Source organism: Ambystoma mexicanum, chromosome 3q (genome assembly GCF_040938575.1).
Source record: "Ambystoma mexicanum isolate Mex_15411 chromosome 3q, UKY_AmexF1_1, whole genome shotgun sequence".
In the NCBI taxonomy this organism is placed as follows: Eukaryota; Metazoa; Chordata; class Amphibia; order Caudata; family Ambystomatidae; genus Ambystoma; species Ambystoma mexicanum.
Window position 1 is genome coordinate 28,652,829 of NC_090926.1, and position 1,153,433 is coordinate 29,806,261.

Below are 1,153,433 nucleotides of genomic sequence, written 5' to 3' on the forward strand. Positions count from 1 at the left end.
ATCCAACCTCATCGTTGAGAGACATGTCCGATGAGTAATTTTTCAAGGATGCGGAGGACACAGGAAAAGATGATATTTGAGATTGGGGTGCCTTGCTAGGTAATGATCGAGCAAAGAGAAGTACCACAGACCATGCTTGTTGCTAGGAAAACATTGCCATATTGGAAGGAGGATTTGGAGAAAGTTCCGGACTACTTGTGGACCAGCAATGCTCATGACGTGGGGTTGCTGAAAAGTGTAGGAGCAGTAGCGGTTAAATTAAAACCAGGAGCAATATTACCATGAGTTATGATGATGGGTTATTTATAATGTTAGGCAATACCCCATGTCTAGAGAGGCAGATGAAGGGATTTTGAGACTGTTATGGTGTTGTTAAAGTAGGGCATTATACAACTACCTGTATCCCCATGAAATACGGCCATTTACCCTGTGAAGAAAGCAAAGGGATCCAGTTGGAGGATGGTCCAGGATTTGCGACCTCTGAACAACATTGTTGAACCAGAGTTTCCGGTGGTACCAAATCCTACCACCATTCTCTGTAACCTCTGTTCTGGGTTGACCCATTTTACAGTAATTGATTTTAAAAATGCCCTTTTCTCGGTCCTCTTACACCCCGATTCCCAGTACCTCACTGTGTTTAAATATTGTTGTGCAGAGATTGTAGCATACAAGGTTACCCCAGGGGTACTGTGAATCTGCGTGTTTTTAACAGGGTCATTCAAAAGGATTTGGAAAACTTACAAGTGTCCAGTTCTATAATTCAGTATGTGGATGATGTATTAGTCTGTAGTGCTTCAGAGGAGCAGTGTTGAGGACACCCCATCAAGGGAAGGGGTACAAAGTGGATAAAGATAAATTGCAGTATTGCCACACATCAATAGCATATTTGGGACAGGTAATATTGTCTGCAGGGAGAAAGGTGATGCCTGAGAGAGACAGCACAGTCCAGAATACACCTCAGCCAGTTTCGGTAAAAAACATGCGGCAGTTTCTGTCAAGGCCTCAATGTTGATAATTGTTTATTAGAAGTCTTATTAATTTTATGTCTTTATTTATTTTAGAATTATGTTAAATATTGTCCTTTTCGTTTTTGGATTGGTTTGGGCCTTAACTTATATTTTCAGAGAGCAGAGGGTAACCCACGCCAAGATGGAGGGCAGAGGCAGGAGTGTTGATTGGGTGGCAGAAAAAACAATAGTTTGATTCCAACATTCCAAACTGCCTTTCATTAGTTACTCCTTCAGAGCAAGTCATGTTTGTGTGTTTCTCCTCAGTTTTTGGCCTAATATCTCTTTGGAAATGTATTCCTTTTGAAGACAATTCATCTGTGTAAAGATATCACTGAAGTAGAAGACTTCATTTCTGCCAAGAAGATTTAATGAAAGAAAAAGTCATTTTCAGTCACAAAAGCTAAGTATTACTACTAGGTGTTTAAAACTTCATTTTCGTTATGTAACGTTGACTCATTTCATACTTCTTGCCTTTTCAAAAGTCCTCACTCCAGGATTTTTTTTTGGGATTAATGACTGCCGTTGTTTTGAAATACAAAAGTGAAAGTATATTATGTTGCCTGTGAAAAGTACGCATGCGCGAGAACGTGTATTTTCTTCGTAACAATCCTTTGCTTACCTTTATGAATTTATGAAGCGTCGCGTTCGCAGTTCCAGTTTGATTCGGAGAGGAGTGTCTTCCGCGTTTTCCCATTTCTTCGCAATCGTAAGGTGAGATTGGGAAAGATTCCTTCCGGGCGTCCGTCGGAACGAGGTAAGCTTACGCGTTATGTTTTATTTGCTTCCTGTTGTTTTTCCTTCGGTTTCCTGTGCACGGTCAACTCTTTAATACTATTCAGCAACGTTCTTAAAGGTAGGTCAACACAACCAGTGCTAGCACTAGTTCCTGTTGAACTTGGACATTATTACAAATGAAATGTCAGTAAAGGACTGTTATCATTTTTTGGCAATAATTTCTTTGTTTGTTCAACAAAACATTTACAATGAATTTAGATATATTTTGAAAAGAGCTTGTGAAAAAGTTTTGAGTTATTTGGTTAAGAGTGTGTTTATTACAAGTCATTTTTTAAAAGATTCATTTTATGGCTTTAAAAATAAAGTTCTTCATTTTAACAACTGGAACTAATATTCTACAGAGTTAAAAGGAAGTCCATTGAGTTTAAATATATGGAACTTTTTCTGTGGGCCATTGGGCATAATATTCTACAGAGTTAAAAGGAAGTTCAGTGAGTTTAAATATATGAAACTTTTTCTGTGGTGACATTGGGCATTTATAGTCCATTCCTATATACCTGTATGGAGAATAACATTTAAGAAGTCTTGAACTTTCACTCAAAACATTAAGGCAAGATTTTCTTGTGAGATTATCCTGTTAACTCATTATATGTATGGAGAATTTTGAAAACACAAACCAACTTCAGGAGTCAAATAACTTTCACTTATGAGATGGTGCAATTTCTTATAAAAAACTGAAGTGATTTTAAAAAGAATCAAATTGCTAGTTCTCATCTTGCATGCTGAGTAGGATTAAGTTCTAAGGGCCGTAAAAAACTTAATTTCTTTTAGTGAACTATTTTCCTCTGAGCTTTTGCAGAGGAATTTTCAGGTAAAGAGTATTGTGTCTTTCTAAATATCATATATAGTTTCAGGAAGCTTAGAAATGCATTGAATGTTGTAATAATTCTCATTTATGCAGATACCAGATGAAGATTGCGGTTCCAGTGTCTGAATTTGTTATTTTATCCACTTTCCCCTTTCCCCCCAGGGTGTCTCGAGCTTAACTGTTCAGTTCAGTTGAGAGCACAACATCTTAGTGGGAATGTGGGGCTCAGCAGCTCCTGCGTTGGATACAAGTCTGATCTTGACAGAATGAAAGGCCCAAATAAATAACTACGCCCAAGCTGCTGAGACCCATTCCCAGAGTTAAATAATGGAGGCCCCGGGAGATTTATTAAAGAGTTGAGGGAAGAATTGAGAGTGTCAATAAATGAAAACGTTCTTTTAAATAAGAAGGTTGAAGAATTAAATACTTAGGTGACACACATTCAAGAAATTACTGAGGAGAGTTTGGCTAGAAAGAGAGGTGAAACGGGTTTAGAACCTCCTATGTAACAAAGAGAAGAGCATGGGTTAAGAACAGATTCTGAGATGGGAGCCATAGGAAGTTTGAAGTCCTTCATTTCACCAGTACCATTGGCACCACGAGAGCGTTATACTGGTGAGTCTAAAAAGTTTCAAACATTTTTCACTCAATGTGAATTACATTTTTTAAGTAGACCAGAAGATTTTTTCCTCAGATACAGCTAAAATCACATTTTTGATTTCTTACCTTTCTGGGGAAGCTGTAAATTGGGCAGGATTGTTGGTTAAACAAAGAGATTCAGCGTTGATTTTAGGTTATTTAAGAATGAGTTTATTAAGTTATTTAATAAACGTCAGGAATCTTTACAAGTCGATGGTGAATTACTTGAATTAAAACAAGGTAATCGAGAGTTAGTAAGTTACATAACTCAGTACAAAACTTTAGTAGTGGAAAGTCATTGGCCAGAAGAGAAGAGAGCATCATTATTTTACAGAGGTTTGAGAGATGATTTAAAGGACGCTTTGGCTGGGGTGGTTAATAGACCTAATTCTTGTGAGGCCTTGATGGATTTGGTTGTGCAATTAGATTTTAGATTAAATGAAAGGAGATTGGAACGTAGAAGGGAGAAAGTAGACCAGAGAATAAATCTACTCCTCGATAAGATAGGCCAAGATTGGAGTTTGTGAACAAGGATTTTAGGTCAAGAAATTTAGAGGTTCCAAGAAGAATTAAAGGGCCTCTTTCTAAGGAAGAAAGGGAAAGGCGAAGAACTAACAATCTTTGACTTTATTGTGGAAGAAGTGGACATGTTCTTGGAAATTGCCCTTACACACCAAAGAAGATTCCAAATTCCAAGGGCAAGAATCATCAAGTAGCCAATAATCTTCAGGCGGCAGTTCCCTATATTACCATTAATGTATCCTAGATTTTTGAGAATAATTTGGTGGGTAGTGGTCCTGTGGTTATTGATTCAGGAGCCACAGGAAATTTCATGGATTGGGGAGTGGCAAAAAGTTTAGGTATTCCATTGTTAAAGAAGGTTTTGATTGAACAAGTTGGATCTGTGGACGGCTCGGAATTAACCTATGGACCAATTACACATGAAACTTCACCGTTTTCAAGGTGTTCCCTCCTTCTCACCTGAGTCCGTTTTTTACCGGCGTCCTTGGTTGATGTCTTCTTACGGATGGAGCGGGTTTTGAAGAAGGCGGCCCGTGTCTCTGCCGAATCCAGAATGCGTTCAGTTTTCCAGGAGGTCGAACCCAGGAATCCAGGAGGCAATGCAAGTTCGCTAGAACTCGAATCCAGGAGGTAGATGAAGGGGGAGGACAAGGAAGGGAAAGCGGGAGTGGAAAAGGAGAAGAACCGCGAGCTACGGAGCACACGTCTGGTCGCTACTTTGCAATAGCATTGAGACGCGCAGAGCCGCGGAAGGCGTGGTCTAGAAATAGAGAAGGGCTACGTCCAGCACATGGAGCAAGAAGGGAATACGCTGGACGGCCATATTGGAAGTATTAATGTGAACAAGCCCGTTGTGACAGGGACCATGAAGCCCAAATGGGGCGCACCCTGCGATTCATGACAGCATGCCTCCTCCGAAGACCCTTCCCTCTTGGTTTGCCCAGGTGGATGAGGTGGAACCTTCTGAGCAGCCGTGGGGCCTTGATGTTTGAGACAGGCTCCCAGGTTCTTTCGCTAGGAGGATATCCTTTCCATTCAACCAGGTATTGAAGCTGGCACCTTCTATACCTGGAACCACAAATCCGAGATACCTCATATTCCAATTGGTCATCGACCAGTATAGGAGGAGGTCTGGAGGATTTTCGGGAGGATGGATAGTAGGGTTTCAGTAAAGATGTGTGAAAAACTGGGTGTATCTTCTTCCAGGATTCTGGCAATTTGATTCGATAAGAAACAGGATTTATAATTTCTTTAATGGAAAATGGACCATAGTACCGAGGGGCCAGTTTACTAGGCCGTAGATGTCGGGGTAGTAATTTTGAGGATAACCAGATCTGATCACCGACTGCATAAGAAGGGCCAGGTCTTCTTCTGGAATCTGCATATTTCTTGGTCTGTTTCCTGGCCTTCGCCAAGAATTCCTTGGCTTCCTTATGTATGTTGACAAGGGTTTCGATCCAGGAGTCAACTGTAGGTACTGGTGTAGATTGAGGAAGAACAGAAGGCAGGACCGATGGATGAAACCCTTGACTGCAATAAAAGGGGCTGATCATAAGTGCCGAATGGTCAGAATTGTTGTAGGCGAATTCAGCCACGGGTATCAGGAGTGACCAGTCATCCTGGACCTTGGTGGCGAAGCATCGAAGATACTGTTCCAGGGTTTGATTGACACGTTCTGTGATACCGTTGGTTTGAGGGTGATAACCTGACGAAAGGGCACGTTGGATCCCTAAGCATTGACAGAGATGTTTCCAGAATTGTGAGATGTATTGAGGTCCGCGATCCGATATAATCTTGGAAGGGAGTCCATGCAAACGGAATATGTGTTCCAGGAAGATTCCTGCTAGTTCAGAAGAGGATGGAAATTTACACAGGGGTGTCAAATGAGCCATATGAGTAAATAAGTCTATGGTAACCATGATGGTGGTGTACCCACGGGAAGGTGGAAGTTCCACAATGAAGTCCGTAGCAATAATCTCCCAAGGGCTTGTTGGCAGTGTAGGTTGTTGTAGAAGGCCCGCTGGTTTCTTGTTATCGTGTTTATTTTGGCTACAGACAACACAGGATTGAATGTACTGTCGTATGTCGGGTCACATTGTAGGCCACCAGAATTGCCTTTGTATCAGACGGAGGGTATTGGTGACACCACGATGTCCGGAGTGTAGGTGTCATACCTGCCTCCGCATCCGGCTCAGTTGCTACACCTACATGTTCCTGTTTCCCGGTTTCATCAGCTTTGACAATGGCTAGACCATTCTATACTCAGTGGAAGCTGTCCGGGAGACGCTATTGCTAAAATCACGTATCAAATGACCAGCGCAGTGACGTCTACATACGTACGCTTGTCAGCTGACACCATTCAAGGAAGCGGAAGCTTTGCACATGCGCTTCTGATCGTTGTTTGTGATCCTCGCGTTCCGGAGCTTGTCTGCTGTTCCTCGCAGACGCCTGCCTTCCCAGGCACTTGTTTCGGAGATTGCTGCTGCTGTTTCCTTGCAGTTGCCATACTTACCAGTGTACGGTTGCCTTCCTGCGTTCTGACGCAGTTCCCCGCAACTCCAGTTCCTCCTCGAGCTGCCGGTCCTTTCCGTGCTCTAAGCGGCTCTCCTCACCTCTTTCCAAACAGAGTCGCCGCACAGCCCTATTCTAGACTGCACCATCAACCCGCTCTGCCTCAATCTGCTTCAGACCCTGCAGAATCCCGCTCTGCATACCGCTCTGCTTCAGACCCTGCAGAGACCCGCTCTGCATTCCGCTCCGCTCCAGTCTACCAAGACTCAGCTCTATCTCAGTCAACCATCACTGCCTTACGTAACAAACTCCTACTGCTTGGGCGTGCTTTCCTGGATCAAGACCTTCTTCACATCTCCTACATGTGCACGGGACTCTGGACGCTTTCCTGCGTGTGCACCAACCCGTCTCTAGTGCGGCCCTCGTTCCGCTCGGGTTAGAACCCTCACTACCCTTCCCTTGCCGTTGTTTCCTTGGATTCTTTGGATTTTCTTAGAACTTCCTTGGCTGCATATCCAGGTCAGTGCTTACAACGTAGGTTCATATTGTCCTACATCTCAAACAGCATTCTAAATAGTTCCTCTTTATCAACAGCTTGGTGGATCTTGGTCCACCCATGCCCTTCCCACTAATAGCTCTATCTGACTGTAGGTTTTACTAGTCAGAGAGTGACATTAGTTAGAAGGTTCTCTTTGATACGCTACGTTCTACCTCCGACGTCTCCGTTGGAAGACGTCTTCGAGTGTATCCTTTGCTACTACCAGCCTGTATCCTTACAAAAACCTTGACTTATTCTCTTGTGTTCATTTTGTTTAATTGTCTTGAATGAAAGCATAACAGTAGGGTATCATGACAGAGATTCATTATTCTCTGTTGTAGTTTTTTGTAGGGATGACCAATACATTGTCCTTGAACAAATAACCTTCCCGGACCTTTATATTCCATTGATTTCTTTTGGATGTGTCCTTCCACAGGTCAGAGGATTGGGTTTGGGCTTGGATTTCTTCAAGGAGGTTGACTGCCTGGCCCACAAAGATTGTGGGGGAAAACATCTGAGGATATGCCTTGTCTTTAGTGGGCTCGTAGTCAGGTCGTCGAGATAAGGCGTCAGCAATTAGGTTTTGTGATCCTGGAACATGAGTGATATGAAACTGGTACTGGGCGACGAAATATGCCCAACGCACCTGGCGACTGTTCCTACACTTCAAAGACTGCAGAATCTGGAGGCTGCGGTGGTCCGTACGGACCTGAACTGGATGTTTAGCTCCCAGAAGTAAATGTCGCCACTCAGTGAAGGCTTGGCGAATGGCTAACAATTCTTTTTCCAGGACTGAATAATGTGTTTCACTGGGAGTCAGGGTTCGTGAGAGGTAAGCAATTGGGTGTTCCAGTTTATCTCCTAATTCTTGTTTCAGGACTGCGCCAGTGGCGTAATTTGAAGCGTCCGTTTCTACCAGGAAGGGACGGCTAGTATCGGGTGACCCAAGATAGGAGCTTGTGTAAACTCTGCCTTTAAACGCTGGAATGCCATATCTTGTGGTGTTGACCAGAGGAAGGGAGTGTCTTTCTTCAGGAGAGCAACAATCGGTTGTACTATCTCGGAGAAATTAGATATGAATTTCCGGTAGAAATTGGCAACTCCCAGGAAAGATTGAACTTGTTTCACGGAAGTAGGAGCAGGCCAGGTCAATATGGCTTTTACCTTTGAAGGATCCATACCAATTCCTTCTGGGCTAAGAATAACCCCTAGGTAATGAACGGAGGTTACATGAAACAAGCATTTTTCAGGTTTGGCCAGGAGTTTATGATCTCTGAGTCTCTGCAACACTGCCTTCACGTGCTCTTCATGTTGTATATGGTCCTTGGAGAAGATCAGTATGTCATCCAGATATACAATAACAAAGAGAAACAGCATTTCAGAAAACACCCTGTCCATAAAGCGTTGGAAAATTGCCGGGGCATTAGCCAGTCCGAAGGGCATGACTAGATACTCATAATGGCCAAAGGGTGTTCTGAAGGCGGTTTTCCATTCGTCCCCTTCCCTGACACGGATCAAATGATAGGCACCCCTGAGATCCAACTTGGTGAATATTACTGCGCCTCTCACGGCTTCCAGGATATCCGAAATCAGGGGTAACGGGTAGCGGTCCTTAAGGGTGCATTGATTTAGCCCGCGATAATCAAGGCAGGCTCTGAGTTCCTTGGTATCCTTCTTGGGAACAAAGAATAGAGGAGCACCAGCAGGAGATTTCAAAGGTCTTATGGTGCCATTTTCAAGGTTGGTATCCAGGTATTCTCTTAGGGCCTGCTTCTCGGGTTCGGAAAGAATGAACATCCTGCCGAAGGGAATCACTGCAGAGGGTTCCGTATCTATTGTGCAGTCTTCAGGTCTGTGTGGGGGTAAGGCCTGGACAATGGCAGTCGAAAACACATCAGCATATGCTTGGTAGGCCTCAGGAACTTTCATGACATTGGATACCATTAGTGGTGTCTGTTGGTCCTTTGTTGATTCCTTTGGGTGTGTTAATGGAGGTTCTGGGGATAGACAGTGAGACATGCAAAACTCTGAGCCTAGGAATAGAGAACCCGCAGACCAGTTGATATATGGGTTGTGTTTCTGTAGCCAGGGCATGCCCAATACCAAGGGGTAATGAGCTGACTTAATAATGTCAAACCTGATCAGCTCCTGATGGTGATTTATTGAAAGCCAGATCTCCTTGGTCTGCAGGCTTATGGGCCCTGATGTGAGGGGTCTTCCGTCGATAGCTTCCACAGGTTGCATGGTGCTTCGTGTTTCGTAGGGAATCTGATGTTTAGCAACCCACTCATGATCCATGAATATTCCAATAGCTCCGCAGTCTACCAGGGCCAAAATGGAATAGTTCGTATTCTTGGATGGTAATAGAAAAGGCCTGTAGTACCACCAAATTGTTTTGTCCAGGAGAGTTCAAGGATGGAATGGATGTGGAGCAAACATCTCTCTCCCGAAGCTCTGCTCCATCTAGGATCGGGAGCTGGTGTTTCCCGAACGCCGAGGGGGTGCTAAAGGACATTCCCTAACCAAATGCTTATCTGAGGCACAGTACATGCACAAGCCCGTATGAATTCTCCTCATTCTTTCTTGTGGAGATATGGGTCCACGAAAGGCCCCAATCTGCATGGGCTCGGATTCCGTGACTGGACTTGGGTTGATGTCCGGTCTGGGGGTACCCTCAAATGATACCTTGGAAGGAGTTCCCCCGGGATTTTTTCTTTTCTGACTTCCTTTCCTGGATACGTAAAGTCAATCTGCATGGCAAGATCTATTAGTGCCTGGAACGAGCCTGGTCATGCCACTCTGGCCAGCTCATCCTTAATTTCTTCGTTCAATCCTCTCCTGAACAGGCTAAAACTCGCCTCAGTGGACCAGTCAGCTTCCTTTGCCAGTTGTTTAAATAGGGTCACATACGTGAGCATATCCTGGGTCCCTTGCTGAAAATCTAACAAGCGTTCTTGTGCGCTGAAGACCTGCTCAGGGCGGTCAAACATGCCTTTAAGGGCCCGTATAAACCCATCATAATCGTCCAAGAGGGCATCACTAGAGTTAACAAGGGGAGTGGCCCAAGTTAAGGCATTCCTGAAAAGGTGAGAGATTATAAAACCCACCTTGGCCCTGGGGGTCGCAAAGTAGTAAGGCTTGAAGGTAAAGTGAACCAAGCACAAATCCAGGAATGCACAAAGGGTTTTTGCTGAGCCGTCATATTTATCCACGACGCCGCCCAGTATAACACTCTTTTGTAGTAGAATCCCGGGATAGGACCAATTGTTTGAGAGCGGCATTCTCCGCTTTCAGATTCTGTACCTCGGTTGATAGTTCCTGCATACGACGCATCAGGTCCTGCACGGCAGCCTCCATGTCGATAGCGATTTGGATCGGGTGGCGTCTCACACTGTCAAGGAGTTCCCTCCTTCTCACCTGAGTCCGTTCTTTACCGGCGTCCTTGGTTGATGCCTTCTTACGGATGGAGCGGGTTTTGAAGAAGGCGGCCTGTGTCTCTGCCGAATCCAGAATGTGTTCAGTTTTCCAGGAGGTCGAACCCAGGAATCCAGGAGGCAATGCAAGTTCGCTAGAACTCGAATCCAGGAGGTAGATGAAGGGGAGGACAAGGAAGCGAAAGCGGGAGTGGAAAAGGAGAAGAACCACGAGCTACGGAGCACACGTCTGGTCCTACTTCGTAATAGCATTGAGACGCACGGAGCCGCGGAAGGCGTGGTATAGGAATAGAGAAGGGCTACGTCCAGCGCATGGAGCGAGAAGGGAATATGCTGGACGGACATATTGGAAGTATTAATGTGAACAAGCCCGTTGTGACAGGGAACATGAAGCCCAAAAGGGGCGCACCCTGCGATTCATGACAACCGTTGATAATGATTATGGCAGGTAATCATGGAGAGGAGTCAATTTTTGAGATTATTGATGACCACAACTAAAGATTATTCTAGGTATGCCATGGTTTACACATCATAATCCTCTGATTGATTGGGGAAGACGGGTAATTGAATTAAATTCCAATTTTTGTAAAGAACATTGTTTTGATTTTCAAACATTTCAAAAATACAGATTCCTGAAGAAACAGGTGTGAGGAGTTTAGGAGAGGTAGGGGCTCTTTTACATTCTCACACTATAGGAGCTGTTATGGGAGAGTTACCTGATTGTTATAAAGAATTTAGTGATGTCTTTGATGAAGTGTGTGCTAGTGATCTTCCTCCTCATCGGCCCTTTGACTGTAAGATTGATTTGGAACCAGGTGCAGACTTACCCTGTAGTAGAGTTTATGCTCTTACAGAAAAGGAGAATGTTTAGATGAAAATTTAGCAAAGGGTTTCATTAGACATTCGCAATCTCCAGTAGCATCCCCGTTATATTTTATTCCAAAAAAAGAAGGCACCCTTAGAACTTGTATTGATTACAGAGCCATCAATAAAGTAACTATTAAGAACAGATATCCCCTTCCTTTAATATCTGTTATGTTAGATCAGATTCAGGGTGCAGAAATCTTCTGCAAATTAGATCTTAAAAGTGCTTACCATCTTGTTCGAATTAAGGAGGGAGATGAGTGGAAAACAGCTTTTAAGACTAAATATGGATTGTTTGAATACTTAGTGATGCCATTCGGATTGTGTAATGCGCCAGCCTCATTCCAGTTTTTTGTAAATGAAGTACTTCGTGAGTATTTGGACATTTTTGTTGTTGTCTATATTGATGACATTTTAATCTATTCGCAAGACATGGAACAACATCAAAATCATGTCAAAGCTGTGCTTAAGAAATTGAGAGAAAACCATCTATATGCAAAATTGGAAAAGAGCCAATTTCATACTTCTGTAGATTCAGGAAGTTAAGGATTGGCCATCTCCATCTAAAGTAAAAGAAGTGCAGAGTTTTTTAGGCTTTGCTCATTTTTACAGGAGATTTATTGATGGGTTTTCTCAGATTATTACTCCCATTACAAAACTTCTGAGAAAGGGAGAAAAATGTGTTTGGAGCTCAGAGGCTGAAGATGCTTTCCAGATTTTGAAAGATCATTTCACTACTGGACCTGTGTTGTTACATCCTGACCCTTCCAAACCCTTTTTTGTTGAAGCGGATGCTTCAAATTTAGCTATGGGATCGGTGTTATCCCAAAGACATGAAACCACTGGACAGTTACATCCAGTTGCTTATTTTTCAAAGAGGTTTTCTTCAGCAGAAGTTAATTATACCATTATGGATCGAGAACTTCTAGCAATTAAATCTGCTTTTGTAGAATGGCGTTACTATATGAAGGGAGCTCGACACACAGTGACTGTATAACCAGATCATAGAAATCTTCTATTCCTTAAATCAGCTAAGTCTTTAACACCCAGACAATTAAGATGGTCATTGTTCTTTTCTGATTACGATTTTGTTGTCACGTTTAAACCAGGAAGATTAAATGGAAAGGCTGACGCTTTATCTCGCCAGTTTCCAGGTGGTGAACAAGAGAAGGAGATTAATCAACAACCTGTAATTCCTTCCGAATGTTTCATAGTGGCAGGAGTATCTGAAAGAGAACATTTTTCTACAGAAAATTCAGAATTGCATGTCTCCTGATCAAATGAATGAATGGGTGAAACAGGATCCTGTTAGAAAAATCAAGGATGGTCTGCCTTATTTTGATACCAGATTATATCTTCCTTCTGAGAAACTTTGTGAAAGAGTTTTGGTTGATTGTCGTAAATCTAAATTTTCAGGACATCCAGGGTTTAGAAAAACTCTAGAGTTGGTCAGGAGAGATTTTTGGTGGAATAATATGAGAGTTGACATTTTGAATTTTGTCAAAACTTGTGAGACTTGTGCTAGAGCTAAATCACAAGTGGGAAAACCCATGGGTCTTTTAGAACCTCTTCCAATTCCACCGCATCCGTGGCATACAATTTCCATGGATTTTATTGTAGACCTCCCAAAGGATCAGGGTTGTTCGGCTATCCTGGTTGTAGTGGATTTACTTACTAAGGAGGGTCATTTTATTCCTATTAAGGGAGAAGTTACTGCAGAAAAATTAGCACAACATTTTTCACAAGGAAGTGTTCGTCTACATGGTTTGCCTAGTCAGGTAATTTCTGATAGAGGATCACAGTTTGTTTCTAAGTTTTGGAGAGCATTTTGTAGAAGTCTGGGAGTTGATGTAAGATTAACTTCTGGTTATCATCCTGAAACCAATGGACAAGTAGAACGAGTAAATCAAGAGTTGGAAAAGTATTTAAGATGTTATCTACAAGCTGGGGATAGTTGGGTAGATCTTATTTGGATTGCTGAGTTTGCTTACAATAATTCCATGAAAGACTCTACTTCCAGGTCACCTTTTTCCTGTAGTAGAGGGTTTCATCCTCGTTTTTTAAGGGAACAAGTTGAGAGGGAGATTGGTAGTCCAGCAGTAGAGGTTAGATTGCAGGCCATGAAAGAAAATTTGGAACAAGCAGTTAAGGCACTTCAGTTAAGTAAGGCACAATATAAAAAATCTGCAGATACTAGACGTAAGTCAGGTCCAGATTTTTGTGTTGGAGATAAAGTTTGGCTGTCTACTAAGAATTTGAGAATTAAAGGGAGAACCAAATTTAGTCCACAATTTGTAGGACCTTTTACTGTGGAAACCATTATTAACCCTGTAGCTGTCAGGTTAAAGTTACCTACAAGTCTTAAGGTACATCCAGCTTTTCACATTAGTCAGTTAAAACCTTTCATTTCTGGAACCGGATTAGGTGTTCCTCCTTGTCCAGTTTTAGTTGAGGACCAATCTGAAGAATTTGAGGTTAGAGCTATCTTAGACTCCAGAAGAAATCATGGGAGGTTACAGTATTTAATTGACTGGAAAGGGTTTGGACCTGAAGAATGCTTTTGGGAATTTGCCTGTGATGTCCATGCTTCTATTTTAGTTTCTAGATTTCATAGGAGGAATCCTTTCAAACCAGGTCCTGGTGGGAGGTCTTGGAGAGGGCGTACTGTCAGGTCTCAATGTAGATAATTGTTTATTACAAGTCTTATTAATTGTATGTCTTTATTTATTTTAGAATTATGTTAAATATTGTCCTTTTCGTTTTTGGATTGGTTTGGGCCTTAACTTTTATTTTCAGAGAGCAGAAGGTAACCCAAGCCAAGATGGAGGGCAGAGGCAGGAGTGTTGATTGGGTGGCAGAAAAAACAATAGTTTGATTCCAACATTCAAAACTGCCTTCATTAGTTACTCCTTCAGAGCAAGTCATGTTTGTGTGTTTCTCCTGAGTCTTTGGCCCAATATCTCTTAGGAAATGTATTCCTTTTGAAGACAATTCATCTGTGTAAAGATATTACGCTCAAGTAGAAGACTTCATTTCTGCCAAGAAGATTTAATGAATGAAAAAGTAATTTTCAGTCACAAAAGCTAAGTATTACTACTAGGTGTTTAAAACTTCATTTTTGTTATGTAACGTTGACTCATTTCATGCTTATTGCCTTTTCAAAAGTCTTCACTCCAGGATTTTTTTTGGATTAATGACTGCCGTTGTTTTGAAATACAAAAGTGAAAGTATATTACGTTGCCTGTGAAAAGTATGCATGCGCGAGAACGTGTACTTTCTTCCTAACGATCCTTTGCTTACCTTGTTAGTTCGTCTTGTGCTGCATCCTGTGTTTGGATTTATGAAGCGTTGCGTTCGCAGTTCCAGTTTGATTTGAAGAGGAGTTTCTTCTGCGGTTTCCCATTTCTTCGCGATCGTAAGGTGAGATTGGGAAAGATTCCTTGCAGGCGTCCGTCGGAACGAGGTAAGCTTACGCGTTATGTTTTATTTGCTTCCTGTTGTTGAGTTTAAATATATGAAACTTTTTCTGTGGTGACATTGGGCATTTATAGTCCATTCTTATATGCCTGTATGGAGAATAACATTTAAGAAGTCTTGAACTTTCACTCAAAAAATTAAGGCAAGATTTTCTTGTGAGATTATCCTCTGAACTCATTATATGTATGCAGAATTTTGAAAACACAAACCAACTTCAGGAGTCAAATAACTTTCACTTATGAGATGGTGGAATTTCTTATAAAAAACTGAAGTGATTTTAAAAAGAATCAAATTGCTAGTTCTCATCTCGCATACTGAGTAGGATTAAGTTCTAAGGGCCATAAAAAACTTAATTTCTTTTGGAGAACTATTTTCCTCTGAGCTTTTGCAGAGGATTTTTCAGGTAAAGAGTATTGTGTTTTTCTAAATATCATATATAGTTTTAGGAAGCTTAGAAATGCATTGAATGTTGTATTAATTCTCATTTATGCAGATACCAGATGAAGATTGCAGTTCCAGTGTCCGAATTTGTTATTTTATTCACTTTCCCCTTCCCCCCAGGGTGTCTCTCTAACTATTGTAGGTCCTGAATTTCTGACTACTCTAGTTACACGAGGCCCCTACTTCAAGCACTTAAAAAAGCACAAAAGGAGAAGGATCCAATTAAATGGTCGGAGGAAATGAAAATGTTTCTGGGAACTCAAGACTGCGATGAGTAATGCTCCAGTTTTGGCAACACTGAATGACCAGAAACCATTTTTTCTATTTTCACATAAAGATGGAAAGGTAATGACAGCGGCGCTGGCTCAATAAATATCACTATGTCACAAACCCTTGGTTTACTACAGCATGCTTTTATAGTCAGTTCTGCAAGGTCAGTTCCTGCGTGAACAAGCTCTCGCGGCAGCAGCTTTTCCAATGCAAAAGTCTTCAACCATTACTATTGGCTGCTCTGTGATGTTGTATCTGTAACATGCAATTTGTGCTATTTTAGAAAGGTCTAGGTCAACTTTGACAACCCGCAGTGTATCATGGTATGAAGTTATTTTGTCAAATGCTTCCATACATTGGTAAGGTGTCACCTAGTCAATCCGGCAAAATTTTTAGCCGAACCAGTGAAACCTGACGACATTGTCCATGACTGTTCAACTTGTAATGGAGAAGAGGACGAGATGGCGAATGTTAAGGAGGATGCCTTGAAAGGAGGCAAGGTACTCTTTGTTGACGGGTCGTTGACAATGAGGACACTGGTAAGAGGCACACAGGAGCGTGGTTGTAGGTCTTGTGGATGGAGTTTACCAGGGTTGGAGTAGAGAAACTACTGCCTTCACATTACTCCGCCGCACAAGCGGCAGAACTATTGGCACTCACTGAGGTGCTAGAGAGTAGTAGCGGATGGTAGTCACTATCTACTCCGGGTCTACGTATGTCACCTCCACCGTACATTCTGGTTTAACTAGATAGCAGAGAAGCAGGTTTAAAAGATCTGACGGGACCCCTATCCAGCATGCCGCACTGCTATTCTGACTAATTGAAGCGCTAACATTGCTGGTAGAGGTAGGAATAGTGAAGTGCGCAGTGCATACTAACAGAACTGATTTAATAGCACTTGGAAACGATGCTGCAGACAGAGCGGCAAAGGAAGTAGCATATTTGCCCTTTTCAGAACCTATGGAAATGGTATCCCAACAGGTAGAATTGCCAGTCAGATATACTGCAGTGCCTTTGCTTCAAATAGTAGAAATGCAGGGAAAGACACCTCTAGAAGAAAAGGGGCTCTGGGCAAGGAGGGGGGATGTATGCTATCGCCAACAGATTTGTTGTGGAAACAGGAGCTGACTGAGAAGTTAATAATGCCCGTAGAGCTTCTTCTAGTGGCTGTAGAGCAACTACATTATCTGTCACATTTGTCTAGACAACCAATAGCAACAGAACTCCAAGAGGAGTGGTTTATACCAAACATTCACAAATAGGCAAGTAGGTTTGTAGGGAATTGTATAGTTTGTAAAGAATTCAATCCTGGTAACACCATGAAAGCAGTGAGAGGAGCAATACTGCAGCCTTGAGGTCCTTTCAGAGAACTTCATATTGATTTCTTCAATATGATACAAAAGTATAATAACTTTAGGTATTTGATTGTAATTATATGTCAATTTTCCTGATGGCTTGGGGTTGGACCCTGTGTGCACGCTGATGCAAAATCAGAAGCTTAATTTCTGGTAAGGGAGGTATTTGCACGGTGGGGAATATGTGAGGTCTTGAAATCAGATAATAGGACCCATTGTCTAAATGCATTATTTGCCAAGATTACATCACTTCTGGGGATCAAACACAGGTTGTGCTCAGTGTATCACCTACAAGCCAACAAAATAGTAGAAAGACTTCATGGTTTGCTTAAAAGCCAGTTGTTTAAATTATGTAGTGAATTGCGAAAATGTTGGTTGTACTGTCTTCCGTTGGCCCCGTTTTACTTACGAAAAAAGCCTGGGAAAGATCACCACCTCCGTCCTTATGAGGTGGGGATGGGCCGTAGATTGTATACACCACTCTCACCTGCATGCACAGGTTCAGATGTACATATGTCAGCAGAGATTCTTGGAGAAGAGTTTGGGGAATATCTTGAGGCCTTAACTAAGAGCGTCAGGATTATGTCTTCACAGGTTACAGTATCACATCAGCAAGCATCGGAAAAAGATGTCAAGGAGCAACATCTGCAGCAACCATTGCTACTTCCTGAGGACTCCATCTATGTCTGTTCCTTTGTTCGCAGCTGGAATGAACAGGGTTTCCATGGGCCTCATCGAGTGATTTTTGCTAAACCGTCAACAGTCAAAGAGGAGGGCAAAAGAATGTCCTTGTCCATGACGTGCGAAGAGACACCGTAGTCCCTCCACTGACACCTGGGGAAGAGCAGTCCTAAAATGATAAGTGTGCCCTAGGGAGCCACAGTTCCTGCCAGTGGAAAGGGGCGGGGGGTCGCACAAAGATTGAGAATTGTTATTCAGACTGTAAAACAAAAGAATTAATTAAAAAATATGTGTGAGAATATGTAGATTTCTCTATTGATTTCTGTGGAGTATGTTTTTAATAGTAGGAATACAAATGGATCTAAGTTATGAGGTACTGTGGATATGGCAGAAAAATTATTAGAAGTACAACAAGACCTTGAAATAGATTTTGTAAATGATGATAATTTATTATATATTAAAAGACGCACACTGCTTCGCATCAGATAATAAATAGTATCATATGAAGAGGGTGAAGAGAGAAAGAGAGTGTGCGACAGAGTCGTGTTATATCTCCTCTCTTATCCCCCATACTTCTGGTGTCCCTAGGTTAATTATTCCTGACAAGGTAGAGATACCGGAAGCACAGTGTCTAGTGCGCCTAGCCTTTTGCAGGGTTTGAGGGCAGTTTCAGAGGCAATCTGTAGCAGCTTCTATACGTCCAGTCCAAGAAGAGCGTTTAATATCAGGATGTCTGTTGCATGCAACAGGTAAAGTTCAAACTTGAACGACTTATCGTGAACAATAAATGGGAACATGGGGTGAAGAGTCGCAGAGCAGGAAGTTTAGTGGGACTCTCCGCAGAAGGGGTGGCACAAATAAGCCTAATATGTGGAAGTGTATGGAAAAGGTATGTGAACTTTTTGTACATGGCTCAGAGAAACCTGTTAAGATCCAGTTACACGTTTTTCTCTGTCTTTTAAGGGCGATGGCATGATGCCTATAGGCACAAATCAAAACTGCGCCTCAGGCTTTGCACCGTTGATCTGGCTGAAGGTGTCATGCCTGCGCCATGGGCGCCTACATTGGCGATTAAAATGGACAAATTGGTATTCATTTATCTGTGGAAAACTGATATTCACTTCTTGGACTTTATTTCCCATTTGCGAAACTACACTTACCACAATGCACTTGACTACAACCATCTATTCCTGGCCCTTCCTATTCGTCATCTTCGGAACTACAATCCCCAGAAGCCTTAGGGATTTGCTTTGCTTCCACCAGCTCAGGAACAGAGAGGGAGGTGGCCGATTGTCTGCAGGTGTGCTTAGCCAGGTGCTACCAATTAGCCTGCCTCTGTGCTGGGCTGGACAGTATAAAAGCTGCTGCCTGCATGGGCTTAGTCTCTTGCATTAAGAGTCCTTCCTGCACTTTTTTTGCTTCGTGCTTCGTATCTTTGTATGCGATTCCTCTGCATAGCAGCCAATCACGCTCCACTGCTACCTTCTGCCATTGCCTTCCAGGATTCAGCCTTGCAGCCGATCACGCTCCGCTGCTACCTTCCGCCATTGTCTTCCAGGATTCAGCCTTGCAGCCGATCACGGTCTGCTACTACCTTCCACCATTGCCTTCCAGGATCCAGCCTTGCAGCCGATCACGCTCCGCTGCTACCTTCCTTCCTTGCCTTCCAGACTCCAGCCAAGCAGCCGATCATCGCTCCGCTGCTACCTTCCGCCATTGCCTTCCAGGCTCCAGCCAAGCAGCCGATCACGCTCCACTGCTACCTTCCGCCATTCCCTCTGGGCTTCCTTCCCTACAGCCCTGCTCCTTTTGGGCTCACTCCTTGCTGCCCAGCCCTTCTGGGCTCCTTGCCGTGCAGCCTGTTTCATTCCGCTGCCCTAAGCCCTATCCCTCGGGGCTTCCTTCCTTACAGCTCTGCTCCTTTTGGGCTTGCCCATTGTTTTCCCTGCTTTTCTGAGTTTCTACCTTGTACCCTACCGTTCCCTGCTATCCACATCAGTTTACATTCATTATTTACTTTCAGTTATTACAGTTCCTCTGTTTCCTGACTGCTACTCCCTTGCTTTCTTCCTTGTTTTCAACCCTCAGTACTTTCTTCCTATCCAATCCTGTTATACGGCTTTCCCTTCATTTTCCTTCTGCTAGTTTGCTATTCGACTTCCTTTTCCCTGGATTTATCTGTTAGTGTCTTCTCTTGTAATGTTTGTAGACCCCTTGTACAGAGCTTGTCTGTTGGTTTCCGTCAGGCAACCTCTGCCCCTTCCCTTGTCTAGTTTCTACGTTACAGACACCCATAGCTGTTGTTCCAAGCCATGAGCAAACAGCGTGGGCCTCTGTTATAGCAAACTGTGCAGAAGGTTAGAGTTTTCCTAAGGTTCGTGGAATACTCTTTTCCTATATCTGCATACACCCCAAGAGGGAATACATTCTGTACCTTTTCCTTACTACCCTTGCCTACTCTTCGTTCTCCTTTCTTTCCGCTGTGTGTCTACTTATCTGTCCACTTTACTTTGGCACAACCACCCAAACCCTTCCTGGGTGTCCTGTGCCACTCTTATAGAGTGCCATCCTTGACAGAAGGTACGGCAACACTTCTCGACTCATTCTGGGCCTGCAGTCCTTTATCGTACAAGCTGTTACCTCATGCCTGGTGCGGCATTTGCAGTCTCAGCACCCTGCACATGCCCATCTGTGTGGTTCCTCAGAGCCACCTGACACTTGCAAATGCAAAGTCTGAGTCTACATTTGTGCTCCCCATGGCTCTTGCATCACTTGTGCCATCAGATATGGACAATCCAAGGACTTTACAGACTTACAGAGAAACAGACTCCTTGAAACGATTGAAAATATCAAATTACATTTCATCAGCATCCCTGGAGGCTCTTATGAACATTCCTGAACAATTTCGACTATTCATTCGAATGAGACATTTTTCACTTCCCTTTTGGACCCTGGACTCTAAATGGGTCAAATTGTTCGATATGAGTTATTGCTATTTATGAATTCCTCTTAATCGGCATTTAGGGCAATAAAGGAAGAACTCCGGTCCTTGGGGCTTGTAGTGTTGCAGAATCGATATATCCTTGACCTCCTGATGGCTATGGAGGGCAGGGATTGCCATATGATCGGGAGTACGTGTTGCACATACGTACCAGCCAATGATTTGGACAATGGAACTCTGGCTCCTACGATTGCTGCACTGCACAACCTGGGGGGGGAGCCATGAAGAGGGAGGCAGGAATTGCTGATGACTCTTTTTTGGACTCTCTTTTTGGGTGTCTTGTGGATGAGCATAACTATGAAGATTCTCATACCTATTTTTGTGTTTTTCTTAATTATCTTTTGTTCATGTCAACTATGTCTACGGTGCTGCTCTGCCCAAATGCCTAGAACCGCTACTATGATGATCGTGACCCTGTCTAAAGCTAGGGCCGCTCCCATTTCATTTCACATGGGTACTCAACCTGTTTCTGAAATAAATACAGGGGTGGTCTTGTGTCCCCCACCAGGTTGGGGTGAATGTGAAGAATGGGAAGATTGTAGAACTAGTGGGTGGGTGAATTGGGATTGTCCACCAGAGGGGCATGTTCATGGCAGGACCAGCATGAGATGGCTGTGAGGTTTTATTCCCCGAGGAAGGTGAGATTGGCGAATTGGAAAATGGTTTGTTAATGTATTAACTAAAGGGAGGAATGTTGGGTAGTTAATAAACATCCCACGGGTAAAGAGAAGTTTGAATTGCACGCACAATATTGGGGACTGGGGTGACGGTGATTTTGCAAATTGGCACAAATATAGTGTAGTTAATGTGAATGGGATACAGGTTACTTTTACGGTTATTTGTGTAAGATGATACATTTTTAGATTTTCACGCGTGTACCAATAAAATGACAACTTTGTTGATATGTTATAGATACAATATAAATGCATGGAGTGTCACTCAGCCTTAATGAGAAGCATTGAGTTAAGCATGCGCATGAAATATAGAAGGTTGGAAATTAAGATTGTGATGAGGGGACACAGTAGACTATAACAAACAAATGTATGAACATACATACACAAGAAGCTTTTTCGGATAGATGGGGGATATTATGAATAAATTAGTCTGTGTGCCCCCTCATTGTGGGGAGTGTGTGAATCACCGAAGCTTAGATCTGCTGTAAGGTGAAAACATTGAGTGGTTAGTAAACTGGTCATACAAGATTGAAGGCTGAGAGGGAGAGCCGCAGTCAGTTCCGACCAAGCCAGTTTTATGGCTTGCTGCTATTGTGGAAGAGAGATGTAATCTCTGTAAGTGCAAGAGAGCCTGTTATTGAATGACTGAGGGATTTCGGCCACCTGGTAGGGCTGGGTTTATGGGGCGGACAATTCCTTCCCTACAAGCAACATTTGCTTGTAGGGAAGGTGCACCAATAGATCATGAGTTTGGGGCGGACAATTCCTTCCCTACAAGCAACATTTGCTTGTAGGGAAGGTGCACCAATAGATCATGAGTTTTCAATTGAGTTGTCGGGGTGTGCGTTGGGACTGTGTGAAACGTGGACACCAATACGTTTGGGCAATAAAACCAGCAACAATAGATCAAAGGGAAGTTTGTTTGTTCCCCTCCTCTTCACATCAATGGAATTTCTATAGACTGGCCGTGTGTGTCACAAGTAAGGGTACATTTTTCCAACCAGATGGAACCTGTAATAATGAAACTGTAAGTTATGTAAACTGTGTAACTAGAGGATGGGGCTGTAATCAAATATGGAAGGGCCCCAGAGAGGGGTGTAGTGTAAATATGAAACATGCAATTGAAAGTTTAAAGAGGATGAATGTATCCAATGAGAAGTGTGGGAACTGAAGGGAATAAGGTTGCATTGTATAGGTACAACCAATCATGTGTGGGGAGTTGACTTTGTAACAAAAGTTTTTTTTGGAGTGTTTTAACTGTTGCCAATTGTATGAAATGTGTGTTCTTTGTGTTGTATAGCGAGGCTCTGGTTAGTTTGACTCTTTGATGTCATCTAGCCCCTCCAGGCCATTTGTACAATAAACTTGCTTTACGGACAAACGCACATTTACTCTTTAAGTGGCGGGCCTACTTTGGGATACAGTGATTAAAGGCCCACTCCTACACCCATGTAAATGTACTCCTAATGGAAAGGGAGAGATGTTGCTATGCCCCCAGGGGCTCAGGCCGAGCCTCTTGTAAAAACACTTGTGGTGGAGGCTGACTCACCAGAGCCAACAGAACAGGGGACCGATATATTGTTAGGTCAGACACAGGAGACCGACAACTAGGCATGGTTGAAAATGTTTCACTTTATTAAAGTAAAGAAAATGCCTCACATAGCCCTATTGATAAGATGACGGTTCCATATTATAGGAAATATAAAATGGTGCTTGTCAGAATGTCTTAGAAAAATCAAAATCTATGCTATGGTGCTAACAACTTAGATAAGTGTTCTTTATGCTCCTTCTTTGGTTTGTGCTGTCTGGCGCATGACCCCTTCACCAAAAGTTCAAAAACAAATTCTTTAGGTTGGCTATTTGGATTTGTAAACTTGTCAAGAGTCTAAATGATGCCTTTTCTTTACCCCTCCAGGGTGTCTCAAACTCTTGAAGATGATAGGTTTTTGTGGTCGAGCATGGACCAGCAGGCTCTAGTTGAGGGTCTGGCTTGCTCTGGTTCTCCACCCTCTCTGAGTGGCTTTGGTTCAGAACCCTGACTGGGCCCTTGGCTCTCAGCTTGTTTTTCCCCTTCTTTCAGAACTCTCCATGGCTTTTATTTTCCTTCAACTTTCTAGTAACTAGTGGTCGAAGTGGGGGGAAAATAGTAGTGGAACTATGGATTTTATAAAATAATTGGTGTTGTTTCCAGTGGCGGCTGGTGAATTTTATAAACTATTTATTAATAGTTCCGTCAGGCCCTTACTGCAGTGGCTTAAGGAAGTGTAAAAGGTGAAAGGTCCAAGAGAGTGGTCTGAAGAAATGGCAACTTGCTTTCAGGAACACAAGGCGGCAATCAGCAATGCACCGGTCTTGGCAACCCCAAATGACAAGAAACCATTTTATTTGTTTTCTCATTTGAACGGGGAGGGGATGACAGCAGTCCTGACCGAGCAAACATCGCTAGATCATACACCTTTAGCGTACTGTAGTGGACTCCTAGGCCAAGTGATACAGGGACCGTTCCCTTGTGAGCAAGCTTTAGCGGCAGCTACTTTTGCAATTTAAAAGTCTTCAGCCATTACCATGGGTTGCCCAGTGACATTGTATGTGTAGCATGCAGTCTTTGAGAAGTCGACTATTACGACCCAAAGTGTTTCAGGATATGATGTTGTTATTGAATGCATCAACACATCCTGTGTGGTGTCACATAGTCAATCCTGTGACATTTGTAGCTGAGCCAGTGCAACCTGATAATATTGTTCATGATTGTGCAACTTATGAGGGGGGGAAGAAGGTACTTTTTGTCAGTGGGTCCTCAACAATTGATCAGGACATTGGTGAGAGGCATATGTGTGCAGCTATTGTCGGCATTGTGGATGGGGAATACTGGGTCAGATTTGTGAGAAACCTGAGGGCTTTCTCACTTATGGACCCCAGAGATTATTTGTTCAGGTGGCCAGGGCACAGCCATCGCCTTTGGAACCAGACCCTGGGGGTGGACGAGTGCGGGAGGATCGGCTGGGCAGGGGGCCATTGGGGAAGTTGGAAGAATGCCCTTGGGAGAGACGTGGTATTCCCCCCTTTGTGATTGTGATGCTGGAAATGCATCGGAGGGACAGGGCCTCCGTATCCTTGTCCTTTACTGCTTTTTATCGTGTGTTCTGTCGTGTTTTCCGCGCAGGAGTTCATGTGGGACTCCTGGCGGTGCAGCTCTTTCTTTTGGTTTGGTGAACGGACCCGTGGGATACCCTTATGGCACCCATGAGTGGGGGTACAACCCTGTGCCCCTAGTGTATGTTTTTGGGCACCTGTGGGTGACCTGCAGAGCAGGGTATGGACTGGTGGCAGCTCCATGCTGAATTTGACAGGTGCACGGTGTATCCTCCATTTTGGGATACCCCGGCCCTGCCATTGGGATCAGTTGATTCCTGATGAAAAACAAGATGGCCCCGGTGGCCTCTTGCTTTCTATTACCCATTACCTTGTTTTCCCAAAGTCCAGGGAAGCCCTGACTCTGTCCCTTCCCCCTGACTGGTTGTTGGGTGGAAATGCCATATATGGTGTTGTTGTGAAGGCCCGGCCAGACTAGCTGGAGCCTTCCCGGTGATGTATGTTGTGGATACCTCCTGTGGGTGGGACCTGGGTGAATAGAGTGTGTGACGAATATGCATTCTGTGTTGTGGGTGTCTAGTATCTGGTGGTTGACACAATGACTGAGACAACCCTGCCCGAAACCGGTATGAATGCAGCTTGGAGTGTTGAATGGCTTGGTACTTGTCCCAATACACATAACTTGTTGTGAGTGTCTGGAGAGAAGTGAATGGCCTGAATAATTTGTGTGCCTGATTGGCTGCCTGCCTGCATGAATGCCCGTAGTCATGATTGGATGCTTGAGTGTGACCCAGCGGAATCAACAGTATATCTGGGGACCTCTTACTGCTAGGAATCGTGTTCAGAAGCTGAAGTCCTGACGCTTGACCTTGAAGCCCTGCTGGACGAGAAGAATTGCTGTTGCTCTCCTTCACAATCTGAAAGCTGCTGTGCCTCCAAGGACTGACCCAGAGAGGACCTGGTAAGGCGCCCTCTTCCCGAGCTACAAGGGACCATCGTGCACAGCTGATCTTTGCCAACGCTCCCCGGTCATACAGACCTTCGACAGGCTGCCGACCCGATACGGGGACTGCTGCGGAACTCCAAGGAGAAGCACTCGGACTGTTGTCCGCCACTGTCGATGACCGCCGTCACCGACCGGAGCCGCCGGGCTCCCGTTTGCCTAAGAACTTCCATTGATCATCGGACGCTCTCGTCTGCATCGTCAACCGCTTGTCTCCCGCTGGAGAAGGCCCGACCGTCGACGCACCGAGGAGCATCCACCGGTGGGTTTCCCGCCACCTAAAGACCACAGAGACGCCGACGACTCGACGCCCTTGCTGGGCCACAGTTCTTCATCATCTCTTTGCGGTCCAGAACTATTGTCACCGAGGTGCCCCGCACGCCTCTTCCTTGCAGGACGCCAACGCTCTGTCATCGACGAGCACCGCTAGGAACGAAGCTGCCACTTCCCTGCCATAGTTCACCCTGTTCACCGTCGGACGTTCGACGACCCGTGACTCCTGCCTTAAAGGGAATGCACTCAAGAAGGGCCGTTGATTCCCCGACACCTCTCGACGATCCGTGGCTCCTGCATGAAAGGGAGGCACTCAAGAAGGATCGGTCGGCGCATCGTCGGAGAACTCTACTCCACCAGGTACATTGGGGAGTAAAACCTTAACAGGAAGAAGTAAGACTATTGAACATTTGGACTGGGCTTGTGCTATATATCTTTATTTACAGGTTGCCCAGGTGGGGGGATCTCCACACAGAACTGTGCCCAGTGGTAGGGGTCAGTATTTTGCCTACTGTTTCAACCATCTTGCATTCCTTCCTATCTCTATTGCTGGTTTCCTCGTTATTAATCTGTGTGACATTTTAACCGTACAGTTGATGCACTTTAGTGAGATTCGATAACATTAGTGGTACCACTTTAGAATTGTATATATTTATCATTATTGACTTCCGAGTACAAAGTGCGTTATTGTGATCGTGTACATACCTTTGAATATTAATTATATAAAGACTGTGTTTTCAGTAATACAGTGTGTGGGCATTCCTTTGTGGGGGTTCGGGGACTACACTCTACTTAAGAACCAGCCCGCATCACCTCCTGAGAAGCTAGGCCTTGATTGCTCGTCCATTGCTACCTTATAGAGAATATTGGCTGGGGTCTTCTGTGCCTCTCCTCTACCATATAGAGAGCACAAGTACAGACACCCCCTACCAGTCTTTATACTGGTGGCAGCGGTGGGATGCTTATGGTTTTAAGAATCAGTGTATAACCGTGCCACTTACAAAATATCCGCACTTTATTAGATTAAGGTTTGGGTGTGTACAAAATAACTGCATTAGAAGCAATGGAGTCTATTGCGAATGGTAAATTGACTCGGATGAGCTTAAAGGCTCTCCAGAGTGCTTGTGAAGCCAGAAAGTTAGACTTTGTGGATAAGTCTAGGGCTGAGCTGATAGCTGCCCTGGTGGACTACCAGACCGGTGGTGAAACTCTTGATGAGGGGGGGAATGCAACCAATGAGGACTCTGCCCCTGGGGTTTCTACTGAATCTGTTTCTGGGAATGCCGCCATTCCTGCTGCCTCTGTTCCGAACCCCAGCAATACCTTGGAACTTGAGTTATTAAGGATGAAATTGGCCTTTGAATATCGCAAGTTGGAAATAGATGCTGAACTTAAGAAAGAGGAGCTGGCGCAACTAGTGGAACTCAAGAATAGGGATCTTGAACTCAAACACAAGGACACTGAATGTCAGAGAATCCAGCTAGAGAAAGCTCGAGTGGAGATTTCAGCGAAACCCAGTGAGAGTGTCAGGTCCCCAGCAACTAAATTTATGAAGGATTTGGTTGGTGTGTTTTCGGAGGGTTCTGATATCCTCCAATGGATTGAAGCGTTTGAAATGGCTTGTGCAATTCATGATGTTGACAAAAGAGATTGGGCTAAGTGTTTGCTAAGCAGAGTACCTCAAACTGGATATGACTGTATCCTGAAGCTGAGTGTGGAAGAAAGGGGTCAGTATGAGTGTATGAAATCTGCTTTGATTGGCAAGTTTGGCAAGACACCTACCCAATACCTTAAAAGGTTCAGGGATTTTAAGAAAAGAGAGAATGTGTCTTGGGTTGACTGGGTGAGTGCTGCACACATGAATATGATGGGGTGGATTGATGGTTACAAGGTGAAAACTTTTTTTGAATTGTCCCACCTGTTGTTTTTTGAGCATTTTTCTGAAGCCTGTTCACCAGAGCTGCGTCAGTATGCTGCTGACCAGAACATTTTGGATCCCTTTAAGCTGGCTAGATTAGCTGACAAGTGGGTCCCTAAAGACTCCGGTGGGAAGGACAAGGACAAAGAAAAGTTGGCCTCTCAGAAAGCTGAGGAGTCCCAAAAGCAGTCACAGTCGAATAAACCTAAACCCTCCTCTCCTAAGACCCAAAAATCTAGTGGGGAGAAGTCATCTGTGGGTGGGAATAAGAGTAGTGGTCCACCTGCTGCAAAGCAGGCTCCCAGTGGTTCCAGTACCGTACCCCGCACTCTGGGCACTTGTTGGGACTGTGGGGCTCTGAATCACAAACGGGGTGACTCGAGGTGTAAAGGTAAGGCACTCGGAGTACAGGCTGTCAGCCTGACCTACCCTTACCCCAGGTCTGAGGTGGAGGCCACTTTCCTCCCCTCCTCTACAGGAATCACTTTTGGTGCTCCCGTAGAGATTTCCTTAGTGCCCCTTGGGGCCTGGGACCAGTACGCGGAAGTACTGGTGACTATCCCACAGAACACCCATAGATTTTTGAGAAGTGTCCTCCTGAATGGCCAGCCTTCTACTGGTTTGAGTGACACTGGGGCAAGCATGACAGTGGTGGACAGGACCCTGCTCAAGCCAGAGGACTATGTAGAGGCTCCTCTGAGAATCACCAGGTTGGCTGGTGGGCCTCCCAAATTATCGCCTGTAGCCCGAGTCACACTCGTAATTGGAGACAAGACAGCAAAGCTTCCTGTCCTGGTTCAGGACAACGTCCCTGCTAACATTCTGTTAGGTAACGATCTATTCGAGTTGGGGTTGATCGCGGATGGTCTTCTCATGACTGCGGCTGCGGTCACTAGGTCACAGGTGACACCGGGTCTGGCTGTGAGTCAGGTGCCCGAGCCGAAGGCGCGGCCACAGGCACGACGAAGGAAGAGCAAGGAGGCCGCCTCTGTGGGGGGAGCCCCTTCTCTTCCTGCTGTTCCTACAGCACCCATTGGGATCCATGCCCTGCACGGCTGGGTCCAGTGGCAAACCCCGTCTCAACTCCTGTGGGAGAAGAGCCAGAAGACTCTCCTGTGGGAGAGGTTCTCAACCCGGAGGATCATCCTGATCTTCAATGCTTGTTAGCTGAAGGGGGACCCTCCCGGGCAGACTTCTGCAAAGGACAGAGAGAGTGTCCCTCTCTCGAGGGTCTGAGCAAACAGGCCCTGTCCCAGGCACACAGAGAAGTGCCTAGGACTTTCCGGATTTATTGGGAGGATGAGCTCCTTGTTCGTGAGCCCACTAAACCTGAACCTGGTGCCCTCAAGAGGTTGGTGGTACCCCAGGTTTACAGGCCCTTCCTACTGCAGTTGGCGCATGAGGTGCCTTGGCTGGTCATCTTGGTACCAAGAAGACTAAGCAGAGGCTCTCTGCCCGTTTCTACTGGCCCCGGATGGGAGTAGAAGTGGAGTCCCACTGCAGCTGCCCAACTTGTCAGTTGTCTGGCAAGACTGGAGGCAGTGTCATTGCCCCACTGCAGCCATTGCCAGTGGTTGGCACACCGTTTGAGAGGGTGGCTTCGACATCGTCGGTCCCCTTGACCCTCCCACGTCAGGTGGACATCGGTTCATCCTGGTTTTGGTAGATCATGCCACCAGGTACCCTGAGGCTATACCCCTTCGGACTGTTACGGCCAAGGTGGCTGCCCGGGCTCTCCTGGGCATTTTCACCCGTGTTGGATTCCCCAAGGAGGTTGTCTCTGACCGAGGATCCAACTTCATGTCTAGTTACATGAAAACCATGTGGAAAGAGTGCGGGGTAACCTACAAGTTCTCCACTTCTTACCACCCTAGACCAATGGTCTGGTTGAGAGATTTAATAAAACTCTCAAGGGCATGCTAGGTGCTTTGGAAGAGCCCCTAAGGAGGAAATGGGATCTCCTCCTGCCATGCCTGCTGTTTGCTTACAGAGAGGTACCTCAAGAGGGTGTTGGTTTCAGCCCCTTTGAGCTACTCTTTGGACATCCCGTGAGGGGGCCCCTTGCCTTGATCAGAGAAGGTTTGGAAGCCACCCCTCCCGGTCCCACCATCCAAGCGGGGGACTATGTGTTAGGCCTCAGGCGGAAGATGACACAAATGATGGGTCAAGCAACAGTGAATCTCAAGGCCAGCCAGGAATTGAACAAATACTGGCATGACCTTAAAGCATCGCAAGTGGATTGGCTCAGTGGAGGGAGTTCAGCTCTCTCCAGATTTGACAACCGAGCAGCAGAGGGCCTGCCGGACTTTGCTCCAGCATTATGCCTCTCTGTTTTCACTGGCGCCAGGCCTTACACCATGGTGTAAGCATGAGATTGACACTGGTGGCAGCGTGCCTGGCAAGAGCAGAAGCTACCGAATGTCAGATACGGTTAAGAACCACATCCAGGCTGAGGTCGCCAAGATGTTGGATCTGGGTGTTATTGAACCCTCCACCAGTCCCTGGTCCAGTCCAGTGGTCCTTGTCCCCAAGGTAAGTTCCCAGGCCGGTACCAAGGATTGGAGGTTCTGTGTGGACTACCGAGGAGTCAATGCCGTCACCAAAACTGACGCGCACCCATTGCCCAGGGCTGATGAGCTTGTGGACACCATAGGTGCTGCCAAATTTGTGAGCACCTTTGACCTCACCTCAGGCTATTGGCAAATAGCTCTGACGGACCATGCCAAGGAAAAGACGGCGTTCTCAACACCAGAGGGACTCTACCAGTTTAGGGTCATGCCTTTTGGGTTGAAGAATGCCCCTGCCACCTTCCAGAGATTGGTCAATCATGCTCTCAGTGGGCTGGAAGCCTTTTGTGTGGCTTATTTAGACGACATTGCCGTCTACAGTTCCACTTGGGAAGAGCACTTGACACATCTGGGTAGAGTGTTGCAGGCCTTAAGGAGGGCTAACGTCACTATCAAGGCCACCAATTGCCAGATAGCTCAGGGGAAAGTCACGTATCTTGGTCATGAGGTAGGAGGGGGTCAAATCCAACCTCTCCCCAGTAAGGTACAGGATGTACAGGACTGGGAGACTCCCACTACTCAAACCCAGGTGAGAGCCTTTTTGGGCCTCACCGGGTACTATCGCAATTTCATGGCGGACTATGGAACCATAGCTGCACCACTGACAGCTCTGACTTCACCCAAGCAGCCTAGGAAGGTTAATTAGACTGAAGACTGTCAGAGGGCCTTTGATGGCTTGAAAGAAAGTCTGTGTCGGGCACCCGTGTTGTGTGCGCCTGACTACAGCTGACCCTTTATCGTCCAGATGGATGCCTGCGACACCGGAATTGGAGCTGTCTTGTCCCAGTTAGATGACAAAGGGAGAGAACATCCTATCATATTCATCAGTAGACAACTCAAGGGTAGAGAACTTAGGTGGGCTACTGTTGAAAAGGAATGTTTTAGTATAGTTTTGAGCCTTAGGCGTTTTAGGCCCTACCTTACGGGGTCTACCTTCAAGGTCCAAAAAGATCATAAGCCCCTGAAGTGGCTTATGCAGATGAAGGGGGAAACCCCGAAACTGCTCAGGTGGTCCATTAGCCTGCAAGGGCTAGACTTCACCATAGAGCACAGACCAGGGAAGAGTCACGATAGCAGATGACCTTTCCAGAAGGTATGTTGACCGTCTAGATGAGGGTGTCTATCCCGTGGGAGATTAGGCACCCTCCACCTCAGTCTGGGGGGGGCGACTGTGATGCTGGAAATGCATCGGAGGGACAGGGCCTCCGTATCCTTGTCCGTTACTGCTTTTTCTTTATTTTCTTTTATTGATTTAGTTGATTTTTACCACTTTTCAATAAACAAAGCAATTTATAACATTAATAAGACTTAAAACATAAGGACAGGCACAAATTAACCATCATAAAAACAGATACGAAAACTTTCAATTAAGAAAAATAGAATCACAATGAGCATTAATCATGAAACCAGTACATTGATGGTACACTCACATGGTTCAATGACCTATATGCTACGATTCGAAAACTTTCAATTAAAACAACGAGAATCACAATGAGCATTAATCATGAAACCAGTACATTGTTGGTACACTCACAAGGTTCAATGACCTATATGCTTAAAAACTGAAGCTTAAGCATTGTCTGCTTGATCTAATTTTAGTGAAGTTAAGAAATTTATAGTAGCTACTTGGACTCCCAAGATAGTCGAACCAAAAATGTAATTCCAACAAGCATTTGGTTCAAACATAGCAAAACCCGAGCAATACTTGTGGAAATGTAATTGTCTTAGCCAATTTAAATTAGTGCATTGTGTAATTAAATGAGCCAATGTTTCAGGACACTCGATAGATTGACAAAACCGACAAATATTGTGAGAGTAAGGGATTAGTTTGCGCGTGCATTGAAGGTCTCTGGTTTCCCAGATATGCAAGCGAAAGCGCAGAATCGAGTTTCTATAATTCAATGAGGGCGCTTTTTCGAGAGATAGCTTTGTGGAAAGCCTCTTTTATGAGGAGGAAAGCGATGACTAGTAGCATGTTTATATGACAAACATTTCTGGTGATTCAAAATCCATGAGGACTGAAAGAGTTTTGATTTGGCCTTGTTAGGATTGTTTATTAAAACTTCAATAGTAATTTCGGCCTGTGCCAAGATCTTATAGACTGACAACAGCCAACTTCGGACAAAATAGTGATCTGTGGTAAATATGTAGGTCGAAATTATCTTGAGTAAATTATCAGACTACGAGGAAATCAGGCACTTTCTGAGAAATGAACATTGCTTCCAAGCAAGAGACGAGGCCAAAGATGTGAGACCCAACTCGTAGCGTAGCCACGAAATGGGTATACACATCGGTAAGTGCAGCACACTCCTCCAAAATTTGGCTTCCCATTTATCGAGAGTGATCGGAGACAAAGGAGGCCCTGCTTCTAGCCCATAAAGGATGGTCGGAATGACTTTCATTTGCCAAAACGTGATGGCCGGGATTATGGAAAATTTACCAAATTTAGTGAGGAGGATGCGTGCCTGAGAGATGGCAGTAAAGAGTTTAACGTCAATCAGGGCCATATGTTTCATTGACTTTAAGGAAGCTTCAAAGATGACGCCCAAATAAGTGTACGAAGATACCATAGACAGTTTGACATTATGTCCAATGGACCAATGTTTTAGCGTGTGAACACCTTGATGGGGATTAAACATTAACACTTGAGTCTTAGCAGTATTAATTCTTAGTTCATTCTCTGCCACATAACAGTCAAGAGCAGCAAGTAATTTCTGGAGACCACTAGGAGTTTTTGAAATTAAAACTATATCATCAGCGTAAAAAAACGCTTTGATGGGAGAACCATTAATTTTCGGTGAATCAGAGCGAATAGGTTCAAAAGCAAATTTGATGTCGTGTATGTAATAGTTAAAGATGGCAGAAGCCAGTAAACAGCCTTGTTTGAGGCCACGTGTAGTTGAAATAGGCTGCGAAAGTAAACCATTCAAAGTTAATCTGACTTGAACAGATGTTGAAGAATGAAAATGATAAATGAGGTCGCTGATTGTAGGTGGACAATGGTCATTTATAAGTTTATGCATTAGTTTGACTCTTGAAATTGAGTCAAAAGCAGAATGCAGGTCCACAAATGCAAAGTAAACCTGCTGTTTTTGCACATAACACTGTGTTTTGATGGCATTTAACAAAAACATATTGACAACAGTGCCCATCCCAGCAACAAACCCTGTTTGAAACGGATTGCGATGAAAATGAGTGAGCGTCCATGCTGAAAATTCAAGCAGTAAGAATTTTGCAAATATTTTACTTGGTGAATCAAGAAGCGCTATGGGTCGGTAGTTCTCAGGTAAAGCACAATCCCCTTTTTTATAAATGGGGACCAAGATGGACGAGTGCCAAGACAGTGGTAACTTTTTCGTATGTAAGATATTTTGAAACAAACGAAATAGAATGCGGGCCCAATGGTGTGGATTATGCTTTAGCATTATATTGCTGATACCATCGGGCCCCGCCGCTCTAGAATTTGTAGCCAATTTGATAAAGTTGATAATAGAATTCAGGTCACAATTAAGGGACCACTTAGAAACTGATTTTGTTTGATATTCAAACTGGACAAAGTCTGAGTCATTATATAAATTAGAGAAGTGGCGAATCCACTGCGCTTCTTGTACACTGTTAGCTTGTACATCCAATTGATAATTGCAGTTTTTATGTTTTAGCAGTTTCCAAATACTCGCTGAATTTTTGGTAGCCAAGGTATTAAGCATAAGCTCGCTATCTTTCTGAAAAAGATGTGCTCAATGGGCACGTATCCAGTTAGTATAGCAAGTTTTTGCTGATTTGGCTGAGTCAAACCGTGACGATGAAGATGAAGCAAGTAAGGATTTTCGCGCTTTTCTATAACAAATCCTTCTGTGATGTAACTCTTTGTCAAAGGAGTGTAGGTGAGACAAAGGTTTCTGTTTGGCAATTATGATATTGTTGTGGAACTGGTGTAACATATCCGTGTATTCAATGTTGGAAGTGTTCAAATTGGAAGGGATAAGTGAATGTTCTAGTAACCAGAGCTTACTTAGAGACCATGAAATACGGTTACCAGATTGGTTAATGGTCAGTTGAGAATGCAACCTGTTGGTGTTAAGAGGAGCATTGACGTGTGGTCTTGAGAAGTGTAGAGTTAGAAACTTGTGATCACTATATGCCTGGGGAGTGATTGCCAAAGCGGTGATGTTCTGAAATAAAAGTAAATCCGCATAAATGTAGTCAATTGTACTGACACTTGAGTCACGTCGCCAGGTAGTGGTGGCGGGCAAGTCACCTGGTACCGCACCGTTAACCATGTTAAAATTATTATCAGACATGAAAGTGGACCACATGGTGGCTTCCTGTGAAGCGACCTCAGATTTTGGATGGAGACAATCAAGGTTAATGTCACCAACTAGAAGAGTGGCAGTGATATCGGACGATTGTGATACTAGTTCAAACAAGTAAGACAATTCTCTAAGAAACATGTTCATAGGGAGTTTTATTGGGTTCCGATATACATTGAAAATGGCCATGTTGCCACCACAGCCGATTATCTTAACTAGTTGTATAAAAATGTCAAATGCGCACCATGGTTGAATTTGTAAATGCGCTGACTGACGGGCTGCTACCAGGAGTCCAGACATAGGGTGACCCTTTTTGCCTCTTATAGCAGGAATCAAAGCAATTGAATAATTGTCCCAGACTGGTGGTGTTAAAAGCCATGTTTCTTGAAAAGCTAAGATGTCATATGAATGAGTGAATACATTAATGGAGTGTTGCAAATGTGCATGTCCTCGAGTATTCCAACATCCTAACAAAAACAATTGACGATCTTGACAGTCTGATGGTTATAAATTGTGGCACATAGTTTTATTAGATTGGTAAACTCGTGTGGTGGGGAAGGTTTGGCCAGTAGTACCAGATGCTACCTTAGTCGGAGTAAATAGAGATTGTGTTCGATCAAGGTCCTGAGTAATAAGAAAACCCATTTCAAACAGTATGAGTTTAGCATTCCATAGCATCTTTGCAACTGTGGCTGATGGTATCCATAGGCGCACGATGGGAAAATCGGCATCCGCGATAAACTCTACCAAATCGATGTCGGTCGATGAAACATGTTTGAGAGAATCAACATTGTTTAGTATATTTAACACACACTGTCTATTGAGATCGTAAAGTTGATGTTTGCCACCTCTGCATTTCATAATAAGTGAGTGTCCCATTGGAGGACGAGTATTAGAAAGTTGAGGAGATGTTTTTGTAGATGGTTTGCTTGATTTTGTGTTTTGAGCAGACCTGGAAGTCAAGGGGCCCGAGACAGATTGGTTATTTGACCTAGGGAATGCAGGGGTGGTAATGGGCCACTTCGGACTAGTATGCGTGGTCCACTGAGGAACTTGAGGAGGTAGAGAGTGACCTGATGAATTGACAGCACTTTGAGCGCTTGTATTGGCTGTACCACTATTGTCATGAATTGGCAAAAGTGAGGTTAGTTGATTTTCCAAAAAAGCGTCCACTAAAGATTTAAGCTGTGAAGTCATCAGGTCAGAATGAGTTAAAGAATTGTGGGGCACAGTACTATTTTGAACATTTTCTTGAACAGGAATTGGCAAAAGCGAGGTTGGTTGATTTTTCAAAAAAACGTCCACTAAAGGATTAAGCTGTGAAGTCATCAGGTCAGAATGATTTGAAGTATTGTGGGGCACTGTATTATTTTGAACATTTTCTTGAACAGGATGCATCCAAGTGCATGTTAAATCTTTTCTAAACGGATTGTTTAGTGAGGTCAAAGGGGTGGGAGCATTGGCAATGACAGCGATATCTGGAGAGGGGATAGGGTGACTTTGCAGACTAAGAAACTGGTCAATGGCAGCTTTGATAAGAAATATATTTACAGATGACAGGGAAGAGGACTCGTAAGAGCTCGTTGGTTCAGAGCTAGTCGCTGAAGGAAGACTATGTGTGACGGCGCTAGGGACCTTCGAGCTTGGAGGAGAGACAGATGTTTCCAAAGCCTTGACCAAGTTATGTAGGGGCGAATAGCGAAGACCAATAGGTGGCGTTGGGCGATCAGCCAGGTCAGTACTGGTATCGGACGTTGGTAACTTGGGTAGAGTCTTATTAGATACCTGTAATGGAGCTGCATAAACACTTTTGAAAAAAGAAGCAATAGAGTTTTTCGGGAGCTTTGGAGCAAGCATATTTTTAGATTTTTTAATTAATGTTTGTCGAGCTGGTAGCTTTTTTTTTTTTTTTACTTTTGCCTTGTGCCGGCGCTAGGGCAGGGACGAGACAAGGTGCAGTCAGATCGTGAGTGAGACCTGGAGCTTGAGATATGACCTGTGCCGCGTTACAGACCAATGCAAGAGTATTCACTGGTATGGGAATCCCATGGGGCACTTCTTGAGCACTAGAGGTATTCTCCCAAGGACAATCAGCTGCCATGGGAGCAACAATTTGGGGCTCTGCATCAATGGGGCGAATGATGTCAGGAATAGAGGGAAGTGTAGGAAAAAGAGTCATCTGAGAAAGAGCTGGAAGAGAAGATGATTGGGAAATAGGAACCTGAGCAATAAATGCTTTATTTGAAGACAACATCCAATCATACATCGTATCAAACTGATGCGTCTGCTTGGAGATTTTTTCATCCAGGCGTTCAAATAATTTATACAGATTTAGGACTGTGGTGTTTAAAGCTGCAAGAGTAATTTCCAGCATAGTAGGTAAATTATTGGAATTTGGAGAAGGGGGTTGCGGAGGAGCACACGGTGTCAGATGAGCGTACATAGAAGAATCACTCGGAGGGTTGCTAATAGAAGAGAGTTTGTGTGGTACAACATCATCATGCGTGCTAGAGACCGATATTGGAGGGTCGGCCGTGTCAGAGTGCAGGGAAATGGCATCGTTATTTGGAGGAGTATGACATTCAAAAATCGTCTCTGGAAGGGAGACTGTCGAAGAAACATATTTTTTTAAACGATAGCCATCCACCGCAAGTAAGGTAGAATCCGAAATTGATTGCTGTGTCGAGGCTGCCAGAGGGCCTCCTGCCCATGGACAATGTCTGGCAACATGGCCAGGGGCATGTGACGTGCGGGAGTGAGGGGCTGACATGTTGGATTCTGGGAGCGAATTTTGCTCAAAACTGCTAAAATTAGTACAGTCAAGGTTTAGCGAAGGCATGATAGCCATAGTTCTGCGTCGTGATATTAAAGGTAAATAGCGCAAGGAATGAGCCCTGCGCATCGCGCTGAAGTTGTTTACAACAGCGTTATCTAAGTTGTTAACAATGACAGAATTGTCTGGCATTCCTTGTTTCAATGAGTGCAGATGAGCGAACATGGTGGAAGCCACTTGGAGAGTGTAACAAGTGAACAGAAAACCCGACCAGCAAGTTAAACAAAACGTTGAGAACCTAGGTCTAAAATGGCCCACGCCCTCACCGCTCACTGTTCGCAGTGAACAGCAAACAGTCACTTCAATGTCACTTCCGGGTGCGCGCGCGTGGTGCGCTACGCACTCGTCTTTTGAAGGCAGGGGAGGGCGGGGCTGGAGGCGGAACAAAACTTGCTGTGCAATCACAGAGGAGCTGCAATGCGGAGACACAAAACAACAAAAAGGAAAAATAAAAATGGGGGAGGACCATATACAGCCGCTCAAGAAATGGCTGCAAGCCGCAGCTGCTAGCTGTAGAACAATTAACACTCATTAAGCAAAGCAAGTCCAAATTACTTGAGTGTCAGGCACGAGTGGTGTTGCCTTTTAAGACTTCCTCCTGCTGCAGGTTTGCAAAGTCAATGAACGGACTGGCGACTGGCGAGCAGAGTCTTGCACAGCCGAACCCACAGCCGAGCACAACAGTAAACAGTCACTTCAATGTCACTTCTGGGTGCGCCGGGTACTGCTTTTTATCGTGTGTTCTGTCGTGTTTTCCACGCAGGAGTTCATGTGGGACTCCTGGCGGTGCAGCTCTTTCTTTTGGTTTGGTGAACGGACCCGTGGGATACCCTTATGGAGCCCATGGGTGGGGGTACAACCCTGTGCCCCTAGTGTATGTTTTTGGGCACCTGTGGGTGACCCGCAGAGCAGGGTATGGGCTGGTGGCAGCTCCATGCTGAATTTGACAGGTGCGCGGTGTATCCTCCATTTTGGGATACCCCGGCCCTGCCATTGGGATCAGTTGATTCCTGATGAAAAACAAGATGGCCCCGGTGGCCTCTTGCTTTCTATTACCCATTACCTTGTTTTCCCAAAGTCCAGGAAGCCCTGACTCTGTCCCTTCCCCCTGACTGGTTGTTGGGTGGAAATGCCATATATGGTGTTGTTGTGAAGGCCCGGCCAGACTAGTTGGAGCCTTCCCGGTGATGTATGTTGTGGGTACCTCCTGTGGGTGGGAACTGGGTGAATAGAGTGTGTGACAAATATGCATTCTGTGTTGTGGGTGTCTAGTATCTGGTGGTTGACACAATGACTGAGACAACCCTGCCCGAAACCAGTATGAATGCAGCTTGGAGTGTTGAATGGCTCGGTACTTGTCCCAATAAACATAACTTGTTGTGAGTGTCTGGAGTGAAGTGAATGGCCTGAATACCTTGTGTGCCTGATTGGCTGCCTCCCTGCCTGCATGAATGCCCGTAGTCGTGATTGGATGCTTGAGTGTGACCCAGCAGAATGAATGGGAGATCAACAGTATATCTGGGGTCCTCTCACTGCTAGGAATCGTGTTCAGAAGCTGAAGTCCACTACGACGAGTAACTGGATTAACTGACGCTTGACCTTGAAGCCCTGCTGGACGAGAAGAATTGCTGTTGCTCTCCTTCACAATCTGAAAGCTGCTGTGCCTCCAAGGATTGACCCAGAAAGGATCTGGTAAGGCGCCCTCTTCCCGAGCTACGAGGGACCATCGTGCACAGCTGATCTTTGCCAACGCTCCCTGGTAGACAGACCTTTGACAGGCTGCCGATCCGATACGGGGACTGCTGCGGAACTCCAAGGAGAAGCACTCGGACTGTTGTCTGCCACTGTCGACGACCGCCGTCGCCGACCGGAGCCGCCGTGCGCCGGTTTGCCTAAGAACTTCCATTGATCATCGGACGCTCTCGTCTGCATCGACACCCGCTTGTCTCCCGCTGGAGAAGGCCCGACCGTCGACACGCCGAGGAGCATCCACCGGTGGGTTTCCCGCCACCTAAAGACCACAGAGACGCCGACGACTCAACGCCCTTGCTGGGCCACTGTTCTTCATCATCTCTTTGCGGTCCAGAACTATTGTTACCGAGGTGCCCCGCACGCCTCTTCCTTGCAGGACGCCAACGATCTGTCATCGACGAGCACCGCTAGGAACGAAGCTGCCACTTCCCTGCCATAGTTCACCCTGTTCACCGTCAGACGTTCGACGACCCGTGACTCCTCCCTTAAAGGGGGGGCACTCAAGAAGGGCCATCAATTCCCCGACACCGAACGCCAAGTTCCCCGACACCTCTCGACGATCCGTGGCTCCCGCCTGAAAGGGAGGCACTCAAGAAGGATCGGTCGGCGCATCGTCAGAGAACTCTACTCCACCAGGTACATTGGGGGGGTAAAACCTTAACAGGAAGAAGTAAGACTATTGAACATTTGGACTGGGCTTGTGCTATATATCTTTATTTACAGGTTGCCCAGGTGGGGGGATCTCCACACAGAACTGTGTCTAGGTAACAGGGCCAGCATTCTGCCTATTGTTTCAACCATCTTACGTTCCTGCCTATCTCTATTGCTGGTTTCCTCGTTATTAATCTGTGTGACATTTTAACCGTACAGTTGATGCACTTTAATGAGATTCGATAACATTAGTGGTACCTCTTTAGAATTGTATATATTTATCATTATTGACTTCCGAGTACAAAGTGCATTATTGTGATCGTGTACATACCTTTGAATATTACTTATATAAAGACTGTGTTTTCAGTAATACAGTGTGTGGACATTCCTTTGTGGGGGTTTGGGGACTACACTGTACTTAAGAACCAGCCCGCATCACCTCCTAAGAAGCTAGGCCTTGATTGCTCGTCCATTGCTACCTTATAGAGAATCTTGGCTGGGGTCTTCTGTGCCTCTCCTCTACCATATAGAGAGCAGAAGTACAGACACCCCCTACCAGTCTTTACAGTGATAAACGCCTACCCGACACTTCCTCTACCTTTATAGGTTATGAATCCTGTCCTGTTGCCCACGCCCCAATTCCAACAGGTACTACCATTAAAGGGAGGCATAGGAGAAGAAATATATCCCTATCCGATATCCCCAGTCACTATCGGACATTATCACCTAAAATCCATTCACCTACAACCACACATCTGCCCCTTTGACCCTGACAAACACTTCCAGAAATTTCCCCCCATCATTAGGGAAAACTACAACTCCCATACTTCCTCCCCATTGCTGTCTTTCAAAACCACTGGGACGAAGAAGAAGAGGAACAGAGCTATGAAGAGTGTCCATAGGAACCAATGTACTATGGATTCCTATGGGCAGTCTCCATCCTGTCCCGTTAACGAGGACAGGCAGGGTCAGGCCTCCCTTTTCAACAACCCACACCTGACTCCAATTAACACTCCCTGTTTGAGCGAGCTGAGGATGCAGACCAGAGGAGCTGAAGAGCAGAGGTGAGTGCTGAAAGAACCCTGGAGAGTCTGTAAGGGAGCTGAGGGCAAATACGCTTATCCTGTGTTGTTATCCTGTGTTGTTGAAGGGCTACAGCAGAGCTGGGGAGCTGTGCCTTCCAAGAGCCAGAGAGGGCAGATAATAACCTGCTGACTCTGTTCACAGAAGTACTCATTTCCCCTGGGCATATGAAAGGAAACCCAGGTACCTGAGGGGCAGGTCGGAAGACCCTGACCTCGACCCAGAGAGCTCCACAGAAGTTGCTCGCCAGACATGTGCTAACTGGGTGAGTCTCATGGCAAGAGACAGGAAATCCCAGTGATTGTGTATGTGAAGCTGGAGTGGGAACCTGAGCATTGAATTTGAGAAATAAAGCAGGAAATAAAAAGGTCCATGAAAGGCATTATGGGACTTTAAGTTCTTTTGAAATGGAGTAAAATTGAACTGTAAAATAAATTACGAGTGGTCTGGCAGAAAACGAAAGTAAGCCCATTCGAAATACTCTGTGCACTGTGGTGAGGCTCGGGCCCAAACGAGGGAAGCCTAAAGGAATTGAGCTTTGATAACCTTTTGGGAATCAAACGAGTATGAGCCTGAACGAGAGAGACCCAGAAATTGTGTTTGAAACGGGTCTGAGCCCGAATGAGGGAGACCCAGACATTTTGTTTAAAAAGAGAGACATTCATTTATTGAAGCCAAGGCTGAAGAGAGCCTGAGAAGATTGTGCGAACTGTTGAATCTTGTTAAATATTTGAACTGTGTAAAAGCCTGTGAGTACCATAAGGCATAGCAAATGCAAACGAATAAAGCTCGGGGAAGGGAACCCTGAGAAAGTAAAGTGAAACGGTTTGAGCCCAAAAGAGAAGGGAACTAGGGAAAGAAATTGAAAGTGAGAGGTTTGTGTTCGGTTGAGGGGGCCTTTAGAGACTTTTGCACTGAAGAGCTTGGAACTTTTGTGCTTGTGCTGAAGAGCTTGGACCTTTTGTGTTGGTGCTGCAAAATGCAGGGGATTGACCTGGACTTGGGGAAAAGGGAGGCTTGAGAGGTCAAACCCCTGATATTTTAGACGGATTACGTGAATGCCAAGCAGGCTCTGAAGGGTGGAGCCAGCTACCCCAGGTGTACTCGCATAGCAGAGTGTGCTCATATGTCAAGTGCTCAACCCCACCCACGTGTTATACAACATTATACAACGTGGGCAAAAATCTTTTGATGCCATTCCGGCATCCTTTTGTTTCTCACTGATTTTCTATTTCTATTACATTTCCCTATCTCACTTGTATGGTATAAGAGTGAGGGCAGGCAATCAGTTTTCTAGTTTAATTGTTATTCTTTTGGATTAACGATGGACTAGGACTGTTTTATTTTTATTTTAGATTGTAGTGTGTTAGGATAAGACAGGAGTTCTTCCAACCCCCTTTTGAAGTAAATAAAACTGGTGATTTGTATCTTTTCTGCCCTTGTCCTTCTTGTGATATCATGTCTGCCTCACAGATTGAAGAGGGGGTTGCCTTCACATTATTCTGCGCAAGCGGCGGAACTAGTGGCATTTATAGAGGCGCTAGTAATGAGTAAGGGGAAGGCAGTCACTGTTTATTCTGCATATGTTGCCTCCACTGTGCATTCTGGATTATCAAAGTGGCAGAGAAGAGGGTTCAGAAGATTTGACGGGACCCCTGTCCAGCATGCTGCACTGCTATCCAGACGAATTGAAGCATTAACTTTGTCTGCAGAGGTACGTTTAGTTAAATGCACTGCGCATACTAACCATATTAATCCAGTAGCCCTCGGAAACGATGCTGCAGATAAGGAGGTGAAGGAAGCGATGTACTTACCATTTAAAGATTCCCAGAAAATGGACAACGTGTCCCAGCAGGTACAGTTGCCAGCCCCATACACTGCAGTCCTGGTGCTTCAAATTATAGAGTTACAGGGAAAAGCCCTTAAGGAAGAACAGGAGCTCTGCAAAAAGAGATGTGTCCTCTCCCCCACAGAGATGGGAGTTGGTGGGGAAAATAGTAATGTCGGTAGAACTGCTTTTTTTTTGCCCTAGAACAACTACATTACCTATTGCACACTTCTCAGCGACAAATTGCAGCAGAGCTCCAGGAGGAATGGTTCATACCAAACCTTCAGAAACAGGTAAGTAGATTTGTAGGAAATTGTGTAGTTTGCAAAGAATACAATCCTGGAAACATCATGAGGACCATGAGGCCAGGAAGCAAAGTCTTGCCTAGGCTCTTTGGGCTGTTAAGGGAGCTCCATGTGGATTTCGTGGATATGATCACAAGTTGCAACAATTATCGGTACCTCATTGTGGTTGTTCATTCACCCGGTGGCTTAAGGTTGGTCCCTGCATACATGCTGATGCTAAGTCCACAGCAAGGTTTCTGGCGAGGGAGGTATTTCATTGGTGGGGGATTCTGACAATGGAACCCACTTTTTTAATGCCTTCACTTTTGTGAATCAAGCACAGGTTGTGCTTGGTATACCACCAACAGGTCAACTGCATTGTGGAGAGACTGAACAGGGTCTTTAAGGTCTAGTTGGCAAAGATAGGCCATGAGTTGGGAAAGTCATGGTACTATTGTCTACCCTTTTTATTTGAGAAATAAGCATGGAAAAGAACACCATTTGAGCCCCTAGGAAATTGTAATGGGGCGTAGGCTACGTACACCTCTCTCACCTGCACGCACTGCATGAGACGCACAGAGGTCCTGGGAGAGGAGTTTAGGGAATACCATAGGGCTTTAACCGAAAGTGTCAAGATTACATCTTCATAAATTGTGTCTTCTCACCAACAGAACACAGGTGAAAGTGGCACGTAAGCCGACGATCAGCACAAGCAACAGTTACTGCTGGGAGACTGGATATTCGTGCGGACCTTCATGCGCCACTGGAATGAGTGGCATTTCCATGGGCCGCACTGTGTATTTCAGCCGACTGACTGCTGTGAAGGGCAACAAGAGATGGAGCCACATCAATGATACCTGAAGGGATACTGGCACCCCTCTGCCGACACAGGAGCAGGCTCAAAGTTAAGTATATCCTAGGGATCCACCGTTCATTCCAGTGGAAAAAGGGGGTGCAAATGAAAATCTGGGATTTGAATTTTTTTATTTAGAAAAAGGGAACAAAATTCAAATTTCATGATTTATGTTAGATTGATGGTTTATATGTTCTTTGTGGTTTTCTTGTCATCGTGTTCAAGGATGGCGACACGTGTAAATGTGAAAAGTTTAAATGAAACTGATTTTATGGAATTTGAGGATGTGTCAAGATTAAGAAGTATTGATGTTGATTTTTTGGATAATGGGGTTGATGAACTAGATCCCACAACAGAGGCACATGGTTGTGCAGCAGAGGATGTATGGTACAGCCATATGAGGAAGGTTGGGCGAGAGGGATTAGTAGGATATTGCTATATTTGCTCTCCAATGCCCCACACTTCTGGCGTTCTTAGGATGTTTATCCCAAATGAAGTAGAGGTAGTAGACGCCATATGCCTAGTGCACCAAGTATCATGCAGGGTCCAAGGGCAGTTTAAAGGGCAATCAATTACACCATCCATTTTGTCTATTGATGAAGTGTGTTCAGTTATGGATAGTGAAGAGGAGAAACATTTTTGGTGCGCACAAAGAGCACAATTAAGTTTAGAAGGGGCTGTTTTTACCAAAACTGTATGGGAGGAAGGGGTGAAGAGTTGCAGAGCTGGAAGAATGAGGGGATTCTCAGAAGAACAGGTCGCACGAATAAACCAAGAATGTGGGGTGAGGTTATCTGCAGCATCTGATGTGGCTCAAGGAGCCAAAAAAAAGCTGTTAAGATAGAGACACCCATTTTTCCCTGTTTTAAGGGCGATTGTACGGTGCCCGTTGGCACAAATGGGAACTGCAGCTGCATGCTTCGCAACGCTGATCCGGCCGGAGGAACAGCTGCCCTTTTGGACGTGTTCTGGACATGTAGATCTTTTGTCTATAGGCAGTTGCCTGCAGCTAGTGAGATGTGTGTAGTTTCTCTACACTTCACAGCACCCCAGCAGAGGAACCACGAGCGAGACCACGAGGATCAACACGGACAGGGCCTGCCTGACCCTGTCCCCACACGCCGCCTGACCCACGTATGCCGGGCGCAGCGCGGGATGAAACCGAGGCTGAGCCTCGTTGAAATCAGCTGTATCCGCCGGCAGGCGGATCACGCCGGCGGCCAGCTACAAGGCCACTCTAAGGCCTGTTGAGAGCCTGTTCACCCCCATTCACTTTTCTTCACCGTGGGGCGAGGGCAGGAGCCCCCCCAGCACCCCAGCAGAGGAACCACGAGCGAGACCACGAGGATCAACACGGACAGGGCCTGCCTGACCCTGTCCCCACACGCCGCCTGACCCACGTATGCCGGGCGCAGCGCGGGATGAAACCGAGGCTGAGCCTCGTTGAAATCAGCTGTATCCGCCGGCAGGCGGATCACGCCGGCGGCCAGCTACAAGGCCACTCTAAGGCCTGTTGAGAGCCTGTTCACCCCCATTCACTTTTCTTCACCGTGGGGCGAGGGCAGGAGCCCCCCCAGCACCCCAGCAGAGGAACCACGAGCGAGACCACGAGGATCAACACGGACAGGGCCTGCCTGACCCTGTCCCCACACGCCGCCTGACCCACGTATGCCGGGCGCAGCGCGGGATGAAACCGAGGCTGAGCCTCGTTGAAATCAGCTGTATCCGCCGGCAGGCGGATCACGCCGGCGGCCAGCTACAAGGCCACTCTAAGGCCTGTTGAGAGCCTGTTCACCCCCATTCACTTTTCTTCACCGTGGGGCGAGGGCAGGAGCCCCCCCAGCACCCCAGCAGAGGAACCACGAGCGAGACCACGAGGATCAACACGGACAGGGCCTGCCTGACCCTGTCCCCACACGCCGCCTGACCCACGTATGCCGGGCGCAGCGCGGGATGAAACCGAGGCTGAGCCTCGTTGAAATCAGCTGTATCCGCCGGCAGGCGGATCACGCCGGCGGCCAGCTACAAGGCCACTCTAAGGCCTGTTAGGAGCCAGGGGCCACAAACTCTGCCCGTGCTGCTCCAGGTGGAGTGCACCATCGAGCCTAGAGCCAGGACCCCTTGCAATCCACCTACAGGGTAAGCATACTGCCCCCTCCTCCACTATCCACTCCCGACCCTCGAGCTAGAGCCCTGACCTAGCACCTTCTAACATTGCTACGCCCAAGGTCCCACATGCACCGTTGTGCTTCTGAACTGCAACAAAATATTTAATGCACAATCCATAGCCAACCAACCATGCTCTTGCCTTACTCTGTAATATGCTGCCATATGACAATAGTACCGTTACCACGGTCGCCCAGCGGCCACTGTGATACTGTGTTGTGCCTTATGGTCGTATCTAGACCACACTACTGTGTTGTGCCCTACGGTCGCATAGTGACCACGCTACTGTGTTGTGCCTTATGGTCGCATAGTGACCACGCTATTGTGTTGTGCCTTATGGTCGCATAGTGACCACGCTACTGTGTTGTGCCCTACGGTCGCATAGTGACCACGCTACTGTGTTGTGCCTTATGGTCGCATAGTGACCACGCTATTGTGTTGTGCCTTATGGTCGCATAGTGACCACACTACTGTGTTGTGCCTTATGGTCGCATAGTGACCACGCTACTGTGTTGTGCCTTATGGTCGCATAGTGACCACACTACTGTGTTGTGCCTTATGGTCGCATAGTGACCACACTACTGTGTTGTGCCTTATGGTCGCATAGTGACCACACTACTGTGTTGTGCCTTATGGTCGCATAGTGACCACGCTATTGTGTTGTGCCTTATGGTCGTATCTAGACCACACTATTGTGTTGTGCCCTATGGTCGCATACTGTGCCCTAATTTTGCTGCCCACATTGCATTCTGATTCTAGTTGTGCCATGTTGAACGATACCATCGCCATGCCTCAACAATCCACCAGCTCACCAGCTGCCCCACTGGCATTCCTCTCCAACATTCCTCCCACCTACTTCCTACCATCATTCTTCACTGAAAGCATCCCCACAGCACGTCATCCTCCACCCAGCATAACTTCCTACACTAGACCCATCCACACCAGGAACCAACTCCTAGGTCTCCGTTCTAGATACCCTAGACTCACCCACCAAGCACCTCCCACCACTCTTAACACGACTAACACGCCACCCCCTACAGTCAAAACACCCTTACCTAAACCCACCATGCCGCACCCCATCCCGGCAACACCACTCAACACCACCCCTACCTCGGCCCAACGCACACACAACCTACAGTGTGCCCTCATAAACGCCAGATCCATCCCTGCCCATGCCATTGAAATTCACGAACTCCTAACTAGCTTGGACCTCGACATCCTAGCCATCACCGAGACATGGCTGCACAGCGCTGCAGGGCCAGCCCTCAACCTTACTATCCCACAGGGGTACGCCATTATCCGGCAAGACCGCCTCTCCTCAGTAGGTGGTGGGGTAGCATTCATCCTGAAAGATCACCTCGAGGCCAGACAAATCACCTCCAATCTAGGTGACAACATAGACTCTCTAGCTATAAAAATTGCCCTCTCCCCTAACTCCACCATCACTTTCAACCTAGTCTACCGCCCGCCCGGCCCACTAACAGAGTTCCATGAGAACCTTGTACACCGCCTAACAGAAAACCTAAAACCCACCTCCAAAAGCATCTTTCTAGGTGACCTTAACCTGGGGTATAACGACAAAAAGGACAAGCCTGCTAAATCTCTTGCACTAGCCCTAAAAGAACTAGGCTTCGACCAAAAAATAACCTCACCCACACACAACAAAGGCCGTATCCTGGACTGGATAGCTGACCACAACTGTCACGTCGACATTAGCTCCATCACCCCGACTCCTTGGTCAGATCACCACCTCATTCACTTCTTTATTCCCGCTGTATCTAACACAAACAAACCTAACCCCATTCCCCCAGCACTGGCAAGATGTGTAAAAAATCTCACTAAAGATAAAATTACTCCCCACCTTCACATCCTCTCCACAGACCTCAAGTCATCTGACCCGTCAGAATTAGCAGATATCTACAAGAGCACCATAAGCACCGCCATTGACGCCATTGCCCCCTTGCAGACCAAAAAAGCCAAAGCTATCAAACACTCAAACACCTGGTTCTCCACTGAACTCAAAGAACTCCGCTCACAGAAAAGAAAAGCTCTAAACTCCTGGCAGAAATCGCCTTCCCCAGCCACCCTATCCTCCTACAAAAAAATCACTGCCCAATACAAAAAAGCCATAATCACAGCTAAATCAGTCTCTTATAATGATAGAATTGCTAATGCAAGCTCCGAATCCAAAGAACTCTTCGCCATTTTCAACGAACTCACCACACCGGCCACCAAATCACAAGACATTGTTAAAGACCAAATCTGGTGCAATTCCATACAATCTGCCTTGTTAAATAAAATTGAACTCCTACAAACAAAAATTAAGGAGCACCACAAAAACCTATCACTGCACCTCAAATCTCACACCACCACGAGCCACATGCCCACCCCTAGCTCGGGAACCACATCCACCAAAGCCCCCACTACCCCGTTCAAATTCAGGGAAGTCACAGAACACGAAGTTATTGAGATAATGAACAAGATCAAACCATCCAATTGTAAAGGAGACCCCTGCCCCGCCAGCCTGATCAAAGACTGCACTGAAACACTCGCCCCTTTCCTTAAATCATTCATCAATGCCTCTTTCAAAGCCAACACTGTCCCTGACAGTCTAAAAGAAGCCTGGGTGCGCCCGCTTCTAAAAAAAACCACCCTCGACCCTGAAGTAGCTACCAACTACAGGCCCATCACCACTGTGCCTTTCCTGCTCAAGATTCTGGATAAAATGGCCTACACACAAATCCAGGATTATCTCGAAACCAACCATATCCTAGGAAAAAGACAGTCAGGCTTCCGACCAGGTCACGGAACAGAGTCAGCCCTACTTGATCTGAAAATACAGCTTGCAGACACTATGGATAAAGGCAAACCGGCACTCCTTCTCCTACTGGATCTATCTGCCGCCTTTGACCTTGTCAACCACGATATCCTAGGCATGCACCTAAAAAATGAAGCACACTTCTCCCCGGAAGCCATTGCATGGGTTGCCTCATTCCTAAATGGCAGACTCATGAAAGTCTTCTCAGACACTGCCTCGGCAACCCCTACCACCATCCACTGCGGCGTCCCACAAGGCTCCTGCACCGCCCCCACTCTCTACAATATATTCACCCTTCCTCTCTTCAAGGACCTCGACTGTCGTAACATAGCGTACACCAACTACGCAGACGATACGCAGGTACTACTCCCTCTAACTGGGACCTACGAAGAAGATGCTACTGCATTAACCAAAATCTACACAGCCATCCAAACCTGGATGGCGGCCAACGGCCTCTGCCTAAACGGGGACAAAACCGAAATCCTCATAGTAGGGACCAATGAAATTCTCAACAAACTCCCCCCCCAATACAAATCCTTCAACATTGACAACTCCACCATCTCAGTCTCCAAGTCTGTTAAAACCTTAGGCGTTCACCTAGATGCCTCACTATCTATGTCTCGCCAAGTCAACGCCATTGCCTCTTCCTCAGCACTTACCACCAAGATGATAAATGCTGTCAAGCCGTTTCTCTCCGCCAAAAACTGCCTGTCCATCGCCAGAGCCACTATAGGTACAAAACTAGACTACTGCAATGCACTGTTCCTAGGCACCTCCGCCCACAACCTAAAAAAACTCCAAATCACGCAAAACAATGCGCTCCGGGCAGCACTGTCCATTCCAAAAAGAGAACACATCTCGCAAGCAAGGAGAGATGCCCACTGGCTACCTGTGAAGGAACGCATACTGTTCAAAGCCATGACCATCACACACAGATGCCTATCCCTGGATGCCCCACCCTATCTCGCAGAAAGAATCACACCGAAAGCCTCCATCAGACCCACCAGAGCTCACCGCACCAACATGATTGATGTCCCCACGTTTCAAAGATCCAGGGCGGGAGGAACCAGCTTCCAACACCTCGCACCAAAAAACTGGAACTCCCTACCTACCTCACTAAGGAACGAAAAATCATACCATACCTTCCGTAAAAACCTCAAAACCCTCCTATTCCGCTAAAGTCTGCCACATTCACTCTCATGCTTGCATTGTATCCACAGCATAGCATAACCTTTAAGCTCAATGTTTATTACCAATGTGAAATGTACTATGTAACTCGGTTACATCTGTAAACACATTCCTATGCTTGTGTTCATGACTAAGTCTGCTGTAACAGCGCCACGATGCCCCAGGGCAGTTCTGTGCGCTCTATAAATGCAAATAAATAAATAAATAAAATAAAGTACTGACTGTTTAGTCAAAGCAAGACCTTCTCTTCCCTTCTGGCACCTGCCGTCCAAACTGTGGCAAATGCCAAGTTACCAGATTTGAGCTTCTACTGTTCATCAATTCATCCCAGTCAGCGTTCAGTGCCATTAAAGAAGGACTATGACTCAGAGATTGGCCCCTTATCACAAACCATTGCTGCCTTGCATTAGCTCAGAGTGATCATGGAAAATAAGGCAGGAATTACAAATGATTTGTGGCTAGACTTGCTTTTCTCCTGGGCGCTGTCTTGGAGGAGCCTTGTTGTGAAGCTCCTTCTACCTATGTTTGTCTTTTTTCCTATTGTTGTTTTCTCTTGTCAATTGCTCTTACTGTGTTTTTCTCTGCCCAGGTACCGAAAGAAGCTGCTATGATGATTGTGATCCTGTCCAAAGCTAGAATCACTACCATTTCATCTCACATGGGTACTCGGACTGAAGCTATTTTGTGTCCTCCACCAAGTTTGGATGATGGCGTGGAGCAGTGGGTAGATTGCAGAAATGGTGGGGGGGTGGTGAGTTGGGATTTTTCAGCGGAGAAGTATGCCCATATTGGGACTGGTTTGAAGGAAGATTGTAGGGTTGTTCCCCAAGAAGATGATTTGTTAGTTAACATATTAACTAAAGGGATGTATGTTTGGGTATCGGGAAGGGTCCTCAGAATGAAGAGGGGTTTATGTTGTGTGCGCCATATTTGTGACTGGGGGTGCAGCGAATGGGATGTGATGTTGCAATTTCATATTTATCCAGTGTAGGTAATTGTGAATGGAATATCCTAATTCAGTGTTACTTTTGTGTTAAAGTTGATACATATTAGATTGCATACGTGTAGAAAGATAAAATACTGAAACCACAAAATGGTATATAAATACAATTCAGGCAAAATATGGTATGGCGTGCCCAGATGCAGTCAATCAGGAGTTTTCATAATGTGTATGTGATACAGGGGAGGGGGGGGGGCTGTCCTGAAGAACCCACTGTAAAGCAAAGGTAGTATTTATTAAACCTGCATGCACACTGAGAAAACATATAGGGGATTTGTGAATCTACATGTAGTGAGCTTTTTTTATAAATAGATTAAAACACAGCAGTCAGGGTTTGACTTTGAGAAACTGGTTCTGAAATTTCAGAGACCAGAGGATTGGTAAATAAGTAACTACGACCATAGCGATGGTCGGCTCAGCTAAAGGAGCCAGACATGTTTTTTTATGGCCAGGTAGCATCACAGAAAGTAGACGTAATCTCTTAAATGCAAGAGAGCTTGACAGAGGGTTTCTGCTGTTTGTTTTTGACCAGTGGGGCGAAGCGATGCTCGAGGCTAAAGTAAGAGTCCAATCACATGTGGTGGATGGCTAGTAATAAAATATAGGGGAGTGTTTTAACTGTTGCATAAATGTATATAATGTGTCAACATATGTGGTTCAGTGAGACTTGGCTCAACAGAGTCATCTAGCTGCTGCCTGGATAATTGTACAATAAACTTACTTTACATACAAAACCTCCACTCGTTCCTCAGGCGGTGAGCCTGCTTTGGGTTAAGGTTACTAGGGGCCCACTCCTACAGACCGCAGAGAACCGTCACAAGAAAGTCACCTGCAACGTACATCATTTCAATTTCAAGACGGCCGGTGGCCCATATGTGGTGCTGAAGGTGCAGATGAGTAATGTCAAGATGATGAGGCATGCCCACCCGAGGATGATCATATGGAATACAGTACTGAACTTGTCACCAGCAACAAAGCGCAATCGCCCACGACAAACCGACGACTGAGGCATCCTGCCAAGTGACTAGAGCGAGTCGGAGTCACATTATCCTCTCTGGGAGGGTGTCTGTTGGCCAAATTGAAGGACTATGATCTCAGCTGACATGAGTACTCATTTTTGCACTGAATCTAAACTTCTGGAGGGATATTGTGTACGGTACAGTATTCCCAGTTCCTGTTGGAATAGCAGGTGATGTCTGATGGCACCATATGTGTCGTAGGCGTCAACAAAGGGCTCACCTGCAAAAAGAAAATCCTCTTTTTTTACCCACCCACCTTGGCAACTGAAAAGGTTGCAGATATATATATTTATTTTATGTTTATTGGTTTAAAAACAGAAAGTGAACAAACCAACAATTGGCTGAACAGTTTAAATTAACCATTTACATTATTCCTATCAATCTCATCAGGTCATTTATGATAAAAGTCTTTAGAGAAGAACATTTCTAAGCGAAGAGGAGAGAGTCACGTAGGAGCGGATGCTGAAGAGTGAAGAAAGGACAGGGAAGTAAGCGGCATAATCAAGATCCAAAGGGGTCACATAGAGGAATCCCTGGTCGCTATCCCAACCCCAATTTGCCTCATCTTTTATCTTGAATAAAATAGCTTCAATAAATGTAAGCATTTCGAGGCAAAGGCTAATACTTTCACCCATAATCAACCGGTCCCACAAATTCAGATCAAGGTCCATGTATGACATAGAATAGGTTTTTTGCAGAAATGATGATCGAAGAGTGGTCAGCTGAGGGCAGACAGACACCCAATGTACAAGGGTTTCTTTGGTCTCTTCAGCTCTGCAGAATCTGCAGTTAGCTTCATTTCGAGAAATTTGTTTCCGCTCAAGGGCTATTTCATTATTATGTAGAATGTTTAATCTCACTCGTAGCAGAAGGTCTCGATAGAATGGTGATGGAATTTATTTTACATATAATGGCAGATTATTGCACCCTTTACTTTCTTTTTCTTGTGAAGGTTTTAGCAGATCTTCATTTCTGCTCTTCACTGTTTCTTTCCAGTCTTGCTCTTTTATTTTTATGGGATTGAAGAGTAGCTCATTTTCACACAAATCTCTCTCAAGCATTATTGTCTCAATTTTAAAGCGCCCGTTTTGAAGCAATTGTTAATAGGTTTTGACGTGATTGATGAACATTTCTAGGGGAGAATCAACTTCAGCTAGCTTGATTTTACTGTATAATGATATCGTTTTCCATAATACTATGCTTTCGAGAGATTGGAGTGTCCGATTGGAGTGTCGAATGACTGCCATCTTCAAGGTGTTAGGTAGGCAAAGACATGTCTGCCAGAATAAGTCCTCTAACAATGGCTAGATTTTCCAAGATAGGCATAGCATGCCTTCAGCTCCATATGTCAAAATAGCAGCGACTTTTTGACCATAGAACAGTATAAGAGGTGCTATAGAGAATCTTCCATATTTTTGAAGGATCCTAGAGCCTTGTGCTGATAAGCATTTGTTTTGAGGCAAAGGGTCTAGTAAGGGACTTTTTCATCACAATTTTTATTACTTGGCACCTCTAGATAGGATATTGATACTACAATACCTAATTTCATTCCATTAATCCACCAGCTTTGTTTTCTGAGATTTGGAATTTGAACAGCTGACATTTGTAGGATTTTCGATTTGTTAACATTGACTGTCAGATAATTTGTTTTAAGATATTGATGGAAGAATCTTACCTCCATTGTAAACCCACTGGGGTAGGGTCCAGAAAAACAATGTCATCCGCATAGAGTATCCATGGTGTTGGTTTGCCGTTTATTTTGGGAGGGAAGGTTCGTAGTTCCGCTTGTGACTCTCCGAAGTCTGCGATGTACAGGCTAAAAAGGAATGCAGCAAGCACGCATCCTTGTTTCAGGCCTCTGAGTTATGATGTTCTTCGAGAGCGTACCTGAGTTGGACAGTCTAATTTTTACTGGAGTGTTTCAATAGAGAGCCAGGATTGCTGCGAGCAAGTCACTAGTGCAATTCCACTTCTCTAATTTGATCCATAGTTTGGTGCGGTTTACAGAGTCAAATGCTTTTTTGAGGTCTAAAAAGGCCATATAGATTCTTCTTCTGGCTTCAAGAGCTTTGATTTTCAGAACTCCTAGAATAAAAATGTTGAATGAGGTGCCGACCCCTTTAATGAACCCTGTTTGATGTTGGTCCAGGATTCTTGCGTTCTTCGCCAATTTAGGGAGATCTCTTAGGAGTAGTGTGGCAAATAGCTTCCGCATGAAGTCCAACAGCGCTATGGATTAGTAATTATGAGGATCTTTCCTATCACCTTTTTTGTAAATTGGTATTATTATGGCTTCACACCATGAGGGCGGCACCTGTTTTATTGTTAGTACTTGTGTAAAGATTTGCATTAGAATCTTACTTCATGCCTCAGGATTTTGTTTTAGGAGATAGTTTGATATCCCATCTGGGCCCGCGGCTCTCAAGGAACCGTTTCTTAATTCTTGCTTCCACGCCATTAATGTCTAGTTCAATGTTCCACTCTTGTTGTAAAATTGAGGGAACTTCTTGAACAGGAGCTTATGGAGATGAAAATAGGTCTGTGTAATGTTCACACCATCTCGCTTCACTCATTTCTGTGAGCATTTTCTCTGGTCTAAAGGATTGTCCGTTATTTAGCAAATCCCAAAGATCTCCTGTATTTTACTGTGCAATCGTTTGCACCATATGTGTCAGGAACGGAGAATGGAAGGTTTGGAAGCGCTGGAAGCATTGACTTGCGAGCGCTCTAGTCCTCATTCAATATGGTGGCCGTACCTTTAAATTCTGACTCCTCCCCCAAACCGGTGCGTTGTATCTGTACACATCGCTCCGGTTCGTGTGGAACTTCGTTCTTGGATATTTCCTCCTTGCCGTCCATCCTTGCAGCTACCTTTTGCCTTCCTTGTGCCTACCTTCTGTGCTCTACATAATTTCTTCCCTTGTTACCAGTCTTGCTACTTTTGCGAGTGTTTCTTTGCCTCTCCTCATCTGTTCTACAGCTCCGCCTCGCTTGAGCTTCTGTACTACACCTCTTGGTTTCCGCCGAAGCATTTCAGTTTAGTTGTTCGGCGTTTTCTGCCTTTCGTCTTCTCTGCACTCTCGTTTCTCGTTTGCAGACTTACTGCACACGAGAAACGAGCCGTAATTCTACTTTCTGCTTATGGTTACCTGCACACAATCTCTTACTTAGCACTGTTATTTACGGGCATTTCTATCTGTTCTGCCTTCCTTAAAATTTACTTATTGGTTATTTGGGTTCCTGTATCTTTCCTCTGTGTACTTCGCCCTACTGTCATCGCAGAGCTTAACTGCTCTCTCCACCGGAGTTGTTCAACTTCATTAGTGCTGCAGCCAGACTTCAATTACTTATGAAAGGAATTCTCAACTCCTTATTAGAACCCATCTGGAAACAGGGTTTTTTCTGCCTTCGTGCTTTTTCCCTGATCTAGGTCTGGCCCCCTGGGAGTCCCTGCGGACAGGGTTCTATCTCTGCCACGGTGGCCTCCGGAGGGGCTCGACCCTATTTGCATGAAAAGAAAGCCAAGACATCAAAGGACAAGACTCCTGTAAGGAGGAAGGACTGTAAGAAGACGGAGTCGAATCCAAAGGAATCCGCCACAGAAGATTCAGGTGAGGAGGAAGGGGATAAGGCCTCCAATCTTGACAGTATACAACACCCAATATCTACCATGGCATCGTTAGAACAATATCAAGAATTGGTAGCAGCGATGCAGAACCTTACTATGGAGGTCCAGGCTTTGAGAACAGAGAACATAGCCCTCCGACAACAGGTTGTGTTGCATCGTGATGACAGGGGAGACCTGCCTACAATGCCACTCTCCTTTGGCAAATATGATGGTCACCCGGGAGGGCTGAAGGACTTTCTTGACGCATGTAAGGTGTATTTTGCCTTTCGACCTCATGCTTATGAGACTGCTAGATCTAAGGTCGGGTTTATCATTGCAAACCTAATGGGGAATGCGCTCTCATGGGCTACACCGTTTGTCACCGGAAACGACCCGATTTTGGGTGACTATGATCATTTTACGGAGGTGTTTAAAGAACGTTTCGACCGACCAGAAGTCTTCTATTCCTCTCTAGAAGCTATCCTAGATGTCAGCCAGGGAAACACTGACGTACAAACCTATCTGTCTCATTTCCAGAGGCTGGCAGCCAAGGCAGATTGGCCTGATTCCGCTCAGCAAACCATCTACAGACGTGGCCTTCGTGATGAAATCAAGGATGAGCTTGCCCGAGTGGCGAGACCTGCGTCCTTTAAAGATCTGGTTACATTATCTCTTCAGATTGAGTTTCGTCTACAAGAGAGACGATTAGAAAGAAGACGAACCAGAAGCGTTCCACAGCCAACCGGCCTCCCCTCTCGTGTCCCTCCCACCAGAGCTACCCATCCTCCTGAAGAACCTATGCAGATAGGGGCGGCCCGAGGACCTCTAACTCAAGAAGAAAAAAGAAGAAGAAGAGTGGCTGGACTGTGTATGTATTGTGGCTCCTCGAAGCACTTATTGAGAGACTGTCCTGAGGTGCCACCTCGAAGACAGGGAAACTTCAACCCCCGATCTACAGCAAGGGAGGTTTCGGGGGAAGTAACAAGCACCCTTGCAACTACACAAGAGCAGTAACCACTCCGGATGACAACAGTCTAATGGTGTTTCGAGTTGACTTATGGCTGTCTGATGCAGGTCCCACAAAGGTACTCGCCATGCTTGACTGTGGAGCCGCAGGGAATTTCATCGACTCCAAGTGGGCTGCAGAACATTTTGTTCCCACAATATCTAAGGCCACTCCCATTCCGGTGGAAGGGGTGGACGGAAGACCCTTATCTTCGGGACCTATTACCAAGGAGACCACTCCGTTGAGAATGAGGTTAGGCCATCACGAAGAGTTCCTGGTATTTGACCAGATCAGAGCAGCTCATTTTCCGTTGGTCATTGGCATTCCTTGGTTAAGGAGGCACAACCCTCAAATTGATTGGACGGCTAACAAGGTAGTCTTCAATTCTACATTTTGTAAATCACACTGCATGAGCTTGTCCTCGACGTCCAACACTCTAGCATATGACCAAGACAGTACTCCAGTTCCAATCACAGTGGCATCAGTTCCCATACATTATCAAGAATTCTCAGAGGTGTTCCTGGATGCCGTTCCCCGTCAACTCCCGCCTCATAGAACAGAGGATTGCGGTATAGACCTGATACCTGAGGCGGTGGTTCCCTTTGGGAGGATGTACCCGTTGTCTCTACCAGAGAGGAAGGCTCTGAGAGAATACCTCGACGCAAATCTTCAAAACGGACTCATCCAAGAGTCCAGATCCTCCTGTGGGGCTTCCTTGTTCTTCATTCCTAAAAAGGACTCAGCAGAGCTACGCCCTTGTATAGACTACAGGGGGCTCAACAAGGTTACCATTCGAGATAGGTATCCTATGCCTTTGATCCGGGACATCTTGGAGGCCGTACATGGGGCGGTGTTCTTTACCAAGCTTGACTTGAGAGGGGCTTACCACCTCTTGAGGATCAAGAAAGGGGACGAGTGGAAGACAGCGTTCCGTACCCCTTTTGGACTCTTCGAAAACCGAGTGATGCCATTTGGTCTTGTGAATGCACCGGCCATTTTCCAAAGGTATATGGACAAGATATTCACAGATATGCTGTTTGTGTCGGTGGTAGTGTACCTGGACGACATCCTCATTTTTTCCAAGACTCTGTCGGAGCACATGTCACTGGTCAGACTAGTCTTACAGCGTCTGCAATTCCATCAACTACTGGTAAAGCCGGAGGAATGTTCATTTGAAGCTACGTCCGTGTCCTATCTAGGATATATCTTATCCAAAGAAGGTATCGAGATGGACCCCAGTAAGGTGAAGGCTATCAGAGAATGGAGAAATCCTGGCAATGTCAAAGAACTCCAAAGCTTCCTAGGATTGGCTAATTTTTATCGAAGGTTCATTCCCAACTTTTCTAACAAGGTACTTCCACTGACCTCTATATTGAAGAAAGGAGTCAAGTTCGTATTTGATGAAGGGCCCCAAAACGCCTTCTGTTTTCTAAAGGAATGTTTTTCCACAGCCCCCATTCTGGTCCAACCGGATCAGAATCGACCCTACATTCTGGAAACAGACGCTTCTACAGGGGCGGTGGGAGCAGTTCTGCTTCAAAGGTCAGATGACGACTATGAACATCCGATAGCTTATTACTCCAAAACACTTACCTGTAGTGAACGCAACTACTCTGTGATAGAAAAGGAGCTATTGGCTATCAAACTGGCCTGTCAAGAGTGGAGACATCTTTTACAGGGAGCTACTCATCCGTTTACTATTAGAACAGACCATCGTAACCTTTGGGTTTTACAACAGTTGGAATGTTCCAACGCCAGGCATGCCAGATGGGCATATTTTTTTTTACAATATGATTTTGTAATTGCATACTTACCTGGTACAGAGAACATGAAGGCTGATGCCTTGTCAAGAAGTCTTGGGGATACCTCTGGCTCCTACATGGGACACAAATTGGTTTTCCCTAATCTAAAGGTATTGGCTTCAACTGTTTCATTTCTTCAAGACCTAATTCCACAGTATCAGATGGGCACCGAGCTTCCGTCAACTGTCATTCAAGATAAGGACGGATTGTATTATCATGAAGGAGCTCTCTATGTCCCCACTAAGAAGCTACAAAATCAGATACTTTCCTGGTGTCATGACATTCCTTTATCTGGACATCCCGGAATCAGGAAGACATTGGATCTGCTACGGAGGGGTTTCTGGTGGCCGACCTTAAGAAGAGACGTAAGCCAGTACGTTTCCACTTGTTCGGTTTGTGCTTCTAACAAACACTGAACGGGAAGACCTCTGGGGCTACTGCAGCAAGAACCCTTACCGGACAATCCTTGGGAACACATCTCTACTGATTTTATTGTAGACCTCCCTCCGTCATATGGCATGACTACGATTATGGTGACAGTTGACTCATTTAGCAAGCTTGCCCATTTTTCGGCCTATAAACAGGTTCCTTCAGCCTCAGAAATGGCCGCAACCTTCCTTCAGGATATAGTCCGTCTACATGGTTTGCCCAGGACCATAGTGTCGGACAGAGGACCCCAATTCACCTCCAAGTTCTGGGCTTCTCTCTGCCAAGTTCTAGGGATTCACATGGCACTCTCTTCTGGATACCACCCACAGAGCAATGGCCAAACTGAAAGATTAAATGCCAGCCTAGAACAGTACCTCAGGTGTTTTTGCAGTCCGCAACAAGAAGAATGGTATCATTTCCTCCCACAGGCAGAATTTGCCTACAATAACTCTCTCCATACCTCGATCCAGATGAGTCATTTCTATTGTACCTACGGATATCATCCTCGACATTTACCCTGGCTCAATCCTCCTTCTACCAAAATTCCGGCGTTGGATGGGGTTCTACAGGACCTACAGGAGATACACAGACTCGCTAAGGAAGCACACCAAGCGAGTCAACATACACACAAGAAATGGGCAGACAAGGGTCGAACTGCCAATCCGAGCTGGAAGATAGGGCAGCTTGTCTGGTTGTCCACCAGATTTCTACCCAGATGGGTTCATAAGGGGAAGTTCTCCTCTCGTTTCCTTGGGCCATTTCCCATTCTTCAACAGATCAACCCTGTTACATATAAGATCAAGCTACCAGAATATCTCAGAAAGGTACATCCCGTCTTCCATGTCTCCCTTCTCAAGGAACATAAGGAGGACCCTTTTAAGAGACCTGTCTTCAAAACGCGTGCTCAGGTGAGCCCTACGCCAGAAGAATATGAGGTGTCTCGTCTTGTCGATTCCAGATACCACAAGGGACGGTTGCACTATTTGGTTCATTGGAAGGGTTATCCAGTGGAAGAGAGGACATGGGAACCTGTGAGCCATATACATGCCAAACGCCTTGTGCAGAGGTTCCATCGCCTTCATCCGGGCAAACCAGGGAGTCCCCCGAGAAGACGGGGGTATACTGTCAGGAACGGAGAATGGAAGGTTTGGAAGCGCTGGAAGCATTGACTTGCGAGCGCTCTAGTCCTCATTCAATATGGTGGCCGTAACTTTAAATTCTGACTCCTCCCCCAAACCGGTGTGTTGTATCTGTACACATCGCTCCGGTTCGTGTGGAACTTCGTTCTTGGATATTTCCTCCTTGCCGTCCATCCTTGCAGCTACCTTTTGCCTTCCTTGTGCCTACCTTCTGTGCTCTACATAATTTCTTCCCTTGTTACCAGTCTCGCTACTTCTGCGAGTGTTTCTTTGCTTCTCCTCATCTGCTCTACAGCTCCGCCTCGCTTAAGCTTCTGTACTACACCTCTTGGTTTCCGCCGAAGCATTTCAGTTTAGTTGTTCGGCGTTTTCTGCCTTTCGTCTTCTCTGCACTCTCGTTTCTCGTTTGCAGACTTACTGCACACGAGAAACGAGACGTAATTCTACTTTCTGCTTAAGTTTACCTGCACACAATCTCTTACTTAGCACTGTTATTTACGGGCATTTCTATCTGTTCTGTCTTCCTTAAAATGTACTTATTGGTTATTTGGGTTCCTGTATCTTTCCTCTGTGTACTTCGCCCTACTGTCATCGCAGAGCTTAACTGCTCTCTCCACCGGAGTTGTTGTTCAACTTCATTAGTGCTGCAGCCAGACTTCAATTACTTATGAAAGGAATTCTCAACTCCTTATTAGAACCCATCTGGAAACAGGGTTTTTTCTGCCTTCGTGCTTTTTCCCTGATCTAGGTCTGGCCCCCTGGGAGTCCCTGCGGACAGGGTTCTATCTCTGCCACGGTGGCCTCCGGAGGGGCTCGACCCTATTTGCATGAAAAGAAAGCCAAGACATCAAAGGACAAGACTCCTGTAAGGAGGAAGGACCGTAAGAAGACGGAGTCGAATCCAAAGGAATCTGCCACAGAAGATTCAGGTGAGGAGGAAGGGGATAAGGCCTCCAATCTTGACAATATGTTCGTCTTCGGTTTGAAGGCGTTGAGATTTTTGCCCAAACATAGTTATGTCGTTCTTGCCAGTTTTGCCATGTTCTCAATGATTTTGGGATCCATTAACTTCTAAAGATCTTGCAATTAAGTCATGATCACTTATTTTTAGACAACTTCCAGGTACTTAATTTTTCTTTTTAGATTTCCTGACAAAGAAATAATCTAAACAGTACTTCTTATCTCCTCGGCCCCATGTGGTATGGCCTGGTGTATCCCCAGCAGTGTTTCCATGAAGTATATGTAGGTCTCTTGTATATACTTGCTGGAACCAGTTTTGAGCATTTCCTGACAGATCCTTCCCTTTTTTTGGGAAACCTTTATCATCAAGAAGATGGATGTTGAAATCACCACAGATAAATCATCAGTGCATCCGGTCAGTGTGTAGTAATTTAATCTATTTCATGACATAAGGCATATATGACGTTAACTACGTCTCTTGAGCTAATTCTCCAGTACACATTTAATAGGAACACCTTTTTCTTGCATTTGTGTACTATTCATTTGAAGATTGAGAATCTGTATATAGGGATTAGGACTGCAATGTAGCATTGTATGACAGATTGAGTCCGATTTTATCAAGGTTTAGAGCCTGAGTGTGGTCTACCCATAAGGTCCTTGCCCGTTGGGTTTAAAAAGGACTCGTACCAATTGCACGCTGGAACAGCCCTTAAACATGATTCTTGCATACATATGATCTCATAGTTCAATAGGTCTTGCCTCTCTTCCATAAATAGGGGTTTAAAACCTCTGGTGTTCCAGCTGGCAATCCATATTTCTGAGGTTGTTTTGGATACAATATTCTAATAATTTTGCTCTGCAAGAGCTCCAGTTAACCAATTCCACAAGGATTCCTTCAAAGTGACATCTCTCTGAGATTTAGTATCATTGTTACGTACTGTAAAATGGATTTTGCGTAACGCCTGTTTGTCCATGAATGTCTGTTGTTCAGAGTCTCTTATTGCACTTCGAATCGTGATTGGGATTTTATCTGCTGTTCACAATTACTGACATTTGTCTTTAGAATTTTGGTGGTCAGTTCCATGACTTAGAAATTGATTTTGATTTCTATGCAAGTTAGCATAATGTTTATCCAAATGATTCTTATTCTGAGTCCCCCTTACTTTTGGGGGTAATGGTCTTTAAAGGTGCATGTCTAGCATGATTAGGAGGGGTAGTTAAATACACATCTCATTTTTCTTTAACTGTGGATTCCTTATGGTACTGATGAAGTTTTTGATGAGTAGTTGACCGATAATCCTGAAGATCATACCCCAATCTCAGTAATTTCTCATTCTGTTCTAGGATTGCGTTCTTGATTTTCCAAAATGTCAAGTGTAGACCTACTTCATCCATTGATTTTTCAAATACAAACTCAACTATCCTTAGGTCGCCCATTGTTATGGAGTTAAGATTGGGTATATTTTGGAATAGTTTCATCAATGTAAGCCTGTTCAGAATTTGAGCTTTTCGAACCTTGTCGATGTGTTTTAAGCGTATTTTTAGATTTTCTTTGTTTGCATTCGATCACTCCCATTAATTATCTCTTCTTATATACGGTTTTAAAGAGACTTGTTGCTGTACTGCCACCAATTTTTTCATCTTTTGATCCATAGTGAGAAAGTCATGGGTCGTTGCTTGTTTGTCTACTGGAGTTATTTCACTAGTTTTAAATTTAGGTACTTCTTTTTTATTTGGTTGTTGTGCTAATTTAGCAGAAAAATGTTCATTCTCAGCCCATTCAGATTCTGAAAGATTGTTCCAAAGGACATCGTATTCCTCTTGTTCAATCAGATCTACTAGGTCACTAAGGGAGGTGGAATCTTCTGCATTGCCTGTGGACCCATCATTTTTAGATAATTCATTAGGAAACATTGTCAATGTTTTCTTAGGTGAGAGGCTTCTTCCTATAGCTAGTTCTTTCCTCAATTTCTTGGCCGGTTGGGTCAACATTAAATTTAGGTGGAGTTCGTACATTTCTAAGAAAAGCACGAGAGCTAGTTGCTTTTCGCTTCATTTTCTACAATGGTTGGCTTTTGGTTTACTTTTTATGCATTATTGAACCCTTCTCAACAAGAGACCTTTGTTCGGCTTTGTTTTTTCCAAGTCCTTTTCACCAAAGATGGAGAACATGTTTCCACCGGCTGCTGTTTCTAAGATTGGAAACAAATGCTGGCAGAAAAAGTCAGTAGTCCACACCGCTTGTACTCTACAAATTAAGGAAAGAGCTCAAGGCTGCAGGTGTCTGGGGGGTGTGGGTATACTGCCAGTATACTACCACTGGAAAAGTACAAATCAAATAAGAGCAGGTCCCAGTCACACTGCGCCAAGAAGGTATGCAAAATCAAGATTTAAGTCTGGGATTTATTTGGAGGAGGAACAGCCTGACAGGCGTTTCGAGCTTGAAATAGCTCTTCATCTGAGGATTGACTTGAAAATTACAAAGAGCTCCAATTGCAGGATGAAGGCCAGTGCCAAAGGAAATTCACTGATGCTTCGCAATTGTGGTTAAAGATATTCGGACAGCAATATTCACAACAAAGTTTCAGCTCTACTATTGATAACTTCGACTGGAGCATGGCAGTTAACGTGCTCTGATCTCTCATCGTTTCATGAAGTGTCTCACATAGCTTTAAGAAAGGGGAGAGAGAAAGTGAAATAGAAGCAAGAATGGTTCTTTGAAGTACAGATGCATCGATGTTTAGGGAAGTCGGCTGAGCAATCTCTTTCGTTGGTTCCCGGTTTTGATCTTCAATACTGGAGTCCGAGCTACTAGTCGAATCAGGAGATTGATGCATTATGGAAAGCGAAATGTGTCGTGTTACGATTCGCATTAAAAGGTTGGGATGATGGTATCAGCGAGATGTTTACTCGTCCTACACTCAAGTGGTCACTTTGGGGCAGGTGATCTGCGTGAGGTTTGTCATTCTTTTGTGAATCATTTATCGGATATATAAGGTAATCTCTGTCCGTTGGCATGGTACATGCCAACTCTAGCATCTTCTTGTGGATAGAGGCTAGACTGTCGTTTTTGAGTGGAGATTTTTTCAGCTAGCGCAGCGAGATCTTTGCTCAGCTGAGCAGCAAGATCAGAGTTCTTTAGCTTGTTGACATGGGCGAGAAAAAAAGAATCTCCATTGATAAATAGGGTGTCGGACTGGGGGTGTCATACCTCGAAGATGTCCAGTTTTTATGATAGACTATCTCAGAATCTTCCGGCTGCCAATTTACGATGGCCAGCTCCACTGGACTCGCAGACGGATCGCAGCGCACATAAGCTATGAAGACTTCATCTAACTAAGAATTATTTGAATCCAGGTTGAGCTCTGCTGCTGGGATATGTTCAGAGATTTTAGACATGTTTTTGCCCCCCCGTGTTTCGGGGGGGGGCATCATCTTCTGCGTCCCCACTTTCTGTTGATGTTGACATTGCTTAATGTAGAAGCTGACAATGAAAGGTATTACGGCTGTCTGTTTTGTGGTTATCCGTCGGTCTTAACGATTCAGGCTTCTGATTTGAAGAGCGAGGGTTTGGAGCAGCAAGAGTCGATGGACGAGTCTCTTGCTCTCTTAGCTTGTCGCGTTTTCATTGTAATTTGAAGTATAGAAAAGGAAGGGTGGCAGAGCCTTTAGAACTTCAAGAAATAAATGCGCTTGTTTGAAATACACACGCGGCTTCGGGACTCAAAGGGCTTAGCCCTGCAGTCTCCCCGAAGCAATAGAAGTCTCTTCAAGAACCAACAGGTAGGGGTTTCCCACTGTAAAATATCAATAGCAGTTTTTGTAGTACTTACAGAATATTTCTGCCGTTGGCGGGTCACTAACAATCCAATTCTGTTGGTGCCAGCAGCACTGAAGCAAAATTACACGCTGAGCAGGCAGCGAGCAGGAGGCTGGTGAGTGTAAATGGCAGCAGCTCCACGAGACTGCACCGCGCCTGCCAACTGTCTCACTTAACTCACTTCGCTTGTTCTTCTTGCTGATAGATTTTTATCCATCAGCAGTGATTTTTGGATACCGAGGCTTGAGCCTCATTACTCCATCTTCTCGGGTTGAGTATGTAGTCGTGGGTTTGTATTCTTCTTTGCTCTGTGGTTTTTCTGGGCTTTTAAAGATAAGAGCATTGAAGTTAGGGGCAGAGCTCACAGAGTTCGTAGGAGAGTTAAAGGCGCAATTCCAAAGAGTTCCAGCACGGAGTTAAAGCAGCAATTCCAAAGAGTTCCAAATAGCACTGAAGGTATTTTTAAAAGGCAGTAGCCAAGTGAGAAACATGAACGTAAAGTCCTGCCAACTGTCTCACTTAACTCACTTCGCAGATATGCACCACTGGTCTGTTAAATAGGCAGAATTTCGTGGGAGGGTCTGGATGTGGCAACAGTAGGAAATGGGCAAGAACATGACGTAACTCTGTGCCGAAGGAAGAAAAAATGGGCGGAACCCTCTTTTTTTGTGGGCCTGACTCTAGAGGGTTGAGAGATACAGAGATAAAGGGGGATAGAGTCAACAGCTACCCAGGCCAAAGGTGTGACAGGGGGTCACAATACTCCTTGCCGTATTAACAACACTCCTTAACATTCAATGTTAATGTATTGTGAATGTAAACAATACATGGAATAGTTTGTCACTATTTATTACTAACCCACCAATCTGCAGACTATAAATGTACTTCAGTATGCATATATTATGCGCCACGGCACATAAAGAATTCTGCAAATATGTCTTCTTGTTAAAATAAACCTTCCTGTTTTTTGTACCTTACGGTGATCTCTTTTTCGAGCTAGTACTCTACTAGCTCTCCTGCAAGGAGTATTGTGACCCCCTGTCACGCCTTTGGCCTGGGTAGCCGTTGACTCTACTCCCCTTTATCTCTGTAACTCCGTGCCTGCAAAGTTTGTCTTGCAGGAACTCTGCTATGTCCTGGCACCAGGGGCAAGCCCAGGAAGCTCCTAGATACGTCCACAATCCGAGCCTGTGCTTCAGAAGTCCCCAGAGGAGAACTCGGGGGCAACAAGCGCCTTGGAAGCAAGATCACACGAAGCAACAGTTTCGATCCCGGGTCCCTGCTTAGAAACCGCTGGGAGTTTAAGTGCGTTATAAATACGCAACTAAGACAAAAACAACTAGGAAACTACAAAACAAACAATTCCTGTAATAGCGCCTCAATGCCCGCGGGCAGTGTGAGCGCTTTAAAAATGTAAAAAATAAATAAAGAAGACCGAACAGGACCGAAAAGCATATTGTTCAAAAGCAGTCCAAATTGGACCGCTCTCCCTTCCTAGTAAATGTTTTCCATTTACAGCACTGGTTGCAGCCATTTACCCATTAGACTCCAGCAGATGAACCTGGGAGGACCAGCCTCATGGCATTCCGCGGAGGAAGTACGGTGGAAAAAATGACCGTAATACACCAAAACCTCCGGATTGTCTACACTGTGGAGCCCTGTGCGGGACTCCTCCGCCTTAGTCAATGCACACAAGCACCACAAACCCATCCTCGATCTGGTCGACAGAAAGGTATAACATATTTTCAAAGCGCACACAGAAACTAGGGCATGATGTCAGACGCACAGATGACGTTTAAGGACCATCCCCGCCTAGCACCGGTAACACCTCTTCTTGACGTATAAACCCACGCTATTCGGAGTACGCCTGCGCCGAATAACGGGCTGCGCAGCTACCGGGGAAAGGGGCGGGACCTGCGCCCACACTGATTACTCCAACTGTGGGAACGGAAAAAGACCATCAAGTAGGTCGAGAGAGGACGGCGCAATCGCGAGCAACAGGTGAGAGGAGCCGGCAGCTACCATAACTCCGGGGAGGGAGGGAGAGAAATACTTAACATTAACAGCCGTTCACTAGCCGACTCTAATGCCACGCCCCCTTTGAGGGGCTCGTGCCGAGAGCACGCCCACTGAGGGTGCATGAGGTATTGTGAATCTGCCTATTATTTGGCGCTTTAACCAGGGTGCGGCATGCGCACGCTAAGGGGCGCTATCCAACGAGCTCCAAAGGAAATGCCACGTAAGGAACGTTTCTCTCGCTCACAGGGACCCATCTCATCGTACCTTGCGAGGTTCGCGGTGCTTGTTCAGAGACGAGAAGTTAGTGTTGGAAAGGAAACAAGTGTCATTTATTTCAAATTCTGAAATGAACAAGTGCCAAAAGCGGGATAAAAATCAGTTCAGGTTATCATGCAACTTCCTCCCACTACTGTAGGTGGCTAGCGCCCGCCCACCTCTTGGCCTTCCATCCCGCTAGAGGTTGCAATCCCCAAAGCCAGCCCCCTTCCAGCACTCGGAACAACAAAGCCAGTTTAAGCTTTGCAAGCTACGAAGAACGGGTTTCGGCTTTCACAGATTTGAACTCTGAGAGAGCACAGATCAGTGGACACCTAAAAGGTCAGTTGGACTTTGGGGGTCATGGTCTGTTACATTTGTAAAAAATTGACAAAATTTAAAGGGGGATCCCACGAGGGCCAGGTTGGGGGCGTAGTTTGGGGAAGTGGGCGAGTTTTCGAGTAAGCAGAGCTCAGAGGGGGCGGAGCTGGCAGTTGAACCCAGCTCAAAGGAAATGTTCAAAATAGTATTTTTAAAATGGGGCAATTTCTTTCATTCTGCTTCTTTCCAATAACGATGCCAGCAAAAGTGCTCACCTTTTTAAACCGAGCAAGTACAATATACCCTGGAAAACAAAATATCCAAATATGAGACGTGCTTTGATGACAATTTTATGTGGTTTTGGGGATAAGTGTCAATAATGGTTTGGTGTCATGTGGACGGCATGACGCAATGCAGACAATAAAGGGGCCCGTTTCGCGCCATTACAGCAGTTCGGAACAGGGCCAGTGAACTACCACAATTTGTCAGTGTCTTATTGCACGTCCTGCCGCGCAACACGCGTAGGCCGTCCATAGCCCTACTGAAAGGGGCCCCTAGGGGTCCCTCGTGTTATGGAAACAAGGCAAGTCACCACACACGATAGATACGCCAGACACGAGGTTGTATTCCCAAAGCTAGGGTTTATTGCAAAGCAAATAGTCTCAGTTGGCCAACTCGGTCTCACGCCCTGAGACGTGTATCTCTAGACCTCGAGGTACGCAAGAGAGCAAATTACGTAGATCAGTTACATATATACAAAATGCATATCGTACAATCAGCTGTGACATGTTTAACACCCCCCCTTTATTGGGTTTCTTTGAACTCGGTTTGTTGATGGACAATTTCGGCGAATATGACACCTTCACATATCTATTCTAGCAACAATATGCAACCTTGCAAGTGTGGAAACATCTTTTCTTTGTTGAACAGAACACAGTGCTTCTGTTCTTGTAAGCGAGCTACATACGGGGGAAGAGTCACATTCCAGACCTTGCTATCTTTGAGGTGCTATTCGTGTCCTGGGAGCAGACACGCTCTACAGGGCTCGGAAAAGGGGGGCCGTAAGAAGAGCATAATTCAAGCCTTTAGTTGCTTTATTATAACATTCTCTACCATATAACGAGACTGGCTAGCAGCTGTGAAATGATTAAATGCCCTGCAGCTCTCCTTCAAGGCTACATTCGAGAGGGAGCCGGGCATTCCTCTCCGGAGCTGCCTACGTTGTGTTTCAACAAACTCTTATTAGCCTTGCGGCCTTGTCCTTTCACGTTCAGACAACAATGTTAACAGTCGAGCAGATTAAGCAGAAATGTGCTGCGAAGCAGTTTGAACAGAAAGCAATGAGCAATCAAATGGCGATCCTTGTTACATCAAAATGGCCGCTCATTGGTCAAACTCTGAAACCTGTATTTCTATCGTTATGTACATGAGACGGTTGTTCTTCGGCCACCAAAATACGTTTGCCGTCAATCGTGAGAGGTGTCCATTTTTCTAGACCGACACTACAACACTGGCAACGAGTGCTGTGAACCCCGATGTGTGCATCCCGATTGAGGATTCTGCTGCTTCCGAGCCTCCACTCTGCACAGAGCGATATCCCTCAGTTTGCAGCAGATCATCTTCGTGCTCCGGCACAGCGGGATGTGTTTGCACCCCACATACAGCATCGCACTGTATTGCACTGGCCCAGGCCGGAATTTTTGGAATGCTCAGAGCGTTCAGCACACCCTGTTCCCTCAATCTCTGAGGACCAGCGATTAAAAAAAAAAAAAACAAAAAAAAAACAGTGCAGCTCTCACAGGAGAGTGATCGTGCGCTGCCACCTTGTTCCCCCTCCCACACAACTGCCCCCTGAGTGGCACACGTCTGGTAGGCGCCAATATCACTGCCAGACACGTCTCATTGGGGCAGCGGCTCCCAAGGAGCGCATGTGCACCCCACTTAAGGCCTTCTCACCAGCCAAGGGACTGGGGCAGCGGCTCCATTCAGAGTGCCTGTGCACCCCTACATCAACACCCACACGGACTCACCATACCTGGTGTCATGTCGGCCAAGGATGCTGCTGCAGCCCCCGCTCCACCACGCCTGCAGGGGAGGGTCATCTCAACAACGCGGCTCGCTCGCACCCCTATGCGAGTTCGACATTGATGGGGCCCCAACATCACTTGGGCCTCGGTGGGAACTGTGGCGGGAGCATCTAGATATATGTACTTCTAACGCGACGGGGGAGAAAGACGACCTCACAAAGAAGTACACCCTAATCTACTCGGCCAAACCAGCAGTCCACAAACTTTTCAAAACCCTGCGCCCCGCAAATGCCTCATATGACGCAGCCATCAAAGCACTGAAGGACTACTTCGCCCCTATGGTACACACGGACTATGAGAAGTTTGTGATGCGCACTGCTGTGCAGCAGAGTGACGAAAACTTGGACAAATACCATAGTCTCAGACACCTAGCCTCAACCTGCGGGTGGGAGAATGATGAGTAGGTAAGACTCCAGATTATCATTGGATGTCACTCAGTAAAACTCTGGAAATAAATTCTGAGAGAACCAGGCATCACTCCCCAGGATTCCCGAGCTAGGGTGCGCTCATAAACTGGCAGACGTAAGGACCTGAAATCAGTGAAGCTGGAAGAAGTGTGCCTGGTGGGTCGGCAACCTCCAAGGAGCCAAGGCACAAGAAATGCCTGGTGGCAGGAAAAGGAGGGAAATGTCCCATCGCCCTGCCCGCAATGTGGGTATGACCTTCCGCATGAAAAAGACTGCCCGGCAAAAGGGTGCACCTGTACACGCCATCCCAAACCATTTTGCGAGGGTGTGCAGGGCATCAGCCCCAGGCACAGTGTTGAGAGGAAAGGAACACCCCAAAGGCTTTCTGCAGGATGGAACGAGCCAATCCGCCAGCACAGCATCCACCGGTCCGCAAGGAGACCCTCCAGGCACAAGTCTGAGAGAAGATGATGGGGGTGTTTTCTTCGTGTCAGCGGTGTTAACAGTCGGAGGTCGTGGAAAACGCCAACCATGGTGCGCCGTGACTATCCTAGGTATCCCAGTACACATACTCCTTAACACAGATGCATCAGTGAACCTAATGGCAGACAAACAATACTGGACATTGCCAGGACTGCCGGCACTTAGGACACCAGGGTGCGCGTCTTCACCTTTGGGAGAAAAGCTCCTCTACCAACGGAAGGCGCCGTCATCACCACCGTTCAGCATCACGGAACATCCATACGGGCCAGGTTCTATGTCACAAAAGTAGCAACTATAACTACTTGGCTGTGCCAAAGTCCTAGGCCTTGTCCGCTTTGCCCATAGGGTAATCGTAGAGGACGTCCAGCTGCTGCTCGAGATTCCCCGATATTTTTACTGGAATCGGGCGGATGGCAGGGAAACCCATCAAGTCCATATAGACAACACAGTCCAGCCAGTGGCCCTGAAGCCCAGGACGATGCCCTTCCACCTCTGCAAGCAGGTTGGAAAGGAGATTCAAATCCTTATCGACCTCGACATTAAAAGTGTTGAAGGATCCACCCTATGGGTCTCCCCAATTGTCGTGGAACACAAGCCCAAACAACCGGACAAAGTCTGTATCTGCGTGGACATGAGGTTGCCCAACAACGCGATCAAGAGGGATCGCAGAGCTAGATGGTGCCACTTTTTTTTCCAAGCTTGACCTCCGGTCTGGTTTCCGCCAGCTCCTACTCCATCCGGACAGCCAGTACATCACGACTTTCCCTACTCATATTGGCCGCTACAGATACAAACAGATCAATTTCAGCATCTCATCCGCCGCAGAGGTATTGGAGCGCTGGCAGTGCTACCAGGTACCTTAAATGTCAGTGATGACATTCTCATACATGCCAAATCTGAAAGCGAGCACCTGGAGGGACTTGGAAAAAGTCCTGCCTTGAATCCAGACCTTGGGCCCAACCCTCCACTGCGAAAATTTGAATTCTTAAGGGACAAAATCGGTCTTCGAAGGGAGTGGAATTTCAGCCGTCCCAGCGAAAGTCAAAGACATCGAAGAGGCCAAGCCACCTGAGACAGTGTCAGAAGTAAGGAGCTTCCTTGGCATAGACGCGTACTGTGGCCGCTTCAGAACTTTTTTTAGCAACTGTCAGAACCCCAGAGGAAGCTCACCAAACAGACAACTAGCTAGAGATGGTCAGCCCTAGAACAGACGGCATTCTACAACATAAAGAAAGCGCTGTCTGTTGAGTGCATACTATCGTTCTTCGACCCACAGAAGAGCACAGAAATTGTTGTGGACGCAAGCCCGTTGGGACTAGGAGCCATATTCACTCAAGTTAACACTGATGGCACACACTGCACGGTGGCATATGCGAGCAGTGAGATCTCGCCTACAGAACAAAAGTATTCACAAATCGAGTGAGAAGCCCTAGCGGTATTGAGGGGGTGCCGCCGCTTCCACTTATACATTTATGGGAAGCCAGTGAAAGTGGTCACCGATCGCAAGCCCCTTCTTCCCATCATGACGGGTGGCTCAGCAAATCCTCCTCCTCGCATCGAGAAATGGCTGCTGGCACTCCTGGAGTACTATGTGGACCTGAAGTACAAACCAGTACTGAGTAACGCCACAGACTACCTGTCTCGACACCCGAAGCTGTCGAACACTACCAACCTGCAGGAAGTGGCAGCAGCCGAAGAGAACCTGCGACTCGTCATAGAAAGCTCTGTCCTTAACTCGAACCACGAGGAAATCAAAGTGGCTTCTGCAAACAATGGCTGCTTCCAGATTCTGCATAACGCCATTGAAACAGCAGTAGAAGTCCGTTCTAAAGGCCTGGGCTCCAAGACACAAGATCCTCGACACACGCTGGAACAGCTGTGGAAAGCACGGGTTGAGCTCACGTTCAGAGTACAGACTCCTACTGAGAGGGCCACACATAGTTATCCCCATGGAGCTAATTGACCGGGTGATACTGCTTGCTCGCCATGGCCACCAAGGCGCAGTAAAAACGAAGTGCCGCCTCAGGCTTAAGGTCTGGTTACCAGCTTTAGAATCGAAGGTGGAAGGATTAATCAAGGCCTGCACATGGTGCCAAACTTACACCTCTCACATCACAGAACCAGCTATCCAGAGCATGCCCATAAGTGAGGAACCGTGGGACACTGTCCACCATCCACAAGGATTTCGGGTCAACACAGAGGGACTCGCGCTGCCTAGTGATGGTGGACCAGTGGTCCAGGTACCCAGAAGTCCACTTTGTCCCTTCACTAGCCCTCCAAGATGTTTTTCCAGTAATGGAAAAAATGTTTACAACCATGGCTTCCCCCAGGAAGTGTGCTCAGACAATGGGTCCCCTTTCCAGAGTGCAGGTTTAGAGGAGTTCCTAGCCAGAAGAGGCATTGGTCACAGAAAGACAACTCTGTGGCCACGGGCGAATGGCAAAGCGGAGTGCTTCATGCTTATACTTAACAAGTGTTTCCACATAGGACATGGACAAGTGTCCTGTGAAAAAAGGAGCCATCTTCCAATTTCTTCTCGAATATAGGACAAGCCCACAAAGCTCAACAGGAGTAGCTCCCGCAGAAGCCCTTTTACAGAGGTTTCCACGCACATTCCTGCCTGACCTGGAGGGAAGAGTTCCAGGAACAATAAACCACCGAGAACACAAGCCCAAAGAGAAATGATAATCCCGAGAGTGAACAATAGGCGATGACTAAGAGACCACAACATAGCTGTCGGAGACTCTGTCTTAGTAAGAACTCGCCATTCTGAGGGGAAACTCCCCCACAAGCCCACCCCTTCTGAAGGTTGTATGGGTAGAAGGGTCGCAAGTGACAGCCGCTGATGACCACAGACTAGTTACACGAAACTGGTTTCTTCAGAAGACTCTCGGCACTCCCTCGGATGCCACTCGACTGGCAAGGACAAAACAGGGACTCTGCAGTTCACCTTCCCAAATCGGATGATGGAGAGGATGATGCGGGAGAGCCCTATCCAGAAGCATCTGCTTAGCCGGCACCCAGGGAGCCCGAGCATTTCCAAGGACCTGCCCATACCAGCGCGACAGAACAGCCATACTTTGCCAGAGACTTGAGAGGACCCCCGGTGCGGCTAAAAGACTACGATCTGAGCACCTGAGGACTTACGGAAGAGACTGTGAGTTGCTCAATGTACAGGAGTTATGTACTTGAAATGTGTGTCTGTTTGGCAATTATAACTTGTTCTGAAGGCTTGATGCCTGTTGTTATAAAAAAGGGGATGAGTGTGGTGTCATGTGACCGGCGTCATGACGCTGAACGTCATGACGCAGAGCGGATAACAAAGGGGCCCGTTTCGTGTCCATATGGCAGTTCAGAACAGGGTCAGTGAACCACCACAATGTGTCTGTGCCATATTGCGCGTCCTGCTGCGCAACGCGCTTATGCCGCACATAGCCCTACAACAACTGGGAACGTGCAACCTGGGTGAAATCCACATAGCCAAACACTTGAGCAAGATTGCCAAAAACACGCAATGGGTGAGGTGTCTGCCCTCTGAAAAAAAGCGACACTGTCCACCCACATGTATACTTTTCTTGACCCTGAAAAGAAGCACAGGGGCACAATCGGGGAAAAAACTGCTCCAGTCGCCAGGATTCTCTCTCTTGCCACATGACATCCTGGGCAAATAATTCACAACTCACTTGCACTCTCATCTCCCCTCCTCACCTCCTGTTTGGCTTTCTACTTTTAACAATGCTTTGCTTTATAAATGATGGCCTGAAAAGTACACAAACCATTGTAAGGTATGCACACAAATATATTTAAGGATTTGTGTGCATACCTTACCATAGTTTGTGTACTGCCATCTTTTATAAACATAAGGAGAAATATGGTAGGCAAAACGTGTAAGATTGTGACGCCCCTTTTGTCTGAGAGACTACAAATACCAGTATCCTTGCTGGCACATTTTACAGAGCGCCAAGTTTCACATGTGTTCCCTCAGCGAATCTGGGGGCTCAGTAATGTAATCTGCTCTGCCTGCGCTCACACAGAGCAGATTTGATCAACCAGCCGCCAGGGCTGAGGCAGACCGGGTCCCGAGATCCGGGCAGATATCTGGTGCCGGATCTCAGACCTGGCAAGAGTCGGCCCATTGGCCAGCGCTGGTTACATACCAGATTGTTAGTATATGACAGACCATGCCCTGCCCCTACAAACCTACAAACCTTTTGTTTGATAAATGAGAACAAATGATGTTGCTCCCTGTCTTTACTCCATGCAATGTCATTCATTCATACCTGTTATAGGTGTTGGCATGTAGCTGTCTGCCTGGAGTCAAAAGGAAGCTTTAAAACATGGACTAATATTCTTGTGTGTTAATTGTAAATGAACTCGCCAGTAACAAATATAAATTCTATATAGGAGATAAAAGTCACAGGAGAATGTTTCAAGTATTTTTGTTTGTTTAATATTGCATTTAAATTGAACACTACGAAGCATGAGGAAATGCAAAATGTGTGTAGGTTTTATGTTTTTGAGTATTTAGGAAATTATGTGTTTGAATATTTAACATTTATTAATTGCAAAATTACCGAGAGAAAGTACTTATTTTGCATAGTGTTATGCTTAAAAGTGTGCACGGAGCCAAGGTAATTTCTGTTGAAGTGATCCCAAAAACTGTTGTTCATATTGGATTCTGTTTCCCAGAATCTGACTCTGTTAGCACCTAAATAATTTAGAAAGTTACTCCTAAAATTTCATAAGAAATCAATTGAAAACGAAAAGGTTTGAATTAAGAAAAGGTGTGCTCCTCTACACTCTACCACTGTTGGCATGTAGCTGCTAATTACCCAACCACCCTAGAGTTTATCCTCTTTCCAGTGCTGTAAATCATTTGGACACATCTCAGCAGATAATGTTAAACTCACTGACCTATCAACTCATTGACATATCACAGTAGGGCATTTATTGATTTGAAAATAATATACTTGAGGCGGAAGCACTCCAAAAATATGTCTACGGCAGTTATGTTAATCCTGGGAGCAGGAGATTTACATAGGAGTATGAGTGAGTAACTTATTGTTTAGGCGGTAAATTGGGACAAAACGCTGGACAAATGCACCTGGTGTTAATGTCAGAGCTCTCAAGTTTCCCGTGGCCACGTGTGAGAAGGTCATCCATTCCCACTTTTTCCGTTTGAGTTCTGGGATTTGTAGTGTTTTATTTCCCATTTGAAATTAGGTTAACTACAATTCCCAGAATTCTAAGGAAAAACAGGACTGCATGGACTGGGTGTCTTCCTTTGGATGGCCACAGGGTACTTGAGAGCTCTGGTAATGAACTGGGAAGTGTAGTTAGATGGCAGAGGAAGGGTGTATTTTTATGGAGGAGGGTGTTGGGTGTTGGGTTCTCGCTTCGGACACAACCAAGATTCCCACCGTAATCACACGGAGCTGGAAGCTTTGTGATATCATCTTTATTTCTATTCCCAACTTCTAACTGAAAACTAAGCTCCTCTTCTCTTCTACGCCATTTCCTTTCCCCATTCTCTTCTCCAGGCCTAGACAAACTGCCTCATCACGAGTTTGGCGGTAACCCTTAAATGCGGCAGTAACGCTATTACCGCCGCATTTAAGGGTCAGCCAAATCTGCCTATGGAGCTTGTTACATTCTATTAGAGTGCTGAAGATTAGGATCAGAGAGCAGTTGAGTACTATTTCTAGTCAGGATTGCAAATACCCACTGGCCACCCACTGGCAACAACGCCATCAAATGGATGAAAAAAAGGATATATGCTTTGTTGGCATGGCTAAAGTGACTTTGTCACCCAGAGGTGGCAACTTGCAACTCAAATTAAGACAACTAGAGGAACGCTTAATATGCAATTATAGAACGGCACATATTGGGCTAAACACGGACCACAAACTATCAGTCTTTTTGTGACTGGGATTTGGACCATTTTGCAGGTTCTAAAGTGTAAAACTGTTAAATTGTGGAAAAAAGGTGCCATGTCAGTGAATTATGCTAATTGTAACTGTATATATTTGAGAAATGTTGATGACATTTTTCATTTGTATCATATTACCTGTTGAGCATGCATACTATAGTGTCAGACCAGTAATACACAATGGAAGGGTTAATGGAATATTACACTCACACACTTGTGATTGAATGTATTTGAGATACTGCAGCATTATTTACATAAAATTGGAGGGGTTAACCGCGGAACAGGAGAATCATTAAATGCATACTTTGCTTAGTAAATGTTGGATACTCTTGGAATTAATAAGTACAGGTTTGATTTTGGTCTTTACAACGTGTGTTAATCGTTGCTTATGTAATTGCTAGTTAAAATTACATCAGTCTTGACGTTTGATGGCAGGCATCTAACAGGTGACTGCTGGTTAAACAAGTGTGGGCTATCCCTCACTAAGATGGCGGGTAGGCAGGGCCACTCCCTGTACAATGGGTAGCAGTCGAGTGTTCTAGATATAAATTTAGCCTCAACAGGCAGGCGCTGGTTGTGTGATAATACTGAGGCTGAAAAGCATCCATCGGGTAAGATCGGATTGTGTTTTAGTTCCAGCGGATTACTCCTCCACATTTACAACAGTTCATTGAAGAAAAAAGGAAACGGCCGGTAGGTTCCTTCCTTTTCAGGGCACCCCGGCCAGGGGACTCCTTCCCGGGGTCTTTGGGATCCGGGAGGGGCCCAAGTGGCTCTGGTACCAGGGATCTCCCTGAGGTGTCCCAAAAGGGATCTAAACGGCACTCCGGAGGCACTGCCAGGACCGGATCTTCATTGGAGGTTCCCCCTTTTGGGGGCTAAGGTTAAGTCTAGTACTTCTGTTTTTTTTTGTCATCGGGTGTCATTCCCGAGGTTTCCACATCTGGCACTAATTGTAGCGAGGCATGTCTCAAGGTTCCTGTTAAAAGTGACTAAACGTACCAGGGTTACCCCCCGAGGTTCCCCATCTTGGGGTAATATCTAAGAACAGCAAGATTGAGGGGCCCTCATTGAGGGCTCTGGCTTTAGTGGGTGACTCTAAGCCTTACCACACTCAGGCCTGTGGTCGAACCGGTTCTGCTGAGGGGGCAAAGAAGCCGGTTAAACACCTGAAGTCTGCTAGTACTGGCTCTGCCGAGGTTCCTTCTCACAAGGCTAAAATGGAACATAAGTCCCCTGTTTGTTTGTTTCTTTATTTGTAGCGCGCACCAGACCCGAAGGTATCAGGGCGCGGGAAAAGAATGCTTTAGGCTTACAAGTTACAAGGTTACACAGTCACAGAGGTACAGAACAAAGGCAATAAAGCAAGTAATACATTACATAGCAGAGGATAGCAGAACATAGAATACTATGGCTAGTTCCCTTTGAACCACTTAATGCAGTTTACCCTAAAGTGTGAGTAGGTTTGGTCAAGCCTTAAGGTGGGCGGGAGGGAGTTCCACAATTGTGCAGCTATGACAGGGAAGCTGTTCCCTCCAGTTGTAGTAATTTTGAATGGGGGGACAGCTAGGCAGTTCATATAGGCTGCTCTCATGGATCTTAATGTAGTTCTTTGTTTGAACCTTTCAGTGAGGTAGTTAGGTGCTAGGTTATTAAGGCATTTAAATGTAAGGGAAGCAGTTTTAAGTTTAATTTTGGGTAGCCAGTTGGATTGCTTGCTGAATGTTCTCTTTTCGAGATTCCTAGTGCCGCTCTAAGGGCATTATTTTGTAGGATTTGGATTTTCTGCGTGATGTATTTATTAGCACCTAGAGAGAGCGTTGCAATAATCCAGTTTGATAACACAAGTGCTCGTGCCAGCGTGGTGCAACTGTTTGAGGACAGGTAAGGTTTAGCTGATCGGATTAGCTTACAAGTATAGGCTGTGGAAGAAGCCATAGTGTTCACTTGTTTTGCTAAGGTTAGGCTAGAGTCGAGGTAAAAACCTAGCGTTTTTACCTCCTTAGCCACTTTAATGATGTGGCCGTCTATGACAAAGGATGGGCGTCTTGACTACGTTTCTTGATGTTGTGTGTAGTCCCCAGTATGATGAGTTCCGTTTTGTCAGTCATCATTCAAGCATAGACCACAACGTGCCATCCATGCCTGGATGATGAGGTATATCTTATTCACCAAGGCCAAATCCAGTTTGTAATCCCCAGAAAGTGGGATGAGAATCTGGGTGTCATCTGCATAGTTAGTGTAGGTGACGCCCAGATAGTCTAAATCATCAAACGGGGGCTTAGTAAAAATGTTATACATGGTGGGAGACATAGTAAAAATGTTATACATGGTGGGAGACGCACACGATCCCTGGGGCACGCCGCATGTGATTGGCGCAGGGTCAGCAGCTGCTGAGGTAGAGAAGACCCTCATTGTTCTCTCGCTTAAAAATTTAATCCAAGCTATGGCTTGTGGCAAAAAGTATGCTGCTGATTGTAGATGGTTGCAGAGCACTCTGTGATCCACCAGGTCGAATGCTGCTGAGAGATCCAGAAGGAGGAGCAAGGCCGTTTTTCCTTGGTCTCTCAGCTCATCGACCTGGGCTTTGAGATCGATAATGGCTGTTTCAGTACCGTGTTTCGGTCTGAAACCTGACTGCCTAGTACATAGGAGCTGCAGCTCCAGGAATGTTTGGATCTGTAGGTAGGCCACTTTATCTAGGATCTTTAGTAAAAAGGGCACTGTAGTGATCGGCCGGTAATTTGTTGTTATCGCCAGGTCCAGTGTTTGCTTCTTAAGGAGTGGAAGGACCCACAATTCCTTAAGGTTGCTGGGTATAGTGCCTGAGGTGAATGAGGAGTTGATTGATTTCATGATGAACGGGTCTAGGTCTCTGGCCGCGTCTTTTATTATTTGAGCCGGGCAGTTGTCACCTCGGCAGTTTGAAGGTTTCAAAGATAGGATTATTTTTTCTACCTCCAGTATGGAAACTTTAGTAAAATTAAATCTTTGTTCAGGTTTGGCATTGGTAAGTGAGTTATTAGATTGGCTAGTTGCCGAAGGAATATTTAGCTTTATCTTGTCAATTTTGACTTCAGTGTGGCAATTTTATCACTTAGGGCCTTCTGAATGTTTTCTTTTTGTCAGTTATCAGGTGCTGGGATGGGATTCTGTAGCTCTTTCAATATTGTAAAGAGCTCCTTAGTTTCTGATTTAGCTTGTACTATTCTGTTGTCATAACTTTCCTTTTTGGCACGTTTTATTTCAAGTTTGTATTTCGTGGAGATGCTGATGAGGGTGGCTTTATTTGTCTCTGATGGTAGTAGCCTCGAGGCAGATTCGCACTTGCGTTTTTCTATCCTTAGTGATTTTAGATGAGGGGTAAACCAGGCTTTAATGTGTGCTCTAGGTTTGTTGTTTCTCATTTTTAGTGGGGCGATGGTGTCCAGGGCATTGGCCATGACAGTATTACATTTGTTGACTAGAGATAAGGAATCTAATGTGTCCGGCAGTGAGTTTAAAGTTGGAAGGATTAGTGTTAATAGCCTGTCTGTTGTTATTTTTTTGTTTCTTGTTACCGTAGGGGGTGCTAGAGTATTATTTTGAGGTTGGAGGATTTTAGCGTTTACTGAGAAAGCTATAAGAGCATGGTCTGTCCAAACTTGTGGGAAGACGGAGGTGATGGCTGTGTTGCAGTTGTGGTCCGCCACCCAATCGAGTGTCTGGCTTTCTCATGGGTCGGCTGTGTCACTCTTTGGTTGAAGCCAAGCTCTGATAGGACAGTGGCAATGTTTGTGGCTTGTACGTCTTTGTGATCATTGAAGCCTAGGTTCAAATCTCCTAATAAGAGGGCTTGTGATGTGTTTTTTAGATTATCTGAGAGGATGCTGGATATGTCCTCCTCAAAGGAACCAATGGGTCCTGGTGGCCTATAGATAAGGAGTAAGTTGATAGTTTGTGAGTTAGCTGTTAGGAGCTTGACCGTTAGGGACTCGCATGATTTTGTATGCATAGGTGCTTCTATCCATATAGAGAAATTAGTGTTTTGGCAATGAGGGCTAGGCCTCCACTGCGGGAATTAGTTCTATCTTCTCTGAAGATGGTGTAGTTGGTTGGCACTGCAAGCATCAGGGCTGAGCCAGCTGCTTGATGTAGCCAAGTCTCTGTGATGGCTAGGAAATCATATTTGCCTGTTTGAATAATGTCGACAATTTCTGTAGCATGAGCTATTAATGACCTGGCATTAGCTACTATGATGGTAGAGCTGTCTGTGGGCAGTATCGGTGTGGCAGGTCTATTCGGTTTGAATAGCTTATTATGGTTAGTGGGGTCACTTGGTGAGGAGCGCTTTAGGTTGGTTATGTCTATTATAGGTACATCCAGTAATGTGCCTGGCTAATGGTTTATATATTTTTGGTAGTCTCGTGCGTATTTTGGAGTTCCTTTGTATGCGGTCACAAGGAATATTGGTTATAGTAGGGTTAGGATAGACTATCTTTCCTAGAGTTGGCATGTCCAGTCTAGTAATGCAGATACGTTTTTTAGAGGTCATGTCTTGGGAGGGTGGGCTCGCAAGGGTCATTATAGGCCTAAGAGCAGTCAAGTACAGTAGGATGACAAACATTATAAACTGGTATTGTATGAGTAACTCAGGAAGTGGTCAGCAGTGCTAGGGTTAATACATTGTAAACAAAGAGTAGCTCCAAATACCTCGGGGAACACAATGGAGCATAGGGCTAAAAGGGTTAATACATTGTGCAGTTCGCGCTAAACGGAAGCGTATTTATTGCATTTGGTAGGAAACCAAGTTACTTACAGTACAGTTTGAAAATCTCTAATTGCAAGTCTAGTACATTCGCTGTATCCTTAAGATTCGTGATTAGCAAAGTAGATATTGTGCTAGCTATATTGGGCACTCTCCATTACATGCACAACATTAACATTATATATATATTAATCACATGTGGTCAGACATTCATTATGCAGTTTATAAAATGTACATTTTGTTGTTGGGCAACGGTTGACTGTATTAGTCGCTAATAAGTGCGGGTTTAGGAGAGCAGAATATTATAGTCATTGTTGGCGGTTGCCTTAGGAGGATGTGATCTGCATCTTTGGTTCAGTAGCGTTCTAGTTTGTAGGGGAGACTAGAGGGATGTTTAAGTGGGCTCACCTGACAGTTATTCCCTGAGTAGGGGTTGCGGCAGCATGACTGCCCCTTGCTCCTGTTGCGCTCTGTCGGCTCCGTCAGCACAGGCTTCTTTCCTAGGCCGGCTAGAAGCCTGCCGGCTATTGGGCCAAAGTAAAAACAAATGCAGCAGCCAATCCGGTGCGAGTGAGGACAGGCACACAGTGCTACAAGATCAAGCAAACGTTCAAATCTGGGCAGCGGCCATCTTGGAAGGTTTTTGCTTCGTGATTTCTAATGGATTTGGGTCACGGAAACGAAATCTGCATCTACTTCAATGCAGGTAGCTTGTTGAAGACTAGAAGATTGTGATTGTCAGGGAAAACCTAACCTAACAGCTGGTAGCACGGATCGGGCTGATTCCCCTGTGGTGACCACAGCCTCACTGGCACCTGTGACGCAGTTCACCTCTGGCGTTAACAAAATGACGGTCCAACCCCCGCGGTCGACGGTGGCCATTTTGTCTACCTCTCACACCAACGTTCACAACGGCTGGTACAGAGGGCCCTGTTTTTGGGGCTAAGCAGCCTTTTCCACGTTTTGTGGATAACAATAACCCGTTCTGCCTTCCAATGGATTGGCGTGCTTGGTCTCTGCTGCAGCACACAGTCTCGCTCCCTCCTACGTCCGCTCCTTTAGTTTACGTGGATCCAGTTGGTGGAGGGCCATCCTGGCAACCATCCTCTATGCGATCCTGGGGTATGTCCCTTCAGAGTGGCCTCTACCCACTCCAGCGCCTAGACCTTCTGAGGATGCGTTTTTTGGCAAGTTTCAGACACTTATGCATTCTGATCCCATGAAGGCATACTTTAGGAATTTATGTAAGGAAATCTATCCTCAGCCGCCTGAACCGGCAATACCTCTGCAGGTCCCGGTAGTGCCACCTCCTCCACCACTTTCTTCTTCTGTGGAAAAGACTCCCGTTGCACAGTCAACCGTGCCCTCGGGGCTTGAGGTGTTACGTGCAACAGATCAGATTTCTGCTCCTGCCTCACTGGATGAGGATCAAGCGGACCAGGACAGCGACGACCCGCCCCGCTCTATTATAGCCTTTGACGACCGGGTTGTGGATATGATGGCCTTGCTAGACAACCCAATACCTGAGCCTCCGACTCCACAAGAAGGGGTACTTTCTGGAGCCTTTACTCTGTCAACACAGGAGTGCACTGGCATGTTCCTTCAAAAGGAGGTCCTGGACGAAGCCTGCAAGGTCTGGGATAAACCTCATTCCGGACAACACCAAGTTTGCTACAAGCTACACGCTTCTGAAGACATATCTTTGTCTGCATGTCCACTCCCCTCATCGATGGTGGTGGCAGCAGCTACGCTCCAGTCGAAGCCGGCCTCTATATACGCCACTGCAGCATCTCATATCCTTTCCAAGGAGGAGAAGCTTCTTTACGCCATTGGGAAAAAGGTATTTTCCAATTTGGCTCTTCAGCTGCGTCAGGCTAATACCAACCTTTATCCTGGTGGCTGCTAATGTCAAGCTGTAGAAGGAGCTGGCTGAGTTTCAGGAATGTATTCCTCCTGATAGGCTCAAAGACTTTAAGGGCGGCTTATCCGACACCAGAGTTCTGGCGTAGGACCTGCTCGATGCCACGGCCTATCATGTAAACACCTCGGCTCAGGGCCTTATGGTTGGAGTAGACATCTACCGGCAAGAGTGGCTGCATGTTACCAAGTTTTCGAAGGAAGTTCAGGACAAGGTGCTTGATCTCCCCCCTCCAGGGTAAGGAACTGTTCCGCTCCTCCACTGATTAGGAACTCACAAAAACCAAGGCAAGCACGCAAACTGCCAAGTCATTGTCGGTCCTTGCCAAAGCCCCAGCAAAGGCACCCTATACTCAGAGGTCGGGGTTTCAAACAAGGTCCTTCTATGGTTTCAGAGGTTTTGAGGACCGCTGTGCGTGTTGGGCAGATGCTCCCGCTGGTGGCCCTTGCCACAAGCAGCAGAGGCAAGGTGGCCGGTTTTTCTCTGTCAGCTGCCTCCTTTTCAGCAACGGGGGGGTCTCCCTGCCGAATCATCGGTCGCACAAGACTTCGGTGGGAGGACGAATTTCTTCCCATCCGAAGGCGTGGCAGACCATCACAGAAGACCGATGGGTTTTGTCTGTAGCACGGCCGGGCTTCCGCTTGCCCCTCCCCATCCCACCCCCTCACCCTCCTCTCCAGCAGACTGGATCACCCTCGCTCAGAGCCGAGGTACAGAAACTTCTGCACCTCAGAGCATTGAACCTGTTCCCTTGCGGGAGCAAGGTTTGGGTTAATACTCCATCTGTTTACAGTGCCCAAACCTGCGCACTATCCTCATCCTCTCAAAGTTCAATCTCTTTCTACCCCAAGAAAAATTCAAGATGATTACGCCCTGCCAGATAAAGTCCTCTCTCTGGATACGATTGGCTCAGCGTGGTAGACCTTCCGGATGCCTCCATGCATATTCTGATCTGGAGCCCGCATCGAAAATATCGGCGGTTCTCTGTGGCAACGGAACACTTGTAGTATCGTGTGCCTCAGTTTGGTCTCAGCTCAGCACCGCATGTCTTTATGAAGATGATGTCGGTCAACAAAGCATTCCTCAGACTGCCGGGAGTTCATGTATATCCCTACTTGGAGGATTGGCTCCTGCGCAGTCCTTGTCCACAGACCGCTACGGCCAATCTTCAGTCACTCCTTCAGCTCCTGTTCCATCTTGGGCTATCGGGTGAACTGGCGGAAATTCTCTGACAGTTGCTGAAGACCTGATCTTTCTGGGTTTCCGTTGGGATACCGTCAGTACCAGAGTGTTCCTGACAGAGGACAGGATTGCAGACCTTTCGACCACCTTCAAGCTCTTCCTGCAGTCCTCCCACATGTCGGCCTGGTGCTTCCAGAGACTCCTGGGCCTCATGGCCTCTTGCTTGTTAGCTCTACCTCTTGCATGCCTGAAAATGAGGCGCACTGAGCTTGCTCTTCGGAGCTGCTGGTCCCAGGCTACGGATCTGGACTCCAAGCCGATTCCAGTCCCATCCTGCATGACAGCGGATCTTGAATGGTGGTTGTCTGCCAACAACCCTTCAGTGGGGACCTCCTTCCCACAAGCAACGGTTGCTACAGACTCACACGCAGACAATTCCGTAGCAATGTTCTATATCAACAAACAGGGGGGCACCAAGTCTCGTCCTCTAGTGGACCTAGCTATCCAAATTTGGAATTGTTCTATCCAATGTCTGGCTTCAAGCTGTGCATATTCCAGGTCACATCAATGTGGCTGCAGACTCCCTCATCCTCCAATCTGCGGCGAGTTACGAGTGGGAGATGAACACTGATGGTCTCACCAAGATCTTCCAGCAATGGGGTTCTCCAGCGGTGGACCTCCTTGCAACATCATCAAACCGGAAACTTCCTCTTTATGCTTTCAGCGGACGCGCTCCGAGTGTCTTCCTTGGGGGACGCTCTCGAGATCCTGTGGGACAACATTAAGGCTTACGCTGTTCCTCCTTTGTCGCTGATTCATTGCTCTGGAAACTCAGGAATGCCTCCAACCGCACTCTCTTCATAGCACCTGTTGGTGTGCTCCCCGATCAGGTTGCCACAGATTCCCGACCTCCTTCACCAGAGCAATCACCAGTTTTGGCACCCCTCCCCACAATCCTTCAGCTTGGCGGCCTGCTGCCCGAGATAACCTGTGTATAATTCACGCGGCACGAAAGCCCCCTGAGTGTCTTGTCTTTTGTATCTGACCTTGCACCCTCTGGCATCCATGTCTTATCATGCAGGACATACCTATCCGCCATTGCGGGTGATCAGTCGACAGTTGCTCTTTTTCACTGGCGAACCCAGTCATAAAGACTATTTGCAGGTTTCTCCATCTTTTTCTGCCGATTTGGGCCCCTTTCATCCCAAATGGGATCTGAATGTGGTCCTCGCCTCTTTATGTCATAAGCCTTTTGAACCTATGGCCACTACCAAGCTCAAGTACCTTTCTTGGAAGGTGGCCTTTTTGATTGCGGTAACATCTGCAAGACGAATAAGTGAGCTTCAAGCTCTCTCTGTCGAACATCCGTTCCTAACTTTCCACAAGGATAAGGTTGTGCTTCGCATTCACCCTTCTTTCCTTCCTGAATTCCACTTAAACCAGTCTATATCTTTACCAGTCTTCTTCCCGAACCTGGTCTCTGATGCCGAGAGGGTTTTTCACAATTTAGTCCTCAGACGTGTTCTGAAGACAGAACAAGCGAACTTAGAAGTTCTTCACAACTCTTGGTTACGTTTGGTGACCCAAAATGGAAACCATCCTCAAAAGCGTCCATCTCTCATTGGATAGCTTCATGTATCTCCGAGGCCTATAAAATTCAAAGCCTTCAGCCCCCAAAGGGCATTCATGCACATCTGGTCCATGGCAAAGTGGCTGCTGTTGCCTTCCAAAAATACGTCCCTTGGGAGTCCATAGCCAGGCTGCTACGTGAGCTTCCCCATCGGCTTATTGCAGACATTGTCTTGACCTGAGCTCCCAGGCTGATGCCCAATTTGGCCAGGCAGTTCTTAGGAATTTGTTCCAATAAGGGAATTCCCATCCACCCGTATTTCCTATTGTCAGTGCTTGGGGAATCTCCCAGAAGTATGGAGGAAAGGGGACGGGACGTAGAAGTAGGACAAAGTTACTCAACCGTAGTGACTACCTTACTCCTAGTCCATAGTCCCCTTTCCTCCATATGCCCGCTCGCTGTCCCCGCTAATAAGTATCCTCTATTGTTGCTAAATGGTCCTGGATCTGGCGATAGAAAAGGACTGAAGACCGCGGGGCAGAGCTCAGGAAGACGAGGCTACAGTCACGTGCGGTGGCGCTGCGTAAAAATAATAAGGTCAAACAAGTTCATTCTTTGATGCTTTAAAAGTGCTTTGGTCCCGTCCCGATGGATGGAATGTGCCACAAGTATGGAGAAAAGGGGACTATGGACTAGGAGTAAGGTAGTCACTACGGTGAGTAACTAACTTTGTCAATTTCTTATAAAGGAAACATTTTGTGGTATGTCTACACTGACGCACTCATCTTATTAAATGCAAAGTGCTAGCAATAGCTTTGTCCAACAGAAACCTTCACAATTCAGTGAATCTGACATCCTGCTTGACAGTTAAACTATACAAGTAAAGGATACTGATGTAAAAGGATACAATTCCTGATGTCGTCTACTTCTAAACTTCAGTGACGAATCCTCAAGGAAAAACCCTTTCCACTGATTACACCCACAGACTGTTGAAACATACAGCCAGGGTGAGGAATCAATTGAAAGGGCGATAATAAACACTCTCCAATCTATATAAAGAAACAAATAAGGTGAGTAACAAGTATAATTTCAATGTATTTCCCTAGTTAGTAAATCACTAACCTTAGTTTGAAGAAGTCCAAAGTAAAGAGTTTCGGGTAATCCACAAATAGAACAAACGAAAAGGAAAAGGAAGTTAGTTAGGAACTACCCCGAATGGCACAAGGGTTGCACTAGAGTCGGGTAGGTGCACTCTGGAAAGCGTCCTTTAGTTCTGTGCACTAAATCAATTCCACAAATATGAATTCTTCTTAGAATAGAGTCAAAAAGTAAATATCCGGAAAGTTCTAATCGCCCTTTAATGTTCAGTAATAGTTCTTTCTGTATTCCGGAAGGGGGGGTTAGGATTCACCCTTGAACTAATGAAAAATAAGCACTACCCTCTGGGTACATGAGCCACAAAGATTATAACTGAATTGACAAAGGAAGAATGTTCTCAATGTTAATGTATCTATCACCTGAATAATGGCAGACAGGAACTCCAGCTCTTCTGAGTACACCGGCTATAGGAGACACGTAGTTGAACCAGGTGATGAAGGAAAGTAGCTGGAGACGAGGCAGCGAGAATTCCTCAAATGAAATGCAAAAGAAATGCAGTGGGAAATGTCCCCAGAGGAACACTGCAATGAAATGAAGATGGAATGCGGCGAGCAGGCTTCATAAAAGTGCCGCCATAAAACGCTCACTGTGGCGAGCGCCCTTAGCATTCAAGCCGCCCTGAAGTGCTGACTGCGGCGAGCGGCATCACCTGAGCGCCGGACCGAAAATGCTGAATGAGGCAAATGAGCCTCGCACGAATGCCACCTGGAAGGGCTGAAGATGAAGAGAAGAGTTCTCTGTGAAAGGCTCTTTATCAGGATACCAAGCAAAATGGAGAAATGTAGCATAGACTGGAGACACGCTAGAATCAACAATCCGAAGCGCTGAACGCTTCAAAGAAGGCACCTAAATACGTGCATAGAACACGTGACTCGAGCGAAATCGAGTCACGTGACGGAGGCTGTACAGAAGCAAGGCTTCAACGTTTTTTTGTGGGAAGCCTGTTAAAGAGCCTCCATCTGGTGTAAAATGGTTTTGCTGCCGTTCTCGTAGTGAATGGATTTCTACAAGAGGAGGAAGAGGAAGAAGTGTGAGTGATGACAATCTCTGGAATCCAAGTTCAATAATTTCACTATTTTTCTTTTTTTTCCAACATTTTTATTCATATTTATTGATTATAAGTGTGATTTTTTTTTTTTTTTTATATAATATATATATATATTTGTAATTTACTTTTTGCAGCAATTTTTGTAAACCAGCCAACTATTCTTTATGGTGTTTTGTATAGTAAAAAAGGCTGCTTACTAACAGTGCTTTATGTCTAGTCTACTGTTTCCAGTTTGGGGCAACTCAAGAGTTGTGAAGGAGGCTTCGTAATTGCGCCAAAAATGGCAAGTGATTGGAAACGTGATCAAAATAAGATGGTGGTTTCTTAAGTTAAGGTAGCAATAATTCTATGCATTTACAAAACCTTAAAACATATTTTTCATTTTTTGTTTTGGAAAGGCTTGTTGCAAGTTTAACATGGAGTGTGGTAGTGGTAAAGTGAAAATGCATTCCTGAAGTGGAGTTATGCATCCTCAGTTCAAGAATGCTACCCAATATATACAGGAGTCAATATTGCAAGCTACTAGCCAGGCATACAAAGTTAATCTCTCCCTCAGTTCTACATGTGCACGCGACACACCAGTTCTTACTTGCCCAGTGTCAATTATCAATAGCCAACGGCAAGTGGTGAATGTAAATTGTGATGCCTGATATAAATACTCGGTAGCATTTAATAGTTGATAAACGAAAGTATAAAACTAACCCCAGATCTGAGCAGGTATAAAACATAACTACATCATGGATGGTGAGAGGTCATATTTTCCTTATCTGCACCAGGTGGCTTTGTGTTCTTGGCAAACTATATATTCTGAGGTCTTGTATTCATGAGGAGGAAAGCAGTCAGCACTGATAGGTGTAAGGAGTAATTATCAAGCAGACCTGTGACCATTTCCTTCTAACAGATACCTTCTGATGTCTCTAGGCAGATCCCCACAGAGATTATGCTAAAGAAAAAGTGTGTGCGTAAGGAAAACTAGAACTATGCCCTAAACATTCTCAAGTTTCCCCTCACACAAAGTTAGCACTGTAGCATCAAAAAGTCTGCTACACAAATCTAACAATTACGAGCATGGTCAGTTTGAAATTCATCTGATCTAAATCTTCTTTTTGAGGATGATGAAACAATTGAAATTGAGTTGGTTAAAAGAGATCCTAATTTTTTTTATCTGTACTCTTGCCCTAAATTAGGTTGGCTAGGTTATGCAGACGGACCTCCTGCTCTTAGATTACACCCCTAAAGGACTGCGGGTTAAGATGAACACCCTTGAAAAGATTGCAGCAATAAATGGATTAAAAATCCGTATTGGAAATACCAAAGTAATCACTTTCTTAAGAAAAACAAAATATCAATATGAATAGTCTATTGATAGTCAGCACATTGAAATTGTAGACTGCTATAGATCTTTAGGTGTGTTAATTGATCAAAACCTGTTCTTGAAACAACAGTGGAGAGAAACCAAATGGAAATGCATGAAGATCACAATGGCACTGAGTCATTTTATAGGCCCACAAGGAGGGTCTTCTGTTAGTACAATGTTATTGTTGTATTCTGCCATGGTTGTACTGTGCTTGCTCTATGGTGCTAAAATCTGGGGCAAAAAGTTTAAAAGTGAGATGAACAGATTTGAAGCGAAGATTTTAAGGATTTTATTGAGAATGCCTAAAACTCTCATGCAAATATATATTCTATTACTTGACTGCAATCTGATGCACACAAGCGACATTTTAGAGTATAAAATTGAAGCTATTCATAAAACTAAGCACACTGAATAATGACACTTTTATTGTGGAGTTTATGAAATATTTTAATAACGGGGATAATTATCTGGATTTGTGTATTATAGATTTCATGCGATCTGTTTATTTTAAATGGGCCAAAGGAAATGCTCATGACTGGTTGGAACTTTCGCATTTAAAGATCAAACATTTATTAAAAAAAGTCGATTCATGACATAGGAAAAGAAAGAGACATGATTGATCTTGCAACTAAAGTTAATAGTGGTATGTTCTTGCAATGCTGGTCGAATGTTTCTGGAAGACCTAAATACCATGCGCCTTCCCAGGCAGTAAAACAATTAGGCGCTACTTTAAATTTAACAATGTGACACGTTAGAAATAGTGGGTGAAAAATGTGGCATTGCAAGAGAAAATAGATTATGTAGACTATGTCGGACGTCATCAATAGAATCTGCTGAACTTATCATTTGCTGATGCAAGAGACTCAACTTTTTATGGTCCAAATACTAGATTTCTTCAACATGTATTTAAGTTGGGGTTTAGCTAGCAGACAGATGTGTTCCACCGTACGTATTTAGTTCTGCATTGAGAGGAGATCGGGATATGTATCCATGTCATAGTCCGTTCTTAGTTTTGAGCATTTCGGAAAGCGGGCGTTTCGCTAGCGCATGGACTTCCCTTGCGCTCCTATCCTGTGGTAAGATTGCGCATGGTGACCTGAGACAATTGTAGTCCTTCGGTTATATTAAATTTAGATCATCGAGCTGCTACTCGACAGCCGAGTTGGTACCTGGGACATTTGCGTTTTGAGCATGCCGGCGGTGAAAATGGACAGTAAGCGCTAGAACGGAGAGAGAATTTTTTGACATACGTGGGGCTCTTTAGGGTACAGTCACGGTATGTGTGTATCACAAACCGCGGGGGAACACTAGAGAATGATGTAGTGATTGTTTAGTCTTCCATGTAGACGATCTGTATACAGCATAAAGTAATGGTGAAATGCCTCTAGAGAGATTATACGATGGCTCAGTGGATTTTTCAGTGTCTAGGTTGTATCCACATTGCTTTGTGAATGTGTTTGAGTCTGAGGCATTTTTACACAATGGAAAACATTGTTTCATTGTTCTATTGCAGGTCGGTGTGCGTTTGGTTGAACATATGCCACCATTGCTGAAGGAATTATCTGTAACCTTTTGTGGACTTGGGTCCACTTGACCTATCGATGCTTGATTCATTGAAGGCAGCTGCAGGTGTATGTTGAACCTGTGTGACTCTGGTAGACCTAACATATACTCGATATGTATGCATGTGTGAGTTGATGGGACATAAGGGGGAATATTTATGAAGATTTGCGCCATATATGAAGTATCACTTTGAGGTAACTTCATTTCAAAATTGGAACATTATCAGGATTGGTCGATATAGGTCCTTGTCCTTATCCTTGCTATACTGTTACTTGTTACAGTTGGTGGAGTGTGTTAGTCATATGTAGACATTGTGGTGCTCGCTGCAGATCATAAGGACTTGTTTTTGTTCCATTGTAGGTTTTATTAGCATCCCAATTGTGATGCACAACGACCCCTACTACACGGTGTTGAAGAAATCTACATTTTTAGAGCTTTCCCCTGAAGAATGTTCACCCATTGTGTGGCATGTGTAGGGGAGGACTGGCCGCGAGGCCCTCCTCACCTGCAGCCTTCTCCCCAGGTGAGGACCATGACTCGGTGGCCGTCCCCTCATGCCACCCGGGCCCAGGTGGAGGAGGGGTCACCCGCCGACGACATTGCCTACACATATCCGTTCCCTGCATATACCAAAATTCAGTTAGGCCTAGAAGCCATCTTGTTTAGCAAACATGGCGTGAGTTCAGCACACTGTAACGAGGCCCCCACCTTTGGAGGGCCTTTCACGCATCTCCGCCGCCGCAGTAACCCTGGTAGATCCGCTGCGAGCGCGTTCCCATGAGAAAGTCGGGTATGAGCTAACCCGAGATGCTAACACTGTAACATTTTATCGTTCACAATGTAATATTGCACCCCGCATGACCTGGTCCGCGAGGCCGGGGTGACGGGAAAAAAGCTGAAGCATCACTATCTGAAGAAAGTAGAAAATAATTCAAGTATTGGTATTAACGAACTACCTCTGTTTAAACAGATCCTGTAAACTGTGAATAAACCATAAAGATGTAACGTTACATGACACCACCCCAGGTCTGGACTAGTGCTGCTATAACCACAGAGAAAGATGTCGACCCAATGTATAGCCTTTATCTGTATAAGTGTTCTTACAATTTTATGTAGAAACCTGAACTCATATATGTTTTCTTAATCACCTAAAGCGGCGAGCATCGATTTCTGTAGGCCATAACCTAGAACTACCTCGTGTAACGTCTAATGTACATAAAATAATCACACCATGTAGTAAATATAATGTTAGGTAACGAAAAGGTACTCGGACCGACTGTATTAAAGAAATGTGTAACGAAATTGAAATATATATATGTGTGTTTAAATAACATCAAAATAAGGCGGAACATTATAAAAGTTCTGCATTCAAAAGTTAGCAACGCACGAGGAAAAAACCTTTGTGAATATATGCAAGGCCATTCTCCCTCCCACCCTACCAAGTCTGCCAGATAAAGAAGCTAAGGCCTGTGCCGCGCTCCCTCACCTCCCCCAACCAAGCTGGAGCCGCTTCAGAGAGTCAGAGGCCCCGGTACCGCACCCAAGGCCACAGCCCGCCACCTGTGTTATTTACAGCACGGTAATAAACCCACGTTTGAATCCACTGATCTACCAGCACCCTCTCGTAAATTCCACAACCCTCCCCCTAGACCACCCCAAGAATCATGACCCCGTGCAAAGATGACCCCCATCACTGGGACAAGACACAGAGACCCCTTTATATAATAACTTCTAACGCGGCAGACAGACATGTATCATTCGGCTCAGGCCCCAGAGCCCAGCCCCTCGACCTAAAATACCGGTCAATAGGACACAGGTAAATCTCACCCCAACCGACAACCACCGGACCTCTCACGAGGTGCATTCCTCATGTGTTGCGTTTATTTTATAAGACAAACTGCTGAGCGATTTATTGATGAACTTAGATGTCGTTTCTTGAATAACTGCAGTGTGCATGGCCTAGGGCAAACGAGTCAGGAAAGGTATTCATCTTTGTCACAGGCTGCCCCAGCATACCAACACCGCTCGGATGACCTCAAGCTGGCCTGCCAGGCCCAACCCAACCCACGAGGCTGACCAGTGACGTCCTCACGCCAAGACCAACCACGCTGCAGCAACACCTATAGTTAGTCGACGCCACCCAATCCCAATTAACTTGTGCCCCCTATAGTGTGTAGGTTCTGATGACGTTTTTTGTATTAGAAATACGCCTGTCTTTGCTATTGTCAGACAGAGCGCTCTCGGAGGTTGCAGAGTTCTTTGCATGCCCTATTCTTTGGATAAACTCCCACTTACGCTCACCCGCACTCTGTCTTGGTCTTATTCCCACTACGGGAGAGTCCCTTATTGTCTCTCATTGCGGGGAGGATCGTGCTGAAATTGGGGGCGCTTCCTTTCAGTGGTGACCCCGACGTGATACCTCCAAATTATTTTTCCTAACTCCTTTTTAACGACCCCCTTGTGGCACGAGAATCTCCGGTCGAGAAGGGATACGCACGGTGAGCCGGCTCCGGGAGGCTGCCCGCCAACGGCGACCGGCACAATAAGAAGTGCGCACTCAATGAGAAAGGGTACGGGATCCCGATTGGAAAAAAATCCCCTTTGAGTGCCGCTCGCCGGAGCCAGGGGCTGACCGTTGAGTTACCGGTGACACTGCCTGGACGGACCCAGTTTCGGAGACTATCGGTTCAAGACGGGCACGTGAGTACTGAGTGCGAGCGACCGTAAAGGGGAAGGGAGGGGAAATTGTGCACAGAAGAACGGGGACAGGTAGAGGAGAAGAATAACGGGGGTCTACTAAAGACGGGTCTTAAAACTTTCTTTATCTTTTCTTTGCATATGGCCATTAGGAGTAAGAAATAAGTGAAGTGGTAGAAGTGACGGAAACCTAGCTCCGAAAGGGGGTGGAAGGCGGCGCCGCATAGTGCTATCTAAACTAGTACTGGGAATATATGAAGAAGTAAGAAATAAGTTATTGGTGTCTGGCAAAGGGAGACACCGGGAATATTTTTTAGTGATTGTTACTCTCTCTATTTCTTTTTTCCATTCCACGGGGCAGGGGGAGAAAGCGAAAAGGGTATAAGGTAAATATGCTTGTAGAAGAACTATAAAATAGGGAGCACATTGGTAGGATTGGGGATTAAGTAGTGGCACGTACAGACGTAAACATAGTAACATTAGCAGAAAAACAGGGACAGCTGGCCAGGGAGGAAAGGGAGGAAAAAAGACGAGGTGTGAGTGGAAAAGCATTGTGAAGGGTGCGCGCACCGTGTGAGTGTTGGAGACGAGCGGTTGACCGCGAGGTGGTGCCAGAGAGTGTTGACCATAACTAGTACTTGATCAGTTGCAAGCGGAATCATATGAGAGTGTATGGGAATGGGAAGGGGATGAGCTATGGTGAGTGAGGAAGAATTTGCGCAGTGAATAAAAGTTGGGTGATAATTTTTTGAGACGTCCGCTCTTGTCTGTGCCATAAAGGTATACATACACAAACCTACACCTAACTAAAAGTAAAGAAGGTGGACACGGCTGTGTTAGTGATTTAGAGGATGGGGGCCGAAACTCCCTTGTCACATATTTGTAAGAGCTTACCGGGATACGCTGAACGAATAAATAAATATCATGATCAATGGGTAACAGAATTGAAAGGGGAGGGTCTGCCCCAGATTTGGCCAGAGGGAGGGTCTTTTGATAAAAGCGTTCTTGATATGGTACGAGCATGCATTAGCCTCAAGTATAAGGGGAAACAATGGCAAAATAGGAAGGAGATATTAGACCTCTGGAGATTGTTTGAGGAAGTACCCCCACCCAAAGCTCCGGCACCAAATATTGATCTACCTTCCACCACAGATAATCCACTGATGATTCCAAGAGAGGAAAAGGAACAGCCAAGTACAGAACAACCTGCGGAGGTGATTAGTTTGTACCCGATATTACCTAAACCAGCCCCCGCAGCAGGATATAGCGATCCTGCTTATGTGCCTCCCCCCACAACTGGTACACCACAAAGACCAACAGCCCCCCCGCCATACGAAAGCACCAGAGAGCGCGCCCAGGGAAGCACACAGAGGGTGGATATAGAAAAGCTAATGAGTGACTTAGAGTCGAGGCTTACTGTGGCAAGGGATGAACTCTCAAGAATAAAAGACATATGTGAGCGCACGGCGTGCGCCCCTACACAATCAGGACGCACGTCTAGAGCGTCAAGCGAAAGTAGACAAATTGAGGAAGGATGGAAAAAGGGGGAAATACTGTTCAGAATTGAAGAAGAGCCGACACGAATAATAGAGATAGGAGCAGTAGAAGGGAGCATTGGTGATGTATCACGAGAGAGAGGGATCAGAGAGGACTTGTTATGTGATGTCAGAGGAGGGTTGGATGAGAGTGATAGGTTGAGTATGGCAGTGGGAGGGGAAAGCGAGGAAGTGGACGGTGCATGTTCGCTAGGGACTATAGACGACGAATGGATGGGACGACTAAGAAATAGGGTGGGGAAGATGGCGTCATTGGAGTCAGCAGCGACTAAGGAAAGGGAGGGTGCAACTGCAAAAGGGAAGTTACAACTTCCATTGATACACAGAGGGGGGGGGGAGACCAAACTATATACCATGGGCTCAGATGGATAAGGCTAATTTAATGAAATTATTGCCCCAACTGTCAGGAGGGGCAAGCAAGTGGATATATGCATTTGAGAAACATACCGCCGGCATACCGTTGGCAGTAGGCGATGTGAAAAGCCTACTAGTAACCGCAGTAGGAGATCAAGCGGACAGAGTATGGGCTAAGGCTGGTTTCCCGGCCGTGACGTTGGACTGTGACCGCCATGATGGGGCTTCCTTTAATACGGTACGAGCAAGGGTGTGGGACGCACTGCGGGAGACATTCCCAGATACCCCCGATTTACAGTCAGTAATGCAATGTACAATGAATGACGGGGAGGATGCTATGGATTACATTCTCCGGGTGCAGGAGATGTGGAGAGCGGAAACGGGCACGCCCTGGCACCAATCCACATCTCTATTTTATTTTATCATTAAGAGAGGGCTCCCAAAAGAGGTGCAGAAGGCACTCGATAAAATAGCGGGCGTTGAGGCAAAGGGGTGGCCAGAGATCCAAAGTATAATAGTGCACCATTGCAAAAGGATCAAAGAGAGAGAGAGGGAAGTAGCACAGAAAAGGTTGGCAGACGAGGCGAAGTTGGTACAATCAAAACTGGTGAAGGTTGCAGCAGCGGTAGCAGGGCTCCCACTCATGAGGGAGGGAGACGAAGGAGAGGAGGGGCAAATAGCAATACAAGGAAGAATAGCAGCAAATTGGGCAGGACAAGGACAACGACAGTGGACTGAGCAGGAGCAGAACGGAGGTCCAACGTGGCAAGAGTGGGCCCCAAGAGGGGGAAGAGGTGGGTACAGGGGCCGAAGAGGAGGACAAGGGTATGGAGGAATGGGAGGAAATGGGTGGCAGGGTCCCAGAGGTCCACAGGGGAGCTGCTGGAATTGTGGGAGATGGGGGCACTACTCAAGAGAGTGCAGGAGCAGACAAAACAACGGGTTCCAGGAGACAGAACAGTACGGTCACCCCCACCCAGGGAGCCCCTACGGCCTCCCCATGGGACAATACCAACAACCAGAAAATGTAGGACAAAGAAGTAACGCACAACTACACGGACATCAGTACAGAACACAAAACCACCCACAGAATAATGACAATATGCAATACACGCCAGGTAACACTTTCGCCACAGTAGCTAACGGAGCGCCTGCTCCCGCACCTTACAGCGGGGTGTCAGTAGTTTCGGGGAACATTTTTGATCAAGGGGGGGCAATGAGACACCCCGCATAGGACAGCCCACAGAGAGCACTTGCGTGTCCAGTACTATCTACGACCCACAATGCATCAGAGGAACCATTGATAGGAGCGCAGATAGGAGACAAGCAGTTCATATTCATGGTGGATTCGGGAGCGGAGAAATCATGCATTAGAGAGGGCCGGTTCCCGTTATCTAATAGAACGTTAGAGACGCAGGGGTTCTCTGGGGCTGTAATTGAAGTTCCTTACACAGAGGCATTGGATGTGACAGTGGGGGGTAAAACAGTGAAAGCACCCTTACTGTACTATGAACACTCTCCCATTAATTTGCTGGGGAGAGATCTCTTAAGCAAACTAAATATGACAATATCATTCACAGGGAGCGGTATCGTATGTTCGACGCCAGGCATATGCCCCCTCCGCATATTAGCAGTAATACACGGCCACACAATCATGCAAGAGATCAGAGGGGTACCAAGAAACGAGGAGATGTTTGTTGAAGGCATGAGAACATTGGCTCTCATAGTACCAGAACTAAAAAGGATGGATTGGAGGATTCCAGCCGAATTCCTCTTCCGCCCCATAGCAAGCCCCGACACTGCTCCCGGGTCAGTGCTATCGTTGGATTTACACGCAGTACACGTGTCAGCAAACAGAATATGTGTGATTGGCGTTGACATGGAAGGATGTGAGTGGCGGACAGTACTGTGTACAAATGCAAATATCCCACTGAGGGAGCTCTCGGACGAGGAGCTATTTTCTGACACTGAGACAGATGGCGAAATAGTGATGGAACTAGCAATGCCGTGCGACATTGTAGTTACAGCCAGAAAAACTCAAGTTGAATTAATGGCAGTAGTAGGAGCACCACATGCATTTTTTGATGACGACATGGGGTTAGTACCCACTAACATATGGACAAATGGCCCCCATGATGTGGGGTTATTACATGGGGTTCAGCCTGTGGTAATAAAACTGAAACCAGGAGCAATTCTACCCCGGGTAAAACAATATCCATTGTCACGCGAAGCAGAAGAAGGGATCAGAGAGACACTAGATGCACTGCTAGCACAAGGAATAATAGTGCCCTCAAACTCCCCATGCAACACATGCATTTACCCGATTAAAAAGGCGAAGGGAGGTTCATGGAGGATGATACAGGATTTACGCCCACTCAATGATGTAATTCAGAAGGAGTTCCCTTTAGTTCCGAACCCGGCGACAATACTGTGCAACATTCCGAAAACGGCATCCCACTTCACAGTTATTGACTTAAAAAATGCATTTTTTTCGATTCCCTTAGCAGAAGAGAGCAGGTACTTAACAGCGTTTACACTAGGGGGGAGGAGGTTCGAACACTGCAGACTACCACAAGGATATTGCGAGAGCCCAAGCATATTCAACAGGGTACTACATGAAGATCTGGGGAATTTGTCTGTAGAAAGCACAGTGATTCAGTACGTTGATGATTTATTGATTTGTGCACAAACTGAGGAAGAGTGCAGAAAGGACTCAATAACACTCCTGACATTATTGGCCAACAAAGGGTACAAGGTGGACAAGGGGAAGTTACAATACTGTCTGACAGAGGTCCTATACTTGGGACAGCTGATATCAAAGGATGGCAAGCGGATCATACCAGACAGGGCACAGGCGATTAGAGCAGTTGGGGAGCCCAAAACAGTAAAAGAGATGCAGAAATTTCTGGGTATGTGCAACTATTGCCGAGCATGGATATTGGATTATGCAGCATACACAAGGCCCTTGTTACAGGCACTAAAAGAGGCACAGCAGGAAAACAAACACATAGAATGGACAGAAGAGATGAACACAGCATTTAACTCACTAAAAGAGCTGATATCAAGCGCTCCAGTACTAGCAAATCCAGATTATGGGCGCGAATTCTTCTTATTTTCACACTGCAAAGGAACACTGATGACAGCAGTATTGACACAAAAGACATCGTTAGGGCACAAACCACTGGCTTACTATAGTGGCACCCTAGACGCAGTAATGCAAGGTCATTTCGCGTGCGAGCAATCCCTAGCTGCAGCCGCGTTCGCGATTGAGAAAAGTGCCACGATAGTGATGGGCTGTCCTGTGACACTGTTTGTGGAACACTCACTCTTTGCAATATTAGAGCGATCAAAGAGCACATTGACGACACAGCGCGCCACAGCATATGAAATAATACTGTCCAGCGCAAACATCCACATAGTAAGATGTAAAACAGTGAACCCGGCCACATTCATCACAGAGGCGTGCACCGTAGAGGACATGCAGAATCACAACTGCGCTACGTACACAGGTGACGAAGGTCAGGATCAAGTGATTTTTGAGAATGCCCTGAACGAGGGAGAGGTGTATTTCGTGGACGGGTCAGCATCAATAGACATGGAGACAGGAGAGAAACATGTGGGTATGGCAGTTGTACGATTAGAGGAAGATGAATACGAGACACTAGTGCAACACCGCCTCCCATCACACTATTCAGCCCAAGCAGCAGAACTAATAGCGCTAATAGAAGCATTGCATGCCGCCAAGGGGTGCGCAGTGACAATATATACCGACTCAGCATACATGACAACAACAGTACACGGCGGGTTGGCACGGTGGGGGCGGAGAGGGTTTCGACGAGCAGATGGAACACCAGTTCAGCATGCAGAATTATTGAAAGAACTGATTGAGGCCCTGCAAGACCCCACGGCAGTGGCCATCGTAAAATGCCAAGCCCACACCACAAATACTGATTTTATATCTTTGGGGGAACGCGGCAGCAGACGCCGCTGCCAAAGAAGCTTCGTATTTACAGAAAGGTGTAGTAGGAGAGTACATGTTGCACCACACAGCAAGCCAAGAGGTCCCCACAGGATACAACATGATGCCCACACAGGAAATAATAGAGCTGCAAGAGGGAGCTAGTGCGGAAGAAAAATTGCTGTGGACTAAAAGGGGATGCGGCAAATCGCCGACTGATTTATTGTGGCGACAAAAAAGTTCAGGAAAAGCGGTAATGCCAGTTACATTGTTAGAAATAGCATTTCAACAACTACACTTTCCCGCACATAATGCAAAGCAACACATAATGGCGGACATACAAGAAGATTGGTTTGCACCTTGCCTCCATGAACACATCACAAGGCTGACTTTAGAATGCACGACATGTCAGATTTACAACTCAGGTATGACATTGCGCACACTGAGAGGAACGATACCAAAACCAACTGGCCCATTCAGAGAGCTCCACATTGATTATGTAGACATGGGAGAAAGATGTAACGGGGCTCGCTACATGATTGTGGTTGTATGTCCATTTTCGAGGTGGGTGGAGGCAGGCCCCTGTGCGCGCCCTGATGCGAAGGGCGCCGCGAAGTTCCTAGTGCGGGAAGTGTTCCCGCGCTGGGGGATTTGCGAAGTTATTCGCTCAGACAACGGCACGCATTTTGTTAATGAACTATTCAAAGAAGTGACTACCCTATTGGGAATAAAGCACAAATTATGTTCGATTTATCATCCTCAAAGTAATGGCGTAGTGGAAAAGATGAACGGTCTGTTAAAAAGCAGATTGTCAAAACTGTGTTTTTCCCTTAAAAAGACCTGGATGTACTGCCTGCCTTTGGCCCTGTTTGAGTTACGAAATCAACCAAGTAAAGACCACCATTTGTCCCCGCATGAGATCGTCACGGGGAGAAGAATGCACACAGCGCATTCGCCTCTCCGTGAACGTTCTGATGCACACAGAAGTGCAGCGATATTGGGAGAGGAGTTCACAGAGTACTTGAAAAAACTGACACGGGCAGCACGCGTAATTGCGAAGCAACTAGCCCCCCCCTCTACAAGAGAGGAGGGGAACACAACAGAAACAGAGACACTGCCTGAAAAACCATTACAACTAATGCCTGGTGACCTTATATATGTCAGAAGTTTTGTGCGAAGGTGGAATGCACCACGTTTCCATGGCCCTTATGAGGTAGTGTTTTGCACACCCACAGCAGTAAAGGTGAAGGGCCTACGATACTGGGTGCATTTGACAGACGTACGCAGAGCTTATAGCGCTGTGGAAGGTGAGGTACAGGACGAGGCACAGGCAACTGCGGACAATGAAGTTGTGCAGAATGAATGATGGGAATTTTGTGTGCATTAAGTGATGAACTTTGAACGCGACTGGCGCACGACAAAGTGTACTGAAATAAATATGTGTATATATATATATGTATAATTTTTTACAACTTTCGAAGGTTTTTGTGGGTTTTTTTTTGTTTTGGAGAAGTTTTTTTCTCTCGACTTTCCTCTTTATATATGAAATAATGTACGGATAGTAATGATTGTAAAGTTACCTTGTCTGTGGACACACCCCCTCCCTCACCCACTCCCATACTTTGCCGAAAAAATGTCACAACGTTATAAATGTTTACATGCTTGTACTTAATGAACTTTTATGTTTTAAACAGGATTTACTATGGCATCGAATGGGCAGCCTGCAACTAATAGATTTGTTAGATTTAGAGAAATGTTAGCAGATAGATTGACATATTCATACGAATGCGGTTTATCAATGTGTGTTATTGTGTTCTTCATCTCAATATTTTGCCTAGTGACACATTGGGTCATAGCGTTCATCTCTACCGAGATGAACGAGGGGGGAGGGGGGAGTAACACCACCCTTGCCCCTGGCACGAATTCAATTACAAGTATGAATATTAAAGAAGGTGATTTTTTGGTCTGGGATGGATCACGCCTTGTATGGGGTTACTACACTGCACCACCCACTGTTGCCCCGTCACAATCAAGAGATAAAGATATGAAAAATGACACAATGTCCCTACCCGAAATATATAACAGCCCCACTACCCTTCCCGTCCCGATACAAAACAGCGATTTGTTGTTTATTGAGGAAAATGGAAAAGTAATTACGATGACAGAACACAAGTTCCTATATGAAGAATTGGAAAAGGGGGGAGGGAATGAGAAAGGGGGGCCTATTCTTTCACCTATCGAAACTAAAAGATATAGGAGGGGGGAGAGAAGTAGGCGAAGAAGAGAGACAAGCAGGAGGGGGTATGATGAGTATTATGGGTTAGGATTAGACAAGATGGAAGACCCACGACACCCCCACCAAGCAAATAAATGGTATGCAGATATGAGTACAACAGCTAAACAGACAACCAATGAAAGCTGCTATGTCTGTTCGCTCATCCCCCATGCATCAGGTACACCCAAAGTGTTGTTGCCAAGAGAATTGCCCATTGTGGATGCCCAATGTCTCCTTCATCTCACACTGTGTAGAATAAAGAACACCTTTCAAGCACACGATGTCTCTTTCAAAATGATACAGGACAACAAAACGTGCTATTCAAAAGCGTCTGGAGTGGTCTGTCTTAAAGAACCTTTCTTTGCAATACAAGGGACGCTGTTTTCCGAAAACAAATGGAAAGATGAAGAAGTACTGTACAAAGCGGAAGCACTGAGAGGTGTCCAACCAGACAAGCTGCGGTGGATGGAAAAAACGTGCCTACCAATATGGAAAGAACACATCTCTAAACTAACATGGGTAACAGCGATGGAGAAACCCTTCAAGCTACAAAGTGAAATACAAAACGAACTATGTTTCAAGGGAGAAGGAAAAGTGGCAATGGGAACGAATAAGAACTGTAACAAAACTCTCACCATCCCAGACATGAAAAAAGGAACAGCAGCACTAATGGACACATACTGGGTATGCGGGAATCAGGCTTACTTGCACCTTCCCCAGGCATGGAGTGGCAGCTGCTCAATGGCCACTTTGCATTCGGCCCTTATGGTGATTCCAGAAAGTCACGTCGACGAAAATAAAAGGACGCAAGGAAACATGAACAAGGATGCGACATCTCCCACTGCAGAAGCGCACCTCTATGTCCTGTCCTCCGGAGGGAAAGAAGAGGAGCTATCACGGAACAAGCGAGCATCAAACTACATATCACAAGCATCATCCGATTTATTGGCACAGATCCCAGACAGGTATCGCCTGTTCAGCTCCGTGGAAACATTTTTTGCCTCACTAGTTTCAAGTGTTCAAGCAAGAGCAAATGCAAAATGGCTCCAGATCACACGGTGGGAACTGATTCAGCTGGCCAATGACACTGAAGAAGGGTTCAACATAATAAAGGTGGAACTACGAGCTCTGCGACTAATGACCATGCAGAACAGGTATGTTCTGGACCTACTAACAGCAATCGATGGAGGTGTTTGCCGAAAAATAGGAAGTGCGTGCTGCACGTTCGTACCTTCTGAAGACGCAGAAAATGGGTCCCTGTCCCACGTCATTGAAGCAGTACATAACCTGGGAGAGAAGATGAAGCTGGAAGGTGGGGCTAAAGATAGCTCATGGTTCGACAATATCTTCTCCTGGGTTCCCTCATGGCTTGGAATGGCGATGAAGTTCTTGATACCAGTTGTGGTGGTCCTCCTCGTGGTGTTCTGCCTGTGCCAGGTGGGCCTCCGATGTTGTGCTAACGCAGTCCCTAACGGTGCAATGATGATGGTGACAATGGGCAACTCTGGTGGTACAATTAAGGCGACACAAGAAGTACATGTACAGACAGGAACAGATAACACTCCCAGATACCAGTTAGTGCCTATGTGCCGTGATAAGTACATAGTAGATAAACTATGGCACACCACTATCAAAGAACCTCGAGATGTGGAACTGGAATGGTATGAGGAGGTCTGGGTAGACTTGGAAGAAACTGGCGACTGTATATATTTAACATGTACCCCAGATGAGTATGCTAGAAGAGGTGAGAGCTTGAGGGGGGTATGCAGAGCCTGGATGCCTAGAAAAGGAACACCTGCATGGGATGACGCAGTGATAGAGGAGCAAGAATGTAGAAGATTAGAAGAGCTAAAGAATTCGTTACTTTAGTAACGAAAGGGGGGAAATGTAGGGGAGGACTGGCCGCGAGGCCCTCCTCACCTGCAGCCTTCTCCCCAGGTGAGGACCATGACTCGGTGGCCGTCCCCTCATGCCACCCGGGCCCAGGTGGAGGAGGGGTCACCCGCCGACGACATTGCCCACACATATCCGTTCCCTGCATATACCAAAATTCAGTTAGGCCTAGAAGCCATCTTGTTTAGCAAACATGGCGTGAGTTCAGCACACTGTAACGAGGCCCCCACCTTTGGAGGGCCTTTCATGCATCTCCGCCGCCGCAGTAACCCTGGTAGATCCGCTGCGAGCGCGTTCCCATGAGAAAGTCGGGTATGAGCTAACCCGAGATGCTAACACTGTAACATTTTATCGTTCACAATGTAATATTGCACCCCGCATGACCTGGTCCGCGAGGCCGGGGTGACGGGAAAAAAGCTGAAGCATCACTATCTGAAGAAAGTAGAAAATAATTCAAGTATTGGTATTAACGAACTACCTCTGTTTAAACAGATCCTGTAAACTGTGAATAAACCATAAAGATGTAACGTTACATGACACCACCCCAGGTCTGGACTAGTGCTGCTATAACCACAGAGAAAGATGTCGACCCAATGTATAGCCTTTATCTGTATAAGTGTTTTTACAATTTTATGTAGAAACCTGAACTCATATATGTTTTCTTAATCACCTAAAGCAGCGAGCATCGATTTCTGTAGGCCATAACCTAGAACTACCTCGTGTAACGTCTAATGTACATAAAATAATCACACCATGTAGTAAATATAATGTTAGGTAACGAAAAGGTACTCGGACCGACTGTATTAAAGAAATGTGTAACGAAATTGAAATATATATATGTGTGTTTAAATAACATCAAAATAAGGCGGAACATTATAAAAGTTCTGCATTCAAAAGTTAGCAACGCACGAGGAAAAAACCTTTGTGAATATATGCAAGGCCATTCTCCCTCCCACCCTACCAAGTCTGCCAGATAAAGAAGCTAAGGCCTGTGCCGCGCTCCCTCACCTCCCCCAACCAAGCTGGAGCCGCTTCAGAGAGTCAGAGGCCCCGGTACCGCACCCAAGGCCACAGCCCGCCACCTGTGTTATTTACAGCACGGTAATAAACCCACGTTTGAATCCACTGATCTACCAGCACCCTCTCGTAAATTCCACAACCCTCCCCCTAGACCACCCCAAGAATCATGACCCCGTGCAAAGATGACCCCCATCACTGGGACAAGACACAGAGACCCCTTTATATAATAACTTCTAACGCGGCAGACAGACATGTATCATTCGGCTCAGGCCCCAGAGCCCAGCCCCTCGACCTAAAATACCGGGTCAATAGGACACAGGTAAATCTCACCCCAACCGACAACCACCGGACCTCTCACGAGGTGCATTCCTCATGTGTTGCGTTTATTTTATAAGACAAACTGCTGAGCGATTTATTGATGAACTTAGATGTCGTTTCTTGAATAACTGCAGTGTGCATGGCCTAGGGCAAACGAGTCAGGAAAGGTATTCATCTTTGTCACAGGCTGCCCCAGCATACCAACACCGCTCGGATGACCTCAAGCTGGCCTGCCAGGCCCAACCCAACCCACGAGGCTGACCAGTGACGTCCTCACGCCAAGACCAACCACGCTGCAGCAACACCTATAGTTAGTCGACGCCACCCAATCCCAATTAACTTGTGCCCCCTATAGTGTGTAGGTTCTGATGACGTTTTTTGTATTAGAAATACGCCTGTCTTTGCTATTGTCAGACAGAGCGCTCTCGGAGGTTGCAGAGTTCTTTGCATGCCCTATTCTTTGGATAAACTCCCACTTACGCTCACCCGCACTCTGTCTTGGTCTTATTCCCACTACGGGAGAGTCCCTTATTGTCTCTCATTGCGGGGAGGATCGTGCTGAAATTGGGGGCGCTTCCTTTCACATGAAGAACAGAAACATGTTGGGGAAATGTTTTTTTTCTTTTTTTAAAACATATTTATTTATAGCAAGGCAGGTCAGGTTACAAGAATCATTGCATGGCAACATTGCATATCAATAATAAGTCTACAAATCTGTATCTCTCGCCCCCCCCCTTTTATTTTTTTATTTCAGCTTCCCCGGGCCATAGCCTCAGCCCACTGCTCCAGCTTGGTGAGTGTCCCCCGATCACTCAGAGCCCATCGGGTGTTGATTGGTTTGAATGTCAGTGCGGGGAATCGTTGATCATAGTCCAGTACTGGGGCCCAAATGTTCTGGAAGCGGTGCAGGGCCCCCGCTTTCGCCGCGGTGACCTTCTCGGCGATCAAGATGTCCCGGAGTTTCCCCCACCAGCGGGCCATGCAGGGACCATCCGGGGACTTCGAGAATCGGGCCAGCACCGTCTTGCCCGCTAGGAGGCATTGCGTTAGCTTTGCCCTGTTTCCAGAGTGGGAGTAGATCCCGGGGACCGGGACCCCTAGCAGGACAGTTTCAGGGTCCAGTGGGAGGGCGGTCTTGGTAATCTGTTCGATGGTCGAGAGACACCTGGTCCAACATTGCTGGATCTTGGGGCAGGTCCACCACATGTGAAAAAAAAGAGCCCGGCTGAGCGCAGCCCCTCCAGCAGGAGGGATCCACTTGTGGATTCATGTAATGAAGTCTGAGCGGGGGGTAGTACCATCGCAGGGTGAGTTTGTAGGCACATTCCTTATTGGTGACGCAGGAGGAAGAAGAGTGGGTGCGGGTCCATATATCTACCCACGTTTGGTCGTCAGTCGGATGACCTAGGTCCGCCTCCCACTGGGCCATATAGAGTTTTTGTCACCAGGAAATCCCCCATGAGGCGTCTGTATATGGTCGCGGTCCTGCCTCTAGCTGGCAAGTCTCTGAGGGTTAGCTCAAGGGGTGTCGGGGGGCGGGTGGCTGCCTGGAGGGTCTGAGGATGGGAGCACTAGTGGCGGAGGTGGCAGTACGTGAATCTATCCTCCTCCTGGAGCCGGAAGACCTATTTGCATTGTTCGAAGGTACAGGGTTTATTCCCAAAATATAGCTGTTCCAGGGTTTCGAGGCCCCCATCTATCCAATTTTGGAAGTTACGGGGATGGGCCCCCGGAGAGAAATTTGGATTATGAAAGATCGGTGAGAGAGGGCTTTGGCCTCTCGGGATTGACTTCTGTTTCAAGGCCCAGTCCCAGGAGCTTAGGGTATGTTTCATCGTCCGCAGAATGTTCTTCCAGCGTTCCCTGAGGGGAGGCTGGATGTGTGGGAGGAACCGGAGTGGAAGTTGAGCTTGTTCTAGTTCCACCCATCTCGGGCGGGCTGTGCTTGTTTGCCAGGCGTGGATGTGTGATAACTGCGCCGCTGCCCTATAAGCCTGTAGATCGGGGCCCCCCAAGTCTGGCATTACCAATTAGGGTCCTGTGGGGGATCCTGGCCTTCTTGCCTTTCTATATAAACTTTGACATTTTCCTCTGTAGGTCTTGAAGGGCCGGAGTCGGAATGGGAACAGAGATGGAGGAGCAGGCGTAAAGGCATCTCGGAAGCAAGTTCATTTTGGTGGCTGTGATCTGGCCCATTAATGAGATTTCTTGCGTGGTCCAGCGCTTCAAGTCTCCCTCTAGTTCACGAAATCATCTGGAGAAGTTTACCTGGTAGGTGTCCTTCGGGTTCGCTGGAATGTGAACTCCCAGATAAGGGATGGACTGATCCCGCCACTTAATTGGGCACAGTCTAGTTAGCGCCTCCCTTTCCTCTGATCGGAGGCCGACTCCCAGAGCCACTGATTTGCCAAAGTTGACAGTGAAGCCGGTGACCTCCCCAAAGTTCTTTATTTCGGCTAGGGCATGCTTCGCTAAGGTGCTAGCTTCTGAAAGCATTAATAGTACATCGTCCGCGTATAGGGCAATTTTATGTTGAGATGGGCCCACCTGCGTGCCCTTGATAAGTTCATTCTGCCTGATCCTCTGGGCGAAGGGTTCCATTGTGAGGGCGAAGAGAAGGGGAGATAGCGGACAGCCTTGTCTTGTCCCGCAGGACATGGGAATCGGGGCTAAGAGGGCGCCATTGATCCTCAGGATGGTTTTGGGGGCCTTATAGTTGGCTAGGACCATGGACCGGAACGTCAGGCCGAAACCAAAAGCTTCCAGGGTGCATTCCATGAATGACCAGGCAACTCTGTCAAAGGCTTTGATTGCATCCAGGGCAATTAGGGCGAGACCCTGGGAGTTTCGGTGGGAAATAGGTTGGCGTCAATATTCAGTAGGGCGATGGGTCTGTACGAGGCTGGATCTCTCGGTTCCTTCCCTGGCTTAGTGTAACGCTCACCTGACTCCCACGGAGGCGCTGGCCTGGTTCACGCTGCTGTGACCTCTTCTAAGGTGATGCGCAGGGTTCGGAAGATGGACTGGACCGGGCCCCCAAATCTGGCTTGTCTGGCTCACAGAAGTATCCTTCTGTATGCGAAAATAGGGGATTAACTGTCTGCGGGGTAATGCAATCAGCCTCCCACTTTCCTCGCTCACCCTCCTCGAAACCCTTCTGTGATGCCTCGTAGCGTCTCACCTTAGGGTCTGGAAGGACGAGCTCTCCATCCTGCTTCTGATGCAGGGGCGCGTTGGTATCCAGTTACTTCACTGGATTTTCAGATTGGTGAGAACAAAACTTGCTTGGCTTCCAGGTAAGTTTTTTTGATAAGAGGTTCCCCTTGTGTCCATGCATTAATGTACTAATGCTAGTGTTTTTTTCCGCATAGGGGCCGGGGTACGGAATGCCGGGGAACAGGCACTGACCCGAGATGAGAGGTGAAATCCTTGTAGAAATCAGGTAAGTCTTTAATGAGCGTTTTTTTTGGTAATGTCTTTTCATTCGCTCATTAACGCTGATGTCTCTTTTTCCCCTTAGGGGCCGGGGTCCGGAAATGCCAGGATGCGGCGCGGACCCGAAATGAAGAGGGAATGATTCAACAGGTAAGTCTTAACATGGAGATTTAGCTTTCCTTATTGCCTTCTTTCTCACCTTTTGTACTGGTCTTTTTCTCCCTAGGCACTGGGGCGTGACTGCGAATCCGGATGATCGCTGCTGAACATGGAGGCGCCCAGTAAAGGTGAGTGGAATGCGGCGCTGCAGCGATCGACGCAATGAGCTTTTAAATAAGTCTTCCTTTTCAGGATTGTCGGCGAGATGTCTCCGGGATGCGGATTTAGCAGGTAAGGACTTTTCCTTCTTCGGTTCTCTTCTTCTCTTCCTTTGCAGGTGATCCAGGATGCTGGCAGGCGTGGCAGAAGTCAGGATGCAGGAGCAGACATGGTGAGCGTCCAGCTGCTAGATGCAGAACAACGCGAAGCACGTGTGGCTGTTCAGGTAGGGTTTAAATAGCCTTGAAAGAAGTTCCAGGTATGTATCCTTCCCCCGACCACGCCCGGATGGTAAATTTAGTCCCACAGGTAAACTAATTCCTTTCAGGCCTCAAGGAGGCCGGGATCCTGCAGCATGGTCTGCATCAGGTAAGTGCACCCAAGCACATCCATCATGAGCCTGGCGCCATAGGCGCCCGGACACTGTCCAAAGGGCCCCTATATGGGGTTGGTGGGTCCTTCCTTGGGGACTGGATGTCTGCTTTCGGGGACGCAGGGCTTGAACCGGCTCCCCCGGAGCGGGCATCATGACACTTAGGAAGGAGGACCGTCATAGACTCTTGCATTGAGGGGGTCACAGAACCGACCCCTTGAATGAATTGAAAAGAGATACCTTATGGGGGATAAGTTGGGGTTTGAATATTTTATAAAACCTAGGAGAGAACCCATCTGGGCCCAGGGCCCGCGATTTGAGGGCCTTGATAGCTTCGTTGACCTCGTTGTCGGTTATTGGAGCCTCCAGCTGCTCTCGCGTGGAGTCGGGCAGGTGTGGCAGGGTGGCCTTTCGCAGGTATGCTTTTTGTTTGGATCGATCACGTGGAGGTGCCGTCATGACCTGGGTTGGGTGGTCCGTAGCTAATTGTAGTTTCATCAGCTCCCAGTAGTGGGTCACCCCCTGTGGGTCCCAGAGCCCTGCAATGGTGTTGGTGCGTCTCGTTTTGGCCAGCTTGGCCACCAGAAGCTTGTTAGCCTTGTTGTTTTTGGCGTAATAGAATTGTCTGGTCTTAGCCAATAGCTGCGCAGTATGATCAGCGTAGTGGGCCTCCAATTTCTTTTTCGGGCTGATCGGAGAGCTCGTTGAGATCTGGGGGACCAGCCGCTTTTCTTTTGGGCTTCCCCAGCTTACCGCAGGTCTTCCTCCATGACTTGCCCGATGTTTCTCCGGTCTCGGTGGAATGCTACCCTTTGGGTTATCAGGGCTCCCCTAACCACAGCTTTCATCCCATCCCAGTTGTTAGAAGGGGAGGTATCTGAGGCTGGGTTCTCCTCAAAGAAGTTCCTGATGGTGGTACAAATTTTGTCCCTGATTGACATGTCGTTAAGGATTGGGTCGTACAGCGCCCATCTGCATGGGACGTTAGCATTGGGGCTCTGGATGCGAAGTTCCAGTACTATTGGAGCATGGTCCGATTTAAAATCCGTGGGTCTATGGACACCTCATTGGTGAAACCGAGAGTTTGGGGGGGATGACAGGAGGAGGTCAATTCTGGAGAGTGTCCGATGGACGAAGGAGGAGTAGCCTTTCTCGGTGAGGTAAAGCACCCGCCACGTATCCACCACCTCCAGGGTTCTGAAGAGGCGCAGGAGGCTGAGGGCCCGTGCGAAATCGCCAGGGGTGGGGGGTGTGATTGGTCTCTAGTGGGGTCTGGTACCCCCTTGAAGTCCCCTCCTAGTATTGTTTGGCCTTCTACAAAGCCTGAGAGGGAGGAGCCCAATGAGTCATAAAAGGTCGCCTGCCCCGAGTTGGGTGCATATACAGATACAAAGGTGTAGAGGTCCCCTAGCAGGAGACATTTGATGGCCACGAAGCGGCCCTCTGGGCACATCATGGAGTCCAAAATCTGGGGATGTAGGTCCTTCCGGAAAAAGATTGCCGTGGCCCCCTTCTTGGTGTCTCCCGAGTCAAAAAACTGGTGTGGATAGGCGCTGGATCGAAGACGACCAAAGTCATCTGGGAGGAGATGAGTTTCCTGGAGTAATGCCACCCCAGCCTCCTCATCTTGTAATTTCTGAAGGATTGATTTACGCTTAGGGTGGGGAGTTAAGCCCATTAACGTTCCATGAGAGGCATCTCAGCGTCTGACGCTCCAGGGTCGGGGATCCGGGTACTCCCTGTTCGGGGGGAGGGAGGGAGATACCAGGCTGTCCATTAGTTGCCATCATAGGGGTGATTTGGAAGCGACCTGTCCTGCACTTGCGGTTTAAACAAAGGCCCCCAACGGGAGGCCAACTTTTTAACTAGCGGTGTGGGTAACATTGTGGGTGTAGCCCCCCCCCTGGCCAACAGGGCCAATTGAGACTGAAGGAATAACATTTGTATCCAAGGACTTAAGATGGAACGTGCATAAACCGTGGATGAAGCCCGCCGCACTGGGGGATCGTAGATCTGTGCAGGGCCGAAGCCGATGCTTTTAGATTGGCCATGAGGGCGATGGGCGCCTGGGCAGATGAAGCGGTGGTGGATATTTCACGTAGCTCAGGCTCTAACTACCTCCTCCTGTTGTTTCGGGAGGTCCTGGACCACGAAGACCGCCTGAGTTGAGGGGGAGGGGTGGATTTAGGGCTCTCCGATGCTTCCGGGCTCAGTGAGGTGGCTCCCTCGGGGGAGGCCTGGTGCATGATCTTAGTGGCATCTTCCAAGTGGCAAATTTTCCGGAGGGAGCCATTGAAGGAGAATTGCAGTGCTGTGGGGAAGAGCCATCTTTACTTAATTTGTCGCTCCTGGAGAAAGAGGGCCAGGGGTCGGAGAGCCCTTCTTCTTTGTAAAGTCAGAAGGGAGAGATCCTGGTAAATCTGAATAGGGAGGCCTTGGAAGGAGAGCTCATTGCGAGAGCGGCTGATGGCGGAGATGGCTTCTTTCGTGGAGAAGTAGTGGACTCTTGTGATGACATCCGGAGGTAGGTCCGAGTCCACTCCTCGGCGCGGGCGCAGTCTGTGGGTCCGATCCAGCAGGAGCTGGGATTTGTCTAATTGTGGGAGGAGGGCCTGGAAGAAGTCTCCTATGTAATCTGGCAGATTTTTGTCAAGAACTGAGGATGGAACTCCCCGGATCCAGAGATTGTTACGGCAGGCTCTGTTTTCCAAGTCCTCTTGTTTGGATTCGAGGATTTCACACTTGTCTTGAAGAGCTCTTACTGCTTGCTGGATATCTCCCAATGTGGTTGCCTGGTCTTGGGAGCGGTCCTCCACCTCACCCTGCCTCTGCTCCACCTCGGCCACCCTGTGATCAGTTTGCTACAGTTTGGTGGTGAGCTCTGACATACAGGACCAGAACTCGGCCTTAATGTCTGCCATAAAAGCCAATAGGTCGCCCCTGGTGGCTGGGGTGTCTCTTGGACACCCCAGATGACCTACCCTACCGACCTCTTCGGAGGTCGGTAGGGTAGGCCTAACAAGTTCAGGTTTCTTTCCCCTGTCTGGAGCAGTGAGCATGGTGGCAATGTCCGTGTTTTTGGTTGTTTTCGTCTGCTTGGACATGGTGGCGGACCGTGGGGTGGAGGAGGAGCTGAAAAAGTCTATCACGCGTTCAAACACCAAAGCGCCGGGTTGAGAGACAAGGATGCTGGTCCTGGGGTCGGCCAAAGAACGACAGCTTAGTGTGGAGCTTTGTGCGGAGGACAAGTCCCCTCCGTCCGGTGGAGGGTGGAGGTAGGGTACGCAGGTCTCGGGAGGCGAACAGATTGCCCAACAACCACTTGGATCTGGCCTGAAGAAGGGGCGTGAACAAAGCAGTGGGCCGGGGCGCCCCAGGAAGTGAGCAGCCGCCTCTGGAGATGTTCTAAAGCTGGGGGAAATTCCCTATCCGGAGACGGGGGTGGCCAAGACAGGGTGCCCTAGTATGGGGGGGGGTCAGCTCAGCTGTGCCCGGGGCCGAGAGCGGGAGCCTCGGGCTGGGGCTCCAGGAGGGCGGTGTTGTTGCTTGGTAGGTCCAGCTACCCCCAGGAAGCGGCAGGAGAGGCTGAGGGCCCAAGACAGCGGGATGAGTAGACCGTGGGGCCAGGGAGAGGGGTGTGCGGGTCTCCCACGACGGCCAGGCAGGGACCGCCCTGCGTATGGGAGCCCAGCCTCCAATCCACAGCTGGAGAAGATGGTCAGAAGGGGCCTCCAGGTCCCAGGCCAGGGAGGAGGCGTCTGGAGATGGCATGGGCCGGGGCACCCCAGGAATGCAGCATATGGGGTCCAGGACAGTTGAAAGGCACCCTCCGGTGTGGATCACAGAGGGAGGAGCGGAGACTGGAGCGTGTTCTGGGGGCCGCCGGGGGGGGGGAAGCAGTCCCTCCATTAAGAGATGGTGCGCTCCTATGAAGAAGCCCAGGAAAGCTGTGAGGCGGGCCCCCAACCCGAGCCTCATCCCCCCCAGCAGCCCCTACGTGGCAGGCACCGTCCGTGCCGTTGTCCGCTCCGGCGCTGGAAGCGAGGCGCCGCGTCCTGCGGTGCCGCAGATCGGCCCAGGCGGGCAGCGCGGGAGGCGGGAGACCTCGCAGAGCGTCCCGCTGCGAAACGCCCGCTTTGGGGAGGCCGTGGGAGGGAGAGCCAGGGGGCCAACTGCACGACGACTCCACACCGGATTCAGGAGCCCCGGCGGGCCGAGTCGCTGCTGGGGGTGGCTTCAGGCGCCGTCACCCACACCTCCAGAGCTGGGGGAAAGGCGCGGCCGCCATTTTGGATGATCCGGCGCTGGAGTTGGCCCGGAGGACCGAGGCGAATGACTTCGCTTCTGGAGAGCTTTACGCTCCCCACTTCGGCCCATAGGTGCCCCAGGCGTTCCGACACCTTAGGGATCAGTTGGGCTCCGGCACAGGTGCGTAGGACCGCATTAATGACCAAGTTGCGGCGGGCTTCACACGGCGGGCCTCAAGGGAGCAGCCACAACGATGGCGCTCAAAGCCACACCACCCCTTGGGGAAATGTTTTAAAGACACGTTTAGAGTGTATTATGTTGTAATGAATTGGCATCTGTGCCTATGATTTATTGTTTGGTTTGGATGAATTTTTGTGTATAGTATATCCACACTGTGTATGTTGTTAGGGTCTGTGTTTTACATTTTTGAAAAAAATTTGAATAAATGAATTGGAATGGTTTGAATACTTTAAAATAATTGCACTTAGTCTATTTTTTCAGGACTTCAGGTGCCAGAAAACCAGTGGTCCGTTTTTTATCTGTGTGATGAGACTACTAATGTAATGAATTTTTTTATCTCCTTGTTGTATTTACACAGTGTCTCCCCTGATGGTGTACATAGGTGTTTCATAATGGGGGTGGTGTTTTTTGCAAACCTATTTTAATACACCGCCAGTAGCCTTGACACATTTCTTGAGGAGGAGTTTGGTAGGCCAGAACCTGGGGCTCATGCTGAATCCTCCAATAGGAGGTTGATGTCTAGAGTTAGAGTATCTCGGGTGGTCTGGTCCTCCGGTTGCATTTGATCCGGATGACCTGACTGATATTTTGGATCAGGGTCCGTCCACTGACCCAGTGTTGCCTTTTCATTTGGCATTACAAAAAATGGTGGCAGCTACTTGGCTGACCCCAGAGTCTCTTCCGGTGGTCAACAAGTCGTTAACTCAAAAACACCACCCATCTGGTAGCGACCCCAGCTACCTATCCACTCGCCCCACTCCGGAGAGTTTGGTGGTTCAGGCGGCTACGACCACCTCAAGGCCGGCAGCGTACCCTACCATCCCTCCTGATGGGGACGACAAGAGCTTCGATGGTTGGGCACCCAAGGTATTTTCTACTGGGAATATGGCACTGAAGTCGGCCAACTCCAACTGTGCCTTGGCAAGATTTTCACACACTCTGTGGAATTGTCTCTCTAGCGGCTGAGCATATTCCAGAGGGGGAAGAAAGGGATGGGTTCCTTGCTCTTGTGCAGGATGGCAAGGATGCCATGTATGAATCCCTTCAGTATGGGTTGGACACGCTGATAGTGTTAGCCAGTCCATGGCAGCGAGCACCGTGATACGCAGGTTTGCGTGGTTGCGGAAGTCGGGTTTTGCTCCGGCTGTGCAAGCCCATCTTCTGAACATGCCCTTTGATGGCTCTCATTTGTTTGGCAGCAAGGCTGACAAGAACCTTGCGAGGTTGCAGACCTCCAAAGCTGCTGCTAAATCTTTGGGCGTAGCTGTGCGTCAACCTCTGCCTTTTCGTCCTAGGGCACAAAAGTGGAGGGGAGTTCCTTTCGTTAATACTCCTCTTTTGGTAGAACGAGAGGAGCAGCTAATCAAAGGGGTCACCGTAAAGGTACCTGTGTTGGACGGGGAATTAGAGGTGCTAAAGCCACTCAGGCAGCTGCCTCTTTGCCTTCAGGCGCTGCCACAGCTGCTCCAAAACAGCTATGAGGCCATGTTCCATTGTTCGCTGGTTGGGGGCAGACTGTCTCAGCATCTTGAAGAATGGCAAGCTATTACTTCGGATGCGTGGGTTCTGGATACAATAGCCCACGGCTATTGCCTTCCCTTCCTAAAGCGGCCTCACGACAATCCACCAGGGAATCTCTCTTTGAAGCTTTCGGATCCGCTCCTTGTGCAGGAAATCTTGACTCTGCTGGAGAAAGGCGCTATAGAACTGGTGCCTGTGGCGGAGAGGAACAAGGATGATATTGCCCATATTTTCTGATTCCAATGAAGGACTGGGGACTAAGACCCATCTTGGACTTGGTTGGTTGAACAAGTTCCTCAGGAAGGACAAGTTCAAGATGGTCACTCTCCGGTCCTTCAGGCCCTTCGACTTCAGGATTGGTTGGTGTCTCTGGACCTACAAAATGCTTATTTTCATGTGCTGATTCATCCGAAGCGCAGTAAATACCTGAGGTTTGCGGCTTGCAACTCGCACTTTCAGTTTTGAGTCCTGCCATTCGGATTGACCTCCGCCCGAGGTTCTTCACCAAGCTAATGGTGGTGGTGGTAGCGTATCTCAGGAGAGGGGGGGGGTTCACGTCTACCCCTACCTGGATGATTGGTTGGTCTGAGCGCGTTCTCCCGAACAAGCTTTGGGTCATCTCAACCTCACCTGCCGCTTCCTTCACAAGCTGGGCTTCTCCCTCAATTATAAGAAATCGCATATGACACCTTCCCAACAGCTCGAGTACATCAGGGCTGTGTTGTACACGTCCTTGGGGAAGTGTTTGCCTCCCAAGGTGAGGGCTCATAACATTGTACAGATGGTCAACACATTTCAGCGTGCCCAGAATCTTCTGGATTTCAAATTCTTATGGTTGCTCGGCCTCATGGCATCCTGCATTTTTCTGGTGCCCGAGGCCAGACTGAGGATGAGATCCCTTCAATGGGTTCTCAAGATGCAGTGGTCGCAATTCTCCGGCAAGATGTCAGATCCCGTTCAGATTCCACTCTCGGTCTCGCAGGATCTTCTGTGGTGGGCCAGCGAAGGGAATCTGATGAAGGGGGAGCTGTTTTGGCAACCGTGGCCGGAGGTGACCGTGGTGATGGACGCTCCCCTCACAGGATGGGGTGCTCATGCCAACGATGTGACCGCAAGCGGTCATTTGTCTCCATCGGAGTCCAAACTCCACATCAACCTGTTGGAGCTGAGGGCCATCAGGCTGTCCCTGAAGGCTTTTCTACCGTATGTACGGGGGGGAAGAGTGTCCTGATCATGACGGACAACACGGTGGCCATGCATTACCTCAACAGAAAAAGGGGGTAGGGTCACTCCCGTTATGCAGAGAGGCGATGCAGCTCTGGTTCTGGGCGATACAGCAAGGAATATCACTCTTGACAGTTCTTCTAGCGGGAGAGGAGAATGTGGCGGCAGATGCTCTGAGCAGGCAAAGCGCGGTCTCCCACGAGTGGGAGTTTGCTGAGGAAGTCCTATTTTCGCCCTTTGGGGAACCCCTCGAGTGGATTTGTTCGCGACCGGTGCCAACCAGAAGTGCAAGAGATTTTGCTCAAGGGAAGGAGGAGGCTTATGGGACACATTTGTCGTGAATTGGTCATTCCCACTTCTGTATGTGTTTCCTCCCGTCCTGTCATTCCTCAGGTGCTAAGGAGGTTGCAGCGGTTCGGATCCCACATGGTCCTCATTGCTCCGGATTGGGCTAGGAGAGCGTGGTACCCAGACCTTCTAGAAATGTCCATCTGCCCTCCACGCCGTCTTCCCCACAGAGAGGATCTTCTCTGGGGCTCTCCATCCAGAGGTCAAGAATCTCAGTCTTCATGCTTGGTTTCTGAAAGTTTGAAATCTAAGGATTGGGACCTCCCGGATGCCGTGATGAAGGTGTTGCTTTCGGCCAGGAGGCCGGCAACCAAATCCCTGTACCGTTGGTATAAGTTTTACGACTGGTGCAGAGGAAACAAAGTCGATTCTTTTCAGTGTTCCATTCCAGAGCTTCTTTCTTTCTTGCTTTTATTTTCTCCCACAGCGGTCTTCAAATGGGTACCATTAAAGGTTACCTGGCGGTGCTGTCTATTTTCAAGCGCTCGTCTGAAGAATGTTCTTATTTTAAGATTCCTTTAGATTTCCCAATTTCTGAAAGGGCCTAGGAATGTGTTCCTGCCGTCCCTGTTTCAGGTCCCTGTTTGGGATCTGAATTTGGTCTTGAAATTCCTGATGGGTGCACCGTTTGAACCACTGCACTCTCGTCTTTTGAGACTGTTGTCTTTCAAGACCGTTTTCTTGGTTGCAGTTACATCTGCTTGCAGAGTGAGTGAATTGCAGGCACTTTCATCTAAGCCACCCTTTACTGTGTTCCACAAGGATAGGGTTGTACTGAGGGAATGTCTTTCATCTGAGCCAGAAAGTGGTACTTCCTGCTTTCTAGCCCCTCAACCCCACATCCTGGTAAGGAAGAGGAGATACTTCATAGGTTGGATCCTAGAAGAGCTTTGAGCTTTTATATCTCTAGGATGTCCAAGGTCAGAGTAAACAACCAGCTTTTTGTGGGATACACTGGACACTGATTGGGCCAGTCTGTTACTAAAGAGACCTTGTCCAGGAGGATTATCCTCACCATTACTGAATGATACAGATTGGCGGGCAAGAACCCTCCGGAGGTGTTGAGAGCTCACTCCACTAGGGGCATGGCTACACCCACAGCCCACCAGTGGGGAGTTCCTATTAAGAATATTTGTGACGCAACAACGTGGTCTTCCATCCACACTTTTGTCAAACATTACTCCGTGGATACGCTCCATGGTCAGGATATGGCCTTTGGTAAAGTGGTGCTTTATTCTGACATCTGATTGGGTATTCTAAATTATTCTCCCTCCTCCATTCACCGTTACTGTTTTGGGAGTCTGTCAAAGATGTGGAATACGTTGGACGACACAATCCATTCGAAGAACAAGTTAATTACCAACTGGTAACGTTCTTTCGACTGGATGTAACCCCAACGTATTCCACATCGCCCTCCCAGCCTGCCCCTCTGAAAAATTTCCTATGCTATTGCAGCCTGCGTACTCACAAGGCTATGTGCAGTCAAGCAGTCGTCGTGTACGAGCATGTTACTCGTCATGGAGGAAAAAACCTAAACTGAGGCTACGGGCGCCATGCGTCATAACATCCGCTGACGTCGCCCTCAACGGAGGCCTTCGAGGGACATCGACGCAGGATGCCCTCTGCTGAAAACATTTCCAAAGCAGCACAGCTGTGGACATTACATGTCTAAGGTGTGTGTGTGTGTGTGAATCTGTGACAGCGTAGAGCTGTTCTTGCCAAAGTGTTGCTACCTTAAAGGGAATTTTAAATGCCTTTGACAGTACTGTGCTGTATACTGTCACTTTGTCAGCAGAGTTATCATACAGTTGAAAAATAGAATATTGTGACATCCCGATTATGAGCTTGCTCGTAGGGTGGTGGAGAGAGGGGGAAAAAAAAACTGTAGTTTTGCTCCGGTTTGAATTTCCATTAGTAGTCGGAGAGGTAGGCGGAAGGAGGGAGATGAGTGGCCTCAGGAGTCTGTATTGTGATTGACTGTAGTTATGCAAGGTGAACGAGCGGGAGAATGTGGGGCAAGATCAAGGGTGTTGCCTTAAATGGGAGTAGACAGGTTGTAAAGGGAGATTGTAGTAAAGTAAGTCATACTGGACACAATGGTTGAAGCAGATCAAATAAGGGGGCGGGATCTGTGCAGGAGTAAAGACTGATGGGTCGGCGACAGCAGAGCAATAGGGTGGGCAGAGCGTTTGGAGTAGTGGAATGCTATTGTTGGGCCTAAGGATGTGCACTTTCCAAGTGATAATTGACTCCTGGCGTGTAAGAAATATTGTGCTGCATACATATCGAGGACAGAGTGGATGAGTTACTTTTTAAGCCTTGCTAGAAACTTCAAATCTTTACCTCTGCTAGTGTTTGAAGGAGTTAGTCAGATAGGGGATGTGGGGAACAGAGTATTCATTTATTTGTAAAGCGCCAACAAACCCATGGGCTTCAGGGCGCACAACATTCAACATCAAGGCAACATGGGGCCAAGAAAACAAACTGGACAGGACAGATATGAAATACCAACACAAGTATCCAATACATCAAGTCAAAAACAAAAGATCAAGGAGGTAAAGAGACAGACACAATCACTTAAAGATGTTTTCCGGGCATGTTTGAAAGGCAAGATAGCTTTGATTTGTCTCATCATCGGGTGGAAGTGAATTCCACAACATTGATGCCATGTGGTCAAAGGCAAGTTTACCAGCTCACTCTAGACGATATATGGGTTGGCTTGGTTGGCAAGTATTGTTCGAGCGCAATGCTCTGTGGACAGGCAGACAATCAATTCTCTCCTTGAGATAGCCTAGGGATATTCCATACATTTATGAGTAATAATGAGCAGCCGGAACAAAACGTTTGACTCTACTGGGAGCCAATGAAGTTCATAGCGCTCATTTGTAACATATTCCCTGCGTGGAAGATTGTGGATGACATGCACATCCCCATTCTGGACTGTTTGAAGCTTTGCAAGATTATCCAACCTAGTGCTTGCCAGGAGGTTGCCACAGTAATCAATCTTGGAGAAAATTGACGGCTCTGGCAATATTGGAACAACTAGTTTTAGACAAAGGGCTGAATTTGTCGTAGCAGCTTAAGGTGATAGGCACGTCTGGACACTATGCTATGAACATGTGGCCTCATAGAGGGATTAGAGTCTAAATAGAATCCAAGGGTTTTGACCTTGATGGCGTGCCAACATTAATGCCTGCAATTCCAAAGCTGTGATACTCCTCTCCCAATTTCTTTAAACAATTAAATGTTCCGATAATCGGCAACTTGGTTTTGTCATCGTCCAGCACGAGAGAATTATGCGCCATGCAGCTTTTGATATATGCATAAATGTTATTATTAAGCACAGTATCCTTCTCATGATTACCAGACAATTGAATCAAAATCTTGTGTCATCGGCACAGTTTGTATAAAAAAATACCTCTCATCCAGTATGTACAAGGTTTTGTAAAACCTTATATGAGCAGGATCCCTGGGGCACCTTGTTAGGCAGAAACCTGTGCAGGTCCCTCTGGGGCCACTGCAAAAGATTTAGGACTACAGGTGTTTGGCAGTAAACCCACTTGGTAGCAGTCGGCACCACCCAGATTCACTTGGTAGCTGTGGCTGAGCAGTCAGACCTTGTTAGGGAGAATTCTCTGTTTAGGCTGAATTTCCTAACCTAGTGAGTCCCCCAGCAGCTTTGCTGGATTTTTGGGGTTTATTTTTTTCTCCTGCCAAGAGTGAGACTCTTTCACCCTCACTCTTGGACATGATTTGAGTGTGTTTCTTTGAATCTAGTTGTGTTTAATGGGCTATGGGGTCTTTTACTCCATAGGGCTTCATGTGTTTTTGTGATGTGTGTTACACAGCACCCTCCGTGCAGTAACACAGGGGTGTCATAGTGACCCACCAGTATAGACTCCATACCCTGGGACTGACTACTGTCTCCCAGGGCATGTAAAGTCACCATTGACTTTACTAGTCTTAAATTCTGAACAGAACCAGTACAAACCATCATATTGTGGACGTACTGGCTGGGGCAATTCAATTTCCCGGGGTCTGTTAGTCGAGAGGGCACGTCTCCATCCCCCCTGATCGAGTTTTGGCTGGTGGCAGTGGATACTACTTTTTATATTCAACCGCGAATATTTTCCTATGGGATTTCCCATTGTTTTAGGCTACTAATTTTATTTAATTATTTACGCTAGCCTCGAACATACCGCGGTTTATTTAATTAATATTAATTCTCCGGTTGGTATTTTTTGCCAAAACTTGATTCTAAAATGGTGTTTTGTGTTCTCTTCTGTGACTCCAACCCAAGTCGAGCCCTTTGTTCCACTTTTTGGCAGGCTTCTCCACAGAAGCCCTCAAAAGTGGTGCCACTCTGTCTGGGGTACTTAGTCCAGGGTGCCTAAATTTCCCTCTACCCCTCCTGAGTTGCCTAGGCAACTCAAGTCGCACTCCATCCTGATTGGCCCAACCACTTAGCATGTTTGAGTGACAGCTAGGCTGAGTGAATGGGGGTTTGCTGCATAAAAGCAGGGCTTTGGGGACTGGTACTTCAGAAGTCGCCACAGGACCTAAGAATCCGACGAGGGAAAAGCTGAGCCGACCTGCCACAACACCACCACCGGTGGAGCCCTGCTGGACTGCCTCACCACTTTTCCCAACGACAGAGAAGATCTCCCGCCGGAGAGTCTTCTTCCTTTGACTGGTGGGGATAACCAGTTTCACCGTCTTTTCGCTTTCCCGACGTACCTCGTGGCCGCCTTGCCCGTGCCAAGCACCCCGGCAACTGAGATACCACATTTTACCACGACCGCGAAACAAAGGTACCACCTTTAACCGGAAAACTCTGCGGCTGGTTTCTGCCCTGGTAGTGCAACGACCTTCATCTTTCCTCCAAGTCGAGATCTTCTCTTCCCCCGGATGACGACGCAACTTGCACCCACTACCAGGAACAACTGCCACCGCTGGAGGATCCTTCCCACTTAAGGTACCGTGTCCCGCCTGGCTTCCCTTGCTACCGACTGTACGGGGTAGATTTAGCCCCCGGCTTTCGAACCTGGGTTAGTCTGGGACACCCTGGCTAAACTTTCTTAAGCCTCTCTAAACTCTTTTTGAACCCTCTGCAAGACTTTCCAAGCCTAGTGTAACTGTGTGATCTTGGGTGCGTTTGTGCTCTACTCTCTCTAAGAGTGGGCCCAGCCTTTGGACTTTGGCTCACCAGTGACTTTTGCTCTTCTGCCTTGCTAACCGTGTTCCTGAACCTTAGAGTGGTGTACCTTTCCATATACTGTCTTTTTCCCCTCCCTTTCTCACAAACTTATTGGAGTGCAATCTAGTTAAGTGCTCACCTCTGTATGAAAATAAGTGGTGTTTTACTGTGACTTATCTGATAAAGAAAAAGGGGTGTATATATTACAATAGTAACTGTGTTTAGAATATTTTACAATAAGAGTGCTGGAGTGTTTAAACTGTGTGTTTTTAAATAAATAATTATATACTTTGATACCAAAGCTCTGGTCAGTGTTTGCTTGTATTATTGTATCTGAGTGCCTATTGTGTATACTTTGCATACTGCCTAACTCTTCTTGAGGGAAGTCTTACTGCTCAGCCACAGCTACCAGGTAAATCTGGGTGGCGCAGACTGCTACCAAGTGGGTTTACTGCCAACACCTGTAGTCTTAAATCTTTTGCAGTGGTCCCTATGGGAACTGCACAGGTTTCTGCCTAACAGACCTCCCTCAAGAAGAGTTAGGCAGTATACAGAGTATTCACAATAGGTCAAGAGCACACAATGGAACAAGTAAACACTGACCAGGGCTTGGTGTAAAAGAGATATCATTATTTATTTAAAACCACATCTAGAAAAACACACAGGCACTAATAGTAAGCAATTCAAAAACACGGTCACTAAAAGATATACACTCCCTTAAAAGAATATTAGACAAGTCTCAAGTAAAGCCCCACTTATTTTCAGACAGCGGTGATCGCTTAACGTAGATGGCACTCTAATAGTTCGTTTTAAAAAGGGAGAGAAAAGCAGAGAACAAATTGAAACAGATCCCAACACTTTTACAAGAACATAACAAGAGAGGAAGGCAAAGTAAAACCGTGAATTCAGAGTCAGTAGGCCGGATCCGCTTTAAGAGTATCGAAACGAAATGTGTCCAAGGTCACACGGTTGCAGTGCACAAAAGTCTTGTAATGTTTCAAAAAGGAGTTGGACCACAGAAAGGGGACCAGTTAGAGGGTCAAGGTGGCCAGCCCAGTCCAGAAGGTTAAGGAGTTATTACCTTGTAGCAATCTTTAGAAAGGGAGGCCTGGTGGACATGGTACCTTAAAGTGGTGAGAACACTCCAGCGGGGACAGTTGTTCCTGGCAGCGGATGCAAGTCGGTGCTTCGTCCGGGGGAAGAGAGGATCTCGTCGTGGAGGAAGACAGGAGTATGTTGCACTGCCAGGGACGAAACCAGCCGCAGAGTTTCTCAGGTACAAGGAGCGGTCTGTTGATTCGCGGTTCAGTGGTGAGTGGCTATCCGGCCTCCGGGGTGCTTGGCACGGGCAGTCCGATCACAAACCGGTCTGGGGTGCGAAGAAAGAAAGGTAAACTGGTTGTGCCCACCAGTCAGTGGAAGAAGCCTCTCCAGCCGGGAGATCTTCTCTGTCGTCGGGAAGTGGTGAGTCGGTTCCGCAGGGCTCCACCGGTGGTGTCGTCGTGGTAGGTCGGCTCAGCTTCTCCCTTGTTGGATTCTCAGGTCCTGTGGCGACTTCTGAAGTTCCAGTCCCCAAACCCCTGCTTTTATGCAGCATACCCCCATTCACTCAGCCTAGCTGTCAATCAAACATGGTAAGTGGTGAGCTGGCCGGCTCACCACTTGGGCCAATCACACGAGAGTGCGACTTGAGTTACCAAGGTAACTCAGTCCAGGGTGCCTAAACCCCCTCCAACACCCCCTGTGGTACCCAGACAGAGTGGCACCACTTTTGGAGGCTTCTGTGGAAAAGCCCACCAAAAAGTGGAACAAAGGGCTCGACTTGGGTTGGAGTCACAGAAGAGAACACAAACGCCATTTTAGAATCGAGTCTTGGCAAAAAATACCAACCAGAGAATTAATATTAATTAAATAAACCGGCGGTATGTTCGAGGCTATGAAAATTAAATAATTAAAGTTGGTAGCCTCGAACAATGGGAAAATCCCATAGGGAAATATTCGCGGTCGAATATAAAAAAGTAGTTTCCACTGCCACCAGCCAAAACTCGATCAGGGGGGATGGAGACATGCCCCATCGACTAACAGACCCCAGGGCAATCGAATTGCCCCGACCAGTATGTCCACAATATGATGGTTTGTACTGGTTTCTGTTAATAATTTGGGACTAGTAAAGCCACTGGTGACTTTACATGCCCTGGGAGACAGTAGTCAGTCCCAGGGTATGGAGTCTATGGTGGGGTGTCACTATAACACCCCTGTGTTACTGCACGGAGGGTGCTGTGTAACACACATAGAAAAAACACATGAGACCCTATGGAGTAAAGGACCCCATAGCCCATAAAACACATTACCAGTCAAAGGAATACCATAAATCATGTCCAAGAGTGGGAGAAAAAGAGTCTCACTCTTGGCAGGAGAAAAAAATAAACTCCAGAAATCCAGCAAAGCTGCTGGGGGACTCACTAGGTTAGGAAATTCAGCCTAAAGAGAGAATTCTCCCTAACACACCTGTTGCGATCCGATCACAATACTGATTGATCTGGCGTCGCTGGAAACGTGGGCGCGGTATGCCAACCATACACTGTGCACTGATTGACAATCGCAAGATGGGCCCCCCGCCCCGATTTGCCAACCATTCTACAAGCAACCTGCTTGCCAACCACAAGGGGGCCCCTTCACGCTCTCCAGCGTCACACCCACTCAGGGGAGGAGCTGCTCTCAAACAAACAAAATGGCAATGACAACGCAGAACGCTGCGTTGCAACTTCGTTGCCTTCAACTCTAGTTTTCCCTTCAGAATCTTACTCTGAAGGTCCAAAATATTAAGGCGGAAAATGCATTTCTGTGCCAAACCTTAAAAGCCTGTTATGCCTTACCAATAGGCATCGCCGGTGCTTTTTCATCATTTGGAAAATTGTCGGGTAACCCTAAACATGTAAAGGAATTTCTAGATGCTTGCTCGGTCCAGTTCTCTTTCAGAGAAGACTCTTTCCAGACACATAGGTCAAAGGTCAACTTCATGATCCCTTGCTCGCTGCGCCATAGGGAACCAGGCTGCACCTCACTGAGGAGGTCCAACAAGGCCGAAATATGTCTGGGGTTGCTTGGTTTTCTGTGCAGAGGGGACCTGGCCTAACTGGGCTGCTACCATTGGTGGCGGCAGCTGACTGATTTGCACATGGCTGGCTTCTTTTGCAATGGCGCAGACAGGCTAAAAAATGGTGGTGTGGAAGGTTGCCCAGAGCAATTGCCAGTGGTTCAGATTCATTCGAAACCTTCCACCCATCACTTTTGTGGTCACAGTTCCTCTCTCCATGTGAGAGAGGGTATGCCCAGACGTGGGTCCCTTGCTCGCTGCGCCATAGGGAACCAGGCTGCACCTCACTGAGGAGGTCCAACAAGGCTGAAACATGTCTGGGGTTGCTTGGTTTTCTGTGCAGAGGGGACCTGGCCTAGCAGTTCGGGCTGGGCTGCTACCATTGGTGGCGGCAGCTGACTGATTTGCACATGGCTGGACCCCTTTTGCAATGGCGCAGACGGGCTAAACAACGGTGGTGTGGAAGGTTGCCCAGAGCAATTGCCAGTGGTTCAGATTCATTCAAACCTTCCACCCATCACTTTTGTGGTCACAGCTTCATGATAACCCATATGTCCGGCAGCACTTTGGCTTGGGCCACGACACTGTTATCAACAGAGGACCCAATAATCGACTCGTATGCAGGTTTTGTTACAGCCTTTAAAAAGGATGTTCGACCGGCCTGACCAAACCTATATGGCACAGGAAGAACTTCTGGTACTTCATCAAGGACCAACTGGATGTCATGTCTTAGGGCCTCATCACGAGTTGGGCTGTAGCCCTTAAATGCGGCAGTAACAGTATTACCGCTGCATTTAAGGGCTGACCCTATCACGAGTTGCGCGCTAAATGGGCTGTTTTACCTCCAGTTTTTTTCTGGAGGTGAAAATCCCATTTAACGCCCTGTATTACAGCCGGCTGTATTAGCGCGGTATTAGCACTGAAGATTCCCCATTGGGTCCAGTGGGGAATGGGGATTTACAGTTACGACCAACCCGTGATCCGGTGGTAATATCGCTGGACAGGTGGGTGCCAACGCTATTAGAGTTGGGTGATATTACAGCTGGGATACCGCCCAACTCGTGATGAGGCCCTTAAACTGCTAAATTCAAACAGCTGGCATTACAAGCTGATTGGTGAGATCACGCTTGTTTTACGCTATACCAACGTGGGCTGTCAGTAGAACTTGAGGACAAACTGTCTCGGGTTCCCAGACCCGCCACTTTGGATCATCTTGTACAATTGGTAATTCAGATCGATTACTGATTGCAAGAAAGAAGACAAGAAAAAAGAAAACATCGTACTTCTGCGACTCGGGCCTATCCTCCCACCTCTGAGGATACTTCGGAGTCGATGCAATTCTAGAGATCCTCTAACGGCAGAGGAAGACGCAGACGCCGAGACAATAAACTTTGCATGTACTGTGGATCCGATGGCCATCTGTTAAGTGCTTGTTCTTTGGCGCCAAGACGTAAGGTACACTACAACTCCCAGTCCTAACGGGGACACAGGATCGGGAGCAAATACAGGTTCCCACACCGCAGGACAACAGTATTGTACTAACCGCTGTGAAAGAACCTTACCCCTTGTTGGTATTGAACGTGACCTTACAGCTCACGGATTCATTTGTAATTAAGACATCTGCACTGGTGGACTCAGGGGCTGCTGGTCTCTTTAATGACGTTTCGTGGTCAGACAGATGGCCATCCCGGTACTGAAAAAAGATTAGCCGGTACCAGTGGAAGAAGTTGACGCTCGTGTTTTGGCGAGTGGGCCTATAACTGAAAATACAATACTGTTGCAGATGCTTATTCATCATCATCATGAGATTATTCAATTCGATCTCATACAAGCAGCACACTATCCTATAATTTTGGAAATATTTGGCTGACCACTCCTCATCCTTACGTAAATTGAAAGGCACACACTCTTTTCTCGGACTCAGAGTTCTGTGTTAAATCTTGTATCGACAATTCATTACCTATTTCCCTTATTGCCTCCATGCCTGCTTCAAACGACTTGAGAAAAACTACAATTGTCACAACCCTACTACAAAAATATGCACTCTATAGGGAAGTGTTTGAGAAAGAGCTTTTGAAATCTTTGCCTCCACACAGACCTGAAGATTGTGTCATAAAACTCCTTCCTAACACCACAGTACCATTTCAATCGCATGTTCTGTCCATCTCCAGCCGAAAATACAGCGCTTGAGGTCTATTTACAAGAAAATCTGGCAAATGGTCTCATGAGAATCTGTCTCTTCTGCCGGAGCCTCACATTTCTTTTTGCCAAAGAGAGATGCCACCGAATTTAGACCATGTTTGGATTATAGAGGGCTGAATGCAGTTACAGCTAAAGACAAGTGCCCCTTTCCGCTTATTCCTGACATATATTGGATGCTGTACAACATGCTGTCATATTCACGAAACTGGACCTTTGTGGAGCCTACCATTTGTTAAGAATTCAAGAAGGAGACAAATGGAAAACAGCATTCAGAACACCCGTTGGGCACTATGAATACAGAGTAATGCCTTCAGGATTAGCAAACTCTCCATCGGTATTCCAAAGGTTCATGTATCACATATTTGCAGATCTTCTCTTTCACACTCTCATTGTATATTTGGACGATATACTGGTATTCTCTAAAGATCAGAAAGAACACACTAGACACGTCAGTGAAGTACATGCATGACTGCAAAGAAACAATCTACAAGTCAAACGAGAAAAGTATTTGTTTGATGCTGCCACAGTACCTTATTTGGGTTACATCTTATCCAAGGATGGTGTCTCTATGGATCCACGCAAGATTAATGCGATTCTGGCATGGAAAAGACCTTCAGTGAAAGAGATCCAACAATTTCTCGGTCTAGCGAATTTCTATAGGAAGTTCATTCCTTCGTTTTCCAACATAGTTTTGCCCTTAACAGCTCTCCTAAACAAAAAAGCTCCTTTTACCTGGGATTCCACAACCGAGACCCCTTTCAAACACTGAAGACGGCCTTTACTTAAGCTCTGATTCTGATACAACCCAATGAACACAAAACATTCATACTGGAGCAGCTGCCTCAGATAAAGCCATCAGGGTAGTACTTAAGTAGCTTGGAGAGGATCAAGAAGAACACCCCATAGCATACGATTCCAAAACTCTATTACCTTCGGAAATCCATTATTCTGCCCTAGAAAAGGAACTCCTGGTAATGAACAGCTTGTATGGAATGGAGACATTATCTGTTAGGAGCGAAACAAGAAACAGAAATAAGGACCTATCACCAAAATCTTCTCATGTCTTTTGAATGCAAAACAGTCGTCAGGCCAGATGGGCCTATTTCTTTCTCCAATTCCGACTTCCATCCCAGGTACGCAAAATCAAGTAGCGGATGCTCTTTCCCTCTCATTAACAACACCCTCTGAATGGGAGAGTCAACCTGAAAAGATGTTTCTGCATACTGCCTTCATATTTCAAATCAGTACGTTTTTACAGCCCATTAAAGAAGCCACTATAGCGACAGATCCTTCGACTCTTTCCAGGTTACATCTGCTTGAAAAGGAAGGCTTATAAGTCATGGGAAAAGGATGCATCCTGTATTTCATTCATCTCTCCTGAAACCCTACAAGCACTGCACCATGCATAAACAGGAAAAAATACCTTATCCTTTATGCATTGATCAGCAACCTGAATACGAAGTGGCCAACATATGTGATTCTAGGTTTTTCAGAGGTGTTCTTCAATACCTCTACACTGGAAAGTTTACTGGCCAGCATACCCTACTTGGGAGCATGCAAGACATGTACATGCACCTCTTTTGGTGCGCTGGTTCCATAGACATCACCATTGGAACCCGGGTGGTATTTAAGTTGAAAGGGGGGGTATACTGTTGAGATCCGACCCCGATATTTGTCGATCTGGCATTGCTGGAAACATGCGTGCGGTATGCCAACCAGATGCTGCGCACTGATTGACAATCGCAAGCTGGCGGCCCGATTTACCAACCATTCTACATGCAACCTGCTTGCCAACCACAAGAGGGCCCCTTCACGCTCTCCAACGTCACACGCACTCGGGGGAGGAGCTGTTTTCAAACAAAACAGTAATTACAATGCAGCTTGCTGCGTTGCAATTTGATTGCCTTCAACACTAGTTTTCCCTTCTGTGATATCACTAGTGCTTCCATTCCCTTTTGATCTGTTCTTTTCATCCCGTTTTTTTCCACTCCTCATTATTCTTTTCTGCCTTGCTCTCAGTGATCTCTTCTGCCTTCTTCCCAAATTTCCTTCATTCATTATTTTGTTCCTTCTGGATGCATTTCCCGTTTCTCCTGCACTGCTGTGGATCCAGTGTTCCTCTATCTACAACCTCCTGACAAAGGTTTTTCCCCCTTTGGGCGGAGGTTTGTCCTTGGGTCTGGCCCTTCTGGCAGCCAGACCACCCTGTTCCAACTTTGGGAGTCCTGGCTGCTAGGAAGGAAAGGATTGGCCTTATCTCCACGATACCAAGACCTCCAAAACACAAGCGAGATCTGAAAGCACCCCACACTCCAGCGCTACAGGATTGGCAAAACCGTCTTCAGAAGAAATCCTGGCAATACGACCAGTCAAAAAAGAATTGACCCAAGCAGCTGCCTTTGGGGAGAAATTAGCAGGACGTATGAGTCTGTCTGACAATAGCTTATGATTCACCAAATCAAAAGCCACGGACAGGTAATGTAACCCCAGTAGGGTAGCTTTTCCAGATTCCATTATCTTGAGCATGCTGTACCTGAAGTCCTGGAGCGCTGTTTCCGTACCATGTGTCCTACTAAAGCCTGATTGTCATTGACCAAGGTAGCCCACCTCCTCAAGATAATGCTGCCTGAATATATGCTACTTGATCTAGGATTTTCAACAGAAAGGGTACATTTATGATTGGCCTGTCTAGTTTGTAGCCACATCTGGATTGAGATTTGGCTTTTTCAAAAACGAAATAATCCAGGCCTTTTTTATAGCAGGCTAGCTGGGGCACCCGGTGTTGCCTGTGTCCTGATAAGAGTGGTGTCTCATGTGCCCTGGAGGATGTTGCTCTTTGTCCTCATGTCAGCAAGTCTTGCTTCAGTTTGTTCGGGCATCTTATTTGCCCTGGTGAAAGTTACTCTTGCCCTCTGGTCGGCAAGTCATGCTGCTGTTTGTTGTTGTGTTTCAGAAGCTCTTGATATTGATTTTCGCTTTGCATCAGATGGAGCTTTTCCAAGTGTTTTTTTTTTTTTTGTGCGGCATGTTTCAGTCGCTAAATGGCTTCAGGACATTTGAGAAAATGTCCAAGAAAGATTGATTGTGCTCTCTTCTCGTGAATAAACTTAAGTAAATTAACCTTGCCATTTCCCATATTTGGAACGGCGTGATAAAAAAATAAATGTTATTTTTATTCCCTTTTAAAAATTCTTTAATAAACTCTTTCGAACTGTATAGAGAAGTAATACATTTTAAAGGAATAACTAACATCGAACATTTTGCCTCTGACACATTTCCAAATTTTGCTTCGTTCTAGTTCCTACTGTATTGAATCAGAGTGAACATCAGTAAATGAGTGTCTACGGAGTTCATTTTTTGCATCCAAACATAGACTACAATCTTGCCCCAGACAAAAGGAGAATCCATGCTGCAAAATTTAGTAGACGTGGGTTCAATGGTGTGGATTTGTATAGTCGGACAAACATACACACATACATTCAGCTTTGTATATAAAGATGGAACAGTTGCTGTAGCAAATGAGGTGTTAATGCACTTGGTGATCAATGGAATCAGAGCAGCAGAGAATTCATTTACCACAACAGCAGGACAGATATCACCCTTGCAAGATGCAGGCTCCAAGGCTGCAATGATTTCAGAAACCTCCTTCTCAAATACAAATGTAAACCAAGGATGACCCAATAACGATAAGCAAGATGCTGGAGTAGGACATGGAAATCTTTCCATCCTAGCAAGAATTGTAGTCTGCAGTTTAACAAGGAATTTTGGATGTCAGAACACCATGGTTGATCCTTAATCACTGTAATTATGAGTTGCACTTTAGTTGTTTCTAAATCTTTCAGATTTTGAAAAGAGGCGCATTAGATTTTGAAAAGAGGTGCAGTGTTAGATTTTGCCTTTAGTTATTTTAGCTTCAAAGTGATCCTTTTTTGACAAGATAATGGCATTCTTGTATTGGAAGTACTGCACTATTATATACCTCCTTTTGCTTTCACGAGAGGAAGATGAAATCCAGTGTCTGACACTTTATTTTGTATGCTCTAAGAGCAATACGTTCTGAGGAGAACCAAGAGTTGGTAATAGGGCGAATGGTCTCTCGGGTGCCAGTGTATTAACTCCTCCCGAGAGGAGTCAATGCACTGGCATAATGGTCAACTAGCTCATCCACTGATGCCAACTATTGAAATGGACCATCAGTTTGCAAAAGGGGGAAGCATAGCTTCCTTTGTCAACTTTAGATGGTTGTGCATTTTACAATCTTTTTTCTAGCTAGAGAACTGGACTGAATTTTGTCAGTAAAAATACCAGAAGAGACAATAAAGTGGTCTCACCATTGGCATTGATGTACTTGAATATCATGTATATGAAAGTTCAGGTGGGTAACCCAATCAAGCATCCGCCCCTTTCTATGGGTAGATTCCCTAACCGGAAAGGAAACCTCAGGTTGGACAGTACCTGTTCCAAGGCGAAAGCACTATTGTCTGCTAAATCGTATATTGCCTAACCCCTAGTCAACATCTCCCATTGATATAATTTTGGTGTTGGGGTAGATATCAATTGTAAATCTAAGTCAGACATATGCTGCGGAGGATGATACAAACTTATATTGTAAGTGGAGAAGGAATTGATGTGTGGGTGTGGGAGCCCCTCTACTGAGAACGAACATGGGCCAAATACCCTGTTCTATGGAATTTCACCCACTCAGGAGGACCTAGAAACACATTCTTGCTCACTGCACTCGTCACAAAGGAGAAATATCAATTTGCATATCAGCCTGAGACCGTCAAGCACAGTCAAGAACTGAAATGCTGAGCAATTCTCTGAGCAATTCTCTGAACAAGACCAACATCTGCAACCCCAGACACTTGTTTTGGCCTAGTCGGGCCTCATTGGTGAAGTGAAGCTGAGCCTCTAAGGCACAGTGAGCAAGGGTTCCACGTCTGTATTGCCCTGGGTTACTTAGGGTGAAACCCAAAGTTTTTAATTGAATTAAACAAGGGTGTGGGAGCCCCTCTAATGAGAATGAACATGGGTCAATTACCCTGTTCTATGGAATTTCTGCCACTCGGGAGGGTCTACAACTACGTTTTAGCTCACTTCACCCCTCATCAAGGAGAAATATCAATTTTCGTATCAGTCTGGTCCCATCTACAAGGGCATATGTCCCCTCTGTGAAAGGTACAGTGAGCTAAAACGTGGTTGTAAACCCTTGAGAGTGTGCAACTTACCCAGAGAACAGGTTATTTGGACGTGTTCGTTCTCGGTAGAGGGGCTCCCAGACCTTTTCTATATATGGATATTAAGATAGTCTGTAAAAATGAAATCAACTCCTTCTGTCCTTCGAGAGAATATCATATCCTGAAGGACCGTTGATGGACAAGGCTGGACCTGCTGCAGCATGTAACCATGTCTCAGTAATTGCCATAAGATAAATATCATGCTCTAATAAATAATTAGCTACTTCAGAGGTGTTTCTCCAACGACCAGGTATTGATCAAAACAAATTTCTAAAAGTGCTGTGTGGTGGCATTAAATCCAAATAGAACCTCAGTTCCATTGTTGGAGAATAGGAGAGCACTTTGCATGGAGAGTTGTGTATTGTGAGGAGCAAGGAATGAAAGACACGTTTGCCATTTTTTGGTGAAAGACGTTTATTGAAAATAAAAGGGTTGGGAAAAGGCCCCTCTGACCTTCCTCTAAGAGGAATTTCCCTACCTCAAAAAAACGAATGATCTGTCCGGGTCTGCATCTCAAAACCAAAACTGTCCGGTGTCCAACGTTCTATTCTGACCCTCACTACAAACTTCACTCTAAGGTGAAAAGAGAATTGTCTTTAACCTTAAGTGGTTTGAAAAAATGTCAATAAAAGAAAATGACTTAAACAAAAGTTTCTTCAAGGATGAAGGTCTTAGTTACTGAGGGTAGTTCACTTCCTTCTTTGCTCCTTGAGGTTTTTTCATACACAACTGTTCTTTGGGCCTCTCTTGTCCTAGTATAACACTTGCAGAAAAAACGTTTGCCTTCACAATTGTAGTTTCTTTCCAGATAAGTGCTTTTGGCCTCTATTGGCCAAGTGCAATACTTGCACACTGAACCTGATTGACTTCACAATGTTAGCGTCTCACCGAGCAGTTCTTTGGGCCTCTCTTGGCCAAGTGCAACACTTGCAGACCGAACTTGTTTAACACAATCATTTTTAACTGCCTGGTCAAAATGTAAGGCAGATCATGTGTCCTGACAAGCAACAGGGCGCAACACACCCAGCACACCCAGACATTAGAAAAAAGAAGCCTGGCCTAGGCTAAGAGGGGCTGGAGGCAGACGGGGACTTGAGACAATGGTCTCCTCGTATCAGAATTCATATCAGTTTGATTCTATTGACCATTAGGTCTGCTCCCTCATATCTATTTATTGCACTTGGGGGTTGCGGAAAATGAATCTGTGTTGATGTTGAGCGAAACAAGCGTTGGTGTCAAGAGGATCAATCCAGGTTTCAATTGTTCCCATGATAGCAATGTGTGGATTGTGGGACTCAAAGTGGTCCGAGAGAGGGAAAAAAAAAAAAAATATATATATTTTTTTTGCACATTAATTTGGTGTTCAGGAGTCCAAGGGTGAGGTTAGACCGAGGCGGGGGAAAGGAGGACTGAATTATGTGGGGTCGGCAGGGCGGATAGGTAAGGTTGGTGGTGCCTAGATGTGTACAGTGGCTCATTATGGGTCAACATTGGAATTCTTGGAGCAGGAGCTGGAAGTAGCTAGCTCCTTGGTGGTCTGTATCGACCAAGGATCTATTAAAGGCTTGTGAATTAGTTATCAGGACTGGGTCCATTCAATGGAGGACTTAGCGAATAATGTTAACAAGAAGATTAAGAGATGCAGAGATTTAATAATTTTACTTTTAGTGATTTAACATTGAAAGACATTGGAATAGCCACTCTGAAATGCCTGAAATATGGTTGAAATTGCTTAGTTTCCCCCACACTTGGAATTCATCCAAAAATGCAGAAACCCTAAAGCCCTCCATTCGGATTGTGTCCTCACACATATTCCTCATCTTTGATATGCTTAGATATTCTGCTTGCAGCTCGGAAACTTTTCCCCAGCAGAGGGCGCTGTGCGTCATCGACCTTGTATTCTTCGAGGGCTTCCGGCCTCATCGAGTGTGACATTGTACGCTGGTATAAAAGGCACACACTGCGCCCATTGCCTCGGTTCTGTTTTTCCACGCACAGCTTGAACCGGTTCATTGCCTCAGCGTATTAAAAGAACTGCGTAGTACGTGTTTCACTAAGAATAATGGGGACTCATACCCCCGAAAACAGGCTTCAAGAGATGTGCTGAGTGTTCAGCGAAAAGGTCCTTAACTGATCCGCATCGGGTCTCTCTGGTGCCTGGGGGTGGGCCACATCGTTGAAGATTGTCTATGACTGGAAAAGCGAATAAAGGAGAGGAAAGGAAAACTTGCCTTGGGCCACCCCATCCCAAAATAGTCTTCGGTGACCCCCACAGAAAGATCAGCCGAAGATGAAAGTTCGGGAGAGGGGTCTCTGCACTAGAAACAGTTAACGGGCTAAGCTTTTGAGATCTCGACATCTCTCCTCTTGTGCATCGAGGAGATCTTAAAAAATAAATAATAAAAAAAAAGCATCATCGCTCCAGATCGTCCTTGTCGGATTCCTCGCCCGATAGGAAACAACTAAGTTTTCCAAAAAAGGGGTCTGTTGCAGCATAATTGGAAAAGTTCTGTCTGCAAATGTTAAATGTGTTTGAGAAGGCGGCAGTATCAGTACCTTCTAGGAAGTCGAAACAGACTCACAACCCCATTGCGCTATTGGCCGACAGGGAGTCGGAAAAGACTGACCAAGAGCCCGGACAGCCGGTCTCCGAAGGCCTCAAAAGATTTGAGGGCTTCAAGCGATTCAAAGGCTTCAAAAAATTCTAAATCCTCAAAGGCACATCATGTGCCTCTCATGGCCTCGACGGGAAAAGTCTCCTCTAGTCGACATTGTTGTAAGTCGAGTTCTTCGCCGACGAAATCAACAGAGTCGAGACCATCGATGTTTCTTTCGGAAAGGGTGAAGGTTTACAAACCTCTGTAAAGAGACTTTTTAAAATCCATGACCTCTATTTATGAGTAGGATGTGGGGGGAGTAAAGTTCAAATCGCGGTTTTGGACTGCAGTATTTTATTTATTTCAATTTTATAAAGTGCTGCCCATGGGGCATCATGGCGCTGTTACAGTATACTCACTTTGATACAACTTAAAACAGATTCTTATGACAAATATTAGACAATGTTCATCATCAGTACGGTAGGAGTGTTCCAGGGTTACAAGTGAACAACATTCAGTAACAGAGTAGTTGAATAGATTGTTTTTTAGCGCTTTTCTGAATGCCATGAGAGAGTTTTCTTTTCTAAGTGTGAGTGGAAGGGCGTTCCACGCATTTGGGGCTAACACTTTGAAAGTGGGGCTGCCTGCTTTGTCCCTGTTGAACGCCGGGACTGAGAGTCAGTGAGAGTATTGGTCTTGTCTTGGTCTGTGGGAGGGCAGTTGATGTATTATTTCTGCTAGGTAAGAGGGGGCAGACTGAGAGAGGCATCTGTGAGTGATGGTGAGGGCCTTGAAGAGTATGCACTCTTTGATTGGGAGCCAGTGGGCATCTTTTCTGACCTGGTTGATGTGCTCTCCCATACGGATACTCAGCGCCGCATTATTTTGAGGGATTTGCAGTTTGTCGATGTTATTGGTAGACGTGCTTAGGAATTGGACGTTGCAATAATCCAGCTTCGCGCCAATGGTGGCTCTCGCTATGTTGAGGTAGTTTTTTGGCGATTACCAGTACGGTAATCCTGGTGTTCCAGGGGAGTTGATATCCCAAGAATCTAGAATTAAAGATTTGGTCGACACATTTAAGGATGCCAGTTGTCTGGATACCTCTCCAGAAGTTGAATTTGGCACCCCATACATCTCAGGGCATACTGATTCTTTAAGTAGATCAGTAATGGCAAAGGTGATGGATTATCTGGGCCGGGGTACTTCGACTGTGAAGTATGAAAAGGATGATTTTACAGATATTTTGGAGAAGGGGCCACCTAAAGACCCAATCCTTCATTTTCATACTGCTGTCAAAAACTGGGCAAGACAAGACACCACTCCTGCAGGCCACAAGAACCTTTCAAATAAATGTACACCACCTTCATTGGACCCTGAATTTCTTTCAAAACAGAGTCCACAGAGTCTTGTTGTACAAGCAGCCACAGCTGCTTCTAAAGGAGCGGCCTATCCCACGGTTCCTCCGGATAGGGAAGACAAAAGGTCAGACGCTATTGGAAAGAAAGTCTTCTTTGCAGGAAATATGGCACTGAAGGCAGCCAATAGAACCTGTGCATTGGCAAAGTTTACCTTCACTCTTTGGGACGTAATTGCTATGGCATCTGAACACATCCCGAGGGTGAAGAAGGGGATGGTTTCATGCGACTGGTTCAGGACGGGAAGGACGCTATGTGTCCATCTTTGCAGTCAAGGTTAGACACTACAGACTGCATTAGACGCTCTATGGCTGAGGGAACTGTACTCGGGCGATTCGCTTGGCTGATAAAAATCAGGATTTGCTCCCGATGTACAAGCTAGGCTGTTAAATAAGCCTTTTGAATGATTCATATTTGTTTGGTTCTAAGGCAGATGAAAGCCTTGAGAAATAACATCTAAGGCTGCAGCTTAATCTCTGAGTCTGTCAATTAGAATGCCTCAGCAAGGTCGGAAAGCTCGGTCTTCCACCCAGGGATGGAAACCCCATTCTTTTCGCTAATATTCCGCTGTGGGAAGAACAAGAGGACAGTTTTCACCACGGGGGCAGAGAAAGAGAAGGCAACCGCTGGCAGTCGAGGACGTAACAGAAGAGGAGCTGCCATAGCAGCTGCTTCCTTACTTCCGCTCCAACCAGTGCCCCAAAACCGCATTAAGGTCTTAAAGCATCTGACTACAGTAGGAGGCAGATTAACCCAGCATCTGAAGGAATGGCAAAGTATTACGACAGATGCTTCGGCTCTCCAAACTATCGCCCATGGTTACTGCCTTCCTTTTTTAAAGAAACCTCCAAACTGTGCCTTGCGAAGCCAGTCCTTGAAAGTACCAGATCGATCTGCTCCTTCTACACAAAGTTCACTGTTGGAGAAAGGTGCAATCGCACAGGTACCTGTAGCGGAAAGGACTCTTTTTCAGATCTTCCAGGCCCTTCAGCTCCAGGATTGGATGGTGTCATTGGATCTTCAGGATGCTTATTTTCATGTGCCAATTCATCTCAAGCACAGGAAATGCCTGAGATTCGCCGTTGGCAGTTCTCATTATCAAGTTTCGAGTACTGCCATTCGGACTGACCTACGCCCCAAAGATCTTCACCAAGTTGATGGCGGTGGTGGCAGCAAGTCTACGGAGGGGGGAGGGCATTCAGATCTACCCCTATCTGGACAATTGGCTGATCAGAGCTTGTCCATAAGAACAAGCTCTGGAACATCTGGACAGCACTCTTTCCTCAATTTCAAGACGTCCCAAATGACACCTTTCCAGAAGCTGCAACTCATTGGAGCGATCCTGGATTCTTCTTCGGGGAAAGCTTTGCTACCCGAAGTAAAGGCTGTCCACATTTCGCAGATGGTAAGCAAATTTCAAAGTGCCCCAAGTCTTCCGAACTTCAATTTTCTGAGGTTGCTTGGCCTCATGGCACCCTGCCTTTTTCTGGTGGCAGAGGCTCTACTGAGAATGAGGTCTCTGCAGTGGGCTCCCAGAACTCAGTGATCACAGTTCTCCAACAGAATGATGGATCTGGTACAGATCTCGAACTGGGTTGTGCAGGATCTCCTGTGGTGGGCCATCAAGGAGAATATTTTGATGGCGGAACCTTTTGCCAACCATGGCCGACGATTACAGTGGTTACAGACTCCTCCCTCGTAAGTTGGGGAGGTCACACAAACTGATTGACGATCAAAGACTTTGGCGCCATTGTCGACGCAAATAGCTAAACACTCGAAGGATGTCGAGAAAACGTTCACCCCAATGCCTAAGAAATACTCTTAAGTCTCTTTCCTCAATTTATGAGGAGGAGCCATCTTCAGATGAATCGCGTTCCTTTGGGTTGCAGTATGGGACACAAAATGTTCCAGAGGCCTTCATCTCAGTGACTCACAAATAAAAGACCTTCATGAAACCCTGCAATCTGCAAGTGGGTTGGACATTTCCCCAGAGATAGTTTGACAGACCAGATCCCTCAGACCATGCCAATGGATCTTACAGACAGCTGATATCTAGGATCATAGAATATCTGGGATGGAAAAGGCCTACACCACTTTTTGAGCAGGACGACCTGACTGACATTTCCATGTGGCTTTACAAAGGAGAGTTGATGCCAATTGCGAGACGCCAAAATTAATTCCATCAGTGAAGAAAAAACTGACAAGCAAATACAGAGCGTCAAGCAGTGACCCTTACTATCTGACAAAGCATCCAACTCCCGAAAGTTTAGTAGCTCAGGCTGCCACTTCTACAGCCAAACAAAATGCATACCCAACTAACCCCCCCCCCCCCCCCGGACAGCCGGACAGAGATGACGAGCGTTATGCTGCTTTGGCTAGAAAGGTTTTCTCTGCAGGGAGTATGGCCCTTAATTCTGCAAATGCCACGTGTGCACTGGCCAAGTTCACTTTCACCTTATGGGATTGCATAGCGATGTTGGCTGAACATATCCCCGAAAGGGAAGAACGAGACGGCTTCTTAAACATTGCCAAGCATGGGAAAGATGCAATGTGCGAATCCCTCCAGCCTGGTCTCGACTCTGGCGGCTAGCACTGTAATGCGCAAATTTGCCTGGTTGAGAAAATCTGGTTTTGCTCCAGATGTGCAGCCTCGACTTCTTTTTTTTTTTTTTTTTTTAAATATATTTTTATTTTATTTTAAATGAAAACAGTACAAAACAAACTTGTGGCATTAGGTACAATAGGACAATTGACAATTAAGAAAACACAACACTGCACTCCCCCCCTCCCCCCAAGAGCTTATCAACAGGGTAGTTCTGTATCGACCTGGAGTGGCCGGGTGTCTTCCTCCTCCGAGGCAGTAGGTTCCCCTTGCACCCCAAACAGACCAGTAACTAACAACCTCCAGGCTACTAGGTTGCCCACATCCTCCTCCCCGCATTTACTGCATGCCTCTTGCCAGACCATGGTTTCAGCTTCCGCCCATTTTTGCAGATCCCTCCACCACATCTCTATCTTGGGTTTGTAGCATTGCTTCCAGTTCATGGCTATCCTCCTCTTAGCGAGTATATACGCTAGGTCTCTCAGTTTCCCCAGATGTCTGGTGTTCTTCGGTCTGGGGAACCCCCCTAGGAGGCAAGCCCAGGCCGTGTCAATGCTTACCGGGACCCCTTTGTCTGCTAACTTCTGTGACACTTCTCCCCAGAAGACTTCGATTACTGGGCAGGACCAGAACATATGCGTCATGTCCGCGTCCTCCTCGTTACATTTCGGACATGCTTGTCTGCCTGTGTTCGCAAACTTAGCTATCCTTTTGGGGGTCATGTACGCTCTGTGCGTGATATATAGTTGGATTTGCTGTAATCTAGCATTTCTGGACACTTTTTTATGATCTCCCATAGCCCGTTCCCACATCCCATCAGTCATCTGAGTCCCCACCTCCGTTTCCCATTCTAGTCTCAAATCCATCAGGTCCTTTCCCACCCGGGACATCACCACCTCATACAATCTGGAAATCTCGTGTCCGCCCTCTGATATATCATATATCGTGTCAATCAGGGCGTCCGGATCCTCCGCTAACACCGTCTCAGGCCAAGATTTTCGGATAATCCGTACCAACCTGAGGTATGTAACGTATTGGCCCCCATGTAACCCAGTCTCCTCTTTTAGGTCTGCAAAATCCTTGATGGCCCCATCCTGCCATATATCTCCTAACGTGGCCAACCCAACCGATTCCCAGTATATTCTGATCATTTTCCTAAATTGGCTATCCCCCACAGTCAAGGCGACCAGTGGCACTTGCGGCGAACACGGGTCCAGGCTTTCCGGTAGCCGACATGCTCTACGCCACATTCTCCACCCAAGTAACAGCATGCCAGGGCGAACATTTAAGTCCTGTCTAGGGACCCAGATGATCTCCTTCAAATAAAACGGGGCGCAATCTGTCCCAACCAACCTAGACTCGGGAGATTCCTCATCAGAGAGCCACTGTGTAACATATTGCAATTGGCTCGCTACATAATAGGCCTCAAAATGCGGTAATTTGATCCCTCCTTTATCGTAAAAGTTTTGCAGCTTCCACAGTGCCACTCGGTTGCGAGTGCCGTGCCATAGGAAGTCCCTGCACATACTGTCGAGTTTGGTAAAGAACCTCCTAGGTATTAAGTATGGTATGTTGTTGAAGAAATTCAACAGTCTAGGCAGGACAACCATTTTAAGCAACGCCCCCCGCCCCATCATCGCCAGCGGCAGCTTCTCCCAAAATCGCATGGACGCACGGATTTTATCCACAGCAACTGCAGTATTGTGCAGATGTTCGTTTACCACAGTATGATATATGTCTATTCCGAGGTATCGGAAGGACTCGGTTGCCCAAGGCACGGGTAATACTGGTAAGCGTTCCGTGGGGACCCTCGCATAATACCCTAGGGGGAACATGCTCGACTTGCCGGGATTAACCGCTATGCCGGACAATTCGGCATACTTCTGCATGACCTCCAAAACATACTGGAGGTTCTCCTCCGGATACTTTAGGTACAGCAGCAAGTCATCGGCATATAGGGATATCAAGTGGCTCTCTCCTCCCACCTCGATGCCCACCAGGTCATATTGCTGTCTAAGATATACCGCTAAGGGTTCCAAGGCCAATATGTATAACATCGGGGACCAAGGTGCGCACCCTAGCCGTTGGCTGGCTATACAGCAGCCTCACCCATCTGATATAGCCTGGCCCGAACCCGTATTCCCCCAGGACCGCGAACAGCCACGGCCACCTCACCGAATCAAATGCCTTGACTGCGTCTAAGGAAATCACTGCCATTTCCTCATCCCTTCTGTTCCCTTCTTCGATCACCCGGTGGAGCCGCCTATGATTATGGGTTATATTCCTGCCAGGGACATAACCTGTCTGATCCGAGTGTTTCAGTCTGCCGATGACCTTGCGTAGCCTGTCCGCCAGGACCGCTGTCAGGATCTTACTGTCTTGGTTCAACATCGACAGCGGTCTGTACGACCCACAGTGTTGTCTCGGCTTGTTAGGCTTGGGAAGCGGCCCGATCAGCGCCTCTCTGAGCGTGTCCGGGAATCGGCCTTCCTCAAATGATTCATTATACATCTCCAGCATAGGGGGGAGTATCTCTGCGCTATATGTTTTGTAGAACTCACTCGGGAGTCCATCAGTGCCCGGGGTCTTGCAAGTAGGCAGCCGTTTCACCACCTCTTCCAGTTCATCTAGCATAATGGGACCATCTAACTCCTCCCTTTCCTCTGCACTAATTCTAGGCAATTCCATATCTTCCAGTGTGTCCCTGATTTTATCCAGATTGTCTTCCCCTTTGTCCTCATACAGCGCTTTATAATAATCTAAGAAAGCAGCGTTAACCTCTTCCTGAGTGTGAGCCTCCTCCCCATTTTCCCTTTCTATCATCATGATCGGGGCCCTAGGGGTTTCCCTCTTATAAAGCCATGCCAGTAGGCGACCAGTTTTGTCACCGCCTGCATGCTGCCTCTCCACGTATTTCCTGTAGTTGAGGTCACAAAGCCGCTCCCAAAGCTCCGAGCATCGTTGCTGTAATTCAAGTACTAGGTCTGTGTCCCCCCCCGCTCTGGTACATTCACGCTCCAATTCTTTCTCCACTTTCTCTAGCTCAGCTAGAACCCCCCCTTGCAGGCCCTTTGATTTGGAAATAGCGTCGCCCCTCAATACCACCTTGAAGGCCTCCCAAAGTGTACTAGCCGAATCTACACTGCCCGTGTTCTCCTCAAAGTACCTTATAATCGCCTCTCTAATATCCTCTCTGAAGACCGGGTCTCTAAGCGCCTCCGCCCGAAGGCGCCATGTTGGTATCCGCCCTCTGGGGCGGCCATATTGCCAGGCCATCACCAAGGGCGAATGGTCCGACAGGACCTTCGCTCTGTATTCAATCTGAGTAGTTGCTATCGCCACTTCTGGCGTGGCAAAGAAATAGTCTAGTCTCGTATGCAACTGTTGAGGGGCCGAATAATGAGAGTACTGCAAGGCAGTGGGGTGTTTCAATCTCCAGACATCTTCTAGTCCAAAATCGTCTAATAGTACCCGTAAAGCCCTAGCCGCCGGGGTGGGCCTGTCCACTTTACTGTCGGACCTATCTATCTTGGGGTCAAGAACACAGTTGAAGTCCCCCCCCCCCAGATAATTGGTTCCTCTGCGCACGGGCCCAGGCGTGTACATAAAGTCCTGAAGTATATAGCAGTATTCTGGTTGGGGGCATATGTATTAATAATACTCAGTCCTCTGTTCTCAATCAGTGCCCTTAGTATTACCAGCCTACCCTCCGTGTCTACCTCCTCTCGTACAATTCTGAGTGGGACATGCGGGGCTCACCCAGATCAGCACACCCCTGGCATAGGCCGAGTACGGGGAGCCCACCACCGTGCCACCCCATTTTTTCTTTACAAGGTCTAGTTTATGTTGGGTCAGGTGCGTTTCTTGTAGCAGGGCAATGTCGATCTTCTGTCGTTTAAGATACAACATGACTTTATTTCTTTTCAGGTAATTATTGAGTCCGCGGACGTTCCAGGTGGCAATCTTAAGGTCTCCCATGGCAATTATGTGTCTTCCCATCCCATTTGCAGGAACCTCCAGCAGTTCGCATGACACAGAAGGCGTCCCACTGCAGCCACTCCGCGAATAAGCTCATTCCCCAACTAACTACACACACAACCAAACCCCAACTCCCTTTCCCCTCCCTCACCCGCCCTCCCCCCAACACCACACACCCCAACTGTTGCCCAGCTTCAACAACAGAGCTCAGGCACCCCCACATCTAGTTCCGCAATCACCGATCAGTGCACGGAGCCCAGTAGGGTGAGGTCGCCCTAATGGCCACCTAACCTAAGCTATTGTGGGGAAAGAGTATCGCTCCATGGGGCTCCCGTTCGATAATAATCCCAGTGTTTGCGACAAACAGTACAACCAACTGACCTTTCATACCGAAGGTTCCGAACCGACTATAATCAAGTCTCAAAGTCCATGAGTCGCGCCATCTTGCGACGCCATTTTACGCCTTCCGCAGCTCCTCCGAGTCCTTCTTGGGCCGGTCCGCCGATTCCTGGGGGCACCCCTGTGTGTCGAGCCGCTCCATGGCGTCCTCTGGGGTCTCGAAAAATAAAGTTTTATGCGCCTGTATAACCTTCAGTTTTGCAGGATAAAGCAACATATATTTATAACCTGCCTCCCTCAGCCTCCGTTTCACAGTCCCAAAATTCATGCGGCTCCGCTGCACAGCTAGAGTGTAATCCGGATACGCCGTGATGTTTGCTGCTCCTCTCTTGATCGTGCCTCCTTTTCGAAAATGTTCCAATATTCTTTCCCGATCGCGGTAGTTAAGAATTTTGGCAATGATGGGTCTAGGCGGGTTTCCGGGAGGCGGCCTCCTCGTTAAGGCTCTATGCGCTCTTTCCACTGCGAAGCCTTGGGATAAGGCCCCTCTGGGTATCTCATGCAGTAACATGGTCTCAACAAAGTCAGTAGGGTCATGGCCCTCCGTCCCCTCCGGTAGGCCCACAATGCGGATATTGTTGCGACGGGCTCGTCCTTCCGCCTCCTCCGCTCTACTTTCCAAGTTGCCCACCCTTTGAATTAGGGCGTGCAGTTTTGCCTTGTGGGTGGCGCAGTCCGCCGTATTCGGGCCAACTTCTTTTTCCAGGGACTCTGTGCGCTCTGCCAGAACCCTAACGTCCTGTCTCAGCAGATTGACGTCCTCCTGGACCTCCCCAACTTTGAGGTCCAATGCCGTTTTTAATTCAGAGACAGCCAGTTCTAATTTCGACTCCCAGGCTGCTCTCAGGTCCGCAATCGCCGCCAGGATTTCTTGATTAGAGCTCGAAGGCGTCGCGCCACCCACGGCCGATGCATCTTTATTCTTGGTGGCGTCCGGGCCCGGGGACGTCTTAGTGAAGTCGTCCAGCGTGGGCTGTTTCGCCTTGGGTCGCACTGCCTTACTTGACATGGTTCTGGGGATGTGCAGGTCTTTCAAATGATGAGTGGGCGCACTGTACGCTGGCCTCATTGGGTCTTCCCGCTACTCTTTTCTAATCCGTCTCGGGCCTATGTCGGCCATTTTGAGTCGCCCTTTGTCCTCAACGTCTCTCGACTTTTCTTCTCCAATCTTCGCCGCCGTAGCTACTATGTCCTCCAAAAGTTCACAGTGCATAGGTAGCACTTTCACACGCTGGCATGCGTATCGTCGGTGTTCAATAAGCAGTCACACCGCACTAATTTGCCCAGATCTGTTCAGGATCTCGGGAGCTCTGCTGGAACGCGTCCTCCTACATGGCTCTCGTAGCCACGCCCCCCCGCAGCCTCGACTTCTTAACATGGCCTTTGACGGCACACATTTATTTGGCAGCAAGGCTGACGAGAGTCTGCAGAAGCTGCAGACCTCCGAAGCGGCAGCCAAATCCCTTGGCGCTGCAATCAGACAGCCACAAACTCGTCCCATGGGTACAGCTTGCAGTGGCAGGTACTTTCGCTATCCCTCCTCAGTTGGAAGAGGGAGAGGGCTGTCGCATCAAAGAGGTCAGAGAAGATTCCCCCATGGTGGACGGGGAAGAGGTGCTAAGACCGCCCAGGCAACGGCTGCTTTATCCTCAGCTGCTGCGTCAGCCACCTCAAAACCCCTCTGAGGCCTTACTCCACAAAACCCTGGTGGGAGGCAGACTCTCACAGCATCTGAAAGAAAGGCGGGGTATTACCTCAGATGCATGGGCATTGGAAACAGTAGCCCAGGGTTACTGCCTTCCCTTTCTAAAAAGGCCTCCGGATCATCCACCTGGGAGCAGCTCTTAAAATGTTCCAGATTTGCTCCTTATGCAGGAAATCTTGAACATGCTGAAGAAAGGTGCTATAGAACTCTTAGCTGTAGCGGAGAGGAACCAGGGTTGGTACTCCCCTTACTTTCTAATCCCCTAGAAGGACGGAGGATTGAGACCCATCTTGGACTTAAGAGACTTGAACAAGTTCCTCAGAAAGGACAAGTTCAAGATGGTTACCGTTTCTCAGATCCTTCAGGACCTCAAGCTTCAGGACTGAATGTTGTCATTGGACCTTCAGTATGCTTACTTTCATGTGCCAATCCATCACAGACACAGAAAGTACCTGAGGTTCGCCGTTGGTGGTTCTCATTATCAGTTTCGAGTTCTGCCATTTGGGCTGACCTACGCCCTGAGGGGTTTCACCAAGTTGATGGCGGTGGTAGCAGCGAGTCTCAGGAGAAGGGGGGGATGTACGTCTACCCCTACCTGGACGATTGGCTGATCAGGGCATGTTCTCCCGAACAGGCACTGGAACATCTCAGCTCCACCTGTCACTCCCTTCACAAACTGGGCTTCTCCCTCAACTTCAAGTCGTCTCACATGATGCCATCTAAAAGGCTCCAATTCATCAGAGCTGTCCTAGACGCTTCCTTGGGAAAAGCCTCACCACCTGAGGTGAGGGCTTCAAGACATTCTGCAGATGGTCACCAAATTCCAGAGTGCCCACCGTCTTCCTGCCTTCGATTTATTTTTTGAGGTTGCTCGGCCTCATGGCAGCCTGCATTTTCCTGGTGCCAGAGGCCCGCCTCAGAATGAGATCCCTTCAGTGGGCCCTCAGGGCTCAATGGTCCCAATTCTCAGGCAGGATGTCGGACCTCCTTCAGGTTCTGAGCAGAGTCGCACAGGACCTTTTGTGGTGGGCCTGCAAGAACAACATTTTGAAAGGAGAACATTTTTGGCATCCAGTGTCGGAGATAACAGTAGTGACGTACCCCTCACTCACGGTGTCACAAGTCTCTCCCCTTCTCACCTGTTTTTCCTGTTTGCTTGCAACCTTCTTTTGTGACTTCTTTCGCACGGTCTGGGATTTGTATAAGCCCGTGCGCGGGTCTTCGGATTCCAGCGTGCTTCGTTCAGATAGTCCGGGATGGAACCAGGAAGGAACAATGTCCGCGCGCGGAGGCACAGAAGCCGTGACTCGAGCGGGGGGACGAAAATCTAGGAAAGTTCAGTAAAGTTTGAAGGATGAAAGGAAAGGAGGAGGAATCAAGGAACCGGGAAATAGAATTAAGAAGATTAGCCCCGAGCGAACTCTTGCAGCACACGTCCAGCTACAGCGAGCAGAGCCGCGTGGGCGTGTCCGTTTTGTAGAGCGTGTAGAGCAGAGACTGGCAAGCAGTGTTCCGCTTCAAGAATGCGTAGGGATTCTTGTGCCATAAGTTATTTGCAGTACCACATATTAGCAAGTTCAAATAAGTGAGTCCCATATCTCTTCTGCTCCAAGCTGGTAACACTTTACCTGGGGGATAGGCAGCAAATGAAGGAAGGTGTATCCTTTTCAGGCTGCAGCATATCCTGCTGGGTGAGATATTGAGCTAGTTTTCAATTTATTGTAACTTCTAACGAAAAGGTTAAATAGGGTAATATTTTCTTTTCACATTACCTTGAGATCGTAATTTGATAATGATCAGACACATGACACTACACCGGTTTCCCGTGCCTCTTCCTTTAATGTATTACAGTGTGAGAATTTTCTTTGTGCGTCATCCCTGAAAGCATTGTAGTGAGTTCCTAGAGAGAGAAGCGGCTAACCCTTTCTCAACAATTCAGATAGGGCCACCTTAAGTCAGAATAGGCTTATAAGTATACTTTCCAGACATATCTGGTCTTATTACACTTAAATTAAGTGATATAATGTAACCAAAGAGTATCCTAGTACATTTCTATGGTAGGATCACAGTGCAGTGTTTTTAATACATTTAAATCAGGGATAGCTACTAGAATTCCTGTTTTTGGTAGACGATTCTAGCAACCCCTTTTGGTACCTTTTGAAAGAGTTTTAAAGTTTGGAAAAGGTTTTAATGTTCCCCCAAAGGAACTGATGAGACAAAGTTTGTAGATTGCTACACCGCCGTGGTTATAGGATCAATCCAGATACCTGTCACTTCTAATACTCGGGTGCAAAAAAGAAGCAACCTATGCCAGGCAGCGACAGAGGAGATCCCCTTGAACTCCTGTCACAGAAGACTAGGGAAGGACGGATGGAAGTAAGCAGTCAGTTTTTGGTTCAATGGAAGTAATTGGAGAATATTGGTAGAGGGCGCCTCCAAAATCCCATTACCCCAAGGAGCAGTATACTATTGGAGGGAAATCTAAAGAATATGCCAGGGCCACAGGGCCTTGGGGCAGGAACGCAAGGTGCCAACCAGTCCCTGAAGATTAGTTTTGAGGGCGACTCGAGAACTAAGCTTGCAGGGAAGTGACAAGAATCTGGTACCCATGGCTTTGAATCCCTGGACTAGTGATAACCCAGATAAAGGAAAACAAAGCAATTCTAATCTCTCTTGCCAAGAGGGTGACCCAGCAGCTAGGAGGAGAAGCAACAATGAGGAAGGCACCAGGAACTCGACCAAGCAAATATGTATGGCTCGAGGGGACAGTCTTAGCACCCGTCGAACAAGGAATAGTTCCACGGGTGGTGCAATGATTGGACGATGTTTGGACTGACTCAGAAAAAAGTATGGAAAGTTTCAGGCGGCTTGTCAAGAGAGAGGTTATAGGGGTTCCCAAAATCTGTTATTACTAGAAACCGCAAACTTATGAAGGAACAACTATGATAAGTAATGTGCTCACAATTCGAGAAGTGTGTAGTGTTTTCCTGCCTAAATGCATTGCGAGTTTCTCCCTTCAACCGTCCCCCACTAGAACTGTATCTCACTTGGACCAGCCTGTTTTGCACCCCAGCTTAAGGACCCTGCCTCAAGAGCCATTCTGCTGCTCTTTTATTGTTAAGATACCTCTGCAGCAGCATTGTGATCTTGTTGGATCTTCCGACTATCTTGGACGGCACCTTTGCAACCTTGGACACCCATTGAGAGTTTGAGACATCCACCTACTGGCTCTGGTCGAGAACACCCGAACTATGCTGATGCATTCACACACAGATGTGTTTCCAGAGAAACCTGAAGACCCTTCAGAATTGCTGGGTCTCTGAATGTGATTGCACCCATTGAAGAACATTGATCGTACTAAGCAGTTGTGAATCTAAACCAATTAACACTAACCCTGTGGTTAGGACAACAAGAATTCACCTGAAGACATGAGGTTTGTGAAAGGTTATTTAACTTCTTTTGGCATAAACATTTTCATACCTACAAAGTTATATAACATGATCTTGCCTTAACTCTGGTGTGGACATTCCTTTAATCCATAGTATTCAAGTGTAAATCTGGATTTGACCTCCTTGCCTGCTATGCTACTGAAGAGGCAAAGAGAAACCCCTGTTCTACCTAGATATGTTCTCCACTTGGTACCTATATACGTTGTGGAGGTAGACGACAGACCAGCTTTCACTTTCCGAGCATCATGCATACTTGTCACAGTTTACCACCGTAATCCCTTTATTTCAAATAATCTATGGCTTCATCCATCCTATCTTACTCCTCACCTGCTGCACCTTTATCTGTCCTCTGTGACGAATCCAGGGAATTTGTCTCCTCTCTGCAAGGGGCAAACACCCCTTTTTGGACTAGGGAGGTGAGCTTGCTAAGCTTAACACCCCAGAGGGGGCAGCGCAAGTTGGATCTCACTGGGGGTTACCTGGTCCCTCCCCTCACCACACTCTTAGAGGACCAGAGATGACTTGAAATGGATATAAATTGTCCTCCATTATCGCAAGAACCTAATGTCTTTGTTGGCTACATGGGAATTAAATTGTATGATAACTGGAAGATTTGTGTAAGAATGACTGGCGTGGTTTCTGACCCTCTCTAGGCACAGTACTCTCAGGGAGTGAGGTAACAATTGGCAGGGTTCCATGTAATAATGTTGCCACAAAAAATATCGCCATGCAAAAATATTGCCGAAAAATGGCAGTTTTTTGTGGGGACATTATTGCATGGAACATGCGGGGGACTCCCCATATATGGTCACCCATATAATATTGCCACAACCTTTTCCCGGCGATATTATGTACGGCGACCATATATATGGGGATAATATTACCTGATACCGTTGGCAGCCCGAGAACCATTCGGGAATAGAACAGGAAAAAGGCCAGAGCCCTGGAGTTAGAGAGGCGCGGGACCCCCCCCCCCTCACACCCGAGTGTAGTGGCAGGGGATGGAGTATGCACTTCAGGTGTGGCGGACCCGACTGTGGCCTAGCTTGCGGAACACTCGCAGCCCCGCCGGAAGAAGAGCCACACAGAGCACAAGAGGCCTGCAGGATAAGGAGGCAAGCTCTGCGTAGAGCATGGAGCGTCCCGCCAAGAGGAGCTGTGCAGAGCACAGGCCGGCGGATAACTGGAATACTGAGAAGACTGGCCACGGGAAAAGGAGGCAAGCTCCTTCCGGAGCTAAGCATTCAGAAGAGGCTGCAGAAGTGGAGTTATTTACTGACCTCAAGTCTCCCGAGGAGCAACTCCGGGGAACCGGGGGAGACTAGGCTGAACAAGACCCCAGGTGACGGAATTCGGACCCCAAGGTGTGGTGAGAGGAACGTGACCCCTAGGAGGTTGTGACAGAAGTGAGACTCTAATTCTGCTTGAGAGAACCAGCCTTATGGTGTGAGAGTAAACAAATCCCAAGACGGTGTCGGAGAAAGCGGGTCCCAAGGTGGGGCGAAGAAGCAGGATGCCAAAGTGGTGTGAGAGGTGAAAACCCCAGGTGCGGTGAGAAAGACCTGGCCCCTAATTGGGGTGAGAGCAACCAAAACCCCAAGGTGGGGAGAAGTGCCGCCCCAAGCAGGGGTGAGGGAAGCTACAACCCAAAGCCGATTACAAACCAAAAACTGTCTTGAGGGCAAGAATGTTTCTAGGAAAGAATTCTCAGAAGACCCTCACAAGGAGGGGGAGCCACAAGCCAGACGCTCTCCCAGTGAAAAAGGACACACCAAGAGACATTTCCGAGATTTGATTGAACTGTGCAGAGGGGAGAGAGCGATTTTTCAAAGACATTTCACCTACGAAGAGTGACATTCCAGGTTGGGGGTCAGAAGTCAGCTACCGTTCCGTGGCTAAGGCCTAGGGCTTAAGTATACCAGTACTTGATCTCTGTCTATAGTGGTAGGGACAGAACCCAGGGTAGTATAGGTGTCCGGACAGAGGAATTTCTTGTTTTGTAACGACCTTCCTGGCAAGCATCCTTTATACAGTTCCTTTGTAGAAAAGGGCACATTTCTTACACCTAGGGACAGTGTAGGTTTGTGATTGATAATGAAGGAAAGTCTGATACAATGCCACCTTGTCGGTCTCCTGATTCTGATCTACCACACCTCCTATTCCCAAACCCTACAGTTTTTGTTCATACACCCAGTGTTGCATCAAAATTAAGATCTGCTTTCCTTCTTACTCCCCATATTTCACTTCCAGCCGCTGGGCTTTAGATCTGCCCTGGGATGTTTCGACAGTAAAACAGCAGATCCTCCTATTTAACTTCCCTCTTCATCACCCAACACTACTGCCTCCAAAAGATTCTGACTTCTCTTTTTCCAAATTGAATGGACATCTATACATCAGGTCTTGGCATCATTGCTTTATTCCTTGTGACACCCCCATTTTTCATACTTGACAGTGTTGCAACTTAGTTTGACATCCTTACTGTGCTGTCCGATAGTAACCATGCACTATGATTACACTTAAGTTTCTGATCGAGATCCTTTACAAAGAAAGAAGTATTCATGCAATGTATTTCATCAGGCCCCTAGCGGAGCAATAGGAGTCTGGTATCTTGGGTAGTAATTCTGCATCAGTGCCCAGTGAGTCTCTTGCAGACACTCTGTTGTTTATTAGTTAGGAGTGGCATATCCATTGAGGGATTGGTTCTGTCCCTATTAGCAGGTTGAGTATCTCGCTCCCTCTCTGTTCTACCTTCCCCTTTTCCGTATTTTGAGGATCCATGGGTGTTGAACTGAAATAGGTATTATAGCTACAGCGGAAGGTTTGAATGGCTTGTAACTGTAGGTGGAAGCCGTGGGGAAGTGACAGACCCCTTTTGTTTACCGACTGCATGTTCAAGCGCAGTTTCTAAATTGTGTTGGACGTTTTGTGAGTGAGGTACATTGGAGTCACTGACCAAAGGGTCAGCAGCCTTTGTCTCTCCAGATGTTTTGGACTGCAACACCCATCCACCTTACCAGCATTTCCAGTGGTGAGGGACCATGGGAGTTGTAGTTGAAAACATCTGGAGAGCCACAGGTGGAAGACTCCTGTGTGTCACGTTAATGCCCAGAATTCTGATCAGTCGGTCTCATCTCAATTTTCTTGTCTCTTTCCCGCACCAGCGTGCCAATGCCTGGCCTCCTTGCTATTGCCACTCTTGGGGACCCAGATGACGAGGCTGTGATGTCCACGGGGGCCATGGCTCCCGATGAAATAATGCCCACTGCTACTGGACCAGATTTTGTCCCCCTGGCTCTTGGCCCACTGGAGCAACCAATGTTTCTCATGAGCACCACAACACAGGCGATCTCTGGGTTCTTCGTTTGGACGGCGCTGCTAATTACCTGCCATCAAGTATGTTGTATTTTAGAAATCTTTATTATTGAACTTTTGTATTATAGTTTCTAATCCATGCAAACATAAATTTGTGCGTAGGAAGGAAAGCTTACAAACCTGTGCTGATGGGTAGTTCAAATATGGAGGTGTCACAAAAATACCAAGAGTTGTATCGGACTGTTCTCTGGACGTCTGTAAGTTATGTGTGTGTAGGTTAAAAGATTTCTTGGTTTGTAATTGCGCCAATCCTGCTTAATTTTCAAAATCATTTATACCTTATTGCTTTAAAAACCATAGCACTTTTATTCATTACACATGAACCTACTTTACAAATGAGCCCAATTTGGCACTGGGATTAATTATAATTAACTTGGGATAGACTCCATTACAAACCACGAAACCTACATGATAAATGTTTGCTTATTCAGTTACCTAAAAGTAGAAATGTCACAGCTGGTTCTTTTTTTTCTTTCTCCCGTTTAGTGCACCCTTATAGCAACTCTATACACTGTTGAGGTCTCTCAGTCCTATTTTGTTGTGGTTTCGCATATTAATTTAACCCCATTCGCTTTCCCCTAGTAACACAGAATTCAAAGAAGTCAGAAATGTAAGAACCAAGAGAAGAACACTTTTGCTTGTTTAAAGCTCAAATCCACTGCTCTCTTACTGCAGAGAGCATCATTTACTCTGTGCTATACATTAGTAAAGATCTGTCCCACTTGTTTGTTGCTGGACCTATCCCATAGTCCTTTTCAATGTCAGGCTTGTTTCTCTTGTTTGCTATATTAATTGATAATTTTCAAGGTACTGCCCAACAGTCACATCAGAATACTGACACATAGAATACTAGCTGTCCCTGGCCACGCGTTGCTGTTGCTCAGTCTGTTTAAATGGAAAAGAAAGAAAAGAGCGCACATTTCTAATATGTTTAATTCCACAATGCTTGTGTGTATACAATATTTTTTGTTGTTCCATTGTCTTTGTAGATATAGAGATTGTCTGGTTTGCCGACTGTAGAACACGCAACATATAATTGTCCATGTGAGAAGCAATCCGTGTCTAGATCTAAACCGCACAATTGTAAAGATTGGCCTTGAGCTTTGTTGATGGTGATTGCAAACGCAAGTTGGCATGAATTGAGCTGTTAAGCACGAGTTGTTTTTCCTGATGTTAGATAAGCAAAGTTTTTAATGGCTCTGGCGGTTCTCCAAGCTGAGGCAGTTTAATTTTCCCGGCAGCGCAACACATTCCTTTCGTTTCTCCATAAAATTTCAGAGCCTTGCAATAAGGACACACTTCCTTCATAGTGACGATGAGAACATGCCGGCACAAACTATAATCATCAGCTGGGTTGTACCGGAATGCAATGCGATTGTAATTGCGTGATTGCTGAACACGGAGTCGTGTTTGACGCTGATCTGCTGTTTCTCATTGACGTCTTTTAGCCACTCTCAGCCTGTCGCGTTGATTCTGTTGAGAACAAAGCAGATCTGAAGCTGCAGAATGCGATCGCCGTGCTTGCACCCGTGCATCCTGAAGTCTCGCTGCGCGTCGCTCTGCTGTTTCCTCGGCACATAAGCCATTCTAAATCGGAAACATTGACATGGAATCATAAAATATTTAGTATAGAGTGTGTTGTTTTTACATCCATCAGATGGCGCTGTTTTTCCGTAAAAACATGAAAATGTTTAGTATATCGTGTGTTGCTTTTATGTCCCAACAGATGGCGCTTTTGTTTGGAAAAAGCATGTTTTTACCTGTCACAGGTGTGACATCTATGTGTGGTAGGTATATAAAAACATGCGCGTGTTCGAATGCAACATTGTGTCAAAATTTCAAAGTAATCAGTGAAGAACTTTCGGAGATTTAAGATTTTGAACAAACAAACATTTACATTTTTATTTACATAGATGTGTCTCCAGCAACTCTACTTGGCCTGTCTTTTGTCATAAAAAGCCTGTTATCTCAACATTGAAAGCTCAATTGCTTTGTGTATGCCTTGTTGACCTTCTTTCCAAGTTTAGAGATGATAGTGAGGATTGTGTAGGGCTTTCAAACGTCTTGGTGACTTTATAGCAGGTGCATAAGTCTCCCTTGTGACAAACCACATGCACAACCAGTCCTTTCTCAGCTACGTACCGTGACCCATTCCTGTTGAGCTATGGTTGAGCAAGTATTCGACAAAATTGCTAATTTCTTTCAAAATAGTTTCTTATTAGCTGAATATAACTCTCAATTAACTAAAGTTGGGGATTGTTGGCAGGGATTGCCCCAGGACCCTATTGCCCCCTTTTGTTCTTTATCCCCCCTGCACATGAACACTCTTTTCACCGGTGCATACACACAGATGCACTTGTACTCGCTTGCACGCATGCTCGTACTTGCTTGCAGACATATATATATATATATACACACACACCTGTCCCTTTCTCACATGTGCAGACCTACTTAATCACATGCAAGCGAACTGACATACCTTGCATTTTAAACTGTCATTTTATTTTATCCTCACAACTTTCCAGTTCTTGCAGGGGAGATGGTGGCATGTCCAGGCCCCGGGATAGAACATCCACTACAGTGGGAAGAGTGGGCTAAATCTACCCCGTACAGTTGGTAGCAAGGGAAGCCAGACGGGACATGGTACCTTAAGTGGGAAGGATCCTCCAACGGTGGCAGTTGTTCCTGGCAGTGGGTGCAAGTCGCGTCGTCGTCCAGGGGAAGAGAAGATCTCGACTTGGAGGAAAGATGAAGGTTGTTGCACTGCCAGGGAAGAAACCAGCCGCAGAGTTTTCCGGTCTAAAGCACCTATCATGCTGTTCATGGTCCTGTTAAACCTTTCTACCAACCCATTGGTCTGGGGGTGGTATGCGGTTGAGAACTTGTAAGTAACTCCACAGGTTTTCCACATGGCTTTCATGTAGTGGGACATAAAGTTTGACCCCCTGTCGGATATTACTTCCTTAGGAAACCCAACCCTGGTAAAAATACCAAGGAGGGCCTTAACCACAGCCGGAGCTGTAACAGTCCTCATAGGAATTGCCTCAGGGTATCTAGTAGCATGGTCTACTACAACAAGGATAAACCTGTTGCCTGAGGAGGTTGGGGGATCAAGGGGACCAACAATATCAATCCCTACCCTCTCAAATGTGACTCCCACAACTGGGAGAGGCACTAAAGGTGCCACATTCTTGGAGCCAACCTTACCAGAAGTTTGGCAGGTATGGCAGCTCCTGCAAAACTTATCGACTTCTGCCCCCATTTTTGGCCAATAGAAGTAGAGTGAGAGCCTTTCCTTGGTCTTCTTGAAACTCAAGTGACCAGCCAAAGGAATCTCGTGGGCTAAGTGCAAGAACTGTTGTCTGTTTTCTTGAGGTACTACAAGGCGTTTGTAGTCTCCAGGTTCAGACTCAGTTGGTTCACTGTAGAAGAGGCCATCTTCCCAGTGCAACCTATACTTCCCAGGCTCTTGCCCATCAGCCTGAGCAGCTGCCTGGTGGCGGAGACCCTCCCAGAGTTGGACATTCTCTTTGTCCCTTACGGAAAGCTGCCCTGCTGGGCCCACCTTCTGCCAGTAAAGACTGCAGCTCAGGATGGTCCTCAGGGTCTAGATCTCCAATAAGTTCTTGGCCTCCCACTAGCTCTTCTTCAGAGTCTAGTTCAACTACACAGGGTTGTACCTCCCTCTCAGCCTCAGTTGGAGGTGGAGTTACAGGTGTAACTGTTGGAAGCACTGGAGTGCTTGCTGCTGACTTTTTCCTAGGAGTCTTGGGTTGCCCCTTTGCTCCTGATCTGGTAGTTACTGCAGTGAGTTGCTCCAGTGGTAAAGGAGTGATCTCCGTCATCTCCTGAGATAATCCTCGCAGGGTTTTCTCTCTTGCAGGTTTTGTGAGCACCTGTAACCTTTTACTAGGTGGTCTGGGGGTATGTGACACAACTCCAAGAGCTTTCAGGTCATTACCCAACAGAACCCTACCTGGTACTTCACATTGTACACTGACCGGTATCTTTAGAGCCATGTCATTACACTGGATGAGAACTGGTAACTGGGGACACATCTACACAGGCCCTCCAGCTAACTTGGTAAGGCATTTGGGTGCCTTAGCAACATCCTCTGCCTTGAAAAATGATTCATCCACCACAGTTATGCTGGCCCCAATGTCTCTAATGGCAGGAGTCTCCTGACCATTCACCTGGACACTGTCTTTATAATACTCTTTAGTATTATCTGGGATAGAATTATACACATCTAAGTTCTGTTGTTCCCACAACCCCAGAGAGACTAAAGAAACACTGGCTGAGACACCAATGGGTTCATCAGCCAGCAGTAGAAAGTTTCCACTTGCCATTGGGACTTCCTCTTCTGGAGCGAAGGCTAAGGAGGCAAGTTGGATCCCTGAAGGTTTACCCTTGCATCTGGGATCTCCTTTCACATGGTCAATAGAGCCACAAACAAAGCATTTACCAAATGCCTTCTGGAATGGGGGCTTGTTCTGACCTCCCTCTGGTTTGGCACCAGAGGAGACACTATTCTGCTGTGGATTCCCTGGTGGCTTACCCTTCTGGTTTTGTTTGGGGACCTCTTTGGAATTTGCAGTATTAGAATTCTCTTTGGAGTCCTTTTTAGGCTGTTTCCCCTCATCCTTTTTCTGAGTTACCCCAGAATCCTTGTGAGTGGCCCTTTTGGCAACCCACAAGTCAGCAGCCTTAGCTAGTTTTTGGGAATCTAATTCCTTTGAATCAGCCAAATGCTGTCTGAGCTCAGGAGAGCAGGCATCATAAATTGCCTCCAACATAAAGAGATTCTTCATACCTTCATAAGTGTTCACCTTGTAACCCTTAATCCATCCCTCTAAGTTTTTCAACCCTTCACTCACCCAGGTAGCCCAAGGGGTACCATCATGCTTTTTGAGGGTCCTAAACCTCTTAAGATACTGGGAAGGGGTCTTCCCAAATCTAGCTATCAGAGCTAGTTTCACACATTCATACTCTTTCCTATCCTCCTCCCCCAACTCCATTACCACATCAGTTGCAACAGGGGGAAGCCTAGAGAACAACCAGGTGAGTAAGTCATTTCCTGTGATGTTCTGGAGCCCATGATTATATTCAAACAGAGACAACCAATTCAACACATCCAACTTAGGCTCATACATACCAACCAATTCTTTAGGCTTCCGGGGTCTTTTAGGACTGGAACTTCTAGAGGAGCCAGAGAGAGAAGCATTTTCAACAGATAATTTCTTCATTTCTAGCTCATGCTTGAGCTCCATTTCCCTTAGCCTTAGTTCTTGATTCAGTTCCTGGTGTCTCTGTTCAGCTTGAGTATTCAGTCTCTTGAACTCTAGTTCAAGTTTCATTTTCTCTAATTCAAGATATTGAGGACTAAGTGTGGGACTTGGCAAAGGCCCAGTAGGTACAGCAGGTAGAGCAGACAGAGGCCTAGGGGGGACAGTTACAGCAGCCTCACCCTCCTCTTCTGACTCTTCCTCAAGAATGTCCACATTTTGATCAACATCAATCTCTATACTGTTATCTACATTTTCTGGCATGGTAGGTTCCTCTGAACCATCATCAAGACTTTGGTTAGCGAACAACCTTTCTATCAATTCCATTTTCTTGCCTTTAGTCAGGAGATTCTTATGCTTACATAGAACTCTTAAACAATCAGCAGTTTTTGTAGCAAGGGATCCTTGACTATAATTTTCCATAGTTGACATGTTAGATTACTTTTTCAGTGCTAAGCTTTGTGGTTAGTTCTACTAAGGTATCCTAAAGCACTCTAAAATGTATACTCAATACAAATCGCACCGCTGTGTTAGTGTTAGGCAGAAACCTGTGCAGTTCCCTTAGGGAACACTGCAAAAGATTTAGGACTACAGGTGTTAGCAGTAAACCCACTTGGGTAGCAGTCTGTACCACCCAGATTTACCTGGTAGCTGTGGCTGAGCAGTCAGACTTCTCTCATGAAGAGTTAGGCAGTATGCAAAGTATACACAATAGGCACTCAGACACACCAATACAAGCAAACGCTGACCAGAGCTTTGGTATCAAAGTATATAATTATTTATTTAAAAACACACTGTTTGAAACACTCCAGCACTCTTGTTGTAAAATATTCTAAACACAGTTACTATTGTAATATATACACCCCTTTTTCCTTATCAGATAAGTCTCAGTAAAACACCACTTATTTTCATACAGAGGTGAGCGCTTAACTAGATGGCACTCCAATAAGTTTGTGAGAAAGGGAGGGAAAAAGACAATATGGAAAGGTACACCACTCTAAGACTCAGGAACACTGTTAGCAAGGCAGAAGAGCAAAAGTCACTGGTGAGCCAAAGGCTGGGCCCACTCTTAGAGAGAGCAGAGCACAAATGCGCCCAAGATCGCACAGTTACACTAGGCTTAGAAAGTCTTGCAGGGAGTTCAAAAAGAGTTTAGAGAGGCTTAGGAAAGTTTAGCCAGGGTGTCCCAGGCTAACCCAGGTTCGAAAGCCGGGGGCTAAATCTACCCCGTACAGTCGGTAGCAAGGGAAGCCAGGCGGGACACGGTAGCTTAAGTGGGAAGGATCCTCCAGCGGTGGCAGTTGTTCCTGGCAGTGGGTGCAAGTCGTGTCGTCTTCCAGGGGAAGAGAAGATCTCGACTTGGAGGAAAGATGAAGGTCGTTGCACTGCCGGGGAAGAAACCAGCCGCAGAGTTTTCCGGTTTAAGGTGGTACCTTTTGTTTCGCGGTCGTGGTAAAATGTGGTATCCTGGTTGCCGGGGTGCTTGGCACAGGCAAGGCGGCCACGAGGTACGTCGGGAAGGCGAAAAGACGGTGAAACTGGTTATCCCCACCAGTCAAAGGAAGAAGACTCTCCGGCGGGAGATCTCCTCTGGCGTTGGGAAAAGTTGGGAGACGGTTCAGCAGGGCTCCAACGGTGGTGTCATCGTGGCAGGTCGGCTCAGCTTCTCCCTCGTCGGATTCTTATGTCTTGTGGCGACTTCTGAAGTTCCAGTCCCCAAAGCCCTGCTTTTATGCAGAAAACCCCCATTCACTCAGCCTAGCTGTCACTCAAACATGCGCTCACCACTTGGGCCAATCAGGACGGAGTGCGACTTGAGTTGCCTAGGCAACTCAGTCCAGGGTGCCTAAATCCCCCTCCACCCCTCCTAAGTACCCCAGACAGAGTGGCACCACTTTGGAGGGCTTCTGTGGAGAAGCCCGCCAAAAAGTGGAACAAAGGGCTCGACTTGGGTTGGAGTCACAGAAGAGAACACAAACGCCATTTTAGAATCAAGTTTTGGCAAAAAATACCAACCAGAGAATTAATATTAATTAAACAAACCGGCGGTATGCTCGAGGCTACCGTAAATAATTAAATTAAGATAGTAGCCTAAAACAATGGGAAATCCCATAGGAAAATATTTGCGGTTGAATATAAAAAGTAGTATCCACTGCCACCAGCCAAAACTCTATCAGGGGGGACGGAGATGTGCCCCCTCGATTAACAGACCCCGGGGCAGTTGAATTGCCCCAGCCAGTACGCCCACAATATGATGGTTTGTACTGGTTCTGTTCAGAATTTAAGACTAGTAAAGTCAATGGTGACTTTACATGCCCTGGGAGACAGTAGTCAGTCCCACGTATGGAGTCTATACTGGGGGGTCAGTATGACACCCCTGTGTTACTGAACTGAGGGTGCTGTGTAACACACATCACAAAAACCCATGAAGCCCTATGGAGTAAAAGACCCCATAGCCCATTAAACACATCTAGATTCAAAGAAACACACTCAAATCATGTCCAAGAGTGGGGGTAAAAGAGTCTCACTCTTGGCAGGAGAAAAAAATAAACCCCAAAAATCCAGCAAAGCTGCTGGGGGACTCACTAGGTTAGGAAATTCAGCCTAAACAGAGAATTCTCCCTAACAACCACTAATCTAAAAAGTAGTGCATACATGTCTACCAAACCAACAAAAGCACCTATTCCCACGCTTTCCCCTGGCCACCCCAAACATTTGCCGAAAATCCGAGCAGCAGTTTAGGCTATGCGTGTCACAAAAATTGCACATTTTTCTTTATGTGAAAACCATGCAAATGGGGAAAAAACCATCTGGTTTAGTTTTTTGGGTGCTTCCTTACTTTTGATCTATTAGATAGATTTGCACCACTTTCAAGTTCTTGTTGGATGAACCTTTCTTTGCGATTCGTTAGACACATCATAAGTATTTAGCCATAGAATTTGGTGAAAAATTAGTTGATCATGGTTTCACCTTAACTATAAGGTGACAATGTTTGACTCAAGAAGGTGTGTTCCAAGTTACTATCTATGTGACTGTCTTATTATATTTGGGCTCATTTGTACTGGTGCTTCATCTTCACTAAGACTTTTAGATATCAGAAAAAAAGACAGCAATTGCCATGCACTATACAGAAATTGGACATTTTACAACGTCTGGTCTATTTAACAATGCATGGTTTCAAGTATTAACACATAATGGGTTCAATAAACCAAGACGCTTCTAAATTTTGCTTATGAATAGTGCCTCTAAAATACTCATTCAATAATAAAAACACCTTTTGTTACGACTTCTTAGTATAATTGCAAACATTAAAAACTTTTCTGTACCAGAGGGAGAAGACAGGGGTGTCCGCTTGTCTATGTATTGGTTATGGAACCCCTCGCACAAAATATTAGGAATAATGACAGAATTAAGGGGTTAGTCCGATATGGGTCTGAATATAAGCCAGCTCTATTCGCCGATGATGTGTTGGTTTATGTTACACACCCCTCACAGTCCACTCCAGCCCTCCTGCGAGAGATAGAGGAATATGGGTTACAGTCGGGCTTCAGTATAAACTGTAATCCTCCCCCTTCAAGACTCTGACACCCCACCAGCATCGACCCTGTGTCCTTGGGGACCCCAGACCGCTGCAAACCAGCATTAGATATCTGGGAATCACAATCACAAAAAACTTGCGAGAGCTATATCAAGCTACCTATAAACCGCTCTGGGACTATTCAGCGTGACCTAGACAATTGGAGCAAGCTCGGCCTCTCATGGGCGGACAGACTCGCTGCAATTAAAATGAACATCCTGCCACAACTCCTTTTTCTGTTCCAATCGCTCCCTATTGCGCTCCCGTGTGCATACTTAAACACAGCCAAGAAAGCTCTGCTAGCATTTTTCTGGTAGAAGAAGAAACTAAGAATCAAGTATAAAACACTCCTTTTCCCAAAGGAAAAAAGGCGGCTTAGCTTACCCAGATATCCACGAATACTATGCGGCGGCTCAGTTGCGCATTCTAGTAAACCATATCGGGGAATCTAAAAGTAAACAGTGCATCATTTTGGAGAACGGCCTCTTTGCTCCAGTCACCCTGGGGGAGTGGCTATGAGCTCCCCATAAAGAGATCCCACGTAGCGCAAGGGAACACCGAGTATTGGAAGCATTATGGTCCATATGGAGCAAAGGGAATCATGGCATGGCAGGCGTCACAACCTGGCCCTCACCCCTTAACTGTATATGGGCCCCCCGATCAGGGACGCCTTCTCAGAGCCCCTCCGCTTCCAACCCCTATTATACTAAGAAGGCCTGGTCAGAGCAGGTCAAATGTGGAAGGACGGGACCTTCCTAACCAAAGTCGAACTTGAAAATACGCAGCAAGGCATGAAGTTTAAATCCTTGTCATTCTTGCAGTTAAAAGGGGTCCTCACAGGTAGGAGATGGCTAGGCCAGCTACAACGCCCGCTTACCCCGTTTGAGAAAATATTAAACATGCACACAGGTACCAAGGGTCTCATATCCAGCATATACAGAGCTCTTATAGACTGGGGACACCTCGCCTCCTAGTACAAAGGCAAAATGGGATTTAGACCTGATGTTGGAAGATGATCAAAAGGGCTGGGATACAATTTATAGGGCAGTATGCAAGTCCTCCATCGCTGTACAATATAAGATGCACAACTGTAGGATCCTCACACAATGGCACTTAACTCCCCAACGATTAGCCAAAATGTATGAAGGGGTCTCCCCCTATTGCTTGAGACAATGCATGCAAGTGTGCATGTATTGGCACTTGTCGTGGGGTTGTCCCTTCATACAGCTATTTTGGAAGGACATTTTGGGGTGGATACATCAGGTGGAAGGCATCCATAGAAAATTATCCCCTCTCCTGGCCCTCTTTGGGGTTGAGGCTCTCAAGGATGGGTACGCCCTTCTCCCGCATAGGTCCAGAAATCTGCTGCTAGCAGCGCGCATCTGCGTCACAAAGTGGAAGGGCCCAACCCTACCATCCAAGATAGAGTGTCTGCGCAAAGCAAAGGAAATCTACGATATGGAAAGCCTAACGGCCCTGTTAATGGAATCGCACACTCGTGTAGACCAGCAGTGACTCACCCTCATGCAATTTTTTATAGATGCACAGAGCAATTCTGAGTAAGGGCCCACAGGAGTCTTCTGCCACAGTACATAACACTCTGCTGTGGTACCCTTGCCCCTGTGACATACATTAAGGCAGGCTCATATGCGGCGGGCCATCACAATGGATCTTGTGAGACCCACAGCACCAGTCACCCCACTGGAACGGCATACAAGACCCTCTGCAAGACTCGCACCTGCCCGGAGAACAACGCTAACTATCGCTATCCATAGGACACTATCCACACCAAGAGACTAGGACACGTGGGGGAGCCCTCGGGGGTGGGCGGGGAGGGGGACATCTACTTGGTTCCTTTTTTCTTTCTCCTTTCAGACACAGACTCTTCTTACTCCCCTCCTTTTTCTCATTTCTTTCCTTTTTCTCATCTTTACGGGGGTTGTTCAGACTGCAGGATCAATAGAGAACTCAAAACTAGGATGGGGTTTAGATTGCAGTATTTGTTTACCCAGCACTAGGGTTTTAGTAAGGTTTACAATCTGAACTAGTCCTAAGGACACTAAGTGTGGGGCAAGTGCAGTCAGGAGCAGTCTGAGGAGGACTGAGAAGCGATTACTTTGAGACTTTAGAAATAAAAAAACAACCTGAAGAACCATTCTGAGGGGAACATATTGCAGGCTTGGTCTTTGATAAATGATGACAAAGCCTTTGAAGCCGAAAGCCCAAGATCCATTAGTAACATCAGTAATGTGAGGTACCGTAAAATCACAAATTCATTCATTGAAATGGTGTATCAACTTTGAACACTGTGAACCCAGAAGACCACAATCATTGAGAAGGCTCTCACAGCCTACCAGCAGGCACCCTTTCAGAGAAAACCTTCTCCTGAAGAACTCGGGCCAGAAATATACAAAAGGCTCACATAGCCGAAACCCTTATTTCTGATGTTTGTTAATCTGCTTAGAATCACATGCTGTGCATAGGTCCGACATCCAGTGGTCACTGCGGAGTATTGCATTTTGTTTTTCGTAGTCGAAAAGGGACGTCGACAAGGCGTGTCTGAAATACTATCCCTATAGTGACGTGCGTTGTACCCACAATCCCTCACGCGTCGAGGTCCCTCAGATTGTTTTTTTCCACCCAGCTACTGGTCGCCTTTACGCGGAGCTCCTCGAGAGACATTGCAGATTTCATCTCCTCGGCCTTTGGTCGTTTTCCTATTTAGTATATAACATATCGATCCCTCCCTCGACGCAGTTGTGAAGCTGTCTCCGCCGAGCAAGATCTTCGACGGAGGGGACGAGCGGAGGAGATCCTTCGGCGTTGCCGAACACGTGGCCTGGCCTCGCAGGCCATATACAGTAGGGAGAGTGGGGTCGTGGGACATCTCTGGTTCTTTTCTGAGAATGCCTTTCCTTTTCCCCTTCCTTTCCCTTGGGGTCGTTATCACGATTTATTGCCTCGGCTATGGAGAGGACACCCTTTAGGTTTTGCCCGCGTTGCAAGGGCAAGTTTACTTGGAAGGACAAGCATTCACGGTGTAACCGCTGCTTGCCCCTCGATCACAAAGAGGAGGGTTGCATGGCTTGTCGGCTTCTTAAGCCAAAGACTCTAAAAGACCGTAGGGTCAAGAGGTGGGCGGCCTACGCTATGTCGAAGGCCGATTCTTCACCCGCCGCTGCTACCACCGACAGTGACGAGGAACGTGATAACACGACCTCCGCTACGGAAGTCGTAGACCCCTCTAAAGAGCGTTCGCGCTCTTCGTCGTCTGTCCCCAGCCCCGACGGGCTCGGCTCACGCCCTGCTTATGGGGATGAACACCCCGGCGACACTCACGCACAAGATACCACACATAAGCACACAACCCATGGCTGCTCTTCGTCGAAGAAGAAGAAAGCATCAGCGCCCAAGGAGACGCAGGTTCCACCGGCGGCCTCCTCGGACCGTTCAGGTTCGAAGCCCCTCTCGCAACCGCAGCCGCGACCAGCGACTGGGCTTTCGGCAAATAAGGGCGTGCCCCCAAACCATCGGCCGGCGCGCACCAGCAGAGAGCGCACGCCACAGTAGAACGATCGACACCCGTAACGTCGAAACCACAGCCCTCCGCTGACAAACGAGTCGCAGAGAGCTTGGCGAGGATCGTGGTAGCCGACGCCCAGAAGCGTACGTCGAAAGACACGTCGAGCGCTACGCAGAGGTCGAAAGACACGTCGGAAAAGCCCGAAGAAAGACAGGGACTACCCCCTTCAGTCGGGGGGGACCCCCAGCACACCGGAAGGCTTTTCGGAAGGCGACGGGACACTTTCCTCGATGTTATGGGAGAGGTCGAGCCGTTTTCAGCTAGATGACACTAATTTTCCCCCCGCTAGACCGCTCAGAGGTACCCCATGAAACCATGGAAAGGCTCCATCTCTGCATGGAGAGAATGGAGAGGTTTATGAAGACCCAGAACCCTCCCACTCCCAAGAGAACAAGAGAAGGGCCTCAGGAGGACCCCAGGGCCAAATATCCGAGACTAGTCAATCCCCAGCAGGAGACAGCCTCAGACTTCCATAATGTGTATGACTTCACTGGTGAGGAACAATACTTGGAGGAAGAGGATGAATTTATGGACGATGAAGAGGGACAGAACCAGGAGGAAGGTCTGGAGGACAGCCCAGACATTATAGGAGAAGGCTTCGGAGAAAATCCAGAAGAAGGACCCTCTCATCCCTGGCAATCCCCATCAGTATATTCGGACACTGATGTCCTGAACCTAAATCCTCCTGACAATTCACCTGTTAGAAACACGTCTCCCATTGACGATCAGCCCACATTCAATGCCCTGTTGCGCAGAGCAGCAGCACATTTCGAACTGGACACTGGGGAGATCTCTCCTGAAATAGACTTTGTGGAAAGAGTAATTAAGGAGAAACCCCCGGTCAGCCAGACCATTCCCCTCCTCGCTTCAGTGAAGAGAAGAATCATCCCTTCGCTATCCACACCAGCACTAATCAGAGGAGTTAATCCAAGAATTGAAAAACTTTTCACTCCTTCACCCTCAGACCCGCTGTACATCAGGGGACATTCCATTCCGGATTCCCTTGTAGTAACTAATACCAGGAAGAGGGCAGGGGTGCCGCTGTCCACCAGCGAGGCACTACCTGACAAGGAGGGCAAGAGGTTATATGCCCTTGCAAAGAGAGTCACATCCTCGGCTGCCTTTTCGGCAAGAATTGCGAACAACAATTCTTTGCTAGCTAGCTATGCGGACGCACAGTGGGCCAAACTGCGCAAAGACGCCGAAGAAGCGCCGGAACCACTACGTACACGCCTGCTATCAACTATTGGCGAAGGAACCCAGGTCAACCAGAGTATTGTAAAGAACTCTCTGGATGCTGCAGAGACAGTGGGACGTTCCCTGGTTCAGAGAATACTCCTAAAACGCCATGTATGGCTGCGAAACTCAGGGTTCAAACCGGAGACACAGGCGTCTTTAATAAATAAACCTGTTGAAGACTCAAACCTCTTCGAGAAAGCGGTGGATGAGGCTCTGGAGATGGCTAAAAAAGAGTTCGATACTATCAAAACTCTTGACCAGATCTCTAAGCCCGCTACCAGACGCGGCTATGGCAACAAACGCTTTTTTCGTGGCCAACGCCAACAGCAGAATCAGCAGCAACAGTACCCTGCCACCAATTACCAGACCAATAGTGGGCAGTACAGCCAAAGAGGCCAGCGCCGGGGCAAAGGGAGAGGTCGGGGGTCCACCCCAGAGGCTCCCAAGCCCCCAACAACACCAAGTGACGCGAAGATTCGCGTCCCCTCCCATGCAACACCGGTCGGGGGCCGGATAACATCCTTTCTTCCAGCATGGGAGGGAATAACGTCAGACCGCTGGGTACTTTCCACCGTAGCCCACGGATACTGCATCGAATTCAACAGTTCCCCAACATACAGACCCCCGAGGGGACGACGCATGACACCGGAACACCTTGCCATCCTTCTCCAAGAAGTACAACAACTGCTGGAAAAAGGAGCCATAGAAGTCGTGCCTCTATCTCGGGTAACGGAAGGTATTTATTCAGTGTACTTCCTTATACCCAAAAAGGATCTAACCATGCGCCCTGTATTAGATCTGCGCCCAGCGAACAAGTTTATCAAACCCCAGAAGTTTCGTATGGTGACCTTACAGGAAGTGATCCCACTGCCGTCACAGGGAGATTACATGACAACGTTGGACATGAAAGATGCATACTTTCATATTTTAATGTTGCCAGCGCACAGAAGATACCTCAGGTTCATGATAGAGGGCAAACACTACCAGTTCAGAGTGCTACCCTTCGGCATAGCATCAGCACCAAGGGTATTCACAAGCTACTGGCAGTGGCAGCGGCCCACCTGCGCAGGTTGTCCATCCCAGTTTACCCTTACCTCGACGACTGGCTCATAACAGGGCATTCTTACGAAACATGCTTCTCCAATGCCCAAAAGACTGTAGACCTTTTGTTCCAGTTGGGCTTCTTCATCAATGAAAAGAAGTCCAGCCTAGACCCCAGCCAAATCAAACAATTCCTAGGGGCTCTAATTCAAACAAAGGACGGCCTCGTCTTCCCCTCCAACGAGAGGGTCCAAAACATGCTGTTTCAGATCCCTCAATATGTGACCGGTCGAGAGGTGACGGTACACAAAGCATTGCGCTTGCTAGGCATGATGGCGTTGTGTATTTATTTGGTACCTCACGCGCGCCTGCGCATGCGCCCTATGCAAGAGTGGCTCAACAGCCAGTGGTGTCAGGCCAGCGGACTATGGGACGATCTAGTGGTGGTCTCGCAGGCCTTGGTTCTCTCGCTACGGTGGTGGACAAAGGAAAACCTGGAAAGAGGGAAACCCTTTGCCACACCCGCGGCGGAAGCCACTCTAACCACAGACGCATCCCTCACAGGATGGGGGGCTCACCTATCCCATCAGACTGCTCACGGAGTGTGGACTCCGAACGTAGCATCCAAACACATAAATCTACTGGAGCTACTAGCTGTGTTCAAGGCGCTAAAAGCCTTCCAGGAACACCTACATGGCAAGACTGTGTTGGTCCTTACAGACAGCACCACAGCCATGTACTACATCAACAAGCAGGGGGGCACCCACTCTCCAGGACTGTCCAAACTGGCCCAAAATATATGGAAGTGGGCTCTCAAACAAAACATGTTCCTACTGTCACAACATGTACCAGGGGAACTCAATCTGCTGGCAGACAAACTCAGCAGAGATTCCCCCCTGCCCGAAGAGTACGAATGGCGACTGCACAAAGACATCGTCTTCGACGTCTTCACACAATGGGGATTCCCAGAAATAGACCTGTTCGCAACCCTGGAGAACTCACAATGCCTAAGTTACGCCTCCAGGTACCCCCAGATCCAATCCAAGGGAAACAGTCTGTCGATGCAATGGTCAGGGAAATTTGTTTACGCTTTTCCCCCGACTCCCCTTCTCAACAAGGTGGTGCACAAGATGCACCAGGAACAAGTGACCATGATACTGGTGGCCCCAATGTGGGCCCGACAGCCATGGTTCGCTCACTTGATGGAGATGTCTCTATCTCCCCCAGTGAAACTCCCCTGCCCGTACAACATGCTGTCACAAGACAAGGGCAGGACTCTGCATCCATGCCCCCAGAACATGAACTTAGCAGCTTGGCTCCTGAGATCATAGAATTCGGACATCTACAGCTCCCGCAGAGATGCATGGACATCCTCGGGGAAGCCAGAAAACCTAACACTCGCACTGCTATTCTAGCAAGTGGAAGAGATTTGTCATCTGGTGCAGGGGAAAAAGCATCAACCCGATTGACTGCTCTCCCACACATATTGTTCTATACCTGACCCACTTATTGGATTCAGGTCTAGTGTTCAATTCCATTAAAGTCCACCTAGCGGCACTTTCTGCATACACCACTTCCCAACTCAAGGTGTCGTGGTCGAAGATCCCTGTTAGAAAGGCCTTCATGGAGGGAGTAAAGAGAATACACCCCCCGATAGCTGACCCAGCTCCCGGATGGGACCTTAACGTGGTACTTACCACACTCATGGGCTCACCATTCAAACCCATGCACAAAGCATCTCTTAAACACCTCACTCTTAAGACTGCTTTTTTAATAGCTATCACCTCCATCAGGAGAGTCAGTGAACTACAGGCTCTTTCTGTTCTAGACCCCTTCGTTACAGTTCACAGAGATAAGGTGGTTCTACGCAAGCACCCAAGGTTTGCTCCGAAATTCATATCGAAATTCCACGTAAACCAGTCTATAGAACTGCCAACGTTCTTTCAAAATCCTTCCAACTTGGGAGAAAAAACTCTGCACACACTAGATGTGCGCAGAGCGGTCATGTTCTACATGGAAAGAACCAGACCACTGAGGAAGACTAATCAGTTCTTCGTCTCGGTGGCAGGAGGAAGAGAGGGGGATGCAGTTTCAAAGTCCACTATTTCTAGATGGATTGTTCAATGCATCACTCTCTGCTATACTCTTGCTAAGAGAGAACTGCCCTTTAAGCCAAGAGCACACTCTACTCGAGGCACGGGGGTGTCCATAGCATTCATTGCAAATGTTCCCCTTGAGTCCATCTGCAAAGCGGCTACCTGGAGTTCTGTGCACACCTTTACAAAACACTACTGTCTAGATGCACACTCGAGATCTGACTCCCAGGTGGGACAGGCAGTATTAAGACATCTTTTCTCTACTGTTCCTTCTCTTAACCCACCGCCAACTCCGGGTACTGCTCGCTACTCTATGCACAGCATGTGATTCTAAGCAGATTAACAAACATCAGAAGACAATGCATTACGTACCGTAAAAGCATTTCTGATGGTTGTATCTGCTTAGATTCACATGCGCCCACCCTTCCTCCCTTCTCGGATGGAAGGAACATAGACTTCCTTTTATATCTCTCTTTTCTGTACTCACTCACGTCTGGAAGGCTCCCTCAGGGCATTAAAATACAAACAGAGGGACCTCGACGCGTGAGGGATTGTGGGTACAACGCACGTCACTATAGGGATAGTATTTCAGACACGCCTTGTCGACGTCCCTTTTCGACTACGAAAAACAAAATGCAATACTCCGCAGTGACCACTGGATGTCGGACCTATGCACAGCATGTGAATCTAAGCAGATACAACCATCAAATGCTTTTACGGTAGGTAATGCATTGTCATATGGGGCAACAGATACAGAAATGTTCCTCTATACTGCACGATATGCATCTTACGACTCTTCTCCCTGTTATAAAAAAGAAATTGTGCAAAAAAACAAATGCTCCATAGATACATGCTTACCTACTATGCTTGACACGATTGAGAAACTTTTATAAAACACATGTGATTTCATTTGTATGTATTCCACACAATGATTTTTTTCTTTTGTTTTTTGTTGAATGCTTATCCTCTGTTGTGTGAGAAACCAAAGGGCGTCTCACCTGCTAGTCCTCGGGGCCTTGTCATCCAGGTAGCCAGGACACGGCCATCGCTTTTGGATCCAGTTCCTGGGGTGGACCAGTGCGGGAGGATAACCTGGGTGAGGGGTCTTCAAGGAGTGGGGGTGAGGCAGCTGATGGTGAGATGCAGTATTCCCCCCTATTTTGTTTATCCAACCCATCCTATATTTTAGGATCCTCCGAGGAACCAACTCCACCCACCCCTGAACCCTTTTTACACAAACACTGGGCCGAGGAAGAGGTTGACTGAGAGTAACAACATTAACTTTGACACATCGTACTGGACATATCCTGCTAATCGGGTCAGGCAAAGTCAGGCACTTGATTCTAAGTGCATACACCTAATACCAATTAGCTCTCCTCACACGAATAAAAGGCAGAACACAAAGACAAACTCAGGGCAAGTTTAACTCCTAGAGAAGGGGAAAGTGACAATGCAGAAGTTGCAACAGCACTAAACCAATGTGAAGGGAGTTGGAGACTTAGTGAATGGAAAAGGCCATGTTCCTCATTTGAAGTGTCTTCGGTTATATCACTTCATGATCAGCGATTGGCACCCTTTAGGGAATACGAGCGCTTTTGGTAACAGTTGCTAGTGTAAGTTGGCACTCCTGAGGTGTGGGAGGTTGGTGTTGTGATGACAGCTGATTCCTTTTTTTTTTTTTTTTTTTTTTTTTTTTTTGTCTGTCACAAATAGATTTTCAGGCTGTAGTAACCGCACCCCCTAGCTATGGTTGGTTCACAGGCTGCAGGATTGGGGGCTTGTCGGGTCCACCAGCTCCTGACTAGCCTATATCAACCCTTCCTAATTCTTTAAGGGTCTTCAGGCCTTTGGCCCTGCCAATTGTTGAACCTGGCCACTCATAGCTTGAGCCCCCCTGGTCTCTCTGTTTTCTCCCAGTACACGTTTAAGCTGTTGGCCCTTTTGGATTGGCTAATTCTGGTATTCTGTGCTGGGCCTCTGTCCACTGTCTTCTTCCCTGCTGTCACGCCGCGGTCTCTCAACTTCTCCCTGTCTCTAGTGAGCCCTTGCCTTGCTATTCCTCTAACCTAGTCTGATTGCACATCTCCCCCATCCCCTCTTCTTTCCCTTTTCCAACTTTGTCCTCTCCCAGATGTGGTCTTCTCCATCCATCTCTTTTGCTGCCCTCATACAACTCGTGCATCTCTTGGAGCTTGCCTACTTCCTCCACCTCCTTCCTTGCTGCTCTTGCTCTCTTTCCACTGTCCTCCCTCTGCCACTTCCTTATCGCCTTGCTATCTCCACACATCTTTGCACAACCGACTGCTCTCCAAACTCCCCACTACCATCTTTTTAATGCCGGTCTCATTAAGGAGTTAATGGGGGTTGGACAGAACCCACCTGAGCCTTTTTTTTAAAAAGAAAATGTTATTTATAAATTCATCAAATATAACCATTAAAATCAACCATATCCATTGGAAAGTTAGTCATTGTCAATGTGGGATAATGAAGAGCATGATTAAGGCGACGCATTACATTTCTTCACAATTACTATTCGTAGGGGCACTTGATGCAGACATACCACCTAAGCATCCATGCTGCCCGGAGTAGAGCTGGTTTTTACCGTTCCCAATACACATACATAGTTTTCCTACTGAACTGCTGCATCATCCCTGCCTGCTGCAGCTAAGCATTCCTCCAGATGTCCTTTTGGCCTACTAGCTGGAGGTTGCAATGTGACCTAGGTTACAGACTGGTCATAGTAGTATATTTAATCCTTCAACCAGGCTTCTGCTTTGGCCCCCTCAGCGCATAGCCACATTCCGCCTGGCTACCACCGTTGCCAGATGAAACACATTTTGTTTCCACACACATCTGGAGTCGGAACAAGAGCCATAGTTTAGGATCCAACTGCAATTCCATGCCCACATTGTATTCCCGACTTCCCTGCAAGTCCTGCACCTTCGTGCAGCTCCGCGCTAAGTGCATAACGTCTGCCTGGTCTTTAGCAGATCCCTTAAACTTATCTGGGATCTTTTCATTGTATGTCTGCAATTTGTGTGGTGTGTGGTATGCCTGGCTGAGGTATTTGAAATGGATCAACTTATGTCTCTGATTTCTAAATATTTTCCGGGTTTGTTGACAGGCTTGATCCCACTAACTAGTCTGTAAGCAGTATCCCTAGCGCCTCTTCCCACCTTGCCATTGCCGCAAGAATCGTAGGTACCGCATTATGTAGTGCTTCGCGGTATATGTTGAAGAGAAGATGTGTGCTAATGGCCCCAGAATTGAATGCATGATCGGGGACAACCTTGACTCAGTAGGAAAGCTCCCTATGTTTTCCCTTCATGCTAGTTTTAGTCTGTAGTATAAGAACATGGTTAACCCATTGACTGGCCCTCACTCCCTGAGCTGTTCAAGGCTGATCAACTCCCCACTTGCAAGGAAGCCTCTGAGCTGCGTGATGCCGCCGGTTGGCAAGTTCAATCTGTAATTGCCTTTCAAAGGTAATCTGGCCCCGCAGGGTGTTGTGCAGTGGTAACATAGTTGTGTAGGGTATGCTAGCCACACTGATGCCCTCCATTGCCTTCCACGTGACATACCATGGCCATATCTTGTTTCTGTCCTTCTAGAGTTACCCCACATCAGGGCTGTCAGAGGGGAAGGTGCACACACTTCGCTCTTGAGCTTCGGATGCAGTACCGTGACTGGATCATCCAGCCGAAAAACTGCGCTTGTGCCACACATTTGTATAGTTGCATGTCTGACACTGCTAGGCCTCCCCTATCGTACAGATTGGTAATGTTACATGGGTAGTGATACATGGTGCTTTGCCTGCCAATATTGTTTTCTATAACCTCGCTCTGACCCACTTAAGATATGCTGCAGTTGGAACTGCAGGCACAGTCTGATATATCTAGATACAACCATTTTAACGATTGCAACTCTACCCATTAGGGAGATGGGCAGCTTCACCCACCTCTCCATGCTGCGCTCCTGTTCTTCAAGTGGTTTGACACAATAATCCAGGTAGAGCTCCTGTACATCCGCAGAAACCACCAACCCCAAGTTTTCTTGCCAAATAAATCCTAGCTCCCTGCCTTCTCTTTGCATATTGGGGGCCGGAGGAGGTGTACAGAGTTTCCCCAGTTGATCTTAAGTCCTATGATTTGTCTGTAGTCCTTGACCTCTTCTATGACTGCGGCTACATTGCCTGCTGGGTTCTGCATAAAGAGCATCATGTCTTCCACACATAGCTACACTATTGTGTTAGTATTCCGAATTGGAATGCCCCTGTGGGCATGGTATCGTGCAGTAAACATGGCAGCGGGTCGATATAAGTGGGGCTGGGGAATAGCCCTGGCGTGTGCTCCTCTGCAGCACAAATGGTGGTGAAGTTGCATTATTGGTATGGAGCAAGGCTCTCAGTGCGAAGCAGTGGAGTTTGACCATTGTGGCCAGTCAGAAGAACAAGACAGACTCTTGACTTTTCATCTCCCTGTTGTTGTTTATTAACTGAAAGGTGAGAATTACTATCTTTCCTTCTACCAAGGGGAAGTGTTCCCTACCTAACCAAGCTAAGCAAGATAGTTGTCAGTGAGAGTCTAAATCAAGATTAGTTCACTGTCCAAACTAACCTGTCCTAACCCTACCAGCAATTGAACAACCAACAGTACAGGAGAATGACTCCCTTTTCCTGTGAGGTGATTTCCAATAAGTTCAGTTCAATTAAGTATTCATAGGTAGTTCTTGGTAACTGCTTATATTCAACCATAAACTTCTGATACTGGGCTCTTCAATGTTTCAACCGACTCTTTCATGCGATTATTCCTTCTTTCCTTCTTATTCTTTTCTTGTTCTGTTTCAGTTCATTTTGCTCCTTTTCTTTCATGGGACAAGTTTGTTCCTTTCTCTTTATTCAAACTTACGATCTTTCTTTTATTTAATGTCCATTCTTTATCTTGACTTGTACAACTGTAAGGGTTCCACTATTGGTTCCCACTCTTTTCCTGTACTCTTCACACTTTATCTTGACTGGAATGAAAACGAGCGTTCCAGTAAAGATTCTTACTCTCTTTAAGTATTCCTGACACTTGGTCTTGACTAAGATGAGTATGAGCTTTCCAGTAATAATTCTCACTCTTTTCATATATTCTTGATGCTTTGCCTTGACTGGGACGAGTATGCGCGTTCCAGTAATGATTCCTGCTCTCTTTAGGTATTGTAGATACTTTGCGCCCCATTAGGAGTCTGGCGGTATGCCGCGGGAAATCCGACTGGATACCGCCAGTGCAAATAGTGTTGCTGCTATTCAGTCCGGGGCTATTGGTGCGGGATCACGAGTAGCAGTACAGCAGTAAGTTCCCATTCCCCATTGGGTCCATTGGACCCAATGGGGTTGGGGTTGCTATTCCTGCTCACGGTAATGGTGCCGAAACGGGCGGTAAGGGGAGATTTTTATCCTCAGCAAAAAGCAGGTGGTAAAACTCCCACTTACCGCCAGACTCACGAGTGGCCCAACCCTAAATGTGGCGGTAATAGCGTTACCGCCACATTTAAGGGCTGAGGCCCTTTGTCTTGACTGGGACGAGCATGAGCATTCCAATGACGGTTCTCACTCTTCTTATATACTCTCTGTACTTTGTTTTGAGTGGATGAGTAGTAGTATTCCAGTAATGATTCTGACTCTCTTTAGGTATTCTTTATTTTTTTTCACATAGATTTGTATTGACATTTTTCATACAAATAAAAACTTTTCCCAACTCCTCCCTCCCTGCAACCCCCCCTTACCTCCTCACCCCCTTCCTAATCCCCCTGCACTGAAGTTCTCAATTTGTCTGATATTAATCCTCCAAAGTCCACGCTCCTTTTCAGCCTACGCATTTCTTTCCACCCCCATCTCCCCTTCCTGACAGGTGAAACCCTCTTATTATATGAATCCCAAAAGTTTGATCTTCCTTGGGCACCATGCGCCTCTAGAGTCCTTCCGTAGGAACTTCATCAAATCCCAATCTGCCACAGAACCCCCATAATCTCCCTGCAGGGAATAAGGCCCCCATTGTAGTGCTGTAAAGTGCTACACCTTTCCCACCCATTTGTGCTCCGTCGGCAGATCTTTCGTTTTCCATTTTTGTGCTATCACCAATGCCCCTGCCATCATCGAGATCACAACTTTCGCTGGGATTTCGAAGCTAAGTTCCCTAGTGGTCCTGCTACCCCTATTTCCCCTTCCCTTGATCCCCATAATTTTCTCTATAGCCTCTTCAAGATTATCCCAAAACCGCAAGGTGTGCGGAAACTCCCACCAAATATGCTCCCATGACCCTTCGTCCCCACATTCCTTACTGCATTCTTTGGATACCTCTGTAAAAAACCTATGAAGTTTCACCAGAGTGAGATGCCACTGGTACATCAACTTTACCCATATCTCTTGCAGTTGGACTGACCTTGTGAGATTGGGGACATTTATCCATAATTGTGCCCACTCCTCTTCAATAGGAAAGCCTACTGATTCTTCCCATTGCCTAATGTAGCGTATGTGACCTTCTAACTCATTCTGTTTGATATATTTATAAATTGTGCCCACCATCTTTTTCCCCAAAATCTGATATAAGTAGTTTTTCAAAAGGTAATAGGGATCTTGTTGCCCCCTCCTTAATCATTGGGTGCAGCAGATAATGCCTTAATTGTGTGTACCGAAATCTCTCCCCTCTCCCCCAATGAGAAGTCAAGTTTACACTGGCTGATTGGATCCCCCCCTTCCCTGCCCCCCCCCCCCCTCCTCAAACATGTCCCGTAGCTCAAGGCCACCCTTTTCCCACTAACTGAAGTTGGACCCTCTCGCTCCTGGCGAGAATTGCAGATTATGAAATATCGGGGTGAAATGCGATGGATATGTGGTAAATCCTGCTGTGGCTACCAATTCATCCCACAAGTCTCCCGCCAGGGCTCCAGTCTTGCTATAATACATGTTGTCTGGTCTATCCCTTTTAGGGTTCCACAACACCCTGTCGAAGTGTCTCCCCACTAGGGCTTCCTCCATTTGTCTCCAGACCTTTTGCCTATCGTTTGTTAACCAGTCCCTAAGCACCCTAGTCTGTGCTGCCAAGTAATAGGCCCTAATGTCTGGTTCTACCAACCCATCCCTATTTCTTGGCATAGTCATTACTATTCGTGCAACTCTAGGTTTCTTATTCCATATACATTTCCCAATATGCCTTTGGATAGATCAGAAAAAGGAATTGGGCACCCTCTTTGGCAGCATCGTGAAATAGTACAAGAGTTTCGGTATGATGAACATTTTCAAAACATTAATCCTTCCTATCCATGATATGGATAATCGGCCCCACTCGAGTAACCTCTTCCCAATTTCCCCTACTAGAGGAGGATAATTTGCTATGAATAACGATTCAACGCCTTTAGTGATCTTAACCCCCAGGTATTTTATAGCCTTGGCAGCTCAGCTATACCGACTTTTTGAGTTCCTGTTGCTTATCCACTGGAATCGTCAAGTTCAATACCTCTGATTTGTGAGTGTTGATGTTTAGCCCTGCTACTGACCCACATTTACTCAATTCGCTGTCTAACGCCCTCATCGATTTATCCGGCTGCATGAGTGTTAATGGCATAACATCCGCGAATGCGGCTACTTTATGGGTCCATCTCCCAAATGAAACTCCTACAATATCAGCCACCTCCCTTATTGTGGCCATTAATGGTTCCAAGTGAATCCCATAAAGTAATGGGGACAAGGGGCACCCTTGTTTAGTACCTATAGAAATCCTAAATGCACCTGATAATGAACCATTCATCAACAATTGCAGCTTTGATTTGGAGTAATTAGCCTTTTTCTTTGACATCAATTTGTCAAAATGAGCTCCCGCGGGTGGAGACTAATGCGACAGCTTTCTGCCCTTTAAATCGCACATAATTGCATTTTGAAGAGGGGAATACCTCGCGGAACCACACGACCGCAATCATGGCAATTTTGGAACTAATCGGAGCAACAGCGGCGGAGATATAGACAGTGGACAATCAGACCGGCCCCGCTGGGAAAAAAAATGCGCGAACACTGCAGCCCGAGAGACGGAGACCCTGACTGCGGCTGCCTGGCCGTCGCTGCGGCCCACCCCACCGGGCCAGAGGGGTTTCTGCCCCGGACAGAAACGGCCGAGCATCACAGACAACCTGCGACTGCCCACAGAGAGGCGGCTGGGCGATACCGGCAACCAGTGATGGCCCCCGGAGAGGAGTGGCGACACAGGGGGGTCGCCCAACAACGGCCTGCAACCCAGCTGCGCCACCCAAGAGGGCTGCATAAAAACACCATATCTGGCATTCCGTGCCCCACGTGGACCAAAACCTGCAGCGGATAGATCCACACAGGCTGCAACGCCCACCCGGCACCCTGGAACCGCTTCCGAAGAACAGCACGGAGTAAGTCGGCGACACAGCACAGACGGGGTGGGGGGGGCCAACTACCATTGCAGCCTGAGCCCCGCTCGAGCTCAGCCGCCCAACTCCACAGCCATCATATGCAGAAACGCAGAGCGGCAGCCTCCATGCCTGACTTCTGCCCTCTCAAGCCTGTTCCTGGAGCTTGCACCCAGCACCGGAAGAGACGCAGCGCACGAATAAAGCAGCTGCTCACCACCAAAAGGGACCCAATTTGCGTGCTCACAGCTCCCAGGAGGAGAAGACTGGGGAAGTCCCGACCCCTGGCACCCAGCGCCAACGGCCAACTGCCTGGGGACACTGGACTAACCAGGGTCCCACATCTGGGCTGCAGGCGGGGTGAGCAGAATGGTGACTGCGACCCCTGGGGGACCCACAACCTGCACTCCCCCCTGTCTCCCCCCCCCCAACCTTCACTGCAACCACTGGGCAGGGGCAGCAAAAAAGACCCACGGGCAGCATCTGGCCCACCCTAACGCCAGAGCACGCCCCGCAGGGACCCGGCACAGCAGCCCCAAACACTATCTGAAGAGTCTCCCACACCAGCCACCATACCCCACAAGTGACGCAACACTGGGGGGTGGATCACACGCAACCGCCTATGCAAATGCCAGATAAAGACATTATAGACTAGGAGCGGCGGCCCCCTCCAGCCCACCGCTCAACCAGTACACAGGCACCTCGGGAAGAGTGGATGGACCCAACCCTCAAAAGACTGGCAAGCAAGATCGCCAGTGAAAATGGACACCCGGAGGAGGGTGGATTCAAAGGCAGACGAAAGAACAAGATCGATGCGCAAAGTGACAGAACAGGGACCCACCAGGGGCAGCCCTCCCCCCCCAGTAACCACCCAAAAATAGGCCTGCACAAACAGCACCTTGCATGCCTGGGGGTGCTGCCAAGATCGCCCCCCACAAACTGGTTGCTCCACAGAAAATTCGCAGAAGGGCATGCAACAGGCAACACCTATCGCAGAGCGGAAGGCTCATACAGACAAAGACAAGACAGGTAACCTCCCAAGGAGCTCGACGCGCAACAAAACAGATACGGAAGTCCAGGCACAGCTGCAGGCCATTTTGGCCGAAATGAAACTAATTGGCCAAAGGCCCCAAGAAACAAACTGCATGGTTCAAGAGATTAAAAAAGACCTCCAAGACATACAAAACCAGTTAGCCACCCAAGCAGAAAGAACCATTGACAACGAACAGCGCGTACGCGCGCTGGAAGACAACCAAACCACAGTGGAAAGCCACCTCGACTGGGTCATTTGTGAAGTACAGCGGATGGGGTAGAAGCTGGAAGACCAAGAAAATCGATTGCGTATGAATAACCGAAGGGTGGTCGGACTTCCAGAAAACGCTGAAGGCACAGATCTGGAAGGCTATATTTACGTTATCCTACTAAAAGACCTCCACATCCACAATGCCAAGGATCTCACCATCGAAAGGGTACACCGGGCGCCAATCCCAAAACCAGCGCCTAACGACCGCTCCTGAGTTATCACAATGAGACTCTTGAACTTCCAACATAAAGTCCTCATACTAAAGGCCTATAGATCGGCACCCCCGCTACGCAAACTTGGCTCAGACATTAAGATATTTAACGACTGCTCAATCGAAGCATCCAGATGAAGGAAGAGCTTTAACCTAATTTTTGAGGCGCTCCAAGCTACGGATCACAGACACCATCTAAGATTCCCTGCCACATGGTGCATACATCTGGATGGGCAATGGCACTCGTTCACAGACCCAGAGACGGCCTGGCGCTTTCTCCAGCAACACAACATAGTGATGGCAGAGTTCAACCCAATAATACCGGAGGACGCCAGACCGTCACGTGCCAAGCCGTCCCAAGCAAACCGCCAAGGAGCCAATGGGCAATGGCAGAGGGCCTGCAGGGGACCGAAAGGTCAGAATCCAGACCGTAGGAACCGCATTAACAACAAATAATGAGCTTGACACAAGACCCTATGAACTAGGAACAAAACAGCCCGATCCTGCCTCACCTCTCCAACAAACCAAAAGGGCAGGGGGCGGAGCAATCACGGGTAGGCCTTGAGCCCTCGCACATACCGAGCCAGCGCCCTGCGCCAGATCCCCCTCACAGGTTTGGTATGACACATGGATAGGGTCGGTGAGACTGTAGCGCTCACAAGCCAAATCCATATGTGGGTAATTCAACCCAGTATTGGGTGTGTGCGAAATGGTTGGTACACCTGATGTTTAAAGTTTAATGGAGGCCATGCTTCAGGCCTCATACTTACTGTTCGGGAAGCACCTCCCCATAAGTTTACTCCTTCGAGTCGAGCAAGCGCTCCGCATCTACGCCAATGGCAACTAACAGAGATTGAAAGCACTGCCAACCTTGCGGCCAGCCCCACGGACCACACCCCCACCGGCCTAATGGCTAAAATCTCTTGTGTGACTTTGAAAATCCAGGGCCTGAGACACCCTATCAGACGCATGCTGAACCTGATGAGCAGACCAACATTGTCTTCCTACAAGAGCCACATCTCAATGGGATTGAAGCAGAGAAACTTGCGCAGGGATGAGTGGGGGCGGCCGCACGCTCGCCACACCATGGGAAATGCAAGGTCTAAATCTTGATCCATAAACAGATCCCGCTGCAGATCCACACACGATCAGCGATAGATCAGGTCGCTATGTCCTTATCCAGGGCCAACTATCCCAACACCCAATCACGCTATTAAATCTGTACGCTCCCACCACAGACACCCTGGCATTCTATGTCGATGCATTCGCAGAATGTGCCAAGCATATGGGCAACCTCACTATATAGGAGGGGACTTCAACCTGACCCTGGACCCAGATGGGGATTGCAAAGGCCTAGATTTATTGAGACCGACTAATATGAAACAAAGGCTGACCTTAAGCACCCTAATGGCCATTCTTCACCTGGTAAATGTCTGGAGGCAAACCCACCCCGGCGGTCATGACTTCAGCCGTTATTCCCACTGCCACAATAGCTACTCCAGTCTGGACTACTGGTTACTGTCCACCAACACCACCAATATGGTTGTGAGTTGCGAAGTACAACCGACATCCCTGTCCGATCATGCGCCGATCCTACTTCGCCTCACACTCCCAGAAACGCCCCGGAAAGCCCCCATTGTGGCGGCTAAATCTCAGAATGCTACAATACCCGGACGTCATGGGACATCTGACAGAAGACGTAGATAACTTTTGGTCAGACAGCCTGACTCCGGAATACACGCCATACAGATGCTGGGATTTCTTTAAGTCCTTCATTAGGGGGTAATGAATCTCACGGTGGGCCCATAAAACAAAGGGATGGGGGAGAGGGAGAGATCTCTAACGAATGAGCTCAAGAGTGCTAGAAGGAAAACACAAAGCTTCACATAATCCACTGCTCCAAACCCAGATAGCGAAAATCAGGAGCGAGATAAAGCAAGTAACCACTGACAAAGCACAGAAGGCATACACTAGCTGGGCAAGGAACTACTACCTGGAGGGCGACAGACCCCTGCGAAAAATGGCACTGTCCCTCAAGCAACGACAAGCTGCCCAACTAATCACAGCCATCAGGGATGACACCAATACGCTTGTGGAGGCGGATGACCATATAAACACCAGGTTTGTTAAGTTGCATCGCGAGCTATACGCCGAAACGGACTCATGTACGCCCTACCAAATCGAGGCGTTTCTAGAGTCGGCGCCCATACCCTCTATTACAGCAGCTCATGCAACAACTCTTGATGCACCCATCACACGCGAAGAAATTACCCGAGCTATACGTTCTCTGTCTGGGGGGAAGGCATCGGGCCCGGATGGTATTCAGATTGATGTTTCCAAGCAGCTAACAGACGAAATCGCCCCGAACCTGGCCGAGGTCTTTGAAGAAGCACTAACTCGCAAATGCCTACCCAAATCTATGTTGGGAGCTAACATAATTGCTTTCCACAAAATAGGGAAAGACCCAGAACTATGTGGGTCCTACAGACCAATCTCGCTAATAAATTTGGACACCAAAATCCTGGCAAAGTGCCTGGACCAAAGAATAGAGAATCTCATGCCGCTACTTCACAAGGACCAAACAAGCGCTCCAAAAGTACAGCTTTCCCTCCAGACTGATCCAACTCATCAAACTTCTCTATACTGAACCTACAGCAACAGTGATCACAAACGGAATGGTATCGGAAGAATTCACACTGCAATCGGGCACGCGCCAAGGCTAACCATTATCGCCGCTCTTATACACTCTGTCCATCGAACCTTTGGCTATAAAGATGCGCACAGACCCGGCATGGGCAGGAATCTAGCAGGGCTCAGAAGAGCACAAAGTCTCACGGTATGCGGATGACGTCTTACTCTACGTCAGCAACTGTCCGGAGGCACTCCCCTATGTTCGGTCCTTACTGCAAAATATAGGCTCAATGGTGGGGTACAAAGTGAACTGGAACAAGACCGAAGTTATGCGTCTCCGACGCGACATACCTTGGGACCTTGCAGGTGTTGCGCGTTTCACGCTCCAGACGCATTCCTTGGGATCCGAATAAGCGCCTCAATCACGGAACTCAGAGATCTTAACTACCCCCAGGTCCTGGATAACATTCGCAAAGACCTTGAGAGGTGGGATACCCTAACACTCTCGCAATCAGGACGGATAAATGCCCTTAAAATAAACTTGTTCCCCAAACTCCTGTATGTTGCAATGATGGTACCAATCGCACAGACAACACAAATGCTCCAAGAGATAAACAAAGCCATCAGCAAGTTCATCCGGCGGGGCAAGAAAGCCCGGGTCCGACTCAGAATTCTACAAGCTCACAAATCCTCGGGAGGACTGGCGGTTCCCTCCCTCAGCGCATACTGTCATGCAGCACAGCTGGTATGGACGAAACAATGGCTCAGCCGAATAGAGGACACTAGCTGGCACAACATGGAGACATCCATCATGGCATCACTGCGCCCCATTAAAATCATGGCAACCCCAATGCACAAGCTCCCGAGGCACATCAAGACACACCCCATAATAAGGCTGACTCTCCAACAATGGCACAGGCTCCGAGCGGCGCCGGGTGCACAGGTCAAATACCCACCGGCCTGGGCGAGCATAAGGTCGATTCTATCCTGGGCAGCGGCACAGGCGCTACACCACCGGCAAGCAGACACGTGGGCCAACATCCGCCTAATAGGCATTGTAGAAGAAGGAACACTGTTGAGATTCCCAGAGGCACGTACCAAACTAGGCTTGGGGCTGTGCGACTGGCTACTCTACTGTGCTACCTGAGCATCGATACTCCAGCATGAATCCATACTGCAGCCCCCCCATGCTGTGCGAGAAAGTAATGGACCATAACATTGAGGCTTTGCCACGCATTTTCACCTTCTACCAAATGGCCATCCCTAATAACCTCCATAGACTGAACGTTTTGGCAACAGCCTGGATGGAGAATCTAGAAGCCCCAGTGAGTTCACCCGACATCCAAATAAGCTTTGCAGCGATCCTGAAAGTCTCCCTCAATCTCAAGAACACGGATGCCCAATTCAGAATCATACAGCGCCTATATTACACCCTCAACAAGATGCACAGAATGGGAATCCGATCCGATAGCCAGTGCTGAAGGAGCTGCGGGGGAGTTGGGACCATGGCCCACATTCTCTGGTCCTGTCCCTGCGTAACCACATGCTGGCAACAGGTCTATCAGACGGTAAGTGCGGTGTCCAGACATTTTATCGAAAAAAATTCGTCGACAGGACATTTGGTCGCGGTAATTTCGTCGAAAACAAAATGCTCGAATTTTTTTAAAATTTATATATATATATATCTTTAAGGTTGTACTTTTAGTAAAAAAGGGGGTTTGGGCCCCCCCCCCCAAAAAAAGGGGGGGTAAAAATTAAAAAAAATAAAATTCGACCCTTTGGTTTTCGACCAAATTGGTTCGACCATTTGTCCAGTCGACCAATTTTTTTCGATCAAATGTCTGGTAACCGCCAAGTGCCATAGAAGGAGCAGACGTCCCCTTCTCCCCTCTGCCAATGGTACTGGGAGACAATGGCACAGCCTGGCATCAAGACCCACAGACTAACAAAATGTTCTCCCTCATGTTCACAGCGAGGAAACTCCTCATCATACACTGGAAATCAGCCCAACCACTGTCGGGTGCCGAATGTTCAAAATCACTGTCCAAAACATGTCGTCTAGAGCGTGCATCTTACAAGAGACAATTGCTTGCTAACCCCTCCAGAGACCACCACTTCGAAGAGATTCTGGAGGCTTACATATGACCCCTCAGAACCTTCCCCAGACCGAAAGAAAGCGCTCACCAGTCTGACCCAACCCATCGGTGCTCCTCATTGAGGGTAGAGTGCCGGGAGGAACTCGGATTGGGGGCGGCGGGAGGTCAACGTAGTTCCGGGGAAAGCACAAACAGAACTGGGTGGGAGAAGGTGGAGCTAAACTGGGGCACTGGGCAGAGCGCCTGGGGCAGAGGGGGTGGAGCTGGTGAGCCACATGCAGGAACTCCCGAACTTACCAAAATCAAACGGTAGCTGACCTCCTGCAGGGGCGGCAACCTGGGTCTCTGCCATGCGTGTGGGCCCAAATCGTAGAAAAAAAAAAGAAAAAGAAAGAGGGCATGTTATTATAATGGATGTTTAATGTTATTATGAAGGATGTTTGCTCCTATGATTTTATGTTAAATGTTTACTGGAAAAGTTTGAAAAAAGAAATAAAGTGTTACTCTCCTAGTATTGTCACTGGTTTGTCTGCCCCTTATAAATCGTTTGATCTGTGCCAATGAGTCTCGGAAGGAGATGATCTAACGGGAAGCTAATATTTTTGTATACATTTTCGCATCTGTTATATTTTACTTGTATCGAGCTCATACACAAGTGTTTCAATGCTAATAAGTGCAATAGGTCTGTAGGATTTGCAACTTGCCAGGTCTTTCCCTAGTTTCGGAAGTGACACCACCTTACCCTCTTCCATATTTGGGGTGGTTCTTCCCACTACCCCAAAGTCATTGAACATGGAAAACAAATGTGGAATTAGTTGTTCCTTAAATGCTTTATAAAAGTCGGCCGTAAACCAGTCAGGCCATGGCGATTTATTGATGGGCAGTGATGCTATGGCCCTACAAACCTCCTGCGCCATAATGTCTTTTTCCGTTTTCTCTTGCTCAGATATTACTGAAAGGTCGCACCCCTCCAAATAGTCCAGTTGCATCTGCTTTACAGGATTATCAGATCTATATAGATCCGTATAGTAAGATGAAAATTCCTGGATAATGTCCCTTATCTCTGAACTCATCCGCTCCCACTCTTTGTGTAATTTTTAATAGGTTCTTGCTTTTTCCTCCTTCCATAATAACCTAGCTAGCAGCCTATCTGATTTATTCATCTTTACATAATATTTCTGTTTAAGGTAAAACAATGCTCATTCTGCTTCCCTTGTTTGTAAAATTTCTAATTGACCCCTTAAGGCCCTATATTCTCTCGGAACATTCCCAAAGCTCCCACATCCATGTTTGCCATAATCTGTTTCAGCGTTTCTTCCAGCTCTCTTTCCAAACCTCTCCTTTCTTTATCTCTTAGAACTTTAACTGCAATAATCCTGCATCCCACCTCACGTGTTGGCTCGTGTCCCTAGTTTGTCAAAGAATTCTTCTATACCCCTTCGTAACTCCTCCCTCAGAACTTCATCCTTGAATATATATGCTGGGTATTTCCACTTCCATAAACTGGCCAATATGTTTTTCCTCCTCACTTTCATAGTTAGGGGGATGTGATCCGATAATGCCATAGCACCCACCTTCTAGGACGAGACCCAACAAGGTCTGCGATACCCAGATGTAGTCTGTCCAAGAGGATGTCCTGTGAACATGAGTATATCCTTTAGTATCACCCAACTTGTCCCTCCAGGCATTCACCAATGAAAGTCTATCTATTTTCTCACCTAATTCTCTCGAGGGTCTACCTTGAGTTCCCACCCTTCCCCTGCTCCCATCCGCCCCTGGATCCCAAGCTATGTTAAAATCACCTGACAATATAATATGTCCCTTAGCAAATCTTTCCAGCTTGTTCAACATTTTCTGTAATAAATCCATCCTGACCAGAGTTGGGCGCATATATGGTGCCTGGTGTGAAGCGTAACCCCTCCCCTATAGACTAACAGCCACATACCTCCCAATGGTGTCTTTTTCCCACTCCCCAACAATGATGTCCGCTATCAACACAGTGCCTTTTTTATTCCCCCCGTTAGACTGGAAGATTTGTCGATATCCCTATATGCTTATTTTGTGTCTGTCGCTAGCTTGCACATGTTTCATGTAGGGACAAGAGATCAGGTGTTTCCCTTTGGAGATGTCTTTCTAGCTTCTTCCTTTTCAGGGGCGAGTTCAAACCATTAATGTTCAGTGACATGATTCCTAAACTATCAATTTTAGCAATCTCCTGAGCAGACCATACATCTATCTATACATTTGGTGGAGACTTGATTGGGACCCCTCCCCCATTACCACCCTTCACCCCCCATACCTGTCCTCTCCCCTCACTCGCTCAGTGGACTCAACCGGCCTTTAGCCCCTCCCGATCCTCCCTCCCGGGGATTGAGCCTGAACCACAACATAGCCCCTATCAGTGCAGGCTCACCCAAGCCCATCTCTCAATACCAACTCCCATTTTACCCCTCCCCGACACCTATACGCTATAACTCTTGCCCTACACGGGCTACCTTATATAGACATTCTTGCGAACTGTAAGCTCTACCAGCTAGCATTGAGTCCTTCAGAGCGGTCCTTTAGTCCTCCGGTCTATGTGTCCCAGAGCCCCTTCTTGTCTCCTGGTGTGTACCTTTCCTCCTTCTGTTTCTACGCTTTGCCGCTGTACACTCCCATCCTTTGTTGTTGTCCCGCATTTCCTTTGTGGACACACTGGACTCTGCTGCTTCTTCTTCCTCCAGGCCAAGTATACTCGCACCTTCATTGCAGGATGAGATCCGTTGTTGCCTGCCATCCCACTTGAACACCATGCCAAAAGGGAATGTCCAACGGTACCTGATATATTTTTCGCAAAGGAAGCTCACAACCGGGCCCATTTTTTTGACCTCTTGATCATTGTTATCTGGGACAAGTCCTGGAAGAGTTGTAGTTCCGATCCATTATGACAACTATTTCACTTTCCTTGCTGCCCCCAGTTTTCCTTCCTTATGGCTGTAGTCATGTAGGGCCGCCAACACATCTCTGTCTTGCCCCCGGTTCTTTCTTCAATGCTCCCACTCTATGGACACGATCCAATTTCATTTTGGCTTTGCCATTCAGTTCTGCCAAGTCAGTGAATATTTGCAAGATTGCAGCTTTGAGGTCCTTATCATGCACTTCCTCGGACAGACCCTTTATCCTTAAATTCAATCTCATGAACCGTTTTTCGAGGTCTTCAGTTTGTAACTCCAAATGCTGTGTAGCCTGTGCTAGGTATTCTACTAGTTCATCTGTTTTCTGTGCCTCATCTGCTGTCTCATTTGTATCCACTCTTTCCTCTAGCTTGTTCACATCTCCTTTTATCTCATGCAGTGTTGATGCTAGCTCTTCGCGCAGCTTGTCCAGTTGTGCCTGAACTCTCCCTGCAATTTTGTCCCCCAAAGCCCTGAAAATATTGTTTGAGAATGGCTTGTGTGACAACCTGGTCTTCGCCTTGACTTCTCATATGATGTTGTTTTTCTGGGCTTCCTTCCCCCTCAAGAGGGATCCCATGTCCCTTCTCCACAACCTTTGGATAGTGCCTTCCTGAGGTTTCCTCGTCCCTTTTGGTAGAGTTAGTATCTATTTTCCCTATTTTAAGATATCCTCAAATTTCAACTATTTTGCGTAGGAAGCAGTCCTCTTTTCCTGGAAAGTACTCTCCCCTAAAACATCAAGCTCCACTTGGATTTTATGCAAAGTCAGAGCCTCTCGAGCTTGTACTGCTTGCCAGTGCTTTTGTCTCCTATGTCATCTTTTGCGGCGTGAAGCCGTCTTTCACCTCCTCCATACACTGCAGTGTTACTCCCCTCACTCTAGTTGATGCAGCATAGTCCATTTGGCAGCACTAGGGCGCTGCTTCTGCAGGGACTCACCTCAGTAGCATAATTATTGCCAGTGAATCTCGGTTACCGTTGGATGGGAGAGAAGGAGGGCTGCTGCAGCGGTATTTTGACCCAGTTCCCTTGTGATGGGCAGTGGAGCTAGAAAGCCGACGAAAGGCCCCACGTCCTCTCTCTTTATAATTGCCCTCCGGGGATTACTTTCATTGCTCCAGTGCCGTTGGGCTTCTATTTCCGGCCCACTCGCCTTCTTGGGTTGGATGTCTCTGAGAGCCGTCTCCGCTTTACCTTAGCAGTGCCTAATGCTGCCACTCCATCTGATCTGCTGGTCTGTCCTCCTATGCTTTCCGCCAAGCGCTCCTTGCTTTTCTGGCACAGCAGGTCCCCGCCTTCTTCGGTGTTCCTCCTCGGTCACCTTAGGCCGTTCGGGAGGTCTTGCGCTCCTCCCCCGGGTAACTGCTATCCCTGTGGGCTTCCCGTACGGGTTCCACAGGGTCCCCCAGACCTGCTCCTCCTCTCCCCTTATACTGCTAGTCTGGGAACACCGGCCGGCTTGCCCTCACCGCTGCTGATCCGCCTTCCGGGGTGACTCACTCCGCTCCAATCCTCCTACATTTGGACCCGAAGTCAGGACCAACCCGTCCCCTTATGTAGTCAGCGTCCACCTCTCTCTTTTTTCCACGCCCGGGGAGGGTATGTACGCACAAAGCAGCATAAGAAAAGTGTTGGGAGACTGGAGGGTTACAATTACGTTGCTCTCCTGTCAGTGGCCATTTTGGAATCTTCTTTAGGTATTCTTGAACTTTTTTCTTGACTGGAACTATTATGAACGTTCCAGTAGGGAGTCTCACTCTTCCCATATACTCTTGTCACGATTGGGACGAGTATGTGTATTCCTCTGATGATTTTCACTCTCTTCATGTAGTTTTAATACATCATCCTGACTGAGACGAGTATACGTTCCAGTGATGATTCTCACTCTTTATGTATTCTTAACATTTTGACCTGACTGGGGTGTGTATGAGTGTTCCAATAAAGATCTTCGGTCCCCCTCCTGGTTTCCCTGTTACCTAGTTTGTTCAGGGATAACGTGCCCGGGGCTCGTATCAGGCTGGGACCTTCACTTGTCAGGTTGGCCCCTCATTTCTTCAGCAGTGTTAAGAACATTCTCTCCATTCCATCCTCAATGGGAGTGGTACTAGCGTTGTTAATGGACCACCACTTGTTTCCTGTTCAGGCTCAAGACGCCTGGTTTTCTCCTCGGTCCACTGCGTGTCTTCTTTTCCCACAATCTGTGTTGTGAGCTGCACTTAAACCTCTTTCCGCGCGTCAAGGTTTCTCTCAACATACCTCGGCCAGGTGATTTGAAACTCCTGGTTTCTCCCATTCTCAAGGTCTTCGCCTCCAGGTTTTATGACATTGCTGTGGTTCTTCCTCAGCGTACTGGCAATGCCCTTCTTCTCTGTCTGACTCACTCTGTGTATTCTTCCAGTGTTTTTCTTCGTCTCAGTACCATTGTTTTCCTTCACAGGTACCAATCATGTATTTGAAAGGCAATAACAAATTCTAGTTTGTTCTTCATTTCTTTCTTCACAGGATGTTAGTGAAGGAAGGTTATTGGTATGTTGCTTGGGGATTTCCTCATAAGGATGGGAGTCCTTGTCCTCTCCCAGTGATGTCCCCACTTACCTCTACCGCTAGGAAGGGTATTGCGTAGCGGACTCTCCTCCCTAGCCTCTGTAGGGCAGACCAACCGCAACCAGATAAGGAAATGACAATCCACTAGGGAAAAAGGCTTGGTGCACCTCTTGCAAGGATAACAAGATTTTATTTCTCAAATAAAGAACATAACATGGCAGTAGGGGCATTCAATCCTGATTGCCATGTAGTGCACTAGTTAGTTCAAAGCAGAACAGTACATTTTAAATGGAGTTGTCGTCATAGATGATGTAAGCAATATACAATATCAATTCCCCCAGCTCATTGGCCTTCCCCTATGTACATACCACCTGTTTCATATGGGGAGGCTGAGCAATGGGTTATGGTTTTTTGGTGCCAATCCCCTTCCACGTGGTCCTTGGCCTAGGTTCCAGAGATATGATTGGATCCCAAATTATGAACACTTCTCTCCCCACGAACAACTCACGTGATAGGCACCTGGTAGTCGGACATGAGCTCAGTGGATACTCTCGAGGTCAAATTGGCCCCCTCTGGAATACAAGGTGCTTCTTTGGATCCCAGACACACAGGTGCCCCCACCATGCCTCCCTGGCACTGACCTATATTTAGTATTAGTACAAATCACAAGACATCCTGCTCTGAGCTACACTCCTGGCAGCTGTCCCCTCCCCGTATCTTCACCTGGGCTCTGCCAGGACTACACTAATCAGTTACCCAGTGAGAGATGTAAGAGTTCTAATAGTGGGCATCTGGTAGTTCAAGTAGAGTGACCAGTATCATGGGGACACCAGGGCCCTAAATCTAAACGGGACTGTTTTGGCAGCTCAGGACCTCTGCCCTGGCTTCCAGGAGATGTTATTCGGAGACAGGCGCAGCCCTGCTTGCCGTTGGTTATTCATATTACTTTCTAGTTGCATAGACATACAGCATGAATCAATGGGGTAGTTGTATTTATTTGGTGTGAAGGCCTTCTGGTATGCCTCCTGAACTAGGAGCGGGGATGGGAACGTGTGTTGGTGTCGACTGCCAGAATATGCTGTTGTTGATGCAGGGACTTGGCCTTTCTGGGACTCCATCTCAAAATGGTGATAGTTCAGTGCTTCTTGTCACAAGGCTAAGCTGGCTATCCCACCCTTTATTACTATAAGCTATTATATTATCTCTCCCCTATAGGGCACCCCCCTACAGTCGCACTTATTTATACCCCTGATACATTTTTCTCAACTAAATAGTTTCGGGGGGCATGGGACTTGGATATGCATCCCAACGTTCCCCCCTTTAGTTAATACCACATTAACTAACTCTGCTGCCAATCCTGCTGCTTCTTAGGCCCTCCATGTTCCTTCTTTTGGTACCCAGACATTACTCCCATCTCACAAGCTTTCCCCCGCCTAGGCATATTGCTGTGGGGTATGTGTAAGATAAATGCACCCTCCATCAACTGATAGATCAACCCAGTGTTCTCTGTACTTTTCTGTTTCTGGTGAGGTAGTTGTCACTGTCCCCAGGAGGTCTATGGATCCCTCTATTCTGACCATGCCAGGTTTCTTGGCTGTCTGTTTGGACCTGCCCATCATTTGTCCCACAAGGTGCACTACTTGCCCAAATTGAAACCATCATCATTGCGCTATTTGGGAGGGTTTTTACGCAGCATTGAACGATCATCTGGCACGTGCAGAACATCACCAGCAGGAGTAAGACGATCGGGACCAAGATCTTCACCAATGCTCCCATCCATGATGGCGCGCAAGAAAACATTTCATTGAACCAATTGTCCCCCTCAACTCACTTTCCATGCCAGTTTTTAGCCTGTGTAGGGCCCCTATGATCTGTGACAAGGACCTATTTTCTGCATCGTTTGGGGGATATGTATGTGCAGCAAGACAACCCAATTTTATTTACATACCCCCTTCCATGCCGTGAATAGATCCAATATGTAATGGTTTTGGAGAGTATCAGCCTGATGGGCCCGCAACTTGCGCCTGATCGCGTTCAATCCTTGCTCCGTCTCATTCGCCAGGTGAATCATCTCCCATCTCCCATTACAATCTGGAGCCATTTTAAATTTGCTGCGATCTGGACCTCAGGTAACGGGATAGATGCAAAGCACTTCTGTTTTGGTAAACAGTCGATACTTGTCTGGTATTTCTTTCAGTAACTTGGATGAATCTTCAGACAGAAAATTCGATCGCCTCCTCTGTCTTCGCAGTAACCACTTCTTTCTCTGTGTCTGTAGGGACTAAGATGGGGGTTGCCTTGACTGGGCTGTGACAAGAGTCCGGAGTCAGTGCTATCGTAAGGTGTGCTTTAGGAATTGCAAGTATGGCTGAATGTAGTGTTGCCTTGAGCATATGTAGGGGACTGTTACTGTTGAGTATTTGAGGCACCTGTGGCAGAGCAGAATGAGTGGCATGCGCTCCTTGGGTGTTGGACTGGCGCTTGAAGCTGCGGAAACTGTGGAGGAAGAGCTATTTCGGCCGATGATTGTGGGGCTCATTACAGAACTGTGGCAGGCTGGGAGCATAGGGCAATTGGTATGGAGCTGGTACTCCTGGAGTATACAGGGGCATCTGATAATACCCACATCCAAACCTATGTCTACACTCTCTTGAAAATTGTCCCATCCTCCCACATGACCACTCGGTCTAAATCCTCCTCTTCCCCCTCTCTGCCCTGCAAAGCTCCCTTTAACCCGCTGATACCCTCCCTGGGGCCACCCTTGATATTGTGGTTGAAACCCAACGTTCCATTCGTATCCTCCTGCCCATGCAGGGTCTGTTCTCATGTCTGCCTGTACCGCCCTGTTCTCTGTCTTCGCGTCTTGCAGTGCTGCTTCCACTGATCTAGTTGCTGACTTCTTTTGAACCAGTTTCACTTCCTCTGTCTGTACTCGCTGGGCTGTTTCTTTCTTTTTCTTTGAACCGTTAGCAGTGATGTATAATTATAAGCTGTATTTCCACCCACCCCTTCGACTCTATCCCCACATTTTTGTTGAGTGCTTTTTGGACCTCTTCGGGAAGCCCATTCTTGACCACAAAATAGAAGAATGGGATCAACCGATCCCATGATTTACCTGTTTCTGCCCTCCACATCTCTTGTGTCTCTAATATATACTGGGCAGGGTCTTCATCTCCCATTGTGCGCTGCATGATGGACTGAAAATCAGGGGTAACTGGGTAGGCAGGCATAAAGCTTCCCGCACGTGTGTCCTGATATCATATCATAATATGGCAACAAATAAACTTTTCAGATCGCCCACAGCTAAAGTAACCCAGCAGTATTCTCTGCCAGTTTGCCCTTCGCCACTGCAATGTGCCCATGCCTATTCCTCAGCCTCGGTCCCCATAAGCTTTCCACTCGGGGCGGATCCACCCCACCCGGTTCAATCTCAATACCGTTCCACGGTCTCCCTTCCCCATCCCATCCCGTCACTCATTCTTCCCTCGCCCCGTCACTTATTCTTCCCTCAATCAAATTTCACACCACACACTCCCGCAATCTCTCACATCACTTGCCTGCACTTTCGCCTCAGGCAACGCCACAAAAATTCTACACAACAAAAAACTACTATCTTTCATTCCCCTGATCCCTTTATCCCCGTCGGGGAGATCATAGGCCCACTCAATATACAGAGCCTCTAACTCTTCTCCGTTTCTTCCTTAAAGATACAGCGCTTTCTTCTTTCCCCAATCGGAAAGGATCCCGTGGCTCAATTATCCTCTTTAATCCACACAATAAAAAAAATATAAAAAGTGAAAACTGCCACATGGTCTTGCAACTACCTCTCCCACACCTCAGTTGCTGCATCACCAAACCCTTCCACACTCCTCAGCACTCAAGCTTATCCCCCTTGCCGCTCCCCACGTTGTTCTTCTGCAAAAGGTACACTTAAGTCTGCGTGTTCTCCCGAGCTCCTCCGTCACAGGGTCACGCCAACGGCCTGCACAATCCGGGAGCCACGCCCTGCTCCAAAGAACAGACAGGAAATCTGGCCCCTCCGGATGTGTGGCCAGGAATCATCCCTCTCTGTGGACAAACTGGGATCACGTCGGGGTCACCAAATTCTGTAGGGCAGACCCGCGGCAACCAGATAAGGAAATGATAATTTACTAAGGAAAAAGGCTTGGTGCACCTCTTGCAAGGATAACTCAATTCTCAAATAAAGAACCGAGCATGTTAGTAGGGGCATTCAATCCTGACTGCCATGGAATGCACTGGTTAGTTCAAAGCCGATCAGTACATTTTAAATGGAGTTGTCATCATAAATGATGCAAGCAGTATATACAGTATTAATTCCCACAGCTCATTAGTCTTCCCCTATGTAAATACCACCCGCTCCATATGGTATTCCGAGCGATTGCTTACGGTTTCTTTGTGCCAATCCCCTTCCATGTTGTCCTTGGCCATGTCAATCTTGGTTCCAGAGATATGATTGGATCCCAAATTGTGACTACTTCTCTCCCCACTAAGAACTCACGTGATGTGCACCACCTGGTAGTCTGACAGGAGCTCAGTGGATGCTCTAGAGGTCAAATTGGCCCTTCGAAATGCAAGACACTAATTTGGATCCCAGAACACAGGCACTCACACAAGCACTGACCTAGATTTGTTATCCTCACCCCATGCACCTCGTAGTACACTTCACAAGACATCCTACTCTGTGCTTCCCCCTTAGCAGCTTCCCCCTCCCCAGACCTTCACCTTTGCTCTGCCAGGACCACACTAATCCGTCACCCAGTGACGGATTTAAGAGTTCTAATTTTGGGCATCTGGTAGTTCAAATAGAGTGACGAGCACTAGGCCCCTACATCTGAACAGGACTGGTTTGGCAGCTCAGGCCCTCTGCCCTGGCTCCCAGGAGATCATCCTTCCGGAGACAGGTGCAGCTCTGCTCGCGCTAGGTGGTTATTTTTTTTATATATTTTTTTTTAACTATTTATTGTGCGTTTGGTTAAGCAAGCCTTAAGCACAGCTACATATTTACATAATAATCACAGCATTAAAAGGAAAATACAAGTTGAACTGGATGGTCTCCAGCCAGCCCCCTGACTGTGGATCTCCAAACAGCCCTTTAAGATGAGGAGCAGTATCTTCGAGATAAATGGGGATGCAGATTCGTACTCGTGCAAAAAATAATTATGACAACTCAATAGTTTGGCAAAGGAAGTCAATTTATTGACCACTACATAAAACGGGGAGTACAATGAACATCAGCAACAGCTCGATCTTCTCTCTCTCTTTCAACTCCATCTTAATCTCATAAAAAACACAGTATTTATAGCAAACACTCGTCATCTCTGACACGCAATCTTAAAAACTTAACATGCAACGTGATTGGTTATAGGAAGGTAACTTTATCATAGGTACTATATCTTTATATGGTAACTGGGGAGAGGGGATTGGACAATCAATGTCAGGTGGGGCAACTAAGCCCTTCCTTCAAAATGTCCACTATGAATGTCACTAAAAGTACGACGTCCCGTTGGCTCTACTCTCTAAAGGACCCTAAATTACACGGTCCACTATGATTTGGATTGGCATCAACTCCATTCATACTTTTCCACTTACGTCTAGCAGCATGCAGAGCTGCTAGACCAGCCAGGTGCAGGGAGTTAGTCTACACCCCAGCTTCCCTCCAATTATGTTACAATCAATCATCACCTCAGTGGTCATGTGTCAATTACTCCTTTGTAGTTTGGCCTCAATTCTGCTTCTTGGTCTGAGAAATTTAACAAGTATGGGTATGGCAGGGATCCATGTAAGGTGTGAAAGTCTCATCCTTTCCTGCTTCCCTTGTCACGTGGCTAGGACACTGTGAAATCAGCCTCTTCTTCATGTATTTTCGTGTATTTGATTGAATTCTGCCAGTCTTCTACCATCTGTGTCTTATCTTGACCTTTCTGAATAGGATACTTTGTTCTTTTCTCTTTAATTGTATCCACTGTTGGCCTTTTCCAACCAGATAGAACCATGGCTTCTAAGCATGATTGGCTTCAAGTGGGTTTCGCTCCGTTTTAATTCTCTATTTGTTTGCTGCAACACTCTCCTCTCAAGACCTTTAGTAACCTTTGTTCAATTCTGCTCATGTGCGTAGTGGATTTGCACTCATATAAAGTGCTTTTGAGGTATATATGTGTATGCTGGCGCTTGCCGCAATTTATTTTACTACTAAGCATAAGCAAGCTTCACAATTTCTTTGCTTCTTGCGGTTTCTTGGACCTGTACACGCTTAAACTAACTGAATATCTTCATCGTACATATGGCATAAGTTTCTGCATCTTGACATCAATTTCTTCATCTTGGGCTCAAGATGTTACTTATCCATGGTATTTCTTCTCTGTCTGTATTCTCAGGTCATTATCTCTTCTATATATGCGTCACTCTGATTTCTTATGACGTCCCCATTCGTCTTCCTTTATTATCTTCTTGGCTTCTTTGGGTATTCCATTCTGACAACCGTCATTCTGTCTTGACTGTAGATATGGTTTTCTCAATGGGTACCTTACTGTCCATGTTTTCTTGGGTGTCAGTACTTCAATAGGTACTGTTACTCCAATAGGCACTGGGCAGAGCCCAACAGCTGCTCTTTGCTGGTTTATTTGTTCATACGCCAAATACTTTGTCGTTAAAGTACCAGGTACTACGAAGGGAGTGGCTGGAGTGTGGACGACCCTTGGCACTTCCTCTTCAAAGTCTCATAAAAATAAACAAACAGTATTAAAGTCATTGCAATACAATTAGAGACACAATGAAATAAAGAAGGACAACTGATTCAATTTAAAACATAATAAATACAATTCCGGCAGGCTCATTCTAATAAATACCAAATACCAAAGTTGGTTCAATCTAAAGAGAGGGGCAAGACAGTTTTAAAAAGGTTAGACATTTTTTTCCATATGTGATATGCTGCAGCGATTATAACTTGGATTTGGCTCTATAGAGTGAAATTCAAAATTGGTTGGTTTCAATAAATTCAATCTGTTCGACAAATTTCCCATAACCATTCACATATAGGGAATTTCAACCAGGACATCTTGTCATATTCAATTTCCACAGAACATATGCAGCAAAGTCTCAGGTCATATGGAATACTCTTCCAGGTCCCCTGTAAATTCCAAGGTGGGTAATAAGTTAAAACACAGATATGCAATAAATAATTTAAAGTTCAAAGAGCATGGCTTGGTGAGATAGGTAAAAGGTACATTGAATAAGAAGCTGTGGGACGAAAAAAGGTCCTATATGTCCCCCACAAAGCAAGCTTATCCAAATTGCATACTCTATCCGATACTCTGGACTTAAGGATTTGTTATATGTTGGACAATTCACAAACCATGAGAATAGGTATTTCCAGAAGACTTAAAAGGGAATAGGCTGATTGTGCCAATTTGAGAATGAAAGGATTAGTTCTATTTCTGGGGTCGCAGTTCCCCAGGATACTCTGGAGTTACACACGGGGGATGTCAACTTGACGTAAAGAATAGTACGTTGAACAAGCGAGATTGAGGAGCGAGAAAACGCACCAAAACCAATTTTTAAGGCTTTTACAGGGACCAAGCTCGGCAAATTAATTTCGGAGCATAAAGTTTTAGCCTCAAATTGTCAAGCCACTTGACCGGACTCAAAGGAAGGACCTGTAAGCCATAGACTATGGGAATAATGCTTGTTTGGTAGGTCAGTAGGCCTTATAGGTTATTACCCCCTTTGCTGGCCATGTACCGTTTGATAGCTAACCATTTTTTCCAGGTTTTAGGAATTACAAAATCCCTATGGAAGTGTTTAGTAGGGTTAAGCTTAAGTGGAACACACAAATAAATGTAGGTGGTGCACCACTTCGAGTTGGTAATTTCCCAATTTCAATACAAAAGAGGGCTTTTTGTACCTCCTAAACACATCATTTTATTTGTTATCGTGTGATTGACCTGTGCAAAAGTCTGCAAGAGCATCTAACGAGCGCTGGAGCCCTATGGTGGTCCGGTTGAAAAGGACATTGTCATCCGCGTACCCAAGCCAGGTAATGGCCACACCATTGATCTTAGGGGGAAGTTTCTTGCTGCTCTAGAAAAAATAGTAATGATATCAACTTAGATCGTAGAAAGCTAATCATGAAAGAAAAATAACTTATTTTCCTAACCAATAGCGCTGAGGTGGGATTGAATGAAAGAGCAGAATAAATAAATACCATCAGATTGGAGTAATTAACCAAAGAAACCATTGAGTGGGATGCCTGAATCTATGAATATACTCAAGGTCTCCCAAAAATACAGTATTACAGTATGCAGGTGACGAATCTGGACATATGAAGCACGTGTTGTAAGTTTGTCAACCATTATTTCTGATTTTATTGCTCCTGTAGCTTAAAAGTAGGAACCACGGAATTGCACGATGCGGGGGACTCAAGATACTAGCCATACATAAGTTTTTTCTTATAAGATCCTCATGTTTTTAGGTGGGCATTCAATCATAGCAGCTTTGCAGATAGGACAAATGAGACGAAGCAAAAAGTGGTTAGACCCCCAAATAAGAACAAACAAGTGCGGTACAATAGTAGTGCTACATCAGGATTGCTACATCAACATAGTAAGAAGACAGTAACACTAAACGAAATTGTAGATTAAAGCACAATAACCAGCCAAAGTTTCGCTATACTCCCATCTGCAATAACCGCCGGATTAGATTGAGGAGGCCATAGTGGCGTGCATCCTGGGCGGATTGCTTCGCGCAGCGTGTGAAGGCGCGATGGAAAGTGACCGTATACTTTAGCGGCGGTGCAGGGGAGATGACCATAGGGGGGCCGAAGGCAATATTTCCAGCAAAGGTGCCTAAAATCGAAAAAGGCACCCATGTGTTATGTCGTAGATCACGTGATGGTTTGGTCACGTGACACACCAGACGAATTTATAACGAACAAGCTAGGGCTAAACAAACAGACACCTTATCGGCGGAGACACACCAAGCAAGAAGGAAGGCTGGTGAACGGAGTTAAGGTACTTTAAGCGCGATTAGAAAAGATAGTTAACAGTGGATTATAACGTACAAGTATGTAAGGAGGGGGAGGAGCTTTTGAGAAGTTGACACAAGTTGTCCTCACTTCCCTGTTTGTCTGCCATCTGTTTTACAGTTAAAGTGCAGTTGGTGGATGGTGTACCATAGATGGTAAACACGCTGTTTCCCAGGATATTCCGGGAACCATACATCTGAGTACGACATATTGTTTTCATAAACAGGAACAGGAAACTGTCCTACAGCATAAGCCCCTCCTCGTTAAACTTGAGCTTGGAATCTATTTTAGAGTAGTATCACTAATAATTAAAAGTAGAAGTAAATGATGACACACATGTGTGAAAATAAGGGAAGACATATTTGACCTGTTGGCCTACTCCCTTGATCCTCGCAGATAAAAGAAGACGGGACCATTGGAAACAAACAGATGGAGTGCTAATTCTGCAGTAACCTGTAGAACGAGTAGAAAAATAATGAAAATTCCAAAGTCATAATATAGGTAAGATCAGTCAGATGCAGACTAGGTAAAACGGGGTTTCCTTACCCTTAAATGACATAGGTGTATTCTTAATTACTCCTTATAGATGTATGCAGTACTGATGCATCTGAATGACTCGAACCATCGAGCAATTGCCTGGGACAATAAAAGCAGATCTCTAAGACGCCTGTGTATAAAGGAAAAATAGGGCTCGTCACGGAGACAAAGTGGAAAACTAAAGTAAAAAGAGACATGTCCAGATAAAGGGTGATTTTGATAATGGCAAAATTAGAATAGATAAAAACAGGAGATTTGGGAAAGGATTGATCCCAGACGGAAGCATGGTACTCAAAATGGCATGTAAAATTAGACATAGAGACAAGAGTGTGTCATGCGATAAGTCGATGTGAAACCTGACAATACTACCAAGTGGGGTGGCGTCACGAGATGACGATATGGAGGAGGAACTAAATAAATGGTCCCCTCCCGCTATGATGTTACGCAAAGGGAGTTGTATCTAATGATAAGTACAACCAGGATAGGTCGATTACTAAAAGTCGATTGTCCTTTACTTGTTTTCCCACAGATTTCCACTCGGTGTCTGGGCTGGAAGAAAGGAACTAAGGGAGGGATAAGCAGTGGATCCCCTAATGATTCTGAGAAGATATCATTGTATTGTACATTGCAACTGAATGTGGCTCTACCCCTGATGAATTTCCTAATAGTAGTGACAATAGTTGAAGGAAAGAAACATGTTGGGAGTGTATGTGGATGTAGTATGAAAGTGTTTGAATGAGTGAGTAAAAACTGTTGGGTGTAAGTAAAAAAGGACTTGTGTGGACCGACTCAATTTGAGAAGGTTCTGACCATAGATCCAAACTGAAAATTCATTTAAGGATAAAAAAAGAAAAAATATTGACGAACTAATAGACCACAATATATTGCTGGAGTACAGTACTAATTGGTTGAAATTCGTTTAACTTGTTTTATATTGAGGTATACATGTATGAGATATAACTGTATGCTCTTTTATATGATGCTTTTTACATGATAGTTTATATGAAAAAATAATAATTGATATTTTGTGATACTAAGAATGAATATGTGGAAATGTATTGGTGTACAACACATATAGGAGACAGACACGTCTTGGAAGAATGGGAAAACAAGAAACCTGTGAATATAGTATATTGTATCAAATTGTAGAGGGCTGTTCACACGTGGTCTAGAGAAAAAAATCCTCTAGTCTCTCTGGTGTTTGTAGTGTCTCTAGAAAACCTGCCATATCTGCTACATAAAGGTTGAATAGTAGGGGTACGAGAACACATCCCTTCTTCAATCTTACGTTCGTCTCGATGAATCCAGTGATTTCTTCCTCCTGATTTAAACAGACAGCAACTGTCTTATCGGTATATAGTGATTTAAGAAAGAATAACAAATGAGGATCCATCCCCCAAGAAGCAAGTTTAGTCAACAGACGCTGGCGAGATACTGGGTCAAAAGCCTTGCTATAGTCAATAAGACGAAAATGGAGAGTTGAGTTGGGGCAACGTCTGGGCTCTGTCATGAGATATTGTATGGTACAAATGTTGTCTAATGTGCCATGCCCCTTTCTAATACCAGTCTGGAAAGATTTTAATAGTTTTCTTTCCAGAGCCCAGCTATTTTTGCTAGAAGAATGGATAAGAATATCTTTTGGCTCGTGTCAAGCATGGCTAACAGTCTATAGTTAATAGCATTGTGTCTGTCTCCTTTTCTGTGTACAGAAATAAGTATAGACTTTCGCCAGATTTAAGGGACACATCCACTTCTATCAATTTGTCTAAACAGTTCAAGCAAAACTTTAGCCCAGAATGCAGGATTAGCTTTCATAGTGATGTTGGCTATGCCATCAGGGCCTGGAGCGCGGGAGGATTTCAGCTTACTTATAATAAAGGTAATATCCTCCACTTCAGTCTTCACCAAAGAGTTTATTTGAAGGGGCATAGCTATCTACCGCTGAATTACCGTCCTTTGTTACAACATGCACATTCTTAATGTACTCTATTCACTGAGATTCAGATACAGGGTTTCAGTAGATGCAGTTCCTACCAGGTATTCCCTAATGTGTGACCAGAATTGGCGATTATTATTGCATTTTTGAAAAAGCAATAGCCAGTTGACATTATTTAATGATTGTTTCTGTTGCGTCAGCTAGTTATTGTGACTTGTAGTTAAAGGGGTAAGCTGGATTTATTTGCCATTGGGAGATAATGAGGATTGTCTTCTGACCAACACTCTGTCCCTGCAATACACCATTTTGTTGCACAGGATCAAAGGCAGCCATGGTCGAGCTGCTCGTTTTAGCTATATACTTAGAATTTTGAGTACATATAGAGCCAGCCAATTTAGATGTCATAAGTTCAATATCCCACGCATGTAATGCTAACCAAGATTCAAGGAGATTTTGGTTTGCTAGTGGCATTGCTAAATTTGGCTGTCATTCCAGCCGACCACCCTATACGATTACCAGCAAGATTAATCCAAATAGCTGTAGTGAAATGGGACGAGGTGTAAGAATTTCTTAGGCTTGATGTCCATATGAGTAAGGCATGATCACTCAAATTGTTGTGACAAATATTGAGCAATGCACAGCTCCTTCAGCATTTTGGTATTTGCCACAACATAATCAATGAAAGATTTGGAGAGACCATTAGACCAGGTAAAATTGCAATTGGTATGATCAGGGTTATCTCTGGTCAAACATATTAGATCATGGCCTTCCAAAAATTGTGATCATCCTCGGTCGACAGCGCTAGCCGGGCGCATTATATGGGATTCATACATTTCACTTTTGATGTTATTGGTCATATTGTAAGGACCTAATGGTGGCAACAGTAAAGACAGACACAAGTGATCACAGTTCAAGGATGTTTATTAAACTGTATAAATGGGCTGGTAAAACACCTAATCTAAACCTAAATGTAAGATGGGAGCAAGCTACGACCATCAAATAATAAGGCAGTCCTAGTGGCGTCTTGTCAAATGAAAGGGCCTATACTAAAAAAAGCTATTGCTAATCCTTACAGCTAATTTCAAAAAGAGTGTGGGATAATGTTAACAAGAAAAGAAAGAAGTGTTCACAAATGATAAGTCAGGATGTTATAGCCGGGGGGCTCGCTTCCCCACGTTTTTAGCACGGGACGAGGCAGGACCTTCGAGCACAGCACACTCGTTGGCTTTGCTAGCACAAGGTTTCAGTTCCTTTCAACGATGCTGGGACCTTCTGGGGCCAAGCCTCTTTCCGAAAGTCTCTTGCCTTAGAAGGCCTCTTGAACCATAAACACTAAACAAAACAAAAGTTCGTTTAGTAATCTTTTACGTTGGGCGATCGCTCTTTGCCCCTTGGATCCCCCTCAGCTGGGTTCCGATCCTAATCTTTCACGTTGGGTGATTGCTCTTCGCCCCTTGGATCCCCCTCAGCCGTGCTGCAATCCTTCTTGCAAAGTTAGTCTCCCTCAATCGGGTTCACTACGTCCTTTCACTGAAAGACGTATCATTCGGAATTGCCACCAGGGGGCGCACAGATGCAGTAGTACCTCTGTGTTTGCTCCCTTCCACCGAGGCCGAAGAGGAAATTGAGCCCCCCCAGAGAGCTGCATTGACCCCCCCCACACGCCCAGCTTTCATCAGGCGCAGCCTGGGAGGCAAAGAACGGGAGCTGTTGCCCCCGCAACGAGGGAGATACTGCCCTGTGTTGAGGAGGCAGAGCCACTGAGAGAACAGTGCCGCTCTTCGGCTTCAAGGCATACCTAATCTACTCCGAGAGTCTGGGCCGAGCAACCGGGGAGAACACAGTGCATAGCAGCCTCCCCCTCCCCAGAGAGCGAGGACAGAGGAGCTCCCCCCTCGCGTTTGAGTACCAGAGGGGCGTGAGGGACACAGACCAGCCTCCACCATATGATAACGCACCGGAGGTGAAAGGCGAGCAGCACAACCCCTCCCCCACCAAGCCCTCACAGTAACGCCAGCCCCATTGAGGGATAAACCAGCCAGAGAGCCTCCAGCCATACGACCCGTACAAACATTGCAGCAATCGGATGGTATTTCCCTCACATCGTTTCTACTAGCCAGGAGGCCCTCCCCACTACCCCCAAATGCTCCGTATCCTGCAGCCTGGTCGGAACGCTGCTGGGAGAGAGAAAGGCCCCACCCTCTGGAAGATCCACCTCGGTGGAGCAGCCCAGTTCAAACAGTGCATCTGGGCTTGAGCTCACAGAGAGGGTCTGGCACCACGATGGGGCAGGGCTAGGGGTCATCCTACTCCATGTCAGCGGGAGCAGTGTCCTGTGCGCTGGTGACAGGAACCATAGAGGCTCCCCAGCAAACTAAGGACCTCGTGTCCCTCTGACCAGGCCCACAAATCAATCATAGACTACTCCAGTGCTGACCCGCGCTAAGGCACTACTTAAACTCAGCAGACAGTGAAGATATGATATGATATTTATAACACGCTTAATACCCAAAGGTTTCTAAGCGCGGAACCAGGGATCGAACCTGCGTTGCTCCGTGTCGTCTTGCTTCCAAGGCGTGCACGCTGCCCCTGAGCTATCCTCCCGACACAGCCTGAGAGCTGGGCACCCCAGGCCCGGGTGGACACGAGAAAACGGACCCCAATTGGGCGCACCCCCGGAAATCGCTCTCCAGCACCAAGGTGTAGCCTCTCCTTTAATCCCGCGAGGACCCTGCAGAGAACAATTGGTCATCGCCTCACCCTTTTGGAATATGACAGGTAGATTGCCCATCCTACCTCGCATGGAACCCTGCTTCTGCCCTTGTGCCTCTTTCGAACCGCTGATTGCCTTGCTCCATTGATTGACAGCCTCCCAACCCGGCAACCGGAGAAACCACCCCTCCCCACATTGGGCCAGATCACACCGACTGTCTGAGGGGCCCTGCAGCCGATTGACCTCCTTGCCGAGACCTGAGGCCCCCTCCACCACTAGAGAAGCCCCCTGTGGACTCTGTGGAGAGAAACGCCACCACCGCCTGGGCAACTCCCTGGTCAAAGTGAGGTGACTATAAGGGGCTCTCCCGGCCAGTCCTCTGGCACAACAACCCTAGCTTTCCGTAATGCCCATGTGCTGGGCAGCCTCGCTTCAAAAATTCAGGCACGACCAGGCACCTTCCCCATTGCCTACAACCATGCTGAACTCTTCAGCGACAGACTCCGAGGACTCAGTTAGTGAGTAAAAATATGGCAGCACTCTTGGAGGAAATAAGGGGCTTCAGGGCCGACATAGACAAGAGGCTAGATGGTCTGGATAAACAAATAGACACTATGGATGACCGAATACAAGAACTTGAGGCCAATCACACCTCAGTGGGTCTTCTTGAAACTCAAATTGATATGAGGTTCTCGGAACTGGAACGGAGAGAGGAAAAGTGCACCCTAAAGATGGACAATTTCGAAAACCGAGAGGGACGCAATAATCTTAGGTTCTTTGGCTTGCCAGAGCGAGAAGGAGAGTCTCAGAGCGACACTGTCGGGGTGATCAATGCAGTGGTCCGGAAACTTTTTAACGACGAAAACGCCAACAAACCGACTATTGACAGGGCTCACAGAGTGGGAGGAAAATCCAAGGGCACAAGGCCCATTTTGGCAAGATTTCACTAACTTGCTGAGAAATCCAAGATCTTAGAATTGGTCAGGAAGAGGTGCCCAATAGAGTGGGAGAACTCGCAGATATCGGTCTATCAGGATCTCTTTGCATTTACCTTGACAAGAAGGCTCTGTGGGCCCCTAACAAAGTGTCTCAATACTAAAGGAGTGTGCTAGTAATGGGGCTTCCTCATTTCCCTCTCTTTTGAGTACGATGGATATAAATTCAACCTCGTAACAGAGGATGATATTCAGAGAGTGACACGACAGCTGCTGGGTGAATCCGCCCCGGCCAATGCCCCAGAGCTCCAAGGGGAAGAACTCTGAGAAATCTGAAGGATTTGTGGGCGCTGTGTTCATGGCCATAGGAAATTTAAGAAACTCAATCCAGCATCCCCTCCGCCCACCGGAGGATGTGACTGAGGGAATCGGGGAGGTATCTCATAAGAATCTCCTTTGGCCCTGAGCCAGAGAAACAATGTAGTGGTTTGAATGTCGAACCGATGGTCAGCCAAGCCCGCTGTCTCTGACTTTCTGTTTCTTATGTCCTCGGTTGGTGTTCCTGAGACGGGGCACCCGCCCTAGGAGCGGTTTGACTCTCGTAAGGGGGAGCCTTACTAATTCTTTTGTACCCGGGGGTTGGAGAGGCATATGGTTTTCTTTTCTATTATAGTTGGGCTAATTGGGGGCGGGGGCTCAGAGGTGATATTTCGTATTGATTGGGCACAAAGGTGTAGGAGTTGCTGGCCTGGCCCAGCGGCTAGTTCAATGTCGCAGGTGTTCCAGGCGCCCGGGGGTGAGGGTGGGGGTATGAGTTGGAGATTTCTGGTTACTTAATGTAAGATTTAACTGTTCCAAGCAACCAATATCCAATCCTAATCCCGGGGAATAGGCTTCGTCTTGGATAGAGGTGCGATAACAAGCCCTAGGGGGAGCGCACACTGTGATCCTAAATATGAGAGGTGTATGAGAGTCCAGCAACCCCCCAATGGATGACGCAAGACACACCCTGGCGTTGGGTTCACTGAATGTGAGAGGTTTGAATTCCCCCCCCCCCCACAAAAGGTCCCTAGTGGTAAGGGAATTTAACCGGTTAAAGTTGCACTGTATGTTCCTACAGGAGACCCATTGGTTGAGGGGGGAGTGAACCGATTTTGAGAGCCAAGTCAATAAAAGCGGTGTACCATGCCTCCGGCCCAACAAAAAAAAAGTTGCCTGTCATGATGCATAACCCCGGGCATCCAGACCATGTCCATCAGCTCCGGGATCAGGCATCATGTCGCCTTGAGAAAACCCAGCCACCCCTGCTAGGGGCTGTCTGGGTTCAGTCCTGGGGCCTATGGCGCCCGGCTCATATGGGATATCAGCCCAGGCGCCATAGGCGCCAGGCTCATAGGTACACACTTACCTGATGCAGACCATGCTGCAAGAAGATCCAAGCGCATGTGAGGCCTGGAAGGGACTATTTTACCTTAGGGACTATTTTGTTACTTGGGTGTGGTCGGGGAGGAATACCTACCTGGGACTACTTTGGAGGCTATTTAAACCACGCCCGAAGAACGGCACACGCTTCGCGTTATTCTGCATCCAGCAGCGTAACGCTCACAGTGCCAGCAGCAGCATCCAGCCTTCTGCCACTCCCGCCTCGAAACTGGAGCACCTAGAAAGAAGGAAAGAAGCAAATGTTAGAACAAGAGTATTACCTGACTTCTTACCTGATTCCGGATTCATCGCATCTTCAAACCAGAGGAAAGACTTTGTTTTAAACGCGTCGCATCGCCAGCAGCAGCGCCGCGCCATGCTCACCGTTCCACGCAGCATCTCTTCGATCCGGCGCTGTCTCATCTTTACATCGCCGAATCCCGGCACCTAAGGGGGACAAGAAACAACAAGGTGAGCAGAGAGAACAGACAGAGACAATCTCTTTAGCCGCCATTTGCTTACCTGATTTTACCGCCGGAGGTATAATTCATCAGCACGCCACATCTTCTTATGCCGCACCTGTAAGATAAGGAGAAAGTGTTGGGTAACACAGACTTTTACCGGAGCGCTTTCAGCTGTCAATCTTCTTATTGGGTCAAAGCTGCAAGATCAAAGAGGAATTGGACAGGAGTGAATTCCAGACATTTTGAACTCTTACGAACTATATACTTACGGCTCTTCGCCAGGACCTTTTTGGAGTCAGGTTTCGTCTACAACTCTTCCAATATCTTCAGGCCAGTGAAGTAACTGGTCATCAACGCGCCCCTGCGTGCTTCGCAGGATGGAGGGCTCATCCTTCAAGAATATAAGGTGAGATTGCTGGGAGGGCGCTTCAGAGGTGATTAGTGGGGAGGACAGTGGGGGTGCTATCACTTTTTAATCCACAAGTGGCTAAATCCATCTCTCCACTTGTAGGAGAATATTTCTACGGGCCAAACAGACAAGATTAGGATGGCAGATCCAGTCAGTCATCGCTGCACTACGCATCACCTGGGTGGAGGCCGCAGCAGTCCGGGTCCGACCGACGCCCCTGTGGGAGCCAGGTGAGCGTACCATTGCCCTCCTAATATCCACTAGGCTGCAGTTTATATCAAAGGCTCACTGCAAGGACCTGCAGGGTCGCTTCGTGATTGTAAGGGGGAGATTAAGGGTGCAGTGATTACGTTGGTCTCTGTCTACTGCCAAAATGAAGCCCAGGACCACTATTGGGAATCGCTTGGGAGCAAAATTTTGATATTTGCCGACCTTTGCTGAGGGTTCATTGGTGATAGGATGGGATTTTAATATGGTTCTAAACCCCGACAGCGACAGAAAGAGTGGAGCACCCTTCCCCCGATACCAGTGTGCAACTGCAGATAGCCACCTGCTTCCGTAGGGTGAACGCAGAGCTGGGCTTGGTGGGGACACACACACACACACACGAGGGGTCAGGGTCAAGACCTATTATTCACATACTATTCGAAGGTGCATGATATGTTTTCAAGGATTGACAGCATCTTGGTTGATGCCTCCCTGCGGAAACGAGGTAGAGACGGTTCCGTGGTCGGATCATGATTTGGTGACGGTCCATAATGGGATCCTCCCTGAACACCCACATAATGCTAGGTGGTCCTGCAACGACTTGCTACTGCGAGACAAAGATTTGGCCGAGGCGCTCCGAGGGTGGTTAAAGAATTCTTAGAAATGAATGACAATGGTGAGGTGGGGAAAGCAGCGGTTTTGGAGGCATTTAAGGCCATGAAAAGAGGAGTGCTCATAGGGATGAGGTCAAGGAGCAAAAGGGAGAGGGCTCGCGAAGAGGTCATTGGTGAAACAATTGTGACTATCCAACCGGGGGGCTTAGAGGGGTTATTCCTGTATTCCAGGGACGTGGGCTGAACTACACAAACATAAAGCTAAACTAAATACCCTCTTGGTCTCCCAAACTAAACGAAAATTGGCCTTTTTGAAACCAAATATATAGAGAAGGGGGAGAAGGCGGCTAAGATACTGGCATGGAAGTTGAGGGAACTGAGGAAAAGCCAGAGGGTGGACATGGTTTGCTCTACCGAGGGTACTAGGCAATACAAGGATCCGCAGATAGCAGAGGTGTTCCGCAGATTCTACGAGATGCTCTATACCTCAGAATGTGAGGGAGACTGGTCTGATGTTGACCGCTTCCTTGACTCCCTTCCGATCCCGCGCCTTCCGCTGGAAAAAGCACATCCCCTCGAAGCGCCCATTACTGCCCAGGAAGTAGTAGACACTATTAGCGGTATGAAAGGGGGACCACCCCAGGAGAAGACGGTTTTACAGTATGTTTCTATAAGAGATTTCGATCCACTCTGGCACCGTTCATGGCCAAATTATTCAACTGGCCTTGGAGACGGGCATTCTCCCAAAGTCCATGCTAGCTGCCATAATTGTAGTTATTCCCAAGGAGGGAAAATACCCTACCCAGTGCCAGTCTTATAGGCCCATCTCATTGCTGAATACTGATGTCAAAATCCTGGCAAGGATACTAGCCAACAGACTAGGACAGCACATGACATTTCTGGTTCATGGGGATCAGGTGGGATTTATCCTGGGAAGACGGGGAGTGGACAAAATTAGGAAGACCATAAACATAGTGCATGAGTCTAGACGTAGGAGCATGGGGGCACACCTGGTATCCATAGACTCAGAAAAGGCCTTTGACCAGGCCGAATGGAATTTTAGGAGCTGGGTAGCAACGTTATATAATGGTCCAACGGCAAAAGTAGCTGCTTACTCGACGGACGAGACAGGGTTGTCCCATTTCACCCCTACTGTATGCTCTCGTCCTAGAGCCTCTGGCGATTATGATTAGACTGAACCAGGGGATTGAGGGAATCCGATGCAGGGAATTACATTTTAAGGTGTCCCTATTTGCCGATGACATTCTTTGTTACCTGACGAACCTATCGAAATCACTCCCGGACCTCCTATACCTAATTTGAGTGTTTGGCAGGTTCTCGGGCCTGAAAATTAATCTCTCCAAATCAAGTGTTATGCCTATGCTGGATAACCACCATGAGGCCAGAGATAGGAAGACAATAAGTGGAATGAGAGTTGAGCACTCGTCCACCCCGTACCTGGGTGTTTTCCTCACTAGAAATCTGGACCAATTAGCCGAGGTCAATTACATGCCCATCCAGAGAAAATAAAATTAGATCTGCTGCGATGGGGGCCACTCACACTCTCATGGTTTGGCCAAATGGTTTCAGTGAAAATGAATATCCTGCTCAGTCTCTTGTATTTATTCACGGCTCTCCCCGTCCCTCTTTCAGAGTCGTTCTTTGTGAAATTGGAGTATGGTCCACCGGTTCATATGGAATGGGAAAATATGTAAAATATGCAACCCTGACTCTCCCTAGAGATTTAGGGGGTTTCGGCCTCCCTGAATTCAAGCTATATTATAAAGCGCACAGCTGCGTGTACTGCTGGAACACCTGAGAGATGACATGAGTACTTACTGGACATTAATTGAGGATACACATACACACCCAAAAAAAATAAGACTTCCTATGGACACAAGCTAAAGACATCCCGCCCCATGTCAGGACCCACATTGGCGGCGCTCTGGGGTTTGTGGAAACATAATAAAGCAAACTCCCTTCTCTCTTCCTGGCCTTCATCCCTGAGTTGATGGCGGGGCGCCCCGCTAGATCTGGGTACCAAGGGCTTCCGTAACATGCAACAATGGTCCGACATGGGTTTGGAGAGAGCTGCCCAATTGTTCAGGGGGAATAGTTTCATTGAATACGAGGCACTAGCAGAGGCAATGGGTACAGAGCCATTGTCTGTCTTTGAGTATCTTCGCCTGAAGGGTATTATGACAGACCCTAAGTGGCATGCAGCTCTCTCTCGAACCCTCACCCCCTTCGAAAAAATTGTCTGCGAGGCCACCACAAGAAAAAGAGTGTTGTCAAGAATGTATGGATTGTTGATTACAGCAGACCTCGATGGGAGGCGAGAGTTAGAACATACATATCAGATGCAACCTGGGGTAAAGTGTGTAAATTGATGCCTGCAGGGTCCGTGTACACATCCGCAATGGAACATAATTTCAAAATTCTTTACTCCTGGCACTACCACCGTTAAGGCTCTCCAAAATGTTCACAGGAGCTTCTTCCCTGTGTCCAAGGGAGTGTGGTCCGCAGGGAACGTGGTGTCACATGTGGTGTGAGTGCCCGTATTCACAGGTTTACTGGGCAGAGGTCCTGAGCTGGATCAAGAACCTAGTTGGAGTTACCCCCAACTGCGCCCCTTTGAGATTTTGCTAGGTGTCCCGTCCCCCGATTCAGAAACCTCTAGATTCCCGAAAGTTGTGGAAGCCATGTTACGGGCTGGGAGGGGGTAGCACTGGCCCAGAATTGGAAGAGCAAAGCCACCCCAACTAACAAGGAATGGCTAATTAAACTGGGGGATATTCTTACATATGAGAAATTGTCAGTGATTGCAAATTATATTATGGAAAGATTTCTGTCTGAATGGGGTACGGTGTTAAAAGAAGGATGTGCGGGCCTTAAGCTTTAACTCGAAGGGCGGGTCTTGATTTTGGTAGAGCTATGGGTCTCATGGGTGGAGGGATACTCTGGTGGGGCTCAGGTGTGATGCAGTGAACCCGCAACGCCAGATAAGTCTTAAGAGTCCTTCGAATGAGCGTCCCTGCTATGCCTGACCACTCTGCTTCTGAACCCTTTACTAGGGTTCCTTTTAAATGTGCAATTACATAAATTCTTTATTTAACAAGGTTGCCTCCTGTAACCTTAGGCCCAGCACAGTTCGGTTTTACTATCTGTCTTTGCTGACTCACCGCCTGTGCTGAAGGGAAGACCCCACAGTGGCAAGCGCTTCTCCCCGCTTTGCCCATCAGCGCGGGAGGGCCCTGTGTCCCGCTGACACCTGTCACACCACACGCCGGTTGGACTTCCCGATCTTATGCTTTCCCTTTCAGAGGCTTCGCAGACCTGAGTTGTAAAGGGCAAAGGCAATTCCCTCTTCGTTGTCCCTTCAGGTCTCTGCGCCTTTCTCCTCGGCTTGAACTGCTGGTCCGGAATAGCTGCATCCTTGTGCGTTCGGCCTTGCACGAAGTGCGCTTTTGTGCTCCGCCTTTTATCCCTGTGGGGAAGGGAAAGGGCCATCAGGTGTGCATATTTATTGTTAATTGCCTGACTCTGCATGACCCTTGTGTTGGGACATGTCGGGTAAATAGCCCTAGTGTTGGTCTGTTGTTTGTCTCGGTGTAGGAAAGGGGTCTAGTTGGAAAAGGGTGGGGATAGAGTATCCTACAAAGTAGGATGGGGAAAAGGTGTTCTAAGAAAGGGGGTACCACGTATCACCCATCAGTGTCCCACTTCCACTCCCTGAGGACCCCTCATCCAGGTGATCCTCCCGCACTGGTCTACCCCCAGGAACTGGATCCAATAGAGCTGGCTGTATCCTGGCCACCTGGATGACAGATCCCCAGGGAATAGCAAGTGAGACACCGTTGGGTTTCTCACAATATGCAGATGTAAATCATGCACATTAAGATTTCCAGAAATCAATATCTTACTCACAGGATGTCTGTTGTACCATGCTATGAGAATGTTGTTAATAAGACATTTCATTTTTGTAGTGGCCAAGCCATCTGGGGGGGCGGGGGGGTTGTATACATTGATGATCAATACTCTTTCATTGGTTTCTGAATGAAATAGGGAAGCCGAGAAAACTTGTGGAAGAGAATAGTCGGCATTAAAAAGAGAATATCTGGAACAGGCTGCAATAGCCAATCCGCCGCTTTGGCGGCCTTTACGTGAGCCCTTGGCGGGATTGCAAAGAATACTATAGCCATCAATGCAAAAGTTAGAAATGAGCCACGTTTCCTGTAATAAAAAAATGCCAGAAGAAATGAGACGAGAAAGGCCCAGGGGTTGGCCAAGAAAGGAAATATGACCACTAGTTTCCATGTGTGTCAAGACGATGAAGGATGGTCGTCTGTTGTCAGATGGTACCTTTTGTCACAACTTTAAGCCATTATTCGACAGGTTTCTTTGCAGCAGTGTTTTTAGGAAAATTAAATGAGAAAGCTAATAGTGATCGTTGAGTATGAATATTGTTCGATGGAAAAATAATCGATGAAGGAAGCGGATGTGAGGCTTTTAGTGCGGTGTCACATACAGATGGAAAGTATTTCCTACAAATTAACTATCTGAAGCCCAGGGATTCCAGTTTGTGGGTGCAAGTTTTCAGCAGTGCAACCATCAAGGGGGATACGAACTCTAGAATTACCCAATTGGACAAGCTGTCGAACTTGGGTGTCATGTTTGTCATTAATTTGTGAAAACATTTCCAGAATAATCCTTGTATTATTTATTTATAAGGCACCAATCACAGGCCCGAGGCATAATATCGTCAACAATAACAAACAAAGAAATCAAGGAATAGTCACATGAATTAAAAAGGTCAGATCCAGAATCGGCAGAACGTCGTCTTAAGTCCAGCTTTGAAACAGCCAAAGGATTGACGCAGTCTCAGATCTGGAGGAAGTGCCTTCCCATTTCTAGGCGCAGCAAAACGAAAAGAACCCTGGGCTACCATGCCAAACTTTGCCCAAGGAGTTTGAAGGAGACCCAAATTGTTGGACCTCCGTGTTCTTTGAACCGGTAACCAAGAAAAATGGTTAGATAGGTAATCCGGACTGACCCCATACAAGGGGCTACAGTTGGTGGAGTGCAGTTCCCCAAATTCGGCCCATTTACCCAGAGATTTAATGTCTTCATCAGCGATTACTTTATTAGATGAAATGCGCAATGAATTTCCCACTTTCCGCAAGGATAGGATGGCACAGCATGCGTAGGTGGTAGATCGCTGCAATGTTGGGTATGCCTGGAGAAGCAGCGAGAAGCAGGGGCTGTACATTGGGGTAGGTTCGAGTTTTTGGAGCCGGCTGATTTAGGAAAGCTGTGTCAGGTGCGCGCCATACTACTAGTTAGCACAGAAGGAGCTTCTAACCAGCAATCTGGGGGGAGGCATGAAGTTGTGCTTGCCTGACTGTACCATCATTAGATGTATGCCTTACTAAGGAGTTAAGGCTTGTACTTGGGCGAACACTAGTTAAAATGCATGCAGCGGGAGATGGTCCTGGCTGATCCGAAGAATTTGTTTTTCATCACCTTTTTTCCTGTTGGCAGATTTGTTCTTTGCTTTACTCATGGGCAGAGGGGGTGTAGGAGGAGAGGTTACAATTAAGAGTCCTCCTTATTGGATGATGGGGGCAAAGGAGACCTCTTCATAATCCCAGTTACCCTCCTCTGTGATTGCAGAGACAATCCTGGCTGTTTCCTGCCACCCGACTTCTCCAAGAGGTTTTTTTTTTTTAAATTTAATTTGCTTACCTGCAGTGAGCTTCCTTCACGAGAAGTAGATGTTTTTTCAGCCCATTGTATTTTCTGCGATATCGGGTTTAATTGCAGAGGAGGAGTTTTCCACGATAACATTAACGACCATGGCTAGAACTTGTTTGGACTCTCTCTGTTTCTCTGTTCTTTGGTGATAGTAGAGCGCAAGGTCAACAAGGCCTCGACACTTGAGACTATTGCATTTAGAGTAGAAGTGAAGTGCGGGTCCCCGATCGCGCCAGAGCCCCAAAAGACTGGGTGCGAGTCGGCTTGCTGTCAGTTTCGCTATTAAATGATTCTGAGAAGTCGGAGGAGGAGACCAATGTAGCCAGGTCAGGAGAGGCCCAAAGCTTGGTTCCAATAAGATTTTTGTGGCCATCAATTAGTGAGGCGGTCCTCCTTTGAGCTTCCCAAAGACTCCCTTTGCAGCCCAATACACATGTTCAGGAGAGAATTGTTATTGTTTATTATAGGTGAGGTAGACATTAAGGTGGAGCGTTGAGGAGAAGAGGTATTAGCCAGATTGTTTCATAGTAAGTCCAAATTATTGCATGCCCAACATTAAGACTGGCCCAGAACACTAGGAGAGATCACGGTCTGCGTGGTTCAAATGGCTACATAAAGGGTGACCTATCTCATTTGAATCTGGGACTCAGTAACTTAAGATAAGTAGCGGACGACAGGTGTGGCCATTAGTTGAAATTAGCTGTGTGCTATACTCATATACTCGTCCTGGTTTCAAAGGGAAACCATTCTGCAGATGATGGAAGTAAAAAAGTAGTCTGCTTACCAGCAGCTCCACCGCTGACCATGGCAGACCACTCTTGTGCCGCGCTTTGTGCGTATGTGGTGTTCTTTAATGTTAGGCAAACAGTTCAGGCTGCACTGGACCGCCTCCACAATGAAAATAGTAAAAACACTGCAATTCCAGTAAGGACCACGACAGACCATCTCCAACACATTTCTCACCACATTCACATTGCTTTCTAGTTGCATAGATGTACAGCGTGAGACAATGGGATAGTTAGATCTATTTAGTGTGAAGGACTTCTAGTATGCTTCCTGAGTTGAGAGCGGGGATGGAGCGTGTGTTGGTGTCAACTGCCAGGATATGCTATGCTGATGCAGGGGCCTGGCCTTGCTAGGCCTCAGTCTCAAAATGGCGATAGTTCAGTGCTTTCTGTTGCAGGGCTAAGCTGGCTATCCCACTCTATTACTATAAGCTATTATATTCTCTCGCCCCCTCATTGCACCACTTAACCCTCCCACCCCCTACAGTCACGATTCTACATTAATTTACCCGTAATACATTTTCCTCAATGTAAATCGTTTTGGGGGGGCAGGGGACTTGAACATGCTTCCCAATACCTAACCGGGAAAGGTTCCCCCATTGGCAGAAGTGACGGAATCCTGCGATATATATATATATATATATATATATATATATATATCCTAATACTAGACCCATGTAGTGGAGTATCCCATCGAGGAACAACCATTCCACGAAATCAAAGGCCCTCTGCATGTTGAGAGTAGCCAGTACAAAAGGTGTGCCAGGTGGTATATTATGAATCAATGTGAAAAGCCTGCAGAGATTCTGTGCTGTGAACCTACCAGTTATAAACCCTGTTTCGTCTGACTGATACAGGAGGGGGCATGTGCTGTTGAATGCTATTTGCAAGTAGCTTTGCTAAAATCTCATTTTTGGATTTGAGCAAGGAGAGTGGCCTATATGACGCACATTGATTATTAGGTTTGTGTGGCTTTAGTAGAATTATTTGTGCTGTTCTAGTAGAGTCTGGGAGCCGCCCCGCATCCATGGAAGTGCTGTATACCCTTTTCAAATTTGGCGCTAGGATCTCTATGTAGCCCTTGTGAAATTCCTACATCGGGCCATCCATGCCTGGTGCCTTCCGATTGGGAAGGGTCTTAACCGTGGATATGATCTCCGATTTCAATGTTCAGGGATTCTGCTATATCATATTCTAGACACCTCACTTGTGCACTATTCAACAGGTCTAGAACCTCTGTTTGTGAGGGGTTTGTTTTGGAGGTGTATAGGTTCATATGGTATTGCAGAAACACTGTGTTAAGGACGTTAACCTGTTCCAAGGGGTGGAACGGGTGGTAACGGCCCGGCAGCCCAAGTTAAAAGGCCAGAGCGAAGCACCGGGATGATAACGAGGGCACCGGGACGCTACCACCTGTTCCAGCCCTTGAAAGGGTTGTTAACGCCATTAGCAGCTGTCCCAAGAGCTGGGATGGGGCTAATACAAAGTATTTTCTTTCTGTGAACGAGTCGCCTCGCTGTGTCCCGTTCACGGAAAGAAAATGCTGTTCAAAGATCGCTGCCATGGAATGGGTAGAGGGGCTCCGTTCCCTTTCCATGGTGGCCAGCCAGAGCAGAGTTGAAGGAGCGGCAGCCCACAATGGGCTAAGTGGAGATGAGGGGGAGTGGGAGTAAAAAAAAAGGGAACAGAGAGTGGGGGGTTTGGGGGAGATGATGGGCGAACTGGCCAGCAGCCGGCTTAGAACGTGGGCTCAGATCGCCAGTTTCAGCCTGCGTTCCTTGCCTCCGGCTTGGCCAGCTCCCCCGCCAAAGGTGCTCATACTATTTTCATCCTGACATCTTTCAAATGGATTGTGTTCCCACGTATTCCTCATCTTATATCTTCCAGCAGGGGGCACTGCTCATCAATGCCTGTCGACTCAATATCCCTCGAAGGCCTCTGTCTCGATGTCAACGTCATCAATGGTATATAGCATGTGCAGGGACCGTTGGCTTCAGTTCTGTTCTTCCGTGAGAGTTATCGCTTTAGAAATCGGTGCGCTTCGGTTCCATGACTAGAAACCTTCGAGTTCAGTGATAAAGAATGGCATCGTCGTTTGCGTCATCAAATCCGAGATCGGGTTCAAAAAGTGTCACGGGGCAGGGCAAAAATGTCCATTGCGGACCCCCATCGGGTATGTGTGGTGCCTAGGATGCACTCATTTAGCATCGGAGTGTGGGGCCTGCCTATCAATGACACTGAAAGCTATGAAAGAGCATAGAGGAAGTTAGCTGCAGGGTAGGTCTCATAAATCCCCTTCGACGACTCTGTAGAAAAAGCGATCCTCCGACGAGATGAGAGATCTCTCCTCGTCGAAAGAAAGCTAAAAGGTCCTGGTCATGCAGTGGTTCACAGCACTGATCGTCCTCACTGCGTTTAGACGAAAAGGCGCGACAGATCGCCATCATGTCGTGGAGTGCCTCCCGGGAACGGGTCATTTGCCAGACCAAATTGGCCCCACCGGCTGAATGGGAGAGATTTAGACTTAAAATGCGCAAAGAATTCGAGAATGCGGCCGTGTGAAAGGATGAGGCAGACAGCCGCTGATTTAAAGGAACTTAAAACAGCCTTTATTCAGGATCAACAAAATTTAAAAAATGATGGCTCGAAGTTCTCCAATAGCCTTCTTCCTCTGTGATACGGATGAACATTGATAAGGTGGCGCCTAGTCCTCGTATGCCCAGAGCGTCTCAGCTGCAGTTCTCTCTCTCTCTCCTCCAGTGTTCTGCAAGAGATTCGTAAAAATACACACAGTCCGTCATTAGTTTCACCTTTATATAGGGGCTGGGGTTGTTTGGACCAATCAGGGCTGCTTTGTGCTGTTTTTCCATAAATATCCCCACAAACCCCGCCCCCTATCTCTTTGATCCAGGTTCGCCATCCAGCCTTTCCCGTCAAAGCCGCTAACTCGCGGGCTACCTCTGCCTCCATTCCAGCCGATACAACGAAACCTTCCGGAGTGTGGTTTCCCAACAAGGAAGGTGAGTGACACGTGTGGAATGGGGACCGGGAAATGTTCATTACCCTGACAGCGTCTGTTGTTGTTTTCTGTTTGTTTGTGAGGGAAGCCGCGTGGCATACAGGCGAACGGGACACAGGAGCGTGTAAGGCACTGTAACACTTTGCCGTGTATTCATGCTGGCCGGGAAAGGAATACGCGGTTTCACGCGACGGCTCCCTGTCAGTGTTTGTGTTTAGGTCGGGGAAGGAACGATTGTGAAGCAGGGGAGCGGGAACTGCCAGGTCAATGCTATTTGTCTCTCCCAATAATTCATCTCCATGCAACGCTCTGCTATCAACGTTTGTGTTCAGCCCGGGAAGGCGGCGTTGAATTCCCCCCTCTCTGTGGCTCCGAGGCTGTCTCCCTTCATTACTGCGGTGCTCCAACGGCATTCGTTCCCCCTGCCTTTTCCTCATTGCTCCCCGTTCACAGGCCTCGATCCCCTCAAAGAAAGATAAGAAAGAGCCATGCCCATGTCGACAAACACTACAAAAAGAAGGCAAAGGCCAAAAGTGTGTGCCCTCGGCCCCGGTGTCCAGGAAAACTCCTCGGGAGCCCTCTGAGGTTCCCTTGAGCAGAGATTAGACTCCTTTGAAAATAAAGTCACCAGTGGCGAAAGACTCAACGCCAGTGCCTGAAAGGCCTCAACGCCACAGCTGTCGAAACCCTCAATGTCGACGAAGACTTTGACGCCATTGTCGACCAACATTATAAAGCCCTTGAGGGATGTCGAGAAAACTTATACCACCATTACCAAGGAAATACTTTTTTGAGTCACTTTCCTCAATTTATGAGGATGTTGAGCCATCATTGGATGAATCACATCCGTTTGCAGTATGGGGCACCAGGTGTCCCAGAATGTTACGCTCACCTGGTTCCCACAGGGGCGTCTATCAGACCCGGACATCTGCGGTCTCCACCAACGTGATGCATAGTGAAGAGATGACAGTCTGGACTGGCCTGCCTAATCTTGTCTGCTGGACTTGTAGAAGTATACTCCTGCTAGTGGAGAAAGGGATTTAGCCACCCGTGGACTTTAGTAATGGCCCCCCAACAGTTCTCGTTCTCCCCACTAATCATCTCCGATATTCCCTTTTGGTAACCTCACCTTATGTTTTTAAATGAAGAGCTCTCCATCCTGCATGGCATGCAGGGGCGCGTAGATACCAGTTACTTCACTGGGTTGAAGGTACTGGAGGAGTTCCGGAGGAATATTGACTCCAGTGTCTATAAAGGTCAAAGAGTTCAATATGTCCGATGTTCACTCTTGTTCCATTCCCTCGTTAGGTTGCAGCTGGGTCCAAAAGAATATTGCCTGGAGGCAGCTGATGGCGTTCAGGTAAGAGTCTGTATTACCAAACGCTGTCCGGTAAAAGTTGCATGAGTTTAACTTGCTGTTTTCTCTCCCTTTATAGGTGCGACATAGGAGGATGCGGCGAATTAAAGAATAATACCTCCGGTGGTAAAGCAGGTAAGCCTATGGTTGCAAACAGATTGTCCTTGTTGGTTTTCTCGGCTCACCTTGTTATTCCTTTTGTTTTCCCCCAGGTGCTGGGTTTCGACAAAAAAAATGATGGAGGCAGCGCTGAGTCGAAAGATGCGGTGGACTGGTGAGTATAACTCGGCGCTGCTGCTGGCGAAGCGACGCGTGCTGAAATAATGTCCTTTCCAGGCTCGGAGATGTGCTGGGTCTGGAATCAGGTAAGGAATCAAATAATATCTGTGATCTAACCTCTTCTCCTTTCTTTGCCTTTTGTCTAGGAGCTCCGGATTCGAGGCGGGCGTGGCAGAAGACTGGATGCTGACTTGCAGACACGGTGAGCGTCATGCTGCTGGATGCAGAATAACGCAAAGCAGCAAAGCATGGGCTGCTGTTCGGGCGTGGTTTAAATAGCCTGCAAATTAGTCCCAGGTAAGAAGTTCCCCAGAACCACACCCGAGTGAAAAATAGTCCCTGTAATAAAATAGTCCCATCCAGGCCTCACGTTGGCTTGGACTCATTTGCAGCATGGTCTGCATAAGGTAAGTAAAGTCTATGACCCTGGCGCCTATGGCGCCAGGACTGATTTCTATGATGAGCCTGGCGCCCAAGGCGCCAGGATTGAATCCAAACAGCCCCCAGCCCGGGCTGTTGGGGTTTTAATGAGTATCTGGATGCCTGCTCCCGGGGATGATGGACTCCGTCCGGATGCCCAGGGGTAGGCATCATGACACCGAAGCTTTGATTTCTGAGGAATCAAGAATAGAAAATCTTCAAGAAACCATACAAACTGCAAGTGGGTTGGACACTTCCCCAGAAATGATTTTAGAAGACCTGATTCCTTAGACCATACTGATGGATCCTACAGACAACTGATGTCCATGGTTTTAAAATATCTGGGTTGGAGTACGCCTGCACCACTGTTTGAACAGGTAGACCTCACGTATATTCTAGATAAGTGACCCCAGGAGGACCCTATTCTTCCTTTTCATGTAGCCATACAAAGACGAGTGAATGCCAACTGGGAGACGCCAGAATTAATTCTGGCAGTGAATAAAAAATGGACTAGTACAGAGCGTCAAGCAGGGACCCATGTTATCTGACAAAGCATCCAACTCCCAAATGTTTGGTAGTTCAGGCTGCCGCTTCTACACCCAAACAAAATGCATACCCAACTATTCCCCCGGATAGAGATGACCAGCGTTATGGGGCTTTGGCTAGAAAGGTTTTCTCTGCAAGGAGTATGGCCCTTAAATTGGCAAATGCCACGTGTGCACTGGCTAAATTCACTTTCACCCTTTGGGATTGCATAGCGATGGCGGCTGAACATATCCTTGAAGGGGAAGAAAGAGACAGATTCTTAAACATTGTCAAGGATGGGAAAGATGCAATGTGCAAAACCCTCCAGACTGGTCTCGACTCTGCTGACAGTACCAACAGGGTTATGGTGGTTAGTACTGGAATGTGCAGATTTGCCTGGCTGAGAAAGTCTGGTTTTGCTCCAGATGTGCAATCCTGACTTCTTAACATGCCCTTTGACGGCACACATTATCTTGCCAGCTAAGATGACGAGAGCCTCAAGAAGCTGCAGACCTCCAAGGCAGCAGCCAAATCCCTTGGTGCTGCAATCGGACAACTGCAACCTCGCCCCACTAAATCGGCTTGGCGGGGCAGGTCCTTTCGCTATTACTCCTCAGTTGGAAGAGGGAGAGGACTGTTGAATCAAAGAGGTGTCGGGGAAGATTCCCCCGTGGTGGATGGGGAAGAGGTACTAAGACCGCCCAGGCAACGGCTAATTTACCATCAGCCTCCTCAAAACCTCTCTGAGGCCTAGTCCACAAGACCCCGGTGGGAGGCAGACTCTCACTGCATCTGCAAGAATGGCAAGGCATTTACTTCAGATGCATGGGCATTGGAAACAGTTGCCCAGAGTTACTGCCTTCCCTTTCTAAAGAAGCCTCAGAGTCATCCACCAGGGAACAGCTCTTTCAAACTTCCATATCCGCTCCTTATGCAGTGAATCTTTGAACCTGCGAAAAGAAAGTTCCTGTGGCAGAGAGGAACCAGGGTTGGTACTCCCCTTACTTCCTAAGCCCCACGAAGGACGGAGACCCATTTTGGACTCCAGAGACTTGAAAAAGCTCCCCAGGAAGGACAAGTTCAAGATGGTTATACTTTCTCAGACCCTTCAGGCCCTGTAGCTCCAGGACTGTATGGTATCATTGAACCTTCGGGATGCTTACTTTGAGGTGCCTATCCATCACAAGCACAGAAAGTACCTGAGGTTCGCCGTTCGCGGTTCTCATCAGTTTTGAGTTCTGCCTTTTGAGCTGACCAACTTGACTCTGGTGGCAGCGAGTCTTAGGAGAGGGGGGATTCATGTCTACCCGTGCCTGGACGATTGGCTGATCAGTGCCCATTCACCTGAACAGGCCCTGGAACATCTCGGCTCCAACTGTCACTCCCTCCACAGACTGGGCTTCTTCCTCAATTCCAAGAAGTCCCACATGATACCATCTCAAAGGCTCCAATTCATCGGGGCAGTCCTAGACACGTTTTTGGGAAAAGCTTCGCCACCCGAGGTGAGGGCTCATTACATTCTGCAGATGGTCACCAAATTCTATAGTGCCCAGCGTCTTCTAGCCTTCGATTTTTTTTTTTTTTTGAGGTTGCTCGGCATCATGGCTTCCTGGATTTTCCTGGTGCCAGAGGCTCGCCTGAGAATGAGATCTATCCAATGGGCTCTCAGAACTCAATGCTCACAATTCTCAGGCAGGATGTCGGACCTTCTTCAGGTTCCAAGCAGAGTAGCACAAGTCCTTCTGTGGTGGACCTGCCAGGAAGACATTCTGAATGGAGAACCTTTTTGGCAACCATGGCCAGAGATTATTGTAGTGACATACGCCTCACTCACTGGGTGGGGAGCCCACGTCAACAATCTGACAATCAGCGGTCGTTGGTCTCCATCAGAGTCCAAACTAGACATCAACCCTTTGGAGCTGAGGGCAATCAGACTAGCGCTGAAGGCCTTCCTGCCCTCTGTACGGGGAAAGAATGTCCTGATAATGACAGACAACACAGTGTCCATGTACTTCTACCTGAATAAGAGAGGAGGTGTAGGGTCGCTACCACTTTGCAGAGAGACAATGCAGCTCTGGTTCTGGGCAATTCAAGAAGGAATCTCCCAGTCGGCTGTTCACCTAGCCGACGAGGAGAACACATGGGAGGACGCTCAGGCAGATCATAGTCTCCCACGAGTGGGAACTAGCTCAGGAAGTCCTTCAAGAGATCTTCTCGCTTTGGGGAACCCCTCAATTGGATCTGTCTGTGACCAGTGGCAACTGGAAGTGCGAGCTTTACCCCTCCAGGGAATTTCCCCCAAGAGGAGCTCTAGGGGATGCGTTCGTAGTGGACTGGGAGTTTCCACTCCTGTATGTGTTTCCTCCAGTCCCCGTCATTCCTCAAGTAATCAGGAGGTTGAGAAAGTTTGGGAAGTCCATTATCCTAATTGATCTGGATTGGGCCAGGAGGACTTGGTACTCAGACCTTTTGGATACGTCCCATCTGCCCTCCAATTAGTTTGCCACAAAGAGAGGATCTTCTCTTGCGAGAGGTAAGTCAGGTTCTCCATTCAGAGGTCAAGACATTCACCCTTCATGCATGATTTCTGTGAGGTTGAGATATAAGGATGGGGATCTCTCGTGCAACGTAATGGAGAGCTTGCTTTCAGCCAGAAGGCCAGCGACGAAATCCGTATACCGCTGCCGTTGGAACAAATTTTGCAGCTGGTGCAGGGATAAGAATGTGGACCCTTTCACATGCAGTGCACCTATGGTTTTATCATTCTTGTTACAACTGGTTCTTTGTACACCTGGTTGTAGCCCTGGTTCTCTCGAGACTGGACTACTGTAAAAGCCTCATTCTGAACCTTCCCTCTTCGATTCTGCGACCCCCTCCAGCTTATCCAGAATAGGGCAGCAAGACTTATCCTTGGCCTTAAACTCAGGGTTTGAATATCTCCTGCACTGAAGTCTTCACTGGCTCCTGGTTGCTGCACGGATTAAATTCAAATACCTCTGCATCATCCACAAGGCTGTCTGAGCCGGATGACCACACTATCTTCAACTTTATCTCACTAAATACTCTCCATCTAGACCTCTGCGCTCCTCTGGCGCCAACTCTGTGTGTAAAGCGTTTTACTAAACAGAGGGCAGGCGGTTGCTCACTTTCCTCTGCAGGCTCCCTCCTCTGGAATAGCTTCCCCCTTCTTCTGCGCCTCGAGTGAGATCTCCTCAAATTTCAGAAGCTCCTGAAGACCTTCCTCTTTTCCTCCTCTTTCCCTCCCTCTCTTCTGCTAATCCCACATTTGCTGAATCGGTGTACTTGGCCCTTATGCATCCTCGGGGCCTTGAACTCCCACACCAATTCTTCCCAGCTCCTGTGTTCCACAGCACTTAGCATCTGTACACCCTCAGCCTTGGAGGCTCACACTTACACCTCCCGTGGCCCACGCCGTGTAGCACTCAACATTCCTAGCACTTCGTCTATGGCTCTCCCTCAAGCTCGAATCCCATGCACTTTCCACCTCCTCCCTCTTCCTTTCGGCTCTTGCATGTTCTGAATACTCGCACGCCATAGTCGGTTCATGCCCCCCCCCCCTTTGTTCTTAAATACTGTGTTTGTAATGTTTTTCCCTCCCCTGCCCCCTCTCTGTCCTGTGGGTGCTTTGAAACAGTATTTTCTTGTATAAGCGCCTAAAAAGCAAACGATAAACAAACTAACCTGGCTAATCTGGGGCTCCAGGTTGACACAATTAAAGGGTACCTGGCAAAGCGCTCCTCTGAAGAGGTATCTTTCTTCAAAATTCCACTGGTTATACAGTTTTTGAAAGGATTGACCAATGTATTTCCTCCAGTCCCTTTCCAAGTCCCAGTTTGGGATCTCAACCTAATTTTGTAATTTCTAATGTGTGCTCCATTGGAGCCTATTTACTACTGTCCTTTAAGATTGTTAACTTTAAAGGCCATCTTTTTAGTGGCTCTTACATCAGCCCGTAGGGTGAGTGAACTTCAAAGCCTTGCCCTGCAAGCATCCTTACAGTCTTCTTTAAGGATAGGTTAAACCTACATTTTTACCAAAAATTGTGTCTGAGTTTCATTTAACTCAAATCATTCTACCATCTTTTTATCCTCCACCTTTTCCTGGAAAGGAAAAGGAAATGTTAGAAAGGCTTGACACAAGACGTGCACTTAGCTTGTACATTTCCAGGATGTTTAAATTAAGACAAGATGATCATCTATTTGTTGGTTACACAGGCATACGTTTGGTATGGCGGTCTCAAAATAAACCTTATCTAGGTGATTATTTTAAGAATTTCTGAATGCTACAGATTAGCTGGAAAAGATCCTCCTGAGGGCCTCACAGCACATTCGACCAGGGGCATGGCTACGTCTCTGCCTTACTGAGGGGAATCCCAATTCAGGATATTTGTGTGGCAGCCACATGGTCCTCCGTCCACACATTCACTATGCATTATAGTCTGGACCCTTCCTCAGGCCGGAACAGTGTTTTTGGGAAGGCAGTGTTACTGTTACATTCTGTACACGCAGACCTATAAGGAACTCCTACATTATTATTAAAGTCTGGAAAATTCTGACTCCCGCCTCTGATAATATAAGCACTGCTTTGGGAGTTTATCATAAGATGAGAAATATGTGGGAGGAACATCCCGTTCAAAGAACGTTACGCGGGTAAGTAACTTCTTCATCCCTAGTTTGGTTCATCACCTCTGGTATATTGTGCTGTCCAGATTCCTACTTAAACGGCCATGCTAGCATGCAGCCCAGTCTCCTTCTCCCTGTGATGTCTAAAGCACATATTACCGTCTAGGTACCGTACCTCACTGGTTGCTAGTGTGCCAAATAGTGACAGTTGTTCTTGTATCCTACCAAGCAGCCCTTCTCTGCGGTGTTGTACATATTCAGATTCAAGTCACTTGATTTCCTTTTCACATGTATTCAAGTCATGCCTAATGTGTTTCCATACACCCACTTCTCGTGAAATGCACATACCTCTAATGAAGCATTTAAATGCTTCCCATTGTATGAAAATATCCCCCATCCAAGTATCGTTTTGCTCACAATATGTCTCTGTCCACCACAATTTACCAAGGCATCGCTTTTAAATCTCCACAGTCTGGCCAACACTCTCTGGTGTACCAAGTTATATTCCATTACCACTGGGGCGTGATCTGATTGTGTTCTCGGAAGGATCTAGAGCGATACAATTGAGCTAATCCCTCAGTTCAATACCATAATGTTACCTATTCACGTGAAAGCATCATGCACTGAGGAATAGTACATATATTCTACCCCTCGAATTGCAGTGCCTCCAGGTGTCTGTATACGAGTAAATGTTTGCTATTTACAGCCAAGTGTGTGCAACTTGCTGGAGCGGCCTGTTACCAGCCTGTTACCAGCCTGTTAGCAGCAGAAGTTCTGTTCAGATTCATAATCATGCTGAAGCCCCACCCCATATCACTAGACACTCACTGTAGTGGGCCGCATCGAAGACGGGTTGTTCTGGTTCGGCACGTATACATTTAGGGCGACTATTCTATTACCCATCATCTCACCCATTATTAATAATAGCCCACCCTCCAGGTCAAATTCTTTTGCCAGCAGTTTAAATCATAAATGCAGTGCTTTAAAATGGCATAAATGCAGTGCTTTAAGATGGCACATGGGATGTCGTTGAGAAGCTCTCGGTTCTGTTATTGCTGTATATACTGAACTTATTCATTAACCCTTTAAGCGCCAAGGACGAGGTATCTCGTCCTTGGGATTACCTCCCCAGTGCCAAGGATGAGATAGCTCGTCCTTGGCACTTAAGGGGTTAATAGGTGAGCTTAAGGAATTCCTTAAAGTAGTAGGGGAGAATGTCCTTTTTGAGGTGTTGAACATGAGGATGAGGCCTGGTGGGGTCAGCTGATTTAAGAAAAAAAAAAGTTTCTATTTTGGTATTGTCCGTCCAAGGTTTAGTGGAGCAGTTATTTTTTTCTGAAATTGATTTATTGGCCAAATTTGGTTTATCTGCTCAATGAATAATTTGTCGAAGGCGGTGCATTTTCAGTTGGAATAAAGTATACATGAGCGTGGAAGTGAGTTAACATATTGTCTTTCAAAAGAACTCTGCTCTTGTTTGATGTTCCATTGGTAATCTGATAATAGGTTGCTTCTGCTGCAATAATTGGCTTTCTGTGGTCTGTGTGGAAGGAAGTACCTAAGCCTTTGCCTTGACGGTCCTGAGTGTTTGTCTGCATTTTTTTTGTACTGTAGTCTGATGTGGTTGACGTTGGCTAGCAGGGAATGGACGTCTGAGGAGTGAGATATTGTAAAGAAGGATGTTGGCTGAGTTTCTATGGTAAGTACTTGAAAGAATGTAATAGCGGATGTTCTTCTGTTGGCTGAAGTGAGTAGAACATGGGGTATACAGAGGGGTTTGAAGTAACAATTAGGTTTCAGATGTTGCCTTTCTAATACATGGGAGTCATTGTTTTTGGGTGGGGCTTGTGTGATCAAGGAGGACATCATCTTCTTGGTAGCAGAGTCAGACACATGAGTGATTACATTCTCAGAGTTAGATGTTTGTGTGAAGGAAGCATTTGTTGGCTACTGGTAGTCTTTAAAGAAGATGGAATGAGAGTAGGAAGTCCTCTCTACTGAGGACCTGGTGGATGCTACTTGTTGAAAGAAGCAGGGAAATGTTAATGTGTGTATATCTGCTAGACTGCCACTAGTCTTGTGTTAATGATTCATTCTCTTTGTTGTATCAAGTAAGTGTTGAGGTGAGGGTTAGCAGGGTTCTCTTGTTGAATAGCCCATCTAGGTTGTGAGCATCTGTGGTGCAAGAAATGTGACGGAGATGGTGTGTTGAGTAACATTGGGCACAGTGTTTTCTCATTGGCTGAACAGTGCCGTTGTTCAGAGACAAATTGCCTAGCATTTTGGTTCTGGACTGTCCTTGTGCACGGGGCCAGACTGATATGCAAATGACAATTTTTCCTTACTCTTCAAGAAACACTTTGAGGACCATATTTTGACGAGCCTCTCCCCACTATCTACCACACCCTTGATTGTACAGTGCTCTATTGCTTTTTAAGGTTTGAGCTATATAATTCACCTACATACATAATTTGATAGTCAGCAAAGCAAGTGAAGATGGGCACATTTTAAAGCAAATAGATGGGGTGTAAGGACAGGGGTTCTGCACAAACCGGATGTGATACAAATGTGCACTTGCCCTGCAGCCAAATCCACCCTCGCGTTCAGTTATCTTGGTAACCAAGCTCTAGTAGTCTTGCAGAAAATAGTGAGCAACTACAACCACATAATTAGATAAACCATTAGAACCTGGGGCGGTGAGGACAACCAATTGGGTGCTTGGTTTGCTGAAGCCTATGATTCCAGCCCGTGTTTAGAGCAATCTAATGACTTCTACCACTCCCCGCCATCTTCCCACCCACTAGCCTCTCCCCTCTGGTCATTTCCTTTCCTCCCCGCGCCCCCACCCCACTTACTTGATTTCTTTCGGCGGTGGCGGTTGTGCTGCCACTGCTCCAGCCTCCCGGACCGCCATGAAAATGGAATAGCGTCTCTGTATGGAGCCCCTCCTTCCAGATCCATGGTGGCCATCTTGGATAAGTATTTTGTTTGAAGGAATGGGACACCACAAGGTGTCCCGTTCATTCAGACATATAATACATTGCTGTCAGCACCCTGGGTTTCCGTATTCAAAACCCGGGGTGCTAATAACAATAATACCTAATGCGGTGGGCCGGATTGGGCAGAAACAGTGCTGCGCTATGACCTATTAGATGGACCACAGGCTGCTATAATCAGTGGTGCTGCAGGCTTCATGCCTTGTTGCTAGTGGCTGGAACGGACATTTTAAAGGGCCTTCAGCCGTGTGAAGGCGGGAATTGGGCTGGTCCCATGATCAGTTCTACCAATCTGTTAATAATGGCTAATAAGTGGTGTGGTCAAAGTGGTCTGTGGGGATTTTTTCCGTGTCTACTGCTTTGGAGGTGTGGCTTGAGCCTGTGAACTGCCTGGAAGCTCTTCAAAACAGCATTTTCCTGTGAAACTGATAAGTGGCACAGTAAAAGTGGTCTGTGTTGGTCCGTGGGGGCAGGAGGAACAGTGGAGAGACCCCCATTTTGACCACCCAGGTACTGTGGCACAGCAAGCTTAATGCTAATTATTAACTGTTAATACTAATGTGATCATTTGAGGTGTTGCTTTTCGATTATTAACTCTGCAAATTTTGGAAATTCCCCGCAAACTACCCCCCTCCCGTTGTCCGATGGAGTAGAGGACATATCGCGGGCTAGACCATACTGAGGTGACTGCTGGGCTTTGCCCTTCGAACCTAGGTACTGCTCTACAATAGTCTTATAACGAGAACATTAGTCTTATAACGAGAAAGGGGGTTGGAGAGCCAAATAGTTAAAGAGGAAGAAACTACATCCGAGGCGCACCAAGTGGTCCTTTGAGCCGGACACACCCTTTTTTCTTGTGACTTTGGGTCTTTGATCTTTGACCAATTGCCCATAATTCCCCCCAAACCTTCATTACTACTGTGGGCCACACACTTGAGCTAACAAGTTCTTTTGGTTTATCTTGTTGGAATCCATGACAGTCCATACTGGACTGAGAAGCCAATTAGGAGGAACCTCTGTAAATCTGGTAGAGCACAAAAAATGTCGGACCGTTTTGGTGCACAGGCCGAATGTGGAAGAAAGCGTTTTGGGAGGTCAAAGCACAGGACTGCCCGATTGGGGAACAGGTAATGTTAGCGTAATTGATTAATAACTTAGGGGACAAACACATTTGTACACAGGGTTCACTAATTGAGGCGGCCCATACCATCGAGGAGACCTTACGTATGGGGGCACGCCCCAAACCAAGAAGAAATACAGGGAAGCCCACAACAGGGTTTAAAGGTTGCAGCTCCTCAATGCACCCAGTCCTGCATCCCATTGCAGGTAAGTCCATCGAGGTCTTTTTCAAAGTACCAAACACAAACATCGCAAATAAACGGGCGGGAGTAAAAACAATGGCAAGACTTGACAGGAATCGCATGAATGAAATTCACGATCTCCGTCTAATTGAGCACACACTCTGCTTTGTAAAGAAGGTAGAGGGTACAGGAATACAATCATTAATCACACTTGCGACCCCTCAATTCGTGGTTCACCGACTGGCTTACCAACTTCATGGAAAACTGAGATAGGGAGGGCGGATTATCTAACTAATGTCCAACGAATGGTAGCTCTGACGGGACAATTAACATCCACCACACTCTGAGAAAGGTGGATCAATGAATACATTTGACCTCCCCTATGTTGTCTGCACTAAACATGGTTTTGATATGGATGTGATTTAGAGTGTGAGTATGAATGTAGTTGAAACAGAATAGTTTTAACAAAATTGATTTTTTTTTTTTTACAGAAATGTAAGTTTTTAAAAAGTAATGTCAAAGAAAATTGTTTTTCCGGCTTTTGTAAACACACAATGAAGTTAGAACCCACGCAGTCCCAATTTGTGCTAATTAAATGAATTGTATTTGTGAAATAATATCTGTGATATAAATTAATTAAATATTTTCTATCGAGCAAGAGTGTCAGTGTCAACTAACCAATGAATGATTAGACATAGCTGTTTTTTAATACAAATGCGAGCTTGGTTGGTTAATGAGAAAGATCCCTGAAGTATTGAAAACAAGACATATACCCAAAACGACAGAAGACCAACCAAACACCTTTTGAGTATTAAAAGTTTCTAAAAAGGGAAGGGAGGAATCGTTTGGTAGAGTCTATAAAATACCCTCCATTCTCTAAATAGTTTTTTCGTTTTAGCTTGTTTGTTGCACTCTACAACAACATATGGGACGAGGTAAGGGTGCACTCCATTTTGCTGGCAAACATCAACAAAAAAGTGGAAGCACTCTACTCGTCCCACCACCTGGCAGCACTGATTCATCAGGAAATTATAGATGAGTTGGGGGTGCAGCCCCAAAAAGACCTGTCTAGAAGGAATTGAATGGAGGTATTTCTGAAGTGGTCATTGAACCTGAGACCTCTGATTTTGATGTGGGAGACTCACATAGGGTCTGCAGTCTGGACCAAAACCCTAAACCTGAGGACGTTCCCACTAAAAAGGGGAGAAGGAAAGTAAATAGAGTGGTTGTGGGGATGAAGAAATCCAAAAACCTGAAAGGAAACAAAAAGAAAACTATTAACATTCAGTCTTTTTTTCGAAAATTGATCTCTGGGGAGTCGCGGGGGGGTGGGGGGACTCGGAGTGACGCCTCAGGCCATCAGTGGGAATAGTCATACTCACCCTCTTGTGACGGGGCCTGGGGCTAATAACACAAGGATCGTAAATCAGGAATTGGGTGCAGCTAACCTTTAAAACAAGACATGGGGATGCGGAAGGGGGGAGAGGTACCACCCAGACAGAAAACTGTTCAATCAGTTGTAAAGGTCCAACTTGTTGATAAATGATGTAAGGAAAATAGCGAGAATGAGATAGCATCTAATTGGGTGAATTGGGGTAATGATCAACCAACTGTATGCATGTCTACCCAAACACGCCTTGATCTCTTGTGCCTGAATGGTCCGTATAGTTGAAACAGACTAAGATGGTGCCCGCACAAATCAACCACAGCGTCTGCCTCAAATTCTGGCTCCTGTACAAGTGAGGAAGGGACCGGGGGGTGTGGGGATGCGGGAGGGGGAGGGTATTGTAACTTGTGGACAAAGGGTTGAATCGGGATCCAACTGGATATCTAAGATGGGTAGTGAGGTGGAAAAGAACAAAGAGGGAATGTTTGAGAGGAGGGGGTTCAATCAAGGTCACAAAGAAAGCACACATTTGGAGAACCTATCAAACTGCATGTACAGCCCATCAGGAGAGTCACATTCCTCCCATCAGGCTAGGGATTATCAACCTGGCATACTACGAGAGGGGAAATCACTTTCTTGTTTGAAAAGAGGTAATGGGTGTACTTGAACATCTGTGGAATTCCCAGGGACTTAAGAACTGTGGAAAGGGAAGCGCTTACACAAAATAGCCCAATTAAAATGAAAGAGATGGCTTGACACCAGGAGATAGACAAGTACAAATCAAATGGAGTCCAAGTGGACTCAAAGGGAGTCAAGTGATGTTTATACATACGTTGGGTAGAGGAGAGAATCTATGCCTAAATAGAAGTAACGTACTCCTGATCTTGGCTGAAATCCCCAGTCTTAGGACACTTTGTTCTAGAGACATTGAGAGGGTGGAATTCCTGGACAAAGGGGACACAAAATGTTCTATTGTCCACTTTAATTCGAAATTGGTCTACAAACTCGTGCTCTGAGTGTGCCAGACTCTCGAATTTGGTTTTTATTTTCTACCCATTGGACTATTGGAAGTTAAAGACGCTCAAATTCACAAGTACGTAGGCTATGAATGGAAATGCATCAAGGGGGAAGGGGGTGGAAATTGGAGGGTGTCCGGGAAAGATTGACTAGCTCGCTGTTATTTCCGCCCTGCAACACCAAAGCGAGTACAGGTTGAGTTAGCCTAGGGAATTTGAAAGAAGTATCGACTACAAAGAGCCTAACCCTGGCAACATGGAACATTAGGGGTTTTGGTAAGCTAACCCATGACTTGAACTTGATGGACATTCTAAAGCCCTATGTCATATGTCTTCAGGAAACCTGTACCATGGAACATTTTGTTTGGGACGGATGTGTGTTCTTCCAACAACCGGCAACTAGACAAAATGCTGGTATACCCTCGGGGGGCATATGCGTTTGTGTTAAGTAGGGGTGGAAATTAAGGGACGAACAATTTCAAGCGAACATAGAAGTATCTTGGGGGTATTGTTGGAAGTGGGAATGAACCCCAGTCACCAAAACACAATTTTGATCGTGTACTGGCTCCCCTCGCGTTGTGAAATGGCTGTTATATTTGGTATTGTGGAAGAACTGTTGGTAACTACTGAGATGGAACTACCAGACTCCGAAGTAATAATGGTGGAAGATTTTAACTTGCATTGCTTGCCTTCTAATGTACCACTGAATAAAGAATGGGACTTCACAAGCTTGTATGCACAACTACAGATTGAACAAGGCAGATATTAGAGGGAATTTTGGGAGGGGTGGGGTTTGTCCATGCTCAATGGACATACAGTGGGAGACATACCTGCGAAGTCCACCTGCCCTGCCATAGGAAAGAATCCTGTTCTTGGTTGGACTATGTGTTGGTCACGGAGGGCTTGTGTCAGGCAGCTAACTCCTTATAGGTTATTAGCAGCCAGGTGAGTGATCATGATATAGTTAGTCTGAACCTCAACCTAATAATTTGAAACTCAAAAACGAGTTGTAAAAACATTGTAATAAACACCCACAAGAACAGGGTTAGCTGGAACGAGCATAGTGTGAAGACACTTAAGGGGTTGACGACAGAATTCTGGAACAGCACCTCACTGTTGGAGTAACTTAACAAATTGCAAGTGGAGAATTTCTCTATATTTATAATGGAAAAGGTGGGGAACAGTAATGGGACCAGGGTAAGGGGAACAAGCTCCAATCGTCCTCATGTACACATGAATGAGGTTCAATTGAGGAAGAGAGAGCTCTGTTGGAAGATCAAGGAGCTATGTACAGGTTCCCTAGACAAGATCGCAAAGATTAGTGCAATAAAGAAGGAAAAACTGATCTATAAAAAATGGATTAAAAGCCATAGATGGCTGCTGGTCCAAAGGGACTGTGAAAAAATGCTTGAGGTGGTGTATGAAAAAAGTACAAAAAATGTATGTAATATCATTAATCGAAGAATAATACAGTGAACGAGAACATAGAGATGATCAATCCTATTCAGGAGGACGATTGGAGGAGATATTTCTCAGAACTGTATAATGGCGAAAAATCGGTTATGCCCATTGGGACGTACAGCAAGGGATGGCTCCTGGATATTTCCAGCAAATATCTGAAAACAATAATAAAAGCTGGCTTCAACTCCCAAGCACCAGGCTCAAATGGATTGTGTAATTTAATAATGAAGCAGGACTCAGAAGTGTGGGTACTTAAGTTAAACATTTTGTTTCAAAATGTTTGCTACCAAAAGCTACCAAAAGCATTCCTCTCTCTTGGTTGACTCAATTATTGTTCCGATACATAAGAAGGGAAGCTGCCTGGAGCCCGCAAATTATAAGCCAATCCCTCTAATGGACATTGAAAGTAAAGTATTTGCTAGATGCCTTTTGAAAGAATTGGAAAAGTGGTGAGATACAGAGAGACTTTCCAAATTTCAGATGGTCCACGGGAACAGACGCAAGTGGCCTGCTCATGCAATCATTGATAGAAGAGGCATGTAGGGAAGGAAAGGGTCCCCTGTATTTGGCAAGTGTAGACCTGAGTATGGCATTCAACGCTGTCGACAGACCAAGACTCTGGGAAAAGCTTTTAAAGTGGGAGATACTTGCACGCATATTGGAGATTCTGATTGAGCTTCATCGCGACACAGTAATAACAGTAAGGTTGAACATGAATGGAGAGGTGTCGAATCTCATAATCGCGAACCGGGGACAGAGGCAGGGGTGTGTCCTGGGCCCTACCCTTTTTAATTTATATAACTCGGACTTGGGTGGCTGAAGATGTTTTTGGGTGGCCTACGCAGATGACATCTTGCTTATGGATCCAGTAGGCCTGCAAAGACTCCTCTTACGTCTTGAAGACTATGCACTACTGAATAGCCTAATCATTAACCAGAAAAAAACTAATATAATGGTACAAGCTAACTAGGCTAAAAGAACATAACAAACTCAAGAGGGACCTTTGGGCAAAGGGCTGTCAACTGGCGTCTCAAATGCATTATATGGGGAATAAGTACTGTCAATTCATGATGTTACCATTATTACAAGTTTACAAATCTAAGGTTATCCCGGTGTTCTCTTATGGTTTGGAAATTGGTTACTGGACTAAGAACCTGAAACTCTTCCAACTGGAAGGGATGATTTTAAGGACGGCTCTATTGCTGCCTAACTGTGTCCCCCTAAACATATATTTATCTTATTTGAGTTGGGCTTGAATACCCTAAACTCTATTATACAACGGAGGACATTGCTATTATTCAGGAAGTTACTGACTGGTGAAAGGAATTCCTTGTATGGAGCTATGAGTCTCCAAATGGAGAATGGCGGGGCGGGTGAAGTGGTTGGGTCCTTTAAGGCTAAATGTGAATTCATTATGCAACATTGCGAGGTGTCATTAGAATCATTACTAGTTAATCCCAGAGAGGTAAAGAGGACATTCTAGATAAATACTGGATATGGATAGGTGTAGCTAGGACCAGGTATGGTCTCTACAAGGAAATGCACGTGGGCCCTAAAAAAAAAAAGGGGGACGCTTCCAAAATACCTAAAACAGTGTCAGACAGACATTACAGGGAAAAGTTTGAGGTTCAGATTTAACCTATTGTACACGGGTGAGGTGCTATCAGTGCGAGGACAAAGGGAGAGTGCAATATCTAGGTTTTGTGGACATTCCTCAGCAACGTTAAAGCATTTGTTGATCTCGTGTCCCCTGCTGCAGAAGACTAGAGAAGAACTGTTTAGTAGATTTGCTTATGACACAGGTTCCCTGAATGGTGAACATTTTTGGAGGTACGTTCTACAAGTCAGCGCATCGTCCTTATGAATAGGTATTGTTCACTTCTTAAAGAAAGCAATCATTGAGATTTTAAAATCTCAATGTAGAGCACCATAAGGTATTTTTCAACCATTAGTGGTGACAAATCGGGCTCTAGTTAATATTGTATTTTAACTTATAATTCTCTGCCTTTCTATTGAATATTAATGTATTTTAACGTATTTTAAACGGTTATGAAATTGAATTATTAAATCTATTCATGTGATGTATAAGGTTTAAATAAAAGCAATTTACAATTGGAAAAAAAATTGCCATCTTGCACTTCCATCAGAGAGGGCGGACATAATACTGTATCTGGTAAAGCAACAAATGTGGGCCAACGCTTCCTGCATTCTTATCTCGGTACGCAACATTTTATGAATTAACACGGAAGATCACTATCATGTTACTCACAATCGTCCCTAGACACAAAAAACACATCTTTAAAATGTGTTGAGGCCTAATATGACACCCAGCTTATCAACCCCCCGTTAACCCCCACACCCAAAAGATTCTCTTCACGAGAGCCACCGAGAACGCTCTTAGTTTGAATATGCATGTTCTCTTGGGCTGATGGCATAACCATGTAAGCCCATAACTAAACGCAGCACCCATGGAAGGTACAAATGCTGCAGGTAGTAAGTAAGTACATTGTTTTTCTTTCCGATGGTTATTGTGATTAACTGCGAACCCCCTCCCACCTTTGTTTGGTCATCATCCTCACTCACTCCAGGACTAATTAATGGCAGTCCCCCGGGCTCTGCCGCTTCCGAGGTAAAGGAGGCAGCTGTTTGGTTGCCGTGACAGCGTGGCTGCAAGGTGTGCCGAACCATTCAGAGGGGACTGAACATTTAACCTGAGTCATGCTACCTAGAAACGTGTACTAATTGTTTACATCGCCACAGTAAATCAGCAGGCATGGGGCTTGACTTCCTTTATCACCTTGAGAGAAACAAGGAAAAGAGACCAAGGAATTAATGAGTGCAGTGGGCTTGAGAAATGATCCTCAGTTACTTGAAGCGCAGTTAAACCTCAGCGTGCCTTTCTTTCTGTCGGTAGATCAAATCTTGTCATTGTTCTCGTCCATTTGCATGCACCCAACAAAATAATACATGCTCCAATAAAACTCTAGATCTCTGGAGGCTGTATCCCAAACACGCATGTTGCTCGTTCCAAAGTTTCTTACCGGAACTCTACTTGTTAGTATAATAAATAATAAAAACCTCCTTTGCATTGCAGACCTCGGGCATATCAAAAGCTGTCTCTATTTTGTACCCAGAGGATTCCAGTAATTGACATAGAGCCGAAATCTCACACTTAAGACACTTCAGCTCACGTAAATGGATTTATTCAGTGTGCCCGCAAGATTACATATCATTAACCACCAAATGTCTACAAAACACACTATGATAAAGTTACTGAGGATAGCAGGCGCCTCAGATGCTTTGTTTGGCAAGGGTTAACTTCGAGGTTATCCGTCTGGTGTCACAGTTGCGCCTCGGCCTGAAGAATATTGTTTTCTCTGGGGCACTAGAGAGTAAAACATGTCTTCCTTGGGTACATTAATCTTTTGCAAACTTTTATATTTTGTTGAGTGCTCTAATATCAACAAATGGACTTCTTGGCACTTGCAGTTTAACATGGATTAGAGTGGACAAAACGTACATGGTCAACAGGATCTTCAGATACTTACTGATGGACAATTGGTAAGCAATACCAAAAGTAAGGAAATCGGCTGGGTATTCCAATTTTGTGCAATCTAGAAGAAAAGTGTATTTCCACCCGGAAGCCTCAATCGACCGAAGGGTGTAATCATCTTGCGTTCTCACAGAGCTCCCAAACTTCCTGTACCCCATACTCCCCCATAGACAAAACACTCTGGGTACACTGTCACTAGACAGAAGATTATTTATTTTTGCATTTATTTATTTATGAAACCGCTTGCAAGATTCTACCCCTTGCAGAGGGATTAAAGGGAAACCAATTTGCTGTAGAAGATTGCCTACTTTAAGAGGGGATTCTACCCACTCGCCCCTGTTGAATTATCTTTGGACACCTGGAACTTTGTTGGGATTACAGTCTGCTCAAAGTCCTCTGTCTTAGAAGTGACAACAAAGACCTCCGTGACAAGGGCAAGCCTTTTCCCTCAACCATCACTGAGGAATATTTGGGGTAACTCACTGGCTGGGCAAGGCATATTGCAAAGCTGTGACCACTGGTGCACAGGAACTTGCTCACTGTAGTTGACAGAACCCAGCGCGCTCTCTAGAAATCTTGGCTGGGACTTGCTGTGCCCCTGTAGACCCTGCACAGCCCCCCCCCCCCAACAGGAATTCAAGAAACCGCTGTAGACTGTTTTCCAGCTTCAACTATTTCAAGGTGCTTTTTAAGCCACTACAAGCATCTGGAGTTGCGTTTTACACCCGCAATATGTCGATTTGCTGCAGAGCTACTCACTTGACCCATTGCCTGTTATTGCTCCAGCCGTTTGAGCTGATGGCCTCTGAATAACCGCATTGCATCGTTGGGCGTCCTCTGAGCTAACCCGACCCCTCACATGCCCGTTCGAGATGATCGCTGCTACAGGACAGCAGCGCATCGCTGGACCATGTTCAATAGACTTTATTCTCTACATCCACGATCCATTGGGACCAACTGACTTGAAACGGCTCGACGCTGACTTGATCCATTAAAAGCGCCTAGAAGCCTGCCTTGATGTTGTTGCTCCCCACAACCATTAATGGTATTTCTAGTGGTTCTGTCCCCGTAGCTGTCCATAACAGACTCTATTGACTAACAAGACCCCACCCTCTATCTATTTAGACTTCTTCAGTGAATTTGACATGGCTGCTGAAATTGCTGTGCACCCCTGTGTCATACTCGCATACAGGACCAGGTACTAGGAACCAGAATAGGATGATGTCCAACTGCTCGCCACCAAGACACGTTATAAACCCAGCGGGGGTCTCCTCAATTGAGGGCAACCTTTCTTTCGAGAGGCCTGAATACTCTTAGAATCAACGAGTAGTACAGTGGTTCAAATGAAAGGGCAAGGGCAATCGCACATACCAAGCTAGGAAGAAAGAAAACCGAGCATTAGATGTATGAAAAGGCAGATGGAAAGGAATGAGGGAAATAGTGGATTCACTAACCTTGTATGAATGTAAGTGGAACTTGGATGTGTAACGACTCCTTATCAGGAATCCTGAGATGAATCCGGAACCAACACAGGGGAGGAGTTTAAGTTGTGAATAGGGTGAACGGAACAAGGACGCACTAGTTTAGTGGAGAAAGGTTAATCAAAGGTCAGTTCTTCATAGCATCCAATTCCGTGGTCAAAAGAGTCTCTAGTAATCCAATCCGGTAGGTAGGTAATGTAAGCAGGGAGTCCTTGGATGAGAAAATGGTGCATGGTCTTTGAAATGGAGAAATAAATGGGAAGGTCCCAGGGTGTGAGCAAGAGAGAAGGTACAGCAAGGCACAGGTAATTGGTTCCTATGCGTTAGAGAAAACACGTTCAAGGTACCGATGAGGAATATGCAAAGAATATCCAGGGGCGTACCGAGGTCGTGATACCAACTGGCAGCGTCAAGACAGATGAGGAGAAGACAATCGGGAGGCCGCGGACGTACTGAAGTCGTTAGGTAGCAGGCAATGTCCAAGCCGATAATGAACAGGCAGAATGAGTGATCCAGGGACGTGCCATGGTCGAGTGGATAGGAATGTAGCAGCCAAGCAACTGGAAGGTGATTGATCTTGAGGTTCAGTTGTAGAACGCAGGAAACAGCAAGGCGTCTGAGCAGAAGTATTGGAAGTCCGGGAACGATCCAAAAGACAAGGTATGAAACGCCCAAAACAACTTCAATCAGAAGCGCTGTGTTAAATTCCAAAACGGATATAGTGTGAGAGTGGTCAGGTGACTACGTAGCCCACGTCATTGCCAAGACAACGGGGCTCGACAGGCAGGATACGTGCACGCGCCTGCAGTCACGCAGTCCTAGTTCATTGCCTGGACAACAGGACGCAGTAAACACCATTTTTTTAAAATTATTTTTATTAAAATGTTTTGTTTGCTTTTACAAACTTTTCATTTATATTCTCAAACAGTTTTTTATGGAGCAATAACAGTAATGAGACAGTTTTTTAGAATCTTTTCATGTAATTAAGCCTCTTTTGTGATTTCTATCCAGAATATAATTACTGTGATGATGAGCCATTTGTCCTTTCCTTGTAACAAAATGTGCCCATCGCTCTTCTGTCGTTATTGTTTTCTGTGAAATTTTTAAAAAGTCTCTATACAATTCTCTTTTCTCTTTCAATGCTGGGCAAATCATAATCGGGTGAAACAAAGTTTCTCTTCTTTTTTTTACAAAATCGACATACAGGTGATATATTGGCTTGTTTGTCGATCATCGTGTTGGTAAGATGTTGAGTCGGAATCGCAGAAAGAGATCACGGATCTTAGTGTCTGGAAATTGTTTTAGGTATTAGGGTAATTCATTCATTGATCTTACTTCATTTCCACCTCTGAGATTTTGTTTATAGCCTGTTTGAAGCTCTATCGTTTTTATCCAATCATTAGTTTTTACTTTTCGCTTTGCATGTTGTGGTCTTTTTGTTAGCATTTCGGCTGTGATTTCTTCTAACTGCATTTTCTTTTTTATTTCCGCAGTCCATTTTGAAAATGCTGACACTTGCATGGCTTGTTCGTTTTTTTTTTTTTTTTTTAATTTGAGCTTTACTCGGTAAAAACTGAGTTTTGTCAAAAACCTTCTCTATGTTACGTATCATAACAGAGAGCGGGCCCACAAATGGTAGCTTCTCACAAAAAGAACCCCCCTAGACGGTGACAAACCATGCCACAGTCCAAGTCCAAAACCTAGACCGGGCAGCTAAAAGGCCTCATTCTGCAGGATCACGGGCCGTCACGACGTGCTTTCAGTCCGAAGACTGTTAATTTGTTCAAATGCTAGGTCGATGAGTTTGGCCAGAGCCAGGGTCCATCTTGTCTTCTCACCCGATATCAGTCTATTCCATAGTTCATCTAAATGGAAAATCCACATATTTTCGTCCAGGCAAGGAAGGTAAAGCCTTCTGTTTTCCATTGTGTTGGGACACTCGACCACGAGATGTTTTAAAGTCTCAGTAGCGGACTCGCTATTACATAAACGGCAGCGGCTTTCGGTTCCCTTTCTTCTCAAAATTATGATCTCTCTCGTGGGGAGGAGGTTGAATCTGGCTCTCATGACAGACATTCTCAGCTTCTTATTTGGAAACTTTACACAGTATTGGAGCGGTTTTTTCCCCTTGTTGAAAGTGGGTGGAAGATGTTTCAGGAGTTTGTTTTCCACCGCCTTTTCTGTTGTCACAATCCAGTCCATGTTTTCCGTCTTTTTTTTAATTCTTTCGGGGTTTTCTATTAGCTCTTTCTCGGTGCATTCAACTTTTCTCAGATCGTTCTTTCTCGCTTCCACCCATTTATTCAAGGCCTTACATTTGCCTAAAACAATTTCTTCCCGTATGGTATTATAGATGGGTAGGGTATCGGACATGATGATACGTCTGTAGAGGCGCAATGCGCTTTGGTCCACTGTCGATGCTAATGATATGAGTCCCAAATCTCTCCTTATGGCTGGCATGGCGGTGGATTTGGGTAGGCCTAAAACCGTTTTCCAAAGGTGGCCTTCAATTTTGCTCCAGATGTTGCGCTGGAGATATAGTACACACTCCGTACCATAAGTCAGAGCCGGAACAACCTTAGTGTTATAGAAAGTTATAGCCGGGATCAGGGAGAATTTGCCATATTTGCGGTCTACTGCTCTGGTTTGCGTGGTCAATCTTTTCACTTTTTCCCAGAGTTGGTCAACAAGGCTCTTTTCTGCACATGAACTGTCTAATTGAATCCCCAGATATTTAAAGTTGGTTACGATTTCAATTTTTGACTGGTCCAGGAAGATCTTTAGATTTTTCGTCTTTTTGCAGGGGACTTTCTCGAGCACCATGACCTTTGTCTTTGATTTGTTAAGTTCCAGCTTATTTTCCATGATGTAGGCCTCCAAATTACGGAGTTTTTTTTTGCAGGCCCACCTTCGTCTGGTCGATCACAATGATGTCATCTGCGTAGAGTAACCGTGGGATCTCGGTTTTCCCGATTTTGGGGGGAAAAGATCGAATTTTTTCTTCGGAGAGTTGATAGTCGCCTAAGAAAGCTGAGAACAGTGCCGGAGCCAAAGGACAGCCCTGCTTTACTCCTCGTTTAACATTTATCTCCTCAGATAGCTTGCCCTGATTGTTGAGTTTAACTCTTATTTTGGTGTTCGAATGTAGCGCTTTTATTGGCTCCAATATTTTTGCCGGGCAGTTCCAGTCTTGAAGCTTCGTCCACCGGCTTTTTCTGTCGATCTTATCAAACGCCTTTGAGAGGTTCACGAATGCCAAATATATTTTAGGCGCCCCCTCTTTGACTTTGGCTTTCATGATGTTAAGTATGAGTAGGTTGATTGATGTACACCCATTTTTCTGGAAGCCAGTTTGAAGCTGATCCTTGGCCTGGCTGACTTTTTCCCAAGCTCGAAAATGGACGAGAAGCAGGGTCGCGTAGATTTTACCTAGAATGTCCAAAAGGGCGATTGGTCTATAACTCGCCGGTTCTTGTCTCGGTCCCTTTTTATAAATCGGGACGATGACTGCTTTCTGCCATGATTCCGGCACCATGTTGGTTCTACCACATTCCGAATAGATATCACTAATCATTTCCGCCCATTTTTTCGGGCACATTTTCAGGTCCATGTTGGAGAGTCCATCAGGGCCCGGTGCTCTAGATGTTTTCAGGTTCCGTATGGCTGTTTCGATGTCCGTAGTATTAGACAGATCAACCCACGTTATCACTTGGTTTTGCTTTGTCCTTTGGCTATCACTGGTGGGGCAGTCGAATTCAGCCGTAAAATATTGGATCCAATTTTCTTCCGCTACAGCATTTCCCATTGCGGTGGACAGCGGCCTGTTCATCTATTTTATTAGACCCCAAAAGTCACTAGATTTTTTTGTGTGAAGTTTTTGCATCATCGCCTCGGCATCGTTTTGGTACAGGGTGGCTTTGTGATGTCTATGCCAATTTCTGTAGCTTAAATTTTCCTTGCGCCAATTTTCCCAATCAAGCTCATCGTTGGATTTCTTAGCTTTTCTTCGCAGACGACGTACAATTTTTCTTTTTTCTACCACCGTCTTATCATACGTGTGATTGTTCTGGGGCGTATCCTTCGCTTTCCTTGTTCCTTTGACCTGGAAAGCCGGCAATAACGGTAGGTAATTTGGTCTTTCTCTCTTGTTAGTCCAAGCATGATCTTTTACTCTCGCCTCCCAGGTATTTCTGATTTTCTCAATGTCTCGTGCGGTTAACCGCAGGCGAGTCTGTTGCTGGTTTACCTCTGTCGTCCAATTGTAGGTTTTGGATATCCTGGTGGTAATACTCCATGAACGGCACAGAAGGTTGTGATCACTATGGATGGTTTTTTTGACCTCGAAACCTGACAGCTCCTGGATGAGGCCATTCGAGATAAAAATGTGGTCCAAGGTTGCTTTTGATTCATTACGTTCCCATGTTGGAAAGTTGATTTGATGGGGGAATAACCTCGCTACATTTTGGACGTTTCTTTTGCTCATAACTTCATTCAAGGCTATACCTCTTTCGGTAGCAGAATCCCTGTCTCCCCAATGTACCCTCGGAGTAGACTCCAAGACCTCGGTGCATTTGGCATTCATGTCGCCGCATATGATGAGCTCGATTTTATCAAATTCTGCGTATAGCTGGTCAATTGTTTCGGCGATGTTGTTGCAGAATATTTTGGTAGACATTCGCTGTGGGTTCCAATAGCAGTTTAAAATAGCTAACGTCTTTTGATGTCCTTTTTTCCTTTTGATCTTTCCCTGGGCTATGGATGTCAGGATGACAAGCATTTCATAGGACTGCTTCCAGTTTTTAGGTTCACTCAGTCCTGTCCCTGTTTTTATAGCTGTAAGTAAACCCGATGACGGTCTACCTAAGAGGCCTTTAACTGCTGGCGATATCTCCACAGAGAACCCGTCCAGAACTGGTTGGTGGACGAGCCAGGTTTCTTGGAGGCACAGAATATCGTATGCGCCCAGATCGACATCTCCCGGTGACGTGAGGTGCATATGGCCTCTTGTGTTCCATGAGCCCAATTTCAAGGGTGCCATTTCGGGTTGCTCGTTGCATTTATCGTTGCAGGTTTTGTTAAGGTCATTGCGACGAGCTAACCCAGTTCGTTGCTATTTGTCGTTCTTTTTCGACCAATTTGACATGAGCCACTTCCATGGGCCTTTCGGTTTTCTTTCATCCTCCATATTTTTCCGTAACTTGTCGGAACTATTTGTGAACACTTCGGGCGATAGACCGATCTGGAGGAGTATTTAATCGATCTCTGATCATTTTTGTTGCTTCTTGCAGTGTGTTCTATCCCGTCAGAGTGTACCTTGGTGTATTGGCCGTGACTTTGGTTTGTATATTCTCTGCGTCTCCTATCCGAGGGCCGTCTTGTACCCCGGCCTTGATAGATAGGTCGTCTGTACAGCTCCCTATTTTCTCGAGTATTATACCCTCAGGTTTGCCGGTATAGATCCTCCGTTTGCGATCTGTAGTGCGTTTGTCGATTATATTGCTCAGGCCTTTCATCTTCGGGTTCTTGGTACTCCGTACTTCTCTTATATTCCACCAAAGACAGGCCTCGTTGCTGGAATTCCTCATAGACTTCCTCATCGATATGTTCGATGGCAGCTGATTTCAGGTGTATAAATGCTTTCGCCTTCTTTTCCCTATGATAGGGTTCGACAAGCACCAGATCCTCTGTTCTAAGTTTTTTTAAGGTTTTCATTTTTTTTGTTATCTGGAGGATTGTTGGTCTGTTCAAAATATGGAAGTTTCTCTCCAGTTCCATTTGCTCCAACTTGAAAATTCGTATCGCTTCTTTGGGTACCTTTCTGTTCCCCACATCTCTTCTTTCCATTCGATGCTTACGTGGACTTTTTTGACCATCTTCCCCCTCATACTTTGATCGCTGTTTATGAGGGCTTTTTCTTGATTTCTCCCCCTCCGTTAGGATTTTTTCACTTTCCGGGATTGGTTGAAAAACAGCTCCCTGTCCCTCAGACAGTCTTAGTACAGTTTTTTTCCATCTGGCTAGATCTCTCGTTGTCATATTTACCTTTTGCTGTGTGTGTTTCTGCAAGATCTCTGTAGTTTTTCATCCCTACTTCTTTGTTGTCATCCTTTAGTTTAACTGACCCATTGTCTGAGTAAGTAGAGATATTCATTAAGTCAGTGCATTGTAGGAAATCCTCTGTTGATCGTGGTGATCGCGTCAGGCCCAACGCCTCTGATTTAGTGCTTGTCTCGTGTCGTTTTTTGCTAGCCAGCGGTTCGCTAGTCTCTGCCCCATACTGACTTCTTTATCCGCTGATATGGTTTCCTTTTGTTCATTTATTATTTTCTTACTCAGATCTGTTTTTACGGGATGTATCTTTTGTGTTTTAGTCTGTAGCCTACCATCTGGTTTGTCTTGAGCCAGGATCAGCACAGTTTTCTTTTTTCCATTCGCATGGGTCAGTGACTCGTCTGCACCTTCGTTGGAGATCGTAGGGATGGTTGAGAAACCTTTATTCAAGGTTTCCAACCTTTCGATCTTTTTTTCTAATGCTTCAAAGTTGGTTTCCCACGTTGTTTTCTGATTTGGCCACATTTGGGATCTGTCTATCGTTCTCTCACCTTGGGTCCACGTCGCATTTTTCAAGTTCTCAATCTTTTTTTCCAAAGCTTCCAGTTTCTTTTCATACGAAAGTTTCTGATTGAGCGTGAGGTCTGCATTTTCTGGTAAATTCGACTCTATCTTGGCTAATTTAGCCATAAGGTTGGAAAGGATTGCTGAATTGTCTTGTACGTTGTCTTTGATTGTTTCGTACAGCTTGCAAAAAGGAGCCAGGACTATTGTCATAGCCGACATAATGGCAATCATTTCCGTTTTTTTATTTGGCGATTCATTTTGTAGAGCCACAGCGATTTCGCTGAGACGTCTCTTTTTTGGTGACTGTTGACTTTTGTCACCTCTTCTTGCAGGTGTTGAAAAGTTGAGATCCTGGCGTTCCCCTCTTGGTCTTACATTTCTGTCGTTATTAAGGGGTTTTCTTTTAATATTTCTAATGATGGAATCTGATCTTCCTATATTATTTTTCTATACAAATCCATTTGCTTCCATAGCACTATGGATTGTATGGATTGTAGACCTAATTCGAATCTAATTCTGACTATAGGAAATGATTTAGGAAGTGCTAGCGTCTTTCGCCAATATATTCCTTCTAAATAAGACTATTCGATTGCTTCCTGGTTAATTAGGGTTTCACTTGCATAGGTTAATATCGGTATTACCCTTTGTTTATATAGCAAGGTTGTTGGTTTGGCCGAATATGTTCCATATTTCAAATGAAAAAATCGCCCTTGCCTTGCCAGAGTTCTGGCTTTTCCTTCTATATATTCATTCCATTCGTTCTCATTCTTCGAAGGGTTGATCAAAGCACCCAAGTATTTTATTGTCTTCGTTGTATTAATGACTTGACTTTCTAACATAAGATTTCTGAATTGTTGTATTTTTGTCTTTTGGGTTGACAATTTCATCACTTTTGTTTTGTCAATATTGATTTGTAAATCATTTTCCACCGTATATTCTTGTGCTTTGTCTAGAGATTGCTGTAATCCTTTCACAATTTTATCAAGAATAATGATATCATCTGCGTATATTAATGTTTGAATTGGTTCACTATTGATTTTAGGTGGATTTGCTTTGGTATTTTGTATTTATTCTCCAAAGTCATTGGTGTATAGGTTATATAAACATGCTGCTAGGGGGCATCCTTGCTTCAACCCATTCCAAGTGGGGATGGATTCGGTGACTATACCATCAGATGTTAATCGAACTCGCACAGATGTATTTGCATACAGTTTTTTTTATTGGGTTTTGTATGCTGGAAGGTCAACCCCATGAATTTAATTTGATCCAAAGTTTGTTCCAGTCTACGGAATCAAACACCATCTTTAGGTCTATGAAAAGAGCATAGATTTTATTGATTTCTGGTAAATGCTTCTGTTTTTAGGATGTTCAATAACAAAAGATTTACGTTAGTTCCAATCTTAGTTCCAAATCCTGTTTGCCTTTTTGCTTCTTTTCCGTTGGTCGCTGCCCAGTTGTTGAGTTTTTTTTTGTAGATTACCTGCAAAAAGCTTTCCCAAAGGATCTAGAAGGGCTATTGGTCTATAATTGCCTGGGTTTTTTCTATCACCTGCTTTGAAGATCGGAATCAAGATGGCAGTTGTCCATGTATGAGGCATCTCCTTTGTTTTCTCCATAATTTGGAATAGATGAAGTAAAAATTTGGCCCATATTTCTGGTGTTGCCTTGAGCATTGTATTTGAAAGGCCATCAGGTCCTGGGGCTCTAGATGAATTTAGAGCCTTGATGGTATTTATGACATCTAGTTCATCCCAGTTAAGGTACCACGGTGAATCATCATTTCCAATCTCTTTGGTCAACTTCTGGTCTTTACTCTTATAGAGTCCTGTATAGTGCTTGACCCATAAGTTGGACTCTACTTCTTGGATCATTGTTTGTTGTTTTGATCCATTATTCATCATTGACCAAAGATATCTCGTATTTTTTATTTGGAGTGCAGCAAGAATTGCTTCCGCATCTTTTTTTTTCATCATTGCCTTGTTCATTTTTATGAAATTGCAATATTTTTGTTTTCTTTTCTGATTTGATTTTTATAATCGGGTTCTGTCCTTTTTTCCAGTAGTCACAATTCTTTTTGATGTTGCTGTTTTGCTTGTTTAATTTCGATATTGTATTGATGTTTATGTGTATAGGTTGATGTATACTTGTGGTTTGAATTGGCCTTTTTGTATTTTTCAAGTATTCAGCCATAATTCAAATTTGCTTGATCTTTAAGAACCATAGTTTCCAGTGAATTAAGTATTTCTGATACTTGGTGGTGTTGAATTCGAAGTTTGTTCAACCCGTTTGTGACTTCAAGTGCTGGTAAATCTATGCAATCAGAGTTCGTTTCTCTTTGCAATCCCAGTGATAGATATTTGGTGATGATCGCTTGCAGTGTGCTGTAAATTGTTGATCGCAGTTATTAATTTTTGTAAACTCACTGATGTGAATATATAGTCAATTATTGAGGTGGACTTTTCATGTGTCCAAGTTGGACAAGGTAGGCCCTTGTCATTCATAGGCTGTTTGCATAAGGTGATATTGCGAATTCCCATTTCTTTAGTCCATTTTCTTGCACGATTTGTCATTTCTTGTGTGGTACATTTGTCCCCTCTTTTATTAAATAGATGTATATTGAGGTCTCCTACAATGATTAATTTGTTATTGATATTCGAGTGATGCGGTCAATTATATCGCATACTGATTCAATTAATTTGTTGTCATTAATAGCTGTCGGATTCCAATAGATGTTAAACACTAATATACACCCGGATTTCCTGGACTGGGGCACGTTGTTGTTATTATCACCATCCAGGTTAATGGTGATTTATTGGGTCCACGGATGTATATTTTTTCTAGCTACTATTGACCATGATGGAATGTTTTTCATTAAAATCATCATACCTGATGCAGGCCAAAATAGAATTGAAGTTATTGCAGGATTCATCAAAGTAATATAACCTTCGCAGAGGACCTCTTTAGTCAACCAGGTTTCTTGCAGACAGATTATTTCTGATTCTGCAAGGGTTAGTGAAGAATCTTCGAATAGGTGTTTGTCCACTTGTATTCCATGATGTTAGAGATATTTTGTTTAGCTGATTTTCATTCTTTTTTGGTTGTTATAAGTATGTTTTCTTCTTTTCTTGACTTTGGTATACTCTTCTGAATTCTGGTCTTAATGTTGGCGTACTAGTAGACTTTCTCGTTTTTGTCTCCATTTGTTTGCTCAATTTTTCTTTCTTTTTGATTGAGTAAACACCATGGCAATTTCCATGGATGCGTCCGTAGAAAGTTACTTCTGAAACCTGGGGAACGTGACAACCGGCCAACCGTGACACCCTGGCTTCAAACCCAGACTGCCATTTATTCCAAAGTCTGTATTCTGTGTTTTCTCTCACAGGGCTGGGTCATTAGTGCTTTTAATTAGTGTGTTTGTATTTTTAGTTTAATCATAGTACCCTATCTTTAGAGCACCTTGGTTAGATCTTCTTTTAGTTTGGTTCCACAGTGCTGATTGGTCTGCTTCTGTGCTAGCTTACACCCCTCCTGAAGTGTATATCCTGTACTCCGCCCAAACTACCTTACAGAGGAGTTCTACATGGGGTCATGTCTTTTTAACCTTTACGATTGCGATCATTGCTGGTTTAAGTGGTGGCGTGGGGCTGAGTAAATATTTCCTGATCAACCTAACCACTCCGATACCATTACGGTGATGATTTTGTGCAGTATAAAGAGTTTACAATGTTAAGTTATGTACAAATCTTTGCGCAGTTATTTTACAGTTAATTTAAAACCGATATATGTCTATACAAACAGGGAACAGTTGCTAAAAAGAACTCGGGGCAAGGGTGAACCGATGTAAATAAAGGTGATCTCCACCCTCCCTACTACTCTCTTTAAGCCTTTTCCCTTCCCTTTTCTCCTTCCCATACCTCTCCTTCTCAAATGCAAATTGTTCCACATGCTGTTTTTGTGGTTTGATTCATGAATATTTTATTGCTTCTATGTTCCATGTTTGATGTTTTCCTTGTTGTTAAACTGTAAAGCGCTTTGGAGTAAAGCGCTATATAAACAATAAAATACAAATACAAATGTTAAGTATAAATGTAAATCTTAGTCATCAGAAATTGAGTTTCTCTGACATCATAAATGTTCACACAAGAGAGGTGAAGGGGACATCATACTCTTTCTCAGGAGTTCGTCTTTGGAATTAACCTAGTCCCCAGTTGTTCTTTTCTCTGACATACAAATTGCCCACTCTCCCCCACCCAGTTGAATCTGACTACACTTTAAAACGATAATGCGCGTGACTGTTCACTTGTGCTACATGTTGGAATATGGCCTAGTGGGAGATGATTCCAGTGAGCATCAAAGAAAAAATGCTTGTCCGATTTTAAAAATATCCAATCACAATTGATACTGTCAGAGTCATACAATGCAGGCTGCTTGGGACCTTCGGGCTGTGAAGCTGGAAGTGATTTCGGAGGGACATGGCCTCCTCGCCCTTATTTATTTGGATTTTTAAAGCGTGCTACAGCCCAGTGGCATCAAGGCGCTGTTGCATGAGATTGTCTTGTTTACAATTAAGAAGGCCTGGTTCAGGGTTACATGTAACTTGTAGCCCAACAATAGAAATGTCTTGGGTTACAGGTGGTTCAAGAGGCAAGCTTAGCTCAGAGATACAATGTACGTTTAACCTAACAGTGAATAAAGTTGAATACATACATAGTTGGTTACAGATTTAGTATATCATACATTACAGTGCGGGTTTCATCTTAGATAGTAATAACATACGGCCTAGATACATAGTTGGTTACAGATTTAGTATATCATACATTACAGTGTGGGTTTCATCTTCGATAGTAATAACATACGGCCTAGATGGTTGCCAATGGTGTGGCAGCGGTACAGGTGGTACTATGTTATACAAATAGCATTGTTTTTATCGCTTTGCGGAAGGCTATGTGCAAATCAATCCTTCTAATGTGGGGAGGTAGAGTTTTCCAATGGGTGAGGGCCAACGTGGGGAAGCTGGTAACTCCTGCGCGAACTCTCCGGGTCTTTGGAGTGGCAATACGGTTGGTGCAGGCCGCTCTAGTAGGTCTAGCTGAGATTGGCTCAGCTATTCTTTGAGCCAAGTAGAGAGGTGCAAGGTTGTGGGCGCATTTGTGCATTAGGGCAAGAGTTTTGAAGATGATCCGCTCTAACGTGGAGCCAGTGAATCTGCTTCCTAGTCTCAGAGATCTGCTCCCTCTTACCGGTAGCGGCCCAGAGGGCATTGTTTTGTACCCTTTGGAGTTTGGAGATATTTTTGCCTGAGGTCCCTAAAAATAGGGCATTGCAGTAGTCCAAACAAGATCCAATTATTGCTCTTGCAATGGTGAGGCAGTTCTGTTCAGACAGAAAAGGTCTAGCTGCATCGAGCAATTTAGAATGGTAAGCTGAGGTGGAAGCAATGGCGTTGACCTGCCTATTCATGGTGAGATTAGAGTCCAAATATACACCAAAGGGCATGACGGCCTGGGATACAGTGATCAGCATGTTGTCAGTCATGAAGGAGCTGTGTTGTTTGGTTCACCTGCCACCTTTTTGAAAATGAGACAATCGGCAGAAGTTCAGTTTCCTCACCATTGAGGCATAACCAATTTTCAGCCATCCATGCTTGGATAGCTGAGTATATGGAGTTAAGGAGGGTGTTCATGTCGGACTTGTAATCACCAGTAAGGGGGATAAGCACCTGCGTTTCATCAGCATAATTAGTATATGAGATGCCCAGTGCGTCCAGAATGTGGAACAGTGTCCTCGTGAATGGGTTATATAGGGTAGGCGAGATGCAGGAGCCCTGTGGGACTCCGAATTTTATGCCACTTGGGTGGGCACATGTTGAGTCAGAGAAGACTTTCATAACCCTTTCCCCTGAAGAAACGAGGTGATCCAAGCACCAGCCTTGGGGGAGAAGTTAGCTGCCGCGGAGAGATGGTGGCAGAGTGTTTTATGATCCACCAGGTCAAATGCTGCGGACAAATCAAGGAGCAGAAGGAGCGCAGCTTTGCCTGCGTCTCTGAAGTCGTCCATTTGATTTTTAAGGTCTATTAGTGCAGTTTCAGTCCCGTGTCCTGGACAGAAGCCAGACTGCCCGAGGCTGAGAAGATGGTTAGCTTTGAGGAATTTTTGGACTTGCAGATAAGATGCTTTGTCCAGGATTTTTAATAGAAATGGAACTCTGGTGATGGGTCTATAGTTCCCTGGGACCGTTGGGTCAAGAGTGGGTTTCTTAAGGAGAGAACGTACCCTAGCTTCCTTAAGACCAGTTGGGACATGGCCAGACTGGAACGATGCATTAATGAAGGCAGTAAGGAAAGGGGCCAAGGTCGGGGCACAGTCTTTGAAGAGCTGACCCGGACAGGTGTCCCCTTTACAGTAAGATGGTTTAATGGATTTAAGGAGGGCAATTACTAATAGCGGGGATTCATCAGAATCAGCAGACGTACTACTGTGTAGGTTAGAAATTTGGTGGCTAAGTGCCTGTCTGAGGGAGGGTTGTGTCCTTGCCGTACGACTGCACAAGAGTCCGGTTTGGACCTCTGACAGTGCAGCTCTTCATTCTTACCTTTTGGGGAACAGTACCCATGGGATACCCTTGGGGCACCCATGGGTAGAAGTACTCCCTTGTACCCCTAGTGTATGTTTTTGGGCACTTGTGTGTTGCTCACAGTGCAGTGTATGGGCTGGTGGCAGGTACATGCTGACTTGACAGTGGCTCTGGGTATGCTTCCTTTTTGGGATACCCAAGCCCTGCCATAGGCATCAATGGATTCCTGCACAAAGGCAAGATTGCCACGGGTAGCCCCTTGATTTCCTTTGTCATAACCCCTTGCTGCTCAAAATCCTGAGAAGCCCTGTCTCTGTTCCCTTCACCCTGAATGGCTGTTAGGTGGAAGGACCATATATGGCTCTTGGGCTGCCTCCTGCCAGACTAGCTGGTGCCTTCCCAGGAGCTGCTTGTTGTGGGTAGACCCTTGGGGTGGAGTCTGCCTGAATGGAGTGAGTAGTCCATATGCATTCTGTGTTGTGGGTGTCGGGTTTTTGATGGGTGACACAATGCCGGAGCCAGCCCTGCCAAACTGGAATTAATGCAGCATAGTTCACTGAAAGGCTGGGGAGTAGCCTCCAATCCACATCCTGGGTTGTGGGCGTCTGGTTTCTGGTGAATGGCCTGAATGCCTGTGATCCTGATTGGGTGCTGCCTGCATGAATGCACTTGTGTGTGAATGGCTGTCTGAGCCTGACTCAGCCTGAGTGAATGGTCAGAAGCTGAAACAAGAAACCTGAAGCAGAAGCTGAAGTCATCTTAGGCTTGCATCCTGGAATAATTCTGCTGTTGCATCTCTTCATCTAATCCGAAAGCTGCCGTGCGGATTCAAGTACTGAACCAGAGAGGACCTGGATAGGCAACCTCTTCCAGTACCTACAATGGAACATTGTGCAACTGCAGCTCTTCACCCAGGGTCCTGAAAGTCAGTCCTGTGTGCCTGCTGTCCGGAGAAGGGATCTTCGTGGGTCCAGAGGAGAGAGTTCTGGATATTTGGAAGCCACATGTGTCTAAGAAGTACATATGTGTTGCCCAGGGTCAAGAGGAGTGTTTGTGACAGCTGGAAGCCAAGTTGAAAAGTATTGCCCAGAAGTGGGAGTACCCTGGCATAGTGCTGCATGACACCCAGAGCAAGTTCCAAATCTCTGAGGAATCTTTCAAGGGACACCTCTCCCATGACATCCATCCACCTTTTCCATGCCAGAGAAGGTCCAGGGTCGCTGCCTGCAGAGGGGAGTCCGCAGGTGGGGTTCCCACCACTAGAATCCAAAGAAGACATCCAGAGGGTGCAGACTTGGTGAGGGTCCGCAGTCCAGTCCAGTGGTTATGTCCAGGCTGCCAGAAGCCATCCTGAAGTCCGTGCTGCGGCAGCACTGAAGAACCGAAAGATGGTAAACTGTGAAATCCCGAAACCAGACACCTACTTCTGTCACTGCACCCGTCGCAACCGAATGTCATCAATGGCCACCAAGGGTCTTAGCCTCTTCACCCAAGCCTTGTCTACGTCCACCCCAAGTTTAATCTTTGTGGTGCATCCACAGCCGGTATAGCAATCCCGACATCTGAGACCGCCGAGACAGACCATCTTTGCTGCCATTCGGACACTGCTTGGTTTCCATTTTATCGACGCCAACATCTCAGTTGCGACTCCTTCTAAAGGGCCGGTCCATCCTCGAGGGATCTTGTCGAGTAAAACCAAGAAACTCCACCATTTTGCCTGCCAGGGCACCCAAGGACTGTGATGAGGAAGACCATCTTCCATTCTCGGGATTCATCCAGTGGTCCCAGTTTTGTCTTGGATCATGTTCTCCTGTGGTTTCCCAGGTACTTTGTGTAGTGCGATCTATAGAAAAAGAAGCAAACTATTCATGAACATATTTGGACTGGGCTGTAATATACAACTTAAGGTACACCTTAACTTTTCCTTACAGGTTTCCCAGGTGGGGGAATCCTCACACATTATTGCATTTTTATCTTAAAGAAATCAGCCTGCCTATGTTCCAATGATTACCTGCCTCCCTACAGTAATATTTTATGAATTAACCCTTGCCTAATAATTTAAATGCTTTTTCATAACTATCAGCAGTTGGTGCATTACAATTAAATTTAAAGGTAACAGTGGTACCACATAGAACTGTACATATATATTGTTAAGTTACATGTTTAGATTTCTAGTACAAAGAGTTTTATTTGTGTGTATATCTACTTGACTTTTATCCTTTAAAAAAGGACTGTGTTATCACCTAACATAGTGTGTGGACATTACGTTGTGGGGAGCATGGGGATTTACTGTACCCAAGAACCAGCCTGCATCCCCTCCTTTGAGTCTCAGCCTTGATTGCTTGTCCATAGCTACTATTCAAGTACCTTGGCTGGGGTGCTCTGTGCCTCTACCCCAACTAAATAGTGGGCAGAAGTACAGATACCCCCCTCCAATCTTTACAGGGTCTGTTTCATCTCTATATCATAAATTAGTCTACAAGTGCATGTTATTTTAAGAATAACACCTCCGGGTAGAGCTGGTGAGCGGCTGCCTGCTAACGTTTCTCTGCATGTGTATTCGTCAGGAGCCGACTCAGCCTGTCAATAGGGTGCTTAAAATGCATAATCTTTAAAATAGTATTAGATAATTTTTAGCGGCCAAATAATGTGTTTGTGCATCTGGCAGCCGTTGCCAATGGTAGCGTTGATCCGTTTGGAGATTTCCCAAAATGTTGACCTTTTGTGTACTTCTACTTAAGCGATGGAGGAGTTTTATTGAATACTCTGGAGCATTTGGTAGTGCTTCGAAGTGTACTGGAACGCATTTGCAACTCATGTCTACATATCTATATATCTTTTTGCAAAATAATTTTATTTCTTCCACTTTCGTTTCCTTTTAAGCACATGCTATTTAGGCCCTGCAGGAGCCAATAATGTGTGTGCTAGCACATCTATTAGAGGCACTTTAAAGGGGGATGGCCTCTGGAATCCTGATGTGTACCATTACGTCTCGGACACCCACACTACCATCTGCCCCTTCATCTGTCTTTTTCCTTCTGGCTCCCTGTTCTCTTCATAGATTTGTTGATGACAGGACTTGTTACTAGTTTGAAGGCAACTCCTTTCAGAGAGCACACATTGAAATTAAATCCTGCATTGGTCTGTTTATTATATGAATAGGCTAGATTACTGATAAACAGTAGTGGTGTCTTTTTATTTTGGGATCCCCGGGTTGGCCATTTAGGTTGTTTGTCAAAAAAGAAGCAACATGAAGTATTGTGTTGTAAAACATATTTAAGTAGTGCATTTTGTAGCAATAGGTGCAAAGGAATTGGAGGGAGATGTTGGGGTAGAAGAGGGGGTTATTTCTCCAAATTTTCTTAGAACAATGAAGGAGTAATGTGGTGCTAAAGTACTGTGAAGAATATGCAATCTTGGCAATGCCCATATGCCCAAAGACTGATAGATGTTTTTGCAGCAGTTTACCATGTACTGAACACATGAACACATTTTAGAGATACAAAATGCTATTTTCAGGTGTCCCAAGCACTTAACTGATGTAAGTGTAGCACCCTGCTTACTTCGCTGTCCTTACATTTTCAATCAACATGTGCATCATTTCTATTTTATACAGGAAGGAACAATGCTCTTTTGATCACAAAAGAAAGAACGTACAATAGATAAGAAATCTGATTTTACGGGAAGCAGTGAGCTTCTTACAATGTGGTAAGTTAGGGTGACGTTCTGACCAGATTCTGAAGGGGAATCAATGGAACAGTCACTGGACACAATATGTGCACGCACATACATAGATTATGGAAGATCAACATTAGAAATGTTGGTGTACAGGTAGGCAGTACGGCCTGCTGTGGTAGAGATGTGACCCTGATGGAAGAAGTGCTAGAGTGGAGGCAAAGAAAGTGACGGGAGGCAGGTTAGTGGCAAGGGAAAGTGTGTAGATGGGCCTTTAATCGCCTTAACCCAAAGTAGGCCCACCAGTAAAGAAGCAAGTGCACGTTTTGTACGTAAAGCAAGTTTATTGTTCAGTTGGCCGGGAGGGGCTAGAGGATTCTATAGAGTCAAACTAACCAGACTCTCCCTGAACCACAAAAACACTGCAGCGTATATACATGTAGCAACAGTTAAAACACTCCCACATATGTAATTACAAATCATCCCCCCACACATGATTGGTCGAACCTATACAAAAGAAATCGAATCTGCTCTAATTCCCACATTCTTACTGGTCTCATTTATCTAACTACTACCATCAGCTCATATTCGTAGCACACTTTTTTCTGGAATCTTCTGTGGTAGATCATGACATCATCACATAGTTACACATTCATATACAAACATAATTCATTACAAGTTCCAGCTGGCCTGAGACCTCTAACACCAGACGTGATTGCACATGGTTTGCAAGGACACTTCAAACAATATGGTAAGGGGAAGAAAAGAATAGACCGGTTTCCTTTGAACTGATAATGGCGATCTCACCCACCCTGACTTGCTGGCATCCTTGGAAAAATCTATCTAAACGGCTACCAATTAAACAAGCATTTCCTCCGGACACAATCTGAGAAAATAATCGAAACCCATGAAGTATTGGTCAACTCTGCTCAAAGGCGTCTCTTCACCCCAGGTTTATTACTCCGCCGCGAACAGATGGCTGGATTTCCCTGAACAATAAGTAACGAGCTCCCATGCCCTTAAAAAGATAGTATCTCCTTTCCACGATCCATGTCATAAAAACCTTGGGCCTGCCTGTGGCTCACGATCTGATAATGCTGCGGCTACTCGCTGCCTTTCATTCGGCTTCTAAACCCTGCAAAACCAGTTTTGCCAGTCACACGAAGATCACCTCGCAAAGCTCTGGCTGCAGGGCCTGACCAAATTACGAAAGAGCACACGGCATACAGATTTGAACATTTCCACCATGTTCCCCAAACTTATGTCCCTTGGGATCCATGTATGTATGTTGGTGTGGTCATGTTTTAAATCTACTGCGTCCTCTTCACAGCGGTTTATTCGTGAGAAATGCCCTTTCTCGCATATGCATTATGAAGGTCGTTATTGCCCAGCTTCTAGGCGCTTCTTGGGACACCATACACAGATTGTATTTATATTTCATTGGTGATTTTGACATTTATCTTGCTGCACACGTGAAAATCTAAATGTATCAACTTAAACACAAAGTAACAAATATCCCATTCTCATCAACTATGCTAGATGCATGTAAAATTGCAGCATCTCACCAACTTCGCCACTCTCCCAGTCACCAATATGGCGTGCTCAATGTGAAACCCTCTTTCTCATTGGGACCTTTCTTCACCACCTCCACATTTCCCCCATCTTCTCTCGGAAAAACCCTACAATCATTTCCCACATTGGGTCGCATTGGTCTCAACATGGGCATACTTCTCTGCTGAACAAACTCAACTTGTTCCCCCACCATTTCCGCAATGTACCCGCTGGTTCACATAATCATCCCAACTCTGTGGAGGGCGCAATACCACTTCAGTCAGAGTATCCATGTGATATGACATGGTAGTGGTTCTAGCTTTGGACAGGGTGACTGTCATCATGGCAGCTGCTTTTGGTACCTGGGCAGGACAATATCATGTGTCATTAATCAACTCAAAGCAAGATGGGTGACTAACCTTGTCAGATGCACCAGTGGTACGAAGTCAGTAAGGAATTCCCTTGATACCCCTATGCCCCAGTTCTCCTCTGATATAAATATTACTGGGAGACAGAAGTCCCAGGGAAATCCTCTTGGGAAGAAAACCCTGATGTGCTCCCTCGTAGTATAGATGGTGTTTGGTGTTGCTGGTACTGTTATGTTTAGGAATCTGGTTGCCTTATGGCTGTCCACAGTCTTATTCTATAGTTACAACACTCTGGATTTGAAGTTAGCACTCGGTGATCTGCCTGGGATGGGCGTGGGTAATGTCATGCTGTAACAGGAAACGTACGGAAATTAAAATGGTATAAACCAAAGCCCTGCTTGGTTCTAGACTAATCGGAACTCCAAGGATTCAGGGGACATACTGCGGTCTGTATAGTCAATTACAGGAAGGAGCGAACCGGAGGGAATTCCGGCGGGCAATCAGAGACCGGAGTTAAGAACGTCTACATGTAGCAGACAGAACGATTAGTTAGCAAGCATAGAGACGGAGGTGAAAGGCGCATATGAAACAGGATAAGGATAATGATAGATATAGGAAGGATAAGAGAATGAAACTCACTTATCGTCCTGCTGCAAGAGTAGCGATGCGCCGTATCCCTGGTGACTGCAACCTATGTACACTTGCGGTATCTGGATCCAATGGAGAAAGGATGTTGCCAACACGCAGCTCGTGGAGCGTGCATTGACTGCAATTTCACTCGGCACATTGGGAGCCATCTTGGAAGAGAAAATGAATAGGTTTCCATTGATGCAAACATATTTCTGTTGAAATCGTGATGTGACAGTATGCCCCCTTCCAAGCGACCTGGTTTGCGCAGAAGTAGTCTATGAAAGAGCTGAACCAGGCGTGGGGCATGCACTAAGGAGACAGGCTCCCAAGTTCCTCCGCAGGCGAATAGCCTTTCCAATCCACCAGATATCGAAGCAGGCCATGGTAATAATGGGAGTCGCAGATCCCAGAGACCTCAAACTTGGGACCTGTAGAAGTAGCCAACGGAGGAGGACAGGACACTGTATGCCTAAGGAAATGATCAGGAACATCTGCCTTAAGCTGAGACACATGAAATGCAGAATGAATCCGAGACCAGAAAGGAGGAAGGCATAACAAAAAGGCTGCCAGACCCATGGTCTCCAGAACCTGAAAAGGACCAAATAACTTGGGAGACAGTTTGGAAGGCAACCGGTGTACTAAGTAGAAAACGAGAGGCAAGCCACACTGTATGAACCAGGGCAATCACAGGAGGAGTACAATGACAATCCGCAAAGCGTTTGACACGCTCTTGGGCTGTTTAGAGAGCTGTGAGCGCTGCCTTGTGTCCCTGTTGGATGCCATTCACTAGAACATCGACATCCGGGAATGAGGAGGTTGCAGGGGCGACTGTCTGAAAACAAGTAGGTTGATATCCACAAGTACACATAAATGCACTAGCACCCAAAGCAGTATGCTTGGTGTTGTTATAGGCAAATACAGCAAGAGGTTGAAGGTCCACACAATTATCTTGAGCTGCTGAGATGAAGCAACGCAGATATCCTTCCAGAGTCTGGTTCATCTGTTCTTTGCCCATTTGTTTGGGTGTGAAATCCAGAACTTAAAGCTCTCTTGATACTGAACATTGAACAGACCTGTTGCTGATATCTGGAAGTATATTTTGGATGTCTTTCTGAAAAAATAGTGTCCAGCAATCCATGTCGGGGAAGTATGGTACAAATAAACTCTTGCCATTTGCGCTGCTGCAGGGACCCTTGGAAAATGAGCCACCTTAGTAAAAAATGTATAGTCCCATAATAGCGGTTGATCCATGTGAAGGAGGTAGACCCACTATTAAGTCAGTTGAAATCACTTGCCACGGTTTAGTAGGTAGCTGTAGTTTGATGAGCTGTCCCAATGGAGGTTTCCTAGGAACCTTAGATTGCAGACAGGCAACACATGAGGAAATCTAATCATGCACATCTTTAACCATGTCTGGCCACCAGAAATATCTTCGGATGAGTTCTAGAGTTTTGGAGAACCCCAGATGTCCAGCCACCACTGAACCATTGCAAATACGCAATAACTTACTTATGAAGTGCATGGGTAGGGAGAAATACTCATATGGTCATGAAAATAATAGCCTCCTTCATACACGAGACTGTACTTACTGCTGCTTGTTGACATAGATCATTATGCAAAAGTGTTTTGTCTAGAATAATCTGAAGAAAGTTCAACACCACAATTACAAACGTTGCCTTTGGAAACCGTCTTTCTGATAGAAATTGTGGTGAATATTTAATCTCTATTCTGGACAAAGCATCAGCCTGGAGATTGGTCCTCCCTGGAAATTTGGTAAATGTGATATTACATGGGGGAAAAAAAATAGAGCCCATCAGGCCTGCCGGCTTTTTTAAGTTTTGGCATATTGCAGATTTTGGTGATCTGCTCTGACTTCCACGCAGGGATTTGGATCCTAAAAGAAGAGGCTTCTACTCCTGAAATGCTGTTTTTATTGCTAGTAATTTTTCCTCTAGGATGGTGTTGTGCAGAGCCAGATGGAATTAACAATAAACGATCTCGGACCCAAATAACCGGACAGACTCAAAGAATATGGCAAAATACTACTTTATTTTAATCGGCTCCATAAAGTAGAGAAACCTGGCTAACAACAAATTGTAGTCCACACACTCGACAATCATTTACATAGAAAGGCTTTATATCTCCATGTGCGTCAGCCATGACTTCATCCTGCGTGGCAAACTTTAAAAACCTATTGACGGGAGGGATAGGTTAAGGCAACATATATACCCATAGTTCATATAAGTGTTAGTATCATTATTAGATGCCCTTTATCTGGTAGGCATGCACTGAACTACCTCTAAATACATATATTCTTCAACATGGGTTCTGGCATGGATTCACATGCTTGTGAATATTCCCCATCGTCAGGCTGGGAATCCTCGGTAAAAAGAAAAACTGTTTCAGTTTCACTTACAAACTGTATTTCTCCTCTAAATCAATCACTGTCCTCTGGGTCATACTGCCCCCACCCAATGACAGCCCTGTCCCTAAGCCTCTCCTCTGGCAGCCATCTTCAGATTTTTACTGCATGCTTCAGTGTTGGGAGTCCTTGTGTTTGCTCTGCAAGCTACTTCTAGGTTTTTTGTGTGTTTTTGACAGAAAAGGGTTCTATTTTTGTTCTGAAAGAGCCTGTGTGCTATTCTCTCCATCTGCCGACAGAGGGGATCCATTGTCGGTGTAGTTCAGCACCTCTCAAGGGCGAAGATCGACAAAGTGCAGGCTTTGAAATGTTTTTGTGGAGTAATAAGCCCCTGCAATGCATCTACTGCCTGCCTCCGGACCACAAGAAAGGAGATGGCGAGATATGCCGTGGCTTCTCCAAGAAGATGACAAAGGACAGGCACAGTGGACTGGTGTTGTGGCTGAATGCCAAGGCCTCTGCCCCGGGCTCCGAGCAGGGGCATGCCTCACCCAAGGCCGGTCGGTCCGAGGAGCGGGCTTCTTAGTCCCATGAGGGCGCCTAATCTGTGGGGGCCCAAGATAAGGCCATGCACCGCAAGCCTGGGTTCACTGAGGTTGCTGCGGAAATGGGTCCCACGGTAGACAGGGTGCGATCAACATCACCTTCTGCCTCCATTGCCAGCCGGCAATCAAGCTCCTCCTCGAAGAGAATGTCGTCTAACCCAGCTAAGCTGCGGGAGAAGCCTGAGAAGCCATGGACGGAGAAGGCAGCCCGGCTGCCCAAGAAGGCCCAGGCGGCACAGGATAGGAATTTGTCGACGATAGCTCTGGTGGTGGCTGCTCTCTCAAAAGCTAAAGGCGCTCACCCTGAGAAGGTAGTCCCCACAGCGCTGAAGGTATCCCTCCCTCTGAGGCGCAAGGCTGCCATGGTGACTTTGACAAGTTCTGCGGGCATGCCGGAGAAGGGGTCACTGCCTCAGAACACGGTTCCATCCAGCCCCTCAGTGTGGAAAGGGGGGTGCAAGGAGGCCCCAGATCAGTCCCAGGCCGTGGCCCAAGCTATGGAAATTTCATCCACGGATGACGAGGACCTGGAGTCCCTACACATGGTCCACGAAGACGTGGAAGAGGAGGGCGGTGGCGCAGGGCCTAGTTTTCCGATCACACCTGTTCCGCCCGAGGAATGTGTCTCTGGACATACTATCAGCCCTCCACCCCTTGATGTCAGAGATCCAGAAGAGGATGGCAGAAGGGCCTGTTCCAATGATGCCCCAGGCCTCCGACCAACCGCAGACAAAGAAAAGGAAGTGCCATCCGACGCCCCCATTTCACCCTCCGCATCCGCTTCGGGCCCCCTGTGCCCCAGCAGAACCAGACACTGGTACAGGGACAGAAACGGCTATGATGACTATCGACGTTAACGAGATCGTCGGGACGATGGCGGTTCCTCGCAGCCTAGGGCGTCCCCAATGCTGGGTGTCGTCCCATTCCATGATCGCCAGGGCCTCTGAGCTGTTACAGCTTGTGCCTGAAGAAACCAGGAAGGAGGGTTTCCTGTACCATAGGCACGAGGCCAAGATGAAGACAATCATGGCGGTGCCCCTCCTGGACGAAGTGTGGGAGGAGGAGGGCCTGGCCCTCTTGAAGAACCTTTGCACGGCTCCAGCCAAGCGGGATATGCTGGAGAAGTACCGGGTACCGGAATCCGCATTGAAGTATCACAACTGTGTACAATGATATGCAAAAAAACCACTAACCTGAACAGTAGGCAATCCCTTGATGTCAGGAAACCCCGCCCCCCCAGTGAATCAAACGGAGTGAGGCAAAATCCCCAGGGAAACCCTCTGGGGCAGAAAACCCTGTACTGGATTTGGATGGGAGCGCTGACAACACCTGGATCTTTTGGAAGCGGAATCTGGACCTCGTCTATTTCTACTGACTGGCGTTTCTCTGAAACGGGAACACTAGTGTTCTAATAGCAGTAGAAGATGAACAGCTTTTATATCAGAATGGTTCCTCTGAATGAAACAGATAGCTTAGTCTCTGATATTGGTAGACCGTTAGAATCTTGTCGTAGAGAGTTCAGACTTCTCAGAAGAGGGGCGTGTCCTTTCCTAGGATAGAACTAACAAGAGATACAGTAACCACTCTGTCCGCTAGAAACGGGGCGGGAATTCTGATAGAGAAGGTTCCCTGCCTTGATTCGGAATTCTCTGTGAAAAGGATCAAGTGAGCACCATGAGTAGAGGCTGGAGGGAATACACTGCGGGCCGTGGCGGTAGAAAGGATAATGCTAGATACGGAGGTGGACTTGACTGCGCAAGGAAAAGACCTAAGAGGGAAAGGAAAGATTAGCAGACAGTAACCAGGGGTATGGGCAGTGCTTTCTCCTAGTTGCAAACTTACGGAGCGTCTGTAAACAGAGTAGCGACGCACTGGACATTCTGCTTTATTAACAGTCACATGATTGCCAAGAGGCTGAGCAACGCCATAAGCTGGAACAGGAATCCCAGCAAACCCAGCCTGGCGCTCCACAGCCTCTATCTTGGAATGAGCGAATGAACCACAATACCGAGAAGGGCACCAGCATACCGAAGACGACCACAGCGCCACCATGACCAGCGGTTGTAGTGAGATGTGACACGAAGTACCTGAGGTCGCAACCATCGCCAGATTCTGTGGTTTTGGTGGCCGCAAGGAAATGGTCATCTAACCCTTCCTTGTCATCTTCAGTCCCTCCAGACAGCGAGGGTAAGAAGATGGACACCATGGGGAGGAAAGTGATTTACATCACAGTGTCTGATATCAAGGCGACCAAAGCACTGGCGATCCTAGCCAGGCTCGGCGGGGAGCTCTGGTACAAGCTGGATCTGATTTTGGAGTTCCTCCCGGACAAGAGGATTGTGGCGATCCCCCTCTTCTAGGAGGGAGAGGTAGCGTTGGATCACGCCATCACAGTGGCACTGGATGTTGCTGACACAGGGCTCCAGAAGATGGGGAATGGTGTTTACCTTAGTCGCCAACCCTGGATGAAGGCCACGGATTTCCGCCAGGAGGTCCAAACAAATGTACTGGACATGCCTTTCGATGGGATAACCTTTTCGGGAAGGTAGTTCAAGGCGGAGATGGCCTGTTCCCTGGCCACCCTCCATCAGCACCACTCTTCCTGTCGCTCCTCCAGAGGAAAGTCGGACAGGTCTTCGAAAGATTTCTCCTCCTCGTACCGTCAGCCTTCCAGATCCATGACCCAGGAAGCCCACAGAGGTCGTACCCAGGCCTACGGGGGAGGAGGACAGCTTTGCTGCCACCAGCAGGGCAAGGCGCCGGCCAAGACTTTGGACTCCCACCCGTACACCCCGGCTGACTAGGTTCGCCAGCGAGTGGGAAAAGATCACCACTGACACTTGGGGGCTGGACGCTCTCGCCTAAGGACATACCCTGGAATTTCAGCAAAGGTGTCTGCAGATCCCTCCAGTGGCTCGTCAGGAGCAGCACATCCCTCAGCTCTTGGAGGTACGGGCCATGCTACAAAAAGGGGTGATAGAGCTGGTTCCCCAGCAACTCCGAGGCTCTGGAGTCTATTCCAGATACTTCTTTTAAGAAAGAAGACTGGGGGCTGGAGGCCCATTCTAGACCTGCAACGTCTGAACAAGTACCTCAGGTCTCAGAAATTCAGGATGATCCCGTTGCAGCATGTGCTCAGCCAAATGGAAAGAAGGAATTTCTTGACGTTGCTGGACCTGGAGGACGCCTACTTCCACGTCCCCCTTCAAAGGAAACACTGGAGGTTTCTACGCTTCGTAGTGCAGGGACAGCACTACCAGTTCAAGGCCCTACCCTTCAACTTCAAGTCGGCCCCCAGAGTGTTTACGAAGTGCCTGTCACCGGTAGTGACCCATCTGCGTCTACGGGGATTCATGTATACCTGTACCTCGGCGACTGGCTCATCCGGGCCCGCTCGCGAGAGTTGACTGTCGGACAAACGGAGGCTTCCGACAAGCTGCCTACAGATCTGGAATTCTCCATCAACAGAACACAGTGTTCCTGGGGGCGAGACTCAATACAGTGTCCTGCGTAGCATCACCCTCGGAGGACAGGGTAGCGGCCATTCAGAGGAAGGTGGAGCAGCTGTTGTCGATGAAGATGGCCACGGTGCAGACTATCACGTCATTGCTCGGCATGATGTCCTGCATTTACCTCATCCGGCTCTCCTGGTTACAGATGCAACCTCTTCAGGAGCTCCTGGACGCTCGCTGGGTACAAGTTGCCAGAAACTCTTGACGAGTTCCGTCGGGCGATAAGGTGATGGGGGGGGCCTCCGCTCCAAGATCGCCCAGGGCAAAGGGTTTCAGAACCCTACATTCCAGGAAATTGTCACCAGACTCTTCCCTGGAAGGCCTGGCAGCCCACTCCGGACGTCTGCACGCCAGAGGCCTGTGGCTGCCAGAGGAGAAGGATCTCCATATCAACATACTGGAGCTACGGGCAGTGTTCTGGGCTCTCAAGTAATTCCTTCAATCTCTGAGGGGCAAGGTGGTGAGGATCTTCACGGACAACATCACCACGATGTTCTACATCTGGAAACACGGGCGCACTCAATCCCCAGCACTCTCCAGGAAAGCGTAGGACTTATGGCGCTGGGCCGTCGGACAAGAAATGTTCCTCATCCCTCTTCATCTAGCGGGAGTCAAGAACACCATTGCGGATTCCATCAGCAGGGAATTGCGCTCCTGCCATGAGGGGGACCTTAGGCAGTACCAGGTGGACCACATCTTCGCCAAGTGGGGCAGGCCCCAGATCGATCTGTTCGCGACGGCGGCAAACTCCAAATGCCAGACGTTTGCCAGCAGATTCCACCAACCGAGGAGCCTGGGGGACGTGTTCTCCTTACCGTGGGAAGGGATGTTTCTGTATTTGTTTCCTCCGTTGCCTCTCCTGCTACGAGTTATCAATACGCTCAGTGTCAGTGCAGGATGATACTCCTCGCCCTGGCGTGGCCGAGGCATATTTGGTAGTCGGACCTTCTCAGCCTGTCCGCGTCGCCTCCGATCAAGCTTCCAGTGGTCCCGGTCCTTGAGGGCTTGGCTCCTGCAGCTCTAGAGTTTGGAGAATGAGTTGCCGGCGGACTGCAGTTAGTCCAGGGCGTCGTCGACTTTGAAGTGCTATTGTCACAAGTGGAAGTGTTTCGCAACGTGGTGCCGGTCGCAGAAGATTACCTCTCTGAGGGTCACGGCCCCGCAGATTCTTCCATACTTGCTATCCTTGGCCAAGGCTGGACTGGCGCCTGCCTCGATCAAGGTACATCTGGCGGCGATCTCCTGCTACGCCAGGTCATCAGGAAGGTCTTCACTATGGTCTCATCGACTCGTCAAAGGACTTTTTCATTCTTTCCCGCCAGTGAAGGCTCCTGCCCTTGCATGGAAAATCAACGTGGTGATGATGAGGCTCATGGGGGGGGCCCCTTCGAGCCTATGCATCTGGCCCCTCTCAAGTACCTCTCACAGACAACGGCTTCCCTGGTGGCCATCACCTCCACCAGGAGGGTGGGTGAGATAAAGGCCCCATCCTGCAAGGAGCCATACCTGACTTTCCACAAATGGAGGGTGGTGCTACGGATGCACCCCTCTTTCATGCCAAAGGTTCAGTCGGAAATCCACCTCAACGAACCTTTAATGTTGCCTGTTTTTTCCCTCAACACCTTTGTCACTGGCTGAAAGGGCCCTGCACTCGCTGGACGTTGCTCATGCCCTGAAGTTCTATGTGGCATGCACAAAGAGTTTTCGAAAGACTTCACAGCTTTTCGTGAACTTTGGTCCTGTGAACCATGGGAAGTCCTTGTCCAAAGCTTCCATCTCAAGGTGGCGCTCCGGCTGCATCATGCACTGTTATCGGTTGGCAAATCGACCGCTGCCCGGCCGTTCGAGAGCCCACTCCATCAGAGCCATCGCTGCGACAACAGCGTTCCTAGCTGGTGTGACCCTGCAGGACATCAGGGCTGCAATGTGGAGGTCCATGCACACCTTCAAGAGGTTGTACTAGGTCTACAGAGGTTCCAGGGAGGAGTCCAGAGTCGGCTAAGCAGTGCTACACAACCTGTTCGCTTGAGGAGAGTCTGTTCCAGATGTAAGAGTTCATTGCTTCTATTGAGCCTTACCACCTCCCATGGTTGTGTAATGTTGTACTGATGTGTATTCGTTATTCATGAGCATGTGAATCCATGCTGGAGAAGGAACAAGTTATTTACCTGTATCTCTTGTTCTCCAGCATGGTTCTTTTTTAAAAGTTTTATTTTTGGCGGCAGAAGGTTACATGGTACAAACAGCAATGCCTCAAGCATGGGCACATGTTACAAGGTAGAGCAATACATAAAGCATAGTACAATGGTAACAGTAACGTCAGGCATAGGTCATATAAGATTTATACAAGTATGTGTTCATATAGTAGGGGTAGTTACAGAAGGAGTGGGGGAGAAGCCGGAGCTGGAGGCGTTCGTGCTTCTACTGTTAAGGTATGAGTTGAATTCCATCCATATGTCCTTGGGGCGAGAGGTGGCAGGGAGCATGGATATGAATTCTTCCTCACAATTACGTGACCAAGTAAGCATATGGAGCCACTTCCGGTGGGATGGAGGAAAGGAACTCCTCCAATTCTGAAGAATGCATTTCTTGGCTATCATACAACCGATATTAAGGAAGCTAGCTTCCAGCATGGTTCTGGCATGGATTCACATGCGAACCCTCCCTCCGTCCCCTCTGCGGCTCTTCTTGGTCATACTGTCACTTTACGTGCTTACCAAATCTGAAGATGGCTGCCAGAGGAGGGGTTTAGGAAGAGGGCTGTCACTGGATGGTGGCATTATGACCCAGAGGACAGTGATTGGTTTAGAGGAGAAATACAGTTTGAAAGTGAAACACTTTTTCTTTTTACCGAGGATTCCTAGTTTGACGACTGGGAATATTCATGAGCATGTGAATCCATGCCAGACCCATGCTGGAGAACAATAGTTACAGGTAAGTAACTTGTTCCATACAGAGTAATAGCAAAATAACAGCAGCATATTGGCTTTTGCAACATTGTATAGTATACTGATACATAGACCCTCGTGATTGGTTGGCATACTCTCCCAACCTTGGACTTTCGTCTCGTTAGCAGCATGTAAGCAAAGCAAAATGAAACTCGGGTGTGGGGCGCAACGTCCGACTACTACCCACTTGTTCAATTAGCCTACCATCTCTCACGGCCAGGCCCTAAACCAAGGCTTTTTCTTTGTAGTTGACCTTCCGGACTGTTCACTTCTCTGGGAATTTTTAAGGGACTGTAGGTACACCACTAACTTCGCCTGAAGCTTAGTGAATAGGCCTTGTTTTCAAGTTCTGATTTAGTGCTATTTAATTAAATTATGATGGGTGCCATTACTCCTCTTGGCCTCTGGAGACATGATTGCTCTGCCTAACATATGCTTTCTGCTTCTTTGATTGTCCAATATTTGGCATTTGCAGAGGTTTTTTTCCTTGCTTAATCGAAGGGAAATATGTCATGTGTATGCAGCTTATCCTCTTGATTTCCTCTGTGCCTTGCAATTATTTCTTGATGTGGCTTCCTTGATCCCAGGCCAATAGATAGTCTCTGTTCCTCACACAAAGCTGTTTTCCCAGCACCTTTCAGCTCTGCAGCCCTGGTCTGTCTCTGAGGTAGTTTGGCCATTTTTAACACGAGTCCGAACGAAGTCCCATCTTTTAATCATGGCTGCTTTAATCACGATATATTTTCTTCTGCAGCAGGCTTCTATATGTCTCAACTACATTGCGTTTCTGCATATGTATATTCACTTAATCTCTTCTTTATCTCTTTGGTGCGCATGATTTCTTCATATTCATTTACGTGTTTCTTTTGTTCAGTTCCATCTTTAATCTTGGAGTATTTGCATATCGTTTGTGCATCTTCGTGCCTTCTCTTCGTGATGTCACTGTGTCCTCATCTGATTTCACTTATGACTCCTTGAGGTCCAATGTTGTATGCGTATCCTTCCACCACGTCAGTGCGAGGGTACATTTGTTACAGTTGTCTGAGTGCATAACGTCTCTCATATATTCGATGCAGTATTGGGACGATAACCTGGTATCACACAAAATGCCCTCTTGTTGCTATTCAAGTATGACAGGTGAGGGAGCGGGCACTAAGGATGACGTGTACATCTGTACCTCTACATTCCTCTCTTGCGGAGTACTCGACCACCTCCTCTTCTCAACCTTCTTCATCTTTTCTCATTACTTTGCTTTCTTTGGGATCCATACCTTTGTCACCCCCCTCAGGTCGCCTGGATTCTTTGTGCTCATCCTCACTCCAGGTCATGTGACAATAGTTGACAGAATACCCAACGTCCTACATAGTTTTTCTGATCCTTTGGATAATAAAACTTCATCCTTGGGTGTGCCAGGGAACTCTTCTTTTTGTTCTCACGCTTGGTGTCTCCAGTCTATGGTCTATGGTGTATGGTGTGAGAAACCCATGGGTATTCCATTCCCACTCCTTCTCCGCCTGGATCCTCTGCTCAGGTGGCCAGGGCACGGCCAACGTGTTGGATCCAGAACCTGGGGGTGGACAAGCGAGGGAAGATCACCTGGGTGGAAGGTCCTTGGGGATTGGGAGTGAGGTCTCCATAGGCGAGACACAGTATACCCACGGGACAATAAGAGAGTAGGAATAAGTCACTGAAGCCTTTATGGGGTATTCTGACTCTTAATCCCTGATCCAGGTCTCATTACGCCAAATTCACAGCCCATTATTCATGGTACAAGGAAGAGGAGAAAAGGGGTTAAATACACGCGATTGGGTGAGAAGAAAGATCATGCCCAACAGAGACAGGACCGCGATATTAATATCTGTTCGTGTTGCCCATCTAGATCCCAAGGAATATTATCAAGACTGTGCTCCTATAATAAAAACAAGGCTGGCGGATGTTCCTATCTCTGCTGTTGATTTCCTAACAGTATTCTGGTAAATAGAATTAACCATCAGTCCCTATTCAATTCTCCTGTACCCAGCCTTCATGGGATATTTGCAATCCCATTTCATCTCATCCTCCCCATTTCTGACAAATACTGGGAAGAAGAAGAGGCAGCCGAGAGTAGTGAGGATTACCTGCCCAAAACACCTTGAGAAACAAAAGGAAGACTGCCACCTACTAACATTAGATTGTCCCATTAATAGTCCGGCAGGGTCGGGCATTTAACACAGACTACTCACACCTGACTCCTGGTTTAAGTATAAAAGGTGTGGTTTTGCTCAATCAAATAAGCAAGCTGTTAATCCTGATCGTAGCCTCAGAAGCCAAGGAGCAGAGAGCTGAAGGGAAAGAAGCCGTGAGAATCATGAGGAGAGCGGCATGCCGAGACGCTGGCCAGTGCTTGCGAGGTGTTGCAGCGTGGCTAAGGAGCCTTGTCTCCAGGGAGCTGGAGTGAGGCAGCCCATGTCCTGTTGTCGGTGTGAGGAAGAGTGCTTGTTCCCTTGGGGCGTGTGCCGGTACAAAGAGGGGCAGGTGGTTAGACCCTGACCTCGATACCGTATGCCCGGAGAATACTGCTTGCCAGCGCAACGCTGGCCGGTGAGTTTTCAAGCCTGTAAGTGAGGGGAAACTCGGGAGCGTGCAGCTAGCTGGAGCGACAAGGGAGAAAGACAGTTTGCAGGCGGCACGAAGCGGAAAGCGAGAGAGATCACAGAAAGTGAATGGAAAGCGAGTGATTGTCACTGAGGAAGCAAAAGGGAAGAAAAGACTTCAAAGTAGATGAGAAGGCTGCGAGCGACCCAAAAGTGAAGGAAAGGTGCCAGTGGTCACCGGAGAGTGAAACAAGTGTGCAAGAGGCACAGAAAGGAAAAGGACTGGTGCAAGGGTGCACAAAAGTAAAGAAGTGAATGTGCAAGAGGCACAGTGAAAAGAAAGTGAACCCAAAGGAAGGTGCCAGGGGCATGCCAATGCAAGGGGGAAAAAAGACAAAGGTGGTGCAAGTATACACATCAAAGTGGAAGATAACAAGCGGGTGCAGGAAACACCTGAAAGAGGAAAGGACAGAAGATAAGCAAGTAGAGGAACTACAGAGAGGGGCCAAAGATCAGAGTGGTTGCGGTTTGGAGGAGCAAAGAGCCTGGCGTTTTGGAAAGTCTCTGATGTTACGCTATGAGAAGGTTGTGTGTGAAAGTAACTGTAAATAAGAGAAAAGCACATCTTGACAAGTTGACTCTTCTGTTCGAAACTGAAGGGGCATGAACGCAGGGAAGGGAACCCTGAGAGGCCTAAGAGGAACTGCGTTGTTAAAATGAACTTGTTTGAACTGAAGGGGCCTGAGCTTGGGGAACGGTACCATAAGAGGCCTAACAAAGGTGAACCCTTATTTTGTGAAACAAGGAGGCATAAGCTTGGTGAAGGGAATCCTGAGAAGCCTGAGAGAAACTTCTATTTTTGTTTTGTATGAAACTTGGAAGGATTGAAGCTTGGGTAATGGGCCGAAGGGGTTGTTTGAACAGAGTGCAAAACTCTGTAGAGAAGAGCTAACTAACAACCTCTTTTTGATTGTGCTAAACTTTGATGATACTGACCAAGCCACACCTGGTGTGAAGACCACTTCCAACCAGCCTTGGTATACATTTCTTTTTGAATCACAATTTTTCTTTAAAGAGACTTCCTACCACATTTTATCTCGGAGTGAGGGCAAGCATAGCTTTAGACACAGATTGTTTTGGACTTTCAGACATTGACGGCCCTTAGAAACATCAGTTGAGGGTACCATCACTTTAGAGTGGGGGCTAGTTAGGTGGTACACCAACCCCAGCATTATATTAAATAGAGGTTTTGAAACTATAACACCCTCTCTCCCATGATACCATGCCTGTCTCAGAATGGTTACTGTTCACATTGCATTGTATGTACAAGTACAAGTGTATTGTATGATATTCGGGCTGCATTGATGAGCCTCTCTCCCACTATACAGGTCTCTCAAATTTAGCAGGGGTTCTGTTCCCAAATTGCATAGTAGGATATTCAGATTACATTCATAGGCCTTTCTCCCACTGTAGAGGTCGCTCATATTTAGCAGGGGTTCAGGTCCCCAATTGCATTGTATGATATTCAAGTTGGATTGATAGGCCTCTCGCCCACTATACAGGTCTCTCAAATTTAGCAGGGGTTATGCTCCCAAATTGCATTGTAGGATATTCAGGTTGCTTTGATAGGCCTCTTCCCCTCTATACAGGTCTCCCAAGTTCAGCGGGGGTTCTGTTCCCAAATTGCATTGTAGGATATTCCGATTGCATTGATAGGCGTGTCTCCCACTATAGAGGTCTCTCAAATTTAGCAGGGGTTCTGGTCCCAAATTGTATTGTATGATACTCAGGTTGCATTGACGGGCCCCTTTCCCACTAGACAGGTTCCCCAAACCTAGCAGAGGCTCTGCTCCCAAAATCTGCATTGTAAGGATTACAATACTCCTTAGAGTCCCCCCAACCACGCGGGACTCTAGAATATTGTTAGACTTGTTCTCAAGCACAAACTTAGCCCTAACCACCATAACACATACCCCTAGAGAGGATCAGACCGTGATAGTAGAGTTTCAATCACCCTCACCTTTTCTGAGAGACCTACATAGACGGCCACTGAACTTTGAATTACCCCTCCCCCCCCTCGACAACTGTACACCCAGCACCACAACCCCACCGGACGGCGCTCTGAGGATACACAAACCAACCCACCTGAAGAACAGACAGCACAAAAAAGCACCCTGGCCTACCAACACAAGAAGAAACTCCAGTACTGCCATCACAAGACACCGCAGCCAACCACTCAACTGGCACTCCCGCACAGAGCACCAAAATGCCCCGGAACTCGAAGGGACGCCGAGAAAGGGCACAAGACAAGGCCGCACAGGACACAGATGCACAAATCCAACCTACCACCAAAGCAACAACCGAAAACAGAGGAAACACAACTCCAAAAACCGAAACAACCAGAACGACCTTCCAAAGGGAAAATTCCTTATACCTCGCACCTTACCTCTCAACAACCCCCGAACCAGATCGCCCCAACAACACAGAGACATCAAGACACACAAAGAACAACCCAGGACAACCAGGAAAAAGACGAGAGCACCCAAGAAGAGTGTGGATAAACTCCGACACCATCACTCCATACATTACAAGAACAGAAGGACACCCTCAACACCCATGCCACACCGGTAAAAAAAATGACGAAGATCTAACATCCAACAACCCAAACATCAACCTAAATGACCAATTCAACGAAGAAGAAGCCTTCACGGACCTTCACCTAACCGGCGTAAATAGAGCAGCACATCGTCAAACAGCCAAGCTTCCAATCCAGTAGACGGCGTCGATGAAGATGCAGCCTTCGCTGATCCTCATCCGCCACCCTACAATGAAGATGCAGCCTTCGCTGATCCTCATCCACCCCCAATCAACGCCAATAACGATGCACCACAAACCAAAACAAAGAACAACAAACAAGGAAAACCACACCAAAAAGATCCACTGCAACCTCATCAATGCAAGGTCAATGTCCAAACATGCCACCGAAATATACGATCTGCTCTGCGACGGAGGAATCGACATCCTGTTTGTAACAGAAACATGGCTAGACGACAACTACAAGATCACCCTGTACACCTGCCTGCCTGAACACTTTCAAATGCGTCCAAGCAAATAGAAAAGCCAAAAGAGGAGGGGGGCTGGCAATCATTCACAAGGAACACCTGGATATCAAATTGGGAGAACCACTAAACATCAATAAATGCAAATCCCTAATCATATGCCTAGCAGTAAGCCCCAAAACAAACCTGAAATTCATACTAATATATAGACCACCAACCTATGATGCAACCTTCGTAGATGCCTTCACAGAAGCAATCGCCGTCCTAGCCATCAAACACTATCACCTGATAGTCCTCAGAGATTTCAACATCTGGTTTAAAGAAGAAACCACGACCATACAAAAATTGCTAACCAGCCAACTTGAAGCAATGAATCTGCAACAACTAGTCAAAGGAGCAACCCACTCGGCAGGGCACACACTTGACGCAATCTTCGCGAACTAGTGAAGACAGGCACAAGACATGCAAGGTTCAAGGGTGTTTATTGAACAACAAGGGTTGGAAACACTGGCCCTATATCTACCATCAAATAATAAATAACACAGTCCTAGTCATGTCTGTCAAAATGATGTGGCCTATACTAAATAAACCTATGGCCTGCCCTTACACTGTTAGAGTAAATGGATGCATGGAAAAAGGTGTCTGTAAAGGAAAGTCAGTGTTATAACATAATAGATCAAGATGGCTGAGTCAGCTCTCCTCCCCACGTCGGACAGCACGGAGTAAGGCGGCCCCATAGACAGGATGACATACTCTGGCTCAGGTTCTCAAAACAAAGGCAGTTCAAAACGGGATCGAGGCCCACCTGGCCTTCCATGTTAAAGTCACTTTTCTAGCATTCCAAAGGTTTTTTAACAGTTCAACTAAAAGTTCACATGGGTCTCCCTTCTTCGGGCTCGGACCTCTCAATCACAGCACTTGCAGGGGTTCCCCAAGCTTAATTCACATTCGTTAGGGGTTCCCTTCCCCTAACTTTTCCGGTCTCCCTCAGTCTGGCTCGGACCTTTCACGGATGTCGAGGACTTTCAAATGTGCAATGCTTTTACTATTGACCTCTGCAGTACCACTTCAACTTTCTCTTCAGCTCACACAGTCATGTAATTTGCCTTAGTGTCTCTTGGTCTTGGTAGTTCAGTACCGTAGGCTCAAAAAGTTCAATTCTTTCTCTTAAGCATTCACCTTTTCACTTCCTCTTTTGCCGGTTCTAATCTTGACCATTACGCATTCTTAAGTCTCACATCAGGACTCACTCAACAGAGACTTTCGATTGGGCACTGTTGCTATGCCGGACCACTCTTTTATACTATATCACTATTATTCGTCTCTTTCTTGCTTCAACTCACCGGCGGTGTTGGCTTCTTTGTTCGTATCCTTGATTTGGGAGCCAGTAACGATACCAGAGCTGTGGCTTCACCGCCCCAACTCGGACGTTCACCCGGGAGGGCTGCTGATATCTTTCTAATGCAGTGTTTGAGGCACACTTCTCTTTCGCTGTGTCCTCTGAGGAGTCAAACCCGGACCCCTCTTGATTTGCAAAGTTTTAAAGTCTTTGGACTTCATGTCCTAGAATGCACTTTTCGTCGTTCCCACTTCGTCAGTGCCCCAATACAGCATTCCAGGGTTTTGGGAGCTGCTGAGGTCGGGGTCTCGCCACCTGCCCCTCCAAGGCCTGGGCTTTCCTGTTTTGCCCAGGGGAGGAGCTCTGGTGTGGGCACTGCCAGGTAACCCCCAACTGCCCCTGGTTTGGCTCCCTGGAGTTAGAACTCCCTATCCCCCCTGCAGCCTCCCCTGTACTCACAGGCCCAGCAGTTAGGCTGTCTTTCTTCCTCCAGGCCTTCCAGGGTCTCTTCAGCTCGAATTCTATCCTCTCAGCCTCTGTGCAACATGCAGCATCCCCAGCTCGCTCAAAGTGTGTCTGTGTGTTCCACCTTTTATACTTACTGGGAAAGTTAACGGGTTTCAGGTGGGAATTATTGTAAAGGGAGGCCTGATTTTGCCTGGCCTCATTATCGGGACAAAATGGCAACTGCCTATAGGAATCCCTGCTGCAGTGGTTTTTATGAGTAATCTTCATAGCTCCCTCTTCTTCGTCCAGTGGTTTGGTAAAAGGGATTTTTAGAGTGGAGGTAGGAATTGTGGGAGTTGTAGTTTTTCGAGAGGTGGTAAAAATATCGTCAGAAGAAGGGGAACGATTTTGTTGATATATATATTTAGATATATTGGAATTGGTGGGGCAAAGGGATAAAACTTAAACAATGACTCCATCTTTATAGATTGTTTTGTTAGGGGTGTGTTGTGAAGAGGGGATACCGCTTCTTGCCATCGGATGTCTTACCCCCACTCCCAGAGGACTCCTCACCCAGGTGATCCTCCCGCACCCCTCCACCCCACGGTCTGGATCCAAAGGGGAAGGCCGTGACCTGGCCACCTGAGCAAGAGATCCCTGGGGACTAGATAGTGAGACACCCTTTTAGTTTCTCACACATTTCCCACCTGGTTATCTGCAACCGTTGGTGTTCACTGCAGTCTGGATTCCTGGCATGAATATAGCTTTGAATATTACTGCCGCCTTACTGAACAATGTATGCTCAGTTGGAATGCTATCGTAAGCTTCTATTGATTTTGCTGAGAAATAGTTCTCTCTTCAGCCGAACGAGGTCGAGCGATCTCTTCCTTCTCTGGTGTGCATCCATTTTTGGAAAATATTCAATATGGAGATCTCTTTTGGGGCTCACCAAACGCAGGAACATGTATGACCACGATAGAGCATATTCCTCCCCAGTTTTTAGGGCGTTGCATGGAAGCTCTGGATCCACAGGCCTGATAGTGGTCCATCAGCATGGCAGTTCCTCCATTCATTCCAGGAACATCAATTATCTGCTTACATCCCTCGTTTTCTCCCACTTTAGTCGACCCTGTATATCTGAAGCACAGTGTGACATTTTCATCAGTAATATAGATACAGGTCCTGCTTCATTATTGACCCATACAGAAGTTTGGCATACTTGGCCCATGATTTCAGGCATTAGTCATTCACCACTTGTACTATCTGCACTGGTGCTGTCATCAATATGTACACACTACGGGCAGCATTCCATCTTCCCATCCTGTTCTGGTTGCTACTCATCCATATACAAACATCTGAGGCCTTTCCCAGCATTCTGGTAATCCTGGCGTTTCCCATGCATCTACAAATCATAGTCTCTTTTGCTCAACAATACTTATCTGGTGCCCAGTCATACCACTGAGGGAATACATGAGCATCCTACTAATCCATCCTGGGTCCTTTTCCATTTGCTGCGTTTTATTTTATATATCCATCTTCAAATGGAAATGCCTTTCTTGACCTCCATTTTAGGGTTGGCCGTTTTCCTTCAAATTGTCCTCTTGCGCACGCTGCCAAATGACTGAGACATCTGGCATCATGCACAGGTATTTCTCTTGCAATGAATGCTGTTGTTGTGCTCATAGCATAAGTGATGCGAGAACACATGTTGCAGCGTTCATCTGACGTTCTCCTCCCCAACTACTTCATGTGATGTGTGAGAAACTGGAAGGTGTCTCACCCGCTAGTCCCCGGGGGATCTGTCATCCAGGTGGCCAGGACACGTAAATCGCTTTTGGATCCAGTTCCTGGGGTTGGACCAATGCGGGAGGATCACCTGGATGAGGGGTCTACGGGGAGTGGGAGTGAGACACTGGGTGGTGAAACGCAGTATCCCCTTCCCTGTAACATCTTTCCGCCATCCTACCAGGTAGGATACTTAGGAACACAACCCCCCCATTTCCCGACACGGAACACTTTCTCACGGACAGCTCACCATGAGCGAAAACGGACTACCACCAGAGCCGTATACCCGACATGTCTCAATACAATGGTCAGGCAATTACTGATCATTACGCACACCTGATTTCCATCACACTTCTCCAGATGGATAAACGACGGAGCACAGAAGCATACTGTGCAAGGCAAAGCACAAGAGGAAGCAGCAGTTCCAAGATGTCAGTTGTATACGAGGAGAAAGACGGCGAGACCAAAGAGGGTTGCAAGGAGGGAAGTGCCCTTGACCTTTTGAGACTGTTACTTTCGTGAAGTTTGGAAAATAAGGAACCTAAGACCGGGGACTAAAGCTGAAGAAACCTGCATTGTGTGTCCGAGGTACCCGGGGCTCTCCCGCGTCGATAACCAAGGTGGGGAGGAACGGTTGTTGCTGTGGTACTGTCCTTGGCTCCTACAACAAAGCAGCGACAGTAAAGGCAGCACAGCCAGTGAGTCGGAGAAACTGATACCAGACCAGCCTGTGCTAGTACCAAGGTTGCAAGTGGCAACATTGCATGATGAAATCCTAAAGAGAACAGTGTGTGAAAAGTATGTAACATGAATGTAATTGAAAACCAGAGGAGTGATTGTACTTTGGCGGCCAAAAAAGATACCGTAGACAGAGTGGTCCGGCACCGCGTGGGTGCTCATTCGAACGCCTCTGTTAGGTACCCAACTAGTTGGGAACTGTGGAAAGGGAATTTTGAGATCGAAGTGGCCCTGCAACGGGTCAAGCTAAACCCTGTGCACATTCGAAAGTCTTTGATTGCTTAATGCAAACTGAAATTGGTCCGAGCTCGGCTCGGCGAGCCTAATTGTGCAAGAGCTAGGATCTGAGCCCGGCTGAGGGGGATCCGGGGTGAACGGTGAGTCACCCGAGAGAGAATATTCTCTGAACATTGTAAAAAGGGGGATTGAGCTTGGAAGAGCCACAGTAACGATTGTGATATAAAAGGGATCTGAGCACGGCTGAGGGGGATCCAAGGTGAATCACATGAATTGAATACTTATTAGAGGAAAGGAACTTTGTGTTTTGTTTTTGTACATCAGGTCCTCTGAATCAAGAGACTTTGATAAGTAAAGAAATTTGGGCACACAAGGCCCTGATGCTGGTAATGGAACTGTATCTCGTGCCGAAGAAGCCAGAGTGTGTGCTTTGCTCGATTGAACCGCCTTGTCCCGTGCTCAATACGTGGGGAAGGAAGGCCAACGGCCTTCACATCCTGAGGTATCATTTTGTGAACAATTGTTTCATTTTCATGAACACTACCCCACACTATTTGTATTTAGCGGTAAGGATTGGCAATAGTTTTTTTTTCAGTACAGACCCTTTTACTTTGACGAGACTCCACTAGGACTGCATTTTTATTATTTGATGGTCGCATCTTGCTCCCATCTGTAGATTGATGATTAGATAGGCGTTTATCACACTATTATTGTGTCTGCCTTACTGTTGATACCCTGCCTTCCTTACAGCCGATACCACATGTTATTCTTTAAGTGGGCTGAATTTTCAGGATATGCATGTATATGTTCATGGTCTTCACCAGAATCTCTCTTGTCGAAAAATGTGTTTAGCAAAATCAGGGAAAGTAGTACTCCTGCTTTTGTTAGGGATGATAAGAGATGTTTAAGTGACAACCACTGTTTCTGTATTTTTAATCTTTGTGTGTCTAAATTACATAATAAGGAAGAAAAGACAAATCATTGTGCAAAATGTGATCACAATTAGTATTCCAAAGAAACTTATCGATTTTCCTGTTGGTAGTAATTCTCTTACATTTTGGAACATTGCCATTCTTTTAATTCAATATATAATTTTATTTCTTTTGTGAATCACACTTTTATATCAAAAACTGCAAAATGATCGCATAATGATCCTGATAATAATAGGACTGCTTTTAGGATTGCAGAGAAATGTAACAATGTTCACTTATCGTCAAACTAAGGCTGGATAAGACTGCAATATGCAATTAAAAACAGCATACAAGAATGTGTGTAACATTATTATTATTGGCAGCATAAAAGGTGCAATGTGCTCTTTTTCTTTAGATCCGGTACATCAATACACTGTCTCTTTTGCTAATCTAAAATAGTTCTGGAACTGTTTCAAAAGTTATTCCTCCTTCTTTTCCTTGAAAGTTATTTTTAGAAATTCAAAGTGTCCTTATTTCGATTAATCTTTGTTTTGGGTCTTGGCAACCGATCTTGTCATCATACATGGAGCTTCGTCTCTTGCTTCACTGTCAGCTGATGCAGGGGGGGGTGCAAGGTTTCTCCTTTGTACGGCTTTACATCATGCAGGTGCAGCCACACTCTTCTTCCTTGTAGCTTGACAGCCGTGGGAATGGCCCCTTCTACTAGGTACGGTCCTTCAAAGCACGGTTTATTCCAAGTGCGGACAAAATACTGTATTAGCACCTGGTCCACTGGATACAAATTCGGTTGCTTCAATAAGACTTTGGGATCGACTGTCTGGCTGTCTTCTTCAATCCTCTTTGACTCCTCCCGGTTTTTGATCTGTTGAGAAATAAAAGAAACACTTGCAGTCACATTTGTTAAATAATTGTGCATCTCATCACCTAATGTTTTTGCTATAATATGTGCATCAGTTTCTACCCTAGTACCGTAGTAGGAGGAGCAAGAGATATTCTCATGCAACGTCCAGTCACTAACTCAAGAGGAGTCAGATGGTGATCTGAGCCAGGCTGGTTTCTCAGTGCAAATAATGCAAGGGTTAAGCAATGTAACCACCCCTTCTTTTAATCTTAGCTATCCTCTAATTTAAACGTTTACAAATAGTATTCACTGTGGATGATAGGCAGAGGAAAATGTATGCTTTATGCTTACTAAAGGAGTAACCTTCTCAAATAATTCATTTACAAAATTCGACCCATTTTCAGACCACAGGACTTCGCACACACCCCATCTATGAAATACCTCACGTAGGAGAAACTTGGCAGCACATGCGGCATTGGATTACGTACCTGGACCTGCCTCAATCCATGTGGAAAAGCAACAACTACAACTAACATGTATCTGTAACCACTGCATGTCTACAACATATCCACATAATCTATATGTAGATACTGGAAGGGGCCATTGGGCCGAGGGATTGCTCCTCTCAATGTTCGCAAAGTGTGCCCTGCTGCATATTTCTGGCACACAATACAGTTCACAATTAACTGTGCCACATGTTCTAATAAATTTGGTGAAAACCAATCTTCTGCAATCATGGCAGCAAGACGCTCTCGAGTTGTGTGCGCGGGGTAGGGAAGCTGCTCCAGCGCCACCTTCAAGAATGCTAGAGACTGTAATGCTAGAGTGCTATCCTATTTCCATATAGCCTCAGTGGGGGAAAAAGAACACCCCCGTCTTTTCCATAATTCTTGCTATTCTTGTGGTGCTCGACCTTGTAACTCAATTAGCTGGACTATGGACGACATATTGAAACCTTCCTTCACCATCGTACATCGGCGTGACATTTGTTTAACACTTTTTACTTCAAAATCAGAAATATTTGGTAAATATACTGTCCTTTTGGCTTCTGCATCTTTGTTGCCGCGAGAAATCATGTCTGTCCTCTTAGTATGGGCTCCACATTTCACCATAGCAACAGCTAAGGGGAGTCTCAATGCCTCAATAAGCTTATCCAATAGGTATGCATGTTGCCCCTGTGTGCTGTCTGCACGGAAGACACCCCTCCTTTTCCTGCATGACAGTGCTGCGTGTACAGTTGGCGTCACATAGGTGGTGTCAGAGTACACGGTCACTTAATCATCCTTGTATCTGTGGACTGGGGTGATATGCGCCACTAATTCTGCAGCCTGTGCTGAACAATGTTAAGGCAGTCTCGCACTTGTCACTACTTCAAACTTACCATCATGGTACAGTTTCACTACTGCTGATCCCGGTTGTCTTTCTCCTGTGGTTTGGTCAATTTTCAAGGAACCATCATTGATCAGAATTTCCCCCCTCTGAGAGCATTTTCACTAGCATGGAGAATATCGTCCTAGAACTCAGTATACGTGGTGCAGTCATGTACATAGTGCTCCATCCCTACTGTTTCTGCTATAAATGTTGTTGGATTCACAATTCTACTCCTAACAATTATGATTGCTGGGTTTGAAATGATCACCTCATACCCTGATGCTCTTTGTGTAGTCAAGGTACTTTTGGGTTTCTCTAGAATGGCAAATAACGAATGTTCGATAAATATCACTGAACACCCCTTTGTAATACTTGCAGCTTTTTCAATAACGAAAACAACAGCAGCTAATGCCTGTTCGCAAGGGTAATGTCCTTTCATTACTGGATAAAAAATCCCACTATAATAGGCCAGTGGTTTATGTCCTAATGTCGTTTTCTCAATGAGGACTGCTGTCATTACTTCTCCATTTGAATGTGAAAATAGATAAAACCCTTCATTATTTTTTATTTTATTTATTTTATTGTGTTCCACAGTACAAAAGTACTTTTAACACAGTTAAAATACAAATATAATACAAATTCACAATACAAAGATTAAGAAAACATTCCACCCTATTATAAAAATACTGCAGCGTTCCGTAAAAACTCTAAAACATGAATACTCAGGCACAGTTCATTACAATTCAAAATCCTCCTCCACAACTCATCTTCCGAGAGATACCCAATTCCATGTAAAGATTGGAGTCTGTGAGGAGGTGCCTACAACGGACAGGGGGGGTGGAACCAACAACTCCCGGGAAACGTGGGGACACGGGGAACAACACGGAGGCAAGAACAGCAGAGGAGCAGCAGCAGCGGTGAGCTGCAGCATGGATGGTTGCTTACCGTGTAGGAGTTACAGCGCGGTGCAGCCAACGTTCCGGATTCGCCAGGCCAGGAGAGTGGCGGAAGCAGTGCCAGGGAAGTGCCCGCGACCAACATGACCAGTGGCGGAGGTCAAGCGGAGCCGGGGTGCAGGAGCGGGAGAGTGCGCATAGCCGGCACAGCCTGCGGGAAAAGTCGGGAGGAGCCACGAACGCCCGGACCCACCCATATGTGCTCGGGTCCCGGCGGCACTTCATCGGCGCGGGCAAAGGCACCACAGGGCCTCCCACTATGCTACAAGGGCAGGCGGAAGTGATGGGGGCGGGTTCTGGCTTTAAGGGAGGCGGGCCAACGGCTTCCCAGCCAATCACAAACGGGAAGGTCCTAAACCCTGCTGATTGGTGGGGCTTTGAAACCTCAGGGAAAGATAAAAGCCCGCAAATTCTAACCAGCTCGATCTGTCATTTCCACAGGACGCTGAGACGGAGAGTGGAGCCGACCCAGAGTGGTGGGCCTATCCGGACCTCACGCATTAAGAGACGGTCCCCTTTCTCAGGAACCCACAAGGGAAGAAGAGCCTACGGTGAAGGAAACCATTTGGACTTTTCAGTTAATGACTTTTCACTTGAATTATACAAGTAATAAATATACTTTCAGCAACTCACCTTGACTCCCTCGTCATACTTCCACAGAGTCGCAGGATTTCCAAATTTGGACACTCAACCCATAGATGCCTTAGAGTTTCTGTCTGAAGTTTACAATGACGACGCAGCCTCTTTTCTCGTGGAATGTTATGACGCCGACCCAATATTTCATTAGTTGGTACCAGGTTCAACCTAAGTCTTAATACTTGAGACCTAAAGCTTCTTTATATTATAATCTGGAATTCCAAACACAGTGGCTGTCCTGATCGCCTTTTTGAATTCTTCAAATCCTTCAGTCATTTAATCTATCGTCGAATAAATTTACTGTATTCAAAAACCCAGGACTTAAAATAATTACATGGGCCTAAAAGTTGTTGCATTTCCTTCACTGTGTAAGGTTCTGAAGTCTTCATGATAGATTTTGCTCTCTCAGGTGTCACTTTTCTCCCTTCTTGAGAGATGAACTGTCCTATATACAGGACCTCTTCCTGACAATATTGTAGCTTTTCTTTGTCTACTTTATATACTTTCTCTGCAAGTATGGTCCTTAACTGAACAGATCTTTTCTGCAATTTTCTTCTGTCTCGATGCACACTTATGTCATCTACATACTCAATTAGGGCACTCTCAAGTTGTACGTTACCTAGATGCATCTGAAGGACCCTGCTAAAGATCGAGGGGGACTCGGAGTATCCAAGAGGAAGTCTTGTGTGTTTCTAGTTCTGATTTCTATATGAAAATGAGGTCAAATCCTGCGAGTCCTCATGAAGAGGTATTGAGAAAGGGGCGTTCTTCAAATCTATTACTATAAAATATTTGGCCATGGCTGGAATATTGCATAATATCGTATCTGGATTTGGAACCAAAGGAAATTCTGCTTCAACCATATTATTTAAGGGAAGGAGATCCTGAATAAATCTCCACAACCCTCATTTTGATTTCTTCACTGGATACACAGCTGTGTTACATGGAGATTCTGATGGCACCAATATTCCCTGTTATACAGGTTTCAAATATACCTTCATCTGCTTCACTGGACATGGAGTATTGCTTTGCTCGTGGCAAAATTGATCCAGGTTTGTTTGATTTTAACTGTTACTGCTCCACTCAATAGGCCCACATCATATGGACTACTGGTCCATAGGATGCATGGCACCTTCTCTAAATCTTACAGAAAAAATGACTTTCTTTTTTTACCAATGCCATTCTATTTGGTATCTCTCTATTCTCTACTTTAATCCAATAAATGAGATTTATGAAAAATATTAATTCATCATCTGAATAATCCCTGAAACTTTCGTCTGTCAATCTATACCCTTCACCAAGGGCTATGACTGCTCTCCATCCTCTTCCCTCGTCAGTCCCATGAACAACCACCCTTTTCTCTCTTAGCACTTCTGCTTCTAGTTCTAGTGAGATAATCTGCCCTTCATCAACCATGGGTATTTCTGGTCTAAACAAAAACTCTTCAGGTATTGTCAATATTTTACCTACCAGCCTAGGTAAACATGTTAATAAAACAGTCACTCCATACAAAGATACTTCTGTGTATAAGGGACTCATTTGTAATGCTTTTTGGCCATATGCCAATATAAACTCTTACATTCATATAATGTATCCCTAGGGTAGAACACACTACTCAATCGTCAGAAAAAGATATTGTCATGTTATGTTTTGTCATCAAGTCACGCCCTAATATGTTAACTGGTGTCTGCCGAGAATACAATAGTGGCATGGGCATGTCATGCTCTCCTATAGAAATTGGTAATTCTATTTTCCAGTAAAAGGAACAAAGCTCATAGCCCCAGAGAATCCCTCCGCATTCATGGCAATGCCAGACATTGGGTACTTTCCATCTTGAACAGAGAAACTAGTCTTGTCTCCTATCGTAACCTTGACCCTTGGTTCCTCTTGTGGGTTGGGGGGTGTCAAGTGTCACTGATAGTACTGAACACATCAGGTCACTCTGTGGGCTTTAGTACTGAACACATCAGGTCACTTTGCGGGCTATCCTATTGCGGATATAAATTAATCCCTGTACCCGTGAAAGGATTCCCTCCTACAATGGCCACACTCCCTATTCTAGGTGTGGGTTCTTGTGGTACCCCAGCATTCGTGTTCCATTGCGGCACCATGGCCTGTTGGGTTTGGTCTTGCTGAGTCTGTACTTGTTGTGCTTGCCTAGGAACTTGCTGTGGTTGTCCTAGTGACTTATGTGATTGCAATGGAGCTTGCTATGTGTGCTGTATTTGCAGGCACATGTCTGAATCTGCATGTGATCTTGGGCATAATACTCGTGTGGTTCTGTGTTGTATTGTGGAACATACCCCATCCCCCTCTTGGAGCTTGCCAGTTTTGCTGCATGCCCCCTCTACTCCTACATGTTCGGGCTATGTGTCCCATCCTTCTACAATTCCAACATTGCTGCGGCTCTCTGCCATGAAATCTTCCTCCTCCTAAGGGTTTTCAAAATCTGCCTCGTCCCCTATGTCCATTCCCTCTACCCCGTGGCCAGAAATTGTATCCCCCTTGATCTATAGGATACACTACATTACTTGGCTGTGCTGGCCGTACTTCTTGTGTCGCCATGCCTTAAACACTTGTCAATACTGCTCCCTCTAGGTCTAATTTTGACAGTTTTTTCTGCACTAAATTTGCTTCCTCCTGCTTTCAACCCTCAGCCTTCTTATTGTTCTCTTGTAACAATCGTCAATGATGCAGAATGGTCAATTGTATCTCTGCCCATGGTTTCGCATCCATCCCTACCAGCATTCTCATCTTCCTCTGCACTTGTTCGGGCAGTCCCTGACATAAAATAGGATAGAATAATGCCACTGTTTTATCCCACGGTTCTCTTGTCACAAGACGCCAACGTTCTTGAATAAAGGCAACAGGATCTTCATCCTCGCCCATTTTCCTTGTCATAATTGAACACATGTCTGATGTGTCGGAATATTGTACTCTGAGCACCCTCCATACGTCTGCTCTGCAAATATTAAATGGCACTCCATTGTGTGTTGTGCTTTGTGCTGTCACACTCGCATACCCTGTCTGTTTCCAAATGTCGTTGGCCCTCTCTCCTGGAATGGCTGCTAGCAGGCCTTTTATGTCGCCAATTGCTAATGTCATTAGCGTTGTCATTCTAACTCATAAATCCACTTTCCCGCAGCTGCAGTCAAACTAGGTAATTTACATTTCAAATGATCTTTATCCATTTGTGGCCACAGCATACATTGTGGTTGTCCTTCCCCTTTCTCTAATAATCAGAATTGTGTAAATCCTGGTCCACAATCATACCTATCTACACTTCATGTCTTCCAGGTGGGCTTTACTGGCAGTGACCATAATCTGCTTAGGGAAGGTGGGGATGGGTCCCCTGCACTGCATTATCAGGTTTTTGGTCGCTCAGTACATGTTGTTGGTTCAGGTGTTTTTTCTTTGGGGTCTTCTAAGTTTGACCATTTTACCCCTCTTTCTTCGCTTGAATCTTTAGAAAAACCGCATACGCCCCCTCCCCTCGCTCTTTCGCTTTTCTCCCCTTCTTCTTCTGACGTAATTATACCCCAGCTTGTATGACTATTGTCCCTTTCCACATCGTTAAGATTTACCCTTTCTAAAGACAGGGTTCTAGGTGTGTCCGTCATTACATCATCTGATTACCTCCTGCTTCCTTTCATGGAAATCCTTCAGTACTATTTGGTTTTGTAACCATCTTTATCTCTCATTTGCCTATATAAATCCCCAATCCTTTTCCCTATGCCTTCTGCCCCATGTTTGCATTCTCGGTACCCCTTGCAATTCCCTTCGGGGCTGTTGTGACCCTCTCTCTTCTTCCCATCGCTCTTGTGCATCGATTGGCACTATGCATCTATTGAATACATGTTGTTTATTTTTTTATTTTATTTTAGTGTTTATTGGTTAATGAAACCCTTGTACACATTAAATTGAAAACCTTCCAAACAAAAAGGTGATTTACTATATAGATAAAATACATTCAAAATTGAGTATTTCCTGCCATATCTGAAATAATGTAAATTTCCTAACTAAATTTCCACCTGTGAACACATACGACCAGAATTGATCAGTGTGCATAAAATTCATACCATAGACTAATTTCCCATACACTCTTTCATATAAAATATTAAAAGCAGTGCAATCGGTCAATAGGTGTCTAGGAGTTTCAATTATTTCCCTACATAATCTACATAAATGCTCTTTGTAAGAAATGTTATGTCAAGCACCAATATTTGATAGGGTAGCCAGTTGATTGAACCTTAATTGCATTACAAAACGTCTTAAATTAGCATTTTACAAATTCTTTAGTCACAGGAGGTATCTACTGGAAATGCTTGCATAGAATATTCTGCATAGCTAGATGTGTTCCCTAATAAGAAATGCAACCATTTCAGTCCCAAATGGCAGCCTTTTGTTTAATTTCCTTAAATTTGGTAGCCAAATAATCTGTTAAATGGCAACAACACACTATCCTCTCAAGGAAGTCTTCAATCTCATTAATCCATAATTTAAGAGCCATTTGAATGCCAACGTTGCCCTCTTCAGGAAATGGGAGTCTACGGATTTGGTGTTATTTTTTCATCAAAATATACACACAGATATAATTTTCTGCATAGTCAACGAAATAATACCAAGTACATTGTAGATCGCTTCCATCGGTACAAACTGGAAAAGCCCCACAGACATCCTCCAGAGTTTGCCTTCTAGCACACTTAACCAGGCAGTTTCCTTCATGGTATATACCTCAAGCCCATACACAATACATGGAACAGTACAGGTTGTGTACAATTGCATCAGTCCCTCAATAGATTGTCCACCAGTTTTCTGTATGAATGTTCTAATAGCCTTGAACTTAACATTGGTTTTATTTATTATGGTTTTAGAGAAATATCTTTATCCATATTATTTGTGACAAATATACCGAGGTAGAGATAGCTGGACACCTCTTCCAATGTAGTCTTCCGAATGGCCCAATTATATTTTTTAATATTTCTTCTGTTTGCCTTAATTGCCATGATTTTAGTTTTTGACAAATTGATAACTAAACCATGACTTGAAGCGTATTGCTCTAAAGCTGTCCTGGAGGACTAACGCAGTTTGATGAAACAGCACAATGTCATATGCATAAGACAGCCAAGCCATCAGACATTGTGAGTTACATGGAGGATAGTTGTCAGTATTCTGTAGTGCGCTCCCCAAATCAGAAAGGTACACGTTACATAATGTCCGATCTAAGGTACAACCCTGCTTTATATCATAGTTTACCTAGAAACCTTCACTTAACGCACCTTCCTGATTAATTCTAATCTGGACCATATTGTCAATGTAAAAAGCTTTCACAAAATATAAAACTGAGTGTGCAACTATCCTTCCTTCATCATCTTCCATAATGTCTCGATCAGCCATATCAAAGGCTTTCATAAAATCAATAAAACAAACATATAAAGCCTTAGTCTTGCTCATCAAAGTATTACGAATAAAATACATTAGGGTCTAAAGATTTGTTAGGGTACTGAAACCATTTCTAAATCCGGATTGTTGAGTACAAAAAAAATGTTTTCCTCTATCCACTCATTAATGTAACCCAATAATAATTTACAAAAGACGTTGGCACTAGAATCAATCATGGCCAGTATTCAGTAATTGACAGGGGATTCTCTTGCACCTTTTTTATAAATTGGACTCAGCAAGGATTTATTCCCGGACATTGGTATGTACCCCGTATCAACAATCTCCTGGAAGATAATATACAGAATACGGGCCCACATTTTAGGATTCACTTTAAAAAGCGCATTTTGAAGACCATCTGACGCAGGTGCTCTAGAAGGCTTTAGATCTTTATTATTTTCTCAATTTGGTCCTCTGAAAACGTAATGCTACTCCTATCAGTTACGTCTCGGTAATGATCCCTTCTAGCACATTTGCTCAATAATATAAGGATAATATATAGTTCTTCCACACATCGTTAGAAATAGGATTGATTTCTCGTATACTTATGTGTCCAGAGTTATATTTATTAAAAATATGCCAAAATGTCTTTGTATCCTTACCCTTAAAAACTGTGAACATGGTCTTCCATTGTGCGGAAGCCACCGTACCTTGGTGCATTCTATGGCAATTTTTAAATCTTAATCTCAATTGTTTTATATTGTTTTGTATTTTTTGTTGAATGTGCATATCCTTGGCTTTTATTCTTGACCCAGCAGATATCTTTATTGAACTGCTTTTTCTTATTTGCAATTGTATGATCATAAACATTATTATGTGTTCTGTTTGTAACACTAATATTTTGTTGACCCTTTACAACTCTATCAAAGTATGTATGTTCTGATAACGGTTCTCTAACTTTCGCTCATTTTTTAAATCAATAAATCCAACAACAAGCGATTCATTCTATTTAAATAACCTTCTGTCCACCCTATTCTATTTCCACCATTATTAAAATAATTACCCTCCATTTGTTCGCATGGTTGCTTTAGTTCACTACTACATGATCGCTTAACTCATTAGGTATGAGCACAATATTTATTGTTTAAAATTGTGTTATTGTTTATAGAACAAACAATAAACAACCACACAGAGCAGCAGGCTCTAATCCAATATGCATCTTACATTTAAACATGTATTTCCGTCATTCCCTACTTCTACTAGTATATAACGCCCCCCCACGTAGCCTACATGTTCAGTAGTCACTAAATTGTATTACTTGCATCAACAACCTCCTTGTGCTGCACGCTTCCTTTCTCTCCTACGTTTGCAAACAGTGTTACCGTTAACACTATTCATCTTTGTATGTCTATTCCCGTCTCTGCGTCTTGCGCCCTGAGTGCCTTTTCCCACACCCCCGTTCCGCTGTACACCACTTTTCTAATTCTTTCCACCACCTGATCACACTCAGCTCTCTCTCGCATCCTTCCACCCCATGGCTATGCTCCGCTTAGTCATTATATATGTCAGGTCCTTGAGTTTATTCAGTGGTTTATCTTTTGCTTTTTCCTTATATCAACCCAGCATGCAGGCCTCCGGTGTCTTGATATCTAAGTCAATGCCTCCTCGGGCTGCCTTGTTTGATACCTTCTTCCAGAACCCCTGTATTACCGGGCACCCCCAAAACATATGCGTGAGCCCAGCCTCCTCCACTTTGCATTTAGGGCACTTTTGCCTTCCAACCCCTATAAAGCTGTTGATAACAGCAGGTGTACGGTATGCTCTCTGTACTATATACATTTGTATTTTCTGTAATCTAGTGTTCCTAGATACCGTCTTGTGGTATCGTTTTATTCCTACCCATTCTTTCTCTTCAAACGTCTTCCCCAGTTACAGTACCTGTTTACTCTTGCATTTCAGTTCAGCTCGTGAGGCGTAGCCTATCAAAGTCTCAGATCCTGGAGACGGCGTGTCCACCCTCCGCCACTGTAAGCAACATCTCAATATCTTAATTTCCAATATCCCCCGCTACGATATTCGGCCATCGTTTACGTAGCACACTCAGTACTGTGCTGTGCCACAGGAAGTCCCGCTGGTATCCCCACATCCACACTCAACTCCTCAAACATTTTCCACCCTTCCTCATTTCGCAGATCCCCCCACTGTGGCCACTCTGCATCTCCCCCCTCCATTCTGTTATGGCCCTGTCTCCCTTCCTGCCTTCCAGAATTGCCACTATTAGCGTCTGTGGTGAAAACGGGTCTTCTATCCCATGACCCCACAGGTCCTGTGCCAGACTCTGATGCCCAGTTTGACCAGGTAGGGTCTCCCATGCTGCTCCTTGGCGGGGTCCCAGAGGAGGTCCCTCAGGTGCCTGCGCTGCAGTGCAGGCTGCAGCAGTTTCGTCTCTATCGTAGGATCATCGGCCATCCATTTCACCACGTGCTGTAGTTGACCTGCTAGAAAATACAACTCGAAGTTCGGCACTCTTAATCCTCCCTGATCGTACGGCCTCTGTAGTGTGTTCAGGGCTACCCTATTCGGCCCATCCAGCCACAGGAACCCTCTACACAGCTTCTCCAGTTGCCGAAAAGAATCTCTTCGAAATGTCAAATGGAACATTCCCAATCAATGCATTAGTTGTGGCAGTGCCACCATTTTTAACAATGCCACCCTCCCCATCATTGACAGTGGCAGTTTGCTCCAGAACCCCATAGATGCAACTAGCCAGCCTTGGCAATTACTGTGTTTTGCTCATGTTCACGAGAGGGGTCTCGCTGTATGTTAATCCCTAGGTATCTAAAGGAGGTCCCGCTCCAGGGTAGGGGGAGGTCCGATAGGTCCTCTTCCACCTTATTCGCAGTGGCTGCCAGCGGAGACAGACATGATTTCTTCTTACTTATTTTAATTCCAATGAGCGTGCTAGAGTTGTCCAGCACCTCCAATATATGAGGCAAATTCACCTCGGTATCCCTCACATGTAGCAGCATGTCGTCTGCGTACATAGATATCACATGTCTCACCCCATCTATGTCTATGCCCACATCCCCGTATTCCTGCCTAAAGTATGCTGCCATCGGCTCTGCTGCCAAGATGTAGAACATCGGTCACCCTTTTCTAATGCCTCTATATAGCTGCCATGTCCCTGAGTACGTACTCCCCGTCTTGACCCTAGCCATCGGTTTTGTGTATATCGGGCACACCCATCTCATAAACAGCGGGCCAATCCCCGTCATCCTCCTCATCGTGGCGTACAACCAGTCCCAGTGTACAGAGTTAAATGCCTTAGTAGCATCTAAAGAGGCAACCGCACCTTGTGAGGCACAGTCCGCTGTGCTATAATCACGCGGTGAAGCCATCGTAGGTTCTCCTGAGCTGTTTCTCCCAGGCACATACCCTGTCTGACCTGGGTGGATTAGCGTGTGTATTACCCTTCAGAGTCTACTCGCCAAGATAGCTGTAAGGATCTTGATATCCTGGTTTAGCAGGGACAGAGGTCTATAGGATCCACAGTCCATGCTCATCTTATCTGGTTTGAGCAGCTGCACTATCGGGGCCTCGCTCATTCGCTTGGGCAGAATGCTATCTTCAAACAACTCATTATACACTTTGGCCATCAATGGCGCCAAAATAACGACATAGGCTGTATAAAACTCACTCTGTAGCCCGTCTGACCCTGGTGCCTTCCACGTCTGCAGGGATCTAATAGTAGCCACCACCTCGTCCGGTGTTATGGGTGCCTCCAGTGACTCCGCTTGGGGGCTGTCTAATTTGGGTAGACTGATCTGAGCAAGATCGTCCTGTATGTCTTCCTCAGTGCCTCCCTGGGGGGCCGCATATCGCATATAATGTCTTGTAATACTCAGAGAACACATTTATCTCTGCTTGCACTTCCTCCAGATCTGCATTCCTATCGGAGTTCTGATGGTCTCCCGCTTACTCAGCCATGCCAGCATCCTCCCTGGTTTATCCCCTTGCGCACGAATCCTCTCCAGATATTTTGTGTAGTTAAACTTCCTGAGTCTGTCCCATTGTGCTAGGCCCGTTTGGTTTAGCGCAATTAACTCATCTAGATGCTCCTTGTTTGTCAAGGCCTCCCATCCCCTTCCCGCCTCCGCAATTCCCCCTCTGTCTTCTCCAGTTCCCTCAAGGCCTTCTGTATACCCCCGATTCCGCTTTCATCACTCCCCTAATGACCACGTTATACGCTTCCCAGAGTGTGCCCACCTTTTGCACACTCCCCTCATTGACTGCTATGTATTCAACCATACTTTTTCTGACGTGCTCAGCGAACGCAGTATCCTGTAGAGCTTCACATCTGTTTCCACGTGGGAATTGGCGGTCTAGGGGCGGACACTCCATCTTGTTACCAGCAGTGAGTGATCTGATAGCAATCTGTCTAAATACTCTGACTCCGAGAATTTGTATCCGCATTCCAATCCCGTGAACATATAGTCTATCCTGGTGTACATGCTATGTGGCGCTGAGTAATGGGAATACCCTCTCTTTTTCCTGTGCTCAGCCCTCCACAAGTCATGCAATTTGAAGTGTCTCACTAGCTAGTTTAATACCTTGCCTGGGGGGGATGGCCGCCTGTGCTTACTATCAGACCTGTCTATAACTGGGTCCATCGTGCAATCCTCCTTCAGACGACCTTCGAGGGTAGCGGGCAGGAGCCCCCCCTCCTACCCTGCAGCCACGGACACCAGGCTGCTCCATCGCAGACCAGGCCAGCGCAGACCAGCATCTCACTAGCAGCACATGGCCTGCCTGACCGTGTCCCATTCATCCGCCTGACCCGCCGATGCCGGGCGCGACGCGGCACCATAGCGAGGCTGAGCCTCGATCTGCCTCGTATTTTGTTTATTTTGCTCGCAGTATCCGCCGGCTGGCGGATGCGCCGGCGGCCTGCATGAAGGCCGTATAAAGGCCCTGTTTGTGCCCAGGCCCCCCTCCTTCAGACGACCTTCGAGGGTAGCGGGCAGGAGCCCCCCCTCCTACCCTGCAGCCACGGACACCAGGCTGCTCCATCGCAGACCAGGCCAGCGCAGACCAGCATCTCACTAGCAGCACACGGCCTGCCTGACCGTGTCCCATTCATCCGCCTGACCCGCCGATGCCGGGCGCGACGCGGCACCATAGCGAGGCTGAGCCTCGATCTGCCTCGTATTTTGTTTATTTTGCTTGCAGTATCCGCCGGCTGGCGGATGCGCCGGCGGCCTGCATGAAGGCCGTATAAAGGCCCTGTTTGTGCCTGTTTGGCGACTGGAAGGCGAGGAAGCGCCCATCCCTTCACCTCTGTTTACCAAAGGCTGCTCGGAGTGAGCCTTGTCCTCCACCACGACGGGCCCCCATTACGGTAAGCCTCTGTCCCTCAATTCGCACCTCTAGTAGGGAAACGAAAAACATTGACATCAAGACCCAGTATCCACGCTCCACCTAATGGCACAGTGCCACTCTGTATTACCTCCTGCGCAGCTGCGAGCTGTGCTCATACAACTCTGACTGATGTCTGCCCACTGTACCCATGAGTACTAAATACCCTTTATGACCCATCTGAGACCCTCCTGGTCGCTCGCCAATTGCATGGCCGCGTAGAGACCACCGTGATTTCATGCTGTGCCCTATGGTCGATTAGTGACCACTGTGATCCTGTGTTGTGCCTTATGGTCGATTAGTGACCACTGTGATCCTGTGTTGTGCCTTATGGTCGATTAGTGACCACTGTGATCCTGTGTTGTGCCTTATGGTCGATTAGTGACCACTGTGATCCTGTGTTGTGCCTTATGGTCGATTAGTGACCACTGTGATCCTGTCCTGTGTTGTGCCTTATGGTCGATTAGTGACCACTGTGATCCTGTGTTGTGCCTTATGGTCGATTAGTGACCACTGTGATCCTGTGTTGTGCCTTATGGTTGTTTAGTGACCACTGTGATCCTGTGTTGTGCCTTATGGTCGTTTAGTGACCACTGTGATCCTGTGTTGTGCCTTATGGTCGATTAGTGACCACTGTGATCCTGTGTTGTGCCTTCTTGGTCGATTAGTGACCACTGTGATCCTGTGTTGTGCCTTACGGTCGTTCAGTGACTACTGTGACATAGTGTTGTGACCTATGGTCGCACCTGACCACTCACAAGCCCTCCTAGGACTTTTCTTGCTGTTAGCCTAACCAGTATTTCACTGCTGACCACCATATCTAGCCCAATTGGCGTAAATAAGGCGAGCCAAGCCTCACCTCACCCCACCCCCCTATATCCCTAGCCATGCTAAGTTGGATATTGTGCATCATGTTCCCTTTCTGCCTTGTCCGAGCGGACACCCCATGCACTGGCTCTCACTTCCTCGCCCTCAGCATTGGGCTCACCAAACTAGCTTGCCCAAGACACCATCCCATCCCCTGTCCTACCCCCTTCCTCTCTACCACACCTCCCTTCCCATCCTCCTCCATTCTCATATCCAGTCTCAAGGACACCCATGAATCCAGCAAGGAACACCACCACGCATCAACCATCACTGAAGGTCCACATGTACACCCCAACCCCTTAAGCAATCGCAAAACACACCCTATCCTAGGATATGACAGAACATCCCGTTTAAGAGTTCGCACAAGGCTCCCACACCACAACCCCACTACCAAGACCCAGCCTCCCAGATCACCTAAACCCATGGTACACAAAACTAACGACAAACACCCCCAGCCTAAAGTAACCAGAACTACCCCACTAAGTGGCCCACCAACTATAAATACTCCCACTAAGGAACCCAACCCCCCCATTAGTTTCAAAAATGCACTCATCAATGCCCGCTCCCTCGGAGCCCACGCCATTGATATTCACGACCTCATTATCGAACTTGACCTTGACATGCTAGTAATCACAGAAACCTGGTTACATCAAGCATCAGGCCCTCTGCTAGCTCTGGCTATTCCGCCAGACTACACCATTCTCAGATCTGATAGAACCACCACTCCAGGAGGCGGTGTAGCCATCATTGCTAAAAACACTATTAAACTTAGATCAAGCTCCATTGAAATAATATCAGGGTACGAATTACTACTCGCCAAACTCTCATTGAATGAAAACACCACAATCAACATAGTGGTCATCTATAGAACCCCTAGCACAAACAGCCACCCAGAAACAGACATCCCTCTATTACTGACGCCCCTCATCAAACTCAAAACGAAATGTATCATCATTGGTGATTTGAATTTAGGTTTCAATGATAACCAAGACCCCAAAGCAACCGCCCTCATCCTGGCACTAAATGACATGAATTTCCACCAACACATCAATGTCCCCACCCACACCAAGGGCAGAACCCTCGATTGGATCCTCACCCTCAACACCAACATCACCTTAGGCCCGATCACCACACTGAATTGGACAGACCATTACTGCATAGAATTTACTATCACCAACGACGATCCCTGCACTCCCAAGAACGTAACTATGGACTTCATCGAAAGCAGAAACTCTAAAAAGCTCACAGCTGAGAACCTCGACCCCACCTTGAACAAACTGCTAGACACCCACTCAATCCCCAGCAATGACCCCACAATTATCGCTGAGCACTACCACAAATGCCTCTCCACAGCGATTAACACCATAGCACCTGTAACCTCCAAACTAAGGCGCCTCAACAAAAAATCCAACTTCTGGTTCAACGAGGAATTAATCGTCCTTAGAAGGAAAAAACGCTCTCTCGAGCATGCCCATAATAAACATCCCTCCCCGGACTCAGCTAAAGCATTCAAAGACGCTAATACCCGCTATAAATCAGCTATCATCTCACACAAAGCCTACGCCTACAATGCTCGCATCAACAATGCAGCATCCGACTCCAAAGAGCTTTTCACTATTCTTAGAGAACTTGAAAATCCACTTCCTACCGACACACCCATAAACACAAGCAAAGAATGGTGTACCACCATACAAGATGCTCTTGCCTCCAAAATCTCTGTTACAAAACAAAATCAACTCCAAAAAATCACTCCTAGCTACAAAAAACCCCAGCCTCCCTAATCACTGTATCCCTTCCAGCGACAACTCCAACCCCCCCTTCCAATTCACACCAGTCACCCACAATCTCGTGCTCGACACTATCTCCAAACTAAAAGCATCCAACTGTAAAGGAGATACTGTCCCAGCCAAACTAGTCAAAGCCTGCGCACCTACACTGACCCCCCTCATTACGAAATTTGTCAATGCCTCATTCAAGTCCAATACAGTTCCGACTTGCATTAAAGAAGCCTGGGTCACACCACTTCTTAAAAAACCAAATCTAGACCCCACCATTCCAACTAATTATCGCCCCATAACTACGGTCCCATTCTTACTCAAAATCATCGACAAACTAGCCTATAACCAAATTCAAACCCATCTAGAATCAAACCAGCTCCTCGGCACCAGACAATCAGGCTTCAGGCCTAACCACAGCACTGAAACAGCTCTCCTGGACCTTAAAATCCAGATGGATGCCATTAGAGACTCAGGGAAACTTTGCATTCTCCTGCTTTTGGACCTCTCAGCCGCGTTCGATTTGGTGGACCACGACAAACTCTGCAACTCACTTGCCCGTGAATTTAACTTCTCTGGGGCAGCCATTGCCTGGGTGAAATCATTCTTAACCGACCGCACCTCCAGAGTGTCCATAGGCAAAGAAGCAGCCAACCCCATCCCAGTCCCCATAGGAGTGCCCCAAGGCTCTTGCCTTTCTCCTACGCTGTATAACGCATACACCAAGCTCCTGTTCTCAGCACTTGACAACATGGGTGTCACATACACAAACTTTGCGGACGACACCCAGATCCTTATTCCCCTTACAGGCAACTATGACCAGGACACCTTAACAATCAACAAAATTTACGCCATCATACAAAACTGGATGGCATTAAACAGCCTATGTCTCAACGATGAGAAGACGGAAGTCCTCATCGTAGGAGCTCCAGCCAAATTAGCTACCCTGCAGCCAGAATATTCAACCATCAACATCGACGGCGCCAATATTCCAGTGTCTAAACAAGTAAAAACACTGGGCGTGTACCTCGATGCCAGCCTAACCATGACTAAACAGATCAATGCACTTTCCTCTTCCACGGCCTACACTTCTAAATTAATTGCACTCAGCCGACAATTTCTGACCCCAGCAAACTGCCTCACCCTGGCCAGAGCACTGGTACTTTCGAAATTGGACTACTGTAATGTTTTACTACTGGGCACCTCCAACACTAACCTAGCTAAAATGCAACTTTTGCAAAACAAAGTCCTGAGGGCAGTGCTAGGCATAAAAAAATCAGATCACATCTCCAAGACCAGGAAAGATGTACACTGGCTCCCCATCAAAGCCCGCATCATTTTCAAAACACTATGCATCACCTACAAATGCATTACAAAAAAAGGACCTATCTATCTCAATAACACCCTGCACCCTAAAACTAACATAAGACTACTGAGATCCAACGACAAACTCCTCCTGGACCCCCCCCCCCCCGATTCAAAACCACAAGAGCAGGGGGCAGCAGCTTCACCACCTTAGCCCCCAAACACTGGAACTCCCTTCCTATCATCATCAAAAAAGCATCCTCCTTCACGATCTTTAAAAAACAGCTTAAAACCTGGTTATTCAACCAATATTAGCACCCAAGGATAGGACACCTTCCTCCGGATACTGTTGTAAATACTTAGGCCACTGTTTAGTGTTGTTAATATATTGTAACCTATATCATGCAATGTAACCAATGTAATGTTTGAACATGACTATTTTCTAAGCTGTCTTATAACCTCGCCGTGACACCTGAGGGTCTGGGCGTGTAACAAATAAATAAAATAAATAGAAGTCCCCACCCCAAATGAAGGTGGCACTTTTCTACAGGTCTAATCTTGCGTAAAGTGATCTGAAAAACACAGTGGTGTCATGGTTAGGGGCGTAGGTGTTGACGACACAGACCTTGCGGTTTCCCTGCACTATGGCCACCCTACCCTCGTTCTCAGTTTTCACCGCTAGCATTTTGAATGGTATTTTAGGGACTATCCCAATAAGTACCTCTCTTGAATATGTCGCGTATGTGGGTCCCACTATCACTCCGCTGCACGCCTTCTCCAGATTCTTCTGCTTCTGGCCATCTAAGTGAGTTTCCTGTAACAGCGCTATCCCCACTTTATTTTTCCGAATATACATACTCGCTCTCTTGCGTTCCACATAGTTGTTAAGAGCCCCGACATTCCAGGTCATAATTCTAATCGGGTCTGCCATCATAGCTCATGCCTAAGGTGTCAGTGAGGCCGCCAATCTATGGCGGCCAGCCTCAGTAGGAGTTTGATGCAATCTACAGTGGACATTACTAGGCTCTCTTGTGCTCCCCCATCCCACACATCCCCCACACCAAACCAAACTCGTCTCGCTATGCCTCGCATGCTGGGATAACCCCGTTTCTGCTCCCTTCAACCTGATCGCTAGACTAGTTTCCTGGTGCCCTATGGGCGGGCCCTATGTAATGGCCCTTGACTACCTAAGAGGGGTTATAGGGTCTGCGTTAGCGTCCCCTCAACAAGGTTTTCGCGACACTCTGTCCTGCTCCCACCATGTAAACTTATCATATCTAGCCGTTATATTCAGTTGTTATCTTGAATGGCATGGTTTAGCTGCGCTCCACTTCCGAACCGCTCAGTTCTCGTGGTTTGATGCCAACTTATACTACTTCTGTCGGCTTTGTCCCGCTCCTTGGCTGGACTCTGGTTCATCTGGCAACTGTGCCCTGTCCATCCATTCTTGCGTTTCCCTCCAGAGATTCAAAGAAGAGGGACTTGCCATTATGAATCGCTTTTATTCTCGCTGGGTATATTAACATTTCTGATGTTTGTTAATCTGCTTAGAATCACATGCTGTGCATAGTCCGACATCCAGTGGTCACTGCGGAGTATTGCATTTTGTTTTTCGTAGTCGAAAAGGGGGTGTCAACAAGGCGTGTCTGAAACACTATCCCTATAGTGACGTGCATTGTACCCACAATCCTTCATGCGTCAAGGTCCCTCAGAATGTTTTTTTCCACCCAGATATTGGTCGCCTTAACACAGAGCTCGTTCGAGATAAATTGCAAAACATTTTCTCGACCCTTTAGTCGTTATTTATTGTACATTACATTAGATCCCTCCTTCGACGGCGAAGCTGTTTCACCGCCGAGTAAGAAATTCAACGGCGGTGACTTAGACGGAGGAGATCCTTCGGCGCTGCCGAACATGTGGCCCGGCCTCGCCGGCCTAAGACAGTAGGGAGAGTGGGGGTTGTGGAATGTTTCTTTCTACTTCTAAGAATGCCTTTCTCTTTCACCCCCCTTTCCTTCGGGGTCGTTATCACTTTTAATTGTATCCTCAGCTTTGGAGAGGACTCAGTTTAGATTTTGCTCACGCTGTAAGGGCAAATTCACATGGAAAGATGAGCACAAGCGGTGTAACCGTTGCTTACCCTTCGACCACAAGAGGACGGCTGTGCAGCCTGTAAATGTCTTCGCCTGAAAACTTTAAAGGACCGCAGGGTCAAGAGGTGGGCAGCCTACGCTATGCCTAGAGCTGATTCCTCACCCGCCGCCGCCGAGTGTGACGAGGACAGTGATAACCTGACCTCCGTTTCGGAGGTTGTAGACCTCTCTAAGGAGCGTACCTGCTCCTCAGCGTCTGTCTCCCGGCTCACGCCCTACTTATGGGGATGAACACCCCGGCGACACTGACAAACACAGAAAACATAAGCATACAACCCACAGCACTTCTTCTTCAAAGACGAAGAAAGCCCTAGCGCCAACGGAGACGCCAGGCCCACTGGCGTCCTCCACCGACCGTAAGGGTCGCAAGCCCCCCCCACCACCGCAGACGCAACTAGCGACTGGGCTACCTACAGACAAGGGCGCTACCACCAAAACGCCAGGCCACGCGCCTCGTAAGAGTGCAACCATCGCCGAAAGACACTCGGCACCGCCCAGCACGACGCCAGACGAACCCTCGATGGAGAAATTAGTCATCGTGAACTTGGCTCGTATAGTTTCCACTGACAGCCAGAGACGGACGGCGAGTGATACGCCGAAACCCGCTCACAAGGCCAGGGAGACGCCGAGAATGCCAGAAGGGAGGCAGGGACCGCTCCCGTTGTCGAAGGAAGATCCTAGCCTACGAGAAGGTTTCTCAGAAGGTGAAGGAACATTATCCTCGACGTTATGGGACAGATCTAGACTACAGGCAGAGGAGCCTCCTTTTTCACCTCCAGACCGTTCTGGGTTACCACATTGGACATTTGAGAGATTCCAATCATGTATGGATAAGCTGGATAGATTTATGTCCACTCCTGAATATAAAACACCCAAGAGGCCAAGGGAGGTACTTCATGAGGACCCCAGGGCTAAATATCCTAGACTATTTGACCCCCTTCAAATGGAGACTAATACTTATTACCTCACTGAAGAAGACTCTCACTTCCAAGAGGATGAGGAGTAATTAAATAGTGAAGACCAACAGAAGGTTTTGAGGAAAACCCTGACATAGGTGGGGGGGGCTTCGATGAAGACCCAGATGAAGGTGGCTCACAGCCTTGGCAGTCCCCAACAGCATCTACAGATCCTGACCCTTTCCTCTCCTCAAACCACACCTGCCAGGAACCCATTTATTTATTTATTTATTCGCATTTGTTGAGCGCACAGGCAGCCCGGAGGGCATCGTGGCGCTTGTTACAGATATGAAAATGACGTGTTGTATATACAGTGACGTCATTGCTTAGTTACAAGAGAAGAGTAGTAGCTACAGGAGAGGAGGGGAAAAGAGTAAACGACACAAAGGATAGATGAAGAGTAAACAACACCTATAGATGACCAACCAACTTTCAACGCGCTACTACAGAAAGCAGCAGCGCACTTTGAAATTGAGACTGGGGAAATTGCTCCCGATATTGATTTTTGTAGAAAAAATCATTAAGGAAAACCCTCCCACTAGCTAGACCATTCCCCTCTTTGCCTCAGTTTAGAGACGAATCATCCCATCGCGGTCCACACCTGCGTTGGTTAGAGGGGTCAACCCTAGAATTGAAAAACTGCTTATTCCCTCTCCTTCGGACCCAATAGATTAAGGGTCACTCAATACCAGATTCCTTGGTGGTAACTACCACAAGGAAAAGGGCAGGGGTTCCGCTATCAACTAGCAAAGCACCCCCGGACAAGGAAGGCAAGAAACTCTACGCCCTGGGTAAGAGAATTGCATCCTCAGCAGCTTTTTCCACCAGAATTGCCAATAACAATACCTTACTGGCAAGTTATGCTGATGCCTAATGGGGGAAAGTTACGCCAAGACCTTGAGGAAGTCCCTGAGCCCTTAAGAACTCGCTTGTTAACCACTGTAACGGAAGGAACTCTGGTTAACCAGAGCATCATTAAAAACACACTTGATGCTGCAGAAACGGCTGGCTGTTCTTTAGTCCAGGGGATACTTCTGAAGCGTCATGTCTGGCTCCGCAACTCAGGTTTTAAGCCAGAAACCCAGGCGTCAGTCATTAATAAACCAATAGAGGATTCTAACCTCTTTGGGAAAGCGGTGGACGACGCACTGGAGACCGCGAAGAAGGATTTCGACACCCTAAAGACTTTAGACCAGATCTCAAGGCCTCCCAATAAGCGAGGATTCGGCAACAAATGCTTTTTTCGAGGCCAACGTCAAAAATAGCAACAGCAGCAGTACACTGCAGGCAACTGGTCCTCTACTCAGGGAACCAGTGGCCAATACACTCAAAGAGGACAACGCCGTGGCAAGGGTAGAGGTCGGGGCCCCACTCCCAAAGGTTCCCCGGCTACCAACACCAAATGACCCGAAGGTTTGGGTCCCTTCCCATGCATCGTCGGTCAGGGGCCGGTTAACATCTTTCCTACCAGCATGGGAGGGAAATGCATCAGAGCGCTGGCTATTGTCAACTATAGCCTGCAGTTACTGCATAGAATTCAGTCCGTCCCCCACGTACAGACCCCCAAGGGGACAATACCCATCACCGGAGCACCTTGCCATCCTTCTTCAAGAAGTGGAACTGCTGCTATTAAAAGGAGCCATAGAGGTCGTGCCTCTATCACAGGTAACGGAAGGTATTTATTCAGTGTACTTCTTGTTAGGACTTAACCATGCGCCCTGTATTAGATCTGCACCCAGCGAACAAATTTGTCAAACCTCAGAATTTTCGCATGGTGACCTTACAGGAGGTAATCCCCTGCTTTCACGGGAAGATTACATGACAACACTGGACATGAAAGATGCATACTTCCATATTTGAATGTTGCCAGCGCACAGAAAATACCTCCGGTTCATGATAGAGGGCAAACACTACCAGTTAAGAGTGCTACCCTTCGGCATAGTGTCAGCACCGAGGGTATTCACGAAAGTACTGGCAGTGGCAGCCGCTCACCTGCACAGGTTGTCCATCCCAGTATACCCTTACCTCGACAATTTGGCTCATAACAGGGGATTCTTACGAGACATGCTTCTCAAATACCCAAAAGACTGTAGACCTTTTGTCCCAACTAGGCTTCTCCATAAACGAGAAGAAGTCCTACCTAGACCCCAGCCAGATCAAACAATTTCTAGGGGCTCTAATTCGAACAAAGGACGGCTTCGTCTTCCCCTCCAACGAGAGGGTCCAAAATATGCTGTTTCAGATCCCTCAATATGTGGCCGGTCGAGAGGTGACGGTACACAAAGCAATGCGTTTGCTAGGAATGATGGCGTCATGTATATATTTGGTACCTCGCCTGCGCATGCGCCCAATGCAAGAGTGGCTCAACAGCCAGTGGTGTCAGGCCAGCGGACAATGGGACGATCTAGTGGTGGTCTGGCAGGCCTTGGTTCTCTCGCTGCGGTGATGGTCGAAGGAAAACCTTGTAATAGGGAAACCATTCGCCACCTCACAGTGGAAGCCACTTTAACCACAGACGCATCCCTCACAGGATGGGGGGTGGGGGCTCACCTATCCCATCAGACTGCACATGGAATTTGGACTCCGAGTGTAGCGTCCAAACACATAGAGTTGCTGGAACTGCTAGCGGTCTTCAAAGCACTGAAGGCTTTCCAGGCACACCTGCAAGGGAACACAGTGATGGTCCTCACAGACAGCACCACAGCCATGTACTACCTGAACAAGCACTCTCCAGGACTGTCCAAGCTGTCCCAGAACATCTGGAAGTGGGCTCTCAAACACAACATGTTCCTATTGTCTCAACATGTACCAGGGGAACTCGATCTTCTGGCAGACGGACTCAGCAGAGACTTCCCTCTGCCTGCAGAGTACGAATGGCGGTTACGAGAAGACATCGCCTTCGACATTTTCACACAATGGGGATTCCCAGAAATAGATCTGTTCGCAACTCTGGAGAACTCCCAATGCCAAGAGGTACCCCCAGAACCAATCCAAGGGGAACAGTCTCTGGATTACATGGTCAGGGAAATTTGTTTACGCTTCCCCTCCCCACCCCCCGCGACTCCCCTTCTCAACAAAATAGTGCACAAGATGCACCAGGAACCAGTCACCATGATACTAGTGGCCCCTATGTGGGCCCGGCAGCCATGGTTCGCCCACCTGATGGAGATGTCTCTATCTCCACCAGTGAAACTACCCTGCCCGTACAACATGCTGTCGCAGGACAGGGGCAAGACGATGCACCCATGCCCACAGACCATGATCTTAGCAGCCTGGCGCCTGAGGTCATAGAATTTGGACATTTACAGCTCCCTCAAAGATGCATGGACATTCTTAGGGAGGCTAGAAAACCTAACACTCGTTACTGCTATTCTAGCAAGTGGAAAAGATTCATCATCTGGTGTAGAGGTAAGAGCATCAACCCCGTTGACTGCTCTCCCACACAGATTGTTCTTTACCTGACTCACTTATTAGACTCCGGATTGGTCTTTAATTCTATTAAAGTTCATCTAGCTGCACTTTCCGCATACACCACTTCTCAACACAAAGTGTCATGGTGGAAAGTCCCAGTTATTAAAGCCTTCATGGAGGGAGTAAAGAGGATACACCCTCCTATAGCTAACCCAGCTCCCGGGTGGCACCTAAATGTGGTACTTACAGGCTTATGGGCTCACCCTTTGAACCCATGCACAAAGCATCCCTCAAGAACCTCACTCAAAACTGCTTTCTTAATAGCTATCACCTCCATTAGGAGAGGGTGTGAACTACAAGCGCTCTCTATACTAGACCCCTTTGTAACGGTTCACAAGGATAAGGTGGTTCCACGCACATATCCTAGGTTTGCACCAAAATTTATTTCTAAATTCCATGTCAACCAGTCAATAGAACTACCAACGTTCTTTCAAAACCCTTCAAATTTGGGAGAAAGGAGCCTGCATACACTGAATGTGCGCAGAGCTGTTATGTTTTATATGGAAAGAACTAGACCTTTAAGAAAGACTAATCAGTTCTTTGTCTCAGTGGCAGCAGAAAGAGAAGGAGATGCAGTTTGAAAATCCACTATATCTAGATGGATTGTCCAATGCATCACTCTCTGTTACACTCTTGCTAAGAGAGAACTACCCTTCAAGCCGAGAGCACATTCTACTCTAGGCACTGGGGCTTCCATAGCATTCATTGCAAATGTCCCTCTTGAGTCCATTTGCAAAGCGGCAACCTGGAGTTCTGTACACACCTTTACAAAACACTACTGTCTAGATGCCCACTCTAGATCTGATTCCCAGGTGGCACAAGCAGTATTAAGACATCTTTTTTCTACTGTTCCTTCTCACAACCCACCTCCAACTCCGTGTACTGCTCGCTAGTCTATGCACAGCATGTGATTCTAAGCAGATTAACAAACATCAGAAGACAATGCATTACTTACCGTAAAAGCATTTCTGATGGTTGTATCTGCTTAGATTCACATGCGCCCACCCTTCCTCCCCGCTCGGATGGAAGGAACATAGACATCCTTTATCTCTCTCTCTTTTCTGTATTCACTCACGTCAGAGAAAATACAAACAGAGGGACCTCGACACGTGAGGGATTGTGGGTACAATGCACGTCACTATAGGGATAGTGTTACAGGCACGCCTTGTCGACGCCCCCTTTTCGACTACGAAAAACAAAATGCAATACTCCGCAGTGACCACTGGATGTCGGACTATGCACAGCATGTGAATCTAAGCAGATACAACCATCAGAAATGCTTTTACGGGAAGTAATGCATTGTCATACTTAAGGCCTGCCTTGCGTAGTCTGGCTTTTGTGGCAATGAACTGTGCTCTCCGCTTCTGGACTTGAAATGTGTAGTCAGGGTACACTGCTTTGTTAAGCAGAGTCTCTTTGTATCGTTCCCCCTGCTCTGGAAAAAGGCAATATCTTTTCTCGATCCTTGTAGTTGAGCACCTTGGCTATTACTGGTCTGGACGGAGAGCCCGGGGGCGGCCTTCTTATGAGGGAGCGATGCGCTTGTTCTATCGTGAACCCTTGAGAAAGTTCTCCCGCCCCAATTTCCTGTATCAGCAAGTTCTCCACATAATTGGTGGGGTCTGCTCCTTCAATCCCTTCTTGGAGGCCGATGATACTTATGATGTTCCTGCTGGCCCTTCCTTCGGCCTCCTCTGCTCTGTCCTCCTGTAGTTTAACATTTTGCATGAGAACGTCCACATCTTTCGTCGTCTGCGCCCTGACTTCTGTGTTTTCCTTTACTTGTTCTTCTAGCTTACCCGTGATTGCACGGACATCTTGGCACAACAGTGCCAAATCGATTGCCTCAGGGTCTATCTGCCCTCCAGTGTGGTTTTTGCCTCCAAGATCTGTCGGTTTCCTGGTTCTGTGTTGTCCGGAGCCAGTGGTTGTTCCTTCAGTTTGTCATCGTCTTTTTCTCTCCGAGGTGTTTGACCTGATGCTAATGTTTCAAGCGTGGTTTGCTTATTCTTAGCTTTGCCGCCTTTGGTCGTCATTTTCCTCCTGGGATCTGTAGGATTCTCTCTCTCTCCAGGCTTTGTGATCTTCTCTCAACGCAGGGATCTTGGGGCCAGATCCTTCGATGTCCTGTTGGGTGTTTGACTTGATTATGACTTGATGACTTGCCCCGGGTAAGTACGTAGTTGCTGGTTCGCTTCAATGTGGCTTTTCCTTTGTGAACCGTGAATATGGGGCTGGCACTTAATGTGTCCAGTTGTGTTCTGTCTCGGGGGATACCGATTTTAACTCCAGTGACTAGGGTATGCGTACCAGAGCAACCAGCATTCTGTCTTGCTCGCTCAAGCCGAGACCTGAAGTTTGATGCTTCTCCTTTTGAGGGGGCCCAGGGCGCCATCTCCAGGTCGTGGTTCGGTATCACTCTCATCACACCTTATGTCCGGTGCTGTTGCTCGTCGCACCTTCTGTGGGCTTGTCTTTAGCTACTATCTTCGCCACTGCTGCTAAATAGGGTGTATTCCGGCACCTCTTCCTCACCCTATTGCGTGGTGCAGAATCACTTCGGCTTTCCTCCCTGTGGTCATCGTCTGGGGGGCTGGGCCTCCTGCGTCTTTGGCGCTATACTGCACACCTCCGTCCTTGCCGCTGCCTTTGGGTCAGCTCTGTTTCCTGCAACTATTATACAGTGTCCTGGGGCGTTCCAGTCAGTTGCACTCCAGCCGGTTCTCTATTTATGGGGTCCCACTCCTTTGATTTAGGCCCCCTCAGTCCATGCCCAGCCAGAAGGTCAAGCCCCGGTCCCCAGACCAGCTCATTGCAGTAGTGCCCTTGGTCTCTGCGTCGTTTTTGTCCTTATGACGCGATGGTGCTTCCCCACCGGCTGCGTCTCCTTTGTTCTCTTCGGAGCCACTCCGTACTCCTCTCTTGTTGGTCCGGGCCCCAGTAGACAGCAAACTCGGATGTCCTCGACTCCCATGCACAGCTCACACTGCTCCGCAACGTCCCGCACCCACTTCAGTGCTCATCCCTTCCCAATCGGCAGTCAACATTTTCAACAACCTCGCCGGCTCCACTGCACTTCTGCGATTCATTAGCAGCACAGCTCCCACGTTCCGCGTGCTTACTCTGGCTTTAGGTGTCAGTTTGTTCGTTTATGTACCATTTAAATCACTTTCCTCATAGGTTTCCAGCTAATCATTTCTCGGATCACGGGAGCTCGGAGTTCGCATCCGCCTCACATGGTTATATGCCACGCTCCCTACGAGCACAAAGTTATTGACATTTATAAAACCCAAATCACTTGTCTATGTAAAGTCAATCCAGGAGTGGTGAATACCATTGGTCCATGTGTAGGACAGATGTTTACTATTTACGTTAACCAATTATACTAATTGAAATGCCTGGAAAAAAGATAACCAGGAACTAGAGTCAGTTATTTCATCATCTCCAGGTCTAATGGTCCGTATATGGTACTTATTTTCTATATAAAATGAATCTTGGGGAAACAATAACTTCCTTATTAGGGAATCGTGAACGTTGGTAATTTAAATCTCCTATAACGTAATATGAACCAGTTGGAAAGGCACTCAACCAGACAACAGTCAATGATTCAATATGAACAATTAACACTTCTAATTAACATTTCCAGCAGTATTATATACATTTAGCAGCCGTATCATAGAGTTGTCACTGGTCAGATTTTCAACCATAATTGCTAAAACATACTCAGATTTATGAGTGGGCAGAAACTCTGCAGCCTTTAAATGAGTGACAACGACCGTAATCAGAGCTCCTAAAGGACGACCATATGTATTTTTCTGTGCTTTCCTTTGAAATATATCATAGCCATCAATAAAGAAATGTTGCATTAGCCAGGTCTCTTGCAGCAGAATAATATCTGCAGTAAGCAAGAAATACCACACCAAAGGGTATTCTATAACAGATCTAAACCCCTCGTATTATAAGATCTTATGACGATCTCCAGTTTTTTACTTTCAGTGACTCTACCCCATCACATTCTGAATAGTATAAACCTTGTTGAGGATGTCAAATGGGCTTATTCCTCTTAAATTGAAGCATGGAACAGATCTTGCTCACAATGTCATTGATAATCTCTTCGGTAAGTAACTACTCAATCCACCCATTACACTGCTATTTTTGCTCTTGGGCATTATCTTTATCTCTTTAACAAAGTGGTATCCCATATGCAGGAAACAGTTAGCTTGGTTCATAATAGGTTCTGTTACTATGGGAGATGCAACGTGAATCATTGCCCAATTGGACTCACCAGATTTTTGTGGAATTTCTATTAGCTCGAGATCAAGAGTTGTTATAATGTTTACAGTGGGTATTTCATGGATCAGTTCTAAATGGGCTAGATATGTAGCATACAAATAAACTATTTTTATTTTGTTTGAAGTGATGTTGATGGCTGTAGAGGATAACAGATTAAAATCTAGCATATTACAATTTATTTGTCCAATCATATTAGTGGTATCAATTTGTTCAGTGCTACGCCCCAGGAGATGTCTCTCATTACCAGTCACAACCATACCACCTGAGCATCCAGCCTCCTCATAGTCAAGCCCAGTATTTTTGACTGAAACTAAGAAATGGTCTCTAACAGATTCTTGTTCAGTTATGGTTTCTTTAGGAGATGTGTTATCTTTAACCAGTCGTAGGCCAGGGATATACCCTTGGATTTTTCTTCCCTTACTGTCTTGATTTTGTTTCCGAACTATTTCCAAGCCTTTGGTGGTTTCTTGGCATTTCATATTCTTTGGGAAGGATGAAGCCAATGCTTGCATTACAACCATATGTTTGGGTATGTTCTTGTTACCCAATGATATTTAGCTTGTTAAGCCAGGTTTGATTTTTTGGGAATTTTTTTGCCTTCTAAGATTGTTGACAGCTGTTTGACTGGTATAGAAGCCACTTGTGGAGGCAAGTTGGTGTTAATAGATAGGCCTTGTTTTAGCCCTGACTGAATCCCATTACCCCCATCTTCCTCTTGTCACCAACACTAGGCATTTGGCAAATGTGGGTGTCTTGGTTAACAATTACCAGAGTATTTGGAGACAGATCATTTGCAAGTTTCCCATTATTGATTTCCTGTTCTGTTGAGACCTGAATCATGGATATGAAGTCCGTCAGATTAGTTAAATCTTGTTTTAAAATGTGTTGGTCTTCATACAGCGAGCAGAGTTTTTAAGTATAGTTAGAAATTCAGGTTCTATACACGGGTCCTCCAGAGTTGATGAATCCGATGAAGAAAAACTTGCTTGCTGTCTTTGAGATGTCCCATAGGCGTTTATTGCAGTCTCAGTTAAAGTAGGTGATTTTAGACAAGTCAGTGCAAGCAATGTAACATTGGTCTTTAGTCACAGCATTTTGCTCACTCATACCAATAGTCTGATTATCAGTATTTGTTTCAGCCTGTAAGCCCAGATATAGATTTAAAAGTGAATTATTATCAATTGCATTGTCTGAGGATAGATTTGGGTCTGTAATGATTTATTTATTTATTCCTTCTATCATTTTGGCAGAGGTAGAATCTGCAGTGTTGATCCACATAGTCGGTTTAAGAAAGGCTTTGATTTTTCGTCGGTCACTCTCTTCAATCTCATTTAGATCACAGATAGAACTTGTGATGCCAGTGTAAGGGAGGCATGTTATCACAAGTATAACACTGACACAAAAAGTACAATTTGTAAAACCTTTATTCAATTTTCAGGTTTTGGAAAAACTCCTGCTTTGCCCTATAGCTAGGATAGGAGTAGTCTCTACCATCAAATAATAAATACCACAGACCTAGTTAAGTCAGTCAAATCCAAAATGGCCTACACTAACAAAACCTAATGCCTGCCCTATCTCTTGTACATAAAGTGTGTAAAGGAGAATATGTATGCAAAGGAAAATCAGTGTTAGAATATAAAGAATAAATGTGGCTGAGTCTGGTCTCGACCCCACGTTGGAACCCACGGAGTAAGGCGGGTCTCCGTAGAAAGGATGACACACCCTGGGGTAGGCTCAGGTTATTAAAACAAAGGCAGTTCAAAATTATAATATGCTAGATTTTAATCTGTTATCCTCTACAGCTTTCAAAACACAGTTGAACAAAACGTTCACGCCAGTCTCCCTCAGTTGGGCTCAGACCTTTTTCCTTATGTCAAAGACTTTCGAATGTGCGTGGCTTTTACTATAGACCTCCGCAGGACCACTTTGACTTTCCCATCAATTCACACTCTTGTGTTACTTGCCCCAGTGCTCTTGGTCTGGGTAGTTCAAATCATAATCACAAAAGTTCAGGATTCACCTTTTTACTTTCTTCCTTTTCCCCGGGTTAATTATGATCACTTTGAGCACCCACGTGGTGCCGGACCACCCTGTCAAAGGTATTGTAGTTGGCTTTTAAAGTTCAATCACTCATCTGAAGTTCAACTTCACTCTGGCTTCCGTCTGTCGGGCTCAAGTCTGTCTTGGTTTCAACCATTAATTTTAGACACATTCCATCACAATTCCCCTTTCTCTTTCTGTTTTCTAGAACTACACGTTCCATAATGCAACAGTCAATTGTTAAGGTAATAACTTGAAATGTCACAACCGGGCTCTCTCCCATTGTACACAAGGTCTCACTGGTTGTCTTGGCCTTCCTTCTTTTCAATCTCTGCCTTTGATCGGGGCCTCCGGAGCTGGCCTTGCTCCTCCCCAGCTCCGCCGGTCACCCGGGAGGGAACCGGTCAGCCTCCAGGCACCCATGGCAGGAGAACACACACAGTTCAATGTATGCGGGAAGGGTTTGGAAGCCTTCACTCTCTGCCTCCTCTGCCTAGCAGACCTTGCCGGGAGCTTTTTCTCTGCTCCACATCCATCCCTCCACCAGTCAGTCCTGGGTAGAAAAGGATCTGGGGTTCTGCTCTCTGCTCTGTTGCTCGCCTTCTTCTCCGGACTCGCAGACTGCTAACACTTAGGGATCCTCTGCTGGTCTCAGCCGTGTAGCCTCCCTCTTACCAGTGCTGGGTCTGGTCCACTGCTTTCTCCGAGTGCTTGGGCTTCAGGTAGGAATCCTCTGCCAGACTTAGCCTTGCAGCCTCCCACCTGGTGTCCCAAGAGAAACTGACCCTTCTTGCTCAGCAGCCTTCCTTTATATACTTGTAAGATGTTAACAGGCTGCATGTGTTGAGTCAGGGTCGGGTCTGCTTGACCTTGCCTGAGTCCATTAGTGGGACAGCCTACTGTCAAGGTGTGATAGACTGTTTCCTAAGAGGGTTTTCCCTTGGTAATCTTTATACTCTTAGTCACTCTCTTCTTCGTCTCAGTCATTGGGTATTTCAATAGGGTAATGAGATTATGCGAATTGTGGTGTTCTACAAAAAATGGATAAAGATGTTGTAGATTTTAGTCAGGAAAAGGGGTTTGAATATAGGGTTGTTGAAAAGTGGCTTTCGAGGAAAGAGGGGTAAAACTCATGTTGGAATTTATGAATGGTCTTTGTTTTTCCTGATGGTTTCGCCTTTTTCTTACAGAAAGGTACTGGGCTATGATTGGTCTCTTCTGACAATATTCCATGACAACTGAGGGGATGCTCGGTAGAGGTGTATCGGAGCGGGTGGAATACCCACCAAGAACCCCCTGCCCAGGTGATCCTCCCACGCTCGTCCGCCCCCAGGGTTGGGATCCAGGAGAAATATCCCTCCCCTGGCCACCTGAACAAAGTATCCCGGGGAATAGCCTGGGAGAAACACCTCCAGGTTTCTCACAACTACCTCAACAAGAGAGGAGGCGTAGGGTCACTACCACCGTGCAGAGAAGCAATGCAGCTCTGGTTCTGGGCAATTCACGAAGTACTCGCTCTATCAGCAGTTCACGTAGCCGGAGAGGAGAACACAGCGGCGGAAGCTCTGAGCAGGCAGAGCACAGTCGCCCACAAGTGGGAACTAGCTCGGGAAATCCTTCAAGAGATGATCACCCTTTGGGGAATCCCTCAAGTGGATCTGTTCGCGATCATTGTCAGCCGGAAGTGTGAACTGTGCTGCTCCAGGGAATTTCCCCCAAGAGGAGCACTAGAAGACGCGTTCGTAGTGGACTGAGAGTTTCCACTCCTTTACGCATTTCCTCCGATCCCTGTCATTCCTCACGTGATCAGGAGGTTGAGAAAGTTAGGAAATCCATGATCCTAATTTCCCTGGATTGGGCCAGGAGGACATGGTTCCCGGACCTTCCGTATATGTCCATCTGTCCTCCAATACGTCTTCCACAAAGAGAGGACCTTCTCTCGCGAGAGGACCTTCTCTCGCGAGAGGAGGGTCAGGTTTTCCATCCTGGGTTTAAGACATTCAACCTTCACGCATGGTTTCTGAGAGGTTGAGATATAAGGCCAACAACAAAATCCTTATACTGCTGCCGTTGGAACAAATTCTGCAGCTGGTGCAGGGATTAAAGGCAGTACACCTATGGTATGATCATTCTTATTACACCTGGCCAATCTGGGGCTCCAGGTTTGTACAAATAAAAAGGGTATCTAGCAGCGCTATCTATTTTCAAGCGCTCCCCTGAAGCGGTATCTTTCTTCAAGATTCCACTGGTTATACAGTTTTTGAAAGGATTGACAAATGTTTTTCCTCCAGTCCCTTTTCAAGTCCCGGTTTGGGATCTCAATCTAGTTCTCAAATTTCTAATGTGTGCTCCATTCAAGCCTATCCACTCCTGTCCTTTAAGATTGTTAACCTTAAAGACCATCCTTTTTAAATTTTTTTGTATAAATTTGGTTTTATTGGTTTTTCATACAGAACAATTCTCTCGATCATGAGAGCAAAAAATAAACCCTTATATATACTTTAGTTATACATCAGAGAATCAAAGAGAAAACAGAAAAATGCAGCTTGTAGTAATGCAATAACATTTTTTGGAATTGACATAGTTCGTTCTTTCAGTTCTATTTAACCAGGTTCAACAAATAACTTTTCACGTTTCCCTTCCTTCGGTTCTCCCATTCCCCTCTCTCCTCCCCCCCGGGCTGGGTCTGTAGTTTACAGAGGTGATGTGGGTTTATGTGCTTGTTTGTATTATTATGTGTCGGTGGATTCCTTTTTGACGTTTTAGTGTGCTCAGGGTCTCCTTTGCTGGGGGGTGCGTTTATGTGTTCTATCGGACTACTTTTGTCTTTCTTTGGGTCATCCGGGAGGTACTGTCAGGGTTGGGGGGGTGTCCGCTTGACTGGGAGTGTGTGTGTTTTAGACTGTCTTTGTGTTGCTCTTCTCTAATGTGGTGTTTTGGGCGTGTATTTATTCAGGAAATCTATCAGAGTTTTGCATTGTGTCGATTTGCCATGTAGGGATGCCGTTATTTTTTCCATGATGCATATGTTCATTGCCACATTGACCCACTCTTTCTCAGTAGGGGTTGTGGTAGATTTCCATTTCATTGCTAGAAGAGCTCGGGCGGCGAGCAAAAGGTGCGGGGCCAGGCCCTGTACTCTTCTCCATTCATCCTTGCATTTTTCGAATCCCAACAGGACAAGGTGAGGATCTACCAGTCTCTGGATGCCATCTAGGTCCCTGATCCATCCCAAGACTTCGTCCCAATAGACCTTGATTTGTGGGCAATCCCACCACATGTGCCAATAGTCAGCGATTTCTCTGCGTTCATGCCAACACAGGGGGTTAGCTGTTTGGTACATTTTGGATAGTTTATGTGGATCATATTGCCACCTGTGTAAGAGCTTGATGGTGTGGAGTTTGTATTGGGGTGATATTGAGGTTCGGAGTGTTGCTCGGCACATTTTATCCCATGTTTCATGATCGATGTCTGTCCCCAGGTCTTTTTCCCATCTTACTCTGAGATGATCCGTATTAACCCTACCTGGTTCTATCAGTGTTCTGTACATAGCGGATATTAGGCCCCTCATGTCTGTTTTTGAATCAAGCAACTTTTCAAAGGGGGTAAGTTCTCTGCTCAGTTTATCCTTCCATTCTTGTTTTGTCAGCACTCCTTTGATCTGTAGAAAATGGAATGTGGACAATACTCTATACCTAGTGCTTCTGTTAGTTCTGGGAGTGTAATGATTTGCTTCGTACGAGTTGGCCCACCCTTACCAACTCTGCTTCGTACCAAGCCTGAAATCTCTCAACATTAGGGATATGATTGTTTATACCCGAGGACCATAAGTGGCTCAACGGTGATGGCCATGTGGTGATCTTTCTCATCTCTGTACCTTCTCTCCATATTTCCCAAATAGTTGCTAAGATTGGATGTGCCTTTGACCTAATTAATATTCTCCTCCTTGGGGCCCATAGCCACTCTGAGACTGTTGCCGGGTACAGATAGTGGTTATCCATTGCAATCCACTGTGGCTCTTTCTGATTACGTAAGTGGGGAATGAGTACCCGTAATTGGGCTGCTTCATAATATCGCTTTAGGCATGGGAGACCTACCCCACCCTTGTCCTTGGGTAGTGTCAGAGTGTCATATGCTATTCTAGCCTTTTTCCCCTGCCACAGGAATTTTACGATCGCCCTCTTGACCTCCCAGAAATAGTCTCTTGGGATTTTAATGGGGAGCATTTGGAAGGGGTACAAAAACCTAGGGAGCCAGACCATTTTTATCGCGTTGAGGCGTCCTAGCCAGGATATTGTGAGTTTGTTCCATTTAGCCAGGTCCACATGGAAGTTTTCAAGGAGTTTAGGGAAGTTGGGCTCGTATAGGGTTTCTATTTGTTTCGTGATTCGTATCCCCAAATATTGCAACTTGTTATGTTCAAGGGTAAGGCCAAGAGAAGAATATTTAGTTTTGTTTTCTTCTGCGGACCCTTTTAGAGGGAACAAGATCGACTTGGTTCGATTAATTTTGAATCCAGATATCTGACCGTATTCCTCGAGGAGGAATATAGCTCTGGGAATGGATGTTTCTGGATTGATCACGTGCAAGAGTATCTCGTCGCCATAAAGGGCCACTTTGTATTCGATCTGGCCTAGGTGCATTCCCTCTACCTGGGCATCCGCTCTCATCTTCTGTGCCAGTGGTTCGAGTGAAAGGGCAAACAGAATGGCTGACAGGGGCATCCCTGCCTGGTAGCTCGCTTTAGTTCGAACCACCGGGAATATTCCCTGTTTACAAACACTTAGGCTTTAGGTGTCGTATATACTGCCTGGATTCCAATCCTGAATTTGGGCCCTATACCGATCTTGCGTAGGACATGCATCAGGAAATCCCAGTCAACTCTGTCGAAGGCCTTTTCTGCGTCAATGGAGAGTAAGGCGGGGTCATTGCTCATGTTTTGAGGGATGTATCAGGTGTAGGGTCTTGCGCATAGTGTCGCCCCCCCCTGTCGGTCTAATATAAAGCCCACTTGGTCTGCGTGAATAAGATGGGGCATAAATGATTTAATTCTAGCGGCTAGGACTCTTGTATAGATTTTCGCATCTACGTTTAGCAGGGATATCGGGCGATCCGATCCGCATCTTTTGGGGTCTCTTCCCTCCTTTGGGATCACCGTGATGAGGCCTCTGACAGTCCGGTGGTTTTCCTGTTTCCAGGATCTCATTGAATATTTCAGCCAGAAAGGGGCTGAGTTGAGTACTAAAGGATTTATAGAAACCAGCCGTGTATCCATCTTCTCCTGGGGATTTGCCTAGAGTTAATCTTTTTATCGTATTCTGTATCTCTTCTCCTGTTATGGGCGTTTCCAGGTGGGCCGATTAAGTGGGTGTTATTTTGGGCATATTGATATTATCTAAATAAGACTCAATGTTGTGCGGGTATGGGTCTGTCTACGGGGTGTATAATGTTTCATAGAATTCGGCAAAGGCTTCAGGGATAGTGGTTTCGCTAATTTCTGTATTGGGCCCACCCTCTACTTTCTCTTGGACTCTGCGTTCTGCTCGCTGGTCTCTCAACCTGGCCGCAAGTATTGCATCTGCTTTGTCCCCTTTCTCATAAAATCTTTGTTTTAATAATAGGAGTTTGCGAACTATTTGGTCGTGTTCTAGGAGGCAGAGTTCTTCCCTCTTTTTCTTTGCCTCACCAATCTTGGCGGGGTCTAGCGTGTCTACATTTTTAGCCTCTTTATCTAGCTGAAGGATTTCCACTCGGATCTGTTTTCAATCAGGGTTCTCTCAATTTTTTTCCTGGCTCCCTCTCTCATAGGAATCCCCCTCCAAGTTGCCTTTCCCGCATCCCAGGATCCATGTTTAGGACCTCCCCTGTTGTAACGCTCACCTGATTCCCGTAGAGGCGCCGGTCTTGACTGGGCGTATACCGTATCTTCAAAGGTGATGTGTAACACACGGCTGGCTCTTTGGGCTGGACCTCTGTGCACTGTATGTTTGACTTGAAGGGTAAGATGTCTGCAGATAGAAAATATGGGATTAATGAACTGGGTTATTGAATGTCTCTCTCTTCTTCCCTTTCTCTTCTCCTGTAGAACCCCGAAGGTTAACGCTCTCACCTTAGGTAAGTGAACGCCGTGCTCTCCATCTGCCTTGGGGCAGGGTGCTGTAACCAGTTTCTTCACTGGATAAGGGGAGCAGGCCTCTTGACTTCAGAGGACTGCTGTCTGTCGTTTACTGCACGAACGGTAAGTTTCGAGTAATTCTAATGTCTTTAAAGTCTTTAGTAATGATGTCTCTTGTTTTGCAGGGTTCCGGCGATGGTGGAGGACGGGCTGAAGTGAGTTGAAGATGGAGCCCGTGTGATGAATAGAAGCGCCTGGAAGCACGTAAGTAAGCGCTTGTTGCCTGCTTCACGATGCGCTCTAACTGTCTTTTTATTTTGCAGGTACAAGTTCGGAGCGGCTGCAGGGTGCCGGAATACCCACTGGGTTAGATGTGGAAAGGAGTAATGGCACGTGAGTATTAAAGTTCCCCAATGCCTTTAAACGCACCTTGTTTTGTCTTTCAGATGCGGGATGCAGCGCCGAAGGCCTCCGGAGCGTGCGAAGAGTTGGTAAGCTTTTGTCTTTCAGATGCCGGAATGCAGTGTGAAGACCTCCGGAGCGCACAAAGAGTAGGTAAGCCTTTGTCTTTCAGAATGCAGCGCGAGGCGTTGGTGACAGCCGATGGCCCGGGTAAGTGAAGAGCTGTCACTGAAGACCGTAATGCTAACCTGTTCTTTCTTGTCTTTATAGGTGTTGCTGAAGACTGGATTCAGGATGGAAAGCTTTTTTCCTTAGGCCCAGGATCAGATGCAGAAGACACGATGAGCGTTCTGCTGCAGAGGATGCAGAATAACGCAAAGCAAGATTCATCCATCGGGTGTGGTTTAAATAGCTTCCTGTAGTGCTTAGGTGTCTCCTTCCACAGCCACGCCTAGGTAAGAAAAGAGTTCCTGCTTTCCAGAAGAGTTCCAGTGTTCTGAACCTAGGGAGTGGCTCCTGCCCCACCCAACAGGAAAAGTAGTTCCAAACAGAAGAGGATCAGAGGCTCAACTGGCAGGCAAGTAAGCAGCATGGTCTGCTGCAGGTAGGTCCAGCCAAGCATTATGAGCCCGGCGCTTCCAGCGCTGGGACTGGGCATATTTATGAGCCTGGTGCCACTGGCGCCAGGACTGGGTCCAAAAGGTCCCAATTGGGACTGGTTGGCACTCGGAACCTGGGTTATGAATCTGCTTCCAAGGTAGTTGGGAAAACCCTGACCTTTTGGAAGCAGAGATCATGACACCTGTATCATTGAGTCTAAAGTATTCAGTAATTTCAGTTTCCATCTCTATCTTGAAGATGGGTTCTTTTCATAGAGTCTCGTTACACCTCCATTTCCCGCTTCTAAGTGGCAAATGCTCCCATTGCATGTCAGCGAGCACCATATCGTGATCCGACCATGTGATTGGGGTGATCTCTGTGCGCGTTGTCTTGTTATATAAGTCTTTGGTGAGGTAGATGTAATCAATACGAGTAAAAGTGTTGTGTGGGGTTGAAAAGAAGGTGTAGGCTTTTTCATTGGGATGCATTCGTCTCCATACATCATTCATTCCATATAAATCCATCATCCCCGTTAAATCGGCGTGCTCATCTCTGGTTCTTTCTCGTGTTTCGGGATTGCCAGTTGTCCGGTCTAATGTAGGATCAGCCCATATATTAAAGTCACCTCCTAGGATGACTTGTCCGGAGGATTCTAACATGATTTTGGGAATTGTCTTGGACAGGAATCTCGGCTGATTCACATTGGGGGAGTAGATTGTGGCAACTGTGGTGGGTACATTACCAATAGACCCTGACACTAGTAAGGCCCGGCCTTCCATGTCTGACCACGTCTTGATGGTCTTGAAGTCTATCCCCTTCCTGATGAGGATTCCCACTCCTTCCTTTATCAGTGGGTCAGAGCCCCAGAATTCTATTCCGCCTCGTTTCCCCAATACAGACCTCTCATTGCCCTTCATATACTTAGTCTCTTGCAAAAGAAGAATGTCAATTTTAGTTTGATGAAATTCTCTGTACACCAGTGATCTCTTGGTCGGTGAGTTAAGGCCCTTAAAATTAAGCTTTCCCACCCTTATGGAGCCCCTGCTGTAGGATTCAGCAGTCATCATCATTGTGGAGTCTAAGATTATGCATATTATTCAATTGTTTTCGCCGATTTGTTCTTTTTTCAAGTAACCACACCACATTTCTGTTAGTTTGATATTCTGCACTAGCTCTTTCCTCGTCGCTTCTCCTTGCCCGTGTTTCCCCCTCCCTCTTTTCCCCCTCACGTGGTGGCATTCGATCAGGTTCAGTTGATAGCACTGGCCCGGAATCGAACCACGAGTGGGGACCGTTACCTCACGGTCCCTTTACAAAAATAAAATCATCGTATTAATAAATGAGCCCCCAATAACCCTTCTTTGGAATCGCCATGCGGTTTCAAGTTGGACATCAGTCTCTGTAACTTTTCTACAATCAATATCTATGTTCATTGTTATCAAGCAACAATTAAGTTAAAATTACCATGCTTGTCAGGGACTAGTTGTCCCCATCAGGTGAGATGTTGCCTCTGCAAAATTTCCTCGAACCCTTCACCTTTCTTCTCCGTGGGCCTTGGATATGCCATTCTCTCCCATCCTTTGTGGATTCATTTCGATCTTCTTCGTGTCCTTGTGGACCCAGTAAGTCCGATATCCATGTTTTGATGTCTTTCTCTGAGCTCAATCTGATCTTTGTGCCTTCATGTTCAAAGGAGAGGGAGAAGGGGTATCCCAATCTATAGCGGATGTCCCGTTCTTTCAGCCACTTTGTGAGAGGTCTACATATTTTCCTGAGAGCCAAGGTCAAGGAGGAGAGGTCTTGGTATATCGTTATTTGTGCTCCCCCTAGGGGGGTGGTGCCTCCATTCCTCGCTCTCTCCAACACTCTGGCTTTATCATGGTACCAGTGGAACCGTGCAAGGACTGATCTTGGGCCTCCAGGCGGGCCACCTGCTCCTATGGATGCGTTCCGTTTTGGGTTTATCGATGGTTTCATCTGCTACTAGCAGTTTGATGATGTTGTGGAGCGTTGTTTTGAGGTCCTCCTCCGTCTCCCCTTCCTGTTCTGGGATTCCAAAAATGCGCAAGTTTTTTCTTCTCTCCCGATTTTCCAAATCATCCATCTTAAGTTTGAACTCCTTCTTCTTTCTGCTCCAAATCTGTTGTGGGCCAAATGTGTTTCTAAGGTGTCTATTGAGGCTTGATTGTTCTCCACTCCTTCGACCCTATCTCCTATGTTATCCAGCCGTTGCGTGAGTTTGTCAATTTTGCCGCCTATGTTGGCTCCCATGTTAATTTCTGTCAATAGCACTGCTATATCTCCTTTCGTGGTGGCAGTTTCTGCACTCGAGCTCGGTGTTGATGCCATCCTGGGGTTGGCGGAGTGAAGAATTGTTGGGTTGTATGCGTAAATAGCAAGCTTCTGTTGTGCGTTCATACACCTGGTTTAGACCTTTCAGTGCCCTCTTCAGAGTTTTGGGTTGTAGGGGTACTACTACCGAGGAGGTATGCGAGGAGGCACACGCCCCTGGTATGGGGGCCCAACCCTCGGTCTTGGTGGTGTTTGTTGAGTTGTTGACTCCGAGGTGGTGTCTCCTGTCCCTCGTTGGGTGGTGCTTTCTCGTGGGCAGCACTTCAATGAGGGTCGCCCAGGTGCTTTGAGACAAATCTGTACTCTTTTTGGGTTGTGAATGGTAGGCGGTTCACTTCGTGATTTATTTCACTTCTATTCCGTTTAGGGGGCTAGTGGCCCATATCACTTCTTGATCTCTCTCTGTCGTGCTCCCCTGTCATTGACAATCCTGTGATGTGCGCCCCGGGTTTGCTAGTACTAGTCTCTGAGGTACGGGGAGCGGTTTCACGTAATGTTCTTCAGTTATGTTTTCCCTTCTTTCCCCTCGTTTTCTGGGGTCAATGCAGGATCAGTGCTTATTATGGGTGATTTCAGAGAGGTTCCAGGCAGCGAAAGTTGCACTATAATTCTTCGCTTTGCTCGGGGCTCATTTTGCAGGCATGCTTCCCTTCTCACTTCCGTATCCCAATATGACAGGGGAGTTTATGGTACGCCTATTGCGTTCTCCCGCCTCGTCGTATGCTTCGGGGCTCCCCGCGTGTGGGCAGCTGTTCTGTGTTTGGGCGTGGGGCCTGCCTTGTAATGCACTGCAACGTTCGTTGTGTTATGCTTATGGGTGTAGGAGGCGGCGACTGGTCCAGGATTATATGCGATCAGCGGGGGCGTTATGGTGTGAATCACAGGGCCGACGTACCTTCCTGAGCGTGGGTCTTTCTGAGTAGGCCGCTCCAACTGACCCTTGCGTTTGGGTCTGCAGGCTCCGTGGGGAGGCGGTCTTCATCTTGGAGCAGTGCCGCCACAGGGGTGCAGTCTCCTGGGCTCTGCACTTGCGCTGCTCCATTACGTTACCTCCGCGTGGGAGGGACTCTCGGTGCCCGAGGGACTGGGCTCTATTTGGAGCAATACGCGGTGACCAGACCTACGTGCTCTCCAAATGGGGGTGCCAGGTGTCTTTGGTTGGTGCCTCTGCGTGGTCTGGGGCTTGAGTGGCCGAAGCCGTGAGTCGCTCTGCTCTGGAGCTAAGCGTCACTCACCAAGTAGCCGCGGCGTAGTGCGCGAGCCCTTGATAGTTGGTGATTGTCCCACTTCGGTCAGCACTGATGTTGCTGGTAGTTTGTTCGATGTCTCTCACTATGCCTCAATCCGGATTTCATCAGAGTTCTATCTATCTCGGCGCGAAGCTTCATTCGTCTCCGGTTCTGTTGGTCCGAGTGGGGCCATCGTGTAATAAGCAGCTGGGCAGTGAATCGGACACAGTGGCTTTTCTCTGCGATTCCTCGTGCGATTTTCTTCGGGTTTTTTTTCATTTTGGGCTGGGTATCATCCCCTTGCATATTCCGTCGATTGTACTTGAGGGGGGTCCTGTAGTAGGGGCTCACTCCACTTTTCGAGGACCTCAGGGCGGAGCTCACACAGAGGAGTTGTTCATCTGTGCGCCCCCTGGTGGCCAACCCAAGACCATCCTTTTAGTGGCTCTTTCATCAGCGCGTAGGGCAAGTTAACTTCAAAGCCTTGTCCTGCAAGCCTCCTTACAGAGTCCTCTTTAGGGATAGACTGGTCCTTAAGGTTAAACTGAAGTTTCCGCCAAAAATTGTGTCAGAGTTTTATTTACCTCAAAAAATAATTCTACCTTCTTTCTATCCCCCGCCTCATCCTGGAAAGGAAGAGGAGAGGCTACACAGTCCCAAAACGAGCACTTAGTTTCTACATTTCCAGAATGTCAAAATTAAGACAAGACGATCAACTCTTTGTTCGATACACAGGCCATAGGTTGGGTATCGCAGTCTCAAAACAATCTTTATCTAGGTGGATCATCCTAGGAATCTCGGAATGCTACAGGTTAGCAGGAAAATACCATGTGGGTCTTGGAGCACATTCGGCTAGGGCAGAAGTATTCAAACTGGGGGGTGCGATCCAATACCCGCGGGGTGTGGGAGCCCAGCATAACATTATTTATTTTTTTATTCGAGGAAATGGGCAGGGGCGGCTCACATGGTCGTAGTGGAGTATAAGACACCAATGAAAAAGTGGCCCGCAGATGGAAATGGATATTAATTCCTTTAGTCACATACTGAATAGTACCCAAGGGGGTGTTTTTTGTTAAAATGTAAGAAAATTGTGATATTTAAAGAATATTTATTCAGCAACAATGGTCAAAACTACTAGCTGCATAGTGAAGTAACTCATCAAAGTGGCCCGCACTAGCATTTTGCATTTTTGGTACAGGCATTGCCTTATTGCCCTATAGGCATCCACCCAGTTGCCCCCTCACCCATCATTATGGAGGAGCAGAGGTGCCAGCTCAGTGAAACACTGAGCACCCCTGCAGCTGCTTTTTCCAGCTGAAGGAGTGCTCCTGGGCTGGCTGAACTTTCAAAGGGAAACGCGGTTTCCTTTTGACAGTTCAGTTCCCCAGCTGCACATGCTCACTGAGCCATGCCAGACTGGGGCGTTTTGCTTTGTCAGCCTTGCATGGCTCATTGGAAATGCTGGTTGGGGCACTGCATGACTATATGTTAGAGTGGGAGCACCTGCGCCTCTTCGCACATACGGACAGCGCAGCCTGGAGTGGGGCGTTTTAGCACCCACATGCATGCCCCTTTGCAAAGGTATGTTTATTTAAAAAAAATGTTAATATGTGTGCGTGTATGCTTGTGTTATCAGTGAGTGTATGGGGATGTATGTGAATGTGTGTGTTTGGTCAGTGGAGCTGATTTTGTCGAGTGGGGAGTAGAGGGGAAAGGAGGTTTGTACAATAAAGGCATTTTAAAAATGCCTTTTTTCCACAATCCTACCCACCTGCCAAAATCGGCTCTCCTTCTGAGGCGCTGTGGAGCCCAGGGGACAGGGATGGTATTTTTTTTTTACTGGATATCCATCATGATGTCCAGTCAAAAATACCATGCTTCATAATCATGTTGATTGTGTTGGGCATTGTGGGGCCCAGGGGACAGGAATGGTATATTTTTACTGGATATCTATCATAGATGTCCAGTAAAAAATATGCCTACCCATTGGGGCCCCACCCAGTGCCAATTGCAAACTGTTTGGCTTTGTACCCATTTTCTTTTTTTTAAGTATACTCTAAAATGCAACATTGTAACCCATTATTTCAAAGAAATTCACGAATTGAAGCCCCCCCTCGAACCACCTCTTTGATTGGTTCAGGATATTTGTGCGGCTGCAACATGGTCCTCAGTCGACACTTAGACCAAGCATTATAGTCTGGACTCTTCCTCAGGCCGGGATGGTGTTTTTGGGAAGGCAGTGTTAAATTCTGTACACATAGTCCAATGAGTAACTCCTACGTTCTAATTGGAAACTGTAAATTTTGACTACCTCCTCCAAAGATGCAAATACTGCTTTGGGAGTCTATCATAAAATGAGGAATACATGGGAGGACACAATCCATTTGAAGAACAAGTTACTTACCCATGGTAACATTCTTTCCACTCTATGTCCCTCCCACGTATTTCTCATCGCACCTCCCAGCCTATCCCGCAGCAGAATTTCCATGTCATTGCAGCTTACGCTCTTTCAGGGTGAATAGCTGTTGGGGGTAGGATAAACCAATGTAAGTAAAAACGGAACTGAACCCAAATACCACCGATGAGGTTGACCCCGAGACTGAGTCCCTCGAGGGACATCGAGTCGACCACCATCGAAGCGCAGCGCCCCCCCTCCTGGAAAAACATTTCCTGAGCAGCTAAAGCTGGATATAGAGATATCATATGATGAGGAATACGTGGGAGGAACATCCAGTCGAAAGAACGTTACCATGGGTAAGTAACTTTTTCTTCTGGCTGCTACTCTCAATACATTTGACTATTATGACAATCTCCCTTCCACTGCTACTCTGCTACTCCTACTACCACCAACTTCAAACTACCACTGCCTCCTTTCCCCTTCTACCACTACTCCCAATACAACTACTACAACCTCACCTACTCTACTCCTGCTACAATCACTACCTGCTCTCATGTAGAATCACTCCACAGACCCCTCTCTCCGGTAACCTCCACACTTCTTCAGCACTCTCCTCCTCTAGTCTCTTGGACATCCTTCTCCACCTTCTGTCCTCACCCAAGAAACCCTTTTTTTTTTTTAAACGGTTATTATTTTTTTAAACCAAACAAACAATACAAACCAAACTAGCAGCGTTATTTGCTACAAAACACATGAGCATCAATTAATGAACACCACTGCTCCCTCCCTCCCTCCCTCCCTCCCTCCCTCAAGAGCTTGTTTATCTTTCTCATTCCGTATCTGCTGCGTGTGGCAGAGTATCGCTTTCTTCTGAGACTGCAGAATCCGTTATTGTAACAAACAGTCCTGTTATTAACACTCTCCATGCTAACAAGGTACTCACTTCTTCTTCCCCACTTTTGCTACATGCCTCCTGCCATACCACCGTTTCAGCCTTCGCCCATTTTTGCAAATCCCGCCACCATGGCAATCCTTCGTTTTGCAAGCACATATGCCAAGTCCTTCAGTTTCCCAACATGTTTAATATTCCGTGGTCTGGGAAACACTCCCAAAAGGCAGGCCCAGGCCGTATCTATAGTGAGCGTGACCCCTTTGTCCACTAGTTTTTGTGCCACTTCCTCCCAAAAACTCTCAATCACTGGGCAAGACCAAAACATGTGTCATATCAGCATCTTCCTTATCGCATTTTGGGCACGCTTGTCGTCCCGCATTTACAAACTTCGATATTCTCATCGGGGTCATGTAGGCTTTGTGCGTTATGTACAACTGTATTTGTTGTAATCTGGCATTTCTGGACACCTTCTTGTGGTATCCCATAGCACACTCCCACATCCCATCGGTCATCTGTGCTCCCACCTCTGCTTCCCAATCCAGCCTCAAATGCATCAAATCCTTCCCTACCCGGGTCATCACCATCTCATACAGTCTAGAGATCTCGTGCCCTCCTTCTGACATGTCATATATTGTCCCCATGGTGGCGTCTGGCTCCTCCGCCAATGCAGTTTCAGGCCAGGTTTTACGAATAATCTGCATCAGCCTCAGATAAGTGACATATTGGCCTCTATGCAAGCCCGCCTCTTCCCCTAGTTCTTCAAAATCCTTAATGACCCCCTCTTGTCAGACATCTCCCAATGTAACCAGCCCGATGACTCCCAGTAGGTCCTGATTATCATTCTTAGTTGTTTGTCTTCCCCTGCCAAGGCCACCAGCGGCACCTGCGGGGAACACGGGTACGGGTTCTCCATCAGTTGACATACTCTACGCCACATCTTCCACCCAAGCAACATCATACCCGGGCGCTCCTTCATTTCAGGTCTAGGCAACCAAATAATTTCCTTTAGGTAAAACGGAGTACAGTCCTGTCCAAACAGCCTAAATTTGGGAGTTACCTCATCAGAGAGCCATTTGGCCACATATTGCAACTGGCCAGCTACATAATAGGCCTCAAAATTAGGCAGCTTAATACCCCTCTTTCATAGAAGTTCTGCAACTTCCATAGCTCCACTCTATTCCGAGTGCCATGCCATAGGAAGTCTCTGCACATACTATTCAGCTTGGCAAAAAACTTTTTAGGTATCATGTACGGAATATTGCTGAAAAAATGTAAGAGCCTGGGCCGGACCACCATTTTGAGCATCGCCCCCGTCCCTTCATCGCCAGCGTCAACATCTCCCAGAACTTCATACTTATACGGATTTTTTCCACAGCCACCTCGGTATTATGCAAATGTTCCTCCTCTACCGTGTGATACATATCTATTCCGAGGTAGCGGAAGGAGCCAACCGCCCATGGTACCGACAACACTGGCAACCGCTCCAGAGGGGTTCCTCTGTAGCTACCCAATGGGAACATGCTCGATTTTTGGGGGTTCACCGCTATGCCAGACAGTTCTGCATACCTTTCCATTACCTCTACAATATATTGAAGATTTTCCTCCGGATATTTCAGATATAATAGCAAATCGTCAGCATACAAGGATATTAGGTGTTTCTCTCCCCCTACCTCAATGCCTATCATGTCATATTGTTGTCTAAGGTACACTGCTAGGGGCTCCAGGGCCAGAATATATAACATCGGGGTCCAGGGGCATCCTTGTCTGGTGCCTCTGCTAAGTTGCCACCTCTCGGATATCACCGCTCCTGTGCGTACCCTAGCCAGCGGTTCACTGTACAGCAATTTCGCCCACCTAACATAGCCTGGCCCCATCCCGTATTCCCTCAGGGCCTCCAGCAACCATGGCCACCTCACTGAATCGAAAGCTTTGACTGCATCTAGGGACACAACCGCCATTTCACCCTTGCTCTTGTTCCCCTCTTCAATCACCCTGTGGAGTCGCCTATGGTTGTGGGTTACATTTCTGTTGGGGACATAACCTGTCTGGTCCGGGTGTATCAGTTTACTAATAACTCTACGCAACCTATTGGCCAGGACCGCCGTCAATATCTTGCCGTCCTGGTTCAACATTGACAAAGGCCTATAGGAGCCGCAGCTATGCCCTGGTTTGTTGAGCTTAGGAAGCGGTATAATTATCGCTTCTCTAAGCGATTCCGGCAGGCGGCCCACCTCAAAAGACTCATTGAGCCTTTCTAGCATGGGGGGGGTACCTCCTCTCTATATGCTTTATAAAACTCGCTAGGGAGTCCGTCCGCACCCGGGGTCTTACAGGTGGGCAGCTGCTTCACCACCTCCTCCAATTCCTCTAGAGTAATCTGTGCATCCAGCTCCTCCCTTTCTTCGGCACTAATCTTAGGTAATTCCATGTCTCTTAAAGTTTCTCTTATCTCCTCTCGATTGCCCCCCCCCTTTGTCCTCATATAATGCCCTGTAATAGTCTGAGAATGCCTCATTGACTCCCTCTTGCGTGTCCGCTACCTCCCCATCCTCTCTGGTTATCGTCCTAATCGGGGGCCTAGGAGTTTCGCTCTTATATAACCACGCCAAAAGATGGCTGGTTTTATCCCCACCTGCATGCTGTCTCTCAACATACTTCTTATAGTTAAGGTTGCAGAGCCTTTCCCAAAGCTCTGCACACCGCTGCTGCAGTTTGAGTACTAGTTCTGCATCCCCTCCGGCCCTATTGATTTCCCGTTCCAGTTCACCTTCAGCTGCCCTTAACTCCATTAGGAGCCCACCCTGTAGGCCCTTTGATTTAGCAATGGCAGCACCCCGCAATACCTCCTTAAAGGCTTCCCAGAGTATGCCCGCTGAATCCACACTGCCAGCGTTTTCCTCGAAATAATGTGTGATCTCATCCCTGATATCCTCTCTAAAGACCGGGTCCCTGAGCGCCTCAGCCCAGAGGCGCCACGTCGGTATCCGCGCTTTGGGGCGGCAGTACTGCCAGCCCAGAACCAGAGGCGAGTGGTCCAACAGGACCCTCGCTTTGTAGTCTATTTGGGTGGTCTCTATCACCACATCTGGCGTGGCAAAAAAATAATCAAGTCTCGTATGCAGTTGTTGCGGGGCTGAGTAATGCGAGTACTGTTTTTCATTAGGATGTTTCAGCCTCCAAACATCTGCCAGCCCGAAGTCGTCGAGCAGTGTCTGCAATGCCCTGGCCGCTGGGGTGGGCCTATCAATCTTATCATCGGAGCGGTCTACCTTGGGGTTAAGCACATAGTTAAAATCCCCTCCCCAAATAACCACCCCCCCCCCCACACACGCACCCAGTTTGGTACACAGAGTCCTAAAATATGCCGCCGTATTTTGATTGGGGGCATACGTATTTACAATGCACACCTCCCTATTCTCCACCATTGCCTTCAATATGACCATCCTCCCCTCCGTATCCACCACCTCTTGTGTAAGTTGGAGCGGAACGTGCGGTGCCACCCAGACCGACACTCCCCTAGCGTAGGCAGAATACAGAGAGCCCACTACAGTACCTCTCCACTTCTTCCCCACCAGTTCCAACTTTTGCCGGGTCAGATGCGTCTCTTGCAACAGTGCAATATCAATCTTCTGTCTTTTCAAATACATCATGACCTTGTTCCTCTTTAAGTAACTATTGAGTCCCCTGACATTCCACGTTACGATCTTAAGATTCCCACTAACTCATAAGTGTCCTCCCCCCTTCCATGTAGCAAATCCCACTTGCCCACGCGATACAGATACAGCCCTCTGACTTTTTCTTGTAGCTTCTTGTACAAACTCAAACTCCCCATAACTATACACACCACAAACTCCCCACTTCCCTCCCCACCCTCTACCCATCCCTTCCCCAACACCACACACCCCAACTGCTGCCCAGCTCCATCCTCGGAACTCAGGCACCCCCACATCTAGCCCTGCAAGCACCAAACAATGGCCAGAGCTCAGTAGGGTGAAGTCGCCCTAATGGCCACTTAACTAAAGTTACTAAGTGGGGTAAAGAGATCCGCTCTGCAAGGCTCCCCTAGGTACAGCAATATTCACAGTGCTCATAATATCTTGTGCAACAGTCTGCCCTTCTCTCCCGAAGGCCGCGCAAATGACTATAATCGAGTCCCATGGATCTATACTGCGCCATCTTGTAGCACCCTCCTCGTGCACTACTCATCTCCTCCATCTCCTCTTCCCGTCCGAACGTTAGGCTCCTGGGGACATCCCTGCGCATCGAGCCATCCCATGGCGTCCTCCGGAGTCTCAAAAAACAAAAGTTTTGTGTTTATGAAAAACTTTCAACTTTGCCGGATACAGCAACATGTATTTATGGCCCGCCTCTCTCAATCTCCGCTTTACTGTCCCAAAGTTCATGCGGCTACGCTGCACAGTCAGTGTATAGTCCGGGTAGGCCGTGATGTTTGCCGCTCCTCGTGTAATCGTTCCTCCCTTGCGGAAGTATTCCAATATCCTCTCCCGGTCCCGGTAATTAAGGATTTTGGCTATTACTGGCCTAGGCGGGTTTCCTGGCGGCGTCCTCCTTGTTAGATCTCTATGCCCACGTTCCACCGAAAATCCTTGAGATAAGGCTCCTCTGGGTATCTCCTGCAGCAGCATAGACTCAATCAACTCAATAGGATCGTGGCCCTCCGATCCCTCCGGCAGGCCCACGATGCGAATGTTGTTTCTTCGGGCGCGTCCTTCCGCCTCCTCCGGCCTGTTCTCCAAGTTGCCCACTCTCTGTACCAGGGCATGCAATTCGGCCTTATGGGAGGCACAATCCGCGGTATTCGGGCTCACCTCTTTCTCGAGGGTCTCTGTGCGCTCCGCCAAGGCCCTGACGTCCTGCCGGAGTAGATTCACTTCCTCCTGCACCTCACAGACCTTAAGGTCCAATGCTGTTTTCAGCTCAGTTACGGCCAGTTCAAGTTTAGCTTCCCAGGTCGCCTTTAAGTCCGCAATCGCAGTTAGGACCTCTTGGTTGTTACCCGTTGCCGGCATGCCGCCTGTAGGCGACTTGTCCTTACTCTTGGAGCTTTCCGGACCAGGGGACGTCTTAGCGAAGTCGTCCAAGGTGGGCTGCTTCGCCTTCGGCCTCACTGTTCTATTAGACATGACCCAGAGGACCTGTGTTCTACACAAGTTACAAATGCGCACACAGTACGCCTCTATCGCTCGATCATCGTGCGGCCTGGTCCTTCCTTTTTTCCGGTCGTTGGTCGGCAACTTTGTGTCTTTCGTCTCCGGCGCTCCTTATCATTTTCGCACAAAACTCCACCGCCGTTCCTCCCATGCCTTCAAAAAGTTCACCAAGCGCAGTCAGACCGTTCACACACCCGACATGTGTGTTTTCAGCAGTCGTATGCTCGTCGTTATGCACTATTCCGCCAGGATCATTTCAGCATCTCGGGAGCTCCTCCAGATCACGTCCTCCTACATGGCCCTCATAGCCACGCCCCCCACCCAAGAAACCCTTACCAAGCTGACCTGTACAAATCCCAACGCCTCCCCTAATTGGCCAACTTACCCCGACTAATCGACTTACCTGTCTCCAGAGGGTGTGACAGGGGAAGCACTTAGGAGAGCTCATAATAGCTTGTAAGCCCTGTCCACTTTCCCATGTAGTCTGAATGTGCTTTCGCTATGAAAGGGCTAGCAGTCCATGGGGACCGTTGCCCCTTGTTTCTAGGCTTTGTGACAAATCGGTGGTTGTCGTCCCTTCCCCCCCTAGCTGGAGACCTTTCGCTTGGGGGGCAGGGCGAGGCGTCCACAGTCCAATATTCCCCCTGTGGGTGTTGCACCAGGGGAGGATCACATGGGAGAGGAAGTCCCTTATGGGATTAGGGATGACCATCCGTTGAGAACGTGGTATACCCCTGCTATGTTAGACCCTCCCTCCTTCCCCAAGCCAAACTCTCCTTCCCTCTTTTCAACCACTGCCAACCAATATTTGTTATTGCAAGGTTAACCAACTGAGTATGTTAAACCTGACTGATGGCCCTGAAAATACAAATCGCTTTTCATATTGCTCCAGTACTGTGAAGATGATGACCAGGAGTATGAAGATCACTCCAGAGAACCAGAGTGAACGGTCTAGTCTCTCACGGCATTAGATGGGTCAAATGAAATACAAAATAGCAGAAGTAAACCAGCATGGAGACCCGGCGACCAGGGGACCGCAGCAGGAGACACCGTGCACGCAGGTGAACGGGAGCACGAAGGTTGTCCAGGGAGAAGGAGCTACTTCGTACGCTGCCCGAACAACCCTCTGGGCGTCCCAAAACCCAGCAAACCGCCAGAAAGGGAGAGTGCAGCTTGAGAAGGGAGCAATGACTGGAAGTGCAGCCGCCGACTAGTAAGAGAACCCGAATGCGGCTGGAGATGGATAGCCCAGCCGAGGAAGAATTATTGACAGGCGAAGATGCCACCGACGTGAGCGAACACCCAAACGCTGCCGGAAGACACAAACCACACAAACAGGTGTGTGGGCAGTTCGAGAGGTGCTAGAGATTCTGGAGGAGCCGGCGAAGAACTGCAGAGCACAAGATAAGAGTGTCTGGGACCCTGGAAACATGAGAGAAAGGAAGAAACACTTGTATGCTTGGAAGGAGAGTAAAAGAGACATTATTGCAAGTCTGCGACCCACGCCCATATGAGAGCAAGTGAATCAGAGTCTGGGGCCCAGAGATAACCAGAGACCATCCAAAGAAAACAATATGCTTGGCAGGAGAGTAAACAAAGCTATTACAACCACGTATCGCAAATATGGGACCCGCACACGCATGAGAACTAGAGAATAAGAGGGTCTGGGACCCTAAAAGCAAAAGACAGTTCAGAAGAAAATATCTGCTTGATGCAAGCTGGTATAATACAAAGGAAACCACATAAGGAGGAGACAAGCCCCTAAAGTAGAACCAGAAGGGAATCCAGGGGAAAGGAGCCTACCCGCAAAGCATTCGAATTATACATTCTTTAAAAGGAACATTTATTTTATTGTTTGACCACCCAAGACATTGGGAGCTTTTCAGTTGATAAGAACTGTCATTACCATGTTAAGTTCTGGAAAACAATATCCTTCCACATTAGATTTAAGTTACTATGTTGGGGTCAGAAGCAGGATTTTTGGACATGACAGTGACTGTGTTTGACAAGTTTATAACCGAAACTATGTCACCTTTGCAGTCCGCAGCTGGACCCTCACTCCTTCTCACAAGGGCTCCAGCAGATGCTCTCTGTCGGAGTCATACTCCATGCCAGGCCGCTGTACTGATTCTTCGCCGTACCATGTCAGTCTCCTAGGTATTGGCTCTGCCCCGGCATGGTTCCCGCTGGGGCGTCCTCTAACAAGGAGGCCCACACTACACCTCTTCCTCTCCTGCCACCGGGGTCACCTGCTAGTGTCATGACACTCACCACATCGTGCGGTTTTCCGTCGTGCTTGGTCTGTGTGCAGCCTTGCCTCTACTCTTGTCTGCTCGTTGCGGTGCTGCTGCAATTTGTCCTGGTAAGGAGGGTTTGGGAGGGGATCCCGCATCAATTCCAGCAGCGGAAATGTTGGGGATTGGGCTCCATCCCACCCCTGACGAGGCGAAACTGAGGTAGACCTTGCCACACCAAGTAATGTTTTGGAAAAAATGGGAGAAGATTATTATTTAATGTTTTATTTATAGGCACATGGTTATCCTCTGGGGGCATCCTCCAATCCTCTTAATCCATTGTTTCTATTTTTCATGATCATCACACACTTTACCTTTCTTCTTTTCGATGTTTAATGCTTTCCAGCGCCTGAATTCTGTAGTCCCCTGAAGGTCTACAGTTATGTGATCAAATGTTTGGCCTGTCGGTTGCAGTTGGAGCTCAAGTGCAGTTAGCACTTTGACTTGTTGCTTTTTCTGAAGCCATTAAGGTCTGAAAAATCCTTTACCTCCTGTCTTTCTACTGTCCTCGGATTTACCCACCACGGAACCAGTATCATGGAGCATCTTTTTTGTTTAAACATTTATTTTTATTTGAGTTTGTAAAGAGAACAAGACATTTCAAGAAAACAATAGTAACAGGTGTAACACACCATAATGTCAACAATCTAGGTAACCCACTCTACCCAAAATCCTCCCCATGTCCTTACTCCTACCAAACACCACTCCCATCTCCCTCAAGCCCCCTTGTAAATTCAAACCCATTCAGTGGTGCAGTTCTCCCTCATCCATATTGAGAAGGATATAATCCTCATTATGTCTGCTTGCACTCTTGCCGGCTCCCTCCAGGGCCTCTCCCCTCATCCTTCCATCCATTTGTTTATTCGACCTCTGTTGTTTCCTTCATCTAATCCCCATTTAAGCATCGAAGCGCACCACTCTGTTTGAAACTCATACCTCCTTTCGTGCACTGTCGCTGTCAGCCTTTCCATTATCATCATGTTATGCACTTTTCCTTCCCAAGCTTCTTTCAAAGGGAGCATTTCATTTTTCCAACCCTGGGCTATGGCCAGTCTCCCTGCCCTCAACATTGCCTCCCAAATCCTATGGAGTATGTATTCTTCCCTGTCTTTTTGCGGGACTCCTAATAGAGATTTTAGCGGGTCCAGGTCTAATTCCTGTGATCTCTTCTATCCAACTCAGCACCTCTTTCCAAAACACTTGCACCTTGGGGGCACTGCCACCACATGTGGACCAAAGACCCCTGACTCCCACACTCCCTTGGACACATGGGGGAAGCTCCCGCAAACATCCTAGACAATCCAAAATGGCCACCATGCCCTCCAGCACCGGAGTGCTCTCGCATTGCAATATGATGCTGTTCTGATTGGTTAGCCACCTGCTTAAGCAGGCCAATCAGGGAGCCGGCAGGCGAACGCCGGGCCCCACCAAAGGCCCACGTTCTGGCGCCAACTTTATCAGACCTCATTCCATTAATCTTGGCAGCTGCAGAAGCAGTCGCCCGCCTGCCGCCGACGAACACGTGGCCGGAGCCACCGATGGCTCTGGCAACCCACGACAAGGTAAGCCCTTCTGGGCTGATTGCGGACTGACCGCTGACTGAAAGGAAAGGCTATGATAATTTATATCTGAATTGCAACATCATTGCGCTGCGATCTGATGCACTATCCTGCACCGCTCAAACGAGTACAGCAATCTGAGCCGCACCGTATGTACTTTAAATTAGGAGAGGAGCCCTCTCCAAAATGGCCTCCGCGCTGTCCAGCACTTCCTTGCTCTCGCATTGCAGTATGATGCTGTTCTGATTGGTTAGCCGCTGTCTGCTTAAGCATGCCAATCGGGGAGCCGGCAGGCGAACGCCGGCCTCCACCAAAGGCCCACGCTCAAGGCCCCTGTATGAGCCTGCCCGAGCATGGAGGATCACGGCACACAACTGCACGGTAATATTAAATCTAAATTCAAATTCACGTTGCAGAACCTCAATGCCCAATACCTTCACTGGCTAAAAGCCCTGTCACCCCGCCCGCAGTTCCGCCTATTTGACATTCTATTGGAACCAGATTCACTTGCCCTCGCCCAGAGAAACACTTGATCGGAAGCCTTCAGCCCCCGACGGCTGCATGCTCTTACACTCACAAACTCACTGGTCGTCCATCTGTAACAACGGCAAGGACAATCCCTATTCGAGACACTCCCTACCCATTGAGCCGCATACCCCAAGTTGTCCTACACGTCCTTTGACGGGACAAAATACGGTGAAACCCACAACACACATTCCTGAGCCTTGCATATCAACATTAATCACGTCTGCACGGCGCTCCGCACCCGACCTCTGAAAGTCACATTCAAATGTGCTCATTGCTTAAATCTAGCTGCGCTCTCATTGTGCCCCTGCCTGACTAGAATGTCTAATCTAGATGTGCTTATGGTTGTGGTCTATATTTCGCCTGTCTATTGAAAATCTTATCTAGCTGTGCCTTCTCTACAAATTTAACTGCGCTCTCACCAAGCTCCAGTACTACCCCCAGCTAGTAGATACTCCTCAGCCCACCACCCAACCGGGACCAACCTACTCAGATCACCATGTCACACACTGGGGAACCACACGATCGCCTCCCAGACCTAACACGTATAGAAAAAAGCCCCTTGCAAATGGCGCTCGTGCTCCCGACTCAAGAGCCATCCCTCCCTACCACCTTCCCAAGATGCGGCCATTCCCGCCTCCACTGGATCCTCAAAATACACCTATGACTATCAATGAACAGTAAACATTGGACCTCAGAGTCTAAAAATGAACCTCCTGCGCCAAATATCATGGCACACACCACTCCATGTTCCCTCGAACTGCGAAATAAACGCCTAGCCTCACGCTGTATCCAAACCATGAAGGACACAACAAAAAAGAGCAAGCTATGAAAGCCCTCAGCTAACCTGCTGAACAATGAACAAACGCCCTCCTTATCTATCATTAAGGGCACTTGTCAATGCTCATCAAGATCCCTCCAGGCACATGTGCTTGGCATAGCTGATCTGATCACTTCCCCAGACCTTGACTTCCTAGCAATCACAGAAACCTGGCTCCATGCAGCAGCAGGCCCTATCCTCTTCATTGCCATCCCTAATGGATACACCATCCTCAGGAAAGATAGAACAGGCTCCAAAGGAGGGGGAGTGGCACTCATCGCCAAAAACAACATCCAGATAAGAACCACCACCAGCCAAACCTTCCCATCAAGGGAACTTATCTCATTCAAACTTTCTCTCCCAGCCACATCTACCTTCGCCATCTACCCGATTTACAGACCACCCGGCCTTCTGACATTCTTTGAGGAAGATATAGCTATCCTTCTCACTACCAACACCAAACCTCTATCAAAAATTATCATCATGGGAGTTTCAACCTAGGCTTGAACGACACGTCCGACTCTCAGGCTCCACCTAACACTATAGAAGCACATGGCTTTACCCACAGAATCACGAGCCCTACCCACGACAAAGGACGCACACTAGATTGGTTAGCTGACTTGAATTGTCTCACCAACATCTTAGCTAACACACCTTGTCCGTGATCAGACCACAATATCATTCAATTTAGTATCAGTTACTCTTACGTCCTGTCCCCTTTCCTCCATGCTGCATGGGCGTCCCTTCCAAGGGACGGGAGACAGAACCTTTTTCACCAGAAAAAAAACGTCTTCCCCTTTAAATTTAGAGGCGCGGGGGTGCGGCCCAGTGAGTATGCGCTGCCCTGACTCCGCCCTCTGGTGCCACACCTCAGTCCCCTTTTCCGTGTCGACGGGAATGGGCCGAATTCTCCAGCGCGCCAGGGTTTGGCTTCAGCCATGAAATTCCACGCGCAGATACTTCTTCTTTGAATTTTTATCATTCAGGCTCTCAGTCCTCAGGCATCCCGCTACTCCCGGCACATGTCGACTTCCACACGGTTCAGCAGGTGTCCATCCTGCAACGGGCTCTTCCCAACTTCAGACCCCCACGCCCTCTGCCTACGTTGCCTTGGCCCAGAACACGGTTGGCAAGCTTGTTCAGCGTGTGGCTCGCTGTCCTCGAAAGCGGCGAAGAACAGACTAGTCAGGTGGAGGGAGCTCTTCCAGAGGACCTCGAGAACTTTGTGAAACATCGAACCAAGCCCAAGGTAGGGCTTATATTCTCCATCGCACCCCGCAAGGGAAACTCCTTCCCAGGGACTCTCCTGCGCAGGAGAGACCGGTCAGGTCATTCTACCAGCACGTGAACCGAGGCTGCTGCAGCTACCAACCTTTGGGAAGAGGGATCCTCCGATCCTCCCGGTGACAGTGTTGAGAAACTGGAAGGTTCTTTTACCGGGTCTTCATCTGAGGGCTCTGCCCTTGTACCGGCACCATGGCCGAGGGGCTACACCCTAGTATCGGCAATACGTCTGAGGGGGTGCCTAAACGCAGCTCTACCGACCCCTTGGTCGAGGGTGTCGCACCTACCGGGCCTAGGCCCGAGGAGCAGGGTAGGCCTCGTGATCCACACGCAAGAGTCTTGGAGGAGGCCGGGTCCAGCGGGCTGAGCAACACGTGGCAGGCAGCTTGACAAAATGGCCGCCGCGCCAGACAGAGGCACCCGTCCGCCATTCCAGGAATTCGGTGAAGAACGAGTGTCAAGGTGGGACTGGCCTCAACCAGGTACGTGGCCTACAGCCTTCCCCTCTTTTGCACAGGGCAACTTTCCTTTGCGTCCATATGGGCAGGGTACGCAGCGGCTCCAGCAGCTCCCCGCTACCGCGTCAGCACCCCCTGACACCTCCTCGGCCAGTGAAGAGGGTTTCTTCAAGAGGTTTCTCTGCCTCATGAAGTCACCTCGGATGGGGTTTATCCTCAAAGACGCCATCAGGGAAGTCCTTCCCACAATGCAAGCGGGACCACAGAAGCCTCCTCTGGCTCCCCAGCTGACTCATCAGGCGGCTCCGTACCAGCCTCCGCCGCCTCCTCAGCCTCCAGCCACGGTCCCTGTAAACTAGCCTCTGGCGTCAACTACTCCTCCACTGGATCCCCCAGATCCACAGGATACGGATGAGGAGGAGGATCTGGACATGCCATCCTCAGCCAGGGCCTTCCATGGACGTCTTGCTGGGCTGGTGGAGTATCTGGGCCTACCCCGACCCGAGGTCGAGCAACCGGCAGAGGGGGTTCTGGCGGAAGTCCCCACGCGACACCCCTCTGCCAAAATGGTGATTCCACTGCAAACCGATGTAGTCTCCCTGGCCAAGAGGGGCTGGCTCAAACCCCACTCGGGCCAGCCTGTCAATCGACGCCTGGACCCCAAGTACAGGCAGGTGGAGGGGGGATACACTCTTGCCCTCAGCTCATCCTCTGCCTCCTCAGTGATCGCTGCGGCATCACTATACTCCAAGCCTCAGTCGTCCTCAGCCGCCTCCTCTGCGGCACTGCTAGGCAAGAAGATCTTGGAGGCGTATGGTAAGAAGCTCTATTCCAATGCGTCCTTGCATCTTCGTCAGGCCAACGCCGATGCCATGCTGGCTGCCGCCAACCAAAGATGGTTGGCGGGAAATTGCGGACTTCCTTCCGGAACTCCCCACTCGGAGCCAAACACGCTTTAAGGTGGGGCTAGCCGAGGCAAAGCTGGTGGCGTATGACCTCATGGAATCCACTGTGGCCCATATTGGCGCCTCTGGCCGTGCCATCTGTATCGCCACGTACTTGAAAAGGACAGCCTGGCTCCGGGCAACAAATTCTACCCGGACGTCCAGGAACACATATTAGATCTACCGTTCGAGCGGGGGGAGGTGCCTTTTCCAATCCTCCATGGACGAAGAGCTGGACAAAAAGAAAATCAGTACACAAATGGTAAAGTCTTTATCCATTCTGACAAAGAATGGATAAAGACTTGACCAAATTATACACCCAATCTCAGCAGTGCTCCGACAGGGGTCACACGTACGGGGGGTTCCGCGGCTTCCAGGAACGGATATCCAGGCAGCCGGACTGCTCGCTGTCTCAGAACTGGCGCAAGCAACAAAAAGGGGGGTGGGGGAAGGGCCTTTTCCAGTCCCCCTCCTCTGCGACCGCATCCGAGGGAAAGAAGGCATGACCCGCCCCTTCGGGTCCACATGTCTCTGTGGGGACAGGCTTGCTCTCGATGCACATTTCTGGCACCAGAATTTCACTGACCCCTGGATCCTCTCAGTAGTATCCATGGGGTACCACCTCCCTCCTTCCCTCCACTCCCACAAGTTGGGACAGCAACTCTTTTGGCTGAGATCGGTCGCTCGTAGAGAGAGCAAGGCAGTGGAGGAAGTTCCAGCCTCCCAGCAAGATTTTGGCTTTTACTCCAGGATCTTCGCCATTCAGAAGAAGAACCAGGCGGGCCTGAGAATTGTGCTGGACCTTTCCACCCTCAACCTCTCCTTACCCCTGCAAAAATTCAAGATGGTTACGCCAGCTTTTATAGCGGAGACATTGGACAGGGGAGACTGGATGTGCTCCCTGGACCTCAAGGACGCGTACCTACACATCTCAATTTGGCAGTCCCATCATGCTTTCCTACGGTTCAGGATCATGGGCTACCATTTTCAATACAAGGTCCTTCCTTTTGGCTTCAACTCGCCCCCAGGATCTTCACCAGGCTCATGAATGCGCTGGCGGCCCTCCTCAGAGCTCAGGGCCTCCACATCTACCCATACCTCGACTACTGGCTCGTCAGGGCTACATCCCCGGAAGCGGTTCACCACTCTTTCCATGCCCTTATGAACACACTGCACGATGTTGGCTTCTCGCTCAATCTCAAGAAGTCGCAGCTGCAGTCTACGCAGACTGACATTCTTGGGCCTCATCTGGGACACGTGCTCCGAGAAGGTATTTCCTTCGGAGGACAACATTTCGTCCATCAAGAAGGCCACCACCCACTTTCTCAGCAGAGAAGTGACCTCAGCATGGTGGTACCAACATCTCCCGGGTCTATTGGCAGCGGTCCTAATAGCTGTCCCGCACACAAGACTAAGGATGAGGAGAATTCAGCTGCACTTTGCGGCCTCATGGAACCAGGAGCAGGGCTCTCAATCCGAGATGATCAAGGTTCCTCCATCTCTTCCACCCGGACCTAACTTGGTGGTCCAGATACTGCAATCTATGGACGGGCAAGCCCTTCCGGCTGCCCACTCTGCAGGCCACCATCACCACAGATTCCTCGCTCGAGGGCTAGGGAGCCACCCTGGACAATTGCTCAGTCCACGGCACCTTGACTTTACAGGAACAGGAATACCTCATCAATTGGCTAGAGCTGAACGCCATCTGGCTGGCGCTCAGGGCATTCCTACCACTTCTCAGGGGCAAGGTTGTCCTCATCCAGACGGACAACTCAACCAGCATTTACTACGTCAACAAGCAGGGAGGCACCAGATCCCCTCCTCTGTGCAGACTGGCAATCAGCATTTGGGAGTGGGCCCTGGAAAACGACATCTACCTCACGGCAGTCCACCTCCCGGCGGAATCCAACCTGGAAGCGGACAGGCTCAGCAGGCTGGGAGCGGACAATTACGATTGGAAGCTAAACAACCTTATTATTCAGGAGATCTTCAACAGGTGGGGTCACCCCCAGGTGGATATCTTTACCACCTGGCACAACAGGAAGTGCCACAAGTTTGCACCCTGTCAGGGACAGGGCACCGGATCCCTGGGCGATGCATTTCACCACCAGTGGACCGGCATGAAGGCCTATGCCTTTCCGCCCACGCCGCTGCTTCACAGAGTAATTTGCAAAATCAAGGAGTCTCGCCAACTCCTCCTCATTCTAATAGCTCCATGGTGGCTGGCCAGGCCATGGTTTTCGGAGCTTTTCAGTCTCTGGGAGTTTCCCCCAATTTACCTCCCGATGGGCCCAGCACATCTTCTGGCACAGCAGGGAGGGCAGAGTCATCCACCCCACGCCACAGAAACTAGCCCTCACAGCGTGGTACCTGGGCAGATAACGCTGCAGCACCTCAGCCTCTCACAGGCCAATCTGGAGAACATACAGGGCGCTAGGAGCAAGGCTACCAGGGTCCAGTACAAAAGCAAATGGTTCAGATTCTGCCACTGGGCAGACTCCAAGGAAATCGATCCCCTGGCGTGCACCTTGGACGACATGCTCTCCTCGCCCACTCTGGCGTGCAGGTGGGCACCTGCCGTACATACCTCGCATCCATCGCAGCTTACAGGAACTCTGAGGAAGGCATCTTCTCCTCCAATCCTATCGTCAAACATCTGACAGGACTCGCAAGGTTCTACCTGCTCGTCAAGAGGCTGCGCCCTGTGTGGGACCTTAACATAGTCTTGGGCGCCCTGGCGCACAAACTGTTCGAGCCAGTGGTGTCCACAGACATCAGGCTGGTCACCATCAAGACGACCTTACTAGTCGGCCTCATCTCGGCTCGTAGAGTCGGCAAAATCCAGGCGCTGATCACCTTGGATCCATACACTACCTTTCACAAGAACAAAGTAGTCCCTCGGGCACACCCCAGAATTTCTGCCCAAGTTGCCGTCTGCTTCCCACTTGAAAGAGGAAATAGTCCTTCCTACATTCTTTCCCGATCCCAAGGACGAAGCACAAAGAGTGCTGCACTGCCTGGATTTCAGGCGTGCCCTGAAATTCTACTTGGACAGGACCAAGGTCTTCCGCAAATAGGAAGCCCTGTTTGTCACTTTCGGAGGCTCAAGACCAGGCTATCAGGTCTCCAAGGCTTCCATATCCTGCTGGATGGTCTCTGGCATCAAAGAAGCATATGAGGGCCAGCACAAGCCGCTCCCGGCCAACATGCATGTCCACGCAGTGAGGGGCAAGGCAACGGCCGTCACATTTTAGCGCCATGTCCCTTGGCAAGTCATAAGCAGGGTGGCCACTTGGGCCACTCCCTCGGCTTTCTGCAAGCATTACTGTTTGGATGCTGGCTCTAGATCTGATGCACTTTTGGACAGGCAGTTCTCAGGGACCAATTTGCTTAAGGAGGGTGTCCTCTCCACCCTGGGGCTACAATCAGTTGTAATCGCCCACGCAGTATGGAGGAAAGGGGACGGGATGTAAGAGTAATTAGAAGTTACTCACCGTAGTGGCTAACATACTCTTAGTCTCTAGTCCTCTTTCCTCCATACGTCCCACCAACCGCCCCCCTAATAATACTGCTGTCATTAGGCAATGTTAAATCTATTGTCGACGCGTCAATGGGGACCGAGTTATGGTGCCGGAGGGCAGAGTCAGGGCAGCGCATGCTCCCCGGGCCGCACCCCAGCACACCTCAAAAATTTAAAAGGAAGGTTTTTTTTTCTGGTGAAAATGGTTCCTTCTCCCGTCCCTTGGAAGGGACACCCATGCAGTATGGAGGAAAGGGGACTGTCACTACGGTGAGTAACTTTATAATTTCTCATCTAAGCCTAACATCCTACTGCAACCTACCCCAGCGACTCTCGCAAGAAACCACAAGAACATCACACCGAACAACATACTTCCCCTACTACTCCCAATCATCACTCACGTAGACACCACCTCTAACCCTACCAATTTAGTAAACCTCTACAACCAAACCCTACAAGAGGTCATAAACAAAGTGCCCACCCCCTCCCCACGGCCTTGCAAATCAATACCCATCGCCCATTCTAACTCATGGTTTACCCACAACCTAAAGAACCTTCGCACAGCCAAAAGAACAGCAGAGAACATCTGGGGGAAAAAAACTCCATCGAAAACAAACGTCTTTTCAACTCCTTAACGACTGAATACAAGACAGCCACCATCCACGCGAAAAGTAACACCTACAAAACAAGAATCGAGAATGCCAACTCGGACACCAAAGAACTCTTCACCATACTTCAGGAGCTCGTATCACCTGCCCCCACCCCAGACCACTGCATCAAGGATCTCACTTGGTGCACTAACATCCAAAATGCCCTGTATGACAAAGTCGCCTCACTTCATAATAAAATCAAAGCCAAATCATCTAAGCTTGTCCCAGTCAACCGGCCACCCGACCTGCCCCCTCCCAACAACAACCCCATCCCTATATTTGAATTTACCCCGACCTCCGCTGCTAAAAACCATCACTGTTCTTAAGCCATCTGGATGTCAAGGTGACATCTGCCCCGCAACCATCATCAAAGATTGTGCTGAGAAACTTGCACAATTTATCACAACCCTAATCGACAACTCTTTCAACACCAGCAACGTACCAGGAAATCTGAAAGAAGCATGGGTGCTCCCTTTGCTAAAATAAAAAACCAGACTAGACCAAAAACGTCCTGACCAGTTACCGACCAATACCTACAGTGCCATTTCTCATGAAAATCCAGAGTCATGTACCTACAAATTCAAAAATACTTGGAAACCCACAACCTTGTAGGCCTCCGCCAATCAGGCTTCCGTCCAGGCCACGGGACAGAAACTGCCCAACAGGACCTCAAAATCTAAATGGATCAAATCAAGGATAAAGGCGACCTAGCAATTCTCCTCCTTCTCCTAGACCGGTCCGCTGCATTCGACTTAGTCAACCACAATATGCTCTGTCAACACCTGGAACATGCAGCCCACTTCTCAACTAGTGCTATAAATTGGATCAAATTCTTCTTGGCAGACGGGACTACAAGAGTCTTTTCTTCCACCGCAGCAGCACGACCTGTCCCTGTCACATGCAGAGTACCACAAGGTTCTTGTCTCCCCCATGCTCTACAATGTGTTTACTAGGCCGCTCTTTGTGACCTCCTCGACAAATTGGGCGTCACTTACCCTAACTATGCTGACAACACTCCTACCTATCTAAAGTAATTTCGACACTGACACTAAAATCCTGAACAATTTTTACTTCGCAATTAAGGCCTGGATGGCACAACACAAGATTTGTCTGAACGACGAAAAAAAGAAACTACTCCTCATCGGCAACCCCACTAGAGTAAACTCGCTACCGCAAGCCTACACAGCCTTCAATATCAATGGTCACATCATCGCAGTGGCCAAGGAGGTAAAAACTCTAGGAGTCTATTTGGACTCATCTCTGTAAGCTGCAAATAACTCAAAATAAAGCAGTCAGAGCTGCCCTCAACATCTCTAAAAGGGTCCCCATCTCCACAGCCAGGTGAAACCTCCACTGGACCATTACACGATCACATTAAATTCAAACTCCTGTTACTAAGGCATAAATGCTTGTCCAATAGCGCCCCAGCCCATCTTGCCAACCAAGTCTCCAAAGCCAGACTAACAGACCCACCCGATCGGTCTGCTCTCACCTTCTGACTATCCTTAGATACAAACTGCAAAAAGATGGAGGCTGCAGCTTCCCAGTAATCACAGCCAAACAGTGGAACTCTATGCTACTAGCTCTCAGGGCGGACTTGCCGCTATGGCCATTTCGCAAAGGTCTGAAAACTTGGCTGTTTTCCCAAGAAGGCTGCATGTAACCAATCAATGTACCTGCTTCATGACAACCTGTATGTAACCCAACATAAATGCAAGACCTGTGTTATGACTGTAACACCGTGACCACAGCAAACTAACCTGTAACCATATCCTTAAGCTAAGCACTCAGATGTCTCGGGGCTTGGTCACGCTCTACGAATGTATAAATAAATAAATAATCTCAGGGGATCTCTGTGCCAGCCCATTAACATTTTGAAGTTGTGCTCTATCGTGGAGATGAACAATCCACCCTGGAAAACAATTTTGTAAATACGTGCCCAATCTTGCCTGGAGATCTCCTCCCCCACTAAATCTACTCAGTACCTCTGCAATGTTTGTCTCCCCTGCAGACACGTCTCCTTCATGGCTTTGTACAAATTAGACAATAAACCCTTCCTTGTTGTGGATGTGTCGATGCAAAAACAAAGAGGTGACGGCTGGAAGGTTCAGAATAAATCTTGACCTCTGGCATTGCTCTGGGCAACCCTCCAGACCATCTTTCTTCGCCTGCCAAGCCATTACAGAAGGGGAAAGACCATATGCAAATCCACTGCGGTTAATGCTCTTGCCACCAATCCACCCCACTTTGGGTCCGTTGATGTACTCTTAATGCAGAGATCTTCAAATACTGAGATTGAGTCCCTTCCCAGTGCCTCCCGAACCTTTGCAAACTCCAGGAAGACTCCCTCTTTGAATAGCTGTCCCACCCGTTCTAAGGCCACATCTGCGATTGAGCCAGTCCCTGGTGTCCCAAGTCAAATGGGTGCCCCATATGGAGGACATGGGGGAGGGCCACATTGTATACCCATTTGTGTCTTTGGTCTCACGCCAGACTGTCCAAAAAAAACAGCATGGGGTGGGATCTTAGTCTTTCTGGGATTGACCTGATCGGAGACCAAAAGTAGTCCCTCACCTTCAATGGGTGTGCTGCAAGGTTCCTCCAAGTAGGTCCGATAAGTCCTCCGGTCGTCCCTCATGTGTTCAAGCCGTACCCTAAATTGGCCCGCCTTATAATATAGATGGATGCCCGGGAACCAGAACCCAAACCCCCCCCACCCCACCTCTTATCCCTTGGAAGAGCCAGGGTTGGCATTTTTACCCTTGGTGTCTTATTTTTCCAAATGAATCTATGCAGCTCCCCCGTAACTTCCAAGAAGAACTTCTCCAGAAGCTGCCTCTGGATGGCTGCGAAGAGGTATAGCAGTCTGGGGAGCATGTTAATTTTCAACAAGGTCATCCTACCGTACCAGGTTAATATCAGTGGGTCCCATCTCTTTAGGTCAGACCTCAGTTGGGTCAGAAAGGGGCCATAGTTCGCCCTGACCATCTCCTCCAGGTCCTTTGTGATTTGAATTCCCAGGTACTGTATGCTCTTCTGGGCTACCCTCATATCTTGGTATCTCCTTTTTGGGTCGACAAGGGCGCTCTGCTCTAGTGTCGGCGTTATTCCTGACTTCGCTACGTTCATTTTAAGCCAAGAGAGACGGCCATACTCTGTGATCTGGGTCATGAGTGCTGGGAGGGAAACTTGAATGTTTGTGAGGTAAGCCAGGATATCATCTGCAAAGAGCAAGATTTTGCACTCCATTGCCCCACCCCTCACTAAGCCCTTGATTTGGTCATTTGCCCGAATCTTTATTGCCAAGGGTTCCATGGCGAGGGCGTACAGCAGTGGGGAGATGGGGCATCCCTGTCTTGTACCTCTTGTAAGTTCAAAGGTGTCTGTGAGTCCCCCATTTACCTGGACCCTTGCCCTGGGCCTATTGTAAAGTTCTGCCACCCATCTCAGGAAATTTGTTCCCAGCCCCATCTTCTTCAGTACTTTCATCCTGAAAGGCCTTTCGACCCTGTCGAAGACCTTCTCCGAGTCTAACAAGACTAAGCAGGTGTCTTGCCCCTTTGTGCCCCATGGATGAGGTTCATGTTCTTCCGGATGTTATGCGATCCTTGCCTTCTCCTAATGAAGCCCACCTGGTCTCCATGTATAAGAAGTGGCAACCCCACCTCCAATCTTCTTCCCAGGATTTTTGCCAAAATCTTTACATCCCCATTTAAGATGGAGATAGGGTGGTACGAGGAGCACTTGGTGGGATCCTTCCCCTCTTTAGGGATCGCTACAGTCGTTGCCAGCAGCATCGTAGAGGGGAGGGCCTCCCCCCATCGGACATGCATTAAACACCTTAACAAGACACGGCTACCCAAGGCCCAAATAATTTTTAAAATTTCATTGAGAAGCTGTCCTCCCCAGGTGCTGACCCTGACTTCATCCGCTTGATGGCCCGCAGCAGCTCCTTCACCGCTATAGGGTTCTCTAAACTCTACTGCTTCCTTGGGGAGCCTCGGGAGGGGCAACCCCCCCAACACTCGTCTATCTGTGCCTCTTCCCCGCCTCCATTCCGAGGTGTAGAGGGTGCTATAGTACCTTGCAAATTTGCTCCCGATGCTTTTAGTGTCATAGACAGATCTTCCCTCTGTCTGAATAGCCCCTATGGTTCTTCGCTTTTTCTCCTCCCTCAGTCTCCAGGCAAGGATCTTATCCACCCTGTACCCTTTCTCATGATATTTCTGTTGGGAGGTTTTTTTCAATGTCATGGGTCAGGGTGGCCCTTAATTGTGTTTTATAGCGTCGGAGTTCCTTCGCATCCGCGGGTGATATATACCTTCCCTGGGTGCCCCCCGGCTGTATCTGCTCTATTTTCTGACAGAGCAACTCTCTCCTTCTCTCCCCTTTCTTTTTTTTTCTTAGAGCCTATCTTTATCAGCATCCCCTGGATCGTCACCTTGAAGCCTTCTCAGACTGATTCAATCCCCACCTTTCCAGTATCGTTGAAGAGGAAGTACTCTTTGATTACCGTAAGTAATTCCTGTTGCACCCCCCTATCCTTTAATAGGGAATCATTGCATCTTTAGCTCCTCGCGGGGCGCAGAGGCCTGCCCATTTCCTTTACAACTCTAACCATATCGTGGTCAGACCACAGGATTTGGGCGACCTGCGATTCCAAGACTTGTGCCTTCAAGGTCGAGTCCACCAGCACCAAGTTCATACGCGAGAAGGAGTCGTGTACCGCTGAGTAAAAAGTATACGGCCTATCCCCCTCCAGCGTTGGCGTGAGCGAGTCACACACGCCCAGCACATCATTTACCTTTTTAAAGCATTCTGAGTCACCCATATTAGTCCTGGGTATCTGTCGCCCCCCATCCTCTTACGGTCTTTTATAGGGTCTATCACCATATTAAAATCTCCCCTGACCACAAGTTGCCCTTCCACGGATTCAATAATTTTATCCTGGACCTCCCAGAATTCACATTGTTCCACATTTGGAGCATACAAAGAGCCCAAGGTAAGCTTGGTCCCATTTAGCTGACCTTTCACAAACGCATACCTTCATCTGCTCCCCTTAACCCCCCCCTCCCATGGCATCAAACCCCATCTTGATTCATCGCCTCAGACAGGATTAAATCACCAGAGGTCCTCCTAAACCACAGATCAGCGTAACTAAGCTCTATTTCTCAAATCCCCTTGTTTTGCCCTTGATTTCGGGGGGGGGGGGGTGGGAGGGAAGTTGAGTTTCATGAATTTCCTAGAGCCTGGGACTTTGCGTCTGTTGGGCCCCTTTATTCGCCATCTATTCGCCATCTCCTATCTTCGCAGCTCTTCTCCTCTCCTCCCGCCCTGGGTGCATCTCCTCCCAGCAGCTCTCCTGTTACCCTTTGTATGTCGTCCTCCGTTACCAGTTTGTAGTTATAGCCATCAACTTCAAAGGATGAGGAGAAAGGGAACTCCCATCGGTATGTCACCCCTTTCTCGTTGAGCCATTTCGTTAGGGTGGGGGGGGGCATTGAGGCCTCTTCGTTAGCGTGAGCGAGGATAGGTCCTGGTAAATCGCTATTGTCACAGTCCACAGAGACACTGAACCTGCCTCTTGCCTTTTCCAAGATTTGTGCCTGTCCGGGTAGTTATGGAAGCAGGCTAGCACCTCCCGGCCACCCCTGCTCTGTTGTATCCTTTCGATTTTAGGTTTGGTTTGTTCATTCTCTAATCTCCGAACAATACCTTCACCACCTAATGGATAGTCCTCCTAAGGTCACTTTCTGATTCCCCCTCCTTCTGCGAGATTCCAAAAAATCTCTGATTGTTTCTCCTCTACCGGGTTTTCAAAATCGTCCATTTTCAGGGCCACCTCCCCCTCCCGTCCCTCCAACTCTGCCAATCTCCTATCTATTTGACTCTCCATTGTCTTGAGGGAGGTCTGGTTATTCTCGACTGCCTGGAGTCTCTCGTCCATTCTGTCAATTCTGACATTTATTCTATCTACTTTTCTGCCAATATCTGTCCTCTTCCCCCGATCTCCTCCAGGAGGGCGGCGATATCTCTTTTGGTGGACATGGCGTCACCCACTGCCTCCGACATGTTGGAGTTGCTGCGTTGTTCTCCGAGTTTGGCCTCTGGAATTCGAAGTGTCCCAGTTTTGCCCTCCAGTCCATGGGCGGGTACGGTCCTCTATTTTGGCTGCTGGAGTCACCCCCACCGGACTTTCTAGTGGTCCTCTGATGTGCAGTCGAGGTTTGCCTTCTTGCTCCGGGCATTACTTCTCACTGCACCTTTGGGGTTACTTTCTTTGCTCCTCGTCCCCTTCCGAGCCTTCACCATTTGCACAGCGGGGGACCGTGATCTAGGATCGCCCCACAACTATGATGTCCCTCTGGGACCAACCGGGGTGGTCTGTTTTCTTCTTTGGACGTCTGGTCCTTCGCTTGGTCCCTTTTCAACTTTGCAATGAACAAAATAATACTTAATAAATATAACATCATACAATGTCTCTGGTTGCTGCTAGGTCAAATTCTTCCTTAGTTGTCTAGCTGATCTTGTCTTGACAATAAACTTCTCTGGCGTATATAAATGCCATTCAGAACATAGCCTTGAAGTCTTGTGGATGGTACCAGCCATTTCCTAAACGAGAAATGTCCTCCACGTTCCCTCTGAGGGGCTTGCAATACAGTGGTGTTCTTTTCTTCTCCTTTTGGCTTTGGGCTCTTTTGACTCTGGTAGCCTTTTAGTTTCTTTCTCTTGAGGGCTACTCTCATCTGATGTTTGTACTTCAGTAGGGCTAATGTTCACCTCCTTTTGATTCAGATAGCAGTTTGGCTTCTCTCTCTCTCTAGGGTTGCTCTCCTCTGATGTTTGTTCTTCAGTAGGGCTAATGTTCACCTCCCCTTCTTCGCATAAAGTTGATGGTACTTTCTGTAAATGTGAAACATTTCTTGTAATCGTTTCTTGCCCCATAGTGGCTGATGCAAGGCTGTGCTTTCGGTGAGCTATAGTCCACGGAATGGATTCATAAGGAAGTGACAATTTCCCTTTTTGGACTCAGTTCTTCACTAACACTGTGTCTCCTACTTGGATTTCACAAGGGATAGCTCTTCTTACTTCATTTTCTTTGGCATTGTGTCTGCTCCTTCTGGCTTCCACCTCTTCTAAGTTGGTCGGGGAGGGATTCCATGAGTGATGGAGAGGCAAGCTTCCTTGGATGGGGACCCCAAACATCATGTCTGCTGGGCTAACCTGTGTCGTTGAGTGTGGAGTCAGCCAATATGCTCGAAGAAACCTGTAGAGCTCTGGGAGCCATGCCTTGCCTTTATCTCTGGCTATCCTCATGGTTTTATTGATTGAGCACATGAACCTCTCTAAATCCCCATTGGCTTGGGGCCAGTACGGGCTGATATGGCTGATGGAGTTCGGGATGCCATGCGTCGCAAACATCTTCTCGAGTGCCGTTGTTACAGAGGCAACATCTGTTGCTGCCACCGGTTCGACTTCTGGATATCTGGTGTATTCATCAATCGTCACTAGCATGCATGTTTCCTTTGCTATCGTGCAGAAGTCAAGGCTTATGGCATCCCACCAACAGTTACTAGTTTCTGGTGGCCTTAGCCAACGTGTGGACTGATACCCGGCACATGTCTCTACCAAAGCTATGACCTTGCTTTGCATATGGGGTAGCCACACACGAGACTTGAGAAATGCTTGCCTTTTCACTATCCCCTGATGTCCTTTGTGCGCAAGCTTGAGGGCTCTCTCATGTAGAGAGGTAGGTAGCACAATACGGTGCCCTTTCAGGATGAGCCCATCAAGGGAGATTGATAGTTTGTGTCGTATTCCAAAAAGAGCTTGTAGTAGTTCCTGTGCTGAGGCCATTTTCTTTGTAACTTGTGTCAAAAACATCTTCCATTCACCTGACAGGATTGCTGTTTTAGCTAGCTGCAGACATGGGTCTCTGCCGGTCTGAACTTGGATTTCTTCAATCTTCATGGTTTTCGGTCGGGCACAAGCAATCACCTGGCATACATGTTCTTCTGTGACTTTTGCTGCTTTTCGTTCCGTGGCAGTTGCAGAGCGAGGGTGAAGTGACAAAAAATGTGCGGGATTATCAGCACCTGCTCGATATTGTACATCTAAGTCAAACTGTTGTAGTTGAAGCAGCCATCGCGTGATCTTGGCTGGGGGATGTGGTGCTGATCCTCCAAAAATGGTGATAAGTGGTTTGTGGTCAGTTCTAACCTTCACTGGGTGTCCCAGAATGTACACATGGAAGTGTTTGCACCCCCAAATGATAGCTAGCGCTTCTTTTTCAATGTGGGCATAGTTTTTCTCAGTTGGTGTGAGCGCTCTGCTCGCATATGCAATGGTTTATACTGTTCCTTCTGTCTTTTTGCGTCAGCATCGCACCTAATCCAACAGGGCTTGCATCCACAAGCAATTCTGTTGTGCGGTTTATGTCGAAAAATGCCATAGTTGCATCACTAGAGAAGGAGTCTTTGATTTTCTTAAATGCCTGTTCCTGTTCAGTACCCCACTGCCAGGGTACTTTAGCTTTTTTCAGTTCACGCATAGGAGCTGCTGTGGTGGCTAGGTCTGGAATGTAACGACTGCAGTAAGTGGCCATGCCTAGAAAACTCTGAACCTCTATAGGTGTAGTCGGTGCTTGTGTATTCTGGAAGTCATTGACTTTGCATGGGTCAGTAGAGACTACATGCTCATTGAACACATAGCCAAAAAAACTTACGTTTTCCAAATTCACACTTCTTTATGAAGTGTGAGCCCTGATTCTTCCAAGCGCCGAAGGGTGTCTGCAAGTCTTTTGGCATGTTCTGATTCAGTCTTTCCATAAACTAAAATATCATCACTGTCGTTTGTCACACCAGGTAGATATTGAAGAACTTTTCGTATTTCATGTTGGAACACTTCTGCCACTGACGAAATGCCGAAATTGAGGCAGCGGTAACGTCGAAGGCCTAGGTGCAAGGAAAAAGTAGTGATGTATCGGGATTCTTTTGCAAGTCGTATTTGATAGTATCCCAATCGGAGATCCAGTTTGCTAAAAATGGTTGCACCAGTCAGATCAACAATCCGCTCCTCTATTGTTTGTGTAATATGTCTCTCCCAACCTATTGCAGCGTTGGGGAGTCGCATGTCTATGCATATACGGACGGTGTTGGGTTTCTTCGGTTTAGCAGTCGCCACCATTGGTGAAACCCAAGGCGTGGGCCCTGAGGTTTTCTCAATGATCTTAAGATCTTCCAGTTTGCGAAGTTCAGCTTCCACTGCAGCTCTCATGTGAAAAGGTACTTGCCTGTGTCGTACGACCTGTGGTTCGATGGTAGGGTCAATGTGAAGTTTCATAGACCTGCCTTTCAGGCAGCCAATACCCCTGAAAAGTTTGTTTTGCTAGTAGCCTTTCAAAGTTGTTCTATTGGATGGCGAGGTTGAACTTGATTACTTCCAGACGTTCTGCAGTGGGACAACTTAAAAGGGTTTCGATTCCTGCATCTACTACATGGATGCTACATGGATGCGTGTTTTGCAGCTTTTCCCACGGTGTGAGAATATTGTCTTAAAGTATCCTACAATGGGGAGCGGCTTCCTGCAGCCATATGCGTAAAGCAAACAGTACGTCTTCGTAGTGGGGGTTTGGGATCAAGTTTGCTGAACCTGGTAGTTGACATAACATTTACTGTTGCCTCTGTGTCGATCATCATTGTTACTGGTACTTCCTCCACCAAAATAGTACACCGCCGGGATTTGTTTCCCCCTGGCTGATTGCTCTCACCCGGTTTCACTGCTGAAATCATGTATACTCTGTCTCTTCTGAAGTTGCTAGGTCTGCCATCACAGTCAGGAGACTGTTCTCTACTAGACTGTTCATCACTGCTAAAGCTTTCAGTGTCTTCCCCATCAATGGCTCGGGCACGTCCACCTTTGCTGTTGCGTGGCCTGCTTTGTCCCCTTTTTTGTTGACCTTCATGCCACTCTGAGCGGTTTGGATATGTTTTGCGTGGTCTTGCATTCTCTTTGTGAGACGTGGTTCAATCCTTTTGGGTGACTCATCTCTGGGTCGTTGTGAGCTTAAACAGACTGATGCATAGTGATTGAGTTTCCCACATTTACGGCATGTGGTACCATATGCCGGGCATGGTTCATTTCTGCCATGTTGTCCTCCGCACCAAATGTAGTCTCTTGGTCGGGTAATGGGCGGACTTCTACGGTACTTCTGTTGTTTTAATTCATTGATGGCAGCAGTGTTGTTTTTCACTGATTCTGTATCTACTGGTAGTCGACTTAATTATTTGTTCCATTTCTGTCGCATATTCATCTGTCCTTTCTCTCAAGCGTCCCATGGACAGGGTGGTGTCCAACGCAAGGTCCGTCTCTGATTGAATGGCACGCCTAGGTTCCTCTGACGACAAACCATGACTCACTGAGAATTCTTCATTTGGGAAGTCACAAGCCAGCGCCAGCTCTCGCAGGCGGCTCTGGAAGTCATCAATCCCTTTTTGTGGTCTTTGCCTTGCCTGGCTCATTTTGAACCTTTCAAAGTCAGGGCTGACCTTTGGCTTGAACTTCCTTGTGAGCACATCTTTCGCTGTTAAATAGTAATCTGCTGTCCCTCTGTCTGGTAGTGCATTGAAAATGTGTAGTGCCATTGTGCCTAAGTTGAGCATAAGGAATCTTCTTTTCTTCTCTTCACTGACAATATCACGTGTCAGAATGCATAGTTCGAATTGCTGGATCCACAACTCCCAACGCAGACCAGTGCGCGCTCCAAAAGGTTTAAATGGTTGCATGAATGTGCCTTGCAATGTGTCTAGCCATGTGCTAGTGTCTGAACTGCGGGTTTTGTTGTCTTTGTGGAGTTGTGACATCATCTGTCATCTTGTGTTAAATTTGGCTTGTGTTCCTGTGGTCTTGAGTTTTCTGTTTGGTTCTGGTGTTATTTGCCTGGCATATGTGAAGAATTTTCTTTTCAAACTTGTCTGTTGTCTTTATGTTGTTCGCTTTACAGGTGTATTGGTGTTTCTGTGGGCCAGACCAACTTTGCTGCAGTATTTTGTTCTGTATGTAATGCACTAACACACTTCTTCAAAGCTATTTGCTTGTGCTCTGTTTTTTGTCTTCAGATTAGCTGGTTAAAAGAGTTAAAAAGACATAAGTGGACTTCATGGCTTAGTGATGCTGAACAAGCCAGGCTCTGCTTTATTTGTCTTTCTAGGGTCCTTTTGTAAAATTTCTTTCAGGCATATGTGCTTTGTTGAAAATACCTGATATGCATTATGATGTCAATCGGTGCAGGAATAACTGCCACGCTTGTGGAGAAAAGTTCATGTAATATCTTTGATGTTCCATGATGTTTGTTTTTTTCTTCTTCACAGCTTTAATCTGCCTCTTACATGTTCACGTTATATGAAAGAGAAAACATCAAACATCTAATGTCTGTATATTTTTTTCTTTGATGTAGCCTTTCCTTCCCATGTTCTTTGAGAGGGAAAAAAAAAGAAAGTTTGTTGCTTTTTGCAGTTTTTTTTTTTACACACACGTTCAGCGATTGCTAAATGCGTTGTTTGTGGAGCCCACTGCCAGCTTGGTGCGCCGCACACGTACTTGTTGGTAGTTGTGCCAGTACAGTGTTTTTTTTTTTTTTTTCACACAGGGCTCCCCGGGCCCTGTGAACGGGCGCGATCGCCTGTCAAATTGACTGCAGCTGTTTTCCTTTTTTTGTGTGAGGCGATCCTGTCCTTCGTCGCCAGTTTTATGTCTCGTAGGGGAGCTAGGAGGCAGAGCTTGACTAACGTGACGTCGGTTAATGCGCAGCACGTAAAGGAGGAGACATGAGGCGTGGTGTGGCCATTGGGATGCAAACTGCCTTTTGGCGGGCTCACGCTCCCTTTTATTTTCTTGTCCATGTGACAAGGGTCACGTGGACATCACACCTCTCAGGGTTCCTCGCAGATGACTGGTGCACCGTAGGGCCAGATCCTTCACTGCTGGCTCCCCCGCTTGTGATGTCCTCTCCTCTCCTCACCTCCCCTACTGGGGATTTCTGCTGCTGGGGGAGGATTTCAGGTGAGTACGTCCTGCGGTCGGGGGGTTGGAACCTCCACCATCTTCTCCCCATGTTTTGCAGGTCTTTTATCAGTCCTCCTCATCGGGCCCCCTCTGGGGCTCCCCACACCCCAAGGCGCCCGTCACCTCGTTGCTCCTTTTAGAATTTTTTTTCCTTTCCCCCCCACCTGATGTGCAGAGCTTCTGCTGGGCGGGGGAGGGGTGTTCTGCGGTCACTGGCGGTGCGGCCTGGGTCCCAGGGGCCTCCTCACCTTATGGCTGGCCTCGGCGAGCCGACGAGCCCCGTGCGGTATATGCAGAGCTTCTCGTCAGCGGGATCACTTTTGTTTTCCTGCTGTCGAACTCTGCTCCGCAATCTCGAGATTTTCTCAGTTCTTGGGCCGCGATGTGGCCCAAGTGTCGGGGCCTCCTGGTCTCTGCCTGCACTCTCCTGGGAGGTGGGGGGGCTCAAATAGTCTGGAGCATTGCGGTTAGGCTGCGCACATTCACGCGCCCCCTGGTGGCCTCCTATCATGGAGCATTTGATTGCGGGAGAACTAGGAAATAATTTGCCTAAAGTTCCTTGACATTCATTAAGGTAATGGGTGTGATAGTCCTCAAGGATGCAATCTCACCAGGTTTCAGGATAAACATTGACTATGTAAATAATTTCGATCTTTTCTGGATATCCTGAAACCCTCGGGTGCATTCGACCCTCAGGACTCAAGTTTGGTTTCCTGGAAACTTAATTGAATAACCCCTGCCTCTTTCAATGGAAGTTTGATTAAATATAGTTTTTCAGTGATCAGCAAGTGCTCTGTGCCTTGTACAGCTCTTTCATTTGTCAACATCCTGTGCTGTAAATGCATGCACACACAGGAAGAGCATCAGTGTTGGAAAGCATACACAGTGGACAGAATGACATTGTGAATCTATATTTAAACCTAAGCAGGTACTATACAATGAAGCATAGATGGGTGTAGTCTTATTGTCCTCTCAGGGCGCTGTACCTTTTCGCTGATTATCAGAAAGAATTGACACCAAAGTATGTTATTCAAGGGTTTGTTTTGTTGTCAGGATAGGGCATGGCTACTCTAAGTACAATCTCAAGGTTATAACGCCCAGCATGCATCTTGGCTTTCCACCACAGTCCTGAGGCTATTGAGCCCAGTTCACTGTTTATACATTCTTGTGAAATTGCCAGATGCACTTATTTTTTTTTTAACATTTGTTTTGCAAGCCCCTTTTCGCTACAGAAGGGATGTTAGTGCCCTACTCGCTCGGGTATAGTGCTGGGCCCGGGAATGGTGCTCAGCAAACTCCTGAGTTGGGAAGGGGACCTTCAATGTGGTGTTTTCAGAGACATTTGTCTGCTGCCTGGCTTCTTGATTTGCCTCGATTTGACGGTTGCCCCATTGTGACTTGCATTAGGCATTTTATAAGCCTCACACTTTGCCTGTTTCACTTTTCTGTTGGTATTTTTGCATGCAACTTTGGATGTGTTTCAGGATGCAGCCGAGGCCAAATCATTTTTCGGCTACCTGTACGGATTGGTTTCCTGACGCCAACATGTCAAAAGATCTAGAAGCCATCTTGGAGGTTTGTGCTAGCCTTGACGTTCTTTCTGTGCACCTCAATGTTTCCTCGCTGGGCTGCTTCTTCTGCCGCTCTCCTGGCACCCAACTTAATCCTGCTGCGACTGCCTTCCAGAGTCCCCTCTGGCAAATGTGTCCCTGCTTTGAGGACAAATTCAACACCCATGCTTCTTGGTTGCACCAAGGTTGCCACAACCCTGTTCAGCTTCTTCCTGCATTCAAGTTGAACAGTGCTAATGCAATTCTATATATCATCAAAGGTCCCTGCTGGTATATTGGGTCCTGTGATAACAAGCATTAAGACAGGGATTCCTTAATACTACCCTTATGTGGTGGTGTACTCTAGGACTGGTCTCAAGTCCTGATTGTCTTCAAATAATTTCCTGTTGCCATCTCAGTTTGGGAGAAGAGTGGAGGACTATCCCTAAGGTACAAGTATTGCAGCTCCACCTGACATTATGGGAACATGGAGTATGGACTCTGGGGCACGGAAGGAGGGTACTCTATTTCTCCCACTCTGAACTACCTCCAGAAAGCACACAGCTTTGGTACAGAGATCCGGATTGGCCAACTTTTCCGTGTTCCTAAGTTCCCTCTATTCCCTCTGATAGGAAGGAAGCTGATGATGTGGTCACCTAAGAATTTTGCACACATGTCTGGAGTATGTCAACAAGAGAGTAGCAACGAACGCGGGAGAGCGAAGTGTAGAGGGATGGAGGGAGGCATGGTGGGAGTTATTGAGAGAAGCAGGTTTTTTTTCACTGAGTTTTTTGCAAAACATTTTCAGCCAAAAACAAATTGCATTTTTATTTTTATATTTGGGGAGTTTCCACCCAAACCCCCCATTCGCTGTTATCTAGTCCCTATTTCCCATACACCCCTACCCTTTATATCCCCTTACTCCCCCCATATTTTTCCGATATGTTTTTTGTGGCGAAAGTTTTCGGCAAAAAACTCCGCGAAAAAATACCTGCCAAAATAAAGTCGTGCCGCATAGATACAGGTATAGTGCAAGAGAGAAGAGGCATAGAGGAAGGGGCTATTGAGAATGGGAGGCAGAGAGAGGGAAAAGGGCTGGGAAGAAGTCAGGCATAGAAGAGAATGGGGAGGGGACACCATATAGACTGGTCTACTACAAGGAGAGAAGGGCAGTGTGCAGGAGAACAAAGGCTAGTGAGCAGGAGAGCGAGGGAGCAGGATATGGATTCTTTCTACCTTGAGGATGTATGTCACTTTTGGATCACTGACCCTTTTTAAGAAGAACACTGCATGGGGTATTAATCAGGTATGATAGTCTTCATATAAAACTACAGTTTTGAAGCAAGGAGGATGATCATAGTGACCAGGGGCTAGTTGAATAATAAAAATAAAAGCTGAAATGTTGGACTGGGATGATTGGACTGACAAGAATTTAGATGGGCACCAAAAAGGGGGAAACTGATTTACTGACTGTAATCCTTGTTTTTTACACTCTTCATCAGCGGTATCAATAACCAAGATCAGGCAATCACGGCTACATTTGTTGCCTACACCGCTTCAGCGCTGATGAAGAGTGTAAAAAACAAGGCTCAGAATTACTGGAACTAGAACAGAAATTTCTAGAAGATCAATCAGTACAAGAAGCCAAAGAAAAACTGGATAAATTAGAAATAGAAGTTGAAAAATTCAAGAACATCACAATAGACAGGAAAGTGCAGAAGTTTAAGAAAGACCTTCAGAATTACGCCGAAGAAAAGACATACCCCTATCTTTATGCAACCTACTACACGACAGTGGCAAGGGAACTACAACAGGAGGAACAGGGCAGTCACCTTCTCGCGGACATCATTAAGCAGTGGCAGCAATCCTAACATCGCAGGGATTTCGGGACCACCACAGCAGCATGCTTTTTTTCACAGGGGCGGGCAGCGAGGCCGCCCGGAGAGGAGAGACCCGCACCATCAGGGCAGCAAATGAGAACCCACCAGTGGTACTCGAACCAAGGTCAAGGGACAGGATACCCATCTTCAACATATCAAAACATCTGATAAATCCAGCAGAACGAAGACTCCTGGAAAAGGAGCTGTATTTTGTACCTGCAGCCAAGGCTAGACCATTCGAAACGGAACTCGAATTGAGATGATTTTTCAGGAACATCCGTCTGAAATACTTTTTCGAGGTTTTCTTCCCTGAACAACATAGCACACACGAATCTGTAGGGCACACCAGGCAGCACAACCGTGAGAACATCACTGGTTTGAAGATCAAGTCCACCTTCTATCCACGGCCACACACGATCCCTTGTGAAATGGAGACTTTTGAAAAGTTTGTTACGAAAGCCGTCTCCTTAGGTTTCAGTAAAAACAACTACTACCCTGAAAATTTAGAACAAGAAGAGAGAGCTGCACTCCCGTCACAACAAAATGACAAATCCCTCACCATTAAGCCAGCCGATGAAGGCGGTGGGATAGTCATTATGGACACTACAGACTACAATACTGAATGCCTGGGCCTCCTTGGCGACCAGGAAGCCTATAAGACTTAAGCCATGATCCCACTGAATACCTGCAAGAGGAGATCAAGAGCCTAACCAAACACGCTGAAGACCAGGGATGGATCTGCGAAGAAGAACGCATCTTCCTCAACAAACCACACCCCTGGACACAAGCATTTTACATTTTACCCAAGGTACATAAGAACGCTGAAAAACCACCTGGCAGACCGATAGTTTCAGTATTTGACTCTCTTCTGGAACCCCCCTGTACATGTATACAGATTTTTTCCTCAAGCCCTTTAACCAAATGGTCTCGTACCTAAAGGACACCACCAGTCCCAACCTCTTACTGAACGAGATAAAGATCCAAGACGATTGTATACTTGCCACTATGGATATAGAGGCATTGTACAGCTCCATAACACAGCAACAAGGGTTGGAAGCTCTTAGAATGTTTCTTGATCTGAGAGAGGATACCAACTCCAGCCCGACCAACTTCATCCTTGAGTGTGTAAGGCTTGTTATGTCCGAGAATTTCTTTCTTTTCAGGAACCAAATGTATAAGCAAACCAAAGGTGTCAGCATGGGGGCTACATTCACCCCAGATGTCGCCAATCTGTACATGGCCAAATACGAAATCGACAACATCACTACTGTGAAGAACCCCTATAAAGACAACATAATCGTCTGGAAGTGCTAAATAGATGTTTTACTAATTTGGGGAGGCACAGTCCTAGATCTACTACTTTTTCATCAGTGGCTCAATCAACGCAATAAACACATCAACTTCACGATCCAATGTGACCATCAAAGCATCGACTTCCTGGACCTTCACATTTACAGATCTGGCGATCTCCTTGAGACAGAACTGTACCGAAAACCGACTGACCGTAATAGTCTACTCCACTTCGACAGTTACCACCCAGACAGTCTTGAGTATAATTTGCCTTACGGGCAGTTCTTACGCCTCAGAAGAAACTGCACCGATCCCGAGAAGTTAAAGATGCATGCGCAAGACCTACAAAAGAGGCTCTCCCATAGAGGTTAGAGCTATCAAGGACGCCAAGAAAAGAGCGGCCCATACGCCCAGAGACATCTGCCTGAAAGATAAAAATAAAAAACAATCTCGACCGACTAGTCTGTGTGACCACTTTCAGTCCCTTGAGTGACTTGATTCAGAAGACTGTCAAAAGACACTGGCACTTGGTGAGGCACTCGGGGGGCAGTTGGGATAAGAAACCTTTCTCTGCATTTAAGAAAAATAAAAACTTGAAAGAATCTTTGGTCCACACCTTCCTGAAACCAAATGTGTCCACCAATACACTCTGGAATCTTCTGCCGGTAAAAGGTCACTACAAGTGCGGACACTGTCTGGCCTGTAACTTCACTGAGTCAAAGAAGTCTTTCAGCACAAGAACATCAAATGGTATCTAAATGACCATACTAACTGCAACAGCAAATTGGGGATTTAGGTTATTGAATGCCCCTGCGGGTTGCTATATGAAGGGAAAATTGTCAGGGCCATAAAAATGAGGATATACAAACATCAATCGTGTATTAAAAACAAAACACTGACAAACCCCTAGTGGACCATTACATCTGAAAACAGCACACCAATACAGACCTCAAGTGGTTTGTGCTTCAGAAACCTCACCGTAAGAGGGGGTGATGTCGACAAGATACTCATTCAACTTGAACAAAAATGGGTACATAAGCTCAACACTGAAAGAGGGACTCAATATATCAGTTGAGTGGAAGACATTTCTGTGAGGACAGCGTGTCCAGGTAATAAATGGGAATTTTTCCACATTCACACAGGCTTTTTCCACCATCATAGCACATTCTTTCTGATAGAATGTGACCCTGGCTGGGTTTCACTGCAATATACTTTATTTATTACATTTGTTATACACCCAGATGTTGAGGTATCACGGCGTAGTTAGTTAGTTCGGGTTTTACAATTTTTAAAATTAAGCAGTAGATGATCAAAGCAGTATTAAAATTGTTTCATCTGGGAGGGAGTACACAGTCATTACATAGTGCAGAGACAGATACTTTGGCAGGTTAGCATAGTGACGGTATACTCTGGAAGATCTGCATAGGATTGGTCTGTTAAAATTGGTTAAATAGCCAAGTTTTTAGTGATTTTTTAAAACGCTGGAAGGATTCTTCATTCTTGATATTTGTCGGGAGAGCGTTCCAGTGACTAGGGGCCAGTACTTTGAAGCTGCTGCCCCATGCTCTCGAGCTTTTGTATCGTGGGATTTCAAGGAGTGAGTTTTTGCTAGATCTGAGGGTTCTAGTAGAAGTTTTTTCATGACTGAATTATTGATGTATTTTGGGGCTTTATTGGCAATACATTTATGTGTGATGCATAAGGTTTTTAATATAATTCTCGCCTTGATAGATAGCCAATGATTTTCTCTCCTGATGTGAGGGATATGGTCAGTCTTTTTTATTCCTAACACTGCACGTAGTGCTTTGTTCTGCATAAGTTGTAGTTTGGCAAGGTTGGTATTGGACGTGCCTAAAAGGAGTATGTTGCAGTAGTCCAGTTGGGAAAGTATTAGGGCTCTTGCTAGGGTGACGCAGTTTTTGGGCGTGAGGAATTTGCGACTTAGGGCATTAAGTTTAGCCGTGTATGAAGTGGCTGAGGAAAGGGCATTTACTTGTTTTGTCATTGTTTGATTAGCGTCAAAGTAGACTCCAAGGGTTTTAACCTGTTTGAGTACTGGTATTATGGTACCTTCAATATTGAATGATGCATAGTCAGGCTGTACGGTGTTGATTTTAGTTATGGTCCCTGCTATGAGCAGCTCAGTTTTTTCATCATGAAGAACGAGACTATTGTGGGCCATCCAGTTTTGAATTAATGCATAGATTTGATTAATGAACAGGGTATCCTGCTCGTAGTTGCCTGATAACTGAATGAGGATCTGGGTGTCATTTGCGAAGTTGGTGTAGATGACACCCATAGCATCCAGTGCTCGAATAAAAGCTTAGTATTGGCATTAAAGAGGGTAGGCGATAGGCAGGATCCTTGGGGAACACCTATGGGGACTGGTATGGGGTTGTCCGACTCTTTACCGATAGACACTCGTGATGTCCGCTCTGCTAAGAAAGATTTGACCCATTGGGTTGCATCCATTGAGAAGTTAAAGCCATTAGTTAGTGTGGCACAGAGTTTGTCGTGGTCTACTAAATCGAATGCAGTGGAAAGATCTAACCGTGTTTTGCCTGCCTCCCTTGTGGAATCCATTTGGATTTTTAAATCATGGAGTGCAGTTTCTGTGCTGTGGTTAGGGTGAAATCCTGATTGTCGGGGACCCAGGAGTTGGTGTAGTCCTAGGTGGCTTTGGATTTGGGTATAGTCTATTTTGTCTATTATTTTCAATAAGAATGGCACCTTTGTTATCGTCAGTAATTCGTGGGGATTGATAGGTCTAGTGTTGGCTTTTTCCGGAGGGGGGTCACCCATGCTTTTTTGATGCTAGCTAGTGTTGGAGTTGAACAAGGCATTGACGAATTTGGTAATTATTGGTGGCAGCGTGGTGGCACAGAGTTTTACTAAGTGGGCCGGAAATTGGTCTCCTTTTCAGTTTGACGCTTTTAATTTGGCTATGGTGTTCAACACTACTTCTTGTGTGACCGAAGTAAAGTGTAATGGCTTACAGTCGGTCGGTTCTCTGCAAGGGTAGGTGGTGATTTACTTGCCAGGAATTGTCTTTTAGAGACAATTTTCTTTTGTAGAAGTAGTATTTTGGATACTATCACATTCTGAATTGTGGTACACCATGTTTTGCTAACGTTAACAGGTGATGTATCTTGACATGGATTTTCGAATTCTCTGAGTATAGTGAACAACTCCTTGGAATTAGAAGAGGCATTGCTGATGTGCAAGTTGAAAGCAGCCACTTTATGGGTCATTATAGCTGCTTTACAGGCTTTGTTGGCTTTGTTAAATGCTTTGGTTGAGTCTGGAGTATTAGTATTTTATGGATGTGCTCTAGTGATCTTTTTTTGCGTCTCAGGGTAACTAGTTCATTATTGAACCAAAAACTTGTGTTTGTCGGCGTGACGAGTTTTGGTTGTGATAGGAGCTAATGAGTCAATAGTGGTTGAGAGGCATTTTTGATAGCAATCTGCCAAGTAATTGGGATTGTTGCTCGTTAAAGTGGTGGAAACCAAAGCTTCTCTTAGAGCAGGGGAAAGGTTGTCTGCTGTGAGTTTTCTAATTTCATAGGTATCATATTTTTTTGTCATGGCGGTGTCTGTAGCACTGCTGTTTATAGAGAACTTGATCATATGGTGGTCAGACCAATCGAGAGGTAGGACCGAGTCAATGGATACTTGTGAGTTGAGTGTGAGGATCCAATCGATTATTCTACCTTTGTTATGGGTGGGGGCATTGACTAGTTGTAGAAAATTCATTTCTTTCAGGGCCGCAAAGAGTGCTGTAGCTTTATGATCTTGGGGGTCATTGTACCCTAGGTTTATGTCGCAGAGTATGATGCATTTGGTATTTGGTTTGATGTGGGGGGTGATTAAGAGTGGTATATCTTGATCAGGGTGGGTGTTGTGATTTGGTGATCTGTATACGACCAGGAAGTTGGTTGTAGTTTTAGGGTTGGAGGTGAATTTGGCTAGGAGGAGTTTGTACCCCTGTGTTTCTTCAAGGGGGCAGGCCCTGATTTGCAGGGTAGATTTAGCTATTATGGCGACTCCGCCTCCTTGAGTGCTAGATCTATCCGTCCTAAGGATATTAAATCCAGGAGGAATGGCGAAGGCTAGCAGTGGACCTGAGGCTGGGTGTAACCAAGTTTCAGTTACAACTAGAATATCTAATTGTTGGTCGTTGACGAGATCATGGATTTCAATGGCATGGGCTCCAAAAGAATGTGCGTTGATGAGCGCACCTTTAAGAATAGGAGTGGGGTCTGATGGCCGTATGTTTCATGTATCTTTTCAATGTTGATGCAGATGTCTGACGTGTATGCTCCATTGGTTTCATTCCTAGTGCACGACCAATGACTTGTTGTACCGTATTATCATGTGTGACATCTGATGCGCCCTCCCCACCCTGTTATTATGTATAAGACTCAATACTGTACAGAGATGGTCTCAACAAATGTCCACAATAAATGTACAGTCTTATCAAGGCCGGACATGCCAAATGCACCACAACTATGATACACGCTTCCTTCGGAATACACTTCCCTCTGAACCCCTAGAGGCGGGCACCCTGTCACCTTTGCCTTTTGAGCCCGGCCCTGCCTCAGGGTGCAACCACTTAGCTGCCAACTGTCTGTCTTAGTAAGCAACCTTTGCATGGATCCTTTGGTTTTTGCATTTTTCTTGGGACTCCATAGACTCCAGTTTCACCACTTTGTGTATACACTCTCATGCCCCCAGTGACACATGACAGTCCTTTTTGCCCCGCTGATCACGCACACAGCACTCATGAGAGATCAGCTAATTTTGCTTTTGATTATGCACGGCCACGGTTTGTTACCATGGCAACAACGTTTCTAACTTCACCACAATTCCTGGTACATACTGGCGAAGTCCGTAAATTCCTTTATTCAGGCCTTGGACCTCCGTACACCACGTTCAGACCTTTTGTCGTGCTAAGGTTTGGAATCGTGTCACGTACGGCATCATTCGAAGGGATTGTGTCCTCCGATGTATTCCTTATCTTTGATAATTCTTCCCCAGCTTGCTGGCCTCAAACATTTTTCTCAGTAGGGGGCGCTGCGCATCGACGTCCGTCGAGTTGGTGTCCCTCGACAGCCACTGTATCAGTGCCGACGTCACCATGCCCATAAAGAGCCACGCGCAGCATCCGTTGCTCAGTTCCGTTTTTTCGCGCTTCGTGGCGCCTCAGAATATCGTTGCTCAGTTCTTCAGTCAAATATACTTCATTATTCCTCGAGAATACCGACTCGTACTCGATGGCTTCCTCATCCGAACCAACGACTCCACGGTCCGGCTTCAAAAAATGTCGAGACTTTGGAAAGAAAATGTCATTGACGGATCCTCACAGGATCTGGTTGTGGTGCCTGGGAGTCGAGCACCATTGTTCGGAGTGCGAGGACTGCATGTCCATGACGGCGAAAGCCTTGAAGGAGCGTAAGGGGAAGCTGGAGAGAGGTAAGGCAGTTAAAACTTCTTCGAAAGTTTCCTTGGCGGAGTCGAGTCATTCGTCTCCTCGCCACCACAAAAGACATTCTCGTTCTAGGTCTCGAAGCAGTTCCCATCACTCTTCGAGATCTAAGCATTCAAAAAAGAGACGTCAAAGATCCCCTTCCTCGACGTCTTCTTCCGTTTCCCCGAAAAGGGTCTCCTGCCCCACAAAACATAGCTCTTAGGCTGATTGGGAGGAATTCAGGAAAAAGATGCTTAGCGTCTTCGAGATAGCGGCCTCGACCCCCTCGAAGACTGCTGAGGGTGATACCCTGGGTGAAAGACCCAAAAAATCAAAACGCTGCGAGTCGCAGCACCCGGCGAAAGAAGCTACTCGAGAGCGCCACGAACCCTCGAGCAAAGGCAAGGTCGCGTTTTCGACGCATAGATCTGCGTCTTCAATGCCATTATCGAAGGGTTCTTTGACGCACAGGTCAGTTGATTCAACGCCGTCTTCGACGTCGACACCGAGAAAGGACAAACCCACGGCCACCTCGCAGCCAGTGGCCATACCCAGAGCCTCGATCACGAGAATATCGTCGACAACCTCGAGTAGTATTCCGATACTCTCTAGTTCCTCGAGGCCTCTACCAACTTTCTCGACGCCTTTTTCGATGGCTTCAAAGCCTTTAATGTCCGCGTCAACGACGTTTTCTCAGCCAATTATGATGAATCTGGCCCCTTCTGGTCTGGAAATGGGATTTATACCATTTCCAAGATCTGATCATTCCAGAGCCTTATCTATTTATGAAGAAGGGGAGAATTCGGACCAGGAAAGACCGTTTGAGTTGCAGGGATCTGCAACTCCTGTACCAGAGGAATTCACCTCTGAGGAAGGTAGGTTAAAAGACCTCCAAGAATCCTTACATGAAGCAAGTGGGTTGGACACATCCCCAGAAGTGGAATTTGCCAAACCAGACCCAGGGGAACATGCTGAAACCCCTTATAGAACCTTGATGGCAAGGATAATAGAGTTTATGGGGTGGTTTGGTTAAAGGTCCACAGGAGGATCCTGTGGTGCCATTTCATACGGCATTACAAAGGAAAATATTGGCCAACTGGGAAACCCCTGAGGTTATCCCGGCGGTTAACAAAAAATTATCAGCCAAATATAGGGTGTCTACTGCTGACCCTGAATATTTATCCAGACACCCAACTCCAGAGAGTCTGGTTGTTCAGGCAGCAACTTCATCAGGTAGTAAATCGGCTTACCCTGCTGTTTCACAGGACAGGGATGACGAGATATAACTCTATGGCCAAAAAAGTCTTTTCTGCATGTAGCATGGCGTTGAAATCCATCAATGCTACTTGTACGCTCGCAAGGTTCAGCCACACACTTTGGGAGTGTGCTTCATCAGCGGCTGACTGCCTCCCGGAGGGCGAAGAAAGGGAAGCGTTTCTAAACATCATTAAGGATGGTAAAGACGCAATGTGCGAATCCCTTCAAACTGGCATCGATTCTGCTGACAGCATCAGCAGGGCCATGGCGGCAAGTACAACAACCCAGAGATTTGCTTGGTTGCGAAAGTCTGGTTTTGCTCCAGATGTGTAAAGCAGACTCTTGAATATGCCGTTTCACGGCTCTTCTTTGTTTGGTAAGAAGGCGGATGACAGTTTAGAAAAGCTACAAACATCAAAGGCCGCAGCAAAATCCCTGGGAGCTGCAATCCGTCAGACACCATATCGCCCCTCAGAGGTAAATCCTTTCGCTTCTATTCCGCATTCGGAAGAGGCAGAGGACAGCCGGTTCAAAGGGGTCAGAAAAGATTCACCCGAGGTGGATGGATTAAAAATACAAAAGCCGCAGCAGCAGCAGGTGCCTCTTTACCCTCGGCATCTGCATCAGCCGCCTCCAAACCGCTCTGAGGACTCTCCTCACAAGACGCCAGTAGCGGGCAGGTTAACTCAACATCTGACGGAATGGCAGGCTATTACGTCAGATGCTTGGGCATTGGAGACAGTTGCCCAAGGTTACTGCCTGCCTTTTCTACGCATCCCTCAGAGTCATCCACTGGGGAACAGCTCTCTGAAAGTTCCAGATCGCTCCTCTTGCAGGAAATTGTAGACTTGCTAGAGAAAGGTGCCATAGAACCGGTACCTGTAGCGGAGAGGAACAAGGGCTGGTACTCCCCCCTACTTTCTCATACCGAAGAAAGACGGAGGACTGAGACCTATCTTGGACTTACGAGAATTGAATAAGTTCCTCAGGAAGGACAAGTTCAAGATGGTAACTCTCTCTCAGATCCTTCAGGCCCTCCAGCTCCAGGACTGGCTGGTATCTCTGGACCTCCAGGATGCTTATTTCCATGTGCCAATCCATCTCAAACACAGGAAATACCTGAGGTTCGCAATTGGCGGCTCTCATTATCAATTTCGAGTTCTGCCATTTGGGCTGACCTCCGCCCCGAGGGTCTTCACCAAGTTAATGTCGGTAGTGGCTGCAAGTCTAAGGAGGGGAGGGATTCACGTCTACCCCTACCTGGACGATTGGCTGAGCAGGGCTGTATCTTTGGAACAAGCTCAGATCCAGCTAGATTATGTCTACCACTTCGTTCACACACTGGGCTTCTCCCTCAATTCAAAGAATTCACAGATGATACCATCACAGAGACTCCAGTTCATCGGAGCGGTCCTGGACACTTCTGAGAAAAGCCTCGCCACCAGAGGTGAGGGCTCAAGATATTCTGCAGATGGTCACCAAGTTTCAAAATGCCCAACATCTCCCAGCCTTCGTCTTTTTGAGGTTGTTAGGCCTCATGGCATCCTGCATCTTCCTTGTGCCAGAGGCTCGCCTGAGAATGAGATCTCTCCAGTGGGCACTAAGAACCCAGTGGTCGCAGTTCTCAGGAAAAATAACAGATCTCCTTCGGATTCCGGACAAGGTAGCCCGAGACCTTCAATGGTGGGCTTATCGAGGGAACATTTTGAAAGGAGAACTGTTTTAGCAACCATGGCCGGAGATAACAGTAGTCACGGACGCCTCACTCACGGGGTGGGGAGCCCATGCCAACGACTTGACCATCAGTCGTTGGTCTCCATCGGAGTCCAGACTACACATCAACCTATTGGAGCTGAGAGCGATCAGACTAGCGCTGAAAGCTTTCCTGCCATCAGTACAGGGAAAAAATGTCCTGATAATGACGGACAACACAGTGGCCATGCACTACCTCAACAAAAGAGGAGGCGTGGGATCACTGCCACTGTGCAGAGAAGCAATGCAGCTCTGGTTTTGGGCAATTCAAGAAGGAATCGCTCTATCGGCAGTTCACCTAGCCGGAGAGAAGAACTTGACGGCGGACGCTCTGAGCAGGCAGGGCACAGTCTCCCGCAAGTGGGAACTAGCTCAGGAAGTCCTTAAGGAGATCTTCGCCCTTTGGGGAACCCCTCAAGTTGATCTGTTCGCCACCAGTACCAACAGGAAGTGCGATCTGTTTTGTTCAAGGGAATTTCCCCCGAGAGGAGCTCTAGGGGACGCGTTCGCAGTGGACTGGGAGTTTCCACTCCTGTACGCATTTACACCAGTCCCTGTCATTCCTCAAATGATCAGGAGGTTGAGAAGATTCCGGAGGACCATGATCCTAATTGCCCCAGACTGGGCCAGGAGAACGTGGTACCCGGACCTTCTGGACATATCCATCTGCCCTCCAATTCGCCTTCCACTCAAGGAGAATCTTCTCTCACAGAAGGGAGGTCAGGTTCTCCATCCATACATCAGAACCCTCAACCTTCACGCTTGGCTTCTGAAAGGTTGAGATACAAGGATTGGGACCTCCCTGATGACGTCATGGAGGTGTTGCTTTTAACCAGAAGGCCAGCAACAAAGTCTTTATACCGCTGCCGTTGGATAAAATTTTGCAGCTGGTGTAGAGAAGAGAATATCAACCCCTTTTCATGTGGTACACCAACAGTGTTATCCTTTCTACTCTATTTGGCAAATTCAGGCCTTCAAGTTGGCACTATCAAGGGCTATCTCGCAGCGCTATCGATCTTCAAGCGCACTGCAGAGGAGCCATCGTATTTCAAATTCCCCTTAGTAATAGAATTTCTAAAGGGATTAACTAATGTCTATCCTCCAAGACCATTCCAAGTTCCCTTATGGGACTTAAATTTAGTCTTAAATTTCCTGATGGGTACTCCTTTGGAACCACTCCACTCTTGTTCGCTAAGATTTCTCATCCTTGAAACTCTCTTATTAGTGGCACTAACATCTGCTAGAAGGGTGAGCGAATTACAAGCTCTATCTTGTAAACCCCCTCATACAATTTTTCATAAAGACAAAGTTGTCCTAGAGGTGAAGCCTAATTTCCTCCCAAAGGCGGTTTCTGAATTCCGCATCACTCAGAAAATTACCTTACCTTCATTCTGTCCTCCTCCCCACCCGGGGAAAGAGGAAGAAAGGCTACATAGGCTGGACCCAAGGCGGGCTTTAAGCTTTTACATCAGCATACTTGCTAGGATTAGGCAAGCAGACTAACTGTTCGTAGGTTACTCGGGGCACAAATTGGGACTACCGACAAAACGGACCATTTCCAGATGGATTTTTTTGGCCATTCTGGAATGTTACAAACTAGCAGGGAAAGAGCCTCCTCAAAATCTTAGGGCTCATTCAACCAGGGATATCGCAGCCTCTTCGGCCCTCCAAAGAGGGGTTCCAGTTCGAGACATATGTGTGGCTGCCACATGGTTGTCCGCACATACCTTCACAAGATTTTACAACCTGGATTCCTCCTCTAGTCAAGGGACTAGGTTTGGCAAAGCCGTATTACATTCTGTTCATTCCTAAAGGGAAACATGGCGTTTTTACTCCCACTGCTATGGGAGTCTATCAAAGATAAGGAATACGTCGGAGGACACCATCCCTTCGAAGAACAAGTTACTTCTTACCTGGCAACGTTCTTTCGATGGGATGTTCCTCCGACGTATTCCTTATCGCCCCTCTCATCCATCCCCGCAGTAATACTTCCCTTGTGGTTGCAGCTTACGCTCCTTCAAGGTCAATAACCAATTCATGCAGGACTTACCTTATGCTACAAAACGGAACTGAGCAACGGACGCTGCGCGTGGCTATTCATGGGCATGGTGACGTCGGCGCCGATACGGTGGCTGTCGAGGGACACCAATTCGACAGACGTCGATGCGCAGCGCCCTCTACTGAGAACTTTCCGAGGCCAGCAAGCTGGAGACGAATTATCAAAGATAAGGTATACGTCGGAGGAACATCCCATCAAAAGAACGTTACCAAGTAAGAAGTAACTTGTTCTTCTGGCGGAGGCGCTACTCGACAATGAAACCCTTCTACAGCGCGCAGGTAACCCTTCGCTCTGCCCTGATGAGAGATTAGTCTGGCTGTAAAGACTGGACGGGGGGTCTATACTTCTGCTCTCTGTATGGTAGAGAGGCCCAGAGGACCCCAGCCAAGTTTCTCTATTATGGTAGCAATGGATGAGCAATCAAGGCCTAGCTTCTCAGCAGGTGATGCAGGCTGGTTCCTAAGTACAGTGTAGTCCCCAAGTTCCCACAAAGGAATGTCCACACACTGTATTAGTTAAAACAGTCTTTATATAATTAAGGTTCAAGGTTATATACACAATCACAATAATTCACTTTGTGCTCAGTAAATCTATAATGGCAAATATATACAGTACTAAGTGGTACCACAATTATTATTGGATTTCATTAAAATACATTAACTGTACTCTGGTTAAATGTCACACAAATCACTTAATAAAGGTAACCAACAATAGACATAGGAGGAAAGCAGTTGGTTAGAACAATTGGCAGAATACTGGCCCCTAACACTAGACACAGCTCTGTGTGGAGACCCCTCCCACCCCCCAACCTGGGCAACCTGTAAAATAAAGATATACCACAAGCCCAGTCCATATGTTGTTCTAGAAGTCTTATTTTCTTCTATAATGTTTCTACCACCCCAATGTACCTGGAATTGCAGGGTTCGGCGATGAGTCTGTGCCTCAAATCTCATGACTGCATTGGACAACGCATCACCTTTTTAAATTACTATGTTTTTGTTCACTGTTCAATCTCAAAGATAGGGCCCAGCTATCTGACCATCCTTCTCACACCATGCCACCCTACAAGGAGTCTAAGATCCTCTGATGAGACGTGCATTGTACTCCTAAACATGAAACATCAGCATGTGGGGGCGGGGGGTCCTTCTCATAGAATGCTACTAAACCCTGCAATTAATTGCTTTTACATGTGTCCCAGATCAGGCTAAGAAAAGAAGCATGAGGAGCAGCATGCACCATGAGAAGTTTTTTGACAGACACTCCAGCATTTGTCAGATGTGTTGAATGCCAGACGAGCACTTCGTGCTCCCCTATGTGTAGATGTTGCATCTGGCTAAGCAACAATTTACTTGTAAGGCTCCCTGTTTTACAGTATTTATTTTTGCACCATTTTTATTTGTGTATATTGTGATGATCCTTCAGATGGCGTCACTTCTCCCCAGGGGAGGACCCCTTTCCATGAGGGTAGGGAGGTCAGGCAGCTATCCAATAGTCCCCCAAGGGGTGGTAACATGCTAGAGCATCTCATGGGGAGGGATCCTCTCATTGGGATAAGGATGCAATTAGGAGATACAACCCCTGGAAGATCCCACCACGTAGGATAAGATATTACTGTTATAATATATTATGGATAAGATATCCTCAAAAACGATGTTATTGTGGAATATAAAACCCACCTAATGACATAAGTACTGAGACGAAGAAGTGCTCAAAAACGCTGTTCTTGAACAGGACGAAGACTAGAGCAGCTGCTGCCAATTGGAAGGACGTTACCCTGGGGCCGTCCGCGCTATTTAAACTGAACAGTAAAAAAGGACTGTTCTGCCTCATCTTCTGACCAGTCCGGCAATGGCTTGTGCGGTTCTGGCAAGCTGGAAGCTGTGATACATTCAGAGGGAGTGCAAGGCGACCGCGGAGGCTGCATCAAAGCCTGGAAAGCTGGCGCAGGGCTTCGGGAGACTGCAGTGAGGCTCGTCTTCAAGGTTAAGAAGAGGAATAGCGCGACGCCCGAGAAGTGTCTTGTGAGTTGGTTGGGAACCAGCGTGATAAACTTGCAGAGACTAAGAGGTGGTGGCACAACTTGTAGTGGGTGGACCGTTTAGTCTGACAACAGTGCTGACCGTCTACCATAGCATACAGCTGAGCCACGCAGGTGACTGAGGGGAGAACGAGAGACCGTGGAGGAGGTGTAACCTTTCACAGCGAGACTGATGGGTCTGACCGCTACACTGAGGGGTCTGACCGCTACACTGAGGCGGTCTACAATAACTCGAGGTAGAGAGAGGCGAGATGCTGAGAACTACTAAAGGAAGAAGTTGAATTAAGAAGTGTAGACCCGTGACCCCTGACGAAACCAATGAAGAGTTCCCCGGGAGAAGGTAAAGGGAAATGGTGCAATTCTGAGTGGGGGATGGGAAGTTACAAGACTGTGAACCATAAAGAAATAGAGAAAAATGTAAATAATTTTGTGATGCAGTTTCCAGGCCAGTTCCACAAAAGTATGCTACTGCAGAATTCAAGAGCGACTCCAGGAACAGCTTCATCGTCGCAGTGGTCGCGGTTCAAGAATTGTGAACAACATAGACATTGTGAACATCTCCATAAGAGAGCTACACTCCTTTTTAAGAACTGTGAAAGATGGTGGAGAACCAGCTAGAAGGAGTCCTTCTCTTAGCTCCACAAGAACTTTGCGTTTGTTTGATTTTCTTATGGGTTATGGAGAACCCAGAGTTTTTATGTAACTTTTGCTTTGAACAACCCGAGCGGCGTTTGGACACTTTGCATCCAGAAGAAGCAAGTAATTCTATGTCAAGACCGGAGGCTCCCATTATGCTTCTCTTTCTTTTATTCGACAATAAAGAAAAGAGCTCAGCAGCAAGATATTTGTGCACCAAAAGTAAATGTGCCATGAGTAATGTGCAGAAAACTGGTGCACCAAATATATATGATGAACATAGCAATATAACAGTAATATCTTAACATAAAAGGTAAGACTCTGGAGAAAACTACATTTCCCAGTGAGCTTGGCTCCAGTTCATTTAAAGGCCATCAACACGTGACCTAGTCCACCAATAGTAGTTCAGATCCCTTGCATAAACAGTCCTAAATGTGATGACACTTCCTCTTTCTTTGCTGCTCACAGCAAGAGATAAGTACTTCATGTTTAGCACTGCTTACATCATGATCTTATAATTTAAACAATAACGTTGCAAAATGTCATATTGTATGTTTACTGCATAGTTATAGACTTATACGAATTTTACTTTCAATATTTATTTTAAAAAAAAATAATAATAATAATAATAATTATTTGTACTTTATGTTGGGCTCCGACGTCAGTACTCTGACCTCGGAGACCGCTTCACGGTCACTGCGGATCATCATTTATTTATTCTGCTCGTCGAGCAGATTCTCCGACAGCCCGCGCAGGCTTCCCGCAACATCGTTGCGCTCCTGAGGTACTGGGGATCCGGCGCGGCCTAGTCAGACCACGCTGCACCGCATGCAGGCCGCCAGGGGAGCTCCTGCTCTCTAGGTCCTTTCCTCTACATTCCGGCGCTCATAATATAACGTTTTGTTTTGCAGCTCGAGTGCCGGAATCTTTCCTCAGACAAGAGCGACCGTTTCTTCTCGCTGGTTTTTTCACTGTGCATATATCAAAGAAATTTCCTATTCAGCATATGAAGAACAATTACAAAGCTGAACTGAAATAACATCACTGGGCAGTGAGAGAAGGCGTTCGGAAGCCCAGAAAAGAAAAAAAGAAAAAAAGGGAGTAAGGTGCATTTATTTTATAATGGCAGAACAGTACTCACCTCAATCAGATTAGGCTTGGTCTGAGGCTCAGGGAGATCACTGTTACATAGATGAAGTGGCAATGGCTAATAGTTTACAGAAGGTTCTGGGATCCTCTGTGGAGACCAGTGTTAAGAAAGCTGTAACGGATATGGTCATTCCTATACAAAATCGTCTAGACACTATGGAGGAGCATTTCAGATGGACCTCCACTCCTGGGAGGAAGAGAACACAGAAAAGGAAGTACCTTACCGAAGGGGGATGTACACCGGCTCGCAAGAGTAGCTCTAGGACCCCCCCCACCCCTGAGCCAGCCATCTAATGCCACAGCTGCCGTAACGAACACCTTCTCAAGGCTGAAACAAGCCTTCATGAATAGGAAGGTAACCCCTTCCCAGCTACCCTCTTACCCCGAGGAGGAAACCAGGGGAACAAGACCCTCAAGCCCGGAGGGACATGGACAGGGCTCGGAAGAAGATCATAACAAAAACATCTACGACGCTGATCTTTCTCACTCCTCTTCAGACGAGGAATTTCATTTTGAGGATGCAAGACCCTCTGCGTCAGGGATTGTGGCAGACCCCATCCCTAATGACACAACCGGGACCAAACCTTCTACTGAAGGTACATTTACCCCGGAAGACTTAATACACCCCAGGTCCACCGACTGGGAACCATCTTCCAAGACATCGAGTTACATTCACCTTAGGCTGCGCAAGCCGATTGATAAAGAAGTTCGGGCCAGACTACGTGCTGAATGTCCACGACCAGACATTGCTGATAAAGAAGCTCTGACTCCAGAGCTGGATTCTAAAATGATTACCTTTTTGGGTAAAAACGTTAGACCCCAGGAAGGGTATTGATCGCTCCTGGAAGGCCTGCCAGGACAAAGTACTGGACATAGCAAGTCCACTAGCAAAAATCTCCGATCTTGCGAATGCAGCCATCACCTCATCGGACCCCGTCGACCCAGTGATACTGTCCGGTTGGGCCCAGAGGGCTATTTGCCTCTTGGGCAACACCAGTTGCGCCATCTCAACAGAGCGGCGGAAAGGCATCCTATATAAGATAGATGCCAAATGAACCGAACTAGCAGACACAGAATCCGTCCCAACGGCGCAAGGCCAGCTTTTCGGAGACCCTTTCATGAAGGAGATGACAAAATTCGTCAGGACATTCACGGCGTTGGACAAAGCACAGGCTTCCATAAAGAGTATTTGCAACCAAGGTTTTCTCCAGGGCCGGACGAGGAAGAGGTCGCTCTTCCGGTCGTTACTTCTTCGTCAAGAGACCTCAACAATCTCCAGATCAGCATAATTCCTGGCAAGAACGCCCCAACACTTTCTTCCCCTCAAGAGGTCGTGGAAGAGGGCGTCCCTGGAGGAGAGCGGCTAGATACCCAGCCCAGCAACAACCCACAGGCTAGTGTACTGATCACTGCGCCAGCGCCACTAACTCCTATAGGGGGGAGGCTAAGGATGTTCGCAAATGCTTGGGATACCTTATCGGGAGATGCTTGGGTCAGCGACACAGCACAGGGTCTACACCTAGAGTTTTTTACACAGCCCGTTCAGACATATCGCCCCACTCCCATAGTAATGTCTCTCTCAGACCAAACTGCCTTAGACAGCGAAATACTCAGTCTCCATCAGAAGCAAGCGATTCGCCCTTGCTCAAGTCAGGGAGGCTTCTTCAGTCCCATTTTTCTGGTACGCAGGAAGCAAAAAGTGTGCCCAGTCATAAACCTCAGAGCGCTCAACGAGTTCATCCTTTACCGCCATTTCAAAATGGAAGGTATACACATGCTCAGAGATCTTCTCAGACCGAACGACTGGCTTATGCGCCTAGACTTAAAAGACGCTTACCTCGCAGTACCGATTCATCACACACACATGAGTTACCTCAGATTCTCCTGGAGAAACCGAGATTGGGAATTCACAAGGCTCCCATTCGGACTCTCTTCGGCGCCTTGGGTATTCACCAAACTCTTAAGACCTGTAGTAGCTCGATTAAGAGAGCAAGGTGTCCGTCTCATAATTTATCTAGACGACATTATTTTCATGGCCCAATCACAGGAGTTAGTTCAGAAACAAACCGAACTGGCAATAAACTTGCTGCACAGCCTAGGTTTTCTTATAAACTGGGAAAAGTCAGTTCTACTTCCATCCAAAAACATGGAATTCCTAGGATTCATAGTAGATACACAGAATTCGCAGCTTCGACTCCCATCAGCCAAGATTCACTCTACCAAAAGAGAAATACGCAGACTCTTACAGAAGAACATGTTCTCCCTTCGAGAACTAGCAAGAGTGATAGGGCTACTTTCATCTTCCATTCAAGCAATATTTCCGGGTCCTCTTCACTATCGAGAGCTGCAAAGACTAAAAGGCCAACACTTAAGGAGAAACCTTTCTTATTCTCAACTACTGACACTGTCTCCTCAGGCGAGGACAGAGCTCAACTGGTGGCTCTCTCACATGGAAGCCTGGAACGGCAGAGCCATCTTCGGCTCCGCTCCAGATATTATTATCAAGTCGGATGCCAGTCGCTCCGGTTGGGGAGCGAGATGCGGTCCCATAGCCACGGGAGGGACTTGGTCCCCACAGGAGCTGGACCTTCATATCAATTGTCTAGAGCTTCTTGCAGGTTCCTTTGCAGTGCGCTCTTTTGCCAGCCAAAGACAAAGCGAGTTGCTGTATTTTACTAAAGATGGACAACATCTCAGCGGTAAGATATATCAACCATCTGGGCGGCACCAAGTCAAGACCCCTAGCAGAATTAGCCAATGACTTCTGGCATTTCTGACTGGATCACCAGATTTCAGTTACAGCGGAGTACCTTCCCGGCATCTCAAATGCAGTAGCGGACTGGTACTCTCGCCACTTGACAGATTACAGCGATTGGAGAATCAACAGAGAGGTTTTCCTCCGCTTTCAGGAGATCTGGGGTCCGATGTCCATAGACCTCTTGGCTTCCAGACTCAACTCCCAACCACCAACTTTCTACAGCTGGAGGCCGGACCCAGCAGCAGCTGCAACAGACGCATTCCTACAGTCATGGTCCCAGGGAATACTGTATGCCTTTCCTCCTTTCACTATGATAGCGAGGACCCTGGCGAAGGCCCGTCTGGAGCACGCAAATCTGATCCTTATAGCGCCGGTCTGGACATCTCAGACTTGGTATCCAGTTCTTCTGGAACTTTCTACGGATTCTCCAATCCTACTACCCCAGTTTCCAGATCTCCTATTAGATCTATCAGGTCAGCGTCATCCTCTCCTCCTCAACAGATCTCTGACCTTAGCAGCCTGGAGGATTTCAGGTCAAGATGGAGAGTCCCAGGCATGTCTCACAAAGCGATCAACCTTATCGAAGAGAGCTGGGCTCCTAGTACCCGGAAGAGATACTCCAACTCTTGGAGCATCTGGAGCTCCTGGTGTCGTGAGAAAGGATTACATCCAATTTCAGCACCTGTAGAAGAGATCTTGAATTTTCCAGCATCCCTAGCGGAAAAAGGGCTTGCCTACAGGTCTATGAACGCCTACCGTTCAGCAATTCCCCAGGTCATGACCTTATCCAAGGAGTACCAGCAGGAGAACACCACCTCGTCTGCAGGTTGCTCAAGGGTGTAAGGCTTACCGTCCCACCTCCAGCTCGCTATGACAAGCTTTGGGAGGTTAATAAAGTACTGAACCTTTTTCTGGCATGGCCTAGTAACAAAGAACTATCACATAGAGCCCTATCTGGCAAACTCACTCCTCTACTCTGCTTGGTATCCTGCAGGAGAGTCTCAGACATCAGAGCTCTAGATCTAGCAGGCAGAACTTTTTCTCCTGATGGTATTGTATTCCATATTCATAGAAGAACAAAATGCAATTCTAGGGTGATTTCCTATCCCGCCTTTAGAGATCAACCGAAGCTCTGCTTGGTTAAATGCCTGAAAGTCTACGAAGAAAAGACGGCTTCACTCAGAACCTCCCCTACGGGTAGCTACTGATCGCTCTGCGTAAACCACACAAAGCAGTATCAACACCGACCTTAGCACGTTGGGTCCGGTGGACGCTAGCTCAAGCAGGGATAGACACCAAGCATTTCGGAGCCCACTCAGTTAGAGGAGCCATGGCCTCCAAAGCCTTTCAGGCGGGAGTTCGCCTAGATGGTATCATGAAGATGGCAGACTGGGCTAGTGAATCAGTTTTCAAACAATTCTATCTAAAGCCAGTAGATCAGCCGGCATCTATTGTGATAAGTAAGCTTTAAACAAGCATAATGGGAGCCTCCGGTCTTGACATAGAATAAAGATTTTCCATAATAACTTACTAGAAAGTCTGAATTCTATTAAAGACTCGGAGGCGAGCATTATCCCACCCGGCGAGAAAATAACATGTTACCTGATGTTAATTAACAATGTAATGAATGTTCTGAAATGTACATGTACCCTATCGGAATAACTACAAGATTTTCTCCCACCCTGATAAGGGATCTAGGGTTGTCCTATAGAAGAGACTAAAATGTTCCTTTTTCTTGACAGCGCCTGCAGACAAGTCTGCCTGATCACGGCCCGACACAAGAAGTTCTTCAAGTTAGCTGCAGTTATCTTCTACTATGGGCAGCCAAGTTCGCAGCCCAGAAAGAGGAGTTGTCATCACGTTTAGGACTGTTTATGCAAGGGATCTGAACTACTATTGGTGGACTAGGTCACGTGTTGATGGCCACTAAATGAACTGGAGCCAAGCTCCCTGGGAAATGTAGTTTTCTCCAGAGTCTCTTACCTTTTATGTTAAGATATTACTGTTATATTACTGCTATATTGCTATGTTCATTATATATATTTGGTGCACCTGTTTTCTGCACATTACTCATGGCACATTTACTTTTGGTGCACAAATATCTTGCTGCTGAGCTCTTTTCTTTATTGTCGAATAAAAGAAAGAGCAGCATAATGCTCGCCTCCGAGTCTTTAATAGAATTAAGACTTTCTAGTAAGTTATTATGGAAAATCTTTATTCTCCTGGATTATGAACAGTGGCTGGACTTTATGGTGCTTTGTTGTATTGTAGAGTAGGAGCCTTTGTGACCGGGAAGGTGCCTTTTTGTTTTGACTCGCATGGACTTCCTGACGAGCACCGGAGTTTCATTATTTTGGGCAGGGAAATCCCCTTAGAGTTAGGGATAGATAGGTTTGGTTTATCATTTAATAAAACTCTATAGCAACCACTATGGCTTAACTTGGTCAGTCTCTTCGTTCCTTGTCGCCACAATTTTCATATTCATGTTTTTGTGATTTCTATCTGTATTTATACACATGTATTTTTGTTATTTAAAAATAAGTTGTAACTAGTATTTGTCCACGTTTTATTTACATGAAACAAATGCATTAGCACTTGAATGCCTCTAGTGAAAAGCTTGTAAAGCTAGGTTCTTGCACATCAAGGAGGGTCTGCATATTTGCAGTCATTTAAACAACTTAAAAATGAATTCAGTTGTGTTCAACCTCCTTTTCAGTTTTTTCCAAACTCTTATGTTACTTTGCAAAGCCATTGGGGTCATTATAAGTTTGGTGGTATCCCGCTGGTAATGCTTGCGGGATGCCACCAAATGGAATTGGCATTCCCGCCGCCCGATATCCCAGTAATTCTGGGATATTACAGACGGCGGAAATGCTGGTCCCATAAGACTCCATAGGGGCGAGTACCTGAATTACCGACACCGGTATTAGCAGTGGCAGTAATTCCGGCAAACCTGTAGTTTCCCAGTGCAGTAAAATCACCGGTGACGGATTTACCAGCACTTTCACTGGCATTTTTTCCGCACCAGGAAAATTCTAATGACCCCCATTGACCTGCATGATTGACAACTTAAAGACCCAACCAAGAGAAACACATTTCTTTTTATCCCCACAATTTTTTACAAATACATATTAAAATGAAATGGTGATTTAATGTCTATATTTATGTGTAAAAATCAGTAAAAAAGGAAAGCAGGGAGCTTTGCTTGTAACTGAGAATATTTGCACTGCCCATATAACTAATGTATTTTACACTATTCCCCCCTCTATCTTCCATGTACCCAATGCACTTTATAATGACTTGTGATTTTGCAATACATAGAATACGAGCAGTATAAACCTATATAGCAAGATTGTCTCTCCTTGGCCATTAATGTTTTCAGACCTATTCTGTTGCTAAAAGGGGGGGGGATGTAAAACCTGCTGGAGATGGAGTTAAGTGGTGGGCTGAGGGATGCTTGTAACTTATTGTGGGAAGGTTTCTGACAACCTACCTCTTTGTCCCTTCACAGATCTACATGCACCTTCGTTCGTACACCTGCCCCAACGAACAGAGACACATTGTGCGCATCCTTTTCATCGTGCCTATCTATGCTTTCGACTCTTGGCTCAGCCTCCTCTTCTTTACCAATGACCAGTACTATGTCTACTTTGACACTGTGAGGGACTGCTATGAGGGTGAGTATGCAAGGCTTTACATGGGTGTGTTCCAAAACTAGCCATGGCCATAAAGTGGTGTGGGAGGGAATTGTATGCAACTCACCATTGAGTACAATGTTTCTAGTGAAATGAATTTCCTATAGGCAAGTATGCGAGTGTATAGTGTGGATCTGGTGCTTGAGAAAGGTACTGGAGTAGGAGCTCTGGAATCCTCCCCAGTTGCTCTTTCGGTTGAGCTGGGGGCTTTGTCGTTAATAGCACAGAGTTGTATGTAGTGTTGCGGGTCAGAAGAAGGACGTGGAGACTGAGGAAATGTCCAAGATGTGTTTATTAAAGAATAAACTGGTGCACGTGAGGGTCAACCCCTACTTTGTCAAGGACCAGGGCAACATAAATCCAATACAACAAAGATATCCTGACAGGAACACTGCAAAGTATTGTGAAAGCAAAATGGATCACTAATATAGAACTCAATGCAAGCAGTCAATGAAGTTCTTTTACATGTCTTTCTCCTAAATTATTCAGGGAGCACTTTTGTGTGTTCTGTATATCTAAACAGAAAACATACTTTATCCCCAGATTTTTCTCTTTCCATACATTTATTGGATTTAATTTCAAAGAAAAAGAAAACATGTTTTACTAATATTTTCACATATTTTAAAGAACAGATATATTGTATTGCCTCACTAACAACTAATAAGTCTTGCTTCTCACATCACATACGTAGTTCAGGGGTCTACGTAGTGCACTAATGTAGATCTGACAGTAGCGTGGCCCAAAAGTGTGATTTCATCGAAGCGCATGGAGCTATAAGTTGTGGCGGTCTGCTGTAGATATGTCCGCCTTCCTCAGAACCAAAACTGAACTGGATGGGTGACCCCTGGGGAGAAGAGGGAAAACACGTGTAGAGGTCAAGCTACTGAGGAACCCGTATCCTATGCATAACCCTCATAGAGGGAGCAGTTGTCCCATGCATTTAATGTGTTCTAAAAAGTTCAAATTATGAGAAAGGAAAGTGATCTTATGTTTCTCCAGCATGGGGTCTGGCATGGATTCACATGCTCATGAATATTCCCCGTCCGGCTGGGAATCCTCGGTAAAGAAAAAATCAGTATCAGTATCAGTTTCGTTTCTGATCTGTCTTTCGTAGTAGTAACCAATCACTGATCTCTGCGTCATACTGACCACAGCCAATGACTGCCCTCTACCTAAGCCCCGCCTCTGGCAGCCATCTTCAGATTTTTACCGCACGTTCAAGTGTTGGGATCCTCGTGCTATTGCTCTCGAGCGTTAGTGCTATTTTTCACGTTTTTTCTCGGAAAAATTTCTCTTTTTTCGGTCAAAAGAGCCTCAAGCTCCACCGTTTCTTCATCCGATCAACGGGGATCTGTGTCGGATTCGTCTACGCCCCTCAAGGGTGAAGATTTCGTCGAGCCACGCTTCTGGAGGACTCCAGAAGTTTCTCAGGCCCATCTCAAACATGGCCCAGGAGAAGGGAAGCTCGACGCCCGGAAAGCTGTTCAGGGTCTGCCCTGGATGCCAGCTTCAGAATGTCTTTAAGGAGGACGAACACTCCCTTTGCCTTTACTGCCTACATTAGGACAAGACGCACATGGAGAAGGACTGTGCGTTTTGCGGCAATATGTCGGAGCGGACCATGAAGAACCGCCATCAACGTCTTGCCAACTGGCTGGAAGGAAAGAGCCCGTCAGGCGAGAAGAAGAAGAAGAAGTCCGAGCGGTCTTCTAAGACCTTTGAGGGCGCCCCGGCGATGGGGGTCCAACAGAAGGCCAAGCACCGCGAGTCCGCTGGCACCGGCAGCGCCGAACGGTCGGGCTCTACGGGCGCCACCTCCCCGGTGCCATCAACCACGAGCCAACGCTCTGGCTCGGGTAAGAGGAAGGCCAAGCACCCGGCGAAACTCCTGGAGAGACCCCGGTCGTGCCCTAAGGCCCATTCGAAGGGGGAGCGAGGTGGTGACCCTCCCCCCAAGGAGAAGGCGGTGAGCGCACCTAAGGTGGTGAAAGCCTTGATCCATCCGGCCAAGGCCTCTATCGAGACAGTCGCGGTGGCCCTGGCTCAGCCTGTGGAGGCTACACCAGTGGTGGCGACCCCGGGGCCCAGAATCTCCCTGCCACCGCGGAGGGAGTCCCCTTTCGTGCCCATAGACAGGACCCCCGTGAAACCTCCGACGGAGAAGAAAAAGGGGGGGCAGGAGGTCGTCGTGGACTCGGCCTCAGCCTCTGAGGAGGAGCTGATCGAAGTCTTAGGCCACGGCTCTGGCGTGGAAGAAGGCCATCCTGTCGGGAGGGACCCCGACGTGGAAGACGACGAGGGCCTAGAGGATGCCGACGGGGCTCCTGATCGCCCGTCGGATCTCCCTCAACCAGTGCCGCAAGACAACTCGGCGGCCATTTTGTTGGCTATACAGTCCTTATGCTCGGAGATAAGGACGAGACTGCCGTTACCACCAACGGAGGAACCGCTCCCGACGGGGGACCCGGAGCCAGGCCCTTCTGGGAGCCCTCCCCCTAAGAGAAGAAGGATTCACCCTCCACCTCCTTTTCAGCCATCGCGCCCTGTTCAGCCCTCCTCCTTGTCCACGACACGTGGGGATGATACAGGGACTGACACGGCCGCAACGGGTACAGACGACGAGGTTTACGACGAGGATCTCCCGTCGTCGCCTCCCACCCGGGCTTCCCTGCCCGACGAGATTGGATCGTTTCACTCCATGATCGCCAGGGCATCCGATCTTTTCCAGCTCTGCCCGGAAGAGAAGAAGGAAGGTTTCCTTTATCAACGGCGCGAGACCAAGAGGAAGACGGTCCTCGCTGTACCTCTACTAGACGATATTTGGGATGAGGGCCTCGCCCTCGTCAAGAACCCATCCACGACGCCGGCTGCAAGGGATCGGTACGAGAAGAAGTACGGGGTCCCGGACGCGGCCCCCTTGTGCCTGCGGGCACAGCCGACCCCGGACTCGGTCGTCTCCGCGGCGGCCAGGAAGAAAGCGGAGGGGTGGGGTGCGGCCTCTACATCGACCTCCCCGCCGGACGGCGAGGGAAAGAAATTAGACACGATGGGTCTCAGAGTCATCTCGTCGGCAGCGACGACGATTAAAGCTGCCAACACCTTGGCTATCGTAGCCCGCTACGACAGGGAGTTGTGGTACAAACTGGCCCCCCTGCTGGACTTCCTACCAGATGACAAGAGGGCGGAAGCCCTAGAGATCTTACAGGAAGGAGAGGTGGCGTCGGACCATGCCATTACGATTGCGACGGACATCGCTGACACTGGATTTCACCAGTTGGGCAACGGCGTGTGCCTTAGGCGGTGTGGATGGCTCAAGGCTACTGACTTCCGTCAGGACGTGCAGACCAGAGTCTTGGACATGCCGTTCGACGGAAACAACCTGTTTGGGAAAACAGTGGACGATTCCCTTCAAGCCATCAAGGCGGACACGGAGACGGCCCGGGCTCTTGGGGTTCTCCAGCAACGGCGGCCGCCCTTTCGGAGCGGCGGAGGCAAACAGGGTGCCTCCAAAGGTTCCAGCGGCGGATTTTCCACCTACCGTCAAGCGGCCTGTTCGTCGTCACAGGAAGCTTACAGGGGACGAGGCAAGTCAGGCGGACCCCGCCGTCGTCGCCAAGGAGGACAAGGCGGCAAAGCCTCGTCGAAGCAGGACTGAACCGGCCGTGGGGTCGGGCCCCCACCGAAGCACCCCAGTGGGAGGCCGGCTGGCGAGCTTCGTCAGCGTGTGGGAGTCCATCTCCACCGACCGTTGGGTGCTGGACGCCCTAGCTCAGGGTCACGCGCTCGAGTTTCTAAAGAGGTGCCCGCGCGTCCCCCCTGTGGCCAGGAAAGAACATCACGTCCCTCAACTTCTCTTTGAGGTAAAGGCGATGCTCAAGAAGGGCGCCATCGAGCTCGTCCCAAAGAGGCTTCGGGGCTCCGGAGTTTACTCAAGATACTTCCTTGTGAAGAAGAAGACGGGAGGATGGCGTCCCATCCTGGACCTACGACGACTGAACAAATTCATCAAGGCACAGAAGTTCCGGATGGTCACCCTCCCACACGTCTTGGGTCAACTGGAGGAGGGCGATTTCCTGGCGTCGTTGGATTTGGAGGATGCCTACTTCCATATTCCCATCCTAAAGGGACACCGAAAGTTTCTCAGGTTCGTGGTCCAAGGGCGTCACTACCAGTTCAGAGCCCTTCCCTTCGGATTGAGGTTGGCACAGAGGGTGTTCACCAAGTGCCTCGCACCGGTGGCGGCGCAGCTGCGCCGAGAGGGGATCCACGTCTACCCCTACCTGGACGACTGGCTCATCCGAGCAAAGACAAAGGAGCTCGCCGTGGAGCACACGGCAAGGACCGTCCAACTACTCACGGACCTGGGATTCTCCATAAACTACGCCAAGTCCCACCTGGTGCCCGCGCAAGACGCTCTGTTTCTGGGAGCGAAGCTCGACAGTGTCGCTTCTGGCCTCTCCGTCGGAGGAAAGGACGAGGGCCATCTTGGGCAAGGTGCAGCGGATGCTGGTTGCGGACACGGCCAGGGTGAGGTCCATCAAGTCCCTCTTCGGAATGATGTCTTCTTGCATTTATCTCATCTGCCTGTGCAGGCTCCGGATGCGCCCGTTGCAGGAATTCCTGGACGCGCGCTGGATCCAGACGACGGGCAGCTTCGAGGAGAGGATCACATTCGACGAAAGTTTCCGACGAGCGATCCGGTGGTGGGGCACCCGCGCGCATCTGACGGCGGGCATGGACTTCCAGACCCCCAGCCACCAGGAGACAGTGACCACGGATGCCTCCCTGGAAGGGTGGGGAGCGCACACCGAAAATCTGCACGCGAGAGGCCTTTGGCTTCCGACGGAGAAGTCCCTCCATATCAACGTCCTGGAGCTCCGTGCAGTGTTTTGGGTCCTCGGGTCCTTTCTTCCATCCCTCAAGGGCAAGGTGGTGAGGATCTACACCGACAACACCACCAACATGTTCTACATCAGGAAGCAAGGCGGTACCAGATCCCCAGCCCTGTCCAAGGAGGCGCAGGATCTGTGGCATTGGGCCGTCGCCCAAGGGATGTTTCTGGTGCCGTTTCATCTGGCAGGGATAAAAAATACCATCGCCGATTCGCTCAGCAGAGAGCTGCGCTCGTGCCACGAGTGGGAACTACGACAGGATCTAGTGGACTGCCTCTTCCGACAGTGGGGCACTCCCCAGATCGATCTGTTCGCGACGGCGACGAACTCCAAGTGCCGGAGGTTCGCCAGCAGGTTTCCCCAGCCGAGGAGCATGGGCGATGCTTTCTCGTTCCCCTGGGAGGGCCTGTTTCTATACGCGTTCCCTCCGTTGCCATTGCTGATCCGGCTCATCAACCAGCTCAAGACGTCACGGTGCAGGATGATCCTCGTCGCACCTGCGTGGCCGAGGCAGATATGGTTCCCGGACCTTCTGGACTTGTCAGCGTCCCCGTCAATCAAGCTGCCAGCGGACGCGGATCTTCTCTCCAGGGAAGGAGGCGCCATCCTCCATCACGACCCGAAGTCGCTGAACTTGCAGGCCTGGCTCCTGCAGAGTTAGAGTTTGGAGGATACGACATACCGGCCGACTGCAGAGAGGTTCTTGCAAAGACCTGGGCGTCCTCAACTCTTAAATGCTATGGACACAAATGGAAGAGGTTCTCTGTCTGGTGCCACACACAGAAGATTAACCCTCTACGGATTACGGCTCCCCAGGTACTGCCGTACCTTCTGACGCTGGCCAATGCTGGACTGGCGCACGCGTCCATCAAGATTCATCTTGCTGCGATCTCCCGATACACCAGAACCACAGGGCGGACATCTTTGTGGTCTCATCGTCTGGTGAAAGAATTCCTGAAGGGACTGCTCAGATCGTTCCGGCCGGTGAAGGCTCCGGCCCCGGCGTGGGAGCTCAACGTGGTGCTGACCAAGCTCATGGGACCTCCGTTCGAGCCTCTGCACTCGGCTCCGTTGAAGTTCTTGTCGTGGAAAACAGCGTTTCTTGTGGCCATCACCTCCGCACGAAGAGTGGGAGAGATCCAGGCCCTTTCCTGCAAGCCCCCGTACTTGACTTTTCACGACACGAGGGTAGTGCTCAGGACGCACCCCTCCTTCATGCCCAAGGTGCCATCGGACTTCCACCTCAACGAACCCTTGGTGTTGCCTGTTTTCTTCCCGTCGCCTTCGTCGCCGGCCGAAAGGACTTTGCACTCGCTGGATGTGGCTAGAGCGCTGAAGTTTTACGTGGACCGCACAAAGTGTTTTCGGAAGACGTCACAACTTTTTGTGAACTTTGGACCTGTCAATCAGGGGAAGGCTCTCTCAAAGGCCTCCATTTCCAGATGGCTCTCCGGCTGTATCATGTACTGTCATCGGTTGGCAAACCGACCGCTGCCTGGCCGTCCGAGAGCCCATTCCACCAGAGCGATCGCAGCTACCACGGCGTTCCTATCTGGTGTGCCCTTGCTGGACATCTGCAGGGCTTCTACGTGGAGGTCGACGCACACCTTCACGGAATTCTACTGCGTCGATCGGGATTCCAGGGAGGAGTCCAGGGTCGGCCAAGCAGTGCTGCGCAATCTGTTCGCCTAAGGTGAGCCTGGTGAGGAGGTAAGAATTGCTTAATGTTGAGTTTGATGTAATGCTTAATGTTGAGCCCTTGCCACCTCCCGTGGTTGTGCATGTGTGTACTGCTATGTATTCTTTATTCATGAGCATGTGAATCCATGCCAGACCCCATGCTGGAGAAGGAACAAGTTACTTACCTGTAACTGTTGTTCTCCAGCATGGGTCTGGCATGGATTCACATGCGAACCCTCCCGCCTACTCCTCTGCGGCTCTTCACTTGGTCATACTGCCACTTCACGTGCTACCAAATCTGAAGATGGCTGCCAGAGGCGGGGCTTAGGTAGAGGGCAGTCATTGGCTGTGGTCAGTATGACGCAGAGATCAGTGATTGGTTACTACTACGACAGACAGATCAGAAACGAAACTGATACTGATTTTTTCTTTACCGAGGATTCCCAGCCTGACGACGGGTAATATTCATGAGCATGTGAATCCATGCCAGACCCATGCTGGAGAACAACAGTTACAGGTAAGTAACTTGTTCCTTCCTTCACTCATTCAATCAAACATAAGAACATAGCAAAGAAAATGAAAGATTTTGTTAAAAATGGTAAAAGGAGGGCATTCCTTGGGGTTACAGAGAGAGGCCAACACAGGAACTGTGCTTACCCGGGCGGGGAGCAACCCACAGTAGGGTGCCTCAGGCTCCAGAAGGGTTTCTGGAGTTAGATCTGCAGTTTGCTCTCTGAGCTGGAGGGCTTCCAGCCACTGTAAGGCAATGAAGGTAGGCAGGGAGGGGGTCAGTGGGCGCTCAGTGGGTCACTGGGAATGGGGGCTTGGAACTAAATCAGTATATGGCTTACTGGCATACCTTAGAGTGATATAGCCAGCGGATGCAGCGAGTCGAATGGAATCCCTCTTGTCGGGCATGTCTTAGCTTCTGTTAGTGGATTCTCCCAGATAATTGGAGGGTCTGTGACAGCCTGCATACCCCATATGGCTAAAATCTAAAGGAACAAATGCAAGTTTTTACTGATTAGGTAGCTGTAAATTGCCGAATGACAGCGACTGCATTGTGCGCGCTGAAGCGGTTCCGATGGGTAATGTTCAATGCGTTTGTTTTCGGCGGTCTGTCTGTCGCGGAGTTGCAAATCTTTGTTACAGGGTCACTATGGCAACCACTGGCAGACTCTGGGAAGGGCAATTGCGCGGGATCTGGTGCACGCTGGCCCTGGGAGGTTAGAGATTAGCTGCGCTCCGGTGGAGTAGTGACCGTGGCAGGTACTGCACTCCGATTTGAGTGTGATTATATGGGAAGAACTCCTACTGTACACGGGAGTGATTGAGAGGAATACAATGTATATGAAAGGCCACGGGTGCCGATGCCCATCTAGTGACAGCACATAGATCTGAGATATTAATTAGAGCAGCAGATACACATTCACACTGTCCAAAAAGGAGATGGTGCACGTTCATGTCCAGCAGTTTGTCAGAAAATTGAGAGCTGCCGAATCCTAGAGTCTGTGTAGTGTGAACTAGTGTCTGTGTTGGATGCACCTGAGAGGTGAGCTGACACTGTGAAAATAAGATGGATCGAGTTCAAGAAATAGGCCTAACTTTCCTTATCGCTCTGGGGGTATTCCTTACCTATTTTACTAACTAAGGTCCTCGTCAGTAAATGTCCAAAGGAATAAGTCCAATTTCCAAAACTAATCCTAACTGACCCTACCACTGTTTTAACCAACTATGGTCAGGAGAATGATTCCCTTCTCCTATGAATAATAATTTGCACTTGTCTTCTTTTCTTTAGAGTTCTTGCTGATATGCCGTTCTTAGAGAGTCTCTTGTTGTTCTCTGTTTCAGTTCGTGTAGCTCCCTCATGGGACTTTTAGCTTTTCTCTCCTCTTTAGTGCGGGCTTTCCTTTTTGTCTAATCCTTGGATCTGTGTAAAAAGGTTCCAAGTAATCTTGTAGAGTACTTTCCTGTGAGACTTTTGCTTTCTGGGTCATGATAGTCCACCTTTTCCTGGTATGGATGTCTAGTATATTGTTTACCCTAGGGACTTCTCTGTCAGGCCTTCGGTTCAGTTTTTTCTGTTATGTTTCACTCTTTGCTTCTTGGATAATGGGTTACTTTCCCCCTATTCCCAGGGTAGTGGTACGCAAATTCCATTGACCTCCCTCTTCAGGGTTTCTATGATTCTCTTTATCACATTAATATGGTTTATGTTCATCAACTTTGTTTTCACGTTTTCGTCCCTTGTACTAGGACGCGTCTCTGATTATATAACGAGTCCCTTTCGGCTTATCTGTCTTCCCCTTACCCCCTATTACCTTCAATATTTCAGGGGTACGTCTCTGGGCCCCATAGATGCTTGGGACTTTTTCCTTCCTTCCGTTTCCCTGTCGGATGGCTTTCCGTGGCGTCGACTTGCGACTCACTCTTTCTCGCTCCTTCTCTCTTGTTTTCTCTCTCTCACTCTCATTTTCTCTGCCTCGCCCTCTCCCTCTGCCTCTCCCTCTGCCTCTCCCTCTCTCTGCCTCTCAATACCACTATGGATACGCAGACCATTGCTGCTTCTTCTATGGCGAGGTGTCTGTGTCGTTCGGTGGGCAGTCTGCCCACCATGATTGCACCATGGCACGCCACAACAGAGGTTTGCACTCAACCTTTTCTCGCCTCTGTCATACGCCAGGCCTCCAGCGTTTCCCCTCTCCTGTTCAGAGCAGTTCCGAACTTTGCGTCTCGCTTCAGCCCTGTCTCCTTCAGGTGTTCTCCTTCCATGGGAGTGTCCTAGTGAGGTCTCACTTGCCTCGATCCTATGGAGGATGTTGCAGAGCAGGCTCGTAGACCTAGCCTCAAAGGGGAGGCTCCCCCTTGGGGAGCAGGGACGAATTCCCTCAATTCGTCACAGTAGCCATCAGACAAATGGTAGACTGCTCAATTCTAGGTTTGCATTGGTAGTCTATCCTTCCTCTTGCACAGGGGGATTCCGTTCCTTCACATGTTTTAGTTGTTTAGCTGAGGATTTCAAGAATACTTCCTAACATGGGGGCCATATTCACTTGGTTTTCTGCTTCAGTGCTTTGACATTCTGGAGTGAAGTCAGTGATGCGAAAAGCATAAAGTTTTTACGTAACTAGATTATTTCAAAGTGGTAGGGCTTTGGCTTTTTCAGTTCCTTTTGGCAAGTGTGACAAGGTGATGGGAACCTCTGCCAGCCTTGTGTAGGAGGCCTACCAGTTTGGAAACCAGAGCCAGCCCTAAACCAGAGGGGTTGTTGGAAGTTGTGAGGGCCCCAATTCCTGTCCCCTCCCCAAGTTGCCTGTATGTATATGTGCAGTACCAGTTTGTATTACAACATGTTTCTGGGAGAGAGTACTGGCCAGGTTTTCTCTTTCCTAGAGCCACCAGTGAGGCAGCAACAGTACAGAGATTCCACCTGCAGCACTACGACCCATCAGCGCCTCACATGAATTCCATGCTGCAAGTGGAGCCGCAGAGTTCATGCAGAGAGAGGGCGCCAACAAGAGAAGAAACGGATCTTACTTGGCCTTAGTCGGTGCCTCACACCTCTCCTCAGCACTGTTGTGTGCAGCAGCAAATCCACTGCAAAGCCACTGCAGCCGACCTTGCTTAACAAGACTTTTCTTACTTTTGGGGAGCCACGCCAAGGTCTCCCACCAGTAACTTAGAAACCTTGCAATGCGGGCTGACATTGCTATATCATGGCTGTGCTGCGCTGAGAAAAGGGCAAGGCTTACCCCACTAATTGTAACATCCAGTGTTTGTAACACCTGCCCGGAGGAAGATCGGACTAGATTAGTCGGCGTCAGCGATCCAGTGGGAGAAGGAGGTGGAGGATAAGAGGTGCAACAGGAAGCAGGAAGTTGTGGGTTGCTCGGGTGAGGTGAGGAGAAGGTGACAGAACAGCAAAAGGATGGACTCTGAACTGGTGTGTGCAGATAAATTAAGGAATTTGTAATATATTGGTTGGTGACCGAGTGAGTGCTATGAGAGTGAGGGACAAGGGTGAGGGACATGGGGAGTGAGTGAGAGTGTAGGAGTGTGTGGAAGTGCTTATGGGTGTGGAAGGAGAGTGGCCAAGTAGAAGGTAGGTTAGAGTGGTGATGGTAGTAGTAGTGTGGAGGAGGGGGTTATACCATCGAAGGGTGAAGACGAATGATAGGAGTGGGAAGACATCAGAGGGACAGGAGGAAGACTTAGGAAGTGGAGAGCAGATGGGTGGAGTTGGATGCAGGAGAGTCAAGAGAAGAGAATAGCATACAGAGGAAGAGAGAGGAACATCAGGTTGTGAGAGGGGGAAAACCAGTTAGTGTCTGGAAGGCACATTCCTAAAAAACTCTGGTAGTTAACAAAACTGGCAGTGTAGGGCTAGGTTAGATAGTCCAGGAGGGAGTCTAGATAGAAAAGGCAATTACCTTTTAGGGTCTCACTACCAGCCATATAGAGGTTAGACAGTAAGGGTCAACGTTCTCTATATAGTAACGCAGGGGCCAGGGCCACCTGGGTTAGGGTGGAAAATGCCACATCTAGATGAGCAAGTGAGGGATTGTCCTACCAACCTGCAGAACCAATCAACAACAAAAAACCTTTAAGCGTCTGAGAGTTGGAGTATCCTTTGAGCTGGCTGTGACAGCAATGCCTTGAAAATCCCATCATTCAGTAGTTTTCCAACAGATTTTGTACTGGGAATTTGGACTAGTCCAGCTTCCAGTAATTTTCCCCTGCTCAATTCGTTATAGTAATACAGCTTTTGCTCACCCAGGCATTCTTGCAAGTCACAACCTTGAAAAAGACCTGAAGTAAGGTCGAAACACATGTCGGCTGTCCACGGATTGGAGGAAGTTGCTGTATGTCGTTGTGGCAACTGCATGGTAGCTGGTATGCTAAGCTTTCTTTCTTACATTCCACTCCTCTGTGAAAGCCAGAGACGCCGAAAGGCCCTGCTCTATGGACCGATGTAGCAGGCGCATACGCGTTTAAATACCTTATACTGTCACGCTTAGTATACCAGATACTGCACAGTTTCCCTGATGACATACGGCAACTTCCTCCAACCTGTGCACAGCCACTCATTCAGGGTTCAACAGGATACTTGCTGCTAAAGCACTGAACTCATGTTTTCGTTTGCACGACATCCTGTACCTTTCAGGACTGCAAGCTGTAACGCGGCAGCTGCAGTTAAACTTGAATATTGTCTCCATTGGTACTGGACAACATTATGAGTTACTGCCCACTTGACGGACACTAGGATTCTTTGTGGACTTTGCACTCCAAACCTAATCGTTTTGTGTCAGCCTTGAAAAATACCTGAAGTAAGGTTGAAACCTGTGTCGGCTGTGGTTTTTAGGCAATTGTGGTTCTATGCATGGAGCAACTGCATGGACAACTATTTTTGACTTTCATTTGTTTGTGAAGACACATCATTGTTGTCAAGGGTTACCATTTTTCACACCATCCAGAGATTGGAGCCCTGGTAAGAGGATACAGCATCTGAAAGAGTGTCGCTTGGTGAGAGGCCCAAGTGTAGAAGTGTGTGTGTGTGTGTGTGTGTGTGTATATAGTAAGCGAACCAATGATAGTCAAAGATTGAGTAGGAATGAGATGATTACAAACCTTCTAACTCCTGAGAGGTGAAGGAGAGCAAAGCAAACTGGGTAAAGAATAACCAGTACCAGATACCCAAGGAGTAAAGCTGTCCAGAGTGGCCAGAGAAGATGAACCGAAGCCTATTTGGCAGGTACCATTGCCAACCACGTGAACATTGAACTACTGTCTTGTGGGAAACTGATTACTAATATATTTTGGCAAAGCAAGGAAGCCTTTCAAATTGAAATGCTGAATTATGGGAAATATGTACCAAAACAAGAAAGCACTTGAAACATTCAAATGTTGTCTGTGAAAACGCTGAAGGTGTTTCACGACTCAGTCCCTGGGAATTCCTTATTCAGGTGGCCGGGGAAGGCTATCACTATTGGATCCCGACCCTGGGGGTGGACAAGCAAGGGAGGATCACCAGGGTAGTGGGTCCTCAGGGTTTGGGGGAAGAGGCACAGCATGGTGAAACATTGTATCCCCCATGTCCTGACAGTTATTTACCCCCTATTGCATCTACCTTTATGGGATACTACAACTCCCATAACTCTCCTCCTTTCCTTATCTTATGGGATACTACAACTCCCATCACTCCCCTCCTTTCCTTATCAGCCCAACTACTGAGACGAGGAAGACTGAGACTTGGAAGATTACCACTAGCAACATGTCATGTACTGGCCTTGTCCCACTTATAAGGTCAGGCACTCAGTCACAATCACACACACCTGAAACTCATGGACCGTTTTCCAAACTATAAGCTTGATGGTGAGCTGGAGGAGCAGCTGAGCGAGATCTGCCGAGAACCAGGCGATGGAGAACGAGACGATGACAGGCTGCGAGTTGAGGCAGGAGAAAGTGTGGCGAGGGAGCTGTGTCTCCAAGAATCCAGTAGAGCTCAGAGAAGGGATCCGAGGGGCCGGCTAGTCCCTTTTCCTACATGCGCCAGCAAACTCCTCGTTTCCTCCCCTGGGCTGCCAGGCAGTGTCTGAGGGGCAGGTGGGCAAGACTCTGACCTCGAGCTAAAAGCAGAAGGACGCGCAAAAGCAATCACAGCCGGTGAGTTTAAAGGAAGGGAGAGCCCGGTTTGTGATAAGTGCAATTGTGGAAGGCTACAGGGTTAGACGCAAAGCTACGCTTTGAAAGATAAAGACATTGAACTGAAAGTTTGAATGTATTTGGTGGCGAGGGAGCGGATGAGAAGCAAAGTAACGGAGCAGTGCTGTTTGAGAAGAAAGGTTGTTAAACGCTCCTTGAAAGATAACAGAACAGTGAATAAGGAAAGCAAAATGTGTTGAAAGCTATTGTTGGGAAGGACACGATGGAAAGAGAGCGTGCAAAGATCCCAAAAGTCTAATGTTAAAGTGATCATTTTGCGAAACGAGGAAAAGAATGGCAGTGGGCCCGTCCTAATGAACTTTATGATTTTGTGAAATAAGGAACAGAGTGGCAGAGGGCCCGTTCTACGAAACCAAATGCAAGAGGCACGGATATTAAGAAACCAACCCTACTGTCAGAGTGGTCACGCCTGGCATGCGAATACTATGCGGTTGCAAAGGTCTCTGACAGGTGAACATTGTGAAAGAGAAGTACAAAGGTTGGGGATGTGAGTTCTCCCCGAGCTATATGAAGCAGAGCTGTTTAGCTGGAAATTGTTTCAGCAATGTTTAAGTGTTTGAAGACTGGCAAGGGCCGCATTTCAAGGTAACTGAGAAGGAACTTTGTGAATATCTGTTTGTTTGACAAGTGTGAAACCGGGTGAGGGAAGCCCGAAAGAATCAATTGAACAGAACTGGAATGCATATTGAACTGACAATAAAATGGGCAATGGAAGCCAAACAGATTTATGGGAAATCATTGAACTGGGCATACTAGCCACCATGAAGGAACTTTGTACGAACCCCATTGAACTGAACTTGGAGAAGGGAGCGTTGAGCCACTTTCCTTGCCATTCTGACATTCTATTGTTGCACTCTGTTTTCATACATGTTCACACACTTTGAAACGTGAGGGCAAGTATAGGTTTCTGACATAGACTTTTTACTTTGTTTGACTGACTGACTAACTTGGACGATTTTATCTACTTTGATGGTCGAGACTACTCCCATTATAGAATTGGGGCCAGCTAGGAAGTCTCCAAACCCAGTGAAACTTAATAAAGGTGTTGAAGCTTGTACCTTTGTGTCTGTGTCCTTTCTTGTGAGGCAGGCATGGTATCACATGACATTTTGGGAAACTGAATGTCAATGAAGATTTTCCAAGTATGTTTATGTATGTCACATATGGCCTTAAGAACACACCAAGACCCCGAGACCATTCAAGGGTTTTTATTTTGGTTTGTAACTTGGGGATGGGCAGTCCCTCCCTAACAGACGTCACTAGAGATAAGTAACGCCTACTATCTAAACTCTATCTAGCTCAATGTGATGGCCTAAAGTTGAATGCCTTCTCTATCTAAACTTTCTCAACAGCTTAGGGGTCCTTTTTGAAAAACTACCCATTGTGATGTAACTCAAGGTTCTGTGATCTGATGCTCCTCTCCAATGTGTGTCTGATACTCTCCCTTTCCTACTCGTCCCTATTTAACCCACTGTCTCTCCTCTCTCTCCCTACTACTTCCTACTCTATCTCTCTGATGTTCCTCCCGATCTCCTACCACCACTCTCCGATCTTACTTTCTCCTGCTTCTGGCCCTGTACTCCTATTACTCTCCTCTCTTCACACCTCTACTACTCTCCCCTCCACACATCTACTGCTGCTCCACACTGCTATTGCTCTGCCTGTTACCGTCTCACTCACTGCTCTCCCCTGCCACTCCACTCATACACACGCTTATTCAACTCAAAGTACTACTTCCTCTCATCAACCAATACTTCACCTTGCAAACTGCCTAAATAATTGGCCTCCATGCTCTTCTGCACAGTCTTTCCTCTGCCTGCTCTCTTGGTCTGCCTCCACTTCCCGTGACACCACCCGAAACAACCCATACCTTCCTGTTCCTTTGGCTCCTTATGTACAGTGTGAGGAACCAGAGGGCGTCCTCACTTCTTTTCCCCCTGGATCCTCCTCTCAGGTTGCCAGGGAAAGGCCATCGCTTTAGGATCCCAAACTTGGGGGTGGATATGCGAGGGAGGATTACCTGGGTGGAGGGAACTTGGGGAGAGGAAGTCCTTAGGGGAGACATGGTATCCCCCATTCTCTTTTGCGAATGAACTTTCTATGCCTCAATCCTTTGTAGGCTGTCAGCCATTTCCCTTTTCTCCCCTACAAAATATCCCTCAAACACCACCTCAACACTGGGACGAGGAAGAGACCAACTAGGAGGACACATTTATTTGTTTGTTTGCTTGTTAGGTGCTTATACAATAAGGATATACTGTTTCAAAGCGCCCACAGGGCAGGGAGGGAGGGAGGGAGGGAGGAAGAATGGGAAATTCATTACAACACAATATTTAAGAGTAGCGGGGGAAGAGGGAAGAGGACAAACCTACTATGCCTTGTGAGTATTCAGAACGTGCAAGTTCAGAAGGGAGGAGGGGGTATGTGCTGGGGAGTCGGAGCCTGTGGGTGAGCCATAGATAGTGCTAGGAATGTAGAGTGCTACACGGCTTGGGCCGCGGGAGGAGTAAGTGCAAGTCTCCAGAGCGGAGGGTGTGCAGATGCAAAGTGCTGGGAAGAATTGGTGTGGGAGGTCAATGCTCCGAAGATGCATAAGGGCCAGGGACACTGATTCAGCAACTGTGGGATTAGCAGACGCGCCCAAGGTCGTGAAGGCCCTCATTCACCCAGCGAAGGCCTCGATTGAAGGAGTCGTGGTGTCCCTGGCGAAGCTTGTGGAGGCTTCCTCCTGGACTTCCTCCCAGACAAGAGGGCGGAAGCCCTTGAAATCCTGCAGGAAGGCTTGGTGGCTTCAGACCACGCCGACTCGGTGGCCATGGACATCGCCGACACCGGCTTTCGCCAGATGGGCAACAGCGTTTGCCTGGCGCGGTTGGCTCAAGGTCACCGATTTCCATCAGGACATGCAGACCAGGGTACTGGACATGCCCTTCGACAGGAACAACCTGTTCGGCAAGGAAGTGGACAAGTCACTGCAGGCCATCAAGGCGGACACCGAGACGGCCCGGCCTTGGGTTCTCTCCATCAACAATGGCCGTCCTTTCGGACCTCCGGAGGCAAGTCTCAAGGTGCCGCCAAAGGATTCGGCGGCAGTTCCGTGTCGTACCGCCAGGCGGCCCGCTCCTCTTCACAGGAAGCCTGCAGAGGCTGCAGCAAGGCCGGAGGACACCGTCGTTGTTGCCAAGGTGGCAAGGCCTCGGCGAAGCAAGACTGAACCGGCCGTGACGTCGGGCCACCACCCGAGCACCCCAGTGGGAGGCCGGCTGGCAAATTTCATCAGCGTGTGGGAGTCCATCTCCACCGACCGTTGGGTGCTAGATGCCCTGGCCCACGGGCACACTCTGGAGTTCCAAAGAAAGTGTCCCCGTCTACCACCCGTGGCCAGGAACGAAAACCATGTGCCACATCTGCTTCTAGAGGTACGAGCAATGCTAAAAAAGGGCGTGATAGAACTCGTCCTGAAGAGGCTCCGGAGTATACTCGCGGTACTTCCTCGTCCGAAAGAAGACCGGCGGCTGGCGGCCCATCCTAGACCTTCGCCGCCTCAACAAGTACATAAAGTCCCAGAAGTTTCGGATGGTCACCCTTCAGCACGTGCTGGGACAGCTGGAGGAGGGCGACTTCCTGTCGTCGCTGGACTTGGAGGATGCCTACTTCCACATCCCCATACACAAAGGACATCAAATGTTCCTACGATTCGTGGTACAAGGGTTGAAGTCGCCGCCGAGGGTCTTCACCAAGTGCCTGGCATCGGTGGCGGCGCGGCTGTGCCTGCAGGGGATCCACGTATACCCCTACCTGGACGATTGGCTCATCCGAGCAAGGGCAAGAGAACTCGCCGTCGATCACACAGCGAAGACCATCCAACTGCTCACGGATCTGGGATTCTCGATAACTTCTCGAAATCCCACTTGGTACCGTCGCAAGACGACCTGTTCCTGGGAGCCAGACTAGACACGGTGGCGCGGTTGGCTTCACCGTCGGAGGAAAGGACGAAGGCCGTCCTGGGCAAGGTACAACGGCTGTTGACCATGGAAGTGGCCAGGGTGAGGTCCATCAAGTCCCTACTCGGCATGATCTCATCGTGCATCTACCTCGTGCATCTATGCATCTCGACGCCCATTGGATGCTAGCGGCGGGCAGCTTCAAAGACGAGATCTCCCTCAATGAGCCCTTCCATCAAGCGATCCAGTGGTGGGGTTCCCGCGCGCACCTCGCGGCAGGCATGGACTTCCAGACCCCAGTGCATCAGGAGACGGTGACAACGGACGCCTCCCTGGAAGGATGGGGAGCGCACACCGGAGATCTCCAAGTAAGAGGCCTTTGGCTTCAGGAGGAGAGGTCCCTGCACATCAACATCCTGGAGCTCTGGGCCATGTTCTGGGCCTTCATGTCTTTCCTTCCGTCCCTCAAGGCCAAAGTGGTATGGATCTTCACCGACAACACACCACGATGTTCTACATCCGGTAGCAGGGGGCACCAGATCCCCAGCCCTATTCAAGGAAGCGCAGGATCTGTGGCACTGGGTCGTCGCCCAGGGGATGTTCCTGCTATCTTCATCTGGCAGGAGTGAAAAACACTCATCGACTCACTCAGCAGGGAGCTGTGCTCTTGCTACGAGTGGGGGCTTCGGCAGTATCAAGTTGATCTCCTATTCCGACAATGGGGCAGTCCCCAGATCGACCTGTTCGCAACAGCAGCGAACACCAAGTACCAGAGGTTCGCCAGCAGGTTTCCCCAGCCGGGGAGCATGGGCAATGCATTCTCCTTTCCCTGGGACGGCCTGTTCCTATACGCGTTCCCACAGTTGCCGTTGCTTCTGCGACTCATCAATGAACTCAGACGGTCCCGGTGCAGGATGATCCTCGTTGCACCGGTGTGGCTGAGGCAGATATGGTTCCCGGACCTTATGGACTTGTCAGTAACCCCTTCCCAGTCAGACTGCCGGCTAACGCGGATCTTCTCTCTAGGGAAGGAGGCGCCATCCTATATCACGACCCGGGATCGCTGAAACTGCGGGCCTGGCTCCTGCAGCACTAGAGTTCAGAGGCTACGATATCCCGGCGGACTGCAAGGAGGTACTTGCAAAGGCCATGGTGTCCTCGACTCTTAAGTGCTATGGACATACGTGGAAGAGGTTCTCTGTCTGGTGCCGTGCACAGAAGATCAACCCTCTATAGCTTATGGCCCCTCAAGTGCTGCCGTACTTGCTATCGCTGGCCAAGGCGGGGCTGGCACATGCCCCCATCAAGATCCACCTGGCGGCTATCACCCTCTACACCAGAACTCCCGGGCAGTCGTCGCTGTGGTCTCACTGCCTGGGGAAGGAGTTCATGAAAGAACTGTTCCGCTCGTTCCCGCCGGGGAAAGGCTCCGGCCCTGGCGTGGGAGCTCAACGTGGTGCTGACCAGGCTCATGGGTCCCCCATTTGAGCCCTTGCACTCGGCACCGCTGAAGTGCCTATCGTGGAAGACAGCGTTTCTTGTGGCCATCACCTCCGCGCGGCGAGTGGGAGAGATCCAGGCCCTCTCCTGTAAACCTCCATACCTGACATTCCACAAGACGAGGGTAGTGTTGAGGACGCACACCTCCTTCATGCCCAAGGTGCAGTTGGACTTCCATCTCAACGAGCCCTTGGTGTTACCTGTTTTCTTCCCGTCGCCTTTGTCGCCGGCTGAGAGAACTTTGCACTCGCTGGATGTGGCTAGAGCGCTGAAGTTCTACGTGGACCGCACGAAGAGTCTTCGGAGGACATCACAGCTGTTTGTGAACTTTGGTCCTGTGAACCAAGGGAAGGCCCTCTCGAAGGCTTCCATTTCCAGATGGCTCTCCGGCTGCATCATGCACTGTCACCGGTTGGCAAACCGACCGTTGCCCGGCTGTCTCAGAGCCCATTCAACCAGAGCGATCGCTGCTACCACAGTGTTCCTGTCTGGTGTGCCCCTGCTGGACATCTGCAGGGCTGCTACTTGGAGGTCGGCACACACCTTCACGAGATTCTACTGCGTAGACTGGGATTCCAGGGAGGAGTCCAGATTCGGCCATGAAATGCTGCGCAACTTGTTCTCTTGAAGGTGAGCCTGGTGAGGAGGTAAGAGATGCTTAATGTTGAGTTGTTGAAATGCTTAATGTTGAACCTTGCCACCTCCCGTGGTTGTGCATGTGGTTACTGCTATGTATTCTTGTATTCATGAGCATGTGAATCCATGCCAGACCCCATGCTGGAGAAGGAACAAGTTACTTACCTGTAACTGTTGTTCTCCAGCATTGGTCTGGCATGGATTCACATGCAAACCCTCCCCCAATCCCTCTGTGGCTCTTCTCTTGGTCCTACTGCCACTTTACGTGCTACCAAATCTGAAGATGGCTTCCAGATGAGGTGCTTAGGTAGAGGGCAGTCGTTGGCTGGGGGCAGTAGGACCCAGAGACCAGTGATTGGTTATTAGTAGAAAGACAGTTCAGAAACGAAACTGAAACTGATTTTTTCTTTACTGAGGATTCCCAGCCTGACGACGGGGAATATTCATGAGCATGTGAATCCATGCCAGACCCATGCCGGAGAACAACAGTTACGGGTAAGTAACTTGTTCCTTCTTTCTTACTGAAAATTTCAAGCAACAATGCAAACAGTGCAACAACATAATAGTTCCAAGCATGCCTGGCCCAATTTGCAGTCCTAACTTTAATCTCCAACCAGAATGTCAAATCATCACCAACACCAATGTCTTTCGAAGGGATTGTGTCCTCCGACGTATTCCTTAACTATAATATTTGTATCTCCAGTTTGCTGGCCTCTGAATTTTTTTTTTCCCAGTAGAGGGCACTGTGCGTCGACGTCTGTCGAGTAGGTGTTCCTCGACGGCCACCGTATCGACGCCGACATTGTCATGCCTATAAATGGCCATGCGCAGCGTCCGTTGCTCAGTTCCGTTTTTCCGCGCTTTGTGTGCCTCGGAATACCGTTGCTCAGTTCATCAGTCGATATATATTCATATTTCCTCGAGAAAACCGACTCGTACTCAATGGCTTCCTCCTCCGACCCAACGACTCCTCGGTCCGGTTTCAAAAAATGCCGAGACTGTGGGAAGAAAATGTTGTTGACGGATCCTCACAGGATCTGTTTGTGGTGTCTGGGAATCGAACATCAGTGTTCGGAGTGTGAGGAATGCCTATCCATGACGGCGAAAGCTTTGAAGGAGCGTAAGGGGAAGCTTCGAGAGAGGTAAGTCAATTTTAACTTCCTCGAAAGTTTCCACGGTAGAGTCGAGACATTCGTCTCCTCACCGTCGAAAGCATTCTCGGTCTAGGTCTCGAAGTGGCTCCCACCACTCGTCGAGGTCTAGACACTCGAAAAAAAGACGAAGAAGATCCCCTTTATCATCGTCTTCTAGTTCCCCTGAAAGAGTAAATTGCCCCACTAAACACAGCTCTCAAGCTGAGTGGGAGGAATTCAGAAAAAAGATGCTAAGCGTCTTCGAGAAAGCGGCCTCGTCCCCCTCGAAGTCAGCTGAGGGTGATACCCCGGGTGAAAAGCCCAAAACAATCTAAACGCCGCAAGTCGAAGCACCCGGCGAAAGAGTCGACCCGAAAGCGCCATGAGCCATCGGGAAGTAAAGCATCTTCGACGCCATCGTCGAAAGCCCCTTCGAAGCATAGATCGGTGCCATCATTGAAGGGTTCTTCGACGCATCCGTCGATCGAGTCGACGCCAATAGTTACTCTGAGAGCCTCCGACACGACGTCGAGAACGTCATCGACATCCTCGAGCAGGATTCCAATCCTCTCGAGTTCTTCGAGGCCTCTTCCAGTTTTCTCGACGCCTTTGTCGGCGCCTTCGAGGATTTTTACATCGGCGTCGGCGTCAACGACATTGACCTTTTCAAGGCCACTGATGATGGCTCCCTCTGCCTTAGAGATGGGTTTTATACCATTTCACAGACCAGAGCATCCCCCCTTATCTTCAATTTTTGAAGAAAGGGAAGATTCTGATCAAGAAAGGCCTTTTGGGTTGCAGAGGACCACATTACCTGAACCAGAGACTTTTGCCTCTGAGGAAAGAAGGTTGAAAGACCTTCAGGATGCATTACAGGAAGCAAGTGGCCTAGACACTTCCCCAGAAGTGGAATCTGTCAAACCAGACCCAGAGGAACATGCTGATACCCCTTATAGAACCCTACTGTCAAGAATTATGGAGTTCATGGGTTGGTCTGCGCCTTCACCTGTTTTTCAACAGGATGACCTCACAGATATTCTGGATAAAGGTCCACAGGAGGATCCTGTGGTTCCCTTTCATTCTGCTTTACAAAGAAAGATTTTAACTAACTGGGAAACTCCTGAAGTTGTCCCTGCGGTTAACAAGAAGTTGTCAGCGAAATATAGGGTATCTGCTGCTGACCCTGAATGGCTATCTAAGCACCCTACTCCAGAGAGTCTTGTGTTCCAGGCTGCAACTTCATCAGGCAGTACTTCTGCTTACCCCACTGCTCCTCAGGATAGGGATGATAAAAAATATGATGCCATGGCTAAAAAAGTCTTCTCAGCCTGTAGCATGGCTTTAAAATCTATTAATGCAACTTGTACGCTCGCTAGGTTCAGCCACACCCTTTGGGAGTGTGCTTCATCTGCGGCTGACTGCATACCGGAAGGAGAAGAAAGGGACGCATTTTTAAATATCATCAGAGATGGGAAAGATGCAATGTGTGAGTCCCTTCAAACTGGCATTGATTCTGCTGACAGTATCAGCAGGGCCATGGCGGCAAGTACCACAATCCGCAGGCATGCGTGGTTGAGAAAGTCCGGCTTTGCTTCTGACGTACAGGCCAGACTTTTAAATATGCCCTTTGACGGTTCTTCCCTATTTGGTAAAAAGGCGGATGACAGTTTGGAAAAACTACAAACATCTAAAGCAGCATCTAAGTCACTAGGAGCTGCAATCGGACAAACTAATTTTCGTCCCTCGGGATCCTCTTGGAGAGGAAGGTCCTTTCGCTATTATTCCTCATATGGAAGAGGCAGAGGACGGCCGACTCCAAGAGGCCAAGGAAAATTTACCCGTGGTGGACTGGGTAAAGGAAAGCAAGCCGCATCAGCAGGAGCAGGAGCCGCTTTACCTTCGGCAACTGCATCAACCGCTCCCAAACCACTCTGAGGTCTCCCATCACAAGACACCTGTAGGGGGCAGGTTAACTCACCATCTGACGGAATGGCAGGCTATTACGTCAGATGCTTGGGCATTGGAGACAGTTGCCCAAGGTTACTGCCTGCCTTTTCTACGCATCCCTCAGAGACATCCACCGGGGAACAGCTCTCTGAAAGTGCCGGATCCGCTCCTCTTGCAGGAAGTTGTAGACCTACTAGAGAAAGGTGCCATAGAACCGGTACCTGTAGCGGACAGGAACAAGGGCTGGTACTCCCCCTACTTTCTCATACCAAAGAAAGACGGAGGACTGAGACCCATCCTGGACTTACGAGAATTGAACAAGTTCCTCAGGAAGGACAAGTTCAAGATGGTAACTCTCTCTCAGATCCTTCAGGCCCTCCAGCTTCAGGACTGGTTGGTATCTCTGGACCTTCAGAATGCTTATTTCCATGTGCCTATCCATCCCAAGCACAGGAAGTATCTGAGGTTCGCAATTGGCAACTCTCATTATCACTTTCGAGTTCTGCCATTTGGGCTGGCCTCCGCCGCGAGGGTCTTCACCAAGCTAATGTCGGTTGTGGCTGCAAGTCTAAGGAGGGAAGGGATTCACGTCTACCCCTACCTGGACGATTGGTTGATCAGAGCAGTTTCTTCGGAACAAGCTCGGATCCAACTAGATTATGTCTGCCACTCCCTTAACAGGCTTGGCTTCTCCCTCAATTTAAAGAAGTCACAGACGATACCATCACAGAGACTCCAGTTCATTGGAGCAGTCCTGGACACGTCCCTGGGAAAAGCCTTGCCACCAGAGGTGAGGGATCAATATATTCTGCAGATGGTCACCAGGTTTCAAAATGCCCAACGTCTCCCAGCCTACGACTTTTTGAGGTTGCTAGGCCTCATGGCATCCTGCATATTCCTTGTGCCAGAGGCTTGCCTGAGAATGAGATCCCTTCAGTGGGCACTGAGGACTCAGTGGTCCCAATTCTCAGGGAGGATGACAGATCTCCTCCGGATTCCGGACAAGGTAGCCCACGACCTTCAATGGTGGGCCTCCCCAGAGAACATCTTGAAAGGAGAACTGTTTTGGCAACCATGGCCGGAGATAACAGTAGTCACAAACGCCTCACTCACGGGTTGGGGAGCCCATGCCAACGACTTGACCATCAGCGGTCGTTGGTCTCCATCGGAGTCCAGACTACACATCAACCTGTTGGAGCTGAGAGCCATCAGACTGGCACTGAAGGCTTTTCTGCCGTCTGTACGGGGGAGAAACGTCCTGATAATGACGGACAATACAGTGGCCATGCACTATCTCAACAAAAGAGGAGGCGTAGGGTCACTGCCACTGTGCAGAGAGGGGATGCAGCTCTGGTTTTGGGCAGTTCAGGAAGGAATCTCTCTATCGGCAATTCACCTAGCTGGAGAGAAGAACTTGACAGCGGACGCTCTGAGCAGGCAGAACAGTCTCCCACGAATGGGAGATACCTCAGGAAGTCCTTCAAGAGATCTTCGCCCTTTGGGGAACCCCTCAAGTGGATCTGTTCGCCACTAGTATCAACAGGAAGTGCGACAGATTTTGCTCAAGGGAATTTCCCCCGAGAGGAGCTCTAGGAGACGCGTTTGTAGTGGACTGGGAGTTCCCACTTCTGTACGCGTTTCCTCCGGTCCCTGTCATTCCTCAAATGATCAGGAGGTTGAGAAGGTTTCGGAAGACCATGATCCTAATTGCCCCGGATTGGGCCAGGAGAACGTGGTACCCGGACCTTCTGGACATGTCCATCTGTCCTCCAATTCGTCTACTGTACAGAGAGGATCTTCTCTCGCAGAAGGGAGGTCAGGTTCTCCATCCAGCCATCAAGACCCTCAACCTTCACGCTTGGTATCTGAAAGGTTGAGGTACAAGGATTGGGACCTTCCAGATGACATCATGGAGGTGTTGCTTTCGGCCAGAAGACCAGCAACTAAGACTCTATACCGCTGCCGTTGGAATACATTTTGCAGCTGGTGCAGAGAAAAGAATATCGAACCCTTTTCATGTGGTACACCTGCAGTGTTATCCTTCTTACTTTATTTCGCAAATTCGGGCCTTTCAATTGGCACTATTAAGGGCTATCTCGCAGCGCTATCGATCTTTAAGCGCACTGCAGAGGAGCTATCGTATTTCAAAATTCCATTGGTAATACAATACCTGAAAGGTCTAACTAATGTTTACCCTCCAAGACCATTCCAAGTTCCCTTATGGGACTTAAATCTAGTTTTAAACTTCCTAAAAGGTGCTCCTTTTGAACCACTCCACTCTTGTTTATTGAAGTTTCTCACCCTCAAAACTGTTTTATTGGTAGCATTAACATCTGCTAGAACGGTTAGCGAGATACAAGCCCCGTCTTGTAAACCTCCTCATACAACTTTTCACAAGGACAAAGTAGTGCTACAGGTGAAGCCTAACTTCCTCCCAAAGGTAGTTTCGGAATTTCACATTGCTCAGAAGATTACTCTACCTTCATTCTATCCTCCTCCCCATCCGGGGAAAGAGGAAGAGAGACTACACAGGCTGGACCCTAAGCGAGCCTTGAGTTTTTATATCCGTAGACTTGCTAAAATTAGACAAGCAGACCAACTCTTTGTAGGTTACGCAGGACATAAGTTGGGATTACCAATAACCAAACAAACCATCTCCAGATGGATTATTTTAGCCATTCTGGAATGCTACAAATTGGCAGGGAAAGAGCCCCTCAAAATCTAAGGGCTCATTCGACCAGGGGTATCGCAGCATCCTCAGCTCTTCAAAGAGAGGTACCAATTAGAGACATATGTGCGGCTGCCACGTGGTCGTCCGCACATACCTTTACCAAATTTTATAGCCTGGATTCCTCCTCTAGTCAAGAGACTAGATTTGGCAAAGCTGTGTTACACGCTGTTCATTCTTAAAGGGTAATATGGCATCTCTTACTCCCGCCTCCAATCACATGCCACTGCTATGGGAGTCTATCTTAGATAAGGAATACGTCGGAGGACATAATCCCTTCGAAGAACAAGTTACTTCTTACCTTGTAACGTTCTTTCCGACGTATTCCTTATCGCCCCTCCCATCCATCCCCGCAGTAACATTTCCCTTGTGGTTGCAGCTTACGCGCCTTCAAGGGTAGTAACCATTCATACAATAACTACTTTACTCTACAAAACGGAAATGAGCAACGGACGCTGCGCGTGGCCATTTATAGGCATGATGACGTCGGCGTTGATACGGTGGCCGTCGAGGAGCACCTACTCGACTGACTTCGACGCACAGCGCCCTCTACTGGGAAAAAAAAATTCCGAGGCCAGCAAGCTGGAGATACAAATATTATAGATAAGGAATACGTCGGAGGAACATCCCATCGAAAGAACGTTACAAGGTAAGAAGTAACTTGTTCTTCTGGCTGAACCTTAAAGCATAGTCCAGAAACCACCTCCTTTCTCCTTCTTTGTCTCGTGGCAGAAACACTCCAACACAACAAACTGATGCAAAATAATCTATCTTCATCTCAATATGAATGACAAACTGTGCCAACTGAACCATTCCAAATCTGCCTGGAAGAGCAGTGCAAGGGATCAATACAAGGGAGTGGACAGCTAACATTGGGGAGTGGGAGAACGGTATACACGCATTTCATCACAGTATTTTTCATCGCGTGTTTTTTCATCGCCGTTTTTATTAAACCTCCCCAAAAAAAAAGTTTTTCAGAAAAAAAAACGGCGATGAAAAAACATGGGATGAAAAATACTGCGGCGAAATAACGTAGAACTGGGAGAACAATCAGGCAGCAAGGTATCCACAAGCAACCAACGAACGAAATAGGGTGCAAGATCACCCAGTCCCATATTAAGTGGGGAGTGAAGAGTGTGTGGACTTTGGTGTTAGGGAGGAGCCATTCCTTGAAGAAGAGCAGGATCTTGAGCTCCTTTCTGAAAGGTAGAAACAAGGGGAGAGTCTGGTGTTGATGGGTGGTGGATACAGAGATTGCATGTCTTCTGGTTCTTTCCTTCCTGCACCTACGGAGTTGAAGGCTACACGTCTTTGATTCTGATGAATTGTACACCTGGAGAGGCTGAGCTTCTCAGTGAGGTAGTTTGGGGGAATTGAGGGCAATAGCCCTGTAGATGACGAAGCAGGATTTGAAGGTGATGCTTGTAGCTGGAGCCTCTGCACATTAAAATGTGTTTTCATTTGTACTGACATCTTAAGTTGTGTTGCATCATGTAGGACACATCTCAGGGGTGCCAGGGAATCGCCAGAAAGTCTTTCTGGAGAACATTGCCACCGTCCGAATGGGAGAGGACCAAGGACAGCAGTTCTGAAGTTGATTGCTGGGATGAAAGGCTTGATTTTTTGCAGAAAGGAAAGTTGGCACCAAGTCGTTTGTGCCTTCCTTTCTGTGCGCTCCCTGAAAGAGCGATGTCTGTTGATGTAGAACCCAGTTTACTTGGCGGCCAGCTGCGGTGTGCAGCTGTGAGAAATTGCTATCTGCCAAGTGTATAGAATCCCTGGTTTGTTGATTTGTGTTAATAAAGGGATGCAGGTAATTTCATCCTTTAAAGGGTACCCTGTTAATAAGACCCCCCCCCTTCTTACAATCCATGCCAAATGTTAAAAACATAACCTATTGTCACGATTGTGCCACTGGCGCACCAATTAGCACCCATCGTAGACTATTTGGGACTCAATTGTTTCTGTAATACTCCCTGAACAACACATTGTCGTCTTTACTTTCCATTTACAAGGCTTTGGAACTTTCGTATTTACTTTTACGAACTACATGTCCCATAATGCACCTTTTGACGGTTCCCATTTCCTGGCTATTCCTATACAGCAGTTCTAGCAGTACAATCCCCAGAAGCCTTAGAGAACAGTGCAGCTTTCGCGTTCCCAGGACTAGAGAGGGCGGAGGCCAATTACATTCAGGTGTGCTGCTCCAGATGCTGCTAATTAGCCTACTTCAGCACAGGGCAGCTCAGTATTTAAGCAGCTGCCTGCAGGAGCACAGGTCTCTTGCATTGAGCTTTCTACCAGCCCTTTGTTGCCCTGTTCCTTGGATATTTGCTGTGTCCTGTGGCTTCCAGTTCCTGCTCTTGTTCCAGAGCCCTGTGCTTCCTGCCTTGCTGCCCTGCTTCTCAGCACCCTCTCCCCTGCCTTTTGCCTGCACCTCTGTGACTTCCATACTGCAGCCCTGCTTCCTTGTTTACAGCCCTCTGTTCCCTGGCTACAGCCCCCTTGATCCTTTTCTTATTCAAAGCCCTCTGTTTCCTGGCTACTGCTCCCTTGCTTTCTACCTTGCCTGCAGCCCTCTGTTCTTGATTCCTGTCCTTGTCTTTCTTGAGTCTTCAGTCCTCCCCTTTGGTTATCCACTTCAGTTATACTGTTTCCTTAATTTCCCTCTGCTAGCTTTCTCTTGTCTTTCCAGCCCCGAGTTACTGTTCTTGATTCCCGTGTACAGTTTCCGGTCGCCATTCCCTGCATTTAGATACTAGGTTTCTGCCCTTCCTTTCTTCCGATTCTCTGTTCTGAACCTTGCTCTCTTTGACTTCCTTTTCCCTGGATATTTCTGTTCTTGTCTTCACTTGTGTTTTATGTAAATCCAATGTACAGAGTTTGATTGTTGGATCCCAGCAGGCAATCTCTGCCCCTTCCCTTGTCGCATTTCAGTGTTGTACTTCGTGCCATTGTTTACAGTGTACTGGTTCCTGTTTCAGGAAGCAGTCATTGTTCAGTTCCTGCTGGACCTGTACACGCTTCAGTCTTGTGAGTACTGTTACCTTGTTCGTGCCTTAAGGTTCAGGTACAGACACCCACTGCTGGTTGTTAGGCAGAATCCTGTGCAGTTCCCTTGGGGAACACTGCAAAAAGATTAAGACTACAGGAGTAAGCAGTAAACCCAATTGGTAGCAGTCTGCACCACCCAGATTTACCTGGTAGCTGTGGCTGAGCAGTCAGATTGAGCAAGGCAGTATGTAGAGTATACACACTAGGGCCAAAAACACAGAGGAACAAGCAAACACTGACCAGAGCTTTGTATCAAAAGTATATAATTATTTATTTAACACACACTTTAGAAAATACACTAGCAGTCAAAGCAAGTTCAAAACACAATCAGAAAAGTATTTACACCTCCTTTAGCAATTACTAGACAAGTCTAAGTTAAAACCCCACTTTTTGTCAAAACAGAGGTGAGCGCGTAACTTAGATAGCACTCCAATAATTAGATTAAAGGGAGAGAAAAAGGCAGGTCATAAAAAGAACAGTTCCCAACACTTTTCTAAGTTCAAAGCAAGTCAGTGAAGGCAGTATACACTGTAGAGCCAAAGTTCATAGGCCAGGCCCACTTTAAATGGAGCAAAGCGAAATGTGCCCAGGGTCACAAGGTTTAAAATGCACTAAAAGTCTTTGCAGAAGGTTCAAAAGAGATTGGGGTGGTTCCAGAAATAAAGTTAGAATGTCTGGGGCCAAACCCAGTTGGAAAGCCAAGGATTTAAGGGTCACCTTTTGCGATCCGAAGAAAGGGAGGCCATGTGGAACACAGTACCTTAAAGAGAGAGGAAGCTCCAGCGGAGGCAGTTGTTCCTGGCAGTGGATGCAAGTCGTGGTTTCAACCAGGGGAAGAGAATATCTAATCGAGGAGGAAACTTGTAGTCGTAGCACTGCCCAGGGAAGAGGAAAGCTGCGGAGTTCCGCGGTAAAAGGTGCGTTCCTGGGGGTGGAGAAGCGAGGGAGATCTGTAGTAGTAGGGATGAGACAGTTCCTCCACGCGGAAGAAGATTGAGACCTACTAATTTGATACTAATTCCATCCCCTTGTACATACATTAGATTGGCACCCAAGTCAGGGCTAGCATCGTGGTTATAGGATTCATGTTCTAGCCGGAGTAATAGACCCAGATTTTAGAGGTGATGTGTAAGTATTATTACAGAATCCTGGAAAAGACCCATTCCAAATTCAACAATTGGATACAGTTGCTCAAGGGGTGTTTGAGAAAGCAGTAGGTTTAAGGAGGAACCTGGAAAGGAAACTACGGATAGGGGAACTCAAGGCTTTGGGGCTGCCAATAGGACATCTGATGCCCCTCCCAACCCGGAACCCAGAACAACTTAATAGGAGAAGCCTGTGACACTTCCCGATTTACTTAGCCTTTGCCCAAAGAAACGACCCCTTGGTACCTGAAGCCTCTTTGCAAGTAGTAGCGGATCCATAGGGTTGTGAGAAGGGGACCTTTTTTTGACTTTTGTAAACATGGACTTGTTTATCGAAGAGACATCACTTCAGAGGGCCTGGTAAAAACCCAACTGGTAGTTGCTAAAAGTCACAAAAGGGTGGTTCTAGAGATAGCCAACTCACATCTGACAGGAGGCCATCTGGGGCAGTCTAAAACTCGGACACATCTAGCGAACAAGTTTTATTGGGCCGGAATTCACGCTGACATAAACATCCAAGCTTGTGTAATCTGTCAGTTGAATAGCTCACACGCGCCACCACCAGTCCCCTCAAATCCATTGCAAATATTTGAGGTTGCATTCTCCTGGATTGGAAGGGATATTGTACAACGGTTGGAAACGTCCAAACTGAGTAACGGCTATATCTGGTTATTGGAGATTACGTTACAGGTTATCCCGAGGCCTTTCCCTTGAGAGCCAAACACCATACAGCAAATCTTGAAACATCTACTACCTTCTCGAGGGTAGGGTTCACAAAGGAGATATTGGGCCTCATTATGAGGTTGGAGTTAATGGAAAAACGATGCCGGTAAAGGATTACTGGTATTGCTTACCGCTCCGGTGTATTATGACCCGGCAACCCACTATTAGCGGCACCCTAAATAAAGGTGCCTCTAATAGCGGCATGGGCGCGTAGAGGCGCCCCTTGGGGAGCAAATACCAGCATGCCGGTAATAGGCGGACATCACAACCCACGCGGATATGCAAATACCGGCATCCAAAAGCCGGTAATCACGGGCTGCACGATGCCGGCCATAAAGGCATCGCGGACCGCCCGCAAACATCAATCAGCAATCAAGCCAACTGCCACAGGTGCACACAATCACCACAGGTGGAGTCAATGGAGGCTGGGCCAGTATTAAATGAGCGCACCCACACACCACACCCCTTCCTACACCAAAATGCTACCACTAGCTGTTGCAATCATGGCGCTGGAGGACATGCCTATACTGCTACAACTACAGCAACAACAATAACAACCACAACAACTACAGCAGCAACAATAGGCAGCACAGAGGAGACACAGGAGGAGAAGGAGGGGGAGACAGGCCCAGCAATTACCACCAGCGCAGCCAGCAGTGCCTCGTAGGCAGCCACCAATCCCTTGCATCAGACCCAGGCCATTCAAACTAACCCCGGAGTAGATCCACACCCTGTACCGGTTGGACCGGGACACCATCACCACCATAATGGACATGATAAACAATTGCCAGCCTCCTAGAAATACGCACTGTCATCCCCCTGCTACTAAAGGTGGTGTCTATGCTCCACTTCCTGGCCACAGGCACCTATCAACACACAGTTGGGCAGCTGCATGGCATTTCACAACCACTATTTTCACGCATGTTGAACCAAGTGCTGGATGCCCTCCTGAAGCACGCAAGCACCCACATACCCCTACCATGGACTGCCCAGGAGATAGCTGACACCAAAGTAGGCTTCCATGCACTGGCAGGCATGCCCAATTGTGTTGGTGCCCTGGACTGCACCTATGTGGAATTGGTAGTCCCCCATGCCATAGAGGCGGTGTACTGCAATCGCAAGCAATACCACTCCATCAATGTGCAGATGGTATGTGACTCCAACAAGATCATCACACATTGCTGCGTCCGATTTCCCGGATCAACACATGCTGCCATGGTGCTGCGCAACTCCACGCTACCCTGTCACATGGAGCGACATGCTGGACCACGTGCCTGGCTGCTTGGCGAGTTGCCCAACTGGCCCATGGCAGTGCTTTGGGGTACTGATGTGTAGGGATGCATACTCAACCTGGGTGGGAAAGGAGGAGGGATGCATACTCCACCTGGGTGTCATATGTCGGTGATTGGAGAATTCATGCAGAGCTAAACACTCCTGACCTGAACCTCCCAAACAGAACATGACACATCACTGGCACACATTTTACCATTTATGCATATCGAAGGCAACAAGCAAGAGGCACGACCAGGCCACCATGGGTATGTCAAGCAATGCATGACTGAAAAGGATTGCAACTGTGCCAATGTGGCTAGTGTGACCATGCACAGTGTAGAATACACAGCATGAATGGGAGGCTAAACATTTTTGTACAACCACAGTACATCAGCCTCAGCATGCATTATTACACCCTGCATCATCTATTGAACGCCATCCAGACTACCACACCTCATAGCAGTATAGTATGCATCTAGGTAACAATCTTGCATACGTACAGGGACATGTGCATGTCCACACCAAATAGCTGCGGCCATGACTGTGCTTCCTGAAGGTGGCAGCTCACAGTGACACACACCTATTTGTATTTGCTTGCAGGTGATGGAGGATATCCCTTTCGGCCGTGGCTACTTACCCCTGTGCAGAACCCGCAGAACAGCCATGAAGAGGAGTACAATCGTGTGCAAACCCTACCCGTGTTGTGATTGAGCAGACCTTTGGCCTGTTGAAGGCGTGTTTCCGCTGCCTAAGCAGGTCTGGTGGAGCACTTATATATATATATGAGAAGGTGGCAAAGATCACCATGGCCTGTGGCATGCTGCACAACATGTGCGTCCGGAGAAATGTACCACTGCCACCTGACATTGACATGCATGCACCGAGTGAGGATGAGGAGGATGGAGACTGAGGTGAAGTAGCCCCCCTGCCAGTACGTGATGCATGGGATGGCCATGCAGTACGCCAAGCACTGATTCACAAATACTTCTGAACCACAGGGACTATGATAGACATGCGTCAGTGACACACTGGGTCCATGTGGACATGCACACTGGGATTGTTGGGAGTTGGCCACTGAACACCGTCACACATTAAATGGATATACACAACGGTGTATTTGTTCAAACAGGGAAAAACGTGATCACTCCCCCGCCTCCAACCCCCAGTGAACTCCCAAACCCACCCAACAAACCCCAAAAACCCCCAGTGAACTCCCAAACCCACCCAACAAACCCCAAAAAACCCCAGTGAACTCCCAAACCCACCCAACAAACCCCAAAAGACTCCAAATGTACTCCATGAAATGCTCCCCTTCACCCACAACCATGTGTCCCACTCCCATTGTCTGGCAACATTACTTCCGGTACTTTTTGCTGTCCGGGGGTTGCATCTCTGAGTGCTGTGCACTCCTCCGGGTCTGGCGCACAGGGCTTGCGGGGACTGAGGATGCAGGTGTGGTGGCTGTGGACGAGTCCGAGGCAGGTTCCACGCCTGCTCCAAGGCGTGGCCGCTGCATATGGAGCAGGATGGAAGTGAGGACTTGCGTTACTGCCCCCAGTCAGTCCCTCATGAGCACAACTGACGCATTCATGGCGGCTGTGTTCGCTGCAATGGCCGCTGTGGTCCCCGCAATGGCAGTTGCAATACCCCTCCTTGTGTCCTCACCATCGGCAATATACTGCCGCAGGAGATCCAACATGGCCCTGCTGTCGGGCCTCCACCCTCGACATGCGTGACTCCAGGGTGTTGGTGGGAGCTGGAGTGGTGGGTGGTGCACTGGTGGGTGGTGCACTCACGGGGCCTGCGTCCTGGGTGCTGTCCTCCTCGAAGGGGCACAGGTCAGAATCCCTCAAGTCAGAGTCATGGAGGCAGGGGTCATCACTGCTGTAGTTGGTTGAGGGCTCCATATGGGGCGGGCGGTGGGTGGACAAGTCATTACTGTGACTCCCCCAAGGTCCACATTGCCATCAAAGACATCCTCGGTGGTGGCCGGCACAGGAAGGGACCCCCCCCCTCCAACTGGTGTGGGCTGCTGGGTCTGATGTGTGTCCGGCACACTGGCAGCAGGTGTTGGTGGATGTGTTTCCACTCGAACAGGCACACTACCTGTGGTTGTGGCCTGATCGTCTGCCATGGTGGTGGTGGCGGCCCTTTTCTTTTGGTGTGACACGGATGCCCTTGCGATGTTCTCCTGACTGGCATCTTCCTTATCGGTGCCTGGGGGGTAGAAGAGATGCAGGTCATCAGTGATGGTGTCACATGCCAGAGGCATACAATTGTGCTGTTCATTATTCATTCTTTCATGCATTCATGTTTTACAGGTGTGTCACACTTGGTGTTCTGAGGGAGGATATTGGCATTCACTTCATGGCAGGTGGCATGCCGTTGATTTGGGGTTTGTGTTGATGTGTTACATGGGCACGGTTCAAGTGTGTTGGCCGTGTGTTGGTTATGGGATTGCCACTCAGCATGCATTTCTGTGTGGCAGGGTTTGGGCCGCAATATGGACTTGGATATGTTGATGTGGGTGTAGGGACATGCATTGCCTTGCCTAGTCTCTCTTCCACATCACTTGCGCTACGTCATGGTTTCCCCTACAGGGATGTGCAGGGTCACTCACCTACTCCTTCTGGGGATGATGCCACACCCATCTTCATCTCCTCGAATCGCTCAATCGACTATGGATCAATGAAGCTGCTAGCAGTCTCCTCCCAGGGCATCATCTTTGCAGGTGAGTGGGGACCCCCGCCTGTCACCATGGCCGCCCTCCGGTTGCTTGACATGTTTCTCACCCTCAAGCGGAGGTAGTCCCACCTCTTACGGCAGTCCCGAACAGTATGTGGGGTGGTCCCCACAGCCGACACCTTGTGGGCTACCTCCTGCCAGATTTCCTTTTTTATTTCAGCTGGGCCTCACGCTTCATATCATTTGCTTTAATGATGTCTGTATGTGCAGCGAGAGTGTCCGCCAACATATTCAGCTCTGCGTCAGAGAAACACCGTTTCCGCTGCCGGGGGGTGGTCTTTCGGGTAGCCTTGGACATCCTCAGGATATTGCCACAGAGCACAACCGGAATCGACTGGTGGTTTGGGAGGATTGCAATGGATTGTGTTTTTAAAGATGGCCACCGGCCAATTTCCCGTTCCGGAAATAACGTCTTCGCGTCGGGTCTGGTTTTACGAGCCCGGTATTAGCATGTTGGTATTACCGGGTTGGTATTTAGGGGTTCCTCCTAGGCGGTGGCGGCGGGTCCCGTGATGCCGCTATCTGGGGCTTGTAGCGCCTTTTGCGGCATGCTGGTATGGCCATTACTGGCATGGAGGTTTGCGTGTGCTCGCACACTCGTAATCACTCGCTATTAGCGGCGTCATACGAGCACGGACACGCTCTTACCCCCATGCCGGTAATGACTCAGTTTTTACCGCGCTACTCGTAATGAGGCCCATTTACTGATCAGGGCTCCACTTTTATGAGCAAACTTAAGGTTGAAGTTAAATAACTATTGCACATTACCACCCTCAGAACATATGTGTATCATCCCCAGACAGATGGCCTGATGGAAAGGTTTAAGAAGACCCTCAAAACCATACTCCGAAAGCTTGTTGAGCAAGGTGGTAAGAACTGGGATCAAATGATACCCTGGGCATTGTTTGCAGTCTGCAAAACCCCTGAAGCCTCAACAGGATTCTCCCCGTTTAAACTCCTTTATGGGCGAGAACCACAGGATGTCTTAAAATATGTTGAGAGAAACGTGGGAAGAGAGGGAGGAGGCCCCGATTCCACTCTCCCAAACTGCAAATAGATTGAAAGCTGTAAGATCCTTGGTACAAACTCCTCACATGGTTAAAGCACAAGAAAAGCAAAGGAACGTCTACGATGAAAAGGTTTCTCTCAGATCTTTTTCGATAGGTCAAAAGGTGCTTGTCTTGTTGCCCACTTCGGAAAATAAACTTGTGTCCAGGTGGCATGGACCATATGAAGTATTATAACAAATAGGCCCATGTAACTATAAGATCTCACAACCGGACTGTCTCCTTAAAGCTCAAATCTATCACATAAATCTATTAAAGGAATGAAAGGAAAACCTTTCAGAATCCATGGCCATAATATTATCCTGTCTTTTACCAGAAGACGTAGAAAGCAAAGCCTTAATTTCGCCTGACCTTGACAATCGGAAACGGGACTTGTATGAGCTTATAAGGCAATTCACTGATGTGACAGTAAAGGATATTTATCATCATATCCAGACTCCTGTGAGTAAAGTGGTACACCTAAAACCATATTGATTGCCTGATGCTAGAAAGGGAAACCATCATTCAAGAAGTTTAGACCATGCTAGAGGCCAATATCATTCAGCATTCTTTTAGTCTGTGATCCTCCCCTATCATGTTGGTGGCAAAACCCGATTGAAGTTGGAGATTTTGTATAGACTTTAGAAGGGTGAATCACATGTGTGCCTTTGACGCTTAGCCTATGCCCTGTATTGACGATCTAATATAACCGGCTGGGTAATGTTGTCTACCTTTCAACATTAGATCTAACAAATGGGTATTGGCAGGTTCCTTTACATGGCCCAGATAAAGAAAAAAACTACCTTTGCTACTCCCATAGGATTGCTTCAATTTAAAGTAATGCCCTTCGGTCTGCATGGTGCTCCTGCAACATTCCTGAGACTAAAGGGTAAAATCTTACAATCTAACTGAATTTTGCAGAGCCTATATTGATGACATTAATCAATAGCAGAACCTGGGAAGATCACTTAAACCATCTTTACACAGTCATGAGGGTGTTAAGAAAGCAGGGTTGACCACTAATCCCAGAAAATGCAAGCTGGCCCAATCGTCTGTTAAATATTTGGGGTCCTTTGTGGGAAATGGCACAAGAGAAAGTAAGAGCTGTTCACGATACCCCTACTCCCAAAACAAAAAAAACATCTAAGGGCCTTTTTGAGACTAATTGGGCACTACTGCAGGTTTATTCCAAGCTTTCCCAGTAAAACAGCTCAACTGACAGATGCATTGAAAAATGCTGAGCCCCAAAAGATCCGATGGGACGAAGAGGATGAAATCTTGTATACGACCTTGAAACGAACAATATGCCAAATCCCCATTTTGAGTGGCAGTTTTCTCCAAAGAGTATCCTCCAGACTGATGCTTCCTTAATGCAGCTGGAAGCTGTTCTGCCGCACAACTGATGATTTTGAACATCTCATTTTATACATCAGCAGAAAGTTCTTTTCCCAGAGAGAAAAACTATTCAATCATCGAGTTGGAGGCATTGGTAATCAAGTGGGCTGTGATTCATCTGAAGTTGTAGGTTTTGCCTAATAACAGACCACTCTCCTTTAGTTTGGATCAGCCAGAGGAAGGAATCCAACCCTCGGGTAATGCAGTGGTTTTTGGACCAGCCATACTGCTTCACAGTTGAACACTGTTAGGGACGAGGGCATTGTAACATGGACTTTCACTCCTGGTTTCCCTGTGAAGTACCCCTGCCCAATCCGCTTTGGGAAAGGGTATGTGAGAAACCTGAGGGTATCCTTAGTCCTAAACCCCCTGTATTCTCTGCTCAGGAGGCCAGGGAGAGGCCATCGCTCTTGGATCCCGACCCTGAGGGTGGATAAGTGAGGGAGGATCGCCTGAGTGGAGAGTCCTTGGGAATTGGGAGCATGGTGCACTTAGGTGAGACATGGTATCACCCTTTCCCCATTGACCAACCTAACCTTTTCCCAAGCTTTATGGGTTATTGTAAGTCGGCCCCCCTCATTTCCCCTCATGTGACACTTGACAGTACTGAGACGAAGAAGAGGCAGCTGAGAGTAATGAACACTATGCCATTTCACCACTTTAGTACTGGGACAAAGAAGATGCCTGTAAAGTATTGTGAAGGTCAGGCATGTCCCCTTAATTATGGTCAGGCAAGCCTAATTGAGAAAGCGGACCGAAAGTAGGTCGATCCGCCATGTGCTGCACGCCGAGACACTGGTGACTACAGAGAGAGGAGGTCTCAGGAAGCGTGGCGTGAGAGCTGGGGATCCATGGAGTGATCTGGGTGCAGAGAAGGGAGCCGTGTGGAGAGGCTGTCCCTTTCCCATGTATCAGAAGTACTCGTCCCCCCTGTGTCAAGGAGCTGAAACAAGAGTATTTAAGGGCAGGAGTTGGACCCCTGACAGCAGAAGCAAGTCTTGCTCCGCGCTGCTGGGAAAGCTATCAAAGCGATCATCGAGTTTTTCGGATGAGAAACCCGGTGTGCGAATGCTTGAACATTTCCATTGTTGAAGAATACTTTGTATCAAATTGGTTGCGTGTCTAAGGAAGAACGTTTTTGAAAAGTCTCTGAGTGCTTGGCATTTCAATTGAAGTAAAACCATTGGGCTGAATAGAAATTGAATCTAAAGTCACACCAATGCCCATTGAACATCAAACTGAATAAAAACTTTATAATTAAGCAAAACCACTGCATGTTGAATTCCGACTTGAATGGAACTTTAAAAAACTAAGCAAAACAAAGGTACACTGAAGATTGAATTAAATAGAACTTTAACCCTTTAAGTGCCATGGGTATTTCTCCCCAGTGCCAGAGCCTTTTTTGGTGATTTTGGTATGTGGCCATTCAATGGCTTGTAACTTTTTTGTTACATGAGATATCTCGGCCAAATTTGGCTCCTTTTTTTCCCACATGTAGGCGGTCGTAACGCCACCCAGGAATCCCAGGTTGCTGTAGGGGGGTGAGAGAAAATAAGGAAAATGTGCGAAAATTTTGGGTTTTTTCAAAAAATGCCAATAAAATGATGTACAAAGAAGCCTGTGGTTTTTTTCCTTGTAAGAGCTAGGAACAAATGGTTTGCTGTGCTGAGTTTCCCAATGTGTTGGCTTTCAGGAACAGGTTGAGTGGAAATGGAAAAAAAAATTTTGATGGGGATATCAACCGTTTTGAGAGAGGTAGGCGATTTTTGCCATTTTTGCCAATTGGACATGCATGGACGGAATGGGAGAAAAGGGCAGGAAAGCCAAATTGGAGGACAGAAAGGCATATATTTCTGAAAAGTAGACAAAATTCCAAGTTTAGGAAGGGGTGATTTGTATAGGTCAGGCAACAACTAGGTAGGGGAAACTGCCATCGAATGGGGGAAAAGCGGGAAAATGACTGAAAAAAAAGGTATGTGTTGGACATGGTTGGCTTGGTACGGCAATGGCTTCTATGAATTTTGAGAAAAGCAATGCTCCGCTACATTCCCCCCGACTCTTGCAGTTAGGAGAGCATACCATTTTTGTAGTGTTTGTACAAAACAAGCAATACCACAAGCCAAACACTGAGCCATGGTACACAGGAGTTTTACGCTCACGGCCTGACCAGACGCACTTAGCATGTGTAAATTGGGAAAACCAATGTGGTGAGGAACGGCAGCCATACATTTTTTGAAAGAGCACAGGCAGACCTTTTCAAGGGTAGGTGACTTGTGCAGGTTACAAAAGTGTATGGTGGCTAAAGCAGCGACTAAATGTAGGTCACATTTGGGAAAAGAAAGGGTTGTGAGACAAAGGGCTCCAGCAAATGGGTCAAAACGTTATGAAAACCACACAAACACAACACATGGCCTACCGTCCCGCGTTCCCACAGGTGTCCCGATGAAAACGGTACCTCACATGTGTGGGTGCACCTACCTGGCCGCCAAGGGGAAAGCCTAAAACACAAGTAACCCCAAGTCTGTTTTCACACCGGAAATGTCACACTCTCACATCATACAGATATGGGCCTCGGGTGTCCAAGCCACCGAGGAAAACACGGAACCCCATGCATTTCCGAAAAGAGGACACCCGTGGGAATCCGCAGAGGTATGATATGTCCAAATCGCCCCAGAATTTATTACCCAGACACCCCCGCAAAGTCTGAAATGTGGGAAAAAATACGCATTTTCCTCACATTTCGCTCGACTCACCCATCGAAACACGCCCCCAACAACACATGGCCTACTGTCCCGCGTTCCCACAGGTGTCCCGATGAAAACGGTACCTCACATGTGTGGGTGCACCTACCTGGCCGCCAAGGGGAAAGCCTAAAACACAAGTAACCCCAAGTCTGTTTTCACACCGGAAATGTCACACTCTCACATCATACAGATATGGGCCTCGGGTGTCCAAGCCACCGAGGAAAACAGGGAACCCCATGCATTTCCGAAAAGAGGACACCCGTGGGAATCCGCAGAGGTATGATATGCCCAGATCGCCCCAGAATTTATTACCCAGACACCCCTGCAAAGTCCGAAATGTGGGGAAAAAAACGCTTTTTCCGCACATTTCGCTCGACGCACCCATCGAAACACGCCCCCAACAACACATGGCCTACCGTCACGCGTTCCCACAGGTGTCCCGATGAAAACGGTACCTCACATGTGTGGGTGCACCTACCTGGCCGCCAAGGGGAAAGCCTAAAACACAAGTAACCCCAAGTCTGTTTTCAGAGCGAAATCTCAGACATTCTGCCGACCGGCACAATGTACAGATATGGGCCTCGGGTGTCCAAGCCACCGAGGAAAACAGGGAACCCCATGCATTTCCGAAAAGAGGACACCCGTGGGAATCCGCAAAGGTATGATATGCCCAAATTGCCCCAGATTTTATTACCCAGACACCCCCGCAAAGTCCGAAATGTGGGAAAAAATACGTAATTTCCACACATTTCGCTCGGCTCACCCATCGAAACACGCCCCCAACAACACATGGCCTACCGTCACGCGTTCCCACAGGTGTCCCGATGAAAACGGTACCTCACACGTGTGGGTGCACCTACCTGGCCGCCAAGGGGAAAGCCTAAAACACAAGTAACCCCAAATCTGTTTTCACACCGGAAATGTCACACTCTCACATCATGCAGATATGGGCCTCGGGTGTCCACGCCACCGAGGAAAACAGGGAGCCCCATGCATTTCCGAAAAGAGGACACCCGTGGGAATCCGCAGAGGTATGATATGTCCAAATCGCCCCAGAATTTATTACCCAGACACCCCCGCAAAGTCCGAAATGTGGGAAAAAATACGCATTTTCCTCACATTTCGCTCGACTCACCCATCGAAACACGCCCCCAACAACACATGGCCTACCGTCCCGCGTTCCCACAGGGGTCCCGATGAAAACGGTACCTCACATGTGTGGGTGCACCTACCTGGCCGCCAAGGGGAAAGCCTAAAACACAAGTAACCCCAAGTCTGTTTTCACACCGGAAATGTCACACTCTCACATCATACAGATATGGGCCTCGGGTGTCCAAGCCACCGAGGAAAACAGGGAACCCCATGCATTTCCGAAAAGAGGACACCCGTGGGAATCCGCAGAGGTATGATATGCCCAAATCGCCCCAGAATTTATTACCCAGACACCCCCGCAAAGTCCGAAATGTGGGAAAAAATACGCATTTTCATCACATTTCGCTAGACTCACCCATCGAAACACGCCCCCAACAACACATGGCCTACTGTCCCGCGTTCCCACAGGTGTCCCGATGAAAACGGTACCTCACATGTGTGGGTGCACCTACCTGGCCGCCAAGGGGAAAGCCTAAAACACAAGTAACCCCAAATCTGTTTTCAGAGGGAAATCTCAGACATTCTGCCGACCGGCACAATGTACAGATATGGGCCTCGGGTGTCCAAGCCACCGAGGAAAACAGGGAACCCCATGCATTTCCGAAAAGAGGACACCCGTGGGAATCCGCAGAGGTATGATATGCCCAAATCGCCCCAGAATGTATTACCCAGACACCCCTGCAAAGTCCGAAATGTGGGGAAAAAAAGGCTTTTTCCGCACATTTCGCTCGACGCACCCATCGAAACAAGCCCCCAACAACACATGGCCATCCGTCACGCGTTCCCACAGATGTCCCGATGAAAACGGTACCTCACATGTGTGGGTGCACCTACCTGGCCGCCAAGGGGAAAGCCTAAAACACAAGTAACCCCAAGTCTGTTTTCACACCGGAAATGTCACACTCTCACATCATACAGATATGGGCCTCGGGTGTCCAAGCCACCAAGGAAAACAGGGAACCCCATGCATTTCCGAAAAGAGGACACCCGTGGGAATCCGCAGAGGTATGATATGCCCAAATCGCCCCAGAATGTATTACCCAGACACCCCCGCAAAGTCCGAAATGTTGGGAAAAAATACGCATTTTCCTCACATTTCGCTCGACTCACCCATCGAAACACGCCCCCAACAACACATGGCCTACTGTCCCGCGTTCCCACAGGTGTCCCGATGAAAACGGTACCTCACATGTGTGGGTGCACCTACCTGGCCGCCAAGGGGAAAGCCTAAAACACAAGTAACCCCAAGTCTGTTTTCAGAGCGAAATCTCAGACATTCTTCCGACCGGCACAATGTACAGATATGGGCCTCGGGTGTCCAAGCCACCGAGGAAAACAGGGAACCCCATGCATTTCCGAAAAGAGGACACCCGTGGGAATCCGCAGAGGTGTGATTTGCGCCCATCGCCCCAGATTTTTTTACCCAGACAGCCCTGCAAAGTCGGAAATGTGGGGGAAAAAAACACTTTTTCCGCACATTTCGCTCGCCGCACCCATCGAAACACGCCCCCCACAACACATGGCCTACCGTCCCGCGTTCCCACAGGTGTCCCGATGAAAACGGTACCTCACATGTGTGGGTGCACCTACCTGGCCGCCAAGGGGAAAGCCTAAAACACAAGTAACCCCAAGTCTGTTGTCAGAGGGAAATCTCAGACATTCTGCCGACCGGCGCAACTTACAGATATGGGCCTCGGGTGTCCAAGCCACCGAGGAAAACGGGGAACCCCATGCATTTTCGAAAAGAGGACACCCGTGGGAATCCGCAGAGGTGTGATTTGCGCCCATCGCCCCAGATTTTTTTACCCAGACAGCCCTGCAAAGTCGGAAATGTGGGGAAAAAAACGCTTTTTCTGCACATTTCGCTCGCCGCACCCATCGAAACACGCCCCCCACAACACATGGCCTACCGTCCCGCGTTCCCACAGGTGTCCCGATGAAAACGGTACCTCACATGTGTGGGTGCACCTACCTGGCCGCCAAGGGGAAAGCCTAAAACACAAGTAACCCCAAGTCTGTTGTCAGAGGGAAATCTCAGACATTCTGCCGACCGGCGCAACTTACAGATATGGGCCTCGGGTGTCCAAGCCACCGAGGAAAACAGGGAACCCCATGCATTTTCGAAAAGAGGACACCCGTGGGAATCCGCAGAGGTGTGATTTGCGCCCATCGCCCCAGATTTTTTTACCCAGACAGCCCTGCAAAGTCGGAAATGTGGGGAAAAAAATGCTTTTTCCGCACATTTCGCTCGCCGCACCCATCGAAACACGCCCCCCACAACACATGGCCTACCGTCCCGCGTTCCCACAGGTGTCCCGATGAAAACGGTACCTCACATGTGTGGGTGCACCTACCTGGCCGCCAAGGGGAAAGCCTAAAACACAAGTAACCCCAAGTCTGTTTTCACACCGGAAATGTCACACTCTCACATCATACAGATATGGGCCTCGGGTGTCCAAGCCACTGAGGAAAACAGGGAACCCCATGCATTTCCGAAAAGAGGACACCCGTGGGAATCCGCAGAGGTATGATATGCCCAAATCGCCCCAGAATTTATTACCCAGACACCCCTGCAAAGTCCGAAATGTGGGGAAAAAAACGCTTTTTCCGCACATTTCGCTCGACGCACCCACCGAAACGCCCCCAACAACACATGGCCTACTGTCACGCGTTCCCACAGGTGTCCCGATGAAAACGGTACCTCACATGTGTGGGTGCACCTACCTGGCCGCCAAGGGGAAAGCCTAAAACACAAGTAACCCCAAGTCTGTTTTCACACCGGAAATGTCACACTCTCACATCATACAGATATGGGCCTCGGGTGTCCAAGCCACCAAGGAAAACAGGGAACCCTATGCATTTCCGAAAAGAGGACACCCGTGGGAATCCGCAGAGGTATGATATGCCCAAATCGCCCTAGAATTTATTACCCAGACACCCCCGCAAAGTCCGAAATGTGGGAAAAAATACGCATTTTCCTCACATTTCGCTCGACTCACCCATCGAAACACGCCCCCAACAACACATGGCCTACTGTCCCGCGTTCCCACAGGTGTCCCGATGAAAACGGTACCTCACATGTGTGGGTGCACCTACCTGGCCGCCAAGGGGAAAGCCTAAAACACAAGTAACCCCAAGTCTGTTTTCAGAGCGAAATCTCAGACATTCTGCCGACCGGCACAATGTACAGATATGGGCCTCGGGTGTCCAAGCCACCGAGGAAAACAGGGAACCCCATGCATTTCCGAAAAGAGGACACCCGTGGGAATCCGCAGAGGTATGATATGCCCAAATCGCCCCAGAATGTATTACCCAGACACCCCCGCAAAGTCCGAAATGTGGGAAAAAATACGCATGTTCCTCACATTTCGCTCGACTCGCCCATCGAAACACGCCCCCAACAAAACATGGCCTACCGTCCCGCGTTCCCACAGGTGTCCCGATGAAAACGGTACCTCACATGTGTGGGTGCACCTACCTGGCCGCCAAGGGGAAAGCCTAAAACACAAGTAACCCCAAGTCTGTTTTCACACCGGAAATGTCACACTCTCACATCATACAGATATGGACCTCGGGTGTCCAAGCCACCAAGGAAAACAGGGAACCCCATGCATTTCCGAAAAGAGGACACCCGTGGGAATCCGCAGAGGTATGATATGCCCAAATCGCCCCAGAATGTATTACCCAGACACCCCCGCAAAGTCCGAAATGTTGGGAAAAAATACGCATTTTCCTCACATTTCGCTCGACTCACCCATCGAAACACGCCCCCAACAACACATGGCCTACTGTCCCGCGTTCCCACAGGTGTCCCGATGAAAACGGTACCTCACATGTGTGGGTGCACCTACCTGGCCGCCAAGGGGAAAGCCTAAAACACAAGTAACCCCAAGTCTGTTTTCAGAGCGAAATCTCAGACATTCTGCCGACCGGCACAATGTACAGATATGGGCCTCGGGTGTCCAAGCCACCGAGGAAAACAGGGAACCCCATGCATTTCCGAAAAGAGGACACCCGTGGGAATCCGCAGAGGTGTGATTTGCGCCCATCGCCCCAGATTATTTTTACCCAGACATCCCTGCAAAGTCGGAAATGTGGGGAAAAACACTTTTTCCGCACATTTCGCTCGCCGCACCCATCGAAACACGCCCCCCACAACACATGGCCTACCGTCCCGCGTTCCCACAGGTGTCCCGATGAAAACGGTACCTCACATGTGTGGGTGCACCTACCTGGCCGCCAAGGGGAAAGCCTAAAACACAAGTAACCCCAAGTCTGTTGACAGAGGGAAATCTCAGACATTCTGCCGACCGGCGCAACTTACAGATATGGGCCTCGGATGTCCAAGCCACCGAGGAAAACAGGGAACCCCATGCATTTTCGAAAAGAGGACACCCGTGGGAATCCGCAGAGGTGTGATTTGCGCCCATCGCCACAGATTTTTTTACCCAGACAGCCCTGCAAAGTCGGAAATGTGGGGAAAAAACGCTTTTTCCGCACATTTCGCTCGCCGCACCCATCGAAACACGCCCCCCACAACACATGGCCTACCGTCCCGCGTTCCCACAGGTGTCCCGATGAAAACGGTACCTCACATGTGTGGGTGCACCTACCTGGCCGCCAAGGGGAAAGCCTAAAACACAAGTAACCCCAAGTCTGTTGTCAGAGGGAAATCTCAGACATTCTGCCGACCGGCGCAACTTACAGATATGGGCCTCGGGTGTCCAAGCCACCGAGGAAAACAGGGAACCCCATGCATTTTCGAAAAGAGGACACCCGTGGGAATCCGCAGAGGTGTGATTTGCGCCCTTCGCCCCAGATTTTTTTACCCAGACAGCCCTGCAAAGTCGGAAATGTGGGGAAAAAAACGCTTTTTCCGCACATTTCGCTCGCCGCACCCATCGAAACACGCCCCCCACACGTCCCGCGTTCCCACAGGTGTCCCGATGAAAACGGTACCTCACATGTGTGGGTGCACCTACCTGGCCGCCAAGGGGAAAGCCTAAAACACAAGTAACCCCAAGTCTGTTGTCAGAGGGAAATCTCAGACATTCTGCCGACCGGCGCAACTTACAGATATGGGCCTCGGGTGTCCAAGCCACCGAGGAAAACAGGGAACCCCATGCATTTTCGAAAAGAGGACACCCGTGGGAATCCGCAGAGGTGTGATTTGCGCCCATCGCCCCAGATTTTTTTTACCCAGACAGCCCTGCAAAGTCGGAAATGTGGGGAAAAAAACGCTTTTTCCGCACATTTCGCTCGCCGCACCCATCGAAACACGCCCCCCACAACACATGGCCTACCGTCCCGCGTTCCCACAGGTGTCCCGATGAAAACGGTACCTCACATGTGTGGGTGCACCTACCTGGCCGCCAAGGGGAAAGCCTAAAACACAAGTAACCCCAAGTCTGTTGTCAGAGGGAAATCTCAGACATTCTGCCGACCGGCGCAACTTACAGATATGGGCCTCGGGTGTCCAAGCCACCGAGGAAAACAGGGAACCCCATGCATTTTCGAAAAGAGGACACCCGTGGGAATCCGCAGAGGTGTGATTTGCGCCCATCGCCCCAGAATTCATTACCCAGACACCTCGGACTTTGCGGGGGTGTCTGGGTAATGAATTCTGGGTCAATGGCCGCAAATCATACCTCTGCGGATTCCCACGGGTGTCCTCTTTTCGAAAATGCATGGGGTTCCCTGTTTTCCTGGGTGGCTTGGACACCCGAGGCCCATATCTGTAAGTTGCGCCGGTCGGCAGAATGTCTGAGATTTCCCTCTGACAACAGACTTGGGGTTACTTGTGTTTTAGGCTTTCCCCTTGGCGGCCAGGTAGGTGCACCCACACATGTGAGGTACCGTTTTCGTCGGGACACCTGTGGGAACATGAGAAGGTATGACACCTGCTGTTGGCGACGTGTTTCGGTAAGTGGACACAGGGAATTGTCTCTGAAATTGGCCGGAAATGAAGACAATTCTCAGACATTTTGCTCTGGCCACCCACCGAAACACACCGCCAACAACACGTGGCCTACCTTCCTGCGTCCCCACACGTGTCCCGATGAAAACGGTACCTCACATGTGTGGGTGCACCTACCGGGGGCGCAAAAGGAAAAGGGTAACCGACTGGGAACCCCAAGCCATTCGCTACTGCCCATGTTGTTCATGTGGGCAACCTACAGATTTGGGCCTAGGGTGTCGCAGCCAGCAAGGGAAACGGGGAACCCCATGCATTTCCCAAAAGAGGACACCCGTGGGAATCCACAGAGGTCTGACTTACGCAAATCGGCCCAGAATGTAATACCCAGAACCACCAGCAAAGACCCACATGGGAGAAGGGTGCCCAAGGCCAGGGATATTACCGCCGACTTTGCTGGAGCCCTGGCTGCCCTGCATTACAGCTTCTCCCCACCAAGGAGTCTCGGCAGTGTGCCAATACCTCCCCGAAGGGAAAAGCTGTAATGCAGCCCAGCCGCAACTCCAGGACAGTTGGAGGTGATTTGCCCAGACGGGCCATTCCCACCCACACCACCAACAATCCAGCCCCAGTCTCACCCACCCCACTGACAGTGGGCCCTAACCATAGAATAATAAAAAACAGTACTCACATAACGTTGCAGCTGCTCGGGTAGAAAAAGCTGTAAACAAAACAAAGAACATGTGTTACCTACAGTCACACCAGCAAAATGTAGCCCTCCCCGGGGGCAGATAAGGGGGGGCTGTCCTGCACCCCTCCCTGGGCTCAGGCGTCCGTTCCTAGGAGCAGATATCTGGTCCCAGGAAGGGCTGCATGACTTGGCACCCACTCCATTGCGGGCAGGGGGAAGGGGGTCAACCCCCCCATCCCATTAGAAAATTCCCTGACCCTTTGGGGTGCCCCACCGCCCCCCCCTAAAAACCGTTCCACTATTTTCATTTTTTTCCTTTGGTAACCCAACTCCCCTTGGTGCAGAGGGTCACATTGGTGTGCCAATCTGGCGCCGGGTGCCCAAACATTACTGCCCCACCCACTGGGGGGTCCTGTCCCAACATTTTTGGGGGCCCTCTCCCACCCCACCCCCAATGGCTGGGGGACACACCTCATGCAGGTCTCCCTGGGCCTCCTCCAAACGGCTGCGTGAGCTACACCCCACCTCCATTTGGGGTGAGGGGGGAGAGGGCCACCCCAAAAGGTGGGGCAGGACCCCCATTAGATGGGGCAGTAGGGTTTGGGCACCCTGGGGGCAGATAGCCACACTAATGTGGCCATCTGCACCACGCCAAGTTGGGTAAACAAAAAACAAAATGCAAATTCACAGGCTGCTTTTTAGGGGGGGGCTGAGGGCCACCCTAAATTGGCAGCGCCTGATGTACCGCAACGGGGGGTGGCCCTCAACCCCCCCCCCCCCCCACCCCAAATGGAGGGCACCACCTCATGCAACCCTCCCTGGGGGCAGATATCTGCTCCTAGGAAGGGGCATCTGACCCCAGGGAGGGATGCATGAGGTGGGGCCCCCCCTATCTGCCCCCAGGGAGGGTTGCATGAGGTGGGGCCCTCCATTTGGGGTGGGGGGGGGTTGAGGGCCACCCCCCGTTGCGGTACATCATGCACTGCCAATTTAGGGTGGCTCTCAGCCCCCCCTAAAAAGCAGCCTGTGGTTTTGTATATTTTTTTTTGTTTACCCAACTTTGCTTGGTGCAGATGGGCCCATTAGTGTGGCTATCTGCCCCCAGGGTGCCCAAACCCTACTGCCCCATCTATTGGGGGTCCTGCCCCAGCTTTTGGGGTGCCCACCCCCAATGGCTGGGGGACACACCTCATGCAGGCCTCCCTGGGCCTCCTCCAAACGGCTGCGTGAGGTACACCCCACCTCCATTTGGGGTGAGGGGGGAGAGGGCCACCCCAAAAGGTGGGGCTGGACCCCCAATAGATGGGGCAGTAGGGTTTGGGCACCCTGGGGGCAGATAGCCACACTAATGTGGCCATCTGCACCAAGCAAAGTTGGGTAAACAAAAAAAAAATTACAAAACCACAGGCTGCTTTTTAGGGGGGGCTGAGGGCCACCCTATATTGGCAGCGCATGATGTACCGCAACGGGGGGTGGCCCTCAACCCCCCACCCACCCCAAATGGAGGGCCCCACCTCATGCAACCCTCCCTGGGCGCAGATAGGGGGGGCCTCACCTCATGCATCCCTCCCTGGGGTCAGATGCCCCTTCCTAGGAGCAGATATCTGCCCCCAGGGAGGGTTGCATGAGGTGGGGCCCTCCATTTGGGGTGGGGGGGGTTGAGGGCCACCCCCCGTTGCGGTACATCATGCGCTGCCAATTTAGGGTGGCCCTCAGCCCCCCCTAAAAAGCAGCCTGTGGTTTTGTATATTTTGTTTTGTTTACCCAACTTTGCTTGGTGCAGATGGGCCCATTAGTGTGGCTATCTGCCCCCAGGGTGCCCAAACCCTACTGCCCCATCTATTGGGGGTCCTGCCCCAGCTTTTGGGGTGCCCCCCCCACCCCACCCCCAATGGCTGGGGGACACACCTCATGCAGGCCTCCCTGGGCCTCCTCCAAACGGCTGCGTGAGGTACACCCCACCTCCATTTGGGGTGAGGGGGGAGAGGGCCACCCCAAAAGGTGGGGCTGGACCCCCAATAGATGGGGCAGTAGGGTTTGGGCACCCTGGGGGCAGATAGCCACACTAATGGGCCCATCTGCACCAAGCCAAGTTGGGTAAACAAAAAAAAATATACAAAATCACAGGCTGCTTTTTAGGGGGGCTGAGGGCCACCCTAAATTGGCAGCGCATGATGTACCGCAACGGGGGGTGGCCCTCAACCCCCCCCCACCCCAAATAGAGGGCCCCACCTCATGCAACCCTCCCTGTGGGCAGATAGGGGGGGGCCCACCTCATGCATCCCTCGCCCCTTCCTAGGAACAGACATCTGCCCCCAGGGAGGGTTACAAGGGGTGCCCCCTTTCTACTTCGGTTGGGGGGGCACAACCCCCATGGAGGGACACCCCCCCCTTCATTCAGTAAAAAATCCATGGTGGCTAGTGGCCCCCACCCCATCCCCCAACCCTGTTTCCCATCATTTCATTTTTATTTTTTATTTTACATTCCCTTGGGGCAGATGGTCAGCCATCTGCCCCAGGGTTCACATGCACGTGCCCCCATGCTTTGGGGTCGGGAGGGGGGAGAGGGCTGCTTACTTGAAGCAGCCCCTCCCCCCCCCCACCTCACAAAGAGATCCATGGTGGTCTCGTGGGTTGCTGGTCACGGATCGAGCGCTCTGCGCCGATCCGTGACCAGCAATGCCTCATATGTGGTGTCCTTGGAAAGGGGAGAAAGTTCCCTTTCCAGGGACACCACTTTCTGCTCAATCCCTGGTGGCCTAGTGGGCCCCAGGACCCCAAACCCCCTCCCACAACCCCCCATCCCTCGGATTATTATTTTTTTTCTTTTATTATTTCCCTGGGGGCGGATGGTCAGCCATCTGCCCCCAGGGTTCATTTTCATGTGTCCCCATGCTTTGGGGGCCGGGGGGGGGAGAGGGCTGCTTACCTGAAGCAGCCCCCCTCCCCCCAACTCACAAACAGATCCATGGTGGTTCAGTGGGTTGCTGGTCACGGATCAGCGCTCTGCGCTGATCCGTGACCAGCAATGCGGCATATGAGGGGTGTCCCTGGAATGGGGAGAAAGTCCCCTTTCCAGGGACACCACTTTTAGGTCAATCCCTGGTGGCCCAGTGGGCCCCAGGGCCCAAAACCCCCACCCACCACCCTCCTTCCCTCGACATGTTTTTTTTTTTTTTCCCCCACCCCTGGGGGCAGTGATCATCTGCCCCCAGGGGTCCCTGGCGCTGTGGCCCCATGCTTTGGGGCCACGGGGGAAGGGGGCCGCTTACCTAGTAAGCAGCCCCCCCTCCCCCACGCGTCACAAAAGGATCTTCGTTTGATCCGTGACGTTGCTGCCCGCGGATCGAGGCGCCCTGCGCCCGATTCGCGGGCAGCAAAGTCACACAATGGGTACCGTTGGAAAGGGGAAGATCTCCCCTTTCCAACGATACCCGCCTCGATCTCCGGCTTGAAATACAGCCGGAGATCGAGGCGGAACAAGAAGGGCACTCACCTTCTCTTCTCTCTCCAACGCAGCAGCCGAAAATGGCTGCTGCGGTGGAATTGCTTTCCGTTTCACGCCGACGTGTGTCACGCACGTCGGCGTGAAACTGAAGGAAATCCAACCCCCGGGCAGTGAGGGGGGACCTCCCCCTCACATAGCCCGGGGGCTGGATTACAGTTTTGAGCGATCCCTGCTTTGCAGGGATCGCTCAAAACAAGGTGCCGAAAAGGACGAGCTATCTCGTCCTTGGCACTGCGTGTGCACTTCCAAGGACTCGTCCTTGGCACTTAAAGGGTTAAAATGGACCGAATTGAGTAAAAGCTTAAAACGGCATGAATACACATTGAAAGTAAAATAAAGCAGAATTAACTGAAACCCTGAAGTTAAACTTTATACAACCAAGATGCCCACATGAAAACAGATAATGGAAAAAGGGGCGCAAGTGTGACAGAGAGTCATAAGAAGGCAAAGACACTTGGGATGATGAAATTAAAGTCTTGGGAAAGGGAATCCTGAGACTTAAGGAACTTCATTTGTTGACTTGAGGAAGGAGCCTCAAGACCTCTGTTTTGTCTTTGAACTGTTACCTGGAACTTGGGGAAGAGTACCCTGAGGTGTCTTTCCATGAACCTAAGAAAGGTAATTTTGAGACTTTTTTGCTTGGGGAAGGGAGCTGAAAAGAAGCTGCGAGCTGGAAGAAGCTCACAACTTTGTTGAACACGGTTTCTTTTGGTTGCTGACATTAGGGGGGTTTAGGATAGCTCGAGGGATATGATATGATACATCATTTATAATGCGCCTGTACACAAGTGTTTCTAGGCACGATATGAAAAGGTTCCACCATTTTGCTTCTCTTTGTACTCCTCCTTCCTTCCCCTCTACTTCCTTTAGCACAAAGCATTTTGGGTATGAAGCAACAAGACAAAGAACACTTGTCTAAAGTACAGGGATTGGACACCTTAAAAAACAAAATAAACGAGCCTGCTTTATTATTAATGTGTTTGGTTTTACAATCCACCTTTCACATCCCAATCCAATACCAATTGCATATTCTTAACAAATTAATTCATACGCCACAGCACAATCATTTTTCAAATAAACTTGCATTTAAAAAAAAAACGAATTTCTAAAATATTTGGTCAAATTCTGCATTGCTATACTAAGATAGCTAAACATGTCTATAATTTTTATGGTGGAATGACTCTAGAAACATTTTTAAATGGCTCATAACAACACACTAATGTTTCAGAGTTTGACTATCAGACTCTTTACAGTATATACAGGTACTAGGAGCATCAGTTGTCTCTTGTATAATAGTAATTTCACAAGTAAGAAAAAGTTTAAGTCTTAAGTATAAAAAAATCATATCTCCATTGTTTCATTGGTGATCGCCTCAAATAAGTTTATTAAAAACGTACTCCTTTCTCTGGAACATGAGTGAATCTATATGGCTTGTAACTGAGACAACGCGCTGAGGCAGGCTTGTTCTCCAGCATGGGGTCAGGCATGGATTCACATGCTCATGAATATTCCCTGTCGTCAGGCTGGGAATCCTCAGTAAAAGAAAACAATTTTTCGCTTTAAAACTGCATTTCTCCTCTAAACCATTCACTGTCCTCGGGGTCATACTGCCCCCATCTAATGACAGTCCTCTCCCCAAGCTCCACCCCTAGCATCCATCTTATGATTTTTACAGCAAGCTTCAGTTTTGGGAGTCCTCTTAGTGTTCTCTGAGCTGTTTTCCTAATATTTTGAGTTTTTGGGTGAAATGGAAATGTGCACGTTATTTGACCGATTTTTGGTTTTATCGGTCGACCAGAGGTCGACTGCGGGCAGCGGGGATCCGCTGTGGGTGAAGATCTTGCTACATCGAGGATCTTTCATCGAATGAGAGAAGGGCCCAGACTTGGGCTACTTTGTGCCTTTTCGCCTGACCGAGGAGAAGAGATGCCTCTTCAAACTCTGTGAAAAATGTGGACTAAGGAACGTTTTCGTGGAGTATTGATACCACAAATGTCTTCACAGCCTGTATCCGGACCACGATGAGGAGGGATGCGAGGTCTGCCTTGTTTTTTAAAAAAAGCCAAGAAGGATCGCTCCAGCAGGCCAGCGGCATGGTTAAAATCGGGTAAGGCCTCTGACTCGGCCTCTGGGCATGGACATGCTTCCCCCTGGAGCGGCCGGTCCCATGATCGAACTCTCTCAGAGAAGAGGTTGAGGTCATTTGAGAACACCCCTCCCCGCCCCGAGCGGGGCTGCAAAAGAAGCAATGCCTCATGCCACTGATCCCACTGGGTTCGCTACAGCTGCCGGTCCCGCTCGGGAAGGGCAAGGTCGCAAACGCCCACCACATCCATGGTGAGCCTACCGGCGAGGGGTGCCCCCTCTAAGAGAAAGTCCTTGACTCCTTCGAAACTCTGCTTGCCCTCGGCAGACAAGGCGACAAAGGAGATATCCAAAGTGGGGCCTTCCCTGCCTCCATCGCCTTCTCAACCTTCCAAGACAACACCATCATCAACAGCGTCCTCAATGACTGCTGCTACCCCTCCTTGATGACCTCATCAACTGCCTCGTTGACTACCCCTACTTCGTCAAAAGGAGACCAGACCACGAAGGTGGTGCCCACAGTCGCATCGGCGGCTGCTCCGCGAGTTTCCCTGCCGCCACAGCGTGAGGTGACAGCTGCGGCTTTGGCGAAGACCCCTGGAAAGGGGACAGCAGCCGCTTCACTCCAAAAGTCTCAGGAGAGGGGAAGGAGTAAGGCTCTGACGACCCCTCGGATGGGTACGGAACAAAGGGCTGAGCCAAGTGTGCCGGGGGAACATTTATACTAGCTCTGAGGTTGACGACCTGCCCGAGGGCTACTATTTGGACCACGAAGGGGCCAAGGGACCCTTGTCGGAAGGTGGGTCACCGCAGGATGAACCCTATCATTACCTCTTCAGAAGAGGCATACCGGCCTGGAACCTCCTACACCTCAACCCAGCGATGTTTAGTTGGACTTCTGACCATGCTGCACACGCTGGTATCAGAAATTCGGCAGAGAATGCTGCCCACATCGGGCCCTGCTCTGTCTAGAAGTCCTCCAAGGCCGCCTTCAGGAAGCCCTTCTATGCAAAGCCCTTCTAGGTGGATGCTCAACTCAAAGGATCCTGCTGGTCCAAGGCGGAAACTGACGCCACCGCCGCCTCCACCTCGGGATGGGAGCCTGACAAGCACACACACAGGCACGGATACAGCGGGTACCGCAAATGACACTGATGAGGCCGATGGCTTTGTGCCAGCCGATGGAGAGCCAGCAGGTGCGGGTGCCCTGCACAGGGCCTCTCCGCCAGATGAGGTTGGTTCCTTCCACTCAATGATGTCCAGGGCCCTGATAATTTTCAAGTGGTGCCTGAGGAGACGATAAAGAAAGCATTCCTTTGAGTCCAGGTGGAAGACCATTGTGTCCGTCCCCTTGTTGGACGATATGTGGGATAAAGGCCTAGTGCTGTTGAAGAATTCAAACACCGCCCTTCCCAAGCGGGACAGGCTTGAGAAGAAATGGAGTCCCGGACTCGGCCCCCAAGTGCCTGAGGTCCCAGCCTTCACCTGACTCTGGTCTCAGCCGCTGGCAGGAGAGACTCTGGAAATTTGTCGTCCTCGTCCATGGTACCCCCGGACAAGAAGGGGAAGAAGCTGGATGCTATGGGGGAAGAGGATTATCTTTATGGCTGCCAGCACCATTAAGGCCACTAATGCCCTAGCCATTTTGTCGTCCTACGACCAGGAGCTCTGGTATAAGCTGGGCTCGATTCTGGACTTCCTACCGGCCGACAACAAGGCAGACGCTCTTGAGCTGTTCCAGGAGGGAGGAAGAGGCATCAGACCACGCCATCACAGTGGCGGTGGACATCGCGGACACCGGATTCCGTCAGATGGGAAACGGAGTGTCCCATCGTCAATGTGGATGGCTGAAAGCCATCAACTTCAGGCTGGATGTTCAGTCTAAGGTGTTGGACATGCCGTTTGACAGGGAGAACCTATTTGGCAAGACAGTCGGCGAGTCTCTTCAAATCATCAAGACTGACACGGAGACGGCACGTTCGCTGGGTACCCTGCAGCAACGTCGGTCATCGTCCTTTCGTTCCTTAAGGGGAAAACCCGTGAGGTCCTTGGTCGTCGTCCTTTCGTTCCTCAAGGGGAAAACCAGGCAGGTCTTCTAAGGGCTACACCACCCCTTAGTGGCAGCCTTCCTGCTCATCGACGCAAGAGGCGCAGAGAGGTTGGTCGCAGCCATACAGCAGCGGAGGACCTGCCGGCAGGGCCCTGACACCGAAACAGGTTTGAACAGGTCTTGGACTCGGGTCCCCACTTGTGCACCCCAGTGGGAGACTGGCTGGTGAGGTTCGTCAGCACGTGTAAGACCATCACCACTGACAGATAGGTGCTGGACGCTCTCGGACAGAGGCACACCTTGGAGTTCCAACCCAGGTGTCCTCGTATTCCCCCTGTAGCTCGACACGAACAGCGCGTGGCGCACCTACTGCAGGAGGTCCACACAATGTTTAAAAAAGGGGGCGATAGAACCTGTTCCCCAGCACCTCCAGGACTCCGGGTGTACTCCAGGTACTTTCTGGTCCAAAAGAATACAGTAGAGTGGAGGCCGATCCTGGACCTGCGATGCCTCAAGTACTTGAAGTCACAGAAGTTCAGGATGGTCATGTTTCAACACGCGCTCGGTCAACTGGAGGAAGGCGACTTCCTGGCATCTCTGGACCTGAAGGACGCCGACTTCCACGCCCCCATTCATCGGAATCATTGCATGTTCCTGCAATTCGTGGTACAGGGGCAACACTATCAGTTCAAGGCACTTCCCTTCGGCCTGAGTGTCTTCACAAAGTGCTTGGCTCCAGTGGGGGCGCATTTTTTGTCTCAAGGGCATCCACGTTTACCCTGGCGAGCCAGCACACAGCAAGGGCCATTTGTTTGCTGACAGATCTGGGATTCTCCATAAATTATCCAAAGGCCTGCTTGGAGCCATTGCAGAACGCTCTTGTTTCTAAGAGCCCAACTCAACACAGTGACTTGCCTGGCGTCTCCCTCGGAAGAGAGGGTGGTAGCCATCCTAGGGAAGGTGCAGTGCCCGTCGTCGGCGCGGTCGGGTACTGTGCGAGCTGTCCAGTCACTGTTGGGCATGATGTCCTCCTGCATCAACCTCATCCTCCTGTGCAGACTACAGATGAGGCCTCTCCTGGAGTTTCTGGATGCAAGGTGGCAGCAAGTCTCAGAATCCTGGATGGACAAGATCGCCCTCAACAAGGAGTTCGATGTGCAACAAGGAGTTCCTATGAGCGATACAGTGGTGGGGCATGCACTCTCTCTCACGCAAGAGGCTCCATTCCAAGTCCCTCCTTACTAGGAGACCGTCACTGCGGACGCTTCTCTGGAAGGTTGGGGAGCTCCCACCGGACAGTTGCATGCTAGAGGCCTCAAGACCCTTCACATCAACGTCCTGCAGCTCTGGGCCCTCTAGTCCTTCCTGCCATTGCTGAGGGCAAGGTGGTGAGGATCTTCACAGACAACACCACCACCATTTTCTATTTCTGGAAGTTGGGTGGGACGCACTCTCCAGGGAGGCCCAGGATCTGTGGCACTGGGCCATTCGTCGGGACATACCTGGCGGGCACCAAGAACACCATTGCAGACTCACTCAGCAGGGAGGTGCATTCTTGCCACAAGTTTGAGCTTCGCCAGAACCAGGTGGATCTTGTATTCCACTAATCGGGTGAACCCCAGATCGACCTTTTCGCCACAGCGACGAATTCCAAGTGTCAGAGGTTCGCCAGCAGGTTCCCACAGCTGAGGCGCATGGGGGATGTATTCTCGTTCCTGTGGGAGGGACTTTTCCTATACGCTTTTCCTCCGCTCCCACTCCTGCTACTAGTGATCAACACACTCAGAGGCACTGCAGGATGATGCTCATCGCTTCCGCGTGGCCGCCGTAAATCTGGTGTGCAGACCGTCTAAGTCTGTCGGCGGTACCGTCCATCAGACTGCCACTACTTCCGGACCTTCTCTCCATAGAAGGATGAGTAATTCTGCACCACGACCAAGCGTTGCTGAACCCCTGGGCCTGGTTCCTGCAACCCTCAAGTTTGGACACTATACTTGCAGAGTGTAGAACATCCTGGCCAAGGCCAGGGCCTCTTCAACGTTGATGTGCTACAACCATATGTGGAAGCATTTTTCCGTGTGGTGCTGGGCTCTGAAGATTACCCCTCTGCGTGTCACAGCCCTGCAGCTCCTACCATATCTGTTTTCCTTGGCCAAGGGGGAATTGCCCTTGCCTCTATCAAGGTGCACCTAGCTGCCATATCCCGTTACACCAGGTAGGCCTTGTCTGTGGTCGCACAGACTCGCCAAGGACTCTTCAGGACTTTCCACCGGTGAAGGCTGCTGCCCGGGTTGAGAGTTCAATGTGGTTTTGACTAATCTCATGGGGAAGCCCTTTGAGCCGATGCATCAGGCCCCGCTCAGGTTTCTATTGTGTAAGACGGCGTGCCTTGTTGCGATCACCTCAGCCAGGTGGGTTGGGGAGATCCATGCCCTGTCTTGTAAAACGGCTGTACTTGCCCTTCCACGCTTCAAGGGTTGTACTGTGTATGCACCCCACCTTTATGCTGAAGGTGCCAACTGAGTACCACCTCAACGAGCCTTTGGTGTTTTCGGTCTTCTTAACTCCTTGCCAGATAGTGTAAGCGCAATGCAAAGAGTGGGGAGAGGAAAAGGACATACGTAACAATAAACTACCGTACTAGGCCTGGTGAAATTTCCGATTGATTGGTGGTTGGTCATCACTAATGCACCTATGCATGAATATTTCGGGCACAACCAAGCTAGGGAGGGAAGGCAGAGGGAGGACAGGACAGACAAACTTGCTATGCCTAGTACATTCAGGGTCGTGCAAGTGTGCAGACGGGAAGTGGGAAGGCGGGGAGGGGGACAAGTGCTCCCAGTCCAGCAGGGTCCTGGGTTAAGTGCAGATTGGTTGCCCCTCTAATGGAACGTATTCCAAGTGCAGTAGTGCCAAGCAGAGTGCAGAGGCTTGGAGGCAAGTGCAGGACTGGCGAGGAGCCTGGGACCTGTAAGGCTCCGGAGGTGCACCAGACGACCAGTCGGCTAACCGAGCAAGTTGGGGAAGAGAAAGGAGGATGGAAGCAGGAGAGGAGAGAAAGGTTAGCATGGGAGTGGGAAAGAGGAAGAGAAGAGGAAGGTCTTGAGGTTCTGGAACTTGAGGAGGTCCAGCTCAAGACAGAGAGAGGCAAGGAGGCTGTTCCAGAGGGAGGCATCTGCAGAGGATAAGGATCTACCCCAATCTCTGTTTGGAAAAATGGCTCACCCGCAGAAAGTTGGAGGAGGCCGAGCAGAGTGCTCTAGAAGGAGAGTATTTAGGAAGATGGTGTTGTAGATAGTACGGGCCCCGGCCCCAGAAAGCCTTGTGGACTATGCATAGGGACTTGAACTTGATCCTTAAAGCCAGGGGGAGTCAGTGGAGGGATTTCAGCACCAGAGAGATGCAGTCCCTCGGCTTGAAGCCAAGGATAAGTCTTGCGGTTCTGTTCTGGATACGTTGAAGTGGTCATAGAGTAGAAATAGGAAGATTGAGAAAGAGACAGTTGCAGTAGTCTAATTTGCAGAGAACCAGGGCTCTGGAGATGGTGAGCCTCTGGGGGAAGGTGAGAAAAGGTAGAATACATCTGAAGAGGTGCAGCTGATAGTGGGACGTTTTACAGATGTCCGAGATACGAGAAGAGAAGGATGACCCCCAGATTTTTTGCCTCACTGATGGGTGAGGGCGCAGGACCAAAGGAGGCTGGCTAGAGTGAAGTGGGAAAGCGGGAGCAGGAGTCCCAATGAGGACAATGTCTGTTTTACTGGCATTAAGGCAGAGATCATTAGCAGCACACCAGGACTAAATTGCGGACAGGCAGTCAGGAATGAGCTAGGTGGAGGAAGAGGCCGAGGATAGCCTGAAAGAGCTGTGCGTCATCCGCATAACACTGAAAGTTGGGGGTGAAGGCAGAGATCTTGTGGGCCAAAGGGGCCATGTAGACATTGAAGAATCAGGGGGGATAGATTTGATCCCTAGGGGACACCACAAGTGTAGAGAGTGATAGAGAGAAAGGACCCAAGTTATTCCTGGCAGGGACGGTCAGAGAGAAAGGAAGCTAGCCCTGCCAGGGCCTGATCTATGATTCCCAGGGTATCGCAGAGACTGGAGATCAGGATGTTGTGGTTTACCGTATCGGGGGCAGAGGAGAGGTCACGAAGAATGAGGACAAAGGGAGAGTTAGAGTCAAGCTTTGGGAGCAGGTCTTCACGGGTGTTCAGAAGAGCAGTTTCCGTGCCTCTGGATGCTCTAAAGCCAGATGGTCATGGAGGCCACCAACAGATTCAGTGTGGAGGGTAAGCTGAGAGATAGCCAAGATCTCCAGGAGGTGGCCCGTGAAACGAGTGAGATTGGGTGCTAGTTTGCCGGAATAGAGGGTCACTGAGGGTTTTTTGAGCAGAGGGTGCACAAGAGAATGCTTGAGGGGAAGTAGGGGCAACTCCAGTGGTGAAGGAGAGGTTGCAGAGGTCTGCCAAGGCTGAGGCTAGAGAGTCAATGTTGTCCTTAATGGTTTTGGAGGGGCAAGGGTCCACCTGTTTGAAAGAGGCTTTCATAGACAACATTTGTTTAGAAACCTCCTCAGGTGTGACAGGGGAGAGGGAGGAGAGAAGAGGGGATGTGAGGCGCACAAGGGGGGCCCGAATGGATGACGAGTGGGTGCGGAGGAAAGAGTGGGTGCGGAGGAAAGAGAGGACAGGATGTCCTGTGTTTTGGCTGTGAAGTGTGCAGCCAGGGCCCCGCAAAGGGCCTGAGTGGGTGCAATAGGGATGACCAGTTCCTTGCAGACTTTGAAAAGTTCAGCTGTGTTGTTGGAAACCGCAGAGATGCAGGCTTTCTTATACCGGATGCAGAGTCTATATTGCCTTTGCAGAAGGCGGCAGGCCAGCTTGTCAGAGGGTACTTCTGTTCGGCTGCCCTGCACTTGTTTTTAAGGTCAGCTAAGTCAGAGTCATACCAAGAGTTGCACTTTTTGGCAGGCTTCAGTCGGACCCTGATGACAGGGTCAAGGATGAGTATTGGAGATGGAAAGTTGAAAGTTAGAGAGGGCTGTGTCAGGGTGGGAGTTAGCCACCAGAGTAGGAGGAGGAGAGTGGGTGGAGGCAAAGGCAGCCACTGGCACCTTTTTCATGGGTCGGGTGACCTTGATGGTGGGAGGCAGTGCTGGGTGTGCCAGTGCTAAAGGAGAAGAAAGCTTCAAGTGAGAGGAGAGCAGAGAGTGATCAGTCCATGAGAGTGAGGTGGTGAGAGGGATAGAGAGAGGGATGTCTGTGTAGATGAGAACATTCAAGGTGTGGCCAGCAGTGTGTCGGAACAGAGGGGAGGGGGGGAGAGGTAGAGAGGGAGGTAGAGAGGGAGGTAGAGAGGAAGGGAGGGAGGGAAGGAGGGAGGGAAGGAGGGAGGGAAGGAGGGAGGGAGGGAGGGGAGAGAGGGAGAGAAGGGGGGAGGCAGGCAGGCATAGGTGGAGTCCAGATGGATGTTAAGATCCCTCAGCGACAGGAGTTGGAAAGGAGAGAAGATGCCAGGTCAGCCCATTCCGAGAGGAAGAGGGTGGACTGGCCCGGCGGCCTATAGAAGGTGGCCAGAGAGAGAGCATACAGACCAGGCATACAAAGGAGGAATAAGCCTGAGTGGGAATGGTGGAAACAGGGATCCACCCTGGAAGGATTTTGGCAACTCCCACTCCTGGCCTTTTGCGCTTAGGCTTAGAGAGCATCTTGTAGCCTTCACAGAGAAGTGTGTCAAAACTTGTGACAGAGCTGTCCTTAAACCAGATCTCTGTGTGAGCAAGATCATCAAGGTCCAGGTATTCAAGGGGGTGGCAGATGTCGGAGGAGTGCTTGACTGCACAACAAGAGTTAAGCGTGGCAACGTGGAGCAGATTGCCATTTTTTGAAGACTTACGAGGGAGGGTGCAGGGGACAGAGGTCACCCCCCTGTAAACGTCACGGGTGTCTGAGAGATCGAGGAAAGAGACGGCAGAGAGGCCTAACAGAGTGCAGGCAAAGGAGCCGGGACAGTGGTAGATGGCAAGGAAGCCAGTGAAGGAGGGGCCACAGAGCAAATAGGTCGGCACTGTCCCAACTGCAACAGAAAATAACCATGAAAGGACACTCTAATTGTGTAACCACTGCCTTCCTCGAGATCACCAAGAGACCTGTTGTGCCTCCTGTAAACGTTTAATGCCTTAAACCCTAAAGGCGCTTCAAACTAAGCGGTGGGCGGCAAACGCTGTGATGTGCGAGTCAGAAACCGCCGCTGGTGAGTTTGATCATGAAGGCCGGGGCAGCGAGGACTCTGGGTCAGAGCCCGCAGACCTCACAAGGGAGCCATTAGGCTCCTCTGCGTCGGTCCCCTTGCAGGGAAGGCAGTCGCAGCGTGCTAACATAGGGAGAGCCTCTGGCGATCAGGGCACTTGTGCACGCCCAAACACATCACCCCAGGATGTGCTTCAACAGAACTTTCAAAAGAACACTGCACACCAGTGAAGGCTCTTCACTGCCTACCTACCAAGCCCTTAAAAAGCCTGCTCTAGTTTCGCAACCACATTTGCTGGAAGACAGTAGGCGTGCGTAAAACACACTTGACTGATGAGCGTCAAATCATCTGTTCAAAAAGGTCACATTTCGATGGCAAAACACCACAAAAAGTCACTGGACCATGAATCTCACACTCCTTCTGCTCCAGAAGAGGTACACCAGTATGAAGACCATTCCCCTGTATCCCAATCTCTTCACAAGAAGAAACGACCAAGGGAAGATCCATAGGCAATTGTGTTCCCCTCACCAGAAACACCTAACATAGGGACTTGAACCCAAGCACGCTTTGAGGAAACAATGGACAACGTTTCTTTTGTCAATTTTATGAACACATTTCCGATTCGTCAGTAAACATTAGACCTAGAAATATCTCAACCCTTAGATCAGGCAGATCAAGACATATGATATGTGAACCAATACGACTCTAGTCACGACCCTGACGAGTTTAGGATGGTCCGGATGGCAAAATCATTAAGACCCCAGATTTTGCAGCACTTGACAGTGGACATACATTTCCTATTGATGATCAGTTGTTGAACAACGACTTACTTAAAAGGGCAGCCACACTGAAGAGAGAGTAGGTGAAAGTAGATACTTTGTGGAAGACATTCGGAATGAAAATAAGGCAGTCAGCCAAGTCATTCCATAGCTACAATCTATTAAAAAGTGAATCAGCCATTCTTTCTTCACCTTCACTTACTAGAGCAGTTAACCCAAGAATGGAAAAATATTCAAACTCTCACCTTCAGACACTTTATACATTAGGGGACATGTAAAACCTGAACCCCTGGTAGTCACCACTACCAGAAAGAGAGATGATGTTCCACTCTCGACTTCAGAAGCACCCCCTAATAAAGATTGCAAATGCTTATACACGTTAGGAAAATGCATTACTACCTCTGGTGCGTACATAACCAGAATTGTGCTGAAACACCTTGACTCAGTGCCTGAACCTGCTAAGTCACCTCTTATCAAGATCTCTACAGAAGGGATGCAAGTGGCACAAAACGTACTTAAACATGTCTTAGACACAGCTGACGCTTCAGGGAGAGTTATTGACGAGGGAACCCTACTAAAAAGACACTCATGGCTCAGTGATTCTGGGTTTAAACCCGAAACTTAAGCTGCACTTCTCAACATGCTAATTGAAGATGCAGCCCTTTTTGTAAAGGTCGTTGATGAGCAACTTGAGACTGCAAAAGGGAACACGGCATGATGAAATCTTTAGCCCAAACGACGAGCTCTCTGTCCAAAGGGGTATCTTCAACACGCGGCATACTTTTCGTAGCCAAGGGTTCTATAGATCCAACCAGTATTTGGGGCGTCTGGCTCCTCTTTCTACACTCCCCAGTCTTCCTCCTATCAGTGCAACTGGCAAAGGATGTTCCAATTCATGTTCCCTCCCATGCATCATCAGTCGGGGGGTTGCCTAACACTATTCACCCAGCAATGGGAGGGGATAAAGTTGGATCGCTGGGTGCTTGCGACAGTGGCAAAAGGGTACTCTCTGTTCATGGAAACACCACACCACCACCCTCCTCGTACAAGAAGAATGTCTTCGGAACATTTCTTTATCCTACAGAAGGAGATTCAAATAATATTGGAAAAATGAGCTATCAAGCTGGTACCACCACTCAGAGTAAAATCAAGATATTTATTCAGTGTATTTCCTTGTTGCAAAGAAAGATCTAACAATGTGCCCAGTTCTGGACCTGGGCCCTGCAAACGCATATGTGAAGTGCGAACAATTCAGGATGAGTATTGTGAGAAACCGGAGGGCGTCCTCACTTCCTTTTCCCCCAACATCCTCTGCTCAGGTGGTCAGGGAAAGGCCATCGCTTTTGGATCCCGACCCTGGGGTGGATATGCGAGGGAGGATTATCTGGGTGAAGGAGACTTTGGGAATGGAGAAAGGATGTCCTTAGGTGAGACATGGTATCCCCATGCCCTTTTCACAATTAATCTTCCGTCCCAGAAGCTTTTATAGGTTGTCAAGCCTTCCCCTTTCCTTTATTTAGGACAAGGAAGAGTTCATCTAGGTGTTTACACTCACCTGTTCTCTGCGGGGACGTCGGGGCATGGTTGCAGCCCTCCCTGGACCTGACTCCCCTTGGTCAGGCTTCTTCCCCTGCTCCCGTGTTGTGGACTTAGCTGGTTGTTGGTACTGCCCCTGTTTATTTATGATGGGGAGCTCTCTGCCCTGCTTCTCACTGCAGGGGCGCTTTTAGATAGACCGAGTTTCTTCACTGGTCCATGTGCGTGGCAGCCCAGACCGGCTGTGGCTGAACCACTTCAAAGGTAAGTATCATTCGATAATGATTATTGTCCGTATTCTTTTGTTATGTCTTTTTCCTTGATTATTGCCCGTATCTCTTGTAATGTCTTTCCTTCTTCCCAACAGGTGATATGAGGCCCAGCGGAATTGCGGTGAAAGAAGCGAGCCCCAATGGAGAAAAAGAGTTCACAATGTCCCTATAGGTGCTAAGTTTGGTTCTTACGTCAAACGCAAGGATTGATTTGAGTGCGACCTTAGCATAATGTCTCTATAGTTTTTCGAACCTTGTTTGTCCTTTTCTCTTGCAGGGATGGCCTGGCAAAGTCAGACTGGAATGCTGTTATCCGAAGATCTGCCGGCGGGTGAAGGATGCCTGGATCCGCGATGATTCTGGCCGATGATGGACTCCCGAGTAAGTGTTGAGGCTGGAAGTCGGGATCAGGTAAGGATGCGCTCTGACTGCGGTTGCTGCTGGAATCAGGTAAGGATGCGCTCCGACTGCGGTTGCTGCTGGAATCCAGTATGGATGCGCTCTGACTGCGGTTTCTGCTTTAATCAGGTAAGGATGCGCTCCGACTGCGATTGCTGCTGGAATCGGGTAAGGATGCGCTCCAAATGCGGCTGCTGCTGGATTCAGGTAAGGATGCACTTCTGGCGATGGTTATGGCTGGAATCAGGTAAGATGCGCTTCAGGCGACGGTGAGCGTTACGCTCCTATAAGCAGACTAACACGAAGCGCTTGCATGCGGGCGGGGGCAGGCTTAAATAGCCTGGTCCCAGCCACACCCATTTGTTCTAACTTGTGGCCCCACCCTGCCACTCCCAGAAGATGTTGCACGTGCAGCCTAATGCACTCCTATGGCCAAGCCTGACCTGGTGGCACGTGGAGGCCCTTCAGGAGCAGAAAATAGCACGTGCACCAGAATAAAAGTGTGCAGAGCACACTTTCGCATGAGCCTGGCGCCAAAGGCGCCAGGACTGGGTCCAACTGGACCCTTTATGTAGTGGAGCTTGTTGTTCTTGCCCTGAGGCCATGACACTAGGTGGGTGGGTTAAACACACATTAATCTCCTCTTTTTAATACAGAGGAATATCAGATCCATAACAAGACATGGAAGAAACAAATGGGAATGTTGCTCCCTTCCATTCAGTTTTTACCTCCTACGTCCCGTCCCCTTTCCTCCATACTTGTGGGACATTCCGTCCTTCGGGACGGTACCGGAGCACTTTTGTAAAAAGCATAAAAAATTGTAAATATTTGTCCTTCTGTTTTTACGCAGGGTACCACACATGGCCGTAATAACGCCCTCCTGAGCTCTGCCCTGCGCATCGCCCTTCAGTCCTTTTCTCTGTGCGGTCGGGGTTGGATGCACTAGCATCACTTGGAATTTTTATTTGTATACCCTTTGTCCTTCCTGCTCAGGTTCCACGGTCATCTAGTCCTCCGTCTATGCTGGAGCATCTGGGATTTGTGTCCTGTTCTTCATGCGAACGTTGTTTCGCGAGGGCGGATCCTCATTCTCTCTGCGTGGAGTGTCTAGGCCCGGAACATCGCTGAGGTTTGTGCTTCTGTTGTGACTCACTCTCTGTCCATGCACTCCAACCTCGTCTTCTTCGGTGGGAGGAAATGTTTCAGCGCATTTCTCCAACTCATTTACAGCTTTTCATCGACGAAAAGAAGAAACGCTCGGTAAGTTCCTTACTTTTTAGGGCCCCTCGGCCAGGGGACTCCTTTCCGGGGTCTTCCAGGACTGGGAGGGGCTCCAGTAGCTCTGTTATATCTTGATAGTCATGAAGTTTATGAAAGCCTCTGTCCCCAAGTACCACACAGGGAGATACTAAAACAACTCCCTGTGCAATCCTTGAGGCCATAGGTGTTGAGTGCTCGAGTGTCAGGAACTAGGAACGCCGGAAACCCCCCTGACTGCTGTACGGCAAGCAAGGGTTTAGTACAGCACAATGGCAAGAACAGACAATGACCAGAATGTATGCTGGGAATCGCTATTGGGCTTACCTTGGTGGAAGGAGGGCGGGATGTCAACCAAACCCTGTGTTGTGACAGACAGAGCAGGAGGCGTTCCAAGCACCTGCAGTGTGTGACTGGCGGCAGCAAGCGGTAGAAAACACTGGTCAGCACTCTGGATGGACACACACTGTGACACCTGTGTGAGCCGCGGTTGCGGGCTCAAGCGTAAGAATGGAGCGGGCCAATCCGAAAGCAATCCAAAAAGTTCCGAGGTCAGAAGCCAAAGAGCACGACAAAGTCTGAGGGATAATCCAAAGACAAACCAGTTAGCAGTCCAGGAGTCAGAAGACCAGAAGCAACAAGAAGCAGACCGTAATCCAGGGGAAAGGCAAGAGGAATCTGTTAAACTCTCCGTAGTCCGATACCGTGATCAAGAAAGTACGATAACGCCAAACAGTGCCGAAATTAAACAGCTGTGAAGCACTGTGCAAGCGTGTAATCGCCGTTTTTAACTGCGTTGGGTAGTCAGGTGACCAACCGCCTTGGCGTTACGTGATGCACGGCCCCCAAGCGCTTCCACAGCACGTGTTCCGTGGTAACAACAACCGGATGGCCCCTCCTGGTCACGTGATGCGGAACTGAGCTGGGCCGGAGGCTACGCCAAACTGCTGCAAGGCGCCAAGGCAGCTGCCAATGGAGAAACGGACGCAGGGACCTCGGGCGACCATCCATGCCCGTCTGCCTCCATGTGCGCTGCCAATGGATACCATGCTGCTGCTGCCCTGACTGGGTAAGTGAGGGTAAACGGGCAGAAGGGGAACTGGAATGACGGGAAGCTGGAGGGGCATTGGCACTGGAGTGAATGGAACCCGCATACGGAACAGTCTGCATGACACACTGTCACCAGGGGTTCCCCTGAGGTGCGAAAGGGCCTAATAGGCATACCAGAGTGTTCTCCGAGGGTTCCCTTAGCGGACCAGTCGAACATTGTTCCGATGTTCACCGCTTGGGTGCTAAAGTTCAACCCAGTTGTTCTGGGTCTGTGGTTATCAGGGTTCACCCTGAGGTCTCCATTTCAAATAGATTGTGTCTTCAACGTATTCCACATCTTTGACATGTAATGTCCACAGCTGTGTTCTTCTTTTTCGGCAGAGGGCGGCCTTGCGTCAATGGCGTCGGGTTGATGTCCCTCGAAGGTCTCTGTCGAGGGCGATGTCACCAGATGTTATAAATATGACGGACGGCGCCTGTAGCCTCAGTTCAATTTTTTCCGCAAACTTTTTTGTTTCGAGACTCACCGCGCCTCGAGTATTCCTTGTGAATATGTCGTCTTCTACCCCTCCGACTCCGCGGCCTGACTTCAAGACTTGCCGGGACTGCAAGTCGAAGATGTCGATTACCGACCTGCTTCACATTTGTTTGTGGTGCTTGGGCGAGAGTCACGACACCGACGACTGTTCCAAATGCCAGTCGCTGACTGCTAAGGCCTTGCAGGAGCGTAAGGGAAAGCTTCAGGTAGGTAGGGGTTCTAAACCCAGTAAGTCTTGTAAATCCAAGTCCAAGGGTATGTTGATCGACGATTCGAGGGGCGACTCTGCGTCGTAAGGAGTCCCGGGGGGTCTCGGTCCCGGAGTGGTTCCCGCCATTCGGCATCCTCGTTTCGGCATTCCAGGAAGTGCCGTCACTGGTCGCCTTCCCCGTCCTCCTCAGAGGATGGAGATGCGATGAAAGTGGCTTGTCCAACAAAAGTCCTCGATTCTGGAGGAATGGGCTGCCTTCAGAGAGCAGATGTTGGCGATTTTCCAATCGCAGGACACAGTTTTGTCAGCTCCTTATAACGAAGCCAACAAGGAACGGTCTCGATCCGTTGCTCATACGCCTTCGGGCTCGGGCCCTCAGCGCGATCCTCATTGGGAACCTTCGAGTTCCCATTCGGACAAGGCTCAGGATGGTCGCAAGAGACGTGCTTCCAGGTCTCGGTCCTCGTCCCCAGCGAGACTGCAGAAACCTGCTAAGGGCTCGAGGTCGCCGTCGGCGCCGTGTCCATCGGATACAGACGTTGAAGCTTTGCCTTCATACTAGCCCTCGGTGCCGTCGGCACCATTGTCGACACCGAATTTGTCGGCGCTCTCGCCGCTGAAACCAACACCTTTTGGCTGGGATTTGCCGTTGGAGGTCCCTGGTACGGTGGATCCTCCAAGGAAGGCTACTTCCAAGTCTGTAAGGCCTGTTCAGGACTCCAGACCCTAGAATGTCCTGAGACAGGACTTTTACCTCCCTCTGGATGACATCTATGAGGAGGAGGAGAGGTCAGATTTAGATTTTGACCAGGTTGAGCCTGATGTGGCTCCTGACTTTTCAGGGGATAGTCAATTGGAAGAGTTAAGGCAATCTCTTCATAATGCTAGTGGCCTAGACACTTCTCCTGAGGTGGCATTTGGCAGGCCTGAGCCTGGGGCTCATGCTGAGTTGTCCTACAGGAGACTGATGGCTAGAGTCACGGAATATCTTGGTTGGTCAACTCCTGTTGAGGCTTTTGTTCAGGATGACTTGACGGATATTCTGGATCAAGGTCCGTCCTCTGACCCTGTATTACCTTTTCATTTGACCTTGCAGAAAATGGTGGCGGCTGCTTGGCAGACCCCAGAATCTCTTCCGGCAGTTATCAGATCGGTAACTAAGAAATACCGCCCTTCCGGTAGCTACCCTAGCTATCTTTCATCTCACCCCACTCCCGAGAGTTTGGTGGATCAGGCGGCTATGGCCACCTCGAGGCAGGCGGCGTACCCTACCATCCCTCCGGATAGGGACGACGAACGATTTGACGGTTGGGCACGCTAGGTTTTTTCTGCTGGGAGTATGGAGCTGAAATCGGCCAACTCCACTTGTGCCTTCGCAAGATTTTCACACACTGTGGAATTGTTTCTCTTGCGGCTGAGCATATTCCCGAAGGGGAAGAAAGGGATGGGTTCCTTGCTCTCGTGCAAGATGGCAAGGATGCCATGTGCGAATCCCTTCAGTCGGGTTTGGACACGGCCGATAGTGTTAGCCGGTCCATGGCTGCGAGCACCGTTATACGCAGGTTTGCGTGGTTGCTGAAGTCGGGATTTGCTCCGGATGTGCCATCAGGCTGGCCCTGAAAGCTTTTCTGCCGTTTGTGTGGGGGGGAGAGTGTCCTGATCATGATGGACAACACAGTGGCCATGCATTACCTCAACAAAAAAAGGGGGGGGGTCACTCCCGTTGTGCAGAGAGGCGATGCAGCTCTGGTTCTGGGCAATCCAGCAAGGAATTTCGCTCTCGGCAGTTCATCTGGCCAGAGAAGACAATGCGGCTGCGGATGCTCTGAGCAGGCAGAGCTCGATCTCTTCCAAGTGGGAGTTGGCTCAGGAAGTGCTTCTTGAGATCTTCGCCCTTTGGGGAACTCCACAAGTGGATCTCTTCGCCACCAGTGCCAACCGGAAGCGCAAGAGATTCTGCTCAAGGGAATTTCCTCTGAGAGGAGCCTTGGGAGACGCATTCGTAGTGGAATGGTCATTCCAACTGCTGTACGCGTTTCCTCCAGTCCCCGCCGTTCCTTAAGTGTTAAGGAGGTTACAGAGGTTCGGATCCCACATGATCCTCATTGCTCCGGATTGGGCCAGGAGAGCGTGGTACCCGAACCTTCTAGAAATGTCCATCTGCCCTCCACGCCATCTTCCCTACCGAGAGGATCTGCTCTCGGTGAGGGGGGGGGGGTCAGGTTCTCCATCCAGAGGTCAGGACTCTCAACCGTCATGCTTGGTATCTGAAAGGTTGAGGTATAAGGATTGGGACCTCTCGGATGATGGGCTGGAGGTGTTGCTTTCGGCCAGGAGGCGAGCAACAAAATCCCTGTACCGTTGGCGTAAGTTTTGCGGCTGGCGCAGAGGACAAAATGTTGTTCCTTTTCAGTATTCCATTCCTGTGGTTTTGTCTTTACTTTCTTTGGCCCACAGGGTCCTCCAAGTGTGTACCATTAAAGGTTACCTGGCAGCGCTGTCTATCTTCAAGTGCTTATCTGAAGAATGTTCTTCCTTTAAGATTCCTTTGATTTAGCAATTTCTTAAAGGGCTCACTAGGTGCCGGTTTGGGATCTGAATTTGGTTTTGAAATTCCTGATGGGTGCACCTTTTGCACTCTTGCCCTTTGAGATTATTTTCTTTCAAGACGTTGTTCTTGGAAGCGGTTACTTCCGCTCGTAGAGTGAGTGAATTGCAGGCACTTTCATCTAAGCCACCCTTTACTGTGTTCCACAAGGATAGGGTTGTACTGAGGGTACGTCCTTCCTTTCTACCTAAGGTATTGTCTGAATTTCATTTAAGCCAGAAAGTGGTTCTTCCGTCTTTCTATCCTCCTCCTCATCCTGGTAAGGAAGAGGAGCAACTCCATAGGTTGGGCCCTAGGAGAGCTCTGAGTTTTTATATTTCTAGTTTGTCCAGGGTCAGAGTGGACGATCAACTCTTTGTGGGATATGCTGGACACCGATTGGGCTAGGCTGTTAGCAAACAGACCTTGTCTAGGTGGATTACCATTACTGAATGTTACCAATTGGCAGGTAAGGACCCTCCTGAAGGGTTGCGAGCTCATTCCACTAGGGCGTGGTACTTCCACTGCCCTACAACGGGGAGTTCATTTTAGGAATATTTGTGATGCAGCCACATGGGCTTCTATCCCCACCTTTGTTAAACATTATTCCCTGGATATGATCCATGGTCAAGATATGGCCTTTGGTAAGGCGGTTCTTTATTCCGCCATCTGATTCGGTACTCTAAAATCTTTTCCCGCCTCCATTTTCTGGTACTGCTTTGGGAGTCTATCAAAGATGTGGAATACGTTGGAGGACAAAATCCATTCAAAGAACAAGTTACTTACCAACTGGGAACGTTCTTTCGATTGGATGTTCCTCCAACGTATTCCACATCGCCCTCCCAGCCTGCCCCTGTGGAGAATTTCCTATTTGATTGCAGCTTACGTTTCCGCATGGTTATGTGCAGTCAAGCAGGCATTGGATATGTGTATGTCACACGTTATGGAGGAAAAACATAAACTGAGGCTACGGGTGCCATGTGTCCTATTTATAACATCCGGTGACGTCGCCCTCGACTGAGGCCATCGAGGGACATCGACCCGACGCCATCGACGCAGGACGCCCTCTGCCGAAAAAGTTTCCGAAGTACACAGCTGTGGACATTACATGTCAAAGATGTACAATACGTTGGAGGCACATCCAATCGAAAGAACGTTACCAGTTGGTAAGTAAATTGTTCTTTTGGAGCTTTACACACAGAGTCTCGGCTCAAGGCTCCTCTTGAGGCAGCTATCTGTGCCGGGTTACAACCCGAGGTTCCTTGTCTTGAGGCTACGGTCAGTACCGACAGAATCGAAAGATCCTCTTTGAAGGATTGTTCCTCAACCGTCCCAAGCCCAGGGTCGTGGTGGTACCGGTTTTGTCGAGGGGGCAAAGAGGACGGTCACGGACCACAAGCGTTGCAGAGGTTCCTCCACTGGAGGCTAATTCTGGAGCAGGTTTTTAGGTGTCTACTAAACATCTGAGACCTCCCAGCACCGGCTCTGCCTAGAATACGTGAGGATGCTTGTGTCAAGGCTAATGTTTTACTCAAGTTCCCTGAGGAGACAATTGCCTTATCTTCGCATGTGATGCAGTTCTCCTCAGGTGCCAACAAAATGGCGGCCCAACCTCCATGGTCCACAGTGGCCATTTTGGATAGGTCCCTCACACCAAAATTCACGATGTCTGGTGCTGGGGACATGTCTCTTGGGGCTGAGCAGTGTTTTTCACGCTATGTGGACAACCAAACCTGTTCCGCCCTCCATTCGACTGGCGTGCTCAGACACTGTTGCTTCATACAGTCTCGCTCCCGCCTGATTCCACTCATCCATGTGGATGCAGTTTGTGGTGGACCCTCCTGGCAACCAGCCTCCTTGCGCTCATGGGGATATGCCCCTCACGAGTGGCCTCTACCTGTTCCAGCGCCAAAATGGTGCTATATGGAGCCTTTACCCTGTCACACCAGGAGCGCACAGGCCTGTTCCTCCAGAAGGACGTCTTGGCTGAGGCCGGTAAAGTCTGGGATAAACCCCATACTGGGTTAATCATCAACAAGCAGATTGACGCTAGATACCAGCTTCACGCCTCTGAGGAGATAGCCTTATCGGCTTATCCGCTCCCTTCCTCAGCGGTGGTGGCAGCAGCCACCCTCCAGTCAAAACCGGCTTCTGCATCCTCCACTGCTGTGGCTCAAATCCTTTCTAAAGAGCATAAGCTTCTCCACGCCTTGGGCAACAAAATCTTTGCCAATTCAGCGCTCCAACTTCATCAAGCCAACACAGAGCTCATCCTGGCAGCAGCCAATCTGAGGCTGTGGAAAGTGTTGGGCGATTTCCAGGAATGTATTCCTGCGGATAGGGTAGACGATTTCAAGGCCGGTTTGTCTGACGCCAAAGTGTTGGGACAGGATCTACTGGAAGCTGCAGCACACCACGCTCGAGGCCTGATGGTCGGGGTTGACCTCTCGCGCCAGGCGTGGCTCCACATGACAAAGTTTTCAAAGGAAGTACAACACAAAGTACTCGACATTCCTTTTGATGGCAAGGAATTGTTCCATTCTTCAACAGAGGAGGAACTCGCAAAGACGAAGGCGAGTACCCAAACCGCCAAATCTTTATCGGTCCTGGCAAAAGCTCCTGCTAAGGCCCCTTATACACAGAGGTCAGGGTTCCAAACCCGGGTCCTTCTCTGGATTCAGGGGGTTTCAAGATTGCTGTCCGCGCCATACTGAACCTCTGGTTGGCGTGCCCCGCCAAAAGCAACAACGGCAAGGTGGTAGTTTTTTCACTCGTCCATCAGCCTCCTCTCCAGGGGCGGGTAGTCTTCTGCCGACAAATCATCCAAATGATCTATCTGGTAAGTCTCACGAGACTCCGGTGGGAGGACGAATCTCATCTCATCTGGAGGCGTGGCAGACCATCACCGAAGACCGGTGGGTTTTGTCCATCGCTCGGTTGGGCTTTCGCTTGCCTCTCCCCCCTACCTCACCCTTCAGTCCTCCCTTCCATCAGTTCGGGTCGCCCTCCCTCAGAGCCGAGGTATAGAAAATTCTAGACCTCGGAGAGATGGAGCATGTTCCCCTCGGGGAACAAGGGGAGGGCTTCTACTCCCGTCTGTTCAGTACCCAAACACAACCAGGCTTGCCTGCACACTCTCTTCGATCTTTCCCAGTTCAACCTCTCTGTTCCCCAAGAGAAATTCAAGATGATCACTGTGATGCTGGAAATGCATCAGAGGGACAGGGCCTCTGAATTCTTGTCTTTTTTTGCTTTATCGTGTTTGTTCCGTCTTGTTTTCCACGCAGGAGTTTGTGTGGGACTCCTGGCGGTGCGGCTCTTCCCGTATTTGGTTTGATGAACAGACCCTTGGGATACCCTTTTGGCACCTATGGGTGGGACCACGCCCTTGTACTCCTAGTGTATATTTTTGGGCACCTGTGTGTGGCCCACAGAGCAGGGTACGGGCTGGTGGTAGCTCCGTGCTGAATTGACAAGTGCCCTGAGCGTCCTCCATTTTGGGATTCCCAGGCCCTGTCATTGGAATCAAGGGATTCCTGATAGGAAACAAGATGGCCCCTGTAGCCTCTTGCTTTCTATCACCTGTTACCTTACTTTTCCCAAAGTCCCGGGAAGCCCTGACTCTGTGCCTTCCCCCTTACTGGCTGTTGGGTGGAAGTTCCATATATGGTGTTGTGGGGAAGTCAAGGCCAGACTGGCTGGAGCCTTGCCAATGACTGTATGTTGTGGGTACGCCCGTGGGGTGGGATCTGGGTGAATGGAATGTGTGACGAATACACATTCTGTGTTATGGTTGTCTAGTATCTGGTGTTAAATCTAATGACTGAGACAGCCCAGCCCAGCCCTGCCATGAATGCAGTGTGTAGTGCTGAATGGCAGAGTGCTTGTCTGAATCCACATTCTGTGTTGTGAGTGTCTGGATGGAGAAGAATGGCCTGAATGCACTGTGCGCCTGATTGGCTGCCTGACTGCATGAATGCCCTTCTGAGTGATTGGTTGCCTGAGTGTGACCCAGTAGAATGAATGGGCAATCAACAGTATTTCTGGGATTCTCTCACTGCTAGAAATCGTTCAGATGCTGAAGTAGGAACTTACATTGAAACTGATGCTTAACTTTGAAGCGCACTGGAAGAAGAAGAAGAACTGCTGCTGCTGTCCTTCGTTAATCTGAAAGCTGTTGTGCCTTCAGGAAATTATCCAAGAGAGGACCTGGCTAGGAGACCTCTCCCCGAGCTACGAGGGACCATCGTCGTCCAGCTGATCTTTGCCTAAGCTCCCTGGTAGACAGACCTACGAACGGCGGCCAACCGGAGAAGGGAACCGTCGAGGAGAACGAAGAGAAGCACTGGACAACCGTCCACCGTCGACGACCGCCGCCGCCGTGCTCCCTTTGCCTGAGAACATTTGATCCAAGGACTCCCCTTGTCGACCGCTTTTGTCCTGCTGTAGAAAGTCAAGGTCGTCGCCGACCGAGGAGAATCCGCTGGTGGGTTTCCCACCACCCAAAGAACGCAGAGACGCCGGGCGACTCAACGCCCTTGCTTGGCCAAAGTTCTTCAGTAACTCTTTGCAGCAACTAACACTCGTCGTCGAGGTGCACCGCACGCCTCAGCTTGCAGGATGTTTTCGACCGATTGTCAACGAGCACTGCACGAAAACGGAAGCTGCTACCGCAACGACCGTGTTCGCTCTTTTTGCTTGTGGGATCTCGACGATCCGTGGCTCCTGCTTTAAAGGGAGCCGCTCAAGAAGGATCTGTCGACGAACTCTGCTATTCCAGGTACATTGGGTTGTAGAACTCTACTCTCTGCCCTTTGCAACTCATCTAGAACAGGACTGCGAGACTTGTCCTTGGCCTCAAGCCCAGGGACCGCATCTCTCCAGGACTGAAATCACTACACTGGCTCCCAGTGGCTGCAAGGATTCAGTTAAAAACCCTCTGCATTGTCCACAAGACCTTCTGGGGCCTGGGCCAAAATACCTGCAACTCTCTCTTCCTAAATATCTTCCTTCTCGAGCCCTTCGCTCATCCACCTCCAACTACCTCAGGGTCAGCCGCTTCTCCAAGCAACAAGCTGGGGGTAGATCTCTCGCCGCAGCAGGGGCCTCCCTCTGGAACAGCCTTCCTGCCTCCCTGAAACTTGAGGAGAACCATCTCCGGTTCCGGAAGCACCTCAAAACCTTCCTCTTTTCTTCCGCTTTCTCTCCCTCGCTCCCCTGCTGAAATCACTGAATCTGCAACTGGGCCACTTACCGATCTCATTTCCTGGCCCAGCCACTCTTGCTTGCACTGCCTACATGCACTACGGGACTGTCTCTGTATCCTACTGCCCCTTCTCCCGGCACTTACCTTTGCACTTGCCACCGGCTGGCCCTATTATTTCTCGTATTCTATTAACCATGTACCACACTTTCCTTGCAGTTGCCACCAGCTGGCCCTATTATTTATCTTGTATTCTACTAACCATGTACTGCACTTCCCCTCTCCCCTTCCCCTGCACTTTTCCCAGTCGCCCTACCCTTGCACTTGCGCGATCTGAATGACACCTGGCCTAGTAGGATCGTTGTCTGTCTCCCTTTGTCCCCCCCCCCCGCCTCGTCGCGCCTTGAAACACTTGTGTATAGGCGCGTTACAAATGCCATATCATATCATAGAACTATTTAGAAGGAAATATGACTCTTGAGAACACTATGGACTGGGCTTGTACGAGATATCTTTATTTACGGGTTGCCCAGGTGGGGGATCCTCATACAGAGCAGACTTAGTCGCTAAAGTACTTTTCTGCCTAACTGTTGTAACCAACTTGTCTTCCTCCAAAGTCTATGGTTGATATTGTTTTGCTGTGTTGATTCATACGCTATTTATACTGATTACAATTGATGCATTTGAATGGAATCAGAGTAATAGTGCTACCACCTAGAACTGTATATATTTGCCACTGTAGATTAACGGAGCACAAAGTGAGTGATTGTGTATATAACCTGGAACCTTAATTATATAAAGAGCTGCATTCTCACTAACATATTGTATGGACATTCCTTTGTGGGTGCTTGGGGACTGCACTGTACTTAAGAACCAGCCTGCATCAGCTCCTGAGAAGCTAGGCCTTGATTGCTCGTCCATTGCTACCAACAATAGAGAATCTTGGCTGGGGTCCTCTGTGCCTCTCCTCTCCCATATAGAGAGCAGGAGTACAGACGCCCCCCTCCGGTCTTTACAATCCCTCCCTGCCAAATAAAGTCCTTTCTTCGCAAGGGCGACTGCCTCAATGTGGTGGACCTCCAGGACGCATACATGCACATCCTGATATGGTGACCGCATCAGAAATATCTGCGGTTCTCCGTGGGAGCGGAACACTTCCAGTTCTGTGTGCTCCCCTTTGGTCTCAGCTCGGAACTGTATGTCTTTACGAAGATGTCGTCGGTCATCGCAGCATTCCTCAGGCTGCAGGGAGTTCATGTATACCCATATTTGGACGATTGGCTCCTGCGCAGTTCCTGCCCACAGACCGCATTGATCAATCTCCAGTCTCTCCTCCATCTCCTGTTTCGCCTTGGGCTGTCGGTAAACTGGCAGAAATCTTCCATGACGGTCTCTCAAGACCTGATTTTCCTGGGTTTCCGTTGGAATACGGTCAGTACTGAGGTGTTCCTAATGGCAGACAGGTTTGTGGACTTATCAGCCACGTGTCAGCTCTTCCTCCAGTTTTCACACATGACGGCTTGGTGGTTCGAGACTTCTGGGCCTCATGGCTTCTTGCGTGCTAGCCCTTCCTCTTGTACATCTGAAGATGAGGCACACTCAGCTTGCTCTTCAGAGTGCTTGTTCTCATGCTTCAGACCCAGATTCCAAGATATTCCCCGTTCCGTCATGCATGACAGCGGATCTACATTGGTGGTCCTCGTCCGACAACCTTTCAGTGGGAGCCTCCTTCCAGGAGCCCTACCCACAAGTGACGGTTACAACAGACGCCTCCCTTTTGAGGTGGTGCGCGACGCTGGGCCAGCTTCAAGTATTCAACCGATGGACACATCAGGACAAGCAGTTTCATATCAATTATCTGGAACTCCTTGCTGTTTTTCTGGCGCTCAGAGCTTTTCACCCGTCCATCACAAATAAGGTAATCGTATTCGTATGGACAATTTTGTGGCGATGTTTTATATCAACAAGCAGCGTGGCACCAAGTCATCTCTCCTTGTGGACCTAGCCATACAGATTTGTGAATGGGCCATCCAGCACAAGATTTGGCTTCTGGCCGTACGCATTCTGGGTCACATCAATGTAACTGCAGACTCACTCAGCTGTCAGTCAGCAGCCAGTTACGAGTGGGAATTGAACACAGATGTTCTCGCTACCATTTTCCACCAATCAGGCACTCCAGTAGTAGACCTCTTTGCAACCTTTACAAACAGGAAACTTCCTCTGTATGCATCCAGACAGGATCTCGGAGTGTCCTCGCTGGGAGACACACTCGATATTCCATGGCACAACATGAACTTATGCTTTTCCTCCACTGCCCCTGATTCATCGGGCACTCTGCAAGCACAGGAATGCATCGAATTGCACTCTCCTCCTCATAGCTCCTTTGTGGCCAGCCAGATTCTGGTTTTCAGAACTTCAGCATCTGTCGATTCTTCCTCCAATCAGATTGCCGTTGATTCCCGACCTGTTTCACCAGTGAGATCACCAGATGTGGCATGGTGTCCAGTCATAATTTCGAAAACATAATTTCGAAAGTCAAAAAAGTCGAATCAAAAATGTCGAAAAAAAAAATGTCGAATTGTTTTTTTTTTGGATATTTTTTTTGGGCTCTAGTTTCTGTGAAAAAAAATAGGTAAAAATAAAAAAAGGGGGGTTGGGGGGGAACCCCCCCATTTCGAAAAAAAAACGTCATTAAAAAAAAATCGACATTTTTTTTTTCCGACGTTTTTTTTTCGACTTTTTGACTTTCGAATATTTTGTATTCGAAATTATGTCTATGAACCATGTGGCACCCCTCCCCACAATCGTTCAACTTGGTGGCCTGGTGCCTGAATTCAGATCTTGAGCGCAGTTTAATCTGTCTGAAGACAATATATACATCATCCAAGCAGCCAGAAAACCCTTGCCGAGGGCTCAATATGGAAGCAAATGGCTCAGGTTTTTTCCCTGGTGCTTAGGTAAACAGCTTGACCCCAGGCTCGCTACGGTTGACACTGTTCTATCTTTTGTGTTTCACCTCGCAGCTTTGGGCATTCATGTCTTGTCTTGCAGGGCTTACTTATCGGCCATTGCGGCCTATCTGTCCACTGACAGCTGTTCCTTTTCTTTAACTAATCCAGTCATTAAAAGGCATTTTGCGGGTCTTCTTCATCTGTTCCCGCCTATACACACTCCTCCCAAATGGGATTTGAATTTGGTCCTCACCGCATTATGCCTAAACCATTTGAACCCATGGCCACCACCGATCTCAAATACCTTTCTTGGAATGTCGTTTTTTTTTATCGCAGTGACCTCGGCAAGGCGCGAGTAAGCGAGCTCCAAGCTCTGTCTGTGGAATATCCGTTCCTCTCCTTCCACAAGGATAAGGATGTGCTCCGCACTCATCCTTCTTTCCTGCCTAAGGTGGTTACCGATTTTCATCCGTATCAATCGATTTCCTTGCCTGTCTTTTTTCCCTAACCCGGCATCGCATGCCGAGAGAGTCTTGCACAACTTGGACGTCAGGCGAGCCCTGAAGTTTTATCTCGACAGAACGAGTGAGCTTAGGGGCTCCTCACAGCTCGTTATCACTTTCATGACCCAAAAGGGAAACCGGCTTCCAAGGCAACTATTTCACGGTGGACTGCCTCCTGCATTTCGGAAGCCTATACCATTCAAGGTCTTCAACCTCCGAAAGGCATTCATGCTCATCTTGTACGTGGCATGGCGCCTGCTGTTGCCTTCCAAAAGTATGTTCCTTGGGAAACCATCGCCAAGGCAGCTACGTGGGCTTCCCCATCAACTTTTTTTAAGTATTATTGCTTGGACCTGAGCTCCCAGTTTGGCCAGGCTGTCCTTAAGAACCTATTTCAATAAAAGGTGTTTTTCTATCCACCCAAACTAACTGTGGTGTGTGTTTGGAATCTCCCACAAGTATGGAGGAAAGGGAACAGGGCGTACAACTATAACAAAGTTACTCAACGTAGTGACTACCTTACTCCTAGTCCATAATCCCCTTTCCTCCATTTGCCCGCCCGCCATCCCCTCTAAAAAGTATCCTCTATTATTGCTTAAAATGGTCTCGGACCTGGCTATAGAAAAGGACTGAAGGGCGATGCGCTTTGCGGAGTTCAGGAGGGCGGGTACCCCGCGTAAAAACAGAAGGACAAACATTTTACTTTTTTGATGCTTTTTACAAAAGTGCTCCGGTCCCGTCCAAAAGGACGGAATGTCCCACAAGTATGGAGGAAAGGGGACTATGGACTAGGAGTAAGGTAGTCACTATGGTGATTAACTTAATTATCCTTAAACACAAACTGTCCCCCAGACATATTCCTTTAGGACTGGGACGAGGAGGAGGCAATTGGGAGCTATGCACACTTCCATTCATTCACACCACTTTCGTACTGAGACGAGGAAGAGGACTGTGGCGAAGTACCAGTGCAACAGACAGGCACATCCCGCTAATAGATTCAGCTATGGTCAGGCAAAGGACTTGCACTGGGAACCAGTTAATAGGTCACTGGTGCTTAAAATCGGAGACCGGCAGAGGAAGGAGGAGAAGAGAATCCCGCTTTGCGAGAAGGCCGCGGCTGACTGACGTGGAGCAGGCTGGAGAGGGGCGGCGGGAAGAACGCTGTGTGTTGCAGAAGCGTGAGAGATCCCGGGGTCCGAACGGGCTGTGAGAGGGTTGAGACACTTGCAGTCCCCTGTGCCGTATGTCCACAGTCAGACCTGTGGGACACTGAAGCCTCCAGATTGCCGCTGCAGCAAGGTTCAAAGGCAAGGTTCAAAGGCGGCGAGCGCTGCTCGCCCGAGCTCTCAAAAAGCACAAGCCGAGCGAGAGGAAGCCAGAGAGGTGAAAGAAGACGCCCAAAGGAGTGGCCATGCACCGGTGAGTGTAAGAAAGGGAACACTCATACTGGGGCCTTCGAGGGGCTGGACATGGTCATATGAAAATGCTGAACGAACTGAAACTTATAGTTGGGTTTGGAGACCGAATTGGGGTATTTTGAATACCGAATAAGTACTTTTAAGAATGCGACAAGTATAATTGAATACCGAACTAAAGAAGAGATATATGAAAAGTATATGAAAATGCAGCACGAGTGAATAGCCAGAGATGTGCATTCATGAACGCAGTGAAAACAATGAATGATCATTACTGGTTTTCACTTTGTTCATAAATGAACACTTATGAACAAAATTAAAGCCAATAATGAGCGTTTATGAGCCAAGTGCAAAGCGAGTGATGAGCACTAATGGACAATGTGAAAGCAAGGTGGTGGAAAAGGATGAACACCACATAGTGAGTTGTGTGAAATACATGTTGTAGCAAAGTCAAGAGACTGCCAAGGAGAAACACAATTGAATGTTGACTGAGGACACCAGTTTTCGAGAGAGAAAACCTGTGTTGGCACGAACGCCTGAAAGAATGTATTGAGATCGAAGTTGTGTCAAGAGGAATCTGAATAAGTGTGAGCCCAGAGATACAAAATGTATGGGAAACCCGTTGTGGCAAAGAGAAGCAGAGTTGAGTGCCAATTAATGAGACAGGTTCATAGAGGGAAAACATAAGTTGGTAACAAAATGTGAATGGTTATCAATTTGCCTGACCTGTAATGGATGGACTGTGTGATCCAACAACTGCTCCTTGACCGAGTGACCCCTTTTTGGAAAGAACCAAGGAAAGCCAAGAGCATAACAAAGTGCCAATGCTAATTAGTTTGCGTGACCTGTAATGGGTGGACCATGTCATCCGACAACTGCACCTAGACCGAGTAACCCCTACTTGGAAAGACCAAGGAATGTCAAGCTACAGAATCTGTATAATAAGTGCTGAAGTGGTTGAAGAAAAGAGCAATCTGTGTGAACTATTGAAAAGCCTGGATGGTTACAAAGTTGAACTGGAATTGGGATTGAAAGCCAAGAGATTTGAAATGATTGTTTTGAAGCTGGAAGAGCTGACTTCTTGGGTGAAGCGAACCTCAAGGCCTTTTGGAACTATTTTGAACTTGGGGAAGGAGAAGCTGGAAAGCAAGCCAGGAGCTGGAAGAAGCTATGAACTTTATTTGGAACACTGTTTCTTTGTTGCTCACATCCCTACACATTGTATATCTATAGTTGTGAGGGCAAGTATTGGTTTTGGACACACAGACTTTTGAGTTGAACTTAATGACAAAGACTCTATCGTTAGTTTCTTTAGGTAGGGCAATCCCACCTTAGCATAGGACAAGTTAGGCCTTACTCCATCCTGATATTTAAAAAGAACCATTTCAATTAGAAAAGTAAATCTGTTGTCTGTGTCTTACTTCATGATGCCTTCACACTATGATGCAGAAGGCAATCCCCCTGCTAAAACGTAGAGATTAAATGGCAACATTGGACATGAAAGATGCATACTTTCATATTTCATTGTTTCAATGTTGCCAGTGTGATTGGGGGAATGCTCAAGGTGAGGTGTGGTATTCTAGCAGAACCTGTAGTTTTTTTGGGTTATTCCACATCCACCTTCCTTCCATCCAAAGATGCGCTCTTACTAAAATCCACCCACCCCTACACCTCTGGTAAACCAACTAGGAGTCCGAACCCTGTCGCACTGAGGAAACCACAACTCCCAGAATCCTTGTTGTTCATCTAAGTACCCCCTGTCCTCCTTCTGCACGTCCTTCTGATTATTATTTTGCGACCTCTCAATCGGCATTTACAAAACGCCACTGTTCCCACAATTCCTCCTGTCTATTTCATAAACCCTATTAAACGCTAACCCCTTCCTTTTCTGACACAATCACATGTTTACCTCATGAGAGACAACTGACTAAGTCCAAACCTGTTTACCTGACAAGTCCCAATGCTAGAGTCAGGCAAAGTCAGGCAATTGACCAGAATCACACACACCTGGCGGCCCTGTCCTTTCCCCACTGGGATAAAAGGTGGAGCAAGAGAGCACACTACGAGCAAGGTAGACAGCACGACGTGAGAGCTAACTCAGCGCATCAGTTCAAGAGGAGGATAAAGACGGCGCAAACCGATGGGGTGACAAGGAGAGAAGCAACCTTTTTTTTTTCGATTAAGGCCCGTGAACCTTCCACAGAAGGGATCGTAAAACCAGGAACAGTAGCCAGCGCGTGTTGCAGCAGATGTCAACGGTACATGAGACCCTCCTCCGCTGATAACCAAGCTGGGGAGAGACGCTGGTCTCTGTGGTACCGACCTTGACTCCAGATACTCCGAACAGCCAAGCAGTTCATCACAGCTGGTGAGTCGCTGGGAGAACCGATGAAAACCAAACTGTGTTCAGTGAAAGCCGCAAAATACCAAGTGTGAAGGTTCAAAGAACTGTTCAAAATAAAGGGGAGACCAGCTCCAGAGGGATTCGGCACCACGTGGGTGCTCACTCAAGAGACTCTGGTCTATCCTGTGTTTGGTGAAACTGCAAATACCAGAAGGCCTTGGGAAGGCTGCTGTAAAGGAACGGTTAAAGTGGTCATACATGGGTCGTACAAAATTCTCTGTACATTCGAAAGACTTTGACCGACAGGTGATTACGAAAGGCATGATTGATGAAATGGCAAGAGTGAACCCAATAGAGGGATGCTAACAAAGGGGGGTGAAGCCTGAAGTCCCTGTAGCAAGGAAAAGCCATAGTGAACCTGACGGAGGGAGGCTAACGTCCGAGAGGGGTCTGAGCAATGAAGAGGGTGAACCCCATGCTGAAGAACTATCACCCGAATAAAAAGAAGAACTTTCTTTTTAAAAACTTTATTTAATACTGGCATTTTTGCATCACAGGAAGAACATATTTCGGACAGGGTATTACAGCATACATACCTAACCAAGTGTAGCTTGGGTCAAATTATACTCGATATAAGGTGTGGGGGAAAGAGTGGGAGGGTCGAAGGAGGGTGGGGGTGAGTCACAGCGTCGCGTGTCATTCAGAGGATGTTGCGGGGTTCAAAGTTCTTGTCTCCTCTTCCTCAGCCAGTAGGTATGACCTGAGGGGGGGGCCCATATATCCTTCGGTCTCGAGGTGGATTGAATCCCTCGAACGTATGTCTCTTCACATTCCTGTGTGTTGATTAAGTCTCTTAACCAGCTTTGGTGTGTGGGAGGGTCCTTTGATTTCCATTTTTTAAGAATGTTCCATTTGGCCACGGCTCCCCCTACTGTGAATAGTCTGCGGGTTTTGACGGATGCCTTTCCAATATCTCTAGCAGGTATTTTAGCAGTGTGACCGGGATATTCGTGTTTAATATAGCATCCATTGTGTTTGCGACTTCATTCCAGTATTGCTTAAATGGTGGGCATTCCCAGTACATGTGGATGGCTGTTGCATTGAGTGTGCAACATTTGGGGCATGGCTGTGGCTTGGAGGGGTCGAATTTGGAGATTTGTTTGGGTGTGATATGCAGTTGGTTCAGGATTTTGAATTGAATGAGTCTGAAGCTTGCGCATAGGGATATAGTTTTTGTATATTTGCAGTAGTTTGTCCAATGTTGTTCATCTTTCTGGATATTCAGGTCTTTTTACCGTTTAGTTTTCATATCATTCTTGGATGGTGTATTAGATTGAGTAATCCTGTATAAAGTGGACACGCTGCCTACGAAGCCCTCTTCTGTGACGATCTCTGTTAAGAATTTGTGTGTCGGTGATGCGCTGGGGAAGGATGGTCATTTTTTCTTGCATGAGGCCTTCAGCCGTTGATGATGAAGGGTTGTGGTTAGTCTTTTCCCTGTTCTGTTTTGGATCTCCCCCGCTGTGAGAAACCGACCTTCTGGGAAGAGGTCTCCGACCCAGGCCTGTTTTTCAGGGTCCCCCAGTGTTTGTATAGTGCGATCCATTGTGGTTTCCAGACCTGGGTATTGCCATAGGGAAAGGTGCGGCCAGTATGGAGTTTCGCATTTCACTCTCGAGGACCTGTGCCCATCCAGACCTGGGTATTGCCATAGGGAAAGGTGCGGCCAGTATGGAGTTTTGCATTTCACTCTCGAGGACCTGTGCCCATGCTTACTGTTGATTCAATAGGGTCGGCCAGCACTTTTTCTCTGGATACCTTGGCGAATATCATGCTCTTGAGGTTCAGCGGAGATGCTGCAAATTTTTCTGCATGCATATGCGCGCATATTGTTCTGTGGTGTTAGCCCAGTATTTTGCGAAATGTGCTTGTGCTGAGTGGTAGTATAGCTGGAAGTCTGGGGCTGCTAGGCCTCCTGTATCGTAGTTCTCGCATAGTTTGGGCCAGCTCGGTCTAGGCGACTGTCCTCCCCATACAAAACACGTGGCAAGCTTTTGCAGAGTGTTGAAAAATGTCTCTGTGTCTAGTGAGACTGCCACCGTCTGCACCCAGTGGTCCAGTTGGGATGTGATGGCGAAGAAGCGTCTAAGGTTCAGGGCGGTGGAGCGGCCTGGTATAAACCTGTCTGCTCCGGGTGCACCAATTTGGTCATGTAGGGGTTCAGTTTGTTGGTTATGGCTTTAGCAAAAATGTTGGTGTCGGGTTTATGCGGTTTCAGCAGCACCGTGATGATGGCTTCTCTCATTGTCGGTGGCAGTGTTCCGATTTCCAGGGCTTCATCCCAATCTCCAACAGCCGTGGGGCGAGTTTGTCTATGTAGATTTTGTAGAGGTCAGTTTGTAGGCCATCCGACCCTGGTGCCCTGCCCGCCTTGAGGTCTTTGATTGCTTGTTTTATTTCTTCTAAGGTGAGGGGCAAATCTATGTTACCACTTTCTTCTGGAGTGAGTTTGGGGAGTGGGAAGGAGTCCAGATACACTTGTAGTTCTTCTGTTGGTAGTTGGTCCGCATTTGTGTACAGCCTTCTATAGAAGTCTCGGAACACCTCGTTCATTTCAAAGTGGTCCACATGGGTCGTGCCTTGGTCATCCATAATGCTGGTGATTTGTCTATGCCCCTGTTCGGTCTTGATAAGGTTTGACAACATCTTGCTGGACTTATTGCCTTCGCCATATTTCCTGGCTCTGATTGGTTGAGATGTATACCACACCTCCTGTTCTGCCAGTATTTTGAACTTAGCTAGCGCTTCGTTCAAAGTGGATAATGTTGCGGGTTTAGGTGCTCTGGTATATGCTGACTCTGCCTCTTTGATGTGGGTTTTGGCTAGGGGATGTTGGGCGCGCATGTCTTTCAGTGTGCCGTGAACCTTGGAGATCAGGTGTCCTCTAAGCCACACCTTGAAGGCTTCCCAGATTATGTGGTTTGATTCCACTGAGTCTTTGTTGCGGTCGAAGAAGTCCTGCACTTCTATTCGGAGTGGTTTGTTTATTTGAGGCGTCTCGTAGGAGATCTGGGGGCATTCTCCATAAGCGGTGCTCCTGATTAGGTGTCCCGATCTGAATTTCAAGAACCGCTGGAGAGTGGTCTGAGAGTGTCCTGGGTAGTATAGTGCATTCCTTCAGGTCTGCAGTGCAGTTCGTGGAGCAGAGACAGTAGTCGATCCTAGAACTCGACCCATGGACGAATGAATGAAATGTGTAGTCTCTGGTGGTAGGATGCATTTCCCTCCAGGCATCCGCCAGTGGTAGGGTGACCATGGCCTGTTTTATGGTAAGTGCTGCTTTAGTGTTTGCCCGCTGGCCCGTGGATGTCCTGTCGAGATCGGGATCAAGAATGGTATTGAAGTCTCCTCCCCATATTATTGTTGTTTCTTCTGTGGGGATTATTAGATTTACAATCTGCTGATAGAATTCTGGTGTCGATTTTGCGGCCGTACGTATTTTTGATTATTAGTTCTTGCCCTTGTAGTGTGCCCCAAACTATTACAAATCTGCCATTTGTGTCTATATTGGTATTATGCACTCTGAGTCCTAGTCTGTGGTGAATCAGAGTCAGGACCCCTTGTGATTGTGATGAGTAGTTTGTCGTGAATACCTGCGGTCCCCAAGAACGTCCAAGTGAGTTAGACATTTGTTCCGTTATGTGGGTCTCTTGTAGTAGTAGTATGTCTATTCTGTGCCTATTGGCGTATGGTATTACTTTCCTGGTCTTGATTGGGTTCAGGAGTCCCCTCACGTTCCAGGATAGAAGTCTAGTGCTTCTGGTTACTTGTTGAGATGCCATTCATTACACTTCTGTTGTGTGTGCATTAATGCTGCTGTATTGCGAGGGTCTTCTTCCTTTTGCAACGATGCCAGTTTTTTTTTGCTATTGTACCCGCAGTCTTTCACCAAACCAACTTTTCGGCGATGTAGTTTTATATAGCTACCGCACTCCGCTGTAATGACCAGGCAACGGGCCCGTTTATCCACCCACCCCCCCCCCCATACCCTCATCATCCCCCCAAACGGGTGGTGTTTCCCAAAAAACCATTTGCAACTTTGCAGTAGAACTAAGGGGAGAGAGGGGGCAGCGTGGCCCAGCCTCCTCTCCGGGACTGTAGTTCAGTGTTCATGTGGATCGGCATGCTGCTGACTCGTCTGCAGTTCAAGGTGTTAGCGTTGGTTACATGTCAGGTCTGGTAGATGGGAGTGCGTTGATCAGGTCCCTGTGGGTATCTCAGGGATGTGGCTTTCTATGTATGTCGTAGCTTCATCCGGTCAGTCAAAGAGTTGTGTCTTGGCCGCATGTTGGATACGAAGCCTGGCTGGGAACATCATAGCATATATTATTCTCCAGTCTCTCAATGTTCTTTTCACTGGGTCGAAGGATCTATGGGCAGTCTGCACACCCGTCGAGAAATCCTGGTATATTTGAATTCGGTTAGATTCAAAGGAGAGGGGGCCTTGCTCACGTGCCTGTCGGAGCACCAGGTCTCGATCTCGGTAGTTGAGCAGCCTTGCTATTATTGTTCGTGGTGGTGCCCCCAGTTTTGGAGGGGGGGGGGTCAGTGCTCTGTGTGCTCTCTCTATCTGGAATTTTTTGGAGAACTGTGTATCCGGAAATAGGGAATGGAGCATGTCCTCGAGGAAGTGTTCCATGGCGATGTTAGGCTTGCGCTCCGCCACCCCGACCACCCTGATGTTATGTCTCGAGCGGGATTCTAAGTCTTCACGTTTGTTCTGTAGTGCCTTAACGTCTTTTTGAATTTTTTCCATAGTTTTGCCCTGTATGGTAGTTGTCTTTCAGCGTAGAAACCCCGTTTTATGCCTCTGTGACCCTGGAATTAACTTTCTTTATATCTGCCCGGATGGAGCCTATGTTTTCCCATATATCGTCCAGCTTGTTGCCGATTGCCGCAAACCCTCTCTCCATAGCCTCAGGACTCGGGGCTGGTTTTCAATTCCCTTAAGGTTCACTTAGCTGCTCTCTCAGCCTCGATTACGTCACAACAGAAGGTGTTGTGGTGGAAGATACCAGTTATTAATGGTTTCATGGAAGGGGTCAAGAGGATTCACCCCCCCATTTCGAATCCAGCTCCCGGATGGAACCAGAATGTGGTACTAACCAGACTTATGGGGGTCTCCATTTGAAACTGCATAAGGCAAGTCTCAAAGACCTTACCTATAAGACAGCCTTCCTAGTGGCTATCACTTCTATAAGAAGGGTTAGTGAACTACAGGCCCTTTCAGTTCTTGACTCTTTCATTACAGTTCAGAGATAAGGTGGTTCTGCGCACTAACCCTCGATTTGCGCCTACATTTATCTCCAAGTTCCATGTGAACCAATCAATAGAACGGCGTAATTTCTTCAAGAACCCTACTAACATGGCCGAAAGAAGCCTACACACATTAGATGTGCGTAGGGCAGTTATGTTTTACCTGGACAGAACTAAACCTCTGAAAAAGACAAACCAATTTTCTGTTTCAGTGGCAGCTGGTAGAGAAGGGTATCCTGTCTCTAAATCGGCAATCTCAAGGTGGATTGTCAATTGCATCACACTCTGTTTCTCTCTTGCTAAGAGAGAACTGCCCTTCAAGCCTATAGCACACTCTACTCGAGGCACTGGGGCTTCCATAGCATTCATCGCAAATGTTCCCCTCAAATCTATTTGCAAACCGGCAACCTGTAGTTCTGTACACACCTTTACAAAACACTGTAGCCTAGACACTCATTCTAGGTCTGATTCCCAGGTGGGACAAGCGGTACTAAGACATCTTTCCACTACTGTTCCTTCTCGACTACCCACCGCCAACTCCGGGTCCTGCTCACTAGTCTATGCACAGCGTGTGATTCTAAGCAGATTAACAAACATCAGAAGACATGCATTGCTTACCGTAAAAGCATTTCTGATGGTTGTATCTGCTTAGATTCTCATGCGCCCACCCTTCCTCCCGCTCGAATGGAAGGAACATGGATGTCTTATTACTTTCTCTCTTTTCTGTACTCACTCATGATAGTCGTAAGGCTCCCTCATGGCAGAAAAAATACAATCGGAGGGACCTTGACACGTAAGGGATTTTGGGTACACTACATGTCACATAGGGATAGTGTTACAGGCACGTCCATGTCGACGTCCCCTTTCGATTCTCGAAAGACAAGGTGCAATACTCCGCGTTTACCGCTGGATGTCAGACCATATGCACAGCATGTGAATCTAAGCAGATACAACCATCAGAAATGCTTTTACGATAAGTAATGCATGTCATCCACCTCAGCTAAAGTAAAGTTTCTCAGTTCATCAATAGCAACAATAATTATCTTGGTCAGGAGGATTTGCCACAACTGATATGTTCTAAAGGAATACAACTTCTTTGTAACTTTACACAGTTCTCTCTTCAGAACCACAACCAACATAAATTGTCTTAGTCAGGACCACTTTGTAGCACTTCTTCCACTTATACCTGGTGTACTCCCGTGCTAGGCCTACTCGTCCAAAAGCTTGCCATCCGGATATACTTCCTTGCCGGCAACAAGAAGTGCTTTTGTTGATTAGATCAACTGACAAAAGGTTCACAACAGCTTCACACTATTCAACAGTTTGCAGCTTCAAAACATTTAATAACTCTTCAGAGAAAACACGATTCACAGTAATGCTTTATAATTATCTTCTATAAATAATTCTCCTCTCCCTCTGAATATCCTCTTTCAGAAGGGCAGCCTTTTTGCCACTCTTTTCCCAACTGCACACGTAATCAAACATTGACAATTATGTTATCCCACTCTGCTTCTCTGTGGGCTTTGATAAATGTGTGTTTACAGCAGCTTTTAACATATGTTGGACAAAGGATGGGCAACAAGTGTTACAAATCATAGACTTTTCAATAGCCCCTTTCTGCCGTTGGGAATACCTGTTTGATTGTATTGGCCTTGATTTTAGTCTCTCTTGCAGGTATTAATTCTTAATAATATTACCCCATCGGTTTGCTGGGTATCCCACAGACTCACACTTTTAAAGTTAGTCATTTGGCTTTGTGAATCAAGGTTTTTGTTGCTTTTCACTATTTCGGTATTTAAAATTACTTTGAGAACCACTTGCTCCTACTTTTAGAGTGTCTAGGCCAGGAACATCGCTGGGACTCGTGCTACTATTGCGATTCCCTCTCCGTCCGGGCACTCCGTCGGCTTCTTCCGTGGAAGGAGGTGTTTCAGTGCGTTCCTCCACTGCATTTTCAGCTCTTCATTGATGGAAATGAGAAACACCCTGTAAGTTCTTTATTCTTTAGGTCGCCCCGGCCAGGGCACTCCTTCCCGAGGTATTCCGGGACCGGGAGGGGCTTGAGTGGCTCTGTTACCAGGGGTCCCCCTGAGGTGCCAAAAGGGCCCAATAGATGCACTGAAGTGTTCTCCAAGGCTTCCTGCAGCGGGCCTGCCAAAACCGGACTCTGTTCCGAGGTTCACCGTTTGGGTACTAAAGTTCAGCCCAGTTCTTCTGTGGCTCTGGGTACTGGGGTTCGCGCTGAGGTCTCCATTTCTGGAGCTTTCCTCACTGATACCGGAGTACGCCCTGAGGTCTCCGTTTCTGGAGCTTACCGCACTGAGTCACGGCTCAAGGCCTCTCTTGAGGGAGCTTTACGTACCGGGTTAAAACCTGAGGTTCCTCTTCTTGAGGCTAAAGTCAAATGGAATTGAGGGATCCTGTTTGAGGGTCTTATCGGTGAGGTACGTCCATAAACCGCCCCGCCCTCAGGGTCGTGGTGGTGTCGTTTCTGTCAAGTGGGCAATGAAGGCAAGTCACGGACCACAGGCGTTCTGGTACCGGCTCTGCCGGGGTTCCTCCACTGGAAGCTAATTCTGGGGCAGTACCTAAGATGTCCAGTAAACACCCAAGAGCTGCCAGCACCGGCTCAGCCGGGGATCCTTGTGTCAAGGCTAAAGTGTTACTCAAGTCTCTTCAATTAATTTCAATGCTTTTTCACCTTCCAACGAAATGTTATACTTTGGAATACGTGGCAATGTAATTCCCTCCTTCAAAACAATTTTCACCAACTCTATTTTCAAACAACCAACATCATTGTCATTCATCGCCCATGTACAAGTTGGTACATTACTTAATTCAGTTGGTAATGGTTTAGACAAAAATTGTGGCACTGGCATCTTTTGTGGTGATATTGTCAAATACACTCCATCAGGAGAACAATGAATAACCGCACTCAATTTTTTCAACAAATTTAAACCCAATAAATTTTCGCCGCAATTTTGTGTCAAAAGAAATGGCCAAGACTCAGTGGATGGACCTAGTGTTATAGGTACTGACTGTGACACTGGACTGATTACTGGCGTTCCTGCGAACCCTACTGAAACGTTCTTTTGCCCTGGCAGTGATATTTCTGGAACCAAGTGATGGTCAATTGAGCACTTCTGTGCACCTGTGTCCACTAGAAAAGTGTGCTCTCTATTCCCAACTTTCAGCTCTACGTAGGGCCCTTTCTGATTAACGGGAATAGATACTTGTTCCAACCCCTGTCTTGGGCTGTCCTAGTTGAACAATACATCATCAGATGTAAAGTCGCCAGAGTAGTATGAATTGGACTGATTGTCAAAAACATTTCCTTCTCCTGCACTATTCTGCTGATGCTGGTTTTGGTTCTAATTCTGGTTGTGATTCCCCTTATTATTCTGATTTTGTGGCATCCTGGAGTTTCTATTTTGTCCTTGCGTTCCCGGGCTACCTCTATTCTGCCTTCTTGGGGCACTTCCATTCCTATTCTGTAAATGTGGGCACTGTGCTCGCCAATGACCTTCTTTACAATATGCACATTGATTCAGTCCAATTGGACCTCTGTGCATGTTCGAAAGGTTTCCTCTCGTTTGTGCATTCCCTCTGCCACTGTTAATATTCGCTACCTACTGCAATAACACTCGTTTTTAGATTAACTAAGTCCCTTGTTTCTTTCTCCTTCTCTGCATTTACTCTATTCTCATAGTATTGTGCCATGTGTTATACTTCACTGTGTGACTTTGCTTGCCACGCGCTTTCAGATGTCATTATTAAATTTTGAATTTTCGGTATTAACCCTCTCACATACTTGTCAACAATCTCTTCCTGGGTTCAGTACTCAAATCTTGGCCACTATAATCTGCAAATACTTATTCGAATTTATTAAAATAGTGAGTAGTCAGTTCATCTTTACCTTGCACACATGCCGTTAATTTGTCCCAGACGATTCTTTTTTCAGGTATTAGTATTTTTAATTTCTGTACTATTCGAGCTGGTAATGCTAACAGAACCGGCAATGGCTTCTCGACAGCTTTTCTGTCTGTATCCTCTTTAATCAAATGTTCCCACGTCCCACCCAAAATATCAGCATCATCTACATTTCTAATTTGCTTCCATATATCTATCGGGAGAATCACAGGAAATAATAGATCAATATCACTCATTGTAAAAATAGACGATTTCAAATAGGACTCAATTTCCTTATAAAATCCTGCCGGATTCTTCCTCAAATCAGGGATTGTTTGTTTTATATTATTCACCTCCTGTCTGGAAAAAGGGACATGCACAAACTGTGCTGTATAATGGGCTTCTATCGTGTGCGTGTCAGTCTTTGCAGGGGCAGCAATCTCTACCTTCGGGACAAATGTGGGAGGTACTTCCCTCATGGGCAATTGTAAACTAGGCCTTTCCTCTTTGGTTCGTTTATTAAGCACTATAGCTAAATCGAGGGAGAGGGCAGCCCTTCCAGTTTCAGGTGAAAACGCTCTTTTGTATATTGCCATCAAATAGGGGTGGGGGGCAACAAAAACTCTCTTCAAAACATTCATCCTGCAAATATTCAACCGTCACCTGTAATGTCTTCCTCTGCATCTCTTCGGTATACTGATCAAATATATCATGAACCTCCATTGGAGTAATGGTAGCATCCGTAATCCAGTTAAGCGCCTGCCACGTACACATTTTCATCTCTTCACTAACGGGTTTTAACTGCGGAAAAAATCGCCTCTTGACATATGGTACCACCTGTTGTTTCCCTCTTTTCACCTCTGCATGCAACTGATCAAGCTCACTTTTAAACTCAAATAGCCTGTCTATGTGCTCTTTTACTTCTGCCGCACTTTTCCTCATACGCGAAAAAGCATTTAAATCTCGCAACCTCTGCGGTGCTAACATACCAGTCAATTTCTTCCATCTATCTACAAGATACTCCCCCATGCATTCCAACAATACCTGTTGTTCACCGAGCTTCTTATAGTCATACATTGCACTCAGCGCAGATCCCTCGTCATTGCCTTCAATGTACTTTTCTGCCCATTCTTTCAATTCTTCTTTTCTCTCCCTACTAACTGTAACTCGAGTTACTCTGGTGCTCTCTCTTTGCAAAGGCCCCTCCTCCAAAGAACTGGAAGAACTGCCTCCTGCAGCAGCTGCTAATTCATGCTCTGTCGGTCGTGGGGGAAATGGTGTCACATGCACAGGGGGAGATGATGCAGATGGAACAACAGGAATGGGCGGTGGCAACTGAGGTAGAGCAATGTGTATTGGTGCAATTGTGTCAACATTGCTTTGAGGACGTTCTTGTCTCTGTTCATTCAGAATTTTATTTATCAGTTCATCTGATGCATGGATATATTTTTTGCATGCCTAATTGAAAACTGCTATCCCCTCTTCTGATATCCTCTATCACTTTGAGCTCATCTAGTTCTAACCTTTTTCTGTGTTTGATTTGTGTCTTCGTGCATGTTTCTCTACTTCTTAAACAGAGATTAGCTTCCTTCCTCCAGTCTCACAACATCGAATGCCGCTGGGCGTGCCTTCTTGCACAGTAATACTGATTCTAAGTGTTCTATACGTGCCAAATCAAAAGTTCCATCTTTCGGCCACTGCAAATCTGCTAAATGTCTGGTTTGCCTATGCCAAATTTCATCAAACAGTATTGCTCCTATTCCATATACATTTCAAATGCTGGCGACCCTACGGGTGGCGCAACCTGGCCAGTTTCCAAAGATGGTCTACCACAGTGGAAAAATCCCACTAGACAGGAAGACAATTTCCCAGGCATATTGATCTTATTCATACCTTACCCTGGGCGTTTGATCTTGCAAGAGCAACACTTAACCAATATCAGGGCTGTTAAGAATCGGGGCATGACTCACCTGATCAATCAGTTTGTCTCTCAAGATGCAATTCGCCCTTATACAGACGCAACCAAGAATCGTGACTGCGTATCTGGCTCAATCTGCCTGGTTTCGGGACCCTCGCCTCAATGCTCTCTGGCCGCTGCTCGTCGATCAGGGATCGGCTGTGTACAGATCTGCAAAGGAGTCTCATCACTTTCACAGGGGCGCCCCGAACACCTTTCGATACCCGGCTCAATGGCCTCGTCCTCGATTCGTTTTTCGCCTTCTTCAAATTCAACGTACACGATGGAACAAAAGGGAGAGGGTCCCTGTTCGGGCATCATTTTTTTGCTAGGTCCTGAAGACCCTCGCGTATGGAAACAAGGCACAATCACCATACACTAGTGATACGACAGACACAAGGTTCGATTGCCTAGTACTAGGGTTTAGAGCGAAAGCAAATATACTCTGTCGGCCGACTGGGTCTGACCTCTCGCAACGTGCGTCACCCAGACCTTGAGAGACGCAAGATAGCGAACATTCTATAACAGTATCATAGATATAAAAAGACAATCGTACAATCTCTTTGTGACACATCAAAACTGGCCATAATGTATCTTCTTGAGCTAGGGTTCGGTAATTGACAATTATGACAAATATGACACATTATGACACGTTTCCTACTCAATCTATATTACTCGTTTTAGCAACAGTTGCAATTTGCAGTAAGCAGACATAGTTCTTTGTTATGAAGAACACAAGGCACTTGTTCAGCAAGGATACTGTGTTCGTAGGAGAGACACATTCCAAAGCATGTTATCTACTGGTTTCTATTTGTGAACTAGGGGTCAGCCTGATCTAAGGAGAGCCCCGAAGGGGGGCCGCTAAGGAAGTAGAATTCATGTTTAACGGCCTGGTTCTACAGTTTCAGCGAGACCGGCCGGCACCTGGGCCGCTGATTAAATGTTTCTCTGCTCGCTTTCAAGGACTTGTGAGGGAGGAAAACAATGTATTTCTGTACTGTTTGGCATTTCTGTCTGGGCCGGTCTATCAACATGTAGACTGTGGCCTCGCTCAGTGCATGAGCTTTCGGAATAAAAATACATTTTGCAAAGCGTTTCACAGAAAGGAAGAGAAAGCAAATGGCGGATATTACACAAAATGGACGCCCTATGGTTATGCTGAAGATTCTCTGTTGGCGATATAGGGCATATGATGCGATTGGTTTTCGGCCAACATAATATACCTTCTATGCTTGGTTAGGGTAGTTTCTGTACTTACAACACCTTGCCAATCAAAGTCCTCTCTTCGGAAGGGCGACTGGCTCAGTGTAGTGGACCTTCAGGACGCACATATGCACATTCTGATATGGAACCTGCATCGGAAATATCTGCTCTTCTTCCTGGGACAGGAACACTTCCAGTTTTGTGTGCTCCCTTTTGATCTCAGCTCTGCGCTGCATGTCTTTACGAAGATGTTGTCGGTCATCACAGCTTTTCTCAGGCTGCAGGGTGTTCACGTATATCCATATTTGTTACAATTGGCTCCTGCGCAGTCCTTGCCCACAGATGGCATTGATCAATCTCCAGTCTCTCCTCCAGCTCCTGTTCCACCGTGGGCTGTCGGTGAAATGGTGGAAATCTTCCATAACCGTCTCTCAAGACCTGATTTTCCTGGGTTTCCGTTGGAATGCCGTCAGCACCAAGGTGTTCCTAACGGCGGACAGGATTGCGGACCTATCAGCCACATGTCAGCTCTTCCTCCAGTCTTCGCACATGACAGCTTGGTGGTTCCAGAGACTTCTCATGCTAGCCCTTCCTCTTGCACGTCTGAAGATGAGACGCACTCATCTGGCTCTTCTGAGCTCTTGGTCTCAGGCTTCGGATCTAGATTTGAAAATAATCCCAGTTCCATCCTGCATGACGTCGAATCTACAATGGTGGTCCTCGACCAGCAACCTTTGAGTGGGCCCCTCCTTTCAGGAGCCCTGCCCACAAGTGACGGTTACCACGGACTCCTACCTCCTGGGGTGGGGTGTGACGCTGTGTCACCTCGAAGTATTCGATCTTTGGATACTTCAGGACAGGCAGTTTCATATAAATTATCTGGAATTCCTGGCTGTTTTTCTGGCGCTCAAATCTTTTCAACCGTCTATCACAAACAAGGTAGTCTGTATTCGCACCGACAATTCTGTGGCGATGTTTTACATCAACAAGCAGGGTGGCACCAAGTCACCTCTACTTGTGGAACTAGCCATACAGATTTGGGAATGGGCCATCCAGCACAAGGTTTGGCTCATCCCGGTTCACATCAATGGAACTGCAGACTCACCCAGCCACCAGTCAGGAGTGGGAATTGAACAGCGATGTTCTTTCCAACATTTTTCACCAATGGGACACTCCAGAAGTGGATCTCTTTGCGACTTTTACAAACCAGAAACTTCCTCGGTATGCATCCAGGGACGGCCTCGGGGTGTCCTCCATAGGAGACGCTCTTGAGATTCTGTGGCACAACATGAAGGCTTACGCTTTTCCTCTACTGCCTCTGATTCATTGGTCACTCTGCAAGCTCAGAAATGCATCAAATTGCACTCTCCACTTCATAGCTCCTTGGTGGGTAGCCAGATTCTGGTTTTCAGAACTTCAGCATCTGTCGGTTCTTCCTCCGATCAGATTTCCACTGATTCCTGACCTTCTTCACCAGAGTAATCACCAGCTGTGGCACCCATCCCCTCAATCATTCAGCTTGGCAGTCTGGTGCCAGAGTTCCGATCTCTAGCGCAGTTTAATTTGTCCGAGGACAACATGCGCATTATCCAAGCTGCCCGAAAACCTTCTACGAGGGCTCAATATAGGAGCAAATGGCTCAGTTTTTGCCACTTGTGCTTAGCTAAACAGCTTGACCTCAGGAAGGTAAATACTGTTCTATCTTTCGTGTCTCACCTCACTTCTTCGGGAATTCATGTCTTGCAGGACTTATCTGCTATTGCGGCCTATCTGTCCACAGACAGCTGTTCCTTTTCATTGACTAGTCCAGTCATTAAAAGACATTTTGCGGGTATTCTTCATCTCTTCCCGCCAGGGTGCACCCCTCATCCCAAATAGGATTTGAATGTGGTCCTCACCGCGTTACCCCATAAACCATCTGAACCCATGGCCACTACCGATATTAAATACCTTTCTTGGAAGAATGATTTTCTGATCGCTGTGACATCGATGAGGCGAGTAAGTGAGCTCCAAGCTCTTTCTGTGGAACATCCATTCCTCACTTTCCACGAGCATAAGGTTGTGCTTTGCATTCATCCTTCCTTCCTGCCTAAAGTGGTTACCGATTTTTCCTTTGAACCAATTGATCTCCTTACCTGTCTTTTTTCCTAATCTGGCATCAGATGCAGAGAGTCTTACACAACCTAGATGTCAGACGAGCCCTGAAATGTTACTCCAATAGAACGAGTGAACTCAGGGGCTCCTTGCAACTCTTAGTCACATTCGGAGACCCGAAAGGGAAACCGGCTTCCAAAGCAACTATCTCTCGATGGATTGCCTCATGTATTTCAGAAGCTAATAGCATTCAAGGCCTTCAACCTCCGACAGGCATCCATGCTCATCTGGTATGTTGCAAAGCGGCTGCTGTTGCCTTCCAAAAGTATGTGCCTTGGGAAACCATCGCCAAGGTGGCTACCTGGGCTTCCCCCATCAGCTTTTTGTAAACATTGCTGCTTGGGCCTGAGCTCCAGGACTGATGCCCAATTTGGCCAGGCTGTTCTTAAGAACTTATTCCAGTAAAGGGGTTGTTTCCATCCACCCGAATTAACTGTGGTGCATGCTTGGGAATCTCCCACAAGTATGGAGGAAAGGGGATGGGACGTTGGAGTACAACAAAGTTACTCACCGTAGCGACTACCTTACTCCTAGTCCATAGTCCCCTTTCCTGCATACACCCGCCCGCTGTCCCCTCTAAAAAGTATCATCTATTATTGCTTAAATGGTCGCAGACCTGGCAATAGAAAAGGACTGAAGGGCGATGCGCGGGGCGGAGTGAAGAAGGGCGGGGTTACAGCCACTTTGGGAACCCCGCATAAAAATAAAAGGAGGATAAAAATCACATTTTTTATGCTTTTTTACAAAAGTGCTCCGGTCCCATTCCGAAGGACGGAATGTCCCACAAGTATGGAGGAAAGGGGACTATGGATTTAGGAGTAAGGTAGTCACTACGGTGAAAAACCTTGGTATTCACTCATGCGCGAGTGCTGCTTCTGCTGCTTTGAACGCCTGCCTGCTAATTGCTGCAGAGCGCTCTGCGGTCACTACAAATTTGTGAACTCACGAGGTAAGGCATGCGCTTCTGGTCCTCCCCCCGCCCCCTGCTACTCGCAGGACTTCTGCTTTTGTGGCTTCTCGCGACCCGTCAAACTGCTTCTCTGAGTCCTCCTCGCTTGCGCCCTTGCAACAGGAGCTCCTTCCAACCCACCAGAGTCCGCCCCGAGTCCCTCAAGTGCATGCCATCCACCGGAGACAGCCTCCTGGGAAGGAAATCTTCCCTCGCTTTCACTTGCCGCCGCGCAGCCTCTGCAGAACAGGTCTCCAGAGGGCAAACTTCCCTCTTGCACGTTTCCTGCTGCGCGACCACTGCATTTCAAGATTCGGTAGACACAGACCCTCTTTGGACCAGCACCTGTTCTGCCGAACAGTGGTCCTGGCGTCTTCACTCTCCTCCAGCTTCTGCCTGGGCTGTGTTCAGGAACCATGTTGCTGCTGCTTCTTGCTTCCTCTGCTCTTCTATATGGCCTGCAACTGAGGGGGCCTTTTAAACTTCTCGGTCTCCCTCAGGTGTCGGTCATCTGCATTAACACGCTGACCACTCCTGCATCATTGTACCTCTATAGCCCTCTTCTTCGTCCCCGTACTTGGGAAAGAATGGGACTTGAAGTCCCTAATGACATTAGGTATTTGAGTTTGATTTTTACTTTTAAAACCCAAGTTTGTTCTTTATAATATTCTTTAAAGGATCATCACAAAGATTAGTCACCAAACCTGATTGAAAAGGGGAAGGCAGTTCTTTTAAACCGTTATTCACAGATTTCCTTTCACTGTGTCTCGGGGTGTTAGGGAGGTCTTTACCTTTACAAGTTGAAGTTGCAAATATTTTGGAAGGGTTTTTATTTTTCCAAATGCCTAGAAGTTTGTGATTGTTTTGAACCCTTATTTATATGTGTATCTTGCAGAACCAAAACTTGGTTATTATAGTAAGCCATGACATATTTTGGCATTGAGGAGACATCCTCCCTAAAGGAAGACCAATACTGAGTCTCATCCCATGGAGTACACTCCTTCCCCTGGGCCTTTTCTCCTCTGAGGTGATCCTCGATCAGACCCCCCCTCCCCCTGTCCCCCTCCACCCCAAGGTCAGGATAAGAAAGTGTCTGGCTTTCCCTGGCCACCTGGGAGGAGACATTAGACAGGGATTTAGTGAGGAGTCAGTAGGATTCATCACAGCACCTTCCCATAGAACAGGTTATTTGGCCGTGTTTGTTCTCGGTAGAGCGGCTCTCAGACCTGTACAATGTATGCATAGCATGTGAATCTAAACAGATTTATAAGCCCCAGGAGACAAATGTTACTTACCCAGTAATAGTCTTTCTGGTGCTTGTATCTGATTAGTAATATGTCCTATGACGAATCGTGGGATTCTGTTACTTCTCCTCAAGGGGTGGGGGGTGAGCCTTTCCTTGTGAAGCGAGGGAGGTGAGCCCGCAATGCAACATCCTCCATAGGGGTAGAGGCAAGCAGGACCTCACCGGGAGAGACTGCCCCTTTGGGGACAAGGACTCATATTCCAGTTGGGAACCCCATAAACCTAAGATCATCATACCCTCTTTTACAAGATATTCTGAAGGAAGACGTTTACCTTTAAGAATTGTAAGAGCAACTGGGACTAAGAAGATCATCATTGAAGCCATAATGAATGAACAATTGAATGAGAAGAAGGACTTGTGCAAATTCTCAGGTGAAGCCCGGCTGTGTTGTAAAGGGCGGTGTGTTTGTGGCAAAAAAGCTGTTAGGCTGGTGTGGCTCTGGCCTTTGCTGTGCGTACTTGTAATTGCAAGTTTTGGCATTTGGACCGGCATTTGGACTGTATTTTCTGTGGCCTGGACAGTGAACAGTGAGTGTCATTTCACTCAATCACATCTTTTCACTCAGGATTTGCCTTTTCCTGCAAGACCAACGGAGAGCGAAGCTACACCCCCTGGAGCAATTGAAGTAAAAACACACCCAGCCCTCGCGGCGTGAAGTCCGGCTATGGTGTAAAGGGCCGTGTGTTTGTGGCAAAAAAGCTGTTAGGCTGCTGTTTGGTTCTGGTGACGTTCGCAGCTGAACATAACAGAAAGACAGCTGCTTGCCTTCTAGCTTCCAGGAGGGTCGTGATCTCCTCCCTGCAACATAAAGTGAGGAGCACTGGTGAAACCCGAGTGCGGAATTAACGGCAGTGCTTTTCGTTTTTGTCTGTGCTGTTGAGCTGCTGTTTGGCTCTGGTTGGCGCATCAATCTATGCCGTGGAAATCGTGTCCCGTAAATCACTGTCACTGTGTTTCTGGCAGCGCACATCAGATGCTGCAGGAGGAGAGTCGTGTCTGTTAAAATTCTTCACGCTGTCTCTAGGAAGAGCTCCTATCGAAGGTAATCCCTTTGTTAAACCTTGTGATAGAAAACCTCTATATAAAGCATCTCCAAGCTGCGCTGGGTTTGGGAAAGGCGTGATAGGCCTCTTATTCCTAAGGGCGTGTGGTGGTGAACATAGTGGCACCTTGGAACACTTTTTTGAGAAACCAATCCCTGGAGTGCTTCCCATTGGATTTCCACTTGTTCACCTTTACATCTATCTTGGAGGTTAGTCCGGTTTATATACACCATAACCGGAGTTCATCGCATTGGTTAGCTACAAGAGCTACAGAAATTAGTCTTCTTTCACCTGTGCTTTCCTTTTTTATTGTGACGACTTTAAGTGGTAAACATTGTGATTCAAAATGAGACTTCGCAGTACACCAACTTTGGAGAGCACGCTGGATCAGGAAGGCTCTTATTTGGAACAAATACAGAGGGTTGGGGAGGAAACCAGCTCATCTGTATTAAATATTCCAGCCCCACAACAGATTACTTCCAGAACTACCGTGCTCTAGTCCACACTCATTCCCCATATACAGCCGGGGCAGATGAAACCACTGACATCACTGAGAAAAGGGTGGAAGCGGGGTTTGGAATATACCATAACAACAAAAATAATTCAAAGTAAAATTAACTTCCTCAAGAAAAGAAATAAAAGTTTAAATGACGCAGAAGATTTAGACGACAGAGTGTGGCGAACTATAGAACACTTACAAGGGAGTGAAGAAGGGGGCTCACCTATGGTCATGGAAACGATAGAAAACACAGTTTTTAGTCCAAATAAACAAAAAGATCTGCCGCTGAATTAAATTCAAGATCCCCAAGCCAGATCCAGCGAAGATTCACAAAGCAATCTCCAGCAAGCAATTGACAGTACCCTCTCTGCACTTAGCTTTGTGCTGAATTCACAAGTTTCAGTATTTGAGCTTTTAAAAATGGAAGTGCAAGCACAAGCTGTTGTCTTGGTATAACTAACAAATGAAACCTCAAAAAATGAATCGGCAATTGTGGGCCTGAACAGTAGTCTGATTCCTACCCTGAAAGAAGTGCAACTGGAAGGGGTGAAACAAGGTCCTCATATTGCTCAAATCTTTCTTTTGCTTAAAGCAGGAAAAAAGGAAAGTGATAAAACACATGAACTGATCAAAAAAGTGACAGGAAATGTTCTACATCTATCAAACTACAGGCACACCCAAAGTGATGAGGGATTGGTTCCTAACCCCTCATTTGATGACACCCCTCTTTGGGAATCCATTTTGGAAGAATTCCGAAGATTAGCAAACGTGGTTAACGATGATGATGAGGCGGTGGTCATTGATACTACAGCATCATTTGAGGATAAAACCATCCAAGGGCTTGCCCATGTTAATGATACCTGGATTCCAGCATCCTGTCAAAATTTTAAAGGAAGAAGGACAAAATGGAAAAAAGCAAAAGAATGCAAAAAAAGACAAAAAAACAGAAATGTCTTTGTGTGAAGAATACAGGTACAAACTTATTCTTGAAAAATCTGACACTACCAGTGGACAGTGCACCCAACCAGGCGTGTGCACCAGCTTCTGACTCATTGAAAACCAGTTTAATTTTGGGTGACAATCAAATAAGATCGATTGCTAATCCCCCAAAAAAACCTGCGTTAAAAAGATCCGGAGTGGGAAAAGGTGAAGGCCCATAGTAAAGAAGATCCAATGCTTAAGTGTCGGTCTCCAAACTGAAAGTCTTAAGATAGTCCCAATATTCCTGAGGAAAAAAAAATAAGGCTAAAAAATCAACTCCAGAACTTGAAATAGTTGGGGAGCCTCCAAATAGACCTTTGAAATTAGCGCCGATATTTGCAAAGCGGATAGGAAATTTGGTGCCTACTCCTGGCATAAGTCTTGCAAATCAATCCATACAAAAGGGAGAGAGGCCGGTAAAAACAGCCTGTGTCGAGGACACATGGAATGGCCTGGGGAAATGCAGAAAATTGGAGATCAGTAGTGGAAGCTCCCTAATAGAGGGGTCAGAACCGGTCTTCAATCAAGAACCAGTTGAAGTTAAGAGCACAGAAGAGGCAGATTATACAATACCAAAGGTCTGGCTAAGGCAGGCGGCCAACAACAAAAACAAATCCCTTAGCAGATCAGCTATTCTTTTTTACCTGAATAAGGTCCCAAACCTATACCTCTTCGCAAGTACTGACATAGAATATGTCAAATTTCCACTTAAAAATGATCCTCACTGTGGAAATTGGCTTGAAATCAAGAAGAGCAAAACAAGCAATCCTAAATTATAGGACTCATTTGGGCTGGGTTGGCCTTACAGTCTCTGAAGTGCTGGAAGACAACACATCAAGAGTCTCCCCTAACATGTAAAGTCCAGGTGTAAAAGCAGGTATCAAAATGGGGGGCCGAGAGGGGGATCTTCAAGGCTCAATCCAAAGTGGAGATCTTATGGCAAAACTCCCCGAGATTATTTCCCAAATAATCCTAAAACTAGGAACAGAGACAAATTGCCTTTAGGGAAAGTGGCCTGACGCTGGTCTGCTGGAATACGCGAGGGCCAGGGTTTCTGAAAAAGAAACAACTGAAAGAAGACCTCTGGGGACTCAATGATATTTTAATACTGCAGGAAACCTGGCTAGTAAACTCTATCGAGATTGAGGGCTTTTCAATTCAAAGCCTTCAAGCATCTCAAAAAGCTAAAGGCAGACCGTCAGGGGGCCTTTTACTTGCCTTTAAAAATTCCACTTTTAAATTGATCACCCCACTATGCAATAACCCTTTGGGAATACAAGCTAGTAAAATGGAGATGAAAAGTAACAGTTTACAATTTGAAATGGTAATCATTAACATTTATTGGAATCCTGCCACCTCTAAACTCCAGTATTTTCTCGTAGAACTAGATTATATATTAACTAAGGTGAAGATCGAACAGAAGGGAATAAATATTCTTTTAGCGGGGGATTTCAATACAGACTGTTCTAGTAACGTTTGTGGTAAGCATCCATACAAAGGAAGTAAACTCTCAAGAAGTGGAAAATTGTGGGTGGATTTCCTGGCTTCATGGGATTTAGAGGGAATTCAGGGGAAGCCCATGGAAGATGGTAATGCTGGGAAAACCTGGCGTCGGGGAAATTCAGCATCTACATTGGATTATATGAATAAACTGCCACTCAAGAATTGCGCCACAATTGTTCAAAAATTTCAAAAAAACTCCTTTATTCCTTATTTGCCCTTTAATTCTTGTTGACACGTGTTTCGGCTACTCAAGAGCCTTTCTCAAAACAAAACAGGGCTTGATAGAGTACACATCAAATTCTATTCACATAATTGTTTTACATAAATTGTTCATAAATTTGTACCCAAAAAGGTTCAGGCAAAAAAGAGGGTTATGTAATATGAATACACATGTATTTTGAAAAATAAATAATAAATAATAAATAATTTACAATTGCATTACACCGCAATACATATAGTTAAATCAATATATACATCCAAGTCACAATAAATGCAAAACAACAAAAATTTTAAGAGCAATGAAAAAGTAGAAAAAAATTAATAAAGATAAAATAACAAACAGAGAAACAAAGAAATATTGTTTTAGAATAATTAATCATAAATAAGTCCAAGTTTATATATTATTGGTTTCAATATTAAATACAAGTTCTCATTTGTAAACCTTATATATTGGTTCTTTCATATGTTATAATCTACAATATTATTCCCTCTAGTGGATTGTAGTAAATCGCCATTCGACACACAGTAATAAATGCACGTGTGAGTGCAATAAATGGATAAATTAAAATTTCTTACCCGTCTTATTCCATACGTCCCGGGTAATTCCCTATAGTAAAAATAATAATATAGAAAAAATATTTCCAATCTAAATTGTTATTAGCACACAACAATCTAATCTATTAATTGTCACAAAGTTTTGTTAAAACCCAGCCTCTCGTATGACCATAAATATATCCCTCCACTTTACAGTCCTATACACCTACTTTGTCACTCAGCACACCTTCAATTATAATCAATTTCGGTTTATCATTGTGCAATCCTATTTAGTTACTCAACACAACTTGAATTATAATCAATTTCGGTTTATCCTTGATTGGTTAAACATTCTCCCCGTTTGCAAACCGTCCCCGATCTAAATGGACTCCCATATGGTTACTTGGGATGCCCGACTGCGGGCCTGCAAAAACGTCTCTTTCCCCTCGTTCGGAGACCCACCGCTGTTAGCTTACCTTCTGCTTGGTAACAATCCGTCTCCTCGCGTCGGCCTCGAACAGTAATGAGCCGTCGCGGGGATCCACCATGCAATGTATAGCATCACCATGGTTACACAAATCCACCTTCTTCTCTTTCTAACATCGTTTCACACAGCGGCCATATTGGAAAGGTTTAAAGACACGCACATCATCCATTCACTTTGTCATTATTTGTATCATGATGATGTGTCGTATTCCCCTATCACCCATTTGCATGTTACATAATTATAATTATATTTCTAATTGGACATCTACCCTCGATTATAGGGCAATATAGAAAGAATTATATGAAATGAAATTTGTATATTTATCGCCAGAAATTAAAAAGTTTAATTTTGTGTATCAATCCAATTGGTATTCCAACTGTATTTGTGTCGAATGTTATTGACCACTATCCACCCTTGCATAACACTGTTTCTCATCTCTGTCGGGACCTCCCCGATGATCTAATTAATTGTATTTATACGTACTCATGCCAATCTTGATACAAATAATTGTTATTGAAAAGACTCGGTATTACAAAATACCCTTACACACATTATTATGTATCATTATACACATATTACATATAAGATCAACTTTTCAAAAAATAAAAAAATATATAAAAAAATAGTCCCTCCATTTCAATACCCATTGTTACCTTCTACCAGATTAAGGGTATCATACCCAAATGATCTCCTTTGATTTCATGATATGTATGAGCATTCAAAGTCAGAGAAAATGTCCCTTCTCATTGTCATGGTTGAGACCAAACTCAATCGATCTAAATTTGCATATCAATCTGGCTTCCATCTGTCTTAGTCTCTCCTCTAGGTTTCCACCTCTTTTCCCATTTGTATCTTCTGCAGTCCAATAAACCTCAGAGATTTTTTGTTTTCCATTTGATGTTTGAGCTGCCAATGTTGGGCCAGTGGTAATGTTGCATCTTAGCTTCCAATAGTTGAAAAATGTTCTCTTATACGAAACCTAGTTTCCCTAATCGTACTCCCAATATAGATCATCTTGCATGGACATATTATCGCATATATTTTGTATTTTGAGCGACAATTTATATTTTCTTTTATTTTCATTTTCGTCCCTCTTGAGTCCACAAATTCCATCGTCATATCATGTGCAAAATCACACATGGTACATGTGCCACATTTTCGGAACCCTGTCATCTTTCGATCCAACCATGTTCTACTAGGTTCTGGTTTCACATCTGGTAGAAGAGAAGTGCTCAAGGTCATTTTCAAAGTTTTAGCCTTCCGATATATCATTCTTGGTCTCTCTCCAATACAACCCGTTAGGTGAGGATCAAGTTGTAGAAGATGCCAGTTTTTGTTTAAAGTTTTCTTCAGTACTGCAATATTAGAGCTGTATGTTGTAATAAAATTAATCATCATATGCTCAGTATCATTCCTTATTTCTTTGGGCATCAGAGTCTGCTCCCAGGTTAAATTGGCTACCTTTTGTTTTGCTGCTCCAATGCATTTCCTCGAATAACCTCTCTGTTCAAAGCGGTCTAGCAGTAATTCACATTCTGTCTTAAAATCACTAGTATTTGTACAGTTTCTACGCGCTCTGATAAATTCCCCTTTCGGGACATTCCATTTTACCGGTTTGTGATGGCAGCTACTGGCATGAAGGGTTGAGTTCACCTCTGTTTCTTTGCGAAAAGTTCGTGTTGCCAATCTATTGTTCTGTACAAAAATGGTCAGATCCAGAAAATTTATGGACATCTCGTCATCATGGCCTACAAATTCAATGCCCAGATCATTATCATTTAATCTGATTTTAAATTCATTCAAATCCAAACTCGTTCCATCCCAAATTATAAAGACATCATCAATAAACCGGACCCAAAGAATCATATGTTGTTTAAATGCCTCATCCTTGTATACTGTTTTCTCCTCAAAAATTCCCATAAAGAGGTATGACTGATGAAGAGAAAACTGTATTGAACAAAGGACTATCATTTGCCCCGACTTGCAAATTGGACCTTATTAATACTCAGATAGATCTATTTAAATTTGTAAGAAAACTACGATTGAAAAAGTTTTTTGCCACCGCACATAAGAGTGGCCTTGCACGGACGGAGGAAGAACTGATAAAAACTGACTTCACTATGGAGGATATTGAGAACATTCATACGTTAAAAACATTGGGAGATGGTGAAGATAGTGAAATTCACAATACACTTCATGATTTGAAAATCAGACCGATTTGCCTTATAGAGAAGGAACTTAAAACTAAATCTAAATTTTCACCGCAACTTTCAAATGAAAATATGATTGAAGTATTCTACAAAGCAACATCACGAGACATATATAATATGTATAACGAAATTAGAATGAACGTGGACAAACAGAACCTAACAAAGGGGGAAAGGCAAGCATTGAAAGACTTGGAGAATGAGAAAACAATTGTTATAAAGGAGGCCGATGAAGGCGGAAATATTGTATTGATGAACAGAGAGGACTACATTAATATGGCTCAGAATCACCTGACAACACCAAATTGTTATCTGGAACTACCAGGTAACCCTATAGTGGAAATTATAACTCGAGTGGAAGAACAGATACATGAATGGCATAGGAAAGGTCTGATTACGGATGATGAAAAATCTGCATTATCAAATAAAACTCCAGTGATTCCAACCATGTATTTTCTACCAAAAATACATAAACTGTTTGACAAGATTCCTGAGGGAAGGCCAATACTCAGTGGAATTGGATGGTTAACGGAGAGAATCTCTGAGTATATTGATAACATACTAAGGCCGCGTGTACCAAAACTAAAGGCGTTTATTAAAGATACCACGGATACTATCAAGGCAATCAGTAAAATAACCTGGAAACCATCACACCGACTTGCAACCTGGGATGTCCGCGCACTATATACTATCATTGAACATCAAGCGGCTATACAAACTATTAACTTTGAATTTAGACAGGACTCGGCATCGCACTACCAATACATACAAATGCTGAAGGAGATGTTGGCAGTAACATTAGAAAATAATGTTTTCTTGTTTGATAACAAATACTATCAGCAGAAGAAAGGGATTGCTATGGGCACTAAGTATGCACCGGCATTGGCAAACCTCTTTATGGGAATGTTTGAGGAGAAAACAGTATACAAGGATGAGGCATTTAAACAACTTATGATTCTTTGGGTCCGGTTTATTGATGATGTCTTTATAATTTGGGATGGAACGAGTTTGGATTTGAATGAATTTAAAATCAGATTAAATGATAATGATCTGGGCATTGAATTTGTAGGCCATGATGACGAGATGTCCATAAATTTTCTGGATCTGACCATTTTTGTACAGAACAATAGATTGGCAACACAAACTTTTCGCAAAGAAACGGAGGTGAACTCAATCCTTCATGCCAGTAGCTGGCATCACAAACCGGTAAAATGGAATGTCCCGAAAGGGGAATTTATCAGAGCGCGTAGAAACTGTACAAATACTAGTGATTTTAAGACAGAATGTGAATTACTGCTGGACCGCTTTGAACAGAGAGGTTATTCGAGGAAATGCATTGGAGCAGCAAAACAAAAGGTAGCCAATTTAACCTGGGAGCAGACTCTGATGCCCAAAGAAATAAGGAATGATACTGAGCATATGATGATTAATTTTATTACAACATACAGCTCTAATATTGCAGTACTGAAGAAAACTTTAAACAAAAACTGGCATCTTCTACAACTTGATCCTCACCTAACGGGTTGTATTGTAGAGAGACCAAGAATGATATATCGGAAGGTTCAAACTTTGAAAATGACCTTGAGCCCTTCTCTTCTACCAGATGTGAAACCAGAACCTAGTAGAACATGGTTGGATCGAAAGATGACAGGGTTCCGAAAATGTGGCACATGTACCATGTGTGATTTTGCACATGATATGACGATGGAATTTGTGGACTCAAGAGGGACGAAAATGAAAATAAAAGAAAATATAAATTGTCGCTCAAAATACACAATATATGCGATAATATGTCCATGCAAGATCATCTATATTGGGAGTACGATTAGGGAAACTAGGTTTCGTATAAGAGAACATTTTTCAACTATTGGAAGCCAAGATGCAACATTACCGCTGGCCCAACATTGGCAGCTCAAACATCAAATGGAAAACAAAAAATCTCTGAGGATTATTGGACTGCAGAAGATACAAATGGGGAAAAGAGGTGGAAACCTAGAGGAGAGACTAAGACAGATGGAAGCCAGATTGATATGCAAATTTAGATCGATTGAGTTTGGTCTCAACCATGACAATGAGATGGGACATTTTCTCTGACTTTGAATGCTCATACATATCATGAAATCAAAGGAGATCATTTGGGTATGATACCCTTAATCTGGTAGAAGGTAACAATGGGTATTGAAATGGAGGGACTATTTTTTTATATATTTTTTTATTTTTTGAAAAGTTGATCTTATATGTAATATGTGTATAATGATACATAATAATGTATGTAAGGGTATTTTGTAATACCGAGTCTTTTCAATAACAATTATTTGTATCAAGATTGACATGAATACGTATAAATACAATTAATTAGATCATCGGGGAGGTCCCGACAGAGATGAGAAACAGTGTTATGTAAGGGTGGATAGTGGTCAATAACATTCGACACAAATACAGTTGGAATACCAATTGGATTAATACACAAAATTAAACTTTTTAATTTCTGGCGATAAATATACAAATTTCATTTCATATAATTCTTTGTATATTGCCCTATAATCGAGGGTAGATGTCCAATTAGAAATATAATTATAATTATGTAACATGCAAATGGGTGATAGGGGAATACGACACATCATCATGATACAAATAATGACAAAGTGAATGGATGATGTGCGTGTCTTTAAACCTTTCCAATATGGCCGCTGTGTGAAACGATGTTAGAAAGAGAAGAAGGTGGATTTGTGTAACCATGGTGATGCTATACATTGCATGGTGGATCCCCGCGACGGCTCATTACTGTTCGAGGCCGACGCGAGGAGACGGATTGTTACCAAGCAGAAGGTAAGCTAACAGCGGTGGGTCTCCGAACGAGGGGAAAGAGACGTTTTTGCATGCCCGCAGTGGGGCATCCCAAGTAACCATATGGGAGTCCATTTAGATCGGGGACGGTTTGCAAATGGGGAGAATGTTTAACCAATCAAGGATAAACCGAAATTGATTATAATTCAAGGTGTGTTGAGTAACTAAATAGGATCGCACAATGATAAACCGAAATTGATTATAATTGAAGGTGTGCTGAGTGACAAAGTAGGTGTATAGGACTGTAAAGTGGAGGGATATATTTATGGTCATACGAGAGGCTGGGTTTTAACAAAACTTTGTGACAATTAATAGATTAGATTGTTGTGTGCTAATAACAATTTAGATTGGAAATATTTTTTCTATATTATTATTTTTACTATAGGGAATTACCCGGGACTTATGGAATAAGACGGGTAAGAAATTTTAATTTATCCATTTATTGCACTCACACGTGCATTTATTACTGTGTGTCGAATGGAGATTTACTACAAACCGCTAGAGGGAATAATATTGTAGATTATAACATATGAAAGAACCAATATATAAGGATTACAAATGAGAACTTGTATTTAATATTGAAACCAATAATATATAAACTTGGACTTATTTAGGATTAATTATTCTAAAACAATATTTCTTTGTTTCTCTGTTTGTTATTTTATCTTTATTAATTTTTTTCTACTTTTTCATTGCTCTTTTACAATTTTTGTTGTTTTGCATTTATTGTGACTTGGATGTATATATTGATTTAACTATATGTAATGCGGTGTAATGCAATTGTAAATTATTTATTATTTATTATTTATTTTTCAAAATACATGTATATTCATATTACATAACCCTCTTTTTTGCCTGAACCTTTTTGGGTACAAATTTATGAACAATTTATGTAAAACAATTATGTGAATAGAATTTGATGTGTACTCTATCAAGCCCTGTTTTGTTTTGAGAAAGGCTCTTGAGTAGCCGAAACACGTGTCAACAAGAATTAAAGGGCAAATAAGGAATAAAGGAGTTTTTTTGAAATTTTTGAATTAACAATTGTGGCGCAATTCTTGAGTGGCAGATTATCTATTCATATTAGTAACCAAGGAGGTAGGGGATTGGTTCCTCCAACAAATGCCACATAGGATGCGACATGGCTGAAAGGCTAAATTTAAACCCATCTAGGTCGCCAACAGGAGAGGTTGTACCGACAAATATCCCGCAACACTAATCTGTACATTGGATTATATATTTGTGTCCTCTGAACTGTCCTGTCTCCAATCAAGCCCGACTATAAATCATGAAGGTGGGAGTGATCACTCTAGGTTGGAACTTTCCTTTCCTGACCTGCAAAGTTCTAGAAGCATGAGGTTGGCAAGAAGTGGAGGGCCTGAAGGGAAAACTGAGTGTCAAAGTATAGGCAAGGAGGGAAAATCCTTAATAAAAAATTGGAAGAAATCCCAAATCTGACCTGGAAAGAACTCCACCCTGAGAATTTCGGGAAGTTTATATGGCTTACACATCCACCAAGCAAGATTGCTGCAACTCCGAAGCAAGATCATCTCCACACTTTTAATGAAGAGACCTATAAGAAAAAAAGGGAACATAGAAGTACTATGCACAACCTAAAAAAAAGATCAGTGATAAAACTATCCTTCATTTTAAGCTTAAAAAAGCAAAACAGTCCTACAGAAACTGGTCAAGAAATCAAAGGTCTCAAAGGATGTAACAAGATGGTGAACAAATGTTGCGTCTGTTAAGTGTAAACAATGTTAGGAATTTCTGGGCAGTGGTGGGCCAACTAGAAACAGGTATTAACAGCTCTCTGTGTAACCTAGTCCCAGAAAAAAAGTGGGTGGAATACCTTTCAGAAAACTTTAAATCCCGAGGGTCTCCAGAATTTTATTGTACTATGGATCGTTCTTGGTCTCTCTCTTTCGATGAAAATGACATTCCTGAACTAATAAATAAGTCCTCTAGATCCAAAGCCGCAGGACCAAATGGATTGACCTACCAGGTTTTGAGAAACAACCCAAAACTTTTGGCGAAGATCCTTTTTCGAGAAATACTAAAGACCCGTATTTTTCCACCTTCATGGAGGAATGCTCTTGTCATTCCATTTTCAAGGGGGGCAATCAGCTTAGTCCGTAAAACTATTGTCCCATCGCTCTCCTTGATATTGACAGCAAACTTTTTATGCAGCTACTTTTGAGAGAGCTCACATTCTGGGTGGAGTCAAGGCAGATTCTATCATGCCATCAAACAGGATTTAGGAAGGGATTTTCCACCAGTTTAAACAGTTTCATCCTAAATCTGGTGAGCGAAAAGACAAAGGGGAAAATGGATCTACCTCTTTATGGGGCTTGGGTAGATTTATCCAAGGCATTTCATCATGTGGATAGATCTTTGCTGTGGAGAAAACTATACAATTGGGATCCCACATCACCTCCTAGCAAAGTTAGTTGAGCTGCATAGAAATACAACCCTAAGAGTGCGGCTGGACAAACAAAGTCATCTTTCTGAGCTGATCCAGGTCTAGAGAGGGGTTAGGCAAGGTTGCATGGGTGCACTGCTATTTTTTAACCTTTTCCTCTCAGACCTGGGAAACTTTCTGTTTCCCTCAGCCTTGGCCAGTCCAGTTATAAACGGAAGAAGTTTGCACTGGTTGGCCTACGCTGATGACATTGTGTTATTGGACAGGTCTGCAGCGGGCCTTCAACATCTCCTCGACAGGCTTGGGAAGTATGCCAGCCTTAATGGACTCACAATCAACCCTTCAAAATCCTGATCTTCAAACACCCAAAGAAGAAAGTCCGCTATGGAAACTGGTTCTTGGATGGGAAGGCTATCCCCCGTGTGGAAGAACTGACCTACTTCGGTCATAGGATATTTGCGTGCCCTGCAAACAAAGTAAATACAGCATTGATGGAGAAAGCTGTCCAAATAATTCCACAAATGAAAAAATTGAATACAAAATATTGTACATACTCCTACGTCCCGTCCCCTTTCCTCCATACATGTGGGACATCTCTCCATCCTGTGGGACGGAACCGGAGCACTTTGTAAAAAGCATCCAAATTTTTCAAAAAATGTGTCCCTCCTCTCTTTACTGCGCAGGGCCCAGCACATGGCCGTAACCCCGCCCACCTTGGCTCGGCCAGGCGCATCGCCCATCAGTCCTTTTCTCCGCACGATCGCGGCCGGACGCACTTGCATCCTCAGAAGATTTTCTTCCCTGTTTTCCTGTCTGGCTCTCGCTAGCGTTCGTTTACTAGTCTGTCTGTGTCTTTTAAATTATATTTTCCAGACTGTTCATCGTGTCACCGTCGCTTCGCGAGGGGGGATCCCCATCCTCTTTGTTTAGAGTGTTTGGGTCCGGATCACCGTTGGGAGTCCTGTTTTTACTGTGACTCCCTTTCGGTCCGGGCACTTCAACGTCGGTTGGAGTGGTGGGAGGAGGTGTTCCGACGAACTCCTCCTTCTCAGGCGTTCATCGACGAGAAGAAGAAACGCCCGGTAAGTTCTTTACTTTTCAGCCGGGAGGGGCGTTGATCGCTCTGTTACCGGGATTCGCCCTGAGGTCCCTGTCGGGCCTAATTCTACCAGAGCTTTCTCCGAGGGTCTCCGTAAGGGGCCTGTGTACACCGGAGTACGCTCTGAGGCCCCTCCTATCGGGGCTGTTTGTAGGCCCAGTTCTACTGAGTCGTGGGGTACCGGAGCTTGCTCTGAGGCCTCTCTTTCAGCTTCCCTCAAAAACAAAACGGGGGTGCGCCCCGAGGCCTTGGCTGGGCTTGTGGTTACCGAACGGATGCTCGAGGCCCGTGCCGATAAGTCTATTACCGGGCCTAGGTCCGAGGTCCCTTGTACAGAGGCTAAGGCTACCAACAGTTCTGAGGGGCCGGGCAAGGCCCTGTCGGTGAAAGCGGGGGCTCACCGTTCCCGCTCTTGTGGTGATACCAGATCTGTTGAGGGGGCAAAGAAGCAAGGTTCTTCTTTTACCGGCAGTGCCGAGGCCCTTCCTTCGAAGGCTCAGTTGGCAGGTTGGTATGTCGCAGAAACATTCCAGGCCTCATAGTACCGGCTCTGCTGAGGTTCCTTACGTTAAATCTAAAATTAAGACCCCTGACCCATCGACGGGGACCCCTGCCTCACTTGCTCACGTGCCGCAGTTCTCCTCCGATGAGGACAAAATGTTGGCCGTTCCCGCCACGACCACGGCGGCCATTTTAGGTACTACCCCTACATCTATGCCATCGGCCCCTGGTGTGGGGTTCGGTCCTTTGGGTGAACCTAAGGTCCCTTGTGCGCATCCTTTCCGGCCGGTTTATGATTGCAACGCCCGGATGCCTCTTCCGCACAATGTTTCGTTTCCCGTGGGGGCGACTCCTTTGATTTATGTGGATACGTTGGTGGAGGGGCCGGTGTGGCACCCTTCTCCGTTACGTCCCTGGATTTGTCCACCTCATGAGAGGCTTCCTCAGGTTCCGAAACAATCTCCTGAGGACACTTTTTTCGGTAAATTTCAAGCGCTTATGCGCACCGACCCCATGAGGGAATATTTCAAAGGGCTTTTCAGGGAGATATGTCCATCTGCGCCTCCGGCTCCACCTGTTGCTCCGGTGGTTCCGCTGGTGCCTCCCTTGCCCGTGGTGCCTCCCCCTGCTCTTCCGCCTTTGCCACCATTGTCCCCAGTGACAAGGCAGTGCCTGACATGGCTCAGCAGGATCCTGACCTGTCAGATGACCCTCAAGGCGATCAGGACAACAAGGACCTTCCCCGCTCTATCAGAGCCTTTCATGACCGGGTACTGGACATGATGAGTTTCTTAGATGTTCCGGTGCCGAGGCACCCGCTCTGCAGGAGGGCGTACTTTCTGGGGCGTTCACCTTGTCTCCCTTGGAGCGTACCGGCCTGTTTTTGCAGAAGGACATTCTGGCCGAGGTCCGAAGAATTTGGGAAAAGCCACACTCGGGATTTTTTGTCAATAAAAAGATTGACGCGAGGTACAGGCTGCATTCTTCGGAAGAAGTGGCATTGTCGTCTTGTCCGCCTCCCTCCTCCACAGTGGTGGCTGCGGCTACGTTGCAATCCAGACCTGCAGCATCCTCTTCCGCAACGGCTACTCAGGTCTTTGGTAAGGAGGACAAGCTCCTGGACTCCCTAGGGAGGGACATCTTTGCCAATTCGACCTTGCAGCTCTGGCAGGCCAATGCAGAATTGATTTTGGCGGGAGCTAACATGCGGATGCGGATGTGGAAAGGTCTGTCTGAGTTTGAGGAGCAGATTCCGGTCGAGAAGTTGGAAGACTTCAGAGGTGGCCTTTCCGATGCCAGAGTCTTGGCCCAGGATCTCCTGGAGGCTGCGGCTCATCACGTAGACACCTCGGCTCGGGGCCTGATGCTTGGGGTTGATACCTTGCGGCAAGCGTGGCTGCATGCCACTAAGTTTTCGAAGGAAGTGCAAGACAAGGTACTGGACCTTACATTCAATGGTAAGGAGCTTTTTCACTCTTCTACTGATGTAGAGCTCACCAAAACCAAGGATAGCACTCAGACGGCTAAATCATTGTCTGTTCTGGTTAAAACTCCTTTGAAATCCCAGAGACCGTTGTCGCAAAGTCGATCTTCCTCTGGTTTTACGGGCTTCCTCGACCGCAAATCTCGCAGAGTGGATACTCCTGCGGGGAATAACCGCCATAGACAACAGCGTACGTGGTTTTTCTCCCGCTCCTCAGCCTCCTCATCAGGTTCAGGTGGCACCGTCACCGATAAGCCTGCCAAATGAGGGTTTTCCGCGCTCGCAAGAGACCCCGGTGGGAGGACGCATTGCGTCTCATTGGGAGGCGTGGCAGACCATCACAGAAGACAGATGGTTCTTGTCAGTCGCTCGAGCGGGCTTCTCCTTACCTTTACCCCCTACCCCACCCCTCAACCCTCCTTTTCAGCTGTCGGGCTCACCCTCCCTCAAGGCCGAGGTTCAGAAACTTCTGGACCTCCGAGCTGTGGAACCCGTTCCCCTTGGGGAGCGAGGGGAGGGCTTCTACTCCCGGCTGTTTACGGTGCCCAAACCCAACCAGGCTAGCCTGCGCACCATCCTAGACCTTTCCCAGTTCAATCTTTTCCTACCTCAAGAGAAATTCAAGATGATCACGCCCAGCCAGATTAGCTCCTCTTTGCAGATGGGCGATTGGCTCAGCGTGGTGGATCTTCAGGATGCGTACATGCATATCCTGATTTGGAATCCACACAGGATATACCTCTGCTTCTCTTTGGGAGAGGAGCACTTCCAGTTTCGGGTGCTTCCTTTTGGCCTCAGTTCGGCGCCACGTGTCTTCACGAAGATGATGCCGGTGATTGCGGCCTATCTTCGCCTCCAGGGTATCCATGTGTATCCTTATTTGGACGACTGGCTCTTACACAGCCTTTGTCCGTTGGCAGCAGCGGGCAACCTCCAGTCTCTCCTTCAGCTCCTGTTCCGTCTTGGGCTGTCGGTGAACTGGCGGAAATCCTCCATGACGGTCTCACAGGACCTGTCTTCCTGGGTTTTCGTTGCAACACGATCGACTGCCGAGTGTAGCTGACCAGGGACAGAATGGCGGATCTGTTGGCTACGTGTCAGATGTTTGCGCAGTCAGAGAACATGTCAACCTGGTGGTTCCAGAGGCTTCTGGGCCTCATGGCCTCCTGTGTACTGGCTCTTCTTGCTCGTCTCAAAATGAGACGGACCCAGATGGCTCTTCGGAGTTCCTGGCGTCAGGCTGTGGACCCGGATTCCAAGCGGATAATGATTCTGGATTCCATGAGAGTGGACCTGGACTGGTGGTCATCTCTCAGCAACCTGTCGGTGGGTGCGGGGTGTTAGGGAGAATTCTCTGTAAAGGCTAATTTCCCAAACCTAGTGAGTCCCCCAGCAGCTTTGCTGGATTTTTTGGGGTTGATTTTTTTCTCCTGCTAAGAGTGAGACTCTTTTTCTCCCACTCTTAGACATGATTTGAGGTGTTCCTTTGACTTTGAATGTGTTTTATGGGCTATGGGGTCCTTTACCCCATAGGGCTTCATGTGTTTTTGGTATGTGGTTTACACAGCACCCTCCGTGCCGCAACCCAGGGGTGTCGTAGCGACCCCCAAACATAGACTCCATACCCTGGGACTGACTACTGTCTCCCAGGGCATGTAAAGTCACCATTGGCTTTACTAGTCCCAAATTATGAACAGAAACCAGTGCAAACCATCATATTGTCAACGTGTACTGGTCGGGGCAATTCGATTGCCCCGGGGTCTATTGTTCGAGGGGGCACATCTCAGTCTCCCCTGATCGAGTTTTGGCTGGTGGCAGTGGATACTACTTTTTATATTCGACCACAAATATTTTTCTATGGGATTTTCCCATTGTTCGAGGCTACCACTTTTTAATATAGCCGCGAACATACCGCCGGTTTATTAAATTAATATTAAATCACTGGGTGGTATTTTTTGCCAAAACTCGGTTCCAAAATGGCGTTTGTGTTCGCTTCTGTGACTCCAACCCAAGTCGAGCCCTTTGTTCCACTTTTTGGCGGGCTTCTCCACAGAAGCCTCCCAAAGTGGTGCCACTCTGTCTCGAGTGTGGGAGGGGGTTTAGGCACCCTGGACTGAGTTGCCTTGGCAACTCAAGTTGCACGCTTGTGTGATTGGCCCAAGTGGTGGGCCACCCGGCTCACCACTTAGCATGTTTGATTGACAGCTAGGCTGAATGAATGGGGGTTTGCTGCATAAAAGCAGGGCTTTGGGGACTGGAACTTCAAAAGTCGCCACAGGACCTAAAGCATCCGAAGAGGGAGAAGTTGAGCCGACCTGCAACGACGACACCACCAGTGGAGCCCTGCTGAACCGTCTCACCACTTTTCCTGACGACAGAGGAGATCTCCAGTCTGGAGAGTCTTCTTCCTTTGACTGGTGGGGATAACCAGTTTGCCCATCTTTTCGCCTTCCCAGATCATCTCATGGCCAACTTGCCCGTGCCAAGCACCCCGGCAACCGGAATACCACGGTTTTTCCACCACCACGAATAAAAGAGTCTTACCTTTTAACCGGAGAACTCAGCGGCTGGTTTCTTCCCTGACAGTGCAACGACCTTCAGCTTTCTTCCACGTCTGGGTCTTCTAAAGTGTTGTGTGCTTTTCCTAATTTCTGCCTTTTCCCTCCCTTTTTCTTAACTTATTGGAGTGCCATCTTTAGTTAAGCACTCACCTCTGTCTGGAAATAAGTGGTGTTAACTAAGACTTGTCTAATAAGGAATAAGGGATGTACATCTAGTAATAGTGACTGTGTGTTGAATGTACTTACCTCTTTTTGTGCTAGTGTAAATTATAAGTGTGTCTTTAAATAAATAATTATATACTTTTACACCAAAGCTCTTGTCAGTGTTTGCTTGTACTACTGTGTCTCTGTACCTATTGTGTATACTCTGCATACTGCCTAACATCTTGAGAGAAGTCTGACTGCTCAGCCACACAGCTACCAGGTAAATCTGGGTGGTACAGACTGCTACCAATTGGGTTTACTGCCAACCACCTGTAGTCCTAAATCTTTTGCAGTGGTCCCAGAGGGAACTGCACCGGTTTCTGCCTAACACTGGTGTACAGCGGTGGGATTTGTATCGAGTATACATTTTAGTGTGCTTATAGATATCTTGGTGCAACTAACCACAAAGCTTAGCACTAAAGAAGTTATTTTCTAAAACATGTCAACTATGGAAAGTTATAGTCAAGAGTTCCTTGCTACAAAAACTGCTGATTGTTTAAGAGTTCTCTGTAAGCATAAGAATCTCCTGACTAAAGGCAAGAAAATGGAGCTAATAGAAAGGTTGTTAGCAAACCTAAGTCTGTTTCAGGACCCAGCCCCCATGGTGACGATCACGACGGACTCCTCCCTTTTGGGGTGGGGTGCAACGTTGGATCTTCTTCAGTTCTCGGACCTCTGGTCGCCTCAGGACAAGCTCCTGCACATAAATCATTTGGAGCTTCTGGCGATCTTTCTGGCGCTCAAGGCGTTCAGACCGCTCATTGTCAACACGGTGGTCCGCTTAAGAACGGACAATGTGGTATCAATGTATTACATAAACAAACAAGGGGAAACAAAGTCTCCCCCCTCTCCCCCTCGTGGACCTGTCCATCCAGATTTGGGAGTGGGCCGTGCTTCATGGGGTCTGGCTGCTTGCAGTGCACATCTCTGGCCAGCTGAATGTCACAGCGGATGCCCTCAGCCGGTGGACAGTTGTCAGCTACGAGTGGGAGTTGAAGGCGGAGGTCTTCTCAAGGATTTTCTCGCGTTGGGGCACACTGGAGGAGGACCTCTTCACCATGGCAGTAAACAAGAAGCTTCCTCAGTACGCCTCCAGAGGGGTGGCTGGGAGCCTCCTCTCTGGGGGATGCTCTCGAGATTCCATGGCACAACATGAGAGCTTACGCCTTCCCGCCTCTGCCTCTAGTTCATCGAGCAATTTGGAAGTTGAAGAACTCAGTGACCTGTTCTCTTCTACTGATAGCCCCATGGTGTCCGGCCAGATTTTGGTTCTCAGAACTTCCACACCTGTTGGCGTATCCGCCGATCAGGTTACCAGTAACTCCCGATCTTCTTCACCAAGGGGAACAGATGTGGCACCCCTCCCCACAATCGCACAGCTTGGCGGCATGGTGCCTGAGTTCAAGTCTTTAGAGCATTTGAGTTTGTCTGTGGATAACATACGCATTATCCAGGCAATCAGGAAACCCTCGACTAGATCTCAATACAAGAGTAAATGGCTCAGGTTCTGTCATTGGTGTTTGGAGAAAGAGTTGGATCCGAGGGTGGCCACGATTGACACGGTGCTGTCCTTCGTTTCCTCCCTAGCAGAGTCAGGGGTTCATGTTCTGTCTTGCAGGACTTATCTCTCAGCGGTTTCCGCTTACCTTTCTACAGACCTGTGTCTTTATTCTCTAACTAACCCGGTGGTGAAGAGACATTTTGCTGGCTTGACACGCCTCTACCCTCCGGTTCGTAGTCCGCACCCGCCTTGGGATCTAAATGTAGTCCTGACGGCGCTGTGCCATAAACCCTTTGAGCCAATAGCTACGGTTGACCTCAAGTACGTGTCCTGGAAGGTGTCCTTTCTGGTCGCTGTTACGTCAGCGAGGAGAGTGAGTGAGCTCCAGGCATTGTCGGTGGAGCATCCTTTTTTGGTCTTTCACAAAGACAAGGTAGTCCTTCGGACAAACCCGGCTTTCCTACCGAAGGTAGTGACCGAATTCCATCTGAATCAGTCGATCTCCCTTCCAGTCTTTTTTCCGAACCCTGCCTCAGAGGCTGAAAGGGTTCTTCACTGTCTTGATGTCCAAAGAGCTCTTAAGTTCTACCTGGACAGGACTTCCGAGCTTCGGAGTTCTTCTCAACTTTTTGTGACCTTCGGTAACCCTCAGGGCAGGCCGGCGTCTAAGGCATCTATTTCCAGATGGATTGCTGCCTGCATCACGGAGTCTTTCACCGTCCAAAAGCTGAAACCTCCTAAAGGTATCCATGCACACCTGGTGCGGGGCAAGGCAGCCGTGGTTGCTTTTCAGAAATATGTTCCCTGGTAGTCCATCGCCAAGGCAACTACTTGGGCCTCCCCATCTGCTTTCTGTAAGCATTACTGCCTCGATATGAGCTCTAGAGCTGACGCCCAGTTTGGTCAGGCTGTGCTAAAAAACCTGTTTCAGTAAGGGGTATTTCCATCCACCCATAGTTCCTGTAAGGATTGCTTGGGAATCTCCCACAAGTATGGAGGAAAGGGGACGGGACGTAGGAGTATTACCAGGTTACTCACCGTAGTGACCACCTTACTCCTAGTCCAAAGTCCCCTTTCCTCCATACGCCCGCCCGCCATCCCCTCCAATAAGGTTCCTCTGTTATTGCTAATGGGTCTTTGACCCTGCGATAGAAAAGGAATGATGGGCGATGTGCGGGGCGGAACCAAGGTGGGTGGGGTTACGGCCGCGTGCCGGGCCCCGCGCAGAAAAGAGAGGAGGGACACCTTTTTGGAAAAATGTGGATGCTTTTTACAAAGTGCTCCGGTGCCGTCCCACAGGACGGAGAGATGTCCCACAAGTATGGAGGAAAGGGGACTATGGACTAGGAGTAAGGTGGTCACTTCGGTGAGTAACCTGGTAATTTACTATCTCACCTCTAATTAGGTTTTATATGGCTAAAGCAGTCCCAGTACTACTTTACGGATTAGAAGCGAAGGCCTTACTATGGCATATAAACTGGAAAAGAATAGAGGGCTTACTTTGGAAAAAAGCTTTGGCCCTCCCAATGTCTACATCAACTGAGAGCTTGTGTTTTTTAACTGGGTCTAGTCTCATTAGGGTGTCATGCGGATTGGAAATTAATTTCATTATTTCTTGAAATTATTACTGGAAAGAAATATTCCCTTTTCTTTGAGGTAAATGAACACCTCAAAGATTCAAGATCCCAGGTTTTGTTTGGCTTGGAGAAGAAAATTAAAGGAATACTGAACAGGCTTGAGTTGAGCCTAGAAAATGTTTAGAACTTTGCGACTGGATAGACACAATTGGCAGTGTGATATCTATTAATCCTCCAAACATATTTTTAAAGATGGAAACAAAGATTGGCTATCTACCTCAATATCTACAAAAGATTCCAGACAAAATAGTAAGAAACAATTTTCTGAGACTCGGATTAAATGTGGCACGTACTGGGGAAATATTGGCAAGAAGAAACCAAGGGGATCAGGCAAGTAAGCTCTGTGAACATTGTGTACCTCCTGGCAAGCAAACAATAAGGCACTTATTGATGGCGTGTGAAGGCACTTTGGAAGCCAGACTGTTGCTTTTTAGAAGATTTGTGGACAAAGAGGAGAGTCTTGTTTCAGAGTTTTTCTGGGACAGAATGATTGCTGGTCAAGAGATTATGTTAACATCAACAATAGTTCAAGTCTTGAAAATAAGTTCCATCATAATTTAAAAGAAAACTCTAGTACTTTGAAAGTACTATCATAGTCTCTTGTTCCCTGAGAGTCCCTTGGTGATTTTTCTTTTTTTGGCTTATCTTTTAATGCAGTTTGTTTCGCTATTGTTCATATTTTTGTAAAGGTTTCTTTTGTATAAACCAATAAATAAATACATAATTCTCAGGGCAGCTCTAGCAAGCCATCATAAAAATGGAAGGAGGGACCATGACAGTGAGAGAGCAGGACCACAAAGTTCAAATGAGCTGGTGTTACCCAGCTGTTGGACGTGCGGCGTCCGTCACGTAGGAGAGAACCAGGAGAGAATACCAAAGCAAGGCTTTGGAAAGGGGAAGCCACGCCACAACCTAAAGTGGGGACGGAGCGGACAGGAAGACAGAGATCCAAAGCAAATTACCAATGCGCTGTGTTGGCGAAGGGGAGAGAACGCTAAAGGGGGATGTGCCTTGCAACGTCCTGATCACGAAAAGGAGGGTGGTGGCGTGACGGCAGGGGAGACGCAGTACATACATGGGTCCATAAACAGTGCTGAGACCACTGAAGTGAAACGAACAAAGTAAAGGGGGGCGGGGTGCAGTCGAGCAACAAGCTGGTCTGTTACCAGCGAGAGAAGCCTTCCTGACATGAAGAGGAAGAATCCCCAGTTCCCACAGGACCCCAGTGATGGTTACCCTTATAAAACACAGAAGAGGGGGGGAAATGGAAGACCCGGGATGGAGAATAATAAGCGTTACTGGGACACACATACTAATCTCAGTCCAAAGGAAGATTTAAATATACCAAGTGAGTTTAGTCAAACCGAAGGCAACCGGTAGTCTGGTGTTCTGGTTTGGTTGGCTTTCTGGTATACATGCTGAAGCGGGCAAGGCCCTGTTTGCTTAACTGAGCTCTGGGCCCGAGCTCACAAGTACAGCCTGACTGGACCCTCTCCCCCACTGACCCTCCTCAACATCACATCTGAGACCGCCACCTCTTTTTAAGCCCTCCTTCCCCCCTTCACCTTGTTAAGGTGGTCCCAATCAAAAGTCCATAATGAACAAACTCAAGAAAATGGAGTAAATACAAGTGCACAATAACACCCAGCTTTATTCAAATGTGAATCGGCCAGGAAAATACAAAAAGCATTTTTTTCCTCGCCGATTCACATTTGAATAAAAGCTTGTGTTTTAAAACACAAGCTTTTAAGTCCAAAATAAGTCAAGAATGACAGCATGGTTAGTGATGAGAAAACATCTCCTACCATTGGTTAAGGGAATATAGTACCTAGACATCCTAAACATGACGGCTACTAATATTGGACTTTCTTTAACTGATGAGTCCTCCTAAGGTCTTCCTACTAAAAGTGTTGTCGCTATGTCATGCTACCTTATTGGTTGGCACCATGTTCTGGTAGCCAACCTGACGGATACAATACTAATTGGTCGGTAGTCTGCTCATCCGACTTTGGGCACTTTAATGAGATCTCAGGATGCGTGGTGTGGAAGGAGAGATGTGCGGACTGCTATGATTCAGTTTGAAGAAGTCGACTCTCTTCCGATTCCCAAGCCTGAGACTTTCTCATCTGCCAATTTGCTTGTGGCCATGACACGGCCACTGTGTCTAGCTGCACCACGGAAATAGCAGGTGCGCCGAGTAGTTAGGCCAGGAATAAATGGTAATTGTTCCGATCCACGTGGTAGGGGATGTAAGTGATTTTAATCCGGCACTTCACCTAAGTCAACGCCTAGCGTGTAATCCACAACTGAAATCCTTATTTATTTGTGTCTAAAAGTTCTTTTATTCTGAACGATGTACCACTCATATCACGCCCCTTTCCTGGAACCCCCCGCCCCCCGGTCACACTGAACCAGGAATCAGGCAGGTTTGCAAAGTTAAAATATTTATGTAGTTACAAATTAATCACGCTATGTTTAATGGGTAGACCATAATCACCAATGGGGTGATGTCACATTAAGCAATCTCTTTAATGCACAAAGAGCAATAGTGAGCAAAACAATTCGGCACAGAAATAAAACTTTTGTGTGTGTGTTCAGATCAAATCAAATAGCAGTGTGGTTACGATTTCCCAACTTTGTATTTGGCAGAAAAGGGTTGTTGTGAGATACAGGCGCCCTGACAGTTAGATATGTTGAGCAAAGGCTGCAGAATGAGGCAAGTGTTGAGGGCAACCTGCCAACGTTGCCAACAGTATGTAAGTGAGACAGATGGTTGTTTGCCTGGTATCTGCGCACAAAGACACAATTCAACTAAAATTGGCATAAGGTTTAATTGAAGAAATCTTGAACATCCTTTGGAAAATTCATAAAGCAGCCTGACACGTGTTTTCGAGCTGAAATGCTCGTCATCAGAGGCTGGTAATTCTATACATAATTATATAAAGATCCAAAACATCAAACCAAAGCAGAGGTCAACAAAAAATAAAACAGAGGGTTGGCATTGTTATACCAACAGTTACGGTTCCAAGTAAAGGGTACATGTGTGGCCACACCCGCAAAATGTTAAATCAAAGGATCAACAAAGACAACGGATAAGAATAATGTACCAACATATGATTGCATGAATAAAAATTATGAACAATTAATCGGATTGCATATTTTTTTAAATAAAGGATATAGTAATTGCATCCATAGTTACCAGAGTCGTTGCATGATAAATAGTTTGGAAGAGAAACAAAAATAAATACGAATTGACATCAATTAGTAGTCCAAAAACATGTTTTAACAAAAGCATGAGAGGTAATGTCTCTCCCACTCAATGGGCAAACCCAAAGGATCAATTAACTGAAAAAGGGAAGGAGTTACCTTATTATCCTTGTGAATCAGCCCGGACTGAGGAATTTATTGGAGAATATAACGTGTAGTTAGCGAAGGTCAATGTAGGGTAAGCCACTCATAAAATGGTGCTATCTAAAAAGGCATTACTGAGGTTAAAAGTGCTTACCGGTAAATGATTAGTCTTCCAGATATATAAATAACGTGGGCTCAACTGTTGGAGAAAGGTAAATAGATCCTATTCACTCTGACTATTCGTCATTACATACAACTAAGCACTGTGAAGTTCATGATGCAAACATATAAAGAATAGGTAAAACAATGCGTACCTAAATTAAACGCTTCCGATGCGTGAGAAATCTGCAAGCCGCGTGAGTAAGCAATTAGCACAGAGACAATTGAATGGGGCAGAAAGGAAGAAAAAACTAAGAGAAAGGCTAATTAGCTAACAATATGGTATATAATGAGGATTAATTGGTCACATATCTAGCCCCTCAGACTGATATCTACTGAAATCTTAAAATTGAGGTCGGAAGCAATCAAAAGCTGTTTTACACATGTCAGAATTTCCCTAAAATGTAATTCGTGGCAAACTTTTCAGTGCGCGATAATCGCGTTTACGGGAGAACCATATGGATTTTGGGTTGCGGTTTTAGAAGCAAATTAAAGCTGTAGATGTTAGCTACAATCAGAAGTTGAAATTGAGATGACTAAGAAGAAACAAATACCACACGGAAGCACAGCCACTTGATCAGGGCGACTGCCTGACGAGGAGCTCACCTTCAGATGAAATATATCAGCGCAAAGATAGTTTTAACAATACTAGTTCAGGAGAAGATAGGAGTGATAAGATAGAGAGTTTAGGCAATTCAAAAATACTCCTAACAATCCAGGTTCTGAAGACAAGATAGGATGGATTTAAGATGGGGATTGACTATGGACAGTACATATGCCAGTGACACAGTTCTATCTATAGATACTCACTAGATATGTTTTTAAACAGAACCGTCAGGATTCTGGTCCGTCAAGATTTCTGGTCAGGGATTCTGGTCAGGACAGACTGCTGGGCACACCGGACTGGACTGGGTTTGTTCACAGCAAGGCACGGGACTGGATCGGGTCTGCAATGGCTCTGGTCACAGCTCGGCACCGGACTGGATTGGATCTCTTGATTCTGATGAGAATTCTTTTAGCAGGCAAGCAGTACAGCACAGCCCGGTTGTCTATTTCCCCGTATGTTTCTGGGGTTCTGGTTCTGGAATTGTAAGGCCTAGCTGAAAATAGTTAACTTATGCAATGGGCCTTTCTGCTTTTACAAGTTTCTGGAGTCTGGAGCAAGTAAGATGGATGGTTCTGCTGCAGGGTGCTCCGTCAGCAATCGGTTAGTGGGTGAATCTGTGTGTTCTCTGAGTGCTGAGCTGTCTCTATTATGCTTATGATAAAGGGGTGTGTGTTCTGGTTTATCCCAAGCGCTCCCCTATGCCAGGGATTGGTCAGGGTCTCCTCTCTTCCTTGATAGGAGAAAAACAGTGTGTCACCATGATGATGTGGGTTTACGGGGCCTGGAGTCCACCCCTAGCCTCTTGAACACAGAATCTACTTTTGGTACAATACATCTTTCCATGTGTGCAACCTCTATAACGATCATATATACAGATTACATATCTTGTGCAGCAGATATTCCTCCAAAACCTGTCGCTGTAAGATCTTGTTTCTGCTTTTGACAAAATATTGCCCTTTTTATCCGGAACATAATGTCCAATTTCGGAGCAAATTTCTACAAATGTGTGCATTGAATATGAGCATAAGTGTATGAAGGTTCATGCTTCTATCAAAAATACATTTTGTGTAATATCACATTTTCTGCCGTTTCTTCCTAGAACATGTCAGAGAGTTCTGGCGCCTTTTAAAATATGCAGCCAATATTTACATTAACAATGCAGTTATTTTTGTGTTTTTAACACTTTTACACAGCAAGTTATCAGTCTTTTTAAAATGTGTCTTTGGTCCTGGTTAAGCAACAAATGTTTGTTTGTCTCTGCCTCCTCCTGTCTCTCTGCAGTTCAGAAGCAGTCTCCTCCCAGTTCCTCCTGGGCCCAGGCCATTTTACGACCCTTCACTCTTGGCAGTTCCTGTAGCTGGAGGATGTCCATTGTCTCCTTCCCACTGCAGCCCAAATTCTCCTCGCACCCTGTAATCATCACTTAGGTGTGATTTCCTGGTGGAGGGAAGCAGAAGGGAGAGGCCCTGCCTCTGTGGGGGAAGCTGTTATACTGGTTTGGTTGCTTTTAGTCAGGCTTAAATTCAAAAGTTATTCTGTTGCATTTTTTTCTTTGCTTAAAACAAACTTGTAATTTCAAACAAACAGCTAGAACACTTATTCCAGATTCTAAATCATGGGATTAAACAGTTACAACCTATGTTACTCTCAATAACAGGTCACTTAGTTTTCCACCATTTGAGTTCAGCTTGCACAAGTTTAAGGTTTATCATGCAGGCTTCTTACAGCTGTCATTCAGGCGGCCGAGGGTACTGCGCCCAGATTTTGACAGATTCCACAGGCAGGCAACTTTTGCTGTGGATGTTTTTATGACAAATTCAGCTTTGCAGGATATTATAAGTGCACAATGATTTCTTGAACTAAGTGAATTGTAGCACCCAGCAAGAATATTGGATGTTTGATGGTGTTTTGTACCGGCATTCTGAAGTTTCAGCAACCAAGAAAAAATGATTTAAAAGCAAGATTTTGGATTTCTTTCAGCGCAGCACTGCCTTTCCCTCTGTGCTCCATTTTTACTTGTTGTGAAGCCCAGTGACATGTTTCAGGAGTGAGCTCTCTGTTCCACCACCATACAGGGCAGATTGGGCAGCCATCTTTTTGTGTTGTAAAGAGCGATTTCCATAGGTTTTGGCGCGCGCAAGGGTTTTGCGGCCATTTTGATATTTCTGCCACCATCAGAACGCAGGGATGCCGCATGGCAGAGCAAACGTGGGTCAAGACATCCCACATGGACCACTAAGTCAGACCTAATTTTCATTTATTTGTTGAGTTTTCTGCTCTTCTAACCCATATTCGATGCTCTGTGTGTTATTAAAAAGCTGCTTGGCACGGTAGCTTCTTGCAACTGGCGATCAAAAGCTATCTGTATTTTCCCACTGCTACCAACAGAATCTAATTAACTTTTAGAGTTGCATGCTGTGCACTTTTGGGAACTGTTATCTTGTGATTTCGATTTCCTGTTGGAGCACGCTCGCTACATGGCCTTGATTCCCAAGTGTCTGTCTGAATATTGCGTGGCTTGGAACTGTGTGTAAAGCTGTTTTGATGTCGGGATTCAGTATTTCAGAATGACGGGCTTTCACTTTCTGTCTTAAATGGTGGTACCTTCGTTCACTCTCCGCCATGTTAATGTTCTTTGTGTCTCGTGCGTTGCATACCGCCATACGTTTATTCTCTGCCCATGTATGCTGCCATCTACTTCTACCTATGTTCATGTATACGCTACTTTGTCTAACCATGGGTCTACTGCAACCTTTTCAAACTTGTATGTGCACTCTCCTTTTATGCCCTACATGTGTGGCACAACCTAGTTTGCTCTTTATTGCGGCTGCATTGTCCCTAATGTTTAAACTAACTGTTTACAGTTCACTTGTCATTTTTCACCGCAGGTTTTTTACCGTGAATTTATTTTTTTTAAAAACACTGAATTTTTTAGAAAATGCAGGGGTTGGGGGTGCTCCTCCCTCCCCCCAAAGAAAAAAAGAAATCGATGGAATTTTCTGGAAAATAAATCGCGGTAAAAAACCCAGCAAAAAAACATCCCGCGATGAAATGACATGGAACCCCTCTACCCCCACTGCTCTCCTTTTTCCCGGCTGTCCTGTTTTCTGATGTCTTTCTACCTTTCATTTCCCTTCCTGCCCCTTCCCAAACCAGACTCAAGTGTGGGCCATCATTGCTATTGTGGCGGTATGACAAAGACAATGCGGCAAAGAAAGCGAGGTCAACACTTGTGCTGCTAACGGCAGCATAGACATGACATTGCACTTGGTTCCCCTCTTTATTCTAGGTCATAGAGGGAGTACTTGGGAAATGTGGTATTATCCCCATTCCTACAAAAAGGAATTGAAATCTAGTTTCAACTTCAAGTTATTATGGGCACTCTATTTGATAATCTGTGCAAATGAGTTTGACTGCATTCATCAAGTTTAATATTTTTTTGTTAAAGTACCCAGATAAAAGAAATTGACAGTCAACTGTTTATTCTTCCTATGAATCTGGTATGAATGTAACACTCCTGCCAGGGGTTCTTCATGCGTTTGTTTAGAAGGCGTAAACCCATAATGCAAAACTAGGATTATGAGTTAGTAAAATGTCCTTAAGGTAATTACATTTCCAATGGATTGTGTCCTCTCACGTATTCTTCATCTTTGATATCCAGCTTCAGCTTATTTAATATCAAGCTTCAGCTGCTTCTGAATAATTTTTTCGGACGAGGTCGATGGCGTGGACTCGATGTCCCTCGAGGGCCTCAGTCTCGAGGATGATGTTATTGAAGGCAAAAGCACGCGAAGCGCCCATTGGCTTCAGTTCTGTTTTTCTGCAAATGCTATCGCTTCGAGAAATACGGCACGCTTCTTTACTTTATACGACTTCATTACTTTGACAAAATGGAGTATGTTTTCTTTGTCGACACCGACTACCCCAAAGACCAGGTTCAAGAAGTGTTGAGATTGTGGGTCGAAAATGTCATTGACCGATCCACACCGTATAGGTTTATGGTGACTCGGGCTGGAGCATAGCACCTCGGACTGCTCCAAGTGCCTGTCGATGACAGGAAATGCTTTGAAGCAATGAAAGGGGAAATTGACAGTAGGTCAAAACACCAAATCATCTACCCCGACCAAAAAACCTTCGACCGAAGAGTAGAGAGGCGCTTCTCCTCGGAGGAAAAAAGTTAAAAGATTGAGATCGAGGAGTGGCTCCCACCATTCATCGTCGTCGAACTCCAAGAAGAGGCACCACGGGTCGCCTTCTTCAACTTCGTCGGACGCTTCCCCTGAGAGTGTATCTTGCCCCACAAAGAAATCTGGGAGGCTTTCAAAGCAGAGATGCTAAAAATATTTGAAAAGCAAAAACCTCCCAGCCATGCTCCTACCGCGCCTTCCAAAGAAGCCAGAAGGAAAGGGCTCAACGTTAATCCTGTGCGCAGTCATGCTCGGGACAAAGGCCTGAACCTCATTGGGAGATGTCGAGGCCTCAATCCAATGACGTGTCATTGATGGATCCATCGAGCCGCAAGCATAAGTCGAGGTCAGTGACGCTGGCTGCACCTTCAACTCCAGCCACGCGCTCAACATCAACATCGCCCCAGTTCTCAGGAAAGATGTTGTACCTATTTCAGGTTCCAAACAGGGTCGCACAGGTTCTTCTGTGGTGGGCCTGCGAGGACAACATTCTGAAGGGAAAACCATTTTGGAAACCATGGCCAGAGATAACAGTAGTGACAGACGCCTCACTCACGGGTTGGGGAGCCCACTCCAACGATCTGACAGTCAGTGGTCGCTGGTCTCCATTGGAGGCCAAAATACATATTCCTATTGAAAACTCTGGATAAAGCAGCTTGCCTGCAAATACAGAATTTCCAGGAAGACCACCATCTCCTAGGACTTAGACGATCACGATTCAGGCCACGTCATGGGACCGAAACGGCTCTTCTTGACCTCAAAAACCAGATCGATGACCTTAGAGACTCAGGCAAACTTGCGCTCCTCCTGCTCTTGGACCCATCGGTGGCCTTTGATTTGGTCGACCACAAGACCCTATGCCAGCACCTCGCTTCAGTAGCCAACTTCTCTGACAAGGCCTGCAAATGGATAAACTAATTTCTAAAAGATAGAGCTATGAAGGTCTTCTCTGACTTCTTGCGCTGAACCCAGTACCATCAAGTGTGGGGTCCCGCAAGGCTCATTCACGGCCCCCACCCTCTACAACCTCTTCACGAGGCCACAGTTTTATTTATTTATTTTAATTCTTGTAACGCGCCAACATGCCCTTAGGCCTCAGTGTTTAAAATCTTGAACTCCCTCTGCATCTCATATACTAACTATGCTGATGACACCCAGGTACTCCTCCCCCTCTCGGGTGATTATTTGTCTGACCAGAACTCACTGAACTCCATATACACAACAATCCAATCATGGATGGCAGAAAACTGGTTATGCCTCAACAGTGAGAAACCCACGCTCCTGCTGGTTGGCTCGTCTCCACCCTGAGCAAGTTGGACATCCAATACTCTTCCTTTACCATTGATAATATCCCCATCACCTTGTCACCATCCATCAAAACTCTAGGTGTCTACCTTGAACCGGAGTTGACCATGAACAGGCAGGTTAATGCCATTGCTTCCACGTCTGCCTACCACTCTAAACCTATCAACTCAGTAATACCCTTCCTGTCACAACAGAATTATCTCACCATCTCCAGGGCCATTATTGGCTCTAGGCTTGATTACTGTAATGCTCTTTCCATAGGCACATCTGCCAAGAACGTGGCCTAGCTTCAAATTGTTAAAAACAACGCACTCCAAGCCGCTACTGGTCTTTCTCGTAGAGAACACATCTCGGATATTAGAAGACATGTCCATTGGCTTCCAGTTAAGGAAAGGATCATCTTTAAAGCCCTCGCACTGACTCACAAGTGTCTCCATGACCTTGACCCCCCAAATCTGGCACTTAGGATCACCAAACACACCACCCAATAAGCCATTCAGATCTCCCTATTCCAACCTGTTATCTGTTCCTAGAACACGCAAAGCCTGTGCTGGTGGTTCCAGCTTCCCTATGGTCGCCCCCACAATCTGGAACTCCCTTCCACCCCACATCAGGATTATTGAATCCCACTCAGCATTTCGCAAGGCCATCAAATCTAGCTTCTTTGTTTGACTGTACAATCCTGGACTCTGTGTTAATATGTAACCTCTGACTCTGCAATGCAAACAAGTTTTTACTGGGCGGCTTCTTTGTAACCCAAGCCTTCTTAAACTGTGATATAGCGCCTTGATTTCTGCGGGCTGTAGCATGCTCTACAAATCCAAATAAATAAAATAAATAAATAGCAATCTTTTGGAGCTGAGTGCAATCAGAATAGCGATGAAGGCCTTCCTGTCCTCTGTACGGAAAAAGAATGTCCTGATAATGACGGGCAACACAGTGGCCATGTACTACCTCAACAAGAGAGTAGGTGTAGGGTCACTAACACTGTGCAGAGAGGCAATGCAGCCCTGATACTGGGCAATTCAAGAAGGAATCTCCCCATCGGCAGTTCACCTAGCCGGAGAGGAGAACTGTCATGATGCCTACCCCCGGGGATCCAGATCAAGTCCAACAACCCCGGAAGCAGGAATCAAGTTATTCCAAGCAAGCCCAACAACCCCTGCTAGGGGCTATTTGGGTGAAGTCCTGGCGTCTATGGCGCCAGGCTCATATGGAGAGTCAGTCCTGGCGCCATAGGCGCCAGGCTCATAGATTAAAACTTACCTGATGCAGACCATGCTGCAAACTTACCTGATGCAGACCATGCTGCAAGAGCTCTTAGCCAAAAGAGGCTGTCATGATGCCTACCCCCGGGCATCCGGATCAAGCCCATCTGCCCCGGGAGCAGGCATCCAGACATTTACAAAAACCCCAGCAGCCCCGGCTAGGGGCTGTCTGAGTTCAGTCCTGGCGCCATAGGCGCCAGGCTCATAGACATTACTTACCTCATGCAGACCATGCTGCAAATAAATCCAAGCCAACGTGAGGCCTGGATGGGACTATTTTACTACAGGGACGTTTTTTTACTCGGGTGTGGTCCTGGGTAACTTCTTTCCTGGGACTACTTTGGAGGCTATTTAAACCACGCCCGAACAGCAGCACATGCTTCGTGTTATTCTGCATCCAGCTGCGTGACTCTGACCGTGCCTGCAGCCAGCATCCAGTCTTCTGCCACGCCCGCGTGCCTGCAGCCAGCATCCAGTCTTCTGCCACGCTCGCCTCGAATCCGGAGCTCCTAGAATAAAGAGGAATAAAAGGACAAGGTTAGAAAACAAACTTATTTCAAATTCCTCACCCGATTCCAGATCCATTTAATCTCCCGACCTGGAAAGTACATCAGTCCTGCATGCGTCGCTTCGCCAGCTCCAGCACGGCGCCATACTCACCAGTTCTCACAGCATCTTTTGATCCGGCGCTGTCTTCATCATTTCTTCGCCGTACTCCGGCACCTAGGGGCACAAGAATAACAAGGTGAGCCAAGGGAATCAACAAATACCTCTTACCACCATAGACTTATCTGATTTACCACCGGCGGTATTATTCTCCATATCTTCATATGCCGCATCTGTAAAGAGGGAGAAAAACACCACGTTAACGCATGCAATAGTTACCGGACAGCGTTGGGTAACACAGACTCTTACCTGAACGCCAGCAGCAGCTACGAGACCTTCTTCTCACGAACTCAGTTGCAACTTAAGGAAGGAAGGGGACAAGAGTGAACATCGGGCACATTGAACTCTTTGAACTTGATACTTACCAATCCCGCCTGGGACTTCAGAGTCAATGCTTACCGGAACTCTCCCAACGCCTTCAAACCAGTGAAGTAACTGGTATCTACGCGCCCCTGCAAGAGATGCAGGATGGAGAGCTCATCTTTTACACACATAAGGTGAAGTTACTAAGGGGATATCGGAGGTGATTAGTGGGGGAGAGCGAGAACAGTTGGGAGGCCATCACTAAAACCCACAGGTGGCTAATCCCTGTCTCCACTTGCAGGAAATTACTTCTTCGGGTCCAGCAGACAAGAATAGGCGGGCCAGTCCAGACAGTCATCTCTTCACTACGCATCACGTTGACGGAGACCGCATCTGTCCGGGTCCGATCGACACCCCTGTGGGGCCCAGGTGAGCGTAACAGAGGCTTGGAAGGGACTACTTTACCTAGGGACTATTTTTTACTCGGGTGGGGTCGAGGAGGAATACTTACCTGGGACTACTTTGGAGGCTATTTAAACCACGCCCGAAGAGCAGCACACGCTTCGCGTTATTCTGCATCCAGCAGCGTAACGCTCACCCTGCCTGCAAATCTGCATCCAGTCTTCTGCCACGCCCGCCTCAAGTCTGGAGCTCCTAGAAAGAGGGAGAAAGAAGGAGAAAAGGTTCGAACAAGAGCAATACCTTTGATCCTTACCTGAATTCCAGATCCACCGCGCCTTCGAGCTGGAAGAAAGAAGTTATTTTATGCGCATCGCCTCGCCTGCTGCAGCGCCGCCCTGAACTCACAGGCCTTCGCAGCATCTTCACTATCCACCGCATCCTTCTGCATGTTCCAGCCGCACTCCGGCACCTAAGGGGAACACAAGAACAGCAAGGTGAACCAAGAGAATAAACAGAGGCAATATTAGTTACCCCCCATAGACTTACCTGATTTTACCGCCGGGGGTACTATTCCTCTTCACGGGTCGGCGCAGCCTCCACCGCATCTTTGCCGCACCCCGGCCCCTAAGGGGAACAAAAGGACAGCAAGGTGAAACAAGGGACAAACAAGGAGAATCCTTCTCACCACAATAGACTTATCTAATTTTACCGCCGGAGGCATTATTCCCCGATACTTCATAATTTCTCTCAGCACCTGACTAAGGGAGAAAGCCACAGGTTACATACTGACATTATTTCATCGAACTCTGTTGGATAATACAAATCTTTACCTGAATATTACCGGTTGCCACGAGGAACTCTTCGCTAGGGTCAAGCTGCAACCTGCAAGGAATCGGACAAGAGTGAAAGTCAGACATTTGAACTCTTACGAACTATATACTTACGGCGTCTCGCCGGGAATCTGAGTCAATATTGCTGGAACTCACCAATTCCTTCGAACCAGTGAAGCAACTGGTTATCTGCGCGCTCCTGCGCTTCAATGCAGGATGGAGAGATCATCTTTCCAAACCATCAGGTGCTTCAGAGGGGACATTAAAGGTCATCAGTGGGGAAAACAGCGGGAGTGGGGGGGGGGGTTAACGCTCAACTCCATGGGTGGTTAATTCCCTTTCTCCATTTGCAGAAGAATACTCCTATGGGCCAAGCAAACAAAGCTAGGTGGGCCAGTCCAGTCTGTCCTCTCTCGGCACTACGCATCACATTGGTGGAGACCGCAGCTGTCCAGTTCAGATCGACGCCCCTGTGGGAGCAAGGTGAGCGTAACGAGAACACAGCAGCGGATGCTCAGAGCAGGCAGAGCACAGTCTCCCACGAGTGGGAACTATCTCAGGAAGTCCTTCAAGAGATAGTCACCCTTTGGGGAACCCCTTAAGTGGATCTGTTCGCGACCAGTGTCAACCGGACGGAAGTGCGAACTGTACTACTCCAGGGAATTTCCCCCAAGAGAAGCTCTGGGAGACACGTTTGTGGTGGACTGGGAATTTCCACTCCTGTACGCGTTCCTCCAGTACCCGTCATTCCTCGCGTGATCAGGGGGTTGAGAAAGTTTGGGAAACGCATGATCCTAATTGCCCTGGATTGGGCCAGGAGGACGTGATCTGTCCTCCAATGCATCTTCCACAAAGAGAGGACCTTCTCTCGCGAGAGGAGGGTCGGGTTCTCCATCCAGAAGTCAAGCCACTCAGCCTTCACGCTTGGTATCTGAGAGGATGAGATACAAGGATTGGGACCTCTCAAATGAGGTAATGGAGATCTTTCTTTCGGCCAGAAGGCCAGCAACAAAGTCTTTGTACCATTGCCGTTGGAACAAATTCTGCAACTGGTGTAAAGACAAGAATGTACATCCTTTTCTGTGCAAAACACTATGTTTTATCCTGTCTACTATCTTTAGCCAATATAGGGCTTCAGATTGGTAGTATTAAAGGCTATTTGGCGGCGCTGTCCATTTTTAAGCGCGCGTCGGAGGAATGTTCATATTTCAAAATTTGACTGGTGACCACATTTCTAAAGTGGCTCACCAATGTGTTAACCCCATTTCCTTTCCAGGTTCCAACTTGGGACCTACATCTGGTATTAAAATGTCTTGTGTGCACCCTTTGAACCTTTACACTCATGTCCTTTAAGGTGGTTAACCTTTTAAACCATTCTCTTGGTGGCCCAAACTTCAGCTCATGGAGTGAGTGAGTTGCCGGCACTTTCATTCAAGCCAGCCTTTTCCATCTTCCATAAGGATAGGGTTGTTCTGAGGGTTAAGCCTTCATTCTTACCCAAAATCATTTCTGACTTTCACATAGGACAGAAAATTGTTTTATCTTCTTTCTATCCCCCGCCTCATCCTGGCAAGGAGAAGGATAGATTAGAGGTTGGACCCTCGCAGAGCTAGTTTTTATATATCTAGGCTGTCAGAACTTTGCATTGATGATTAGCTTTTCATTGGCTATACAGTCCACAAACTGGGTCAGGCTGTTACGAAACAGATCTTATCCAGGTGATTCATTCTGGCTATTTCAGAGTGTTACAGACGGCAGGCAAGGATCCTCCTTAAGGGTTAAGAGCCCATTCCACCGGGTGCATGGCTACCCCTACAGCCGTGCAAAGGGGTGTACTGATAAAAAGTATATTTGAGGCAGCAACGTGGTCTACGATCAACAAGTTCACAAAACATTACTGCCTAGAGTCTTACCTCAGTCAGGATGGGAGCTTTGGAAAAGCAGTCCTGCATTCGGTTCATGAAAACCTTTAAGAAACTGAAATTCTTACTTCCTCCACCAAATCTAATACTGCTTTGGGAGTCTATCAAAGATTAGGAATACGTGGGAGGGGACACACCATTAATAGAACACATTACCCATCGTAACGTTCTTTTGACTGGATGTTCCTCCCACATATTCCTCATCACCCTCCCAACCTACCCTACAGTAGAATTTCCCATGCTATTACAGCCTCCGCTCTTTCAAGGCTGAGTACGGTCATTCCCGTGGTCATGCAAGTATTTCTACTGTAAGAAAAAACAGAACTGAACCCAACGGGCGCTGAGTGTGCTATATATGCCTTTGATGACATCATCCTCGAGACCGAGGACCTTGAGGGACATAGTCGACGTCATCGATGTACAGCGCCCTCTGCTGAAAAAATAAAAAAGCATTCCGAAGCAGCTGTAGCTGGATATTGAATAAGCTGAAGCTGGATATCGAATATCAAAGATGAGGAATACGTGGGAGGATCATTCAGTTGTAAGAACGTTACATGGGGTAAGTAACTTGTTCTTCTAAACTGTGACAGTCCCTTTTTGACCCAACTGTAGTATTGCTTGTGGTAACAATTGACGGGGTGGTTTAGTGTTGCAATTGAGGAAGGTTGGTCTGGTGGTCAGGAGGTTGGCTTTCCGTTCCTACAAATGTTTTCCATCGTACCATTCCCATTCCCATTGCATGACTTCTGTGCATTATCTCCTCCGCAGCCTTTGTTATCTACAACTTCCTGAGCCTTTGCTACGAGTACTTGGGCGGCGAGAGCAACATCATGTCTGAAATTCGAGGAAAGACCATTGAGTGAGTACTGGGTGATTCTGCCAAAATCTTGTCATCATAGTTTGACCTTCATACCTTTGAACTTTCAAGATGTGACCTGCTTTTTGGTGGTTTCGTGTGAAAATCTTTAAATGAAAAACAGTACTGCGGGAGAGCAATGTATTTAAATTATTTTCCTTTTTCTATTGCGTTTGGGTAGGTTTGAATATCTTAAATTGCATTTCTTTTCGGTTGACTGCATGTACTCACTGCCTCCACCATCTGTTTTTTTGTGTTTAAAAATTATTTTGTGATGTCACCTTTTTCTCTTGGGGAAGATTTTCATTTTTTATGGCATTAAAACCTGCGTTTGTGGGTGGTTTTGACCATTAACGCCCTGCTAGGGTGATGTTAAGGGCTGTTAATGACTAAGTCCATGTGTGAACGTGGGTGTTAAAGCCAATAGCACCTGGACTTCCTTTGGGGGGTGCTTATGGCCCCTATTAGTAAAACGAGCATTTTCAAAGCCAACAGTTTGTGCTTTTGTGTAGGCATCGGATAAGCATTTCCAAGGCACTGCGATAATGGTACTACCTAGCCATAGGGCTCCAACAGCTGGAACATGGTGCGAGTACCAGAGCACATGTTGGCAGTGTCAGAGTAATGTCTATAAACGAGCCAAAATCTCTGGATTTGCCAATGCTTGTTGTCAACATGACTTCAGATGCTAGTTTTTTATCAGACCTGAGATGCATGGACACACATATTGCTTATAAATCAAGTGGCCAAGGGTACACCGGGTGAGACATTTTTTATTACACTAGTAGCACATTTAGAGGTACAAATAAACAATTAACCAACAGAAGACTACTTTGAAATAACTCTCTGATCAATGTTATGGAGGGTTTGAAATAATTTGATAGTAGAGTGGGTCATCTCAGCTAAAAAGGCACTCATTAACAGAACCACCTCATCACTGGAAGTTCACTTCCATATCAGAGCCATACAGTAATGCAGTATGGATATGCAAATTAGCTGAACATCTTGCTTTAGTTGTTTCATAGGAGTAAATTCATATTGTCCTACAGGACATTGTTATTTAATACATAGCTTTGTAAACCCAAGACGGATAGCTCTCCAGGGTCCAACAACCATCACATAACACTCACAGATCCTTCAACAAAGTATGATGCTACTGTTTGATGGAGCTAGCTCAAAGACATCCCTGTGGGATGTGTTTTGGGTGGAGAGAGTTAGAAAATAGCTGGGAAAGGACATAAAGACTAAGCATGTCCGTGGCCATTCAATGAATGGGTAAATAATTAAACGGCATCCACAGGCTCTAAGTCCCTCCTAACATTGCATTTCTTTCCTATCTTCACTTCAAATGACAATAGTTTCAGCTTATAGAACGCAGTTGTAGCACCATAGAATAGCAAAAACTAAAAATAACAAAGCAAAGTGTGGACTAGCTTCCAATCCCATTTTGCAACTTGAGAATGTTTATGGTAGACTACTAAGTGTGAAAGTTAAATGAAAAAAACCACACTGCGCTTGGAAAATGGATACTTCTGATATCAATGCAATGCTGCCGCATAGGATCCTATTAATGGGCTGCACACTTCAAAGTCAAAGCAAAACACTAGTCAAAATGTGTTTGGATTAATGGTGTTCATTGTTACAATTATATGCAGACACAGGAAAGACGATGTGAAACAATTTACAATTTTTTACTTCGGGGAAGATGACTGATAAACAATGGCTCTGATTGTTCAGCTTGTTTGTTACTTGACATGTTTAAAATTTAAAATGGCACTTTCAAGCAGTAAATAATCACTTAATTGGAAATGAAGCACCCATTGCGTACATCAGTATTGTAAACGCATGCATTCTTTAAATGAAAGGGGAAGGAAATAAAAAAGAATATTTAGATAAAGAGCTGTAGTTTGTTTCATCAAAAAGTTTCCATCATTCAGACTTAAAATATTGTACTTCGAGGGGATTGGGTCCTCCGACGTATTCCATATCTATGACAGGTAATCGCCACAGCTGTGCTGCTTCGGAAACTTTTTTTCGGCGTCTGCGTCCTGCGTCGATGACCTCGATGCGCCATCGTCGAGGACCTCCTCCGACGTCATCCGATGTGATAAGTAGGACGCACAACGCCCGTAGCCTCAGTTCTGGTTTTTCCGCGAACGTGTTGTTTCGTGAATCTCGGTTACGCCTCGACTCTTTGGAGTTCTGTTCTTCGAACCTGTTCATTTTTGTGAGAAAATCCTTTGTAAGAAGATGTCTTCTAATTCGTCTTCGACCCCGCGTCCGGGCTTCAAGAAGTGCGGGGAGTGTGGGTCCAAGATGTCGGTGAAGGACTCGCACAACGCCTGCCTCTGGTGCCTCGGGGAGGCCCACGACAGGGATGACTGTATCGACTGCCAGTCGCTCACGTCCAAAGCCTTACGGGAACGTAAGAAGAAGTTGTCGATAGGTTGGATGTCCAAGCCCCGGAAGTCGAAGTCTGCAGGGCTTTCGACGGATGATTCGAGAGGTGACTCTCCGCGTCGTCGTCGGAAGTCTCGTGGGTCTCCTTCTAGGAGTCGGTCTCGCCACTCCGAGGCATTCTCGGGAAGCGCTGACAGCGGTCGTCTTCCAGGTCCTCTTCTGAGGACTCTGCCCGGCACGTCGCTTACCCCACCAGCCGTGCGACGCTGGAGGAATGGGCTTCCTTCGGGAAGAAAATGCTGGCGATCCTCGAGTCGCAGGGTACTAAACCGTCCGCTCCCCCGAGTGGGGTCGGCCGTGAGAGGTCGAGAGACACCGCTCGCAAGAGTGGTCGGCACGAGTCACGGGAGAGGTCCCGTTCGGACAAGGGGACTCGTTCTTGACGTACCGGTTCCAGGTCCCGGTCCTCGATGCGTTCGAGACCGTGTGCGCCTGTGATGTCTTTGAGGAAGACATCGACGCCTGAGGCGTCGATGGGCTTTCTCGATGCTCCGGCTCCGAGGAAGTCGTCGAAGCCGTCGACGCTCAGGTCGTCGAAGGACACGCTCGGAGCTCCGGCTTCGAGGACTGTGTCGACGCCGTCGATGCTGGCGGCGCTGCATCTGACGTCGACAACGATTTACTCGACGCCGATGCCTGTTCTCTCGACGCCAGCGCCGAATCACTCGACGCCTTTCGAGGCCGGGGTGTTAGAGGTACCCCGTGGCACGGGGGAACCCCATAGAAAGGCTCTGGTTAAGAGCAAGCAATCTCGGGTGCCTTCTTTTCACCATCTGGAATATATTTCGGAGGTGGATGAGGATTCTGATGGCCTGGTTCCTAGTCAGGTTCCAGATGAGATGGTCCCGGGCCATAGCCAATTTGACGATTTGAGGCAGTCGCTGCATGATGCCAGTGGACTGGACAACTCTCCGGAGGTAGAGTTGTGTAGGCCTGAGCCTGGCTCTCATGCCGATTCCTCGTACCGGCGCCTTATGGCTAGGGTCTCCGAGTACTTGGGATGGTCTGCTCCCCCAGGGGAGTTTGTGCAGGATGATCTCACGGACATCCTTGATGTTGGTCCCCCAACTGACCCGGTACTGCCGTTTCACATGGCTCTACAGAGAAGGGTGGCGGCGGCTTGGACTGCTCCGGAGAGTCTCCCGGCGGTGGGCAGGTCCTTGTCGCGAAAATACCGTCCAGCCAGTAGCGACCCCTGCTACCTGACCAGGCACCCCACTACAGAGAGTTTGGTGGTGCAGGCGGCCACGGCCCCGGCAAAGCAGGCGTCGTACCCTACCATCCCTCCTGATAGGGACGACAAACGTTTTGATGGCTGGGCGAAGAAAGTGTTTTCTTCGGGTGGTATGGCGCTTCAGGCGGCCAACTCCATATGTGCCTTGTCTCGTTTCACACACACTCTGTGGAACTGTGTTGTGTTAGCGGCTATACATATTCCCGAAGGGGACAAACGGGATGGTTTCCTTGCTATGGTCCAGGATGGTAAGGATGCCATGTGTGAGTCCGTTCAGTCGGGTTTGGACATGGCTGAATGCGTCAGCAGGTCCATGACGGCGAGCACCGTGATATGCAGGTTTCCGTGGTTGCGGAAGATGGGGTTAGCTCCTGATGTGCAGTCCCGGCTCCTCAACATGCCCTTTGACGGTGAACACCTTTTTGGCAGCAAGGCTGACGAGAGCCTTGAGAGGTTGCAGACCTCCAAAGCTGCAGCGAAGTCGTTGGGCGCTGCAGTTTGCCAACCTCCGCCTTTCCGTCCTAGGGGACAGCAATGGAGGGGTGGTTCCTTTCGCTATTACTCGTCCTTCAGTAAAGCGAGAGGAGCTAGCAGTCAAAGAGGCCAACGCAGGGGTACCAGAGGTGGACAGGGTACCCGTGGTGCCAAGGCCGCTCGGGCAGTTGCCTCTTTGCCCTCAGGTAACGCCGCAGCCGCTACCACTCAGTCATGAGGCCATGTCCCATGGTTTGCCAGTTGGGGGAAGGCTGGCGCAGCATCTTGTAGAGTGGCGTGCCATTACTTCAGATGTGTGGGTTCTGGAGATCATAACCCACGGCTACTGTCTTCCCTTTCGGCAGAGGCCTCACGACAATCCACCAGGGAACCTCTCTTTGAAGAGTCTGGATCCGCTCCTTGCGCAGGAAATTCAAGCCCTGCTGGAGAAAGGTGCCATAGAACTGGTGCCGTTAGCGGAGAGGAACAAGGGATGGTATTACCCTTATTTTTTGATTTCGAAGAAAGACGTGGGATTGAGACCCATCATGGACTTGCGCGGTTTGAACAAACTCCTCAGGAAGGACAAGTTCAAGATGGTTACTCTCTCTCAAGTCCTCCAGGCCCTTCAGCTTCAGGACTGGTTGATGTCTCTCGACCTCAAGGATGCTTACTTCCATGTGCCGATCCATCCCAAGCACAAGAAGTACCTGAGGTTCGTGGTTGGCGAATTGCACTTTCAGTTTCGGGTCCTGCCGTTCGGATTGACCTCCGCCCCGAGGGTTTTCACCAAGCTCATGGTGGTGGTGGCGGCAGCGCATCTCCGGCAAGGGGGATTCGGGTCTACCCCTACCTGGGCGATTGGTTGATCAGGGGGAGCTCTTCCGAGCAAGTCCTGGATCATCTGTCCGTCACCTGCCACTCCCTTCACAGGCTGGGCTTCTCCCTCAATTTAAAGAAGTCCCATTTGACGCCAACACAGCGGCTCCAGTACATTGGAGCAGTGCTCGACACTTCCCTGGGACGGTGTTTTCCTCCCCAGGTGAGAGCTCTTCACATTCAGCAGATGGTACACAAGTTTCAGCATGCCCAGACACTCCCAGCGTTCGAGTTCTTGCGGTTGCTCGGCCTCATGGCATCCTGCATTTTTCTGGTGCCAGAGGCTTGCCTGCGGATGAGATCTTTGCAGTGGGCACTCAAGATGCAATGGTCGCAGTCCTCCGGCAGGATGTCTGACCCGGTTCAGGTGCCGCCCTCGGTCGCCCAGGACCTTCTGTGGTGGGCCGTCGAAGGCAACTTGATGAAGGGGGCTCCGTTTTGGCTTCCCTGGCCGGAGGTGACGATCGTGACGGATGCATCCCTCACGGGATGGGGAGCTCATGCCAACGAGCTGACAGTCAGCGGTCTTTGGTCTCCGTCGGAGTCCAGACTCCATATCAATCTGTTGGAGCTGAGGGCCATCAGGCTAGCCCTGAAGGCTTTTCTGCCGACTGTGCGATGAAAGAATGTCCTGATCCTGACGGACAACACAGTGGCCATGCACTGCCTCAGTTCTGGGCCATCCAGCAGGAAGTTTCGATCTCGGCAGTTCATCTGGCCGGAGACGAAAACGTGACGGCGGACGCTCTGGAGATTCTCCTGAAGATCTTCGCCCTTTGGGGGACCCCTCAAGTGGATCTCTTCGTCTCCAGTGTCAACCGGAAGTGCGAGAGGTTCTGCTCGCGGGAACTTCCTCCAAAAGGAGCCTTAGGAGACGCGTTCGTGGTGGAGTGGTCATTCCCAATGCTGTACGCGTTTCCTCCAGTCCCCGTCATCCCGCAAGTGCTGCAGAGGTTACGGAAGTTCGGTTCCCGGATGATCCTCATTGCTCCGGCGTGGGCTCGGAGGACGTGGTACCCAGACCTTCTCGACTTGTCCATCTGTCCTCCACGTCGTCTTCCCTACCGAGACGATTTGCTCTCACGGGAGGGGGGGGTCAGGTTCTCCATCCAGAGGTCAGATCCCTCAACCTTCACGCTTGGCTTCTGAAAGGTTGAGGTAGAAGGATTGGGACCTCCCTGAAGACGTGATGAAGGTGTTGCTCTCGGCCCGACGGCCAGCAACAAAGTCTCTGTACCATTGCCGTTGGCGTAAATTCTGCGACTGGTGCAGAGTTCAGAATGTGGATCCTTTTGCATGTGACATCCCCATGGTTCTGTCCTTTTTACTTTCTTTAGCCCACAGGGGCTTGCAAGTGGGTACCATTAAAGGTTACCTGGCAGCGCTGTCCATCTTTAAGCGTTCGTCTGAAGAGTGTTCCTACTTTAAAATCCCTTTTAATTTCACAGTTTCTGAAAGGGCTCACTAATGTGTTCCCTCCGTCACCTTTCTTAAGTTTCTTATGGGTGCTCCGTTTGAGCCTTTACATTCTTGCCCTTTGAGGCTATTAACTCTGAAAACTGTGAAAGAGTGAGTGAGTTACAGGCACTTTCAGTTAAGCCACCCTTCACTGTATTTCACAAGGACAGGGTTGTCCTTAGAGTTCGTCCTTCTTTTCTTCCGAAGGTGGTTTTGGAATTTCATTTGAGCCAGAAGGTTGTTCTTCCGGCGTTCTATCCTCCTCCACATCCTGGTAAGGAAGATGAGAGGCTCCATAGGCTTGATCCTAGGAGAGCTTTAAGCTTTTATGTTTCACGCATGTCCCGGGTCAGAGTGGACAATCAACTCTTTATTGGTTACGCTGGAAAGCGTTTGGGACAAGCTGTGACGAAACAGACTTTGTCTCGCAGGAATTTTTTGGCCATCTCGGAGTGTTACCGCTTGGCGGGTAAAGACCCACCGGCTGGCTTGCGAGCCCATTCTACCAGGGGTATGGCTGCATCTACTGCCCTGCAGAGGGGTGTTCCTATTCGCAACATCTGTGATGCAGCCACCTGGGCTTCAGTACATACATTTGTACATCACTATTCCCTCGATTCCATCCGAGGACAGGATCTGGCCTTTGGCAAGGCGGTCCTTTGCTCTGCTATTTTATTGGCAATTCTAAATTTTGATTCTAAATTCTTTCCCTCTTCCTTGCTCTGGTACTGCTTTGGGAGTCTGTCATAGATATGGAATACGTCGGAGGACCCAATCCCCTCGAAGAACAAGTTACTTTCTTACCTGGTAACGTTCTTTCGATGGAATGGTCCGACGACGTATTCCATATCGCTCCCTCCCTACCTTCCCCGCTGCAGAATTTCTTTTGCGATTGCAGCTTACGTTCCGCAAGGCTTTGTGTCTGACTGGCAGTAGACTAATGTCACACGTTATCACATCGGATGACGTCGGACGTCGGAGGAGGTCCTCGACGACAGCGCATCGACGTCATCGACGCAGGATGCAGACGCCAAAAAAAGTTTCCGAAGCAGCACAGCTGTGGTGATTACCTGTCATAGATATGGAATACGTCGTCGGACCATCCCATCGAAAGAATGTTATCAGGTAAGAAAGTAACTTGTTCTTCTACAGGCGTGGCCAGCAGGCGAGGGATGAGGACGTGATCCTTTGTGAGCTCCTGAGGCTGCCCGCAGGAATCCTGAGCAAACATCCTGAAGTGTAGTAGAAGCTAAAAGCACACCCCCCCACCCCCCGAGTAACGGAACGCGGGAGAAGACACTGGAGCAATTTTCAGCTGAAAACACAGTATCCCGACCCTGTTTTCCAGATTGGCGGCATCCCGCTGTGGAAACGCAATCAAGCCTGCCAAAATGGCTGCCGACCGTTAATGGTTGGAAAGAAGAGTGGGTGCAACTGACCAGCAGCTCCACAGGCAAGGAAGGCCCGACCATCCTGGAGACAATCTGGCCAAGAGAGGAGAGCCAAATCCTTCCCAGTGCCTCAGATCCTTGTGTGGAGGCTGCTAGACCTGTGGTATATCCGTACAATGCCTGAGCAACACAGCCTCTGCGGGGCACATCAAGGGTGAAGGGGAAAGCGATGAAGCCTGCAAGCGAGCTGGCGGCGAACGCCTGTTAGACCCCAGAAGAGAGCAGAGGACCTGGGTGCCTGGCTGCGTAATGTTGGCAGCGGGAGCCCGGGAACAGAGGAGCGTCCTCGTGCATCCGTGGGCCGTAACACTAACCTGCAGGGCCAAAGAAGTGAGATCCTGCTGCCTGGGGAGACAAGTGCCTCAAGGAAGGAGCCCAGACTCTCTGAGGTGAACAATAAAGAAGGGGACTGACAATATCCGCCGCGGGGGTCACAATATCAAGCTGAAAAGGGAAAGGCTGGGACCTAACTCAAATTAAAGCCCAAGGAAAACCTTTCATTGAGGTAGCTACCCACTCCTGCAAGCAGGATCCAGGCATCCACGGGGTGAGCAAAGAAAGCCCAGGCAGTGAACTGGGAAAGGCACGGCCTGCTGATGCCTGAAACAGCCAGCGTATTCTGTTCCCATGTCACCGGGAAGCACAGCAGGGACTCAGGCGAAGTAAAGGTACACTGTCTAGGCTTGGGAGCAGTGGCAGCAGCAGCACCCTCCACACCCTGCTACTAGGTGGAGCCCCGGAGATTGGTGGGACCCTACAACTAGGCACCCGCTGGTGGTCAGCACCCAAGATCTTGCAGGAGGGGCCATATTCACAGAGGGAGACATTCTAGAGCACCCGTCAGCGACACTGGCCCTGGCTGATGCTGTCCCCAAAGGCGCTTATCTCCAGGACGGCATGGAGGGCAAGGGACGCCAGCTGAGAATTCCCCTTCCGATACAGCAGCCAAAAGCGATCGCAGACCCTGACACAGCAGAAGACGGAGAGGAGGGGCGAAGGGGCGAGGCTCACTCAAGTAAAATGGGAATGCTCACAATCGTAACATGGAATGTGCGAGGAATGGGGCAAGCTAAGAAGAGGAGAGAGATATTGGGTACCCTGAAAAGATGGGGGTACAAGTAGCGCTGCTGCAGGAAACCCATCTGACGGCATCGGGATTTGATGGGGTGAAAAGGAGCTGGGTTGGGGGGGAGGCATATGGGTTGAATTCCACCACCTAATCCAGAGGGGTCATGACGTCGGTCGCAAGGAGGACCCCCTTGCAGATTACCAAAGTCAAGAGGGATGAGGCAGGTAGAACTTTGACTCTACTCGGGATCCTAGACGGGAGGAAGATCTGCATTATGAATTGCTATGCCCCAAACATAGATACAGATTCCCACTTCCCAGGAGTGGTACGACTGCTAGGAGGCCAGGTGTATGTGGAGATATTGTGGGGGCGACTTCAACTGCCCGATGCACGAGTGGCTGGATAGGTCTCCCCCCCGCTGCGACGCATAAACTGTTAAATGAGGTCTCTCCAGGAGACGCTGTCGCAGCTCGGGCTACTTGACCTGCAGCGCAAACAGAAGGGGGAAGAACAGGGCTACTCTTTTATTCCCATCACCACGGTACTCACTTGCATATAGATTTCCATTTAGTTAGTATGGAGCAATCTTGGGCATATAGTGTGCCAACTTTTATTTTCGGGTAAACTTTATTGGACCATGCCCCCTTGTGCAGCACGAAGACGTGGGGGAAAATAAGTTGAGCCGTACCCACATGCCGGCTCAGGGCAGAGGCGCGTTGGGACACACTCTTTGGGGAGGACATAGGGCAGGCTACCAGTGATTATTTCGACCTAAATGAAGGATCGATCGGAGACTACGGGGTCCTGTGGGACACATTTAAGGTTACGATGAGGGGTACATGCATCGCCGCCACCTATGACCAAAGAAAAGAACTAACCCATTTGAATGATGCCGAGACCTGCATACAACTGTAGAGGGACCTAGCGAGGGTATCCAAGTGCGGCGCAGAACTAATCTGGGAACAGAGGCTCAGGGCCGAGGCGCAGTACAGACTTGGGAATCATGATTATGCCCAATATCTCAAGCGTATTCATGGGGAGGAGGACAAAGCTGGGAGGCTGTTAGCCTGGCTACTAAGAAGGGAGAATCCGCCCGAGTTAGTCACCAATATTGTCATGGAAGAAGGGCAGGTAGCCACATCACAGGTGGACATTAACGTGGCCCTTCAGGATTTTTGCACTAAACTATATACAAATGGGGAGAACCCAGACATGGAAGATCTAAGTGAAGTATACGACAAAGCCCAACTGTCAAAGATGACTGCCGCAGCAGCAGAGAAGCTTGAGAGCCCAATTACGAAGGAGGGAAAAAAAGGGTTGATATTGGATCGCTGGGTACAGAAAATTGCCAGGGGGGGGATGGAGTTCCGGTGGAGATATAATCGAGGTATGCAGACCTTTTAGTCCCTAAATTGAAGTTAATCTATGATGCTGCCTTCCAGAAAGGTATACTGCTGGAGTCCACAGAGGAGCTCATGATAGTCGTGCTCGCGAAGCCGGGGAAAGACCCATGCAGGTGCCAGTCTTACTGCGCCCAATCCCTGTTGAATGTGGATGGTAAAATCCTGGGGAAGGTCCTAGCGCTGGCGGGGCAGGTGTCGAAGCTAATCCACCGCAACCAATGTGGCTTTTGTGGAGGGGAGGAACACCACGATAAAACTGAGGTGGCTTCATTATGTTATTAAGAGAATAAGGGAAGACAACACAAAGCTTGCCTCGGTGGCCTTAGACGTGGATAACGCATTTGATTCAGTGAAATGGGAGTGGCTTTTCCAGGTGCTAGACTTATTCACGATAGGGCTCGCCATGCGGGGCTAGATAAGGCCAATGTACCATCGCCCCCTAGCGAGAGTGGTAACGGCGAGGGAAGTATCCTCTGGATGGCAGTTGGGCAGAGGGACGGGACAGGGGTGCCCACTGTCTCCCATCCTTTTCGCGCTCTCAATGGAGCCTCTGGCAAACATCTTCAGGGCACAATTTTGGGACGTGGGGATCAAAGTAGATAGGCAACCACATGTAATTTCTCTGTATGCAGACTACACCATCTATGAATGCAACCCAGGTTTGCATGTGCCATACATGCTGGATGTAAAAGCAGTTATCAGGGTTCACAGTAAACAAAACCAAATCAGTGGCGTTCTCGCTGGGATCCCTGAGAAGGGTGCTTCGATTTAGATCTATCAGTAGTGGGGGTGCATTGGGAGGCAGTCATTCAGGTATCTGGGCATACAGATATAGCATGACACCACAGACAAGTTTCAACATAATGTGGGGCGAGCACTATCTAGACTAGAAGATAACATGAAGTTTTGGGGCAGGCTACCTCCATCCCTCATGGGGGAAATAGCGGTATGCAAAATAATAAAGATTACCCCTGCTAACTGCGCAGGGAGTATTAGTTCTATTAAAGACTAGGAGGCAAGCATTATGCCTCAACTTCTTTAATTTACTACTCTTCAGCAGTTTCAACAAACTCAAAAAACCATAACAAAACACTGACAACAGTCTGAACAGACTCTTCCTTCTTTTGAACTACAATCCCCATAGCCTCTGTAGTCCATCTCGTTCCATGCTCAGCTATGACCACTTCCTGTCCCTGTGCTCCTCCTCTCTTTTACTAGCTCTGAAAAGTCATTCTGCAGATTTCCACACAAAGTCCTGCAACCGGCAAAGACCTGAACCACTCCAAAACGAATGTCGAAATCCTCTGACTCCTGACTACTGCTAGTCTTCTACTTCAATTGTTCTTCTGCTCTTCTCCTAGGAATAATACAAAGCAGAGAAATCAGGGTGGCGTCCGTGTATTGCCTATATCATGACATCTTTATTACATTTCCTTAATAGCAATTAGTGCAATACATATTTTGGCCTGGAATTTAATGCTCGCCTCCTAGTCTTTAATAGAATTAATACTCCCTGCGCAGTTAGCAGGGGTAATCTTTATTCTATGACAAGACTGGAGGCGAGCATTATGCTTGTTCAAAGCTTCCCAACACTGAAACCGCTAAATTCTCGGTTGGCTTGAAATAAAATTCTTTAAACGTTTGATCATTCGACCAGTCAGCTGTTAACATAATTTCTCTAAGAGATACTCCTGTCTTAAATGCTTTAGACGCCATCGCTCCGCGCACTGAATGTGCTCCATACTTCTCTGTCTGCTGCGCGCATGACCTCTTTAACCCATCTGGCGATAGTCGCTGTGGTTACCCCTTTAAAAGGCTTCCTACGCGCTATAAGAAGCTGCCTGGTACCCGCTGCTAGGTGTTCTGCTCTCATACTCTCTCACGCCGCTTGCTATGCACCATTTCGGTCTACTCAGAAAGTACGGGTAGTGAATCGACGAAGTTCCTGTCTTCGTCCTTCCTACTATGGAAAAGGTTATTCCTTCTGGCCCGAAAGTCTTCCTATCTACTTCCAGAGCCTTTACATCTGACACCCTTTTACAGGAAACTAGGCACAACAGCATCTCTAGCTTTCCTGACAATTGCTTCAGGGACAAATATCTGTTCCCTGGCCAACTCTCCAATAACCTAAGCACCAACCACGTCCCAGACTGTTTTATATCGAGGTTCTGGGGGCATTCTAAATTCTGCTCCTCTAATGAGCCTTACTACCGCTGGGTGTTCTCCTGTTGGGGTCCCCTCGATCGGGAGATGTCCTGCAGAAATGGCGGACCTGTACACCCCAATCGTACGGAATGCTCTCCCACCTTGCAATAACTGGGCCAGAAAGTTCAGAATCATTACTAGAGGTGCAGAAACGGGATGAACAACTCTCCCTTTACATTCTTGCAGGAACACGTCCGTCCCTCGAGCCCCCGGGTCCAGCCTCCAGCTGTAGTATTCTGCTGTTTGGGTGTTCAACTGGGACGCAAAGAGGTCTGACTATCGGGCTCCATCTCTCGGCTATCCTCCGGAACACTAGTGGATCCAGCCTCCATTCGCTAGAGTCCGTGAGGTACCGAGAGTTCCAGTCCGCTAATACGTTTAGCGTGCCTGGAAGGTACTCAGCTGTGACTGACGTCTCTGACTAGAGGCAAAAGTGCCAAAATATCCTTGGCTTGCTCGGCTAGCATCCTGGATTTGGTACCGCCCAGGTGGTTTATGTAACGCACTGCCGATATGTTGTCCATCTTTAGTAGGATGCACGACCTCGTGTTCCCTTTCGTGAATGCTCTGATTGCAAACTAACCTGCCAGCAGCTCCAGACAGTTTATGTGCAATTGGAGTTCTTTCTCGCTCCATTTTCCTCCAGTCTCTAGGTCCCCACACCTTGCGCCCCAGCCCTGACGGCTGGCATCGGATTCTATGATCAGATCCGGTCTGTCTCTGAAAATGGCACGCCCATTCCAGGCGTCCATATTCTTCAACCACCATTCCAGTTCCGTCCTGGATTCTTGATCCAGTGGCACTGATTGATGGTATCCCAAGCCCTGCTGCAGATGTCTTATTTTCAGTCTCTGCAAAGCTCGATAATGTAAGGGTCCTGGAAAAAGGGCCTGAATAGAGGCTGCTAACAGTCCCACTATCCTTGCCAATGTACGTAGGGACACTACTTGACGCTGCAGACATCCTCTCAATTTCCTCTTGATGTCGCAAATCTTCCGCGCTGGAAGTTCGAGCGTCGCTTTCCTGGTATCTAGGATGAAACCCAGAAAGTCCAGTCTTTGTGCTGGCTCTGTGTCTGACTTCTCCCTGTTCACTAGAAACCCTAGGGATGGCAACAGGTCCTGAACCCATTGCGTCTGATACTGAAGGGTATATCAGTCCACTGCTAGAAGCAGCAGGTCGTCGAGGTAGATAATCAGCCTTATCCCTTTCTCTATTATTGCCGCTGCTATCGGCTTCATTACTTTGGTAAAGGCCCATGGTGCTGAGGCAAGCCCGAAGGGCATTGTCTTGAACCTCCAGAGCTGTTCTTTCCAGAGAAAAGCCAGGAAAGTTCTGAAGGTTTCCGCTATTGGAATCGTCAGGTAAGCATCCTTCAAATCCAGCCTTGTCAACCAATCGTTCTCCCTGAGCGAGTCTCGGAGTTGATGGATGCCCTCCATCTTGAAATGCCGATACACTATCCAACCGTTCAGTTCTCTTAAGTTTATCACTAGACGCGCTTTCTCTTTTCTGTGCACCAGAAACATATTGCTTACAAATCTGGGGTCTGCTTGACACCTCTCTATGGCGTTCTTAGCTGCTAGCGCTGTTAGTTCTTGGTCTAGAAGCTCTTGCTCTGCGCGGTCTAATCGCTGTTGGTGCGGTCTGCGCTCTTGAACGGGCGGTTGCGTGAATTCTAGCTGCATACCTCGCACCGTTTGCAATACCCAGGCATCGCTGGAAAGCGCGCGCCAGTTTCTCAAGAACATGCCAGTTCTCCCCCACCCACCCCCCCACCCACTGGGGGATAATATGCAGCTCTCACCTTGAGTGAATCCTTGCCCTCGGCTGACTCCTCTTCCTCTGCGACCTCTCGGAAAACAACCACTGGACGGGAAGGAGTCCTGCTGCCTATTTTCCCAGTACTGCGCTCTGGGATTATGGGGTCTTCTGCCACCTTGATTACGACCAGATGATCGACCCCTATGGCGACTGGTCCCTCCAAAAACACGGTTGGGAAAAATCTTGCAGGTGGAAGCTTGGGCCTTTTCCAGGGATGTGTACGTGCCTACGAAACAGCCCATCTCCTTGCCCAAGGTCTCACTGAAGAGCAACCCTTGCACTGCCTCTCCAGCCTTGTTTGAGGCTAGGTCACTGAGCTTCTTGTCTATTTTCAGTAAGAGCCCCCTCCGGCATTCCGAGGCGATGGCGCAGTTCGCGCTACCCAAAAGGCAAACTGCTCTTTGCGCCCAGCCTGCTAGGGCGTCGGGGTCTATCTCCTCCCCGGTATCCTTTGCTCTCTCCGCCAGGTCCATTATTTTTGCTAAAGGACCGGCCAGGTCTAGCACTCTCTCCTGGCAGCTTCTCCATGATCCATCAATACCCTTCTGCGGGTCTTTGCTTGTCTTCGAAACGAAGGTCAGCATTTTGGGATCCAGTTCAGGCATCTCTGCCACCTTCCCCGGAAGATCCGGTCTCGGGCATTCAGCTCGTAGCCTTTGGCGAACCTCTTTGTCCAGAGCTTTCCTTAACCTCTTGGTCATGTACTACGCCACTCTCGGCGAGGGCTGCCAGTCTGAGGACCTCGGGTTCTAGGTACTGTCCGGATCAAACATATTCTCCTCCACCTCCTCGAGGTGCTTCTGTTTGCGGGGTCGCTTGCCACCGCTGGGTTTGATCTCCCCCTCCTCCCTTGTTTCTTCTTCATCTTTGGAGTGAGGATCCCCATCTTCCTGCTCCTCTTCCAAGCCAGGGTTCTCTTCTCCATAGTCTTCCTCCCCTGGAGTGGGGGTTGTGAGGTCTGGCACAGTCTGACGCAGCAAAAAAGCTTCAAAGAGCTTAGCAAATGCTTCGACCTCCGGGGCCTTATCATTTGTCCTATCCAACGGGCCCTGGGGGTCAAGAGGGGGCTTTCCTCTTTCGGGCCTTAGTACTCCCCAATGACCCTGGATCAGAGGGTCCTGCGGGCGTGCGCTCTCTGTCCGGCGTTATTTAAGGGCTGGTTTAGTCTAGCCTCTAAGGACTCAAGCCTATCTTGCAGGGGTTTGACCCCCTGAGCCACAGCATCTATAATTGAACTTCCCAACACCTCCTTGAAGCTAGCCGCGAGGTCAGAGGGCTGCTTCTCTTCGCTCCACTCGAGCTCTGACATGATGGGAGTGTGCTGTGTGCCAGATATACCCCAGAGGGTGTCACTGCAAGCCCTTTTCACTATAGGTGCTAGGATCCTTCCGGAATCCTTATATTGAAATATCTCTTATTATATTAATGTATTTATTTATTTTTATGTGGCCACCGGAACTTAAATGGTAATTCAATTAATGTCAATGTATCATGTGGACTCTCCCCACTCTCTGTGGGGCACGCTGAGGGCTACTCAGCAATTGTCATCTGCTTGCACAGCGAGTTTGTTGTTTCTTAAGCAGCAGCACGCTGCTTTCCTCTGCGCTGCTGCGCTCGAATCCTTTGAGTTACTGCTTGGAGCCTATCGATTGCTCCGTATAACCTAGATCAATCCTTTGATCACCGCCGGGCCCGGGATAAGAGCGCTCCGTTCCGCGTCGCAGTTGGGGATGCGAATGTGGAACTGAGGCGCTCTCCGGCCCCGCCCCTGCAAAGGCCGGGGCCACCGGCTCGCTACCGCGCCGCTCGCTCCACCTCCCCGAGGGAGGGGGCTGGCGCTGCTCTCGAGGGACCTCTGCCTCGCCTCCGTGCTGGAGGGACAGGCGTCCCTGATCGGCTCTGCGGAGCCGCTACCCACCTCCTCGGCTACGTGCAGCCACCCCGGAGTGCCGTGAGTGCAGCACGGGGCGGACGTGCCGAGGAGTTCCCTCGCTCGCAATACGAACGCTGTAATGACTAGAAAGTCGCGCTCGCTCTACAACGAAAAAGTCGTACGCCTCCTATTGAAAACAAATTCAAAGCTCAGATGAGCCATAAAACGACAACACGCATTCCTGCGCTATTAACCCTGCACCTGCAGATGCAATATAAATCCTTCCTTCTAAACTGAAACTAATGCAACATTACATTAGGTAGGAGAATAGGTAGAAAGGTACTTATCTGCTTGAAGAGCAGTAAAAGAAGAGAAGGAGCTCAGGGACAGGAAGTGGTCATAGCTGAGCATGGATGGAGATGGACTACAGAGACTATGGGGATTGTAGTTCAAAAGAAGGAAGAGTCTGTTCAGACTGTTGTCAGTGTTTTTTTTTATGGTTTTTTGAGTTTGTTGAAACTGCTGAAGAGTAGTAAATTAAAGAAGTTGAAGCATAATGCTCGCCTCCAGTCTTTTCATAGAATTATTCTCCCGAGATTTCTATATTTTTTTTCGTCAACATCCCATTTGTGATCAGGCCTCCTTTTTTCAAGAGACTGCACAGCCTGCTATCTGGATTCCTATGGGCTGGGGGAAGGCGAAGGGTATACATAGACACACTAAGGTGGCGCTACTCGGAGCAGGCACTCTCTTTACCAGATTTTGAAACTTTTATTATCTGGCCGCCCAATTGCAACATGCAGCCAGATGAGATTCTCAGGTGGACGGCTCAGACAAGCATTTGATAGGTAAACACCCACAATCGCATACAGGAATGGCAATCCTGTGCCGGAGCCCTAGGGGTTCTCCGGTACCAAGTTTAGTGTTGGTGGTCCAACAGGCTTGGAGACGAGCATGCACAAAATTAAAATGGAGTAGAGGATATAGCCCTGAGGTACTGCTGAGATCAGGCCCCGAAATAGAGGGTATCTATGGTTGAGCAGGTGTACTGCCGCAAATCTGCACACGCTGGGGGAAGTGTTTGAAGGGGGTACCTTGCTACCTTTCCCGGCATGGGCACAAATTCCACATGCCAGAAGGTCAATTCTTAAACTTTGCTAGGCTGGCCAAAGCCCTAGCTAGGAACTGGGGGTCGAAACCAGAAGAAGCCCTGACCACACCGCTGCTCCACACGTTCATCTCACTGGGTCTGGCCGCCGTGCAATTGCTCAGCTGTACAAAGCGCCTCAAGAAAGCAAGGAATTAGCCCCCTTGAAGGCTCAGGAAAAATTGAGGGATTTGGGGGCACCTATTGGAGCGTAAGACGTGGTGCAAATTCTGCGCCGCCATCCCAAAGACCTTGCGGTATGCACGCCTCAAATTGATGCAATTCAATACAGTACACAGGGTCTATATCACACCTGTGAGAAACCTGAGTGTTTCTCACTGTCTGAACCCTGGGAATCCCTTTCTCAGGTGGCCAGAACATGGTCATCGCCCTTGGATTCAGACCCTGGGGATGGACGAGTGCGGGAGGATCACCTGAGTGAGGGGCCCTCAGGGAGTACGATGGTGGCACCCGATGGTGAGACGCAGTACACCCTACCGTAGGACACCTTTTCCCCATCCTACCCAGTAGGGTATCTAGAAACTCAACCACCTCCCCTTTTCAGACAGACAATTTCTCACACACAACTCACCATGAGCGACAATGGATTAACACCTCCCTACCTGCCGTTCCCTCTGTTACCATACACCATTTCAGAACCCATACCGTTAACCCCCCCAACCCCCATCCCAACAGAAACCAAACCGGAAGCAAAACATAGAAGAACCAGGAGAAGGAAAGTACATGTGTCACCCTGTGCCCTACAACAACGCATTTGTACCAAACACTACAGGTAACCCCTTCACCATGACAAAACCCCACATAGGTTTTAGAGTATTCTTCGGAAAAACTACAAGTCCCATAATGTAACGCTCACCTGATTCCCGTAGAGGCGCCGGTCTTGACTGGGCGTATACCGTATCTTCAAAGGTGATGTGTAACACACGGCTGGCTCTTTGGGCTGGACCTCTGTGCACTGTATGTCTGACTCGAAGGGTAAGATGTCTGCAGATAGAAAATATGGGATTAATGAACTGGGTTATTGAATGTCTCTCTTCTTCCCTTTCTCTTCTTCTGTAGAACCCCAAAGGTTAACGCTCTCAACTTAGGTAAGTGAACGCCGTGCTCTCCATCTGCCTCGGGGCAGGGTGCTGTAACCAGTTTCTTCACTGGATAAGGGGAGCAGGCCTCTTGACTTCAGAGGACTGCTGTCCGTCGTTTACTGCACGAACGGTAAGTTTCGAGTAATTCTAATGTCTTTAAAAGTCTTTAGTAATGATGTCTCTTGTTTTTGCAGGGTTCCGGCGATGGCGGATGACGGGCTGAAGTGAGTTGAAGATGGAGCCCGTGTGATGAATGGAAGCGCCTGGAAGCACGTAAGTAAGCGTTTGTTGCCTGCTTCAGGATGCGCTCTAACTGTCTTTTTATTTTGCAGGTACAAGTTCGGAGCGGCTGCAGGGTGCCGGAATACCCACTGGGTTAGATGTGGAAAGGAGTAATGGCACGTGAGTATTAAAGTTCTCCAATGTCTTTAAACGCACCTTGTTTTGTCTTTCAGATGCGGGATGCAGCGCCGAAGGCCTCCGGAGCGTGCGAAGAGCTGGTAAGATTTTGTCTTTCAGATGCCGGAATGCAGTGCGAAGACCTCCGGAGCTCACGAAGAATAGGTAAGCCTTTGTCTTTCAGATGCCGGAATGCAGCGCGAGGCATTGGTGACAGCCGATGGACCAGGTAAGTGAAGCGCTATCACTGAAGACCGTAATGCTAACCTGTTCTTTCTTGTCTTTATAGGTGTTGCTGAAGACTGGATTCAGGATGGTAAGCCTTTTTCCTTAGGCCCAGGATCAGATGCAGAAGACAAGATGAGCGTTCTGCTGCAGAGGATGCAGAATAACGCAAAGCAAGATTCATCCATCGGGTGTGGTTTAAATAGCCTCCTGTAGTGCTTAGGTGTCTCCTTCCACAGCCACGCCTAGGTAAGAAAAGAGTTCCTGCTTTCCAGAAGAGTTCCAGTGTTCTGAACCTAGGGAGTGGCTCCTGCCCCACCCAACAGGAAAAGTAGTTCCAAACAGAAGAGGATCAGAGGCTCAACTGGCAGGCAAGTAAGCAGCATGGTCTGCTGCAGGTAAGTCCACCCAAGCATAATGAGCCCGGCGCTTCCAGCGCTGGGACTGGGCATATTTATGAGCCTGGTGCCACTGGCGCCAGGACTGGGTCCAAAAGGTCCCAATTGGGACTGGTTGGCACTCGGAACCTGGGTTATGGATCTGCTTCCAAGGGAGTTGGGAAAACCCTGACCTTTTGGAAGCAGAGATCATGACACATAATCCACCCACACTGTTTTTTCCTAAAACCACTCGGACAAGGAGGAGAGAGATTGGGAGGATAAGGATTACCCATAGGAATCCCTGGGCCATTAACTCCTATGGACGACCACCATGTTGTCCCGCTAACAAGGACAGGCAGGGTCAGGCATTCCCTTCCAACCACTCACACCTGAACCCAATCACTACTCCCGGGAAGTATAAAAGGCGGTGCAGAAAAGCACACTTTGAGTGAGTTGGGGATGCTGGAAGCCAGAGGAAGACCAGAAGGGCTGTAGAGACGCTGGGAGACCTGGAGGAGGAGAAAACCTCCCTGACACTGGCCTTGCGAGTCCAGAGGAGACTGCACTGTGCAGAGGGAGCTGTACCTCCAGAAGGCAAGTCCAGGGGCAGCTGGGGTTGCCTGGCAGTACTCACAGCAAGACTCCCCTGGGCCAGTCAGACGAGCCCAGGTCTCTGAGGGTCAGCAGAGGAGACCCTGACCTCTGAACAATATCCCCTTTTAGCTCCTGCAGCTCCCAATGCCAAATGCCATTTTGGGGAGCTGAGAAATGGGAGCAAAATCCTGACACTGCATTCTGGGACTGAAAACCTTTTTGAAAACTGTGAGAAGAGACTTGAGCCCGGCAGAGGGAAGTCTCCTTTATGAACTTTGTCAGAGGGGTCCGAGCCCGGCAGAGGGGAGACCCTTGTGAACTTTTGGAGCAGGATTCTAGCTCGGCAGAGGAAGACCCTTGGGAACTTTGTGAGTGAACCAGGCACCAGAGATAGTGGTCCGGCATCTGGCTGGTGCGCCCCCCTGACTGAGGGATGCCTGTGAATTGGGGTAAATCCTCACACACCCTAGAACCTTGTGTGAATGATACTGTGTGAAGCCTGACTGGGAGCTGAAGAGAAAGCCTGACTGGGGCTGAGACCTAGGAAAAGGGAAGAATCTAAGAGGTCTAGAATGACCTTTTGTTGAAATACAAACACTGGCAATGTGCACCCGAAGAAGGGATGCCAAGAGAAAGCTAGGGGAAGGGAATCCCTGCTTTGTGATGAGATGTTGAAATTGTGAAGTGTTGAAAGCGATAACCTGACTGAGGGACGTCTACAGTGAGTTGTTGGTCTGAGCTCGACTGTGTGACGTTGAGAGAAGGATCGGAGCCCGGTTGAGTGGGATCTCAAGGCGAAGAGTAATCACCTGACGTGAAGGTTACCAGAAGGAACGGTTTGTTTTGTAGTTTGATACATCAGGCCCTCTAAAGCAAGAGACTTTGCATGAAAGAGACTTGGGCACAGAATGTCCTGATGAAGAGAAAAGGAACTGTAGCCACATTTTGGAAAAGCCCAGGAGTGTGCTGTGCTCAAGAGTCCCGCCTTGTCCCGTGCTGCTAACGTGGGCAATGGAGACCCCGGCCATAACATCCAGACTTATTATTTTGTGAACACTTCTTTCTTTTCTTGTGAACACTATCCCACACTCTATTGTAGGTAAGGATTGGCAATATGTTTTCTTAATATAGGACCTTTTTTTTGACCAGACCACACTTGAAAGGTGTTATTATTATTTGATGGTCGTAGCTTGCTCCCATCTTAGATTGAGGTTTAGATTAGGCGTTTATCTCACCCACTTTACTGTGTAAAAAAACACCCTTGAACTATGATCACTTGTGTCTGTATTACTTTGATACCATGCCTTCCTTACACACTGCAGAAGTTACACATGATCAATGCAGCACTTCCCCTCACCTATTCAAAGCGCAGCGGAGAGTCCATCAATTTTTGGCACATGGTCTGGGGGTGCCTTGAGATAGCTGGATACTGGTTAGCGGTGGTTAATCAAATTAACGCCCTTCTGGGGGGCAACTAGAGTGCACGCTCAAGGTGTGTTTGTTGGGGATACTCCTGGGAAGGGAAAAAGGCGGAGCGTAGGCGCTCGAATAAGGTAGCATCCTTCCTGTTGGTTCTAGCAAATCGCTGCATGGCTATATCATGGAACAAGCCCAGAGGCCCTCTAATACAACAATGGCTCCAGGACATTTTGAAGTGGCCAACCGCAGAGAGGGAGAGGCATAGTCAAAGAGCAAAGCATGAAGGAGGACTCAGTGGATGCAAGCCTCCAGTGGAGCGCACTCCTCAGCGACTTGCATCAATTATCGGATGACTTGCCCCCCTGAGGACGCACGGAGATATTCACAGGAATAGCAACCAGGAACAATTAGCAAAGGGCCTGCCGTCCCGTGACACTAGAGACAGGGGGACGACCCCCCCTCCACCATGTGAAGCAGGGTTTGCAAACACCTCTGAGATTTTTTAAGAGGGAGGAGAGGAGAGGAGGGGAGGGGAGGGTGTGGGGAGAGTGAGGGTGGGGCAGGGAGTCCATGCGAATATGTGCTTTTACGTTTTGTTTTACAACTCAATAAATACATTTAAACAAATATATATTGTACTTCTAAAATTACACATTTAGTTAAAAAGTCAGTTAAGTTTGTTACAGGGCCCATCTAGTGAAAACAAATGTTTGCAGTGTGATGATTATGGCATGGCCTTTTGATGAGGACTGGTTGCATTTCTTGACACCTGCCGGCAGCCAGTGATTCCACATCAGCTTCCAAGGTCAAGATAAAACTAGCACCAATTCATTGGCATAATAACAAAATGTATTCAGATGCCAGCAAAGCCACAATGGTGGTGGTTGACATGTGAACGTGGTTTCCACAAAAGAGCAGAGTAAAGCTGGTTCTCTGTTTTGGCCAGATTTGTAGGTTTTAAGGCCTTTGAGATATTCGCAGCTGTCATTCTGCACCTTTTGTCTGATAATGTTGGAAGTATTTCTCAGCGCTTCTTTGTTGTCACTAAACCTCATGCCCCATTCCCTGTGACTATTCTTCCTCATTGATGATGGTTGTGTCCTTCCAAAAAGGTGCTTCAAGAGACGCATGCATTGTGGCACCAAGGCAAAATGAAAATAAACAATGGTATGTTCCGACACTGACATTTTGTGGAATGCAAATTGAATGAGCCTGTCTTCTCTGCCCTTATAGCAGGTGTACAGTCGCCCAGCAGGCTTAAGTGCAAAACCACTGCTAAGCGAAGTTCTGTTTTTCAAATGAATACCAACAGCAACTAAACCAGTTCTGTTTATCCCTCTTTATATTTCATATATATGTGCACAAGACTTCAGACGCTTGTTCCTAAAAGGTGTTCAGCCGCAAAGACACACACGCGGTTTATAAATCAAGTGGCTGAACACACACTTGGTTAAGACATGTAGGCCCTCCACAGAACAAAGTTTGATATTACTCACTGATAAAGCTAGCTCAATGAGATCCCAATGGGATGTGTTTTGGGTGGGGAAGGGCGGGTAGTGGGTTGAAATGGCCATAGGGATCATCATGTCCAGCGGCAGTCAATGGGTGGGTAAATAACCAAACCACACTCACAGGCTGTTTGCCCTTCCTCATGTCATCTCTCTCATATCTTCACTTCCCATGACGCAGTTTTCGGCCCGGACTAAAAAATGTAGGCAAAACATGAGTCCTGTCACCTGTGCAGTGTATTTGTTTCAGGTTAATCGCGTTTTATTTTTTTGTTGTGGAGCATTTTTTCTACCCTAGGTAGCCTCCTGTATGGGAGTCACAGTGACTGCTGTGGTGATTCTTTTCAATTTTTAATCCTGCGACCCAAACCACTGGCTTTGTTTCTAGTTTTTCTTTGCTGGTTGCATGGTCATTGACTTTTACGGGTTCTAGCTAGAACCCATAAAGGAGCTTGTACATGGGTTTGCCAATTTCATGTAATCCTCATGCATGTTTGATGTCACAAGTATAGTTGGCTGCATATGTATGATTGGATGGCCATCAACATTTTGAATGCTTCAAACGTTGTGATGAAAGAGCTGCATGTTTTTCTATTCTTGCAGTCGTGTGCATCTTGAGTATCTCGAGACATTTCAGTCAACCACTTGACCTCAATTATTAGGACGCTGAGAGGTCCACGAATGACACTAGGGACTCATCTATAATCTTTGCTGCAAACTGCTATCCCCCTTGAAGCCAAGAGCTACCTCTGCGCCTGTGACTCTTGGTTCTTCACCAGAGTCCTTCAGCCCTCCTGAGGTTGTTGGCTATGTTTGCCATTGGGGCCAGCTTGCGTACCCCTTTTGACTGCCCTGGTTTCTCCATTGGGCTTGAGACCCTGTGCTTCCCCCAGCTCTGCATTTGATCTTGGAACTTGGGCTGGTTATTAATCTGAGGGATACTCCTGAGTTCACAGCCAGGTGTCTGCTACCTGCAAGAGAGAACTTGACTACGGTGTAACCAGAACTATCACGGATGAACTGTCCCCCTAATTCCTTTCTGTCAACCTCTATAAAGTCTACTTAGCAGTGAATATTTGTAGAGCACTTGTTTGGAAACTTGAGATTGACTTTCTAAAACAATTGGTTGAATTTTAAATACTGGCACTTTATTATAAGACCAACTTAAAAGAAAGCTGGATTTGCATTTAATATATTTTCTCCCATTTTTAAACTCCATCTATTGTGTAACATTGTACGCGCTGCAGATATTTTATTGCATGTGTTTGGAGAACCTTTACTGCCTTTATATCTATTCTTGGTGCTTATGTAAGTTTAACTCGGTGTGTATAATTTTTAGTACGTACTGCCAGGACTATTCTTTTTACTTCATGTCTGTGTCGGATATGCACCTTAAACTAGCTATTCCAACCACTTTAGGCTTTCTGCTCAGTCATGTTTACCTACATTAACTTAGTGAAAGAGAGACGGACACATGCACTCCTTCCCTGACCTTGTTTTTATTTATCAGTTTTGGGTTTATAGATTTAGGCACCAGTCTACAAAATACCGGTATATCGACAGTGGTGTTCTTCTTTTTTTTAAATGGCAGAAATGTCTCCAGTTGACTAACTCTGCATATATGAGGGGAAGATGTATTCTCGGACATCAGTGTCTGAGTGACACAAGTAGTTAAACGTTGCAGGCAAATGCATTCCTTTTCGGACCGTGCAGACTTCAGTGCAATAGTAGCACCAAGTGCTCAATTAAAATGTGACATTTTCCTACAACAGTCTGTTCCTTTTGGACACCTCTAATATATTCCTTTTGCCCTTTACAGGTCCAGCTGTATGTATGGGACTTGCTGCCTCTGGGGAAAGACCTATTCCATTGGGTTCCTCCGCTTTTGCAAACAGGTATGTAACCCAAACCTTGTACTTCCAAGGTGGCTTTCCACAGTTCAAATGGTGTGCCAGTGACATGCTGCAGTCTGAGGATAAACGTGGAATGAGCATGGGGTCCGGGACCACAACCCCCGCTCCATGACATGGGCCCATGGGGGGGGGTATATGCATATTGTCCCCTCACTCTCCAAGACCCCCACTCCATTATGAGCCTTGTGTAAATATCTTATAACAGTGTAACTGAGGTTTCCCAGAAAATGTTGTATCTGAATTGAGAAGGGAAGAACTCAGTCTCGTGGGCATTCATTCGAATGTTCCATGACGTCCCCTCATAACAGCATTGAGCAAAAGGAAATGTCAATGTGTTCAAGTCTACGGTTCTTGTGATTAACAAGGTCCACGAGCCATGTAGGAAATCACTTGTGATATTCCATAAAAGTACATATAAAACAAACAGTATGGTCTTACTCGGACTCTGAGCAGTAGAGGAGAGGCTCAGCATGTATATCTACCCGAATTAATAAAAAGAAAGGCAGTCTGTTGCTTTGGCAGCTTTTCACAACTGGAGCAGCAGGACTGTCTGCTCATCAATGCTGCTCAGCTGAACGAGTTGTAGATCATGGAGGCCCAACCCAGTCTGGTTTCACACACTTTCTCTCACTCGCACACACTTTCTCTCACCCTCATACACGCTCTCTAACGCTCTTGCGCAGGCTCTCACTCGTGCACGCGCGCCCTCAATAAAATTGACCCAGCTAGCCTCTCGGGCCCAAAGATGAGCCAGGTGGCCAGTTAGTCAATAATTCCTTCTCGTTGTTTTTGACAGTTTGACAGCATCACAACTAGCTTCTTGAGCATGTGAGCTATTAAAATCATGCTTGGATGTGGTGCGTCAAAGTGATCTAGATGGGAAGCAAGCTTAGATTGGGGTTCAAAGTGACGCACACAGCGGTTCAAATTCAACTATGGTGGTAAACTGATTTGAGGTTGCAGCAACATCAATCTGAAGAGTTTGAAGAAGGGCCAGAGGCAGCACTACAGGTTCTGTTGTTTGAATGCATGTGAACATGGATGAAATGCAGGAGACCAGCTAATTGGCTTCTTTAGTTGTAGTGAGTCCCAATCTATGGGCAGAGGGAAAAGATAGGTCCTTGTTCTCTTTCTCCCAAGCATGGGGGAGGCTGGCAAATACTTGGTTATGTTATGCTTTTGGCATAGAACCTATGTAAGGGGGGCCTGGTTAGCAGGCCACCCTTTCTGAGGTTTAGTTACACTCATCATTTTATTAGTTAATACAAATCAAAATATCAGGGATTCTACACCCTTGCCAGATGGCAATTACTTACCACTCTCTTTCTATCTCCACCCTCTTCTCCCTGAATCTTACAGGTATCACTCTCGCTCTCTCCTACTCTTTATTTCTCCTCACTCCACTCTTGCCTTGGTCTACCCTTCTCACTGTGTGTGTCCTGGTCTCGCCACACTCCCTACTTCTTTCTCTCAATATCTCCCTCCACTACTCTCCACCTAATCTCCAACCACCTCCCTTCGACACAACCACTTTCTCCACCCTCTTATTCTCACACTCTGAACATGCACCATTCCCTACACGCTCCTATACTCCCTCTGACGACCTACTTTCCTAACTTACACACACACACACCCCCTGAGATGGATTTTCAGAAACTGCCCCGTGGACAGATTCCCAGAGGCCAACCTATTCTAGTGAAAGACACTAACATCTAGCCAAATGTTATGAAGGTAGGCCATTGAGCAGGAAGGCTTGGAGTGTTACAGGGGTTTGTGTTTCAGTTAAGCACACAAAGAACGCTATTAATAAGAAAAGTTAGGCAGAATGTACAAAATACAGTTCTAATTTAGGCCTTGGACAGCTGTTAAAAAAACACAGGTAAGTAAATCACTAAGCAAACACTACGAATGCATACACTTTCCCTTTTGGGGTGCTCTGGCTGCACTTAACTTTTAAACACAGTAGACTAAGCAATAGAACACTGTACTGCAGCAAAGTAAGTGAAGAAAAAGACAAGGTAAGTTTTAACTAATTTGAGAACTTTTATGTAAAAATAAAGGAGTTAAAACAATACACAACCGTATACATATTAGGCACTACACATTAAACGTCCCTCCCTTGCTAGAAGAGATGATGCCTCGTGCCATTAGAGGCACAGGACGCTCTGGAGGTGGAGGGGTACTGCTTCTGGGGCACATGAATTTGTTGGGCTCACTAGCTTTGTGCTTTGGTCCAGTCGGGAAGCCCAGGGGTCAAAGTTAAATTTCAGATTTAAGTCCCACTAGTTGTAGGAGCAGGATGTGTAGAAAAACAGAACAAGGAAGGGGGGGGGAGTTAAGAGGTAGAGATGGGAAAAGTCCTTGAGCAGGTGTGAGAGCTAGTGGAGCGTTAGATGATAAATAAGGACGGGAAACAACTAGAGGAGGTGGTGAAAGAGCATTAGGAAATGGTGTGAGAACAGTTAAAGGTTTGACAAAGTTAAGGGAGGAGGTGGTGAGACGTTTAGAAAGATGACCAAAGGAAGTGTTGCTGACCGATCAGGTGGTAGTGGTTATAAACCCAAGGGTGTAGAGAAACATCTAGAGAAAGTAGTGGAGAATGAATAAGAAGAGGAGCCGATACATTGAGAGGAATCATCAGAACAACAGTGAGATGGACAATTACCTGGGCATGCAGAATCCGAAAGGGAATGTACTGCAGATTCAGCCAACATATGGGGTACTTGTGAGGAGGAAATAAGGTATAAGCACAGGTAGACGTGACGAGGACATGATAGGAGTGTAATAGAACTGCTAGAGAAGGCCTGGGGCGTGAGACGTGGCCCAAAGGTACAAGACTGTTACAGAGGCAAAAGGGGGACATTCCGAAGGGTTGATTGGGCATTAGCCAGAAAGCCACATGGTTAGAGATGGAAGTACCTTCCTCCAAGGCCCCAGTCAGTGACTAGTTTGAGGCCTTGTGGACTGTGCATGGTGACATCTAGCCTCATCCCTATTGTTGCTGAGTTTTGACTATTGAGGGCAGGTGACCCCTAGAAGAGGACCATAAAAAGACACGGAAGAAGCTGAAAACTTTGACCACAAGAATAGGGGGTTACTAAACCCCTCTTCCCACTCTACCTCCAAGGACAGCGGGAGTGGCATTGACCTTTGAAACTGTTGGACCCTGTAACTGCCTTTTTAACCCAAGGAGAAGCCATCCATCAATTTATGTTGTGCGATATCCCCCTTATTTGTGTTTGATATTGATCCCCTTTTTAAACTGCACCATTGGATCTAATGGTCTCCTTGATTCCTACTCTGCTTTGTGATACAACCTATGACATACCCCCCACCAGAGGAAGATGCTCCCTGCTGACCTAGTCGACCATGATAAACTTTGCGCCACTCTGTCCAACAACTTTCAATTATCCAGCGATGCTACCAAATGGGTCAAATCATTTTTTAGCCGACAGATCTTCCAGAGGCTCTATTGGCAAAGAATCAGCGGACCCCATTCCAGTCCCCCTAGGCGTTCCCCAAGGTTCTTGCCTATCCCCTACCTTCTACAATGCTTATACCAAGCTACTTTGCGCTACCCTGGGTGCCATGGGTGCCATCTACACCATCTTCACAGATGACACCCAGATCCTCATCCCCTTGTCTGGCAACCACGAGCAAGACTCCTTGCTCATTAATCAAATCTACGCTCCAATTCAAAATTGGATGGCACATAACAGCCTCTGCCTCAATGATGACAAAACTGAGCTTCTCATAGCCGGATCCCCTGGGAGAATTAACTCCCTCCATCCTGCCTATGTCTCATTCACCATTGACGGCCCCACAATCCCCATACTCAAGCAGGTCAAAACCCTCGGCGTCTACCTAGATGCCAACCTAACTATGACAAAACAAGTAAACTCCCTCTCTTCAGCCACCTCTTATACAGCGAAACCGATCTCCCTGAGTTGCAAATTCCTCTCACATGAAAACTGCATCACCCTAGCAAGAGCCCTCATACTCCCAAAACTTGACTGCTGCAATGTACTCCTCTTAGGCAAATCCAAATCCAATCTGACTAAATTCCAACTCCTGCAAAACAAAGCCCTTCGAGCAGCACTAGGCATAACAAAGTCAGAGCACATCTCCATCATCAGGAGAAATAACCATTGGTTACCCATTCAAGCCAGGATTGTATTTAAAACCCTTTGCATCACACACAAATGCATCGCTAATGCAGCCCCGAAATACCTCAATAACACAGTCACGAAAAAACCACTCACCAGACTCCTTAGATCTAGTAACCACTCTCCTAGAAATCCCACGCTTCAGAAGCTCGAGAGCGGGAGACAGTAGTTTCAAAGTCCTTGCCCCCAAACATTGGAATGCCCTCCCGTCCCACATCAAGAATGAAGTCTTGCACCAGCAATTCAAAAAGTCCCTGAAAACCTGGCTTTTCAACCAATTCTAACCTATCCAGACAGCCCTTTCTAACTTCCATAGAAAGCATTTCTTGTACCGACTCATTTCGCGTTGTGCTTCGTTTACCCAACTCCTTTCGCCTCTAATGTAAAGCCTCTAACAAATGTATTACTAAACTGTCTGTAACTACGCTGTGTTACCTCCGGGTCTGGGCGTACAACAAATGTAATAAATAAATATTTTCTTTTTAATAGCATGCAGATCTAGAACAGATGCAGGCATTTTCTTTACTGAGCAGTAATGGTTATTTTGCAGCTTTTATCTGTTTGGGAGATGTGGAAATGGCCAGTGGACACTTTGACCTCGACATGGCTTTCGGCCATGCCCCAGACCTCGCCAAGCCAACCAATGTAGTGACTGTGCCTGGCCCCTTTATCCCACTGTCCATTGCCCATGTTGATGTACAGGCTGCCACTATCTCTCAGACATGGTTAGAGCCCAGTCCGTGGGTGTGATCTGAGACCTTGGATCAGGCCAGGTCTGAGCCTCAAGTCTGGACTTGTGCACTCTTATTTACTGAAAGAACAGCCTTTTGGGGGTATGTATGTCACCCCTCTATGCTGCCCTAACCGGGCCTCGGTTGTAGGAGTGTCTAGGGGGCAGGTACATTTCTTCTTTTAAAGTTTCTGCTGCAGTGGGTCAACAGGACACTGCAAACATTCTGCAGCAACCATCAATTAAATAGTGGCAGTTTTTAGGTTTTCCAAGCCTCCAGCATTTACCAGCCCGCTGCCACAAGGTGCATATGGAGGGTACCCCTTTCCAATTCTGCCCCAAGTGCAATCACAAATACCCTTGGGTCGACAGGTACGCCACGTGCAACCTCTACTTGCCGAGGGACCACCCGGAGGCAAATTGCAGAGCCTGTAGTAGGTTTAAGCCTAAAACACTTAAGGACTGTTCAATCAAACGTTGGGCCCACCACGCCAGGCGTCAAGAGGCCATGGCACCGGAGGGCGCCTTCAACGATGGCAGCGACGCCGTACTTTCGGACGGCGAGGGCTTTATGTCGTCGAAAGACAAGCCTAGCGCAAGTCCCCGACCTCGGTAGGTCGACCGGCAGGCCGGCTATGGGGAACACCCCCGGCGACACGAGCGCTTTCCATGACACTTCCACAACGCACATAAAGTCCAACCGAGACTCGACGCGCACGTTGAGTTCTCGGAAAGAGGCACGTAAAGAACGGTCCAAATCGGCGTCCTCTGGGTGCTCTCGATCTAGATCGCCGCACGACGCCAGGCAGCCATCCACTATTGCCAAGAGTGCCTCGCTCCCTAAGGTCACGGAAGCTCGATCGTCGGAAGACGAAGCCGACTGCCACCCTCAGGCCGCACTCCAAGAGTCGGCTCCCGCAGACCGAATTACTACGGATCCTGAACCCCTACCTCCACGCTCGAAGGATAGGATCAATACCCCCAAACCTCGACGCCAGGCGTCGAAAAGCTCAGAGGGCCCTAACACACAAGGGAAACACTCCTCCGGTCACGGGGAGGGAGGGAAACAGCAAAGGAAGCAGTCTCTACCCACTTCCAAGCCCATAGAACACTCCACTCCTCAAAAACAAAAAGACAAGTCTAGGTCTTCAGATAACACCAAAACCCCTGCACAGGCTACCAAGTCTAGTCAGGATAAGTTTGAAAAACTCCCAGAAAGGGTAATTCCCAGTTCCAGAGAATGGACCAGTGTTGACATAGATAGGGTAATGTCAAGAATGTCATCTTCGGCAGATTTTTATACAAAAAACCCAGAACACTTTCTTGCTCTGGCTCTAAGGATGCTATACCTACAAGTACAAGGTCCCACTTTGAGACACCAACAGGGTCTTCAGACCCCTTCTACGTCCAGCCCTACTCTCGTTACCAGGGAGAGACATCCTTTGTTGAGGATCCAGATTTGGGCATGGTCGAGGAACAAACTGGGACAGGCTACTATGGGGATGATGAGGATCAAGATGAAGAGGAGGAAGACCCCTACAGGGTAGACTCCCCAGTAGAAAGAGAGGCCCCGGTTATCGACTCCCCTGTCGACAACCAGCCGCTCCTGAATGAAGTGCTGTCTCGAGCAGCCGAACATTTCCACATTGACACCCAGGGTGCCCAGGAGGAAAGAGACTTTGCAGAAGAGTTAGTGGGGGAGAAGAGGCCTGTTGCTCAGGCCATCCCTATCCTAAAATCTATTCAAAGAAGAATAGACCCGTCACTCAATCCTAACCTCACCAGAGCAGTGAACCCTAGGATTGAAAAACTTTTCAAGGCGGCCCAATCAGACCCACTATATATAAGGGGGCATCTGAGGCCGGACTCCCTGGTTGTTAATAACACCCGTAAGAGGGCTGGAACAGCCTTATCATCGTCCGAGGCTCCTCCCGACAAGGAGAGCAAAAAACTGTACGGGTTAGGCAGGAAAGTGGCCTCCACTTCCGCCTACCAGGCAAGGATTGCCAACTCCACCACCCTGTTGGCCAGCTACAACTGCCATCAGTGGGAAGAGGTCGCAGCACTCATAGACTCCGCACCAGAGCCCTTAAAGAGCCAATTGGCACGAGTTTCAGCAGAGGGAAGAGCCGTGTCCGGTTGCATTTTAAAGGAAACCTTTGATGCCGTGGATAACGCCGTAAGATTAATAGCAGAAGGAACTGTTATTAAGAGACCCGCTTGGCTACGCCAGTCTGGTTTCAAGGCTGAAACACAAGCGTCATTATTGGACAAACCGGTGGAGCCGGATCTGTTGTTTGGTAAGGCGGTCGAGGACGCACTAAAGAATGCTAAGGACGAGTATGAAACACTCAAATCCCTAGGCCAGCTAACCACTAAACCCCCAAATCAGAGAGGGAATGGCAATTTTCGTCGCCCACGCGGCCAAAATTCCCAGAGAGGTTCCAACTATTCCCAGGGGCAGGGTACACAGTGGAACAATAATAACCAGCAGTATACCCAAGGTTACGGCAGGGGTAATGAGAGAGGACGTGGTAGAGGTAGAGGCAGGCCCAGTAGAGGAGGCGGCACACCTCCACCGAAACAGTGAGGCTCCGTTCAGGGTCCCTTCTCACGCAACCCCAGTAGGGGGACGCATTTCCAACTTCACCCAAGCTTGGGAAGGGATCACATCAGACAGATGGGTGCTGTCAACAGTATCCGCGGGGTACTGTATAGAACTACTAGAGTGTCCCCGAGACCATCCTCCATGACAAAAAATACATTCTTTGGAACACCAGAAGATTCTCCTAGAAGAGATCGTCAATCTGCTAGCAAAGGACGCAATAGAACTCGTCCTGGGACACCAGTTAAACAAGGGTATTTATTCAACTTACTTCCTTGTGCCAAAAAAAGATTTGACAATGCGCCCAGTATTGGACTTGCGGCCTGCCAACAAGTATGTCAAGCCCCAAAAGTTTCACATGACCACTCTCCAAGAGGTAATACCCCTCCTAAAAAAGGGGGATTACATGGCAACATTGGACATGAAAGATGCCTATTTTCATATTTCCATGTTCCCAGCGCACAGAAAATACTTGCGCTTCAAGGTGGACAGTCGGCACTACCAGTTCAAGGTACTGCCCTTCGGGATAGCTTCGGCCCCAAGGGTATTCACCAAGGTACTGGCGGTGGCGGCAGCACACCTACGCAGGTAGGCAATCCCGGTGTACCCTTATCTGGACGACTGGCTCATCACGGGGGAAACCCCAGCAATTTGCAGAACAAACATTCAACGGACAATCGACCTCCTCTTCGAATTGGGCTTCTCAATAAACGAGAAAAAGTCAAGTATAGTGCCAAGCACATCCAAACAGTTCTTAGGAGCTATCCTAGACACTCAAGAGGGGTTGACCTTAGCTTCAGAGGAAAGAATTCGGAATATACTGCTGCAAATTCCGCAATACCAGTCCGGTCACCAGATAACGGTACACAAAGCAATGCGTTTGCTGGGCATGATGGCGTCATGTATTTACCTGGTCCCCCACGCGCGCCTGCGCATGCATCCCATGCAGGAATGGTTGGCGAAACAGTGGTCTCAGGCAAGTGGTCAGTGGGACGATCTAGTGATCGTTTCACCAACACTAGTATAAAATCTTCGCTGGTGGACGAGAGAGAATCTGACCAATGGGAAACCCTTCTACGATCCACAGATACAAGCAGTGGTCACAACAGATGCCTCACTAGCTGGGTGGGGGGGGCGCACTACCTGCACCACACAGCTCAGGGTCTGTGGTCTCACTCCACGGCGCAGAACCACATCAACGTGCTGGAACTTCTAGCAGTGTTCAAAGACCTCCAAGCATTTGAACCCCATTTAACAAGTCTGTCGGTGCAAATCCTAACAGACAGCACCACAGCAATGTTTTATATCAACAAACAGGGTGTGGGGGGGCAAGTTTTCCAAATCTATCCAGACTTGCACAGAAAATCTGAAAATGGGCACTCAGACGGAAGATGTTCCTGGCATCTCAACATGTTCCAGGGGAACTCAACGCTCTAGCAGACTAGCTGAGCTGAGACCCCCTACCAGAAGAACATGAGTGGCGTCTATACGAAGAGGTCGTTGAACACCTCTTCTCCATGTGGGGTTTTCCAACTATAGACCTATTCGCCACAAATGAAAATCGTCCATGCCCAGACTTCGCGTCCAGGTTCCCCCAACCAGGCTCAAAGGGGAACGCCATATGGATGAATTGGTCAGGGATGTTTGCCTACGCTTTTCCACCAACCCCACTGGTGAGGAAGGTGGTGAACAAGATCCACAGGGAACTGACGACGCTCATCCTAGTTGCTTCTATGTGAGCGAGACAGCCATGGTTTCCACACCTATGCAAGTTGGCGGTGTGCGATCCAATCAAACTCCCGTGCCTGTTCGACCTACTTTCCCAGCACGAGGGGCTAACAGTGCATCCTCAGCCCAACTCAATGAACTAAGCAGCATCGCTCCTGAAGTCATAGAGTTTGGACATCTCAATTTACCCCAGAAATGTATGGATATCTTGAAAGAGTCAAGAAAACCTAACACAAGGCACTATTACTATGATAAATGGAAACGATTCGTTATTTGGTGCCAGAATAAGCAAATCAACCCAGTTAATTGTACTCCTTCTAATGTCGTCACCTATATGCTCCACCTATTGGATGCAGGGTTAGTGTTCAACTCGCTTAAAGTGCACCTGACCGCTTTATCAGGCTACACCACTTCCCATAACAAGGTGTCATGGTGGAAAGTGCCAGTGGTAAAGGCATTTATGGAAGGGGTAAAGAGACTCCACCCACCAATTTCTAACCCACCACCAGGTTGGGACCTTAATGTGGTACTTACTAAGCTCATGGGCCCCACCTTTGAGCCCATGCACAAATCTAGTCTCAAACATTTGACTTATAAAACTGCCTTCTTAGTAGCCATCACCTCCATAAGAAGAGTCTGTGAAATCCAAGCTCTATCAGTGCAGGATCCTTTCTTTACAATACATAAGGACAAACTGGTTTTACTAACTCACCCTAGGTTCTCACCTAAGTTCATTTCTAAATTCCACGTTAACTAGCCTATTGAGCTACCGGCTTTCTTCCAAGAACCCAAAAGCTCTGCTGAGGTAAAACTCCACACACTAGTTATGAGGAGGGCGGTCTTCTACTACGTAGACAAGACCAGACCACTAAGAAAAACAGATCAGCTGTTTGTCTCCATAGCGCCAGGCAGAGAAGGAGTTTGCGTCTCCAAGTACGCCATCTCAAGGTGGATAGTCAGATGTATCCAACTGTGCTATTCCCTTTCAAATAAGCCACTGGCTTTTATGCCCAGGGCTCACTCCACAAGAGGTACTGGAGCCATGCTGGCTTTCATTGAAAATGTTCCTTTAGACAGTATTTGCAAAGCATCTACATGGAGCTCTATACATACTTTCACTCAGCACTACTGCATTGACACTCATTCCAAGACAGATACACAAGTGGGACAAGCGGTTCTAAGACACTTATTCGCTCATAAACCTTCTCACGTCCCACCTCCTTCTTCCACTGCTCGCTAATCTATGCACAGCATGTGATCTAAGCAGATTCCACAAGCCTCAGAAGGGATACATTACTCACCGTAATTGTATTTCTTATGCTTGTATCTGCTTAGATTCACATGCGACCCACCCTTCCTCCCCTCGGAGAGAAGGCACATGGATGCTTATGAGTTTGTCTGATAGTATCTGCTTGGATGTAGCTGTACTCATGCTACACCTCATGCTACCTTGTGTCAGAAAAAAACACATACTGAGGGACCGCAACGCGTGAGGGATCATGGGTACAGTGGACGTCACACTAGGGATAGTATTACTGGCATGCCCTGTCGTCTTCCCTTTTCGAGCTTCGAAAACAACAACTGTAATACTCCACAGCTTCCACTAGATGGCGGGCTATGCACAGCATGTGAATCCAACCAGATACAAGCATCAGAAATATGATTACGGTGAGTAATGTATCATATATATATATATATATATATATATATATCTGAGGCTTGTGGAATCTGCTTAGATCATATGCTGTGCATAGGCCGACATCTAGTGGAAGCTGCGGAGAATTAGTTTGTTTTTCGAAACTCGAAAATGGGCGTCGACGCAGGGCGTGCCAGTAATACTATCCCTAGTATGACGTCCACTATACCCATGATCCCTCACGCGTCTAGGACCCTCAGATTGTTTTTTTCCACCATACTGTTCGGAAGCATCCCGTGGAGTTCCCTGGCCTTAGCCCTAATTTTGCAAAATATTGTTATATTTCCCCATTTCTCCACCCCAACGTCGAGTCACCGAACTTCCACACTTGACGCCGGCCCGGAGAAGAAATCGACCGTCGAGAGCTGCACGATGGACTTTGGCCTTGGAAGGCCTCTGGCCTCGGCCCGGCCTTGGAAGGCCTCTGGCCTCGGCCCTGCAAGTAGGGAGAGTGGGGTGGGTGGAACATACTCTACACTCTTAAATATATAGGTACATTCTTATATATTCCTACACTCATTAGCCCGCTGCCACAGGGTGCGTATGGAGGGTACCCCTTTCCAATTTTGCCCAAAGTGCAACCGCAAGTACCCTTGGGTTGACAGACACGCCACGTGCAACCCCTGCTTGCCGAGGGACCACCCTGAGGCGAACTGCAGAGCATGTAGTAGGTTTAAACCAAAAACACTAAAGGACCGTTCGCTCAAGCGTTGGGCCCACCACGCCAGGCGTCAAGAGGCCATGGCAGCGGAGGGCGCTTTCAGCGATGGCAGCAACGCCGTGCTTTCGGATGGGGAGGGCAACGTGGTGTTGAGAGACAGCCAAGCGCAAGTCCCTGACCTCGGAAGGTCGTCCGGCAGGGCGGCTATGGGGAAAACCCCCGGCGACACAAGCGCTACCCACAGCACTTCCACCAAACACACGAAGTCCCACCGAGTTCTCGGAAAGAGGCACACAGAGAATGGTCCACCGAATCGGTGTCCTCTGGACGTTCTCAATCTAGATCGCCGCATGACTTCAGGCAGCCATCCACTGTTGCCAAAAGTGCCTCGCCCCCTAAGGTAACAGAGGTTCGATCGTCGGAAGACGAAGCCGACCTCTATCCCCAGGCCGCACTCCAGGAGTCGCCGTCAGCAGACCGCGTAACGGCTGTTCCCGAGTCCCAACCTCCACATGCGAGAGATAGGGACACTACCCCCAAACCTCGATGCCAGACGTCGAAAAGCTCAGAAGGGGCCAAGAAACAGGGGGGAAAACAACAAAAGAAGTAGTCTCTGCCTTCTTCCACACCTCAGAAGCAGACAGACAGGTCACAGTCTAGTACTCCACAAAGACAAACAGACAAGTCTCAGTCTTCTGTCATCCTAAGGACCCCTGCACAAACCAATAGGTCCAGTCAGGATAAAACAGGGAAACTCTCCCAGGAGAGAGTCATTCCCAGCTCAAGAAAATGGTCTAGTGACGACATTGACAGTTATGTCAAGGATGTCCTCATTGGCAGACTTCTATGCCAAGAATCCTGAGCACTTCCTCTCATATACCCCCGACGGGGCATCACCCTCAGTCTCTAGGGACCCAATACCCCCAAGTAAGCAGTCCCGGGTTGAAGCACCAACAAGGTCTTCGGACCCTTTCTGTATACAGCCCTACACTCAATATCATGAGGAGCCACCTTTTAGTGACAATCCTGATTTGGGCATGTTGGAAGACCAAACTGGAGCACAAACTGAAAACGCAGGAAGACTCTAACCTCTGGACCAGAGTATTATTATACCAGTAGACCAGAAAAAATTGTCCAGAGAAATGTGTTAACAAAATTATATCAAAATGTATTTCAAATGATACAAAAATTTGAAAAAGTGAGTATCACAAATTATTAAACACTACATCATTTTTAGAAAACACAGCAGCGTAGCAACATTGTTTTGCCTAGAAAAGGCTAGTAAAAGTCACACACACTTTCCATTCATAGTGCAGCATTCAAACGCACCTCAGCAATCAGTGACATTCATACAAATTGTTAAAAACCAGACAAATAGAATTATAAACATAGGAGGAGCGCAGTTCATGATTTCTCCCCAAGAAAACATTAATAGTTTGTACAGAAAACAATAGAAATTATTAAACAAATCTATTGGAAAGGTGGATCACAGCTACAGTTCAGATCACATCCCTTTGAGTTTTTCTCAACCGGTTTTGACGTGGAATGTTAATTTATACAACGTCTTCATCAGGAGGATGATGTACACATACTAGAAAAAACAAAAACATAGCTATATAATATTACATTTAAAATCCTATTTAACAATAAGCTGCATGTACACCGCAATTAATTAAACTAAAAAATAAACAACAGTGATTAAAAGAATGTCAAATATACCAAAATCGAATAAATATAGTGACATCAGACCAAACCGGAGTTGAAACCCAGATCTTAGGGCGAGTGAAACCCAATGTGAAACCATGCTGAGTGCTGGCGGCAAGGTCCGCCAATAGCCAGTCCGAACAAAACGCCCAAAGAGGAAACTTTAAAAAGCTGAGGACCATGCTGGACTAACTGACCTGGAATACAGCAGCTGCTGTTTTAGACAAATAAGCGTGGAAGGATGTCCCATGGTCCCTTAACATGTGGCCTCATTTTGTCCCAAGATTATATGAACACGAATGGTGTCTACACACAGATGTCGTAGAAGATATCTTCTCTCAGTGAGGTTTCCCCGCTATAGACCTATTCGCCACAAGTGAAAACACAGTGCCCAGGATTCGCATCCAGGTTCCCCCAACCAGACTCCCAGGGGAACTCCCTGTGGATGAACTGGTCAGGGATGTTTGCGTACGCTTTTCCACCAACACCTCTCACCAGGAAGGTGGTCAACAAGATGAACAGAGAATCGATGACGCTAGTCCTAGTTGCTCCCATGTGGGCGAGACAACCGTGGTTCCCACACTTACGCATCAAACTCCCGGGCTGGTACAAACTACTGTCCCAGCACCAGGGTCACAAAGTGCATCCTCAACCCAACTCAATGAATCTGGCAGCATGGCTCCTGAGGTCATAGAGTTTGGACATCTCAATTTACCACAGAGTAAATTCTTTTAGGATGTATGGACATCCTAAAAGAATCTAGGAAGCCAAACACGAGGCACTGCTACTTTGACAAATGGAAAAGATTTGTTATCTGATGCCAGAATAAGCAAATCAACCCGGTTGATTGCACTCCTTCCACAATGGTCACATACATGCTCCACCTGCTCGACGCAGGTTTGGTTTTTAACTCACTGAAGGTACACCTGGCAGCTCTGTCAGCATACACCACCTCCCATAGCAAGGTGTTGTGGTGGAAAGTACTAGTGGTTAAAGCCTTCATGGAAGGAGTAAAGAGACTTCACCCTCCAATTTCCAACCCACCACCAGGATGGGACCTTAACGTGGTGCTATCTAAACTCTTGGGGCCCCCTTTCGAGCCCATGCATAAAAGCAGTCTCAAACACCTGACTTATAAGACGGCCTTCTTAATAGCTATTACATCTATAAGAACGGTCCGTGAAATTCAGGCTCTGTCAGTGCAGGATCCTTTCTTTACAGTTCATAAAGATAAACTGGTTTTACGTACACACCCTAGGTTCTCACCTAAGTTTATTTCTAAATTCTACGTGAACCAGTCCATCGAGCTTCTGGCTTTCTTCCAAGACCCACAAAGCTCGGCTGAGGTGAAACAACACACCCTAGATGTGCGTATGGCGGTCCTATACTATGTAAACAAAACCAGACCGCTAAGGAAAACAGACCAACTGTTTGTCTCCGTAGCTACAGGCAGAGAGGGAGATTGCGTCTCTAAAGGTGCCATCTCTAAGTGGATTGTTAACTGTATCCAGCTGTGTTACTCCCTTTCTGAAAAAACTCTGCCTTTCACGCCAAGAGCCCACTCTACAAGAGGTATTGGGGCTGCTCTGGCTTTCATTGCAAATGTACCCCTTGTCACCATTTGCAAAGCAGCTACTTGGAGCTCTATTCACACTTTTACTCAGCATTACTGCATTCACACCCATTCCAAGACAGATACTCATGTGGGACAAGCGGTTCTAAGACATTTATTTGCTCACGACCCTTCTCACATCCCACCTCCTTCTAACACTGCTTGCTAATCTGTGCACAGCATGTGATCTAAGCATATTCCACAAGCCTCAGAAGGGATACATTACTCACCGTAATCGTATTTCTGATGCTTGTATCTGCTTAGATTCACATGCGACCCACCCTTCCGCCCCTCTGAGAGAAGGCGCATGGATGCTTGTAGTCTTATCTTTCTATCTGTCTGCTTGGATTATCTGTACTCGCGCTACTCCTCATGCTACCTCATGTCAGAAAAAATGCAATCTGAGGGTCCTAGACGCGTGAGGGATCATGGGTACAGTGGACGTCACACTAGGGATAGTATTACTGGCACGCCCTGTGTCGACGCCCATTTTCAAGTTTCGAAAAACAAACTTTAATACTCCGCAGCTTCCACTAGATGTCGGCCTATGCACAGCATGTGAATCTAAGCAGATACAAGCATCAGAAAAAACTATTAGGGTGAGTAATGTATCATATACAGAGCTCCAAGATTGTTGCCTTTATTACTTATATCGTTATTACTTATGATTTAATATTGCGTTCAATGACCATCGTGGTTCTTTATTCTCGACGGCTCTTTTGACAGATGAAGATAATCAGTGAGAGCCTCCTTGTCGACTGCTGTGGCGGCTTCGGCCTACCTCAATCGTTTGGCCTGCACAGTAGGGAGAAAGGGGAGTTGTCACATTCCACACGTATCTAATGGAGAATGCCTACTTTTTCTCTCCCCCTTTTTTCTACTTAAACCTTCACAAGTTTCCTTTATCATGGAGAACATTCCTTTTAAATTCTGCCTCTCCGGTCATAACAAGTAGCCCTGGAAGGACACCCAGAAGGTGTGCAATCAATGCCATTTTCGATATCGCACCTAAAAATGCTGTGCTGCCTGCCAGCTTTTAAAGGACCGAAGTACAAAACTTTGTGCGGCCCACGCCAAACAGGCTGAGACTGCCATAGAAGTGCCAGAAGGCGGCCAAGAGTCAGAGGCGGCATTTAGCACACAAAGTGATGCCGAAGAGGAAATGGGAGCAGCAGTTTCCGAAGTGCCAGTCCCCCACACCCCCCTCCAAAAGGCATGCCGGCGGCATCGCTATGGAGACCACACACACAGTGGCACACACGGACATAAAGAACATGGGGAATCTCACTCTCCCCTGAGAGATGAACATAAAACCCCATGCCTTTCGACAAACATTTGTGGAAGCATGGCCACGTGGAACAGAAGCTCTGCTCCGGCAGTTCTGCCTCGATGCAGTCCTCTGCGCCCACATCTCGTGCTCGCCAGGACAGCCCAAAAAGACAAACGTTGAGTTAAAGATCATCCATGCATATAAAACAGGGGCCACAAGTTTTGATGGCGCACACACCAGGCATGCTGAAACAGATGCCCATTTCCTGTACTACTCACACCGTTGAGTGTGTTTCAAAAGACAAACGACCGTAGAAACACACACATTCTCATATTTCGGCTCAACCCTATGCTTCGCTGAAAACATCACATTACACTGAAGCCTCTTTTCCTTTCCCACAGCATAACCCTGCATTCCCATTTAAATAAACACCTTTTCAGGTTCTTGGACTAAGGAAAGATTCCAACAAACCATGGACAAAGTCTCTTCCTTTTAATCGCTTAAGGAAACAAACAGAATTAATGCAAGGATAGCCTCCCTCCAAGTCCTCCAGATTGCGGGTGGGTGCCCTTTTACAGCCCCATGTTACCACTCTTACACAAGACGAGATCAGTGACCTAGATCAAGACAATCCTGACCATTAGGATGCTCAATATTGTGATGAGGATACTTATGATGATGACAACCAATTCTTGATCCCCTCGCCTCCAGATGTATATCAGCCAGTGGCTGATTCTCCTGTGCATGATCAAGTCTTATGCAATGATATGCTCAAAAGGGCAGTAAATCACTTTAAAATACAAATGCAAGATGTTCCCCAAGATTTAGTCTTTGTTGACGAAAAATCCGTTGTAGGTACATTTATACCTTTATTACAGTCAATAAATAAGAGGATACAACTCTCTCTAATTACACCATCTCTTACCAGGGCTGTTAACCCCAGAATAGAAAATACTTTTCAGCCTGCACTTTCTGACCCTTTGTACATCAAGGGTCATCCCAAACCTTACTCCTTAGTGTTTAACAACACCCGTAAACGAGCAGGGACACCATTGGCTTCTGCTGAGGCACCCCAGAGAAAGAGAGCAAAAAGCTTTTTACACTGGGTAAAAAAGTTGCAACATCAGCTGCATACCAAGTGTGAATTGCTAACAACACAACCCTGTTCTCCAGTTACATTAGATCCCTTAGGGATAAAGTCCAAACTCAACTAAAATCTGTCCCAGACCCTATTTGTACAGAAATTCTAAAGACCGTTGATGAAGAGAGGCAAGTTGCAAATAATCTTATTAATGGCAACCGCGATGCAGCAGATAATGTAGGCACAATTGTTGCAGAGGGAACCTTACTAAAACACCATTCCTGGCTACGTCAGTCAGGATTTAAATTAGAAACACAGGCAAAGCTGTTAAATATGCCCTTCGAATGGATTGTGTCCTCCCACGTATTCCTCATTTTATGATATAATATCTCTCCAGCGTTGCTGCTTTGGAAAAACTCTCGACCGAGGCCGCTGTAAGCGGTGTTGTCACGTCAATGTCCCTCGAGGGCTTCCGTCGATCGTCATCGGCAGCATATATAACGCGCATGCAGCGCCTGTTGGCTTCAGTTCCGTTTTTCTGAGTTTATGCTTTGAGTCATTAACAACACGCTTCAGTTTTTTACAAGAAAAAGGTTGTCTTCTTTGACTCCTTCGACACCAAAATCTGGTTTTAAGAAATGCCAGGACTGTGGATCGAAGATGTCAATTACGGATCCTCACTGCGTCTGCCTGTGGAGTCTGGACTCTGGGCACCGTACCGACGACTGTGGGTCCTGTCAGGCCATGACAGAGAAAGCTCTCAGGGAGCGTTGAAGCAAATTGACAGTGGGGAGGTTGGCTTCGAAATCTTCTTCGAAGCAGGATAAAAAGTCTAGCGAGTCTAGGGACTCCTCCTAGCGTAAGGAATCGAAGAGGTCCTGATTGAGGAGTCGATCGCGGCGATCTTTGTCTTTTTCAAAGAAGGCGAAGAAGAGACGACATAGGTCTCCCTCTTCGTCATCTGATTCCTCCACCGAGGTAATCAGGTGCCCGACGAAATCCGATTCCCCAGCAAAGTGGGACGCATTTCAGTCAGATTATGGGTATTTTTGAGAATGTGGCCTCGCCCCCCTCGAGAGAATGGCACAAGAGCCATGCCCGGGTCGCTCCTAGCGACAAATGGAAATCGAAGGTTACTACTTCGAAGCCGTGCACTAATCGGCATTGCGTTGAGAAGATTCTCGACCCGACGAGAAATCGTCGACAGTGTCGACTCAAGAACCGAGTCCTTCTTTGGTACCACTGAAGAAACATAAAGCGTCAAAGACCTCGACGACTTTGTCAACTCCATCTGAGTCCAACCTGTCGACACCAAAGTCAAAGGCAGCGCTGAGTAAACTGGCGCCATTTTCAAAACCGACTTTGTCGAAGCCTTTTGGCAAACAGGACAAAATGTACAAACCTGTTCTGAAGTAAGAATTTGTTTAAGTCCATGTCTTCAATCTATGAGGCGGAAATCCCCATTGAGGAGGATTCCCCTCCATTTGGGTTGCAATATGGCACCCAGAATGTGCCAGAAGAGCTCCTATCTAAAGAGCCAAGAATGAGAGACCTGTGTGAACCTCTCCAGTCGGCTGATGGTCTTGACCCCTTGCCTGAACTGGATTTTGGCAGAGCTTCTCCTACATATCAACAGGACGACATGACTGACATCCTGGACCAGGGTCCGCAGAAGGAGCTAATTTTGCCCTTCCATATGGCCCTGCTGAGGAAAGTCACTGCAAATTGGGAGGCCCCAGAATCTGGACCAGCAGTTAATAAAAACTTTCAAGGAAGTACAGGCCTTCCAGCAGCGATTCAGAATACCTGACCAAGCACCCAACACCTGAGCGCTTGGTGGGACAGGCTGCCACATCAACCAGGCAATCGGCTTAGCCTTCTAACCCCCCACATAGAGATGACAAGAGGGTGGATGCCTGGGCACGTAAGGTGTTCACGGCAGGCAGCATGGCCCTGAAATCTAGCAACATCACTTGTACTCTTTCAAGATTCACTTATACCCTGTGGGACTGTGTTGCCATGGCGGCTGATCACATTCCGGAAGGCGAAGAAAGAGACAGCTTCTTGGCTATAGTTAAGGATGGTAAGGAGGCAATGGGATGTCTCCAGTCAGGTTTGGATACTGCTGACAGCATCAGCAGATCCATGGCTGCTTGCACTGTTCAATGCAGATTTGAGTGGTTGAGGAAGTCGGGGGTTTGCACCAGACGTTGACGGCTCGAGGTTGTTCGGCAGCAAGGCGGATGAATCTGGAGAAGCTGCAGACCTCAAAGGCAGCGGCTAAATCCCTTCGCGCCTCCATTCGACAACCTCAACAACCCCATTCAGGCTCATCTTCCTGGACGGGCGGGTGCTTTAGTTTCTATTCCTCAATTGGAAGAGGAAGAGGACAAGCCGGGCAAAGGGGACAAAGAAGATTCCCTCATGGTGGATGAGGAAGGGGTGCTAAATGAGCCCCAGCAGCGGCATCTTTACCCTCAGCCGCTGCTGCAGCCACCTCTAAGCCACTCTGAGGCCTTGACCCGCAGGACCCCGGTGGGAGGCAGAATTTCTCAGCATCTGAAAGAATGGTAGGGCATTACTTCAGATGCATGAGCACTGGAAATGGGAGCCCAAGGTTACTGCCTTCCTTTTCAAAAAAGGCCTCAAGATCATCCACCGGGATACAACTCTGTCAAAATTCCAGATCCACTCCTTGTGCAGGAACTGTTAACCCTGCTACAGAAAGGTGCAATAGAACATGTACCTGTAGCAGAGAGGAACAAGGGTCGGTATTCTCTCTACTTTCTGATTCCCAAGAAGGACAGAGGAACGAGACCCATCTTGGACTTAAGAAAATTGAACAAGTTCCTCAGGAAGGACAAGTTCAAGGTGGTTACCCTTTATCAGATCCTTCAGGCTCTCCAACTCCAAGACTGGTTGGTATCATTAGAGCTTCAGGATGCTTACTTTCATGTGCCATTTCATCTCAAGCACAGAAAGTACCTGAGGTTCGCAGTTGGCAGTTCTCATTTTCAATTTCGAATTCTGCCATCCGGGCTGACCTCTGCCCCAAGGGTTTTCACCAAGTTGATGGCGGTGGTGGCAGCGAGTCTCAGGAGAGGGGGGGATTCACGTCTACCCTTACCTAGACGATTGGCTGATCAGGGCTTGTTCGGGTGAATGAACATCTCAGTATCACCTGCCACTCCCTTCACAGACTGGGCCTCTCCCTCAATTACAAGACGTCCCATATAATACCATTCCAAAGACTCCAATTTATTGGAGCAGTCCTGGATACTTCCTATGGGAAAGCCTTGCCTCCCGAGGTGAGAGCTCAACACATTCAGCAGATGGTAACAAGATTCCAGAATTCCCAGCATCTTCCGGGCTTCGATTTTCTGAGGTTGCTCTGTCTCATGGCATCCTGCATTTTTCTGGTGCCAGAGCCATATTGAGAATGAGATCCCTTCAATGGATCCTCAGAACTCAGTGGTCCCAATTCTCAGGGAATATACCAACTGCAAGTTCTGAGCAGAGTTGCTCAGGAGCTTCTATGGTGGGCTTGCAAGGAAATATTCTCAAGGGAGAATCTTTTTGGCAACCATGGCCAGAGATAACGGTAGTGACGGACGCCTCACTCACCGGGTGGGAGCCCACACAAACTAATTGACAATCTGCGGTCGTTGTTCTCCATCGGAGTCCAAACTGCACATCAACCTTTTGGAGCTGATGGCAATCAGACTAGCGCTGAAGGCTTTCCTGCCCTCTGTAGGGCGAAAGAATGTCCTGATAATGACGGACGACACAGTGGCCATGTACTACCTCAACAAGAGAAAAGGTGTAGTGTCACTACAACTATGCAGAGAGGCAATGCAGCCCTGGTTCTGGGCAATACAAGAAGGAATCTCTCTATTAGTAGTTCACCTAGCCGGAGAGAAAGAACACAGCGTTGGACGCTCTGAATTGGCAGAGACAGTCTCCCACGAGTGGGAACTAGCTCAGGAAGTCCTTCAAGAGATCTTCACCCTTTGAGGAACACCTCAAGTGGATCTGTTTGCTACCAGTCTCAACCAAAAGCGCGAACAGTATTGCTCCAGGGAATTTCCCTCAAGGGGAGCTCTAGGAGACACGTTTGTGGTTTCCACTCCTGTATGCGTTTCCTCCTGTCCCCGTCAGTCCTCGTGTTATCAGGAGGTTGAGGAAGTTCAGAAAATCCATGATCCTAATTGTCCCGGATTGGGCCAGGAGGACGTGGTACCCGGACCTTCTGGACTTATCCTTGCTTCATTTTTGAAATATTGTGCGGTTTGCGCTCCGAGCGCGTTGTTGTGCCTGCTCCCACTTCCTGGTCCTCTTCTCCCTTCCCGCCTCCCTGCCCGCCCACCCCCCCTGATTGGTTGCCTGACTAGTCCCTTCTGGACTACTCGACGGCTGCCACCCCCCCGCTCGCTTCTTTGTACAGCGGAGCGGGAGAGAGCAGTCGCCGGTAGCCCCGTGGGACTGCAGGCTAAGGCAAGCCCTGCCAGGCCCTCCGGGCCTCTTGTGTCTACTTGCTTCATTTTTGAAATATTGTGCGGTTCGCGCTCTGAGCGCGGCGTTGTGCCTGCTCCCCCCTCCCACTTCCTGGTCCTCTTCTCCCTGCCCGCCCACACACCCCTCCCCTTCCTCACCTCCTTCTGCCTTAAAAGTGTTCCCCCCCTGGGCAGCCCCCCTGCCATGCAGCCCCCTTCGGCTAAGGGCCCCTTAGGCAAAGGGTGGCTCCTTGGTTGCACCTCCCTCTGTGTCTGCAGGTGTCCACAGGGGACGCCAGGTGTTAGGCAGAAACCTGTGCAGTTCCCTTAGGGACCACTGCAAAAGATTTAAGACTACAGGTGTTTGGCAGTAAACCCACTTGGTAGCAGTCTGTACCACACAGATTCACTTGGTAGCTGTGGCTGAGCAGTCAGACTTCCCTCAAGAAGAGTTAGGCAGTATACAGAGCATACAAAATAGGTACAGAAATACAGTAGCACAAGCAAACACTGACCAAAGCTTGGGTGTAAAAGTATATAATTATTTATTTAACACACTCTTATAAAACACACTAGCACTAAATTGGTAAGATAAGTTCAAAACACAATCACTATTATCATATGTACATCCCTGATTACTTGTTGGACAAGTCTTAGTTAACACCACTTATTTCCAGACAGAGGTGAGCGCTTAATTTTCGATGGCACCCAACAAATTGGGAAAAGCAGAATTATGGAAGCATACACACTAAACACGTTTTAAAGAACCACAGCAAGTTAGGAAGGCACAGTCTACTGGTGAGCAAGGAAGTTTAGGTGCCAGGCCCACTTTCAAGGGAGCCAGGCGGAAGATGCCCAAGATCATACAGTTACACAGAGTCTTCGAAGTTTGTGGAGGTAGTTCAAAAAAGGTTTAGTTCAGTGCAGAAAAGTTAGCTAAGGTGTCCCAGGCTAACCCAGGTTCGAGAGACGAGGATTTAATACACCCCGGCAGTTGTTCCTGGCAGCGGGTGCAAGTTGCAGCGTCATCCAGAGGAAGGGAAGATCTCGTTGTGGAGGAAGAATGAAGGTCGTTGCACTGCCAGGGAAGAAGCCAGCCGCGGAGTTCTCTGGTACAAAGGTACTACCCTTTCGGTTCACGGTAGTGGTGAAAACGTGGTGTCCTGGTTGCCGGGGTGCTTGGCACAGGCAAGGCGGCCATGAGATGCTCCAGGAAGGCGAAAAGAAGGTAGACTGGTTATCCCCACCAGTTGAAGGAAGAAGACTCTCCGGGCTGGAGATCTCCTCTGTCGTTGGGAAAAGTGGTGAGACGGTTCAGCAGGGCTCCACCGGTGGTGTCATCGTTGCAGGCCGGCTCAGCTTCTCCCTCCTCGGATTCTTAGGTCCTGTGGCGACTTCTGAAGTTCCAGTCCCCAAAGCCCTCCTTTTATGCAGCACACCCCCATTCACTCAGCCTAGCTGTCAATCAAACAGGCTGGCTCACCACTTGGGCCAATCACACAAGAGTGCGACTTGAATTACCAAGGTAACTCAGTCCAGGGTGCCTAAACCCCCTCCCATACCCCCTGTGGTACCCAGACAGAGTGGCACCACTTTTGGAGGCTTCTGTGGAGAAGCCCGCCAAAAAGTGGAACAAAGGGCTCGACTTGGGTTGGAGTCACAGAAGAGAACACAAACGCCATTTTAGAATCGAGTTCTGGCAAAAAATACCAACCGTCGAATTAATAAATAAATAAACCGGCGGTATGTTCGAGGCTATAAGAATTAAATAATTAAAGTTGGTAGCCTCGAACAATGGGAAAATCCCATAGAGATATATTCGCGGTCGAATATAAAAAGTAGTATCCACTGTCACCAGCCAAAACTCGATCAGGGGGGACGGAGACATTCCCCCTCGAACAACAGACCCCGGGGCAATCGAATTGCCCCGACCAGTATGTCCACAATATGATGGTTTGTACTGGTTTCTGTTCATAATTTGGGACTAGCAAAGCCAATGGTGACTTTACATGCCGTGGGAGACAGTAGTCAGTCCCAGGGTATGAAGTCTATGTTGGGGGGTCGCTACGACACCCCTGGGTTATGGCACGGAGGGTGCTGTGTAACCCACATCAAAAAAACACATGAGACCCTATGGAGTAAAAGACCCCATAGCCCATAAAACACATGGAAAGTTAAAGGAACACCTCAAATCATGTCTAAGAGTGGGAGCAAAAAGAATCTCACTCTTAGCAGGAGAGAAAAAAAATAAACCCCAAAAATCCAGCAAAGCTGCTGAGGGACTCACTAGGTTTGGGAAATTAGCCTTACAGAGAATTCTCCCTAACACCAGGCGCCAGCTTTCACCTTGCTTCCCCACCTACTCTCCAGGCCCACCCCACCTACTCCTTTCACTTCATTCGCATGGTGTCTACACTTCACTGTGTTCCGAAACTTGTGGCAAACTAGGACTTTTTCTCCCCTCACAGGATTCTCAAACTTAGGTGGCCTCTCCACCAAATGCGCATTTACTGTGTTACTGTTGTTTTCTGAATTGTGGTAAACTAGGGCTCACCGCTCACCTCCTGCCCGCTTGCTCTCATCTGTCCTCCCCCCGCCCCCTCCTATTTCATGGTGCTCTCTATCTCACCTATCTTCTCTAACTGCTTCTCCATTGACTATCCTGCTCTCCTCACTAAATCCGGTAGGAAAAAGTTTAAAAAGGACATCCTGGTCTCCAACCCAGACCTCCCTATCGCTGACACCTCACCAGTGCCTCCTCCAAGGAAACTCTCACTGACATCCTCTTTTTCGTGCTTTCGCCTGACCTATGGACCCTTCATATGGTCTCTGTGCTCTCTCCATTCTCCTCTTCTCCCATTAATGGTGGCACCCGCTGGGATGTCCTCTTGACCCCCTTCCACTCCTCTAAGGCTATCATTAATGTCTACGCTAATGGGACCGTCTTGGTCCAAGGCCCTCAGGCCAACCTTTCATCTCTTTGACAGACGCTTCCCACGCCTCATCAACTTCCTTTCCTCTCCTGCTGTCCCCCCTCTTCTGACCTTGGCTACCTTGCCTCTACCCTCTTCTCTTGCTCCTTCCTCAACTCTGCCGGGCGTACCTCTGATTTGTACCCCTCCCCGGAAGTCCTTCAAGGTTGGCAACCTTCTCCACATTGTCACTCTTAACGCTCGCTCTGCCATCAAACATTCCTCTGATATCTGTCGCCTTCTTGAGGAACTGGACCTTGACGTCCTCGGTCTGACTGAGACATGGTTCACGGCAAGCTCTGTCACCAGCTTTGACACACTCCTACCTGACTGTTACAAGATCCTCTCCGTGCCCAGGCCCAACCGCGCTGGTGGGGGTGTGGGCCTTATCTTCCCTGAGTGGATTCCTGCCACTATCACTCCTACGCAGACATACTCTTCTTTTGAATGCCTTGTCTGCCGACTCTCTCCTAGCCATTCCCTTACCGTGGATATTATCTATCGGCCACCTGGCCAAATTTCCTCTTTCCTCTCCGAGTGGGCGGACCTGTCCTCCGCACTCCTGTCCTCAACCACTCAACTCCTCTTTCTTGGTGACTTCAACATCCACCTGGATGCCTCCTGTCCCCCCTCTGGACACTTTCGCGACCTCTGCGACTCTCTCTCACTCTCTGTTCTCCCGTCTGGGCTAACTCTTTTGTCAGGGCACACCCTTGATGCTCTGATCTCTTCTGACCTTACCCTCTCCCCCTCCCCTCTCTCCACTCCTCTCTCCTGGAGTGATCACTTTCTCCTATCCTCTCACCGCACCCTCCCTACCCTACAGGCAAAGCCACCCTCATCACTGCCACACTCCTTCCCGGAAATCCGACCCATGAAACGCGTGTCAGTTGAGGCTTTCGCTGCCACCTTCTCGCCCCCCCTCCCCCTGCGGCTGACTCCCGCCCTGACACTGCCCTCTCTACGCTCCACTCTGCTATATCCGATACTCTTGATATCCTTGCCCCTGTCATGAGAATCCGCCTGAAGCTCAAAGCCAAATGTAACTCATGGTACGACTCGGATCTCGTCACCCTAAAACGCAAGTGCAGGGTGGCAGAGAGGAAATGGCATGCTTCATGTTCATCCTCTGACAAACTGGCCTGCCGCCTGCTCCAAAGGCATTACCGGCTCTCCGTTCTCACCAAGAAGAGAGCCCTCATCCAAGCCTGCATCTTTGCAGCCTCTAACAACTCGGCCGAACTCTTTAAAATCTGCAAGGAGCTGGCCAACCCTGCTGCAGTCTCTACCTCTCCTGTCCCTTCCCAAGCCCTCTGCACAGCACTGGCCTCACACTTCATCTCTAAAACTCAGGACATCCTGTCCTCACTCTCCTCCCATCACCTCCCTCCCTCTATTCCTGTCATGATGCCTACCCCCGGGCATCAGGACCAAGCCCATCAGCTCCGGGAGCAGGCATCCAGATACTTATTAAAACCCCAACAGACCATGCTGCTAGTGAGTCCAAGCCAACGTAAGGCCTGGATGGGACTATTTTATTACAGGGACTATTTTTTACTCGGGCGTGGTTCTAGGGAACTTCTTACCTGGAACTACTTTGGAGGCTATTTAAACCACGCCCGAACAACAGCACACGCTTCGCGTTATTCATCATCCAGCAGCGTAACGCTCACCATGCCTGCAGTCTGCATCCAGTCTTCTGCCACACCCGCCTCGAATCTGGAGCTCCTAAAACAAAGAGGAAAGAAAAGGACAAGGTTAGAAAATGAACTATTTTCGAATTCCTCACCTGATTCCAGATCCATCTCGCCTCCGCACCTGGAAAAAACACCATTTCTGTACACGTCTCATCTCCAGCTGCAGCGCCGCGCCATACTCACCAGTCCTCGCAGCATCTTTCGATTCTGCGCTGCCTCCATCATTTCTTCGCCGAACTCCGGCACCTGGGGGACAAAAGAAAACAACAAGGTGAGCCGAGAAAACCAACAAATATAACTCTTATCACCATAGACTTACCTGATTTACCACCGGAGGCATTATTCTATAACTCTCCACATCTTCTTGTGCCGCACCTGCAAAGAGAGCAAAAACAACACGTTTAATATGTGCAATATTTACCGGACAGCGTCGGGTAATACAGACTCTTACCTGAGCGCCACCAGCTGCCACGAGAACATCTTCTCACGATCTCAGCTGCAAGACAAGGAAGGAAGGGGGAACAAGAGTGAAACATCGGACATATTGAACTCTATGAACTTGATACCTACTGGACCTTGCCAGGAACCTCAGAGTCAATACTCTCCGGAACTCTCCCACGCCTTCAAAACAGTGAAGTAACTGGCATCAACGCGCCCCTGCAATCCATGCAGGATGGAGAGCTCATCTTTCAAGAATATAAGGTGAGATTGCTGAGAGGGCATTTCGGAGGTGATTAGTTTGGAGGACTGTGGGGGGTGCCATCACCTGAATCCACGGGTGGCTAAATCCATCTCTCCACTTGCAAGAGAATACTTGTACGGGTCAAGCAGACAAGATTAGGAGGGCCAGTCCAGTCAGTCATCTCTGCACTACGCATCACGTTGGTGGAGACCGCAGCCATCCGGATCCGACCGACGCCCCTGTGGGAGCCAGGTGAGCGTAACAATTCCCTGCTCTTCCTCTGGCCCCTCTGCAGCCATCCCTCCTCCCTCCTTCTCTGCCTTTCCCCTTCTCTCCACTGACGAGGTTTCCAGACAAGTCCGATCTATGAAAGTCTCGTCAAAACAGGTTCACCCCTGTTCCTCTAAAACTATCAAGGACCACATTGACTCCCTGGCTCCTGCCCTGGCTGACTTTTGCAACCACTCCTTCGCCTCTGGAGTCTTCCCATCCCCCCATATGCACTCCCTTTTGCACCCTCTTCTTAAGAAACCCTCTTCCGACCCCTCCTGCCTGGCCAACTATCGCCCAATCTCCATCACTCCCTTCCTGGGCAAGCTCCTGGAAAAACTGGCCATCTCCCAGCTCAATCTTTATGCTGAATCTGTTGGTAGTCTTCATGACCATCAGTCTGGCTTCAGAGCTGCCAGAAGCACGGAAACTGCTCTCCTAAACATCCGTGAGGACCTGCTCTTGAACCTTGACTCCAACACTCTGTGTTCTCATTTTGCTCGATCTCTCTTCTGCCTTTGATACTGTCAACCATGCCATCCTGCTCAACCGTCTCCGTGATAACGTGGGTATCACTGGTCAGGCCCTGGCGTGGTTGACCTCTTTCCTCTCCAATCGACCCTCCCAGGTCCAACTGGGGTCCTTCCTCTCTGACATCTTTTTCTCTACTTGTGGTGTTCCCGAGGGATCTAACCTCTCTCCCTGGCTTTTCAACCAGTATCTGGCACTCTTTGCCCACCGCATCGCCGCTCTCTGCCCCAACTTTCAGTGCTATGCGGATGATACCTAACTCATTTTCAGGCTACCCTCAGCCTCCTCCTCTCCTTCCCTTATCTCTGACTGTCTGTCTGCTATCCAGGAATGGTGTGCCGCCAATGACCTCTGCCTTAATGCCAACAAGACTGAGATTCTACTCATCGGCACCCCCACTCCCTCCTTCCCCGCAGCTCTCTGGCCGGCCTCTCTTGGCCCTCTTCCTGCTCCTACCTGCAAGGCAAAAAACCTCAGGGTCATCTTCGACTCCACACTCTCCTTCTCTCCTAACATATCTGACGTCTCTAAGAATTCTCACTACCAGCTGCACCTCCTCAGAGGTATTCTTCCTTTCCTCTCCTTCCCCCAGAAGCTCACCGTCTCCAGAGCCCTGGTTCTCTCTAAGCTGGACTACTGTAACAGCCTCTATCTAAATCTGCCTGCCTCTACTCTCCGCCCTCTGCAACTCATCCAGAACAGGACTGCGAGACTTGTCCTTGGCCTCAAGCCCAGGGATCGTATCTCTCCAGGTCTGAAATCCCTACACTGGCTCCCAGTGGCTGCGAGCATTACGTTCAAAACCCTCTGCATTGTACAGAAGGCCTTCTGGGGCCTGGGTCCAAAATACCTTCAACTCTCTCTTCCTAAATATCTGCCCTCTTGTGCTCTTCGCTCATCCGCCTCCAACTCCCTTAGGGTCAGCTGCTTCTCCAAGCAACGCGTTGGGGGTAGATCTCTCTCCTCGGCAGGGGTCTCCCTCTGGAACAACCTCCCTGCCTCCCTGAAACTTGAGGAGAACCATCTCTGGTTCCGGAAGCACCTCAAAACCTTCCTCTTTGCTTCTGCTTTCTCTCCCCTGCTAAATTCCTGACTGAAATTGCACTGAATCTGCAACTGGGCCACTCTCACCGATCTCGGCCCTTGGCCCAGCCACTCTCCCCTTGCACTGCCTCCCTGGCAACCCCTGCACTGCGGGACTGTCTCTGTATCCCTACAGCCCCCCTCCCAGCACTTGTCTGCACTTACCTTGCACTTGCCACCAGTTGGCCCTTATTATTTATCTTGTTATTCTACTTACCCTGTACTGCACTTTCCCCTCTCCCTTTCACTTTTCCCTTCCCCTCTACCCCTGCACTTGCGCGATCTGAATGACACTTGGCCTAGTAGGATCGTTGTCTGTCTTCCCTTGTTCCCTCCCTCTGCCTCGTCGCGCCTTGAAACACTTGTGTATAGGCGCGTTACAAATAACATATATCATATCATCCATCTGCCCTCCAATATGTCTTCCACAAAGAGAGGATCTTCTCTCGCAAGAGGAAGGTCGGGTTCTCCATCCAGCGGTCAAAACACTCGGCCTTTTCGCATGGTTTCTCAAAGGCTGAGATGCAAGTATTGGGACCTGCCGGGTGAGGTAATGGAGATTTTGCTTTCTGCCAGAAGGGTAGCAACTAAATCATTGTACGGTTGCCGTTGGAACTAGTTCAGCAACTGGTGCAAAGATAAGAATGTGGATCCTTTCCAATGTTACACACCTATGGTGCTTTCTTTTCTATTTTACTTGGTCAATGTGGGGCTCCAGATTGGAACCATAAAGGGATACCTACCAGCGCTTTCCATTTTTAAATGCTCCTCATAAGAGGATTCCTATTTTAAAATCCCCTTGATTGTTCAATTTCTAAAGGGGCTTACTAATGTATACCCTCCAGTCCCATTTAATGTACCTGTTTGGGACCTAAACCTTGTATTAAAATTCTTGACATGTTTCCCATTTGAGCCTTTGCATTCATGCCCTTTAAGGCTCTTGACACTGAAAACAGTTTTACTGATCGCAATAACATCAGTCCGCAGGGTAAATGAATTACAGGCCCTTTCTTGTAAGCCTCCTCACACTATTTTCCATAAGGATAAAGCCATTCTTACGGTTAAAACTTCCATTTTACCGGATGGTAGTCCCCGACTTCCATTTGTCGCAAAAGATAATTTTGCCAACTTTCTATCCTCCTCATTCAGGCAAAGAAGAGGAGAAATCACACAGACTAGACCCAAAAAGGGCTCTACGTTTTTACATTTCAAGAATGGCGGAATTTCGCCAGGTTGATCAACTTTTCGTGGGATACACCCTTCCCAAATTGGGACTTGCATTTACCAAACAGACTATATCCAGGTGGATTATCCTGGCCATTGGTGAATGTTGTAGACTATCGGGTACGGACCCGCCTGAGGGCCTTGGGGCTCATTCTACCAGGGGCATGGCAACCTCTGCGGCTCTTCAAAGGGGTGTCCCAATTAATAACATCTGGTCAGCGGCCACTTGGTTGTCTATTCATAGATTTGTCAAACACTACTGCCTGGATTTGTCCTCCAGTCAGGGAGGACTTTTTGCTAAAGCCGTCCTCTATTCGATCCATGAATAAATTGATTGATACTCCCACCTCCAAATTGTTACTGCTTTAGGAGTCTATCATAAGATGAGGAATACATGGGCGGACACAATCCATTTGAAGAACAAGTTATTTACCCTGGTAATGTTCTTTCTATTGGTTGGTCCTCCCACATATTCCTCATCGACCCTCCAAGCCTACCCCACCGTACAATTTACGTGTATTACACTCTACACTTTCTGAGAGCATACGGTCCTGGGTACCCCTCGCTAATTTCTCTGAAAAGGGGACAAGAAAAACTCAACTGTAGCCAATGGGCGCTGCATGGGATATTTATGCTGACAATGAAATTGACGATCGATAGGATCCCTCGAGGGATATCAACATGACAACACCGCATACAGCGCCCTCTGTCGAGATATTCTTTTCCCGAAGCAGCAAAGCTGGAGAGATATTATATCATAGGATAAGGAATAAGTGGGAGGAACATTCAGTCGAAAGAACGTTACCCGGGGTAAGTAACTTGTTCATTCAAAGCAATGTACTCTTCGGGGAATGCAGTAGATGACGCCCTTCGGACAGCCAAGCAAGAACATGAGACTTTAAAATTTCTAGGACAAATTTCAAACTAACTATATGTTCAAAGAGGCGTTTTTAATGCACCCAGGTTTTTTTTAGGCCAAAGTTACCCAAGAGCCTCTCAATCTACATTTATCCACAATAAATATTTAAACACTGCGCAATCCAACCCCTTTCAGCCTACCTATCAAGGAGGGTTTAGACAAGTTTGAGGTAGATCTAGGGCTGCAGCCTCTAAAGGCGCCACTACCCAAAAACAATGACCCCTCCAGTTCAGGTCCCCTCCCATGTTACCCCAGTAGGGGGGTTGGAAATCGTATTACACCCACGCATGGGAGGGGATCACATCGGACAAGTGGGTGCTTTCCACCATAACAAAAGGGTACTTCATAGAGTTACTATCTTACTATCAAAACTTCATCATTTTTCAAAACGCAAGATGTTGCAAGAACATCAACAGATTCTTCACAAAGATAGCCAAGCTCTTCTTCAAAAAGGAGCGATAGAACTGGTCCCTCCTCACGAGGCAAACAAGTGTATTTATTCAACTTACTTCCTTGTTCCCAAAAATAATGTAACTATGCGCCTTGTGTTAGACCTCCATCTAGCAAACAAGGATGTCAAACCAAACAAGTTTTGAATGAATACCCTTCAGGAAGTAATCCCGCTCTTAAAACAGGGGGATTACATGGCGATATTGGATATGAAAGATGCATACGTTCATATTTCAATGTTGCCAGCTCACAGACAATATCTCCAGTTCAAAGTCGGAATGACTAAGTTCAAAGTGCTTCCCTTTGGCATGTACTCAGCGCCAAGGGTATTCACCAGCTGCCCACCTGCGCAGAGAGTCAATTCCAGTGTACCCTTATCTCGAGGACTGGCTAACAGGAAAGGCACACCTCAAGAGTGTCATCAGAACACCTAAGACACTATCAACCTACCTTTCAATATTGGCTTCTCTTTAACGAGACGGTGGGTCCAGGTCATCAAAGAAAACAGTTTCTCAGGGCCCTAATCCACACAAAAGACTGTTTAGTCTTCACCTCCAACGAGAGGGTACAAAATTAAATTCCTCTAGCAGGCATGGATTCACATGCTCATGAATATTCAGTCGTCAGGCCGGGAATCCTAAGTAAAAGAATAAACAGTTTCACTTTCACTTACAAACTGTATTTCGAATGGATTGTGTCCTCCCATGTATTCCTTATCTTATATTTACAATATCCAGCTTAGCTGCTTCGGAAAATGTTTTCAGCAGAGGGCGCTGTGCATCGATGCCTGTCGACTCGATGTCCCTCAGATGCCTATGTCTCGATGTCGATGTCACTGAAGGCATATATAGCGCGCGCAGCATCCGTTGGCTTCAGTTCTGTTTTTCCGCACTAATGCTTAGGATACGGTACGCTTCGTTTCTTTGTGAAAGAATTATCTTCGAGAGAAATCTTCAAAAATGGCTTAGTCTTCAGCGTCTTCTATGCCGAAGTTGGGTTTCAAAAAATGCTGTGACTGCGGGTCGAAGATGTCCGTTACAGACCCCCACAGAATATGCTGGTGTTGTCTGAGATCCGCTCATCCTTCATCTTAGTGTGAGGACTGCCTGTCCATGATGTCGAATGCCCTGAGAGCGCAGAGGGAAACTTGCGGGAGGTAGGATCCATAAATCCCCATCGACTCGGTTGAAAAGACAGACATCGGACGAGCTGAGAACTGTTTATCCTTGCTGTAAAAAAAGTAAACTATACTGATCACGGAGTGGTTTCCAACATTCGTCATCATCAAGACACTGAAAGAAACAACGCCATAGGTCGCCATTTTCAACGTCTTCGAGTTCCTTTCTGGAAGCGGTCGTATGTCCAACAAAAGCAGCCCCCCCCAGCTGAGTTGGAAGAGTTTAGGCTCAAGATGATGAAAGTATGCAACCTTGACCCCCTCGAGTACTGTCAAAAGCCATGCTCAGGTTGAAAGACCCGATAAGAATAAAACCTGTGCGTCTTCGGGCCAGCAGGCAAAACTCCTCGAGAGTATTCTAAGGATCCCTCAAGTCGAGGAAAAGTTCCTTCGAGGACCGAGTCGTCGATGCCATTGGCGCCGAGAGACTGTTCATCGACGCCATTGGCGCAGAAAGATCCGTCATTGATGCCATCTGCGCCAAAAGCTCATCAAAAGTCATTGTCACATCGGGCTTCGAGCTTCTCGATGCTACAGGTGTCGAAGTTGTCGAAGCAGGCATTGACAAAGTCAACGATATTGACAATTACAGCACCTTTGGCGACGAATATCATGACTCCATCGGGTATCGATAAAAAAACATATACCCCTTTACTTAGGGCTGACTTTTTCAAGTCTCTTTCCTCAATTTGAGGATGCAGACCCATCTTCAGATGAATCAAGACCTTTTGCTCTCCAATATGGTACGCCATCAGTTCCTGAGGCCTTAATTTCTGAAGAATCCAGAATAAAACACTGTCAAGAGTGCCTACATGATTCCAGTGGTTTGGACACCTCTCCAGAGGTAGAATTTGGCAGATCGGATCCATCTGATCATGCAGCGTAACCTATAGGCAGTTCATGTCGAGGGTAGTTAAGTACATGGGATGGACTAGACCAGGCCCAGTTTTCGAACAAGATGACCTGACCGATATTCTGGACACGGGACCTCAGGAAGATCCAATTGTTCCATTTCATGCAGCTTTTCAAAAGCACGTAACTACCAATTGGGAATCAGCTGAATTGAATCCGGCAGCCAACAAGAAACGGACTTCTAAATACAGGGTGTGAAGCAGTGATCCCTATCATTTGTCAAAGCACCCAACTCCGGAGAGTCTCGTAGTACAGGCTGCCACCTCAACCACCAGACAAAATGCCTACCCAACTATCTCTCCTGATAGGGATGATGAGAATTACAGCGCTCTAGCCACGACGTTTTCTTCAGCTGGAAGTATGGCCCTGAAGTCAGCAAATGCCACGTGCACGTGTGCTAGGTTGACTCATACCCTTTGGGAGTGTATATCCATGGCGGCTGACCATATCCCTGAAGGGGAACAACGAGACAGGTTTTTGAACATAGTAAAGGATGGAAATGACGCTATGTGTGAATTTCTCAAGACTGGTCTCGACTCCCCTGACCGTATCAGCAGAGCAATGGCGGCTAGTACAGTTATGCCAGGTTTGCCTGGTTAAGGAAGTCAGGATTTGCTCCAGATGTACAATCCAGACTGCTTAACATGCCCTTTGACGGCACACGTTTGTTCGGTAGCAAGGCTGATGAAAGTCTGGACAAACTGCAAACTTCAAAGGCAGCAGCCAAATCCCTTGGTGCTGCAATTAGACAACCTCTGATTCGCCCCACGGGTACGCCTTGGAGGGTTAGGTACTTTTGTCACTACTCCACATTTGTAAGAGGCAGAGGACAGTCAGTTCAAAGAGGCCAAAGAAGATTCCCCCGTGGTGGACAGGGAAGAGGTACTAAGACCGCCTCAGCAGCGGCTACTTTGCCATCAGCCACTGCGTCAGCCACCACAAAACCTCTCTGAGGACTTAGTTCACAAGACTGCAGTGGGTAGAAGACTTCTCACAGCATCTGAAGGAATGGCAAGCTATTACTTCAGATGCATGGGCATTGGAAACAATTGCCCAAGTTTACTACCTTCCCGTTCTAAAAATGCCTCAGTGTCATCCACCGGGGAACAGCTCTTTCAAAGTTCCAGATCCACTCCTTATGCAGGAAATATTAACCCTGCTAGAGAAAGGTGCTATACAAATAGTACCTGTAGCGGAGAGGAACAAGGGTTGGTACTCCTGTACTTTCTAATTCCAAAAAAGGACGGAGGAGTGAGACCCATTTTAGACTTAAGAGACTTGAACAAGCTTCTCTGAAAGGACGAGTTCAAGATGGTTACCCTTTCTCTGATCCTAAAGGCCCTCCAGCTTCAGGACTGTGAATGTAAGGCCCTTTGGGTAGCATGCATGCAGTGGATGGGGGAAGCAGAGTAACTCTTACACCAAATAATCAAACCAACTCAGGAAGATGGCAAAGTTTGCTGTTTTATTATCAATTATCTTAAACAGGAAGTTACAACGGACATCAACAGAGGTCACACAAGCTCTCAATGCATCTTACAAAAAATCTGTTATATAGTGAAAATTCGTCATTTGATGTCATACTATGTGGCAAATAAGAAAAACCTACGAGGGATTGTGATACGTTCAAGGGGAACATCTAAGTATATTTTCTATAAGGGGTTGGGTTGTGATTGGATATCTACTGTCAGGTGGAAAATTTATGCCCACCTCTAGTGCAAGTCATCTTCATCACTATTAGGTAAACAGTATATCATTTCCTCTCAAACTATAAGGCCCATCGTTATATGGCCCTCTACAATTGGTTGACACGCTCGTGCCATTCTGGAACATTTGACTCACTGGCAGCACGTAAACTCATACCCCAGGTTCCGGGAGGTGGACTTGACTGTACTCCACCACCCAATTAGCTCAACATCTCATCACCCATGCCATCTGCCATGAAGATTGTCTTTGAACTTGGCCTTGCAGTGTATTCTTGTCTCGCGCGCTTTTCAGCAAGGGCTTTTGGTTAAGGGCTGTCTGTGGCTGGACGTGCTGTTTCGCTGGTGACTTCACGTGTTGGTGTATTTCGAACTTTATTGCACTCCATGGATTCTACTTTGCTGGAAAAAACGGTACAACTCAGAAAAGAACCTATTTTAAAAACAGCCCTTATCGACGACTGAGTTTGGGGTCCTAAAAAGAAAAATCATTCTTGGACACACAAATTTGCTAAAATCTCTACAGATGGATCATTATCTGACTACTCATCAGAACATGATGGGCAATCTTTGCAAGGGTATGGTGGCAAATTTTGGTCCACTGTTAATAGGACTTTAGATCCATCGAGCAGAAGTTTAGACTGTCCTATCCAAGCCAAAGCCTGGATCGCTTATTATACGAATACATTTACACTGCCCTCCAAATTCGTAAAAATGGGTGGTTCCGATTTAGGGGTTACCTGTGGTCAGAGAAGGTACATGGGACCGGGAGGATATCATATGGGCCATACATGAACTCAAGCCGTCTAGGGCCCCCGGCCCCGATGGCATCCCTCCTTTTGTCATCAAGGAGGAACCAGAGTTGTGGGCTAATTTTTTTAAACCCATATTTAACTATATTTTCGAGACCCACAAGATCGATAGCGCTCCATGATGCGCTAGTAAAGTTTTTGCAATCCTGCTCTTAAGAGATCTTAATCGTGTTGTTAGGCAGAATCTACTTCTAGGTAAATTTCAAGTAGGTTTTAGGAAAGTGCTGGGAATCAACCTGAATGCGACGGTCTTGGCCCATTTAAGAGATTTGGTACATCATTCCAATATAGGAGGATGTGTTTCTGGCTTCATTGGACCTCTCTAATGCTTTTGATGGCGTTATTATATCGAGATTGTGGTCCAAGATGCTAGCTATGACTATCCCACTTAAGATTGTTCTGCTTCTTGCCCTTCTTCATACTAATACAACCATAAGGGTTTGCTTGACCAAGGAGGGGACTTTGTCCCAAGAGATTGCTACATAAGTTGGGGTTAAGCAGGGCTGTTCACTGCCTCCCATTCTCTTCAACCTGTATGTGTGCGATGTGGAGGGAGTGTGGCAGGGACCTTCCATCGCTCCTGCCAGGTGGGGGAGGATTGGGATCAAGTGGATGGCCTTTGCATATGATTTTATCCTTTTGGATCGTACACCCATGGTCTTAGGAGGAAAATGTTTCCCTTTTATCTTTATGCGGTGGCTAACAATCTCATGCCCAGGGCATCTAAATCTCAGATACTGGTCCTTTCCAAAAGAAAAAAGACTCAGACCTATAAGTGGGTTATGGGTGAATTAGTGGACATGGTCCAGGCACTCACCTAGTTGGGGTATAACCTTACTAATAGGGTTAGCTTGGAATCATGGAAACAGAGCCTTACTGAGAGAGCCTAAAAAAAGTCTCAAATGAAATTTTTGAAACAGAAGGTATGTAGATTCTCTCTACTTCCCATTAGGCGTTAAATTTGAGCCCATTTTGCTCTACGGTCTGGATTCATGCACTCATGATATGAGCCTTACCCTAAATATTATTCAAGGAAAACTATGGAAAGAGATATTGAGCTTATGCATGGCAGTGCCTAACGCAGTTATTCGTCATGAGCTTTGCCTAATATCTCTTAAAGCAAGGTATTTCTGGAAATAACTCTCCTCCTTTAGGAAAATAAGCAACCCCCCGAAAAATACTCTGTATGAAACACTAGGAGAGGTTATGAGTACCGATTTGGTTCCGTCCATGAAAAAGTTTTGTGCTAAAATGAAGCTGATCTTGCTCTACCTTGGCTTAACTACAGATGATCTTACTCAAAGTCCTGGGACAGTAAGGAGGACTCTCTTCAGGGCAGATTGGGTCGAGACTGTTGATTGTGTAAATACCTACTCCACCTATAAAGAATACTCTAATCATTTTGGACATGCAAGAGAATGTCTGCCACTTTATCTCCAGAGGTTCCCTTGTTCTAGGGGTAGAACACGCTATATGCGATTTAGGCTCAATCAGATACCGACTCTTAAGAGGACACGGCACTGGTGTAATAAAGATACGCTTGGGTCTGGTCTTCTAGTGTTTCGGTGTCTATTTTGTGGGGACAAAAACTCCCAAGAGACACTGATGCATTTAGTGCTTACCTGTCCTTATTTTGAGCCTATGCGCTTTGAGATTTTTAAAGGCAAACTTGATAAAAATTTGGAGTTCTCAGTTAACCTCTTTTGGTGTAGATGTATGTGTGGGTTTAACATTTCCCTGATTTTGGCATTAAATGCATTACTCCTACGTCCCATCCCCTTTCCTCCATACTTATGGGACATTCCTCCGTCCTGTGGGATGGGACCGGAGCACTTGGTAAAAAGCATCACATTTTTAAAAAATGTTTCCTTTTTACGCGGGGTACCGCACACGGCCATAACCCCGCCCTCCTTGGCACCGCCTAGCGCATCGCCCATCAGTCCATTTCTCTGCTCGATTCGGACTGGACGCACTTGCATCTTTGGAAGATTTTTTCCTTCCAGTGTCCTCCTCTCCTGCTCCGGCTTAACGGTTGTGTCGTAGTCCGTCTATGCCATTTCAGTTATATTTTCCTAATTGTTCATCTTGTGACCAACGCTTCGCTAGGACGGTTCCCCATCCTCTTTGTTTAGAGTGTTTGGGTCCGTACCACCGGTGGGACTTGTGCTTTTGCTGCGATTCACTTTCAGTCCGGGTGCTTCAACGTCGTTTAGAGCGGTGGGAGGAGGTGTTTCAGCTTACTCCCCCTACACACTTTCAAGCTTTCATCCACGATGAGAAGAAACGCCTGGTGATTTCTTTACTTTTTAGAACACCCCGGCTCCCGGTCCGGGAGGAGCGTCAAAAGCTCTGTTACCGGGGCTTGCCCTGAGGTACCTCTTAGGCCTAAAAAGTGTACCAGAGTTTTCTCCGAAGGCCTATTGACACCGGATTACAATCCAAGGCCCCTCCTCTGGGGGCTGTTTGTGGGCCCAGTTCTACTGAGGCGGCGGGTACCGCGGCTTGCTTCAAGGTCTCCATGTCTGGAGCTTCCCGTAAAGACACTGGGGTATGCCCTGAGGCCTCCGTTGAGGTTTTCTGTATCAAACTAAAGTTCGAGGCCCTTCGTGAAAGGGGTTTTACCGGGCTCGGGTCCGAGGTCCCTCGTTTGGAGGCTAAGGTGACCTGCAGTTCTGAGAGGCCTGTTAAGGTCTTGTCGGTGAGGTATACTCCTCATCCCTCCCACTTAAGCGGTGATGCAGGTTCTGTTGAGGGGGCACGGAGTGAGGTCTCTGACTGGAATTCCTCTGTTACCGGCATTGCCGAGGTCCTTCCGTTGATGGCTATTCTGGTATGTCTCAAACATTCTAGGCCACACAGTACCGGCTCGGCCGAGGTTCCTTGTGTCAAGGCTAAGATAAAGACCCCTGACCCATCTGTGGAGGCCCCTGGCTCACTCCCACACGTGTCGCAGTTGTCCTCAGGTGTTGACAAAATGATGGCTCCTCCTGCGAAGACTAAGGTGGACATTTTTGATACCTCCCTTACAACTACGCCATCGGCGCTGGGTGGGGGGAGCGGCTTTTTAGGTGAACATCGTTTTCCTTGTGCGCATCCTTTTCGTCCAGTATATGACAGGAACGCTCGGATGCCACTACCACACAACGTTCCGCTTCCTGTGACGTCTGTGCCCTTGATCTATGTTGACACCAGTGGAGAAGGGCCCTCTTGGCAACCCTCTCCCTTACGCCCCTGGAATTACTCCGCTCATGAGAGGCCTCCTCCAGTCACGCCTAAAACGTCGGCGAAGGATGCTTTTTTTCGTTAAATTTCAAAAGCTAATGCACTCTGACCCCATGAAGGAGTATTTTTGAGTTTTGTTTAGGGAGATATGTCCTCCTGTGCCGTCGGTCCCAGTTGTGGCACCAGTGATCCCACCAGCGCCTCCTTTGCCGGCCGGGCCTCCACCGGCTCTCCCTCCCTTGCCTCCACTGTCTCCAGTGGACAAATCTTCAGCAGGGCCAGATACGACGCAGATTGATCCAGATGTGTCGGACGACGCACAGGGGGATCAGGACAGCGAGGACCAGCCCTGCTCGGTTAGAGCCTTTCATGACCGGGTGCTGGACATGTGTCTTTTGGATGTTCCAGTACCCAAGGCACCCGCTCCATAGGAAGGGGTGCTTTTGGGGCGTTCACATTGTCCCCTTTGGACCGTACCAGCTTGTTCTTGCAGAAGGACGTTTTAGCCGAGGTCTGTAAAGTCTGGGAGAAACCACACTCTGGACTGTTTGTTAACAAAAAGATTGACGCTCGTTCTAGGTGGCCTTCGCGTCGTGTCCGCCCCCTTCCTCCACATTGGTGGCTGCTGGTACATTACAATCCAGACCTGCTTCATCATCTTCTACAGCGGCAACGCAGGTTCTGGCCAAAGAGGACAAGCTTCTTGATTTTTGCTAATTCAGCCCTGCAGTTACGTCAAGCTAACACGGAACTGGTATTAACGGGGGCAAATATGAAAATGTGGAAAGGCCTGTCAGAGTTTGAGGAATTCATTCCCGCTAATAAACTAGAGGATTTTAAAGTGGGATTTTAAAGTGGGATTGTCAGATGCCAGGGTCCTGGCGCAGGATATGCTGGAGGCCGGGGCACATCATGTCAGCACCTCAGCCTGGGGTCTTATGCTTGGCGTGGACACCTCTCGTCCGGCTTGGCTGCACGCTACCAAGTTCTCTAAAGAGGTGTAAGATAAAGTTCTGGACCTGCCTTTTGATGGCACAGAGCTTTTTCATTCAACAACAGATGTTGAACTGACTAAGGACAGCACCGAGACTGCCAAGAGATTGTGTGTTCTGGTGAAACCGCCTTTCAGGGCACAGAGAACGTCTTCGCAGCCTCTGCCTTCCTCTGGTATTAGGGTATTTCTGGATCGGAAGTCCTGTAGGGTCGATACTCCATCAGGAAATTCCTGCCGACTTCAACAACGGGGCCGGTTATTCTCCCATTCCTCGGCCTCCTCTTCAGGTTGAAGTGGCGCCGCCACCGATAAACCAACTAAATGAAGTTTCTCTGCGCTCGCACGAGACCCCGGTGGGGAGGGCGCATTGCGTCTCACTTGGAGGCATGGCAGGCCATCACCGAGGTCCGGTGGGTCTTGTCAGTTGCTCGGGCGGGCTTCCGCTTGCCCCTTCCTCCTACCCCACCCTTCAATCCTCCCTTCGAGCAGTCGGGGTTGCCCTCCCTCGGAGCCGAAATTCAGAAGTTGCTGGATCTCAGAGCTGTACAACCTGTTCCCCTAGGGGAGCGCTTCTACTCCCGGCTATTTACTGTGCCCAAACCCAACCAGGCTGGCCTGTGCACCATCCTAGACCTTTCCCAGTTCAATCTCTCTCTACCCCAAGAGAAATTCAAGATGATCACGCCCTGACAGGTAAAGTCTTCTTTACAGAAGGGCGATTGACTCAGCATGGCGGACCTTCAGGATGCTTATATGCATATTCTGATTTGGAGTCCACATCGGAAATACCTATGTTTTTCCATGGGGGAGGAGCATTCCCAGTTCTGAGTGCTCCCGTTGTGCCTCAGCTTAGCACCGCGTGTCTTTACGAAGTTGATGTCGGTTATTGCAGCTTATCTTTGCCTTCAGGGTATCCATGTGTATCCGTATTTGGACGACTGGCTGCTGCGCAGTCCTTGTCCTCAATCAGCCTTGAGCAACCTTCAGTCTCTCATCCAGCTCCTGTTCCATATTGGGCTGTCGGTGAACTGGCGGAAATCCTCAATGACGGTCTCTCAGTACCTGATTTTCCTAGGTTTTTGTTGGAACACGATCGACTGCAGAGTATATCTGACCGGGGACAGACTGGCGGATCTGTTGCCACGTGTCAGATGTTTGCGCAGTCAGAGAGCATGTCGGCCTGGTGGTTCCAGAGGCTTCTGGGCCTCATTGCCTTGTGTGTTGGCTCTTCCTCGTCTCAAGATGAGGCGAACACACAAAGCTCTTCGGAGTTCTTGGCTCCAAGCAGTGGACCGAGACTCCAAAATGATTTCATTTCCATCTTTCATGATAGTGGACCTTGTGTGGTGGTCGTCTCTCAGCAATCTGTCGGTGGGCGCGGCCTTTCAGGGCCCCGGCCCGCTAGTGACAATCACAATGGACTCTTCCCTTCTGGGGTGGGGTGCGACGTTGGACCTTCTTCAGGTTTCCGATCTCTGGTCACCGCAGGACAAACTCCTTCATATAAATCACCTGGAGCTCCAGGCGCTCAAAGCGTTCCAGCCTGTCATTGTCAACAAAGTGGTCCAGATCCGCATGGACAATGTGGTGTCCATGTTTTATATCAACAAGCAAGGGGGTACCAGGTCCTCCCCTCTTGTGGATCTCGCCATTCAGATGTGGGAATGGGCGGCTCAGCATGGCATCTGGCTGGTGGCAGTGCACATCCTGGGTCAGCTGAATGTTACTGCGGATGCCCTCAGCCGGCGTACAATGGTCAGTTATGAGTGGGAGCTGAACTCAGAGGTCCTCTTGCAAATCTTCCAGTGTTGGGGGCACTCCAGAAGTGGACCTCTTTGCGCCGGCGTCAAACAGAAAACTTCCCCTCTATGCCTCCAGGAATGGGCTGGGAGCCTCCTCTCTGGGGGATGCCCTCGAAATTCCCTGGCACAACATGAGGGCCTGTGCTTTCCCTCCTCTGCCTCTGATTCATCGGACGGTTTGCAAGCTGAGGGGCACGGTGAGCTGTTCTCTTCTGCTCATAGCACCGTGGTGGCTGGCCAGGTTTTGGTTTTCAGAGCTTCAGTATCTGTCGGTGTGTGCACCGATCAGGTTTCCGTTGGTTCCCGACCTGCTTCACTAGAGAGATCAGCAGCTGTGACACCCCTCGCCACATTGGTTCAGCTTGGCGACATGATGCCTGAGTTCAGATCGCTAGAACACCTCAACTTGTCCGCTGATAACATGCGCATTATTCAGGTGGCCAGGAAGCCCTCGACGAGATCTCAATACAGGAGCAAATGGCTTTGGTTCTGCCACTGGTGCTTAGCCAGACAGCTAGACCCCAGTGGGGCTATGATCGATGCAGTGCTGTCCTTTCTCTCATCTAGCAGAATCGGGCATTCATGTCTTGTCGTGCAGGACTTATCCTTCTGCGGTTGCCGCATACCTATCCACGGTCCAGTGCTCTTTTTCGCTGTCAAATCCAGTGGTTAAAAGGCACTTTGCGGGTCTCATGCGTCTTTACCCTTCTGTTCGCAAACCACATCCGACATGGGATCTGAACGTTGTCCTTACAGCCTTGTGCCATAAGCCCTTTGAGCCAATGGCTACTGTAGACCTTATACATCTTTCGTGGAAAGTGTCCTTGGTCGCTGTGACTTCGGCAAGACGTGTAAGTGAGCTCCAGGCCTTGTCGGTGGAGCATCCCTTCCTGGTTTTTCATAAGGATAAGGTTGTCCTGAGGACGAATCCTTCTTTCCTTCCAAAAGTGGTCTCTGATTTTCATCTGAATCAGTCAATCTCTTTGCCTGTCTTTTTTCCAGATCCAGCCTCAGAGGCTGAGAGGGTTTTGCATTGCCTGGACGTTAGAAAAGCTCTTAAGTTCTATCTGGACAGAACATCTGAATTTAGGAGTTCTTCTCAGCTCCTGGTGACCTTTAGTAATCCGCAGGGTAAACCGGCCTCTAAAGCGACTATCTCCAGATGGATCGCTGCCTGTATTATGGAGTCTTACGCTGTTCAGGGTCTTCAACCTACAAAGGGGGTTCAGGCACACCTGGTACGGGGCAAGCCAGCTGCTGTTGCCTTTCAAAAGTACATCCCCTGGGAGACCATTGCGAAAGTGGCTACCTGGGCCTCCCCATCGGCTTTTTGTAAACACTACTGTTTAGATCTGGGCTCCAGGGCTGATGCTCAGTTTGGCCAGGCTGTGCTTAAAAACCTTTTCCAGTAAGGAGTTTTCCATCCACCCGTAATTAATGTGAGGAGTGCTTGGGAATCTCCCATAAGTATGGAGGAATGGGGACGGGACGCAGGAGTATAATAGGGTTACTCACCGTAGTGACCACCTTACTCCTAGTCCATAGTCCCCTTTCCTCCATACGCCCGCCCACCGTCCCCTCTAATAAGGTTCCTCTGTTATTGCTTAAAGGTCTCTGACCTGGCGATAGAAAAGGACTGATGGGCGATGCCCTGGGCGCAGCTAAGGAGCGCGGGGTTACGGCCGCGTGCGGTACCCCGCGTAAAAAGAGAAGGACACATTTTTGAAAAATGTGATGCTTTTTACAAAGTGCTACGGTCCCGTCCCACAGGACGGAGGAATGTCCCATAAGCATGGCGGTAGGGGGACTATGGACTAGGAGTAAGGTGGTCACTACGGTGAGTAACCCTATTAATTTACAACGGGTTATAACAGGACACAAGATCTGTTTGCCTTGCTTTTTTGTAACCTTTGATGAAATTAATGTGACAGGTTAATCTTGATGTACTTGCTATTTTAGTTATGAATGGATTAATTGATTTCTATTTATGTGGTTAAGTATATACATGTTGTGTAAGGTTTTACGCAAACTAAAAAAAGCAACAATAAAAAAAATAAACTATTTGTGACCAGAACTGGAAAGTTGCCTTGCAACTTTAACTTTTTCTTTAATTCTATTAGGACTCAAAGACACATTTCTAAGTGCTGTAAGCACCTCCCATACTATCCACAAGCCCATAAACCTCAAAGGCACGCACATTTTGCGTGCACGCTTTTCAGAAAGGGATTTTGGTTAAGGGCTGTCTTGGGTTGGATTGGGTGGTATGTTATATTGAGGTACTCTTATTTATTTATTTAAATTTCATTCTTCTTTCTTATTAATGTGTCTTGCGGTCGTATCTATTTAAGTGCAATTATCTACTGACTGTTTCCTTCTATGTGTGCGTTTATCATTAGCTAAATAATTGTTTTTCCTTGGTGACCGCGTGTATTCAAACATTGCTGTACACGGCCAAGTAATTGTTTGAAGGGGGACGCGGGTGACCGCCTGTGTTGTAAACACTGTCATAACACGGCTATTACACAAGTATTGTATAAACAGTTCTCTCTGAATTGGCACGCTCTCCCCTCTTAGTGCAGACTTTCAATCCTCCCGTGGTGTAAAGCCTCTCTTTGAGACAAACTTTACGAAAGCACAACTCTGTGTAGCAACAGAACTTCCACTTTTAGAGCCTGCGTTAACTTTCTATAGCGCTTTTCACATCACCGTTTGTATTGCATTACACAAGGTAGTTTTATTAGCAACAGCTCTAAGATTCACCAGTGCTTCCAATTAAAGCATTTGCTTTAAAGTCATGTCTTTAAATCGGTATTCACTGAAATCAAACATGTCGATAGTTAAAGTAGGAGGCACCTCATGCACACTTACATCATAGAAATCTCCAAATGTCACTGGTCTCAAACTACACCCGTTTAATATACGGAGCTGTTCAACATCTATGTGGAATGACATACATATCTATGGGAAACTCACAGAAATGCGCTCAGTCATTACAGGGGAGCCAAAAACAAAACCCAAAGCAATGGTCATACTAGATAATTAAATAAGTAACAAAATCATTGATTTACAAAGTTCAAAAGGAACTGAGATAGCGCCAAAGGAGACTGGTGTTACAGTGTCTGACGTTGCCATAGAATCATTCCTATTAAATCATGTTCAAGAGGGGAGTTTTTGAAACTGTAATCCTAGCCTCTGCATCATTAAATGGAAATCCTCAGTCAATTGAGAACTGCTTTGTTGCAGCACAGCATAAATTAAGAAATGCATATAACACAATGACAACAGGTGAAGTCGATGATGAGACTCTTGAGTTTATGAACCTAAACAATAGCACCTGTGCAGTTGTTGATGAGGTCCAATTCATCCACTCAAACACTGGTGATATGATCCAGTTAAATGAAGTCTCCCTCATTCACGCCGCTTACGTGGAACTGGTCTCTCCACAGAATGGAAACCATAATAGAATTAGCGAACATATAAACTTTCAATCACCTGCTAATAATGATTGTTCATTTCATCAGTTTTGTCATTCCACTCTTTCTTTTATTCCCCCAACGCCGTGCCATGTGAACAGGGATCTAAAGATATCGGAACCCTCACAATTAGTAATTAGTGGATATGCCATTGTGAATGATGTTACAGTTAACAATACATTAACGGCAATTTATACTGCTCTTTTCACTTTAGCCCGCTTATGAGTCAGTTGACCAGAAAATCAATCACCATGCTAATCCAATTGGTAATTGCAAAAAATCAACCCAATGTCCAAAACTACAACGATCATGAGACAGGAATTTATGAAATCTTTAGGCATTGTAACCAGCACAGAACAGCGACTCAAACTGAATTTATTGTGTATGAAGGCACTTCACCATTATCCTCTGTGGTACTTGGGAAAGAGCCCCCACGGAAGGCGAATGGGTCGTGTCAGTTGCAGACATCTACACACTCTAATCTGTCAAATAAGTCTATCTTCCAGTGTGAAGGAGGGGAGAAATCCACTAATACCAAAACTAGATCCAAAAGGGATAGATTCAACATTACTACAAGCCCCTGCACTCTCTACAGCGAGAACATCTCTCTTGTGCAATAGTAAACAAATTCCATCAAAATGCACTGATATGAGAAACTCAAGTCATATAATAAAAAAGGCACGAGCACAAACAAGATGATTTATAAAAATCTTGGCAGCGCCTGAAACAACACTTGATGCCAAAAAGAAATGAGGAATTGCCGATTTCATCAAAATAAAAAGGCGGTTAGGCTCCAAGACTGGAAAGCAACTCGCCCCATATCCTATAAGGTGCATTAGATGACTTAGTTACACTATCCCAAGAACATAGTCATTCTGAGTCTAAAGTTGTAAAATCATCTGTTAGCCCTGGAAAAAAATGCTCTTTTGCCATCTGACAATTTTCGCCTAAATCTCATCACCGACCAGATTAGGGATGAGGTAGAGAAATCAATGGCCCTTTATATTGAATCTAGACAAGATCTGGCCGGGGATCAAGTTGTATCAAATGTAACATGTTCTTCTGTTCCATCATATGAACCAACTCCAAAAGGCCCCACCTTGTTGTCATCTTAGAATAAAGAGTTGACTCGGACACTTCCATTAAATGACACAAGATCTCGCCCGCAAATAAGTAATTCACCAGCATGCAACATAATGCTTGGAAATAAAACGGTATTAGGTCCTAATGAACAACAAAAGTATCCGAATCATCATAGATCAGTGATCACATGCCGCGAACATCCATTTCCAAAATATGAACTAAACCGCGTGAGTATTTTAAACATTTATGGAGAAATTTTAAATCTTAAAGATATTACCACTGCGGACATTGATTTCATTGAATTCCCAAATGATGCAGACCTTACAACTGCGCGCATGATTATTTGATCTGGAGTGGTATCTAAGATCATATGGGGGGGAAAGAGCGTCCTTAGGATATTGGATTTAGCCTAACTCAAGAAAATCAAGATATGAACAAACATCAGAATGACTTTGCCCCCTCAAAGGTTATGAGGTTGTATGGAGTGGATTGTGCAAATAACATGCAAACCTCAAGAGACTCATTGGATAATGGTCAAAGTAGACAAAAAAACTTTCCAAATCAGGCATAACAATGACATCCACATGAGACGATCAGTCTAGTCTCCTGGAATACCCAAGTCTTTCGACATTTCATTAATGCCCATGAGAGTGATTTACATCTTTACAATATAATCATCCTCCAGGAGACATGGCTGGTTAACATCCCGGTCTGGAATGGTTTTAAGGTATTGACAACCCCAGCTTTGACCCAATCGACAGACCACCCTATGGCTGGGCTATTGGAGGCCACCAAAAATTTGAAAACCTTTAATTCATCCTCTTATGCTTCCCCCACGCCCTTAATTCATATTGTAAAAATTCAAAAAGGTATTCATTGCATGCTTATAATTAACATTTCATTGGGCAGGGCCCAATTACCACCTGATAATTTTTTTGCTCACATGTATACGATTCTTGAAGCAACCACTCTAGAAAAGGATGTAACTAGCATTATGATTGTGGGTGATCTAAATCTTCATTTAATATCTTCTCATCCAAATTCTGACTTCTCGATTGAAGCGAGATGGTCCAAACTAATGAAACAAAGGCAGTTTGTCATGATTAATGGGGCAATTCAAGGTGATGTCCCTGCCCAGCATACTTGGAGTAGAGGACCTCTTAAGGAGAACCTGGATTACATTTATACAAACCTTGCATTTGTAAATATGGTAACATCTCTCACTGTAAAAGCCAATGAGTATAGTGACCACAGTCCAATTGTGCTTGTCTTGGTCATGGGCTGTCAATAATAAACCAAGAACAATTGAACGATACAATGGCTCCATGCTTGTAAATAATGGGTAAAATTGATTGAGATGGTCTCAAAAGACGCTGGAAGATCTTGACTCCACCTTAATGCAGCCGGGGCACTGTTATGTTACAGCAATGCAAAAGTTTGCTTGTGTCGTAACAGGCAAAGCTCCTTGCAATAAGAAACATCTACATGCCTTTGACCCTACAATAAAAAAATGCTAAAGAAACATTAAGATACAAGATGCAACCACTCAAAGATCTAGACTTGCCCGAAAGGTTATCTAGAACAAAAACATTAAAACTCTCATATAAAAATTGGCTACGGGGGAGGAAGGCCATCCAATACCAACATGATAGTGAAACGATGTCGAGTCGCATTTTGTCAAAATCCACCACTACCATCTGGGCCATGATGAATGGATCTACGTTGCTTAATCAATCTTCAGTTCAAATTAACCTGATTGCAGAATATACATGGGTGGAGTATTATCAACAAATCTATCAATCCCCCTTTCAATCATCCCTGAGCAATTTGGACTCAATCAGGGAGACCCATGTGGTTGATTTTGACAAAAGTGATCTACTTTACTTCATTGCCAAGTTAAGTCGATCTCGGGCTCCAGGACCCGATGGCCTCGATAAAAACATGCTTAAGAATGATCCTGACCGATAGGCATCTATTCTTGAAAAGATCTTTGTCCAAGTCCTCCAGAAAGGACGCATTCCCGATTTGTGGAAAAAGTTTGTAATCCTACCTCTGTATAAAAAAGGGGATAGGATGGCCCCCAACTCATATCGCCCGATAGCCTTATTGGATTGTCCCGGAAAAAAGTTTGCTAGGTTGATCCTCCGGGACTTTAATGTATGGCTAACGAAGAACAAATTAAGGGACCCTCATCAAACATGCTTTATCTCAGGCTTAGGAGCCAGTGTCAACCTTTTACCTCTAAATGCAATTATAGCAGCAAACCAGCAAAACAAGCAATCAATCTACATGGCTTTTCTAGACTTCCGGTCCGCGTTTCATTCAGTCCCCAGAGCCGTCCTTTACAAGAAATTGATGAAGTACCGCTGTCCATGGAAAATTCTGACGTGGGTGATCCAAATTCAAGATCAGACTACTGTTCAGATTAGGATGAAATGACAGGGTGATCTATCTATTCCAATAATAGCACAAGGGCTGAAGCAAGGGTGTATCCTTGCTTCAGCCCTCTTTAATTTCTTTATCCATGATTTGGGCTTGAGTTTCACAGGCGTGGCAACAGACACCCTAAAACTAGGGAGCCACATCCCCAAATGGCTCCTTTATGCGGACGTCCTTGTCCTTATTTCAAAGACTCCGGCAGGCCTCCTTCTTATACTTATTTAGGTGTTAGTGTAAACAACAACCATGCAGCTGTGCCATATGAAATATCCTTGAACAATAAATGAATTGAACACATGCATAGCATAAGCACGTATAATACGTGCAAAATATTGCACATTTTCTATTATTCCTATCTTCAGTCACTACAAACAGAAAACTACCCATATTGTTGTATGGCGCGGAGTCAAAAAGGTGGAAATCTGACTCCTTTTGGGATTTCAAGGTAGGTAAGTTTTGGAAAACTCTGCTAAACCTGCACTCTTCGACTCCTATTACCCTTATCAGACATGAGCTAGGTCTCATCTCTCCACGCCAACTACAAGTGGAAAATGTGCACTCTATTTCGCTAATGTGTTTCAGGGGATCATGATAATGGGCTGTTACTAGCCTTATTGGACTACTTGCATAAATCGAATGATAAATGTATACGTTTGTGGAAACTGAAAGACCATGAATATCTCCACGAAGCAAACATAACTAAAAATTTACTAATAGTGAATACCATGAGAGCAAAAACTAAACTCTGGGAAATTGACTGGATTAAGACCAGAGAAAGGTATCAGAAATACAAAGATTTAATTGGAAATCCTTTTTTATTAAAACGATATGGCTTACCAAAAGCATACTTAATGAAATCGCTGAATGCTAAGCATTGTAGAGAGCTCATCCGGTTCAGGTTTAATATATCCCAAACCAAAGAGATACTGGTGAGATGGTATCCTTCAAAAGTGGAAAATATCTTATATCGATATTGTAAAAAATCAAATGAGACCCTGAAACACATTGTGAATTTGGACATGCAAGAAGCCTGGCAAATGATATTTCACATGAGGCACAATGCATTCTGGATTTCTCTTTTGAATGGAATACATGTTTTTTATGTCGTACACATGCATATGTATAAATCACTATAAATGCTGAAATGTATTGGAAGGTTGATTTATCAGCCAAACAATAGCCAAACAATAAATAAAAAAGTATTCTTGCCTCTAGGAATATAAGGAAGTGCGAGTACGCACTATCGTTAATCTAGGACTCTATGCTCACTCTATTTCCATCCTTGGCTCACGTGACAGGAGACCACAATTTGGACCATTTTGCAGCAATTACATGTCTTAAATGAATACAACTTGGCACGCTTGGTGTTCTTTCTTCGCATCTTAACAAGGGATGATTCAGCTTTTCACGTTCACTGCCTTGAGAATAGATAACCAACCTTGGCTTGCTTCAACTTTGATACCATGCCAGACAGCTTCACCATTCAAGTTCGCAATCTCAGCTAATTCTTACTGCGATACAGTTCTCGGTCCTTCTTCTCCATGGGTCCAAACTTAATACATTAATGAAACCGATCACCCACTTCTATATAATGGCGGCTCCGCCGGCAGTCTATTCGCTACATATTGCCAGATTCTATGATCACTAAGTCTACCTGCGTTACTGCATCTGTACAGTTATTGAACGGCTTGCATTTTCTGCAATGCTCTTCACATCTGCACTCTTTTCTTCCCATATGAAAGTTTACTCGATTCTTTATTTCGTCATCAATTTCTATAGGGATCATGCATCTTCTTCAGCCAGTCTTCTCTGTGCGTCACACTCGCTTCTTGTGATGTCACCAGCTCCTTTTTTGCTCTTTGTCATATTCCTTCTGGGATTTCCTCCATGAGATTATCATCTATTCTGTAGTACATCTGATGGGGTTTTCTCAGATGGTATCTTTTCTCGAAGATTTGCTGCGGAATGGTCACAACTGCTGGTGTCAAGCATACAGGTAGTAGGGGGTCTGGACTTCCTGCAGAGGCATGTGGCTGGGCTACTCCTCTACACTCCCCTCTCTGGTCGAGCCATCAACCACATCTTCCCCAGTCTCCACATTTCAGTATCTCCTCTTGAAGTGCTTCTTCGGAGTCCAGATCTACATCACCAGCTTCAGGGTCCCAGCCGATTTGACATGTTCATCCACACTCCAGGACATGTAACTGCACTGTCCTTTTGGATTGCAATAAACCCATCTTCCTACGTACTTCTTGTGATTCTTTGGGTGCTGAAACTTTGTTCCTTCAGGTACTACGATGCTGGCCTCTATGTATTTTCTGACATAATCATCAGTCAAATCCTTGGGTCCAAACCTTGATTCGACATTGATCATGATCTTAATTCCTACTGCTTTCTTTGCTGTCTTCTTACACTATATGTAATTATTATCCTAATTATACAGAATCCAAACATCACCATCACTAGCACTGCTCCAACAAATGTTCGCCATCCACTGTGGAATCCATGCGAATATAGACGCAAACCAACTGTCATCTGCAATGTCCTCTGTCTCATCTTCCATCTTGGTATGTAGGTTCGTCAATAACGTTATGGCCTCTATCAAGCTCCCATTCTCGTCATCGTGAGAAGGTATGAACGTGCAACACGATGGCCCGATTTTGGCGCAAACTCCTCCTTCCATCGCAGTGATCATGTCAAGGACATACTTGTTCTGGAGGGTCATCAGCCGTATGGCCCTCAATTCTTCTTTGATAGCATTGAATCCCTTTATGGTGGTGGTGTCTGCAGGAGCTCCCATCTGGTACTTTGTAACCATTTGCCATCGTCCAGGTCCCAGGCATGAAGATAGTCATGAATATTGAAGCAGTCTTGCTGAACAACCAGTGCTCATATGGAATAGCCCCCTATGCGTCTATTGATTTGGCTGAGAAATAGTCCTCCCTTCTGGTTCGATTTAGAAATTCTTCGATTTAGAAATTCAAGCGATCTTCTCCTTCTAAAATGGGCATACACCTTTGGAATTCTCCAATGTTCAAGTCACTCTGAGGAATCACTAACTCTGGGACATGGACGAGCACCTAGGAACACTTTCCTCCCCAATCCTTGGCCAGCTTCATGTAGGCCCTAGGCCCACAAGCCCAATATCGATCCATCATAACAGCTGTCCCTGCTCCCATTCTGGAAACGTCAACTGTAGTTTTGCAGCCTTTATCTCCCACATGATTCTTTCCCTGTCTCCAGAAGCACAATGTCGCATTCGCCAAATGGATCGCAACCATTGGACCGGATTCATCTTCTACCCATGTCAGTAGTTTGGCATGCTTAGCCCATGTCTTTAAACATCCATCGTTCACTCTCTGCACCTCTTGCACATATTTTGACTTTAGCAAGTGAGTTGTGCCGGACATCAGTCCCTCTTCACATCCCTTCTTGGACTTTACTTGTCCACAGACCTAGACTTGAGTTTGGTCCTAATATCCAGGCCATCCTAGCTACTTCCGTTTTATCAGGGCAGTTCAGTCTCGCAATGACTACCTCTTCCTGTCCTTTCCTGTTGCAGGATACGTAAACATTGTATTCTTCCATCCAGGTTCCTTTTCCATCTGTGTAGTCTTGATATAGTCATCCTGGAACGGAGATGATAATTTTGATCTCAACCGCAGAGTGGCCCAACTTCCCTGGAATTGTCCTTGGGTCATACATGCTGCAAGATGAACAAGGCATTGGGCATTGTGTTTTGGACTTCTCTTGAAATAAGAGAGCACAGACATAGCAAGTCTCCTTAGATGTTCTCTCTCCCACATTTTTCATGTGCTGATACTGCATGTTATTACACAAGTGTGCTGCATTGTCTAGATGGGTATTTATTTATTTATTTATGTGTTAACATGTTTAATGTGTGCAGCAGCCTGGGGGCAACGTGGCGCTGTTACAGACATCAGTGAGACGCATATAAAAAAAACACAAGAGTTCCAGAAATGAAAGACTTAGTTGCAGCAGGAGGAGGAAGGAGGGGGAGGGGGCAGGGTAGGCTATGTCAGTTAAAGAGTTTTGTTTTGAGATGTTTCCAGAAGGTTGTGAGGGAAGTCTCTGCTCTGAGTGTGTTGGGTAGTGTGTTCAAGAATTTAGGAGCTAGGTGTGGGAAGCCAATCCCACCTGCTTTGGCTCTTTTGATAGGTGGGATGCACAGTTTGTTGGCTTGGCAAGTTCTTTCGGGACGTGATGAGGTGTCTCTAGATACTGTCTGATAGGTATGGAGGGGCAGAGAGGCTTAGACATTTGTGTGTTTGAGTTAGTCTTGAAGGTGATTCTCTCCTTTACGGGAAGCCAGTTGGCAGCTCGCCTGGCCTCCGTGATGTCTCTTTTCGGAATCCTGAGGGCTGCTCTGAGAGCATTATTTTGGACTATTTGGAGTCTGTTCAGATTATTAGCAGAAGTGCCAAGTAGGAGAGCATTGCAGTAATCCAATTTAGCTCCAATGGTTGCTCTTGCTATTGATGAGCAGTTTTGGTCGGAGAGGAATGGCTTGACTGCATTTATGAGCTTAGTGGTGTTTGCAGATGCAGAGGCGATAGCACTGACCTGGCGATTCATGGACAACGTGGAGTCTAGGAAGACCGCTAGCGTCTTGACTGCTGATGAGACTGGTATGATGGAGCCATCGATAGTGAAGTTGCGGTAGTGTTGGCTGAGTTTGGCTAGTGTTTGTTTTAGGCCCATAATGATGATCTCCGTTTTGTCTCCATTGAGACACAACCCCTTAGCTGCCATGGTAGTGTAGATCTGGAGGAGTGCTGCAGCGTCCTGGTCATATGTGCCAGAGAGTGGTAGGAGGACCTGCAAATCATCGGCATAGTTGGTGTAAGCTATGCCGAGATAATCTAATCTGTCAAAGAGCGGTTTGGTGAACAGGTTGTATAGGGTGGGGGCTGTGCATAAACCTTGGGGAACACCGCAGGGGATGGTAGAGGGTGCTGCGTTCGCCTGGCCTGAGTAGACCTTCATGGCCCTGCCTTCCAGGAAGGATGTGATCCAGAAGGAGGCCTTGTTGGAGAAGTGAGCAGCATGAGTGAGACGGGAGGTGAGGTTTTGTGATCCACAAGGTCGAAGGCGGCCGAGAGGTCCAGGAGTAAGAGGAGGGCAGGTTTTGCTTTGTGCATGATTGTGGTAATTTGATTATTAAGGTCCAGAAGGGCTGTTTCTGTGCCGTGGCCTTTGCGGAACCCTGATTGCCTTTTGCCTAGGATGGCCTTAGTTTCTAAGAAATGTTGGATCTGGTTGTGGGCTACATTATCAAGGATTTTGAGGAGGAATGGAACAGTAGTAATGCGGTGGTAATTGTTAGGGAAGGAGGGATCGAGAGATGTTATTTTTAGAAGGGGGCGAACCCATGCTTCTTTGAGGCTGGAGAGGACGGTACTGGTTTTGAAAGATGCATTAATGAATGCTGTGATGAGCGGAGCCAGGGACTCAGCAGATTCTTTGATGATTTTGGGAGGACAGATGTCTCCTTTGCATGTCGAGGGTCTAAGCTTCTGGAGGATTTCAAGGACTTCAGTTTCCGAGATGTCACGAAATGAGAAGAGAGGGTAGGTGGGAGTTTTGGGGGGGAGGCTAGGCGGGGGAGGGTGGTCGATCTTGGGCAAGGCTTTGAATTGGGATTGTATCTTTTTTTTTGGTGCAGTTCAATTTTGTTGAGCAGGGCTGCCTGTATGCTAGCGCACCATGCTTCATCCTTAATGATTTCATCAGGGCTAGTAGAGGGGGTGATGAGGTCTTTAAAGATCGAGAAAATTTCCTTGGATTGTGAGTTGGCCTTGGAGATCCTGAGGTTGAGGGATTTGGACTTAGCTTTGAATATAGCTTCTTTATATTGCAAGGATATTTTTTAAAATTCTGTCTTGGTGGAGTCGCTTGGCTTAGATTGCCAGTTGGGGCGTTGCGCTTACAGGTACGTAAGGCTTGTAATTCTTCCGTGAACCATGAGTGTGCATGGTTTTTTTTTCTTTTTTGGATTCAATTGGGGCTATAGTATTGATGCTTTTGGTGAGGGTTTTGGTGTAAATGTCTGCAAGTGTGTTTGGGTCACTCGAGAACGGGGGCTTAAGTTCAGAGACTTTGAGGAAGTGAAGAAGGTTATCCTTGGTTAGTTTTTTTGAACTTCTGACCTGTGCTGGGGGGGGGGGGGCATAGGTGATTGATTTAGTGGAGGGAGTGGTGGGAATGGTGAATTGGATGCAATTATGGTATGTCCATGGGTAGGCAGAGTTAGAGATGATGGAAGTTGAGCAATTGTGGTCGGCCACCCAGTCGATGGTGCAACCTTTACAGTGGGTTGGGCTGGTGACTTTTTTGTAGGAACCCTAGATCTTTTAGTCCTTTTGCTAGGGCTGTGGCTGCTTTGTCCTTAGGATCATTGTATCCTAAATTAAGGTTGCCGAGTAGGATGGATTTGGTGGAGCTTTTTAGGTTGTTGGCAAGTACGTGGAGGAAGTGTCCTTGGAACTCTGGTGCTGAGCCAGGGGGGCGGTACAATAGGTGGATATTGAGGGTGCAGTTAGGGTTAGGGTCAGGGATAGTTTGGCTGAGAGTAGGTCAGTGTTTCCTTCCCATGAGTGGTTGCAAAGTCTAATAGACAGTGCGTCTTTGGTAATGAGGTCTACGCCTCCTCCTTTCGATATCAGCCTGTCTTGGCGGAGAATGTAGTATCTGGCAGGGAGGGCTAGGGAGATGGCTGGACCAGACGCCTCAGCCATGTTGCTGTGATGGCAAGTGGATCTAGGTCCTCAGTAGCATTAAGGTCATTGATTTCCAGCGCATGAGCGGGAAGAGCGTGCATTTATAAGAGCATTTTTTTTTTTACTGTATGTAATGTAAATGGTTAATTTAACTTAATTATTAAATTTAAATATGATTTGCTGATTTGGTTTGAAACCAATAACCATATATATATAAGAGCACATTTAAGAGTAGATGAGGGACGGTTCTTATTGGTGCTGGTCTTGCCGGGTGGCAGGTTGGCAAAAGGATTATGGGATGTTAACCGGGGACGGGGGGGTGGGGGTGGCATGATGAGTTGAGCTGCTTTTGGTTGAGGAATCTTGTGGGCGAGAGCAGAAGACTGTTGGAGAGGTGTTGGGATTGATTTTTTTTTGTGCAATGTGAAGGTTTTTGGTAATGGAGGAGTGCTTAGTGGTATGGGTGTGGTAGGTGTGAGTGCCCAACTTGAGGTTCCTTCTGGTCGTGAGACTGTCATGATCTCTGCTTCCAAAAGATCAGGACTTGCCCGACTCCCTTGGAAGCGGATCCATAACCCCGGTTCCGAGTGCCAGCCAGTCCCAATTGGGACCTTTTGGACCCTGTCCTGGCGCCAGTGGCACCAGGCTCATAAAGATGCCCAGTCCCAGCGCTGGAAGCGCCGGGCTCATAATGCTTGGGTGGACTTACCTGCAGCAGACCATGCTGCTTACTTACCTGCTAGTTGAACCCCTGATCCTCTTCTGTTTGGGACTACTTTTCCTGTTGGGTGGGGCAGGAGCCACTCCCTAGGTTCAGAACACTGGAACTCTTCTGGAAAGCAGGAACTCTTTTCTTACCTAGGCGTGGCTGTGGAAGGAGACACCTAAGCACTACAGGAGGCTATTTAAACCACACCCGATGGATGAATCTTGCTTTGCCTTATTCTGCATTCTCTGCAGCAGAACGCTCATCGTGTCTTCTGCTTCTGATCCTGGGCCTAAGGGAACAAAGGCTTACCATCCTGGAATCCAGTCTTCAGCAGCACCTGTAAAGACAAAGAAAGAACAGGTTAGCACTACGGTCTTCAGTGGCAGCGCATCTCTTACCTGGTCCATCGGCTGTCACCAACGCCTCGCGCTGCATTCCGGCATCTGAAAGACAAAGGCTTACCTACTCTTCGCATGCTCCGGAGGTCTTCGCACTGCATTCCGGCATCTGAAAGACAAAAGAAGGTGCGTTTAAAGACATTGGGCAACTTTATTACTCGCGTGCCATTACTCCTTCCCACGCCGAATCCAGTGGGTATTCCAGCACCCTTCAGCTTCTCTAAAGCTCCGAACTTGTACCTGCAAGATAAAAGGGACAGTTAGTGCGCGTCGTGAAGCAGGCTACAAGCGCTTACTTACGTGCTTCCAGGCGCTTCTATTCCTCACGCGGGTTCGATCCTCAACTCTCATAAGCCCGCCATCCGCCATCGCTGGAACCCTGCAAAACAAGAGATATCATTACAAAAGACTTAAGACATTTGAAGTGCCCAGAACTTACCGTTCGTGCAGTTAACGACGGTCAGCAGTCCTCTGAGGTCAAGAGGCCTGCACCCTTATCCAGTGAAGAAACTGGTTACGGCACCCTGCCCCGAGGCAGATGGAGAGCTCGGCGTTCACTTACCTAAGACATCTTACTCTTCGAGTCAGACATACAGTGCGCAGAGGTCCAGCCCAAAGAGCCAACCGTGTGTTACACATCACCTTTGAAGATACGGCATTCACCCAGTCAAGACCGGCGCCTCTGCGTGAATCAGGTGAGCGTTACAGAGACTGGGAAGGCATTGGGTTGGAGATGGGGCAGTGCGAGACTGGAGTCTGATGAGTCAGGATGCTAAGTGCGCCTGGAGGCTGAGTGTGGTGGGGGGCTCCAGTGGAAGGACCAGTCATCAGGGGTAGGGAGTAGAAGTGGGGTGATGGATGGGGAGGTTGGGTAAGTAGTTACCATGATAGATTGGGTGAGAATAAAGAAGGATGAGTTCATGAGCATTAACACAAGCAGGAAGTATCTGGTGAGGTGAGGGTTCTGCTGTGCAAGTGGGACTAGAGGATCCGCGGAAGAATGCATTGGAGAAACAGTGGCAGGAAGCTGGGTGCGTACTAGAGGGACAGGGCAACAAGCATAGGTGCTATGTAGAAACCTGGATAAAGGGCATGCAGTGTAGGGAAGCGGCTAAGGCATACAGTGCCAGTAGGAGTGGGTACACAGTTTGTGAGGGGTACTTAAGGCAGTTGGGGCACACAGATCAAATAGGCACGTAATCAATTGGGGGGACACAGATCAAATGGGCACATAATCAATTGGGGGCACACAGATCAAACAGGCACGTGATCACGCCGTGGGAGGCAGCCAGGTTAGGTGGAGTATTGAAGGCAGTTCGTGGTGCAATCGCGAGTGGCTAGCTTGAGCACATAAACAGTTGGGCGTGGTCTTGCGCTGCTATATTGATGCAGCGCGATGGTGCGTCGGGGGCAGCACAATTGAAAGGGCACTAGTCTTGCTAGATAGTGTTATCTTGGGAAGTTGTATGATCAGGAGGGGTGAGGTCTGCTTGCGGTGGCAGGCTATAGTGAATGTTAAACCGGAACGTAGATATTGACACTTGTATGGGTCACAGAGTTGCGCTAGGTGAAGTTGCCGGGTGCGGGAAGACAGAGATCGCCCTGTGAAGATAGGTAAAGGGGGATACTCGAGGTGCTGGGCGAGGGTATATGAAGCTGCGTAGTAGGCTCATACGGCCCGTCACAAATAGGACACAGCAGCCAATCAGCGGGCTGCTTGTGAGATTGGGTTGCTTAGCAACCTGACAAAATGAATGGCAGCCATTTTCTTTCGCCGTAGGTGGCTATCACGGCGTGGAAGATTAATTTAACATGCGCAAAAGCACAGATAAGCTGTCGGGCGATTCTCAATGCTCCTTTCGGCTGGTAGAGCAAAAACCTTTGGTAGGCTGTGAAAGGAGGATGGGTCCGGCTCCGATCTGCTGTATGTACGTCCCACTTCTCCTGAAGCCTGGGACGATGGAGGGGAGCGATAGGCTCCTGCCCTCCTCAGACGAAGCAATGCTGCACAAAGAGCCTGCAAAGACGGGCCTTGCCCTTTTGAAGAAGCCCTTCGAAAGTAGGCCAGCTCACACCTTCCCGTGGAGGCCCTCACTATCTTCCTTTGCACTTCTTATACCTCAAAAACAAAGATGTGATGGATGGAAGGTTTAGAATGAATATTAACCACTGGCATTGCTCTGGACAACCCTCCAGACCATCGTTCCTCGCCTGCCAAGCCACTACAGAAGGGAAAAGACCTCACCACAAGGTAAGAGCTTGCATAGTACTCATGAAGTTAATCAAAAAGAGTTCTTACTGTGGGGGGGGGCCATAGTGGCCTCAACCTCAGTGGGAGTACTAGTGTCATAGAGACTGTGAACGAAGAGGGATAGAAAGACAGTGTAATCATGCAGGCATATATCATGCACCAAAACACTGACATCCACCTTTTGTGACATCCTGGTTCTTTATCTAGAACCATGCCAGCTTCTGCATGTCTCATTTCTACTATAATATTAAGAACATTCTTTTACTCTTGCAATTGCAGTATCTGTTCTATTTTAGCTATTAAAAGCCTTCTAATCACAGGGCCATTTTTAGAATCCTGTAAGAAAGTGTGAATATCAACGTCTCTTCTGACATCACTGTCAGTCCAAACCATAGGGGTTACTGCTTAGAACAGGTATGCACCAAGAAATGAATCTGGATACTGTGCTGGTTTCCAATTTTTGATCAAGAACTGACGTTTAGGTATAACTTTGATAGGTCAATATAATTCTATAGTTCATTTTCCAAAATGTTTCCTGAGATTCTCCTGCACTCCTGCTAAAATGTCTATAAGGAGTGGCTGTTCGAATCAGTCTAAATGCAAAATCTGCATTAACAGCTGGTCATTTTGTCGTCCTTCTTGGTCATCGATCGAGTCTGCACACGCTGAAATTCTTGTCTTGCATCTGGATCGGCAATGGTGGGAGGGGAGGGAGGGTATCTCCTTTATATGCTTTCACATCGCCTAAGTGAAGCAAAGCTTGCCTGCCTTGGACCTTCACTGCTGAAGGGGTTGTATTTTCAATGCAAAAGGGGCCCTTAAATTGTGGCTCATGCCACTTTCTGGTAACGTTTTTCACTAAGAATCGCCAACAAACAACTTGGGTGCCGATAGAAGTTCAAGTGTTCTGTTTGCTGAATTGTCTTCATCTGTGTTCTGAGGCCGACCCCTTCCCCAACCCCAGTGACGCTTAATTTGAACTGAAATTAGAGAGATGCTAGAGGTCGTACATGTCAAATATTCATTTAATTCATCACCTAATGTTTTAGATACGCTCAGGGCATCACTTCTTCTAGACGAAGGTGTAAGAGGCGTTCTCATCCGCCTCCCTGTCACTAACTTGTGAGGGGTGAGGTGATGGTCTGAATCAGGCTGATTCCGAAGGGGATATAAAGCTAGGGTAGGCAATATAGCCATCCCTTCTTCAGTGTCAATTTTAATCTTGGCAATCCTTTCTTTAAGAAGGCCATTGAGTCTTTACATAGCTGTTTGCTTGCGGGTGATAAGCAGAAGAAAACTTGTGTTTAATACCTAATAGGAGCCCTATCTGTTCAAACACCTCATTAACAAAATGTCGCCCATTGTCGGATCTCCGCACTTTGCACACACAGCATCTCGGGAAGTCTTCACATACTACAAAATTTGCTACACAAGTGGCATCAGGGTGTGTACACAGACCTGCCTCGATCCACCTAGAGAAGGGACACACCACCACTATCGGATACCTATACCCATTCATTCTCAGTGTATGCCCAGCAGTAAACCTTTGACACATGACGCAGTTCACTATAAATAGTGCAACATGCTCCAATAAATTCAGAAATGAACAAGTCTTCCACAATCATTGCAGCAAGACTCTCCCGTGTTACATGCGTGGGATAATGCAGCTGTTCAAGCGCTGTCTTTAATAACACTGCTGGCATCACCGGCTTTCCAGTGCTATCCTGTCGCCATAATGCTTCTTTGGGGGAGAAAGAACATCCTCTTTGTTTCCATAATTCCTGTTCTTCCTGTGGTGCATTTGAATCTCCATTAATTGGGTCATCTGTAACTGATTAAACCCTTCTTGCATCACCATGGTGATGCAAGTCATGGTCATGACTTGATACTCGAGTATCTAGACTCGAAATATCTGGAGAATATGCAACCCTTCTACGTCTTCGTTCCTGCAAGAAATACAATTTGTTTTCTTAATGTGAGCTGTGCATTTAACAACCGTTATGGCCACTGGGAGTTGCAGTCCCTTAATAAGCCTGTCCAATAAGGATGCGTGCTGCACTGTCATCCGCTCGGAGGTAGCCCCTCCTTTTCCAGCGTGCTAGCCCTGTATGTACGGTTGACATCACATATGCAGAGTCACTGTACACCATCACTTGCTGCCCTTTGTGTTTCTCTAGTGCGACAATGAGCGCTACCAATTCTGCTGGTTGCGCTGAAAAGTGAGACGGTAGCCTGGAACTTGCTACAACTTCAAATTCCTGATTTAATCTATGCCTCACTACAGCTGCGCCAGAATGCCATTCCCCACTAGTCTGATCAATTTTCAAAGAACCATCAATACAGAGGATTTCTCCTGCTGACAAAGCATTTTCTTTTACACTGGGTATATCATCATATAATTCAACATAATTAGCACAGTCATGCACTTGATAGCCTTCTGCTATTGGCTCAGCTATAAACGTGGCAGGATTCACTATTTTACATCTCACAATTTATATTGCTAGGTTCAAAATCATTACTTCATAGGCTGAAGCTCTTTGGGATGTCAATGTACCTTTTGGGTTTCTCTAAAATGGCAAACCGCATGCTCCATGAAGAGAGTCATAGAGCAGCCCATAACAATACTTGTAGACTTCTCAATTGTGAACGCGCAGCCAATGACTGTTAGCAAGGAAAGTGTCCTTTCATAACTGGGTCGAAGATCCCACTGTAATACGCTAGAGGCTTTTACCCCAATGTAGTCTTTGTGTAAGCACTGCTGTCATGACTGTCCCATTTGTGTGCGAAAATAAATAAAACTACTCAGCATAATTGGGGATTCCCAAAACAGGGGCTGTACAAATTGCTTTTTTCAACTCCTCAAACCCTTCCTCCATTTCCTCATTTCACTCTATTTTTACTTTATTCACGTGTGCTTTCTTTAAAGCTTGCAAAAGAGGTCTTGGGTATGAACTGTAATGAAACACTAAGGCTCAAACATAGTTGCATAGCCCCAGAAACTGTTGCATCTGTTTTACTGTGTTGGGCTTTGCGGTTTTCATAATTGCCTCACCTCTTTCAGGTGTCATCTTTTTTCCTTCATGTGAATTCAACTGCCCTATGTATAACACCTCTTCTTGACAATATTGTAACTTCTCCTTGTCTACCTTGTATCCCTTGTCTACTAGAATAGTCATCAACTGAATAGAATCTTGTCTGCACTCATCTTCCGTCGTGCTACAAATTAAAATGTCATCTACGTACTGTATCACCGCCCTCTTAAGATCAATATTGCCTAAGTCCATCTGCAAGACTCTATTAAAGACCGATGGAGACTCTCAGTACTCCTGGGGCAAACCAGTATGTTTCAGTCGAGTTTGGCGAAATGTAAAGGAAGTAAAGTCTTGTGCAATGGGATCGAGAAAAATGCATTTTTCAAATCGATCACCGTGAAATATCGAGCTTCCACTGGGATACTACATAGTATCATCGCCAGATTATGAACTAAAGGAAACTCTGCCTATACAATCTGGTTAATCGGTCTCATATCTTGTATAAATCTCCACGGCTTTCCTTTCGCTTTTTTGATCGGATACACTGCAGTATTGCACTGCAATTCCGATGGCACCAAAATACCCTGTTTCATCAGTGCTGAGAGGGTCTGAAATATACCCTCATCAGCCTCTCGAGACATGGGGTACTGTCTTTCTCGAGGTAAAATCGGCCCTGGCTTCAGTTTTATTTTGACTTCCTCTATTCCCTTAAATAGGCCTACGTCATAAGGGCCTGTGGTCGAAAGGACAATTGGCACTTTCTCCAAGTCTTCCTGATAAAATGGTAGACGCTGCCGCATTGTCGCCATTCGCTGTCGTACCTCCCTCTTCTCTATTCATATCCAGTATGTGATGCTCATAAAGAACGCCTTTTCATCATCTGTTCGGTCTATCCTAAACATGTCATAGTCAGTTATGTCAGTCAATCTATACCCTTCTTCGAGAGCTATTAGTGTCCTCCATGGTCTACCCTCATCGTCCATTCCTTCAAGCATCGCCATTTCCCTTCGTACTATGGCTGCTTCCAATTCTATAGGCATAATCTGTCCCCCCTCTTCGTCCATAGGTATTTACGGTCTAAATAAGAACTCATCAGGTATTCTCAATTTTTCCCACTAACCCAGGTAGCCATGTCAGTAGAATGCTCACCCCATATAAGAAAACCTCTGGTGCTACTGGAACGCCTCGCTGAGCCACTTGCCCTGTGAATGCCAGTATGAATTTGCTCACGTTTAAATAGTGTATTTTTGCAGTGGAACACAGTATTCCTTGATCAGTAAATAAAATCGTCATGTTACGCTTAGTCATCAAATCTCTTCCCAAACTATTAACCGGTGTCTGCAGTGAATACAACAAGGGAACAGACATGTTACACTCTCCTATAGAGACTGCTAATTCATCAGTAAAAGGAACTTGACTTGTAGCTCTAGAGAACCCTTGAGCATTCATGGCAATACCCGACATTGGATACTTTCCCTCTTGTATACATGAAAGAGTAGCCCCAATGTCTACTAAAAAAGAAAGATATACCTCCTATCCTCCCATCGACCCTTGGTTCTTCTTGGGGGGCTGGTGTCACAGATAGTACTGAACACAAGTCACCCTGTGAGCTGTCCTATTGTGGGTACAGGCTCATCCCCGTTCCCGTGAAAGGATTTCCTCCCACCACAGTCACCTCCTATTCTGGGTGTCAACACTTGTCCTGTGTTTGCATACTGCTGTGTCTGCATGTGGGCCTGTTGTGACTGCCCTTGCAGTGGATTCATTTGTACTTGCTCTGGTTGCTGTACCTGCTGCACACGCAGCGCTTGTGCCTGATACACCGTCTAATCTTGGGCAAACCCTTCCCTCGTCTGTGTGCTAAATGGTGGAGGATAAGTTGTCCCCCTCTTGTGAATTGGCCATTCTGTACATTCCATTGGCTCCCACATGCATGCAATGGGCTCTTTCATCCCACAGGTCCAACATACGGGGGGGGGGGCGTCTGACAAGTCCCCCTTGGTTAAATCCTAGTCCCCCTTGGTTAAATCCTCCTTGGGTATTCTTATTCTCATTCTGTGCATTCTGGAACCCACCTTGATTATTTTGGAATCCACCCCTTCCTCTGTAGCCCATACCTCTGCCTCGTGGTACGAACCCATAACCGCCTTGGTCCATCGGGCGCTGATTATTCACCTGCGATGTACCCACTGCGTCCTGCATTTCCAGTCCTTCTCCGCTCGTCTACTGCCCCTTCCATGGCACATTTTGATAATTTTTTTCTGAACAAACTTGGCTTCCTCGAATTTCCTAGTCTCATCTTTCTTCCTATTTTTCTCTTGCAACATCCGACAGTGATGCACTATTGTCAGTTGTATCTCAGCCCATGGTTTTGCTTCCATTCCCACTTGTTTCTTCATCTGCCCCTGTACTTGATCAGGCAACCCCAGACACAAATTTGTGGTAAAATAATGCCACCGTTTTTTCCCACAGCTTGCACGTTTCAATTGCTCTTGAATATCCTGAATATAAGCAATAGGGTCTTCATCTTCCTTCATCTTACGTGTCATAATTGCACCTATATCTGATGTATCGGATACTGTACCTTGAGAGCCCTCCTGCTCTGCAATTATTAAATGGCACTCCATCATCTGCTGTTTTGTGCTGTCATACTTGAATACCCTGCTCTCTTCCATATGTCATCAGCTCTCTCCTCAAGAATAGCTGCCAGGAGACCTTTTATGTCCCCTATGGCCAGCGTGTTTCCTCCTGTCATTTTCTCTAACTCATGTATCCATTCCCCAGCGCCCGAAGTCAATCTCGGGAGCTTGCACCTTAAATTGTCCTTGTCCGTCTGCGGCCATGGTATATACTGCGGTCTTGCTCCCCTTTTTTCTAATAAGGGAAACTGTGTGAACAGGAACCTGCAATCACTGCCATCTTCAGCCTATCTATGGCAGGGACAATTGTCCCTGCCCGTCTCCTTGTTGGTAGCAACCTTAATCTGCTCACATATGGCGGTGACTCTGCCTTCTCACTATGTGATCAGGGACGTTCTGGATATGCTATGGGATCTAGTATCTTATCCTTAGGTTGTTCTAGATCCGACCATTTTACCTACTTGTCTATCTGCAGTCTTTCTTCCCCATGAAGGATTCTCTTTCCTTGTCTGACATGTCTAGTCCCCAACTAGTGTGAATATCATCCCCTTCACCCTTGTCTAAGTTCAGTCTGCTTAAGGACAATGCTCTATGCTCGAGACTGAACACATTTTCTTCTTCGCTTCGTGATTGAAATCCTAGGGATGGGTCGGTCTTCCTTCGATTTCCATATTATTCCTTTAATTCTCGGTAGACCTTATCAATCCTGTCTCTGATGCTTCCCGCATCAAAGTTTTCTTCTTCTAATGCTATTCTAGATGCCCCTGACGTTGCTCCCGTTAATCGAAATAACTCTTCTGTTCTGTCCCATCGTATTGCTGGGCTTGGCCCTACTGGTTCCTTACGGATAAGGCTAATATCAAGATCCCGCTGTCTGCTTCTTTGGTCCGGGGAGGATAGCTCAGCTGCAATGTGCTCGCCTTGGAAGCAAGACAACACATGTTCGATCACCGGGTCCGCGCTTAGAAACCTCTGGGTATTTAAGCCTGTTATAAATACGCAACTAAGACAAAAAATAGTCGTGTAACAGCACCTCGATGCCCCCGGGCTGTGTGAGCTCTTTAAAAAAAAAAGCAAAATAAATTAAAAAAATTAAAATAAAATAATTCTTCATCTAATTTTCTTCGCTTTCTCGCCTCCCCTCTAATCCTGTCCTCCTCTTGCCTTCGTTCTTCTCTTCACTCCTCTTCTTTCCTCTTCTTCCCTTTGTCTCTGTATTCTTTTGTCCCTTAATTTCTGCGCTTTCTCCTCTTCTCTTCTTTTCTATCCCTATCTTCTATTGCTCGCTGTCTGTTGTCACATTTTCTTTTCTCCTGTTCTTCCTTTTTGCTCATCCTTTCAATCTCCTCCCGTTCTTTGTCACTTCTATCTTGCTCGTCCTTATCTTCTCTTTGCCTAACTTCCTCGATGCTTTTCCCATCGAACTGGAGTCATTTCTTTCCTCCGATCCATTTGTTCTGCCTGAGCGCTTCTTCCTCAGCTTTATCCTTCTCCCCTTTCCATCTCTTAATCTTCCTTTCTATTTGTCGATACATTAAATCGCTCACTCTTCTCTTCTTTGTCTTGTATGATCTTAAAGATTTACTTTTTTCTCGTTTTCTCCTCTGGGCTATCGTCACTGCTATAAGCGGGTAGTTCGTATATCGGGTTACTATACCCTGTCGCCGCTTTCAACTCCTTTAAAGTATACAACCCTACTTCTTCCACACTAGCGCCTTTCACTTCATGTGAGGTAAGGGTAGCGGAAGGCTCAACACCTTCCTCCTCACACTGGCTAAGCATCCACTCCTCGGGTAGCGGGTCTTCCCTCTGTTCCTGGTACATTTTCCAGAGCTCTAGAATCGCTAGTCTTTTCTCCAATTTCTTCCCTGTGTATACAGCGTGCAAGTATGTGGTCATGTGTTGCAATACTGCTTTTGACAGTGATCCTTCTTGCAGCCACGGCATGAGCATCTTATTTGCTGTGCCTTTTACCCATTCCACACTATACTGTTTGAGCTTGGGCATGTGCTTTGGCAAAGTCTTGCATAAGTGCATAAGAGGAGTGTCTCCCATATTACAAGTCTCAATTGACTGTCAATACTTACCAGACTTTATGAAATACCCTTTACCTTTGCTTAAATCGCCACTATTTCAACACCTTTAAAACAACAAATATGAGCGTGCACCATCAATCGCCGCTCAAGCATCTAATTTCTCAATTATCTTTGCCTTCCTCCGGATTGGTACCAACCACTTCGCTAGGTAGTTACTTATAGCTCCTAAATTCTTTTCTCAATGACTTCACAACTTCTGTCGTTTTTATAGTATGTCTATTCAACAAACACACAGTCCACTTTTCACATTAATAAAAACATTGGGATCACACTTTTTCTTTTCTCTCGCCTTTCTTAATACCCTGTACAGGGTTTTAGACATCACCTTACACAAACCTATTTGTGGGTTATATATTTCATTCTACTCCCACTGGAGTTTGAGAAGTCTCCTTCTGAAAACTCTCTTGAGCCAGGACTCTCGGTGCTATTCTGTCTTCACACTTTTTCCTGTTACTCAATTATCACAATCCCATCCCCTGAATTTGCCATTCCCCTTGGTCTACTCATCATTTGTTCGTTAGTCGACTCAAAGTCTTCGGTATCGTCTCCTCCTCCAACCGATCACATCGCCTTCCGTCCAGCGGAGCGCCCATGGAAACCGGGCAGTAATTTCATCAAAGGGGGACCTGCCCACCCTCTCGGTTCTTCTTGCAGGATTTCTATTCGCCCGCTCTCCACGGGAATCCCTGCGATCCTCTGGCTTAATGGGGGAGGATGCCAGATGGTCCGAAATTCAGGAGCTGAACTAGTTTGGACCTTTGAACCATTCAACACTGCTTCCACGTGAACGTAAGGCCCTTTGGGTAGCGTGCATTCAGAGGATGGGAAGCAGAGTAACTCTTACCAAATAATCGAACCAACTCAGGAAGATGGAAAAGTTTGCCATTTTAAATTGTCTAAAACAGGGAGTTACAATGGACATCAACAGACGTCGCACAAGCTCTCAATCCATTTTACAAAAAAATCAGTTATATAGTGAACATTTGTCATATGTGACGTCCTACTACGTGGCAAATAAGAAAAACCTGAGGGATTGTTATACGTTCAAGGGGAATATCTAAGAATACTTACTATAAGGGGTTGAGTTGTGATTGGACATGTACTGTCAGGTGGACAACTTATTCCCACTTCTAGTGCAAGTCATCTTCATCACTATAAGGTACACAGTATATCATTGGCTCTTAAACTATAAGGCCCATTGTTATATGGCCCTCTACAATTGGTTGGCACGCTCGTGCCAGTCTGGAACATTTGGCTCACTAGCAGCACGTAAGCTCATACCCCAGGTGCCAAGAGGTGGATTTGACTGTATCTCCCCACCCAATTAACCCAACATCTCTCATCACCCATGCCTTCTTCCATGAATATTGTCTTTGAACTTGGTCTTGCAAAGTATTCTTGTCTCTGGGAATATAAGGGAGTGCAAGCACACACTATCGTTATTCTAGGACTCCATGCTCACTCTATTTCCATCGTTGCCTCACGTGACGGGAGACCACAATTTGGACCATTTTGCAGCAATTAAATATCTTAAATGAATACAACTTGGCATACTTGGCGTTCTTTCTTCGCACTTTAACAAGGGATGATTCAGCTTTTCACATTCACTGCCTTGAATATAGATAACCGACCCTGGCTTGCTTCAACTTTGATACCAGGCCAGACAGCTTCACCATTCAAGTCCGCAATCTCAGCTAACTCTTACTGCAACACAGTTCTCTATCCTTCTTCTCCATGGGTCCGAACTTACTAAATTGATGAAACCAATGACCTGCTTCTTTATAATGGCGGCTCCGCCTGCAGTCTATTCACTACATATTGCCAGCTTCTATGATCACTTAGTCTACTGGCGTTACTGCATCTGTACAGTTATTGAACAGCTTGCATTTTCTGCAGTGCTCTTCAGACGTGCGCTCTTTTATTCACATATGAAAGTTTACTCGATTCTTTATTTCGTCATCGGTTTCTATAAGGATCATGCATCTTCTTCAGCCAGTCTTCTGTGTGCGTCACGCTTGCTTCTTGTCATGTCACCAGCTCCTTTTCTTGCTCTGTCATATTGCTTCAGGGATTTCCTCTATGAGATTATCATCTCTTCGAGAGTACATCTGATAGGGGTTTCTCAGAGGGTATCTTTTCTCAAAGATTCGCCGCAGAATGGTCACAACTGCTGGTGTCGAGCATGCCACAATTTCAGGCTTCCAGCATACAGCTGGTAGGGGGCGGGATTTCCTGCAGAGGCATGTGGCTGCTCCTCTACAACTGGATGGTATCTTTGGACCTTCAGGATGCTTACTTTCATGTGCCAATCCATCTCAAGCACAGAAGGTACCTGAGGTTCGCCGTTGGCGGTTCTCATTATCAGTTTTGAGGTTTACCATTTGGACTGACCTCCGCCCCAAGGGTTTTCACCAAGTTAATGGCGGTGGTAGCAGCGAGTCTCAGGAGAGGGGCGATTCATGTCTACCCCTACCTGGACGATTGGCTAATCGGGGCCAGTTCCCCGAACAGGCCCTGGAACATCTCTGCTCCACCCGTCACTCCCTTCACAGACTGGGCTTCTCCCTCAACTTCAAGAAGTCTCGCATGATACCATCTCAAAGGCTCCAATTCTTTGGAGCAGTCCTGGATGCATCCCTGTTTAATGCCTTGCACCAGAGGTGAGGGCTCAAGACATTCTGCAGATGGTCAACAAATTCCAGAGTTGGCGTCATCGAAGGTACATATGGAATGTGCAGTACCCATTCGCTTCAGTTGTGTTTTTCCGAGTAAGCTATTGCTTTGTGAACTACGGCAAGCTTCATATTGTTACTTCATAGTTGTGAAAATGTCTTCGTCTTTGGCTCCGACAACCGGGAAGAGCGGGTTTGAGAAAGGCCAAGACTGCAGCGCTAAAATGTGGCTGACGAACCCACATCGGGTGTGTTTGTGGTGCCTTCGGCCTCTGTCGTGTCAATCGATGACAGGTAAAGCTCGGAAGGGGCATACGGGGAAATTGGCGGTAGGGAGACTCCCCCAAAAATCCCTTTTGACTACCCCGTGGAAAAAACATTCCTCAGACAAAGCGAGAGGCGACTCTCCTCGATGGAAGAAAACTAAAAGGTCCAAGTCACGGAGTTGCTCTCGCCACTCCCCGCAGTTGTCGAGAAAATCGAAGAAAAGGCATCATAAATTGCCTACTTCGTCTTCGTCTTCCTCGTCCGACTCCTCTCCAGGGAGGATTATATCTTGCCCTACTAAGGCCTCTCCTCTGGCTGAATGGGAATCATTCAGGCAGGAAATGATTAGCTTTTTCAAGAGACAGGCTCCTTCAAAGCAAGTAGGCCATGCTCCTACCGCGCCTTCTGAAGCCGGTAAGCAAAGGGCTAGAGCCAAAGCCTGCGTGCCCTTGAGCCTGGGACGAAGACCACATTTTCATTGAGAACCGGCAAAGCCTTGAGTCGATTAAAAACCATCGAAGACTCAGTTGAATCATCGAAGTCCGTCAGGGACAAAGTCCACAGACAAGTCGACATTGAAACCATCAGCGTCCAAGACACTGACTTCTGTGATGCCAAAATCAAGTTTGGCGATGACTCCATCGACATCTGGCTCGAAACCATTGAAGCCATCAATGCCTTTATTAGACATTCAAAAATCCTTTAAACCATTGCCAACAAAGGAGTTTTTTTAAATCTCTCATGCCAATTTATGAAATCTATGAGCCTTCAGACGACAATCCTCCTTTTGGGTTACAATATGGCACAAGTAATGTTCCTGATAGTTTTATATCGGAGGAGTCTAAGATGCAGGATCTGTGTGATCATTTGCAATCAGCCAGTGGGGTGGACACCACTCCAGAAATGGATTTTGGCAAACCAAATCCAGCAGATCACACAGATGCCTATTACAGGCAATTAATGGCCAAGGTCACTGATTTTCTGGGCTGGAGCTGGTCTGCCCTCCCATTCTTACAGGATGACCTCATGGATATCCTGGACAAAGGTCCTCAAAGGGATCCAATTCCTTCCATTTCATGTTGCTCTACAAAAAAGTGTAAGTGCAAACTGGGAAGCACCAAAATCAAGTCCAGCAGTCAATAGAAATTTAACAAAAAAATATAGACCGTCAAGTAGTGAACCCAGCTATTTGTCTAAACACCTTACCCCAGAAAGCATGGTAGTGCAAGCAGCAACTTCTACCTCCAAACAAGCTGCTCATCCGACCATTCCACCAGATCGGGATGATAAGCGTATAGACGTCTGGGCAAAGAAAGTCTTTTCTGCTGGGAGCATGGCTCTCAAGGGTGCCAACTTTACATGTGCCCTTGCAAAATGTACCTTCACCCTATGGGACTGTGTATCCATGGCGGCTGAATATATTCCTGAAGGGGAAGAAAGAGACGGCTCCATGGCCATTGTGAAAGATAGCAAAGAGGCCATGTGTGAGTCTATACAGTCAGGTTTGGATTCTTCTGACAGTATCAGCAGAGCCATGGCGGCAAGCATAGTGATACGCAGGTTTGCATGGTTAAGGAAATATGGATTTGCACCAGACATGCAGTCTAGGCTTCTTAATATGCCTTTTGACGGGCGTTATCTTTTTGGCAGCAAGGCTGACAAAAGCCTCTAGAAGCTGCAGACCTCAAAGGCGGCATCCAAGTCTCTAGGTGCCGTCATCATGCAGCCTTTTCACCCCAGTGGACTTTCTTGGAGGGGTAGATCCTTTCTCTTCTACTTCTCAGTTAGAAGACCGAGAGGAATGGCTAGTCAAAGAGGCTAAAGAAGATTCCCTTGTAGTGGACGAGGGAGAGGTGCAAAGCACGCCCAAGCAGCGTTATCTTTACCATCAGCCACCTCAAAACCTCTCTTGAGGTCTTGACTCATGACACCCCAGTGGGAGGCAGACTGTCTCAGCATCTGAAAGAATGGCGAGGCATTACTTTGGATGCTTGGGCATTAGAAACCATAGCGCAGGGTTCCTGCCTCCCCTTTGTTCAGAGACCTCGGAATCCTCCAACGGGAAACCATTCGTTAAAGGTTACAGATCCATTCCTTTTGCAGGAAATGTTGAGCCTCGCAGCGAACAGGTGCTATAGAGCCAGTACCTGTAATGGAGAGGAACGAAGGATGGTATTCTCCATATTTCCTAATCCCCAAGAAGGACTGAGACCATCTTGGACTTGAGATACTTGAACAAGTTCCTCAGGAAGGACAAGTTCAAGATGTTCACACTTTCTCAGATACTTCAGGCCCTCCAACTCCAGGATTGGATGGTGTCATTGGACCATCAGGATGCTTATTTTCATGTGCCAATCCATCTCAAGCACAGAAAGTACCTGAGGTTTGCCGTTGGCTGTTCTCATAATCAGTTTTGAGTTCTGCCATTCGGGCTGACCTACGCCCGGAATGTATTCCCCAAACTGATGGTGGTGGTGGCAGCGAGTCTCAGGAGAGTGGGGATTCACGTCTACCCCTATGTGGACGATTGGCTGATCAGGGCACATTCTCCCGAACAAGTCCTGGATCATCTCAGCATAACCTGCCACTCTCTCCACAAACTGGGCTTCTCCTTCAATTGCAAGAAGTCCCATGTGATACCATCTCAAAAGCGCCAATTCATCGGGGCTGTGCTGGATACATCCTTGGGAAAAACCTTGCCACCCGAGGTGAGGGCTCAACAGCTTTTTGTACCTTCTATTGCTCCATAGACTCTGTCTATCCTTGAATGATACTTGGAGGTTCACCCTTCTGGGGAACCCACTGAAACCCCGAACTGTCTATGAACTTGAGGCCGTACCACAGATAAAGGAATCACCTATTGATGGTACTGGATTGATAGATCTGGACTTGATCAATGGTGAGCATAATTTCAAATTAGGATGTTGCCCTTATCCCCGGGTGCAGGATCTTCTTCTTTTTTATCAGTACTATTGTATCACTTTTTCGGCTTTTCTATCTCTTATTTTTCAATTAATCTTTGACACATGGGTGGTCCCATTGTTGGGTTTTTCTTTACATTTTTATATGTCTACTTTATTTAGAATGGAATTTATTTATTTCTTTACTTTTGGTTTTCCTCTTTGGCTGCTTGCATCTCACTCGAGTCTTTTTTACCAGAGAAATTTTATGACCACATTGTGGCTTTTTTTATTTTTATCCATTACAGATCTAATTTATTTGAGATTTGTTTCGGTGTGGCCGGATCGCTACTTCCTGGACTCTTTTGCCAGGCTCCTGGGCCCACCCCAAAAGGGTCTGAGATTATGGTAATTAGATTTTCTCGAATTAGATTTTCTCCCCTAGTAGTCACTTTGCACGTTCCAACCCAATGTTGGGGGATTGGTCCTTCTTTGGGATCCTCGGATCACTTGTTTTTATGTACGGATATTATGTATGAACTATTGTTCTGTTTACATATATGGTTGTTCTGATATATCTCAAGTTTATACAGGAATGCTACGTCCTGATGAAGATGGACATCATCTGTAATTCAGCTAGATGTGTTTGCCATCGAAACTACCTGTTCTAAGGCGCCATGCTCACTATACTGTTTTTATGTATTTGTGGTTTATTTCGCATGTCTCCTCAGTAGTTGAAGTATAGCATCCCATGTTAGATTTTTTAGAGTATGGGTTTATTATTATTACTTTTGTGAAGATTCTTCAGTTTCCCGTTTTATGAAATATTTGAACTGCTACATTTGGAAACAACAATGTTTCTTCTTTGCCACTTTCAGGATTCAATCCATCTTTGAATTCATTTCTAAACCATCCTGACTTTGTTCAGTTGACCAGGATTTTTCCTACCCGAGGGATTCCCTTCTCTCGAGTGGGTTTAATCCACCGATACTGACTCAGACCTATTTGGGGACAATGGTGATCATTCCCCAGCTTGTGATCTGGCAGCAAGCTCTTAGCAGTCCTATTGGGAAATTAGTATTTTCTTCCCATTATGCACTTTATTCGTGCTGTATAGTTGTATGTTCTATATTTACATTTACTCTTATTCATATATGAGCTCTGATTTATTTAATAATCATTTTAATGTTTCTAATTAAAGGAAAACAAATTTTTCATAAATGTTTTTGTGAATTATGTGCAGTGATCTGAGGAGTTTATAGAAGGACCGCATCTGACTGCTGGTGGGATTGTGCTTCTTTCAGTGGACTTATTTACATCCGCTGGCTTGATTTTTGTGCTTTGTTGGATGTTGGTATGAGAACAGTTATACCGAATGGTGTCATAGTATCTCTGTGTTCTAGTTGAGTGGTGGAGTAAGGAGAGAGTAAGTGTGGGGTGTGATATGATGAGTTATATGCTCTTTCAAACGTTCTCTGCATTCCAAACCATACTATATACCTCACGCAACTCTATGCGCTCCAGTCGGTTCCATGCATTCCTATCTACTCCATGCATCGCAGTCTGCTCTACACACTCCGGTCCGCTCAACGCACTCGTGCACTCCCATCCGGGCATGCACCCCTGTCTGGCCCATGCATGCCCTCCTGTCCGCCACACACACGCCTGTCCGCCACACACATTCAAATGCGCTCTATTTACTCTGCTCCATTTCGTGTATTCTAAGTTGTTTTTAAGCGCTCCATCCACTTATTTCACCCGTACCATTCTGTGTATTCTAAGTTGTTTTATGCACTCCACCCACATATTTCGCCCGTAACATCTTCATACTTCATCCTTTCCACCTATTTTACCCGTTTCATCTACCTACAGCACCCGATCCATCCACCTACGGCACCTGATCCATCCACCGACGGCACCCAATCCATCCATCTATGGCACCCGATCCATCCACCTACGGCACCCGTTCTATCTACATATGGCAGCCGTTTTCATCCACTTCCGGCGCCCGTTCGATCTATATTTGTGGTCAATTCCATTCACATATATCATTTGTTCTATCCATATAGACTTCATCTACATACTTCACATACTTGTTGCGTCCGCTCTACGCATTCAGCGGCTACATACTCATCCATTTAAACACTCATCAATACTGCATGCAATATGCGCTCATTCGTTCTACGTACTCCTCTGTTCTACGCACTCGTTCGCTCTAGGAACTCGCTCGCTCTCTGCCCTCACACGCACCAAGCACTCATCCCCTCCACACACTCATCCCCTCCATACACTCATTCCCTCCACACACTCATTCCCTCCACACACTCATCCCCTCCTTTTTTCATATGCACTCATTCGCTCATATGCACTTGTCTGTTCTATATACTTTTCTATGTACGGCTCTACCCACTAGTCTGTTCTATGCAGTCCTCCACTCTACACATTTTTCCTCTCAGCTCATCCATCCTGCTCCGCTCATCCATCTGTTCCCCGCACTCATCCGTTCTACGTACTCGTCAGCTCTGCATGCATTCCGCACTCATCAGTTCTACATGCTTATCCGTTCTACGCACTCACCCGTTCTATGTAACTCATCCGCTTTAGGCATTTGTCTGGTTTGTCCCCTCGCATGCACTATACCTTCATCTGCTCTAAGCATTCATCCACTCTACGCAATTACCTGTTCTCACACTCATCCGCTCCCCGCACTTATCTGCTTTATGCGCTCGTGCTTTGCATGCATTCAACAGTAATATGCACCCATCAGCCTTATAAAGTCATTCGCTAACACGCAGTAATCAGCTCTATACGCAACTCACCCGCTCTATACGCAACTCACCCGCTCTATACGCAACTCACCCGCTCTATACGCAACTCACCCGCTCTATACGCAACTCACCCGCTCTGTACGCAACTCACCCGCTCTGTACGCAACTCACCCGCTCTGTACGCAACTCACCCGCTCTGTACGCAACTCACCCGCTCTGTACGCAACTCACCCGCTCTGTACGCAACTCACCCGCTCTGTACGCAACTCACCCGCTCTGTACGCAACTCACCCGCTCTGTACGCAACTCACCCGCTCTGTACGCAACTCACCCGCTCTGTACGCAACTCACCCGCTCTGTACGCAACTCACCCGCTCTGTACGCAACTCACCCGCTCTGTACGCAACTCACCCGCTCTGTACGCAACTCACCCGCTCTGTACGCAACTCACCCGCTCTGTACGCAACTCACCCGCTCTGTACGCAACTCACCCGCTCTGTACGCAACTCACCCGCTCTGTACCCACTCATCCGCTCTGCAACTTCATCTGCTCCAGCGATCCATATACTCTCTGCACTTACGTACTCATCCGCTATCCACACTCCTGCGTTCTACATACTCATCCGCTCCACATACTCAACTGTTTTATGCTCATCCGTTCTGCAGATTCATCTGTTCTACGCACTCCTGCGTTCTACTCGCTTCTCTGTTATTTACGCACTCATCCGCTCTACACGCTCGTCCGGTCTACACACCCAACTGCTCTACACACTCATCCGCTCAACATGTTGATCCATCCTATACACTCGTCCGAACTACGTACTCATTCGATTTATTTACGTATTCGAACTATATAGTCATCTTTCTTCCGCTCATGTGTTCTTCCATTCAGCGCATTCATCTGTTCCACACGCTTCATCCATTCCAACTATTTCATCCACGCCATTCACTTCGTTCACTCCTCATGCATTATGTCTATTTCAGGAGTTTACATTTCTTTACTGTTTCCGTACAATTTATTCTTATTAACCACTTCCCTGCTTTGATCTACTTTACTTGTTTATTCTGTTTGTCCTTCTAGTTTATATTAGGGGCTATTTGCTGTCAATTTCTCGTATCTGGTAGTTTGTTGGATTGGTGTCATTGAGATGCTGTTAGTCTGTTTGGGTTAGTTGGGTACGGATTGGTTTTAGGGGAAAAGCCATGTTTTCAACAGTTTGTGGAAAGACGTTAAATCCTCAGGCGGATGTGGGGTGGGAGTGAGTTCCACCGCGTGGGAGCCAAGGCTGAGAATGATGATCCGCCTAACATGACTGAGTTTGCCTTGGGTATGACTAGGAGGCCGGCTGAGCTTGATCATAGGGTGTGTGGGGGGTGATAGGGTTTTAGCTTGTCTTGCAGATATTGAGGTCCTGATTTATGCAGTGCGCAATGGGGGATGCATAAGGTTTTGAAAGTCACCCCTCGGGCTACTGGAAGCCAGTGCAGTGTCTTGAGGGCTGGGGAGATGTGGTCTCTTGGGTCGAGCGCAAGTAGCATTTTGGCTGCCGCGTTTTGTGCCCTTTGGAGTTTATTCAGTTGGTACGCGTGGACTCTGAGGTATAGGGGGTGTTGAACTCGGGGATGTCGGGCCATTTATGTGGTGTTGGAGGTTAATTATGTCTAAGCCGTCAACCAGAGAGTGTGTCATAGGGTTGGCGGGGATGTCGAGCCATATGTTGAAGTCTCCAAGAAGGGTGAGGTTGGGATGGTTTAGTTGAAGGGTGGCAATAGAGTCGCAGAGCTTGTTTGCGAATTGTCTATCGTAGCCAGGGGGCCTGTAGATTATTAGGAAGCTGTGCGAGAGCAACGGGGAGAGGGATAGTTTAACGAGGAGAGATTCGCAGGAAGGAATGGAAGGTTGGTTGTCTATGATTGAGGCGTGGAAGATAGACTTGAAGACGAATGCTACTCCCCCCTCCTCTAGAGGGACGGTTCAGTGGGATGAGGGAGTAGTCTGCGGGGAAGGCTTCATTAGCGATTGGGGCGGAGTTGTCAGAGAACCAAGTTTCAGTGGTGAAAACCAGGTCTGGTTTGTCAGAGGCGAGGAGGTCAAAGATGCAGTGTCTGTTTTTTGCTACGGATCGGGCATTAAATAGGATGCATTTCACATCGGCAGGCGAGGTTGGTCTCGGAGCTGGAGCGGAAGGGGGTGGTGGCGTACAGAGTGGAAGCGGGAGAGGGTTAGGGTGGGTGATGATCGATGGGAATAGTGGGCGAGCAGAAAAATAGGCGGGCTTTGGGCGGGATTGGGTGGCTGCGTGTGTTAGGATGATCGGGTCTGGCTCGGGGGATTTGAAGGTGGGGTGTGGGCGGTTAGGAGTTTCAGTTGCAGTTGATGAGAAATCGAGGGAGAGGGTTTCAGGAATGGTGAAGCCATGGGGGAAGGAGGTGATTGGGGGAATGAGGTGGTGGGTCGAGACAGGGGAGGCAAAGAGTGCTGAGAGATTGAGGGGGACCAGGTACGTTTCCTCTTTAGTTTCTTTGTTGCGATTGGAGTGTGAGAAAGGGTGGGGGTCAGAGGGGGAGAGGGATGCGGCTTCAGTTCGTGCTGGGGCTAGGTGTGCAGTTTTTAGGGAGGGGAAAGGGTGCGGTCGGGGGAAGGTGGCAGGGGTTTGTGGGCAAGGCGGGGGATGGGTGAATGCACGGCAGGGTGTGCCCGGTATGATAGTGAGAGGAGCGTGCAAGGTTAACTTTGGCTGGTCAGTGGTGGGGTTTGGGGGAGGTGTGGTTTTAGGGTGGTTGGCTCCACGAAGCCGGATGATATTATTCACTTATTCTAGGTTTTAGTGTACTATTTGTACTAGCTTGCAGATATTAGGCCGTTTCAACTTTTCACAGAGAGGCTATTGGTCGCACTTCTAGATACAACTTTCACAAGAGAGCTATTGGGCACACTTCTAAATTCCACTTTTCACCGATGGGCTATTGGGGACACTTCTAAATTCAAAGAGAGGCTATTGGGCACACATCTAAATTCAACTTTCAATTAGCGGCTATTGGGCACACTTCTAAATGAAACTTTTCACCGAGGTGGTATTGGGGCCACCTCAAAATTCACAGAGGGGCTATTGGGCACATTTCAGAATTCAACTTTCACATAGGGGCTATTGGGCACACTTCTAAATTCACAGAGTCACTATTGGGCACCTTCTAAATGCACAGAGTGCCTATTGGGCACACTTCAAAATTCAACTTTCACAGAGTGGCTATTGGTGTTACGCTCACCTGGCTCCCACAGGGGCGTCAATCTGAACTGGACAGCTGCAGTTTCCACCAATGTGACACGTAGTGCCGAGATGAGACTGGACTGGCCCACCTAGCTTCATTTGCTTGGCCCGTAGGAGTATTCTTCTGCAAATGGAGAAAGGGAATTAACCACCCGTGGAGTTGAGTGTTAACCCCCACCCCCGCTGTTCTCCCCACTGATCACCTTTTATGTCCCCTCTTATAGTCTCACCTGATGGTTTGGAAAGATGAGCTCTCCATCCTGCATTGAGCACAGGGGCGCTTAGATAACCAGTTGCTTCACTGGTTCGAAGGAATTGGTGAGTTCCAGAACAATATTGACTCTGAGATTTCCAGCGAGACGCCGTAAGTATATAGTTCGTAAGAGTTCAAATGTCTGACTTTCACTCTTGTCCGATTCCTTTCAGGTTGCAGCTTGACCCTAGCGAAGAGTTCCTCGTGGCAACCGGTAACATTCAGGTAAGGATTTGTATTATCCAACACTGTTCGATAAAATAATGTCAGTATGTAACATGTGGCTTTCTCCCTTATTCAGGTGCTGAGAGAAATTATGAAGTCTCGGGGAATAATGCCTCCGGCGGTAAAACTAGATAAGTCTATTGTGGTGAGAAGGATTTCCCTTGTTTGTCCCTTGTTTCACCTTGCTGTCCTTTTGTTCCCCTTAGGGGCCGGGGTGCGGCGAAGATGCGGTGGAGGCTGCGCCGACCTGTGAAGAGGAATAGTACCCCCGGTGGTAAAATCAGGTAAGTCTATGGGGGGTAACTAATATTGCCTCTGTTTATTCCCTTGGCTCACCTTGCTGTTCTTGTGTTCCCCTTAGGTGCCGGAGTGCGGCGGGAACATGCAGAAGGATGCGGTGGATAGTGAAGATGCTGCGAAGGCCGGTGAGTTCAGCACGGCGCTGCAGCAGGCGAGGTGACGCGCATAAAATTACTTCTTTCTTCCAGCTCGAAGGCGCGGTGGATCGGGAATTCAGGTAAGGATCAAAGGTATTGCTCTTGTTCTAACCTTTTCTCCTTCTTTCTCCCTCTTTCTAGGAGCTCCAGACTCGAGGCGGGCGTGGCAGAAGACTGGATGCAGACTTGCAGGCACGGTGAGCGTTACGCTGCTGGATGCAGAATAACGCGAAGCGTGTGCTAATCTTCGGGCGTGGTTTAAATAGCCTCCAAAGTAGTCCCAGGTAAGTATTCCTCCTCGACCCCACCCGAGTAAAAAATAGTCCCTAGGTAAAGTAGTCCCTTCCAAGCCTCTTTTGGCTTGGAGCTCTTGCAGCATGGTCTGCATCAGGTAAGTTTTAATCTATGAGCCTGGCGCCATAGACGCCAGGACTGCACCCAAATAGCCCCTAGCAGGGGTTGTTGGGCTTGTTTGGAATAACTTGATGCCTGCTTCCGGGGTAGGCATCATAACAATTGGGCACACTTCTAAATTCACACTTTCACAGAGGGGCTATTGGGCACACTTCACAATTCCACTTTCACAGAGGGGCTATTGGGCACGCTTCAGAATTCCACTTTCACAGAGGGGCTATTGGGCACACTTCTAGATTCAGCTATTAAATGCACTTCTAAATTCAACTTCTCCTATCAGTTATTGGGCACACTTCTAAAATCAGCTTTTCATAGAGAGGCAATTGGGTGCACTTCTAAGTACAACTTTCCATGAGCGGATATTGGGCATGCTTCTAAATTCAACTTTCACACAGGGGCTATTGGGGGCACTTCTAAATTCACAGAGAGGCTATTGGGCACACTTCTAAATTCAACTTTCAATGAGCGGCTATTGGGGCGCTTCTAAATTCACCTTTCACTGAGAGTCTATTGGGCACACTTTTAAATTCGACTTATAAATGCACTTCTAAATTCACAGTTTCACAGAGGGGCTATTGGGCACGCTTCAGAATTCAACTTTCATGTGCATAGGACAGAGTTCAAGTACAAATATATTACAGACCTAACGAATTTAGAGTGGTGATGCTTTGTTAGATGAGTGGTAGGGTAATATGGTGTGAAGTAGTTGCTTCTGGCCCCGCCCTTTCCCCACTTCTTATTGTTGGCTTCTTGCTTCTCCTGCGGATTCCTGCAGGTACGATCTGGTGCCGTCCCTGTAGTAGCCGTCCTTTGCCTCTGGTCCTTAGCCAATGGGCTGCCGGGCAGAGGGCAGCCGGCTGCCCTGGGTGGACTAGCAAAGAGAGCTCCTCGTTGTGACCAATCAGGGGTGGGGGGGCGGCAGGGCAAGGGAAAACCAGGAAGGGGCGGCTGGGGGCCGCTGGGAACACAGGGCCTAGGGGCACTAGTAATAAACAAATAAAAAGCACAAAGGGGTCGCACACTCACCTGCTCCTAGATTGTAAAATGGGAGCAGGTGCAACGAGCGAGTGGCTACACTAACGCTCGCCAATGGAAGCAGCCAATCAGGGGTAGGGGGCGCGATGGGGGTGGGAGGACGAGGGAAAACCAGGAAGGGGCGGCTGGGCAGCGCGGGGAACACGGGGCCTGGGGGCACTAATAATACAAAAATAAACAGCACAAAGGGGTCGCACACTCACCTGCTCCTAGATTGTAAATATATACATAACATACACTCTTCACAAAGGCAATTTGATCCGCCCATAAACGTATCATTCAGGCTAGGGTTCGGTGATTAACAGTTGTGACAAATATGACACGTTGTGACAAGTCTTCATTCAGTCTAAAGCAGCAGAGACAGCTTTCTGTTATGGGGAACATAGAGCTCCTAGTTCGGCAAAGATATCATGTTCGTAGCAGAGAAACATTCCTTAGCACGTTATCTGTGTGTTTCGGTTCATGAGCTACGGGTCAGACAGTCCTGAAGCAGAAAATACCACTCTCCGCGAAGGAGTACCGCTAGAAGAATACAATTTGTGCTTTAACTGCCTTTTATTACAGTGTTTGCAAGACAGGCCGGCACCTGGACTAGTGATTAGATGCGGCTTGTGCTCGACTTCATGGACTTAGTTGGAGAGAAAAACAATGTATCTCTCATAGTTTGACATTCCTGTCTGTGTTAGTATTTCAGCATTCAGGCCGTGGCCTCGCGCCGTGTGTGAGTTCAAAGTATAGAATACATTTTGCAAAGCGTTTTGACGGAAAAGAAAAAAGCAAATGGCTGACATTTCACAAAATGGACGCCCTCTGGTTACATTGACGATTCTGCGATGTTTGTGACATGATGCGATTGGTTTCTGGCCAACATACTATACATTCTGAACGGTGTGCAGTTACAGTGTGCAGTTATAATGTCGACTGCAAAAAATCAAATGACAAAAATGTTTAAAAAAATGAATGTTTTTTTTCGAATGTCATTTTTTATTTTACATGTTTTTTTTTGCTTTCGTGCGTTTAAAAAAGGGGGGTGTTAGTCGAACAGAAAATTTTAAAAAAGGACATTCGAAAAAAAACATTCAGACATTTTTTTTCAACATTTTGACTTTCGACATTTTGTAATTCGACATTATCACTATAAACCATTCTATACATACTATATGGTTGATCCTGGTCTAACAAACTCTCCTTTTGGCCATAAGCCAAGAGCATCATCCAGACATTGCATCTTCATTGGACCATGTGTCCAATTCTGAACTATCCATACTACTGTAATCGTCATCAGAAATATTAATTGCTATAAATTCTTTAATTATTTCATTTTCGTGTTGGGCACCTTCACTTAATATGCAAGGAGGTTTCGTTTTGATTCCGTGTACACACTCATTTGTAATTTGGGAGCAGAGGATTGGCAGGCATTGTATGCAACAACAGCAGAACATGAGGATTCCAAATATCGTGACCAAAATTGCAATAAGTTTCCATCCCCATGATCGCAGCAGTTCCCAAAACCATGAACTTATATTCAGATTCCAACCACCTGTAGGAAAATGAATTTCAGACCTTAGGACATGCAATTTCTTGATTGCTTCACATATCGTGGGGGGAGGAGTCACTTACGAATACACAGCATTTTGACCCCACCAATTTGCATACCCCTCCACGATCAGCCAAAATTATATTAAGTACCATTCTATTCTGAAGTGCAATTTATCTGATTGCTTTCTGTTCCAGTGTCATATTAGAGTATACCTGTACTTCAATTTATCGTATTTTCTAACACCCTGGACAGTTTCCTTATATTCCATGAATTTATTGCTTGTCCCCAAAGGGGTATGAATGACTTTGATATATCCCCTACAATCTGTCCTGCAGTATCATCTCATCGTGGCCTAGATCTGAAATATCAAAACTATCCAGAAGTTTTGGAAAGAAATACACCAGGTAAAAGTATACCTAAATAACAGGTCCCTTCCCAAGTTCTAGGTAACCATGGATATGCCTGATGTCCACATACAAAATAGACAGAACCTCCTATATATAATGGTTTCTCTTCTTGCTCAAGTACGGCAATATTCATGCATCTAGTAAATGTTCTCCCTGGATAGGAACCCTTTTTCCGTAAGCAAAATGGGACAGAACGTGGACTGTGATTAATAGTATAGGAGGGAGGCACTGCATCTTTGTTTCCTATGGAGCCATTTTAAAAGTGATTAGGGATTTGTAAGGCCTAGAGAGCCTATCTACTGGACTTGTTACCGTGTTTATTTGGCTTCTGCTTGTAAACGTGGAACAACCCAATGGTTCCAATACTACTCTTTCAAACTCATTTATGTTTGGTCCATCAAACTGACCAGTAACACTATCGTTCCACTTTCCATAAAATAACGCTCTCAATGATGCGTAACAGGCTAAGTGGCAAAGGATGTACATACCAACCCATTCCTCTTTCACCATGTCATATTCATAATCAATAGCAATGTATTATTGTCATAACCTTTTCTATGTTTCACTTCTTGTGAGGGGAGAGTGTAAGAAAGCACATGTACTGGGCTACTCATAGTAGGAGCATTGGTAGCAGTTGAGAGAGTTCAAAGGATGCACAGTTTCCAGATACCAAAGTATTGAGACCAGTATAATCAAAATGCAAAGCGGTATTATAATCATTAACATATTATTATTTCCAAAGTTTTTCTAGGAGCAGGCTCAGTTTCTATTTCTACAATATCAACAGCATTGGTGCAGGAGGGAGCAGGAGCGAATATAGATATTGTCTTGCAATGTTTATCTCAGGAAAAGTTTTCAATGTTCGTCGGGAAAGTTCTCCACAGCATGTTATCAGCAAAGCGTTCAAATAGCAGCAAAGCGTTCAGGCCAGTTCAGGCTAGCCTACTTAACAAATGACAGCACGCTGATGTGAATTTGCACAGAGCTCCAAAAAGGCAGGAGCAAGCATCAATTGTGTCGGTACCATATGCCCCTGCTCGTTCACGCAAGGTTGCACTGGTCCTTCACTTTTTCAATGGTAGCACCGGGAAACCGTGTGACAGAGCTCTCAATTTGATGCAGCTTGATAAAGCTCATGCGCTGCTTTTCCCTAGGCCTCTGTTCCCACTTCATCCATGTTGGGAACAAAGCAAAACAAAACGCAGATCACTTCCGATTTTGCTAACGTACATTGTACATTATGGCTCCAGGTACAGTATGATCGATAAAAAATGCACTCTCATTTCCAGATGCAGGATCAGTGCCAGCCTGCGATGCAATGCAAGATGATAAGGCAGCGGTCAGACAAAGTTGAGGCACCTTTGGCCTTTCCTTCTTCGTTGCAATCTCCCCATACCCTTTCTCGGTCTTAGTAAGCACTTCCGACAGAGAACTGGCGATGGTATCTTTGTGATCAAGTGCAGCTGTATTTCTTTCGATGTCAGGATCAAGCAGCTCTTTCAAAGGAAGCAGAATTATTTTTGTGTGTTTTGCGTGGATCCAGTGCTTGCGGGCCATCCACTCGGACTGCAGTCTGCGCAGCCAGCAAGACCTGGAAGGGCCCCTTCCATCGTGGTGCAAGTGAAGTTTTTCTCTCAAAATCTTTAATCAATGTCCAGTCCCCAGGCTGCAGACAATGTCCTGGACCAGTATATCTAACAGGAAGAGCCTTCTGTACCTGCTGATGAATTAAACGCAAGTTTTGAGTTAACTGTTTACAATAATTAATAAACAACGGGTATTCTCTATCCCTCAGCTGTTTCGGCTGCAGAGCATTCCAAACATTTGCTGGTCTCCCCATCACGATTTTGTAAGGGGAGAGACCAGTCCTCGCTTGTACAGATGTTCTCAAGCATAACAAAGGTAGCGGTAATGCATCGGGCCATTTTAAATTGCTCCCTTCACAGATCTTACTCAATTTATTTTTCAAGATACCGTTCTGACGTTCCACCAAACCGGCACTCATCGGGTGTCTGGCCGAATGGAATCGTTTGTCAATTTGGTGACCTGCACAAATTTGTAATATCACGGCTGCAATAAAGTGCGGACCGTTTTCTGACCATATGACACTGGGTAGGCCAAAACGGGGAAAGTATTCTTTTAGCATGACTTCAGCTTTGGACATAGCTGTACAATCTTTCAGGGGATAGGCCTCTACCCATTTGCAGAATGCGCCGACCACCACAAGGACATATTTATAGTTTTGGCACCTTTCCATTTCTATGAAATCAAAATGGATGACTTCAAACGGCATAGAGGGAGGGCCAAAACTTCCTAATGGTGTCGCTGTTCCTTTTCCAATGTTATGTTGTAAACAGATCATACAATTTTGTACCAATCTGTCAGCAGTTTTTCTAATGTGTTTATTCTGCCATACAGAATCTAGATGTTGAATCATTTTCCTAGCATATGTTTGTTGGACTGTGGGCCATAGTGACCATTGGCATTTCATAGGCATTTGGCAACATCCATCTTTTGTTCTGTTTGTCCACCCAACAACCTTCAGAATCTAATTCTGCTGGACCCTCGGACCAGGTTTTTATTTCATCTACAGTAGCTTCTGCTTGCATTTCCTTAACTGTGGCAATCCCATTCTCTATCATGCAGGCTACTGCTTTCATTCTTTTCAACATGAATTTTTTTTGTTTAGATCAGTGGCAGTTTGTTTCGCAATTCTGCCTGCAAATGCGTTTCCCTTTCCAACATTACATGTTACTCTTTTATGTGCTTCACATTTCATTATTGCTAATTGTTTGGGAAGCGCAAGTGTTGACAACAGTCTCACTATTAAAGTGCCATGTTGGATTTTTGTTCCATGTGATGTCGGGAAACCCCTTTCAGCCCATAATCGACCAAAATTGTGTACCACTCCAAATGCATACTGACTGTCAGTGAATATGTTTACATTGAGGTTTGCAGACATTTCACATGCTCTTGTTAATGCTATTATCTCTGCATCTTATGCTGAGCTATATGGGATTCTTTTACTTTTCCGTCCGTGTAGTGATGGCATATGTAGCAGTTGATGTACCATCGGGTAATTTAAAAGAAGAACCGTCACAAAACTGTTCTCCATTAGGCCCTTTCTGTGGGGTATCAGTTAGATAATTTCTTCCTTTTGTCTCTTGCTCAGTAACCATTAAACAATCATGGGGGAATTCATTTTCACCACCTTTGTCGTTGGGATGGGGCATTAACTCGGATGGATTTAAAGCGCAACACCTCATAATTTGGATATGTGGTGCAATTAGAACTATTTCATACCTTGTTAATCTGGCTGATGTAAGGTGTTGCGTCTGCTTTCTGTTTAAAAGAACGTCCACTGAATGGGGTACCATGATGGTTAAAGCGTGACCTAAAACCATTCCCATGGTTTGTTTTACTGACATGGCGGCTGTAGCAACAGCTCGCAAGCAGCGCGGCAAAGAACACGCAACAGGATCCAATGTGGAAGAAAAGTAACCACATGGTCTATTTCTCCTTCCTTGTTCCTGAGTCAAAACAGCCAAAGCACAACTATTATTTTCATGCACAAATAACTTAAAATTCTTTTCATCATTTGGCATGCCCAAAATTAAAGCTGAACATAATGCAGCTTTGAGCAGGTCAAAGGCCTCTTGACATTCCATGTTCTATAAGGTAACATCTTTCCTTGTCAATGCCACTATCAGTTTCACAATCATAGAAAAATTAGCGATCCACTGCCTACAATATGAAGCCATGCCAATTAAAGCCCTGACTTCGAAGGGATTGTGTCCTCCGACGTATTCCTTATCTATGATATTTGTATCTCCAGCTTGCTGGCCTCGGAAAAATGTTTTCCCAGTAGAGGGCGCTGTGCATCGACCTCCGTCGAGTAGGTGTTCCTCGACAGCCACCGTATCAATGTCATCATGCCTACAAATGGCCACGCGCAGCGTCCGTTGCTCAGTTCCGTTTTTCTACGCTTCGTGTGCCTCGGAATACTGTTGCTCAGTTCGTCAGTCGAAATATATTCATATTTCCTCGAGAAAACCGACTCGTACTCGATGGCTTCCTCCTCCGACCCGACGACTCCTCGGTCCGGTTTCAAAAAATGCCGAGACTGTGGGAAGAAAATGTCGTTGACGGATCCTCACAGGATCGGTTTGTGGTGTCTGGGAATCTAACACCAGTGTTCGGAGTGTGAGGAATGCCTATCCATGACGGCGAAAGCCTTGAAGGAGCGTAAGGGGAAGCTTGAGAGAGGTAAGTCAGTTTTAACGTCCTCGAAGGTTTCCGCAGTAGAGTCGAGACATTCGTCTCCTCACCGTCGAAAGCATTCTCGGTCTAGGTCTCGAAGTGGCTCCCACCACTCGTCGAGGTCTAGACACTCGAAAAAGAGACATAGAAGATCTCCTTTGTCGTCGTCTTCTAGTTCCCCTGAAAGAGTACATTGCCCCACAAAACATAGCTCAGGCTGAGTGGGAGGAATTCAGAAAAAAGATGCTAAGCGTCTTCGAGAAAGCAGCCTCGACCCCCTCGAAGTCAGCTGAGGGTGATACCCCGGGTGAAAAGCCCAAATCTAAACGCCGCGAGTCGAAGCACCCGGGGAAAGAGTTGACTCGAAAGCGTCATGAGCCATCGGGAAGTAAAGTATCTTCGACGCCATCGTCGAAAGCCCCTTCAAAGCATAGATCTGCGCCATCGACGCTGTTATCGAAGGGTTCTTCGACGCATCCGTCGATCGAGTCGACGCCGACATCGACGCCGATAAAAGAAGACCCACGGCTACTCCACAGCCAACGGTTACACCGAGAGCCTCCGACACGACGTCGAGAACGTCGTCGACATCCTCGAGCAGGATTCCGATCCTCTCAAGTTCTTCGAGGCCTCTTCCAGTTTTCTCGACGCCTTTGTCAGCGCCTTCGAGGATTTTTACATCAGCGTCGACATCGACCTTTTCAAGGCCACTGGTGATGGCTCCCTCTGCTTTAGAGATGGGTTTTATACCATTTCACAGGCCAGAGCATCCCCCCTTCAATTTATGAAGAAAGGGAAGCTTCTGATCAAGAAAGGCCTTTTGGGCTGCAGAGGACCACATCACCTGAACCAGAGACTTTTGCCTCTGAGGAAAGAAGGTTGAAAGACCTTAAGGATGTATTACAGGAAGCAAGTGGCCTAGACACTTCCCCAGAAGTGGAATTTGTCAATCCAGACCCAGGGCAACATGCTGAAACCCCTTATAGAACCCTAATGTCAAGAATTATGGAGTTCATGGGTTCTTCTCCGCCTTCACCTGTTTTTCAACAGGATGACCTCACAGATATTCTGGATAAAGGTCCACAAAGGGATCCTGTGGTTCCCTTTCATTCTGCTTTACAAAGAAAGGTTTTAACTAACTGGGAAATTCCTGAAGTTGTCCCTGTGGTTAACAAGAAGTTGTCAGCGAAATATAGGGTATCTGCTGCTGACCCTGAATACCTATCGAAGCACCCTACTCCAGAGAGTCTGGTGGTCCCGGCTGCAACTTCATCAGGCACTACATCTGCATACCCCACTGCTCCACAGGATAGGGATGATAAAAAATATGATGCCATGGCTAAGAAAGTCTTCTCAGCCTGAAGCATGGCTTTAAAATCTATTAATGCGACTTGTACGTTCGCTAGGTTCAGCCATACTCTTTGGGAGTGTGCTTCATCAGCGGCTGACTGCCTCCAGGAAGGAGAAGAAAGGGACGCATTTTTAAATATCTTCAGAGATGGTAAAGATGCAATGTGTGAGTCCCTTCAAACTGGCATTGATTCTGCTGACAGTATCAGCAGGGCCATGGCGGCAAGTACCACAATCCGCAGGCATGTGTGGTTGAGAAGAGAAAGTCTGGCTTTGCTTCGGACGTACAGGCCAGACTTTTAAATATGCCCTTTGACGGCTCTTCCCTGTTTGGTAAAAAGGCGGATGGCAGTTTGGAAAAACTGCAAACATCTAAAGCAGCAGCCAAGTCACTAGGAGCTGCAATCCGCCAAACTAATTTTCGTCCCTCAGGATCCTCTTGGAGAGGAAGGTCCTTTCGCTATTATTAATCATATGGAAGAGGCAAAAGAGAGCCGGCTCAAAGAGGACAAGGAAAATTTACCCGTGGTGGACGGGGTAGAGGAAAGAAAGCTGCATCAGCAGGAGCAGGAGCCACTTTACCTTCGGCAACTGCATCAGCCGCTCCCAAACCACTCTGAGGTCTCCCATCACAAGACACCTGTAGGGGGCAGGTTAACTCACCATCTGACGGAATGGCCGGCTATTACGTCAGATGCTTGGGCATTGGAGACAGTTGCCCAAGGTTACTGCCTGCCTTTTCTACGCATCCCTCAGAGCCATCCACCAGGGAACAGCTCTCTGAAAGTGCCGGATCCGCTCCTCTTGCAGGAAATTGTAGACCTGCTAGAGAAAGGTGCCATAGAACCGGTACCTGTAGCGGACAGGAACAAGGGCTGGTACTCCCCCTACTTTCTCATACCAAAGAAAGACAGAGGACTGAGACCCATCCTGGACTTACGAGAATTGAACAAGTTCCTCAGGAAGGACAAGTTCAAGATGGTAACTCTCTCTCAGATCCTTCAGGCCCTCCAGCTTCAGGACTGGTTGGTATCTCTGGACCTTCAGGATGCTTATTTCCATGTGCCAATCCATCCCAAGCACAGGAAGTACCTGAGGTTCGCAATTGGCAACTCTCACTATCAATTTCTAGTTCTGCCATTTGGGCTGACCTCCGCCCCGAGGGTCTTCACCAAGCTAATGTCGGTTGTGGCTGCAAGTCTAAGGAGGGAAGGGATTCACGTCTACCCCTACCTGGACGATTGGTTGATCAGAGCAGTTTCTTCGGAACAAGCTCGGATCCAACTAGATTATGTCTGCCACTTCCTTCACAAGCTGGGCTTCTCCCTCAATTTAAAGAAGTCACAGATGATACCATCACAGAGACTCCAGTTCATTGGAGCAGTCCTGGACACGTCCCTGGGAAAAGCCTCGCCACCAGAGGTGAGGGCTCAAGATATTCTGCAGATGGTCACCAGGTTTCAAAATGCCCAACGTCTCCCAGCCTACGACTTTTTGAGGTTGCTAGGCCTCATGGCATCCTGCATATCCCTTGTGCCAGAGGCTCGCCTGAGAATGAGATCCCTTCAGTGGGCACTGAGGACTCAGTGGTCACAATTCTCAGGGAGGATGACAGATCTCCTCCAGATTCCGGACAAGGTAGCCCACAACCTTCAATGGTGGGCCTATCCAGAGAACATCTTGAAAGGAGAACTGTTATGGCAACCATGGCCAGAGGCAACAGTAGTCAGACGCCTCACTCACGGGGTGGGGAGCCCATGCCAACGACTTGACCAATCAGCGGTCGTTGGTCTCCATCGGAGTCCAGACTACACATCAACCTGTTGGAGCTGAGAGCCATCAGACTGGCACTGAAGGCTTTTCTGCCGTCTGTACGGGGGAGAAACGTCCTGATAATGACGGACAATACATTGGCCATGCACTACCTCAACAAAAGAAGAGGCGTAGGGTCACTGCCACTGTGCAGAGAGGCGATGCAGCTCTGGTTTTGGGCAATTCAGGAAGGAATCTCTCTATCGGCAATTCACCTAGCCGGAGAGAAGAACTTGACAGCGGACGCTCTGAGCAGGCAGAACACAGTCTCCCACGAGTGGGAGATAGCTCAGGAAGTCCTTCAAGAGATCTTCGCCCTTTGGGGAACCCCTCAAGTGGATCTGTTCGCCACCAGTATCAACAGGAAGTGCGACAGATTTTGCTCAAGGGAATTTCCCCCGAGAGGAGCTCTAGGAGACGCGTTCGTAGTGGACTGGGAGTTCCCACTTCTGTACGCGTTTCCTCCGGTCCCTGTCATTCCTCAAATGATCAGGAGGTTGAGAAGGTTTCGGAAGACCATGATCCTAATTGCCCCGGATTGGGCCAGGAGAACGTGGTACCCGGACCTTCTGGACATGTCCATCCATCCTCCAATTCGTCTACCTACAGAGAGGATCTTCTCTCGCAGAAGGGAGGTCAGGTTCTCCATCCAGCCATCAAGACCCTCAGCCTTCACGCTTGGTATCTGAACGGTTGAGGTACAAGGATTGGGACCTTCCAGATGACGTCATGGAGGTGTTGCTTTCGGCCAGAAGGCCAGCAACTAAAACTCTATACCGCTGCCGTTGGAATAAATTTTGCAGTTGGTGCAGAGAAAAGAATATCGAACCCTTTTCATGTGGTACACCTGCAGTGTTATCCTTCTTACTTTATTTGGCAAATTCAGGCCTTCAAGTTGGCACTATTAAGGGCTATCTCGCAGCGCTATCGATCTTTAAGCGCACTGCAGAGGAGCCATCGTATTTCAAAATTCCATTGGTAATACAATACCTGAAGGGTCTAACTAATGTTTACCCTCCAAGACCATTCCAAGTTCCCTTATGGGACTTAAATCTAGTTTTAAACTTCCTAAAGGATGCTCCTTTTGAACCACTCCACTCTTGTTCATTGAAGTTTCTCACCCTCAAAACTGTTTTATTGGTAGCATTAACATCTGCTAGAAGGGTTAGCGAGATACAAGCCCTATTTTGTAAACCTCCTCATCCAATTTTTCACAAGGACAAAGTCGTTCTACAGGTGAAGCCTAACTTCCTCCCAAAGGTAGTTTCTGAATTTCACATTACTCAGAAGATTACTTTACCTTCATTCTATCCTCCTCCCCATCCGGGGAAAGAGGAAGAGAGACTACACAAGCTGGACCCTAAGCGAGACTTGAGTTTTTATATCAGTAGACTTGCTAAAATTAGACAAGCAGACAAACCCTTTGTAGGTTACGCAGGACATAAGTTGGGATTACGAATAACCAAACAAACCATCTCCACATGGATTATTTTAGCCATTCTGGAATGCTACAAACTGGCAGGGAAAGAGCCCCCTCAAAATCTAAGGGCCCATTCGACCAGGGGTATCACAGCCTCCTCAGCTCTTCAAAGAGGGGTACCAATTAGAGACATATGTGAGGCTGCCACATGGTCGTCCGCACATACCTTTACCAAATTTTATAGCCTGGATTCCTCCTCTAGTCAAGAGACTAGATTTGGCAAAACTGTGTTACACTCTGTTCATTCTTAAAGAGTAATATGGCATCTCTTACTCCCGCCTCCAATCACATACCACTGTTATGGGAGTCTATCATAGATAAGGAATACGTCGGAGGACACAATCCCTTCGAAGAACAAGTTACTCCTTACCTGGTAACGTTCTTTCGATGGGATGTTCCTCCGACGTATTCCTTATCGCCCCTCCCATCCATCCCCACAGTAACATTTCCCTTGTGGTTGCAGCTTACGCTCCTTCAAGGGTAGTAACCATTCATGCAATAACTACCTTACTCTACAAAATGGAACTGAGCAACGGACGCTGCGCGTGGCCATTTATAGGCATGATGATGTCGATACGGTGGCTGTCGAACACCTACTCGACGGACGTCGACGCACAGCGCCCTCTACTGGGAAAACATTTTTCCGAGGAAAGCAAGCTGGAGATACAAATATCATAGATAAGGAATACGTCGGAGGAACATCCCATCGGAAGAACGTTACCAGGTAAGGAGTAACTTGTTCTTCTTTCTGCATCTTTGGAATAGGCTCATCAGAGATGCTTTCTATTCTTTCTGATGTCAATCTTCTTCCCTCCTTCGAAAGGAGATAGCCCAAGTAGGCCACTTCCTTTTGATAATACTGGAATTTCTTTAGCAAAGCTTTGTGTCCATGTGCTTCTAAATGTGTCAATAGTGCAACTGTAATTTCTTTACAAATTTCTTCTGTCTGCTGCTATCAATAAATCATCTATATATTGTAACAAAACACAACCTGCTGGTAGTTCTAGCATATCTAGTTCTTTAATGCTCTGCTGTAAATACTCGGACTCAATGTAGCCCTTCGGAATTCGCGTGAATGTAAATGAACGTCGTCCTAGAGTAAAAGCAAATAAATATCTGCTATCTTGATGTAATGGAATACTGAAAAACGCATTCTTCAAATCTACAACACTAAAATACGATATAGATGCTGGAATCATAGTCAAAATTGTAGTCACATCCGGGACTAATGGAAATTGTGGATCAACAACTTTATTCACTCCACGCAAATCAATTATGAAACTGTACGGTATGTTATTACCTCCTTTCTTGTAAACCGGAAGGATAGGACTATTGCAAGTACTACCAGAAGTTTCTTCAATTACGTTTCTCTTAATCAAATCTGACACAATGCATTTCAATGCTTTCTCTCCTTCGGCCGAAATTTTATATTGCGGAATACGCGGCAATGTAATTCCTTCTTTCAAAACAATTTTCACTGGCTCTAATTTCAAACAACCAACATCATTGTCGTTCACTGCCCATATACAAGCTGGTACATTACTCAATTCAGTTGGTAATTGCTTAGATAAAAGTTGCGATACAGGAGTCTTTTGTGGCGAAATCGTCAAATACACTCCATCAGGGGAACAATAAATAACGGCATTCAATTTCTTCAACAAATGTAATCCCAAAAGATTTTCACCGCTATTTTTCGTCAAAAGAAATGGCCAAGATTCAGTGAATGAACCTAGCGTTATAGGTACTGGTTTTGACATTGGACTAATTACTGGTGTACCTGAGAACCCTTCCGAGACATTCTTATGCCCTGACAGTGGTATATCTGGAACCCGCTGATGGTCAATCGAACATTTTTGTGCACAAGTGTCCACTAGAAAAATATGTTCCCTATTCCCAACCTTCATTTCTACGTAGGGCCCTTTCTGGTCTACGGGAATAGATACTGGTTCTAACTTCTGTCACGGGCTGTCCTAGTAGAACAGTACATCGTCAGATGTAAAGTCACCAGAGTAATATGCATTGGACTGATTGTCAAAAATATTCGCACCATTTGTATTATTTCTCTGTTGATTTTGATTCTGATTACCCTGGGTATCCTGAAATTGTGGCACTCTTTGGTTTCTATTCTGTGCTTGTATTCTTGGGCGACCTCTATTCTGTCTTCTCGGGAAAGTCCCATTTTGATTCTGTATATGCGGGCAGTGTGCTCGCCAATGGCCTTCTTGTCTACAATAGGCACATTGATTAATCCCTATTGGACCACCTTGCATGTTGGACGCTAATGAAAATTGGACTCTGGATTGCGCATTCCCACCACCTCTATTATTGTTTGCTACTTGCTGCAACAATACTCTTGTTTTCAAGTTCCCTTTGTCCCTCAGTTCTTTGTCCTTCTGTGAATTTACTCTATTTTCATAGTAATGGGCCATGTGTAATACTTCACTTTGTGTTTTTGCTTGCCATGCACTTTCAGATGTCATTATTAAACTTTCAATTTTCTGTAACAACCCTCGCACATACTTATCAACAATCTCTTCCCGGGTTCAGTACTCAAGTCTTGACCACTAAAATCTGAAAATACTTCTTCAAATCGATTAAAATAACCAGTCGCTCCTTCTTCTCTGCCCTGTAAACAAGCAGTCAATTTATCCCAAACTATTCTCTTTTCGGGGACCAAAGTTTTCAATTTCTCTACTATTCGCGATGGCAAAGCCAACATAACTTGCGGCGGCTTTTCTGCAGCCTTTCTCTCACTATCTATTCTAGTCTAATCCTTACATGTTTCACCTAATATCGGCACGTCATTTATATTTCTAACCTGTTTCCATATGTCTACAGGAAGAATCACGGGAAACCATTAATCGATGTCACTCAATGTAAAAACAGATGAATTCTAAACAGATTCAATTTCTTTATAGAATCCTGACAGGTTTTTCCTAATATCAGGGATCGTATGCTTGATAGTATTTACCTCTTGCCTAGAAAAAGGGACATGTACAAACTGTGCAAAATAATGGGCTTCTATCGTTCGCGCTGGAGCTCCTCCAGAGGCAGCAACTTCTACCTTCGGGACAAACGTGGGAGTCACTTGCCTCATGGGTGATTGCAAACTAGTTGATTCTACATTTGTTCGTCTATTAACCAACAAAGCTAAATCAAGAGAAAAAGCAGTTGTTCCAGTTTCAGGCGAAAATGCTGTTTTGTAAATAGTCATTAAATCAGCGGGACAACATATCTTATTGTTCATACATTCATCCTGTAAGTACTCTACCATGACCTGTAATAACTTTCTCTGCATTTCTGGTGTATACTGACTAAACGTATCATGCACTTCCACTGGGGAGATGGCGGCATCTGTAATCCATCTAAGCGCATCTCGCGTTTAATTTCTCATCTCTTCACTAACAGTTTCAACGGCGGAAAACATCGTTGCTGGACGTAGACATATGCGGTTTATCTTTCTTCATTTATTCTCTATGCAATTGTTCAAGCTCGTCCTTAAACACAAATATTCGGCCTACATGTTCTCGTACTTTGGTCGCATTATCTTGCAAATTCGAAAGAACAACCAAATCACGCAACTCATGCGGTGCCACTGTCGGTCAAATAACTCTATATTTTCACAAGATAATTCCTCATGCATTCTAACAATACCTGCTGTTCACCAAGGCTTTTATGATCAGACATGGAACTTTACACAGCTGCTTCATCATCACCGTCAACATGTTTCTGCCCACTTACTCAGTTCTTCTTTCCTGTCTTTGCTAACCGTACTACGCGTCTGTCTCCTGCTACCTTGCGCAGGCCCCATCTCTGTAGAACTGCCTACTAAAGCGGCTAACTCATGCTCTGGCGGCGGTGGAGGAAGTGATGTCACAAGCACAGGGGGAGAGGAACTGCTTACTGCTGGTGCAGATGGAATAGCGGGAATGGGAGGTACATAAGGAGGAGGTGCAGCTGGGTCAGTACTTTGATGTTCATTTCTTAGCTCATTCAATATTTTGTTTATTAGCTCATCTGATGTATGCAAATCCTGCTGAGGATATATTTTCTGTACATCTAATTGGAAAGCCCTATCCATGTTCCTAATGGCTTCTGTCTGCTGATAATTCTCTAGCGCTTTCTCTACATCCGTTTTATGTCTGCGCACGTGTTTCTCTCTACTTCTCAAACAGAGATTAGCTTCCTTCCTCCAGTCTCTCAACGTCAAACGCTTCTGGTCTGGCCTTCTTGCTACGCAATACTGATTCTAGGTGTTCTATATGTATGTGCTAATTCAAAGCTCCCATTATTAGGCCACTGTAGGTCTGATACAAGTCTGGTCTGCCTATGCCAAATCGCATTAAACACTATTGCCCCTATACCGTATTTTACGTACATTTCATGTGCCGGTGACCCCTCGGGTGGCGCGACCTGGCCAGTTTCCAAAGATTGTCTACCGCAGTGGAGAAATTTCACTAGACAGGAAGACAATTTCCCAGGCATGGTTAATCCTCACCCTTTTCTTACCCTGGGCGTTTGATATTGCAAGAGCAGCAACACTCGACCAATATCAGGACGTTTAAGAATTGGGGCACGACTCTCCTGATCAACTGTCATGATGCCTGCCTCTAAGGAGCCAGGCCGGGCCCAGCAACCCCAGAGGCAGACATCATTTTCCCCTGGGAAGTCCCAGCGGGCCCAAGTCGGGGCCCTTTGGACTCAGTCCTGGCGCCTTAGGCGCCAGGCTCATAAGAGAGGATATGTGTTTAAGTGCTTGGGTGCACACTTACCTGATGCAGACCATGCTGCTTCATCCAGGCCCTCTTGAGGCCTGAATGGGACTACTTTACCTGTGGGACTACTTCACCACCTGGGTGTGGTCGGGGAAGGATACATACCTGATTGGTGGAAGGATACATACCAGGAACTTCTTCCAAGGCTATTTAAACCACACCCGATCAGCCACACGTGCTTCGCGTTGTTCTGCACCTAGCAGCTGGACGCTCACCGTGTCTGCTCCTGCATCCTGACTTCAGCCACGCCTGCCAGCACCCTGGAACACCTGCAAGGGGAGAAAGGGGAGAAAGGAGAGATTAGGTGAAGAAAAGCCCTTACCTGCTAAATCTGCATTCCGGAGTCACTTCACCGACGATCCTGAAAAGGAAGACATCTTTTTTTAAAGCGTTTCGATCGCTGCAGCGCTGCATTTCACTCACCTTGGCAAGGCGCTTCCATCTTCAGCAGCGATCTTCCGGATTCAGCTACGTTCCGGTGCCTAGAGGAAAAAAGACAAGAACAAAGGTGAGAGGGAGAAAAGGAATAAGGAAAGCTCAGTTTCCTTTTAAGACTTACCTGTTGGATATTTCCCTCTGCATTTCGGGTCCTGCCGCTTCCTAGCATCTCCGGACCCCGGCCCCTATGGGGAAAAAAGGCAAAGTCATTGTTGAGCGTTTGTAAAGACATTACCGGAGCGCTCATCCGGAACTTACCTGCCATTTACTGAAGCGGCACACTTCACTTCGGGTCGGCGCCATTTCTCCGGCATCCGAACCCCGGCCCCTAAGGGGAAAAGGACATGAGCATTAGCGCTTGCTGCAATAAGACAACGGAAATAATTAAAGAGCTTGAACTTTTGAACAGAACTATTACAGCGCCTTACCTGAACAGTCAAGCTTATCTGAACTCCATCAACCCTCAATCCAGTGAAGTAACTGGGTTTCAACGCGCCCCTGCATCTGAAGCAGGACGGAGAGCTCACCATTCCAAACCCTAAGGTGAGGCTTCACGGGGAACCGTGGAAGAGGTTTCGTGGAGGGTTGGATGGGAGTGGGAGGCTTGAACATTATTTCCGCCAGTTGGTAATACTCCCTTTCCACGTACAGGAGGGTATTCTTGCGAGCCAGAGAAGCCAGAATAGAGGGGCCCTTCCAGTCCATCTTCAGAGCCGCGCCTCCGTGGGAATCAGGTGAGCGTTACATCAACCAATACGTCACTCAGGACGCAATTTGTCCGTATACAGACGCAACCAAGAATCGTCGTGACTGCATGTCTGGCTCAATCTGCCTCATTCCAGGACCCTTGCCTCGATGCTCTCTGGGCGCTGCTAGTCAGGGATCGGCTGTGTACAGATCTGCAGAGGAGTCTCATCACTTCTACAGGGGCGCCCCAAACACCTTTCGATCCCGGCTAGACGACTTCGTCCTCGACTCGTTTTTGCCTTCTTCAAACTCAACATATACGATGGAGCATAAGTGGGAGGGTCCCTGTTCGGGCGCCATATTTGCTAGGCCATAAAGACCGCATATGGAAACTAAGGCATAACACCATATACACTAGTGACACGACAGACGCAAGGTTTGGTTTCCAAACAAGTCTGGTTTATTTCTTTCGTATCTCAGTGGGCCGACTGGGTCTCAACATCTCGCAACGTTTGTTCCCAGACCTCGTGAGACGCAAGATAGAGAGCAACGCTCAAGCAGCAATATATATACATAACATAAATCTTTACAAAGGCAATTCGATCAGCCCATAAACGTATCATTCAGGCTAGGATTCGGTGATCAACAGTAGTGACAAATATGACACGTTATGACAAGTCCTCATTCATTCTAAACATAGTTATTCTAGCAATAGCAGCAGAAACAGCTTTCTGTTATGGGGAATATAGAGCTCTTAGTTCGGCAAAGATATCATGTTCATGTTCGTAGCAGAGAAACATTCTTTAGCACTTTATCTGTGTGTTTCGGTTCATGAGCTAAGGGTCAGACAGTTCTGAAGCAGATAATACCACTCTCCGCGTAGGAGTACCGCTAGAAGAATATAATTCATGCTTTAACTGCCTTTTACTACAGCGTTTGCAAGACAGGCGGCACCTGGACTACTGATTAGATGCAGCTTCTGCTCGACTTCAAGGACTTACTGGGAAAAAAACAATGTATCTCTGCGTAGTTTGACATTCCTGTCTGTGTTAGTATTTCAGCATTCAGGCAGTGGCCTCGCACCATGTGTGAGTTCGAAGCGTAGAATACATTTTGCAAAGTGCTTTGACAGAAAAGAAAAAAGCAAATGGCTGACACTTCACAAAATGAACGCCCTCTTGTTACATTGACGATTCTGCGATTGCGATGTTTGTCACATGATACGATTGGTTTCTGGCCAACATAATATATATTCTGTACATACTATAGGGTCGTTCTTGGTCTAACAACCCCATGTAATGTTCTTTCGACTGGATGTTCCTCCCACTTATTCCTCATCGCCCCTCCCAGCCTACCCCGTGTTTTACACTGTATGCTCCTTCAGAGTCTGGCATGGTCTAAACCACATTAATGCTGGTAGTTCTACTGTTAGAAAAACATGAAAAAACTGAACTGAAGCCAACGGCTGCTGCGCGTTCCATATGTACCTTCGATGATGTCATCCTCGAGACAGAGGCCCTCGAGGGGCATCGAGCCGACCCCACTGACGCACAGTGCATGCTGCTGAAAAGAAATCTGAATCAGCTGAAGCTGGATATAGGAGATATAGATAAGGAATACGGGGGAGGAACATCCAGTCGATAGAACGTTACCAGGGGTAAGTAACTTGTTCTTCTGGAGCAAAAAGACCTGCATCCTTTCTAGTTTGGTTGATAAGGGAAGGGGACGGAAATAGGTTTTCGACAAAGGACGGTGGACTATATACTGTTTACAGACATCCTGACAGAGTCCTTAGTATTTGGGTTGAGGTAGGGAAACTCTTATTTGTAGAGCTAGGTTTTTCCCTTATTTGTTATCAACAAAGGTTTATGCCAACAAACGTACCACTCCTGTGTCTCCTACCTCTGCACCCTCACAATTTATACACATACCCTTGCATGCATACACGCACACACATTTACAAAAATGAAAATGTTCTCCTCTTTTTTGGCGAATCTCTGATGGACTCCTCTGCAGGCAGGGCTTTGGCTCCATGCAAACAGGAACCGTTCCTGTCATGCGCAGATCAGACGAGCTATGGGCCTCCATCCATGTCTTGGTGTGAGGGTGGAGGGGGTCTCCTCGGACTTGAAAAATAAAGAAATATTTCTGAAATCACTCTAAATTTAGAAAGAAATTTGTTTAGTTACGGAAAACCGTAACGGAAATATGATTTTTTTAGAGTGACTTCTACAACAATGTATTTCGAATGAATTGTGTCCTCCCACGTATTCCTCATCTTAGCTGTATCTTCAGCTTTGCTGCTTTGTTAATCGGCTTAGAATCACATGCTGTGCATATGGTCCGACATCCAGTGGTAACCGCAGAGTATTGCATCTTGTCTTTCGGGGACCGAAACGGGACGTCGGCATTGGCGTGTCTGAAACACTATCCCTATCATGACGTGTGTAGTACCCAAAATCCCTCACTCGCCGAGGTCCCTCAGATTGTTTTTTTCCGGCCAGATAACTGGTCGCCCTATAGCGGAGCTCTTCATGAGACATTATTTATCTTAACGAATTGTCGGTTTAATCCCCATTGTCACTTCGCCCATCAAGAACATCTTCGACGAAGACTACAGGGGAATCGTCTACGGCTGTGGGTTCCGGCGCCTAAGATCCGGCGTTCGGACTTCCACATGGTCGGGCCTTCTGGCCGGCCTACACAGCAGGGAGAGTGGGCTCGGGGTTTGCCATACTGTTATGTCTTTCCTCTTTTCCACTGCTTTCCTTTTTGGTCTGGTCACCCTTCCCTTATGCGATGGAAAGGACTCCATTTAGATACTGCCCTCTGTGTAGGGTCAGATATCCGTGGAAAGACGAGCACACGTCGTGTACCGCTTGTCTCCCCGGTTGAAGCGGTGGGCCGCGTACGGAATGTCACGCGTGGAGCCTCCCTCCCCTGCCGCGACACCAGCCGAAAGTGACGGGGGTACATCGGATGACCAAACGTCCAACGCGGACGTTCTAGACCTTGAGGCGAACTATTCTAGGGCTGCCGCGCCCATCCCCGACCCTTCCGAGCTCGACTCCGGTCTTGCTACAGGGACCACACCTGGTGACAGGGGCGTACAATCGCACCGCACAAAGCACACAACCCAAGCGCCCTCCTCGACGACTTCGTCGAAGAAGGCGAAAGCGCCAGCGGGTCCACCGGAAACTTCGGCGGCGCCTACGGATCGGTCTGATCCGAAGCCTTCCCCACATCTGCAGCAGCGCATGACGACTGGGCATAACAAACCTAACCAGGGCGCTACTCCCCAAACTACATGCGCCGAAGTTTCAGAACAAGAAACTTAGACGGATTCCAAGGTTTCCAAGGCCGTTAAAGGCCCGAAAACTACGAGTAGGCATCTACCCGAGAAGCCATCCGCTGGCCCTTCTGGAGCCGCGGAAGACATTTTCACTGCCGACAGATCATCGGAGGCGTTGTCTCCCGAAGATTCGGTGACTATCCGTAAGAGCATTAATAGGATTGCTACGGTGGTGGGCCTAGTATCGGTTCCGCCCACAGTTATGGGCCAATCCGCCGAAAAGTTTTCCACAGATTTGGAAGACGATCCCGAAGACTCTTAAAGCCAAGTACCCCTCTCAAGCACCCTGAGGATATCCTCTCAATGCCTTAGGGCAGAGAACACAGTTCCTACTCAGCTAGGTCCATTTGGGCCATCCAAGTGAACCACGGAGCAATTCGAGGGGTGTATGAATTGGCTGGAGCAGTTTTTCAGGGCTTCTGATCAACCTCTGCCGAAAAAAGCTCGGGTAGACCCTAACCCTCAAACACAAGATGTCCAACACCTAGATGTCCAACACCAAGTTGACTATCAAGAAGATGTCCAGATGGCAACGTATAGAGACATCTATACAGAAGAAGAGGAGTCTTCTTTTCTGGACAACTATGAGGAAGATCAAGGAGCAACGGACAACTGGGAGGACACCCAGCAGGACGATCACAACTCTGATATCGTCTGCCTTGACTCCCCCCCCCCCCCCCCCCCTCCCATCCACCCCGATTTGACAAGCTTCCCCGGTGGATGATCAAATGGCTTTCAACAACATCTTGAAAAAAGCAGCAGAATTCTTTAAAATTGCCACGCTTGAAGCCTTGCCCGAACAAGATTTTGCAGAGGACATTATCAATGAAAAGCCTCCGGCAAGCCAGTCTATCCCTCTCTTGAGCTCTGTAAAGAGATGGCTGGCCCCTTCCTTACTCACACCCGCTCAGACTAGGGCTGTGAACCCAAGGCTCGAAAAACTTTTCTGACCCTCCCCCCACCGACCCGCTTTATATCAAAGGACACGCAATCCCAGACTCGCTGGTGGTGACCAACACTAGCAAGAGAGCAGGGGTTCCCCTTGCCACGGGAGAGTCACACCCGGACAAGGAGTCTAAAAGGTTGTATGCCTTAGTCAAATGGGTTACATCGGCGGCGGCCTATACCATCCGGATTGCCAATAACACGCCGTTACTGGCAAGCTACGTCGACGCCCAATGGAACCTACTCCAGGAAGGCCTTCAAAAGGTTCCGGAACCAACCAGAGCCAAGCTTCTCGCCATTGTCTCGGAGGGCAAACTTGTCAATCAGAATGTGGTAAAGAATACCCTGGACACCGCAGAGACAGCAGGCTGGTCTCTCGCACCGGGTACTCTCCTAAAGAGGCACGCATGGCTGCGCACGTCAGGCTTCAGGCCTGAGACCCAGGCATCCATTATCAACAAACCCATCGAAGAGGCCAACCTCTTCGGGAAGGCGGTAGACGATGCGTTGGAGACAGCCAAGAATGAGCACAAGACTATTAAATCGCTGCACCAAATTTCCCAGAAACCCTCTTCACAGAAAGCCAGTAATTCTCGGCGGTCCTTTCAAGGACAAGCTCGCGCCGCTCAAAACAATTTTGGCACGGGCAACTTCAACTCAAGTCAACCTGCTGCAAGCCGCACTTACTACCCCCAGAGAGGTCCGAAGCACGGAAAGAATAGAGGCAGAGGCTCCAATTCCAGAGGAGCATCAACTTAGGGTCAGAAATGACCACCAAGTCCAGGTCCCCTCCCATGTCTCCCCGGTCAGGGGGCAATTAACATCTTTCCTCAAGGCATGGGAGGGGATAACTTCAGACCAGTGGATCTTAAAGACGGTCGCCCACGGATACTGCGTGGAATTCGCCCAACCTCCACAGTTCAGACCGCCGAAACATCGACGCCTTTCACCGGAACATCTGCAGATCCTGATCCAAGTGGTGGAAGCGCTGCTGGGAAAGGACGCCATAGAGGCCGTCCCGATTCTTCAAGTAAACAAGGGTATCTATTCAGTGTACTTCCTTGTACCCATAAAGGATCTCACCATGCGTCCTGTTCTAGACCTGCGCCCAGCGAACAAGTTCATAAAGCCCCAGAAGTTTTGCATGGTAACACTGCAAGAGGTGATCCCATTGCTAAAACAGGGGGACTTCATGACAACATTGGATATGAAAGATGCATACTTTCATATTTCAGTGCTGCCAGCGCACAGAAAATGCCTAAGGTTCGTGATTCAGGACAAACACTACCAGTTCAAGGTACTCCCCTTCGGCATAGCCTTGGCGCCAAGGGTGTTTACCAAGGTCCTAGCAGTGGCAGCGGCACACCTGCGCAGACTTTCAGTTTACCCTTACCTCGACGATTGGCTCATCACGGGGGACTCGTTCGTTTGTTTTTCGAACACCCAAAAAACAGTAGACCTACTGTTCAGCTTGGGATTTTCAATCAACGAAAAGAAATCCAGCTTAGTCCCCAGCCAAGTAAAACAGTTCCTGGGGGCTCTCATTCGTACGGAAGACGGTCTAGTCTTCCCTTCAAGCGAGAAGGTTCAGAACATGCTCTCTCAGGTTCCTCAGTATGTAGCCAGTCGAGAGGTGACGGTACGCATAGCTATGCGTTTGCTAGGGATGATGGCGTCATGCATATACTTGGTTCCCCACACGCGGCTGCGCATGCGTCCCATGCAAGTGTGGTTCAACAGCCAGTGGTGTCAGGCCAGCGGACAATGGGAAGATCCGTTAGTTGTCTCGCCAGCCCTCGTTCTCTCTCTGCAGTGGTGGTCGAGGGAGAACCTCTTGAAGGGGATAACCTTCACCACCCCTGCAGTGGAAGCCACTCTCATGACAGACGCATCTCTCACGGGGTGGGGGGCTCACCTGCTTCAACAGACAGCGCACGGAGTGTGGTCCCCTCAGGTAGCGTCCAACCATATAAACCTACTGGAGCTACCAGCAGTGTTCAAAGCATTGAAAGCCTTGCAGGAGCAACTGCAAGAGAAGACGGTGCTGGCAGAAAAAATACAATCGGAGGGACCTCGGCGCGTGAGGGATTTTGGGTACTACACACGTCACAATAGGGATAGTGTTTCAGACACGCCTATGCTGACGTCCCCTTTCGGTCCCCGAAAAACAAGATACAATACTCCGCGGGTTACCACTGGATGTCGGACCATATGCATAGCATGTGAATCTAAGCAGATACAATCATCAGAAATGCTTTTACAGGAAGTAATGCATGTCTTTCCATACCAGAGGGCTCCGTGCTCGATGTCATGGCGTTGATGTCCCTCGAGGGCTGCCGTAGAGTCAACGTCATCCGCAGTATAAATGCCTCGAGCCGCACCCACTGGCTTCATTTCTATTTTTCCGAAAGCTTTCCCTTCGTGTGTACGAAAACGGCGCTTCAGTCTTTCGAGATGTTTCTTCATTTAACTTTTCTACCCCTAAAATTGGCTTAAGAAAGCGTCCGAATTGTGGACAGAAAATGTCTATAACTGACCCCCATCGAGTTTGTCTTTCTTGGCTCGGTCGGGTCCATCGAGTTGACAAGTGCGGTTCCTGTCAGGCTATGATGAATAAAGCTCTCGGTGAGCGAAGAGGTAAATTGGCGGGGGGTGGCAGCATCTTTGAAGGCCTCTTCGAAGAAGAATAAGGACTCCCCGGAGTCCAGGGAAAGGTCACGATATATAGAACGAAATCTAGGTCGGGTAGACGGTCAAGAAAATCTTCGTCGCCTTCGAAGAAGGTGAAGAAGAGGCGTTACCGATCTCCCTCTTCTTCTTCATTGTCTTCTGATACAGGAGTTATTGCCTGTCTATCAAAACATGATTCCCCTAGAAAATGGGAGGCTTTTAGAGCCTTGATGATGCGAATCTTCGAGAATGTGGCCCAGACCCCCTTGAAGAAACCGCGTTAAGACCATGCCCCGAAGGTCAGAGACTAGATGCTCTAAATCCGGGGAAAATAGTCTAGGTTGTCATCGCGAGAAACCTCTCCGACACCTCCTAAGAAGAGCAAGAGAGGCCTATCGGTGCATAAACCGAATACGACACCAGGCAAAATGGCGTTGGGTGACAAACCGGCATCGAAGTCTATGTCGAAGGTCTCCTCGACCCATCTGTCGAAGACTTTCTCGATGCCAGTGTCGAACATAGCGTCGACACCTTACTCGGCGGCGCTTACATCTAAGGCTCCTTCAACCCCATCGAAGCCAGCGTCGACAATATTGACGCCATCGACGCCTTTGTCGAGGGCAACATTGATTCCGGCACCAATATCGACGCCTTTGGCTAAACCAAGGTCAATGCCTTCTCAAACCACAGGTAACATTTTTCACCCTGTGGCAAGAAAATACTTTTTCAAGTCTATGGCCTCTATTTATGAGGAACAATCCTCTGAAGAGGAGATTTCCCCTTTTGGGGTAAAATATGGTACAAGGGATGTTCCTGAAGAACTAATTGACCCTCAGTCCAAAATGTCTGACCTCTATGACTGTCTGCAAACAGCTAGTGGAATAGACACGTCACCTGAATTGGAATTCGACAAACCAGACCCTGTTTGTGCAGATTCGGCATATAGAAATATAATGAATGGGGTGGAACAGAAATTCACCCACTTAGGAACAGGATGACATGACGGACATTCTCAGCCAAGGTCCTCAAAAGTATCCTGTTCTTCCTTTTCACACAGCACTTGAGAGGAAGGTTATGGCTGCACGGGAAACCCCAGAATCTGGACCAGCGGTGAACAATATGTTCTATAGAAAATACAGACCTTCTTCTGACCCTGACTAACTAGGCATCCTACACCTGAGAGCTTAGCACGATAAGAGAATTGATGTCTGGTCTTTCAAGATTTTTTCTTCGAACAGTATGGCTTTAAAGTCAACAAATGTGACTTGAACCTTTGCAAGATTCACATACACCCTGTGGGATTAGTGCAGCGGCTGAACACATTCCTGAGGGCGAGGAGCCAGACGACTTCCTTGCGATTGTGGAAGATAGAAAGTAGGCTATGGGAAAATGCCTTCAATCAGGACAGGACCCTGCTGGCAGCATCAGCAGGTCCATGGCGTCTAGCACAGTGATACACAGATTTGAATGGCTGAGAAAGTCTGGCTTTTTTCCCCCCGGATGTGCAGGGCAGACTTCTCAATATGCCATAGGTTGTTCGGCAGCAAGGCTGATGAAAGTTTGGAGAAGCTGCAGACCTCCAAGGCGGCGGCTAAGTCACTTAGCTCCTCCATACGACAACCTCAGCAACAATCCTACTCGGGCTCATCTTCCTGGAGAGGTCGTCCTTTTCATTTTTATTCCTCATTTAGAAGAGGAAGAGGTCGGGCCAGTCAAAGAGGACAAAAGAAATATCCTCGTGGTGGACGAGGAAAGGGTGCTAGATCAGCCCCAGCAACGGCATCTGTCCCCTCAGCCGCTGCTACAGCCGCTGCAAAGCCACTCTGAGGCCTTGACCCACAAGACCCCAGTGGGAGGCAGGATCTATGAGCATCTGAACCAATGCCGGGGCATTACTTCAGATGCTTGGGCACTGGACACAGTGGCTGAAGGTTACTGCCTTCCTTTTCAAAAAAGGCCTCAATACCATCCACCGGGATACAATTCTGGCAAAATTCCAGATCCGCTCCTGTTGCAGGAGATTTTAACCCTGTTAGAGAAAGGTGCAATAGAGCATGTACCTGTAGTGGAGAGGAATAAGGGTTGGTATTCCCCATACTTCCTCATCCCAAAGAAGGACGGAGGGTTGAGACCCGTCTTGGACTTAAAAACTTAAACAAGTTCCTCAGGGAGGACAGGTTGAAGATGGCAACCCTTTCTCAGATCCTTCAGGCTCTACAACTCCAGGACTGGTTAGTATCATTGGACCTTCAGGAAGCTTACTTTCATGTGCCAATCCATCTCAAGCACAGAAAGTACCTGAGGTTCGTGATTGGCAGTTCGCACTATCAGTTTCGAGTTCTGCCATTCGGGTTGACCTCCGTCCCAAGGGATTTCACTAAGCTGATGGCGGTAGTGGCAGCGAGTCTCAGGAGAGGGGGTATTCATGTCTACCCTTACCTGGACGGTTGGTTAATCAGGGCATGTTCACCCAAACAGGCCCAGGAACATCTGAACATGACCTGCCACTTCTTACACAGACTGGGCTTCTCCCTCAATTACAAGAAGGCAAGTATCTTTTTTTTTTTTTTTTTAAATTTTATTGGTTTAAAACAAACCTTTAAAATATTGCACAAACATCTACACCAAACAAGAGTTTTACCGACTCCGTCATCATTTATCAATGCCCCCGACTGGATAGATTTCATTCTCCCCATACCTTCGGCCAGAGATATTCACCCAAATTACCCCTTAAAAATGGTTTTTAAGAATTCCCAACCCTTTTCTCCGGCTCCTTCTTGACCTTCGAAGGCAAATATCATACTATTCCAACACCTTCATCGGAGCAGTCCTAGATACTTCCTCGGGAAAAGCCTTGCCTGCTGAGGTGAGAGCTCATCACATTCTGCAGATGGTAACAAAGTTCCAGAATGCCCAGCATCTGCCGGCCTTCGCCTTTCTGAGGTTGCTCGGCCTTATGGCATCCTGCAATTATCTGATGCCAGAGGCCAGATTGAGAATGAGATCACTTCAATGGGCCCTCAGGACTCAATGGTCCCAATTTTCAGGGAATATGTGAGATCTTTTGCAAGTTCCGGCCAGAGTGGCTCAAGGTCTTCTATGGTGGGCTTGCAAGGACCATATCCTCAACAGAGAATCTTATTGGCATCCCTGGCCGGAGAGAACAGTAGTGACAGACGCCTCACTCACGGGGTGGGGAGCCCACACCAACGATCTGACAATCAGTGGTCGTTGGTCTCCATCGGAGCCCAAACTACACATCAACCTTTTGGAGCTGAGGGCAATAAAACTAGCGCTGAAGTCCTTTCTGCCCTCTGTACGGGGAAAGAATGTCCTGATAATGACGGACAACACAGTGGCCATGTACTACCTCAACAAGAGAGGAGGCGTTGGTCACTATTACTGTGCATAGAGGCAATGCAGCTCTGGTTCTGGGTAATACTAGAAGGAATCTCTCTGTCGGCAGTTCATCTAGACGGAGAGCAGAACACGGCGGCGGACGCTCTGAGCAGGCAGAGCAGTGTCCCACGAGTGGGAACTAGCTTAGGAAGTCCTTCAAGAGATCTTCATCTTTTGGGGAACCGCACAAGTGGATCTTTTCACGTCCAGTGTCAACGGGAAGTGCAAACTGTGCTGCTCAAGGGAATTTCCTCCAAGAGGAGCTCTAGGGGACGCATTTGTAGTGGACTGGGAATTTCCACCCCCATACGCGTTTCCACCAGTCCCTGTGATTCCTCATGTAATCGGGAGGTTCAGAAAGTTCAGGAAAACCATGATCCTAATAGCCCCGGATTGGGCCAGGAGGACATGGTACCCGGACCCTCTGGACATGTCCATCTGCCCTCCGATACGTCTTCCACTAAGAGAGGATCTTCTCTTGCAAGAGGAAGGCCAGGTTCTCCATCCAGAGGTCAAGACACTCAGTCTTCAGGTGTGGTTTCTGAGAGGCTGAGGTACAAGGATTTGGACCTCTCGGACGACGTAATGGAGATTTTGCTTTCTGTCAAAAAAACAGCAACAAAATCTTTGTACCAGTGTCGTTGGAACAAGTTCAGTAACTGGTGCAAAGATAAGAATGTCGATCCATGCCTATGTGGTACACCTATGGTACTTTCTTTCCTATTACATTTGGCCAATCGAGGCCTCCAAATTGGCTCAATAAAATGATACTTAGCTGTGCTTTCTATTTTTAAGCGCTCCTCAAAAGAGGTATCTTACTTTAAAATTCCATTGATTGTGCAATTCTAAAAGGGTCTCACTAACGTGTACCCTCCAGTTCTTTTTCAAGTCCCTGTTTGGGATCTAAATTTAGTATTAAAATTCCTTACATGCATTCCTTTCGAGTCTTTGCATTCTTGCCCGCTAAGGCTTCTCACTTTGAAGACAATCCCACTAGTGGCTATTGCATCAGCCTGCAGGGTGAGTGAGTTACAGGCTCTCTCTTGTAAGCCTCCTCACACCAACTTTCATAAAGATAAAGTTATACTTCTCCAGCATGGGGTCTGGCATGGATTCACATGCTCATGAATATTCCCCGTCGTCAGGCCGGGAATCCTCGGTATAGAAAAAATCAGTATCAGTTTCGTTTCTGATCTGTCTTTCTCAGTAGTAACCAATCACTGGTCTCTGGGTCATACTGCCCCCAGCCAATGACTGCCCTCTCCGTAAGCCCCCCCCCCTGGCAGCCATCCTCAGATTGTTACCGCACGTTCAAGTGTTGGGAGTCCTCGTGCTGTAGCTCTCGAGCTTTTGCTGCGTTTTCGCGCTTTTTTCAGGAGATTTTCTCATTTTTTCAGTTAAATAGAGCCTCAAGCTCCACCGTTTCTACATCCGATCAACGGGGATCCGTTTCGGAGTTTCTACGGCCCTCAAGGGTGACGATTTCGTCGAGTTACGCTTTTGGAGGATTCCAGAAGTTCCGAGGCCTACCCCGGACATGGTCCAGGAGAACGGGAGCTTGACGCCTGGGAAGCTGTTCAGGACCTGCCCTGGATGCCAGCTTCAGAACGTTTTCAAGGAGGACGAGCATTCGTTATGCCTCTACTGTCTCCATGAGTACAAGATGCACAAGGAAAAGGACTGCACGTTTTGTGGGAACATGTCCGAGCGGACCATGAAGGATCGCCACCTCCGTCTTGCCAACTGGCTGGAAGGTAAGAGCCCGACAGGCGAGAAGAAGAAAAAGAAGTCAGAGCGGTCTTCTAAGTCCTGTAAGGGTGCCCCGGCGACGGGGGCCCAACAAAAGGCTAAGCACCGCGGGCACCGGGAGCGCCGAACGGTCGGGCTCCTTGGCTGCCAGGCAGGGCGCATCCTCCCCGGCGCCATCAACCAGGAGCCAACGCTCTGGCTCGGGTAAGTGGAAGTCCGAGAACCCGGCGAAGCTTCTGGAGAGGCCCCGGTCGATCTCGAAGATTCCGGCAGAGGCAAGGTGAAGGCCCCAGGCGTACAGAAGGTGACGTTGGCCTTAATTCACCCTGATAAGACCTCGATTGAGGATGTCGCCGCGGCCCTGGCTCAGCCTGTGGCACCCTCGGGTACCAGAGTCTCCCTGCCACCGCGGAGGGAGTCGTCTTTCAGGCCCACCGAGAAGACCCCCACGAAGTCCTCGTTGGAAAGGATGGAGGAGGGGCTGGTGGCCATCGTGGATACGGACACAACCTCTGAAGAGGAGCTCATCCAGGTCGTGGAGGAGGCCCAGCCCATCGGGAGGGATCCCAACGAGGGCGACGACGAGGGCGACGACGAGGGCGACGGTGTCGCAGACGAGGCTCCTCAAGAGCCCTCGCTCCCATCGTTTCCGGCACCGCAGGACACCTCGGCGGCCATTTTGTCAGCCATCCAGTCCTTATTCTCGGAGATAAGGACTAGGTTGCCCCTTCCCCCGACAGAGGTACCTGAGCCAGACCCGATGGGGGAACCGATGCCAGGACCTTCGGAGAGCCCACCGCTTAAGAGGAGGACGACGCATCCTAGGCCTCCTCTCCTGCCTCTGCGGCCTTCTCTCCAGTCCACTACCCACGGGGATGATACAGGCATGGACGCGACTATGACGGGTACGGATGACAACGGAGGCGACGACGGGACGTGTCCCCGGTCGCTCCCTGCCCAGGCGTCCCCGCCCGACCAGATTGGATCCTTCCATGCTATGATTTCCAGGGCATCCGAGCTCTTCCAGCTCTGCCCCGAAGAAAAGAAGAAGGAAGGGTTCCTTTACCAACGGCGCAAGGCTAAAAGGAAGACGGTCCTCGCCGTACCGCCTCTTGATGACATCTGGGATGAGGGGCTCGCCCTCCTCAAGAACCCTGCCACGGCTCCTGCGAAGAGTGACTGGTACGAGAAGTAGTACCGGGTCCCCGACGCTGCCCCCTTGTGCCTTAGGGCGCAACCTACTCCGGATTCGGTCGTTTCAGCGGCGGCCAAGAAGAAAGTGGGGGGGGGGGGCATCGGCCTCGACTTCAACCTCCCCGCCGGGCGGCGAGGGTAGGAAGCTGGATGCGATGGGTCATCTCATCTGCAGCGACGACCATCAAGGCGGCCAACGCCCTGGCCATCGTAGCCCGCAACGACAGGGAGTTGTGGTTTAAGATCGCCCCTCTGTTGGACTTCCTTCCGGACGCCAAGAGGGCTGAGGCCCTGGAAATCTTACAGAAAGGTGAGATTGCCTCGGACCACGCCATTACGGTGGCTACGGACATCGCCGACACCGGTTTCCGTCAGTTGGGCAACGGCATTTGCCTGAGACGACGAGGATGGCTCAAGGCAACGGATTTCCGTCAGGACGTACAGACCAAGGTTTTGGACATGCCCTTCGATGGGTACAACCTTTTTGGCAAGGCGGTTGATGAGTCCCTTCAGGTGATCAAGACGGACACGGAGACGGCCCGTGCACTGGGTGTACTCCAACAGTGACGGCCGTCCTTTCGAGGCTCCGGAGGCAGACAGGGTGCCTCCAAGGGAGCCGGCAGCAGCTCCTCTACGTACCGTCAGGTGGCAAGATCTTCGTCGCAGGAGGCCTACAGGGGACGCGGCAAGTCAGGTGGATCCCGCCGCCGTCGTCACCAAGGTGGTCAAGGAGGCAAAGCGGCCTCCAAGCAAGATTGAACCGACCGTCCGGTCGGGCCCCCACCGAAGCGCCCCGGTGGGAGGCCGGCTGACGAAGTTAGTCGGCGTGTGGGAATCCATCTCCACCGACCGTTGGGTGCTGGATGCCCTGGCCCTGGGGCACGCCCTCGAGTTCCAGAAGAGGTGCCCCTGCATTCCTCCCGTGGCCAGGAAGGAAAATCACGTCCCTCAACTACTGTTGGAAGTAAGGGCGATGCTCAGGAAAGGTGCCATCGAGCTCGTTCCAAAGAGGCTTCGGGGCTCCGGAGTTTACTCAAGATATTTCCTCGTAAAGAAGAAGACAGGAGGATGGCGTCCCATCCTGGACCTGCGACGACTGAACAAATACATCAAGGCACAGAAGTTCCGGATGGTCACCCTCCAGCACGTGCTGGGACAGCTGGAGGAGGGCGATTTCCTGTCGTCGTTGGACTTGGAGGATGCATACTTCCACATCCCTATTCTAAAGAGACACCGAAAGTTCCTCAGGTTCGTGGTTAGAGGGCGGCACTACCAGTTCAAGGCCCTCCCGTTCGGATTAAAATCGGCACCCAGGGTGTTCACCAAGTGCCTAGCACCGGTGGCGGCGCTGCTGCGCCTGCAGGGGATCCACGTCTACCCCTACCTGGACGACTGGCTCATACGGGCAAGGACAAGGGAGCTCGCCGTGGAACACACTGCGAAGACCGTCCAGCTGCTCACGGACCTGGGGTTCTCCATCAACTTTCCAAAATCCCACCTGGTCCCGTCGCAAGTCGCCCTGTTTCTGGGATCACAGCTCGACACAGTGGCGCGGCGGGCCTCACCGTCGGAGGAAAGGATAAGGACCATCCTGGGAAAGGTGCAACGTCTGCTGGCCACGGACGTGACCAGAGTGAGGTCTATGAAGTCCCTCCTCGGAATGATGTCCTCCTGCATTTATCTGGTGCGCCACTGCAGACTTCAGATGCGGCCCTTGCAAGAATTCCTCGATGCCCACTGGATCCAGACGACGGGCAGCTTCGAGGACAGGATCCCGCTCGACGAAGAGTTCCGTCAGACGATACGATGGTGGGGTGTCCGCTCTCATCTGACGGCGGGAACAGTTTTCCTAGCCCCGGCCCACCAGGTGACGGTGACGACGGATGCCTCCCTGGAAGGTTGGGGAGCGCACACTGGGGGTCTCCACGCGAGAGGCCTTTGGCTCCCGGAGGAGAAGACTCTCCACATCAACATCTTGGAGCACCGTGCAGTGTTCTGGGCCCTCAGGTCCTTCCTTCCGTGCCTCAAGGGCAAGGTGGTGAGGATCTTCACTGACAACACCACCACGATGTTTTACATTCGGAAGCAGGGCGGAACCAGATCCCCTGCCCTATCCAAGGAAGCCCAGGATCTGTGGCCCAAGGGATGTTTCTGGTACCGTTTCATCTGGCAGGGATAAAAAACACCATCGCCGACTCACTCAGCAGAGAGCTGCGCTCGCGCCACGAGTGGGAACTGCGCCAGGATCAAGTGGACCGACTCTTCCGGCGATGGGGCGAACCCCAGATCGATCTCTTTGCGATGGCGGCGAACTCCAAGTGCCGGAGGTTCGCCAGCAGGTTTCCCCAACCGAGGAGCATGGGCGATGCTTTCTCGTTCCCCTGGGACGGCCTGTTCCTTTATGCGTTGTTGCCGTTGCTACTCCGGCTCGTCAACCAGCTCAAGAGGTCCAGGTGCAGGATGATCCTTGTCGCACCGGCGTGGCCGAGGCAGATCTGGCTCCCGGACCTTCTGGACTTGTCAGCGTCCACACCAATCAAGCTGCCGACGGACACGGATCTTCTCTCCAAAGAAGGAGGTGCCATTCTTCATCACGAACCAGAGTCGCTGAACATGCAGGCCTGGCTCCTGCAGCACTAGAGTTTGGAGGATACGACATCCCGGTCGACTGCAGAGAGGTTCTTGCGAAGGCTAGGGCATTCTCAAGTGCTACGGACACAAATGGAAGAGGTTCTCTGTCTGGTGCCGTGCACAGAAGATTAACCCTCTGCGGATTACGGCCCCTCAAGTATTGCCGTACCTATTGTCTTTGGCCAAGGCTGGCCTATCTCACGCTTCCATCAAGGTACATCAAGGTACATCTGGCTGCCGTCTCAAGTTACACCAGAATTACAGGACGGGCGTCCTTGTGGTCTCATCGACTGGTGAAGGAATTTATGAAAGGACTGTTCCGATCATTCCCGCCGGTGAAGGCCCCTGCCCCGGCGTGGGAGCTCAACGTGGTGCTGTCTAGGCTCATGGGGGGGCCCCATTTGAGCCTATGCATTCAGTGCCGTTGAAGTTTCTGTCGTGGAAGACAGCATTCCTCGTTGCCATCACCTCTGCACGACGAGTGGGAGAGATCCAGGCCCCGTCTTGCAAGCCTCCATAATTGACTTTTCACGACACGAGGGTGGTGCTGAGGACGCACCCCTCCTTCATGCCCAAGGTGCCGTCTGACTTCCACCTCAACAAGCCCTTGGTGTTGCCAGTTTTCTTCCTGTCGCCTTCGTTGCCGGCTGAGAGGACTCTGCACTCGCTGGATGTAGCTAGAGCGCTGAAGTTCTACGTGGACCACACGAAGAGTTTTCGGAAGACATCACAGCTGTTTGTGAACTTTGGGACTGTGAATCAAGGGAAGGCTCTCTCGAAGACTTCCATTTCCAGATGGCTCTCCGGCTGCATCATGCACTGTCACCGGTTGGCAAACCGACCGTTGCCAGGCCGTCCGAGGGCCCATTTGACCAGAGTGATCGCTGCTACTACGGCGTTCCTGTCTGGTGTGCCCCTGCTCGACATCTGCAGGGCTGCTACGTGGAGGTCGACGCACACCTTCACGAGATTCTACTGCGTCGACCGGGATTACAGGGAGGAGTCCAGAGTCGGCTAGGCAGTGCTGCGCAACCTGTTCGCCTAAGGTGAGCCTAATGAGGAGGTAAGAGTTGCTTAATGTTGAGTTGTTGTATTGCTTGATATTGAGCCTTTTGCCACCTCCCGTGGTTGTGCATGTGTATACTGCTATGTATTCTTATATTCATGAGCATGAGAATCCATGCCAGACCCCATGCTGGAGAAGGAACAAGTTACTTACCTGTAACTGTTGTTCTCCAGCATGGGTCTGGCATGGATTCACATGCGAACCCTCCCGCCTACCCCTCTGCGGCTCTTCACTTGGTCATACTGCCACTTCACGTGCTACCAAATATCTGAGGATGGCTGCCAGGGGCGGGGCCTAGGGAGAGGGCAGTCATTGGCTGGGGCCAGTATGACCCAGAGACCAGTGATTGGTTACTACTGAGAAAGACAGATCAGAAACGAAACTGATACTGATTTTTTCTATACTGAGGATTCCCAGCCTGACGACGGGGAATATTCATGAGCATGTGAATCCATGCCAGACCCATGCTGGAGAACAACAGTTACAGGTAAGTAACTTGTTCCTTAGTCAATCCTTCATTTCTGCCAAAAATAGTCTGACATTCACTTGCTCAAAAGATCACATTGCCATCTTTCTACCCTCCCCCTCATGCAAGTAAGGAGGAGGAAAGGCTCCACAGGATGGACCCAAAAGGGGCTCTCCGCTTTTACATTTCTAGACTGTCTAAATTTCGGCAAAGTGACCAACTTTTCATTGGATACGCCGGCCACAAATTGGGCCTGGCAGTAATGAAACCGAGCTTATCTAGATGGATATTTCTAGTGATTGCAGAGTGTTACGGGCTGGCAGGTATAGAACCTCCAGATGGGCTAAGGGCTCATTCTACTAGGGGCATGGCGACTTCGACAGCTCTTCAGAGGGGTGTCCGGTGCAAGATATCTGTGCAGCAGCCACCTGGTCGTCAATGCACACTTTTGTGAAACAATATTGCTTAGATTCCACATCAGCCCAAGAGGGTCTTTTTGCTAAAGACATTCTACATACAGTCCATGAGTAAAATTAACTAGTACTCCCTCCTCCAAATGTTCACTGCTTTGGGAGTCTATCGAAGATGAGGAATACGTGGGAGGACACAATCCATTCGAAGAACAAGTTACTTACCAACTGTAACGTTCTTTCGATTGGATGTTCCTCCCACGTATTCCTCATCAACCCTCTCAACCTACCCCACCGTACAGTTTGCGTATTTTACACTCAATGTTCGTTGAGAGCTTATGGTCTAAGGGGACGCTTTATCAACTCTTCAGTTGAGAATATCGAAAAAACAGAATTGAAACCAACGGGCACGGCTCGTGCCATTTATACTGCAGATGACGTCGACCCACTACGGCAGCCCTCGAGGGACATCAACGCCACGACATCGAGGACAGCGCCCTCTGGTGTAAACATTTTTTTTCCGAAGCAGCAAAGCTGAAAATACGAATATCTAAGATGAGGAATACCTAGGAGGAGCATCCAATCGAAAGAACGTTACAGTTGGTAAGTAACTTGTCCTCCTCACTAAAGCCGGAGGGGGTCACCCTGGGACATGGGGCGGCGCGGGCAGCAGGGGCCAAAATGACAGTTTGTGCTCCCGGGGGATATACATGCTGTACATTTGTCCCATATTATGAAGATAAACTTACCTATTTCCTCACATTTTAAACTCTGTAAAAATATTTCACAGAAAGACTGCATATGGATGATGGTCCCGTTGTTAACCAATTCTATTGGCTCACTTGGAGCTTCTATTATCCAAAGGATTATAACTATTTTTGCCATTCTTTTGGGAATGTATTGAATGCATTTGCTAATCACATGTGTTATTAAATGTTTGGAGAAGAAAACTGTTAATGCTTTAGAAGTTCAAGGTAGACCTCTATTGATGCAGACAGTTGAAGTGTTTGATAATTACCTTTGTTTCCTAGAGTTAATTGCTCCAAGTGTTTGAGATTGTGAGGCTAGTGGTTTTTGGGGATTTGGTTGACACACAATGCAGCTCTATGTAAATGATTGCCTACAGAGCGTTGATGAGAAATGTAATTGTAAGTGCATGGAAATGAAACTGAGTATTGTGATGAATCCCGAGGTATCGTCAGTGCTTTAGATGGGCAACCCTCCACCCACCTATGAGGCCAGGGTGGTGAGGCTGCTACCTGATATTCCCCCCTGGGGGTGGTACTCAGCGGGAAGACCTCCTGGGGAGGGAGGACCCTGTTGAGAGCAGTGACCAAATAGGGAGCATGCAGTACCCCTTCTCTGTACCCTCCACCAAGTACCACAATGTACTGTTGTAATACCTCCCTAGTGGAACCTATTGAGGAAAAAGACACTTGCACAGTATCCAAAGACAGTACTGGGACAAGCAAGAGAACACAAGTAATGAAGATGACTAAGGGGAACGAAGACACACACTCTAGCCTTTGTGACAATGTGATTGGTCAGCTTTCATTCAAAGGCAGAGCGGTGAGAAAAGTATGGTGTCTTCAATCACAGCTCGGTGCGGACCAAACTCTTCGCAAGGGCCATGCAGACACTCAGCAGGGAGAAGCCGACTATGCGCTGATGGTAGGCAGACCCGCAGGGAACCGGCAAAGCAGGAGGCAGACTGCGGAGGAGGCAACTTACCTCCCAGTTACCGGGGCTGCTGCAATTAACATCAAAGTAGTGGGACACTACGAGAGAGACACGCGGGGGACCGCAGAAGGTCCTGCTGAGCCTGAAAAGCCACCACAACTGCAGGGAGAGGTGCAAGCAACCGGAGAGACGAGGCCAAGGCCCTATAGGTACAGGGGTGGCTAGTCTAAAGTTTGGGGAGACCCAGAGAGCACATGGGACACAAAGCGGAGTGAAGGATGAACACTTACCAGGGCAGAGTCCTAGAAAGAGGGTCTGGGGCCCAACGCAGAAACATGTGACGTAACGAGGAAAGTAACAGGGAAAGATGCACACTTCGTAGGCATAAGGGACACTCGCAGACCTTGGCAGGTGAGCAAACCATGGCTGTGCGTGAACAAGAGTGCTGAGGGACAAAACTGGGAAGTGAAGAACCTGGTGTATCCTACTTTGCAAGAGAGATGCGGCAAGAAGAGGCGTATCATGAATAGGGTCTGGGGCCCGCATTAAGTGAGAAGAATATTCACAGCACAGCTTGGAAGAAAGAACCAGGCGATTTTACCTTGTCGCAGTCCCTGGGATGTGGGTCTGCTCACAAGAATAAACCATGTGAATACTAGAAAGGCTTTGGGGAAAGAGATTCAAGCCCCAATCCTCATGGAACTTATGTTGGCTTTTCTGCACCGTTAGTGAACTTCCATTTGGAAATCTACAGCTGGGCTGTAGGGTGGCAGCCAAAAGACATTTTCCCTTTTCGCCTTTTTCCTAAGTTTAATTTGTGAAGGATAGGATAGCTTTTGGATACAGGACAGTGGACTATAATTTGGACCTCCTGACATTGACCGTATCATTAGTTTGTTTTGTTTAGGCAGGGAAACCCTTCCCCTTCATAGAGACAGGACTAGTTAGTACTTTATGCAATCCCCTTATTTTGTTGTCAATAAAAGTGTTTATCAATCAATACGCCACACGTGCGTCCGTCTCCTACTCCCAGACCCTCTCAGTATGCTGATTCAAGAAGGAATCGGCCTCTATATTTAGCACCAGGCATAGTGTAGTTTAGAGAGAACTCCACTTTGAATTATGCGTCTGCAGACAGATGGGAGAATAGGAACATGGCACACCAATGTAGTTTTAACTTGCACACTCGCTTTCTGCTGCCTTAGTACAATTATTCATAATATTGTTTACAGTGGCAAAACTATATTCATGTGTTACTAACCAAAGCAGCTTCAGGGTTGCCTGTCTCCTTATAGACCATTGTGCTAATTTGGATGTGTGAAATTCTCCTTAGTGAAGTACTACAATCTTCCACTTGTTATAATGAAGTTAATGTACTGAAAACCTTTACAAGTCATAAAGTGGGCGCCATAACACAGTACTGGCAGGTGGCGCAAAGAACGTGCCACCTCTCAGAGTTGGTTCAGGGGGTTTTATAAAAATTTCACAGGGCGCTAAGGCAATTACGGTACCTATCTAACTTCCCTCAGGGACTTCCCAGTCTAGACCTACTCTAGTTTTGTTGTCTCTACAGCGTGCTAGGAATGTGTCTTTCACACACTTAAGCCCAACCCTGTGTTATTCCTCTCATGCCCTTATGTTCCTCTATTTCTCTCTCTACTATTCTATCCTCTTCCCGCTACATACCTCCTTCCAATTCCACCCCAACTTTCTCCTAGTATGTCCAACCTGACCCTCTTGTCTCTCTACCATGTGGTGTTACTCTTGCTTATTCCCTTCTGTCCTCTCCCTTCTCCACACTCCTACAATTTCTTTCTTTCCTGGCCAATTCTACTCTGTCCTGTCCTTTACTACAGCCCCCATTCCACTCAATTACTACTCTGTCCTCCACTGCTACTCCCCCTCTCCACTACCATTCCACCCCTCCTTTCACTCCCTCAGTCACCTTTCACTCCCTCTCCACAATTAAGACTTTCACTCACACACCTTACACGCCCACTCGCAACACAGTACCCCTTGCTTGCATCAACCAATACCTCACCTCTTTTATAAATCGCCTTTACACTGCAGTGTAGTCTTTCCTCCTTTGGATCACTTGGTCTGGTACCTCCTTCTCTGACCTCACCCAAACAACCCACAAATTCCTTCTGCGCTGTTGCCCTTCCTATCATCCCCCTCTTCGTCCTTTTGGACTTCATCCCCCTGATCAACCAAGCACCAAATCCCCCTCCCGGGAGGTTTTAGTAATAACAGTTCACAACTAGGGGGCTAAGCCATGCCTGTATATTCCGTTTTGGGCAACCGTGCTGAACCACTGGTGACCCACATTGGAGAGTGTCCCAATTAGTTTTAGTGGGCTGCGTTGCTAGAACAGTCTGAAGAAAATGGGTACAAGTCTTTCCTTCCCTTGCGCAGCATGTCTGTTCCGCGTCAAGTCTGTGACTGTTTGTAGGAGGCTTCCTTGTGGGTATAAGAGCGTGGTGCATACTACAGTTGGTGCGTGGTGTGCAGTAATACTGGTGCCTGCTTGCTTCCCACTGGCCGTAATACTGTGATGGCTGGAATTGTTCACTGTATGGCTCTGGTGGGCTGATGTCTTGCGGGCGGGCTGCCCAGATCTCTATTGTTTGTTGTGGTGATCTGAAAGTTTAAAAACCATTATCTAGCCAGCAATGTTTTCAGGAAGTATGGGGTCATCCACATTGTAACTCCTAATGCTCTTGCAGGCACTTAAGGAGAGGACAGGAACTGGGGACCTCCCCGCTGCCACCTTCTCCCTCTGTAGTAGGAATTGCTCTAGCTTCCACCCTGATAAGGCCCTAGAAGCCCTCCACACCAGGCTGAGAGGGGTTCCCATCCCCTCTTGACAAGGTCAGAACTCAGTAAAATGTCAGTCTTGGTAAGTACCTGTTGTCACTTTTCAGGAGTTTCCAGGTTTCCAAATATTTGCCCATGGTCATCAACAGGGCAAACCCAAGGGAACAGCCATGTTTATGAGTAAAACTGATATAAGTATTACTATACATATGTCAGGTCCGTATCTTGACTGGCGCATAGACAGCACAAACTCCTACCTCCCGTTGGGTCTTGGCACCTGGGATCTGAGTACACCACAGGCCTCCGCAACCTGCCGGGGAAAGAGGGTTAGGGTCCATTGTTTGGATAGGTTCGGGGGTTGAAGGAACACCGGAAAGAGGGTTAGGTAGCTGTTATGGATAGGCAAGGGGAGTTTAGGGTAACATGCTCCTCGGCTCCTGCCGCTGCTGTGTAGTTACTCTGCCCTTGCACACAGTACATACACGCACACTTGCTTGACCTGGGTCTCGCTGAGCTTTTGCCTGGAGCTCCAAACCAGATGCTCGGCTGGATGAACACACTCAGGGGTGCACCAGGTTGGTAAAAGCCTTTGCCTGGGGCTTGTAACCAGAAGGCAGACAGCCCAACACTGCAGGTACTGATGTATGGCAGAGATCAGCCTACACTCTGAATGGGATATTTCTTACTCTGAAGTCTATGCTTTACATCAACATGACAAGGACATTGTGTTACCCAATGCACAACTATTACAACCCACTCTAGGAATAGTCTTTAAACAAGGAACTACTACTTAGCTGCAGATGTCTTGTCCATGCCTGGCCAGAGCGGGATTGTGCGATTCTGAGAATGTTCAATGTGCTCCGCTGGAATATACCAAAGGAAAACGTTCATAAGTGCAGCGTGTTCGTTGCGCTACACCAAAAGAAGCGTTACAATGCACAACGTATTCGTTGCTGCTACACCAGAGCTGTGTATGCCTTGCAACCTCTGTCTCTGTTGTTCACGGTTCCTTCATCATGAACGTATTGGGTCAAACATACCAGCACGATTGCCCGTGTAAGTATCATGCGCATTAGTTTTAAACCGTCTATACACTCTGATTAGTCCTCCCATCTGATCGTCATGCTCTAGTTGCCTTCCCCAGTGCGGCATGCTTCATTAAACATTACGAACGCTGTTGCGTGTCACATGCACACGTAGTGTTAGTTTTCATGAGTAGGTGCTAATGCGCTGAACTTATCTGTTTAGAGGCGCAGGGCCTGTGTTGGTTCAGGCGGGTGGATGCCCCGCGTATGTTCTGCCTGCCAGAGCTTCAAAAGGCACGTCTTCTCCCTCTGAGTTCCAGTATTGCAAGCAATGCCCTTTGGACGCGGCTCATGCATGCCTGTTCAGCTGGACGTGGCGCTTTTCCTGCCAGCAGGCTCGTGAGCACACAGACCTGCTGGGAATTGAAGTCTGTTGGTCTTTCTTGGCCCCCGAACGCTTTCCTGTAAAACGGATAAAGAATCCTTTTGTGAAACTACAATGTAGGCTTGCGCCTATTCAACCTGGCCATATATTTGATACACTGTCCCCACAGCATGTCTAGCACTGAGCGTACTCCCCGCAGCCCCCCCACCCCCTCCCTCTCCACCTTGCAGGCCCTGGCTTTGTGGGGTGTTTGATGGAATTGGCGGAGTAGTCGAGGAGCATGTATGTTTTGTGCTGGTTTCCAGGACCGTTCTTCTGGGCCATGTCCCACCCAATCTATTACGTACCATAAGTTTTGTTGTCTTAGACTGGAATCTAGGATAGCGTTTACCTCATATTCTGGGATTCCATCTACTAAGATGGGTGGGGATTTCTTTTGTCTGATGGATGCTGGAGCGGGTTTGAGCAACGCAACATGAAAGACGGGGTGGATTCGCATTTGCCGTTGCAAAGTCAATTTGATCGCATCTGGGTTGATTACGACTTCTACTGGGAACGACCCTATGAAACGGGGTTGGAATTTCCATGGGCCTTGAAAATGCAAGTTACGTGTAGACAGCCATACCTTGTCTCCCACTTGAAAGGTTCGACTCAGTCTTCGTTTGTTGTCTGCATACTGTTTATAGTACTGTTTGGCTGTAGTTAGATTAGTTGTATTGTACGCCAAGCTTCCACTAATTGTTTCTGTCGAGTCTGTGCGACTGGAACCATGGCTGCCTCCGCCCGGGGCACTGACTGAAAACGCGGGCGATGCCCATACGTGCTGAAGAATGGTGTTAGTTTTGTTGATGCGTGTACTGCGTTGGTGTAGGCTAATTTCGCCAGCCATATAACTCTGGCCCAAGAGCCTTCCCTTTCCTGGGTCATGCATCGTAGATACTGCTCTAGGGTTTGATTAAGGCATTTTTTCGGTCTGTCCATCCGTCTCCGTATGATAGCTGGTGGACACCCGCATATCAATTCCTACTGACTTGCAGAAAGCTTGCCAGAAACGTGAAGTGAATTGTGGACCCCGGTGTGAAACGATGCACTGTGGAATCTCATGAAGGCGCATAATGTGGTACAAAAACAGGGCGATCAATGTGCTTGCTGATGGTGTCAACTTGCATGGCACAAAGTGAGCGAGCTTGGTTAAAGAATCCACTACCACTAATATGGTTGAAAAACCCTGACTTTTGGAGAGTTCTACGATTAGGTCCAATGAAACTGTATTCCATGGTGTAGGCAGTGTCGGTACTGGCTGCAGCTTTCCTGCGATGTTCTGTCTTATTTATTGAACAGTTCTCGCAAGAGGTTACCAAATTGTGGACTTCTTTCCTCAAAGTGGGCCACCAGCAATGTCTTAGTTCCAGGGTCTTGGTTGTTCCTGGATGGCCTACAAAAGAAGAATCATGGCACCACTTCATGGCTTGTTTGTCGTATTGGCGGGGTAGGGAGGTATAGAGAGGTCTTGTAAAAAGGTAGGCCATCTTTCACAGTGTGTTCCTTGCTTTGTGAATCCCATTGCACCAGATCCTGAGCTGTCATGGCTTGCCGAATATTCATGAACATGTCATCCACCATGATACTTCCAATAATGCACTTGGGGTCTACGATGGATTTCGGCTCCTGAGGCTTTTCTGCTTGACTCATGTTTGGTGCTGGGTAGCATAACAATATGTCTGCTTTCCTGTTTTCCAGCCTGGGTCGATAGGTGACTACGAAGACATAATCTGCGAAATACATTGCCCAACGCAGCTGCCGGGGACTGAGTGCTTTGGCTGATTTCAGGAATTGAAGATTGTGATGAATGTGTATATTGTGATGGTATGTTGAGCCCCCATAAAATAGTGGCGCCATTCTTCAAAGGCGGTTTTAATCGCCAATAATTCCCTGTCAGCTATCATGTAATTTTGCTCTTCCGGCAGAGAGTTTGTTAATAATAAGCGACAGGATGTAACTGTCCTCCGTTATACCGCTGTGACAGTACTGCTCCTAGAGCGTAACTGGATGCATCTGTCTCCACAATGCACGGTTGAGTAGGATCTAGGTGCATCAATATTGTGGCAGTGGTAAATGCTTTCTTGAGAGGTTGGAAACCCTCCTCTGCTGCGGAGCCCCAGTGGAAAGGCACCCCTTTCTTTAATAGTTGGGTGATTGGTTGGACTTTCTTAGCAAAACCTTTGATAAAACGTTGGTAGAAATTAGCGAACCCCAGCACTGTCTGTATGTCTTTCACAGTGGCGGCCGATGACCAGTCTAAGATTGCTTGCACTTTTTTCTTGTCCATCATAACTCCTTGCAGTGATAAAATGAAGCCTAGAAATTCAACTTTTTGATGGAATTTGCATTTTTCTAATTTTGCATAGAGCTGATCCCTCAAACGCTGTAGTACAGCCTTCGCGTGTTACTGATGTTCTTCCAAGTTGTGTGAGTAGATTAAGTTCTGATGCTTGTTAATCTGCTTAGAATCACATGCTGTGCATATCCTCCGACATCCAGTGGTAACCGCAGAGTATTGCAGCTTGTCTTTCAGGGACCGAAAGGGGACGTCTGCATAGGCGTGTCTGTAACACTATCCCTATCATGACGTGTAGTGTACCCAAAATCCCTCGTGCACCGCGGTCCCTCAGATTGTTTTTTTCAGCCCAGATAACTGGTCGCCCTATAGCGTAGCTCTTCAAAATAGACATTGTTTATCTTTATACCAACTTTGTCGGTTATTTCTCCGTAAGTCACTTCGACAGCGATTCAAACAACATCGGCGACGACAGCAGGAAGTTTCAACGGCAGTGGATTTCGGCACCTGAGATCCGGAGGCTGAGCCATCCACGTGGCTGGGCCCTCTGGGACAGTGGGGTCGGGTTGGCCATATCTTTCGTTATTTCTCTCCTCTTTCCCCCTCTTTGCCCTCTAGGTCTGGTCATCTTTGCCTACACTTTTCGCTATGGAAAGGACACCATTTAGGTTCAGCCCTAAGTGTAGGGTCAGATACCCGTGGAAAGACCAGCACAGTGCGTGTAATTCTGGTCTACCCCTAAATCATAATGAGAAGAGGTGCGCGACGTGTAGACTCCTTCGGCCTAAGACCCTTAAGGAGCGCTGTGTAAAGCAGTAGGCCGCGTAGGCATGTTGCGGGCTGAATCCTCTTCCCCCACAGCCACACCCGCCGAAAGTGACGGGGGCACTGATGATGGACCAGACATCCGTGTCTGATGTCATCGACCTTGAGGCGGATGCTTCTAGGTCCGCCACGTCCCCTCTATGCCTGACGTACGTCTTGCTTTGGGAACAACACCCGGCGACAAGGGCGTACAGAAACCACACACTAAGCACACAACTCCATCACCGGTTTCGACGGTTCCGGCGAAACGGGTGAAAGCGCCAACAGGACCGCCGATAATTTTGACGGAATCCTCTGGTCTGGTAGATCAGCAGCCTTCCCCGCATCCGTGTCTTGCGACTGTGCACTCCAAATTTAAGGGTGCTACCTCTAAATCGGGTTTGGATGCCGAAGCGCGATCATCCAACCTACTTCTAGGCCCCCTAGCCTTTCCGCCAGGGAAAAATCTACCACTAGACCCACGGTAGGCGGTAAATCTACTGCTGACCCGTTTACTCAATCTCCGCCGAATCGTCGTGAGTCAAGTCTCGCGAGGATTTCTTCGGCGGTTGGGCTGACGCCTAATAAACCACCAAAACGCATGGAGCGTACTGCGAACAGGTCTAAAAACACGCCATGGCACCCCAGTACTTGCAAAACCTACGAGGACAGTCGGGAGCCTCTGTCCAACACCCTTGGGGACAAATTTCGACACCATCGAGAGCAAGGTGACGTTTTTCCGCCTTTTGCCCCTTCTGGTTTGTCAAAGTGGAGCAGGGAAGACTTTGAAGGATGCATGGACCGTCTAGAAAGGATTGTCTCGCGTTCAGAGCATCCTTCCCCTAAGAGATCTCGTGAAGACCCTCTTTTGGTGTCAACTTCACTTTTTCCTGAAAATCTTGACTCTCAAGACACTTCTACTTCTGTCCACCATGAAGATGTGGTCCAGATGGACACTTACCAAGACATCTATGATGAGGAAGAAGACCCTTCCTTCCTGCAAGACTACCCTGATGACCAGGCGGATGCCATGGGCAACTGGGAGGAGACCCAGCAAGTGGAGACGGAGCCATGGGCGCTCCCTACGCAAGATCAGGACACTGATGTCCTATGCCAGGATTCCCCTCCTTCCACTCTGGCCCGCCAGGCCTCGCCTGTGGACGAACAAATGGCTTTCAATGCCATCTTGAGGATGGCAGCAGAGCACTTTAAGATCACCACCCAGGAGACGGTACCTGAACAAGATTTCGTGGAGGACATTTTCAAAGAGAAACCCCCCTCGTGCCAAACCATTCCTCTCCTGAACTCTATTAAAAGAAGGTTGGCCCCCTCCCTGGTCATGCCAGCACAGACCCGGGCAGTGAATCCAAGAGTGGAGAAACTATTTTGGCCATCTTGTACTGACCCTCCATATATTAAAGGCCACGGCACCCCCGACTCCTTGGTAGTCACTACCACCCGGAAACAGGCAGGGGTACCCCTTGCTACAGGGGAGACGCCTCCGGATAAGGAATCTAAAAGGTTGTACGCCTTAGGTAAACGTGTTAACTCGGCAGCTGCGTTCACCACACGCATAGCAAACCACACTACGTTGCTTGCCAGTTATGCAGACGCACAATGGAACCTTGTCCAAGAAGGTCTCCAGGAGGTTTCTGAACGCGCTAGATCCAGACTACTCGCCATCGTGGCCGCGGGCAGGCAGGTAAATCAAAATATAATTAAAAACACTCTGGACACTGGAGAGACGGCAGGCAGGTCCCTGGCCCAGGGCACACTACTCAAGCGGTACGCTTGGCTCCGCAACTCAGGTTTCAAGTCTGAAACACAGGCCACTCTTATTAACAAACCCATAGAAGAGACCAATCTCTTCGGTAAAGAAGTCAACGATGCTCTGGAGACGGCCAAGAAAGAGCACAAGACTCTTAAGTCCTTACAACAAACAACACTGAAGCCTTCTCCCAGGGGGGAGGCGGTTCTCGTCGGTCCTTTCGAGGACAATCCCGTGCAGGTCAAAACAACTACAATACGGGAAACTGGAACTCTGGATAAGCATCCGAAATCCCCCCCCCCCCTAACTACCCACCTAAGGGTCAATGACGCGGCAAAGGCAGAGGCCCCAACCCCAGAGGAGCTGCAGCCTCTGGTCAGAAATGACCAACGGATCCGGGTCCCCTCCCATGACACCCCTGTCGGGGGCGTTTAACATCTTTCCTTGCGGCATGGGAGGGGATAACTTCAGACTAGTGGGTCATAAAGACGGTCGCCCACGGGTACTGCGTGGAATTCGCCCGACCACCACGGTTTAGACCGCTACGATCACAACGCCTAACGCCGGACCATCTGCAGATCCTGATTCAAGAGGTGGAAGCGCTTCTGGGAAAGGACGCCATAGACGCCGTACCTATTCTTCAGGTAAACAAGGGTATTTATTAATTGTACTTCCTTGTATCCAAAAAGGACTTCACCATGCGCCCTGTTCTAGACTTGCGCCCAGCGAACACATTTATAAAACCCCAAATGTTTTGTATGGTAACGCTTCAGGAAGTGATCCCACTGTTGTAACAGGGTGACCACATGGCAACACTGGACATGAAAGATGCATACTTTCATATTTCAATGTTGCCAGCGCACAGGAAATATCTAAGGTTCATGATAGAGGACAGACACTACCAATTCAAGGTGCTCCCCTTCGGCATTGCCTCGGCTCCAAGGGTGTTTACAAAGGACCTGGCAGTAGTGGCAGCACACCTGCGCAGAATATCCGTCCCGGTTTACCCTTATCTCGACGACTGGCTCGTAACGGGACTCTTACGACACATGCTTTTTGACCGTAGTCTGGGATTCTCCAACAACGAGAAGAAGTCCCCAGTCAAGTAAAACTATTTCTGGGGGCTCTAATTCGGACGAAGGACAGCCTTGTCCTCCCCTCCAATGAGAGGGTTCAGAACATGCTTTTTCAGATCCATCAATATGTGGCCAGTCGAGAGGTGACGGTACGCAAGGCCAGGCAGCTGCTAGGTATGATGGCGTCATGCATATACTTGGTTCCCCACGCGCGCCTGCGCTTGCAACCTATGCAAGAGTGGCTCAACCGCCAGTGGTGTCAGGCCAGCGGACAATGGGGAGATCTGGTAGTTGTCTCGGCAGCCCTTGTTCTCTCTCTCTGCAGTGGCAGTCGAGGGAAAACCTCTTGAAGGGGAAGTCCTTCACCACCCCGCAGTGGAAGCCACTCTCACGACAGACACATCTCTCACGGGGAGGGGGGGGCTCACCTGCTTCAGCAGACAGTGCATGGAGTGTGGTCCTGTAACGCTCACCTGGTATCCACGGGGACGTCACTCAGCCTGTTCTGACCTCTTACGACCTCAAACCCTTCCCTGGAGCCTACTCGACTGGAGACTGGGCCTGAAACACAGGATTGGTAGAGTTTAACTCCCTGTTGTCTCTGTGTGCTTGAACCCCTTCTTCCCCGGGGTCCAACCCTTCCCTTTGATCTATAGCTCACCTTGCTTTCTTGGAAAGTGTGCTCTCCGTCCTGCTTTCAGCACAGGGGCGCGTTGATTGATGTGGGCTCGTTGCTGCCTAGTTACTTCACTGGCAACAGTCCTACAGGTAAGTATAATGAGTCTTTTGAACAGTTCTCTAACTTCGTTCCTTTCCTTCCTTAGATGATGGTCGGCGTCCAGGGATGGCGACATGCTGCTGAGATGAGTAGCGCTGAAGGTGAGTGAGAGCGTGATGCGACCCTTTCGTATTTGTATTGAACTGAGTTCTTTTTCTGTGTCTTTTAGGTGCGGCAATGTTTTTCAGCGTGGATGCCGGTTATGAAGAAGAAATGCAGTGAGTAAGCGCGGTATGCAGCGCCTCTAGATGTTTCCACGCTAACCTAGAGTGTCTTTTCCCTCTTGCAGATGGCTGAGAAGTTCCAGAGACAAAGTTCCCCCAGGGCGGTTGGGATTCAGGTAAGCGTTTGAAGCTTTTACAGTCTTTAAAAATAAGCGAAGATTTGCTGAATGCTTATTAGTGCCTTTTTTCTGTTCTTTTCCCTTTTTCTCAGGAAGCGGCGTGCCGGGATGGGAATGGCGCCACCGAAGATGCCCGCAGAACAGAAGGAGCGATGAATGATGGGCAGAAGTGCCGCAAGGTAAGGCTGTTCCTAACGGTGTTCTTGTTCTTGCAGGAGCTGAGCGCAGAAGAAAGATGCAGGCCTACTGGAGACCGATCCGAACACGGTGAGTGTCACGCTGCAGGTGCAGAAAACGCAAGGCATGTTTCTCAGCCTGGGCGTGGCTTAAATCGTCTCTGGGTATCCCAGGTGTCTCTGGGCTGAACCACACCCAAAAGACTAGACTGCATATGCAGTTCTGCGAACCAAAATATGTGGAGGCATCCATCTTGTCCCCATCAATGCACTACAAGTCCAATCCCCAATGTTATCCTATGGGAGTGAGTGAGTCTGGTGCCACAAGCGCCAAGTCTGACTCCAAGTGGGTCTTTGGAGGGATGTAGAGACCCTTGAGGGTCATGTAGGTGATCGTGGCCTGGCTCCAGCCTCACATCTTGGAGGGCTGGGGACATGAGGGGCAGGAATCATGACGGGTCCGCACCATATAAACCTGTTAGAGCTATTGGCAGTATTCAAAGCCCTGAATGCCTTTTAGACACAGCTACAGGGGAAAACAGTTCTGATACAGACAGCACCACAGCCATGTACTACCTACACAAACAGAGGGTCGGGGGGCACACACACTCTCCAGGGCTATCCAAGCTGTCCCAGAACATTTGGATGTGGCCTCTCAAACACAAGATGTTCCTGCTGTCCCAACACCTCCCAGGAGAACTCAATCTTCTAGCGGACTAGATTTCCCACTGCCTTTAGAGTACGAATGGCATCTACACAAAGACATCGTCTCTAACGTCTTCGCAGAATAGGGCTTCTCAGAGATCGACTTGTACGCAACTCAGTAGAACGCCCAATGCCAAGACTACGCCTCCTGATGCCTCCAGAACTGCTCCAAGGGGAATGGACTCTGGATAACATGGTCAGGGAAATTTGTCAACGCTCTCCCGCCTCGACCCCCTGACTCCCCTGCTCATCAAGATTGTGCACAACATGCACCAGGAACCAGTTACCATGATACTGGTGGCCCCTATATGTGGGCCCGACAACCCTGGTTCTTCCATCTTATGGAAATGTCCCTTTCCCCTCCTGTGAAACTACCCTGTCCGTACAACATGTTGTCTCAAGACGGAGGGGAGACGCTACACCCATGCCCGCAAACTCTACACTTAGCGGCCTGGCTCCTCAGGTCATAGAGTTTGGACACCTTCAGCTCCCTCAGAGATGCATGGACATACTCAGGGAAGCCAGAAAACCTAATACTCGTTATTGCTACTCCAGCAAGTAGAAGTGCTTTGTCATCTAGTGCAATAGTAAGAGTGTCAGTCCCATTGACTGCTCTCCTACCCACATTGTGTTGTACCTGACCCACTTGTTAGACTCCGGTCTGGTTTTTAATTCACTAAAGGTTCACTTGGCTGCCCTCTCAGCCTACACCAAATCACAACAGAAGGTGTCATGGTGGACAATACCTGTGGTCAAAGCCTTTATGGGAAAGGGTTAAAAGAATTCAGCCCCCCATTTCTAACCCAACTCCCAGATGGGATCTGAATGTGGTTCTAACCAGACTCATGGGGTCTCATTTTGAACCAATGCATAAAGCACGCCTAAAAGATCTTACTTATAAGACACCTTCCTAGTGGCTATCACTTCTATCAGAAGAGTTAGCGAACTACAGGCCTTTAAATCCTTGACCCTTTTGTTACAGTCCACAAAGATAAGGTGGTTCTGCGCACTCATCCCCGATTTGCGCCTAAGTTCATTTAGGAATTCTGCGTGAATCAATCGATCGAACTACCTATGTTCTTCCAGAATCCCACTAGCATGGCCGAGAGAAGCCTACACACACTGGATGTGCGCAGGGCAGTCATGTTTTACATAGAAAGGAAGAAACCACTGAGGAAATCAAACCAATGGCAGCTGGCAGAGAAGGGGATCTTGTCTCTAAGTCAGCTATCTCAAGGTGGATAGTTAAGTGAATCACACTATGTTATGCTCTTGCTAAGAGAGAACTGCCCTTCAAGCCTAGAGCACACTCTACTCGGGGCACTGGGGCTTCCATAGCATTCATTGCAAATGTTCCCCCTTGAGTCCATTTGCAAGGCGGCAACCTGGAGTTCTGTACACACCTTCACAAAACACTATTGCCTAGACACTCATTCTAGATCTGATTCTCAGGTGGGACAAGCAGTATTAACACATCTTTTCTCTACTATTCCGTCTCCCAACCCACCTCCAACTCTGGGTTCTGCTCGGTAGTCTATGCACAGCATGTGATTCTAAGCAGATTAACCAGCATCAGAAGACATCCATTACTCACCATAATAGCATTTCTGATGATTGTATCTGCTTAGATTCACATGCGCCCACCCTTCTTCCCCGCTCGGATGGAAGGAACATAGACGTCTTGCTACTTTCTCTCTTTATGTACTCACTCACATTAGCCTTGGGCTCCCTTATGGCAAAAAAAATACAATTGGAGGGACCTCGGCGCGTGAGGGATTTTGGGTACACTACACGTCACCATAGGGATAGTGTTAAACACACGCCTATGCCGACGTCCCCTTTCGGACCCCGAAAGACAAGATGCAATACTCTGCGGTTACCACTGGATGTCGGACCATATGCACAGCATGTGAATCTAAGCAGATCCAATCATCAGAAATGCTATTACGGTGAGTAATGCATGTAATATCGTCTATATAGACAACAGCAAACATGTCCAAGTATACACGCAGTACCTCGTCTAGGAAATATTCAAACGCGGCTGACGCATAACAGAGCCCGAAGGGCATAACTTGGTACTCGTATAACCTGAACTTTGTCCGCAAGGCCTCTTCCTTTCGTCCCCTTGTTGCACGTGCACTAAATGGTATGCTCCACGTAGATCTAATTTTGTGTACACCGTCGACCCTCGCACCTGGTCCAGCAGAACGGGTATTAAAGGGAGCGGGTATCATTTTTTAATGGTGATACGGTTAATGGCCCTGTAGTCAATACAAGCTCTTAGGTCTCCCGTTTTCTTAGGCACGAAGAATGATGGAGAGGCGAAAGGTGAGGTGGAGTGTCTAATAAAACCATTGGCAAGATTGGCCTTTATCTACTCCTTTAGGTGTTTGTTTTCCACTTCGGTGAGAGCATAGATTCTACTGCAAGTTAGGGTAGCGCCTGGTTGGAGATCTATACGACAATGAAAGGGCCCATATGGAGGCAAAGTCTCTGCAGCTGCCTTGCTGAAGACATCTCTATATTCTTCGTACTCTGTGGGCAAAGTATTTTTGAGATTTCTGATAACGTGAGTGTCGTAACTGATACCTTTGCACTGCGCCGAACAGTGGTCCGATACTTGTCTATAGTCGGGTTATTTAACCGTAGTCAATTTAGCCCCAGGATCAAACCAGATTGCGGTGCCGCTATAACGTTGAACTGAAGTGTTTCCCGGTGGTCTTCATCACACCAACTGCATGTGTATGGTCTGTTGTGTAATAGCACCCGACGTCGGTGAAGAACCGTCCACAGATTTGACCTCTTCAGCTAACTGCATATTGACCAATGGAAATCCCAAACGCTGCGCTTAACAGCGCATCGACGAAGTTACCGGTGGCTCCCGAGTCTATCACCAGGGATACAGGAATCCGTTTGCTTTGCCAACTCAGGTGGCCAGCCATCATTACATGAGCAGCCTGATCGCAATGGGTGTTGGCCAAAATCTGTGGGGTGTCTTTGGATGTGCCTGAACCCCCCTCACAGGCAAGCACTGGCGTTTCCCGATGGTTCACCCCTGGGTTTGATGGGACACTCTCGCAGGAAATGTCCAGCCTTCCCGCAGAAGAGGCACATCTTGCCTCTTCTCCTTTTCATCCTTAGGCAGCAGTCCCTGCACTGACCCTATCTGCATGGGTTCTTCATGATTCTTTTCGGACATCTTGGCGGGTTTCTGTTGGTCCAAACGCACCAAAGGTCTGGATTCCCATTTCCGCCGTTCCTGCCGTCGTTCACACTGGCCCTCAATACAAGTTAGGCGGTGGACCATGGTGCTATTAGCACCATGGTCCATGCCGGATTCTGCCATGGTGGATGGCGGAATTACCGCCTCATTCCAAGGTGAGTGGGGCGGTAATTCCCCATTCACCATTTGCCCTTCCCTATTCCCATTTTTGCCCCATAGGGCATAATGGGGATGGGGAAGGCGCTAATTACGGCACCGTAAATTACGGTGCCGTAATTGGCACCAAGGTCGCTTAGCGCCTGCAAAAAGCAGGCGTTAAAGTGTGAATCAGACGTTAAGGGTTTAACGGCGCCAACGGCGCCGTTAAACCCTTAACGCCTGACTTGTAATGAGGGCCACTGTCTCTGATCCAGGCCACTGTCTCTGATCCAAATCTATGATGGCCCGAACAGTCATCTGTCTGGGGTTCCACTTGTGCTATCCGGTCCTTCAACTCGTCTCTGAGTCCCTGGTAAAACAGGGCCATCCATTTGTCTTGTGGCCAATCTGTTTCCATGGCTAACTGGGTGAAGGAAATAACCTAGGATACCAGGTCTTTGCTACCTTGCCTGAGAGTCAATAGGTCTCTATCCTTGACTAGTGATGCCGACCGTCAGTTGAATATCTTAATGAATTCCTCAAGGAACTTGTCCCAGCTATACAGAAGGGCGTTGTCTTTCCTAACCAACGGTGTGGCTCATGATGCTGCATCCCCAGCTAGATAAAAAATGATAAAGGCTGTGCTGGCCGGGGCGGTCCGCAACACCGTAGGTTTGGTCAAGAAATGCAGCTGGCATTGCATAATAAACTGGTTAAATTTCTCTGGAAGTCCCTGTGGTACCGTTCTGGGGCAGCCAACGGTAGCAGGGGTTCTGTGTTTGACTTGGACAGTTTGCTGGATGGATGACTTGATTATGAGGTATTTGAGGATTTTGACGAGTTCCTTCAGGTGTGGGTAGGTTCCTGTTCCTAATGGCCAAAGAATATTTTTGTAGTGGGGCTGTTGATTGGTTTGTGTTTTGATTTGTCTTCCATGGTCTACACATGAAAGGTAGTTCTAGAAGCCTGGTTGATTGTGTACCTTTTTTAGATAATAGGTGTATTGTTCTCATAGTAATAGCAGGTTATGCCTTAGTTGATGATGGATTTCCAGGATTTGAGGGGTGTAGGGTGAAATGTAGTGAGCAGGGGGACATGTATAGTCTGTTTTGTACGAAGGGAATGCAGCCATCCAGTGCAATTAAACATATATTTCAATCTTTTTCCATGTTTATTCGTTTTCGTTTTTTTTTTTTTTGCTCAAGGTTGTGAAACTGTTGTAAATATAAGCACTAACACTAAAAAACACTTTTTGGGGGAGTGATTTTTTTCTCCATCAAACAATAAAGCCAGAGATGCAAGTAATGCAACCCACAATGTAGAACTAGGATTACAATAAATAACATTTCCTTACAGGTAGGTATCTCAATTTTACTCACTTTTGTGTAATGGGAGTCCATATTTTCATTTCCTGCAGCCAACCTGTTCTGCATCTTCTTCCCTCTGTAGGCCTTGACGTGGGAGTGCAGGAGAAAGGATATCACTTGTAGGCAGTAAACCGATAGGAAGGACAGATAGTGGGGTTATGCATGCACTAGAGATTCTATGCTTTTTTAAATTTTCTCCTTGGATGCAGGACAAAATACAGGAAGTTGTTTGCATAGCAAGACTTCTCATGTGTGGCGAAGAAAGGAAAACCAGTACAGGAGCATCTATGGATACTAATTTGTATTTTTCACTATGCATGGTCTGTACTCTCCAACCAATGGAACACATGCCCTGCATCCTGCTTCCCCTCATCATGTCACTGTATACCGCTCTGCAACAAATGTCACCTATATACCAAGTTGCAGTGTTTTCACTTTGTTACAGGCTACTCTTCAGTTCTGTGTGGTGAAACCTCTCATGGCCACGCTGACCGTTGTCCTTCAAGCCTTCGGCAAATATAAAGATGGAGATTTCAAGTAAGCTATCCTTATCAATTGCCTTAAAATTCATTTTTAATGTAAGTTTTCAGGGGCATGTGGTATGGTGATATGGATTCCCGTTTAGAGGTGTTATATTGTGCAAGCCATGCTTCTACTACATTTTTTGTTCTTTCCACATTATCATGGGACATCAGCATTCTATGTCCGGTGACAATAATAGATCCCCTTAGCTGTGTATAGTGACATTGAAAATGCAAGCCAAGTAAAGTGTCCAATATCCTGCCCCGGCTTACCTCCAATAATGCGTGGCTTTCTTTTCCCAGCCCTACTTCTAGCTCTACTTTATACTCTTTGGCTAAGCAGCGCGATACCTGAAATAGCCATCTTGTTTCTACATAAATTACTTTGGAGTTCTTCCATTCCGGATTGTCTTCCTGTTCTTCCTCCTTGCTTGCTTCTAGTAATTAAGGCTTCAGCATGGGTGTTTCTTGTTTTGCCTTCTATCATAAAGAGGCAAGAACAGAATAAACAGACACTAATATTTTTGAGTTCTTAACAGTTTTGTTTACACTTTAAAGGATGTTCTACACTTTCTGAATAATAAATGGAAAACACTCTGGGCAACAGGTTAGTAACTTGATAAATAATAAAGGCTGTATGCTGCCGAATTTCTCCCCTCCCAGGAACTGTCTGGCAACAGCCTGCAAGGCTTAGCACGCCAAACAGAAACTATAAGGACAGCTTGTGACCGGCAGTGGGACTGATGGTTTTCTGTGGAATAAAAAATAGGGGCATTCTATCAGCAAACTTGTGCCAGGAAGGGTGAAAACTGTGTATACACAACTCTAAAAGGGCCTATTGTCCAGAGTGCTACAGGCACAATCCATAGTCTTTAAAGCAAAGTTTTGGAAGTCCCTCTCAGTCCTCAGGTTTTGTAGGATCCTGGTGCCCTTCTTTTGTCGTGTTCAGGTCGAGTCCTCTGAGACCCGGTTTGTAGTTGTCTGTCTTGACTATGTAGCCTCCTCTAATGATAGATGTCCTTCTGTGGCTGCTGGGATCCCTTGTGTCCATAGTGATTGGAATGGACAGGACGTCTTCCTGGCTTGCTGTCCTGCCTTGGACAACTGGAAAAATGGGAATATGCATATTTCTCCCTGAATCGCCTTGGCTTAACTCTTCCTGTCTTGGACAATTCCGGTAGGCATCTTTCTCCAGAATGGGTTAAAATGCTCATGAATATTCCCCGTCGTCAGGCTGGGAATCCTTGGTAAAAGAAAAAAGTTTCACTTTCACTTAAACTGTTTTTCTCCTGTGAACCAACCCCTGAACTATGGGTCATACTGCCCCCAGCCAATGAGTGCCCTCTTCCTAAGCCCCTCCTCTGGCAGCCATCTTTGGATTTTTACCGCACGTTCAAGTGTTGGGAGTCCTCGAGTTTTGCTCCGTGAGCTATTCTACGTTTTTTGCGCTTTCTCTGAGGAAAAAGTCCTATTTTCGTCAAACTGAGCCCGTCTGCTCTTTCTCTACATCGGCTGAGAAGCGGGGATCCGTTTGTCTGTGAATTTCAGTGCCCCTTAAGGGCAAGGATCGGCGATTTTTCGTCGAAAGTTCCAGAAGGCCATGAGACCTACTCTGCATTCCGGACCATGTCGGAAGAGAGAAAAGAAGGAAGCTGCCTTTGCAAGCTCTGTTCCAGCTGCGGACTGCGGAATGTTTTTTGTAGAGGACAAACGCCTTCAGTGCCTCTACTGTCTCCACCCGGACCACCGAGAAGGAGATTGTGAGATCTGCCTCGGGTTCAGCAAGAGAACCATAAAAGATCATTACAGTAGACTGGCGGTGTGGCACAGCGCCAACGCCTCTACCCGGTGCCCCAAGCAGCGGCATGCCTCGCCCAGGACCTGCCTCAGGAGCGGGCTTCTAAGTCCGTTGAGGGCGCCCTATCCATGGGGGCCGAAGACAATGCCAAGCAACGCAAGTCTGTTTCCGTTGAGGTTGCCCCTGAAGCCGGTCCCACAATGGGCAGGGCGCGATCAACCTCACCTTCTGCCTCCATCTCCAGCCATCGGTCCAGCTCCTCCTTAAAGAGGAAAGCGGCCAACCCGGCTAAGCTCTAGAGGCATCCTCAGCCGTCAGTAACAGAGTACCATGCGCACGCAGATTGTCCAAAACTCGCCTGGCGAGTCTCGCACCCATCACCCAGGTTTAACAGAACAGTCAGCTATTTGCAGGGCTCCCCTCTCGGGTCCAGGTGCCAGTCCACACTCGTCCATCCATTAGTTGGCCTCGCCAGGATGATCAAAGAACAGGGATTTGCCCTTATAGAGCACCTTTAGCCTAGCAGGATATCTGAGGATATACTTGAGCCCCAGATTGCTAAGCCTTTCCTTAGTGGGAACAAACATGTTTCTTTTCTTTTGTGTAAGAAGTATGTAGTCCGGTTAGACATCCAGTAGAGACGATCTTCGCTTGATATTGCCTCCACCCCTAGGAAACATAAGTATCGTCTCTCGGTCTCGAAAGTTAAAGATCCGTGCAATGACGGGACAGGGAGATGCACCCGGAGGCGTGTGACGAGCCAGCGATCTGTGAGCCTTTTCGACTGTGAAGCTCTGAGACAGCTGCCGGGGTCTAATCTCCTGTAACATCAAAATCTCAATGTAATACGTGGTGTCAGGCCCCTCCTCACCCTCCCCAAGCCCCAATGTTCTGATATTATTGCGGTAGGATATTCCCTTTGTGTCCTTGGCACGCCACTGCAGGACCTTGTTCCTGTGCACCAGCTCATCCACTGTCGCTTTCAGGGCTTCAGTGTTGTTTTTTTGGCCGAAGTCTGCTCCTTGCTATCAGTTAGTTGTGTGGACAGTGATCTTACTTCTTGCCGGAGGAGATTTGCATCAATCTGTATTTCGTTAATTTAGTACTCAACGGAGGTGCGTAAAGCCGCAATTGCCCCCAGTACCTTGTCCTCTTGCGGACATGGGCCACCATCTGCTTGCATTCCGCTATCAGTCCCAGAACAGTGGTCTTTGGGGCCAAATTAGTTCATAATAGTCTTTTTCTGGTGCCCCTTCATCTTGGATTCTGGCGTGTTGCATGCTAGGCAGGCATTGCAGGTCCCATGCCTCTCAGAGATGGCAGGTGTTTGCTCTATCTAAGCTGTGGGGTCCGTCAGCACAGCGCAGATACCCCCAGGAGGTAGTACAGTTGGTTCATATATCATAGGCAGTGTATCACAACTATGAAAGTTCCAGGGGTTATGAGTACATAGCTTATACAGGTCACAACCTCTCCAGCAACAGGGAACAGCTTTTGTTTAGGGAGGATGCTGTGCGTATTGCACAACAGTAGACACTTTGTCTTGTGCAAGTGGCATCCATCCAATACAATGTGGAAATCAGTACTGCCCATAGGCAAAGGATCTAATGCGCATTAAACAGGTGAGGCCAGGTGAAGTCTGCATGCTCCCAGGGGGCTCACTATGCCCAAGGTGCCTACCAGGCTATCTCAAGTTTATTGCTCCTATTAAGCGTCACCAGCTTCTCCTGCAGTCACTCTCCCATGTGCCTCTCAGGCTCTTGCCAGCAGGAGCACGGTCCATCACACCCACGGCCGCTGTATATCAAAGTTGTGGGCAGGGGACCTCCACCCACACTGCTACAAAGCTCCAATGCTTTCAGGACCAAGAGCCACACTTAATTTCTCCCAGGTAGTGCGTTCTCACACGGGTCACCCAGCACTCTGTGTGCGGCTCACAGCCGCCGTCTGCACTGTGTCCCGCTTCCGCCTGGAGCCAATCTGCCCGGCCCGCTGTCTCCAACAGGCTCCCCCACTTGCCTCTGTGCTGCCCTCCACTCCAGACTATGATCCTCAGTCTGCCGCAGCAGGCAAGGGGAGCACTAGCTGGTCATATGCTCAATCCACCCACGTGGTCAGATCAGCTGCTGGGCACAGATGAATCCGTGCTTCAGACCACAGTCTGTGCTGCGTCTCCACCCTTCATGACAGTCCGACTGCGACTGCCATCTTGATTTCGGCGCCGGCAACAAACTCCAGCAAATTGCCATCGATCCCTGACACCTCACGATCTGAGAGTCAGCTACGGTGCACAATAAACCTTTCCGACGCACCCCCAGCCAAAAATCACTTTCCTACGCAGGCACAAAGGATCAAGAATAGGATCTGTCTCGAGAGCTTCTCTCAGGCACTCCCTACAGCATCGCGGCAAGCCACGCCTCCCCCCTTTCTTTTTACCTTAGGATCATTTTACTCTTAATCTTTGCAGCCCAGGTGGTAGTAATAACTTCCTTTTTTGGTAAACATTTTTGGGGTTCACGCCTGTGCACCTTTATTTTGTTTTACTGTGCACTAGCAAATTTACCACTGCAGCAACCAAAATGCCAAACAATAATGTTTATATGGTCTTTTCAGCTTGTTTTCGGGGGGAATCTTTCTCCTGGGTAGGGGGTAGTAAATGAACCTATGTGGTCATGCTCTTGGCAGGCTCTAACAAGATCCATGGAAGACACCTTTGTGTGTTTGCAACAGGTTTGGACTTTAAGGGAGAGTCCCTAATTCTCAACCAAACCAATGTGATGTCATGTCTGTGACTGCGCTAGCTATCCCTGATTAGATACGGTGGTAGATCAGAACCAGGAGAGGGGCAAGATGGCATTGTTTTCATACTTTTCTTTATTGTGAAGTCACCGGAAACCGAGGTTGTCCGTATCTCTAAGGTGCTTGAAACTATTGTATGAAGGAAACAATCTAAAATAATAGATGCTCGCCAGGATGTCTGTTTGAAATAAGAAAGTCCTCTCCTTGGAATCCTATGCTACCTGTGTTCTGTTCCCATCACTTGGAAATTAATTGAATAAACTCAACAAAAATACAGTTGGGCCCAAAGCAAGTGGCTGGTGGTTGACTTCTGACCCCCTGCAGTGTGTGTCCTTTTCAATTGAGGCTCCTTGCCCCTGTGTAAAACCTGACCCAGGAGCCTGAATGAATTTCCCAGCTTTTCTCTTCTATATTGCGCAAGACAGTCCGATAGTGTCTTTCGCCCTGTCTCTGGGCCTGTTTTATCTCACCCTGTCTTGGTGTCTCCGTCTCCCAACATGCCTTGTGGGTCAGTTTCTTTTACCCCTCTTTGGGGTCTTGGGCATCTCTCCTCGCCTTGGCGTTTTGAGTCTCTTGCATAGTCCTCGGTTTTCGTCTTTGTCCCCACCCTGGAGGTCTCGCGTCCCTCACCCCGCCTTAGAGTTTCAACTTTTCTACCTCACCCCAGGGCCTCGGGTCTCTCACCCTGCCTTGGGGTTTAGTTTATTCTACCCTGTCTTGCGGTTTTGGGGGGGTCCTCTCACCCCGCCTTGGGGTTTCATTGGGCCGGTTCTCCCTCCCGATTGCCCTGGCTCCACTGCGTAACTTTTACTGTGTGTGCTCACAAGAAAAGCCGGGTAGTTCTGCAGCTGCGGTGCATTCTTGTCTGTCCCCTCTAGGCATCTCATACTGGGCATCCATCAATTGGGGCCCTGGAATTGGTGTTGCCAGTTCTCCACTTCGCCGGCAGTCGTGGCCCTGCGTGACTCCTTTGTGTTGAGCCTCTCCATCTCCTGAACCATCAGGTTTGTCTGCGTTCCGCATGCTCAGCCATGACTCTCCTTGCCAGTCCTGGTCTAGGCGCCTCATCGTTTGGCCACACATCCCAGGAAGAGGGCCCTGCCTTTTTTGGGTTCTGTGGGCTTCTCACTCCCGCTTCAATGCTGATTGCATCTTTATATCTCTGTGTACAAAGGGCAAGTTGATCCAGCCTCCACCCGCTCCAAGCGAGTTCCCCTCACACTGAGGGTTAGGAACCACACCAACCAGTCCATAAGGAAGTTTCAAGTCATTACTCAAATTCATACCCATGTAGCTACCAAAAGTATTGCGACTTTGAGAATAGGGAGAATCTGTGATATCCCTGTCCAGGAATCTCCCATCCCCAGTGAGATCCCGCTTGCCCTGTTAGGCAGAATCCTGTCCAATGCCCTTAGGGACCACTACACACAATTAAGACCACAGGTGGCAATACAAGTTTTACCTTTGGTACGAGCCTGTACTACTATGTCAGAGTGGTAGCAGTGGCGGAGCAGCCAGGCTTATCTCTAGAGTATATGAGCAGTAGCAGAGATTACACAAAGGGACCACAATTACGGTGACTCGAGCAAACACTGACTCAAGGTTTCAGGTAGAAAAATAGAAGTACATTTATTTTTAAACCATTCGTTATAAAGACATCACTTCTTTTAAACTCAAATAAAAACCACACATTAAATATACCACAACTAACCAATCCAATTTGTACAGTAAGTCTGAAGGTAAGTACCCTGTGTTTTGAAGGAACCGGTGTTACGAACAAAACACGTTACCGCGAATACGATTGCGATCGCTTTTTGACAGTTCGGTCTACTAAACAAACATGTATCCGTGAAATGAAATGCTACCGGGGCAAAAACACACTTAGCACTTGAGATACCCAGAGGGAGTTGAAGACAAAAATCACAGGCAATATTTTGGTTAGGCAGGCAGAATCAAGAAACACTCAACGACAGGAGTTCAAAAGTCAAAGGGCCGGAGCCAGGGTCGAAAGACACCCGGGCCAGTTGCCGAAGATCACACGGTCAAACAGTTCACGATTCAACATAGCCAAAAGTACTTCAATATTGTCAATGTTCGGAAGCAAAAGTTATAAGGAGGGAGGGAAGACGAGGGCAAGCCTTGGAAATGAAGAAAAAGGGATTCACCCAGTTTCCTCAACAGAACACAGTACCTTGTTCCAGTGGTGCAGCTGGTGCCCTGGCAGTTGTTCCTGTTGGTTTCCCGCAGACCCACGATTCCTGGAGCTTTGTTATGAAGGACGACATCTGAAGGGGGTCTGCACCACACAGAGATGAAGCCGGCAGCAGCGACAAGGAATAAAAGGTGCGCTCCTTAAAAACAGGAGAGGCTCTTCAGGTGGCTATCACGACCACTACAGCAGTGTGCAGCGATTTCGACCAAAGAAGAGGATCCTCTGGCTGTAGAAGATGAGCTGTTTATCCCCACCTAGCTCAAGGGAAGAAGACTCTGGACTGGATCTTCTCTAAGTCATTGAAGGGAAGATAGCTCAGGACTGCAGTAGGGCTTCACCGGGACGGGGTAGTTACAGCAGCCGTCGTTCTTTCCTCTTCTCTTCGGTTCCTTGTAGTTCCAGTGGCGACTCTCTGACTTCTAGCCCTAGAGACCTGCCTTTTATGCGAAAAACCCCCATTCACACAGCCTGGCTGTCAATCACCCAGCAGGGGGGTTGTCCAGCCCGGACAACTACCCTGGCCAATCATGACAAAGTGCGACTTGGGTTTCCTAGGATACCCTGTGCAGGGGGTGACAGTGTTAGGGAGAATTCTCTGGAAAGGCTAATTTCCCAAACCTAGTGAGTCCCCCAGCAGCTTTGCTGGATTTTTGGGGTTTATTGTTTTCTCCTGCTAAGAGTGAGACTCTTTTTCTCTCACTCTTAGGCATGATTTGAGAATGTCCTTTGACTATGTAATGTGTTTTATGGGCTATGGGGTCTTTTACTCAATAGGGCTTCATGTGTTTTGGTATATGTGTTACACAGCACCCTCAGTGCAGTAACACAGGGGTGTCATAGTGACCCCCAAACATAGACTCCATACCCTGGGACTGACTACTGTCTGCCAGGGCATGTAAAGTCGCCATTGACTTTACTAGTCTTAAATTGTGAACAGAACCAGTACAAACCATCATATTGTGGAAGTACTGGTAGGGGTAATTCGATTGCCCTTGGGTCTGTTTTCCAAGAGGGCACTGTCCAGTCCCCCCCTTGTCGAGTTTCTGGCTGGTGGCAGTGGATACCACGCATTGGGATTTTCCCATTCACTTTAAACGCACCACTTTTTGGTGCAATGTTAAAGATACCGCCGGGTTATTTATTTAATATTTATTCCCCGGTTGGGTCTTTTTGCCAGGACTCGGTTTTAAAATGGCGTTTGTGTTCTCCTCTGAAACCCTAACCCAAGTCGAGCCTCTGCACAGAAGCCTCCAAAAGTGGTGCCACTCTGTCTGGGTCTACAGGATGTGTGGGAGGGGGGGGAATAGGCACCCTGGACTGAGTTGCCTTGGCAACTCAAGGCGCACTCTTGTGTGATTGGCCCAGTGGTGAGCCGCCCGGCTCACCACTTAGCATGTTTGATTGACAGCTAGGCTGATGAATGGGGGTTTTCTGCATAAAAGCAGGGCTTTGGGGACTGGAACTTCAGAAGTCGTCACAGGACCTAAAGAATCCGAAGAGGGGAGAAGCTGAGCCATCTAAAACGACGACACCAACGGTGGAGCCCTGCTGTACGAAACTCATCACTTTTCCGACGACAGAGAAGATCATCTTCCAGGAGAGTCTTCTTCCCTTTGAGCTGGTGGGACCAACCAGTTCGCCTTTTTCGCCTTCCTGGATCGTCTCGTGGTCAAATCGCCCGTGCCAAGCACCACGGCGGCCGGATAGCCACGCTTCGCCACTTCTGCGAATAAAAGGTTAGTACCTTTTAACTGGGAAACTCCGCGGCTGGTTTCTTCCCTGGCAGTGCAACGACCTCCAACTTTCCTCCACTTCAAGATCTTCTCTTCCTCTGGACGAAGCCCCGACCTGCACCCGCTGCCAGGAACAACTGCCCCCGCTGGAGCTTTCTCACCATTTCAGGTACCGTGGCCCACCTGGTCTCCCTTGCATGACTGTCCAAGGTGTCCCATAAATCCTTGACTCTCTATCCTGGGGTGACCTCGGACCTGTTAAAATTACCTTTCTAACTTGATCCAACTTCTTTTGACTTTTCTGCAAAGACTTTGAGTGCATTTCCACTTTGTGATCTTGGGCACATTCCGCCTTGGTTTCTCCAAGAGTGGGCCTGGCCTATGAACTTTTTGCTCTACAGTAGACCCTGCCTTTCTTGACTTGTTGTGGGTTCTTAAGTGTTCTTACTGTGTGATTTCCCTATTCTGCCTTTTCTCCCCCCTTTTTTTTAACAATTATTGGAGTGCCATCTATAGTTTCACGCTCACCTCTGTTTTGCTAAATAAGTGGTGTCTTAACCTAGACTTGTCAAATAATTAATTAGGGAGGTGTATATATATTTAGTGACTGATTTTGAACTTGCTTGACATATTGGTGCCAGTGTATTTTTTACAAGTGTGTTTTTAAATAAATAATTATATACTTTTATACCCAAGCTCTGGTCAGTGTTTGCTTGTACTACTGTATTTCTAGCCCTATTGTGTATACTCTATATACTGCCTAACTCTTCTTGAGAGAAGTCTGACTGCTCAGCCACAGCTACCAGGTAAATCTGGGTGGTGCAGACTGCTACCAATTGGGTTTACTGCTAACACCTATAGTCTTAAACTTTTTGCAGTGGTCCCTAAAGGAACTGCACAGGTTTCTGTCTAACATACTACACCCGTCACTCACATTCAGCCCACCTAGGCGCCTGGGGGAAGGCTTCTGAACAGAAAGCCCGCCAAAAGACGGTGAACAAAGAAGGCAAACCTAGTTTGCTGTACAAAGTAAGACACAAGAAGGACTTTAACAAAAAGAAACAGCGAATAAACCCAACCGGAGCCAAAAGAAAGACGATTTGGTCAAGCAGTTTTATGTTCGAGGCTAATATAATAGCCAAGAACAGTACCACGTTTATCTAATATAATTGTGGTAGAAAAGTTAGGGTAGATACCACTGCCACCAGCCAAGTCTAAATGTTAAAAGAGCGAAATAATGCTCTAGGAGATACAGATAAAAAGGGAGACGAGTTAACCCTTTCCAGTACTCCATGGAAGATGGGTTGCACTGGATCTGTGGTAGATTGACTAAGTAAAGTTAATGGTAACTTTACCCTTTTCTGGGGGACAGTAGTCGCCTCAGAAATGGAGTCGAGGGAAGTCTTAAAGACAACCCGGTGCCACGGCACTAAAGGTGTTGGGTGAGGTGTCTAGTCAAATGGTCGACAGACAAATGGTCGACAGACAAATGGTCAACACAATTTGGTCGACAGGACAAATGATCAAATTTATTTTTAGTTATATATATTTGTTTAGGTTTTCATTTATGGAAAAAAAGGGGTTTTTAAGGAAAAAAAAAGGGGTTGGGAGGGGGAAAACAAATGTGAAAAAAAACTATTTGACCTGTCGACCTTTTGGTGTCGACCATTTGTCCTGTCGACCATTTAGATTCGACCAGTTGACCTACAACCGTTGTGTGACACACAAAAAGAAGGGCGCTGCTGAAATGGTGTGCTTCAGAGTCCACAATCACAAAAACAGATACAAAACACATAGCAAAACACAGATAAGAGTGGGGGGAAAGCTCTCACTCTTACCAAGTGGAATAAAATAAACTCCAGAAGTCCAGCAAAGCCACTGGGGGACTCGCTAGGTGAGGGAAATTAGCCGTAGATGAGAATTCTCCCTAACACCTGTTCCTTAGGGGGTGTTAAGCTTAGCAGGCTCACCTTCCTTGTCCCATAGGGGTTGACTCACTTGTAAGAGGGGCCGAACACCCTGGATTTGTCGCAATACCCACCCATCGTTTGAATGTTGCAGGTCCTTCTGATAGGTGGCTGAGGTCTTAAGCCATTCAGGTAGGCGACCACTCTAACTAGAAATTTGAACAAAAGTGCCAAAGCCAATTCCTGTGCAGTTCTTACTATCGAACAGGGGCGGGCCACACTATGTCTAAGTTAACAATCCTGTACCTTTTTGTAAGTCCTCTCCAGGCTCGTGGAAGCTGTGGATCTGTAGCTGGACTTCCTCATCTTGAGTAAGAGTCCTCTGTATTGGGACTTTGTGTAGCCTCCAGTACTGTGCAGCTTTCTGGGTGACTTTGTGGAACACAAATTCAGAGGCTGCCCTGCTGTTGCTCTCAACCAGAAAGGGGGCTTTGCTGGAGCTGAAGTCCTTTACTCACCCTCAGTCACCTGCTAACCCATGCTATGTTACCAGAACTTCTTTCTCTTCACCTTTGAAGCCCCCCTCTGTCTTTGGTACTGAAGCAGAGGTTCTTCAGGTTGAAAGTCCACCCTCCTGCCTTAAACTTCGAGGTTGTGATCTGAGACAAGAACCGCCAACTGGCTATACCAGCTGTCAAACATAGCCACCTATGCACCCGAAACCTAGACCCCTCCCCCCCACCACTGCAATCAAACATGATAGCCATCATCCCCATCAGCCTAGAGTTAACAGAGGTTGGTTTTTGGGGGTTTGTTTTTCCCCCGTTATTCGTTGAATCAAATAGGGCCTAAAGATCTGGTGGTTGAGCCTTGCAATAGGAAACCTGCTTGTGGGTGTCCCTAGACACTTGGAATTGGCAGTTGCCCCCTCCCTCCACAGGAAACCTGGAAGTACTGTTTTATGAATTGTTACTATGTAACCACACTTGACTATTGTATCGAGCCCCATTGAATTCTATGCTAGACCTTTGTTAACTTTTCTGAACTTCATTACGTACCCAAAACTGCATACTTACCTACACCGTTGGTTGAATGCGTTCCTTGGTAGGATTGAACTACATAGGCTTATTTAAGTATTGGTGTGCCTTATAATAACTGCTTCCTGGATACCTCACACTTGGTATGTTGAAAAGGATGAATATCCGCACAGTGTTATGGTGGGTTCAGTGTTATTTATTTAAGAGAAGACAAATAGGGCCTCATTACACGGATGGCGGTAAGGGATTACCGGTACTGGTAAGGGTACCGGTACCGGTAATCCCTTACCGCCTTACTATGAGGTCCCTTCGCGGGTCTACCAGGTTTTACCAGCCGTTAAGGATGGGTACCGCAAAGGGACCTTGGATTGAATTATGGTACCGCAAATTGCGGTACCGTAATTACTGCCTTCCCCATTCCCATTGAGCCCTAAGGGGGCTCAAATGGGAATGGGGAAGGGCCAATGGTGAATGGGGAATTACCGCCCCGCCAACCTTGGAATGGGGCGGTAATTCCGTCATCCACCATGCCGGAATCGGTAAATTACCGGCGGCAACCGCCTTCCGTGTAATGAGGCCCATAGTCTTTGTTGTGGTTAGCCGACACATGTTTCAATCTCTGGGGTCTTTATCAAGGCTATGTTGTAGGTGAAAGGGGGCTCGGATGTCCAGGGTTAAGGGTCCTGTTTAGGTTGGGTGAGTTCCCGTGTTCCAGTATTCGGTTGTTGATAGGCCTGTTAGGCTGTGGTATCACTGTCCGTTCGTGTATGGTGTCCTATTTAGGGAACTAGGACACCATGCATGGACGGACAGTGATCCCACAGCCTAACAGGCCTATCAACAACCAAATGCAGGGAAGGTCTCAACCTTCACTATTCAGCGTGCAGGTAGAGGCTGGGCCCAGCTCTGAATCCACTGAGCCTCAGGCACGTGGCATCGAGCATGACAAGATGGCCGCCACGCCAGGCAAAATGGCAGCCCATGCCCTTCCCACTCGGAGATCATGCTGGGGAGCGCACATTCAGGTGGGATTCGACAACTCCTGTTACCTGGTCCACGTCCTACCCCTCGGCTTCCCAGGGTAGGTACGCATCACCCTATATGGCGAGACAAGGGCTGCCCAGGACACTGCAGCCTCAGGCTCCGGCCCCTACTCCGTCAGCTGCCCCTGTTTGCGGGGACAGGTTCTTTGAGAAGCTCCTCACCCTCATGAGATCACCACAGATGGGCACCATCCTCACTGACGTAATCATGGACATGCTCCCCTTGGTACAGCCCCAGGCTCCCGCTGGTGTACAGGCCTTCGGTCCAGCTGAGCCATTGGCTCCCGCCCCTGCCCCAGTCATGACAGCTCAGTCCCCGGCTCAACCCCTCAGTAGCCTGCGACACTGACAGTCAGCACACCACAGCTGCCCGCGCCCAGCACTCCTCATACATTCCCAGACGTGCAGGACACAGCAGCAGACACGGAGGGGGAAGACCAGGAAACACCATCTAAAGCATTCCATGATAGGCTGGCGGGTCTGGCAGAGTACCTAGGCATCCCCCAGCCAGAGGCGGAGCAACCGGCGGCAGGGGTCCTGGCGGAGGTTCTTAACGCTGTGTTCTTCCATGAGAACTGGCATCCCTCTCCAGAAGGAGGTGGAATCCGTAGCCAAAAAGGGCTGGATCAAGCCTCATTCCACCCACCCTACGATTAAGCGTCTGGTCGCTAAATACAGGCAGATGGAAGGGGACCCTCTTATTGTTGGTGCCCCCCAGCCACCTTCCTCTGTGATCGCAGCGGCATCGCTGTATTCCAAGCCAGTCTTCTTCAGCTGTATCTCCTTCCTCACTCCTGGGCAAGGAGGAAAAGCTTTTGGAAAAAAGGTATACTCCAATGCCATGCTCCACCTGTGTGAGGCCAACACTGCCACAATGTTGGCAGAGGTAAACCAAAAGTTGTGGCGGGAGATTGCAGACTTTCTTGCAGAGCTGCCTACCCATAGCCAGGCACGGTTCAAGGCAGGGTTGGCGAAGCCAAAATTGTTGCCCAAGACAATGAAATCTACCGTGGCCCACATTGGGCCTCATCACGACTTCAGCGGTAACCCTTAAATCCGGCGGTAGCGCTATTACCGCCGGATTTAAGGGTCCGCCGAATCAGGGCTTTGGCGGATTTCGCCCCAGCTCTGAGCTGGGGGGAAATCCGCCGAAGATTCGTGCTATTACCGCCGGCGGGAAATCCGCCGGCGGTATTAGCGCGAAGATTCCCCATTGAGCCCAATGGGGAATGGGGCATTCCCGAATGGGCTCAGTGGGGAATGGGGACTTACATTACCGCCGAACTCGTGATCCGGTGCTATTAGCGCCGGGGAGTTCGGCGGTAGGGCTAATACCGCCCGCGCTAATAGCGTTACCGTTACCGCCCAAGTCGTGATGAGGCCCATTGACACCTCAAGCAGAGCCATATGCATCGCCACTGACATGAGGACGGCGGCCTGGTTCAAGGCGACGAAGTTCAACCCAGATGTGCAGGAACCTCATCCTAGATCTGCCATTTGAGGGGGGCGACTTGTTCCACTCTACAACAGATGAGGAACAAGACAAGAAAAAGAACAGCTAAATCGTTGTTGATTATAACAAAGTCCACACCCAAGCCGTACAGCTGTCAGAACAGCGCTCAGACAGGAGTCTGGCCCTCTGAGGCTTCAGGGGCTTCCAGGAGAGACGGTCCAGGCAACCTGACAGGTCCCCAAGCCAACATAGGCACAAGCAGCACAGGGCTTCTTCCAGTCCCCCTCCTCGGTACCAGCCTCAGAGGGAAAGAAGTTGTGACAGATCCATCCGGATCAGTGAGCGTCCGGTGGGAGGCAGGCTTTGCCCTACACACACTCTCCTGGCAGACAAGGTGCGCGGACCCGTGGATCCGCTCAGTAGTCTCCACGGACTTCCGCCTACTAATTCCTCTGTTACCTCCTTCCTCCCCTTCGCTCCCACAGATTGGGACAGCAACTCTGTTGGCGGAAATCCGTTTGCTTGTAGCAAGCCAGGCAGTAGAGGAAGTCCCAGATTCTCAGCGAGGCATGGGCTTCTATTCCCAGATCTTCGCCATACACAAAAAGAACCAGGCAGGCCTGAGGGCAGTGTTGGACCTTTCTTTCTTGAACTTTTCCCTTCCTCTTCAAAAGTTCAAGATGGTTAACTCAGCCTTCATTTCAGACACTTTGTGCGATGGAGAATGGATGTGCTCCCTGGATCGGAAGGGTGCTTACCTGCATGTCCCGATTTGGGAACCCCATAGGTCCTTCCTGCGGTTCAGGATCATGGTTTTCACTTTCAATACAGGGTTCTACCATTTGGCCTCAACTCGGCCCTGAGGGTCTTTGAATGCGGTGGCAGCACTGCTCAGGGCACAGGGCCACCACGTTTATCTGTACCTCAACGATTTCTCAGCTTCCTGGAATCAGGAGAAGGGCTCTCAGGCAGAGCTAGACCGCATACCACAACATCTCCACCAGGACCTAGTCTGGTGGGGCACAGGCACCAACCTGCTGGTTGGCAGGTCATTCCAGCAGCCGTTACAGCAGACTGCAATTACCACAGACTCGTCCCTAGATGGGTTGGGGGCTACCCTGGACAACCACAGCGTCCATGGAGTCTGGTCTCATCAGGAGCAGCTGGAGCACATCAACTGGGTCGAGATGATGGCCATCTGGCTTGCTCTCAGGGCTTTTCTGCCCATGATCACCAGTAGATCGGTCTGCATCCAAACAGACAGCTCCACCTGCATGTATTACATCAACAAATGTGGGAGTATCAGATCACTGCCTCTCTGCAGGCTTTAGCTCGACATTTGGGAGTGGGCATTGTCGGAACAACATTCACTTGTCAGCGGTCCACCTGCCTGGGGGAATCCAACCTGGAAGCGGACAGGCTCAGCGGGCTGGGGATGAACAATTACGAGTGGCAGTTGAACAAAGAAATCCTACAGGGCATCTTCAGCAGATGGGGCCACCCGCAGGTGGATCTCTTTGCCACGAGACACAACAGGAGATGCCCACAGTTTGCCTCGTGGCAGGAGCAGGGCAGGGGCTCCTTGGGTAACTCATTACAGATTCCGTTGGACGTCATGACCGCGTAGGCATTCCCCCCCACTCCTCTGATTCACAAGGTCACTACTCTCCCAGCAGGGGGCACAGTGGTTCACCCCGCAATGCAGAAGTTAGCCCTTCTGCATTGCATGGTTCCTGAACAGGTCACAGTGAAGCATCTTCACCTGCCAAGAGATAACCTGGCTATCATACAGGGGGCTAGAAGCAACAATTCCAGGAGTCAATACAAGAGCAAGTGGACCAGGTTTTGTCACTGGGCAGAAACAAAAAAAGATTGAACGACTGACATGCTCGCTTGACAATGTTATATCCTTCTCAGTGCATCTGGCCCATTCAGGTATGCAGGTGGACACATGTTGCACCTGTCTGGCGGCCATAGCAGCCTACAGGAACTCTGGCGACGATATCTTTTCATCCTCCAATCCTGTGGTTAAGAGACACCTGGCAGGTCTAACCAGATGATAACCACCTGTAAAGCGACCACACCCGTTCTGGGACCGTAACGTGGTGCTTGCCGCCCTAGCGCACAAACGGTTTGAGCCCATGGCGTCCGCGGATGTCAGGCTTGTTACCATTAAGACGGCCCTCCTAGTGGGCCTTACATCGGCACGACGGATCAGTGAGATTCAAGCCCTGGTGGCTTCAGAGCCCTATACAACCTTTCACCGGGTCATGGTGGTGCTTGGAACGCACCCTGCCTTTCTGCTTAAGGTCGTTTCCTCCTTTCACCTAAACGAGGAGATGGTGCTCCCAACGTTCTTTGCAAACCCAGGACGAGGCTCAGAAGGTATTGCACTGCCTGGACATCAGGCGTGCTCTGAGATTTGCACCCAGACAGGACTAAGAGCTTCTATAAGTCTGATGCTTTGTTTATCACATCCGAAGGCTTGAAACCAAGTTATCAAGCATCCACGGCTTCCATAGCTAGGTGAATGGTTATGGCCATCAAGGAGGCGTAGCAGACTATCAGCAAGGCGGCTATGTGGGCTACTCCCTATACCTTCTGCAAACACTACTGCTTGGATGCCAGTGCCAAGTCGAACACAGCATTTGGACAGGCAGTTCTGAGAACTTGTTTTCTTAAGAGGGGCAACTCTCCTCCCTGGGGCTGCATTCAGTTGTAATCGCCCATACAGTATGGAGGAAAGGGGATGGGACGTAGGAGTAATAAGTTACTCACCGTAGTGACTAACATACTCCTAGTCCATAGTCCCCTTTCATCCATACGTCCCACCATCCTCCCACTTAATAAAACCTGTGTCATTAGGCAATTTTAATATTGTCGCCTTGTCAAAGGGGGACTGAGGAGTGGCACCGGTGGGCGCAGTCAGGAAAGCGCATGTTCCCAGGGTTGTGCCCCGCGCGCCTCATAATTTATAAATGGGAAGACAATTTCTTCTGGTGAAAAAGGTTCTGTTTCCCGTCCCTAGAAAGGAACGCCCATACAGTATGGAGGAAAGGGGACTACGGACTACAAGTATGTTAGTCACTACGGTAAGTAACTTATCATTTCTTGACCAAAGGAAGATACGCCAGACACTTCCGCTCCTGGATGATATGAAAAAGCAATGGCTACCTACCATGCAGACCTCTGCAACTGCGAGGCATTTCAATACACACTTCGATAAGAAATATCACCCATCTCCCTCAGAATTAATTCTGATAGTCACCCTAAGACTTGCTCACTAATCATCAGAACTTCAAAGAAAAGATTTGGAACACCTGCATCGACACCAGAAATACCAAGTACATATTTGTATTGGGCAGGAAGATTGCTACTACAGCTTCATACAATATCGGTGTAGCAAATTCTAGAACCCTGCGTTCACAATGCGATAGGGAAAACTAGACAGCTGGAACTCCTTTTGAAGCAATTGTCTCAGGAGGCATGACTCTAGGTAACTGTTAGGGGAGGTTTCCTAAAGTCCTACTTGGAGGTAAGACTTTAATAAGCTATCCCAGTAGTTTGTAGACCCCCAACTCTTAATATTAGTCTGTACTACTCTGAGACCTCGGTAGAGTGGCAGAGCAGTCAGGCTTATCTTAAGAGGAAGATGTGAGCTTTAGGGAAGTACACTGAACGCAGTTAGTAAGGCACCTCAAAGAAACACGCATAAATGTGTATTAAAATGTAGATTTATTATTTTTACACAAGAATCACTGTTAAATACTTAGCACAATAAACTAATACACATAGGTATACTGTACAAAATGACACTTCGAATGGATTGTGTCCTCCAACGTATTCCACATCTTTGACATGTAATGTCCACAGCTTTGCTGCTTTGGAAATTTTTCGGCAGTGTGCGTCCTGCGTCGATGGTGACAGGTCGATGTCCCTCGAAGGCCTCAGTCGAGGGCGACATCACCGGATGTTATAAATAGGACGCACGGCCCTGAGGGTCTTTGAATGCGGTGGCAGCACTGCTCAGGGCACAGGGCCACCACGTTTATCTGTACCTCAATGATTTCTCAGCTTCCTGGAATCAGGAGAAGGGCTCTCAGGCAGAGCTAGACCGCATACCACAACATCTCCACCAGGACCTAGTCTGGTGGAGCACAGGCACCAACCTGCTGGTTGGCAGGTCATTCCAGCAGCCGTTACAGCAGACTGGGCGAGAGTCATGATAACGACGACTGCTCGAAGTGCCAGTCGTTAACTGCTAAGGCTTTGCGGGAGCGTTAGGGGAAGTTACAGGTAGGTCGGGGGTGTAAAAAACCTAGTAAGTCCAGAAAAGCTGCTGGTGTTTCCACCGACGACTCGAGGGGTGACTCTCCTCGTCGGAAGGAGTCCCGGGGATCTTGGTCTCGGAGTGGGTCCTGCCACTAGTCGTCCTCGTCTCGGCACTCCCGTAAGCGGCATCACCGGTCGCCTTCCCCGTCCTCCTCGGACGATGGCACTGCGAGGAAAGTGGCTTATCCGACTAAATCCTGGATTCCTGAGGAATGGGATGCCTTCTGGGAGCAAATGCTGGCGATTTTCCAATCCTAGGGCACAGTTCAGTCCGCGCCTTCAGAAGAAGCCGGCAGGGAATGGTCTCGGTCCGATGCTTGCGCGCCTTCGGGCCCGGGTCCTCATTGCGATAAACATTGGGAACAGTTAAGGTCCCGTTCGGACAAGGCTCCGGCTGATCCCGAGAGATGTGCTAGGTCACATCTCGGTCTTCATCCCCGGCAAAACCGCAGAAGTCTGGTAAGGGCTCGAGGTCGGGGTCGACTCCTTCAGCGCCGTATCCGTTGAGTACGGCTGTCGGTCCTTTGCCTTCACTCCAGCCTTCGGAGCCGTCAGCGCCATTGTCGACGCTGAAGCCGTCGACGCCTTTGGGGCCATTTGGCCGGAATTTGCCTGGGGGAGGTCCCTAGTACTTTGGATCCTCCAAGAAAGGCTAAATCTAAGACTGGGCAGCCTCTTGTGAACTCAAGGCCCACGCCTGTTCCTCAGAAGGAGTTCTTTCATTCTTTGGATGATATCTATGAGGATGAGGAGAGGTTGGATTTGGAGTTTGATCCTGTTGAGCCTGATGAGGCGCCTGTCTTTTCCAGAGACAGTCAATTGGAGGAGTTACGTCAATCATTGTATGATGCCAGTGGCCTGGACACTTCTCCTGAGGTGGAGTTTGGCAGGCCTGAGCCTGGGGCTCATGCGGAATCCTCATATAGGAGATTGATGGCTAGAGTTACTGAGTATCTTGGTTGGTCCAGTCCTTCAGTGGCATTTGTTCAGGATGACCTCACTGATATTTTGGATCAAGGTCCGTCCACTGACCCTCTGTTGCCGTTTCATTTGACTTTGCAAAAAAGGGTGGCAGCTACTTGGCAGACCTGGGAATCTCTTCCGGCGGTTAACAAGTCGTTAACTAAAAAATACTGCCCTTCCAGTAGCGACCCCAGCTACCTATATTCTCACCCCACTCCTGACGGCTACCTCGAGGCAGGCAGCGTACTCTACCATCCCTCCTGATGGGGACGACAAACACGTCAATGGTTGGGCACGCAAGGTGTTTTCTGCGGGGAGTATGGCGCTGAAGTCCGCCAACTCCACTTGTACCTTGGCAAGATTTTCACACACTCTGTGGAATTGTCACTCTAGCGACTGAGCATATTCCTCAGGGGGAAGAAAGGAGTTGGGTGCCTTGCTCTCGTGCAAGATGGCAAGGTTGCCATGTGTGAATCCCTTAAGTCTGGATTGGACACGGCCGACAGTGTTAGCCGGTCCATGGCTGCAAGCACCATTATACGCAGGTTTGCGTGGTTGCGGAAGTCGGGTTTTGCTCCGGATGTACAAGCCCGTCTTCTGAACATGCCCTTTGATGGCTCTCATTAGTTTGCCAGCTAAATCTTTGAGCGCAACTGTGTGTCAACCTGCGCCTTTTAGTCCTAGGGGACAGCAGTGGAGGGGGGGTTCCTTTCGTTACTACTCTTTGGGTAGGATGAGGGGAGTAGCCAATCAAAGGGGTCAACGTAAAAGTACCAGTGGTGGACGGGGAAATAGAGGTGCCAAAGCCGCTCAGGCAGCTGCCTCTTTGACATGGGGGGTCGGTGATGTTAAACCAGTGGGAGGCAAATTGGGACTGGGCTACCAACCAATACCTGGCGAAGTCGGGAGCGCCAAACCCGCCTAGCTCCATAGGGGTGGTCAGTGTTGTTAATTTGAGTCGGACTGCGCCAGAGTGCCATAGGAAGGAGTTGGTAATGCAGCGTAGCGACCAGAAGTCATCGCCTGGCCATAGGGGGAGATTTGTAAATCGGTAAAGGAGTTGGGGCAGTACCACCATCTTAAGTAAGCCTATCCGACCCGCTAATGACATGGGAAGTCTAGCCCAACTATTCATTTTTGTGGCCAGATTTGTGAGGTAATTAGGGTAGTTCTCCTCACGTAGCTTCACCGTTTGTCAGGAGACCACCACCCAGAGGTAAGTAATATTGGATTGGGACCAAGTGAAACCTCTTCGGTCCGAAGGGGGCTGCGTGCAGGCCGTAAGGGGGAATAGGACAGACTTGGAACAATTAACCTTTAGCCCAGATATGTTTCCAAAACGGACCACGTCCTCCAGGATTGGGGCAAGGTTGACTTCTGGGGAGCGAATATACAGCAGGTCATCGTCGGCATACAAAGAAACAATATCGGCCTGGTCAGCTGTACGCAAGCCTCTGAGTGTGACTGGCGCATCATATCGGCAAATGGTTCCATGGCTATGTTGAATATTAGTGGGGAAAAATGACAGCCCTGTCGTGTTCCTCTGGCTATTTGGAAGGGGGAGGAACACCTATCCTCCGTGCTGACCCTGGCCGATGGGGCGGTGTATAGCAACTTAATCCATTTGTGGAAATTGGAACCAAATTTACACTTCTCTAAGACACGCCACAGATACTCCCACGACACCGAATCGAATGCCTTTTGCATATCTAGGGTAGCCGCTACCGCATGCACCCCTGGATCGATCCTATTGAGCACATTAAAGAGTCTCCTTAGGTTCAAAGAAGTGGATCTGCCCGGGACGAATCCCGCTTGATCAGGATGAAAGATGTGTAGCATAAATGAGGCTAGTCGAGTGGCCAGTAGTTTGGCATATATTTTGATATCGCAGTTAATTAGTGAAAGGGGGCAGTATGAACCGCATTGGGTGGGAGTTTTGCCAGGTTTAAGAAGGACTGTTATCATTGTCTCTCGGAGTGTGGAGGGGAGAATACCCCTCTCACGCCTCCTCCCACAGGGCCAGTAAATGTGGGACCAGGAGAGATTTGAATCGTTAAAAGAAGTCGATGGGGAGGCCATCTGGGCCAGGAGCTTTGCCAGATGCCAACGATTCAATGGCCTCCATGAGTTCTTCAGGAGTGAATGGTCTCTCCGGAGAAACACTGGCCTCAGTGGAAAGGACCGAGAGAGGGAGGCCCTCTACATAGGAGTCAATTTCTGATGTCTGGGGGCCCTCGACTTTGGAGTATAGGGAGGTGTAGAATAATAGAAATTCTGAGTTAATGTCCTGTGGTGAAGTGGCCAGTGTTCCATCGGGTCACTATCGATGGTATGTTGAGAGCTCCAAACTCCCGGCGAATCAACATAGCGAGCAATCTACCCGGGCGTTCTCCCTCGCCATACTTCCTAACTGAGTGAGGGCTGTTTAAGAACTTGACATCCCGTTCGGCTAGGCTACGGAATGTGTCTAGTTCTGACCCTAGTTGTGCCAATGTTTCAGGAGATTCATCCAGGGCATATTGTGCCTCAAGGGTTGATAGTGTGGACTCAGTACTATTGATATCCGAGCAAATTTTTTTCAGGATACCACACCTCTTGGAAATAGCAATGCCTCTGATGTATGCTTTAAAGGATTCCCACAAGGTGGCCTGTGATGCCACTGAATTAGTGTTAACCTCAAAGAATTCCTCGATGGAAGACTCGATCTCAGCGGCGAAGACCTGATCGAGAAGGGCATGAGGCCTCATTCTCCACTGTCTCGTTTTATCGTAGTCTTGACCCCAGTTCAATGAGATAATCACCGGTGAGTGACCGGATAAAGTTCTAGGGAGGATCTCTAGGTGGGCTAGGGACCTGACCAATATGTCTGATATAAGACATCTTTCGAAGGGATTGTGTCCTCCGACGTATTCCTTATCTTTGATATACGTTTCCAGCTTGCTGGCCTCGGAATTTTTTTCTGTAGAGGGCGCTGCGCGTCGACATCCGCCGAGTCGATGTCCCTCGACGGCCACCGTATCGGCGCCGACGTCACCATGCCCATAAATAGACATGCGCTGTGTCCGTTGCTCAGTTCCGTTTTTCCGCGCTTGTTGGGGCCTCGGAACGTCATTGCTCAGTTCAGTCAGGTTTATCTAAATCTATTTCGACGAATATTCCTTATCGTTCTTGATGGCTTCTTCATCAGAACCGACAACGCCACGATCCGGCTTCAAGAAATGTCGAGACTGCGGTAAAAAAATGTCAATAACGGATCCACACAGGGTCTGTTTATGGTGCTTGGGGTCCGAGCACCATTGTTCGGAGTGTGAGGACTGCATGTCCATGACTGCGAAAGTCCTGAAGGAGCGAAAGGGGAAGCTCGAGAGAGGTAAGTCAGCCAAATCCTCCTCAAAGGTTTCGTCGGCCGAGGCATTTGTCTCCTCGCCATCGAAAACACTCCCATTCTAGATCTCGAAGCAGCTCCCACCATTCGTCGAGATCTAGACACTCAAAAAAGAGACGTCGAAGGTCCCATTCCTCGTCGTCTTCTGTGTCCCCAGAAAGAGTTTCCTGTCCCACTAAACACAGTTCTCAAGCTGAGTGGGAGGAATTCAGAAAGAAAATGTTAAGCGTCTTCGAGAACGCGGCCTCGACCCCCTCGAAGACAGCTGAGGGTGATACCCCGGGTGAAAAACCCAAAAAATCAAAACGCTGCGAGTCGCAGCACCCGGCGAAACATTCCACCAGAGAGCGCCATGAGCCATCGGGTAAGAAGGCACCGTCTTCGACGCCGTCGACAAGGGTTCCTTCGATGCACGGGTCGGCGCCATCGACGCCGTTGTCGAAGGGTTCCACGACGCATCGGTCGATCGACCCGACGCCGATGAAAGAGAGGACCAAGGCTCCACAGCCAACAGTGTTTTCAAGGGCCTCCGGCACGACGCCGAGACCGTCGTCGATGCCCTCGAATAGGATCCCGATCCTCTCGAATTCTTCGAGTCCCCTTCCAGTTTTTTCGACGCCATTTTCGGCACCTTCGAGGCCAGTTACATCGGCGTCGACGACTTCGACATTTTCTCGCCCATTAACGACGAGTTTGTCTCCTTCAGCCCTAGAGATGGGCTTTACTCCATTTCAGAGATCTGAATACCCTGGTCTTTCTTCAATTTATGAAGAAAGAGAAGACTCTGACCAAGAAACGTTTGGTTTACAGAGATCCCCAATGCCTGCTGCAGAGGATTTCACCTCTGAAGAAAGGAGGCTGATGGAACTACAGGACACACTTCATGAGGCCAGTGGACTTGACACTTCCCCAGAAGTTGAATTTGTAAAGCCAGACCCAGGGGAACATACCGAAACGCCATATAGAACCCTGATGGCAAGAATAATTGAGTTTATGGGTTGGTCTGCGCCTTCACCTGTTTTCCAACAGGATGATCTAACGGATATATTGGACAAAGGCCCACAGGAGGACCCGGTGGTCCCATTCCATGCAGCCCTACAAAGAAAAATTGCATCCAATTGGGAGACTCCCGAAGTTATCCCAGCAGTCAATAAAAGACTGTCGACAAAGTATAGGGTAGCGGCTGCTGACCCTGAATACCTGTCAAAACACCCGACCCCAGAGAGCCTGGTGGTTCAAGCGGCAACTTCATCAAGCAGTAGGACTGCTTACCCTACTGTCCCACAGGACAGGGATGACAAGCGGTACGACTCTATGGCAAAGAAAGTCTTCTCTGCCTGTAGTATGGCGTTGAAGTCCATCAACGGCACCTGTATGCTCGCCAGGTTCAGTCACACATTATGGGAGTGTGCTTCATCAGCAGCTGACTGCATACCGATGGAGAGGAGAAGGAAGCCTTCCTTAACATCATTCAAGATGGCAAAGATGCCATGTGTGAGTCTCTTCAAACTGGCATCGATTCCGCTGACAGTATCAGCAGGGCCATGGCGGCTAGTACAACAATCCGCAGGCATGCGTGGTTGCGAAAGTCTGGTTTTGCTCCAGATGTACAGGCCAGACTTTTGAATATGCCCTTTTGACGGTTCTTTGTTATTCGTAAAAAAGGCTGATGACAGTCTGGAAAAGTTACAGACTTCTAAAGCAGCAGCAAAATCCTTAGGAGCTGCTATCCGCCAAACTCCTTTTCGCCCCTTAGGAACCTCTGGGAGAGGAAAGTCCATTCGCTATTATTCCGCATTCGGAAAAGGCAGAGGACAGCCGGCTCAAAGAGGCCAAAGAAGATCCACCAGAGGTGGACGAGTCAAAGGTACTAAGACTGTAGCAGCAGCAGGTGCCTCTTTACCCTCGGCATCTGCCTACATAGGGGGCAGGTTAACTCGCCATCTGACGGAATGGCAGGCTATGACATCAGATGCTTGGGCGTTGGAGACAGTTGCCCAAGGTTATTGCCTACCCTTTCTACACAACCCTCAGTCATCCACCGGGGAACAGCTCCCGAAAGGCTCCAGATCCGCTCCTCTTGCAGGAAATTATAGACCTGCTAGAGAAAGGCGCCATAGAACCGGTACCTATAGCGGACAGGAACAAGGGCTGGTACTCCCCCTACTTTCTCATACCAAAGAAGGACGGAGGACTGAGACCCATCCTGGACTTAGTTCCTCAGGAAGGACAAGTTCAAGATGGTAACTCTCTCTCAGATCCTTCAGGCCCTTTAGCTCCAGGACTGGCTTGTATCTCTGGACCTCCAGGATGCTTATTTCCATGTGCCAATCCATCCCGAGCACAGGAAATACCTGAGGTTCACAATTGGCAACTCATTATCAATTTCGAGTTCTGCCATTTGGGCTGACCTGCGCCCCGAGGGTCTTCACCAAGCTGATGTCGGTAGTGGCGGCGAGTCTAAGGAGGGAAGGGATCCACGTCTATCCCTACCTGGACGATTGGCTGATCAGGGCCGTATCTTCGGAACAGGCCCGGGTCCAGCTAGATTATGTCTGCCTCTTCCTTCACAGACTGGGCTTCTCCCTCAATTTAAAGAAGTCACAGATGATACCATCTCAGAGACTCCAGTTCATTGGAGCGGTCCTGGACACTTCCCTGCGGAAAGCCTCGCCACCAGAGGTGAGGGCTCAAGATATTCTACAGATGGTCACCAAGTTTCAAAATGCCCAACGTCTCCCAGCCTTCGACTTTTTGAGGTTGCTAGGCCTCATGGCATCCTGCATCTTCCTTGTGCCAGAGGCTCGCCTGAGAATGAGATCTCTTCAGTGGGCACTGAGAAGTCAGTTGTCACAATTCTCAGGGAGAATGTCTGACCTCCTCTGGATTCTGGACAAGGTAGCCCACGACCTTCAATGGTGGGCCTATTCAGAGAACATCTTGAAAGGATAACCGTTTTGGCAACCATGGCCGGAGATAACAGTAGTCACAGACGCCTCGCTCACAGAGTGGGGAGCCCATGCCAACGACTTGACCATCAGCGGTCGTTGGTCTCCATCGGAGTCCAGACTACATATCAACCTATTAGAGCTGAGAGCGATCAGACTACCGCTGAAAGCTTTCCTGCCATCAGTACAGGGGAGAAATATCCTGATAATGACAGACAACACGGTGGCCATGCACTACCTCAACAAAAGAGGAGGCGTAGGATCACTGCCACTGTGCAGAGGCAATGCAGCTCTGGTTTTGGGCAATTCGGGAAGGAATCTCTCTATCGGCAGTCCATCTAGCCGGAGAGAAGAATTTGACATCGGACCCTCTGAGCAGGCAGAGCAGTCTCCCACGAATGGGAGCTAGCTCAGGAAGTCCTTCAAGAGATCTTCGCCCTTTGGGGGACCCCTCAGGTGGATCTGTTCGCCACAAGCACCAACAGGAAGTGCGATCTGTTCTGTTCAAGGGAATTTCCCCCGAGAGGAGCTCTGGGAGACGCGTTCGTAGTGGACTGGGAGTTTCCACTCCTCTACGCGTTTCCACCAGTCCCTGTTATTCCTCAAATGATCAGGAGGTTGAGAAGATTCCGGAAAACCATGATCCTAATTGCCCCGGACTGGGCCAGGAGAATGTGGTACCCGGACCTTCTAGATATGTCCATCTGTCCTCCAATCCGTCTTCCACTCAAAGAGAATCTTCTCTTGCAGAAGGGAGGTCAGGTTCTCCATCTAGACATCAGAACCCTCAACCTTCACGCTTGGCTTCTGAAAGGTTGAGGTACAAGGATTGGGATCTCCCTGACAACGTCATGGAGGTGTTGCTTTCGGCCAGAAGACCAGAAACAAAGTCTTTATACCGCTGCCGTTGCAACAAGTTTTGCAGCTGGTGTAGGGAAGAGAATATCAACCCTTTTTCATGTGATACACCAACGGTGCTATCGTTTCTACTCTACTTGGCAAACTCAGGCCTTCAATTTGGCACTGTAAAAGGCTATCTTGCAGCGCTTTCTATCTTCAAGCGCACTGCGGAGGAACCGTTGTATTTCAAAATTCCTCTAGTGGTACAATTTCTCGAGGGGCTGACTAATGTTTACCCTCCAAAACCATTCCAGGTTCCATTATGGGACTTAAATTTAGTATTAAACTTCTTAATTGCGCATTAAGATTTCTGACACTTAAAACTGTCCTTCTTGTAGCACTAACATCGGCTAGGAGGGTGAGTGAGCTACAAGCTCTCTCCTGTAAACCCCCACATACAATCTTCCACAAGGACAAGGTTGTCTGCCAGGTGAAGCCTAATTTTCTCCCAAAGATGGTTTCTGAATTCCATATTACTCAGAAAATTAGCTTGCCTTCATTGCCTTGCCTTCATTCTACCCTCCTCTCCATCCGGGGAAAGAGGAGGAAAGGCTACACAGGCTGGACCCTAGGCGAGCTCTCAGCTTTTACATCAGCAGAATGGCTAGAATTAGCTGTTTGTAGGATGCTCGGGTCACAAGTTGGAACTATCCATAACAAAACAAACCATCTCCAGGTTGATTATCTTGGCCATCCTGGAATGTTATATGCTAGCAGGGAAAGAGCCACCCCAAAACCTCAGGGCTCATTCAACCAGGGGTATCGCAGCTTCTTCGGCTGTCCAGAGAGGGGTACCGGTCCGGGACATATGTGCGGCTGCCACATGGTCGTCCGCACATACATTCACAAAATTTTACAATATGGATTCCTCCACTGCTCAAGAGACCACATTTGGCAAAGCCGTATTACACTCGGTCCATCCCTGAAGGGATACATAACACTATCACTCCCTCCTTCAATTACATTCCACTGCTATGGGAGTCTATCAAAGATAAGGAATACGTCGGAGGACACAATCCCTTCGAAGAACAAGTTACTTTCTTACCTGGTAACGTTCTTTCGACGGGATGTTCCTCCGACGTATTCCTTATCGCCCCTCCCATCCATCCCTGCAGTGATAACTTCCCTTGTGGTTGCAGCTTTCGCTCCATCAAGGTTACTAACCAATTCAGGCATGTCTTTCTTATACTACAAAATGGAACTGAGCAACGGACGCAGCGCGTGTCTATTTATGGACATGGTGATGTCGGCGCTGATACAGTGGCCGTCGAGGGACATCGACTCGGCGGACGTCGACGCGCAGCGCCCTCTACAGAAAACCTTTTCGAGGCCAGCAAGCTGGAAACAAATATCAAAGATAAAGAATACGTCAGAGGAACATCCCGTCGAAAGAACGTTACCAGGTAAGAAAGTAACTTGTTCATCTATCCTAGAATGTGAATCATGGACTGAGGAATAGTAGGAGTAAGTGCGGGAGTCAGGGTACATGAGGCGCCAGGCATCCACGATCGCCAAGCGAGGGAGCGTTCTTACAATAGTGTAGGCTGCCTTGGATAATTGGCGAGGTCTGGAGCCTGATATGTCTAGGTTGACATCTAGTATAGTATTAAAATCGCCACCCAATTTGATCGGAACCAGGGGATAACTTTCCAATACCGAGGCCAGGTGCAGGTAGAAATCTGGGTCGTCGATGTTCAGGCCATAGATATTTAATACGGCCACCTCCTGATTTTGCAGTCTGCCCAGAACTAGTACATATCTCCCCTGTGGGTCTATCCGTGAATGACAGCATGTGAACTTAAGACTTTTGTGTATCAGAGTTAGGACACCTCGACTTTGGGTAGAGTAATTGGTGAAGTACCTCTGGGGCCCCCATTGTTTAGCGAACTTCTCGCATTGTTCAGAGCGGGCATGGGTCTCTTGTAGTCATAGGATTTTAATGCCATGGCGTTCCGCTTACAATTGTATGCCTCATCTTTTTGTGGTTACCTAGCCCTCTTACATTCCAGCTCATGAAAGCTAAACTACTATCCGCCATTTGTGTAGGGAAGTTGGTTGACTTCCGGTCTCCAGAATGGTAGAACCCAATTCAAGTCAGGCTGGTGTGGGTACATCGCATTATCCGTAAACCCATGATATAATATTGCGGTATGTGTGGCATCTCTTGTGGTTGTCAAGTCCTTTTTAACAAAACTCCCAATCCCCCCCCCCACTCACATCCCTCCCCCTAACAGAGTAATGGTAACCCAACATCACCATAACAACAACAAACTCATCGGCATCAGCGCCTGGGGCCCCGTTAGCTGGCCTGGGGGTGACGTACCAGACTGGGGAACATTTAAGGAGTTTTTCAAGGCCGCACACTTAACAGTATGATTAGTATAGGCTGCATAAACTGAGGATCAGCAGTTCTGTGGAATAACAAGATCAAACTGTTAATGCATTTACATATGACATGGCCTCAACTGTGCATGAGAACAACGATGGCAAGAATTTGGTGCATAATGATCGAGCCATAGCGGTGTCATAGCAGTGGTGAAGGATCAGCCAGGGAAGCGTTCATCTATGAATTTTGAGGCCTCCTCCGGGATCTTGAAAAAGTATGTCCAATTGGAGTGTTCTATTCTTAGTTTGGCGGGAAATAACATGGAGTATTTTACCCCTAGATCCCGGAGCCTTTTTTTAATTTCAACAAAGTTTTTGCGTTCCTGCTGGATCGCCAGAGAAATTTGGGTACAGATGGATCCTTGCTGCCCCCATTCGAAGCTCCCCCTTGATTCTTGCCGCTCTCAGGAGAGCATCTCGGTCACAAAAATTTAAAATTCTGGCTATGATGGGGCGTGGAGGTGCGCCAGGCTTAGGTTTGGCAGTCAAGGAACGATGGGCTCTTTCCACCGTGAACTGTGGGGAGAGTTTCGGTGAGTCTAGAACTGACAGCAAAATGTGTTCCACAAAGTCCTCATGTCTCATTGATATTGTCCTCGGGTACACCAACTATGCGCAGATTATTGAGTCTTGAGCGGGAGATCGTGGCCCGTAGGGAACCCAGCTCATCGTCGGCGGCACCCACCCTGGCCTCAACCTCCGCCACCCAACCATCAGTTTTTTCATGATGGATGAGATGGTGCCATTCATATCGTCCAGCTTGGTGTGTAGGGTTGTAAACCCCTCACAGATGTATTCCAGCATCTTCTGTGAGTCATCAGGTGCTCGTGTGGCCGATGTTGTAGGGGCCTCTTCAAGTGTCTCCGTTGCTGATTTAGCTGGTGTCTTTGCAAACATGTTCAGGGAGCTCTGTTTCTTCCCAGCTCCTGCTCCCTTAGTCATGGTGTGGGCTGGCGGGGGACCCGGGAGCCTGGGCTGGCGTAGGCGGCCGGGGATGTTGGCGTTCTGTTGCCACTCCGTGTATAATAGGGTTTCCAAGACCACTCTGGTCAGTCCAACAAGAGACCTGCGTTGGGGCTCCTGAGGGAAGTTGTGGCCATTGCCCCTCCGGGGAGTAGTATGTGTGTTGTCGCCGAGGTCGTGTCTCCGCCTCGCTCGCCACAGGCGTTGCGCCAAGTGTTGGGGTTAGAAGCCTCACTTGATAGTTTGCAGGATAGCAGATTGGTTCGGTATGGAGTGGGGGTAGCGGGTATGGTTCAACCTGTGGCGGTCACCTGTGGAGTGCCAAGTCCAGGGTTTGACCAACTAAAAGGAGGTTCTTAAGTTCAAGTACACCAGGTGATTTGTCCCCGGTTCCAGCGGATGGTAGGTGGCGGGGGGGGGGGGGGTTTATCTGCTGAACACACCACTAAATGCAAAGTGGGGGTGCCACCAGTAGCATGGGTGGAAGGCCGTATCAGTCGTGGGTATTATTTCATTATGTGCCAGCAGCTCAAGGACCGGCACAATAGGTTGCAATCTTAGGCACATCTACTGTGTAAAAATTGCCCTGGCGGCCACAGTTAAGCCCAGCCACCCTCCCCAGACCCCTACCGTGTTCTGCAGGAGTAGACACCTTCTGCTGGCATGGGGGGGGAGTGGCAAGGAGCGGGAAGCCAGCGCGAGCCCCACTGTAGCGCCGTGATCCTCGGCGCCGCACAGGGCCAGCACCGCGCTCATCCGCAGGGCCCCCCACCGAGGAGCAGACAGGAGATGGAGGTGTCCGGGGCCCTGCAGCGTCCGCCCACACACGCCAAAGGCTCCCGGTAAGAGCAAGCGTCCCCAGTGATGCGAAGGGGGGACTGCCAGGACCGAGGTGCGAATCAAGGGCTAAGTCGCCCCTCCCCCTCCAAGGCCTCCGCGCCGGGGTACCCAGCAGCCCGTCTGGCTGCGCCCCCTGGAGCCTCAGCGCGGGGAGAGCCTGCGAGCCAACCCGCCGATGCCAATCCCTGTAGCCTCTCTTCAGTCGCTAGATCCCGGGGTCCGTGGAGCGGCTGGTCGAGGAAGTCTATCCACTAGATGCAAGGAAATGAAGCTGGTATTATTAGTGTACGGTGGTTGTATTTTTAATCGGGCTCTCCCTAGTCCGGAGCTCGGCGCTCAGGCTGCCAGTTCCATTGAGCACAACAGTGCCCCCCTTTTATATTTCTAGACTGTCGAAATTGCAACAGGATGATCAACTGTTTGTTGGTTATACAAGCCACAAATTGGGGATGGCAGTGACAAAACAAACCTTGTCTAGATGGATTATCTTAAGCATTTCTCAGTGCTATAGACTAGCTGGAAAAAATCCTCCTGAGGGCTCATTCAGCCAGGGACATGGCTACATCCTCTGCTTTACAGAGAGGAGTCCCAATTGAAGATATTTGTTCTGCGGCCACATGGTCCTGCGTTCATACTTTTACAAAGCATTATTGTTTGGACCTCAGGCCAGGAAGGAGGATTTTGGAAGGCAGGGTTACATTCTGTTCATACAAATCCATACGTAACTCCTAAATTCTTACTCCCTCCTCCAAAATAAATACTGCTTTGGGAGTCTATCAAAAGATGGGGAATGTGTGGGAGGACACAATCCATTCGAAGAACAAGTTACTTACCCCTGATGACTTTCTTTCAATTGGATGTGCCTCCCACGTATTCCTCATCGCCCCTCCCAATCTACCCCACGATAGAATTTGTGTTACACTTTACGTTTGTTCGGGGCAAAATACTGTCTTGCGCAAGGTAATACCATAAAGTATTCCGGGAACGCATCAAAACGGAACTGAAGCGCACTAGATGTACCAGTGGTGACGTCGACATCGGGACGGAGGCCCTCAAGGGACATGTAGTCGCTCGGCGCGCAGCGCCCCCGCTGAAATTGTTTGCCAAGGCAGCTACAGGTGAATATGGAAATATCTAAAGATGAGAAATACATGTGAGGAACATCCAATCGAAAGAACCTTACAAAGGGTAAGTAACTTGTTAATCTCCGAGGTCTACCAACTACGTGCTCTTCCACCTGCTTCCAGGGTTTTGTCAACTCCGGGTCAACCCAATCCACCAGAACTTGCTGCTGCGCTACTTTTCTAAACTCATCCAGTTTAGCTTTCATTTCCACCCGTAGTCTGTGTGAGGGCTCATCTAAGTATTGCTGTTGGAGTGTTTACAGGTTGGCCTCCAACCCAACTAGCTCTTCCCCAATAGCCTTTAGCACCCCAATCTCTGTGATCATGGCGATGCCCCCCAATATACACCTCTAACACCTGCCATAGTGTTGCAATAGAGGAGACCAAGCCTGCGTTCTTGAAATAAGTGGTCACGTGATGATACATATTAACAGAGAATGCTGGGCCCTGCAATGCAGCAGTTTTAAATCGCCACAGAGGTCTGTCTCCCCTTTCAGTTGCCAGGCTTAGTCACCAGTGAGTGGTCGGATAACTTCCGGGGAAATCTCATGCATTCTGAGTTTAGCATGAAGCATCATATTCGATATTGGCTACACTTCTATCCGGCAGTACATATCATGGACTTTGCAATAGTGTGTGACAAATCTAGCGACCTCGTCTCTACTTCCCCAGGTGAAATCTCCCCTCATGTGGCCAGGGAAAGGCAAATGCTACCTGGCTCTGACCATGGGGGTGGCGATCTGTGGAGGACCACATGGGAGGACAACCCACAGGGACGCGAAGTGAGCCTGCTGGGTCAGAACCGTTTCAAGACCAATTCACCTTTTTTCCCATTCTTGTGTGGCATATTGTAGTGTGGATAAAAAATCTCCACTGTTTACTGATCACCGATTTTATGTACCTTCCTTCCCCTTTAATAACACTGAGACAAGGAAGAGGGATGGAGTGAAGATCATCACTGGAATCGGCAAACCAACAGGTGACACGACATTCAAATATAGACCACCTGAACAGAAGGCGAGACCCAGTCCTCCTGACACTGGTTGAGACAAGGGAGGAAATCAAGCTGCAGAACGGAGCAAGGTTACTGGCGAGAACGGCATCCAAGGAAGTCTGGCAGAAGAGTGTTTGACACGCTGCCATCACGAGCAGCAAGAGCTGCTGAGTGAAGGAGAAGGCAAGGTGGGAACCAAGAAGCTGACTAGACACGCTGCCAGTCAGAAAAACGGACAGCGAATGAAATGGTGAGAGACGAGGGATGCTGAAGCTGCCAAAGAACACTGGACAGCCCAGAGAAGGACATTGGGACACCGGGGTGCTTCAGGGCGATGACGCGTACAGTTGATAAACCGTAGAAACTCAGATAAGGGAGTTGGACATTTAACACAATTGACCCGACATATGAAAAATATACTTACCTGGATGCAGAAGCAAAGTAATACTAATGAAGTGTAAACCTGGGATTTGCTCTCGAATATTGAATGGACTCAAAAAGCCTTGGCAGGAGAGTAAACCAGGCAGTCAGCAAGTCTGGGACTCGCACCCAAGTAGCAGGATAAAACCCTGACGGGAGAGTAATGCAGGGGTACAGCTCTCTACCACTGTTCTTTTCCTTGGCAAATGACTACTTTCCAAATAAGGGATCATGATCCCCTTCCCCTAGCATCACACACTGAAGGGTTCTTCCTCACCCCTTGACTTACTTCACAGTTCTTTTATAATTCACAGTTCTTCTGCAACTTTTCTTCTTAGGGGGTATGGTTCCCTTCCCCTAGATTTGACACTCTTAAAATGTGGGTCTTCCGACTCTCATTCTCCTCTCAGGACTTCACAACATTTACACATTCAGTTTTGGCCTGGTTTACTCTCCTGCCAGAACCTGACTCCTTTTAGGTGCGGGTCTGCATCCTCACCCTCACAATGTTCCACACACACTGTTCAATTTCTCAAGGGTTGTGGTACTTCCCTTAAGAGATGAAGTGCAAGAAGATGATATTTTTCTTTCTGTCGGCTTGACATTTTTAAATGTCCCGGGAGCAATAGAATTGTTAAACAACTACAGTACATCGTTTGCTTCTTGAATGTACTCTTCCTTACTCCGGCTCTCCTCCTCGTCTCAGTGCTTTGATCAAAGAGGGATATTTCTATGTTATGAAGGTGATTTTGTTCAGCTTTACAATCAAACATGTTGGCTAGGAAAATGGGATCTTGGGTGTTACTCTGGGATGGGTGATATGAATACCATGTCTCACCTGACGATGTCCTTCCACCGCCATTAGGGTTGTCTCCCCCCCCCCCCATGTGGTCTTCCCTTAGCCACCCCCAGCGTCAGGATCAGGTGGCTCCTGCCTTTCCCAGGCCACACAGGGAGAGGTTTTCCCCTGGAAAGGATTGATGATGTTGCAGATTCATCACAGAACCTATATAATGTTACATCGAAGTCTGCTCTAGCTTGGGGGCATGGTTTAATGTCATGGTAGGGGTAGTAGAACCCGACTACAGGGGGGGTGATAGAGCCCTATTTCAGAATAACAGGAAAAACCCCTACACTATCAAAGTGGGAGAAAAGATAGCACAGGGGATTTTGGAGCAGGCTCTGTACCCCAAAATAATAGGGAATACATATGCCAATGAAACTGAAAGAGGTGAGAAAGTATTTGGGGAGGCAGATGAAGAATTTATACTATCAATTTGAGTTGTTAAAACCCCACCCACAGAGTGATAACCAGACATTATTCCAGACCTAGCGTTTTCCCAACGAACCAACCCTATGTTGGCCGAGGCCTGTACCTGTACATAACTTACATAACCTTCCTACATAACCTGGGTATCACTGACCAGGCCCTGGCCTGACTGACCTCTTTCCTCTCTGATCGAACCTCCCAGGTCCTACTCGGGTTCTTCCTTTCCTCTATTTCACTCTCTACCTGTGGTGTTCCCCAGGGGTCTAACCTCTCTCCCTGGCTGTTCAACCAATACCTGGCACCTCTTGCCCTTCAACTTTTTGTGCTATGCGGATGACACTCAGCTCATTTTCAGGCTCCCCTCTGCCACCTCTTCTCCTTCTCTCATCTCGGACTGTCTGCTATCAAGGAGTGGTGTGCCGCCAATGATCTCTGCCTTAATTGCCAGTAAGACAGAGATTCTCCTCATCGGCGCACCTGCACCCTCATTTCCTATCACTCTGTCCGGCCTCCCTTGGCCCTCTTCCTGCTCCCATGCTAAGAACCTCTGGGTCATCTTCGACTCCACACACTCCTTTACTCTCAAGTCCCGTCCCCATTCCTCCATACTGCATGGGCGTCCCTTACTAAGGACGGGAGACTGAACCTTTTTCATCAGAAAAAAAACCTTCTTCCCCTTTAAATTTAGAAGCATGCTGGGGTGCGGCCCTGGGAGCATGAGCAACCATGACTCCGACCTCTGGTGCCACACCTCAGTCCCCTTTTCCGCGTCGATGGGTACCGGCCGAATTCACCAGAGCTCCAGGGTTTGGCTTCGGCCATCTAATTCCATGCACGGATGATACTTCTTCTGTCTTTTTGTCTTTTTTCATTTAGGTACTCAGTCCTCAGGTTTCACGCACCTGCCCGTCGCACGCCGACTTCAACAACGTTCAGCAGGTATTCATCCTGCGATGGACTCTTTCCAACTTCAGACCCCCACGCCCTCTGCCTACGTTGCCTTGGCCCAGACCACGGCTGGCAAGCTTGTACCACGTGCGACACGCTTTCTGCGAGGTCTCTGAAGAACAAACTAGCCAGGTGGAGGGAGGTCTTCCAGAGATCGCCTTTAGAAGACCTGAAATACTGTGTTAAGCATCAATCCAGGCCCAATGTATGACCACTCTTTTCCAGTGCACCCCGCAAGGGAGACTCCTTTCCAAGGACTCGCCAGAGCGGGAGGGACCTCTCATGTTCTCATACCAGCACGAGTACCGAGGCTAATTCAGCTACCGGTCGACAGGCCGAGGGGTCAGTGGATCCTCCCGGTGACAGTGCTGAGGGACCAGAAGGTTATTTTACCTGGTTTTCACCCGAGGGACCACGCCCTAGTACCGGCAACATGTCCGAGGGGGCACCTATATGTAGTTCTACCTGCAGATCGGCAGAGAGCAAAACGCCTACCAGGTCTCGGCCTGAGGAGCAGGGTATACCTCATGATCCACACTCAAGAGTCCTGGACGAGGCTGGGCCCAGTGAGCCAAGCAACAAGATGTTGGTACGTGGAAGGCAGCTCAACAAGATGGCCGCTGCGCCAGACAATATGGGCACCCGTCCAATACCGCACCAAGGAAGGGAGCAGGTGGAGGAACGAGTGTCAAGGTGGCACTGTCGTCAACAAGGTACGTGGCCTACAGCCTATCCTTCATTTGAGCAGGGTAGGTTCCTGCTGCGTCCGTATGTGCAGGGCATGCAACGGCTCCAGCGGCCGTCCGCTACCACGTCAATATCACCTACCACCCCTATGGCCTGTGAGGACAGGTTTTTTGAAAGGTTCCTAGGGTTCATGAAATCTCCTCGGATGGGGTTCATCCTCAGGGACGCCATCAGGGATGTGCTCCCGCCAATGGCTCCAGCGCCGCTGGCGCCTGTGCAGCCTCCGCTGCCCGCTCCGGCCCGCCACCCCAACAGTGCAGGCGGTTCCGTACCAGCCTCTGCTGCAGCCTCCGGCTCTGGTCTCCATACCTCAGCCTTCGGTTGCCAGCACCCCTCCACCGGTTCCGAACCCCCAGGTGGACACAGACGAGGAAGAGGACCCCGACACACCGTCGTCAGCCAAGGCCTTCCACAAACGTCTTGCTGGGCTGGCGGACTACTTGGGACTTCCGCAACCCGAGGTCGAGCAGCCAGCAAAGGGGGTCCTCGCGCTACATCCCACAGCTAGAACGGGGATCCCAATGCAGAAGGACGTTGTCCCCTTGGCCAAAAAGGGCTGGCTTTAGCCCCACTCGGTCCAGCCAGTCAATCGACGCCTGGACGCCAAGTACAGGCAGATGGAGGGGGATACACTCTTGCGATCGGCCCATTCTCTGCCGCACTCCTCAGTGATTGCCACGGCATCACTCTACTCCAAGCCTCAGTCGTCCTCGGCCTCTTCGTCTGCAGCACTGATAGGCAAGGAGGAGAAGATCTTGGAGGCATACGGGAAGAAGCTGTATTCCAACGGGTCCCTGCATCTTCGTCAAGCCAACGCGGATGCCATGCTGGCAGCCGTCAACCAGAGGTTTTGGCTGGAAATTGCAGATTTCCTCCCAGAGCTTCGGGCGCAGAGCCAATCACGATTCAAGGCGAGACTGGCAGAGGCCAAGATGGTGGCAGAAGAGATCATGGAGTCCACATCTGCATTGCCACGGACATGAGAAGAACAGCCTGGCTCTGTGCTACGAAATTCAACCCGGATGTCCAGCAACACATATTAGACCTGCCGTTCGAGGGGGGTGACCTCTTTCACTCCACCACGGACGAGGAGCTGGACAAAAAGAAAAACAGTTTGCAAACTGTGAAGTCTTTATCCATTCTTACAAAAACCACGCTCAAAGCGTACACCCAGTCACAGCAGCGCTCAAACAAGGGGCGTACATACGGAGCGTTCCGTGGCTTCCAAGAGCGGAGGTCCAGGCAGCCGGACTGCTCGCCGACCCAACATCGGCGCAAACAACAAAATGGGGAGAGGGGGGGAGTAAGGGCTTTTTCCAGTCCCCTTCATCCGCAACAGCCTTAGAGGGAAAGAAGGCATGTCACTCCCCTCCGGGTCCACGTGTCTCCAGTGGGGTGCAGGCTTGCTCTCCATGCACACTTCTGGCACCAGAATTTCGCGGACCCCTGGATCCTCTCTGTAGTATCCACAGGGTACCGCCTACCCATCCCAGCCTCTCCTCCCTCTTCCCCTCCACTCCCATAGATTGGGACAGCAGCTCTTTTGGTGGAGATCCGGTCACTCGTCGAGAGCCAGGCAGTGAAGGAAGTCCCAGCCTCCCACTGAGGCTTGGGCTTTTACTCCAGGATTTTCGCCATTCAGAATAAGAACCAGGCGGGCCTGAGAGTTGTGCTGGACCTTTCCACCCTCAACCTCTCTCTACCTCTACAGAAATTCAAGATGGTTACGCCAGCTTTAATAGCAGAGACATTATGCAAGGGAGACTGGATGTGCTCTCTGGATCTGGAGAACGTGTACTTACACGTCCCGATTTGGCAGCCTCATCATTCTTTTCTACAGTTCAGGATCATGGGCTACCATTTCCAAGGACAAGGCCAAGGACAAGTCTAGCAGTCCCGTTCTGGATTAGTTGCAGAGGGCGGAGAGTAGAAGCAGGCAGATTTAGAAAGAGGCTGTTTAGTTCAGCCTAGAGAGAAACAGAGCTCTGGAGACAGTGAGCTTCTGGGGGAAGGAGAGGAAAGGAAGAATACCTCTGTGGAGGTGCAGTTAGTAGTTGGACTTCATAGAGACGTTGGAGATGTGAGGAGAAATTATAAGTTACTCGCCGTAGTGACTAACGTTCTCTTAGTCCCCTTTCCTCTATACTGCATGGGCATCCCTTCCTAGGGACGGGAGACAGAACCTTTTTTCACCAGAAAAAACCTTCCCCTTTAAATTTAGAGGGGCATGGGGGAGCAGCCCTGGGAGCATGCGCTACCCTGACTCCGCCGCCACACCTCAGTCCCCATAGACGTGTTGACAATAGTTTAACATTGCCTAATGACACCAGTATTATTAGGGAAGGAGGATGATGGGCCGTATGGAGGAAAGGGGACTAAGGACTAAGCGTACATTAGTCACTATGGTGAGTAACTTATAATTACTCTTACGTCCCGTCCCCTTTCCTCCATACTGCATGCGCGATTACAACTGAGTGCAGCCCCAGTGTGGAGAGGAGACCCTCCTTAAGCAGACCGGTTTCTAAAAACCGCCTGTCTGAAAGCCGCGTCTGATCTAGAGCCGACATCCAAACAGTAGTGCTTGCAGAAAGCCCAAAGGGTGGCCCAGGTGGCTGTCCCGCTTATGACTTGCCAGGGGACATGCCATTGGAATGCGATGGCCATTGCCTTGGCCCTGACCGCATGGGCATGCATATTGGCCGGAAGTGGCTTATGCTGTCCCTCATATACTTCCTTGATGGCCGACACCATCCACCGGGCTATGGAGGCCTTGGATGCGTGATACCCCGGTCTTGAACCGCCGAAGGTGGCAAATCGAGCGTCCGACTTGCGGAAGCCCTAAGTCCTGTCCAAGTAGAATTTCAGGGCCTTTCCGTCAGGACCATTTGGTTCAATCTCCTGCTACATACTGCCACAGGGATGATTAGCTATGTGCTGTGATCGGTTTGTTTTGGTTTAAGTTCCAGACCCTGGTTACTATTCTTTCATCAGGCCGACTTGGTTCACTCCCCTGCCAAGTCCTGCCACGAGGAAGATGACTCGTATCAACATAGGTTTCACCTTTGTTCGGATCCCAGACCTGTGGGTCTCTTCCCTGCTCACTAGGCCCACTTGGTTGACTCTCTTCCTAAGTACTGCCACAAGGAAGATGCTTCTTATTGTTATAGATTTCACCTTGTTTCGGGTCCAGGCCCTTCGTTCTCTTCCCCTCTCACTAGACCTACTTGGGTGACTCTTTTCCCAAGTACTGTCGCGAGGAATATGCTTCATATCGTTATCCCTGTGTGGTTTGTCTCTCGCCTGCATCTCCAAGCCCCTATCGGTCCCTATGACGTGCCAGTTACCTTTGTTGGCTTCAGGACTCAGGGATGGTTCTTCCTGGGTGTTTGTGTCTTTTCGCCAGGCTGCGCGGGTGACTTTGGCTTCTTCTGCTCTAGCTCCATGTACCTTCCTCCTGGTCTCTTCACTGACGGTGCGGGTGTTATTACTGGACTGCTCGGTCCACCTTCCAGACGTTGCTTCACCATCTACCAGGCTCCAGCCACAATCTTGACCTGATCCACTACACCAGGCAAAGGACTCCAGTCAGTGGCCTCTTGCCTTTGGGAGCAGTCTGCTCTTGGCTTTCCCATCACGTCCTCTGCCTCCCCTTCAATCTTCCTGGGCTGGACTGTCATTCGTGCTGATATGTCTCTCTCTCTCTTTCTCAGAGTCCTTTTTGTTTGTTTTTATGTACTTCTCAGGACGACTCCCTTGCAGAAGTCTATACCGTTCCTGTATCTTCTCTGTGCCGTTCTTCATGGCTCCTGGTGGCCACCTCGTCTCAGTACTGACTTTGTTGGTAATCTTCATGCTTTGGGTGATGTTTATTGTGCTAGTAATGGAGTTAGTCATATTATGTGTACTGTTAGTTATCTTCTTCGTCTCAGTAGGAATATCTGTTATGCCACAATAATAAATAAAACTGCTATCGTGGGCGAGGGGGAGTTCGTGGGAACGGGTTTGGGAGGGTTAGGTTCGGGGTGTTTTGCCGACTTTACCCAGGTGGTCGTGCTTATCCCCATGAGGGGAGTCCCTCCTCATGAGATCTCCCAGCATTCAACCACCCCTAGAGGGAATATTGGGTAGCGTCCTCACCTCCCTAGCCTCATGAGTAAGGGCTCTCCCCCGGCGAAAAGTGACGACAACTAGTGAATCGTCACAGAGCATAATTATCGTACTCGTCGCAGTGAGGAATGCAATCCAATATTCCCTAAGGAGAGTGGGACGTTCTATGGGGACATTAACAAGAAGGAAACAACAGTGGAGAACGAAGAGAATCATTACTGGTACCCTCATACTCATCCAAGTAATACCAAACAGGCGAAAAGAAGTGAGAATCATTACTGGTACATTCATACTCCTCCCAGTTATACTAAAAAGGTGAAGAGAAGTGAGAATCATTACTGGTATCCTCCTACTCGTCCCAGTAAAACTAAAGAAGTGAATACGAGAGAGAATCATTTTGGGAATGTGTATACTCGTCTCAGTGGCTATCAAGAGAAAGAGAGGAGCAAGAGTTTTTTTGAGAATTTATAAGGGACTTTTATATCTCTATATTACACTCCTGCAATGGGATATACCTTTTCACTGTGTGGTGCTACTGTTTCCCTCCTTGGAGTGTAATATGCCCCTTTGGGCGTCAAGACTTTCTACCTAACAAATATCCTGGACTTCTTACTTCATGTAGAAAGTAATAAGCCTGTGCTAATTTCTTTTTGGTGCCCTTGGAACATGATAATCTTCACTGTTTGTAATATTGTCTAGGGTCTTTTTCTTGGATCAGGAAGCCCATATGTACAGTGCCTACCACCACGCTTGGGACTTATAGTTTAGGTTAAGGAATGAGTTAGGACTTTACAGTCCATTTAATGTTTTTTTAATCTACACTAGACTCTGTTCTGTAGTATTTACTTTTCTCTTCATAAGTATTTTGTGTGTGACGTTATAATAAAGTGTATGTATTTTCAGTATGCCAGTGCAGTGTATTCTTTTGTGATGTTTGTTGGGATTCACTGTACCTCCCTTCCTCCTAAAGTTAAGCCTGAATCCTCTGCTTCAGCTACCATTGGAGAGTCTGGTCTTTCCAATTGCGCGTGTTCATTTTGTGTTGCTGATGGGGACAGCACTGTACTGTAGATTTATCCTGAAACATATGAAAGTGTTATCCTTTCCGCTACTGATTTGAGCACTTCATTCCAGCCGCTGATGAATGTTCAGTATTTAGAATACACCCAAATCCTTAGGCTTAACCCAAGTATGAGTATGAGGGAAACCTGTTATTATATTTGATTGGTGTTGTATTGTATGTTTTGCAAACAGGAAGGCTAACATATGGGTTGTTTTAAAGCTATTTATTTGTTTTGTTGATTTTGGTGAGCATGAAATGGTTGAAGGAGTGTGTGACAAGATTACTTGATTAATGAATTGTCATTTTTTTTAGAGAATTTTGCACATGTATTATAAGTGATAAAAAATATATATTTTTATACTGTGAATTTGGAGTCAAGTAAGAGTGTTCCCCCTGCGCATATCAACACAGAACCATCGACATTAAGGTTTACCCAGTTGTCTCTCCCTTGTTTTGTGCTTTCCTTTTGGGTGACACACTGTTCCACCACCAGGTTAGATGATTACAAAGCCCTCACCAGAGAGTTGTGCAAAAATCTCCCCAATAGAAAGCCCTCACATGGGTAGGTCTAGTGAGCCCACCGCCGGATCCTGACCTACAGAGTCAATAAATGGTGCCCATATTGCCCTATAAACATGGAATTTATGAAACATTGCTGTTATCTTCTCAATTGACCCACTTTCCTCACATCAACCAGCTATTGATTTAAAGGCGGATCTTGGAATTTCCACAACTGGACTACAGTAAGTTTGGCATCAGTCACAAAATAAATAATTTCGAATGAATTGTGTCCTCCCACGTAGTCCTCATCTTAGATATTCGTGTTTTTCAGCTTGCTGATTCGGACATTTTTCACTAGAGGGCGCTGTACTTGAGGCTGAGGCGTCAAATGTCCCTCGAGGGCTGCTGTCGACCATCAACGTCATCCGTAATATAAAGGGCTCGAGCCGTGCCCGTTAGCGTCAGTTCCTTTTTTCTGATAGCTTGCTTTGTGACACGAAAACGGCGCCTCTGTTCTTCTAGTCATTATGTCTTCATCGTCAAATCGTTCTACGCCCAAAACTGGCTTTAAAAAATTTCAGAAATGCGGGAACAAAAAATGTCGATCACCGACCCCCATCGAAATTGTCTCTGTTGTTTGGGCCCTGACCATCGGGTCAACGAGTGCGGTTCCTGTCAGGCATTGACCAACACGGCTCTGAAGGAACATAGAGGTAAACTGGCGGTGGGGGAGGAATCATCGAAGTCTTCTTTGAGAAAACTAAAGGGATCGAGGGAATAGGATGGGAAGTCTTGACATAGGTCGAGGAAATCGAGATTGAGAAGTTGCTCAAGGAAATCTTCCTCGTTTAAGTTGAAAAAAATCTAAGAGGCGACACCAGTCTCCTTCCTCGTCGGCAGACACAAGAACCATCCCCTACCCCTTCCAAACATGATTCCCCTGAGAAATGGGAGGCTTTCAGAACCTCCATGTTAAACATTTTTGAGAAAGCGCCCCAGAAACCTTAGAAAAAAAACACGTGGAGACCATGCCCCTACTCACTCCAAAAGTGAGTATTTCAAAGATCAGACGCGTGAGATACGACGATAAATCGTCGAGGGTGTCGTAGGAGGATATTTCCCTGACACCTAGCAAAAAACCACACCTACCGGTGCATAAATCGGAGGTAACATCGGACAAGATGGCGTCGGGAACCCACCCGCCATCGAAGTCCATGTTGAAGGTTACTTCGACACATCTTTCAAAGGCGCGACCTCGAGGATGACGTTGACACCTCCCTCGACGTTATTGAAGCCAGCGTCGATGACCTTGACACCATTGTCGAGGCCATTGTTAATTCTGGCGCCAAAACCGACACCCTTGTCGAAGCAGAGATCAATGACGGTTGAGAAAGTGTACCAGCCACAGCCTAGACCGGATTTTTTCAGATCAATGTCTTCCATTTTTGAGGAACAATCCTCTGAAGAGGATGTTACTGTGGCTGGAGTAGAATTTGGGGCTAGGAATGTCCCGGAAGAATTAGTAGACCCTAATTCTAAAATGGCCGATTTATATGAATGCCTTTAAACGGCCAGTGGCCTGGATAGTTCCCCTGAGGTAGATTTTGATGGACCCGACCCTGCAGACCATGCAGATGCGAGGTACAGAAACTTAATGAATAGAGTTATTTAATTTATGAGATGGAATGCAAATTCCCCAAATTCTGACCAAGATGACATGATGGCCATCCTCAATGAAGGCCCTAAGAAGGACCCTGTACTCCCTTTTCATAAGGTATTACAGAAAATGGTCATGGCCACGTGGGAAACCCCAGATTCTGGCCCAGCTATGAATAAAAAATGTGTAGAAGTACAGGACCTTCCTCACCGGTCCCTGAATACCTATCGAAACATCCCTCGCCTGTGAGCTCAATGGTGCAGGCGGCCACAATCTACAAGACAGTCTGCCTACCCTTCGATTTCCCCTGATAGGGATGACAAAAGGATTGATGCCTGGACCCGGAAAGCTTTTTCTTCGGGGAGAATGGCCTTAAAATCCATGAATGTGACTTGGCCTCCCGCAAGGTTCACATACAACCTGTGGGATTGTATGACAGCAGCGGCTGAACACATCCCTGAGGGGGGGGGAACGGGGAGGTTTTCTCGCAATTGTCAGAGATGGAAAGGAGGCTATGGGGGAATGCCTCCAATCAGGGCCGGACACTGCGATAGCATAAGCAGTTCCATGGCGTCTAGCACAGTCCTGCGCAGATTTGCATGACAGAGAAAATTGGTTTTGCACCGGATGTGCAATTCAGATTGTTCTTTTGATGGCTCAAGGTTGTTTGGCAGCAAGGCAGACAAAAGTTTAGAAAAGCTGCAGACCTCAAAAGCGGCAGCTAAATCAATTAGTGCCTCTATAAGACAACATCAACAGCACTCCTAGTCAGGGTCATCTTCCTGGAGTAGGAGTCCTTTTCGTTTCTACTCTTCATTTGGGAGAGGGAAGGGATAGGCCAGTCAGAAAGGACAACGAAGAAAAATACCTTGTGGTGGAAGAGGGAAAGGTGTTAGATAAGCCCCAGCAGTGGCAACTGTTCCTTCAGCCACTGCTGCAGCTGCTGCAAAGCCACTCTGAGGCCTTAACCCACAAGACCCCGGTGGGAGGCAGGATCACTCAGTATCTGGACGTATGGTGGGGCATTACTTCAGATGCTTGGGCACTGGAAACAGTGGCCCAGGGTTACTGCATTGCCTTTCGACAGAGGCCTCGGGACCATCCACCGGGAGCCAGCTCTGCCAAAATTCCAAACCCGCTCCTTGTGCAGGAGATTTTAACCCTGCTAGAGAAAGGTGCAATAGAACATGTACCTGTCGCGGAGAGGAACAAGGGTTGGTACTCCCCTTACTTTGTCATCCCAAAGAAGGACGGAGGATTGAGACCCATTTTGGACTTAAGAAACCAAGTTCCTCAGGAGAAGGACAAGTTCAAGATGGTAACCCTTTCTCAGATCCTTCAGGCTCTCCAACTCCAGGACTGGTTGGTATCATTGGACCTTCAGGATGCTTACTTTCATGTGCCGATCCATCTGAAGAACGGGAAGTACCTGAGGTTCGCGATTGGCAATTCTCACTATCAGTTTCAAGTTTTGCCATTCGGGTTGACCACCGCCCGAGGGTTTTCACCAAGCTGGTTGCTGTGGTGGCAGCGAGTCTCAGGAGAGGGGGGAATTCACCTCTACCCTTACCTGGACGACTGGTTAGTCAGGGCGAGTTCACCTGAACGAGCCCAGAAACATCTGACCATGACCTGCCACTTTTTACACAGACTGGGCTTTTCCCTCAATTTCAAGAAGCTGACATGGTCTGGTCTGTAGACTTCCTCTCTCTGCTGGCCACTTTCTCACAGTGGCTACTATCTATCGGCCACCTGGTCAGATCACCTCCTTCCTCTCCGAGTTGGCGGACCTCTCTTCCTCCCTCCTGGCCTCGACCACTCCACTCCTCCTCTTTGGAGACTTCAACATCCACCTGGATGCTTCCTGTCCCGCCACGTGACTCTTTCGTGACCTTTACGACTCTCTCTCGCTCTCTCTCTCTATTCTTCCCTCTGGCCCGACTCACTCTGCAGTGTACTCTCTTGATGTTCTGATCCCTCTGACCTCCCCCTCTCTAACCCTCTCACCACTCCTCTCTCCTGGAGTGACCACGTTCTCCTCTCCTCTCATCTCTCTCGTTCTACCCCTCAGGCCATGCCAACCCCCACACTGCCACCCACCTTCACAGTCATTCGACTGATGATGTGTTTGTCAGTTGAGGCTTTAGCAGCATCTTTTTCTCCCTCTCCTGCACCTCTGGCTGACTCGCACCCTGACACAGCCCTTTCCATACTCCACTCTATCTTGATGTACTTGCCCCTGTCATGAGGTTCCGCATGAAGCCTAAAACCAAGTGCAACTCCTGGTACGATTCAGACATCGTCACCGTTAAACGCAAGTGTAGGGTGGCTGAGAGGAAATGGTTGGCATCTTGTACAACCTCTGGCAAACTGGCCTGCGGCCTGCTCCAAAGGCAATACCGACTCTGTCCTTACTAAGAAGAGAGCACACATGCAAGCCTGCGTCTCTGCAGCATCTAACAACTCGGCCGAACTCTTTAAAATCTGCAAGGAGCTGGCCAATCCTGCAGTCTCTACCTCTCCTGTCCCCTCCCAGGCCCTCTGTACGGCCCTGGCCTCTCATTTCATCTCTAAAACTCAGGACATCCTGTCCACCCTTTCATCCTCTCTTGCTTCTCCCTCCACTCTCCCCTTTGGCCCCCCTGCGGCCACCCCCCACTCCCTTCTCTGCCTTTTCCTCTCTTCACCCCTGACAAGGTTTCTAGACAAGCCCGATCTATGAAAACCTCGTCAAAACAGGTTCTTCCCGATTCTCCCGAAACCATCAAGGACCATGTTGACACCCTTGCTCCAGCCTTGGCCGACTTCTGCAACCACTCTTTCGCCACTGGAACTTTCAAATCCCCCCTGAAGCACTCTCTTGTGCACCCTTTTCTCAAGAAACTCTAAGCCGACCCCTCCTCTCCAGCTAATTATTACCCGATCTCCATCACTTCTTTCCTGGGCAAACTCCTGGAAAAGCTGGCCATGTCCCAGCTTAATCTTCATACTGAATCTGTTGTTTGTCTCCATGACCCTCAGTCTGGCTTCAGACCAGACAGAATCACGGAAACTGCTCTCCTGCACATCCGTGAAGACCTGCTCTCTAACCTTGATGCTAATCTCCCTTCTGTCCTCATCTTACTTGATCTATCTCTTCTGCTTTCGACACAGTCAACCATGCCATCCTGCTCCACCGGCCCCGTGATAACCTGGGTATCACTGATGAGGCTCTGGCCTGGCTGACTTCTTTCCTCTCGGACCGACCTTTCCAGGTCCAACTTGGGTCCTGCCTCTCCTCTTATCTCTTTCTCCACCTGTGGCGTTCCTCATGGGTCTAACCTTTCTCCCTGGTTGTTCTACCAATACCTGGCACCTCTCGCCCATCGCATTGCTGCTCTCTGCTCCAACTTTCAGTGCTATGCGGACGACACTCAGCTCGCTTTCAGGCTCCCCTCTGCTGCCTCGACTCCTTCTCTTATCCCTGATTGTCTGCAATCCAGGAGTGGTGTGCCGCCAATGATCTCTGCCTGAATGTCAGTAAGATGGAGATCCTCCTTATCGGCACACCTGCACCGTTTTTCCCTGCCACTCTCTGGCCGGCCTCCCTTGGCCCTCTTCCTGCTCCTACCTCTGAGGCTAAGAACCTTGGGTCATCTTCAAATCCACACATACCTTCTCTCCTCACATCTCCGACGTCTCTAAGAAGTCAAACTGCACCTCCTCAGAGGTATTCTTTCTTTCCTCTCCTTCCCTCAGAAGCTCTCTGTCTCCAGAGCTCTGGCTCTCTCTAGGCTTGACTACTGCAACAGCCTCTTTTTAAATCAGCCTGCCTCTACTCTCCGTCCTCTGCCACTCATCCAGAACAGGACTGCGAGACTTGTCCTTGGCCTTAAGACCAGGGATCGTATCTTCCCAGCCCTGAAATCTCTCCATTGGCTTCCAGTGGCTGCAAGGATCAAGTTCAAGACCTTTGCATTGTCCACAAGGTCTTTGGGGCCTGGGACCACAATGCCTCCAACACTCTCCTCTGAGATATCTTCCTACTCAAGCTCTTTGCTCCTCCAACTCCTCGAGGGCCAGTCGCTTCTCCAAGCAACAAGTTGGGGACAGATCTCTCTCTTCGGCTGGCGCCTCCCTCTGGAACAGCCTCCCTGCCTCTCTGAAACTTGAGCAGAACCATCTCCAGTTCCGGATGCATCTCAAGACTTTCCTCTTTGCTTTTGCCTTCTCTCATCTTCTTCCCTGCTGATCTCCTGTCTGATACTGCACTGGTCACCTGGCTACCCTCTGAACTTCGGCCCCAGGTCCCTGCCCACCCAGTTGCACACCTGCACTGCCTCCTGGCAACCCTGCACTTAGGTCTGCATCTGCAACCCTACAGTCCCCTTACCTGCACTTATCAGACACTTGTTTTCTGCACTTGACCCTTGTACTGCCATCTGCTGGCCGCATTACTTGTTTTTGATCCTGTGTCCTGCACTCCCCTGGCACTTTCCCCCTTCCCTCTCCCCAGCACCTGCGCAATCTTAATGTCACTAGGCCTAGTAAGATCGTTGTCTTGTCCTCCTTTTGTTTCCCCACCCTTGCCCGTTGCGCCTAGAAACACTTGTGTGTAGGCGCGTTATAAATGTCATATCACATCATATAGGGACAACTGCATAAATTATCTGGAACTGAAGGACATTTATCTAGGCATGAAACCTGTTTCTACCGATTATAGATGGACTCTTAACACTGCTCCGATGTTCTGTCTGGAAAGACGGGGTGGTGCGAAATTGCCATCGATTTGTCGACTGTCGATACAAATCTGGGCATAGTGTCTAGAGCATGTCTTTTCACAGATGGCTTCCCACTTGCCTGGGGAAGTGAACATCCGGGCCTATGCGCTGAGTCGTATGACACACTCCTACAAATATTAAATCAATCAGAAGGCGTTATTACCGATCTTCCAAACGTGGGGCTCCCTAATGGTAGACCTATTCACAACACACATGAACAGGAAATGCAACCTGTATGCTTCATGGAAAGGGATTGGCTCATACTCCCTGGGAGATGCCTTCCTACACCCTTGGTATGTGCAGACACTTTACGTGTTTCCTCTGATTCCGGAAGTACTGCTTGGACTGAAAAGAGCACAGGGGTGCCACATGGTTCTTGTAACTCCATTCTTGATGAAGAGATTCTGGTTTTCCGATCTTTACATGAAGTGTCAACTTGCTTGGCCACTGTAAAAATGGCTGCACATTCTCCAGCAACAACAGGAGATGGTTCTGCACACCAACCCCTAATCGCTGTCATTGGCAGATTTATCCTGGAGGACTTCGTTTACGAACACCTAGGGCTCTCAGTTAAAATATGGCTGTCATTTTGGCAGCCAAGTATGTCAGCACAATAACACAATACACATGCAAATGGACATGCCTCTGCCATTGGTGCTAAGTAGTCAAAGACTCTAGGCAGGCTACAGTGATAGATCAGAATCAGGAGACTGCTATCCCTAAGACTAAGTTTCTTTGCCCTTCTCTATAAAGAAAGGAAGTTTAAAGGGTGGACACCAGGATGTCGTATAAACAAGGAAAATGTCCTCGGTCCAGAATCCTTTGATAACCTTAATTCTGTACCTACCCCTAAAGGAAAAAGGAAAAACATACATTCAACAAAGATACACTTGAGGCCGTCCAACAAAAGAATGGTGGCTGTTTTCTGACACTCACCCAGGGTTTTCTTGGTCAAAAGAATGGTCTCCTCGCCCAGCTAAACAGTTCAAGTGAGTAGCATGAATGCCCCTTGACTTCTTTCCCACTTTGCAGTCCCTAGTTCCCATGTTCGCTCTGTTTTCTTCTGGTGTTCCCCACCAATGAAAATTCTTGTACTCTCTCCAATTTGGCACTTCTTAGTCTGTACCCCGTTTTGGGTTTTCATTCCTCTTCACCACGCTTGGGGTCTTAGCTTTCTCTCTTCCCCTGAGGTTCCTGCTTCTTTCACTCCGACTTGGGTTCTTAGTTCTCTCTCCCTTACTTAGGGTATTGGTTCTCTCACTCCACCTTGGGGTCTTTGGTTCTCTCACCCCGCCTTGGGGTCTTTGGTTCTCTCACCCCGCCTTGGGGTATTTGGTTCTCTCACCCCGCCTTGGGGTCTTTGGTTCTCTCACCCTACCTTTAGGCCTTACATCTCCCACCCCACCTTGGGGGTTGTGCGTCTCACCGCGCCTTGGTGTCATACTTCTCTCACCCCGCCCTGGGATCTTGGGTCCTTTATCCCGCCTTGGGGTTTGGTTCTCACTTCGCCTGAGGGTATTCTCTCAACCTGCCTTGGGGTCTTCATGGTTCTTGCTGCCCTCCTCTCGGTTCCCTGGAATCACTGCATACCTTTGGTCAACCGGAGGTGCTGTTCAGGAGAGCCGTTTAGCTGTACCGACTCAACACTACTTGTTTCGGCTTCTCTGTAGTGCTCTGCAGTGCAGTTGGCCCTCTCTTTGGGAATTAGGCCTGTCTCTTCTCTGTGTGCCAGTTGACAGTGTCTTGCTTGGTCTCTGCTCCCGGGCCCTCTTCTGAGCCAAACATCCAGCTTCTGGCCCGGGAGGGTCGTCGTCATTCGGTAGGCTCTGCCGCCACTCTGTTTGCCACATTTGGCGTACTACCTGTCCGATCACACTTAACCAGAAAAAGGCAATTTTTGGGCTCTGAGCCTTTTTGTCCCGTTCGGATTGGCTCTGTGTCCCCTACTAGGGGGGTGGGGGACCATCCACCGTTCTTCCATTGCAGGCAAGGACGGTGTGCACAAAGGGTCAGAAACCATACTAGCTATTCGTACATGAAATTTCAAGTATTAGGTTGTCCAACTGCAATATAGCCACGAAAGACATTGGGATATTGAGACAAGAGAGGATAACTTGTATCCATTTCTAGGGATTTCCTGTCCTCCAAGGCGTGGTCCCCACCTAGTGAGATCCTGCTTGCCTTGTCCTTTAGGGGATGTTCAGCTAAGCAGGCTCACCTCTCTAGTCTAAAAAAGGGGGTGGCTCCCCCTTGGGGAAAAGGGATGAATTCCATGGATTAATTACATCCATCTTTCCATGGTAAAGCATCACTGTATCTATGTTCCTCGGTCCAACTCTATAATTTTCTGGTAATCTCTGCTCTACCTCCTCAACTACCCTTGTGGTTCCTCACCCTCCCTGTGCTTCCTCTTTCTTCCACTCCATCATTCTTCTTGCTCCACTTGCATGGTATTCTCTTCCCCCAGACATCTGAGAAACAGTCCACATGGTATTGTTCAAAACCAAGCTAAAAGCCTACCTCCTCGCCTCCGAGTTATCCTTTAACCTACCTATCATTTTACACTTGCCTTTGACCTGCCTCTTTCTCTAATTTTCTCTGCCTCCATTCTAGCACTTTACCCATCATGGTCACGTCCCGAACACAGCTGGCTGTACCACCTACCTGCACTTAAAAATGTCCAATGTTGGTTTTCCTTAATCTGTGTATGTTATGAGAAACCTGAGGGCGTCCTCACATTTTCTCCCCTTGGATCCTTTGCTCAGGTGGCCAGGGAAGGGCCATCGCTGTTGGGTCCTGACACTGGGGGCAGACAAACGTGAGAGGATCAGCTAAGTAGGGGGTCCTTGTGGATTGGGAAGAGGATGCTTGAGGGTGAGACACGGTATCACCTCCTACCCCACCACCCCCCCTTCACCCCACTCTCCCTCAGCCTTTACGGGCCATTATAAGCCCTCCCCAATTCCAACATATACTGAGAGGAGATAGAGGCGTCCGAGTAAGAAAGCTTACCTATGGTAAAAGTCCCTGTAGTACTGTGAGGAGGGAGATGAATGGAGAAGCCTACTACACCACGCTACCAGGCTGTCCCTTCAATAAGGACAGGCAGAGTCAGCACTTGACAGCAATTATGTACACCTGCACTCTATTAAACACCACTCCAGTACTGACACGGATGAAAGGAAACCTAAGGGTCAGCCATGTCCTATTAATTGGCCTAATGGGAATCGGGTAAGGGAGAACAAGGGCGGCTCACACCTGAAACCCCTTGACAGGGCTCAGGTGTATAAAAGGTGGAGCACTCCGCAGTGTAGAGAGCAGCAATAAGGAGAGCAGAAGGGAGGTTGCTTGGCTGAGTCCAGCAGGGGATCCGTTCTTATTCCTAAGCCAGTTTTTGCCAGAGATGCAGAGCGAGCCGTGGGTGCTGAGCAAGCCGTCAAAGCCGGTGGCCATGGCCATGAAGCTGATGCAGGAAGACCCCGAAGTGTCTGGAGGAGAGCAGGACGCCGAAACGCTGGCCGGTGTGCTGTGCGGGTTGCAGTGTGACGAGGGAGCCATCTCTCCAAGGAGCCGGACTGGGCCGTGCTAAGCCCTGTGAGTCGTGGCCAGGCAGAGGCTCGTTCCCCTGGGAGGAGTCCAGGTCCCGGGGGTGTCTGAGGGGCAGGTGGTGAGACCCCGATCACAGGATTGAAGTCGGCGAGCCGTCCCAAGCACATCGCATTACCCGGTGAGTTTCTGAATGTTGAAGAAACCCAGTACACGTGTCAAGCTAAAGCAGGAGGCTGAAAGGGAGAAAAAGAAGTGTGCGAGCGGCACGGAAGGAGAAAAGGAGAAAGCATTGAAAGCATGTAAAGAAAGTATAGAAGTAAAAGTGTGCGAGCGACCAGAGAAGGAAAGCAAGAATTATAAACGTGCAAGCGGCAGGGATTAAAAGAAAAGTAACAGTATAAACGGCACATAAGAAAATTGGGACTGCTGGAAAATGGGGAGCTACACTGAGGGTGAAGTGGGAACAAATTCGCCAAAGTGTTATAAAAGCTGTTCTGAACTAAAGAGAAGGAACTGTTTTGAAAAGGGAATCCTGACAAGCTGACCTTTTTGTTTTATGAATTTGTGATGAACCATTGAAACAAGAGGGCCTAGGCTTGGGGGAAGGGAACCCTGAGAGGCCTAAAATAAACTGTGAAACATTTGAAACCAGAGGGGCCTAGGCTTGGGGAAGGGGACCCTGAGAGGCCCAAGAGGGATTTTGAGTTGAACCGTTGAAACGAGAAAGGCCTAAGCTTGGGGAAGGGAGACCTAAAAGGCCTAAGGGAAATGTGAAATTTGAGAAGCTTGGGGAAGGGGAGTCAAAGCAAACCTAGGAACCTTGGTGAACTGATTTGTTTTGAAGCTACAAGAAACTTGTCTGGGAGATTCCAAGGGAACTTTTAGGTTGAACTATTTTGAACTGGCAAAGCTGAACCTGACGAGAAGGCCGCCTAAATCCAATCTTGTTTTACACTTCTTTTTGGAACACTATTTTTCTTTTAGAGAAACCCTGCACAACAATTGTTTTGCAGAGTGAGGGCAAGCATAGGTTTGACAGACAGGCTTTGTTTTGGGAATTACAGATCTCGACTATCCTTAGAAACATCAGTTAAGGGAAACCCCAAACTAGAGATAGGGTAAGATAGGCATTACACCAACCTTGAATATTTTAAATAAAGGTTTTAGAACTAGATCACCTGTGTCTGTGTCTCTTAATATCATGCCTTTCTCAAAATGTCCATTTATGTATTGTCCCCTTTTCGACAGTTGCTGCAGCTTTTTCCTTCAGGCTTCGGCCTTTACAGTAGGGACATTTATTTTCGACGTTTCTCTTTAGAGTATACCTCTTCTTTCCTTTCCCTCCTCTTTACTTGTCTTTTCCCACTTGACGATGGAGAGAACTCCAATTAAATGTTGCCCTTCCTATAATAGGAAGTTTCTGTGGAAGCACGCTCTTAGGGAGTGTTATAACTGTTTTCCTCGTAACAATGATGAGCGGCGTTGCAAAGCCCATCTACTCTTTAGGCCCAAGACGGTTAAAGAAAGGCACACAAAGCTGTGGGCGGCCTACGCCCTGCAGGCCAAGTCCCATTATCCCGCCGGTGCCTCGGACGACGATTCCTCTAGTAGCCACGGCTCCATTTCGGAGGCCGAAGACATTGTTGTGGAGTTGGCCGACTCCCACTTGCCCAGCCCCACTAGGGATGCTGAACGGACTGCTACGGGGGAAACCACAAACCCTCAGCTTTCTTCGACGGTATCGTTGAAAAAGGCTCCGCCGTAGGCCGGTCTAACAAGATGTCCATCACGGATCTGCATCGTGTCTGCCTGTGGTGCCTCGGCGGGGGCCATGACACGGATACGTGCTCCAAGTGCCAGTCGATGACTGGAAAGGCCTTGCAGGAACGAAAGGGGAAACTCAGGGTAGGCAAGGTGTCCAAGCCCCATAAGTCACGACCTGCTGGGCCTTCGACCGATGAGTAGAGAAGTGACAACTCAGAGGAAGGCCAACCGTTCGAGGTCCAGGAGTGGTTCCCGCCACTCCTCCTCGTCGAAGCGCTGGAGGAGAAGGCACAGCCGGTCGCTTTCCTAGTCTTCTCCGGGTGGCACCCCAGAGAGCGTGACTTGCCCATCCAAACATTCGACGCCCGCTGAAGCGGAAGCTTTCCGCGTGAAAATGCTTGACATTTTCGAAAAGCAGGCAAGGTCCCGTCCGCGCCTTCTGTTGAAGCCGGCAGGGAACGGTATCGGCCGGATACTCGCGCGCCGTCGAGCCCAGGTAAATGGCGCAATCATCATCAGGAGCCTTGGAGGCCTCGTTCGGACAAGGTACCTAAGGATCGCTTGAGACGTGAAGTGAGGTCACCGTCTTCGTCTCCATCGATACCGTCCAAACCCTCGATGCCGTCTACGCCATCAGCGCCACGCCAGTCGATCGTGCCTGTCGGGTCCTCCACCCCGATCAGACCCTTGATGCCTTCGGAGCCGTTGTCAACGCCATCAGTGCAAATTTACCGGCGCAACCCCTGGTAACGGTGGAACTTCCTAAAAGGGTGGTGTCTAAGGCAAAGTCATCGACTTTGAAGCCTCTGGCTGTGATATCTGAGAAAAGGTGTACTCCTCTGCCAAAGAAATACTTTTTTAAGTCCCTCGCCTCCATTTCTGAGGACGCGGAACATTCTGATGAGGGTGAGGCTCCTTTTGGTCTCCATTTTGGGACCCCTAATGTGCCAGAATGCCTAATTTCGGAGGAGAGTAGGATGCAGGATCTGTGTGATACCTTGCATAATGCAAGTGGAATAGACACTTCGAATGGATTGTGTCCTCCAACGTATTCCACATCTTTGACATGTAATGTCCACAGCTGTGCTGCTTTGGAAATGTTTTCGGCAGAGGGCGTCCTGTGTCGATGGCTTCGGGTCGATGTCCCTCGAAGGCCTCCGTCGAGGGTGACGTCACGGGATGTTATACATAGGACGCACGGTGCCCGTAGCCTCAGTTCTGTTTTTTCCGCAAACATATTTGCTTCGAGAACTCGGCGTGCCTCGTGTTATCTTCTTCGAAGAGAATGTCTTCATCTTTTACCCCTCCGACTCCGCGGTCTGGGTGTAAGACATGCTGGGACTGTAAGTCCAAAATGTCGATTACGGACCCGCGCCGCATTTGCTTGTGGTGTCATGATACCGACGACTGCTCGAAGTGCCAGTCGTTGACTGCCAAGGCCTTGCGGGAGCACAGGGGAAGTTGCAGGTAGGTTGGGTTTCTAAACCGTGTTAATCCCAAAAAACTACGGGTATTTCCACCGACGTTTAGATGGGTGACTCTCCTCGTCGGAAGCAATCCCGGTGATCTTGATCCCAGTGTGGGTCACTACCACTCGTCCCCCTCGTCTCAGCACTCCCGGAAGCGGCGTCACCGGTCGCCTTCCTCGTCCTCGTGGGATGATGGCTCCGCAAGGAAAGTGGCTTGTCCCACTAAATCCTCGACTCCTGAGGAATGGGAGGCATTTAGGGAGCAAATGCTGTTGATTTTTCAATCCCAGGGCACAGTTCCGTCCACACCTTCGGTAGACGCCTGCGGGAACGGTCTTGGTCTGATGTTCGCACGCCTTTGGGCCCAGGCACTCAGCGCGATCAACCTCGGTAACCGTCGAGGTCCCGTTCGGACAAGGCTCCTGTGGATCGCCAGAGACGTACCAGATCCAGGTTCTTGGTCTTCAACCCCAGCGAAACCGCAGAAATCTGGAAAGGGCTTGATGTATTGGCACCGTGTCCATCGAGTGCGGCTGTCAGAGTTTTGCTTTCAATCCAGCCCTTAGAGCCTTCGGCGCCTTTGTCGACATAGACGCCGAAGCCATCCGCGCTCTTGACGTCTTTGGCGCGATTTGGCTGGAATTTGCCAGTGGAGGCCCCTGGTACTGTGGATCCTCCGAGAAAGGCTTTAGCCAAGACTGTGAGGCCTGTTGCGGACCCCAGGGCTGCTTCTGTCCCTAGGAAGGAGTTCCTTCATTCTCTGCATGATATTTGAGGATGAGGAGAGGTCAGATATGGAGTTAGAGCCTGTGGGAACTCATGAGGCTCCTGACATGGTCTTTTCTGAAGACAGTCAGTTGGAGGAGTTGCGTCAGTCGTTGCATGATACCAGTGGCCTTGATACATCTCCCAAGGTGGAGTTTGGTAGGCCAGAGCCTGGGGCTCATGCTGAATCATCCTATAGGAGGTTGATGTCTAGAGTTAGATTATCTCAGGTGGTCCGGTCCGCCGGTTGCATTCGATCAGGGTGACCTGACTGATAATTTGGATCAGGGTCCGTCCACTGATCCATTGTTGGCTCTTCATTTGGCATTACAAAAAAGGGTGGCGGCTACTTGGCAGACCCCAGAGTCTCTTCCGACAGTCAACAAGTCGTTAACTAAGAAATACCACCCATCCAGTAGTGACCCCAGCTACCTATCCACTCACCCCACTCCAGAGAATTTGGTGGTTCAGGCTGCTACGGCCACCTCGAGGCAGGCGGCGTACCCTACCATCCCTCCGGAGGGGGCTGACAAGCGCTTCGATGGTTGGGCACACAAGGTATTTTCTGCTGGAGTATGGCACTGAAGTCGGCCAACTCCACCTGTACCTTGGCAAGATTTTCACACACTCTGTGGAATTGTCTTTCTCTAGCGGATGAGCATATTCCTGAGGGGGAAGAAAGGGATGGGTTCCTTGCTCTTGTGCAGGATGGCAAGGATGCCATGTGTGAATCCCTTCAGTGTGGGTTGGACACGGCTGATAGTGTTAGCCAGTCCATGGCTGCGAGCACTGCAATACGCAGGTTTGCGTGGTGCCGAAGTCTGGTTTTGCTCCGGATGTGCAAGCTTGTCTTCTGAACATGCCCTTTGATGGCTCTCATTTGTTTGGCAGAAAGGCTGACGAGAGCCTTGAGAGGTTGCAGACCTCCAAAGCTACTGCTAAATCTTTGGGCGCAGCTGTGCATAAACCTGCGCCTTTTCGTCCTAGGGGACAACAGTGGAGGGGGGGGGTCATTTTGTTACTAGTCCTCTTTTGGTAGAAAGAGAGGAGCTGCTAATGAAAGGGGTCACCGTAAAGGTACCCGTGGTGGACGGGGAACTAGAGGTGCCAAAGGCACTCGGGCAGCTGCCTGCCTTCAGGCGCTGCCACAGCCGGTCCAAAACATCTATGAGGCCATGTTCCATTGTTCACCGGTTGGGGGCAGACTGTCTCAGCATCTTGAAGAATGGCGAGCTATTACTTCGGATGCGTGGGTCCTGGATACAATAGTCCACGGCTACTGCCTTCCCTTCTTAAAGTTTCCTTACGACAATCCACTGGGCAATCTCTCTTTGAAGCTTCCGGATCCACTCCTTGTGCAGGAAATCTTGACTCTGCTGGAGAAAGGCGCTATAGATCTGGTGCCTGTGGCGGAGAGGAACAAGGGATGGTATTCCCCATATTTTTTGATTCCAAAGAAAGACTGAGACCCATCTTGGACTTGCGTTGGTTGAACAAGTTCCTCAAGAAGGACAAGTTCAAGATGGTCACTCTTTCTCTGCTCCTTCAGGCCCTTCGACTTCAGGATTGGTTGGGGTTTCTGGACCTACAGGATGCCTATTTTCATGTGCCGATTCATTCAAAGCACAGGAAATACCCGAGGTTTGCAGCTGGCAACTCGCACTTTCAGGTTCACGTCCTGCCATTCGGATTGACCTCCGCCCCAAGGGTCTTCACCAAGCTAATGGTGGTGGTGGCAGTGTATCTCAGGAGAGGGGGGGGTTCACGTCTGCCCCTACCTGGACGATTGGTTGGTCGGAGCGTGTTCTCCCGATCAAGCTTTGGATCATCTCAACCTCACCTGCCGCTCCCTTCACAAGCTGGGCTTCTTCCTCAATTTCAAGAAGTCGCATATGACACCTTCCCAACAGCTCCAGTACATCAGGGCTGTGTTAGACACGTCCTTGGGGAAGTGCTCGCCTCCCAAGGTGAGGGCTCATTACATTGTACATGTGGGCAACAGATTTCAACGTGCTTAGAGTCTTCCGGCTTTCGAATTCGGAAGGTTGCTCGGCCTCATGGCATCCTGCATTTTTCTGGTGTCAGAGGCCAGACTGAGGATGGGATCCTTTCAATGGGTTCTCAAGATGCAGTGGTCACAATTCTCAGGCAAGATGTCAGATCCCGTTCAGATTCCACTCTGTCTTGCAGGATCTTCTGTGGTGCCCAGCAAAGGCAATATGTTGAAGTGGGAGCCATTTTGGCAACCGTGGCCAGAGGTGACGGACACTTCCCTCACAGGATGGGGAGCTCATGGCAATGATCTGACCGCCAGCGGTCATTGGTCTCCGTTGGAGTCCAAACTCCACATCAACCTGTTGGAGCTGAGGGCCATCAGGCTGGCCCTGAAGGCTTTTCTGCCGTCTGTGTGGGGGAAGAGTGTCCTTATCATGACGGACAACACAGTGGCCATACATTACCTCATCAAAAAAGGGGGGGGGAGGGTAGGGTCACTCCCGCTATGCAGAGAGGCGATGCAGCTCTGGTTCTGGGCGTTACAACAAGGAATATTGCTCTCTGCAGTTAATCTAGCCGGAGAGGGGAATGCAGTGTCGGACGCTCCGAGCTGGCAGAGCACGGTCTCCCACGAGTGGGAGTTGGCTCAGAAGTCCTTCTGGAGATCTTCGTCCTTTTGGGAACCCCTCAAGTGGATCTGTTCGCTACCGGTGCCAACCGGAAGTGCGAGAGATTTTGCTCAAAGGAATTTCCTTCGAGAGGAGCCTTAGGGACGCATTTGTGGTGGTTTGGTCATTCCCACTTCTGTACACGTTTCCTCCGGTCCCTGTCATTCCTCAGATGCTAAGGAGGTTGCAGAGGTTCGGATCCCACATGATCCTCATTGCTCCGGATTGGGCCAGGAGAGCGTGGTACCCAGACCTTCTAGAAATGTCCCTCTGCCCGCCACATCGTCTTCCCCACAGAGGGGATTTTTTTTCTCTCGCGCGAGGAGTGTCGGGTTCGCCTTCCAGAGGTCAAGACTCAACTTTCACGCTTGGTTTCCTAAAGGTTCCGATATAAGGATTGGGACCTCCCAGATTACGTGATTGAGGTGTTGCTTTCGGCCAGCAACCAAATCCCTGTGCCGTTGGCCTAAGTTTTGCAACTGGTGCAGAGGAAACCATGTCGATCCTTTCCAGTGTTCCATTCCAATGGATCTTTCTTTCTTGCTTTCTTTGGCCCACAGGGGTTTCGAGTGGGTACCATTAAAGTTTACCTGGCGGTGCTGTCTATTTTCAAGCGCTCATCTGAAGAATGTTCTTATTTTAAGATCCCTTTGATTACCTAATTTCTGAAAGGGCTCACAAATGTGTTCCCGCCATCCCCATTTCAGGTGCCGGTTTGGGATCTGAATTTGGTCTTGAAATTCCTAATGGGTGCTCCGTTTGAACCACTGCACTCTTGTCCTTTGAGACTTTTGTTTTTCAAGACAGTTTTCTTGGTTGCAGTTACATCTGCTTGCAGAGTGAGTGAATTGCAGGCACTTTCATCTAATCCACCCTTTACTGTGTTCCACAAGGATAGTGCTGTACTGAGGGTACGTCCGTCCTTCGTACCTAAGGTAGTGTCTGAGTTTCATCTGAGCCAAAAAGTGGTGCTTGCTGCTTTCTATAGGTTGGACCCTAGGAGAGCTTTGAGCTTTCATCTCTAGGATGGCCAGGGTCAGAGTGGACGACCAGCTTTTTGTGGGATACGCTGGACACCGATTGGGCCAGGCTGTTACTAAACAGGTGGATTATCCTCACCATTACTGAATGTTACAGATTGGTGGGCAAGGACTCTCCGGAGGGGTTGAGAGCTAATTCCACTAGGGGCGTGGCTGCATCCACAGCCCTGCAGCGGGGAGTTCCTATTATGAATATTTGTGACGCAGCAACATCGTCTTCCATCCACACCTTTGTCAAACATTATTCCATGGATATGCTCCATGGTCCGGATATGGCCTTTGGTAAAGCGGTACTTTATTCTGCCATCTGATTGGGTATTCTAAATTCTTCTCCCTCCTCCATTCACTTTTACTGCTTTGGGAGTCTGTCAAAGATGTGGAATACGTTGGAGGACACAATCCATTCGAAGAACAAGTTACTTACCAACTGGTACGTTCTTTCGACTGGATGTTCCTCCAACATATTCCACATCGCCCTCCCAGCCTGCCCCTCTGAAGAATTTCCTATACTATTGCAGCTTGCGTTCTCGCAAGGCTATGTGCAGTCAAGCAGTCGTTGTGTACGAGCATGTTACACGTTATGAAGGAAAAACATAAACTGAGGCCTGATGGAGGCGTTCGAGGGACATCGACCCGACGCCAACGACGCAGGACGCCCTCTGGTGAAAAAAATTCAGAAGCAGCACAGCTGTGGACATTACTTGTCAAAGATGTGGAATACGTTGGAGGAACATCCAGTCAAAAGAACGTTACCAGTTGGTAAGTAACTTGGTAAGTAACTTGTTCTTCTCCCGAGCTGGAGTTCGGCAGACCAGACCCTGGGGGGAGCATGCTGATGTCTTATCTTGAGAGTTGTGGAGTATTTGGGCTGGTCCAGGCCTACTGCCCACTTTGATCAGGATGATCTTACAGACTTTTTGAATTGGGGGTCCTCCTACAGATCCCATATTGCTATTTCATGTGGCTCTGCAGTACAGGGTGGCAAAAAATTGGGAAACCCCGGAGACTAATCTGGCATTGAACACGTCTCTGACAAGAAAATATCGCCTCTCCAGTAGCCACCCGGTCTGTCTGTCATCTCACCCGACTCCTGAGAGTCTGGTGATACAGTCAGCCACAGCTGCCTCGAAACAGGCTGCGTACCCTAACATCCCTCCAGATAGGGACGATAAGCGTGTGGATGGATGGGCGCGTACGGTATTTTCAGCTGAGTGTATAGCGTTGAAGGCGGCCAACTCCTCTTGTTCCTTGGCAAGATTTTCGTACACTCTGTGGGAGTGCATATCTATGCCGCCTGAGCATATTCCCAAAGGGGAAGAAAGAGGGGGCTTTCTGGCTCTTGCTAAGGACGGCAAGGAAGCCATGCGTGAATCCCTTCAGTCTGGGTTGGATGTTGCAGACAGTGTCAGCAGGTCCATGGCTACGAGCACCATAATAAGCAGATTTGCGTGATTGCGGAAGTCGGGTTTTGCACCAGATGTGCAGGCTAGACTTGTGAACATGCCATCTGACAGGTGTCATCTCATTGGCAGGAAAGCTGACGAGAGCCTTGAGAAGCTGCAGAACTCTAAAGCAGCCGCCAAGTCTTTGGGCGCCACTGTTCGGCAGCCTCAGCCTTTTCGTCCCAGCGGACAGCAATGGGGGGTAGATATTTTCATTACAACTCCTCATTTGGAAGGGCGGGAGGAATGGCCAGTCAAAGAGGCCAACATAAGTTTCCTCGTGGTGGACGAGGTAGAGGTGCCAAAGCCGCTCAAGCAGCGGTCTCTTTGCCATCAGGCTCTGCTATGGCCACTTCAAAACTGCTCTGAGGCCTTCAGTCACAGCTCACTGGTGGGGGGGCAGGCTGTCTCAGCATCTCAAAGAATGGTGAGACATTACTTCTGATGCTTCGTCTCTGGAAACAATAGCCCACGGGTACTGCCTTCCTTTTCTACGGAAGCCTCGCGACAATCCACCGGGAGTACTCTTTGAGGGTTCCAGGTCCGCTCCTTGTGCAGGAAATGTTAACCCTGCTAGAGAAACCTGCTATAGAACCAGTGTCTGTAGCGGAGAGGAACAAGGGCTGGAACTCCCCTTATTTTTTGATTCCCAAAAAGGACAGGCGACTGAGACCCATCTTGGACTTGAGATACTTGAGCAAGTTCCTCAGGAAGGACAAATTCAAGATGGTCACTCTTTCTCAGATCCTTCAGGTCCTCCAACTTCAGGATTGGTTGGTGTCATTGGACCTTCAGGATGCTAATTTTCATGTGCCAATCCATCTCAAGCACAGGAAATACCTGAGGTTCGCTGTTGGTGGCTTACAGTATCAGTTTCGAGTCCTGCCATTTGGGTTGACCTCCACCCGAGGGTATTCACCAAACTGATGGTGGTAGTGGCAGCACATCTCGGGAGAGGGGGAATTCACATCTACCCCTACCTGGACGATTTGCTGATCAGGGCGCGTTCTCCCGAACAATCCGTGGATCATCTCAACGTCACCTGTCACTCCCTTCACAGACTGGGCTTCTCCCTCAATTTCGTCACCAAAGGTGTGGGTTCACAACATTCACCAGATGGTAACCAAATTTCAGAATGCCCAGAGTCTTCCAGCCTTCGAATTCTTAAGGTTGCTCGGCCTCATGGCATCCTGCCTTTTTCTGGTGCCAGAGGCCCATCTGAGAATGAGGTCCCTTCAATGGGTACTCAGGACCTCATTGGTCCCAATTCTCAGGCAAGATGTCGGATCGCCTTCAGGTTCCCGTCAGGGTCGCACAGGATCTTCTGTGGTGGGCCTGCGAGGAAAACCTCATGAAAGTAGAACCTTTTTGGCAGCCATGGCCAGAGCTAACTGTAGAGATGGACGCTTCCCTCACAGGGTGGGAAGCGCACGCCAACGATCTGACCATCAGCGGTCATTGGTCTCCATCTGAGTCCAAACTACATATCAATCTTACAATCAGGCTTGCACTGAAGGCTTTCCTGCCGTCTGTATGGGGGGAGAATGTCCTGATAATGACGGACAACACGGTGGCCATGCATTACCTCAACAAGAGAGGTGTACAGTCACTACCACTGTGCAGAGAGGCGATGCAGCTCTGGTTCTGGGGACTTCAAGAAGGAATCTCCCTAGCAGCATTTCATCTGGCCGGAGAGGAGAACACGGCGGTGGATGCTCTGAACTGACAGAGTGCAGTCTCCCACAAGTGGGAAATAGCTTAGGAAGTCCTTCAAGAGGTCTTTGCCCTTTGGGGGACCCTGCAAGTGGATATGTTCGCGACCGCTGCCAACCGGAAGTGAGAGCAGTACTGCTCAAGGGAATTTCTTCGGAGAAGAGCTCTAGGAGACGCGTTTGTGGTGGATTGGGAATTTCTGCTAATTTACGTGTTTCCTCCAGTCCCCGTCATTCCTCAAGTTCTCAGGAAGTTTAGACGGTTCGGGTCATGCATGATCTTAGTTGCTCCGGATTGGGCCAGGAGATTGTGGTACCCGGATCTTCTGGACACGTCCATATGTCCTCCGATGCGTCTTCCCCAAAGAGAGGATCCTCTCTCGTGAGAGGAAGGTCGGGTTCTCCATCCAGAGGTCAAGACTCTCAACCTTCATGCATGGTTTCTGAAAGGTTGAGATACAAGTATTGGGACCTCCCGGATTACGTAATGGAGGTGTTGCTTTCAGCCGGGTGGCCGGTTACAAAGTCTCTGTACCGTTGCCGTTGGAATAAGTTCTGCAACTGGTGCAAACAAAAGAATGTTAATCCCTTTCAATGTTCAACTCTGGATGTCCTAACCTTTTTGCTTTATTTAGCCACAAGGGTTTTCAGGTTGGGACCATTAAAGGTTACCTAGCAGCGCTCTCAATCTTTAAGCGCTCATCCGAGGAATGCTCTTATTTTAAGATTCCTTTGGTCACTCAATTTCTAAAACGGCTCCCAAATGTATTCCCGCCTTCACCGTTTCAGGTTCTAGTTTGGTACCTTATCTTGGTCTTAAAGTTTCTGATGGGTGTTCCATTTGAACCATTGCACTCATGTCCATTGAGGTTGTTAACCTTTAAGTCTGTTCTATTGGTTGTTCTTACTTCTGCACGTGGAGTGAGCATGTTGCAGGCACTTTCTTCCAAAGCACCCTTTACTGTATTCCACAAGGACAGGGTTGTGTTGAGAGTAAGACCCTCCTTTCTACCTAAGGTAGTTTCGGACTTTCATTTGAGCCCGGAAATTGTGCTACCTTCCTTCTATCCTCCTCCGCACCCTAGTAAGGAAGAGGAAAGGCTTCACAGGTTGGACCCTAGGAGAGCTTTGAGCTTTTATATTTCCAGAATGTCCAAGGTGAGAGTGGACGACCAGCTCTTTGTGGGGTATAACGGGCACAAACTAGGCTAGGCTGTGTCTAAACAGACCTTGTCTAGGTGGATCAGCCTCTCTATTTTTTAATGCTATATTTTGGTGGGCAAGGTCCCTCCTGAGGGCTTGCGTGCTCATTCAACCAGAGGCATGGCTACATCGACAGCCTTGCAAAGGGGTGTCCCTATAAAGAACATATGTAATGCTGCACCGTGGTCTTCGATACACACGTTTACCAAGCATTATTGCCAGTATACATCACATGCTCAGGATGTGGCATTTGATAAGGCAGTCCTTTACTCTGCCCTTTAATTTCAATCTTACTAAATTCTTCACCCTCCTCCACTCATGGATACTGCTTTGGGAGTCTGTCAAAGATGAGGCGTACGTTGTAGGACACAATCCATTTGAAGAACAAGTTACTTTCCCCTGGTAACATTTTTTACAACTGGATGTTCCTCCAACGTATTCCTCATCGCCCTCCCAACCTACCCCTCTGTAGAATTCCCCATGCTATTACAGCTTTCGTTCCATCAAGGCTCAGTACGGTCAGGCCTGATTTGTGGCCACTTCTGCTACACGAGGAGGGGGGGGAAGAACCAGAACTGAGGCAATGGGCACCATGTGTGCTACTTATAACATCCGATGACGTCACCCTCGATGGAGGCCGTCGAGGGGCATCGACCCGATGCCATCGATTCAGGGCGTCCTCTGCCAAAAAATTTCCAAAACGGCCAAGCTGTGGACACTACATGTCAAAGATGAGGAATACGTTGGCAGAACATCCAGTCGAATTAACGTTACCCGGGGTAAGTAACTTGTTCTACTCCATTAAAGGTTAAATGGTTTGATCCGACAGCATCAGGGGCATGTCCTAAATGTAAGCAATTGGAGGCTGATTTCATACATATGACTTGGACGTGCCCAAAAATAGCAGATTTTTGGTGTGAGGTCAATGATACGGTGGCGCCTATCACGAGTACTGAACCTATAGAATGTCCTTAGATATGTCTCCTGGATCTCTCGCCGCCTCTTCCGAAGCTAATGGGTACATTTGTGTTATTGGCACTACTTCTAGCTCGGAAATGTATTGCCTTGAAATGGATGGACACGCCCCATCCATGACTCAATGGATGCACGCGCTGATCAAAGCAAATGAATGTGAGGAGATATATTGCGAACTGGCACTTCCAACTGCTAGACTCAGAGACATATGGTGTAATTTGTGGGGTTATTGGGTGATAAGGGAGCAAGTGCTATTGATGTAATTTTGTGTCCACTGTATGTTATATATGCTATTGTAAATGATTTGGTCGGTGAAAAGGCTAATTGATCGCGTTATTGGTAATAGCTGGATCCTGATAGTGTCCTTCATGAAGACTTGAAAGACAATTATGTACACAAACAGTGTGTTTCCTTATGCAACGTGGCACTACCACCCTGCGACTGTGTAGCACTCTTTTTAGTTTTTAATGGCATTATAAATAAAGAAAGTTAAAAAAAATGAAGGATCGGGTTAGAGCATGTTTATTATATGTGTTCTTGAGCTTCACCCACGTTTATTTTTACAATCTTCCTTACTGCGGCCATATGGGCTTTTAATTTCTGGGCTTTTTGTGAGATTGGTAATATAGCCTCCTGTCTCTCCTGCCAAGTTTCCTTCAACATCCCAGGGGTTCCCTTCCATATAGAAATTCAAAAGGGAAGTATCCCAGAGAACTCTTGAGTTGTTTATCTGACTGTGAACAGGACCCAGGGTATCATTACATCCCAATTTTTCCCATCGGTTTCGACCAGCTTTGGCAACATTTACTCTAGGGTCTGGTTAAACTGTTCTACTAAGCCATTTATCTGCGGATGGTAAACCGATGTTTGGAGGGTTTTTATGTTCAATAACATTTACTTCTTTCATTAGTCTGGACATAAAGGCGATACTCTGGTTGGTAAGAATCTCCTTTGGGAATCCCACCCTGGATAGAAAGGGAAGCAGGTGTTGCAGTATTTGTTGGATGGTGGTGTTGTGGAGGGGGACGCCTCTGAATACCTGGTGCCGTAGTCTACAGTTATTAGAATAAAGTGATTTCCCAACTTAGAATTTTTTAGTGGGCCTATTATGTCCATCGCTGTCCTAGAGAATGGGACCTTGATAACTGGTAGGGTCTGTAGGGGCGCTATCGGAACCAGAGAAGTTGCGGTCTTCTGATAGATGTCACATGCTAGTACATAGTTTCTAACATCGTCAAAAACCCCTGGCCTTTAGAACCAGTTTACGACTTGACTCTGTGTTTTCCCTACTCCCTGTTGGTTGGCTGTCAATTTGGCATGGGCCAATTCTAACACTACCCTTCTAAGGCTCCAGGGAACCACTATATGGCTTCGCGCTGAACCATATTTTGTTAAATCCCCTCTATACTGTCGGCCCTTCTTAATGAAGAAGGAAACTCCAGGTCATTCAATAGTCTTGAATTAGGCCACCTCTCGGTGGAACAGATAGTCTCAGCGATTTACTCTTGTAGTTCCTCCAGAGCCCTTTTCTTTCTCCTGCTTCCTGTGGTCCTCTTTTCCAAATTTCCTTTACAATAACCTTTTTTGCTACTCGGGTAGTTATTTGTAACCTCTTTCCAGGCCTTCTCCTTGGGAGCACTTGATGGGGGTTGTCCTCTGCCCCTTTATACGCTTTTGTGTCTTTCTTTACTGATTATCCCCTAGCTGTAAGTGCCTCTCTTCTTCTATGCTTTTCACCTCTGGTTTCGGTATCTCACTACTTATTACTCATACAACAACTGTCAGTGCTCACCCCCTAATTTCTAGGGTACAACATCCTTTCATCGGCAGGTTTTTTTTACTAAAATGTTTTTCCGAAAAAACCCATCGAAAAATCTGGGGGGGGTAAAATGGTTGAAAACAGCTGTCAAAGAACCTTTTCTATGCTTTGCTTTTTAAATGAGATTGTTCTGTATTTGATAAGTAATTTGGAGTACTCGGGCAAGTTTCTTATGATGGATACCGATATCTCTTGGGCTTCTCCCCATCCCCCAGTTACCTCCTACTTGGTAGGGGCCGATGGTTGGGCTCGGCTCTCATTCGGGACTTCTCTCTCTCTCTCTCTCTCTCTCTCTGCTGCTTTCATGGAATCCAGAATGGCTGCAAAGGGCAAGATGTTTTGCAAGTCCTCGAATCATTGGTGCATTAATTGTGGACTTAATGCATAATGTAAAAAATCCATGATTTTATTGCTGGGTTTTGGGTGACTTTTAGATTTAGCAGGTGATTAGATGAAGGGTTAACACTGAAGTGGTACAGTGGCAGGTAAACTACTTTCAATAGATATTGTGAGGGGTCAGTAATGTGAGGCTCACAACAGAGTTTAGGTTTTTTTATTTTAAAGAGAAACAATATAAAAACCTCCCTACCTATTCTAAGATCTAAGGGAAAACCTAGCATACACATAGCTAACCCTCACACTAAACAATCAAAATAAAGCAACAATAACATAAATAATATTACCATACAATGAAGGTCTTGATTGATTTCTGCTTGTTCTGGGCAGATTACTCTCCCCCAGAAATGTCGAAAATCAATTTCTCCCAAGGAAAACAAAGTCTCAAATAAGTTCTTGAAAAGTTCCAAAGAAAATAAAGTCACTCGAACAAAAATCCACAGGTAACTAGTCTCTTCGTCTTTGGATGAAAAGCTTCCTTTTCAAAATGCCATAAGAAAACCGCACCAATGTTAATCCTGGATAAAGTTCAAAAGCAAAAATGCTGTGTCCACTTTAATAACAACTTCTGCAGTGTCTTGTATGCAATTTGTCACAGTGCTTCTTTTAAGGAAATTGCGCTCTGTGACAACTTCCTTTTACCAGTGTTACTGTGAGAGCAGGCTTCTCTGTCCCAGTCTTCTTCTTCTTCAACATGTAACAGTTCTGACAAAATTCTAGACAACCACAGTTCAACTTCTGCTGCTACAACTTGATATTGTGGAAATGTTATTAGGCAACTTAAACAAGACTCTTCAACCTCTACAGGTTGGCACAGCACTCTTCTTTCCACTTCTACCTGAAAGGGCAGCCTCTTTGCCTTTCCTCTAAGTCTTGGAGCTACCACAAAGTCTGCTTCAGTTTCTGACTGCCACAATGTCAGTTTTACTGATACGTAATTATTTCTTTTTACAAGCACCCAGCTCCCTTCCCCAGCTTCATATGCTTCTGTTTCTCCAGGGTTTACTAGAAAGCTATAATCCCACTCTTCCAGTTTCATATGTCTTTTATCACCCTTGGATCAGAGGAGTCTGGGTTACTATAGGTTTCAACAACTTCAAGACAACAAGCTCTGGTTCTTATTTTAGCTTATTTCCACTTTGTAAGGTTCTGCCTACTGGCTTGGGCAAAGCTTTGCCTTCTTCTAGGTGTAACAACTTCAGCAACTTCTGCAATCCTTAAATGTAGGATGGTACAAGAGTTAATGTTCACTTCACAATTGATTTTAGGCACACAAGATGGCTTCTTGATGGTGAAATCTGACTTGTTACTTGTGTTTCCTTTTACCAAGTCAGCTTTTGTCTTTAACAATGATCTGGAAACATAATATTGCATATGTGGTCTCTCTGAAGTGAGGTTTCCTTGTAACTGAATGGGAAAGTCTGCTACTGCTTATGCAATCATTACCGCTAACGTTCTCCCTGTTAACAGGAAACGCGCGACTTCGCCGGTCAATGATTTTAAAGTAACAATGGGAAAAGACATTCTTCATGTTACCTGGTATATTTCTGATTCTGCACTTTCTTTTGGTTTGAGATACATCACATCTGAAGCAGGAAGACTGGCCCAATGATTTGGCATAAGGACTGACCTAAACATCTAACTGCCATGAAATCAGATGTTGCAGGGCACAACCAGCCGAGTGGTGGAATGCTGTCCAGCCCTCGGAGATGGGCACCCATAGCCCTCTCTCTTCGAGAACGTACATAGTTCTGAAGCTGCTGGCTGAAGACGCAAGGCCGATAAGAACCTGCCTTGCAAAGACAATCTGAAGTTACAAAATATGTTTTCTCTCTCTCTGTTCTTGCAATTTGTACATAAGAATGAGCCAAGCCTGGCAGGGGGCAGTCGAATGCAGCGAGCGCCTGGAATGACTGAGACAGTGTGAGGGAGCTTGATGAGCACTAGTATCTGAGGGAGCAGGACGAACCTGTATAACACTTCATACGGGAGCACTTCAGTTACTGCTGGATAAGCGTGTGATACATTTCCCTTTGTTTGACAAGACGTCCCACAACTACAAAGACTTTCACTCGCTTTACCTTTTAGGCAAACGAAGTTCAGCTGGTTACAGTTACCAGCAAGGAGTTTTTGCATCTCTGGAGTACGGTCCTTCATTTACTGGCTCCAATATTACAGCGACTGCGAGTTGCCTAGACTTCTTTTGCTACCACAGGTACCCTCAGGATCCACAGCTTTTCTCAGCACAGGTGTTTTGGATCTGGCCTCATTAATGGAGAGTCTTCGTTTCTCCAGCTTCCCTCGGGTTGCTTCTGCACACATGCCTTGGTTAAAATACAGGACTTCAGCTCTGCATTCACGACAATCAGGCACACCTGGAAAGACTGACCGCTTTCTCCAGTCTCTTCCAATGCAACCACAGCCAGACAGGGTTTGTGAGCAAAAGACCAACTCAGAGCCTGCAGGTGGAATCTGCTTGTTCTTTGCTCCGGTCTCCCTTCCGTGGTCACACTTCCGTGTGAACTACCAGCCTCCAGTTCTGTTTCTTCTCCTACTGCTGCTGCCGACCTTCCAGCTCCTGCGTCTTTCTGTGACATCCTCCTGCAGCAGCCTTCTATGCGTCTCAGGTGGGTTAATTGGCTTTAGGTATAGACCCTCAGTCTTAATTGCTTATGCATGCCTCTTTAGCCCTCTTCATCACATTCCCTGAAGGACTCTGGCACATGTAGTCCCTTTTTGGAAAATTAGATTTGTTTTTCTCTCTGATGTGGCAAAAGGCTATTGGAAGGGCAGGTTCATGGGGAAAGTTAAAAAAGGGTTCCTCCCAGTCTTCCTGGTCTGATACCCCTCCCCCCCCATGTGATCGTCCTGCAGTACACCTCCCCCCCCCCAGGGTCAGGATCAGAGAGCGCCTGCCTTCCCCTGGCCGCATGAGAAGGGTCCCAGACCAGGTTCCTGGGGGGTGGGGGGATCCCATTGGATTTCCCACAATATTTAACATTCTCTTTGCTAGTAAAGAATGCTTCTCAGGCTCTCAAGCTGATAACACCCCACATATGTTAATTACTGGTCCTTCCCAACAAGAGGAGAGATTCACGCTTGTGCATCTGAAAAGGTTTCCCACATTGGATAATTAATAGTATTTTAGGAAAGATTTCGCTTTAGGCAACATTCCGTCTGTATTCTATGGACCCCGTGGAGGATCAGAAGGACAGAGAGGCTGTGAAGACATTTCAAGCATATTTATTCTAAAGTAAAATAAGGCCTAACTCTCCCTATATCTATGGGGTGTTCCCTACCTATTTTAATAACTAAGGTGCTAGTCAGTCCGGGAGAATGCCCAAAAACAGATCTGTGCACTGCCCAATTCTAATCTATCTGACCCTACCACTAATGTAACTAGCTAAGGACAAGAGGATGCCTCCCTTCTCATGGTCGTTGTTTTGTCTTTCATTCCACTGGACCGGCCATACGCAAATATTGTCTTATCTTCTGGATTAAGTTCTGTATGATTAAGTTCTGTAACTCTTGTTGGGGACTGATGTTTTTTCCTCTGCCCTTTTATGCAATCAATCTTACGTTTGTATAAGTTCCTTCTCTCTTTCCTGTCAGGTTCTAGCCTCTCTTCCCAAAGTGCTGTTTCATGTATGAGCTTTGACTTCCTGGTCTCTGGGTGTAAGTTTCCCAAATGTCTTTATTAAATTCTCTTTCTCATCTTCAGGACCTGGGTTGACTTTTTGTTTCTCCCAAAGCAGCGAATTTGAAACTCTTCTCCTCTCCCACTTTGTGTATTTCATGTACCTCTGCCTTTCATGAACATGGTTCTCATTCTTTGGCCTATTTCCAATTTATTTCTCATCAGCACTTGGAGGACTTTTGTTTGAGTTATGAGTCCCTCTTAAATATCCTGTTCCCCGTACTACCTTCTATTCCGAGGGATAATGTCATCTGTACTGGTAAGGTCTTGAACTCTTTCAGCTGCATCTTGGCTCTGTGGCTCACTTGTCGCTCCATCTGGATCATGTGCGTTTCGTTCTCGTCTTCCAAATAAAACCTGCACTATCTCAAGTCGGGAGTGGTTTTCTATGTATTCACACCACCACCAAACTCTCTCTTCACTCGCATTGTGTTTTCTTCCTTTCTCATACGCCCGTCTCCCAGTGTCTTTGGCTGCGCGTCATAGCTCGACAGGCTTACGCGGGCTCTGGGTTCGAGTGCTCTGCCATGCCCAGAGAGGCTTCCCCTGGTTCTCTGTGCTTTCTGGATTCTCTCTGGTTTTGCCCTCTCTCACTGGCCTTTCTCACCTTTCCCCCTTTTCTCTTGTCATATCATCCCTTTTCAGCATCCTCGGCACAGTCCATTGGAGGGATTGACTTAAAGTCTTCTGTTGTGGATAGCATAAGTTCCCTTCATCTTTATGTAATAATGTTCTGTTATGTTAGACAAATGCATATAGGCCATCTATTTGAGGGCATCATGTAATTCCTCATGGGAACGGGAGTCCTTGTCCCCAAGGGGGCAGGGGAGGAAGTTTGTCCCGGTGAGGTCCCACTTGCCTCCTCCCCCAGGGAGGGTGTTGCGGAGCGGGCTCAACTCCATAGCCTCACAGGGGGGAAGCTCTCCTTTGGGGAGAAGGGACGAATTACCTCAGTTCGTCACAACCCCCAAACATTTTGCTTTTGAACCTCTCCTGAATTTTTACAGGGAAGTGAAGCCTCCAGCTTCACTCCCCTAACCTTTTGCTCGCTTTGCCGTGGGAAACTGATCAGGCCTTCAGACTATCAGTACTGGCAAACTGTTTCCCCGTTGTCTTTTTGACCTTTTACGTTTTTGGTAACTTTTTAACGGTGCACAAAGCATCTTATAATACACTTGGGATTTTTAGTGTTATATGTGTCTAAAGACACGCTGGTAGCGGCAGATAACTTTTTACCGTCTTTGCATTATTTTTAGTGTGCACATTTGTGTTAACTGCATCTGGCTACTAAACGTGGCTAGTGCCCTAAAATGGCTGTGCCACATGTTTTTTCGCTTGTTCGTTGACCATATTGTTGTTTGGCCTTCTTCCTGCCTTCGCAGGTTAGGAAATCCCTTATATGCTCATGCATTTGCCTGGGAAAGCTGCTGCTTCTGCAGTCTACTGCTGGCCTGGTGTTTGTGGACCTAGGATGTGGGTGGAAATGTCAGTTCCCAGGCCACATCTGCAGGCATCGAAATTGGGATCGGTACACTGCAGCTAAAAGCAGCTCCTGGTATCCAGCATTAACCAGTGACCACTGGGGAACGAGGAACTAGTAAATAGTGTTCTGCATATCTAATGTCCCTATCAGATGGCAGTATATTAGTTTGTCCATTATTAAGGACCTCTTTTATTTTAAATGTCATATAGATGTGTACAAATGTTTATTTATGGATTGTCGCAAATGCTCAGAGTTAAATTCACATTGGTGGGTTTTTCCAGCATCAGTTTGCATGAGGAGCCAAAAGTAGCTGTTTTTATCACACCAACCAGGCTATACAAGGCTACACCTGCATCCATTTCTTAAGATCAGCGTTGGAGCAAAGTATGCAGTGTAGAAGAGCAGCTGACTGAATATCCGTGAATGACTCTCGAAGAGGCTTGGCATCGCCTTCCTGCGTTTGAGCTGGTGAAGCCCTGCTGAACTTCCTGATCTGCCAAGTCCCTGAGCGGTGCTTCAACCCTTGGATTTGTAGGACCAACCAGTCTCAATGCATTCTCGAGTATCCAGCCATCCTGAGCCTTCGGAGGTGTCCCTAGACCATGCAGTGGACGGACCAGCTCTCCAGTGGGCTACCTCGGTAGAATTGTCAAAAAGGAAAGGACCAGAAAACAAGACTTCTCTTCCTACGTCCCAAGATTATGGAATCTCCTCCCTGTCAGCAACAGACTCGCTCATACAATTCAGAAAAGAACAAGACCCTCCTTTTCAAGGAGTCTCTCCTCCTCAACACCTAGGCCATCACATCGCCCCCCGCACCACCTTACTCGCTAGATACCGTCCGTCCCTCTCCTCCCCACCACCCTATACAGCTGTATCCCTCCTCTGTGCCCCTCTTACCCTATCTCTGCCCCTTGTGCATCGGTTCTGTTTTTACCTGAAAAGCGCTCTGTTATGCATCTGTACTGTTGTATACCTATGTAATGTGCTCAGTTGCTTCTCAAAGCTAGGTCAGTGCTCAATAAATACCAATCGTCACCATTCAGTTTTCATCACCGGAACTTTGGTGGTCGCCAGCTCGTGTCACAAGTCGTCTTCCTGACAAGTTTCAGCTTCTCGGCTTCAAGGGATCCTGGTCTGGAAGATGGTCTTCAACCGCGACTGGAGAAAATCCTGCTATGCAGTGACTGTGAGTGGACATCGCTTCCCTGTGTCCTATGAGGTGTCTAGAAGAGTCCTGCATCAATTTATCCTGCTTACCTTCTTCGCCAGAGGTTGCATCCTGCACCAACAGCCAACCAGAGTAATCCTCAGATCCACAACCCGTAGACATTGTGCACAGGAACAAAGGGCTGGAAAAGCTACCTCAAGTGCACCCCCACCACTCACCCCCCATCCTCCTGTCGACCCGTCGAGTCACCTGGGAAAATCAGAGTCGGGTAGCAGGGGGTCGGGGGGTTAAGTAATTGCAATTCATTCATCGCCCCCCGTTCTCCTTAGAATAAACTTTGGTTATTTCAGCCCATCACTTTTAGATCGTCTGATCTAAAAGATAGGAATATAATTTTACTGACCTGTAACATTGTTGAATATCTTCTTGAACATTTCACCACCACAATAACTCTTCCTACATCAGTCCCCTCTACTAAGAAGGCACTTTGTGACTTTTGGGCGCAAAGCCCCATACATCATACGGTTGGGACTTCTAAAGTTAGGGCACAATTATTGAGAACTGGTTTCATTCTACTGCATCACTAATTGCCTTCTTTTAGTTGTCCAAGTTATTCTATGCATTCTCGATGCTAGGTCAATGCGTGAGTATTTTGTGATATTACTACCTGCTTATTTCATTTCTTAGTCTGTGTTTTTGGGCCTATAATAAATATAGAATTTTTGTGTACACTATTATCAGGGTGGTCTCCTACAATCTGTCCACCAGGCCAGATTCTAGAAATCCATCTTAACAGTATAGGTAGCCAATTCATTGTTTTATGATGGCACACATTTATTTGATCACCTACAGCATTGAACTGTTCTCTTTAGGCCCAAGACTCACCATCTCAACTGCTGATTGTGCTTTCTTTCTTAGCGTGGCCAGCGGCTACCTGTATGTAACCATCGTTTATAACATCTCTGTGAGCCTGGCACTCTATGCGCTCTTCCTCTTCTACTTCGCTACACGGGACTTGCTCAGCCCCTATAGCCCTGTACTCAAGTTCATCATGGTGAAGTCTGTCATCTTCCTCTCGTTTTGGCAAGGTAAGTGTTCACTGAATCCTCCTCAAACCCTCCTTTCCCTGTGTTGTGTGCCATCAGCCATTGTCCTCTCACCCTCTGTGTGACTTTTGAGACCTTAGCCACCTTCCTCGCCGTGCCCTTCCTCCCCATTGCGCTGTGCCCCCCTCCACCTTTGCGCCGTGCGCTTCCTCCCCCTGCACATTACTCTCCCTGCGTGTCGTTCCCTCCCTCTGCGTGTCACTCCCACCCTCCCCCTTCGTGTCGTGCCTGCCCTACCTCCCTGCCCCCTTGCGTCACACCCTCCCTGCCCCTTGCGTCGCACCCTCCCTGCCCCAGCGCATCGCGCCCTCCCTCCCCCTATGCGCACCGTGCTGTCTCTACCACCACACGAAAGGCAAAGAGCAGGCCCGATTTAGAGGGAGTGGCAAGCAGTCAAGGGGAAAAGGGGATGGGAGAGGGGTGGAGGGCGTAGTGTGATGGGTCAGAAAGTGAGGCAGACAACTTTTGGATGATTTCTCAAAATACGCCATTTTATTAAATCATAGGTTTTCTCAAATGCCTCATTATCGCTACCCTGATGTGGATTTCCCTGCCTTTCAAAACTAAAGGAAACACTGTAACACAGGATGTCTGACCCTCACACTTAGAGATCAAATACATAAAGAAATATATGGCATTTCATAGTAACATCAACAATGATATCCAGTCTTTCTTGGTAACCTGGGTGAACTCCCCTTCCCCAGGTTTCATGGTAAATTCAGCTCCAATGTTCAACCGAAAGAAACCAGGAAATCCGGGTTTGTCGTACATTATCGATTCAGTTCATGGTTCCTTCAATGTTAAAACAAAGTGCTGTTAACCAAAGTTCAAACAACATAAAAGCTTCTTTTCTTGCTGAAATAAAGACTTTCCACTTCATCAAAATAGCATCAATGTCATTTCCAGCCAAGATGTTTTGCCACAACTTCCAGTTGTCTAAGAAGAAATACAAAGGTTCTTTGTTAGGTTAAGGTCAACACAACTTCTGGTAATGTTAATGAAACACAGTTCTTGATTAACATTTAGGACGTCTTTCTTTATAAGATTTATAGTAATGGTGTGTATCTTTGTCAGGATGACTTCACAGCACTTCTACTTTCATCTTAGCAACTCTCAATTTCAAGTAACTTCTGCAAGAGTTTACCATGAGGGCCTTCTTCTCTGCCTCACTGTATTCCACCTTCAGGTGTGCTACTGAAGTGTCAAACCTACTGACATCCAAATGCATAACCACATACTCCTATGTCCCATCCCCTTTCCTCCATACTTTTGGGGCATTCCTTCCATCGGGACGGGACCAGAACACTTTTGAAGCATCAAAAATCATAAATAACATTTTGTCCTATAAGTTTTACGTGGGGCCAGTGCACGTGACCGTAACCCTGCCTTCCTGATCCCTGCCCCACGCATCAGCCTTCAGTCCTTTTCTCATCGGCGTCTGATGCACTTGCATCATAGGGAATTTTCCTTTTTTGTTCCCTTGTTCTTCATCTTCCTGCTCCGGTTCTTCTTTACTCTGTCTATGCCGGAGCGTCTGGGATTTACATCCTGTTCTTCGGGATGATGTTTCGCGAGGGCGGATCCCCATTCTCTCTGTCTGGAGTGCTTGGGCCTGCAACATTGGTGGGACTCTTGTTGCTACTGCAACACTCTGTCCGTCCAGGCACTCCAGCGTAGGCTCGTCAGGTGGGAGGAGGTGTTCCAACGGCTTTCTCCTCCACATTTACAGCAGTTCATCGACGAAAAAAGGAAGCGTTGGTTAAGTTCCTTCCTTTTAGGACACCCCGGCCAGGGGACTCCTTCCCGGGGTGGTGGTGTTCCGGGAGGGGCCCAAGTGGCTCTGGTACCAGGGTTCTACCTGAGGTGTCCCGAAAGGGATATAACCTGTAATCCGGAGTTTTCTCCGGAGCCCCCTGTCATGGGGCTGTCGGGACTTGATTTACATTAAGGTTCCCCATCTGGGGGCTAAGGCTAAGCCTTACGTTTCTGGGGCTGTTTTGACCAGGCTTATTTCCGAGGCTTCCAAGTCTGCAACTAAACATGCTAAGCCTAGTCTCAAGGTTTCCTGTACAGTGACTAAAGGTAATGGGGTTAACCCTGAGGATCCCCAAATTAGGGGCTATAATTAAAACTGGCAAGATCGAAGGGCCTCATTTAGGGGCTCTGGCTACCGGGTGTGACCCTAGGCCTTCCCACAGACAAGCTTGTGGGCGTACCGATCCTGCTGAGGGGACAAATGAGGGCAAAGGCCCTAAGGCTTCAAGCACCGGCCCTGCCAAGGTTCCCTCACCGAGGGCTAATCCACAGAATCCAAAGGGGCTCACAAGCGCTTTAGATCTGCTAGTACCAGCTCTGGTGAGGTTCCCTGTCACAAGGCTAAAACGGATAAAAAAAGCCCCTGAAACTCCTGTAGTGACAATGGCCTCACTGAAACCTGTGAAGCAACTCACTTCAGGCAATGACAAAATGGCGGTCTGAGGCGGCCATTTTGACGAGCTCTTTCACACCAACGTTCACAACAGCTGGTGCAAAAAGGCCTATTTTTAGTGCAGAGCAGCATTTTACACAGAACGTGGATAATAGAAATACTTTTCTCCCTCAAACGGATTGGTGGGCACGGTTTCTGCTGCCACACACAGCCTTGCTTCCTCCTGGATCCGCTCCCTTAGTTTATGTGGATCCAGTTGGAGGAGGACCATCTTGGCAACCAGCCTCATTACAATCCTGGTGGGTACGCCTCTCCAGAGCGGCCTCTACCCCCTCCTGCCTAGACCTTCCTCCAAGGAAGAGTTCTTTGGCAAATTCCAAGCCCTTATGGACTCTGACCCGATGAAGGCTTACTTTAAGGATCTATTCAAAGAAATGTATCCTAAGCCTCTCGAGCTGCAGCCTGCTTCTCCTACTCCTCAGCAGGTTTCGGTAGAGACACCTCTTCCTCTTCCAGTGGGGTCCCCTCCTACACTGCCACCAGCGTGTAAGACGCCAGTTGTACAAACAAGTATGCCCACAGTGTCTGAGGTACCACGTGCTGCTGATAAGTTTTCTGTTCACGCCACAACTGACGAGGACCAAGCGCACCAGGATAGCGAAGACCTGCCCCACTCTGCCAGAGTTTTTCATGACCGGGTCTTGGATATGATGGCGTTGCTGGATATTCCAATACCCAAGCCTCTGGCTCCACAAGAAGGAGTACTTTCAGGAACGTTAACTCTTACGACACAGGAGAGCACAGGCCTTTTCCTTCAAAAGGATGTGCTTGCTAAAGTCTGCAAGGTCTGGGAGGAACCTAATTCCGGGCAGCATGTAAATAGGAAAATTGACGCTCGCTACAAGCTACGCTCGTCGAAGGACATACCTTGGACTGCATGTCCACTCCCCTCATCAACTGTAGTGGCAGCAGCTACACTCCAATTTAAGCCGTCCTCAACATCCTCCACGGCTGCCTCTTAGGACCTGTCCAAGGAGGACAAACATCTTGACGCCATCTGGAAAATTCTGGTCTTCAACTGCGGCAGGCAGTCATCCTTGCAGCAGCAAATCTCAAGCTGTGGAAGGAGCTTTCCGATTTTCAGGAATGTATCTCAGAGGACAGGCTGGAAAATTTGAACGAGGACCTATCCGATGCCAGAGTTCTGGCTCAGGACTTGCTGTAGGCACCAGCCCATAATGTAGATACTTCTACTCGGGGCCTTATGGTTGGGGTAGACCTTTCCCGCCAAGCATGGCTTCATGCGGCAACATTCTCGAAAGAGGTTCAGGACAAAGTACTCGACTTTCCTTTCGAAGGTAAAGAGCTGTTCCACTCCTACACTGATGAGGAACTCAATAAAACAAGGGCAAGCACGCCAACGGCTAAATCTTTCAGTCCTTGCAAAACCTAAAGCAGCTTATACGCAGAGGTTGGGGACCCAGACAAGGTCCTTCTCAGGTTTTAGAGTGTTAGAGGAGCATCGAGCACGCCGGCCAGAAGGTTCCTCTGTTGCACCTCGATGCAAGCAGCAAAGGCAAAGTGGCCGGTTTTTCTCTCGGTCATCAGCCTCCTCCCCTGCAACAGGAGGTCTTGCCCCCGATTAATCATGCAAATTATGTTTTCCATCAGTCACACGAGACTCCAGTTGGAGGACGTTTATCGTCTCATATGGAGTCTTGGCAGACCATCACAGAAGATCAAATGGGACCACAAAGACCAGATTTTCCTCAGAGGTTCCCCATCTGGGGGCTAAGACTAAGCCCAACTCTTCTGGGTCTGCTTTAACCGGGGTGATTCCTGAGGTTTCTCAAGTCTGGCACTGAACGTACCGAACCTAGTCTCGAGGTTTCCTGTCAAGTGACTAAAAGTACTGTGGTAAATCCCTGAGGATCCTCAATTGGGGGCTTTTTCAAAAACCAGCAGGATCGGGGAGCTCCATTTAGGAGCTCTGGCTACTGGGCGTGACCCTAAGCTTTAGCACAAACAATCTTGTGGTCGTACCGGTCTTGCTGAGGGGGCAAAGAAAGAGGGCAACTTCCCTAATTCTTCAAGCACCGGCCCTGCCAAGGTTCCCTCACTGAGGGCTAATTCTTCAGCAGAAACCAAAAGGGCTGAAAAGCGGTCCCAGTCTGCTAGTACCGGCTCTGCCACGGTTCCCTGTCAGAGGACTAAAACCGATCCAAAAGCCTCTACAATCCCTGTAGTGACAATAGCTTTACTAAAACCTGTGACGCAGATCACTTCAGGCAGTGATAAAATGGCGGTTCAACCCACGCCGTCTGAAGCGGCCATTTTGATGAGCTCTTCTACACCAACGTTCTCAGTGGCTGGTACAGAGGGGTCTACATTTGGGGTTAATGCCAGAGTTTTCCTAACAGAGGACAGAATTGCACATTAGTCAACCACGTGCTTTCTTTTCCTGAACCCCTCCCACAGGTTAGTTTGGTGGTTCCAGAGACTCCTGGGCCTGATGGCTTCATGTGTTCTAGCCCTACCTCTTACAAGACTGAAGACGAGGCACACACAGCTCGTGCTGCGGAACTGCTGGTCCCAAGCTTTCGACCCAGACTCCAAAATGATTCCAATACGATCCTTCATGATGGTGAATCTTTAATGGTGGTCAACCTCCAGCAACCTTTCAGTGGAAAACCCCTTCCAGGAGCCCTTCCCACAGATTACAGTTACAACAGACTCCTCCCTCCTAGGGTGGGGAGCAACATTGGTCACCTCGAGATGTACGATCTGTTGATGCCCCGGTACAGAATGTCTCATATGAACTACCTAGAACTCCTGGCAGTTTTCTGGCATTGAAAGCTTTCCAGCCTTCTATCATCAACAGAGTAGTGCGAATTTGCACAGACAATTCTGTAGCTTTGTTCTACGTCAACAAACAGGGGGGCACCAGGGCTCCTCCTCTGGTGGATCTAGCTATCCAGATTTGGAATTGGGCAGTCCAACACAATGTCTGGGGCTGCTTCTAACGGGGTTATACCCGAGGTTTCCCAGTCTGCATCTAAATGTACCGAGCCGAGTCTCGAGTTTTCCTTTAACGTGACTAAAAGTACTGGGCCTAAACCCGAGGATCCCCAATCAGGGCTATAATCAAAACCAGCAGTATCCTAGTGCTCCATTTTGGGGCTCTGGCTTCCAGATGTGACCCTAAGCTTTCCCGTAAACAATCTTGTGGCTGTACCGGTCCTGCTGAGGGGGCAAAGAAGGAGGGCAAAGGCCCTAAGTGTTCAAGCACCGCCCCTACTGAGGTTCCCTCACTGAAGGCTATTTCTCCTGCAGAAACTAAAGGGGCAGAAAAGCACCCCAGGTCTGCTAGTACTGGCTCTGCCGAGGCTCCCTGTCAGAGGGCTAAAATTGATTACAAAGCCCCTACAATTCCTCTGGTGACAATGGCCTCACTAAAACCTGTGACAGAGATCACGTCAGGCAGTGACAAAATGGCAGTTCAACCCACGCGGCCATAATGCAGGAGTCACGTAAGCCTTCTACAAGAGCACAGTACAAAAGTAAATGGCTTTCTGTTGATGACTGTGTTTTGTCTTTTATATTGGATCTTGCAGCCTCTGGCATCCATGTCTAATCGTGCAGAACATATCTGTCAGCCATTGCAGCTTATCCTTCTACATATCATTTCTCTTTTTTTTCTCTGACAAATCCTTTAATCAAGAGGCATTTGCAGGTTTTCTGCCGGTCAGTCCTCACCCAAAATTGGATCGGAACGTGGTCCTTAACGCTTTGTGTTAAAAGCCATTTGAACCAATGGCCACTACGGAGCTCCAGTTTCTCTCCTGGAAAGTGACCTTCTTGATGGCAGTAACATCTGCAAGAAGAATAAGCGAGTTTCAAGCTCTCTGTCGAACACCCGTTCTTGACTTTTCACAAGGATAAGGTTGTGCTTCGCACTCATCCTTCGTTCCTTCCAAAAATTGTCTGAGTTCCACATAAATCAGTTCATATCGCTACCGGTTTTCTTTCCGAACCTGGTTTTCGAATACGGAAAGGGTTCTACATAACCTGGATGTCAAAAGAGCTCTAAAGTTTTACCTTGACAGAACAATGGAACTTAGAAGCTCCTTATAACTCTTTGTTACTTTCGGGGACCTAAAGGGGAAACCAGCTTCAGAAGCGTCTATCTCACGCTGGATCACTTCATTCATCTCAGAGGCTTATACAATTCAAGGCCTTCAGCCCCCAAGGGGCGTTCATGCGCATTTGGTCCATAGAGAAGCGGCTGCTGTTGCCTTCTAGAAATATATTCCTTGGGAGTCCATAGCCAAGGCTGCTATGTGGGCTTCCCCCTTGGCTTTCTGCAGACACTATTGTCTTGACCTGGGCTCCCGGGCTCATGCCCAGTTCGGCCAGGCAGTTCTTAAGAACCTGTTCCGGTAAGGGAAATTTCCTTCCTCCCATTTCTTTAGTCCGTGCTTGGGAATCTCCCAAAAGTATGGTGGAAAGGGGACGGGACGTAGGAGTATAACAAAGTTACTCACCGTAGTGACTTCCTTACTCCTAGTCTATAGTCCCCTTTTCTCCATAAGTCCCCCCGCCGTCCCCTCTAAAAAAGTATCCTCTATTTTGCTAATGGTCATTCGACTTTGGCGATAGAAAAGGACTTGTGGGTGATGTGCGGGGCTACGGTCACGTGCGGTGGCCCTGTGTAAAAATAAAAAGACATTTCATTTCCGATTCTTCAAAAGTGCTTTGGTCCTGTCCCGATGGACGGAATGTCCCAAAAGTAGGGAGGAAAGGGGACTATGGACTAGGAGTAAGGTAGTCACTACGGTGAGTAACTTTGTTAATTTCAGTAATCTGTGACTTTAAACAGGTTTCCGATCTGACAAGTCACTTTCTGGTACTTCAACACCTTCAAGTAAGCAAGGCACTCTTCTGAATTTTCCCTTTTCAGAGGGGCAGCCTCTTTGCCACTCTTGTCTGTCTGCAACAGTGACACCCCTAAATTGCATTTAGGACACACCTCTCTCTTCTTCCTATTGGCTTTGACAATGTAGGGTGTATCAAATTCAAAGAGCAATTACAAGTAGCATGTTTCCCTTCCCCAACGCTGCCTTTTTCCTTCTGTATTTTGTTAGCCAGGATAATTACCCAGAACCTTTGTTGTCACTCTCTTGGCTTCAGATAATGCTTGCACACTCTTGGCCTGGGCAATGCTGGTTTTCTATTTGGCTCATAGTAATGCTTAACCCATTCTTTAGCTCTGCGAAAGGCTGATTTCAATCCTAATTGGGCAAACGCTTTGTTCACTCTTGTCTGGGGCAGTGCTTGCTCTTTCCAGCTTGTAATGACAATGTTCAAACACTTTAACGTGTATTGTTAGAATGGTTTAATTGCTTTAGTAAAGATTCAGAGGTCATTCTTCCCCCTGGAATCTTTATTAGGCACACGCGACAACTCCTTTGTGTTTTCACAAGATTGAAGTTTAATAATAAAGTTTCACTGCGTTTCTTCCTTATGCGAGTGAAATAGAAAATGTCTGCTTATATGCGAGTGCTACAATTCAAGTGTTCCATTGTTAAACAATCAATGGTCGGTTTTGCATCACTTTTGCGGACTGCAGGACTTCTGTGACTTCTTGCTTCTGGTTGGACCCACACCCTTCCTCGCTGAAGGTGTCTCTGGTCCAGCCATGCAATTAAGGAGCCCTTATCGCTCCTGAGACTCATGGCTTCACAGCAACATCTGACCACGGTCTCGAACATGCTTCCTGCTGCGCAATCTCTGCAATTAGGTTCACTTGGGGAAAAGCAGTTTTCCTTCACGCATTCTGTTGCGCACCCTCAGACCATTATAGTTTAGGGGGAACTGCACCCTCATAGGACAGGCAGTTGAAAACTGGTGGATCAGAGTCCCGTCTGTTCGGTTCTCCCACTTCTGCCTGGATTGCCAACACTGTGCTTTCTTTCCCTGCTTCTACTACTGCTGCATACACTCAGCCTCTCAGCTTCCCTCAGGTGGGGGCTATCAGGCTTAATTGACAGACTACTGCTGCAACATTGCTCTTCAGCCCTCTTCCTCGTCCCAGTACTTAAAGTATTGTGGGACTTGTAGTCCTCAACAACAAAAGTAGGTCTTTTTGGCAGTTTCTTATTTTTTAGGGTATATTTATTTCCATTAAAGGTATTTAGGGATGAATCATCAACATTCATTGGTAAAGAGGAATTACAGTTTATTTAAGGCAACATTAATAGATTCTCTTTCGTTGTACCTTTGGGAGTAAAGAGGATTTTTATCCTTGAGGGGCCTCAAATGGTCTTTCCTTCCTTAGGGTTTGTTTAGATTTTATGGCAACTGTGCCCATAGCTAGATGATTTTTTTTTATGTGGTTCAGATACATCATAACGACAATAGGCCATTACATGCTTTGGCAACTTTGAAAGGTTCTCCAGAATAAATACTGTCTCATCCCATAGTATCTCTTTACCACTTTGGGGCTTATGTCCTCCCAGGTCATCCTGCCGCATTACACCACCCCCAAGGTCAGCGTAAGGAAGCGTCTGCCTTTCCTTGGCAACCTTGGCCACCTGGGAGACGACTTTAGGCATGGGTTTAGTGAGGGATCCTTAGGATTCATCACAGTAGCAAGAGACCCAGAGGTGAAAGGAGGGTGGCCAGAGAGCATGAAGTGGAGGGCAGGTGTTGTGCTCTCTCTCTCTGCCCTCCATGGAGTGGGAGAGAGGGCACAATGTTGCCAAGGGAGAAAGAGGGAACCACGTGGGAGGTACGAAGGGGGTGTGTAGGATAACTGGAGGCAAGATGTAGGATAATTGGAGGCAAGCGGTAGGTGCAGATTACTCTCCTTGCCTTCCACGTTGTGTGGAGTGGGCCGAGTGGGCACAGCATGGAAAAGGGAATATATTTTTTATTTATTTGCATTTATAAAGCGCACAAGCAGCCCGGCATGACATCGGCCCTCCGCTTTGGCCCCTTGATCCTTCCACCTCAGGCCCTCCCGCCCCTCCACCCCAGGATCTCTCACCATTCTCCATCTAGGAGCCCTCTGGCTGCCACCTCCCCCCTCCAACTTGGTCCCCTTTCTGCACCCTCCCACCCCCTTCATCTTAGGTCCTGGAAGGAGATCAAACTTTAATTATGTCTGGGAAAACTCCAGGCACCATCTAGAAACCGTATGGTAACCCCAGACTACAAAACCTTCTCACATAGATATCACAAACCTTCAACATACTGGCTTCAAAGAAGTATTCTAACTACTCCCAACATAAGTAAGGCACTACATGGTACTGACCCCCCCCCCCCCCCTTAAACTCCAACTGCTCAAAATAGAAAGTACACAGGGGGAAGTATCTGCCAACAGGTCAAATGTACCACTGCCGGTCAGATAGCACAGTGAGCTAAGCGCTTGTCCTTGATATCTGTGCGCAGCCTGCTGTGATAGGTTTGAATCCGGCAAGTCTTTCATCCTTCCGCGATAAATTAAGTACCACTCTGTGGGATAATAATGTTGTCTGCTATTTCAGCACTCTTTGACCTATGGGTGTGTAGTGCTATATAAGAAATAAATATTTAATACTGACAACTTTGGATCTGCATAGCAGAAAGGATAAAGGCAATGCAAGTTTGATACACACACTGCATAGTCTGTGTAACATTACCAGAGGGAAATATTCAAATTATCTCCAAATTCAAAAAGCCTTCAGCCTGCAAATCAGTACCAATGCCCCACCTCAGTAGCTGTGCAACTCCATGACAACATACTTCGGCGATACACTTAGAAGACCAACATCAATCCCACAGCTCAAAGCAACATCGAGCAGTGCCTCAATTCCAGCCTTAAGAGCTTTCAGCACCTGCTCAGTGAAAGACTTAATAAGCACGATTTAAGGACTCTAATTCCACAGGTTCGCCAGAAGGCCCTTGTCCGTCGTCCCAATATCAAGAAAGACAAAACTCAACATCAAGGACTCATACCTTTATTCCAACCCCTCCTCAATTTGCCTACTAATAGTCACCAATGACTCGGCAAACTACTGATCAATCCGCAACACGCCATTTTCTCCAAAATCCTTAAAGTTCATCGATCAGCAACTTCAGGAATAAATAGAAAACATTGATCTCCTTCATGGGTCACAACATCAAGTCAGACCAACAGGGTGAGTGGTGCTATCTACATTCTCCTCAATCTAGCAAACAAGTCAAGTGCACTTATTGTCATATGCATCAGATATCAAGGATGATCTCTCTTCCGCCTTTGACACTATCCGACACAACATTCCGCTAAAAAGACCCAAACACATTGGATTAAAGGAAACTGCACTACCCCTGATTGTATAATTTCTCAGACAGGACTGAAACCCCACAAAGCTCCATTCAGGTCAATCCCTTGCATACTCACCTGTGGTAGTGCCCCAAGGACCAGGTTCTCACCACTTCTCCTCAATATCTCCAAGAGCCCTCTCTTGGAATTGATTGATTCAACTGAGGAGATGATACCCAAATCATGTACAAACTAACAGACAACTCAACATCAACTACACCAGATCTCGTATATCAACTCACGGATGTTGAAAAATAAACATATTCAAACCATCCAAATCTAAGATGATAATCTGTGGCATTGCAACCTTCAACCGCATGATGATTCCTTTGACTGAAGAAATGACAACTTTCCCAAAACTAACTGCAATGGTAAAAATTCTTGTAGTAAACATCAGTGGTGCCATCGCTCTTGGCCCCACGTAAAAGCTACTTAAGAATTAGCTTCTTCCAGCTTCGAACCATATGCTGCATCATGTCTACGTTACCTTCCTGCACAGAATCATGGCAGTCCTTTCTATCTTACTATCCAGACTAAACTACCCCAGCAGGTTCTAGCTTGTGATCGCGTAACTCTTACTCGATGGAGGCATGGTGCGTTCTACAAGACCAGTTTTTAGTACATTATATTGCCCTCAGACCCTCTTTCGCCCTCCCCGTTGGGCTCTTCTACATCTTGTTCTCTCGCGTTGAAACCACTAGCATACTCCACCTTTCATCATTTACCTTTTTTCCACCCACTTACTGCTTGCCATTTTCCCTAGAGAATGTTCTCCCTGAAAGTTCTTTCCTCGTCTTATCCCTTCCCTTTCTTCTCTCATGTTTACTTGTCCTCCATTCACTGTCATCTTCAAGTATCCTCTTAGTTCCAACCCTTTTTTATCTTGTAACCTGTCCTCTCAGTCCAACTCCTTTTACTTTTACAATTCTTGTCAGCATTCATTTCACCCATGCTAATTATTCATTTTAACGTTCATTTTGTTTTCTATGCTCTTCTCCTCCAAGGTTGCTATAAGTTCTCCTGCATCCTCTGACCCTCTTCTTCTTTCCTTCCAGGGATGCTGCTGGCCATCCTTGAGAAGTGTGGTGCCATCCCAAAGATCCGCTCAGCTGAAGTGTCAGTGGGTGAGGGCACTGTGGCTGCTGGTTACCAGAATTTTATCATTTGCGTGGAGATGTTCTTCGCAGCACTGGCCTTGCGGCACGCTTTCACCTACAAGGTGTACTCTGAGAAGATGCTGGATGCACATGGTGAGCTTGAACATGGAGGGGGGAATGACCATCACATACTGCTTTCCCGAGCACAGTCCCCTTCAGCCACAGGCCTGGCATCATAACTTGTTACTTTTGTCACCCGACCACCAGGCGAATCTGAAAGTAGCAGACTCTGAAAGAGGATGGGGACAGAAAGGAGTGCAAGAACAGTTGATAATAGAGCGGGAACGATGGGGGAGACTGAACTTGAATAGAGAATTGGGGGAAAGAAGGGTGAGGTGGAACTCCTGTATAAAGGGTGAACCGAAGAAAGCCGCCATTGCTGAAGGGAAAGGCGTGAAAGCAGGACCTTTTAAACACAATGTGGCCGGGGCCGAGAAAGGTGGGAGAGTGGAAACTGCTAATGGGACCATGACAGGGAGAAAGAATCTAGATGTACTGAGGGGACAGTTGGGGGAAGCGGCGGGTGGGAGAGGTGGCGGGGAGAGAAATTAGTAACTGATAGTGTGGACAAAAAAACAGGAATTCAGAATCTACTAATGAGAGCCAATGTTTAATGGGGTAAAAGTGTGAGGGTGCAGAGTGTGGAGGGGCAAGCACTGCGGAAGAGAGGAATCGGGAACTGATGAGTTGGTTTGACGAAGGTGGAAAGTAGAACATGCTGCATGGTAGGGATGTTTTTCTACAATCCAATTGGTATTGGACTCCACAAGACTTATCCCTCAGTTTTAAGGCCCCAAATTCTAATATAGGCCTGTACTGCCCAGGGTTGGTAGGGTGGCAGAGCAGCCAGGTTTGTGAGCTGTAAATCAGTACAAAGAAACCAGAACATACATAGGTCCAAACAAAACCTTACACCCTTGCAGTTGTATCGAAAATAGTGATATAGTTTTATATAAACACAAAGCAACTAGGAACTAAAAGAATGTTGTATCAACTAGCAACATCAAACGTATCTTTAGAATAGTAAGGAAATAAAGCAGGTGAGTAAATTGTCATATACTTGTTTTATCCACACACGGAGTGACTTCAGTTAAGGTCAGTAAAAGTACTTATTTTAAACTAACTCTGCAGCATTCATGTTTACGTAAGTTCAAGAATATAAAGAACAATCATCATAGAATAGCGATACTAGTAGCAACTCTTATAAGGTTTAGGCAGTCTTTTCCCTAACAAGAAAGGAGTTAATCAGTTCAGGTTTTGGAGAGAAACCAGCAGTGCCCAAGCCAAAAGGTTCAGATGATTTACTGTCAGGAAACCAGCATTGCCCAAGTCAATAGGAATGCGACAGTGCTGATGCACATCTTCTTAGCACAAGTAAATAACAAGTTAGTTGGTCTTTGTAAATGTTCAGGGGCTTTGGACAAGCCTTCCTGGAGGGGCACAGGCAGTTTGGCATGGGCGACTGCAAATGGGTGTACACCCAAACAGTAGAAATAGTGCTCCAAAAGCAAAGGAGGGGGACACAAACAGATTCAGGTAAGTTTACCAAGAGCCCCATTGAATGCACAGCTGCAAACCCAGTCTCATAGTTCTTGGTCGTGGTGACGAAAGAGAGGACCCTGGATAGGCTCCCGCAGCAGTAGTAGAGAGTGGAACTCGCCAGCAAAGAGTTCTTCGTACTTCCATGTCGGTTCGTGGTTTTGGTGCCTTTTTCTCAGCACCAGTAGTTAACGATCACTGCTGGTTGGAATCTTCTTTGCTTCTAGATCCTGCACTCTGGTGAGGGGATTTGTGCTTCTGAAGGTCCCCACGGATGCCAACGAAGTTCCAGCAAGAGTTGTCAACGGCAAGGCAATGCACTTCAAAGTGGTCGAGGTCCCCCGGGTATGGAGTTTCTGCAGCCCAGGAATGTTGCAGGAGATCGGGGGCGGCTTAAATTGAAGAGCGTCTTGGGGTTGGTTATGCCCACCAGCCCAGAGGAGGAAGTCCTCCTTGGCAGAGCTTCCCTGTCATTTCAAATACAGGGTCAGGACAGCAGCAGTACTTCAGCTGTGCTTCTGCGTTTATTGGAGGTACTGCAGGAGTCTCTGGTAGTCGTCTTCTTCTGAGCTTCAGTTCCTGTGGTCGACTTTGCCTTCTGTCCCAAAAACCTCGCCCTTTATGCAGGAACCTATTCATTCAGTCCTATGGACCTGCCAATAACTTGGATGTGATCTGTAGGTAAGTGCACTGAACCTCAGTTAGACATGCACATCAAAGAAACTCTTACACTTATAATTTGTACAAAATTATATATTTATTATATATTCGCCAGAATCACTTTAAATACTTCAGACGTTTACACTAGAACAGTTCGGAATACTTGAGAATACACTTGCATGACAGCCAGCCACCCAGTTCAAACTGGTTCCAGGCATACCCTCAGGAAAAGGCCACATAAGTTTGACTCCTCCCTCACTGTCTGCCTCAGCAGAAACACTGGAGCCTAGGCCGGCTTCACAAACGGATCCCACCCAAGGTAAAATTCAAAGCGGACCCATTCCCACCTGTAATGGTAGAAGATGGGCCAACAAAAGACATAGAAATGAAAAATGGTGATAAAGCGGGGTCCATTTTGGGAAAATGGTCACACATTGGTGCTGTACTGCAGCTGTGTAAACAGCCTGCAAGTAACTAACACAAAAATGGTAAAAAGGCATCCACTGCCACATGCCATTTAGGTTTGTCTTTTACTGTAACTATAAAAGTTACAGGAGCAGTGGGAAAGGAGTTACAATGTAGCCCTTAAGCACCCGCATAAGGGGGTCTGTACTGATCCCACGAAAAGAAAGGTCATTAAGATGAAAGTATTCTACTATCCTTGAGAACAGTCGTTCTAAGGAAAAAGTAATAAAGAAGAGGAAGAGAAGCCCAAGGGACTCCCCGGCACCACTGCACATAGTTTGCTGTGTGCTGCAACAATATATTATAGATGCCTTTAGTGAAATACATGGAGGAAAGCATGATTCCATTAAAGGTGAAAAGAATCGTAGTAGCAGAAAAATTGTTTTCATGTCCCAGAAAAAGTATGAGTGAGTGGTAAAAAGTCCCACTCACTCAGGAGAGTAAAGCTAAAAATCTCAGAAGCAAAGTGCTGGGGGTCTCTCGGATGGAGGTGAATTGGCACAAGAAATGATAATTCTCTACAACACTTGTACCTCGTTCACCAGACTAAGGGACAGGAGGATTGAATCCACTCCTGGATAAATCTCATATTGGTGTCGGTCATACTTCCTGGATAAACCATCAGCATTCTTATGGTTGGTACATGTCCAATGCTCAATGGTGCAGTCAAAGCCTTTGAGGTTTATGGACCACCTGAGCAGTTTAGGATTCTCCCTCTTCATCTGCATTAACCATCTCCAGGGTTGGTAGTCTGTTTAAATTTGGAAGGTAGTCCCATACAAGTATGGTCTAAACTTCTTCAAAGCCCACACAATGTCAACACATTCACGCTCAATGGTTGCCCACCTTGTTTCCCTGTCTATTAATTTTCTACTAAGGAAGCAGATGGGGTGCTCCCTGCCTTGCCCATCCAGTTGGCTTAATACTGCCCCACTCCCTGTGTTAGAGGCATCAGTCTGCACTATAAAGGTCTGGGTATAATCGAGCTCTCCGCACTGGACCTTTACAGAGGGCATCTTTCAGCCCCTTAAATGCTTTTCCACAATCCTCTGTTAACTTAACTTTTTTGGGAATCTTTGGAGAAGATAATGACATTCAGAGGCAAATCCATAGTTCTCAATGAAGTTTCTGTAGTAGCATATGAGGCTCAGAAAGGCTCGCACTGTTTGAGTAGTAGGTGTGGCACAATCTTGTACAGCTTATACTTTGCAGCCCTGGACCTGACCCCTGGATTCCTTGGTCTGATGACTGAAGGCAGGACAATGGACAGGATCTCTCAGCAGCAGTCTCGAGGGAGGACCTCTGGCAAGACTTTCAGCAACTTCTCTATTCACTCTGCGGTTTGGGCGCCTTTTCGGCAGCACCAACAAAGGACGCGATTCGCCTGGTCAATCTTCTTCGCTTTCTCCAGTCCCACACTCTGATGAGGACGTCTGGGCGAGTTGGATCGGATCTCTGGAGTATCATTGAGGACTCAGCAAAGATTTGTACCGATTCAGCCTTTCCACGTGTCCTGTTATTGGAGTTCTGCGGCTCTGGAAACTCACAGGACCTTGGGAGATGGCTCAAATCAAAGTTCGTCTTGGAACTGGTTATTAACACCAGCCAAAGGGAAGCAGTCCTCTTCAGAGATCCTCTGTCGCACAGAAGACGGGGTCAGGGCAGCAGTGGTCGCTTCACAGACTTTCAAAGGGTCTGCATAGATGCATAGATCTACAAAGGGACGCATAGATGCTGCCAGCTGGGCAATCTGTGTGGCAATTGACATGAGAAGGATGGCATGGCTTAAGGCAACTAGATTCAATCCTGATGTTCAGGACATGATCCTAGAACTACCCTCCAAGGGCAGTGACTTGTTCCACTCCTCCACAAACGATGAACTAGATAAAAAGAAGAGGAGCTTGCAGGCGGCCAAGTCCGCGGCCAAGTCCCTGGCCATTCTCACTAAGCCAATGGCCAAAACCTTCACGCAGAGCCGCTCACGATCAGGCAACCGGACAGGTTACCCAGCCAACATAGGCAAAAAGACCAGAAGTCTTTGCACAAAGGCTTTTTTCGTTCCCCCTCTGTCATCTGCCTCCGACCCCAAAAATGCAATGACGGCTCTTCTCAGGTCCGCAGCACCCCAGTCGGGGGCAGGCTGGCCCTACACAGCAAGTTTGGCGCACACGGTTCATGGACTCATGGCTGATTTCGGTGGTCTCCTCGGGCTTCTGACTTCCCCTGCATCCCCCCGCCCCTCCTTTTTTCTCCCCCCTCCCACAGTTCGGGACCCCTTCACTCTTGAAAGAAATTCATTCCCTGGTGGAGAGCGAGGCGATGGAGGCGGTTCCTCTCCCTCAGCAGGGGCAGGGCTTTTACTCCTGCGTCTTTGCCATTCAAAATAAGAAACGGGTGGGCCTGCGAATGGTTTTCGATATTTCCTTCCTGAATCTATACCTATCTCTGCAGAAGTTCAAAATGGTGACACCAGTGCTTATAGCGGACACGCTGTGTGGGTGGGACTGGACGTGCTCCCTGGATCTGAAAGACGCACATAGTGCAGTCCCATCAATCCTTCCTTAGGTTCCGGGTCATGGGGTTGCACTGAACTCAGTGCCAAGGGTATTCACAATACTGTGGAACGCGGTGGCAGCCCTGCTCAGGTCAGAAGGCCTCCATGTATATCCTTACCTCGATGACTGGTTAGTCAGAGGTGGCGTCCCCGGGGCAGGTCAGGTACTCAACAGCTAGACTCATGACTACACTCTACGAACTGGGCTTCTCAATCAAATTCCAGAAGTCTCAGCTCTACCCTACAAAAGCTCTGGTGTTTCTGGGGCTGCTGTGGGACACTCTGAAGCAGAGGGTGTTCAACACAGGGGGGAGAAGGTGGCAGGACGCGATCAACTCTTCTGTTGCTCACTTCCTCAGCAGAACAGTAACTACGGCCTCTGCTAGGAGTATTGGCGGGATGCCTCTTGACTATCTGAGGCCGCCTGGGCTCGCCGGGAAGGCGCTAGCCGGGCCCCCCTTGTCGAAGGCCACACCTGTCTGGACCCACACTCCACACACCTTTCCTCCCAGGGCTGGAGTCCGCGCTGCAGTAGCAGCTACACGCCATCCTCACCAGATTACGGATGCTGCAGGAGCAGCTGGTCCTGTGCCAGGATCGAAGTGTAATCGCGCACTACCACATCTGATGATGCGATTTAATTTCGTGTGCATTTCAAGAATATCCCTTTGCCTGAGGTGAGCCCGCCCCTCCCCCGCCCCCGCCTGGCCACCATTACCCTTGTGGAGCTGCAGTTCCGATACATCCTGCCTGGCACAGCACCTAAAATGCACGCCGCAAGTTCCATGTATTTTGTTTACTAATGGTTGCTAAGCAACTGCTTCAGACCAGCTTATAGAACGCCTGGGTTCGCTGGAAGGCACTAGGCGGGCTCCCCTTGTCGAAGGCCCCATGAGTATAAGGCCACACCTGTCTTGACCTGTCAGGACGGTTAAGGCCGCTGGTCACGCTGGCCGCTGGTCACACCACACTGCTCGGCCCGCCCACCACATATTTGTGTTACCATCATTCCGCTCACTTGTAAGCACTACTTTGAGCATAGGTCTCACAGACTCTTCCCCTCGCTTAACCCGCCTGCATAGCAGACACCTGATGAGGACTTTCCAAGGAGACTTTCACAAACTGTACCATGGGGTAAGCATGTTTAAAATGCTGCTCTCGAATCTTGGATATCACGAATCATCCAAGGCTAACCTGTTTAACATGTGCTCCCCCTAATGCCTCTAATGATTATTAGCAATGCGTCACGTTAGCACGGGACCGCACATTTCTATGAGTTATAACCTCTACTCTGTCCCCAGCAAATGTTGTTTACCTTAAATGTTTCTACTGAGTGCTATTACGGCTTCCAAAGTGAAACCGCATTATCATTGTATCCCAACACTTATCATCATTAGTCTGAACTAGGGAAGCCTGTGTTCCCACGTCTACAAGTTTACTTTTGTGTAACTTCTGTTTAGAATCTACATCCCAACAATACCTAATACACGTATGGGGTTCGATTGACCAGCACGGCGAGGTGCTGACTGTTTAGCCGTGTATCCATGTATTAGTCCAACTGCTTGTATGTGCTTGTATGTGTAACTGTTCCACGCCACCTGTACCCAGGAGCTACATCAGTTGATTGTGCAGTATTTTTTTATTTCCACTATCCATGCACATTGTTGTCCTCTTGCCTGCTGGTTTAACTTGAATGCTGCATCTAGCCGAACCCAGATTGTTGTACAAATTGTATCTCACACTTTGTTGCCCATTGTACTCGGCATATGTTGAATATTGTGTCCAGTGGCACCTTCTACTGCTGCATATTTCTACTATATTGTCAGACCCTGCACTGTACCCTCCAATACTACAACTCTCCCCACGAGTCACGGCAAGAATATTACTGCCATCCATCAATGTCCCGTTCCCCTATGGCTTTAACCCACCAAGCTAACACAGCAATGTTACATTAACTTCTACTGTCCTGTTTACTATATCTCATAGCCTTATACTCGAGATGTCATATTATCTCCACCCTGCAGTCCCAGATGATCATGTCCCTTGCACAGGACAGCAGTTTGACCCACAATATATTATGTACCAAAGGCGCCTATATCTACCAAGATTCAGGCATGGCCCGCATCTGCTGCCCAAAACATCACCCCCTTCCCCACGCCATTCTTCCCTGAAACAGCAGCCTTTCTATTCAAATCCACCACCACAGTCGACAAAACAGCCAAGGTATCCCGAAATTCCCTTTTTTGAGCAACAAGCATAGAACCCCTTCTCACCTCAAGCCACTCTAGCCTAGTAATCACTGCCAACCCTCTCACCACCGCCAACCGCACTACCCCATGCCTAGGATCTTCACGTCAGACACGTCTAAGATCTAGAACCCATGTTCACACCCCAGTATTCACAAGGCCTCTCCTGGGAGCCACCAGGAAACTCACTCTCCTCTCGTACTCACCAGCACCCTACCACTACTTGCAAACCTAGTAGCCCACCATCTAATCTTTCTCAGACCTCTCCCATTAACCCACATAGGATACGCTTATCCGCAACCGTGAAGCCAACCACTTTGGCCATCTCCAACACTCCCACTCCATTGTCCAACTTACTAACTCGGCACACTTGGATTCACCCCCCACACTGCATTTACAATTCCCTACCCAGCACACTCTTGAAAGGAGCACTATTTTTTTTATTATTTTTATTTACGAGTTTTAATCACCGAAGTGATTTTTACAAACAAGTAGTAAAATCAATGGATCAATCTGAAGTGAAAAGGTAAAACAAAGAACAGAAGAAGCAGAAGCCGAGGTAGAGTAAGTGCCAATTCAAAATATAGTAGATCAAAGTTAGTATCAAAACGACACCCTCTATAGGTTGTAAGGTATACTGTTTAAACAGAGAAAGGGGCTCTAAGCTTCTGGTAGGAGCTCCGTTACTTTGTCCTTAAAAATTAGGTCCAAAGTTTTCGTAGCAGCGACCGCCCATGAAGGTCTGAGGCCCCCTATTAATCGCTCCCACCACAGCTCTTCTCTCATTAAATCAGCTTTCTCCAAGTGGTGTAGCAAGTAAGGGGATCTGTATGAATTTGCGCCCGGGCACGATAGCAAAAGGTGCCGTAGTGTTTCAATTGATTGGTTTGCTTTACAAAAACGACAGCTGTTAGTCACGGAAGCTCCTCTTATCTGCAGAATCTCATTTGTAGGCAGTAAATTCAGCCTGGCACGAAGAAGTGTAGATCCTGTTTTCCTACTTGGGTGCCTAATAAGGAACAGTTGTACTTCGTTCAGTTGTGTGACCGTTGTGGGTAGATGCTGGGTCAGTTTGTAGGTGGCTGCTTTCTCTAGCGTATCAATCCAGTCGGTTTCTTCTAAGCGTTTTTTTGTTTTGGTAGGATTCGAAACTAGTTCTTCAATGGAACTTCCACAGTCTTCTAGTTTTAATTTACATCTATTCTCCCAAGTGGCTAGGAGTTTGCATTTGCCTGAGTTCAGCTCTTCTTGGACCAGGGAAAAAATGGTTGGAGAAGATCGATCCTTAATCTTCCGATATAGCATTATAGTTGCCCTAGTTACTATTGCTGCCAGGGACAATAGTGAAAGTTCTCGTCTAATCAATACTATCGGTGTAGAAGTCGGAAGAGTAAGGACTGATCGCCAGAAAAGACTCTCCAGTCTAGGCCATAAAAGGTCGGGTAGAGATGGCATGGCTTCCACTCCGTAAGTGATTGTGGGTATCACTTCCCTGCGGTAAATCTTAATTAAAGGCATCAGTGAAAAGCGACCATATTTTCTTTCAAGGACTTTGGCCTGTGAGATGAGGTTTTTCATTTTTGCATGCAGATGAAGTTGCATTGCTGTGTTTTTTTGCGAAGAGTCAATCAGGACGCCAAGATATTTAAAGTGTGATACTTGTTCCACTTTCTCTCCTGACAAGAACCATGTAGGATTTCCTCTTCTTCGGGACCTTTTTTCAAAGATTATTACCTTGGTTTTTTGTCGGTTTACTTCCAGGTCCTTGGCTTTAGTGTACTTGGTTAAAGAAGCCAGCTGCCGTTGTAGGCCGATTGGTGTCTGATCAAGTTGCATCAGGTCATCAGCATAGAGGATTCTCGGAACTTTTACATTGCCTATCACCGGAGGAAAAGATCTTGTCTCAGCGTTTGCTTCTTTGTAATCTCCAAAGTACGCCAAAAATAAAGCCGGAGCAAGGGGGCAGCCCTGTTTAACTCCTCGGGATGTTGGTATCACGGAAGAGAGCAGACCCCTTGAATTCAGCCGGACCTGGACGCTAGTAGTGGCGTGTAGTGCTTGTAGAGGTCCCAGGATCTCCGGCGGACAGTTACAGGCACTTATCTTCCTCCAGAGTTTTGCTCTGTTGACTAAGTCAAAAGCCTATGAACTCCAGATAGAGTTTTTGATTTCCCCTCCAGGGCTTTAGCTTTTAATATACTTGATAGCAAGATGTTGATGCTAGTTCCAGTGACCTTTTTGAACCCTGATTGTAACGGGTCTTCACACAGTGCTTTTTTTGCCCAGAGATTGAAATGCCTCAGAAGTAAGGTGCCGTAAACCTTCCCTATGACATCCAAGAAATTTCCGTCCTGTGGCTCTATTGGGTCATCTTTCCTACCCTTTTTAAAGATCGGTTTAATCACCGCTGAGGTCCAAGAGGGCGGGATCCTGCTTTGTGTGGAGCATCTTTTGAAGACCAAGCTCAGAAGTTTTGCCCAATCTTCAGGAGCAGATTTTAAGTTCTCATTAGATAGGCCGTCGGGCCCTGGTGCCATTGAGTTGTTCAGCTTGATTATAGATGACAATATGTCGGCTGGGTCATGAAGATCAACCCAACGGGCCGTTGTAGTTGATGGTGTAGATGGTAAATGCGACTCTGGATATTTAAACATTGATGCATAGAATTGTATCCATGTTGACTCTGCTATACTGTAGGTCTGTAGTCCACTTCGAGGCAGTTTACATAGTTTGAATAGGAGACTGTAATATCTTGGATGTCCTTCAGAGTGACCCGAACCCGGTTTCCCTTGCTTGTCGGTTCGACCTCTCCCAGGCCATTTTATATATAGAAAATTGTGGTCACTTTGAGCAGTATATTGGACACTAGTTTCCACCAAACTAGCCAGAAGTGGTTCAGAAGCAAAGATATAGTTAATGGTGGAATAGGCCAAGCCACGCTTCCACGTTGGTGCCTTACAGGTTTCGGGTAGCGTGGTTACTGTGTTGATTATGTGCCTTGAAGTCATTAGGTTAGACCACTCCTTTCCCCGTTGACAAGCCTGGGAGGTTGTAGGTTCTGATGCATCTGGTGAGTTTGAGGAACAGTTGATGTTAGTCTCCACAGATGATTACCTCGAAGGCTTTCAGGTGTGCAGAGTCTAGCGTAGCTGTTACCAGGTCAAACAGTAGGTCTCTTTGGATCGCCTTTGGATTTCAATAGATGCTCATGACGAGCAGATATGTGTGAGAAGGAGTTTCTACGCCGACCTCACTGTGAAGCCATGAAAGGAGGACCGCTAGGACGAATGGGGACTTCAAGATGACCTTTACAATTTGTAGCCGACTTCCCATCCGAACTGCGATGATCAGTCCCGAAGATGGTCTGCCTTTTTCGCCTGATAGAGCCGGGGAGAAAGCTATTTCGAACCCATCAAGTGTTGGTTTTTCTTTCAACCCCAGCTCCTGTAGACACAAGATGTCGTAGCCACCTAAGTTGATATCACCTAGGGTTGTAAGATGAAGAAACCCCATTGTATTCCAGCAGGCTAGGGAAAGTAGGTGAGCATCCAGATGTGTAAAGGTCGATGTTGGTGGCTATTTGTGAAGTCGTGATGATAGAACTTTGGGAAGCCACAACCATGTTTGAGACTGTAAATCTGGTCTATTAGAGTCCCACTTTTTCTGAGTGGTTAAGACTTGTGCCGCCCCCACCGTATTGTTGATGGCTGGATCTTTTGGTCGAAGCATTAGGGCTTCCCTTTCAGTAGCTGGCTGGGCTGTATCCAGTCTACAGGGTGACGGCGACCTGTGGTGTAACGAATCTCTTGGCGAGGATGCGACTGATTGTGTGATGGATTGGAGACAGTCGGCACCTTGTTCTTTACGTTCTGGTTGCTCGTTACTGTCAAAAATGAGACTTGTTAGTTCAAATCCTTGTTTATAAAGGACGTCTGTTGCCTTTACTAACATAGTATCCACTCCCTTAGATGTAGTATAGAGAAAGCAAAGTGCTTTATGGCCTTCGTGCGATGGTTCCACTGTCCTGAAGTCTTCAGATTTGATATCTCTCAAAGTCGAAATGCTGTGTATCAGGTTCAGAACTGTGCGTCTATTTAGGACAATATATTTTTGATTGCCTGTACGTTGGCGTAGTTTAAAGGAAGGATTCATCCTGTTCCTAAGACGCTCCTGGTTGTACGGCTTCTGTTGCTTTTTTTTTGAGGATCTCGATTGCACATGGTTGCCATAATGGTTTTGGCTGTGATAATTGTCATGCTAGCAGCTTGGTCCAAGACTTATGTCTGTCTTTGCATATGCACCCTCGAAGTGTATTTGGGTGCTGTCCGTCCAGTTGTTGCTTCTAGCTGCGATACATGCTGTGTTGGTTCTAGGCTATGTGTGTTAGGCCGAGAGACTGCTTGGTCAGACAAATTTTTAAAGCGGTCACTCAACGATCGAAAGCCAGAGAAATCTCATAACAGTTTGGAGAGGTGTCTTCCCCTGGTTGGTTGGGAATCAATGACTTCTCCAGAATGGGGTCTGGCATGGATTTCTAACTGGCTGTCGCTGGTGGTGTCAATGTGTTGTCTTAAATCCATCAACTCCTTGTGGTTGAGAAAGTCATTTATAGTCTTAGGAGAATGTAGATTGTTATTAGATGCTTTCTGAAGAGTTAAGGGTTCCTTCATAACCGTTCCTTCCGCTTCAGCCTGTGGGCTTTTGTTTTTTGGCGATCCTGGGTGTAGAGTCTGGGGCTTCTTTGGCAGTGCAGATAGCTTGAGCGTAGAGGCCATTTTTAGGCACACCTGAGGAGTAATGACCCGACTGTTGCTTTCCCTTATCAGGATGCTGCTAATGGCGGGTGTGGGAGCAGTTTGCGCTCCTTTTTTTTTTAAGTTGTCTGCCGTGCCTTTTTTTTTTCTTTGACCACAGAGATGTCGTCTAAACACAGCACGTCGTCCTCTCTGAGTTTACAGATTGTTAATTGAGATTCTTTTGTCAGTGAGCTAGTAGAGCCCAAAGTGCGAGCGGAAGAGACTTTTGGTATTGTTCCGCAATGAGTCTGGTGCTTATCCAACACTGGCTTGTCTTGTGAGTCTGCTTGTGTACTTAGTATTTAGATGACCGCTGGTCTAAGGTTTTTCTGTTCTTGTCGGAGACTTCAGAACTGTTACATTCGCTCACATGAGGCAAGGTACATGGCTCATTTCTACATCTCTCCAAAGCGTCGATGTAGCCTTCCAAATAGAAGAGTTTAGAATTCATCATTGCAAAAATGGAGTTGTGATCTTTGAGGAAGTCAGTGATCGCCTCATATAACTTGCAAAATGGTGCTAGCGCTATTGTAACAGAGGACTTGATGGATAAAATGTTTATTTTCTTAGTTGGAGTGTCTTTCGGGTTGGTATAAGATACATCACTTAGTCTTTTGCTGGTGGAAATTCGTGGTGGAGTGGTTGGCTGCCCGGGCCGCGGAACTTGTTGAAAATTGTGTTGTGGTAAGGCAAGCAAGGGAACCGTGTCTAAATGATCGTCTCGAGCTTGCTCCTTCCTTTTAGATGGTGCTTGCATGGAATCGGGTGCAGGAGCAGAGCTAATGATGGATACGTCCGCGCTCTTCGAGAAGTCACGGTTTTGGGTCGGTAAAGTCCGCCTGTCCTGGAGCTGAGACTTGCTTGTGTAAACTGAGCCTGTGGCCGCTGGAGATACTGCTACGCCAGCAGTCTGTTCTTTTGACCCAGAGAATGAGCTCCCAGCAAGCGAAAGGCTGGCTTTGCCCATGCTTTGTAACCATGAGCTCAAAGTGGAGAGCTCTAGATGATGTGCCCGAGGTGTTAGATGGTCCACACCCCTCTGTTCCTCCACCATAGATGGTTGAGAAGATGGTGAAGAAAAACCAGAAGAACCAGGAGGAACACGTATTTGCCCATTTGTGGCTAGTGATTGCGCTTGATCAGAGATGTTGGGTTCGTTAGTTGAATAGGGTGGTGTAGAAGTAACCATGGGTTCAAGAAGTGCCTCCAGTAAGTCAGCATCCGAGATTTCATCTAGACCATTTTGCTTTCGCTTGGCTTCGTCTTTGAAAGAAATGTTTAAGGGAGTTCTCTAGGATCGCACTTGTCGAAGGTTTCGACAAAGGGCCCTTATTGAAAGTTTTCTTTTTTTTGTCGAGATTCTTTTATTTGCAGTTGACATATTGGTCTTTTTAGTAGCAGAGAGAAGAGGAATCCCATGCAGCTGGCGAGTTTCCAGTCCTCGCTTAGGACCCTCTTTCGTCTCCTGGATCAGAGTATTCGGTAGTTCCATGTCCTCTGAGTAAGGCAATGTTTCGTAGTTGGCTGAATTGTGGGCTTGTATTAAGGTGCAATCCTTAGAAGACAATCCCGTGTTTCCTGAACTGGTATGTGCAGGTGGTGCCAACTGTGCAGGCTGTGCAGTGGACATTGGTGACAGTGAGTTATGGATCTGAGCATATCATATTAAGTTCTCTGTCGCACTATCCTGGTTGGCCGCCAGATGGCGCTGTGTGGCTGTGGCTTCCAGCAAAGTCAAGGCTGTTGCCTCCCCTGACTCGCTGGTTTGTCCGACGCTGAGAGGGGCGTTAGGAGCTTGGTTTTGATCCTGCTTCTCAGAGGCCACGCCACCCAGTGAGGAAGGGGCTCTGCCGACCCCCAGCAGAGGAGGCATCTCTCGCCCCTCCAAAACTTTGTCTGCGTTGCCCGCTTGCGGCCCCCCCGTCCGCCAGCATGGGTGGCCCCCCCCCTCCTCCGAGGGACTGCTCCTCCATACTATCGATGGGCTGGGAAAGGGCTGCCACGGGTCCACTGACTATCGAGTCACCGGCTCCCCTGAATCCTGGGCAGTCTCTACAGTTTCCCCAGAGACTTCCACCAATACCGCCGATGTTACCGCCGTCTGGTCCGAGGTGATGGCCATGTTTGCCATATCTGCTGACTTGGTAAGCCCAAGTGATGAATGGGTCCAGCTGGATGGGAGTTGTTTGTTTGTGGGCTGCCTGCTTCGATACCATTGCCCTTTTGCCAGGGACGTTTTGCAGCGCAGCTCCTGGTCTTTTTAAGGAGGCCAAAGGAGCTTGAAGTGTTTGGAGGTGCTGTAGTCATGACTGTGGAGGATGACACTGCAGCGACTTCAGTGGGAACAATTTCTGAGCGAGAGCTGCGCAGCCTGCGTGGTTCCTCGGCAAGGCATATTTAGTCAAGAGTCCAAAGGTTCGCCGCCATCTGCCCCGGCCGCCATTAGACTGCCACAGACTGCCCACTCACACCACTTCGCGCCGCTTCGCATTGTAGGTTTTGTAGAAAAATGGTGCCGAAAGACTGAGAGGGCCTGCCACAGACTGCCCACTCTCACAACGCTCTGCTCCACTGCTGGTTGTAGGTTTTGTAGAAAAATGGCGCCAAAAGACACCACAGTAGAAAGACTGAGAGGGACTGCCACAGACTACCCACTCTCACACCGCACCGCTGCTAGTTGTAGGTTTTGTAGAAAAATGGTGCCAAAAGACACCCTAGGAGCACTATTGAATGTCTGATCCCTAGGGGCACATGCTATTGATGTTCATGACCTTGTACTGGAACACCAACTAGACTTCCTAACTATGACTGAAACCTGACTCCATACAGCCTCAGGCCCACTACTGACTTTAGCCATCCCACCGGACTACACCCTTCTCAGAACTGACCGCCAAGATGGTACAGGTGAAGGAGTAGCCATTATCGCTAAAACCTCTCTACAGTGTAGAGCCTGTAAGACAGCGAAAGTAGACGGCTATGAGCTCCTAACCCTTAAACTAACGACTGACCCCAAGACAACCTTCAATTTCCTTCTAGTCTACAGAGCACCTAGTTCTTCCAATCATCCGGATATAGACATCCCCCTACTTGTGACCCCTCTCCTCAAACCTAAGACCAAATTCATACTATTAGGGGACTTAAACATTGGCTTCAATGACGCCCGAGACCATAAAGCCACAGCCTTCCACACTGCATTACAAGAAATGCAGTTGTCCCAAATCGGCAATGCTCCCACCCACACCAAAGGCAGAATCTTAGATTGGATTTTGACTCTCAGTACTACAGTATTCCCTGAAGACATCCTACAAATCTCTTGGTCAGACCACTCTTTAGTTTGTTTTAATTTATCAACCACAATATCCCAAGATTCACCCCCCACCTCCTCCTATTCCAATGTTAGTGAGAAATGCACGAAAGCTCACACCAGAAAACATGACCCCCTATCCTCAGTAAACTACTTGAGGCACAGCCTAAAATGAACTCTAACCCTGACAGTATATCCCACTTCTACTATTCCTGTTTAAAAACCGCCATCGACAAAGTAGCTTCACTCATGTCCAAACTGCCCAGAGCTAAACGTAGCAATACTTGGCTCAATGACAAACTTATTGAACTCATAAAAAACAAAAGAGCTTTAGAAGACCTAACTAGAAGAAAAACCTCCAATGAGTCCACAAAAGAGCTCTAGTTACTCTCTCAAAAATATAAACTTGCAGTTATTACACAAAAAGCCAGTACCTTGAACCAAGGCATCACCAATGCTGCTTCTAATAGCAAGTACTGTTTGCAATTCCTAGAGAATTGGAAACACCCATCCCTAGTCCAGCCATCACTAGCAAAGCATGGTGCACCACTATACATAATGCCTTAGCCACTAAAATCAAATCCCTCAAAGACAAAATCATTACGAAAAGAAAAACACTGGTTCACAGTGCTGACACTACACCAAGTGTTTTGACTAATATTACAGCTTCTACTACCCAGTTCAACGTCACCACAGTTACCCAAGACCAGGTACCGAACGCCATCGTCTCCTACAAACCTTCATATTGCAAAGGAGACAGCTTTCCTGCCAAACTAGTTAAGGCCTGCACGCCAACGGTAGCTCCCATCATAACACATTTTATTAATGCTTTGTTCACTACCAACTCTGTTCAGTTTGACATCAAAGATGTTTGGGTCGCGCCCCTACTGAAAAAACCCACCTTAGATCCCACGATATCCCACCAACTATAGACCCATTACTACACTTCCCTTCCTCCTCAAATTAATTGACAAAATTGCATACACCCAAGTACAAACACACCTAGAAAACAACCATCTCCTAGGCGATAGACAATCTGGCTTTCGCCACAAACACAGCACAGAGACTGCATTACTTGACCTGAAAAACCAGATGGATGCTGTCAGAGACTCAGGTAATCTATGTATCCTCTTACTACTTCACTTGTTCGATTTAGTGGACCATGATAAAATATGCCTAACTTTATCTAAAAACTTTACATTCTCACATAACGCAACCACCTGGATCAAATCATTTTTTATCTGAAAGCACTTACATAGTAGTCATAGGGAAGGAGGCGGCAGATCCCATAACGGTCCCTATAGGCGTACAGCAAGGATCATGCCTCTCACCCACTCTCTACAATGCGTACACAAAACTTCTCTTTGCAGCATTAGACGCTTTGGGAGTAATCTATACCAACTTTGCAGATGATACACAGATACTCATTCCAATCTCTGGCAATCCAGAACAGGACGCCATACTCATTAACATCATCTACTCCCTCATCCAGAACTGAATGGCTACTAATAGTCTCTGCCTTATTGTAGGCTCCCCAGTCCTTTTGAAAAAATGACCCCAAGACTACACCTCTATCGTCATAGACGGTACTCCCATTCCCATCTCCAGGTCAAAACCTTAAGGGTTTACTTAGATTCTAGCCTTACCATGAGTAACATATCAACTTTCTCGCCTCTTCCACAGCTTACACAGCCAAATCATTTCCCTTAGTTGAAAATGTCTTTCTACACATAACTGTATCACCCTAGCAAGAGCGCTTATTTTGCCTAAATTAGACTACTGTAACATACACTTGCTAGGCACCACCAAGAAAGATCTAGCCAAATTTAAATTATTGAAAAATAAAGCTCTTAGAGCAGCATTGGGCATAAAAAAAAGGGACGACATATCACAGTCCAGAAGAGAGATACACTGGCTACCCATACAAGCGAGAATACTTCACAAAACTCTCACCATCACACAACATTTTTGGCATTTAATCTACCGAATTCAGCTTCAGACGTACCAGCTGAATACATGCCGTGTGTCAAGTGCATTTTGAAGCAGATCCCATTGATAAAATACGGGATACATTGCCTTAAGATGGCCGCCTGCTTCGAGTGTACCGTGCGCCTGACCACATCCATATTGCCTGCCTGGCTTCCTTGCCTGCACCTACCTGCTGATTGGTTACCATCGCCTATCTAAGCCAATCACGCTTCGCCGGCAGGCGAGAGGCGGCCCTCGAAGTAAGGCCCTAGAAAGAAGGCTCCCTGCTGACGGAGCTGACTGAGCGTGCCGTGCTGTGGGCTGCACCTGGTCATTTTACCCTGCCTTTGCACCTGTCATCCTCAACGACTGCACGGTGAGACTATTATACTCCCACTGGTCCTGCACACCCATATTTCTTCGTGCTGCCAATCCAGAGACACTGTTGTCGACCGCATTGACTTGCCCTGATTCACGGTTTGTGCCTCTCACAGTACTCCACGCTGACCAGCAACACAACTGCTATTCCACCTCTTTTTGCTAATAAGTCCTGCCCATCACATATGCCTGCACGCTGTACGCATTGGCAGCATATCTAGTGCCCCGCACAAATGTGATCTAACAGAAACGATACAGCAACTCCTTTGTGCTGCTACTCGCTGATTGTACTCTGCACCCCTCTTTGAATGTTTTGCAACTACCAAAAGAAGTGAAATTGTACTTGATCTTTACTGCTGTATACCCACTCTAGCCTACCTTTGGGTGCCCACATATGATACCCAAGGTATAGTAGGAGATTGTTCACTGCCTCCTGCATGAAAACCGTATTTGACTTTCAGCATACAGCATTGCCCATTATAGTATGATAGTTCTTCCTCCGTCTTAACCTGCTACTGTACTTAGATGTTAACCTCTAGCACGCTCTAGTCACAAGTGTTTTTGGCCTCTGGCACCAAAATGTAATTCAGATGTTAGCACACTGTACTTCCCAGGTTTAGCATGATAGAGTTTGTCTGCCTTCTTCTTAAACCGTATACAAATGTTAGACTATAGCACACTTTAGTCATGAGTGTTTTTGGCCACTTGCAATGAAACCAAATCTAGATGTTAGCACGTAGCATCTCCTAGGCATAGCACAAAAGTATACTCTGACCTCCTTCGAAAATATTACTTAAATACTAGTGCAATAATACGCTCCTGGCATAACCTGAAGATGCCCCTGGCCTGCTCCACTAAATCTACTCAGACCCGAATATTCACCCTTGCTATCCTTACTATCATGGCCGTTGCCACTAAAACTACCTCCCCCCGCCCCAAGGATAGGAACTTGAGACTCAGCTCTAGAATACCCTGTATCTACGAACCAAAAAGAAACTACCCGAACAAAGCCAACAAACAAACCATCTCCCAGCCCAAGATCCTTCGACCCCTATCAATGAAAACCACTAACTCTTGTGCTAGAACGCCTACCATGATTCACATGATCCAGAATACCACCTCACCCAAACCTTCACCATTACCTAAAGCTAATAGCAATCAAACGCTAACAGGGTCCCTCATTAACGCGAGATCAGTGGTAGCCCATGCCACCGAAATTGCAGACATCCTAAATAAGGAAAATATGGACCTATTGGCCATAACCGAGACTTGGTTACATGAGGCTGCAGGACCGGCTCTTATGCTAGTGGTACCTGATAATTACCAGATGCTTAGAGCAGACCAACCTAATGCCAGAGGTGGTGGCCTAGCCATCATCTTCAAAATGACCCTTCCTATTAGACTTGCCACGCCAGCATCCTACTCATCCTGTGAAATACTCGCAGCCAAACTGCCTCTCTCCTACAACCGTACACTAACAATCCACTTGATATACAGGCCACCAGGGCCACTAGGCACCTTCGAAGACGACCTAACCAGTCTTCTAGCCAACAACACAAAAGACCACTCTCAAACACTACTGATGGGAGACTTTAATCTTGGCTTCAATGACACAGAAAACAAACATGCTGAATCAATAGCAGCCCTGTTAAGTGATCATGGTCTCACTCAAAAAGTCCTCTCTCCAACTCACCTTAAAGGAAGGACCCTTGACTAGGTATCTGAAATAAACTGTAATATTGATATCACTGATATTGTCCCGCAACCATGGACAGAACACTACTTAATAACCTTTTCCGCCACACTAGACCTTCTCAACCCCAAGACTATCAACATGGTACCCCCTCTTCCGACTAGAAGTAAGAAGGATATTACTGCTGACAAACTTATACCGCTCCCCCTTCCAGCCATCGCTGGATTGGAAAGTAACACCAACCCAGACATACTAGTAAACACCTTCAATAATGCTATGACCAAGGCACTTGACATGACTGCCCTGGCAAACTGTGCAAAGCTAGGCAAGAAGCACACTTAAATGCTTGGTTTACTCCCCAACTCAAAGCTTTAAGATTGCAAAAAAGAAAGCTCCAATCTATTTGGCGTCCCTCCCCTACTGAAAACAACAAAAACAATCTAACTGAACTGGCCAAACTGTGCAAAAAAGAAATAACTAAAACTAAAAAGAATACCTTCAATGACAGAATTGCCAAAGCCAACTCCAATCAATCCGACCGGTAGATAATGCCCCCAAGGACAAGGTATGGTGTACCAAAATACAAAATGCTCTATCCAACAAAATCTCTTCTCTCCAATGTAACATTGCCTATAAAAAGGCATCACTTCCACCATCCAATATACAACCAACTCAACCCCTTGAGATCAGGACAACTACACCCTTTAGTTTCAAGACCATCTCCATAATTGACACAGAAAAAATACTTTCCCTCAAAACCTCAAACTGCAAGGGCGATACTTGCCCAGCGCAAATAATAAGACGCAGCTAGGGATCTAGCCCCGTTCATATCTAAGCTCATAAATTCCTCCTTCAGATCAAATACGGTACCTGCCAACCTCAAAGAATCCTGGGTCCTCCCCTTATCAAAAAACAAACACTGGACCCCACAAACTATCGACCTATCACCACTATGCTGTTCTTACTTAAAATCTTGGATAGAACGGCCTACAAACAAATCCAAGACTACCTGGAAGTCAACCACCTACTAGGCTCACAGCAATCTGGCTTCCGCCTCCTTCACGGCACGGAAACAGCTTTGCTAGACCTTAAGACACAAATTGAAGAACTAAAGGACAACGGAAAAACAGCTCTGCTACTCCTACTGGACTTGTCGGCAGCCTTTTACTTGGTGGATCATGCGGTTTTATGCAACAACCTTAAATCTGCCGCCAACTTCACTGGAGAGGCTATAGCCTGGATCCAATCCTTCTTAGCCAACCACACCATGAAAGTCTTCTCCATCTCAGCCTCCGCTGATCCTATCAAAATTACCTGTGGTGTCCCACGGGGATCTTGCGTCTCCCCGACCATGTACAACATCTTCACCAAGCCTTTGTTTGACAAGTTAGACAGGCTGGGTGTCACCTACACCAACTATGCAGAGGATACCCAGATCCTCATACCCCTTTCGGGCAACTTTGAGGCTGACTCAGCCTTAGTGAACAAAATCTACTCCATCATTCAGGCATGGATGGCATCACATGGCCTCTGCCTGAACGATGAGAAAACAGAGCTACTAATCCTAGGCTCGGAAACTAACATCAAAAACCTAGGCCCAAACTACACATCCTTCAACATTGATAACAATACCATCAAGGTGATGTCTGTGGTTAAAACTTTAGGATTATACTCTTCACACTCAAAAAGCAAGTCAACTCCCTAGCCTCCACTACAACCTATACCTGCAAACTAATCCGTGCCTCTAGACCGTATCTGTTCAACGCTAGCTGTATCACCCTAGCCAATGCTCTTATTATGTCACGACTTGATTACTGCAATGCCCTGTACTCAGGAGCCAACAAATACATCACAGATAAAATTCAAAGATTGCAGAATAACGCCCTAAGAGCAGCGTTGGATGTCCCCTACGGGAGCACATCACCAAATTTAGGAAAGAGGTTAACTGAAAGAAAATCACAGATAGAATCCTCCTTAAAACAACTTCTCTTACCTCCAAATGCCTGATCAACCTAGCACCTCCTTATCTAGTGGAAAAAATCACCAGGAGAACAACGACCCATCCCACTAGATCTGCTAACACATCTATGCTGGAGATTCCCAGGTTTAAACGTTCGACTGCCGAAGGAACTAGCTTCCCTGTAAAAGCTGCGTGATGTTGGAATAAGCTACCTCTTGACCTTAGACTAGAACAACCCTTTCCCACATTCAGACATAAGGTACTTAAATGGTTGCGCAGTAACGACACCTAACCTGATTCACCTACTCCTTCCACTCTGGCTTGCACCTGACCCCTGCATCTGACAAGTCACACTGTACCATAGCCGATTATGTATATACAAATATGTATGGCAATGTCTCCTTGGCCCTCCGAGGCTACTCCTCTGTATTATATGTATTTATGCACCTGTTGTACTTACTGTTATGCACCTCTTTATGCTATGTAACCAAGTTATAAGACTTCTTGTACTGTTTGCACCCGGCTACCCCAGGGTTTGGTGCGCATTACCAAATAAATAAACAAACAAACAAACATAAGTGCATTTCCCAAAACGCCCCCACCTATTTGAGTGATTGTATCACCCGGAAAACCTCAACCAGAATCCTTAGATCTAACACGACCACTCATTTACTCATTTACTCATTGCCCGCTTTAAGAACTCCAGAACAGGACAGTCCAGCTTCCCTATAGCAGCCCCCAGAACATGGAATCTACTTCCCAAAAATATAAGCAATGACCCGTCCCACACCCACTTTAAGAAACCTCTAAAACCTGGCTATTTAACAAATAAATTCTAACCTAACCGCATCATACGACTTGCGCACACCCATATGGCCCTGAAACCAACTTGCTGTAACTGTTAATGTATAACAATGTCACCCTATCTTGCTGTAACCACAATGTAATTGTTTTTGTCCTAATCACTTTATATTTTGCCCTGTAACCAGAAAGCTTGTTCTACAACACTGTAACCTACGCCCTGATACCTCCGGTTTTGGGCGTATAATCAAATGCAATAAATAAATATCCCGTACACCAGGCTGTGAATGAAGAGGCTGCAGCGGCCTTTTTTGGCATCCTGGGACCAGGTGTCGGGTCATCAAGGAGCCCCGGTCACTATACCTGCGCTCCTACAGCAGGACCATATGTGGTGGGGACTGGATGTGAACCTCATGGTGGGCAGACCATACAGACTGCTTCCGACGGATCATACTATGACTATTGACTCCTCACTCCAAGGAGCCACATCAACTGACTGGAAATAATGGCCATTTGGCTCGCACTGAAGGCATTCCTGACGTTAATCAGGAGCAGTGCAGTTTGCATTCGGATGGACAACTCTACCTGCATGTATTACATAAGCAAGCAGGGGGGCACCAGATCCCCCCCCCCTTCCTATGCACTCTGGCCCTCAGCATCTGGGAGAGGGTTGATCGCGCAGGACATCTGGCTCTGAGCTGTGCATATGCCGGGAGAACCGAACCTTGAGACGGACCGACTCAGCCGGATGGACTCTGACAATAGCAAGAGGCAACTGAACACGAAAGTCCTTCAAGAGATTTTCAGCAGGTGGGGCCACCCGGTCACATACTTATTTGCGACGGAGAACAACCAAACTTGTCAGTAGTCCAGATCCTGGGGGGAGGGGAGGGTGGGGCAGGGTACCGGGGCGGCTCCCTCAAGGAGTGCTCAAGATCCCCTGGGATGGGATGTGGGCGTGCGCTTTTCCTCCTACCCCGCTCATCCACAAAGTTGTTTGCAAGATCAGGCAATCCTGGTGGCTACGCCTCATCCTCATAGAGCAGCAGTGGCCGGGCTGGCCTTGGTTCTCAGACCTCCTGGCAGCTGTCAGCCCAACCAGAAGTCCCTTTCCCACTTGGGGTGCTCCTGGTGCAGCAGTGGGTTGGGGGGCAGTGAGGCTAGCACTTGCAGCCTTGTACCTGAGCAGGTGACTCTTCAATATCTCCAGCTGTCCCGAGACAATCTAGAAATCATCCATGGAGCCAGGAGTCAGGCTGCTGGAAAGCAGTACAAGAGCAAATGGACCAGGTTCTGGTTCAAGGAAAACTGAGTGGACCCGTTATCCTGCACTCTTGACCAGGTGTTGTCTTTCTCAGCATATTTAGCCAGCTAAGGAGTCCAGGTCGACACCTGCAGAACATACCTAGCAGCCATTGGTGCATACAGGAACTCGCACAAGTTTACCTTCTCCTCAGCTAATACAGTAGTAAACAGTCATCCAGCGGGGTTGGCCAGGCTTTACCCTCCTGTCAGACGCCCGCACCCTGTCTGGGATCTTAACATTGTTCTTAGCGCCCTTACGCACAAACCATTCGAGCCCATGGCCACAGTGGACATCAAATAGGTCATGCTCAAAACTGTGCTACTATTGGGTCTTACTTCAGCTTGCAGAGCTAGCGAGATTCAGGCTCTGGTGGCTTCCGAGCCCTACACCGTTTCTTCGGCGCATGGTCGTGCTCCGCACTCACACCAGGTTCCTACCAAAGGTGGTCTCCTCTTTACACATTAATGAAGTGATTGTGCTCCCCACTTTCTTTCCAACCCCCAAGGAAGACGCCAGAAAGGGTCTCTGCTGTTTGGACGGACTAGAACCTTAACATTTTATCTCGACAGGACAAAGGCTTTTTGTAAGACAGATACCTTATTTCTCACTTTTGGAGACTCAAGGCCTGGAAAACAAGCGTTCAAGGCTTCAATAGCCAGATGGATGACTGCTGCCATCCAAGAGGCATACAAGGCTAAGCGCAATGAATCACCAAGGGGCATTCACGCTATAAGGGACAAGGCAGTGGCTCTTGCCTTCAAACGTCACGTACCATGGCAAGTAATTAGCAGAGCAGCGACATGGGCCAATCCTTCGGCCTTCTGCAAGCACTACTGTCTGGATACCCGTGCCAGGGCTGATGCAACATTTAGCCAGGCTGTCATCCGTAATCTGTTTGCATAGAGTATCAAGCTCTCGTTCTAGGGCATTTATATCAGTTGTAGTCACCCATATAGGATGGAGGAAAGGGGGACAGGACGTAGGCGTAATTAAGTGTTACTCACCGGAGTGACTAACGTACTCCTAGTCCATAATCCACTTTCCTCCATACGTCCCACCATCCTTCTCGCTAAAATAGGAGCAGCGAGGTTGAACAGTTCAATACAGTCGGCATGTCAAAGGGGACTGAGGTGTGGAGCCGGTGGGCGGGGTAGTGGAATCGCATGCTCCCGCGCGTGTATGAATTTAAAGGGAAAGTGTTATTTTTCAGGTGAAAAAAGGTTCAGTTCCCGTCCCTAGCGAGGGACGCCTATACAGGATGGAGGAAAGAGGACTATGGACTAGGAGTACGTTAGTCACTCCAGTGAGTAACACATAATTTACATACTGAATCTCCAGTTTTCTACATTCAGGCTGCATTTTCATTTTCTCTATCTCTAGAACCAGCTCAGCTGACATGTTAGGTGCAGGTAGGGGTGAGGTTAGAGGATTGGGCGGTGGGTCAGCAGTTCCATTTTCCTCCATCTCATCATCTACCACATTTTCTGGAAGTTGGGATAAAAGGTGCACTTTGACCATCATTATCTTCTAGATCAATTCTGCAAGTAGGGGTTATATGCCTACTTGCGGTTTGGAAATCCAACAAGTTTTGGATTAACTCAGCTTTTTTTCCTTTTGTACTGAGGCATTTATTTTTACACATTTCTTTCAGTTTTTCAACAGTAAAAGATATAAGAGCTTTTGCCTTATCGTTTTCCATTGTGGACATAGTTTTAGTACTTTACAGTGTAGTGACCTTGAGGGTGGATTCTTTGAGTGCAATACAACAATGAATCAATGTAATCCAACCGACACAAATCCCACCAGCTGTAACACCAGTGTTAGGGGAGTTTTCCTAAAGTCCTACTGGTAGTAAGACTTTAGTAAGCTATCCCAGTGGTTTGTAGATCTCCAACTCTTAGTATCAGTCTGTACTAACTCAGGACCCTTGGTAGAGAGGCATAGCAGTCAGGTGTATTTTAAGAGTAAGATGTGACCTGTAGGTAAGTACACTGAACCTCAGTTAGACATGCACATCAAAGAAACTCTTACACTTATAATTTGTATAAGATTATATATATATATTCTATATCCGCCAGAATCACTTTAAATACTTCAGACGTTTACACTAGAACAGTTCGGAATACTTGAGAATACACTTCAAAGGAAACTTTCACTTTTGTGTTTGTTCGCGGTTACATTTGTAGCAACGTTAGAAAGGGAAAAAAGAATGTTATCATATTATCGGTTATCACACGCTCCTGCGGTTTTTAACAGTTCATACGGTAATACATTTACTGTGCAAACACCTATAGTAAAGTCACGTAAAGCGTGGAAAATGGTTAGTTGGTGTAACATTAGCCTGGTTCAAGGTTCTAGAGAGGGTTTCATTGCCCAGTAACTCTTAAGTCCCAAAACGCGACCCTAGCTATAGGTAGTTTGGAGAGGGCTCAAAGTCTTGACGAGTGTCATGATGCCTACCTCCAAGGAGCCAGGCCGGGCCCAGCAACCCCAGAGGCAGACATCATTTTCCCCAGGGAAGTCTCAGCGGGCCCAAGTCGGGGCCCTTTGGACTCAGTCCTGGCGCCTTAGGCGCCAGGCTCATAGCGGACCCCAGTCCTGGCGCCTTAGGCGCCAGGCTCATAGAAGAGGATATGTGTTTAAGTGCTTGGGTGCACACTTACCTGATGCAGACCTTGCTGCTTCATCCAGGCCCTCTTGAGGCCTGAATGGGACTACTTTACCTGTAGGACTACTTCACCACCCGGGTGTGGTCGGGGAAGGATACATACCTGATTGGTGGAAGGATACATACCAGGAACTTCTTCCAAGGCTATTTAAACCCCACCCGAACAGCCACACGTGCTTCGCGTTGTTCTGCACCTAGCAGCTGGACGCTCACCGTGTCAGCTCCTGCATCCTGACTTCAGCCACGCCTGCCAGCACCCTGGAACGCCTGCAAGGGAAGAAAGGAAGAGAATAGGAGAAGAAAAGCCCTTACCTGCTAAATCTGCATCCTGGAGTCATTTCTCCAACGGCCCTGAAAAGGAAGACATCATTTTAAAGGCATTTTGTTTCGATCGCTGCAGCGCTGCATTTTACTCACCTTTGCAAGGTGCTTCCATCTTCAGCAGCGATCTTCCGGATTCAGCTACGCCCCGGCGCCTAGAGGAAAAAAGACAAGAACAAAGGTGAGAGGGAGAAAAGGAATAAGGAAAGCTCAGTTTCCTTTTAAGTCTTACCTGTTGGATTATTCCCACTGCATTTCGGGTCCTGCCGCTTCCTGGCATCTCCGGACCCCGGCCCCTATGGGGAAAAAGACATAAGCATTAGCGCTTGCTTCAATTAGACAACGAACATTATTATTAAGCTTGAACTTTTGAACAGAACTTTTACAGCGCCTTACCTGAACAGTCAAGCTTACCTGAACTCCCATCAATCCTCAATCCAGTGAAGTAACTGGGTTTCAACGTGCCCCTGCATCAGAAGCAGGATGGAGAGCTCATCCTTCCAAACCCTAAGGTGAGGCTTCACGGGGAATCGTGGAGGAGGTATCGTGGAGGGTTGGAAGGGAGTGGGAGGCTTGAGCATTGTTCCACAGTTGGTAATACTCCCTTTTCACGCACAGGAGGGTATCCAACGAGCCAGGGAAGCCAGAATAGAGGGGCCCTTCCTGTCCATCTTCAGAGTTCTGCGCCTTCGACGCCGCGCCTCCGTGGGAACCAGGTGAGCGTTACAACAAGCAGCAGAATACGAAGAGTTCTTGTGGATTTCTTCCAGTCTCTAGTGTTATAGAAGCAGCAAGTTAACAACTAACAAGGGAGACCTGTTAAGGATTCAATGAAGGGACACAAGCAGCGACTTGAGTCGGAGGTAGGAGGGGGTGACCCTGGACACCTCTAGGTGCACTCCACCGCTCTGTAGCGACTTCTTGGAATCAGTACCCAATACCTTTTTTCCCAACAGTACCTTAGGTTAGAAGAAAATGTTTGTGCTGGATGCTCTGATGTTCTGGACCCGACCTCCGGATTCCTTGGTCTGATGACTGAAGGCAGAACAATGGACGGGATCCCTCAACTGCAGTCTCGAGGGAAGACCTGTGGCACGACTTTCAGCAACTTCTTGGTTCACTCTGTGGTTTAGATGCCTTTTCTGCAGCACCAACAAAGGACACGGATCGTCCGGTCAATCTTCTTCGCTTCCTGCAGTCTCACACTCTGATGAGGGGGTCTGGGCGAGTTGGATCACTGGAGTGTCCATACGGTTTCAGCAAACATTTGGACAGATCCAGCCTTTCCACAACGATGCACTCGAAATGTGCAGCGGGTTTTCTGGTATTGGGGTTCCGCAGCTCTGGAAACTCCACGACCTCGGGAGATGGCTCAATTCAAAGTTTGTCTTGGGACTGGTTGTTCCCACCAGCCAAAGGGAAGGAGTCGTCCTCTTAGGAGCTCCTCTGTTGCACAGAAAACGGGGTCAGAACAGCAGTGGTGGCTTCAGTGTTGCAAAGGGTCTGCAGGTGTCTTTGGTCCTCTTTTTCTTAAGTTACTTCAGCTTCCAGTGGTAGACTTGCTTTTCGCTCCGAAGCCTCAAATTTTATAGAGTTACAGCACACACTCCTCTGCAATCCTTCTCAGCATTTTACAAAAAGGGGAGTTTGGCTGTCCAATCAGGACAGCCAGACCCCCTCTGGGAGCTGGCCCTATTTAGGCACTCTGGCAGACAAAGGTCAGGGGGGGTGGAAGAATCCTCCCCCACTTCCTGCCTGCCCAGACACTCTGGAGCTTAGTCGGGGACGCCAAAGGCAAAACACACACACTGACCTCGCCCTATCAAAATGGTAGAATATCAAAATGGTAGAAGAAGGGCTAACAAAGAGCAACCACGGTAGTAATGGGGAAAAAAGAAGGGAGGCCCCAAATTGGTACTTGGGTACCCCTATTGTGCACTAGCGAGGCTATGGACAAAGTTTGCGTTATAAAAACTGCACAATAGTTGGTTGAACACATCCACTGCCACCAGCCATAACTAGGAGATTGTCTATGTGACTAAAAAGTCACAGGAGCAGAGAGAAGGGGGTTACTAGGTATCCCTTTGGCACTCCACTGAAGGTGGTGTGTGCCATTCTCTCAGTCTATAGAGTTTTGTGAGAGATACTCTATCTTTACGAACGGTAGTTACTAGAGGATATGTAAAAAGAAACTCAAAGGAGGACCCTAAGGGGCCCCAGCAACACTGCCCATAAGGAACTGTGTGCTGCAGTAGTAACAACACAGATGCCTTTAAGATCTATGGAGCAGACAGACTCCATAGTACAAGTAGAGTACAAAGAATAGAGTTCCAAAAGACGGAGCCCACAAGAATGAATGTGTGGAAAAAGGTTCCACTCATTCAGGCTTGAAAGAAAAAGGTCCAGAAGTCCAGCACAAAGTGCTGGTGGTCTCACTAGGAGAGGGGGTGAAGCATAAAAATGAAGAATCTCCCTAACAGTCGTCCCACAGACTAGGGACAGGAGGATCTAATCCACTCCTGGATGGCTCTTGTTCCAGTCGTTCATACTTTCTGGCGAGACCATCAGCATTCTTATGTTGGGTACCTGACCTTTGCTTAATAGTGAAGTCAAAGCTGTGTAGGCTTATGGACCATCCAAGCAATTTTGGGTTTTCTCCTTTCATCTGCATCAGCCACCTTAAGGGTTGGTGGTCAGTTTCAATCTTGAAAGTAGTTCGATAGAGGTATGGTCTGAATTTCTTCAGGGCCTTTTGGGAATTCAAAAACACCAAAAAAGATGTAATACTCCACATCAACCACTGAATGTCGGCCTATACCGAGCATGTGATTCTAAGCAGATGCAAGACGATTAAGGGATCATTTTTGTGTGTCTCTTCATAGTGTGTTTTGGTGATGGCTCCTCGGTTCCTCCTTCTCTGCCAACTTCCAGTGCTACGCAGATGACACAGAACTCTTTTTCAAACTTCCTGCTGACGCTCTTGCATCTTCCATCATCCCTGACTGCCTATCTGCCATCCAGTCCTGGTGTACTTCCATCAATCTCTGTCTCAATGCCAGCGAGACTGAGATCATTCCCATTGGGACCCCCGCTCACTCTTTTTTTCCCCTGTCTCTGGCCCTCCTCTAAGGGATCTCCCCCTGCCCCTTCCTCTGAAGCCAAAAACTTTGAAGTCATCTTCGACTACTCTCTCTCATTCCTCCCTCAAACCCAGGACATTGCTAAGGAGTCCCACTTTCAACTCTTCTCAAAGGAATTTTCCCTTTTCTCACTTGCCACAGAAGCTCAATGTTACCAGAGTCCTGGTTCTCTCTAGGCTTGACTACTGCAATAGCCTTCTTCCGAATCTACCTTCTTCCACTTTACGACTTCTCCAGCTAATCCATAACAGGGCAGTGTTAGGCAGAATCCTGTGCAATTCCCTTGGTGAACACTGCAAGAAGATTAAGACTACGGGAGTAAGCAGTAAACCCAATTGGTAGCAGTCTGCACCACCCAGATTTACCTAGTAGCTGTGGCTGAGCAGTCAGACTTCTCTCAAGATGAGTAGGGCAGTATACAGAGGATACACAATAGGGCTAAAAACACAGTAGAGCAAGCAAACACTGACCAGAGCTTGCTATCAAAAGTATATAATTATTTATTTAAAACACACTATAGATCAAAGAAAGTTCAAACACAATCAGAAAAGTATACACACCTCCCTTAATAATTAGACAAGTCTAGGTCAAAACACCACTATTTGTAAAAACAGATGTGAGCGCATAACTTAGATGGCACTCCAATAATTAAGTTAAAGGGAGTGAAAAAGGCAGGTCATGAAAATAAAACAGTTCCCAACACTTTCCTAAGATCACAGCAAGTTAGCGAAGGCAGAGTCTACTGTAGAGCCAAAGTTCATAGGCCAGGCCCACTTTAAATGGAGCAAGGTGAAATGTGCATAAGATCACAGTTTAAAAAACACTCAAGTCTTTGCAGAAATGTTCAAAGGAGATTGGTTTGATGTGAAAGATAAAGTTAGATGGTCTGGGGGCCAACCCAGTTGGAAAGCCAAGGATTTAAGGGTCACCTTTAGCAATCCACAGAAAGGGAGTCCAGGTGGAACACAGTACCTTTAAAAGTGAGGAAGTTCCAGCGGTGGCAGTTGTTCCTGGCAGCGGGTGCAGTTTGTGGTTTCGACCAGGGGAAGAGAAGATTTCGTCGAGGAGGAAACTTGGAGTCGTTGCACTGCCCAGGGAAGAGACCAGTTGCAGAGTTCGTTCGGTTAAAAGGTGCGTTCCTTTTATTCACGGTCACACTGGTGAAGCTTGGCTATCCGACCGCCGGGATGCTTGGCACATCGATTCGACCAAGGGACGTCCTGGAAGGCGAATGGCGAACTGGTTGTTCCCACCAGCTCAAAGGGAGAAGACTCTTACAGCAGAAGATCTTCTCTTGTCGTCGGGAAAGTGGTGAGGTTGTTGCAGCAGGGCTCCACCGGTGGTGTCGTTGCAGATGGCTCAGCTTCTCCCCTCTTCAGATTTCTTAGGTCCTGTGGCGACTTCTGAAGTTCCAGTCCCAAAAGCCCTGCTTTTATGCAGAAAAACCCCCATTCAACAGCCTAGCTGTCACTCATACATGCTAAGTGGCGAGCCGGGCGGCTCACCACTGGGCCAATCAGAACAGAGTGCGACTTGGGTTGCTAAGGCAACACAGTCCAGGGTGCCAATTCCCCCACCCACACATACTGTGGAACCCAGACAGAGTGGCACCAGTTGGAGGGCTTCTGTGGAGAAGCACGCCAAAAAAAGTGGAACAAAGGGCCCGACCTTGGTTGGAGTTACAGAGACGGACACAAACGCCATTTTGGAAAAGAGTTCTGGCGAAAAGACCCAACTGGTGATTTTATATTAAATAAATAAACCAGCGGTATCTTTAACATTGCACCAAAAAAGTGGTGCGTTTAAAATCAATGGAAAAATCCCATAGGAAATATTCCGGTGGAATATTTTGCGTGGTAACCACTGCCACCAGCCAGAAACTCGACAAGGGGGGACTGGACAGTGCCCCCTTGGAAACAGGCCCAGGGGCAATCTAATTAACCCCTTCCAGTACTTCCACAATATGATGGTTTGTACTGGTTCTGTTCAGAATTTTGGACTAATAAAGCCAATGGTGTCTTTACATGCCCTGGAAGACAGTAGTCAGTCCCAGGGTATGGAGTCTGTTTGTGGGTCACTATGACACCCCTGTGTTACTGCACTGAGGGTGCTGTGTAACACATACACTAAAACAGATGATACCCTATGGAGTAAGACCCCATAGCCCATAAGCACACAATGTCAAATCATGCCTAAGAGTGGGAGGAAAAGAGTCACTCTTAGCAGGAGAAAAAAACAAACCCCATAAATCCAGCAAAGCTGCTGGGGGACTCGCTAGGTTTGGGAAATTAGCCTTAGAAGAGAATTCTCCCTAACAGGCAGCAAGACTTATCCTTGGGCTTAATACTCGGCGTGGAGAAAGCATTCAACTCTGTCGAATGGCCCTATCTTTTCGCGGTCCTGAAACTGATGAGACTAGGGAATTACTTTATCAAATTGATCTCGCTCTTATACAAATGTCCCCGATCATCCATCATCCTTGGTAATTCGAACTCCAAGCCCATAGAACTACAACGGTGGACCAGACAGGGCTGTCCCCCTCAGCTTTAATATTTGCCCTAATTATGGAACCCTTAGCGTCAGGGCTTTGCTCTCGTCAACTTCAGAGAGGCCTCACTCTCGGACCACATAAATTGATAACCTCTCTCTATGCGGATGATGTAATCCTGTTCATTCGAGACCTAAGCATAAACCTGAATGCCATTATGCAGGAAGTCATCAGATTTGGCAACGTGTCTGGCCTGAAGATTAATCAAACCAAATCAATAATATTCCCCCTGACACCAGACACTTTAAAGTTCACAGATGACTATGGGTTCACATGGGAAAATGCCCACGTTCGATATCTAGGGATCTCGATGTCCCTCAGCCACCAGGACGTCTTCAAAGATAATTACAAGAAGGTACTGGGGTCCCTTCAAGCACAAATAGATGGGTGGAAAGCACTCCCACTAACACTGTGGGGCAGGACCTCGGTGATTAAAATGGTGGTACTTCCTAAATTGCTATACTTGTTTACTAATATACCCCTATTGCTACCACAGTCCTTTCTGAGGAGTGTTGGAAGCCTAATGCTCGAGCTGTTGTGGGTGGGTAAACCAGCAAGGGTGGCATACACAACACTCATATTACCGACATCCCTCAGTGGTCTGGCCCTCCCGGCCTAGAGAGATACTATTGGGCAGCCCAGGCACAGTTTCTAAGCTATTGGTACATGACTCATTTTATCAGACCACACGTGCAAGTTCAAGTTCAACGGGCCCTGGTGTCTCCCAATCTGCTCAGGGCGATTATCTTAGGCCAAGTTCAACGGGCCCTGGTGTCTCCCAATCTGCTCAGGGCGATTATCTTAGGCCATCTTCCAGTAACCCAAGCCACGATAAACGTAGTTCTTACCACATATGAGATCTGGAAAAATCACTCGATATATTTGTGTATTTTAGACTCCGGTACACCCTGCAATCATTCTTCCCAACCTTCCCACAACAACCTCCCACCTGGCAATTTTTACATAATACAGTCCAAGCCCAGGGCGAAGGTAGACTTGTCTCAATGATATACAGATCCCTGCTATCGGACACGGTGCCCAAGAACACCCGCACAAAGGCAAGATGGGAAGAATCGCTACAAACCATGATAGCAGACGAAGACTGGTCATACATTCTCCGACATACTCAAAAGGTGGCACTAAATACACGCCTCAAACAGATTCACTTCAATTATCTCCACCAAACATACTGTACGCCAGCCAAAAAATATAGGCAACGTCCTTGACTCAGAAGCCTCCTGCAAGAGATGCGGCACCCCAGCCGCAAACTTTCTTCACCTAGCCTGGGACTGTCCCGCTGTGTGCCGTTTTTGGACACAGGTCCTGCAGACAAGAGCTGCAATTATTGGAGAGGACCCGACACCTATCCCTACCATAGCCCTCCTTGGACTAACGAAACACCTCTCCCCCGAAGTGAGAAAGCTCGCGGACACCCTGCTAATACAGGCGCGCAGACGAGTGGCTCTGTCATGGGGATAGGGACCAGCCCCCACCCTGGCGAACTGGTTGAAACACATCATGTACTACCAAGACATAGAAACTAAGTTCATCAGAACACTAACCTTGCATGCATGCCCCCCCGATATTTGGGGACCATATATCCTTGATTTACTCTCCTTATCCGATGAGGATACCTCCCCAATCTAATCTCAAGAATCCCTCTGATTGGCCTTGCCAGCCACCCTATTTTGCAGATGAACCCGACTGGGAGTGACTGCATGAAGACACCATATCCTCTGGTTGCAATTGCTGTGGGGCAGAGGGGAACCGGGGAGGGGGGGGGAACTCTGGGGCGCAATTGTTGTTGCATCCACTTGGATGCAGTATTGTTACTATCTGTTGAAAATCTAAACATTTACAAAAAAGAAATCCTTGGTCTTAAGCCGAGGGACCGCATCTCTCCTGCCCTAAAAAGTCTCAACTGGTTCCCGGTTGCGGCACAGATTAAATTAAAATACCTCTGCATCATTCACAAGGCTGTCTGGGGCCTGGGACCACACTATTTGCAACTCTCTCTTACTAAATACTCTCCCTCTAGACCCCTGCGGTCCTCTGGCACCAACTCTCTGTGTAAAGCGTTTCACTAAACAGAGGGCCGGAGGCCAATCACTTTCTTCAGCTAGCTCCATCCTATCGAACAGCCTCCCCCCTCACTTGTCGCCTTGAGCAGGACCTCATCAAATGCTGGAAATTCCCGAGACCATTTCTCTTCGCCTCCACCTTCCCTTTGCCCCATCTCTGCTTATCTCACAGTCTCTGTGATTGGTGGCCAGGGCCCTTATGTATCTCTCAGGGAACCTAACCTCCCATACCTATTCGCCCCAGCCTCTGCCTACCTCTCAGCACTTGCCTTGGCGCCTTCCGGCCTGCTTTCTGTAGGCTTACACACTTGATCTGCTAATCACACACGAGCACGGACAATCCACCACTTACCCCAATTTCCCCTCTTCTCGCTGCACTTGCACATTCTGAAAACTCACAAGGCATAGTAGGTCCGTCTCTATCTTCCACTGTATTCATTGTTTTTTTCAATCCCATGCTCCTTCCCTGTTGCTTTGTGGACGCTTTGAAACAGAATGGACTTACTGTATAAGCGCCTAACAAATGCGCAATAAATAAATAGCTACTTTAAATTCTAATCCGGAAATATAAAATGTCTTAATTAGTATTTGTGTACTCCTGTGTTGCTTGATTTAGTGGTGGTAAACTCTACTGTTACACTATCCCATATCTTCTGAAGTCTGCCTTACAGCAGTCTACACTTACCTTGATAAAGTTTGGCTACAGTGTAAATGACCCTGTTCTTCATGGTCCTCTGTGGAGGTTCAGAAGAGAGGAGAAACATTTATTGAAAATAAGAAAATGCCTCCCATTCCCTAAGCTATGGGCTTCCCTACCTAACACAACTAACTAGGGCGCTTGTCGTCAGTTTTGAAGTCCAAAGTAAAAGTCATTCCTCTGTCCAAAACTAATCTGCTCTGACACTACCACTCATATTAAACAACCGAAGTCCAGGAGAATGACTCCCTTCTCCTGGGGTGGTTTCTCAGCAAGTATCTATCAATATGGAATCTTCAGATAGTTGTTGGCCATCTCTCATAATAGTCCATTCAGTTCACTTGTGGGACTTTTTCATGCCCCTTAGTTTCCTTTCTCTTGGCTTTTCAAGTCCCTCTGTATAGATGCTCTGATACCTGTAGGTTTATTTCACTCTGTCCTTCTCATATGAAGTTGATAGTCTCTCTCTCTATGACATCAAACGTATGATTTGAGGATTATAAACAATCTGCTCTTTAGCAGAAGTCATAATCCTCTAATCACTTGGCCTTTCACTGGGATGTGTGCGATTTACCCAGTGACTAGTTTCACTCTTCTTTTTACATGGTCTTTCTCTGGGGCGAGTATGATGAACCCAGGAAAGATTTTCCCTCTTCTCATTACTTTGTAATTCACTGGGACGAGTATTATGAGCCCAGTAATAATTTTCACTCTTCTTGCTACTTGGTTTCTCAATGGGGCGAGTAGCCTGAGCCCAGTAATGATTCTCATTCTTCTCGTTACTTGGTTCTCACTGAGACGAGTAGGCTGAGCTCAGTAATTATTCTCACTTGTCTCGTTACTTGGTTCTCACTGGGACGAGTATGCTGAGCCCAGTAATGATTCCCACTCCGTTCTCTTACTGGGACGAGTACGATTACGCCAACTGTTATATTTGATTTTCTGTCTGTGGCTATTATGATTATGCCAATCGTTACAACCACATCTCTCCCCGGGTCTCCTTCTGTCCCCTTCACCTTCCTTGTAATAGGGCTGTGTCACCGAGTTGGCGTTGTTCTTCGTTTCTCTCCCTCTTGTCAGGATTGCTCTTGTGCTCGGTTCCTATTCTTCCTCCGACATGCTTCGTTGTGCTTCTTGATAAGCGTTATCGGCTTTGAGATGGGTTTCCTCTCTCGGCCTGTTTCGGCCACCACTTCTCTCTCTCGGGGGTCCCTCCTGGGACTCAAGACTCTCGCTAGTCTGCCCCTCGAATAGTGCAACTCGGTCTTGCAGATCCTCTCCAGCCTTCACTGTGTGTTGCTCCTGGGACTAGAGTCAGGTTGGCAGTTTCTCGCTAGACTGCCCCTCAAATAGTGCATCTCGGGCACCTGTTCCTTCCAGCTTCTCCTCTGCATGAGAAGCGGCAATCTCTCGAGTTCACCAGCGTCCCTCGCACAGCTACCGGGTCTCTCGCTGACGTTCTCTCTCTCCTCCCACTTTTATGATGCTGCTCTGGGCCTTCCCCCAACCTCACGTGGAAGTCCTTCTGTGTTTTAGTCATTTTCGTTATGACTCCATTGGTTTCTTTGTCTCAGTATCAAGCAGGTACTTTTCTTCACATGAAACATCACAGTAGTAGATGTATAAGGATTCTTACTGTTTTCTCCCAACAGGATTTATGTTATTGGGTTGCTGAGTGAATTTGGAAGGGAATTCCTCATCGGAACGGGAATTCTTGTGTGGGAGTCCCTCACAAGGAGATCCTGCGTTCCTCTATGGCTCAGGAGGGTATCGCATAGCGGAGCCACCTCCCTAGCCTCACAAGGAAAGGCTCACCCCTGGGGAGAAGTGATTGAATTCCACGATTCATCACACCTCTCTGAACCTTCCCTGAGGGCTGATTCTAAAAATCCATCTCAACACCTGTAAGAGAGTTCACTTTGCGGCCCTTTGCCAACCATAAACATTCTTAAGAGATGCATTCACCCAACTCTCCCATGTTGCACTGTTTCTTCTTATGTTGTCTAAACTTTAAGAACTGGGAAGGGGTCTTATTAAACTTAAGCCTTCTTCATGATGCTTTCATACATCTCTTGCAGCATCCATGTCCAGAGCTGCTCCACAGCCTCTGGTGAAGGATCTACATTATAAAATTGAATCCCAAATGCTTGAATTTAAAAATTGCAAAGCCCACTTGATCACATTTTGTAATTCCAGCTTTTAGGATTTTGCCTGTTTGTCCCCCGCTGGCTATTTATGGGGGACACTCCCGCAGCCCATAATACCGAACTAGTGGAGCGGGGGACTCCCTCCACAATCCTGCTCCCCTTGTTCGTTATTATGGGCCATAATCTTTATTACCAGGCCGAATTCACGGAAAATGCGTACAGTCTTTTTTTTTTTTTTCTCCAGGATTTTGGGGTCAAGGCATGTAGCCTGTTCCTTGCTTTTCACCCCCACAATCTGCAAGCCGTTTCAAATGAACTCAGCCATTCCAACACACTATTGCCCACCTCATAAATAATAAGTCCTAAAGGAATGCAGCATTATTTCAACTGTTTTTTAGTCTTGGACAGTAGTCTGTGTATCAAAAGATTATCCAAGCTGTGTTTGATGAAAAAATATATGCCCCATACATGAACAGTTTGTGCATAAAGGTCAACTGTACAAAAGGTATAAAAACATTGAGCATTGTTATATAAACAGTAAAGGTGTCCTAAAGGCACCCAAGACACCTTCGCACAGGTAATACAGTGCAATTGTTTATATAATATTAAGCACTTATTTAGAGTTTAAAATGAAAAGGTTTATTAAAACACCACCCTCCCACCCCCATATAGGGTTAAGGTTATAATTCAATTCAGTGTCTCAAGAAGTTAAATGTTCAGTCGTGGGTCCCAGGTAGGTAATGTTTTGAGTTGCTTATAGGCACTTTTAAAGAGTTAGAAACTTGTCCCTATAGGAGATAACGGACTAACCACATAGATAAGTCATGGTATTAGGAACACAAAATGTACATTTGTCTCACAAGGCCCCAGGAGCCACAAAGGCAGTAGGAGAGTCAGAAGATCCCCACAGAAGAGCCTCATGCTCAGGTTACTCCTCCAAAGGCAAGAGGAGGGAGGGCTACAGAAAAGGGACACACGCTCTGAGAGAGAACATCTCAGTCAAGGGGGGCTTCAAAAGGGGTATGCAAGCATAGCTCAGAATCCCAGACATCGGGTGGGTCAAAGGGCCCATGTAAGACTACTCACAATAAATAATGCTACAGAGTAACTCCAGAGTTCATGGACATAGGGGACTGATTCGACACCTAATCTGCTTAGGTGTCTGTTTTGGTCTGCAATTGTGAAAGCAGAGTCGCAGAGGGTGACCGGCTCTATCTAAACAGGCTCTTCAACAAAGCTACCCACGTCAGAGAGACGACTGCATATGAAGCCATCGAGTCTAAACAGGACACAGGCAACTCAGGAATGGCAAAGGCCTCAGCACACCTAGCCAGCTCAGTCTACAACCAAGGGCAGCAGCAGGACCACTAGACATGATGCCCTTCAAAGGAGTCTGCACAAAGTTTGAGCAGCATGCAATAATCACTCCAGTGCAGGCACTCTAGGCGCCCTCCCCTTTCTCAGGATAATTCAGGGGAGCTGCAGTAAAGTGGCGAGGGTGGTGAACAGTGTGTGCACACTGGCATAAGGGAGGGAGGGGGAGATTTCCCTCAGCAGGCTTGCCTGTGGTCAAAGAGAGACAGAGGTTCTCCTTACGAGTTTCTGGAGTCTGCAAACCAGCCTTTAGAAGAATTCTCAGCGTCCCTCATAATCTGTCTGCTCAGGATCATCTCCATTGATTGACTAAAGAATGGCTTCTACCCATCAGGTATACACATCTGCAACCAGGGCTTGACCCAGCTTGTCAATCACTGGCTGTTCAACAACTAAAGAATGAGCAGTCGCCCAATCCTGGATTGCCAGCCAACTTCCTCTTGCAACATCACACATTCAGGGAAATTGGTTAGGTCATCTGGTAAATCTCTATTAGACTTAACTGGATCACATTAATTCAGCCTTCCATTGCAGCCTCTGTACAGAGCCTGTAGGTGTTAATGACTAATATTGACCTAATATGGTAATTATCAGAAATTGAAAAAGAAAGACAGCCAAGACAACAAAGCAAGTTGTTCAGGTCACGTGGCTTAAAAATAGAGACAGCCATTTTGGCTACGACACAGTTGAAGGAGGCTAGCTTCAAGCATAAAAAAAGATGGTTCACCGTAGTGTCACCAGTTAAAAAAGTAAAATAAAGCTCAGCCTGTACCAAACACACGGCTTGGGTGGGGAGACACCCATGGATAAGAACATGAGGTGCAAGGATACCCCTTTCCATGGCAGCCATTGGGACTACCAGTGCTTCCTATAAAGATCTACAGTGGTAAGTTAGGTGTAAAAAGAATTCAACTTACTCAAAAGAAAAGGTTAGGAACCTAAACCAAACAAAAAGACTGGATGTCTCACAGATTGAGTCTTGAAAGCAGCAACATAAATCTTCACTGACCTACATGGACATATATTAATCAGCTTGTGGCATTTCTAGATCAAGTTTTCTTTCATGCCCCGTTAGCTGGTTCTGGCAGCAGTATTTAGTTTTACGAGCCACACTTATCAACTGTTGGGGATTATCTAAATGTAGGGTCCAATGTTTTAACTTTCACACCCATTGGAGAAAAGACATTTGAGTGGGCATTTACAATTATATCTAGAAGTTTGCACTTCAAATATTTCTTGAGATGTGAATGTGATTTTATAAACCCATGTTCATGAAACCTTTGAGTCTCATCAGTGGATCTCAGATTTTGGACAACTGCCTTCTTTGTGGCAGTTACTTTGGCTCAAAAGGTAGGTGGATTACGGACTCTTTAGATGCAGCACTCTTTTTCTGGTGTCCCATACAGGAATAGTGCTTCTTGGAACTTGTCTTTCTTAACCAAAGCAATATCTGACTTTCATATTTATCAGGACATTATTTTGCCATATTTTAAATTCTTAACCTGGTTTGTGACACTGATCGGTCCCTTTTATGCCCTGAATATGTGCAGTGCTCTCAAGTTCTACATTAATCGCACTAAGGAATTGCGATCTTCAGAGATACTATTTGTGATATATGGCTGGTTCTCTGCTGGTGCAAAGGCATCAAATCCATTGTTGCACGATAGATCTTGTTCTGTAACTTGGGATGCTATAGGCTAAGGGGCCTTCATCCAACAAAGGGATGCATGCACATTAGGTCAGGGCTGCGTCTTAGTCTAGGGTTTTCTCCTGGAAGAAATGGATATGGTTGCTCTTTTGGCCAAGCCACCCTCCACTCATGCTTTTTGTAAGCTTTTCTCCATTAACACAAGCTCCAGGGTAGATAGATATCAGTTTGGCTAGGTAGTTCATTTCAATTTTTAGTTGAACCTTGGCCTGTTGTTTTTCAACTTATATTTATTTTCCATTCTCCCATCTTGTAGGGTGATTTACAATATCCCATAATTAGTCTATATTCCCTTTTCCTACATATGGCACTCACGCCATGCCCCCTAATAATTTTCCACTGCATGTTGATAAAAGGACTAACAGGTGGGTGGGGTTAGCGGATGCGAGTGTGGTCCCATGAAGACGTGCAATTGTGATTTCCACTCTGTACTGAAAAAGGTGTTTCATTGTTAGTTAGCTGGCACCTGGCAAAGCATTTAAATCATTCATAAGATCGATGATCAAGGGAGGATATATTTTATCAAGAACTATTGTTACAGGTCAGTAAAATTTCATATGGGGAGGTGAAATGCTGTCCATTTCACTCAAAATGCAATAATATTCCGACATTAGTGACAGTCGTTGCTTTCATATGTAAAGAGCTGATAAAATGTTCTATTGTGCTGCCTTTTTCTTTTCCCTTACTCTGTGTATGCCTCCCTCTCTTCAGCTTGCACACACTTTTCATGCTGTTTTTCACTGTCCATTCTCCTTTTTACTCATTCACTTCTGCTCTCTTGCACACCTTACTCTTTGTTTCTCCTGCTTCTATCTTTCCTAATTCGTCTCTCCCTTTGCTGTTTTTTTTTCCTGCCTCTGGTTTCTGGGTTTCTGCCTGTGCAGCTGTGGTCCCATCCTACGGTGGCCCATACGGTAGGTGTTGCTTCCCTTTTCTATCCTGCACACTCTCATTTAATGTGCTTTAGTTTTTTCCTGCCTGCGCCTTCCTACTGCCAGTGGCATCTTTCTTCTGCCTGCACCCTGCACTTGCTTATTGCTGTGCTTTTGTGTAAGCCTCACCAAGGAGGGGTTGCAGTGGAAAGAACCCCCTAGGCCTCTTGATCAACAGTTTTGATCACTCCATTCTGGCTCAATTTTTCCTTGCTCCATATTACTGCATGCTCACTGGGCATCGACTGTCTGTAAAACGTGCATGAAAATCCATTGACTGGTTCAGACTCACAAATGCAATGAAGCTGAGACATGTATGTTAGGGAGAATTTTGCACAGGCATCCAGCGAGGGTTCTGTAAGCATCTCACCTAATGGTAGACTAGTGTCACCCAGAAGGCATGACCAAACTCTTAGGATAACCTAGCAGAGCAGTCAGTTATTCCAAATAACCACCACAAAAGGATACACCACACTGATATACTGAAAAATATACACTTTATTATAAGGTCATACATATAATGCGCTATACTTTTAGACATTCAGATGTGAGTGCAGAGTAGGCTCCTAGACAATGAAACACAGTAACACCATCATAATTTGAGCCCAAGAAGTCACACAGAACAGTTTCCTGCTACACTCTTAAGTTTTGTTCTTAAAATGTATGCACACTGTTAAGGCAGTTTTTGTACCACACACTATCGAGGGTGCAACAGCCATTAATCCTGGGAGTAAGGCTAACACACCTAACAAGAAAAAAAGTCAAAACCTCTCGTGGCGAAGGTAACTTGGTCAGAGTGAAAAGGCTCAACTCTCAGGTAGTAGGTCGCCATAAAGGTACAATTAGTCCACATACCTATTCATAGAAAATTCTCACTGTACTGAAAAATATACCCTTTAATAAAGTAACACCTACGTTATTGGGACTTGTACCACGCACCGCTACCATTTTTCATGGCCTTCAGGCAGAGGTGAAAAGGAAGGGGTTTGGGGCGGTTAGTGGGGTCAAGAGGGAAAAGCGCGAGAGATCTTTGATGTGCTGTTGGCCGCTTCAGTTCGGGAGAAATTGTAACTGTATGGTGGTATAATTTGGTAGATTGACATTTGTGTGTTGTATGCAAGAGTTCCAATGTGTTTTGAGTGTTGTGAGGAGACGGAAGAGTGTTTGTAGTTTGTTTTGAATTTCACTGCTGTGCTGGAAAATGCTGATCCCACACATTTTGTTTAGAGTATTGTTTGTGTTTGAGGCGGATGTTGTTGGTGGATCTTGGTGTTGGTTAGTAGAAGATGATTTTCTCTTGTATGCATTCCGCTCCTTGGCCGCGGATTGCTCTGTATTATGCAGAGCATTTTGAAGAGGATTTGTTTTTTGACTTAGAGGCAATGCAACGTTCTCAGGGCTGGTGTGATGTGTTCTCTTCTTGTGAGTTTAAGGAGTATTCTTGTAGCTGCATTCTGTATTCATTGTAGCTTCCTTAACAGGAATTCTGGCATTCCAATGTAGATGCTGTTAGCAAAGTCTATTCTTGACATGACGAAGGAGATGATGGCAAGCGTTCTGTGTGTGAAGGAAAAGGAGGGAAGTATTTTCTTTGTGTGTAGGTGGAAGAAGCATTTCTTAACTACTGCGTTAACTTCTGGCTCTAGTGTTAACTCATTGTCCATTAGGATTCCAAGATTTTTGACCACCTTGGACGGTTCTGGCAAGTTGCCTAGTTCGGCGTGCCATGGAATGTGTTGTTTGTTTGCCAGGTCGTCGAGTGTAATCATGATTTCGAGGGGATTGGGTACTCCGACGTATTCCATATCTATGACAGGTAATCACCACAGCTGTGCTGCTTCGGAAACTTTTCCGGCGTCTGCGTCCTGCGTCGATGACGTCGATGCGCCGACGTCGAGGACCTCCTCCGACGTCATCCGATGTGATAAGTAGGACGCACGACGCCTGTAGCCTCAGTTCCGTTTTTTCCGCGAACGTGTTGCTTCGTGTTTCTCGGTTCTAAGCCTCGACTCTTTGGAGTTCTGTTCTTTCTGGTTCTTCGAACCTGTTCGTTTGTGTATTTCTTCGACGATGTCTTCCACTGCGTCGTCAACCCCGCGTCCGGGCTTTAAGAAGTGCGGGGAGTGCGGGTCCAAGATGTCGGTGACTGACTCGCACGACGCCTGCCTCTGGTGCCTCGGGGAGGCCCACGACACGGATGACTGTATCGACTGCCTGTCGCTCACGTCCAAGGCCTTGCGCGAGCGTAAGAAGAAATTGTCGGTAGGTCGGGTGTCCAAGCCCCGGAAGTCGAAGTCGGCGGGGCTTTCGACGGATGATTCGAGGGGTGACTCTCCGCGTCATCGTCGGAAGTCTCGTCGGTCTTCTTCTAGGAGTCGGTCTCGCCACTCCTCCGCCTCTTCGAGGCATTCTCGGAAGCGCCGACACCGGTCGCCTTCCAGGTCCTCTTCGGAAGACTCTGCCCGGCCCGTCGGTTACCCCTCTAGCCGTGCGACGCCGGAGGAATGGGCTTCCTTCGGGAAGAAGATGTTGGCGATTCTTGAGTCGCAGGGTACTCAACCGTCCGCGCCCCCGAGTGGGGTCGGCCGTGTGAGGTCGAGAGCCACCGCTCGCAAGAGTGGTCGGCGCGAGTCACGGGAGAGGTCCCGTTCGGACAAGGAGGCTCGTTCTCGCCGTACCCGTTCCAGGTCCCGGTCCTCGACGCGATCGAGACCGTGTGCACCTGTGATGTCTTCGAGGAAGACATCGACGCCTGTGGCGTCGACAGGCTTTCTCGAGGCTCCGGCTCCGAGGAAGTCGTCGAAGCCGTCGACGTTCAGGTCGTCGAGGGACACGCTCGGGGCTCCGGCTTCGAGGGCTGTGTCGACGCCACCGATACTGGAGGCGCTGCATCTGACGTCGACGCCGATTTCGTCGACGCCGATCCTCTCGGCGCCGATCCTCTCGGCGCCGTTGCCGGTTTTCTCGACAGCGGCGCCGATTCGCTCGACGCCATCGACGCCTTTTGTGTCGGAGGTGCCCCGTGTCTCGGGTGTACCCCCTAGGAAGGCTCTGGCGAAGAGCAAGCACTCTCGGGTGCCTTCTTTTCGCCACCTGGAATATATTTCAGAGGCGGATGAGGATTCTGATGGCCTGGTTCCTCGTCAGGTGCCAGATGACATTGTCTCGGGCCATAGTCAGTTTGACGATTTGAGGCAGTCTCTGCATGATGCCAGTGGACTGGACACCTCTCCGGAGGTGGAATTTTGTCGGCCTGAGCCTGGCTCCCATGCCGATTCCTCTTACCGGCGCCTTATGGCTAGGGTTTCTGAGTATCTGGGATGGTCTGCTCCCCCAGGGGAGTTTGTGCAGGATGACCTGACGGACATCCTTGATGTTGGTCCCCCAACTGACCCGGTACTGCCGTTCCTTATGGCTTTACAGAGAAGGGTGGCGGCGGCTTGGACTGCTCCGGAGAGTCTCCCGGCGGTGGGCAAGTCCTTGTCGCGTAAATACCGTCCAGCCAGTAGCGACCCCTGCTACTTGACCAGGCACCCCACTCCTGAAAGTTTGGTGGTGCAGGCGGCCACGGCCCCGGCAAAACAGGCGTCGTACCCTACCATCCCTCCTGATAGGGACGACAAGCGTTTTGATGGCTGGGCGAAGAAAGTGTTTTCTTCTGGTGGTATGGCGCTTCAGGCGGCCAACTCCATTTGTGCCTTGTCACGTTTCGCGCACACTCTGTGGAACTGTGTTGCGTTGGCGGCTGAACATATTCCCGAAGGGGTTGAACGGGATGGTTTCCTTGCTATGGTCCAGGATGGTAAGGATGCCATGTGTGAGTCCGTTCAGTCGGGTCTGGACTTGGCTGATTGCGTCAGTAGGTCCATGGCGGCGAGCACCGTGATACGCAGGTTTGCGTGGTTGCGGAAGTCGGGGTTTGCTCCTGATGTGCAATCCCGGCTCCTCAACATGCCCTTTGACGGTGAACACCTTTTTGGCAGCAAGGCTGACGAGAGCCTTGAGAGGTTGCAGACCTCAAAAGCTGCAGCGAAGTCGTTGGGCGCTGCAGTTCGCCAACCTCCGCCTTTTCGTCCTAGGGGACAGCAGTGGAGGGGTGGTTCCTTTCGCTATTACTCGTCCTTCAGTAAAGCGAGAGGGGCTGGCAGTCAAAGAGGCCAGCGCAGGGGTACCAGAGGTGGACGACAGGGTACCCGTGGTGCCAAGGCCGCTCGGGCAGTTGCCTCTTTGCCCTCAGGTAACGCCGCAGCCGCTCCTACACAGTCATGAGGCCATGTCCCATGGTTCGCCGGTTGGGGGAAGGCTGGCGCAGCATCTTGTAGAGTGGCAAGCCATTACTTCAGATGTGTGGGTTCTGGAGATCATAGCCCACGGCTACTGTCTTCCCTTTCGGCACAGGCCTCGCGACAATCCACCGGGGAACCTCTCTTTGAAGTGTCCGGATCCGCTCCTTGCGCAGGAAATTCAAGCCCTGCTGGTGAAAGGCGCTATAGAACTGGTGCCTGTAGCGGAGAGGAACAAGGGATGGTATTCCCCTTATTTTTTGATTTCCAAGAAAGACGGGGGATTGAGACCCATCATGGACATGCGCGGTTTGAACAAACTCCTCAGGAAGGACAAGTTCAAGATGGTTACTCTCTCTCAAGTCCTCCAGGCCCTTCAGCTTCAGGACTGGTTGGTGTCACTCGACCTCAAGGATGCTTACTTCCATGTGCCGATCCATCCCAAGCACAAGAAGTACCTGAGGTTCGCGGTTGGCGACTCGCACTTTCAGTTTCGGGTCCTGCCGTTCGGATTGACCTCCGCCCCGAGGGTCTTCACCAAGCTCATGGTGGTGGTGGCAGCGCATCTCAGGCAAGGGGGGATTCACGTCTACCCCTACCTGGACGATTGGTTGATCAGGGGGAGCTCTCCCGAGCAAGTCCTGGATCATCTGTCCGTCACCTGCCACTCCCTTCACAGGCTGGGCTTCTCCCTCAATTTAAAGAAGTCCCATTTGACGCCAACGCAGAGGCTCCAGTACATCGGAGCTGTGCTCGACACTTCCCTGGGTCAGTGTTTTCCTCCCCAGGTGAGGGCTCTTCACATTCAGCAGATGGTGCACAAGTTTCAGCATGCCCAGACGCTCCCAGCGTTCGAGTTCTTGAGGTTGCTTGGCCTCATGGCATCCTGCATTCTTCTGGTGCCAGAGGCTCGCCTGCGCATGAGATCTTTGCAGTGGGCACTCAAGATGCAATGGTCGCAGTCCTCCGGCAGGATGTCGGACCCTATTCAGGTGCCGCCCTCGGTCGCCCAGGACCTTCTGTGGTGGGCCGTCAAAGGCAACTTGATGAAGGGGGCTCCGTTTTGGCTTCCCTGGCCGGAGGTGACGATCGTGACGGATGCATCCCTCACGGGATGGGGAGCTCATGCCAGCGGGCTGACAGTCAGCGGTCGTTGGTCTCCGTCGGAGTCCAGACTCCATATCAATCTGTTGGAGCTGAGGGCCGTCAGGCTAGCCCTGAAGGCTTTTCTGCCGACTGTGCGAGGGAGGAATGTCCTGATCCTGACGGACAACACGGTGGCCATGCACTACCTCAACAAAAAAGGGGGGGCAAGGTCACTTCCTCTGTGCAGGGAGGCGATGCAGCTCGAGTTCTGGGCCATCCAGCAGGAAGTTTCGGTCTCGGCAGTTCATCTGGCCGGAGTCGAAAACGTGACGGCGGACGCTCTGAGCAGGCAGAGCGCGATCTCTCACGAGTGGGAGTTGGCTCAGGAGATTCTCCTGGAGATCTTCGCCCTTTGGGGGACCCCTCAAGTGGATCTCTTCGCCTCCAGTGTCAACCGGAAGTGCGAGAGGTTCTGCTCGCGGGAATTTCCTCCAAAAGGAGCCTTAGGAGACGCGTTCGTGGTGGATTGGTCGTTCCCGCTGCTGTACGCGTTTCCTCCAGTCCCCGTCATCCCGCAAGTGCTGCGGAGGTTACGGAAGTTCGGTTCCCGGATGATCCTCATTGCTCCGGTGTGGGCTCGGAGGACGTGGTACCCGGACCTTCTCGACTTGTCCATCTGCCCTCCACGTCGTCTTCCCTACCGAGACGATCTGCTCTCACGGGAGGGGGGTCTGGTTCTCCATCCAGAGGTCAGATCCCTCAACCTTCACGCTTGGCTTCTGAAAGGTTGAGGTATAGGGATTGGGACCTCCCTGAAGACGTGATGGAGGTGTTGCTTTCGGCCCGAAGGCCAGCAACTAAGTCTCTGTACCGTTGCCGTTGCCGTTGGCGTAAGTTCTGCGACTGGTGCAGAGTTCGGAATGTGGATCCTTTTGCATGTGACATCCCCATGGTTCTGTCCTTTTTGCTTTTTGGCCCACAGGGGCTTGCAAGTGGGTACCATTAAAGGTTACCTGGCGGCGCTGTCCATCTTTAAGCGCTCGTCTGATGAGTGTTCTTACTTTAAGATCCCTTTAATTTCACAGTTTCTGAAAGGGCTCACTAATGTGTTCCCTCCGTCACCTTTCCTGGTGCCTGGTTGGGATTTAAACCTTGTTCTTAGATTTGTTATGGGTGCTCCGTTTGAGCCTTTACATTCTTGCCCTTTGAGGCTGTTAACTCTGAAAACTGTGTTTTTAGTTGCGGTTACTTCCGCTCGCAGAGTGAGTGAGTTACAGGCACTTTCAGTTAAGCCACCCTTCACTGTTTTCCACAAGGACAGGGTTGTCCTTCGTGTTCGTCCTTCTTTTCTTCCGAAGGTAGTGACGGAATTTCATTTGGCCCAGAAGGTTGTTCTTCCGGCATTCTATCCTCCTCCGCATCCTGGTAAGGAAGAGGAGAGGCTCCATAGGCTTGATCCTAGGAGAGCTTTAAGCTTTTATGTTTCACGCATGTCCCGGGTCAGAGTGGACGATCAACTCTTTATTGGTTACGCTGGTAAGCGTTTGGGGCAAGCTGTGACGAAACAGACTTTGTCCCGCTGGATTATTTTGGCCATCTCGGAGTGTTACCGCTTGGCGGGTAAGGACCCACCGGCTGGCTTGCGGGCCCATTCTACCAGGGGTATGGCTGCGTCTACTGCCCTGCAGAGGGGTGTTCCTATTCGCAACATCTGTGATGCAGCCACCTGGGCTTCAGTACATACATTTGTACGGCATTATTCCCTCGATTCCATCAGTGGGCAGGATCTGGCCTTTGGCAAGGCGGTCCTTTGCTCTGCTATTTGATTGGCTATTATAAATTTTGTTTATAAATTCTTTCCCTCCTCCTTGCTCTGGTACTGCTTTGGGAGTCTGTCATAGATATGGAATACGTCGGAGGACCCAATCCCCTTGAAGAACAAGTTACTTTCTTACCTGGTAACGTTCTTTCGATGGGATGGTCCGACGACGTATTCCATATCGCTCCCGCCCTGCCTTCCCCGCTGCAGAATTTCTTTTGCGATTGCAGCTTACGTTCCGCAAGGCTTTGTGTCTGACTGGCAGTTGACTTATGTCACACGTTCTGGGGGAAAAAACTACAACTGAGGCTACAGGCGTCGTGCATCCTACTTATCACATCGGATGACGTCGGACGTCGGAGGAGGTCCTCGACGTCGGCGCATCGACGCAGGACGCAGACGCCGGAAAAGTTTCCGAAGCAGCACAGCTGTGGTGATTACCTGTCATAGATATGGAATACGTCGTCGGACCATCCCATCGAAAGAACGTTACCAGGTAAGAAAGTAACTTGTTCTTCAGTTTTATCTGGGTTGAGTTTAACGCTGTTAGTGCTCATGCATTGGTTTGATTCATTTAGGCAGTTGGTTAGAGTTGGGTTTTGCTCTATTATTGTCATTGTACTATCAGAAATGTCTTCAGGCCTAGTACGATAGTAACTGTTGGTTCCTCTCCTTGCTCCCCCTTCCCTCCTTTCCCTACCTATTGTCAATGTGCTTGCACTATCAGAAATGTCGGGCCTAGTACGATAGTAAATTACCGATTCTTAATGTCTCAAGGCCTTGTAAGAATGTTATTGTATTTTCCCTTGTTCCCTCCCCTGTCTTGAAGCGCTTTGAAGCACGTGTATAGGCGCTATACAAATAAACTATCATATCATATGATGCGAGTGTCGTCTGCGTAGTTGTAGCAGGGATGCCATATTTTTTGATGATTGCTCAGTAGAGTCATGTAGATGTTAAAGAGGAACGGTGAAGGCGATGAGCCCTGTGTGACTCCATATGTATTTTTTTATACGAGGTGTTGATTTGAATGGCTCTTGCCAGATTGTTCTTTCTGTCAGGAAGGATTTTATTGCTGATCCCAATATTTTCTAGTCTTTGAGAGTGCCATGGTTGACTGTGTCGAACGCTGTTGAGAGATCGAGTAGTATTAATGCAGAGTAAGTGTTGGAGTCTGTGTTGGGTTTTTAGTTTACCCCAGATCGATAGAAGCACAGTTTCTGTTCCTCTCATGGCCTGAAACCTACGTTTGTCTGATCCAGCAGCTGGTTCTTTTCCATGTATTCCAGGTTTTGCTCGTAAATGTAGGTTTCTAGTAGCTTTGCTGGGTATGGTATATTTGAGATTGGTCGGTAGTTGGTGAGGTCTTCCAAATTTCCCAAGGTAGTTTTAAGGAGTGGTTTGATGTAGGCCAATTTGAAGGCTTGTGGCACTGATCCTGTTGCTAGTCAGAGGTTGATGTGGGATTCTGCCAGTGTTCACTGGACGAGGATGGCTTTGTAGACATCTGGTGGGGAGGGATCTGCTGGGGAATCTGCTTTGTTGCTTTGGCCCAACAGGTTACTGAATGTATCTGTTGCGATAGGCGGGAAGAGGTTTAGTCTGGTCGTTGGCTCTGGTGTTGGCTGTTTAGGTGATCTGCGGGACCTTGTAGCATGCTTTGTATGATTTAGCTGAAAGTTAGTGATTTTGTTCTTAAAGTGGTTGGCAAGGTCGTAAATAGTTTTTGTGTAGGGATTGGCATATTGTTGAACATGGATGGGTTTCTCATCTCGTTTATGATCTTGAACATGTCTTTATGGGTGTTGCCTGCTTTTGCAGTATGTCTTTTTGGCTTCGAGCATTTCGGCTTTGTATAGTCTGATACATTATAGTCATCTAAAACTATCAGTTCAAATAAGTACTTTGAGTATGACTACATACACAGTGTTCAAAATATACCTACGTATTATAAAAACAGTAATGCCTATGCAAGGATTCCTAATCCCAGTGTCTATATGTTGACCCTCTACCAGAGTTAAGAACCCAACATAAAATAACCAGAGTGGGGATGACCCTGAAACCATACAGCCTACAAGCAGGTATGCATCTTGGTGGCCGCACAAATAAGTTGTTAGGTATTCAACCACACTTGACACAAGGTGAGTTTTTGAAGTATTTATTTCATAAAAAGTAAGAGGTCTTCCTGGTACAACAGCTCCACTAACAGTCCCTCACATAGAAGCAGAGCCCTTCTTAAGCCATGTACAAAATCAAGACTGTAAACCGGTTGACCTGGAGACAGGATAAACAATCCATTGCAAACCCAGCATAAGTGCTGAACCATATGACTGAGACTGAATATAAACACACTAGTGTATTTACAGCTATGCATAACATGAAGTTACATCCATATTCAAATGTAAACACCTAACACATCTCCCTCTTTTTATATACACTCAAGAACTAAAATGAAGAAATGAAAGAAATGATTAGAGTGTAATGGCCTAACACACCTCCCTCCTCATACACATGTAATGAATCGCATGGGAGCGTACCATCTCATCACCTCACTACTCAACCACTACCCCCACTTGCTGAGGGTTTCACTGCAATCACACTTTTATTCCATGTCCTTCCATCTGCTAGTACTACAGCATTGTCCATTCCGCTATACACTCTCAGCAGACCGGCAAATGTACTCTCCCCTTTACTCACACCGGAAGGTCTGCGTACTGTGACAAATCCCAGGGGAAGCCCTTTTCCATGAGGCCAGGGAGGTAGGCTGCTACCCAATATTTCCCCTGGGGGTGGTAGTGGGGGGGGGATCTCATGGGAGGGGAAATCCTTCATGGAATTGGTGACAATGGCCCTGGGAGAATGCAGTATTCATCCATGCCTTTGGTGTCCCCACCTTCCTTAACTTCCACTCAAGTCCCTCTCATCCCCCACACCACTATTTGTTATGGTTTAACAGAGGAGACCCTTAAAAAGGACTGAGGCGAAGAAGGTGGGGACTTGCCCAAACCTGATTCAATATATCACTGGGACATGGACGATGAAGCAAGGATGCGAAGACCCGCCGCAGAACCAATGCACGTGGTTCAGCTGCCTTATGCCAGAACGGATGGTAAAACGAAAGGAGGACTCACTCTGAGGTGGTCGAACAGTCCACCCTGGAGGAACAGGAAAGGAGATGCTGGTCCAGTACCAAAACGCCTGGGGACTGGAGACCAGGACGCAGACTTCCGCAGGTGCCTGAGAGCTCTCTGCGAGGAGTACCTGATTGGTGGCAGGGACACAGGAAGCCAGACCAGCAAACCTCGACCAGGAGAAGAGCCGCAGACAGCTGAAGGCAAGAGAGAGACGCTGCAGCTACAGAGCCGCGAGAAGGACACTCTGCGCGGCGAGAGCGGAGAAGCTTCGCTATAAATCCCAAAGAAACCAGAGGCTGCCCAGAGAGTTCCCAAAGGTAGGAAAATGGACGGTCCAGTCAGTGGGGCCTTCAGGGAGATAGAGAAGCTAATGAGAACTTGGAAGACCCAAGGGGGTGAAGGGGATCTTGTGGAATATAATACAAACTTTGCAAACCTTATAAAAAACACCCAGAAGATTAGGGGATGAAAAAGTAAGCATATAAATAGTAACAAGCTTTATAAGCGCAGTTGGAACATCCTGAAGATCACAACGGGGTGAGAAAGAGAACCTACAAAACATTACGAACTGTGCAAAGTGGATCAGCATTTCCCAAGGGGCATAAGGAATTAGAAAGCAAAGCAAACAGTCGGATAAGAAAATTGGGAATACACCTAGGTGGGACATCACCTGGCAGGGGAGTATACCAGGTCTGTCCAAGTGGACACTAGGTGACCAAGGGACAGGGATCCTGTCAATCCAAAGGAACAGGGTCTGGTACCCAGATGAAAGCCCACCAGTGGTGTGCATAAGGGTCGAGGACCCACCAGAAGAGCAGAAGGATTATAACTAGAGGGCTGCAGCCCAAAACATAAATATTGAGGAAAGTGAAGCTTGTGGAAATAGTCTGTCAGGCAAGCACACCAGACTATTGAAAAAGTCTACAGTGAGGTCTGTCAGGTTAGTGAACCAGGCCTGACAAGAGACTGCGAAGGATAATTTTTTGTGCTACGGACTGGGAAAGAGGAATTCCCCAAAGGATTAAAAGCAGCATTGTTTTTTCAAACAGGAGGAACCACGAATTCAAGAAGATATTACCCCCCTTTAAGTTGGCTGAACTTGGGGGTCAGTGAACTGTGATAAACCTGAGGGCGTCTTCACATCTACTCCCCTTGGGGCCTCTACGCAGATGGCCAGGGAGGGGCTATCGCTTTTGGATCCTGACCCAGGGTTGAAGAGGTGGGGGAAGATCTCCTGGGTGGAGGTTCCTTGGGGATTGGGAATAAGATGGTATCAGACGAGACGCAACATTCAGCCTTTCCCTTCCAGGAAAAGTCCTCCATTCCAGAGGCAGTTATTATTATTGTTACCCCTGTCCCTTGGGTCTAGAAAATGATAGAATATATCACCCATCCAGGTGCACCAGAAAAGGGTGAAAAGGATTAAGGGCAAGATGGATGAGATATGGTGTTCCCCTTTTCCTATTGACAACCAGCCTAACCCTGCCCCAACCTTAATTGGTTATCGTAAGTCAGCTCCCTTCATTTCACCTCTTGTGACACTTCACAGTACTGAGACGAGGAAGAGGCAACTGAGTGATGAACACTATATCATTTCCCCACTCTGGTACTGGGATGAAGAAGATGCCTGCAATGTGTTGTGAAGGTCTGGCATGTCAGACCTGTTAGAGGGCTGCAGGTGTATAAAAGGAGAGAAAGCAGAGAAGGGAACCGTGCGGAGAAACTGTCCCTTTCATCAAAAGTGACCCAACCCCTGTGTCAATGAGCCGACACAGGAGTGCCTTAGGGGCATGAGTTGGACCCCTGACAATAGAAGCAGGTGTTTGTGTGCTTAGCGCTGCTGGAAGAACTATTGCAGAGACCAGTGAGTTTTTACCTGATGAGAAACCCGCTGCGCAAATGTTTGAACTTTACCATTGTTACAGAATACTTTGTATCGAAGTCGTTCTGTGTCTGAAGAAGAGCGTTTTCGAAGGTCTTCTGTCCCGAGTCAATTCCATTGTTGAATGTTGCAGCGTGAGGAAAACATTGTATCAAAGTGGTTGCGTATCCTGAAAAGAACGTTTGTGAGTTGTGGGCATTTCAATTCAAGTGAAACGAACAAATATTACAGTGGTCTGAATGAAACAGAACTTTAAAGCTTAAGTAATACCTATTCAATACCGAACTAAATAAAACGTAACCATTACGCAGAACTCTACGATTGTTGAATCCCGAAATTAAGGGAACTTTACAATTAAGCAAAATTACTGCATGGTGAATGTCAAAGTGGATGTAACTTTAAAATATAAGCAAAAATCATTACATGTTGAATTCTGAATTTAATGGGACTTTAAATTTAAGGAAGATTGAATTAACATGACTTTATAAACGAGCAACAGAGTGACACAATAAAATGAGCAATTAACTGAAAGCTTCAAAAAGCCTGAAATTATATTGAAGTCAATCCTATTGCATGAAGAACATAATTAAAAGTTTATGGGCCAAGAAAATAGAAGTAGTAACCAAGGGGCCCAACTGTTTGTGGTAAAAAGATGAAAGACTTGGGGAAGGGAATCCTGAGACTTAAGGAGTTACATGTCTTGACTTGAGCACTGAGTCTCAAGGCACTTTTGTGTTTGAATTGTGTTTCCTAAACTTGGGGAAGGGAACCCAGAGTATTGTTTAGAACTATTTAAACTTGACCTTAAGAAAGGTAACCGTGAGACTTTTTCTGGAACTAGTTTATACTTGGGGAAGGGAGCTGAGAGAAAGCTGTAAACTGAAAGAAGATCATAACATTAATTTTGAACTCTTTTGGTTGCTGAAGCCCTACACATTGTTTAGCTTAGTTATGAGGGCAAGGATATGTTTTGGGGACAGACAGATTCTTAAGTTGAACTTTTGGACTCCGACGTACCTTAGTTTTGTTCAGGTAGGGAAATTCCACCTTGGAATGGGGCAAGTTAGGCTTTTTACCATCCTGACATTTCTTTTAGTAAAACAGTTTATTTTGAACTTTGAATCTGTTGTCTTTGTCTTGCTTCATGATGCCTTCACCAAACATTGAACTATTTATTCTTTTGGCAGAGAACTGCACTTTGGTGGCAGCATCCAGAATGGAAGAGAGCTCCTTCTAGAATTAAGAAGGCGAACATGTTTCCTTTATGTAGAAAGCAAGTGTAATGAACGGAAATAGGTTTTGACACAGGACGGTGGACATTTTAGTTTGATGGACATTTTTGCTCGGGTCTATAGTATTCTTTTGTGAGGCATGGCAACCCCTTTTAGTAGTTGGGGATAGTTAGGCCTTTCCTACAACCCCTTTTCCTTTTTTAAAGAAATAAGTCTAACCCAAAGCAAACATGCCACCTGTGTCTCGTCTCTCAGCATCCACACCCTTACAGTATCCAAACTCAGTACACTGTTACAGTACCAAAAATCTCCTTTTTCCACTCTAGTGAGTCTAACCTTTTTCTCATTATCATATCTTTGTTTCATGTCCTCACATTCAGAAAGTACTCTCCTCCTAAGCGCCTCCTCATCCCAATTCACAAACTTCATCCTGCCCAACCACTATGCAGGGCAGATTGGCGTGGCCGCCTTCCTCCTTCTCAAAATTTCTAAGGGCACCAACAACCCTGTGGTTGTATGTGGAGCTAATCTATATGCATATACCACTTTGTCTATCTTCTCTTTCCAGCTTCTACCGTCTTGAATCGCCATGCAAATACACTACATGAGCGTTCTATTAAATCTTTCAGTAACTCCATTGGAGGCTGGATGGAACGGATGGATGGTCGCCTGCAAAAACCCTTTGATAACTTTGGAGGTGAATTGTACTCCATTGTCAGTTAAAGGTTTGCTGGGAAATCCCTCATTGAAAAATGTCACCCAAAAAAATTATACAACTGCCCTTGAATCTGCCTCTTGAATAACCTTGGTCTCCACCCATTTTGAATACAAGTCAACCAAAAAAAAAACACACATTTATTCATGCTACCCCTCGACCAGACCATCCCCAATATATCCAATGTGACATAGTCCCAAGGTATCCTTGGAAAATCCAGCAGTCTAAATTGCTACACATATGTTTTAAGAACCTTGTCTGATGCAGAGTACTCTGCGCACGCCTTGATTAATCTAGTCCTGGCCACCAACAGTCTGTCCTTAGGTGACCCTTAGTCTTTGTAATCCTCAGATGCCCTCTATGAGCCAACTCCAATAATCTCTTCCTTACTCCTGCAGGGGGGACAATTCTACCTGAATGCAGGACATGATCGTCTTGCACACACCGTTCATCTTTAACTCTATGAAATGCCCCCAAACTGGACTCACTTTTCCAATCTGACCATTCATTATCGACCATATCTCTCACCCTACACTATTCAGCATCTTCTCTGTTGGCTTCTTCCCAGCCATCGCTGGAAATGGTATCCTCACACACCACAAACACCTCTTGTGAAGATTCTCCTTCATCTGCCACTTGAGCAGCACCTGTTCCATTTCGGGATAAACAATCAGCAATGGCATTCTCTTTGCCAGGCATAAACTCAACTGAGAAGTCATGCCCCTGAAGAGAGGTAACCCAATTTGCAATTCTGCGTGATATTCCATTAAGTCCCTTTGATGTAAAGACCTACACCAAAGGCTTATGGTCACAGAGAATGGTAAATCTCAGGTCCCACAGAAATGCTCTAAACTTTCTTATGGCCCACAAAACAAATAAAGCGTCCTTTTCTATAACATAATTTATGATGCTTGTGAATCTGCTTAGAATCACATGCTCTGCCTATAGTCTGACATCCAGTGGTAATCGCAGAGTATTGCATCTTGTTTGCAAAGTTCGAAGCGGGATGTCTACCTGGGTGTGTTTGTAACTCTATCCCTACTGTGATGTGTAGTGTACCCATGATTCTTCACGTGTTGAGGTCCCCAAGATGGTTTTCTTCCGCCATACTGGTCAGTCGCGTAATGCAGATCTCGTAGCGTGCTACAGATATATTGCTATTATTCAAACTACAATCCCACTTTCAGCATACTTTCGACGTCCCTTCAACTGTCTACCTCTACCGTCGGAATACATATTCTGGACTCTCAACGACTGGCTGCTGCCTTTACCATCAGACTTCGGCCTTTGACAGTAGGGAGAGTGTGGGGCGGGGGTCTTAATCTCGACATTCTTCATTAGAGAATGCCTTTTCTTGTCCTTTCCTATACCGTCTCTTGTCTGGCTGCTCTTTTCTTTATATCTGATTATGGAGAGCACTCCATTTAAATGTTGCCATTCCTGTGACAGGAGGTTTCCTTTGAGGGACACTCTCAAAGAGTGTAACAACTGTTTGCCTGGTGACCACGATGAACAGCGTTGCAAGGCCTGTCGACTCCCTAAGCCTAAGACGCTTAAGGAACAGTGCACTAAGTGGTGGGCGGCCTACACTATGCTGGCTGAATCCCATTGCCCCACCGGTGCTGTTGCGCCGGACGAGGAACACTCCATCCGCCACGGCTCCATCTCAGATGCCGTAGACACTGCAGTGGAGTCTTTGGCCTGCTGTGTGATCCCCATCCCCACTAGGCATGCCGAACACACTGGTACAGGGGTTCCACCCACTGGCAACAGGGGCGCGCACACCCACACGAAGACTAAACGTACAACCCACGGACGATCGTCGACGGTACTGCTGAAGAAGCCGATTGAACCTACAGGTATGTCGAAAACCAGGACAAAACATGGAGAACCTACCTGTTCTCAAACCGCTGCGCTTACGCCTACGCGTGCAGCGCATGGTTCGAAGTCTTCAACTTCACATGGTGCTCCTCCTAAATCTTCCAACGGATTTTTCAAACCCGTTGAAATGCATGTTGATGATTAAAACACCCTAAATTATGGAAGAAACGTTCTAAAACACTTAAGCAAACTGACACCTGTAGTACTGGGACCCAGGCATCCCCTCCTGCACTATCACAAGGGTAAGTGACTTGTCTGGCCCGACTCACTCTGCAGGGCACACCCTGGATGTTCTCATCTCCTCAGACCTCCCCTTCTCCAACCCTCTCCCCACCCCACTCTCTTGGAGTGATCACCTTCTCCTTTCTTCCTACCTCTCTCACTCTTCCCCGCAGGTCAAGCTGACTCCAGCACCGCCACCTACCTTCTCTGTCATCCGACCCATGAAGTGTGTGTCAGTTGAGGCTTTTGCTGCTACGTTCTCTCCTCCTGCACCTTTGGGTGACTCACACCCTGACACAGCCCTCTCTAACCTTCATCTCTCTATCACTCTGGATATCCTTGCCCCTGTCATGAGGATCCGCTTGAAGCCCAAATCCAAGTGCAACTCTTGGTACGATTCCGACCTTGGTACGATTAAACACAAGTGTAGGGCGCACAGAGAAAGTGGAGGGCCTCGGGCGCACCCCCTAACAAACTGGCCTGCCGCCTGCTCCAAAAGCAGCACAAACTCTCTGTCCTCTTGGAACACTTGTGTATAGGCCCGTTATAAATGCCATATCATATCTAAGAAGAGAGCCTACATCCAAGCCTACATATCTGCTGCATCTAACAACTCGGTCGAACTTTTCAAACTCTGCAAGGCCCTGGCCAATCCTGCTGCAGTCTCTACCTCTCCTGTTCCCTCCCAGGCCCTCTGCACAGTCTTGGCCTTTCATTTCACTACTAAAACTCAGGACATCCTGTCACCCTCTCTTCCTCTACCTCCTCTACCACTCCTGGCCCGTCTCAGGCCATCTTTCCTCCTCCTTTCTCCTGTTCACCCCTGATGATGTTTCTAGACAAGTCTGATCTATGAAAGTCTCATCAAATCAGGTTCTCCACTGCTCATCCAGAACTATCAAGGACCACATCAACACCCTTGCTCCAGCCTTGGCTGCTTTCTGCAATCACTCCTTTGCCACTGGAACTTCCCCTCCCCCTTAAGCACACTCTTGTGCACCCCCTAACTATAGCCCGATCTCCATCACCCCTTTCCTTGGCCATCTCCCAGCTTAATCTACATGCTGAATCTGTTGGTTGCCTCCATGACCATTAGTCTGGCTTCAGAGCTGCCAGAATCACAGAAACTGCTCTCCTGAACACCTGTGAAGACTTGCTCTCCAATCTTGACTCTAATCTCCCTTCTGTCCTCATTCTCCTTGATCTATCCTCTGCTTTTGACATGGTCAACCATGCCATCCTGCTCAATCGTCTCTGGGACAACCTTGGTATTACTGATCAGGCCCTGGCCCAGTTGACCTCCTTTCTCACCGACCCTCTCCGGTCCAACTGGGGTCTTTCCTCTCTTCTTTCTCTATCTCTACTTGTGATGTTCTCCAGTCATCTAACCTCTCTCCCTGGCTCTTCAACACTACCTGGCACCTCTTGCCCACTACATTGCTACTTTATGTTCCAATTTGCAATGTTGTGCGGGTGACACTCGGCTCTCTTTCAGGCTCCCCTCGGCCACCTGTGCTTCTTCTCTCATACCAGACTTTCTGGCCGCAGTTCAGGAATGCTGTGCCGCCAGTGATCTCTGCCTTAATGTCAGTAAGACTGAGATTCTCCTCATTGGGACACCCGCTCCCTCCTTTCCTCTCTTTATGGCTGCCCACTCTGGGCCCTCTTCCTGTGAGGCTAAGAACCTTGGTGTCATCTTCGACTCCACCCTCTCCTTCCCTCCTCACATCTCTGACATCTCTAAGAAGTCCAACTATCAACTGCACCTCCTCAGAGGTATTCTTCCTTTTCTCACTTTCCCCCAGAACTCTGGTCCTCTCTAGGCTGGACTATTGCAAAAGCCTCTTTCTAAATCTTCCTGCCTCTACTCTTCGACCTTTACAACTTATCCACAACAGGACTGCGAAACTTATCCTTCGCCTCAAGCCCAGGGATTGTATCTCTCCAGCTCTTAAATCTCTTCACTGTCTCCCAGTGGCTGCAAGGGTCAACTTCAAGACCCTCTGCATTGTCCACAATGCTTTCTGGGGCCTGGGACAGCTCTACCTCCACCTTTCTCTTCCAAAACATCTTCCTTCTCTAGCTCTCTGCTTATCCACCTTAAACTTGAGGGTCAGACGCTTCTCCAAGCAGAGAGTTGGGTGCAGATCCATCTCCTCGGCTGGGGCCTCCCTCTGGAACAGCCTCCCTGCCTCTCTCAAACATGAGCAAAATCACTTCCGGTTCCGGAGCCAAATCAAGACCTTCCTTTTCGCTTCCACTTTCTCTCTTCCTCTCCCCTGCTGATACACCTGACTAATCCGCGCACTGGTCACCCTCTCAACTCAGGCCCAGGCTCCTGCATGTCCAGTTGCCCCTGCACTGCCTCTGGATCCCCTGCACTTAAGGGTCGGTATCTGCAACCCTGCAGTCCCTTCTCTCTGCACTTATGAGCCACCCGCTGTGATTTAACTACACTACCCCTTTCCAATCCCCCCTGGCAGTTCTCCCCTTCCCTCTTCCCCACACTTGCTCGATCTGAGTGACACAAGGCCTAGTAAAATCGTTATTTTGTCCTCCCTTGTTTCCCCCTCCTTGTTTTGTCACGCCTAGAAACACTTGCGTACAGGCGTGTTATAAATGCCACATCATATCATATGTCCAAGCCTCTTCTACTTGTCTCAGTCGTTACACAGTCACAAAAGTCCTGCCAAGACAAGGTAGTTTTCCCACTCCTTGAAACTCCTAATACAGGGACTTGGACAAGGGAGGGATTTGAACAGACCATGGAGAAATTGTCTGAATGTCTTTCTCAGACAGATTTCCTAAAAGATCTCTTCTCTTAGATGAGGGCCCTAGGCCATTTAAATCACCTAGACCTCAGCCCCATTCTATTAAAACTACCTCACCTATACCTAGATACACTGATACTTCAGGTGATGTTGTTCTTGATGATCACTATGATCAGGATGAAGATTTATATTTTGTCCCAGACCAGGGACCCTACAACCCTCACTCATAATGCAGAGCCAGACAATCTATTTGCAGACGCTACACATGTTCTGCAGCCTTGAGACACATTCCGCAATGATAATCAGCTGATATTCAATAATCAGAAAAAAAGCAGAATAACATTTTAAGCTACGCACAGAGTAGGCGGTGCCTGACCCTGACTTTGTTGAGGATATCCTTAAAGAAACAAAAGCCAGTGAGTCAATCTATTCCATTACTTAACTCTCTAAAGAAGCGGATTGCCCCTTGTCACTCAACCTGCGTGTTAACATTTCTTTTAGACCTGCTCCCTCAGATCCCCTATACATTCAAGGCACTCTGTTCCTAATTCTCTGGTTGTTAGTACAACCAGGAGGTGTGAAGGATACTCACTGTCTTCAGCTGGAGCTCTTCCCGACAAGGAATGTAAGAAGTTGTATGCCTTAGGCAAAAGGATCACAACTTCAGCAGCCTATTCTACCTGTATTGCAAACACTACTTTGGTTGCCAGTTTTAGTGACGTTCAATGGGGTCTTGTACAAGAAGACCTGGAAAGTGTTCCTCAGCCAGCCAAGTGGTGATTGCTCACTATTGTTCAGGCGGTCACCCAAGATATTTTGAAAAAACTCTGTAGACTCCGTCGAGGCAGCTGGCTGAGTCTGAGCTGAATGGGCTCTACTCAAGCCCCACGCATGGCTACAGAACTCAGGGTTCAAACCAGAGATGTCTGTTTTGCTTGGGAAGGCAGTTGACAAAGCACTCGAGACAGTGAAAAAAGAGCACAAAACTCTAAAGCCAATCAACTATACCTGCAGCGTGGGGTTTTCAACGCCAGCCGGTCCTTTCGAGGACAGTCCTTTTCCAGACCTACACAGGCCTCTTACACCACAGGAGGTTCACCATGGTACTCAACTCAAGGTTCGCCAAGCAACTCAACAACAAGGTTTTCGCGGTGGCAAAGGAAGAGATAGGAATGCAGCCGTCAGAGGCTCCCCTACCAACAAATTACTCTCTCGGTCCGGGTCCCCTCCCATGCAGCCCCAGTAAGGTGTTGGATAACATGTTTCACCCACGCATGGGTCGGCTTTCCCATGCGTGAAGTGATTACTTCACTTGTCTGAAGTAATCACTTCAGACAAGTGGGTGCCAAAGACCGTGGCCTAAGGATAATGTATTGAGTTCCTCCAGACACCTCAGTACCGCCTGCCAAAAAACGAGAAGTGTCTCAAGACCATCTCCTTATTCTTCAAGCAGAAGTAGAGCCTGTGCTGCACAAGGGAGTGATAAAACTTTTCCCTGTTTTCCAGGTAAACAAGGGTATCAATTCATTATACTTCCTTGTACCCAAAAAGGATCTGACCATGCGCCCTGTATTAGATCTGAGTCCTGCAAGCAAGTATGTCAAGCCACAAATGTTTTGCATGACAGCTCTGCAGGAGGTAATTCCATTGCTAAAGCACAGGGATTACATGGCAGCTTCCAGTATGAAAGATGCATACTTTCAAATTTCAATGTTGCAAGCGCACAGAAAATACCTGAGGTTCAAAATAGGAGACACATACTATCAATTCAAGGTCCTTCCCTTCGGCATTGCCTCAGCACCAAGGGTTTGTACCAAGGTTCTGGCATGGCAGCAGCTCACTTGCGCAGACAGTCCTTTCCGGTGTACCCCTATCTAGATGACTGGCTAATAACAGGAGGCACACATCAAGCGTGTCTAGAGAACACCCAAAAGACTATACACCTACACTTCCAACTGGGTTCTCCATCAACGAGAAAAAGTCAAGCTTTGTCCCCAGCCAAGTGGAACAATATCTGGGAGCTCTAATTCAGACGGAAGACAGGCTTGTCTTCTCCTCCAACGAGATGGTCCAAAACCTTTTGTTCCAAATCCCTCAATGTGGCCGGTCGTCAGATAACCATAGAGGAAGCCATGCAGCCGATAGGGATGATGGCTTCCTGCATATTTCTTGTGCCACACGCCCGTCTGCGCATGCATCCGATGCAAGAGTGGCTTTCGAGCCAATGGTGTCAAGCAAGCGGTCAGTGGGATGATCTAGTGGTTGTCTCAAAAACCCTTGTACTATCACTGCAGTGGTGGACAAGGGAAAACCTTGTGAAAGGGAAATCATGATGTTCCTTTGTTGACTTCATGACCAAATTGCCTACTCCAAAAACCTGTGGAACAACTTCCAGAACCATGGGACCTACTCATCCCCAACGCCCTTTATCACCCATGCCTAACCCTACCATCATTCCCCGAGATGCCTGTAGGGATCACAGCAAGGAGACATACAGTCTGATCAAGCAGACCAGGACATTTGGGTCATCGATCAGGATGATCCTGATCAGGATCCCAACATATCTATCTACCTACAAGACCAGAAGGACCTGGATCTCACCATTATAGATCCAACTGAGTGCACAGCATTTGAGAGTGGTCTTACTTCGCCCATAGGAGACCAACTGCTATATAACAACCTGCTAAAAAAGGCAGCTCACCTTTTGGCATACAAACAGATGAGACAACCTGTGAGGGAACTGATTTTGTCGAGGACATTCTCAATGAGAACAATTCCATCAGTAAGGCTATTCCCCCACTTGAATCCATCAAAAAGAGGGTCTCTCTGTCTCTTAACCCCCTAACTTACTAGGGGCTCAACCCAAGGGTGGAAAGGATCTTTAAGCCATCGCCATCCAATCCTCTCTATATTAGAGGACATGTAAAGCCGGATTCTCTGGTAGTCGCTTCCACCAGGAAGAGAGCTGGTGTTCCACTCTCCACCGCCCAGGCACCCCCAAACAAGAAATTTAAACGACTGTACACACTGGGCAAGCGTATTACTACCTCTGGCGCATTCATAACTAGAATAGCTAACAGCACTATGATGCTTGCCAGTTATAACAGCACCCAGTATGGATGAGGTCACTTAACATCTAGACTCCGTGCCGGGACCTACACGATCACACCTGCTTAAGGTGGCCCCAGAGGGCATGCATATGTCACAGAATATTCTAAAGAACGTTCTAGACCTTGCTAACACCTCGGGAAGAGTCATCAAAGAGGGAACACTCTTGAAGAGGCACTCATGGCTCAGAAATGCCTATTGAAGAGGCACATCTTTTTTGGTAAAGTTGAGCAATCGAACTGGTGCCATTTCTGGAACAAAATCGAGGAATTTATTCAATGTACTTACTTGTTCCAAAGCAAGATCAAACAATGCGCCCAGTGCTGGACCTACGCCCTCTTGTATGCCAAACCCCAAAAATACAGGATGACAAAATTGCAGGATGTCATCCCACTACTGAAAATAGGGGATTACATGGCTACATTGAACATGAAAGATGCATACTTTTGTATTTCAATGTTGCCACCTCACACAAAATACCTAAGATTGAAATAGGGAGACCAGCATTACCAATTCAAAGTGCTACCATTTGGCATTGCATCAGCCCCCAGGGTGTTCACAAATGTCCTAGCAGTGGTAACCGCCCACTTGCGAAGACAATCCATTCCTTTGTACCCTTATATAGACGACTGGCTAATTACTGGGGACACACCCCAGAGGGGCCTTCAAAGCACGCAACAATCAATCAATCTGTTGTTCCAATTGGACTTTTCCAGAAAAGAAGTCAAGTTAAGTGCCCAGCTAAGTAAAGCAATTTCTGGGAGCACCAATCAAAACAAACGACGGGCTATTTTTCCCCTCCGAAGAGTGGGTTCAGAGCATGTTTTTTCAAACATCGCAGTATGTAGCTGGTCGTCATGTGACAGTATGAAAGGCAATGCGCCTGCTAAGAATAATGGCTTCCTGCATCAACCCGGTGCCACACGCCAGGCTCTGCATGCTTCGATTGGAAGAGTGGCTAGCGAAACAATGGTTGCAAGCAAGCGGGTTGTGGGACGATCTAGTGGTGATTTTGCAACCTCTGGTTCAATCGCTACAGTGGTGGACTAGAAGCAATCTGCTAAAGGGGAAAGCCTTTCAACACACTAACAATCAAAACCACTCTAACAACAGATATGTCAATGACAGGGTACGGAGCTCATTTCCTCCATCACACTGCCCACGGAATGTGGACACAGGCACTAACCAGAAAACATATCAACCTTCTGGAACTGCTAGGAGTCCTCAAAGCACGTCAAGCCTTCAAGACTCAGTTAACACACAACAGTCCTTGTCCTCACAGACAGTACCACAACCATGTTCTATACAAACAAACGGGGGAAACACACTCTCCAGGGCTGTCCAAACTAGCCCAGAACATCTTGCTGTGGGCTCTACATCACAACATGTTGCTAGTAGCACAACATCTTCCAGGGGAACTTAATTCTTTGGCAGACGTGCTAAGCAGGAGTACAATGCTAACCTCAGAGCACAAATGGCGAATAGACAGACGTGCCAAACAACGTCTTCTCAAGTTGGAGAAAGGCTCCAAGGGGGAATGAACTTCTGATGAATTGGTCTGGGAAATTTGCGTACGCTTTCCCCCCCCAACCAACACCTCTTCTCAATAAAATAGTCCACAAGTTACATCAGGAACAAGTAACGCTGATCCTGATAGTTTCCATGTGGGCACGCAAACCTAATTCTTCCACCTTCAAATGAGGTCCCTGTGTCCTCCCTTGAAACTCCCTTGTCCGGACAATATGCTAACCCAGGATCAAGGGACAACGCTTTACCCAAGCACATAAACCTTACACAAGACACTGCTACTTTAACAAATGGAAGCATTTTGTCTTATGGTGCAGGACACAGTCTCTCAATCCAACTGACTGTTCACCGTCTCACATAGTCAGCTACCTTCTTATCTACTTGACTCAGGATAGTCTTTAACTCACTCAAAGTGCACCTAGCGGCTCTCGCCGCTTACACTACATCTCAAAGCAAAATGGTGTGATGGAAAGGTACCTGTAGTTAAAGCCTTCATGGAGAGTGTTAAAAAACAATACCCTCCAATTTACTCCCCGGCTGGCGCCTCAATATCGTACTCATGGGGGGCCCCCTTTGAGTCAATACACAAGGCCAGCCTTAAACACCTAACATACAGGACAGCCTTTCTCATCGTAATCGTATTTCTGATGCTTGTATCTGCTTAAATTCACATGCGCCCACCCTTCGTCCCCTCTTAGAGTTGAATGTTCTTGGGACAAACGTAGATCTTTCACACCTCATGATCTCTACTGTAAGGAAGGCATGGTATCTACAGAAAGACAGAGGCAAGTGACCACGGTTCAAGGGTGTTTATTCAACTTCCATTGTGTTTGAAAAACACCCATTTTATCCTAAATCTAAAGATTGGAGCAAGCTACGACCATTAAATAATAATAACGCAGTCCTAGTGGCGTCTTGTCAAAATAAAAGGGCCTATACTAATTGTTAGGGAGAATTCTCTGTTTAGGCTGAATTTCCTAACCTAGTGAGTCCCCCAGCAGCTTTGCTGGATTTTTGGGGTTTATTTTTTCTCCTGCCAAGAGTGAGACTCTTTTACCCTCACTCTTGGACATGACTTGAGTGTTTCTGTGACTTGCTATGTGCTTATGGGCTAGGGGTATTTTCCCCATAGGCTATCATTGGTTTTTGAATGTGTGTTACACAGCACCCTCAGTGCAGTAACACAGGGGTGTCATAGAGACCCCCAAACATAGACTCCACACCCTGGGACTGACTACTTTCTCCCTGGGTCTGTAAAGTCACCATTGACTTTACTAGTCTTAACTTAGGAACTTAACCAGTACAAACCATCTTACTGTGGAAGTACTGGTAGGGGCAATTAGATTGCCCCTGGGTCTGTTGTTGAGGGGGTACTGTCCCGTCCCCCCCCTCGCCGAGTTCTGGCTGGTGGCAGTGGATACCACGGAAATATTCCACCGGAATATTTCCCAATGGGATTTCCCATTGTTTTTAATGCACCACTTTTTGGTGCAATGTTAAAGATACCGCCGGTTTATTTATTTAATATAAATTCACCGGTTGGGATTTTTTGCCAGAACTCGCTGCCAAAATGGCGTCTAGGTTCACTTCAGTAACCCTGAACCCGAGTCGAGCCTTTGTTCCACTTTTGGCGGGCTTCTGCACAGAAGCCCTCCACAGTGGTGCCATTCTGTCTGGGTACCACAAGGGGTGTGGGAGGGGGTTTAGGCACCCTGGACTGAGTTGCCTTGCCAACTCATGTCGCACTCTGGTGTGATTGGCCCAAGTGGTGAGCCACCCCGCTCACCACTTAGCATGTTTGAGTGACAGCTAGGCTGTATGAATGGGGGTTTGCTGCATATAAGCAGGGTTGTTGGGACTGGTTCTTCAGAAGTCGCCACAGGACCTAAGAAGCCGAAGAGGGAGAAGCCGAGCCGACCTGCCAAGACGACACCACCGGTGGAGCCCTGCGGAACCGTCTCACCACTTTTTCCGACGACAGAGGAGATCTCCCGCCAGAGAGTCTCCTTCCCTTAACTGGTGGGGACAACCAGTTGCTGCCTTCTTTTCGCCGTCCCGAAGCATCTCGAGGCCGCCTTGCCTGTGCCAAGCACCCCAGCAACCGGGATACCACTTTTTACCTCAACCGCGAAAGAGGGGTAAAATCCTTTGTGACCGGAAAACTCCACGGCTGGTCTCATCCCTGGTAGTGCAACGACCTTCAGCTTTCCTCCATGTCGAGATCACCTCTTCCTCTGGACGACGCCGCAACTTGCACCCACTACCAGGAACAACTACCACCGCTGGAGGATCCTTCCCACTTTTAAAGGTACTGTGTTCCGCCCGGCTTCCCTTGCCACCGATTGTACGGGGTAGATTTCGCCCTCGGCTCTCGAACCTGGGTAAGCCCCGGACACCCTAACCAAACTTTTTGTAAATTCAGTAAAACCTTTTCTACTCACCTGCAAAGACTTGTGACATTGTGTGATCTTGGGCATATTTTCGCCTGGCTCTCTCTAAAGCGGGCCACGAACCAATTCTCCTTGTTCCACAATTGACTGCCTTTTCTAACCTTATGTGAAAAGTGTTTTACCTTGCTGCTTTCATTACTTCTGCTTTTTCCCTCCTTTTTCTAATAACTTGTTGGAGTGCCATCTGACGTTAAGCGCTCACCTCTGTTTGGAAATAAGTGGTGTTAACTTAGACGTGTCCAACAAATGACTAGGGATGTACATATAAGTAATAGTGACTGTGTTTTGACTTACTTACCTTTTTCTGTGTTAGTGTAATTTATGAGTGTGCTTTTAAAATAAATAAGTATATACTTTTACACCTAGCTCTGGTCAGTGTTTGCTTGTACTACTGTGCCTCTGTACCTATCCTGTATCCTCTATATACTGCCTAACTCTTCTTGAGGGAAGTCTGACTGCTCAGCCACAGCTACCACAGTGAATCTGTGTGGTACAGACTGCTACCAAGTGGGTTTACTGCCAACACCTGTAGTCTTAAATCTTTTGCAGTGGTCCCAGAGGGAACTGCACAGGTTTCTGCTTAACACTGGTGTACAGCGGTGGGATTTGTATTGAGTATACACTTTAGTGTACTTTTGAGATATGAGATACCTTAGTGCAACTAACCACAAAGCTTAAGCACAAGAAAGAAAAAGTCATTTTCTAACCTGTCTACTATGGAAAGTTATAGTCAAGAATCCCTTGCTACAAAAACTGCTGATTGTCTAAGACTTCTCTGTAAGCATAAGAATCTCATGACTAAAGGAAAGAAAATGGAGCTAATAGAAAGGTTGTTAGAAAACCAAAGTCTGGATGATGGTTCAGAGGAACCTATCACTCCAGCAAATGTAGAGAACAGCAATGATATTGATATTGAACAAAGTATTGATGATCTTGGGTCAGAACCAGAAGAGGAGGATGAAACTGTTGTAGATGTTCCCTCTAGGTCTCCTACTGGACCTTTGCCAGGTCCCACATTTAACCCTCAATACTTTGAACTGGAGAAAATGAAACTTGAATTAGAGTACAAGAAACTTAATGCTCAAACTGACAAAGAACTAAGGCTAAGGGAAATGGAGCTCAAGTATGAGCTAGAAATGAAAAAATTGTCTGTTGAGAATGCTTCTCTCTCTGGCTCCTCTAGAAGTTCCAGTCCTAAAAGACCCCGGATGCCTAAGGAATTGATTGGTATGTATGAGCCTAAATTGGATGTGTTGGATTGGTTGTCTGTTTTTCAGTATAATCATGGGCTCCAGAACATCACAGGTAATGAGTTACTCACCTGGTTGTTCTCTAGGCTTCCCCCTGTTGCAACTGATGCGGTAATGGAGTTGGGGGGAGGAGGATAGGAAAGAGTATGAATGTGTGAAACTAGCTTTGATAGCTAGGTTTGGAAAGACCCCTTCCCAGTATCTTAAGAGGTTTAGGAGCCTCAAAAAGCATGATGGTACCCCTTGGGCTACCTGGGTGTGTGAAGGGTTGAAAAACTTAGAGGGATGGATTAAGGGTTACAAAGTGAACACTTATGAAGGAATGAGGAATCTTGTAATGATGGAGTCAATTTATGATGCCTGCTCTCCTGAGCTCAGACAGCACTTGGCTGATTCACGGTATTTAGATCCTAGGAAACTAGCTAAGGCTGCTGACTTGTGGGTTGCCAACCGGGCTACTCACAAGGATTCTGGGGTAACTCAGAAGAAGGATGAGGGAAGACAGCCTAAAAAAGACTCCAAAGAGAATTCTAATAATTCTAATTCCAAAGAGGGCCCCAAACCAAACCATAAGGGTAAGCCACCCGGGAAACCACAGCAGAGTAGTATACCTTCTGGTGCTAAACCAGAAGGAGGTCAGAACAAGCCTCCATTCCAAAGGACCTTTGGGGCCTGTTATGTTTGTAAGGCTACTGACCAATGTGAAAGGGGATCCCAGAAGTAAGGGTAAACCTTCAGGGGTCCAGCTTGTCTCCTTAGCCTTCGCTCCAGAGGAGGAAGTCACTATGGCAAGTGGAAACTTTCTACTACTGGCTGATGAACCCACTGGAGTCTCAGCCAGTGTTTCTTTAGTCTCTCTGGGGTTGTGGGAACAACAGAATTTAGATGTGTATAATTCTATCCCAGATAATACTAAAGAGTATTATAAGGACAGTGTCCACGTGAATGGTCAGGAGACTCCTGCCATCAGGGACACTGGGGCCAGCATAACTGTGGTGGATGAATCATTTTTCAAGGCAGAGGATGTTGCTAAGGCACCCAAATGCCTCACCAAGTTAGCTGGAGGGCCTGTGCAGATGTGTCCCCAGTTACCAGTTCTCATACAGTGTAATGGTATGGCTGTGAAGATACCTGTCAGTATACAATGTGAAGTGCCAGGAAGGGTTCTGTTGGGAAATGACCTGAAAGCTCTTGGAGTTGTGTCACATACCCCCAGACCTCCTAGTAAAAGTTTACAGGAGCTCACCAAACCTGCAAGAGAGAAAACCCTGCAAGGTTTATCTCAGGAGATGATGACAGAAATCACTCCTCTCCCACTGGAGCAACTTACTGCAGTAACTACCAGATCAGGAGCAAAGGGGCAACCCAAGACTCCTAGGAAAAAGCCTACAGCAAGCACTCCAGTGCTTCCAACAAGGACTTCCCCGAGGTTGTCCAAAGTTACACCTGTAACTCCACCTCCAGCTGAGGCTGAGAGGGAGGTACAACCCTGTCTGGTTGAACTAGACTCTAAAGAAGATCTAGTAGGAGGCCCAGAACTTATTGGAGACCTGGACCCGGCTGACCATCCTGAGCTGCAGTCTTTACTGGCAGAAGGTGGACCCAGCAGGACAGCTTTTCGTAAGGGACAAAGAGAATGTCCAACTCTGGAGGGTCTCCGCCAACAGGCCGCTTCTCAGGCTGATGGGCAAGAGCCTGGGAAGTATAGGTTACACTGGGAAGATGGCCTCTTCTACAGTGAACCCACTGAATCTGAACCTGGAGCCTACCAACGCCTGGTAGTGCCCCAAGAGAACAGACAACAGTTCTTGCAACTAGCCCACGAGATTCCTTTGGCTGGTCACTTGAGTTTCAAGAAGACCAAGGAAAGGCTCTCCCTCTACTTTTATTGGCCAAAGATGGGGGCTGAAGTAGATAGATATTGCAGGAGCTGCCATACCTGCCAGACTTCTGGTAAGGTTGGTTCCAAGAATGTGGCACCTTTTAGTGCCTCTCCCAGTTGTGGGAGTCCCATTTGAGAGGGTAGGGATTGACATTGTCGGTCCCCTTGATCCTCCAACCTCCTCAGGCAACAGGTTTATCCTTGTCGTAGTAGACCATGCTACTAAGTACCCTGAGGCAATTCCTATGAGGACTGTTACAGCTCAGGCTGTGGCTAAGGCCCTCCTTGGTATCTTTACCAGGGTTGGGTTTCCTAAGGAGGTGATCTCTGACAGGGGGTCAAATTTTATGTCCAACTACATGAAAGCCATGTGGAAAACCTGCGGAGTCACCTACAAGTTCTCAACCGCATACCACCCTCAGACAAACGGGTTGGTAGAAAGGTTTAACAGAACTATGAAGAGCATGATGGGTGCTTTAGAAGAACCCCTTAAGAAGAAGTGGGACCTTCTACTGCCATGCCTTCTATTTGCTTATAGGGAAGTCCCTCAGGAAGGAGTAGGTTATTCTCCCTTTGAACTTCTCTATGGCCATCCAGTCAGAGGCCCCTTGGCCCTGATTAAGGAGGGGTTGGAGAGTGCTCCTTCCCCCAAGCCAGTCAGAGTGACTGACTATGTGATAGGTCTCCGAAGGAGAATGTCACACATGATGGCAGAAGCAAGTGACAACTTGAAAGCTGGCCAAGCTCTGATCAAACATTGGCATGAACAGAAGGCTAACATGGTTGAGTTTACTCAAGACCAGCTAGTTCTAGTTATGCTTCCAAAAAGGCAGAGGGCCTTGCAAGACAAATGGATGGGACCCTTCAAGGTTGTGGGAAAACTTGGAGAGGTCAACTATCTGGTGGATCTGGGCAAACCCAGGGAAGCTCCCCGAGTCTTCCACACCAACCGCCTCAAAGCCTATGTCGCTAGACCAGAAGTAGGAGCCTTGCTTCTAGCTTCATCAGAAGAGGAGGAGAAGAGTGAAGCTCTACCTGACCTCCTGAGAGGCTTACCTTTGGACGAAAAGGTTGAAGGAGTTAATCTCTCTTCAGATCTGACCCCTGAGCAACAGGAGGAGTGCAAAGCGATGTTAAATCAGTTTGCCCCCCTGTTCTCACTTTCACCAGGCTTCACCCCTTGGGGACAGCATGATATACTCACTGGTGACTGTCTGCCAGTCAAAAGCAGAGGATATAGAATGTCAGAACATGTCAGAACCCATATCAAAGGTGAGGTCAAGAAGATGCTTGATCTCGGGGTAATAGAGCCCTCTACTAGTCCATGGTCTAGCCCAGTGGTGTTAGTGCCAAAGGCAGGATCCAAAGAGTTGAGATTCTGTGTGGACTATAGAGCTCTTAATGCAGTCACCAAGACTGATGCACACCCTTTGCCAATGACAGATGAGTTGGTGGATAAACTTGGTGCAGCCAAGTACCTCAGCACACTGGACCTTACATCAGGCTATTGGCAAATAGCCCTGACAGACCATGCCAAGGAGAAAACTGCATTTTCTACCCCAGTTGGCCTATACCAATTCAAGGTTATGCCTTTTGGACTGAAAAATGCACCTGCAACATTCCAAAGGATGGTGAACCAAGTTCTAGCTGGGATGGAAGACTTCTGCATGGCATACTTGGATGACATTGCAGTCTTCAGCCACTCCTGGGAGGAACATGTGACCCACTTAGGACATGTTTTGCAGGCTCTTGAGCAGGCCAATCTGACCATAAAGGCAAGCAAATGCCAAATTGGACAGAGTAAAGTGGTCTACCTTGGACATGAGGTAGGAGGTGGAGAAATAAGGCCTTTGCTCAGCAAGATTGAAGCTGAGCAAAATTGGACAACACCTACTACTCAGACCCAGGTGAGAGCCTTCTTAGGCCTCACTGGGTACTACAGGAATTTCATTGAGAACTATGGGACCATAGCTTCTCCTCTGAATGTGATCTCCTCTCCAAAATTCCCTAAAAAGGTCAAATGGAATGAGGAATGCAATCAGGCCTTTGAAAACCTGAAGAAAGCTCTTTGCCAAGCTCCAGTACTCAGAGCTCCTGACTACCACCAAACTTTCATTGTACAAACTGATGCTTCCAATGTAGGTATAGGTGCAGTTCTTAGCCAACTGGATGAGAAGGGTAGGGAACACCCCATTTGCTTCATCAGTAGAAAACTGAAGGATCCTGAAACAAGGTGGGCAACAATCGAAAGAGAATGCTTTGCTATTGTGTGGGCACTGAAGAAGTTTAGGCCATACTTGTATGGTTCTACTTTTGTCATTCAGACTGACCACCAACCCTTGAGATGGTTAATGCAAATGAAAGGGGGAAAATCCAAAACTATTGAGACGGTCAATCTGCCTCCAAGGGTTTGATTTCACCATTGAGCACAGGTGAGGGTGTCACCATCAAAATGCTGATGGACTCTCTAGGATGTATGTCATCTACTAGAGGTATGAGGTTCATCCAGGAGTGGACTAAATCCTCCTGTCCCTTAGTCTGGGGGGGGGGGCGAGTGTTAGGGAGAATTCTATGTTTAGGCTGAATTTCCTAACCTAGTGAGTCCCCCAGCAGCTTTGCTGGATTTTTGGGGTTTATTTTTTCTCCTGCCAAGAGTGAGACTCTCTTACCCTCACTCTTGGACATGACTTGAGTGTTTCTGTGACTTGCTATGTGCTTATGGGCTAGGGGGTATTTTTTCCCCCATAGGCTATCATTGGTTTTTGAATGTGTGTTACACAGCACCCTCAGTGCAGTAACACAGGGGTGTCATAGAGACCCCCAAACATAGACTCCACACCCTGGGACTGACTACTGTCTCCCTGGGTCTGTAAAGTCACCATTGACTTTACTAGTCTTAACTTAGGAACTTAACCAGTACAAACCATCTTACTGTGGAAGTACTGGTAGAGGCAATTAGATTGCCCCTGGGTCTGTTGTCGAGGGGGTACTGTCCCGTCCCCCCTCGCCGAGTTCTGACTGGTGGCAGTGGATACCACGGAAATATTCCACCGGAATATTTCCCAATGGGATTTCCCATTGTTTTTAATGCACCACTTTTTGGTGCAATGTTAAAGATACCGCCGGTTTATTTATTTAATATAAATTCACCGGTTGGGATTTTTTGCCAGAACTCGCCGCCAAAATGGCGTCTAGGTTCACTTCAGTAACCCTGAACCCGAGTCGAGCCTTTGTTCCACTTTTGGCGGGCTTCTGCACAGAAGCCCTCCACAGTGGTGCGGTTCTGTCTGGGTACCACAGGGGGTGTGGGCGGGGGTTTAGGCACCCTGGACTGAGTTGCCTTGCCAACTCATGTCGCACTCTGGTGTGATTGGCCCAAGTGGTGAGCCACCCCGCTCACCACTTAGCATGTTTGAGTGACAGCTAGGCTGTATGAATGGGGGTTTGCTGCATAAAAGCAGGGTTTTTGGGACTGGTTCTTCAGAAGTCGCCACAGGACCTAAGAAGCCGAAGAGGGAGAAGCCGAGCCGACCTGCCAAGACGACACCACCGGTGGAGCCCTGCGGAACCGTCTCACCACTTTTTCCGACGACAGAGGAGATCTCCCGCCGGAGAGTCTCCTTCCCTTAACTGGTGGGGACAACCAGTTGCTGCCTTCTTTTCGCCGTCCCGAAGCATCTCGTGGCCACCTTGCCTGTGCCAAGCACCCCGGCAACCGGGATACCACTTTTCACCTCAACCGCGAAAGAGGGGTAAAATCCTTTGTGACCGGAAAACTCCACGGCTGGTCTCATCCCTGGTAGTGCAACGACCTTCAGCTTTCCTCCACGTCGAGATCACCTCTTCCTCTGGACGACGCCGCGACTTGCACCCACTACCAGGAACAACTACCACCGCTGGAGGATCCTTCCCACTTTTAAAGGTACTGTGTTCCGCCCGGCTTCCCTTGCCACTGATTGTACGGGGTAGATTTAGCCCTCGGCTCTCGAACCTGGGTAAGCCCGGGACACCCTAACTAAACTTTTTCTAAATTCAGTAAAACCTTTTCTACTCACCTGCAAAGACTTGTGACATTGTGTGATCTTGGGCATATTTTCGCCTGGCTCTCTCTAAAGCGGGCCACGAACCAATTCTCCATGTTCCACAATTGACTGCCTTTTCTAACCTTATGTGAAAAGTGTTTTACCTTGCTGCTTTCATTACTTCTGCTTTTTCCCTCTCTTTTCTAATAACTTGTTGGAGTGCCATCTGACGTTAAGCGCTCACCTCGGTTTGGAAATAAGTGGTGTTAACTTAGACGTGTCCAACAAATGACTAGGGATGTACATATAAGTAATAGTGACTGTGTTTTGACTTACTTACCTTTTTCTGTGCTAGTGTAATTTATGAGTGTGCCTTTAAAATAAATAAGTATATACTTTTACACCTTGCTCTGGTCAGTGTTTGCTCGTACTAATGTGCCTCTGTACCTATCCTGTATCCTCTATATACTGCCTAACTCTTCTTGAGGGAAGTCTGACTGCTCAGCCACAGCTACCACAGTGAATCTGTGTGGTACAGACTGCTACCAAGTGGGTTTACTGCCAACACCTGTAGTCTTAAATCTTTTGCAGTGGTCCCAGAGGGAACTGCACAGGTTTCTGCTTAACACTAATAAACCTATTGCCAATTCTTACCTCTAAATACAAATAGTATGGGAAACAATGTTATGTAAAAGAAAAAGTCTTCAAGAAATTATATGTCAGGATATTCAAGCCGTAGGCATCTCTTCCACACATTTTTAGCACGCGACAAGGTGGCACACTTGGGCTTAACACAGTCCGACTTCTCTTGCACGAGGGTGCAGTTCAAATCTTCAACATCATGGCCTTCTGTGGCAAAGTCTCTTTGCCATTCAAAGTTTCTTCTTTCAGAACTCCATTTGTATTTCACATATACACAATTTTCTTAGGTGTTTTACTATCCACCTCGGATCCCCCTCTGCCGGGCTTATATCCACTTTAAACAATTTTCTTAGGATATTCAGGTATGCAATTTCTCGGGTGATTCACTGTTCACCCCGGATGCCCTCCACCAGGCTCAGATCCACTTTGACATCAAATCTTCAATCAGTCTCCCCCTGCAGGGCGTGGGCAAATAACACACATGTTCTTTAACCCAAAGCTTTCTCTCCCCTTGATTATCGATGCGTAAGAGCCCCGGGTACCTCCGACCCACAATATAGGATTCTTCAGCTGGGTTTCCTGGTCTTACGTTTTCTATTCTCGAGGTTTCATGAAAGTAACAGTTCCTTGTCGAAAAGGTCAAGGGAGCTTTGCTCCTTGCAATCCCCTTCTGTTTTGACGTCTTTCTCCTCTTGTTAAACTGCCATTTTGGAACTAGTTTCCTCATGTGCTTTGCGTTGCTCAGTGTGTGCTCTTGTGCTTTGACATTTATCCGTCTGCGGAAGTGCAATGGAAGTCAGGGGTGTGTGTGATAGTCAGTAATTGCCTGACCTTTCCTGACCATTGTATTGGGACACGTCAGGTATATAGTTCAAGTGTTAGTCCGTTTTCTCGAATTGTGTGCTGTCCGTGAGAAAGGGTTTGTGCTGTAAAGGACGTTTGGGGGAGGTAGCTTTCCTAAATATCCTACCTGATAGGATGGGTAAAGGTGTTACAGGGAAGGGGATATTGGGTCTCACCATCTGATGTCCCACTCACTGAAGACACCTCACCCGGGTGATCTGCCCGCATTGTTCCACCCCCAGGAACTGGATCCAAAAGCAATGGCCGTGTCCTGGCCACCTGGATGACAGATCCCTAGGGACTAGTGAGTGAGACACCTTCTGGTTTCTCATACTACCTACACTCCACGCTTACAATTTACACTCCCTATTGTCAGAAACAAATAATCTGAGAGCACTCAACGCATGAGGGCTCATTGGTACAGGGTACGTCAGACTAGGGATAGTATTACAGACACGCCCTGTCGACATCCCTTTTCGAACTTCGAAAAACGTAATGTGCAATACTCTGCAACTTCCACTAAATGTCGGCCTATGCAAAGCATGTGAATCTAAGCAGATACAAGCATCAGAAATAGGATTAGTGAGTAATGTTTCCCATGTGTGCACAAACACAAGGACATCATTCCTGTTAAACGCTCTGTACTCCCGCGGCTCCTGTTAAGCAAAAGACGAAAACACTATGGCTAGGTCATACTTCTCAGAATTTTATATTTATTCAAACCAAATCAAAAGTGTCATGTCGGCAGAAAAAACAGCATGCACAAAAATTAACAACTAACTCGTTTTGCCTTACGGCTTCGTCAGAGTTGTGTGTGATATCAGTTTACAGTCTTTTTATGGTGGATTTCGAACATTCAAGATAATAATTTCTTTCTTTGTTGTTGTTTCTTCAATGTGTTTTGTCGGGCTGTGTCCATGTCCTGATCTTGATAGGTAGCGTGATATGTAGCACCATTTTGGAATGGTGTATGGTGTCCATTTCCTTATTGGTTTCTGCTCCATTGTTATCCATTATAAATATATTTTTTGAAGTTTATTGAAGCATTTATCTTTGTATCAGATCTACCTGAAACGGTCATTCCCACTGTGTGTTTCTTGATCTTTTCATTGTTCATATTCAGTGTTGATGCTTTTGCAGATCTATGTAGGGTGCTGTAGGTGATGTGTCAACTTTTCCTCCGTCTGACACTTCTCTAGTGGCCCCGGTAGTCTTGGCAGAGTTACATAGTTGGACACGACTATCCAACGGGCCATCGACACCAGCCTCAAGGTCTCATGGAATTAGAGAACAGGTCCACTTTCATGCCGCTATTGCAGCTAACCTGAAATAGTTAAAAGAGAACAGGAAAAAAGACTTGAGCCTAGCAGTAAATAGCATTAAACAAAAGGCTAGCTCGCTGTCCCATGAGTATGCTGGCAACCCTAGTGATTTAATTTACCCGCAATCCCCTGTCTTAGGCCTCGACCCACAACAGCACAAAGGCCCATCCGATCACATACGCCTACCTAGCTCATCTTTACCCTTATACCCGCTCGAAGACACCCTAATAGACCTTAATCAACAGGTGTTGCAAAACTTCCTGGTACTGACCAGGATTTTGAACCTGCTTGATAAAGGACATGAATATACCCATGGTGCAATAAATGCACTAAGCATTTCCAACTCAGAAATTTCGAATACATTAAGCCGAATTGAAGGTTTTATGATGGCCCAAGAAAAATGCCATACATTTTGGCCGTCTCAACTTCTTAATGGCCAGCAGCCTGCTCAAAAAGCACATAGATCTTCATTAAGCACACTGATCAAAATACTGATGCAGGAAACTGCGCCCAGAAGACTGCCGTCCAAATTATGCAACTTCAAAAGCCTTATGATGCCATTGATAGCTTGTCCCAGGTGCCTGATTATCTAGAAGTTTCCAAATTACAGCATGATCGCATATTGGTCTTGGAAAACATTCTTGTGGCAGCCAATCTAGTCCCACCCGAGATATTGAGGGGAGAACAGATTGGAAGCACGCTAACAAATGTGTCCTCTGCTAATGATATGCCGGATAGCCCGTCGGCCTTAACAGACTTGATCAACCTCAATGTGGCCACTCAAATAGTGCAACAATCAGTGCCTGAAATCCTTGTAGAACAAAGTGAATCACAACAATCCACTTTCTTTATGTCTCGGAAAGCAAAGAAAATGCCTGCAAGAGCACAGAAAAGGTGGGCACAGGTTAATGCTCTTTCTGCCAACACTACTATTTTAGACAAAACTAAAAAACAAATCTAATAAACTACAGAACTTAAGTCAGCTCTCCTAGCTCACTTATTAAAAACCTTGCATTAAAGTCGTCGGACGACATGGCTATTGATTTGAACCAATTGAACATAGAGAGCCAATCACAGGAAAATGACATCTGTCAGTGCACTCAACAATTAATACCATTGACACTGCAGGTATGGACAAAAAAGAAATGCGGCAATCTGGTGTTGGGTCCGGTGAGCATGAGCATGCTGTACTTAATAAGGCAATGACAGATATGTTGGATGCTAAAGTAAACACTGAGGGGTGTTTATTGCCTTTATTGGTGACAAATCCACCGCTGATCACAGGTACTTCCGATTCCTTAAAATTTAAAACAGTGACAAATGACAGAGCTGATGAGGCGGCACTTAATGTGGCAAACCCGGTAGCAAGTAAGGATATGCTCCCAGAGATGAAACTGGTGATGGGGTGGTGGGCTGACCCAAGTAAGATATACAAACCCAACTTAAACCCAGCTGCATTGATGAAAGTCTTTCACCAAATACTGGCTCTGCGTAATTTGGTCTCAGAGGATTTAGACTGGATTAGATTACCTCACTCGCCCAACCATTGCATGATTTGTAAATTCCAAATGCCCATTATTGCTTCTCTAATTTGGAATGATCACAAAGACCTTGAATTTTTAGGCTATACTTTGTTTGCCTGCTACTCAATGGAGGAGCCAACAAGCTTTATTGAATATCAACAGCCTGTATTAATGCAAGAGTCAAATAGTGACTTGAAGGATCTCCAGATGGCAACATTGAATGAAAAAGTAAGAATACAATCTGAATCAGTAGCTCAGATACTAAACGGCCTCGCCTGGCTGGAACCATTGATGAATTCCATACTTAATGAAAAATCCATAAAAGATAAATCATAAAATAATGTCATCGTGTTGAATTCATGGAATTGCTGTGGTTTCAAGAATCTGGCCTTGTGGTTTGGGAAGCTACCCTGTAACAAACATCTGGCAATAATCATTGTACAAGAAACCGTGGCAATTTCAGATATTTACTTGGAGGGTTACTCTGCATTTTTTAACCATGCTGAAAAGGGCATACTTGGGCGACCACGAGGTGGTCTCGCCATTTTTGTGAAAAATGTGTATTCCTTGAAAATAAGGCTGGTGTACTCTACCTCAGAAATGCTGTCCATTGTCATATCTCTGTGCAGTTTATGGCGTGTCCATTTGCTAATTATATCCTTATACTGGAATGCTAATGCAATCTTCATTGATGGTATAATTGATAGATTGAATACGCTGTTGATGGAAGTTCTTGCTGAATTGCAAATGTGCACACAATACTAGGTGGTGACTTCAATTCTATCTTAATGACAAGCTACCCTCAGAGTAAATTGAATAATTATTATTATGCTACTGCTTCATACGAGAGAGGTCAATTGTGGGTAAAAAATTTTGAAGGATGGGACATGCAAATTATTCCCTTCATGTCGAATGATTCCATAATGACCTGGTCTCGAGGTATGAACTAGTCCAATTGACTATATGGTCATGTCGAGTAGGCTAGCCAGTAGAGCCTCTCCATGTTTTATAGGGTACTTGAGCTTGAGCGACCACTGTCTATTGGATTGCTCGATCGAATTCAGCCTACCAGAGTATAAACTGTTAAAACCTTTGGCCCTACCAGAAATTGATAGGCACGCTCTATCTATAAAGTGGAATCCAACACTTTGTAGACAACTTAACTGCCTAGTTAGCAGGGATATCGTAAAAATTAACCCCAATCTGATGTCTGCTGATGAATGTAGGTCTGGTGACCTTAGGAATGAACAGATGATTCAGAAACTTCTTATCCATTTAACAACTGTGAAATCTGCTGCACACACTGATGACTCACCTGGGTGATTTAATTCTGCTATTGTGAGAAGGAAAAGGCAGAAAAATGTTGAAATCTGTACTTCGCTAAGGAACTCAAAGAATGCCCTAGATCACTTAATTGACCAAAAGGCTATTTTAGTAAAGTATAAAAATGATATTATAATCATGAAATTTGAGATTTACCTAAAAAAAATCAAAAAATGATAAACCTTTTATCCACTAGAAAAACGCGAGAAATCTGGGCGATTGTGAGAGACCCTTTAGCGAAAGCACAGGTTGCAATGCGCTCCGCAGTGAGTGTAGAGTCCTGGGTTGAATTCTTTTGTAATAAGTATGCATTGCCTCAGAAATTTAAGCTTAAGATCCAATCCTTGGTGGTGGACCTACCAAACAGATGGCCTTGGGGAGAGGAAGAAATCGAGCTGGTGATTAGGAATCTAAAACCCCCCAAAGCGGCAGGGCCAGATGGAATTCCGCCTTGTCTCCTAAAAGATGACCCGAAGTTATGGGCTGCATGCTTGAAACGTTATGACTATTTGTTCCAAACAAAACACTTGCCAGCTTCTTGGTCATCTGCCATAGTGATCCCTCTGCATAAAAAGGGAGCCATCAATGATCCGGCCACTTTCAGACCGATTGCGCTGATAGATGTGTCAGCAAAGGTCTTTGCCTCCCTATTTCTTAGAGAGCTGAATGAAATCATTTCGACCAGGCACATTCTATCACTGTTCCAGACCGGTTTCAGGAAAGGGATGGGTACCCAACTGAATGCAACAATCTTCGTGCACTTATTGCTAGCCTCTCGTAAGGAACATAAGGGTCCAACTTACATGGCACTTTTAGATCTCTCTTCTACTTTTGACAGCGTCATCAGGGAAAATCTATGGGATAAAATGCGAAATTTCAAGATTCCAGCAAATATTATTGCTATGATTGCTCTCCTTCATAACAATACTAATTACAGGGTAATAATTGATCAAACTGAGCGGCTAACAGACCCAATAATTACCTACATAGGAATAAAACAAGGGTGCAACCTTGCGGCTATTTTATTTAATCTGTATCTTGCCGATATTGAGAAACTATGGTTGCACTCTGACTCCTTTCCGGTCAAACGAGTTGTTCTGCGCATTAATTGGCTTGCATTTGCGGATGATGTCATCCTCTTTGACCGCACTCTGTTTGGACTTAAAAACAAATTGCATCACTTTCTGTCTTTTGTGATAAACATAATCTCACAACAAATCCACTGAAATCCAATATTAGACTGTGTCTTTTTTGAAAATGATAGGCAAAAATATTTTGGAGTCTATGTGAACAGAGTTAATGCGGTTACCTTAGAAACCCTATGGTCACAATGTATGTGGGGGTACAGGAAATCACTATTACTTGCGCTGTTTCATTTTGAGACCATTATAAACAAGAAACTTGAGCTTGTTAAGGTCTAGGCTCATGGGATCTAGGCAATGGTCTTACCTCTAGAGTATGTCATGTCTGCACTTATGAGCTTTAGCGAATGCTAATAAGATGCAAGCAATCGGATAATGGTTATGAAAGGATGATACACACGTGTTTATACAATAATGGTGAAATTAGGCACTTGAGTGGCAGACAATACTATTGATTCTCTGGAGTGGGAATGAAACGATAAATTGGGTAGTAGTAGTCTCTCAAAACAATATTATTATTGATTGAAGAAACCTACAGCGTAGAAACAAGATTTTATGTAATGATTTTTTAAACGTGATGAGTTCATGTGACTTAAACGCTCATGTAAAATTAGAAGAATATCATTTAGTGATGTAGTTTTATCTATGTATGTTTTTTGTTTATATGGTTGAAAACTCATGTTTTGTAACTTTTAATCTCGAATTGTTTGTGTTGTAAAGATGTTGAAACAAACCCAACATAATTAAAAAAAAAAGCATACTTTCTGTTTTCAATGTTGCCAGCACACATAAAGTACCTAAGGTTCATGATAGAGGACAAGCACTATCAGTTCAAAGTTCTTCCCTTTTGCATTGCCTCAGCCCCAACAGTGTTTACAAAGGTACTGGCGCTAGTAGTGGCTCACCTGCGCAGGCAGTCTATTCCAGTCTATCCTTACTTCGACTGGCTAATAACAGGGGATTCATACGGAACATGCCTATCAAATACCCAGAAGACGATAGATCTCGTCTTCAGTCTGGGATTCTCGATCAACGAGAAAAAGTCCAGCCTAGACCCCTGCCAAGTCGAGCAATTTCTGGGGGTTCTAATTCGGACCAAGGGCGGGCTCGTCTTTCCCTCCAACGAGAGGGTTCAAAACATGCTTTTCCAGATCCCTCACTATGTAGCCAGTCACGAGGTTACCGTACGCAAGGCCATGCGACTGTTAGGGATGATGGCTTCCTGCATTTATCTAGTCCCACACAGGCGTCTGCGGCCCATGCAAGAGTGGCCCTTGAGCCAGTGGTGTCAGCCCAGCGGACAATGGGACGATCTAGTGGTTGTATCGGCAGCCCTCGTTCAGTCTTTGCAGTGGTGGTTGAGGGAGAACCTGTTGCAAGGGAAAACCTTAACCACCCCCGCAGTAGAAGCCGCTCTCAGCACGGACGCATCTCTGACAGGCTGGGGGCTCGCCTCCTTCACCAGACAGTGCACAGCGTGTGGTCCACAGCTGTAGCAAGCAACCAAATAAACCTGTTGGAGCTACTAGCAGTATTCAAAGCCCTAAATGCATTCCAGACAGACCTCCAGGGGAATACAGTCCTAGTCCTCACAGACAGTACCATGGCCATGTACTATCGGAACAAACAGGGGGGCACTCGCTCTCTAAGGCTATCCAAGCTGTCCCAGAAAATTTGGAAGTGGGCTCTCAAACACAAGATGTTCCTCCAATCGCAACACATTCCAGGGGAAATCAATCTTCTGGCAGATGCGCTCAGCAGAGACTTCCCACTACCCATAGAGTATGAATGGAAGTTACATGAAGACATTGTTTTCAACATCTTCGCAGACTGGGGCTTCCCAGAGATCGACTTGTTTGTAACTTTGGAGAACACACAATGCCCAGATCATGCCTCTGGATAACATGGTCAGGGAAATTTGTCTACGCTTTTACCCTCCTACTCCCCTGCTCAACAAGATAGTGCACAAGATGCACCAGGAACTAGTTACCGTGATTCTGGTGGCCCCAATGTGGTTCCGCCAACCCTGGTTCTCTCACTTGATGGCAATGTCAGTCGCTCCGGCGAGGAAGCTGCCATGCCCATACAACATGCTGTCACAAGACAAAGGAGAGACACTTCATCCATGCCCGCAAACTCTCAACTTGGCAGCCTGGCTTCTGAAGTCCTAGAGTTCAGGCCCCTCCAACTCCCTCAAATGCATGGACATACTTGGGGAAGCAATAAAACCCAATACGAGACATTGCTACTCCAATCAATGGAAATGCTTCGTCATCTGGTGCAATGCAAAGAGCATCATTCCTATTAACTGTACACCAACAGATATTGTCCTGTACCCGACTCACTTACTAGACTGCGGTCTGGTTTTCAATTCCTTAAAGCTCCTCTTAGCGGCACTTTCAGTTTACACCACGTCCCAGAAAAACGTTTTGTGATGGACAATTCCAGTGGTCTAGGCTTTTATAGAACGGGTTAAAAGACTTCATCCTCGTGTCTCCAACCCAGCTCCCCGATGGGACCTGAATGTTGTACTGACTCGACTAATGGGACCTCCGTTTTGACCTATGCATAAGACGAGCCTTAAAGCACTCGCGTAGAAAACTGCCTTCCTGGTGGCAGTTACATCAATAAGGAGAGTTTGTGAACTGCAGACCCTTTCAGTTCAAGAGCCATTTGTCACAGTTCACAAGGATAAGGTAGTCCTGCGCACTCACCCAGGGTTTGCGCCTACATTTATTTCAAAGTTCCATGTGAACCAATCAATGGAACTACCCACCTTCTTCCAGAACCCCACTAACGTGGCAGAAATAAGCCTCCACACACTTGATGTGAGGAGAGTGTTGATATATTATCTGGAGAAAACTAAACCACTAAGGAAGACAAACCAGTTTTTCGTTTCTGTGGCCGCTGGTAGAGAAGGAGACCCTGTCTCTAAATCAGCTATTTCTAAGTGGATTGTAAACTGCATCACACTGTGTTACACTCTTGCTAGGAGAGATCTGCCCTTCAAGCCTAGAGCACCCTCTACTCGGGGCGCTGGGGCTTCCATAGCATTCATTGCAAATGTTCCTCTTGAATGCATTTGTAAAGCAGCAACCTGGAGTTCTGTACACACCTTTACACAACACTACTGCCTAGAAACACACTCTACGTCTGACTCTCAGGTGGGACAAGCGGTGCTAAGACATCTCTTTGGTACTGTTGCTTCACACATCCCACCACCATCTCTGGGTACTGCTCGCTAGTCTCTGCACAGCATGTGCTTCTAAGCAGATTAACAAGCATTAGAAGACATGCATTAATAACATTTCTGATGATTGTATCTGCTTAGATTCACATGTGCCCACCCTTCCTCCCCTATTGGAGTAGAAAGAACGTAGACATCTTACACCTTTCTCTTTGTACTCACTCACGATAGTCATAAGGCTCCCTCACGGCAGAAAAAAACACAATTGGAGGGACCTCAGCGCGTGAGTGATTTTGGGTACACTACACGTCACGTTAGGGATAGTGTTACAGGCACGGTCATGTTGACGTCCCCTTCGATCCTCGAAAGAAAGATGTAATACTCCGCGATTACCACTAGATGTCGGACTATATGCACAGCATGTGAATCTAATACGGTAAGTAATGCATGTCTTACACCTAGAGCACACTCTACACGTAGTACAGGGCTTTATTGACCTTTATTGCAAATGTACATTTGGAGGCACTCTTTAAAGCTGCTACATGGAGATCAGTTCACACCTTCACTCAACATTACTATGTTGACACACAGACGAGGAACAGGCGGTGTTGAAATATTTGTTTGCCTCTTACTTCTAACAACCCTTCTCCTGATACTACTTGCTAGCCTATGCAAAGTGTGTGATTCTAAGCCGATCCACACACCTCAGAAGACAAACATTACATGCCTGTAATTGTCTTTCTGATGATTGTATCTGCTCTGATTCTTATGCACCCCCCCCTGCCTTCACTCGTGGGGAGTAGAAGGTACATAGACAAAATACACCTCTTCACATCTTTTCTCATTTTACTACACACTTCATACAACCTCAGGTCAGAAATAAAACAATCTGAGGACCTTGATGCTGAAGGATCATGGATACAGTACACATCACAGTAGAGATAGTATTCCCAACTCGCCCCGTTGACGTCTCTTTGAATTGGAAAATAAGACCTGTAATTCTCTGCCTCAACCACTAGATGTCGGTCTATGAAAAACATGTGAATCTAAGCAGATACAAGCATCAGAAAGATGATTACAGGTATGTAATGTTTGTTATTTTTATATATATATATGTATATTTCTGAGGCGTGTGGATCTGCTTAGATCACATGCTATGCATAGGCCGACATCTAGTGGTAGTCGCAGAGTGTTTCATGATTTGTTTTTGAAACTTGAAAAGTGACATCGACTGGGCATGTCAATAATACTAGCCCTATTGTGACATCCATTGTACCCATGGTCTTTCACGCGTCGAGGTCCCTTAGATAGTTTTTTTCAGCCCTCGTAGTTGGACGTTAGTTTGCAGAGTTCTTCAGGCTGATGCCTTGGATTAGAAAAGGTTTATTATAGACTTTCTTACTATTCTTTTGCTAATCGCCCGCCGCAAGATCATCTGCAGCGGATTTCGACGGACTGAGCCATCGTCGACAACGACCGAACAATTGTCTCGATGAGCACTGACTGCGGCTTACACAGGCCTCGGCACATCACAGCAGGGAGAGTGGGGGGACACTACACTTTCTTCTCCTATTAGAGAATGCCTAATCTCTTCCCCTCATTTACTTCTCTTTGCTGTGCTGTGTTTTTCACTAATAATGGAAAATACACCTTTTAAGTTTTGTCCGTCCTGCAACAGGAATTACCCCTGGGTAGACACACACAGGGTTTGTAACCACTGCCTCCCACGGGATCACCCCGAAAAGAACTGCAAATCCTGCAAGCTCTTAAGACTAAAGACATTGAAGGACCGTAGAACAAAATGCTGAGCCGCTCGCGCCTTTCAGGCTGAGGCCTCCATTGATGTGGAGGGAGCTTCTAGTGATGGCAGTTTTGGTGTCCTAAGTGACGCCGAGGGCGAACTGGATTCGACAGACTCCCACGTGCGAGCCCCCAACTCCATTATGCTGGCCGGTGGTCCTGTTTCGGAGACCACACCCGGCGACTCAAGCACGCACACTTCACGCCACACCAATCACACATCTAACGACCGACCGTCGACCGTGCTGTGGACTGTTGAAAGCCACTCAGTGTCAATGGAAAGGTCCTCGACAAAATATCTATGTCCTCTGGACCATAGCACTCGCTGCATGACAGGCTTCCGAAACAGACACAAATGTCTGTGACACCGGAAATCGCTTCAACGTCTCCTTCCACTACATCCAAAATGAGAGTATCTGTCCTGGGCACTCTTAAAAGCCAAGACGTCAAAATCCACTGACATTACAACTCCTCTACCGTCTAAGCCGTCTACTTCCCAAGATAGTGGTCCCTCTAAATCTACGGACACCCCTGCACCCTTAGACACTTTTCAGGGACCATGCACCACAAGGAGCCTACACCCTTACAGGACATTCCTCCTTCAGTATTTCCAAAGTCATCTGAGTGGACCCCAGAGAGCTTCGATAGGGTCATGAGGAAGATGTCCTCTTTTGTAGAATTCATGGACCAGCACCCTGCAGAACTGTTTAGCCTTCGGGGCCCATCACACACAGTAATAGCTAGGGATGAACCAGCAGCCAAGAAGGCATTCCTGGACACTTTTCTCAGCCCAGCAACTCCACCCAGAGCCAGGCTATGCCTTGGCTCCTCCTCCCTTCTCAGGACTTTTGTGGACCCCCTCAGGTTCACTTGATACGGGCTCTCAAAGGGACCAGTATGACCAGGACCAGGGTGACCAAGACCAATATTACGACAATGACGTCTACGTCATCCAGTCACCAGACCATCCAGATCAACCAGTGGCTGACTCCCCAGTCGACAACCAGCTCCAATACAATGAGCTGTTCCTCAAAGCCGCAGAATATTTCAACATAGACACCGGGAAGGCCCAAGTTGATAAATAATTTTTGGAGAACATTCTTGGAGACAAGAAGACTGCAACACAGTTCATTCCCCTCCTGCAATCTATTCAGAGACTCATTCAACCCTCTCTCCTAATGCCTTACTTTTCTCAAGCGGGCAATCCCCATATCGAGACGCTATTTAGACCGGCCCCTACGGACCCTCTATACATCAGCGGTCAGGTGAAATCCAACTCCCTGCAGGTTACCACAACTCTGCAGAGGCTCCACCAGATAAGGAAAGTATAAAGATTTACACTTTTGGCAGAAAGGTGGCTTCCTCGGCTGCCTGTCAGACTAGGATAGCCAACAATACTACCCTTTTGGCTTACTTCAGTTGCGATAAGTGGGACGAGCTGCAACTACAAATTGAGACAGTCCCAAATCCCCAAAAATCACTTCTATAGCCAAGGGCAAGCAGGTGGTCAACTGCATCCTAAAAAACAACCTGGATGCCGTGGACTACGCATGCCATATCATACCTGAAGGCACTCTCATTAAGCATCATGCCTGGCTTAGGCAATCAGGTTTTAAACTTGAAACACAGGCCATGTTACTCAACATGCTTATTGAACCAAATGCACTGTTTGGTAAAGCGGTTGAGGATGCGCCAAGGAAGAGAATGACACCCTAAAATCTCTTGGGCAGTTGTCCAACAAGCCGTTTGTGCAGAGGGGGGTCTTTCAATACAAGACGATTCCATGGGCAGGGCCCTCAACGCTACTCCAGTTATGGGCAAAGTAACCAATCTACATCATGGGGCACCTCGCAGGGACAGTCCTCCACCTCCAATTTCCATAGAGGCTTCAAAAGATTAAGGAGAAGAGGTAGAGCCTCCTCTGCAAGTGGCTCCACCCCTCCCAAACAATGACGACACGCTCCAGATCCCTCCCATGCCTCTCCAGTAGGAGGTCACATCTCACACTACACCCACGCATGCGAGGGGCTCATCTCAGACAAGTGGGTGCTATCCACTGTGGTGGGCGGATACTGTATCCAACCACCCACCGAAACAATGAAAATCGACACAAGAAGAAATACGCATACTGCTGGAGGAGGTGAAAGGACGCAGTAGAAATCGTCCCAGCAAACCAGGTAAACAAGGGTATTTATTCAATGTTCTTCTTTGTGCCGTATGTCAAGCCACAAACGTTTCGCATGACAACCCTTCATGAGGCAATTCCCCTTCTAAAGCAGGGGGACTACATGGCAACATTGGATATGAAAGATGCATACTTTCATATTTCAATGCTCCCAGCGCACAGAAAATACCTGCGCTTACAGATAACGGGAGAACACTAACAATTCAAGGTGCTTCCATTCGGTATTTCCTCGGCTCCAAGGGTGTTCACAAAAGTGCTAGCAGTAGTGGCAGCGCACCTTTGCAGAGAGAGAGTCCATCCCAGTGTACCCTTATCTAGACTACTGGCTAATAATAGGGGAGACCCTCAAATTGGCAAATTGAACACCCAGAGAACAAGTGACCTTCTGTTACAGTTAGGTTTCTCGATCAACAAAAATAAATCGAGTTTCGTACCCAGTAAAACAAAGCAATTCCTGGGTGCAATTATAAAGATAAGGGAAGTTCTGGTCTTCCTTTCAAACGAAAGAGTTCGGAACATGCTGCTACAAATACCTCACTAGCTAGACGGTCGCCAGATAACCATGCGCAAAGCAATGCACCTGCTCGGGATGGTGGGCCCATGCATCTACCTAGTACCACATGCGCGCGGCTGTGCATGCACCCAATGCAAGATTGGTTAGCAAAACAATGGTCTCAGGCAAGCGGACAATGGGACTATCCAGTGGTTGTTTTGATAACCCTGGTACAGACTCTTTGCTTGTGGTCCAAAGACAATTGATTGAAAGGAAAACCTGTTCGCAATCCACCAGTTCAAGCGATACTAACGACGGACGCCTCATTCTCTGGATGGGGAGCCCATTTCCTTCACCACACAGCCCATGGGCAGTGGACACGCACCACAGCCCAAAATCACATCAACATTCTAGAACCTCTAGCAGTTCTCAAGGGTCTGCAATCTTTTCAGCAATCTTTTCAGCAGCATCTACTAGGTCAGACAGTACAAGTCCTCACAGACAGCACCACTGCCATGTCCTACCTAAATAAACAGGGAGGCACACACTCTCCAAGTCTGTCCAGACAGTCCCCAAAAATGTGGAAGTGGGCACTCAAGCGAAACTCTCAACACGTTCTATGGGAACTCAATGCTCTAGCAGATTCTCTGAGCAGAAATCCTCTTCCAATACAACACAAGTGGTAGCTCAACGAAGATATTATAGACAAAGTCTTTTCCCTGTGGGGTTATCTCCCTTTAAACTTGTTCGGCACAAGCCAAAACAAACAATGCCCAGACTTCGCATCTAGGTTTCCCCAACCAGAGTCCAAGGGGAACGCCCTGTGGATGAGTTGGTCAGGGAAATTTGCTTAAGTTTTTTTCCCCACTCCTCAGCAGAAGAGTGCACAAGATGCACCAGGAACAAGCCACCCTAATCCTGATAGCTCCAATATCGGCAAGACAACCATGGTTTCCCCAACTGCTCAAACTGGTGATGTGCAAACTAACTAAACTCCCATGCCACTACAATATGCTGTTGCAGCCCGGGGGACAACACTCCATCCACATCCTCATTCTATGAACTTGGCAGCCTGGCTCCTGAAGTCATAGAGTTTGGGCACTTAAAACTTCCTCAAAGGTGTATGGATATCATAAAAGAGGCACGGAACCCCAACACCAGACAGTGTTACTTCAACAAATGGAAAAGGTTTGTAATATGGTGCCAGTCACAATCCTTAAATCCAATTAAATGTTCCCCTTTCAACATTTGACACTACATGCTTTCACTACTAGACTCTGGCCTAGTATTTAACTCCATCAAAGTACACCTAGCGGTCTGCATACACCACTTTACAAAACAAGGTGTATTGGTGGAAAGTTCCTGGTATTAAGGCTTTCATGGAAGGTGTAAAGAGACTATACCCTGGCATTTCTAACCCTCCACCAGGTTGGGACCTTAATGTTGTGCTCTCAAAACTCACAGGTCCACCATTTGAGCCTATGCACAAAGCCAGTCTAAAACACTTAACCTACAAGAATGACTTTCTAGTTGCCATCACTTGCATTAGACTGGTTAGTGAGCTACAGGCACTGTCTGTACGTGACCCTTTCTTTGTAATTCACAAAGACAAGGAGGTCTTTAGAACACATCCTAGGTTTTCAAGTTCCATGTCAACCAATCCATTTAAATACCTACTTCCCCAGCATTGGATCTGGCATGGATTCACATGCTCATGAATATTACCCATCGTCAGGCTTGGAATCTTCGGTTAAAGAAAAAACTGTTTCACTTTAACTTTAAAACTGTATTTCTCCTCTAAACCAATCACTGCCATCTGGGTCATACTGCCCCCATCCAATGACATTTCTCTCCCTAAGCTCCACGCTTGGTGGCCATCTTCACATTTTTACTGCACGCTTCAGTGTTGGGAGTTCTGAATTTTGACAGATTTTTGCTTAAATATCTTCGACGAAGGACTGAGGCCGGCAGCGGGGATCCGCTACCGATGAAGATCTTCATCCACCGTCGGATCGTCATCGGGTTTCGAGAAATCCCGGCCTTGGGCCTACTATTCGCCTTTTCAACCAAGAGTGAGGAGAAGGAAAGTAGAAACCTCTTCAAACTCTGCCCAAAGTGTGGATTAAGGAACGTCTTCATGGAAGATCGGCATCATAAATGCTTGTATGCCTCCATCTGGACCACGGTGACGAAGGATGCGAGGTGTGCCATGGTTTCTCGAAGAAAACCAAAAAAGACCGCTACAGCAGATTGTCGGCGTGGCTCAAGTCGTGCAAGGCCACGGACTCAGCCGTGGGGCAGAGTCCAGCCACATCTAGGACCAGCCAGTCCGAGGAGCAAACTCCCTCCGAGGGGCGGTCAAGATCATTTGAGGATGCCCCGCTCGCGGTAGGGGGGTCCAAGAGAAGGCCAAGCTCTGTGACGCTAGCGCGACATGGTTCGCCGCTGATGCAGGTCCCAAGTCGTGCAAAAGGCGATCGCCATCACTAGGGACCTCTACAGTGAGCCTAATATTAAAAGGGTCCTCTTCAAAGAGAAAGTCCCCAACCCCGTGAAAACTCTTATGCGTCCGTGGACAAGCCGACGAAGGACAAGTCTGGAGAGGAATTGTCGAATCTGGCAAACACCTTGCAGCATGCCAGGTCAACAGAGCCGACGGCACTGTCGAGAAAAGCAGTGACAAGCTCATCGTCGTTGCCAATGACGACCTCTGCGATAGTGCTGAAGGAGAATGGGTCAGCGAAGGAGATTGCGGCCACTCCACTCGTGACCTTACCCCTAAGGCAAGATACAGCTACAGAAGCAGCGACGAAGGCGGCGGCCACTCTGGGGTCAGGGATGGACCCAGCGACTGCACAGACCCAACAGCCTCCTGAGAGGGAGAGAGAGATGGTCTCTCTGGTGGAGCTTCCCTGGTACGTGTATCTGGGGACTGTCCCAGACAGACATCTACTGCAGGACGATTGCTACACAGATCACGAGTGGTCTCCGGCTCGCAAGAGGAGGCACATCAGCCCGGACCCCGCTGGCCCCGTTCACCCCTCTAATAGGGAAGTGTCGCTGGATATTCGAACGAACCTGCACACACTGGTCATGGAAATCCAGCAGAGGATGCCTCCTGGACCTAGGCTTTTACAGGACACGGGAGTCCCTGAAGCTAAGCTTGCCCCTGCGAAAGAAAAAGGGCGAGAGGCTGCTGTTCCTAGCCACCATCCGAATCCTCCACCACTACCTCGTTGCGAAAATACCCCACCCAGTGCCCTGGACCCGGGTATGAACACGGGCATGTACGCAGGCCCCACGGGCACTGACAAAGACGATGACTTGATTGCGGCGGACAGGGAGACGCTGCACGCGGATGAGCCCCATGGGTCCTGCGCACCCAACAAAGTTGGATCCTTTCATTCCGTCACATCAAGGGTCTCCGAGATGTTTGTTAACCCCCCAGGAGACCAAGAAAGAAGGCTTCCTATACCAACGGCGCAAGTCTTAAAGAAAGACAATCATGTTTGTTCCCTTCCTGGACGACATCTGGGAGGAGGGCCTGACGCTATGAGTGCGGCCTGACCAAGCGGGACAGGCTGGAGAAGTCCAGGGTCCCGGATTCAGCCCCCAGGTGCTTAAGGTCTCTGCCCTCGCCCTACTCTGTGGTCTCAGCAGCAGCCAGGAAGCGCTCAGCGAACCAGTCATCAGCAGCCATGGACTTTCTGCCCGAAGACAAGATGGTCGAGGCACTGCGGCTCTTTCAGGGGGGGGGAGGTGGCCTCGGATCACGCCATCACGGTGGCAGTGGACATCGCAGACACGGTTTTCCACCAGATGTGGAACGGGGTGTCCCTTTGTCGTCAAGGTTGGTTGAAGGCAACTAACTTCCGCCCGGAAGTTCAGGCCAAGGTACTGGAAATGCTGTTCGACAGTGAGAACCTCTTCGGAAAGGCAGTCGACGAGTCTTTGCAAGCAATAAAGATCGACACGAAGACAGCATGCTCCTTGGGAACTTTGCAGCAGTGACGGCCGTCGTCCTTTCGTTCTTCCAGAGGTTAACCAGGAAGATCCTCCAAATGATATAATATGCCGTACCGACAGCCTCCACGCTCTTCCTATCACAGGAGTACAGGAGTCGCTCTCAAGGCAGCAGAGGACCGCAGCCGCACCGCCTGCAGGACAAAGCTCTGACACCCAAGCAGGCCTGAACCGACCGTGGCCTCGGGCCCCCACCTAAGCACTCCGTTGGGAGGCCGGCTGCTGAGGTTCGTCAGCACATGGGAGAAGATCACCACGGACAGATGGGTACTGGACGCCCTCGGACAGGGGAACACCTTGGAGTTCCAATGCAGGTGTCCTCGTATCCCGCTGATTCAATGACAAGAACAATGTGGACCACAGCTTCTGTAGGCGGTGTGGGCCATGTTACAGAAAGGGATAATAGAACCTGTCCCTCAACGTCTCTGGGGCTCTGGAGTATAGTCCAGATAATTTCTGATTCGAAAGAAAACGGGGGGATGGAGGCCATTCCTAAAACCTTGTTGTCTCAACTAGTGCTTGAAGTCCCAAATGTTCTGGATGGCCACGTTGCAACACGTGCTCGGCCAGTTGGAGCAATAAGATTTTCTGATGATGTTGGATCTGGAGGGCGCCTACTTCCACGCCCCCATTCACAAGAAAGTTCCTACATTTCGTAGTTCAAGGTCAGTATTACCAGTTCAGGGTTCTGCCTTTCGCCCTGAAATTTCCCCTGAGGGTGTTTAGGAAGTGCCTGGCCCCGGTGGCGGCACATCTTCGTCTACAAAGCATCCACGTATACCCCTACCTGGACGACTGGCTGGTGCGTTCCTGCTCAGGCGCTCTGGCGGGAGAGCACACATCGAATACCGTACATCTTTTGGGGTTCTCCATAAACTATCCAAAGTCTTGCTTGACGCCATCTCAGGATGCATTATTTCTAAGTGCCCAACTCAACACAGTGATGTGTTTGGCATCGCCCTGGGAGGAAAGGGTGAGAGCCATACAAGGCAAGGTGCAGCGCTTGTCGTCTGTGCAGACGGGGATGGTTCGGTCCATCAAGTCGCTACTGGGCATGATGTCTTTCTGCATCGGCCTCGATCACCTGTGCAGACTTCACATGAGACCTCTCCAGGAGTTCCTGGATGCGAGGTGGATGCATGTGTCGGGGAATTTTGCGGACAAGATCTCGCTCAACGAGAAGTTCCATCAGACGATTCAGTGGGTGGGGCGTATCACACCTCGTCCAGGGAGCTCAGTTTCAGGTTCCTTCTTACCAGGAGACTGTCACCACGGACACCTCTCTAGAGGGATGGGGAGCCCACACTGGACAGTTGCACGCCGGAGGCCTCTGGCAACTGAAGGAGAAGGGCCTACACATCAACATCCTGGAACTTGGGACCGTATTCTGTGCCCTCAAGTATTTTTTCCCATCTTTGAAAGGCAAGGTTGTGAGGATCTTCACAGATACCACCACCATGTTCTACATCTGGAAACAAGGGGCGGGGGGGGGACTCGCTCAACAGCGCATTCCAAGTAGGCCCAGGACCTGCAGAGCTGGGCTGTTCATCAAGACATGTTCCTTGTTCTGTTTCACATAGCGGGAGTCAAGAACACCATTGCAGACTTGCTCAGCATGAGTGGGAACTTCTCCAGAACAGGTGGGTCTACTGTTCGGCAAATGGGGCCAGCTGCTGGACGACCTCTTTGCGACGGAAGTGAACGCCAAGTGTCAGAACTTTCCCAGCATGTACCCTCAACCAATGAGTATGGGGGGGATGGGATCTCGTGGGAGGGGCGGTTCTTGTATGCCTTCCTGCTGTTACCACTCCTCTTACGTGTGATCAACACACTCGGACAGTGCCACTGCAGAATGATACTCGCACCCCGGCGTGGCCAAGGCACATCTGCTAACCAGAACCTACTACGGCTGTCAGTGGCCCTGTCCATCCGGCTGCCGCTGTCCCCGGACCTTCTCACCAGAGAAGGGAAGGTGGGGCTATTCTGCATCACAACCTAGAGTCCCTAAACCCTTGAGGGCATGGCACCTGCAGGCCTATAGTTTGGGAGTTGTGCTTTACCCGCAGAATGTAAGGACATCCAGCCAGAGCCTTGTCAACATTGAAGTGCTACGGAATAAATGGAAACTCTTCTCCGTGTGGTGCCAGTTACTCCTTTGCATGGCACGACTTCGCATCTTTTACCATACTTGCTTTCCTTGGGCACGCCTCTATCAAGGTGCATCTCTCTGCCATATCCAGGTACACGAGGTCCCCGGGCAGACCTTCTCTGTGGTCTGACAGGCTCGTCAAGGATTTCCTGCAGGGTCTCTTCAGGACTTTCCCACCAGTGAAGACCCTTGCCCTGACTTGGGACCTCAATGTTGTGCTGACTAAACTCATGGGAGCGCCCTTCAAACCTATGCATCAGGCTGCGCTCAAGTTTCTCTCGTGAAAACGGTCCTCGTGGCTATCACCTCGGCCAGGCAGGTCAGGGAGATTAAGGCCCTGTCTTGCAAGCAGCCTTACACACCCAACCTTTATGCCAATGTTGTCGTCGGAATTCCAACTCAACACATTTTTGGTGTTACTTGTCTTCTTCCCGAATCCATCGTCGCCAGCAGAAAGAGCCTTGCATTTGCTGGACGTTGCTGATGCTTTGAAGTTCTACGTGGCACGTACAACGAATTTTCTGAAGACTTCTCAGTTGTTCGTCAACTTTGGACCTGTGAATCAAGGAAGGACCTTGTCGAAGGCTTCCCTCTCCAGGTGTCTCTCCAGCTGCATCATGCACTGTCATCGACTATCTAGTAGGCCGCTGCCAGACAGGATGAGAGCCCATTCCACCAGAGCCATCGCAGCAACGACAGCCTTTCTCTCTGGTGCCCCCGCTCGACATCTGCAGGGCTGCTACTTGGAGGTCCAGGCACACCTTCACGAGGTTCTACTGCGTCAACAGGGATTCCAGGGAGGAGTCCGGAATCAGCCAAGTGGTGTTACTCAGCCTGTTTGTTTGAGGTGAGCCTGTTCCAGAGGTGAGTGTTTATTGCTTCTGTTGAGCTTTTCCACCTCCCCTGGGTGTGTAAATGTCATGACGGTCAAGTGGCACAGCGAGTAGAGCGCTCGCTTTGACATCCGTGCAGAGCCTGCTAACGCAGGTTCAAATCCCGGCGGGGCCAAACTCAGCCTTTCATCCTTCCGAGGTCGATAAATGAGCACCAAACACTGTGGGTAACAATAAGCAGCGCTCAGATACCTGAGGGTTTGTAGCGCTATATAAATGCCAAATTATTAAATAATTATTATATGTACTGCTGTGTAATAGTTATTCATGAGCAAGTGAATTTATGCTAAACCCCATGGTGGAGAAGGCTTGAGTAATTTTACCTGTAACTATTGTTCTCCAGCATGGGTCTGGCATGGATTCACATGCAAACCCTCCCTCCTTCCCCTCTGTGGCTCTTCTTGGTTCATACTGCCACTTTACGTGCTTACCAAATCTGAAGATGGCCACCAGGGGTGTAGATGAGGGAGAGGACTGTCATTGGATTTGGGCAGTATGACCAAGAGGGCAGTGATTGGTTTAGACGAGAAATAAGTTTAACAGACTTATTTTTCCTTGTTATAGGTGTTTTTATGATTATATGTATGGATGTGTTTTATTGATTTTGTATTTGTGAAAAACTGAGTTTTAAGGTGAAAGTGAAACTATTTTTTCCTTAACCAAGGAATCCCCGTCTGAGAACGCGGAATCTTCATGAGCATGTGAATCCATTCCAGGTCCATGCTGGAGAACAATAGTTACCAGTAAGTAAAAACCTTTTTTCCAAAATCCATCTAACTCGGCAAAAAATAAATCCTCCATGCAGTAGATGTAAGGCGGTGGTCTTGTACTACGTAAACAAAACAAAGCCTATTAAGGAAAAAATACCAACTTTTTGTTTCCATAGCAACTGCCAGGGAAGGTGATCACATTTCTAAGAACTCCATCTCCAGATGGATAGTCAAGTGCATACAACTATTTTATTCATTATCAAAAAAGACCCTGCCTTTCACACCGAGAGCTCACTCTACCAGAGATACAGGAGCTACTTTAGCATTTATTGCTAACGTCCCCCTAGACGCCATTTGCAAAGCAGCTACTTGGAGTTCCGTACATACCTTTAATCAGCTCTACTGCATTGGCACACATTCTAAAGCAGATTCACAGGTGGGACAAGCGGTGCTAAAACATCTATTTGCCGCTGTACCTTCTCACAACCCACCTCCTTCTCCAGATATCGATAGCTAATCTATGCATAGCATGTGATCTAAGCAGATCCACAAGCCTCAGAAAGGGGTACATTACTCACTGTAATCATATTAGATTCATGTGCTTCTACCCTTCCTCCCCTCCTGGAGTCTAAGGTGCATAGATGTTCTTGCTCTGTCGCTATTTTCTGCTTTATTACATATGTACTCTTGCTATACTTCACGCTACCTCATGTCAGAAACAAAACAATCGGAGCGACCACGACACGTGAAGGACCATGGGTACAATGGACGTCACACTAGGGATAGTATTACTGACACACCCAGTCAACGTCCCTTTTCGAGTTTTGAAAACAAATCCTGTAATACTCTGCGACGACCACTAGATGTCAGCCTATGCATAGCATGTGAATCTAAGCAGATACAAGTATCAGAATTACAATTACAGTGAGTAATGGATCCTATATATTTCTGGAGCTTGTGGATCTGCTTAGATCACATGCTCTGCATAGTCTGACATCTAATGGAAGTCGCATAGTATTACAAGGTTTGTTTTCGAAATTCGAAAACGGACGTCGACAGGGCGTCAGTAATACTATACTTAGTGTGACGTGTACTGTACCCATGGTCCTTCACACGTCGAGGTCCCTCAGATTGTTTTTTTCTGTCATTGAAGTCGGTTGTAAATGCAGAGTTCTCCAGCATGGGGTCTGGCATGGATTCACATGCTCATGAATATTCCCTGTTGTCAGGCTGGGAATCATCGGTAAAAGAAAAAATAATTTTAAGTTTTGTTTCTGAACGGTCTTTCTCCTAATAGCCAATCACTGGTCTCTGGATCATACTGCCCCCAGCCAATGACTGCCCTCTACCCAAGCCCCTTCTCAGGCAGCCATGTTCAGAATTTTACTGCATGTTCAAGTGTTGGGAGTCCTCGTGCTTAGCTCTCGAGCTTTTACTTTCTAAAGAGTTAACTCTTATTTTTTCGGCCAATTTGAGCCTCAAGCTCCACCGATTCATCTTCCGATCACCGGGGGCCAGTTTCGGAAATCTCTACACCCCTCAATGGTGATTTTTTTCCGTCGAATTTCACTTCTTGGAAGATTCCAGAAGATCTTGGAGGCCTACCCCTAATTGTCATGACCGAAGACAAAAGAGACTCCATGCCTCTGTTTAGGATCTTCCCAGGATGTGGACTACAGAACGTCTTCAAGGAGGATGGGCACACCCGGTGCCTCTACTGCCTCTACACGGATACATCGCACGTCGAGGAGGCCTGTGCGTTCTGAAAGGACATGTCCTCCCAGACCAGGAAGGACCGTCACAAGCGACTAGCTGACTGGCTGGAGTCGAAGAGCCTGGTGGCAGGTAAACCCCGGCAACGTACCTCTCCCAAGATGAAATCCGAGCGGTCTTCTAAGACCTTTGAGGGCGCTCTGGTGACGGGGGCCCAACATAAGGCTAAGCACCGCAAGTCCGCGGGCACCGGGAGCGCTGTTGGTACGGGGCTCCGTGGCTGCCAGGCCGGGCGCAGCATCACTGATGACGTTAACCACAAGCCAACGCTCCGGCTCGATAAAGAGGAAGTCAGACAACCCGGGGAAGCTTCTGGAGAAGACCCGGTTGGTTCTGATGGAGAAAGCGAAGGGGGAGCGAGGCGGTGGCCCTTCCCCACAGTGAAGGCCTCAGATGCGCCTAAGGTTGTGAAGGCCCAGATTCATCATGCTAAGACCTCGATTGAGGGGATGGCAACGTCCCTGGCGAAGACCGCGGTGACGGCCCGAGTGGAGATGGCCCCCAAGCCAAGAGTTTCCCTGCCCGGTCGGAGGGAATCATCTTTCACGCCCATCGATAAGACCCTTGTGAAGCCCCTATGTGAGAAAAAGGGGGGGGCACGATAGTCCTACCGGACTCAGATATCTCCTCCGAGAATGAGCTTTCAGGACTCAATTCGGTTCCTGATAAGAAATTCACTGAGGTGAGTGCCTACGGGAAGGATCCCGACGTGGCGGACGTGGAAAGCGACGGGGGAGGCGGCGAGGAATGGCAGACGAAGAGCCGGAGGACTCTACACTGCTGCCGACGCTACCGTCGCTACCGCTCCCTCCACCGGCGGACAGGTCGGAGGACATCTTGCTAGCCTTGCACACGCTGTGCACAGAAATAAGGACAAGGATGCCCTTGCCTCTGGCGGACGATCCAGCGGCACCTGGACCGTCAGAGAGCCCACCATCCAAGCGAAGGTGGGTCCATCCTCCTCCGCCCTTCAATCCTTCACCTCCATCCCCTCCACCGAGGGACGAGACGGAGACAGAGACGGCGACGACGGAACTGATCTCCTGTCGCCCCCCACCCGGGCTTCTCCTCCCGACGAAATTGGCTCCTTTCATGCCATGATCGCTAGAGCCTCAGAGCTTTTTCAGCTATGCCCCAAAGAGCAGAAGAAGAAGGGATTCCTTTACCAACGACGAGAGGCAAAGAGGAAGACCGTGCTCTCTGTCCCGTTGTTGGACGACATCTGGGACGAGGGGCTGGCCCTCCTGAAGAACCCATCCTCGGCGCTGGCGAAGAGGGACCGGTATGAGAATAAGTACTGGGTTCCAGACTCTGCACCGATGTGCCTCAGAGCGCAGCCTTCCCCGGACTCGGTGGTCTCCGCGGCAGCCAAGAAGAAATCGGCTGGGGCAACGGCGTCGACTTCCACTTCCCCGCCAGACGGCGAGGGGAAGAAGCTGGACACCATGCCACATTGGTTCATCTCGTCGGCGGCAACGACCATTAAGGCTGCCACGCTCTCGCTATCGTGGCCTGCTACCATAGGGAGCTGTGGTTTAAAATCGCCCCCCCCTCCTGGACTTCATCTCAGGTGACAAGAGGGCGGAAGCCCTTGAAATATTACAAGAAGGCGAGGTGGCTTCGGACCACGCCGTCACGGTGGCCACAGACATCGCTGACACCGGCTTCCGCCAGATGGGCAACAGCGTTTGTCTTCGCCGGCGGAGCTGGCTCAGGGCCACCGACTAACGTCGGGACGTTCAGACGAGGGTACTGGACATGCCCTTCGACAGGAACAACTTGTTCGGCAAAGCAGCAGACAAGCCGCTGCAGGCCATCAAGGCAGACACCGAGACGGCCCGTGCATTGGGCACGCTCCAACAATGACAGCCGTCCTTTCGGCCCTCCGGAGGCAAGTCACAAGGTTCCTCCAAAGGATTCGGCATCAGCTCTTCCTCATACCGTCAGGCAGCCCGTTCTTCGTTGCAGGAAGCCTACAGGGGCCACAACAAGGCCGGCGGACATCATCTTCGTCGCCAAGGGGCCCAAGGTGGTAAGGCCTCGGCGAAGCAGGACCTAACTGGCCATGACGTCAGACCCTACCCGAGCACCCCGGTGGGAGGCCGGCTGGTGGACTTCATCGGCACGTGGAAATCCATCTCCACCGACAGTTGGATGCTGGATGCCCTGGCCCACGGGCACATTCTGGAGTTCCAAAGGAAGTGTCCCTGTTTTCCAACCGTGGCCAGGAAAAAGAACCACATTCCTCAACTACTAAAAGGCTCCAGAGTATACTCACAGTACTTCCTCGTTCGAAAGCAGACCGGTGGCTGGCGGCCCATCCTAGATCTCTGCCGCCTCAACAAATACATACAATCCCAGAAATTCCGGATGGCCACCCTTCAGCGTGTGCTGGGACAGCTGGAAGAAGGGGACTTCCTGTCGTCGCTGGATCTGGAGGATGCCTACTTCCACATCCCCATTCACAAGGGGCACTGAAAGTTTCTGCGCTTTGTGGTCCAAGGACGGCACTACCAGTTCAGGGCCCTCCCCATCGGCCTGAAGTCAGCTCCAAGGGTCTTCACCAAGTGCTTGGCACCGGCGGCAGCACGGCTGCAGGGGATCCACGTCTACCCCTATCTGGACGATTGGCTCATCCGAGCAAAGTCAAAGGAACTCGCCGTCGAACACACAGCGAGGACGGTCCGCCTGCTCTCGATAAACTATGCAAAGTCCTGCTCGGAGCCATCACAGGATGCCCAGTTCCTGGGAGCCAGACTCAACACGGTGGCGCGCCTAGCCGCACCGTCGGAGGAAAGGATAAAGGCCATCCTGGGCAAGGTACAACGGCTGTTGGCCATGAAGGTTGCCAGGGTGAGGTCCATCTAGTCCCTGCTCAGCATGATGTCGTCATCGTTCGGCTGTGCAGATTGCGGATACGGCCGCTGCAGGAGTTCCTCGACGCCTGTTGGACGCAGGCGAAGGGAAGCTTCGGGGACAGGAACACCCTCAACGCGACTTTCCGTCGGGCGATTCTATGGTGGGGGGGGGTCCGTGCGCATCTACGGCGGGCACGGACTTCCAGACCCCAGCGAATCAGGAGCCCGTGACAACGGCCGCCTCCCTGGAGGGATGGGGCGCACACACCGGAGATCTCCACGCAAGAGGTCTTTGGCTCCCGGAGAAGTCGCTGCACATCAACATCCTGGAGCTCTGGGCCATTTTTTGGGCCCTCAAGTCATTCCTCCCGTCCCTCAAGGGCAGGGTGGTGAGGGTCTTCACCGACAACACCACAGCGATGTTCTACATCCAGAAGCAGGGGGGCACCAGATGCCCTGCTGTCTCCAAGGAAGCGCAGGACCTATGGCACTGGACCGTCTCTCAAAGGATGTTCCTGGTACCCTTTCATCTGGCAGGAGTGAAGAACACAGTTGCTGACTCACTCAGCAGGCAGCTACGCTCTTGTCGCGAGTGGGTTCTTCAGCAGGATCAGGTGGACCTACTGTTTTAACAATGAGGCAATCCGTAGATCGATCTGTTTGCGACGGCGATGAACACCAAGTGCCGTAGGTTCGCCAGCAGGTTTCCCCAGCCAGGGAGCATGGGGGATGCGTTCTCATTCCCCTGGGGCGGCCTGTTCGTCTATGCGTTCCCACCATTGCCGTTTGTCCTACGACTCATCAGTCAACTCAGACGGTTCCGGTGCAGGATGATCCTGGCCGAGGCCAATATGGTACCCAGACCTTCTGGACTTGTCAGCGGCCCCTCCAGTCAAGCTCCCGGCAGATGCAGATCTTCTCGCCAGGGTAGGAGATGCGATCCTGCACCATGACCCGTCATTGCTGAACCTGCAGGCCTGGCTCCTGCAGCACTAGAGTTTGGTGGATACAAGATTTTTTGCTATTTTGCTTTCTTTTAACTTGGACAGGTCGTGGTTATTTGTGTATGTCGACCTTCACTCAAGCTGGATGCAGAATAGGAATTTGATGCACATTACTTCCTCCTGATGAAAGTTCTGTATATATGACTGTTTGGAACTGAAACATGTAGAGACTAGATGTTTCTGTACAATGACAGAGCCATAATATCGACATTAATTATAAAGTTACTAACTACTGCAATCAATGATTTATCATTCTTGCCTTTTTTCTACGCTCCAATTGAAGGTTAGCCACCTAATGGCTATATGTGACAACCATTCTTCTTGATGACAGATGTTTTGTACATATGTTTAATGATTTAATACTTGTTTTATGAATGTCTTAAATAATAAAAAAAAATATTTTTTTGTTATACAATGTTGCACCTTTGATCTGTCCTTTTAAGTTCTATTTTTCTACTCCTAAAGTTTATTCCCTCCCGGAACAGATAGAACTGACACTATTAGCAGGTGCTTACAGTGTCAACTGGGTTTCCTTTTATATCTTTATATATAGAGAAAAAGAAAACCACACATGCGGACACTAGTTCAGGTTCAAACACAAGAAGCTGAAAGATAGCCACCAGGTGGTGTGGATAGAGGCCGCCTAAGCATGTACCTCTGTCATCCGGACCCCGTTATAGAGAGTGTGCCTTTGCTCTCCGCACCCCTCACTTCCAACGGAGGAGATTATGGCGGTTGCCGATCGGGGACCGCGAGAGGCACATCTGGCCCCAGAAACGACCTGAATCGGCCATTTAGAGCCGAAGTTCCCGTCTGGTTTGCCCACAGCGGGCGAAAACGAGAGTGCGGTCCCCTTCGGGCGGGACCGCAGGAAGAGGCTGCACGCTCTGCCCAGGCGGCAGAGCTGCATGGGAGGTACAACACCCCCCTCCCCCCAGCATCCTCCAGTAGGAGGTCAATTAAGAGGGACAGGAGCCACCCACAGGGGGAGCTTCCTTCCCCAGGCATAAACCAGAGGCTGCGAGGTCCTCTCTGAGGGACGCGGCCCCAGAGGCCCATGGACTGGAGATCTGCTCATTCAGCGAGAAGCAGCAAGAGGTAGGTGCCAGACTTGTGGTGGGGGTCTACGACAAGAGGGGATCACTGAAGGCGACAGGAGGGAGCAACATTGATGTATGTGCCCCAAGTAAAGAACTTGTGAGATTGTGGTCTGAGTAGCAGGGCCGCCGCCCAGCCAGAACATCTATGGCCTGTGAGGTGTGGGCCTCCAGTCCTGGGGCGTGTGCCCGCCTCCCTGGCCAGAACACTGGTGATGTAAGAGAGTGCAGTGGATGAGCCCGGGCTCCTGTGACTGGAGAGGCTGCCCTCTGAAGACCGGAGAGCGGTGCCTGAAAGGTAAGGGCCCCCTCAATAGATGCAGGTGCCCGCCTTACCAGCCCATAGGACTTGCTGTGGGAATAAAGGAGGGAGACAAAGCACCCAAGAGTGGAAGTTGCTCACACAGACAAGGCTGAGCAGCAACTCCTGAGGGAGTATGGATCTGGAGGCAAGGCTCCCTGTGCTGCGGCACCTAGACAATGGATCCGAGGGAACAAAGGAGGCGCAGTTATTCCTCCCTGTGCTCTTGGCCTCACTACAACCTCAGAGTTTAGGAGGCAGCAGACTGGGGAGGAGGAATCCCTGAATTGTGTCTTAGTGGACAACTGGGTCTCCAGTGTACAGGGGGTCGTAATGAAGGTGTGTTGCCCCCGAACTCGGACGTGTGCCCACCTTTTCAAGCCCTGCCAAAGAGGACATAAGACCCTTGGGGAAGGGGTCTGGTGGATTCCAAAGGGTGTGGACATCCTTCTGGATACTTGATCAGCCCAGCATATCCCAACAGGCCTTATGGAACCCGTCTGTGGACGCAATAGAAACTCACCTCCAGTTACTGTGTCGGGCATCTTGCTACCGGGCTTCTCCCATTGGTCCCCCATCTACTGGGGAAGATCACTTAGAGGGGCTTGCTCCAAGGTGGTCCTCCACCTAGATACCGTGTTGTATGCATTCCAGATCTAGATTGGCTGAATTTGCATACCTTGGCAGGAAGGAAAGCATAGATAACAACAAAGAGAAGGCGATGGCAGAAGGAGGTGAGGACTCGATAGCAACGAATGACGTCTCCTCGCTAATGGAGGAAATCCAGGACATGAGGGCCGACATTGTTGGAAAAGTGGACAAGATCAACATCAAACTTGATAAAAATGGAGGAGAGGTTACAATAGGTCGAACACAACCATTCCTCCTTGGATACATTGGAGACCCAAATGGACATAAGGATGGGTGACAAAGAGAGAAGGGAAGCCGAGACGGTGTTAAAGATGGACGATTTTGAGAATCACGAGAGAGGAAACGACCTCCGTTTTTGTTGGGATGCCGGTAAAGGATGCGGAAACCGAAAGGGATTTCGAGAGAGTAATACATGAAATCACAAAACTCCCCTTCGAGGACGACTTGATTGACGAAATGAAAATTGAGAGGGTCCATAGGGCCGGTGGTGTGTCTGGAGGCCATAGATCGGTTCTGGCACACTTCCACAACTACCCAGATAGGCTCAAGATCTTGCACAAGGCAAAGGAAAGGGGGCCGGTGTTGAGAATGTCAAGGATTAGTATCTTCCAGGACCCTGTCCTCCCTCACTCTCACAAAGAGGTGGTGGTGCCTGCCCTTGACAAAGTGGTTGAATGGGAAAGCTGTATGTTATAGATGGGGATTCCTGTTCTCAATCTCCTTCCACCTGGATGTGCGGAAGCACAGGCTCGTGACGGAGAATGAAATAAATAGTTACTAGGCAGCAACTCGGTGAGGAAGAACTTGCCCCGGGACCCCAGAGAGAGAACGAAGGAGACGGAAGATCATGCATTAACGGCCTGAAAAGGCGGCGATACCCGGGGTCCAGGAAATCTCTGAAGCTCAACACGTCCCCTCGCAACACATCCTGAACACATTTCTGGAGGTGGCACTGCGATTGTCTAAGGGAACTTTATGTACGATGTGAACTCCTGGGGCACGTTGGAGGAAAGGGGCGAGCACAGTCTATACCATGCGGAATGCAAATTTCCTATGGGGTTTGGTCTGTGGTTTAAGACATGTTTAAAGATGTTTGGTTGGTATTGTGTTTGTTGCAGCTTGGGGGGCTGGTGTGGGGACACCCGAGATTGAGGTGTACAGAGCTGAGGCCTGGGTTTCGGGCGTGTTTGGTGGTTCAGACTCACCTAGTGATAACTGGGAGGGATCGAGCGCTACAGAGGGGTGGGGGGAGGGAGGCGGTCAGGAGGTTAAGGGGGGGGTTTGGTTAGTTGGGGACTGCTCTTGTTATGTTCACCTGTAGAAATGAGCTTGTAGAGCTGAGGGGGCTCACTGTTTCTCTGGAGACTAATTATGGGCACGGGACTTGCTTATGGCTGCAATAGGTGGAGCCGTGAGTGGCGACTGTCTGTGTGTACACACTAAATGTTAAGGGTTTAAACTCCCCCACAAAGAGGTCTCTGGTTGCCAGAGAGTTTAAGAGATCAGGGATTGATGTCTTATTCCTACTGGAAACTAGATATCAGAGGGGCAATGAATGAAAGATCCCCTGTGGCCTTATTGCGGGGGAACACTGGGTTCGGGAATTTCTAGACAGGCAGGGGTAGGGATTCTGGTACGGAAAGGGCTCTGGATGGAAGTGACAAAGAAATGGTCTGACTCAGAGGGGAGGGCCCTGTTGCAATGATGTATGCTCCGAACCTGGGTCAGATGAGATTCCTGCTAAGAACCTTAGAGAAAGTAATGGGAGAGGCACAGGGGCATCTCGTACTTGGCGGTGATTTCAATGTCTGGATGAAGGCGAATCTGCACAGGCAGGCCAGACATGAAGGGGCACCTCAGAAACGGGGAGATGCAGAGCTTAGAATGGCCATGGAGCTCTATGGGCTGAGGGACATATGCCGATACTTTCACCCACAGGCAAGGGCATTCACTTTTTACTCTGCCCCACACAGCACTCTCACAAGAATAGATTACCTGTATATCTCAAGGGACCTATGGGATGTGACAAGGGACTCGGGATTTACCTGATCTCCTGGTCAGACCACGACATGTTGCCTGTTGACATTAATTGTGAGGGATTGTGCCCCAGAAACTCCAAAAGGCGATGCAATGAATCACTATGGAAGGACCCAGTGTTTAAAGAGGGAATGGAGAATAGAGTTAGTGACTTTTTTGCCATCAATGATACGGGTGAGGTGAGAAAGGGAATGGTATGGGATGCGGCGAAGGCCACATGGAGGGGCTTGCTGATTGGTGCGGGGCCTGCAAGAATAGAGAATGTACGCTCGTAGAGAAAAGGCTAAGGGAAAAAATGGGAACTCTGGAAATCCTTGCCCAATCGTCACCCATAGACGGGGAGGACCGTATTTTGCAAGCAAGGGGCCTGGGCGAGGAGTTAAAATTGCTTCAGGATGGGAAGATGGTCCGTAATCTACAGTTTCTTAAACAGAATTTCATGAGAAAGGAGATAAGGCTGATGCTCTTCTGGCCCCAAGACTACGGGGACAACGGACTGAGAGATCGGTCAGGGGCAGGAGTGGGCACGGCGGAAGGGATTTAGGAAGCATTTGCCTTGTTCTACGAGGCTCTTTACAGGAGTGAAGCTAATGTTCCCATGGAGGAGGTTAATGAATATCTTGAAGGAACCCACCTCTCTTCCCTACTGGGGCTTGAATCGGGGGCCATGGATGCCCCAATCACAGGGGAGGAAATTCAGAACGCTATAGGGTGCCTCTGGCTTGGGAAGGCGCCGGGTGATTACGGTTTGGCCCTGGATTCTATGAATCCTCCTTGGTGGTCCTGCTTCCTCCCCTGACATTACTCTTTAACAATATTATGGAGACGGGGAGAACGTCAGACTCCTTTGTCCAGGTCCTCATCACGGTGATACCTAAGGAGGGCAGGGACCCTAGATCCTGCGGCTCGTATCGGCCAATCTCACTTTTAAAAATGGATGCCAAGATCTAAACTAGGGTCTTGGCGGCAAGGCTGGGGATTCATTTACCGAAATTGGTTCACTCTGACCAAGTGAGATTTGTCAGGGGCGTCAGGGAGCGGACCCCATGAGAAACACCCTGCATTTGATGAGGCCTAAGGGATGCAGGGGGACCCCACTCTTCTCTCTGCGGATTCGGAGAAGGCTTTTGACAGGGTGGAATGGGATTTCCTAGAGACGGTCCTCACTAAAATAGGGCTGCGCAAGAGATTTCTATGTGGCATTATGGCAAGCTACTCCTCCACGAGAGCTTGTGTTTCGATAAATTGGGGATAGTCGAGGTGGTTTAACCTGGGTAGGGGGACAAGGCAGGGTTGCCCGCTTTCCCCTGCTCTTTTTGTGCTCTCACCCTTACAGACTGAGACGGGACCCGTAGGTAGAGGGGGTTGTGGTTGGCGGGAAGACTTACAAATTGGGCCTGTATGCGGACGATATTCTCTTCCATGTGGTGAACCCGCTGACCTCGGTCCCGGCCGCAGTAAGGTTGATTGAGGAATATGGTCGTATGGCAGGGTTCAAAATAAACGCGCGCAAATCAGTCCTTTTCCCTTTGGAGAAATGCAGGGACAGAGAGGTGGGACGATTCTCATTTTTGGGGATGAAAGTCAGCCTGGGGACATTGCGTTACCTGGGCATTAACGCCACAAGAGAATTAAATGGCCTATATGAGGCAGTTACACAAACCCCTGCAACCCTCCCTCCCACCCACCATGACTAAAGTGGAGAAAGATTTAGGGAATTGGAGCAAGCTGATGTTCTCCTGGATGGGGCAACTGAATGCGATCAAAATGTTTGTTCTCCCCAAGATTCTCTCTGTTCCAGCTGCTCCCCATATAGATCCCCGATTCCTATTTCAAAGCAACAAAGGGTACTATCTCACGATTCCTCTGGCAGGGGAAGAAACCCGTGGTGTCGAGCATGACACTGGGCCTTCCCAAGGACTGTGGGGGGATGGGACTCCCAGACATACAATTGTATTATAAAGCCACCCAGTTTAGGGTCCTTAGCCCACATTTCTGACGGTGGGAAGACTTGCAATGGGTGGGCCTTGATAAATACCACTTACGACCAGTGACGTTTGGCGAATGGCTATGGGCTCCTAGGTCAAAGCTATTGTGTAGGATAAGCGGGCACCCCATTCTGGGCACTATTTGAAACATTTGGCGACAGGGAAGCAGGATTGAGTGCTGTAACATCTTGGCCGTCCCCACTGGGTCATCTATGGGTCCTCGGGATCAGGGATGCTATCCCGAATCCAGAGAGGTTCCAAACTTGGTATGAAGCGGGTTTAGAAAGGGTGGAACAATTGTGGAAAGATGGCAGCTTCATTACAATACAGAGTTGGAAGAGGCACTGGGACTGGGCTTGTTCTCAGCCTTCTCATACCTACAGTGGAAGGGGTTGATGATGAGGGAGGCCTGGAAAGAGAAATTACATGGAGAACTTACGCCTTTCGAGAGGATTGTAACCGGGTCTGACTCCAAAGGATTAATTGGTGCATTATATAGGGCCTTAGTGGAGACAAAAAGGGGATCGATCCATACACAGGCTGAGACAGCGCTGGGAGAGAAACTTGGGGGTAGGGCTTTCCCCCCAGACATGGCAGAAGATGTGTGGGGGGGCTCCCGACATCCATTTCCTGCCAATACAAACTGTATTTCTTTATTTGTATAGCGCACCTGACCCACAGGTATCCATCAGACTGTTGCACAGGTGGCAGTACGACCCAGTCAGGCTTTCCAAGATGTTCCAAAGTGTGAGCCCCATGTGCTGTCATAAGTGTGGATCGAGAGCCGACTACTGGCCTATGTGGTGGGGATGTGAGGTGGTCCAGTCCTATTGGGATGAGGTCCTTATTTGGATTAGGGACCTGGTGGGGATCACGAGGGGGAAAACACCAATGCTGATACTCTTTGGCCTGCAAGAGCAGGAAGGTAAATACATAAGGCTGCCTAACATGATCCACAGATTGCTCCTTGCTGGGAGGGCGTGTTTAGCAACACACTGGAAAAGAGAGCTCCTCCTCCAACCCCCTGCTCCCCCTCCCATCCGGAAAGAAAGAATGTGTCATCACGGCCCAAAACCTATACCGGATGGATCGTTTACCAGCAGCCATTCATGGAGACGCTGGGTCTATTGAAATGGAATGGTCGGATTTATGTGAAAAATACAACCAATAGGTCTGGGAGTACCTGCCTTACAGTTAAGGGAGGGGGAGCAACAAAGCCTTGACTTCCCCAAGTTCGAGGTTAACACACACAAACTGGAACTGACATCGGCCCAGGAAACAAAGGATTCCCACAGAGGTGTAACGAAGTATAGGCGAACAGGAGAGAGCCTTTCTTTTGTTACGTTGACTAGGGAGGGGGGAGGGGTAGACCAATGGATGCATTTGCATAGTTCATTTTCTTTTTTTCAATTTGTTGTATAGCTGTAGAAACGGGTCACGGATCCAATGTCTTATATGTGAACTGTGATCCTCATACAAAAATTCAATAAAGTTGAAATTAAAAAAATAAAATACACAAGAAGCTGCTTTTCCACCACAGGAGTCCATAGGTTCATCAGGGGAATGGACAAAAGAGAGGTTTCAGGTCAAAATTTAAAAAAGGCTTAATTCACTGAGTCTTTAGAGAAACACCATTTAAACACAAACCAAAGGTCCTAGAAGAAAAGATACCTTCCACAAAATCAGGAACTGAAGCCACTGTCCCTTATGCAGAGCCAGGGAAGATAGAACAGGTACATACCTGGAAGACCTTCCTGTGCTCTCACCAGATATTGATGACCTAATTTCCTCATCGCCTATTGGTGACAATATACTACATAATGATCTGCTTAGAAAAGCAGCCCATTATTTCAAAATTGATACACGCAAATCTGGGAAGGACACACATTTTGCAGACAACTTCCTCAATGAGAAAAAACAAGTTAGCCAGCACATTCCTTTGCTTAAATCTTTAAATAAACAACTAGACCCTCCCTAAAAACTCCAGTGTTGATAAAAACCAGTTAACCCACGAGTGGAGAAAATGTTCAAACCAGCCCCTAACAACCCTCTTTTTATAAAGGGACATTTGAAACCATATTCCTTAGTTGTAACTACAACATGCAAAAGGGCAGGTACCCCTTTGGATACATCAGAAACCCCCCTGACTATGAAAGCAAAAAGCTTTTTGCCTTGGGTAAAGAGGTGGCAACCTCTGCAGCCTATCAAATGTGTATTGTCAACAATACAGCCTTAATAGCTAGTTTCAATAGAGCCAATGTAACCATGTAGAAAAGCTTAGTAACAATGTCCACGAGCCCCTTAAAACAGAAATATTGAAAGGGAAACACACTAATTGTTGGGGAGTTTTACTAAAGTCCACCTGTAGTAGGACTATAGAAGACTCACTCTTAGAAGTACAGAGCTCCAACTCTTAGGTTTAGCCTGAATTACCCAAAAGGTTTTGTTGCAATGGATAAGCAGCTAGGCTTGGTGTAGGAGGGAGAGGGCTGTAGTTGAGTACAACTTATGGTCAAGGAAACGCACACTATAGTATTATTTTTTAAAAAATAGGCTTATTATATATACTAAGGCAATGTTAAAATCAAGACAGTTCAGGTAAGAAAAAATAGTTCACACAGATATATATATATATGAAATAGATATTTGCTGTTGCAATACTCTGTTTCAGTAGTATACCTTAGATTAATTACAAGTATAAGAGCAGCTTTAGGTTAGCCAATCATTCATCAACCAACCTTTACTTAAATCGCAATGCTGGTAGGTAGGCAACTTTTAGAAAAGCCTTACTTTAGAAGTGCAACCCTATCTGGGGAATGAGTGTCTCAAAACATCACATGTGGACACTGGGGGGGACCAGTGACCCTTGGGCAGCCGACCAAAGAAGACAGACAGTCAAAGTTGTCAAATATTAGAAGAAGCTTTTTTGTAACAATGAACATAATTGAATTCAAAGGGTTGAGGGGGCTTAGATAGGCCACCTGAAGGATTTCAGCCTCTAGGACGGGATCGCCTTAGGGCCCGGGAGAACACGGTTGGGTCCACCCCGACGTGACTCGGGAAGCTCAGGAGGAGCGAACAGCAACACGACTGCCTAGGTAAGTATCTAGGAGTCAGACCGTACCTTCTATGATGAAGAGCGACGATGTCGCCAGTAGGTGCCCACGGTAAGACGACAGCAGCTCTGGTTCGGGTCTCTAGCCTTGGCGGCTGGAGGAAGAACTTTTGGCAGGAGCAGACGTCAGACTCGGTCACAGGGATGTCCAGCAGATGACCTTTGTGCCACCTGGTTGGGGAGGCTCGACACAGCGTTTGGAGCAGAGCCAGTTGTCACCTGGCAGACTTTCTTCCTTCTCTCGGCCCGCGATTCTTCTGAGGGGACTTCTACGATCGGGATGGAGTTTCTGTAGGCCCAGGCAGATGCCCACAAGTTTGCAGCCGAAACCACACTTGAAGAAACGATGCACCGCAGAAGTGCCTGAGGTCCGAGGGTATTTGGGTTTTGAAGGCCTGGAAGGTCGCAGCTTTTCGTGGGATGGCTCAAACTGCAGATCGAGACTGGTTAGGCCCACCAGTCCAAAGGAGGAAGTCCTACGGTCTGGATCGTCACAAAAGATAGGGCTGCAGCAACAACGGTCACTCAGTCGGCTTGTCGGTCGCCTGGAGGTAGCTGGAGACGTTCTCCTCTTTCTTCTTCTTCGGAATGGATCTTCCAGTGGTCGACTCTGGCTTCAGCATCGAGACCCTCACCTTTATTTGCATTAACCTAGCCAGTCCGCATGCATGCAGCACTCAAACTTTGGGTGGTGGCTGTCCCAAAGGTACAGCCAGGCACCCACTTAAATCTTGATCCAAGCAGAGACACTGGATGACAAAGACCTGAGGCCTGAGGAGTTTTGGTGTCCTCCCAGCTTCCTATCCTCCCAGACACACTGGCGCCTCCGGGCGGGCTTCCCAACGGGAGCCAGTCGAAGACAAAGGAGTGGGCAGGACTTCCACCACCCATGATAGCAGAGGTAGGCTGAAGAAAGGGCAAGCGATCGTGAGTTGGCGAAAAAGAAGACAGATACCATTGTAGGTTATGGTGACCCATGTGTCCTTAACTGCAGCTACAAAAGCAGCCTGCATGTATAAATCGCATAATGTTAGTAGTAAATATCTACTGCCACAGCCATTCAGATATTTGCCACTGTAGCTAGAAAGTTACAAGAGAAGTGAGAAAAGGAATACCATGTATCCCCTCAGCCCTCCACATAAAGTGGGTGGGATGATCTCACAAAAGAAAAGCATATGTAGGATAAAAAGTATCCCCCTGTCGTGGTAACATTATGTTATCACAGCAATGTAAAAGAAAACCAAAGAGGGAAGCTCAAGGAGCTACCAGCAACACTGCACAGAAGATGAGGTATGCTACTAAAGTAAAATACAGATGCCTCAAAAAGATGGAGGAAAGTAGACTCCATCAAAGGTAACCTAAGTCACAGACAATGTAGAGTGAGGAAAAGGTTCCCACTTACTGAGTCCTATCAAAACACAAAAGTCAAGCAAAAGTGCTGGGCGACTCACTAAGTGGGGAGAATTACACGCAAGATGGAAATTCTACCAACACGAATGCGGTGCTAAACACCCTCAATGCAGCAGATACTGCTGGTAGAATCATTGCTGAGGCAACTTTATTAAAGAGACATACTTGGTCAAAAACGTGGGCTTCAGAGTGGAAACTCAAGCTACTCTATTAAATATGCCTTTAGAAAACAGGGTACTATTTGACAAAGCAGTCGATCAGGCCCTAGAAACAGCAGAAAAGGATTATGAAACACTGAAAACATTGAGCCACATTTTAAACTGTAGCTGAGGTGAACATACTCAAGCTGGCAGAGTTATCGTGGCCAAAACTACTCGAGGTCTGCAGCACAAACGACGTACTCCTCAGGTGCCGGTTCCCCCTCATGGTTCGGAACCCAGGGACAATTGTCTTCCTCTCAGTCCTCGTTTCCAAGACCATTTAGAAGAGGATGAGGGAGATGCCAAACTGCAAGAGGTTTGCCTGCTTCTGCAAAACAATGATTCACTGCTCCAAATTCCATCCCATATCACCCCGTTAGGGGGTCTCATAACACCATTCGCCCACGTACCGGAGGGGATTACCTCAGACAAGTGGGTGCTATCGACAGTAATAAAATGGGTATTGCATAGTGTCAAGAACAACCACGTGACCACCCACCAAAACCCAGAAGAATACCAGTAGAACATCTACAGATTCTACAAGACGAGATACAAATAATACTTCCGAAGGGAGCCGTAGAACCTGTTCCAATATCAGAGGTTGTCATACCCAAATCTACCTCCTAGGGGGGTGTGGATCACTATGCCCCTCCCTGGTCTTCTATCTCAGGGCCTTTGTGCACTGTGTTACTCCTAAGTTACTCCTATGGACACAAGACATATGACACAAAGAAAACACATGAATCGATTCAACAATAGAAACACTTTTATTCATACACAGCAATGCATGATGCAAACACTACTATAATGGAAATCTCAAATTTGCACCTTTTATGCTTTTGGTGCAAATCTACAATGCAATGCAATAACTATAAGCCTTACAGGCTTCTAATGCAAGCAATCTAATAGCAACTCCAATCCACACCATACTTTACACTCTCACTCTAAGACAATCCCTGTCTGATTACCCCATCTATCATGTCAGCCAAAGCTCTGTGTGAGTGTCTGTCCTAATTCCCCATGCACGTGTCTTATTCTCAATACTCCCCTCTTCTTGCCAGGCCTCTCCTCTTAGTGGTCTGGTATTCCTGCCAACTGTCTCTGCCAGATCGATCTCATCAGCTCTCATCAGAATGCTTCCCCAATGCTTCCTCTCTGAGTCATCCAAACGTCTCTCATATGCCACCGCCAAACATCTCTCATCCATCTCAGAGAGCAGCTCCCTCAATCTCTCAATCTCTGAATGTCAGTGTGTCATCTCCATCCCAAACTCCATCTACAACTAGAAACTCTGAAAGCCTCACCTCTTATTATACTCAATGACGTAAGTACATATCCATGGTTACATGTCTCTCTAAGCTAAAATGCGCCTCTGTCTGTCAGCATTTCTAAATCTGAACAGTGCCTAAAGGTCTGTGATGCATTGCGTGTTCTGCTCAAGCACTGCGTGTTCTGGTCATCATGCCATTTCTGCATATCTATACCATGGTCGCCTTCTGTCTGCGAACCATCCTATCATCTCCTCGTATTTCTCCATTCACTCCACTGAAATCCCTCTCTCCTTGCATGTCTCTGTGTGCAAGGCAAAGCACTCCCTGCATGGCCCCCACCATCTCTGTCTGTGCAGCACAGCCCAGAGCTGATAATACCGTGCCCTTCTCTGTGTCTCTACTAAGGCATAAGTCACGTATAATCTCTGTCTGCTAAGAAACTATTTACACATTCCTCATTCCCCTGTAACTCAAAACAACTTTCGCAGTGCTGCAGCGCTTCTGTTCTGTCTCATTCAGGATGGCTTTAAAATCATAGGCCTCATTCTTTCTCTGGTGCTTACTCTCTCTCTCGCAAACCCAAGCGCTATCTATAATGCAGACTCAACGCATATTCTCCAGCATTGGATCTTTCGTGGATTCACATGCTTAGAATATTCCCCGTCATCAGGCTGGGAACCCTCGGTATATTTATTAAAACGTTTTCCATTGGAAAAAATTCGACACTTCTGTGTCCTCTCTGCGTCGTTTTGGGCAGCTTACGCATGACCCAATAGGACGTACGTTATAAATAGTCACGCCCCCGCGGCTCCCTTCAGATTTCAACCGTCTCCAAAGTAGTCTGGATCAACTCGTGTTTCTACTCTTTACAAGGTTGAATTTTTTTCTTTCCCAATGTCTGAGAAGGCGTTGTTCCGCCCGTGTGCCACGTGCGGAATGAAGAAAGTCTACGAAGGAGATGGGCACATGGATTGCCTTTATTGTCTTCACCTGCATCATTCTGCAGACAACTGAGAGATTTGTAAGCGATTCTCACAGAAGACGCTGAGAGACCGTAACAGGCGTCTAGTGACATGGTTGAACGAAGGGGCCTACCCTTCATCGGACGTAGGTTCTGCACACAGTCTGGCATCGAGGCCTAAGTCCCCTGTAGTTCATCGCTGCTCTGTATCTGCAGAGCCTACGGTGAAGAAGCCACGTCCTACGGAAAGCGTTCCTCGTTGGGAAAGCATCCGGCAAAAGAATGCTCTTCGTCATCAAAGCATGGTCGTGTGGACCAGGACCGCCAACAAGGGAAATCTTCTTCTTCGTCAAGAAAGGACAAGAAATACCCTTTAAAGAGCTCCTCCTCAGGGGACAATCACAGGTCTTCCTCTAGTAGAGATTCGACGAAGCACAGGTCTAGCTCCAAAAAGGTGGGTTCGCCTAAAGAGCCTGCGTCACAGCTACCACCGCCGTCAATGGGAGTCCCGTCATCGACGGCTTCACTACCACCTGCACAGTCAATACCTCCAGTAGCCTCGTCAACCCCGGCAGTGACGATTGAAGTGGCTCCAAAACTTATAGTCGACGGTGGATCCTCCAGAGGTTTGGCAAGCAGCAGTGTACGATACAGGTCTGCCAGATACCCTATTACAGCAAGAATCGGCGTTCTCATTATCGTCGATGGAGGAAGACCGTGAACAGATTGTCCAGCTGATCTTGGCTTATAGAGCATTGGCTCGTTGACGGTCTCCGGGATGCAAAATATGCCCCCTCTACATCGTCTCTGCTAAATCCACAGTCGGTGTTATCTTTAAGTGTTGACCACACTGCAGTCTCTCTTAAGCCAATTAAACGCAAGGTTGCCCCCCCCTTAGGTACACCTCCAGGGATACCAGTGATACCTGTCGACGACGCTCCAGGTCCTGCTCCATGGTCAACGTCAACGACTGGTTTGCCAGCCTCCCGTCCAGTTAGCGAGGAACCTTCACGCTCACACCCGGAAGAAGGTGAATTGCAAGATTGAGTCAGATCAAGGACCTAGAGACATTTCTTGGACATTTCATCGTCCCCTTCGAGGGATCCTACATGGGAATCGGAGGCAGAAGTGGAAGCTTGTAGAAGCCCGGCACAGCCGTCACCTACAGATGACATCGGCTCCTTTCACGCTATGATGGGGAAAGCCTGTATCGAATTTGGTCTGACCACAGAGGAAGAGAAGAAGGAATGCTTCTTATTTGACCATATGGGTGTCACGACCCACACTCTGAAGACCCCCTGGCCAACCTATGGGCCAGGGAGAGTCTTGATTCCTGCCCCCACTAAACCCAAGAAATTGCAGCATAGGCCTTCTTGGGGCCAGTCCTGGCACCTTTGGCGCCAGGCTCATGTTTGAATATGGATTTGTGCTTGTGAACTACTTTTCATTAATGCCAGTCATGTGGAGGCATCCTCATAACCTGGCTCCTTGAAACTAGGCTTGCAGTGTAGTGTTTTTGGGTGTGGTACCATGGGGACTATTTTACCTGGACTTCTTTCTTGAAGCTATTTAAACCACACCCGAATATACTGACACGTTTCTCGTTAGTTTGCATTACTGCAACGTAACGCTCACCGTGTTCAGCTTCAGCTACGAACCTCGTAAGGACAGCACCTGCAAAGGAAAGGAGAAGACATTGTGAGAAAAAGGAAACGGCTTACCTCAACTTCATCGCCAGCGGTCCGCAGTTCTTCCGACCATCATCCTGGAACCAACGCTCCCCCGGATCGACGGACCTGTAAAAGAGAAGTAACAAGGCATTAGACATTGTACAATTAATGAACTGTGCCGAAAGGCTTACCTCGCCGGCCGCTCCTCAATTAGCATCACGATGGAAATTCCATACTCCGGCCGAGTACCGCGACCTGTGGAGAGGAAAAGATAACTGGTTAGCAAAGGCAAGGCATCTTAAGCGCAGCGCATAGCGCCTACTCACCGCATCAATGCGCTCCAAAAACACTGATACTTACCGGCGAAACACAGATTTCGCCTTGCCACATATTGGACTTCCGTGTACCAAAGGAAGAAAAAGACATTGGTTAAAAGGCATGCAGGAACAGCTATATTCACAGCAATAAGACCTACCTGAAAGACTCAAGACTGGCTGGCATCAGTGAAGCAACTCGATCGCCATTGCCCACCAAGCTCAACGCGCCCCTGCCAAGACAGCAAGACGGAGAACCCGCCAACATCTAAAACAAGGTGAGGAGAAGTGCAGAAGGGTTGCAGACCTACAGGGAGGTGGGAGGCTGTTTACCCCGGTTGCCCAGTCCTGAACATAGCTTACCTGTATGCCAGGCAGAACTCTTCCGCTGGTTGCATCTGGGCATCGCAAGGAGGGACATATGTACCCCAACTGCTGGGTGGCGCCCCGTGGAACCAGGTTAGCGTAACAATGGGGAAGCGGAGAAAGTCAGTCTTCGAAGGGATTGTGTCCTCCGACGTATTCCTTATCTTAGATATCTCTTTCAGCTTTGCTGGCCTCGGAAATCTTTTCTCTCTAGAGGGCGCTGCGCGTCGACGTCCGCCGAGTCGATGTCCCTCGACAGCCGCCGTAGCGTCCGTTGCTCAGTTCTGTTTTTCCGCGCTTACTCAGTGCCTCGGAATATCGTTGCTCAGTTTCGTAGATATATTATTCCATTTTCCTCGAGATATTCGATCCATACTCGATGGCTTCCTCGTCTGAACCGACGACCCCTCGGTCCGGCTTTAAAAAATGCCGAGACTGTGGAAAAAAGATGTCGCTAACGGACCCTCACAGGGTCTGTCTGTGGTGTTTGGGAGCTGAACAGCATTGTTCGGAGTGTGAGGACTGTATGTCCATGACAGCTAAAGCCCTGAAGGAGCGTAGGGGGAAGCTGGAAAAAGGTAAGACTTCTAAAGCATCTTCTTCCTCGACGAAGTCGAGACATTCGTCTCCTCGTCACCATTTGCGCTCCAGGTCTCGAAGCGGGTCCCATCACTCTTCGAGATTGAAGCACTTGAAAAGGAGACACCGAAGATCCCCTTCTTTGTCCTCCTCTTCCTCTGTTTCACATAAGAGAACCCCTTGCCCCACGAAGCATAGTTCCCGGGCTGAATGGGAGGAATTCCGAAAAAATATGAGCGTCTTTGAGAAAGCGGCCTCGACCCCCTCAAAGACTGCCGAGAGCGATGCTCTGGTAGAAAGACCCGAAGGTCCAAAACGCCGCGAGTCGCAGCACCGGGCGAAGGAAGCTTCTCGAGCGCGTCATGAACCCTCGAGAAAAGCAAAGACCTCGAATCCTTCTTCGAAGGTTCCGTCGACGAAGGTTCCGTCGACGCCGAGGTCAGTGTCTTCGACGCTGTTGTCGAAGGGACCTTTGACACACGGGTCTGTCGACTCGACGCCATCCTCAACACCGGCGTCGACGCCAAGGAAAGTCATGGTTGCGGCGCACCCAGTGGCTATTCCCAGGTCTTCGATGTCGTCGAGATTGTCGATATCCTCGAGCAGAATTCCGATTCTATCGAAGACCTCGAGGCCTCCACCTTTGTTTTCAACGCCACTTTCGAAGCCTTCGGCGTCAACGACATCAACGTTTTTGAGGCCGATTACGACAAGTTTGGCACCCTCTGCCTTGGAGATGGGTTTCACACCCTTTGTGAGCTCAGACCAATTGAGAACCATGTCTTCAATTATGGAAGAGGGAGAACTGTCTGATCAAGAAGAGCCATTTGAGTTGCAGGGATCTGCAACCCCAGTTCAAGAGGAGTTATCCTCAGAGGAACGCAGATTAAAGGAACTCCATGATTCCTTACATGGGGCAAGTGGTTTAGACACTTCCCCAGAGGTGGAGTTCGCTAGGCCAGACCCGGGGGAGCATGCTGAAACCCCTTATAGAGCCTTAATGGCCAGGATTACAGAATTTATGGGGTGGTCGACACCTTCACCGGCTTTCCAACAGGATGACCTCACGGATATTCTTGATAAAGGTCCACAGGAGGATCCTGTAATACCTTTTCATAAAGCTCTTCAAAGAAAAATAATGACGACTGGGAAACCCCAGATGTCGTCCCGGCAGTAAATAAAAAACTGTCTGCTAAATACAGGGTATCTTCTGCAGACCCGGAGTTTTTGTCCAAACACCCATCCCCAGAAAGTCTGGTGGTACAGGCAGCATCTTCTACTGACATCAAGACTGCTTACCCTACCGTCCGACAGGACAGGGACGATAAGAAATACGATGCTATGGCTAAGAAAGTCTTTTCGGCATGTAGCATGGCGTTCAAATCTATTAATGCTACTTGCACCCTTGCTAGATTTAGCCATACACTTTGGGAGTGTGCTTCTACAGCGGCTGACTGCATCCCGGAGGGAGAAGAAAGGGAGGTGTTCCTAAATATCATAAGGGACGGTAAAGACGCTATGTGCGAATCCCTCCAGACGGGCATTGACTCAGCTGACAGTATCAGCAGAGCAATGGCGGCAAGTACAACAACCAGGAGATTTGCTTGGTTGAGAAAGTCTGGTTTTGCCCCAGATGTGCAAGCCAGGCTCTTGAACATGCCATTTGATGGCTCTTCTTTGTTTGGGAAAAAGGCGGATGACAGCTTAGAAAAACTGCAAACATCAAAGGCAGCAGCAAAATCCCTAGGCGCTGCAATCCGTCAGACACCTTTTCGTCCCACAGGAACCTCTGCGAGAGGCAAGTCTTTTCGCTTCTACTCTGCATTCGGAAGAGGTAGAGGACGACCGGCTCAAAGGGAACAAAGAAGAACTACCCGAGGTGGATGGGGTAGATATTCAAAAGCCGCAGCAACAGCAGGTGCCTCTTTACCATCGGCATCTGCATCAGCCGCCCCTAAACCACTCTGAGGACTTCCCTCACAAGACACCTGTAGGAGGCAGGTTAACTCAACATCTGGCGGAATGGCAGGCTATCACGTCAGATGCTTGGGCATTGGAGACAGTTGCACAAGGTTACTGCCTGCCTCTCCTACGCATACCTCAGAGTCCTCCACCGGGGATCAGCTCTCAAAAAGCTCCACATCTGCTCCTCTTGCAGGAAATTTTAGACCTGCTAGAGAAAGGTGCCATAGAACCGGTACCTGTAGCGGAGAGGAACAAGGGCTGGTACTCCCCTTACTTTCTCATACCAAAGAAAGACGGAGGACTGAGCCCCAGCTTGGACTTGCAGGAATTGAACAAATTCCTCAGGAAAGACAAATTCAAGATGGTAACTCTCTCTCAGATCCTTCAGGCCCTAGGACTGGTTGGTATCTCTGGACCTTCAGGACGCTTATTTCCATGTGCCAATCCATCTCAAACACAGGAAATACCTGAGGTTCGCAATTGGCAACTCTCATTATCAATTTCGAGTTCTGCCATTTGGGCTGACCTCCGCCCCGAGGGTCTTCACCAAGTTAATGTCGGTAGTGGCTGCAAGTCTAAGGAGGGAAGGGATTCACGTCTACCCCTACCTGGACGATTGGTTGATCAGAGCTGTATCTTCGGAACAAGCTCAGATCCAGCTAGATTATGTTTGCCACTCCCTTCACAGACTGGGCTTCTCCCTCAATTTAAAGAAGTCACAAATGATACCATCGCAGAGACTCCAGTTCATCGGAGCGATCCTGGACACTTCCCTGGGAAAAGCCTCGCCACCAGAGGTGAGGGCTCAAGATATTCTACAGATGGTCACCAAGTTTCAAAATGCCCAACGTCTCCCAGCCTTCGACTTTTTGAGGTTGCTAGGCCTCATGGCATCCTGCATTTTCCTACTGCCAGAGGCTCGCCTGATAATGAGATCTCTCCAGTGGGCACTGAGAACTCAGTGGTCACAATTCTCAGGGAGAATGACAGATCTTCAGGTTCCCGACAGGGTGGCTCGAGACCTTCAGTGGTGGGCCTGTCAGGAGAACATTCTGAAAGGAGAGCAGTTTTGGCAACCTTGGCCGGAGATAACTGTAGTCACGGATGCCTCACTTACGGGGTGGGGAGCCCACGCCAACGACTTGACGATCAGCGGTCATTGGTCTCCATCGGAGTCCAGACTACATATCAACCTGTTAGAGCTGAGGGCCATCAGACTTGCGCTGAAGGCTTTTCTGCCATCTGTACAAGGAAAGAATGTCCTGATAATGACGGGCAACACAGTGGCCATGCATTACTTCAACAAAAGAGGAGGCGTAGGATCGCTACCACTGTGCAGAGAGGCGATGCAGCTCTGGTTTTGGGCAATCCAAGAAGGAATCTCTCTATCGGCAGTTCACCTAGCCGGAGAGAAGAACTTGACAGCGGACGCTCTGAGCAGGCAGAGCACAGTCTCCCACGAGTGGGAACTAGCTCAGGAAATCCTTCAAGAGATCTTCGCCCTTTGGGGAACCCCTCAGGTGGATCTGTTCGCCACCAGTGTCAACAGAAAGTGCGATCTGTTCTGTTCAAGGGAATTTCCCCCGAGAGGTGCTCTGGGAGACACGTTCATAGTGGACTGGGAGTTTCCACTCCTGTACGCGTTTCCACCAGTCCCTGTCATTCCTCAAATGATCAGGAGGTTGAGAAGATTCCGGAAAACCATGATCCTAATTGCCCCGGATTGGGCCAGGAGAACGTGGTACCCGGACCTTCTAGACTTGTCCATCTGCCCTCCAATTCGACTTCCACTCAGAGAGAATCTGCTCTCACAGAAGGGAGGTCAGGTTCTCCATCCAGACATCAAAACCCTCAACCTTCACGCTTGGCTTCTGAAAGGCTGAGGTACAAGGATTGGGACCTCCCTGATGACGTTATGGAGGTGCTGCTTTCGGCAAGAAGGCCAGCAACAAAATCTTTATATCGCTGCCGTTGGAACAGATTTTGCAGCTGGTGTAGAGAAGAGAATATCGACCCCTTTTCATGTGGTACACCAACGGTGTTATCCTTTCTACTCTACTTGGCAAATTCAGGCCTTCAAGTTGGCACTATCAAGGGCTATCTCGAGCGCTATCCATCTTTAAGCGCACTGCGGAAGAACCATCCTATTTCAAGTTACCATTGGTAATACAGTTTCTAAAGGGGTTAACTAACGTTTATCCTCCAAGACCATTCCAGGTTCCCCTATGCGATTTAAATTTAGTCCTAACTTTCCTGATGGGCACACCTTTCGAGCCACTCCACTCTTGTTCGTTAAGGTTTCTTACCCTTAAGACTGTTTTATTAGTGGCACTTACATCTGCTAGAAGGGTGAGCGAGTTACAAGCTCTTTCTTGTAAACCCCCTCATACAATCTTTCACAAAGACAAAGTTGTTCTGCAAGTGAAGCCTAATTTCCTCCCAAAGGTGGTTTCTGAATTTCATATCACACAGATTACTACCCTTCCATCTTTATATCCTCCTCCCCATCCGGGGAAAGAGGAAGAGAGGTTACACAAGCTGGACCCAAGAAGGGCTTTAAGTTTTTACATTAGTAGACTGGCTAGGATAAGACAAGCAGACCAGCTGTTTGTAGGCTACGCAGGTCACAAGCTGGGGATACCGATAACTAAGCAGACCATTTCCAGATGGATTATTTTAGCCATTTTGGAATGTTATAAAGTGGCAGGAAAAGAGCCCCCTCAAAATCTTAGGGCTCATTCGACCAGAGGTATCGCAGCTTCATCGGCCCTCAAAAGAGGAGTGCCGGTTCGAGACATATGTGCGGCTGCCCCATGGTCATCCGTCCATACCTTTACACGGTTTTACAACTTGGATTCCTCCTCCAGTCAGGAAACTAGGTTTGGAAGGGCAGTATTGCACTCTATTCATCAATAAGAGGAAGCATGAAGTCAGTACTCCCACCTCCAATAACAGAATACTGCTATGGGAGCCTATCGAAGATAAGGAATACGTCGGAGGACACAATCCCTTCGAAGAACAAGTTACTTCTTACCTTGTAACGTTCTTTCGATGGGATGTTCCTCCGACGTATTCCTTATCGACCCTCCCATCCATCCCCGCAGTACTACTTCCCTTGTTGTTGCAGTTTACGCTCCTTCAGGGTGATTAGTCTAGTCCAGAAAGAATTATTGTGGGCTACAAAACGTAACTGAGCAACGGTCGCTGCGCGCGGCCTTTATAGGCAGGATGACGTCGACATGGCGGCTGTCGAGGGACATCGACTCGGCGGACGTCGACGCGCAGCGCCCTCTAGAGAGAAAACATTTCCGAGGCCAGCAAAGCTGAAAGAGATATCTAAGATATAGGAATACGTCGGAGGAACATCCCATCGAAAGAACGTTACAAGGTAAGAAGTAACTTGTTCTTCTCGATTCCCATTCTGGACTACGTTTGGCAGGAAGGCTTGCGAACCATGCGCCATCCATTTTCGGAACCTGCAATCAAGGGCAGGTTGGAAAAGAAATTCAAAGCCCCGGATTCTACTCCTAAATGTTTGACCGCACAGCCCTCCCTGGAATCAGTAGTGTCGGCAGCGGCTGCCAGAAAAGCCAGATCACAACACAAGTGTACAACACCTCCGGACAGTGAAGCTAGAAGGCAGGATGCCTTTGGTAAGAAGGTCTTGTCAGTGGGAGTGACGACGGTCTAGGCGGCTAACTCGTTAGCTATCATGGCAAGATACAACCGTGAAATGTGGCATCGCTTGGCCCCCATCTTGGAGCACCTGCCTGAGGAGCACAGAAAAACAGCCAGGTTACTGGTGCGTGAGGGGGAAGAGGCATCAAACCACTCTATCAACATCTGCGTGGACTTGGCGGAGTCGGGATTCAATCAAATAAATAACAGAGTGGTGTTAAGAAGACAAGCCTGGCTAAAATGTACAGACTTAAGGGCGGAGGTCCAATATAAGGTTCTCGATATGCCATGTGAAGGGGAGCAGTTATTCGGGGAGAAAGCCCTTAAAGGCATGAAGGAAGATTCAGACACGGCAAGGTCGCTGGGAGCCTTTCAAAGTGGTTGAGCATTTCGGCCTTTTCGTCCCATCCGCAGAGCGTCAGGGAATTCTCGGTTCGTGGCATCCAGGGATCGAAGTTTCAATAGATCATCATACTCCTCCCAAGGTTACAGGCGAGCTGTCCAAGCGATCCGAAGAAGCCGAGATTTCCAGGTGTCTAGGAGAAGAGGACAGTCTTTGTCCACCAAAAGTAAGCAGTCAAAGTCCCAGCAATAACAATCTTCAGGACGTCCTGTGAGGCAGAGTGCCCCGTCGCGTCGACAAGTGGGAAAGAATAACATCAGACTGTTGGGTGTTGGACACGGCAAACTAGGCCACTCTTTGCACTTCAAGAACACGCCATGCCACATTCCACCGGTGTACTCGGTGCAACCCCATCTTCCCATATTACAACAGAAGATTGTGCTTATGCTGCAAAAATAGAGGTCATCCGGTCTATGCAGCCAGGAGATTTACTGGCGGCGTTAAACCTACAAGACGCATATTTCCACATACCCATGCGTCGACGACACAGAACATTTCTGAGGTTCGTGGTGGTCAGTCATTACCAATTCTAAGTGCTTCCATTCGGCCTGAAATCGTCTCCCAGGACGTTCATGAAATGCTTGGCTCCCTTGGCAGCATGGCTATGACGAAAAGGTATTCACGTCTACCCTTACCTGGACGACTGGCTGGTAAGGGGCGCGCCGCCGGCAGTGGCGCAAGCAGTCCTAGAGGCCACCATGCAACTGCTGCAGCGATTAGGCTTTGCAATCAACTTAGAAAAATCCTTTTTGGCTCCCTCAAGGAGATTGGTATTTTTGGGCGCGGAGTTCCAAACTCAATCAGGACTAGTGAAGCCGTCCTTAGAGAGAGTTCAAAAACTGAAACAAAAAGCAAAGGAGTGGAAAAACTGGCACCAGGGTGTCAGTCAGAAAATGCATGTCGCTGCTAGGAGCCATGGCGTAATGTATTCCGCTAGTGAACAACTATCGTCTCTTCATGAGACCGATACAGGAATTTCTGGCAGACCGGTGGTCTCAAAGTCGCGGATTGTGGTCCGACAAATTGAGCATCAGCAGCGAGCTTCTAGAGGCGCTTCAGTGGTGGCAACTCTCAGACAATCTGACGAGAGGGATGCCTCTTCTGGAACCCGATTTTCAGTTGACGGTGGTAAGGGATGCATCTCAGACAGGATGGGGAGCCCATCTGGGATCCCTACAGGTTCAAGGCCAATGGTCCCCAGGAGAGTCGACCCTTCACATCAATGTGCTGGAGTTAAGAGCGGTACGTTGGGCTCTGAAATCATTTTTACCGCGCATACGGGGATCAGTCGTAAGAATATTAATGGACAATACAACAACAATGTTCTACCTCAGGAAGCAAGGGGGCACTCATTCCAGAACTCTCTCGAGCGAAGCTCAGGAAATATGGCATTGGGCCCACAAACAGGAAATAAGCATAGTGGTTTACCATCTGCCAGGGGTGAACAATGTACAAGCAGACTCTCTCAGCAGAGAGATGAATCAACTACACGAGTCGGAGTTGAATGATCAACAACTGTCAAACATCTTCAAGAAGTGGGGTCATCCTTCTCTGGATCTTTTCGCAACCCGAGGGAACAAGAAGTGCAGACATTTCGCCAGCAGATGGCCACAACCCGGCTCGCTGGGGGAGGCATTCTACTTCCCGTGGACGGGCAGGTTCGCTTATGCGTTCCCTCCGTTTCCGCTCATTCGACGGACCCTCCAGTAGGTTCACAAATATCCATGTCGTGTGATTCTAATTGCTCCTCACTGGGCGAGACAGTCGTGGTTTTCGGACCTGCTCCAGCTGTCGGTGACAGAGCCAGTGAGGTTCCTGAAGATTCCGGACCTTCTATCCCAAGACATGGGAGAAGTTTTGCATCACGACCCGGGCTCCCTCAGCCTGACAGCTTGGCTCCTGATTTCTCCGAGTTTGGGGCCCTGAACATTTCTTCAGATTGCCGCTGAATTTTAGAGGCAGCGCAAGCTCCGTCCACGAATACTTCATATGCATGTAAGTGGAAAAGATTCTGTGTGTGGTATAGAGGTCAACCGGGGGTGGAACCCCTAAACATCGCGTCAGAACACGTTCTGCCATACTTGGTAAACTTAGCGAAAAGAGGGTTGTCTTTCTCCTCCATAAAGGTTCATTTGGCAGCCATTTCAAGATTTACTCGTAAAAGGCATTCAACTCCGTTCAGCGATCGACTGGTCAAGTATTTCCTGAGAGGGTCATTTCAGACCTTTCCTCCAGCCAAAAAGTTCCCTCCTAATTGGAGTCTCAATCTGGTGCTGTCTGGACTAATGTCATCCCTAAACATTTTGTCGTGGAAAATGGCTTTTTTGGTGGCTATTCCTTCAGCAAGAAGACTGTCAGAGCTGCAAGCACTGGTGATTGATCCCCCATACTTGCGTTTCTTCAAGGGTAAGGTGGTATTGGCAACCAACCCTCATTTTATACCAAAAGTTCCGACTACATTCCAGAAGCATTCTTCGATTGTGCTGCCAACATTCTTCGCGGCGGCCTCTTCTTTCGCGGAAAAACTCTCCATACGTTGGACGTCAAAAGAGCATTGAAATTTTATCTCAGTCGTACTTAGGATTTTAGGCGTAAGAGACAACTGTTTGTGGCTTATGGGCCTTCGGTAAAGGGAATACCAATCTCCAAACAAGGACTAGCCTGCTGGGTGTCGTCAACTATTGCCTTCTGCCACTCTAAAGCAGGGAAGCCTCTGGAAAGACATCCAAAGGCTCACTCAACAAGATCCACCTCGTCATCATTATGGTCCGGAATCCCGCTCGTAGACATCTGTCAAGCGGCATCCTGGTCGGTGCCACATACATTTACTCAGCATTATTGCCTAGAGCAACAGCATGCAACTGATGTGCAGATGGGACGAGCAGTCTTGCGACACCCGTTTCAGTAAAGTAAGCCCCACAGAGGGGTTTATCCTCCTGTCAATGTACCATGATTGGGGTTTTTATTGCTAACTGCGTGTGCTGTTCTTGTAGTATTGGTTTGCATTGATCACCTCCAGATTGGGAGTACTGCTATATAATCTATTCTAAGCATGTGAATCCATGAAAGATCCAATTCTGGAGAAGGGAGTAGTTTCTTACCTGTAACTCCATTTCTCCAGCATTGTTATCTTTCATGGATTCACATGCGCCCACCGGCCTCCCCTGAATGCAAACTTGATATGGCCCTACTACTTTGGGGGTTAAAATCTGAAGGGAGTCGCGGGGGCAGAGCTATTTATACCGTATGTCCTATTGGGTCATGCGTAAGTGGCCCAAAACGACGTAGATAGGACACAGAAGTGTCAAATTTTTTCCAATGGAAAACGTTTTAATAAATATACCGAGGGTTCCCAGCCTGACTGGGAATATTCTAAGCATGTGAATCCATGAAAGATACCAACGCTGGAGAAATGGAGTTACAGGTAAGACACTACTCCCTTGTAAGTGCACACTCATGCATGTCTCTCTACAATGCATACATAATGCAGATCAACATGTCTCTACAAAAATAACATGTGTCGCTACATGGCACTTCAAATATAACAGGCCTCATTCTATAGCAAATACAAATAGCTACATAATATGTGGATAGTCTAATGTCACTACTAATCAGAATGAATGATGGATAATTGTTTCTTAAATGGGTAATGATTCACTAATAATGGGTAATTATTCTCTAATGATAACAAACCAGGCTTCTCCATACTATCTGGTTTTACAAGGTAAACCAGGGCATTTATTCGGTGTACTTCCTTGTTCTAAAGAAAGACTTAACAAAACGCCCAGTGCTTGATCTAAGGCCAGCAAACAATTATGTCAAACAACAAAAATTCAGAATGACAGTGCTACAATAAGTCACCCCACTGCTCAAAAGAGGAGACTGTATTCCTTCATTGTGTCATTTGTTATAGCGCCTTTTAGCATAATTATGGTCCCAACGTACTTTTGGTGGAACCTTCTCGAAGGAACCGGAGTCCAAACATTTGGGAGGTGCTATTTGTGGTGTGTGCATTTCAGCCATTAAAATTATGCGAGGGGGGCCAAGACCCTGGTAGTCACCCATGTCTAAATAGAGTGTGTATGGATGCAGCAGGGGTATACTATGGATTAATGGGGGGATTGTGTTTATGGAGATAGAGACGTATGTAGGAAGCTACAGTAAGAATTTTTGTCGTTAAAAGTAGCTTCATTCACATGGCATCGGGAATGTGCAGTAGTGTTTGTTATATGTGAGTGCAAGTTGTGTGGAATAAGACTGTGCCTTCCTCTAAGTTGTGAAGGGGCGGTGTGTGAGAGGAAAGATGGGTTAGCTGTACAAACATCATCTATTTCCTGGGTTCCATATATGTACCAGGAGCAGTGCTGTGTTTCACAAGTGGTCCAAGTGCTTGATGAGAGCATAATACCCGGCCTCTCAGAGATTCTTGGAGTGAGAGATTGCCATCCCTAGTTCGTTCTAGTGCGAAAACAAGGTCCCCATTTCGTAATTTAATGCGTCGGCCTAGCCCACCCTCCTGTGCTTTAGAGTTACGTGCAGTGCCAACCACGACCTAGTGGTCCGAGGTGCCGATTGTCCTCCTATGGGATGATCAATGTGATTTTCCCAAGGTGCATTTTAAGGGTGATGCATTGCCCACCCTCCAAGCCCTTATGAGTGCAATACCTTGCCCATTTTCAGGATCGTTCTAAGTTGCTGTATGACTACCTGAGTCCTCCATGTGTGCTTGGCATCCCTGAAGGAAAGTCGGATGGCAGCACTGGATACACTGGATATGAAAGACGCCTACTTTCATATTTCAATGCTGACCGCACATCAAAAATATCTACGGTTCAAAGTCGGTCAAGCGTATTATCAATTCAAGGTGCTCAACCTTCGGGATCACCTCAGCCCCTCGTGTATTCACAAAGGTATGGGTAGTAGTGGCAGCGCATCTACGCAGAGAAAGTATTCCAGTGTACCCTTATCTGGACGACTGGCTAATAACTGGAGAAACACCAAACTATGTCTGCTTAATATGCAGAAAACAATAAATCATCTGCAATAAGTGCCCTTTTCTATCGACTAAAAGAAGTCCAGCCTAATCCGCAGTCTGCAAAATCTATTCCTTGGGGCATTATTTCATAACAAGGACAACTTAGTCTTCCCCTCTAATGAGAGGGTCCAAACCTAATTCAACAAATATCTTGTTATACAGCCAGCCAGCAAATAACAGTCGGAAAGGTTATGTGCCTTCTAAGCATGATGGCATCATGCATCTTATCGTGCCAAATGCAAGTTTACATACGTGTCCAGTGCAAGAGTGCTTAGTGAAACAATGATCAGAGACAGCCAGAGGGCAGTTGGGACGATCTAGTGGATGTTTCTCAAACACTGGTTTCAGCACTTCAAATGTTAGTGAAAACTTTTTTTTGTCAACCCACCAGTGCACCTCACAATCACAACAGACGCATCTCTCTCAGGTTGGGGGAGCCCATTGCATCGCCAAACGGCACAAGGGATATGAACACACAAACTTGCCATCAAAAATACCAACACTCTAGAATCACAAGCAGTTTACAACACACTACAGCTTTTCAACATCAATTAATTGGGACAAATGTGCTAATTATTAAATAGTAGCTGGGGTACCCGGATTTGCCCATGTGCTGATCGAGTGGTGTCTCGTGCCCTGGAGGATGTTGCTCTTGTCGGCACGTCTTGCTTCAGTTTGCTCTGGTGTCTCATGTGCCCTGGAAAAAGTTGCTCTTGTCCTCTGGTCAGCAAGTTGTGCTGCTGTTTGTTGTTGTGTTTCAGAAGCTCTTGATATTGATTTTCGCTTTGCATCAGATGGAGCTTTTTCAAGTGATGTTCGTTGTTTGTGCAGCATGTTTGTCACTTAATGGCTTCAGCACATTTGAGAAAATGTCCAAGAAAGATTGATTGATTGTGCTTTCTTCTCATGAATTCTTGTGAATGAACTGTAACCTTGCCATTTCCCATATTTGGAGTGGCGTGATGAAACTAATTTAAAAAAAATGTTATTCCCTTTAAAAATGCGTTAATAAACACTTTAAAACTGTATACACTAGTAATACATTTTAAAGGAATAACCAACATATTGAACATTTAGCTTCAGACACTTTTCCAGGTTTTGCCTCCTTCTAGTACCTACTGTAGCAGTGTGTTCAACGGTGTAGATTTGTATAGCTGGACAAACATACACACACACATACATGCATTCAGATTTATATATAAAGATAGCACAATAGGCATGTTCCTAGCAAACACGCTGAGCAGCATCGGATAATCACATATCAGCCCTCAGAACATGAGTCGAAGTTACATTCGGACATTCTAAGCAACATTTTTACACATGGGGGACAATCAGACATAGATCTGTTTGCCACAGTTACGAAATGCCTAAGAAGGAATCCAAGGGTAACGCATTGTGGATCGGTTGGTCACGGATATTTGCTTTTCCATCGACCCCACTCTTAAAAAGAGTAGTTCGCAAGATGCCCCAGAAGTTAACAATGATTCTAATGGCTCCAACGTGTGCTTGTCTGACGTTGTTTTTCCCCATCTCCTCAAGATGTCAATTTGCCAACCAATGAAACTAACATGTCCTTACAACATGTCACAAAATCAGTGATTAATCCTACATCCTAATCCTCAGACAACCAATTTAGCAGCTTGGCTCCTGAAGTCATGGAGTTTGGAAATCTTCATTTACCAGCTAAATGCATGGAAATAATAAAAGAAGCGTGTTAGCCTAACAGTACATTCTGCTACTTTAACAAATGGAAAAGATTTGTGGTATGGTGTCAAAGTCGGATGTCCACCCAATTAACTGCTCGCCATCACGTATAGTGCACTTCCTATTGCACATTAGACCCAGGTCTTGTTTTTATTTCTTTAAAAGACCATCTACCAGCTCTATCTGCTCATGCAACTTTGCAGACTACAAATTCTGGGTGGAAAGTTCCAGTCGTCAAAACCTTCATGGTCACAGTAAACATCTTACCCTCCAATTGCAAACCCACCCCCAGGGTGCGATTTAAATATTTTCCTAAGCAAACTCATGGTCCCCCCCCCCCTTTTGAGCCAATGCATAAAGCAAGCCTCAAAGTTTTCCTTACAAGGTCACTTTTCTTATAGCAATTACATCTATTCAGAAAGTAAGTGAGCGGCTCTCTTTGCACTTACCCAGTCTTCACCGACTGGATGCACTTGGACCTCCCCCTCCCTGTTACTGTCTATGCACTTGCACGATCCAAATGCAACGTGCCTGAAGATCGTCTGTCTATTTCTCCCCTTAATCGCACTGGTAAAACTGCAGAATCGCAGTCATGCATATTTGCTGTGTCTCAACTGTTAAATGTATTTATACTCACTTACTCTGCCTATGCAGACTATTATCATCTCTGAATTTCAAGGGCTCAGTGTGACTGTTGTTTTTTTCCCCTTGTTCCCGACCCTCCTTGAGTGCTTTGAAACACCTTCCTGTGTATAGGCGCTATATAAATAAACAATACATAAAATAAATACATTTCAAAGTTTCATGTCAGCCAATCAATTGAACTGCCAGCTTTCTTTCAAAGTCCTCAAAATTCAGGGGAAGAGCACTCCACACACTGTATGTTCGAAGGGCAGTCATGTACTACCTGAACAAGACTAAACCACTCAGGAAAACATAAATTATTTGTTTCTTTAGCAGCCGGGAGAAGGGGACCCTAGCTCAAAGCCTACTATCTCTAGATGGATCGTAAAATACATCCAGAACTTTTACATATTGTCAAACAAGACACTGCCATTTACACTTAAAGCACACTCCACACGTGCTACAGGGGATACATTAGCATTCATCGCTAACATGTCACTAGAAGCTATCTGCAAGTGTGGAGTGTGCCACATTGAGACCTCCTCCAAGACTCTTTTGGAGTCAGTCGGCGCCAGTCTTAAAACCATCATGAAGACCAACATTAGAATGGGACTGTTTACTTGGGATTATTTAACTTGGGGGGGGGGGGGGGAGGGAGTTCAGCCAACATGGAGGCACACACATAGCTCAGTTACAAGGAGCTCAGCTATGCAGTCTAGTCTTTTGGCTGTGGCAGGCCTGGGACTACTTTACATGGACTACTTTGGGTGTGGCAGACCTGGGACTATTTTACCGGGACTATTTTACCTGCGACTACTTAAACCGCACCCAAACAGCAGAACATCCTTTGCGTTATTCTGCTGTGGGCAGCGTAACGCTCACCGTGTCCAGTTCTTTGATGCCAGCTTACCTGAAACCAAGGACCTGCAGAGAGAGAAAGAACACTACGAAACTTACCTGGAACAGTATCCTGTCTTCAATCCATCGCCGACTTCAGTTCCACTCACCTGAAGGTACGAATTCCATCATCCGGCACCGCATGCATCCTGGAATACCATAACCTGGAAAGAGGAGAAAGAAAGACAGAATTAGTAAGCGTTTACTCACGTTTCCTCCCGAATGAAGAAAGCCACACAATTCTTACCTGGTTAGTCATCTCCTGGTCAGTATCATTGCTGGAACATTACGGCGCTCGGCGAGGAACATCGCAACCTGCAAGGAGAGAAAAACACAGGTTAGCAATATAAAAGGCAAAACAGCGCCGCGCATCGCGCATTACTCACCGGACAGCATTGCGCACACCGTGCTTTCGTCTGCCGGCCCATGCTCATCTTGAAACTGCATGACAACACCAACATACCTTTCCATACCTAAAAGGAAAGAAGCAAGACATTATTATTTGAACTAGGAGGAACATAAGCACTGCATATAACGATTGTAAAGCAGCAAACCTACAGAGTCGCAGCAGGCCTGTATTCCCAGAGGGGGGCTTGCACCAGTGAAGTAACTTGGTCACTGCTCGCCCCTCCACATCTACACGCCCCTGCCACGTGGAGCAGGACGGAGAATCCACCTTTTACAATATTAAGGTGAGGAGAGGGGCCCAAGGGGGAGGAAGGAGTTGAGGCCAAGGGAGGTGGGAAAACATAAAGACGATCTGGTATTGAATCCAGCTCTCCTATATTGCAGACCCATCTTTAACCAGAGGCCTTACCAAGGGGCCGGGAGAGGGTTCGAGAGTGCAAATCATCCAACCAGGGCTGGGTGGCGTCCCCGTGGATACCAGGTGAGCTTAACAGTTGACACACAGGCCACGAGTGACTCACAGGTGGGACAAGCAGTGCTAAAACATTTGTTTGTCTCAGTTCCTTCTATCAACCCACTACCTTATTCTGGTACTGCTTGCTAGTCTATGCAGAGCATGTGATTGTAAGCAGATCCACAAACCTCAGAAGACAGACATTACATACCTGTAATCATCTTTCTCCAGCATTGGATCTTTCATGGATTCACATGCTTAGAATATTCCCCGTCGTCAGGCTGGGAATCCCCGGTACATTATATAGACCCTTTCCTGTAGGAAAACTTTTTCGACACTTATGCGTCCTATCCACCTCGTTTTGTATCATGCGTGCCCGCGCCGTCAGGACGCCATGATATAAATACAGGACCCGCCCCGCGCTCCCTCAGATTTCAACCGTCTTTCAAAGTAGTGGGATCCTCGCGGTTACTGCTAATTGAAGTTAGGTTGTGTTTTCGCTTCGGCGAAATTCCGTTCTGAAGAAAATATGTCCGGAAAAGCTTTATTCCGTCCTTGTGCGACATGTGGACTCAAAAAAGTCTATGAAGGTGATGCCCACATGGATTGTATCTACTGTCACCACCCGCACCACACGGCGGATACATGTGAGAGATGCCAGGGTTTCTCCCAAAAAACCCTTAAAGATCGGAAAAGAAGGTTGGTCGACTGGCTTAATGACGGAGCGGGTGCCTATCCGGCATCAGAAGTTGGCTCCACGGCCTCCAGGAGCAAGTCGGAACCTCCCTCGAAGAAGGCGAGGCCTGTCGAAAAATGCCCTGCGGACAAGCATGTGGGAAAGCATGCTGGGTCTTCCTCATCACACAAAAAGTCCTCCTCCTCCTCATCCTCCAAGACGGAGAGGCAAGCGGCATCAAAATCCTCCTCAGGGGACCGTCCTAGGTCTTCCGTGAGTCGAGATGCTTCAGCAGGGAAGTCGGCAACGAAATCGGCTACGAAGTCAAAAGGCTCGGTGCCGGCGACTGGCTCGTCGACCCCGGTATCGCTGACGATGCCGATTACTATTCAGGCAGCAACGGTGGGGATTCCTTCGTCGACGGGGACTCAATTTATGGCCTGGCAGCCAGAGGTCTGTGAACCGGCCCCCCCTGAGGTCCTGCTGCAAGACACGGCCTTGCCGGGGTCGTCGGTGGAAGGAGAAGGTGACATGGTTATGCAGCCGTCGGACTTGGGCCTACGGCCTTCCAATACGTCGACGACGAGTGCGAGTGGAGGTGTGGTCCCTCTATCCTCGACGTTGCTGACCCCCCAGACGGTTTTGTCTCTGGATGTGCTTAATACACTTCAGAAGCTCCTGCAGCATCTGGATACGCAGATCCCTCAGCCTGGCACTTCATCGTCGATATTTTCTGCACCTTCCGTCGACGAACAAGCTCAAGCAGCTCGCACGACGACCAAAAGCCCTTCGGCCTCCCAGGTGGCGAAGGATCGTCCTTGAGTGCAGGAGGAGGGTGAGCTATCGGAGTCCGATTCTATACGAGGTGACTCAGGGTCGGACATCTCCCTGTCACCGTCGAGAGACCCAACATGGAATTCGGATGTAGAGGTAGAGTCTACGAGGAGTCAGGCACAACCATCTCCTCCGGATGATGTGGGAGCCTTCCATGCAATGATGGGAAAAGCGTGTTCCGAGTTCGGCTTAATCCCTGAGGAGCAGAAGAAAGATTGCTTTCTTTTTGATCACATGGGTCAAAGGAGGAAATCGGTATTTGCCATCCCAATCCTGGACCACGTATGGCAAGAAGGCCTCAAGACGATGCGTCATCCGTTCTCGGAACCGGCTATTAAGGGGCGTATTGAGAAAAAGTTTAAAGCTCCAGAGTCCACTCCAAAATGTCTAACATCACAGCCACTGTCAGACTCTGTGGTATCGGCGGCAGCGGCTAGGAAGGCCAGAGTACAGCAAAAATGTTCAACCCCTCCAGAAAGCGAGGCAAGGAGACAGGACGCCTTCGGGAAAAAGGTGCTCTCAGTCGGCGCCACGACGGTGAGAGCAGCCAACTCCTTGGCGATTGTATCGCGTTACGATAGGGAGATGTGGCATAAAATAGCCCCTATCCTAGAACACCTGCCGGAAGAACATCGCAAAGCAGCCATGTTACTAGTACGGGATGGTGAGGAGGCCTCGAACCATGCAACTAATATTGCGGTGGACCTAGCAGAGTCGGGGTTCAAACAAATCAATCGTGGCGTAGTACTTCGTCGACAAGCGTGGCTCAAATGTACTACTTTTAGACCTGAAGTCCAGTACAAAGTTCTAGACATGCCATGTGAAGGAGAACATCTGTTTGGAGATAAGGTTGATGAAGCCTTGAAGGGGATGAAGGAAGACACGGATACCGCTAGGTCTCTTGGCGCCCTCCAGACAGGTAGAAGTTTTTGCTTTTTTCGCCCCTTCAGGGGCGCCTCCGGAAACTCCCGCTTTGGAGCCTCTAGGGACCGTGGATTTAACAGGCCCTCATACTCTTCACAAGGCTACAGACGGGCATCCCAGTCTGCACGTAGAGGCAGAGATTATCAAGCCTCCAGACGACGAGGCTCGGGTCCCTCGTCGACGAAGGATAAGCAAACCAGCAACCAATGACAGACTTCGGGACGTCCTGGAGGGTCGAGTCTCTCATCATATCGACCAATGGAAATGCATCACCACAGATCGATGGGTTCTGGACACGGTTCGCATGGGTCATGCGCTGCAATTCAAAAACAAGCCTCCGAGTCTTCCGCCAGTGTTTTCGGCCCAGCCCAACCTTCGAGTTCTAAGACAAGAGGTGGCGCTTATGCTACAAAAAGGAGCGGTAGAACGGGTTCCTGTGGCACAGGAAGGACAAGGGGTTTATTCCCGGTTCTTCGTCGTCAAGAAGCCGAATGGAAAATGGAGGCCCATTCTCGACCTGAGGGTACTCAACAAATGGCTAAAGGGCTCAAAATTCAAAATGCTAAAGCTCCAGGAGGTTATCAGGTCAGTGCAACCCATGGATTATCTGTCGTCGCTAGATCTTCAGGACGCATATTTTCATATCCCAATACGTCCACGACACAGGAGATACTTAAGGTTCGTCGTCGGCCAAAAGCATTTTCAGTTCAAGGTCCTCCCGTTCGGTCTCATGTCCTCCCCCAGGACGTTCACCAAGTGCTTGGCCCCCATAGCGGCCCATTTAAGGAAGGACGGTCACCATGTCTATCCATATTTAGACGACTGGCTGGTCAGAGGCTCGTCCATGGAACAAACCCGAAACAGTCTGGGGGCCATGATGTCCCTTTTACAGGAACTGGGTTTCGCGATAAACTTCAGCAAGTCCTCCGTAGAGCCCTCGAGGACTTTGGTCTTTCTAGGAGCGGAGTGTCATACGCACACAGGCCTTGTAAGACCATCCAACGAAAGAATACAGAAGCTACAAAGCAAGGCGTCGGAATGGAAATGCGGTACCAGGGTGTCGGTGCGCAAATACATGTCCCTGCTAGGGACCATGTCGTCCTGCATTCCGTTGATAAACAACTACCGACTGTTTATGAGACCGTGCCAGGAATTTCTAGCGGACCGTTAGATGCAGAGCCAAGGTCGCTGGTCCGACAGATTGGTCATCGACGAACAACTGGTACAAGCACTCCGCTGGTGGAGAGTTTCTACTCATCTAACGAAAGGAATGCCTCTGTTGGAACCGGAGTTCCAGAAGACGGTGGTGACGGATGCATCACTAAGCGGATGGGGAGCTCATCTGGAGACATTACAAGTGCAAGGCCGGTGGTCGTTACAAGAGTCCTCCCTGCATATCAACCTGCTAGAACTGAGAGCAGTGCGGTGGGCCCTAAAATCTTTTCTTCCTCAACTGAGAGACTCTGTGGTGCGTGTCATGACGGACAACACGACTACAATGTTTTACTTAAGGAAACAAGGAGGAACACGTTCCAGGTCCCTGTCGACGGAGGCACAGAAAATCTGGCATTGGGCCCTGCAACACAACATGCTAATCTTGGCGTTCCACCTACCAGGCGTGAGAAATGTGGAGGCAGATGCCCTCAGCAGGGAAATGAACGAGGTTCACGAATGGGTGCTGAACGACCAGCAACTACAACATGCATTCAAGAAGTGGGGACATCCTTCCATCGATCTGTTCGCGACGAAGGACAACAGAAAATGCCCGCAGTACGCAAGCAGATGGCCTCAGCAGGGCTCACTGGGAGATGCGTTCTCCTTCCCATGGACGAACAAATTCCTGTACGCATTCCCTCCTTTTCCTCTTATCCGGAGGACGTTGCAATGGATCCTCAAGTACCCATGTCGGGTGATTTTGGTAGCCCCGTATTGGGCCAGACAGGTGTGGTTCTCAGACCTGCTGCACTTGGCTGCGGCGGAGCCAATGAGGTTCAGGAAGATCCCCAACCTTCTGTCTCGACAGGAGGGTATCATCTGGCATCACGACCCGGACAGCCTCAAGTTGACGGCCTGGCTCCTGACTTCGCCGAATTTGGCCAGCTAACGATTCCGGAGGAGTGTCGTCGTATTCTGCAAGCGGCAAGAGCACCTTCCACAAACACTTCATACTCGTACAAATGGAGGAGTTTCTGTCAGTGGTGTGGGGATCAACCAGGTTTGGATCCGCAGTTGATTATGCCGGAACAGCTCCTTCCATACTTGCTGTTCTTATCTCAAAAGGGCTTATCAGTGTCGTCGATAAAAGTACACCTGGCCGCCATCTCCAGGTTTACACGTCAATGACATTCCGCACCATTATTCAGCGACCGCCTGATTAAGCACTTCCTTAAAGGGTTGTTCAGGAGCTTCCCTCCCGAGAAGAGATTTCCTCCAGTGTGGAGCCTCAATCTGGTGTTAGCGTCTCTTATGAAACCTCCTTTTGAACCAATGTCATCGTCGTCTCTAAAGTTTTTGTCCTGGAAATTGGCCTTCCTGGTGGCCATCACTTCAGCCCGACGTATTTCGGAAATCCAAGCTCTAATGGTAGACCCACCATACTTAAGATTTTTTAAGAACAAGGTGGTCCTGGCCACTAACCCACAGTTCATACCGAAGGCGCCTTCAGTGTTCCATAAACATTCCTCTATTGTCTTACCTACATTTTTTCCAGAGCCATGCTCGGGAGCGGAGCGCACGTTACACACATTAGACGTGAAGAGGGCTCTCAAGTTTTATCTTCATCGCACGCAACCTTTCAGGGAAACGAGGCAATTGTTCGTGGCCTATGGTCTGGGTGCTAAAGGCAAAGCCATTTCAAAGCAAGGACTGTCAAGATGGGTATCGTCTACCATTTGGTACTGCCATTCCAAGGCTGGGAAGCCTCTTTTGCGACGCCCAAGAGCTCATTCCACTAGAGCGGCGGCATCGTCGACGGCGCTGTGGTCTGGAGTCCCTCTGGGGGACATCTGCATGGCGGCTACCTGGGCGGCTACACACACTTTTACCCGCCATTACTGCCTGTCACAACAACATGCCGAAGATACTCGGATGGGACAGGCGGTGCTTCGACACCTATTCCAATAAGGTAAGCCCCGGTTGAGGGGTTATTTCTGGTTGCAATTATGATTGAATATTGTTCGTTCTCTATGTTAACTATTGCCGATGGGTACACGACCATAGAGAACTGGCATTGTGAGGAAAGTATGTGAGTTTGCATGCACGCCTCCTCTCTTTGGGATGGTACTGCTATGTAATCTATTCTAAGCATGTGAATCCATGAAAGATCCAATGCTGGAGAAGGGAATAGTTTCTTACCTGTAACTCCATTTCTCCAGCATTGGTATCTTTCATGGATTCACATGCGCCCGCCTGCCTCCCCTGGCCATGCAAACTGGTTCCCCCACTACTTTGGGGGCCGAAATCTGAGGGAGCGCTGGGGCGGGTCCTGTATTTATATCATGGCGTCCTGACGGCGCGGGCACGCATGATACAAAACGAGGTGGATAGGACGCATAAGCGTCGAAAAAGTTTTCCTACGGGAAAGGGTCTATATAATGTACCGGGGATTCCCAGCCTGACGACGGGGAATATTCTAAGCATGTGAATCCATGAAAGATAATGCTGGAGAAATGGAGTTACAGGTAAGAAACTATTCCCTTCTGATGCTTGTATCTGCTTAGATTCACATGTGCCCTCCCCTCGCTGGGAGTAGAAGCACCATAGACGACAGGTTTATTTATGTGAAGTTTTTTCAAACACTTCTTCACATTCATACTTCACTATACACTCCACGCAACCTCAGGTCAGAAAAATAACAATCTGAGGTCCTTGACGCATGATGGATCATGGGTGCAGTACGCCTAACAGTATTTATTTTATTTATTGAGCATTTGTACGGCTCCTATACAGCAGGAAGCGTTTCTAGGCGCCACAAGACAAAAAGGGGGGGGGGGGACAAAGGAAAAACAACAATAACAGTCCTACTAGGCCTTGTGACATTGATTGTGCAAGTGCAGTATCAAGAAGTGCAGGGGGCAGGTAATGACAACTGATGAGGAAGGGAGAGGGAAAGAGGGAGGGGGCCTAAAGGGATGGACAATTCCTAAAGTAAGAAGTAGGGGTCAGTGGTGGGGCAGGGGGGCTAGCCTAGGAAGGCTAGTCAGGGAAGGGTGCCCGAAAGCAAGTGCTGGTAGGAAGGGGTGAGAAAGGAAGACTGAAAGAAGGAGGCCCTGACCCCGGCGGACTCATAAGGCACACAGGCATCCAGTCGTAGAGGCAAGCGGAGACTAGCAGGGGAGATAGGAGGAGGAGAAAAGGGAGGTCTTGAGCTTCCGGACTTTAAGGAGATCCGACTCAAGTCGAAGAGGGGCAGGGGGGCCGTTCCAGAGGGAAGCTCCTGCTGTAGAGAGATCTACCCCTCACTCTATGCTTGGAGAAACATCTGAGCAGCAGAGAGTTGGAGCTAGAGGAACCAAGGGCTCTAGTCAGGAGGCATTTAGGGAGAGACCGATGAATGTAGCCAGGTCTCAGGCCCCAGAAAGCCTTGTGGATGATGCAGAGGGTCTTGAATATTATCCTTGCAACCACTGGGAGCCAGTGGAGAGATTTTAGGGCTGGACAGATGCGGTCCTGGGGCTTGAGGCCAAGGCTCAGTCTTCCAGTCCTATTCTGGATTAGTTGAAGAGGGCAGAGTGAGGAAAGAGGCTGATTAGGAAAGAGGCTGTTGCAGTTATCGACCCTTGAGAGCACCAGAGCTCTGGAGACATTGCGTTTCTGGCGAAGGTGAGGAAATGGAGAATTCCTCTGAGGAAGTGAAGCTAACAGTGGGCCTTCTTGGCAAGGTCTGCCTTGTGAGGTGAGGAGGAGTCGAAGGTGACTCCCAAGTTTTTAAACTCGCACAAGGGTGAGGGGAGGGGGCCCAAGGAGGGCTGCCACAGTGTAGAAGGAAAGGAGGGAGTAGGAGTCCTGATGCAAAGGATCTCATTCTTACTGACGTTAATGCAGAGATCGTTAGCAGCACACCATGCTTGAATAGCAGTCAGACAGTCTGGAATGAGACAGGAGGGGGGAGGAGGAAAAGGAAGGAAGCTTAAAGGAGAGCTGCAAGAATGCCCAGTTGACATCCCTTTTTGAATTGAAAAAAAAATGAATTCCAAGATGGCCGCAATCCTCTGAGCATCGCGACCACCAAGCTCCTGGCCCTCTAGGCCCCATAGCCCTCACCTACGCAGTGAAAGCCCCCCTCAGGCGGAGAAGGAGACATAAATAGCATCCAGGGCACAGCGGGACCCCGAGGGGACCCGCTCGCGACTTTGCACTGAGCCGGTTGGGATCCTCCAAGGGAGCACCAGCAGAGCTGCGGCGGCAACTGAGGCGGACGCAGCAAATCAGGACAGGGCTCTGGCAGCAGTATCACGCTCTTCTGCCGCCTGGGTGAGCGGATGGAGCCCGCCGCATCGGGTCCGTGTATACGGTGGGGCCTGACCTGTGGGGCGTGCGGCCCAACAAAGGCGGGAGGTGCGGTGGCGGACATTAACCGGACCGGGTGAGAGCCCGGGAGGAGTGGACTACAGCGACCCGCACTCCGGTTTGACAGGAGGTCCTGGCCATGTGGGGCTTCTGCACTGTCTCCAGTTGTGAACAAAGACGCCGCCCGGAGCCACGCAACACCAGAGGACCTAATGCAGTTAACCCAGGCAGTCGGCCTGCGCCGGGGGAACACCTGACCGAAGGGGCTGTCAACCCAGGACCGCTCCCCCAGCCTCCATACCCTGGACGGCCTCGGCGGGGGGAAGCCAGGAAGATCACAGGCAGTGAAGGTACGTGCTGCGCTCTCCTCGCTGTAGTGGGCCCAGCTCCTCCACTGGAACTCAATTAGCGAGCTTGCTGCATCACGGGGCCCACGAGCGCCGCTGCATCACGCTTCTAACGCACAAGAGATCCCACTTCACTGAAAACTGCACCTACTAACAAACATATTCATCGGCTATGCGTGCTGGAACCCGGACGGAACCTGGACCCAGCAGCAAGGGCCCAGTAAACAAAGTAGTGAAACACCTGGCCAGCGGTCTGACCCATCTGGACCCAGCTCATCCGGTCTGGATCCCTCTACACTCGACATGCAGTAGCAGTGCGGGATTACCACGCCTGGCCATCACTTTCAAGGACAGCTGCTGACTCCCAGGTTCCTGGCTTCAGATCTGCCCATGGAGGGGGGCCCCCTCAGAACTTGCACCTTTACGCCAAGGGGGGAGTAGAGGGGTACCTGTGAGTCCTTCTGCACAACCATCCAGTTGCAACTGGGTATCCTCTCACTCCCACGCTGCATCCAACCTGCTTGAGCACTACGGGGGGCCAACCCGGAGAGGCACTCGCACCATAAGAAGGCTGGACGGTGACATTTAAAGATACGACGAGAACAAGCTGGTTGTGCTGCCCACCGGATACCCATTAGGCAAAAGCAAACCACTAAACAGACGCATGTCGGAAAACAAGACCAAGGACTCTCATCCACCTCAAAGAACTCCCAGGAAAGTGCAGGAAGGCACGCTGGCCAAAATATGGGCCAAGGACCAGGCGGAGGCACAGGAGACATGACCCAATGACTGGCATACTGAAGAGTCCACAGCAGATCGAGGAGATAGTGAACAACCAGTCACACAGGCCACCTTGAAGCACCTCCTGGCTGACATTGTCGCAAAAATTTACCACAGCAGGCCAAAAGCAGATGGATGCGCTCAGAGAGGACCTGGCGGAGGGTATACAGGAAATCAAGAGGGATATCAACAAGATAGAGGAGAGAGTCGACGCAAACGAGAGGGCAATCCAGGACCTAGCAGAGGATGCAAGGAAGACGGTTTCCCTACTGGACACACTGGCCACAGCTACCTACAATCTGGAGCTCCAGGTGGAGGATTTGGAGAACAGGTCCAGCCGGTCGAATATTCGAATTAAGGGCCTTCGGGCGGCCCCACAAGACCTCTGCCAAGTGATGAAGGGAATCTTCGCCGGCCACCTAGACGATGCTGCCCCAGCGGATTTAATGTTCGACAGAATCCACAGAGTGGGCCGGAGAAGGTCAGAACTAGGTGCCAGACCTAGATGTCCTGGCGGCAATGCACAGTTACACCCTAAAAGAGCAAATACTGGCGAAGGCTAGGAGGGCCGGGCTGATCACGCACAACGGGGCGGAGATAACCCTGTACCAGGACCTAGCTCAAACTACCCTAGCTAAAAGGAGATGGATGGGGCTGGTGCTGGTGCACGTGAGAGCCAAAGGGATAAGCTATAGATGGACACATCTGTTTGGATTGACGTTTGAATGGAACGGGAAGCCTCAGAAAATCACCTCTTGCGAGCAGGGGATCGCCCTCCTGGGTCTGGAGGACTACCTCTCCCCAGCCCCCCGGCCATCCAATCTTCCACTCAGCGGGCCGACCGCAAGACATGGGAATGGTCCACGGTCCGTCCCGAAAAATTGAGGAGGGGAAACACCCAGTCACGTTTTCGTGTCCCATCACCAAGGAAGGAACAGGAGACTCACGCAGGATAGCAGGTGCACGCCTCATCATCCTATAGATAGGGGTCCGCTGGGTCTGCACAGGAACGCCTGGGGAGGGCATACAAGAAGAGATGAAGCCATGAAATTACACACAGTGGCGGATTGGGGGGCCTCGGGGCTGGGCAGGAGGGTGCTCACGCTTGGAATGGGATGGGGATATCCCGCGTTGAACTCAATGGGGGGCAGGTTGTGGAACGAGACTCGAGGTTTGGATTCGAGGGGTGCCACTGGCCAGGTGTTCTGGCTCACCGGGGCAGGAGGGGGGGGGGAGAAAGGGGGAGAGGTTTGAGGGAGCCCAAATTGCAGAAGAGGGCGATCAGGTGGAGGGGGCCAGGAGAGAAGGGGAATATCACGATGAGGTACCTGAACGCAACATCTGAGGGATTCAGGGACAAGCGAAATTCTCTGATCCAACATTCCAATTGGAGGTACAATGAGGATTCTCTCCCTCAATATTGACAGGCTTAACTCCCCAGTTAAGCGGAAAAAACTAGAGCGCTATATCAGATGTGAGCGCCTGGATATTGTAACTCTGCAAGAGACCCACATACACTTGCGGGACAGAGCAAGGGTCAAAATATGGGGCTAGTCTAGATTTATACAAGCCACACAACCCACCAAGAAGGCGGGAGTCCTAATAGCACTGAAGGACAGGCTAGATTTGAGGATCGCGAGGAAGGCGTGGACGAGCAGGGAAGATATCTAGCAGTGTCTCTGGGGGGGTATGGGAGAGGCGTTTATGGTCGCGACTCTTTATGCTCCGAATATAGCACAAGACCCCTTTATTCAACCCACATTAGATAAACTCGAGGAGTTCACCAGACTACCGATTATACTCGCTGGTGATTTCAATATCGCTTGGGACCCGATTAAGGACAGGAGTTTCGGGGCGGCATCTCCACATAGTGGCCCATCAAACGAGCTGAGGGACAAAATCAGAAATCTGGCCTTGGTGGACACATGGAGGGGGTTACGAGGGGACACAGAGGGATACACGTTTTACTCTCATGCCCATCGGTCCCACTCCAGAATAGATTACATTTGGCTATCGACAACCCTACTGGGAGAGGTGAACGATATCTCTATCAGCACTTCAATACTATCTGACCACGCCCCAATAACCCTAAACATTAAGGGGAATAGGAGGCCCTCGGGTCTGTGGAAATGGCGCTACCCGACGCCTCTCTTCAAAGACCAACTTCTCACCCGGGAGGTCGAGGAAGAAATGGAACGCTTCTTTTCGACCAACAAAGCAGGGCACACATCCCTTCAGGTAAGATGGGATGCCTTTAAGGCCATCTAGAGGGGTACTATTATCGCAATCAAGGCAAGAAGGGACTGAGAATTAAGATTAGAGGAGGCTAGGTTGGAGGAGGATCTTAAAGGGATATTGGCCAAAATGGGCATTAATCAGACCGCGGCCACCAAAAGAGCGTACAGAGCTGTCCGAGGTCAGCTAGACTTAATCCAGACAAGAAAAGCGGAACGCAATGTCCTACAGCTTAGGCAAAAATACTACATCAAAGACAATAAAACAGATCGCCTGCTGGCGAGAATGCTCAGAAAGGAACAGAAAGATAAAACAATAGTGGGAATTAAAGTTGGCGAGGGGGGGGGGTTTAAGTGCTTACAATGATGACATCAAAAGCGAATTCACACGATTTTATTCCTCCCTATATGCTTCTGACAATCCAAAACATACGACCCAACTAGAATACTTAAATAGAGTCCATCTAACCTGCCTATCGGAAGAGGAGAAGGAATCACTAGAGAAGAATATCACGGTGGACGAAGTGGGGGCTACAATTAAGTCCTTACCTACCCTTAAATCTCCAGGGCCGGATGGGTTTGTAGCTGAATTTTATAAAGCCCACAATGATGTGTTAATACCGACCTTAACCGCCCTTTATAACCAAATAGGCAGGGGCAGCCTCGTTACGAGATCAATGGAGGAGGCGAAAGTAGTCCTCATCCACAAAAAGGGGAAAGATCCTTCAGAATGCTCCTCCTACTGTCCCATAGCATTGATTAACGTGGACTCCAAGATTCACACGAAGATATTAGCAACAAGGTTAGATCATATAATCCCCCAAATTGGTCCACTCGGACCAATCAGGATTCGTGAAGGGTCGGGAGACGGGGGATTATGTCAGAATACTGATCCATCTGATAGAGAAGGTCAATAAAAGACGAATCTCCCCCCTCCTCATGGCCGTCAATGCCGAGAACGCGTTGACCGGGTGGAATGGGGATTCCTATTCGCAACTATGCAACAAATGGGATTTGGCCCCAAATTTCTGGACAGAGCCAAGGCTAATTATAGAAACCCAACTCTCCTGGTAGCGGTCAGTGAACACCTGACGGAACCAGTGACCGTCGAGAGGGGGACCAAACAGGGATTCCCGCTATCCCCGATACTATACACGCTCCACCTCGAGCCCTTTCTGGAGGCGGTAAGATGCAATAAGAACATAAAGGGGGTCCCGTTCGCCGGGGTTTTCTCATAAAATAGCAGCGTTTGCGGGCGACATGATCTTGTCCCTGACGCAGCCAGATTTAGCCCTGCCAGCGGTAGAAAGAGAGCTGCTACAATTTGGAGCAGCAGCAGGCCTTAAAATGAATGCCTCCAGAACATAAATCCTCAACCTCAACATTCCGAAGGAACCTGCTGAGGCCTTAAAGGCAACTTCCCCAAACAGATGGGTCTGGAATGTAATCACCTATCTGGGCATAAAGCTGGCTAAATCTACTGAACAAATGTATTGGGCCAACTACCCACCCTTGCTTGAGAAAATTAAGTCCAAATTGGTGGAATGGGGGCCCCTAGCTATTTCATGGTTGGGCTGCATCAACACACTAAAAATGGTGTACTCCCACAACTGTTGTACTGTTTTGCAGTGCTACTGGTATATATCCTGCCTGCCTTCTTCAGGGCATTGAATAGAATAACCAGCAGGTTTGTGTGGGTCAATAAACGCCCGAGTATGGCGGCTAGGCTGATGAGAACCCCTACGGACCAGGGAGGCATGGGGAGCCCTGACTTTAGGGCGTACTACAGGGCAGCCCAACTCAGTCATACAGGACTGGCAAAAAGACGACAGGGAGAAGGTGTGGAGGTCAATGGACAGGGCGGTTCTGGGGGAAAATCTAGAATTTGTTCTATGGAAGCCAAAACAGGACAGGCCCAATCGTATGTATAGTAGTGCCCTCTTGGGCCTAGTGGGACGAGGGAGTGCGGGAGGCCCGCCTTACGACCTTCCCTTCACCCTACACGCCCCTATTCGGAAACCCACAATTCACTCTGGGGTACAATACAGCACTGTTCAATACTTGGCACCAGGGGGGCTGTAGGAACCTAAGGGATATATTCAGTAACAGGAAGATGAAACAATTCGAGCAATGTAAGGCAGACTTTGCGGTAGGCGAAAGGGAAAGGTTTCGGTATTTCCAATTGCGGCACTGGCTACACCATCCTATCATGCAACTTGCGGCAAGTCGGCAGCTGACCCCGTTTCAAAGGTATCTCAGCAGGGAATCTGGGGACATGCACCTGAACACAGCAATTTATAAACATTTGAAGACAGGAGAGCAACCCCCAGGGAGACCATACATGAGGAGGTGAGAAGCAGCCTCTGGTGGGGTAGTGGGGGAGAAAGAGTGGACAGGGCTGTGGTCACTGATTCCCAAGTTAAAAAGGTCTCTACAGATAAGGGAGATCTGGATGAAATTGGTAACCCATTGGCACTTGACTCCCTCGAGGCTCCATAGAATGTACCCAGCGGTATCGCCCCTCTGTTGGAGGGACTGTGGGGTGGAGGGAACCTGGGAGCACATATGCTGGACCTGCACGAAGATTGCAACATATTGGGAAGTAGTCCTGGAGGCAGCTAATCAAGTCCTTGGCACGGACCTTGGGCGATACAAGTCCCTTGCGCTCATAGGTCTGGGGGAACAACTTGAAGCAATCAAGACCAAGGCAGGGCGAAAGCTGTATGTGATAATGATGATGGCGGCGGCCCTGGTACTGGCCCGCAAATGGAAGACAAAGGACCCTCCTCAGGACCATGAATGGGTCGCAAAACTGTGGGGCCTGTTGGCAATGGAGCGGCTCACGTATTCCATCCAGGGGGATCACGCCAAATTCTCCACAGACTGGGCTTCCCTAATTCAGTATTTGATGGATGGAGCAAGAGTGGTATGGTGCCCTTGTTCTATGCGGCTCTTGGGGATAGTAGAGCGCCCTGGAGAGGGTGAACTAGGAGGGACCTAAGAGCATGTGGCCCTCCCGCTGACGTACCCACTGAACACTGCCCATAATGCAAAGGTTGATATGTTAATTCTTGGGTCTACTCTCGAACCAGGAGGGGGTGGGGGGGGGTTTGTTTTATGTTTGAAATTGTTAATGTTTAAAAATGCCAATAAAAAATAAATAAAAATCATGTAGTACTCCGCACCAACTACTAGATGTCAACCTATGCAAAGCATGTGAATCAAAGCAGATATAAGCGTCAAAAAGACGATTACAGGTATGCAATGTTTGTCATATATATGTGCAATGGTTTCAGCATGAATCTGTTAAAGGATTATGATGCTGTTCATATGGCACCATCTAGTAGCTGGTCTAGAATATTACAACTTGTTTACAAATCTTTTTTAATTATATTTTTTGTTTGTCCAGCAAAGGGACTGGCATGGATTCACATGCTCATGAATATTCCCCATCGTCACGCCGGGAATCCTCGGTAAGAGAAAAAACAGTTTCACTTTCACTTACAAACTGTATTTCTCCTCTAAACCAGTCATTGAACTCTGGGTTGTACTGCCACCAGCCAATGACTGCCATCTTCCTAAGCCACTCCTCTGGCAGCCATCTTACGATTTTTACAGCAGGTTCAAGTGTTGGAAGTCCTCGGTTTGTTCCGTGAGCTATTCTACGTTTTTCACGCTTTTTTGAGAAAAAGTCAAATTTTTTTCAAACCGAGCCTGTGTGCTCTTTCTCTACATCGGCCGACAAGCGGGGATCCGTTTGTCAGTGAATTTCGGCGCCCCTCAAGGGCAAGGATCGTGAAGTTTTCGTCAAAAGTTCCAGAAGGCCATCAGGCCTACTCCACACTCCAGACCATGTTGGAAGAGAAGAAAGAGGGAAGCTCCCTTTTCAAGCTATGTTTCAGCTGCAGACTGCTGAACATGTTTGTTGGGCACAAACCCCTTCAGTGCCTCTACTGTCTCCACCCGGACCACCGAGAAGAAGATTGCAAGATCTGCCTCGGGTTCAGCAAGAGAACCATGAAAGACTGTCACAGTAGACTGGTGGCGTGGCTCAGCGCTGTGGCCTCTACCCCTTGCACCAGCAGGGGCATTCCTCACCCAGGCCCGGCAGGTCCGAGGAGCGGGCTTCTAAATCCACTGAGGGCGTCTGATCCGTGGGGGCCAAGACAAGTCCAAGCACTGCGAGTGCGTTTAGGTTGGGGTTGCCGCGCAAGCGGGTCCCACAATGGCCAGGGCGCGATCAACCTCGTCATCTGTCTCCATCTCCAGCCGTCGATCCAGCTCCTCCTCAAAGAGGAAATCGGCCAACCCGGCTAAGCTGTGGGAGAAGCCCGAGAATTATAAGGTGCAAGAAAAGGCGGCCGACCTGCTAAGAAGGTCCAGGCGGCGCAGAAAAAATCGTCATCGATGCTCGAGATGGTAGCAGCCGCGCTCTCGAATGCCAAAGAGGCTAACCCGGTCAAGGTGTCTCTGGCTGCGCCCAGAATGTCCCTGCCCCCGAGGCGGGAGGCCTCGACCAGTGCTGTGGAGAGGAAACCGGAAAAGAGGATGCCGGAGCTAAGCCCAAATCCGACCCCTCAGGATGCAAAAAGGAAGGGGGTCGAGGAGTCCTCAGGGCGAGTCGTGCTCAAAGGAACTGTTTCTTCCTCGGACGAGGAAGACCAGGAGTCCATATACACGATCCACATGGACGTGGGGAACAACGACGGAAATGCCGCCGTGCGGGGCCTAGTGGGCCTACCACTCCAACTCCAAGAGATGTATCGCTGGACATACTCTCAACCCTGCACACGCTGGTGTCGGAAATTCAGAAGAGGCTGGTCCCTGTCGACCCCAGTGGCCCCAGATCAACCTCCGGCAAAAAAGAGGAAGCGCCACCCAGCACCACCTCATCAACAGCCTTCCCCCACCGCCTCCCACCGCCCCACCCCAAGGGACCAGGACACAACATCGTCAAGGCGGGCGGCTCGCGGCAGCCGAGGGCGTCCCCACCAGATGAGATGGGGTGGTTTCCTGCCATGGTCGGCAGATCATCCGAACACTTCCAGGTGACGCCTGAAGAGACCAAAAAGGAGGGTTTCCTCTACCAGGGGCACCGAAAGGAAGACCATCATGGTGGTACCCCTGAATGGCATTTGTGAGTAGGGCCTGGCCCTGATGAAGAACCCGACCACGGCCCCAGCCAAGCGGGATAGGTTACATAAAAAACAGAGTGCCAGAGACCGCACCCAGGTGCCTACGGTCGCAACCGTCGCCGGACTCAGTGGTATCAGCGGCAGCGAGGAAGAGATCAATCCAACTCTTTGTCCTCCGTCCCTCCGGACAGCGAGGGGAAGAAGTTGGGGAAGAAGGGGAAGAAGTTGGGCGCCATGGGGAGAAGGACCATCATCTCCGCTGCATCGACAGTCAAGACAGCCAATGCACTGGCGATCCTGGCTAGGTACGACGGAGAACTCTGGTATAAACTGGCCCCGATTCTGGTCTTCCAGCCCCGCGACAAACGGGTAGAGGAGATCTCCCTCCTCCAGGAAGGGAAGGTGGCGTCGGACCATGCCATCACAGTGGCCCTGGACATCGCCGGGACACATTTCCGACAGATGGGGAACGGTGTCTGCCTCCGTCGTTCAGGCTGGCTGAAGGTCACGAGTGAGAACTCCGGCAGGATCAGGTGGACCGCATCTTCCTCAAATGGGGCAGACCCCAAATGGATCTGTTTGCGACAGCGGCAAACTCCAAATACCAGAAATTCGTCAGCAGGTTACACCAGCCGAGAAACATGGGGGACGCGTTCTCCTTCCCGTGGGAAGGCCTGTTCATATACGCGTTCCCTCCACTGCTGCTGCGAGTCATCAGTCAACTCAAACATTGCCGATGCAGGATGATACTTGTCGCCCCGGCGTGGCGGAGTCAGATTTGGCACCCAGACCTTCTCAGCCTGTCAACGTCGCCTGCAGTCAAGCTGCCAGCTGTCGCGGATCGGCTCACCAGAGAAGGAGGCGCAATCCTGCATCACGACCCAGGATCGCTGAACCTGGGGGCTTGGCTCCTGCAGCCCTAGAATTTGGAGGATACGAGTTGCCGGCGGACTGCATGGAGGTCCTTGCCAAGGCCAGAGCATCGTGGACTCTTAAGTAATACGGGCACAAGTGGAAGCATTTCGCTACGTGGTGCCGGTTGCAGAAGATCAACCCTCTGAGACATGGCCCTACAGATACTTCCATACCTATTGTCCTTGGCCAAGGCATGGCTGGCGCACACCTCTATCAAGATGCATTTGGCGGCTATCTCCCGCTACCCCTGTCTCCAGGACGAGCTTCTCTTTGGTCCCACTGTCTCGTCAAGGAGTTCCTCAAAGGGCTGTTTTGATATTTTCCACCGGTGAAGGCTCCTGCCCCAGCGTGGGAACTCAACGTGGTGCTGGCGAGGCTCATGGAGGCCCCCTTCAAGCCTATGCATCAGGCCCCTCTCAAGTTCCTCTTATGGAAAACAGCTTTCACTGTGGCCATCACCTCTGCCAGGAGGGTGGGTGAGATCCAGGCCCTGTCCTGCAAAAAAGCCTTATGTGACTTTTCACGAGGGTGGTGCTGCGGACGCACCCCTCCTTCATGCCAAGGTTCTGTCGGAATTTCACCTCAACAAGCCTTTGGTGTTGCTTGTGTTCTTTCTGAAAACTTTGTCGCCGGCTAAAAGGACTTTGCACTCGCTGGATGTGGCTCGTGCTCTGAAATTCTACGTGGCACGCACAGTTTTTTTTGATGACGTTTCAACTGTTTGTGATCTTTGATCCTGTGAACCATGGGAAGGCCTTGTCCGCGGTATCACACACTGTCATTGTTAGGCACAATCCAGTGCAGTTCCCTTAGAGAGCACTACACCAGATTAGGACTACAGGTGAGAGCAATAAATCCCCTTTGGTATCAGTCTGTACCACAAAGATTTAGTTGGTAGCAGTGGCTGAGCAGTCAGATTTATCTCAAGAGGGAGATGCGCAGTATTCAGGGTTTACACATTAGGCCTATTAGACTGTGGAACAAGGAAACACTGACCAAAGCTTTGTAGTTAAAAGGTAGTTCTATATTTATTTTATACACTTCTAATCAAACACATGTATCACAAGTATCAAGCAAGTTAAATGAAGTCACGGCAAAATATACACACTCTCTATATGAATTGTAGATCAAGTGAACCAGAGTAAAAACTGAGCAAAATGACTCAGTGAAAACTACACACAAGGGATCCTCTAACAATTCCTCACAAGGGAGGGAATGCACAAGTTATTCAGAAATAGGCTCTTATACACCCTAGCAAAACTTCCCATCAGTTGTGAACCAGTTCAGCAAGACAGTGCATCAATATAAGCAATACTTAGAATGAAAATTGAGCAAAATGGCATTTCACAATGATTATGCAGTGGGAAAAAAGAGTAGTTATAAGAAAGGGGTGCCACCACACAGTTAGAATGGAGAATTAATCTTGAGAAGGCAGATCTAACAGATGTGACCAGAGTCAGTAGGCCTGTGCCAGAGTTAGGGGTACAGGGCAAGGGCCCAGGAGCAAAATGTTCCTGTAGCTGCAGTTAAGTCTTTGGTTAACGATATTTGAAACGGTGGTTGCAAAAGTTGAAAAGACAATGTTAAGAGAGGGGGCGGCCAACCGAACAGGTAGGTAAAGAATTTAAAACACCTTTAGCACTACCGCGAAGAAAGGGCGGCCTGGCGGAACAATGTACCTTAAATGAAGAAGTGGCTCCTGCGGTGGCGGTTGTTCCTGGTAGTTCGGCTGATCCAGCAGAGGAAGAGAGGCTCTCGTCGTGGAGGAAGGTTCAAGTTACTGCACTACCCAGGGATGAAACCAGCCGCGGTGCTGCCCGACGACTAAAAGGTACGCTCCTTTAAATCGCGGTCCGGGTGGACTGGTGCCTGGCTATCCAGCCTCAGAGTACAGGGTACGGGAGATTCGACCAAGGCAGGCCGGGAAAGCGATTGGCAAACTGGTTGGCCCTACCAGCTCAAGGGAAGAAGGCTCTTGCGGGTGGAGATCTTCTCTCGTCTTGTGGAGAAAAGTGGTGAGACACTGCAGCAGGGCTTCACCGGTGGTTCAGTCGTTGCAGATGTCTTTGGCTTCTCTCCTCTTCGGCTTCTTAGTTCCAGTGGCAACGTTTTGCTCTTCCAGTCCTCAGGACCCTGCTTTTATGCAAAAAGATCCCCAATAATACAGCCTAGCTGTCACTCACACAGTGGAGTGGTCATCTTGGCGGGAGACCCTCCAGCCTATCAGGATAGAGTGCGACATGGGTTGCAGAGGCAACCCTGTCCAGGGGTCCTACTCCCCCTTCCCACACAACGTACCCACCCCAGACTCCGTGGTGCCGAAAGGAGGGCTTCTCGGTAGAAGGCCGCCAAACGGACGGACAAAGGATCCCCGACCTGGGTTAGGAGTTTAGAGAAAGACACGAAAAGTTATATTAAAGTTCTGGCAAATAAAACCTACCGGAGCAAAGTTAATATTAAAAATACACCGGCGGTATGTTAGAGGCTGTCAGAAAATGTGGTAGCCTCGAACAATGGGAAAATCCCATAGAGAAATATTTGCGGTCGAATATTTATGGTAGTAACCACTGCCACCAGCCAGAAACTTTTGCGAGCGGGACTTTAGGGTACCCTCTCGAAAATGAACATAGGGGAAAAACTATTAACCCATTTCCAGTACCGCCATAGTAAGATGGGTTGTACTGGTTTAGTTCATAGGATTTGACTAGTAAAGTCAATGGGGACTTTACATGCCCTGGGAGACAGTAGTCAGTCCCAGGGTATGCAGTCTATGTTTGGGGGCCGACACGACACCCCTGTGTCACTGCACGGAGGGTGCTGTGTAACACATGTGAATAAAGATGGTTCCTATGGGGTTGAGAAAGATCCCATAGGCATTAAACACAAAAATAGCCTAGAACTCACATAGCAATAATGCCTAAGAGTGGGAAAAAGAGTCTCACTCTTAGCAGGTAAAAAGAAACAAACCCTTCAAATCCAGCAAAGCTGCTGGGGGACTCTATAGCTAAGGGAAATTAGCCATAGAATGAGAATTCTCCCCAACAGTCATCTGTTGGGAAACCGACTGCTGCCCGGCCGTCCGAGAGCCCATTCCACTAGAGCGATAGCTGCAACGACGTTCCTGTGTGGTGTGCCCCTGCTGGACATCTGCAGGGATGCTACGTGGAGGTCTACGCACACCTTCACAAGATTCTAATGCATCGACAGGAATTCCAGAGAGGAGTCCAGGGTCGGCCAAGCAGTGCTACGCAACCTGTTCACTTGAAGGTGAGCCTGTTCCAGAGGTAAGAGTAATTGCTTCTGTTGAGCCTTGCCACCTCCCGTGGTTTTTTAATGTTGTACTGCTATGTATTCTTTATTCATGAGCATGTGAATCCATGCCAGACCCCATGCTGAAGAAGGAAGAAGTTACTTACCTGTAATTATTGTTCTCCAGCATGGGTCTGGTATGGATTGACATGCAAACCCTCCCGCCATCCCCTCTGCGGCTCTTCTTGATCATACTGCCACTTTACGTGCTTACCAAATCTGAAGATGGCTACCAGAGTAGGGGCTTAGGGAGAGGGCAGTCATTGGCTCGGAGAGAAACCAGAGTTCAGTGATTGGTTTAGAGGTGAAATACAGTTTGTAAGAGAAAGTGAAACTGTTCTTTCTTTTACTGAGGATTCCCGGCCTGTCGACAAGGAATATTCACGAGCATGTGTACCCATGCCACACCCATGCTGGAGAACAATAGTTACAGGTAGGTAACTTGTTCCTTATTTGTATTAACAAAACATGATCTCATCAACCAGTGGAACAGTCGCAAAACAAAGATGGTATATAAGTTTAAACCCCTCTTTATGGGATACAACCATGGTAAGGATCACCAGACCACTGGTCTCAATGTGTGAGAGCTAGAGGGGGAAAAAGAACAAGAAAAGGGGTGGGTGTGGTATGTTTCAGTATACATATTGATTCTATACCCAATTCACCCATGCAACTCTAAGAACAGGCTCCATATCGCCCTCGGAATCTGATTGAGTCCCATCTATTCTTGTAGATGGTTCATTCAAAGGGTGATAGTCAGCAAGCCATCAATGTTGAAGCAGTTTGTTGACTTTCAGAAGCCAAGGATAATTTTCTTTGCTAGCATGCATCACCTAAACAACCAGGCTTTGCTTGTTTTGGCAGTTTTTGTATTACTTTTTCATCATCCAGAATAATAAGGAAGGCTTCATGGTACCTCAGTTTCAAACACCAAGTTTATTCTCTCAGATACCCCTTTCCAGAACATGTTAATCTTGTGGCAGGACCTGAGTAGGTGACTCACTGTTCCCTTGACTATTTTACACTTCCAGCATGTTGTGGAAAAAATCGCAACAGAATCAATCCAATCTTCGGGTAAGTTGGTAAGGGTCTTTAATGGCAGTCAGCAAAGCAGCATACAAACAATTCACAGGACAGGACACCAAACCAACGTTCGAATTGTATATGTTGCAGAAACACCCCTTCCCTGGATTATATGGCTTATATACTGTAAACTCACGCCAGCTTTCTGTGATTGTAATAATCTCGTCTAAAGCATCAGTGAGGCTCTCTTACCTTGACGAGTATGCAACATGGAGCTGACATTTTCAGATACTTTCTTATAGCGAGTCAGCTCTTTCTAACTACAGTTCTCAAACGGCTCAGGGCCTGACCTGCCAAATGTTGCTTCTTCTACATGCTGTAGCTGTCTCTCATGATGAGGCGGCAATATAAAACACGCTTGTCTGTGCCAAACAGGAACTGTGTAAGAAGCGGACAATCTATGAAGCAAGCTGCTTCTCGTAAAGTACCTGGTGTATATTACGGTTAGGACATGAGCACAATGACATGGGGCGAAGCAGCTATAGGAAGTAAGGCACAATTGAACAAGGCAGCCGATGGTGTCCGAGCTTTTACCAGCTAGAAACTGAGTAGTACAAATATGGAGCGGTACAATTCCAATTTTTCCACCACATCCCCCTCTTATGAGACCTTCACTACAGTTTCATCCATTCATGGGAGCATTTAGCACAGTGTAGTATATCATGGCAGTGTACCTTCTCGGTAGTGTTGAAATACAATGTTTGTCACTCTGGAAGACTTTTAATCTCTATTAAGGATATATTATTTATTTCTTTATTGCATTTATAAAGTGCACAAAGCAGCCCTTGGGCCTCGTAGCGCTGTTACATGAAGGCTTGCTTAGTTACACATGAATGACAACCTGTCTGTGGTTCGTGGGTTACAGAGAACCTAATGAGATAGAACAGATCTCAGTACAAAGTGTACTGTTAGATGATGGGGAGCAGCTACGTTCAGAGGTTTAGAGGAGAACCGGCTACAACTATTACATTAGAGAGAAGTTAAGAGCTGTTCAGGAGTTACAGGACTACAGTTCACATTGTACAGAAAAAATAACACGCAGCATTCACATCGTTGCCAACATGACCCATTCCAATCTTTAGGCGCCCATCCAGTCCTGTTTCCCTCCTGGCACAGTGGAACCTGTAGTCTGTTTTATAATGGGAACATCAGAACTACAAATCCCAGAATGCAAGGAAAAAAACAGGACCGGACAAGTGCCACAGTACAAACCCATTTGCATAGTAGCAGAAAACAATACACTCTTAAAAGGTGGAGAAGTACCATTATAGCAACTTGGATGACAAAGGCACCTAATTAACCCAGCATATGGGTAATTCAAGACCAAACAGCCCAGTTAGCACTAGTATTCTCACAGAGGGGCTGCTACAGTCTGGTGAATGTGATAGATGATATCAGTGATATTACCATCAAAATTTGGGATGTAAGTGCAGCATTCACATTTCACAAGGTGTACACTCCCCCTTTGGATGCTGAGAGGTTGGCCAGCGCCATTCAGTTCTGTGATGCCATGGAGCGGATAGCAACTTGCTCGCAGAACCGGAGGGTCGGGGAGGTGGCTGTGGCATTGTCAACATCCTCGAAGTCTAGACAGTCGGTCCTGGTTAAATTTCGCACCTACTCTGGGAATAAGGAACCCTACACCACTGATAAAGCTTTTCAACCTGAGGCCATCTTTTGGCGAGAGTGGGATGGGAATGTAAGAGAGTGGCGAATTGCTGGCTGGACAATAGCGCATTTAACAGCTTCCTCCCCAATCCTGTAGCAACCAGGAATAAGCACGGTTCCCACAGATAATGTCCCTCGATAGGTGAAAACCCAGATTCAGAGAATGAAAACCCAGGAGTGAAAGCAAACGTGACATTATTGATGTGCACACTGCTATTGGTGGAAAAATAAGAGTGACATTTGCTGTTTCCCATGAATAGTGTACCCTGGTTGGTATAACATACACAGCAAGTAACATGTAGGGAAAGGTGAAGTGTGGCTCGTTTCCTTGATAACGATCTAGGAGGGAACATTTGGAGGACTAGTAAACCACATCTGAAAATGGTGATGACCACATGGTCTGGGACCTCTTGACTTGGTGACTAGCTGGAGATCCATGCAGAACTCTCCCCAGTGAAATAGACCAGGGACTATTGGGAACCCAGATGCTAAATTGTATGAGATGAACACAAATCCAACAATCAGTTATGTTTAGCACACGGGCATACTGGTGTAGGAAATAGTTCTCACTCTGAGTCCCGGGATGGGCAGCTGGGATGTCGTACTCGTTACACGTGGTTCTGAAAGCAGCAATCACAATCCGATGAACAATGAAGATGGCAGCAGATAGGGGGAGTTACATGGTGTGCCAGTCCCACCACACATGCACAGAAAGCTGGTCTGTTCATAAATGCAAAGTTCGAGGAAAGAATTGATAGTTCAGTTCATAAAAGTCACAGCAATGCAGGTTCCACTTCCAGAGAGAAAAGTTCAAAAGAGTCAAGGCACAAGTTAGCGAGAGTTCCTCGAGCAAGAGCTGCAAGGGAGCAACTGTGTGTTCAGAGGCAGGGCAATCCCAGACTAGTACTCTCAAGGTGGGGGCGGAAATAAACTTGGTCATATCATGAAAGCCACAAAAACACAGAGGTCATCAACCACAAAGAGAATGACCGCCAGATGATAAGAAACTGATCTAAATCCAACAGGGAAGGGCATGTCTACAGGCAAGCTTTCCACACTTTGCCAGTGTACTAGCACACCTGGGAAGTGCATCTCCTGTCGGTTGACATGCTCAGGGGTTAGTGGTGGTACACACGAACAACGTCTTGGGGATTATTGATCCTGGAGAGGTCCTCTTCGGGGTCACAGGAAATATCTTCCTTGCGTCAGTTGGGGAGATCTAGGGGGGGTCAAATGCTGGAGGTGGCAAGCAGGGCGAGGATCTGGAATCAGGGTTTTGTCTCCTCAGAAGCCTTGGTCACTCTGCAGAGTTACTCTTCCAGAGACCCTACCACATCAAGTAGGCTGAATAGCTGTGTGTCTCGGTACAGAGCAGCTTACAGGTAAAGCCAGAGTTGTTGAATCTGCTTCCGTCCCTGCTCAGTGATGGCTCAAGCTGGGCTGGCAGCGGCTCGGTGACGGTGGTTAGACCTCTGGAGGGGGAGTCGTCCGGCAGAACTACACAGGCTCTTGGTAGCCGGCTGCCTGGAGGCCCGGTTGCGAGGTAGCTGGCACTGGTACTTTCCAGCACAGGGCAGCATGCATCCAGGAGGTCGTGCCTTTGTACGTCACTGCAGTCTGGGTCGTGAGCAGGGCTTGGTGAGGTCCTCCAACTGGGTTGGAGTGCAAACTTCTGCTTATGCACTCAGATATATATCCAGTCCCCAGATTACAGCGAATGGCAGGATTCGTTAGCCGGCTCTGGTGAGGCAGCCTGGACCTGTGTGAAGAGAACGAACAGTATTAGTATTAATTAGTGCATGACAATAATTACGAACAATTTTTTCTTCCAGGTGCACATTCAAGTGTTGTAGGACTGCAGGCAGAGTAGTACCGATATGCATTGGGTGCCCTGTTGAGGATGTCATGTGGGGGAATCCCCATGCTTGCAGTGCAGGTGATTGTACATGTGGAGCAGGGCAAGGGATAGCGCCTGGTGCCACTTCAACCCAGTTTCCTGAAATACCTTGGAAAGCCTAAGCTTCAAGTAACTGTTTCATTGTCCACTGCGCTGCTAAACTGGTGGTGGTAAACGGACGAACTGTTGGGAATTTCTAAGCGCTTTGCACACCTCCATGATCACCTGCCCTATAAAGTGGGTGCCTCAGTCACTCGCAATGAGAAGAGGAAGACCGAATTGGGGAATAAGCTCTGGCAAAAACCTTTTTGAAACAGTAATCCCATCTGCTTTTTGGCAAGGGTAGGCTTATACCCACACCAAGAAAATGTCTATCACAATGACGCAGAATTACAAATTTCATGCAACAGGGGAATTGGATAAAGTGAACCTGCACCACACCATCTGCCTGCAGCCCTTTGACCCGGACCGCATGTGACCACTCCAAGAGGCCCGGTGAGGCAATTTCTATCATGGCCGCCATCGCCTGACCTTTGTCCCTGATCTCTGCCTGGAGGCCGAGATGATGGGCTGCCACAATCCTCAAAGCCTGTTGCCATGGTAGCCAGCAGACAAACACCGGCCCTCATGTAAGGGCCTCATATAAGGGTCAATGCAGACCCTGTCTGGGCCTGTTCCTCCGCCTTTGCTGCAGGGGCCACACCATCTGCCTGCAGCCCTTAGACCCGGAGCGCATGGGGCCGCTACACGAGGCCTGGTGAGGCAATTTCCATTATGGCTGCCATTGCCTGACTTTGTCCATGACCTGAAGGCTGAGATGATTGGCTGCCACAATCCACAAAGCCTGTTGTCATGGTAGCCTGCAGGCGGATGCCGGGCCTCACGCAAGGGCATCATATAACCCAGCGCCTCCCCCCCCCTCCCCCCCCCCGCGACCTAAAATGGCCGCCAGCACACAGGTGCCGAATTTGTGTATTTTGGTTGCCTAGCAACCGAAGGAGCAACGGCTCCATAGGCCACCGCCTGCAACCGTAGGCGGAAGCCGGCCTCCATCTACTAAGGCCTCCAGTTTAAAGGCCTATGCCTATCCGTGCCCACAGCACAACTGACCCTCAGCTGGGCAGGAGCCCCACCACCTTCCAGGGCTGCAGGAGCAGCGCTCTCAAAGACCGCCGAGCAGCTACAACCCTACAGGGACAGCGTGACGCCTGCTCCGCCTCAGCTGTTCCACTGTGTTCACCGCCTTCTGTGTCTGCACGACGACCCCCCCCATAACAGAGTGCTGTGCAGCACTTGCTTGCCTCTCTGTTCCCCTCACGGCCACGCGGTATGATGCAGAACTTCCCCTCCCAAACCCCTCCTCCCCCGTGACCTAAAATGGCCACCAGCACACGGGTGCAATTTTTGTATTTTGGTTGCCTAGCAACCGAAGGAGCAACGGCTCCAGAGGCCACTGCCTGCAACCGGAGGCGGAAGCCCGCCTTCATCTCCATCCACTAAGGCCTCCATTACAAAGGCCTACGCCTGTCCGTGCCTGTCAAGGACTGCCAGGACCAGGGCAATGGACTCTGCCCCTTTCAGCATACCAGGCTCCACACATCGACATGCCAGGATTCAGCTGTTGCAGTACCAAACATCTCAGGTGTAACTCTAAATGTGAGTACTCCTTGCTTGCACCCGTACTACCACTTGCCTCCTAACTGATTATGTGTCTTCTCAATGTACCCATATTGTCTCGGATTAGCCCACTAGCTCCCCTTCACTAAATGCACCCATTTTTTCCTGCGCCTGCCCAGCTTAATGTTCCAACTGGCAGTACAAGCATTTCCTCTTCTAACATGTTTGCACTGCCATTCCCACGTATTGCTAAAACCTATGATTGTCACAGTCAACCTCTAGCGACCGTACCATTTGACAGCTACATGTAGCCTGCCTTGCTATCTACCTTACCATTTGATAGTTGCATTTATCCTCTATTTTGCCTTGCCATTTAATAGTTGCATTTATCACATCCTGCCACCCAGTCTCATTAGTACCCCCCACACCTACCAGAATGTACCTACCAGGCGTTTTCTCAGTACTGCTGAGAGCAATTCTCTACCTCATCCACTCATCCAGCTACTCAAGCATCACTGTTAGCTCTGTCTCCATTGGCACCACTCTTCCTAACATCATGCCTTTTGCCGACTATCAGGTTTTGCAAATCCGTAGCCGGAGAACTCTCGACGTGTAACCGTAGAATTCTCCCTGCCAATGTCTCCCTTTTGTATTCCAAAAGGTAGCAATTAGCCGAAAGACAGGATCGCTGCAGCAGCCAATGAGCAGGAGCCGAAAGGTGGTTCCTTGGAAACCCAGAGGACGACAGATGAAGACCCCCGAATGGAACTCAGGAGACAGGATTCGGATGCAACTTCACAAGAGTAAGAAAAAGGTACAATAAACACAGGGACCAGATCTAACTAGGAAAGAACATGACAGTACACCAAAGGACATCAAATTAATGGGTTTGGACACTTGCCAACAGCTTTCCAATGTGTAGTTAGTGAGGAGCTCTGATGGCCCGAGGACGCCTAAATGGTACAGCAGACAGTCTCTAGTCCGTACCTGTCCCGCCAGAACGAGGACGTCTCACGAGCTAAAGCGACAAGTGGAAGTCTCTAGTCCGGGCGCAAGTTACTGGGCAATGCAGGCTCTCTCCAGGTACTAGGTCAGAAAGCTTCACAAGTTGCGCGATGTTCCGGCTCAAGTGTAGAAATGAAGTCCAGGTCAGTGATGTGCGAGCACAGAGGTAACCAATTCGAGAGGCGGAGCAAGTCCAGATGGCGTTCCGAGTCGGCAGTGTGCGAGCAGCGAAGTACAAATTCAGCAGGCAGTTGCAGGTAAGGTGGCGTTCCGAGTCGGTAATGTGTGAGCAGCGAAGTATCAAATCAGCAGGCAGTGGCAGGTAAGGTAACGTTCCGAGTCGGCAAGTTGCAGAAGGGTTCAATGGAGGATTGAGGATACAGGGCAGTTCAGGAATGGACGAGGACAAGGTAGGGCAGAACAGGGTAACGGGAGCAAAAGGGCAAACAAGAACAAGATTTGGAGCAAAACCAGCTAGCGCTAATATTGAAACAATCAGAAGCGGCGAGTGCGGTCACCCGGAAGTGTTTTAACGGGTGGCCGTACTAGCGCTTGACTCCTCCCCCATAAAGCGTGATAGCGTTGTTTGTGGAGCGGCAGCCATAATCACCATGGTAACGTGGTCGCTGAAGTTTTGCCGTGATATTGGCGTTGTGGAAGCTTTATGGCCTTACATGTAGGATACTCCGAAGAAGGCAAAGTTTGAATGGGAGCCTTCCTCAGGGTATTCCTGACACCGACTCTCTACCACTTACACTCACCAGCACACCCACTCTGCCCCACGTATCCACGCCTTGTAGCCCATCCATTAGAAATATCATACTACGAGCCAGACTACCCAAACTACATGAACGTCGTGCCACGGACTCCATCCAGTCCAAACTAACTAACAGGACCCCACATAGGCACACAGTCACTCCCATAAATCGACCCACAAACAGACCTAAACACAACCTAACTAATAGTCCAGCCAAGTATAAGCCTTACAACATAGCCATCCCTACCCAGACAAAAACTATCCCCCCGCCCATTAGAGACGCCTTAATTAATGCGCGCTCTGTGGTAGCCCACGCCTCAGATATAGCAGACCTCATTCTAGAAGAAAAACTAGATTTCCTAGCCATCACCGAGTCCTGGCTCCACGCAGCCGCTGGCCCAGCTCTCTCACTAGCTATCCCCAATGACTATACCATCCTCCGAGTGGACAGAACATAATCTAGAGGTGGAGGTTTCCCATAATTGCCAAAACACACCTAAACATTAGACTGGACTGGACACCTCAGATAACCTCACATCCTGCGAATTTCTCTCAGCTAAGCTGCCACCAAATCCCAAACCATCACCATTCACTTATTCTACAGACCTCCTGGGCCTTTGGGCTCTTTTGAAGAAGACCTCACTACCATCCTCACTAATAACCTGAAGAACCTTTCACAGAGCCTCATCTTAGGAGATTTTAACCTAGGCCTTAAAGACCCCGAAGATCCCCAGGCTACCCTCATCGACAATACCTTTTCAGAATTAGGCTTTAACCAAGGAGTGTCCACCCCTAGCCACAACAAAGGGAGAACCCTTGACTGGGTCGCAGATCATAACTGTGTGGCCTCCATCATCGCCATCTCACCCCAACCATGGTCCGACCACCATCTCCTTACCTTCGCCCTCGAAGCCTCAAGCCCCACCTCAACCCTCTAGCCACAGCCATTCCCACCAGAAACAAGAAGGACATCACAGCGGAAAAACGTATCCCCCTTATTCTCCCGACTCTGAACCAAATCTCAGTGACTTCCAATCCTCACCACCTCGTAGAACGCTACAACAAAATTCATGCTATCCGCGCTAGATGCCATCGCTCTGCTAAAACAGAGAAAAAGTAAACCGAAAAAACACCTGAACATGTGGTTCTCTACCCACTTAAAAGCTCTCGGATCAGAGAAACGTAAAAAGGAACAAGCTTGGAGACAATCTCCCACAGACGTCAACAAGTTGATCCTTAATAAAATAGCGGCCACATACAAAAAATAAATCATATTCGCTAAACAAGAATCTTGCAACCAGAGAATATCCCAAGCCAATTCTAGCACCAAAGAATTGTTTACCATCATCAAAGTGTTGGAAACTCCTGTCCTAGAGACATGTGTGAAAGACAAACACTGGTGCAACAGTGTCCAAAGCACCCTCTCCAACAAAGTCACAGGCCTACAAAACAATAAAAAATAAAGAATCCCTAACCAAGCCTACAAACTCTACCAACACCCCCGCCCACGCTACACCCCTCAACCTGACACCTAACCCACTCTCCCACTTGAGCTTTTCTAAAGTCTCCACGCTAGAAGTGGAAAAAATTATCCTTGGCCTCAAACCCTCTAACTGCCAAGGCGACGTGGCAAGAGACCTCTCGCCATTTATCACCAAACTCATTAACACCTCCTTCTCATCAGGCATTGTCCCCAATAATCTTAGAGTCCTGGGTTCTCCCATTACTCAAAAAACCCTCCCTAGACTCATCAGTACCTACTAACTACAGACCCATCACAACCGTCCCCTTCCTACTCAAAATACTAGACAAAACAGCTTGCCTACAAATACAACAATACCTTGAATTAAACCATCTCCTGGGAATCCAGCAATCGGATTTCAGACCCCAACACAGGACCGAGACTGCCCTCATCGACCTCAAAGCTCAAATTGATACCCTTAGAGATAACAGGAAAACTGCTCTTCTACTTGATCTATCCGCAGCATTTGATTTAGTAGATCATAAAATTCTCTGCAATCACCTTGACGCAGCAGCCCATTTCTCCCAAGAAGCCATAGGTTGGATTAAATCCTTCCTGAATAACAGGTCCCCCAGGGTTCATGCGTTTCCCCCACATTGTACAACGTGTTCACGAAGCCCCTGTTTGATGATCTTGACGGTCTGGGTATCACCTACACTAATTACGCCGATGATACCGAGATCCTCATCCCTTTGACGGGAGATTACAATAAGGATTTGGCCTTGGTGAACAGGGTGTACCTCATCATCCAGGCATGGATGGTGGCCTCCCACAGTCTATGCCTGAATGATGACAAGACCAAACTCATTATCCTCGGTTCCACCCCAACCTAAACAAATTGGATCATAACTGCACTAATTTCATCATAGATGGCAACTCCATCAAGGTAGCCAAGGAAGTAAAAATTTTAGGAATTTACCTAGACTCCTCCCTTTCCTTCCGCAAACAGGTTAGTTCCTTGGCCTCCTCCACAGCCCACACTTAGAAACTAATATGAGCAGCCAAACCTTTCCTCACCACCCAGAGCTGCACTACCTTGGCCAGAGCCCTTATACTTTCAAAATTGGACTATTGCAACGCCCTCTACGTAGGAGCCAATAAATATGCTGCAAACAAAATCCAGACTCTGCAAAACAATGCTCTTAGAGCAGCGCTTAGCATTCCCAAGAGAGCACACATGTCCAACATCAGGAGAGCCCATAACTGGCTCACCACCTCTGACAAAATCCTGCTCAAAGTAGCCTCCTTAACTCACAAATGCGTCAACAATGCAGCCCCTCGCTACTTAGTCAGCAGAATAAAAAGATAGACCCCGAACAGACCTACCAGAACCGCCAATGCCAACCTGCTCCTAGTTCCCAGGTTCAAACAAACCAAAACAGGCGGCAACAGCTTCCAGGTGAAAGCAGCCGAACATTGGAACTACCTGCCACTCTTCCTAAGGGCACCGCAAACTTACCCCCACTTTAGACGCACCTACATTCAGAGGACAATGACCATTAACTCGCCTGCCTATCCCCATATACCGGCAATATGTATATCTGTTAATTGTTTATCACCATAATATGTACATTTGTAACTGTTTATCACTCCCGTAACTGTTGTACCTATGCTCACCCTGTAATTACTGTACAGCACTGTAACCAATCTGAGAATAATCCTGTTGCTCCTGCGCCCTTATACCTTTGGGTCTGGAGCGCAATATAAATAAATTAAACATATATGGGTCACTGCACACCCTGTCTGGGCCTGTTCGGGCCGAGGAGGGCTTGGAGGGTCTCCCCGCCCTCAATCCCCACCGTAGCACATCATGAAGCAGTCGCCTGGACATTTGTAAGCAGAATCTGACCCCACGATTGTGGGCCTCTGGATCCTATGCACCCTTGCAGATTTACCTGTGAGTTATGGCAGTTCAACAAAATCGATTTCTCGTGACTTTACATCTTAGAGCCATGTTCGCGTTTTTTTTGTGTGCTCAATGTGCCTTTGCAGAAAACCGAATTTAGGTGACCTTACATCTTGTAGCCATTTTCGTTTTTGTGTGCCTTAGCGTGCCTCAGTGATAAACCCTGACCTTTCTTCTCCTCCTGTGCCCTGTTCTAGCCCTGCTCCTTTCTCCCCCTGTCTGTTGTCTGTACCTTCCCCTCTGCACTCCCCCTCTCTTCCCTCAATTTTTGTCACTGCACTTGCACCACACTAAATGCGGCCAGGCTTCTAGAATGGTTTGTTTTTATGTCTCTGTCTGTACCTTCCTCCCTCTCCCCCTGCCCCCTTCGCTTCCCCCACTTTATGTCACTACACTTGCACCACACTCAGTTCTGTCAGGTCTCTAGGATGGTCTGTTTTATGTTGTTCAAGTCTCTTATGCCCCAGTGCACATGTTTGTACCACATTAACGCATTGCACTGGCCTATTCTGAATGTTCCATGGCGTTGTAAGAATGTCTTTCTATTTTCGATTGTATATTGTGCTTTTTGCCTGCCCTGGAGCGCTTTCAAACACTTCTATAGGTGCTTTATAAATGAACAATAAATAAATTAAAAAATAGGAACAGTCCTTCTGGTATCAGATGTGCAGATTGCCTAATTTTCACTGCACACCCCACATAATGAGACAAACACACAGAACAATTTTTGCAATAGACTTGAGCCACTGTAGTAAATGTAGGAACATACCAGTCAACATTCATATGGCCGTCAAAGGTCCTTTATTTGAGTGTGCAACAGAGTGTGCCAGCTGGGCTAGGTACGGTAAGAGCATGCTGGGTGCCACCAGGCAGCCGTCTAGAGAGCCCCAAAGTGAATCGGAACTCAATTTACAGAGATGTCGGACCAGTACTCCTTTTCAGACTCTGGTACTGGTCTTGAAACACAGCCAGACTGGAAAGAGAGGCAGTCTGCGACTGTTCGACTGCAGATTGGGCTCCGTTCTCAGCTTGTTTGTTTTCTGCAGCAGTAAAGGATTGAGAGGGTTCTTGTCCACAACACTTAACTATGGAGAGGGCAGAAGGGAGCAACAAGGCATGTAGCAAAGCAGACACATATTTGCCATGCAAAATCGGGGTACCAGATGAGGTAAAATAACCTTTTCGTTGAGAGAAAACATCGAAATCATGAACTATCCCATGAGCGTGCTGTGAATCAGTATAAATAGTAGCCGACTTCTCTTTGGACAAAATAAATGCTCTAGCGAGGACAGTGAGTTCGTCTGCCTAGGCGGATTTATCATGTGGCCGCCTAATGGGCCTCTAGCACATCAGTTCCAGCCCTCACTGCGACTTCTTAGGCAAGAACCATCAACAAAGAGAATCGAATCATGGTTAAGCAATAGGACATTTTCAAAATGGCAACTGGAGACAGTGTGGTTTCTACAATTAATAAACAATCATGAAGTTCACCATCCGGAGGGGTAGGGAGCGAAGAGTGAGGGTTTAAAATGGCATCAGCTGAGGGTAACATTTGCAGCAGAAATGAGGAGCTTTTTGTACTTGGTCAATCGGGAATTGGAGATGCTGTGTCTTCCCCTTCAATAGGAGAGCAAGCACAACGTGGGGTACCGCAAGGGTTGCAGGGTGGCCCTGGTCTAACAATTCATTATTAATATTATGGTATTTATTGAGCGCAGACCTAGCTTCGAGAACCAACATTGGCTCTCCACTAGCAGCGCCGTGGCCACGACTGTACGCAGGCAAACCGGCAACCAGCGGGCCCAGTGCCATACTGTGGTAGGATACAGGTTGCTGCTTTTCCCCATGTAATTGAGTAGATACACCTGGGGTAAAACCATTGCATTCATCACAAAACGGCACAAAGGGTTTCTGGTAATGTGGCAGTCCTAAGGCTGAGGCTTTTTGGAGCTCTTGCTCTATGGTAAAAAAAGGCTTCCTTGTCTTCCTCAGGCAATAGCAGGTGTTTGATAGTCAAATCATGCATGTGTGCTTGAACAGGCTTAGCTATGGTAGCATACCCTGGTCTCTGCTGTTCAGCACTAACTGACCCTCCCGAGGAAAACTGATTTGCTTCCTAGTCTGGGGCTTGAGAACCTGCTGGCTCACTTTGTTGGGATCCTGGGGCAATTGCCTCTGGCCTGCATAAATATCAGGGCCTAAGTAACACACACATGGCAAACACAACTGCAACTTATCTTTGGGAGCCTCACAACTGCAACGTTTCTTTGGACGCATTGAGCAAGAGCTGTCAGTAATGCAGGCGTGTCCTGTTTGCATGCTTCCAAAGAGGCAGATGCCAGTAGGAGATCATCCACATACTGCAGCAGGACAGACCCTTCTCAAGAAGGTCAAGATCTCTTTTCAGGATCTGGGAAACGTGCGACTCTCTACATATACCCCATTGGAAGCCTAGTGAAGGTGTACTCCAAGGTTTTATGGGTAAACAAAAACGTGTCAGCTGTCGGTTTGTCCTAGTGTTATAGAAAAAACACATAGCACAAATCAATTGTAAAAGGTGTGGCACAGCTGGTAATGCAAGACAAAATGGTAGCTGGATTGGGAACCACTGGAAAAGTGGGCAGTACAGTGGCATTGACTGCACGCAGGTCCTGGATTAAACGATATAGACCTCCTTACCCAGCTTCTTCATAGAAACAATTGGGGTGTTGCAGGGGACTGCGACTGGGTACAATAATTCCTTTCTCAAGTAATGATTGAGTAACCAGGTGGATGCCTTCATGAGCTTGTTTGGAGATGGGCTACTGGGGCTTTGTTGTGTTTAGTGCAATTTTTATTGGCTCTGCATTCAGTATGCATCCAACATCGGTGGCAGGTGTGGACCATCATTTGGAAGGGACTCAGTCCAAGTGCCCTGGATTCTCGTAGTCAAATTACTTTCCTCCTGTAACGCAGCCAAGACCTCTAGCTCTCTAAGGGAGGATGAGGGGGAGCCAAGGAAAATACCATCAGGGGAACAGTAGATGGATCAACTCATTTTGCATAGCAGATCCAAACCCAACAGTTTCACAGGAGTGCAAGGGCTAAGCAAGAAAGTATGTTCTTCAGAGATCGGTCCCAGTGTAACAGAGAGTGAGACACAGGATGGCATATTGGTGTACCCCCAATGCCAACAGCATTAATGACTTCATTCTAACATACACCAAGAGGAAATTGAGAAACTATCGGAGCGAAGCAGGATGTCCCAGTATCAACCAAGCATGACACCTTTTCGAACTCCAGCAGCACAATCTACATTGGGAGCAGCAGGGTTAAGCTGGATGAGCGGTTCAACAATTTCATGGACCCCCTGGCTATTTTACAGTGATTCTCTGGGGATGGCAGTGCAGGTGGCGGTACAGTAGTATCAACAGGGGCTGTGGTCTGACTAACTCGTACACTGTGCAGCGGTCTGTTCGGGTATTCCACTTTCCAGATACCAAACTCTTTACAGGAATTACATTCATCATTATACAAATTCTCAGCCTTTCTTTCGGCATTGCTTTCATGAGCTGACTGTTGGGAAGGGCACTTCTCCCGAGTGGTTTCGAGCTGCTGAATCAGTAACACTATGAGCGTTGCTTCGGTGTTCTCTTTCTGCCTCTCGGCTTTCTCATAAAAGTGCTGTGCGGCTGTCAAAACCTCAGTCAAATTCTTTCCTTCCCAACCAATCAAGATACATTTTTATCCCTTCAGCCACTCCTGAATATTGATCAAAGCATAGTTTCAGCTGCTTGAGATAGTAAGCAGGATTTTCACCCATAGCTTGTTTACAGACACTGATTTTCGACCAATCAGTTTTTGTTTGTGGGGCATATGTCAGTATTTGACGGAACTAATGTATCTGTAAAAACCCTTAAACCATCAGTGGGAAGAGGGCTCTTGGACTGGCCAGTTACTTTGTTGCTTAAGCACGGCAAAGATACCTGAAGGGAGACCAGCTCTCAGCAATTGGTTAAGGTCAGCACACATGGGTCAATAACAGTCTATTATGTGCAGTTCTTCCAGAAACTTGACTGGATCCTCTTAGATTTTGGGAAATTTATGAACAATATTAAACGGGTCAGTTTCATTCCATGGGGCCTGCACGGTAACCAGTTTCCTCCTCTTGGAAGTTGTCTTAAAGGGAATGCTGCAGCATTATTAGATATGGGGTCGTTTGGGAACCCTTTGAAGGTACGGAAGGCTTTTTTTGACAGGAACCTAAAGAGATTGGCTTCTTGAGCCGGTATGTTGTCCGGTACAGAGGGTGATCGGGACGGGCTAGTAAATGATCATGTTGGAGTGGACTTGATATTGGAGGGCAGTTTCGTTCTGCGAGTCAGGGCTGGAGAACCGGCTGCGTCCGCTCTGGTGTAGGGTGGGAGAGGGTGCAGAGGCTGGCAGCTGTACCTGTGGAGACCCGGTGACAGATTCAGGATCGTAAGGTAATAGGAGTGATTCTTTTGCTGGGGTATCTCTTGAATTACTGGGTATGGGCGACTATAATCAGGATTGTTCCAAGCACCTGTAAGTTGGCATTTTGTCTTTATGGTTTTAGCTTGCGCAGAAGTTACAGAAGGCAGCATCTTTAAGTGATCACGATTTTGATTCCGACTTCCTCTTTGTGGTTTCGACTTCTCCAACATGGGGTCTGGCATGGATTCACATGCTCATGAATATTCCCCGTTGTCAGGCCGGGAATCCTCGGTAAAGAAAAAATCAGTATCAGTTTCGTTTCTGTTCTGTCTTTCTCAGTAGTAACCAATCGCTGGTCTCTGGGTCATACTGCCCCCAGCCAACGACTGCCCTCTCCCTAAGCCCCGCCTCTGGCAGCCATCCTCAGATTTGTACCGCACGCTCAAGTGTTGGGAGACCTTGTGTTTAGCTCTCGAGCTTTTGCTGCGTTTTTTTCACGCTTTTTCAAAGAGAATTTCTCATTTTTCAATCAAATAGAGCCTCAAGCTCCACCGTCTCTTCATCCGATTAACGGGTTTCCGTGTCGGATTTCTTTCTACGCAAGGGTGAGGGTTTCGTCGAGTTTCTGCGGCCTACTCGAACATGGCCCAGGAGAAAGGAAGCTTGACGCCCGGAAAGCTGTTCAGGGTTTGCCCTGGATGCCAGCTACAGAATGTGTTCAAGGAGGACGAGCATTCGAAATGTCTACTGCCTTCATGAGGACAAAACGCAAGTGGAGAAGGACTGCGTTTTTGCAGGAACATGTCGGAACGGACCATCAGGGACCGACACCTTCGTCTCTCCAACTGGCTGGAAGGAAGGAGTCCGTCAGGTGAGAAGAAGAAGAAGAAGTCCGAGCGGTCTTCTAAGTCCTGTGAGGGCGCCCCGGCGACGGGGGCCCAACAGAAGGCAAAGCACCGCGGGCACCGGGAGCGCCGAACGGTCGGGCTCTTCGGCTGCTAGGCAGAGCGCGCCTTCCCCGGCACCATCGACCATGAGCCAACGCTCTGGTTCGGGGAAGAGGAAATCAGAGAACCTGGGTAAGCTTCTGGAGAGGCCCCGGTCGATCTCGAAGGATTCGGCCGAGGGGGAGCAAGGCGGTGACCCTCCCCCCAAGGTGAAGGCCTCAAGCACGACTAAGGCGGTGAAGGCCTTGATTCACCCGGCCAAGGCCTCTATCGAGGAAGTCGCAGCAGCCCTGGCACAGCCTGTGGAGGCTACACCAGTGGAGGCGACCTCGGGGCCCAGAGTCTCCCTGCCTCCGCGGACGGAAGCCTCTTTCAGACCCATCGAAAAGACCTTCGTGAAGACACCGGCGGAAAAAGAGGGGGGGGCCGGTGGCCATTGTGGACACGGACACAACATCTGCGGAGGAGCTGGTAGAAGTCTTAGAGGGCCTCGACGAGGGCGTCGAAGAGGCCCGTCCCCACGGGAAGGATCCCGACGAGAATGACGGCAGCACCGGCGAGGGTCCTAGTGACCCGTTGCGCCCGTTTTTTCCGGAGCCGCAGGATAACTCGGTGGCCATTTTGTTGGCAATACAATCCTTATGTTCGGAGATAAGGACGAGATTGCCCTTACCACCGACGGAGGATCCGGAACCAGGCTCGACGGAGGAACCAGAGCCGGGCCCGGCGGGAAGCCCCCCCGAACAAGAGAAGACGGATCCATCCAGCCCCGCCTTCTCAGCCCTCGCGGCCTGCTCAGCCTTTACCCGCGTCCCCCGTCCCTGGGGATGACACAGGAATGGACACGGCCACGACGGGTACCGACGACGACGGCGGTGACGACGGGACGGAGCTCCCATCGCCAGCCCGGGCCCCCCCGTCTGACGAGATCAGATCTTTCTATGCAATGATCGCCAGGGCATCCAAGCTTTTTCAGCTCTGCCCCGAAGAGAAGAAGGAAGGGTTTCCTTTACCAACCGCGCGAGGCCAGGAGGAAGGCAGTCCTCGCCGTGCCTGTGCTGGATGACATCTGGGACGAGGGTCTCCCCCTTCTCAAGAACCCGTCTACGACGCCTGCCAAGAGGGATCGGTATGAGAAGAAGTTCCGGGTCCCTGACGCGGCCCCTTTGTGCCTTAGGGCGCAACCGACCCCTGACTCGGTCGTCTCTGCGGGGGCGAGGAAGAAAGCGGGGGGGCATCGGCCTCAACATCAACTTCCCCGCCTGACGGCGAAGGGAAGAAGCTGGACGCAATGGGACGATGAGTTATGTCGTCGGCGGCAACAAGATTAAGGCGCCAACGCCCTCGCGATCGTGGCCCGCTACGTCAGGGAGTTATGGTACAAGATCGCCCCCCTGTTGGACTTCCTACCGGATGACCAGAGGGCCGAGGCCCTGGAGATCTTGCAAGAAGGCGAAGTGGCGTCGGACCACGCCATTACGGTGGCAACAGACATTGCCGACACCGGTTTCCGCCAGCTTGGCAACTGCGTTTGCCTTAGACGACAAGGTTGGCTCAAGGCAACGGATTTCCGCCAGGATGTAAAAGCCAAGGTGTTGGACATGCCGTTCGACGGGAACAACCTGTTTGGGAAAACGGTGGATGAGTGCCTCCAAGCCATCAAGGCGGACACGGAGACAGCTAGGGCCCTAGGCGTTCTCCGCCAACGAAGGCCGTCCTTTCGGAGCACCGGAGGCAAGCAGGGTGCCACAAAGGTATTCGGCGGTGGCTCCTCTACGTACCGCCAAGCGGCCCGCTCCTCGTCACAGCAAGCCTATAGAGGACGAGGCAAGTCGGGTGGGCCCCGCCGTCGTTGCCAGGGAGGCCAACGCGGCAAGGCGTCCTCCAAGCAAGATTGAACCGACAGCGGGGTTGGGCCCCTACCGAAGCACCCCGGTGGGAGGCCGGCTGGTGAAGTTCGTCAGCGTGTGGGAGTCCATCTCCACCGACCATTGGGTGCTGGATGCCCTGGCCCAGGGGCACGCCCTCGAATTTCTAAAAAAGTGCCCCCGCATTCCACCCGTGGTCAGGAAGGAAAATCACGTCCCTCAACTGCTTTTGGAGGTAAGGGCGTTGCTCAAAAAAGGTGCCATCGAGCTCGTCCCAAAGAGGCTCTGGGGCTCTGGCGTATACTCAAGGTACTTCCTAGTGAAAAAGAAGACAAAAGGATGGCGCCCCATCCTGTACCTGCGACGACTGAACAAGTACATCAAGGCACAGAAGTTCTGGATGGTCACCCTCCAGCACATACTGGGACAGCTGGAGGAGGGCGATTTCCTGTCGTCGTTGGATTTGGAGGATGCGTACTTCCACATCCCCATTCTGAAAGGACACCGAAAGTTCCTCAGGTTTGTGGTCCAAGGACGGCACTACCAGTTCAAGGCCCTCCCGTTCAGATTGAAGTCGACACCCAGGATGTTCACCAAGTGCCTCGCACCGGTGGTGGCGCGGCTGCGCCTGCAGGGGATCCACGTCTACCCCTACCTGGACGACTGGCTCATCCGAGCAAGGACAAGGGAGCTCGCCGTGGATCACACAGCAAAGACTGTCCAGCTGCACACGGACCTGGGATTCTCCATCAACTTTCCCAAATCCCACCTGGTCCTGTCGCAAGTCACACTGTTTCTGGGAGCCAAGCTCGACACAGTGGCGCATCTGGCCTCGCCGTCGGAGGAAAGGACGAAGGCCATCCTGGGCAAGGTGCAGCGTCTGCTGGCCACAGACATGGCCACGGTGAGGTCCATCAAGTCCCTCCTCGGGATGATGTCCTCCTGCATATATCTTGTGCGCCTGTGCAGGATTTGGATGCGCCCTCTGCAAGAGTTCCTCGACTCCCACTGGATCCAAGCGACGGGCAGCTTCGAGGACAGGATCCCGCTTGACGAGACCTTCCGACGAGCGATCCGGTGGTGGGGCACCCGCGCTGATCTGACGGCGGGCACACACTTTCAGACCCCATCCCACCAGATAACGGTGACGACGGATGCCTCCCTAGATGGGTGGGGAGCGCACACCGAAGAACTTCACGCGAGAGAGGCCTTTGGCTCCCGGAGGAGAAGACGCTCCACATCAACATCCTGGAGCTCTGTGCAGTGTTCTGGGCCCTCGGGTCTTTTCTCCCATCCCTCAAGGGCAAGGTGGTGAGAATCTTCACCGGCAACACCACCATGATGTTCTACATCCGGAAGCAGGGAGGAACCAGATCCCCAGCCCTCTCCAGGGAAGCCCAGGATCTGTGGGATTGGGCTGTCGCCCAAGGGATGTTTCTGGTGCCCTTTCATCTGGCAGGGATAAAGAACGCCATCGCCGACTCACTCAGCAGGGAGCTGCGCTCGTGCCACGAGTGGGAACTACGTCAGGATCAAGTGGATCGACTCTTCCGACGATGGGGAAAACCTCAGATCAACCTGTTCGCGACGGCGACGAACTCCAAGTGCCAGAGGTTCGCCAGCCGGTTTCCCCAGCCGAGGAGCATGGGCGATGCTTTCTCGTTCCCCTGGGACGGCCTGTTCCTATACGCGTTCCCTCTGTTGCCGTTGCTGCTCCGACTCGTCAACCAGCTCAAGAGGTCCCGGTGCAGGATGATCCTATTTGCACCGGCGTGGCCGAGGCAGATCTGGTTCCCGGACCTTCTGGACTTGTCAGCGTCCCCACCAGTCAAGCAGCCGACGGACGCGGATCTTCTCCCCAGAGAAGGGGCGCCATACTTCATCACGACCCGGAGTCGCTGAACTTGCAGGCCTGGTTCCTGCAGCACTAGAGTTTGGAGGGTACGATATCCCGGCTGACTGCAGAGAGGTCCTTGCAAAAGCCAGGGCGTCCTCAACTCTCAAGTGCTACGGACATAAGTGGAAGAGATTCTCTGTCTGGTGCCGTGCACAGAAGATTAACCCTCTGCGGATCACGGCCCCTCAAGTGCTGCCGTACCTACTGTCGCTGGCCAAGGCTGGACTGGCTCACGCCTCCATCAAGATGCATCTGGCTGCGATCTCCCGATACACCAACCACAGGACGGGCGTCCTTCTGGTCCCATCGCCTGGTGAAGGAATTTATGAAGGGACTGTTCCGATCGTTCCCGCCGGTGAAGGCCCCTGCCCCGGCGTGGGAGCTCAACGTGGTGCTGACCAGGCTCATGGGGGCGCCATTCGAGCCCCTGCATTCGGCACCGTTGAAGTTCCTGTCGTGGAAGACTTCGTTTCATGTGGCCATCGCCTCCGCTCGACGAGTGGGAGAGATCCAGGCCCTATCCTACAAGCCTCCATACTTGACTTTTCACGACACGAGGGTGGTGCTGAGGATGCACCCCTCCTTTATTCCCAAGGTGCCGTCGGACTTCCACCTCAACTAGCCCTTGGTGTTACCTGTTTTCTTCCCGTCGCCTTAGTCGCCGGCCGAGAGGACTTTGCACTCGCTGGATGTGGCTAGAGCGCTGAAGTTCTACATGGACCGCACGAAGAGTTTTCGGAAGACATCACAGCTATTTGTGAACTTTGGACCTGTGAACCAAGGGAAGGCTCTCTCGAAGGCTTCCATTTCCAGATGGCTCTCCGGCTGCATCATGCACTGTCATCGGTTGGCAAACCGGCCGTTGCCTGGCCGTCCGAGAGCCCTTTCGTCCAGAGCTATCGCTGCTACCACGGCGTTCTTGTCTGGTGTGCCCCTGCTGGACATCTGCAGGGCTGCTACGTGGAGGTCGATGCACACCTTCACGAGATTCTACTGGGTCGACCGGGATTCCAGGGAGGAGTCCAGGGTCGGCCAAGCAGTGCTGCGCAACCTGTTCGCCTGAGGTGAGCCTGGTGAGGAGGTAAGAATTGCTTAATGTTGAATTGTTGATGTAATGCTTAAAGTTGAGCCTTTGCCACCTCCCGTTGGTTGTGCATGTGGGTACTGCTATGTATTCTTATATTCATGAGCATGTGAATCCATGCCAGACCCCATGCTGGAGAAGGAACAAGTTACTTACCTGTAACTGTTGTTCTCCAGCATGGGTCTGGCATGGATTCACATTCGAACCCTCCCTCCTACCCCTCTGCGGCTCTTCACTTAGTCATACTGCCACTTTGCGTGCTACCAAATCTGAGGATGGCTGCCAGAGGCGGGGCTTAGGGAGAGGGCAGTCGTTGGCTGGGGGCAGTATGACCCAGAGACCATTGATTGGTTACTACTGAGAAAGACTGATCAGAAATTAAACTGATGCTGATTTTTTTCTTTACCGAGGATTCCCGGCCTGACGACGGAGAATATTCATGAGCATGTGAATCCATGCCAGACCCATGCTGGCGAACAACAGTTACAGGTAAGTAACTTGTTCCTTACCAATCCAGGTAGCTATCCCACTGTTGTTGGTGCACATGGGCACCCTTCCCTTCAAGGTTACCTTGCAGGCATATGATCCTATCTGAATCAAATGGGCCTCCCTGATGGAACTGTTTAGCAGGGTCTTCTCGAGTATAATAATGCCATTTGTCCAGGAACGTGCATGTTTAGGGCAAGTCGTTTGTCTACATGAAGTGGGCTGAACTTCCTTCAGGAGGAAGTAGCATGTCTCTAGACTGACTGGAACCCATCCTCACTGGGGGAAGACAAGGTTTGGCTTATTGAGGAACCAGGTCCATGTCACCCTCTGTCAGTTCTGACTGCTTTGTATTACTATCCAGAGGTTCGAGTGGAGTCACACGAGCTCTGCTCCTGTTCCTCCCCTGTTACAGAAATTTCAGAAAAACGTGTTAATTGTTGGCCAAATTTACACCCTGGTAACCATGCTTCGTGCCGCGATGTCTGTCACAGTACATGTCCCGTGATATGTTAACAGGAGCACAGATCATTCTGGCTTCCAGAGTCCAGGGTAGGGAAGAGTTGTGGACAAAGACACAGATGGAGGAAAACAAAGCCTATTACAGCTCCCGTGCTAGGAAAGGAAGAGGAGAAAGTATTTCTGGGATTGCATTGCACATGTAGAGTTCGGGCCTACTCTGATTATAATTTCTTCATTTTATTCAATTTAATTCGGTCTTGTGCATGGCTGTATAATGCGTGGTTGTTAGTTACTTTTACAACTTGTTACTTTATTTTTGCGTGGCTAACAGTTTTGAAAATCTCTTATCCAGACGAGACTGATGTCAGATAGGCAGGTTACCTTCCTTGTTTCCAGAATTACCTGGCTGTTCTGAGGATCCGATTTTTATTTATTTCCCCATTTATCAGACACAAACGCTAACACAATCCGTTACCAGAGACACCATGGAAAGTGAAACATAAAATCATGACACATAGCAATGCGATTAACTTTGCTGGCCAACCCACGTTTCTTCAGCTCCTCTCATGCATCTGCTCTGCCTTCTTCCTCCGACTCCCCAGACACACCTGCCAGTGGTCCCTTTTTTCGGACGAAATAGTCTTACCTTGGGGATCACTGGGAGTTGCGTCCGGTGATCCCTGTTTTTTTTCCTGCAGGGCAGTGGGAATCTGATTTTGGCGGCACCAATTGTCAAATCACCACCAAGTCAATAATCCGTCTTTAATGGCAGTCAGCAAAGCAGCATACAAACAATCCACAGCACACAAAACCAACGTTCGCACTGTATATGGCGAAGTGACCCCCCTTGCCGGGGCTACATGATTTCATATACTGTCAACTCAGTCTTCTATATAAGGGGTGGGCCATGCATCTTTCAATGACAACAGTATACATTTCCGGGGGTTTCAACCTGTACTACATGATTCTCATAATATGGTCTACACGCATTAGTGGGGTCCTCATACCTTGGTGAGTAAAATTTACAGCGTGCAGCAGATATTTTCAGATACATTTCTATTGAGTCAGCAAAGCAGCATACAAACAATCCACAGCACACAAAACCAACGTTCGCACTGTATATGGCGAAGTGACCCCCCTTGCCGGGGCTACATGATTTCATATACTGTCAACTCAGTCTTCTATATAAGGGGTGGGCCATGCATCTTTCAATGACAACAGTATACATTTCCGGGGGTTTCAACCTGTACTACATGATTCTCATAATATGGTCTACACGCATTAGTGGGGTCCTCATACCTTGGTGAGTAAAATTTACAGCGTGCAGCAGATATTTTCAGATACATTTCTATTGAGTCCGCGCTTTGTACTACTACTATTGTTATATGGCTCAGGCAGGGCAGTGCCTGCCAAATATTGCTATTTCTGCATGCTGAGGCAGTCTCGCCTGGCGAGGTGGCGATCTAAAACATGCTTGTCTGTGCCAAAGGAACTACGTAAGAAGCAAGCTTCTCGCAGCATACCTGGTGTATGTTTCGGTTGGGATAGGCGCACAACAACATGAGATGTTGATAGCTCGGCTTTCACCAGCTACAAACAGAGTAGTACATAAATGGAGGGTATAATTCTAATTTGTCCAACACACCCTTATGTCAATACCAAGCAAATTCCTTGCTCTAGTGTCCAGTATTTTCGGTACAGAAGTTTGATCTCAAAAGCTCTTAAGCTCCAGTCCAACAATGCTAGTTTTACATTATTATTTCACCTCTTCCAGCACCCAGGTCTCAGATAGTCTCCAAATGCTCTAGCCAAAATTGACACGGTCTTAGTGTCTTTTTTGCCAGTTGCCGCTAGAAGTATATAGAAGGTGGCTGCTGGGTGAGCAGTAGCCATGCACATTGTCATCTGTGACCAGACCTCATTATGAAGAAGCAAGCAAGGCGGGTGTCCCATGTTGTCACTTAGGATCTTCTCAGCGGTCTGTATTCTGTGTAGGTACAGTCTTGAACATGATGTTGCTGGCAAAGTTGGTTATAGGGGATCCATTTCCTGTTCTGAAACTTCGCCCCTCCTGGTAGAAAGTGATTCATTGTTGTGGGTTTGAGGAGGGTAACTTTAATTTCTGGCTCTCTGGCAATCTTCTTGGCCTCACCAAATGCCTGCCTTTTAGCCACAACATCTTTAGTCTCTGTAGATCTGTATTGTCTTGCCACACCATAAAAGTGATCCTACTATTCCAGCTCTTTGTAGAACAGATTCCCTTATGGAGGTTTTGACAAAGGAAACAATTAACAGCTTAGGTCTTCCAGTGTTCATCTTCCAATCCTTGAATACCACATCAATGTCATTTTTATGTAGGGTATCACTTCCCAGGCAGTGTGACAACACTTTGAATACGGAATCAATTTGGTCTCCTTGAAGATCAAAGTGCATCTATGGGAGTGTTTACTTTCATTTTTGTTAATTATACATTTTTATTAAGCTAATGTTTGTGAAACCGTTGTCAACCCAGTGGTTACGATGAAAATAATGTCAGAACGTGTATGGTTCAAGCACAAAACTTGAAAATCAAGAAGGGGAAAAAGAGTGGGCAGCATTCGGTAGAACACTTGGCATAAGTCAAGGACTTCATCTGGACATATGCGATCCAATGTAGTGTAAAAAGAGCTTCATTCTTTTGCAACTCCTAAAAGTGGGATGAGAGTTTGATGCTCAAAGGACAGTTAAGCACATGTTGAGGGACAGTCAATAGAAGCCAAAGGCCTCAAAACTAATATTGATGCAATATGCCACATATTGGCTGAATGTCTCTTTCAGGGCTAAACGCAAGCTATGAATCTGCACATTCAAGGCCAAAAATAGGGTGACACAAACCTACGCCTTCAGCTCCGAAGAAGTCTTCATGCTTTGCCTCAAATTTGCAAAAGCAGATTGTCGTTATTTGGACACAGATAGACACCCAAGATTTCGAGACAAACTCGGTTTACTTGCAGAAAGATTACAAACTAATTCCTTGGAGATGCAAATCTCATCTTGAATATTTACAAAAGTCCCTCAATTTTCATATCAAGAGCACAATTCATGGATGAGGAAGAAACCAGTGAACAGGACGAAGATCCTAATGTACAAATTATCAAGCAGAATCGGATCCCCCGTTTGAATCTAAAGATAGAAGAGCAGACGCAATGGCAGACCCAATGTGCTTTCGAGAGGCACTGTGTAGCCTGGAACAGTAAATGAGAGAAAGGGGTCCCAGAAGACCCACTGCATGTAACCGTTAAATATTGATGCACGATATAAGGACATTCAGGAACACAATAAAGATCAACAGGAGCTGTTCCCTGTGTGAAGACCTCATGAAGCAAAAGACAGACAACAGATTCAAAGTTCAAATTAAAACATTTTATTACCTTAAATGTCAGAATGGAAAAAGGCCTAACTTGCCCTATGCTAAGGTGGGATTTCCTTACCTAAATGAAACTTAAGGAAAGTCTGAGTCCAAGAGTTAAACTTAACAGTCTGTCTGTGTCCACCATCTATACTTGCCCTCACAACTAAATCTATACAATGTGCAGGGATGTCAGCAACCAAAAGAAACAGTGCGCAACATACAGTTCTGAGCTTCTTCCAGCTTGCAGCTTCCTTTCAGCTCCTTGCCCCTAGTGTAAACCAGTTCCACAAAGAGTCTCAAAATTATCATTCTTAGGTTTAAGGTGATACATTTTTAAACATTCCTCTGGGTTCCCTTCCCCAAGTTCCAAGTAACACAGTATCAAACACAAAACGGGGATTTTGATGCTCCGTCCTCAAGACAACAAGTGTATCCTCAGGGTTCCCTTCCCCAAGTTCCAAACCACACAGTTCATACACAAAAGAATCTTTTCTTATGACTCTGTCACACTTGCGCCCCTTTTTACATAATCTCTTTTCATGAGGGCATCTTAGCTGTATAAAGTTTAACTTCATGGTTTCAGTTAATTCTGCATTATTTTACTTTCAATGTATATTCATGCCATTTAAAGCTTTTACTTAATTCGCTATTCAATACGCCTTTCTTTGGCCCAATTTAGTTCTGTTTAATTCAATCTTCAGTGTACCTTTTATTTGGTTTAGTTTTTAAAGTTCCATTCAATTCGGAATTCAACCTGCAGCGGTTTTGCTTAATTGTAAAGTTCTTTTCACTTTGGAATTCAACATACAATAATTTTGCTTAATTGCAAAGTTTGTATTCAGTTCGGTATTCAATGGGTATTGGTGTGGCTTGAGATGCAATTTCTATTCAGCCTGATGTTCTACATTCATTTGTTTTACTTCAATTGCTATGTCCAGCACTCCGAGACTTTCGAAAAACATTCTCCCTGAGACACGCGACCACTCCGATACCAAGTATTCTTCAACAATGGAAATGTTCAAGCATTCGCACCCTGGGTTTCTCATCTGACAGAAACTCACTGGTCGCTTTGATAGCTTTCCCACCAGCGGGGAGCACAGTCTTCTGCTTCTGCTGTCAGGGGCCCAACTCCTGCCCCCTCTTCACTCCTGTGTCGGCTCCTTGACACAGGGAGACCAGCACTTCTGATACAAGGGAAATGGACAGCCTCTCAACACAGCTCCCTTCTCTGCCCTCAGTCCTCACCACAGAGCCCCAGCTCAAACGCCTCTCTGCAGTCCCCAGCGTCTCGGCGTACCGACTCTCAGCAGTTTTCTCCAGCAGCTTGCCTCTCCTAAAAAAACAAGGTTTCTTGCTGATTGCACAGGCCTCCCTCATCACTGTGTTGCTTACTCCTCCTCATTTTATACACCTGCAACCCTTCACAGTTTGCAGGTGTGCTTTCTCAATTCAGCTTGCCTGACCATGATTAAGGAGACATGCCTGACCTTCACAATACTTTGCAGGCATCTTCTTCATCCAAGTACTAAAAGTGTTGAAATGGCATAGTGTTCATTGCTCTCAGCTGCCTTTTCCTCCTTTCAGTACTGTCAAGTGTCGCATGATGGGAAATGAAGGAAGCTGTTTTACAATAACCCATAAAGGTCTGGGAAAGGTTAGGTTGGTTGTCAATGGGATACCATGCCTCACCAGTGTGCACCCTGCTCTTCTTCCTGGTGCCACTCTAACAAAGGGAAATGGAGGAACAATAAACTACAAAGGTTTCTGGGATTATGGGTAATTATGGAATGGGAAGGCAAAATATTTTGTCATTCGGGGTCGTCCTCTCCCCAATCCCCAAAAACCCTCCCACAGGTGATCCTCGCTAGCTTCTCCACCCCCAGTGTTGGGATCCAAACACAATGGCTCTTCCCTGGCCACATGAGAGGGGACTCCAAGGGGAGTAGATGTGAGGATGCCCTCCGATTACTCACACCTGTACGAGAGGCACATTTAAAAATGAAGACCTGAGTACATGTGCTCTGAATCTATCATTTTAGTGAGTTGCACACACAAAGAGAAACCGAGACCTAGCGCTGGAAGGTGGATTTAAGAACTGTGCTTGAGGAAAATACGGGTTGAGGTGTGCACCCAGACCAAAGGCACCTCTACGATCCACAAGTATCTATCTATTAATCCGTTATACGCACCTGTTAAGATTAGGAAATGTCATCCGACTACTCCCGTTGCAAGAAAGATGATGTAGATTTCTTGCGCTTAACCTGGCTATGTCCGAAGGTGAAACATTTCTGGTCTGACATTATATTGTCTGCTGTTGTAGATCGAAAATCCCTCACAATCGGCTACCATGAAGATAGTAATTGTGAAGGAACGTCATACAATTGTTCCATCCAAATTCAATGGCTCATTGAGACATATTTGCACTTGAGACATATTTGCACTAATCTGCTTGGTAACATATACCAAGTAATGACCCGGGAGATTTATTTATTCATTATGTCTGATATGTAATGTACAGTACTCATTTTGGTTCCTCCTTTAACAACTATAGTTGAATGGGGGCTGTATATTTTCCATCTATCATATTATTTCTCCATTTTTTCACATTTTCATTTGCTAGGTCTTTTGATCACTGTAATCGCTGAGTAAATTCCATACTTCTGTGCACCGATTGTTTGAATGTTCTCTTATAATTACCGTTAGGAAAGATTTTCTTTTTGCTGCTTTTCCTCCATGGACATGTGAAGATGGATTTTCAGAATCGACCCCGGGGTGGATTCTGAGACCTGTTATGGTGAACAGAAAAGACTCTGTCTAGCCGAACCCAGTCAAGACAGAGTAGCTGAGAATTAAAGCTTAGACTCAGGAGGATGTGCGAGTGCCTGGGGCTACAATAAGACATACCCAGAGCACTCCAATAATTCCAATCAGACGGAATATGTACACAAATATACAATAATTTCAGGGTTTGAAGTAAAAATTGAATGAGCAGGAGCAAATACCAGCTCCTGGGTGTCTGGCATCACCCAGTAGGCAGGAGCTACCACTGGGGAACCAGGAGCGTGTACACAGTACACTGCAAATCAAACTTCCACATGAGATGCACACTTTAACTTTTTGTCCATTTTGTATGATTCATTATGTTTAAATCTGTGCTAGATATGCCCTAATTCTTCTTTATAAACGTTCTCAAATACTGTCACATAAGCATGTTTATAAGGCACCAACTGGCCTGGGGAGCCAAAAGTAGCTCCTGGTAGCTGTTGGGTTTAAGGTAACTAGGCACTCCTAGTCTAGAAGCAGGAGCTAAATCGCTCCCAGCTACCCTCAATTTCGAACCCTATTCATTCGGCCTTAAGGATACACTTTTAAACAACTCTCAGGTAAGTATGATCACACAACTACTAGGCTCTACATATATACATTCACTAATAGGGGTTTTTCTAACCAACACTTTACCTTGAGAAACAGATGTGCAATAATTAGCTAAGTCAAGAGCAACACTGTAAACAACTGTGTGCGGTGAAGTCAGTGAGAAAATAGAGCAAAAAGTAATTTAGAACTAGTATAGACGGGTATATAAATTATGTAGCTCACCCACAGGTAAACCCAAGACAAGATCCTTAGTTCTTAATAAGACCAACCCTGCTTAGAATTGGGGCCTATGTCCCAAAATGCACACATTTCACCACATGTACTTTGCAGGAGGGTTTAGTATGTGAGTCGCGAACAAGAGTTTGCCAAAGCCAGCGGTTTTGAGTAAATATTTTATAACATAAATCAAGGGGGAAGTAAAGGTATTTGATGCAAAGTCCAGATACCCTCGCAACCCGACCACTCTAAGGGAAGCCCAGGGGGATCATTGACCAGAGTAACACCATCAAACTTAGTCAGGCAAGGGTTAGATAGGGTTCCAACTTTATGCCCTTACAACACACTGGCCGCAGGGGTAGTAATAGCTTTAAAATCTCATCACCCTTACTAGGATTTTTTCAGCAACCACTTCAGGGGTAACTGATTCTTCTGTGTCAACTTCTTTGCAATCAGGTTAAGGGAGGTCATGGGGTTGCTGGTGCAGAGGTCATTTTCAGCTTCAGGATTGGGTCTGGCTAATCTGCTGTTCCCGGCTCCGGTGATACAGTCCTGAAGACTAGACAGCTGGACACCCTTGCCACGGCCGGGTGAAGACCTCCATGGACAAGGAGACCTCAGTAAACATCCAGTTCATAATGAAGATGGTTGGTAGCGGGAGTCACCACAGTCAGGCAGCGACAGGCATTCCTCATAGTGGGAACAGAGCAGGCCCTGCATGGCTTCTCATCGATCAGGAAGGCTGAAACCGCACGAGCAGGTGTCTTTTTACACAAATTGACGTTCAAAAAGTTCCATGGATGCACTCAGAAAGGCGGCGAGTACAGCGAGGTAGCCCATGAGAGAGTTGGTCAGTCCACCCGGTGGTCCAAGGACGCTTCCAAAGGCTCAGCAGGCACCGATCTGCCCCCCAGTCCAGGGGACGAAGCACTGCCAAGGGCCTTCTGCTTCTGAAGATAAGGAGAAATGATCAGGGATTCACAAGGACTTGCCTGGAGACAATGCTGGTCACCTATTGGTCGTCCTGTGGGGTCTTCAGCAGGCTACACTTCTTTGTAGGGGTCTTGGCTGGAATGATAATCTGTTGAATGATTGCAGGAGTCCTCCTTGTATGCATGATTTGGACTTGAGTCAACCTCGTATCCACCAATAGTAAGGATCTACACCGGTCAAACTGGCAGGGGCTGACCAATCATGAACAGCCTACGGCCAACACATCTACCAACAACAGACACACACTAGCACGAATGTAGGGGATGAAGGATAGCTCAGGAGCAACATGCTTGTCTTGGAAGCAAAACAATGTGGCGTTGTTAGGCAGAAACCTGCGCAGTTCCCTTAGGGAACACTGCAAAAGTTTTAAGACTACAGGTGTTGGCAGTAAACCCACTTGGTAGCAGTCTGCACCACCCAGATTTACCTGGTAGCTGTGGCTGAGCAGTCAGACTTCCCTCAAGAAGAGTTAGGCAGTATGCAAAGTATACACAATAGGCACTCAGATACAATAATACAAGCAAACACTGACCAGAGCTTTGGTATCAAAGTATATAATTATTTATTTAAAAACACACAGTTGAAACACTCCAGCACTCTTATTGTAAAATATTCTAAACACAGTTACTATTGTAATATATACACCCCTTTTTCCCTATCAGATAAATCACAGTAAAACACCACTTATTTTCATACAGAGGTGAGCGCTTAACTAGATTACACTCTAATAAGTTTGTGAGAAAGGGAGGGAAAAAGACAGAATATGGAAAGGTACACCAATCTAAGGTTCAGGAACACTGTTAGCAAGGCAGAAGAGCAAAAGTCACTGGTGAGCCAAAGTCCAAAGGCTGGGCCCACTCTTAGAGAGAGCAGAGCACAAATGCGCCCACGATCACACAGTTACACTAGGCTTAGAAAGTCTTGCAGAGGGTTCAAAAAGAATTTAGAGAGGCTTTAGAAAGTTTAGCCAGGGTGTCCAAGACTACTTCTGAAGTTCCAGTCCCCAAAGCCCTGCTTTTATGCAGCAAACCCCCATTCACTCAGCCTAGCTGTCACTCAAACAGGATGGAGTCCGACTTGAGTTGCCTAGGCAACTCAGTCTAGGGTGCCTAAATTCCCCTCCACCCCTCCTAAGTACCCCAGACAGAGTGGCACCACTTTGGAGGGCTTCTGTGGAGAAGCCCGCCAAAAAGTGGAACAAAGGGCTCGACTTGGGTTGGAGTCACAGAAGAGAACACAAACGCCATTTTAGAATCAAGTTTTGGGCAAAAATACCAACCGGAGAATTAATATTAATTAAATAAACCGGCGGTATGTTCGAGGCTACCGTAAATAATTAAATAAAGATAGTAGCCTAAAACAATGGGAAATCCCATAGGAAAATATTTGCGGTTGAATATAAAAAGTAGTATCCACTGCCACCAGCCAAAACTCGATCAGGGGGGACGGAGACGTGCCCCCTCGACTAACAGACCCTGGGGCAATCGAATTGCCCCAGCCAGTACGTCCACAAAATGATGGTTTGTACTGGTTCTGTTCAGAATTTAAGACTAGTAAAGTCAATGGTGACTTTACATGCCCTGGGAGACAGTAGTCAGTCCCAGGGTATGGAGTCTATACTGGGGGGTCACTATGACACCCCTGTGTTACTGCACGGAAGGTGCTGTGTAACACACATCACAAAAACACATGAAGCCCTATGGAGTAAAAGACCCCATAGCCCATTAAACACATCTAGATTCAAAGAAACACACTCAAATCATGTCCAAGAGTGAGGGTAAAAGAGTCTCACTCTTGGCAGGAGAAAAAAATAAACCCCAAAAATCCAGCAAAGCTGCTGGGGGACTCACTAGGTTAGGAAATTCAGCCTAAACAGAGAATTCTCCCTAACAGGCGCAACACAGGTTTGAATCCCGATCCCGCTCTTAGAAACCATTCCCTGGTATTAAGTGCCTTATAAATGAACAATAGAATAAAATAAGTTAAGAAAAAAATAGCCTGGGTGCAGACAGATCCAGCCCACACCTCCAGCCACAAACAGACTGTCATTTGCCCGTGAAAGGACTTTCCATATATGGCAGTTCTGGACCCGAGAGGGCAGGAAGAAGGTCAAGGCACACAATGCCCAAAGGACAGACTCAAATCTCAAGGCACGAGCATGTTAGAGTAGATTGTACTCTAAATGGCATGCAGTAAAATAAGTGTATACGTAAAAGATCAAAAACCTGGTAGAAAAAGATCTGCTGCCCATCCTGGTCCCATTGTGCTTGTCAGCACCAAGTTACAAAAGAAGAAAATGGTAAGCATAAAAAGTATCCTAACCACACTTTCCTTGTAAATAGTGTGCAGCTGAAAAAGTACAATAATTCCACTAAGGGATACAGGGTCTCCCAGTACTGATAGTCTCATGGACTGATCAGCATCCCCATTATAGTAAGGAAAACGCAAGGGAAGTAAAGCAGAGTTCTTTGCTAACCTCCATAAAGTCAGCTCAGGAAGCAGATTATAGCAAAAATTTAGGGTGTCCCTTAGAAGTCTATGGGATGAAAGCAGCAAAAAAAGCAAAAAATTATCTTTCCTAACGCATCTACGTATCCCCAACGTTTTGCTATTTTGTAGCTGTCCTGACATTTGGAGGCAAGTGAAGCCTTTTTACTTCACTTGCCCTGCTAAGCGCATCTCTGTTCTCTGTTGTGAAATTCTGTTCACTTTATACTGCTTTCTTCACCTTACAGTGTGAGGCATGATAGGGATACTTTGTGTCTCTAAAACTGTGTGATTATTTGCATGATATGAACAAGACGGGCTGGTTACAGCAGATATTTTTGTACAATGGTTCTTTTAATTCTCATGTGCACTTTTCCATTTTGCTGCCCAATGCATTTTAGAGTACCATATACTCCAAAATGGCTGTGCTACAAGATTTTAACCTGTCCTTTAGCCACCGTGTATTTTGGTCTTTCTGAGCCAGATTTGCCAGTTATGGTAAGCCCTTTCCTGGGGAAAGCTTTAGCAGTGGCAGTGTGTGTTGGTTGCCGGATATGGGGGCTGGGACTCTCTGGTCCTAGTCCACATCCATGCCAAAGTGTGTCTGTTGCAGGGAAGATGTTGTGGCTAGATGCTGTCCAGGATTGGACAGACCCTGTGTGCTTGAATGGTACAGATCGTTATCATTGGTGGGCTTGGGGCGACTCCAGCTTGTATCCTGGATGAAAGGAGGACCTTTGCAGCCATTCAACAGATCATCATTGGAGCCAAGACCCCCTATGAAGAATAGCCATCCTGCTGAAGACCCGGAACTCGTCAGTACAGCCACCCAGCATGGTCTTCATCTACCATCCTGGCAAAACCCTGCTTGTTTCCTGAGTGCTCCGCCCCATGGATGGGTGGGAACAACCAGTTTTTACCCCTGCTTGATGATCCTCCTGCCTTCGGACGTGTCCTGGAACCATCATGTGGGCTGATCAGCTTCCGTGTGCTACTCACTGCTTCTGTTGCCGTCCCAAGTTCAGGCTCTGCTGACACTCGACTTGTGGAAGAAGAGGTCTCCCACTGCAGTTGCAGGTCTAGAGCACCAAGTGGGGCCTTGCAGGACCAGCTTCTTTGTTTCCGCCATGAGTGTCGACTTCTGCCATTTCTTCCAAGTGGCCATTGCTGATCTCTACCTGCATCTTGTCCTGGGGGTTTTCTAGGTTGCCGACAAGGTGGTTGTCCTTTCTTCATCATGTCAGGTCTGTCCTGCTGTCAAGGTCCAGGAACATCTTGCTAGAGTGTGAAACCGCCAACTACCCGGACTGAAATCCCAGTAGCGAAAGTGACTGCACGCAAAACCCCTAGACCTTTTTCAATACAATCCTGACACAGACCACTGGGGCCTATTGATTTCACGAGTTGCCAAAGTGGTCCATGAGTGAAGCTGAGGGCAGAGTGTGAGTAAATGTACCCGTTTCTATCGCCCCACCATCCCCATAGGATTTAACAGGCCTAAAGTCCTTGCCCTACTACAAGGCTTCCCCGTGGTTGAATTGGGAGAGGGTCTCCCAAGAACTTTGATTTCATTGTACCTCATTTTTTAAACTGTTACAGCTACTGTTTTGCTTTGTCAACACTTTTGCAGACTTCAGAAGGCTAGGAATCCTTAAAGGAAAGAACTGTATCGGGGCCTGTGACTCTAAGGGTACTAGAACCTATCCTTTCTAGCTAGGGCAAGACAAATGACCATGCCCTGATTTGAAAAAGGCTGATGGCCGAAACACGTGTCATCTTAAGGGCACCACTCTAAGGAGAATAAATAGTGATGATGATCAATAATTTGGCGCTTGTCTTTAATGGAGTATCGTGAGAGTTAATAGAATAAGCGGTCTTTGGCTTTTTTACCGTCCTACTCTTATAAGACGCTACAACCAGATTACTCAAAACACTGTGATTGGATGGTCAGCGAGCCAAAACAGTAGAGCTAAAAAGCGTTCTATTGTTTTCTATGCTTCGTTACATATTAGTTTTCTAATTTGGTTCTTTATTCTCTTGATTTGCTACATCACAGTTACTAGGATTGTCATAATTGTGTTCAAAAGTCAGTTTTGGGGCTCTCTAGCCAGAGCACCCCAAAAGCTAATGTCTATTTTATGATGGTGTATGTTTAGTGTGATACATCTGTTTTTTAATTGCTATACGTGTGTACAAAGTCTGAAAGTATTGTAATACATTTCTAAAATATAAGGGGTAAGGACCCTCTTTTTTAATATGGGGGGCCTATGTCATGAGGGCATATAACAGTTTATAGAACACAAGGACATAGGCTACCCCGCCTGTTTGACACTGGCCAGTAGTATTTATAGCACAATGTGACCGATCCTATCATTAGATCTGTACATGAAATAGAGATCACCAAGTATACATTTACACATTTAACACATTTTATTATCTGTTGTGGTCTAAAAAGGCCTGGTGAGGCCGTTATACAAACAAGATCAGTTTTGAACCCATCATTCATGGGAGTTTATACAAATTGTATCATATTCAATATTCATATAATGCACGGTTTGCAATTTGAAACTTTTTTTGCACTGTGGGGCTTAGTACTAGTCGTGACTTAGAATGTGGTTGTTATAACCAATACATCTGTCTAGTCGACACTTGTGGTGTTTCTGGCACGAAGTAGGTGATTTTGTATTCTAATGCCGTCTTCAGGACTGTGGACGTGGACTGGATGGTGTCACTGGTGTACCCCATTAGTGGAACATCTAAAATTAAAGAAATCAAATTAGTACAGTGGTGTCTCTCAACAGGGAGTAGGTGCCTATACGACGTCCTATCTGCTCCATTGATGTCAGTGTCACAGGAGTGGAGAAGATATGCAGAATACTTCTCTAAAGGTGCCTCCTGTGCGCCTCTGGTTGTTTGATCCTGTATGAATCAGGTCTGGTATCTGGCGGTGCAGCTCTAGAAATAAAGGATTATATTAACCTTATGTTGTCTCAGTAATTATAGACCAGAGAAATCCGGAAAAATGTGTCCAGAGAACAAGACTGTGTTGCTTACAAGTTGTATCAATTTTATTTAGTCATGATACAGGAATTTGAAAGAATTATCAATTAATGACACAGTGCTTTAACGAACATATTATTCCATATCACAACAATAGGAGTACATCTAAAACATGGCTAAAATTAGTCCATCATCCAAACCATTCATAGTGCAGCATTCAACCCATACAACATTCAACGTGACAATCATCCAGACAACAATAGCTAAAAATGACAAAGTTCATTCATAATGGGGATCGAGCACAATCCTCACAGCCCAGCTAATGATTTTAATGTTTTTTGTTTTACAGAAGCAGAAAAACACACAATAGAAAAAATTATTAAAACAATATCACAAGGGCAGATCTAGAAATGAGCATGTAGTGTAGATCACATCCATTGGGAAATTATAGAAACACACAGCACAATAAAACATGCTGCATCTATTGGCGTGCAGCCATTTTGGTGCTTTGCTTCTGGGATACTGTGACTCTGTAATTGGCGTGTAACTATTTCACACAAGACCGACAAGGCAAGTGGTCGGCTGTTTCTATTAGCGCGTGGCCGTTATGGCGCGCCAAGTGCTGGCATTCTCTATACATGAGGAAGCCAGTTTACGGCGAGCGACTGACTATGTTGCTAGGATTGTCTTAACTGTGTTCAAAAGTTAGTTTTGGTGCTTCTAGCCAGAGCACCGCAAAAGCTAATGTCTATTTTATAATGGTGTATGTTTAGTGTGATACATACATGTGTTTTTTAATTGCTATACGTTTGTACAAAGTCTGATAGTATTGTAATACATTCTGCCTAACTTGTATTAACAGTGCCCCATTTGTGCTCAACTGAACCCTTCACCCCTCTTATACTCTCCTAAGTGTAAGCAATGGTGGCTGGTGACTCTGTAAAGTAGTGGGTCATAAATGCTTGTCCCTGAATATGCGAGTGAGCAAGCCCAATATCTATAAAGGTGATTCGGAGAGGGTGGGGCGGGAGGGGGCGATTGGGGGAGTTCTCCCCTACAAACATTTGGGGGAAATGGGGTCCAAAATAAGCAATTTACTGCACAGTTCCACACAAAACTGACTATCTTAAAAGCCTTTGGTTTTAGATACTAATGATGGTTAGCTACTCTGATGTACGATATTTTAAAGCAACTTGTATTGAGTATAGCTGGTACTGATATCTATGCATAAATAATCATGACGCTCTACTGCTGCAAATGTGAAACATGGATGCATATCATGACAATAGATTATTTGCCAGTTAAATAATACAAGATCAAAAATGAAAACAAATTAACTAGCATAGTAAGAAGTTTGTGGGAATAGTAGCAAGATCAGGGTTCAGACACATGGACGTATAATCCACAAAGCCTTATGATCACATTCACTTGTAAAAATGTCTCAACAAGCAAAGCAGTTTGTGTGGTCTGCCGAGAGAGGTTTGAATCCTGCAGAACTAACTCAGCCTTTTCTCCTTCTGAGATCAATAAACTGAGCACTATCAAATTAGGTGATATTAATGCCCTTGGGGAATATTGGTATCCATGTGGTCCCTCATATTCTAATTTAAGACTACTCAATACGCTGTGATGTTCTGACTGACCCTCCAGACATTTTGTGCGTCTCAAACCAATGTGAGTGGGGCTTGGAAACTGGAAGATGTGTATTGATTATCCATGATCCTTAGAGTGTACCTTGTGAAGGATTAAAGGCTGAGTGAGCCCTGCAGGGAGTCAAACATGGAACATTGAGGTTACACGCAGATCTTCTCTACAGACACCGTGTAACTAGGCCAGTGTTGGGGCCTTACATTCCTTATTTGTAATGTGCCCTGATGCTTTTGGGGGTAAGGGCTTTGACTGCTAAAGAAAGCCTAATGGCTTTTCTTGTGTTGTCCATTACTGTTTCAACTATCCTACTGGGTTACTTTATTTGTTCTGCTTTGCAGATGCCACTAGAATTGCCCCTTAATAATTCACAGCCACTCAGCACCTCCCTCCATTGCTTTGTCTTACATTTTGTCACAGAATGAAGCCGTTAGTGGTGCTGAAGGTGTGCTCATATTCCTAAAAACGAATCAGTCTCACATAGTAAAGGCTCTGTCACTTTAAATGTGCATTTGCAGGCGCAAGCTTCACAAATCTCTTATAAGGCGAAGCTCTGCACGTTGTTGTTATACGGGAGTGAGATCTAGGGCTATTCTAATTGCTCCGCTTAGGATATGATCTAAAATAGAAACTTGAAAAAATGTGTAGGATTCCCCCAAAGCACCTCCAATTGCAGATTGCACCTGGAAAGAGGAATTTCACGTATTGACCAATACGTCGACGACACAGCTATTCCTCACACCCTGCCACTCAACCCTTCTCCTGGGCTGTTGTATGGTAGCACATATGGCTCTTAGGTCATGGGTGCTTTTTAAGCACCTCATTATTGCCCTACAGTGATTCTCACCCTACACCTTAATAGTGGAGTCGTCTGATGGCAGCTTTATTTCAGTTTCGGCTTCACAAGTCCTGCAACCATTTTGTTTGTGCCGTCCCTTGGTTTGTGGGAACCACAACGCAGTCCTAACATGGCTGTTGTGCACAGTTGGGCTCACTCTGACCCCCATCCCTTAACCATCTGTATTCGTTTAGATTGGCCCTCTACCCTAGAAAGCCCCAATAAACAAGCTGTTTGTGAACCTAAGAGTTTGGTGGTTTTTAGGGCCAGCCTGATTGTCAGAGCGCCGAAACCTTTGTGTGTCTGCCTGGTTGCTGTGTGAATGGAGGGGCTGGCTTAGGCCAGCTAAGAGTGAAAATCTATTTCGAATGAATTGTGTCCTCAAACGTATTCCTCATCTTTGACATGTAGTGTCCACAGCTCGGCTGCTTCGGAAATTGTTCAGCAGAGGGCGCCCTACGTCTATGGCGTTGGGTCGATGTCCCTCGAAGGCCTCCATCGAGGGTGACGTCATCGGATGTTATAAGTAGCACGTATGGCGCCCTCCGTAGCATGCCTCAGTTCAGTTTTTTCCGCAAACGTGTTTGCTTTGTGAAACTCTGTGCGCCTCGTACTTTCTAGTATTTGCTGTGAAGTTCTCCGACACCTCAGTCCGGATTCAAAGAAGGTCGGGACTGCGGATACAAGATGTCCATCACGGATCTGCATTGTGTCTGCCTGTGGTGCCTCGGCAGGGGCCATGTCACGGATATGTGCTCCAAGTGCCAGTTGATGTCTGGAAAGGCCTTGCGAGAACGAAAGGGGAAGCTCAAGGTAGGCAAGGTGTCCTCGACTCCTACATCCCGACCTGCTGGGCCTTCGACCGATGAGTCGAGAGGTGACTCCTCAAAGGAAGAAGGCCCAAGCGTTCAAGGTCCAGGAGGGGTTCCCGCCACCCGTCCTGTCTTCTTCAGGCGGCACCCTCGAGAGGGTGAGTTGCCCATTCGACCGCTGAGTGGGAAGCTTTCAGCGTGGAAATGCTTAACATTTTCAAAAAGCAGGGCAAGGCCCCGACAGTGCCTTCTGTTGAAGCCGGCAGGGAACTGTCTTGGCTGGATACTCGCGCGCCCTAGAGCCCAGGTAAACAGCGCGATCCTCATTGGGAGCCTTCGAGGCCTTGGTCGGGCAAAGGATCTAAGGATTGCTCGAGACATGAAGCGAGGGCACGGCCTTCATCTCCATCGAAACCGTCCAAACACTTGATGCCATCGAAGCCATCAGCGCCACACCTGTCGATAGTGCCTGTCAGGTCCTCCACCCCCCGATCAGACCCTGGATGCCTTCAGAGCAGTTGCCGACGCAATCGGCACCAAATTTACCAGCGCAGCCCATGGTAACGGTGGAACCTCCTAAAAAGCCGGTGTCTAAGCTGAATTCGTTGACCTTGAAGCCTTGCTGTGATACCTGAGAAAAGGTGTACTACTCTGCCAAAGAAAGACTTTTAAGTCCCTCACCTCCATATTTGGGGAGGCGGCACATTCTGATGAGGGTGAGGCTCCTTTTGGTCTCCAGTTTGGTTCCCCTAATGTGCCAGAATGCCTCATCTCGGAGGGGAGTAGGATGCAGGATCTTTGTGATACCTTGCATAATGCAAGTGGTATAGACTCTTCTCCTGGAGTTCCGCAGACCAGACCCTGGGGAGCATGCCAACTCCTCTTACGGACACCTTATGTCAATAGTTGTTCAGTATTTGGGCTGGTCCAGGGCTACTGCCCACTATGATCAGGATGATCTTACGGACTTTTTGAATCAGAGTCCTCCAACAGAACTCATATTGCCATTTCATGTGAGACTGCAGAACAGGGTGGCCAAAAATTGGGAAACCCCAGAGGCTAATCCAGTAGTGAACAAGTCTCTGACAAGAAAATACCGTCCCTCCAGTAATGACCCCGGTAATCTGTCATCTCACCCCACTCCTGAGAGTCTGGTGGTCCAGGCAGCCACGGCTACCTCGAAACAGGCTGCGTACCCTACCATCTCTCCAGATAGTAACGATAAACGTGTGGATGGATGGGCGTGCAAGGTATTTTTAGCTGGGAGTAGGAAAACTCCTTGTGTGCCTTGGCAAGATTTTCGTACACTGTGTGGGAGTGCATATCTATGGCGGCTGAGCATGTTCCCGAAAGGTAAGAAAGGGAGGGCTTCCTAGCTCTCGTTAAGGATGGCAAGGAAGCCATGTGTGAATCCCTTCAGTCTGGGTTGGATGTTGCAGACGGTGTCAGCAGGTCCATGGCTACGAGGGGGGGATAGGGACCTGAAATTGCGCAGGCTTGAACAAAAATGGATCCACAAATTAGACTCCGTGAAACACGGTCTAAATCTTTACATCGAGTGGAACCTATTTGTTCATAAATAACTCAGCCACACACTAGATCCATGTCCCCATTGAGTTTGCATACCTCTATACATTTAAACATCAGTTTTCGCCTACTTGTTGGCCGGGACACTATTGTATTGAAATATTTGGTGCAACATGTTTATTGCATGCGTACGCACCAGCTACGGACAAGACCTAGTCTCATACCGTGACACCTGGATCTATAAAAGAAATATATAACTACTTTTCTTTTTTTATTTTTTCAATCTTCTGCCCGAATTGTGGGCCGGTATGAGAGGGCTATCTACATTAACCACACTGGACAGTCCAACCAACATGCACGTTTGTTTTGGGATGCGCGCACACCTGATTTAGATAAACATCAATACATTTGGTTGCGATGTGAGTCAGCCTAATATGGCCACCACACTAGCATCAAACGGCTTGGGTTGCATTACCAGCCACTAATTAGTTACACAATGATGTCATCACGCCATCACTTGCTACATTAGCTTGATCATGTGATCCATCCGCTGTCGTTCGCGGATCCCTAAACGCCGTAGGCTAATAGCCACACAAGTAAGTGTCCTATCGTTAGTTAAAGGCATTTCATCTCCTTTGTAGGAAGTTTCCTTTAGCGAATCACTCTGGTTCTAACCTCCGTCTTTGAATTAATTGCGGTATAGCGTCCAAAAAAAGTCATCTACTAAACAAGGCTTTCACTACAGCTCTTAATATAAATAAGACTCCCCGCGCCGGCTACATGAGCGAGAACGTAGAGGCTGTGTACCAGCACGAGCACACAGATATTTGCAGGTATGAGAATACATGTCTCGTGCATACCAGATACATTGCGGTCCTAGTTGAATGAATATATACCAGCCCCTTGTATTGATTTTTCAGTTAGATTTGCACATTTCAAAATGCGCATGTTGGGCTGAGCATACAAACGTACCAACATGAGTGAAGCAAAGCAGATGAACCGATGACGTACATCATTTGAAGGTGTCCGTTTTTTCTGGGTCTCTCTCTAAGAAATTGAAAAGGTATTTGTACTAACATACTGAGAAATGTATTCAGATGACACAAAAATACCCCCCTCCCTTTCCCTCTGGTTCCCAGGCCCTTCCCTTTTCCCCTCCTTCCCTTCCCTCCCCTTTCTGCACTCGATTGTTCACAAGTGTGGATCCAATGTTTGTATCTACGAAAGACAAACTTGTCAAGAAAAAATAAGATACACTATTTTGATGTAAGAAAATTACTGTATGGATAAACCAGATAAATCTGAATATAACAGTGTGGTATATATATTATTTGATAATGATATGCTTGTGATGCACATTCAAAAATTGCTTAAAAGCTTGGAAATATCAGGAACAATGAGGGGATGCAATGATTTTAGAAAAGTATGTAGTTGGTTGGTAATAGATGTGTATTATTGTTTTTTTAGATACACTGTTAAAGAAAAAAAGCATTTCTTCCGAAACACGACATCCAACACCAGGTGTTCTTTTGTGTCCTGACGAAAGCCTTAGTCGGACTATCAACCGTCCGGTTATACCAGATGACACCTCCAACTTGAGTGTCCATATATCTAAGGCTGGAAACAGTCACCTCTGTCGGCACAATATACATGGGGTCTTCCTTGAGAATTAATTGTATTTAATATTATTGGAAGTCACCTTGTGTCTACTAACATCACTCTAAGTCGACAATGTGCTTTAATGAGATTGATACATGCCAATAGATATTTTTATGTTTTAGAATATTTTCTCATTTGATTGTTGTTTTATGTTGTCACATGTGTCTTTTTAGAAGACGGACCTTTGCTGTCCCTTTTATTATGCATCACAAAATATTGTGCATCTTGTGGTATATGCTTCACATAAGATGTTTCCCTGCAGTCGCCTCATGCTAGTCTGAATTTCCAACATATATGTTGTCATCAATAGGTAGCTAGTTTGGGGCCCCCCTTTTCTATTGATTCCAGTCCACACCCCCACAAGCCCCTAACAAAAAAGTGGACCAATTTTGCTTGAATACCATTACCCCTCAGCCTCATGGCATCCTGCATTTTTCTGGTGTCACGGGCCTGTCTGAGAATAAAGTCCCTTCAATGGGCGCTCAGGACTCTGTGGTCCCAATTCTCAGTCAAGATGTCAGATCGCCTTCAGGTTCCGGTCAGGGTCTCACAGGATCTTCTGTGGTGGGCCTGCGAGGAAGACCTCATGAAGGGAGACCCTTTTTGGCAGCCATGGCCGGAGGTAACTGTAGTGACGGACGCTTCCCTCACAAGGGGGGGAGCTCACGCCAATGATCTGACCATCAGCCGTCGTTGGTCTCCATCGGAGTCCAAACTACACATCAATCTTTTGGAGCTGAGCACAATCAGGCTAGCACTGAAGGCTTTCCTGCCGTCTGTACGGGGGAAGAATGTCCTGATAATGACAGAAAACACAGCGGCCATGCATTACCTCAACAAGAGAGGAGGTGTAGGGTTACTACCATTGTGCAGAGAGGAAATGCAGCTCTGGTTCTGGGCAATTCAAGAAGGAATCTCCCTAGCGGCAGTTCATCTGGCCGGAGAGGAGAACGCGTCGGTGGATGCTCTGAGCAGGCAGAGCGCAGTCTCCCATTAGTGGGAAATAGCTCAGGAAGTCCTTCAAGAGGTCTTTGCTCTTTGGGGAACACTGCAGGTGGATCTGTTCGTGACTGGTGCCAACCGGAAGTGCGAGCAGTACTGCTGAAGGGAATGTCCTCCAAGAGGCGCTCTAGGAGACGCGTTCGTGGTGGACTGGGAATTCCCGCTACTGTACGCGTTTCCTCCAATCCCCGTCATTCCTCAAGTTCTCAGGAGGTTAAGACGGTTCGGGTCCCGCATGGTCCTAGTTGCTCCAGATTGGGCCAGGACATTGTGGTTAACCGGATCTTAAGGAAGGTCTGGTTCTCCATCCAAAGGTCAAGACTCTCGACCTTCATGCATGGTTTCTGAAAGGTTGAGATACAAGGATTGGGACCTCCCGGATTATGTAATGGAGGTGTTGCTTTCAGCCAGGTGGCCGGTAACTAAGTCACTGTGCCATTGGAATAAGTTCTGTGACTCGTGCAGAGAAAAGAATGTCAATCCTTTTTAATGTTCAACTCCGGATGTTCTATCCTTTTTGATTTGTTTAGCCCACAAGGGTCTTCAGGTGGGGACCATTAAAGGTTACCTAGCAGCGCTTTCAATCTTTAATCGCTCATCCAAGGAATGCTCTTATTTTAAGATTCCTTTGGTTACTCAATTTCTAAAAGGGCTCACAAATGTGTTCCCGCCTTCACCGTTTCAGGGACCGGTTTGGGACCTTAACTTGGTCTTAAAGTTTCTGATGGGTGCTCCATTTGCACTCATGTCCATTGAGGTTGTTAACCTTTAGGACTATTCTATTGGTTGCTCTTACATCTGCACGTAGAGTGAGCGAGTTGCAGGCACTTTCTTCCAAGCCACCCTTTACTGTATTCCACAAGGACAGGGTTGTGTTGAGTCAGACTCTCCTTTCTACCTGAGGTATCTTTGGACTTTCATTTGAGTCAGAAAATTGTGCTAGCTGCCTTCTATCCTCCTCTGCATCCTAGTAAGGAAGAGGAAAGGCTTCATAGGTTGGACCCTAGGAGAGCTTTGAGCTTTTATATTTCCAGAATGTCCAAGGTGAGAGTGGACGACCTGCTCTTTGTGGGGTATACCGGGCACAAGCTCGGCCAGGCTGTGTCTAAACAGACCTTGTCTAGGTGGATCATCCTCACTATTTCTGAATGCTATACTTTGGCAGGCAAGGTCCCTCCTGAGGGCTTGCGAGCTCATTCCACCAGAGGCATGGCTACACCGACAGCCCTGCAAAGGGGAGTCCCTTTAATGAACATATGTGATGCTGTAACGTGGTCTTCGATGCACACGTTTACCAAGCATCATTCCCTGGATACTTCCCATGCTCAGGATGTGGCGTTTGGTAAGGCAGTGCTTTACTCTGCCCTTTAATTTCAATCTTACAAAATTCTTCACCCTCCTGCACTCATGGATACCGCTTTGGGAGTCTGTCAAAGATGAGGAATACGTTGGAGGACACAATCATTCGAAGAACAAGTTACTTACCCCTGGTAACGTTCTTTCGGCTGGATGTTCCTCCAACGTATTGCTCATTGCCCTCCCAGCCTACCCCTCTGTAGAATTTCCCATGCTATTACAGCTTTCGTTCCAACAAAGCTGAGTACGGTCAGGCCCAATTTGTGGCCACTTCTGCTACACGAGGGAGGGGGGTGGCAGAACTGAAGCAACAGGCACTTTGCGTGCTACTTATAACATCCGATGACGTCACCCTCAACGGAGACCTTCTACGGACATCGACCCGACGCAGGGAGCCCTCTGCTGAATTTATTTTCTTTTCCAAAGCAGCAGAGCTGTGAACACTACCTGTCAAAGATGAGGAATATGTTGGAGGAACATCCAGTCAAAAGAACGTTACCAAGGGTAAGTAACTTGTTCATCTAGGCGGAGACCCTGTGCATTCCTCAAGTCTGCTGATTATTACCCGAAAATGCTGGCAGTTGTGCCACGAAGATGGGTTGCTGACACTTTAGGACAGAGGTCTACAACCTTTGAATCTCCAGATGTTATAGGCTACAACTATTCTAAACCCGATCCAGCACAGTTAATGGTGAGGGATCATGGGAGTTGTAGTCCAAAACATCTGGAGAGCCACAGGTTGCAGACCCTTGCTCTAGGACCAGGTTTGGCTGATCCCTGTGTCCTTTGTCCTTCACTCTGGTTTCTTCTTCTGATTGCTGGATGGCCTTCCCAGGTTGCTCCTCATCTTCTTCCCGGTCATATTCACTTGCTAGACCTGATGTCCAATGCTGGGACTGTTGCTGCGCTGTTTTTCCGCAGCCTTCCAATGTTGCCCTCATCAACCTAGCACATCGAGTTAGGACGTGGCTGTTGTGGGGCATCATTCCCCCCTCTACTCTTTGGCGGGGCCTTTTTGGGTTGCCTCCACCACTGAGTAACAGTTTTCTGTTGTCTGGCCCTCCCATTTTACCCTTACGAGCTATCTGGATCTCCTTGGTTGTTTCCCTAAGACTTCCTGGTCGCATCATCTGTCCTTCAGCTCCTGTCTGGTCAGTCACACTCATGGTAAGGTGGATTCTTCTTCATGTTATTCTGGATTGTCACTGGTCTTTCCATGGGTACCAGATCCTTTAACTCGTCCTGTGAAAGATGCGTTGTACTTTCTGGGTTATTAGTTGAATTTTCCATCAGGGGCCCCTGGTTCCAGGAGTGGTGGGGTGTTGCAAGCACCTCCAACACGGTTTGTCATTGACTTCCATTGGCTTTAATCCTGCTGTTTCCTTCCCGAGTTGTTTGGGTCTCGAACCTGCAACTGGAGCTTCTCGAGGGGTTCTCCTATGTTGTCTCCGAAGGTTGGTTCACCTTTTGAGTTCGAACGGACACTTGTCGAACTTTTCCCCATAACTGCGTCTCTGCTTATTGGATTTGTCCCATTGCTTCCTATAGCGTAACGTTTTAAAGGGTACTTACCAGAGTTCCCCCCTCCCTCCTGTCCCCACGAGTCCCTGGAATGTTCTACAAGAGACTCGAATTTTAGCATGTTACTAGGATTTACTAGAGATATTTATATTAAATCATGGCTCTGCACTCATTTATGGAATTGTCTATGTGGCGCTTTTTCAAGCTGATAAAATGCAGCAATCATTTTCCAGGGGTGTAATGAGACTATACTAGTCTGGTACTGTAAGTCTAAGACAATTCCCCACCCCCCCCTTAGCCCTATGTAGGCATTGTTGACCCCCTTTATTCCCTCCAAGTAATGTACTGAATAAGGTTTCCATGTGCATTAACAATTTTTATGAGGATTACTGTGACTTTTCACGTGTTGTAATTTTGAATCCTGATTATGACTGTACTGTATTTTACTATTGTCTATGGTTTTCTTTTTTTCTCCCCACACCCCGGTTATACAGACATTGTCCACAGCCAGTTTTTAGTCAGACCTTTTGCTTGGGAGCAAAAAGGGCCTATGTGTGGCCCTTTTCCCCTTTTTATACATACAATGTGTTTTTGCTATGTCTTCCATTTAACCCAGTTAACCGTTACTCTGTGTAATTTCTTCTTTTTATTTTTAATATGTACATTTTTCAGTTTACAATCGCAGTGTATTCTTTGGGGGTAACTATTGGGATTTACTGTCAGACTACCTCTTCCCTTGTATGATGTCGGACTACTGTGCCAAAATCGAACCTCTAGGTACTTGGGTATATCCCTTGGTTAGAAACCCTCTCTTGCTATTAGGTTAGATAGGGCTACAGAAAAATCTCCCTAAAAATAGTAATACAACACAGTTAGCTAACCTATTTTTCAGGGGTGAGAAGTCCGACATCTGCCAGAATAACATTAGTTCTCCAGAAGTTGAGAATGATAACATTTCTACATCATATAATCTTCATACTAACCATGAGTAATTGAATATTACTGTATAAGTGGTATCATGGATACCACTCGTATGCATAGTTCATTGAACTGTTTAAGATTATAACGAAGAACTAGGATCACAAATAAGTACATTTCTTTTTAAGCTTTGGATCTGTTACAAAGCTTTAAATAAGGATAGGACCCCGAGTACCACTGAACAACAAGTAGGGTCTAGCACTCCTTCCATCAGCACCTACTAGGTCTTTGAACTATGCTGTTTACAACCACTGGATGATCAAAATTTACAACATTTGTGCCGTTTATAACTGACAATAAACAATAGAATCTGTTATGGGTTAGTTACACCCCATTTTTATTTTGTCTGCTTATTTCCACCTGTACCTGTGTTTCCTTCCATCACTGCCCTGTTTCTCCCATGGCTATGTTTGTGTGTGCTGATACTTATTTTGATGTTGCTCAAATTTAATTCTCTCTTCTATCTCCCCTCCCACTTCACAGGCCGTGCAGCCCCTATGAAGAGCATATCAAGCAGTCTTAAGGAAACAATGAACCCACATGACATTGTGCAAGATGCCATCCACAATTTCTCACCTGCTTACCAGCAGTACACTCAGCAAGCCACACTGGAACATGGTCATGTCCTCTCTCGCTCCCAAAGCTGTTCTAGCAACCGTGACACAGAAAAGACCCTGCTACTCAGCTCAGATGATGAGTTTTGACCTGAAGAATAGGGTGTCAGGCCGGGGTATCCATAGTGGTGCAATTAAAAACTAAAAGCATATTTATTGGTGGGGTTTGGAAGGTAATGTCATATCAGTGCCCCTTTTGGTGCATACAGTCTAGGAGGTGGGTCCCTCTGAGAGCATGATATCTGGGGCAGGGATACTCCTCTGGCTTCAACACCATGGGGGAGTGGCTCATGCCCTCCTTTGACACACACAAGTATCTTTCATTTTTTGGCTCTTGGGAACAAAAATCATGCTTTTTGTGGCCAAAGATCTATACTACAAGAGGCTTGTAAGGGAGCATGGTGGCCCTGTATGCAGGTAGGAGATACTTGCCCATCTACTAACCACTGTGCTCTTGAGCTGGGCACATGTCATGCTGAAGACTATCTTTGGACAATGTGTGCTTTTTCCTGGTTCTGTGATTAAGCTCTGCTAATGCCCAGTCGCCAAAGGTGTGATAATTTGCGTTTGTGTCCACAGCATGTGGTAATCGGGCAAGTCACATGCTTTGGACTATTGAACAAGATTGATTTGAGCTAAACTGAAGCTGTGTGTTGCTCCAATGGCAAGACACCCTTTCCTTTAGTTTGATAGGATGTCTGCACCAACCAATGGCAGGAGGAGTGCATATTTCGTACAGCACAAAAGTCATTTGAATGCCAGAGCGCATGCGCTTTCCCGCCACCTTTGCACTATTGCTGAACTACCTGCAAACCACGGTCCATTTATGCTAATAGAGGTGGCCCAAAACTGCTGTCCTTGATCCTTCCCAAATGTTTCGCATCACAGGTCCTGCTCCTTTGTCTTTTTGCATCAGGCGTTTTACTCTGTTTAGTTTTTGGGATATGCCAGTGCTGCGGTATAATTTTCAGAGACTTACCCAAAAGACGTGTTTGGGACACAACCATCCCATTGACATGTGCCTTCGATGTGATTTTGTGAAACTTTGTACTGGTGAATGGATCTCTTCAGCATCTGTTCTTCTTACAGGAATTTGATCACATAGAAACAAAAGGCGAGTGAACATTGTGTGACTGGTTTTTCCATACCCACCTTTCTGCCCCATAAATTAGTTTACTGCCACCCCAGCCTGAAATAGTAGTCCCACAATCCCCTCCTGTTTTAATAACTAGACTGCTTATGTTTAAACTGAGTCAATGCTTTTCACACTGGCACAGGTTGGTCTGCGGTATCCAGATTTCTCAAGCAGATTCATAAATAGGGGAAATTCCCAGCCGTGATGCTGGTCCTGGAAAATTAACATCTGCTGAAATTATTTTTTTCTTCACTTCCTGTGGAGATATTATGCTTTTGGAAAGTGTTTTAATGTAGGTAAAATGCAAATCCTATCCCAGCAATTTACTTCAGGGCATAGGTTCATTTAAACTGTATTCAAGTGCAATAAAATGGCAATGAAGATGGGCATTCCAGATGTCTATTCTGCCTGTCACTGAAATTGAGGCATTACGGGAAGTCAAGAACACTTGCAGCACAAGGTTTTTGCAGAACCCCCAAAAAAATGGAGCGCCATATCCTCTACATCTTCCAGGTCATGTAGAGCAAACACAGAAGGCGTAGCAGGTCTTCTTCCCCCAATAAGGTGTTTCAGTGCCAAAGTCCTGTACTTGGCCATGATGGGTGTATAAATCCCTACCTCATGGGCTGGTCCCTTCTGAGAATTTTGATCCACATTCTCAGTTTGTGGTGAGGGTATTGTCTGATCAAAACAGATTTAATTACCACACATGCCTCTGTCTGGATGACAGTTATCATTATGTGGGCTACCTTTGCCAAGGTTATCGCCACTGGTCCTGTTAAAAATAAGTTCAGTATGATAAATGTGCAGGAAGATGGCTTTCTTAGGGGTCATAAGATTGACAATGATAACCCTAATATTGATCGATTGACTGACCCTCATAAGTGTAATAATCACACCATTTTTTATGGTACTTTTTCACAAGGAATCCTGATATCTGTTGCTTTTATGGATCCACTATTTAGGGCTAGAAAGGGATGTCAAATATCCATACAGCAAGCCCAGGTTCGGAAATCCATTCGATTTGAGACACTGGGCATTTGGCTCTTCAGGTGTTTTGGACTACTACTCCCATCAGCCATAGCAAGCATAGTCAGTGATGATGGCTTCTGGGCGTCTTAGTCCAGAACATGTAGAGTTCTCAGTTTGCAGACCCCTGTGTAACTGGGTCCCCAGTAGCTGACCGGTCTATATCTATCGCCTAATAAAACCGATTTCATCACACCAAGAAAATAAAATGCAGAGCACCACACTGATCATTCTGAATGGTTGCTCATATTTCAGATTCTTTCGTGGAGGCTCAGGTTAAAAGTAGCTTTCTTATAACACAATAGTGTTCGACATGCTTCTTGACTGCAAACGCTGCAGAAAAGGTTTGCACAATAGTTGCAGTAGTCATGCAAGTAGATGGCTCAACTGCTATTCTCCAAAACCTGGAGGATAGAGTACACGATACAGCGCTTACCCGCACTGAAAAATGATCAAAGTGAAAGGTTGAGCGGCAATAAGAAGCCATCTGATCAGATCCTGAATAGATGTGACAGGCCTGGCTTCTCGTGAAGTGGTGCTCAATGATTGAGAAGGCATGTTTGGGAAAGACTTTCTAGCTCTGACTTCCATGCCGATATAGAAATCCTGAGGATGAAAGTGGAGGTACGATTAATCCGACATATCTGAAGATAAGCAGACCATTGCAACACCCAAAATGTCAGGTTTACAACCAGAGACCTAACTAGCAAATTCAAGCAACATAATAGTGCCACTATCAATTCGGTCTTGATCCTTATAGTCAACAAAACTCCATATTTTGCAGGGCTCATTAGCTGCAAAATATGTCCCACTAAAGCAACACACTTCAAACAATGGCTCCATTTGGAGGCCATCTCACACGACACCCTAGTAGGTTGGAGTGTATGAGATGTCTAGCCAATCTTGGAAATAAATCTCTTTAGACCATTGACTGCATAAGAATTAAACCCCCAGTCACAGCCTTTAATTCTTGAAAGTAAAAAAAAAAGGGATCCTTCCACTAGACAGTTTGTTGGGAGGCTGCATGTAGTTTCTCTAACCAGAAGTGAAAGTGCTACTGCAGAGGTCTAGAATAGGTTCCCCCTCAAGCACATTGGAAGTTGGGTGATCTCCAGATATTGCCTGGTGGACAAGAAGGACCCGGAGAGGAAAAAAAGCCCAGACCTTTAAAAACCTTGTTTCCCTTCTTTTGTTTTGCAAAAACATAAGTCCATTGCACATAGTTCATAGTAGGGATTTATATTAACTAGTATAAGGAACTTCATTTCTGATGCCTGGATTGTTTGCCAGGAACATCTACGGGAAGCCATGCCGCCACTTATGATTGTTTACATTCTCCTGTTGCTGATGTCCTTGTGCATCCACCTAATTTGACAAAGGCTCCATACAAGGCCTTTATGAGAATGTCTACAGGTTTCGTGCCAGTGGGGAGAAAAGGCTGGGAGGAAAGATCCCACAACCCACTCCCATCAGACAAGAATGCTCAACTTAGCATGTGGAACCACCTGTTAACCAAATAGGTGTAGTGATGTTTGCTTTTTTGTAATGTTTGTGGTGTTTGGAGGCGCGGGGGCACCTACACAAGCCATTTATAGGTACAGGGGCATTGAAAATCAATGTCACCTGTTCAGTTATACCCCTTCTCTTCACATCAGTGAGATTGAGCAGTGTCCCTTTCAGCTAGCCTGCTATGCCGATATTTAGGAACAAGTCATTGTTGAATCGGGTAACTCAACCAGAATAGCAAACATTAGCACATCTTATTTTTATATGGTGCCTGCTACCACATATTATGCCATTTTGGAGCTCTATAAACCAAAAATATTACTATTGCCCAACTTAGTGGTACTCAATTTAATGTCACTCAAAAGGATAGATAGCTTAGTCTGCCCTGTCAGGAGTCAAATGGTACTAGTATATACTACATCAGCAAGCTGAATGTGATTGTCACTCTTCTCAACAGAAACTCAAGTTTTGTGGACCTTTGTGCTGGAACAGCTGACCTTATGGAAAATTCGGAATCTCCCAGGAATACAGAATGCAAAAGTGATTTTAGATCAAGAATTGGATTTATCCTGGGAAGTGGCAGGTGTTCTTTTAAATTTGTGGATGCATATACCACTTTATATAAGGGATACAAACAATTGCCTCTCTTTGCATCTTGACATCCAAGTTTGGAGTATTGTCAAAATGCGTTCTTAGTAAGCTGATCAGAGAAGTTTGCATATAAGGTCATCCTAATAGCTCTCTTTTGACCAAGGCAGTTTTGAATCTTAGATTGCCATCTTTGAGTTGCACAACCCAGACCATTGCCTTCTGTGAAGCAACGGATGCACAATAATATAAGATCTGTGCTTGATGGCTAGCTCTTGAAATCCTGCAATACAGACACTTAAACGCTCACAAAGACTCAATGTAAATATTTAAAGAGCTAACATGCCAACTTGCATTCTTTTTACTCCATCAAGAGTAAGTCCTTTTGTTAATTGTCTTGATAAAAAAACTTTTACTACAACCCTATTTGTGTCCAGAGGCTGCGAAAGCTGAATACCTTTTTATATCTGTACAAGACCAGTCTGTAGTACTTTTCAGTTGGATTGCACCTCTTAGTCATTGCATTATACAGAACAGCCCTTGCTGACATTATATTGTATAATATCCTAGTAATGTATGACATTTGTAAGGTTTAAAAAGTACTGCTGTGCATAAACCTGCTCCCAACAAGAAACTGAATCTCATGCTCTCAAATTTGATAGAAGCCCCATTTGTGCCAGGCATACGTGAGCGATACCTGTCCAAGAAACTATCTTTCTTCATGACTATCAGTTCTGCTAGACGGATCTGTGGGATTTAGTAGATGAAATCATTTGAGTCCTCACACTAAAACATGACACTGCACTTTTAGAATGATTGATTCTGAGAACTGAAATTGCTTGTCATCCAATCCTCCATTTTATTTTGTTGCATTCTACAGGAGCAGCCCAGACCTGGGGCTTCTGGTTAGGCTGCCTATGAATCTGGAAATGATTCTCTCTGTCAGACTACTATTACAGATAAGATTTCTCTTCTCTTTATGCATTGTATCGTCGGTTGATAGCAAAGAGAAAGACTGTAATCTGCAATACACATTCGAGCCTTCATAACATACAATTATGCTCATTCACTGATACTGCATTTGCTTTTTCTGTACATGCATAGTAGTCCATACCGTATATTGCATATAATGTGCTAAGCAGGGTGTGTGCCACGACCACCCTAATTGGAAGACTTTCATTGCAATATATTCCATCACTCGGTCTTCCTTCCAGATCGATTCCATACGCCTGTAATATCCCTGTTGTGGCAACTGCTAATTTAGAAGAAGTGTCATTTATTGGTGCTAAAAAATCTTCTACTTCTGTTTCATCAGTGAGAGAGTCCCGCCTTTCAACATGTAACACAATCCACCCTCGCTCCTTCTTGTATAATATACCTTTTCACTTGGCGTAGAAAAGGAACTAATGTATGGGGAAGCAGGAGAGCATGTCTGGGTTCAAAATGTGTGAATGGTAGAACATGCACCCAACTTTCCATATTGCTTTTGTGCTGTGCAAAAAGTACTCCCAATGACCTGGTACACTCTGAAGGAAAGAGGGCTAATGGCTAGGAGTTTGAGTCCCTTAGGTGAGTAACTTGTATCACCTTTCATAATTTGTGTCATGTGGAATGTTTTCATTGGCAAAGGGTGCCTGTGCAGGGGACAGGAGTGCCCATGAATCATGGGTATGCCATTTTTGCATTGTTTGTGCCCACTGCCCATGGTTTTGGTTGGAAATAGATTACCCTGAAGGGAAAAGAGAAGACTTCCCAGCATAGTATCTTTTGTAGATTCAGAAGTTTGAATATGTTGTGATGTATGCTCGGAGTTGAACAGCAGGGGAAATTAATGTTTGTATCCTTCTCAGATTCACAAGCTTTGGGTGTTTGTGTGACCTCAGACGCCAGGAAATACTCAATGTGGAATCATTGAAGGGTACATGTGTGGAGGACCATTGATAAAGGCGTATTAACTTTTTCCTACAGGCCAGGGCCTCTAAATGGATTGGTGGTTGGCATAAGTAACAAGGGTACCATGCAAAATATTCCTGGAAAGTGTGAGTAAATCCTTTGTACTTCCTCAAATCTTTGTAGCCCCTTGGCATTAACCACCGGGTTCAACCTGCATCCGACTTTTTTCATATTCTGATTGTTCTGACTTTCTTTAAAGCAACTCTTGTTGCTACATAACTTAGTAAAAGGGAGACCTCCAAATCCTTCTGACATTGACTATTTACATAGCCATTCCGCATCACTCCACTACCTGCACTATTGCTTCTTTTCAATTTCTTCTCCAGGCACATCATTTGCCTGAATTGTTTCTTTATACAGAGTTTTATGTTGCAAAGTAGTTCTAAAGCCATTGCTGATATTCACTCTTGACTGAAGGCTGTTTGAGACCCCTGTGGATCTCCTCTACTTGAAAGAAAGACTATCACAAATGTTCTACTGTCCTTTCTGTAGCATGGATCTGTCATAGATTCCCATGTAGTTTAATTCCCCATCAGTTTATCCTCCACATTGTTGCAAGCTTTAAAGCAGGGGGCTGCAACCTTTGGCTCTCCATACGTGTTGGACTACATCTACCCTCTGCCCTAGCCAGCATAGTCAGTGGTTAGACATGGCAGTCCTGGTCTAACGCTTCTGGGGAGAAGCAGGTTGTAGACCCGCTTCTTTAAAGTGTTTCTGATACTGGTGGGACCTATGCCCCACATGCAAAAATAACATTTCAGAGTCCTAAAGCTGCATCCTAAATGAAAAACAGTCATTCAAGGTGATCCACCCTTTGACTGGATCCAGAAAAGTCTTACAAATGGGTTATTCACCGTAGCTTCTGCATTCTTAATTCTTCAACCCTTTAGTCCCTAGAATGTAATATCCCAAGTATGGGCCATTCTCAATATGTACCATAGCACTTAAATAACTAACGGTATACAGTCTTTCCATCAAATGTCATTAATTGAAATGCTTTTCCATCGAAAAGCACACTCATTGGATGAATTTTGATGGATTTACAACTCAAACATACCTTTAAAATAGATGTATCAATGTTTGGGTTGGTAATTCAATGGGTTGAGGAAATGGTTAATGTTGTTGGTAATTCATTGGGTTGAGGAATGGAGGTTGGGGGATTAGGGAGAGGGGACCCCTGGGAGTTGGGGGCGGGGGCAGTAAACACAACAAATTAGAGGGAGCTGTCCAGGGCTGAAATACATTATAGATTTCAGCACTGGACAAGGGTTACATTTTGAAAATGGGGGTTGGGGAGGTTTTGGGTGGGACCCCCCCCATAAACAATAAACACCACAAATTAGAGGACGCTGGCCAGTTCTGAAATACTTCATAGATTTCAGCACTGGACAGCTCCCTGTAATGTTATAACGTTATGCATGTTTCATAGACTTTCCATACAAAAAATGTAAAGTTTTTATGTAACGAAACCCTATTAGATGAAAGGGTTTTGATGCATAAACACTTTATGTATGGGAATTAGATGACACATCTTTCAATGGAAAAGATTTGATGGAACGAACCCTCGATGGAAAAAATTTGATGGAAAGACATGTAACCTAACTAACTTGGAACCCAGAGTGCAGTGAGATTCTCAGTCTCCCAGGTTATGTTCCCCCTACTTATGCATCTTTCACTCCACTTGCGTATGTGGTACATTTCATGCATACAATATGATGATTGTTTGGAAGGTAAAATGTATGACTGAACGGTCGAAGGACTAAATGCAGCTTTTACTCATTATTTTTTTCTTGCCCTCCGTCAGCCCTATGAATGGAAAGTTGGCAAAGCAGAATATTTGATTGGGTAAATGAAAGCTCGGCATTCAGTAGAACATCTTGCCGAAAATAGTATTTAGTATAGCTTGACTGAACAGTTGGTCAGCCTTGACTCTAACATATAATGCATAGTTTTTGCAGAAGATGTGAGCCATAGCCCAGATTTCTGCGTTACATATTACCTCAATCGGTACAACTTCTTGAAAAGCTATGGAGGTTGCCTTAATGCTACTTGCGTTCATAGGAAGGACTTTAGGTGGAGTAACCTGCAATGTGTAATTTTGTTTAATCCACAAGAATATTTCCTACTATCAGAGGCTTTTCTTAGCTCTTTGACAGAAGAATGTCATACAGGCATTCCAAGTAACATGCTCTCTGTGCAGCTAGTTAATTAACAGAAAACATGTTTGAAGAAAAATCAGCATAACAGTCTTCAGCACAACCATTGGGAGTCTTCTTAATGACTGCCGTTAATGAAATGTGTGTTCTGGGTAGCCAAAAGAGTTTTCATCCTATTTAATCTTCAAGCCAAAATCATAGCAAATTAAAAAGCTTTCTTCCAGTTCACCGGTTTAATATATTTGGACGTCATGATTATGAAGGGCTTGTGCATTCGTTTTTTCATTTTATTTACCTCAAAAAAACAAATCTTTCAATGCAGGAACTATGAATGGAGGTGGATTAGTTGGGCAGGTGGGAGGGAAACCTTGGAGTGAAGTGCTGCTATTTATGGATCTTATTTGGATATGGGAAACGTGGGCCCATTTAGATATATTGTCACTGGTCATCGCTACCTACACACCTGTAAGGCTTACATCTTGTACTTGGTGTTCGGTTCCAGTTGTGCCCCACAGTGTCTGGTCTTTGTCCTTGTACACAATTCCAGCTACCATCTCTGCCTGGACACAGTCCTGTCCACATGCCACCCCATGATAGCAAACGTATCCCAGTTGCTCTACTCCTGGCTCTGCCCTACGAGCCGCAATGTGCATCTGTGGAGCAGATCCCGCTGGCATTATCTGAACCTGTTGGCCTTCTGCCTTGAATATTTTCTGCCCTACTCAACTTTTGCTCCTCTACTGCTCAGTCTGTGTCCATGTAATCATGTAGCTGGTCATTAAGGATATTTTGCTAGAATCGGTGCTGGTTGATCTGTGGCTTATAAAAGTGTGATTACTGTGGGTGGCGTTCAAGAGTTGCAATCGTATGAGCTGTGGGACCAAGTCTCAATTTCTCCCTATCTTGCCATATCATGGTGTTGCTGAACTGAGGTACTCTGGCATAGCCTTGTATGTACCTCAGTAGATTAGCAGTGTGTGCTAAAGGTAAGGATCCAGTTATTTTGGTAGTGCTGGATGTAAGCATGTGGGTGCTGTATGTGTGCTGCAGGATTGCTAGAGGTGCAGTTAGAGTTCTGAGTTTCCCAGAACTGGTAAAGCACGGGGTACTAAGGCACAGAATTGAGGTGCATTTGCAGAGATGTTTGTTACCCGGTAACAGAATAGCAGAGCTCAATGCTGGACAAGAGTGAAGTGCATCGACTGAGTTGTTGTGAACTGCCCTGCTCTGTATAGTTTTTTTGCTGACTGGCACCACTGGCCCGAGGTCATATTTTATTTGTTTAAGATATATATTGCCCCTTTTCAAGTTTACAACCTGCACCTACAGTTGCCCAATAAGGAATTCTAGGTGAGAAAGAGAATGAGCATCGAGTGATGCATCTTTTGTCGGCGTGCTTCTCCACGGTTCCCTTATGGCATCTTAGGAATTCTCACATAGAATCCTTGTACATAAAAATATGAAAATATTGTTTGATAATGAACAGTGACAGATGCAACTAGTTTTGTACCCGTGTTTATCTGCATATTCTATGTATAACGTTCGAGTTCAGAGAGAGTCGCTTCTATTTTTTGTCCTTGATGTTCTTCCAGAAATTAATAAAAAAATATGTGAATAAAGTGTATAGATTGCATTTAAGGCTGAAGTTGTGCATGATTTACATTTTTGTGCTAAGTCTTTCCCTCGCTGAGGGCTGCTTCGTTGCATCACTGGAATCGTTTCTAGTGCCAACGATTTGAACTCATCACTGTTTCAGGTAAGTGATTTAGTGACATTTCCTTGGTTTTACAATAGCTAGACAATAAAAGCAAGTTTTCCATATGACTTTGCTCACTTTAATCATGGACCTTAAAGGTACTGTGTAGGTCGTGTTCCTGGCATGTTTTGTTGCAAAGGAAAGGCTTACTGGCGTATCCAGCCTACCATATTTATGGGATTTTTAGCTGCCAGGCTCCAGCATTGCTTTGGCCCTTAAGAGTCCATCTAGGAAAAATGCAAAATGAACATGAAGCAGCAACCACAGACTCTGCCCCTGACGGGCCTGGCAGCTCCAATGTTTAAAATTATGTTGCCTTTCTGACGGTTCCCTGTATTTCTTTTTTCTCTTCTCTGACCTTCCACCTCCCTTTTTTATTCCCTTCTGATTGACTAACTGATGGCTTAGTCCAGTCCCCTCTTATGCCTTTGATGACCTGTTTGGCGTGTACATGCTCATGGTGGTTGCAGTTCTCAAAAGGTGACCCACAATCCTTCTGCCTTAGTCAAGCATTCCTGTGGATGAAAGTATGCAATGTATGCCTCTGGTTTGAGAGCGTAATGAAAAAGGAGTTACAAAGATGACCCTGTGTTTTGAGGTTTGCTGCTTTGAAGCATATTCAGGATTGTGTTGCCAATTTGAACAAGCGGATCATGGAGCATCAGTTCTCCACTCATCATTCTCATAGTGGGTCCAAACTGGGTCTGAACATTTGGACAGTCCGTTCTGTTTACGGTCTCTGTCAACTTTTTCCTGGTTGATACTAAATTTGGCAGTGGGGAAAGTAGAGAAACTAAGCTGCCTTCATAGACAGCCCTACAGATAAGCGGTGTACTGGCTAAAACATATACTGCTAAACCTAAAAAACAATATAGAGTCAAAATACACCCAGTAAAAAATGGAAGTGACTGACACGTGGGACCCTGCCATGTGCTACCACCCACACTGGTCCATATATTTGAGTCAGTGATACCAGAAGAGCAAGGCCACAGGTAGGAGGAGCTCTGATATATTTAGTGACTTATCCAAAGAGGAGCTTCACAGTAAAAATGCATTGCAATATCCTATATTTTAGATTGAAAATGGCAATTGTACTTCTTTTTTACTCCCTAAAATATAATTTTGCTCACAAATTCACTAAATGGGGATTCAAATACTCCTTCTTCAAAATCATATCTGTAACCTTGTTCACAGATTAATCTCACCTTGTTCAAACCTAGAGTGTTAACTAAATTGACCAGATTATTGCCCGTAGTTCGTGCAAGTGCTAAAGATAGCAGGACTTGCCCTGATATGCCTACCAGACCCATGCAGGCAATTCACTGATGAGGGCTAATGTTGGTTTATGTACAAACCTTGTCAAGATTCATGTATTACTGCACTCCGATTACATATTTGTATATTTAAGTTTTAAAACTGTCTTTTACATTGTGTTTTAAGTCTAGATGTCTGTTGTAAAAACTCAACATCTTGAACTTATATGTACAATATTTATTGTGTACAAGTATGATTTTTTGTGCAGTGTCGCAGTTGGCCGTAAGAACACAGCAACTCTCGAAGACTGTTCAAGAGTTTTTTTATTATTTTGGTAGAAAAGGAGCTCTAAGGACCGTCCCTCTCTCTCTCTTATTTGGAGACAGGCATTTCCCCCCCCCCCCTAACTGAATCCTCCTTGGACCTAGGGATGGACATTAGAGATTGATAACCCTTACCAGCTACAAACTCCATGCTCTAACAAGAAATGTGCAGGTTTTGTGCCCATTTGGCTTAATCCCAACTCTTTACGCACTACCTATCCTCTCCCTGTGTCTTTCTGTCCCTCACCATTTCCTCCTACTACTCTCCTCGGTCCTACTTCACCCACTATCTCTCCTGCCTCTCCCTGATACTCTTCTGTCCCTCTGATATTCCTCTCTCCTTCCTCTGATTTTACCTCCTACTTCTCACTCTCCTCTCTGCCCCATTACTACTACCCTCTTCAATCTACTGCTACTCCTTTCTCAACTCTACTACTCCCTGCCCGCCCTACTTCTACTCCTCCACCCGGTCAGTCTCTCTGACACACACCTTTCAAGCTCACTTAAGCACAAATACCACTCCCTCCCACCAACCAATATCTCTCATGTCACACTGTAGTAATACACCTTCGTGTGCTGCTCTGACCTTCCTCCACTGGTATTTTGGTCCTCCTGCGCCTTACTTGACTTGACCCAAACAACCCACACCTTCCTTACCTTTTTATGCTTTCCCTTTTATTGGCCCTCTGCATCAGTTGGTTCCTTGGGCCATCCACTGCCTTTCCTTTCCCCAGGGGAGGTGTGACAAGCATCAGGAATACTCGAGTCTTCAGCCCTACCCCCTTTTCGTTCGCAGGTCAGCTGGTCTCCGATAATGGTGACCCGCAGCAGTCATTGTCCCAGTTTGTGCAAGTCCTTCCTGGCTGGTGGACAGTTCCGGTTTATGGTAATGTTCTTTAGTGAGCAAGACTCACTGGGTGTTCGACGTCCCAATTCGGTCTGGTATTGTGCTGGTTGATCTGCTGGTTGAACTCGCTGCAGTTGGAAAATCAGCACTGGAGACCTCTGAACAGCTCCACTCCAGTGCTGATTTTCCAACTGCAGTGAGTTGCAAAGCTGCCTGCGACGTTCGGGCTGGTGCGTGGTTCTCTCTGCTTCTTGCTCGCTCAACTCTCTCCCTCTGTGGTTGTCTGCTGGCTGCTTTGTTGTAACAGCTGCCGGCATTCTGGGTTCTGTGAGTGTTGCCAGATGCTGCATCTTTAAGTGGCAGACATGGGGAGACCACATGGGAGGATGACGTGGGATGTGGGAGGGACAGTAACTGAAAAGTCAGTACGTAGATGTAATTGAATAAAGCAAGACTTTCTAATTACACTCTGGTGTCGTGTCCTCCCTTTTTACTAGGCCATCCGGCCTAACAACTGGCAACGAGGCGATCTCCCGTAACCCAGAGTCCTCTCTCCATCCTGGCCGGTGATTCCACTGCGCCAATTCCACGGCCCAGCAGCCTGCTCCAGTGCGCCGTCCACGCACATTCCTTCCAGCGTGCCAGTGATCCCACGACACCCGGGTCCGGGCCTGAGAGTATTCCAAACGCGCTTTGTGGTGCCGAAGCACACATCCTGCTGCATTTTCACCATGCGGCAATCTGCCACTGGTTGTCTCTTCCACACGTGCAGGAGCACGTCTACTCATGCGGTGGCCGCCTCCTACTACTTCATACGTGCCATTTCCTCCTCTGGCGCTCCCGCTGAAACTCACGCGCCAGTTCTTCCTCATGCTGGCTAATCCGCTCTCCGCATAAAAGGGAAAAAAAACGAACAGAAAGCAAGAAAGCCTGGACACACCACGCTACGTAAACCAACGTCCCTCCTCATCATACAGGCCGCTCCGGCCCACAAATCAAGCAGTGCCTCTTCCTCACGCATACCAGCATGCTTCCTCATACAGGACGCTCCGGCCCACAAATCAAGCAGTGCCTCTTCCTCACGCAAACCAGCGTGCTTCCTCCTTATACAGGCTGCTCCGGCCCACAATACAGACAGTACTAAAGTCTGCTCCAGCCTACAAATCGGGCAGTGACTCTTCCTCATACAGGTCTCTCCAGCCCACGTTACAAAGAGTGCCTCTCCTTTCGCTCGCCACGGGTGATCCCATTACCACAAAGGCAGTCTTCCTCACAAAGACCTCATACCACTGGAAATCAAGCCCAGAAAAGCCAGGGTGTCACCCCACAAGAGGGCTGCACCCGCACAAGACGCAGAGAGCGGCCAATACAGTGTACTGTGAGGTGAACCTCACCAGCTAAGTGCCCCACACAATGCTTCGCACGATGGTCGCAAGCGCGCCAAATGCCCTACAATCACTGAAAGGCTTACGCCAGCGGGATAGCAAGTACCTCAACGGCCACACATGGCATGCCGCTCCCGTTCTCCATGACCCCACGAACAAAGGCCCGAGGTTGGTTTAATGGTTAGATGATTTTAACAACTTTATAAAGGCAGCAGGCTGAATCTGCAAAGCATGTTTATCAATATCGTTGGCAGTGAAGTCAAGAAACTCGTCAGGACCATCCCTCCAGGAAGAACCAGACTTCAACTTGTTAATAGCTGCTCTAAACAGGAAGCTCGTGATCGAACCTAAACGCAACTATGAGCGCTACACGTTCAATCACTGCACACAAGAAGGGAAGAAACAGTCAATGAATTCATCACCCGCCTGAGAGTTGAAGGTGCACACTGCCAGTTACACCCCTTCTCACTGGACGAAGCAATAAGACTACAAGTGATAGATGGGTGCCTATCCCAAACCCTGAAGAAACAACTACTCAAAAAACCACTCTTGATAGATGAAGTAAGCAAATTGGCAAGAATACTCAAGAGTGGATACACAAGCAGCGTCAATGACAGGTGGCCCCACCACCAAGCACAACAAAAGTGAGCTCATTGCAGCAATTCAACCTGCAAACAGACGACCTGCTGACAAGGGAACCATACCATACAGAGGGAGCGACCAAACGGGCCCCAGACCACAGAGACCGTGCTATCGCTGCGGGATGGCATTCCCGAATTTGGTAACATGCCCACGCTCTCACAAAAATGCGGCAATTGCGGCAGAGAGGGGCACTTCCAGGCTGTTTGCAGGGAAGGCAGGCCATTCCCCACGCTGTGAATGTCCCCACTACCACAAATCAGAACATACAGTCAGACCCCTCAGATCCCAACATTCCAGATGAGACCCTACCAACAAGTACCAAGCCGGTACGTAAGAGCCATAGAGGAACAACACCTTGAAGAGTACTCCCAGGACTATGAACCGTAGGATCAAGGCCCTCACCTTGAGGACAAATATGACGGACCCCCGCAAATGTATAATGGCCATGAGCAACAACAATTTGAATGCCCATAGGGAGGATACGACTATGACCAACACTTTCAAGATGAATACTTCAACCTCATTCTGGGCAACGGGGAGCGAGAGTGGCACCCAGGATAGCCGTCAACATTGGCGATAGACGATTCTGCTTCCTAGTTGACTCTGGTGCCACCGTCAACATTATGGGGGAACAAGAGTTTCTGCAAATCCCTGAACGGCCATCGCTAGCCAAAACCAGCTTGAGAAACCTCCAGTGGGGCGCAAACCTCCCTCTCCACTCCATTGAACACTTCAAATGCCAACTCGCATACAATGGATGTACTGTAGACGCGGTCATTCACGTGATCCGAAGCCCAAAGAAAGGGTGATGCCTACTGAGTTACCACACCGCTTCCTGCATAGGACTCATTGATATTCATTTCCAGGATGGTGGAAGATTTGCATGATAGATGTCAACCCCACATCAGAGCCTCATCACGAAAGAGGCAATCGTGTCGAAATTCCTGCTCCTCTGCAAAGGTCTACGAAAACTACGAGGACCTCCCATCAAACTATATATTGAAAGCAGAGTCCGGGCCATTCCTCCAACATCCCAGGAGTGTGGGTTTCCACTTGCAAGAGGCAAAAGAGCAAGAGCTCAACCAGCTGCTCGACAACAGCATCATTGAACCAGCGACAGGCCCGACCCCCTGGGTCTCACCTCTGGTGGTCGTACCCAAAGAAGGTGGACGGCTGAGACTGTGCGTGGACATGAGGATGGCTAACACCGCCATCCAAAGGCAATGACACCCGGTACCTCGTATAGAAGACATGATTGTCGAGCTTAACAAGGCCGTAATGTTCTTCAAACTGGACCTCAATCCAGGGCATCAGGAGCTGGAACTTCAAACCCCCTGACCCCCAACCCTACCCCCTCCCCTCCAGCGTCGAGGAGCATTAACACCTTCGCCACTCACGAGGACCTATTTCGATGCCTCCATTTTGGCATCTCGTCGGCTGCTGAAATCTTTCAGGAAGCTATCAGACAAATCATCAGACCAGTGAGGGGAGGTCTGAGCTATAGTGATGATATCATTGTTTTCGGCAGGTCCCGAGAGGATCATGACACTGTACTACTGGCGACATGCACAGCTGTACAAGAAGCAGGACTTGCGCTCAACATCAATAAGTGCCCTTTCAGCAGGACCAAGTTAAAATTTTTTACACACATCTTTTCTGCAGAAGGAATGACACCAGACCCAGACAAGATCAGTACCATCTCAAACCTCCAAGAACTGACACAAGTAGCAGACATCCGATCATTTCTGGGGATGACATGCTACCGCGCTCACTACATCCCCCATTATTGCGTCCATCACAGAACCACTACGACACCTGCTACAAAAAGACGCACCACTCACCTGGTCAATGGAAAGTCAAGATGCTGTCGACACCCTCATAACAGCCTTGGCGGAAGCCCGTTGTTTGGTCTACTTCGACCCCGACTGGCGCACAGAAATCACTGTGGACGCAAGCCCCATTGGAATTGGAGTGATTTTGGCACAAACAAGTGCCCCTGATGAGCACCCCAGGCACATTGAGGCATATGCAAGCAGAGCCCTGGCCCTCCCTGATTCAGCATACACACAAGCAGAAAAAGAGAGCCTGGTGGCTGTGTGGGCCTGTGAACATTTTCAGAACTTTATCATAGGGAAGAAATTCACGCTAATCACAGAACACAGGCCCTGCTATTCCTATTTACACCAAGATGCCTCCCAGTATTGAGCGCTGGGGCATCAGACTACAAGAATTACTTTGACATTGTCCACAGGCCAGGGGGCGAGAACAACCCAGCAGACTACATGCTGCGCCACCCGCCAGTCATGCCCATCCCGAGAGAAGGCGACATGGAATACATAAACTATGTGACCTCCAATGCCCTCCCACCAGCAATCTCTATCAAGATGGTCGCAGCAGCATCCGCTGCAGATGCCTCCATTGCGCTAGCAATGAGCTTAACAGGAAAGAACAAATGGAAGGATTATCGACGTGCTGTTCTAAACCACCCCGGGGTGTGTAGAAAAGAGATGGATATGCTTGCGAGGATTCACACAGAACTGACTGTGAAGAATCATGCAGTCCTACTGAGAGGATGCCGATTAGTTGTCCCTGTGACGCTCAGGGCTGAGGGGTGCCGACAACACCAAACCAGTGCCATGTGTGGTTTCCTTTCTTAGGCGCCAGATGGGTGAAGAACTGCCTAGCTTGTCAATGCACAGCGAGAGCCTAGGCACCAGTCCCACTCCAGCCAACACACATCCCAGACAAGCCATGGGATAGGGTAGTGGTTGACTTTTATGGACCCCTGAAATCGGGGGGGGGGGGTTTACCTCCTACTATTCATCGACGAACATTCAAGGTTCCCTATTATCAAAAAGGTAGCAAACACAGCATTTGCCCACATAGTGGCAACCTTTGATGAAGTACTGAGCGAATGGGGTATCCTGAGGACAATTAAATCTGAAAATGGTCCCCCATTCAGTGGCCATGAGTTTGCATCCTTTGCGACACACATGGGGTTCACCCATCAGAATATCACACCTAGGTGGCCACAAGCCAATGGTATAGCTCGAAGGTTCATGGCCTCCATAAAGAAGACAATGCGGAGAGCTTGCATCGAGGGCACTGTTCCCCACCAAGCGCTATGCCGGCTTCTCTGAGACTACCGGAACACCCCTCATGAAGCCACCAACAGGGCTCCCGCAGAACTGATGATAAAATATGCAGTCCACACCCGGATCATGAGACTCTCAGCAGCCCAGCAAGAGGGAAATCCTGCTGTCATAAGGAGGAACACAGAGAGAAAGGAGAAGATGCGAGCGGACACAGACCTGAGGAGAAAGGCAATGTCCAAGGACTTCCACGTGGGCAATGAAGTCCTGGTACAGCAGGCTATAACCAAGAAGACTGATGCCCGGTTTGCCCAGAAGCTACTCGGTATAGTAGCTATCAAAGGCACCATGGTGACAGCCGAGAATGCGGATAGGGAAGTCACTAGGAACAGTTCCCAATTTAAACACTTTGTCAAGAGTGAATATGAAAGGCCTCCACCTCCTGATCCTGAACCACGAGATGACCTGTGGTTTCCCCCTGGAGAGAGCCACCAACGTGTGACAGAACCAGCAGTGGCAACAGGACCAGCGACGAGCGGTGAAAGAAGTGACTCGCTCCATCGCACCATCCGGAAACAACCTTGTCTGGTTGAAGAATGCTGAGACTGATGTCAGGACATTCGTCTGGGGGTGATGTTGCCAGATGCTGCCTCTTTAAGAGGCAGACCTGGCGAGACCACGTGGAAGGATGACATGGGATGTGGGAGGGACAGTAACTGAAAATTCAGTACGTAGATGTAATTGAATAAAGCAACTGTGGAATAGGGGGTGGGTTCAGGCTACCTCTTCCTCTGAGATGCTTACAGGTGTGGCACAAAAATACATGTAAACAGATCCTAAATACTTGAGATCTGTGTTTTTATTGTAGTAGAACACAGCCTTAAAAAGTACACAAACTTATTTATTTACACACAAGGAACAGTTTCCTTTTTTTTAACATACGAGTACAAAAGTCCATGTTGACATTATAGTGTGTCATCATATAATGTAGCTGTTTCATCGACATAAACAATGTGAGGATTAGTACATAATGACTGAGAGTGCAATGTTCCTAGACATGCACCTATCGAGTCGACACTCAAAAGTTGTGTTTCCAGCTATGAACAAAAACAGATGTTGATGCAGTGATGTCCTATAGCTTTCCTCAGGACTGGCTAGACAGAAAATTGTCAAGTAATCCTGCCCTGAGACACCAAATTTCTTGAAACAGGTATGTTAAGGCACAACTACATGTTTTTTAACCCCCCCCCCTCTCCTCCCCTATGTAGACGTTTTTAAAAACACACTTTCATTTCCCACAGCTTCTCTGGCCCCATGAACGACATGTGGAAGATTAATCTACAATTTTCTGTCTAACCAGTCCTGAGGAAAGCTATAGGACATCACTGCATCAACATCTGTTTTTGTTCATAGCTGGAAACACAACTTTGAGTGTCGACTCAATAGGTGCATGTCTAGGAACATTGCACTCTCAGTCATTATGTACTAATCCTCACATTGTTTGTCGATGAAACAGCTACATTATATGATGACACAATATAATGTCAACATGGACTTTTGTACTTATATGTTTGTATGTTAAAAAAAGGAAACTGTTCCTTGTGTGTAAATAAATAAGTTTGTGTACTTTTTAAGGCTGTGTTCTACTAGAATAAAAACACAGATCTCAAGTATTTAGGATCTGTTTACATGTATTTTTGTGCCACACCTGTAAGCATCTCAGAGGAAGAGGTAGCCTGAACCCACCCCCTACTCCACAGTATAATCTCTCCTCCAGATTCAGGCCCCTCTATAAATATAAAAGAGGATACCCTTTTCCCCTCTTTTTACAAACCCAATGAATAAAGCAAGACATTCTAATTACACTCCGGTGTCGTGTCCTCCCTTTTTACTAGGGAATCCGGCCTAACAGTGAGACACAAAGAACGGCAAGCCCGTCTTTGCCGGTCCTCTACGTTCTCGGCCAGGAGCTTTTCTTCATCACACGGACAGAGCATTAGCACAAGTAAGCTATGGGGTACCCCAAAGGGTCTGGCACAGGTAACACGGGCACACAAATTAAACACAGTGCAGCAGTATATGGACAATGGAATGGGAGAAATTGGTGAAAACCCTAGGCCAAATGTTAACCTGCCGACAAACCCACAGAGTGATGCCAGAAAGAAAACCATTTATAAAACACGCCTGCTGCCAGCAACTGAATTAGAGGTACCAAACGTGAAAAACAAACAGGATGCATCCCCAATTAAGAAACCACTCGCGTTAAACACAACAATGTGTTCTGACATTAAAATAGCCTTACGAAACACCAGGTCACTCAATAATCATGCTCAGAATATACGCGATTACATAACTCAGGAGAACTTGGACGTTCTATGCCTAACTGAATCCTGGCTTCAGGAGCCGGTAGGCCCCACAATTGACCTTGCAGCACCCCAAGGATATAATGTCTTTTATAAAAACAGAGACCTATGGAAGGGTGGAGGGGTTGCTATAATAGATAAACGTCAGCTACATCTGTTTCCATCGCACATCCACTGTCACATCATGGTGCTTTATCGACCACAGACTTTAACAAAGACTTAGTACAGATATTAAACACCCTAAAAGGGGCAAACACAGGGACCGTGGTTATGGGAGATCTTGACAGATGGAGAGGCAACAGCAAAGATAAAGAAGCCATTAATCTTGAAAAAGACTTGAAATCTATCAATTAGAGGGTGGTCAACCACGACCCCACTACTGACAAGGGAAACCAATTAGACTGGATAATATCCCGCAATGTGGACATTACCGCACAACAGACAATTACCTGCATATGGTCCGATCATTATAAAATCGAGCTAAAAATGATACCTATAAGCAACACTGAGTAATCGGATAATGCACCCAAAGAAAATCTTAACAGAAATTTTTAAAATCTAACTCCCGATATTCTAGCGCAAACTGCTACTAACATCATGTCCTTGACCTCAGATGATTACTCCTGTGAGGAGATCGTAGATATGTACAACAGACAATTCCAAAAACCTGTTGACTCACTTGCACCTATGAAACAAAGACTGGTTAGTGTGAGGTGGAAGCAGTGGCAGCCGCCCTGGATACTGGAAGAAAGGAGGGGGTTGAGGAAGAGTCCCGTCAAGTGCTGGCCATCAATGAAAAGAGACAAACTACAGATCCCAAAATGCCCCACGAAATACTGCATCAGGGGGGAGGCACACCGATGGGTAAAGAAAGAAAAAAAAGGAAAGGGAGAACCGGGTTTCCTTATGTTAAAACCGCCCGAATACAAACAAAGTACAGGGTTAGCCCACAGTGGACGGAGGTGGGGAATCTGAATCGGGTGTGTTAAAACCGTTGCTGAGAACACATGGGGCTGATTACAGGGGAGGGGCCGGACAAGGGTTAAATGCAACTCCAAGAGACTCAGGAGGTGTCTTATTTTTCAGGAGCATCGCGTGGCGAGAGACGCCGCACCCGAGTGGAGTGAGACCAGCCAAGAATACGAGTGGGCTTACTAGTAGAAAGCGGAAAGTTCACAGATTGACACCGTACCCGGTCCAAGGCTCAAGACATTCCAGTGGAGAGAAACGGCCACCTAATAGAAGGATTCGGAGTGGTGAAGTGTGTACTATTGACATTTTGTTAATTTCGTTTTCATGGCCGGCGGACAGGTTGAAGGGTGAAAAGCCTGTAATCGCCTGGCTGTTATCTTTGAACTAATTAAGGCCAGCAGCGGCAGTTGCAAGTAAAGTAAGGCAGAACGCCTGTGCCTATGATGTGAAAAGAACCGTCATCAGTTGGCTGAATTTATTGATCTGTGACAAGTATTTGTTGTGTAATAAACCACTGTGAAAGAAAACCTTGTTTGTCTCCAGCTGACTACTTAACAGTGGTGGCATCGGTGGGATTGCAGAGGAACGCAAAATCACCAGCAGCATGGAAGCCGTGTTAAAAGCATTGGCTGAAGGCCAACAGCAACTACAGCAGTTGGTGCAAGCACAAGGACATCAAGCCCAGGCAGGCCCTACAACAGGCTCAACAAATGCAAACAGCAGCTCAAGAACAGGGAAGAGAAGCATTGAGGATTCTGTGTGAATCAATGGCTAACCAACGGGCACATCCAGCTATTCCCCCTACCGTACTTCAAAAATACCAGGCAGGGGATGACCCTAGTTATTTCTTTGTAAACTTTGAAAGAATAGCCCGAGCAGCACAATGGCCACAGGACAGATGGGCTTTCTTTTTGGCGCCCCTGCTTACTGGACTAATGCAGGGAGCCTATCAGGCTGCCAATCCCACAGGGGACACCCCATATGTGGACATCAAGAAATCAGTGTTGGAAAGGCTGGGGATGGATGAGGAGTCCTATAGGCTCCAGTTTCGTGAAACCAAACTGAAACCCGGAGAGAGCCCCAGGCAACTGTTCTACCGCGTACAGGATTTAGCGGAAAAATGGCTACAACCCAACACAGCCACGATTGGACAGATTAAGGAAAAGGTAATGTTGGAACAATTCATTGACGCCCTGCCTAGTCCCATACAAAGGTGGGTAAGGCAACATCACCACCTTACTCTGTCGGAAGCCATAGATGTGGCCACCGCCTATCAAAAAGCCGGAACACCCCGCACATTCACAACACTACCAGCGAGGCCCCCCAACGAAACTCCTATTATGCGCAGCAATTACAGGGTAGCAATCGAAGAACCCAGGAATAGGCCAGACCCTAAGCCCAACAACAGAACCAGTGTCCTAAAGGGACAGGCACCCCTATGCTTTGAATGTGGGGAATGGGGCCATATAGCCCGGTTCTGTGCCAGAAAACCAAGGCAGAACCAATGGACATTGTAACACTACAAGCTCCAGGATATCGGAGGAAACTGCCCTATGTGATAGAGGTAACGGTGGATGGACGTCCCCAACAAGCCATGATGGACAGCGGTAGCAGACAGACGGCCATACAACCGCATGTGAGTGAGCAAGATCCGGGAAATGTGAGAACCATTGACATTAAATGTGTGCATGGGGACGTAAAAAGGTATCCTACGAAAGACGCTGTGTTGGGGCTACAGGGTCAAGAGATACCAGTTAAAGTAGCCATTATTCCGGCCATACCAGCCCCAGTACTAATAGGGACAGATATTCCGGAATTCGATAAATGGTTAAAGGAAGCTCCATTTGCCAAAACAGAGATCGGGATACCAATAAGAAGGGGGAAACTCACAAAAAGCCAGAGAAAAAATATGGAAGAGAACGGGAAAAGGAATGGAAATTGCCCTCATAGACTGGCGAGTGGGAGACCATCTTCCCTCGTTCCGGACCGAAACCGGACTGGATGAAACCCTAAAAAGGGCCAGGGAACAAGCCCAAGCAATGAGAGGGACCCCAGTTACTACTCCATACTTCAAGGAAAACCAAGAGCTAATATATAGGGTGACCAGAGGTTCCGATAATCAGGAGAGGGAGCAATTGCTGGTTCCCCAGTCATACCGGAAAACTCTGATCCAACTGGCCCATGACCACACAACAGGGGGGCACTTAGCGGAAAACATGACGGTGAAAAGGGTGTTGCAGAATTTCTACTGGCCTGGAGTATATGCGGAAATAGCCAGATATTGTCAAGAGTGTGCCAAATGTCAAAAAACTAGTCATCATATACCGGCTAGAGCACCTCTACAAAGAATGCCCCTAATTAGGGAACCCTTCCAGAGAATAGGGATGGACATTGTAGGGCCATTGGAGCCCACCAGTAGAGGGTTCCGGTTTCTCTTAGTGATTGTGGACTATGCCACTCGCTATCCCGAAGCTTTCCCTTTAAGGGGAATCTCAGCAAGACAAGTATGCGATGTGCTTATGCCGTTCTTTGCTCGAGTGGGAATTCCCCTGGAGATAGTGACAGATCAGGGGAGTAACTTCATCTCAGTGGTTATGAAGGAGGTGTGTAAGACCTTAGGAATTCAACACTTGAAAACCTCATTGTACCATCCCCAAACGGATGGGTTGGTGGAACGATATAACAAAACTATTAAACAGATGATAAGAAGAGCCACCAGCCCCAAGGGTTGGGATGGGATCGGGTTCTACCTTGGGTGTTGATGGTATTAAGGGATACCCCGCAATCCTCAACCAGATACTCCCCTTTTGAATTGTTATTCGGAAGACAGCCCAAGTCCATACTGGGCTTACTAAAAGACACCTGGGAACAACAGGGGGAAACCTCACTCACCGAATATGTTAATGACCTAAAAGAACATCTAGGTAAACTGAGAGACTTTGCTCAAGAAAACCTGGGGAGGGCCCAAGACAGACAAGAGAAGTATTATGATCAAGGGAGCCAACCTCGAACTTTGAAGGTAGGAGATAAGGTATTGGTTTTGCTGCCTACCCACACAAACAAAATGTTGGCTCAGTGGAAGGGCCCGTATCAGATAACAAAAATATTGGGACCTGTAAACTATGAGGTGGAACAACCCGAACGGAAAATTAAATTTCAGAATTATCACATTAACTTGCTCAAGCTATGGAAAGAAGGAACAATGGACATATTATGTTCAACCCTCTCAGACATGTCAGTCTCAGAGCAAATGGTCCCTAATAGCCATAGTAGTCTTCAAGATGTGGTTTAGGAGCAGTGCTGTCCCAGGGGACTGAGCAAAACCTTTGCCCAATAGCCTTCATCAGTAGGAAGTTGCTTCCACACGAGATTCCGTACTCAACGCTGGAGAAGGAATGCCTGGCCATAAAATGGGCTGTTGAGTCTCTTTGATATTACCTACTGGGTAGACGGTTTACCATTTCTACCGATCATGCACCACTAAAATGGTTGGCTACACAAAAAGCCTCAAACCATAGAGTTCTGAGATGGTTTTTGACGCAACAGCTTTACCAGTTCGTAACTGTACATAAACCAGGAAAATATCAGATGGTGGCTGTTTACTTGTCACGTGCCATGGACCTGCCCAAACGGCATGGGTCCTTGGGGGGAGTATGTGAGGTGGAAGCAGTGGCAGCCAGCCACCCTGGATACTGGAAGAAAGGAGGGGGTTGAGGAAGAGTCCCGTCAAATGCTGGCCATCAATGAAAAGAGACGAACTACAGATCCCAAAATGCCCCACGAAATACTGCATCAGGGGGGAGGCACACCGATGGGTAAAGAAAGGGAGAACCGGGTTTCCTTATGTTAAAACTGCCCGAACACAAACAAAGTACAGAGTTAGCCCACAGTGGACGGAACAGGGAGGAGGTGGGGAATCTGAATCGTGTGTGTTAAAACCGTTGCTGAGAACACATGGGGCTGATTACGGGGGGGGGGGCAGACAAGGGTTAAATGCAACTCCAAGAGACTCAGGAGGCGTCTTATTTTTCAGGAGCAGCGCGTGGCGAGAGACGCTGCACCCGAGTGGAGTGAGACCAGCCAAGAATACGAGTGGGCTTACTAGTAGTAAGCGGAAAGTTCACAGATTGACAGCGTACCCGGTCCAAGGCTCAAGACCTTCCAGTGGAGAGAAACGGCCGCCTAAGAAGAAGGATTCGGAGTGGTGAAGTGTGTACTATTGACATTTTGTTAATTTCGTTTTCATGGCCGGCGGACAGGTTGAAGGGTGAAAAGCCTGTTATCGCCTGGCTGTTATCTTGGAACTAATTAAGGCCAGCAGCGGCAGTTGCAAGTAAAGGAAGGCAGAACGCCTGTGCCTATGAGGTGAAAAGAACCGTCATCAGTTGGCTGAATTTATTGATCTGTGACCAGTATTTGTTGTGCAATAAACCACTGTGAAAGAAAACCTTGTTTGTCTCTAGCTGACTACTTAACAGTTAGACCAAATGTAAACCATCAAAAATGGTTCAACGAAGAAACCAAAAATGTGAAAAAAGGAAATTAGAAAGACAGTGGCTAAAAGGCCAAACAGAAGAAAACAAGCAACAATGGAAAAAATTAGACAAACAATAAAAGGAAGAATTGATTGAGGCAAAGAAAAACTACTATAACGATCAAATCTCTGCAGCCTCCAACTCTTACGGATCCTAAAATCAGTGGAAGAAACACCATCCCTCTCACCTCCCTTTCAACCCACACAGGAAGACTGAGAAGGGCCAGCTCGCTTTCCATGAAAAAAAAAAAAACCTTGCAATGACATTGGCCTGTCAGGCGTTCACCCAAGCACAATCGTCCCTGAATAAACTAGACCCTATCACCTTAAATGGAGACAAATTTAAGTTTAACCCACTCTCTACAGAGGATATGAAGAAGCTCGCCTCCACTATCAGGCAGACAACCTGTTCAGAGAACATCCTGCCCCCGAAAATCATCCATGAAAACAGACGTATTGGCTCCATTCTTTTGTAGAATGGCTAATGCCTCTTTTTAGAGACAGGCTCCAGCAGCAATCAAAGTGGTGACTGTTACACCACTAGTCATAAAACCAGGACTCGACCAACAGGACCCAACAAACCTCCACCCGATAACCAATTGTAATCTATTATTAAAAATCTTAGACAAAGCAGCGACTAAACAGTTTCAAACTTACGTGGACGAAAGTAATCTGCTTCACCCACAACAGTCTGGTTTCAGAGGTTCGCACAGTACCGAAACTGCGCTGCTCTGCTCGACCTTCAGACCAGAATGCTGAATATTTTGGACAAAGGTAAAGCCAGTATGCTGATTCTCTTAGATTTATCAGCAGCTTTTGATCTGCTAGACCACCATAAACTTCAGGAGGCACTGGAAAAATCAGGAAACTGCTCTCAGGAGGCTATAGATTTCCTCCTTCCTGGTGGAACGAAGTTCCAAGATACATTGGGGAGACGAGTCCTCTAAGCCTCTACGCATAAACTGTGGCATGCCCCAGGGGGCAAGCCTGTCCCCCCTCCTTTTTAATCTGTACCTCAGCTGCCTCTGCACCCTTCTTAACCTAGGGGTGCTATTTATTAATTTCGCTGATGACACCCAGCTGATGGTTGAACTAAGCGGGTTCCACAGCGTAGACCGCTCTATGCTTGCAAACATCTATAATGTAATTGAGGTCTGGATGAAAGTGAACTGGCTCTGTTTAAATAGCAGCAAAAGAGATCTTATGATATTCGGCTCTCCCCAGGTTAGGGCCAAATTCAACTTGGACTATGCTTTGTTTAGCATAAAAAATTCAAACATCTCAGTCTCCAATACGCTTTAGATGTGTACCTAGAGCCCACACTCGGGCCGACACTCATGTTGCATACCTAAAATAAAAAAAAAGAACAGTTGCTACTACCAAAGGCTACTCAGGCACATAAGACCTATCCTAAATGAAAAGAACTGCACCACCATCGCTGGAGCTACAATTCTCTCAAGGCTGGACTACGGAAATGTCTTATTACTGGGAGCAAATAAAGGGTGTATAGTCCAATGCCAGTGAGAACCATCAAAAGGAAAACTAGGAGGGACCATGTCACTGAAGACAGAAAGTCGATCCACTGGCTGGCCGTGGACGACCGTATTACCTTCAAAGCAGTTTCAATTGTTCACCACTGACTATAGCTCCGCTCCAGCATACTTAAAAGAGCAAATACTCTCATGTGAACCAGGACGGTCTTTGAGATTACAGGACCAATGTTTGGTGAAAACCATCCGCGTTAAGAAAGCAAATCGACTAGGACGATCTTTTCCAGTCAAAGCAACATTAAAGTGGAACAAACTCCCAGCCTCACTAAGGCTAGAACCCAACTTCTTGATCTTCAAAAAGAAATTTAAAAAATTACTATTTAGATTAAAAAAATACAGAAACCTGATCCATGAAGCCTTGTCTTCTTCAGTCCTGTCTTATATGTTTGTCTGTTGTCTTTATACCCGCGCCCTGTTGCCTGCGTGCCCATGCACGCTACAAACAAATAAACAACACTGGCCAGTCTAGTGCTGTGCAGGCATGGGATGATAGATAATGGTAATCTTGGCAAAAGAAATCGGCACGGGGAAGGTATAGTGACTGGGGCCCTCCCATCTCTCACATCCCACCTCTGGGGCTCTGGCGTATACCCTGGTAGGCCTCCCACTCCAGGGAGAGTGGGGTCCCTGCCCCCACTTCTCAGGGACAGAACTCTGTCCCGGTCATGGCAAATAGTTTGGTATATACAAAATAAAAAGACAGTGGGCCTCATTACAAGTCAGCCGGTCTGGAAACAACAGTGGCGGTAAATCCGCTGCCACCGTTGTTTCCGGACCGGCTGATTCCTAGTCCTGCAGGCCAGAGGTGTCACTCCCGGCAGGTCAGACCTGGCAGGAGCAACACCACCCGCCTGCAGGCGGACATGGAAACGCTGGCTCTGTCATAGACGGAACCAGTGTTTCCATGGTCCCCATTCCCTATGGGAATGGGGATTTACAGAGTTTCGCCTCCGGAATTACCGGGTCACCGGGGTTGTAATGCTCTCGTGATTCCGGCAATCACGGAGGCGGAATGGTATTACGTGTCCGGCGGTAGCCTGCCAGCTTTTCCGGCACGGCTACCGCCAGACTCGTAATGAGGCCCAGTATCTTTATATTTGCAGAAAGGTGGGCAAACCATTCGGTATATACAAAATTAGACTGCCCAAAAACTAAATACATACATATATTTCTGAGGCTTGTGAACCTGCTTAAATTCACATGCTTTGCATAGGCAGCCAGTAATGGCCGGTCATCTTTCAAACCTTTTTAGGTTCACACAAAATTCAAAGTGTTTTTTATTTTTTTATTGCACTAACTGAATATATTGTGCTGAGTGTTTAAAACAATTTGGCACCAAATATCCCTTGACTAACGTGGCTGAAGTGAAGGGTTTAGCTGCAGTTATAAGGTGGGAGCTCTGTGTAAACTCAACCGGGAAGCACTAATAAAGTTTAAATCTGTGGCTACGGCACTAATAAAGTTTAAATCTGTGGCTACGATGCAGAGTCCCCCTCCATTATCACTTTTACGTCGCTGGCCAACACTGTTCCCGGCCTTTGCTGCCTTTAAGAGCAGTCCTTGACCCTTTGAGACTTAATTATATATACCAACAGCTGAAGCAGGCACTACGACTTTACAAGCAGCAAAATGTGGAAAACGACCTAAGAACTGAGTTGCTAGTTTTCCTTTGGTAGTAGCGGGTAGCAATGGAAGTAGAACTAGCAACTCCTCCTCATGCATGAGCACTGTACCTCTTAGTGGGCTGAAATTCCTGCCATGTTCAAGCCTGGAAAATGAATCCTAAGCTCCCTATTCTTCACTCTTATCCTCTCTCATCCACCAATAAACCCTATATCTCTGAACATCCGGCAGGAGACCCAGCGGTTCTCCATCATGGGAGCTTCATTGATAGTATAAACACTTGAATTACTCTTGTGTCCATATTTCTCTCACTCCTTCACAATTTGTTTTGAAGCCTGCTTCTGGAGCAGAGCAGGCTGGAAAACGGCAACAAAGATGATGTGCAGTGCAGCGTAGGAATTTAGAATTCCTGGTTCGGTAGCCAACAATTACATGGAAGGGTACCATTCTCTTCTGCATAATAGGCTACTGCGGATCAACCCACCTGCCTAGTGGTCGGGTCAGAGAACTGTTCCTCGTATCCTCCACTTGTGTGCAGTTTTTATCCTATTTTTATTGGTCTCTTTGTGTATTTGTTTTGTAACCTTTGTATATTTCATTTTTAATAAAGAAAAAAACGAATTTACTTGGGGTTTGTTTGCAAAACTTAGTTTTTATAAACTCTCCTGTCCCAACAGGACTCACATTTCACTGGCTTTAATGCATGCATCCTGTGCATGTCACCTTTCTCTGCTTTGACCCGCACAGAGGCTGTGTCACATGCTTGGGAAACCTTCATAATGGTACAGTAATCTGCCAACTGTACTGAAATTGTACTGGAGTCCTTGAGGACTAGTCTCAAAGACCCCTTTATTACACCAGAAATGCTCGTGTAATAAAGGGGTCCAGTCACAGAAGATGACAGTGTACTTCAAAGTTAACTACTGTGTTTTGGATGTAGATAAGGCTTCTTTACCAGACTCATTTCAGGGGGCTGGAGGTTGTGGCTGCACTGGACAGAAAGGGATAGCCCCATGTTGTGAGCCATTCAGGGACTGTTCTGAATCTTTGAACACACCGGTACCTTCCAGGCATACCCAATGTGCAATGTTTAACTCCCCCCACCAATCCTCTGGTAATGGACGCACGTTTCCTTCTGGACAAACTCATTGCGGTTCTGGAGAGGGGCCTTAAGACCCCGGCTCAGACTGCAGGTCTGGAATGTTCTGGGTTGATCATGCTCTGGCTGTTTGCCCCCAATCTGGGACATGTGGTTCCACAGGTTTATCCTTCGGAGGTAGAGTACCGCTCCTTCCATAAAACCAATCCTTTGGTAACAGGCTCTGGTGTCCTACTAAATCCCTCTGTTGCCACTTGTACTCCTTCTTCTTAGACCTGCAGTGAAAATTCAAGGAGAGAAAACATCACTCCTAAGTGTTGTAACAGACCTGAGTCACTGGTTCCATGGTTGGTTTCTTTCAAGTGGAGACCTCGCAGAGACCAGCAGGAGTTCAAGCAACCATTTCCATGTCCTTTTCATTGAGTCTGCTTAAGCCATGGTACCAGGTGAGGTTGCCTTTTGGATAATGATGAGGGTCCTGACAATTACAGTAAATGTAACTCCTGGCAAGGAGAGCGCTGGAATCCTTTCTGGAAACCCCTCAAACTTCTCGGTTTATGAAAAGCTTTTGTCATGCCTGCGCGATGGGCGCCTACATTGACGATCAAAATGGACAAATTGGTATTCATTTATCTGTGGAAAACTCTTGGATCAACTGATATTCACTTCTTGGACTTTATTTCCCATTTGCGAAACTACACTTACCACAATGCACTTGACTACAACCATCTATTCCTGGCCCTTCCTATTCGTCATCTTCGGAACTACAATCCCCAGAAGCCTTAGGGATTTGCTCTGCTTCCACCAGCTCAGGAACAGAGAGCGAGGTGGCCGATTGTCTGCAGGTGTGCTTAGCCAGGTGCAACCAATTAGCCTGCCTCTCTGCTGGGCTGGGCAGTATAAAAGCTGCTGCCTGCAGGGGCTCAGCCTCTTGCATTAAGAGTCCTTCCTGCACCTTTTTGCTTCGAGCTTCGTATCTTTGTATGCGATTCCTCTGCATAGCAGCCGATCACGCTCCGCTGCTACCTTCCTCCATTGCCTTCCAGGATTCAGCCTTGCAGCCGATCACGCTCCGCTGCTACCTTCCGCCATTGCCTTCCTGGATCCAGCCTTGCAGCCGATCACGCTCCGCTGTTACCTTCCGCCATTGTCTTCCAGGATTCAGCCTTGCAGCCGATTACGGTCCGCTGCTACCTTCCGCCATTGCCTTCCAGGATCCAGCCTTGCAGCCGATCACGCTCCGCTGCTACCTTCCGTCCTTGCCTTCCAGGCTCCAGTCAAGCAGCCGATCACGCTTCGCTGCTACCTTCCGCCATTCCCTCTGGGCTTCCTTACAGCCCTGCTCCTTTTGGGCTCACTCCTTGCTGCCCGGCCCTTCTGGGCTCCTTGCTGTGCAGCGTGTTTCACTCCGCTGCCCTAAGCCCTATCCCTCAGGGCTTCCTTCCTTACAGCCCTGCTCCTTTTGGGCTTACCCATTGTTTTCCCTGCTTTTCTGAGTTTCTACCTTGTACCCTACCGTTCCCTGCTATCCACATGTTCCCTGCTATCCACATCAGTTTACATTCATTATTTACTTTAAGTTATTACAGTTCCTCTGTTTCCTGACTGCTACTCCCTTGCTTTCTTCCTTGTTTTCAACCATCAGTACTTTCTTCCTATCCAATACTGTTATACGGCTTTCCCTTCATTTTCCTTCTGCTAGTTTGCTATTCGACTTCCTTTTCCCTGGATTTATTTGTTAGTGTCTTCTCTTGTACTGTTTGTAGACCCCTTGTATAGAGCTTGTCTGTTGGTTTCCGTCAGGCAACCTCTGCCCCTTCCCTTGTCTAGTTTCTACGTTACAGACACCCATAGCTGCTGTTCCAAGCCATGAGCAAACAGCGTGGGCCTCTGTTATAGCAAACTGTGCAGAAGGTTAGAGTTTTCCTAAGGTTTGTGGAATACTCTTTTCCTATATCTGCATACACCCCAAGAGGGAATCCATTCTGTACCTTTTTCCTTACTACACTTGCCTACTCTTCGTTCTCCTTTCTTTCCTCTGTGTTTACTTATCTGTCCACTTTACTTTGGCACAACCACCCAAACCCTTCCTGGGTGTCCTGTGCCACTCTTATAGAGTGCCATCCTTGACAGCTTTTTCTCAGTCGCGTGGATCTCACTTGCTCACCAATGTCCTATCTTTGTTCCTTAGAAGAGGTTGGAAGGCCTATCACCTCTTGGTCAGGTTCAGACAGCTCCTTGATGGTTCATCTTTTGTGACAGTTGCTGTGCCTGCACCAGCCAAGAGAGACACTGATATCAACTCACACAAAACACTGTTTTGTGTCAGAGTACGTGGGAGTTCAGGTGGTGCCTGGACGGTGTGAACTATCGAGCAGTGTCGGTCTCCACAGATGTACAAAAACTATTTACGGACAACTTCCTTGCAGTGCTAGCGTCTACAGAGCATTAAGTCTTTAATAAAGTGCAGAATTTGCTACGTTCATCTGGGCGGTTAAACGGACAAGGGTGGCGTGGGAGACTTACTCTTCTGTTTGAAGGCCGGGGGGGGGGTATCGGTCCTGGACTTTGATAATTACTACCTAGTGCCCAGGCTAGCCATGTGAAGTACTGGTATGGCCAGGCTTTGTATGCTCAACATGTAGAAAGGGCCACAATAGCACCAAACAGGCTCACAACTGCAATCTGTGATAGACACCTGTTGGCACACCAAAAGATACATACGATACACACCGCCCTGTATGCTCTTCACCCCTAGCATTGTAAATGCAGTCACCCCACACCCTTGGTTACAGATATATTCTTTGATAAAGTAGGTGGAGTACCTAGCACATTGTATGGAGGGTTGCACAGGGAATTGGAAAGAATGGGCACTGTCAGAACTGATGATTGGTTCAGGGCTCGTTCTTCTCATTGGAGGAATTCCAGGGAATGCGAGGCACAACATTGAACTTATAGATGATTTATCATAGGATCATGAGGGAACTCGGCACAATAATAGACGCATTCCCGCACAACAGCTTCAAGCTAATAAACTATTGCTGTACATCACATTCCGCGGTCAACCCAAACACAGGATATTAGTGCAGGAATGGTGAACTGGTAAAGCTACGATGGGCAAGAGGGTCTGGGAAAGAATGATGGGTCAAGACATTACTGATGAGAACTGGCAGTACATTTGCGAACAACCTAAGAAAGGCTCAAGGAACTATAAACACAAACTACTACACTTATTTCCCTCCCCACTCCCCAAAAATTGGGACGTTCAACCCTAGCACTCCTGGTGCCTGCCAATGATGCATGTTTCCTGCACATGGCCTGGAGCTGTGCTAAAGTTGCAGAATATTGGGTTCAAATGGCAGTACAGCTGGAGGGAATGATGGGGCTAGAAATCAAGCTGAGTCCAGAAGTTTATATGTTGGGCCTCACTCGTAGCTTCCCCAAGAGAATACACAAGTTCGTAGGCATATTGCCCTTAATTGCAAAGGGGCATGTTACCCCAAGTTGGTGGTCACAACAAGCTCCACTTGTGGTCGATTGGTTAAATTACTTCTCTTAGTGTAACACGCAAGAGGAGACATACAGGGAAATTGTGGCAGCTGCCTCCAGCCCCAAAGACTATTGGGCCCCTCTGAAAGCCTATCTAAATGGGAAGGAGGACACATAGGCTTGAGGAGCAATGGGATGCTGAGAGATGCAGGACTGAGGTCCCTACCAGGGGCGCATTGGGGTATGCTGATGGCCGGGGTTACTGCATGCTATTTTCAGAGACTTAAGCATGATGTCTGACTACAAGGCACTCTTGACTGATCAGGTGAACTCTTCTGCTTAGTAAATGTGTAGTCAACACACACTGCATGAAAAGTGGATTCCCTCACTTTGTTTTTGCTGTACATCTGTGGCCATGTACAGAGGCTAGTTAGGCAGGAACTGTGAAACGAAACTGCAGACACACAAGGCTCTCCTTGCCATGAGATGCAGGCATTTTAACTCAAGTAGCCTCATGTATGTTTTTTAACTGTTGCAGAAGTTGTCCTTGTTTGTGACAGAGAGTACAGTTCTATTGATACGGTCCATTTGTAATGTAGCGGTTGCTTATCAAATGCAGAAAATCCAATAAAACCGATATTAAAAAATTAAAATTAAAAAAGACAGCAGTACTCTGGTATATCCCAGGGTTAGAAAAGTCACAACCAGGCAGCTATTGAGACAGACATATGCAGCTTAAGGTCTAAGTGCAAGCATAAAGCAGGATCCCAAGCACATTGTGCGTCCAGAGTCAAAGATGACATGGGCTCTGTTCTGTCTGTTGAGCAGAATTTCATTTTTAATGGTTCTTACTCCCTACCTTTATGGGTCCCCTAACCTTTTTTGTTGGCTTCCATACTTTGTTTACCTTTTCTTTTGTGACCAAATGTCACTGGAACTTTTTCTGGTGTGCTCCCCTTACTAGCTCTTACTAGCTCCTAGGCTACCACCAGATGGATACTTTTTAAGCATGCCATTTTAATGGATTGCATTCTCCTGCAGAATCCTCATCTAATAGATCTCCCTTCCAGCGTTTTCGACAGCGGTGTAATGCGGTTCATGACTCGACCTTGCCACTCCAGAGGTGGCGTCAGCAGTACATTTATCATGCTACTATGCCCCCCATACTGCTGTTCCTTTTTCCGTGCGCTCAAATGCAAATTCTCTTCATTAAGTTTTTTTCAATCGACACATGTCGGGCCCTAAATCCTTGGGTTTCAAGTGTGGTCAGGACTGCGTCTCATAGATGTCCATCACAGACCCGCACAGTATTTGCATTTGGTGTCTCGGGCTGCAACACAATGTCGGCATTGCGCTTCCTGTCAACAAATGAGCCCGAAGGCGATCTGAACGGTTGGCAATGGTAGCCCTCGGGCGGCCTCCTTCAAAGTCTCTGGCGCAATCAATGGTCAGGTCGTTGGGCCTGACACCGAAGGCCCAATGCCCGAAAAGGACAGGCAACATAAGAAAACGAAAAAGAGCTTGCACTCAAAGTGAGTCACACCATTCGTCCTTGTCCTCCCACAAGAAAAAGAAACCTCGCCAGCATAGACATGACTATGGGTGCCCCGCGAGAAGAGTGGTAGGTGTTTAAGAACCAGATGCTCCCACTCTTTGAAACAGCCACGGCGGGTAGGGCTCTGGCTTCGAAACCACAGGCAGTCCAGGCAACAGTTGTGCCCGGAGGCTCTGGCACCAAGGTGACCATGTCAGGTTCTATGTCCTCGAGCTCGAAGACGATAATCACGAAAGTGATGGCCCTCGAGTCGTTCACATGGAGGGGCATCTTCGGAGCGATTTCGTCATCTGCAATGACGGTCGACCGCCCATTTGCCCCGGAGTTGAGATCAGAGTTTTTTTCACTCCATGAGGTTTATCTTCGACGAAGAAGGGGATTCGGTCCCTTTTGCTATGGAGCCGATGAGCGGGGGAGTTGGGGTAGCTGACTTTTTTTACAGATCAGGCTGATTTAATGGCACAGGCTGAAGGTCTGCACAAGGCAAGTGGGCTCGACACCTAACCTCGACCTTCAGCAGGCATCCCCTTATGGACGCCCCAATGCCCAGTGCAGAAAAGACAGAGAGGGTGGTCCTGGCTTTGGGTCTAGATCCTCCATCCAAGCCCCTCATGGCCTACTAGCTTAGTAACATCCTGGACAAAGGGCTGCAGACCGAGGGAGCATTGCCTTTTAATGCAGCCTTATCTAAACCCATTGGTATGTTGTGGCAGAAACCATGTTCAACGCCAGCCGTGAATGCTGAGCTGACCAAAAAATATAAGTCTCGCAGAGGGGACTTGCCCTTCCTTTCAGCTCACCCTACTCCAGAAGGGTTGGTGGTCCAAGCCGCCAGTTTAAGCTCACGGCCAGCCATATTCTCCTCCAATCTGACTACAAACAGAGAGTCGAAGAAGACTAATGCTTTAGCGAAGATGATCTTTGTGTCAGGGAGCATGCTCTAAAGGCAATCAATGGCTCCTCTGCCGTCTCTAAATATTATCAGTGTCTGTGGAGAACAATTTCTGAGACGTCTGATCATCTCCCAGCAGGGGATGTGAGAGATGTGTTTTTGGATTTGACCAATGATGGCAAGGTGGTGCTTTGTCAGTCTCAACACCGCGGACTACGTAGGCTGTGCCATGGGAAAGTCCACAGTGCTGAGGAAGTTGGCTTATCTCGCCTACATTTAAGCTAAGCTACTAAGCATGGCATTTGAGAGCAAACATCTGTTTGGGCCAAACACCGACAAATCTTCAGTAGCCTGCCAAACGGTCCTACAGCTTCTCCTCTAGATACAGGCGCTGCAGCTCGGTACATTCCTTTTGGAAGGAAAGCACAACTGCCGCAAGGCTAGAGGCGATTTTTGCATTCGGACGATGCCGATGTGTCCTCAAAGGGCCATCAGACTTCAGCAGCAGGGCCTGTGGCGTCCACTAAGCCGCTTTGAGTTTTGCCCACATGTTTCACCGGTTGGAATGAGGATCTCTGAGCACTGGGATGGATGGAAGGAGATAACATCAAACGCCTGGGCCTTGCCGCTTGTCCGATGAGGACACTGTCTGCCCTTCTTAAAAAGACCTACAGACAGACCCCACCCCAGCAGCCAGAGTAGGAGTTCTAGGAAGCAGTGAGCGCCTTGCTGATAAAGGGTGCAGTCGAAGAGGTACCAACCCAGGAGAGAGGATCTGCTTAGTATTCTCTGTATTACCTCAGGGCCTTGAACAAGTTCAGGGTCATGCAGTTGAAATAGATTCTCCAGATCTCTGCAATTCCAGGACTGGTTGGTGGGGCAGGATCTTCAGAACACCGATTTCCATATGCTGTTCCATCAACAGAACAGGTGGTTCTTGAGATTAGTCATCGGGGACACTCCGTTCAGAGTGCTCCCTTTTGGCTTAACCTCCACGCCAAGAGTTTTTACCAAGCTGATGGCAGTGGTAGCAGTACTCCTTAGGAGATCCTGGAGTTCACATATTCCCTTACCTGGACAACTGGTCGATCCAAGGAAGGTCCCCATGACAGCTTGAGGACATCTGTGTCCTACTTCACAGCTTGGGCTTCTCCCTGAGCTTCCAGAAGTCCCATGTTACCCATGTGGAACGCTGTTGGCACATCATCGGGCTGTAGTTGCGAGCGATCAGGCTAATCTTGATGGCTTTTGTGCCTTCCCTCAGGGGGAAACATGACCTGATTCTGACAGACAACACAGTGACCATGCATTACCTCAACAACCAATGAGGTGTGCGGTCCTTACCCCAGTGCAGGGAGGCCTTGCAACTATGGTTCTATTTGCTGGAAGACGAGATCTGCGCTTCTGAAGCCCATTTGGCAGGAGCAGAGAACGGGTTGGCAGACACTATAAGCAGGCAGAGCACGGTCTCACACAAGTAGAAGTGTGCCCAGATGTCCTGGAGGAGATCCAACAGTAGATCTGTTTGTCACGAGGACCAACGTGAAGTGCAGGCAGTAATGCTCGAGGGAATTGCCAGTGAGGGGTGATACCTGTCATCCTGTGGGTTCTCAGGATGTTCCGGGCCACAGACTGGGCATGGAGAACTTGATACTCGGAACGTCAGGCGATGGCCATCTGCCCACTGCACCAGCCTCCTCAGAGGCCAGACCTTTTATCCCAGTCGGAAGGTCGGCTGCTCCAACTGTACCCAGAGTCTCTCAATTTACATGTTCTTGAGAGGATTAGGTGTGATGATTGGGACTTGTGAAGAGTCAGGAATTAAACATTTTGCACGCAAAAAACTATTAACGCATCCGACATGTAATAAGCCTGCTCTACCTTCCCTAAAGTCACAGGTGTCACCTCTGTGGCTATTTCTCCAGTTTCCAACAGGGACCATCTGTCTGAGGTCCTGGCGTTAAGCGCACGTAGGAGGCAGAGACTATGCATTGGGAGACCTGATACATCCTCCGATGCTAGTGATGTTAATAACATGTATAATGAAAGTAAAGGGTTGGCTCACCAAATAAATACCCCGGTTACTGTAGGGATCACTAACTTTGAAATCTCCTCAATAAATGAAAGGGATTTAATGGCCTGTATAATATACCATTCTGGCGCAAATGGGATTAAGGCTGTTTCAATGGTACAGCTATTGTCTGACTACGAGGATAGCCCACAGAAGCACATCACGCCTGAACAATGGACGATAGTAAAGGCCAACATGGCCAAGGAGTTAAATATGTTTAACAATTTCTCTGATTTCTGTTCATGGATGGATTCTCTGGATAAATGTGCGGAGAACTAACGGCCGGTTAATACTGATAAATCTTGCCAAACAGACTTTCCAATTCCCCCAGTGGTGCATCAGTATCTGGGCAAAGTGGATAACTACTGTCAGACAGACTGTCAACCTAGACAAAAGGATGAGCACTCACAAACTGCACATGAAATATCTGATTGTTTAGGTTTTGAAGTTACCTCTCATCCCACAGTAACGTTATCCCGTCCACCTCCTAAAATAAGCGAGCGCTCACTGGCGCCTAATACCTCTTGTTGATGCAAAGAAACCTAAGTTAGGCCCTGTGTTTTTACGCCGATCTGTGAAAGCTCGAACATTTCCAGGTACTTCTAGAAGTCTGCAAGTAAGAAAATCACTAATGCCAGCGCTCATAGATAAGACCACAAGAGGTTTTGTTATGGACCACAGGAACTTCATTATTTCTAATATTGAGAAGCCACGTGGAAAAGAGGCGAGAGGCTCTACGGAAAGAAGTATTGCCTTGGCTTCACCAAAGAACTGGCCCGGGAGTGGTCAGAGGTTCTGACCTAAATGTCCTATCTAGGGATGAGTTTGATGACTGGTGTGCCCAGGAGAATAGGGACTGTATTGTTGTAGGATGTGGGACCAGTAATTCGCAATTTTCTATCAGTATCTTTCAATATTTGCCTCAAGTCTTGTAGTTGACCAGACTTAGGATTCATTTGCTGTTTAGAATTATTTTTACTATGATCAGTTGTGATCTTGCTGTCCTGTTTATTGTTTTTGTTTTGATACGGTGTATTTATGTTGATAAATTGTTGTCTTGTTATAGCGTTTTGATGCCTGTGGGCTATACCGCTCTCTAAACAAATAAAATAAACAAAATACAGATACAAGTTTGCCATGTTTTTCGTTAAAGACTTTCATTGAAAATAAAGGGGTTGTGAAAAGGCCTCTCTGGCCAATTGTAGTTTCTTTCCAGATCAGTTCTTTGACCAAGTGCAACACTTGAACTTCATTGAATGTTCGCTTCTCTCAAAACAGTTCTTTGGGCCTCTCTTTGCCAAGTGCAACACTTGCCCACTGAACTTGTTTAACACAATGCTTTTCAGCTACCTGGTGATAGGTAGGAATTGGTGCAGTCACACTGTGAGACTACACAAGACTTATCTGCTTGCTATTACATAACTCCCCTTTTGGTATAGGTCTGTACTACACAAGTTGGTAGTGTGACTGAGCAGCCATGCCCATCTCAAGACAGATAAATGTGAGCTGTAGAGCTGTACAGATGAAATCAGTCAATACAAGTAACACAGTAACACACTCTCAAGGTTTCAGTTATAAATGTGTATTTATTTATTTACACATCAAGTTTTAGCTAAGCTTCTTTAAAAAGGAAATTGTTTGTAACAGTCAAGCAAACTTTGGAATAACGTTTCAATGGTCAATAAATAATAGTATTGCATTTATATATAACACCAATATACTTTTTAGACTCTTGAGTTGCAGGAAGGAAGGGTAAAAGAAAAATAGAAAGATTAGAACATACTTCCTTATAAGAGTAAGGCAATTGAAATCCTCCCATGAAATCTAGGTATGCCTTTACCAGCAGTAAATGTGTTCAACAAATTACAACCTATGAGGGACAAGCAATGCCAAAGTCAATGGATTCAGAAAGATGCCTTTAGGGAGCCAGGACAGCCAAAGTCAACTGGACAAAGTCTATAGTTCTGATGCACTTCTTGGATAAATGTCTTTCACAAAGTCAGATAGTTCTAATAGAATCACCGAAGGGACACAAGCTGTTAAGCCTGTGCAAGGGGAGTTGAGATCAACTCAAAGTTAAGCAAGTGCAAATCTCAAGTGAAAAAGCACGACTTAAGGCAAGATGTTAAGTACCCTGAGCCCAAAAAGTACATCTGGTTTGAAGAAAAGTGGTCCAGCTGGATTTCGTCTTGCTACAGCCAAGCAGGCCCTGGTTCCTGAGCCTCAGTCGTGGGAACAAGAGGGAGGATGTCTGGAGGGCTCCTGCAGCAGTACTCGGGAAGGACTTTGCCAGCTACTGGCTGTCTTCGATTCAGCGGCACATCACGTGTTCAGCGTTTCGCAAAACAGCACTGATGCAGATTGAATATCTCTCGTTGGACTTTCCTTGCTCCCTTGATCCTGGAATCTGGTGAGGGGACTATGGATTGGAATTTCCTGCTTCTGGAGTGTCCTTAGGCGGCTACTAGAACTTTTGGCCCAATTCGTTCCACAGCAGATGTTGCACTCGTTTATGGACACTCCACCCCTGGCATTGGGCTTCTGCAGCAACGGAGAGGCACAGAAAGTCGGGGCTTGCGCCAAAGTGGAGTTTGTCTCAGGGTTAGTTGGTCCCACTAACCCAAGGGGAAAAGTCGTTCTGTCCGGAGCTTCTCTGTCGATACGAAAAAGGAGGTCAACACAGAAGCAGGGCTTCACCGGTACTTCGAGATGGAAGGAGGTTGCAGCAGGCTTCTCTTCACGATTTCTGCTTTGTATTTTTCTTCCAGGGTCGACTCTGCCTCTAGTCTCAAAACCCTCACCTTTTAAGCAAGTTTCCCATTCATTCACAGCCTAGGCTGCCAATCACACAGCAGGGTGGCTGTCCTTTCAGGACGGCCAGCTGGCCAATCAGGACTAGTTTCGTTCAGGCACTCCTAGACACAAAGGACATGGGAGTTTCAGGGACCTCCTTCACTTCCTGCGCTTACAGACACACTGGAGCCATGGGCGGTCTTCATGGCTGAAGCCTGCCAAATGCAAAACACACAAAGGGCTCAAATCTGTCTCAACGCACAGAGTAAAAGCCAAGAAAGACCCCACAAACAGGAAATGGCAAAAAGGAAGACGGGGGCCATTTTGACAAAATGGACACCCATGGGTTCTGTACTGCAGCTGAGGGTTCAGCCTGTGGTTAAAAAAAAAGTACACTGGTAGTAAAAATTAAACCACTGCCAGCAGCCATTTAAAGTAGTGAGGGTAACAAAAAATGTTACATGAGAAATAGGATAAGGGGCTACTCAGTAACCCCCCCCCCCCCAGCACTCCACAAAAGATGGTGTGTGCTGGACCTACAAAAGTAAAAAAGTAAGTAAGATCAGTTTCAATTTACTATTCTTGGGAACAGTAGTTCACCCAAGAAAAGGTATTTTAACCTTGAGAGAAATCCAAAGACTTCTCAGCGACAATGCACTGAAGGTGCTGTGTGTCACTATACAAAAAGCATATGCCTATGGAGTTTTTCAGACTCCAAAAACAGTGAAGACATAAAATCTTAATCAGGGAAAAGCACATGAGAGAGTAAGAACAAGGTCCCACTCATTCAGGAGTTAAAATTAAAAAGTCCCAAGTTCAGCAAAAGAGCTGGGGTTCTCTAAGGTGTGAGGAAATTAGCACAGAAATTAAAATTCTCCCTAACATCTGGCACACTTGAGATTGCCTGGTACACTCCCTTGCCAGGTTTTCTAATGTCCACGCACTTGTGACTGCCTGATACACTCCTTTTCAGGACTTCTGCTTATTCAGGTTTTCCGCCCGATCCAACAGATGCCTGTATACGATATTAGATAATGCATCTTCTTGATATATTGTCTTCTCTATGCATTTTTCATATTGGCACTGTGTACATTTACACTTTAGTAAAGAGTTTATTTGTGACTTATGTTTCCTTAAACTTCCATTTATTCGCGATCTGCCTGTTCGCTGATACCCTGTGGTGTCACCGTTGCTGTCAGGGGGGCTCACTGGCTTCTGTAGGCGTTGATATCTTCTCTCACAGTCGGCTGGTAAAGGATTCCCTTGCGCTTCTCTCTTGCGGTCTGCTTTCCTTTGCGGCTTCTACTCTACACGCCTGCTGTTCTCTCACCTTCTGCAAACACCCAGGAGTTCTTCAGCGGCTCTGGGCATCCTCGCTGCATTCCGTAGCTCAGTAGTACCTTCTTCCTACGGTGGTATGATGCCTGGCTCCACCACGCTGGTTCTGGCTTCTCGACCCTCGGCTCCGTTCAGAGAGGTGTGATTCTCCTTCGCCAGTCGCTACAGCAGCTGCCTTACATTCTCTATTTGTGCCAGAAAAGAACTAGAGGGCTCACTAGTTTCACAGTTTCTTTTGTTCCATATTGCTCGATCCTTCTTCTTCATCTCAGTATTTTGTAAATTCTGACAACAGAAGTCATTGTAAATGATTGACTTGTGGCATTTGGATGCGCATTTTTGAAAGGTTTTGCTGGCAAGTCACTTCTGACGGACAGCGTCATTTCTGACGGATAAGTGGAATTAAAAAAGGTGATTCAATCAGAATGGCAAGGTTGGCTCAAAGACTTGACCCTGTTCTTCATGGGAAAAGAGGAGGAAACATGGCAAAAAGCCATGAGGTTTTCAGACATTGGGAGATTATTCTCAAGAGAAAATGGGGGATACCATGTCTCACCCGATGGAGTCATGACATCTCCCGGAGGCCGTCTCCTCTCATGGGACCCTCCTTCATGTTGCTGCCCGCAGGGTCCGGGACAGGTAGCGGCTGCCGTCCCCTGGCCACATGAGAGGTTACTGCCGGAAAATCAGTGAGGACTCCACCGGATTCATCACAGACCTATCGGAAGAGGTACTTGGTGTTGCTGACTGCACACAGGCATTCCACTAGATCGTATACGTGCAGGTGGAGGAAATGTGAGGCATGGTGTAGGGCACGTTGGATGGACCCTATATCATGCCCAACCGCCACAATGATGGAATGCCTTCTGTCTCTGGCCTCATCAGGCCTTCATATAGGCATGCTCAAAGGTTACCAGGTGGCTTTTTCAGAGTTCAAGAGGTCTCCAGATCAGGGATCCTTCTTTACTATCCCGGTAATGGCCCACTTTCTGAAGGGCCTTGTGAATAGGTTTCTGCCAACGCCATTTGTGGTTCCAGATTGAGACTTCAATTTGGGGCTTTTTTTTATGTTGGCTCCGTTCGAGTTGATGCATTCTTCTTCTGTTAGCTTAGCCGTAACACGGTTTCTCTGGTGGCCATTAAATCAGCAAAGCGTGTGCGTGAGCTGCAGGCTCTTTCTTTTGCTTGCCACTCTTTGTGTTTTATCAAGGAGAAGGCTTCACTTAACGTTTAACCTAAATTCCTTCCAAAGGTGGTATCAGAATTTCACATCTCTCAAAGCATTCTACCCACCGCCTCACCCTTCCAGGAATGCAGAAAGGCTGCACAGACTGCACTCAAAGGGGGCTGTCGGCTACTATATGGCCAGGAAAACAGACTTTAGACGTGACAAACTCTTTGTTGCCTTCTCACAATCCAGGAAGGGCCTGGCAGTGTCCAAGCAGATGATTTCCCAGTGGATAGTCCTCTGCATTGCAGAATGCTACCAGAAAGTGGGAAAGCAATTGCCATCGAGCACATTCCACCAAGGGTGTGGCGACACCCTCTGCATTGCAATGGGACGTGCAGGTGAGAAAGATCTGTCAGGCGGCGATGTAGTCATCGCTCCACACGTTTAGAAAACATTGCGATCTGGACATGGCGAGTTGCGCTGACCCCTGATTTGGAAGCGTGGTGTTGCAAAGCCGAATCCTATTGTATTCTTCCCCACAGCTGCTGAGCTCGTTGGTGGGGGGGAGATGGGGATCTGAGATATAGTGATGTAATATATGTACTGCCAACATCACATCCAGAGATGGAATGGCACATTTAAGTCATGAGGGAGTCGATGCCGAGCTGCACTATATCCTCTGTCAAAAAAGATTCAGAGTAGCTGATGCTGGAAGGGATATCTATCTGATGAGGAATCTGCGGGAAGAGAATCCATACAAAGAACATTAGTGATAAGTAATTTCTCCTTTTGTTGCATGCTGATTCAGTCATCCTGAGTGTGTTTGGGAATAGGGTGGTGGCAGCATTTATTTTTGGGTACATCTGGGTTTAGCAAATTAGTAACTCAATGCTCTGAAATGGGAGCCATTGGGGTACTAATAATGTTTAAGCCCTGCTCCCGGACATTTTGTTTTTGGCCAATAGTGTGTGTGGAACTTGATGCATGGCCAAAATGCCCATTTTGCATGCGCCCTCAAAGGGGCCCTCGGTTCTGATTTTAAAATGGTGTTGACTGGGTTAAAATCCTCCAGACATAACCAGTTTTCCAGTGTGGGAGTGCTTATCTGTGTGCCATTGTTAGGGCCAATTTGATTGTCCAATAAAGCCATTGTTCACTGCTTGAACTGTGATGATTGACCTGGCTTGGGCCAACCCCTCAGTTAATGAAATATCAGTGGGAGGGCTTATGCATTCCTCAGAGCCATGCCTGATCCTTAACTGAAGACTGCTGTGAATATGGACTGGTACTGCAGCCCTGGTTTGGCCATAGTAGTCCTGCGCATCATACTCCTCTCTGTTGGTGGAATCCTGTCCAGGGCTGTTTATTTACTTCATGCCATCGTACTTGCTGGTTAGACTGACTGACTTTTTTGCTCAACTCTTCTTTTCCTGCAGTTGCTGCTGCTGAACCCTTTCTGCACTACCTGGATTGGAAAACCAAGTGGCTTGCTGGCTGCTCTGCCTCAGTTCACTAGTGGGACATCTTAGGTCGCCGCCAACTGTTGCCTCCATTGTGGGACGGTTCTCTGCTGTCTACCTGTACCTTTTTTTTCTTTTTTATTGTTTTATAGCCATTTAACAGCTTTTCACATATCAACATTTCATCATATAGAAACATGTTTAAAATAAAAATAAGAGAGAATGAAAGAAATCTTCAAATCCATCTGAACCACAAAATTAGACACATACTTATATCTAAAAAGAGAAGACCAAAGCAAATAAAAGCACCAGACCATTAAGAGGGGGGTGGAGAGCCCTCTCCAAAAGCCTATTTGTTGTCTTGACAAAACACCTTTTGTCTCAGCCCAACCCTCCAACTCCCTCAAAATGATACCCACAAAGGTTTTACTATCTACATCAAGAAGGCAGATCGGGCGATAATTTCTTGGATGCTCCCGATCTCCCTTCTTGTAAATTTGTATTATCGTAGAACCTTTCCATGATGCTGGGAGATTTCCACTCCTCACCACCTCCCTATTTAGGGTCATACGTATTCGCAACCACATGGGGATGTTTGATTTCAAGATCTGGTTTGTTAGGCCATTTGGCTCTGAAGCCCTGGAGGACGATGATTTTATCAAGTCTCCTACCACATATGTAGTAACGTTTAAGTCCCATGAAGTTCTTTCAAGTGCATCCCTTGCTGAATTTATAAGTTTCTTCTAAAGATCTGTTAAGTGCTTATGCCACACCTCTTCTCCTATAACCTTGCTCTGCACATTACTCTGACTGATCGTCAATTAATAATGGACAAAACATTTCTTGAATTAGGTGGACTCACAGCCCTCAACATCATTTCCCCATCTTTCTGACTTACATGCTTAGTTCTTATATATAAATTGTTCCGATTTTTCAATTTGCTGCTATAGAGCTCCCCTCTTAGATTCTTGGCATTCAGTGAACGAACTTCTCTCCTCAATTCCCTTTTTCTTTTCCAGGTGTTATCATCAAAAGAGTGTTTATGCGAGATCTCCATTTGACCTCCCGTAATAATAGGCTTGTCTATATGCCATAGAAAATGGACAAAGTTGGGGGAACTACATGCCATTCATATGTCATTGTGACCCAATTCATCAAATATATTTCAAAGTTTACCATTGAGAACTGTCCCACCTTTTGTGAATTTTTTTAATTCTATTTTCTTTAATCTATTATCAAATCTTCATGTTGACTATTCAGACTACTTTTTTGATTCATAGTTTTAACACACTGGGAGTTTTTCACCCATTAAGACTATGCCGACTCAGCCAAATGTTATCTCTATTCTCCCTAAAAGCTCAGACAGATTCTGTAAGAAATCTTCAAGGTGGGCCCCTGCAGGGTTCCAGTATACATCAATTATTATTATAATTTGGGTCGACATATTACTTCTTGCCTCCGTCTTTGCTGCCAAAATGCCCTGTTGGGCATTACTCAGTGATTCTATATTTTTAAAGATTGAATTGCAACAGGTGATGAGGAGACCCCCTGAGGGCCGCCCCTCAGACCCACCTACAGCGTATTGCTCAGCAATCTCAAATCCATCGACCTTTAAAACCTGAAGTGAGCCAGGTTTCCTGGAACATAATTGTCATAATGATTAAAAATCTCTTCTCTATCTGACATGTTTTTAAACTAGCTGGAACCTCTATTGTTCCATCCAGGGACTCCCCAGGAAGCCCCAGCTTCTGAAAGACTTGTGTTCGTATTTCTGGCAACAGTGCGCATGCATTTGCCCCAATATTTGATTTTGGGCTCACCTTAACCAACTTATCACCGTCTTTAAGATGGCCATTCTTAATTTCAGACCCCACCCTCAAAACCATTTTTCTTGTCTGCTTATCTACTTTCTGTTCAACCCCTTCATACAACAAATTCAGACTCTTGGGATCGCAAAAGACGAATTTTTAAATATATTGTCTTCCTGTGACTTACAGTCCATCTTCTCATGTCCCCCCTCTTGCAGTTACATATCTTTGTATAATGTCCCTCTAATTGATCATAATGCAGGGTTAATGATGTTAGTTTAGTCTCTTCTTCCGTAAGCGCCTTTTTATTCGCTTTCTCATCTGCCCTCAACTGTTTTGTGTTAGACATTCTTTATTTAGACTATCATCTCTGCTCTGTTCCTGCAAAATATTGTTGTTTCTTTCTCCTTTCGTTGCGCACTGGTTAGGCCCAACTATACTCTGAACTTCCAGTGCCTTTCCGTCCTTTACTCTCCTTAAAAATATAGGAGCTAGCTTCACTGGGGGTTGTTGAGTATCCTTTTGAACTCCTACTGTTGTTGCAACTACCATTGGATCATTCTAGTTTATTCCTTTTCCAATTCCATTTTTGTCTGCACTTTTTTAACCATTCTGTTTCCACTCCTTCCTCCCCGGCCATCTTTGCAGTCTTCTATTTTACTTTTCATGAGTTTACAGCTCCTGTCACCGGTGGCAGAGTGAGTCCTTTCACAAACTGGTTTGTATCCGCCTTTCGGATCCTTCGTTTTTTATGTTTTGTTTTTGGTTAATTTTTTAGCCGTGGGTACGGTCTCTTTTGCCACCTCCTCTGATTTCTTTCTTTTGTCTTTTCTTCGTTTTTCCATTCAGCTTTCCTCCTAAAAATCCTTGACAAGGCAGCGTGCAATCAAATCCAGCACTTCCTCGAGTCCAACCATATCCTTGGTAAGAGGCAATCTGGTTTCTGACAAGATCACAGGACGGAGACTGCGCTTCTAGACTATAAAAAGAATTATTGGAAATCATGGACGAAGGCAAACCTGCGCTTCTCCTGGATCTTTCTGCTAAGTTTGTTCTTGTGGATCATAAGACTCTCAGCAGATATCTTACCAACGCAGCGCAATTCTCCCCAGAAGCCAGGAGTTGGATCACTTCCTTCTTGGAAGGTAGAGCCATGAATGTCTTCTCTAACCAGGCTTGTGCAGCACCAATCACCATCCACTGCAGAGTCCCCCCAGGGCTCCTGCATGGCACCAACTTTGTACAATTTATTCACCAAACCTTTCTTCGACAATCTGGACACTCTCGGCATAGCATACACAAACAATGCAGATGACAGTCGGGTCCTCATACCTCTTTCAGGGCTCTTATAACCAAGATGCCAAGTCTCTACAGGACATCTACGCCATCATCCAGCATGGATGGCAGCAAATGGGCTTTGTCTCAATGGAGACACGACTGAGATTTTCGTAGTCGTCCCTAAAGAAACTCAGCCAACTATATAGTGACTTCACCATTGATAACACAATCATATTTGTCTCACCATCAGTAAAGACCCAAGGGGTATACCTTGGCTCCACTCTATCCATGTCACGCCAGGTGAGTGTGGTTGCTTCTTCTGCCTCATTCACAACTAGACTTATAAATGCAGTTAAACCTTACCTGTCAGAACTGACTTTCTATAGCTAAAGCCACCGCTGGAACCAAACTAGACTATTGTAATGTACTTCTAGATGGCACTTCGGCTAAAAACCTGAACAGACTTCAAGCCATACAAAATAATGCCCTCAGAGCCGCACTGAACATTTCAAAAAGAGATCACATCTCCCAAGTCAGACGCTTGGCCAACTGGCTCCCAACAAAGAACGGATCACGTTCAAGATGCTAGCCATAACTCAAAAGTGCCTGCCGTTCACAGCCCCACATACCTGTCTGAGAGCATTGTCAGAGCCACCTCTGCCAGACCCAAGAGAGCGCATCACGCCTACCAGTTGTACATCCCCACCATAAAAAGGGTCAAAACATTGTTCCTAAGCTCTGGAGTGCTCTACCTAACACCCTCAGAGCAGAGACGTCACACATGGCCTTTCAGAAATCATTAAAAATGATGCTCTTTAACTAACTCACCCTCTTCCACTTAATCATCGGCCCTAGTTTCTCCCCCTAAAGACTCTCGCCATCCTGCCCTGTTTGAGCTTCCGCACTTAAGAGTTCCACCCCCTTCCTCATTATACCTTTGTCATTAACTTGTGTTACCTCACTGCTATTAAGTTCACTGTAACCACGAACCAGTCAGGCCGTCTCTTTGTGTCTCCCCAGTTTCCCCCACACTGATTTATTTATGTAACTAAGTAAGCCTGCTTGTAACAGCGCCACAATGCCCTTGGGCTGCTTGTGCGCTATATAAATGTTAAAAAATAAAATAAATAAATAGAATTCTGGCGCCTTTAAATCATCCCCCAGGGCTGCACTCCTTAGGTTGTATGAGGGCGACATGCTCAGTCAAATGCCTCTGCCGTATATTGCACCCTCACTTGGCTTCACCGGACTACAGGGGCTGCGGGGAGCTATGCCGGCTCTGTATTACTTTTGCGCAGACGTATTTATTAGTGACCAGGTGTTACGAAGAAACGTACTTGCGATATTCACAAGCTCCTCTAAAGCGTCTCTGGATCGCGCAGGACTTGCAGAGCTTCTCTTTACTCTGCTCCGCTTCTTGGAAAAACTTCAAAACTTGCCAAACACCTGTAGCTTGCCGCCTCTGTACTCTCTTTAGCGTTCTCCACGGTCTCCAAGAGTGGCTAGAGGTGCTGGTAAAAGCTTGAGGAAAAGAACTCTTGAGCGTCAAGCCGCACCATAGCTTTCCAAAATCACACTGACAAACAACAGCTGCTTCCGACGCTCATAAAAACGGGTATAGGCAGCGCTGCTGAGGAGGCACACTGCAGCTTGAAAGCACGGACAAGTAACCTTAGGTGCAAGGAGGGCATAGGGGACGGGGCAGAACACATGCTACTGGACACTTCCCTGCACCTCCCCTCCACTCCCTTCTCCTTCAGCTACGAAGAGACAGGAAGGACAGGATGGGGGCCTAGCAAGGTGCAAAGGCACATTAGCATGTGCAGCACATACACCAGGATGTAATAGTTGGTGACCTCTGATGGTCACCAGGAGGTGCAAACTGCTGTCGGGTCCAGCCGGTGTAACATCACTTTTTCCTATCTGTCAGAAAATCCTATCTTGCTGACTGAGCATGCCTGGCCATGCTCAGTCAGTACTTAAAGGATAGGATTTTTTGACAGCAGGAATGTGGTGTGCCTGTGTTTGTGGGGTCCCCGGGGTGCCGTTTCTGTAACTTGATGTGAGCCAGGCTCACTGAAATAACAGAACACGGGGAAGCCCTGTTAAGAGCTACTCGTAAATGGACGCAAACATCACGAATCCACCGGACTCCAGAAGATAAACACAGCGGACACTGTGTTTCATAAAGTCCCAGGATTCTAATAAGCACTAAATGTGCAAAACATATGAAAGTATCCATAACAAATATATATGTACGTGTATGTGAAGTAAGTGCATCATTATCATGTTAATAATGCACTTATACCTTTAACAATCCTCTGGGTTCCTCCACAATAGACTATTTCTGCATATCTGTAAGACTCTGGGAGTACTTAGTAAGCTTTGAGGTGATTGCCGATGTTCATACCGATCACCACCCTATCTGCGTGATCATAAAAGACCCACTGGGGGTGGGGGCTCCTATGGTCATTACCCCATGTCCATCGGTGGCTACTGTTGTTGGCTCCCGTAGAATTAAATGGGGGACCATACTAGAAAAAGACCTACATGTAAAGGTAATAAGGGAAAAGGAACCCCTACTGTTGGATATATTGGGGAATAACCTCCCAGCTGGGGTGGTGGTCGCCAAATTTGTAGAATTGGAGGCCGCCTTTACAGCAGAATTCACTACCACTTTTAAGGTTAAGGGAAGAACGCCCAAGAAGGGGTGGTTTGACCGGGCCTGTAAAGAGGCCAAACAAACCCTACTCCTGAGACACAAGGACTCTACATATAGCAGAAAGGAGATAGCTCTTGCAAGATCTGCATATAAAGGAGAAATAATAAGAAGAAAACAGGAAATTGAAGGGGCGGCCTGCGAGGGTCTTCTATCGGCTGTCAAGAGTGGAGATCAGAAAGCTTTTTGGGAATTTGTAAAGGGCAATTCTGTGGGGTGTAGGACTAATCAGGGCAGTGGGACTTATGTGGAGGAGGGGGCCTGGTTAAAACACTTTGGTAGCCTGTTTGGGCCAGTAGCTATTGAAGCTGGTGTTGAACTAGCTACTTCAGGCCCAAAATTTGAGATCGAGGAGGTCAGAAAGGCCATTAAGTTGCAAGCCCGTAACAGGGCTCCGGGACCGGATATGATCCCCTCCGATTTGTTTAAGGACTCTATTGATTTGTGGGAACCTTTACTCATGGTGGTATTTAATGCATGTATGCTATCGAAATTATCCTCCGTCGTGGAAAAAGGCTATTATCTTCCCAATCTTTAAAAAAGGAGATATGGGTAGTCCAAGTGCCTATAGACCGATCTCCCTATTAGACTCCTCCTTTAAGATTTTCGGGAGAGTCTTATTGGCTCGTATTGAGTCTTGGTTAGGAGAGGTCTCGATCCTTTCCGACATTCAATTCGGTTTTCGCCCAGGGGTCGGCACAATGGAACAGAGTCTGAATCTTTATCTTCTGGTGGCCAATTCGGTCTTTTGTAGAGGAGAGGTTGTTTATTTGCCCTTCATGGACCTGAGCACTGCCTTTGATAAGGTAGACAGGGGGAAACTGTGGGCCGTGCTCGGATCCATGGGATGCCCGGGGGACATTCTGAAGGTATTGGTCGAGCTACACACGGATAATGATGCGTGTGTACGCAGTGGCCCAGGAGGACACTGCACGGCCTGCTTTAGGGTGGGGTGCGGTGTCCGGCAGGGCTGCTTGCTAGCACCTATATGTTTCTGCCTCTATATTAACGGTTTATCACCCCAACTCATCATTATTTTGGCTGACTTCCTGGTGTTGGGGGGCTGGGGTTTCCCAGTTTTAGCATATGCGGAAGACACCGTCCTGCTAGCAAGAACTCCCAGAGCATTACAGGCCTTGATTGACGCATATACAACCTTCATGTGTAATCTAGGTCTAAAAATTAACTCCAAGAAGTCAGCAGTGATGGCTTGTTCGGGCAGAAAACGGTCAGTGGCGATGAAACCGATGTTATGTGACGGAGAAATCATACCACGAGTCAAGGCCTTTGACTACCTGGGCATAAGCTTTTCTGAAGCCCTGAACGGTAGAAGCCATGTGGACAAACAATCGGCCAAAATGAGCCAACAAATTGGGGGAATTTTTCGTTTTATGTTAAGATGTAAGGGCCAACCCTTAGAAGTAATTACTAAGATATATGGTGCCCAAACATTGGCCGTCACCCTGTATGGTGCCCCCATATGGGGCTTCACAAAGGTTGGGGACATCCAAGTAAAGGAAAATACATTTTTCAGACAGCTATTGGGGCTCCCGAACTCTGCAGCTTGCATCTCGATTCATAGAGAACTGGGGATGGAGTTCTGGGAGGATCTCTGGGTGTTGGCTCCAATCTTATTTTGGATCCGATTGTGGGCCAATGAATTTGCATCCCTGTGCCACTTTATTATTCGAACCATGGTGGGCAAAGTGGGCTGGCAAAAAATTCCTTTGCTTGCATATATATCCAATGCTCTCGGGGAGGCCAACCTTAGGGATCTTTTTGCACCAGTCTCACTCATAATTAAGAGTGAGGCATCTAGTTATAAAACTGTGGTCCGAGAGGCCATAGTAAGGAAAAGTACACTTCGGGAGCACGACAACAAATGTGATGAATATCACACTATGATTGGTAGGCCCTCGGGGATCCAACCCTACTTAATATGGAGCCCTTATAAAAAGGATAGGTGGCTTATCACAAGGGCACGTTTTGACTCCCTTCTCCTGCAAGAAACTTGAGCTAGGTGGAAGGGAACCAAAGACTGGGCCGGCTGTCCGGTTTGCGGAGATCAGCTGGAAGATCTGGCTCATTTTATGATCTTTTGCCCGGGGTACGCAGGCATCCGAAGGGCAACTTTGCTACCCGCCCTAAGGAAAACCAAGATGCGCCATTATAAAGCTGCACTTATTTACTTAGTATGACTGCGTTTTTACAGCATGGGCATTGCTTACATTCCTAAAAAGAGCATTGTACTTTAGGAAAGATTTGCTCAGGCTTCAGGAGGACGAATGCAAACTATGAACCATCTTTACAATGGATATACCTCGCATATTGACTTTTATTGTGCCCCTGTTCACATTGGATCCCACGATGTAATGAATGTGAACTTGCTATTGTCCAATTTATCTGTATGTCTCATTTTTACCCCAAGCACTAGTTTTTAGGAATTGTGAATTTTTTTATGGATTGTATGTACTTGTGTATCAATTGATCGTTTGATGAATTTTTTTTTAAATTCGAATAAACATGTCTGACTGACTTATTTCACATACACGTACATATTCATGATAAATCCGACTGACTGCGCATGCTCAGTCATGACATATATATATTTTTTTTTATTCGGTTCATTTTAATTTCAGCATCTCATGTCTCAGTGTTACATTTATCTTGTGACAATGTGGCTTTAATTCAAAAGCGATATCCTGGTAAAATAAAATTCATTAGAAGACTAGTATTTTTGAACAGTCGATATTATCTTATGCTTGATATTGCCACACGTGTGCCATTGTTCACTTCCTTTAAAGCATATTCCCTGTCTGCATTGCCATAGCCCTCTCGGGCCATACATAGGAATCCAGCACAAACGTGTCATAATCACTGTTATAAACCTTGGTGTGGATGAATGCCTCCTTGTCTTGGGGCTCAGGCTGGACAGATGCTGGATTGGTGCTGTAGGCGTGTTCCACAATCTTGACAGCCAGCTTGAGGGAGACGTCTCTGATGGTTTACAAGCGGCCCTCCTGCAGATGCTGATCAGAAACCTGCTGTGCTATGAGCTCAGCAGTAATAAGGAATACTTCCTCGCTTATGTGCCTCATTCCACATGCAACAACACCAAGGGCCACTGCAAGAAACACATAAGCATTGTAACCCTGTCCAGGATGCAAAGTAACTCCGCTTGGGAGTGTGACTGGGTCAAAGGGACTTCCACTTGCAAATATGCCACGACCCTCGGTCAGAGTGTAGCACTATTCTGCATTGCACTCAGTTTTGCTGGTTGGATTGCTGAGAGCAAAAATGATAGGTCTTTCATTAAAGGAAGCCATGTCTTTGATGATTTTCGTAGTAAAGGCACCCCCGATCGGGTGCACAGATGGTGAGGTACACCCAACCCAGAAGGATTTTTAGAAATGCACAGATGCAAAATAAGTCTGTCCCTCAATTTCTAAAAATCGTTTTGGGTTGGGTGTATTTGTACATCTCTGCACCCCTGTTGGCAAGAGGGGTGCACAGATGTAGAGGTACACCCAACCCAGAAGGATTTTTAGAAATTGAGGCACAGATGCAAAACAAGTCTGTCCCTCAATTTCTAAAAATCGTTTAGGGTTGGTGTATTTGGACATCTGTGCACCCCTGTTGCCAAGAGGGGTGCACAGATGGTGAGGTACACCCAACCCAGAAGGATTTTTAGAAATGGAGGCACAGATGCAAAACAAGTCTGTCCCTCAATTTCTAAAAATCGTTTTTGGTTGGGTGTATTTGTACATCTGTGCACCCCTGTTGGCAAGAGGGGTGCACAGATGTACAGATACACCCAACCCAGAAGGCTGTTTAGAAATGGAGGTACAGATGCAAAGTGAGGGAGGGGGCAGGGAGCAGAGGCAGGGAGAGGGAAAATGAGACCGTTTGCATGTCTCTGAGTGTGCACGTGGTGAGGGTGAATGCTATGGGCGGGGAGCGGAGGCGTATGAGCCAGCACTTTCTAGTAGAGCTGCCATATTTGAAATGGGGCAATGCTGGTACTCCTCAGCTGGCTATACTCTTGATGGGATAGTACTGCTGTAACAGGGCTTCTATAATTGTTGAATCTTCTCAGCGATAATACTATGCTTTTGTTGAGGCAATGCTAGTTCATCTTAGTGGGGCTGCTATACTTTTGATGGGACAACATCAGCACCTCTCAGTTGAGCTACTACACTCTTATTGACAAGGCCCCAGCACTTCTCAACAGATGTATTTCTTTTTATTTTAATTGGTTATTTATAATGCGTGTATTAACCAGAGGCTTCTAAGCTCGGACTGAGGGAGCGAACCTGTGTTGTGCGGACAGAGGGAGTGAACCTGTATTGCACGGAGTGAGGGATCGAACCTGTGTTGCTCTGTGTCGTCTTGCTTCCAAGGCAAGCACGTTGCCCCTGAGCTATCCTTCCAATTCTCTAAAGATCTGAAGTACATTTAATGATACAGAACCAGAACTATTGAGCAAGTCTGTCATAATCAGAATAACTGTCGTGGTTATACAAGAGCTCATATATTTAAAAGGATGGAATTACTCAGAATGTAGGAGCACTATTCAATAACCCAAAGTTCTTAAGCATAGTTAATGTGAAAATACCAGTACTGCCACTTCTCACAGAGGCTTCTACACCTTTTATGGGGCAGCACTGATCCAGCCTACTGCTCCCATGCTCAGAATTGTCATTTCTCAGCAGGACTGCAACACTATACCATTGTGTTCTGTATGTTGAGTGCTTCTTCACCACCAATGTGGATTCATGGGTCTCTCCCAGTGTCTAAATAGTAGATCTGTCTACATTCAATTGGCAACAGGCATGTCCGGAGCTGCCTGCTGTCCATAAGCTGCCGCTCAGGATGTTGGGAGCCGTGATGGGGCAAGGGATAGAAGGCTCGAGCCTGTCGGATAGCAGAATCAGCAGGGTCTTAAAACCTGCTCACTCCTTCTGGAGGGGCCATGGGGCAAAATGAGCCTGATCCCACATACACGGGGTTGTTACCCCTTTATCTCTCCTGAATGAAAGAATGAGCTCACTCAGACACAAGTTATCACTCCTGCACACACTGAATGAATATGGTATGGATCTATAGATCGAGAAAACTGGAGTGACAATTCAGAGTGTTTTAACATAAATATAATTGTCTTCCCAGATGGGAGACTGACTCCATTAATATACATGGGGTCACTGAGATGACCAAGAGTGAAACTGTACATTCAGTTGTGAGATTACCAGCAACGGTTGATACTATGCTCCAAGGATTGAGGTGTCCACTCAATATATCACACTGTTTATAGGTGTGAGACCCATCCTGAATGCTTGCCCAAAGAGCTTTGGCCAGAGTTTCACACTGAAGTAGTGAGCATGTGACCCGGGGTCTGCAGCCCACACACACGCAGGGGATTCCCATGCTCCCACTTGCGAGATTTCCACCAAATTAGTGAGATTGTGCTCCAAGGTAGGAGGCACCCGCACAGTCTTTGCTCTGACGTTTGACACACTCCCAGGATGGGACGGCATTTCGTTCTCCCATCCTAGTTGTGTTGCTCTGCCCTTTGAGGGCTACTACAACCTGGATGATTATAGAGGGGTGGAGTAGGGGCAGTGATGGCCTACTGGAATGCAACTCGAAGGCTTAAAGCTCCTTCTTACTTGACTTTAGTATATGCAGTACATGCTAGCCAATGTTTCCACTGTTCTGCGCTGCGCGCGACTCCACCCGCCACCCCTGCGTGCCGTTGCACCAAGTTGGCGACTACATGCACATTTGTGGTCCTATAACTGCCAGTGATGTCACTTCCTGTATTTGGGCCCTCCCCCCCCGCCTCGGGAAATTCATAAGTCGGCTCCCCTGCCACCATGTACAGGGGCATGGGTTTTGGAATGGCACAGAAGTGTGTTGGCAGTTCCGCTGTGCCATGCCACTTCCAGGTATATTGCGAGGTAGGATGATTTTGGACAAAATGTTATCATTTTAGTAAAATAAATGAAAATGACTGTGTGGGAGACTACAGAATAAAATGGAGGGACTGGCAGTGTCCAAAATTGGACTGTATATGAAGGGATAAGACTCAGGTCCACAGGATGAAACTTGTGTAGCTTGAAGCTGTTTGCATCTCTGTCATTCTTCCAACACCCCAAAAATATGCACCCATCACTGCGTGGTGCAGTGCAAAGATAAAGGTAGGCCAGCATTCTGATGTCAAAGGAGCCTTAAAATACAATTGTAAGGTGATTGCTGTGCATGTTTACACTTCACTGCATACTCTTAAGGGCACTGCACAGACAGAGAACCTCCCCAAATTCCAAATTACGGAGCATGTTAGGGAGAGGTATGGAGATGAAAGTCCCACCTTTTACAGCCAAGATGATTTGAAGATGTTGTAAACACGACTTTATCCTGGTACTTCAGTGAGATGGAAGGCATTTCACTGGGAAGATTTATAGATAAGAATAGCCTCTACCTATCATTGAGGATGGGTTCACCCCTCCACCTCTGTGGACCTCTTCATTCTACAGGCATCTGACAGTCCAAATAACAGATACAAAGTTCATTAGTGTGGGGTACTAATCAGTGAGGACAATTCTGAGACTAACTTCAGTGAAATGTGAAGAAATTGGATAGATGCATTGGATACTGTAATGCCTCGCACAACAAATGAGACTTCACTATTGACTAGAAACTGTTGAATGTTCTGGAGCAGCGTGGACATGCTCAAGCCCGCCTTATCAGAAGTGAATGCGGGTTTGTTCAGTCCTGGACCAGAGGCACCTGGATTCCGTAGACAGGGATAGTCTTCTGCTTATGGTCATCTTTCCCGGAGAAGGCTCTCTTGCTGTCCCCTTTCTAGAGTATGCACTAGTGCCTCGTATTGATGAATGCCACTTTGCCTACGAGAATCTGCCTAGCACCTAAGCTATCTTCTTAAAAAGGGCTGCCCTGTGCCACCTCTTGAAGTGCCACCCAGTGGAGACACATTGCAAGCCCACATTTCTAAGGATGGCACATGCAAGGCTGACTATTGCCCATCTACTGGCTGACTCTGAGTGGACAGGAGTTTTGGCATCATCTTAATTGATATCGGGTGGGTAAGCTGTAAAGAGGTTCTGGTGCTAATGGAGTAATAGAACGCAGAGCATTTGACTGGAATATTCCTGCCTTATGTGCATGGCTGCCAGTCAGTTTGTTTATTTCTATTTCATGCGTATTTTATTACATTTTTATAGCACTTTCGCCAAATTGCTGAACAATGATACAAGATGGTAAAAAGTAATTTTTTAAAATTGTATTTATTTATTACTATAGCGCCGAAGCCCGCAGGCATCAGGGTGCATTATATAAAGACAAGGACAACAGGAAAGTGATGGGACAGCAGAGCAGAATTACTGGTCCTGAGTAGATTAACTTTACATGGTCTTTAGTATTTATGCAGGTCCTTTATTTGAACAACAGTGTCTTCAGTTTCTTCCTAAAGGATAGGTAGTTAGATTCTAGCCTTATGCCGTTTGGGATAGTTACATTTTATAATTTAATATAAAATGTCATATTAAATAATAATACGACAAGTAAAATAAACGAAAATCACGAATTATGATAGTGAAAGCAAATGATTTTTCAGGGCAGCACAGGAGCGATGAAAAGAGGGGGCAGAAATGATAGGGAGAGGGAGAGTTCCAAAGTATGGGAGCAAGTAACAAAAATGAGCAAAACCGGGATGGAGCCCAGGGGATTTGCGGACAGAGATACGGAGAAGAGGTTCAGAGCGAAGAGAATGTGCAGGAAGGTAGAGAGAGTTAAGAGGGCAAGATAGGAAGGAGCAGGACCATTAAGGCCTTGAAGACCGTGCAGAGAAAGTGAAAGAGAAGTCGGCTGTCAAATGAAAGAAGGAAATTGGAGCATTGGTGATTGCTAATGGAATCACGAGCAGCAAGAGAAAACATGAGACGAATAGAGGAGTTGACGACTGAGCGGAAGGGACGGCGAGACAGGAAACCAGAAGGGATGGGTACGACAACCTGAGCGGAAGGGACGGCGAGACATGAGACCAGAAGGGACGGGCACGACAACTGTTATAAAGGTGATAGCGGCCGCACAAGCAGACATTGCTCCAACAGTTGCCAGAACATGTGCAGACTTGAAATCCACTGCTGCAGAAAGGAAAGGGCCAGAAAAAAGTATTCTCTGTCTATGCCCCAAGACTATGGAACCTCCTCCTCGTTAGCATCAGACTCACCCCCACGCTCCTACAATTCAGAAAGGAACTCAAAACCCACCTCTTCAAGGAGTCGCTCATACTCAATACCTAGGCCATCACGTCGCCCCTTGCACCACCTGACTCACTAGATGGCGCCCGCCCCTCTCCTCAACACCACCCGGTACAGCTGTACCCCTCCTCTGTCCTCCCATGTATCCTACACCCCGATGTATATCTGTTCTGTTGTTACCTCTGAAAAGCACTCCGTTATGCATCTGTACTTTTGTATACCTCTCTAAAGCACTCCCTTATGCATCTGTACTGTTGTATACCTCTCTTAAGAGCTCTGTTATGCATCTGTACTGTTGTCAGGAATAAGGGCCTGTGGTGCAGGAGGAAGCAGGTACGACATATCTAAAAACTACATTCCCAGCAGGCATGGGGAAATGTGTAGTTCCTTGGGCCTGTCGGTACTCAGCTGCCGGCACTTTGCAATTAGGGATTGGGCTCTTAACGGCCGCCTGCCCGTGCTCATGTGCTGTTGATTAATGTTGGAGAGCATGGGCGGCGGCGGCGACGGCGGCAGAAGCGAAGCAGGAACGCTGAAGGTGTAAGCGAGTGGCGTGCAGGAGTCACGCCGGTCATGTCTCAAGGCATCTTTATATCCCGGGGTGCGGCGGCACACGCTCCTTAATCTGCTCCAGCGCTACAGGTCTGGGTCAGCCGCAGTAGGCTCCCGGACCATCAGTTAAGTGTTTCTATGTTTGTTTGCTTAGCCGGTTTACGGCATTAACATGGAGTAAATCGGAAGCTTCAAGTATTTATGTCCGGACGTCTGAGGAAAACGTCCGGACCAAAAGTTAAGTGAAGGCATATAAATCCTTGGTTTTGGGCAAGATAAACGCCAGTCTGGTAGCAGGCACATTGTTGTCTAAGCACCAGGGAAAACTCAACTCTTCTAATCCGCATTTCCAGTTATTACGTTTTTCCTATGTGCAGTGTATTATGTTAATCCATGTTTTGTGAGGCATATGAACGTCTCAATGTTCTCTGTTCATTATCAGTGTATTATGGTTTTAAGTTATTACCAGTTATTCGCTTTTTCACATGGAGAAAAGCGTCTTTCTATGTGCATTATGTTGTGCTAATCCATGTTTGCTCATGAGTTGTGTAGGATGGCGTGTTATGTGTTAACTAAATTCTGAAGATAGAGTCAGGTCAGGTTGCAGGAGTATTAAGCTATCTAATCAGGAATTGTAGGAGTTTTTTTGTGGTTTTATGTCTTGTTGTCTTCCCTTCCTTCCCTTTATTTGTCCATCCCCTTTCCCTAACTCCTTCTTCCCCCCCATTGGCTGCCACATGGCTACCTGTAATTCAAAACATCAAGGCACCCGTGCCAACCACGGTGGGAGGGGTCCATCCATTCGGCTACTGTGGTTCGGGAGAGGGGATTGAATTCCTCCTCCCTTAAGTTCAGTTTGTGACAGAATCAACAGCCCCCGATTTCGGGATTACTGAACCACCCAGGCCAAATGGATAACCCTCCCTCGTTAGCGGAAGTGCTAAAGGCACTTCAGGAGATTCAGGTGGAATTGATACATGTCAGACAGGAATCTAGTACTCTGAAGAATCAAGTACAAGGATTGGTAGCACAAGGGACGCCTTTGGAGGAAGCAGGGTCTTCTACCAGTAGAGCAGGAACAAGAACACCCACTGTGGTGGTTCAAGCTCCCAGTAGTTTGCCATTGGCTGCGCCTGAAAGATTTCTGGGGATCCAAAAAAATACATGACGTTCTTGACCCAGTGTAGATTACATTTCCTGTGTAAACCATCGGCCTTTGAGACTATTCAAGCAAGAACTGCCTTTGTAATTTCATATCTAACAGGAGATGCGGCCGCTTGGGCAATGCCATTGGTACAGAAAGATGATCCATTATTGTATAATTGGGATAATTTTCTGGCAGAATTTGGTCGATTATTTGACCGAAGGGAAGTGTCATTGGCACAAGATAAGGAGTTATTGGCACTAAAACAGGGTACCAGAGATTTGGTTTCTTATGTGACACACTTCAATAGACTGGTAATTGAAACAGATTGGCCAGAAAATAAACAGACAGTTTTATTCTATCAGGGATTGAAAGAAGAATTAAAAGATGCTATGGCACAGGTGGAGCCTCAGTCCAACACATGTACAGCTATGATTGATTTGGCATTAAGGTTGGACCATAGGATGAATGAACGAAAAGGAGATAGGAAAAAAACAGAGGTGGTACCTTTTGTACGATTGGATAGAGGAAGGGTGAACAGAAACGGTGAAGGGGAACCTATGCAGATTGGAGGGGTGAGGGGACCTTTATCGGCTATAGAAAAAGAGCAGAGGAAGGTTAATAATTTGTGTTTGTACTGTGGTCAACCTGGACATTATATTCGTACTTGTCCAAATACCCCCAAGAAGATGGGTGGTGGAGATAAGAGCAAAAGCGAGTCGGGAAAAGTATTGGGCCGACCTTAGGGGGAACACAGGTGTCCGGCTCAGTGGTTGAAAAGTTCCCCACTTGGGTAGCAAATACTTCACGAAAAGGTAATTCTCATTTGTATATTTTGGTAACTTTATTTTTTGCTTGTACAAAACAGATGGTGTCAGCCATGATAGATTCAGGGGCAACTGGAAACTTTATTGACATTGATTTGGCCAAAAGACTGGGGTTGCCATTGCGAGAAAAGACTCAGGTGGAAGGGGTACAGTCGGTGGATGGGTCGCCTTTAATTTCAGGACCCATTTGTCAGCAAACTCAACCCATAGAAATGAGGTGTCAGTCTGGACATGTGGAGGACATTGTACTGGATCTAATTGCAGCTCCTCAATTTGGTCTTATTTTAGGAATTCCTTGGTCGACTCAGCATAATCCAAGAATTGATTGGGTAGCTAGAGAGATTTTTTTTGAGAATCCAGAATGCATTGGTCACATTGAGGAGGAGGTGAGTCCTGCATTGTTTTTGGCAGATCAGCCACGGGCAGTGCAAGTGGTGGGGGCTGTGGGGTTACAGGTTCCGGCTCAATATCAAGAGTTTATAAATGTGTTTGACAAAGGAGGAGCGGAACAATTGCCTCCCCATAGACCATATGACTGCGTAATAGAGTTAGAACCCGGGGCTAAACTGCCATGTAGCAGAATCTATGCATTAACAGAAACCGAAAACCAACATCTGAGAGAGTATTTGGATGATATGTTAAAGAAGGGATTAATTCGACATTCCACATCGCCAGTCTCATCTCCATTGTTTTTTGTGCCTAAAAGAGAAGGTAAGTTGAGGACATGTATTGATTATCATGCTTTGAACAAAGTGACAGTAAAAAAAAGATATCCACTCCCTTTAATTTCTGGACTGCTGGATCAAGTGAAAACAGCAGTGGTATACACAAAACTTGATTTACGTGGAGCTTATCATTTGATTCGTGTCAAAGAAGGTGATGAGTGGAAAACTGCATTTAGAACTAAGTTTGGACTATTTGAATATTTGGTTATGCCTTTTGGTTTATGTAATGCTCCTGCGGCATTTCAATTTTTTATGCAAGAGGTTTTGAGTGAGTTTTTGGACATTTTTGTTATTGTATATATTGATGACATTCTAATTTATTCTAATTCACAAGAACAGCATGTGAACCATGTAAGGGCAGTGTTAAAGAAATTGCAAGAACATCAGTTATATGTGAAATTGGAAAAATGTGCCTTTCATGTGAAAAGAGTGGAGTTTTTGGGCTTCATTTTGACCCCGGAAGGGATAATTATGGACAAAAGCAAGGTGCAAGCAGTCCTGGACTGGCCCAAACCCCAGTGTGTTAAAGATATTCAATCTTTTTTGGGGTTCGCCAATTTCTATAGACGATTCATTACTAATTTTTCTCAGATTGTGGCACCGATAACAAGGTTATTAAGAAAAGCAACAAGTTTTTGTTGGGATGTGGGGGCGGAAAAGGCTTTTCAAGAATTAAAAATGGCATTTACCACAGCTCCAGTATTACGACATCCAGATTTGGAGAGGATGTTTCAAGTAGAAACTGATGCGTCCAATGTGGCCATAGGAGCAGTATTATCTCAGAAGGACCCAGAAGGGGGTTGGCATCCAGTAGCCTACTATTCACGAAAGCTCATTCAAAGTGAACAAAATTATTCCATCACTGATAAAGAATTGTTAGCTATCAGGGCAGCTTTGTTGGAATTGAGACATTATTTACTGGGGGCTAAACATCAGGTGTTGGTAGTGACAGACCATAAAAACCTACAGTACTTTAAGACGGCTCACACATTGAGTCCTAGACAACTACGGTGGTCTCAATTTTTCAACGAATTTGATTTTGTGGTGACCTTCCGCCCGGGAAAAAGAAATGGAAAAGCAGATGCCTTATCACGCCAACAAAACATGGACAACATGGTATCTGAAACTAAATCCATAATTCCGGCAGAGAAGGTGGTAGGGGCTGTAGTCTCTAAGTTGATGAAGCAGGTGAAACAGGCAATGAGGAATCAAAAGAATCAGAGTTGGGGAGTGAATAACCCTTTGGAAACATTTAAAGAGAATCTCCCTTATTATGATGGCAGATTATATTTGCCTACCTTGGAACTCCAAACGAAGACTATGCATTGGTGCCATAATTCCCCTCTGGCTGGACATTCAGGGAGTAAAAAGACACAGACTTTAGTAGAAAGATACTTTTTGGTGGCCCAATCTGAAACAAGAGGTAATCAGGTACGTGCAGGAATGTGAAACATGCGTACGAAGTAAAGCTGATCACACCAAGAAGTCACCTTGCCCACTCCCACCAAAATATGGACACACATATCAATGGACTTTATCACAGACTTACCACCGGATGATCAGTATGATACGATTTGGGTGGTAGTAGATTACTTATCCAAACAGGCTCACTTTGTGCCTTGTAGGGGCATTCCAGGAGCAGGGGAACTGGCAGAATTGTTTTTGCAGCATGTGGTTCGCCTGCACGGACTACCACGTACTATTGTGTCTGATAGGGGACCGCAGTTTACATCAAGGTTTTGGCACGCTTTCTGTCAGATGTTAGGAATCAATTGTGCCCTGTCTACTAGGTACCATCCCCAGACGGATGGACAAACGGAAAGAGTTAACCAGACGCAGGAGCAATATTTGCGCTGTTATTTACATGAAGGAATGGAGTCGTGGGTTCAAGCCTTATGGTTAGCGGAATTCACTTATAATAACGCAGAACATGCTTCTCTGGGAATGGCTCCCAATGAGTACTTGTATGGGCAGGTACAGGAAATGTTACCAGAACAGCTACCAAATGTTGAGAATTTTCCAGCACTCCAAAACAGAAAACAATTGCTTCTAACCATCAGACAGAAGGCGCGAGATAATTTGGAATATGCAAAAACTCAATATAAGTTGTACGCAGACAGAAAGAGAAGGGAGGCTCCACAGTACAAGGTGGGGGATAAGGTATGGCTATCCACACCCAATTTGCTGTTGATTAATGTTGGAGAGCATGGGCGGCGGCGGCGACGGCGGCAGGAGCGAAGCAGGAACGCTGAAGGTGTAAGCGAGTGGTGTGCAGGAGTCACGCCGGTCATGTCGCAAGGCATCTTTATATCCCGGGGTGCGGCGGCACACGCTCCTTAATCTGCTCCAGCGCTACAGCTCCGGGTCAGCCGCAGTAGGCTCCCAGACCATCAGTTAAGTGTTTCTATGTTTGTTTGCTTAGCCGGTTTACAGCATTAACATGGAGTAAATCGGAAGCTTCAAGTATTTATGTCCGGACGTCTGAGGAAAACGTCCGGACCAAAAGTTAAGTGAAGGCACATAAATCCTTGGTTTTGGGCAAGATAAACGCCAGTCTGGTAGCAGGCACATTGTTGTCTAAGCACCAGGGAAAACTCAACTCTTCTAATCCGCATTTCCAGTTATTTTATGAGGCATATGAACGTCTCAATGTTCTCTGTTCAATATCAGTGTATTATGGTTTTAAGTTATTACCAGTTATTCGCTTTTCCACATGGAGAAAAGCGTCTTTCTATGTGCATTATGTTGTGCTAACCCATGTTTGCTCACGAGTTGTCATGATCTCTGCTTCCAAAAGGTCAGGGTTTTCCCAACTCCCTTGGAAGCAGACCCATAACCCAGGTTCCGAGTGCCAACCAGTCCCAATTGGGACCTTTTGGAACAGTCCTGGCGCCAGTGGCACCAGGCTCATAAATATGCCCAGTCCCAGCGCTGGAAGCGCCGGGCTCATAATGCTTGGGTGGACTTACCCGCAGCAGACCATGCTGCTTACTTGCCTGCCAGTTGAGCCTCTGATCCTCTTCTGTTTGGAACTACTTTTCCTGTTGGGTGGGGCAGGAGCCACTCCCTAGATTCAGAACACTGGAACTCTTCTGGAAAGCAGGAACTCTTTTCATACCTAGGCGTGGCTGTGGAAGGAGACACCTAAGCACTACAGGAGGCTATTTAAACCACACCCGATGGATGAATCTTGCTTTGCGTTATTCTGCATCCTCTGCAGCAGAACGCTCATCGTGTCTTCTGCATCTGATCCTGGGCCTAAGGAAAAAGGCTTACCATCCTGAATCCAGTCTTCAGCACCACCTATAAAGACAAGAAAGAACAGGTTAGCATTACGGTCTTCAGTGACAGCTCTTCACTTACCTGGTCCATCGGCTGTCACCAACGCCTCGCGCTGCATTCCGGCAACTGAAAGACAAAGGCTTACCTACTCTTCGTGCGCTCCGGAGGTCTTCACACTGCATTCTGGCATCTGAAAGACAAAAGCTTACCAACTCTTTGCACGCTCCGGAGGCCTTCGGCGCTGCATCCCGCATCTGAAAGACAAAACAAGGTGCGTTTAAAGACATTGGGGAACTTTAATACTCACGTGCCATTACTCCTTTCCACATCTAACCCAGTGGGTATTCCGGCACCCTGCAGCCGCTCCAAACTTGTACCTGCAAATTAAAAAGACAGTTAGAGCGCATCGTGAAGCAGGCAACAAGCGCTTACTTACGTGCTTCCAGGCGCTTCTATTCATCACACGGGCTCCATCTTCAACTCACTTCAGCCCGTCATCCGCCATCGCCGGATCCCTGCAAAACAAGAAACATCATTACTAAAGACTTTAAAGACATTAGAATTACTCGAAACTTACCGTTCGTGCAGTAAACGACGGACAGCAGTCCTCTGAAGTCAAGAGGCCTGCTCCCCTTATCCAGTGAAGAAACTGGTTACAGCACCCTGCCCCGAGGCAGATGGAGAGCACGGCGTTCACTTACCTAAGGTCAGAGCGTTAACCTTTGGGGTTCTGCAGGAGAAGAGAAAGGGAAGAAGAGAGAGACATTCAATAACCCAGTTCCTTAATCCCATATTTTCTATCTGCAGACATCTTACCCTTCGAGTCAGACATACAGTGCACAGAGGTCCAGCCCAAAGAACCAGCCGTGTGTTACACATCACCTTTGAAGATACGGTATACGCCCAGTCAAGTCCGGCGCCTCTACGGGAATCAGGTGAGCGTTACAGAACGCAAAGCCTACCACAAAACTCCCGTCCAGGCGCTATGGAAACCTCGGATACCGACCAGCTAGCCCAGTTACTTGGGGAACTAAGGGCAGAAGTGCATGCAGCTCGTCAGGAAACGAACGCTCTAAGAAGGGAACTGATTATTTCCAAGGAGCGAACAGATGATCTCGCTAGACAATTGCTACAGTCACAAGCCGGACAGACCCCGTTACCCGCATCTGGGGGAAATCTTCCTTCTACATCCTCTATGAATCCTGTGCAGATCAACCTACCTGGGAATGTACCTCTGGCTCCGCCCAAACGATTTTCTGGTGACCCAAAGAGGTTTGCAGTATTTATCAATCAGTGCCAGTTGCATTTCTTATGCCGGCCAGCAGCCTTTCCAACTGATCAAGCTAAAGTAGCTTTCGTGCTTTCGTACCTTAGTGGCAATGCGGCAGACTGGTCGATCCCTCTAGTAAATCAAGATGATCCGGTCCTCCATGATTTTCAAGCTTTTCAGCTCAGTATGGAAAAACTGTTCGCAAGACATTCACAGGGGCAGGCCTTGGACAATGAGCTTCTCTCGTTGCGACAAGGTAATCAAGACCTTTTGGCTTATATTGCGTCTTTCAACAGACTGATAGTGGAAACTCAATGGCCTGAGGACAAAAGGATTACACTGTTTTATAGAGGTCTACGTGGAGAGCTCAAAGATGTGTTAGCCCAAGTAGTGAATCCCCCACAAGATTGTTCGGACTATATAGACTTAGTCGTTCAAATAGATCACAGACTGCAGAACAGGAAGGCCGATCGTTCCAAGTTTGATGCTCGAGTATTTTCCAAACCGCCAACTCCTTCCAAAGGAGTAGACTCCGGGGAACCCATGCAAATAGGGGGTCTGAAAGGTCCTCTAACACAAAAGGAGCGGGAAAGGAGAAAACAGTTGCAATTATGCCTCTATTGTGGAGACTCAGGGCACTTTCTTCGAGACTGTCCGGTGAAACCTGCCAAGAAGGCAGTAGGAGCTGCAGTTACCAAAGTTACAAACTCTGAGCAGGGAAACAACCTCGCCCGACAAGAATAGAGGTCCTCTTGCCGAGCGTGAAAACCAGTTCCGTGACCTCGCATTTCGTAATACCTATGGTCCTCATTAGCCCTGATAATCCGGATCGATTACATGCAATTGAAGCTTACGTCGACAGCGGTGCCATCGGCAATTATGTGGATCTTGAAATGGTTTTGAGGATGAATCTAACTCTTTGTCCCAAGGCTGTAAAGGACGGAATTACTACGGTGGATGGTACGGCGATAGCCTCCGGGCCAGTAACGGATACCACTCAAGAGGTGACGCTAGTAAGTCAAGATGGACACCATGAGAAGATCGTGTTCGATGTGATCAAGGCCCCTCAGTTTCAGATTATTCTAGGAATACCTTGGTTGGAGAAACACAATCCTCTGATCGATTGGCAAGCAAGAACGGTCCAGTTTCCAGAATGTGTCTCTACTTGTCACCCTCCACCTGGTGTTGCACTGGCAGCAATTTCTTCAGAGACTCCCCAGTTACCTCCCGAATACCTAGAATACCAAGATTTTTTCCGGAAGGATCAGGCTAACTCTCTACCTCCTCATAGGTCTTATGACTGCCAGATAGACCTGATACCTGGATCTACTCCTCCTTGTAGTAGAATTTATGCCCTCACCGAGCCTGAGAACCTTCACCTTCGACAATACCTGGATCAATACCTGGCAAATGGGTTTATTCGTCCTTCCAAGTCCCCTGCTTCTTCAGCTTTGTTCTTCGTTCCAAAAAAGGAAGGAGACCTTAGAACTTGTATAGATTATCGCTCCCTGAACCAGATCACCGTTAAGAATAGATATCCGTTACCTTTGATCCCTGAACTCCTGGACCAAGTCAGAAAAGCATGCATATATACAAAGCTGGATCTTAGAGGAGCTTACCACTTGGTACGAGTAAAAGAGGGCGATGAATGGAAGACGGCCTTCCGCACCAAGTATGGGCTATTTGAATATCGGGTCATGCCCTTCGGACTTTGCAATGCCCCGGCCGCCTTTCAATATTTTATGAACGATGTCCTCAGAGAGCTCATAGATGTGTGTGTTGTTGTTTACATTGACGACATCCTCGTTTATTCTTCATCGGAATCTGAACATCGGAAATACGTGAAAATGGTCCTCGAAAGATTGCGTCAACACAAACTTTTCGCTAAGTTGGAAAAATGTGTTTTCAACGTGACTGAAGTTGAATTCTTGGGATTCATATTATCACCTGGCGGAGTGCGTATGGATTCAAAGAAGGTCGATGCAGTTCTCAAATGGCCATCACCATCCTCCGTAAAAGGTGTGCAAATCATGTTAGGCTTCGCTAACTTTTACCGCAGGTTTATCCCCGAATTCTCTCGAATAGTCCAGCCCATCACTGCCTTGTTAAAGAAAAACAAACGTTTTGAATGGTCTACCGAGGCGGAACAAGCTTTCCAGGATTTGAAGACTAAATTTACCTCTGCACCAATCTTAAAACACCCTCGCCCCGAACTCCCCTACATCGTGGAAACTGATGCTTCAAGCCTTGCCATGGGGGCAGTTCTATCACAAAAGGACCCGGTAACCAATCAGTTGCATCCCGTGGCATTTTGGTCCCGCAAATTCTCGCCTCCTGAAATCAATTACACGATTACTGACAAGGAACTTCTGGCTATCAAGTCTGCCTTTAAGGCTTGGCGGCATTATATGCTGGGGGCCTGACACACCGTTACTGTGATTACGGATCACCGAAACCTGCAATATTTGAAAACCGCAAAAGCCCAATCCTCTAGACAACTCCGTTGGGCATTATTCTTTGCCGAGTTTGACTTCATAATTACCTATCTACCTGGTACAAAGAACGGTAAAGCTGATGCCCTTTCTCGGATGGGAGTGGAAGAACACTTGATCAACCCTAAACCTGTACCAATCATTCCCGAACAAAGAATTCTGGGTGTAATCGCCACAGAATCCATAGAGGAAGTTAAGGATAAAGCCAGGCAACTTGTAACTCCAGCAGACATACAGAATTGGCATCTGCAGGGAAAGGACTTTGCAGTAAAGGACAACTTATTGTATTTCAAAGAACGATTATACCTACCCAGCACAGATTTACAGAAAAAAGTAATCTCTTGTTATCACGATTCTTTAATGGAAGGACATCCCGGTATGGCCAAGACCTCAGAAAAGATCAAGCGCTACTTCTGGTGGCCGTCTTGGAAAAAAGATATCAGAGACTTTATAATGTCCTGTGGAGTATGCGCCCAAAACAAGAGTCAAAAGGAAAGACCAGCAGGCCTCTTACGCCCTATTGACATCCCACCTCGCCCTTGGCATACGCTTTCTATGGACTTCATCACTGATCTACCTCCATGCTCCGGATACAATACGATTCTAGTAATCGTGGACTTATTCTCCAAGATGGCGCATTTCATTCCGCTCAAAGGCTTGCCAACAGCAGCAACTCTGGCCCGAGAATTTCTCGAAAACATCGTACGACTGCACGGTTTTCCTTCGGTTCTAATTTCGGATCGAGGTAGTCAATTTATTTCTCATTTTTGGCGAAGTTGCTGTCGGTCGGCTCAAATTGATGTGAGACTATCGACCAGTCACCACCCTCAGACCGACGGACAAACCGAGAGGACCAATCAAACTCTGGAACAGTATTTACGCTGCATGCTGCAACAAACTGAAAAAACTTGGAAAGACATCCTTTGGATAGCCGAATATGCCTACAATAACTCTGTCCATTCGGGAACTGGGAAAACCCCGTTTTTTCTTTTGTACGGCAGTCACCCTCGAACCTCGGAGTTGGATCCCCTCCAAGATCTTGAAACACCAGCAGTAGACTACCTGCATTCTACAATCACCCAAGCCTTTAAGGAAGCTGTTTCTCACCTTCAAAGGGCTAAAGAACAATACAAGAAAGGAGCAGATCAACATCGGAAGGAAGCCCCTCAATATCAAGTAGGGGTTCAAGTCTGGTTATCCACCAAATATCTACCTCTAAAAGGGCCACGCACATTCAACCCAACATACCTTGGTCCCTATTCCATCACTACCATAGTAAACCCAGTAGCGGTCAAGTTGGACTTGCCCCCGCACATGAAGATACATCCGGTCTTCCACGTCTCTCTCTATTAAAACCCGTGCAACCTCAAACCCGACTAACTAAATCTCCAAAACCTATCCTAGTTGATGGAGAACTCGAGTTTGAAGTCAAAAGCATTCTGGACTCCAAGATCTCCAAATCTAAACTATTTTACCTAATTGACTGGAAAGGCTACGGCCCCCAAGAGAGATCCTGGGAACCTGCTGAATAAGTCCACGCTCCTCGCCTAATCAAAAGATTTCACCGAACATTTCCTGACAAGCCAAAACCCCCAGAGAAGCCCGGTTTGGGAGGGGCCTTGAGGGGGGGTACTGTCATGATCTCTGCTACCAAAAGGTCAGGGTTTTCCCAACTCCCTTGGAAGCAGATCCATAACCCAGGTTCCGAGTGCCAACCAGTCCCAATTGGGACCTTTTGGACCCAGTCCTGGCGCCAGTGGCACCAGACTCATAAATATGCCCAGTCCCAGCGCTGGAAGCGCCGGGCTCATAATGCTTGGGTGGACTTACCTGCAGCAGACCATGCTGCTTACTTGCCTGCCAGTTGAGCCTCTGATCCTCTTCTGTTTGGAACTACTTTTCCTGTTGGGTGGGGCAGGAGCCACTCCCTAGATTCAGAACACTGGAACTCTTCTGGAAAGCAGGAACTCTTTTCTTACCTAGGCGTGGCTGTGGAAGGAGACATCTAAGCACTACAGGGGGCTATTTAAACCACACCCGATGGATGAATCTTGCTTTGCGTTACTCTGCATCCTCTGCAGCAGAAAGTTCATCGTGTCTTCTGCATCTGATCCTGGGCCTAAGGAAAAAGGCTTACCATCCTGAATCCAGTCTTCAGCACCACCTATAAAGACAAGAAAGAACAGGTTAGCATTACGGTCTTCAGTGACAGCTCTTCACTTACCTGGTCCATCTGCTGTCACCAACGCCTCGCGCTGCATTCCGGCATCTGAAAGACAAAGGCTTACCTACTCTTCGTGCGCTCCGGAGGTCTTCACACTGCATTCCGGCATCTGAAAGACAAAAGCTTACCAACTCTTTGCACGCTCCGGAGGCCTTGGGCGCTGCATCCCGCATCTGAAAGACAAAACAAGGTGCGTTTAAAGACATTGGGGAACTTTAATACTCACGTGCCATTACTCCTTTCCACATCTAACCCAGTGGGTATTCCTGCACCCTGCAGCCGCTCCGAACTTGTACCTGCAAAATAAAAAGACAGTTAGAGCGCATCGTGAAGCAGGCAACAAGCGCTTACTTACGTGCTTCCAGGCGCTTCTATTCATCACACGGGCTCCATCTTCAACTCACTTCAGCCCGTCATCCGCCATCGCCGGAACCCTGCAAAACAAGAAACATCATTACTAAAGACTTTAAAGACATTAGAATTACTCGAAACTTACCGTTCATGCAGTAAACGACGGACAGCAGTCCTCTGAAGTCAAGAGGCCTGCTCCCCTTATCCAGTGAAGAAACTGGTTATAGCACCCTGCCCCGAGGCAGATGGAGAGCACGGTGTTCACTTACCTAAGGTGAGAGCGTTAACCTTTGGGGTTCTACAGGAGAAGAGAAAGGGAAGAAGAGAGAGACATTCAATAACCCAGTTCCTTAATCCCATATTTTCTATCTGCAGACATCTTACCCTTCGAGTCAGACATACAGTGCACAGAGGTCCAGCCCAAAGAGCCAGCCGTGTGTTACACATCACCTTTGAAGATACGGTATACGCCCAGTCAAGACCGGCGCCTCTACGGGAATCAGGTGAGCGTTACACGAGTTGTGTAGGATGGCGTGTTATGTGTTAACTAAATTCTGAAGATAGAGTCAGGTCAGGTTGCAGGAGTATTAAGCTATCTAGTCAGGAATTGTAGGAGTTTTTTTGTGGTTTTATGTCTTGTTGTCTTCCCTTCCTTCCCTTTATTTGTCCATCCCCTTTCCCTAACTCCTTCTTCCCCCCCATTGGCTGCCACGTGGCTACCTGTAATTCAAAACATCCAGGCGCCCGTGCCAACCACGGTGGGAGGGGTTGATCCATACGGCTTCTGTGGTTCGGGAGAGGGGATTGAATTCCTCCTCCCTTAAGTTCAGTTTGTGACAACTGTTGTATATCTCTCTAAAGAGCTCTGTTATGCATTGTACACCTCTCTAAAGAGCACTGTTATGTATCTGTATTGTATACTTTTGTAAAGTGCTCTGTTGCTTCTCAAAGCTAGGTCCACCTCAATAGATACCATCATATTAATAATAAAAGCAGTAGTAGAGATATGAGTAGTGAAAGAGAGTGAAGACTCAAAGATTACACCAAGATTTCTCACTGTAGAATAAAGGGGATTAAAGCAGGTGGGAAGGAAATACCAGAAGGGTAGGCAGAGGGAGGTAGAGTGGAGGAGGGGAATAAATAGAAGCTCGGATTTTGACTGGCTTTAAAGTGAAGAAAGTGGGTGTTGGTTCAAAGTTTTAATAGCTGAGAAGCAAGCAGAGACATTGGCCTCAAGGGAGTCAGAAAAGTTAGAAAGAGAGGAGAAAAAGTTGGGTGTCATCTGCACAGAAATGAGGCAAAGATTAAAGGAAGATATGAGATGGGAGAGCGGGAGTGTATAAGGGGTGACGACAAGAGGGACAAGTACAGAACCCTGCAGGACACCAAATTGGAGAGGACGAGAGTCAGGTGTAGAGCCAGACCAGGGTACCAAAAAGATTGATACGAAAGGTAAGAGGTGAACCAATGAAGGACAGCACGAGAGAGCAAGTGAGGCAAGGGAAGACAGGAGAGTGGAGTGATCAACAGTGTCGACAACCGTTGACAAGTCAAGAAGGCTGAGAACGGAAGAACATTAGTTGCGCTCGGCAGAATGAAGAACGTGGCATGAAGGAGGGCGGTGTCTAGTTTACCTTAGCACTGAAACCCACTCACTCTAGAGCACCCCAGTAGTGAATCCCAACCATCCGTGCACACCCCAGTTCTATGTTATGTTATGTTACTTGGTATTTATATAGCGCTCTATATATCATTGGTATGACCTCAAAGCGCTGGTAGTTTGAACGCTCTTGGGAACCGTAGTTCTGGTCAACAACTTACCTGCCTCAGCTTTGCCCTTCCTCCATCCATGTACCCTAGCACATGCCAGCCTAAAGCTCACCACACCCAACCCCACTTCACTTCATCCACCCAGCCTGTCCCAACGACCTCACCTCACCCTAAAGCCTCACCCAGAAATCTCAGACCGGCCACAATCACCCCACTAATACACCTAATTCCATCCAACCACCACCTCTCCTCAACCAAAATAACCCCCCACTACCTCACATCACCCCATCTACAGCACCCGACCAACCATGTCACCTGCTCACACAACCTCATCACATTAGCTCGCCTCATCCAACATAATATCACCCACCACCTCACTGACCCCATGACTGTGATGCTGGAAATGCATCGGAGGGACAGGGCCTCCGTATCCTTGTCCTTTACTGCTTTTTATCGTGTGTTCTGTCATGTTTTCCGCACAGAAGTTCATGTGGGACTCCTGGTGGTGCATCTCTCTTTCTTTTAGTTTGGTGAACGGACCCGTGGGATACCCTTATGGCACCCATGGGTGGGGGTACAGCCCTGTGCCCCTAGTGTATGTTTTTGGGCACCTGTGGGTGGCCCGCAGAGCAGGGTATGGGCTGGTGGCAGCTCCATGCTGAATTTGACATTTTGGGATACCCCGGCCATGCCATTGGGATCAGTTGATTCCAGATGGAAAACAAGATGGCCCGGTGGCTTCTTGCTTTCTATTACCCATTACCTTGTTTTCCCAAAGTCCTGGGAAGCCCTGACTCTGTCCCTTCCCCCTGACTGGCTGTTGGGTGGAAATGCCATATATGGTGTTGTTGTGAAGGCCCGGCCAGACTAGCTGGAGCCTTCCCGGTGATGTATGTTGTGGGTACCTCCTGTGGGTGGGACCTGGGTGAATAGAGTGTGTGACGAATATGCATTCTGTGTTGTGGGTGTCTAATATCTGGTGGTTGACACAATGACTGAGACAACCCTGCCCGAAACCGGTATGAATGCAGCTTGGAGTGTTGAATGGCTCGGTACTTGTCCCAATACACATAACTTGTTGTGAGTGTCTGGAGAGAAGTGAATGGCCTGAATACCTCGTGTGCCTGATTGCCTGCCTGCATGAATGCCCGTAGTCGTGATTGGATGCTTGAGTGTGACCCAGCGGAATGAATGGGAGATCAACAGTATATCTGGGGATCTCTCAGTGCTAGGAATCGTGTTCAGAAGCTGAAGTCCACTACGACGAGTAACTGGAGTAACTGACTCTTGACCTTGAAACCCCCACTGGACGAGAAGGAGTGCTGTGGCTCTCCCTCGCAATCTGAAAGCTGCTGTGTTTCCAAGGACTGACCCAGAGAGGACCTGGTAAGGCGCCCTCTTCCCGAGCTACGAGGGACCATCGTGCACAGCTGATCTTTGCCAACGCTACCTGGTAGACAGACCTTCAACAGGCTGCCGACCCGATACGGGGACTGCTGCGAAAGGAGAAGCAACCGGACTGTTGTCCGCCACTGTCGACGACCGCCGTCGCCGACCAGAGCCGCCGTGCTCCCGTTTGCCTAAGAACTTTAAGTGATCATCGGACGCTCTCGTCTGCATCGTCATCCGCTTGTCTCCCACTGGAGAAGGCCCGACCGTCGACGCGCCGAGGAGCATCCACCGGTGGGTTTCCCGCCACCTAAAGACCGCAGAGACGCGAACGACTCGACGCCCTTGCTGGGCCACAGTTCTTCATCATCTCTTTGCAGTCCAGAACTATCGTCACCGAGGTGCCCCGCACGCCACTTCCTTACAGGACGTCAACGCTCTGTCATCGACGAGCACCGCTAGGAACGAAGCTGCCACTTCCCTGCCGTAGTTCACCCTGTGCACCGTCGGACGTTCGACGACCCGTGACTCCTGCCTTAAAGGGAGGGCACTCAAGAAGGGCCGTTGATTCCCCGACACCGAACGCCAAGTTCCCCGACACTTCTCGGCGATCCGTGGCTCCCGCCTGAAAGGGACGCACTCAAGAAGGATCGGTCGACGCGTCGTCGGAGATCTCTACTCCACCAGGTACATTGGGGGGTAAAACCTTAATAGGAAGAAGTAAGACTATCGAACATTATATGGACTGGACTTGTGCTATATATCTTTATTTACAGGTTGCCCAGGTGGGGGGGATCTCCACACAGAACTGTGCCTAAGGGTAGGGGTCAGTATTCTGCCTATTGTTTCAACCTCTTGCGTTCCTTCCTATCTCTATTGCTGGTTTCCTCGTTATTAATCTGTGTGACATTTTAACCGTACAGTTGATGCACTTTAATGAGATTCGATAACATTAGTGGTACCCCTTTAGAATTGTATATATTTATCATTATTGACTTCCGAGTACAAAGTGTGTTATTGTGATCGTGTACATACCTTTGAATATTAATTATATAAAGACTGTGTTTCAGTAATACAGTGTGTGGACATTCCTTTGTGGGGGTTCGGGGACTACACTGTACTTAAGAACCAGCCTGCATCACCTCCTGAGAAGCTAGGCCTTGATTGCTCGTCCATTGCTACCTTATAGAGAATCTTTGCTGGGGTCCGCTATGCCTCTCCTCTACCACATAGAGAGCAGAAGTACAGACACCCCCTACCAGTCTTTAGACTGGTGGCAGCGGTGGGATGCTTATGGTTTTAAGAATCAGTGTATAACCGTGCCACTTACAAAATATCTGCACTTTATTAGATTAAGGTTTGGGTGTGTACAAAATAACTGCATTACAAGCAATGGAGTCTATTGCGAATGGTAAATTGACTCGGATGAGCTTAGAGGCTCTCCAGTGTGCTTGTGAAGCCAGGGAGTTAGACTTTGTGGATAAGTCTAGTGCTGAGCTGATAGCTGGATGGTGAAACTCTTGATGAGGGGGGGAATGCAACCAATGAGGACGCTGCCCCTGGGGTTTCTACTGAATCTGTTTCTGGGAATGCCGGCATTCCTGCGGCCTCTGTTCCGAACCCCAGCAATTCCTTGGAACTTGAGTTATTAAGGATGAAATTGGCCTTTGAATATCGCAAGTTCGAAATAGATGCTGAGCTTAAGAAAGAGGAGCTGGCGCAACAAGTGGAGCTCAAGAATAGGGATCTTGAACTCAAGAATAGGGATCTTGAACTCAAAGACAAGGACACTGAATGTCAGAGAATCCAGCTAGAGAAATCTCAAGTGGAGACTTCAGCGAAACCCAGTGAGAGTGTCAGGTCCCCAGCAACTAAATTTATGAAGGATTTGGTTGGTGTGTTTTCGGAGGGTTCTGATATCCTCCAATGGATTGAAGCGTTTGAAATGGCGTGTGCAATTCATGATGTTGACAAAAGAGATTGGGCTAAGTGTTTGCTAAGCAGAGTGCCTCAAACTGGATATGACTGTATTCTGAAGCGGAGTGTGGAAGAAAGGGGTCAGTATGTGTGTATGAAATCTGCTTTGATTGCCAAGTTTGGCAAGACGCCTACCCAATACCTTAAAAGGTTCAGGGATTTTAAGAAAAGAGAGAATGTGTCTTGGGTTGACTGGGTGAGTGCTGCGCACATGAATATGATGGGGTGGATTGATGGTTACAAGGTGAAAACTTTTGTTGAATTGTCCCACCTGTTGTTTTTTGAGCATTTTTCTGAAGCCTGTTCACCGGAGCTGCGTCAGTATGTTGCTGACCAGAACATTTTGGATCCCTTTAAGCTGGCTAGGTTGGCTGACAAGTGGGTCTCCCACCGGGTGTCCCCTAAGGACTCCAGTGGGAAGGACAAGGACAAAGAAAAGGGGGCCTCTCAGAAAGCTGAGGAGTCCCAAAAGCAGTCACAGTCGAATAAACCTAAATCCTCCTCTCCTAAGACCCAAAAATCTAGTGGGGATAAGTCATCTGTGGGTGGGAATAAGAGTAGTGGTCCACCTGCTGCAAAGCAGGCGCCCGGTGGTTCCAGTACCGTACCCCGCACTCCCGGCACTTGTTGGGACTGTGGGGCTCTGGATCACAAAAGGGGTGACTCCAAGTGTAAAGGTAAGGCACTCGGAGTTCAGGCTGTCAGCCTGACCTACCCTTACCCCATGTCTGAGGTGGAGGCCACTGTCCTCCCCTCCTCTACAGGAATCACTTTTGGTGCTCCCGTAGAGATTTCCTTAGTGTCCCTTGGGGCCTGGGACCAGTACGCGGAAGTGTTGGCGACTATCCCACAGAACACCCGTAGATTTTTGAGAAGTGTTCTCCTGAATGGCCAGCCTTCTACTGGTTTGAGAGACACTAGGGCAAGCATGACAGTGGTGGACAGGACCCTGCTCAAGCCAGAGGACTATGTAGATGCTCCTCTGAGAACCACCAGGTTAGCTGGTGGGCCTCCCAAATTATCACCTGTAGCCCGAGTCACACAAAGCTTCCCGTCCTGGTTCAGGACAACGTCCCTGCTAACATTCTGTAAGGTAACGATCTAGTCGAGTTGGGATTGATCGCGGATGGTCTTCCCATGACTGCTGCTGCGGTCACTAGATCACAGGTGACACCGGGTCTGGCTGTGAGTCAGGTATCCAAGCCAAAGGCGCGGCCTAAGGCATGACGAAGGAAGAGCAAGAAGGCCACCTCTGTAGCGGGAGCTCCTTCTCTTCCTGCTGTTCCTACAGCACCCATTGGGATCCATGCTCCGGACGGGCTGGGTCCAGTGGTAAACCCCGGCTCAACCCCTTTGGGAGAAGAGCCAAAAGACTCTCCTGTGGGAGAGGTTCTCAACCCGGAGGATCATCCCGATCTTCAATGCTTGTTAGCTGAAGGGGTTTTCAGTAATACAGTGTGTGGACATTCCTTTGTGGGGGTTCGGGGACTACACTGTACTTAAGAACCAGCCTGCATCACCTCCTGAGAAGCTAGGCCTTGATTGCTCGTCCATTGCTACCTTATAGAGAATCTTGGCTGGGGTCCGCTGTGCCTCTCCTCTACCATATAGAGAGCGAAAGTACAGACACCCCCTACCAGTCTTTACAATGACCCCTCCCATCTAGGCTAACAATAGCACATACACTTGAGGACCCTAGCTTACCCTAGCACAATACCCACCTACCCTATCTCATCCAGGCACAACAACCAATTTTTCATAACTAGCCCCAGAACACCATAGCTCACCCCAACACCCCACTCACACATACTAGGTCACCACAAAGTAACACACCACCCACCCAACCCAGCATGCCCCAGCAACCCACCCAGAGCTCACCCCAGGAGTCCACCCACCCAAGCATCTCAATAGCTCACCCACACTTGCTACCCCAGGATCACACCTAACCCTCTACCACTCTTCCTCACCTAGAATCCCCCCTGCTCATTGCAGCATCACACCAACACACACACCCTAAGAACCCACCCAATCTCACTCCCATACCCTAGCCCACCCCATACCCTATGACACCCTGATCACTCCCAGCCCGGCTACATCACTGTAACACATGCGGGTCACCCCAGCACCCCAACCACCCTCCTACATTGACATGTGGAAGGCAGTACGAGAAGTTGGGCTGCAGCGATGGTGAGCAAAATGGCGACCAAAGCATAGCGGAAAGCAGCCACAACACCCACAACAAGAGACCAACCAGGTTCAAAATTTTCACCAGCTAATAGGAGAACGAAAAATCTAAGAGAAAGGACAGCCAGGTGATGGAGTGCAAATAGAGGGAGAACCCGAAAATAGGGGCCTTCCCTCCACGCAGCAATCCAAACGGAACGCAGCTAAATAGTTCTGCGTATGCAGAATAAAGAAAAAAGCCCTGAAAACGGGGTGAAAACACATCACAGTGATTTGTTGTTGCTGCAATGTAAGGAGAACCCATAAACGGGGGACCCAGTTTTACACAACACTCCATAAGGAGTGTTGTGTAAAACTGGGTCCAGGCCGGGCCGGGTACACAGAGTTTAGGCAGGCGTAACACCACAGAGGCAGCAAATGAGGCGACGCCAATCCGGCAAAGAAACACAGAAACTGGCAGGACATCTGGCAGCCAGAAGACTGTAACTAGCCAAGAGGAGAATTTGAGATGGCACCAAGCACTGAGGTCAAGGTAAGCAAGAAAACACCCAGGGAGGGAAATAGAGGGCACATAAGGTGCGAAATACTGGCGGCAACAGCCGGCCGGGGGCTGGAAAGCACCCACACAGGCAGACAAAAGCTGCGGCTTGTCCCTGGAAATTATAGGAGCTGTCCAAGCAGCATGAACGTACAGCCTGTTTTGGGACTCTGATCAGAGCAACAAACAAACATATGCATACAAGATAACCCGAATGAGGGCGAATGGCCAGCAATGGGCACAATAAGTTGCTGTTTGTTTGGCTGCCGGGGGGGCAATAGAATGCCCACAGAAATATAAGGGTAATCCAGGAAGAAAGTACGGGTTAAGTGAGCCACAGGAGAAAAGGGGGAACCAAGTCAAAGCCACCAGGATTCCACAAGGAACACCACAAAAGGGGGCAAACTGGGCCAAGGATTGTGAACAGAGGCCAATAGATATTAGAATAACAAGAATGAGTATAGGTAAGGATCCAGTATTATAGCTCAGTGGATTGAGTGCCCGTTAAATATGACCGTGATGTGGAGATCTGTTTCTAGGTGCAAATCCCGGCAAGGACAACTCAGTCTTTTATCCTGCAAAGGACAATGAATGAGTACCGACTTCGGATGCTGATAATTGCAGACAAATATGTGCAAACGCTGTGGTGAAAGTACTGTATAAATAACGTATCATTGTTTAAAAGGTCCCCTGTTACAAACTTAGCCAGATGACAGAGTTAAGAAACGGGCACAACCCAACAGCTTAAGAAAGCAGCGCACAAGCATCCAAGGTTTAGGCTTTAACAAGATATTGGGCCTCATTACGACCCTGGCGGTAAGCGAAAAACGATGGCGGTAAATGATTATCGGCATCGTTTTCCGCTAGGTCCGATCATGACCCATGACCGTTAACTACGATGCCATTAGCGGCATCGTAGTTAACGCTGCCGCTAACTGCACCAAGGACGCGTGCACGCGACCCACCACGCCGTAAATACCGGCATGGCGCAAAGCTATGCGAATGACGACCCAAGTGGACATGCACCTAACGCCATCACCCAGCCCGTTAAGTACCTTACCGCCATGGTGCTAATTACGCCATCGCGAACCAACCGTAAAGGGCCTTGTGCAGTGAATCCAGCTGCCACAGGTGCACAGAATCAGCACAGGTGGAGGCAACACAGACTCAGGAAGTACAAAAAGAGCACACCCAACCCCTTCCCACACCCAGTCACACTCCACAATGATTCCAATAGGACTAGCAATGTTGGGGCTGGAGGACCTGATAGCAATGCAAGTGCTACAACTTCAACTACAACAACAACAACAGCAATAACAACAGGCTGCACAGAGGAGACGCAGGAGGAGAAGGAGGGCAAGGCAGGGCCAGCAAGCCCCAACAGCACAGCCAGTGGCACCACGCAGGCAGCCCACAATCCCACGCATCAGAGCCAGTCCATTCAACCTCACCGCTGAGCAGATCCACACCCTGTACCGTATGGACCGGGACACCATCACCGCCATCGTAGACATGATACACAATGACATCGTCAGCATGATAGAAACACCAACCGCCATCCCACCCCTACTGAAGGTAGTGTCTGTACTCCACTTCCTGGCCACAGGCACCTACCAGCACACAGTGGGACACTTGCATGGCATTTCACAACCATTATTCTCACGTACACTGATCCAAGTGCTTGATGCCCTCCTCAAGCACACAGACGACTACATCTCATTACCACGGTCTGCCCAGGAGATTGCAAACACCAAGGTGGGTTTCCATGCACTAGCCGGCATACCTGGTTGCATTGGTGCCATTGACTGCACCCATGTAGAATTGGTGGTGCCACGTGCCATGGAGGTACCGTACCGCAACCGTAACTATTTCACTCAATCAACGTGCAAATGGTCTGTGACTCCAACAGGATCATCACACATTGCTGTGCCCGATTCCCCAGAGCAACCCATGATTCAATGGTCCTTCCGAACTCCACAATACCACGCTACATGGAGCGACATGCAGGGCCAAGATCCTGGCTACTCTGTGAGTCACATGTCATGACCATGGAAAAGTGAAGTGGGTAGGTGAACGACGTACCAATGTATACTCCGGGGGGGAATGATGCATACTCCACCTGGCTGAAAGGGGGGGGGGATGATGCATACTCCACCTGGCTGAAAGGGGGGGATGATGCATACTCCACCTGGCTGAAAGGGGGGGGAATGATGCATACTCCACCTGGCTGAAAGGGGGGGGAATGATGCATACTCCACCTGGCTGAAAGGGGGGGGAATGATGCATACTCCACCTGGCTGTGAGTAGTAGAGACAACGGAGCCAGATCATACCCTAAAGCAGCACAAACTTCAGCTGACACCACTAAACCTAATGGCCGATGTATGCTGCCCCACCACGTGAATGAAGGTGTGCCCCAACCATGACACAACCATCTGCAAGTGCATTGTACCAATTCACACCACATTGACCTCGACGAAATGCACCTACATGCACGTCACCAGACACCATCCACTGAAAGGCCTGTCCCCCATAACTGCGCACGAATGAGGCACATGACGGACAGAAACATCAACACACCATCACACAGACAGCAAGGCCCACAAAATGTCCCTATCAACATCAGCATTGCTCACTGGGGTCATGATGAGGCTGACAGCAATGTTGCAATGATGTGAGCGTTGACATCACAGGACACATGCCAGGCCACCAAAACAAACGGCATGAACGAACACAGTGGATGGACACTCACAAGGCACTTGACCCCCCTGCATACATTGGTTGATGGCATGCACAACATTCCATAAGAGCCATGAGCATATACTGGTCGCATAGTGTGAATCAATTAGTGCATTTACAAGAGGTCCGAAGTAACAGTTGGATGCAAGCCATGGTGACACGTCATGTTCTGAAATAGACGTTATGACTGACACATACATTCTCGCCCACATACAGGTGATGCAGGCTATCCCCTGAAGAGGTGGCTCCTTACACCAGTCCGGAACCCACAGAACCAGCACGAGGAGGACTACAACCGTGCACATACACATACTCGTGTGGTGATTGAGCAGGCATTTGGCCTATTGAAGGCACGGTTTCGCTGCCTCAGCAGGTCCTGTGGGGCACTCCTGTACCGCCATGAGAAGGTGGCAAAGATCGTCATGGCATGTGTCATGCTACACAATATGTGCGTCAGACGCAATGTGGCCCTGCCCCCTGACGCTGAACTGCAACCACCTGACGATGAGGATGAGGAGGGTGTCGATGGGGCAGCACCTCATGGAGGCCGCGATGCACAGGAGGGGCGTGAAATGCGTCAAAATATCATTGACCAATGCTTCTAGGACACACGGCTGGTGTGTGTAACATGGAGACGGCACTTGGGGCACTGTGTGTGTCTGGGACATGCACACTGTGGACTGTACACCAATAAAGCACACATACGAAATGAGCAATGTCCACACATTTGATTTGTGCAAAAGAAAAAAGTGTATTATGAATGTGAATAGGTTTGATACACCCAACCCCCCTCCCCCCTGAACTCCCCAACACACCCAATCCCCCCTCCCACCTCCCCCCTGAACTCCCCAAAGCACCCAATCCCGCCTCCCCCCTGAACTCCCCAACACACCCAATCCCCCCTCCCCCCTGAACTCCCCAACACACCCAATCCCCCCTCCCCCCTGAACTCCCTGCAAAGGTGTGACGGTGCCCGTGATGAAGTGGGTAATGTTCCATTTGTCCACTGGGCGGCCACTATTTGCAGCCCCCTCTCCTGGCCCCTGGGCCCCCCCTGCCTGTATTCCGCAGGTTCCTGGCTGACCTGCGGACGGGGCTGGTTGCGGCAGAACTTGCAGCGGAGGAGGTACTGGGCTGCTCGGTATGCCGCGTGTCCCTTATTGTCTGTACAAGCTCACCGAGCACATTCCGCACCGCGGCTAGTTCCGCACATATGTCTTTGCTTGTGGATTGGATGGCTGCCTTGACAGTCTCAGCACATCTTTCCATGAGTGCACTGGCACCTCTACAATCAGCCACATGCTGCGTGAGTAGTGAGGACAGTTGTTGCCTCGTCATTATTTGGTCCAGCGACTGTTGGAAATCTGGGGCATTGGATGTTGCAATTGCCGGGGTAATTGGGCTACCCCCCTCCTCCCACTGGGCTGGGAGTGGCTGGCCATGACTCTTCAGGGGATAGTCCCTGTGTGCCGTCTCCGTGCGGGCTACTTAGGGACAGGTGGGGGGGAATGAAGGTGGGCAGTGGGGGGACCTTCTGTGTCATCCTCCTCATTAACCACATCGCTGTCAGAGCAGGCTGCGATGGCAGCAGTCTCCCCAATCGTACTGCTCCCCGCAGACACATTCCCCTCAGTGGGCAGCAGTTGTTGTGTGTCTCCTGTGGGCGGTGCCATGCTGCTTGCCTCGGGGATCATTGCTGCCCTGGGCTGTTTTGCGACAGGCAATTTTGGCTGCTGTGGTTGGTCCAGCAGAGGTGGAGGGTTGGTGGGCTCTTGCCTCTGGCCTGGCCTTCTTGGCAGGTGTGGTGCCTCTCCCTCATTCCCCCAGACCGTTGTACTACTGATTTTCATTGTGGGCTTTGTGCTCTCTGCAATCCACTCGTCTTGCCTGTTGGGCCTTGAGCCCTGTGTTGGAATGTTTCTCTGGCAGTACCATGGGCTCCTCTTGGCTGATTGGCTCTCCTCATACTCTCCTCATGCACCTGTGGAATAAAGTTAGCACTTGACATAACTGTGGGAGACCTAAGGGATTTGGCCCATTGATTTCTATTGGAGAGACTTTGGAATCTTTAAAAACTCTTGTAAAGTGACTTAAACCGGGACTGAGCTGGTATTGTACCCTGGCCCCTTTAGAGCTTCTAAAATAGACACATTTTAGATTGCACCAGAACTAAAAAGTAAATGTTTGTCAGTTCACGCTGGACGAGCAGTCGCAAACTGAAATATTCAGTTAATAACATGCAATCAGGCAAGAGAACCAGTTCCCTACATAATTCCACAGACTAGATCGAGTACCTCATGCTAATCAGTAGGCCATGAAGCAGCTATGACACTGAAGGCTGGCCCCAACAACAGAACTTGCAAAAAAAGCTAGCCAGTTTTCACTATCTTGGTGGGGGATAGGAATGTGTTCCTGTGCGCTGGTGTTACTGAGAGTGTGGAGTAGGGAAGAGAGTCGCTCCTGGGGGGGCAGAGCTAGGGGCCACAAGCCTGTCTGTGCCAGGGGAACACACTAATCCAATACCCTGGGGAAGAATCCAGGCCAGGGCAGAGTTCCTGCAAAGTACACAGGGACAGCAGCTGGCAGGGACCAGTCACAGAGTACGAGGAAGGTTGCTGAGCAAGTCAGGGGTGTTCCATCCCTTCATTAGTGATATCGGAAATAAAGGGTGGTGGACGCTGCTGAGCAGCAAACAAGATGGCTGCTCCTCGCTAGAGCTCCAAGCCTCGAGGTATTCAAGCTCCATCCAGCATTATTTTGCATGTAATATGACCTCACAATGCTAACTTGTTGATATTTTCAGAAGTGGTGGAGTGTTTACCTCCAGACATCCACGGGATCAGCCTCTGCTAAGTCCCAGAGGTGGTGGCCTTGAGCGTGCACAGACTGAAGCTGTGCTCAGTGGGGAGGAGCCGCAACTCCTACTCGGCGCCTGACGGGCTGCACCGGGTAGCGACACAGCATCCGGTTCCCATACAACCGCTCAGAGGTGCTGGCCAGCTCGTCTATGCTGATGAGAGCTGACAGCATTTCTCTTTCACGGGTGAGGCGGCCTGGCCGCGCAAACCTTGCACGGCAGGGTAGCCCACCCCTTCTCTGCACTGCAGGCCTGCAGTGTTGTGCGGCCATGAGAAGATCAGCTTGCGCCGAACCAGCGCCATTACTCGCCATTCATTAGGTGAGGGCTCCTCACACACCCTAATGCCAAGCAACAGGAACTCAGACCAGCGGGTGGGCCATTCACCCCTCCTCTGCCTGGCAGGTGCCCTGGTTTGACTGTGGAGGTCCACTACCTAGGGATGCGACCTGACATGCAGAAATGTACTGTTGTACTTTTTTTTTTTGCCTGATTGCAACACCAACCTGGCATGGCTGAAGGTTTCACTATGCAGGCACTGTTTTGATTGAGTTGTGTGGCTAGTTATTCATGCGCAGGATTGCTCAGTATCTTGAAACTACAACGTGCAGCTCTCCCAAGGTTCTAGCTAACCTACCTACAAATAACCTGTGTGATGTGCTGCAAAGGTCCAACACCTGGTGTGGTGCTAGCCCTAATACCACAATCAACAATGTTAAGAAAAGAGTTTATATAGACCGTAATGCACTTCAGTCAGTCACTTGCGCTGTGTGCCTGTTGGCTGCACAACTGTTTCAACAAAATGCACAAAATGGTTGAGAAAAATCTCTTTAAAAAGGTATTCATCTATTATAACCAAGAAAATCAAACAGAATGGCCAACACATGTTTCATCTATTAAAGGTCCTCATCAGGGCGAATGGTTACTGCGGGAGGTAGGTCAATCATTAATAACAAAAAGTGAACACGCAGACCGTCTTGGATCCATCGGGATCGAGGGCCTAAACAACCCTACAAGTATAGCAGCGATTATTACTTACTGTGAATAATTGATCTTGTTTGGATGTGCACTTGCACACTTCAATTGACCTCCCTTCGGTTTGAACACGAGAACCATCTCAGGTTTGATAATTTTACAATCCAGAGTACTGGGATGTACTTTTTGTTATCTCGGAAGAGATCAGCTAACCCTTCTTCGCCATGCATGGTACCCCCTGATGAGTATAAGCAGCTACACGCCTTTGGCAATCAAGTCATTTCCACAGCCGCTACAATCGTCAAAGCGGCCAACGTATTGACAATCCTCTCGGTACGATCGCGAGTTGTGGTGCAAGATGGGTCCCATCTTTGATTTTCTATTACGTAATGGGGAGGCTGCTTCGGACTATGCCATTACTGTTGCACTAGGCGTCGCGGACACAGGCTTTCGCCAAATGGGGAACATAGCGGTGCTCGGGCACCAGGGATGGTCGAAGGTGACCAATTTTCATCCTGATGTGCAATCCAAGGTTGTGGAAATGCCGTTTGGGACTTGTTTGGAAAGAAGGTGGACTAGACCATACAGGCCATCAAGGTGTATACAGATACTGCACGATCCCTACGCACCTTGCAGCAGAAGTGTTAGCCCTTTTGTTCTAGTAAGGGATGCTTATCCAGAACATCCGGAGACGACAGGCCCTCCTACTGTCAGCTGCCTCGCACCAGCTCGAAGAAGGCATATAGTGGAAGGTCGCAGGCGTACAGAGGTACTCAGCGAGGCACAGATCTTCCTCCAGACCGCAAACCCCCAATCGGCCTCCCACCAGGACCCACGCCCCCACATCCACACCCCAGTGGGAGGCCGATTGCCCCGATTTTTCAAGCAGTGGGAAGACATCTCCACGGATAAAGGGGTGCTCAACATCACCCAACAGGGTCATATCCATGGGTTTATGGGCAAATGCCCCTCCATGCCTCCTGTAAAGAAAAGAGAACTACATCTAACACTTCTCGTCTATGAGGTAAAGTCCCTTCTAAAAAAGGGAGCTATAGAAGCTGTACAATCCCACCCCCGGGGCTCTGGAGTATACTTCAGATACTTCCTGGTGAGAAAAGTCTGATGGGCTGAGACCCATATTAGACCTCAGGTGGCACAACCGGTCCCTAAAATCACAAAGGTTCTGCATGGTCACGCTTCAACATGTTCTCGACCAACTAGAACAGGGGACTTTTCTCTCTGGACTTGGTCTATTTCCACATTCCCATACATCGCAAGCACAGACTCTTCCTTCAGTTTGTAGTACAAGGCAAGCATTATCAATTTGAGGCTCTTCCCTTTGGTCTCAAATTAGAGTATTCGCAAAATGCCTAGCACCCGTGGCTGCCCACCTCCGCCAAGCACCTATTTACATCTGCCCATACCTGGACGACTGGCTAATATGCGCCCCCTCTCAGCTGCTAGCCTTACAACACATAGAGGAGACCATCCAGTGCTTCACTTCTCTAGGGTTCTCCCTCAACTTTACAAAGTCATGCATATTGCCATCTCAGAACACTCTGTTCCTGGATTCACGGCTCTGCACTCTAGAATGTCTGGCTACTCCCTCAGAGGAGAGGGTAGAAGCCATACTCCACGTGATTCGACAACTGTCCACATTGCGGGTGACAACAGTCCACTCCATCAAATCTCTGTTGGGCATGATGTCCTCTTGCATCTTATTGGTCCCACATTGCAGGCTTCACGTGAGGCCTCTCCAGGAGTTCCTGGATGTTCGATGGCAGCAAGTATCCGGTTCTTGGAATGACAAAATTGCCCTCACGCCATCATTCCTCTGAAATCTTCAGTGGTGGAATCATTGCGAGCAACTCACGCAAGGTGCTCCCTTTCGCCTTCCAGTTCATCAGGTCATTCACCACTGATGCCTCCCTGGAGGGGGAGGGAAGCCCACACGGGCCAACACCACGCCAGAGGCCTGTGGCACCCAGAAGAAAAGGCCCTGCACATAAATATCTAGGAGCTGTGGGAAACCAGAAGGTGGCTCGTCTCACCCATTAGTCCCCAGGGATCTGTCATCTAAGTGGCCACGACACGGCCATTGCTTTTGGAGCCCTTTACTGGGGGTGGACCAGTGTGGGAGGATCACCTGGTTGAGGGGTCTTTATGGAGTGGGAGTAGGACACCGGATGGTGAGACGCAGTATCCCCTTTCCTATAACACCTTTACCCCATCCTACCTGGTAGTATATTTAGGAACTCTAACCCCCCTCTTTACAACACGAACACTTTCACACTGACAGCCCGCTATGAGATAAGAGACCAACACCCGAGCAGTATATCTGACGTGTCCCAATACAATGGTCATGCGAGGTCAGGCAATTACTGACCATCACACACACCTGACTTCCATTAAGCTTCCCCGCACGGATAAAAGGCAGCGCACGAGAACACACTTGGGGCAAGGCAAAGCACACGAAGAAACAGCAGTTTCGAGATGGCAGCTGAATGAGAGAAGAAAGAAAGGAAAAAAGAAGGGGTTCGACAAGGAACCGTTACTTTCCAGAAACCAGAGGGATAGAAAGCATAACACCATGAACCCAGGCTGAGGAATCCTGCATTGTCTGTCAGAGATATCCGGGGCCCTCCTGCGTCAATAATCAAGGCAGAGAGAAGCTCGAGGTGCTGTGGTACAGTCATTGGCTCCAAGAACAAAGCAGCATCAGTGAAATCAACACAGCCTGCGTGTTGGGGAGACCGATGCAAAACCGGTCTGTTTTGAGGCCAAGGTTGCAAGCAGCAACATTCTATGGCGAGCGCTGGAACGAACTTGGTTAAAACGCTTGTGATAAGAAACGCAAGTAAAGTTGAACTGCTGATGAGTGACTTAACTTTAAAAGCAAGATACAATACCTTTGACAGAGTGGTCCGGCACTCCGTGGGTGCTCAATCAAAGGTCTCTGTAAGGTATCCAGCTGGGAAGTGGCAAAAGTGAAGTGAAAAAAAGGTTATATCAAGAAGAGAACAAGTAATTGTGAATCAAAGTGGTCCTGTGACGGGTCAAGCAAAATCCTGCGCACAGTCCAAAGTCTTCGATTTTGATGAAGTAGAGAAAGCTTGAAAAAGAAGATCAATTTGGTCTGAGCCCGGCAGAGGGAGACCAAGTGAAGGTTTTGTGTTAAAGAGGGTCTGAGCCCGGTGGAGAGGGACCCGGGGTGAACAGTAAACCACATGAGAAGCTGTATATGTGAAATCTTAAGAAGAAAGGAACTTTAATAGTTGTCGTGTTGCATTAGGTCCTCTGAAATAAGAGAGTTTGAATGGCAAACAGTCTTTGGCACAGAAGGCCCTGATGTTGAGGTTTTGAACTGCATCCTCGGGCTAGAGAAGCTAGAGAGTGTGCTAAGCTTGAGTGTGCCGCCTTTTCCCATGCTGAAAACGAGGTAAGGGAAGCCAACGGTTTGAATATCCTGACATATCATTTCTTGAACACTTTTCTTTTGTATAACATTGTTTCCCACACTATTTGTATTTAGAAGTAAGGATTGGCAATAGGTTTATTAGTATATGCCCTTTTTATTTTGGCAGACTCGACTAGGACTACGTTATTATTTTTTGGTGGTCGTAGCTTGCTCCCTTCTTTAGATTTAGGATTAGATAGGCATTTTTTCAACCCCAATTGAAGTTCAATAAACACCCTTGAACTGTGATAACTTGTGTTTGATACCATGCCATACTTATATATGGTGTTAGAGGTGGGATATGATTCAATTGACACAACTTAAGAATCCATGCTGATAATCGTTGTACCACCAGAAGGCAAAAATAGAATTGTTGAACTCCTCGATTCTGATCGTGTATCCACTCTTAAAGAGGTTTTGTTTTCCCAGCTTCACGTCCCAACTGGTCAACAAGATTTATTTTGCAAAACTCAGCTGTTATTAGATACCCCTCCATTTTCCCACTATAACATCCAACAGTGGGATCGAATAATCTTAAAAAATACGACCCACACACATCTTCATTGGACCTAGAGCTCTGAATCCACCTCTTCCCGAACCCTTTCTTTTTGATACTAAATCCGCCTCGGTCCCTGGTCCGGTTTAGCAATCATCATATCCAGACCTTCCCCTCTGTCAGAATCAGACGGCTTTGAAACCCTATCAGAGGGAGTCAAAACCTGTTTTTTTCTGATTGAGAAAATACGACAGAGGGATCCCTAACCCCGCCGGACATGGGTGATCTGAAAGCCATCATGGCCCAGCTGGCCGCCCATCAGATTCAGGCCAAAGCTCGCCTTCAAGAGGATTTCACAAAATTGGTTGAGTTACGGGCAAGACCCCTACTACCTCAAGGGATACTGCAACCATACCAAGAGGGCGAAGACCTAGGTAATTTCTTTTTGAATTTTGAGCGATTTGCCGAGCAATTACGATGGGCAGAACATCGAAATTATATTTATTTAGGGTCTCTGCTATAAGGTGAGCTACAGCCCTCCTACCAGCTACTTAACCTTGTCCGGGGGCTACCTTTATATCCATAAGAGGGGCTTCTAAAAAGGGTAGGGCAAATCTGTAACTTCTATCAGGAAAAAATTAAGGGCCATTAGACTCAACCCTGGGGAAACCCCTCTTGAATTAGAACAAATTAAAAATACAGTCGCCCTCTGGATTAACAACAAAACAATGGAAGAATTGGTAGAACTGATTACTATAGAGCAATTTGCCAATTCTTTACCACCTTTTTTGTAAAATGCAGTGCTACAACTCAATCGACCCACCCTAATCATGGCTATTGAGACTGCCCAAAACCACTCGGATGCAGTCAAACACTTCCACTCGGTACATTGAAGTGAGGTTTGGAAGGATCACAAAGCTACTCACCGCTCCCAAACCCAGGTACTAGATAGAGGGGGAGGATCCTATAAATGCAAGGAATGGATACTGAAAGAAAGAATGGAAGTTAAAAGAACTGACCCAAGGGGTAGAGAGGGAAGTAAATGAGAAGAACCTAATGGAATCAAACCCTCTCCTATCTGCTTGTGATGTAGAGAAACTGGCCATCTAACAAGAAACTGTCCTAAAAATCTAAAGAAAGAACCCATGCAAATAGGCTGTCTAAAAAGGGGAAGAGTGGAAAGAACCTAAAGAAGATCTGGAAACCTTTAGTATATGTGTATGTCAATCTTCTGCTGACTTCACGTATGGAAAGGCCATGGTAAATGAAAAAACAAGTAAAGGCATTGATCGATTCGGGTAGCAAACAGACTGCTATAAGGGCTGATTTAGTTACAACAACAGACCTCGAGAATGCAACCCTAATTAGAGTTGCATGTGTACACGGGGATAACGAAATGTACCCCAAAATAACTGTGTACATTAACATCAGGTGAAAGTCATATTTGATATCATCAGCCATCATTCCTGGGCTCCCCTAAGAAGTCATCGTGGGAATGGACTTGCCTGCATTCTCCACTCTCTTGCAGGAACCTCCAATTTCCCATAGAGAATGTATACCCCAAGACCATTGGCACTCCAACTGTTACTCCCAAACCTCTCCCGTGTGGGAGTGGATGGAGACAGAACCCCTTGAGCCTACTATTTACCAAAAACCTTCCACAAATTATGAAGAGCACCTAATTCCAGAGTCAACCCCTCGATGCCAGTTTATGAGATGCATCCGGGGGAGGAATGGCAACACCTCACCTCTGCCAGAATGGAGGAAAAGAAACTTGTGGACTGTGCTAGAGTCCTTGGATATATTTCCCTCTTGTTCTATTCAGGATCTTCAAATCGAAGAACCTAGGAAAGTACCAAGTATATCCACCTCGCATTGGGGAAGGGCATGTGAGAAACCAGAAGGTGTCTCATCTCACCCACTAGTCCCTGGGGATCTGTCATCCAAGTGGCCAGGACACGGCCATTGCTTTTGGATCCTGTTCCTGGGGGTGGACCAGTGTGGGAGGATCACCTGGGTGAGGAGTCTTTGGGAGTGGGAATGGGACACCAGATGGTGAGACTCAGTATCCCCTTCCCTAAAACACCTTTACCCCATCCTACCAGGTAGGATATTTAGGAAGTCTACCCCCCTTTTACAACACAAACTCTTTCACACTGACAGCCTGCTATGAGAGAAAAGAGACTAACACCTGAGCAGTGTACCTGACATGTCCCAATACAATGGTCAGGCAATCACTGACCCTCACACACACCTGACTTCCATTAAGCTGCTCCACACGGATAAAAGGCGGAGCATGAGAGCACACTCTGGGCAAGACAAAGCACATGAGGAAACAGCAGTTTCGACACAGCAGCTGACAAGTTACCGTTACTTTCCAGAAACCATAGAGATAGAAAGCGTAAGACCAGGAAACCAGGCTGCAGAACCTGCATTGTGTGTCGGAGATACCCAGGGCCCTCCTGTGTCAATAATCAAGGTGGGGAGAAGCACCAGCCGCCGTGATATCGTCCTTGGCTCCAAGAACAAAGCAGCGTCTGTGAAATCAACACAGCCCGTGAGCTGGGGAGACTGATGCAAGACCGGTCTATGTTGAGGCCAAGGTTGCAAGCAGCAACATTGTATGGCGAGCACTGGAACGAACATTGTTAAAACGCATGTGATAAGAAACGCAAGTAAAGTTGAATTGCTAATGAGTGACTATACTTTAAAAGCAAGATACAATACCTTTAACAGATTGGTCCACACAGCGTGAGTGCTCAATCGAAGGTATATGTAAGGTATCAAGCTGAGAAGTGCCAAAAGTGAAATTCCATTGGGCCAGTTAGGTTGGGGAGCTTGGCTATTGAATGAATGGCCTTTGCTGATGATTTTATTTTATTTGACCGCACTCCACATGGCCTTCGTAGAAAGATGGATATTTTCTTTCAGTATGCGATGGTGAATAATCTCTCGCCGAATGCATCCGAATCCCGAACGATTGTGGTCACTAAGAAAAGAACTGTCAAATCATATATTTGGAAGATGGGAGATGATTCGGTGGAACAGGTCTAGGCTATAACATATCTAGGCTACAACTTTACTAATAAATCTAGCCTTAAGATGTGGAAATTGAGCCTAGTAGAAAAAGCGTCTAAACTAAAGATTCAAATGAAATTTTTGAAGGTTAGGGTATGTAAATTTTCGCTCCTACCGATCAGACGTTTTTTATCTTGCGAAAGCTGAGCCGGTTCTTTTGTATGGTCCGGACATTTGTACCCATGATATGAGTTCATACCTGAATGTGGTTCAGGGGAAAATGTGGAAAGAAGTATTGGGCCTATCCATGGCAGTCCCCAACGCCATTATCCACCATGAGTTATGTCTTATTTCACTCAAAGCAAGATGCTTGCGGAGATAATTCTCTTTGTTTAGACAGATGAATGATCCACCAGCAAACACCCCATATGAGTTGCTAAATAAGGTCGTTAAATCCAGGTCAGTAAAATCCATTAGAGGATTCTGTGATAAAATGAATCTTCTATTAGATACTCTAGGTCTTTGTTTAGAAGACCTGGTACAACGACCGGGATTAGTCAAGAGACTTTTATTTAAGGCAGATTGGGTGGACACAGTAAATGGCGTAGAGTCTTACTCCTCCTATAAGGAGTATGCTAACTTTGGACACGCAAGGGAATGTATTCCCCTTTATATACAAAGATTCCCTTGTTATAGGGCGAGATTAACATTTATGCGTTTAAGACTCAATCAGGTGCCGACTTTAGAAAGGATTCGGCACTGGGGACATAAAGAAGAGGTGCCTAATCAAGATCAATCAGCTTCACATGTTGCTTCTGTGGAGAATCTGACATGTTAGAAACTCTCAAGCACCTTGTCTTAACCTGTACCCATTTTGAGTCTAAACGAGCGCTCTATCTTAAAGATAGATTTAACAGGGATCTTGAAATGTCTATCCATTTGTTTTGGAGCCGCTGTATGTGGGGTGTAAATATTTCTTTAATTCTTGCATTAAAACTATTTCTCCAAAATAAAATGGAGGAATTGGAAAAAAGGAATCTCATATGTAAGGTCTCTACAGAGGAATAACAGGAATGGAAAGACAATGGAAAAGAAAGGGGATACAATTACAATACTAATTAAGGGTTGGGAGAGATATTTTATGAAAATTTTATGATAATGTTTGTGATTTGGATGAAATTCTTTTATATCTTATATGCTGTTTTATAAAATGAATTGTATATTTGTATTGTGTGTGAAATGTTGTATAAGGTTTTATGTAAACTAACAATGCAACAATAAAAAATAAAAGTGAAATTGAGAAAAAGGTTATATCACGAAGAGAACAAGTAATTGTGAATCGAAGTGGTCCTGCGACGGGTCAAGCAAAGTTCTGCGCACAGTTGAAAGTCTTCGATTTTGATGAAGTAGAGAAAGTTTGGAATATTGGATAAATTTGGTCCGAGCCCGAGAAAGTTTGGAAAAGTAGATACATTTGATCTGAGCCCAGAGGAGGGAGACTTTGGATGAACAGTAAATCACACGACAAGTTGTATATGTGAAATCCTAAGAAGAAAGGAACTTTAATGTTTGTCGTGTTGCATCAGGCCCTCTGAAATAACAGACTTTGAATGGCAAAGAGACTTTGGCACAGAAGGCCCTGAGGTTGAGGTTTTTAACTGCATCCTTGTGCTAGGGAAGCTGGCGAGTGTGCTAAGCTAGAGTGTGTCGGCTTGTCCCAAAAACGCAGGGAAGGGAAGCCAATGTCTTGAATGCCCTGACATATCATTTCTGGAACACTTTTCTTTTGTATAACATTGTATCCCACACTATTTGTATTTAGAAGTAAGGATTGGCAATAGGTTTATTTATTGGTATAGGCCCTTTTATTTTGACAGACTTGACTATGACTGCGTTATTATTTGATGGTCGTAGCTTGCTCCCTTCTTCAGATTTAGGATTAGGTAGGTGTTTTTTCAACCCCAATTGAAGTTCAATAAAGACACTTGAACTGTGATCACTTGTGTCTGTCTTACTGTTTGATACCATGCTTTCCTTACAGAGCTCAGAAAAGTGTTTTGGGCCTTGAAGTAATTCCAACAACAATTCCAGAAACAAGGGGGTTTGCATCTTCTCTAACAACATGACCACCATGTTTTATATCCGGAAACAAGGCGGCACCTGCTCACCGATACTGTCCAAGTAAGCTCAGGTGATCTGGTACTGGGCGTTATCCCAGAACATGTATCTCCTTCCTTTTCATCTGCCAAAAATCCACAACACCATTGCAGATTCTCTCAGCTGATAGCTACAATCATGCCACAAATGGGAACTCCGCCATAGCCAATTTATTCCCATCTTCTTCAGATGGGCTTGTCCCGACATCGACGTGTTCGCCATAGCACAGAACTCCCAAGTACACCCAGTTTGCCAGCCAGTATCCTCAAGAAATGAGTCTGGGGGACTCTTTCTCCATTTTATGGGAAGGTTGGTTTATCTATGCATTACCTCCACTTCCACTTCTACAGCGAGTGCTAAACACGCTCAAATAGAGCTACTGCAAGATGATCTTGTTCGCCCCGGTGTGGCCATAGCAAATTTAGTACTCCGATCTACTTCACCTGTCGGTCGCTTCTTGCATCAAGCTGCCCCCTCTGTCGGGCCTCCTCTACAGAGACGGAGGATCAGTAATCCATCACAATCCAGTATCCCTAACGTTGAGGACTTGGTTCCTGCAGCCCAAGAATTCAGACAATTCATCTAGCCCCTAGAATGCAGAAACATTCTTGTAAAAGCAAGAGCACCCTCTACACTTGTGTGCTACAAGTACAAATGACAACTTTTGACCATAAGGTGTCAATCGCAAAAAAAGCTCAACCCTTTTCGGATCGAAGCTGCACAAGTCATGCAATATCTCTTTTCCCTAGCAAAAGCGGGACTGGCACTTGCATCCATTGAGGTACATTTAGCAGCCATTTCTCGCTAAGCTTGCACTACTACAGCCATCTCTGTGGTCCCACAGGCTTGTCAAGGAATTCCTTAAGGGATTCTCCCAGGCTTTTCCTTCTGTTAAAGCTCCAGCACCAGCGTGGGAACTCAGTGTTGTTCTTTCTAAGTTAATGTGCCCTTCGTTTGAACCTCTTCACCGCGCTCTGTTGAAGTTTCTATCATGGAAGATCATGGCCATTACTTCTACCAGGAACGTAGGAGAGCTGCAAGGCCGCTCCTGATCCATGGTAGTGCAGCGCACTAATCCTTCCTCAAAGCTTCCCTCAACGTTCCATCTGAGCGAACCCTTGCTTCTGTCAGTTTTCTTTGGTGCTCCCACTTCTTCAGCGGTGAAGGCTTTACACTCGCTGGATGTCGTGCATGCTTTAAAGTTTTATATCGTATGCACAAAGGTGTTCTGAAAGCCATTACAACTGTTTGTTTCGTTCCGACCTGTGGAAAAGGCAACACCCTAGCTAAGTCTTCCATTTCCAGGTGGCTCTCTGGATGTATCTCGCATTGCCACCAACTTGCAAGGATACTCTTGACAGGAAGACCAAGGGCCCATTCCACCAGAGCTGTAGTTTCTACCATGGCGTTCCTATCTGGTGTTCTCCTGCCAGACATCTACAGGGCTGCTACTTTTAGGTCTGTCCACACCTTCACAAGATTCTACTGCATTAACAGGCATTCCAGGGAGGAGTCCACAGGGAGCAACCATAAAACGCCGGCCGCAGAGCGGAGTGTGGCAAAGTGTTTCAGTGTTCCGGCAACCAGCAGTGATTCACTCTCTGATTCAGTAATGGAGGACTTGCAGTTCCGATTTTTTTTTTCACCTAGGACCCGACTTCAAGTAAAAAACAAGGTGAGCAGGAAGGGGAGAATGTGCAAACTAAGATCATTATGAAAACTAAGTCTGAATCCTCTGTGTATCCGAAGACTGCATCAAAGCCTCCTTTCCCAACTCATTTGGCTATTACTTGTACATGACCCAATATTGTGAAAGATGTAACTGAATGCAATGGGTTTACTTTGGTCCTAAAAAGGAAGACGGGGGAAACTACCAATAAAAGGGGGTTAATTCAGGCTGCAAAGAAAAGTGTAATTAGTCCCAGAGGGACGTTCCGCCCTGGCAAGGATCCAGCTTCTTTGAGGGACGAATATCCCACAGCAAACATGCTGGAATTAACAGATGCTGAAACCTGAAGGTAATTGGGACCACTGAATCGAGTGGAGCTAAATCCAAGGAGAGGCCAATGGTTTTCTCTGTGGGCTCCCCATATCTGATGGTGCCAAGACAGGGGGAGGCCTACGTCCAGGAGACCTCGAGGAGCATGCAGATCTCTCCAGCAGTCCAGGGCTTGGGAGGAGTCCCACGCCTGGTTTGTGTTCTTCCCTCTCCAATCAAGCACTCACTGCTAAATGAAACGCTGGTGCCGGTCTCCCAGAAGCAATAGTGTAGATACTAAGTCAGCTTCGGCCGACAAAGGCGTTTTTTGAGGAGAGGTTGTGCTTATAGATTTAAGTACCTGCAAGCAATGTTCCCTCTAATTATTTTTCAATAAGTGTGTAAATCGTTAGCTACTGTGCGCCCATTTTATTTTCCATGTGCGCAACTGAATAACGAGGTAAGCCACTTTATGACAATGTGTATTTAGTGAGCTAACATCTCTGAAGAGTTTGGAAGGGAATTTTCCCTTCCCTTCCACTGCAATTATTTATAAATCTGTGTAAAAGGTGCATCATGCAACACTTTTTCCAAACACATGGGCAAACAAAATTAATATTGTATGTGTGATTTATAAGTAGAGCTCATCAGCAAGTCCAAGACTTCAAGATATGCCATAATGCCTACCAAAAGTATTCTGAAGCAAAAAAAAACATGTATTCACAAAACAAATTTGTGTTCCAAGGATAAACAATAGGTTTATTAGTGGCCATTCATTTGTTGACACTACTCAGAGACCATACAGAAAGTGTTTAATGCCATTGGAAATAAACACTCCTGTTTATTACAAAAAATAAATATTGCTCATCAGTGATTTGACTGTCAGAAAATTCAGACAGGATACAAGTTTTCCAAATGGAATAATGGCAACTAAAAGGAATGTGCCAGAAAACATGCGAATAGGAGTTCATCTGTCACTTTAATTAATTAATTCAACGGTCAGGAGAACATGCCTCTCAATTTGTATAAGGACGATCATTGCATCAGAATAACTGCATCACAGAATTGGATGATGAGAATGAGAATACCTGGGCCTCTGCTTATTATTCACATTACATTGTCCTGTGAGTTGTGCTAACAGTTATTCAAAATGAGTCTTCCAGTTTAGAGGCATATACACTATACCTTTTTACTCCCTAAAAACAGGAAAATGTGCCCAACAAAAATGGGAATGCATGAACATCAGGAGCCTACACCCTGCTTCTATCCACAAAGTTCCACTGGTATGTTTTTGAATCACTGACCAGCAGAGCAGTGGCATAGGTAGGAACTCCAATATTATTACTGACGGATCTCAAGAGGAATTTTAGGGGGAAAAAGAACAGGTTTCGTCTGGAGTCCCATTGAAGAAAATCTCATATATTTGCTTTTTAAGCCAATAGCAGCAATGTTCACGGGTACAACAGATTACGTGTTGTCTTCTGTAACTAGGGGCCCTCTTCTGAAATTCCCTGTCATCAGTTGAACAAGATGCATGGGGATACTAGAGGCAATAAACACAAGCACATGATTATATTGAGAAGCCCTCAGCAGCTGATCATAGAAAGAAACAGAAGGCACAGTTTCCTAGACTGTTACTAGAGTTTCCTATCCTTTAGCAAAAAACAACACATTTCCTTCGCAGTACTCTACCGCCAAAACATCTGATTTGGTTTTTGAAAGTTGCTGATTTGTTCTTCAACCCATAGGAGTCTTCTCCTGTGCCCTTTCACCCGTACCCCTCCCTGACTCCTGTGTTAGCCTCTAATACCAGTTGACAGGGCTCTATAAAAAGTGAGGGATTGTAGCAGTAAAACCCTCACTGGGATTTTTGCATGGCCACAATACTTTGCAAGCAAAAAGTATTTAAAGCCTAACCATATTTTGTGCAGTTTAAGAAAATGTCATGAAGAAAATGCCATGAATCTGCATGTGAACAATTATTATGAAGTGCATACAAGATTGTTTACAACTACCCCACCCCTTTAAATTGCTGACTAGGATCATGTCAGTGCTCAGTCAACCCGTTTTTGTATATCAGCATATTACCATATAATTTGTTAAGGTCTATGCTCCATGGAACTCTGAAAATATGGAACAGTTGCAGATTGTGTTTAAAGCCTTCTAGTTATCTGAATATCCTTTGCCCTAATGCTATATACGAATAATGTCAGGCATAGCCCATACACATTATCCCTTGCAGGCCAAGTACATGATAGTGCATTGCTGCTCTCAAGTTATAGAGTAATGTTAGCAATGCTAAGGTAGGAGACTCTGAGCCTGACATTTGCCTACTCAAAAGCCTAAGACGGCAAATTAATATTTTAGTTTTATAATGCGTTAACTTGCAAGGTGGCCGCTATAAAGTACATGTGCAACATATGTAAAAATAATAGGAAGCATGGGATGAAGTTCCACATCCAAGTTTCCTGCTTAATTACAGTCAATATCCAATATTTGAGCTGACAGTTGGGTTACATAGTCTGAGTGACACTTTTGCTAAGGCACCATGAGTAACAGAAATTCTTGTGCTTGAACGTCATTCATATTATAACAAACATAAAAGAAGTGGATGTAGTACTAGTCTGGTAACCTTTCGCAAAGCTAAGCAAGGCAGAGTCAATGCTGTCTGACAATATCTGAATGTGGCCTGGGGAGGAGGTTCGAGTCATAAGGTATAAGTTTGGTAGAGTACAGTATAGGTGTCATGGGTCGGGACGGAATATAATTTGGTTAATGTATGCAGGCATATCTTTGTTGTATTTTCTGTTCATGGAGCCACAATTCCATATTAAAAAATTTAATGAAAATACAGGACTCTGCGCCATCAAATAAAGGTAATTTTATGTAATTGTTGCTTTATTGTTCATCAAAAACGTTGAGCCCATAAATGATAACATGTTTCGGCTCCGCTGAGCCTTTTTCAAATCCGGGCTACCCAAAATTATATAAAACATACAATATATCATAATCAAAAAGCAATTTGTATAAATGACGTTGTCAAGTAAGACATAATTCCAGCATTCAAATATCATACCCAAGGAATATGCATAATAGCATAAGCAAAATTAGACAGAGATACAAGGATGGGCAAAAAGGAAGGATTCATGGGTGTACCAAAAAAAACAAGCATATCATAATATATTATTGTGTGTGAAAGTACATAAAAGACAAAACAAAGGAAGAAATAAAAAACAATTATTAATCTTTGTTCTTCAATTCATTGAGTAAATTAACTAAATTCTTCAATAGTCCCTTGAAACAATCTGACACTTGATGGATGTCCTTACCCGAAATTGGATGTAACCAGTTCATATGACTGATGTCCATGTAGTATTAACGGGGTAAAATCCCCAGTAACAATCTAAAGAAAAAATGGAGGTAGGACAAATAAAGTATAATATTTCTACACTTCAAGTTGCATTACTGAAATGTTGGTCATTCTCGACCTTCTTGTTTCTTGTTGTTGCCATCCAAAGTGGCTAAATTATACATGAATTGTGTATTTATAAGTTGCCCATAGCAACTGCGTATTTTCACTCGTGCAAGTAAATCAAGCCCGTTACCAATCGGGCAAACACAACTCTACTTAAGGGTCACAAACCATTACTATATAACAATGTATTAAATGCCATGCGTATTGTGACAATAATACTTTTCCCCAAACAAAAAAGTATTTTTTGAACCATTGTAACTACCGTAGTGAATACAATTGTAGTTAACCATCACTATATATCCGTATGAGTAATCCACTACGTGCCATGACAAAATGTTTCGATACGGAAAACACAACATTCAACTCATATTGTTGCTGTCCCTTGCATCCGTTAATAATTATTGAGTGCCTTTGACGCTAGATCCCATCAGAAAGTGAGCCCTAACATAGGCGGTCCTCTCTTACCTGTTCCTGGAACACAGATAGTCGCACGTGTCGGCGGGTAAGCCGAGTGCTTGCTGAAAACGCCTTCTTATACTGTGTGTCATCACTACGCGCGGTTTCCACGGCGACGCAAAGCTTGCGTCGTCATTGAACACCGCATTCTATCCCACGGCATTCTACATTTACATGCGCCGTGTGGATAAGTGTTATGAAAATTACCAGAAAAACTAACAAAGTATGTATAGGCTTGTCTCCTGACCTGAATTAATTTCTTAAATACTTAAATAGTTGCTACCTAAATATTAGTTGTTCATATTTAGGGGCACTGTTGCACCTGAAAAGAAATTGTTAGTAAAAATTATACACAAAATGTATGTGACTGTTACTAATAACCACACAATATTCAAGGTCTTAAACCGTCTGCTTGACTAATGTTTGTGTTTTACTAATAAACTATCCATTGTGATGCGGTATCCCTTTAGAGCACCCTAAGTTACATGTAACCTCAAATTGTAAGTTGTACCCTGTTCTTTTCTAGAATGACAATGAAAAATGTTTGAATTTATCAGAAAATTGAAACTAAACTACTGCACTCAATCTAGAAAGAACAGAGAAGAAACGCTTAATGGGCTTACTTTTGGAATTACTCCAAGTAAAGGCATCTGTCAAGGTCCAGAAGGGCATGTGTGTGCCCTTTGGAACTCTTACCTATGTTACCATCGACCAGAAGCAAACCTCCTATGCAAGATAATAAGTTCACAGGAACGGACGAGGCAGTGCCCAAGGTAGGCCAGGAGCTCCTTAAGGAATCTTCTATTGCTTTGGTAGTAAGTTCTAAAGAAACTCTGGCTCAATAGGCCCCAGTTTTGGATGCAGAGAGAAATGGGCAACAAAAACATGCAGACCCACAACATTTGGCGAAAGGAGGTGATATTGGCTAAATCAGCCTCTAAGGAACTGCTAGCTCAACACCAAGTGGGGGGAGAGGTCTCCTTCCCTATTTTTCAAAAGAGGAAAAAGCGCAAATGGCAGGAAGCTTCCTCAAAAGGAGCTGTACTAACAAGCAAAGTGAAACCCACAATAGCTACTAAACCGAAGAAACAATCTAACGGCTCGCAGGCATTTCTAAGGAATCTTACCACACCCCCTTTCAATCCTACCATCAGTGTCAAAGCACTGGGTATGAAGATGCTGGAGTGGACCGAACTAATGGTGGAGCCAAAACTTGGAGAAGGGGTACCTCTCCCTCCAGCCTTGACTGATGATCCTTCAGGTTCCAGGGATGGGGCAGATCTTAACCTGTCCCTCTGGACGGTTCATGTTGAACACACCAACAAGGAGGATCCAAGGTCACCTGCAGTGAGTGCTAATTCCTCGAGATGTGAGGATTCTTATTAGTCTTTGTGGCCTTAAATAAAAATTGATCTGGAGCACAGTTTCAGACCTTGGAGGACCGAAGGAGACAAGTGACTCAAAAAAGATCATCTCACTCTACCTCGCCTAAAGCGCAAAGGGAGGAGGCTCGGAAGTGGCCTCGTACCAAGGAGTAAAAACTGTGGGAAGTGAAATCTATTACATTTTTAAAATGCAATAAATGAGGGAAAAGACTTACAGGTGAATGAGAGGATAAGAGGATCCCTCTAAAACTGAGATTAGGCAGGTTGCTGCCCCTTGATGAACTGATTTTAAATCGAGCCAATGTAATGAAGTTGTTTCATCATATGCCCGATTTCCACTTTGTCCGTTCGGATAATATAAAAATAGTTGACTTTGTTGATGAGGACCGGTTGGATGCAGTGATCCTCCATCTAAATTCTGGGTCAATTAAAGCGTCTCTTGAGGCGTTCCCATATATTACTTCCATGGGGCTTCGATCTGATGGAGCTTCCGGGACGCGAAAGCTGATTCAACCCAGTGGCGCAGTATCAAATTAAGCCTAAAGATAGTCCAACAGACACTAAAATGGAATCTTGCAAAAGGCCTAAGAGCGAGGTGGGGTTGAGACAGTGAGAGCGTATGATTTTAAGATCTGCTAGTCCAGTGTTTAAATGGGAGGATCTGCTCAAGGTAATGTTTGAAAGTCGGCATTTTGGAGAGCGGAACATTTCTCTGCAAAGAAAAGTTGAAAAATTGGACCTGGGAAAGCCCCGAAAAGGGAAAGCAATGTACCTTGATTTGAACTAACAACGAGCACCCGGATTGAGTATAGGCTTTTGGAATACTAGAGGGTTCTCCAATTTGCCAATGGATTAGGATGTTACCTCGGGAGAAATAGACATCCCTTGCTTACAAGAAATTTGGTTAACAACTTCGCCAGCATATGATGGTTACAGCTCTCAAATCAATCCTGCCTTTCCGGGGCATATAGACAGGCCTTCTGCTGGCCTACTCACACTGATAAAAAATGGAAGGGGCTTCTGCGTGGTCAATACTAAATGTCCAAATAGATTTGTCCAGGCTACTTGTGTGATAATGGGCGGGGTGCCTCAGGATATTTATATCTGGTTACTCATTATAAATATCTATTGGAACTCAAAGGGGGTTGATAAGTCCGTTAATGATTTGATTGATTAATTTTGTGGCACATTTCTGATCAACTTCGTCTGGGGTGATCTGAATGCGCCTTGAATCCCCCAAGGGGGAGTGAGGGTGAAGGAAATGGCAGTTAACAAGGGAACTGGAATCAAGAGGGTGGCGGACTTGCTAGAGTTAATGGAAGCCTGGGATTTACATATGGTTAAGGGCTTTGATAAAGGAAGGGGTTACCCAGCAGCACCTTGGACAAATGGGGTCCACTCCTCCACGTTGGACTATGTGTTTGTTTGCTCCAACCTCAATAAGTGGATCACTTCTTTGGGAATCCATTAAAAAAATGTAGCGATCATTCCCTCCTGAATCTATCGATACAAGAATTTGTGCCAGTAGTACAAAAGTGGAAATTCCCCCTGGAAGTCTCCAATGGAGGCAACCGGTTGAGAATAAGGATATGATATGATATGGCATTTATAACGTGCCTATACACAAGTGTTTCAAGGAGCAACGAGGCAAGGGTGGGGGAACAGAGGGAAGACGGACAACGATCTTACTAGGCCAGGTGTCATTCAGATCACACAAGTGCAAGGGAAGGGGGAAAGGGAAAAGTGCGGGGGGTGAGGGGAAAGTGCAGTACATGGGATATTAAAATAACGAGATAAAAATAAAATGGCCAGCTGGTGGCAAGTGCAGGGTGAGTGCAGACATAAGTGCTGGTGGGGGGGACTGAAAACAGTCCCCACGTGCAGGAGTTGCCAGGGAGGCAGTGCAGGCATGCAACAGACAGGGCTTGAGCTCGAGAACAGAAGGGTGGTCAGGTAACCAGTGCAATCTCAGTATCAGCCAGGAAACCGAGAAAGATCTACCACCAACTTGTTGCTTGGAGAAGCGACTGACCCTGAGGGAGCTGGAGGCCGGTGAGCGAAGAGCTCGAGAAGGAAGATATTTAGGAAGAGAGAGTTGAAGGTATTGAGGCCCCGGGCCCCAGAAGGCCTTGTGGACGATGCAGAGGGTTTTGAACTTAATCCTCACAGCCACTGGAAGCCAGTGCAGAGATTTCAGTCCTAGAGAGATATGATCCCTGGGTTTGAGGCCAAGGACAAGTCTTGCAGTCCTGTTCTGGATGAGTTGCAGAGGGCGGAGAGAAGAGGCAGGCAGATTTAGATAGAGGCTGTTACAGTAGTTCAGCATAGAGAGAACCAGGGCTCTGGAGACAGTGAGCTTCTGGGGGAAGGAGAGGAAAGGAAGAATACCTCTGAGGAGGTGCAGCTGGTAGTGTGACTTCTTAGAGACGTCAGAGATGTGAGGAGAGAAAGAGAGTGTGGAGTCGAAGATGACCCCAAGGATTTTAGCCTTGCAGGTGGGAGTAGGAAGAGGGCCAAGAGAGGTAGGTCAGAGAGCTACAGGAAAGGAGGCAGTGAGTGAGCCGATGAGGAGAATCTCAGTCTTACTGGCATTAAGGCAGAGGTCATTGGCGGCACACCACTCCTGGATAGCAGACAGACAGTAGAGATGAGGGACGGAGAAGAGGTGGCCGAAGGTAGCCTGAAAATGAGCTGAGTGTCATCCGCATAGCACTGAAAGTTGGGGCAGAGAGCGCCAATGCGGTGGGCAAGGAGTTAGACCCCCGGGGGACACCACAGGTAGAGAAAAAGATAGCAAAGAGGAAGGACCCAAGTTGGACCTGGGAGGGTCGATCAGAGAGGAAGGAAGTCAGCTCACACCAGGGCCTTACCGGTGATGCCCAGGTTATTACGGAGACAATTTAGCAGGATGGCATGGTTGACAGTGTCAAAGGCAAAAGAGAGATCAAGTAAGATGAGGACACAGGTGGTGTTAGAGTCAAGGTTGGAGAGCAAGTCTTCACAGATGTTCAGGAGAGCCGTTTCCGTGTTTCTGGCAGCTCTGAAGCTAGACTGATGGTCATGAAGACAACCAACAGATTCAGTGTGGAGATTAGGCTTGGAGATGTCCAGGAGCTTGCCCAGGAAGGGAGTGATGGAGATTGGGGGATAGTTAGCCGGGCAGGAGGGATCGGCAGAGGGTTTCTTAAGAAGAGGGTGCACAAGGGAGTGCTTCAGGGGGAATGGGAAGACTCCAGTGGCGAAGGAGCGGTTGCAGAAGTCAGGCAGGGCAGGGGCCAGGGTGTCAATGTGGTCCTTGATGGTTTTGGAGGAACAGGGGTGAACCTGTTTTGACGAGACTTTCATAGATCGGACTTGTCTAGAAACCTCATCAGTGGAAAACAGGGGAAAGGCAGATAATGAGGGAGGAGAGGTGGCTGCAGAAGGGCCAGAGAAAGAGCAGGGAGTAGAGGGAGGGAGGGGGGAGGAGGAGAGTGAGGACCGGATGTCCTGAGTTTAAGAGATGAAGTGAGAAGCCAGTGCCGTGCAGGGGGCCGGGGAAGGGACAGGAGAGGTAGAGACTGCAGCAGGATTGGCCAGTTCCTTGCAGATTTTAAAGAGTTCAGCTGAGTTGTTATATGCCGCCGAGACGCAGGCTTGGATAAGAGCTCCCTTCTTAGTGAGGACAGAGAGCCGGTATTGCCTTTGGAGCGGCGGCAGGTCAGTTTGTCAGAGGATGTACAAGAAGCACGCCATTTCCCCTCGGCCACCCTGCACTTGCGTTTAAGGTCTGAGTCGTACCAGGAGTTGCACTTGGCTTTGGACTTCAGGCAGATTCTCATGACAGGGGCAAGGATATCAAGAGTATCAGATATAGCAGAGTGGAGCGTGGAGAGGGCTGTGTCAGGGTGAGAGTCAGCCAAAGGGGTAGGGGAAGAGAGAAAGTGGTAGCGAAAGCCTCAACTGATAGCTCTTCATGGGTCGGATGACTGAGAAGGTGGGTGGCAGTGATGGAAGTGGCTTGGCCTGTGGGGTAGAGAGGGTGAAATGGGAGGAAAGGAGAAAGTGATCACTCCAGGAGGGAGGAGTGGTGAGAGTGACAGAAAGGGGAAGGTCTGAGGAGATTAGCACATCCGGAGTGTGCCCTGCAGAGTGAGTTTGGCCAGATGGGAGAATAGGGAGTGAGAGAGAGTCGCAGAGGTCACAAAAGAGTCCAGAGGGAGGAAGGGAGGCATCCAGGTGGATGTTGAAGTCTCCAAGAAGGAGGAGTTGAGTGATTGAGGCCAGGAGTGAGGAGGAGAGGTCCGCCCACTCAGAGCGGAAGGAGGAAATCTGACCAGATGGCTGATAGAGAGAGAGCCTGCAGATGAGGCATTCAAAAGAGGATTAGGCCTGTGTAGGAATGACAGAGGCAGGAATCCACTCAGGGAAGATCAGGGCTGTGCCTCCTCTGGAGCGGTTGGACCAGGGCACGGAGAGAATCTTGTAGCCGTCAGGGAGGAGCGTGTCAAAGCTTATGACAGAGCTGGCCGTGAACCATGTCTCAGTGAGACCGAGGACATCAAGGTCAAGTTCTTCCAGAAGGTGGCAGATGTCGGAGGAGTGTTTGACAGCTGAACGAGAGTTAAGAGTGGCGATGTGGAGACGGTTGCCATGATATATGATATGATTTGTTATTTATAACGCGCTTAATGCCCAGAGGTTTCTAAGCGTGGACCCGGGGATCGAACTTGTGTTGCTCGGTGTTGCCTTGCTTCAAAGGCGAGCATGTTGCTGCTGAGCTATCCTCCCGAGTCCATCCTTGAAGAACTTTCGGGGAGGGGTACAGATCAGAGGTATGCTCTGCGGAGGTGTGTAAGGAGGGGGGCAGAGAGGGAATGAGAGGGCAAGGTAGCTGAGGAGGATGCAACAGGGGGAGGCGAGGAGACCAGAGAGGGGACAGAAGGAGAAGAAAGGAAATTGATGAGGTGCAGGAAGCATCTATCAAAGAGGTGAAGGTTGGCCTGAGGGCCGTGGACCAGGACGGTCCCATTTAAATAGACATTAATGATGACCTTAGAAGAATGGAAGGAGGCCAGGAGGGCATCCCATCAGGTGCCGCCATTGATGGAAGAGGAAGAGAAAGGAGAGAGCACATAGACCATATGTAGGGTCCATAGGTCTGGCGAGGGAATGACAAAGAGGATGTCGGTGAGAGTTTCCTTAGAGGAGGCACTGGTATAGGTGTCAGCGATGGGGAGGCCCGGGTTGGAGACCAGGATGTCCTTTTTAAACTTCTTCCTATCAGATTTATTGAGGAGGGCAGGATAGTCAATAGAGAAGTAGTTAGAAAAGATAGGAGAGACATAGAGCACCATAGAGTAGGAGGGGAGAGGAGAGAGGTGGAAGGGAGAGGGGATGGGGGAACACTAGGGAAGGACACCGGGCAGGGTGCAGGCAGACGAGCCAGCGAGAAGGAAGAATGTTGAGCGATAGGACAAGGTGACGACACTCAGGATTAAAGAACTATCCAAATACACGTTTTAAGACTGGAGAAGAAAAACACACCTAGGTTTGAGAATCGTGAATAGAGGGAGAAAGGTCTAGGTTTCACAATGCAACTCCAAAATACTGATACAGTGCAAATTATTACTACAGTGGGAAAAAACACACCCAAGTCCGAGAACCCTGAACAGAGGGAGAAAGAACTAGGTTTCACAAAGCAATTTTAAAATACTGATACAGTGAGAATACGTTAGGGTCTTACAACTCAATTTTGAGAAATTGGAAGGGGCGCGGAGGGAATTAATTATGTCCCCCTATTACATGAATTTAGAGCAACAAACAACTTCTCGAAAAATCGGGGAGTAACCCATGTTCATTTTTACGATGCTGAAATGGCAAAGGAGAAGAGTAGGTTAGGAAGAGACAATGGGGCCTTGAAGCAAATAAAGGGAGTAGTACCAAATGCTTTGTTCAAATCTAGAAAGCAAAAATGTAGAAACTGGGCAGCAGCCCAGAGAGCTAAATTACTACAGGCTGACTCAGAGGCCATGCTTGCAGCGATATTGAAAAGAGATACGCGAGCGACCTGGGATTTGCTTAACCGATTGGGAACTGGGAAACTGATGCCAGTGTCAAATATGGTGCCTGAGGACAAATGGTTAGTCCATTATGAAAAAACCTTTGGCAAAAAAGAAGGGGTTCCTTCAGCCAGTCGTAAGCAACAGGGTGGAGGCTGGTCCATACACTTCGATGAGGATGACTTTCTTATACTTATTTATAAGGCAAGTAAATCTAGGGCCCCTGGCCCAGATGGCATTACACATATGATGCTAAAAGACGCACCCAAAAAATGGGTGGCGCTTGTATACCCCCTGTTCGAGAAAATCATGATGTTGGAGACTATTCCACAGTCATGGAAGTCCGCAGTAATCGTCCCGATCTATAAGGGAGGGGAAAGGGTGAATCGGTAAAATTACCGCCCGATCGCACTCCTCAATGTGCTGGGGAAGTTATTCGGGGGCATCCTGTTATCTCACTTACAAAAGTGGATACTAACTACTGATAGAGCTGATTCAAGGCAGACAGGGTTTGTAAAGGGCGTGGGTACTGATTTGAACTTGTTCCTTCTAAATATCTTGAAGGGCAAAGCACTGGAAAAAGAAACTCGAATAAACATGGCCTTTGTGGACGTTAAAAAGGTGTTTGACAGTGTAGACAGGGAGACACTCTGGAGAAAAATGGAGGAGTGGAGATGCCCTTAGAACCTGTTAGCAGCTATTAGATCGCTGTACCTAGATACGAATGTGAAAATCAAGTTAAAAGCGCAAGGGCTTTTGTCGGACCCTTTTTCAACGATAAGGTGGCTAAAGCAAGGCTGCCCGCTTGCCCCGACCCTTTTCAACCTGTTTTTTTCGGCTCTATCTGTCGCTTTGGATTTGGCAAAGGCCTTTTCCCCGAAAATAGGCACAAATAAGATCACCAGATTTCTGTTTGCAGATAAACTGGTTCTTCTGTACCAGACTCCCATTGGGCTCCAGCGATCTTTGAATGCATTGCTGGAGTACATGAGGAAGGATGGTTTAGAAATCAGTCCAACAAAAACAAGGTTGCTGACATTTGGGTGCAACAGTAAGAAGGGGGTTTCAGGATAAAAATGGTTTTTGGAGGGGGCGCGAAGTCCAGTCAACGACTTACTTGAGTACCCTGGTTAATAACAGGAAGGATGACGGTACAAGGTGATTAGCCTTAAAAAAACTCCATGCTGATATCTCAAGCCTTACTGCTCCATAAGAGATTTGGCAAATTCTCTTTGGAACCGGTTGTCACTTTTTTTTTAGGCCAAGGTTTCTCCGACTTTGATTTTTGGGGCAGAAGGGTTTCTCTTTACATACTACAAGCTGTGGGCGTCTTTGGAAGGAACGTTTTGGAGAAAGCTCTTAAAATTGCCAAAACTAACAGCAACATCAGTGGTAAGGTACGAGTTAGGCCTTATTTCGTTATATTCTAAAACAGCTTGGAAGACGTTATCGTTGTATCGCAAGTGTTTACTAGTGCCTGCTGCACTTATATTTGAAATTCTTGCCGGGATACTGGTTCAATGGAAGGATCATTGCAGAGCCCTTCAAGAGTCGTTAGGCTCCGGTACGGAACTTCTACTGTCTAATCCCGGTAAAGTCAAAGGGAAGATCTGGGTACAGGATTGGATAAAAACTGGATCAGTGGCAACTGGCCCTGAGTGGTGAATCCAGGGCATTTGGTACAAGGCTTCGATATCTAAAGCTTTTCCCATCCCTACGGTACAGATTGCAGTTTATGAGACTGAGATTTAATCTGCTCCCTACCAATGAATTCTTGAAGCGATATGGCAAATCAGTTGATGACAAATGCAGAGTTTGCCAACAGGATGGCCAGGTGGAAACACTGCAGCACATGTTGGTGGGCTGTCGGGCTTGACCGAACTTAGAACCAGGTTTTGGGTGAGTGTCTTAAGCGAAGACCATGGCCCTCATTACGAGTTTGGAGGTAAGGTGCGGCCCTTACCGGCATGGAGCAAATACTGTGTCCGTGTTGCCACAAGGCCGCTATTAGAGGGCGATTAGGAGTACGTGGGCACAAGCTTTGCGCCATGCCAGTAACGACCATTCCGCCATGCCGTAAAAGGGCGAAAAATCACCCTTACCGGCATTGCGCGAAGCGCAGGTAGCTCCACCGCCATCCAAGCCATCGACAATAGCGGTGACCAGTATTAGCGGAACGGAAGTAGCGTCATCGCACAGGAACGGGAAAGAGCACAGCGGCCATCTTTAAAAACACAATCCATTGACATCCTCTGTAACCAGGAGCCATCTCACCACCACATCTCTACCACACCTCTACCACTACCTGCAGCATCTCACAATGCCCAAAGCACACAAAAAAAGTGCAGAGCGCTTGCGCAAGGAGCGCTTCTCACCAGAGGAGTTGAATATGCTGGCCGAGACGCTGCAAGAACATGCGGATGTCATATTCTCCACCAACATGTCTCGACCTGCAGTGCAGCGGAAGAAGGAGATATGGGCGGAGGTGGCGCAGAAAGTGAGTGCCGTTGGCACCACCCCCTGCACTCCTAAAGATGTCCGGAAGCGCTAGGACGACCTGCGCTTATGCGTGCGGATCATCCTCTCGGCCAACCGCAAGCAGGGGATGGCAACAGGTGGAGGTGCGGACTCCCCCATTAAGACGCAACCCTGGGTGGAGATCTGCGCAAACACCATTGGGATGGAGGCTGTTGAGGGAGTGGGGGACATGGAGCGAGGAGCCCCATCATCGGCTGATGCCGATAGGTGTCCCAAATGAAACACTGCAAAAACAAACACGATGATGTCCCCCGGATCTGACAGTGCAATAACTGCATTGTTTATGTATGTTTTTCATTGTATTATGTACTTATCAAACTAGTATATTTTTGTTACAAACAATAAAATAAAAGAAAGCTTATTTTTCTATATTAGTGTACCTATTCCCTTCTTATAGGGTCACCTTGATTGGCGATATACCAGAAAATCAAATACTGACAATTTGATATAATTTGCTGTTTAGGCTAGTAGTTGAATAATTACTGATAGCTATGTAAACGATACCTTCAACTTAGTTTGTTCAGGAACACCCTTGTGTTTTCACATATTCTGAATACACCTGTTGTGAAATCTGAAATCACATGTGCGGACATTGCTTATTGTGTACGTTTGCTTTATTGGTGAACAGTCTACAGTGTCCCTGTCCCTGACACACCCAGTGCCCTGAGTTCGACCTCCATGTCAGACTCCCCATCCATGTGTGCTAGAAACATTGGTCAATCAGAGTCTGACGCATGGCATGTCCCTCCTGTGCATCGCTGCCTCCCTGAAGTGCAGCCCCATCTCCTCATCCTCATCGTCAGGTAGTTGCAGTTCAGCGTCAGGGGGCAGAGGCACATTCCGTCTGATGCACATATTGTGTAGCATGACACATGCCATGACGATCTTGCCCACCTTCTCATGGCCGTACAGGAGTGCCCCACTAGACCTGCTGAGGCAGCGAAACCGTGCCTTCAAGAGGCCAAATGTCTACTCAATCACCAAACGGGTACGTGTATGCGCACGATTGTAGTCCTCCTCGTGCCTGTTCTACGGGTTCCGGACTGGGGTAAGGAGCCACCTCTTCAAGGGAAAGCCTGCATCACCTGCATGTGGGCAACAATGATTATGTGTAGGTCCTCACATCATATGGGACCTGTATCAATGACACCATAGCATGCATTCATTTCCTGTTTGCACCCACAGATCCATGCATGAATAGAGACACATGATGTGACTGCTATGTGTGTATTCCTCTTATAGACAGGTGTGCGTGCCATCGTCGAGTGGGCGCAGGAGGGGCCAATTCCTTGTGAGTGCTCATGCACTGTGGTAGTCCACACTGGTTGTTCCCATGATCTGGGTGATGTGCAGTGATTCGTATGCCTCCATCCTGTCAACGTTGATGGCAGCGTCATGATGATCTCACTATGCACGACAAATGGTGACGTGCTGTTTTAGTGGACTTCTGTGTTGGTGTGTTCATGTATTTTGCCCTCATGTGGCTCTTTTGTACGCAGTAATGGAGACCTGTCCTTTTTGATGATGGTATTTGGTGCTGTGCATTGGCCATCCTAATTGCTTGTCGCTGCCTTGTGCTGTGGGGGCTACGGTCTGATTATGTGCAGTGTACATGTTGATGGCTATGTAATGGTTGTTGCACTGCATCATGTTCATGGTAGGGCAGCTTATGTCTTGCATTTTGTGGTCAGGTGTCGGGTCAAGTCTGGCCTGCTTTTCAGTATGAGCATGGTACATCCTCTCAGGTACTCTCAGCCATGTGACATATGCATCTCCCCCCTCCATCTCAGCCAGGTGAAGTATGCATCTCTCCCCCCCATCTCAGCCAGGTGACGTATGCATCTCTCCCCCCCATCTCAGCTAGGTGAAGTATGCATCTCTCCCCCCCATCTCAGCCATGTGACGTATGTATCTCGCCCCACCCATCTCAGCCAGGTGAAGTATGCACCCCCCCATCTCAGCCAGGTGAAGTATGCATCTCTTCCCCCCAATCACCTACCCAGATCACATTACCATGAGCCTGACATGCACCTCACCGAGAAGTCAGGTTCTCTGCCCTGCATGTAGCGTGGTATCATGGAGTTCCGCAAGACCATTGAATCATGGCTTGATCTGGGAAATCGGGCAGAACAACTTGTGATGATCTTGTTTGAGTCACATAACATTTGCACGTTGATAGAGTGTTATAACTTACGGTTGTGGTACACTACCTCCATGGCATGTGGGACCACCAATTCGACATGGGTGCAGTCGATGGCACCAATGCAACCAGGGATGCCGGCCAGTGAATGGAAACCAACTTTGGTGTTGGAGATCTCCTGGGCTGTCCGTGATAGGAAAATGTGGTCGCCTGTGTGCTTCAGGAGGGCATCGAGCACTTGGTTCAGCGTACGTGAGAATAATGGTTGTGATATGCCATGCATTTGCCCCACTGTGTGCTGGTAGGTGCCTGTGGCCAGGAAGTGGAGCACAGACAATACCTTCAGTAGAGGTGGGATGGCGGTGCGTATTTCAATCAGGCTGACAATGTCATGTATCATGTCCACAATGGTGGTGATGGTGTCCCGGACCAGACGGTACAGGATGTGGATCTGCTCAGGGGTTAGGTTGAATGGACTGGCTCAGATGCAAGGGATGGGGGGATGCCTGCGTGGTACCACTGGCTGCACTGTTGGGGCATGCTGGGCCTGCCTCACCCTCCTTATCCTCCTGCGTCTCCTCTGTGCTGCCTGTTGTTGTTGTTGCTGTAGCAGTTCCACTGCAATCATGTCCTCCATCCCCAGCATTGCTAGTAGTATTGGAATCATTTTGGTGGGTGACTGGGTATGGGAAGGGGTAGGGTGTGCTCCTTTTGTGCTGGCCCAGTCTATATTGCCTCCACCTGTGCTGATTGTGTGCACCTGTGGCAGTTGAAACACTGCACATGGCTGTTTACAGGTGGTCTGCGATGCCGGTATTTACTCCATGCCGGTAAGGTACTTTTCAGGCTTCAGTAGGCCGTTATTTGCATGTCCGCCTGACTTGTGATGGCCTCCTGTTTACGCCATGCCGGTATTTCCGGCATGAAGGTTGCGTGCCCGCGCCCATGCCGCTATTTGAGGCACCGTTAGTTACGGTGCTGCTAATAGCGGGTTGGTGGGTCGTAATGGCCCGGAGCGGTAAATGCTGCCGGTAATCCTTTACCGGCATCGTTTATCCCTTACCTCCAACCTCGTAATGACCCCAATGTCTGGAGGCAGACAGCTTTTGGGCGACGAAGATTTTGGTCTAATTTTTGCCTCGATTCAGTTTTTAAAAGAAGGGCCTCAGATGTAAGAAGGGGTGTTTTTTTATTGGGAAATGAATGTGTGTTGATTTGAGTTGATTAGTTCTGTGATGTTATTGTCTGGATCGGTTTTAAAAGGAATGATGAACGTTTGTAAGAAACTATGTAATCTAATTTAAAACATTTTTTAAAAAGAATTGAGGATTCCCAACCTGATGACTGGGAATATTCATGAGCATGTGAATCCATGAAATACACCAATGCTGGAGAACAGGAGTTACAGGTAAATAATTTGTTCCTAATTGCATATGTTGAGTGGCATGGGGTAAAATTACACTTCTGGCTAGAAACCCAGGCACTTGATAGGCTCAATGAAAGCTTTGTCAAAACTTGGGGTAAACATAAATACTATACATCCTACTCCTCTCAAGCAAGAGGGGTACTGCCAATCGTTCACAATGTTCTCTAATGTTCCAACACAGGAAGACACACGTGGATACCCTGGGCTGATAAGTTATATTATAAAGCAGAATAGCAGGCAGAGGAATTCTATTAGTTAACACTTATGGACCTAATATTGATGACCCACAATTATATTTAAATGTGATTGAGATATGCAAAACCTACCGACTGGTTCCTATTCTGTGGGGGGAATATTTGAATACTATTTTGGATGTTGCAAATTATTAGACTGGCCCTAGATCTAGGGGCCTGTCTAAAGCTGCACACATGATACTAGATGGTACACAAAGGCTAGTTCTCCGAGCTTTGTGATGTACACTACACCGAGACACCCCTGAATATACATTCTACTCTTCAATTGATTCCTTCTCAAGGCTAGACCTGTGGTTGATCTTTAATACCATTATAACTGAAGTATTCATCATTGATACTTCCTAAAACCTTCTCCTTACCCTAAGGTTTGAGAACCACCCAGCTCAACATCAATACTGGAAATTCAAACTACAAGAGGTCCAAGATATAGTTTTTAAAGCTAAAGTTTGACACAATATAAAACTGTTTCTGAATCTAAATCGGGTATAGCAGAAATGCTGAGGTCACTTTGACAAGCATTTAAAGTATTCATAAGAAGAATTGCAATGTCCACCGAGTTTGGAGTTGAAATGTAATTAGGAGGGATATAAAAAAAATGGGAGGAAGGGCTACATAGATTAGAATTGGAGTAATCAGACACTTCCCCCACAGCATCTCATGCACAAGTTAAAGAAGCAGTTGTAGTTGAAGTTGTTCCATCAAAATGTAGAAGGGCAACTGACATTTCTTGGGGCTCTGGGATCTGCTCGCTCGAGGCTATGGCCAAGGATAAAAGCCAGGCAAAACACTTGCAGTGTTAATACAACAATAATTAAACTGGTTGCACTGTACACAAGAGCAGCAAAACGCATATGGTATTATGGTATTTAGCTTTTTCTATGCTGCGCTTTATGCACAAAGACACATGCACTATGAGAGATGTTGATGACTTTCTGAATGAGCTCCCCTTAACTCAGTTATTCCTCTATCCTGCTTGACACCTGCATGCGGATCGACCTACCAATCATAGTGGAAAAGGTGATTCGTGCAACAGATGACTTACCCCCTGGAAAGGCACTGGGTTCAAACAGCATGAATGCCGAATTTTATAAACAGTACAAACTTACCCTTGCCCCTAAACCTCCTCAAAGTGTGGAAAAAGGCCATGCATGGGACAAAACAATTACTCCCGCCATCTATGCGCGAAGCCATCCGTACCATACTCCTGAAACCTAATAAACCAGCCAATGAATTTGGTTCATAAAGACTACTGTATCTGATCAATACTGACATAAAGGTATTTTCTAAAATACTAGTTAACCGATTTGTGCCAGTAGTGAGACATTTTCTTCACCACAATCAATTCGGCTTTATACTGGGACGATCGACAGCCCTTAACCTAAGGTGATTTTTCAATATAATAGCGCAAATGGACCCAAAAGTACAAGCTGTAGGCAGCATTAAATGTTCAGAAGGCTTTTGACTGTGTCCTGGCAGTATCAGTATGCTGTAGTCCCTCAATGCGGAATCGTACCTAGATTTATCACCTACGTCCGGCTGTTGTATTCCACCCCAACTGCTAGAGTCAGCACTAATGGCATACGATCCAACCCAATTAGGATTGAGAGAGGCACATGTCAGAGTGCGAGAGGCACATCATTTGTGCCCCTTTTCCCCTTTACTATTTGCAAATATTATTGAACCTCTTGCAGACCGTATAAGGTATAAACACGCACACAGAGGTATTAGGATAGCGGGCACCCCAGATGTCATATCTCTGTATGCAGACAATGTAATTCTATTTATTTTTGTATTTATTGTGCTTATGGTTACACATGGAAAAAACTTTATGCACAAGTGAATACCAAAAACTGACATACAATCCAATAATACAAGAATTGCATATATTAATAAAGATGTGACACAGTTGCCAATTAAAATCCATTAAAACGATTAAATAAAATACACCTGTAAACCATCAGATGTTTTTAAGTAGTAATATACAATCATATATGTTAAACCTAGTCAACACTCGGTGCTCCTACTAAAATTATGAATTTATCCACCTCTTTCCATACATAATTTGCAGACGCCGAAATAACAATTGATTGTGCACTAAAAATCGACTGGTCTGAACTAATAAAATCCACGCTAGTAGGCAGAGGCCTGTAACTTTTAATATATAGAGATATTAATTTGGAACATTGAGTAAGCAAATGGCGTGCCATCACAATCACAGACTAACATAGTCGGCAGACCGCTTTTTGCGTGGTATACCCGTCCTACGCCCCGTCCGTTCAAGGGTCGGCAAAATATTTAGCCTTAGGTATATGATCAATTTCCGTATCTGTAATGAGCATGATTTAGTAAGATACAAACAAAGGGAATTTCCACTAAAGCTTTAGGTACTGTATAGCAAATACATTTTCTTTTTTGCTAGATAATCAATATTATTAGTGCTATCCAGATCCCTTGAATCCTTTTTTAGGATGGCTATTGCGTTAGGAATAAACAACAAATCATTAAGTGTCATATCCAGATGAAGGAAAAATGCATTGGCTGTTTTACGCAGCCCTGCCAAATTTTTTTTTACAGAACCTGAATTTAGTATATTAGCTAAATAGCTATATATTGTATTTGTGGCAGGTAAGGACAGGTTGATTGTGCAAAATAAGCTGCATCTTCGTATTAGCCACAGTGTCCGAGTAGGTCCGTTGGGCATTTCCATGCCCTCAATTTCTCCATAGATTCTGCCAGTTCACACTGTCGAATGCCAGTTGAAAAAATATGAACACTGCGAGGATCTATGTTTTTGTTCTTTGTGCATCGAGATTAAGGATGTTTAGAATCATCAGGTTGATGTTCTTACCTGCACCTTTTATAAATCCTGTTTGTCTCGGATAACGCCTGTGATTCAAGATAGCCCAATGTTCGTAACAAAATAGAGGCGAATATTTTCCCTATTCGGTTTAGCAGGGCTATTAGCCAGTAGTTGGATGGCTTCTTTCTGTCCCCTTTTTTGAAAATCGGGATCAGAATCGCTGCTTTCCAGGTGGTCGGAATTTGTGGTCGGAATTTGTTTGCGTTCCATAATAATTTGGAATAGTTGTTGGCAAAGCTTAGACCAGGCTTAAGGATTTGATTTTAGTATTGCTTTGCTAAACCCATCCGGGCCTGGCTCACGCAATGAATTAAGGTGAGTAATATGTACTAGAATTTCATTGTAAGTCCATTCTATCTCCCATTTTTTTGTTTGTTGTTCGAGTTGAACAAAGAGCTCCTTAGTTTTATCAAAGAGTTTGGTAAAATAGGTGACCCAGGTTGCCTCCGGCACATCAGAGATTAGTAAGTCTGTATTCTGTTCTTGGCCATTTATCAGTTTCCAAAGATCTCTGGTATTTCGTTGGCTCAGGGCTCCAAGCATACATTCGGCATCGTTTTGTAAACGTAATGCCTGTGTATTCCGTTGCCAATTTATATAGTATTGCTTAAAGTTTTTCAGACATCTCCTTTCATCTTTAATATTATAGTGCCGGAGCGATTGTATTTGTGCTTGTAGTTGTTTCTTCGTAATAGCAGTTTCGAAGGGATTGTGTCCGCCGACGTATTCCTTATCTTTGATAATAGGTTTCCAGCTTGCTGGCCTCGGAAATGTTTTCTGTAGAGAGCGCTGCGCGTCGACGTCCGCTGAGTCGATGTCCCTCGACGGCCACCGTATCGGCGCCGACGTCAACATGCCCATAAATAGCCACGCGCTGCGTCCGTTGCTCAGTTCCGTTTTTCCGCGCTTCGTGGGGCCTTGGAACGTCGTTGCTCAGTTCAGTCAGGTTTACTATCTATTTCGATTCGAATATTCCTTATCGTTCTCGATGGCTTCTTCATCAGAACCGACGACGCTGCAATCGGGCTTCAAGAAATGTCGAGACTGCGGTAAAAAAAATGTCAATAACGGATCCACAGAGGGTCTGTTTATGGTGCTTGGGGTCCGAGCACCATTGTTCGGAGTGTGAGGACTGCATGTCCATGACGGCGAAAGCCCTGAAGGAGCGTAAGGGGAAGCTCGAGAGAGGTAAGTCAGCCAAATCCTCCTCGAAGTTTTCATCGCCTGAGTCGAGGCATTCGTCTCCTCACCGTCGAAAACACTCCCATTCTAGATCTCGAACCAGCTCCCACCATTCGTCGAGATCTAGACACTCAAAAAAGAGACATCGAAGGTCTCATTCCTTGTCGTCTTCTGTGTCCCAAGAAAGAGTTTCCTGTCCCACCAAACACAGTTCTCAAGCTGAGTAAGAGGAATTCAGAAAGAAAATGTTAAGCGTCTTCGAGAACGCGGCCTCGACCCCCTCGAAGACAGCTGAGGGTGATACCCCGGGTGAAAAACCCAAAAAATCAAAGCGCTGCGAGTCGCAGCACCCGGCGAAACATTCGACCCAAGAGCGCCATGAGCCATCGTGTAAGAAGGCAACGTCTTCGACGCACGGATCGGCACCATCGACGCCGTTGTCGAAGGGTTCCTCGACGCATCGGTCGATCGACTCGACGCCATCATCGACGCCAACGTCAACGCCGATGAAAGAGAGGACCAAGGCTCCTTAGCCAACGGTGATTTCAAGGGCCTCTGGCACGACGCCGAGAGCGTCGTCGGTGCCCTCGAGTAGGATCCCGATCCTCTCGAGTTCTTCAAGACCCCTTCCAGTTTTTTTGACGCCATTTTCGGCGCCTTCGAAGCCTGTTACATCGGCGTCAACGACTTCGACATTTTCTCGTCCAATAACGACGAGTTTGGCTCCTTCGACCCTAGAGATGGACTTTACTCCATTTCAGAGATCAGAATACCCTGGTCTTTCTTCAATTTATGAAGAAGGGGAAGACTCTGACCAGGAAACATTTGGTTTACAGAGAACCACACTGCCTAGTGCAGAGGATTTCACCTCTGAAGAAAGAAGGCTGAAGGAACTACAGGAGTCACTTCATGAGGCAAGTGGACTGGACACTTCCCCAGAAGTGGAATTTGTAAAGCCAGACCCAGGGGAACATGCCGAAACACCATATAGAACCCTGATTGCAAGAACAATTGAGTTTATGGGTTGGTCTGCGCCTTCACTTGTTTTCCAACAGGATGATCTAACAGATATATTGGAAAAAGGCCCACAGGAGGACCCGGTGGTCCCCTTCCATGCAGCCCTACAAAGAAAAATTGCATCGAATTGGGAAACTCCCGATGTTATCCCAGCAGTTAATAAAAGATTGTCGACAAAGTATAGGGTAGCGGCTGCTGACCCTGAATACCTGTCAAAACACCCGACACCAGAGAGCCTGGTGGTTCAAGCGGCAACTTCATCCAGCAGTAGGACTGCTTAACCTACTGTCCCACAGGATAGGGATGACAAGAGGTACGACTCTATGGCAAAGAAGGTCTTCTCTGCCTGTAGTATGGCGTTGAAGTCCATCAACACCACCTGTACGCTCGCCAGGTTCAGTCACACACTATGAGAGTGTGCTTCATCAGCGGCTGACTGCATACCCGATGGAGAGGAAAAGGAAGCCTTCCTTAACATCATTAAATATGGCAAAGATGCCATGTGCGAATCACTTCAAACAGGCATCGATTCCGCTGACAGTATCAGCAGGGCCATGGCGGCAAGTACAACAATCCGCAGGCATGCGTGGTTGCGGAAGTCGGGCTTTGCCCCTGATGTACATGCAAGACTTTTGAATATGCCCTTTGACGGCTCTTCATTATTCGGGAAAAAGGCTGATGACAGTCTGGAAAAATTACAGACTTCTAAAGCAGCAGCAAAATCCTTAGGAGCTGCTATCCGCCAAACTCCTTTTCGCCCCTCAGGAACCTCTGGGAGAGGAAAGTCCTTTCGCTATTATTCCGCATTCGGGAAAGGCAGAGGACAAAGAGGCCAAAGGAGATCCACCCGAGGTGGACGGGTCAAAAGTACTAAGACTGCAGCAGCAGCAGGTGCCTCTTTACCCTCGGCATCTGCATCAGCCGCCCCCAAACCACTCTGAGGCCTTCACATACAAGACACCTGTAGGGGGCAGGTTAACTCACCATCTGACGGAATGGCAGGCTATAACGTCAGATGCTTGGGCGTTGGAGACAGTTGCCCAAGGTTACTGCCTACCCTTTCTACACATCCCTCAGAGTCATCCACCGGGGAACAGCTCCCTAAAAGTTCCAGATCCGCTCCTCTTGCAGGAAATTATGGACCTGCTAGAGAAAGGTGCCATAGAACCGGTACCTGTAGCGGACAGGAACAAGAGCTGGTACTCCCCCTACTTTCTCATACCAAAGAAGGACGGAGGACTGAGCCCCATCCTGGACTTACGAGAATTGAACAAGTTCCTCAGGAAGGACAAGTTCAAGATGGTAACTCTCTCTCAGATCCTTCAGGCCCTCCAGCTCCAGGACTGGCTGGTATCTCTGGACCTTCAGGATGCTTATTTCCATGTGCCAATCCATCTCAAGCACAGGAAATACCTAAGGTTCGCAATTGGCAACTCTCATTATCAATTTCGAGTTCTGCCATTTGGGCTGACCTCCGCCCCGAGGGTCTTCACCAAGCTGATGTCGGTAGTGGTGGCGAGTCTAAGGAGGGAAGGGATCCACGTCTATCCCTACCTGGACGATTGGCTGATCAGGGCCGTATCTTCGGAACAGGCCCAGACCCAGCTAGATTATGTCTGCCTCTTCCTTCACAGACTGGGCTTCTCCCTCAATTTAAAGAAGTCACAGATGATACCATCTCAGAGTCTCCAGTTCATTGGAGCGTTCCTGGACAGTTCCCTGGGAAAAGCCTCGCCACCAGAGGTGAGGGCTCAAGATATTCTACAGATGGTCACCAAGTTTCAAAATGCCCAGCGTCTCCCAGCCTTCGACTTTTTGAGGTTCCTAGGCCTCATGGCATCCTGCATCTTCCTTGTGCCAGAGGATCGCCTGAGAATGAGATCTCTTCAGTGAGCACTGAGAAGTCAGTGGTCACAATTCTCAGGGAGAATGACAGACTTCCTCCGGATTCCGGACAAGGTAGCCCACGACCTTCAATGGTGGGCCTATCCAGAGAACATCTTGAAAGGAGAACTGTTTTGGCAACCATGGCCGGAGATAACAGTAGTCACAGACGCCTCGCTCACAGGGTGGGGAGCCCATGCCAACGACTTGACTATCAGCGGTCGTTGGTCTCCATCGGAGTCCAGACTACATATCAACCTATTAGAGCTGAGAGCGATCAGACTAGCGCTGAAAGCTTTCCTGCCATCGGTACAGGGGAGAAATGTCCTGATAATGATGGACAACACGGTGGCCATGCATTACCTCAACAAAAGAGGAGGCGTAGGATCATTGCCACTGTGCAGAGAGGCAATGCAGCTCTGGTTTTGGGCAATTTGGGAAGGAATCTCTCTATGGGCAGTCCACCTAGCCGGAGAGAAGAATTTGACAGCGGACGCTCTGAGCAGGCAGAGCACAGTCTCACACGAGTGGGAGCTAGCTCAGGAAGTCCTTCAAGAGATCTTCGCCCTTTGGGGAACCCCTCAGGTGGATCTGTTCGCCACAAGCACCAACAGGAAGTGCGATCTGTTCTGTTGAAGGGAATTTCCCCCGGGAGGAGCTCTAGGAGATGCGTTCGTAGTGGGCAGGGAGTTTCCACTCCTTTACGCATTCCCACCAGTCCCTGTTATTCCTCAAATGATCAGGAGGTTGAGAAGATTCCGTAAAACCATGATCCTAATTGCCCCGGATTGGGCCAGGAGAACGTGGTACCCGGACCTTCTAGATATGTCCATCTGCCCTCCAATCCGTCTTCCACTCAAAGAGAATCTTCTCTCGCAGAAGGGAGGTCATGTTCTCCATCCAGACACCAGAACCCTCAACCTTCACGCGTGGCTTCTGAAAGGTTGAAGTACAAGGATTGGGATCTCCCTGATGACGTCATGGAGGTGTTTCTTTCGGCCAGAAGACCAGCAACAAAGTCTTTATACCGCTGCCGTTGGAACAAGTTTTGCAGCTGGTGTAGGGAAGAGAATATCGACCCTTTTTCATGTGGTACACCAACGGTGTTATCGTTTCTACTCTACTTGGCAAACTCAGACCTTCAAGTTGGCACTGTAAAAGGCTATCTCGCAGCGCTTTCTATCTTCAAGCGCACTGCGGAGGAACCATCGTATTTCAAAATTCCTCTAGTGGTACAATTTCTCAAGCGTCTAACTAATGTTTACCCTCCAAAACCATTCCAGGTTCCATTATGGGACTTAAATTTAGTCTTAAACTTCTTAATGGGCACTCCATTCGAACCACTTCACTCTTGCGCATTGAGATTTCTCACGCTTAAAACTGTCCTACTGGTAGCACTAACATCTGCTAGGAGGGTGAGTGAGCTACAAGCTCTCTCCTGTAAACCCCCACATACAATCTTCCACAAGGACAAGGCTGTCCTACAGGTGAAGCCTAATTTCCTCCCAAAAGTGGTTTCTGAATTCCATATTACTCAGAAAATTACCTTGCCTTCATTCTACCCTCCTCCCCATCCGGGGAAAGTGGAGGAAAGGCTACACAGGCTGGACCCTAGGCGAGCTCTCAGCTTTTACATCAGCAGAATGGCTAGGATCAGGCAAGTAGACCAACTGTTTGTAGGATACTCAGGTCACAAGTTGGGACTACCCATAACAAAACAAACCATCTCCAGGTTGATTATTTTGGCCATCCTGGAATGTTATAGACTAGCAGGGAAAGAGCCACCCCAAAATCTCAGGGCTCATTCAACCAGGGGTATCGCAGCCTCTTCGACTCTCCAGAGAGGGGTACCGGTCCGGGACATATGTGCGGCTGCCACATGGTCGTCCGCACATACATTCACTAAATTTTACAATCTGGATTCCTCCACTGCTCAAGAGACCAGATTTGGCAAGGCCGTATTACATTCGGTCCATCCCTAAAGGGATACATAACACTATCACTCCCTCCTCCAATTACATACCACTGCTATGGGAGTCTATCAAAGATAAGGAATACGTCGGAGGACACAATCCCTTCGAAGAACAAGTTACTTCTTACCTGGTAACTTTCTTTCGACGGGATGTTCCTCCGACGTATTCCTTATCGCCCCTCCCATCCATCCCCGCAGTGATAACTTCCCTTTCGCTCCTTCAAGGTTACTAACCGATTCAGGCATGTCTTTTCTTATGCTACAAAACGGAACTGAGCAACGGACTCAGCGCGTGGCTATTTATGGGCATGGTGACATCGGCGCCGATACGGTGGCTGTCGAGGGACATCGAATCGGCGGACGTCGACGTGCAGCGCTCTCTACAGAAAAAATTTCCGAGGCCAGCAAGCTGGAAACGTATTATCAAAGATAAGGAATACGTCGGAGGAACATCCCGTCGAAAGAACTTTACCGGGTAAGAAGTAACTTGTTCTTCTTTGTTAAAGGCATGATCAAATTTGGGTCACTGTATCCTTGGTTTGGAGTTCAGACATCTGAATGGTCAAAGGAGCCACTCATGTTCCAGCTTTTCATCATCTTTCATTTGTGTTTTGAGAAAGGTGTCTGTTAACCCCTCTATTTGTTCATCTGTGATACAAAGTCTATTGTTTCTGTAATTTAACTCAAGCCTACGGAGCCTATGAGTAAATTATCTTTGCTGTTTGACTTTCTGTGTGAGTGTTAGCTTGTGATGGTCACTGGTTAAGGTTGGAACAATCTTCATCTGGTCCAAATGAGGACTTAGAGACTGAGATACGAAGATATGATCTAAGTATGCCACAGATTGACCTTTTTTCCAGGTTGGTACTGGCGGAACGTCCTCCCTTAAGTGTCCATTCATTAACTTGATGTCTCTTTGTGCTGACTCTTTTATCCATATTTGGGCTTTCATCTGCAGTTTATTTTGCAGAATCAACGTTCCGCTGTTAGAAAATAGATGAATGTTCAAATCTCCACAAAGTATTATTTCAGATCTTGCATATCGGTTCCGTATTTCATCCACACTCGAGAAAACAGAGTCGATGAAGATGTTGTCATTAATCGCTGCTAGATTCCACTAGGTGTTTCGATTGCGCCTGTTAGGGCTTTTGTTAACACTGAATGATGATCCCATTAGAATAATTTGAATGAAGGGGTTAGGACTGCTTGTCTTGACGACATGCAGGTTAGCTGCGGCTCTTATCAGCATAAGCAGTCCAGAAGATTGGCAACCCTTCGCTCTTGTTATATCTGGATTCATGAAGGTACTATAGCCATCGCAGATAGGCTGTTTGCTGATCCAGGTTTCTTGAAGGCATATTATGTCGAAGTTTTTAAGATCCTGATTTTCTTTCTCAAACAAGTGAACTGATGTCCGCGTGTTCCATGAGCATAATTTCCACGCTACCTTCACAGTTGTCCCAGTCAGTTATGTCTTCTTATTCTTTCGAATCTGGTTGTTTTTTCAGCACATGGACATTTTTCCCATTGCACTACCTACATTGTAGTCTCGATTTCTCTCGGTTGTTTGTTGTCCAAAGAGTCACATTTTATTTTCATGTATATGCCATCATTATCCATCTCCTCTGCTATTCTTGTTGTATTGTGGTTCTTCATCGCCATCCTTAGACCTTTCGTCCTGTCACATTGGGTCCTATTAGGATAATCGCTGCACCTCATGTTTCTCGGTGCACTGGTGGTGAGTTCAAAATCCAAAGGTAGGAAGGCGTTGTTGAGATCCATTATAGATGTTGTGGCTCTTCGTGATTTTAGATGTACTTTCACCCAATCTGTTTGTTCTTCGTACATAAATTCGATAGTCTTAATATCCTCGGTCTTGATAGACTGTAGATTAGGTATCGCTTGTAAGAGTCGCAACACGTTGGTTCTGTTTAGAATCGGACCGTGTTCTCTATTCGTCAGGCTCTTGATGACGATGACTTTGTCAGAGGATATTGTTTGTGGATCTTCAAAAATGGGTAGTTTTTGCAGAACTTCATCTCTCTCTCGTTGTCTTGTAAGGTTTAGCTGCTGTTCTTGAGCCTTGGACAGTGAAAGACATTTTTGTGCTATAGTCTCGAATAGCGGGGACCGCGAGGCTGCAAGTATATCATATTGTTCTTATGCAGCCTTGGTTGTCATAGCATCCCCAACAGAGTTTTCCAGCTCTGTACCGAGATATCGTCACATGTTAGATCGGTGTCGGCTCCGCACGGTTGTTGTCTAGTCCGTTCTTGATCTGAGTCATAGAGGGATGTATCCTCATCTATGACAATGTACTCATCTTCTAGGATAATCTGTCCCTCCAGTTCGTCTTCTGATATATAAATTGATAGATTCATTAGGACGTTTCTCTGTTCCAGTTCCTCCTCAAACAAGTTGGATTTTGATTCCATCAGATCTGTGTCATGGTTCGTCAGCGTCATTTGGTCTACCTTTTTGTTCAAAATTTTGCATGCATGTTTCATGGTTTCAGCCGGCACATTTAGATTTCTTAGGAAAGATCGGGAGCCCTTCATACTATCTTTCTCTTTAGATGTTTTTTTTTCTTTTTGTGTTTGTTTTTTCTTTTGAGATGCTTCAAATATAGAGACTGTCGCTTGCTTCTTGTTCATTGTACTCTCTTCTTGTTGCTGAGTGGTCTTATTTGGGGTTTTCTTATCCACGGTTGCTGTTCTCCCTGTTTTTTTATTTCTTTGGAATGTTGTATGCTGTTTTTAGATATATAGTTTGCTCTATTTTCCTAAGATCATAATTTTTTGCTTTCTCATGTCGGGATTCACTTTCTTGTGTTGGGCAGAGCTTCTCAATCTCTATTCCAGACATTGTGGTTGGTTTCACTTTTAGGTTCTGGCTTGACAGTTCTGCTGCTTCCAACTGCATGATTCTAACACTATTGGACTTTTCCGGATTTCTCTTATCAATTTTCTTCAGGGCCTTTCCCATGAGTTCCTTTGTGTGCGTATCCATTTGCTCTTTTGGTACCTCACGTATTTGGATTTTTTTCAGTCGTAGTGTTTTGATCTTATCTATCATTGCAGATGACATAGTAGCTTTGTCTGTTCAGTCAGATCTTGAGACATCAAATAGACGTGTTTGCCATTGTGATGATGTCTCGGCTTCTGAGTCTCAATTGTATTCTATTCATAAAGGCTTCCATGTGTATTCGTTTAGTGTGGATGAGCGCTAATAACGTTGCTTGGTCTCATAGCATTGCTATATGACTCATACAGCTAAAAGAATGGTGCAAGTGCAATAGATGCTGGTGTCAAAGAAGTTTGAATGTCCAACATTGTAGTCGGAATCGGTGGATGCGGTTTATGTAGATTATGCTGGCACTGACAATGCGAGTGAAACTCTGCATTGTGTTCATCTCCATTTGTTTGATCTATTAATTGGTCATATCCCTCTCCTTTCTCACTCTTTGGGATTTTCTTAGGGATTGTTCCACTGTGTTCTATATCACTGATGAATTGTGGTATAGTTGGGGCCATTGGTTCAGCACTTGTTTGTCTAGGTAGCAAACCTTTTATATGTTGCACCTTGTCTTCTGCTAAAGTCAGAGAACCCACACTGTACGGAGTTGATGTCATTTCCACCTTTTCAGTGCTTGTCATAATTGGTAAAATAGATCCAAACACTGCATTTCTCTTCTCGAGTTTGGACATGAGAGATTCGATTTCAGTTATGTCGAGGAACAACCGTGCCACATGTTGCATCTCTGGCAGTGGGGCACTGCTCAGATTCTTGGTCTCACTATTCAGTGGGTTGAATCTCTGTTGCCATCTCAGTTTTGCTCTTTCTGCTCGGTTCCTTAGTATGGTCAACGCAGTATTTGTGTTCTCTACCCATTTCATTTCAATTTCCGTGGGTTTAGCTTTTGTAGTGCTGTCGTCTTCCGTTATTAATACTTCACATAGTCTCATCTTGGCCCACTGATTTGTGTCTGTGTTCACTATGTGATTCATCTGTCAGCTGTACCGTTTCTTTGCTTAAACTGCCCGCGGAGGTATCTTTGCCATGAGTTGCCTGATCGTAAGTGTGTGCATGTGCAGTAATATCATTCAAGGTGGGGCACTCAGTCAGGATGGCTATTTCCGTCAATGTTTCCGCTCGCACATTTGCCTGGCCCTGCACACTTGGCGCGATAACATTAAAGTCTTGTGTGCCTGGCTCTTCGTTACACCATGTCACCTGGCTCCCCCCTACCTCCACTATATTTACTATTTCTACCTTCAACGTATCGGTGGGGTTGGATGAATCGCATCGCTGCAGCACCCTCACCTGATTTAGTCCTAGTTTATCCTTTTCATTTTTCGTACCAGGTTCATTTAGCCCACAGTATCCCGTAGGCGTCGTGGTGTGGGCGCTGTTGATTTATTAAATAAGGCTTCACTCACCATGATCTTCTTAGTTTGGTGCTGCGTCCTTGGTCCTGTTGAGGACACCATTTTCTGCACCTCTGCCAAGCTCCACCAAACTCCACAACCTTCTGCGTCGAACTCTCACGCCGGCACTTCGCACTAAGGAGAGGTTTAGTGGATTCTGAAAGAGGTGTGTCCTGCGGGCTTAAAGTGACAGTAGGAACCGTATTCAGCCGGGAAGCCAATATTGAGATATTGAGAGCGTAATATACTCAAGGGTAATTCCCTACTTTGTCAAGGACTGGGATGTCAGTAAAGGAAAAAACGAAACAATGTCCTGACAGGTTCACTAAACATACATATAAATTCAATTTATAGTAATCTCCTCAATGCCAAGGATATGGCTCAAAATTTCTGAAACAGCTCCTAGGTATGTATTTATTATTAACGTGTCCACCTAAGTCTTCGTTGGGATCTTTTAAAGTCTTTCAAATCCACCATTTCACAATTCTGTTTAAGAATTTTACAAAAATATCTTTTTTATTATTTTGTTATTGCTCACAAGCAAGGTCTATACATTACCAAGCACAATTGGCTAAAAAGAAATTCCAAAGCAAGCACAATATATACATGGAGCAAATAGGTATCCATGTTAATGTACACAGTTTTTCATACAAATAAAAATGCAATTATTCAGAAACATTTGAAAATAAATTCAAACATCAAACAGATCAACACAATGTGAAAATTGGAAATAGTAGGACCCCTCTTGAAGGTTGAAACCATATACAGCTGAATTTTAAATTCTCAGTTCAGCTGGGGGCATTTCCAATTTACTGACTAAACTTGAGTGCGTAGCCAGGTCTTGTTCTTACAGTGTCTCTCAATAACTCTCGTGAAACGCAAGGAGTGGTTTAGTGGATTCTGAAGGAGGTGTGTCCTGTGGGCTTAAAGTGACAGTAGGAACCATATTCAGCCGGGTATGCAGCCGGGAAGCCAATATTTAGAGCGTAACCAGGTCTTGTTCTCACAGTGTCTCTCAATAACTCTTGGGAAATGCAGTAAAACAAGAGTAAGCTGCCACTCAGCCACCTCCACAAACTCCTGCGCCAAGCTCTCGCCAATATCCACTGCTTCAAGCCGGCAATCATTAATTGACCACTGCCACCCCATTTCTTTCCTTTTATCAGACATCCACAGGATTTGTATTTTCTGCTCATTGATTTTCAGAAAATTGTCCTTAGCATAATGTGATGATGCATTTAATGAGTTCTGTCAGCCATTGGGGGTATGGTCACTAAGAACCGTGTCATCGGCGTAGCCAATCCAGGAAATCTAGCTTCCACCAATATGGGGGGACGAGGGGAGTTATGGGCTGATTCAAGAGCAAATCCTATATCACAAACATAAAAGTTATAAAGTGTGGGTGCCAAGACACATACCTGCTTTAGGCCCTGGTTTGTGGGAATATCTTGGGTGAGTTCACCATCTTGGCTAATCCTAACCGACACCATTGTGTCAGTATATTAAATCATAAGGTGTAAACGCGTGGTATCAATCCCCCAGTTTTGTAGTTTGGACGATAATAGTGGATGGGAGACAGTATCAAAGGCTTTGCTAAAGCCTGCAAAGCAAAGATATAGTTTGCCATTTTCTTTCACCTTACTTGCGTCAATAAGAAATCAGAGTGCACATAAATTATGAATGGTGCTATGACATTTTGAAAACCCTATCTGGAACGGCGAGAGAAGTCCCAATACCCCAATCCAGTTATTTAATTTTTTCAGCAGTAATCTGGCAAATATTTTATGACTTGTATCAAGTAACGCTAGCAGGCGATAATCTGTGCGGTTGGTGCATTCCCCCTTTTTAAATACAGGGATCAAAATTGATCTGCGCCAACTCTCTGGTATTTTACCACAGCTTAAAATTTTATAAAATAATTGCTCTAATAGTACTGCCAGAAATCAGGGTTTTCCTTCAGAACAGCATTTGCTAGTAAGTCTGGTCCAGGGGCATGAGTTATTTAGGGATTTAATTGCAATAAGAATATCCTCCTGTACAAACCCCTCTAGATCCTCAGCACTCGCATAGTAAGATATTACTTCGTTAAGTAAACACAGAGGCTCATAGTGAAGAAATGTAATGGCTCATTAGCCAAATGAATAGCCATATCAAATCGATTGCTTCTGCTAACTTGTTTCCAGGATAACCTGGGCTCTAAGTGTAGGGAGTTATTTAACATTTTCATTAATTTACACAGATTGCACTGGTTTAATGTTAACCAATTAATTTAAACAAATGTCATTTTGTCTGATAAAGTGATTAAGATTGGAAATGTTTCTGCAAACTCCATATAATACGGTGCCCCTGTGTATTTATAATGAACTGAGACCGCATATATTCAGTTTTCTTAGGAAAAACAAGCTTGTGAGTTCATGTTAATAGAACATGGTCACTCATTGCTGTAATAGTAGCCGTCACCTTGCCACTCCATTCCGACAAGGATTGATCTATAAAGATATGATCTAATCACAAGAAGGATCTATCATTAGTCCAAGTACATGGTACTGCTGTTTTAATTTTGTAATCTTTGTAGTTTAGACAAAGCAAATTGTACATATTTATCAACCTAGCCCAGCCTACCTCCTCCGGGGCATAACATTTTTCCCACCCCAGGTTTCTAATTCGGTAGTGTACGTGGTGAAAGGTATGGCTATTTGTAAATTTGGTGTGTTTAGATCCCCGGCAATAATGAGGTTACCCTCGGGATAACAATTATACCAGATGGCAAGTATATCCTCAATATTATGTAATATGATTTTAACCATGCGCCCCCCAGGAGGACAATATACATTGATAGCCAACATTTTCCCAAGGGAAGTCTTATCGTAGATAATTGCAAGCAATACATAGGGGCATAAAGGGTCTTCATCAAATAGTTGCAGGGTCAGGCTAGTTTGAGCTCCTGTTGCTTGACCACCAGAAGGCTGGCCTTTGGCCCCACGCGTAGTTGCTCTATATATAATACTATATCCATCAATATAAAACTCCTTCATGGCCAATTTTCTTGTAGCATAAATACATCAGTACTTTCAATGTGTTCCATGCCTTCAGCTTGGAATAGGAAAGAGCAAAAATGACGTGTGTTCCAACACAGCCAACTTAAAGTGTCATTGGAGGGGATATGTCTATTTATTGAAAACCCTTAAAGCAACCTCGATCCCATAATGCGGGACGTGATACGCTTTGGTAATTTCTCAGGGCCTTCATATAAATCGTAGCAAATTCGAACTGTTCCCACTGACTAACAACCACAAAACCGCTGAACACTATAGACGTGCCTGGTCTCCAAACAACATGAAATACTTGGATGAAATAATCCCTAGGCACTCTACACTGTAGAGCAATTACTATTACTTAACTACTAAACTACACAGCAGGTCACGACTACCAATCTCAATAGCAGGTAAAATTGCTTTGTTAAAAACTATTACATCTCTTCCAGAGTACACCAATTTGGCCTCAGCATCAATTCTTCAAATTCGTACATATGGCATTCACGGGCAGTTTGCCTGAAATGGTCTGACCTAGCTAAACCTTACGAAAAAGGTGGCTTTATGGCCCATAACCTAACTGTATGGTAACAAGTGCCAAGTATGCATCATATTGGTACCTGGAGGACTCCCTGTACTCATAAGTCAGGATTGAGCAACATGCAGCCGAGAGCAATGACATTAGATCTCAGATACTTTTAATTTTTTGATTTTTTATATATTGGCTTTATATGGTTACACAATACAGATAACCTTTTGCCAGTATCAAAACAAACTTCAAAACGGTCTTTCCATTGCATTTCATTATATTCAAGTTAACTGTTTCACTTTTACGTTGCTGCTTTAATGTCTGCAAATATTTTTAAAAGCAGTTTTATCAGTGCTACAGTTAGTGGTATATGGTTCCCTGGTTCCATGTCTTAAAATCGCGGCAAAAATGGCTGTGAATACAAAGTATTGCGGCAAAAATGCTGTGGTTTTTTGCACCACAATCATGTAAAAGATGCGGGAGACACCCCCAACAACACATGTACCCATTATACCATTTAAGGGGACCGGGGAACACCCCCACAACCACTGCTCCTCTTAAATGGTATAATGGGGCACACCTTTACCAGGGCAAACCACAGCATTGCCACAATATTTTTTACCGGCAACATTTTTGCCTCGATTTTATTACCTGATACCAGTTACTCTTGTTGGATTCTGCATGCCTAAACACTATCAAGTCATCTACAAATACTAATGTACCTAGCCATGACCAAATGGAGATGCCAGTTGTTATGATGGATGAAGTGATTGAGTTTGAGCAACCAGTGATATCTAGTTCTGACCCCCTTAATGCATATATTCAACTGATTGAGCAGCCTTCTCAGTCAACCACTCAGGCAGCAGCTTCAACAGCAGCTGCCTCCCCCAATATCCCTCTATATGACGTTTTCTGCCCGTGCCGTTTCAATTCAAGACGTCCCTGAAGGCGGAATAGAAAGCAAACTTTGATGATAATTGATCATCCTAAAAATTAAAAAAAATAATAATAATTCTCCATGTCCAGTGAATTTAACTCGTAGCTCCAACACAAAAGCATTTGTAGCTGATATAGATTCCTCAAAGGAACCTGCTTCGTACGAGGTGGAAAACTCTCAAACTTTGGACGCAGCAGCAATGATGAGTATAATGCCTCCTGCTCCTCAACCCATCCCTCAGATATCACATCTGACATCGTCAAAAGATAAGACATCTCCTAACATCTCTGTAATAAACATTGCTGCCTAAAGTTGTTGCTTCCACTATTGAATCTGTCAAGAATGTATCCAACTTAGATGCTGATCTGATAGACCTGTCAGTTTACTCAACTCATTCCTTACCTATCACTGAAATTGTGCACCACAGTTTACATAATAATCTGCCAATCTCGAATAAACCGAAGCAGAAATTTTGTGTAAACTTGAATGTGGATGCATCAATATTCAAAACCATGGACCAGAAACGAGCAGCGATCCTTCTAATGGCCTCTCCCCCAAAGGTTAATTTACTCACAAATGTACCTAATACTTTACATGAGTCAGTTAAGTCTTTATCTGAACGAGTTGTGCCCACACTTACTAGACCTTATGATGACAAATTTCTTCCAGCTCTACAGGGGACATCGGCTATTACATCTACTGACTCTCATGGGGAACATAGTAGAAGGAGCTCTAATGCCCTGAGTTCATTGCAAGATGAGATAATATCAGCAACGATGCTTGACAGAGTGTACTCAGATCCATACCCAAGCAGAGAAACAATACTGATGATTCTACATGCTGTTCCAAATTTACCACACAGTCAATCAAGTGATATTGATTTTGTCAGCTACCCAATAGTGTCTAACCAAGACACGGTAGAAATTATACAAACCATCAAAAGTAGTGAAGAATCTCACCTGGCAAGAGCGAGCCTCTCTCCATGCCCAAGGACTCTTATTGCCAGCCATCCTGCCCCTGACTCCGTGTAACGCTCACCTGATTCCCGTAGAGGCGCCGGTCTTGACTGAGCGTATACCGTATCTTCAAAGGTGATGTGTAACACACGGCTGGCTCTTTGGGCTGGACCTCTGTGCACTGTATGTCTGACTCGAAGGGTAAGATGTCTGCAGATAGAAAATATGGGATTAAGGAACTGGGTTATTGAAAGTCTCTCTCTTCTTCCCTTTCTCTTCTCCTGTAGAACCCCAAAGGTTAACGCTCTCACCTTAGGTAAGTGAACGCCGTGCTCTCCATCTGCCTCGGGGCAGGGTGCTGTAACCAGTTTCTTCACTGGATAAGGGGAGCAGGCCTCTTGACTTCAGAGGACTGCTGTCCGTCGTTTACTGCACGAACGGTAAGTTTCGAGTAATTCTAATGTCTTTAAAGTCTTTAGTAATGATGTTTCTTGTTTTGCAGGGTTCCGGCGATGGCGGATGACGGGCTGAAGTGAGTTGAAGATGGAGCCCGTGTGATGAATAGAAGCGCCTGGAAGCACGTAAGTAAGCGCTTGTTGCCTGCTTCACGATGCGCTCTAACTGTCTTTTTATTTTGCAGGTACAAGTTCGGAGCGGCTGCAGGGTGCCGGAATACCCACTGGGTTCGATGTGGAAAGGAGTAATGGCACGTGAGTATTAAAGTTCCCCAATGTCTTTAAACGCACCTTGTTTTGTCTTTCAGATGCGGGGTGCAGCGCCGAAGGCCTCCGGAGCGTGCGAAGAGTTGGTAAGCTTTTGTCTTTCAGATGCCGGAATGCAGTGTGAAGACCTCCGGAGCGCACGAAGAGTAGGTAAGCCTTTGTCTTTCAGATGCCGGAATGCAGCGCGAGGCGTTGGTGACAGCCGATGGACCAGGTAAGTGAAGAGCTGTCACTGAAGACCGTAATGCTAACCTGTTCTTTCTTGTCTTTATAGGTGTTGCTGAAGACTGGATTCAGGATGGTAAGCCTTTTTCCTTAGGCCCAGGATCAGATGCAGAAGACACGATGAGCGTTCTGCTGCAGAGGATGCAGAATAACGCAAAGCAAGATTCATCCATCGGGTGTGGTTTAAATAGCCTCCTGTAGTGCTTAGGTGTCTCCTTCCACAGCCACGCCTAGGTAAGAAAAGAGTTCCTGCTTTCCAGAAGAGTTCCAGTGTTCTGAATCTAGGGAGTGACTCCTGCCCCACCCAACAGGAAAAGTAGTTCCAAACAGAAGAGGATCAGAGGCTCAACTGGCAGGCAAGTAAGCAGCATGGTCTGCTGCAGGTAAGTCCACCCAAGCATTATGAGCCCGGCGCTTCCAGCGCTGGGACTGGGCATATTTATGAGCCTGGTGCCACTGGCGCCAGGACTGGGTCCAAAAGGTCCCAATTGGGACTGGTTGGCACTCGGAACCTGGGTTATGGATCTGCTTCCAAGGGAGTTGGGAAAACCCTGACCTTTTGGAAGCAGAGATCATGAGAGTACCCCCCCTCAAGGCCCCTCCCAAACCGGGCTTCTCCGGGGGTTTTGGCTTGTCGGGAAATGTTCGGTGAAATCTTTTGATTAGGCGAGGAGCGTGGACATATTCAGCAGGTTCCCAGGATCTCTCTTGGGGGCCGTAGCCTTTCCAGTCAATTAGGTAAAATAGTTTAGATTTGGAGATCTTGGAGTCCAGAATGCTTTTGACTTCAAACTCGAGTTCTCCATCAACTAGGATAGGTTTTGGATATTTAGTTAGTCGGGTTTGAGGTTGCACGGGTTTTAATAGAGAGACGTGGAAGACCGGATGTAGCTTCATGTGCGGGGGCAAGTCCAACTTGACCGCTACTGGGTTTACTATGGTAGTGATGGAATAGGGACCAAGGTATCTTGGGTTGAATGTGCGTGGCCCTTTTAGAGGTAGATATTTGGTGGATAACCAGACTTGATCCCCTACTTGATATTGAGGGGCTTCCTTCCGATGTTGATCTGCTCCTTTCTTGTATTGTTCTTTAGCCCTTTGAAGGTGAGAAACAGCTTCCTTAAAGGCTTGGGTGATTGTAGAATGCAGGTAGTCTACTGCTGGTGTTTCAAGATCTTGGAGGGGATCCAACTCCGAGGTTCGAGGGTGACTGCCGTACAAAAGAAAAAACGGGGTTTTCCCAGTTCCCGAATGGACAGAGTTATTGTAGGCATATTCGGCTATCCAAAGGATGTCTTTCCAAGTTTTTTCAGTTTGTTGCAGCATGCAGCGTAAATACTGTTCCAGAGTTTGATTGGTCCTCTCGGTTTGTCCGTCGGTCTGAGGGTGGTGACTGGTCGATAGTCTCACATCAATTTGAGCCGACCGACAGCAACTTCGCCAAAAATGAGAAATAAATTGACTACCTCGATCCGAAATTAGAACCGAAGGAAAACCGTGCAGTCGGACGATGTTTTCGAGTAATTCTCGGGCCAGAGTTGCTGCTCTTGGCAAGCCTTTGAGCGGAATGAAATGCGCCATCTTGGAGAATAAGTCCACGATTACTAGAATCGTATTGTATCTGGAGCATGGAGGTAGATCGATGATGAAGTCCATAGAAAGCGTATGCCAAGGGCGAGGTGGGATGTCAATAGGGCGTAAGAGGCTTGCTGGTCTTTCCTTTTGACTCTTGTTTTGGGCGCATACTCCACAGGACATTATAAAGTCTCTGATATCTTTTTTCCAAGACGGCCACCAGAAGTAGCGCTTGATCTTTTCTGAGGTCTTGGCCATACCAGGATGTCCTTCCATTAAAGAATCGTGATAACAAGAGATTACTTTTTTCTGTAAATCTGTGCTGGGTAGGTATAATCGTTCTTGGAAATACAATAAGTTGTCCTTTACTGCAAAGTCCTTTCCCTGCAGATGCCAATTTTGTATGTCTGCTGGAGTTACAAGTTGCCTGGCTTTATCCTTAACTTCCTCTATGGATTCTGTGGAAATTACACCCAGAATTCTTTGTTCGGGAATGATTGGTACAGGTTTAGGGTTGATCAAGTGTTCTTCCACTCCCATCCGAGAAAGGGCATCAGCTTTACCGTTCTTTGTACCAGGTCGATAGGTAATTATGAAGTCAAACTCGGCAAAGAATAATGCCCAACGGAGTTGTCTAGAGGATTGGGCTTTTGCGGTTTTCAAATATTGCAGGTTTCGGTGATCCGTAATCACAGTAACGGTGTGTCGGGCCCCCAGCAGATAATGCCGCCAAGCCTTAAAGGCAGACTTGATAGCCAGAAGTTCCTTGTCAGTAATCGTGTAATTGATTTCAGGAGGCGAGAATTCGCGGGACCAAAATGCCACGGGATGCATTTTGGTCCTAACTGATTGGTTACCGGGTCCTTTTGTGATAGAACTGCCCCCATGGCAAGGCTTGAAGCATCAGTTTCCACGATGTAGGGGAGTTCGGGGCAAGGGTGTTTTAAGATTGGTGCAGAGATAAATTTAGTCTTCAAATCCTGGAAAGCTTGTTCCGCCTCGGTAGACCATTCAAAACGTTTGTTTTTCTTTAACAAGGCAGTGATGGGCTGGACTATTCGAGAGAATTCGGGGATAAACCTGCGGTAAAAGTTAGCGAAGCCTAACATGCTTTGCACACCTTTTACGGAGGATGGTGATGGCCATTTGAGAACTGCATCGACCTTCTTTGAATCCATACGCACTCCGCCAGGTGATAATATGAATCCCAAGAATTCAACTTCAGTCACGTTGAAAACACATTTTTCCAACTTAGCGAAAAGTTTGTGTTGACGCAATCTTTCGAGGTCCATTTTCACGTGTTTCCGATGTTCAGATTCCGATGAAGAATAAACGAGGATGTCGTCAATGTAAACAACAACACACACATCTATGAGCTCTCTGAGGACATCGTTCATAAAATATTGAAAGGCGGCCGGGGCATTGCAAAGTCCGAAGGGCATGATCTGATATTCAAATAGCCCATACTTGGTGCGGAAGGCCGTCTTCCATTCATCGCCCTCTTTTACTCGTACCAAGTGGTAAGCTCCTCTAAGATCCAGCTTTGTATATATGCATGCTTTTCTGACTTGGTCCAGGAGTTCAGGGATCAAAGGTAACGGATATCTATTCTTAACGGTGATCTGGTTCAGGGAGCGATAATCTATACAAGTTCTAAGGTCTCCTTCCTTTTTTGGAACGAAGAACAAAGCTGAAGAAGCAGGGGACTTGGAAGGACGAATAAACCCATTTGCCAGGTATTGATCCAGGTATTGTCGAAGGTGAAGGTTCTCAGGCTCGGTGAGGGCATAAATTCTACTACAAGGAGGAGTAGATCCAGGTATCAGGTCTATCTGGCAGTCATAAGACCTATGAGGAGGTAGAGAGTTAGCCTGATCCTTCCGGAAAACATCTTGGTATTCTAGGTATTCGGGAGGTAACTGGGGAGTCTCTGAAGAAATTGCTGCCAGTGCAACACCAGGTGGAGGGTGACAAGTAGAGACACATTCTGGAAACTGGACCGTTCTTGCTCGCCAATCGATCAGAGGATTGTGTTTCTCTAACCAAGGTATTCCTAGAATAATCTGAAACTGAGGGGCCTTGATCACATCGAACACGATCTTCTCATGGTGTCCATCTTGACTTACTAGCGTCACCTCTTGAGTGGTATGCGTTACTGGCCCGGAGGCTATCTCCGTACCATCCACCGTAGTAATGACGTCCTTTACAGCCTTGGGACAAAGAGTTAGATTCATCCTCAAAACCATTTCATGATCCACATAATTGCCGATGGCACCGCTGTCGACGTAAGCTTCAATTGCATGTAATCGATCCGGATCATCAGGGCTAATGAGGACCATAGGTATCACGAAATGCGAGGTCACGGAACTGGTTTTCACGCTCGGCAAGAGGACCTCTATTCTTGTCGGGCGAGGTCGTTTCCCTGCTCAGAGTTTGTAACTTTGGTAACTGCAGCTCCTACTGCCTTCTTGGCAGGTTTCACCGGACAGTCTCGAAGAAAGTGCCCTGAGTTTCCGCAATAGAGGTATAATTGCAACTGTTTTCTCCTTTCCCGCTCCTTTTGTTTTAGAGGACCTTTCAGACCCCCTATTTGCATGGGTTCCCCGGAGTCTACTCCTTTGGAAGGAGTTGGCGGTTTGGAAAATACTCGAGCATCAAACTTGGAACGATCGGCCTTCCTGTTCTGCAGTCTGTGATCTATTTGAACGACTAAGTCTATATAGTCCGAACAATCTTGTGGGGGATTCACTACTTGGGCTAACACATCTTTGAGCTCTCCACGTAGACCTCTATAAAACGTAATCCTTTTGTCCTCAGGCCATTGAGTTTCCACTATCAGTCTGTTGAAAGACGCAATATAAGCCAAAAGGTCTTGATTACCTTGTCGCAACGAAAGAAGCTCATTGTCCAAGGCCTGCCCCTGTGAATGTCTTGCGAACAGTTTTTCCATACTGAGCTGAAAAGCTTGAAAATCATGGAGGACCGGATCATCTTGATTTACTAGAGGGATCGACCAGTCTGCCGCATTGCCACTAAGGTACGAAAGCACGAAAGCTACTTTAGCTTGATCAGTTGGAAAGGCTGCTGGCCGGCATAAGAAATGCAACCGGCACTGATTGATAAATACTGCAAACCTCTTTGGGTCACCAGAAAATCGTTCGGGCGGAGCCAGAGGTACATTCCCAGGTAGGTTGATCTGCACTGGATTCATAGAGGATGTAGAAGGAAGATTTCCCCCAGATGCGGGTAACGGGGTCTGTCCGGCTTGTGACTGTAGCAATTGTCTAGCGAGATCATCTGTTCGCTCCTTGGAAATAATCAGTTCCCTTCTTAGAGCGTTCGTTTCCTGACGGGCTGCATGCACTTCTGCCCTTAGTTCCCCAAGTAACTGGGCTAGCTGGTCGGTATCCGAGGTTTCCATAGCGCCTGGACGGGAGTTTTGTGGTTGGCTTTGCGTTCTGTAACGCTCACCTGATTCCCGTAGAGGCGCCGGTCTTGACTGGGCGTATACCGTATCTTCAAAGGTGATGTGTAACACACGGCTGGCTCTTTGGGCTGGACCTCTGTGCACTGTATGTCTGACTCGAAGGGTAAGATGTCTGCAGATAGAAAATATGGGATTAAGGAACTGGGTTATTGAAAGTCTCTCTCTTCTTCCCTTTCTCTTCTCCTGTAGAACCCCAAAGATTAACGCTCTCACCTTAAGTAAGTGAACGCCGTGCTCTCCATCTGCCTCGGGGCAGGGTGCTGTAACCAGTTTCTTCACTGGATAAGGGGAGCAGGCCTCTTGACTTCAGAGGACTGCTGTCCGTCGTTTACTGCACGAACGGTAAGTTTCGAGTAATTCTAATGTCTTTAAAGTCTTTAGTAATGATGTTTCTTGTTTTGCAGGGTTCCGGCGATGGCGGATGACGGGCTGAAGTGAGTTGAAGATGGAGCCCGTGTGATGAATAGAAGCGCCTGGAAGCACGTAAGTAAGCGCTTGTTGCCTGCTTCACGATGCGCTCTAACTGTCTTTTTATTTTGCAGGTACAAGTTCGGAGCGGCTGCAGGGTGCCGGAATACCCACTGGGTTAGATGTGGAAAGGAGTAATGGCACGTGAGTATTAAAGTTCCCCAATGTCTTTAAACGCACCTTGTTTTCTCTTTCAGATGCGGGATGCAGCGCCGAAGGCCTCCGGAGCGTGCGAAGAGTTGGTAAGCTTTTGTCTTTCAGATGCCGGAATGCAGTGTGAAGACCTCCGGAGCGCACGAAGAGTAGGTAAGCCTTTGTCTTTCAGATGCCGGAATGCAGCGCGAGGCGTTGGTGACAGCCGATGGACCAGGTAAGTGAAGAGCTGTCACTGAAGACCGTAATGCTAACCTGTTCTTTCTTGTCTTTATAGGTGGTGCTGAAGACTGGATTCAGGATGGTAAGCCTTTTTCCTTAGGCCCAGGATCAGATGCAGAAGACACGATGAGCGTTCTGCTGCAGAGGATGCAGAATAACGCAAAGCAAGATTCATCCATCGGGCGTGGTTTAAATAGCCTCCTGTAGTGCTTAGGTGTCTCCTTCCACAGCCACGCCTAGGTAAGAAAAGAGTTCCTGCTTTCCAGAAGAGTTCCAGTGTTCTGAATCTAGGGAGTGGCTCCTGCCCCACCCAACAGGAAAAGTAGTTCCAAACAGAAGAGGATCAGAGGCTCAACTGGCAGGCAAGTAAGCAGCATGGTCTGCTGCAGGTAAATCCACCCAAGCATTATGAGCCCGGCGCTTCCAGCGCTGGGACTGGGCATATTTATGAGCCTGGTGCCACTGGCGCCAGGACTGGGTCCAAAAGGTCCCAATTGGGACTGGTTGGCACTCGGAACCTGGGTTATGGATCTGCTTCCAAGGGAGTTGGGAAAACCCTGACCTTTTGGAAGCAGAGATCATGACACTGCGCCTGAACAGTCGATACAGCAAATTTACAAACAACAATGGCCTCTTAATCCCAACAATCATAGTTACATCAAACCTAATGGTCATGAATGTTGCAACTGCAACACACGTATACAGCCTTTAAACCAACTAGCGACACAACCTCAACCTAAAATAAAATGGTCATGGCTTTCCGTGGCTAGAACAAGCCTAGATAGACCACAACAATAACATAAAGTTGCCTACTCGACCCATACATGTCATGACATGCTGGAACACAAGGGGTTTTTCACATTTGCTAGACAAAATGACTAAACCTAAACCTGGATGACAACAGCGCCAATTTGGCCAAATCATCAAATAGTTGCAATTCCCGCGACAAAACCAACTTCTGGGCATTCAGCTGCTAGGTTACTTGTCACTGTGTGCATTGACTCCGAACTCCAACTTACACCTTCGCTTTCCCCTAACCCGAGAATCCAAGTGGTTAGAATTTCAACCACTAATGTTCATCATCCGCTCTATCCACTTTCAGTAATAGTTAACATATACTGGAATCAATTAGCCCTGGTAAATGACCAGTTCCTCTCCAAAATTGAATCTGTCTTTGATCAGATTGCTCTAGATCCCAAAGTCCAAACCACTATCATTGCGGGGGACTTTAACATGAATTGCCTATCCCTCCCCAGCAAACAATTGAGTTCAAGGCCAATGGAATGGCTGGCCTTGATGGCAATTAGAAACTCCTCAATGGTAAATGGATCTTCAAGCCATGATGTACCACCGACTGCAACATGGGCTAGAGGTGCAACCTCATCTATCCATGACTATGTTTTTATTACTACCAGTGCAAACAAATGTATGGACTATTTTAAAGTAATCCCATCCACAGTGAGCGACTTTAACATACTCCTAACAATTTGGATTCCCCATGTGGCCAATAAATCCTCATATTATATCAATGAGGTTCATATTAACCAAGGTAGGAACCGAATAAGATGGAACATTACGTTAATAACGTCGCTAAAAAATGACATCCTCAAATCTCAGGTAGTAAATGGCCAGAACATAAGGGGTTACTATACCGACCAAATATATTTGATTGCTCAAACGACAAAGTTAAATTTTCGTCCCTCATACACTTACAACTATGTTTTTAACTCTGTAATTTTTTTCCTAAAAAAAAAAAAACTCTGTAAAGAAATGCGAACACTATGCCCGATAGTCCATGCTTCACAAAGGTCCAAAATAAAAACGCAATACAGAAATTCTGCTAGAGCTTACCTAAAGAGGTGAAAACAGACAAATGCTGAATGTTAAATGCCCTCTTCACAAAATCAGTGGTTGAAATATGGCGCCTAATTAATGGACATCTGTCTAATGCGCCCAAAACCTTTGAGCTTAACTCAATTAGTGAAGATACCTGGACTTCTCACTTTCAAGCCCTGCTCAGTGCCAAAGAATATATGACAATGACATCGACTTTTCTGGCACCAGACTTGTCTCAACTTGCATTTGTCAATACTGACATTCTACTTATAATAAAAACATGAAATCGGTCCAGAGCCCCAGGGCCGGAGGGTCTATGTAATGACACCTTAAAAGCTCGTCCTGAAGCCTGGGACAATACTTTAGAAGTCCTTTTTAGAAATATTATCGAGGCAAAGCGTATACCATCTTCGTGGCAGAAAGCAATAATCATACCAGTTTTTTAAAAAAGCAATAGAAATGACCCGAATAATTACAGGCCTATTGCTTTATTGGATGCGCCGGGCAAAATTATGGCAAAATTAATTCTAAAAGATTTTACAAAATGGGCTGCCGACAACAAAATTACAGATAAACATCAATCAGGTTTTCTTCCGGGCATTGGTACAGTTTTAAATTGAATGATTATCGCAGCTATTAAAAAGCAAGCATGTGATAAAAAAACCTGTGTTTTTAGCCTTAATCGATTTTAAGCAGGCATTCGACTCAGTGCCTCACGAGATTTTATGGGTAAAGCTTTTATCTGCTGCATGCCCTTTTTATATTATTTATTGGATCCAGCAATTTTATTCAAATACTTCAATTAAGATCAAACTCTCAACAGAAGGTCTTTTATCAAAAGCCATTCCAATAGAGTCAGGTTTAAAGCAGGGATGTGCATTTGCATCATTTTTATTTCATTTTTATATTAGCGATAGATATAAAGTCATGAGATTGGTTCGCTCGTTCCCGCCATCGTTAGGCAGATTTGCAATCCCATACTTAGTTTATGCGGATGATTTAGTTCTATCATATAGGACCCCTATCGGCCTTCAGAGAAAGCTAACAGCCCTTAGAGCCTATGCAGAAGTGAACCACCTAGTTATTAATGTCACTAAATCCAATATACTTATTTTCCACCATCGCCTCCCGAAAAAGGGTTATCAGTTCAAGTGGACCATCTGTAGAACTGCTGTCGCACAAACCAAGCAATATAAATATCTTCCATCAGATCAGCAAATAGAGCTGAGACAAAGAATGAAATTCTTAGCAATCCAAGGCACAGCCTTGGAAAACAAATATGGAAGATTTTCAATGAAACCATCAATCATATTCTACAACCAAAAAGTGGTTCCCATTATCATCTATGGGAGCCAAATTGTGGAGGGTATGTATCGGAAACAAATCTTACCCGTTCTAACAAGCACGCCTATTGCGATAATACGATTTGAGCTAGGCCTTATCTCACTCCGCGCTACAGCTCTTTGGCAAATGCTTGCCACCTTTAGGAAATGCATCATATGCCCTACCGATGCTAATAATCTGTTCCCGGCTTTGAAGCTTCTACTAGAGTCAGATGACCCTAAAAACTTGGAAAATTGCATGTCAAACGTCACTAGATAAAGCAGATATAACAGTAGTGCTTCTAATACACAATCCTGAAAAGGCTAAAGCAAAACTCTTTTCCTAGGATTGGATTAATACCTGGGAAATATGCAACACATATTCAATCTTCAAATTGGGAGCTTTTATCCAGAACGCTGTGCAAAAGCTCCCGCCGTACCTTGAAGAATTCCCTGATCAAGAGTATGCCTATAATATACTCAGGATGAGATTCAATCTGTGCAATACTAAGGTAAAACTAGCCATGTACTCAAAATCTGCTAGTTTAGATACCTCCTGTCGATTCTGTAAGAACAAACAACTCCGGGAAACAACCCAACATTTAATCACAGAATGCCTGTCACTAAGTGATGAACGGCAACAGTTTTTCAGGAAATTCTTTATAGATAACAGACTAATGACTAAGGAGGGATTGTGGGTTGAGATCTTTAAGGACTCCAAAGTCTCATTGAGCATAGCGACGGTGCAGTTTTTCAATCGTATAAATGTGATCGCTGACAGCCAATTTTATATATATTAGCAATATATAAGCTAAACAAGAAGATATCAAGTATTCTATGACAAGACAGGAGGCTCGCATTATGCTTTACTTTCTTTAATACTGCCACAATAGCTTTTCAAAATATAACTTTTAAACTTTAACATTTGTACTTTTTTTCTGTCACAACAAAGAAAAAATAGCTAAACTGAGGTTTAAAAGTCCAACTCCAGTGTTTACTCCCTTGAGATCAACATAAACCTAAAGTCCCATAAAACCTATGGAGTGCTACAGTCCTGACCCTATCTCCTGCTCCAATCAGCTCTCAGGTCAGTCTATAAGAACCTTGAACACCAGGTCCTTTCCTCTTTCTTTTTTGCTGCCAAAAGATAAGTACCTCACGTTATTTGTCTCACAATATTTGGTTGATTGAGAATATATTTATAGATTTAAACGCTGCATGTATGCAGCGCGTATATAACTATATTGCTTAATTCAGTATAAGTATTATTTTACCTACTAGAAGTTTCAATTGCAGGCCTAAGTGCTTGCCATGCACTGTGGTATGCGGTTGTCACTCTGCGTCTGAGGAGGAATTCATTAGGCCTTTTGGAGGAGGCGGGGTCGGTGCCGCAAGCGACCTCGCTCGCTTCAGGCACCCGGCCCCGCTCCTCAGATCGAAGGGCAACGCCGGCGAACACGTCGGGCGACAGGACCCAGGGGAGTGGGAGGAGCGAGATCTCCTGGCATCCCCTGAGGGCTTTCACCGCTCGTGCGTGCAATTGTTTACATTGCGATCGTGACAAGCGGAGTGAAAGCTACCTCTCAATACCGGATTAAAGTATTATATAAAAAAAAGAAGATATTCTTACACTGGAGCGTGTTTAAAGGGGAACCTGTTTGCAAAAAGCACATTACTTCTTCCTGAAGCAGCGAATTACAAATCCTGTCGATTGATACAGTTGAAGACAGGTGCCTGGCTGCCTTGGTTCCCCTGATGACAGCCTAGAAGTTGGTTTTACCAACACCAAAGATGGCACAATGCAAAAGCCCCGGTGCTACACCTTCCACCTCACCAGAGTGGTCAGAGTAAGAGTGGGAGAGAGCCCTTATCAACAAGACACTGATCTCTCTCAAAGTTTTAAAATGGTATTGGGAGATTCCTTATCAAAAGCTGTATCGCAAGGAGTGCAACCTATTGCACAAAGGCTTGACATCCTGGAAGCTATGATTCAAGAACAGCAAGCTCAGCTTGCCAAGAAGAGAAAAGCAGAAGAATCTGAGGAACAGCTGTCAGCCAGACATCCCTCAGAAGGGTTTGAACCTAAGGGGCGGAAAGCAGCTCGGAAGAGTAAACACTCTTTGACCCCCCCAAGCAACTTAGAAAGGGAGGATATTGCTCCCCAAAGACCAGATGACCCTGTCGCTAGGCTAAAAAGAGCCTTCCTGGAGAAGAAAAGGCAAAGCCAGGACAGACCCCCTACCCCAGGGGTGAACAATTTAGGGGACAATGATGAAGGCTATATGCCAGATGATGAGGGTGGTGACGAGATTGACTCCGCTCAACACGCAGAGGACGAGATCGACCCGCAAGAAATAGACGGCACCACTGATATGTTCGACCCAGAAACTATCAGATACCCGAAATCTTCGGAATGGGTCCCATCGCCCCGAGTGGCGGCCTACATGGCGCAACATATAAGGAAACCTCTGGATAGAGAGGTACGGTCAAGAATGCGCTCCGAATGTCCTAGGCCAGAGTTGCCAAGTAAGCTAGCGGAAACACCGGAGCTGGACCCCAAAATGGTCACCTTTGTGACGAAAACAGCACGGGATATCCGGAAAGGGATCGACCGCGCCTGGCGAGGATGCCAAGATAAGCTCCCCAACATTGCAGGTCCATTAGCAAAAATAATGGACCTTGCGGAAAAAGCCAAAGACTCTGGAATACCAGTAGACGCGTCTGCTCTAGCTAACTGGGCGCAACAAGCAGTTTGCCTCATGGGCAACGCAAACTGCGCTATGTCATCTGAACGAAGAAGGGGCGTCCTTCTAAAAATTGACAATAAGCTAAGTGACTTAGCCTCATATGAAGCTGGTGAAGGTGCCAGAGGTCTACTATTTGGCGAGGCGTTCGCAAAAGAAATGTGACAATTTGTGGGCACGTATTCGGCTCTGGAGAGAGCCCAAAGCTCGATCAAAAAGATCTTCCCAGGACGGGTTTTTTCCGGGACCGGATGTTACAGGGGTCGTATGTCCGGTCGCTTCAACTATGACCGTAGACCCCAGGGGCCGCACGCCCAATACTGGGAAGGGAAGCAACAAGACACTTTCTTCCCGTCCAGAGCCAAGTTCCCCAGAGGTCGTAGAGGGAGAGGCTGGTATCGACAACCCAATGCCTCAGGAGGTGAGTGCAATGAGCTTAAGAGTAGGAGGGAGAACCCTTCAGTTTCTGAGCGCATGGCAGGCGTTATCGCGCGATGCATGGGTATTACAGACAGTAGTGGGCTTACGACTAGAGTTCATACAGAGTTCAGAACCCCATCCTATCCGGGTATCCCAAGAGGAAGCAACGTTGTTACACAACGAGATGCTCAACCTATTAGACAAAAATGCTATAGAAGAAGATACACAAGGAGGACCAGGATTCCTCAGCAATATGTTCTTAGTACACAGAGGGGACAAAATACGACCAGTTATAAGCTTAAAAAGTCTGAACGAGTGGGTTATTTCCAACCACTTCAAGATGGAGGGCATCCATCTTCTCCAAGATCTCCTCTGAACAGGAGACTGGTTGGCGAGATTAGATCTCAAAGACGCTTACCTTACAATTCCGATAGCTCAGGAGTTTCGGAGATATCTACGGTTCCGGTGGGACGGGGAGACATGGCATTTCACATGTCTTGCGTTCGGCCTGGCATCCGCACCTTGGGCCTTTACCAAACTGATGAGGTCTGTAGCAGCGGCTATACGAGAAAGAGGAATCCGCATGATTATTTACCTGGATGACATTCTTGTCCTGGGCTCAGACAAAATGACTCTTTCCAGGAGCGTACAATGGATATTCACGCTCTTGTCCTCTCTAGGATTCTTAGTGAACTTGGACATATCTCAGCTGGTACCAGTCCAGAATACAGAATTCGTGGGATTCAATATAAACACAGTCAAAGCTACCCTCGAGCTTCCACACCGCAAAGTGAGAGTGATAAAGAGCTCAGAATAGTGATAGCGAAGAAGATTATCTCTCTTCGAGCTCTCGCAAGAGTAGTGGGTCTCCTAGCGGCCTCAATTCAAGCAATTGTTCCGGGCCCACTTCATTATCGGGCATTACAGAGGCTCAAGATAAAACACCTACAGGGAGGGCTCGGTTATCACCAACTTATAACTCTGGATCAAGAAGCGCTCTCGGAACTTCATTGGTGGCTCCACAACATGGAAGCCTGGAACGGCCAAGCGATCTTCGGAGATATTCCAGACATCATTATAGAATCGCACGCAAGCAGGTCCGGGTGGGGAGCCAGATGCGAGAATGTAGAGACACTGGGATGTCACGCAGCCTGTTCTGACCTCTTACGACCTCAAACCCTTCCCTGGAGTCTACTCGACTGGAGACTGGGCCTGAAACACAGGATTGGTAGAGTTTAACTCCCTATTGTCTCTGGGCCTCATTACGAGTCAGGAGTTAAGGGGTTTACGGCGCCGTAAACGGCGCCGACCCTTAACGCCTGATTACAAGGTCCCTTAGTGCCATGGTGAGTTTAACGCCTGCTTTTTGCAGGCGTTAAAATCCATGGCGCTAAGGGACCTTGGAGATAATTACGGCACCGTAATTTACGGTGGCGTAATTATCTCCTTCCCCACTCCCATTATGCCCTGTGGGGCAAAAATGGGAATGGGGAAGGGTAAATGGGAAATGGGGATTTACCGCCCCACTCACCTTGGAATGGGGCGGTAAATCCGCCAACCACCATGGCGTAAACATAGTTTACGCCATGGCGGTAAAGGTACGACCCAGGCTGTAAGTTACCACCTGGGTCGTAATGAGGCCCTCTGTGTGCTTGAACCCCTTCTTCTCCGGGTTCCAACCCTTCCCTTTGATCCACAGCTCACCTTGTTTTCTTGGAAAGTGTGCTCTCCGTCCTGCTTTCAGCGCAGGGGCGCGTTGATTGATGCAGGCTCGTTGCTGCCTAGTTACTTCACTGGCAAGAGTCCGACAGGTAGGTATAATGAGTCTTTTGAACAGTTCTTTAACTTCGTTCCTTTCCTTCCTTAGATGATGGCTGGCATCCGGGGATGGCGACGTGCTGCTGAGATGAGTAGCGCTGAAGGTGAGTGACAGCGCGATGCGCGATGCGACCCTTTCGTATTTGTATTGAACTGAGTTCTTTTTCTGTGTCTTTTAGGTGCCGCAAGGTTTTCAGCGAGGATGCCGGTTATGAAGAAGAAATGCAGTGTGTAAGCGCGGTATGCGGCGCCTCTAGATGTTTCCACGCTAACCTGGAGTGTCTTTTCCCTCTTGCAGATGGATGAGAAGTTTCGGAGACAGAGTTCCCCCAGAGCGGCTGGGATTTAGGTAAGTGTTTGAAGCTCGTACAGTCTTTAAAAATAAGTGAAGATTTGCTTAATGCTTACTAATGCCTTTTTACTGTTCTTTTCCTTAGGAAGCGGCGTGCCGGGATGGGAATGACACCGCCGAAGATGCCAGCAGAACAGAAGAAGCGATGAATGATGGGCAGAAGCGCCGCAAGGTAAGGCTGTTCCTAACAGTGTTCTTGTTCTTGCAGGAGCTGAGCGCAGAAGAAAGATGCAGGCCTCCTGGAGACCGATCCGAACACGGTGAGTGTCACGTTGCAGGTGCAGAAAACACATAGCATGTTTTTCAGCCTGTGTGTGGCTTAAATAGTCTCTGGGTAGCCCACGTGTCTCTTGGCTGAACCACAACCAAAAAACTAAACTGCACATGCAGTTCTGGGAACCGGAATATGTGAGGGCATCCATCTTGTCCCCATCAAAGCACTACAAGTCCAATCCCCAATGTTATCCTACGGGAGTGAGTGAGTCTGGTGCCACAAGCGCCAAGTCTGACTCCAAGTGGGTCTTTGGAGGCATGGAGAGGCCCTTGAGGCCCGTGTACGTGATCGTGGCCTGGCTCCAGCCTGACATCTTGGAGGGCTGGGGACATGAGGGGCAGGAATCATGACAGCACTCCCCCCAAGTCTGCAAGGCCCCTCTCAAGGTGGCTCTTGTGTTGGTCCTGGTTTGTTTGGATGGTTTTTATGAAATCGTCTAAGCAAGCGAGGTGCATGGATGTACTCACAAGGCTCCCATGTCCTGTCTTGTGGACCATACCCCTTCCAGTCTACTAAGTAGTATAATTTGGATCTGACGTACTTTGAATCCAGGATGTCCTTAACTTCGAATTCTGGCTCACCGGCGACTACTACTGGCGCCGGTGGCGTTGTTACCCGGGTCCCAGGTTGAGCAGGTTTAAGGAGAGACATGTGGAACACAGGATGAATCTGCATGTTTGACGGCAAAGCTAGTCTGACCGCCACAGGATTTATCACAGAGGTGACGGTGAATGGACCCAGGTATCTTGGACGGAAAGTTTGGGTTCCATTAATGGACACATGTTTAGATGGCAGCCAGACTTTGACTCCCACTTGGTAGTTGGGGGCCTTTGCTCGGTGTTGATCAGCAAACTTCTTTTGGCGATTCTTAGCTTGAAGTAGGTGTTCAGCTGTCCTTTTAAAGGTTTGAGAAATGTTTGTGTGCAAGGTTTTCACTGCTGGCTTTTCCATGGTTGTAGGAACGTCCAATTCGGAAGTATGTGGGTGCCTGCCATACATGGTATAAAAGGGTGTCTGCCCAGTGCTGGTGTGTAGGGAATTATTATAAGCATATTCAGCTATCCATAATAGGTCGAACCAGCTTCCTTCAGCTTGGTGTAACATGCAACGCAGTTACTGCACAAGCGTCTGATTTGTCCTCTCAGTTTGACCATCCGTTTGGGGATGGTGACTGGTGGATAGCCGGATGTCGATCTGGGTCATAGAGCAGCATTTTCTCCAGAAGTTAGATACGAATTGAGTACCTCTTTCTGAGACTAAAACTGAAGGAAACCCATGGAGCCGTACGATGCCTTCAGGAAATACCTTTGCCAGAGTGGAAGCATTTGGGAGCCCCTTAAGAGGAATGAAATGTGCCATTTTTGAAAATAGGTCCACGACCACAAGAATAGTGTTAAACCCTTGACTGGGTAGTAAGTCAGTAATAAAATCGAGGGACAACGTGTGCCAGGGTGCTGGTGGGATTTCCAATGGTTGTAATACCCCAGCCGGTTTCTGCTTGGATGACTTGTTTTGAGCACACACTCCACAAGATAGGATCAATTGGATAATGTCTTTACGCCACGTGGGCCACCAATAATTTTGTTTTACCTTGGCTAGGGTTTAAGCGATTCCGGGGTGGCCCTCGATCAAGGAATCATGATAACCGGACATGACATGCTCTCGTAGTTCTTGGTTTGGTAAGAATAAACGATTCCTGAAGTAGGGCAACTGATCTTTTATCATGTAATGTTCTCCTTCTGCACTCCACGCTTGTAATTGCTCCGGACTCATCAGGTTTTGGATTTCTTCATGTAATTCTTTCTGAGTTATGGTTGCTGTGATTCCTAGGAGCTTGTCACTCGGGATGATTGCTATTGGGTCAGGGGTCTGATACCCTTGCTCTTCCACCCCCATACGGGAAAGGGCATCGGCCTTCCCGTTTTTCACCCCTGGTCGAAATGTAATCACGTAGTCCTATTCAGCAAAAAAAAAGAGCCTAACATAGTTGTCGTGAGGATTGGGCCTTTGCCGTTTTTAGGTACTAGAGGTTCCAGTGGTCAGTTATTCCGGTGATTGTGTGTCTGGCGCCCAAGAGGTAGTGCTGCCATGCCTTAAAGGCTGACTTAACGGCCAGGAGTTCTTTGTCTGTGATAGTGTAATTGAGTTCAGGGGGTGTGAATTTACGTGACCAGAAGGCAACAGGGTTCAACTGGCCTGTTTCAGGGTCCTTTTGTGAGAGGACGGCTCCCATAGCTATGTTTGAGGCATCCGTTTTCACCAGGTATGGGAGATCAGGGCAAGGGTGGCGTAAGATTGAGGCACATGTGAATCTTGCTTTGAGTTCCTGGAAAGCTTCCTCGGCTTCTGTTGTCCACTGGAACTTTTTGTTGCTTTTCCTTAGCAATGACGTGATGGGATGCACGATTTGCAAAAATCCTGGGATGAACCGGCGGTAGAAGTTTGCAAAACCCAGCATATTTTGAACCCTCTTGAATGAATTTGGGGATGGTCAGTTCAGGATAGCATCTACCTTGTGTACATCCATTCGGATTCCATTCGGGCTGAGAATAAGGCCCAGGAATTCCACCTCGGAGATGTGAAATGAGCACATTTCGAGCTTGGCGTAGAGCTGGTGTTGACAGAGTTTCTCCAATACGGATCGGACGTATTTAACGTGGTCCTGCTTTGATGCAGAATATACTAGAATATCGTCGATGTACACTAGAGCACAGACATCAATAAATTCCCGTAGGACATCGTTCATGAAGTATTGAAATGCTGCAGGCGCGTTGCAATGGCCAAAGGGCATTACTTGATATTGGTACAAGCCGTATTTGGTGCGAAAAGCGGTTTTCCATTCGTCCCCCTGTTTTACGCGAACAAGGTGAAATGCCCTCCTCGGGTCTAGTTTTGTGTAGATTTGGGCACCTTTGACTTGATGAAGCAATTCAGGGATCAGTGGCAGGGGGTAGTGTTTTTTTACAGTAATCTGGTTCAGTGCGCGATAGTCGATGCACGTTCTCAAGTCCCCCTCCTTTTTCGGTACAAAGAATAGAGGACTGGCTGCTGGAGACTTCGAGGGACGGATGAACCCGTTGGCCAGGTATTGGTCAAGATAGGCCTTCAGGTGCTGGTTTTCTGGTTCTGTGAGTGCGTAAATTCGCCCACAAGGGATTTGTGCGCCGGGTATCAGGTCGATTTGGCAATCATATGGTCTATGCGGTGGCAGGGTATTAGCCTGTTCTTTCTGAAAGACATCTTGAAAGTCCTGGTATTCACTTGGTAGGGTGCCGATTGCCACAGTCGCAAGCGTGGAGGTTCTGGTGTCTATTGGTTGTTTCTCTTGGAGATAACATGTGTGGGCGCAAGTCTCGGGAAAGGCCAATTCTTTTGCTCGCCAATCGATTCGAGGATTGTGAGCTACCAACCATAGCATTCCCAAAATCAACCGGAACTGTGGTGCCTTAATAAGGTGGAAAACGATAGATTCTTGGTGTCCATCCTGGCACAGTAGGGTTAAAGCTGCAGTGAATTGGGATACTGAACCAGAAGCTATTTCCGTGCCGTCGACAGTGGTAACAGTGTCAGTGGTTGATTTAGGGCGTAACGGAAGCCCCATCTTTGCCGCAAGATCCTGGTTGATGTAATTCCCAACGGCTCCACTGTCAATGTACGCTCTTACTGCGTGCATCCGAGATGTTTGTTGGTGATTGATCAAGACCACAGATAGTGCAAAATGGGAGGTCTGTAGTTCACTTTCTTCTCTCGACAAGTGGACCCCTACACTTGCCGGGCTGGGGAGTTTTCCGATTCCTTGATGGTATCTTCCTTGTCCGGGGCCCCTACCGTCCTCCTCGGTGGCTTCACAGGGCACTGTTTAAGGAAATGACCTGACCTTCCACAGTACAGACATAACTGCTGCTGTCTCCTTTTATCCCTTTCCACTTTAGTCAACGGTGATCTGCCCCCCCCCCATTTTGAATTGGTTCTCCTGATCCTTCCGTTGTGCGGGCAATATTGTCCTTTGAACGCACATACATAGGGTGAGGGTCCGGTCTGGTTCTATCTGCTCTTCGGTCCTGCAACCTATGATCCAGTTGAACACCAAGGTCAATGAATTCTGAGCAGTCTTTCGGGGGGTTCACTACTTGTGCGAGAACATCCTTGAGCTCCCCCCGCAACCCCTGATGAAATAACGTGGTTCTCTTCGCCACTGGCCATTCTGCTTCAACTACAAGTCTATTGAACTTGGCTATGTATGTTAATAGGTCTTGATTCCCTTGGCGTAGGAATATATATTCTGAGGACTTCGGTGTGCCCGGGGTGACAAGTAGCAGACTCAGGCATCAAAGATACAAAAACAAAAGGAAATAGAACTGCTACCTTCCAGGTTCATACCCAATTTTAGTCAATAAATGGAACAAATGGAAATCGGGGAGCCTGGTATAGTTTTACTAATGGAATAAATCCCTAAGTTAGTAACCCAAATAGTTTGTCCAGAAAGAAGAAAGATCGAATAAGGAAACTCACACGTATCAAGGGTTGTGAACATACAAAGTTTGTATTAAAACGAAAAAACATCAAAAAAACATTTGAAAACAATATGTATGAGACAAATTTCAATAATCTAGACAACGAATAACTTGGTGAGGTACATAAGAACATGGTTCTCTTCGCCACTGGCCATTCTGCTTCAACTACAAGTCTATTGAACTTGGCTATGTATGTTAATAGGTCTTGATTCCCTTGGCGTAGGGACAGAAGTTCGTTGACTAATGCCTGCACATGAGTACGAAGGGCGAACAGCTTTTCCATCTCCTGCTGAAAGCCCCTAAAGTCATGCAGCAAAGGATCGTTTTGGGCCACAAAGGGTACAGACCAGTCCGCGGCGCTACCACTCAGGTAGGATAGCACAAAAGCGACCCGTGATTGGTCATTTCCGAAAGGCCCCTGGTCTACAAAGGAAGTGCAGGCGGCACTGGTTCATGAATGTTCCAACCCTCTTGGGATCCCCCGTAAATCATTTGGGAGGGGCCAAGGGAACTGCCCCAGGAAGGGTTATCTGAACGGGATTGGCTGATGGTGCTGGCATCGAGGGCATGCTTCCCGGCAATGGTGCATGCCCTGCTTGTGACTGGAGAAATTGCCAGCTTAAATCATCAGTGCGTTCTTTGGCTACTATCAGCTTTCTCCTCAGGGTGTTGGTCTCCTGCCTGGCTGCATGTACTTCGGAACGTAGCTGCCCCAACATGTGGGCTAACTGATCGGTTTCTGACGTTTCCATGATGCCCAGGTGGATTTTGATTTGAGGCTTTGTGTTCTGTAACGCTCACCTGGTATCCACGGGGATGTCACGCAGCCTGTTCTGACCTCTTACGGCCTCAAACCCTTCCCTGGAGTCTACTCGACTGGAGACTGGGCCTGAAACACAGGATTGGTAGAGTTTAACTCCCTATTGTCTCTGGGCCTCATTACGAGTCAGGCGTTAAGGGGTTTACGGCGCCGTAAACGGCGCCGACCCTTAACGCCTGATTACAAGGTCCCTTAGCGCCATGGTGAGTTTAACGCCTGCTTTTTGCAGGCGTTAAAATCCATGGCGCTAAGGGACCTTGGAGATAATTACAGCACCGTAATTTACGGTGGCGTAATTATCTCCTTCCCCACTCCCATTATGCCCTGTGGGGCAAAAATGGGAATGGGGAAGGGTAAATGGGAAATGGGGATTTACCGCCCCACTCACCTTGGAATGGGGCGGTAAATCCGCCAACCACCATGGCGTAAACATAGTTTACGCCATGGCGGTAAAGGTACGACCCAGGCTGTAAGTTACCACCTGGGTCGTAATGAGGCCCTCTGTGTGCTTGAACCCCTTCTTCTCCGGGTTCCAACCCTTCCCTTTGATCCACAGCTCACCTTGTTTTCTTGGAAAGTGTGCTCTCCGTCCTGCTTTCAGCGCAGGGGCGCGTTGATTGATGCAGGCTCGTTGCTGCCTAGTTACTTCACTGGCAAGAGTCCGACAGGTAGGTATAATGAGTCTTTTGAACAGTTCTTTAACTTCGTTCCTTTCCTTCCTTAGATGATGGCTGGCATCCGGGGATGGCGACGTGCTGCTGAGATGAGTAGCGCTGAAGGTGAGTGACAGCGCGATGCGCGATGCGACCCTTTCGTATTTGTATTGAACTGAGTTCTTTTTCTGTGTCTTTTAGGTGCCGCAAGGTTTTCAGCGAGGATGCCGGTTATGAAGAAGAAATGCAGTGTGTAAGCGCGGTATGCGGCGCCTCTAGATGTTTCCACGCTAACCTGGAGTGTCTTTTCCCTCTTGCAGATGGATGAGAAGTTTCGGAGACAGAGTTCCCCCAGAGCGGCTGGGATTTAGGTAAGTGTTTGAAGCTCGTACAGTCTTTAAAAATAAGTGAAGATTTGCTTAATGCTTACTAATGCCTTTTTACTGTTCTTTTCCTTAGGAAGCGGCGTGCCGGGATGGGAATGACACCGCCGAAGATGCCAGCAGAACAGAAGAAGCGATGAATGATGGGCAGAAGCGCCGCAAGGTAAGGCTGTTCCTAACAGTGTTCTTGTTCTTGCAGGAGCTGAGCGCAGAAGAAAGATGCAGGCCTCCTGGAGACCGATCCGAACACGGTGAGTGTCACGTTGCAGGTGCAGAAAACACATAGCATGTTTTTCAGCCTGTGTGTGGCTTAAATAGTCTCTGGGTAGCCCACGTGTCTCTTGGCTGAACCACAACCAAAAAACTAAACTGCACATGCAGTTCTGGGAACCGGAATATGTGAGGGCATCCATCTTGTCCCCATCAAAGCACTACAAGTCCAATCCCCAATGTTATCCTACGGGAGTGAGTGAGTCTGGTGCCACAAGCGCCAAGTCTGACTCCAAGTGGGTCTTTGGAGGCATGGAGAGGCCCTTGAGGCCCGTGTACGTGATCGTGGCCTGGCTCCAGCCTGACATCTTGGAGGGCTGGGGACATGAGGGGCAGGAATCATGACAGCACTCCCCCCAAGTCTGCAAGGCCCCTCTCAAGGTGGCTCTTGTGTTGGTCCTGGTTTGTTTGGATGGTTTTTATGAAATCGTCTAAGCAAGCGAGGTGCATGGATGTACTCACAAGGCTCCCATGTCCTGTCTTGTGGACCATACCCCTTCCAGTCTACTAAGTAGTATAATTTGGATCTGACGTACTTTGAATCCAGGATGTCCTTAACTTCGAATTCTGGCTCACCGGCGACTACTACTGGCGCCGGTGGCGTTGTTACCCGGGTCCCAGGTTGAGCAGGTTTAAGGAGAGACATGTGGAACACAGGATGAATCTGCATGTTTGACGGCAAAGCTAGTCTGACCGCCACAGGATTTATCACAGAGGTGACGGTGAATGGACCCAGGTATCTTGGACGGAAAGTTTGGGTTCCATTAATGGACACATGTTTAGATGGCAGCCAGACTTTGACTCCCACTTGGTAGTTGGAGGCCTTTGCTCGGTGTTGATCAGCAAACTTCTTTTGGCGATTCTTAGCTTGAAGTAGGTGTTCAGCTGTCCTTTTAAAGGTTTGAGAAATGTTTGTGTGCAAGGTTTTCACTGCTGGCTTTTCCATGGTTGTAGGAACGTCCAATTCGGAAGTATGTGGGTGCCTGCCATACATGGTATAAAAGGGTGTCTGCCCAGTGCTGGTGTGTAGGGAATTATTATAAGCATATTCAGCTATCCATAATAGGTCGAACCAGCTTCCTTCAGCTTGGTGTAACATGCAACGCAGTTACTGCACAAGCGTCTGATTTGTCCTCTCAGTTTGACCATCCGTTTGGGGATGGTGACTGGTGGATAGCCGGATGTCGATCTGGGTCATAGAGCAGCATTTTCTCCAGAAGTTAGATACGAATTGAGTACCTCTTTCTGAGACTAAAACTGAAGGAAACCCATGGAGCCGTACGATGCCTTCAGGAAATACCTTTGCCAGAGTGGAAGCATTTGGGAGCCCCTTAAGAGGAATGAAATGTGCCATTTTTGAAAATAGGTCCACGACCACAAGAATAGTGTTAAACCCTTGACTGGGTAGTAAGTCAGTAATAAAATCGAGGGACAACGTGTGCCAGGGTGCTGGTGGGATTTCCAATGGTTGTAATACCCCAGCCGGTTTCTGCTTGGATGACTTGTTTTGAGCACACACTCCACAAGATAGGATCAATTGGATAATGTCTTTACGCCACGTGGGTTACCAATAATTTTGTTTTACCTTGGCTAGGGTTTAAGCGATTCCGGGGTGGCCCTCGATCAAGGAATCATGATAACCGGACATGACATGCTCTCGTAGTTCTTGGTTTGGTAAGAATAAACGATTCCTGAAGTAGGGCAACTGATCTTTTATCATGTAATGTTCTCCTTCTGCACTCCACGCTTGTAATTGCTCCGGACTCATCAGGTTTTGGATTTCTTCATGTAATTCTTTCTGAGTTATGGTTGCTGTGATTCCTAGGAGCTTGTCACTCGGGATGATTGCTATTGGGTCAGGGGTCTGATACCCTTGCTCTTCCACCCCCATACGGGAAAGGGCATCGGCCTTCCCGTTTTTCACCCCTGGTCGAAATGTAATCACGTAGTCCTATTCAGCAAAAAAAAAGAGCCTAACATAGTTGTCGTGAGGATTGGGCCTTTGCCGTTTTTAGGTACTAGAGGTTCCAGTGGTCAGTTATTCCGGTGATTGTGTGTCTGGCGCCCAAGAGGTAGTGCTGCCATGCCTTAAAGGCTGACTTAACGGCCAGGAGTTCTTTGTCTGTGATAGTGTAATTGAGTTCAGGGGGTGTGAATTTACGTGACCAGAAGGCAACAGGGTGCAACTGGCCTGTTTCAGGGTCCTTTTGTGAGAGGACGGCTCCCATAGCTATGTTTGAGGCATCCGTTTTCACCAGGTATGGGAGATCAGGGCAAGGGTGGCGTAAGATTGAGGCACATGTGAATCTTGCTTTGAGTTCCTGGAAAGCTTCCTCGGCTTCTGTTGTCCACTGGAACTTTTTGTTGCTTTTCCTTAGCAATGACGTGATGGGATGCACGATTTGCAAAAATCCTGGGATGAACCGGCGGTAGAAGTTTGCAAAACCCAGCATATTTTGAACCCTCTTGAATGAATTTGGGGATGGTCAGTTCAGGATAGCATCTACCTTGTGTACATCCATTCGGATTCCATTCGGGCTGAGAATAAGGCCCAGGAATTCCACCTCGGAGATGTGAAATGAGCACATTTCGAGCTTGGCGTAGAGCTGGTGTTGACAGAGTTTCTCCAATACGGATCGGACGTATTTAACGTGGTCCTGCTTTGATGCAGAATATACTAGAATATCGTCGATGTACACTAGAGCACAGACATCAATAAATTCCCGTAGGACATCGTTCATGAAGTATTGAAATGCTGCAGGCGCGTTGCAATGGCCAAAGGGCATTACTTGATATTGGTACAAGCCGTATTTGGTGCGAAAAGCGGTTTTCCATTCGTCCCCCTGTTTTACGCGAACAAGGTGAAATGCCCTCCTCGGGTCTAGTTTTGTGTAGATTTGGGCACCTTTGACTTGATGAAGCAATTCAGGGATCAGTGGCAGGGGGTAGTGTTTTTTTACAGTAATCTGGTTCAGTGCGCGATAGTCGATGCACGTTCTCAAGTCCCCCTCCTTTTTCGGTACAAAGAATAGAGGACTGGCTGCTGGAGACTTCGAGGGACGGATGAACCCGTTGGCCAGGTATTGGTCAAGATAGGCCTTCAGGTGCTGGTTTTCTGGTTCTGTGAGTGCGTAAATTCGCCCACAAGGGATTTGTGCGCCGGGTATCAGGTCGATTTGGCAATCGTATGGTCTATGCGGTGGCAGGGTATTAGCCTGTTCTTTCTGAAAGACATCTTGAAAGTCCTGGTATTCACTTGGTAGGGTGCCGATTGCCACAGTCGCAAGCGTGGAGGTTCTGGTGTCTATTGGTTGTTTCTCTTGGAGATAACATGTGTGGGCGCAAGTCTCGGGAAAGGCCAATTCTTTTGCTCGCCAATCGATTCGAGGATTGTGAGCTACCAACCATAGCATTCCCAAAATCAACCGGAACTGTGGTGCCTTAATAAGGTGGAAAACGATAGATTCTTGGTGTCCATCCTGGCACAGTAGGGTTAAAGCTGCAGTGAATTGGGATACTGAACCAGAAGCTATTTCCGTGCCGTCGACAGTGGTAACAGTGTCAGTGGTTGATTTAGGGCGTAACGGAAGCCCCATCTTTGCCGCAAGATCCTGGTTGATGTAATTCCCAACGGCTCCACTGTCAATGTACGCTCTTACTGCGTGCATCCGAGATGTTTGTTGGTGATTGATCAAGACCACAGATAGTGCAAAATGGGAGGTCTGTAGTTCACTTTCTTCTCTCGACAAGTGGACCCCTACACTTGCCGGGCTGGGGAGTTTTCCGATTCCTTGATGGTATCTTCCTTGTCCGGGGCCCCTACCGTCCTCCTCGGTGGCTTCACAGGGCACTGTTTAAGGAAATGACCTGACCTTCCACAGTACAGACATAACTGCTGCTGTCTCCTTTTATCCCTTTCCATTTTAGTCAACGGTGATCTGCCCCCCCCCCATTTTGAATTGGTTCTCCTGATCCTTCCGTTGTGCGGGCAATATTGTCCTTTGAACGCACATACATAGGGTGAGGGTCCGGTCTGGTTCTATCTGCTCTTCGGTCCTGCAACCTATGATCCAGTTGAACACCAAGGTCAATGAATTCTGAGCAGTCTTTCGGGGGGTTCACTACTTGTGCGAGAACATCCTTGAGCTCCCCCCGCAACCCCTGATGAAATAACGTGGTTCTCTTCGCCACTGGCCATTCTGCTTCAACTACAAGTCTATTGAACTTGGCTATGTATGTTAATAGGTCTTGATTCCCTTGGCGTAGGAATATATATTCTGAGGACTTCGGTGTGCCCGGGGTGACAAGTAGCAGACTCAGGCATCAAAGATACAAAAACAAAAGGAAATAGAACTGCTACCTTCCAGGTTCATACCCAATTTTAGTCAATAAATGGAACAAATGGAAATCGGGGAGCCTGGTATAGTTTTACTAATGGAATAAATCCCTAAGTTAGTAACCCAAATAGTTTGTCCAGAAAGAAGAAAGATCGAATAAGGAAACTCACACGTATCAAGGGTTGTGAACATACAAAGTTTGTATTAAAACGAAAAAACATCAAAAAAACATTTGAAAACAATATGTATGAGACAAATTTCAATAATCTAGACAACGAATAACTTGGTGAGGTACATAAGAACATGGTTCTCTTCGCCACTGGCCATTCTGCTTCAACTACAAGTCTATTGAACTTGGCTATGTATGTTAATAGGTCTTGATTCCCTTGGCGTAGGGACAGAAGTTCGTTGACTAATGCCTGCACATGAGTACGACGGGCGAACAGCTTTTCCATCTCCTGCTGAAAGCCCCTAAAGTCATGCAGCAAAGGATCGTTTTGGGCCACAAAGGGTACAGACCAGTCCGCGGCGCTACCACTCAGGTAGGATAGCACAAAAGCGACCCGTGATTGGTCATTTCCGAAAGGCCCCTGGTCTACAAAGGAAGTGCAGGCGGCACTGGTTCATGAATGTTCCAACCCTCTTGGGATCCCCCGTAAATCATTTGGGAGGGGCCAAGGGAACTGCCCCAGGAAGGGTTATCTGAACGGGATTGGCTGATGGTGCTGGCATCGAGGGCATGCTTCCCGGCAATGGTGCATGCCCTGCTTGTGACTGGAGAAATTGCCAGCTTAAATCATCAGTGCGTTCTTTGGCTACTATCAGCTTTCTCCTCAGGGTGTTGGTCTCCTGCCTGGCTGCATGTACTTCGGAACGTAGCTGCCCCAACATGTGGGCTAACTGATCGGTTTCTGACGTTTCCATGATGCCCAGGTGGATTTTGATTTGAGGCTTTGTGTTCTGTAACGCTCACCTGGTATCCACGGGGATGTCACGCAGCCTGTTCTGACCTCTTACGACCTCAAACCCTTCCCTGGAGTCTACTCGACTGGAGACTGGGCCTGAAACACAGGATTGGTAGAGTTTAACTCCCTATTGTCTCTGGGCCTCATTACGAGTCAGGCGTTAAGGGGTTTACGGCGCCGTAAACGGCGCCGACCCTTAACGCCTGATTACAAGGTCCCTTAGCGCCATGGTGAGTTTAACGCCTGCTTTTTGCAGGCGTTAAAATCCATGGCGCTAAGGGACCTTGGAGATAATTACGGCACCGTAATTTACGGTGGCGTAATTATCTCCTTCCCCACTCCCATTATGCCCTGTGGGGCAAAAATGGGAATGGGGAAGGGTAAATGGGAAATGGGGATTTACCGCCCCACTCACCTTGGAATGGGGCGGTAAATCCGCCAACCACCATGGCGTAAACGTAGTTTACGCCATGGCGGTAAAGGTACGACCCAGGCTGTAAGTTACCACCTGGGTCGTAATGAGGCCCTCTGTGTGCTTGAACCCCTTCTTCTCCGGGTTCCAACCCTTCCCTTTGATCCACAGCTCACCTTGTTTTCTTGGAAAGTGTGCTCTCCGTCCTGCTTTCAGCGCAGGGGCGCGTTGATTTGCTGCCTAGTTACTTCACTGGCAAGAGTCCGACAGGCAGGTATAATGAGTCTTTTGAACAGTTCTTTAACTTCGTTCCTTTCCTTCCTTAGATGATGGCTGGCATCCGGGGATGGCAACGTGCTGCTGAAATGAGTAGTGCTGAAGGTGAGTGAGAGCGCGATGCGTGATGCGACCCTTTCGTATTTGTATTGAGCTGTGTTCTTTTTCTGTGTCTTTTAGGTGCTGCGATGTTTTCAGCGTGGATGCCGGTTGTGAAGAAGAAATGCGGTGAGTAAGCGTGGTATGCAGCGCCTCTAGATGTTTCCACGCTAACCTGGAGTGTCTTTTCCCTCTTGCAAATGGATGAGAAGTTCCGGAGACAGAGTTCCCCCAAAGCGGCTGGGATTCAGGTAAGCTTTTGAAGCTCGTACAGTCTTTAAAAATAAGCGAAGATTTGCTGAATGCTTACTAATGCCTTTTTTCTGTTCTTTTCCCTTTTTCTTAGGAAGCGGCGAGCCGGGATGGGAACAACACCGCCGAAGATGCCAGCAGAACAGAAGAAGCGATGAATGATGGGCAGAAGCGCCGCAAGGTAAGGCTGTTCCTAACGGTGTTCTTGTTCTTGCAGGAGCTGAGCGCAGAAGAAAGATGCAGGCCTCCTGGAGACCGATCCGAACACGGTAGTGTCACGCTACAGGTGCAGAAAACACAAAGCATGTTTCTCAGCCTGGGCGTGGCTTAAATAGTCTCTGGGTATCCCAGGTGTCTCTGGGCTGAACCACACCCAAAAGAGTAGACTGCACATGCAGTTCTGGGAACCGAAATATGTGGGGGCATCCATCTTGTCCCCATCAATGCACTACAATTCCAATCCCCAATGTTATCCTATGGGAGTGAGTGAGTCTGATGCCACAAGTGCCAAGTCTGACTCCAAGTGGGTCTTTGGAGGGATGGAGAGTCCCTTGAGAGCCATGTAGGTGATCGTGGCCTAGCTCCATCCTGACATCTTGGAGGGCTGGGGACATAAGGGGCAGGAATCATGACACCTCCGTTTCTCATGATCACGAGAGCGCTAGCGAAAGTTCGCAGGGAGCAAGCAAACCTAATAATGGTGCTTCCCATCTGGAAATCTCAGCCGTGGTTTCCAGTAGTGATGGAACTTTCTACGGATTTTCCGAGAACAGTTCCTCACCAGCCGGACCTTCTACTCTACCCGACTGGGAAAATGCACCCGCTTATCTCAGCGGGCACATTACGGCTGATGGCCTGCAAGGTTTCAGGAGAAAATGGGAGTTGCCTGGCATTTCACAACTCGCTGCAGACTGCATCAGAGATTCATGGGCGCCTTCCACCATTAGGAGCTATAACGCTGCATGGAATGGTTGGGTCCACTGGTGCGCAGAACAAGGTGTGGATCCCGTTTCTGCCCCTGTAGTACAATTGTTGAACTTCCTAGCAATGAGATTTCAAGAAGGCAACGCCTTTAGGACAATAGGAGTATTACGATCCGCGATATCAGCAGGACATGATCAGGTAGAGGGTATCCCCAGTGGCGAACACCCCTCAGTCCTGCGACTCCTAAGGGGCATGAAATTGAAGAAGCCCCCAGGACCGATATATACAACTTGATGGGATGTCAAAGAAGTCTTTTGACTTTTTCTTGAATGGCCAGATAACTGTAGTCTATTCCGATCGCAGCTGTCTTACAGCATGACAAAGAGTATCGGACGTGAAGGCACTAGAAGTGGATAGGAAGATATTCTATCCGGAAGGAGTGGTCTTTATGATAGCCAAACGAACTAAATCAGATTCACGAGTTATCTCATACCCCTGTTTTGCCGAAAATAAGAAATTATGTGTTGCACAATGTATCAAAGATTACGAGGCAGCCACAGCGCAGTACAGACCGCTAGGCGTCACACAGCTGCTAATAGTGCGTCGAAAGCCTTCTCATGCAGTAGCGACAGCGACAATCGCTAGATGGGTACGCGAAGTTATGCAATGGGCAGGGATTGACTTGTCTCAGTTTGGCGTGCATGCTGCTAGGGGCGCAATGTAGAGCATTCTCCGCAGGAGTGCCACTTCAGGATATAATGAAAGCAGCAGATTGGTTCTCTGAGTCGACCTTTAAGACCTTTTATTTTAAACCTGTATCCGACATAACAAATAGAGTGGTGGCGAGCTTTGAACAAGCATAATGCAAGCCTCCTGTCTTGTCATAGAATAAAGATTACCCACGCTAACAGCTCAGGAAGTCTTCATTCTATTAAAGACAAGGAGGCGAGCATTATATCCCACCCAGATGATGACGAAAGATTAAATTATGTGTAGTATGTCAAATGTCCAACTTTGTCTTGTCACCCACCCTTATGAATTGTTCTCAGTTTGTCCTAGGAGACAACCAGAAAGCAGCCTGATCATGAACATGGCATCAAAGCAGAGTTATGTTATATTCGCCCAGGATTTCCGGGCAGTTGCAGTTCACGGACACTGTTCGCAGTCATGTTAATGATTCTTGGTTCGCCGTTCATAAGACTGTTGAGTTTGTTACTAAAGATCTGGATTGCAAAAGAAAGAGGAAAGGACCTGGGGTTCAAGGTTCTTATAGACTGACCTGAGAGCGGATTGGAGCAGGAGATAGGTCAGGACTACAGCACTCCATAGGTTTTATGGGACTTTTAGTTTATGTTCATATCAAGGGAGTAAACACTGGAGTTGGACTTTTAAACCTCAGGTTAGCTATTTTTTCTTTGTTGTGGCAGAAATAAAGTACAAATGTTAAAGTTTAAAAGTTATATTTTGAAAAGCTAGTGTGGCAGTATTAAAGAAAGTAAAGCATAATGCTTGCCTCCTTCTCTTTAATAGAATGAAGACTTCCTGAGCTGTTAGTGTGGTCAATCTTTATTATTTAAACAGACTGTAGGCGACTAACCCATTTTAATATTGGTTTCACTGTTTTAGGGTGCTTTTTAATCAGGTAGTGGGAAAAATGCAATAATAAACTACTATTTTTAATTATGTTAAAGGAACTTATTTTCAAGTTTTTATTTAACTATGAATGTATTGCAATTTGAGATGTGGTTTTATCGGTACCCTTGTGTCTTGATATGGGCAAAATCTTCCTCGGGGCCAGCCCTTTGAGAGCAAAAATACCCAATTCAGCCCAAAATACAGGTTCTATTGTGCTGAGCAGTGATCTCATGCTAGTGACAAATGACACCCTCAAAGTTTTAGCATATTTATTCTAAGCAGTGAATTTCATATACATTTGGGATTCAAGTTAGAGAATATTACAAAGCATAAAACAAGGAGCAATGCAAAATATAGTGAAACATGGAACTTAGATAAACATAGAGAAACATAGAGAAATATAGAGAAACATAGAGAAACACAGTCTTACGTCCCTTAATCTCAGCCCTGGGAGACCTGGGTTTTTCATAGAAAAACAAGGCTGGAGGACACCGTGAGAGCCAATTCCGGGCACCTGACTGTACACGAATCAAGTCCACAGGCGATCTCCCCCTGATCCCATGTGTGCATGGATATTTTATAATCTCTTGCTGTCAGTCACCATGACGCATAGTTCCAGAACTTTCCCTGTGAGGCTGGTTCATGGAAAAAACCCAGCTCTCTCTGAGATGCTCCCTGCTCGCTCCTACCCCCTCCCTTGGTTCCCATCTGCGCTGGCTGAGGAATGTCTTATCAGTACCTTCCCAGAGAAAAGGAAGATTAGCTTGGAGCCAGGGCTACCGTTAGTGAGGCTGAATATTCTAAGGGAAGCAGGGATGTATTAACCCCATCTGCAAGCTCTAAAAGGCATGCACTCATAGCTTAGTGTTTATAGCGCTTAAGACTGGCTATCTAAGCGCTATATAGGTGCCATGATGTTCCACACACTCCAAAAACCTATTAGCTACATAGCTGGGGGCCCTCCCTGCCTGTCTATCAACAATGCTTAATGTGACCTATTTCATACTAGGCCTGCATATCCCTTGTAGCTCACTACTGCATAATGGAAGTGCTACAACAGACTACTGTCAGCATTTTTAGCACATACTTTGAATACACTATTGGCTTTCAGCGGCTAATGCTGTCATCTAAAGCCCTGATTGGCAAGGTTGCAATTTCGTGTATCACTACATTCCACCCCTATTCAACGTTTGTGCGACAAATGCTGACTAATACCTATCAATATAGTATTTAGTGCAGTGATAAAGACCTTGGGGCTTTGCAAGAGGTTTAAGCAAACTATCTTATAGCGGTTAGTTAGCGTGGCATGCAAGGTAAAACACTACCTAAACAAAAATGTACACAAAGTGAACAGTGACATATACCCTTGCCAAAACCTGGCCTACACAAAAAATACCTACACCAAGTGAACATGGACATTTACTCTAGCCAAAACATGGCCTACACAAAAATACCTAAATCAATTTTGTATAACTGATTGTCAGTTAAAAAGCAGCATGCAGTTAAAATGTCAAGGCAATCCAGTGTAGTCTAATCTACAATGCACTATTGCATTTATGTATGGTTACCAATTCTAAAACCTGGCAGCCTTTCACCCTAAGGGCCTACCCTCCCCCTGATCCCAGGGCATTCAAGCGTGACTATGGGCTGTGTGACTAGACACTTCCCCCAGGTAGGTGGAACCCAACCAGAAACCATCTAATTTCGTGAACAAGGTGAACCCATGGGCACCAGGTTGTCTAAATAAAAACAATTCTACTAATTTACATCAAAGCATGGCATGTGTTATTCATGCAATCAAAAAGCAAGCAATTCAATCCATATGTATGCTGGTAACTGTAGCTCTGCGTGCCAGTGTGTGGAGGATGGTCGCCCCCACCCAGTAAAAAGCCAACACCTGCTGATTTAACAATGTTTGCCATACAATGCATTGTGTGTATTTAGCAGTCTTGTTGACCTGCCCTATGGCAGACAAAAATGTCTTCATGTCTAAAATTCTGTCATCTTCAGTTGGCTGTCAATACTTGTAGCAGTGCTGGGCATATCAATGGGCCCCACTAGGCCAGAAGTTCTATAGCAGAGCTGGCATCAGAACCCATAGTGGCTAGCTTATTGTGCACAGTTTCTATGTCACAAGCATATAAAGCTCCTGCAATTAATGAATCTAGCTCCCTAGCTACGCGCACTCTAGTGATGGGCCATAGAAATGGACTCCATTTGTGGCAGCTTGGTAGTACTAAGGAAACATTGCCTCATGATAAATCTATGCCTAAGTGTATCACTGTAATAATGAAGGTGTGCATTACCAGCCTACAATTTACATGTTGTCTTACTACTGGAAAATCTAACAGGTTCACAGTGTCTACCTTCTGTGACTTGGAGAATACCCTTCTTCAAGTGGGATATCTACCATATACAATATTAACTTTAGCCACAAACACCATACTACTATCCGGCAGTGGCTGTTTCATCACACCATGGAAAAAATTCATTTAGTCAAGTTATAGTTCATAAAATCTTGGCGAGAACACTCGCTGCAGTTCTTGGTCAGAAAAACATCACATTAGACAAATTAAAAAAATGGTATCCATTCAGTGACAAAAGATGCCTGACAATGTGCCAGGCCAGTACACTAGCAATTCCATGTGGATACTCATTTGTAGCGCTTTTCCAAAGAATTATTCCAAATGTTTACAATCAAAAGGTGACTCTTTGCATTAGTGTGCTGGAGACAGCTGTCCCCACAAAAACATGAAACTGGTTGGTTTAACAAAAACCGTGTCACACTCTGTGTCATAAAATCAAACATCAAGTCAGTCATGGTTTCATTTACCTGCCTTAAGCTGGCTGTAAAAGTATCCAGTGTTTCAAAGATTACCATTTCAAATTATAGCTCATACACTTGGCAGCATTACTTCAATTAAGAATCTTAACCTACGCACAGGTGACTTTGATGTGCGCACTCATCTTATCTCAAAAATAATTACACTCCTGCTTGCATAATTCTGCTGCCCCAACAGTTCATAAATCATTCTCCTGCCTACGTGCAATGTAGAATATTTTTTTTTTTCAAAAAACAAAACATCTCTGGTTAAAGCCATTCAGTTGGAAGAGTAAAACCATTTGGTTTTTTCAGATTCATCTCAACAGTGCATTTAAAAACCATTTTCAATGTGTTAGCATTCAATTGCTGTGTCACACAGCTGTATGTGGTGCCTGATGTTACAGTCCACAATTCATTGTCCATAGTCCTTTAAACAAGAAAGGGCAAAACATGTCATTTAAATGTGTAGCATCAAATACTTGATAATTAGCCAAGTCTGCATCGTGCCAGTTCAGCAAAAGTTATTACTCTGTTGGACACTATTCGCAGGTTACAGCATTGAGTGCGGTGCAGGGCACGTTAAAGTTGAAATAGCATGTCGCAGTGGCTCGCTTTCTCTGAGAATGCGTCTGACCCTTCTTTGATCAGTGTCACCCACAAACTGCATATTAATTTCTGATATTATGAAATGTCTTGTCGTGCTTTGTCTAGGCAAAATACAAACAGAAATGTTAGGATTTCATCAAAAGTTCAATATCATTATTATCCATGTTAGGATGTCATCAAAACTTCAATATCAGCGTTATCCACCCCTTCCCATAATACCACCCCCATCTTCAAAAAGTCTCATCAGGTAACTACACACTTTGTCATTGCTACTGCAATTATTTATCACCTTTCTGCATGTTTCTGGGGGCTTATTTACACTCAACCATACGGGGTGTAACTGCCTAATCACAAACTCATTTGTGCAATGCAATCATAGCTGGTCAATGGTACCTCAGACTGATCTGTGCTTTTACAAAGCCATATAGTAAGTACCCAGGTCGCACAATGCTTTTCTTTTTCACCAAAGCGATCACCAATGCCAGGCGCCAACTTGCTTCCAGTGTCTCATGATCTTGATTCAGTTTGCCCTGCTGGCATCACTCCATTTTTCAAAGGTAAAGTCTTTCAGTCCAATACCGCTTACAGTTGTACAAGCAGCTTTGTTTATTTATCTTTCTTTTCTTAGCAGTGTCTTTTCAAGCCTCTGGTTTTTTCACTTGTCATTTTTTCAAAGGGCGTTTGCTGTTTTTTGAACCACTCCTTTGAGTGCGATAGTCTGAGTCAGTTTCTTTTGTTGCTTCAACAAATCATTCATTCTTGCACTAAGCCGTGTGGCTTCTGGATCATGGCTAATGTGCAGTGTTCATGTTGTACTTCAAAGCCCCGCTCTGCATGTTGTCTCTTGCAAAACGGCTAAGCACTTTTTGTCAGTTTTGCTTCCATCTGGAATGCCATAATGTCTTTGTCAGTTACTCCATCCCCTGGCAATGTAGCTTGCAGTTTGCCAGATGTGTATTTTCTCTTCTCAAAGCGCCTAGAGGTTTCTTCTCCAGTGCACAGCGCTTTACTTCAGTTCACATCACATGGAGCATTGGAATGCAGCTTGCACAGCAATAGCGTTTCACTTCACTTCACATCACATCACATGGGAATGCGGTTTGCACAGTAATGTCTGTTGGAATGGGCAGCTGTCTTTTCTTGGCCCATTCACAGATGCATAGGTAAATGTTCAGATGTGATGTGCCCGTCTGCCATCCTGCATGAAGCCTTTGCTCCGTACCACAGTTTACTGGGCAAATTCTTTACTTTTTGAACAGCTCTCTGTTTTTGCTCCCCCTTCCTCAGGAATGCAGGCATGTTTATCTTTCGTGTGCACCTGGCAGCGCCATGAGCACGCAGCTTATCTCTTTTGCCTATAACTCTTATACTGTGGCGGCTTCACTCGTTTCAGACAGTTCATCCAGATTAACTCTTTCTTGTACTGTTTCTGCTTTTGTTTGCCTTCCTGCACCTCGCCCAAGACAGCTTCAAGGCACAAGCTCTGCACACACAGCAAGACTCTTGTTTTCAGAAGCGGCACTTTTCTTGTAATGTGCGATCTTTCAAGAGAACTCACAACCCATTAAATCTTTGTGCTATCTTATCACACACAGATGTTTCATTCTGTTGTACCATTGCCAAACTATAACCACTCAGTTCAGTGCATTTAAAAATAAAAATGCCAATGTTTAGTGCAGCTCCCTGCACGTTTTTTTTTCTGCAAGAACAACCCACACTCTATTGCTTGTGGGCTGTTTAATGTGTCAACAACATTTTTCCCCATGTATCACAGTCAACAGGACACTATTTCCAAATCATACATCACTTATAAGGCAACAGCACAAATCCATGGCATAGCATGGGGACAGTCAAAAATACTCCAGGGGCAATTTAGAAAAATATAAATTGTTTTTCCCCCCAAACCATTGCAAACTGATTCTGCAATTTCAAATCAATACACAAAAATCGAAAATCCAAATAACATTCACTCACTTTCCTTTTAAGTGAGTCTCTCACCCAATATAAGCATGGCACAGCTTAAAATGCAATATAACCATTTTAGTGTGTTTCCTTTAAACAGAATTTGCCACCATTAGCACATGGAATTTTACAGTTGCCAAAAGAAAGAAAAAACTCTTTAGGCTCTCAGCACAGATGTTACTCATTCTCCTAAGCATGGCTCATTCCCCTTCAGGAATGCCAACATTCAAAAGCATACATCAAAAAAGCGAACCTTCGCCTCCGAACATTACAGCCCCCACTCGCTAGCACACTGGGGCTGAGTCAATGGTTAAATCACTATTCACAATTTGCATGTCAAATCCCTGCAATTATTTTTTTTTCCTGCCCTCATGACAGAATAGAGATGAGAACTCCGTCTCATTATGCATTCCAAATTACAACTTTAAACTTGGGAAACCACATGATAAAATTCTTTTTCTAATTGAGCATACATCTTTCTTAACCATTCATCGGAGTGCTTTAAACAAAGCCATTTCCCGCTCGTTTATTGCCTTGTACTCCCTGGCACCAATCCCATGCAATAAGTCAGTCACGACTGATTTACTGAAGGGAGTCTTAACCACACAAGCTATCGGCCACGGCAAGCCGACACAACATTGCTGCCTTTTGAAGTCTCAGAGCTGCAGTGAGACCATCAAGGAAATGCGGCAGCCTGCTCCCCACTCTACACTGTGTTCTCTCACACCATTTGTCATGTCAGCATGGCACTGCTCTTCACAAATCCCACAAAGCTGCCACCAAATGTCTTGATATGGGCAAAATCTTCCTCGGGGCCAGCCCTTTGAGAGCAAAAATACCCAATTCAGCCCAAAATACAGGTTCTATTGTGCTGAGCAGTGATCTCATGCTAGTGACAAATGACACCCTCAAAGTTTTAGCATATTTATTCTAAGCAGTGAATTTCATATACATTTGGGATTCAAGTTAGAGAATATTACAAAGCATAAAACAAGGAGCAATGCAAAATATAGTGAAACATGGAACTTAGATAAACATAGAGAAACATAGAGAAATATAGAGAAACATAGAGAAACACAGTCTTACGTCCCTTAATCTCAGCCCTGGGAGACCTGGGTTTTTCATAGAAAAACAAGGCTGGAGGACACCGTGAGAGCCAATTCCGGGCACCTGACTGTACACGAATCAAGTCCACAGGCGATCTCCCCCTGATCCCATGTGTGCATGGATATTTTATAATCTCTTGCTGTCAGTCACCATGACGCATAGTTCCAGAACTTTCCCTGTGAGGCTGGTTCATGGAAAAAACCCAGCTCTCTCTGAGATGCTCCCTGCTCGCTCCTACCCCCTCCCTTGGTTCCCATCTGCGCTGGCTGAGGAATGTCTTATCAGTACCTTCCCAGAGAAAAGGAAGATTAGCTTGGAGCCAGGGCTACCGTTAGTGAGGCTGAATATTCTAAGGGAAGCAGGGATGTATTAACCCCATCTGCAAGCTCTAAAAGGCATGCACTCATAGCTTAGTGTTTATAGCGCTTAAGACTGGCTATCTAAGCGCTATATAGGTGCCATGATGTTCCACACACTCCAAAAACCTATTAGCTACATAGCTGGGGGCCCTCCCTGCCTGTCTATCAACAATGCTTAATGTGACCTATTTCATACTAGGCCTGCATATCCCTTGTAGCTCACTACTGCATAATGGAAGTGCTACAACAGACTACTGTCAGCATTTTTAGCACATACTTTGAATACACTATTGGCTTTCAGCGGCTAATGCTGTCATCTAAAGCCCTGATTGGCAAGGTTGCAATTTCGTGTATCACTACACCTTGTATCAAGATATTAAGATCTCTGTTACTGTATTCGCTTTTTAGAGTACATTGTGAATTGGCGTAATTCTACTTTTTATGATGAAGTTATTGTAGTGTGTATTATTCTCTGTCTGTATGCATATACTTTTATATCTACCAAGATATCTGGTATTTTATTGGTTTCTTACCTGAATAGTATGAATTGATCCAACTGATATTTTATGGTGAATTTTGTACAATGTGTTTTTTTTTTTTAATAACTGAGATCAACATCACAGGTTGGGTGAGCTTGCGTAGCAAAACATGCATTGGAAAGAAAAGAATTTTAAGCATGGATCTGTAGATAGCATTTACTGAAGTACTACTGATATTACTCAATTGTTTTATTTCTGTACAGCCTTGTCAGCCCCAAGAAATCTGAAAAAGAGGAGGGCAATTGGGGTTAAAATGTTAAAATGAACATTATATAATTCACAAGTTGTAATGTAATTCAAGTGACCCACGACTGTGTAAAGAAAGCTGACTATGATGTTAAGAGTATGTATTGAAAAAGTTGTAACTACAACTAATACAATTTAATTAAAAAAACAAAAAAGTTACTCTTGTGCTTCTCATAGCCGGACAATATAATACAAGGTGCTTCAGGGTTTCATATGAATCCTCTTTCTTACACAATCCGCAGGTCGTTATGCTTTCACTTTTCTTCCCTCGACTAAGGATTTTTCTCGTAGGTAGTAGGCTCAGCCGAAATCTCAGATACTGATCCCTAAAATACCAATTCGGAAACAGCAAAAGGTATTTCGGTAAACTATTCAGCTTTCTTGGTTCCTGGAATGGCCTCCCGTATAATTTAAATTGCTGGTGTTCTTGTTGGTTTATAATCCAGTCTTGGACATACTGTTTTTTGTTTTTACCCTATCTGGGTTCTCCCAGAGGGTTGATTAAGATTCACCTAGTTGTCGCATGATTTCCTGGCACAATACTCTCCATTCTGACAGTGTTTTTTCATCATTGGCCACAAGCGCTTTTCTCAAGACTGTAAAACCTCCTATTTTGGAGTCGTCCATGCACTTTTTGTACAAGCATAAAGATTTCCACACAACTCTCTTCATAGCTGTAAGGTCTAACTCCATCCAGATTGCTTGGATAGGAGTACTCTTAGGCAAGCGGAGCACTCTCTTCCATCTTCGACCAATTTTCTTCACCAAATGTAAATGAAGCCTCTGCCCCATATGTAAGTATTGGGAGTGCTTTCATACGGTAAAAAGATATTAGTGGAAGCATAGAGAATCTGCAGAATTACTTTAACACTATTCTTTCCTGGGTTGCCAGGTTGAATGCTTTAGCTCTGTGAAGTTCAACTCTTGGCTTGTCCTTTTTTATTCGTATTCAAACACATTCCCAGACATGTTAAAGAATTCACCTCTGGGATTTTTAGTCCCTGCAGAAATCGTGCATTAGCTCTCCTAGACTGCCGTTTGTTGCCTGGTTGAAACGTCAAAATCTCTGACTTCGCTTCATTAGTATCCATGTACTTCTGCAGTACATCAACTTGTCTCTGTAGTCCTACGTCGTCTGCATACAGAACTCGCCCTATCTTGCTTGTACCAATTTTCGATGGGAAGCTTCTGATGTCAAAAAAAGCAGTTTCCATATCTGAAATAAACAGGTTAAATAGTTTGGGAGCCAATTGGAACCCCTGTTTAAGGCCTTTGTAGGTCAGGTTTTCTTTCATCAACAAGCCAGTTCTATCCAGCCTCTCTTGCAGGGATGTTTCAGAGTACAGGTCTTCAATTGCCTCTATAGTATTTCTAGGGCATCCCCAGATTCTTAGTTTTCCCCATAGTTTTGGTCGGCTGATGGTATCAAATGCTTGCGAAAGGTCTATAAAGTTCAAAAACTTTCCATTACTTCTTTCAGCATGTGATTTTAAAGTGTTTATAACAAATATGTTCAGCGAAGTTCCCACACCTTTAACAAAACCGGCTTGCCATTTGCGTCGTCGATTCGTTTCCATGCTCCATTTCACCAAGGTTTTCAATATGAGTGAAGCAAAAACCTTCCCGGCCATGTCCAACAATGCTATCGGGCGGTAGTTACCAGGATCCAATCGAAGTACTTTTTTGTAGATAGGGACGATTGCAGCTTTTTCCACGAAGCCGGGACTGATTTGATTGCATTATATATTCGAACATGGTCATCAGGAATTTCGACCATTGTTCAGGATCTTCTTTAAGTAGGGCGTTTGTCATCCCATCGGTTCGTGGAGCACTTGAGTTTTGCAGTTTGACTATAATTTCTCTTACAGACTCCAAGTTGATGTCCATCTAGTGGTGACTGCCCCTTTTCCTTATTGATTGTTCCAGATGTTGTTGTCGTAAAATTTTGAAAAATGTGATATCCACTGAGCTGCAGAGACAGGGTTGACTGTCAAAGCTTCCTGAGGCAGGTCCATTCGTTAATCATTTCACAAATGTCGGCTGTGTTCTTTTGACTTATTTTTTGTAGCATGTTTTCCGCATCCTGCAGGTTTAGCCTTTTTTGTGCATTTTGCACCAATTTCTATGTTGTTGTTTTAATTTATGAATCCTTAGTTTCGCCACCGGCGTAAATTGTTTCTTCAGTTTGCGGATCAAGCTATTCATTAGCTTCTTTTTTTCGATAACTACTGAATCGAACACATGCCATTGATGGATAATAGGTTTGTTGGCCCAATGTTTTATGGTTTCGTAAGCCTCAAGAAGCCGAGAGTAATTGACCACATAGGTTTCATTTGATTTGGTTGCTTGGAATATTTACGATTTGAGTGTTTCTGTGAGGTCGGATATTTTCTTCCCTTTAATCCTTAACCTGTTCCTACCTGATGTTACTTCCAGATTGACTGGATAGTTGTGATCTTCAGCCGATTTTCCCATTGCCCAAGTCATTGTTAGCAGGCTGTCATCGCTGTGATTTTTCTACTATCCGCAATGTTTGAACTAACATAAGCAAGTTGTGGGATACACAGATGTAATCTATGATGTGACTTCCTGCTTTTCCTCTCCATGTTGCCTTGCCCGGCGTGTCCCCTTCGGTTACGCCGTTTAGGATCTGGATGCCCCTTGAGCTCATGGCCGTTATCCAATGCCAACCTCTGCTCTCTGATTCCGTTGCAAGTAGTAAGTCACTGGCACGTTCCTTTCCGTTCTGGTCAAGACATCAGGGATTCAGATCTCTGCATATTAGAAAATGTGGATTTCTCCATTTTCTTGTAAGATCGTCAATCAGGTTGATTACCTGTTCAGGAAAGTTGTTCAATTCCTGCTGTTTTGGGTTCCAATATAAGTTCATAAGAACTAAGTTTCGGAGCCCTCAGGATTTCAGTAATCTGCCCACCAACATTTGTATGAATGGACTTGGGTTCTGCTCTTCTGTTATAGTAAATTGCAGCTGCTTGTTAATAGTTATCAACAAGCCCGACATAGGTCGACCTTTTATGCCTTTAATTGCTGGGTTCAGATGGATCGTGTAACCATCCAACAACAGGGGTTCTCTAATCCATGTTTCCTGTAGGTAGATCAAGTCATACCTTGCCAAAAAGAGATCTTCATTTGCAAACAAGTGGACGAACTTTCCACCTTACTCTGCCTGTTGTAATTACTTGTTTGGAATTATGGTTTTCCAATTTTTTTCAACCAAAAGTTTCGCTAGCCATTTCCAGTTTTTTTTGCCCCTTCCGTCCCTCTTGCTGTTTGCCCCCTTTTGGTTTGGGACAGTCTTGATGTTGTTTGCCATGATTTAGATCCTCTGTCACTTTCTATTGGTTCAGAGGGTCTTCTTGTACGGGTCTCTTTGGGCCTTACAGCCCCGGGTTGTTCTGGCTTTGTTCTCACTGCATTTTGCTGTTCAGACATTTCGGCCGAATATTACATAAGATCGAATCCCATCGGTCTCAGTTGGGAGGCCTCTTCCAATAGTAATTTTGTTATCCCTGGGATTGCCAGATGAAGAATCACCCTATCCATCCTTTCCTCTTCTGGGAATTCAATTGTAAGCAAGTCGTTCGTGGAGAAAGGTCTCCAGCAAGGGACGTGGTGGAGAATCCAAATGACGTTGGCCCTGTTCAGAATAAGTCCATCATTAATCAATATCAGCCTTTCCAGAATCAGGTTTGTGGTTAGATTGCTTGCTTTTTTGGTCTCAAAACTGTTAAATTTCTTCTGTTTGTTACTTTCGTGTGCCATTTCTCCATTAATATTCTGCTCAAATCTGACCCTGGGTTTTACAATTCTCAAGGGCGATATCCTGTACTGATCTTTCTTCCCGACTGTTTTGCTTTCAACTAGTCGATATTGAACTTTCAACGGCTGGGGCCTAGTTTCCGTATAAATTGATAGTGGCTTGTTTGTTTCTTATTCGATTGATTTGTTTGAGCAACTCTATCTAGTTCCTCTTTGGACTTTCGTTCTGTGGCATTTTCCCATGTAGCTAAAGTTTGGCTAGTCTTTCGAAACGTGAGAAAGGAGTTCTAGAAGGTATTTCGAGTACATTAACAGGTTCACTGGTTCTAGTCTGCGCTGGTTCATCACTTGGGGCCACGCTAGGGTTCAGTGTTTTTCCCGTACACTCAGTGTTTTCCTTCTTGTTTGTTCTAGGATTTTCGGACCAAGCAGCTTCTTAGACCATCTGTGGTCTTCTTTCTCGTCATGTTGTCCTTCGGTTTCAGATGATGCAGGGTCATAGGTGGGTTCTTCCATTTCAGATGATTCTCCCTCCTCCTCCTCGTTCTCCTAGATGATGTAAATCGAGACGTCTAACAAATCGGCTGAGAACACGTCGTCTCGATCTTCTCCAGTTATTGGTGTTTGCGCCTTAGTTCAGGTATCTTAGTGATTGGTAAGGGCTCTTTCATAATAGACCTTATCAGTGCAATACAATTGGATGGTAATAAGGTAATGTTTTTAATGAATGTTCTACTTCCATTCCATTTCGGTTTAGGATTAGGCGGTTGATTGTTTGTTTATTTCCCGATTTTTGTCTTGTCCTTAGGGCCACCTTTTATTATTATTTTAACTGGCTTAGACGTTGATTGCTTTAAAAGCGTTTTCTTGTTTGCATTATCAAGTTTCGTTCTTGTGGAGATCTCACACATCTTAGACGGGAGATCTACTTTCCGAGTATCCTCTTCCCTCAAAGTTCAATCGACCATCTGATACTTACCTCTGGCTATTGAGATGAGTATTTGTTAGATCCAGTCAGAGACACACTCCTCTCATGGAGAAAATTCCTGAGATGTACAGACTCAAAATGGACATATTGCAGGGATGTTCCCATCTTCCCCTATCCTCGATACAGCGGTGGTTAGGAATTGGACTAGACAAGGCTTCACGACAATAGGGGATATGTACGTTAATGGCATTTCATAGACAAGATATACCATCTGCTCCCCAACACAAGGCATTTCTTTGTTTACAATACTACAGGCTACATGCAGAATTTCAAACACTGGCCAATATTCCCATTGGAACCACATGCAGACCCTTGCTGACAAATATAATACGTGCAGTGGGATACTATAAAATTATATCAACCTTATATACATTAATCCTTAGTCATATTGCCCAATACCTGCAACACATGGGCCAGAGACTTCAACACTGACATAACAGATAAGATAAGATGTGGCGGGAGATCTGTAGACTCACACATGAAGTATTCCTAAACTCGCTTTTAGACTCATTTAACTGAAGATTCTTAATAGGTACCACTACACTCCCGCTAGGTTGCGATTGTTCTCACACAACTCTAGTGGCATTTGTCCTCGGTTTGGGTATGGCCACGCCATATATGTATATATATATATATAAAATAAAATATATATATAACATGTTGTGGTCCTGCCCACAGTTGAGTGAGTTCTGGAAAGATGCATGTCCCACCCTGGAGAATATTACAAGAATACACATTTGTCTGGATCCAGCCACGTCTGTTTAGTTTGTTTTATACAGTGCCCGCAGTACCTGTAAATTCTTGAATTTGGGTCCCTTACTAGCTAAGAGATGCATCTTGGTGACTGGGCGCACCTGAATGCCCCAAGCAAAGACCAATGGATAAAATATGTTGTGTGGGCTAATGAGAAAGAAAAACTATTGATGTCATTGTCACTTGCTACTAGTCGTTTGAAAGATATTTGGTCCAATTTTAAGGCATACTCACGTGAAATTTACCCCAGAATTAATGGGCGTCAAGATTTGATTGTAGAATTATATGCAGCAGGATGTGTCCTTAAGTTTGGTGTTGCAGGCTTTTAAAACACTGATTAACTGCTGTTCAATACGTAATGAAATAATGTGTTCATGCCAATGTCCTATACTGTTTTTTTCAACTGTATGTAATACCAAGAATGTAAATGAAAGTTTTAAAAGAAAGAAAGTGTGTGGGATTAGGCTAGGGTGGTAGGAGTAGGCTGTCAGCTGGACACTGAGAACCATAGAAATAGAACCCATGTAGAAGGGGCGACCGTCTGGTGTATGCCAACCCAAGCTGCCATAGATCTCCCAGGAAGGACAGCTGTAGGAGACTCGTAGCGCAGGAGGAACCACACACCTGTGGGGCATGAATGAGCTGATGACCAGAAGCTGTATATCATCCCAGTAGGTGACATGGCCCAGGTGCAAACAACAAGCTGCCACCAGGTTTTTCGAGCACCTGACCCCAACTCAACAGAAGTGCCATGGGGGATGCTTTATTTCCCAGAGACAGTGAGTGGCCTTGTTGAACTGTTGTCTATGACATTTGTTAGAGAGTGTCCCTCAGGTATTTCCTGAGGGCCTCTCTAGAACCTTTTCACTCAGGGCGCAATTCGTCCGTATACAGACGCAACCAAGAATCGTTGTGACTGCGTGTCTGGCTCAATCTGCCTCGTTCCAGGACCCTCGCCTCGATGCTCTCTGGGTGCTGCTCGTCGATCAGTGATCAGCTGTGTACAGATCTGCAAAGGAGTCTCTCATCACTTCTACAGGGGCGCCCCGAACAACTTTCGATCCCGGCTCGACAGCTTTGTCCTCGACTCGTTTTTGCCTTCTTCAAACTCAACGTATACGATGGAGCAAAAGGGGGAGGGTCCCTATTCGGGCGCCATATTTGCTAGGCCATAAAGACTGCATATGGAAACTACGGCACAATAACCATATATGGTAGTGACACGACAGACACGAGGTTCGATTTCCAAACAAGTCTTATTTCCAAACAAGGTTTATTTCAAAGTATTCTCAGTCAGCCGACTGGGGTCTCAACGTCTCGCAACGTGTGTACTCAGACCTTGTGAGACGGAAGAGAGCGAGCAACGCTCAAGCACAATATATATACATAACATGCAATCTTTTGAAGGCAATTCAATACGCCCATAAATGTATCATTCAGGCTAGGGTTCGATGATTGAAAATCATGACAATTATGACACATTATGACAAATCTCTATTCAGTCTAAATATAGTTACTCTAGCAATAGTAGCAGAGACAGCTTTCTGTTATGGGGAACATAGAGCTCTTAGTTCGGCAAGGATATCATGTTCGTAGGAGAGAAACATTCCTTAGCACGTTATCTATGTGTTTCGATTCATGAACCAAGGGTCAGACAGTTCTGAGGCAGAAAATACCAGTCTCCGTAAAGGAGTACCGCTAAAAGAATATAATTCATGCTTTAACTGCCTTTTACTACAGCGTTTGCAAGACAGGCCGGCACATGGTCTGCTGATTAGCTGCGGCTTCTGCTCACCTTAAAGGACTTCATGAGGGAGAAAAACAATGTATCTCTGTATCGTTTGACATTCCTGTCTGTGTTACTCTTTCAGCATTCAGGCCGTGGCCTTGCACCGTGTGCGTGTTCGAAGCATAGAATACATTTTGCAAAGCGTTTTGACAGAAAGGAAAAAAGCAAATGGCTGACATTTCACAAAATGGACGCCCTCTGGTTACATTGACGATTCTGCGATTGCGATGTTTGTGATTGGTTTCTGACCAAGATACTATACATACTATAGGGTCGATTCTGGTCTAACAAACCCTCCTTTTGGCCGTAAGCCAAGAGCATCGTCCATACATCGCATCTTCATCTGACCACGTGTCTGATTCCGAACTACCCATACTACTGTAATCGGCATCAGAAATATTAATTGCCATGAATTCTTTGATTGTTTCATTTTTGTGTTGGGCACCTTCACTTAGTATACAAGGAGGTTTTGTTTTGATTGCGTGTACACACTCATTTGTAATTTGGGAGCAGAGGATTGGCAAGCATTGTATGCAACAACAGCAGAACATTGTCATGATGCCTGCTCCCGAGGAGCCAGGTCAGGCCCAGCGTCCCCGGAAGCAGACTTCATACTCACCAAGCAGGACCCAGCAAACCCCTATAGGGGCTCTTTGGACCTTGTCCTGGCGCCTTTGGCGCCAAGCTCATAAAAGGCATCTGTCCTGGCGCCATAGGCGCCAGGCTCATCATGGCAGAACATATGGCAATGCTTGGGTGAACTCACCTGAGGCAGACCATGCTGCATACTCACCCGAGGCAGACCATGCTGTCTGAAGCTCCAAGCCAACTAAGGCTGGGGAGGAACTATTTTCTTTCAGGAACTCTTTTCTTACTCGGGTGGGGCCAGTGGAAGAACACTCACCTGAAGCTCTTCCAAGGCTATTTAAACCACGCCCGGATGGCCACACGTGCTTCGTGTTATTCTGCATCTGCAGCAGGACGCTCACCGAGTCGGCTCCTGCATCCTGGCTCCTGCCACGCCCGCCAGCACCTGGAACACCTGCAAGGAGAGAAAGGCAAGCATTAGGACATTACCTACCTTCATCCAGCATCCGGATTCTTCACTCCGTCGATCCTGCAAAAGAAAGTCAAGGGTTAGAAATGCATCTCATCGCTCGCTGCAGCGCCGCTTCCACTTACCTTCACGTGGCACTGTCTAGCTCTTCAGCTGTCATAGGCGACATCGGCCGCATCCCAGCACCTACGGAAAAGAAAGACAATAGTTAGAAGCGCTCCGCTTCTCACGCTGCCGCGCCGCTTCCACTTACCTTCAAGTGGCGCCGGCAACCTTTTCAGCGCCCCTAGGCGACATCGGTCGCATTCAAGACCTACGGAGAAAAAGGACAAAACAAGGTGAGCAACGAACTAATTGCAAAAGGACAGATTACTCACCTTAAGTCTTACCTGAATTTTGTTGGGACCTCAGTTCCCTTTTCGGGTCGGATCGGCTTTTCTGGCTTTTCCGTACCCCGGCCCCTATGTGGAAATAAGACACACTCATTAAGGTGTCGGAGCAAACCACTACGGCACACCTTCATTAAAAGTACCCACCTGAGTTTACCTCGGCGAATCCATTCCTCCACACGGATTCCTGACCTAGTCCCTGAAAATTAAACAAAGGCCAAGGGACAAATAAGACTTGATCTTTTGAACTATATACTTACTGCAGCATTTTGGTAAAGGCAAGTAGACATCGAACCCTCGCCAAATCCGAGATCAAGTGAAGTAACTGGAAATCTACGCGCCCCTGCGTCAGAAGCAGGATGGAGAGCTCGTCCACACAGAAATTAAGGTGAGAGTCTGCGGAAGGCACAGCTAGGGTTCGAGGAGGGTGAGAAGGGGAAAAAGGGGGGAATCTCACACACAATCTAGCAGACCGTTAACTCCCTTTTCCCATCTACAGAAGGATTATTCTACGGGCCAGACAGACGAGGTTTGGGGGTCCAGTCCAGTCCATCTTCCAAGCACTACGCTTTACTGTGGAAGAAGTTGTAGCAGTCCAGAACGGGTCGGCGCCTCCGTGGGAATCAGGTGAGCATTACAAACATGAGGATTCCAAATATCATGACCAAAATTGCAATTAGTTTCCATAACCATGATCGCAGCAGTACCCAAAACCATGAATTTATATTCAGATTCCAACCACCTGTGGGGACTTGAATATCAGAACTGAGAACATGCAATTTCTTGATTGCTTCAAATATTGTGGGGGAGGAGTCACTTACGAATACACAGCACGCTGACCCTACGATTTTGCATACCCCTCCACGATCAGCCAAAATTATATCAAGTAAAATTCTATTCTGAAGTGCAATTAATCTAATTGCTTTCTGTTTTAGTGTCATATTATAGAGTATATCTGTAGTTCCATTTATCGTCTTTTCTAATACTCTGGACAGTTTCCTTATATTCCATGAATTCATTGCTTGTCCCCAAAATGGTATGAATGACTTCACTATATCCCCTGCAATCTGTCCTGCGGTATCATCTCGTTGTGGCCTGGATCTAGATAGTTTTGATATATCAGAAGTTTTGGAAAGAAATACACCAGGAAAGAGTATACCTAAATAACAGGTCCCTTCCCAAGTTCTAGGTAACCATGGATAGGCCTGATCTCCACATACAAAATAAACAGAACCGCTTATATATAATGGTTTCTCTTCTTGCTCAAGTAAGGCAGAATTCATGCATCTAGTAAACGTTCCCACTGGATAGGAACCCTTTTTTCGTAAGCAAAACGGGACAGAACGTGGACTGTGGTTAATAGTATAGGAGGGAGGCACAGCATATTTGTTTCCTACTGGAGCCATGTTAAAAGTGATTAGGGATTTGTAAGGCCTAGAGAGCCTATCTACTGGATTCGTTGTTACCGTGTTTATTTTGCTTGCGCTTGTAAATATGGAACAACCCACAGGTTCCAATACCACTCTTTCAAACTCATTTATGTTTGTTCCATAAAACTGACCAGTAACACTGTCGTTCCATTTTCCATAAAATAACGCTCTCAGTGATGCATAACATGCGGTATTAAGTGGCAACGGATGTACATACCAACCCATTCCTTTTCCACCATACTGGGGTGAATGGGAACAGACCCAACAATTGGACCTATTCAAGATAGCATGTGTCATATTCATAATCAGTGCAATGAATTATTTTCATAACCTTTTCTATGTTTCACTTCTTGTGAGGGGAGAGTATAAGAGAGCACATGCACTGGGCCGCTCGTAGTAGGAGCATTGGTAACAGGCAAAAGAAAGTTCAAAGGATACATAGTTTCCAGATACCAGAATATTGGGATCAGCGTAATCAAAATGCAAAGTAGTATCATAATCATTAGCATATTATTTTATGAACCAAATTTTTCTAAGAGTAGGCTTAGTCTCTATTTCTACAATGTCAACAGCGTTGGTGCAGGAGGGTGCAGGTGTGAGTGTAGGTACTGTCTGTAATGTTTATCTCAGGAAAAGTTTTCAATGTTCGTCGTGGAAAAGTTCTCCACAGCAACACACGTAACACACGTCACGTTAGCAGCAAAGCATTCAGGCCAGTTCAGGCTAGCCTGCATAATAAATGACAGCAAGCTGATGTGATTTTGCACAGAACTTCAAAAAGGCAGGAGCAAGCATCAATTGTGTCGGTACCATATGCCCCCCGCTCATCCACACGAGGTTGCACTGGTCCTTCACTTTTCAATGGTAGCACCGGGAAACCGTGTGTCGGAGCTTTCAATTTGATGCAGCTTGATACAGCTCATACGCTCCTTTTCCCTAGGCCTCCGTTCCCACTTCATCCATGTTGGGAACAAAGGCAAAACTAAAACGCAGATCACTTCCAATTTGTGAACGTTGATTGTACCTTATGGCTCCAGGTACAGTATGATCGATGAACAATGCACTCTCATTTTCAGATGCAGAATCAGTGCCAGCTTGCGATGCAATGAGCGATGCAATGAGTGATGATGCGGCAGTAGTCGGACAAGGTTGAGGCATCTTTGGCCTTTCAATCTTTGTTGCAATCGCCCCAGGCCCTTTCTCAGGCTTAGGAAGCACTTCTGGCAGAGAACTGGCGATGGGATCTTCAGGATCAGGTGCAGCTGTATTTCTTTCGACGTCAGGATCAGGCAGCTCTTTCAAAGGAAACAGAATTCTTTTCATGTGTGTTGCGGGGATCCAAGACTTGCTGCCATCAACTCGGACTGCAGTCTGTGTAGCCAGTAGCACCTGGTAGGGCCCCTTCCATCGCGGTGTGAGTGAAGATTTTCTCTCAAAAATCTTTAATCAGTGTCCAGTCCCCAGGCTGCAGACAATGTCCTGGGCCGGTATATCTGACAGGAAGAGCCTCCTGCACCTGCTGATGAATTAAACACAAGTTTTGAGTTAACTGTTTACAATAGGTAATAAGCAACGAGTATTCTATGTCCCTCAGCCGTTTCGGCTGCAGAGCATTCCAAACATTTGCTGGTCTCCCCATAACTATTTCATAGGCGTAGAGCCCAGTCCTTGCTTGTACACATGTTCTCATGCATAACAAAGCTAGTGGTAATGCATTGGGCCATTTCAAATTGCTCCCCTCACAGATCTTACTCAATTTATTTTTCAAGATACCGTTCTGAACTTCCACCAAACCGGCACTCATCGGGTGTCTGGCTGAATGGAATCGTTTGTCAATTTGGAGGCCTGCACAAATCTGTAATATCACGGCTGCAATAAAGTGTGGACCGTTATCTTACCATATGACGCGGGGTATTCCAAAATGGGAAAAGTACTCTTTTAGCATAACTTTAGCTGTGGACATAGCTGTACAATCTTTCACGGGATAGGCCTCTACCCATTTGGCTAAATGCGCAGACCACCATGAGGACATACTTATAGTTTTTGGCACCTTTCCATTTCTATGAAATCAAAATGGATGACTTCAAACGGCATAGAGGGGGGGGGCCAAAACGTCCTACTGGCGTCGCTGTTCCTTTTCCAATGTTATGTTGTAAAAAAGTCATACAATTTTGAACCAATCTGTCAGCAGTTTTTCTAATATGTGGATTCTGCCATACCGTATCTAGATGTTGAATCATTTTTCTAGCTCATATGTGTGTTGGACTGTGGACCATAGTGACCATTGCCATTACATAGGCATTTGGCACCATCCATCTTTTGTTCTCTGTGTCCACCCAACAACCTTCAGAGTCTAATTCTGCTAGACCCTCAGACCAGGTTTTTATTTCATCTACAGTAGCTTCTGCTTGCATTTTCTTAACTATGGCAATCCCATTTTCTATCATGCAGGGTACTTCTTTCCTTTTTTCAACATACATTTTTGTGTGTAAATCAGTGTCATGATGCCTGCCCCCGGGAAGCCAGACCAGGCCCAGCAACCCCGGAAGCAGGCATCATGCCATTTGGAGCATGCCCAAAAACCCCAGTTAGGGGCTGTTTGGGTGCAGTCCTGGCGCCTATAGCGCCAGGCTCATTAGGATAAAGTCAGTCCTGGCGCCATGGGCGCCAGGCTCATTACAGAAAACCTACCTAATGCAGACCATGCTGCATACTTACCTGGTGCAGACCATGCTGCACGAAGCCACAAGCCAAATGGGGCTTAGGAGGGACTATTTTACCTAAGGGACTACTTTCTTCTCGGGTGGGGGCTGTGGAAGAATACTTACCTGGGACTTCTTCCTAGGCTATTTAAACCACGCCCGGACAGCCGCACGTGCTTCGCGTTATGCTGCAATCAGCAGCGTAACGCTCACCGTGCCTCCAGCAGCCTCCAGTCTTCAGCCACGCCCGCTTCATTCCTGGACCACCTGGAAACGAAAAGAAAGAAGGAGAAGAGGTTCAAACTTGAAACCTTACCTGAATTCTTGATCCATCGCGCCGTCCACCATCCAGTGCAGCTTTTCCTCACTCCATCGCAAACTCTGAATTCCCAAACCGCTCTCCGATATCTAAGGGGACAAGAAAAGCCAGGTGAGCACAAGAATGCAAAAGGGAAATACAAGCTACCCCCAAAGACTTACCGGATTACCACAGGGGGGTACTCACCTCATCTCGGGTCGGCGTAGTTAACTCTGCATCACCGCCGCACCCCGGCCCCTAAGGGGAAACCACTGGACATTACAAGCTACCCCCCAAAGACTTACCTGATTTACCGCAGGGGGGTACTCACCTCATCTCGGGTCGGCGCAGTTAACTCTGCATCATCGCCGTACCCCGGCCCCTAAGGGGAAAACCACTATAGACTTACCTGACTCTCGCCAACTGCCATTTGGACTCTTTGTGGTGGTTAAGCCAGCAACCTACAAGGAATCGGAAAGAGTGAAGATCAGACATTTGAACTCTTACAAACTATTGGATTCTAGAGTCAATACTGGAACTCACCAATTCCTCCACGCCAGTGAAGTAACTGGTCGTCTACGCGCCCCTGCGCTCGATGCAGGATGGAGAGCTCATCTTTCCAAACCATCAGGTGAGAATAAGAGGGAACATCGGGAGTGGTCAATGGGCAGACAACGGGAGTGAAGGTGGGTTAACGCTCAAATTACGGGAGGTTAATTCCCTTTCTCCTTTGCAGAAACATATTCATACGAGCCGACAAACGAAGTAAGTGGGGGTGTCTAGTCAGTCATCTCGGCTCTACGTGGCACCAGGCCAGTCCAGATCGACGTCCCCGTGGGAATCAGGTGAGCGTAACAGAATGCAAAGACTACCCACAAATACCCACCTGGGCGTCATGGAGACCTCGGAAACGGATCAGTTGGGTCAATTATTAGGGGAATTAAGGGCCGAAGTGCATTCCGCCCGCCAAGAAACTAATGCCCCCAGGAGAGAACTGATAGTATCAAAAGAACAAACTGATGATTTTGCCAGACAACTATTGCAAAGCCAGGCTGGACAAACACCTCTACCAGGACTTGGGGCAAGTCCAGCTCCTGTACCACTGAGTAACCCGGTGCAGATAAATCTACCTGGAGCCGTTCCCTTGGCTCCGCCTGACCGCTTTGCCGGAGACCCAAAAAGGTTTGCTATATTCATGAATCAATGCCGCTTGCACTTTTTATGTAGACCTGGAGCCTTCCCGAACGATCAGGCCAAGGTGGCCTTTGTGCTGTCATATCTCAGCGGCAGTGCGGCGGATTGGTCCATTCCACTAGTCAATCAGGATGACCCGATTCTTCGAGATTTCCAGGGTTTTCGAACTAGCATGGAAAGACTATTCGCCCGACACTCCCAAGGACAGGCTTTGGATAACGAACTTTTATCCTTACAGCAAGGTAATCAGGATCTTTTATCTTACATTGCAACCTTTAACAGATTAGTAGTGGAAACCGAATGGCCTGAAGCCAAGCGAATCACATTATTCCATTGAGGGCTTCGAGGAGAACTCAAAGATGTTTTGGTCCAAATCGTGAGCCCGCCTCAAGGCTGTGCTGAATATATAGATTTAGTGCTCCAGTTAGATCACAGACTTCAAACCAGAAAGGCTGACCGAACCAAGTTTGAGAATAGGGTGTTGATTAAAACCCACGTAAGCTCCAAGGTAGTAGATGCCCCAGAACCTATGCAACTCGGGGTGGGTTAGAGGACCCCTAACGCAGAAGGAAAGAGAAAGAAGACGACAACTGCAATTATGTCTCTATTGCGGAACTACTGGTCATTTTCTTCGGAACTGCCCTGTAAAACCACCCAAGAAAACTATAGGAGCAGCAGACGAAAACCATTTGGAACCTGACTCGGGAAACGATCAAGCCCGGCAAGTGTAGAGGTCCGCTTGCCGAGCCTAAAGAAGGACACTCTGACCTCGCATTTCACCATACCCATGGTCCTTGTAGATCCAGAGCAGCCATCATGCATGCACGGGGTAAAGGCATACGTTGATAGTGGAGCCATAGGAAACTATTTGGACTGTGAATTAGCTTCCAGGATGAATCTATCTCTCACCCGAAAGACCACTGCCGATGTCGTCAACACAGTGGATGGAACGGAAATTGTCTCTGGGCCCGTAACTCATTCCACTGCAGAAATGACATTGCTGGGTCAAGATGGGCACCGAGAGGTTATTGTGTTTGATTTGATCAAGGCCCCACAGTTCCAACTGATACTGGGAATACCTTGGTTGGAAAAACATAATCCCTGCATCGATTGGCGAGAGAAGAGACTAACCTTCCCAGAATGTGCTGACACCTGCTACCCAAAGAAAGCTCTAAACTCAGTCCTGGCCCCAGTAATCCCAGCTGCCATGCAATTACCTGTTGAATACCAAGACTTTCAGGATGTCTTCCAAAAGGAACAGGCAAACACTTTACCACCTCACAGATCGTATGATTGTCAAATAGATCTTGTACCAGGAGCACAACCACCTTGCAGCAGAATCTATGCCCTTACGGAACCCGAAAATCTCCACTTGCGCCAGTACCTTGACCAGTACCTTGCTAATGGTTTCATTCGCCCGTCCAAGTCCCCTGCATCTTCAGCTTTGTTCTTCGTACCTAAAAAGGAAGGCGACCTTAGAACATGCATAGACTACCGCGCTCTGAATCAGTTAACCATCAAGAATAGATACCCATTGCCTTTGATCCCTGAACTACTAGACCAAGTGAAGGACACTTGTATATACACTAAACTAGACCTTCGGGGGGCATATCATCTGGTACGTGTCAAAGAGGGCGATGAATGGAAGACTGCTTTTCGCACCAAGTACGGATTATTTGAGTACCAGGATGCAATGCACCAGCAGCCTTCCGATTCTTCATGAATGATGTCCTCCGAGAGCTTATCAATGTTTGTGTGGTCGTTTACATCGACAATATCTTAGTATACTCCTTATCAGAATCTGATCATGTCAAGCACGTCCGAGCAGTCCTAGAGAAGTTACGCCAGCATAAATTATATGATAAACTGGAAAAGTGCATCTTTCACACTACGGAAGTGGAATTCCTTGGATTTATTCTGACCCCGAGAGGAATCAGGATGGATACACGTAAGGTGGACGCAATTCTTAATTGGCCTTCGCCAACTTCAGTCAAAGGCGTCCAAAGCATGCTTGGCTTTGCCAATTTCTACCGCAGGTTTATCCCGGACTTCTCACACATTGTACATCCCATTACAATGCTATTGCAAAAGAATAAACGCTTTGTGTGGACAGAGGAAGCCGAGAACACCTTCCAAGAGTTAAAAGCAAAATTCACATCTGCCCCTGTATTAAGACACCCGCGCCCTGAGCTTCCATATGTAGTGGAAACGGATGCATCCAGTTCAGCCATGGGAGCAGTGCTCTCCCAAAAGGATCCCGAAACTAACCAGCTTCACCCAGTGGCATTATGGTCAAGAAAGTTTTCGGCTCCCGAATTAAACTATGCCATTACTGACAAGGAGCTGTTAGCCATCAAGTCCGCCTTCAAGGCTTGGCGGCACTATCTGCTGGGTGCCAGACATACCATTACGGTCATCACCGATCACCGAAACTTGCAATACCTAAAGACAGCTAAGGCCCAATCTTCGCGCCAACTCTGTTGGGCATTGTTCTTCGCCGAGTTTGATTTTGTAATAACCTATCGACCAGGTTGTAAAAATGGTAAAGCAGACGCCTTGTCCCGGATTGGAATGGGAGAAACAGAAATAGCCTTAGAACCTGTACCCATAATTCCCAAACAAAGGATCCTTGGCCTGACGTCCATACATACACTGGAGGACATTCAAGAAAAGATCCACCAGTTCTTTGATTCAGTTGCCTTACAGAACTGGGCCAAGAAAGGTCCAGAGTATTCTGTCACCGATGATTTACCTTATTACCAAGGCCGGCTATTTCTGCCACAAAAGGAACTACAAGAACTTGTCATTTCCCGGTACCATGATACCTTACTAGAAGGACATCCTGGTATTGCAAAAACTGAAGCCAAAATTAAGAAACAATTCTGGTGGCCCACCTGGCGCAAAGACATTAAATTGTTTGTCATGTCTTGTGGCATTTGCGCCCAAAATAAAAGTCAAAAGAAAAGACCCGCTGGACTATTACAACCTTTGGATATCCCACCAACTCCTTGGCATACCTTGTCATTAGACTTTATCACAGATCTACCCCTGTGCAATGGCTTTAACACCATTTTAGTTATTGTGGACCTTTTTTCCAAAATGGCTCACTTTATTCCTTTAAAAGGGATACCTTCAGCTTTAGTCCTGGCCAAAGAGTTCCTTGAAAACATTGTTCGCCTACACGGCTTTCCATCCGTGTTGATTTCGGACCGGGGCAGTCAATTCATTTCGCATTTTTGGAGAAAATGTTGCCAATGGGCGCAGATAGATGCCAGGCTTTCCACCAGTCACCACCCTCAGACCGACCGTGAAACAGAGAGGACCAACCAGACTCTTGAGCAGTACTTGCGTTGTATGCTACATCAGTCTGAGGGTAGTTGGAAAGACATTCTTTGGATTGCCGAGTATGCGTACAATAATTCCGTACACTCGAGAACTCGACAAAGCCCTTTTTTTACCATCTCTGGACACCATCCTCGAACCTCGGACCTTGATTCGCCCCAACACTTGGAGATGCCTGCGGCGGACCATCTCCACGCTGTTATCACACAAGCCTTTAAGGAAGCAACTGCACATTTGCGAAAGGCTAAGGAAAAATACAAGAAAGATGCGGATCTGCACAGGAGTGAAGCACCGCAATACCAGATAGGGGACCAAGTATGGTTGGCCACTAAGCACATCCCACTCAAGGGAACATGGACCTTTAACCCTAGGTATTTAGGACCTTACTCCATCAAGGCCATCATTAACACGGTGGCTGTCAAGTTGGACCTACCTGCTCATATGCGGATTCATCCCGTTTTTCACGTATCCCTTTTGAAGCCAGTACAACCAGGAACAAGACTAACGAAACCTCCAGACCCCATCCTCATAGATGGAGAGCCCGAATTTGAGGTTAAGAGCATCTTGGACTCAAAAAGAGTGAGATCAAAAATCTTTTATCTAATCGACTGGAAAGGCTACGGTCCTCAGGAAAGGTCTTGGGAACCTAGTGACCACGTGCATGCACCTCAATTAGTGAAGAAGTTCAACCAAGAATTTCCTAACAAACCAAGGCCAAGGGGAAGAACGACTTTAGGAGGGGCCTTGAGGGGGAGTGCTGTCATGATGCCTGCCCCCGGGAAGCCAGACCAGGCCCAGCAACCCCGGAAGCAGGCATCATGCCATTTGGAGCATGCCCAAAAACCCCAGTTAGGGGCTGTTTGGGTGCAGTCCTGGCGCCTATGGCGCCAGGCTCATTAGGATAAAGTCAGTCCTGGCGCCATGGGCGACAGGCTCATTACAGAAAACCTACCTAATGCAGACCATGCTGCATACTTACCTGGTGCAGACCATGCTGCACGAAGCCACAAGCCAAATGTGGTTTAGGAGGGACTATTTTACCTAAGGGACTACTTTCTTCTTGGGTGGGGGCTGTGGAAGAATACTTACCTGGGACTTCTTCCTAGGCTATTTAAACCACGCCCGGACAGCCGCACGTGCTTCGCGTTATTCTGCAATCAGCAGCGTAACGCTCACCGTGCCTCCAGCAGCCTCCAGTCTTCAGCCAC

The 1,153,433-nt window shown here is 47.4% G+C and overlaps 1 protein-coding gene across 2 annotated transcripts; it reads left to right on the forward strand.

The window, feature by feature from the left end:
• Positions 1 to 66,219: 66,219 nt before the first annotated feature.
• TMEM184B (transmembrane protein 184B) lies at positions 66,220 to 972,130 on the forward strand. Of its 2 annotated transcripts, XM_069652978.1 has the most exons (10): positions 66,283 to 66,423; positions 151,287 to 151,518; positions 376,742 to 376,907; positions 513,220 to 513,310; positions 538,232 to 538,307; positions 673,321 to 673,412; positions 747,752 to 747,921; positions 759,767 to 759,961; positions 801,107 to 801,136; positions 962,000 to 972,130. In XM_069652978.1, the coding sequence occupies exons 2-10, from the start codon at positions 151,294 to 151,296 to the stop codon at positions 962,218 to 962,220; spliced, it is 1,266 nt and encodes a 421-aa protein (XP_069509079.1). In that variant the 5' UTR covers positions 66,283 to 66,423; positions 151,287 to 151,293; the 3' UTR covers positions 962,221 to 972,130. The 2 variants fall into 2 exon arrangements, with proteins under 2 accessions (XP_069509080.1, XP_069509079.1); XM_069652979.1 differs by lacking the exon at positions 801,107 to 801,136 and having other exon boundaries at positions 66,220 to 66,423.
• The last annotated feature ends 181,303 nt before the right edge of the window (positions 972,131 to 1,153,433 follow it).

Coding starts and splice junctions, on each gene's coding strand:
- TMEM184B (XM_069652978.1), top strand. CDS start 151,294: ATGCCTGGCCTCCTTGCTATTGCCACTCTTGGGGACCCAGATGACGAG. Junction 538,308..673,320: donor TCCTCCGCTTTTGCAAACAG/GTATGTAACCCA, acceptor ACTTTGTTACAG/GCTACTCTTCAGTTCTGTGT. Junction 747,922..759,766: donor CTTCCTCTCGTTTTGGCAAG/GTAAGTGTTCAC, acceptor CTTTCCTTCCAG/GGATGCTGCTGGCCATCCTT.